The 1153433-nt window shown below is 46.1% G+C and overlaps 1 protein-coding gene across 3 annotated transcripts; it reads right to left on the bottom strand.

Moving 5' to 3' along the window:
- Window positions 1-498919: 498919 nt before the first annotated feature.
- On the bottom strand, window positions 498920-1116578 carry DPY19L4 (dpy-19 like 4). Of its 3 annotated transcripts, XR_015309917.1 has the most exons (21): window positions 1116298-1116576; window positions 1070247-1070357; window positions 1069439-1069563; window positions 957919-958009; window positions 948882-949003; window positions 932229-932374; window positions 927915-928038; window positions 904055-904189; window positions 897033-897164; window positions 896852-896950; window positions 876605-876678; window positions 829336-829494; window positions 808541-808660; window positions 763434-763554; window positions 742226-742282; window positions 738502-738584; window positions 685392-685524; window positions 539388-539546; window positions 501095-502216; window positions 500725-501041; window positions 498920-500268 (listed from the first exon to the last, which is right to left on the bottom strand). XR_015309917.1 is itself a non-coding variant. In XM_086966015.1 (19 exons), the coding sequence occupies exons 1-19, from the start codon at window positions 1116503-1116505 to the stop codon at window positions 502052-502054; spliced, it is 2364 nt and encodes a 787-aa protein (XP_086822141.1). In that variant the 5' UTR covers window positions 1116506-1116578; the 3' UTR covers window positions 498920-502051. The 3 variants fall into 3 exon arrangements, 1 of the variants encoding a protein (XP_086822141.1); XR_015309916.1 differs by having other exon boundaries at window positions 500725-502216; XM_086966015.1 differs by having other exon boundaries at window positions 498920-502216; window positions 1116298-1116578.
- Between the last annotated feature and the right edge of the window lie 36855 nt (window positions 1116579-1153433).

The raw sequence follows: 1153433 nt of genomic DNA, 5'->3' as shown, positions 1-1153433 counted from the left end.
TCTTGAAACACCAGAGTCGAAGCCCAAATACAGTTTAAGTGCTCAGGTTTATTTGGCGGAAAAAAAAGCCCTGCGCGTTTCGAGGTAAGCCTACCTCTTGCTCATGGGTGGAGTACAGGTAAACGCGCCAAACTTTTAAAAAGAAAGACACAGTGTTTACACAAACCACGTGGTCATAGACATTGAAGACATACTGGCAATGCTACAATGTTACAACTTCACCGCATTTTAAATACACACTTAATGATAAATGATAAGTGTTGCATCAAGCATTAATTGTGATCATTACTGTGTAACAAGAAATTATATAAAGAAAATTTATATAAAATGGCTTTCTTGAAAATGCAGTGTAACCAATCTGAAAGCGATCAGTTTTTAGATCAAAATTAGAAATATCATCACCTTGCGTTACAGTGTTGTTAACATAATACATGAAACCAACGTATGTTATGCGGTAATAGTCTTGGTAAATACCACAAACAAAAATGAAAAAGTCACACAATATTGAAACCATATTGCGTATATTCCAAGCAATAGGAGATAAAGCCCCAGTGGGCATACACCATCTGATGTGCTGTAGAATACGTGTTTGACTGTATCACCATTCAGCCCAAGTGGGCGCGAGTCCAACATCTGCAACAAGAGACAACAGTATATTTTTCAGCTTGTATGTCCTCAACATCAACATCTATTATACTGTGCATGTGCATGTAAAAGTAATTAAATTTTGTTAAAAGTTAGCAGTGAACACCAAGGAGGCGGTACCAGGATATAAAAACAATTTTTCAGTCAATGTGGGCACTACAAACGATTACAGTCATATCAAAAAAAGTTCAATCTCGAAGGTGGACTGCCAATTCTTCCCCGAGGTTATGACCAACAGGTTGAATCGTTTTATATATTTGATTATGTATCTAGACTCTAACTTTCTTAAATCCAGCCACCGATTGCCACTCTCTCCTTATTTTCCACACAGTCCAGTACCACAAAGTTTAACAAATTAGGGTTTTGATTGTGTTCTAAGGCAAAATGCCTGCCCACCGGGTACTGCTGGTTAAGATTTTTTATAGCCCTAAGGTGTTCTAGGACTCTGAGTTTGGCTTGTTTGGTAGTACAACCGATGTAGAATTTGTCACAGGGACATTGTAATGCATAAATGGCATATTCGGTAGTGCAGCTAAGATGTTTGGTGATTTTGTGTTCCTCCTGATCTGGTGACATTTTGATGGATTTACAATTTTTGCTAAATCTACATGCCTTACATCTTTTACAAGGAAAAAATCCTTGTATCGCATTGTGTTTCGGGCGATCTTTAATGAGTGTAGTGCTTAACATGTCTCTCAGTGATTTCGCTTTTTTATATGTAACTGACGGGGTATCCTGTATTATTTCCTGCAGATCTTTGTCTAATCTAAGGACATCCCAGAATTTTTTTAAACTACGTCTTACTTCCCAGGATTGACAGTCGTAGGTAGTTATGAAACAAATAGTTTCATCTTTCTGGCGCTGTTTAGGTATCAGGAGATCCCCCCTTTCCATCTGGGCTACCTTAACTTCCGCCTGTTTAATGGTTTTTTGGGAGTAACCCCTGTCAGAGAACCTCTTCCTCATTAATTCTTTTTCTTTCTCATAGCTATCAGTTGTGCTGCAATTCCGTTTGGCCCTGATGAGTTCTCCCAACGGTATACTCCGTATAAGTGTGGCTGGATGGCAGCTATCAGCATTGAGGAGACTATTTCCCGCAGTTTTCTTGCGAAATAGTGAGCTAGTGAGAGCCCCATTCTTAACTACCAGGCTCACATCTAAGAACTCAAGTTGTGTTTGGCTCATTTGACTAGTGTATATATATATATATATATAACCTCGCAACTTGCCTCGTCGCAGGGGTAGCACTCAGGAGCTGGTGCCATCGCCGGGATCAAGGCAGTATCCCGTTTCAATATCCACAGGCAAATTCGAAATTGATGGCACTCCACTCAGGGATTTTTAACAGAGTTTTATTTCACAACTGTGATCGCCTACGCGTTTCGAACGTAGCGTTCTTGATCACGGCAAATTTCCAGACAGTGAGTCCCTCTTCACTTTTTCATTATATACACATGTAACACACAATGCATTGTGGGCATTGTAGTTAAATTCATTTCATTTAACCAAAGTGCATTTTTTAAAACATTTTATGTGGTGTGCAGTGTTGTATATCGATTGTGTCGACATAATTGCATCATTTCAATTTAAGATCATTGAAGATCGGTGATTTTCGGACTAAGTGCCCTTTTGTTGCCATGCATCTAGTGTCTATGTCATAGTAATATGTGTCGGTGAGATCCATTACTTCCAGTTTTATTGTGGTAATGCAGTGGTGAGTGTACCCTATGCGCTTATTTGTTTGTGTGCAATGTTGTACTATGAACAATGGTTCAATGTTTGAGACATAACTATTGCAGTGTTACGCTAATGGGTGTGGCTCTATGGTTCCTGGGCTGAGTGCTCTTGCCACCGCAATCAGTTACCACAGATGGCTGGAAATGTGTTGCTGTGTGTACTTTGAGTCATATCCCTAGTGCAGGCAGAGATGTGTGTTTATTTACAGACAAATCAAAAATTACAGATAATTCAATCAGTTCAATTATAGATGCACATGTATATCAGCATCTGTATTGAGTCCCATCGGTTGTATCGTTTTAAATCTCATGATTAGTTTCGACTCAAGTCGTCTCAATTTCAATTTCCTATCCCCCCCACGCTCATGTGGCGGTATGGCGGCCAAACCTGAGTATGACATGTTCGTCCATGTGTATTCCGGGTGGCTTGACATGTGTTTTGCCATGGCATAAGAGAAGTCTTTCTTCTGTATGGCACGTGTGTGTTCAAGGATACGTTTTTTCAATGGGAACGTCGTGCTCCCAATATATCTTTTGCCACATTGGCATTGGAGTATATACACGACAAATGGAGTTTCACACGTTATTTGTTGCTTTATTTCAAATTTCTTCCCAGATGGATCAGACATGTTTTTTAGGTTCTTTCCGATTTTGCATGCCTTACATACTAAGCATTTGGTGAATCCTGTTTGTTTTGTTTCTAACCACGATGCGTTCTTTCTCAGTTCGAAGTGGCTATGTACCAGATGGTCTGACAAGTTGGGAGCTCTTTTATAAGTAATCGATGGTCTCTCTCCTATCTCATTTCCAATGTCAATATCTGTTTTTCAGGACATGCCAGTATTTCGTCATGATTTTTTGTATTTTATAACTTTCCTTCGTATATCTGATTATCATTCTGGGACGTTCCTCCATTATTGTTTCTTCCATCACACCTGTGCTAGGAGTCATTTGTTCATTTGTGTTCTTTCTCTTGCCAAGTAGAGACTTTTTGTTTGAGGTTAACATTTCATGTCTGTTTCTGTTTCTTGCTGCTTTCTCCCCTCTTATTATATCAGTCTTTTTGTATCCTCTCTGTTCGAAACGGGTTTTGGTATCTTCAAACTTCCGTTCCATTTCGCTTGCTTCAGAACAGTTCCTCTTCATCCTGAGTAGCTCTCCGTAGGGTATGCTTTTCTTCAGACTTTTTGGATGAACGCTTTGTCCGTGAAGCAGACTGTTAGTTGCTGTCTTTTTGCGATGAACCATTGTCTCTAGTTTGTTATTTTTCACGAATACTTTGGTATCCAGGAATTCAATTTCTCTTGGGCTGATGTTGTAAGTGAATTTCAGTCCCACTGTGTTGTTATTTAAAATTTCAAAAAAGGTTTTGAATTCTTGTTCTGTACCTTTCCAAAGTAAGAAGAGGTCGTCTATGAAGCAGAGCCATAACGCTATGTTAGCCATATGTTGGTCGTTTTCTTCTCCCCAGGCTACACACCTCTCCCACCACCCCATCATGAGATTAGCGTAGCTTGGGGAGAAGGAAACTCCCATGGCAGTTCCGCAGCGCTGTACATATATCTTCTTGTTGAAGATGAAGATGATGTTATACAGACAGAGTGTTATCATCTGTGTCAACATTTTAGAGTGTTCATATATTTTGTCCAACTCTCTATCCTGGCAACAAGATAGACATCTTCCAGGACTTAGTATTGGGGGAATTAGACAAAATGACAAACGTGAATCAAAATCACGGACAAAGCTTTAATCCAAAAAGTCTGAAGAAAAGCATACCCTACGGAGAGCTACTCAGGATGAAGAGGAACTGTTCTGAAGCGAGCGAAATGGAACAGAAGTTTGAAGATACCAAAACCCGTTTCGAACAGAGAGGATACAAAAAGACTGACATAATAAGAGGGGAGAAAGCAGCAAGAAACAGAAACAGACATGGAATGTTAACCTCAAACAAAAAGTCTCTACTTGGCGAGAGAAAGAACACAAATGAACAAATGACTCCTAGCACAGGTGTGATGGAAGAAACAATAATGGAGGAACATCCCAGAATGATAATCAGACATACGAAGGAAAGTTATAAAATACAAAAAATCATGACGAAATACTGGCATGTCCTGAAAAAAGATATTGACATTGGAAATGAGATACCATCGATTACTTATAAAAGAGCTCCCAACTTGTCAGACCATCTGGTACATAGCCACTTCGAACTGAGAAAGAACGCATCGTGGTTAGAAACAAAACAAACAGGATTCACCAAATGCCTAGTATGTAAGGCATGCAAAATCGGAAAGAACCTAAAAAACATGTCTGATCCATCTGGGAAGAAATTTGAAATAAAGCAACAAATAACGTGTGAAACTCCATTTGTTGTGTATATACTCCAATGCCAATGTGGCAAAAGATATATTGGGAGCACGACGTGCCCATTGAAAAAACGTATCCTTGAACACACACGTGCCATACAGAAGAAAGACTTCTCTTATGCTATGGCAAAATACATGTCAAGCCACCCAGGATACACATGGACGGACATGTCATACTCAGGTTTGGCCGCCATACCTCCACATGAGCGTGGGGGGGATAGGAAATTGAAATTGAGACGACTTGAGTCGAAACTAATCATGAGATTTAAAACGATACAGCCGATGGGACTCAATGCAGATGCTGAATTACATGTGCATCTACAATTGAACTGATTGAATTATCTGTAATTTTTTATTTGTCTGTAAATAAACACACATCTCTGCCTGCACTAGGGATATGACTCAAAGTACACACAGCAACACACTTCCAGCCATCTGTGGTAACTGATTGCGGTGGCAAGGGCACTCAGCCCAGGAACCATAGAGCCACACCCATTAGCGTAACACTGCAATAGTATGTCTCAAACATTGAACCATTGTTCATAGTACAACATTGCACACAAACAAATAAGCACATAGGGTACGCTCACCACCGCATTACCACAATAAAACTGGAAGTAATGGATCTCACCGACACATATTACTATGACATAGACACTACATGCATGGCAACAAAAGGGCACTTAGTCCGAAAATCACCAATCTTCAATGATCTTAAATTGAAATGATGCATTTATGTCGACACAATCGATATACAACACTGCACACCACATAAAATGTTTAAAAAAATGCACTTTGGTTAAATGAAATGAATTTAACTACAATGCCCACAATGCAATGTGTGTCACATGTGTATATAATGAAAAAGTGAAGAGGGACTCACTGTCTGGAAATTTGCCGTGATCAAGAACGCTACGTTCGAAATGCGTAGGCGATCACAGTTGTGAAATAAAACTGTGTTAAAAATCCCCGAGTGGAGTGCCATCAATTTCGAATTTGCGTGTGGATATGTATATATATATATATATATTAGATAAAAAAATGCTCCAGCCCGACCTGTTGTGTGTTGCCTCTACTTTAACATCCTCCACCCCATTGTGTCAGGGCTGATGTTTCTGTGGTCAGAATGTGTGAGTTCATGCACAGTAAAGACTGCATCGTCTTCTTTCGTTACTTTATTTTAATGTAATAATGGTCCTCTAATAACTTCACTTTTAAATGAAGTTCTATTTTGTTTTTTTAATTTTTAAGGATATTTGTGTAGTATGTGGAGTCAGCAGAATAGCAGCTGAACGCTTAATAGCGAACTAGGATGGAGGAGACAGTAAAAGGCAGATACACAGTTACCTCAGTTGGGTGGGATGTTGAAAGTTACCTCAGTTGGGTGGGATGTTGAAAAGTTCTAACAAGGTATTTTTGTTGTGTTTGTTCAATGGAATATCGTCATTGTGTATTAATCTATGTTCTAGAGGCTCAACACAACATTAAAAGTTTGCTCTTTTCTTTTGATACAAACTTTGTGCGTGTAAACATGTCATCTTTGTCATTCCCCATTTATACTGAGGGCTTTGCCTGCACCTGTCACGGTTAGTTACATCCTGATGCGGAATGGTAAATTTATTTATTTTCTTAGAATTTTTTAATCGACACCTTCTGATCACAAAGACCAGAAATGTGCGTTGTTAGACATCACTGCTAGTGCACGTCCAAACATAAAACATTAGAACTGTGAATAAAAAACGAACAGAATTCAAACGCTAAACCCATGTTGAAAGGAGGAGCTGAAAAGTGTAATTCCGTCGCATTTTATGTTTCCATATTTACCTTTGTAGCATGGGTCTAACTAAGCATGGCATTGCATGGTTATATTGTGCTGTAAACTAGCGTTCTGTCAGGACACAATAAATGACCCTGGCAGGAGTAAAAGGAGGGGCAGCAATCCGGGACACCACAGCCCTGTGATGCAAAAAATGTAAAGACTTAAGCGGAATCACCGAGGAGCTTGCCGGGGGCCTCCTTGTTGTCATCAGGAATGGTGGACTCAGGCAGCGGCTCGCTTAGCTCTCTGTCTGAAGTGGCCGCCGGGGCGTAATCTGCATGGGGGCCCCTCATCACAAAACTCAGGCAAGAGAGCTCCACTCTGAGTCCTGAAACTCCAAGATCTTTGCAACCTAGTGGATACACCTGCTGTCTGAGCACTGGGAATGTTTCTGGGCAGGATAGCCCTGCTGTCAGCAGCCTGCGTCTTTTAAATGTGCATTATCTGAGGGGTGCTCTGACGTCCGATACCGCTACTGTGTAGATTGTAATCTGAAGGATAGCAATGCTCTTTTAAACCGGAGCCTATAAAATCTGTGTAACCTCTGCTCTCCTGATGCCTGCTACTGTGAGGTCTGGTTAACTTGATGGACAGCTCTGCTGCCTTCGGCCAGACAGCTCTGCTGTATGACGCATCTGTGTTACCCGAGGGATGGCTCTGCTTTAGAGCCACAGATCGTGAGATCCGTGTACCAGAAAGATAGCTCCGCTCTATGAGACGAGAGAAAATGAGATCTGTGTAACATCAAGGACAGCTCTCCTGTCTGAGGCCTGAGCGTTTGAGAATTTGTAACTGTAGGAAAAGAGGGAAAGCCCAGCTGCCTATGGCCGGAGCCCGTGTAACAGTTGCTCTTGGACATGTGCTGATACATGCCTGGCTTTCATGCGAGGAGGCCATGTGCAGCTCCTTCTCAGGTCTCTGGAATACATAAAGAAATCGGGCTTTGGTAATGCAACCACGTGAGTTCTTCTAGTAAAGCATTGCTGTATTGTGTTGCAGGCCTCCTCTTCTCCCCTCCCCCAACCCCAGGACTCAGGCGCTGGAGCTCCGCTTTTCAAAATGGTAACCTCCAAGGCAGTGAGGGGTGGGCCTATGGGGAGGGCTCCTGGGAGAGAACAGTAACCCACCTCTACTCCCGGTTATGTGTAATGGGCAGCAGAAGAAAGGGGTGACACATTGGGGCGGAAATTGGGGATTATTGGAGGTAACATGACAGAGGTGGGGAGTAGGGGGGAGACATGTGCAATGAATGACGGAGAGGGGGAGATACAGTGGTGAGAGGATAGTGAGGTAAAGCAGTGGGGGGTAAATGAGGTGAGTGCGAGGAGATAAATGTGCGTAATGGGGAAATGGATGAATGGGTGAGTATTTGCATGGTAATGGAGTGGGCGGAGTTAGTATCGTCAGTGCCAGTCGCGCATTGCTCTTGGGGCTAAAAGGAATTTAATGCTCCCCCCCACCCCTCGCATAGCGTAACAAAGGCCCCGCAGTGCAGTGGGAGGGCCACGCTCTAGGGGGCCCCCTTCGCACAGCACCCTGGCCGGACAGCTCCTGGGTGAGTTTGAAAGGGGCCCCTCCATGAACTTTGCAGGGGGGCCCCCTCAAGCTTCGTTACGCCTGCGCGGCTGCCTCCTCGCTTCCCGCCTCTGGCTTCATCTCACTTCACAGAGACAGCAGCGGGGGCTTGCTTACTTGTCTAGCTATCATTGGATTCTAGGAGTTGGTGGGGGGAGAGAACTAGATGCAAGGGCAGGGGAGGCCTGGGGTGCATCAGCAGAGCGCGATTGTCTCACTACTTCAAGAGCAAGTGCCGCTTGCCAAGCAGGACTGATGTGCAGACGCATTACCGGAATATCAGGGGCTGTTTTAGGACAGAAAGGAGGTGCATCGGCAGAGCCGAGACGCATGAACCCCAGTACGGAACAGCAAAGGCTGCTCTCTCACAGGACCGAGGTGCGTGAGCGAGTATGGCATGGCACGTGCAGCTGCAGGGGTGCACTGAGGTGCATTGAAAGAGCTGTGTCGGTCATCTTCTACCACTGATTCGTAGTCTGAATATCGACGTGCACAAAATCATATACACAATGAGTTCCTGGTGTGTATATGCAGAGAAGATTTCTGGAGGCAAGTACTGGAATAACAAGCAAAACAGTAAGCAACTTGACATCCGGCCTGGGGAGGAGACCTGGGACGGTGAGGGCTGCTGGCGCATGCGATGTTCTGCAACTTTTGCGTGCCCAGGCGACAAAGAGAAAGTGCGGGGCCTGAAGTCCCGGGACCCGGGTGAAGAGCAGGACATAGCAGTGCGGGGCTCCCATGCCTATGGAGAGAGCCCCGCATTGTGCAGACAGAACTGTAGAAGAGCTGGAGTGCTCCGGCTGCAGCCAGCTACCGTTTAGGAGCACCCCCCCCCCCCCGGACCGGGTGAGTCGATGGCCCGTAAGTTCTTGTGTTTGAGTGTCCTCCATTTATTGCAGTATTATACCTCTATGTGTACCCTTTTTTAACCTGCACACGTCACTTTTTCCTCCTGTAATGCACTGTTTGCTACCTCGTGTATTTTGTTTGCTCACTTTTGCCTCATGTAACTTAGCGTTTGCTTTTGTAATTTGTTCACCTGTAATGTTCTCATGTATCAGTTCTGTTCCTATTGTAAAGTGCTCTGACACCTTCGGGTAAAGTCCGCGCTATAGAAAAACAAATAAATAAATAAAAACACTGTAGTGGCTAAACGCGAAAGTGAAACTGTATGCTGCATTTCAATGGGGGTGGGGCACGCTGCGGACATGCACAACGGAATTACCTGTATGCTGGCTTGCCTGCGAAAGCGGGACAGGCGATGTGCGCGTGGCTGTACGTGCGCATCCGCAGGCCCCAATCGCCGATCGTGCCCCGGTCTGTCTCCCTTGAGAGGCATGGCGCTGACAATAAGTCTCGCTGGCGACAGCGCTTTCGCGCTGCAACGCCAGGCGAGACCTAAAAATTACATTTTCAAAGTGCTTTCTGTTGTAGGCTGAGACTTTATGGCACTATAAATATACGTGACAATTCCCCACTGGTAACCAGGATTCAATTCTGTGACCCTTTAGTTACACACAATATACATATGCAATGTTTGCATTACCCACCTCAACCTTCATAACATAAAAGAGTGCCTTTTGCACCAGTTTAACTTGCGTTTATTTTTCTTTTAAGGTATCTGTGTTATATTTTATATGTAGTTACCTAAATTTCAAAAGATAGCGAAATAGTTGCTGAATATTTAGTTCTTCTAGTAATATATGTAACCCACTTCCCCTGCCCCCATTGCATTCAGGTTCACAGTTCTTATTCTGTTTCTAATGCACTTCAACTACTGGGAGGGACAGAGTGAGTTCTCACGGGTGACGGTTGACTTGAACCTCGGGCATTATCATCAGCTGAAGAGAGTGGTGTTTAAATTATGGACAAATACTGTCTGTTAAACTATTGTTCTCAGACATCAGACTTTGGCCCCAAATAACGGACAGTCCGTGTAAATTACGGAGAGGTGGTCATCCTAAAAATGGATATATAGCAAAGATGCATGTGAATTTTATATATGAAGTATGCAATATAAAAAATAATGCCTAGTAAAGTGCCTGATGTACTATTATTCCATTTACAAAAAAGGGGTGGCAAATTGGATAATGACTTTTTGCAAATTGAATAATATTTAGCAAACCAACCTATGTACTAATGAGTCGGTTCACAAAATACCAAATCACAGGAGGTCGGAAAACTATCTGGCTTATATCAGTGCTTTAAATGGGCTGATATTGTCAGGTACTGCGTACCTGTACTTCTTTATTTTGAGACAGAGAGTACTAGCAATTATCAGCAGAGTTGCAATACTTTTAATCAGAGAGTACTGGTGCTTCTTAGAAGCAAGTAGGTACTCTGGTATAGAGTACCTGCACTTCTATTTTTCCATTTCAAACAGTAGCATTATTAATCTTCATAGGCAGGTTGAAGTGTGTGACCCCCTTTGGTTGACTACAATCACGCGGGTGGTGACCTTCAAAGGACAGAAGACAGCCATCCTTGTGATTGTATTCCAAAACAGAAAATGCTTTAAAAAAAAAATCTGTGTTCCTTAAAATAATTAGTGCTGCTTTTAAAAAAAATGTATGGAGGAGTTTTCAGTTTTGGAAAACTTCAAGGGGAGCAATCAGTTATCCCTCAGGCACCCTCCTAAGGCTGCCAGTATGATCCAGAAAGGGAAAGGGGTGCTTAGGGGACTTCTTCTCCTTTGCGAATCAGTTACCACCCCAATTTGGAGATTAGTAATTCATGAATGGTTTGCAACCGCAAACCTTCTTTATTCATTCCCTATTGGCATATAGAAAAACCTACAATAGGGAAAGCTAGTCATTGCTCTGGTCTGATTGCCCCTCTTGCTTCCCTCCTGGTCACTGCGTCTGCGTCACCCTCATATGTCTGCAAGCCCCTCTTCAGGAAGTGGTGTCCAGCGACCACCACTGATTAGAGCTTCATTCAGGTGTTCTCACAATCCCAGCACCCTGCGTTGTGCACATCTCTGTGAGAAGTTGGCCTGATATATGATGCTCACTAGTTCTAGTGATCACCTTGTATCACTCGGAATCGGTAAAATTACCGATTCGGTAAAATTACCGAAAATGCATGTTTTTTATCCCCCTACATCTCCATGGCCATTTACCGGTTGGTAACGGCCGAATTCGGCCGTTACCGGACGGTAAATGGCCAAAATCTCCCACCTACATCTGGCCCCTGATGATGTCGTCGCGATCAGGTGAAGAGGTGACGCTTGACTCTGCAGCCACGTGAACCAGGAGGTGTCTTCGATGACCAGGATGGAGGCACGAGCTGTCCCACGCAGGCTCTCGCTGTCGGCGGTGTCTGTTCCGAGATCGGAGTCAGCAGGCCTTGGCAAAGGCAACCCACGCGGTGAGTGAAGATGGCGTCTGGTGCGGACCAGGAGGGTCCGGGGTACTTCTCTTTTGGAAGGAAGCAAGGGCCAGTCTGGAGCAACCAAACCAGCAGTGTAGATTTCAAAGTTCGTCGTCTAGGAGGCCACAAGCCAGCCGGCAAGTGACCAGACAACGCGTTGAGCAGCAACCAGGCAGAAGGGCCCCACGCAGATCTCGTGGAGGCTGGAGGGCTGATCTCGTGGAGGCTGGAGGGCTGATCTTCGGTGCAGGAGCTGTTCGGGCTGGGGCTTCTCAATCCCCAAAGCACTTTCTCGAGGGTGCCTCAGAGGTCGTGCTGGAAGCGTAGTCAGTTTCTTCAAGATGACCGGTCCCACGTGTCTCGTCGCACCCACGGATCTCAGCTGTGCTGAAGATGTGAGTTGAGGTCGGAGAGGTCTGGAAGTCCGGGTCTCGTCGGGCTCTGAAGTCTGGTTCCCCCAGGAAGGACGACAAAGTGAACCGCTAGGACGCTTGATGGTGCCTGCAGATGCAGGGTGGTCACTCCTTGGCCACAAGGGAGATTTCTTCAGTCTTCTGTGGAGTAGAACGTCGAAGTCCAGAGTTTCTTCTTTGTAGAGTCGTTCAGGATAATCTAATTTGGAATGGGACCAGCTCCTACCTTTATTCTGCTAAAGGGGGCTGTACTAGTGACTAGGTCCCTCCCATGGGTGGGACCAGGAAGGGGGGTGGTTACACCCCCTATCCTTTGTCCGGTTTCGCGCCAGAGCTGGGGCTGGAGTGCCCCAGCAACTGGTTTGAACCGGGGTATGCACAGGGACACCTTGTGTGCCCCAGGCAAGTCTCATTCCTTTCAGCCCTGCCTATCTGGATACACAAAGTCCTGTCTGGGGTGGTGCTGGCACCTCCTCAGGCAGGAAACCCTTTGTCCAGGCCTCCGTTGCTGGAAGGACTCCCAGCAGCAGGAGGTCAGACTTGTGTCTGTGGCAGCAGCATCCATTTTGTGATGCTGAGGCTCGGGTTAACTTTAACCGGGGTTCTAGTTACATACATGTGTTATCCCTCTAGAAGGGTGGAATGCTACCCCCGTTGCCAGAACTGGCGAGGGGGTAGTATTCCAAAGAGTATGACACCTTATACGATGTGTTTTGATAATGCTATGCCAAAGTAAGCAATAACCTCGAGGATTATAATGCACTTAAGAGTATATGGTATAGCGTTATCATGGAACAGCTTTAAGGACATGGTTCCGAAAGCTGCAGAAAGGCTCAGCTCATGCTAGAGCACCATCTCACATAATTCCAAGGACTCTGCCGTCAGGATTGATAAGGCCTACCATAGGAGTGACTCATAGGAGTATATGTGTCCATTTTAGTTTAGATATAGGTATACTATATCTAAAGCAAAGGGTGATTACACCACCTTGCCCCAGCTGAGTGATCAGCCAGTTGTGTCAAATAGTAAGGCCAGGCCAGGGGTGGCACAATACGTGCTGCAGCCCCTGGTAGGCCTTGGATGCACCTATGCCCTGGGTACCTAGGGTACACTGTACAGGGGCTTACAAGGTGATCCATGTTCCAATTGATATGTACCTAGCGTACATGGAGTCCATTTGAACGGAGAGAGCAGAGGGCCTGGGGTCCTGAATAGCAGGGCCCCAGGCCAACTAAGTCGAAAACCAGCTAAACACTAGGCAAAAAGTTGAGGGTAACCATAGTCAGATATCCACCTTCCTACACAACCCCCCCCCCCCCCAAACGAAAGGAGATAAGGCTATCCTTGACCAGGTAAGCCTATATTGCCTGAGTGGCCATATGAGGAGGTGCATGCACTGACATGGTTACCCCCTTTCTCATGGTCCACTAAGCAATCCCTCACCCTAAGGGTATCTGAGGGTCTCCACCATAAGGAATCTCTACCTGTGGTGTGTTTTGGCAAAGTAAAAGGCTGGTGTTGGGATGGAGTACTGAAGTGAGGCTCCACTAATGTTGGGCTGAACTTCCTCCAATCACTATCCACCATATATGCCTTTCTTTCCAGGACTGAGTTGCACTGTGCTCTCAGGGTCAACCTCTGGCTACCTAAAGCTGGAGGCTGGGTCCCTCTGTTTGGCTTACTGGAGGGACAGGTCAGGTTTGGGGCCCCTAGGTCGCAGGTTTGGCTGTGCTCAACAGTGTCCATCTGTGGGAGGTCCCTAACTAAGTTTAAGGGGGGATCCCTCAGGAGTTTCTTTTATTTTCACCTGGCTGGGACTACTAGCTTCAGTGCCCTTAATCTGCTGATTGGGGGGTTCTTTGGACAAGGGGCCCTTTGGGGTCCACTGGCCTCCCTGACCTCTACAGCCCTGGGCTGACTGAGGCAGGGTAGAGAGGGGCAGGTTACCTGCTCCGGACTGGGTCCCACCTTGGAAGGGTCCACTGACATCAGAGGCTCTGCCAGGCTAGGCCTGACTACCTCTGGGGCAGTTTCTTCACAAGGGGTAAGATCAGTTCCCTGAGGAGGCTGATCCTTTCCTAAAGTCTGGTGGGAGGGAGATTTCTCTTCCTCCTCAATGCTCTCTGTTTGTGTGGAGTGATCCATAGTTTCAGGCTTCACAACACATGAATCTGTTTGAGTTTGGGCTGTGGCCATCACAGCCCCACCAACCTTTTCAGGAAGGGACTCAGTTTGAGTATGGGCTGTTACCATCACAGCCCTGCCAACCTGTTCAGGGAGGGAATCTGTTTGAGATTGGGCTGAGACTGGCACAGCCCTCCTGACCTGTTCAGGGAGGACATCTTGGACTGGGGCTGTGGCCATCACAGCCCCACTAACCTTTCCATGGAGATTTACCATTTTAGAATGGGTTTCTTGCTCTACCTCAGCCCAGACTGAGATCTCTAAATCATTCCCCAGTAGACAATCTACAAGCAAGTTTGATGGCACTGCCACTCTCTTGGGACCAGTGACACCTCCCCAGCTGAGATTTACCACTGCCATGGGATGATCTTTCTGCACTCCATCAATGTTGGTCACCTGGTATGTGGCTCCAGGTAAAAGTTGCCTTGAGGGGACTAGACTCTCAGTCACCATAGTGATGCTAGCCCCTGTGTCTCTATAGGCCTCAGCTTTCAGACCATTGATGAGGGGCTCCTGTCTGTACTTGTCCAAAGTGTTGGGACAAGCAGTGAAGTTGGCAAACCCCATGCCATTTTCACAGACAAGAGTAGCTGTGGTAGGGGACCTGGTTAGGCCAGAGTCCACCTGAATTCCCCAAGTATACCCAACCAAATTCTTGGGGGCACTCCCACCACCAGTACAGGGGCTCACAAGGTGATCCATGTTCCAATTGATATGTACCTAGAGTACATGGAGTCCATTTATATTAACAGAGAGAGCAGAGGGCCTGGGGTCCTGAATAGCAGGGCCCCAGGTCAACTAAGTCGAAAACCAGCTAAACACTAGGCAAAAAGTTGGGGGTAACCATAGTCAGATATCCACCTTCCTACAATCTCTGCCATTTTTTGCTACAAAAGAGAAATATCTTTGAGACTGCTGACAAAACTCCTATATTTGAAGGACAAAAGATGAATCGAGGAACAGAGCATGGTACCTCCACAGACCAAGAGAAAAGAATAAAGGAGAAAGAGATAAAAGAAAAACAAAGGAATGAAAAAACTACATGTGATCCTTAATCCAAGTGCGTTCAGGCTGTCAAATTTCCTCAGTGAGCCACTAGGTTTTCCTGATGGTGTATACTGGACGCTGGCTGTTTCTAGAACCAGGATGATGGTGTGTTTTGTCAGGTACAAATGCGATCTAGTGTTTACTCACATGGAGAAGGATGGCTGCAGTCTCCTTCATTTCCTTCTTTTCAAGCATCTGAATATGTTCTGTTTGCTGTTCTGGGTCGTCTCAGCTTCTCTTATGAGGTAAAAGCGCTCATCACTTCCCTATTCTAGGGATGAGTCAGAGGAGGTTTCCTGACTTTGTGTCAATCTGTCCAACAGTGCAAGTACGTTTCGTCTGGACCTTTTGGGTCACCTGTTTTCATTTTACAAAGATCCTTCTTTGCAGACGCCTACAAAGCAGTTGTCTTCACCATTGACGACAGGCACAGACTAAATGTCACGCTCAAAGAGGTCCAAAAATGGCCCTCATTGAACCACCTTAAACTTAATCAAGAGAAAACAGAAGTTCTACTCATCTCCAACAGAGACGAAACCCCCAAATCAAAGAATGGCTTTACAAAATAAAACCCTTCCTTCCCCCGAAAGACCTTCAACAGGCCACCCAGGCACAGGTGCTCTCCAGAATTGATTATGGAATCGCAGCCTTGACCAGGACAGCTAAATCTCACCTATGTCCCATGAAAACCACCCTCAATGCCGCAGCAAGAATGGTCACAGGAACCAAGAAATTCGATCACATCTCTCCTGCACTCAAGGAGCTGAAATGGCTCCCAATTGAACAACGAGCCAGCTTCCGAACAGCATGCCTTACGCACAAAGCCCGTCACACAGGCAAACCAGAATACCTGGCCGCCAAACTTAAAATGGCCGGCCAGTCCAGGAATCTCAGAAGTTCCAACATGCTCCTTCTTATTCCATTGAAATCTCGGAAACACAAAACCGCAACTAAATCCTTTGCGGGAAATGCACCTAAGATCTGGAACTCCATCCCCCCACCCCCCACATCAGAACGACCACCTCTTTCCCGAAATCCAAGACCCTACTCAAAGCCCTCTTCCTAGAGCGCTCTTGAACTTAACGAGAAGAACACAAGATCCCCCGGAAAGAGTTCGACACCGCACCACAACCTCGATGTGGTCGAAAAACAGTTGTCTCAGAACTATAATTGCCAGGATCTCCTGCCACACCTCATCCTGTTTGATAGACACCCATCTCGCTATCAGCAAACTAACTCCTCTGTATCAAACCACTCAGCCGCGACCCTCCTGTCTGACCACAAGGACTGTATGGTAATTATGTATATAATGCTCTTAAGTTTATAGGCTGTGGATTCTGCCTCTGCCGGAAAGGCGCATAATTGTACTTACTGTGAAGCGCTCTGATACCCTCGGGTCCAGCTAGCGCTATACAAAAGTTATAAATAAATAAATAAAATGTTCAACATCTTTGTGCCATAGTTGGTCAGACACTAATGTTTGGATACTGTAGTCCACAGAGGTAGCTGATAATGTCGTTCTTGTTCAATGTCAATGCCTGCCTGTTTTTGGGTTTTCTTCCTCCCATCATTCGGTGGACTTGCTCTAGCTTCCCTGTTCACCCATTTGCCATATTTATAGCATGTGTAATGGCTTTGGCATCTGTCCTTACCCTGGTCAGTATTTTATCAAGTGTGTATGTGTCCTTCAAATTCTTCTAGCGAAACAATGTTGACTACTATCCCTTGATGATTCTTGGACATGTTGCTTCTTCATTGTTGGATTTATCAAATTCGCAATATGTTACCAGATTTTTGCAGTGTTTGGGCAAAATCATCTGATGATTCATCAGCCCCTTGGCATGTTATGTTAAATGTGCGGTGCTGATTGTTAAGGTTTCACTACAGTAACATTTCTCCTTGAGGCACTTGATCAATCCCCGCATGTCGCAATAGCTTCAGATGGGAACATGTCAATCTGGTTCTCAATTTCATCCCCCATCAAGTTGAGGAAAATCATTTTGGCCTCTATATCTGTGTGGTTCTTGCAAGTAGTTGGTAGTGTTCGAAATGCTGCAACCACTTTTCTCATCATGCCTCTGGGGGTTGTGAATCACTGAGATCAAATATCTACTGGCAGTTAAAAATGGAGCTGTACATGCCCTTCTGACATTGTCACCTGTTTGTGTTTTTTGTTTGTCTACCTCTTGTGCAATTGATTTTTTAAATTAATCTTTTGTCAGTTGGAGGAGGAGCTTCGTGCGCATCCAAGATGGCCGCATGAGCTTAGGGCTCTCGAGACCCCTGTAGCCCCCCGAATATATCCTGTTGTTTATCCTGGTCACTGTGAAGTGATTCTTGCTGCATAACCGAAGGAGTATCGGATACTGAAAACCGCATCCCGAAAGTGCCCCGGAACCCGGAGTTGGAGAGTTGGAAAGTTTGAGGCCTGTCTCTCTCGGATGTCCGGTACTTTGGTTGGCATGGTGCCCGAGGTGAAGTGCGAAAACAACGGCACTGGGTACCGGAAGTGTCCAGCCAGGCCCGCAACTTAATTTGGTTTCACTTTTGATTTCGCTCGGAGCGCTTTGCGACCCCGCTGGGGTGCACTCCAGATTATCGGAGACCCTAGGCGGTGACAGTGGGCCATATTGTGCGGACATTTCAACAAAGTGGAGACCTGTGGAATCGAAACCGAAGATTTTGGGTGTACGTCGCGTCAGTGAGGGCGCTGAGGCCTGGGTTCTTTGCCGATCAATGGGCACAACGGAACCGCAGATGGTTAGCAGACTATCCTACAGAGTCGAAAGCAAAGGATTTGATATTGGTCCAACTACAACGACTATTGAGCACTGCCGCCCGAATTGGAGGACGAACATAGGATTGTCCCAAAATGGCGACCAAGCCGGGGGGGGGGATAAACGGCAATCGAAGACCACTAGGGGGTCAAGGTATACCCAATCTAACATCATGGACCGATATGCGCAAACTAAGGGGTCGCCTAGTGGACTGGGAAGATCACAAGAAGGAGCAAAAGAAACCTATGCCCTGGAAGCTGAGCCGACGCTACAAGACGTGATGGCCGCCATTGATGGGGTCGAGTCCTCTCTCGTGCAGAAGATGGAGACCCTGGCCCATAAATTGGACACTGTGTCTGTTGAGGTTAACTTCATCCGAACAGACCTCACGAAGACGAGTGAGAAAGTGAAATCTCTGGACATTAAGACGGCTAGTCTTGCGTATGCTGTAACAGAATTTCAATCGGAAGTACGGACTCTGAGGGCCTCAAATGAACTGGTTATCCGTCGACTGGAGGATTTTGAAGGGCGGGCCTGAAGAAATAATGTACGTATCATTGGAGTGCCGGAAAAGGCGGAGGGGCAGCCTGCAGATCTCTTCGTCGAAGATATAATACTCAACCATCTTACACCCAAAGGCCTGAGCAATTTCTTGACTGTTGAGAGAGCACATAGAATTCCTGGAGTAAGACCACGTGTTGGTGCCACGTCCTGGCCTTTGATAGCGAGGATATTCAATTTTAGGGACAGAGATGCGATCCTCCAGGCCTCCAGAACTGGGGGCCCTTTGAAGTATGAAAACTCGTCCATCAGTTTTTTTCCAGACGCAGGCTGTCCAGAAGCAGAGAATGAGCTTTATGGAGGTTAAACAGAAGCTTCGTGATAAGGGACTTTAGTACGCCATGATGTACCCGGCCAAGCTGAGAACTGAACACGAAGAGAGGGTTTACTACTTTGATAAGCCGGAGATCGCTGTGGACTGGTTGGACACTATAACTGCTCAGCAAGAGCCCCAGAGACAGAGTGGAGATGAAGAAGGGGGTTAGCAAGAACAAGAATAAGTACTGTTATCATGGGATCTGGGGACATTTAGGGAACGGACTATTGCTGTAATGTTTCCGACAAAATGTTTAGCATAGTAAATATAGGGGGTCAATGGGCTATCGGTGGGTCTCCTTCCTCCTCAGACCTATATTTTTGTAGTTTAGTCTAGATGTTGGGGCGACAGGCACACTGCAAGTTGGGGAGGCTTGATAGTCGTACGCAGGGGTGCAGGGTGGGGGTAGTGTAACGGGAAGTTTGGGGGGGTGTTCATTTTTCATTTTGTTTTTGTGTTTTTTGTGTTTTTGCAAGGCATTGTATTTCAAGATTGCTCATTAATGGTGTGGGGATCAGGGGAGGGTTGGACCTTCTTTATGTTCCGTGATGGGGGTAGGGGGTTGCGGGTATTGAGTTGGAATGTGAATGGGTTTGGGGACAAAATCAAGCGCAGTGTGGTTTTGCAGTTTCTCAAAAGGCATTCCCCGGATGTGATCCTCCTTCAGGAAGCGCACTTGGTAGGGAATGCATGTAAGGCGATGCATAGAAAAGGCTATCGGCTGGTAGCGCATGCAGGATTTACTTTGGGGTCTCGGGGAGTTGGGATCCTCCTTAAAATTTCTCTCCCATTTGTAGCTGACTCTGTCGTTGCAGATGAGAGGGGTCGATATATAGCGATGTCAGGACGTTGGGAGGGATACACTCTCTCCTTGGTCTCGGTTTATGTCCCCCTGGTCTGCAGAATACTACTTATACTGAGTTGGAGAAGATTGTTCTGGGCCTTCCTAGCTGATTGTTGATTCTGGGTGGAGATTTCAATGCCGTGGTCTCCGACACCATGGATAGGTATCTGCCCCGTGACGAGGGACGGGCACAAAGATGGCTACCTGACTTTATGGAGGTTTTGGATCTAGTGGATGGCTGGAGATTGTTTCACCCTAGTCAGCGACAGTATACCTTCCACTCGGGTGCTCATGGTAGTCTTTCTCGAATTGATTATGGTCTAGTGTCGGATGCCCAGGCGTCGTATATTACCGAAGTAAAGCATCTGGCTAGAGGCATTTCTGATCACTCGCCGCTTTGGCTCAGATTTTAAATGACCTTGGGTTCAAGTGGTAGAGTCGCCCCCATCAATCCTTGGTACTTGCAAGGATTTGTTAAAAACGTTGGAGCAATATTTTCAAGAAAATGAGGGTTAGGTTTCCTCGTCGATCTCGTTGTGGGAGGCGTTTAAGACAGTGATTAGAGGTCAAACCTTGTCCCTGATCACAGGAGTAAAAAAGCAGAAAGAGGAAGAAGTGGTGAGAGTTGATTCGGAAATAGCAAACATCGAAATGGAAATAGAACAGGTGGTGTCCCGCGCTAGATTGCATGTTTTACAACTTAAGCAGCTCGAGTACAGTGCTAGAGCCCTGAGCCGGGAACAACAAGGGCATCTATATGACGCGGGGGACAAGGCCGGTAAACTGATTGCCTGGCTGGATGAGAAGGATAGAGCGGATCAGGTAGTTCCTGAGATTGAGACGGAGGAGGGGACTCATATAATTGACCCGCAAGGGATAGTTGTTAGTTTTGCGGATTATTTCCGTAAAGTTTACACTTCCGTCTCAGATAGGCCGGAGGAAGATTCGTGTCTATTGCTGAGGGATATTCAACTTCCATGTCTGACTGAGGAGGATCGCGACTTCATGGATAGCAAGCTCACCGCTGATGAGGTAGCCCTAGCGATACGCTCTTTGAATTCGGGGAAAGCGATGGGTCCCAATGGTCTCCCAATAGAGTTGTACAAGCTTAGACCAGACAAGATTGCCCCCTATTTGAGAGACATGTTTTTGGAAGCCCGGGAATGTGGGCTTCTGCCCCAATACCATAGACTGGCCTCGATAGTGGTGATACATAAGGAGGGGAAGCCGAGATCAATTGCGCTTCGTACAGGCCGATCTCATTGTTGAATTCGGAACCCAAAATATTGGCTAAAGTGTTGTCTAATAGATTAATCAAGGTCATTAGTGAGCTGGTACATCCCGACCAATCTGGATTTATTCCGCACAGAAATACGGCTTTGAACCTAAGGCGGTTACACGGGGTGTTGGCTAAATCGCATGCCTTGCGAGAGCCGGCCATAATAGCATCACCGGACGCAATGATGGCCTTTGACACGGTGGAGTAGCCATATCTATGGGCTGTTTTGGCTAAATTCGGTTTTGGTTCTGAGTTCATTAGCTGGGTGCGTCTATTGTATACCGAGCCTCTTGCGTAGGTTGTTGTGAACAATTGTGTCTCTGAGCCATTTTGTCTTGGGCGGGCACTAGGCAGGGTTGTCCGTTCTCCCCCCATTTGTTCTCGCTGGCTCTCGAGCCTCTGGCGGCTTGGATCCGCTGGGATCCCTAGCTTAAGGGTATTCGTTGGTCTCCACAGTTCGAAGACCGAATCTCTTTATATGCTGATGACATATTACTTTATTTGACCTCACCCAGGAAATCCCTTAACGTTCTCTGTGATGTTTTGGCTTCCTACGGTAGGAATTCGAGATTGATAATAAACTGGGCGAAATCTTATCTTTACGTATTATGTGGTGACGCCCCCATCCTGCCTCGGAATTGTCCTATTCAGATCGCTTAGGAAAGGTTAAAATATCTCGGGATTTATATTTCAATGGATCCCACAATTCGATATGACAAAAATCTTCTCCCTCCGCTAGCTCGGCTGAAAAGCGATGTGGCTGGCTGGAAGAAACATCCGCTCTCGCTGTTGGGACGGGCAGCTCTTTTTAAAATTATGTCCCTACCCTGTTTTCTTTATGCCCTCCAGAACACTTTAGATGTGGTACCAGCTAGCTATTTCAGAGAAGTGGAAGAAATGCAGCGTAGCCTACTTTGGGAAGGCAGACCACGTATAGCATTAGCTAAGTTGACGCTCCCATGTTATGACGGAGGAATTGCCCTCCCTGATATCAAGAGATACTGTTGGGCATCGCAGTTGGGAGCTATAAATAATGGTACCTACGGGTCCAATACGGATCCGGGATACGCAATGGATAAATGGCTTCTCTCTGGTGGTAATTATAATAGAGCATTGTATACCAATAAAGAAAAGTCTGATGGGACCTACCAGAGTGGCGGTACGTATATGGCATGATGTTACTAGCTCACTGGGATGGAAAAACCGCCTGACTTTGGCTACCTCATTATTTGGATCTGATAGGTTGGGCAGGCTATGGAACATGAAGGTTTTTGACAAATGAGACTTGATAGGGATTAATACTGTGGGCGATATTTGGGCAAAGGGGAGGGCTAAGTCATTTGCTGAATCACAAACTGAATACGAGCTAAGTGGGACTGAGTATTTTTGTTATGTGCAAGTGAGACATGCACTGATGTCGGTATTCCTTGAAGGGCAAGAGATACCAGAGGCATCCCCATTGGAAGATAGAATACTAGATGGGCATCTGCCTGATAGCACCATTTCTCTCATCAATAAAAAACGAATAAATCACAGAGCGGATCTTTTAGGAGATTTGAGGGACAAGTGGTATTGAAATTGATGACGAAGATTGTATTGAAGATGGTACTGAAATTGATGACGAAGATTAGCAATCTGCAGTTTCTTCCCCTAAAGAAGTTGCGATTCCGGCGAGACTGAGGCTTGTCCAGTTGAAAATACTACACAGAGTTTATGTCAATGGGTTTTAACGGAGGAAGGTCTGTGTAAGCGTGGATGTGGTCAATTGGGAACGTTTCTTCATATCCTGTGGGAATGTCGATATATGGTAGACTACTGGGGTACTGTCCATGATGTTATGCAGGAAGTAACGGGCGTGGCTCTCTTGCCGGAAGCAAGGAGATGTCTATTGAATATTTGGGAACCGACGGACCTGAACACTGCACAAACTCAGTGGGTTACTCTAGGGGCCATGATAGCTAAGCGAAATATAGCACAGCATTGGGGATCTAAAAGGCCGCCTACGATAGAGGGGTGGAAGGAAAGTATGGATTGGTATATGTTCCATGAAAAAACTGTTTATCGGGCAAGAAATCGTCCCCGGAAGTGGAATAATGTCTGGGGTCCATGGAATCAGTACAGAGGAAATATTTGTGTACCACCTGCAACTGTTGTCTTTGATGCCCCGCTTTCCCCATGACACCTACAAGTTAATATGTTTTATATCTGTGCTCCCTCCCCCACCTCTCGCCAATATTTATTGTATCACATTTTGAATATGTGAGCGACTCTCTTCTGTACTAAGCACCTATGTATTTATTGATGCCTTGTTTTAATAAAAAGAAATATAAAAAATAAAAAAAATCTTTTGTCAGTTGTGTTGATGTTTTAGATTGTGTTACATCACTGGGCGCTATGTGAGATTCAAGCCCTTCTATTTATTTTCCATGGCTCTACTTTGGCTGCCTCCATGGTTTTCTATAGGCCCATCCTGACCCCAAGATGTTGCCTTGTTCTTGTGAGATCTCTTGTGTGAGATCTCGCTTTCTTATTCTTGCTGTCTGGTTGCCTGGCCTTTCCAAATGGCCAATTTTGCTCTCTGGTACATGCGCCGTGCACAACTGTAGGGTCAACTCACTTTGTTTGTAGTGAGGAGGGTAGACCCATAAGTTGTAGCGTCGCTTGCTTCTCTCACGCTCAAGCTGCCTGGCCTTCTAGGGTGCTTTGTTTTACTGTTTTGCTGGAAGCGGGACCTATGGTTTCTGGGGGTTTTCACTCCAGGAGTGGGTAAAGTGGCTTTTGAGGTAAGATGCCTTGTTCTGTATCATTGAGCGTGCAAGAAGTTCAAATAAAATGGCTGTGGTGATTTCTGCAGTGCACTCGCTGCTGTGCTTGCTGGGAAGCACATGGATCATGCAACTGCTGGAGGGGTGGCTATGTACTGGGGTACATGCACGCTCTACTCCCACTTATCAGTGTTATGTATATCAATATTTTATCAATATTTTATTCTGATTGTAAATATTTGTATATTATTTTGATTGTACATATTTTAGGAGCATGTTGTATTGTTAGTAGAGGAATTTTTAAGTTCTTTTTAAAGAATCATTTGATTGTTTTTTGTTTAAATTATAAATGTTATGTATTTATTTGTTTGGTGTATATATTAAATAAAATATTTGTTAGTACTAATAATGAATTGTTATTTTCTAATGACTTTAATTTGCAACATTCAGTTATTTTAGTTAGATTTTTTAAGTATTGGTTTTTAATTAATCCATGAATAGTTTTGAAAAACAACAGTAAAAAAAGTTTTAAGTTTGAAATTAGTTTTTGAAGTCACATTTTGGAACAGTTTTACATTTTACTTTTACCATTTTAGAATATTTAAATTGCTACTCTTGTGGATTTATTTTAGAATATTAAAACTGCAATCAAGCTTTATATTTTATTGTTAATTATTTTGTTTTAATACATTTGTTTTTTTTGTAATTTGTTTTTTGCTTTAGTGTCTTAGATGTTCCTAATAGTAAGAGATAGGGTTAGTTTTTAGTGTAAACCTTAACTTAAACTTTCTTTAAAATCCTTCACTTTAGACAATGTGGTAAGTTTGAGGTGTCAATAGTAAATCTAACCCCCAAGTCCAACACCTTCCCCAATCAGTTAAGTTTGGAGTGGGAATAGTGAATTTAGCTCTCTTCCTCAGAGTCTAACACAGGGGTCTCCTACCTTTCCACTACTAAGAGCTACTTCTAATCACCACACTGAGATACTCTCCAATATAGCGATTTAATATTAGTATGCAAAGGGCAAATAACTTGAACACCACCTCTGGATTACCACAATTATGCTACAGTGTGCATACATCACTGGCGGTACAAGAACTGATTTCCAGAAGATTTACATGTGAGGTTCCCGAATGTCAATTTTGTTTCTTTGATGTTGTGTATGAATCCCCTCTAAGGCCCCAATTGCGAGTCTGGTGGTCCACAGACTGCAAGACTCGCGGGGTCGGTCTCTCGACCGCCCCATTACGATATGGGCGGTGGGACCACCAGAGCCCTGCCGCAGGTGCCAGGGAACTGACGTTCCTTGGTGGTATTGCAGTGGTCAGGAGACAGTAATATGCTTGGCAGGATCACCGCGGTCCCACCAAGCATATTACAAGTTTCCTCTCCACCACAGTTCTAATGGTGGTTCCACCGCCATGTATACCATTGAGGAGAGGAAACAGAGAGGGCCTTCAAGACCTCCTGGTGCCTCAAGCCCTGTGGATGCACACATCAGGGGCACAACATGTGACCCCCTTGATGCATTTACACCAGTTCCTGCACGGCATGGACTTTTTAGTCCATGCTGTGCAGGAACTGTTTTCGGCGATCCCATTGCGGTGCCCATTTTCAGGGCAACACTGTGGGAATGTCAAAAATAATTCCCACCAGAAAAAAGGAAACTAGTATTCTGGCATGATGTCCAAACACAGTTTTCGCCATGCGGAGCGGCACGCCAAAGTCGTAATCGGGCCCTAAGAGGTGAGTGTTCCACTGGAGCATATAGCATCATTGCCATGCAATATGTAAGGGGACACTGCTCTCCTTTTGCGAGCTAGAGCCCAAACCTCTTCCTGGATCTGGCTAATTACCCTGAAGGCCATTCGTTGATTTCAAAAAGCAGCAAATCAGAGCGCTCTTTTTTTTTAACATATACATTGCATCCTTAACTAGGACTATTAGCAAAGATATCAATAAACAGCAATCTACCCCCACCTCACATACTCACACATGGTATACCTGTCAGTTAATCATGGCACACACATTATTGCATGAATAGATTGCTTTAAAAAGCTAAACACCCTTAATGAAAGGAAGGAAATACATACAGGTAGTAAGAAAAGAACAAAAGGCAGGAAGTCATAAAAGAAAGAAAAGAAGAAAAATGTGTAAGGAAGATAAGACAAAAAGAAAGAAAATGTAAGAGGAAGAAAGGGAGAGAGATAAAGAGGGAGAAAAACAAGGGAGGCAAATAGAGAAACTGAGAGAAAGAAAAAAAAGAGTGGGGAAGAGAATGACACAGTAAGAGTTGAGAACAATGACAAAGAGAAATAAAAAAATACAAAAAAGTGGATAAAGAGAGCCAAAGAAAGAAAAGAGGAAGAAAGGAGAGACAAAAAAGAATAGAAAAAGGAGAAAATTACAGAGATAGGTAGAGCAAGAAGGAAAGTCAGGAGAGAACAAAAGGAGAAAAAGAAATAGGCAGATAAAAATTGAAGAAGGGAAATATAGAGAAAGCAGCAAAAAACGAGAAAGAAAAAAGGGAGAAAAAGAAAGAGGAAGACAAAAGAAAAACAGGAACAGAAAAGCAGACAATACAATAAAGAAAATAATAAAAGACATAAGGAAAGAGCAAGCTAGAAAGTAAACGTGGGAAAAAAAGAGGTCAATAATGAGAACACAAAAATAGGAGAGAAACTAAAGAGAAAGGGAGAACAAGTAGAGAAGAGTGAAAAGAAAAACAAATAGAGAAAAAGATTAGAAGAAAAAAAAGAGGGTAAGATAAAAGATAGAAACTGAACAAGATAACAAAAGGAAATTGAAAGAAAGATAATAGGAAAGAAACAAGGAGAAAGAAACAAGAAAGAGGGGAGAACAATGAAATGGAGAAAATAAAGAATGAAAGGATGGAGAGGAAAAAAGAAAAAGAACAAATTTAAAAAAGAAAGACAAGAGGAACTGGAGAAAGAAATGAGGGAAAATGAGACAGATAAAGAACAAAAGAGAAAGAAATAATTTGAAGTACATTTTCCTACAGTGTCAGCTTTTCAGGACTTCCAAAACTACTGGACCCACAGTGTTTAAAGTGTTGCTTAAATAGGTGGGCAGCTGTATTTTTCAATCTGTCAGGGGTTTCATCATGTGTGAGCTGCTAATAGGCAGCCTTTGAGCTGCTAGTATCTCTTGATTGACTTGTTAGAGACTCCTGGTAGAATACTTTCCCAAATGTGATTACCTTTAGTGTGAGGATAGTAAATCTAGCTCCACCCCTTATCCCCTTGTCAAAGTCCAATACTTTCCCTGATGTGGTTAGCTTTACAGTGGTATTAGTAAATGTAACCCCCCAAAGTCCAAACTTGTCTCCAATGTTCTTAAGTTTGGAATGGAAATAGGAAATATAGGCTTCACCCCCCCCGCCCTAAAATCCAACACCTTCCCTAATGTGGTTACGTTTGGAGTGGGAATAGTATATGCAATACCCCCAAGTCTAACACTTGTGCATAGATGTGCGAGTGGGTGTATGGGTTCGAGGGTGCATCTGTGAAGGGCTGTATGGGTGGGTGAGTGTCTGTATAGGTGTGTTGGTGAGTGAATGGATGTCTCAGTGATACATGTGTGAGTAACTACATATGTGAAAGGCAGTATATTTGAGTGTTGCAGTATGTAAATGACTATATGTGAGAGTGAGTGATTGTGAGAGTGGCTATATGGTTGAGTGTGTGCTTGTATCAGTGATTGTATAAGAGAATAGGTATATGTTACTATCTGTTAGAAATGGGATTTCCGGTTGGCTGAGGCTTGCGCCAAAGCCAGGCAGAAACCACCACTCTAGTCAGGGCAAGGGAGTTACACGCCAAAGATAACCCCTGCTCACCCTCTAGGTAAAGTGACGCGAGCAGTAAGGCTTATCTCGGAGGCAATGTAGGTTAAGTGTTTGCGCGCGCACCCAGCAACAACACCCAAGGCCCACCACAAAGGAAACTCCACACAAGGTTATATGTAAAAATAGCCTTTGTATTGTAGCAAACACATTAGATAAAAACACACACTTTACAATGTGCCAACAGGCACGGGCAGAATTTACAGCGGATGTATGTACAGGACAGGGACACATGGACAACTGCCAGGAATAAGCACTTTTAGAACTAGAATACTTGTTAGAAATAGCACTTTGTAGGATTAATAATTCTTGTAGGAATAGCGCTTAGCACAAAGGACAATAATAACTATAGTACCAAATAAAAAATAAAGCACTCAACCAGTAACCACTGGTAAGAGGTAAGTACCACCTACGCAACCCTAACCACCTTAGGAAAATATCACGCAGGGAACCAGGACCTCACTAGCAACACCTGTACTGGGAGGAACAACCACCTAAGCATCATTGGGGCCTCGCTGGGGGAGCGGCCCGCTGCCTGCCGGGGCCGCTCTACCCTCCCAGCCCCCCACAAGCACGTCTACACCTCTGGAGGGGGGCGGGCACCGGCAATGTGCCCCGACGGCCCCCTCTCTCTCTCTAGCTGCGCACTCACCGGGACGCCGGTTGCGGCTGGAGGCCGTCTCGTGGCTTTCTGCACGGCAGGACTCGGGTCTTGGCTGCGGGGCTCTCTCTTCCAGACAGGAGCCTCGCTCCCCTGCAGCACTCCTCCGGTGGCCGCTCTGGTGCCTCGGGCGGGGCTCCTCTCCTCCGGGGCCTCGCTGGAGGCCACACCTCCGCTGGTGCACTCCGGGGCTCTCCCTCGCTCCTGGCAGCCCCGGGGGAACTACGTAGACTTCCTGCGGTCCCGGCCTGCCTGACTTCCTGTTGCGGGCCAGGCGGCGGCGGGGATAATCTCAGGCACTATCCGGGGTAGGCTCCCGGGAGATCGTAATAAAGAAAACCAATACACGGGCACAAAAGTCCCTGGCGGGGCGGGCACCTGCCAGGGGCAATAGAAGGCAGGAACACGGCAATATCTGGCGTGGGCAGCCGCCAAAATGAAAATTAAGCGCTCTGAGCGCTAGGGGCAAATCCTGCGCTCCCAGGCACTGTAAGGCCTCAGAAAGGTAAAAGTAAAGCGCTCTCATGCGCTAATGCCCCCAAAGTCCAGCAACAAGTCCTTCAGGAGGTGGGGGGGGGGGGCAAGGCTGGGCCCAAGGGCCAGCTCACAGGGTCCTCCTAGGCAGGGAGGCAATCCCCAGTGGCGGCCCTCCTGGCACCCAGCAGCAGCAGGCCCCCCTCCAAAATAAGATCAGCAAGGAACATTTTGCAAAGGGACATAGCCCCTTTTCATACAGGTAAATCCTTTGTCCTTAGGTGCAGGGTGGGGGAAAACCAGTCGCAGCTGGTTTTGGAGCACTGTGATGTGCTCAGCCACCCTTCCTATTCACTAGTCAGGCTAGGGTCATCAGTCGCACCACAGGGGGAGGAGCCAGCATTGTGTGGGGAAAGCCCAGCCCTATTCAGGTCCCAGATACACTCCTCCCCGGCCATTAACATGCAGATCTCCCACTCACCACTGGGGCAGACCCATCATGACTCATGGAGCCAGGCTCACCAGCCAGCTCCAGCCAATCACACGCCAGACATAAATTACACAGGTATGTCAACTTCTAGAAGTGGCATTTCCACACTAGACACATTTATGCCGCACTCATTATAGTTAACCAACGAAAAAGGAATGCCAGTACTGATATATGTGATTTAGCAAGACCAAATCCCCACCAGAAACCCGAGCAATAAATCAGGAATGGGAATTACTACTTAATAGTATTTTTATTCACATTATTTGCGACATTTAAACTCAACATTTAATTCATAGTACAAAAAAGGGTAAAATTTAGTGGACACAGGGGAAAATGAGATATTAACCAACCATTCACTCATTTAATCAAAATACAGGCATATCACAAACAACCATTTCATATATACATGTAGGAGGGAAACCAAGAAAAGTTAGAAAAACGATGCAATAGAGAAACAAATACCACGGTCTACAGGTTTTTTCAAAAGCATTTAAACAAAATGTTTTCTAAGTACATTCCTATATATCTACAAAGTCAGTAAAAAATGATTAGAATCACTATTCAGTGGTAATGTACAACATTCAGCACTGGGTTTGGCTAATTCAATCCCCAGATGCTATAGTAGACCAGTAGGATGGGGCCTACGCGTTTCGAATCCCGCTTGGATTGTAGGGGATTCTCTTCAGGGCCATTGGGTTCCTCTGTTTAGGAGACAGGCGTGTGTCCTAGTAACAATAATCCCTGTGTGTCTGAACGCTGGAGCATAGTCGGCTGCCCTTAACTTCTATATCAGATGAATAAAGAAGCTTCTCAAAAAATGGCCTTAGCTGGAGGATGCAGCCAGAAGAAATAGCGATCTCGAGACCTGAAAGAAGACCACGATTTATTCGATGTGGGAAGCCACGTGGTTGGGACCTGGAGTTTGCATTCCGATATTAAATCTCGTTCTTCGGAAGGTGCAACGTCAATCAATAACTATAGACGGGTGAAGTTGCTGGTTTGACGAATAAAAAGAAATGCGTCTAGTATTTCATTCCTGGAACTGTTCAATTTAAACGGACTTGGCTGGTTTATATTCGTAATTGTGGCTCCGTGTTAGAATTAAGGCAATTGTCAACGTCCTCTCAATGAGAGTCGGGGATAATAGAAGTTCGGAAAAGCCGGGCAGGAACCGACAGCGTGCGCCAGGGAGCAGTGCGGACGGTTGGAGCGTTATCAGGGATGAAAATGCAGCAACTCGAATGGATCACCTTACATACACCACCTCTATCTGCAAGAACAACGTCTAAAACCATACGGTTTTGCAACGTCATAAGCCTGTCCGCCTGAAGCTCTGCTGTCAGATTACCAAGGGCACTTGCAGTTATATTAGCAGTCGATTCCACCACTCGAGTCAACTGTCTCAGGTTCCTACTATTGATCATAGGTCCCCAAAACGGCAAGAAACCCTTTTAGAAGTCTCCTGCTTCTTGACCGGCAGTGTCTTCTTCGCTAGTAACACCTCTCACAACTCTAGTCTTGTAATAGTCTGACCCAACTGTGAAAGTCGGTGGCAACAGATTCGCAATATAACAGGTGCCCGAGAAGTCACGAGGCAACCATGTATATGCGCGGTCGTAACATACAAAGTATGTACCCTTGGCAGTCAAAAGAACAGGGGAAGAGGACGTTGGTAAAACATACGTTTCAGTACAGGCACTCCTCCCGAGCTGAGCTCGCGGGCTTCAGCCAAGACCTTTCAAGCAGAAATTACCGAGATGGGGTACGATCCAGATTGGAGATGAGCTTTTAAGCTGTCTATCACCCACTGACATGCTATACTCAGCCTCACTCAGATCTCTGTATGCTCGCACCTCTTCCTCTGGAATAAGCGATGCGTCAAAAATATCTCTATCTAAGTCAGCAATCGCTCTTGCCAAAGGCTTGTGGTACGGGCCAGGACCATGATCTGCAGTGCGTGGCTCTCGATGGGGGTAGGAATCTAGTGCGAAACATAGTTTGGAATGCTCGAGCTGACCCCTGGGAACTGCAAGGAAGAATCAAATACGGAATTCCCCTATCCATGGTATGTGGCATTAACCCACACACCCAACAGTTGGTAGTATTCATCACCAACTGATGTTGATGAAGAAGCTGCACAAAGGAGTTATTCATGAATTCCGCACGTCTAACCTGTTCGTGTTGGGGTAGAGGGTGAAAGGAATGTGGAGAAACAGTGGGAGTAGATTTTGGTTCAGAAGAAGAAGTAGGTAGGGCAGAAGGCAATAACGACTGTAATCCAAAATATACTCCACCCACCAATAACATGGAAACAGTCAAAAACAGCAGGAACACCTGAAACAGAAAGCATTTAGTTCATACAACCCTGTGTAGTGTTGATCTTTGAGCTAGAGTCTTCTCCACTTCCGACAACTTTGAGAATTCCATCCTCTAAAAACCGTCCGCAACGTTCTTGACGCACTTCGTTCTGAGTAGCTATTATCAATTCCCAGGAGTTCCTAGGAATCGACAAAACTACCGACCTAGTGTCAGGAACCTGCTAAACAGAAGGAAGTACCCGCACGGCCCTACGGTCAACCCGGATGTAAGGTTCTTTAATCAAACATTCAAGTGTAATACAAAATCTCCTAGCTGCGGAAAAACACACGTGGAAAAGAACTCAAAAATTAATAGACGCTACAATTGTTCATAATGTTCAAAATGACAATAAGGGGGAATATGAATTTCAAAAAGGGGAAAAAGGCAAAAAGTGTTTTATTAGTCTTTGTTGTGGGAACGAAGAAAATATCTGCTTCTTCCAGGACGAGTCTGCTCTTCGAATAATTGTTCGGGTTGCGGAACAGAGTCCTGTCGATCAGATGAAGGTTCAAGTCTCGAGTTCTCCAATGACAAAGGTTCAACAAGTGTGTCTGACTGCAATGAAGTATCTTCTACCAGCTGAGCATCATTGAACGGCACAAATTTTACTGGAGTTTCTGTTTCCGTTGCGGCGATGCCAGTCCTCACCCACGAATCCGCTGGTAAAGGTATAGACACCTTTTTAGTGTGGGTGGCATGCACCCAATTTTTCCGGCCTTCCAAACGAACTGCAGTTCTTGTGGCAAGGAGGACCTGAAACGGGCCCACGAATCTCGGCTCCAAATTGCGCTTCCTGCCAAAATTACGGGTAACCACCCAGTCACCCGGTTGGAGCCGATGTCCAGGACCCTCTGTCTGTGCCGGCAGTGCTTCAAAGACCTGTTGATGAATTAACCTCAGTTTAGCAGTCAGATCATGCAGATAATCAATTAACATTGGGTATTCAAGACTATCGAAGGCCTTAGGCCTAGGGACTCCCCAAACATTCGCAGGACGGCCGAACACAATCTCATATGGGCTAAGCCCTACTCGAGAGTGTACAGTCCCCCTAGTCGACAAGAGAGCCAGAGGCAAGGCATCAGGCCATGACAAACCAGTCGTAGCTTGGATTTTAGCAAGTTTCAGTTTCAGAGTGCCATTGTACCCTTCAACTAAACCTGCTGACTGGGGATGGTTGGCACTATGGAATTTTTGTCTAATTCCAAGGCCCTTACACACACTCTTCATCACACTCCCCACAAACTCACTTCCGTTATCTGACCATACAATCCGTGGCATTCCATACCGAGGAAAGTATTCCTTCAGTAGGACTTTCGCTGTGGACAGGGCAGTATTGTCTTTGAGAGGGTAGGCTTCGATCCATCTGGAGAACGCGCAAACCACAACTAAAACGTACTTCAAGTTATTACATCTCTCCATATGGTTGAAGTCTACTTGGATAACCTCAAAGGGACATGTAGGAGGAGCAAAATGGCCAGGTGGTGTGAGGGTGCCCTTGCCGGGATTGTACATCATGCATACCATACAGTTCTTAACCACTCTCTCAGCACACTTAGCGATACCAGCATTCTTCCATACAGGGGACAGTAACTTGCATATACCTTTCGCGCTAATATGTGACAAACCGTGTGCCATAGTCACAACGGCTAGCACATATGCATCCGGCAACATCCACTTCTGACTTTCCGACAAATCAATCCAACATCCGTGCGCATCTAACTTTCCTGTGCTTTCTTTCCACTTAGTTTTTTCAGTTGCGGTAGCCTCATTCTGAATCGCTTTCACGCTCTCAACAGTGTCCTCACACATACCAGTCTCTGCAGGCCACCTTACTGAACTCGTCACGTACATTCGGGTTGCAAGGTTTCTAGCTGTCTCTTTAGCAATCTCATCCGCAAACGCGTTACCACGACCAACATCATCCGTCACTTTTCGGTGCGCACTACATTTAATAATCGCCACCTGCTTAGGCAATGTAAGTGCGTCCAAAAGATCGTTCACGAGCTGTCCGTGTTGGATCTTCGTGCCATGCGATGTCATAAAGCCTCTTTCTCTCCACAATCGACCAAAGCTATGTGCAACGCCAAATGCGTACTGGCTATCAGTAAACACATTCACTCGCTTTCCCTTCGACAAAACACATGCTCTCGTCAACGCAATCAACTCTGCCGCCTGCGCAGAATTCTGATTCAATCTAGCAGTTTCCACAACCGTACTCAACGTCACCACAGCATACGCAGTCGTCACATCACCATTCGGCAACTTAAAACACGAACCATCAACATACAAGGTACCATCGGGATCTGCCAATGGAGTGTTTTTTAGGTCAAAACGACCCTTCGTTTCTTCCTCAGTTCGCAAATAACAATCATGTGGTGGTACATCATCTGATTCCATATTAGTCGGCAACAACGTCGCCGGGTTTAAGACATTACAGCGCTTTATTTGTATATGACTTGCCAAAAGCGTCAACTCGTAACCGGACAACCTTGCGCTCGTCAAGTGTTGGGTCTTTGTACGATTTAAGAGAGTGTCAACTGCATGCGGAACCATTACCGTAAGCATATTATCCATGACCAATCCTGCAGATTGTCGAATGGACACCGCAGCCGCCGCTGTCGCTCTTAGACAACTCGGCAACGCTCTGGCTACTGGGTCCAAGGTCGAGGAAAAATATGCACATGGACGCTGCTTACCACCAAATTGCTGCGTCAAAACACTCAACGCACAACCCTCTCTCTCGTGAACGTATAGTGTAAACGGCTTACTGTAGTCAGGAGTACCTAACACAGGAGCCGAACACAACGCATCACGCAATTCAGAAAAACTTTTCTGACACTCTTCAGTCCATGGCAAAGGAGTTGGAACATCCTTGCACGTGAGGGCTACCAATGGCTTCGCTAGCAATGAAAAGTTTGGAATCCATTGCCTGCAGTATGACGTGATACCTAGGAAGGCACGCACATCTCTCTGAGTTGTTGGCACAGTCATTCGAGCGATCGCTGCAATTCTCTCTGGGGTCAACCTTCTTCCCTCCTTTGACAATAAGTGACCTAGATAGGTTACTTCTTGACAACAATATTGCAGTTTAGAAGGTGACACCTTGTGACGTAAATCACAGAGATGCTGTAACAGCGATACCGTAGCGGTTTTGCAGATCTCTTTTGTGTCGGCAGCCACCAGCAAATCATCAACATATTGGATCAAGGCCGCACCAGCCGGTAACACAAACGCATCAAGTTGACTCTTTAGGGCTTGGCTGTATATCGATGGACTCTCACAGTAGCCCTGAGGAGCCTGTTTAAACCTAAAGCTGCGACCACCTAATGAGAAACCGAATAGATCTCTGCTTTCCTCAGCAATCGGAATGCTAAAGAAAGCATTCTTCAGATCGATCACTGAGAACCAAGAAGCAGAGGGTGGAATCAGAGTCAGTAAGGCCGTAATGTCAGGCACCACAGGAAATTGTGGAATCACAATTTTGTTCACCTCCCGTAAATCAATAACAAAACGGTAAACAGGAGGCTTGGATGGATCAGTACGTTTCAAGATAGGTAACACAGGACTATTACACACGTTTCCCCGAGTTTCCTCAATAACATCTTTCTTGATCAAATCATAGATGATCGCTAACAACGCTCGTTCACCATCAAGAGAGATACGATACTGGGGAATACGTGGCAACCGCACATTCGATTTCAATTGGACAACATATGGTGAGATGTCAAGCAGGCCCACGTCATTGGGAACTGTTGCCCACAAAGATGTAGGAAGAGAACTCAATTCCGGTGGGAGCTTATCAGTTGAAAAATACATAGGAGAGATCACTCTCTGACCCAAAGTAAGCTCCACTCCCGCAGGAGAACAATACAAGGTCGCATATAACCGTTTCAGCAAATCCAGACCCAAAAGATTCTCACCACAACCAGTAGTCAAAATCAAAGGAGCTTCCAGCTCACGAGGCCCAATTGTAAGGGGCAAAAGGCTAGAAACCGGATTGCTAACAGGGGCGCCAGAGAATCCAACGGAAACATTCGTTAAGCCAGACAAAGGTGCGCCAGGGAGTTTCGAATGCATGATGGAACTTTTCGCTGCACCAGTGTCCAACAGAAAAGGCTCAACTACGCCCGATGTGGCAACTGCGACGTAAGGCCCTCTCTGATCAACCGGAACTGATACTACTCCCTCTCTCTGTCTGTGGCTGTCCTAGTAATTACCGTCATCAATATCATGCTCGACGTAACAGTCATCCACATGATACTGTGCGGATATACCTGACGATGAACCACGCTGTTGAATCTGATGAGTTATTAGAACGCTCATTTTGATTCTGAGTAACACCACGACCTCTACCAAGCGAAGCCTGTTGAGGACCACTACGACCTCCTCTAGCCGAGCCACCACTATTTCGGTCGCGTAAAACCGGACAATCAAACTTTAAATGGCCCTCACCTCTCCAGTATGCGCATTGATTATATCCGAGCATAGATCTGGGCGTGGAAGAGTCATTACGCGCCTGCGACCTAAAAGATTGCGATTGCGATCTATTCTGTTGTTGAGAGGCATTTTGATTTGAGCGCGGAGGATACGCTTGCTGTAACAGAACTTTGGTTTTGAGATCCTTTGTTTTCTTATCCGCACGATCATTTTCCTCCTTCTCCCTGTTTTCATAATATTGAGCCGTGGCTAATATCTGAGCAGAGGTAGAAACAACCCACGAACTCTCAGAATTTTTCAATTTGTTGCTAAGGTCAGGCAACAAACTCGATACAAATTTATCTACGAACAACCGCTGACCTCCCTCAGTGCTCATATCCTGACCACTGTGATCGATGAATGCCTCCTCAAATCTCGTAAAGAAATCGGAGACACTCTCGTCCTTCTTTTGATTGCACGCAGACAGTTTATCCCAATTAACTCTCATTGCTGGCATAAGTGTCTTCATTAACGTAATAATTCTTTGAGGCAGAGCCGTAATTAACTGCTCAGGCTTAGCCCCACCAACCTGTAATGCGTCAGCCGCTACAAGTGCAGCCCAATCACCGCCTAACTCAGCTGCGTGATTCTCTTGACGTATTTTCGCCCAAACCGGTTGAGGTACTACGTTGCCGAACAACATGTCGATATCGGCAAGATTCATGATAGTAGCATCCACTAATTGGGACAACTCTTTGTAATAACCTGCAGGATTTTTGCGGGGGTCAGGCAAAGATTGTTTCACCTGCAAAACTTCCGATCGCTTCCATGGGAGGTGTATCCAAACTCTCTGGAAGTGTGGCAAAATGATGGGATTAGCTTGCGCATCACCTGGCATCCACACCGGGGGAACTTCACGCATGGGATACTGCCCAGGTGTTGCCATCCACTCCTCAGTTTCGTCCTTAAACAATGCTCGAGGTATTACAGTAGGACGAAAAGATAGAAGATGTTCCACAGCACGTCGAACATTACTACCCACAATCATACCACTCGAAAACTGATGCTGAAGTTCAGTCACTTCGGGCGGCACATTATCTACCTCATCATTATCCATCACTTCTCGTAAACATTTACACATTTCTTCAAACACAAATCTCTGTGTGGGCTCATTGAATTGAGAGAAGGTCTCAAAAATTATGCGCTGGGTGTTTTTAACGGGATACCTAATCCAATTACGCGCCATTTTAATTAACGTATCACTCTCCCTACCACCAGGAATCTGACTTCGTCGTTGAGGGACATCGGAAACATCGGACCCAAGGATCGGTCCAAAAGGAGAGTAGAAATTAGCAACAGCATTAGGTATGCGGCTACGGACAGACGGAGAAGAGGAGAGAAGTACAGGGGCAACAACATGGGGACTAAACACAGGAGCAGTAGGAGCAGTAGGAGTAGCCAAAAGAGCAGAAGTAGCGGGAACAGCAGACTGAGAAGGTATAGGCAGTGGAGCAGTTGGAACAGGAGCAGGTAAAGGAATAGGAACGACTTGAGGAACAAGAGGATTTGGAAGGACAGGACCAGCGACAGGCTGACCAGCAGCTGCCGGAACAACAGGTTGAGGAACAGGGGGAACCACAGGAGCGGTAGTATCCTGTGCATATGGAGGTGATGATTTCAGTAGGTAGGACAGCAACGGGTCCTCTACTGCTTCCGCTCCCTTCTTATCAGTATTCGACGGTAAAACGGGATAACACTTATCCACCGCCATACGTTGTAGTCTATCAAAAACTTCCTTTTCCTTCTCTTCTTTGTCTCGCTGAAACTGCTCTGCATTTCTCATCGTCGTAACGATACCTTCTCTCTTATTTCTTTTGAGCTGTTTGATTTCTTTCTGCTTGGCCTCCTTATGCCATAACCGAAAGGAATCAAACATGGCCGGCCTAGATTTCTTTTTGAACAATTTTGCTTCAAGATTATCCAAAATTGCTGTTTCGAAACTACCATGAGGTGGCCAACTAAGGACACCGTCATCTTTAGTGTAGCGGATCCAGCAATCATTATATGCGATAGGACCCACTCCATGGCGACTATATAGCTCATAGACCGGAGTTCCAACTGGAGGTATCGGACATGAGTCCTCCAATCGGGAATCCGCACCGCAACTTTTAAAGCAACTAAACAAAGTACTACGGCCAGGCATCGTGCACACTAACCGAGTTTCACAAACTTCAAGGGTTATCGATTTACGATATCCTTGCAAAAATGCAAGACCCTTGGTTTTTGGCAATTGCAATCGTCAAATAAAACCCAACAACTAAGAACCAAATACTAAGAACCACAAATGCAATGGAACCATGCAAACAACCAAGCACCAAAAACAACCAAGGACTCTGGGAGCGACCCACAAATACTTAACTGAAAGAGCAATGGCGTCACCAGGAAGGCCCGTCAATCGTCTCGCTGTACCAAAGACTACGCCAGGCTCCAAAACAGGTCGACAGTCAGGGCATCAGTCCGTCGCAGCCGTCAGGAGGCGGGGATCTTCGCGGGAAAAGTCTTCGGGCCACTTGTTTCGACAACAGGATCGATGAAGCGGGGTGCACCTTCCCTCGGAGATTTCACACGAAGTTCCTCACGATCGTCGGGCTTTGGACCGGTACCGCTGATGTCGCACTACGTTGGGCGCCAACTGAAGGACTGGGCTATTCTAAGGCCCAGCGGTGCCAGGGGACAACACCTGAAACCTTCGTGGGTTACCTGTTCCGGCGTACAAATGACAGAGACACGGGACACTTCCTTCGGCGTCAAAGATCAAGGTTTATTTACTGCAGGGAACACAGAAGTCACAAGAAGTACAACGCATGTAGGTTCTAGGAGACTGCTTCAAATTGCAACTGTGGATCGCTCCTTTTATACATATTTCTGTCATAGCACAAAATGGCGAACAAAAGGTTACAACTCAGTTCCCACAGTAAACTTCAAAAGGGTTGCTTTCATGTATTCAGGGTCCCGGAACATAATGACAGTAGCATCGCCGGTTCCCAACTGTAAAAGTACGTTATCCCACCATTAAGTACATTCCGTTCCAACTGTAAACGAGTTAAGGCAGAGAGTCAGAAACAGGTGCAAGGGAAGACAAAGATAGTTAACAGATTGAAAAGAGTGTAAGGGGGGGTGATATCGGAAACACGATTGCAGGATCAAAGGAGACATGCCTAATGAATGCACGGCTGAAACAATAGACCGGCACGGCAAGATGAGCCTCAAGCGGGGCCATCTGCCTTTGCAGTGTCATCCCCCTCGTCATAAAGACACCCTCAAAGGAACACGTGTCTTCCGCAAGAGCTTAGGAATCCCAGGGTCACGAAGCGGACAGTGTCCGTTCGCTGGCTACTTGAGGGCAAGAGACAAAATGGCTGCTGTATCTAAAATGGAACCCGTGGGTTCAGATGAAGAAACCCACGAATAAGACAAACGGTTCAGGTCAGCGTAGCGAAAACGCGTACACCCACTAAACTCGTCATTTGCGGTTCATAGATACCAAACTCGTCCATATTCGAACGAGTCAAAAAACACCACTTTCATTATCACAGAACCTCAAAGAGAACTGCAGAAAATAGCAAGAGATGTGCAGAAAGAGGCAGGAGAGGTGCACAAAGGTGGAAAGGGGTACATAAAGAGGCAAAAGGGGTGCAGAAAGAAGCAAGAGAAGAACAGAAAGAAGCAACAGAGGTGATTAAAGAGGTAAGAGTGGTGCGGAAAGAAGCAAGAGAAGTACAGAAAGAAGCAACAGAGTTGCCGAAAGAGGCAAAAGAGGTGCAGAAACAGGCAAGAAATGTACAGAAAGAGGGATCATGGGTGCAGAAAGAGGTAAGAGAGATACAGAAATTTGAAAGAGAGGTAAAGAAAGAAGCAAGAGCAGTAAAGAAAGAAGAAATAGAAGTGCAGAAAGAATTAAGAGAGGTGGAAAAAGAAGCAGGAGAGGTGCACAAAGACACAAAAGGGATACAGAAAGAGGCAAGAATGTTATGTTTTGTTATTTAATTTTATAAGGCACTCAGCTAACCAAGGGTTTCCCGGCGCCGCCTGAAGAGGTCGAAAGCAGGTAAGGATGGAAGCCTATTGATTAAAAAAACAGGTTTTCAACATCCTACGAAAGTGCACAAAATTAGACTCATTCCTTAAAGACAGAGCAAGAGAATTCCACAAAGTAGGCCCTAGGTAGGACAAGGAACGACCGCCTACTCTAGATAATCTATACCTTGGGACCACAAATCTTTTCTGGTTGGCTGAACGAAGAGAACAAGGAGGAACATACAGTTGAGCAATAGATCTCATATATTGGGGGGCCTTGCCATTTTAATCCTATACATATAGGTTAAAGTCTTAAATTGAATGCGATTCTCCACTTTCAACCAGTGGAGGTCGCGCAAGGAACTGGACACAGAAGAAAATTTGGGAATCTGGCAAAGCAAGCGGGCAGACGCATTTTGAACAATTTGTAAATTATGAATGACCTCCTTATTAGCTCCAAGAAAAATTATTTTGCCATAGTCCAGGCGAGAAGTGATCAAAGCCTGGACTACCGATCTTTTTGTAGATTCGGGCAGCATCCATAAAATCTTTTTGAGCCATCTAAGAATGGAGAAACATGTTGCAGCCACCATTATGGCTTGAGGCCTCATTGAAAGCTGATCGTCTATTACAAAACCCAAATTACAGGCTTGTTTAGTAGGCTGAGGGGTAACACCCAATTCAGGAGGCCAGTGTTGGGGGCTCCAAAGTTCTTTCTTTTTCCCTAGGATGAGCACCTCTGTCTTTTCTCCATTAAGCTTAAGCGAATTGACTTGCATCCATTGCATGATTTTACTCAATACTGCTTGAAGAGAAGAGAGCCCGAAGGCTCCTTTAGCAGAAAGGGAGAAGACTATTTGGGTTTCATCAGCATAGGAAAAAATTGAAAGCCCTGCCTCCTCCGCAATTTCAGCCAATGGTTTAACATCAGTGTTAAACAATAGAGGGATTAGAATCGCACCCAGATGCACTCCATAAGGGGAAGCATGAACTTTGGAAACTGCTTTAGAGGAAGAAACCTGAAATGTGCGGCCAGACAGAAAGTTTACTATCCATTCCAAAGCTACTCCCATCACACCAATGGATCTAAGTGTTTGCAAGAACATAGTGTGGGACACCAACTCAAATGCGGCGCTCAGGTATAACAATATGAGCGCCACAGTGTTCCCATTATCCAAACGGCTATGCAACATTTTACTCACTCCCAAAAGTATGGTTTCTGTCGAGTAACCTTCTTTAAACCCTGATTGAGATGAGTGTAAGAGCTTATGAGACTCCACATAGTGAGTTAGTTGCGAGTTCACATGTTTCTCCAATAACTTGGAGAAGACTGGGAGCAGGGAAATAGGTCAAAATTGGAGAGCTAGGCTCAGCATTAGGTTTCTTTAACAATGGAAGAACCATCGCATGCTTCCTTTCAGGAGGAATCAGGGCTTCACGTAGGGAGGCGGTAAGGAGCTGCTTAATCTGATCTAGAATAAAAGGGTCCATTTTTTGCAATATAGTAATGGGAAGCGGGTCCCGAGGAAAACCTGATTTAACGCTATTTAAGACATGATTCAAAGAAATTGTGTCAAACAATGTCCATTGTTCAAGTTGATTCATACTGTTCTCATCCTGAGCCACTAACTGAGTTCCAGGATTTAATAAACCAGTAGTGGCCATGCATTGTTGTGGAGTGGAAATTTTAGGGATAGTTAATCTGGAATAGATCTGCTCCACTTTATCAAGGAAAAATGTAGTAAGCTCCTCACATTATGATTCTGATAGAGTAGGTTGTGGAGCTTGACAGACCGTACCAGAAAGTTCCTTAACCAAATTAAACAGGATTTTAGGGCAATTTTGAGCGTTTGAAATAGTAGTACTTACATACTCAGCCCGAGCAATGCTACAGAGAGAATGATACTCTCTGATTGATTGTTTATATCTCACTTTAGATTCTGGGGCGTAATCTATCCTCCAGTGCCTCCATTGCTTTGCACTTGCTTCTCACTTTTTGTAAAGTAGGTGAGTACCAGGGGGCCGGGGGACGGTGATTGTTCACCTTCTGAGGGGACAGAGGGAGACAGATATCCACTGAATTAGATATCCAGTTCATAATAGTTCCTAAGTCGGTCATCGAGGTTTGACTAATAGAGGGCATGGTTTCCATTAATTGATGGTTAAAATGATCCATATCAAATTTGCTCCAATTTCTAGACTCAAATTTATCCCCCAAATTGGGAAAAGATTGATTGGTCTGCTCCACCGAGAGTCAAAAGGTGACTATAAAATGATCGAACCAGATGACAGGGAGGGGCGAAACACATTGCCAGCTAGGTAGATTGGAAAAAACTGGATCTAATAAATGACCTGCTGTATGAGTTGGTCCTGAGGTAATCAGCACACAATTCATAGCTGCTAAATCAGAAGTTAAAGATATGTTAGCGGGGCAGGACAGATCATCAAAATGAATGTTTAAGTCACCTAAAATAGTGAAATTAGCTGCACTAAGTAAATGGGGAGTGACCAGGTTAGAAAGAGTAGAGGCCCACAAACCAGCAAAGCCAGTTGGACGATAAAGTAATATTCCTGAGAAGGTAAACTGAGGGCTAAGGGCAAGTTTAAATAACATAGCCTGACTATCTTTCCAATCAAGGTTTTCAAATTTGCACTTATACACATTTTTTAAAATTATAGCCAACCCACCACCTATTTGCCTTCACGTTCTCTTCTAACTATAGAATAGCCATCTGGAAGTGCAGCTGCTACATCAGGGCCTGAACTTTCATGAAGCCATGTTTCAGTTAAGAAAATGGCGTCAGGATGTTCATTATTTAAGAGATCAAATATATCAGCTTTACGTTTTGGGAGTTAACAACAGTTCACACTGAAAAAAGTAAATTCTCCATCCTTAGGAAAAGTGTTTTTTAAAATACAATTAGTCTCACATCTGTTGATATGAGAAGGGCTGCTAGAGTCGAACTGACCTTTAGTGGTAGGAGGAAGCAATATGAAGCCACATTTCTTGCAGTTTCCAAGCACATTATCCATAAAAACAGGGTACAACAAAGTACAATCTGTATGAGAGTCAGCCCGCAAATCCCCCAGTTGTTTAGATGAATAAGTATAAGGGGCAGGTAGAATTTGAGCAGGACTTATGGCTCCTGGACCCGTACTGGCACGAACGGGTGCATATAGGCTTGCCTTTGGCGCGCCATCGGTGCGCCCGCTGCGCACGTTCGCCCCGAGTCCATTAAATAGATTAATGGGCATGCGGCGTGCAAGAGGCGTACAAAAAACTGGAGCGCTAACCGCTCACGACGCGAGTCTCCAACAGTGGCGTTAGAAGTGTAGGAGCACAGGGTTTAACACACTCCAACCAAGTGTCCAAAATTCTTAAAAGAAAACTCTCAAGTAGCCCCCAAATTCCCCAAGGGTGCAGAAAGAAGCAAGAGAAGTGCAGAAAGAAGCAACAGAGGTGCTTAAAGAGACAAAAGGGGTGCAGAAAGAGGCAAGAGAAGTGCAGGAAGCAGCAACAGAGAAGACGAAAGAGCCAAGAGTGGTGCAGAAAGAACTAACAGAGGTGCAAAAAGAGGCAAGAGGGGTGCAGACAGAAGCAGCAGAGGTGTCGAAAGGGGGAAGAGAGGTGTAGGAACAAGCAAGAAAGGTACAGAAAGAGGGAACAGGGTTGCAGAAAGCGGTACGAGGATACAGAAATTTGCAAGAGAAGTGCAGAAAGAAGCAAGAGAAGTGCATAAAGAGGCAAGAGAGGTGGAGAAATAGGGAAAAGGGGTGCAGAAAGAGGCATGAGCGATGCACAAATTTGCAAAAGAGGTGCAGAAAGAAGCAAGAGCAGTGCAGAAAGAACTAACAGGTGCAAAAAGAGACAAGAGGGGTACAGAAAGAGGTAAGAGAGATACACAAATTGGCAAGAGAGGTACAGAAAGAAGCAGGTGGGGTGCAGAAAGAAGGAAGAGACGTGTAGAAAGAAGCAACAGAGGTGCAAAAAGAGGCTTGATGGGTACACAAAGAGGCAAGAGAAGTGCAGAAAAAAACAACAGAGATACAGAAAGAGGCAAGAGAGGTGCAAACACATGCAGGAAAAGTGCAGAAAGAGGGAACAGGTACAAAAAGAGGCAAGAGAGGTGCAGAAAGAAGCAATTGAGGTGCAAAAAGAGGCAACAGAAGTACAGAAGCAAGCAAGAGAGGTACAGAAACAAGCACGAAAAGTGCAGAAAGAGGCAAGAGAGGTGCAGAAAGAGGCAAGAGAGATGCAGGAAATGGCAAGATAACTGTAGAAAGAGGCAAGAGGAGTGCAAAAAGAGAAGAAGGGTGCATAAAGAAGCAAGAGAGGTACAGAAGGAAGCAAGAGAAGTGCAGAAAGAAGCAAGAGAGGTGCAGAAAGAGGGAAGACGAGTGTAGAAAGAGACAATTGTGTGCAGAAAGAAGAGAGGTGCAGAAAGAGGCAAAAGAAGTGCAGAAAGAAGCAACAGAGGTACAGAAAGAGGCAAGAGAGGTGCAGAAAGAAGGAGGCGGGGTGCAAAAAGAAGAAAGATGGGTGCAGAAAGAAGGAAGAGAGGTACAGAAAGAAGCAAGAAAAGTGCAGAAAAAAGCAACAGGGGTGCAGAAAGAAGCAACAGATGTGCAGAAAGAAGGAACAGAGGTGCAGACTGTAGGTAAAAGAACTGCAGAAATAGGCAAGAGAGTTGCATAAACAGGCAAAAGGGGTGCAGAAAGAGGGAACAGGTGTGAAGACAAAGGCAAGAGAGGTTTAGAAAGACGGAAGAGGCATGCTGAAAGAGGGAAGAGGAATACATACATACAATTGGCAGAAATAAGCAAGAGCAGTGCAGAATGAACCAACAGAGGTGCAGAAAGAGGCAAGAGAGATACAGAAAGAGGCAAGAGAGGTGCAGAAAGAAGCAACAGAGGTACAGAAAGGGACAAGGGAGGTGCAGAAAAAGGAAGGAAAGGTGCAGAAACAGGGAACAGGGTGTAGAAAGAGGCAGGGGGGATACAGAAGTTTGCAAAAGAGACGCAGAAAGAAGCAAGAACAATGCAGAAAGAACCAACAGAGGCGCGGAAAGAGGCAAGATGGGTGCAGAAAGAGGTAGGAGAGGTGCACAAAGAGGCAGGAGGGATACAAAAAGAGGCAAGAGGAGTGTAGAAAGAAGGAAGAGAAGTGCAGAAAGAAGCAACAGAGGTGCTGAAAGAGACAAGAAGGGTGCAGAAAGAAGCAATAGAAGTGCAGAAAGAAGCATCAGAGTTGTAGAAAGAGGTAACATAGGTGCAGAAAGAGTCAAAAGAGATTCAGAAACAAGCAAGTGAGGTGCAGAAAGAGACAAGAGAGGTATAGAAAGAGGCAAGATAAGTGTAGATAGAGGCAAGAGAAGTACAGAAAGAGGCACTTGAGGCACAGAAATAGGCAAGAGAGGTACAGAAAGAGGCTCAAGAAGTGCAGAAAGAGGCAAGAGAGGTGCAGAAGCAAGAGTGAGGTGCAGAAAGAGGCAAGTGAGGTACAGAAAGAGGTAAGAGAGGTACAGAAAGAGGCAAGGGAAGTGCAGAAACACACAGGAGAAATGCACAGAGGCAAGAGAGGAGCAGAGAGAGGCAAGAGAAGTAGAAAGAAGCAAGAGAAGTGCAGAAAGAGGCAAGAGATCTGCAGAAAAAAGCAACAGAGGTGTGAGGTGCAGAAAGGGGCAAGAGAAGTGCTGAAAGAGGCAAGTGCAGTGCAGAAAGAAGATAGTGAGGTGCAGAAAGAAGAAGAAAGGTGCAGAAAGAAGCAAAACAAATGCAGAAATAGGCAAGAGAGGCACAGAAAGAAGAGAGATTTCTGCACCAATAGTATAAATTTAACACCCACATTTAGCAATAACTAACACATGACCATTCCAGCTTTGCAACGGGCCTTCCACCATGGCATGACACGCATGCATTTTTGGGAACATTTGAGCTGTTTGAGCTAGAAACAAGGCATTTTTTTGTTCAAACCTGCAGAATAGGCAGAAGATGATGGAATATTTGGAAAATGCAGAAAATGTTTAATTATGTGAAAATTGGTGCAGCCGAACAGTCACATAATTCCAGTGGCACTGCTCATACCTCCGACATGGTCCAGAAGGGCTCCTCAGTGGCTCTTTTTTTTGTGTCTCTTTGAGTTTATCGTTTAGCTTCTATGGAAAGGAGGAAGACTAAACCTGAGGTTACCACTCCACAACAAAGACTACAATACCACATAATTATTCTCCAAAACACATAATCCCACTCCACATAAATCCTATACACTAAATACCACATACTTTCTATTCACATAATTTCACTGCACAACATACCACATAATTCCACTACACACAACGTACATCCACTCTACAACAAAAATCATTAATAAAAATCTTTAAAATTTTTAATAGCAATAGCTCTAACTCTCGCAAATGCGAGACCTATTACGTTACAAATACTTCTTGAACTGGCAGTCCCGTTTCCAGAGTGGTGCAGAAAAGGGGCTGGGCCTCCGACCAGAGCTCTGGAATTCCGCTGTGCAGGAATTACAGGAGGTACCAGGAGGACTTCTTGGCACCCAAAGTCCCTCAGGTGTAAAGTGGACTTCATCCCCCTTACTGTGCTAGGAGGCTCGTTTTCAGAGTGGTAGAGAAAAGGGCGCATGGCCTCTGAAGACCTCTTAGCAATCCCACTGTGTGGGACTTAGTGGAGTTAATAGGAGAGGTAGTTGGCCCTCAAGGACAACCTTGGGGCCACCAACCCCTCCTAATACCTCAAGCAAAGTCCCACACAGCAGGATTGGTAAGTTGTGATAGCAGTCCATGCCCACTTTCCACACCATCCCGCTAACATGCAGCTCCCCTTGCCCAAAAGAAATTCTGCTTTGCTTCTTGGAAGCGAGAGCAGGTTTCCTCGCATATTAATGGCCTGCTAATCAGACCCACAGCCCAGCTGTTCTCTCTCTAAATTCATACCATGTACTTTAGGTACATACCTAATTGTATTGGGTCACCTTTGTGAGCCCCTGTATAGTGTACCATAGGTACCCAGGGCATAGGTGCATCCAAGGCCTACCAGGGGCTGCAGCATGTATTATGCCACCCCTGGCTGGCCATCCACATTGACACAACTGGCTGATCACTCAGCTGGGGCAAGGTTGTGTAAGCACCCCTTGCTTAGGTATAGTATCCCTATACCTACCATTACATATAGACACATATATACCTATAAGTCACTCCTTGCCTACAGGCCTTGACAATCCTGAAGGCAGAGTGCTTGGTTTTATGTGAGATGGTGCTCTAGCATGAGCTGGCCTGTCTGCAGCTTTCGGAACCATGTCCTTATAGCTGTTCTATGATATAGCCATACCATATACTCTTAAGTGCATTATAATCCTTGCGGTTAGTGCTAACTTTGGTTTGGCTTTATCGAAACATGTGGTGTAAGGTGTCATACGCTTTGGAATACTACTCCCTCTCCAGTTCTGGTGACGGGGGTAGCATTCCACCCTTCTAGAGGGAGAAGACATGTAGTTGTAGCTTTACCCTGTTAAAGTTAAACAGAGCCTCAGGATCACAAAATGGATGCTGCTGCCACAGACACAAGTCTGACCTCCTGCAGCTGGGAGCCCTTCCAGTGAGGGAGGCCTGGACAATAGATTTCCTGCCTTGGGAGGTGCTAGCAAGATAGTGTTAGGACACAACAATGATGAAGAAATGGAAGTATATTTAGGTTGAATAGCCAAAACTGAGTATTTATGAATAATGAATTTGACCTGTTCTCCCCTTTGGAGCCCCACGTTTTGTTCCTACTTTGTGAATCCTAATCTGATACAAATAGATGTACCCATATGAAATCTCTTTTAACTCTGTATAAATATCAAGTTTGTGTGTTTTTAATGTAATTTGGGAATGAACTATGTGATTTACAAATATTATTTTGGTTTTATTTCAGGGAACGTGCCTCTAACACAATTCTGCACTACTGTTCCATAGAATAATCGAGAGAATAATATTGAAATTAACGCATACTAGGGCTGGATTGTTGGTGATGCTTATGATCAAGAAGGCTTTCAATGTTTGGTAGCAGTAATTTGAGCAATAATTGTTTTCTTTCGAAATACCCTATGATTTGTAAACAAGATGCCCTTGGGCCGCATTAGATTATTGATCCTTGGATCGTTTCTTTGTTAAGCGCTTCCTGCCCACTTGGGGAACAATCGAGCTGAGTGAAAAAACTGTGAAAACAAAACTTTATTAACACCGCTACCTCAGAAACAAAATGTATATATATCAATTGCTGAAATCAACTTTCAATGTAATTTGATTTTTTTGTTTCTCTCATATCAGTTTATTTTGTTAAAAATTACATGCAGAACTAAATGTTAAAATCATATGCAGAAACTGAATTATACAGGCACTTCCCGACTACTTGGCGCGTTGGAAGCGCGCAAAGTAGTCTGTTGTTTATGTTTATGGATGCACGGTGATCACATGTTTTTGTTATTTAAACGAATCAAATGTTCACAACTTGACTCGTGACCAAGGGTGTTTCCCGAAACGCGTCGAGTATTTACTTTGTTGCCTTGAAGTCCGTCAAATAAAACTTATTTGATGCAGTTTGGAGTTCGTGTTCTCATACTTTCCTTGTGAATTAATGCAAGGTTTAGAGTGTGGATTTGATTTGATATACGGATTCGTCATCCAGCACGAACCGCTGTCGACTTGTGGAAGAGTCATGGCGTCGGTCGGCGTCTGCCGAGCTTCACGATTTATATATATATATATATGTCTCCCAACCAGTTCCATTCACCGCTATAGCAGTGCTCAATCCGGGCACATTACCCTGCAGCTGAACCACGCTGCTAATAAATTCCACACAATCCCTCTAGCCAGAGGGACAAACGGGTCACACTCCTGAGGTCGGTTTTGCACTTTTTTCTTTATTTTCTTACATTTCTTTATGCAGCTTCGGGCAAAGGATCTACGCGTTTCAGTATAACATATACATTACTCACGATCAACTTTGCGCTTGTTACCAACTTTGAAATATAGTCAGTTGCACATTACATCATTTCCTGTCAGGTGTTACAAGCGCCTCAGTGCATTTTGGGAGTTGTAGTTTTTTAATTTATTTATTATTTTATATATAAAAACTTTATTGTCCTGTTTGTTTTTAACTCCATTGTCATTATATTCATCCCACTTTAGTAGAATATCAATATTGCCATCCGTTCAGTGGGGCTTCGTCACATATTTTCCATATTGCGCAATACTCATCGCACTTATTGCGGGGTACACTGACTCTTATCTCTTTATAACCCTCTAGTGGGTAAATTACATCAATCATTTCACATGGTCAGTTAACAAAACTTATTAGGACATCTTTTTAACAGTCTTTTTACCGGTTCAATTCACCGCTATAGCAGCGCTGCATAAAGAAATGTAAGAAAATAAAGAAAAAAATAGCAAAACCGACCTCAGGAGCGCGACCCGTTTGCAGGGGCGGCTCTAGGCTCATGGTGGCCCTGGGCAAGGAGCGTAGGTAGGGGGCCCCGGAAGTGGGGGTCCGGGCGGGGTGGAGCGCGGAGGCCAGTGAAGTGGGGGGTTGTTCAAGGTGTTTGGAAGTGGAACATAGCTGGAGGCCGCCAAATCCCTGCCAGGGGTCGCCACGCAAATATGTATCCATCCTCAGAGGATTATTATTTTAAGGATATATATTGGTGTGGTGGCCCCTGGGGTTTGGTGGCCCTGTGCAGGTGCACAGCTTGCACATGCCTAAGGCCGCCCCTGCCGTTTGTCCCTCTGGCTAGAGGGATTGTGTGGAATTTAATAGCAGCGTGGTCCAGCTTCAGGGTAACGTGCCCGGATTGAGCGCTGCTATAGCGGTGAATGGAACCGATTGGGAGAGATTGAATAAACCGAAAAGCAGTGAACACTGGCATATCGAAACAAAGCCTCAACACGGAAGAATACACACCACTCTAGAGCAGGAGCTCGAGGTAAGCGTGTGTTTGGCAATTACAAAAGTTGAGTGAAGAGAAAGAGTCTGCACGAAAGCAGAAGCCAGTTTTCTGTTTAAAACAAACAATTGTAGCAATAAGTAACCGCAATGAAGTTTGAATGAAGAAACGGGCGGTAAATAAGCTATTGAAAAATTGTTTGGAGTTAGGCTGTGGTGGTCGGTATAGATTAAATGAAAATGTGTTGACTTCAGCAGCATAAAATTGATTACTTTAAAGGGGCAATAAGATGGAGAAGAGAGAAGCAAAACGTAATGAATTGCTACCGCAAATGTTTGAAAAAAGCCATGTGGAAAAAGAAGTGAGTGCCACCAATGTACCTGTTAAATCGGATGCTAAATCCAAATTGAGAACATGGGAAAGACTGAGCCGAAAGGAGATAAATAAATCGTGGGAGTTGATAACTCTCCAAAAATACCTGGAAGTACAGCGAGTCCCGAGAGGGCTCAGGATAATGCTAATGCAAAGTCAACAAGACACCTCCAATGAATTATTACAGGAGTGGGGTGAATTCATACTGAACTCGTCGTTGGGATTAATTGCGATCTTGGTGAAACATATTGAAATAGGGCTGGCAAAAATTAAGTAACAGTTACAGGAAACCGAAAAAGAGATTGCTACAACAAAATTAACAACAGAATTGGTAAAATTCAAGGAAGAGCTAGAAACCTCAGTGGAAAAACATGAAGATGTGGTAAGAGAACGTAAACATCAACAGTTCATCAGGGATGCGATGGATTATGCGGAAGGACGCATATTTACGTTCTCTAAAAAATATGACACACTGAAATATCAAACAGCAACAAAAAGCTCGCTGAGTATATGATGCAGTGCATCCTCTTTTGTATCGACTGAGTTAAGCGAAGAAGAACAAGGAACATTAACTGATATGAGTATGAGTAAACGTTCTTTTTTAGGCCACATGCATCTTCTCTTGCAACAGAGAGAATGGGAACAAAACAAAATGTTCCTCCTGCAACAGAGAGGAAGGGGGAGGGGACGCAAATGGGCCCCAAGAAACAGAAACGAAGGCGAAAAAGGCGCAAGCACCAGCGAGGAAAAAATAGGAACAGAAACCAGGAGCATGCGCCAGAGGAAGAACAAATAAAGGACGAACTTCAGGTAGTGAATCTATCCAAAAGAGTAATATCGGAAGCAGAAACAACACTTTTGAAGAAGGGAATTAATTTTTGTCCCACCAAAAGAATGGATTTGGCTCAAGTGCGGATAGACCTCTACCTATACATACGGAAAATCAAATTAGCTAAGTTCTTTGCAGATAAAAAAGATAGGCCAAAAAATACCAATTAAAATGAGGAAATGCCAACATTATTGGCAAAAGACACTGAAAGTCTCTTGACTCTGATAAATTTGAATGTAGAAGGAAGCCAAGAAATCCCCCTAGAAACAGCTTGTAGACAAGAGGGGGTGAGCCTAAGTGGCAAGAAGCCAAAATCAAAATTCTATCCACAATTAATGCCAGGGAATAAGATTGATCTATTTCAAGAAGCGGTAACCCAAGACCTGTATAAACTGAAAGATTCAAAATATAGAGACAATCTGACGAGAGCGGAAAGAGAAGCATTAATGGAGTTGACCTCGCATAACAAAATTGAAATCAAAATAGCCGATAAAGGCGGGAATATCGGGAAATTGGAAAAGACATCATACATCACTGAAGCTCACCGCCAGTTAAGGGATACAGCCTATTATGATAGGCAAAAGAAAAATCCAACAATGGAAATAAAGGAAATGTTGGATGAGAAACTTCTAGAATGGACAAACAATGGCTTGATTGATGAAGAGGAAAGGAAATATTTAACAGTAACACATCCAGTCACAGCAACTATATACTTCCTGCCAAAACTCCATAAAGATCAAAAATTACCCCAGGACGGCCAATTCTATCGGCAAAGGGTTCTCTTTTAGAATCAGTAGCAAATTACATTGACTACTTTCTAAACCCATTTGTAAAATGCTTAGACTCATACATACAGGACACAAGTACTTTATTAAGAAAGATAGAAAATACCCCTTGGCAGGAGTCATACCAATTAATAACTATGGATGTCATATCCCTTTACACCACCATAGGGAATGACATACTACTAAATGCATGCACGTTTTTCTTACAAGGGAGAAAAATACAATTTGGAAACCATAATCAAATGCTTCTCGACATGATTTCAATGTGTCCGACCAAAAACATTTTTGTGTTTGGAGACTAGGTGCACCGACAGAACAGTGGGACGGCTATGGGTTTTTCTTTTAGCCCAAGTTACGCCTGCTTAGCCATGGGATGGTGGGAGATGGAAGTGGCATGGAATAGCAAAAATGAACATGCTATGAATAAAGTTATCAGTTGGACAAGATTTATCGATGACTTATTCATCATTTGGGATGGGAGCAGAGATGAATTTGTGGAATACTTTGAAATAATGAACAATAGTGTTCCAAACTTGAAGTTCAATTATGAAATCAGTAAAGAACGGATAGTATTCCTTGATACTGAGATATATATAAAGCATAATCAAATTCATACAATGCTGCACCGGAAATGTACTGCCACAAATTCTACCTTAGAAGCGACAAGCTTTCATCAACAATCTTTAATCTCCAGCATCCCATATGGGGAATTCCTACGAATTAGGCGAATTTGCAGCAGTGAAGATGAATGGTTAAAACATAGTGCTGCAACTTCAGAGAGATTAAAAAGAAGGAAATACAATAAAGGTAAAATAAATAAATGTTGGACTCAAGCTAATGAAAAGACAAGAGATGATTGTCTAACAAAGAAAAACAAAGAATCAACAAAAGACTCAGAACCAGTTAGACTAATAATAGATTACTCCAATGAAAGTAAGGAAATCGTTAACATTTTGAAGCGAAATTGGAAAATGTTACAGTTGGATGAGCAACGAAGAAAATCATGGGACAACATCCAACAGTCCCGTATAGAAGGGCGAAAAATCTAAAAGATCAACTAATTCACAGCCACTTCAGAAAAACAAAAAAGGAGATGACGTGGTCAAAAACAACGGGATTCGTAAAATGTTATGCATGCAAGGCGTGTCAAATTGCAAAGCCAATGAAGGAGGTAGAATTTGCAAACAAAAAAATTTGGAATATCCGAGAACTAATCACTGCAAAACGCAATATGTGATATATGTGGTTGAATGCCCATGCCCGCTGAGATATGTGGGAAGTGCTGTATGTGCATTAAAGAAGAGGATAATGGAGCACATCCGAGCAACGATACATCTGGATAGGTCTAATGCTGTGGCGAAACACATGGAACAGTGCCACAAAAGTGACTGGGAACAGCTCAAATTCTTTGGAATCGAAACAGTGGCAAAAAACGAGAGAGGTGGAGACAGAGAAAAACTCTTGAGACAAAAAGAATCCCGCCACATTTTGAACTTACGAACATTAACCCCGTATGGGTTAAACCAATCGGAAGAATTGTATATTCATTTATAAAAAGGCTTCTCTGAATCTATTGTTAAAAAGACTGTTGAAAAGGTGTCCTAAAAAGTTTTGTTAACTGACCATGTGAAATGATTGATGTCATTTACCGACTAGAGGGTTATAAAGAGATAAGAGTCAGTGTACCCCGCAATAAGTGCGATGAGTATTGCACAATATGGAAAATATGTGACGAAGCCCCACTGGAGGATGGAAATATTGATATTCTACTAAAGCGGGATGAATATAATGACAATGGAGTTCAAAACAAACAGGACAATAAAGTTTTTATATATAAAATAATTTAAAAAACAACATCTCCCAAAATGCACTGAGGCGCTTGTAACACCTGACAGGAAATTATGTAATGTGTAACTGACTATATTTCAAAGTTGGTAACCAGCAAAAATTTGATCGTGAGCAAGGTATATGTTATAGTGAAACGCGTAGATCCTTTGCCCCAAGCTGCATAAAGAAATGTAAGAAAATAAAGAAAAACATTGCAAAACCGACCTCAGGAGTGCGACCCGTTTGTCCCTCTGGCTAGAGGGATTGTGTGGAATATATATATATATATATATATATATATATATATATATATATATATATATATATATATATATATATATATATATATATATATATATATATATATTACCTACTGGCGGTCGCCAGTAGGTAGTTATAGTTAGGATTGGCTACCATAGGAAATTCCGAACATTCTATTGGGAATAACTTTGGCGCCGATTGAGAGATCTGCCTGTAATTTTCCTTAAAATGGTCTCGCTGCGCTCTGCTCCTTCCCTGAAAAGTTTCGGGGGTATTCGTGAAGTGGGGGCTGAGAAAAAAGGGGGGTCCCAAAACGTGTTTTCTCCATGTTAATTTCCATATGACGGTCTGACAAGTCTACAGCCCAAACCGCTGAACAGAATTACGCCAAACTTGGCAAAATTGTAGGGACTGGTACGCAGATGTGCCTTTGCTATGTTTGGTGAAAATTGCTCCAGTGGTTTTTATGAAAATTAAGTTCAAAAACACATATATATCGATAGGCGCACTGCCGGCGCTCCCCGGTGCGCGTACCAGGGAGCGCACCCGGCGAGCTACGGGAGTGCGCGAGCGAAAGCTGATTGGCTGTCGGGTGTCTGTCAACATTCTAAACAGTCCGGAGAGTCCGCCATCTTGTATCTCAGTAGAATCGAGACACAAGAGGTGAAAAAAGAAAGGGGGATATAATTAAAAGGGGGCAGAGTAGACACCCCCTGACCCCCTAGGTTTTCTGAGGGGGGCCTAGAAGGACCATGAAGGGCTAAAAAACTTTTTTTTTTTAAATTTTCGCGGGTGAGCGCTGGCGGCGCTCTCTGGTACGCTCTCCGGTAGGCGGCCCCTGAGTGCACCACGGGGAAAAAGAGTATAAAAAAAATAGAGAAAAAAAAAATGTTGAGTGTTTAGAGGAAAGTGATACATTGCTGGAGTGTGACAAAAAAATTATGCAACTCCAGCAATGCTTCCTTTCAAATCAGGCCAGGCCTATGTGAAAGGGCCTGCATCAGTCTTACGCCTGCTGTGAAACAGGCGCAAGATTTGGACGCAACAGCGTCATAAAAGTGACGCAGTGATATCTCATGGATTTCACTGCGTCACCTCTACGACCCTTTCTTGCGTCAATACACCCCTTTTGTATACATTACACCTGACGTAGGCATAATATGGCGCAGAGGTTTACAAAGTGACGCATCTACCTAGATGCGTCACTTTGTAAATATGACTCAATAAGGTGCATTTTTAACAGCACTGGTGCGTCACAAAAAGTGACGTACCGGTGGCGTAAAAGTGACGCATGGCCTCATAAATGAGGCCTTCAGTCTTCTACTCATGCGTCATATTAAATATATGATGCATTATGTCACAAGTACTTACAGATACGTCAGTTATTCAGACGTATCTGTAAGCGCAAAAGTGATGCATTGCTGGAGAGTGTCACAAAAATGATGCAACTCCAGCAATGCATCCTTTCACATGGGGAAAGTCCCATGTGAAAGGGCCTGCATCAGTCTTACGCCTGCTGTGAGGCAGGCCCAAGATTTTGACACAATGGCGTCCTAAAAGTGACGCAGTGAAATCTCATAGATTTCACTGCGTCAACTCTATGACCCTTTCTTGCGTCAATACACCCCTTTTGCATACATTACACCTGACGTAGGTATAATGTGGCGCAGGGGTTTACAAAGTGACGCATCTACCTAGATGCGTCACTTTGTAAATATGACTCAATAAGGTGCATTTTTAACAGCACTGGTGCGTCACAAAAAGTGACATACCGGTGGCGTAAAAGTGACGCATGGCCTCATAAATGAGGCCTTCAGTCTTCTACTCATGCGTCATATTAAATATATGACGCATTATGTCGCAAGTACTTACAGATACGTCAATATTTCATACGTATCTGTAAGCGCAAAAATTATGCATTGCTGGAGTGTGTCACAAAATGATGCAACTCCAGCAATGCATCCTTTCACATGGGGCCAGGCCCATGTGAAAGGGCCTGCATCAGTCTTACGCCTGCTGTGAAACAGGCGCAAGATTTGGACGCAACAGCGTCATAAAAGAGACACAGTGATATCTCAAAGATTTCACTGCGTCACCTCTATGACCCTTTCTTGCGTCAATACATCCCTTTTGCATACATTACACCTGACTTAGGTATAATGTGGCGCAGGGGTTTACAAAGTGACGCATCTACCTAGATGCGTCACTTTGTAAATATGACTCAATAAGGTGCATTTTTACAGCACTGGTGCGTCACAAAAAGTGACGCACCGGTGCCGTAAAAGTGACGCATGGCCTCATAAATGAGGTCTTCAGTCTTCTACTCATGCGTCATATTAAATATATGACGTATTATGTCGCAAGTACTTACAGATACGTCAGTATTTCAGACGTATCTGTAAGCGCAAAAGTGATGCATTGCTAGAGTATGTTACAAAAATGATGCAACTCCAGCAATGCATCTTTTCTTACGCTTCCACACCCCCGTTCCTTTTCTACATTTTCTTTGAATATCCACATTCCCCATGTTCACTCTCCTTCTCCTTACTTTCCTTCCCCACACTCACCTTCTTTCAGTCCCCCTACTTCACTTCCTTTCTCCTCTCATACCTTTCTGTTCTTTCTTACTCATTTTCCTTTCCTTTATAAATGCACTCCACTTCACTTACTCTTTTTCATTTTTTTAAGAATATAGCTCTTTGATGAGAATCGGAGGTAGTTCTGAAAAAAACTTTTTTTTTTCTTCTGTTTTTTAGAACAGAAACAAAAGCAGGGAATGGAAACTGCTCAACAGGAGCAAAAAAATAAAATAAATATAGGGCTGGGAACGGCAGCGATGGTTCTCCAATGCTCGAACCATGAGCAGAACACTTTGCTCCCCATAGCAAAGTAGCTGGTCACAGTCTCTGCATTTAAGGACGCCTTTGTTAAATGCAGGCTGAATGTTTGGAACCAGCTCTTGTGATCTCCCCCTCACCGATGTTGTTCATCCTCCGGTTGATGTAGAGGCCCCATCACTGGGAACCTCTTGTGCCAGAGCCCTGACACTTTCCCGGGCAAAATTCTGGGGGTGCCTCATCTCCACATGACGGATCATTGTGGAGTTCCCAAAAGAATATTTTTTAGTGGGGTCCCCCCGTGACAGGACTGTGTGACAGATCCTGCACTCCACTTTTGGAGCATTTACCTTCTTCTGGTCATCAGGAATTGAAAAAAACTTCCAGATGAAATGTTCTTTCACCTTCGGCTGAGGAGGCTCTTCATCAAGGAATTCATTGGTGTCATCTTCACTGCTGGATGGTCTGGCAGCCATGATAATCCAAGATATCCAACAAAGAACCGAGAGCAAAAAGGCAGGTCTTGCAGTCACAAAAGTGAAAGAAGAAGTGAAGGAAATGGGTGGGGATTTCATTCTTTGTAAAAAAAACTGTTAGCAAGCAATGAAAAGTGTTATTTTAAGGTCACATGACTTGACGCGCTTACGCTGCGCGCACCGATGCGCTTCCGGGGGCGCTTACGCGGCGCGAACAGAGGCGCTTCCGGGGGCACTTACGCGGCGCGCCTAAGTGACGTTTCGATAGTTTCACGGAAATGCAAAATCATTTTCATTTCGTAATACTGCTTTTATATGTATGGTACTAAATGTCTTGCGTTATTATTTACTTTTCATTCATATTTTTTTACACGAACGCAGAAGTAGCGCTCTGGGTGCGCTCTCCGGAGAGCTTACCGGTGCGCGCACCCAGAGCGCCCCAGGAAAAAATTATAAAAAATAAATAAATTAAAAAATATTATTATAAATTTTTTTTTAATAATTAATACTTACACAAAACAGCAAATAAAAAAAATAAAAAAATCGTAGGTTACAAAATCGATATAGATAGGAATTGGCTTTTAAAAAACCTTTGAAATTCAGTGAAAAAACCAGAGGTTTCGCAATCGTTATAGTTAGGAATTAGCATTTAAAAAACCTATTTAATTCACTGAAAAAACCATAGGTTTCACACCAGTTATAGTTAGCTGGAAATTTTACTGACATAAAACCATTGAAATTCCCACGTTATAGTTAGTTGGACTCACTATAACTTGCGCGTGCAATGCACTGCTGATGACGTCACATACTACGTCACTCATGACATGGTCAGTGACATCACTCATGACATCACTGATGACACCATCCAGTGAATGTGTGTCTTTCTGAAAAATAAATATTAGTGTTTACATTTTTAAATATATGTATTAGTGTTTCACTTTGTGTATAAGTAGCTGCATGGGTTGGTGAGTAGCTACATGTGTATGTACATGGGTTATTAGATGTTTTTCTTAGTATCAGTATGAGTGTCTATATGGTTTGGTGGGGTATTACTTAGCACATAGATGCATGATTGACTGACTCTCTGTTTGTATGTGTTTTGAAGACAGCATATGTGCAGGACTGTATGGGTGAATGAGTGTGTATATGTGTATGTTAGTGAGTGAATGACTGTCTCACTAGTGTGTTTATCAGTAACTACATATGTTTTAATCTAGTATCTGTGAATATTTATGTATATAAGTGAGTATATGTGAGAGTAAGAGATTGTAAGTGTTCCTGTTTAAATAAGTATGTGTTTCTATAAGGGATTGTTTAAGAGAATAAATATGTTTAAATTTCAATAGAAGTAAGGTGGTAGTGTGTGTATAGCTCTATATGCAACTAAATGGATGTTCAATTGTTTATTTGCATGTGTGAGTATGTGTGTGAGTAACTTTTGGATGACTGTCGGTGTGTAACAGGATGTATAGGTGTATCACTACATATGATGAGTGAGTATATGTATGAGTGAGTATATTGAACTGTTTGTGAATGAGTAGATGTGTATATAGATGGTGGAATTACTGAATTGGTTGTTGTAACTGATATGGTTATCTCCATTTAAAAAAAAAATTTGTTTCTATTTTTGAATATGTGTTTCAAGGGTTACATTACAGTGAAAGGAGGTCTGTCACTCTGTCACAAGGATGGTGTCATCAGTGATGTCATGAGTGATGTCACTGACCATGTCATGAGTGATGTAATATGTGACGTCATCAGCAGTGCATTGCACGCGCAAGTTATAGTGAGTCCAACTAACTATAACGTGGGAATTACTATGGTTTTATGTCAGTAAAATTTCCAGCTAACTATAACTGGTGTGAAACCTATGGTTTTTTCAGTGAATTTAATATGTTTTTTAAATGCTAATTCCTAACTATAACTGGTGTGAAACCTATGGTTTTTTCAGTGAATTTCAAAGGTTTTTTAAATGCTAATTCCTAACTATAAGTCTCAGTTTATAAGTAAGACTGTTAGCGCTCTAGTTGTTCTTTGGAACACTCTGGGACATTCTGTCATTGGGCTATATTTGGCCTACATCTGGCTATATTTGGGCTACATTTGTTTTTTTTTGTCTCTGGTGGCCATCTTTGGGCTACATTGGGCTACATTGGGCTACATTGGGCTACATTTGGGCTCTAACATATATATAGCCCAATGTAGCCCAATATATATTTTTTCAAAGTTAATTTTCGTAAAAACCACTTGAGCATATATCTTGAGATATAGCAAAGGCACATCGGGCTACCAGTCCCTACAATTTTGCCAATTTTTTTTTTGTATATTGTTATTTTTTTAAAAATGTTTTTTGCCTTGGAGCGCTCCTGGTGCGCACCCCGGTGAGCGCCCCGGAAAGCGTAGTTTTATGAAGCGCCCCGGGGCGCGCACCGTGGAGCGTCCCGTAAGCGCCAATATCGCGAACGAAAACATGATCGTGACGTAACGCGTAGCCGCGTCCGCGTGATACGCACGGCTTAAGCGCACCCGGAAGCACTCGAGCGAATACGATCGCGCAACGTAGGCGTCCGACGTGCTTACGCGACGCGCCCCTGGGCGCACCCCGGGGCGCGTAGCGTAAGCGCGTCGGGTCATGTGACCTGAAAATAACACTTTTCATTGGTTCATAACAGTTTTGGTTTCCTAATGATGAAGCCCCTGGTCATGTGACCTGAAAATAACACTTTTCATTGGTTCAATACATTTTTTTTTCAAAAGGATGAAATACCCCACCTTTTTTCCTTATTCTGACTTTGTCCTTTGACTTAGGAAGACCTGTTTGTACCTCTCTGTACCTTTTTGATCTTTATAATGGCTTCAGTAGCAGCAGCAGCTGGTGCATCTGCACCACCACCACCACCACAACCACCAAGAGGACCACCACAAGATATCATTGGTGGTCAACAAGAGGAGGAAGAGGAGGAGGAGGAGGAGGAAGAGATGAGGAGAAGATGGCTAGAAGAACAAAATACCCCATACCAGCCAAGACCACACATTATATGGGAGTTTTTTTCGATCCCAGAGGGGAAGAACAAAGTAAATGCAGCCAAGGTGACTTGCCTAATCTGTGGCATGGAACTTTCTAGGGGGAACCCTAATAAAAAATATTCATTTGGAAACAACACGATGATTCGCCACATGCAGCGCAAGCATCCAATAAACTATTCTGCTGCAGAGATGAGGGAACTGGCCAGTAACCCTCCCCAATCCACAAGCACCACCTCAAAAAGAAAGCAACCCACTCTGTCGGCACCAGAGGAAAGTGAGACGATGCCTTGCATTCAGCCACGATTTGCAGATTTCCGAATTATCTGTAAATATTGTGGGAAGACCATCTCCTACGGAGAACAGAGCGTAAAGCTCATCGTCCTTGCTGGGGACAACCACAAATGCCCCAATAAACCCTAATTAGTTATTTTCTTTTTTTTTTTTGCTCCAGTTGAGCCATTTTCAATTCCCTGTTTTTTCGTTTCTCCCCATGAAAAATACAAAAAAAATATAAAACTGTTCAGAAAACCCCAAAAAAGTTTAAAATGTTCAAAAAACAATAAAAAAATATAAAACAACAAAAAGAAGAAAAAAACAGTTCTTTTTAGAACTACCTCCAATTTCTAAAAAAAGGCTACATTTTTTAAAAACTCTATTATTCATTTTTCCCCATGGGACGCTCCCCGGTCCGCTCCCCGGTGCGCGTACCGGGCGCTCCCCCCGCGCAAATCAAAAAAAAAATAATTTTTTTTGCCCCCTGGGCCCTTTTATGGCCCCCACATCAAACCTAGGGGTTCAGGGGGGTCTATCCCTGCCCCCTTATGGTCATTTCCCCCTTTGATATTTCCTCCTCTTATGTCTCGATTTTACCGAGACACAAGATGGCAGCCGCTCCGGACTGTTTCAAATGTTTACAGACACCCGAGAGCCAATCAGCTTTCTGTGCGCAAGTCGCGTGGCGCGCCCGGAGCGCTCCCCGGTGCGCATACCGGGGCGCTGCCATAGATATATATATTTTTTTTAACCTAAATAACTCAAAAACCACTGGAGCACATATCTTGAGACATAGCAAAGGCACATCGGGCTACCAGTCCCTACAATTTTGCCAAGTTTGGTGCAAATCCATTCAGCCTTTCGGGCTAAAAGTGAGTTCGACCGCCCTATGGTAATTAACATGGGGAAAACACGTTTTGGGACCCCCCTTTTATCTCAGCCCCCGCTTGACGAATCCCCCCCAAACTTTCAAGGAAGGAGCGGAGCGGGCCATTTTCTTGGAGAAAGTTGCGAAGATTCGTCCACCGGCGACCGCCAGTAGGATATATATATATATATATATATATATATATATATATATATATATAGATATATATATATATATATATATATATATATATATATATATATATATATATATATATATATATATATATATATACACAAAAGGCAGCGGAGTGCTATATATGGTCAAATACCACCATAAAAACAATGAGTTATAGAAGAGGATGCTAGGTTCTGGATGTTTAATGCATTGTCAGTCTTCAACTCTTTCCTAAATTGAAGCAGCATTGGTGTAGTCCCAATAGATACAGGGATGTTGTTCCAGATCCTGGGTGCATAGACGGAAAAGGCAAGCTATATCGCTTTCACACTTCTTGGTCTGCAGTCTTATGGTGTTTTGACTGTGGGTATGCAAGAATCACCAAAATGGTGAGCTTGTCTTCATGATAAGTGGGGGTTCTGGTCATGATGGATTTGTGAATAATGCATCTGGTTTTGAAAATGGTGAGGGCCCGCAAGGGGAGTCAATGGATTTCCATAAGGATGGGGTAATGTAATCATCGTTCTTCTGATGTTGGGTGAGATATGCTGCAGCGTGTAGGATGTACCTAAGGGGTGCCAAGGTAGAGACCAGGAGGCCATGGAATAGGGCATTACAACTATCCAGATGCAAGAGTATGAGGTCTTGAACAGCAGTTCTGAAGTTGTTTTCTGGAAGAGACGGTTTGAGTTTCTTTATAAGAAAGAGATGGTACCAAGCCATCTTTGTGTTTTGTGGCAATGTTTTTCTTGAGGGCAGGGTGGATGTTCATGGTGAATCCATGTGACTTGGCAATCTGGCAAAGTTGGAGTTCAAGCCGTCAGGGTTCACGTCATTCAGCCAGGTTTGTACTGTATTTTGTTTGTTGTTCTTGAAAAGTTACAGGAATTCGGTCTTGGTTAGATTGAGCTTCAGGGAGGCACTGGCAATCTACAGCTTGATGAAGTGCAAGCTATGGTTGAGGCGAAGGAGGTCTGGATGTCTGAAGCAGAAATAACTTTCCTGTAGAGTTGTGTACCATAGCATATTCATTGTTGAATCGTGATGCTGTTATCTGTGAGTAGATCACCAAGCAACCCCATGTAAAAGTTGAGGATGACAAGAGGAATATTGGGGGACTACTCAGATGATAGGGATTAGTTATTCCTTGGAGGTGTCTCTGTGAACAAACTAATATCTGCTAGAAAGGAAGGCGAACCAGTAAAAACATTGCAGGTGAATCCTATTTGAAACTCCTGGGTGTGTAAGAGGGTAGACTGGTCAACTGAGTTGAAAGTAGCAGAAAGATTCAGCAATATCAGGAGGCAGGGGTCATCTTCAAGAGGACATCAACTATGATGCGTAAGGTATTGGTCTCCATGCTGCATCTCCATGCTGCATCACGATCTAAAGCCAGACTGGTATGGGTGCAGGAGATAGTTAGCACTGATGTGATCTTGGATGTGAACATAGGCTGCTTTTTCAATGATCTTGCAGATGAATGGTGAGTAAGTGATGGGCCAGTAGTTGGCAAAGTCATCAGTGCCAAGTGTTGGTTTCTGTAGGAGTGGGAGGATCTGGCGTGTCTTGAGAGCTTCTAGGAATATGTCCTGAGTAAGGGAGGCATTGCCAGTGGTAAGTAGGGGTAAGAGAGCATCCCCAGGGACAGCTTTGATGAAAAATTATTGCAAGACATCATATTCATAAGTGACGTGTGCTTTTTGTGAATGGCAAATTTTTCCCTGCCCTTTTTTTGCACAGACGGTAAATAAAACCTTCCACCTCCTTGGCTCTGCAGTACAGCACTTTTTGTTTCAAACAAAATTTAAGCACACTCCAAATCTAGACAATATTACACAGTAATTTCTATAACCAATTCTAGAACACAATGTTTTTTCCCCACTATATTTCTATATATTTATTTGCTTATATAGCGCAGGACTCGACCCCCGGAGGGGTATCTCCGCGCTTGTGCTTCAGCTAGAGTACCCAAAACACGAATAGAGGTAGGCTGTACTGTTATTTTAAGATGTCGAAAACAGATGGGTTTTGAGAGATTTCCTGAAGGTCTGGAAATTTGTAATTTTTCTCGGAGTGATGGGGAGCGTATTCCAAAGTTTGGGGCCCTTGCAGGATAGTGCTCGGCCTCCTTGTCTAACCTTCCTAACATGAGGGACCTGAAGCAGCATTTGATTGCTAGAACGCGAAGGACGACCAGGACTATAAAGATTGAATTTTTCAGCCAGATATTTTGGGCCCGAGCCAAAAAGGCTCTTATGTATTGTACAGCAAATTTTGAATTTGATACGTTGCCAAACGGGCAACCAGTGGAGTTTGTCAAGAAGAGGGCGCAAGGGGGATCTGGCAGGAGCATTAAGGACCAGTCTTGCCGCGGTGTTCTGGGCCACTTGTAATCTGCTAAGCTGTTCCTCATTGGCAGATATAAAGAGGCCGTTACAGTAGTCCAGCCTACTAACCACAAGGGTCTGGACCAGAGTCTTTCTGTAACTATCGGGCAAGAACGGAAACACACGCCTCAAGAGTCCAATGACCCGGAGACAGGACCCGATTACCTGGTTTGCATGCCTTTTTAGCAACAGTGCCTGATCTAGTCGCACACCAAAGTTCTTTACTGCCTGTTTGGGGGATGGCACCAGCCCCAAATCCAGTGGCCACCATTCACAAAAGAGGGGCCTCCCCAAACAGCATGACCTCCGTTTTGCCCACGTTGCATTGAAGACAATTGGAGGCCATCCAATCAGACACCGCTCTCATACTATCGGCAAAAGATTTTTTAATTGCAGGTGTGAGGGTCTGAAAAGGGAACAAAAGCTGGGTGTCGTCGGCATACGACACCGGGGTGAACCGTACGCTCTCACAATGTCAGCTAAGGGGGCCACATACACATTAAAAAGTGTGGGGCTTAGACATGAGCCTTGTGGCACCCCCTTAGTGAGCTCCCTAGAGATGGAATGGTGGGAGCCCAATCTGACGCCTTGTGAGCGGCCCAAGAGAAAACTCTCAAGCCAGGACAGAGCCAGACCTCCTATCCCCACCTTTCGCAGACGACGGAGAAGAATATCATGTGACACCGTGTCAAAGGCAGCGGATAAATCTAACAGCACCAGAATCATAGACCCCCCTCCGTCCAAAGCCATTCTGATGTTATCGATCACGGAGAGGAGGGCAGATTCAGTGCTGTAATTCGGTCTAAACCCTGATTGAGTATAGTCTAGACCTTCCATTGCCTCGATGTAATTAGACAAGTGGGTGTTCACATGTTTCTCGGTCATCTTGCTTAAGTATGGCAGGAGAGAGATGGGGCGGAGGTTGGAAAGGTCTGTCCATGGCAGCGCTGCGTTTTTCAGGATAGGGTTCCCCACAGCTTTCTTTCACTCTTGGGGCACTCGTCCCTCCTTAAGGGAAAGATGTATTACTAGCTGAATCTCAGGCCAAAGTAAGGTGCATAGAGAGGCAACCATTTTTGCCGACAAGAAATCATCAGGGGACCCTGTTTTAATTTGACTGATTAGGGAGGTGATATCAGAGTAATTAACCTCTGGAAACATCATTAGTGAGTTACCATCTTGCGTAAATGGCATGAGGGGGGCGGTAGTGACGTTACTCATAGGTCCTGTGGCCTTCGTGATTTTTTCATAAATAAGTTCTATTTTGTTTTCGAAAAACAGAGAAATGTCATCACAGAGGGATTGAGAAAAATCATCAGGACTCTCACAGGCTACCGGTTTTACAAAGGTCTGTAAGATCTTGTACAGTTCTTTGGAGGGATTGCCTGCTTCAGCCAATTGCAGAGTAAGGCAGTTTCTCCTGGCTAGCCTGATATTTTTGTGATAACTAGACTGGGCAGCTATCACCAATCCCATACTTAATGCACCTTTTAAAGATGTCATTTACCTGGACCCTCAATACAAGCCAATCTAGACTGAAGCGATCACATACAATTCCACTTGTTTTGCATTCTTTAATACAAACTTGCCCTTATTTCTTTTCTGGGCATGTAAAACTAAACATGTTTTCCCTCTTTTTCACCATTTCATTATTTACTTAATATTTTCACAGCACTTTTAAACAAGCCACCTGGAGTTCCAGATTCACTTCCGCCCCCCGCCCCCACCCCCCCAAATTTCCCCAAACATGCTATTTCAGCATCCACCGTAGCACCTGCAACATTAATTTATTTATACTCACGTTAACCGCATGCGCACTAGCGGTTTTCCCGCTGAGTGCTGAGATTTCAAAAATCCCGCTTTACTTGACAAGGTCAACTCATCACACACACAGCGCAGGTAACGCCCATGATGAGTTGACCTTGTCACACGCATCGAAGGGGTTAAAGAGGTCAGTACTGGCTGATTCTTTTCAACTTCTTAACTGTACTGCTAATTGTGGCACAAAATGACCAGCCAAGTTAATGCAGGTGTATCCGCCAGTTTCTACAGCCTAAACATCCTAAAGAAAAATAATTAAATGACTCCTGATCAACAAACAAAACCATCACTCAGATCTCTTTGGTCCTTACCACCAGCAAACTGGACTAGGGTAATGCACTCTATGTCGGCATCACTGTCCAACTGACCAGATGACATCAGGGCATTTAAAAAGCTGAACCGAAACTGACACTCAGGTTCCGACACTGCACCAATGGTCTAACAATAGCCTCCGTGGTGTGGGGGGAGGGGGCGAGCTAAAGGGGACCCCCTCCAGCACTGTGCACAGGCAATGGGCCCCTGACCTGAAAGCTCCTCACTGGCACTTTGGTGTGGCGTGTCCCCTTTGTGACTTTTGCATGGGGGGCCCCCTCAAGGTTTGTTACTCCACTGCTCTGCACACACATCATCCCTCACCCCAAAGGTCCCCCACTAGTTCCCCGTCCACAAATGCGCATTCTTCTAGCTTTTCATACATACGTGCAAAGCCCTACACAGTCTAGTCTGATATCAATAGCCACATTAATTTCGACACATCAACCAGAAACCCACATCCGCAAAACGAAAGCTGTTGATCGTGCTTTCTCGTACCACGCTCACAAGCGGATGTATGACATTACAACGCATGCTTTTACCACGCATGCCTTTACTATGCGGTTTTTACAACGAAAACCTTTACAACGCATAGCGCTTTGGGGTGCTGGATAGTGAATAGTTTAATTTACTATTCCAACTCCAGTCCCCGTGGACACTAGGGAAGGTGTTGGATAGTAAATTAAACTTATTCCCTATCCTAGAGCGCCCCCCAGCACAATGCGTTGTAATGGTTTGCGTTGTAAAAGTTGTGTCGTAAAGGCACTGCGTGGTAAAAGTTGCGTTGTAAAGGATGTTTCCCCTCACAAGCCTGTAATTACCTCACCTTGCACACCAGAACCGCCTTCTGAGTCCCTGAATTCCACAAGAAACTAAATACATGGCTTGTTACATAGTCTACAGGCTCGGCCAGCACAGGCACCTCCTTATCTAGCACCTCGATACCCTCCTGGGTGAGAGGTGTGCTCTACAAGCAGTCATACCATTATGCTGACCTTACCTCTCAACGTGAAGTTCATGCTCAATTTTATCATTCTAGTTTTATTTTCCTGTTACATGTTAATATTGTTATATTTTGAGCATCGTTGCTTGATTCCTTGAATTACTGCCTTTCACTTGTACTTGTATTGCCAAATCACTATTTTTTGTTAAACAGGATATTTCCCAATATTTTGTTTCTTCACTCGGCCAGTCTAACACAGGAGATTGATGTGCCTTATTCAGCACTATTTTCTCTGACTTTAGTCTTATATGCACCTACAAGTAAGCACTATACACTAAATGGAATCACTTCTTGATAACTATTTTAAACCTCCTCTTTATCGATTCATTTAGCTAGTAACATTGATGAGCACTTGCCTGAATATTTAAACATTTAAACTATGTTCCTCTTTGATATATTTAGGTTATAGTAGCAACTGTTAGCTTAATCATTCATGTTTTCTTCCACCAGGCTACACATACATGTTCCTTTTCTTTGACTCATTTATTTCCGAAGTTTTATTTTATTTTATTTTTACTTGCCTATTTGCGAACTAGTGTTGATGTTTCCAGATCTCAAGCTACCTGTGGCCAATATTCTTCAAAAAGTTTCCTACACAATATCTTTTGAGCTTGCTCATGATCATGTCCATTCAACAAACATCTGCTTTGTTTTTTGAGAAAGTAAATATTTGTGTTATACTTAAAAGACAATCTACATGCATTTAATAGAAACGAATGAAGTTGTGCTACATATAACCTATTTACCACACATGAAGAGGGTCTAGTAGATGGTATATACTGAACATACAGTATGATACTCGTAACCTACAGCATATACTTAATCTTCAGTTTTACCTATGCTTTCTCACTCTTGTTGCACCCAGGTGTTTTAAAAAAATGTATATGTCTGAAGATAAAACAGATAACTGTTATGTGCCAAAAAGTAAACTGAGATTTTTGCTGTCGGGAGAAAGCCAAAATGTTGGGCGAAATGCTTGAATTAATATCATACACTGGCCATACTTAGGCGGAATTCTAGTCCATGTTTTTTAGGTCTCGCGCCTAGCGTTGCAGTGCGCAGCATTGCTCGCGCAGCGCGAGACTTTTTGTAGGGGTTTTTTAAAGCGAGCAGTATTATTTTCAGTGAAACTGTGCTTTTTAGTTGTCTGCATCATGGCTACAATTTTCTTACTTTTAAAGCGTGTCTTCCTCATTCAAAATGTGTGTACAGTTGGCAACGCACCCTTCTTTTATATTGTGAATGCACCATCTGATTTTTCTGAAATTCATGGCGGCTTAAATTGGTACAGCCCTTTTATATTCGTTCCCAATCTCCCCATTTGAAGCCCTCGGAGGACATATAGGTCACAGGACCGCTCAAAATGCTGATTGCAGCTCGTTCCAACATAATTTGCCCTTGAATGTTTCCACCCTGAGCGCTGTGGTGCAGGTGTTAACGACACTCAACATATTTCCATTTGCATCTCCCGTGGCCATTAGAAGAGTATGTGTGTTACATCACTGTAATATTTTCCTTTTATTCACCTTTGAGTGACGTCATGAATTTGTTAATTGTGTGGCTTGTCAGGGCCCTGATTGTGCGCACAGCTGCTCACCGCTACGCTTGTTGTGACTGCCCATGCCTTGGTGGTACCTGTAAAACATGCTCTTTTGTTCATCTGCACGCCCTAGAGAAATGTCAACACTAATTACCCGCAGATTAGAACAATGGAAAGAAATGCCTGTCTATTGTATCTTCGGCAATGTACAGAAACCTACATATCTAGCGAATAAAACCGTGTGCGTCATTGTTGAAAAAAAGCAAAAGGCGTTGAATGTAATTAACATCAGTGGCGGTGCGTCCATTGGGGGCGTTGGGGCGTTGCCCCCCCGCCCGCACCCGCAGCTCCCTCGGCGTAGCTCTGAACTGAAGTAAACTCTCAGTTTACTTAAGTTCATAACGCCGAGAGACATTGCCTGTCAGTCAGCATGATCCAGGACCGCCCACCCCCTTCAGAGTCTGAAGGGGGTGGGCGGACCTGTGTCATGTTGACTGACAGGCATAAGGCATTGTCTGGGGAAGGCAGCAGCACACAGGTGCGCATAAGTGGGGCCGGAGGCACGTTTTTCAGCCTTGCCCACGCATGCGCACTTGTGCCTGGTGCATGCCCATTAGAAGAGCGAAACCTCGCTCTCCTAATGGGCAGGCGGGCAGAAAGCAACTGTGCCCTGTGTCGCCCAGGATTGGCTGAGGACAGAGGTCAGGGTTTCCGGTTTCCGCTCTACTAGTAAAGGCGCCAAGGTCCCAGGATGCGGTGCTGACGGACGGCAGTCAGGTAAATCACCCTATCCTTTTTGTTAGAATATGGGATTAGTTTGGGGTAAAACGTTTTAGTATAATTGCAGCTGGGAGGAAAGACTGCCTGAGGAGGACTGTTTCCCTGTTTTCTAACTACATTTGCGCTATATACATACAACTACCGTACAAACAGGTACATCTACACACCCACGGATATAATATATGTACAGTTGTGCATACATAAATAAGCTAAGCATGTATATGTACATACACACTCATGCCTGTGAACAAACACACTCACACGCATTTATGCATGTACATATAAAATACTAAAGATTTGCGAATGGCCACCTTTGCATGTTATATGAAAGAATGTCACGTATTTTGCAGCGGTTTATCTTGTCATTTGTGGTTTTAACTCATGTGGAACATTTTTTGTTCGTTTTTTGTGGCAATGTATTTATCTTCTCTACTGTCCACGCTCTTCTTGAAAAATGTGATGGGTCCATTAAATGCCACTAAGGCTGGCCACAAATTCAAAGAGCTTTGAGTGATGAAAGCTGTTCCGCCCGCCCAACATCTTCAGAGTTAGACAAAGTACGGCGATTTCCACTCTCTATTTTAGACAGTAAAGGAGTATTCGCCTATCCGTTTTCATTTATCTCCACTGTCCCACTGAAAGCAGAGCCTGTCCTCTCTGGGTTTCATCAGTCTATCTCTCAGGGCATCTGTCCGTCTCAGTCTTTACCTCTTTGGCTGTCTCCTGGTCACGCTGACTGCAGAGCATGTCCTCTCAGGAAGGGTGTCTACCCCTCAGGATACCTGTCTCTTTACTTATATAGCTACCTCCCCTGTCCCACCACTGACTGCAAAGCCTGTCCTCTCAGGAAGGGTGTCTTCCTCTCAGGATACGTGTCGCTTTACCTACCTGTCTCCCTGCAGCCTGTGTCCCCCTCCCCCCCCCCCCCCCTTCCCCGCTTTAGTAGCTGTAGAGTCCGCTGGGTGTCCTTCCTGTCACATTGGTCCTGTTCTTTTCAGGTTCCTCTCACACAGCACTGGCTGCAGTTGTAGTGACGGGTTTGCCTATTAATGCTTTTGACACATCCCCCGAGTACTCAGTACACATTGGGTTACCACTTGTCTGCTGTCTGGGGTGCTCTGCTAGCCCTGAGCGAGGACACGCAGGCGCAGCTGACCTTTCCGTGACAGCCGCTGCTGTCACACTCTTGTGGAGTTTCGGAGGATATTCTCTGTGGGCGCTGAATGAGCTTGGACATGCTTAATCCTGTTCTCAGTGTCCGGTCATGGAGCCACGATTGCCTCTTTAGAACTACTTCACTTTTCTTCAGGGATTGAAAAACAGGCTGTTTGCCGAAGAATGCCGAAGTAAACACTTCTCATGAACTGGCTTGCTTAATGATGTCCCCAGGATGCAGAGCATTGTGCTGGGCTGCGGGGTCTCCGGGATGTAGAATATTGTGCGGGGCTGTGGCTCCGTGGTGTCCCCAGCATGGAGAGCATTATGCTAGGCTGGGACGATGTGGTGTCCCCAGGATGCAGAACATTCTGCTGGGTGTGGGGCTGGGGTGTCCCCAGGATGGAGAGAATTGTGCTGGGCTGTGACGTTATGTCCCAGGATGGAGATAATTTTACCGGGCTGTGATGCTGTGGTGTTACCAGGTCAGACAGAGAGCATTGCGCCACCGGGCTGTGGTGGTGTTGTGTCCCAGGATGGAGAGATTTGTACTGGGCTGTGGCGCTGTGGTGTTACCAGGATAGAGAGCGTTGTGCTGGGCTGTGGCGCTGTAGTGTCCCAGGACGGAGAACTTGTGTGTTAAGTAAGAAACGTTTAGTGCAGTGGTATGGACATTGTTCCTAAGCCGCATAAACCATCCATATGTTTTGGCTACAAAACCACAAAATGTCCCACAAACTGACCTGTGGCTATACAATGCTGTGGCAGTGGTTACTGCTACGTCAATTAGTGTCCCGGGTGAATATATGATGCTACTGTGAGAGGCTGTTCACTGAACAAAATGCAATTATAGTAGCGCTCAGCGCCATTGTTACACATGAAGCAGAACTCCTTAACATGTCCTACAGTACACCTGTCACTAGATGTACCTGTGCTGAGTGCTTCATGAGCGCCTTTCCTTCTGCAATTATCCTCTCATGGATGATGGATGTGATGTGAAAGCTGTCAGTGGTCATATCCCATTCCCACCCATCTCAAAAATAACGCAGACATTGTCATCTTCCTCCTCCCAGATGAAGTGATTACTTGAGACAAGTACCATCCACCCTGGCTTCTGTGATGATACTGTCACATGGAGGATAGCACAGACTCACTGATGGGAGCTGTGGCTTCTTTAAGAGAGAAGCACTCATCAGCAGATGGCCTACATAGAGCAGGGACAGAGGGACACTGCAGGATTAGAGTTGACAAAGGTCACTTGTGTGACATCCAAGCCTCCTATATGTGACTAAAGACTTTACAGTGTTATTAATGGTGGCTTTTGATAAATTAAAGGTGAAGCAGCACTGGTCAGGCTGGGGTATATTTTTAGCTCAATGACATCCCATAGGAAGTATTCAGGCCAAGGGTTGGCAACAACTGGCAGCAGGGATTTGTTTTAGGATTTCCCCCTCCCTACCCCCCACAAAGTGCATTGCCTGTGTTACTCTCACACATTAATTTTTAAGTGTCCTTATTTCACACCAACAGTATCGCAGGAGAGATCACTCATATACCTGCTTAAAGGAGAAGTTTGTTTATAAATCCATTTAATGTGGATAGCAAAAAGGCATTACTTTGAGAATGCCCACGTTTGCGCTTCGGTGGTCAGGGTACCATCTCTGTGCAGTGTTCACCATTGTCACACGGACTTTTTTCAGATATTACACAGCGCAGCGTTTTAATCAGCATCTGAATACTGATAGGCTGGGTTAGTTTAGCTCTCTGGGGATAGTCAGTGTGATTAAAAAAATGGCGAGAAGGATCCCGCAAACCCACCTTATGGCAGTCAGACTCACTCACTAGGCTCACTCGCCACCGAGCACTCACCTCAAACTTTTACGCCCCACTACTTTCAAATGTCACCAGCCGCCACTGATTAACATATTGGCAAATCTGTAATATACTGTATTACATTTCTAGGACAGCATGTGCCTGAGATGGCAGGGAGGTTTTGCAGAAGTACCATAATGTCATGCGGACATTGACTGATGTCGTACTATAATTTAATTAGGTTTTGTGGCACCACCTGCTTGGCAATTTATGCTGTCAAATCGCACCAGTCAACTGACAAGGTGTAACCACTTGGTACCATCCATTCATGACAGACAACAATGGCAGGTACCATCAGGCATCAATTCTGTAGAATATACTGTACTTACCACCTCAACACAAAGGCATTGGAATACCCAACAATAATATAAAAGAAGTATGTCCGTAAGAACCATTAAACAGCAGAAAACTAAAAGTCAATAAAAGGTAAAACCAAGTACTGAGACCTAAAACGTTTCCTTGATTAATGGAGTTCACAGGTCTCACATGATCTGAAACGGAAGGTAATACAGTGTCTGGTGAAGTTTTTAAGCAGGCCTATCCACCGACTGTCCGATGAATACAGAGAGGCCGATTGAGCAGGATCTGCCCTGAGGATCCATGGACTTGGGCCAACAAATTAAGATGACCAATGTACCATAGAGCTTGTTTTCAAAAGGATCAGCTTTAACCTAATGTGAAATTTAACTTGAAGCAATTACAGCAAGATGTGCATCTGAAGCAAAACACACGCCTCACTGACTATTTAAGAAGCATGCTGATGGAGCTTCTGAAGGGAAATGTTGAATTCACATAGTATAAATGCATTGAGGCAAAGATGTGCTAATAAAGCAAGATAATGGAGTGCAAAGAGTGGCAGTACCACATCTGAATTCTAAGAGTCTGCATTAGCACAATGTGACAGCTGTTATCTGAAATCCAGTATCCAGACACTGTTTATTATGTGGGTTTTATAAGGCATACAACTGACAATTACTTGGCTTCCTAGTGCTTTTACCTATAGTCATAAGAGTCTGCAGTTGTGAGACTGCCACAATAACTAGAAGCCGTTTGTGGAGTTGGGCTGTGTTGAATCTTGGGCTTCTTCTGTGGCTGTATTCCCAAGAGGGTCACTGCAACCTGCCACCCAAACACATTTGATGTTTTTAGGTTGAGCCTATAGCAGCGCGCATGCGCTGCTTGCTTGACATTTAGTAAGGGGCTTCAGAAATCACCCCAAGCTCACCACATGCTTGTGCATGTGTTTTTTTACCTTCCTAACAGGTTAATGGCCTTTGCGTGTGTCTTTCAAATAAAGACAGCACGCAATTGGGCAAAGGCGGGTGCATGTCCCTCCATTGCTCTGCCCACGACCTATTGGTGTCGGTTACCCGCACAGGTCACTTCTGGTTTCAATTATCGTGCCCAGACACAAGCGCGATAATTGAAACAGATCGCACGCTGTGGCGCCCGTGCACCACTCGAAGGCTTGTTTGGGCTTGTTTTCTGAAGGTTTCTCAGGTCTCCGCATCCCCTCCCACAAAACCTCTTCTCGACCTCCACCATCCCTCCCAAAGTGCCGCTTACTGCCGCCACCACCACCCTACCCAGGTCTCCGGTTGTCCATACCCATCACCCTTCCTAGTTCAGCGCTTGTTTTTATTCTGCCTAGCTGTGAACACTCACTGTCTCTTCTAGCGGCTGCACCTGTATTTTAAATTCAAGCATTGGGTCAGATTTTTTTCTGACAACCTGGTTTGTATTGTTGTGTTTGCTTGTCGCTTTTCCGACTGCCACTTTCCTCCTGTTCTATTTGCACAACTTTGACTTTTCTTCGGTGTATGGGTCTTCCCCTGGCAATGTCAGTCTGAAGGGAATCTCCCCCCATGCCCCACCACGCCTCAAACTAGCAGACTCCACACATTACAGGGTGGCCTGTTTCTCTGTGACAGATACGGCGGAACTTCAAACAGAGGTTAACTTAACATCCGACAACTCGCCCACATCTCGACTTCTGGGCACCGAGACCAGAGGAAGGAAAACCGCTGCAAAGAAGACTGGAGATGCGGAAGGCACAATTTCACATGATGCATTCATGCCTGACCCGGAAGTAAAAGTGAGATTCTGCCCATGATTGGGGGGGATGGAGGCGAGGAGAACTGAGTGGGTTTGATTTGGGGTCACTGACAGCATCTTGAACCCTAGCAACCGGACACTGCCAAACACACAATGTGGGCACTTTGAGTCTGATTAGAATCAGTGTTTCCAGTGACTGCATGCATGCGTGACCAGCTTCAAAATCATTGTTGTACTCTGCTATGCGACAGTTGTTAATGCCCCTAGGGTGAAAGGTGGGGATCAGGCGTTCTGCCATGAAGGGCAAGACTGGGCTGTATCATGCTAGTGGCTAAATCTTCAGGTCTTCCTGAAAATGGCTTGGAGCAATTAGGCGGCTAATCCAGTGACTATGTATACCACTCAAGCTCACCTTTAAAAAGGGATTCTGTGCCAGGATTTAGGTGTAACTAGAGTTGTGAGCATATCTTTTTTTTTTAACAATCTTCCGGCAAATAACTAATTTCGAAATCATTCAGTCCTATTTATGTTTCATTTACTTAATTAGTCTATCGTGGGGCTTTTTAATCCTTTTGTTTCAAATCTGTTTTTATTTTCAAAAAAAGAGGGAAATCGCATATCACAGGAGCAGAAATACACAGCGTTAAGCCTACAACCCTATCCAGGGCCGGCCGCGTGTTCGAGTATTACATGCAATTTGCTAGTACTCTGTAGAGAAGGCGAGGTGTTACACAGCGTTACGCCTACAACCCACAAGGGGCCAGCCGCGTTCTGTGGTGCATATGATGGCATAGTCTGATCCCTTATGGAAGGAGACCCCTAGTGTCCACCCTGTCAATGGACGGGCAACGCACCCGAAGCCAACAGATGTCCCAACAGGGCCCAGAACCCGCAGAGCAGCGGAGAAAATGAAGAAAAAACGATAGACAATAGAAGATGAACGAAGGAGAAGAGGAGAGACAGTGCAGGGAGAGTAAGAGCAGGAGTAGTGTGCGTTGGTGACGAGAGAGCAGGTCCTGAAGATCATTCCCATGTGGCCATGATAGGATCGCAGCGCAGGAAAGTGGCTAGGACATCAATCTGCTTGGGTCCGAAGGAATAACAGCGTCTGTAAACAGGTGTAGTGTTCTCAGTTTAGTGGGCATGTGCGTGCATGTTCTACCGTGCATAGGTATTTAATTAAAGGTTGTCAAACAGCCTTATAGCATGTATCGCGCGCCTGCAGTCGCGCTGTGAAAAGCTCCATAGTGGCAACATGCCATAAACGCACAAACCAGGCAGCGATTGGAGGTGCCTCGGGTTTTTTCCAATACAGGGCAATAAGCTGTCTGGACGCTCCCAACATTAGGTGCACCAGAATCCAATCGCTCCTGGTGAGTGACTTCAGGCCAGCAGGTTTGATGCCCAGCAAGACTGCACTAGGCAAAGGGAACCCCAGCACCCTGTTGATGTGGCTGAGGATCTCCTTCCAGAGTATAGTCAACAACGGGCAGGCCCACCAGATGTAAATGAGGTCTCCTGTCGCAGATCAGCATCTCCAGTACAAGGGGGAGGATGAAGGGAACATCCTGTGAAGGCGTCGGGCGTGTAATGCCACTGAGTCATGAGCTTATAAGCGTTTTCCCGTTGCGGAATGCTACAGTACACTATCTCGCCACAGCCTGTTCCACTCGGCAGGTGAAATATCCGCGTCTAACATTTCCTGCCAGCGGTGTTGGTAGGGATGTGCGGGTGGCAGCTGTGGATGTTGCAAAATCTGATAGATTCGAGCTATAAGCCCCTTTGACTCAATTGGGTGTCGAGCCAGGCACTCAAAGGGAGTGAATTCCCACGTAGCCGCCTGATGCATGTCCTCCGTAGACACCCAGTGCTTCAGCTGGGCATATTGTAGCCCTGCAGTCGTCGGGACTCGGAATTCTTCCCTGCACTGAGCGAAGTGCACCCCCCTCAAACAGACCCGTTATAACCCGGCAGTCCCCTTGCGACCATTTGGCAAAGGCCCATGTGCGATAAGCCTTGGGAAGGATGGATTCCCCTTTATCGGAGTGTGTGCTGAGGGGAAGGTCGTGAGGCCTCTGCATATGGCTACTTTATCCCAGATGTCCAGGACCGTTTTTGTGGGTACCGCAACATAGGCTTCTTGCCGCCCCATATAAAGTTTGTGAGGTCACGCTGTAGGCAGAATGGGGGTGGGGAGGCATTGAAAAAGATATAAAATTTTGGGAAGGATCAACATTTTGATAGCGTTGAGTCGGCCCAGCCACGACAACAGCAATGGCCGCCACTGCCTCAGATCGTCAAGCTCGGACCTGCGACAGTCTCGCCAGTTAGCTTGCGTCAACGTGTCAAGGGAGGGAGTCACTTGGAAGCCAAGGTAGCGAAGAGAGTGGGCGGTCCATTGGAATGGAACCAGGTTCTCCAAGATGGGGATGGTTAAGTTGAGAGCCCAAGACTTACTGTGGTTAATTTTGAGGCCAGAAGCGCGTTCAAAAAGGCACAGGGCAGCATGGAGGGCTGAAAGGGACTCCCGGGGGCGCGTTAAGGAGAGAATGAGGTCGTCCGCAAACAACGCCACCTTGTTCTCACCGTCAGGTCCCCCCAATTGGATACCATGTATATCGGGCGCCTGGCGAATTATCTCTGCCAGTGATTCCACCACAAGAACAAATAACAGAAGGGAAAGGGGGCACCCCTGTCTGGTACCCCTATAAATGGTGAACGGCTTCGTAAGCCGGCCGTTTACCCGGATCCGAGCCTGTGGAGCAAGATATGGCGCCATGATCCGGGTAATCATGTTCTGCCTCAGTCCAATTTTATTTAAAACCGCCCGAAGGAAGGTCCAATCCACGCGATCGAATGCCTTCTCGGCATCCAACAAAAGAAGGCAAGCCGGGATCTCCCAGTGGCGCACCTTACCCACTAAATGTGCTATTTTGCATACGTTATCAGCCCCCTGCCGATTGCGAATAAAGCCAACCTGGTCTGGATCCACCAGGTCCAGCATATAGGGGTCCAGGCGCTTCACCAGGAGTGCGGTATAGATTTTGAGGTTGGTATTTAGCAAAGCAATGGGTCGGTAGGACGCACACTTCAAAATTAATGCTATCTCCGCCATACCCATATCCCGAGACGGCCCCTCTGTGTCTGTAAAGGAGTTGTACAGCCTCAAGAGATGCGGCCAGAGCTGGGACTGGAACATGCGGTAGAAAGATAAGGGTAAATCATCCGGTCCCGGAGTCTTCCCAAGGGGGAGATCCCTCAAGGCTGCTAATACCTCTTCTTGGTTGATAGGTCCTTCCAGGGTCTCGGCATACTGCGGGTGTAGGGTGGCCCCCGCATAATTATTTAGAACATCCACCACCACCTCTGGAGCCGGCGGCTCCCTCTGATATAGCGCCGAGTAGTAAGCCTCGCGCTTATCCCCCTCCAAGGGGACCTTCGCCCCATCGGGGAGCTTGACTGTTGTTATATGAGCTTTGGCGCAAGCACCCGTAGTCTTCCCGCGAGCAACTTGCCTACCTTGTCCCCCCCCTCATAGTACTTCTGCTTTAGGGCCTGCAGCAATGTCTCTGCTTTGTTAGTGCGTAAAAGTCGTATCTGCCCTCTAAGGTTGGCAAGGTGCCTCCTAGATGCTAACGAGTTACCGCCCTGTTCCTTTCTCTCCTCCAATTTTATGTCCTTTGCCAGTCTATCCTCTAGGGCCCGAGCCTCATGCGCCCTGGCAATCGAAAGGGTGGTTATATGGCCTCTCATGGTCGCCTTAAAGGCATCCCACACCACAGGGAAGGGTGTCTCTGGGAGATCATTGGTAGCGAAGTAAGAGTCAATGGCAGTTCTGATGCTGTCTACATCATCTGGATCACGAAGGATACCCGGCGGCAGGTGCCACTTCGACTCGCGGGCAGAGGAAGCGGCCGGGTCCTGAAGGAGCAACTCAACATGCGCATGATCTGAGAGCGAAATATCAGATATGGAGGCTCCCAACATATCGCGCAGCAGGGCGTGGGAGAGAAAGAGGTAGTCAATCCGGGAGTACGAGCGATGGGTGTGGGAATAAAATGAGTAGTCTCTCAAGTCTGGGGAGTGAGAGCACCATGCATCAAACAGTCCCAGTTCCGTTATTTGAGTACGCAATGCGGAATACGGCTCCGACACCACTGAACACGGCATCTCTGCGGTCCACCGTCGGATCCCAAGCTAGGTTAAAATCCCCTCCTAGGATCAGAAAGGGGTCTCCCCGCGGAACATAATCCTTCAGGTGCGACTGAAGATACCGATCCTGCATCTGATTGGGTGCATACACATTACACAGATTGAAGGTACGCCGTCCAATCGCCACACTCACCCTAAGAAAGCGCCCATCCCCACTCCTCAAGGGCCCAGCCCCCCCCCGCCTGATGCCAGCCCTGCAGAGTATTGCTACACCTGCTGTCTTAGTGTCTGCTGCCGCCCAAAATTGGAGGGGACATCTGGCATGAGCCATGCGTCCAGTATCAGCCTGCAAAAGATGGGTTTCCTGCAAAAATATGATGTCTGGGCTCTGCTGCAGGAGATATCGCCATGTCTGGCGCCGCTTATTAGGGGAGTTTAAGCCCTTGACGTTTAGCGTTAATACCTTCAAGGGCCTGGGTATGTTAGCTGTCATATTATGGGCCAGTCAGTACCTATCCCTCCCACCCTTGCACAGCGCAGCCCCGCGGGGTATGCCCCCCTCCCCACTCCACCCCAAGTGTTGATGTCGCATCTCCCCAACCCAACGCACATGAAAGAAGGGAAGGAGAAAGAGAGCTGAAGCAATGGAAAGCAAAATGCGAAGACGCAGAGAGAAGAGAAGAGAGGTAGAAGCGAAAGAGGGAGGAAAGCCAGTTCAAGACAAGAAAAGAGAGAAAAGACCAAAAGTACAAAAAGCGGCCAAACCAGCCACAAAACATGGTGTAACCATAACGGCCAACAGGGCCTCACTTCTCTGGCCCATGTACAGGCCATCCTACACCCAAGGATTTGGATACTCTCAGGGATGTCACTCCCTTAGGTACAGTCCAGGGTGGGTCCGCAGTGGTCCTACAGTCCTATCGTCAGGGAACTCCCGCCACCCCCACCTTCCCATCCAGGAGCTGAGGTACCGGGTTTTTAGGAACCCGGTGGTGCCAGGGGATAACACCCGAAGACCTCTGAGTTCTCCCTGTTCCGGACCACAGAAACCAAGAGTCTTCTAGGTGAAGTCAGAGATCGAGTTTTATTGGCTGCAACCAAGTAACATGTGTCCTAGAATTACAACAGCACGGGTCGTAAGTTCTCAGGAGACTGTTTGTTTTTACAGAACCAGCCTTCTCCTTTTATACAGAAATAACAGCTGCAGGCAAGAATTCTTTAGTTTACAATACGGTCATAGACATATTTTCACAATAGAGCAAAAAGCACAGTCATGTCGGCCAACCCATATTTTAGATGTCCAGTTTGTGATAGATTACCCAGCCAGGCCCAGAACTCCCATCAGATATCGATGAAACCCCAATGAAACAGGGCACCTCCTCGTCGTAAAACTGGCCATAAACAAGGAACATGGACAGGTGTATGTGTGTAGAAAACATGGTCTGTATGTAGTGAATGGTTTATGGCATGTTATGCATTGATGCTATCTTATTCGGCCACTGGGCGAGGAGCTGCCCAAACAGGTTTGGCTGGAGGTAGTGGAGTCAGTTTGGCCAGGTCATGGGGAAGTCAGGTAAGGTGGACGTGTCCTTTCAGATTAAGCTCGGCCTCAATCAATTGACTATATGAGGGCAAGCCATAAGATGGATGCCGTTCACAAAATGGAGTCCGAGGGTTCGGAACGGAAACCATAATTTAAGGGTGTTAGCATCGCTCAATCATGACGCAAATGCATAGGGATAATGTCCTAATCATTACCGGTCTGCCGATACCAAATTCGTCATGGTACGATGATATTTTGTGACACGAGTGTTGGACCTCGGTACCGGTATTACAGCAGGGTCCAGAATTTCAGAACCACAGCCCCTCCTTTTGCCCTCATATTAGGCAATAACTCATGCTAATCTGAGTCCAAATCTGTATTAATGAATTCATGGAGATGCTGCTGTAGCATCATTCTGTTGCTCAATTCGTCCCTTGACACAGGCTTCCTTACACATGAAGTAGCACAGAGGCCACATATTGCAGGAGCGCACTGCACAAACAGGCAGAACATAAACAGAATGGCTAAGATCATCCCAATGAAGATCAGAGTTTTCCATCCCCAGGCAGAGATCAGTTCCCAGAGCCACCCTAGCAGGGACCAATCCCCTTTTTCCACGTGAAGGGAATCAGAGATTTTGTGCAGTTTGGAGATGGCCTGGTACACTGTCAGGCATTATCAGGGATGAAAATGCAGCAACTGGATTGGATCACCCTACATACACCACCACGGTCTGCAAGTATGACATCTAGGGCGACCCTGTTCTGAAGAGTCATAAGTCGGTCCGACTGAAGCTCAGCTGTCAAGTTGCTAAGGGCACCGGCCGTTTCGGTCACGGCGGATTCGACTATCCTCGTTAACTGGCGGATGTTCCTGCTGTTCACCATAGGCCCCCAAAACGGCAGAAAACCCTTTGCGAAGTCCCCAAACTCTTGACCCGCAGTGTCGTCTTGACTCACGATACCCCTAACTGTCCTTGTCCGATGGTAATCTGCCCCGGCCGTGTAGGTGGGTGGCAGCAGAAACGAGATAAAACATGTGCCCGAGAAGTCAGGGGGCAACCATGTGTATGCTTTGTCATGGCAGATGAAGTATGTACCCTTAGCCGCTAAAAATGGAGGGGAGGTTCGAGAGGCAAACACATATGTTTCCGTGCATACGCTCTTCCCCAACTGTGCTTTGGGATCCCTGCCAATACCTTGCAGACATAGGTGACCTCGGTGGGGTACTATCCAAACCGGGGAGGATTTCTTTGTTTTCTGGCTCTTACTAATGGAAATCCCATACTGAGTGATGTTCCATCTACTATACGGGGTAAACTCGTCTTTGGGAATCGTTCGGTACGTGTCGATATCCCTGCTCATATTCCTTATTCCTGCCACTAGTGCCTTGTTGCTGGAATTGCTCCCTGTGGGACGCGGGGGATACGGTTCTATGGCAAACAGGAACATCGTCTGGAAAGCCCACAGAGAACCATAGTAACTGAATGGCAGGACGAAGTAAGGGATGCCTGCCCTTATCTGTTGTGTGTGGCATAAGTCCACAGATCGATGTGTTCATTATAGACTGGTGCTGGTGTAGGAGCTGGATGAAGGAGTTATTTACGAATTCTAGTCTTCTGGCAGACTCGTGTTCAGGGAGAGGGTGGAAGGAGTGTGTAGGAACAGTAGGAGGAGGTGTGGGCTGAGTGTTATTTACAAAGGTAACTTGAAATGTGAATAAAGTATAGCCAATCAGGAACATTGTTATGCTACACAACATTAAAATACATATTATCAAGAATCTTTTTCTGACCATCACAGTGCGTATTTTCTTTTTAAAGTTCGTGGATCTAGCAGGTCTCTCTACCCTTGGAAACTCCATCCTCTAGTTGCTGCCCGCGGTGGGAGTTTGATTCTGCCAAGGAGTGCTTTCTGTTCAGTCCGGGGTAATTCCCTCAGACCAATCAGAACCGTTGACCTAAACGTCCCCAGCTGCACTCCCCAGACTATCAACCGCGACCCTAGCAGCAGAACCGGATGGCGGTTCGAAAATCAAAAATGAGCAAGTTCCCTGGGCGAGAGAGCTGTAAAATCAAAAATAGTTCTTGGAGGAAAGGAGAATCGCATTAATTTGCTTTTATTAGTCCCTTTTTCTCAACCTCAGATTATATCGTTGTTTCCCAGGTACGGTGTGGTCTTCAAACAATGTTTCAGGTTCTGTAGTGTCCAACTGCATTGACGGTGGCACAAATCCTTGCAAAATACGATCACTCTCCTTTTCGGTACCAGTTCCTTTCAATCGCGCATCGCTGAAGGGTGCAAAGCGCGGTACGGACTCGGTCTCAGAGTCAGCAATTCCCTCCTGGACCCACCGGTCATATGGAAGGGGCAGAGGGACCCGTTTACAATGGGTCCCGTGGATCCAGTTCTTCTTTCCTTCCACCCGAACGGCTGATCTTGTGGAAAGAAGGACGAGGTATGGCCCGGTCCACCTGGGCTGTTCGTTGTTCGTGCGCTGAAAATTCCGCACCAGCACCCAGGTGCCTGGTTTAATGGAGTGACCTGGATCATCAGAGGCTGGCGGAGAGTAACTGTGAACCTGTTGGTTTAAAACACGCAATTTAGTTGTCAATTCGTGAAAATAGTCAAGCAGTACAGGGTGCTCTATCTCGCTAAGTTTCCTAGGCCTTGGCACTCCCCATATATTAACTGGGCGGCCGAACACTATCTTGTGAGGGCTAAGTCCTAGTCTAGAATGGACAATCATTCTGGTAGACAGGAGTGCTAAGGGCAGGGAGTCAGGCCATTTAAGACCTGTGCTGGCTTGGATCTTGGCCAGTTTGAGTTTTAGGGTGCCGGTGTAGCACTCTACTAATCCTGCTGATTGGGGGTGATTTGCAGCGTGGAACTTCTGGTGTATGCCTAGACATTCGCACACTCTCTTCATCACTCGTCCCACAAATTCACTTCCGTTATCACTCCAGACCATTTTAGGCATACCGAACCTAGGGAAGAATTCCTTGACAAGGGCTTTGGCAGTTGACAAGGCAGTGTTGTCCTTAAGGGGATACGCTTCCACCAACCTGGAGAAGGCGCAAACAACAACAAGCACGTATTTCAAATTGTTGCACCTCTCCATGTGGATGAAATCGAGCTGCAAAACCTCGAACGGATACGTTTGGAGGTGCAAAATGACCAGCTGGAGTTGGGGTTCCTCTACCGGGATTGTACTTGAAACACACCATACAGTTCCTGACCAAATTCTCCGCGCATTTTGGGATACCACTATTCTGCCATACTGGGGCCAACAGTTTACAGATTCCTTTCACACTGATGTGCGCCATTCCATGGGCCATTGTCACCACTGCAAGCACATATGCATCAGGTAACAGCCATCGCTGATGCTCTGACAATTCGACCCAACAACCATTCGCATCCAATCTACCCTTGCTTTCTCTCCATTCATTCACCTCTTTTTCAGTGGCATCAGATTGTATGGACTTCACACTTTCAATAGTGTCCTCACACATACCCACATCAGCAATCCATCTAGCAGGACCTACAACATACATCCGACTCATTGTGTTCCTTGCAGTCTCTTACTCAACCTCGTCTGCAAATGCATTCCCACGACCAACATCATCTTGAATCTTTCTGTGTGCACTGCATTTCACAATTGCAACTTGTAGGGGCACGGTCAGTGCCTCGAGAAGGTCGTTCACTAGCTGACCATGTTGGATTCTTGCACCATGTGACGTCAGGAACCCACGTTCACGCCACAATCTTCCAAAACTATGGGCCACGCCGAAGGCGTATTGGCTATCAGTATACACATTCACTCGCTTTCCTTTTGCCAACACACACGCTCTTGTAAGTGCAACCAACTCAGCTGCTTGCGCGGAATTGTGGGGAATGCGCGCGCCCTCTACAATCGTGTGCAATGTTGTTACAGCATATGCTGCAGTCGTATCACCATTTGGCAACTTGAAGCATGAACCATCAACCCCTAAAGTGTCATTACATTCAGGAAGGGGAGTGTCCTGCAAGTCTACTCTCCCTTTTGTCTCTTCTTCTGTCCTAAAGCAGCAATCATGTTTTTCAACCTCATCTGTCTCTGCCGGAATGGGCAATAACGTAGCGGGTTGACTGTATCACACCTCTTTATGTGTATGTGACTCGCTAATAGTGTCAGCTCATAGCTGGACAGTCGAGCACTAGTTAAATGCTGTGTTTTCGTTCTGTTTAGTAAAATGTCTACTGCATGTGGGACCATAACGATCAGAGTATTATTCATGACTAACCCAGCAGACTGTCGAATACAGACAGCTGCTGCAGCAGTGGCCCTCAAGCAACTTGGTAATGCCTTAGCTACAGGATCTAGAGTCGCTGAGAAATACTTCTTGTTGACAAAATTGCAGCTTTGAAAGAGAGACTTTGTGTTTCATGTCACATAAATGACGCAATAACGACAATGTAGCTTGCTTGCAAATTTCTTCAGTGTCTGCAGCGATCAGCAGATCGTCTACATACTGAATCAGAGTCGCACCATCATGTAGAACAATCGTGTCAAGTTGTGTTTTCAGAGCCTGACTGAATATCGATGGACTTTCGCAGTAGCCCTGAGGAGCGCGTTTGAAGCGGAAGCTTCGCCCTCCTAAACTGAAGCCAAAAATATCTCTGCTCTCCTCAGCAATCGGGATGCTGAAGAAAGCGTTCTTCAGGTCAATCACCGAAAACCAAGTGGCTGAAGCTGGAACCATTGTCAATAAGGCAGTAATGTCGGGGACAACTGGAAATTGTGGTACAACAATCTTATTCACTTCTCTGAGATCAATCACAAATCTGTACACAGGGGGCTGTGAAGGATCAGTACGCTTTAAGACAGGCAAAATAGGACTGTTACATACGTTGCCTGTTGTCTCTTCAATGACATCTTTCTCGATCAGATCGTAAACGATCGCTAACAAAGCCTTTTCACATTCGCTAGAGATCTTGTATTGGGGAATACGTGGCAACCTAACATTGGCTTTTAATGTTATGACATACGGTGCTATCTCTAAACGACCTACATCATTAGAACCAGTAGCCCAAAGTATATCTGGAAGAGATGACAATTCAGTTGGAATATTTTCCTTTGACAAATACATTGGGGAAACCACTTTCTTACCAAGGGTAAGTTGTACTCCTGAAGGAGAACAGTACAAAGTCGCATATAATCTCTTTAACAAATCCAAACCTAACAAATTTTCGCCACAACCTGTTGTAAGGATGAGGGGTGCTTCTAATTCGCATGGGCCAACAGAAAGGGGCATGGGACTAGAGATCGGGTTTCTAACCGGGGCGCCAGAAAAACCTACTAAAACATTCATTTCGCCAGACAAAGGTGCGCCAGGAAGTTTTGAGTGCATAATAGAACTTTTTGTAGCACCAGTATCCAGCAGAAATGGCTCCGACACTCCTGATGTAATCACCTCGACATAAGGTCCATTCTGATCTACTGGAACTGAAACAACTCCCTCTCTTTGTCCATGGCTGTCCTAGCAATTATTACCCTCATTCTCGTTTTCGGCGTAATAGTCATCAGCATAGTACTGAGCTGACCTAGAAGACGCATTATTCTGTTGATCAAAGCTATTCATAGAATTCTGAGGCGGGAAAGAAGTGGTATTCTGGGGGAAATTTCCACGGCCCCTACCCCTAGGAGCCTATGGAACACCTCTACCCCTTGCACCGGAAACACCATTTAAACGTCGTGCCAGAGCTGGACAATTATTTTTGAAATGACCCTCTTCTTTGCAATAGGCACACTGATTCGGGCCATACGGCAAACGCTGATGGGAAAATTTGTTTCCTTGCGGGTTTCTCGAATACTGCTGTGGTTGTTGATAATTGGGCTGACTAGGAGTGCGAGGCGGATAGGCTTGCTGGAGAAGAACTTTAGTTTTTAAATCTTTAGTCTTTTTGTCTGCCTTATCTAGCTCGTCTTTGCGCCTATTTTCCTAGTACTGGGCTGTGGCTAAAATCTGCGCTGACGTGGAAACAGCCCAAGCACTCTCTGAATCTTTCAATTTATTGCACAGTTCAGGAAGCAAATTATGTACGAATTTGTCTACAAACAATCTTTGGCCACCCTCGGTAGCCATATCCTGACCACTATGATCGACAAAAGTCTCTTCAAACCTTGTGAAAAAGTCAGACACGTTCTCATCTTTCTTCTGCTTGCACGCAGACAACATGTCCCAATTTACACGCAATTCAGGCATTAAAGTCTTCATGTACGTGATAATTCTACCAGGAAGTTCAGCTATTAAAGGCTCAGGTTTAGAACCACCAACTTGTCTAGCATCTGCAGCAGTAATATTAGCCCATGTGTCACCTAGTTCTTGATCATGATCTGCATGACGAATTTTACTCCATAAAGGCTGTGGAACAACGTTCCCAAACAACATGTCTACATCTGCTAAATTCATTATACATGAGCTGGCAGTCTGTGATAACTCCTTATAATACCCTGCAGGATTTTTACGTGGATCAGGTAATGTCTGTTTGAGTGCTAAAACTTCGGATCTTTTCCAGGGGACATGTACCTATACACGCTGGAAATGCGGCAGAACGGGTGGATTTGCATTCGCATCACCTTCCCTCCAAACTGGAGGAACTTCTCTCATAGGGTACTGTCGCGCCTTTTTCCTACCTGACATGTCATCCTCATATAGTGATCTAGAGACGTTTCCTTTACTCCTATAGGACAACAACAAATCTATTGCTTTTTCAACATCGGCACCTACAATCATGCCTTCATAGAACTTAAAACGCATACGGAATAATTCCTTCATTTTGCGTTTTGGATCGTTTGTCTCCAAATCTTCACAAAGATATACACACATCTCTTCGAATACATATCTCTGAGTGGGTGCATCCCATTGTCGGAAGACTTCCATAACAGACTGAACGTCGTACCTAACAGTGTCAGTAACCCATTTGCGTGCTAACTCATTCAGCACTTCTCTTTCCTCATAATCAGGCAGTTGACTACGCAACTGTCTACGTCCTGTTTTAGGGGTCGTTTTAGGCGACCCAAAGAAAGGTGAGAACAGACCAGTGACAGTACTTGCCACTCTCTGTCGAACAGAAGGAGAAGCTTGCGGAGAGGCAGATGCGCCAGAAAAGACAGGCTGATGTAAAGAGGAAGTCGAGGCAATAGCAGAGGAAGTCGAAGCAGTAGCAGTAGTAGTATCAGGATAAACAGTTGGAGCAGTAGGCAAAGTTGTAGAAGAAGTAGATGGAGTATGTAGCAAAGGCGGCGGCCCTTGAGAAGGCTGCGCCGGAGAAGTAGGAACCAGCTGAAGAGGAGCTGGTGCTTGTGCAAGAGCTGCATTTCGTGCGCTGGGGCGCGGTATAACAAAACGCTTCGGGGGTGCAGTAACACTCGATGTATACGGGGGTGGTGAATTCAACAAATGGGACATTAGTGGATCTTTCTCGGATGTTCCCTTTGAATCTTGTCCTTCATGGGGCAACATCGGGTAGCATTTATCTACTGCTAACTTCTTGCTTCGGAGCATTTGTTCACTCTCTTGCTCTTCCTCATTATCTCTGTATGCAACGGCGGCTTGCACCATTGACATACCTCTTTTATTTTTCTTTGCTAATTTTATTTCTTTTTGTTTGGCTTCTTTGCGCCATAAGCGAAAAGAGTCAAACATCGCCGGCCGGGCTTTCTTCTTGAACAATTTGACCTCGAGGTTATCTAAAATTTCGGAGTCAAAGCTACCATATTGGGGCCATTTTAAAACACCATCTTTGCGGGTGTATTTTATCCATACTTCATTATATGTGATAGGACCTACTCCGTGCTTTATATATAACTCATATGTTGGAGTTCCAATCGGAGGAACCGGACACGAATCCTCTAATCGGGAGTCCTTACTACAACCAAGACAAAACAAGTTTCCAAGTCTGGCATCTTCGCTCACTAGTCTAGCTTCAAACTTCAAGGGATTATCTAATTATGATATTCTCGTGAATACACGAATCCCTCGGTTTTGGCGCTTGCAAGTTCCAAACAAGGTGTATCTCAAAGATACCAAAACTAAGAACCACACTAAGGACTGGGAGACGCTCCACTTATACTTAACTGAAGTATTGATGATCGATGACGTCACTAGAAGACTCGTCTATCGTTTCGCTCTACCAAGGATCACTGGGTCCAAAACAGGGTGATAGTCAGGGCAGCAGTCCTTCGTAGCCGTCGGGACGCGGGGAACCTCGCAGCAAAGACCTTCGGAACCACGTCGACATACAGGGGTCGCTGAAGTGGCTGGCCGTCCTCTGGAATTTTCACACGAAGCTCCTCACGAACATCTGGCTTGGACCGTCACCGCTTGATACCGCCCCGAGTTGGGCGCCAAACTGAGGTACCGGGTTTTTAGGAACCCGGTGGTGCCCGGGGATAACACCCGAAGACCTCTGAGTTCTCCCTGTTCCGGACCACAGAAACCAAGAGTCTTCTAGGTGAAGTCAGAGATCGAGTTTTATTGGCTGCAACCAAGTAACATGTGTCCTAGAATTACAACAGCACGGGTCGTAAGTTCTCAGGAGACTGTTCGTTTTTACAGAACCAGCCTTCTCCTTTTATACAGAAATAACAGCTGCAGGCAAGAATTCTTTAGTTTACAATACGGTCATAGACATATTTTCACAATAGAGCAAAAGGCACAGTCATGTCGGCCAACCCATATTTTAGATGTCCAGTTTGTGATAGATTACCCAGCCAGGCCCAGAACTCCCATCAGATATCGATGAAACCCCAATAAAACAGGGCACCTCCTCGTCGTAAAACTGGCCATAAACAAGGAACATGGACAGGTGTATGTGTGTAGAAAACATGGTCTGTATGTAGTGAATGGTTTATGGCATGTTATGCATTGATGCTATCTTATTCGGCCACTGGGCGAGGAGCTGCCCAAACAGGTTTGGCTGGAGGCAGTGGAGTCAGTTTGGCCAGGTCATGGGGAAGTCAGCTAAGGTGGACGTGTCCTTTCAGATTAAGCTCGGCCTCAATCAATTGACTATACGAGGGCAAGCCATAAGATGGATGCCGTTCACAAAATGGAGTCTAAGGGTTCGGAACTGAAACCATGATTTAAGGGTGTTAGCATCGCTCAATCACGACGCAAATGCATAGGGATAATGTCCTAATCATTACCGGTCTGCCGATACCAAATTCGTCATGGTACGATGATATTTTGTGACACGAGTGTTGGACCTCAGTACCGGTATTACAGCAGGGTCCAGAATTTCAGAACCACAGAGCTGGGGCATGCGGTAAGACATACTGCGGAATACTCCTCACCGGGGGTGGGAGGAACCCGCTGGGGAAGCAGGTGATCTGCTGTTCAGCTGGGGGTCATTACTCTGATCATGGCGTCGAAGGACACGAGACAGGTTCTTCCTCATCTCCTTCCAAGAATTTAATGTGGGCTATAATGTCCTGCTTGGCCTGAGAAGTTGACCGGTCATCCAGCGGGGGCGTGCGGTGATGGCGCTGGACAGTGGTTCAAGTCAGTTTGGCGGGCACCCGCTCCTGTCTTCGTGGGTGTGATGGGCTTGCCCGCGGCGATATCGGTACCTGAAGGAGCCGCGCCGCCTCTGTAAAGGTCCGGATCACTCTTCGCCTGCTCTCCCACTGAAAAATGAGGGCAAAAGGGTGGCCCCATTGGTACGAAATGCCCAAGGTTCTGAGTTTCTCTGTCACTGGTTTGAAGGCTCGTCGCCTCTTCAGAGTGTTGGATGCCAGGTCTTGGAATATCTGTTTTTTGTGCCCCTGGTATCGGAGATCTGGTTTGTCACGAGCCGCTCTCCAGACGGCTTCCTTCTCCGTAAAGAAATGGACCCGCACAGTATATCTGGAAGGAGGCCCGATTGCCCCGAAGGTCCAGAGACTCAGTGCGCCCGGTTCAAAGTCGGTGAAGAGGCATTCTCATCACCCCACACCTCATGAAGGAGCTGCGCCACATACGTGAGAATGTACTTCCCCTCTTCTCTGATGGGAATACCCCAGATGCGGAGATTGTTTCAGTGGCTTCTGTTCTCCAGGTCCTCCTGCTTAACTTGCAGCTCTATATTTTGCTCTTCCAGAACCGCCAGGCGCTGCCACAGCTGCTCCTGGTCCTCCGTGTGGGCATCCATCGTTTTTTCCAGCCCATCCACTCGGTCCCCCAAGTCCTGACTTCTCTCTGTAACTCCGTCACACAGGTGTGCACCTCGGATCTAAGGGAGCCGATCTCCATCTTGAGCTCCGTCATAAAAGAGGTCATAAATGCCCGAGTGACCTGCATCGAGTCTCCCACTGCCTGGGAAGAGCCCTCAGGGGCCATCGATGCCCTCACCTTACCCCACATCGCCACAACCGAGTTGTCCCTGGGGGTCGCGCCGGATCCACCCTACCCCCTCTGGAGCGCATCATCGCCAGCCCTGGAGCGGCCCGGAAGCGGGCAGAGAATGCCGACACAGCTCGCCCAGCACCCAGCAATTATAGGGGCTCCTCAACGTGCCGCCGTTTGTCAGGTATGCTCCAGAGTCTCAGTCCCAGAACAGTATGCAGGGAATGGTCCCCAGCTCCCTGACCGTCCGCTCACTGGCACTCAAGCTCCGGGGATCTCTCTTTGTCCCCCCCTCCCCTCCTGTGAGGCTTAAGCAGGTGTGACGCAGCCGCCAACAGTGGCTAATCTACCCCCCGGGGACGTCCACCACAAATGGTCCACAGGCCTCTGTAAAGGTCCGGATCACTCTTCGCCTGCTCGCCCACTGAAAAATGAGGGCAAAAGGGTGGCCCCATTGGTACGAAATGCCCAAGGTTCTGAGTTTGAGACTGCCAGGCAGGGCACAGACGGTACTCACAACTCCCCTCAACAAATAAACCTGGGGTTCAGGAGGCCAAACGGACTCAGATAGCTCAATCAATACAACAGGCCGTTCAGCCACACCTCCCCCATTTAGTCCCCACAGCACCCCATCAAGCACAATGCACCCCACTAAAGGAATTCCAGAGCGCAGTGCAATCACCCCCTGTCGCGCTCAGGAACGATAGTCACGCAAGCCAGGCACACAGAGCCAGGCCCCAGGGTGCAGGCAGAATGTCAATGTCTGAGGGCCACTTCAGGAGGAAACGCTCCAGAATGAGAGGAGAAGCACTCTCCCCACCACGCCCCCCGCCGGTGACAGTATCACCCATCACATGCGAGGTCCCAAGAGTCAAGCCCTCCTGACCCCCAAGGCCGGATCCGGGTATCAGAGGGGGTCAGCCAGCACCCTCAGGCCTCCCCCGGGGACAGTCATAAAATGGTGGCCAAGGGCTCCGCTGCGTAGCTCCCTTCCTGCTTTCTCGCCACAGTCTTGCCGTTTCTGCCCCTTACTTGGGGGGCCTACTAGGCCCCCCAAGCAGCACCACTCCGGAGGATGAGGACCCCAGTCCAGGTCAGGGGTGCAGGGGGGAAGGGGGGGGCAGGACACCCCGGAATCTGAGCCACCAGGCCCTCCAAGACCAGGAGGCAAAATGCTGGGGGAACGCGCCCACCACTGCCGCTCACCTGCAGAGTCCAGTCGCAGGGAGTAGAGGCCTCCGTGCAGCGAGGGATCCCAGCTCCGGGGCCCCCTCCAATCCTCCCTCAGGGTCAACGCAGCCCGGCCACTCCTCCAGCAGCGCCGGCGGCCTAGCCACGAAGCACCAGTGCCCCCACAGCCCACCACCGACTCACCGGATCCACCAGGTAATGACCCCGTCTCCGCTGGGCCGCTCCCCTCCAATCTCTCTCAGGCAGGTGGGAGGCCGTCAACACCGCCCAGCGCCTCCGCTCCCAAGGTCCGCTTTCCGCCTTTCTGAGGGCCCCGGGGCCTCCGCCTGCACCAGGAGAACCGCGGAGGCAGTCTACAGGCTTCCGTCCGCAGAGTCACCGCAGCCTGGCCTCCTCTCTAGTAGCGCCAGCGGCCCAGTCATGAGGCACTGGGGGCCCCCACGGCCAGCCACCGACTCACTAGGACCAGTTCGCCGCAGGTGCCGCCAAGGAGTGTCCCCGCCGTCGCTGGCCCGCTCCTCTCCGATCGCACCCAGGCAAGAGGGAAGAAAGTCGCCAGCACCGCTTGGGGCCTCCGCTCTCTAGGCCCGCCCTCCACTCCCCTGCAGGTCCCTGGGTCCCCGCCTGCACCGGAGGATCCATGGAGGGGGTCCCGTCACTCGCCGTCACCCAGAATCGCCCTGGGCTCTGCAGTCCGCTCTGCCAGCAAGGGACCGCACCACACCACCGGGTCCAGAATTCCCCCCGGGACCAGCAATCTGCAGGACGGGACCCCCTTCAGGATCCACAAGATGGCGGCTCCCGCCTCGGAGCCTCCGCTGTCCCCTCGCCGCCCGGCCTTGTAGTCACCGCAGGCAGCAGGAGCACCGCACGTCAGGTACACCCGGTCACTCTGGTCAGTGTCCACATCTAGGAATGCAGGTGAGGCCCCCAGCTCCGCATATAATTGCTTATGCGGGTGGCGGAGGTCGGGAGCTCCCCGGAGACACGTCTCACCACATCGTTGCTTAGACCACACCCCTTTTTAATCCTTTTAATAATTACACTGAATTTAACTACCCCCAGTGCAAAAGTTGTGTTGCTTTGGTGCTAAGGATTAAAATATAATATCTTCCACAAGCATACAAATTCTCAGTAAATCTGTATTTTATGGAACAGGCTTCTGTGGATTTGTCTATTGTGACAAGTATGGTTAGCTAAAAGAAAACAGATGCTGAATATACTCACATATCTGTACTCTATAAACCCACAATCAACACGCTTCCTTTTTAGAATAATTGTAAAACACACAATTGCCATCACATCCATCCATCCACTACAAAACACGCAAGTAAAAAAGATTTACATTTACAAAGCCAATAGCTCTAACTCTAAAACAAATGGGAGACCTATTGCATTGCAAATGCTTGTTTATTCACTGTTCACTAATCTGAGGGACCAACTTTATAAAATCTTGGTCCTGCCCACAAAGGGCCAGTTCAGCCCACACTGCCAGATTAGGTGCCCTCTTGACCAGAGCCGGTCGGGCGCTACAAAGGGAGGTCTCTTCTGTGGCGTGGGATGCGCTTGCTGAATTGCCATTACCATTACCACAAAGCCTTGAGAGGAGGAAGGAGTGGCTCTTGACCAGTGGCGGTCGGGAACTATAAAGGAAGGTCTTTTTTCCTGTGGCATGGGACGCACGCGGTATGTGCCCTGGCAAGAGCCCGGGCGAAGACAGGGCCAAGAACGGGCCCGTCTGCAACCATTTGGGCCCTGCTGAGACCCGCTATGGCCCCACTTCTTGATGACGTGTTTTTCACCTAATATGGTTACCTCACTTCGCCTGGGCAAAGGGTGAGTGAAATCTCGCTACAGTTGCTGGTGCTGTTAAATGCCCTTGTGGTGGTGCAAACATTATGACGCTGCCTACTTCTGCAGAAGAAATCAACGCAGTAGAGGTTGAGTTAGGGATTGTCCCGCAAGTCTCAGAATCCAATCCCTGTCATAGCTGAGGTTGTGCAAGTAGACGGGGTTGGATCTGGCGAGTAGGCGTATGCCGCTACCTGTATCATGGTCCAATATATGCCTTCTTCATCTGCCATGGAACCTATTACTGATGGCTACTTTTAGAACCTTAAATCTGTTGAAGGTAATGCCCACTCAGGTGGGGTCAGGATGACTTCATCAAGTAATCCAAGAAAGAAAGGGGCCTTTTCCCAAGACAGTTTGCCAGCGTTTTTCTTGTGGCCTTGCTCACTTTTAGTGAATTTTGAAATATCTTACTCAATAGACTTGTGACTTACTGTCATCGAAGCTGGAATGTCTGGTCGCTTCAACTTTTTCCTCTAGTGAATTTAGGCTTACCAAGATCGAAGACACCATCAGCAACTTAAAGGGCTAGCTTGATGTGCAGCTTAACAAGGGTCTGGATGGATGGGGTAAACAGGCTGCCAGCTCCCTTTTGAGCTCTTCTTCGTGGGAGATTGACCCCAAATCTTCGACTGCGCTGGTCGAGAGGAATGGTACCCTTTTCCGGCCTAGACATCTGATGGTGCAACGTTTCTGTACATCAGCAGTTTACAACCTACTTGTGGCACCAGATGGGGTCCTATTGTTGAGAGGGGTACATCCCTCCCTACAATGATATTAGCGGACATCTTACATCCACAAATTTGGGCAGATTGGTCTTCTCCTGGAGCACGTAATTTTACTACAACCCCCCTTCCAACTACTAGCTCTACCAAAGCTGATGTTACGCTGCACAATTTAGAGCTTCCCTCTGCTGCAATGCCTTATGTCATCATTCTGGCCAACGTCCCTGTACTGACATCTGATGCCAGCAAGGGTTTTGAACAGCTTAAAAACAAAGGGATTTATTTATGAAGGTCTTGCGCCGCAAGTGCGTCACTTTTAAAATGGGAAAAAGTGACGCACCAGTGGCGCAAGACCTTCATAAATGAGGCCCAAAGTGATGCTTTGGCTACATACTTGACTGGGCAATAGGCTACCCCTGTCCATGGAAACTATTATGTCCAGGAGAATTTCTTGGATTGGCTCTGGTTGGACGGTGAGTGTGTAGTAGTAAACTTTAATAACCCACGATTAGCCAGCTTTTTGTTATCCCAGTTGTCATTCAGAAAGGAGTCGACAACGGGCATTTTCATGCTCCCTTTAGGTTTCCTTTATAAACCCCCTCATTCTCATCCCACGGGGGCCTAATGTTTGTGTAGTCACCCCTGTGGGCCCTTTAGTCCCTGTCTTAGGTAATGTTTCCACCTTTAGCCGTTTTGCCCCGTTAGGCTCAGTATGTGATAACGAATGACTGCCTAATCCTGATGCTAGCAGTTTAGATAGGTAAACATCGTTTACCAAGAATGTGAAACCACGCATGCCATAACAAGGCGGTTGTTACCACAACCGCATTGTTACAATGCATGCCATTACAACGCAAGTCAGAACAACAACTTGCTGTAGGGGGCAGAAGGTGTTGGCCGTAAGCTCTGCAAAGCGCTTTCAGCTATCGGTAGTCCGGCAAAAGTTCTTCCGTAACGCTATTTTAAATCTTTCTCCCTTTGGTTATTCCGCTCTGGTTCACCAAAAATAAGTACTTTTCGCTGTCAGTTTCTTACATTATCGCTGCGGGAAGAGCTACCCCGCGTTGCCTGCTTCACCTGGCGGCGTCAACCCGCCATCTTGACTCCGCCCCTCCTGAGGCCCTGTTGTTTCAACACCAATCAAGATGCCCAGAAAGAGGAAGCTTCCTCTCTCCTAACGCCCTTTGGTTGCGGGCAGTGCGATCCCTCTACGGCCTGGAACCGCTGCATAACATGTAACCAAAAATGCCCAGAAGCTTGAGGCCGCACATCACTGCAGGTGAGTAACATCTCTATTTAAACCAAGCAGGCAGCTTAACATCCCTTTGAAGTCCATGGCCTGATGCGTTTCGATGCAGCTGTTTGCATCTCCTCAGAGGCTGTGTCAGCGGAGGTGATTAGTGGCTACCTCATCTCCCCTGCGTGTTTCCGTAATAGGGGGCTTTCAGTGCTCCTCCTTTGGTGGCAGTTCATTTTTAAATGCACGCTGGGATTTGAGGTCTCATTTTGCCAATTAACGCCCTCTAGTGGGTTACCTCCGCTGCAGCTAATTATGGACAATTTTTCTCGGCCCTCCATTGAGCCTTGGATGAGACTCTGCCGGCTTCATTAAAGGTTCCCTGCAGCTTCAGAAAGAGGAAGCTTCCTTTTTTAAAAAAAATATTTTTATTATTGCAGGAAGAGCAAAACAAGAAGGTTCACATATAATATATATCTCAAAAAAGAAATTACGGTACAAAATGGAAAAGCAATTTAACGACAAAGAACGTAAGAAACAGAGGTCTGACAAATACAGATCTTGACAAGAGTAATAAATAAAGATTTACAGGTACATGCATCATTGAAAGAAATAGCGATTCCTTATTAGCGATTTTTAAGGAATCGCTAATAAGGAATCGCAAAACGAAATGCATCAAAAAAATAGCGATTTATTAAGGAATCGGTAAAAATCTGCGAAAAAATAGCGATATTGCAATTTGCGATATCGCAAATTGCGATATCGCAATTAGCGAATTCGCAAATTGCGAGGTCGCGCATTGATGCATGTTGATCACATCACAACCAGGAAATGTGCTGTCCAAGCCTCATTTTCACTGCTGTCCAAGCCTCATTTTCACTGCTGAGGCACAGGGAGGAGGAGGGAGCTGGCTCTGGGAGCAGAGGAGATTGAGAGAGAGAGTGAGAAAGACTGTGTTACACCTTGTAAGAACTTCAAAATGGAAGCTGACAAAGAACCACAGGACAGCCAAAGTACAAGGAAGAGAAAAATGAAATTCTCTGAAAAAGAACTGGAGACTTTAATAGAGGGAGTAGTGGACAGCAATGACAAGCTGTTTGGTAAAGCCTCACTCAAGGTTCCAGAGCAGGAAAAGCGCAAAATATGGATCCGGATTCAGAACCAAGTCAATGCCATTGGGGTCACTCACCGTTCTACAGAAGAACTTAAAAAGAGATGGTATGATTTACGCAGTCGTGCCAAGGCGAGCATTGCAGACCGTTTGAAGGCGGCAGAGAAGACAGGAGGGGGCACACCGCCACACACAGGGAACACTCCCATGGAGGATTTGGTGGAGTCTACCATCCAGCCTGAAGCAGTTGTTGGACTCACGCGGCTGGACACCTCCGGTGCTGCACACACCTCAGCAGGTAAGAGATATGCATGTGTCAATAGCCCCAAGTACATAAGTCAGGATGTCTGGAGAGCACAGCATGAGCACACACTGTAAAGCCTGTTTGCTATTAGATTACTGAGGGAAGTGCATCATGGGAGTTGTAGTCTGGCTAAGTACTGACAATGACACACACACAGTAATGGCCAAAATTACAAGAAAAGCAGTAGCAGATGTTCAGAATATGTACAATTTAATTAAATTAGAACAGTGACATGCCCTCACAAGCATACATTCATGCCGTTTTGCACTGTTTTACCTCACAGATGCAGAAGTCAATGAGGGCCAGGACATTGATGCACAGGAAATGCAACACAGCAGCGCTTCAGAACAGGAGGACACACAAGCACTGCCAACTACGCATTCACGTGTGCCTCATTCCCGTAGGGCACCTGTCCCAACACTGCGTCCCATGGCATCCGATGATGAGGGCAATGCTGCACCTGCAGTCCGTGTACGGCAAACAGACATCGCAACACCCACACCAACACAGATCCGGAGAGGCACGTGTAGATCACAAAGGAGAAGACGCAGGGCACACAGACCACAGCAGGTGGAGGCGAGAAATCCTGTCTGGGGTGGCTTGGAGGGACAGATGCTCCGCTCACATCGCCTGCAGAGCAAGAACACTCGGTTAGTAAAGGAGGAAATTGCACAGATGTCAGGCAACATTGCTCTACTGGCCAGTAGTGTACAGGAACTCACAAAGGTCATGCAGGAGGGGGATGCAGCACGCAAAAGACAGCACCGCCAACTGATGCAGCAACTCAAACAACAAGGGAGGAGCAGCAATAGTATGGCCACAGCCACCACACAGCTGGCGCGTAGATCAGTGACTTGGCAGAGGGAAATGTGTCACTGTAGTAGAGATGTTGCCCAAGCACTGCATCAAGTGACCAATGCAGTAGACCTGATGAATGCATCTGGTAGGCAAGTGCACATGACTGCACAGGATGACAGCAGTGAGTGTGCCTCAAGCATGAGCAGTAGCACAGTGCCTATACCAATTGCTGTGAGACGCACTACTCGCAGCTCTACCCCATCCACTGCCAACGAAAGGCAAGAAGATGCTGCGCAAGACAGACGTCTGGGTGTACGGGGTAAAAAACGCTAGTCTCCAAACCTGACATTTATAGCGAAATGGTGAGGTAACCATTGACACGATGTGACCATATCACTGACTTTCAAGTACATTTCATTTAATTTTTCTCTTGCTTTTCCTATTCAAATGAGTATAGTGACATAAGTCACTTATGGCTGTTTGCCAATGTTCACCGGTCACAATATGTTAGACCTGACATCATTGGCTTGAGTCTCTCCTCCATTTTTTCTGTTTGCCTCTACTGTGTTACGATGTTTTGCTGGTATATGCTTTGGGCGCCGTGTCACTGCTGATCAGTGCCATAGCGCAAGTGCTCCCTCTGTTAAAATGATGTGTCTATTGTATCCATGTTTGGCTTATTTGGTTTACTGTCAGTCCCTAGTCTAGTGCACCAGGAGTGCCGGGGCTTGTAAATACAAATGCCGCTCGTGGGCTTGCAGCACGTGTTGTGCCACCCACAGGAGCGGCCTTGTAAAAGAATGTCTACGGGTCGGTCATTGCGAGACCCACGTGCAGTCTTGCACTGTCACGTCGGCTGCGCAGGTATACCTACCTGCCAGCCCCTCCAACCTTCCCTTAACTTCATGTTAGTCACCCCTATGGTAGGCCCATGGGCAGGGTGCATTGTAAGTGTAAGGTAGGACAAGCCTGACCAAGTTGGCATGTCCTGATAGTGAAGTGCCGCCATCTTAGTGCTTCACTATTGCGAGGTAGCCTGCTCTCCGTTGGATAGAATGGGCCGCCGGGATTATTAACGCTATAATCCTAGCTGGCTCGGGGAGCATGGTGCAATGTCGAGTTTGGTATCCCTGAACTCGGGGTTTAATTACGCATCCGTTGGTGTGGATGGTTTTTGGACTCTGGGTTCGAAAATAGCACTTTTAGAAAGTGTCTATTTTCTTGTCTAACCATATCTGGTCTCTGCTGGTCTTGCGTGTGTGTGACAGAAGCTGGGTGGCTCCAAGAGGTCTGGATGAGTCAGTGTGGGATGAGTGGGACATTAAGCTGAGAGTAGGGGGAGAGTAGTTGTTGATAGCCTGCCTTGCCTGATACAATGCTGGCTCCACCCCCTGCCGAGCGACGGATGACTCTGTACCTGCCATGGACGATCCTGGCCCCACCTCCTGCCAGGAGGGCGATAGCTCTGCTCCTGCCAGTGTCAATGCTGGCTCCACCTCCTGCGGGGCGTCTGAGGACCCGGCCCGGCTCAATGAATAGGCCAGGTGCTACTGCCTAGCTCCACCCACCACAGACCCAGGATGTTGGGAAATCCCCGGCATAGACAAAGGGATCAAAGACGAAAAGGGGTATAAGAGGAGGACCCCTGAACCAAGAATTTAGATCACTTCTGACAAGGAACCCTGTAACCAAGGACAAGAAGCCTGCTGATCTAAAGGACTGCGTACCCCTTCTGCCAGTGTGCTGTTGTTGGGGGAATCCTGCAGTGCTTCTTTATTTTTGCCAAGGAACCAGGAGAGAGGAACTTTGTGTGTACTCTCACGCTTGCTAAGAAAATCTCCAAGGACTGGAAGAGTGCCAGTCTCCTGCCGAAGTCACAGGGCCAAAAGACTTCACCCGCTAAAAAGTGCTATCCGCTGGAAGTTGAATCCAGCACCTCTGAAAAGAACAGCATCACGACGACCGGACGCTGGGCCCAACCGACGCCAGCAGCAACGCCAGTGAGTAGGAGTACGGCTCTAACTCCAGAGGACCTCGTGTCTGCCCCGCTGCTGATCGCATCAACCGTGTGCCCTTCGACGCCGTGAGCGCTGCTCACTCTGTGCAACTGCATCATCGACAACGCCTGCTGAGGCCTGATCGACACCGAAGACGCGACGCCGGATTGCCCGACGCCGCTGATCATCGTGTGCTTCATTTTCCTAAGGTACTGTGTTGTTGGGGGTCCGTGTGACTCCAGGCCCGACGCAGCGCTCCTCGCGGTCGACGCCGAACCTGTGGATTACCTTTGCCCCAGCGTTGTGTAGCTCCCGTGTGAGTTACCCTGTTGCTAAAGAACTGTGTTTCCAAGAAGAAGATTTGCTTGATACTAAAGACTTTTGTGCTAAAGAAGAAACTACCTTTGAACTATCCTTTTTCCTTCCTAAACGTATTTATTCCGATTGTGTACAGTTTTGCCGTTATTTTGGTCTTGTGCTAAGCCTTATATAAAAATACTTATTTTTATAATACTACGGTGTCGTGTCCATTTGTAGTGTATTCACTGTATTACTGTATGTGGTCATAATTGCTTAACACACAGCCTCTGAGATAAGCCTGTTCTGCTCTGCCAAGCTACCAAGGGGGTGAGCAGGGGTTATCGAAGGGTGTGATCCCCTTGCCCTGACTAGAAAAGGAGTGTCCCTATTTGTCAGAAGTGTATACCTCTGCCAACTAGAGACAGCCGGTTCTAACACAATACATTTACATAAAGTATACTTTGCATTTCAATGATTGTGTTTGTGTCTTCATTACTGACCTCAGAAGTAATTCTGTGTAATCTCCAATCTGCGCCTGCGGCCTTCTGCTGCGCCAGTGCCCTGTTGGGCAGGGTGGCATGGTACTTGTTGGTTTCCGTCCTCCGAGTCACTGTCAGACAGCTCCACTTCCAAACCTCCCTTTGTTGCTATGTTGTGCAGCATGGCACATGCTGCCACTATCTTGCAGCATTTGACGGGACTGTATTTCATTGCACCTCTGGTCTTATGGAGGCGTCTGAATCGGCTCTTGAGTAGGCCAAAAGTGCGCTCAATCAAGTTCCTGGTAGATATATGTGCTGCATTGTATCTCCTTTGTGCGGCTGTGGCTGGATTTAGGTATGGTGTCAGCAGGTAGTTTCGCAAGGCGTATGTGCTGTCACCTACATGAGGGAATAGAAAGGCTGTCAGTGGTTGTTTGAGTTTTACATGTGTACAAGGTATGGAAAGATGTGTTGCACATAATTACCTAGCAAATGTCCCTCTCCGAACTCTCCCCTTTCTAGACGGGTCTCAATGCCACTTTGCCTGAAGATATAAGAATCATGTGCACTGCCAGGGAATTGAGACACGATGTCCGTTATAATGTTCTTTGCATTGCACACCACCTGAATATTCAGGGAATGGTAACTTTTCCTATTGCGATACATATATTCTTGAGCTGCTGGGGGACATATCGCCACATGGGTGCAATCAATACAACCCAGTACTTGGGGGAATCCAGCAATTTGATAGAACTCCTGCTTGGTCCTAGCTATTTCATGGGCTGTGGTAGGAAAAGTTATGTGGTTGTGTATCCGTACCATCATAGCATCAAGAAAATCAGCCAATATTCGTGACATTGCACTTTGAGACACACCTCCTGCTACTGCTATGACTCCCTGAAAAGTGCCTGACGCCAGTAGATGTAGGCAACATAATACCTGCACATACGTTGGGATTGCATTGGTCCGATGGGTCCAGTTCATGGATCAGATCAAGTATCATTTGCCCATTCAGCCTATACTTGTCATATATTTCATCCTCCTCCTGACCAAGCAGAGTGACGCGTATTCTGAAGATGCGCTCATTGATTTGCCTCCCTCTCTGTTGAGCCGCTTGCAGCCTCATCCTCCTCGCCATCAGGTACAGGGCAGCCATTTTGGATACTGGGGCCTCATTGTGGGTGTGTTTATATATGTTTCTGTTGGTGTTCAGCTGTTTCTGATTTGCACTAATTTTTAACACCTGGTTGTGTCCCTTCTTAAATTGCGATAGCAAAATTGCGATTTTCATCAAAATCGCAATTTGCGATTTTTCATGCATTTGAATTGCGATTCCTTATTTGCGATTCTTTCATTGTGAATCGCAAACGGGGAATAGCAATGGTTTTCGCAGTATTAGCGATTCCTTAATTTTGCGAACATTTTGCGATTTTTGCAAAATTAAGGTTCATGCATTTCTACTCTTCCAATTGCGATCGCAATGGCCTTATTTTTGCGATTCGCTATTTTAGCGAATTCGCAAACGTTTGATGCATGTGGCTGATAGTCTTACAAGTAATATACATATATTTAAACTGGCCTCGTTCTCTTTTGATTCCGATAGATCATAGTTCAAAAAAGTTTAACCAAATTTTTTCTTTCTTTTGCAAAGCCTTAAGACCTCTATGTCATGCTAACGAAAGTTCCATTGTATTTATTTCGTTTATCAAAAGCCACCACTCGAAGACATCTGGAATATCTTTTGATATCCATAGTCTTGATATAACTAGCCTGGGACATGCATAAATGATGGTTATTTGTGAGGGCAATTAATTTCCTGGATGTCTAGTAAAACCAGTTGTGCTGTCAATGGTGGGGTGACGATTTGTTTGCTATTTAAAACATCGGTCAGCCCTTTCCAAAATGGTGAGAGCGCCGGGCACGAAAAGAGCATATGCTCTATACCTGCAGCTTCTAGATCACATTTCGGACACTTTGTTTTCTTATTTGTCTGATTACCCTGTGCCCAACTAGCTATTCTCTGTGGAGTGTAATACAGTTATGTGATGGTTCTGTACGACTGTAGCCTCAAGCTAGTAGACTGGACAATCAGGTTTATATGGCGTAGAGAATATGAGATCTGTGTTGGGTTGATATTCATACCCAGTCTGGAAGACCATTTAGCCGCTATTTTCGTGCAGTCTTCAGTTTTGCCTTGTATTAGGTATCCATACTCCAGACTTATTAATGATTTTACTTTGTTCGAGTATAAGCATATTAGTATGTCTGATTCTACTACTTCCATAATTTTGATCTTAAAGAGCAGATAATCCCTTATTTGAATGTATTTAAAGTACATACTATCCCTTAAATTAAATAGAGTTTTAAGTACGTCAAAATCCATAAAACCATTCTGACCGTATAAATCCCCCAGTGTGTTAATACCGTGTCTCTCCCAGAGAAGACCTGCTCCGTCAGAGAATATATCAGGTAGTCCTGGATTGCCCCATATTCTAAGCTCGGCATTATAGAAGGAGATTTTCCCAATGGTCAGAATTTGGTCCCAATTTTTTTTAATGTGCCTGGCTGACTTAAATTTCACTCGTTTAAAGTAGTTAGGGTCATGTAAACGGTGTAAAAATTGATTACAATCAGATCCCAACATGAGCTGGTGGTAGAATAACGAACTATCGTTTTTCATCAGACTTCGTATGCGGCGAAAGAAAGTGGTAAAAAATAGAACCTAAAGTCAGGAAATGCTAGTTCCCCCTTTTCTATTGGGAGTTCTAGTAGTTTCAATGCCCTACGCGCTTTTTTATAACCCCATAGGAAGCTGCTACAGATACCCTCTATTTTTTTTTTTTTTTTTAAAACCTTTATTTGTAAAATGCACAATACACAGCGTCTGCATACAACCCCTTGGGGCCGGCCGCTATGACATATGGGAAAAGGATAAAAAAAGAACCAATAGGACAGAACGCCGTTAAAGCAGTCTCTGAGCGAAGAGTATCGTGTGGAACATAGAACCATAGCAGGAGGATAGAAAAAGGTTTAATTTTATGATTTTGTCGAGTACAATTTATAAAACTACGAAGAGAGTCGAAGCTAATCAATGACCAGGATAGCTATCATCATTCAAGGAGCACCCGGAAGGAGGCGTGATAGAGGAAGGCATTTGTCAGAAAGCAATTGACCACCATCAAAGAACTAGGACCAACCGCTATGTCACATAATGATACGATACAATAAACTCCCTAATAACACTGAACCCCGACCCCAAAGGAAGCAAAGAGGTGTAGACGAAAAAGAAACAGAAGAAGAGAAGAAAAAGAAAGAGGGCCATAGAAACAAAGAGAAAACATAAAACACATCCCATCCCCCCACCCTGCATACCAGCGGAAGGCCACGGCCCACCCCCCCCAATAGGCATGCCTGTCGCCCCAAGAGAACCCCCAAGTGGGAAAGAGAGTAGAGAGAGTGAGAAAAGACCATCCCAATCTCCAACTCTCAGAAAAGGCGGGAGGAGGTAAGTTCAACATACTCCCGGTCACCACCGGCCCCGTAAGCATCTCCCACCCCAAGTACCATCAGCACGACAGAAGTAGCAAGCAGAACTGCAGGTGGGGAGAGTCATTTCCAAATGTGCGAGTAAATCAGACAAAAAGCAGTCCCATCCTAGTCCCCGCCCGTCAATGCGTCCATCACACTAAAGAAATCACCTAGCCCTGGCCCGATCTTGGGTGACCCCACGTATCCACCCCCCGTGAGAAGCCACAACCGTCGGAGAAAAGGAGAAAGCCCGCCCCAGTGAGAACAAAGAAGCAAAATGGCCGCACTCGATGATGCAGAAATGTCCAGGGACAAAATGGACGTCGCCAGTCCCAATCAGAGCCGACACATAAAAGGAGCTGCATTTTCAATATAATAACTCTTTGCATTGCAGAAGGTGTCGATGTCTCCATTGAATAGGCACAGTATAAAAGGATAGTCGGATGTTGTAGCAGCAGCCCCGTGGACTCCGTGGGCGAGGTTGAGTGTCGCACCGGGGAGAGAGACACTGTAGCAGCGCCAGGGCGGTTAGATCGCAGCTCACACTCTGTATCATCGCGAAGTTGCTGTTTAGTCACACACTCCCGCGGCAACAATGTATCACTGACAGGGATCAGCGGAGGCATATAGACATAGCAAGGAGAGAAAACAGGCAAAGTATAGCACGATCCAGTCACAAACCCATCCAGTTTCTCCCTCAACAGTCTCGAGTTTGCACGCCACTCATCCCGCAGTCGAGTAAGAGCACGAAGCACAGATGCGCGGGTAAATGTCTGTTGATCATTCATTACCCCCGCGGTATGAGGCGCAGTAGACAGGTCCGCTTCCCAATCGGGTACGAGCTGGGTACACCGGGCAGGAGCCGAGGCGCCGTCCGCCATAGTTGTTGGGGAGCCAGCCGTCTTGATCCTGCCTCCAGGGACAACACAGGATTACCGGCGAGGTCAGCGCTATGGTGCGGTAAGCAATCCCTTCGGAACAGGACAAGTCCGCAATCGTGGACGGCTTATATCTAGGCGTCCCTCTCCGCTCGGCACAGGCAGAGGCGAGGCAAGGAAGGAGCCCCGGTAGCCGGGGGCTCCTCCGACACTGGAGAGAGCAAAGCGCGGCTCACCTTCAGAGTCCCACAGATGAGGCGGTAAAATAGACTCCCAGCTGGCCAGCAGTGCCCTCCACACAAGCGCCCGGTGTAAACGACCACAGAGCCATCCGACCAACACAGGATGTCAGCGCCGTTCCAGATCGATCAGCCCCCGCAGCTGCAGCAGACACAGGCGGTGCGCTGTATCTCGGGTCCCGGGTCCAGGGCTAGGAGAGGAGTCGGCGTGTATCTCGACGAAACCTCAGGTTAGAAAACAGGTAGGGACATCGGAGGAACACCAGTAGAGTCAGGAAACGTTTCCAAACATCCCGCTGGTACGCAATAGCAGGATAATGGACAGGATGGCTGTGCGGGAGACAAAGGCTCCGGGAGCCGGGAGACTACACGTCCGTCTCTGCGGCCATCTTGGCTCCTCCACCCTCTAGTTTTTTAAAGAAGAATTTGTTGGGTTGCAGAGGGATGGATCTGAATAGATACAATACCTTCGGCAGAATCTTCATTTTCACTAAGTTTATACGACCCACTAAACTAATCGGAATCTTGTGCCATTTTTTAAGGGTCGTTTCTGTTTCCTTTAGAAAAAAATCGTAATTCAACGTAATGATTTTGTCAGTGCTTGACGCTAGTCTAATACCTAAGTATATCGCACTTTGACATATGCCAGGGATCGGTTCCAAAGGTTTATAGTTGGCAATAACCTGCGTCTTTCCTACATTAAGTTTATACCCTGAAACATTGCCAAAGGGTGCAGCCTCTTTTATTATTTCAGTTGTGGCTTTAACTAGATCTGTAGTAAATACGGAGATGTCATCTGCAAAAGCAGTTATTTTTAAGCTCTCTCCACCGTGCAGAAATGGAAGAAATGGAAGAATATTTACTTGAATAAAAAGTGTGTTAAAAATGGCTCCAAAGATAGAGCGAAAAGCAGAGGTGACAGAGGGCAACCTTGCCTTGTTCCCCTCCCTATAAAAAAGCTCACTGATTCTTTTCCCCCATAGCTGACTTTGGCCTGCGGGCTGTCATACAATGAGCACACCCACTGTAAGTATTTACCCTGAATACCTGCTTACTTTAGAACCTCCCACAAATACTCCCACTCCACTCGATCAAATGCTTTTTCTGCATCTAGCATGACCATTCCGAGTGAGGTGAGAGTAGTTGAGGCAACATCGAAGGCTGTAATCGCAGTGTTAACATGGGCCGTTGTGTCTCTCCCCATCACAAACCCATGTTGTTGAGTGTTAACCAAGGTCGGCATAATGGGGGCTAAGCGATTTGCTAGTATCTTAGAAAAGATTTTTACATCTGCATTAAGCAGGGAAATCGGCCGGTAGGAGCCACAATCTTCCGGAGGTTTTTTTTTTTTAAGAAAGAAAATTATTTTGGCTACTTTCCATGATGTAGGAGCTTTCCCCGAACTGTCTATAGAATCGAGGACAGATTCTAACAGAGGTAATAATTCTTGTGCACAAGTCTTGTATAATTCCATAGGCAAACAATCCTCTCCGGCGGCTTTCCCCGGTGGTAGGGCTAAAATGGCTGTATTTATTTCAGCTTGTGTTATTTTTAAGCTAAGTTGTTGTACCTTTTCTTTATCAATGTCTCTTTGTATGGGCATATATTTATCTAGATATTGTGTAATTACAGCTCTAGTGGGAGTATTGTCTGGAGTGTATAGATTTTGATAATAGTTAACAAACTGACCGAGAATCTGTTCTGGCTGATCGTATTTATGTGAGTCGGACCCTTTGATCGTTTTAATCCTGGTTCTCGCTGGTTCTCACCTTCTTGTCCGCAACCTTATATGCCAGTACTTTTCCAATTCTATCTCCTCCTTCGTATTGAGCTAATTTATACTTGTGTATTTTGGCACAGTATCTATCTCTTCTTTTTGAGAGAAGATTGCAGTTTTAAAAGTTCTAATCTTAGCTCCTCAATGTTTGCATTTAATTGTTTGGTTGCGTCTGCTAGTTTCTGCTCCATTTGTAGTATGTTAGAAGTGGTTCTCTTAGTAGTTCTACGATTTTTAGCATTGGTTCTAAAAATGTGTTGTTGAGCGAATCCCCTTATACTGCATTTACATGCGTCCCAAACTACATTAATAGTAGCTGAGTTAATGTTCAATCCAATAAATTCTTTAATGTGTTTTTTTAAAGAGGTCATGGAAACCCAGGTCAGTAAGTAAGTATCTTGGAAATGTGAATTGTCGTACATCCGGCCTCGAATCACCATTCTCGAACTCTAATAGTATCGGGTTGTGATCCTAAGTGATCCTCGGACACAATTCTATCTTACAGTTTCCCACTATTTGGTCAGTCGCCCAAACCATATCAATTCTTGAGCAGGATCTATGGGGCGCTGAGTAGTATGTATGCCCCGCAAGATTAGAATGTTTAGAGCGCCATACATCTTTTATATTAAGCAATCTACCCAATTCCAAAATTGCAGATCTAACCTTGTGCATCCTGCGAGGGGAACCCTGTCCTGTAGAGTCAATTTTATAATCTATTACGCAATTAAAGTCTCCCATCACCAACATTTCGCCCTCCCACTCTAATAACTCAATGCTTAGTTGCTCAAACAGCTTAGGGTCATCTATATTGGGGCCGTAAACCAGACATAGAACAAGTTTCTCTTTTTTTTTTTTTTTTTTTTTATTTTTTTATTATTGCAGGAAGAACATCATCATACAAAACAAAAAAATTATATACAATCTTTCATTTAACAGCTAAAGCAGGGGATAAACCAATATAGTTTCAAAAATGCTTTTCAGGAAACCATAGTTAGAACAATAGATTTAACACTGGCCTGTAAACATGATTATAGTTCAAAGCAAAAGAAGGTTCCCCAAATTTTTTCTTTCTTTTTCAAGGCATTCGGTCCTCTAAGTCTTGCTAAGGAAAGTTCCATAACATTAATTTCGTTTATCAAGCTCCACCATTCCATTACGCTTGGAGGATCTTTTAAGATCCAGGATCTGGCTATGACTAGCCTTGCACAAGCATATACAATTGTTAATAAATCCCTACATTGACTATGGTTGTCTTGAATATCAAGTAAGATCAGTTGTGGCGATATCGGCGGAGTATTAATTTTTTTCTTCAGCAGAGCATCAGTTATTCCCTTCCAAAATATAGATAGCTTCGGACATAACACCAGCATATGTTCGATGCCAGCTGCATCCATATCGCATTTCGGACATTTAGTACGATCGTTAGTCTGGTTACCACATGTCCAACTAGCTATTCTCTGTGGAGTATAATATAGCTGGGTTACTGTTCGATATTGCTGGAGCCTTAAATTTGAGGATTGAACAACCCGGTTTATTTGACATAATGAGGCTGAGATCTGTTTAGGGTTAATGTTGACTCCTAGTCTAGTCGACCATTTAGCCGCTAGATTCCCACAGTCATCCCGTTTGTTTGCAGTCAGATAACCATAGCTTAGGCTTATAAGTGATTTAACTTTATCTGAATAGAGACATATTAAAGTGTCCGAGTGTGATACTTCTACAATCCTCATCTTACGAAGTAAAAAGTCCCTGATTTGGATATATTTAAAATACATGTCCTCATTTAATTGAAATATAAGCCTAAGTATGCCAAAATCTAGTAAACCATTTGGGCCATAAAGGTCTCCCAGAGTAGTAATTCCATGCCTAGCCCATATCTTCCCTACACCGTCTGAAAAAATACCAGGTAGCCCAGGATTGCCCCACAGTCTAAGCTCGGCATTATAGTAAGAAATTCTTTCTAAAGTCATAATTTGGTCCCAGATTTTCTTGATATGTCTCGCTGTCTTGAATTTAACTCTTTTGAAGTAGTTAGGATCGTGTGCACGAAATAAGAATTGGTTGCAGTCAGGTCCCAGCATGTAATGGTGGTAGAATAGGGAACTATCGTTTTTCAACAAGCTTCGAATACGTAAAAAAAAAGTAGCAAAATAATATAATCTAAAATCAGGAAACATCAAGCCTCCCTTTTCAATAGGTAGCTTCAATAATTTGATAGATCTGCGTGCTTTTTTATAGCCCCACACAAAATTGCTACAGATGCCTTCTAGTTTCTTAAAGAAAAGTTTGTTAATTTGTAAAGGGATTGATCTAAATAAATACAAAAGTTTGGGCAAAATCTTCATTTTAATTAAGTTAATTCGCCCCACTAGGCTAAGCGGAATCGTGTGCCATTTTTTTAGAAGTGATGTGATTTCCTTTAGCATGGAGTCATAATTCATAGTTATCACCTTTTCTATATTGGCTGCCAACTTAATTCCAAGGTAAGTTGCGCTTTGGCATAAACCCAAGATTGGTTCCGAAGGTTTGTGATTAGCAATAACTTGTGTCTTGCTTACGTTAAGTTTATAGCCAGACACATCTCCGAAGTTTTCAGCCTCTTGTATTATTGCCGGAATTGCTGTAGCCAAATCAGTAGTGTATATTGCTATATCATCTGCATAGGCAGTTATCTTCAGATTTTTACCCCCGTGTTGTGCAGGTGTGATACTATCCTGAGCTGTTAATGCATTTAAAAAAGGCTCCAAAGATATCGCAAAAAGTAGAGGGGACAGAGGGCAACCTTGCCTTGTTCCCCTATCTATCAGAAACGTGGGTGACTCCGTTCTACCATAGCTGATCTTTGCCCGAGGTGCATCATAGAGTGAGCATATCCAATCAAAATAAGGGCCCACAATACCAATTTTCTTCAACACCTCCCACAAGTACTCCCACCCCACTCGGTCGAATGCCTTTTCCGCATCTAACATCACCATCCCGAGTGGGGTGAGAGTAGTTGAGGCAACATCAAAGGCAGTAATTGCCATATTTACATGGGCTGTGGTATCTCTCCCGGTCACAAAGCCGTGTTGCTGGGAGTTAACTAAGACTGGCATTATGGGGGCTAAACGTTTAGCCAAGATTTTGGCAAATATTTTTACGTCTGAATTGATCAAAGAAATCGGCCGATAAGAGCCGCATTCTTCCGGGGGTTTATTTTTCTTTAAAAAGAAAACTATTTTTGCAATTTTCCAAGACGTAGGAGCCATTCTAGTCTCAGTTATAGAGTCCATCACTGTTTCCAGAAGAGGGAGTAGTTCTTGTGCGCATACTTTGTATAGCTCTATAGGCAAGCTATCCTCACCTGCCGCTTTACCAGAGGGTAGGGCGAATGTTGCTTCATTTATTTCAGACATGGTTATTTTGGAGCTAAGCTGATGCACAGCTTGAGTGTCTATAGGCGTGGGCATATACTCGTCAAGGTACTGAAAAATTTTAGCAGTAGTGGGGACATTGTCAGGTGTGTATAGTTTGCGATAGTATTTAGTAAATTGGTCAAGGATCTGATCTGTTTGTTCATAATTGTATAGATCAGTGCCTTTAATTTGTTTAATCCTGGTTCTAGCTTTCTTATCCGCAACTTTGTATGCAAGAACTTTGCCAATTCTGTCCCCTCCCTCATATTGAGCCAATTTATATTTATGGATTTTAGCACTGTACCCTTCTCTTAATGACTTTTTGACGGTAGATTGTAATTTTAGCAGCTCCATCCTTAATAGTTCAATATTTGATGTTTTTTGAATGACAGCTTCTGCTAGCTGTTGCTCTACCCGCAAAATATTAGAAATAGTTATGTTAGTTTCTCTACGACTTTCAGCATTTTTCCTATAAATATACTGTTGGGCAAAGCCCCTAATGGTGCACTTACAAGCATCCCAGACTGTATTTATCTGAGCAGTGTTGATGTTTAATTCTATATATTCTTTAATATGTTCCTTTAAAAGTAAAACAAATTGTGAGTCACTAAACAAATACCTTGGAAATGTAAAGAGTCGTGCACCCGGGCTTTGGTCAGTAATTCTAAGTTCCATTAATATCGGGTTGTGATCCGAGGTCACCCTCGGGCATAGTTCTATAGTGCAATTTTCTATTATATGATCAGAAGCCCATACCATATCAATTCTAGAGCAAGATCGACGAGGCGCAGAATAATAAGTAAAACCAGCTAATTTTGGATGTTTTGAGCGCCATATATCTTTTAAGTTGTGGATTCTGCCCAACTCCGTGATAGCTGCCCTAACCTTACGCATCCTCTTAGCACTGCCTAAACCAGTAGTGTCTATTTTATAGTCCATTGCGCAATTGAAATCACCCATTACCAAAATTTCCCCCTCCCACTCCAATAGCTCGATGTTTAGCTGCTCATACAATTTCGGATCATCAATATTAGGCCCATAAATCAAACACAGAACAAATTTCTTAGTTTCCAATTGAACTTGCGCAATCGCCCATCTGCCCCGTACATCAGAAAGAGTTTTAATAATTTCCATCGGTAAACTTTTCTGTTTAAGCCGCCAGCTCCTCATATTCCGCATCGTCAGAACTAGCTTCTAGAAATGTCTCGTTATCAATAATATCATTTACACCAGCGCCATTGCATTGATCAGAACTTCTCTCATCAGCTGGGGTCAGACCTAAAACTGGTAAGGGTTGAGGAAACTTAAGAGGAGGTTTGGTAACAGCATCTACGTCATCTGTAGTAAGAGCATCCACCACGATGATCTCATTGTGCCCAGCCTTATTTGCGCTAACCACCTTATGTGCAGCACTCGCACCCACCATATCCAGTGCCCCTTTAGAATCTTTAGCTGAATTATCAGTGGATTTATCAGAGTTATTATCAGCTGTTGCTTCATTTTTGTCTTTTCCTTTGTCCTTATTTTTAGTAGTAGTTATAGCAGAGGTGTTAGCTTTAATAGGAGTTTTTAAAGAAAGTTGAATAGCTGGCTGCTTACCAGTGTGTTTATCCATGTTGAGGGGCACTCTTGCGACCACTGCTGGTGAAATTGGTTTAAATATCGGAGAGCTCCCCTCGTCCACTCCATCTTCCAAGGGAGTGCCCCTGGTTGCCTTGCTCTTAGTGTTTTTGGGGGGGGCCATCAAAACAGTATATCAGTATTTTCAACAACAACGTAGTTACTGACCCCAAGGCAAAAGAGCCTGGTACGTCTCCTGTTTTTATAGCCAAACAAAGCCCAAGAGCCTCAAAGCCGGTTCCTGGCAACAGTGTGGTCCCTTTCAGCAGCTAAGATTAAGCTCTTTAACAGTCCGAGAAAAAAATCAATATCCCCGTGAATCGCCGGGGGGACCAGTTGAGGCAATTACTCTGTCACCCTCTAAGCGTAGACCCCTCCAAAACAGGCATTACACTTTTTTTTTTTCCCTCCCGGCACAGCTTCTACAGCTTCCACAGCTGTCTGCCCGTCGGAGCTCAGAGCACACGCCGGCTCCTCCTCTTCCTCGAGCACACTGCTGTTGCCGCGGGTGCTGCTGCGGGTGCCGCTGGCCTCAAGCCCCTCCAAACGGGCTAGACTTCGCCTCCCGTATCCCTCGCAGGTGTGTTTCTGCTTGTAGCTTTCTTGACGCCTGAAACTTTTGTTGCCGATAACGCCGTGTAACTTTTCAGCCGATTGCGTTCTGTAGCGTTTGGCAAGCAGTTTCCCTGAACCTTCTGCTCCTTCGCCGATGGTCACAAAAAGAGTTTCTCAGTAACAGTAACAGTAACAAAGCATCGGGTTGTAGTTGCGATAATTACCGCAGCATTTTCTCAGCCGTCAGCCGACAGTAAAATCGAGGGTCAGGGGTTCCTGCAGGAGCGTCCTCTCCGTGGCGTCTCTACACCGCCATCAGACATAGAACAAGTTTCTCATGTTCCAATTGAACTTGGGCTATCGCCCACCTCCCCCGTTCATCTGATGATGTTTTTAGAATTTCAATCCCCAATCCTTTCTGTTTTAGTATGGCCACCCCCCGGATAGAGGCCCCCAAGGTTGAACAGACCACAAGCTCATACCCCATTTGTGAAAGCAACTTCCTATCTTGGTAGCTAATGTGAGTTTCTGAGAGAAGGGCAAATTGTGGTTTATACATGCCTATCTCCTCCTGTACCAATCTCCTCTTTTGCTTGCAATTGAGGTCAGCAACATTCCAAATTAACAATCTTGTCTTAAACATTGCTTACATCTCTGTTGTTTGACTTTCCTCTGCATATAGTCTCTAATAAAAACATTTCTTTACTTTATCCGCACCGTAGTTCTTCCTTGCAATACATTTTTCCCCCTTTTCCCCCCCCCCACCCACAGCCCCTGCCCTTCCCACCCCTCCCATGTCCCTTTGGGGGGAGCACCCCTCTATCCCCTGCTGCGGCTGGAGTGGCAGCCTAGTGAAGTGGCAGTCGTAGAGGCAGATTCTACCTGCTAGTCAGTAATATTATTCAATACATCCATAAGAAACAAGGAAAAAAAAGGAAGAAGAGTATGAGAGTTTTATATATATGAAACAGTAAGAAGCAAACAAAAATTGCATAGATTCAACCCATTTTTTTATCCCCCATTGTGCTTTTATATAGTTCAGCTAGTAAGAGTGAAAGGAGCTCCTTATGATCAGAAGTGCGATCACCCATCGTTAGTGTCAGTTTCATTTCTGTCTTTCAAATGTAAATTTTTCTAAAGCCAAAACCGCCTCATCTTGGTCAGTGAAAAAGAAAGACCGCCCATTTCTAATCACCTTGAGACGGGCAGGCTCTTGTAAATATACTGTGCAATCAATAGCTTTAAAGGATATCAGATTTTCGAAGCTCCGACCATCTATCCATTGTTCCCTTACTTAAATCTGACCGTACAAAAAAGGTTAGATTGTCAATAGTGACTGGGCTGTTGGGTTTAGCTTTAAGGGATACTGCTTGTCTTAGTAAAAAGTTGCCAAAATATATCAGAATTGGTCTGGGGAATCTGCTGTTTTTGTTCTTTTGGAAAAGAGGAAGTCTGTGTACTCGTTGTAATTAGGATTCCCAGTCCCAATCTGATAAGTAGCAAATGCTTTTTGGAATAAGTTCACTACGTATGACCTGGCATCCGCTCCCTCTGCCCCCTCGGGAATCCCAAACAGCCTGAGATAATGTCTACATGCCCTATTTTCCATATCCTCGACCTTTGCTTCAAGTTTAGATATTCGTGTAGCGTGTTGTTTAGTTAACTCATCTGAGCGAGTAGCTCCTTCTTCAACTACCACAACTCGCTGTTTAAGATCTTCCATCTCTTGAGTGACTCCTCCAAGCTTTTTGCACACTTCACTCATGAAAGCCTGGAGTTTTGTGTTGTCTTCTCTTAGCTGCAAGAAATGCTGCTGGCTTTCTTGTCTTTGAGCTGTAAGAGTCTGCATGATCATATCCATAGTTGCAGCGTTTGGATGGTCTTCAATTGTTGATGCCCTCAAGGTTGTTTTATCTTGTGTTAGACTAGCAGATTCGATGTTGTCCGACCTTGGTATCAACACATTAGCTAAAGAAGGTCTGTGGCTTGCTTTGGATGTTTCCTTATCAGATCTGACCATTTCCAATAAGTCATTCTCTGCGTCATTCTCTGTGCCAGTTCTCAGTACCGTAGGTTTAGAAACTGGATCCAGTGTGATTATCTGTGAGCTGTTTGATCTTTGATCACTAGTTAAATCAGCTGAAGGATTTATAACGGGGGTAGTCGAGTTTATGTCTGTTATTGTGCCCGTATCACTAGGTGCTACATTAGTTGGCGATGTGGTTACGTCTGTACTTATTGGTGTTGATAAGCCAGGGTTCTCCAATCGCGGTGTCATTTTCTTACCCCCTTATGAATGCAGATCTTCTTCGAGGCTAGCTCCAGAAAGCCTCATTGCCATGTTCTTTACCCCCCCTTAGCTTGTATCCATTTTCTGAGTGGGCTATCATCAACATTAATCTTGGTCTTTGGCGCCATTTTAGATGTGGAAGAGGAAGTGTCTTTAATCAATGATTTACTAAGAGCTTTTTTCAGCTTGCTCCTAGCTTTGATTTTAATTTTCCTTGAAACTGATGATTTGAGATTGTTAGATCTGTTATGCGTAATTTCTGCCTCACTATCATCCCCTTCAGACACCTCTTCATAGTCTAGGTTAGATCCATCATCGTTTGCTTCAACTTCATCTATCAGTATACTCTCTGCCGCGCTGGTTGTTTTGGGGTCTGCTATCCGCTGAGTTGTTAGTATTATATCAGCAGGGCCTAACATGTTACTAGAGTCTGGAGTATCTGAAGTTGTATCGTTTAAACTTTCTGATTGATTTACACTCCGTGCCGCTTTCTCACAGTCAGACATTATCTTGGCTCCATCCCTGTTTGTAGTATTAGTTGTTAATGTAAGATCACCCTCTAATTTCCCCTCGCCTTCTACCATATCGTCTAGTACTGTCTGCCCAGTATTGTCTATAGATGAGTTAGATATCAGATTTTGATCAATTGGAATGGTATTCGGATTTTCCTCTTCACAAGAAAATGTCTCTGTATTTCTACCAGCCCCCTTAGCAGACACACCCGGGCTGGTTGTTTGACTCAAGACCAAAGTTGTATTTCCTTTAGCCCCATTTGCGACTCCTACCGCCGCTTTCACTTTTGTGTTTTTAACATTTTCGCCCGATTTCAAATTGCCCTTGGAAGCTGTAACGTTAGCAGTACCTGACATATCCTGCCCGCCGACTTTGCCGGTCCGTGTAGATCGGGTATTCAGCTTAGGAGCCATACCGGTATCCCTCTTCCGTGTAACTCCCGGCATTCGGTTCTCAGCTGTTACTGTGTTCAGCTGCACCACAAGAGATCCTAGACCCGCCCAGCTGAACCAGCGAGTTTGTGGCAGGGAGGTGCGTCTTAGCTTCCACACTGGCAGTATCTTTCTGCCCAGACGGCCCAAGCGGCAAATAATCTGCAGCATTCAGTTTGACGGAGGTAAATTCCTGCGAATTAAAGTTTTAAATGCTTTAAAATTATTGCTTTATCCGACGTCTCAGTTGCTTAGTCGCTCAGTCGCTCGAAAATCAGCGCTGAGCTTCCAGCTCTATTATCGAGTTTCGTGGTAGTTGTTACAGCTGTAAGCGCCGTAAGCTCTGCAAAGCGCTTTCAGCTATCGGTAGTTCGGCAAAAGTTCTTCCGTAACGCTATTTTGCATCTTTCTCCCTTTGGTTATTCCGCTCTGGTTCACCAAAAATAAGTACTTTTCGCTGTCGGTTTCTTACATTATCGCTGCGGGAAGAGCTACCCCGTGTTGCCTGCTTCACCTGGCGGCGTCAACCCGCCATCTTGACTCCGCCCCCTCCTGAGGCCCTGTTGTTTCAACACCAATCAAGATGCCCAGAAAGAGGAAGCTTCCTCTCTCCTAATGCCCATTGGTTGCGGGTAGTGCGATCCCTCTGCGGCCTGGAACCGCCGCATAACATGTAACCAAAAATGCCCAGAAGCTTGTGGCTGCACAGCACTGCAGGTGAGTAACAACTCTATTTAAACCAAGCAGGCAGCTAAACATCCCTTTGAAGTCCATGGCTTGACACGTTTCGATTCAGCTGTTTGCATCTCCTCAGAGGCCGTGTCAGCGGAGGTGATTAGTGGCTACCTCATCTCCCCTGCGTGTTTCCGTAATAGCGGGCTTTCAGTGCTCCTCCTTTGGTGGCAGTTCATTTTTAAATGCACACTGGGATTTGAGGTCTCATTTTGCCAATTAACGCCCTCTAGTGGGTTACCTCCGCTGCAGCTAATTATGGACAATTTTTCTCGGCCCTCCATTGAGCCTTGGATGAGACTCGGCCGGCTTCAATAAAGGTTCCATGCAGCTTCAGAAAGAGGAAGCTTCCTCTCTCCTAATGCCCATTGGTTGCAGGCAGTGTGATTCCTCTGCGGCCTGGAACCGCCGCATAACATATAACCAAAAACGCCCAGAAGCTTGAGGCCGCACAGCACTGCAGGTGAGTAACAATTCTATTTAAACCAAAACAGAGGGCGCGTCATCGACTGGACTCCCCAAGCCCAGTCCAGATTAAATTGCCACTCAACCTCACGAAGAAAGGATGACAACACTGTGTCTTTGATTTAAAGTTTTAATTTAGATGTCGGCTGTTGTCGGACGTGTTTCGCCTGTACAGCAGGTTTGCTCACCAACAAATCAATAACATTTGCTCAACCATTTTTAAATATCCTGTTTCAAAACGTATCATGTGAAAACTACTGGTGAATAAAAAGTGAAGACAGACCTGTAGTTCTTTGAATGATAATGCGTACTTTGCAATTACATTGATCAAGATAGCAACAATCTTTAACAATATTTAGTTACGCAGCTCTGTAGTGATTGCTGGAGGTACATGGTGGGCTAGTAAGACCCCAGGGACCCTCAGGATTCAAAGGGAATTAATACCCCGACTCACAATGCGCTAGGGGGCACGTTTGGAGTGGTAAAGGGAGTGGACGGGGCCTGAGGTCACCCGTGCAAACACGCCCTGTGGCGCGTTTTAAGTTGGGGAATTAATTCCCTTTCAAATCCTGAGGGCCCATGGGGTCCAACTAGCCCACCAGGTGCTTCCAGTAAGCTGCGCTGCGTTGCAGAGAGGTGGGCCAGATCAGGCCATGCCCCTTTTCACACCTCTCTGCAACACAGCTCTGTGGCCCTTACTGGAGGTACCTGGTTGGCTAGCTGGCCCCAGGGTCCGTTAGGATTCAAGGGGAGTTAATCTCCCAATTTAAAATGGCCACAAGGCGTGTTTTCACACATGTCACCTCAGGCCCCCCCCCTCCCTTCACCACTGTGCAAACCCGCCCGCAGCGCGTTTTAAGAGGTAGTTTTAATCCCCCTGCCCTATTATGTACTAGGGCCTTACAGAAGAGGTCATGCTAATCACAGGGGTACACCAACGCATAGTGTTCCCTTGTCTATGTAGGTGTTTTCACTGTATTCTAAGTGTCTTTTAGCATAGCACTGGCTCTAGGCCTGGTTAGTCACAGTCCGTTACCACCAGTACCCGTCTGAAAAAGTTGTGGGCACAGGATGATTTTGCAACAAGGCCTCTTTCTGCTCCTCTGTTGGTTCTTTCTGCACATGTCTTGCTTCTTCCTGCACTTTTCTTTGTCTTTGTGGTCTTCTGTTGCTTCTTTTTGCATTTCTTTTGCTTCTTTCTGTGTGCTTTTTCTTCTTTCTTCACATGTCCTTCCTAGCATTTAAAAAACCTTTGAAATTTACTTAAAAACCCATAGTTTTCAGGCACGTTATAGTTAGAAATTATCAATTAAAAAACCTTTGAAATTCACTGAAAATAACATAGGTTTCAGGGGTGTTATAGTTAGCTGGACATTTCACTTGTACAAAACCATAGCAATTCCTCCGTAATAGTTAGTTCTGCTAACTATAAATTGTGTGCCTGCAATGCACTGCTGATGATGTCACATCTTACATCATTCATGACATGGTCAATGACATCACTGATGAATCTTAGTCAAGTTGGCCCAACTGTATCCTGGGCTACTATAGAATTGGAACCAGGTGCAAATCTACCCTGCAGTCGAGTCTACGCACCAGCATCTGAAGGAAAACTTGGATAAGTACTTGGCAAACGGGTTCCTCAGACCATCCAAGTCCCCGGTATCTTCGCCTTTGTTTTTTGTGCTGAAGAAAGAGGGTGATCTAAGACTCTGTATAGATTATCGAGCCATAAACAAGATAACCAAGAAAAATCGCTACCCGCTCCCCCTCATTTCTGTTCTGTTGGATCAGGTCAAGAGCGCACAAATCTACACAAAGTTAGACCTGAGGGGGGCATATCATTTGATTAGAATGAGGAGGGCGATGAATGGAAAACTGCCTTCAGGACAAGGTTTGGGCTATTGGAATACCAGGTTATGCCTTATGGCCTGTGTAATGCCCCCGCAGCCTTTCAGCACTTCATTAATGACATCCTGAGAGAATATATCGATCAATGTGCAATTGTCTACATAGACAATATCCTGATTAACTCTGAAGACACGCAAGAACACCAAGAGCAAGTGAGAGGGGTCTTGAAGAATCTCAGAGAGAACCGATTGATTGTAAAGTTGGAAAAATGCGCCTTCAACGTATCCAAAGTGGAATTTTGGGGGTTTGTCCTTTCTCCAACTGGTATGACTAAGAATGAACGCAAGATCCAAGCTGAGGTGGATTGGAAATTTCCCACCAGTGTGAAAGAAGTGCAGAGCTTCATTGGTTTTGCAAACTTTTACAGGAGGTTTATTGATGAATTCTCCTAAAAAATTCTGCCACGTACCAAGTTGCTACGTAAAGGTGTTCAATTTGAATGGACTGAGGAAGTGGAGAAGGCTTTTTTAAATGTTAAAGGAAAGCTTCACTTCGGCCCCGGTATTATTACACGCAGATCCATCTGTACCATTCTATGTGGAAACGGATGCATCTGATCAGGCCATTGGAAGTGTGTTATCCCAAAGACACAAACAAACTGGCCAATTACATCCAGTAGCTTACAGATCAAGAACTACACCATTACTGAAAAAGAATTGTTGGCAATTAAGGACGCCTTCAAGGAATGGCGCCTTTATCTAATGGGAGCTAGACATCAAGTAACGGTCTTTACTGATCATAGAAACTTGAAATTTCTGAAATCTGCCAAGACATTAACACCAAGACAGCTCAGATGGTCACTCTAATTTTCTGAGTATGATTTTGTGATCACTTACAGACCTGGGACCCAAAAGGGAAAAGCCAGTGCCTTGTCTAGAATTGATACTGATGATAAGAAACCTTAAGAACATGGTCAAACCATCATACCAAACTTGAAGATAATCTGTGCCCTAACTCCTGTTACCTTTGGGGAACAGATTGTTCGGGTTATGAGTGCTGAAGACATGCAAGAATGGGTCAATGAGGAAGAAGGAAGAGAAATCCAACATCAACTGCCTTATCACAAGGGAGCCTTGTACATACCAACCAAAGAACTACAGAACCAAGTGCTATATGAATGTCATGATAATCTTTTGGCCGGTCATAAAGGAGAGGATAAAACGAAAGAATTAGTGAAAAGACACTATTGGTGGCCGCATATGACTACCGATGTTGAAAAATATGTGAAGAGGGGAAATCTGCTTACAGGGAAAATCAGACCGACAGGCCCCGAAAGGGTTGTTACAACCCATTCCCACCCTTCCTGGTCCATGGCATACCATCACTATGGATTTAATTGTTGAGTTGCCTTCCAGTCAAGGTTATAATACAATTTGGGTAGTAGTAGATGCCTTTACCAAAATGGCACATTTCCTAGCCCTAAAAGGGATACCAACGTCAAAACAACTAGCGAGTCATTTCAGCACACATATAGTCAAGCTTCATGGAATTCCCAAAATTATCATTTCAGACTGGGATTCACAGTTTTTGTCCCATTTCTGGAAGGCCTTTTTGAAAGGGTTGGGAATAGAGGCTAGATACTCCACCAGTTTTCACCCAGAGACTGACGGGCAAACTGAGAGGGTTAACCAAGAACTAGAGCAGTATTTGAGATTGTTTCTGTTGAAGCACGGTGGAGAGTGTTCAGAGTATTTGTGGGCTGTAGAGTTCGCATACAAAAGTGCTAGGAATGTTTTAACTGGGCATTCCCCGTTTTATTTAAACTATGGTCAACACCCAAATTCTACAGTAAGAAACACTGAACTCTATGTTCCAGCAGTTAAGGACTTAGTTGCTCATCTGAAAAGGATTCAACAAGATGCCTCCCAGAATCTAGAACAAGCTAAAATGAAATATAAGGTTCAAGCTGATAAAAGAAGGAGAGAAGGCCTCAGTTTAAAAGAAGGAGAAGCGGTTTGGTTAAGTACAAACAATTTGAGGTTAAAAGGAAACAAAAAAATTCTCTCTAGATTTATAGGACCCTACCCAATTGAGAAACAGATAAATCCAGTAACCTATTGTCTAAAATTGCCTGTCAAAATGAAAATCCATCCAGTTTTTCACATCTCCTTATTAAAGAAGACATCACCGGAGTTGCGAAAAAACTCACCGCCAAAACCCATTCAGTTAGAGTCAGGAGTAGAATTTGAAGTAAAAGAGATTCTGGACTCGAATCGATTGAATGGGAAACTGAATTATTTGGTGGACTGGAGAGGCTATGGTCCAGAGGAACAGTCATGGGAGATTGCTTCAGATGTCCATGCTCCCCGATTGGTAAAGTCTTTTCACAGAAGGTTTCCAACAAAACCAAGAGAGGAAGAACCTCTTTTGTTGGGGATACTGTCAGATCTGTCAAGACACAGGCCAAGCAAATCCACTCAGTTTGTGCTTTAAGAAACAGAATTCGCTGGACAAGCAAAGAAAATGTAACTCAGAAACGCTGCTGGAGCTCAGCGGTACACAAGCGGAACCTTAAGATGGCCGCCGACTCAGAAGAAGAGTTGGCGGTCTAGTGGTTATCTTCCCGGCCAGGTGCGGAATGCTAGATGAAGGGCACGCGCTAATACTAGTGCACACTTCACCAGAGTATTCTGAGGGAGACAGTTGGCAGCCTTGGCGCTTCTGTCTCATTCCGATTATTATGGGCATTGCGTTGCGTTTTTTCTTAGTATTTTTAGGCCCATACCTAGGTCGGAACTCCTCCCATTACCAGTTTCCCTAACGTAACTTATTCAGCGAAAATCTTAGTTATAGGAAAGGATCTTGAGAGCCAACTTACCGTTTCCAGTCCTCGATAACAGCTGGAGACTCGAGTAAACGTTCAGCATTATGCAGCGCCTACAAAAAATAAGAAGAAAAAGACACAGTTAAGTGAATGCAATGCCTGATTAAATAAGAGAGCGTGGTACAACTGTATTATCCTAGAGAAATAGCAGTGAAGGAATTTAGAGATTAAGAAAGTACTTACCCTGGTAAAAGTCCACAGAAATTAAGGAAGTTCTGAAAGACAAAAAGAGTATAATCAATCTGAACTAAAAGAGACAATTACCAGCTGAAAGATAAATTACAAGACTACATACTACACTACTAGAACAGAGTGTTTACAATAGGAGGTAAGAGTAGAAAAAGAAAGGTTAATAATTAGAAAATAAAATACACAAATAAACAAGGGGTTAACTATCATATATGTTTGCCGATAAAACTCCAGAAGCCAGAAGGTAGATAAGCACAAGAAAATAAAAGAACGAAGAGTGGCACTAGAATCTGGATAGTTGGGTAAGAAACAGTTAGAACCAGATTTAGATATTAGGAGAAATAGGAAGGGTGCTAATCTTTCTCTTCTTAAATGCATTAGGACTTCTAAGATTCATCAGAACTACCGACGAGCCTGAAGAAGCCGAAAAGAATAGATCCAGAGCAGTCTCTTCTTTGTTTATTATTTTATCTATTCCCCCTTCACCTTTGGGGTCCTTGAGGGTCAAGTTTAAGAATAACTGACTCTGAGCATCCTAGAGGTGGGGTTGGGAAAAAGGCAGCAACCTGTTCCTGTGCAAGTCGTGGTAAAAGAACACCCATAGCCGTTGACACACATGCACACTTAGCCACCTCTCTCCACCACATGATGGCAAGTTTTTGCACTTAATGCTACGTTGCAATATCAAATTGTATTTAACGTATTTGGCCATTACTCTATGATTATTTGTTACATGAAATATACTGATTGTTTAACTTTCCAATATGTCTGCCATATTTTTGCAATCAGTCCCACTTTCATGTTCATGACAGACTGCCGATTTATGTTCCCGACACTGGTTGTTGTATTCACGTGATCAAGCTTCCGCGTGATCAAGCTGAAACGCGTTGTGAATAAACCTAGCGGTGAATTTCTACGAACACAGAGAACAGCATTTCTGAGAGTGTGCAATATTTTGCAGTGTCAAGAGATATATATACGCGTTAATCTGCAACGCCGCCCTCCTGTAAGAACACAGTGAAGACGGTGAGCATGGTTGGAACTAGGGCAGACACAGCCCACTCGGGTTTGCACTGGCACATGGACGTCTGCTCCGTGAGAACCCATTCTGGGTTTTCACTTCCACCACGCTACTATCACCTGGAGGGTCCTGTTCAATCGTAGCAGGACCACTGACTTTAAAACGAGGGCGAGAGACTCACCTGGGTTAGAACCTCAGCAGCACTGATGAAGTTTGAAATAAACGAAACACGTCTGCATATGCCGAAAACAAAGGGTTTTATGTGCCGATTTCCCCGGAGTCCCGCTGGTGTTTCTCTCCTTGATATTTCAGGGGGATTGGACTTGAAATATAGGGTACTGCCACGAATACCCTTTGAAACACCCACTCCACAAGGCGTCCCGTTTTAATTGGTGGCAATTCTTTTGGCTTCACTACAGACTTTGTGGTAAAAATGGGACACGCCGCTCGTTCACAACTCGTCTTGACACACCATGTGCACCGCGACACTACGTGAGAGAAACTTTGCTCACTGAAGCAGGATACTTGGGCGAAAGCTGTGAATGTTTGACGGCGGAGTGAGGGACACGTTAATCTGCAACACTGCACTCCTGTAAGAACACGGTGAGCATGGTTGGAACCAGGGCAGACACAGCCCACTGGGGTTTGCACTGGCACATGGACGTCTGCTCCGTGAGAATCCATTCTGGGTTTTCACTTCCACCACGCTACTATCACCTGGAGGGTCCTGTCCAATCGTAGCAGGACCAATGACTTTAAAATGAGGGCGAGAGACTCACCTGGGTTAGAACCTCAGCAACATTGATGAAGTTTGAAATAAACGAAACGCGTCTGCATATGCCGAAAACAAAGGGTTTTATGTGCTGATTTCCCTGGAGTCCCGCTGGTGTTTCTCTCCTTGATCTTTCAGGGGGATTGGACTTAATATATAAATATATATATATATATATTGACTGGAAAAACAAAGGTTAAAGGCACATTATAGTTAGGATGACGTTTTACCCACACAAAACCATAGAAATTCTGCAGTTTTAGTTATACTTATAATTATACTTCTGTAAAAAAAACTATAACTCGAGGGCTAAAGTTATTTAAACCATTAAACCGTTATTTAAAGGCACACATTATAGTTCCTAAAGCTAAGTATAACTAAAAGTATAACACCAGGCAGTAGGACATGGACAAAGCTGTGCCTGAATCCGGATCTGAGACTGGAGAGACGCCAGAGGATCGAGATTTAAAACAATTCCTAACAGCAATGCAACGAAGTCTGACCAAAATAGATGGTAATATAGACGCTCTATCTTTTCGTATGGACAGAATATCGGAACACTTAGACAAGCACAGTGAGAGGCTAGATTTCTGGGAAAAGCGAGTGTCGGACGCAGAGGTACCTTAAACACTAGCTGCCTGGCATACAACAAAAAGGATAAGCTGCTGCATGTGGTACAGGCCAAAGCCGAAGATTTAGAAGCGAGATCCCAACGTAGTCACCTATGGCTGGTGGGCATGGCGGAAAAGACCAACATTCCAAACATGGAACTCTTTGTGGAACAATTGCTGGTGACACTTCTGGGCAGAGATACATTCTCGAGCGCATTCAACATTAAACGCGCCCATCGCACTCATGCGCCCAGACCAGTAACGGGAGCCCCCCTGAGGCCTATTATTGCCAAGTTGTTCAACTATAGAGATCGGGACGCTACTCTGCACAAGGCCAGAAAACTACTTACACTGCAACATGAGGGCATTGAAATTTCTTTGTGCCCTGATTCACACAGCAGGTGCAGAAGGCAAGAAGCCTGTTTCTCCCAGTTAAGCGCAAGCTTAGTGACCTAAACCTAGAATACAATATGATGTATCCTGTGAAAATGCAAATACAGATGGATGGTAAGGCGTTTATTTTTTCCTACCCGAAGCAGGCGCTACAGTTTATAAATAGGCGTGAGAGCGACGCAGGGATCCCACAGTTCACCAGCTGCCTTGAGAGAGGAGGAACGAGATCTAGACGAAGAGTGATCTTGGATTGTTACTAATTGGCATTCATTGACTAGAACTCTCAACAGTACGATTCACTCTGGGGGTTGCTACCCGAATGTTTGTTGTGCAAGCAATTGCACCTGAAAATGCATTATGGATGTGAATATTAAGTTTAAAGAAGAGTTATGGTTTGATTACAACTCGCTTGTCAATCATTATCACTGTCTAAGCCCTGCTCACTGTTATGTGTACCCTTAGGGAGTCTTACTTTCCATAATTAGCCTAGCATTGATGGGCTGAGGAGGTCTACTGTGCCTAACCATAGAGTCTGATTAACAAACTGTGCTATGATTATTTTGTTAAGGGAGGGAGAGGGTATGCTTTGGGATCTACCCTTTTGTTGGGGGGTAGGCAACTTTTTGAGGATGCTTGGTTGGGGAAAGCATATCGTGAGTGGGGGTGTGGTTTGTTATTTATGTGCAGATACAATAAGAATAGTTTTGGGTCCACTGGGCTGGCTGGCAATACAAGGAGTGAGGAAGCTGAATGTATCATTGTGATGAATAGTTTCTAAATCGAATGATGTAACACCTCAACTGCTAAACAAAGTCAGATTTTTAACTCGGAATGTGCGAGGTTTGAATGATTTCAGGAAGTTACGCAAAGTGGTAGCATATTTTAAATGTCACCAAGTAGACGTTTCACTAATGCAAGAAACGCACTTAGCCCCTTACAGTAATATGCTCACACACAGACGATTGCTGGGCAGAGTTCATGAGGCAGGGTTCACCTCACACGCCAGGGGAGTCCTTACGTGGATGAACTCGACGTCTGGCATTGCTCTACAAGAGCTAGAGGTAGACCCTACTTGTAGATTTGTCATCTCCAGATGCTATAAAGAAGGATTGAATGTCAAGTTAGTCAATGTTTACGGCCTGAACTACGATGATCCACTCTTTTATCAAACAATGGTCTCACCTATCTTTAGAGGGCCAGACCTACCAGTGGTGTGGGGCTGTGACTTTAATTGTGTTCCTGCTCAGGATCGTTCTAGAGGTCTTCTTCGTAGGCCTTCAGCTGCTGCCAGGACAATAAGCAACATTATAGTTCAGCTGAGCTTGTAGACGTGGGACGGTGGCGCTCCCCTAATCACCGGGTTTCACTCATTAGTCCGCTACACATGATATTCATACTAGAATAGACCTTTGGCTTGTTTCTAAATCGCTTTGCTCCAATGATACAGCTTGCAATCCACTTGCCCGCACATATTCTGACCACTCACCTATACTTTTAGATATCAACCCTCCTCCCAAAGGTAATGCACCCTTTACTTGGAGGTTCCCTCCATACTCTGTGTTTGACCCGGTGTTTAAGGCGGACTTAGCTACTGCAACCAAAGAGTTTTTTTAGAATAACATAGGCTCTATCTTCAACTTTTCCACAGTCTGGGAAACGTATAGGCATTTATTCGAGGGGTTGCCATAGCTAAGCATGCTTGGGTTCTTCGCTCGCTTAGAACCAGACTTACTGCCTTGGAAAAGAAACTGGCTGCTTTAGAGCATGTCCATCAGCTAAGGGGAGAGCCGCAAACACTTGAGGATATTAAAACTACACTAGAAGAATACCTGGAAGTTGCAGACAGTGAGTGAAACATTTGGGCAAATATGCCATTGCTAGATCGTATGTCGAGGGAGAACGTCCTGGTGCAGTATTGGCCTTCATGCAGTGATGTAAAAGGGAGTCCAGCACAGTAGTCGAAATTTTTGAGGAAGATAGTTGTCAGATACAGGAGACGGCGTGCATTGTGGAGAGGTTTAGCAGGTATTATACCGAATTGAATAGCTCTAGGTTGGCTCTGAGTGAGGAGAGCATGAGGGATTACTTGAAGCATATACAAATGCCATGGCTTACTAATTCCCATAGAGAACACCTCATGTCGCTTTTGGACCCCAATGAGATTCGTCGTGCACTGCAGTCTATGCAAGATGGTAGTGCTCCGGGCTCTGATGGCCACACTGTAGATATTTATGAGACATTTATGGGCATATTAATACCACATTTAGTCACCCTCCATGTAGAGATGGAGGAGGCTCCTCCTAAAGGCCCTTATCACTTCTGAATGTTGACACTAAATTGTTCGCAAAAATTTTGGCTAATCGCCTTGCCACGCTTGTACCGTTCCTGGTTGGCCCGGAGCAGGCTGAATTTTTTCCGGGGCGATGATTAACCTACAATCTCAGAATGGTATGCGGAGCTATTCAGAACATTAACCATGAGATCAAATCCGCTGCAGTGTTTTTTGGACGCGGAAAAGGCGTTTGACTCTGTAGAGTGGGCGTTTATGAAAGCTGTGCTTAGACGGTTTGGGGGGGAAGATATTTTCCTGCGCCTAGTGGCAGTCTTGTATAATGCTACGGTAGCCAAGGTTCGAATTCGAAATGAGGTCCCCCCCTTCATTTCTATATCTAGGGGTACTAGACATGGATGCCCGCTATCACCCCTACTTATGCTCTTGTCACGGAGCCACTGGCCTGCGCCTTAAGGGAATATCATGTATATAGGGGGTTGCAATTTCCTGGATATCAGCTCATTATCTCCGCTTATGCGGATGATGTGCTCTTATATATCCGAGAACCTGGGAGGAATCTTACACTGGTGCTTAAGGAGGTCATGAACTTCAGGGACATATCAGGCCTGAAGGTCAACTGGACTAAGTCTATGATCTTCCCTCTTACCCCTGCTGTGACTCTGACTTCCAATTAAAATGGACTATGGACCCTATGCAGTATTTGGGTATACAGGTGCACACTGACTCTGGCATGATATTTTCTAAGAATTACAGGAGGGCAATTTATAAACTAGAGGAGGATGTGGCGCGACCGATTCTCCTGCCTCTCTACTTGGTGGGGAGCCTCTCTCTAATGAAAATGGTTCTCCATCCTAGATTCTTATTTCTGCCCCAGAATGTCCCGCTGCACCTTCCAGGTCGCACACTTGCAATCCTTCGCTCTTTACCGATAAGACTTGCTTGGGCAGGTAAACAACCATGGGTTATGTGAGACACCCTTACTCTGCCCTACTCGATGGGTGGTCTTAATGCCTCTGTCTTAGATCTGTACTAGAGGAGCACAATGCTTGCATGCTTGCTATTGGATTCACGAGCTGCAGAACTTGCCACACGTACATATTGAAAAAGTTGCCACCAATTCCTTCAGTCTCCCCCAGATGTTTATCCTCTCGCCCAGCAGAACGTAGGGTGTGCTGGACTCTATAAACACCACAGTCCATGCTTGGCATAACCTGTTAAACAGACAGGCGAGTGCCCTGTTGTACCCCCCGACACCGATTGGCTGGTGCCACTGGTTTATGGAGGGACGTGAAATAGAAGTGGCCTCTGCTCTGGAACAATTAGGCATCATGCAGATGGGAGATCTTTTTTAGGGTGGGGTTGCACGCAGTGGGAGGATGTGGTACCAGAGGGTGGGGCTCCCTCCCTATTCGTGCAGTATCAGTTCCACAGTTAGGCATGCACTGCGGGATCTCCTGGGGGCGGACATGCAGTAACCCATAGGGATCCCATCACTCACCTATATACTGCGCTCCACTACGCCTGCTAAGATGGTTACTGACGTTTATAACCTGACGCAAGAGGAAACTGATGCAGACCAAGTTCACAAAGGATTGGCAGAGTGATTAGGAAAGGATTATTGATGAGCGTACTGCTGCAAACTGACTAAGCATATCTCACTTAATGGCAAATACTGTCTGATCCACTTCAAATATCTCAATATCTCAATAGAGTTTACTATACTCCAGAGAGGCTGAGACGCTATAGTTCAAGTTCAAGTTCGGGCATTCATATAGCGCACTGCTCACCCAGAGGGTCTCAAGGCGCTAGGGGAAGGGGTTCAATATTTGTCGAATAGCCAGGTTTTAAGTTCTTTTCTGAAGGAGATGTGGTTTTGAGTGAGGCGGAGGTGAGTGGGGAGTGAGTGCCAGGTCTTGGCAGCAAGGAAGGAGAAGGATCTGCCACCCATGGTGGATTTTCGGATGCGCGGGACTGAGGCGAGGGCTTGATTGGACGATCTTTGATTTCTTGACTCTGCTGTGTGCCTTCGATGTGGGGAGGGAGAAGCAGGGTTTCTGCATATGGCTTGGCTCTGTGCTGGGATTGCTGCCTTTTGGGATACATTTTTCCATACGATAAATAAAGCAACAGGCCTCTCGCTGGCACCAGACCCATTACTCGCCCTCTTGAGATGTAGCAGGAACATAGAGAAAAAAGGCAGACGCCTGGTGGAAATGTGCCTACTTCTTGCTAAGCGTAGGATTGCCATGCGCTGGGCCTCTGGACCATTTCCCACTACAGATGAGTGAGAGAAAGATATGCTTTATTGGAATACGCAGTTGGACACCTACAGTGATCTCCTTCCCCCACAGGGTAGACCTAAAGTTTCAGGGGACTATACCAACAACATCTGCTGGGGAAGGAAACCGGTGAGACAGAAGGTAGCTAGGTAGGTTAAGAAATTTAAGATAGCTGGCCTTACGGTGATTGTACTGATAATCCCATGAAATATGGGCGTTGAATAAAAAAGCTCGTCATAATTGTAGATATCTGTAAAATGCATAATGTTTATCTAGTATTGTCATTATCCTCTAGTGTCTATTATCTGCTCTGTTTGACATGTGCAAATGTTCTCTATGAAATCGCCGTTGACTTGCTCTGCCGCTGACCAAAGTATCTTGTACTGTATTGGGTTACTGTTATGCCTATAACACCTTTAAATAAAATTTAAAAAATGTGAACTATAAGTATAACTATAACTACTAAATTTCAATGGTTTTGTGCAAGTAAAACTTTAACCTAACTATACCGTCCCTGTACACTTTGCCTTTGCCAGTGTGCAGCAGTTTAATTTCTGTTAAATGCGCACCAGGGCCAGACTGGAACCCCATTTTTTCCCACAGGAGTCCCCAGTCTTGCCTAAAGCATCTACTCAACTGGAGTACTTTTATCTGGTTAACTAGTAAGTGCTACCTTGCTGGGTAAATGCAATGCGCATATTCTACGCTACAGCTGGGTAAACATCCACAAGGTAATGTTTGCAGCAGTACCATAGCTGGGGGGCAGGGAGTCGTGTTTGTTGGCTACCACTGGCCCCCTGAGAACAAGTCGCCCGCCCCCAAAAACAAGTCGGTCGTCGCCACCCCAGCTCTTGCCTGCCCCCGGGCTGCTACATTAGGGGCCACCCTTGGTGGCAGTACCACTAGCTATGCCACTGGTCTCCAGTGACCTTGTTGCATGTAATTTCTGCAGTATGATTGTTCCTCAAGCATCTTCATCCTCAGTTCCGTGATAATGTGATTCCTGGTCAAGAGAAGATGTGAATCTCCACCAAATAGGGGTACTTCCTCTCAACCAAATAAAGTAAGTGCTTCTTTGTTTGGTGGAGATGTCCTTGTATTCCTGTGCACCAAAATTGTCTGGAAACGCACTTGGTGGCCTTTTGGTCAGCTATCCATCAACTTGGGAAAAGACAGGAAGACCTTTGCTTACTACTAAGGAAGAAGTGGAGGGTGCCAAGTGGCCCCCTCTCTGGGCTCCTCCTCCGTGGGCTGTTTTTCCCCAGGGCCCGGCCACAATTGAATGGGAGCGGGGGAGACGCATGGCCCACCTCCCTGTGCCCGTTTTGTGCCCGTTTTGGCCCTTGGGACCCTTTCCCCCGTGGCCCGTCCATTATTCAAAAGGGGAGGGAGGCCACATGGCCCCCGAGGCACAGCCGCAACTGAACTGGGGAAGGGGACCACATGGCACCCACCCTGGGCCATTTTTGGCCCTGGTGATCGCATTCCCCTAAGGTCTGGCCACAATTGAATAGGCAAGAGGACTCCTGCAAGCCCCCTCTCTCGAGCCGATTTTGGTCCCGGAGACCCCATCCCCTGGGACCCAGCCATAATTCAGTTGGGGAGAGGGCCAGGCGGCTCCCCTCCCCAGGCTGATTTCGGCCATGGGGACCCCATCCCTTGGTGCCCAGCCACATCTGCCTGGGTGCCCTGGAGCCCACCCAGGGCACCCAGTGTGCTATGGGATCATGGGGGAACATCAAGGCCCCCGCGGTCCCAGCCTGCTCCCCACCTCCTGCAGGAGCTAGCATTGCTCTTGTACACAGGGAGCTGCTGGAAATACAGCTCCCTACATCCTTTCATCTTTTTCCCTGTCTGTATGTCTGCGGGCAAGGATAGAGATGAAACCGCTGCTTCCAGCAAGCGACAGCATCTTGACGGCTCCCGCTTGACGGAAGAAAAGATAGTGTTCGCTTTTGCTTAGCGGGAGTTGTCAGCTCCTGCCAAGCAAAAGCAACTAGCTATCTCCTGAGGGTGAGCACCTCGTGAGATAGCAGGAGCCCGCCTGGGGGGGTTAGAGGTCTGTCCCCAAAGCCATATATGGCTGCAAGAGGGGGACCGCGCGGCCTCCCTCTTTTGTGTTCAGCACGGGCAGCCCTAGGGAGGTGGTGGTCCCTGGGGCTGTGTATGGCCCAGGAGGGTGACCGCACAGCAACCCCTTCAGTTTTTAGAATGATTTGGCCCCGGGGAAGTGGTGGTCTCAAGGGGGTCCGCGTGGCTACCTGCACTCATTTTTCTTAGCCCTGGTTAGGTGGAGGTCCCCTTGGCTTCAATCAGCCCCAAGAGGGGGGTCAATGTGGCCCCCCTATTTCACTTAAATAAAGCCCTGGGTGGTTCCCAGGGCTATTTTGAGCCAATGGAGGGGGGTCCGTGCGGCCTCCCTCCAAAATTATTATTTAGCTCCGGGGAGATGGTGGTCCCCCGGGCTCTTAAGATCTCTAGGAGGGGGGCCCCATGCGCCTCCTCCATTTAGTTTATATATAGTAGTTTGTCCCTGGGACCTGGCCAACCCAGGGCTTCATTAAAAACAAGCACGGGAGGGTCTCAGTTCTAAAGTGGACTTCTTCCCCCAAACAGTAGTCTGCCAGGAGTGGTGGAGAAAGGGTGTGTTGCCTATGACAATCTCTCAGCAAACCAGCTGTGTGGATCTTACTGGATGTAACAGGAGGGCCAGTTGGTCCCCAAGGACTCTCAAGAGCCAAAGGGACTTCCTCCCCAACTAGTAGCGCACCAGGGGCGCGTTTGCAGAGTGGTGCAGAAAGGGACATGGCCACTTAAAACCTCTCAGCAAGCCCCCTGTCTGTGACTTGCTTGAGGTAACAGTAGGGGTAGTTGGCCCCCAAGGACCCTCAATAGCCAAGGGGACTTCATCCTCTCTACTAACAGTGCGTCAGAAGGTGAGTTTGCAGAGTGGTGGAAAAAGGGAGCTTGGCATCCTACCAGGTCTCAGCAATCCTGCTGTGTGCAACTTACTGGAGGTAACAGGAGGGGTAGTTGGTTCCCAAGAATGTCCTGTGGGGCAAACTACCCCTCCTGTTATCTCCAGTAAATCCCACACAGCAGGACTGCTAAGAGGTCTTTGGAGGCCACGCCCTCTTTCTCACCACTCTGCTAAAGCGGCTCCTGGTGCACTACTGGTTGGGGGATGAAGTCCACTTTACTCCTGAGGGACCATGGGGGACCAAGAAGCCCTCCTGGTACCTTCTGTAAGTCCTACACAACTGGATTCCTGAGAACTGGTCGGAGGTCCAGCCACCTTTCTCCATCTCTATACAAACATGACTACTAGTTAAAAAAAAACACAGAAATTGACTAAAAAAACAAAGGTGTCAGGGAAGATATAGTTAAGAACTAGCATTTTAAAAACCTTAGAAAGTCACTGAAAAAAACAAAAGGTTACAGGGACGTTATAGTTAGATAATGGAATAATAAAAAAAGGTTACAGAGACGTTATAGTTAGGCTCAGGTTTCACTCTTATAAAACCAGAGAAATTCAGCATTTAGAGTTAGCCAAGCTAACTTAGGGCTAAATCGGTATTTGCCATTGATTCCTATGGGCCTTGAAGCCCATAGGAATCAATAGCAATTACCGATTCGGTAATTACCGAATCGGTAAAATTACCGAATTGCCAAGGGGGACAGGGTGTCACTTTGACACCCTGTTACACCCCTGTTTCTGGCTTGTGTGCCATGTGGCACACATACATGCCCTAAGGGCATGTATGTATGTCACATGGCACAGGTGTACATGCACAGATGTGCATGTACACAGGAATTCGTTATTTACCACCCAATGGTATTAGGTGGTAAATAACATATTCTAAAGGACCTGTAGCACAGTTTAAAGTGCTACCTACATAAGAAATTACAGATTCAGTACTTTTACCGATAGGTAATTTTACCGATTCGGTAAAATTACCGATTTGGTAAATTTACCGAATCTGTATGTTTTTGCTACCCCTACATACCAATGTCCAAATACCGGTCGGAAACGGCCAAAAATCGGTATTTTCGGTATTTGGACACCTACATCTGGCCCTATATCTTACGCCCCCGCAATGCACTGCATACAATCTCACAGATTATATCACTCATGACATGGTCAGTGACATAACTGATGACATCCCCATTGCCCCAGCAGCCAGAACAAGCTCCCCAGCCAACACACATTGTGTTTGCCGGCATTAGCTTGCTACTTATTATTTTGTTGGATGCCCCTATCCCACCCAGGGCACCTACCTCTGTTAAAAGAAGTTGGGGGCTGTGAGGGTAGTAGCTAAGTGCTGGTGGGAGCCAGCAACAAGTATGCTCCCATCCTGTGGGAGTAGATTTTAACTCTGCTCCCACAAAGGAAGCACACATTCCTCCCTGCCTGCTCTCATGGGCAGAGAAGAAAAGGAAATGTTTGCTCCTGCCACGTGAGCATTATTGCTCCTGCTGGAGGTGGGAGGCATAGTTAATATACTGGGGAACGGGCCTTGGGCCTATAGCGTCTCAGGGAGGGGGGCTATGTGGACTCGACCTTCCCAAACATTTTCTTTTTTAAATCTGGTGACCCTTCTGGCCCACCCGGGAGGGCTCAAATCTTCAGCCCTAGCAGCTCTGTGGTGGGGGCTCCACACACGCCTCCATCCCAAAACATATGAAAAATAAACTGGTGACCCCCCCAGGGACCTGGCACACCCTAGAGGGGCTTAAAAATTCAAACAGAAGTAGGCTGTGATCTGCGGATCTGATGCAGTTTTGAGATACAATTGAAAAAAATGTTTTTGGCCACAGGGGCTCCAACCAGACCTGAGTGGGCAGAGTATCCCTACCCTCTATTTGCTTTTTATTCTTTGGAAATGGAACTGAGTCCCCGAGTTTTTTAATTGCTGTTGCAATATTTTTGTTGATGGTGTGGCAGTTGATCAGATCTCATCTTTTAATCTGTGATCTCTGCCGACTCTCCATTGCCTGAAAAATACATACATTTTGAACTTTAGTTTCTAACTAATGAACAGATTAACACCAAATTGGAAAAAAATGCATACTTTGTGGGTAAAGATCTAGCTTTCTGTCAAATTTAGAGTAATTCATTTCGCCATTTTTTTCTTTATCGCTGTTCAATTTTCCTAAGAAAAATTGCATGGTGGGAATATGCTTTTGGAGCCCGTCCTTTATGGAGCACCCCGAAATATTTCAGGAAGGAGGTGAGGAGGATGAGAAATTTTGTAGGTTAAAGTTTCAGCCCCAAAGTTATAAGTTAATCAAACAATCAGTTTCATATGGAAACGTGGTCAAACATTAACTACGCAGTAGCAACCACCACTGGCTGATTGATAGATATATCTATATAAATATATATTTTCTTATTTTATTAGGGTTTATGAACAAGTTACTTACCTTAGGTAACGTCTTATCTGGTAGAGACTCTATCTAGCCATAAACTCCTTACCTTAGAATTATTCTCGGACAATCATTCTTCCCATCCATGCCAATATATGTTTTGCATGTCCACCCTCCTTTTCATGGCAGTGTCACTCTACCCAATGCAGGTATTACAACGCTTTTTAGCTTCATTATTTTTCCTTCATAGGTTTCCCAGGCGCCCCCTTGTTCGCCCTGGATCCCATTTCTGCTGCGCCCTGAAGAAGGTGTGACCCACATGCTGGGTCGGTCACCGAAACGCGCGTTGGCGCTGGGGTCCTCTGGTCTTCATATCTCCTCCAACACTACCTAGTCGGGCCTCTTCTGAGGTTCACATCAAATGTTGCGGAAAACTCTCTTTCACCCAATGGAAAAATATAGTCAAAGGGTGCAGGTTACTACACATGAATTATACAGCAAATTGTGGTTTATTGTATGTACTACATTGTTAAAGATCTACTGGGGGAGATTAATGGATTTTGATGCAGTGGACCACGTGGTGAATTTTGTGTATGCTTGAATGTATGAGTATGAATCTGGTTGAGAGTACGAGTTGGTTTTGGGTATGTGTGTTGCGCCTGGGTTTCTTGGATTGCACATTGTACATTGTAAAATATTTATTAAATGCATATTAATTATGCTTCTTGTACTTTGAGAGCTGTTATAATAAATTTAATATATTTGTTCTAATAATTATGGTCTGAGGTCATTAGTGCCCTTAGGATTTTTTGCCTTCTAGGCTTTAAGCACACTGTACTTCCATTCCGGGGTGATGTGACATGTCTGTTTTTGTGCCCTATCATTGACGTATAGATTGCTTCAATAAATACCTTTTCAGGCAGTGGGTTTTTCCTTATGGACACATTCTTCCCTACCTGCCTGCCGACTTGATCTGGATTTTTTTTGCGAGCAGTACCCTTGCACGCCGGTACGTGGCATCGTTCGGCTTCATGTGGCAGTGGTGGCCACGCCGGTAGTGACGTGCGCAATGCTTATATAGGCGCCACCCCAGTGCGCTGATGTCAGTGTTTTGCAACTTTCTGTGGAACCACAAAGAACACTGACCACTGTTGTGTGGAACTACGGCACTGAAAAGGGAGTAGTCCTGTACCTATAAATCAGTTTATAGAGTGGGGAGTATGGGTGGGTCAGTAAGGAATCTGTGTCTAGAATCTTTACCAGTTGAGGTGTTATCGAAGGTAAGTAACTCGTTCACCTGATAGAGACGTCTAGCCACAGATTCCATTTCCTTAGAATGGATACCCAGGCAATACCTTTCCAGGGGTGGGTCTGTGAACTAGGAAGTCCTGCAAGACCGAATGGGCAAAGTGTCTGTCCCAATGAACCTCACTGTCCAGGCCGTAGTGACTTCTGAATGTATGCAGTGAGGCCCATGCTGCTGCCTGACAGATGTACGGAGCCTGGAACTCCACATGCTAACGAAGTGGTTGCAACCTTTGCTCTGGTGGAATGAGCACGCAAAACCTCTGGGGGTTGCTTCTTGGCCAATGTGCAGCTGATCTTAATGCAGAGTACTGTCCATAGGGAGATGGTTTGTTTCTACATGACCTTCCCTTTTTTGTCTCTGACATATCCCACAAAGTGTTGATCATCCACATGGAACAATTTTGCGCAGTCAAGGTAAAACTACAATGCTCTTTTTAGGTACAGCTGGTGAAGTTTCTCCTCTTCCTTAGAGGGATGAGGCAGAGCGTAAAAGGTAGGCAAAATGATGGACTGGCCTACTTGGAACAGAGTAACTACCTTCAGAAAGAAGGATTCTCAGGTCTGAAGAACCAGTTTGTCTAGGAAGAAAGAGATTTATGGAAGCTGAGTTAACAATGCCTGCAGTTCACTGACCCTCGGGGCAGATAAATTGCCACCAGAAAAGCGTCTTGCTGGTGAGAAGCCTTAGCTGGCATCTATGAAGTGTGTCACAGATAGCACACATTACAAAGGTAAGAAACAAGTTAAGGTCCCATTGAGGCATAACGAAGAGAGATGGAGGAAATACGTTTTGCAAACCTTTAAGGAATCTATTTACAAAAGGGGACTTAAAGAGGGAAGTCTGATCTGGCAACTGCAGGAAGGCAAAGATGGCAGATAAATAACCCTTCAACGTGCCTAATGCAGAGCCCTGCTGGGCCAGGGTAAGGATAAACAAAATACCTTGGGAAAGGGGTGCAGATAAAGGGTCAACCTGTTTAGCTGTACACCATGCTACAAACTTGCTCTAACGGCTGGTGTTTACTGTCTTGGTGGAGGGACGCCCCAGCTGCTAAGATAATATTACAGATTTAGGGCAGAACCACTCAATCTCCACACATGAAAGCGGAGCTTGGACAGGTTTGGGTGGAGAGTCCTCCCCTGCTGCTGCAACAGAAAATCCTCCCAAAGGGGCAGCCTGATCTGAGGACCAATGGCCATGCTCCACAACTCGGGATACCAGACTCTCCGGGCCCAGTCTGGAGTCACTGGGCTGACTTGGGCCCAATTGTTCCTGATCTTCTTGAGAACTCTGGGCAGGGGTGGTATGGGCGGAAAGGCGTACAGGAAGCTGAAGCGCCTCTTGAGACAAAAAGCATCCCTGAGCAAGAGCCGCCTTGAAAACAACAGAGCGCAGAACTACCGACTGTTGACAATGCGACTTCTCAGCGGTTGCAAAAAGATCTAACCAAGGATCTCCCCACTGCTGAAAGAGACCTTGCACCACCTCTGGATGGAGATGGCATTTGTGATCCACTCGGCAACTTCACCTGAGTTTGTCTGCCCTGTTGTTCAGAGACCCTGCCAGGTGTTGAACCACCAGGAAAATGCCCTGACATTCCAGCCATGTCCAGAGGCATACAGCCGTTTGACAAAGAGTCCATGACCCCACCCCGCCCAATTTCTTGCAATACCACATGGTGGTGTTGTGACAGATAAACACCTGCCCTTCCCTTGAGAGAGGGTAGAAAGGCTTTCAATCCCAGCCGGATCACTGGGAGCTCCAACAGGTTGATGTGGAGTCCGGATTCCACCGAAGATCAGAGGCCTCTGATCTCCACCTCTCTTAGACGGCCACCCAAGCCTAGGAGTGATGCATCTGTCACTACTGTCAAATCTGTTTGGAAAAGGGACAGGGGCCTGCTGCTGATCCAATTGTGGTTCTTTAACCACCACTGAAGATCTTTTGCAGTGCTCTCCAAGATATAGACCATGTTGGAGAGATTTCACTGATGCTGCGCACACTGGAACTTCAGGTCCCCCTCCAGAGCCTGCATATACCTTGAACCACAGGTAACGTCAGTGGGCAGGGAGGACAGGAGCCTGCGTCCTGCAAGTCCAAAGCTACCATTTAGTTTCCTGGGTCCAGGGCAGACAGGACTTGAGCGAGTGTGAGCATTTTAAATTTCTCTTTTTTGGGCAATAAATACAGAGGGCGCAGGTCTAGGATAGGACGAAGGCCTCAGTCCTTCTTGGGCACCAGAGAGTAGCGGGATTAACAGCCACAACCTAATTATGATGCCGACACCCTTACTAGGGCTCCTTTGGCCAAGAGAGCTGGTGCAGCAATGAGGTGTGGTCCTCCAGCAGCCTTTCGAAGTGGGTTACATAGATAGGGGTCCCAGACTACGTATTCTCTTAGTATATACAAAAAATACCTAAGACTTCTGTTATGTTATGTTATGTTAGTTGGAGTTTTATTAAGCGCTCAGCTACTCGAACCGAGTGTCCCGGCGCTGTCGGACCCCACACAACACGACCATCGCAGTAGAGGAGGATTACTTACAGAACAGCCACGTCTTAAGCTCTTTTCTAAAAGACAGTAAGTTCTCGCTTCTTCTTAGTGACAGTGGCAATGCATTCCAGGCCCGGGGTGCAAGATATTTGAAAGAGCGACCCCCGATGCGAGCACGCCTAACTGCCGGGACAGTGGCCAGTGACAGGGAGGCAGAACGTAAGGCTCTTGACGGACAGTGAAATCCCATCCTCTTCCTTAAGTACCAGGCACCTGAACCGTGGAGTGCCTTGAATGCCATGGTCAGCGCCTTGAACTCGATACGTTTCCTTATCGGTAGCCAGTGGAGAGATTTCAACAGACCCGCAGCATGAGACCTCCGGCCAAGGCCAAAGATTGCTCGAGCAGCCGAGTTCTGCACCACCTGCAAACGCGATAGGAGGTACTCAGGGAGGCCGAGGTAGAGCACGTTGGCATAGTCCAGCCTGGATCCTACAAGGGCTTGCACGGTGCTTTTCCTGTGGGCAATGGATAGGAGAGGGAGAAATTTCCTGAGCATTTTTAATATCCTGAAGCATTGACCCACCAGGCCCAGAATCTGAGGTTTGAGGGTCAGACCGTTGTCCATCTTAACTCCGAGATTCTTAGCCGTCCCCGTGTCGGAAGCGGGAGGGTACGTAGCTCCGGCCACCAGGACTTCCAACAGGGGTCCGGTGGACACCCAAAGAAGAGGACCTCCGATTTGTCTGAGTTGCATTTCAGCTGGTTTTGTTGAAACCAGCCAAACACCGCGCCAGGCAACTCTTAATGAGATCTCTGTTGAAGTCCCTGTTCTTACTGCAGGTGAAGAGAAGCTGGGTGTCATCGGCGTAAGAGACAATCTGGGCACCATAAGACTCAGCCAGCGCCGCAAGAGGGGACATATAGATATTAAAGAGGGTGGGGCTTAAAATCGACCCCTGTGGAACTCCCACCTCCAATGGCGGCACTGCAGCCGAGTACGGAGGGGCCCAGACTGTCTGTTGTGGGTTAGAAAGAAAAGACTCAAACCATCTGAACACCGTTCCCCTCACACCAATCTCAAAGAGTCTTGCCAGGAGACGGTCATGAGGAACGGTGTCAAACGCCGCCGACAGATCTAACAGCACCAGCAGTGCTTTCCCTTCGTTATCCTGGACCTCCTTGATTGCTTCCGATACCTCCAGCAGTGCCGTCTCAGTGCTCATGTTTACCTGAAAACCGGACTGGGTGTAATGGAGGACGCCGTGAGACTCCACAAAGTCCGCCAGAACTGTCTGCACATGTTTCTCCGTCACCATAGCCAGAACCGGGAGCAGCGATATGGGTCGATAGTTAGCATGAATGCTAGGGTCTAATGACGGTTTCTTTAAAAGAGGGAGAACCAAGGCTTGCTTCCAAGCTGGTGGCACATACATATAACTAGTACCACGATTTTTGAGAGATGTTGTTTATTCACATCTTCATTATTATACAATATATGTATATTTATACTCAGCAAAGATAAACATTAGTGCCCAAGGTGGGACGAAGGAAAAGTGGAAAAAAGGGGGGAAGTGATTTGTGAGGGTCAAGATAGTGGTTAGACAGATGTAATAGTTACATGTGGTCACACTACAATTCAATTGGTTGACATCACATGGGCATAGTTATTATAGCCCCATACATTGTTTAACATCCATTTATTCCTATCCCATGAGGTCCTGTACAGTAATAATACTTTGTTGAGGATGGGTAGGCGTTGTGGGAGATAGTCGACGTTTTGACCCCTAAATGGTGTAGGTTCAGTCGCACCTTACAGTGGGGTCTTCTTCAGGACTAGGATGTGGTGGGGGGGGAAATGCGGGGGCACCCATAGACCACCCGCAGCGTAGGGCAGTGTTGATAGTGTGGGGTGGGCCCGCAGGCTCCTTTGAGAAAGAGAGCGTTGAGAGGGGTGTAGACTTCCATCTCTGTCGAAGGTATCAGCAGAAATATTTCTGCTGATACCTTCGACAGAGATGGAAGGCTACACCCACGATTTACGCACGGGCTTGGTCCTCACATGAATAAATCGAGTGATTTGGGGCCGTAAAGATTGATGCAGGCCACGTTTTCCGAAAATCGAGGGATATCACACCGCGCACAATAAAAGGTTATAGAACGCTCTCTCTCTCAAAGGAGCCTGCAGGCCCACCCCACACTATCAACACTGTCCTACGCTGCGGGTGGTCTATCGGTGCCGCCGCATTTCCCCCCACCACATCCTAGTCCTGAAGAAGACCCCACTGTAAGGTGCGACTGAACCTACACCATTTAGGGGTAGAAATGTCGACTATCTCCCACAACGCCTACCCATCCTCAACAAAATATTATTACTGTACAGGACCGTAGGGGATAGGAATAAATGGATGTTAAACAATGTATGGGGCCATAATAACTATGCCCAGGTGATGTCAACCAATTGAATTGTAGTGTGACCACATGTAACTATTACATCTGTCTAACCACTATCTTGACCCTCACAAATCACTTCCCCCCTTCTTTCCACTTTTCCTTTGTCCCACCTTGGGCATTAATGTTTATCTTTGCTGAGTATAAATATACATATATTGTATAATAATGAGGATGTGAATAAACAACATCTCTCAAAAATCGTGGTACTAGTTATATGTACAGAAGTCTTAGGTAATTTTTGTATATACTAAGAAAATACGTAGTTTTGGACCCCTATCTATGTAACACTATATACCCAGGTCCCAGTACCATTGGGTCAACCCTTTATCTGTAATGTAGCAAGTGGGTGGCATTTGTGGAGGGGTAGTTACGAAGGGGAGGGAGTAGCCCCCAGTGGTGCAGTGATGTCCTGCCTCCTACTGGATGCCCATGATGGTCTGAGGACAAACTTATGAGGCTTGGAGGCTACTGCTGCCGAGGGGGTGGTGCACTGGCCTGGCTTCTGGCTACCTGACGCACGAGGTCTGTGGGCACAGCATCCTCTGCCACACATGGGCTCAGAAGCTTGGGTGCTATGGTGATTGGGTGGGTAGAGACATTGCTGGAAGCCCCTTCTGTGGCCACCAAAGGAGTGAAAGGTGGACTGGGGTTAGTTAGGAGCCATGGGAAGGTCCAAGGACCTGGCCATAGCTCTGCTGTCCTTGAAGCGCTCTAGCATTGAGTCTGCCTTGTCTCCGAAAGGACGGAAGCCATCAATGGACATGTCCATGAGCAAGGCTTGGACATTCCCCAAAAATCCAGTGGTTCTCAACCAGACTTGGCGCCTAAGGGCCACAGACGATGAAACTGCTCTGCCTAGTAAGTTGGTCATATCCAGCCCACAGCGTATGTAGTACTTAGCTGCGTCCCTCCCGCCAGCAGTAGCTTAGGAAAGTATGCCTTGGGCCTCCTTCGAGACCATAGGCAATACCTGCCCAACCGAGTCACAGAGCGAATGGTAGTATTGGCCTAAAAGGCACACAGTGTCCACTGACTGCAGTGCCAGGCAGCAGGAGAAAACATTTTCTTTCCCACTGGATACCTGTCCAGTGGAGTGGTAGGGAAAGCATCAGGATTTACTCTGGAAGTGGAGGCTTGGTTGTGCAAGCTCTCCAGGGTGGTGTGCTGAGTGTGGAAGTTGGGGTCCGCTGTGGTGGGGCAGTGGGCAATCACCCTATTCCCAGGAGACCCTGTGCTGGACTTGAACCATGCCCTTAATAGGATGTCCGTAAGGGCTTTCTCAAAAGGGAGAAGCAGTTTGGAAGGGGTGAATCCCGGCTGAAGCACCTCCATCAGGACGTTTGTTTTTAACAGTCATGGAGGGCAGCTGAAGGTCCAGGATCTCGGCCGCCCTCCTCACCACCATAGCAAATTAGGCTTCCTCCTCTGTACCCAAGGTAGGAGGAGAGACCAAGCCAGTATCTGGGGAGGTGTCCAGTCCACTGGCATCCACAAAATCCTCACACTAGGTGTCCGTGGTGAAATCCAGGGGCTGGTATCGATCAGGATTCAGTGGCCCCTCCCAGTCATCCCCAAATCCGAGCCCATAAGAATTGGGCACAGGCTCTGGCCTGAATGGAATGCCTCCAGTCGGCTCCAGAGTCTGCGTCAGACGACCTCCATCTCATTCCGTGTCAGAGTCGGGGATAAGGATGGGGGCGGCACCGCTAGAGACCTCCGCAGTTGGGTCAGAGCCGGAGAAGGTTGAGGTGGCTCGACTGGTGTGGATTCGTCCATGGATCCAAAGAGCCTGACTACAACTGTGGGCGAACCCACCCGTAGAAGACCAGAAGGGGCCCTTCCGAGTCCGCAGTGCCCAAAGGTGTTCCAGCAGGGACAGCCCACCCAAAGTTGAGGTGCATGACCTCTTAACATTCACAGAGTTGGGCAGGGGTCGTTCCGGCTCCTGGAAACTCTTGGAGGAGTAGAGACAGCCCAAGTGCAGGGTCAACTGCGGAACCAGGCATTGAATGCTAAGCACCCCTGTCTCAACGGATGCGGCGAATATGAAGACCTCTGACTTTTTGTGCTTCTGGGACTTACCCAAACACCCAGATGACTTTGAATGTTACAACGAGCACTTGGAGTGGCACCTCAACAAATCCCAGGACCTTCCTCTCTACCAGTGTCAAGACCATTGCGGCGATACACTTTGAGAGGCAAGGGGCTTGAGGGATCATTCTCTCAAGGATTTGGCATTGGCACAAGAGGCAGACAAGGTGTTGGCCCATTACCAACATTTGCCAATGGCAGGTGCCACAGGGTTTAAAACCTGCCTTCCTCATGAACGTCCCTGCCACACCAGGAGACAATCATTCAAAAATCTTCAACAAAAGGGTAAAAAAAAATGTCAGTCAAAAAGTGACTTGGGGTACCTCTTCTCCAGATCTGCGCTGGCTAGCATGGAAAGAAAAGAACTGATGTCAGCGCGCTGTGGTAGCGCCTATATAGGCACCAAGTGCGTCACTTCCAGCGCTGACAACGCCACATGAAGCCGAACGACACCACCTACTGGCGCACAGGGGTATTGTTCACAAAAAATTCCAGATCCAGTCTGCCTCCTGAGTAATAATGGTAAGGTAAGGAAGGAATCTACAGCTAGAAGTCTCTAGCAAATATTTATGTGTTACTTATACCTGCGCATAAAAGTTGTTGCTGGCAAAGGAGATTCAACATGGCAGAGGATTAATGATTAATTGAGGTCATAATTTGTGACGGTATTTCGTCACTTCACATACCAATTAGAGGGGCCTTGGATGTTCAATTTCTATCCGAAATACCCTAGAACCGGTCCTGAATGGAATAACAATCGAAAAATCGCATTGCTGTTGTTCGGTTTTATACAACAAAATATCGAAATACATTTGATATCTCGTAAAACATAAACATTGACTCTATCCTCTCTAATAATAAAGTAAAAACGTCGATTGAACAGAATTACTTTCAATGACAGACCGCACACAGGCTGTTTCGCGGGTCAACTCAACTCAACTCTCTCATAAAATAGTGACACAGAAACTGCGTTTCTATTAAGGGAGACAGCCTCAGCTCGGGGGTCACAAAATGTCACCTTGGAGGCAAACTTGCTGCGTGTACGTGGGGGCTGCCGTGGTGAGGTAATGCAACGACTGGTTATTTCTAAAGGGTGTAAATGCCATATCTGGACAGGAAATATACAAATGCACAGAATACTGAAGAACGAGGTCGCCACTCACGCATCGATCACGCATTAAATCAAATGGAAAAAATCGATGCGTAAACGGTAAGTACAGGGCACGTCCACGACTCGTGTTGCTTTTAGAAATAATCCATCGAGTAGCCTACAAGAACAGCAATCGGACACACTATAATGAAACAGCGCATCAATATAGACAGGCTCTTATTGAAAGGGAAGCCACGGTAGGCCTAAATTGTCTCCACTGCCGTCACTTCTGCGTGTTCCCGAGTGTAATTTGGCCACTTTATGGAAAACAGACCAAAATAATGTTCCCATTGCTGCCTTTCCTGTTGAAATGGACATTATATTCTCTTAAAAAAACGATAAAACTTCTGAAATAAAAAACAACAACAGTACACGTGCTGTACATTCTAAACTGAGTGTGTAGTGGTCCCGAGAATCACATGCCGTACCTAGATCAGCCCGAGTAATACAAAACAAGCATTTACAATGCAATCGTCTCGCCATTATTAAAGGTAGAGCTATTGGCATTGCCCATGACATTTTTTTTCATTTAAAAAAAACATAAATAGATGGTATTGTCATTTACAATGGCAATAGGTGAGCATTAGAGAGTAGTAGAGAGTATTTGAGCCGTGCACACACACACAGAGCCACACACACACGCACAGAGCCCAACACACAAAGCCCCCCATACACACACACACAGAGCCCCCCCCACACACACAGAGCCCCTCCCACACACAGAGCCCCCCCACACACACAGAGCCCCCCACACACACAGAGCCTCCCCCACACACAGAGAGAGCCCCCCCACACACACAGAGCCCACACACACAAAGCCCCCCACACACACACATAGAGCCCCCACACACACACACACATAGTGCTCCCACACACACCCAGAGCCACACACACACACACCCAGAGCCACACACACACACACACACACACAGGAGAGCAAGCACAGCAAGGGGGCAGGGAAGCAAGCACAGAGAGGGGGCAGGGGAGCAAGCACAGCCAGGGGGCAGGGAAGCAAGGACAGCCAGGGGGCAGGGAAGCAAGCACAGCCAGGAGCCAGGGGGCAGGGAAGCAAGCACAGCCAGGAGCCAGGGGGCAGGGAAGCAAGCACAGCCAGGGGGCAGGGAAGCAAGCACAGCTCGGCTCCCCGTGAGAACCATGAAAGAGTACATATATCTGTACATTGGCCCAACGCAGCCAGCATGTACCGTGCCTTGTTTATTGGTCTATATCTGGCTTTAACTGCCTGCCGTGTGCATTGGCTTAAGGTGGGTTGCATCTGCCTTGCCCTGTGTATTGGCCCGGGGAGGGGCAGCGCTACCTGCTGTTTGTGTGGGCCCAGGCTGGGGCTCCAACTGCCTCGCTATGTGCATCGGCCTGGGTCAGGTTGCAGCTGCTTTAGCTTGTGTCTTCGTTAGCTCGGAAGCGGGCTTCGACTCCTGAGGAAGCCAGCCTCGTAGCAGCAGAAGCCACTGAGTACCATCCTGACAGTCCAAGGCAGCTACCGTCAGTGAATACACGAGCTTTGCATGACGTCCATGGTGTCCATTGCTGAGACAGCACATGCATACCACCGGCCACCATCTGCGGTCAGAAGCCTCTCCGAAAACACTGAGGTGAGTGCGAGGACTAAAGACTGTTTTTCTGTCCAATCAAGAGACGGGTAAGAACTAGAGTGGACAACGAACTCACTGCACATTTTATTTGTGGGAAACGTAATTTGCACCTGAGCCTTATTCGTGCTCTACCAAAGCTGGCTGGGGACAATCTTAGACAGGGTGACCCGGGTGACAGAAACATGAAGAGGAGGGACAGGTTTTAGCCCCCACAGTGAGTTGAGATCAGGGGCATCACTCTGTATTTGTCATTGATTTGTGTAGTGTTAAGTACACCTGTGTCCTTAAAAGTACTTTTTTCCAAAAACAAAAAAGGTAGGCTGGGATTTAAAGTTAATATTGGTCAACAGTCGAGTTGTGATCTTGTGTTCCCAAGCTACCTTCCTGGGTAGCCTGTAGGACCAGGAGGGGTGAGGGGGGGGGGGGGGGGGGCACGAGCACAGCGAGCAACAGGGGGCGGGGGGTCAGAAAAGCGAGCGCAACGAGGGTCAGGGGGGCGGGGGGCCACGAGCACAACGAGGGTCAGGGGGGCGGGGGGGCCACGAGCACAACGAGGAACTTCGGGGTGGGGGGGCACGAGCACAACGAGGAACAGCGGGGTGGGGGGGACACGAGCACAACGAGGAAGAGACACACAACAGAATGAAAGAGTAGAAGAGGTGAGGAGGAAGAGACACACATATAAAAAAAACAGGAAAGCGAGAGGCAGTCTGAAATCACAGCAGTGGAAGGGACAGAGATAGTCGAATGAGAAAAAGAGGAACAACAGAGACGATAATGTACTAAAACAGGGGAGAGGGTGACCAGACTGAAACCACTACAGACAAACAGCCACGGCAGACTGGACACACTGTACAAGAAGAGACACAGCAACAGACTGAAACCTGCAGAGAAAGAGACACAGAAATACTGAAAACGCAGTACAGGGAGAGACGCGCGGACAGACGAAAACCGTGACCATTCAGCAGACGAAGAGTCTGAAACAAAGCAGAACAAAAGAAAACCACATAGAGAAAACGCAGAAAGGCAAGAAACAAGAGAAATACCAAAACACCTCAGAGGAACAGGCACCAAAGCAGGTTGGAAGCACAACGGATGAAAAGACGGGCGAGTATAGAAAAGACACATATTGAAAACAGAAAAGGGAAAGGAGCCCCTGACGAGGCTGAACATGCAATACATTAAGAGATAGGGAGAAACAAAAAACCTCAAGAGTTACATACTGAAAGAAAGCAGGGTTGGAATTCACAAAAGAACAGGGTAAGGAATAACGAGGAGCCGGTGAAGACAGGCAAACGGGGACAACTGCTATCGAGGAAATACGCAACTAAGAGAGATGGCGAGCCTTCATATCTGAGTGATAACTTTTTAACATTTTCTTGCTGAAAAGGTCGACGGTACTCTACCAACATTCATTTGAGCGAATTCCATAATAAAAAAGTGCAAATTCAGGAAGTGTGTTCTGTTAAATATATTCAGTTCAATAGTGTGACGATTATTCAAGGAATTAAGTGCAGTGAGCTTTAGAATTGGGGCGAGTGGGGTACTACTCATCAAATCATGGAAGGAAAAATTGCACGGCCACCGACTTCCCAAAATAAATTAATGTGCTCCTACAGAGGGTTTGTTAACCTAACCACTGTGCAATGCATTTCTTTGCCTCGTATTTTGAGGCTATATTAAATTAAACAGCGACGCCTTCTCATCTGAATAACTGCAAATGTGATAGTTCTGTGGTTTTTGCTGCGCAGTAGAGAGGAGCTTTGACGTCATCACGGGACACGCTCTTCCTAGTGACTGGCCGGGACCGGTGTCGGGTCATTCAGTGCCCTTGGAGGGAGGGACTAAACACGGCTCTGGGCACTGGCCAGTCACGGGAGCCTCAAGCACCAGTGTCCAAGGTTAGCCACGCGCTACTGCCCTCTGGGCACCGGTCAGTCTGAGAGACGCAAGCACCAACGCTTCAGGTTTGGTGCTTGCTGCGGCTCCGACCTGTCAGCGCTGGTACAGTTCCCTGGTTTAGTTTTTAAAAAAATAGGCAGTCCAGTAGGCCTCAGTTTAGCACATGCCACTCTCTTTCAGGCGCTATATATTGCATCTTCACTTGCCAGTTATTGTCGTGTTTTCTATTTTTCTCCCTTAAGCTTCTCAGATGTTAGAAACATTTGCTTATTAACTTCTTCATCTCCTACGTACTATCTCATGCCTACTGACGGTGTACCTCCCGCTATCTATGTGGAATTTGTCTTGCACAATTTGTGTCTGACCCCTGTTCTTTTTAGTTTTAGTTTGTTTTATTTTTTCACTCGGACACTCAGGTGTTTGTTATGGCTATGCACGGATGTCCCCTGAAACGTTTTGGCTTTTGCGCGTCATTAATTCATCGCTGTCTTTGGATGGATTATGTCCCCTTCTCTCGTTGGCTGCAGGCTTTCTGCGTGTGTGTTGTGTTTACCGTACGCTCCCTCCGCGTGATTGGTTGCTGGCGGGTGCTTCGGCTCTCTTGGAAAAGTCCACCATACACAGGCATCTATGGGCCAAGAGGCAGTGCTAGTGCTTAGAAGCATACTATAGCGGGTGGCACTGAATGAAAGCACGAGGCTCAAATACAAAGAGGCTGAATCAGCAAGCCCACTCTTCCCCTTTGATTACAGTGTGGACTTCCAAGATTATCAATCGTTTAAAAAACAAGAAAAAGGGCACAAACAGGGAAAAAAATTGCCGACACAAAGCTCCGTGATTACACTGTGGACTTCCAAGATTATCAATCGTTTAAAAAACAAGAAAAAGGGCACAAACAGGGAAAAAAATGGCGGACGCAAAGCTCCGAAAATTTCGGAATCGGGGGGCGTGTTTTGGCATTCTGAGTGACGGGTGACGTCACAGTCGAAAGAACGCAAAAAAACACGCCCCCGAATCCGAAAGAGACGGGGCTTTAAAGGAGTGACGCCCGTCTCCTCCAATGGCTGACCTCGTTTAGGAAGCCAGCCAATGGAGGAGAGAGGCGGGTTCAAGCCCCCATACTCCAAAACATTAAATCTCCTCCCGGGGACTGCGCAAGCGCAGCCTTCGGTCCTCGACCTAAAAAGGGTTCAGTTACAACTCAGTAAAACATTGTCAGAAATGTTCTGAACTGCAACAACGTCATCGAATGGATGGTGGCCGGTCATCTAAACACAGTCACTATACTGGTGTCTCAGAGGTCAAGGCAGCTTCAATGTGATCGGGGTGTCGCCATTCCATTGTTGAGTTTATAGCTACATGATACATATATATTTATATTTTACGGTTGTGGTCCTACACATGTTGCCGCACACAGCTGGGTTTGTCAGTGTCCCTAAGGTTGAAATAATGTCCGTTACACCCATACGAACCACATCATCGTGATGATCATGACAGTCCCTAAATCACTCCAGAGAGCTTTGTCTTTGTGTGACTTATGCCTTGTGGTCCTAGCCGTAACTTACAAATTTCAGTTTTTTTCAGTTTCAATTTGTAACAATAACTGCACAGCTACTATGTTTTTGCAAGTGAATTTCTCTGTTTTTTTTAAAAACATATGTTGAAGTGTTATTTAAAAAAAAGGTTCACCATAACTTCACCTTAACCTTTGTTTTTGTTCAGTGAATGTTGAGTTTTTTTTCTCCTTTCATTTGCCACATGCAACAGTTCCCTATGTTCAAACACGAGCAGGTAGCCCCCCTGTCCAAGGCCTTTGGCCACGCCCAGTGGGGCCTGACCACTAGAACTGGTCTGTGGTCAGGTTCTGCACTTCTCCCTCAACAGAGAGTGAAACACCACTGCGCACAGCCTTTAACCACTCATGGCGGCAATACTTGGCCTTCAGCAAGACCCAGCAAAAACCTTTTACAGGATGCTAATCCCCTCTGCACAAGGACTTCGACCATGCACAACAGGGGACGGCTACCGACGGCTAGGCCTTGTGCCCTGCTTGCAGCATGAAGCTCACCCCTGTTGTGCAAGACAGGGGCTCACTAAAGGGCCCATCTCATTTTGGGCGGCCATTACCTGGGTTGGCGTTGGCGGCAGGGACTGGACTGTAATCAGGCCCTACTCCCAGTCACGTGTGGTCTATGCCCATGTGTGGCAGTCGGCCTTGTGAAGCAGAAGTGCACTAAATATTTTTTTCATTTTCTTGACAGGACTTGCAAATCTTATGCTAGATTCAAGAATTGTGCAATTTCTTTGGGTGCTGCCATAGGATTCCCAAATCCTGCATAAAAAATAATTGTTTAAATATTTATATTAATGCCGTGGGTGTTCTCTGGGGCCACCTCACATGGGCTGCCCCCTTATGCTCAATTTCTTTTTAATTGTATTAACAAAGGTCGGTGCATCGTGTTGGGTAATTGTAGCTGAAACAGAAGTTTTTCTGTGGTGGCCAATAAATAAGACTATAACACATTTGCTCAATTCATTACAGGAGGAAACTCTTCCTCACCCTTAATTGTTTTTAAGTGGATACATGACTTAGCAGTCCAGATACCTCTAAAATGTTACCTCTTCATGTCCAGACTGGAACAGTTTTTAAACACAATTTTTTCAAACATTACTGAACAGAATTATGCCAAAACATACAAAGGCACTTTCTTTTTTATAACATCTTTTTATTAAACCATCTCATGACATCATTAGATAGGTCGTGAATACACACACAGAGTGGGTTACGGTTGCAATAGCGTTATTACATGGCAGAGTCACGAGAGTACCATTACATTAAAACAATCAGACAGTCTCTTCCGATGTTTTATCTTGGGCATGAAGTGGGTTTACATTTTACCCTGGAAACTGGAAGGGTTTCATGCTTGAGACTCATATTCCCCTATATTTTCTCCCAAAAAGGCACTTTCTTGAGTTTACATGGCAAGTTTTTTTTTTAAACTATTTTTATTAACAATGCTTATGTTCTCAGTCGTCATACAGGTATGTTCAGAAAGCATGTAGGAGATCAACGTTACATGGTACAAACCCAGTCAGGCTTGACAGTGCAAGAGCTGGAATACACTTAGTCCCTTCCCCCCTCCCCACCCCGCATGGCTCAGTACCTTTACCACGGCCCCCATACCCTCTTCCACTTCTTTATGCATCCCCTTGACTTATATATCGTTTCCTCAGCCCTCTGACATCAGTCCAGATCACGCAGCCATTGGTCCCATTGCGGGGGCGCCTGTGCCCCCCAGCAGCTGGCGATGTTACGTTTCGCCACTCCAGCTGCCATGGCCAGCCAAATCTCATTATATCTGGACTAGTCCGAGGGCCCTTTAATTATGACCAGAAGCCATCTGGGCTCCACCGGGACTGGCGACCCCACCACTGTTGCCATTGTGCGTGCCACTTTAGTCCAGTAGGGTACTATGTGCCGGCATTCCCAGAGAATGTGGTAGTACGTCCCCTCTTCCTGACAACCCCTCACACACAGCGGAGACAGGCTCCTGCTCCATGAGAACAGGTGCTTACGCAGGTAATACACCCGGTGCAAAATCTTTAGTTGAACAAGGCGGAACCTGGTCCGAATTGCAACTTCACGTGGACTCTGGAGGCCCTCCTGCCAGTCCTCTAATTCTCCAATATCCCTCTCCCATTTGTTATGTTATGTTATGTTATGTTAAAATGGGACTTTTATAGCGCAACGGCTACTCCAAAGGAGTGTCCCGGCGCTTTCTCCCGCAGAGACACCAAAGGGTCAGGCATATTATTTATGAGCTTTCGGTAGATGGTAGACGTGGGCTTTTCGGGAATGGGATCGAGGAGGAGCCTGTCTTCCACGGGAGAGTATTCTGGGATCGAGGTGTCTGAGTGGATATGTGAGCACAGGGCATGTACGAGGTGCAGGTAGTGATAGTGTTGGGAGTCCTGTAGCTGGAATTCTCTTTGGAGGTAGTCAAAGGATCTAGGGGCGCTCCCTTTCCATACACCATCCAAGTACTCAATCCCAATTAACTTCCATCCCTTAAAGCCTGTTAGCCTCTTCACCTCCTCTAGCTGGTCTCCAGACCATAGAGGGGTCCTGCCTGTCAAGGTGCCTGTCCACCCCAGGAATTTATTGGCCTCCCGCCAGCCCTGGAGCACTACCCCAGTGTGCGAGGGCAGCTCCCCGCTCAACCGTTGCAAGTAGAGAAACGGCTCATAGTTACCACCCGGCATCACAAATCTGGCAATTCGGTATGCTGGCTCCGAGCTCGCCGCATAGACCCAATCATTGATCACTTGCAGTTGGGAGGCCCAGTAGTATAACTGGACGTCCGGAAGGACCAGACCTTCATCGTATACCCCCTTTGTGAGCTTACGCATCGCTATCCTCGGGTTCCCCGCCTCCCATATCAGCGTATGCACTGCTTGGGATATACGCCGGAACACACCGCTTGGAACCGGGTACTTTGTATTTTGTAGGATGTATAGAAGTTGCAGTAATGCTAACATCTTAAATAGCGCGTCCCGTCCCACCAGAGTGAGAGGCAAGGACCGCCAGTGGGTCACATCCGACACCAGCTGCGCCAGGTGGGGCTCCAGATTTTTGGTGAAGAATTCCGCCCTGTCCCTGGTGACATACACCCCCTGATATTTGAACCTGTCCAGCACCAATGAGGCCGAGCAGCTCCTCGGGATACTTGGAGGAGGACCCGAGAGGGGATAAATGAGGGTCTTCGCCCAGTTGATCTTGTGGCCCGAGTAATTGCCGAATAGTTAAAAAAGGTAGAGCGCCTGCGCTATTGAGTGGTAGGGTCTGGCCATGTATAGGACAATCTCGTCGGCGTATAACGAGATACGCTCCTCCCACTCATCATTAAGTGCCAGTCCCAAAAGGACCTGCCCCTCCGAATCCAATGCGCCATCGGCTCAAGGGCCAGGGCAAATAGGAGAGGGGATAGGGGGCACCCCTGCCTGGTGTCCCTGTGCAGGGAAATTACACGAGACATCGGCCCATTAACTCTCACCTTTGCTACCAGCTGTTCATACAACAGGCGCACTCAGCTGCAGAAAACAGGGCTGAAGCCCAGCCTCTAAAGGACCTGGAATAAGTACGGCCACTCAATGCTATCAAAGGCTATTGAGGCATCCAGCGCCATCAATGCCGTCCTCAGTCATGTATAGGACCCCATATAACCGCCTCAAATTGTGCCGGGTGCTCCTCCGGGGCATAAAACCCGACTGGTCAACGTGGATCAGGTCGGGAGAACCGCAAGCAACCTCGTCGCCAATGCTTTGGCCAGTACCTTGGCTTCCACGTTGAGCAAAGAGATAGGTCGATGAGACGAACACTGGTCAACCGGCCTCCCCGCCTTGTGGATGACCATGATAGTTGCTTCCCGCTGATCCGGCGGGAGTTTCCCCACTTCCCGAGCCTCAAGGAACATACACTGCAGTGGGTCGTTTACCACTCTTGTCTGCCTCTTGTATATTTCCACTGGGAGCCCATTGGGACCCTGCGCTTTCCCAGCCTGAAGGGAATTAAGGGCCTCGCCTAGTTCCTCCCCTGTGAGGTCATTCTCCAGGTGATCTGACTGTTCCTGAGACAGTGCGGGCAACGCAAAGTCCCGAAGGAACTCCTCGCAGTCCCGCTCCGTCCTGGGGCACACCAGCTTATAGACCATCTCGTAGTATGTCGCAAAAGCCTCAGCTATGCCAATGCCCGTAGACACCAGGGACCCCGATGCGTCCCTCACCCCCGCCACCCAGGATCTTTCCCTATCCCGATGCTCGAGCCAGGCTAGTAATTTCATGCTCTTGTCACCGGCGTCGTATATGCGGTGCTGTGTGGTCAGAGAGTAGGCACGGGCCTCGCCCTCCGTCAACGACCAAAGCTCCTTTTGCTTAAGGGCAAGCTGATGGCAAAGCGGAGGGAGATCCGCTGGTCTGCCGCTCCAGCGTCTCAACTTCTCTTTTCAACTGCTGACTCTGCAACGATTCTTCCTTTTTCTGAGCTCCAATTAACTCTTGGGCCTGGCCTCTCAGGACAGTTTTATAAGCTTCCCACAAGGTTAGGTGGGAATCCACCGAACCCCGATTCTCAATGAAGTAAAGCTGATAGCCATCCCATAGTTTATCGGCTATGGAGTCGTCTTTAGGGTGCCAAGGATCGATCCCGGGGAAGGCCACACTGACCGTTGTCACCCCCCTGAGGGCTACGCTCACAGGAGAATAATGAGATATTCCCCGGGCCATAATGCAAGGTCCCGCAAAGTCCCCCATTTGGTCCTCCTGAGTGAAGATGTTGTCCAATCTGGAGAAGGCCCCATGCCTAGTGGAGTAGAACGTGTACTGCCTCTGGGAGGGGAAGTGCGTGCGCCATATGTCGCTAAGACCCATTGCGTTAACAAAGCCCCGTAGGCCCAATTCCCCCCTATTTCCCCGCCCCTCCCCCGAACAATCTAATTCGGCATCCATAACCGGGTTGGTGTGTCCCCCCACTACCAGCATGCCCCGAGGAAGGTCCTTCAGGTGAGATCCCAGTTTTTTAAAAGTGGGGCCCTGTAGGCCAGGTAGGATGTAACACGAGGTAAGGACTATTGTCCGCCCCTCCCACTTGGTCACCACGGACACCAAGCAACCAGAGTCCTCCGTCCACGTATCTGTGATTACTGTAGGTAGGGTGTTTCGGACTAGAATCCCCACTCCCCTGGAGCCAGATGTGAGCCCAGAGTGGGCCACCATCTTATACCCAAACGATTCAATGCCCTACATCTGTTCCCGCAGAGATGTGTCTCCTGTAGGAGTACTACATCTGGGGAGTGGCGCTTTACGTGTTGTAGAACCAGTGTCCTTTTAACCTTGTTACTCAACCCATGTACGTTCCATGTCCATATCTTTATGCCTGCCAGTTCACCCATTGCTGTATGGGGGCCTGTGTGTCGTCAGATCGTTCCCCATCCATTTCGTGTTACCAGAGAAAGACAACCGTATATATATGAATCTGAGTCACCTTAAGCCAAACTTAAACTTCCCCTCAAACCAGCCCCCCTCCCCAACCCAAGCCCCCCTCCCTGCCTCCCTGCAAAGTGGGCCCCCAACCACCCACCCAATAAACACGCAGAGTGCCTGTCACCCCATAATCCCCATGTCAACCAAACGAGGGAACATAAGCCTGCAAGCCGCAGAAGAAGACATACCTCATGTCCGGATTGCACACCCCATGGTTGGAGCACCTTAGAGGACCCCTCACCGGCCAACCCCCAGACCCAACAAGTAATGCTAAAGACCTTATTTATGCACAACCAGTGTCTGTGAGGCCCCCATCTTGTCATTATTGGAGCAAACCCCAGTCTTGTGTTAACTGACCCGGTTCCGAGGGAAAGTTATGGCCCCAGGATGCATGCCGCCCCCCTCTCATAAAGGTATCACCACATGGGACCCCTGATGCTGTAGTCACTTAGCTGAAGTGTGCTCGTTCTCTCGGGTCTCTCATGGAGGCGTCTGTCTGTCCTGAACCTCTTGGCCGGTGCGGTTATGGGCTGGTCATCGTGGTCCATTGTGGCGGCCCACGGTCCGCCATCCCTCAATCCAGTCGCTCGCCTCGGCCGGCGAATCGAAGAAGTACACCTTCTCTCCGTCTAGAATCTTTAACCGCGCCGGGTACAGCATCATGTACTTGATACCTTGGTCTCGGATTGCTCTCATTACCCCTTCGAAGGATCTGCGCAGGCGTTGGACATGGATCGTGCAGTCCGGGAAGAAGCGAATTGTAACATTTTTCCATATGCAAATTTCCGGACACTCGCGATGCCTGCAGGATGGCATCCCGGTCCCTATAGTTCAGGATCCGGGCGATGATGGTGAGTGGAGGGGCCCCAAGCTTGGGCCTCCCCCCCAGCGCGCGATGAGCCTGTTCTACCGAGAAGAATTTGGATAGGCGCTTCGGCTTAAGATGCTAAAGGATCAAGTCCTCCACGAAGCAGTCAGTAGATGGGTCCTCCATTCTCTCCGGGACCCCCACGATTCGGATGTTGTTACGTCGTGCCCGACCTTCTTGATCCTCCAGGCCAGCCACAATATCCGTTTGGTTTTTGGTGAGTTTGGCGACCTGCTCCTCGAGCCATTTCGTTTTAGACTGCAGGCTCTCAATGCCGCTTTCCGCCTCCGCCACATTGTCAGACATTTTCCTAAAGTCGGTGCCGAGAAGGTTAACTCCTCGGTGACGGAGTCTAACTTGGGTTCCATTGTGATGCGCATCTCCCTGATGGCCATCATGATATCCTTGAGCGAGGGGTCAGGCCCGTCGTGTTCTGCCCGCTGTACTGGCTCCCACCTTGGTGGCCATCCTCTTTACCCATGGCTACAGTATATTTGTCGATGTGGTTGGCTTGGCTTTGCGCGGGCAGCTTGTTGCGCCCCATAGTGGTAACAGCGCCTCACTGGTCCCCTCAGCGCTCGACAAAGAGTCCTCACTCTCCCGGGCTTCCCTGACTCCCTTGCCGATCACAGTACTCTGAGACCCCCTGTTGCACGGCAGACGCCCGGTAGATGTCAGGCACTTCAATCAGGCAGGAGCCCCTCGTTTCGCGTCAGGCCTTAAGACCAGACAGTGGCCCAGCAACCCTCATCACTCCTCAGTCAGGCTCCACAAGTTCAATCACACGTGCAAGCGGCCAGAAGCGCGACCTAAGCACGACGATCCCTCCGCTGTGGCCCCACCACCGCTCCTCAGGCCACCCGCTGCCGAGCTGTCCTTCTCCGGTGTCGAGTAGGCTACCACTGACCGCACTGATGTGTATGGGTCAGGACCGCCCGCAAGACAGGCCGCGGCCCTCCCCCCACTCGCTGAACTCCACCCTGAACCACTCTCCGGGCTCACCTCAGAACAATATGGGGCCAGATATCAATCAATCATATCATTTGTAAAGCACACTACTCACCCGTGAGGGTCTCAAGGTGCTGGGGTGGGGAATACTGCTACTGCTCGAAAAGCCAGGTCTTGAGGAGTTTTCTGAAGGTCAGCAGGTCTTGGGTCTGCCGTAGGTGGATGGGGAGGGTGTTCCAGGTCTTTGCGGCGAGGTGGGAGAACGATCAGCCCCCTGAGGTCACTCTTCGGAAGCGGGTGGACTGCAGCGAGGGCGAGGTCGGCGGAGCGGAGCTGGCAGGTGGGGGTGTAGAAGCTGAGTCGTCTGTTGAGGTACGTTGGTCCGGTGTTGTGGAGTGCCTTGTGTGCGTGGGTGAAGAGCTTGAAGGTTATCCTCTTGTTGACCGGGAACCAGTGCAGGTCTCTCAGGTGGGGTGTGATGTGGCTGTGGCGAGGGATGTCGAGGATCAGGCGTGCAGAGGCGTTCTGGATGCGTTGAAGCCGTCTCATGAGTTTGGCCGAGGCTCCTGCGTAGAGGGCGTTTCCATAGACCAACCTACTGCTGACAAGGGCCTGGGTGACTGTTCTTCTCGTTTCAGTGGGGATCCACTTGTAGATCCTGCGGAGCATGCGGATGGTGTTGAAGCAGGAGGAGGAGACGGCGTTGACCCGTTTAGTCATGGAGAGGGTGGAGTCGAGGATGACCCCTAGGTTGCGTGCATGGTCGGTGGGTGTTGGAGCAGTTCCCAGTGCGGTTGGCCACTAGGAGTCGTCCTAGGCCGAAGGGTTGGATCCGAGGATGAGGAGCTCCGTCTTGTCCAAGTTCAGCTTCAGTCGGCTGTTCCTCATCCATTCAGCAATGGCCTTCATTCCTTCGTGAAGGTTGGTTTTGGCGGTGTGGGGGGTCCTTGGTGAGGGAGAGTATCAGCTGGGTGTCATCGGCATAGGAGAGGATGTTCAGGTTGTGCCGATGGGCGACGTGGGCGAGCGGTGCCATGTAGATGTTAAACAGAGTTGGGCTGAGGGATGAGCCCTGGGGTACGCCGCAGATGATCTCGGTGGCTTCGGAGTGGAAGGGGGGAAGGCGGACGCTCTGTGTTCTGCCAGAGAGGAAGGAGGTGGTCAAGTCCAGGGCCTTCTCTTGGATCCCAGCGTGTGGAGGCAATTACAATTTTCTCCCCAACCTCCGTTTTCTACTCACCATAGCTCGGGTTCATATATTACCCATGCACCCTGAAGACGAACTCAATCTCCTTAATCAAGGTAAATCTTCCTGCCTTTAAATTTATACGTAATATCAAGCCCCTAACGTGTGTGCAATAAGTGTACATATTTTCATCAGCAGCACGCATTAGATCGTTATAACAATATTGATGTAGTAACGGCTGAATCTAGTAATTTGAATATTCTTCTAATTAAGAGGTGCACGTGAGAAATGTTTAAACCCTTTTTTTCACAAGAACACATACAAATGGTGACTAAATAGTGCTTACGCAATGGATGCTTGTTTAGCTTTTAATGAAAGGTTGGCGATTTTAAACCTCACTGTTTGCCGAGAACTAAGAGATGGAAAACTAGCACAGTCATACGACCGTGTGTAGTTATAACAATTACGTAACATTAGTTGTTTACATAACGAGAGATATTCTTTCTAAAGCTCACTGAGTGCCCACACCCAAGAGGTGATACTAACTAGTATGTGTGCCAAAGTCGTGGTTTTACCTAAAAAGATAATTTCTAGTTACATACTGTTTCGCAATAAAGCTCTAATTGTTCCCAGCAAGGACCCGTTGTGCCCCCTAAGATTCCCCCTTCACTTTTGTCTAGAGTGCTTAGAATGCGATGCACGCTTATCCGTTTAATCCTCTGAAATCAGAGAATATTCACAGTGCTATATCGTACAACCCCTCACATTCATAGTGTGAATGTTTGACTTTTTGTTTCTTTATTTTAGGAATCAAAAGTATTAGTTCAATCAAGTGTTGAAAATTACACACTCTTTCGAAAACTAAACAAATGGTGTAAGTACTTACCTGTTGTCTTGTATGTCCTGATGAATGCTCTATAGACCCGGCTGGGCCAGAAAGAGCAGAAACATGTTGACCGTTTTTTAAGAGATATGAGGTGATCTAGTAACTTGATTGACCACAATATCCAATCCATTTTTAATAACATTACCTTTCCTTTTAATATTAAAGTTTCCTTTGGAGAGGCATTGTTTTTTACCTTTAAAAAGATTGTTTCTTGTCTCTTCTTCACCTTCCCTCTGGGGGTGTCCCATATTCTCTAGACACTGCTACCCAGACCAGAGGTTGCCTCAGGATGAGGCTGGCATATAGCACGTAATTGGACACCCGATGACTATGCCATAACGCTGATAGTGGGCGGACAACAGATATACACTGCATCTAACATCACAGCGTTTATGAGGGTGTTCCACTATAATCAATGGTTATGAAGCTACAAGTGTCCATTCTCCTCTCTGATTAAACTGACTATTATTATGGTGAACTGAATGGACCTCTACTCCTCCTCCCTACTGGTTGATTACCTTGTTGTTATTCTGGGACATTTCCATATAGTATGAAAAAAGGTTCCCTCTTCTCCGCAACCCCGGAGACAGAAGGGGTGGGCTGTCCTTCTTATCTTGTGTAAAACAAGTCTGGTATAGTAGGATCTATGCAAAATTCTGAGTTGTACAAGTCTAAGGCGCAAGGGCATTCCCACCTCCCTCAGGGATGCTAACGCTTCCTGCCATTCCGAGTCATCCATCTCCCCTATGTCCTGCGACCACTTACGTTTCAGAGGGCCGGTAGGATTGATTTGTTGCGGTTTTCGGTGAATACGGACAACGCATTGGTGGGGGCAGCACGACTGTTATCCGACTTTGGCACGGATTCAGGGCTGAGGGTTAATTGGTCTAAAACATGTTTATTCCCAGTGCAACCAGGGAGGGTGGCACCTAGGATGCCGAAGACAGTGCGGTGGAAGCCGTCTTGTTTAGCATACCTCTGGGTACATGTCTATCATGGAGCCAGTGATATGCTAGAAGGAAATATAGGGAGATGTATACGAGCTCTAAAGGGGAGCATGGCATTTTGGAGTACCCTTCCGCTATCAGTGATGGGGAGAATAGCCTTGCTGAAGATGGTGGCACTCCCTCGGCTGCTGTACTTTTTTAGAGCATTACCTATATGGGTGCCAAGCTCCGTGTTTACCAATTTGAAGTCCATGATTGTGGGGTTCATTTGGGGGTCGGGGAGGCGCAGAGTTGCTCTAAAAACATTGATGAAACCAAAGGCGGAGGGCGGATTGGCGGTTTCTGATCTGGAATTGTATTATATAGCGGCACAACTACAGGTTCGTACACAGGCGGTAGCCATGGAATTCCGTGGCCCTGAATCCGCAAGAGGTGGTGGAATCCCGAATCCTGTCTTTTATAGTGTTGCAACAGCGATTGGACCTTGGAGATCTCACCTTGAAAGAGAAGACTCTGAGGTTATGCTGGAATAGGAGTCAGAGGAGAGCGGGTGTGCAGCACCCTTATGCGCCTGAGATACAACTGGGTATGCTGACAGCATTACCCCATGGAGGAGACTGGACGTCGTTGTGGGAATGGGAGCAGGCAGGGATCCAAGTGCTGGGGCACTTTTACGAGGAGGGAGAGTTGTTGCCTTATCAGGTATTGCAGGAGAGGTATGATCTCCCTAGGGGAGGTTTTCTGATACATGCGGCCCTGGTGTGTGCAATTCAGAAGCATTGTAAGGGGGATTGATAGAGCCTAAAATAACGATGGCGTGTCAGTATGTGGTGATGGCAGCAGGTATGTTTAAAGCAGTTACATGCCTTAACTTGAGAATGTTGAAGAAGGGTTTAGCCCCGTTAGGTACGCTGCGCCTAAAATGAGAGGAGAGCACTGGGAAACCCATACCGGAGGCCACATGGGGGCACCTTCTGCATAGGGCGTGGAAGGGCACCAGAAACGCACGATTCCAACTGGTGCCTTTCTTTATATTACATAGAGCGTATTTGAAACCTGGTAAGATCATGAAACATTATAATGTTAGCAATGTGATGTGTCCTAGATTCACTAGAGTGGGAGCAGAATTCGAGCATATGTTGTGGGGATGCCCAAACTTGGGGAGCTATTGGGGAGAAGTGGGAGACCTATTACATTTAATTACAGAGCGCCAATTGGTCTTTGATATGGCTACATGCATACTACACTGGTTCCCTCATACCTACAAGACGAAGGTAACAAGTACGTTTGTAGATATGGGTCTGGTGCTGGTGAAAAGGGAAATAACGATGCGCTGGAAATCAAAAGGGGGTCCAAGCAGTAAGAGATGGAGGGCTGAGCTGCTTAAGTGGGCTAGTAGTGAGGGTGCAATTCGCTTCCAGCAGGCGCGACGTCAGAATAATGAAAAGGCGCTGGAAGCGGCAAGAGCATGGGAGGAGCTGTTTCAGACGCTGATAAACCAATCGACCGGGGAAGACAGGGATTAGAGTGCTGGGGCACACAGGGGTAACTGTAACCCCCCCGTAGGGGCATCCTGGCTTTCTGTCAACACAAGCCTTATCTATTGAATTGTAGGGATATATGGAACACACCGGTGGAAGAGAGGGGGGAGGAGGGACCGGGGAGGGAGTTCTCATTTGTTCATTTGGTTAGATATAGTATGTAAATAGTGTTGGTTGTCTGCCACCAATGCATGAGGATTGGTGGTATGGTGCAGTTTCTTATTGTATTGCAAGGGGAACATTGGACATGACCGTTAACCAGCAGAATAGGTGATATGTAATTGAGCCCACTGATACCTGAGTAATGTGGGGGAAGAATGTTTGTTAAATGTGATGATTAATATCTGATTGCGAAGTGAAAATCAATAAAATTTGTTTACAAAAAAAATCAGAAGGCTTAGTTAAGCTTATTTAAGTTTAAAAAAGAGGACTAAAGAATGAAATAAAAGGAAGACATTCTTTGCCACCGACTGGTACAGGGTGCCACCAATCTTGAGCATAAGGGGCGCCTTCACTGTATCTCATCAGGTAATTTGTGCTCCATGGAGTAGACAAATAGGTTTCAGTATGTTGCATAAAGTATCAATCAATTGAAGGTTACAAGTTTACTAACCAGTGTGCACTAAGGTCAGACTATGATGAACCTCATGAACTACCAGGATACCTCTTAGAATCTGAGCACAGCTAGGTAACACTACCAAAATGGAAAAGATACATAGCACCAGCACAAACCACCAACAAGTAGGGAGATTGGAACAAGGAGGACGTTTTGAAATAGGAAACACATGAGAGTGAGGAGGGAACAAAATAAACGTGCAGGATCGCAAGGACAGTGAATAATTTACAATAAGTAGCAGGAGCCACAAGAACACAGATGCAATGTTGTTAGGTATGATGGTCAAAGCTTCCAGTCTCTTTATACAGCTAGTGGGATACAAAACGTCTGTGTGACATACTTTTTTTTAAAGGGCCAGACGACCTTGAATTATTCCTAGCTATAACACACTATTCTTTCCCCAAACATCATCGATCTGTCTTCCAAAGCCGCCAGAGTATGTGTTCCAGTCTTATTCTGAGAGTTCTCTTCAATTAAGCATCTTGTTTTTTTCATAATAATCCATCCATTAGGAAAATCTAATTGCACATCCATTGCCCTCACCCTCTTTTGGATTGAATAAGGACACACAAACCTAGGGTACAATTAAGAATGGGATTCCGGTATTAATGAGAAATGGGCAAATAATGTCACTTGATCCCCTATTTGATAAGGAGGAGCTGGTCTACAATGCTAGTGGGTAAACCTGTTATACGAGGCTTTCACTAACAAAACATGTACTAGAGACTATGCTTACATCTTGGTTATTGTTTGTAGCAAGCTCTGGATAGTGGTAATCATAGGCTCAGAATAACTTGCTAGCAAAATACAGGGGTGATAACCAGAAGAACTTAAAGGGGAGAGTGTCCTGTAGATGAATAGCGAGAATTTTTATGAGAAATTCAACCAGATGTAGCAGTTTTTGGTGAAACATAAAGAAGCTGCATAAGTACTGTTCAATGACCTGATTGATTCTTTGCCTCTGCCTTTCAGCCTGAGGGTGATAACTAATGAAATAATAAAAAATAGTGGAGAAGTGTGACTCAAGTGGTTGGAGCGGCAGACCCTGATGCAGAGGTCTGGCCCGGACCAGGGTTCAATTCCCCGCCTCGGTGGGTCTTGGGCTCAAATTTCCCCAGACCTGACAATTCTCGCCTTGGTGCCTATTCCAATCATGGAGTCCCACTCTGTAACTCTGGGCAATAGCTTGCTTAATCTCCACAACGGCCCCTCACAGCGGGATGCCTGGCTTTCACCTTGGGGATGCCCAGTAATGGGTTATCTCGCAGGGGAATACCAGGACGGGTTCCCTAAGCAAGCGCTGGGACGCTTTCGGGCAGCCATGCGCTCTACAAATCAAATTTCATTTCATTCATTTCATTAATTTCATAATAGTCTAAAATTCCCAAGAAGTTTTTCAAAAACAGCAATAAATTGCTTGCCACTCTCTGTGATGATAGCTCCGAGCCAACCATGTAATCAGAAGACATTGTTGAAAAATATAGATGCCAACTGCTTCACTGTGGGAAATTTCTATGAATAAAATGTCCCAGCTTAGTACAATGTCCGTCTTAACTAACATCAATGTATGATTTTTTTGATGATTTAGTTCAGCTATAAAGTCTATTGAGAAGGCTTCCCAAGGCCGAGATGTATGAGAAGAGGCAACTATCCTGGCACAATATTTCTACTCCCCTTCTTTCCCCAGGGTGGCCAACTACAGGTGTATAATGACACAAACCAAGTACTTTCTGTGGCAAAGAAGAACATGCCACTAATAGCTTCCATTTTCAAAAGACGAGTAGTTGTTTGTATGGTCTTTCATCTGGTTCTTTCTGGATGCATTCACTTTGATTTATCTTTCCTTGAGCCACTTCAACCTTCTGTAAGATAGTAGACTCATTCATGTAGATAATTACAGCCAGAATGGTAGCAGTAGGGTCTGGATCCTCGTCATATTTTACTTGCAGTAAAAAAGCATGTGCCAAGACGCCTGCGGGCATTCGTGCGCTCTATAAATCCTATAATCAAATCAAATAATCAAATGATGATGTCTTGGTCTATAAGAGAGGATATAGTTGAAGTGAGTAAAAATAATGACCATCTCGCTGGTCTAGGGTTGACACATTTCATTGCCTTTAACAACCATACATTTTTATGGTCAGCCCAGACAGTTATTTGATGATGCGAGCTTTCACAGTAATAAGTCCTTTATGGCTAACAGCTAATGATCATAAATAGTGTAGTTCGCTTCATACTGGGTCATGGTTCCAAATATGCCATTAGAGGTACCTCGTGCATGACTGATCTTGTTGGGATACAATAGCTTTTACGGAAAAGTCAGTGGTATCAGTTTCTACAATAAAATGAGCAAATTGATAAGGATGACACACAATTAGGGCCAAAATGATTTTTTTTCATTCCAAAATTCTGTTTCCTGTCTCTTCGCCTACTGAAAAAGAATTCATTTTTTGGTTAATTCAGTGATGGGGGATACAATCCCTGAAAATCACTCAATGGATTGCCCTTGGAAAATAGTGAAACCTAGGAATTTTTAGATTTTCTTTAATGCAGAGGGTGAAGATCAATTGCAAACTACTTCATTTTTAAAAACAATCTGTACTAATACTTTCAGCAGAGATATAAAAGTCCAAGAAAGAGAATGATGAAACTTCAGAAATGTGTTTCTCAGGCTCTCCAAATCCATGCCTCTGTAAATGGGACAGAACTTACCTCATATGAATTAAGTGTTCATTGGTGATGGATGAAAATATTAACAAATCATCTCAGTATGAAATGATGCAACTATTCAAAATATCTCAGACATGTTTAAAAAGAAAATGTTGAAAAGCAGCTGGGGCATTGCATGAGCCAAAAATCAACACCAGGTACTGGTAGTGCCCGTGTTGGGTGCTGAAGGCCATCTTCTATTCATCGCCTTCCTTGACTCTGGCTAAATTACATGCTACTTTAAAGTCGAACTTAGAAAAAATATGAGCATCCTAGATTCTCTGCAGTCAATGCAAGGTTTAAAGCTACCATCAGATTTTGTGATGGAAAAGATAGCGATCCCTGCTGGAGAGCTGGAATATTGTATAAACTCCTTTGACAAATTCTTCTCGAAACAATCCTTCATCACTTGCTCTTCTTTGAAATCAAGAGTGTAAATTCTACATGTGCTACATCAACCCTATAAATTAGGTCAATTGCACAATTGTGGCTGTGTTGAGGAGGCAGTTGATCAGCTCTCTTCCTGATAATTCATTATTAAAGTACTGATAAGCTGCAGTATTGCGGAAGATTCAGCTATGATAGAGAAACAGGATAAATATATTTCTCGGGAGCATCTTGAGGCTTGCAGGGAAACAGTGTTGCTGAAAATATGGCGAAGCAATAATGTTTTGTTGAACCTAGTATATGTGTGGGTTATGCAGTCGTAGCCAAGTTATGCTTAACACCATAGAAAAATATGGTGAATCAAATAGGCCAAAACAACATTCTTCTACATGACCATATTCCATAGTGAATGTGCAGTGGTGAAGTTTCAAAGTAGGCTGCTGAGCCTGTAATTATTTTAGTTTATCCAATAGAAAGTCGTGTTCACAATGCGTGGTTGCACTTTAGCATAGCAATAACCATGGCATGCAAAGTATTTATGTTGGAATCCATCTGCTGTTATATAATGGGCCTGTCAAACTATCCAGATAGTCACAATACATGGTTGATGTGGCAGGCAATTTTGACTGAAGCCCAAACTTCCAACAGAGACTACCCTTGGAGCACCAAAAGGTTCACTAGTGCAGAACCCAGTGGAAATTAGAGAAAAAACACACTGTAAGAAAGGGAAGGCAAACTTCGTCATTGAGTGGCAGAGGGTGATGTCAGTTCTTAGTGAAGGAAGGCCTTCATTGTCTCGTCAGGTAAACATAGCACCATGGAGTGAATGAGTAGGTGTCAGTATGTTGAAGAGAAGGCCGATAATGTATCAGTCAGTTATAGCTTTCAAGTTCACTATCCAGTGTGCGCTAAGGTCAGATTTTGATGCTCTCCATGAAGTACCAGGACACATCCTGGAATTCGAAAGCCACTGGATACAACTGACAAGACGGACAACGAACATAGCACAAGCCAAAATAACCAACACGTAGATACATATGATCAAGGAGGAAGTTGAGAAATAGGAAAAACAAAACACTGAGGAAAGAACAAATCAATAAAGTTGCAGAATGCAAGTTCAATGAACGAAGTAGAGCAAGTAGCAGGAGCCACAGCAACCCAAACATAACGTGGCCAGGCACCATAGTCAAAGTGTCCAACGTCTACACACTGCTATTGCCTAGAGTAACCCAGAACTACTGTGTGACCTAAGTCTCTTAAATGGCTAGATGATCTTGAAATATTCACTGCTGTATTGCTGTAGTCTTTTTCCAAACAACATTGGCCTGCCCATCAAAGCAACTACCCTCTTTCCAACCATTCTGCTTGAATTATGTATTGGTAAATATCTTTTTTTTTGTTCTGAATTTTGTATTTACACCCCTCATGCTCAAATGCATGTATCTGCCTCTTACTCTTATTGTGTGTGAGTAATGTCTGTTTCCAAACTCGCTGATTCCCGACATTTAGGCGTGCGGGCATATATCTAGTAATGGTATCAAGTCTGAAGTGAATTGGCAATCCGATTCAATCCATCCAGTCTTCATTATGGAGCAGCGGGAAAACATGCCTGTCAAAATACACTAACCTGACTTCTGGATCCTAGGGGAGCAATGCGTCTTCCTATACTTCTCTGTATCTACAGCTAACGATACACAAAGGTAATATGTTGGTTAGATGTACAATGAGGAAAGGGAAATGGGATGCATTTGTCAGACTTTGGAACAGATTAATCCATGTAATCAGTACAAAAATATTGAAGTGTTGTGTTTTGAATTAACATATCACTGCATTCTGGGTGTTTACATTGTGTGTGTATTTTCCCATTTTGACTGTTTAATTAACAAACATGATTCAAATGATACGTAAAAACCAAGGACTGGAAAAGTGGTGTCATGGTGAAGTTGATCCATTTTGTTAGCTTAGTAACACACTGTTGGTACACATATTATTCTCACCCATAACTTTGAGCAAGTTGGGACTTAGAAAGTGCAAGGAGTACTCAGTTGTATTCTAAAAAGCAACACACATCCATCAGCTCATCTACATTTAAGTGGAAATTGAGTGATGTATAAATAAGTCACTCAAGAGCACTGCAAAGTGGCCTGTGTCCGCAGACCAGAGTGGTTCCGCTGTCTCACTCAACTGTAGCACAACCTACCTCTGGTAGTAACAGACTGTAAGTGGATGTGACACCATGGCCTGCTGATGCCCAGAGATTGGATGACAGTCTGTAAGAAAAATGTTATCATAGATAGTTTGTAAGAACTGAGGGGTAGTGTCGCATCTGCACTGTGTATCTTGCTAATAGACCCAACTCTCCAAAAGGGGGGTGGTTAAGTTATAGGGAATCCGCAACCCTAGATGTCTTTGACCCACAACTACATATTGCCTTTAGGAAAACTAGTGTAGTTATAGTGATTTCTAAAAATTACAATATAGTAAAATGTATTTTTATCAAATCAAAATGTTTTAAAATCAAAAGGAATCATTGTGAAGCTAAATGTTTAATGCAATCTATCTAGCCTGTATGTTGCAACCTGAGTGTGCTAATTACTACAGACACTAATTATGATTACTGACAGCCAAGTGTTTGAGGGGTTCAACTTGGCATAATATCGTTAAGGCATAATAGGATAGACCCTGGGACACGAGAGCCAAACAAACCTAGGTTCCACACCATAAACCAACTAGGCAATTCCTGTCCTGTGGACCCCCAATTTACCTGATTTCACTCTATAATCAGTAGTTATTACGTACATGACTTAAAATTTAAATCAGTACCCTCAATTCCATCAGTAGGGTGAAAGCAATAATTGGACAGTCTGCCACTATAAACATAAAAAAACAATTTTAGCCTTTTTTTTTAAATGTTCTTTAAGTTGACAAAGTAAGTTCACAGTCATCAGCCTCAACTGTGTTGCCCACTAAAGGGCACAATATATAACAACAAGATCCCAAACCTTCAATGTAAGCAGCGCTCCTGCCAACAAGGATGATCTTGAAGACCAACCTGGCCCATTAGGTTTGAGTGGTCAGCCCCCTAGACCTTTTCCCTCTTCAAAATGAAAGACTGAGTCTTCCAAACATTTAGCATAACTTGCAGGACCTGGTTGAGGACAGTTGAAAAGTTGTCTGAAACATACCATTTGGGTTGCAAACTGTGTACTGAAAAGAGCCAGTAACCCGGAAATGTAACACTGCCATAACGTTCACAATAGGTGTGATGGCAGTCTGAATTCTGATGTGCGGCAAAAGTGCAGATGGAAATTGTTGTGCCAAAATCTCTATGGTGTTATGTTTCAGAAAGTACTTCTTAATGATGTATTTTTCCACAATGTCTCGTGATCCAGATGTGGTTTCTACACATGGTCATTACGTTGACATATTTCTCTCCAGGTTGGCAGGGATGATTATTGGACATTTCCACGAAATAGGAGCACAATGTGTAAATGATACAGGTACACACATTTTATGGACACATTTCATTAGGATTAAATTCAGCCATGTGTGTGAATATAGACACATAACATTGGAGAATTGTGAATAATTTTCTGCGGTTCAGCATTGGTTAAAATGGTCCTTGACTGACTGAATGTCTCGTCCGCAGTGTGAGCACCCAGTGACGGAAAATCTGTCACTTTGGTGTACACATTTCACTTGCCTCCTTACCACTATTTAAATCAGACCTCCTGCACTGTTGCTGCTCAGTAACCTCTGCTGAGACCCACCATGGCTGAAGGTGCAGGTAGCAGGGCCCCCAACTTTACCCCAGAGGAATTGAAATTTCTAGGAGACGCTGGGAGCCCTCACCAACTGCAGTCAGCTATATGGTCTAGCAGAAAGTCGGGTAAATTACATAGATTGCAACATTCACAGCAGAGCGCCCTGGGCGACCGGCCGGCCAGCTTTCGCAAGTAAAAGGCAATGCCTGACCAAAGATCCATAAATACATTCGTTATGTAATACAGACCTGCCTGATAGACTACTCGGGCCCGTTTTAGAATGTGTTGGATAGTAGTACATCAGGAGTTGTGCCGTCCCCAATCATTATCAATTCAATAACAGCAACAACATTAAAAATCAGCCCAATTACTTTCTCTGCAAGCTATGTTGGAAAATATTTAGTCTGTCAGATATTGGTCAGGTCATGCAGGGCGTAACTTTGGCATGGGAAAGCTGCGTGGTCAGCCAGGGCAACTACAATTTGAGGGCCTAATTGAGGAACACGCATGGCTTCAGAAAGCATGTCAGGTTTTGCAGTGAATGTTGTAAGAGAATATATGGCATTACAACACATGCAATTACAACGCATGCTTTTACAACGCAGTCTTTACATCGCAACTACCATTACATTGCATGATTTTACAACACATGCCATTACAACGCATTTAAAAAAACTACCATTACAACGCTTACCATTACAACGCTTACCATTACAATGCATAATACTTTTAGGGCAACAGTAGGGTAAGTGTTGGATAGTGTAGGAGTAATAATTACTATACCCACTCCAGTGAGTGCCACAGTAGGGTAGGTTTTGGATAGTGTAGGGGTAAAAATTCCTAATTGTTGGATAGTGTAGGGGTATAAATTACTATTCCCACTCCAGTGAGTGCAACAGTAGGGAAAGTGTTGATAGTGTAGGGGTAAAATGTACTATTCCCATGTACCCCAAAACCCATACCCACCATAATACTAAAAAAATCTCCATTACTTACCTTATAATGTGTTGTAATGGCATGAGTAATAATGGTATGCGTTGTAATGGCATGCGTTGTAGTGACATGCATTGTAATGGATGTATGACCTTACAAAGCATACTTTTACAACGCATGCCTTTACAACGCATGTTTTACAACGCAACATCCATTACAACGCATTCTATTACAACTCATGCCATTACAAAGAATTTGTAATAACTACCTTTACAACGCATTCCATTACAACGCATCCTACCTTCACAACGCATACCATTACAACGCATACCATTACATTGCATGTATGGTAAGTATTGGATAGTGTAGGGGTAAAAATTACAATTCTAACTCCAGGGGGGTGCAACAGTAGGGTAAGTGTTGGATAGTGTAGGGGTAAAAATTACTATTCTAACTCCAGGGGGAGCAACAGTAGGGTAAGTGTTGGATAGTGTAGGGGTAAAAATTACTATTCTAACTCCAGGGGGTGCAACAGTAGGGTAAGTGTTGGATAGTGTAAGGGTACTATGCGTTGTAATGGTATGCGTTGTAATGACTGCGTTGTAATGACATGAGTTGTAATTTTATGAGTTGTAGTGTCATGCGTGGTAATGGTTACATTGTAATGGTAGGAATGTAAGGGATTTTGCGTTGTAATGACTGCGTTGTAATGGTAGTGCGTTGTAAAGGTTGCGTTGTAAAGGTTGTTTCCCATTGTAATGGAATGCGATGTAAAGGCTGTTGTGTTGTAAAGGTAGGTCGTTGTGCTGACTGCGTTGTAATGGTTGTTTCCCGTTGTAGAAATGACATTAATGATTTAGGACATGGTACTGTATAACTAAGGGCAGTGCTGGCTTGACTCCAAAAATAGAATGGTACCCTGGCTTCAGATCTAGATCTAACCCTACCACTAACGTTATTTCTGGTGACAAACTTAAAAAAAGTATTTAAAAAATAAATAAATCTGGAGTTTGCCTCTTTTTACTTCGAAAAAATGAACTTGGGATGAATTTGGAACAAAAGTCCTACAAGTTATCCTTGATTCCATCCTCCCTTCTTACAAGGTGTTAGTCTGGGGCCTAGTTTGGGACACTCTGTTCTTTCCTAAAATCTTGTAGTTAGCTGGTGCGGGGAGATCAGAACAGTTTGGCACCAGTAAATCCTTAAACCACGTCTAGTGAGAGTCTTTAGGTTTTATATGTGGTCTGATATTAAGGGATAAATATTTGCAACACTTTTGATGAAGGTTCTTGCATTAAGGAGAAAATACATTAGTTGTAAGGCGTAGGAGTGACTTGGGTGGTTACCTGGCTAAATGCTGTGGTCATGGGAGATGAAGGAGTAGCTGGGTGAAGAGTGCCACAGACCTGACTGTATTATTTGAGATATATCATTTGACTTCGTCATTGTAGAGTGATCTGGTTGTTGTTAATGATGGTGCTTGTGAGTTATCATCAGTAGGCAAGTTGACCATTGTTGACTACAAAGCAAACTTCTCCATGGGTGCCATAGTTGGCTTGTGTGGTCCTAAGTACAATGCATCATTTTTGGGGAGGAGTGAATTCCCATAGCAAGTGAGTGTGGTGCTGGGAATACGGTGGGCAGTTACTAAGGACTGTACTTGGGAGAAAATGAGAGCAAGTCACACAGCACTCCACCAACTGTTGAGTTAGTATATGCATTCTAGGAAATCCTAGATATGAATTTAGATTCTGTCAAAAACCAATGAGTATATCATACGTATGTCCACAAAAATAAGTATGCAGTGTCCATAGATTCTCCAAAAAGCACAAAGTTCATAGGTCTATATTGTCCATTAAGTTTTCCCACTACTCCAAGTTCAAAGATCCAAGCCAAATCGTATTCTTCCAACTCTTTTTATTGTAAATCCATATTCATATAACAACTTCACAGCTCACACCGCCGACACATGTTTCGTCTCACAGAGACTTTTTCAAGGCAAGGAATAAAAGTATGTAAGAAGAAATGCTGTCCCCGGTCGTAGTGATACAAAAATATGTACACCCTTGTGAGGTCCTCAATGGTGATATAGGCAATTGATAAGCGTTATTCCGTCCTCTCCTCACGAATAAAGATGTGAAGAGAATCTTCTAATATTGATTACAAGTCACGATTGGCAGGTCCATAAAGTCAAGGTTAGATACGATTTTGTCCTATAATAGGGACACCTATCCACAGCACATTGTAGGCAATAGTGCGCCCATTTTCATGTATAATACATTTTCTGCTGGGTACTACTTTTGTGAAAGATATTATTCTATGTGCGGACGTTTTCCCTTTTGTTAGGGGAACACTACTGCCATTCCTTTCTTGAGTATGACTGTACTTGGGACTTTACCTCATTGAACAATGGATAGAACACACATGACGTGCAGTCTAGAGGGAAGAAGGGAATGAAGTTGTTTTATTAGCTTTTGGTCAGATTGTTCGAGAGTGTAGAATCTGTTGTTGAATAGTGTCAGACTGGCATGGTTTGCTTGAATTATGATTGTACTTCTGGTTTAACTGTTAATGGTGAGTTAACCAGGACTCGAGTCGGGGTGCCACGCGGATGGACGGCGTCCCCCCACTTATTTTACAGGGTGGACGCCGTCCCCCCTGCCAAACAGCTGGACTTCACCTTTTTGGCCTCTCTGAGACGAGATCGGAGCCACCTTTCGTGACGCCACTTCCTGTCGTGACGTCACTTCCGGTGACAGCGTCCCCTCACTTCTTTTTTAGGTCGAGGTAATATCCGGTCTGCCGAAGGCAGACCGGAAGTCCGAGAATTAATGTTACCTAGTGGGACTATTAGTCCCGCCTCAGTTTTTACCTCTCTCCCATTGGCTGGCTTCCTAAACGGAGGCCAGCCATTGGAAGAGAGAGCTGTCCCTCCGAATAGGCTCCGTCTTTTTCGGATTCGGGGGCGTACATTTTGCTGTTCTTTAGCCAGTGACGTCGCCCGTCACTCAGGACAGCAAAACCACACCCCGATTCCGAAAAATTCAGAAGCCTGCAGCTGCCATTTTCTTTCGCCCCACAGTGAAGGTGAGTCTCGAGCCTCTGCCCCCGTTTATTTTTTCCAATGCTTTTTTGTTTGTGCCTGTGACTTGTTTAGAGAAGCCTTCTAGCTTTTCTCGTCGTACTTAACCCGGAAGGGAGTATGATCATACTAAGTGTGTTTTACTGATCAAACCGGAAGCAAAACTCAGCCGGTATTTCAAACGTGTTTACCAGCCCGGACGTACTTCGATCCAGCGACTGTGATGTACACCGGACACGGCTCCTAGACTCCGACTCTGACCGGGCAACAGGCAGGTATTTACTGATGTGCCTCTCTTATGGCCTCACTTGGATGTCATTCCCCGACTGGCGTGCTTTTTAGAGACAGCTTTGTGATGTCGGCACAGTCACGACTATTTGGGGAGGTTGTCTTAATACTTGCACGTGCGCTCTCTAATGTCATGAACTTGCTAAACTTTACGTGTTAGCCAAACCTTTTCGAACTCCAGGGCCGCGGTGCGATTGCTTACCGCAGCCGCGATCCGGAAGTACAGTGGGCCAGGCAGGAAGCGGACGGGAGGTCTCCCCGCGCTCCTGCCCGGCAAGGAGAAGAAGCCCGTCCCCAGCCGCCGCTGACCGGAGAAGCCCAGCAGCCCTGCCCGCGGCAGAGAGGAGCTGCCGCCTCTCCAAACAGCCGGTGAGTGCCGTTTTTCTTGCTTCTGCCCCCCTCCAAGGTGTGAACTTAGTTCTGTAATGTACCGCACAAGCACCATCCACACAGAACAACCTGCCCCGTGCCATCCACAAGCAGCACCCACAGAGCAGCCAGCACTTTATTCGTCACCCCCAACTCCCGGAGCTCCCAGCAGAGAGACCTGCACTAGAGTCACCGACAAATCGCCTCATCGGCGCAACATATTGCTTTGCCAATGCTGTTTTCCATGACACTATTTCTGTAGTTTAAAAAAAAAACATAGCTTATTGCTGTTGTGTAGTGCCTAATGCATTCTGCACTGCAGACCATATTGTTTCGGGGTTCGGACTTCCAAACTTTTGAGGTGCTCGTGCTGTGAAGACTCTTTGCAGAGCTGTTGTTATGAACCTAAGAGCAGACCACCCTTTATACTGTGAACAATTTATAATCTAACAAGCACTGGCGTTGCCAATAGGTCTCGCAGTAGGAAAGTTGGAGCCATTTGTTTTGTAAATGACAAAGCCCTTTATGTTTTTTAAATGAAAACAAAAATAAAAGGCATTGTTATTTGCAATTGTAATAGCTCCAACTTTCCTACTGCGAGACCTATTGGCAACGGAGAGAACAACACGAGTGGTGGGTGAAAACCACGAGGGAGACGCACGCACGGAGACAAAGTTAAATAATGCGTCACCAACACGACACACGAAAGAAAGAGAAAAGGAACGACGGAACAGTGGGATAGGAAACATTACCTATGAAAAAGGGAGACACAAAGGAAAATAATGGAATGTAAGGAAAAAGAAGCAAAAATATACGTGAGAAAAAAAGAATTGAAAGGAAAAAAATAAAGACAAGTACGGGAAGTGCAAGGGGGGGGTGGGTTGGGTTGACAAGGGAGAGAACAACACGAGTGGTGGGGGAAAACCACGAGGGAGACGCACGCACGGAGACAAACTGAAAAAGGTGCAGCTTCTTTTGTCCACAAAGCCATGGCAATGACTAATTCTGACAAACATACCCATGCATACAATACGAAGTGAGCACACTCCAGGTGCACCTTTAACCTCTCACTATTTACTTTAGTTTTAAATGAACTTAATAAAAATAAATGTTAGTTCAATAATGGTGTCGTAGCATTACAAAAACAAACTGCTTCGAAGCCATAGAAGTTAACTAGTAAAATCTGGCACTATTTTATCCACTTTTTTGTGAAATGTTATCTGGTTTTGGAGTTTGGCTATAGACAGCTTTCGTTTTCAGTTGCTATAGATGTGTGCATTGTGTACCCATTGTGTTGTTAGTAAACCTTGCTACATTTACTGCTTATAATATTTAATAATGGGATATCGGTACCTCCATGTACCTACTTAAAACAGACACATGTGAATTGCCAAAGCATGGTTTATACATACTTAAATGTGTGGATGTCAGTCCTCCTGCATTTTAAACCCACTCAAACAAATGTACATTAATGTGCTATTTCTTGCACCATAATGACATCTTTTCCAGTCAATGTTTGCTTCTACCAGCCTCTAAAGCTCACAGCATCCTGACCACTAGCAGCTTCGTGGTTAGTGGGGTAGCTGGGATTCTCATTGGTTTAAAGGGATTACAAGTCAAACTACAAATGGCGGCAAGGAAAAAAGTAACCAAAGCTGGCTCCTTACTTCCACGCAAGTTTTTGGGCTTCAAGCAGTCCCATCTCTTGTTTTCGCTAGTTTGCAATAAAATAATCTTTACAGTTTTTGTATGAATCGCAACATTCATGCAGCAGCACTTTGTTGTCGACCTTAGAGGTGTAAAAAGCTGTGGAAACAACCTTGAATGTGTACTTTGTTTTAGATGTGAATTCCGGCGTACAATGAGAGCTTGGCTAATAATCAAGGGCTGAGAATGTGCTCTCCTGACCCCACCACACCCAGGCCACCAACCCTGACATAACAGATTCTAAGTGTCCCCTCAATGGAAGTACATCAGCTGTAAACCTTACATGAGGTGCAATGGTTTAATATGCATTGGAATTCAAAGAGTAAAGCGACCCAGGAGCACAAACATAACGCACAATGTGCAGCAAAGAGCTCTATACATTGAAGGAGAGGGACATGCTGTGTGGATGGACCTGCCTCCCCTTTGCTATTCATACCGTATCTGCGTGGAATGATCCTGTAGGTCAGTTCTCACGTTAGCTGGGGAGTGCTTTTTCAAGTCTCCTGGTGCAAGGAGCGCGGCTCGGGTGCACGCAGCAGGCCTTTCTCCTGAGGGGGAAGAAGACGGCAGCTCGAGCCACGGAGAAAGTGGGCGGGGGTCATAAACATCAAGCATGGCATGCTGCTGCCTAAGAAAGTGTAATTTTCAATAAAGAAATGGTTTGGGGAGCCACAGTAGAAGAAAGGCACGCAGGCGTGATTCTTCCAAATGAAATGCTACGTGCCAGGGGAGTGGGGGGCGGAGATGAGACAGAGACAGTGCAGGCAGCAGGCCTTTCTCCTGAGGGGGAAGAAGGAGGCAGCTCGAGCCACGGAGAAAGTGGGCGGGTATCTGCGTGGAATGATCCTGTAGGTCAGTTCTCACGTCAGCTGGGGAGTGCTTTTTCAAGTCTCCTGGTGCAAGGAGCGCGGCTCGGGTGCAGGCAGCAGGCCTTTCTCCTGAGGGGGAAGAAGGAGGTAGCTCGAGCCACGGAGAAAGTGGGCGGGTATCTGCGTGGAATGATCCTGTAGGTCAGTTCTCACGTCAGCTGGGGAGTGCTTTTTCAAGTCTCCTGGTGCAAGGAGCGCGGCTCGGGTGCAGGCAGCAGGCCTTTCTCCTGAGGGGGAAGAAAGAGGCAGCTCGAGCCACGGAGAAAGTGGGCGGGGGTCATAAACATCAAGCATGGCATGCTGCTGCCTAAGAAAGTGTAATTTTCAATAAAGAAATGGTTTGGGGAGCCACAGTAGAAGAAAGGCACGCAGGCGTGATTCTTCCAAATGAAATGCTACGTGCCAGGGGAGTGGGGGGCGGAGATGAGACAGAGACAGTGCAGGCAGCAGGCCTTTCTCCTGAGGGGGAAGAAGGAGGCAGCTCGAGCCACGGAGAAAGTGGGCGGGTATCTGCGTGGAATGATCCTGTAGGTCAGTTCTCACGTCAGCTGGGGAGTGCTTTTTCAAGTCTCCTGGTGCAAGGAGCGCGGCTCGGGTGCAGGCAGCAGGCCTTTCTCCTGAGGGGGAAGAAGGAGGCAGCTCGAGCCACGGAGAAAGTGGGCGGGGGTCATGAACATCAAGCATGGCATGCTGCTGCCTAAGAAAGTTTAATTTTCAATAAAGAAATGGTTTGGGGAGCCACAGTAGAAGAAAGGCACGCAGGCGTGATTCTTCCAAATGAAATGCTACGTGCCAGGGGAGTGGGGGGCGGAGTGCCTAAGAAAGTTTAATTTTCAATAAAGAAATGGTTTGGGGAGCCACAGTAGAAGAAAGGCACGCAGGCGTGATTCTTCCAAATGAAATGCTACGTGCCAGGGGAGTGGGGGGCGGAGATGAGACAGAGACAAGAACAGGGGGAGAAGAAAAAGAATCATAAACAAGTTAGTGTGTGTGGGGGTAGGGCTGAAGCGAGAGACACTCGGAGAGAGAAAGACAGGCAAAGACAGAGACGGACCAAGAGTAAATAGAATCAAAGACAGCTAGAGATTAGATGTTGCAAAGAAAGAGAGAAATTAATGAAGTTTAGAACGCAAAAAAGCACCAAAGTAGTGAAAAACAACACATACCTGATAATGCCGGGAAACTGAAAGTACGGCCGGCCTGCGGCCGGCCATGAATAATTAGGGGAGGAGAAGCCCTTTGATGTGCTGTGCGGCCGGGAATGCGCGTGCATGTTTAATCACGTGGTTCACGTGAACTGCATGAAAACCGCGGGGCTGAAAGCCCTTGGTTTGACGATGATTTTCGCCACTTGAATTCTCGCTCCGCTCGATGCGCTTTCGCGCATCGATAGGTCGCGAGACCTAAAAATGCACACATTGGGTTTGTGAGAAGCGGGTGTTTGCCATCTTTTCAGTGTTTCCACCAGCTCAGAGCAGGCGATACCTGTTAATCTACTCTAAGTCTTCACCAAAGGTACTAACGAAAGCCAAAGCCTTTTATTTGTCTTTTTGTATTTTGCTGGGCATGCGAATCGGAATGGCTCGGTTAGGGTTTATGTGAAAAGTATGGGGGAATTTAGCAGTAGTTGATAACAAAACTAGTATGTAAGGCAGGGCCGGCATTTCCATAAAGCAAGGTAAGGAAGCAGCGCCAAATCACAAGATCAACACATTGCTTTTTTATTAAGTGACAATGATTGCTGCAACAACAAATTGCTATTTTGTGTGTAACAAAGACAATCCTACAACTGGTTCTGGCTTAGGGAGGTGGACAAGCTTTGGTAAACATGTATACATATTACATGAGGTGCAATATATTAACGTCCAGGAGTGATAAATGCACATGAAGTCAACTTCGCAGGGTTGTAAGTGCTTGATGATCATTTTGACAATGTGCTCTAGGACGTTGCAGATCTTTAGTTGGCAGGGCTAGAACAACAATCCAGAGCAGCCCTGAGAGACGTCATAGCAGCTTCGGATTGCACTTAGCGCACTAAAGCTTCCAATAGCAGGGAATGCTAGATACATTGGGTTTAAATGATGCATTTCACAGCAATTTTCCAAATATTTTCTTTACAAAGCTGGTTATAAATGGTTCTAATCAGTAGTCTCAAATGTGAACTAAAGAACATTAGTATACATTAGTTTAAGGTTTAGCAAAGGATGCGGGAGCAATTTTTCTCCATAACAGCAGATCATGTATGCACCTTTTAGAAGACTGATTTCTCAGTCCAAAACGCTGGAGGCACAGCAGGCAAATGTGTGTGCAAAAAGAGAAGAACTGCTAATCTGATGCAGTGTGCACTACCTACAAATGCCCGCTGAAAATCATGTCACATTTTAATACAGTACTAGGAAATAATGGCCAGCACTTTTCCTGAGCCATTACATATTCCATCACCATTTTTGTACCAGAAATTAAAATATCACAAGAATCAATCCCACTACATGCCATGTTGCTGCTATTGCTTATCGCGAGTTGAGTGCAAGCTGCACTCACTTCGGCACGTGAATAGGGAGGGGGCATATAGGGAAAATGTTTGCCAGCAACATTGGGCAAAGTTGGAAAATTCATTTCAACGGCACCAGCTTAAGTTATCCGGCATCATCCTAAGGGAAAACACTGTGCCCTGCCTGCTGCAAACCTGGATCTCCTGTTGTAAATATCTCATGGGCAGAACTTCCGGCACCAGGAAAGCTTTGCTTGCTGGCAACTGTGAGGGGGTGCAGGGGATCAGCATGGAGCCTGGAAACAATGGCACAGTAGAAAGCTTGGATGGTGGATCTCCTGATGTTTGACATGGGCTCAGCAGTGCACCTGCCGCTTAGTTGCTCTTTGCTGCATCAATGTGTTGGGCTCTGTGGGGGTTGGGCTCTGTGGGTGTTGGGCTCTGTGGGTGTTGGGCTCTGTGTGTGTGTGTGGCTCTGTGTGTGTGTGGCTGTGTGTGTGTGTGTGGCTGTGTGTGTGTGTGTGGGGGGGCTCTGTGTGTGTCTGTAGCTTTTTTTGTAGGTGGCTGTGTGTGTGGGTGGCTCTATGTGAATGACTGTGTGGGTGGCTCTGTCTGAATGACTGTGTGGGTGGCTCTGTCTGTGTGCGCGGGTGGCTCTGTCTGTGTGTGCGCGGGTGGCTCTGTCTATGTGTGTGTGCGTGTGCGCGGCTCTGTCTATGTGTGTGTGCTTGAGCATGGCTCTGTCTGTCTGTGTGTGCGTGTGCGCGGCTGTCTATGTGTGTGTGTGCATGTGCGCGGCTCTGTCTATGTGTGTGTGCTTGAGCATGGCTCTGTCTGTCTGTGTGTGCGCGTGCGCGGCTGTCTATGTGTGTGTGTGCGTGTGTGCGGCTCTGTGTGTGTGTGTGCGTGTGCGCGGCTCTGTCTGTGTGTGTGTGTGTGTGTGTTTGTGCGCTGCTTTGTCTATGTGTGTGTGTGTGCGCGCGGCTCTGTCTGTGTGTGTGTGCGCGCTGCTCTGTCTGTGTGTGTGTGTGTGTGTGCGCGGCTCTGTCTGTGTGTGTGTGGTTCTGTGTCCGCGAATACTCTCTACTACTCTCTAATGCTTACCTATTGCCATTGTAAATAACAATGCCATTTATTTATGTTTAAAAAAAATAAAAAATAAAATGTCATGAGCAATGCCAATAGCTCTACCTTTAATAATGCCGAGACCATTGCATTGTAAATGCTTGTTTAGGACTTGTGCCCTGGAGTTAACTGCATGATTTCTCAATAGCCAAATGGTACAGGCAACTCGTAAGCACCAGAAAAGAGACTTCAGACTGATTTCAGGAAAGGTTGCTGAAAGCAGAGTCCCAGGAATTGAGTTTCAAGCAGGGGTCGGTGATGGTAATGTATTCGTCCATCAGATGTAACTGTCTGCAATCAACGTCTCAGGCTAAAATACAATGATATCTGTTTATATATTTTTTATTCGTCCGTTTTGTTTATGTAGCTGACGGCGTAGTTTTACAGCTTGCCCGGCTGAATCTGATTGCCAGCATTGTTGTATGATCAGGTTAAGCAATAGAAGGGGTAAGACTCTGCATTGAAATGATTTGACTAATAAGATGTTGTTATTAGTTCACGATTTGTTGCATTTTTAGTGGATGCAGATTGCAGCATCTGATCACTGAATTAAAATAACATCTATAAAATGCTAACAAAACCTGGTAGCATTAATGCAACTTGTAGACAAACATCCATTAATAACAGAGACAGTAATGCATTCCAACGCCGCAGGCCTGATCAATGAAACTCCGCAGAAACGTCCTTACGTTATATAGCAGCACCATTAAAAGGGCAAATGTCCCCGGGACCTATTAGTATTTTCGTCTCGTTTAATAGTTCTTATGTGTTGCTAATTAATTTAAAGAGTTGGCTTGGTGCAATGTAATTAAGCGAGGTTTGTCTACGTGTTTGGATTTTTCAAGAGCACGCAGAATGTATAATGGCTGCTCGACAAGAAATAAATAATCCCACATGTTGATCTATACGTCTAACCGCAGATTCCGACGAATCGTCCAAGGCCGGAGTAGATCTAAAAACCTTTATTTCAATATCTCCCGCAAGCCGGAAGGTGGAGCTTTCTGACTGTGTGCCTCTGTCCCACTTCCAAAAGTGATGACACAATGCCCCACAGAGACGCCACTCCTGCTTACTGACGTCAGTTCCTCTTTTTCTGCGCCTTTCGACATTAATTCAGAGCTCCGCTCCCAACTTTGTTAGGTCTTTTTTTTGATCGATTTTGCAAACAAATAAAAAAAGAATTCTTGACATTGTGCAAGGATGTCTCCCATTAAACCTAAAGGGTTTTAGCTGTGCCACACCTGTTGGAAAAAGTTGTCAGTTACAGATCCAAGACCTAAAAAAAGAAGTGGGGGGATTAACCTAGTTAATCAGAATGCAAGTGGGATCACGGCGCGTGACATCACGGCATGTGACACCGCGGCGTGTGACATCACGGTACGTGGCAGTACGTCACAGCATGGGACATCACAGCGCATGACATCACAGGAAGTGGCATCATAAAAAGTGGCATCAGATCTTAAGCCCTCACATAAATGTTTAACATGTCTATCATGAGTACATGGGAGTACATTTCGAGTATTCATCAAAACCCTCTTGATTTAGGCAGAAGATTTACACTTTTGTCCGCTACACATAAAACAATGTTGCCTTTTGTCCGCGTAAACTTCCTCTAACCATAGTGCTTTAAAAGAATAAAAGAACAAATAGTGATATTTAAGTTGTTTCAACCCCTCCTCAGGGTTAGTAAGCACAATATAAATGCTATTTATTTTTTGTAAATACAGGGAAAGACCTACACATCTGACATTCTTGCAGCACATGCGTATCTTGTAAACAGGGACTGAACAAAGTAAAAATCTGCCTCTCCCAAGTATGTGTGAAGTGCTAACAAGGTGTGAGCCTTTGTTTCCCCACTGCTGCATTTGCTTCTAGGTGTTAAGCTCCTGACTGCTGCCAGCCAGGAGACTCAAACAAAAGGAGGCCTGATGACCCCTCAGATTCGGCCTTTGTTATGGGCCCGGCAGGAGTCTTAACTAAGAAAGCCCCACCTGCACATTGTTGCAGATCAAAGGCAGACAACAAGGTGCAGGCGCTGCTGAAAGTGTCCCAGTGTTTGCAAATTACACCGGGACGAATTTAGCATATTTCTCAGTGGGGCCCAACAACTCGCGTCTTGTCAGTAGGTAGTTATAGTTAGGATGTAGTGTCCAAGAGCATTTTTGCATTTGCCAATAACTTTGCAGTTGTTTGACAAATCCTCGTGAATCTTTCAAAACTAGTTTGACGCTCAATTCAGTTGCTGTCTTGAAAGTTTCAGGGTGATCCGTCAAGCGGGTAACGAGAAAAAGTGGGGTCCCAAAAATGCATTTTCCCCATGTTAATTTCAATAGGAACTTTTTTTTTTTTAGTTCAACCATCTTTATTAATGTACACACAAGTGACACAGCCTCACACCTACAACCCTTGGGGCCGGTGGCATGTTCTTTAGCTTTAGAAATTTGTCAGGCTAAATAAAAGATAGAGATATACATATTAACACAGCCATCATACCGGCAACCCGGAGGTCCGGTGGCAGAGTAAGAATGTCTTTACCATGTATATCACACTCATGCATGTAAATAACTGTCCGATCACATTGGTAGAACAATTTTATATTTTTGTGCCTTAACACTCATACCCTAGTATAAACTCCAACAAAACATTAACTGTGATGACTACTCCACAGCACTGTCCCTCCCATCCCACATCCGCAAATTTTAATATCTTGCTTACCTCGACAGCATTACATTAATTATGTCACTCAGGGTCTGACAGTGGTCGTTCTTGCAAATATGTGAGTAGATACTGCCAATAGTCTTGAGGTCTAGAGCTGACTGGTAGCTCTCCTTCATAGGTTGCTAGTGTGTCCCTGCAGTATGTTAAATCTTCCAACCATTGCCTCAGTGTAGGCCACCACCTGCTATTCCAATGCATAGATACCCTTCTCTTTGCCATCAGCAGTGCTACCACACAGAACTTTCGTTTACGTGCTCTTATTTGTGGCACAAGACCCAGCAAGCATATCTTTATGGTACAAGCAACAGATGCATCTAGCATGGTGCTCAGTGTTTCCGTGACCTCAGTCCAGTAATTCGCTATTTTCGGGCAGTGCCATGCAAGGTGAATGAAATCTGCTCCCTCCGCTTTTGCACCTTGAGTCTTGTGTTAGCCCATACTTATACAATCTTTGTGGTGTGTAGTACATTTGGTGTAAGTATTTATAATGGATGATTCAAAGGTTGCCATTTGGAGTTAACATCTGAGTCAACATACAAGCTACGGCCCAGTCGTCTGTAGTTATTAGTTCAGACGTGACATCGTTCCATTTCTGTCTCGCATTCTCTGTGGTTCCCGCTATATCATCCTGTAATCTGGCATATAGCCTTGCCACCATGTGTGCTGCTGTAGGTGCCGTAAGTATTTACTGTAGTGAGGTCATTTGTGGGGGTTCTGTTGGATATGTGTTGTAAAGGTCTTTTATCGCCCGCTGCAGTCTGTAATAAGTAAAGCTAAACAGTAGTGTGGGATTACTTATGTAGCTCAAGCTCCCCAACGATCTGAATTGGCCCCCTTCGTATAGGTCACCCATGGTATCTATTCCAACTTGTTGTAGTAAACCCATTCCCACTTCCTCCTGCGTCACCGAAATCTCTGGATGATGCAGCAGAGGCAGAGCTGGTGCGTATAACTGCAGTTTTCCTGCTTTCTTGCCCATCAAGTACCAGGCTGTGTTCGTTGCATCAATCGTGTTGATATCTCTGGAGTGCAGTGGGGGTCGTTTGTGTGGTAGGATTGCCAGTAGGGGGATGGGGTGAGCGTCACCTGATTCCACCGCCACATGGGACATAAACGGGATCTCGTGGTACCAGTAGTGCGCAAATTGTGCTTGTGCACATAAATAATAAAGATACAAGTCCGGTACCTTAAAACCCCCCCTGGAATATGGCAGTGTAAGTGTCCGTAACTCCAATCTCGCTTGCTTGCCTGCCCAGATTAATTTGAGCACTAAACTGTTTATGTTGCGAAATACTTCCGCTGGTGGTCTGATAGGAATATTGTTAAAAAGATAAAGTAATTTGGGTAAGAGTACCATTTTTACTATGGCAGTCCTGTCTGCCAGCGAGAGCGGCAACTTATTCCAGCGGTCTATTTTCTCCCCCAGTTCCATCACTACTCTTCCATAGTTTGTTTGTATTACCAATTCAGGATCCCGATGGTACCAGATGCCCAAGTAACGCGTAGGGTCCTCCCGCCATTCCAGTGGGTAGTCTATAGCAAAGTGAGTAGTGCTGTCCGTTAGTGCCATAATTTGTGATTTTGACCAATTTATTTGCAGACCCGAGTGTTGACCAAATTTAATATATTCCCGGAGTAAGGGATTAAGGTTTACTTCTGGGTTTTTTACATAGAGCACCATATCGTCTGCATACAGAGAGATATGCAGAGGTCGCGTGGGGAGCTGGATAGCAGAATAATGATGGTGTTGCCGAATTTTGCACGCTAACGGTTCTAGTATCAATGCAAATAGCATTGTCGACAATGGGCATCCTTGCCTAGTCCCTCTGTTTATTATAATTGGATCTGAGATGTAACCATTTACCTTTATGCGGGCTGTTAGGTCCGTGTAGAGCATTTGTATCCACTGCATAAATATGAGCGGAAACCCCATACACTGTAAGACAGCATGCAAGTAAGGCCATTCTATCATGTCGAAAGCTTTTGCGGCATCTAAAAGTACAGCTGCTGCTTTGGTCTCAGGTGTCAAGTAATGTGATAGTGCAAAAAGCGTGCGCGTGTTGTGCGTCGTGGATCGCTCCGGTATAAAGCCCGATTGATCCGGCCTGATCAGGAGTGGCATGAGGGGTTTGAGCCGTGCCGCCATAGCACTCGCTAGAATCTTGGTGTCAACATTCATGAGGGATAACAGCCTATAGGAATCACAGAGTTCAGGCTCTTTTCCCGGCTTCAACAATGCAATCAGCATCGCTTCTCGAAGTGAGCTTGGGAGGGACTGCTTTTCATGCGCTTCGCCGTACATCATGATTAAGTGAGGTGCCAATATATCTACAAACGCTTTATAAAATTCGCACGTGAAGCCATCCGGGCCTGGTGCTTTCCCGTTAGGGAGGGCTTTAATAGTGTCCGTAATTTCCTCAACTGTAATGGGGCGGGACAAATAATCTCTGTGTGCATCTGCTAACCATGCTAGTTCAATGTCTGCCGTGTACCTCAGAATCTCAGCCGTTGAAACATTTAGGTGGGACTCATATAGTTGGCCATATGTGAGTTGGAATTCGTTCAATATGCCTTCTATGTCATACCTCGCTATGCCGTCTGTGTCTTTGATCATAGTTATATGTTGTGGGGCATGTCCAGTGCAAATCTTTTGCACTAGGGCTCTCCCAGGCCCACCACCCTCTCCGTAAGCCCTCGCCAATCCCCGCCTTGAGACATGTTTAATTTCGTCAGTTGCGTAATTCTGATGTTCTGACAAGAGCGTTTTAATCTCTCCTAGTATAGTCGAATCCGTTGTTTGGGCATATCGCTGCTCTAGTACACCCAGTTTAGTTTCCCTGATTTTTAACTGTCGCCTGATGTCTTTCAGAATACCTGCATTGGTACTGATGCATGTGCCTCTAATCGTCGCCTTAAATGCATCCCACAATAGACCTTTGACGTCCGTGGTGGGTCCGTTTATTTCAAAATATTCCACTATTGCCTTGTGAATGGTGTCAGTGAATGTAGAGTCAAGGAGCGCTGCAGCGCTGAATCACCAGGCGAAGGGGGTCGGGGGGGGGGTTATAATGTGGAAACATTAAGGAGAGTAATACTGGGCTGTGATCCGACAAAGTGCGCGGCAAGTGTTTGATGGATGTAGTCCACAACGAGTTCTTACTAGTACCTAGCCAATAGTCTATTCTCGACCAGCTATTGTGTACTGTAGTCACAAGCGTATCTTCCAGGTGGCCTGGATGACGTTCCCTCCAAATATCCGTGAGTCTGAGATCAGTGATGACATTGTGTAATTCCCCAAGTGCCCGTCTGTGTGGTTCTGTTGTATTCAGGGAGCGATCTAGTCCGTCCTGCAATGTTACGTTAAAGTCACCCCCCCACATTAGGTTTCCTACTTGTAGATCAATGAGAGTGTGCCACAGAGTGGTGTAGAACCCCGGATCATCTGTGTTCGGGCCATACGTGTTTACGAGCGCTATTTTCTGGTTCCTAAGAAGTCCAACCACTATTACATACCTGCCCTCCTCACCTTTTAATACCTTTGAGACTTGAAAGTTGACCCCCCTGCGTATCAGGATACAGACCCCCTGTGCATATGAAGAGTAATTAGAGGTGTACACTGCTTCCGCCCATCGTTTGCCCAGTGTAGTCTGTGCTGTCGGTGCAAGATGCGTCTCCTGGAGGAAAGCTATATCAATTTGCAGCCTAGTGAAATATGCAAATATATGTCTGATTTTTTTGGGGTTATTCAGGCCTCTGACATTCCAGGTGATAAAGTTGAGAAGTTTAGACCTCATTCTATCCACAAGCTAATTGCATATATCTTAATCTGTAGAAGTCCCTTGTCTCATATGTACCCTGCAGCGTCAGGTCAGGCAATAACAAGAAATCACGTTTCGCGTTTACTCCATGTGAGCCGGAGTTTGCAATGCTTCTCAGGTGCAGTGATCTTAAACAACAGTTCCCAAATTCCCGTACCCCTCCCCCACCCATTTTAGCAACCCAACCCTGCCAAAGCCAAGTCCCTGATTCAACCAACCTTAGAAACAAACTTAGTGTGGGGAGCACCCTCGTAGGGGGTCCACTAGGTGCACACATCTCCATCCACATTTGTGGATGTGGACGGGCGCGTTACCAACATTAAACATTTCTTGTATCACAGTGTAGCCGAATAATGCATTCACAGTTATACCGATACCCTCTTTTCATCTACAGAACTCAATCTTTCACGAGTGCATTTAGCTGTATAGACAACAATACTATTCTGAGGAGGCAAGTCTGTAGCCCTACAGGCCACTTCACAGCAAGTCCCAGATAAAGCTTCTCTGCAGCCCCTCTATTCTGTGGCGTAGTTTCCATATTTGCCCCAGGTACAGCATATGATCGGCTTAAAGTAATCTTGCACTAACACATGCAGCCTGAGCTGCTTAGTCAATCAAAGTCTTAAATCAGCCATCAAACTATACATTACCACCGCGTTGCAGTGCCGGCAGCTACCAATCGTCCTCTGCCTGACGCTTCTTGTCTGCACGTCAGCATTGTAATCAATTGGAGTTGTATACATAGTAAAGGACTGAGGCATTTCCCTTACATAGTGAGGAGTGACACAGTTTTACCTTCTCACGGTCGTTCAATCTTCTTCACTCTGCTGCTCCTCTCGTCCCGATGGTTTCCTACGCTTTCCCAGCTTTTTGATAAATTCATGTGCCGCCTGTGGCGTGGGGAGCACCGTGGAGCGTCCCGCATGTGTGACCTTCAGTTTCGCCGGGTTAAGCATAGAGTATTCCACTCCCAGCTCTCGCAGTTTTTTCTTCGCTGAGAGATATTCCTTTCGAGCCATCTGGACAGCCATCGTGTGATCCGGGTAAAATGCCAGTTTATTTCCTTGATGTGTGATGTCTCCTTTTTCCCGAGCCCGCCTTAACACCACATCTCTGTCCCTATAGTTCAGCAGGTGGGCTATGATGATGCGTGGGGGAGCCCCAGGTTTCGGTTGTGGCGCAAGGGAGCGGTGCGCTCGTTCCACCAAGAATACTGACGAAAAGTCCTCCTCTCCGAATAATTCTTTGAGGAGCTTTTCCACATAGTGCTCCATTTTTCCCGTGTTTGTCGATTCCGGCAGGCCCGCTATGCGGACGTTGTTGCGCCTCGACCTCGCTTCCAAATCTTCCGTCTTGTTGCGCAATGCCTCCAACGTCTTCTCCATGGTGGCGCAATTTTTGGTGTTAGTACTGGAGGCATCCTCCACCGCCGATATCCTTGTTTCCGCTTCCACCAGCCTTTCACCGTGTTTGTCCATTTTTGCGGCCATATTGTCCATTCTCTGTGTTAGGGTGTCCAGCTTACCATTCATTTCCTGCAGGCTGCGTTGTATGGCCCGCAGCACTCCCTCCATTCCCGCGCTCGTGTCGTCATCATCCCCTCCTTCAGCTTCCGACACGTCGCCATTGCCTTTATTCTGTTTTCTCGCTTCAAATTGTAGTTTGGTTTGCTGTTTTTCCGGTTTCCCCATTGTAACCGGTGAATTTGATGTGCTAGTTCTGGAGCGCGGGACAGCGTGGAGAGCGTGTCCACGCCTGGATGTTGTACTCATTCGGTGCGGGGGGGAACGAGAAAAGAAGGAGGTACTGGGATCTTATCGTAATGCCGTTGTCTGCTATCCCAGTGGTGATCAGGAATAATGCCAACAGATGGGTCACATGTCACTGCCTTTTCGTCGGTGTAGGATCTTTATAGGCAGCGCGCATGCAAACTTATGGCAATGTCTCTGCGCAATCTGATTGTCATTTCTCCATGAGCGCCATTTGCAGGGAGTACAGTCGGCTGAAAAACGCTAGTCCGCCCTGTGCCAGTGTAGCAGTGCAAGGCTATGAGTGTCGTGGTTCAGAACGCCTTACATTCAAATGGATGTGGCATCGATGCTAATTGTTTTACATGATTCAGAAAGGGGGGTGGTGGTTTTACATGAAGCAGCCCAGCACGCACTTATGCCTGCAATCACGTTTATCCCCGCTGCAGATGTCTGCCAAAGCACAGGCCGGTGCAGTCCGGTGCAGCTGACGCTGGGGCACTGCTCCTTGTGCGGCGTGTCTCAGAGCCGCAGAGCGCTTTCACCACCCCTTATGAGCTCGCCACACTTACTGCACACAACGTAGTGGTTGATCCGAGAATCGGCGTGGGACTGCAGCTGAAGGCACCTCCACACATGTATGCGCACCGTCTTCGCCAGAGCCCGCAGTAGGATCATCCCATCACCGCATCTCGTCTTGCATATTATTGCGGTTCATCGCGGCCGCCATTTTGCCCGCTGCAAGCTCCTCTTGGAACGCACATCAGCAGCTCACCTACATGCCGGTGCCGGAGTCCTCCAAGCACCGTGTCCCACCGCACCCATGCCGTCCGACATGTATGGGCCACTCAGAGGTCCCGATTCGTTCGAAGCAGTCGTCCAGTGATGCCGCAGCCGAGCCCGGCGTCAGGCCGCGGGCGCCGCCATTTCGGGTCTACAGCCGCTGCTAGGATCCTTACAAGTCCATAGCTGTTATACCTTGTTATACTGATGCTGTCCTTTACTCCAAACTCCAGAATGCTAGTGGTCTAGAAAACTTATCTTAAACTATACTGGATTCACCAGCGCCCCCTACTTAGGACAGAGTATGATTTGCAGTGGTTGTTCTCTACAGTGGGCTTGGTTTACAGTTTTCCACTGATGAAATCAAGGTTAACCTTGCTAACATTCAGCGAGGCCCTGATTGCATTCCTTATGATACAAACTGTACTCAGCACCACCTGAGAGCCAACTGATTGCTGAGGCTACAGGTCTGCTCCCGAGAATAATTTTTTTCTAATGTAACATCTGACTCCAGAAGTTCTAGTCGTTCGGAGAAAGGTAAACCCTAATGCTTTCTCCACTGCTTCGTATGATAGAGAATCTAAGAAGATTTATGCTTTAGGCAAAACAGTTTTTGCTCCTGCCAGTTTGGTGCTATATTCATTTAATTCTGTTTGCCTCTTGGGCTCTTACATACATAGACTTTGAGGCATAGCAAGTGAGAGCTTGCTTGCTCTCCCTGATGACTTCAGGGGTTCATTTGTGCAAACTGTAAACATTGCCCATGTTGCAATCTAATACATCCTTAGGGCCACCCTGGATTGGATTGTGTTGGTTATGCCTTGAACACTAGCGCCATTGTAAGACAACATTCTGGGATGCATGCTACTGAGTTTTCCCGATACATCCAAGCGTCATTGATGGATATGCTTTTGAAGAAGCCAGGCTCTATGAAGCAAAGGAATTCTGCACTGGAGCAGTAACAGGACTAACAGGATGGCTAGGCTATGGCCCACTCCCATGGATTATTTATCCAGTTCGCCAGTTTCAGTAAAAGTGCTGGCAATTCCAAGGGGAGTCAAAGGGTCTTCCTTACCAACAAAGGTAGCCATAACAACTGTCAGGTGTGCCCGTTCGCCGACTGCAGTCAGCAGGCGGGGCAGCCATAAAAATGGCGGTCTGTGAATGGAGCGTGCTTCGCTTTCCATTACAGTGGCCGCCTAGCTTCCCAGCTCTCCAGTTTTCGCTCCTTACCTGTTTTTTTGCCTTGAAGCCGTCGGGCCTTGACACGTCTCTGACGCATTCCTATGATGACTGGAGGAGTCTTCCCTTGACGGTTCGTCAGTGCCTCGTCCAGGTTGCTCTCTTTCTCTGGTTTTCCCTCACCGGCAGACTCCTCTTCAGCTGTGCAGGTCCAGGGCAGTTGGTGTTCCTTCTGGCCCCTAACTAGCTACAAACAGAGAAATGAAAAGAGTACACTTAAAACAAAATCCTAAGCCTTAAAAAAAACACAGTAGGATCGTGATATTTATTGTTATGGCCATATTATTTATCTGATCATTTTGGGAATCAACGAAGAGTGGTTTTTGTTTCTTCTTTGGTTGTTTCTGAAGTTTCTTCGGAGCAGGAAAAGACAGAGAAAATAGGACTGGTTATTCTCAGAGTCTAGTGGGCTAGCATAGTTACTAATCTGACCCAGCACTTTTTTTGTGCAGCGTTTTTTTCCCTTCTTATTTTTATCCTGTCTAGGGAAACATTTTTAGATCTACTGGATATTACGGTGGCATTCATTAAGACACAAACGTCTTGGTTGTTTTTCTGCATATTTATTCCTTCAGATGCATTGGAAGAGGGATTTTAATCAGGGAGAGCATGCAATCAACCTCCTAAGGACAATGTGCCAGATGCCAATCTTGACAGACTCCGTCTCCCTTTCCTTGTTTTGTTTTCCTCCCTTCCCCACATTCACCGCATTGGCTTTGACCTTGTTGTGCTAGTCTGGTGGGTGAGGGAAGTTGGGATCCAGCATTGGTTCTTCCACCTCGCTTCTGCAGAAACACCCGGTGAGTCCCACAGAAAGCGAAGCCCATATTTATAAATCAGCCTGGGCGAGACGGAAGGCCGCCAGATTACTTTAGCTGATGTGGCCCATATGATAGGAAACCTGCAAAAGGAGACACAGGCCCTGACTTTGAGTGGATGCCTTCCCACATGCCACCCAAACAGCGCCCTCACCAGACACAGTATCAGGCGCCCATAGTAATTTCTTCTCACCTCAGCCGCTCTCCTCCAGTAATGTTTCACCTGTATATCATATAACAACCCCTTCTTCTATACCATTAGCTCCACCAGCATGGTTTCTGGGAGATTCTGCTGAGTTTGCTACCTTCATCAACTAATGCCAGTTGCATTTTATGTGCAAGACATCTTGTTTCCCCACAGAGCAATCCAAGGTAGCGTTTGGTTTATCTTATACAGGGGGAACAGCTACACGGTCTATCCCTTTAGTAGATCGTAATGACCCCTAGTTGTACGACTACGTCGCCTTCAAGGAGGAGTTACTCCGCCTGTTTGATAGACACTCATTCATGCAAACAGTAGACATAGAACTGCTAAACCTAAAACAGGGGTCAAAAGATATCATGACATACATCTCCAGTTTTAACCTATTAATAGCTGAGGCAGAATGACCTGAGGCCAAACGTAGTGCTCTATTTCACAGAGGGTTAAAAGATGAGTTAAAGGATGTCTTGGCCCAAGTAGTGGATCCCCCTGACTCTTGCACCACACAAATTGATCTTGTGGTCAAATTAGATCACAGACTACATGAGCGAAAAAGAGAAAAAGGACGTACTGAGATGAGGTTTCTTACGTTTAAAGAACGGAAGCCAGACATTGATGGTAAAACTTTTTCTTCACTTTTGGCGAGGGTAAAGTCCGGATCCCCAAACGATATCTGCCCCCCCCCCACATCTTCTCTGAAATCGGTCAGACTATCCCTCAGGGTATCCTACCCCTACTAAACAAATCATTGGCCCAGGGCAGGGTACCTACTGGTTTCAAACACGCCCTGCTAATCCCTCTGATAAAAAAAACAGGTCTGGACCCCCGGGACTCATCAAATTATCGTCCCATATCCCTTTTGCCGTTTTTATCCAAGATATTGGAGGCTCACGTCTCCAATTGTCTTTCCAACTTTGTGGAAACCACTGGGTTTCTGGAGCCCAATCAAGCTGGGTTCCGTCCAGGCCATTCGACCGAGACGGTAACCCTGGCAGTCCAGAACACACTTCGGTGTAACGCAGACAGGGACGTCCACCAGGCACTGGTACTCCTTGACCTGTCTGCTGCATACGACACGGTCGACCACACCATTTTGGTCGGCCGTGTTGGGCAGGCAGGCCTCAGAGGTGCTGCCCTGAGCTGGGTGGAATCATTTTTGTCTGACCGGACTCAAGCAGTGAGACTGGGCACCTTCACAGCCCCTAGAATTAAGAACGACTGCGGTGTCCCTCAGGGCTCTTCCCTGTCCCCCCTTTTATTTAATTTATATTTGCGTCCCCTCTTGTACTCCTTGAGGAAATTCAAAGTGTGGATCTTTAACTACGCAGATGATCTGCAATTGATTTTCCCCCTAGGCTCGCCTGACGCTGTTACTGAGTTTAGGGAGGTCATGGCTCACATCCAGAGGTGGATGGGCCTTAACCACCTAAAACTCAACCCAGGCAAGACTGAACTGATCTTGCCTGGGAAGAGTGAACTCAGCTCGGGACCTCAATTTTGGCCTCCGGAGATGGGAAATCCCCCTTCCAAATCCCGCACGGTCAAGAGCCTTGGAGTCACCTTTAGTGAAGACCTCTCTTTGAAAAGTCAGGTAGGGACAGTAGTCTCCGCATGCTTCTTTCAGCTGCGCAAGATTAGAAAGATTGCCCATCTCCTAACCCATTCTGCCCTGATACAGGTGACCATCGCCCTTGTGCTGTCTAGGCTGGACTACTCAAATAGTTTATATTTGGGTCTTCCAGCCGTGCAGCTCAAGAGGCTGCAGCTAGTTCAAAATCAGGCGGCCAGGCTGATCTGTGGGCTTCCTAAATGGCAGTCCATCAGGCCAGGCCTGGCAGATCTGCATTGGCTGCCGATAGCCCAGAGGGCGGCTTTTAAAACCGGCTGCATTATCTTCAGGGCACTACAAGGCAAGGGCCCCAAATTTATCATCAACTTGCTTGCCAGATATGTCCCCTCTCGCAACCTTCGTTCCAGTCACAAAAGCCTGCTCACGGTGCCTGTTGTTAGGAAACAACGTCAGGGCGGCAGCTCCTTTCACTTTCTTGCTGCCTCCCTCTGGAACTCCCTGCCAGCTTCTTTAAGGTCACACGAGGATATTCTGGCCTTTAGACAAGCCTTTAAGACCTGGCTCTTTAGGGAAGCCTATCCTTAGATGTTCCAAGCTGTCCTCCTGTTGTTGTGTTGTGTTTCTGAAAACTTCCTATAGCGCCATGAAGCCTACGGGCGTACGTGCGCTCTACAAGTCAAATTTAACATAACATAACATAACATTGACAAAAACATTGACGACCCTGAGCCTATGCAGATGGGTAGTATCAAAGGACCTTTGACTGAGGAAGAAAGACAAAGACGCAGAGCCAAAAGATTATGGGGGCGATTACGTGTCCGCCCCCCATCGTAGTGCAAAAGGGACCGCCCGCCATAGGTGCAGCGGTCCCCCAAAACAAATTAGGATGCGCCCGTCACACTGGCGGGCGCATCCTGTATGTTTACATTGTGGCGGGTGGCAGCACACGCCACAATGTAAAAATACATGTTTTACATTTGAATGTACAACGTGGCAGGCACCGTGCGGTGCCGCCCACCTTGTACATGCAAATGTAGGGGCGTACCATAGGTACCCCCCACGTGCAGCACCCCGCCCCCCACCCCTCTGGGGGCCGCAACGGGCCCCGGAGGCATTTTCCGCCTGTCTTTTTGCGGCGGAAACTCTGCTGCAAAAGACAGGCATTCAAATACCCACGGCGGTGCCTGCACGGCACCGCCTCCATTAACCCTCTGTACCTGGTCCCGCAAGGCGGGTGGAACAGGCCCGCCTTGCGGGACCATGGCGGATGGTCTTTTCGTCCGCTGCAGCACCTTTCCCCTTCCCACCGCCATCCTAATATGGCGGTGGGAATTTCAAGGGTGATGGCGGTGAATCCGCGACCGCCGGGCCTCACCGCTGGCCCGGCGGTCGCGGATTCACCGCCTTTGTAATCGGCCCCTATGTTTGTAATGTGGGACATTTTCTATGAGCCTGTCCTGTTAAACCAAGAAAACGCTGCAAGTCGGGAAACTGATGAACCGAAAACTGTGGAGACCGGTTTCTCGGGTAGGTCAGGGTTAATAGTCTCCCAACTACAGATTCAAAATTATGCATTTTTCGTTCTGCACCATTTCTTCTTAAAAGCACAACTGACCTGGGGAAAGTGCAAATAATGGTACATTCTGGGGCAACAGGGAATTTTATAGACTCTACATGGGTTGAACAAATGGCTATTCCAGTTAAAAACAAAAAGCTAACACAGATAGTAAAAACTATTGATCGGAGTATCATAAAATCAGGACTAGTAACTCATATTACTGCAGAATTAGGACTTTGTATCCATGAGTGCCATCATGAGACGTTTCAGTTTGACTTGATTTCTTCTCCTCAGTTCCAGGCGATTTTAGGACTTCCTTGGTTGAGAAATCAGAATCCAGATTGAAACTGGAAAGATCGGGATCTGTTTTTGTCTACTGAATTCTGTAAATCACACTGCATGAAAAGCTTTACATCTTCACAACACATAGCCATGACCACAGATTCCAACTTACCTGAATTGCCTGCCTGCTATCATCCTCTCAAAGAGGTGTTTGATAAAGATAAGGCATCTGTCTTACTGCCTCATCGTTGGTACGATTGTCGCATTGATCTGATTCCGAGAGCTAAAATTCCGTGCAGTCAAATTTATGCTTTGACTGAGAAGGAAACTATTTACTTAGAGAATACTTAGATGGTATGTTGAAAAAGTGGTTTATTCGGCCTTCTAGATCTTCTGCCTCTCCCCTTTTTTTATACCCAAACAAGAAGGCGGTCTTTGGTGTTTGCATAGACTATAGATCTCTAAACAATGTGACAATAAAGAACAGATATCCCTTACTTCTCATCTAGTTCTTACTCGACCAGGGAAAACACACTACTGTCTTTACAAAATTTGACTTAAGAGGGGCATACCACTTGGTGAGGGTACGAGAGGGAGATGAATGGAAAACAGCTTTCCGCACCAAATTTTGAATATTTTGGTCATGCCCTTTGGACTGTGTAATGCCCCTGCTGGTTTCCAATGTTTTATTGACAAAGCTTTAAGAGAGGTTTTGAATGTGAGCTCCATTACATATATTAACGCCAATCTGATTTATTCTGCTACCATCAAGTAACACATAGGACATGTGAAATCTGTGTTAGAATGACTCAGGCATATTAATGATCTATGTGTTAAACTGGACAAATGTGAATTTCATGTTACTGAAGTAACGTTTTTGGGATTAATGTTATCCCCAAAAAGGGTGACAATGGATCCCCAAAGGGTTGCAGCTATTACAAAATGGTCTTCTCCTGGTACTGTAAAGGTATAACAGAGTTTCTTAGGCTTTGCCAATTTTTACAGACTTTTTATCAACGGCTTTGCGTGTTTGCCGTCTCCCTTTACAAAACTCTTAAAAAAAGCAGTACCTTTCCTTTGGACGCCAACCACTGAAAAGGCTTTTTCTCTTTTGAAAACAGCTTTTGTTACTGCCCCGATCTTGAAACGCCCCGATTCCGCTCAAACTTTTACAGTAGAATCAGATACATCACTGCTATTGGAGGTATTTTATCTCAGAGAGACAGAAAACCGGACAACTACACCCTGTTGCCTTTTATTCACACACACTTACATCTATAGAACAGAACTATTCTGTAGGAGACAGGGAGTTATTGGCCATTAAACGAGGCTTTGAAGAATGGTGGCAGTCCCTGTTAGGAGCTTTGCATACTGTTATTGTCATCACTGATCACTGAAACCGACAGTTTTTGAAAGCATCCAGGGCTCTATCCATGCGTCAGTTGCGATGGACACATTACTTTAGCATCTTTGATTATATCATACAGTTCCAGGCAGGCAGGAAATATGGTAAAGCTGACACCCTGTCACGTTATGGCTATGATATACCAGACACTCAAAACATTCATGACCAACCCTTTATCTTAAGTTCAGAGCGTATTTTGGGGGTTATAAGTTCAGAGGAATTATTTTTAAAAGAGGTGCTTCATGCACAATACACAGAGGAAACAAAGGAGTATGAAACAAAACACAAATGAGTGAAAAGGTAAGATCTGTTATACATTCAAGAAGGCTTGGTGCTCCCTACCAATGCCTTACAGCAGCAGGCTCTTGATTGGTGTTATTCACAAGTGTTAGCAGGACATCCAGGTTATAAACAAAACATTGCCTTACTTAGAAGATTCCCACCCACTAAACAGGGACACACTGTAATCTTCGTGGTCGTCAACATGTTGCCCAAAATGTCAATTTCATACCTTTGAAAAGTCTACCTACTTCTAAAGGGTTAGCTTCCGTCTTTCTACAGTACATAGTGAAAATACATGGTCTACCATTGATTATTGTATGAGATTGAGGCCCTCAATTTGTGTTTAAGTTCTGGAGGGGATTGGGTACACTACTGCAAATAGATGCAAGACTCTCTTCCGCTCATCATCCCCATACAGACGGGCAGACTGGAAGGGTAAATCAGTGCATAGAGCAATAGTTATGGTGTCACCTGCTTCACACTTCTGAGGAATGGTATACCTTACTTTGAACTGCAGAATTTGCGTAGAACAATAGTGAATACTCTTCCATAGGACTCTCTCCTTTTTTCTGTAATTTTGGTTTCCACCCTCATTATGGGCTTTTGTCTCCTTCTGTTGCCACCTCCACTCCTGCAGCCTTAGAATTTGTGAAACACCTTCACGAAACACATAAAAAGACCCAAAGAAATTTAGAGGAGGCAAAGAGTAGGTACAAAGACAGTGCAGATCAACATCGAAGATCATCTCCTGATTATACCCCTGGAGGTAAAGTATGGTTGTCCACAAGAAACATTAATTTAAAAGTAACAAGAAAATTCAAACCTTGTTTTGTTGGTCCTTATGTCATTTCCAAAGTGGTGAACCCTGTAGCAATGAACCTAGACTAGAATCCATCCATTTTTTCATGTATCTCTTCTTAAGCCAGTGGTTGAGGGGACAGTGGTCCGTGTACTAACTCCCTCTGTATTGATTGAGGACGAGCCTGAGTACGAAGTGGAATATATTGTGGACTCTTGTCGACTGCGACATGAACTGCAATATTTGATACCATTTTTTTTTTGTAAAACAATTTTTATTGCAGATTCCAATAGTCACATAACAGTGTATATACAATTTTGGTAGCGCGGGACCCTAGCATTCACAGTGTTATTAAGTAGTTTGTACACAGCCTTATAACCCGCATCCCGGAGGCCGGGTGGCGTCGATCTCGAGTAGTTCGTTCTCTCCATTACTCAGTGTTGGCATTGCCAGTGGTCAACCGCCATCTGCTTTTAACTTTTTCGAACAAAACCCTCCCCTCCAGCATCCCAACAGTGTGCATTGCAATTCCTGATGTCGTCGGGGTGTTACACCTCCCCCCCCCCTCACTCCCTTCCCCCCTCCCCTTCGGTGTTCCGTGGTGTCCGGTGCCTGCGTCCGGTAGTAGTGTATTGAAGTGTGTGGGCAAGCTATGAAGTGTAGAGTAAATCATGGAGTGTGTGTGCCCGTGGTAGGTGCTGGGATCGGCACCGCCGCCCCCTGGACCCCGGGGTCTACTATGTCCTCTTCTTCCTCACTCTCCACTGCATTGTCCCTGAGTGCTTGGACCAAGATTTCCCATGCCAGCGCCGTTTCCTGAGCTTTCTCATCGGACCCCCGACGTGCCAGTTGGTATCTGATTGTGCTTTCCGCTGCCGCCCATTTCTGAAACTCGGTCAGCCACTTCCGGTATGTCGGCGCCGCCTTTGACTTCCATCTCCTGGTAAGTTCCCTCTTTGCGATAAGTAATCCCATGTCTATGAATTTGCTCGTCAGTTTAGTTGTGCGTGTGTGTGGAAACCAATGTAAGATCGTAGTCGCACTGTCATATTGTAGGTCCCTGTCTGTGACTTCGTTCAGAGTGTCGCCCACTTCCCTCCAGAAGTCCTGTAGGTGCGGACAGCCCCTCAGCATGTGCAGTAAGTCTGTGCCTAATAGCGCACATCTGGGGCACGCTGCATGCTCGGCACCAAAGTACCGTGAGATTTTCTGCGGGGTAAGGTAGGCCCTATGGAGTATGTAGAGGTGTATTAACTGGAAGCGGGCGTTTCTGGTGCCCTTCCTGGCCCTCTGAACCAGTTGAGCCCACGTCGTGTCCGGGATTTCCCTCTGCAGATCCGTCTCCCATTGGGTTTTTAGACGCGTCAGGGGCTGTAAATTAGCCTCGAGTAGTCTAGAGTGCAGACATGTGACTGCCTTGATCGTCCCCGCAGCCATCATCGTGTATTGGCATGCAGGCGATGTTGGAGGTTTAAGCAGCCCTTCCCCCCAGTGCGCCTGGATCACGCGCACCACGGCCGCATGCAAAAGATAATCACCCCTCGGAAGGTCGTACTGCTCCTGCAAGGCCTGGTAAGGCATGAGCACCCCATCAGAGTATAGGTCCCCCACCACTTGCAGGCCAGCCTCCTCCCAGCCCTGGAGGTTCGACCAGTCACCGCCGTGTGGAAACGCTGTCAACATACCTAGGGGAATCTCAGGCGCATACGGATGACCAGGGCCTGTTCGCCTCTGCATGCGATTCCAACAGAGCCTCAGCGTCCGCTCCTCCTGGGATAATCCTCGGAGTATGAGTTTCTGTTGCAAGGTAATATACGCCAGTACGTGGCGGGGGGTACCAGCATCCCTCTCCTGTTCCGGGCCCCGGTATACCCTTGCTACCTCCTGCGTGAAAAACTGTAGCTGGGCAGCTAAATAATAGAGTTCAAAATCCGGAGCCGCGAGGCCACCCTCGTTCTTCGGGCGGGTCAGGGTCGCCAAAGCTATCCTCCGCCGACCAGCACCCCACAGAAAGGACACCATCTGAGATTTCAGGCGGCGAAAGACGCTTCCCGGTATCCACACTGGGAGAGTCCTAAAGAAATATAACAACCGCGGTAGGGCTATCATTTTAAGCAGGGATACCCGACCTGTCACGGACAGCGGAAGAGTGGCCCAAAAGGTCATATTTCCTTGTAACGTACGGATACAGCGGCCGACGTTGCCTTCCAGCAGGTCAGCGGGTTCATGGTAGACGTGTACCCCTAAATAAGGGAGGCAGTCCGGCTCCCAACGGAGCTTGGGGTGGGCCCAGGGACATCGCTCTGCTTTCCGGAGTGGGAAGAGGCATGTCTTTGCCCAATTCACTTTCAGGCCCGAGACCTCCCCGAATCGCGCCAAAAGGCGCTCCGCCCCCTCCACTGCCTCCCCTGCATTGTCCAGGAACAGCAGGAGGTCGTCTGCGTACAATGATATGTAGTGGTGGGTCCTGCCAACCTCCAGCCCCTGGTAATAATCCCCTCTCCGGGCCAGCGCTGCCAACGGTTCCATCGCGAGGGCAAATAATAGGGGGGAGAGTGCACAACCCTGCCTAGTACCCTTATGCACTGCATAGGGATTCGATATCAGTGCTCCTATCCGCACCCTAGCTCCAACCGACGCATAGAGCACTTTCGTCCATCGCACATATCCCTCGCCTATACCAAAACTGTGCAGCACCTTATACAGGTAGCACCAATCCAGGCTGTCAAAGGCCTTTTCTATGTCGATCGCCATAACCATAGGGGCTCTGGCGAGCGGTGGGGGGTCCGCCACAAGCCTCAGCAACCTGCGGATATTGTGTGACGTGTTTCTGGTGGGTATAAAGCCCGACTGGTCCTTGTGGATCAGGTCCTGCATGTGGGTCACTAATCTGGCGGCTAGTATAGTACTCAGTATTTTATAGTCTGTCGTCAGCATCGACAAAGGTCGGTACGATGCCGGATCAGTGCCGTCCCTACGCGGTTTCAATAAGGCAACCATAATCGCCTCGCGCATCGAGCGGGGCAACTCCCCTTTCTCATTCGCCTCGTGGTATACGAGCTGAAGGCGCGGTGCTAGGATATCTATATATTTACTATAAAATTCCACTGGTAGGCCATCTACACCCGGTGTCTTGTTGCGCGCCATTCTTTTTATGGCCCCTCTAATCTCCGCCAGTTCAATCGGGCCCCCGAGGGCTTCTGCCTGTTCTTGCTCGAGGTGTGGCAGTTGGATCTCCGACAGCAAGGCGTCAGTCATCTCGGCTCGGTCCACTAGGTCTCTACCATACAGCCTTTCATAATATGTCGTGAAACAACGCAATATGTCCGGCTGGGAGTTGGATGAAGTTCCATCCGCATTCACCATGGATAGTATCGGAGCAGCGCCCCTGCTGGGGTTAGCCAGCCAGGCCAGGAGTGTCCCAGTTTTGTCCCCCTCAGCAAGCGCCTTCGTCAGGTACGTTTTGTAATCAAAACTACGGAGGCGCTCCACTTCCGTAGCCACTGCCTCTCGCGCTGCGCATACCCTGTCCTGCAAATCAGGGCGGTTGGGTCTCAGTTTCTCTACCGCTTGCAGGGTTCGCTCAGCCTTGTCCAGGTCATCCACTAGCGTCCGCCGCGCGCCCGCGAATTTTCCTATACAGTGCCCCCTCACCACTACCTTTAGTGCGTCCCATTCCACGGCCCTGGATGAGGCAGTTCCCTCGTTCTCCGCAAAGTATTGGGAGATCCTCTCCTCCAGCGCTCCGCTGAACGGTGGGTCATCTAGCGTGTCTGGACGAAGCCGCCATGTCGGGACCGGTGAGACCTCGTCCATCCAGGCCAGCGTGAGGAGCAGGGGGTTGTGGTCCGATATCGTTCGTGCTAGGTATTCCGTCCGGGCAACCGACAGTAATACCGAGGGGGAACACAGGAACGCGTCTATGCGGACATGAAGGTCGTGTATACCCGAGTAGAAGGAATAATCCCTCTCAGTCGGGTGCTGTGCGCGCCATGCGTCTGTCAGGTCCCACCGTCCCTGCCAAGTAAATCTGTGCTTCGCTAGTCTGTGTACAGGAGATGCCTGCAGTGGTGGATGCGATCTGTCTAAGGTGGTGTCCTCGATTGAGTTGAAGTCCCCCCCCATCAGTACCGGCCCAGTTAAATAGGATGCCAACAGCCTGGAGAGCCTGGTGAAGTATGAGGCCTGCTCTACGTTCGGTGCATAGGCACTACAAAGAACTATCTGGCGACCCCTGATTAACCCCTCTACCGCCACATATCTCCCATCTGGGTCTACAGTGTGCCTAGTGACCTGGAAGGGAACCCCCGCCCGGATCCAAATCAGTGTCCCTCTGGCAAACGCCGAGTATGTGGTGTGAAACAGGTGACCTCTCCATCTCCGCTGTAAAGCAGTCCCCTCTTTTTTGGTTAAATGGGTCTCCTGCAAAAAGGCGATGTGTACCCCTCTACGAACTAGGTGGGAATGTATCTTATGCCTCCTCGTCATTGAATTCAGTCCCCGCACATTCCAGGACACACATTTCAGCGAACCCATACTAGCCATCGCCCCAACGTAGCCGCTGCAGTCCAACAACAGTTCGCATCCGGACACCAAACACCATCCCGCCCCTACCCATCCCCAACTCCCCCCCCCCTTCCCCCCACCCAAAACCCCACCTCGAGTCTCCCCAACTACTCCAGGCCCTCCCACCCCCAGAATAGGACCCAACTGCAAGGTAGTCACTCCCATCCAAACCTGTGAGCAAACGTGCCCACGAAACTGTTTAGTCCGTAGTAAACACCACGGAGGCCTTATGGGCCCTGTGGTACGTGAACTGGCTACTGACCCTTACCAAACCCATCCCCAAACCCCCCTGCCCAATAGTACTCAATGTGACTCATAAAAGAAAAGTCTCACAGTGGTCTGTCCCAGTGTTCTTGGGGGCATCGCCTTCATAGTCATACCTCATCATCATCGTGGACAGCTATCAGGGTCCGATGATCTCTCCCGAAGTTTGTGGCGTGACCTTCGGGCCCTTGGCGCCCTCCAACCCCGACAATTCAGTGTCCGAGCCCGTAGCCAGGGCCTCCGAGGCCGAGTCCCTTGACGATAGGGCTGGTGCCGTTCCCGACACCTCTTTCACCGCCTGTAGCGCCGCCTTCCGTTCTTCTTCTGTTTACGAGGTCGTTGGTCTCCTGGGTCCCCTGCCACGGTTACGAAGCCGACGTGATCGCCTAATTGAGTGGCCCTGGCGCTCTTCCTCTGCTCGAAACCGGGCCCCATCCGTTCCCGCCTTGTAGGAGTCCCACCAAGTCCACGCCTCTGCTGAAGTTTCGAAAAACAACGCTTTCTCATCTACAATCACTCGGAGTTTGGCTGGGAATAGCAGCGAATACTTCAGCCCCTCTGTAGGTAGTTCCTTTTTGATAGAGAGGAAGGAGGCACGCTGTCTCTGGGTCTCAAATGTGTAGTCCGGGAATAATGTAACCCTACTGTTGTCCACCTGAAATGGGCCTGCATCCCTGGCACGCTGTAGGAGCCAGTCTCTGTCTTTATAGTGGAGGAGTTTGATGACCACTGGGCGGGGCGGCAGGCCCTCACGCGGGGGTCGGGAAGGCACGCGGTGCGCCCGCTCCAAGGTGAAGAAGGGAGATAGGCCCTCCGGGGCAACCACAGTTTGTAGCCAGTTGGTCAGGTAACCCACCATGTCCGTGCCCTCCTTTTTTTCCGGAAGGCCCACCAAACGCACATTATTCCGCCGATTGCGGTTTTCAGCGTCCTCCGCCCTCCTTTCCAGGGTCTGTATCCGCTCCATCGCGTCCGTGAGCCGTCCCTCCATTGACTTTTGGGCCGGTACGACATCTTTCAGGGCATCTTCTGCTTCCTTGACCCTGTCCGCCAGCTTCGCATGATCCGCTCGGAGAAGCCCCAGCCCCGTCGCCACCTGACCAATATCCTGGTGCAGAGCCTCCTTCGTGGCCGCAATGGCGTCCAGTATCCGGTCCTGCATCTGCTGTAGCTCCGTGGGAGGTCGTGCAGAGTCGTCCGGCGCTTCCGTGGATGGGCCCCCCTCTCCTTTGGGTCCTTTAGGCTTCCCCATCGTTTACCCTCTGAGCTGGTCCGGGCCTCCAAAGCCGGTCGGGTAGAGGCGGCGGCCCCGGGAACCGGCGGGGCGGAGGCCCCTCGGCGGTTTCGTCACCGGCTCGATGTCCAGGTGTGTGGTGATTCTTCAGGGGAGGTCTGCGGGGATCAGATCGGGCACCAGTCGTGGGAGTTTCAGCCCGGGATCAACAGCGCGCCTCCACTGCTTCGAGAGCCAGGGATCTGCTTCGGGGTCTGCGCGGCAAACTCCAGTCCTCTCCCCTCACTCAGCCCTTCACCAGGGCATCCGCACTGTGCAGCAGTAGCGATTCGGAGCCGCCGTCACCCGGAAGAGAGGGCCCCCCTAAAATATCGGGGGGGGGGCAGGCAGGTGCAGGCGGCCTGTCCCAGCCTACAGGGCTGGTGCGCCGGTACTCCCCGGCAGGTCCCGCCCGGAGCACGAGGCTGGGCCGCAGTGGTCTCAGGGGGGCTCCCCCGGGTTCTCCCAACACTCAAATCAAGGGTGCCAGTCACTCACGTGGCTCCAGGTCGGGGCTCAGGCGGCCTCCAGTGGTCTCCGCCGGGCTCCCCCAAGGGAGAGAGTGCAGTCTCCAGCGCCCAGGCAGGCACCGACTCAGCGTCGCTGGGGTCCTACGCGGTGATGCAGCGGCTCGACCCGAGCCCCTCTTGGGCTCTCCGCCAAAGTCAGCGCCTCGGTGTAGACGGGGCCAGGGACCTCAATCCGCAGAGCGGGCCTCCCGGGCTGGGCTCGGATGCATCGGTGGTCAGATCCCACCTCGAGTCTCCTACGTTTCCCCGTAGGACCAGACCCACCTCGGAGCAATCTATTTCTGGCAATCCGTCCGGGCCAGGGTTCAGGCAGCAACCCAGGGGTCACAGGCCGCAAAGCCGGGGTCTGGATTTTCCGCCTCGCAGAAGGGGCGGAGCCACGCCGGAGCCTCGTCTCGCGGCCGAGCCGCACACAGCCTTCAGGGTCCGCCGGTATACCGGGTAGCGTCAGTCTCCCCTCAGTGCGCGATGTCGCTCAGCCCTCCTTTCCCGGGCAGCAAGACCCCATAGGTGGACTCACGGCCGTCCTCTCGTCCTCGCAGGTCAGGCAGCCGCCATCTTGCGCTCCGAGGGTCCGGGAGCTCCTCGCTCTGCAGTGCCCTTCGTGGGTATTGCCACGGCTCGCCACACCAACCGGGACAGGCCTGGGTGTTGCTCTCGGGATCGACCCAGTTTCAGCGGGGATCCCGGGTCCGAAACAGGATAATTGGAACGGATCACGGGCAGTGGGTCGGGAGCCTCGTTAGGCTGCGACCGTCTGCATCGGCTGCTGGCCACGCCCCCCTGCAATATTTGATACCATGGTAAGGTTATGGGCCTGAGGAACAGTTTTGGGAACCTGTTAGCCATATTGGTGCCCCCAGGTTATTGTGGTTGTTCCACAGGCGTTATCCACATAAGCCCAAGCCTGTAGGAGGGGTTCTGGGGGAGTGTACTGTCAGGCGTGCCCCGTTTGTCAACTGCGATGTCGGGCGCGTCCCGTTCGCTGACTGCAGTTGGCAGGCGGGGTAGACCTGGACACACATAAAAGTGGCGGTCTGTGAATGGAGAGCACTTCGTGTTCGATTACAGTTGCTGCCTCGCCTCCCAGCTCTCCAGTTTTTGCTCCTTATCTGTTTTTTTGCCTTGAAGCCGTCGGGTCGTGACACGTCTCTGACGCATTCCTATGACCACAGGAGGAGTCTTCCGTTCCGTTTTCACCAGTTCGTCTTCCGGATTGCTGTCTCTCTCTGGCGTTCCCTCACTGGCAGACTCCTCTTCAGCTGTGCAGGTCCCGGGCTGTTGGTGTTCCTTCTGGCCCCTGACTAGCTATAAACAGAGAAAAGAGTACAATTTAAAAGAATCCTAAGCCTTCCAAAAATTAATACACAGTAGGATCTTGATATTTATTGTTATGGCCATATTACTTTTTATCTGATCATTTTGGGAATCCACAGAATGTTTTTGTGTCTTCTTTGTGTGTTTCTCCAGTTAATTCTGAGCTGGAAAAGACAGAGAAAATAGTATTAGTTATTCCCAGAGTCTAGTGGTTTATCCTAGTTACTAATCTGACCCAGCACCTTTTTGTGTAGCATTTTATTTCCTTCTTATTTTTAATCTAGGAAAATGTGCTTTTTGGTTTTTCCCTAGAATTACAGGATATACATATATATATGATTTTTGGGTCTAGTGGATATTACGGTGGCATTCATTAAGACACAAATGTCTCAGGTGGTTTTCTGCATATTTATTCCTTCGGTTGCATTGGAAGAGGGATGTTAATCAGGGAGAGCATGCAATCAATCTCCTAAGGAAAATTTGCCAGATGCCAATCGTGATCGCCTCCTTCTCCCTTTCCTTGGTTTGTTTTCCCCTGTTCCCCACATTCACCGCATTGGCTTTGACCTTGTTGGGCTAGTCTGGTGGGTGAGGGAAGTTGGGATCCAGCAATGGTTCTTCCACCTCGCTTCTGAGGAAACACCCGGTTAGTCCCACAACAACCTGTCCAGCATCCTTTCCATCCTTTTTGTGGCTCCAGAAGAAGAGGTGGTGGAAGAAGGTTGGGCCACCCGCAGTGTCACCAGCAGTCATCTGCTTTCTCGCCCACAGCAGCTGCCACCAACCTGCTTTAATTCCCACTTCATGGGTCATATGGGTCCAACAGGGGACAGAGTAAAATGTTGTCACCCCAGCTGTTGTGCAGTTACTTGTAACTAATGGGTCCTAAATTGTTCAATCTCATTATTCCCTTCCCTTTATGTTACACCCTGCACAGGTTCTACTTGTTTGGGGTTAGACATAGAGAGACAGAAACGTTCATATGCTGCTTGCCAAGGGTATAACTAATTGGTGCCCCAATGTGGCATAGGGTGTTACTCAGCTATTTCTTTATCACAGTTAGGATGGAGGTTTGAGGCAGAGATTGGATCTCAGACTTTTGAATGCCTTCCTCAGGAAGGACACATTGAAATTGCTGATATTAGGAGCAGGTTCTGGCAGCCTTGGATTGCAGAGACTGGTTTTCATCCATGACACCTGCTTTCATGTATCAATCCAAAGTCCAACAGGTGTTTCTCCAGTTTCTCGTGGGGGTCAGAACATTTGCAGTTCACTGTCCTTGGTCCTCTGATTTTTCACCAAAAATATGTCCATGGTCATGGATTATATTCGCAAGCCAGGAATACATATATTCCTATACCTTGATGACTACTGCTAAATGTGAACATGTCAAAGCCGGTCCTGGACCACTGGAAACCAACAATTTAATTGATGCAAACCATGGGGATTTCTAATCAACTCTTACAGAGGATTCCTTTTATAGAGTTGATCCTGGACACAGCAGCTTTGAAGGCTTTTCCATCTATGCTCTGAGCCCAGGATCATTCAAGCTATGTTGCCAATGGTTTGGGCTCATACCTTGGTTTTGGCAGAGATGGTATTAAGGATTCTTGGTCTGCCGACCCCATGCATACTGCTTGCGCCTGCTGGAATACGCAGGCCCTGTAGTGGAACCTTCACCTTCAATGGACCCAATACTGGGAAAACCATTTGGACAAATTCTGCATATCAGAAGTGAAAGCCTAAGTTTTTTTTCTGAATTCCCTTCATTGAAAATGTTATAATAGTCAGGTAAGAGAGCTTGTATCACATATGACTAGAATTATACAGTATAGTATACATTACATGCATCCAGGTGTTGTAAATCAACGGCGATTAGGTTAAGCATTAGCAGAAGACTTGCTTCTTTTTGACCATTATCGTAATGAATGTGCCGACTCCATTTTATATTTGCAGCGGCCATTTTTTATGCCATACATTGCCATGTGCTCGTCATGTGCTTAGTCCTACCTTCTTGTTCACTGCGCCTGAAGTTTGTCCGGCAACAGACTATTTTTAGTATTCTCCGCTTCCAGCATGTCCAGACATGCACAGTAGGATCAACGACCGTTACTAATTGGTTCCAGATAGGAATGTGTTTACCAGTTATTGGAGGCTGTTAACTCCGCCCACTCATCGATTGTGCCTTCCAATATGTCTTGTATGGTCATAAAACTGCTCTTGTCTTTTGAGCCCCCTCATTGTGTATAAAAGGGGCCATGTGCTTTAGTTCGGTGTGCTACTCGATACAATACCGAAGGGTGTTGTGTGGACTGTAGTACCACCTTTAAAGGTTTAATAAACTTTGCTTTTGTATTTTCCAGTTTCATTGCCAACTCCTTCCTAAGGTCTGAGGACTCCGTGCAGAGAAGGGCGAACCCTTGCACTAAGTAGGCCTAGCTGAAGTTTGCTTACAACAAATTGGTGCCCGACACGTGGGGCTCATCGGCGACTCGGATGCCCGAAGGAGTGGTCGTGACGAAGGATTGGAATCTCGCTGCGGATGCGTACGCATGCCAGAGGAGACCTGAGTCTTGGCATCCAAGGCGTTTTTTCCTTTCTTTCCGATCTGACCATCAAGGTGGTGCCGGTCCTCGACTGAGATCTCTTCTGTTGGCTTGCCGTGCAGTGGCCGTTTGGTCGAATTTAGAACTTGGCAGTTGGAGACTGGACACCCTGTGAGTGGTAAGAACCGTTGTACAGTACTTGGTGTGGGTTTTGGAAGCCTGTGTGTGGCAAGGCAGTTTTAGAATACGCTTGTTGTGGCAATTTTGGAATGACTAGTCACTGATGTGTATGTGAATGTGTAATATATGTGTTGCAACACATATAGGCAGGTAATGAGGAGACTTTTCTCCATAATGCGATTTTGATTTGAACAGCACAACGTATTACAGATACCTTAAGTGCTACTTTGATTATAATACTGCATATTCTGCACTATTTTTGGCATGCCTGTTTTTAGGGCACTTCGTAGGATGTGCTGCTTTTGTGGAAATGAGCGGTTAAAACTTGAGGAATCGCAGCCGGCTCCCCCAGAGGGGACGCCTCATAGAGAGATGTGTGTTAAATATGGTCTTTCTTCTATAATGTACAGCACGTTGTGGAGGAAATACATGCGAAAGGATCCTGAGTTATGTTGGCCGAAGTATGGGTCGTTTGATATGCGAAAATTTGAGTATGTGGAACAGTGTATGTTTAAGAGAAAATCTAGACAAGATATGTTTGAGAGTGTGCGAATGTGGGTGAAAGAAGTACATGAGCGTGAGAAACGTGAGCAAGCGCTGATTGAAAAGAGCAACAGAAGAATGTGTATGAAAAAGCGCAAGAACTGAGAAAAAAGGAGGCAAAAGAGTTGGAAGAGAGACAGTAAAAGGAGCGCAGATTACAGATATTTGGCCAATATGCTGTTCGACAACCTCTTTATCCTGTCCTTAAAAAAACGCAAGATGATTTTTCTTTGTTAGATCGTCCTCCGCCTCCGTATATCGTTCCGTCCACTCCATCTGGCGACGATGCGGATTCTGGTACAGATCGAACGAAACCAGAGACCCGCTCCATGATTCCGGTCGATCGTGCGGCTGAACTTAGGAATCTGGCTCGGCAGTCACTTAAGGATACTATTGCTGTTTCGGATATTTAAGAGACTTTTAAGGGATGGCAAGATAGAGAGCAGATGTATTTTACTGAACATTTTGCAGAAGAAGTTGTTGATATGTTTCGAAAAGTATCTGATGTTCTCGAACCTGATGATGTGGCAATCGATTGTAAGCAATTACGTAAAGGTTCTTTTCCTCTTTCCCAGGTGACTGATACGATCAGGCAGCTGGTTAAACTTCGAAATGAGGCGCTTCGGCTACGGGAGGAGAAACGGAAATCTAAAACAGATGAACGAGCGGGATTGGTCGACGGGAAACCATCATCTATTTTCGAAACAGATTGTAATTGTAATTGTAACGGTATTTGTAGAGCGCGATTGCTGCCCATGGGCGTCCAAGCGCTGAGATGACCAGAACGTGACGGAAGGGGTGCTAGGGTACATAGGATTTGACAAACAGCCATGTTTTTAGGTTTTTGCGGAATGAAAGAAGATCTGAGTTGGACCGGAGTGAGAGGGGAAGGTCATTCCAGAGCCTGGCGGTATTCAGCGAGAACAGTCTTCCCCCAGCTCTGGCTCGCTTTACTCTGGGAACAACGGCAAGGAAGGCCTCCTTTGATCGCAGGTTCCTATTGGGATGGTAGGGGCTGACAAGATTTCTGTTAATCGCTGGGCTTGTATTCCAAAAGGTGCGATGCGCCAGGCACAGTGCTTTGAAGGCTACTCTCTGCCTCACTGGCAGTCAGTGGAGACTTTTTAGAGCAGGTTTAGCAGACTGAGTGCGCGGGATTTCCAGCAGGGAACGTGCTGCACAGTTTTGAACAACCTGTAGCTTTCGGAGTGTGAACTCAGGTGCCCCCATGTATAGGGCATTGTTCGAGTCCAGGCGGGACTGGATAAGGCCTTGGACCGCAACCTTTTTAGCTTCTAGCGGAAGCAGCGGAAGAACCCTCCTCAAGGTTCTCAATAGGCCAAAGCATGTGGCAGACAGTTTTGTGGCCTGGGTGGAGAAGGAAAGTTTGTTATCCAACCACACTCCCAGGCTCTTCACGCTTTCCTTGGGGGTGGGGGGGGGACCCAGTGCATTGGGCCACAGGGAGGTGAACGGGACTGGGGAGGGTGGGCCTAAGAGCATGAGCTCCGTCTTATCTCTATTTAATTTAAGGGAGGAGTTGGTCATCCAACCCTTTATGTCCTCTAGGCAGTGTAACAGATCGGCTGAGGATTGCCTGCTGTTCTCGGTGGCCAGCGAGACCACAAGCTGGGTGTCGTCGGCGTATGACACGATTTTAATGCCATGCGGTTCGACGACACTTGCCAGCGGCCTCATGTAAACGTTGAACAGCACAGGGCTCAGGGAGGAGCCCTGTGGTACTCCGCAGCTCAGGGGTTTGCTGGTGGATACTGTTACACCGTCGAAGATCTGAAACGACCTCCCAGACAGAAAGGAATCAAACCACCTTAAAGCGTCACCTGAAACTCCGATGTTGTGGAGACGGTCCAGCAAGGTGGAATAGCTGACCGTATCGAAGGCGGCACTTAGATCAAGGAGGATCACTGCCACTGAGCCTCCTTGGTCCAGAATCCTTCTCGTTTCTTCGGTGACTGCTAATAAGGTGGTTTCTGTCCCGTGCTGTGGTCTGAAGCCTGTCTGGGATGTGTGTAGCAGAGAGTGGTCCTCCAGGAACTGCACCAGCTGTAGTGCAGACCGCGATAGTGCATGCAAAGCCTATGCGAGAGGCCGCGCCTTTATATGTTCCACCTAAAGGAGCGGGTGCCAGTGACGATAAATATTCTGTAGATGCAAAAGGGTATTTTATTTATAATTGGGAATATACTCCCTGGAATAGAGCAGATGTTATGGCACTTAAAGCTGCATTGCCTGATCCGCGGAAAAAAACTTGCCGCCTTTTATGAGGAAGTCGAGGGAGCCTTAAATTCTTGTACATGACGCTGGCTGACATAGATTTATTTTTCGGGCTCATATTGCCGCCCGATATGTGGAGATCCGTGCGTAAAATAGATGATAGTACAGCGTACGGGGCATTGTGGAGGAGATAGAGAGGGAAGATACGGACAGGGAACTAGCGAAAAAGCCATGTCAATTGATTTTAGATCTTCCCGGTGCAATATTAGCTAAATTAAAAACGATTATTCCCCCTAAAAAGATTGATTGGACTATTTTAGAATCTTGTAAACAAAATACAGATGAATCGGTTTCAGATTTCTTCACACGTTTTGAGGAAGCTTTTAATGATTTTAGTGGCCAGTCGCTAACGGACGATACGGGCCGTCAGTTGTTTGTAGATAAGTATGTTACGAATCTATTACCGGGAGTGGCTAACCGCTTGAAAGCTAGCAAAAGCTCTTGGCCCACCTCATCCATCCTGACAATGGCTCAATATTACGAGGGTCAGGAATTTGAAGCGAAGGGCAATGAGGATAAAAAATCTAAAGAATTAAAAACAAAGTTATGTTATCTCAGGTTTATGGTTCACCTCTTCGAGGTAACGATAGAGGCGGACGAGGATTTTCTAATTCCTCCTTTACTCGTTTCTCTTTGGCTATTGATCAATGCGCGTATTGTAGAAAATGTGGTCATTGGGCAGATGAGTGTCCATTGTTGCGCTCACAGCGCTATGTCGGTGGCTGAGGATCTATGAGGAACCGCTCGGGGAACTCAGGACCTAGAGGTGCCATGAATGATCGTGCTAGGTTTGATTCTAATGTGCGGGTACAAAATGGGTTCAATACTTTTGATAGGCGCAACCAATACCAGATGTCTGATTAAGCGCAGCATGAGTCGCATGATTCTGCTCATGCATAGGATTGCGTAGGATGGGGAAGGAATCAGTTGAAGTTCCAGTAGATCAGAGGGGTCCTTATGTTACAGCACATGTTTTGGGTTCTACTGATCAGTTTCTGGTTGATACAGGAGCTACTCGTAGCGCTTTGTTTAAACAATTGGTTCTGAGGGCTCCCCTGTCTGGCTTAACGATTACATCGATAGGGTTCGATGGTACACCTTCCCTTAGCCCATTGTCACAACCACTTGCATTTCATGTTGACAAGTTTGCTGCTCCATGCCCGTTTTTGCTTTACCCAAACACTCCAGATAATATTGTGGGTCTTGATATGCTCAAGTATTTCAGAGCCACAATATGATGTTCCCCTGAAGGAGTATGTGTGATTTTGAATGACAATTATCCAGTAACAGACAGAGTTTGTATTGTTCAAGAAGATATTGCAATAGCTTCCCTACCTAACACTCTCTGGGCTACTTCAGATACCGATGTGGGCCAGATGGTTATTCCACCAGTGCATATTAGTGTAAAGGAGGGAGCTGTGTTACCACGTTTGCCTCAATATCGAATTTCACAGGAGGGTGAGGAAGCAGTCATACGAATTGTGCAGGATCTTATTGAAGTTGGAGTTGTTGAGGAAGTTCCCTTTAACATTTGTAACAGTCCGATCCTTCCAATTTTGAAGAAAGACACTGATACTAGGATCTACAGATTTATTATTGATTTACGGGAGGTCAATAAGATAGTGGTACCGCAATATCCAGTGTTTTCTGATATTACGACACTTCTTACCCTAGTTCCACCTACTGCAACCACATTCTCTGTTATAGACTTGAAGAATGCTTTCTTTTCGATCCCTATTCATCCTGATAGTCTATATTTGTTCGGTTTCACTTTGAATAATCGATCGTATAGATTTTGCAGAGTTCCTCAAGGCTATACCGAGAGTCCTAGTATTTACAGCCAAGCATTGAATAGACAACTTGATTCCTTTGTTCTACCCGAGGATGTGGCGCTCATTCAGTATGTCGATGATATCTTGTTGGCAGCCGATACCCCTGAACAATGTGAAAAATGCACTTTGTCGTTGCTTTCTTTTCTTGCTTCACATCATCACAAAGTATCAAAAAAGAAATTGCAGTATTGTAGACCAAAGGTAACCTACTTAGGTCACCTTTTGTCTAAGGAGGGGCGTGCACTCACATCAGATCGCATTCAAGCAATTCTAGATATACCAGTACCTTCCACACAGAAAGAGGTTCAAGCATTTTTAGGTCTTACTTCTTTTTGTAGGCAATGGATATTAGGATTTTCATATATCGCTAAACCCTTGTTAGCACTTTTGACAAAAGATACTCCAGTACCCCTCCCTTGGACAGATGAATGTGAGAATGCTTTCCGACAGTTACGACAAGCCCTTTGTTCAGCACCAGTGTTAGGTACTCCAGATTACACAAAGCTCTTTACATTGTATGTACACGAGAGGGATGGATGTGCATTGTCAGTTTTAGTACAGACACAAGGCGATAAGCAACGCCCTTGTGCATATTTTTCAGCAGTACTTGATCCTGTTGCTTGAGCGTTGCCTGGATGTTTTCGCTCCGTTGCAGCAACAGCTGTGTCAATACGCCAGAGTGAAGGGATAGTCTTATCACATAAACTGTTGGTGTTGGTACCTCATGCTGTTGATGCTCTTTTGAATCAAACAAAGACGCAGCATTTAACTAGTGCTCGTCTGACAGGATATGAGCTGACGCTGTTGGCTCCTCATATTACATTGAAGAGATGTGCAAAGCTAAACCCAGCCACGTTGTTGCCATTTCCAACGACTCAGCCTGAGGCGCAGGAAACACACAATTGTATTTTTCTGACTGAGGAACAGACAAAGGGTCGTATTGATTTGCAAGATACGCCCCTTCCAGATGTGGATGGAGAACCGTGGGTTGATGGGTCTTGTCTAAAGTTACCAGATGGTACAACTTCAGCCGCATATGCAATTACTACGCTTCACACGATAGTAGAGACAGCTCGCATACCACAGAAGGCAGCTCAAGTAGTAGAACTAATAGCTTTGACACGAGCGTGTGAGCTTAGTACAGGATGGTGTGTGAATATTTATACAGATAGCCGCTATGCTTTTGGAGTGGCCCATGATTTTGGCCTGCTCTGGAAGGAAAGAGGCTTTCTGACATCGCACAGGATGCAGATCATGCACGGAGAACTGGTGCATAATCTTTTGACTACATTAACATATCCAAAGAAAATAGCTATAGTGAAATGTAGTGCGCACAAGAAAGTGACTGATAAGGTGGGACAAGAAAATGCTTTTGTAGATCGAGTGGCACGAGAGACTGCGATGCAGCCTGATACTACTTCTATGTATGTAGTGAAATCGCAAGCTGAGCTGTGGCACAATGCCAGGAAAGAAGTACTAGAGATACAGAGGACCGCTTCTGACAAAGAACGAGAGCAATGGTCCATAGATGGAGAGTTGGATGATGAAGGTTGTTGGCGAAACAAACAGATCGATAAATGGAAGTTGCCTATAGCTTTTGTACAACCTATGATTCAGTTGGCACATGGGCTAGCAATAGTGAAATTGCTTACACAAGTTTGGGAGCATCCAGAAATTGCTAGCACAGCTAAGAGAGTAGTACAGTCCTGTATGATTTGCTTATGATTTAATCCTGGAAAAGGGACACGAACTCCAGCAGGAGGATTTGCTACACTGACTGCACCCTTTGAGGTTTTACAGATGGATTATATCCAGCTTGAACGGTGTAATAATTTGAAGTATGTCTTAATGGTGGTATGTGCCTTCAGTAAATGGATTGAGGCGTACCCCACCAAAGACAATACTGCAATTACTACGGCAAAGGTGCTTTTGAAGGAATTCTTTCCATGCTATGGTGTTTGTAGATTTTTGTGGAGCGACAACGGACCTCATTTTGTAGGGGACGTTATAAAGTATGTCCTGAAGGGATTAGGGATTAAACAGAAGTTTCATGCAGTATTCCACCCAAAATCAGCAGGTTTGGTGGAAAGATACAATGCTACTCTGAAACTGAAATTAGCTAAAATACAGGCTTCTACTTCTCTGACTTGGCCAGATGCGTTGCCACTGGCATTGTTGTCAATCAGATCAGTGCCTCATTCTCGAACAGGTATCACACCTTATGAGATCCTGTTTGGCAGGCCGATAAATATCTGGGGAATTCCTAAACCGAGTTCTGTGTATGATGTACCTTGTGTCTTAATGAATGACTATTTGGCACAATTGACTGATAACTTGGTTTCTATTCATCAACAGGTTCGAGAAGCACTTCCTGACAGATCCACAGGAGAGGGCCATAACCTCCGACCTGGTGACTTCGTCCTTCTAAAATCTTTTGAGAGGTCGAGCAGTTTGGAGCCAAGGTGGCGTGGGCCAGAGCAAGTGCTACTTGCTACAAGAACAGCAGTTCGAGTCACGAATCGGAAGAATTGGGTCCACGGTACCCATTGTCGCAGAGTACTCCCGACTTTGGTGGACCCTGCTGTGTTGACCGACCACCGAGAAGTTCTGACTGCAGAGAGAGGTCGTGCTGTGACGCCTGACGGATCTGAGGAGTTCTTCACGGACCAAACAGTCTCTGGAGCAACAAGATATAATTTGAGACCGAGAGAGAAATCTGCAGCATTATGAAAGTTGTCTGAGTATTCCCTGGCTCAGTGAAACGGAGAGCCGATGTGGCAAGAGGGGGGATCAGCCCTGCATTAGAGTAGTGACACCCGTCTTTGCCCGTGGTGAAGAAATCAACGGCTACCCATGGGTAAGAGCTCTGACAACTACTTTAGTTTCAGGAAGATTTGTTTTGTGTTGTGATTAGAATGGAAAAGAAGAAGAAGATTTTTTGTGCTATAGGGTTTGTTGTTGCCTTGGTGATTGTGGCAACAATAACATGGTCTGTTGAGGAGAAAACTCCTGCTCGTGAGTTGTTTGCTGTTACTACACCTACACCAGAGGAGAATTATATCTTTACGCTCCCATATCAAGAATTGAAACATCGACAATCTTATCTTAATAATACCTTCATTCAAATGCTGCATCATACCCACATCACTACTAATGCGACAAACTGTTGGATTTGTGGGATGATGCCTGCACATCAAAAGAAAGGAGGTACACCGTTTATACCTCTCCCTTTTTCGCATAATGGCTCTTGTCGAGCCTGGTATACTTTGCTCTTTGGGACTAGGAAGCCTACAGTGGGCAGACTGCTTTTCCGGTTAAATAAAGAGTGCCATCAAGACAAAGATGGGTATTCCCAAGCGAATGGAACTAAATGGGAGTGGGAGGAATACCGACCGGACAATATTTCAACGCCATATATCTTCACCAACACCAGAGACTCATCTAATGCTGAACATTTTGTCATTTCTGTTACACAAATGCAAGCAGAACTATGTGTACAGAGCATTGGACATATCCCTGTAGGGGTCAGTGATTGTATCAATGTATTGAATATAGACGGTCTAAATAACAGTACCCTTTTAGCTTCACACAACACTTATTTTGTGTGTGGAAATCGTGGATATTATCGATTGCCAGCCGGTTGGACCGGTATTTATTACGTGTCTTTTTTGTTGCCCCCTGTGTGTCTAGCACCTCCATTGTATCAACGAAATCTTAAATTGTTCAACAATATTACTGTAAATAGATACAAAAGGACGTTGACTACTGATAATGTTGATCAGACTGACACTAGCCTACAACAATATAAAGTTTTTAATTTAGGATTGTTCTTTTTCGTAGGTGTTGCATTAAATAGCAGGAAAGTGCGACGATTGACTAGAGTAGTAGAAGCTGTTACCGATCAAACAGCTGCAGCCTTAGGAAATATTACCGAAGAATTGCAAATTGCTAGAATTGTAGCTTTGCAGAATAGGATGGTGTTAGATGTAATGATAGCAGATAGAGGTGGTGTATGTCGTGTTATAGGTAGTAGCTGTTGCATGTTTATACCTGAGCACACCCCATCAGTATATAAAGCGATTAATAAACTTCATAAAATCACTGCAGACCTTCACACAGAAAAAGGTACATGGACTTTTACAGGGTGGCTTTGGACTCTGATTTCTGCTTGGGACTGGAAAGTATTAACAGCCCTATGTGTAATAATTGCAATACTTTTCACCTGCTGTGTCTGTATTCAATGCAGCCCGATGATTTGTTCTATGTGTGTCAATGCTTGTATACCAACTAAAAGTAATATTGCAGAAGTCAAAGTGCAGAATGATCTGAAAAAGGAGATAGCTAGTATGATGGCCATTGATGTAGGAGATGAATATCTGGCTTTTCCCAGGAAGTCGAATGTCTTCAGCTAATGCTGAATGGGTCGTCTGTTGTAAATCAACAGCGATTAGGTTAAGCATTAGCAGAAGACAAGCTTCGTTTTGACCATTATCGTAACGAATGTGCCGACTCCATTTTATATTTGCAGCGGCCATTTTTTATGCCATACATTGCCATGTGCTCGTCATGTGCTTAGTCCTACCTTCTTGTTCACCTTGCCTGAAGTTTGCCCAGCAACAGACTATTTTTAGTATTCTCCGCTTCCAGCATGTCCAGACATGCGCAGTAGGATCAACGACCGTTACTAATTGGTTCCAGATAGGAATGTGTTTACCAGTTATTGGAGACTGTTAACTCCGCCCACTCATCGGTTGTGCCTTCCAATATGTCCTTGTATGGTCATAAACTTGCTCTTGTCTTTTGTACCGCCTTCTCTTGAGCCCCCTCATTGTGTATAAAAGGGGCCATGTGCTTTAGTTCGGTGTGCTACTCGATACAATACCGAAGGGTGTTGTGTGGACTGTAGTACCACCTTTAAAGGTTTAATAAACTTTGATTTTGTATTTTCCAGTTTCATTGCCAACTTCTTCCTAAGGTCTGAGGACTCGGTGCAGAGAAGGGTGAACCCTTGCACTAAGTAGGCCTAGCTGAGGTTTGCTTACAACACAGGCAATTATTACGTTCCAATTTCCTCACTTCCAGAGCTGCACCGGAGGGAACCAGGATTCCCTATTGATGTGAATAATCACCATCTAAGACCATACTTCAGTCATTGCCTTGTGAGTCCAACCTACGGAGAACCATCCTTAATGATCTTTCTTTCATTAATGCTGGCTGTCCCCATTATCGCCTTGTCCTGAGGAAGACCCACAATGCCTATTAATCAATCACGCACCACATTGGGTCAAAACGTCAACGTGCTCATGATAATCCTGACCCTACCCTCTCCGCCCCACGTGAACTCGAAATTTAAAACCCAAGAGGTGAGAAGCTCTATGTACCAAGGCAGGGATGTCCTTTGAATGACCAGTTTCAGCAATTCGTACAGCACTGTATATTTTTTCACCTGCGCCGTTGGAACAAATTGTATGTTCATGTACTTTACAGCCCTCTTATGTCATCTCGACACCATAAAATGTAAAAGAACATATGGATCTATCCTTAAATACAGACTTAATTTTGGTGTGTTTTTGTTTTTGATTCATGGTGTTTGCCTTTCTTCGATTTTCATTGATTATTACTGAAAAGTTGGGAGCATTGTCATTCATTGTTGTTTGTTTCTATTGGTTATTATTCAGTAAACCAAAATCAATTCTGTACCCAACAGAACCAACTTTTTTCCACATTCCAATTTTCTAATTGTCACATTCCCTAAGACCCTTTCCTCTTCGATGTCTTGCGAATTTTCTTGTGGGTGAGATACATATATACCCTCTATGTGAATTCTACTTTCCCCATTTCTAATCCAATTTTTCAGGGCAGCCTCTGGACGTGTACACATCTTTTTCAGCAAATATACATTTACTCATATCTTTTGCCCATCCCTGCTGTGTAGGTACAGCGCTAAACTCCCATCGTAGTGCTATGTTTCCATTGGCCAGGGTTAGCCCTAGTGTGAACCACGGTTGCTCAGCAGCTGTTAGCTGAGTGGCTTTCCATATATTAAGTAAACCTAATTGAGGCGTTAGGTGTATCTCTTTCTCACACATACTTTACATCTGGGACAGTTGATAGTTCCCCAGAAAGGCTTAATAGCTGGGCAGTCCCAGAGTTAATGGTAAAATGTGCCCTCTCCTGTGCAGAGTCTAAGACACTTCGAGTGCTCCCGCCTTCCGATTTTAGTCTGCGTTCCACCAGAAAGATAAGTTCTGTGTAGTATTTTAAGTTGAAACAATCGATATTTTAGTGGAATAGCCGTCTCCCGGGGGGATGTCAGTGCTTCCTGCCATTCTTCGTCATCTAGCTCTCCTATGTCTCTCTGCCAATGTTTTCTGCGTGGGAGCAGTGGGTCTAGCAAAATATTACTTAGCTTTTTGTACGTCATCAAAATAGCTTTTGGGTCATTGGAGCTAATAATAATCTATCTTCTAATGGAGATGCTTCTGGTACCATCTCGTTTGGCGGGATTATTGTTATTAGTGTATTTCGTATTTGCAGGTATCTGAATATTTCCTGATTAGCCATATAGTCAGATTGCAACTCAGTGAATGGGATTATATTTTCGTTTTGCCAGAGATTCCCTACGGATGAAATGCCCATGCTGTCCTACTTATAGAACCCTGGTGACTCCCTAGTTTGCCTAGATGCTCTGCTACCCACATGGGCATAGCTTGCATCACTTTCTTGTGCCAACCAAGTTTTTTGTTTGCTTGGCGCAAAATTGCAATCCTCAGAGCCGTTGGGCCCGTAAGCGTTTGATGTCTGGGGTCTGTATAAAGGGCTCCTCTATAACCTTCAGGACCCATAAATAGCCTATCCATCCGGTATGCCGGGTCGTTATGGGTGTGGTAGGCCCAATAATTAGCAACCATCAGTTGGGCTGCCCAGTAATATAATGTAATGTTGGGCAGTGCAATCCCCCGCCATACCAACTTTTCATTACTTCATTTGTTGCAATGTGCGGGGGTTTACCGTTCCACAGCAATGTTCTCACTTTGCTTTCGATATTAGTGTAGTACCTTTGAGGAACACTGAAGGGGTTATTTTGTATTATATATAAAAATAACGGCAGAGCCAGCATTTTAAACAGCACTGCACAACCGAGTAGGGACAAAGGAAACGACCTCCAGTGCAGCACATCTTTTTGCAAGCGGGACAGAAGACCCAGGAGGTTGTTTGTGAAGAAAATGGTGGGATTTGGTTTGATATAGATGCCCAGGTAACGGAAGCCTTACGTCTCAATATTAGGCTCACACTGGAGATGGTAGCTATTGTGGTGGACCATGCAACATGTATACTATGGATTTGGTCCAATTGATGCTGAAACCAGTGTATCTGCCAAAGTTAGTGAATATTTGGAGAATTCTATTAATTGACATAGCTGGGGACGCTAAATAAAGTAAAATGCCATCTGCGTATAGGGTTATTCTATCTTCGTAGTTACCCGACCATTGTAGTTCCCTGATTATCAAGTCCCCCCTCACCCAAGTTGTTAAGGGATCCAACATTAGAGCAAATATTAGAGGTGACAGAGGGCATCCGCGTTGCGTTCCTCTTTCTAGTAGAAACTTTCATGAAGTGTGTCTGTTCACTATCACTTGCGCCATCGGTTCTGCTTGTAGCACCTTGATCCATTTCAGAATCTTTCGGCTGAAGCCCATAAGTTCCAGAACAGAGAAGAGTTATGGCCATTCTATTGTATTGAATGCCATCTGCCTGAGAAAGTATAATCGCATTCTCTCTTAGTGTTTCAATCCTACCCAGTACCCCGTGGAGGCGGCAGATATTAAGTGCTGTGTTTCACCCGGGCATATTGCCCGACTGGTCTTGATGTACTATTTTGGTGATTTTGGGAATCGGGCATGCTTCCAGTGTTTTTGTCAAAATCTTAGATTCTGCATTAAGCAGTAAGATAGGGGGATAGTAGCCACAGCTCTCCGCTGGTTTACTTTGTTTATTACAAATACTATGGAATCCAGCTTTTGATCGTTTGGCAGGGCTCCCTTTCGGCTGCTCTCAAAATACATGTCCCATAGCGGTTTGTTTGAAAAATTCAATTGGGAGGCCTTTTGGGCCTATTGCCTTCCTCAACTGCGCACTATGAATTGCAGTGCGTAGTTCCTTTTTTGTGAGCTAGTCCTCTAGTGATTCCTGATCTTCAGGGGCTGAGGTCAATAGTGGGTTGTCCTTCAGTAGGTCTCGTGAGTCATCCATTGTGGTCTTAGTTGTGGGTGTATATAAATGCTCAAAATGGTCTGCAAAGGCCTCCGCTATTTCCTGGGGATCTAAGGGACTTATCGCCATTTATTTTCAGTTCAGGTACCCAGTGTTGGGCCTGTTCCCTTTTTCTAACCTGGCCAAGAGTTTACCCGCTGTGTTTCCCATTTCATATTTTTTTGTGTTGTGTTGCTCTGATTTTGATTCTGGTTGTCTCTGCAAGTAACGATTTGTACTAAAGTCACTTATTGTCCAGGGCTTGTCTAGATGATTCATCTGGTTTGTTAATAATCTGCATCTCCCTTTCCATAATCTCTTTTTCAAGGGTTTCTATTCTGGCTCTCTGCTCTCTCCTGTGCCCCACAGTGAGTGTGAGCACCTGGCCCTTTATTACTGTTTTAAAGGCTTCCCATACTGTTTTCACCAATTCAACTGAATCAACGTTATCTTTGAAGTAGGTGTCTCGATATTGTGTTATTTCCTTCCTAAAATTTGGGAGTTTAAGGTACCATGGGTTTAACGTGATGTTTGTTCGTGTATAGTGTGCGTCCAAGACAAATCTGGTCCATACCGGGGAGTGGTCGGATATACCTCACGCCAGACAGCGAGCTTCCCTGAAATTGCGATGTAGTCTATGTGGGACAGACTGTCATGTGCCCCATAGTGATTTGTATATTGCGTTGCTTGGGGGTTAAGATAGCACCAAACATCCATCTAAGAAAGTATGCCAAGAGTGTGCTCTCTCGTGCTTGTCCTCGAGTAGGGTGTTGGTCCATTCGGTTATGTAGTGTCAAATTCAGATCACCCCCAGCACCAGGGTTCCAATCGGTAGGTCTAGGATGATTTTACTTAGGTCCTTTATTGCTACTTTATGTAAGGCCGGAGGCATATATACAGACACTAGGTTGACACCTTTTCCCTCCCAGAGCGCCTCTACTACCGCAAAACTGCCCTATGGATCAACCCAGGTCTTTTGTACTATGAGAGGAAGGCCCCTGCGGACCATTATGCTCGTATCTCTGGTGCATGATGTAAATCCCACATGTGCGATCAACTTATATTGCCCTCTATCCAAAGCTTTGCAGGTATTGCCAACCAAATGTGTTTTTTGTAGAAATACTACGTCCGGGGCTTGACGTCTGTGGCGCGGTGAAGAAGCAGACCAGGACAAAGGGGTGGTGTCAGTTACTCGGGTTTATTTAACAGTGTTTTGCAAACAAAGAGTTCTGGGAGTTGTAGTCCTGTCCTTGATTCCTTTCTTGGTCGCGTCAGGAATCCTGGGTATAATCCAGTTCAGGAGTTGGCTTGGCTTCAGCAACTCAATGGTGGGCAGGAGCGTTATACAGAAAAAACAAGAAAAGAAAAGGGAACCGTCAGGAAGGTATTTTCCTTCTTTAATTGTCGCAGGGAGCCAGGGGTGTAGGGAGACTTTCACCCTATACCGTCACCAGTGCCTTTCGTGCAGGGGATGCCTTTGGTTATGGGAGCCCAGTTACGGCGTCAGGGATTTCCCTCCTTTACACCCCCTCCCTTCTGGTCTTTCCGTACGTGCCACCCAAGGCGGCCCGTACCTTGTAAAGCCACAATCCTCCAGGGCCCTGGCTGGAGTCTCCGCGTTGCCAGGTAGGGTCTGGCTGCCCTTCTGTTCTTCGCTCGGTTGTCTCGGGACTCGGGAATTCTCCTGCACGTCCGGTGTCTTCCTCCTGGTCCTGACGTTGTTCGGGCTCCTTCCAGGGTTTCACCACGAAGGTCTCGACGAGCTGCTCCTCCTGCCTCGTTTTCTCGCCGAATCCGAAGGGACGAACGCCTCCTCTGGCGTCTTCTGTCTTCAAGGATTCGAAGTCATGTGACACTGTCACGTGGTCTGAAAAGTCAAGGGATTTAAAGGGATAGTAGTCCCCGGCGGCGGGCTGCAAACACAGAAGGGAAGATGGAGGAAATACTGGGGAGATGTTCTATCGGGGCTTTGAAGGACTGCGCATCCTCACACACCCCAACCCCAGTCTGTTCACGTTCGGGGAACAAGGGAAGACGGGAAAGGAAATTAGCGTTCCCATTGTCCCTACCTTTCCGATGGACTACCTCAAGGAGAATGGTTGCAGAGAAAGGAACCATTGTAGTATTCTTGGATTGTTCCCCTTGTTGCGGCTCATCCAAAGTATCGGGCGTGGTCAGTATAAAGGAGAAAGTGGGTACCCTCCAATAGTATCTCAGTTTGTCTATCGCTCTCTTAATGGCCAGGCACTCCTTCTCAATTATGCTCCCTCCCTCTGCTGCCTAGGAAAAAGCTTACGGCTGATGAAAAGGATTGGATGTTCAGTGCCCTCAGGTGAGGTTTGTGACAACACCGCCCCTAAACCGTGTTCGGGAGCATCCGTATGCAACAGGAACGGCTTTGTGAAGTCGGGAGAGCGTAGGACAGGAGCAGAAGTTATCGCAGTTTTTAAGTTTGTAAAGGATTTTCTGGCTTGGGCACTGGGTTGTTGGAGATCCTTGGTTTTAACATTCTTCTGCAGCAAATCAGTAAGCGGTGCAGCCAGCTCCGAATAATGAGGTATGAATCTTCTATAGTAACCCAGGATCCCCAGGAACGCCCTGACTTCCTTTTTTGTTGCTGGGAACGGGGGTTCTACTATAGCCTTTACTATTTCGGACGGGGTTCGATGATCCCATTGCCCCGAAGGTACCCCAGGTATTTAACTTTTCTAAATCATGCCCTAGATTTCTTTGCGTTAATATGTAACCCTGCTTCTTTAAGGGATGGGAGGACCTGGGTGCAGTGCTGTAGATGGGTATCCCAGTCAGGGCTAAATATGAATTCATCATCAAGGTATGCTGAGGAATATTCCTGATGTTGTCGCAATACCTTGTTCATGAGGTGCTGGAATGTGGCAGGTGCCCCATGCAACCCAAAAGGCAAGACGGTTAATTCATACAACCCCGTGGGTGTAACAAAGGCGGTCTTCTCCTGGTCTTCTGGTTTGAGGGGCACCTGCCAATAGCCCTTTGTCAAATCCAGGGTAGTGATGTACTGTGCCTCCCCTAACTTTTCTACTAACTCATCAACCCTAGGGATCGGGTAAGAGTCGCACTTTGAGATGAAATTAATTGTGCGGAAGTCGATACAAAAGCGGACTGACCCTCCGGTTTTGGCACAAGAACGATAGGGGAGGACCAGTCACTTTTGGATGGCTTTATGACGCCGAGGTCTAACATACTTTTCACCTCTTGGTCTATTGCTTGCCTTCTTGCTGCTGGTATGCGGTAGGGTTTTTGTTTCACTACTTTCCCTACTTGTGTTTCGATGGCATTTTCTGCAAGGGTGGTTCTCCCCGGTATGTTTGAAAAGAGACCTGAGGGGACCAGAGTGTCTTGAAGTGTTCTCTTTTGGTCTTTAGTCAAGTCTGGTTTAACGTCTAGTTCTTCCAGGGTGGTTTTGTTTAGGGACAAGCCTTCCACGTTATTTTCATCTTGGGGAGGTGGACCTAACCACTTTTTGAGGAGATTTATGTGGTAGAGTTGGGTCTTTCTTGGGTTGATCTGTATTTTGTAGGAAGTTAGCCCGACCTTTTCTGTAACTCTGTATGGTCCCTGCCAACCTGCTTTTGTTTTACCTATGGCGGAAGGTAGAAGAACAAACGGCCAATCGCCTACACTGAGTTGACGCCACTTCTTCCCCTGATTATATGCCAATTGTTGCTTTACTTGTGCTTTCTCTAAATTGGAGTCAGCAAAGTCCTGTAACTTTTGTAATCTGGAGCGCAGACCCTGGGTATACTCAAGGAAGGATGTTGTTTCTTACTCTTTTTCCTGTTCCCACACTTCTTTAGTGATCTCTAAAAGACTCTGTGGTTCTCTTCCATACAGAAGCTGGAATGGGCAACTTCCCAGGCTGGTTTGGACCTGGCTTCGTACTACGTATAATGCTAGAGGCAACAACATGTCCCACTCTTTACCTTCCACAGTTAGAAGTTTTTTTAAGGTCAGTTTTAGAGTGGTGTTGTACCGCTCACAGAGACCATCCACCTGGGGATGGTAAACGGACGTTTTAATATGGGAGATGTCCAGTGATTTACATATTTGTCCCATTAATTTAGAAACAAAGGGAGTCCCCTGGTCAGTGAGTATCTCACGAGGAAACCCAACCCGAGAAAATATTTCCTGCAGCTTCTCAGATATGTTTCGGGTTGTGGGGGTCCGCAAAGGGAAGGCTTCTGGATACCTAGTGGCGTAATCAACCACAACCAAGGCATAGATGTGGCCCTTCTTGGTACGTGGAAAAGGTCCAATAAGGTCCATACCGACCCTCTCGAACGGGTTACCCACAACCGGGAGAGGCTGTAACGAAACCGTTGGAGGTTTGTAAGGCACACCTCGCACTCCTGACAGAACCGGGTGACCTGTGAAAAGATACCGGGGCAGTAGAAATGCTGTAGCAGCATCTGGATGGTCTTTTGGGCCCCCCTATGTCCGGCCAATAGATGCTAGTGGGCAAAGAAAAGAACCTGGTCTCGGAATGTTTGTGGTACTAGTAGTTGTGGGTCATCCCCATTGCTTCCCTATTCAATATAACAGGTTGTTTTTTATTTGGAAGGTAGGATAAATAAGGGAGGTTGACTGAGACATTTGTTGAGCTTGGTTCCAGGCTATCTGGAGAGTCGGGTCATTTTTCTGAGCATATCTAAAGCTATTGTCTAGTAGCCAGGGAGCTTGAGTTATGAGGGTGGATTGTGGGGATGGGGAGACTAGTCGCCTGGAGTTTGTCTTTTAGCATATACAAAAAAGAGGGATTGTCTTGTCCTGTGATCATCTGTTCGGGCAGAGCAGGAACAACCCCAAATCTGACCTCTATAGTCTGCCCACTGGGAAGAGTTACAAGAATCGGTCTAAGACGGTAGATCTTGATGTCACCATGCACACACCTTATAGGCATGGTCTCTTTGGTCCTGCATGGAAGCGGGGATACAATGGACTGAAGGACTACAGACTGTTTGCACCCCGAGTCAAGTAATGCCTTCACTCATACCTCCCTTATCTGTACACTTACATGGAAACTGGGACCTAGTTCCGCAAAGTACAGAATGGAGCGGGGAAAGCATATGATATCCATCGGTTCTTCTTGGGGTTTTTTCTTTGGGCAGTTCCGTGCAATATGTCCCCACTCTCCACATTCAAAACACTGTGGATTACGAAGCGGAGGTGGTTCTAGATGGAACTGTCTAGGTCTCGGTACTTCTACGGAAGGTTTTACAGGCTTCTTCTCTGTTTTTACTACCCCACCCTTCTGTTTTGATGTCTTGTCGGTGTCCCATGGTGAGGCCCTAGGTTGTGCCCTATAGAATGTAGTGCCCATTTCTACTGCTTGTTATGGACTCAGATGATGATGTTGCTTAAGCCATCTCTGGATAGGGTATGGAAGGGCCTCAAGGAATTGTTCTAAATAGATTATTGCCATGATTTCGTCTTTTGAGCTGGACTGTGGTTTTAGCCACTTGTCGGCTGCAACCTTTAACTTGAAGTATAGAGTCTTAGGGTTGTCCGAGGTGTTTCCACGCTCTTTTCTAAATTTCATCCTATATGCTTTCGCATCCATTCCCATGTGGTCCAAGATTAGTTCTTTCATTTCAGAGTAGTAAGTAAGTAAGTAACTTTATTGTACAGTTAATTAAAACTCACAATTTTTTTTAAATTCACAGTTTAAAAGGAAGTATATATATCAAAAGATAAAATTAATTAACAAACTTTAAAATACATGGGTCGGCGTTATCTCGCTTTGTGTGGTAGTGGATAAGGTTCATGTTTCCAATTTAATTTGTTGAAGTTATTGTGTGAGCTGGAGTCCCAATATATTGCTCAGGAGCACTGTCTGTCTGCTAGTATGCTTCCTCGTTTTGATAGTACTTTAGTCTTTCCGTCACTGTATCAAAGAATTTTGAGAGACAGCAGTTTAATTGGGTCTCCTGCGGGTTAAAACACAGTTTGACTGCCTGTCTACAAGTCTTGATGCCCTTCTGTTTCCATCTTGCTCGTAGTAAAGATCTCCTTTTATCCATTAAGCCTGGGCAAATACAAATTATGTGTATTAAATCTTCCGATCCTACTCTACAAAAACGACAAATCTGATCTTCTTGTTTCCTTTTCCATGGTGCCAGGTGAGGGAGGATTGGTAAAATGCCATGCCGCAGCTTTAAAAAAAATTCTCTTATCTTCTGTTTGAATCCCCTTTCCAAATAAGCTTGTGGCTTAAGTGTTTTGTAGTCATTTAACACTATCCATCCGTGTGCTCTCTTTGCTAGAGCTTCCTTTTCTTCTGTTAATGGTATTATTTTCGTTACTTTGGTTACAACCTTTTTAAAGCTCTTATGATCTGCTGGCGATTCTCAAAGATCAGTCAGTTCACGTCTATCTAATGATTCCGACAGATACTCTCTGGCTGGTGATCGCTCTTGTTGTTGCAGCTCGGTCCAAAGATGGGCATTTAAGGTCCCTTGTTCAGCATTTCGGATCTTATGCCAGCATTTTATATAGCTGCCCCTTCTTTCCACCGTCTGCTTCTGGAGGCCAAATTGGAGGCGTATTTGGGCAGGAGATACATAGCTGGGTGGCTGAAAGATTGATCTGTAGGTTCTACTAATCACTTTGTCTAGGATCAGCGCGTCTTTTCCATATGTTGATTCACTCCCATATGTCAGCATAGGTTGTAAACGTGCTCTTATTACCTGTAGGACCGGGTCCAGTGTACAACCTGGCAGGACTTTCTTCAGGGGCTTCATCGCACGATAGCTCATGGTGCCTTTTCGATGCAGCATCTCTAATTGAGGTTTAAACGAGCCTCTACTATCTAGTAGTACCCCAAGGTACTTATAGCTTGTTACCTGATCCAATTTCCGCCCTTCCAAATACCAAATGTTTTTCCTAGTCTTCCTGCAGTTCACGGTCATGGTTTTTGTTTTTGTTAAGTTGATGGTTAGTCCGTTGCACTGTGAAAATGTACTGGTAGTATTCAGAAGGTGTAGGAGGCCAATCGGAGTCCGACTTATTAGGACCAGGTCAGCAGCATATAGGAGATTGGACAGCATGATTTCTCCCAGTCGTGGGGCATGTGATTTAGTGCTGTCCAATTCCCCTGGTAAATCTGCTAGGAAAAGATTAAACATTGTGGGAGCTAGGACGCACCCTTGTTTCAAGCCATTAGAGGTGTTAATCCGCCTTGAGAGATGCGTACCGTCTCCCAGCTTAATCTTGACTTAGGTGTTGGTGTGGAGTGAGATCAGCTGCTTCAGAAGAGGTTTTGGTATCCCCCATTTTTCCAGCTTTTGCCATAATTTGGCCCGATCCACGTGATCAAACGCTGAGCTATATTCTATAAAACATAGAAATAGCGAGTTCTTTCCTGCTTTACCGCGTCTGCCAAACGAGTCAATGTTATGTTATGTTATGTTATTTGCATTTTAATGCGCGCAGCTGCTCCAGCGAAGGAGCGTCCTGGCGCAGGGAAAGGTAAACACAACACTTAGACCAGTAACAAAAAGCAGAACATTAAAAGCAAGGAACATTTAAAACAGGAAGGTTTTCAAAGCCCTACGAAAAGATAGTAAATCATTCGAGAGGCGGATTTCCAAGGGGAGCGCATTCCAGAGGGTTGCAGCTTTTACGCGGAAGGAGCGACCTCCCATCCGACTAAGTCTAAAACGGGGGACAACCACCAAGGACTGTCCAAGGGATCGTAGTGAGCGGGTGGGAACGTAGGGAGAGATCAGTGTATTGAGTATTCCGGGTGCCAACTCTCTCAGGATTTTAAAAACCAGGCAAAGAGCCTTGAATTGAATACGCTTGCTTATCGGGAGCCAGTGCAGGGACCGCAGAGTGTTAGAGGTGGGACAAGTTCGAGGCAGACCAACCACCGCCCTAGCCGCCTCGTTCTGGACTCGCTGTAAACGAAGGATCTCGGCTTGGTTCGCTCCTAAAAGGAGTGAGCTGGCGTAGTCCAGCCGCGAGATGATCATTGCTTGAATGACCAGCTGTCTGGTAGGAGCATCAAAGAATCGCAGCAGGGGTCTTAGCCCGCGTAATACTCCAAAACAGCAGGCCGCCACTCTCTTCGTGTGAGTCACAAAGCTTAGCGTGTGGTCAAGCCATACTCCCAGATTCCTGAGTTCCAGGACAGGGGCCGGCGCTGATCCCAGCTCCGAAGGCCACCATTCGTCCCCCCAGTGGTCCACTTCCTTTCCAACGATCATCACCTCAGTTTTTGACACGTTCAGCTGGAGACAGTTGTTATTCATCCAGCTGGCCACCTCTCTCAGTCCACTTCGGAACCTGAGGGCATCCTGCTTGGCATCCCCGCTGATCGTAACCGCCAACTGAGTGTCATCAGCATAGGAGACCATGGTTAGGCCCCATTGCCTGACGACCTCAGCCAGCGGCTGCACGTACAGATTAAAAAGCGTGGGACTCAGCGAGGAGCCCTGAGGGACCCCCAGGTCCAAAGGATGGTACTTGGACTGAAATGGCGGGGTGGCAACGCAGAAGGAGCGATCACTGAGGAAGGAGCGGAACCACTGCAGAGCTGAACCACAGATGCCAATGTCCTGCAGGCGGTGTAGCAAGATGCGATGGGAAACAGTGTCAAAGGCAGCGCTCAGGTCTAGTAAAATAAGCGCTGCCGTTTGACCTGCATCGAGCACACTCCGCAGATGCTCAACCATTGCCAGAAGGGCCGTCTCAGTGCTGTGGCCAGCACGAAACCCATTCTGCGTGGGATCCAGGACATTCACTAGGGTCATATGCTCCGTGAGGGCCCGATTTACATGGGCCTCCATAACCTTGGCCGGCCAAGGGAGCAAAGATATTGGGCGGTAGTTTTCTGGTCTCGACGGATCCAAAGATGGTTTTTTTAGGATCGGGGAAACCACCGCTTGCTTCCATTTGGCGGGGACCAGGCCAGAGGTCAGGGAGAGGTTAATCAGAGAGCACACGGCTGTGCGTCCCTGAAAAGCAACATCCCTGAAAAGAGCAGATCTTATCGGGTCTGCAGGCGATCCTGACTTGACTCGCAGGGCCCACTTAGCAAACTCCTCATTAGAGATGGTAGGAAGGGAGTGCAACGATGGACAGCTACCGGAGCCGCTCCAAGGAATCACTGGAGACAGTGTGCTCGGAAACGCCTGGTAGATTTTCCTGACTTTGTCCAGAAAGAAGGAGGCTAGGGCTTCACAGTGGGCGGTGGAACTGTCCGACTGTGGGGGAACTCTCTTAGCCATCAGGTCTTTTATGGTTTTGAAGATGGTTTTGGTCGGGTTGAGGCTATTTCGGAATTCGGCTGCGTAAAACGCCGCCCGGGCCCTACATATAGCTCGATGGTAAAGCTTAACTAGGGCCAGGTAGCTGGATTTCTTGTCGGCATCGTACGACTTACGCCATTCCCTTTCTGCCCGTCTGCAAGAGGACTTCATTGCACGCAGCGCACTGTCATACCAGGGGCTTGCCTGCCGGGAACTGGACTTGCTGGAGATGATAGGTACCAGGACGTCCAGCGCCCTGGTAATCCAGTTACAAAACCGGTCATAGCCCGAGGAGGCATTCAGCAGGGGACCTAGAGGCTCAGCACCCATAATGCGGTGAAGGTCCTCTAACCTGAGTTTGTTCCAGTGGCGTCGGGGTATCCGCAAAGGGGGAGGTATAGTGGGATTGGCAGGGAGGGGAAGCCAGGCAGATACCAGATGGTGGTCAGACCATATCACAGGATCAACCGTCACAATCCGGACATCCGAAAGGGTCGTAAAAAACGTGTCAAGAGTGTGGCCGGCCACGTGTGTAGGCTGAGAAACAAGCTGGGTCAACTGCAAGGCCTCTAAGTCGGCCAAAAAACCACTGATGGCCGGAGACTCTCGCCTATCAAAGTGGAGATTTAGGTCGCCCAAGATGGAAAAGTTTGCGCAACCACTAGCCAATAGGCTCACAGCCTCCGGAAAGGCACCTCTAAAAGCTACATCGCTGCCTGGGGGGCGATAAACAACCATCCCTGACAGCGAGAACTGAGGGCTGATAGAAACCTTAAACAGCGCACTCTCACATCCAGCAATCTGCAGGACCGTCCAGGTACATGTGAAGGCGGATTTGATAAAAAGGGCGATCCCTCCACCTCTAGAATGCCGGTTAGATCTGAAACATAGATAGCCCGGAGGACAGGCAAGATTGACTATAGCGTCATCAATGTCTTGTAACCAGGTTTCAGTTACAGCCAGCAGATCTGGTGTCTTATCCAGGATAAGATCAGCCACAGACAAGTGGTGTTTCACTAGAGATCTGGTGTTCAGATTTAAAAATCGTAGACCAGATCCCAGGCTGCCAGGCAGCGGAGGGAGACCGGGAGGAGCACGTGGGGCGGGGGGAGTGGCGAGCTCGCGAATGTCTACAGGCTGGTCCAATGACCATCTGTTACAAGCACACTGACACGGGCCACACAACGGATGGTAGGGTGTGGCAGAGCAGCGTGGGAGAGTTTCTCTGATGGCAAGAAGCGAGGCACCGGAATAAGCAATCATCCTGACAAGCCAACAGATAAGGGCACACGGATATGCACACAGTAGAGATATGAAATAAAATCCCCGGCGTACCGCGCGTACTTAGCGCAGACGGGCAGACTCTGGCTCGACTCCGGCGCGAGTCAGGCGCTACCGCTGCGCGTCACCGCTGCGCGAGCAGAGTGAGCTTTAAGTAGCAGCTCACCTGGGCTACAGAAAGCGCTAGAGCGCTCGAGCAAATGGCACAGAAGGCAGAGACCACCCCAAGATGGCGACCAAGCGCCACAAGGAGGCTACCAAAAACGGTGAAAATCCGCGAAAAAACGCGGTGGGGGCACAATTTAAAATGCAAGTATGTGGCCAAATAAAGTAAAGTAATAAAACGAGTCACATATGCAAAATTACTACACAAGTCAAAACGAGCGTTTTAAAACAAGTAAATAAGCGGAACACGCTTAAATGCTAGCCAGTACAGCGCGCATGCAGGCACCTTTCCCAAGAGTGAATAGAGGGAGAGCTCGCCTTAAGTAGCAGCTCACCTGGGCTACAGAAAGCGCTAGAGCGCTCGAGCAAATGGCACAGAAGGCAGAGACCACCCCAAGATGGCGACCAAGCGCCACGAGGAGGCTACCAAAAACGGTGAAAATCCGCGAAAAAACGCGGTGGGGGCACAATTTAAAATGCAAGTATGTGGCCAAATAAAGTAAAGTAATAAAACGAGTCACATATGCAAAATTACTACACAAGTCAAAACGAGCGTTTTAAAACAAGTAAATAAGCGGAACACGCTTAAATGCTAGCCAGTACAGCGCGCATGCAGGCACCTTTCCCAACGCCATGACATTGGTGGTGGTGCCCTGTCCTCTACAGAATCCTGTTTGATTTACCGGGATTATTTGTTTTGACGATGCCCAGGATGTTAATTCCTCCAGTACTAGACCAGCGTAGTACTTTGCCTCTATATCTCTTAGGGCAATCACCCGGTAGTTGGAGGGGTTGCTCCTGTCGCCCTGCTTATAAATTGGGCTTATGATCGATCCTTTCCAGGATGCCGGGCTGGTTTCTAGCTCTTGAATGCCCATGAAGACTGGTACCAATGTGTTACTCCAAAATTCAATGTCATGTTTAAACATTATTGGCGGTATCCCATTTGGACCTGGTGCTCCTTCCGACTTGCCCTTCTGTATTTGTGTTTTTATCCAAGCCGCTGTTATGTTAATATTATTTTCTTTGCTGTTTGATGTTGTGCTGGTATTTCTTGCTCCATCTTCGTTTTTTTTATTATGTTTTCCACTTCCCTTTTAATGTATTCTCTAGTCCCTTGTTCGATCTTTCCTATGTCGTTATCCTTCTGTTCCATCTCTGTTTTCTGTGATTTCACTTCAGTTGAGATACCCTCTTTGTTTTTATCATTAAAGTGATTGTGCAGATGATTTGCCCAAACTGCCTCTGATATATATGAGCTTATTCCATGGTGACCTGGCCGTTGAAGGCTGTGAATTGTCTGCCAAAACTTGGTGGTGTTTTTCATTTTCGAGTCGTGCATTATTTTTGCCCAGAGATCGTCGTTCGTCTGTCTTTTTTTTCCCAGATTACCTTTTTTAACCTGGCTTTTAAATCACGTAGATCTTCTTGCAGTGCTTTATTTTGTGGTTGTGCTCCCAGTTGTTTCAGAATTTGTTTTATTTTCTGTTTAAGCCTTTTTGTCTCCGGTGTACATGTCTTTTCTGATATGAGCCACTGAGATTTACCGTTAAGGGTCTTTGGTTTTGTGGCGTGTTTAATCTCAAGGGCCTTCATACACTCCTCCCAGGCTTCTATTGGGTTTGTGGCCAGCTTATCTTGATGAATTAGATCCTTCGCACTTGTGGATAGTTCCTCGATCTTGTCTGGTTTGTACCTTATTCATGTGAAATCTGAAGTATATTCAGTCCCAGTGCTTACACTTGTTTCCAAAAAACTCCCTCTAGTTATGCTTAAGACAATTTCAAGCGGCAGGTGGTCGCTTTGGTCATTGTCACCCAGTCTAAATGTTTTGATGATGTCAAACAAAGGGAGAGTTGCAAGTGTATAATATAGGTAGGAGGAGATTGTTGTGGAATGATAAGTTGATTCTGGTGGGGTATCCTCTATAAACCGACCATTCAGCACCCTTAGGTTTAGTTGCTCTAAGTCCTTTAGTAGTTGATTTGAGCAATTTGTTTGTTTGTTTGGAAGTGCTTGTGCTTGAGTTGGAATTCCCCAGGCTATATTAAGCTCCTGTGCTAGTTCATCATCCAGTGTGGTTCCAAAGAGAAAGAGATTGAAGTCTCCTGCCAGGATCAAGTTTTCAGCTTCTCTCTCTTCTATGATTCTTGCTGTTTCCTTGACCAACTCTTTTGCACCTTTCAGTCTATGCTTCAGGTGTATATATGAATTGATTATAACAAGTGGTTGATCCCTCTTTCTGATTTTGGTTGTTATAGCAATTGCCTGTATAGCTTTTGGAGCTATGGCTTTAATCTTAATCTCCTCCATTGCTCCTTTTGTAAGAATTGAGGCAAAAATCATCAGACCGCCTGAGCTGTGACCAACGGTTGAGGTCCTAGTAGCTGGGACTATTTGTGTCATGTATCCTTCTAGGGCTATCTCGCGATCTTACCAGGTTTCTTGTAATAATGTCAGGTCAAATGACCTTAAGTAATTTAATGTTTTCCGATCGTCCAGTTTGTTAGTCAGACCATTGGCGTTCCAGATACATATTCTAAGATTAGTCGGAGTGGTATGTGGTAAGGTCTGGGCAGGAATCCCTTGTCAATGCCCGCCCCTGTTTGTTATTGTTTGCTGTATATTGACCAAGTTGGGGATAGGTGATTTTGTTATTACCGTTTTAGTATTTAAGAGCCTCCCGTGTGGCCCTGGTGACTGGCTAAGAGCTCCTTTTAGGAATGATGTTACTGTGTGAAAATGTTCTTTTTTGCTCTCCTCTAAAAACGGTGTTGGGTAGGCTAGTCTCTTTCCTAGTTCCAGTTTTATTCCCCACTGAGAGAATTTGTTGATTTCTCCTAGGATTCGATCAACCAGCTCATTTGATATCCATGTTGTCTTTGTCGTTTCTGGTTTATGTGGGTCACATGTACGTTGGAATTGAATTTGAAGCAAGTCAGTTGAGTTGATGTCTTCCAGTCCCTTAATTGAGTGAACAAGTTATTTCGGAGTAGGGAGTGTTGCCGTTAGGGTTAGCCACTTGGTAAGCGGCTTGAGCTTCCTTAGTGAGGAGGGGGCTAAGAAAAAAGGCCACTTAGCTTCGGGCCACCCGGAGGCCCTTGCTGCCCTTTCAAAATTAAGAAGAAAGGCGTCAGGATCATCTCCTGTAACATACTTTTGGAAGGAGACATTAGGGCCGGTACCGGCACGTATCTGTAGTTGCGTGGTTAATTCTCAACGGTCATCTGCCACTTTCAGCATTTGGTCGGCATGGCTTGCTATACTGTCCTTCAGAATTTCCCGGTCTGCCTGGGCGGAGGACATTTGTTTTTCAACCACACATTCTTATTTCTCCTGCCCTCTTACCAATTGCTGGATCAGGTTTTCCATGGTGAGGCGAATTGATCCCACTTCTGACACCACGTGTGGCGAGGTGGAGAAGCAGACCAGGACAAAGGGGTAGTGTCAGTTACTCGGATTTATTTAACAGTCTATTGCACACAAAGAGTTCTGGGAGTTGTAGTCCTGTCCTTGATTCCTTTCTTGGTCGCGTCAGGAATCCTGGGTATAATCCAGTTCAGGAGTTGGCTTGGCTTCAGCAACTCAGTGGTGGACAGGAGCGTTATACAGAAAAAACAAGAAAAGAAAAGGGAACCGTCAGGAAGGTATTTTCCTTCTTTAATTGACGCAGAGAGCCTGGGGTGCAGGGAGGCTTTCACCCTATACCGTCACCAGTGCCTTTCGTGCAGGGGATGTCTTTGGTTAGGGGAGCCCAGTTACGGCGTCAGGGATTTCCCTCCTTTACACCCCCTCCCTTCTGGCCTTCCCGTACGCGCCCCCAGTTGAACCCAAGGCGGCCCCGTACCTTGTGAAGCCACGACCCTCCAGGGCCATGGCTGGAGTCTCCGCATTGCCAGGTAGGGTCTGGCTGCCCTTCTGTTCTTCACTCGGTAGTCTCGGGACTCGGGAATTCTCCTGCGCGTCCGGTGTCTTCCTCCTGGTCCTGTCGTTGTTCCGGCTTCATCCAGGATTTCACCACAAAGGTCTCGATGAGCTGCTCCTCCTGCCTCGTTTTCTCGCCGAATTCGAAGGGACGAATGCCTCCTCTGGCGTCTTCAGTCTTCAAGGATTCGAAGTCATGTGACACTGTTTGGCAGCCTCTTAGCCACCCCAAACTGATCTCTACTGATGAAGGATACTATCCTGAAACATGTGCCATGTCTCGTGTCTAGAGCTACCTTGTACCAAGCACCTGCTTGCACCAACCTTGGTGTAATACTTACGAACTTTGTCCTGAATCGTATGAACTGCATGTACCAGAATGCGAAAGGGTGACCCGGCTCAGAGGTCAGGAGTGTGCTCCCTCCCTGTTTCCTTCGAAGTCATGTGACACTGTCACGTGGTCTGAAAAGCCGAGGGATTTAAAGGGATAGTAGTCCCCGGCAGCGGGCTGCAAACACAGAAGGGAAGAGGGAGAGAAATAATGGGGAAGATGTTCTATCGGGGCTTCGAAGGACTGCGCATCCTCACAACGTCTGATGAACTGGAACACAATCCTTTGCTTGTATAGCCTCTGACCATTTTGTTTCCAGGTCACAATGTTTGGAGTCTTCGAGTTTGAAGTTTCTCTTTACGTCACTGGTGCTTCTCTGCTGAGAGGAGCTATTGGTTATCTGCATTTTATGGAACAGAAAGTGTGGATGCACAGGTATTGTTCCTAGTGTCACTGCCTTCCTGACTGTAACATAAGTAAACTTAAAACTAACCCCTCTTCCCTGAAGTAGCATGTACCCCCTCCCTGCCTGATGGAATACAAACTACCCGCCTCCCAACATTACAGAGTGCCTGTCTCCCTCCCCCAGGAAATTTAAGGGTTTGTGGTCACACCGTTCCCTTCCCCTTCCGAACCTCAGTCGTCAGGCATCTTAAATGACTTACTGCATATCAGCCCTTCCAGTTAGTATCCATACATTGGCAGTTTATGCACCTTAATACCTGCTGTAGTATCTGTCGGATTTAGAGTTTGTGGATATACTCTACCTCTCACACCCTTCGAGTAGTTCAGTTTTACTCCTTCAGACATTGTCTGACTGCTTGTGCAACCTCTGATTGGCCATGTCTAGCATCATAAATCTCAGTGTTCGTTTTGTGTTTTTTCCACGTCATCTCCCATTGAGCTCGCACCATTTGGGTTGTCGTGCACCTTTTTCTGATGGCTCCACTTCTTTGTCAGACGATGTCCATTCAATATGCGTTTTCCTACCTGTCTCTACCCTTCCAGCCATCCCCACGCCTCTTCAGGGTTCAAAAGAACCATGTTTTACCTTCTACTTCCACTCTGAATATCATGCTGTATTTAAGGCCTTTTCCTCTTAATGCTTTCTTTACCTCCAGGGAGCTTCGTCTTTGCTTTTGTATTTTAATTGTAAAGTCAGGATAGAATGTTATATTGCTATTTTCATATGTGACAGGTAGAGCATTGTGAGCCGTTTGCAAGATAACATCTATATCTCGGAAATTGGAGACGAGTATTGGTCTGGGAGGAGCCCCAAGTTTCGACCTTCCACCCGGAACTCCATAAAGCTCTTTCAATAGACAAATAGTTTGAGAGTCCCCTTGGTTGTAAATACTTTGTATTGAGTTCCTCCACAAATAGGTCTATCGCCGGTCCCGCCACACAGTCTGGCACTCCTAGGATTCATATATTATTCCTTCTCGCTCTGCCCTCATAGTCGTCTTGCTGGGCCTCCATGAGTTCACTTTTAGTTTGTAGGTCGCTAACGTGCTGCTTTAAGCTGGTTCGTCTGTGGAGAGGGATCAAGTTGCAGCTTCCACTTTCTTAACTCTAGCCTCCATATTGCGAAGGTCAGCCCTAACCAAAGAGACTTCAGTCGTGACTGAATCCAGTCATGCCTCCAACAAGGTGCGTACACTGTTTATTGCCGTCATTATATCTTGCAGGATGATGTTTGCTTGCTCTGTGGAAGTCTGTGTCAGGAACTGACTAGCATTCAGTACATTCTCTTGTGGTTCCGCCCCCTTTTGCCATGTGTATTTGTCCATTTTTGATTGCAGTGCTGCACATTCACTTTTCCCCCTGCAAGCGTCTCAATTAAAAACATTTCCTTGATGTCTGAGGGTTCCGCTGAGTAGTCCCTGCTGCCTGCTCTGGGGCTGTGTGCCCTGTCTGGCCTGTCAGGTTTCCCCAGCAGGGCTCCTATTTTTGTGCTTTGGCTTTCCTATTGTTCCTATTGTTCGGAATAGTACTTCCCTGATGATGCTGCTGTACAGCAAGCTTCACAGCTATAAGGGAATTGGACTCTCTTTTATTGAAATGACTTGCCCCTTTTGATGATTAATCTTTTACAACTTGCCACTGCAGTCAGCACGCCCCTCAGGCTTCCCACTTTCTGTGCTGTGGCTTGTCTGTCTGTGGGGGCGATTTGGTTTGCTCGTTGACAAGTATTATCTACCAGAGGCTCTGCCCTCACTTTATGCCTTTGATGCTGGTGCGGCAGGTGCTCATTTCATTTCCTTTTGTTTACTGGTCTAGGTGCTGTCTATGCTGTCTATGCTGCTTCCCCCCCACCTCTTACTCCTCTAGTGTCTCCTATGGCTCACTTTTCTTAGATCACCCGGCTTCTTTGGCAATATGGCTCTGTAGTGTCGCTCCCCTATGCAGAGCATAATAGCTGTAGCTGGCTGATCTGCTGCCAGGTTACCCGCTGTGTTGCTCAGGGCTAGACTTAGATAGCAGCCGCTTTGCTGGGCTGGCTCGGGCCGCTCTTCTCGGACTGCACCTCTCTGTTTCACCGAGGGAGTGCGAGGGCCACCGGTTTACTATCACGTTCCCTGCGCAGTGTTACATCTGGCTCATGAGGTCACCTGGCCTCTCTAAGGGTAAGACACAGATACGTTGCACTCTTGTACCAGACGCAGACGCCGTACCCGGCATCCTCAATGCCAGACCGCCCATTTCCATTCTCCCAGCCGGCAGTCGGCAATAGGTGCGCCACTGGTCCATGCAGGCCTCACTCCTCAATTTACATGACCCCGGCACTGCTGCATTACTCGCGGCCCGATATCTGCCCTTTCACTTTATGCTCACCTTTTGGGGAGAAGCCATTTTCTTCCCTCCGCTGATGGAGGCCTCTCATCCTACTAGGGCCGCTTGAAGAGTTGCAGTCCCATCAGAGGTATTGGGTAGAGGGTGGTGTGCTCAGCTAACAAGTTCTGAGCTGTTGGAGCCATTTGTTTGGATTATGTGACTGATATTATGGGATTACGGAAATGGGACTATAGGGCCCTGTTAGTGTGCAGCCATTTCCTTCGGCTGTTGGCCACGCCCCTCCAGCCGGAGATTTTATTGTTGAATCACAGATCCAACTTAACATAGAGGTGACAATTCTGTCTGCCCCATCAAGAGCTCATGTGTGTGACAGATTGCATCTTTGTTGGGCTGAGGAGATCATCTGGACTTCGTAGAGATCAGAGGCTTCTGGTCTCTTGTGGAGCAGCATCACCATATCAACCTTATGAAGCTGAATACCATATGCATGGTCTCAAGGCTTTTCTTTCTTTAAGACATGGTAGGTCAGTCCAGGTTATGATGAGCAACACAATAGCAATGTGGTACTGCAACAGACAAGATGGAGTGGTATCCTGCACCTTTCATCTAGATTCCCTGAGACAGTGGCAGTGGTTGAGGCTGCAAGGTATAACATGTCTAACATTGATTCACCGAGTAGGGTCCCTGAAATTCAGGGTGATCTAACTTAGCATCCATAATTTTACTGATCACAAGTGGTTACTTCTTTTGGAGGTGGCTCAGAGCATCTTTGAACAGTGGGGTGTGCCCCAGTAGATCTGCTTGATATTGTTCATCTACATGCAATATCTAGCCTTTTGTGCCCTTGACATCCCCTCTTAAGGCTTTCCAGGAGACACATTCTGCCTTTGGTGAGATACTGGCTGTTATGTGTTCCCTTTTGTGCCGCTGATCTCCCCTGGTCGTGAAAGTATTAAGGGTTGATCATCCCAGCTCATCATGAGAGATCCAGATTGGGCTTGGACACACAAACTTTGGGGCCAGGCAAGTGAGAGCTTGCTTAACCTCCCTGATGATTTCAGGGCTTCATTTGTGCAAACTGTAAATGACACCCATGTTGCAAACAGATACATCATTGGGGCCACCCTGGATTGCATTGTGTTGGCCATGCCTTGAGCATTAGCATAATTGTAAGACAACATTCCAGGATGCGTGCTACTGAGTTCTCCGGAAATCTCAAAGCATCATTGATGGATATGCTTTTGAGGAGGCCAGGCTCTATGGAGCAAAGGCAGATCCCAGTCAGCCACGGTCGCTCCACTCGCTCCCTGGACCCTTTGCGCCTGATTGTGCCCCCGATCTCGCCTGGAGACGGATATTGCCCTCAGCCCTGCTGCTTGCTTGCTGATTGTGCCCCCGAGATCACCTGTGGCCATATTGCTGTGCCTGGTATCGTATTTGCATAGATATTGCCATCGTATCTTGTTTTAATTTCTTTGTTCTGCCTTGCATTGTGCCTAGTTGTGCCCCCGATCCCACCACTACATTTAGCAGATTGTGGACCGTGCCATTTGGTCCTAGCACCCTGCCGCTGCTCCCCCGTGGCCCCACCCCCATTCCCTCAAGCTTTCCCTGGACACCGCCTCCCCGCTCCCGCCTCCCAGCTGCTCCTCCCTCGCTCCGCCCCTCCATTTTCCACTTATGACTGATACACCTACGCACAGCGTTCACGCGCTGCGGACGTGCCCCATGCGCGCCGAAGGTGTGCCAAAGGTAAGCCCGTCTACGCCCGTCCGCGCCTGGACTGCACCCAGCACCAGACTCCCTGGTCCCCGCAAAATCCACTCCACCCGCATAACGTACGACGCCGCCACCCTTTCAGCACTCAACCCCGCCCGTCTCCCAGACTGCTACCAAGCCGCCCCAGGACACACCCATTGACCCTTCACCTGCCACTCCTGCAAGTTCGACTGCATCAGGACCCACACCAAATCTACAAACTCCAAACAGAGCTCCGACACTAACCACCTGAAGTGCATCCTGCTCAACACCCGCTCGGTCCACAGACACGCCATTGAACTTTGGAACCTACTCGACACCACATCGCCGGACGTCGCCTTTCTTACAGAAACCTGGATGAACGCCTCATCAGCGCCCGACATCGCCATAGCCATCCCGGACGGCTAAAAGATCATCCTAAAGGACCGCATCAATCAAACAGGAGGAGGCATCGCCATCGTCCATAAGAACACCATCCGCATCACAACCAGCTCTGACGATAACCTCGCAGCCACCGAACACCTTCACTTCCAGATCCACACCGACCCCAAGACCACACTCAGAGGCACCCTCATCTACAGGCCAACAGGACCCCGCACACAATTCAGCGAAGACATCACTGACTTCATCAGCCCACACGCCCTCCCCTCCGAGGACTACATTCTACTGGGAGACCTCAACTTCCACCTGGAAAAGAACAACGACAGCAACACCACCACCCTTCTGGACAACCTCACCAATCTCGGACTCAAACAACTTGTTGACACCCCCACCCACTATGCCGGGCACATGCTTGACCCAATCTTCACCTCCAGCAAGCACATCTCCTTCAATCACACCACAGTTCTCCATTGGACGGACCACAGCTGCATTCACTTCAACTACAAAAAGACCACGACCCACAACCACCCACAACCAATTCCCCGTAGGAACTGGAACAAAATTACCACCGACCAGCTCTTCACATCGCTTCACCAAAACCCTCCTGCCAAATCATCGGACCCAAACCAAGCATCCGAACCTCACACAATGGATCAGCCACAGTGCTAATGAACTAGCACCCTTGAAAAACCATCAAAACAGGCAAGGCAGCAAAAAAGCCCCCTGGTTCAACGATGACCTTAAGAAATCCAAGAAGATCTGTCGCACCCTCGAGAAAGCCTGGCGAAAAAACCCAACCACTGACAACTTGGCAACCTTCAAGAACGCCACCCGCAAACACCACCAACTGATCCGATCCACCAAGAAATCAGCATTCAAGGATCGACTCGATAACAACGCCCACAACAGCAAGGAACTATTCAACATCGTCAAAGAGTTTATCAACCCCACCGCCGGCACCAACGACATCACTCCCTCCCAAGACCTCTGCGACTTTCTAGCCTCGTTCTTCCACAACAAAATTGCTGACATACATAACAGCTTTGGAGACCAGTCCACCCCACCCACCTCCGAACTAAAACCCCCCTCCAACAACCTTTGCGCCTGGAACCCAATCACCACTGAAGACACCATCCGCCTGATGAACTCCATCCACTCAGGATCGCCAACCGACCCTTGTCCCCACCACATTTTCAACAAAGCAGACTCCATTATCGCACCCCACCTCCGAGACGTCATCAACTGCTCCCTCAACACCGCTACCTTCCCGGAAAGCTGGAAACATGCCGAACTGAGCGCCCTCCTGAAGAAACCCACAGCAGACCCCACTGAACTTAAGAACTACCGCCCCATTTCGCTCCTCCCATTCCCTGCCAAAGTCATTGAGAAAGCAATCAACAGTCAACTCGCCGCCTTCCTTGATTCCAACAAATCCCTCGACCCTTCACAGCCCGGCTTCCGAGCCAAACACAGCACCGAGACCGCCCTCATAGCAGCAACAGACGACATCCGAACTCTACTGGACAACGGAGAAACAGCTGCCCTCATCCTACTTGACACAGTCTGTCATAGCACCCTTATACAACGCCTCAACATCGGAATACAAGGAAAAGCGCTGGACTGGATCATCTCGTTCCTCACCGGAAGAACACAGAAAGTCCGCCTCCCCCCTTTTACATCAGAAGCCACCAAAGTCATCTGCGGCGTACCACAAGGATCATCTCTCAGTCCAACCCTCTTCAACGTATACATGAGTCCCCTCGCATCCATCGCACGCCAACACAACCTCAACATCATCTCCTACGCAGACGACACCCAACTAATCCTCTCCCTCACCAAAGACCCAAACACCACCAAAACCAACCTACACGAAGGGATGAAAAAAGTAGCCGAGTGGATGAAGAACAGCCGTCTAAAACTGAACTCAGACAAAACGGAAGTCCTCATCTTAGTATCATCCCCCTCCGCCTGGGATGACTTATGGTGGCCTCCGGCCCTGGGAAACGCACACATACCAACGGACCACGCACGTAACCTGGGCTTCATCCTGGACTCCTCCCTCTCAATGACCAGACAAGTCAACGCCGTCTCATCATCATGCTTCAACATCCTTCGTATGCTCAAAAAAATCTTCCGTTGGATCCCCACAGAAACAAGAAAGACGGTCACCCATGCACTGGTCACAAGCCGACTGGACTACGGAAACACCCTTTACGCCGGATCCACAGCCAAACTACAGAAAAAACTCCAACGCATCCAGAACGCCTCAGCCAGACTCATCCTAGACATCCCCCGCAACGCTCACATTTCCGGTCACCTGAAAGACCTCCACTGGCTCCCCGTCAACACGAGAATAACATTCCGTCTCCTCACCCACGCACACAAAGCCCTCTATGACCTAGGACCCGAATTCCTCAACACGCGCCTGACCTTTTACACCCCCACCCGCCAACTACGCTCATCCAATCAAGCCCTCACCGCTATTCCACGCATCCAAAGATCCACCATGGGGGGAAGATCCTTCTTCTTCTTGGCGGCCAAGACCTGGAATTCTCTCCTCCCCCTCCCTCAAGCGCCTTGAGACCCTCTGGGTGAGTAGTGCGCTATACAAATTTTAAACTTGAAACTAATAGGATATCCCGGCTGCGACCACTCCCTGGGATTACTTTCAACAGCTTGCCAGCTCTACTAACAGTGTCAGAAATTAAAGGGGAGTCAAAGGGTCCTCCTTACCAACAGAGGCAGCATAGCAACCTGTCCAGCATCCTTCCCAGCCTTTTTGTGGCTCCAGGGAAAGAGGTGATGGCAGAGGGTAGAGGCAGAGGTAGCAGAATTCATCCTTTTTCTTGCGTGCAGCAGTTGCTGCAAAGCTACTTAATTCCCACTTCACTGGCAATATGGGACCGTCTGCCCAACTGTTGTGCAGTTACTTGGAACCAATGGGTCTTTAAAATTAAACTACACAAAAATGGGAGTCAAGAGGGAAAGACAGAAGAGACTAGGATGCCCTCCACTCAGTAAGCTTATCAACAAAAAATCCTAGCTCTTATGGCTTTAAAATTAAAGCCTGGACATGTTCCACTTGTTTGGGGTCAGACATAAAGAGAAAAAAAGTTAAGAGAATGCTCCAATCTGCTGGATCTGAGCATCCACTCCTAACTTAGGCTGCAGTTATGGGAGGATCTGCTTTCTAAGGGTAAAGTGCTGCACCCGAACCTTCACAGGCTATACTTCTATGTGTGACATTGGGCAGAACCAAGTGGTGGCACCATTTCATGCTACAGACATAGAACACATGGTTCTGTGAGCCTCAATTAAGGAAACCTATGAGGTTGATATATATATATGTGAAACAATCATAAATCAAATATATTGTTCTTTCAACAAGGTGCTCGTCAACAAATCAATAGAGTGCATATGCACAGTGCCGGTAGGTGCAATAGTGAAATCGTTAAAATATGATACACAAAACAGCTTTGGTGTCCCTATATTCAAATATTATAAATACTTATCTCCTCAGGACAATACTCCATCTGACAAAGCACCGCCCAACTGTATTAATCTGTACATGGATGTAGAGGTCTCAGCCCAGTTCAGCAATGTAGCGTCAATTTTAGATGATTCATACGAGTGAACTTGGTATGGTTTTTATATTGGTATAGTGCCTACGCTGAGGCACACATCTTCCCGCGGAGAGCAGGGTACGTTGCTGAACTGGGCTTAGACCTCTACAGGAACAAATAAATACAGTTGGGAGGTGCTTTAAGGAGACCCATTGTAATTAGCTTTTGATTCAAAACATCAACAGTGGAGTGGGGATTGTCTAAGATTAAGTTTGTTTCGGATATTTAGGTCTTCGTGGTGTAAGTCATCTCCTCAAACCCTCCACATTTAGGTGGTTACTGCTTTGGTATCAATTCAAAAGGTGAAAGATCTGCGGTTACAAGTATCCATCAGAAGATCTAGTTACCTACCTTCGGTATGCTCTTTCTGATGGGTTCTCCATCTAACTCATGTTTCCTCAACAACAGCCCTCCTCCCCGTTATAGGCAGTGAAGTTCAGGCAGAACAAAAGCCTCAAAATGAGAGATTGCACACTGTCAACATACCAACTTGTCAGTCACTCCATGGCTGAGGGTGTGGATATAATGGCTAATAAATTGACATACGTGAATCTATTTGCAGCTCCACATCTTCTCTACCAGTGGTAGAGCGGCGCCACAATGGAGTTCGATGGCACCACCTACCAATGCACAGGAACTGTTTTAGGAACCTTTTCCAGCTCCAGTGTGGCACCTGGGAGGAGTCAAAAGGTGAGGAATCTGCAGTTAGATAGAGTATTCACTAGAAAGAGCATTAGCAATGGTAAGTAGCTTGTTCTTTACTAAGGGTACTGCCAGAAATATCACAGATCTCAAATGTAGATCAATTTCTTCTGTCTAACACTGTTTGATGGCTGTTTATCAATGATACACTGGTAATTGTTTAGGGCAGATGCACAGCAATTATTTTTGTCAATCATGAGGATGCGTTTGGCTGAATTTTTTGGTGCTCCAAAAGGTGATGTCGAGGGTCCGACGGCGTCGGAAGATCATTAATTATATGTGAAGCTAGTGAACCACTAGTTTCATCCCTTTTGGGCACACAATTTTGTTGTCTTTCTGGTAGAAAAAGACTTCCACACTGGTTTTTCAATTAGTTCATAGTTCTTGTTTAATTCATTTAAAGTATTATAGTCCTTTTTGTTTTCGAATCATTATCATATGAGTTTTGAACATCTTATACTTTAGGCAATGTCATGTTTAAGCTCATGCGCAAACTCAGATTAAGACACTTCTTTGACAATGTACTTCCTGAACGACCGCAGAAAGAACAAGACCAACTCTTAGGCCTACGACCACCAAGCACCTTTCAAGCGCCTACAAGCCACAAAACACTTGATCTTTTTGAAAACGTTGTCAAACAAGACTTAACTAAGATTAAACATGTCAAAGCAAAAAAGAAAAATACAACTCAAAAGGATCTTGACACGTTACACAAACTAGCAGCTAACGAAAACATCATATTCACAAAGGCAGACAAAGGTGGAGCAATCGTAATCATGAACAATACTATGTATGAAACAAAAGTGATGGAACACATGGCAGACACCAACACATATAGTAAATTGGACAACAACCCAACAGCGGAATTCTCCAAAGTGTTACGCAGTATCATCGATAGGGCCCATCAACAGGGCACAATCACAGACAGAACAAAAAACTTTCTTATAAAATCGAACCCAAAGAGCCCCACCATGCGAATGGTACCCAAGATACACAAGAATATCATGGACCCACCAATGAGACCCATAGTATCCACACGAGGAAGCCTACATGAACCCATCGGACAGCTACTAGACAAATACCTTCAACCTACAGTGCAAGCCATGAAAACCTACGTTAAGGATACCACACAATTTCTGCTGAAATTACAACAAGTGTCATGGGACCCCCAAGAAAGAATCATACTTTGTACAGCTGACGTTCGCTCCTTGTATACAAGCATACCCCATACCATGGGGATAGAAGCCATGGAGGAAGCACTAATGAACACCACATTAGACCTAAACTTCCAGACCTTCCTAATGGAACTCATGCTCTTTACATTGTATCAAAGCTATATTAAATATAATGAGACATGGTACCAACAACTCACCGGAATGGCCATGGGCAATTCGGCGGCGCCCGTATATGCCAACATTTTCATGCAATGGTACGAAAACAGACATATCTTTGCCAAAAAAGAATGGACAGACAATTTAAAAATGATCATCAGATACATTGATGATCTATTCATCATCTGGACTAACTCCAAAGAGATGTTACAAGAGGAACTGATAAAATTTAATAAAATAGACGAACTCATACAACTAACATGGGAAATATCTGAAACCACTGTCAACTTTCTGGACGTCAAAGTCTCAGTAACATCGGAAGGATTTACCACAGACCTGTACGTTAAACCCACAGACAGAAACAACATGTTGCACCACTCTAGTTTCCATGAGCCCAACCTCATAAGGAATCTACCATTCTCACAGATGGCCAGAGTAAAAAGAATTACCTCAGATGTGAACACGTTGAACCAAAGAATAGATGAGACAGCAAAAAAATTCATCAACAGAGGGTACCCTCAATCCTTGATAGAGGAATCCAAAGGAAGTATTGATAAGCTAACAAGAACCAAACTTTTAACACCAAGCGTTAAGCCAGAACAAACACGTACAGTGGTGGTCTCGGAATTTTCAACATCTAGTAGAAAATACAAAAACATCATCTTGAAACATTGGCCACTGTTAAACATCGAACCTGACTTCAAACAAATTTTCAACCTTCCACCCATATTCGCATTTACAAGAGCAAACAATCTGGGAGAAATTCCCCAAAACAAACCTTCTAAAACCATTGAATACTCTGGAACCAAACCATGTCTAAACTGTGGCAACTGCAACAGCATAATCAGGGGAAACAAAATCAACCACCCAATGAAGGGACATACAATCAAACTAAAAGTTAATGCCACATGCGACACAAGTAACTTGATATATGCAATAAAATGTCCATGCGGAAAAATGTATGTGGGCAAAACGGAACGACGCATGAAAGTACGACTAACAGAACATAAATCCAATATCCGGTTGATAAACACAAAATCATCTTTATCAGCCCACTTTGGGGAAGAACAACACAACATTTCTCAAATCAAATTCATCATTTTAGAAACGGTACAGAAAATTGAGGGAAGAGACAATACAAAACACCTACTAAGAAAAGAAAACTTTTGGATACAAAAACTTTCTACGCAAAAGCAAACAGGCTTAAATGACAGGATCGAATTGTCATGTTATCTTTAAAAATTGCTCCAAAGACTACACCTTGTAACTACTGTGACCGCTCGCACAGATACATTATAACATCTAGAGGGTTGTTTATTATAACTAACACATGTTGACACGCACTCCATTCACAGATACATCATAGCACCTTAAGATTTCTGAGTAAACATATAGCTCAACGGCTTAGTGCTACAACCACTGGCACACGAACCATGTGTTCGTGTCTGCTACAGGGCAATGCCAGCCCCCACCGCATTTTCATAATAATTTTTATTTTTCGTGTAACACTTTCATTTACCCTCCCTCCTTTATTCATAATTCTCTTTTAGAACTCCACCCTATATGAGCATAACGCAATTATGCTCGAGTACACCCTGAACGATTAACGCGACCCTTAAGTCTTTTCTGTCACCATATCGCTAGTCTGTCGTTCAGTTTCATGGTCACATGACCGGAAAATCCCGGTTTGAATATTTTAAACGCGGCCAGACTCACTCTGAGCTGACGTTCGTAAGAAAGCCAACAGACCAGAGAACGCCACTAACATACTTCAAGGTTAGTATTATCATCTAACTGTTTCCAAACCCAGCGTGCTGACAGGTGATCACTCACCCACCAGCAAATCCAACCCTTATTTCTGCCGATCGTTTTCTCACTGACCCATAATTTTTTCACAGACTCGTTTTTGCATCTTCGAGAAAAGGCCTGTAAGTGACACGCCGTTTCCGCCACATTTACTTTCACACGTTAGCATTAATGCTTATAGGAACTTCACAGGGCTAGGGGCCAACCAGGTGTTATTACATTTTCATTCACACAACATTGTAAAGTGCATGCATAATTTCATGTATTTTGTGTTACTTGTATATAATGTACATATCCAATCAGTACCCTAATTGGTTTATTCATATACTCTTTACAGTGTCTGTTCCCTGACGAAGGGCATTCATCAGTGCCCGAAATGCATTGGATGTCTCCACATGACATTGCCTAAAGTATAAGATGTTAAAAACTCATATGATAATGATTCGAAAACAAAAAGGACTATAATACTTTAAATGAATTCAACAAGAACTATGAACTAATTGAAAAACCAGTGTGGAAGTCTTTTTCTACCAGAAAGACAACAAAATTGTGTGCCCAAAAGGGATGAAACTAGTGGTTCACTAGCTTCACATATAATTAATGTTTATCAATGATAGCCAGTTGTTTTCAGACATTTTAAACAGTATTTTGCTGTCATTACATCTAATAATGCGACTCTAAAACCAAAACTGTATGGAAGTCGCTTATGCAGAGGTGTGTGATGCGTTTCGCACGTTTTGATATAGCCTGTTATTTAGATAATACTGCACAAATAGACCCTAAATAAATGATGATCTCAGAGACAATTGTACCTGATCAATGTTTTGTGCTGTATATGTCCAAGTTTGTTCAAGCTGGCTCATATTCTCAATATAAATAAACAATCTCCCCTACAAACAAATACTATATAACTAGGGGATGTTTGTTTTCAGTATTCAAGCAAAGGGTGATCAGAAAGATCAACAGACTGTGTGGAGTTGGTTATTTTAAAGCAACACCATCCCCCTTAGGTCCAGAAGGGGCAGATCCATGCCAGATTTTCAGTAGCTCCACTCACTACTGCTCACTAGATCAGTTGTATCTAAATTTATCTTGCGAATACATGCTAAAAATCTGGCAATCGTCTGATCATCCTGGACTTAGATTGGGCACAATGGCTTGTAAGAACTCGATTTCCCGCAATTTCGTACACAAAAGGGAGTTCTCAATATTTAGATCACCCGGAGCACCAGTGTACCATGCTGTAATAATAGCTACCCGTGCTCTACGCCAGTTCAGGACCAATGTCTGAGAGGGTTGCTGCTGAATCTAAAAGGCTAAGAATCACTCAGAGTCACCAGCCTCAACTAGTTTAGGACTCCTCATGTCAGTTGCAGCAATGTCCTCTTTCATCAGAGGCAACAACTACAGTGCTGTGCATCACATAATAATCTACACACTTACCCTGTAAAACAATAAAACACTGTGAGATGGGCATACACTTTGGAAAGACACTGAACTAGACAGACAACTGATCTATGAAAGAATTTGGTACTTTTGATAAAGATGCTGTAACATTCTGGCACCTACTGATGAATCAGTTTGCTTCACTGTTTTGGATTTTCTGTCCCATCCTGGGTACTCGAAAAACTCCAACTCAAATCATTGTGCCTGATTCACAAAGAAATTGTAAGTGTCTGCACACGTTCCTGAACTTTAAAACACAGGGTTATAAATTTAGAGAAATTTTTAAATATCTTTTTTCTCTTTCATAGAAAGAGATGTTCCAGGAAAATTATTTTCTTAACCGGCGGTGAAATGGGGAATTTGGTGAGCATTCCAAAACTTGCAGCACCACCACACAAAACATGATCATTCAGGTTTACGTTTAGAAATGCAGCTAAATATGGGCAAACCATTGTAAGTGCCTGTGAATGTCAGTCAGGATGACTTTATGTCTCCTGTATGTTCACAACAAAACAACAGTGGTCCCATAGGTCACCATACAAACACAGATTTATCACTCCAACGGTACTGTAGTGTAGTTCCTATATCCCTGAAAGGCTCTGCAGATTGGAATAATATACACTATAGATTTGACATAGGACTGAGGTCAGTATGTCTCTATGGAGTACATCAATAAATTACTTGTATGTGCCAGCTAACTCAGAGGTCACTAGAAACTTTCTCAAATGAACAAGAAGGGATTAGTTTCTGACAACCGCATAAACATGACAACTTTGTTTCCCTTAGAGTCGGAACAATATCTTCAGAGTCGTGGAAACAATAGATTACAGTTTCACTCAGTCAATCGTGAATGCTTCGTTTCTACAGAGTTCATTGAAATAGAGACACGGGCGTTTCAATAAAAAGGGTTTATTGAACAGTCTTATTTCTCATGCAAGAGATATGGACTGCGTCAATCCTGAGACAGAATGCGAAGTATAATGCGTACAGCGTAAACATTAATAGAAAATAATACTGTAACAACATGGTCTGTTGCTATGACATCTATAAAAATACATACATAAATAACACAGGCTAAACTACTCAACAGGTGCTTCTAAAATAATCGTACCCCAATGTACCTAACCTAAGTCTAGAACGAGGGAAGAAGTATGTGCTGTTTTAGCTTTAGTTTAGTTGTGCCAAGAATTGCCAAAAGTTTCTCTAGGTTCTAATCAGCTCCATACCTTAGAATGAGACAGGTTGGTATCTCTTCCCTGGGACTCGATCTCTAATACCCCGCAAGGGGAGACAGAAACACTGGAGTTGGATTCTCGCGAGGAGGATGACAACGTCTGGTTAGTGCGTCAGTTGGAGAGTTGACTTCCTTCGGGACTTGCTGTGGCGAGCCGCTTCTTGCAAGTAAGTAACCGAACTGCACCATGCCTTGCCATAGCAAATGAAAGTATATTTATACCTTGAAGGTGTTTAGGAATGCCTGTATTGACGTACAAGTCGGACATATGAACGTCATGAATGAACCCCTAAGGAATAGATGTTCATGCATAATAAATAAGGCTCCCTGTTTTCCGTTTTTACAGATAAATACAGACAGAAAATATTCATTTTCTTGTCTGTATTTATTGTTAAATGTGGATAAAAACAGAAATTGGGTTGATTTTTGAGTAATTCTAAATACTGTCTGCAATGACTGTCAGGCCATTAGATGTGTGGATTGATAGATAAGAAGTTAAAAAAGAACGTGTTTTTAGTAAAAAGACTGTAACAGCCGTAGATATGCACAAGGTTGATACTGAAATGTGCATATTTACCTATAAGTGCACTGATTCATCTTCTGCGGGTGTTCACAGCACTGAAATCTGGCAGACATTTAAGCATGACTGCATATTTATCAGTTAAATAAAAGTGGAAATAAACTAACTTCAGCTTACCTTTTCCACCACAAAACCCAAAATAAATATGGATAAATACAGAAAAAATTAGCAAAAAATAAATATGGATAAATACAGACGGAAAATAGCAAAAAAATAAATACCATGAAACCGGGAGCCCTAATAATAAATGAGTTCTTGGAGAAATCAACATCCAGGCAAGGGAAAGTCCTAAAGGCTTAAGAGTCTGGTTTTCCAGGAATTCGTTGTGACGAAGAGGATCGGATGTAGTTGATCATGCCTGTATTTGGTTGGCATGAGCAATGCCTAAATAAGGGCTGGATTTCGATGCCTAAATAAGGCAATGCGAATTGTACCTATATAAGGGCATATATCGGGAAATCTATATACGGTATCTAAATCGACACACAACAGTACGAGATCTGTTATGGGTATCTTATGGGTATCAGAGTATGTCAATACATGAAACAAAGAGCACAAAACATGTTAACGTGATATGTAATCTCCCATTATCAGGAACTCATAGTAGAACAATCAGCATGTTCACAACATGTGTGAGAACAGCTCCACTGGGAAACAATGAAGGTGTTGTGGCTTTATAATTTCTGTACATCTGACAGTAGTTCCACAGTCATCCATGTCATTGCTGCTTATAAAAAAGAAGCATTAGCAAAACCAATGCTTTGCCTTTATGGCCTATTGGCTTTGCCAATAGTTTTTAGCCACGCTGCTGATCAGCATTCTCGATCTAAAGTAAAACCAAAAAACGTTTGTGCAGCCGACCGAATATTTTATAGGCACACACACCATGCATTTGCGTGCCTACAAAATGGCATAGCTGCCCTTTTTTTCGTTGGTATTGGTAAGTGATCAGAGTTGGATGGATAACTAAATAAACAAGCATTGGAAATGCAATAGGTCTCGCATTAGGAAAGTTTGAGCGATTGGTATTGTAAATGACACTTTTTTTTATTTTGTGCTGGTTTTAAAAATAGCAAAATTAATAGCTTTGTCAGTTACAATGTCAATAGTTTTAACTTTCGCAAATGTGACACCTATAGCATTTGTAATGCAATGTGTGTTGTATTTACATGACTTAGATGTATTGATATTAGAAATAACAATGTCTTTTAATTTTGTAAATAATTAATACTTAAATAAAAGTTATTGTAATTTATAATGGCAATAGTGTAAACGTTTGTAAATAACTTTTGTGAAGATTATGTCCAGTGTATTTTATTGTGACGAAAATCCAAGAACATTGCATTTGCACCTACACACACACAGAGCCACACATATAGATGTGGTGATGGTGGATCTGGGGGATGTGGTGGTGGTGGATGTGGTGGTGGTGGTGGATGTGGTGGTGATTGTGGATGTGGTCGTGATGGTGGTGGATGTGGAGATGGTGGTGGATGTGGTGGTGGTGGTGGATGTGGTGGTGGATGTGGTAGTGGATGTTGTGGTGGATGTGGAGGTGGTGGATGTGGAGGTGGATGTGGAAGTGGTGGATGTGCAAGTGGTGGATGTGGTGGTGGTGGATGTGCAAGTGGTGGATGTGGTGGTGGTGGATGTGGTGGATGTGGTGGTGGTGGTGGTGGATGTGGATGTGGTGGTGGATATGGTGGTGGTGGATGTGGTGGTGGTGGATGTGGTGGTGGTGGATGTGGTGGTGGTGGATGTGGTGGTGGTGGATGTGGATGTGGTGGTGGATATGGTGGTGGTGGATGTGCAAGTGGTGGATGTGGTGGTGGTGGATGTGGTGGATGTGGTGGTGGTGGTGGTGGATGTGGATGTGGTGGTGGATATGGTGGTGGTGGATGTGGTGGTGGTGGATGTGGTGGTGGTGGATGTGGTGGTGGTGGATGTGGTGGATGTGGTGGTGGTGGATGTGGTGGTGGTGGATGTGGTGGATGTGGTGGATGGGATGTGGTGGTGGTGGTGGTGGATGTGGTGGTGGATGTGGTGGATGTGGTGGTGGTGGATGTGGTGGTGGTGGATGTGGTGGTGGTGGATGTGGTGAATGTGGTGGTGGTGGATGTGGTGGTGGATGTGGTGGTGGGGAGAGAGTGGGCAGGGCTTCAAGTCCATACTCCAATACAGCACACCTTGCATAGCAGTGCATGGGCTGACCAGGCTCGACCTATTAAATGAAATTAGAAGAGAGAAGTACGTTGGGAGTAGATAAAGGAGTAAAGGGAAGAAAAGTCGGGAGAAAGAATGAGTTACGGAGAAGGAGGGCAACATAATGATTCAAAATTAAAAGTACGGAGGATATGGAATGTGGAGGTGACAGCTGGCAGGAACGAGAGGAAAGTGAGAGATGTCTCTTTCTTTATAAATAACTTTTCGAGCTGTGGATAGAAGCATCACAGAATTTGAGTGAACGCAAACGTTGTCCCATTTTTTCAGCTCTTAGAGCGTGCACTCTTTCTCGACATTAAAGCCTTGCGGACCCTAGTGAGAGTTACTTGTTTTGAGTTTCGTTCAAAGCCACTTTGCCGCTGTCTGCATTGGCTTCACAGTACATATAGCTCAACTTTAACAACTCTGGCTAGTCCCCCAAAAATATGGCTGGTGTGCTGAAGAGTGAAGAAGGTGACGTTGTTCGTGTGCCAGCAGTAGAGGTCCGCAGTTGTGCGTCTCCTCCCTCATCAGCTGGCTCCTGGAGGAGGGTTAGCGGCTCTCGTGATGTCCTCAGGGCAAAGGGAGGAGGGTGGGAAGAACCCGGGGGGAGGGAAGGAAGGGGGAGGAGAGGCGGGAGGTATTTTCAAGTTTAAACAAGGGGCGGAGCGAGGGGGAGGTGTGCTGGGAGAGAGAGTGGGGAGGGGGGCGGAGCGGGAAGAGCGTCGTGAGGGGAGAGAGAGTAGGTAGAGGGCTGAGTGTGAAGAGCTGCTCTCTGCAGGCTGGGGAACTAGGGGTTAATGTAGGAGGAGTCTGTCCTAAATATCTCCTGACTCTTAATTAACCTCAGGGAACTGCAACCATTGTGAACTCCTCTTGATAGCATTCCATTCTGTCGTTTCTTTTTCAAAACAAATGTTATTGCATTTCTAGCCATCTTACAGGCCGAGGGGCCACATACATATGTACCTATTCTTGCATACAGTGACATAACGTTGCATATTGGTGATGACAACAAAACGAGTACAACACGCTGAGCTATAACTAGTCTGCATCCCGCTGAACTGTCCCAGAAATGGCCGATGAACCTGAATGACATCCCACAACGTACATCACGCAACTGGACTATAGGACTGCACGGCCACTCTATGGGGTTAGCAATCGACAACTGAGGTCTGGGGTCAGGCCTCGGTAGTGAGCCCACCGCTGTCACATTCGGTCGTTTTTAGCTCATCTGTGAGATTACATAGGTAAACCGTCTTCTGTGAACCTGCATTGGTATCTCTGTCCCGTCCCTACAAGGGGCTGCTCAGCACAGCCTTCTGGCTGGTAGGCACTGCAAGAGGCAGAAGCTAGCCTGTACGGAAAGCACAGAGACACTGCGGCAGACAAGCTTAACAGTAGTATGAGCCATCTACATCATGATCGATTCTACAGCCTATTTCAAGCTCTGGGATGAAACGTAGCCCGAATCTTGCCTTGCACATACAACTGTTTCATACGCCGGCATGTGACTGCATGGCACAAGTGTGGCTGCACAGCTGCCGGATCAAATTCCATAAATGCGGTGGGTATATCGATGTAGGTCAGCATGGTCATGGCCAAATGGGTTTGAACGCTTTTGCAGTTAAATGCGTAAAAATATACACTTAGCGTGCCCTTTATTTTAACCAAATGTCGATTCACCGATAGCAGTAATCAAATGGCAAAGCCGTCTTTGTCATTTACAGTAACACTGCTGTGCCAAAAAAACATCCCGAGACCAGGAGTGTGCGACACAACTAACATCGCAAAGTTCAAGAACTGACCAATGTCCCTCGTGGTGCACGTTTTGTGATCTCCTACATGCACTCTGAAGAAATAAATCTAGGAAGATAGGAATCTCTTAAACTGTTTATTTTAAACCCCCAGCTGGAAGGTCGTCCACCAACCGACCCGTTAGCGTTCAAAACATAACCAGGCTCAGAGCACTAAGCACAGGCATGAAGCTGTGCAAACTCAAGCGATAGCAGTCTACCATTGAAAATTCGGAGAAAGGCACAGCTAAGCAAGCCTCAGAGAAGAACACGATGAAAAACTCCTACAACTGAAGAAATATTAATACCAGTCGACAATGAGCACACGTTTTCCCTTTTTTGCAAAACAAAAGCTAACGGCTTCCCCTAGGCGGTCAGACCCACCTTCTCCTCCACAGCGTGCGTAACGAGTGTTGCGTATTTGCGACTGATCCAGCGGAAGAAGGCCGGGACTCCCATGGCGGCGCTGGCGGGGAACGAGGAGACTCAAGCGGTGGCGGCAAGGCTAGAGTTCCACCTTAGCCGCGATGAGTTTTGAGAAGAAGGAGGAAGAAGGAAGCTGGATCCGGTTGGAGTAAAGCATACCGGAAGCAGGAGGAGGTGCTGCACAAGGGAATTACCCAGTTCCCGTGAAGTCATAGTGGGATTCTATTGCGACGTCACTTTTCTTTGTACCTTTGTTGCTACATTTGCTCTCACCTGAGGTTTGCTTGTTATTTTTTTGGGGTTTGCATATAGCGCGGACGTAGCATCAGAGCGCTTTAAAACAGTTGTAGGGTACAAGGGTTACAGCTAGTAGTCGGGGGGGGGCAAATTAGGGAACTTTGGGCGGAGAATCAGAGGGCGGATATAATTGGGACGGTGGGTAGTCAGAGGTATGACCAGTGTGTGTGTGCCGTCCGTGCCTATACACGATCGTGATTGTGCACTATCCCGCAAACTAGGCGTCAAGGGTCGCCATCTTGGGTGAGAAAAAGTGAGATAGAACAAGGTTGTGCTGGGAGAGAGAGAGTGGGGAGGAGAGTAGGAGGAGGAGGGGGGAGGAGAGCGGCCGTGCAACCAAGAAGTGAGGAGGCTGTGAGAGAGAGAGTGGGCAAGGCAGGCGGCTGGGGGCATGTGCACGCGCTTTTAAGCTCAATACGCATGCGCATTGAGCTTAAATTTCACGGGCACTGCAAGGAATCGCCACGATTCCTTGCAAGTTGGTTAAAGAGTGTTTAAGCCCCCATAGTCTCGCAAGCTCGATGCGCATGCGAATCGACAGGCGAGACCTAAAACAGGTGCAGGCTCATAATAATAATGATGAAATATAAAATCTGTGCTTACAGTGTGCGCTACAGTACAGTGTGCAGCAGAGAAGTGTGCCACACTGAGGAGAGCGCTCGCTGCTATTGCTCTACCAAGGCTTGTGTGCACTAACATTGACATTTGGGCAAAATACATGGCGTTGCTTTGGGCCGGATAATGGCAGTGCTTTGGGCCTAATATTTAAAGGCCATTGCAGTTGCCAGGTTTTTCCGTCGTATTGGGCTTCCTGAAAAAAAGTGAGGAATGCTGGCTCTGCTGGTATCATAGGAAGAGAGCAGACTCGGCAGGGTCTCCAAGGGAGTACAAGAAGGACCATTTACAGCTCCGGGTTGGGAAGGGAAGACTAAGCTTGCGGCGCCGGTAAAATATATGGAGCCCGCTTAATTACTTTTTGATTCCGATGGGCTGGTTTTTACTTATCGACCTGGACAAGATGAAAGGCTATACTGGCTCCTTCGGTATTGAATAATGTGGCGCGCAGATGCACTAGCATTCTAGCAGCATGTACAGTAACTCTAAAGTATCCTAGCATATAAGATACGGCTGGATGAAGTGTTCGCATCTAACATGGGGCAGCTTCAGATATCTGCACCAATAGCTATTTTATGGGGAAAGACGGGCATTTTACAGCATATACGAATAAATATTTACAAAATAAAAACAAACAACAAATAAAAGTGTTCAAACCCAAAATAATAGACAATAAAAATATGTGCATTTAAGAGCCCAGGAGTGAGTGACTGCCCAGGGCATTCTTCACACCGCTACCACACAAGAGGGTGGGTGCATTTAAAGGGGAGCTGCATGTTTTTGGGACAACTCAAGCACAACCGAGCTAAGGAAGCACAGAGCTATTTGTCGTGCAGCAGTCTCTGCATAACCTTGATCCAAAGCAAACGGTATTTAGTCACTGTTTTCTGCCGGCTTGCGGCACTGATGTGAGAGTAAATTCACACAATGTTTATACTTTAAAAACCTGTGAAGTACTTAGCTGCGGCTCCAGAAAGACGGACACAAAGCCACGGAGCTACTTTGAGGTGATTTGTTTTTTTGTGCATATAAAGCATACAATTTCAGGAGCACTGGGTGCAGCAATAAACACCAAGCAGCAAGTTTATATGTAATCTCTTAAAAGACGACCAGCTCACACTAAACCGCTCTAATAAAAAAAAGTGTGTGTTTTGGCCAAGAATGCAACTGATCGGCAGGGGCTGTAACTTTTTGCATTTCATGAACATCACCCGCTTAGCAAAATACAAAAAGAGCATAGCATAAAAATAAAATGTAATCCAAAATAATAATACCTAGCGGACCAAAACTAGGCAACATCTGGAAATATATATAAATGATAACCCGATATTCACACAGTTGGTAGGGGAAAAACGGCACATATAGCAATCTCAAATTTTAGCAGCTATAGGTAGACAATTTTGAACAAAAGCGCCTCCTGAGTTGGGCTTATCTCGAGGAAGCGCATTCCTCAAAGGCTCTGTTAAAACTAGCTGAAACGCGAGAACAAGCCCCCAGTAACAACAGGATGTTTATGGGCTGTTACCAGAGCTATTATACACATTAAACCAGGAAAAATTAGAAGTTGATCCCAAAGACTATTTAAACCTATGCACAAAACAAAAAAATATATAAAACACACACTGATTTGCAGCAAGTAAAAAAAACCTACAAAGTTACATGCAGATTTAATGGTTAAAAAGAAACAACGCGATTAAGAAGGCACATCCTTTTTAGCCCCGGTCACAAAGTAATGTTGGAGAATAAAACGTGAACTAGGTGTAAGTTCCCCTTAGCAGCAGACAATAACAACTACACGGGGAAATAGAGGATATATAAAATATGTGCATGGAGCGCACGTTCTACCTAGGTGCTCTAGGCACTTTAGTGCGTTGAGGAAAGATACAAGGTCCGTAAAAAAAGCTATGAAGGTTCTGGTGTTATTGTAAGGTGAATGAGAGTTATACTTCCCTTACTGCAGCGGTTCTAGGGGCCTGTGGAGAGTCTTAGTGACACCATTAAAGTATAGTGTACACGAGTCAGTCATTAAACCACAAAAAAGAAGAAACTTATCCCAAAGACTGTTCCAACTATAACTGCTGTTCTTATAGTAAAATACCGCACTGGCAGGGTTCAAGGTGCCCGGTGCCACTGCACCAACTGTAGGTGCGCCCTTGCTCTGCAGTCCTGGCAGCCGTCTCTTCGGTAGCGTAAAATAAATGGCGTCTATTTTAAGAGCACATGGGAATCTTCAGGTCACGCACTTTCAGTAAGAGCAGTCGGTTCTCGAGCTGCTCTGGGCCCGTGGCGGGGTGAGATGTGCCTGGGGCCTACTCGAGGACGGACCTTGCCCTGGCGCTGAAGGAATGCAGCCGGCCTTGAGAGGCACTTCGCAGTGAGATTTTTTCCCATTTCTCGCAGAGAACAGGCTGGGCTGGGCAAAGTCTGCAAATAAAGCGCCCTCTCGCATACCTGTGATTTTCGCCTTCTTTGTGTGAGTGGGCTGGGCGCCAAGAGGCACTCCCCGCTGTCCTCTTTACGCTTTTACTTCCCGAGGCAGGAGGCAGCTGCAGGGCTTTTTGTTCCCGCTGTTCAGGTCCACCTTCGGCGCGGCCATGAGTGATTTGCCGACCTCTAGAGAGGAGAGCAGCGCGCCCCCAGGAGGTGAGTGTGTGCACGTGCCCGTGTGCTAGTCTCAGTGAAAGGGTCCGTCAATGAATGCTGTGACGTCACTACCATTCTCAAAGCCCACACTCTGACAGTGTGGAGATCCGTCTGATGTCAGTGGGCATTGGCTGATCAGATGTATTGATTGGGTGAAGAGGACAGAATGCAATTATAAATTCAACAAGAGGAACAAGCCGTGAGCGTGCACTCTCCCGAACTTCCGGTGTCGGGATGTGCACGCTCACGGCTGTCGTGGGGCGGGACTTCCGTCTTATGCGCCCACGGAGTGGATGGCTGGTCCAGAGGAGCGGTGGCAGCAGAAGACAGGAGTGGCGGCTGAGGCGCTGATGTGGTAAGTGGTGCTTAGTAGTGGGGGGGTGTGTCTGTGTGTGTCTGTGTGTGCGCGCGTGTGTGCATGTGTGTGTGTGTATATGTATGTGTGCTTCCGTGAGTGTGAATGTGGAGCAAAAGATGTGCACGGCTGGGGGGCGGGGCATGCGCGGTCACGATGTGTAATCGGCGCTCGTGGCCAGATCTAGGTCGCTTGACAAGGATATTGGCAGCAATAGGTCTAGCGAGACCTAAAAATGGAACATGCGAATGCGGTAATTTGTTTTGTTTTTAAAGTAGGCAGGCGGTGTGGAAGCAATGGGGTAGAGGGGACGGGGGTTAGCAGTGACACAGAAGTGCGACTTACACAGAAACAACAGGTGAATGCGGGGGGCATGGAAGCAACACAGGGGAGGGAGATGGACACCGAAGCAACACAAGAAGGCAGAAGGACATAGAAGCAACAAGGGGATGATGGTACATTCCGAAGAAAAAAGGACACAAGATGCAGAAGTAACATGGGGAGGGCAGAGGGACATGGAAGCAACACTGGGGAGATGCAACAGGGAGAAGCACATGGGTAGGAAAAGCTGGATTTTTAGATCGAGGAGGTCGTCAACAACAATGACGGGGTTCTGGTCACCATCGAGCCGAGTGAATATTTCTACCTTCACACATTTAAGCTTTTCTGGACCTAGATAAAACTCAGTGGGATGAGGCTGTAGCTGAAGAGTGCTCCTTGTAGACTGTCTTCGAGAGGTCATGCTGAAAGGGATTTCCTGCTGTGGAGAAGAACAAAGGGGGAACTGTGACAACGTCAATCCTACTGGCTATGCACCTGATTGGCTTGCAGGCAGGTACCAGTCTCATGTAGGTTTTCAGAGCTGTTTTGCTGAAAAACTTTGTAAGTCACAGGTTTTGGATTTTGTTGGGAGGAGGCCACTTTAGCACCACACCAAGGGTCCAGTCCCTGGAAGGGCACTATCTGGGGGCTAGGACTCACGCCAGCATGAACCAGCAGCAGCATGCAGGTAAGTTGCAAGGTCTCTGGAGCTTTTTGTGTCCCTGTAGTTCACTGATAAAACCGAAAGTTACAGAGATGTTATAGTTAGGCTCAAGTTTCACTCATCAAAACCAGTGAAATTCAGCAGTTATAGTTAGCTGAGCTAACTATAACTCATGCCACGACAATGCACTGCTTATGACCTCACATATTACCTCACTCATGACATGGTCAGTGACATCACTGATGACATCCTAAATGACATCACTAATGCCATCATCCACATTATTAATGCACTGACTCACACCCCATAGAACCTTTCATACACCCACTCCCACACTACCATTCTCAAACCCATACCAGTACTTACACAGCCACTCATTGATTAATAGATCAACACACACATCCACTCACCCCTACAGCCACTCATTCACTAGAACAGACACTGACATATCCACTCATACACCCATACAGCCACACATACACTGAGTCAGTCACCAATAGAGCTACTCACACTCCTACTCACTCACCTATACAGTCAATCACACAGCCGCTTACTCACCCATACAGTTGCACACACACTCACCCACTTACTCATACAGATACTAACATGTACTCATTCACCTATACAGTCAGACACAAGAACACTCATCCAGACAGCCACCCTCACATTCACTCACTTACCCATACAGTCACTCATATACCCTATCACTCACCTATACTGCCTTTTATATACCCAATTCCTAACCCATATAACACTAACACATGCACTCATTCACTGACACAGCTGTACACACACTCACTCATACAGCCCCCCACACAAGCACTCACTAACCCATGCAGCCACTGACTAACCCACTCACTCATCACCCACCCACACAGACCCTCAGACACCCATAGAGTTACTCAGAAAACCAATCGCTCACCCATACAGAAGCTCATGTATCCACTCACACAGCCACTTAGACACCAACTGATAAACAGGTACAGACATTCACACAACCAGTCACTCATCCATACATTCACTGAGACACCTAATCACTCACTTATACAGTTAGTCATGCACCCACTGAATCATCCAATCAGGCACTCATACACCCAAGGATTCATCAATACAACTTGGTATATAATTTAACATTCAAACTTTTAAAAAACACTCAAGGGATGATGTCATGAGTGATGTCACTGACCATGTCATGAGTGATGTAATATGTGAGGTCATAAGCAGTGCATTGCCGATGCGAGTAATAGTTAGCTTAGCTAACTATAACTGCTAAATTTCACTGGTTTTGTATGAGTGAAACCTGAGCTCAACTATAACGTCTCTATAACCTTAGTTTTTTTTCAGTTAACTTGCAAGGTTTCTTTAATTATATTTCCTAACTATAACGTCCCTGTAACCTTTGTTTTTTCAGTGAATTTCTCAGGTTATTTAAATGCTAATTCCTAACTATAACATCCCTCTAATCTTTGGTTTCTTCAGTGAATTTTGACGGTATATTTTATTTTATTTCCTAACTGTAACCTGTAAAGTGTGAGTGTGTGAGTTGCTGTATAGGTTGGTGACTGTGTGTGTGAGTGGCTATATGGGCCTGTGAGTGAGTGTGTAATTTCTCGGTAATTAAGTAAGTGCATGAGTAGTGCCTAGGTGATTTTATGATTGCATAGGTAGTGCCTGCATGATTTTCCGAGTGCATTTTCCAAGGACACACTACGAATACCGGGTGTTTTTGACAAAGTGTTATATATATATATATATATATATATATATATATATATATATATATATATATATATATATATATATATATATATATATATATATATATATATATATATATATTCCAACAATTTTCTCCCCCTCGAGGAAAGAATGATGGAGTCGCAAATCAAACAAAGCCCAGCACCACGCTGCAAGTAGTTTTCTTCAAGTGATTTATTAATCCATGGGGTCAAAAGCAAATAAACCAACACGTTTCGACAGCGTCCGCTGTCTTGGTCACGGTCAGTTTGCGTGTGTGTGCTCACATATTTTGAAACATTTCCTGAAACCAAGGTTCACTCCCTCTATGGGTGTGTCCTAATTGGCATTATGGGATTTGTAGTGTTTTAAAGCATTTCAGCAATCCAAGGCATTTTTTAACATTTCAAATTGGGTAACCTTTTCAAAAATGATTATTAAACAAACAATTACCAAATTTGGGCCAATAAGGTTATTCAGGATTACTAAATGCATGTTTTGTTTCATCATTGATCCAAAGCAAAACAAAATACTGCCCTCACGGTGGGCTAATTACCGTGTTTGAGCATATTTCTTTGTGTGAGCACCAAGTCCAAAGGGTGAGGGCAGGTGAAGTGCGGGGATAATTAAAAAATAATAATGAAATTAATAATAAAATAAGTGTGCTAATTAAAATCTGGATAAGAGAGATGCCAAACAGTTACAGCATTGTTTTTCTGTACATTTCAGTCCCCTACAGGTGAATATAAAGATCTTCCGACTGGTTGAGGCCCAGTGGGGTCATTGTTCTGAAAGACAAAATGTGTCTGGATTCTTTGCGTCTTAAAGGTTTTTCAGTATGGCCTCCCCTGTCCGAGAGAGCCATCGTTTCCAGACCCCAGAAACGCAATTGCTTCCAGTCTCCGTTATGGTTGGCCTCCATGTGCTTGGCAACAGCATTACTCCTGTCCTTGTGGATTGTTGCCCGCACATGCTCCAAGATACGTTTTTTTAATTCACAGATAGTACTACCAATGTATCTCATGTTGCAAGGGCATTCAATCATGTATATTGTATACCTACTGTTGCAGGTTATGCATTCTTTGATTTTCCAAGTTTTTTTGTTTGGCATTATTAATTCAGTTGTAGGTTTTGCGATCTTGCATACCTTGCAATTATAGCACTTGATGAAGCCCCTGGTTTGCAACCATTTTTTCTTTTTGTTCGAATTTTGGAAATGGCTGTGGACCAGTTGGTCCTGTAGATTTTTTGCCCTCCTGTATGTGATCACTGGATGGTTGCCCATTTTGCTGCCAATTGTTTGATCAAGTTGTAAAATTTTCCAATTCTTTCTCAGTATTTGGCTTATTTGTTTGGCTTCCAAACTATAATCCAAGATTAGCCTGATTGGTTCTTCCTCCTTGATGGGTTTGTTTTGATTCTTTTTTAAACAATCTGTTCTCGTTGATTGGTTTGCTTTCTCCCAACATCTCTGTACAATCTTTTTGTTATATTTTCTCCTCTGGAAGCGGTTTATGCAGTTGGTGCTCTGATTTAACCATTCCGTGTTTTCGCTACAGATTCTTCTTAATCGGAGAAATTCCCCATAAGGGATACTTGAAATCAATGACTGCTGGTGGAAGCTGGTTGCTTCAAGTGTTGCGTTAGTTGCTGTACATTTGCGATGGAGTGTGGTTTGCAACTGATTGTTGTTTATATACACTTCCGTGTCAAGAAAAACAGCTCGGTTGTGGCTTATGGTGTAGGTGAATTTTATACATGACGTACTGTTGTTTAGAATGGTGAAATATTCCAAGAATTTTTCCTCTCCTCCATCCCATACTATAAACAAGTCGTCAATGAACCTTTTCCAAGTGATGATATGCTTGGTGAATGTTTCATGCTTTTCTTCCCATGCTGTTGTCTCTTCCCACCACCCCATGGCTGTACAGGCATAGGTTGGACTGAATGAAAAGCCCATTGCGGCTCCATTTTTTTGTCGATATAGTTGGTCCCCAAACATGAATATGTTGTTTGTCAGTACGCTTCTTATCATGGTAAGGAGCATCTCATTGTGCTTTTGGTAATGGATGTTCCGTTCCCTGAGAAAGTGGTCACATGCTTTTAGGCCCAATTCATTGTCAATATTCGTATACAGGGCAATCACATCCATAGTAATCATAATATAGTTGGGTTGCCAGGTTAGTTGTTCCAAAACACCAAGGAAGTCCGTTGTATCTTTTATATAGGATTGCAACAGTTTTACTTGGGGACTCAGGTAAAAATCAATGAAGTTTGACCACGGTTCGAGTAAGGGTCCATTGGCTGACACGATGGGTCTCCCTGGTGGTTTGGTGGCATCTTTATGTACTTTCGGCAGAAAATACAGAGTTGATGTTTTGGGAAAATCCACTGTCAAATATTTCCTTTCATCGGCATCTATTAAGCCCTCATTTTCCCATTGGATTAGGTTTTTGTCCAAATCTCTTTTTATTTGGTCCTGCGGATTTGTTTTAAGATTCTCATAGTATATGGGGTTGTTCAATTGTCCCATAGCTTCTGCCACGTATAGGTTTTTGTTCCATAATACTATGTTTCCCCCTTTGTCCGCTCTTTTTATTTCAAAGGACTGATCATTTTTTAAGGAGGTTAGGGCTTCCCTTTCCTGTTTGGATAGGTTGTCTTTTCCAATCACTTTGGTCAATTTGTACAAGTCATGGATAACCGCTTCCTGAAAAATATCTATCTTATTGCCAGGTATCAACTGAGGGTAAAATTTGGATTTGGCTTTTAAATTGCTTGTTCCGGCCCCTAGTTGGGTTATGGCAGTATCAATGCTGATTTCCTGACCCTCCTCTGCATTGAGGTTTAACACTGTCATGTATGCCTCCGATTGCTTTACTTGCAAAGTGGATGTTGGTTTTACTTGTATCTTCGGTATTTTTGGTTTGTTTTTTCGTTCCTCGAAGAATGTTGCCAATTTAATTTTTCGAATGTATAGGTACAGGTCAATTCGTGTTTGCGCCATATCCATCCGTTGAGTCGGACAGTAATTTATTCCTTTCTTTAGTAACGATTTCTCCGAGGCCGTAATTGGTCTTCCAGAGAGATTAATTATTTGTAAATCCTCATTTATTTCCCCTTCTTTTGTTTCATTAGTCTTGTTTCCGTGCCCAATTTTTCGGATGTATTTCCTCCTGCGGCTCCTTCTTGTTGTTGGTTTGTAGATTTGGGTCTGGGTTGCCATGCTCTTCCTCTTCCTCTTGCTCTGCCACGTGAATTTCTTGGCGCCCCATGGTTGTGTTCCCACTGCCTTTGTGTTAGAACTAGGCGCATGTCTCCTAAAAAAGCCCTTTGCTGTGGATCTAGGTTTGAATCATCATCGCTGAGTTCCAATGATGTCAAGGATGTCATGCTTGATGAAGAGCTTGCTACGTTGGCTTTTGGTGGCTTGAACGGGTCATATTTTCGAGCGAATGTAAAAATGCGTCCTTGCGCATAATCATTTGCATCTCTTTCAAATTTCGTTTGCTTTCTAACCCTCACCTCCTCTTCATGCTTTTCAATTTGTTTGGTTAAATGATCCTTGAATTTTGTCATTTCTGGGTTAAGCTTGAGACTTTCCAAATCCTTCTCCAATGTTCGTAATTGATCTTTCATTTTCTCAAGGGCGATTTCAATATGTTTTACCAATATTTTTATTAGTCCCAAAGAGGAGTTCAGAGTATGTTCGCCCCATTCCTGAAGTAGGTCGTTTGTTACATCCACTTGGCTGGGCATTAGAAGGATGCGTAGTCCCCGAGGGACCCTTTCCACTTCTAGATATTGTTGCAAGGAAATTAGTTCCCATGATTTGTTTATTTCCTTTTTGTTTAACTTTTCCCAAAGTCTGAGTTTCTCCTTCGTGTCATTTTTGGTTGTTGTTTGTTCCTTGTTACTTTCAGTGGGTTTGTTTGTATCTCTTTTCTCAAACATTGTAGCTATATGTTCTTTTCTCCTGGCATCTCGCTTATCCATGTTTCCTCTTTGGTTTTATACCCCTTCTTTTGGATTTATTATTTTGTAGCGATGTTTTTTTGCTGGACTTTGATTGTAAACTCTCTTTTATGTCAAAAATATCGGTAAAATCTATTTGCTAACTCCTTTGTTAGGATTGATATTGCAACGATAATTGTCCATTAATCGACATTTTAAAGAGACCGTTTGTACCACTTTAACCGGTTTCACAAAGTTGCGTGTAATCTGTTCTTAACTTTCAACAGTTATCCATTAACATTCAGCAGGCGTACTTCGTGATCTCTCACTCTTACCTTGGAGTCCTCCCTCCGTGGCAGGCGAGTGATCACTCCCTTCCGTCCGCTGGCTGTCTTGGGAACGCTCGTGTACCAACAAGGTCGTGTTACCGGCGAGCACCTCGGGAAATCCGTATCTCTACCATATGGCTCCCTCCTTTCCCTTGTTGGCGCTGCTAGATGTGGTCGCGTCACTCCCGCAGTTGAGCCCAACTGCTTAATTATTCCAACAATTTTCTCCCCCTCGAGGAAAGAATGATGGAGTCGCAAATCAAACAAAGCCCAGCACCACGCTGCAAGTAGTTTTCTTCAAGTGATTTATTAATCCATGGGGTCAAAAGCAAATAAACCAACGCGTTTCGACAGCGTCCGCTGTCTTGGTCACGGCCAGTTTGCGTGTGTGTGCTCACATATTTTGAAACATTTCCTGAAACCAAGGTTCACGCCCTCTATGGGTGTGTCCTAATTGGCATTATGGGATTTGTAGTGTTTTAAAGCATTTCAGCAATCCAAGGCATTTTTTAACATTTCAAATTGGGTAACTTTTTTTTATTATTAAACAAACAATTACCAAATTTGGGCCAATAAGGTTATTCAGGATTACTAAATGCATGTTTTGCTTTGGATCAATGATGAAACAAAACATGCATTTAGTAATCCTGAATAACCTTATTGGCCCAAATTTGGTAATTGTTTGTTTAATAATCATTTTTGAAAAGGTTACCCAATTTGAAATGTTACAAAATGCCTTGGATTGCTGAAATGCTTTAAAATACTACAAATCCCATAATGCCAATTAGGACACACCCATAGAGGGCGTGAACCTTGGTTTCAGGAAATGTTTCAAAATATGTGAGCACACACACACAAACTGACCGTGACCAAGACAGCGGATGCTGTCGAAACGCGTTGGTTTATTTGCTTTTGACCCCATGGATTAATAAATCACTTGAAGAAAACTACTTGCAGCGTGGTGCTGGGCTTTGTTTGATTTGCGACTCCATCATTCTTTCCTCGAGGGGGAGAAAATTGTTGGAATAATTAAGCAGTTGGGCTCAACTGCGGGAGTGACGTGACCACATCTAGCAGCGCCTACAAGGAAAAGGAGGGAGCCATATGGTAGAGATAGATATATATATATATATATATATATATATATATATATATATATATATATATATATATATTCCAACAACTTCTCCTTTTCACGAAAAGGAAAACATGAGTCACACACGAACTTGGATTTTCAACAGTTTAATGACGAGTTGCAAACAGCTTCTTGCGGCTTTATCCTGACTAGTTTCGTTCCTGGCTAGGAACTTTCTCAAAGATGCGCCGTTGCATGAGCCTCTGCCGATCTTGCCACAGTTCGTTTTCCGCTTTGCTTGTATGCCTCCAGTGGCGATGTTTTATGGAATCACTTCCTTTGTTGGGTAGCATTGTGGGAACCGTAGTCCATCTCGGCAGTGTCTTTTATTGCTTGATGTGTTGATGAAGATGCTGTTCTCTGTTACCGCAATTGTTCGTCATATCTGGCAAGTTGCCCATTTTCAGCCGACTTTTCCGGAAGAAATGGATCCACGACCGAGGTCCAGTCCTCGGGAGCACCTAGTCTCAATTCGTTTCCGATTCCAACAAAGAGGTTCTTGGTCGAGACTAGTGGCGCTCTTGTGGCGGTGTGTTCTCTTCGGCTGAACCACGCCGATATCCTATTCCAACAACTTCTCCTTTTCACGAAAAGGAAAACATGAGTCACACACGAGCTTGGATTTTCAACAGTTTAATGACGAGTTGCAAACAGCTTCTTGCGGCTTTATCCTGACTAGTTTCGTTCCTGGCTAGGAACTTTCTCAAAGGTGCGCCGTTGTATACACATATATACATACATAAATATATATTACATAACGCATCAGTGTGGCTATTTAGTAAGATACTGATTTAACTTTCTTCTTTGTATTCATTTGTTGAAATAACTACATCAAAAATGCATTTACCTTCCTCAAAGCAACACCGGAGGTCGCAATGACATCAGTAGTCACAAATACAAGTGGCAAAGTGTAAAACAGATATATCTACATATTTTACACAAAGTTTAAGTCTCGCTGTTAAGTAACATATTTGTGTAACTTTATTTTAACAACACATTTCTAAAAATCAACAATTTCAAAAAATTACTTTCAACATCTGAACTTACAAATAGAACATAACTAACAAACACCCATCAAACTACCCATTGTGACCTAAACTCATGGGGAATCAAAAACTGCTGCAAAACTAGTGCAATGCACAATCTGTGAAAAGACCCGCTCTAGAGGGACGAACAAAAAATATTTATGTGGGAAGACGTCCATGTTATATATTCTTAAAACCTATCATAGAAAACTTCTACAACCGGCGATCTAGCGGAAGGAAACTGGAGAACCTTTTACATCAGTGGTGCAGACTACTACAACAGATATGGCTACAGGATGGCCACGTATTACATGGACTGTAGAGTTGTTGTAAGTGCTGGTGAGAAGTGTGTTACAGCTATTTGCAATGATGCAAAAAGATATATATGCTCATTTTTTTCCGCTCTTATATTTTTTACACATTTCTCAGTACACATTTTCTGAATTCCTCCTGTCTCCATTGCCATTTTTGTTATGGTAAAGAAAAAACATTTTTTTTGTTGAAACTTTACAACATCACAAAAAAAAATCAAAAACGAAAGAGAAAAGGATGTCACCGGGAAATAAAAGAATATCATTGGATAATATTCTTTTCAATTATAAGAATAAGAAGAACACACCCATTTATCTATCTTGAACATTCTTTAAGAGGAGTTCCTAGTGAGGAGATTTGCACAATATGTCACAAGACATTGTCAAGGGGAAAATTTTTCTGGGACTACTTCCATGCTTTACCATCTGAAAACATACAGTAGCAATAATGTAAAAGCAATAAGAAGGCAATGCAAGGCTGAAGGATCCACAACTTCAATAGCAGCCACAACAACACCTGGGCAGAGTGTCCCTTCAGAGGTCCAATCTCAACTTCAAGATTTGGCTCCACAGTTTTTCCGGATGGCATCATACTGCATGGATTGTGTAGTTGTAGCGAGTGATGGAGAGCAGCCATAACAGCCCTTCGCAATGCTGCAAAGAATCATAAATGTTTATTGTTTTTAAATTTTTGGCCCTTTATAGTTTAGCAGTTAGTTAGCAGTTTAGTTTATTATCTTACAAAATAGGTATCTAATATCTATGTGGTGTTCATTTTATAATCTTCTAATTTATTGTAACACTACTTAAATATAACCTTCCATATGGACATGTCAAAGCATTCCTCTACAAATAAATACACAGCTAACACTTGCCAGGTATCATTATTTACTTTTTAAATACAAGTCAACAGTCTGTGTTTCTATCTTCTAGTGAGTGCATTAAGAAGATATATAAACATACTCTCGTTTTTGAGACCACACTGTGATACATTTTGTAATCTCTTTTTCAAAAATATCAACTGTAATATCTGTGTACTGTTCTGCAATTCCTCCTCTTAACAACCCTTAATTTTCCCTAAAATACTGCTCAGGACCAAAGAAACAAAACTGAATATCATCACAAATCTTTTCTACGTCTGCCACAGTACCATGCAAAGTGCTCTATTTATTTCTCCTAAACATAATGCAGGAGTTTTCTCATAGTACAGACTCCTAACTAAAGCTCTCATTGTTGAGTGGTGTACATATAACATACTGAAATGATGGAAGGTGCTTTGGCACACTTTGGGGCATATTCACAATGACGTGACGGAGGGCGGTGTTAGCCTTGTTGGCTTAACGCCACGCTCCGCCACTTCAGAAACGCAGGGCTACACCGTATTCACAAGAATACAGTGCAGCCCTGCATTTCACCCTGCACTGGTGCTAATTACAGCTGCCTAGCACCAACACAGGCACTCCTGCAACATTGTGAAAGGGTGCCTGTTTGCAGGGAAAGATTTTTTATGTGCAGATAGGTGTCCCTTCCTGCCCTTAAACAATCACCAATGGCGTTTTGTAACTTCTATGTGTGCTGCAAAATGCAGCACGCATAGAAACAGCAAAACGCCATTGATTGTTTATGTGCAGGAAGGGACACCTTCCTGCACATAAACAATCAAAAGTTTTTGCAGCACACATAGAAACAGCAAAAACAAGGAGAAATAGAGCATTTCTCCTCGTTTCTCCTCGTCAGGGTAAAACCAGGTTTTTTGCCTTAATTTTGGCGATGCCCCATATTTGCCCCACCCTTGTAAATATGGGGCAATGTCAAAATCAATGGGTGTTGCGGTGGAACGCCCACCACAACACCCATTGCCCTCCCCTTTCATGCTAAATATAGAGTGAAAAGGCGCCTTATTTACAAGGCAGCTCTAAGCTACGTTAAGCTGCCTTATAAATAGGGCAAGGCCCCTATTGCCACTAGAACATCCCTAAAAGTGATGTTCTAGTGGTGAAAGGGGCTTGTAAATATGCCCCTTTGTTTGCTAAACAAGCTAGTGAGTGTCCCTGCAAATTTGTATGCTTTCTAATCTTGCAATGATCCAATCCTTGTAAAGTAATTATTTTGTGTTTTAAACTTTGCCTTGGAAAGATATTTAGAAATGTCCTTAATTTATCAATGGATTACCTGTAAAATACTACAAACACGACTACAATTCCATTTCCATACAGGCGCCTGACTCTACCTTCCTTGTACCTTTTCTCCAATAATTTGTTCTACATTTGTAGGTACCCTCACCTCTTTCGCTATAGGAGTGCCATTCTTCATTTCCTAGCATTGTCCTCTGTAATCAATAGCATGAACTAATCTATTATCCTGAGATAGATTTCTTCATTAAAGAAAGACTCTGTACTATAAGTATGAATGGATTGTTCACTAAAAACTGTACAAAGGTTACTTTTATTCACTAATCTTTTTTTCTGGTTTTGTCTCCTCATGCACAACGCCATTTTGTCAAGTCTTTATTCCATTTATAATCAAAATGAAAAGCTTCCTCTTCAAAGGAAAGGCCTTATCAACTACTCTCTCAACTTGTTCTCTCAGTTTCAGTACCTCTCCTCCTCCTTCTATACTTTTTCATAGTTCTCAGTAGATTTATAACGACTCTACTACAAAACATCCTGGCTGGGAATTCATTAAACTGCTTCTGTCTCCTGGCTAAGGTGTGTCCATCTTTGTTTCATTCTTTCATGTTCTTGCTGCATAGGTTTTGTCCATTGTTATTCTTTCTCAAAGTTTGAATTTTATTTTCATTATTTTGTAATCTTTGGAAATGTCCACACATATTTTTTTAATGACTTTGTCCTCTTACCGGTAGCTCTTTTTTCTTTCACCGCTTTTTCTTCGTTTTGCCCCTTATGTCCTGATCTTTTGTATGCATTCCATCTGTAGTATTGCAGATATTGTTCTGTAAAACAAATGAGTATATCTGAATTTTTATTCTAGCCAATGTTCCAATTACTTTACTACTGGCTTACACATAATACAAAAACTGTTATACTGTTATGTTGCAGTTTTAAAATCTACAGGTGAACCAAGCTACATAATTACAAGTACTTACTTCAATGTACCAAACCCAAACCAAAACACAAAACTTTCTTTTTTACCTTTTATTTTTATAGCATCCTCTCCTGCAACACAGCTGTACCATATCTCAGTTCTCACTTATACACAGTAAAAGGCCACTTTATCCCTTTTGCAGTAAATTTTGAAATAAACATCAACCAAAGTGTAAAACTAAAACAGTGTCTCAATACTGTAAATCCGAAAACACAACATAAGAGCTATTTCTGTGCCTCTCTACCAATGTGTAACTGGTAGATTTAGTGGTTCAGTAGTTTTCTACTTAGATTTGTCAAATTAAAATTTAGAAAAACACTGCATATAGAAGTCTGCACATTAATCTGTATCACAGCATATAGCTCTCTAATTCTTCTGAGTACATGAAACAGTGTGACAGGTTATATAAATAATTCACCAGATGGTTCTAAAAGAGTACATATTCCTAACTAAAACTTGTAAATACATGTGTTTGTGGTTGAGAAGAACAATACTTCATGGATGATTGGATGAGTGCATAGGTGGTGCCTAGGTGGTTCCATTAGAATATAGGTAGTGCCTGTATGATTCCCTGAGTATGTAGGAACTACATCGTTGGTCCCATACCTGCATAGTTAGTGCCTGTGTATTCGCATGACTATATTGCTACTATCTGGGTGATCAGACAAATGCATGGGAGTTGCCTGCGTAGTTCAATGAGTCCATAATTAGTGCCCTTATTATTGGGAGAGTGCATGATTGAATAAGTCTAGATATCATACTTGCTGTTAGAAATGGAGTTTCTGGTTGGCTAGGGTATGCACCTAAGCCAGGCAATACCCACTACTCTAGTCAGGGTAAGAGAGTTACACACCAAAGATAACCCCTGCTCACCCCTGTGTTAGCTAGGCCGAGCAGTTAGGCTTATCCCAGAGGCAATGTGTAAAGCGTTTGTGCAACACACAGACACATCAGTGACACACTAGGCACACCACAAAAGAGACTTGACACAAGGTTATTTAAAAATATCCTTTGTATTATTTACAAAAATACATTGTAGTATGAAAAGCACATCAGACCACAATCACATAAATCACTGTGGAAACTAGACCATTGTCATAGTCATAACATAGATCATAAATCACTTTGCCACTGACAATTGTCATAAACATCACAGTGCACTAAAGTAATACTGGTAAGGCTGCCCATGTCATGAAAACATTATAAATGTAACACCTTACACCAGCACTGTGTACAATATGTAGGGGAATATACAAAATCCCATGAAACATCCCTGATAGATCTCCCATGCCAGCGCTGGGAATGTGGGGAACAACTAGTACCCCAACAACAGGGCCCCACCCCCCAGCATGCTCGTGTCAGTGACACAGCACTCTGTTTACTGGTCACTCAGTACTGGGGAGGCCCAGCCAAAACTGTAGGCTGCAGCAGCACCTGCGCGCCTACAGCTGATACTCCGGTAAACCTTCCCAGCAGGAGCCTTTGTCGGGGTCTCACCAGCGACGGCTCGTGGAGGGAGTTACGGTGGGGCAGGAGGTGGGGAGGGGGAGGGGCAGGGTGGAGGTTGCTAAAAACCGGCATATGGATAATTGCAGGTAAGTAAACAATTTAATTAATAAAACGAATTTCGTAGTGCGCCTTGCATCGCAAAATGCAATGCAGTGCGAGCTACGAAATTCGTTTTATTAATTACCCTGCCCCTCCCCCTCCCAACCCTCCTGCCCCACCGTAACTCCCTCCACGAGCCGTCGCTGCTTGGTGTGCTGCATACCCAGTTAACATCATCAAAGCCCAGGAACCGCAGGAGCGATTCCCCTTTCTTCGTTGACATGCCTGGTGCTCGGCCGTAGCCTCTCGCGCCACAATAAACTAACATAACCCAAGAAAGACCACAGGATTGGTGTTCCTTACTTTCTTTTGCCCTGCACTGTGTACGGCCGTCGCTGTGAGCACCGCCAAAGTACAAAGACCACAGGAGCGGATTCCTTTAGTTTTATGGATTGCTTGGTGCGCCTCTTTCACTGCACACACCACAACGCAAAGCACGTAAAAAGACCACAGGAGCAGTTATTTCTTAATTCCCCCTTCCCGATGTCTGGCATTCACCACACTCACCACAAAGACAGTTTAGGACCGCAGGAGCGGTTCCTTTTAGTTTCTGGCATTTTATTTTTTTGATAATCAACTTTATTGGATTTATAGCAACAGGAAAAATTCATTGGTTGCAGTTCAGTAATCATTGGGAAGACCATGTCAGGACAGATTGCTGACTGGGAGAGGGGCGGTCCATCAGGGTTTAGCACAGCAGTCCATACATTAATTACAGATATACCTGGAATAAAAGGAAGGCAGATCATCCTGGTGGCAGCATATTTAACCACTTGCCCCACACTTTGCTGAATAAGTCAGGACATCCCGGGCTTCGAACAGGGCCTCCTCCTGGATCCCACACCAGTCCACTCCCCTCCTCCATCTCTGCCCAGTAGGCACCTTGGCCTAGGACCAGTGCGCTGCTATGTCTCTCTTGGCCACCGCCACAGCTGTCCCCAAAAGGCGCTTGTTCACCCTAGATCCATCCAAGCCCTCAAACACCCCCAACAACATACGCATTGGATCATGGGGAACCTCCAATCCCAAGGCCTGCGTAAGCTCAAGCTCCACCCCCTTCCAAACCGGCGCCAGCGCCGGACAGCACATACCATGTGATAAAAATTGGCAGGGGCGAAGGTACATCGTGTGCTTGCTGGAGAGGGTTTCAACCGGGCCTGAAATAGACGTGCCGGGGTGAGGTATGCCGCATGGAGGTAATACAATTGGACCAGGCGCAGCTTGGAGGATATGGTCAGGGTTTTGGGCTCCATGAGGGCATCCCTCCATTCCGCCTCTTCTAGGGGGCCCAGCCAACCCTCCCATCGAGCCCTGAGCTGATCTAGGGAAGCAGGACCATTGTTTACCAGGGACCAGTATATGCGGGACACTCCCCCCCCCGCCCCCCCCCCCCACCCCCCCGTCCTAGGTTCCCTATCATCACCTGAGCCTCCAGCGGGCTGAACTCTGGAAGGGAGACAGGAGGTGAGACATGCGTATAGAGGGTGTGTCTAAGTTACAGGTATCTATAGAGTTGGGAGTGAGGAAGGGCGTGGCGTTGCTGCAGGTCTGCAAAGGAGCGGATGTGGTCCCCCACCCAAACATCTCCGAGCACTGAAACTCCAATGAGGTCCCATCGTAGGAACCCCTGCAGGGACGAGACCTCCTGCAAACAGGACCCATGCCAAAGTGGGGTCTCGAGTGAGTTTCCGGTCCCACCTCACGTGACGTAGGGCCGTGCGCCAGGCCAGAAACACTGTCCTGGTGACCGGGGGCATAGCCTGTGGCACTGGTCTACCGTATAAAAGCGCCTTGACCTCCGCGAAGTCCGACATTGTGAGTTCCACGCGATAGGCAGGGTCGGACCATCCGCCCGCATACCAGTCGTGGATGACGATGAGTTTCGTGGCCAGGTAGTAGAGGTGGAAATTGGATATGTTATGTTATGTTATGTTAAAAATGGGTTTTATATAGCGCTCAGCTACTCCGAGGAGTGTCCCGGTGCTTCAAAACCCAAATACGGAAGCAGGAGTCAGACAAAACAAGTGGCAAACCTATTGGACAAATAACCAGGACTTCAGATCCTTCCTGAAAGCTAACAGAGTACCATTCCTTCTCAAAAGAACTGGCAAGGCGTCCCACAGTTGGGGGGCCAAACATCGGAAAGAGCGACCTCCAATGCGTGACCGTTTAAAGACTGAGACCAACGCCAAATCCAGGGAGGCTGACCGCAACGATCTGGATGGTTGGTAAAAAGCCAGCCGTTTCCTAATGTATTTGGAACCGGACCCATGGAGCGCTTTAAATGCCAGCGTAAGCGCCTTAAAAACAATCTGTTTATGGATAGGGAGCCAGTGAAGGGTTTTCAGCAAATCAGTGGCACTGGCTCTCCGATGGAGACCAAGAATGGCTCGTGCAGCTGAATTTTGATCAATTTGGAACCGCTCAAGAAGATATTACGGCAGCCCGAGATAGAGCACATTAGCATAGTCTAAACGGGAGCCAATTAAAGCCTGCACAGTGGTTTTCCTATGATCAAGGGAGAGCAAAGGGAGAAACTTTCTGAGCATTTTAAGCAGGCCGAAACACTTCCCCACTAGGCCAAGGATCTGAGGCTTCATAGTGAGGCCGTGATCAATCTACACCCCAAGATTCTTAGCCTTGGAAGAGGCTGCTGACGGAGGGAACATGGCTGTGGGCCACCACGACTGCCACCTGGGGTCAGCAGAACAGCCGAAAAATAACACCTCCGATTTATCTGAGTTGCACTTGAGGCTATTGAGCTGGAACCAATCAAACACAGCCCCAAGACAGCGTCTGATACTCTCCCCATCAAAGTCAGAGCCCTTCTTGCAGGTGAAAAGGAGCTGGGTGTCGTCCGCATATGAAACGATCTGGGCACCAAACGACTCTGCCAGTGCCGCCAGAGGGGCCATATAGATGTTAAAAAGAGTTGGGCTCAAAATAGAGCCATGAGGAACTCCTGCCTCCAGAGGCGGCACCTCGGCAGAGAACGGGGGGGCCCAGACCGTTTGGCGGCGGCCTGCTAGAAAGGACTTAAACCAGCTGAACACCGTTCCCCAAAGCCCGATCTCCCAGAGTCCTAAAAGGAGACCGTCGTGGGCGACGGTGTCAAAGGCCGCCGATAGATCCAACATCACCAGCATCACCTTACCTCCCAGATCGAGAACCTCCTTAATAGCCTCGGTGACCTCCAACAGCGCGGTCTCCGTGCTCATATTGGCACGGAAGCCCGACTGCATGTCATGCAAGATGTTATGGCTTTCAAGGAAATTGGAGAGGGAGGAGTGTACATGCTTCTCCACCACCTTGGCGAATGCTGGGAGGAGAGAAATTGGCCTGTAAATAGCATGTATCAGAGGGTCCAGATTTGGCTTTTTCAGTAGCGGCAGAATGAGAGCCTGCTTCCAGGCCAAAGGGACCACTCCCATGCTGAGTGAAAGATTCAACACCGGGTTGACTAGGGGGTTAATTACTGAAGCCATTTTTTTAAAGAAATTTGGCTGGGCAAGGATCCAAAGGAGAACCAGATTTTATTGTAGTGAGAAGGTCTAGCGAGGTAGAGCTGGAAAGAAAAGGAAAGGTAGAAAGGGTTGGGCCCTCATGAATCAGGGAGAAAGGCAAAGAGGAGCTAATGCAAGGGGCTGGCCCTGAGCCAGATGCCCGAAAGGAGTCTTGAATGGATGTAATTTTGCTAGCAAAGAAATCAGCAAGTTGGGTGACCCAGGGTTCAGAATGAGAGTATGTAAACGAGCTCGCAGTCGGAGAGGTGAATTCTTTAACAATTGTGAATATTTCTTTACTGATATTCACAGCGGCCTCAATTCTTCTTGCAAAATAGGCTTTCTTTTCTAACAGAATGCAACCATGGTATAGTTTAATCGATTCCCTGTAAGCCACTTTGTATGAGTGATCATAGTGGCGATGCCAGGCCCTTTCGGCCTTTTTACACGTCTGCCGCATCTCAGACAGAGCGGCAGTAAACAATGGGGCAGAGGCACGACTGATGAATTTGCGGGAGAAAGTCACCGGGGCTAGTTCATCAAGTCTCTTCGCGAACCAGGTTTGTAGGAGGTCGGAATCCGCCTCTAAACTACCTGACAGCTGGCATGGGTGAGAGGATAATGCCTGGGCCATCATATCTGGGGACACACGATGATAGGCTCGAGAGGTCTGCAGAGGACGTCCCTGCGTCCTAGATGAAAATTTACCAAAGTGAGGGATCTGAAAATTTACCAAATAGTGATCTGACCACAGAACAGAAACCGGGGGAGAAATGCCATTTGAAATAGTGGAGAAAACTTGGTCAAGAGTGTGGCCTTTGTTGTGCGTGGGACCAGAGAGGTAGGGGGAAAGACCCAGAGGGGAAGTGGTGTCCAAGATCTTAATAGCATCAACATCATTTCTCATGTCCATGTGAATATTAAAATGTCCCAAAAGCAGGCAGTGATCTGTTTTCAGACAAAGTGCCGAAACAACGGCATGAAGCTCTTCGTAAAAAGAGCCCATAGGACCGAGGGGTCTGTAGATTAGTAGCCCTGTACAGGATTGCTGGGGGGACAGTGATAGGGAAAACCCAAGGGCCTCAAACCCATGAATGTCATCCGTAGGAATGATGGAACAAGGGAAACGCTTGTCCAGCGCAATTCCACCACCTCTTCCGTTATTCCTATCCTTCCTAAAGATGACATAGTTAGACGGAATAGCGGCAGCTATGTCGGGGCCGGTGCACTCTCCCAGCCACGTCTTGGTTAGAAAGAGACAGATGGGGTTAGCCTCAGATAGAAGGTTGTGAATGTCCAAGGCATGTTTACCTAAGGACCTAGTGTTCAAAAGTAAACAGGAACCATTTTCAGGCAGGTCGCAGGGAGTAGAAATTGGGGCGTTTACCGGAAGCCAACCGCAACCGGGGCAGCGCCTTTTATTACTAGGCCTGCAAGGAAACACTATACAGCAGTTGGCCGCATTGCCCTTAAAGGAGAGAAGCTCACTAGCTGTATAAGAAAGCATACTGTCAGGTGGCAAGAACAGTATATTACACACCCGCCCGCACTCGTCCGCCTCCGGGACGCTGACTGGCGCAGACGGGATTACCTTAGGCGCTCCTTTGGTGCGAAAGAGGCGCGTCCGCTCTATACGTCCGCTCCGTGGAGCAAAGGGCCTCTAAATTTATGGGTTTGCAGATGAGACACCGTACCACTGGACCGCTGACCAGCGTGCCTGGCTCCCCCTAAGATGGTCGCTAGTACTATCAGTTGCCTACAGGTCCCAGAATACCCTGCGGCACCTAATCGGCCGTGCGGGTAGGGGACAAACGCAGAAGACCAACGCGACCCTGTTGCCACCAAGCAGAGGGGTGAGAAAAGGCACAGGCAAAGGTAGGCAGAGAGCAAGATGTCACCCGGCATCTGCCTCAGATGACGAAAATTGAAAAGAGAGTGAAAGGGCACACAGTAAAAATTAAAACAGCACAAATTACAATTTTTAAAAAGCGCTAGTGATCAGCGCGAATCGCACAGCTAGAATTAGTTTTTATCAGCAAGTTATAACCCGCTCGTCCGTACCCTGCATCGGCTTCGGGTATAGCGGGAGGGTTCGAGTTTTGGTGGGGGCGCCTTTCAGCTCAAATTTATGGGTCTGCAGGCGAGACACCGCACCACTGGACCGCCGACCAGCGTGCCTAGCTCCCCCTAAGATGGCCGCTAGCACTAACAGCAGCCTACAGGTCCCAGAATACCCTGCGGCACCTAATCGGCCATGCGGGTAGGGGACAAACGCAGAAGACCAACGCGACCCTGTTGCTACCAGGCAGAGGGGTGAGAAAAGGCACAGGCAAAGGTAGGCAGAGAGCAAGATGTCACCCGCCATCCGCCTCAGGTGACGAAAATTGAAGAGAGTGAAAGGGTACAGTAAAAATTAAAACAGCACAAATGACAATTTTTAAAAAGCGCTAGCAATCAGCGCGAATTGCACAAGTTATAACCCGCTCATCCGTACCCTGCATCCGCTTCGGGTATAGCAGGAGGGTTAGAATTCTGATTGGTCACCCCCATACACCCATCAAAGGGGGGATACGACAGTGTGCCAGGGACAAGGGTGGTCTCCCGCCTCCCCAGAGAAAGTGAGTACGCCGTCAAGCTCGCGAAACCAACTACCCGGGAGATGGATAGTAATGTTCTGCAATATGTAAAGGAAACGGGGAGGATCATCATTTTGAAGAGTGCACTTCTGCCCAGGGGGTTTAGGGGGAGGGTCTACCACCTCTTGAGATCCGCCTTCATCCTGACGACCAAAGGTGTAACATTCAAGGCCCACTCAACCTCCGGTAGAAGAGCTACCCAGACGCCAAGTTATTTGACCGAATGTTCCCTAAGGAGGATATCCGACTGCCAGTCATAGCACTCTCTGGAGGGATGCAGTGGGACCAAAGTGGACTTCGCCGCATTAAGGCCAAGCCCAGAGACCCGCTCGAAATCGGATAGACCCTCCAGGCACCTGGGGCCAGAGCTATCCGGATCCGCCAAATATAGCAGAACATAGTCTTCATATAGGGCTATCTTATCCACCTGGCTCGAGTCCCAGGCCCAACCCCGGATAAGTGGATCCTGCCAGATGAGCGCCGCCAGGGGCTCCATCGCTAATGCAAACAAGAGTGGTGAGAGTGGACACCCCTGACGCGTGCCCCTCCGGATCGGGAAGGCCTCAGAGAGTACACAGGCTCTGCGATTAGTGTAGAGAACTTTGATCAGATGGCGGAACGAGGGACCGAAACCCATCCTGTCCAGCACATCCTGCAGATAATACCAATTCACCGTATAGAAGGCCTTCTCGAAGTCCATAAAAAGCAGTGCTAGGTACGGGGTTAGCTGACCCAGGTGGGCCATAGCCAGGTGGAGAAGACGGATGCAGTGGCGAGTGCCCCTAGCAGGCATGAACCCGCACTGGTAGGGGTGGACCAGCTGTCAAAGCTAACCACGTCGTCCCTTACCTTGTCTTGACTGAAGTTCTCTTGGAAGACGTGGATGATTTCGCAGGGACGCAAGGGACCAACTTCCCAAATCACTAACTAAAACTTACTGAATTAAATATTAACAGCAAGGTCTTAAACTAGAAATTAGGGAGGAGGGCCGGTACTGGGCGTTGAAGAGAAGACTCTGGTTCTTGCTGTCGACCTGCGAAGCAACAAGCACCAAGATTTTAGTATTCCGATTTAGGAGTCAGCTTTCCTAACCTCCCTAGCCCCCTTCGCCACAATCTCTATCTAATCAGAGCTCCTATAACCTAATTAAGCTGTTCAGAGATCCCCCTACCTGCAATCAGCAAGTTGTAGGCCTTCGCCCAGTATGTCTTTGTAGGGATGTGGGGTTGTGGTGATAAAGTTGTCAGATGTCCACTAGGATAGTTGGTTGTCCGGTGTGATGTCAGCTTGTTCGTCTGGAAATGTACATAAAAGAAAGGAAGGATTAATTACTATTTTAAGAAGCCCTTTGCATTCTTTCTGTCTCGTTCCTAAACTTACTTGGTATTAACCTTTGCTTCTTGGTCTCGGGGTTTCTGTTCCTTTTTGTTAATTGTGCTATAAAAGAAGCATTAAACAAAGACACACCAAATCCTAGGTATCTTTCTTAAATCCCACATTTCTTAAACAAAATCTAAAAGTTCCTTCTAAATCTCTTCACTATTTTACAAACATAAAGTTCTTTGTAATTCTCTTCACAATTTAACAATCATAATGAACTGGCAAATAGTCCTCAAAATACTGTTAGGCCTTGAATGTCCGAAGTCTCTTTCTTCGTGAAGGCTTTCACAAAGTAATTGTTCCAAAAATTAACCTTTCTTGCGAAGGGCGCCTTAAATGTAGCAAAAGTACTTAGCTTTCAGAGTTAGTTCTTAGGACTTCAATCTCCAGGAAATAAGAAGCACCGCCGTGGAGTCCTGCCAGGATAGAATTCTCCTTCAGGTGAGTTCCTCCTACTGACGCGACCTTCTCCGAGGGAAACCTGAAGGCAAAGCGCCTTCCAGAAGGCTGGGTGCGGTTTAAATACCTGACCGCACCCAGCCACTCCCAGTCACATTCTGTTAACGTGCGCGGGGACGCTGAATGCAGTCCCAGTTCTAGCGCGCACCAAAAGGCAGCGTGTAGGGATGCGGGGAGAGATCTGAAAGACCTTCGCGAGGGCGTTGTCTTTCACGGAGCCACAAGCGGAGCCTACAAAGCATATTAATTGAGCTCCAAAACTTCAACAAGCATACAAGGCAACAATCATACAAGGCAATACTACAGTGTACTAGCAAAAAGGGCACATGCAAAGTCAAGAGTAGCAAAACCTTAAGAAGGTGTCCAACATGTAATAAGGCAAATGTAAATGTAAGCACCCAATCACACTGACTAGAAGCGTGCGTGGAGCACGGGACAGGGGTGGGTTTTTATAAGGGGGATATCAGCACATGTCTTAGGATATGTGTGTTAGGGGTAAGTGGAATCATGACAGTACTCCCTCCTCAAGATCCCCCCCAGAACGGTTGAAATGGGCTTTGGTTTCTCAGGATGCCTTAGATGGAAGAGTCGGATCAATCTAGGGGAGTTTTTTAGATGGTCTAAAGGTTCCCAAGACCTTTCCTCTGGGCCATAACCTTTCCAATCTATGAGGTAAAACAGTTTTCCTCGAACTCTTTTGGAATCTAGGACAGTTCTAACCTCGAATTCCGGGTGATCATCAATCATGATGGGGGATGGGGATTTGGAGATGCGGGTCTGGGGATGAAATGGCTTAACCAGTGAGACATGGAAGACCGGGTGTATCAAGTACTTATGAGGGAGACTCAGCCTTACACAAACCGGGTTAATTATCTTCTCAATAGGAAAGGGACCAATAAATTTTGGATTGAATTTCCGATTTCCTCTAAGTTTCAGATTTTTTGTACTCAACCATACTTTTTCACCTACTTGGTATTGCGGTTGTTCAGATCGATGTCTGTCCTTGGTCTCTTTCTGAGATTCTTTCGCCTTTGCCAAGTTGAATTTGGCCTCTTCTTGGATAAAAAATACTTTGGATACATAGTCAGAAATTGCAGGTACTGAATCAGAGTTTAAAGAATTTTCAGGAATGCTTTTGGGATGGAATCCGAAATTGCAAAAGAACGGAGACATTTTGATAGATGAATGTTCAGAGTTATTATAAGCGAACTCTAGTGGGCTTAAAAGATCAGACCATTCATCAGGAACATTGGGTAACATACATCGGAGATATTGTTCGATTGTCTGATTAGTTCGCTCAGTTAAACCATCTGTTTGGGGATGGTAACTAGAAGACAAACGAACGTCCATTTGTAACAATGTACCCAACTTTTGCCAAACCTTAGAAACAAACTGGGAGCCTCTGTCCGAAATGACCACTGATGGGATTCCGTGTAATCTGATCACGTGTGACATAATTAGATGAGCCAGCTCTAAGGCAGTGGGAAGTTTCTTTAAAGGAACAAAATGGGCCATTCTTGTGAACTGATCCACTACAGTTAAAATTGTATTAAATCCCTTCTTGGTTTCAGGTAGTTCAACTATGAAGTCTAGCGATATTGTATGCCAGGGTTGAGGTGGGATAGGCAGAGGCATTAACAAACCACTAGGAGCTTGATGAGAAGCCTTATGTTGAATGCAAACACTGCAAGTTTCTACAAACAACTGAATGTCTTTAAACATCAAAGGCCACCAAAAGGTTCGTCTTATTAGCTCCATGGTCTTCAAAATGCTAGGATGGGCAGATAACATTGTATCGTGGTGAAGCTGAATTATGGATTTTTGAATCTTTTCAGTAGGAACGTAAACCAAACCATGTACCATCATCAAATCATCTTTCTCCAGGAGGTAAGGATGATCTCTTTTCAACATCTCAACATCCGTATCTTTCAAGGCCTCCTTAATATCATTAATAACGTTACTAGTGGTTAAACTTCCCTGAAAACAAGAAGTCGGGATTACAGGATGGATAATTTCAGGTTTTTCTGGGTCTTTATCACCTATCCTAGACAAAGCGTCCGCTTTCAAGTTCTCTTTCCCAGGGCGATACGTTATCACAAAGGTATAGTCATTGAAGAACATAGACCAACGTAACTGTCTAGCAGTCAGAGCTTTCACAGATCTTAGAGCCTGAAGATTACGGTGATCAGTATAAATTGTTACAGGATGACGGGCCCCTAACAGGTAGTGGCGCCATTCTTCAAAAACCGCCTTTATTGCTAATAATTCCTTATCGGCAATGGCATAGTTCTGTTCAGCTTCAGACATTTTCCTGGAAAAGTAAGCTATAGGGTGCATTTGGCCTGTATCGGAATTTCGTTGTGAAAGAATTCCTCCCAATGCATATTGAGATGCATCTGCTTCTACAATAAACGGTTGATTGGGGTCTGGATGACACAAGATTGGGGCCATGGTAAATCTCTTCTTTAAAATTTGGAAGGCTTCTTCAGCATCAGAGTTCCACAAGAATTTCACTCCTTTTCTCAATAACTTGGTTATGGGTGTAATTATTTGAGAAAAGTTCTGGATGAATCTACGGTAAAAGTTTGCAAAGCCTAGGAAGCTTTGGATCTGCTTCACAGAAGTTGGACTGGGCCAGGTTGTTACCACTTCAACCTTTTTAGGATCCATTTCAATACCTTCGGGACTAATTATATAACCCAGAAAGTCCACCTTGGAGGCATGAAACAGACTTTTTTCCAATTTTACATAAAGAGAATTGGAGAGTAGTTTTTGAAGAATGGCGCGGACCTGTTGTACATGTTCTTCCTCAGTGTCTGAGTAGATGAGAATGTCATCAATATACACTACGCAACAGATGTCAATAAATTCATGCAACACTTCGTTTATAAAAAACTGGAAGGCGGCAGGAGCGTTACACAGTCCAAAAGGCATGACTTGGTATTCAAAGAGACCGAACTTAGTGCGGAAAGCCGTTTTCCATTCGTCTCCTTTTCTTACCCTGACTAAATGGTAAGCTCCTCGCAAGTCCAGTTTTGTATAAATCTTAGCTTTCTTAATTTGATCCAAAAGTGTTGGAATCAAGGGTAAGGGGTACCTGTTCTTAATGGTGACGTTGTTTAATTGCCTATAATCTATGCACGTGCGCAATTCCCCTCCCTTCTTCGGAATGAAAAAAAGAGCTGAAGATACTGGAGATTTAGAGTGCCTAATGAAACCATTTGCAAGATACTCATCAAGGTATGCTCTCAGGTGAATGTTTTCTGCCTCCGTAAGAGCATAAATGCGACTGCAGGGTAAGGTTGCTCCAGGCATGAGATCTATTCTACAGTCGAAATCTCTATGTGGAGGTAGAGTATTGGCTTTTCTTTTGTCAAACACATCAGATAAGTCGCTATAAACCGATGGAACCCCTTCCAAAAGCAGGACATTGGGTGATTCAATTCCGAAATCAAAACCTTGAACTATGTCCTTGGACCTATTGATTAGGAAGCACTGCTCAGTACAAAAGGTTGACTTAAAGGTAATTAACCTGGTTACCCAATCTATGATTGGGTTATGTTTTATTAACCAAGGTATCCCTAAAATCATCTTGAATTGAGGGGCATCAATTATGTCAAATTGTATTCTTTCTCGGTGTATGGGAGAACAATCCATCTCTAAAAGTTCGGTTTGTCTGTTTACCAGCCCTGAAGTCAATTCCTTGCCATCAACTGCTCTGACAGTTTCTGGATGATCTTTAAACACAGACTGAAAGCCCAACTGTAAGAAAAATTTGGAATCAATAAAATTACCTGTAGCCCCAGAATCTATAATGGCTTCCACTTTTCTTGTGTGAGATTTAGGAAGCAAATCTCGGAGTTCTACTAAGATTGAAAAGTGTCTGAAACCTGCAGGGGGAAGAGTTGAGGCCAAACTAGAAAGACCACCCGATAAACTGACCTCTCCCTTTACCGAGTGTACTAGTTTTCCGACTTTTCCTGTGTGATGGCCACATCGGAAGTCTTGGTTTTAAACTTGTTAGGTCGAGTAGGGCATTCTTTTACGAAGTGTCCTGTCTTTCCGCAATATAAACACTGGCTTAAACGTCGCCTTTTATCTTTCTCCTCCTTAGTTAAAGGTCCACGGATCGAACCAATTTGCATGGGTTCGACGGAGTCAGATTTTGGACCTGATTCTCGATTCGGGGTTGACCTTTCCTTAAAGAAAACTACTTTATGCTCAGTTTTCCCTCTTTCTCCCTTTCGTTCGGAAATACGATGATTAAGTTTTACCACTAAGTCAATGAACTCGCTTATGTCTTCTGGGGGTTCAAGAATCTGAGTAATCATGTCCTTTAATTCCTCTCTTAGACCTCTGTAAAAGATAGAAACTCTTTTGTCGTATGGCCAGTCAGCCTCTAAAACCAGACGGTTAAAGGTGGATATGTAATGTATCAGATCCGAAGATCCCTGCTTTAAACTTAGAAGCTCATTGTCTGCAGACTGAACGAAAAGATGTTTTGCAAACATCTTCTTTAAAGCCCTCTCGAAATCCTTAAAATTATACAAAATTCGGTCGTCCTTTTCTACTAAAGGAACTGACCAAAGAGCAGCATCTCCACCCATATAGGATAACATAAAAGCTACTCTAGAAGAATCGTCCGGGAAGGCTGTTGTCTTGGCTATAAAATGTAGGTGACATTGCTGTAAAAATACAGAAAACTTATTACAATCCCCATAAAATCTTTCTGGTGGGGCTAAAGGAGTGGGGAACGGAGTTACCACTTGGATCTGAGTCTTGGTATCTGTACTGGATGAGGGACTCAGAAAAGTGGTTGGTTTTTGCTGAATAGAGTCTTGAAGAGAGGATAAATCTCTACGTAAGGCTGCATTATCCTGCCTAATTGCTTCTAAAACTGCAGCCAAATCCTGCATATTTACTTGATCCATTGCGTCCGGGCGAAATTATCTACGTGGGCTTTGCCTTCTGTCAAAGCTAACCACGTCGTCCCTTACCTTGTCTTGACTGAAGTTCTCTTGGAAGACGTGGATGATTTCGCAGGGACGCAAGGGACCAACTTCCCAAATCACTAACTAAAACTTACTGAATTAAATATTAACAGCAAGGTCTTAAACTAGAAATTAGGGAGGAGGGCCGGTACTGGGCGTTGAAGAGAAGACTCTGGTTCTTGCTGTCGACCTGCGAAGCAACAAGCACCAAGATTTTAGTATTCCGATTTAGGAGTCAGCTTTCCTAACCTCCCTAGCCCCCTTCGCCACAATCTCTATCTAATCAGAGCTCCTATAACCTAATTAAGCTGTTCAGAGATCCCCCTACCTGCAATCAGCAAGTTGTAGGCCTTCGCCCAGTATGTCTTTGTAGGGATGTGGGGTTGTGGTGATAAAGTTGTCAGATGTCCACTAGGATAGTTGGTTGTCCGGTGTGATGTCAGCTTGTTCGTCTGGAAATGTACATAAAAGAAAGGAAGGATTAATTACTATTTTAAGAAGCCCTTTGCATTCTTTCTGTCTCGTTCCTAAACTTACTTGGTATTAACCTTTGCTTCTTGGTCTCGGGGTTTCTGTTCCTTTTTGTTAATTGTGCTATAAAAGAAGCATTAAACAAAGACACACCAAATCCTAGGTATCTTTCTTAAATCCCACATTTCTTAAACAAAATCTAAAAGTTCCTTGTAAATCTCTTCACTATTTTACAAACATAAAGTTCTTTGTAATTCTCTTCACAATTTAACAATCATAATGAACTGGCAAATAGTCCTCAAAATACTGTTAGGCCTTGAATGTCCGAAGTCTCTTTCTTCGTGAAGGCTTTCACAAAGTAATTGTTCCAAAAATTAACCTTTCTTGCGAAGGGCGCCTTAAATGTAGCAAAAGTACTTAGCTTTCAGAGTTAGTTCTTAGGACTTCAATCTCCAGGAAATAAGAAGCACCGCCGTGGAGTCCTGCCAGGATAGAATTCTCCTTCAGGTGAGTTCCTCCTACTGACGCGACCTTCTCCGAGGGAAACCTGAAGGCAAAGCGCCTTCCAGAAGGCTGGGTGCGGTTTAAATACCTGACCGCACCCAGCCGCTCCCAGTCACGTTCTGTTAACGTGCGCGGGGACGCTGAATGCAGTCCCAGTTCTAGCGCGCACCAAAAGGCAGCGTGTAGGGATGCGGGGAGAGATCTGAAAGACCTTCGCGAGGGCGTTGTCTTTCACGGAGCCACAAGCGGAGCCTACAAAGCATATTAATTGAGCTCCAAAACTTCAACAAGCATACAAGGCAACAATCATACAAGGCAATACTACAGTGTACTAGCAAAAAGGGCACATGCAAAGTCAAGAGTAGCAAAACCTTAAGAAGGTGTCCAACATGTAATAAGGCAAATGTAAATGTAAGCACCCAATCACACTGACTAGAAGCGTGCGTGGAGCACGGGACAGGGGTGGGTTTTTATAAGGGGGATATCAGCACATGTCTTAGGATATGTGTGTTAGGGGTAAGTGGAATCATGACACCAGCTCTTGCAGGAGGGGTCAGAGTCTCTGAGCCAAGACAGTGGCGAAGAGCTTGATCTCCGTGTTGATCAGTGAGATCGGTCGGTAGTCCCCACGGCTCAAGGAGGGTGGCTGCGTTTTGGGAATAACCACTATCGTGGCCACATCCGACTCAGGTGAGAATGTTCCTGTCTCCCCCACATGACGGCAGAGTTCCAGCAAATGGGGGGCCAAGATATCCCGGAAGGCCGCATAGTACTCCTGAGGGTACCTATCGGGACCAGGCGTTTTACCGGGGTGTAAGAGCGAGATGGCATCCAGGATTTCCTCCAGGGTGAAGGGGCGGTCCAGAGCTTCCGCAGTCTCCTGAGAGAGACAAGGCAATCGGGTACCAGTCCCGTCCAGCAAATCAGCCAGAGGACTGCCCGGGGGGCGAGCAGTGTAGAGGTTCGCGTAGAAGGTAGCAAAGGTTTGCGCGATGGCCACAGACGTCACTTGGAGGGCCCGAGTGTTCTAACGGACCACTGGAATAATATGGTTGACTTTGGGATAGGACAGAAGGTTGTGGAGGAGCTTACCGTTCTTATTCCCCCACCCATAAACGCGAGCAACCGACGAGCGCCAGAGCATCTTAGCCGATTCCAGCGAGATCCGCCGGATCTCCTCGCGAACTGTTGCCAGTTGCCGGGAGGAATCCACTTGATTGCCAGGGAGTTGAGCAGCTTCTAGCTGCACTGCCCGGGATTCTAGCTGTGCAAGCTGGGTCGTCTGCTCCGATCGCATTGCGTGGACAAACCCTCAGGCCACTCCTCGGACAACGGCCTTGCCAGCCTCCCACAGCGTCCCCGGCGAGGGAACCGAGCCCGCATTAGTGGAAAAATAGTGAGGTAGCTCCTGACCAAGTGACTCCACTAATTCCGAGTCCTGCAAGAGCCAGGCGTTCAATCGCCAAATCTCTTGTGGACCCGTCGGTGGAAATCCTAGCCGGAGGGAGACAGGAGAGTGGTCCGAGATCCCCCTGGGCAGTATCGCGGCTCCTGAAACCAGCTGGCAGTCCGTGGCCGGCATCAGGAGAAGGTCAATTCAGGAGTGAGAATAGTGGGCTGCCGACGTGTGGGTGTACTGTTCCCCACGGGGGTTCCAAACCTGCCACACGTCGCAGAGACCCAGGACCGAGGACCAGCTTGATAGGATCCTAGCGGAGGTGTCACGGGCCTCGGACGGGGTCCCTGTCGTATCATGCAGGGGCTGCAGACGGTGTTGAAGTCTCCCCCAACCACCGTAAGTCCCTGCGGGAGGGAGATCACTTGTGTAAGATGGCGAAGTGTCGGAGGCAGGAGTGCCGGGGGAATGTAAAGGCTGAGGAGGCTCAAGGGGCATCCTTCTATGGTACCCGAGAATACCACATAGCGGCCCTGTACATCTGTCTCGGCTTTAGCCAGGGTAAAGGGAAGGCCTTTCCTAAGTAAAATAGCCACCCCCCGGGAGCCCCGTGTGAAGCCAGAGTGCCAGACCCTGTTGAATCCGTAACGAGCTAGGAAGTTGCGCTGTGTACCTAGGAGGTGCGTCTCTTGGAGGAAGAGAATGTCCGGTGTATGGCGGTGAGCAGCGAGGAGGACAGCCGTACGCTTGATGCAGTCTAAGAGGCCATTAACATTCCAGGAAAGGATGTGGATAGGTCTAGTGAGAGTGTGTGTCATCGGAGGAAATGGAATGTGGAGGGACGGATATCTACATGGGACCACGCCCAGCCGGAGGAGGGTACCCACCCCAATGCAGGCTCAGAAAAGAGGCCATGGAAATTGGTGATCTGCTCGTCAACTGTGAAAGCCAAGGGAGGAGGAAGCACGACTGCCAACGGCCGCCCCCGATGGCGGCCCGTAGGCGGCCAAAAATAACAAACTGGTGGAAGATTTGATCTGCGTGTCAGCTGGTGACCTATCTGCGAGACATAGCTACCAAGGAGAACTGCAACCAGCGGCCCATAGGCGGCTAAACAAAACAAACTGTTGAGGAACAACGGTCCCCCGTCCCTCCCAATTTCCCCCACCCTACACTGCTGAAGTGGAAGCATCTGTCGCCCCAAAACCCCAACTACCCCACCAAGAGGTGATTCGCTACTCTAACACGATTAGCAACAGTCAACCAGGAGCATGGCTGAGGTGGACCCCCTCTATGTATACGGATACATGCCCACAGTAGCAAAACATGGAGTGGATACCAAGAAGTCACAGAATGGTACAGATTCAGGATGGCAATGAGAAGGTAATCCCTGGCCGGGCCATGCAGAGGACCCAGGGAGGAGCCCCATTCGCGGGGCCGCGGACGGCCCGCTACATCAGGCCTCGAAGGGTGGAGTGGAGGTAGGCAACCCGCAAAACAGATCACACCCCCTGCTCCCCACCAGAGCCACGGATCAGGGGGTTCCAGACAGGTCCGAGTCCGACATGGCCCTCTATCGAGTGACGTCTAATCGTGGGACGCTACCCATGTCGATAAGTGAAGACACCACGGCATGGGAAGAGGCCCTTTGGCACAAGGTCTGAATCGGGGAGTGTCGGGACCGTGCCCCCGGCGACTGAGAGTTCCCCCACGGCGGTTGCCTCATCTTCTGGATCCAGTTCAGCGCCGCTGCGCCTTGGGTGTCTCCTGGCTGGGTTGGATCGCTGTTTTCCGGACAGGGGAGGGGGCCGTAAGAGGTAGGAGGGGCCGCTCCTCCGTAAGCCAGGTCCATGCCGTCTGTGGGGTGTCAAAGAAGAAGGTCTTGTCCTGGAAAAACACCTTAAGGCGAGCCAGGAAAAGGAGTTCATAGCGGAGGCCGATGGCCCTGAGTTTCTGTTTGACCTCGTCGTAAGACCGGCGTTGAGTTTGCACCTCTCTAGAGTAATCCGGGAAGACCTAATTTTGGAGTTTTGGAAGTGCAGTGGACCTAGCGCCCTGGTGGCCTCCAGGATCGCGTCCCTGTCTCTGAAGTTATAGATACGGAGGATAATGGGGCGAGCGGGAGCTCCAGGAGGGGGTTTGGGAGCAAGGGAACGGTGAGCTCGTTCCACTGCAAACCAGGGGTAAAGTTTCTCTTTGGGGATCCAAGACCGGACCCACGCCTCGATGAAGGTGTCAGTACGTCCCTTCTCCACTCCCTCCAGAAAACCCAGGAGGCGCAGGTTGTTTCTGCGGGCGATATTTTCTGCGTCCTCGGCCCTTCGATGCAGCTCCGCGGTCTGTGTCTGCAGGTGGGCCACTTCGGTTTGTGGAAAATTAATACGGTTTGGTAAACATTATCTGCGTCATCTTGCCCTTTTCCCCCGGATGCCACACTTTTTGTCGTACACACCCGCCATTTTAGGTGCCTTGGTCAGAACCACACTCTGCACGCCGCTGACCCCTAGCACGGCTCTTCTCCCTCACACGCACACCCCCCCGCATGCTGCCAGCCCCCGCTCTCACATGCCTTCGGTCATAAACCCCTCTTCCACGCAGCTCTGCCTCGGAGCCCCATCCTGTTCCCAGCGCAACACTTCCCTCCATCCCTTTCATGGTCCCGGATCCCTTGATAACACCCCTCTTTCCCTTTGTGCCTGTTTGTCTTCCTCGTTCCCAGGCCGCCACCTGGCCCTGCGGATACTGTTATTGCCCCCCCCCCTCCTGTACAGTAGGAAGCCTCCCCATCAAAGGATCCAAGAGCTGATCAAAGCCCCCACCCCATGAGATCCGATCAACCTCACACATTCCGTGAATCGGCGGAATGTCCAGCTGTGCGATAATCATCACCTGTTGTAACCGGGGTGGGGACTTCAACTGTAAATGTGTATGGGAACGGGCCTGAAGCGGGGATTATGAGGATGTCTTTCCGTACAACAAAGGGTTGACAGAGATGTGTTTTATGCAATAAAGTAATAAACCTGTGTATAAGAGGCCAGGCCTCGGAGATGCAGTTAGAGCACCTCGTGACGATACTTGCTGTCCGAACTGATGTGTTTCTCCTCCGGAGAGAATAAAACTTCTGTTTCCTGCCTTCCAAGTCTCCAGCGCCTGCCTCTTTGTTTGGTAAACTTAAGTGGGTATAGAGGCGGCTAACGCCGGGCAACTTCGGAAAAGGTCTTCTGCCAGTACCTTTTTCAACAATTGGCGCCCAATGTGGGGCCCATCAGCGACACGTGGATCCAGTGGGAGAGGTCCTGACGAGAGAGTGAACGACTGCAACGATCGGGAGAGCTCCTGCCCAATAGACCCTCGTCTGGCAGCCGATCATCCGAACTTCACTGGTTCCGAACAGACCTCTCTCGAGTGATCTACGGTCCTGACTGGGAACCATCAGGAGTGCCACGAGGAATACGGTGAAAAGAGGACGATCGGGCGCTGGAGTTGGAAGACAAGAAATTGACCATGCGGTCCGGGTAAGGTCGTGTAAACACGACAAATTGAGAAATGATTGTTTGATTGTTTGAAAAAAATACTAGTATTGCTCTTTGTTGATTTGATTCGGAGGCTCACTGTCTGCAAACGGAAAAACAACCGGCTCTCTCTTTGCAAGCAGTGAAGGATAGGTAACGCAACCGTCGTGCCTACCTTTCTCCCCCACTGATTGATTGTTTGAACCCGAACTACGGTTCGGGGATTGTTTTCGGGAGATTTCCCTCTCCCACACTGATTAATTGATTGAACCCGAACTACTGTTCGCGGATTGTTTTCTGGAGATTCTCTGTCTACAAACAGGAAAGAACAGATTCCCTCTTTGTAGGTAGTGAAAGGGTAGGTGACGCAGACCTTTGCGGGCCTACTTATTCTCCCCACTGATTGTTTTGATTGACAGAACGTTTTTGATATTGGTTCTCGAGATATTCACTGCCTGCAAACAACGTAGAATAGAAATATTCTGTCTAGTCTTTGCACGCAGTGATGAGATAGGTAGCGCTGACTTTTGACCCCATTGTGATCCGTCATGTCTATCTTCTCCTCACTGATTGGTAGCTGGTTCAACCCGGACCGTTTATTAAAGGTGGACCATCTAGCTCCGCTGGAAGGCACCCCTAATAAAGACATGTACACAAAATATGGATTAGTTACCATAGCTTATAGTAAGCTATGGCACAAGTATACCAAAGTAAATCAAGAGAAACAGTGGCCACTGATAGGATCCTTCGACCTTGATAAAATAGAAACGTTAGAAATAGCCCTTTGTAGTAGTAAGACAACGCCTATTATGCTCGACAGTCTCGGTATTTGGCGCAAAGAAGCAATGCTACGAAAAGAAAGAGACGAGGTCAGAGTAGGTAAAGAAACGCGACAGACAAGCATCTGAAAGGCCAAAGGAAGGGATAGCGGCGACACGGTTCCAAGGAGTAAACACAGGAAGGGAACGGTGTAAAGGGATGTACCGACAGGACAACCCCAAGACACGACGACCTGAACGTAATCCTCCGACATTACGCGCAGGGCGAACAGACTTAGGACAAAATCAATGTGCTTTTTGTAAATATTCCGGGCATTGGAAAGCCCAATGCCCGACTCTACTGAACACAGGTAAGAGCAGAGAGCCGACAGAGATAACAGGCCGGCAGAAAGGGAAAAAGCGTGAGACAAAGATGAATCAGACTGATACAGACAGGCCGGATAGAACCACCACGTTTGATTACGCCCGATGGCACAGATTTCGCCAGACCGATTTCAGTGACATGTTGGAGTTCTCATAGAGCGAACAGCGCTAGGACGGGAAACCCAGTCGAGCTCTAGGTTACCCGGTGACGAACCCCGTACTACTACTACTATTCCCGAACACAAAAGCCACCCTTTCGGATAACATACAGAAACAACACACAGAGTAGCTTCGGACAGATTAGTACACATTCCATTAATGAACTCAAACTTTGAGCGCAATGGGACTGATTACTCTCTGCTGCCCCCACTCTGTGGACAAAAGCAATTACAGGCCTGCATAGACAACCCCCCGTTCAGGAAAACTGTTCTTGTGGACACCCCACTCCCCCCATTCCCCAGACATAAATACCTACCCCCACTGCAGTGAGGTTCTCGTAGTAAAAAGATTCAAGGAAGCCAAGTCTCTGTCAATGTAAGTTAAGATTTAATTCCAGTAAAGTAAAACAAAATATACTAATAGGAGCAATACAGTACATATTACGCCCACTCCGGAAGTTCCCAAAATGCAACAGGTCACCGGTCACGCCCACCTGGAAGGTGAAACACCCAGCACGTGTGGGGTGGGGTCCTGCCGACAGCCAGCAATCACGGAGGTTGCCGGTGGGATGCCCAGAAAGGCACCATGGGCCCGGCATGTCCCTTCCTCTTCTCCCATATGGTCTAGCGGTTAGGATTCCTGGTTTTCACCGCCGCGGTCCGGGCCACGAGTAGGGAGGGGGCGGATGCAGATGACCCCCTCCCTCGTATCTTCTGGTCCGGCCATCACGAATACCTCCGCTGAAAATTGGTGCAGGGTGGGCTGGGGAAGGGAGGCGGCGCGAACAAGCCTCCCTCGCCTCCCCAGGTGGAGGTTTCCCAGCCCCGGCCCGGCGCAGAAATCCTCCAGCCGGGCGACCACCCTACTTGCGCAGCACAGAACATGGAATGGCTGGCCACCCTATTTGCGCAGCACAGAACATGGAATGGCCGGCCACCCTACTTGCGCAGCACCGGACACAGAATGGCCCGCAAACCGTACTTGCGCAGCACAAGACATACGATGGCCCTCAAGTGTGCTGGTGGAGGCATCACAGCTGCACCCTAGCGCCCCAAGCCGAATGTCTTGCTCCAACAACACAGTTCAGTTTTTTCTCGCCCTAAGAAGTCTATGTAACTAGGACGCTTGCCCCCCTGGGCACGAGTCCCCACCTCCGACAGCATCTCCACGACCTTGAAGATTCTACAAGAGTCCCAGGAGCCCTCGGCCCCTACAGGCTTCCGGTGGGGAACAACTGCTTTGATCACTAACAACGTAGCCACAAGATGGTGGTGCCCTCGTGTCAGCGCCAGCTTCAGTCTGAACCATCCAGAAAGATTGTGGGCTAACAAATTCGAGCAAGTTCCGGCTGAACCTCAACGTGACCCGGTAGGGGAAATTTTGCTTCCCTCCCCACCCGCTTTTCCTTTGATTGATGTTCCACATTGCCTGCCCCTTCTGTTAGCACAAGTCTTTTTGAACTACCGAAAGGAACTCTGGTCCAACCGCCGGTTGTTGGAGACATTTTTTCCCTGATGCTGCTTCCGGACTAACCCGGCCTCGCCCAAAATGGCGCCGGTGTCAACAGGAACTCACGAACACCTCGTGGTGTTTTTTTAGCTAATAAGACTCGATGTTCTGAAATATGTATATGATCCTTTGTACACTTGACGAAAAAGAGGGAGGGTTCACTTGGCGAACAGGTAAAGTGATCCCGTTAAAATGTTGGTTTCAATGTACGATTTATTATGATATTATTGTAACTGATACATAACGTCGCTTATAACACACGCCCACGGTATGCATCTAGGAAATTTGATTGCCACTAGTCTAACTATGCTTCCAATTATGAAACAAATGCCCCCTGATCCCTCAACTATTGATAGACGTTTTATTCTCCTGCAAAATGACAAAACAGACCCTTTTTAAATGTTTTATTAATGCTGCAAAATAACCCCATACTGTACGTGCTTCAACCAACGCCGTGTCCGGCCAAATTCGATTGCACTCTCATATTTTACATACTGATCAAATCGTGTTAATAAAGGTTTTTTCAAACTATGAACAGGTATCGCATACTTTTGTAAATGTGGGATCAGCGGGAAGGTTTTTCTGTGCGACCTGTTTTGTTCTCTTTTTAAGGTTATTAGAAGATGGTTGCTCAACCCCGGATTAATGATCGAATCTAAGACACGTTACGTTGCCTCCAAATGTGCGGCTGACTCAGGAACAAACGCATGAAGAAGGACATCGATTTCTGAGAACGGGTAAAGTGACATGGTGTAAATGATAAAATGTTATAAAGGCATGGTACTCAAGGGTACTAGGGAACAGGGTTGGCCGAAGAGCCCATATGCCTTAGGACATCACCGCATGAGGAATGATTTAAGGACCCCGCTAGCTGGATACATCTGCGAACTAGATACCTCGCACTAAGCGCCTCTGATTTTTTTAACGTCTCCCTACACACGACCTATAATGCCACACTCGGACCGTCTCCCTCATGAATAACCTATCGCTTGCCATCCTTACCACACTGCCCGCCCCCCTGGCCTCGGAAACCAAGACCTCAGAGATTATATCCCGAGAGGATAAGACGAGTAGGTGGTAAGTAAAGGACTTTCGTGCCCGTACATGTGATATGCTCGAATGTTGTTCCCCCTCCCTTCCCCTCTTTTCCTCCCTCTACAGGTTACATTGGAATCCCGACTGAGGTATAGTGAAGATCCGGAGCCACGCCATGTCTGTTGCATGAAGCAGACGAACACAGCAAGGTGGCACCTAAAGACACCCACACACTGCTCTTGTAACGAAAGAGCCAATCATTGTATGATATGATGAGACGCGATCACCCCTAACCTGTGTTGCGAGAATGAGCCCATGTCATGTATGACTGAAACTATGAGAAAAGGTTTTCTGTGCGACTGGAGCGTTGATTTAACTAGGCAAAGGACCGAGAGTGCGAGAAGCGCAACACTATGGCGTTTTTTTTTACTCAATGCATGTCCCTCTGTACCAGACCTAATGCTCATCCGTCCCAAACTGCATGCTTTCTATATTCTAACACAGATCTGTAATGTCTCATGTTGTGTAACGCGCTGAATGGCCTATCTTAGTACACGGCCACTCCCCATGTTACATGTGTACTATTTAGCCTATTGTTGCATATCTCTCCTTCTCTCTCTCTTTTCTCTCTCTCTCTCTCTCTCTCTCTCTCTCTCTTTTCTCTCTCTCTCTCTCTTCCACACTCCCACTCTTCCTAACGACTGGCACCTAATTGGCGAACCACCATCCCTGGTGCACCACCCAATTGGCTCCAAATACCGCAAGTATTTGCACAAATTTGCCTTAACCAAAATTACATTGATACCATGTTACTACCTCTCCTTTCTGCTAAATATTAATGTGATCTAGATTGGCCAAGAAGGAAAGGACAGGTAAGACGACTGAGGTTCCCTAATCTGACCCGTCATAAGGGAACTACATGTCAGTGGCTTCTATGATAAAAAATGCCTCAGGTAACGTGACCTTCCCCGTCCCGAATTGTCTCAATGCCCAAACAGTAAAGGTGATCGAAGCATCCCCGTCTTCCCAGGACGCCCCCAGTTTTGTATCAGCTGCCCCGAACGAGAATTTGAAAAATGTGGCTCACCCCTGGCTGTAAGAGATGGGTTGACTTACGGCTGACCCAGGCCAACCGTTGTTCCTAGAAATGATTTTTTGCTGAACGAGCTACAAAATTTAGAAGTTAAGAAATGTCCCTGAACGCTTACCAACTGAACTGTAGCCCTCTGCTAGATAACGCACTTGCGACTCAAAGCAAGACGATAGTCCCTCACCCCAGTTTGCTATGTTCCTAGTTGTTTTTCATAAAACCCCGGTCACCCCAAAGATGAGTCGAATAGTTATCGCAAGCCCCCCCCCCCCGTTTTTATGAAGTAGCTAGGTTGTCAGAGAATATGTAGAAATTAGAATAATATTTGCGAAGTTGAGATTAGATTGAAATGAAGAAATTGTTGCAGTAAAATCTGTTGAGAGTAAAATGTTTAGCTGAAAGATAGGATGCATCGATATAATGGAAAATTGTTTAGCCCATGTTAATTTCTCAGAAAGATATCCATCAGGCCATGGTGATAGCACGTTGTACTTTTTCGTAAAATACACAGCCCTGAAGAATGGTTATCAGACCTCGTACCACAACAATGAATGTAATACTGACAAATGCCAAAGAAATAGTTACGATGGAAAAGTTGTAGAGAAACCAGCAAACCTATCATCAATTATCTATACGTTGGTTGCAATCCTCAATGTAACGGATGTTTCCCCAGTTGCTTGGAGTTGGGAGAGAAATAGACTTGTGTGATTGCCTTCTACTACCAATTCTCTAAAGACTGTCTTTTCAAAACTCATTTAAGGGTACCCCTGTCGGAGGAGAGAGAGACCGGATGTGGGAGCATGCGGCCTGACTACAGATCGCGGAACACCTGCGACGTCGACCAAGGCGGGACTGCAACAGTAAGGAGTCGCAGGACAAGGCACTGTTTCCGACAAAATGAAAGGAAAAGGGCTGACCTGATGCCCCTGCTCGATGATCAACATGTGCCGAAAAGTCCCCGCCCTCTGAGCCCGGTCATGGGCCCACCTGTGGAAAATAGAAAAATTGATGTACATAAGCAGCGTTCATTTGCCCTCTCCCGTCCCCCTCCCTGTAGGCACCACGTATGCCCTGAAATATTGACCGTATCACTCCGCCAGTAAAAGCCCGTGCCCATATGTACATGACAGCCATTTTAGGCACCTTGGCCTCTTGCCCACTCATTAGAATCACTGGCTTCCCTCCTGCGCGCATTTGAGCACCCCCCTCCCACTCTCACATGCATAGACCATGAAACCCAGCACTCTGCGCGACCCTGCTATGAAAGGCAACCCTCCTGCTTGACCCAGGCACCCCCCCCATTTCCCTCTTGAAGAAGCATCCTTCGCCTCAGCTGACATAGCCCCCCAGCTGTATCTGACTGCCCCTGTTCTCTCATGTACGGGTCATAAGACCTCTCTCTCTCTGTGCGACTCTGACCCTGCGCGCACCCTGACCCCCTCCTTCTCCCTCACATGGACAAGTCATAAACCTTCCTCCTCTGCAAGACCCTGTCCTTGGGAGTCACGGCCGCGCCTGACCAACACCTCCTTTCCTTTCATGAATAACCCCTCTGTTAGCAAACCCTAGCTCCGCGATGGACTGTCCACACATGTCCGAGGCCATCGCCTAAGCCGGGAGACACTGTTTACTGCCCTTTATTGTATTTAGTCACTCCTCTTCAAAGGACCCACTATTGATCCTGGCCTCCCCACCCCCTGGGCTACGATCAGGCGCACACATCCTAATAATCAGCGGAACATTCAGCTGCGTCATTGCCCCCTCTCTTATCAGCAGGTCAAGGGTCCCTATTGTGAACACATGTGGGGTAGGATTGACACGAGGATTATGGGGTTGTCTTTTCTTTGTTTCACAATGCTGTGACTGTAATGCCAAGTGTTTTGTAAAGTATAAAAGACAGAGTCTCAGCTTACTTGTTAGAGCACCTCCCGATGGCACCTTGTTTCGTGTCTGACATGACAGGCTCTCCTCATGAGAATTAAACTCTGTTCTTGATTCCTGCTTCCAGCGCCCGTCTCTTTATTTTGGTAATTATTCAGAATGGGAACTAAGAGGCGTCTTGCGCCAGCAGCCTGGGCATCGATGGTAATATGGGCTCCTGTTCCACAATTGGCGTCCCAACGCGGGGTCCATCAGTGACATAAGGTCCAGTAAGAGAGATCCAGACGATGAGGTGAACATCTAAATGATCGGAGTATACCTGCCTTGAGAGGGCCCTCGTCCGGCTGCCGATTGAATGAACTTCACCTATTCTGAACGGACCTCTCTTGAGTGACCTACTGTCCTGACTGGAATCCCACAGGACTGCTGCGGTAAAATCATGGAGTAAGAGAACGATCGGGCGCTGGAAGGAGGAAGGCGAAGAACTGCCCACACGGTCCGGTCCGGGTAAGGTCGCATAAATGCGACAAATTGTGAAATGATTGTTTGTTGGATAATACTAGTATTACGCTTTGTTGAAACCTCTGGAGATTCACCGTCTGCAAACGGAGAAAACAACAGGCTCTCCCTTTGCAAGCAGTGAAGGATAGGTAACGCAGACTTTTGTCCCCATTGTAATCCGTCGTGCCTATCTTCCTCCCCCACTGTTTCCCGAACTGTCGTTCGTGGATTATTGTCTGGAGATTCTTTGTCTGCAAACAGGGAAGAACAAGGTCTCTCTTTGCAGGTAGAGAAAGAGTAGGTAACGATAACTTTTCGTGCCCACTTATTCTCCCCACTGATTGTTTGATTGACCGAACATTGATTGTTCGGTATTGGTTCGTTTGAGGTATTCACCGCCGCCAAACAACGGAGAATAGAAATATTCTGCCTAGTCTTTGCCCGCCGTGATAAGATAGGTAATGCAGACTTTTGTCCCCGTTGTAATCCGTCATGCCTATCTTCTCCCCACTGGTTGGTAGCCTGTTTAGCCCGGACCGCTTATTAGAGATGAACCATCCAGCTCCACTGGAGGGCACACCTAATAAGGACATGTTCATTAAGTGTGGACTAGTCGCTATAGCTTATAATAGGTTATGGCATAAAAATACAAGAAAAAGAGTCGAGCGAAATCAGTAGGCCACTGATGAGTCATCAACTTCGCTAAAAATAAAATAAGAAACGTTAGAAATAACCCGCAATAAGAAACATAAAAATGGCGAGGGAAGACAAGCTTGACACCAAGACAGCCACGAGGTAGCTAGGTTCCGTTGCCTATTCCTGCCCCAAACATGTCTGCCTCATTGCCCACCACGCCCAAATAACGGTCACATGAAATAGATACAAATCAATAGGTACCTACCCCCATTCCGGAAGCTCCCGAAGTGCAACAGGTCCGCGGTTACGCCCATCCGGAAGGCGAGGCCTCGATGCATGCAGGGCTCGGCTGGCCGCAGTCGAAAGGGGAGGCTGTAGGGCGGACGGCCCGAGGAATCATGGAGGTCTCCCCTTTCCCTCTTCTGCTGCCCTGCAGGCCACGGGGGGGGGCTGTCTTGCCTCGGCCACCGACCACCCCCCCCCCCACCCCATCTCTTGCCTGATCTGGCCATCGACGAGGACCGGAGCCAAGGCGAGGTCGGGCAACCCTGAGAGTTGCAGGTAGTCCCGCCACATGACCACGCCTGAAGATTACAGGTAGTCCCGCCACATGTCAAGGGGGGGATGTCTTGCCTCAGCCACCGACCCCCCCCCCCATCTTCAGTAGCCAGCACGGCCAATACCGAAGCGGTGGAGCCGAGGAACGGCGCAGGGTCGCTGGAAGGGGGAGGCGGCGCGAACGAGCCTCCCCCACCTCCCTCCAGGTGGAGGCTTCCAGCGACACCCCAACGCTCTTGCTTAAAGAGGGTCCACATCGAAAAGCGGTCTTTTGCCCGGGACGGGCACACGCCCCATGCCTTCTCTCCTCAACTTTGAAGATTCTATGAGAGCCGGGGGGCACCCCGATCCCTCCGCATGGGCGCCCCCATCCCCCTCACTGGGAACCGCGGCATCGGCGCACTCCTGCCAGCGCCAGCCTCAGTTTGGAAATGGCTAAAACACAGCCAAGGTACAGACTTGTTCAGTTCCGGTGGAACACCAGAGTGACCCGGTAGGAAAATTGTTGCCGCCCTCCCCACTCTTTGATTGATGGTCCATATTGTTAGACTGTTACCACATTGCGCAAAACTTTTTGAACTACCAACGGAAGGTTCTGGTCCAACCACGAGTCATTGGAGACATTCTGACTATGTTGGAACCTGCCTGACCTCGCCCAAAATGGCGCCGATACACGAAACAAAACTTTCAAACTCCCTGTTCACCCGGATTGCTCGAATTTTGATGCTCTGAGATACGTGTGCATTTTTGGACAATGAAAGTCGATAAAATGGATAATGATTATGTGCTTAGAGAAGAAAGCAATATAGATATTGATCATATGTTTGGACAATGAACTGACTTAGGGTGGGTACCAATTATGATATGGAAAATGAATTGGTGTAATTCAGATAATAAATGAGCATTTGGATAATGAATTAATGAATTAATTGAAAAACTGAATTCTTGACATGCATCATGCTTGCTTTGTAGGGAAGTTTGATACGATTTTATTGCACTGCTGCACTTTATGCAATGAACTGCCACCAACTTTGTTCTTCCTATGTACAGTTCCAATCTGCTCCGTGGCCGGTTCACTGGGTTGTAGGCCTGTATTTATACACCAGCACTTTTTATTAAAAGTATTTTGAAAAGGAACGCATAGTTGTAGCGGTTGCATTAATGATTTTTGAATGTATTCCTACTGTGAGCAACGAGAAAGTATGATGAAGGCTGAAGGTTAAAAAGGACCCGATATTTAGCAGCTACATTATGTGTCACAGGCAGCCGGAAAAGGGTTTTAGACGCTTTAAAACGACACCACAGAAATGCCACCTGACCGCCACCCTCGCACACAACCAAAAGGGGTCGCGACCAAGTAACTCATGTAGATACGCAGATCGTCAATGATTATCTATCTGACATTACTGGTCCCTCTGGGCGTATACGCCGAGATGGTAAAGAAATGCAGTACGTGGAGATAGGTCGAGTATGTGGTAGGTAAAATCATTTTCGGACTACTGCATGCTGATGTGCTTTGAATGCTGCCCCCCCCCACCCCTTCTTTCTCCTCCCTTCTGCAGGTCGCGTTGGAACATTGACTGAAGTATGGGAGAACGATGATCAAACCACCGACGAAAAAGGGAAGGAGGGAATAGGAGCATAGTCCTTATGACGATAAGTTTTTAAAAGACGTAGATTTAAACATGACTGTTCCTCCTTAGGACATAGCAACTGGGAGGATGGACTGACATAGAGACTTGACGGGTACTGTAGGACGAAAATTGACTCGAAATAATACGTTAGATAATGTAACTAGACGTTTGACTAGGTAGGGAAAGGACAAAGGAAAGTGTGTGGGTAAGGGTTACCACGGCACCACCCGTCTGGGAAGTTAGAAATGATGCTGATGTTCAAAATGTACTGCCCCCCTTCTCACACTCTTATAGATCTAGCCAAGCTGTCTGACTGTTCTCCCGATCAATACTTGCCGTTGCCTCAGCCTGGAGAACTTCCCACCAAAGGAAGGAACTGAAAAATGGTTTAAGATCCAACCATGGGTAAATAGCGCGACCAGGTTAATTTCAGATCGACTGACCGAGGTGTAAGTATTGGCAATTGAGAACGCTCGCAGAAATAACAAGCGAGAGGGAAAAGGAGGGAAAGGTAAAAAGAACTAAGCACGAAGATAAATAGGATAGTAAAGACATGAAGGATATAAAAAAAAAAAAAAGAAAAAATAGATTTTGTTGGCCAACTGTTGTTTTGTGTTTTGTCGTGAATGTCTTATATATATGTAATACATGTACTGTCTTCCTCTGTCTGAGTTCGTGTGTATGTGCTGTAGGGGTTTATGTTCTCCCTTTGTTTGCGTCTCTCCGTTACCTGACCCCCTGCTGTTCTGTGTTGTGAACGCACTAAATGACCTATTTTTGTACACATCTCTCTGTCTTTCTCTATCTCTATCCCACCTTTTTCCTCTCTATATCTCTCTCCCTTTCTCTCTCTCTCTCTCTCTCTCTCTCTCTCTCTCTCTCTCTCTACATGTCATACGTGTACCAAATGGCTCGTTTAGATTGCGGACGACTCTCACTCTCTGAGAGTCTCCCTATTTCCTCTTCCTTTTTATGGTAAAACCGTGCCTCACTGGCACCAGCCTGATTGGATACTTATTGAACGCGAAGGTGTTCAGCGAAATTGACCGAAACTAAAATGATTGTATCTCGCCATATTACTACCTCTCCTTTCTGCAAAAAATGAATGAACTCGAATTGGCTGAGAAGGAAAGGACAGGTAAGACGACTAAGGTCCCCCAATTTGGCCTTTTATAGGGGAACTGTATGTCAATGGCACCTTATTTTTCTGTTCATCAGAGACGAACACCAACGTCTAGATTGACCCCCAATGCCCAGATTGCCCCACCCCCTTTTGCACCCAAGCGCGAGCGCCCGAAGCATCCCCGCCCCATTTGATAGACCCCAGCTGCTGTCCCGGATATAAACATGATGACCATGAGTAACTGTCGTCCCTCGAGAAACCCCTGTTTCACCTGACTCTCGATGATAGCGCCCCCGCCCTGTTTGAAAAGGTTAGCCAGCCTTGAAGGGAAATGTTCCGAAATGTTGAATATGATGAAATGCACAGTTGATGGGAATCTTGTTTGTCCTCACTTGAGTTATAAATAGGACGATGAGTAAACTTGGCATGAACTCAGTAGGAATGCCGACATATGCACTGCTTGGTAATAGACCTCTGACTGTGACCGATGAGCGTATCTCCCAAATGCGTAGGATTAAGGGAGGAACTCACATGCATAAATGTCTTCGTCTGCCAGTTCTCTAAAAGCTTGTTTTGTACCTATTCAAAGATTCACGACCACCGAAGGAGAAGGGTCGGATGTGACGTACAGCCTGGCTGCAGATCTTGAGACACGTGTGACCTCGACCAAAGGTGGAGCTGCAGAGCAACAAGATGCGGGACGAGACAGCAATTTCAAACGTGGAAAATGAAACTTGACGGGCTGCCCTGAAGCCCTCCGTCTGCTAACCCACGTGTGCCTGGAGTCTCCGTCCCCCTTCTTTGGGCCCGATTGATGGGCCTGCCTGCTTGTTATCCTTTGCTCCCTTGGTCTCTTTTGTGTGTCCCAGGAACTCTGACCCAACTCCTCCTCTCTCCTATCGACTGTTTGAACAACACACACCCTCTTTTCCATGTGACTTCACGCCAAAAGGAAGAACGGCATTCAGGTGGGAATAGGGTGTTGCCACGGAAATATAGGTGCCGAGCATAAGGCGCCGCTAAACGGATTGTTTAGGGAACAGGACTGTGGTCTAACAGCAGAGGACTGACCGCACCCTGCAACGCGTAAGGATAGAACCGAGCTGGACCTATAGCTCCACCGCCGGTGCTCAACAGCGCCAACGAAAGGACACGGACTAGAGCCTGCCAGTGATGGCTCACTGCTAAAAGACACTGTGACGAAGAGACTTTGTATATTGAACTGATTCTGCCCTCAACTGCTTGGTCAAAATGTTCATTGGTCACATTTTTAAGTCAGAAACATTTATGCTATGTAGTGCTTTTGAAATGATAGAAACTCGACAAATGCAATTTCCTATGTGCTGCATTCTGCCCATCACATCAACTGTTCAAGATTTTTGTGCAATATGTTAGTATCAACCACATGTTTATATGTACGCCCCTTAACTAGGAGGGATAGGAAAATGAACTTTGTTGTTTATATATACCCCCATCAATTAGAAAAATGAACTCTGTTATGTAAAAAGGGGCGACTGTGGAAAATAGAAAAATTGATGTACATAAGCAGCGTTCATTTGCCCTCTCCCGTCCCCCTCCCTGTAGGCACCACGTATGCCCTGAAATATTGACCGTATCACTCCGCCAGTAAAAGCCCGTGCCCATATGTACATGACAGCCATTTTAGGCACCTTGGCCTCTTGCCCACTCATTAGAATCACTGGCTTCCCTCCTGCGCGCATTTGAGCACCCCCCTCCCACTCTCACATGCATAGACCATGAAACCCAGCACTCTGCGCGACCCTGCTATGAAAGGCAACCCTCCTGCTTGACCCAGGCACCCCCCCCATTTCCCTCTTGAAGAAGCATCCTTCGCCTCAGCTGACATAGCCCCCCAGCTGTATCTGTATCTGTTCTCTCATGTACGGGTCATAAGACCTCTCTCTCTCTGTGCGACTCTGACCCTGCGCGCACCCTGACCCCCTCCTTCTCCCTCACATGGACAAGTCATAAACCTTCCTCCTCTGCAAGACCCTGTCCTTGGGAGTCACGGCCGCGCCTGACCAACACCTCCTTTCCTTTCATGAATAACCCCTCTGTTAGCAAACCCTCCCTCCGCGATGGACTGTCCACACATGTCCGAGGCCATCGCCTAAGCCGGGAGACACTGTTTACTGCCCTTTATTGTATGGAGTCACTCCTCTTCAAAGGACCCACTATTGATCCTGGCCTCCCCACCCCCTGGGCTACGATCAGGCGCACACATCCTAATAATCAGCGGAACATTCAGCTGCGTCATTGCCCCCTCTCTTATCAGCAGGTCAAGGGTCCCTATTGTGAACACATGTGGGGTAGGATTGACACGAGGATTATGGGGTTGTCTTTTCTTTGTTTCACAATGCTGTGACTGTAATGCCAAGTGTTTTGTAAAGTATAAAAGACAGAGTCTCAGCTCACTTGTTAGAGCACCTCCCGATGGCACCTTGTTTCGTGTCTGACATGACAGGCTCTCCTCATGAGAATTAAACTCTGTTCTTGATTCCTGCTTCCAGCGCCCGTCTCTTTATTTTGGTAATTATTCAGAATGGGAACTAAGAGGCGTCTTGCGCCAGCAGCCTGGGCATCGATGGTAATATGGGCTCCTGTTCCACACACCTACCTGAAATTTTCCGTCCCCTTGGTCTGTTCCCGATCTGGCCCTGCTCCATCCCCTCTCCCCCGACCTACCACAAGGACTACCCACACACCCCTTCTTCCACCTGAACTCTTTGACAATCGACTCGAAAAAGAGCAAACTGCAGTCCGATTGACTAAGGTTTTGTTGCAAACTAAAATGAAAATTGGGTGCCCTGTCTAAGGTACCAATGAAAGAACAGTGAGGACTCAGGGCGAAAAAAAGAACCTTTTTGACCAGAAAAACGAGGAAAAGGTCATGCCCTGCAACGCAGGACCCGGAATAGAGCTGAACGCATAGCTCCACCGCCGGTGCTCAACAGTGCCAACAGAAGACGACAAAGAATGCTGAGGACTCACTGATAATGGTCCATGACAATAAAACACTGGAAAAAGCAACACCCCTCCTCTTCGAACGGTGACACCCCTGATTATCGTTTTTACTACGTCTCATTTCTCTCCCAGCTACCATTGTATTGATTATACTCCAACCAAGTACAAAATGACTTTACATATGTAATCGCCTATCAGTTCATATTCCGAATGACTATAAGCATCTATGAAATGTACCCAACGCTTTCACTACAAAATCATTCTTGTCCGATATTGCATTACTCTAACTTTCCTGCAACAAGCTCAACGATGGGCCCGCCTCCTAAGATGAAATATTTTAAATGTAATGTTTATGCTCAGCTTCTTTGCCTGAATTCCTACTTCTTTACTTATGACTGCCACAGTAGACATGGATGGGAAATAGGCCAGCAAGATGTCTTGTGAATGTTAAAGGGAGGACTGTGGAAAATTAATACGGTTTGGTAAACATTATCTGCGTCATCTTGCCCTTTTCCCCCGGATGCCACACTTTTTGTCGTACACACTCGCCATTTTAGGTGCCTTGGTCAGAACCACACACTGCACGCCGCTGACCCCTAGCACGGCTCTTCTCCCTCACAAGCACACCCCCCCGCATGCTGCCAGCCCCCGCTCTCACATGCCTTGGGTCATAAACCCCTCTTCCACGCAGCTCTGCCTCGGAGCCCCATCCTGTTCCCAGCGCAACACTTCCCTCCATCCCTTTCATGGTCCCGGATCCCTTGATAACACCCCTCTTTCCCTTTGTGCCCGTTTGTCTTCCTCGTTCCCAGGCCGCCACCTGGACCTGCGGATACTGTTATTGCCCCCCCCCCCCACCTGTACAGTAGGAAGCCTCCCCCATCAAAGGATCCAAGAGCTGATCAAAGCCCCCACCCCATGAGATCCGATCAACCTCACACATTCCGTGAATCGGCGGAATGTCCAGCTGTGCGATAATCATCACCTGTTGTGACCGGGGTGGGGACTTCAACTGTAAATGTGTGTGGGAACGGGCCTGAAGCGGGGATTCTGAGGATGTCTTTCCGTACAACAAAGGGTTGACAGAGATGTGTTTTATGCAATGAAGTAATAAACCTGTGTATAAGAGGCCAGGCCTCGGAGATGCAGTTAGAGCACCTCGTGACGATACTTGCTGTCCGAACTGATGTGTTTCTCCTCCGGAGAGAATAAAACTTCTGTTTCCTGCCTTCCAAGTCTCCAGCGCCTGCCTCTTTGTTTGGTAAACTTAAGTGGGTATAGAGGCGGCTAACGCCGGGCAACTTCGGAAAAGGTCTTCTGCCAGTACCTTTTTCAACAGGTTTGAGAGACCCCACGTCGTCCTCCACCGTAGAAAGACGAGACTCAGCCTCTGTAATGCCCCTGGCGTTACAAAGGTCTTGCCGAATCAGTGCCACATCAACCTTCACTTCCCTGATCTTGGTTTCCACCGAGGCCGGTGAGGCACTGATCGCCTGCAGGATAGTAGAGAGGTTGCCTCCGGCCGCCCCAGGCGCCGCTGTGGACCCGATCGCTGGATTGCGATCAGGCTTGGAGTATTGGTCCATTATTGTTTGGGTGGAGGAGGTGGCGGCCTGAGTAGCGCGGTTTCTGCCCATGGTCCCAAAGAGGCTTGTGAAGGTACTTGCCGGGGGAGAGGAGGGGACGCACCAGCGCCCTCTGTTGCAGCCCCCCACCACCCGGTATGTTGACAGATCCTCCTCCCACTCCCCTACGGTGAAGGGGGGCAGCCGCTCTCCAAGGCAACACCAATCCTCGTGGCAATGGCAGACCTCGGGTGGTCTCAGTGGGCTCACCGCCCCAGGGCCTCCCACAGGCCCCAAACGCAAGGTTCTGGGCCTCCAAGGGAGAGGAAGGGCGGACAGGCACACATGTGCGCCACCCGACACAGCAGTTGATCTGCCGCTCCCCCAGCCATAGTGCACCTCACGGCCCGCAGCTACTGGATGAAGAAAGGCCTCTCAGACCGCGAGTTCAAGGCGGACCAGGAAGCCTGCCGGGCCCCCAGAGTCGGGCACTCCGTCTCCCCGGCCCAAGGCAGGCAAGGAAGATGGCCCACGGCACTACAGGCCCTGCCGCCAGCAGACGACCGCCTCCACCGCAGTAAGAAGGAAAGTCTTGGGCCAGCCGCCCCCCCTCGTTGCGGGCCTCCCAGCACCCGTCTCCCCCGCACCCCCAAGGCAACGGGGGACGCGAAGAGTCACTGCAGGCCAAAGGGGGGAGAGGAGCGCTCCAGCGGGGCATATACTGAGTCCGATGGGGGGCCCACGCAGGTCCCAGAGCAAAGCTAGGCCTCAGGGGCGGCCCGACCAGCCCGCCAGCTCCGCAACACACAGTCCCGCCTTCGGCCGCAGCCTCTATCCCACCAGCCCGCGTCACCGCGGCCTGACACGGCCGCCAAAGGGTTTAGGGGAAAGGAGTCCCACTCAACAAAACCCCCGCCTCCTCACCTCCTCCAACTGCAGCACCGGACATTTCCGGTTCCCGGCTCTCTGCAGCCGCTCCGTCAGCGACGCCACCCGGGGCTCGGCGACCACTCCTGTGCCCCAAGGCGGCAAGGCTCAGGCCCGTCTGCCCGGGCCAGCCCAGGCACAGACGCGGCTCGGTGATCAGGAAATGCCACCCCTGGTGCCGCCCAGCCGCAATCTCCTCCGGATGTCTCCATCGCTGGGGGGGGCTGCGAGCGCCGCCACCGCACTCCAGAGCTGGCCCACACTCCTCCGCAGGCCCCCGGGTAGAAGAGCAGTCCGCACATCCCGTCCGCCGCCGAGACGGCTTCAGGGGGGGCAGAGCGGATGATATCAGTCTGGGCTCCCAGCCCCGAGATCAGGCATAGCAAGCCGCCATTTTGGGGGATGAAGGCCGCCCAGAGCAGAGGGCCGGCGAGGACGGCACAGGCATCAGGCAGGTCACCAGAAGGATTGAGGCGATGCAGGTAGGGTGCAGGATGCGTCCCCGAGACTCTCGGGCATCGATGGCTGGAGAAAGTGGGCCGTTGCGAGGCGGATGATGGAGGGGGTCCAGAGCACTCTTAGAGTGCGACCACCATCTTGACGCCTCAAGCCACCCCCCTCCCCCCCAGTTTCTGGCTCTTTTAAGTATTAGTCGCAATTATCCTACATCGTAACTTTATCGTGACATCCCACTAAAGAATAAGGATTACCTTCTGGGCATTGTAGGTTGGGTTTAGTGCACTGTCCTAATGAACTCATAAGACCCCGTCTCTGTCCCTGGACTGTACCCTCTTTCAACATGATTCTAAGAAGGTTCGTCAATTTCCTTGACTGGGGCGATAAAACATGGGCCCTGGTCCAGCAACAGGAGGGGTACGCTCCAGTTCCACGCCTTCCTGAACCCAGATGAATCCCTCTATTCGTACTCTCAGGACCATCTAAGCTAACTGTTGTGATTTATGTAGTTCTCATGCAAATGTTTTCTTGTTTTGTTGTAAAAATGTATAGTTTGGTTTCCTTCTTGTAATCATTTAATCCATTGGTCCTTTCTCTTTCGTCCCCTGTATTCTAATGCCTATGGAACACTCCAGGTCATTGTCCTAGCTGTATGATGTTTTGACAGTTGATATGTGTTTGCTGGAGGTTGTGTACGGAGGAGAATAAACTTTATGGGCAAAAACGTTTCTCCTCTAAGGAAGCAGCACATATTGCTTCATAACCTGGGTGTTCAAGGCAGAAGGGTTTATGGCAATTTTGTATCTTCTTCTTCCGATAGTGATGGTGATGATAATGGTCAGAGTGACATTTATCCTATGACATTTCTGAAGCTTGAGGGGCACTTTGGCAATAATTTTAACATGGTCCTGGAGATACATAAGTTCTTTGTAGAGTACAAGGGAAGAAAGTGAAAATCACTAGTTACACAGCGCGCTTGAGAGTATTTGCTGAGCTATGAGAGTCTCTGATCAGGGAACAGTTAGAGAGGTGCATGAACAATCCGCTTGTGCATGAGAAACTCCTTGCACACAATCCAGACTTGAAAGAAGCCATCGACCTAGCTGAAGGCATAGAGAACACTGCTGAATGTATTAGGGAAATGAGGAAAAGTAGCCTCTCTGGGACTATGAATGTGGTGAGAAAATCTTCTGGTACAGAAAAAAGATGCAAGGAAGCTGACTTAGCGAGAAAGGACCCAGCTAGTTAAGCTAAGTATAATGCAGAGTATAATGCAGAGTGGCAAGGAGAAAGATAGTTTATGTACTTCAGCTGTGGTAGCTAGAGTCACTTGGCTAACAGCCCATTTAGCCCTGCCAAGTCAATTGTTGTAGGAAATGCAAGAAAAGAGGTCACTACACACGTACATGCAGATTAGAAGTGGATCACAAACCCTTACATATGATTGAAGAGATGGATTCAAGTGCCAAAAAATGTGTGTTTCAGGTCATGGCTATGGGTTTGGATTCGTGTAATGATTATCCCACTTTGGAAATATATTTGGATGGTGTAGTGGAGATTGTGTATGCTGAGTTATGTTCACCTTTCACCATTATCAATTATGGAACGATTGTTGACAAGTTTAATGGAAAGGGCCTTCCTCTAGTAAATGCAGATATCAAACCGGGTGGGTACAATAAGGGTTTATTTCATTTATTTTATTTGAAGAGTTTTATATAGCGCTGGCTAGACCCAGAGGTATCAGAGCACTTTACATGAGGATAAGTGAGTTACAAGTTACAAATTAAATTAGCTACAGGGTTACACAGTACAACGACATATAAAAAACAATGTTACATGGTCGCAGGAAAGGAGACACAGCGGAGGAATGAGGAAAACAATGTCCAATGTCCGGCTAAGTATGTGACTGCCGAGGGGGTGAACCCAAGCTGATCTCCTCTATAGCTGTCTAAGCAGCTTCACCGGGCATCAGCCATATTTCTCGGTCCCCGCGGTCAGGGTAATAATCACGGTTCCTCTGAAGATTTCGAGTATAAACACGGGAGATTGGAGAAATGAGAACCGCAGTCCAATCCAACCCCAGGTAATCCCCAGGGACATCCAGGGCTGGCTTCTCCAGCGATCTCCACTTCCCCACTGTCGTACCTGGAGAGTTATTGTGTGGGTGTGAGAGGAGTAGCAGTGCACTGCAGGAAGATTGGCTACGAATCATCTGCAACTGCCACACTATGGCAGTAGGGTTAAGTCGGTGTGGACAATCTCCGCACAGCGCATCTGCCATTTTAAAGTTAGGTATTGTAGACCTCCCTTGGCGCCTTTAGGCCACCACCTAGTTCTTCCTCCAACGTAACACCCAGTGCCCCGCAGCTCCGGCACACAGTGAAGGGTGGGTAGAGTTACATTGTCTCCACCGGGGCCTCTGAGTCCTCTTAACTGGCGTGGGTGCTGTCCTTTACATCACCTCCCAGACCTTGGAGATTCTTCCAAGTAGGATACCAAAGCAGAGTCGAGTGTCAGTCCTTTTCCTCCACCACAGACAGAAGCAGCAACTGAAGGCCAGCCCACGCATCACAGAGAAAAGGCAGCACACCAGCCCTCAAACAGTCCTTCTGCTCTTCTTTTTGGCAGGATCCTCTTGTTCCTGGAAGTAATCCAAAGTCCTGGGGTTTTAGGTGTAATACTTATACCCCAAAATGGCATTGTTCTCTTTGTGTATGGTTCTCTGAACCCAGTTCAAACCAGTCCTGTCATCCCTGGTGCAGCATGACCACAGGGACGGAGAAAGCATTATGAAAAAGGAGACCCAGCCTACTCAGCTGCCTGCAAAACTCCTCCCACCACTCTAAATGCTTACCAGGTCTATTCAGATCTGTGATGAGTCACCCAGGCAAGGCAGATCACACCTGAACCCCCAACTGACTGTCTAGAGTTAATGCACATCTCAGCTCCTGTCACTCACACACCAGACGCTAAATACACAAAGAGCCAGAGGCATGCATAATGGTTAAGTAAGAAAATGCCCACTTTCTAAAAGTTAAAACACACAGGGGTGGCTGGGCCCAATGGGAAAGAGGGTAGGCAGGGCCTCACAATATGAAAAATAGAAAGTTTGCCTATGCCTCCAAACTACTTAAAGTACATACCAATTCATGTACGAGTAAACCACAGTTTGTTAGTTTACACCAAACATTTTATTTTTGTCAATTTGGTACTCTGTTTAAAAAAAGAGAATTCACAATAAACAGAACTAAGATCACTATCAACCTCATGTCTGAGCCATAAACATTCAAAAGAAATCAATACAAGTGTGCAGTGAACCGAACAAGTGGTGAAAAATTAGAAAAACAGTGACTTATTGACATGTATAAACATCACATTGAGTATATGGACCAAAAAACTTTTGACATTTGTGAAACAAGGGCTCCTCCTAACATCGGTTCACTGCACACTTGTATTGATTTCTTTTGAATGTTTATGGCTCAGACATGAGGTTGATAGTGATCTTAGTTCTGTTTATTGTGAATTCTCTTTTTTTAAACAGAGTACCAAATTGACAAAAATAAAATGTTTGGTGTAAACTAACAAACTGTGGTTTACTCGTACATGAATTGGTATGTACTTTAAGTAGTTTGGAGGCATAGGCAAACTTTCTATTTTTCACTTTCTAAAAGTGGCATTTTCAAACAAAGACTTTAAAAACCACCTTTACCAAAAGGTGTGTTAAAATAATTCTGAGTTCGGAGAGGCTGAACTCCATTTTTAGGTCGAGCCTGAGCCAGCGCGCATGCGCTGCTCTGCAAGACTTTTAGTATTGGAGTACACAAGGGAAACTCCGCCCACTCTCCGCCCATGTTTGTGATTGGCTTTTGTCTGTGTCCTTCCTAAATGTTGGCTTTTGATTTGTAAAGAGGCTTTTTAGTCCCTCCTTACTACTGCCTTGTCTTCATCTGTAACCTCCCAAGGCGACTGGCCTTTTTACTTTGGTTGATACACGGTAGAGTTATTAAATCTGTAAACACTCTCTTCATTATTATGTCTCTCTTACTGCAGGCACAAAAGGCTTTGCTTACATGCAATGCACCATGCCTGCTTTCTCTTTCAAGCAGCCAGGGCCACCAGCGGCCTCTTCTTTGAAATGCAATAGGTCTCACATTTAAATGCGACACCGATTGCATTGCAAATCATTTTTTCCTTTTCCTTCCTGCTTGACGAGATGAATGGTGGGCTGAATCGCAGGCCGAATCACACCTCAGTTGCTACAAAAATGTAGTAGATAAAGCTTTCTGGTGTTCCTGAAAGCTTTTGGCGTTGAGGTTGTTCTAGAAATTAAAGCTCTGGCAAACCTCTTCATGAGAGATTGTCCCGCCCTTTAAACGTTCGTTACAGTGGCCCCGCAGATGCTTCTTTTTCTTACTGCGCCCACTGTCGCTTACACCCCAGTATTCAGCCGCCTCCCCGCCGACATCCTTCTGGGTCACCTCGCGGCCCTTCTCTGCCCTGCCGCCCTGTCTGCACACTTCCACACGGCCCCTCGTCCTATTCGGGCCTCGGCATCCACCAAACTGCAAGATAGCACCTCTGCAATGCGCCCCGAAGTGACTGACATAAATGGCCTTAACCATCGCATTCATAAGCATCGCCTCAAAGAGGAGTTTTGCGGTTTAAGCAGACCGTCTCAGAGGTGTTGCTCTGGAGGAATGGGGAGTAAGTATCCCTGGTGTGGAGGCGAAGCCCAAGACTCACTCCTCTTTTTCTTCATGGCCCTCGGGCCTTTCACCAGCGCGCCTGTGGACTTCAAGTCTGTGCGTCACGCAACCCGCTCTCCTCGCGGTTGTTTAATTAGGTTTCTTCGCACTTGCACGTCACGATAATCACGAAAGAGACCTCGCTATGAGGTGAGGATGCCGACCTTCAACGTACTCCCAGTGAGAGCCCGGGCCCTAAGGGGAGGCTATGGCATTTACCCGTACTTTATTAATAATTTAGCAATCAGTTTGCTTTAACTTACTTTAAAGTGATTTCCTACAGTGTCTGTTTTTTTAGGTTTGAATTTCAGCGGGGAAAAATACAAGCTAACACAGACCGTTATACCAGTTTCATGTTTTTTTTTAAAATTTGCAGCGCGGTTTGCTTTCGCTTTAGCGGCCACGCTTGTTTATTTAATTTGCAGCGTGACTGCTTTCACGTTAGCGGCCGGGCTTTTTTATTAAATTAATGTGAATCGTGGTCCGCTTTCACTTTAGCGGCCGCGTTATCGAAACTGGTTTAATTTGCATACTTGCTGCCTGGCTAAGTGAAGAGAGGAGGAAGAAGGCGTGTTGTTTTAATTGAAATCACAGCAGGCTACGATGCTTTCCTTTCTCGCTTCCTGCTCAGGATAGTTGACATATTGGCTTTGCAGCAGCAGTCATATGAGACCTCTCTGGCAAAAGCAGCCCCTTCTCAGCGGTGCACAACGCCGTCTTCTGATTGGTGAAGAGCGATTTGGTGCCTACCAGGCAGCGTTTAATGTAGGGCACTTTAGCTGTTGGCGCTGATGCTCGGAAAGAGGACACCGGGAAGGTAACTTGCTCCAGGGTAGTAAAATCATTGTAAACCAGAACCCGGGCTTTGTATAGGCACAGCACTATCTCGTCCCCTTTCTAATCACTTTTATAGATATGATTTTGTAAACCTACACCACCAGAGCAGCTGCCAGCTGGGGTCTTAATTTTCATGCGTAGGCTCTGTTTCAGGGTCTATGCTCATGCAATCCTTGGCATCTGTGCCGATGTTTTCAAGAGCAGCACAGACGTATTATCACTTAACCAAGCAGCACTAGTTTTATTGCACTTTTTATTGATCCCTTATTAGACACCCCATATTTGTTGGCTAATGTGAACCTGTACCCTCACACAGATGTATGGAGTAGGCTAAACCCACTGAGCTGTCTTCGTAGAATTGGATCGGCAGCGTAACGCAAAATTAATCCCCCTACCCCCGCAGAATGTGATGAGGGGCCCGAGTCTCCAGTGTCTCACAGACGTTAATTGACATTGGGCTGAATAGGGGACCCTTGAAGAGTTGGGGGGCCTGTATTACACTCCTGAATTAGCTCATGTAACCAACACCTTACAAGGAAAGCTCTACAACTGTAGCTTAAACCTACTGAAGTGTTATTGTGGGTTCGGCAAATGTAACTTGCAAAGTATACTTCAGGGGCGTCCAACATAAGTCCAGTAGGACTGCACTATGGCTAGACTTGCTGAGGGAGTAGCTCTATAACTGACTAATATATATACATTTACAGGGCTGCTCGTGTGGGTGGCACACCCAGCGCTGCCAGCCCACTGTTAGTATTTAATTTACAGGCCCTGGCACACACCATGCACTTTACTATGGACTTACCAGTAAATCTTTAAAAGATATATTTCTCAAACAAAAGTTACAAGCCAAGTGAAACTTGCACAAAAACTCTGAAGAGACATTCTCCACTATTAACCCTCCTCAATTTTAAACATAGAATGTTTAAAGAAATACACCACCCTCACCATATACATGAAATTTTCAACAGCCTTAAAGAACATAGCTTACTGTGCAAATATATACGTGATTTCATAATAGATATACCCCTTTCAGGCCATCTTTCCAAAAATATATAGTTCTCTGCATCTTTAAGTAAACTCAAGAGTCTCATCGTACATATAACTATCTGCAACGACAAAAAACATATCTCACCATCTAGTATAGGCAAACAGGTCACATATTAGTACTTAATAATTCATTTACATATGAGGCACATTTTCTTATCCTTTATTTCTGACTACACTACTCCAGCTTAATAATGTGACTAAAACTGCCTCAACTTCACGAATACAAATAGTATAGATGGATGTATTCTGCACATAATGCTTTGACACTAAAACATTGTAATTTTCAAAGGCATTGCTAATGGTAATTTTCAACAGTAGTAAAATCTTAAACACATACCAGCTGTCAGGCAGATACAGTTCTTCTGATATATTTTTTCCACATCACTGTGATACTCTGATCAAACTCTCATATACATCTTCATTTCTGATGGACATTTGTTTTTTTTAATTTTTGAAAACCTTTATTGTGCAGATAGTAGCATACAAATACGGGCCTACAAACAATCAGGCCGGCCACGAAACAATATGAGAAGCACGTAAATCAATAAGGAGGTTTCACGGCAGTTACCCAGCATTGTGCAAGCAAGTAGTTCAATCTTAGAAAAGCTGAGTTCGACCATTGGAAGCAGGATCAAAGAAGGTTAATTTTATAATAGAAAGTATAGCAGGATCAGTTGCAGTTTTTAATCATCTAAGTTCCCATAGCGGGCCACAAATCAAGCATCAAAACATTAAGGCATCGATAAAGACGGTTATCAGCAACAGTTCACAGCGATCAGACTATAGACGCCATATTTCCAATCAGTGCCCACCGTGGCCCATCACGTGCCCATCTACCACCTAATTATTGTACTGATACATAACGGAGGAACCAAAACGGCAACAGTAGTTACAATCATCCTCTATACTGACCCAAGTAATAAGAAAAAAGGGGGGGGGATACTAAAAAGAAGAAAAGAATGAACGCCGCGCTGCTGCATGCGCCCCACAGCGATAAAGGCGCGCAGAGTGACTGAGGATCACGCTATCGGGGTGGGGCATGCAAGTCAGGATTTATGTGCAATCAATATCGTATAAATAAAAGTAGCTCATCCCCCATCCCCATCAGCAATCACACCATAGGCGACACGCGCAGACACGGCGTCCTAAGAAAGGGATACAAAAGAGCCATAGAAACTAAAAGGAAATTGGTCAGAAAAAAGACCCCAACCCACCCACCCCACCCTGCACCCCTGCAGAATGCTACGGCCTACCCCCCCAGCAGCGTGCCTGTCGCCCTAATAGGAAACCCGAAATATAGGAAAAGTTAGAGAGAGGGAAAGGAAACAAAAGAGACAAAAAGGAAAAAGAACCAATGGGAGAGGAGAGTCATCAATCGAGTCATTCGGCCCCTGCCCCCCGCCTTCACACACATTTATGCAACATCAAAACGAAATCGACATAGTCTCAGGTATTATAAACCTCCGAAGGAATCGTCCATGTTATCATGATTGAGGGCATTCCTCATCTCCATCCGTTAACGAGTAGTCCTCCGGGTCCAGAACTGGCTCACCCCTGTCCTTTCCTAGTCATCGCTACCTTGCGTGGTAGAGTAGTGGACAGCAAACATATCAAAGTGGAGAGGCCGTATGGTCGAAACAGGACGGACCAAGGGTGCAAACCCGAGGACTCCGGCAACCAGCGGCAAAGCAAAAACCTTTTGCGGCAGTCTAGACTTTCCAATAACGACAACTGGAACAGCAAACAGTGTGGGTGCAGTCTCACCGCCCAGGAAAGTAAAGTCTCCCCCACAAGGTAACAACAGGACCTCACCGAGGCAGTTCGAATCGGCAATCCACGTCGTTCCCCGATCATTCGAGCAGGAACGGGCCCCAGCGTGGTGCTCACGCCCGCGCCCGCCACAATCAAGGCGACCCTGGGAACCGGGGCCGCAGGCGTACAGTCTTGTCGTTGCACGGCGGCAGCACTCCTCGCAGCAACTGAGGGGGACGAAACAGCACACACTCAAAGTCGAGCCGCGTCCATGAGGGACGGCCCAACAGAAATGGCGGCAGTCCTTCTATCCTGCACAAGGGCGTCGAGGGCCATGGCCGCGCGTAAAGACTGTAGGGCATCAAGAACATTACCAAGCGTGGGCTCACACTCGCAGGACCAGGCCCCCGTGCACTTCAGCGACACAAATTCGCCGCCCCGGTTAAACCCGTGAACCAGGGCGCCGGCGGCCATCTTGCAGGTCCAGCCGCGTCTCCGTTCGCCTCAACTTCTGGAGCGGGCTCTCAAGCAAGGCCACCGCTGGAGTCCCCTTGAGCCCCAGGAATGGCAATCTGGGTGCAGAAAGGAGAGCCACCAAAAGGGGGGACCGCCAGCGCCACCGCCCCGCGGACGCCACACGCCGACTCCGGGCGCAGGGCTTCAAGATGGCCGGACAGGGCAACGAAGGGGGGGATGCCTCCTGCGCGGTCTTCCCCCGTCCACGGCGTGCCACGCCCTACCACGGGGCCCCCCAGCCGCTGGACCGGGCCCGATCAGTCGCCACCGGCATAACCGCACAACGGCCTCCCCCAGCCGACCTCTCCCCTCCACCAGGGGCCGCCTGCCGGCACCGTCTCTCCGGCCGACCTCTACAGGCAAGTCCCCGGTTTCTACGCCGCGGAGGCCCCGGACCAAGCAAGGGTACAACTTCGGATCCGCAGCTCGCAGGAGCCCCCGGGACAGATGGTGAGTACGAGCTTTCCTTCACCTTTCCATTTCTTCCCGAGTATGTCATCTCGGGCAGGATGCATATCAGGATATGTGTGTTGGGCAGGAAGGCTGGCGGAGCCGAGCTACAGTGCGGCCATCACGGTCGCGAGCTTGGCTCCTCCCCTTCTGATGTACATTTTTTATATAATTAAAAAGTTATATACATACCAGTGAATTGAGTTTGTAGATTATATTGTTGTATTAGCTCTTTCTGGATAATTTTCACACCGTTAACATTTGTAAAAACTAAGCATAAGAATGGTACACCACTCTCATTGAAAGCAACTATAACATGGCAGCCTCTTTAACTTTCCACTCTATGATCAGGAGAAAGGCAGCAAATGAAATCATGTCTTTCATTTTAGACTATTGCATCTCCATTTGTGAATGGTTAGCGTCTGTTAACCCTTCCCCTCTGTGTCTCCGCGTGCTCGAGATGTTTTTCGCAATGACCATGGAGTAATCGCGAATAAATTGGGAGTCAAAACCAATATTTAGCTTCAGTTTTTTTTAATTTGAGTACTGCACAACAGTTTATTACATAGACCTGAGTTGGAAATTAAAGTTGGTCATTACTTAAATTGTGTTATAACTCCTCAACTTAAAAAAAAAATGTTCTGCCATTTACCACCCTCTTCCCCCAATACACTCTTAGCTCAGTGTACCTAGCAACCCAGTGGCACCAGTAGGTCACATTTTCACAGCACATTCTAGAAGGAACATGCTACTTCTTAAATGAGATTCAGCAGGTATGGTTTACTTCACAGATTCAAAAGCATATCCATGTCTGTATTACATTTCTTTTTTAAACAACAACCAGTAATAGGACACCTTGTGTAGGAAAGTAGTATCTGCTACTTATGGTTACCCCCATTTTTGCTGATATCCCACTGTTTTTGGCTTAGTCTGACTGGGATCCTGCTATCCAGGACCCCAGTCTATCTGCTTTCTCCCTTAAATTGCAATGCATGTACACTACAGATTGGATTCTGGGGTACCCTTATCAGGCCCTAGTATATGGTACACCATGTACCCAGGGCATAAGTACCCCAGAGGCCTCCCTTCGGCTGCAGCATGTATTATGCCACCCGTGAGGGGCCATCCAAATTGACACGACAGGCCTGCTACTGCAGACTGTGTAAGATGGTGCTTGCACCGCTTACTGAGATATAGGTTCACCATATCTCTCTAAATCACTACACTTAGATACCTATCAGTCACCCCTATGGCAGGCTTTATCAATCCTGAAGGCAGGGTGCTGGGTTTTACGTGAGAGGATGTCCCTGCATGAGCAGAGCCCCTCTGCAGCCTTCGGGGACCATTCTCCGGGGTTGTCTGTGATGCAGCCAGACATATATGTTTAAGTGCATTTTAACCTTGCGGTAAATGCTAACTTTAAAACGGCCACTTAAAAACATTTTGTATTTGGTGTCAAACACCTTGGAATCATACCTCCACACCAGTAACTGGTATGGGACATATGATTCCACCCTCCTAGAGGGACATACGTTGGTCACCGGTATACCTGGTACCAGCTTTCTCGACCTGGGCAGCACAAAATGGATGCTGCCAGCCACAGACACTGGTCTGCCCTCCTGCTGCTGAGCCAAGCTCGCGCAGAAGAAGGCATGACAATAGGAATCCTGTCACAGGGAGGTGTAACCACCTCCCAGACAGGATTTATTGTATTGGGGCTGGGTGGGTGCACTCTCTGAGTGCCAGAAAGTCTGCACGGGGGCACATTTGGTGTCCCCGTACAATGTCCGGCTCAAACCAGACCTGGGAGCCATTGGCTCCTGCTCTGGTGCAAAACTGAACAAAGGACATAGGTGAGGCCACCCCTCTGTCCTGCCCGTCCCACAGGAGGGTCCACAGAATCTATCCTACCCCTTCCCATGGGTATAAAGTGAGTTACCTGATCACAGGACTTTAGGTTTTCCCTGGACAAGATTCTGCTAAGAAGAAACCAAGTACTTCGACTGCCTGCATGAAGTGGCACAACTGAAGAATCTCACTTGGAGTAAAGGAGTTACTCCCCTGCAAAAGCAGGCACCTAAAGCTAACTACCCGGTTTGCTTCTCCTGAGCTCCTGAGGACTCCGAAGATTTCAGCAACACAAGAAGTGGGTTCCCGAAGATCCCTGAGGTCGATCTGCCCTCTCAGCAATTCTGAGACCAGTATCCCTCGTGGGAGCTGTGCAACCTGAACCCCTGTGCACCGCGTGGTTTTGCAGTTGCATAGGCATAGTGATGATTCCTGAGTCTGTGCTTTGGACTCTATGTAGTCCTGACCCCGAGCAGTATTTGCACTGAAGATTTGCGGCCTCCACTCCACGAGTGTCCTGTGGGCTGGCCCTTTGCATATTTGCTTGAGGTCTCCTCTCGATCCCTGGGCCGTTGACCTGTGGGTCCTATCAAGGGTCACCTTGTGAATTCTTGGGCTTACCTGGTTGCTCCAGACGTGCCCTGACTCTCCATTGCTTGGACAGTTCCTGGACCTTGCTGGTCCTCACCGTAACCTGTTTCCTCTAACCGCATGGGTTGCAGTTGCCAAGGCTTGTTGGAGCTCCAGCCAGACATCGACCCCTCAGCTCTTGACATCCTTCATGGGACAGCTTACCTCTGGGATTCTGGTGTTCCTAGACGTCTCCTAGTCCCTCTGGCTGCAGAGTCAAGCAACCCTTCTTTGCACCTGAAGTCCCTGACATCAGTGGGCATTCGACGACCGAGCCCCTGTTCACCAGAAGTGACCCAGACTCTGTACCCTCTGCTTTCAGTTTCCTCTCACCTTAAATCCATGCTTGGATTCCACTGGACACTCTTTGCCTTCCTGGCAGCAGTACTTCTTTGCAGCTCTCCATTGAAAATGATGACGGTTTCTGACACCACTTGGCACCTATGCACCCGGCTCCTCTGGGATAGGTAACACAGGTACCTCGGTACTCACTGGTGGGTTGGCCTTAGAACCCCCTATGTTCCAAAGGGTTTGCTTGAAGTCCTCGTAGAAGTGTCATTAACTTGTGATTTTCCAACCGCGACTTTCCCATAGAGTTGTACAGAGCACGCGTCTGTGTTTCCTCACTGCACCCGTCCTCCGTGGGCTCCCTGTGCCACTCCGCTGGGTGGTTCCTTGGGGCCCCAGCGATTCTACATGCTCTAGGCACTGTGTCTAGTTAAGTCGTTGTTGTTATACCATTTTTTCAGTATATGGTTCGGTCTCCCCCTGGAGCCCGCTGTGTATTGTGCTATTTACGAATGTTCCATTGTTTCAGTATTGTGTGATTTGTGCCCTAGTCTCACATAGAGTCTAGTAGAGAGTGTTATATTAATAAATACATATTTTTATATAAACACTGTGTGGTTCTCCTTTCATTTAGTCATTTAGGAGGTGATATTCTGGTAAAACAAGCTGCTTTACATTCCTTCAAGATTAAGCCTGAAGGCTGCTCTCCATAGCTGCCACTAGGATAGCTTTCAATAAAGGTTATCTTTGACATCATACATCATAAGGGTCGTGTGGACTGGTACAAGGTGCCCACTTTAATTAGTGGACAGCATATAAAGACCACCTTCTCACACCTTGCGAAGGCATCCAACACACTACGTAATTTTATTGACTTTCGTGCTCACAGCATCCAATGATATATATATATATATATATATATAGATATAGATATATATATATATATATATATATATCTCTTTTTTCTTAAACACCTTCATTTTAATTGCTTTTTATATGGAAACTACCTCATTCAGCTCCAGCCTTCTCCTGACTGCTATCGCTTCTTCTCTTCAAAATGGTTAGAGTGTGGATTGTTGGCCAAAGCTATGTCTATTGGGGTAAAGAGGCTGCAAGAAAGAGAGGTATTGACAAGGACTTGAGTTTCCCAAATGTGGAGACTACTTGGTTTGGCCAGTGAGGGTTAAAGTTTCATCAGTTGCTGGCTTGGGTTAAAACCATTGTGGATTTCCGAGCTCCTCACCTCATGATTGTGCACTGTAGTGGCAATAACCCAGGCACATTGACTGGGGTAGGGCTGGAAATCCTAATGAAAGATACCTTTGCAGAACTGATGTCGCTTTTCCCTCACACTGTTTTGGTGTACTTTAAGATATATCAAAGACAGAAATTGAAGTGGTCAAATCAATTCTGTCCACAGATTGACAAAGCCTGGAAACATGTTAATAAAACTGTTTCTGTATTCCTCAGATATCATCACCTGGGCTGTATCTATAACAACAATATGCATTTTGACATGCATGGAATTTATAGAAATGATGGAGTGAACTTACAGACGAAGGCAACAGGGTGTTTCCATGAAACCTGAAAATCTGCCCTGGTTTTATGTGTAGCTGTCATATGCACACAATCAATTCAAAGACTCTTTTCAGAGCCAGCCTAGTATCCGAAATATTGTCAATTTTCCTAATAAAGATACTTTTTTCTTTCAGTTTTTGGGGATCTTCGCAAAGACGTCATGATTGTCACAAATATGTTGTGAAATTGCAAAACAAAAACAAACGTTCAACGGCCACCAGCACATCCAAAAATATTAACTAAAAAAATCCAATCTAACAAGTGCACCGTATCGAGGATATGAATATCGAATCCAATCTAAACATTAGCTACCCATATTACTATATACATACTTCTTTATAAACATGTTTAAACTCACATGTTTTTTCACTAAGTCTCTTTAAAACCAATCTTTAAGACAAATTTTCTGTTTTCGCGATTTTTCAGGGAGTTGCGACAATACCGTTGACCGCGACGATTGCACCTTTTCCATAAAGAGAAAAACACATATAGGTACACATATTACAGTATTTTCCACATTAGGGGTTTATTACTGCACACATCAAACTCCTGTTTTCTACTGCATTTTTAGAACAACCATCTCAAAACCTATTTTTCATTTTTGCAGTGAGGCCGAAGATTGGGATGATATCGGTCATCGCAAACCCTATGGATACAGCGCGTAAGCGGAATGCAAAAGCAGGAATTCAATAGCCACCACCACATTCTAAAATTATAACTATATAATTATTTCTAACCATCATACTAGATAAATCATTATCTAAATAACTCTATAAAAACATTTATCAGAATCTCAATATAACAAATGTGTATTAATGATTCACTAATATATTATATTTTTTTATATTTCCACCAATATTTGCGGTGTAGCCACTATACTCATGACGTCCCCACGACGTTACACGGGGACCGCACTGGTAGTCGCGTTGTCATGGCAAATATAGCATACGAAGAAAAAAAATCTATTTTGGACACACAACTTGTGTCACTAACACACCCATTTCTCAAATGTGGGGTCAGAGTATCTCCACCCTGAGCCCTTATGTTTGCTTTCACACAAATTTTCAGCCCTAGGAACCATTCCCTTACGATAAAATGGCAGCTGCAACTTTCTGATCAGGTTGCGTCCAGCCAATCACAGCATTCCCGATGACACATGCATCCACAATTAATCATGGAACCACTGTGAAATATCAGCGGCCAGAGATATCACTATAGTTTTTGGCTTAAATATCTCAAAAACTACAAAACGCATTTGAACCAAATGACAAAAAGCAGAATCTGTGTGACAACATCTACCTTTCTGCCAAATTTGGTGCAATTCCATCCAGTGGTTCGGGTTGTAGGTTCGACAACATGTTCCTATGAGAATTAACATTACAAACGCACCCTTATTTCGCACCTTTATTTCTCGGTCTCCACTGCACTGATCACCGCCAAACTTTCTGTGACACACAGAACCTACTTTGAAACTTTTGGGGGGAAATTTCATGAAGATTGCTCAAACTACGCCAAAGTTATAGGCAAGTCATAAAATGCTTTTCCTACGGAAATCATCTGTCAACCTCTTTGTGGTGCACTGAGGGTGCAACTCCTGACAGCTTCTTTGCCCTTGTAACTGCGCCCATAATTCAGGTGGGAGCAGAGACAAAAATATTCCCTCATTTGTACAGCGCTATGCCCCATGTGAATGAGAGAATGCCCTCTTGAGATAGTGCCGGCGCTACATATCAGCACTATCAGTATTAAAAAAAGAAGCTGCACAAGCGTCCGCTGCCTCTTCTGTAATACCACAGTGTCCTGGGGGCACTCAAAGTGGGCATCCCTACCCGTTCAACACCCAGGTAACTTTATGTAATACTGTCCTAGTATGAACATATCCACGTATATCAGAATTCTGAGGCAGAGTTATGACTGAGCTCAAATCAGACACTGGCAATTTAATTGAAAAAAAACTAATGAAGAGTTGTCTTTTGATTATACACGAAGTACGAAAAACAAATAAAATAAAAACATTTGTATCGTTAGGTCCTCTGGTGCGAAAAACAAAATAGCAAATATCTGGAAAAAAGATCAATCACCTACTAATGCTAGCAGGAGAACAGGCCTTCTTTGAGAAGGTGATCCATATAAACACACATTTACGGATGAAAAGGTGGCTTAAGATATAATGGACTGGGAGGAAATGCTACAGCTCATTACTACACGCCGGGCTCTTGTAGCCCTTAACGTCCTGACCTCGGACGATAAATAGTATGGAACCCATTGGTTGAATATACTGGATGGACTGAATGAGTAATTGTTGGCTCAAATCACAGGTTGATATGTTTGACAGTTGCTTTTCTTTTTCATGTTATGTGAAAACTAATAAAAAATAACTAGAACTTGCACCCCCTGCATGCACTGCTTATGACCTCGCATTTTAAGTCACTCATGACATGTTAAATGACATCATTGATTACATCACCTATTAGATTAAATCTAAATGACTAATAAGTACCATAAACTATAACTAGTATATTTCAGTATTTTTGATTAACATTAGTTCTTATCTAAGTTCCGTACAAAAATGTTTACACACTTCAAGAAGGAAACTGATAAGAACGTCTGACAATGGTCAATGACCATGAAGAAGCCATTGCTAGGGGAATTCGGAACAGAGGGCCATATGTATCATCAACCTGAATTGCGATTCTGAAATAGCGATTTTTTAGAAATCGCTATTTCAGAATCGCAAATTGGGATGTATGTACAAATTTGCATTCTTTTTGCGAATTCTTAGTATTCCTTAATTGCGATTAGCAAATTGCGAATCGTAATTAGGGAATACTTTCCTATTCATTTCTATGGGCCAGGAGGCCCATCGGAATGAATGGGAAGTTATTCTCAATTTGTGATTCGCAATTTGCGATTCCTTAAGGACAATTAGCATTTTATTTTGCTTCATACATTGCATTTAACCCCTCCCATGCTCATGACGAGCTGAGCTCGTCATGAGCCACGGCGCTCCGGTGCTCATGATGAGCTCAGCTCGTCATGGCCCGTGGAACTCTCAGGTGCGGGGAGAATTTTCCTGCTGTGCTGAGCGTTCCACGGGAGCTGGTGCGCCTGTGACGAGCTCAGCTCGTCATGAGCACAGGAGCGCCGGGCCTCATGACAAAGAGCATGTGGGCGCTGTGCGCGCTCACCTCCCCCCAGCACAGCGGGGAATAACCCCCGCAGAGAAGGGGTTAAGGAATTGCAAACTTTGCGATTCCTTAAATGCAATTGCAAAATAAGGAATCGCAAATTTTGCGATTCCTTGTTTTGCACCAGGTTTTCCTTTATACATACCATTTAGCAAACTTGCATTCGCAAACGCCGAAATTCAGCGATTTCGGCATTTGCAAATGCGAATTTGCTTGATACTTATGGCCCAGAATCACAGCAGGATCCAATACCACAGGATTGCATGGAATGACAATCTGATTAATCTTTCAGAGATCCTGCACTATTCTCCACTTTTTGTTTGCTTTCTGCAAAGCTATAATCGGAGAGTTACATGGACTACCATAAATTCCTTTAGAAAGCCCTGTTCTATCATGTTCTTGATGGCTGGTGTTATTCTTGCAATGGCTTCTGGGGTCAGCTTGTAAGGACATATTTGACGGACTACTGTATTATGCCATAGGGTTCTATTAATAGGCTTGGCACCCTTAATCAACCAAATCTCTGTTGTGAGGAAACCCCTCACATCTTCTCTATCAAATTGACAGATAAATCTTCTTAAATAAGGACCGGATACGACCTGACTACAGGTTCTTGGGCCTGTGATTTAATTTCTGCATCTGCTCCTTGGCTTTCTAATCCTAGTCCGTCTTGCATACAGTAAATGACACAACTGAGTTTGCAGAGGAGTTCCCTCCCTAGTCAGTTTGCACACAACAAACTGGTATTATTCTCTAATGTCTCCAATTTTTACTGGAACTGGGACAGTGCCCTGATTTGTACGCTGCTGATTTGTAATACCAACAACATGAAATTCCTTTCCCAAGGGGGTTAATTTCGGGACCTCAACTGTTCTCACAGTCAAGCGAGTGGCTCCTGTGTCTATCAGAAAGGACATCGGATGTCCTTAACCTTTCAGTCTACATATGGGCCACTCTGATCCACTTCCAGGACTGTGCTAAGTAAGCACTCCTCCTCCCTCCTCAGGCAGTGTCATTTTAACTGTTCAGAATCTGTGGAGTTCTCAAACATCATGGGAATCAGGGCAGTCTGGCATGTGACTGGGTTAGGGAGAACTTTGTTGCTCTGGTGACTTCTTCCTTGGACCTGTATAGGTCCAGGCAATTCCTGCAGCTTGCCTAATTTCAGGATTTGTGAGGCCTGCAAGGGGAGTCGAGTACTGGGAAAAGGTATCCCTGCACTGTGAGGTTAGTGGCTGGAGCATCGATCATTGCTTAAGCAGGATTGTAGCGACATCCCCGCTTCCAGTGCCCGATCTTGTTACAAATGTGACAAGAGGTAACCTTATTTAAGGCACTTGTACTATTTCCAGGTATACTTCCTCGACATATTCCTATTTCTGAGGTGTTCTCTCATATGCCATAGACACTTGCAGTATGTGTATTCCAGTACTGGGGTCATATTCAGGTCCTGGAATGGGCAATTTGGGTCATTTCTCCCCTCCATTCTGTGCCGACTGGGCAATCATGAACCTTTATTTCAGATCCTTATGTTTAGCTTCTACCATATCACTGCAATATTTTAAACTGAAGGATCTCGTCTATGGGTTTACTATGTCAGCAAAGGAGACCGCGTATGATCTGATTGCTAATTTTAGATTGTAGCCTTTGCACAAAGCAGGTGAGAAACCCACCATGTCATCTCCAAGCGGATTGTTTAGACTGCTATGTTCCCTGTACACCTGCATTAACCTCTCAAAGTGTGCATGAACAGATTCTTTGGGCTTTTGGGATGTTTCGAAGATCTTATGGCCATTTATTTCCTTTTGGGGGACCTCAGTCTTAGGTAGTTAATGACTGCATTGTATTTAGTTTTACCAAAGACAATAGTGCATTTGTAAATCCTACCCTAGGGGATTCTGTGTTGCCGTTCCACTGCTCTCTTGCATTCTCCCCACAGGTCCTTTGGGACTGTCACTTCAAACAACATGTCCAAATCCTCCAACAAAACCTTTGAAAAAGTAACTATCTGCTCTTAGCGTAGAACTTACCATGATTCTCCCTCACCCTGGGGAGAGAATTTTTGGAATGGAAGAAATTTGTCTGAAACCACGGAACATGAACAGGTGTTCCTTCCTGTAATTCCTTTTGAGGGTATTCCTGAACTAGCTTTCCTGCTACTTCTCCCTTGTCCTCCAAGGTGTGTTCCTTTTTCCGTTTCACCTTGACCCTTTCCTTCTTCGACCACAACTCTCTGAACTGAGTCTTGGTCCAGTCCCTGATGATCTCAATCAACTCCCTCACATGCGTTCTTAAATCTCACGGTTTCAACAGCTTCAATTCCTTGTCACCCATCATCATCCTGACATTCCTTCGCAACGTCTTTCTTTGTGTCAAATCAAATTCACATTCAACTTCCAGTCTCTCCATCTTTGCATTCCCTTCTCACACCATCCTTGTGGCTTCCTTGCTTATATAAATTAACTTGCTCTCATCAGTGTCCTAGGAAGTCTATTCCTATATTACTCTTAACAATTTCATCAAATTCGACTTTCAGTTAGGCGACATTTCGTCTTTGAGGAGTCGGTCCCTTACTTTGTGAGTTGTCTGGTAGAGGCCAAGTGGTCGTATGACCTCCTGCTACAGAAGATGTCAAAGTCTCTCTCTGGGCTGGGCCTAAAGCTATCACGCTGAACACCTCTGTGAGGTCCTGAGGGATGCTTAGAAGGGTCTGACTCTGGGACTTACTAATAGTGGTCGTAATAGGGGAAACATTCAGTGTCAGTGATGTGTGAAGTACCCATTGCCACAGCTGTCAAGGTCTGAGCAGGGGGTAAAATGGCGGCCTATGAGTAGCTTGGGGGCACGCTAACTTCCAGAGTGTTACAGTGTTTGTTTCAGTTTCAGATGTTTGTGCTGTAGCACTTGGTGCGGATGCTGCGTTATATTAAGGCATCCTCCTCCTCACTCTCTACTTCTGCCTCGTTCTTAGGTTTATTTTTCTCCCTAGTGTTTTTCTTTTTCCCCACCCTTTATCAGTGGGTAAGCCTCGACGGTCTCACTCACTTCCTCCCTCCATTTCTTTTGCTTGCTCATCACCCTGTGCCAGGGGCGTAACACAGGCCCCTGCAGCCCCCGCGGTGCGGGGGGCCCTAAGCTCCAGGGGACCCCCTCGACACTAAACTCTGGACATAGAGCTCCTGATAGCACGGAGGCCCCCTCAATGTTCGTTACGCCAGTGCCCTGTGCACTTATCCACGAATAAGCCTTATTACAGATTTTTAACGCAAACTTCTTTCTTTTCTTCTCATTCGCAACTTGTTCCCAAAGATCCAGGGTCTCAAACTGTATGGGTCTTGGCTGGGGTTGCAAGTCATACGTTCTCAGTCCTAAAGTTTGATTCTGGCGATGTGGAAAGTCCAGCTCAGTGCGAATCGTAATTCCCCATCTTTAGATGCATATTTGTGCTACTGGCTAGGCCACATGCACGTCTGTAACCCTTTCTTTGCCGCCATTCACCTAGCTGGAGTACTGTCTGGTGGGAATTTCTCTTCCTTATTTAAATCTTTCTCTCTTTTCAAAAAAGGATTTCCCATTCTGACAGTGTTTTCAGTCACTCTTCGTCCCAATCTCACACACTCTTAGTACAATTGTGTTCACCATTGCCTACAAATCCCAGCACATCTCAGTCAGAGGTCACTCTATCGCAGTGTGGTTTCCGCGTCCGCCAGCCAATCCCTGCGGGTCACCAATGACGTAAGCACTTGTATACTGCCAAGCTCTCCTGAACTCTTTTGCCCACAGTTAACACTCTGTCTGCGTTGCCTAATCAGAAAACTCCAAAGAAGACGAATTACTTCCGCACAACAGCAGAATTTCGAACTGCAAGAGTTACTGTCCCCAGCTTGCTCACAGCACACACCCTTGCTCCAAGGAATGAACAAACACTGAACTCGATTAGTGCATTTGCACACAGAAACCTTACATCCCTATTTGGCATAGCCGATACCGCCCTGCAATACACCCCACCTTAGCAGGAATTTTAATAATTCAATAAATCTAGCTGAGGTACCTCTCTTCAACTTTATGCCGTATACAAGCAATACATCAAAAATCTAAAATTATCATCAAAAACACCATAACTTCTATCCCCACAAGTCCAAGAACTAGTGCCATATAGTAATTAAATTCAAAGTCTGTCTACTGCATTTGGCCACAATTCACCTGCTATAAACCCCAACACGCTCTTCCTTAAGGCTCTCTTATCATTCACCAGTCACATGCGCATAGGTCCCTAATGATACTCATGCCGTCCTTCTCTTGGTTACCACTACTTCCTCTTCAGGAACCAGGATCAGGTTGGGGTAGGCTCAATTTGAATCTGGGGGCAAAACCACCTGAACCATGGTTCTATATCCAAATGGGTTCATTTACTGCTGACTGGATCAAACCAGAACCATCAGCTCTGCTACAAGATCTTTTAGCCTGCAAATCTGTCTCACATTAACCAGCCATAGTTTGCCAACGGCTCAGACTGGGAACGGTGTGGTCTCTATAGCCCCTAGACAGACTTTGGTCCTCCCAAATTGGAAAGGTCTGTAATCAAGGGGGCTCCAATATAGGCATAAGATAATAACATTCTCAATAAGACTGACAGACACAGGCCAGAGTTTTAAGGATTTATATAAAAACTATTAAGGCAAATTGCATGAAGTATATCATTGGTAAAATTAGCTGCAAAGCATACAGATCATAAGTGCAAAGAACGCAGTAAAGTTCAATAGTAAATCCAGCATACATTTGACATCTAAGATAGGGGAAAATGGGGTTCCATAAAGCAGAAGAAAACAGGTCCTTTTATAGGACTTTAGACAAAGGATGTTGCACATTACTACACAATTACATGGTTTTGAGGATATGCCCCAATGAGGAACAGGCAACAAGAAACATGTTTGCACTGCAGGAATGGCACGGTGCACACCTTTTTTATTTTTTGACTTATATCTGTTTCATTGTCTCATATCTTATATTTTATGCGTGCTATCCTGTAAGCGTGGACAACCCTGAGCCACGCCGGTTATGCAATACTACAGTGAATCGGAGCAACGTGTCGCCCGTGACGGATGCACAGCTAAATATACATTGCATTAACAAATGCCCATCTACTTTTCATTTTTTTCTTCAAATTCTTTTATTTTATCTTCGTAATCCACATTCCTTTGTTGGTCTTTATAATCCTCATTTAATCCAGAACGTCATCGTTTTTACACAAGTCATGAGAGTCTCTCCTGTGACTTGTGTAAAAATGATGACGTTCTGGATTAAATGTGGATTATAAAGACCAACAAAGGAATGTGGATTACGAAGATAAAATAAAAGAATTTGAAGAAAAAAATGAAAAGTAGATGGGCATTTGTTAATGCAATGTATATTTAGCTGTGCATCGGTCACGGGCGACACGTTGCTCCGATTCACTGTAACAAGAAACATGTTACCATAAAATACAGTTGAGGATTCTTTCATTGGATTGGATTTAGAGGTTCTCAAAGTCTATTCAGGTAATGTGAGTTGTAACACTGTATACAAAGCAGTCTGGGACAGCTTGGTTGTCCTTGGTCAGGTACATCTTAGTCCCAAAGGCTGGGAAAGCAGTCTTTCCATGTAAAGTTCACAATTCTTCTTTAAAGTAAAAGCAACAATATCAACAATGGTCATGTGGGGTATCACAATCTCATTTCAAAATGGAATACAGCACAATTTCCATTTATGTTAGCACATGCTTGATTTCAAACAAATTAGAAGCTCAAGAAAAGGTATAACAATGTTTACATCAGTGAATTGATAAGGGCTCACACCTCCCTCAACTAACGACCCAATTTCTCACAGTACTGAATTAATTTTCTGACACAAAGTTTGGAATTACAATATTACCCCTCACAGCACCACAGGAAATGCTCTGTTTAACTTACTGCAAGGAAGGTAGCCTTAAACAAGTCTGTGTCCAGAGAGGTTACAGAATTGTTTTAGTGTACATCGTCAAGATAATGCTGAAAATAACTTGCAACAGAGAGAGTTAGCAAAACAATTGACATATGATTCTAAATGTGATGGCAAAAAGAAAGTAAGACACTCAGTGATTAATGTTGGACACTGGCACAGTTCAATAGTGTAAGAAGGTTCAAAAGGGAAAATCTAAGTATTCAGAATCTTTAAAGATATTAAAACAAGTAGATCTAATGTTTTACTTAAATTACTTGTAGGGAAAGGCTAGTGAAAATCAGTTATTCCCAGCACAGATTGTTTCCAATGATAAACAGGAGGTCGGAGGTATGGATTCAGGTGGTCTGGATTTTGCATTTCTTACAATAATGATGCCTATTGCAATTGCCAGCCTATGAGTAATTTTCTACAACCAGTATGTAGTATTAACAATTCTGTGGGTATTCAGTTTCAGTTTCAGTTTCAGTAAGTCTTTATTTCGAAATAAAATTCATAAAAGACAATATACAATTCATGAAATATTAATAAGTCATCATGTCAGTAGAACATTAAAAAAATTATTAAACAATTGATAAAGACTTTACAATAAAATGCCTTTGGACATTATCTATTATAAATCAGCATCAATATATAAAACCATCATAAAATGTTCAAATTCCTGGTACGAATTATCCATGCCCAACCTAGGAACTTGGCCACACCGACCACAATAAACTCTGACAGGTTAGTACGAAAAATCCTCAGGGCTTCAAGGTACCCCTTGCTATCCAGTCTACAACATAAGGGTTTAATCCATTTTAGTCGTGGGGCACGATACGCTGAGCAGGCAAAAAAAAGGTGACCAATGCTCTCTAGATGACCCGGACACCAAGGACAGCAATTATTTGAATTCACATTCCACTTAGCAGTAAAGGAGTTGATAGGGAGCGTCCCGACACGGAATTGATCATATAATTTCCGGTCGAGGGTTTTACAAATCACATCCCAGTATGGCTCAAGGGAAGGTGTCAGTTTATAAGTCAGAAAAAGACCTGTTAAGTTAGTAACTTCCGATTGGATGACTGTAGTTAATTTAACATATGCCCAAAACTGGTCTTTAAAATCTTGTTTGGAGGGAAAGATGGAACCCCCCGGATTAATCCAGAGCTGATAGAGACCAATTTCTAGCAAAACCTTTTTCACTTCCCTAAGCCATGGGATTCTAGAAGCTCCCCACAAAGATTTAACCTTGTCTAATTCTTTGGCAAAAAGGCTGAGCTCCGGAGTCGTCCAGATCCGTCGCCATAATGCCACCAAGCGGAACCGGGCCTTCTCATTTAAGGGTTTACAACCTAAGTCTAGCAACAGCGGTTTTGTGGGGGTAGACTGAGGAAGGCCTACTAAATTTGGCAAAAACTTATTCTGTGCTTTGACCAGGAGGGATAAATCTTTAAAACCCCAAATATCCGCAACATACAAAGTGGCTGCGTTTATCTTAGCTTCATAGATTTTTAGTACAGGGGTGATTCGTTTAGTCAGGGATTTCTTTTGTTCCAGAAGCAAACAACCCGTGAGTCGTACGAATTTGAGGTATAATGCCTCAATCTGGGGTTTCCAATTTAGATGATAATCCAGAGTCACACCCAGATAAGTCATTGTCTTCACCTGTTCTATCGGAACACCATTCAAGCTAACAGAGCTAGTGATTGGATTTTTATTGCTGAAGACCATAAATTTGGTTTTATCAACATTAATCTGTAGGTCATTTACCCTGCAAAACTCTGCAAACCTATTCAGGGCTGTTTGTAACCCACTGCGAGTTTTAGAGAGAAGCAGGGTGTTGTCAGCAAAAATTAACATCGGGTATTTAGACCCGCCCAGAGATGGTGCATCTGTCTGGGATGTGGAAAAAAAATTGACTACCTGGTTGATGAACAGGAGAAAAAGAGTAGGGGCCAACACACATCCCTGGCGCACCTCACGTGTCACCGGGAAGCTGTCGGTCACCTGTCCTTGTTTACCCCACCTAACTCTGGCAAAGTTGTCCTCATGTAATCTCATAACTATGTCCAGAAGTTCTACGGGTAGGCCCATAAGTCTCAGTGAGTCCCACAATTTAGCTCTTGGAACCAAGTCGAAAGCCGACTTAAGGTCCACAAAAGCGGCATAAATTACCCCTCCACCCAACAGAACCGGTATTGCACCGTTACAACGCAACTTTTACAAAGCACTACCATTACATCGCAACTTTTACAACGCAGGTACCATTACAATGCATGCCATTACAACGCATGTCATTACATAGCAGATACTATTACAACGCATGCCATTACATCGTAAGTATAGGTAAGTATATCATTTTTATTTTATTCTTTTTTTCTTTATTTTATTTATTTAATTAATATTAAAAATAAATTAAAATATTTATTTATGTATTTTTATAAAATTAATTATATATATTAATTTAAGTAATTAAAAAAAAATAAGTATGAGTATAGAAGTATATGTTTTGGGGTACTGAGGTATATGTTTTGGGTTTTTGGGTATTTTAGGGCTCAGGGCTAGGTTTGGGTTATGGGGTACAGGGGTATTTTTAGGTTTTAGGGCTGGGTTTGGTTTTTGGGGTACAGGGGTATTTTTAGGTTTTAGGGCTGGGTTTGGTTTTTGGGGTACAGGGGTATTTTTAGGTTTTAGGGCTGGGTTTGGTTTTTGGGCTACAGGGGTATTTTTAGTTTTTTGGGCTGGGTTTGGTTTTTGGGGTACAGGGGTATTTTTAGGTTTTAGGGCTGGGTTTGGTTTTTGGGGTACAGGGGTATTTTTAGGTTTTAGGGCTGGGTTTGGTTTTTGGGGTACAGGGGTATTTTTAGGTTTTAGGGCTAGGTTTTGTTTTTGGGGTTCAGGGGTATTTTTAGGTTTTAGGGCTGGGTTTGGTTTTTGGGGTACAGGGGTATCTTTAGGTTTTAGGGCTGGGTTTGGTTTTTGGGGTACAGGGGTATTTTTAGGTTTTAGGGCTAAGTTTGGTTTTTGGGGTACAGGGGTATTTTTAGGTTTTAGGGCTGGGTTTGGTTTTTGGGGTACAGGGGTATTTTTAGGTTTTAGGGCTGGGTTTGGTTTTTGGGGTACAGGGGTATTACGACTTTCAAAAAATTAAATTAATTAAATTAATTAAATTAAATTAAATTAATTACAATATTTACAATTAAAATATTAATTAAATTACATTACTTACATAAAATTACATTAATTCCTTTTTTAATGTATTTTAATTATTAAAATTAAATAATATTATTTATAATTTATATATTAAAAAAATTACTTTTATTATATTTAATTAAATAATATTAGTTATTATTTTACAATAATTTAAATTATTTTTATTGTCATAATTTAAATTATATTATTTACTATTTATAAATTAATTAAATTACATTAATTAAATTAAATAAATTAAATTTATTACAATTTTTTTATTATTTAAATTACATTAATTAAATCAAATTAAATAAATTACTGTTTTAAAATTTTTTTAATTATATTTTTTATTTTATATTAATTAAATTAACTTAATTACATTTTTTTTAAACGATATACTTACCTTTACTTACGTTGTAATGCCATGCGTTGTAATAGTATCTGCTATGTAATGACATGCGTTGTAATGGCATGCATTGTAATGGTACCTGCGTTGTAAAAATTGCGTTGTAACGGTCCGCGTTGTAAAATAACGCGTTGTAACGTCATAGATCCAACAGAACCACCTTCCAATATAACATAGTAAGTCTAAAGACCTGGTCTATGGTGCTAGTGCCCAGTCTGAACCCAGCTTGCATGGGGGACAATATGTTTTCCAACTCGATCCACCCCTGTATTCTTGCCAGTACCATCCTAGCAACTATTTTTTGAAGTGAATCTATCAGACTTATAGGGCGGTAATTTCATGGGATTGAACGGTCCCCTTTTTTGAAAACAGGTAAGATCTCCGCCCCTTTCCAGGAGTCGGGGATCCTAGCCCCTGCTGCAATGGCGTTAGCCAACTTGGTTATGTACGGGACCCATACATCAAGATTCAATTTAAAAAGATCAGCTGGGATTGCATCCAGTCCAGGTGCTTTCCCTGACTGTACCGAACCAAGGGCATGCTCTGCCTCAGTACATGAAAAGGTAAGCATGGCCCCATCAAAGGGAGTCAGATCTGCTGTAAGCACCTGCTGTGTTTCATGTACTGCACTCCTGTCTTTAAATTGAGCAGAGTAGAAGACCACCCAATCTACTGCAGAAACATGGTTCACAGGTATTTGAGAATCCGGATTCCTGCCCCACTTTACAGTCTACCAAAACTTCGTTTGGTTGGATGATTGGCACGCCAAAAGGAGTTCTGCCCAATATTTATCATCCCACTCCCTCTTAGCTGCCCACAATACTTGTTTATATGACGTCCGGGCAATTTTAATGTCATTAATGTCCCTGGTTTTAAGTACAGAAAGTAATTTACTATGTGCTACCCTACAACTCTTATTATACCACCTTTTGCGAGCATTATCTTTCTTTGACCTTAGTGGCTTAGTGAGCAAAATTTTTTGTTCCCTAAAGCATTTCTCATGTAAATCGATTATTTGGGAGTTAACACCAGCGTGAGATGGAAGATCCGCCATGACGCCCATTGTTTGCTTTGCTACCTCCTCTATGTCTTTGATAAGCGGTGGGTCTGCAATGACCTTGGTCCATTTTACCCGTCTTCTGTCATTACACAGGATGACATCAGATGTTAGAACTGCTGTTGCAGAGGGTCCAACCCCCGCACCGGGTATTCTGAGTCCCAATGAGAGAGGGTTATGATCACTCTCTGGCCGAACCACAACCTCCATATCAACCACGAAAGACCAAAGATCTAGTTTGACTAGTACATAGTCTATCCGACTCATACTAACCCCATTATTAAAGGTAGGTTGACCAGACTTATCAGAGGGTGTGCGCCCATTCGCTGCCCTCAACCCCCACTCCAAACAAAATCCCGTCCAGAGAAGTGCCGCCTCGGTTCCCCTGACACCCTTGCTTATGGTCAATGGCGGGATGTTCCAAACAGTATCCTCATCGGCACCCACATTCTCCACTAAATTAAGGATAGGTTCGAATGAACAATTTAAATCCCCTGCCACTAGGATAAAATTGTCACTCCCTAATTCCCTCAAAAGCAAATCGAGGTCATTCAAGACTGGCTGTTTACGACCTCCTTGGCAGCCCCGGGCATATATATTTATTAACACGAGACTCCGATCATTTCCCCTATTGAGTTTGATACATGAGAGGTCCGGGTTGTTCACCGGAATTTCGGATGGTCGGTACCCCAGAGAGTGTCTAATCCACACCACCAATCCTCCAGAGGCTCTTCCCTTTAGGCCCTGGATAGCAGGTTTATAGTAATTTAAGTATCCTGCTCTAAATAACGGGGCTGATGCCCAGCTATCCTGCAGTACAACAATGTCAAAGGTGTCGATGAATTTGGCCCAATCTTCATTATCCAAACGACCCCTTAACCCTGCTATGTTCCAGGAGACCACTTTGAGCAACCCCACTTGGCTACAGGCAGGGTTAGTCTCTAGTAAGTTAACATCCGCCACCCTGGTCTCAGTAATCTTAAGGACAGGGCTCAAACTCAGGCTCTGACTGGGACCTTCAGGCAGACGTACAGTGTCTTCACAATGTTCAGGTGAAATAGAGACAGTACTCACAGAAAGGGGAATATGTTCAGGGTCATAAGCAGGTGCCTTTATCCTCTTAAGTCAGTTGACCTCATCTAAACATCCATACCGATTGAAGGTTGGTGCCCCTTCCCAACAACCATTGCGACCTTGCCATCCATCCATTCGCCCACACCGCACTGGGTTTCGAGCTAATGACCAATTCCCATCTTGATTTGAACTTGGCCGCGGGGGGTAGAAGAAGGTAAGTGGTCTAACAACAATTGTTGAATTTTCACCTCGTGCATCCCAAGAGCATAAATGTTGTGACGTGTGAGGATCTGCAAAGGAGACAACAATGCAGTCACCAGGTATGTATTTAGAAGTTGGGCCTATCCAAGGGACCCTTCGCACCATTAAGACATTACTTCTTAAATGATTAGGTAATTGTCTATTTGTATTAAGCCAGTTAATTACCTTATTTTTTAATGACCAGAAGCTCTCCTGGGATTGTGTCTCCAATACAGGCACTCCAGCCAAGATCACAACATAGGGCCTAGCATCTGGGTGTAGATCTATAAAACCCCCGCGAACGTTATGTACATTTCGGGATCCCTGTGGGTATGTACGATAAGTCACAGTGTTATTTGGTCTAGGGGCAGCAACCTGCTTGGTAGGTGGCATACATTGGGCGGGGCGGGGAGCGGGGGCAATAGTTTGGGGAATAGTGGCTAAGGCATTATAAGTCTTTGTGCGTGGTTTGGGTATTGGTTTGGGCGGGAACTAAACAGGCGGGGCTGCTACTGGTACCTGCGCAATATTCTCTACTCCCAGTAAAATTTTTGGTTCCATTTGCTTAAGGCTAAGGCTAGCTAGTGTGACAATAGTCTTGTCCATTTCTAGCAGATGATTTTCAATGCGTGAGAGTCTGAGTTCAAGGGGAGATAAGAGCTTTTTCAGGGTCTCCCATACTATTCTTCAAAAGTTTTCATCACTCCCCTCTAACTCGCACACGGGTCCACCATTAATCCCCGCGACGAGATGTGAGCGAGCCTCATTGGCTAGTATATCTAATTCAACTTTATCTGTACTTGTACAGGGCTCTACATCACTGAGACGTAGGTCAGCTTGGGGCACATCTTCATCCACCCTGCTTAATACAGGGGGTCTTCTATTGTTAAAGAATTGTGCCCTAGCGATATTGGCCTTCTTTTTAGCATAGGTTGATCTAGCAATGCGTTTTCTTTTTTGATTAACAACCATATGATGATTGGGACTCACAACCACATGATTCTCCTCAGAATTTATTTTGGGGATATTTAAATCTAGTACAGGGGGAAGAGACTTTGGCTCAGGCTTGGGAGAAGCAGGGCCAGAGGTATTAGCTTGCACAGATGGAAAAGTGACTGTAGGGTGATGAATGACCGCCTCTGTTGTTATTAACGGACGCTCAGGGGTTTTGGCGGAGGCAATTTTACCTAAGGATGACCTTTTTGACATGGGTAGGTCCTGGGATAGTCTTCTAGCCGCGTCTAACTCGATGGAAACTCTATGTTGCATTTTGGTAATTTCATTATCAATGGCCGTGTTGGTCTTTGTTATGAAGTCATCAAGTGTTCACCATTTTCCCTCCCTTAGCGGTCTTACTGCGACTTCCTCGTGAACACATGGTATGTCTCTAACCCGAATGCAAGCAGGATATAATGGGCAACGAGGAGAGTAAAAAGGGAAATGGCCCAGTCCAGTCCTTACCGTCCTCGAATGGCCTCAAACGGCCCGCTCTTTGCCCAGTCTTCGCCCCGAGCTGCGTCCCGCGCTGCGGGAGGCCAGCCCCAATATATGGGGGTGGTTACGGCCAGAGGGCGGAGCAACAGGGAGAGTGGACCGGAAAATGGGTGTCGGTCAGGCAGGGACTCCTGGGTAATGGAGTCCCTGCAACGCTCGCAGCCCCGTTACCTGCCTCTGCCCGGGACCAATAGTTCACAACACCCTCGATGGCAGCCTCTATCTCCACGAGGCGAAGCGGCACCCGCGAAGCGGCACCCGCGAAGCGGGTGCGGCGAGGTCCAAAGTGCAAAGCTGTGCGATGTGCAAAGAAAGCGAGCAAGTCCTCCTCCCCTCAGCAAACGCTCTCCGCAGGTAGGGTCCACAGAGGTGCGCCCGCCAAATAGCAGCAAGCAGGGGATTTAATGCTCCTTAGGTGGCCAGAGGGCGGAGCAACAGGGAGAGCAGACTGGAAGATGGGTGTCGGTGAGGCAGGGACTCCTGGGTAATGGAGTCCCTGCAACGCTCGCAGCCCCGTTACCTGCCTCTGCCCGGGACCAATAGTTCACAACACCCTAGATGGCAGCCTCTATCTCCACGAGGCGAGGTCCGATGTGCAAAGCTGTGCGATGTGCAAAGAAAGCGAGCAAGTCCTCCTCCCCTCAGCAAACGCTCTCCGCAGGTAGGGTCCACAGAGGTGCGCCCGCCAAATAGCAGCAAGCAGGGGATTTAATGCTCCTCAGGTGGCCAGAGGGCGGAGCAACAGGGAGAGCGGACCGGAAGATGGGTGTCGGTCAGGCAGGGACTCCTGGGTAATGGAGTCCCTGCAACGCTCGCAGCCCCGTTACCTGCCTCTGCCCGGGACCAATAGTTCACAACACCCTCGATGGCAGCCTCTATCTCCACGAGGCGAAGCGGCACCCGCGAAGCGGCACCCACGAAGCGGGTGCGGCGAGGTCTGGTGTGCAAAGCTGTGCGATGTGCAAAGAAAGCGAGCAAGTCCTCCTCCCCTCAGCAAACGCTCTCCGCAGGTAGGGTCCACAGAGGTGCGCCCGCCAAATAGCAGCAAGCAGGGGATTTAATGCTCCTCAGGTGGCCACAGGGCAGAGCAACAGGGAGAGCGAACCGGAAAATGGGTGTCGGTCAGGCAGGGACTCCTGGGTAATGGAGTCCCTGCAACGCTCGCAGCCCCGTTACCTGCCTCTGCCCGGGACCAATAGTTCACAACACCCTAGATGGCAGCCTCTATCTCCACGAGGCGAGGTCCGATGTGCAAAGCTGTGCGATGTGCAAAGAAAGCGAGCAAGTCCTCCTCCCCTCAGCAAACGCTCTCCGCAGGTAGGGTCCACAGAGGTGCGCCCGCCAAATAGCAGCAAGCAGGGGATTTAATGCTCCTCAGGTGGCCAGAGGGCGGAGCAACAGGGAGAGCGGACCGGAAGATGGGAGTCGGTCAGGCAGGGACTCCTGGGTAATGGAGTCCCTGCAACGCTCGCAGCCCCGTTACCTGCCTCTGCCCGGGACCAATAGTTCACAACACCCTCGATGGCAGCCTCTATCTCCACGAGGCGAGGTCTGATGTGCAAAGGTGTGCGATGTGCAAAGAAAGCGAGCAAGTCCTCCTCCCCTCAGCAAACGCTCTCCGCAGGTAGGGTCCACAGAGGTGCGCCCGCCAAATAGCAGCAAGCAGGTGATTTAATGCTCCTCAGGTGGCCAGAGGGCGGAGCAACAGGGAGAGCGGACCGGAAGATGGGTGTCGGTCAGGCAGGGACTCCTGGGTAATGGAGTCCCTGCAATGCTCGCAGCCCCGTTACCTGCCTCTGCCCGGGACCAATAGTTCACAACACCCTCGATGGCAGCCTCTATCTCCACGAGGTGAAGCGGCACCCGCAAAGCGGGTGCCGCGAGGTCCGATGTGCAAAGCTGTGTGATGTGCAAAGAAAGCGAGCAATTCCTCCTCCCCTCAGCAAACGCTCTCCGCAAGTAGGGTCCACAGAGGTGCGCCCGCCAAATAGCAGCAAGCAGGGGATTTAATGCTCCTCAGGTGGCCAGAGGGCGGAGCAACAGGGAGAGCGGACCGGAAGATGGGTGTCGGTCAGGCAGGGACTCCTGGGTAATGGAGTCCCTGCAACGCGCGCAGCCCCGTTACCTGCCTCTGCCCGGGACCAATAGTTCACAACACCCTCGATGGCAGCCTCTATCTCCACGAGGCGAAGCAGCACCCGCGAAGCGGCACCCGCGAAGCGGGTGCGGCGAGGTCCGATGTGCAAAGCTGTGCGATGTGCAAAGAAAGCGAGCAAGTCCTCCTCCCCTCAGCAAACGCCCTCCTCCCCTCAGCAAACGCTCTCCGCAGGTAGGGTCCACAGAGGTGCCGGTGGGTCTGTGGGTATTCATAAATTTGATTGTGATGGTTTTCTGTCAAATTTAATTGATTTTGAATTGGATTCTCTCATTTCTTTGTCTATTTCAATCTAGGGCCTGATTTAGATCTTGGCGGATGGGTTACTCCATCACAATGGCTGAAATATAAATCCCATAGGATATATAAGGATTTATATTTTGGCGGACCGGATATCCGTCACTGTTGTGTCGGAATAACCCATCCGCCAAGATCTACATTCAGGCCCTTACTTCTGAAGCAATTTCTGAAAGTAATTTAAATGTATCCGAAGTTCCTAGTTCTTCTTCTATTGTGGTGGGCAGGTCAGGCAATTCATATTCTAAATTATAGAATACTTATCTACCTGTTCTAAAATCTCAAGTTGTTGTTTGTTGCACAGTTCTACCAGGATACTTTCGAAATATGATTATATATATTTTTTTTCATTTAAGGGGGGAGGTGATATGGTATGTGCATATTTGTGTCGGTGATGTAATGTTTTTGTCATGTTCAGCTGAGTACCTACAGAATTTGGAATGCGAGCTGGCTGGGTGGATATGACTCAATCTCTTCATTTTGAGTTGGTTGATGAGATCGAGCAGTCTGGACAGACTGCTTTCTTCCTGTGGGGTCGTTTCTTTAGGAATATACTTTGGAGGGGGGGCGTGGCTTGCGCGCCGCTTCAGCATGGCGTGTTGCGCTTGAGCTCCGAGGCGAGAGTGTCCCGTCGGGCTAATTTCTCCGTTCCTTGACTGCCCCTGTGTGCGGAAAAGGCAGCCTTCACCAGCGGAACATGCAGAGAGCTGTTTGACGATGTTTTCCTGATGTTTTGGTCACCGGCTGAATGATTTCTGTTTCACGCTCCAGAGACGCTCGTTTTCCTCACGGACGGCCGCCATTTTCCCGCTCCTGACGCAGCTGGCATTTTCTCCTCAGAAGTGCCGTTTTGGATACAATCTTGCAGGTCGTGGTGGCTGTCCAGGACGTTTCTTCTATGATGCCTACAATTGGTAACATTTTTTCCTTTTTTCTGTTATTTTCTTGCTGCTTGGCTGGAAATTAAGTTGCCCACGCGCTGTTTTTCTCAGTGCAGTTATCTCATACAGGTGTAGATCTTTTTCCTACGAACTCATTGCTGTGCCCTCCTGCTCTAATTGTAGCTATATCATTAATTTGCTACTTGCCTGCCCTGCATATAAGTCCGCCGCTATTACTTAATTAGCGCCCATTGAGCTCAGGGTACTATATCTCTTTTTTTTTGGGATACAGACTGCGCAGTTTTTGCTCTCCTCTTCCCCTCAAGTGGTTGTATATTTTTTCTTGGAGGCTGCTCCTTCATGGCTGCAAATATGGGTCGTTCCTTGAGCAACAAGGACTCAAAAGATGTTGGCACGTCGCTGAAAAGACTTAAGTCAGTGTCTCCTACGCCTGAGTCTGCTCAGTCAGACACTACTTCCACGCTGGACACAATATTAACGCGCCTTAATGAAGTGCATGATATTGCGCAGTCAACAAAAACTAATACAGATTTACTGCAAGTGGAGGTGTCTGCTATCAGAAATGACTTTAAAGCCCTCTCTCTTCGTGTATCTGCTACGGAATCACAAATCAGTTGTGCAGAGGATGGTATGCAGAAACAATCCAGATCCCTCAACCACTTGGAGCGCTCAATGGCGGCATTGCGAAGAGATCTCACTGAGCAGGAGGACCATAATCGTAGATCTAACCTACGCATTTTTGGTCTGCCGGAAGATTCAGAGAAATCATCTTCATCTATGATAGAGTTCTTATCTCATTGGATTCCGGACACCTTACAAATCTCATTCCACAGAGAGTTTGAGATAGAAAGAGCACATTGTGTTCGGTCTAAATCGGCAACCCAGCCAAGAGCAATCATTTTTAAGCCATTGCGGCATCAGCATACGGTCATAAGGAGAAAGGGCTTCCTTAATCTTCGGAAACGTCTTTCTGAGATGGGCATTCCCTTTTCGTTTTCTGGACCATCGAAGTTCCGCATTACTTATAAAGGACGTTCTAGAATTTTCGATGAGCCGGCCGATTTAACTACATTCCTGGACAACCAGTTGGAGATAGAGATGGAGATTCAAAAAGCGACTTCGCAGACTCCTGGTGCCTCGGGCACTTGAAATGTCTCCTTCTTTTTTTCTGGATGTATTTTTCTGTATGCCTGGTTCTCTCCTCTCTCCTGTTGAGCTTATATGTCGGTCTTAACCTCCAAGGCTGTTAATGGAATTTTTCTGTTCTTCTTGGGTCCACACTGTTTTCTGTTCTATCCTTCTTCCTTGGATTTACACTTGTTCGATTTTTCTATGGTTCTCTAATATTACTCCTTTTTATCTCTCTATTGTTTTCTTGTTCTTCTATTTTACTCCGCTTCTTGCCATTTCTCCTTTCTATATTCTTACGTCTTTTAGAGTCATGCCTTTTATTTTTGCTCTTTAACTTGTCTTCAACTCTTTTTGTCTTTACTTTCTGTCAATGTTTATTTCAAGTCACTTTTCTCTTTTCTTGATGCTTATCTCTTAAATAGTTACCTTGCTTTTTCTGATATGTGTCATTTTCTATCTTTCTTTTTTCTTTCTATTTTGCTATTTTTCTTCCTTTCTTTTCTTACATATTTATATGTTCCTGCTTTTTCCACTTCAGCTACATATTATTATTATATACAGTTATAGTTTGTTCATTAACTACGTATTTATTTTTAGGGTGTACATATTGATCGTCATGCATTCATCTACTGTTCATGATTTACCTCATGCTTTTGTTTTTCTTATCAGTTTGTCTGATAGTGTTAATTACTATAGATATGTCTCTTGCTATTAGACTGATAACTAAATGTGATTGTACAAATTTCTTAGTTACATTATGACTATTTACATTATTAAGCTGCTTTGCGTTGCTACTTTTGATTGTTACCAGTTCCTATTTTACTGCTATCAGTTTGCTATATTTTTGGGGCTATTGTTATCAATTACTTTTCCTCCTGGTACGGGTCCCTTACTCGCCTTTCCACGTTCTCCCTAGTATGATGTTGGTCTTTTTTAGGCCTCCCCTCCTACTTCTTCTCTCCCTCCTTTCTTTTCTCTTTTCTTCTTTTCTTTCTTTCTCTCTATCTTGGATTCCCCACATGGATTCTCCCTCCGTGTTTCTTATGATTGATGGTTGGTTCCTTGTATTTGTGAGGTTGGTTCTTTTTCTGTCATCCATGTCGTCTTTTCTCTATTATATTGTATTTCCATGCCGGGTTTAAATGTATTATCCCTTAATGTTAAGGGTTTGAATCATCCGGTGAAGAGGTCGAAAGTCTAAGTTGACTGTAAATCTCTGTCTTCTGACCTGGTTCTTTTTCAAGAGACCAAGGTCACTAACAGAGAAGCGTTGTTTTTGAAGAAGGAATGGGTTTCGGATGTTTGCTGTTCTGATGCCTTTGGTAAACGAAATGGGGTTATTACATTAATTTCAAAGAATTCTGGTTTATCTATACTCTCTTCTGATCATGATTCTGAGGGTCGCTGGCTGTTATCTAAACTGTCGGATGGACAGCATGATCTGTATGTGATGAATATCTATGCTCCTAACGTTGACGATCCGACCTTTTGGAAATCGGTTACCAAAAAATTAAATGACACCCCGCACTCTGGCAATCTTATTGTGGGCGGAGATTTTAATTTACCGATGGACCCTCTTTTAGACAGGAACTCTGCATTTCAGTTTCGTCCTCCTAAATCTCACAAACAAATGCTTAACATGTGTTCCTTTACTCATCTTCAAGATATATGGCGTCTTCATAATCCCACTGGTAGTGATTTTTCTTTCTTCTCTTCGCCTCACTCTTCCTTCTCTCGTATTGACTATCTCTTGGTTCATTCTTCTCTTGTTTCGTCTTCTTCTTCTCCGCTTATACATCCTATTTTGATTTCTGATCACGCTGCGGTCACTTTTACGCTGTCATCCTTTGCCCCTAAATCGCGCGCTCGTTCATGGAGATTGAATACCGAAGTTTTGCATGATCCTTCTCAGGTTGATGAATTTTCTAAAGCTATAGATACTTTTTTCCATGAGAACGAAGGCTCTGTCTCTTCCCCAATCGTTCTATGGGACTCATTTAAATGCACTTTCCGTGGTCAAATCATTAAATGTATGTCCAAACGGAATTCTGATATTAAAAAGGAGCTTACAGATTTATCATCTGAAATTAAAACTCTGGAAGCCACCTTTAGGCAATCTAAGGATTCATCTTGTTTACAGCTAATAAAACAACTAAAATACAAATATAATACTATTGTTACTAAAAGAGCCCATATTGGTGTACAAGCACAAAAATCCAAGAAGTTGTTGTTAAAAAATCGAGCTGGGAAGATTTTGGCTGCTACATTACAATTTCAGGATTTCTCTTTTAAATCCTCGCAAATCTCTTCTATTACTGACCACACGGGTTCTAAAAAATTCCAAACAGGGGAAATGCTTAAAGTTTTTCGTGACTTTTATAATAAATTGTATACTCCTTCTAATCAATCCTCTTTTGACCAATGTCAGGATTTTTTTAAATCGGTTCCAATTCAGTCGGTCTCTGATGATGATCGTACTTTTTTAAATAAGCCTATTTCCCCCGAGGAAATCGTTTCTACAATTAAAGCTACTCGTTCTGGCAAGGCTCCAGGCCCTGATGGTTATCCAATTTTATTTTATAGAACTTTTCTCCCTACGCTTGTCCCCAAATTACAATCTGTCTTTGACTCTTTTGTTAAGGATGTGTCTGTTTCTGGTACGGCTGCTGACGCTACTATAGTAGTGATCCCGAAAGAAGGGAAAGACCATTCGGATCCCAAAAACTTCCGTCCTATTTCTCTCCTTAACATGGAAGCTAAGATTTTTGCTAAAATCCTGGCCAAAAGATTAGAATCCTTTATCCCTCATCTTGTTCATCCTTCTCAAACTGGTTTTGTGAAAGGTCGTCTTGCGCGAGACAATATACGCACTTTCTGTCATATGCTCGGTGCTGCAAAACGGTCTCAACTCCCTGCCGCGGCCTTGGCCCTTGATGCGGAAAAGGCCTTCGACAAGGTCTCTTGGCCATTTCTTTGTGCTGTTTTATGCGCGCACAACCTTGGCAACTCTTTCATTAATATGGTAATGTCCTTATATTCTCAACCTAAAGCTAACATTAGAGTTAATGGCGCTACGTCGTCGTTTTTTAATCTTCGTCAGGGCACTAGACAGGGGTGTCCTTTATCCCCACTTTTATTTTTATTATCTATTGATCCTCTTCTTCGATTGATTGAGTTGCACCCTGATATTAAAGATTTTTCTTTCGGGCCTCACTGTATTAAAACTGCTGCATACGCAGATGATGTTCTTATTTTTTCAGATGATATCGCCTTGGCAATCCCTGCTATTTCAAATACCATTTCCCTCTTCTCATCGGTTTCAGGTTATACCCTAAATAAAGATAAGACGGAAATGTTCCCTTTGAATGCCTATTGTTTCCCTTCTCATATGGGCTCAGCAGGCTTTAAGTGGCAGTCTACACACCTGAAATACTTAGGGATTTATTTCTGTTCTACTGTTTATGCCACCACTGCCTATAATGAATCCCAGACGTCGTCGTCTTTTGGATACATGGTCTCCGAAACATATTTCATGGTGGGGTCGCCTCCAGACTCTCAAAATGATGATCACGCCGATTATTAATTTTGTTTCATCCATGCTTCCGGTTAAATGATCAGATTCCTTTTTTCACGAAATCGATGTTCTGACACCTAAATTTTTGTGGAATGACAAACGTGCTCGACTTGCATACTAATTTTTGCATCGTCCTTGTGATATGGGAGGTTGCAAATTCCCTGATTGGGAAAAATACCAAACTGCCTTTTTGGCCTCTCAAGGTGCTTTATGGTTCTCTCCTCCATCTCTTCATGTTCCCTCTTGGTTGCTCATAGAACAAGAATTAGCATCCCCTTTGCCTACTGCCTCTTTTTGCACTGCATCTACTTTGCATATCCTGTTCTCCCGTTCTATCATTCTTGATACAATTGCTGCGGTCAGGAAAATAGACAAGAAGGTGGCAATCCCTTTACATAAAACTAGGTGGTCATCTATCTGGCGGAATTCCAAAATTAAACTCAACATTACTCCCAACCTCATGTCCTATTGGGCAGATAAAGGGGTCTCTCTTGTTAAACATCTATATGGTGCTTCTGATGAGCCATTACCTTTTTCCACCTTGGCTCAAAAGCATTCTTTAACAAATCTTGATTTTTATACTTTTCTTAAAATTAAAGTGGCCCTTGCTAAAGTTCGTCTTCATCCTACCTCTTCTACCATCTCACTTTTTCATATCTGGATTAAATCTGGTCACGTCGCCTCCAAAATTTATACATTTTTGTCATCTGCTTCACTACCCGCACAGACGGTTGCTCAACAAAAATGGTTACACCATTTTGATCATGCCATTACGGATCATATTTCCTCGGATACTTGGCAATTAATTGGTAAACTCTCTCTTCGTAATAAAATCGCACCATCTTTAATGCAGTCTAAGTTTTTCTCTATCAATCTCCTCCATTGGACACCTGTGCGTCTTCATTCGCTAAATCTTAAAGATGACAACTTATGCTGGAGTTGTGGTTTGTTGGCAGGCGATTTTCATCATATGTTTTTTGGTTGCTCCTTGCTTCAACCTTTTTGGAACCTCATCCATAAACATCTCTCTCTTATCTTTGGTATTGAGTTCCAACTTTCTTTCCCTTTAATTTTATTGGGCCCACTGGCTGCCCCTACTCCTCTCCCATTAGATCCATTGGAATTACAGTTGATGGATCTTCTCCTGACTGTTGCGGTGAAAATCATTCTTATGGAGTGGAAATCCTTCTCTTCGGTTTCCTATCATACATGGTGGGCTTGGGTCTCCTTTTTACGCAGTGCTCACACCTCGGTTGATCAAGCTCACCTCTCTCCATCTATTTCTAGTGGGTTTTGGAAAGCTTTGGATAATTATATGGAGTTGTCCTTAAAAGGGTTGGTTCCTCAGTTTCCTTTTGATCTGCCTGTCTAATTGTTGTCTTATAATTTTCTAGGTTGGGTTAGTCCTGTGGGAATCCTTCCTCTTTTTCTTCTTTTTTCTTCTTCTCTTTTCTCTTTCCTGTCCTCTATTCCCTTTCATCTTTTCTATTGCTCTCTCTCTTCTATCCTCTTTTCTTTTATTCTATTTCCTCCCCTGTCCCCATCTCCAAACTTGATAGTGATACGTTTGTTTATTGCTTTGATAGTAGCTTTTACCTAATCGGATTCTATACTCTATAACAGGCTACTTTTACTTTTAGATGCATTTACTTTGCTTACTTCTCAATTTTAGCCCCTCATTGTATATTTCTCTTGATTCAATTGTATCACTTGTATTGTATTTTGTTCCTTCTATTCTTTATCACTTCTTTATCAATAAAAATTTTCTTGAAATCAAAAAAGGAATATACTTTTGAGGAGATTTATCAAGATTTTGCGCCGTGTTTGTGTCACAAAAGAGACGCAAAACGGTGCAAAATCTTTTTTTCCTAATTTACTTTCCAGCGCTAAACTCGTTCAGCGCGCTGAAATAACGTAAAAGTAATGCGAAGCAGCACATATCTCTGCTTCGCATTACTTTGCGCCATGGGGGTGTACCAAGGATGGTGCATGAGCGTTCCCATGCAACCACCCAAGGTTTCTCACACTAAACCCAATTTATTAAATACAGAAGATTGAGTTTAGCGTGAGAAAATTGCGCCTTTTTAAACTAGGTCTCACGCATACAAAGTGGGAAAAGCTTTCCCTTGTGTCTTGGCATAGTATTTTGTACAGGAAGGGTACCCTTTCTGTACAAAACCTATGCTAGACTCACACAAACAACCTAGCGCTATGGCGCTAAGTTAGTGCATGGTGCACAGCAGCTGTAATCAGCCCAAGGGAAAGGGACAAATAAGGCGCTCTCCTGCTCCTTCCCTGTTGCGAATGCGCAGACTCGCCGGAGCAGCGCTGCGTGGACATTTGGTAAAAATCCCCCCAAGTTTCTTCTACACATTTGTGTGCAGTTACAGCTTTAAATCCTTATGCAACATACCCCCACACCAAAACGTGAGTATGACAAGTAATTTTCCGTTGAGTGAGATAACACGCAGCCCCAAGAATACCTGGTTCATGAATTTTCCACCATTATAGGGAACATAACGGGCCCCAAACGGTATCCGTTTACGATCTGCCTAAAACGAGTGAGTGGTAACAGGATGCGGGGGGGGGGGGGGGGGGTGGTCTTTGTTGTGGCCTATGGTGCAGGTGGTGGGGAAGGCAGATTTAGAGGTCGCAGGGGTCGGTAGGAGCCAGGCCTACCAGCTGCCCACAGCCTCTACAGCACTGCACCTGGGTCCAGGTCTGGTATCTCTGAGCCAGTAATTACCAGGTATGGAGTTTGCAGACCCAACAATCACCCACTACCCTCACCCCTCCCTCCAAGAACACCACTCTGGGCCACCTCGTAATCAGGGCCTTATTGTTCTACTCTGGTGTTAAATGAAAACCTACAGCTGTGAGCTCACATGGCATGACTTTGCTAACATTTACATTAAACAATGAGGAACTCTTAAGTTGAAACAACATGGTGATGTGACCTGCTGTATTACACTTTTACCCATGTTGCAGGGGAGGGTGAAGGGTATATTTAATGTGTTTAAAGGACACTGAACAAAAAAACAGAACCTTGATTGCCTTCGCATGTCTATTGAGTGTTCTCAGCCCGTCTACACTTCACCAGAGGCCACACAAGTTACATTTCAGGTTTGCCATCCTTTTCAAAATTAAAACACTATTTTACAACAGCGTGATCAACAAGCCTGCAATATCATCCAGACAGGGAGCGCGGGAGCTGTCCTTTCATGAACCTCTGATAATGGCCTCAGCAATCGGGATCCGAAAGCTATAACAGCAGGGCTCAATGTGCCTCGGAGGAGCGGGCTGGTTGCCAAATATTGATCTAGAACACTGCAATAACAACCACCTAATTCACAGAACGCGGGGCGCGCGACAGCATTCCAGGCCACTTGTCGAGCTCGTCGGTTTCTCTTGACTGGAGCTCGCGCATGCGACCGTCTCATCGGAAGGCGTCATGAGTCAGAAGCGGTGCTCGGTTGGCGGCAACCTGCGATTACAAATCTGAATGCGTACAGTGGGATGAAAAAGCGCACATTAGTAACACATTTTTGCTGACACGCCGCCCACACACAGCTGGCCAAATAATAAACTGATCATTTCGATAGCCACCCTCTCTCCACACGGACTACGCATTTATTTTAGTTTCTCTCTCTAATTTTAGATCTCATATTGAAAGGCAGCTGCTATGACCGGGTCCGCTGAACAATCTTTATACATGTTCTCTCCTTCTCTGCCCACTTCCGGTTTCAGCTGCTAGAGGCGTGCGTGGGTGTCAAACGTGACATTGAACGGTCCATCGTCCTACAGGCACTTTTTGAGGCAAATTTGCGATTTAACCAACTCGTTTCTGAAGTTATTTTATTCCTTTCTTTATCAAGACCAGAGCATTAGGCGGCATGAACAGTGCTTAATTTGTAAAAAATGAAGTGCAGGTGCTGATAATTTTGCCAAGGAGGCCACAGCTCACTTCTTCCTCCGGTGAGCCCCACTTTCAACGCTCTCACTGCCTCAGTCTCTATCTTCTAACCTTGATCTTTTGCCTGTCCCCTACATCTTTGCTCTAAGAGTCTATCCTCTCACCTCTCTAATTGTTTTCTATCATCTTTCTCATACCTGGTGTGTTACCTTATCCCCTGCATTTCTGATTTGCCCTCTATTAATTCTACCCCTGACCTCTTCACTTCTATCCATGCTCTGCTTTCTCTCCCCTCCATCTTGGCTCTTTACGATCACTCTTCTAGCAGTGATTAGCTGTGTCTCCATTTTATCATTTGTCTGCTTTTTTTCCTCTGTCGTGTCCTCTACATCCTTTCATTCTATCTTCTCTCTTCCTAATGCTCTCTTCTTCACATCATGGCTGCTTTCTCTTTGTATCTGATTTGCTCTCATTTTCTTCCTCTTAGCTCCGTCTTATCTCTCTACTCTCCTGTTGTTTCTTTCTCCTCTTTACTCCTGCTCTCTCTGTCATCTATAACACTGCTGCTGCCTGTGACCCTTGTCGTCAGCCTGTACATGTCCCTGCTATTTTGAACTCTGCGTTTTCGTGTTGTCTTTCCTAAAGAAGAGGAAGATGACATGTGTTTTACTTTCTTACCTACACCGAGTGCAAAAATAAAATGAACACCAAATGAAAATGCTTTTTTTGCATATATTAATCAGTGCAGTATATCTGGGTTATTTGAAGAACAGACGACTGCTCGAGCATAGCAGGTGATGTCACTACTAGTGCTGCCTGTAATTAATAGGTCCAGGGATGGTGACGGTATTGGCATCCACTGTTCAGCTTGCTGTGACCCTACCTGCTACAGCACAGGCATTGTCCCCAGCCGTAATGCTGTCAATGCCGGTAAGTATGGCTGTGGTGCCTATTGGGCTCACGCACGCTCAGCAATTACCATGCTGGGGTGCAGCGCACAGATTCCACAGGTGACGCCATGGCGCACAAAAGTTGTGTTAGGCCACAGCCACATCTAGCACGTTGAGGATAGCATCCAGCAGGGCTGCAGGATATGCTACTCTGGCTACACAGCAAGTGGAAAGTCCACACTTACTTTAGTTTATTCTTCCTCAAGAGCCCTCACTCCCAAGTTCCAAATGCGCTCTCGCAGCTTCCTTGCCTCAACTCCGTCTTAAGCCAGCCCCCAGCTACAATTATCCAATGGGAGGCTTAGGCTCAGTCAGTGGCAGGGTGCAGCAGACTCGGGAATAGAATGCAAGACATAATTTGTCGATAACTTATTGGATTTGTGATCGGCGAGATGACATCATCACTAACGTGCCTGCCTAGACAGGCGTATGCTGGCCTGTCTATGAAAATTTACCAGCCAGTCAATATGCAATGTATGTTATTCTTTTTATTTTGAATTTGAACAATGAATATTGAGACCACCACCTGCAGGGTCAGACATTGTAGCCCTGGCCCTATGAAAGAAGTGCAGGTGCTGAGCACCTGCTCAAATTAAGCACTGGGCATGATCATTCATTGCGTCTTGTGTGTGCCTGTTGAGCCGAAGCCTGCAGGGAGACTCAAGAGTGGTGAAAAACCCCTCCAGATTGCCGAGATCCAAATCAGGCTTTTTACCAGATATGTATGTGTTCTCGCTAGTGGCAGCAGTAGGTGAAAGACGTCAAAGATGGGGCGGCTCTAAAGAGTCTGACCTTGTCTTCATGACCTCTTATGGATTCCTGGGGCCAAAAGTAATTTGGGGGACCTAGGCTATTCGGAACAACTTCAAAGTAATGGTCCATTTTCTGCTCTTTCATGCCCTCTTTGGCCAGGTCACTACAGTGCACAGGCACACTGATCCAAATTCGAAATAAGTTTATATTTAATATTGAAGGATGGTGACGTGTGTTTTCAATACGGCAGCAACTCACTAATATTATTGAAAATACTCTTTGTGACCACCCCGCCCATTTTTCATAAGTGAGATTCTGTTTTGATCAAAAAGAATCTTTGTTCATGAAAGTTGCAGTGTTGAAAAACAAACATTTCTCTGCAAAAAGTAATAGACTCCCACGCACCCCCCACATTAAAATTAAATTAAAGGGAAACGTTATATATTACAATATGTTTAAGACAAGGTCACTAGACCACGACTCTGCAGAATAGAGCTTTCTTTATTAACGGGGGCCCTCAGAAAGAACGAGGCTCTGCCCCAGGACCCACTTTGCCCATGACTTGAAACGTGCTTGCCTTCGGACTAGGCTTTGGCAGAATCTCGAATACACCAGAGTAATTTTGGTGATTCCACGTTATTCTTTGAGGCAGGATTACCAATAATGAAGTGATTACTCTTCCTCACATAATTAAGAGTAATTTGTGGGAAAACCATACAGTGGAACATATTTAGTGAGCGCGAGTGGCTGCTCGCTTTTGTTATTTGTGTTCTGTTGCTCGTTTCATCGTTTCAAAAACTTTCATTCGATTGACATTTAGTGAATCATAAAAAGTACATCATACAATTTGAATAAAATTTGCATAAAAACATGTTATTGCAGTGCAAAATGTCGTTTAAAAAACTTTATATAAAACCAGTTTACAAATTAATGCTAATAAACATGGGATCAGAGAGACGATAGCCCAATTTTACTACGTGCCTTCAAACATGATTTTAGGAAAAGAGCTACGTTTTTAGCTACATTCTGTTCTGTTGCATTTGCGCTATTTCTTAACGCAAAATGCATCCTTGTGTCCATTTTGGCTGTGAGGCGGCATTTTGCACTAAGACAATAGCGTGAAATACCAGGAGTAAGTTGGGGGCAATCCTACACCAAGGGCACATTTAGTGAGCACAAGCGTTTGCTCGCTATTTGTGTTCTGTTGCATTTAGCACAATTTGTTGGTGCAAAATGCCTTATCACGTCATTAAAGGCGAGGGGGCATTTTTGAGATAAGAAATAGCGCTAAACACAGAATTACTCTTCTCATGTAATTCCGCATAATCTTGTGGAATTCAAGGGTAATTCTGCATGATTACAATATCGGAATTATGCAAGATATGTCCACGCATACTTCAGACTCGATATCCCATCAAGGGAAAAGCGCGGTGAAAAGTTAAACCAGTATCAGCTAAGTAATGAAGACATAAAAAATATCAGCTATGCTTTATCTGTTCTCTTCAAAACACTATTTATGCATTTATATATATATTTTGCCGAAACGCGTCGGCCTGGTTTTGTCAGCATGGAGCACTTTGGGTTTTGAAATGGAAAAATAAAATACATGTGGAACCATACCCGATTTTTTCTGTCGTCTCCTATTTTCAAGCCAATATACATATATATTACCTACTGGCAGTCAGCAGTAGGCAGTTATAGTTAGGACCATGTTTCCATAGGATAAGCATTTTTTGACTTGCCTATATCTTTTGGCGCAATTTGGCGAATCTTTACAAAATTTTCCAAAAATGTGCCCCGGTGATTCTTGTTGTGCATCAAAAGTTTCAGTGCAATCCGTCAAGCAAGCCAAGAAAAAGAGGGGGTAGATAAAAAAGTGCGTTTCCCAAGTTAAATCCCATCGTCTATTTAGACACACCTGCAGCCCGAACTGCTGAAAGTAATCATACCAAATTTTACACAAAGCTAGCATTTGGTCAACAGATTGTTCTTTCTGTTATTTGGTGTAAATCCGTTCAGTAGTTTTATAGATATTAAAGGAAATCCACATTTGTATATCTGTGGTTGCAAAGCCTTCGCAAATAATGATGAGTTTGTGCAGAGATCTGTAGAGCTCTGATTGGCTGCTAACACTTCAACCAGGTAGTGTTGGCAGCCATCTTGGGACTTGGCTTCAGCTGAGTCCCAAAATTAAATACGGAAAAAAAACAGAAAAGGGGCAGAGTAGGAATACCCTAACTCCCTAGCCTTGGTCTTGAGGTCCCAGAGGGACCCTGGCATTACAAAAAAAATGTTTGTCGCAAAATTGAGAACATTTGCAGCAAAAATTGAAAAAGAAAAACAAGAGCGGCCTCCTGCGCTTGTTTTAATTCAAGCCCCCGGGCTACATGAACATATAGGAGTGGGGACTGCGCATCCAGCAAGCAGGAGCTGTCAAAGTGCTCCCGCATGCTGAAAAAAGAGTTTTTATCTCTTTCCCTGCCCTCAGACATGTGGGCAGGAAAAGAGACGAAACGACTGCTCTCGCACTTAGGGATCTGCATTTCCAGCAGCTCTCTGTGTGCAAGAGCAATGCCGGCTCCCACAGGAGGCAGGAAGCTGATGGAACTGCAGGGGCCTTAATGCTCCCCGTGGTCCCATAGCACACTGGGTGCCCTGGGAGGGCTCCAGGACACCCAGGGATATATGGCCAGACCTCGGTGCCAAAATCGGCCCAGGGAGGAGGGCCGTGCTGCTTTCCTCCCCCATTACATTTTGGCCAGACCCCAGGGGATGGAGTCCCCAGGGCCGAAATCTGCCTGGGAAGGGGGCCTCGTGGCACGCTCCCCATTAACGCAATTTTGGCCCTAATACACATTTCACCAAAATTAACCAAAATTAACCCCTCAACAGGAGGCACTTACAAATAGAATAGCAGATGACCCAGTTGAAGCTCCACTTCTGTAAAAGACAAATGATCCTAACTCCTGGGCTTGATGAAGGCAAAGCAAGTGTGTTTTCTCTGCAGTTCCTTATTGAAAAACAATCTAAAATCCTTTGTGGAGGTGAATGCATATTTGATCTATTGGAGCACAATCTGTATGTGACTGTGATGAATGGGTTCTTTCTTGTCCTATCCTGTTGAGAGTAGAGTCCATGATTCTCCCTTTAAATTACTATGAGTATGCACATGTACAAATCACTTGGAAGCTTCAACTGTTTGGCCCCGCCCACCCTAGGAGTATGCAAAGGTCTTCCTGTCTTTTACCAGGATGACTGACAGCTTAACTAGCACCCCCCCTCTCCAAGCTCGTTTCCCGTTGATTTTGGTGAGGAGTTCTTGATGCAGAGGAATATGAGGTTAGCTCCACCAAACAAGGAACCAGTTACTTCACATAGTTAAGAGGAAAGACCCTTGTTCGGTGGAGATTTGGCTCTTTGTAGTCTTGCTGTCTTCTCAGGTTATCACATGTTGCTGGATAAAGATGCACCAGGAACAATCACAATCCCAAAACACACATGTTCGATATTGGGTTTCTGGTTGGCTAGGGTATACACCTAAGCCAGACAGAACCCACCACTCTAGTCAGGGTAAGGGAGTTACACACTCAAGGTAACCCTGCTCACCCCCCTTGTAGCTTGGCAGAGCAGTCAGGCTTATCCCACAGGCAATGTGTAAAGCTTTTGCGCAACATACACACACCAGTGACACACTAGACACACCACGAAAAGAGACTCCATGCAAGGTTATACAAAAATCTCCTTTGTATTATACATAAACACTTTAGATTACAATCACACAAATCACCTTGCCAACCGGACAATTGTCATGACGTCACATAGATCATAAAATCACTTTGCCAACTAGGCAATTGTCATAACATCATAAGTTAGTAGAATCAAGTAAATAATTATAGATTGCTCAGGACATCAAAATACATAATCACTGTGCATAATATGCAGGTCCTGGAGGGATAGTTATTATCCTGTCAGTACAGGGCCTACAACGAGACCTGTCAAAACATCAGATCATGGAATGCAGCAGTTTGTTCATACCAAGAAAAGAAAACACCCAATGCAACAAACACCCATAAAGGCATAAGGTGCAGCTTCCCTGGACCCCTATTATACTTTATATGGTAATACCCATCCACAACGTGGGGCACAGAAGCATCTGTGCCCCTAATACAGGGAATACAGGATTTTCGAGAATTCCTTCAGATTCAGAAATCAGGGGCCAGCATCGAGGTCTCAACCTGTTCTTATGCCAAGATACAGTGCTGCTACTATCACAGCAGCCAGGCGCCCCCAAGGGTATGCATCAACACGAAGGGGGGGGCACAATGCCGAATCAATGCGGTGTGACCTAGCTGAGTCCCCAATGGTGGGACCAACAAGAAACAAAATGCCTCCATGTTATGTGGTGCAGCAACTGCTTGCAATCGTGCCGGCTGGTGCTTTATGCAGAATGGGCTGGAAGTATGGGGCACAGGCAGGAAGGCCTCACCGGGTCCTTCCCCTGCGTTCAAAGCATCCCCACAGCTGCCCCCATCTTTGCCATTCAGCTGTACGCCAAGCCCACACTTCAGCTCTCGGACCCCCCGGGTGGGCGAATCCTCCTACCCTCAGCGTAGCCCTCAGTCATCTTCCTCCCCACAGTGCAGCCTCGTCAATCCTGGCAACGCGTCCACTGGGCTCTGACGGCAGACTGCTCACGCCAGGTCGGGCTTCCTGCTGCCAGAGTGCAGTGCGATAGGCTGGCCCCGCGATCCGACTTCCCACAGTGCAGGGACAGTGACTCTGAGGCCCGACACCCGTGCCAAGAGCAGAGGCAGCGTTACTCACAGGCTGAAGGCGGGGACACAGCCATTTTTTATCTGAGGTTCCTGGTGGCTCCCAGAACGGAGTGCTGCTCCTGCCGGGAATGGCTTAGCAGGATAATTAGACAGCCAGACTGGTGGCGAAGTCTCCTCTGAGGTATCACAGTGCACTGAGGTATAATGCGCTCAGCATACACCTCATTCACCTCAGCCTCAGCGCCGCAAGAAGTAGGCGCTCACTGTATCCGGTTAGTTTGCCCAAAAAGGAAAAATGCCCACCAGGGCAGGCTTCCAAGCCCTGGGAGATCATTGGGACACACGGGCAGGAAGCAGGCAACAGGCTAGCATACAGGGTCTATACAAGCAAAAAAGCAGTCCGTCCAGCAGGTTAGGACAGCAAAGCAGAGCTTAAGTGGCAGTTTTTCCTGGCAGCATAAAATCCTTTAGTCTTTAGTGTCAGCAGCAGCTGATTACAAGTCCATGCAGTGTCTCAAAATATGGGGTCATAGCCCCTGTACTTATGCACCAAAAGTCTTTGTTCTGGGGCACTTCAAACACTTTTTAAAATTGCTCAACACCCCTATGCAATCCCACGCCCTGGCTCCAGACACACTACAGGGGGACGGAAACAGCATTGTGAAAGTCAGGCACAGTCCTATTCAGGTGCAAGTGCAACTCCTCCCACCACTCTAAATGCAGACAAGGCCTATTCAGGTGCGAGGGAAAATACTCCCACCACTCTTAATGCAGCAAAGGTCTATTCAGTCCAGGACTGAGTCACCCAGGAAAGGCAGGACACACCTCAACCTCCCTTGTGACTGTCTAGAGTGAATGCACATCCCCCAGACTCCTGACCGTCTAAACCATATGTTGAATTCACAACCAGGCAGGGCACAAAGAGTCATAAGTAGCAAAAAGAAGCACAAAGTTCCCCAGTAGGACTAGAAAGAAGGAGTGTGTGTGTGTAAGGTGTAGATAGAGAAGATCAAAAGGGAAAGAAGAAAGGGAAATTTCCCTCTTGGGAACTAGAACCCTCACACACCCAGCAAGCTAGGTGTCATGCTTCATCATATGGGTCCTGCTCCTCGTCAGACTGGCACTGCAATGTCTGAGGGGCACCCGCGAAGGGGCTCTTTAGCGGAGATCTTTTGTTCCAGCCATATGGTGCATGCGTATGAGATGGCAGAAAAATGTGTAGTCGTGGAAAAGTGGTGGTGATTAAGAAAGGTAAGTTGGCCCACAAGGATTTTTAATAGCGTGGCTGACTCCCTTGGTTAAAATAGTGGGAGGGGAGATAGACGCTACGAATGTTAGTGGCGAAGATATCTGCAACACTCTGTTTAGGTCGACATGTTTCTTGCTAATCTAGCAATTCCTCAGGACCTTGGTGTCAAGTACTACACAGTGAATTAAAAACTTATACAACCTTTATTTTATTGGTCTGTGATGGGCAGGCCAACTGGTCCTGCCTCAAGTGGTCTTGTGAGAAAAATTAGACAATTGATAATACAACCAGGGAAAAACAGTATGAAAAGCACAACAAACAAGTAAAAAGTACCAGATTAAATTTATTTTTAAATGTACATATTCATGTTAAAAACACTCAGTGCAAAATCATGTGGACCAAATAATTATAAAAACAATCAATCATATATAAATAATGTATTTGTAACACATTTACACAAAAAATATATAGTAAAACAGTGGCGAGCAATATGAGACATCGACGCGCGTTTCGGCGTTATCAACAGAACGCCTTCATCAGGAGCCACAATCAATCTGTAAGACATATATAAAATAAATTAAAAACATGAAGGAGTCGTATGAAACTCCCATTATTCAATTAACAATACATATACATGTTGCTGTGCTTACATAACAAGAACTCCCTACAAATGCAGCTAAACAATATAGCTACATAAGATACAAACTAATCATTATATATATTAGCAGTGGTTTTGGAATTAAATAAGAGAAGTCCTGGTAAGGTATTGCAAAAATAAGATTCAAATAGTATATCTATACCCATCAGAACATGGACCAGTGATTAGATGTTACCTGGCAACAAGGAAAGAATAGTGCATGAGTATAGAAGCTAAAATCATTTATTATTGCCTTACCCAGAAAAAACACGAGATGAGTGTTCTCTGTTTATTCCTTGTATGTATTTCAACACCTATCGTCTGAGAGGAATTACACCTCACCTGACTGAAAGTATAATCAGGAAAAAATATAACAGTTATAAATATATGACACTTTTCTAAACTTCCGATTCTTAGAATGTGAAGTAGTGTGGCTCACTGGTTAGAGGCGGCAGACCCGAGAGCAGAGGACGGCCCGGGACCAGGGTTCGATTCCCGACGCGGCAGGTTTCTGGACCAGGGTCAGCGGACTCGATAATTCTCTCGCCTCGGTGCCCACTCTGATCAGCGATCACACTCGGCAACTCTGGGCACTAGCTTGCCTCATCTTCACTAACGGCCCCACCAGACCGCCGGGGATGCCTGGTCTCACCCTGGAGATACCCATTAAGGGACCATCTCTCAGGGAAGCCAGGAAGGGTTTCGCAGCGGTCGAAGCGCGGAGGTACCCCTTCGGGAGTGATTCCAGCGCTATATAAGCACACAATTAATTAATTAATTAGACCTTCTTGGACCTATAGATGAACTTCGTATATATTGAAATTCATTGTAATTGTGAAGATCCTATCATTGAAAGTAGGTATCATATGCATATCGGGGAATAAAGGTGTCACTTCTGTTTATTGTTTGCCTTGCCCAGAACGAATACAAGGTGACTGTTCACTGCACTACACTTCCCACAATTCATACAGCGGTGGAGTAACTTGTGAGTATTATCTTTAATCTGAATATGCCAATGTGCGTTAACTCAGCAGTAATACTCTAATATATTAAACTGGGGACGTCACTCTAATTCGACATGATATATATGGTTACTTAATGTTAAAAATACAATATTGTAATATATGTTGCAGGATCTTACCAGATATGTTAACCGTCGAAGGATTACGTCAGGGTACACGAAGAGATGAGCCGTTGGTCATTAGTGCTATAAATCAAGATGAGACCAACCTCTAATTATCAAGAAGATTGATTTGATTCGCTAATGCGATTTGGAATGTAAAGGTAACTTACCATTAAAAAGTTAAGGTGACTAATAACATAATCAGGACGAAGCCGCATTCAGGATATCTGCTGGCATTCCGCAATATTCACCACGATACTAAAGGTGGGAATGCAAAAACCACCGGTTACAAACATGTCCATACTTGAGAAAATAGCGGGTGCGCTTTCAATAGTGAACACAGCCTAATACTTAGCACACAAAAAGCCAGCTTCCCAATGCGCACACAGATAACCAGCTTACCGTTTCTGTTGAAAAATGAACGGTATCGCCAACACGCGGGAGCCACACATAGGATTTCTACTGGTGTACCGTAAATGTCCTTTCGGTGCTAGAGGTAGGAAACACGGTAGACCGCCAATTACAAATCGATCTATGAGAGAAGGAACTCCCAATGCACAGTATCAAAGAGCAAAGCAGCTTGCTTACCAAAAGGGGGATAAAGGGCAACCCTAAGTGTGTCCCTAAGGTGCCCCGCAGTCTGCTCCTGTGGGACCTGCACAGAGGAGTCAGGGACCCAAACGGCGTGCGGTCTCTGCCTGCAAACCTACCCCCACGTGTAATCCGTGCGGGATCTGGAGTGACTGGCACAGGCACAGGGTCAAGACTGATTTGCATATGACCATGTCTGAACTGGGGTGGCTTGGTGAGCAAAATAATGATGGATTAAACCCATATCTGTGACTGGGGGTGAATGTTTTGCCATTGTGCAACATTCCGTCCATCATCTTGTGTGTTTAGCTGTTCACCCTATGTGGGAAGGGTATGCCCAGACGTGAGTCCCGTGCTCACTATGCCACTGGAGTCAAGCTCTCCTGGCTAGAGACAGCTGATAGCCAAAAACCGGTCCTAGGGCTGGACTGTTCCCATGAGGCACAGGGTCAAGACTGATTTGTATATGGCCATGTCTGAACTGGGGTGGCTTGGTGAGCAAAATAACGATGGATGAAACCCAGATCTGTGACTGGGGTGAATGTTTTGCCATTGTGCAACATTCCGTCCATCATCTTGTGTATTTTGCTGTTCACCCTATGTGGGAAGGGTATGCCCAGATGTGGGTCCGGTGCTCACTAAGCCACTGGAGTCAAGCTATCCTGGCTGAAGACGGATGATAGCCAGAGACCGGTCCTAGAATGCTTGATTCCTGTCCAGGGAAGACATGGCTTGGCAGTTCGGGCTGGACTGTTCCCATGAGGCACAGGGTCAAGACTGATTTACATATGGCCATGTCTAAACTGGGGTGGCTTGGTGAGCAAAATAGCGATGGAGTAAACCCAGATGTGTGACTGGGGGTGAATGTTTTGCCATTGTGCAACATTCCGTCCATCATCTTGTGTATTTTGCTGTTCACCCTATGTGGGAAGGGTATGCCCAGACGTGGGTCCCATGCTCACTAAGCCACTGGAGTCAAGCTTTCCTGGCTGAAGACGGCTGATAGCCAGAAACCGGTCCTAGGATGCTTGATTCCTGTCCAGGGAAGACATGGTTTGGCAGTTCGGGCTGGACTGTTCCCATGAGGCACAGGATCAAGACTGATTTGCATATGGCCATGTCTGAACTGGGGTGGCTTGGTGAGCAAAATAACGATGGATTAAACCCAGATCTGTGACTGGGGGTGAATGTTTTGCCATTGTACAACATTCCGTCCATCATCTTGTGTATTTTAAAAACTAGACATGCCAAGGTTTCTGAGGACTCTGCTTCTGAATGGAAAATGGGCTCTGATGATGCTAGACAGTGCGGCAGAAAGTAACAATAGCTCACCAGAACCTGAATGATTTTCTGGTGACAGCAGTATTGAATGAACAGATCACGGTGGAAACACCTGATACCAGAGTTAGTGTCCCGCATAATCTATATGAAATTACACTACAAATAGAGGGGGACATCTCAAGAAATGTTAAAGGTCTCTTTTGGGAGAACTTAACATATTGATATGGCAAACTGTAAAACATAATATGTGTGTAAAGATGAAAAATTAGTAGATCTACGGGCGTTTTATCAAATGTTGGTAAAACTTAGAGGTGAACAAACTTCAGAAACTCAAGAGTCTGCGAGTGTGGTGGGTGTAGCATCAAGGACGGGGAACATGAATGTTGGATTTATAGACATGGGAGGGGACCAATTGCTAAGCGCTAAGAAATAGTACTTAACAACCATGTATACAGTAATACCGAAACCATGACTCTATCTTTGAAGTGGAATGGGGGAAAAGGAAAGGGAAGGGGGAATTTGGGAGTTGGGATTGGCAAGATTTATGTAGACAATATAACATATACTACTGAAATGGACAGGCGAGGGGCAATACAGACTCTCCCTTGTTTGTTTTCCTTACTATATAAGATGGATTATTAAGAATAATGTAAAGTGATATGATCTACTCCTTTACTATGACTGGGAGGAAGGAATGGGGGAACAATGTTGTTATTCCAATATCTGTCTGCAAGTGATGTCTATGTGATGTATAAATGCCAATAAAGTTAAATAAAAGAAAACTAATGCCATAAGTCAAGGGTAAGTGATGGTATCGGATTTCATCCTTGGCAGGCAATTACATGCACACATAACAATCTCTCACTTCCATAGTGTCAACATACTCATACAGCAACTAAGCATAAGCATTCAGTGTGTATATTCACCTTTGGATAGGTCTACATAAAGAAAGCGGCTAGTTTATTCTAATAAGCCTTTCTCTGATCAGAGTGTACCCTCTTTTGAATCTGCAGTGGTATGTCCCTTGTATCTCCACCCCATGTTCACTGCCTTTGGATGAACCCAAAACGGATTCTACATTGACTACAGCTATTACTATAACTACCCCAACAATGAGTGTACCTATAATACATTTGTGCCTACGACTAGAATTTCAAGACTCCATCTTCAATTAGCTCGGATCACAGTTCGAAAGAGGTTTAACACACGTTTCTTTTCTACGCGTCTCTTCATGTGTGGCAGTCTTTCGAGCAACTTTGAAATCCCAGAAAATGTTGAAGAGTCTTTTTGAAATATCTCTGCTTTACAATATGTACACAGCTTGGAAGAATTTCCCAGGCCTCTTTCTTCTTCTAGATGAAATCTCAAATGTTTTCCTTCTTACTCTCAGGCCTAGGTTATCTTCTTCAGAGCAATTATTTACAGTTAAAAGTTCAGTTCACATCCTTTATCAGATTAGTGTCAACTTCCTCAATGACACGTTGCAACAGTTCAGCTTTCAATGCTGCAATCTCTTGAGGAGACTGTGGTGCTCTAAAACGTTGAAATTCAATGTCCTCCAGAATCAATGTAGGTAAATCACTCTACCTCGGTGGAAAAGGAACAGTCAACAACAGAAGTGTATTTGCTTCAACTCCATGAACTCTCAACAAGATCTCGACAACCAGTACCGAAATCTCTGACCTCGCTCTCCCCGGCATTTGTAACCAAGTAAATCTTCACAGGAGAGGAATATGTCTGACATGGCATTTGAGCTACCCTGGAACTTCTCGCACCTTCTGTGTTAGTCTCTGTTTCACTTAGATCAGACTCCGAGAATTAATTTATTGGTGAAAGCTCTCTTTCCGACGCAAGTCACTGATTTCTCCTCCTCTATTTCATAGGCCACGTTTCACCTGCAACATCTTTTTTTCTTAACTGCACACAACCATTTGTCACGTGGGAGGAACATGGCGGCAGCAGGCTAGCTGCCGTGGTACTCCGCACTGAGCTCAAGCAGAGCGCTACGCCTTTCAGCAACCACGAGAGTGAGAATGGAGTTTCTGTAACCCCGCTGTAACTCCGCTGCTCCGTCTACTCCGCTTGGCTCCGTTTATTGTTTTGGGAGCCTTTTGGTAAAATCACTCAAATTTTGTTTATATCTGAGGTAATATGCATTTTTATGGTCAATTGTGTCCCCTAACGTAGACCCCAACGGCTCCATGTACGTGCTTCAAGTACATGTATGTTCCCTCCACAACCAGCTATGAAGACGCAAATACATTTGCGTCCAACGTTAACATGTCCTCTTTCAGATCCACCATGGATGGGTCGAATATTCAGTTCCTAAGTATGCCTTGCCACCGTCTTTACATGGTGCACTTTCACGTTTCCCTGGCTCTGGCGAGTTAGGCCCTGATTTCTGCCATCGAGCTTTTTCTGCCTTCTGTCTCTGGAAGCTGCAGCCTGGACCTGCATCCGTATCCCTGACCTTTGTCTTACTCTTACTCCCTGCGCGGCTAGCGGTGCCCGGCTCGGCCTGCTTGCCTGCCAAAACAGTATTCAGCCTTCAAGTTATCTGCTCCGCTCCTCGAAAATACATTCCTGTCTAGTAGTTTAGGTAAACATCCTTCCCAGCTGCAGAGCAAAGGGCCCGGCCTTTCTGTCTCCCTGCAAGTAATTCATAGCTCCCGTTACCATGGTAGGCCCATGGCCCCCTTGTTTTACACGTAGACACATATGCACGCACTAGCAGTCCATATAGAATAGCCTCTGCCCGAGAGACCTTTCCTTCTAGATAATATAGTTCCTCAAACACAAGATACCAGATATGATTTGGGATTAGGTTGTTCTGACACGCCAGACTTCTGTCTCCCCGTATAGCGCAAATGTCAAGTCCCCTTTCACCCTCCAGTTACACGTCAATCACACGTCATGCTGCTGCGCGCGCATCTCTGCCACATATTTCTGCTGACTCTGCAGGATTCTTCTATGGATCCACCCACCTGTGACACGTTTCATGTGACGTTGTCTAGCACACACCTCCGTGTACGCCCTCGTGCACACCTTCTGTTACGTATGTGTGTTCTTATCTCGTTTCTTTTAGCTGTTACGCCTTCTGGACCCATCACCACTGTAATGCATTGACTATATATATGATGTACTGTTAATAAAGCATTGTGATTCCCTTCCTGAACCCTCGTGGTGATGGAACATGATACCTGGTTCGAACCAATTCCTTTTTAAGGAATAAAACCCTTATAAACTCAGATGCCACGGACTCTGCCTCTCATTTTCTTGACTGAGTTATTCTTATTGAACTTTACCGCATAAATTAAGTATAGGTAATTTAAATTTACCACATATCGGTCGGACCGGACCGCGGTCTTTTCTCTCTGTTTATGTGTCTGGAGAGGGGCGTGCTCCAGCTTGCTCCGGAGGCTCTCCCGGTAACCCAGCTGCTTCATCCGACATCGCTGCTGCCTTTGCCGGTGTTGAGGCCGTGGCATCAGGCCGCCCTGGAGCTCCACCGAGGGAGACGCTTGCGGTGTCTCCATAAAGATTTTCGACCTAGCGTGCTCACGAGGCAGAAGGGATCACCGGCTGAGACTGAGGAGGACATTACAGCGGCAGCCTCTACAGCAGCTACAACAGACACAGCACCCTCTGCGGCATCTTCGTTTTCATCAAAGGAGGTGAAAGGGAAGCTAGGAGCGGGGGTCCAGCTAACAGTAAGCTTTTCCAATCTCCTGTAGCAGGGCTGCTTGACTTGGGATTGAGTTCTGGCACGGAGCAGGGGGGGGGGGTACAGCATATCAACCACCCCACCAGTAATCTCCCTCCATAACTCCAGCCGTTATCCAACTGAAAGCCCCCCTAACCTACAGCCGCTGATAGCTAGCAGGGGTCGTAGAGGCAATAGAGGCAGTAGAGGTAAAAGAGGTAATAGAGGCAGCCAAGTCCAAAGCAAGGGGGGTAAATTCAGTGAGAGGAAGGAGGATAGGACTGGGCCTCCCGCATGGGTGTACAGACTCTACCAAGGCTGGAATCTGGGATAACAACCCGGGGCAACGGGGAAGGGGACTATGAGCTGACTAAAATTACCAAAACCCCCTCTAAAATATCTTCTAAGTCATCCTCTAAAACCTCTTCATATCTTTCAACTGAGGTGAAAGCTAAGCGCGCAAAAAAGTCTAAAAAATTAGCCAAGTCAGTCCTTGATTCCAGCTCAGGTTAACGCCGTCTCTGCGCTCCTATTTCAAGGCTATTCCTCAGGTATTGGACTTGGCTCAGAACTATCCTCCTCAGTGCCTATCCCTCCAGGTCTATCCACGAGTACGTCTCAGTTAGACTGTTTGGTTGATTCTATATCTGTTAACATGGAGAAGGCTTGCAATTAGCTTCAACCTGGGGTGGGGGGTACACCCACTGGCCCTTCGCTAATTGATAATTCTACCTTGAATATCATTCCACCTACCAAACCTTCAGTAGAATCAAATATCAGTGTAAGTGGTTCCCCGGGGGGCATCCCCCTTGGAGCTCAGTATTGCACCAGGGGATGAGATAGCAAATTCTGGTACTCCAAGCAGTTCAGTTGAAATAGATGAGCATAGCAACAGCAATGAGTTATGCCATGAAGAAGTCACAGACCGTGAGCCAGATCTGGGTTTCCAAAGCCTAGAGGGACACCCAAATCTAAATATCCCGCAACTGACTGTTTCTAACTCTTCTCCCACCTGCGATACTCTCCCACCCCTTCTACCACCTCAGCTAGCAGGCCTCCAGATCTCTCAGTCTCTTCATCATTGCTTATGTTCTCCAACCTGTCAGCTGACATCAAACGGGGGTTCGAAGAGTCAACGGTAATCCAGAGAGAAATCAGAGCCTATTGTGAATCTTTAGATAGCAAGATAGACGGTCTTTTCTCTAGAACTGGAGCGTTGGAAGAGACAGTTGCGGGAATGTCTCTGGAACTGGATAGTGCTAAAGAGGAAACTGTCAAATTAAAAAAGGAGGACACAGCTCTGGTGGACAGGATGGAGATTTTGGAGAACAATGCGAGGCTTAGCAATATTCGCATTTTGAACGTACCAGAAGGCAGTGAAGGATCAGACATCAAGGCCTACATTATCCAGCTCCTAAAGAAGTCTCTCAATTTCGATCACTCTGAAGAGGAGCTAGCCACCGACATCCAGCGGATACATAGGGACCCCTTCAGGCGGAGCCCTCAGAGGACTAAGCCACAAAAGATCCTAGTGAACTTTCACATCTATTCGCTAAATGATCACATCTTGAACCTAGCTCTTAAGCATAAATCCCTGACAGGTGTAGGTTTCACTTTTCAAATAAGATCGGATCTATCAAGGGCTACCTTAGATAGGCAATGGGAGCAGGGCAGGAGGATGGAGGCTTTTAGGAAGCTAGGTGCAACAGTGAAGCCGAGTTTTCCTGCAGCCTTGAAGATTATGCTCAACAATAAAATGCACAACATTCGCTCAGTTCAGGCTGCTGATGAGCTTCTGATGACCCTTGGTGGGGCCAAGGGTGCCGAGGGGAGCTCCGGCTGAGACTATAATTGTTTAAGGTTATGAGGTTAGGGTTTCACAACTTCTGACGTTCCCCGACTCTCCCGACTCTCCCAGCTGCTCCGTCTCCTTCCCCCTTTCTGTCCTTTTCCTTTCCTCTTTCACATGGTGATATGGTTAAATGAAACAAATGTGTACATATTAAAAAAAAACAAAAAAAACGATGAAAACAAGGAGATGAATAACACAACAAATAATTAAGAGGGAAGGAGCCTTTTCGAAAAAAAAAACAGAAATAAAAAAATTAAAAAAATCACAAAGGGGAGGGTGAATATGCAGGGTATTAAAAATAATAGAGGTGGAAATCACAAAAAGTAGATACCTTGTACCTTGAGGGATTTGGTTATTTCTCTTTTCTTTTTCAATCATGTGGGGTTATATTAGGTTAATTATATTGGAACTATTATCTAGTCTCAACTTTTCAGTTGTAGCGCTCTGTAGGGGCTCAGAATGGGTCAGGCGTACCACAAACCGGACATGCTCCGGTTAGACACAACAAGGGTTCCTCAAGGGTGGGGGGCGGGGCTCACCTGGGTGTGGGGGGGTGGGCAAAAAAGCATAAAATATTCCTCATTTCCGTTTTGGTTGTTGACAATTTTATTTTTATATCTAAAGTATGGACAAGGAGTGCATTTTTTGATAGGGGTTAAGTGCTGCATGCCTTCTGTATCCAGCCGTACCAGTCCGACTAGTCATGAGTAACCTGAGGATTCTCTCCTGGAATATTAATGGCCTGCACACCAAACCTAGAGCAAATAGGATTCTACAATACTTACGGGATTCTGATGCGCAGGTCATTATACTTCAGGAGACACATATAGTTGAGGCTGAACTGCTTGATCTGGTAAAAAAAAACAGATGGATAGATCTGTCTGTTTCTACCTCCCAAACAATTAATACCAGGGGAGTGACTATCCTTTTTTTTAAAAAGTACTTACCACAAGACTAATTATGCAGAAGGTAGACTCCGCAGGAAGGTGGGCAATCGCCACAGTGGTTGTAGGTGGCTCACGTTTGACTATAGCTGGATACTATGGGACTAATCGAGATGATCCCTCAGCCTTAGAATCACTATTTTCCGAACTTTTGAACTTCCCAGAACCAGTCATAATAGCAGGGGATTTTAACATCGTCCTTGACCCCTCGCTAGATAAGACTCCGTCCAGTCAACAACAAACATTGTCTAAATCCAGAGCTTTCCTACTCAAATGTATGTTTCAATACGGCTGTTTGGATATCTGGAAAGTAAGGGCGGGTCAGAAAACTGGCTTTTTTTCCGGAATTTTAAGTACCACCATCGATCCAGGATTGATTTTTGATTTTTTTCTAATAAGTAGAGCTTTGCTTGATTCGGTAAAAAATTTCGAATTTGGGGAAGGGGCAGGCAAACTGCTGGCCTGGAAATCTAGAACGGATCGGACACGCAATAACATCGATTCTGTAATAACTAGTGCTGGGACCGTATCTTCGGATCTAGAAATAAGATTGGCCTTTAAAGATTTTTTCCAGAACATTTATTAGGAGGACAAGAACATCTCTCCCGAGAACATAAAAGAGTGGCTAAATGGTGTCTCATTACCATCGTTATCTCCGGATCAAAGTGTATCTCTAGACAAAGTGATTACGGAAGAAAAGGTAATGATGGCGATACAAAGTAGCAGGGGGGGTAAGACAGCGGGGCCTGACGACTTGCCGGCCGAGATATATAAGCACCTTGCGGGGAAATTGCGCCCTTCCTCGCTGGGTTATTCAATCAAATTCTGCAGGAAGGAGTACTACCTCCAATTTCCTGGAATAACGCATCCATCACTCTTATTCTAAAATCAGGTAAGGTTGCCACCGACTGTGGTTCATACCGCCCTATTTCAATTCTTAACGCAGATTATAAAATCTTTGCGTCACTCCTGGCTAAGAGGCTGGGCCAGGTTGCTCCTGCAGTCCTGCATTTCAATCAGAAGGGCTTTGTTAAGGGTCGCCAGCTCTTTGAGCTGACGTATGACCTTATAGGAGCAATAGACATGGCGACAAGTTCCTCTATACCTTTGGCTATCCTCACGCTGGAGGCCACCAAGGCCTTCGACAGGGTCAATTGGTTGTACCAGTCGGGGGCCTTGGAAAAATTCGGCGTGGGTGGGGCTTTCCGCAGAGCGGTGGAGTTCCTATATCATAACCCATCCGCATCTGTCCTGGTTAACGGAGGTCTGTCCGAACCATTCACTATTACAATGGGAACACGGCAGGGTTGCCCTTTATCCGCTCTGCTTTTTGATCCTTATATAGAGCCGTTTGCTCAAAAAATTAGTGAGGACAACAACATCAAGCCTTTTAAATACAGAAATTGGGAAAGAAGGGTGTCCCTGTATGCAGACGACATCTTGATCATGACATCAGAGATTAGCACCGCGTTCCAGGCAGCAATAAACCTAGCCCTGGAATTTGGGAAAATCTCAGGGTATGAGGTAAATGCCTCCAAAACCGAAATTATGGCATGGAATAGTGATGTAACAGGTTTTAACGAGCAACTAAGTAAGAACTTGAGATATCTTGGATTAAGAATTGTTAAAGATATCAATCTGATTGCCTCCACCAATTTTGCCATAGTTGCTAAAGACTGCTGGAAGTTAATGGGGTCTTGGGGCCATCTCTCTCTGACGGTTCTGGGTCGTACAAACTTAGTAAAAATGTCCTTTCTACCTAAGTTAACTTTTATTTTTAATACCATACCACTTTATTTTGACACATCTCTGATTGCGAAGTTGCAGAGTGACATCTCTTCATTTATTTGGAAAAACAAAAGTGTAAGAATAGCATGGAAGAAAATAAGGCGTCGTAGGGAGAAAGGCGGTTTGGCTGGTCCGGACCTTCAAATATATTCGTGGGCCTTTCAGATGACACACGCACGTATGTTGCTAAAAATCCCATCAGATCAAGGCATAGGGACGACGTTTTCAGCTCTACTACATGGCGAAGGAGTTGGGCAGTCGGGTTTTCTTTTTAAATTTGGTGACCCTAGATTCTTTAAAAAGGTTACATTGAAGGTGCTGCAGGGCCTAGCAAGAACTTGGTCCAATTTCAGAGCTGCAACCAAACTATGATACTACTCGAACAGATCTCCTATATGGGATCTCCTAGCTGCCCCGGGTTGGGTGAAAGATACTCTGGTAATTCCACTCAAAGACGCCGGAATTTCAACATGGGGGGACCTGTTTGTGGAAGGGGCTATGCTTTCTTGGGAACATCTAGCGAGCAAGGTGGGCCCTAACTTTTCTAGATTGAAATATCTGCAAATATCAAGTTGGGCTCAAGCACAGCCAGCTAGAACCCCACGTTGCTATAACATGCCTCTAGGGGGAGGCATTCAATTGGAATCCTCTTTGCTTGATAAACCACCTGTACCTGAAGAAGTTTCCCTATGGTCCAACCTAATCTTGGAAGAGATTGATGGGGAATTCCATCTCCCAGACCTACTGTGGGATTCCTTGATGCCTACCCTGAACTTGAACGATTTATGGCAAATGTCCTGTAATGTCTTGTGGGATCTAATCAAACCAGCCTGGCTCCATAGAAACCACCTTTTCACCATCCATAGGGCCTACTACTCTCCTCAGAGGTTGTCTAAATTTTCAACAGGGGTCCCGGTGGCATGCGCCAGGTGTGGTCTAGTGGCAGCTTCTGACGTACACACGATTTACGATTGCCCTCACTTGTCATCTTTTTGGGATTCAATTAGCACTATACTTACATCTTCTATTGGCTTCACAGTGGTTATAGACCTTCGGCTAGTAATCTTCGGTGTAGTTGATCAGAAGCGAAGTCCAGCCAATAATCTCTTGTTTTACTCTAACTTGGTAGCCCGTAGAGAAATCTGCAAGCGATGGAAAGAGGCTTCTCCTCCTTCTCTACATGACTGGCGTACCTCAATGCTACAAATATCAAAATTAGATCTCGCCAGGACTGGGAATCCAGATAAAAGAGCTTTTTGGCATATATATATATATATTTTTTTTTCCCCAGGTCCGATGATTACGAGGCCATGATCTTTTCTCCCTGCTAAACCACTTCGCCTTTTTGGCGCACCGGTGGATATAAGAAATGGTGGATATTAGCTTATGGTTAGTATCTGTCTAATTAACCACAAAGTGCTAAGATCGGTATGGTGATGGACATAGCTGTAGGGTCATGGCAGTTCCATCCTCCGTTTGTACCCTTACCAGTCTTTGACTGAGACAGCATGCCAGCACCGTGTTATGCTTTTCTTCCTTGTTCAGAGGTTTGGCAGATCTCAACCATGGTGGAGATGAGGATACAAAAAAAAAAAAACAGCCATTTGTCACACCAGTTTCTCCTACTGAGTCAGACTCTCTGTCACCCTCAGATTGACTTGGTGTGTGTCCAGCCACTTCAGGAACCTCTGCGGCTTGGCTTACCCTTCCCGGTGACCCCTAGGTCACCACTGGAAATACTTCTGGGAGAGGAGCTGTATCATCAGAGGGACCTGAGACTTGTTGAGTGTGGGAAGCATTAATCCAGTTCGGCACACCTCCACACTTCACAGCAGTCGTAGTTACCTGTATCACTTGGTATGGCCTATGCCAACGAGAGTAAAGACAGTTTTTCTTCACATACTTCTTGACAAGAACCCAGTCTCCCGGGTTCAGGTTGTGGCAAAGATCCTATGAGGTCTGTGCAGTCGCAGCTTCAACCTGATGAGACACAGAACGAACCATGTCAGCCATTCCTTTACAGTAGTCAAGGATGAAATCATCTTTGATGCTCACTAGAGCAGTGAAGGGTACAGTAGGTAAGTGCATTGCTCTTCCCATGAGTATCTCACATGGTGACAACCCAGTTCTCTTGTCAGGAATGCTGTGCAAACTCATCAGCACTGGAGGCAATGCATCCGGCCATTTCAAAGACTTTGAAGTGCACACTTTAGCCAACCTTGCTTTTAATGTCCCGTTGACTTGCTCCACCATTCCCAATGTCTCTGGCCTGTAACTACAATGCAGTCTTTAATCCACACTCAAGGCAGTGCTAGGCATGAGCGGATTTTGCGGATTGGCAATCCGCGAATTTGCGGATTTGCAAACTCGCAATCCGCAAAATCCGCGAATTCCCGCGAATTTGCGGATTTTTTTTTTTTTTTGTGTTCGCCCGTGTTTCTGCCAGTTCGCGAGGGTTTTTACAATTTCGCAATTTGCGAACTTACCTGTCGGGTCGCAAGTTTTGCGAACTTGTTGTTTCTACGTGTCCAACCTGTTTGGGACACTCTTCTTCATCACTGCCACTCTCTGTCACCACTGCCACTCTCTGACTACTCATGCCACCCTCTGGCCCACCCATGCCACCCTCTGTTTCATCACCACACCCTCTGGTTGTCCAGTGTACATTATTTTCGGCAAAGCAAAGCACACCTTCCCTGCCTCAAGTGACCTGAATTAATTTGGGGCTGATTAATGTGTCACAGAATATTTTTTTAGCTGGCACCTGCTTCCTTAGTGCGCCCTGATTAGTGATCTTTTGCACTTGCTAAGTGCTTTCATTGTTGCAAAATTAGTTACAACACCTGCCCTGCCCCAACTGACAATAATGAATTAGGGGCTGATTAATGGATTTTAACTTCCAGCCTGGCTCCTGCTTGTCTCCCTTAGCTGTAATTCAGGACCTTTGTGGCATATGTGTAACTATTCTGAGGTTCAGAGCAGGGTCACATAATAGTTGCAACTGGCAACTGAACTCTGGAGGGGCCCCTCAGGAAGCACTACAGGAAATGGCTACTAATGATGTGCCTGAACTTTTGAACCTGGTAAGTAGTTACTTTCAGTTTTGCTTAGATCGTATTTCTGCAATTTCGCACTTATTCGCGGGGCGCGAACTCACGCGAACAGTGCGAGCAGTGCGAGCAAAATCCGCTGCTCGCGGATTTTGCAGGAAATTCGCAAATCTCGCGGATTGCGGATTTCCCGAAAATCCGCAAAATCCGCGAGCGGAACGGATTTTCCGCCCATGCCTAGGCAGTGCACAGCAATTTCAAGATCTCGTTATGGAATGTGTACCTCTATCCGATTCCAATGTGGTTGGAAATCCGAATCTAGGACTGAGTTCCCTCAAAATAAACTTCGCTATTGTGAGACTATCACATCTCCTAGTTGGGTAAGCGTCAACCCATTGAGAAAAGATGCACACAACAACCAGAATTTACCTCAATCCATTACACAGAGGCATCTCAACAAAGTCTCAGTGTTTCCTCAGAGAGAGTACAGATTTTGTGTTGGAGATTAGCAAACTGTCTTATGCATGCTCATGAGATAGAGGAACTTGCCTTGTGCTGGAGAGCAGTGTTCTGAGAACCGACTTGGTGAATTTCGGACCTCTATACAGCTCATGTCTGTCAGCATTCCTGAAAAGAGTTTGTTTGGGAAGGAGTAGTTATCGGGCTTCGTGGAGGAAAAATTCTGTGAAGAGAAGTGTTTCGCCATTATGCAAGTAAGCATATTTATCTAAGACATTATCAAGGAAGCGCTCCAGTCTCCGGGCGCTTGATAACGATATTCGAGAAGAAAGATTGTCAAATATATCTTAAGACAACATCATCAGCTAAAAGGAAATTCCTTAAAAGAAAGTCTAAGAACTTATTCACCTTCTTACTTTAATTCTCTTATTTATATACATATGTATAAAGAATGACAAATGTATTCAAGCAGCAATTAACAAACAATTCATAGGCTGACATGTAAAAGTATAGACTGTGAAATTACCATACAGAACAGTTTTAAGTAAAACTACAGTTGTCAAAATCCAAATACAAGAATACAAAAAAATAAGAAAGAATTGAACTAAAGGATAACCACATAATAAGAAAAGATATAAATATTCTAACAAGAGGGAGGCTAGTCCTCATAAGTAGTACAGGTAATGGAGGAACACATATTGTGAATAGAAGTTGGAGGATAGGGAGAAGGTTCAGAATAGATAACTGCTTATGCTTACTTTCAGGTGCCAATAAGAAGAACCAAAGTTAGGAGCACCAAACAATTGAGACAGTCCCTCTTTCTCTTCCGCTTTCCCCTGAGCTGGAGTTTGTGGCAGATATATATTGTTTGTCGCGGGCAGCAGTTTAGGAGATTTGGGGGGTTGTCATCTGCTCCCGGGGAGATTGAAAACTTGAGGTATCTGACAGATTGAAGTGCCAAAACCCTTTTTTGAGGCTATAGATCTCCACCTCAGCAGTATGGCAAAGGGAATAGATTTGAAGACTTTAGCAACCATATTGGATGGTATGCAAAAACAGTTGAATAGTGCAGTTGAAGAAAATAAGTCTTTGAGGGAGCAGGTCAGGAGGTCTAGTCAAGAATCAATTCAGATCAAACAAATAATGAACCTATTGGTGGCAGGAATAGCTTCAGGTTCAGGAATTAAGGAAGCTCAAAGCATGTCAAGTAATGCGTCCACCTCAAAAATATCTACCCATGTTATTCATGCCATCTCCCCAATAATCCCTTTGTCCACCCCAGAAAGATTCAATGGAGATCCACAAAAGGCAAAAGTATTTTTAACTCAATGCTCTTTGTACTTTCTGTGTAGACCAGTAATTTTTTCTGAGGATCAATTGAAAGTGTTTTTCGCATTGTCTTATCTGAATGGTGATGTTGCTACATGGTCCATGTCATTAGTTACCAGAAACGACCCAGTATTGTATAATTTCAACAATTTTAAAATAGAACTTTTGCGAATTGTTGATTGACATTCAGCCTCTCAGGCCACAGATAATGAATCATTAGAACTAAAACAAGGCAACAGAGATTTGGTGGGTTATTTAGCACAATTTAACAAATTAATTGTGGAAACTAATTGACCAATACTTAGCCAATGGGTTTATCCGACAATCCCAGTCTCCAGTTTTATCACCTTTATTTTTCATACCTGAGAAGGACGGCAAGCTCTGAACCTGTATAGATTATCGAGACTTAAATCAAGTGACCATAAAAAAATCGATACCTCTTGCCAGTAATTTCAGTTTTATTAGGACAAGCAAATAATGCTAACATTTACACAAAATTGGATCTTCAAGAAGCAGGTGATGAATGGAAAACAGCCTTCCGGACCAGGTACGGTCTTTTTGAATGCTAAGTGATGCTGTATGGGCTTTGCAATGCCCCAGCAGCTTTCAGCATTTCGTGAATGATGTGCTAAGAGAATTTGTAGATTGATTCGCTGTTGTCTACATCGATATCTTGATCTTCTCCAACATTACCGAAGAACATGTTCGACATGTAAAATCCATCTTAACCAAAATACTAGAGAATCATCTCCATGAAAAATAGGAGAAGTGCGCTTTTCATGTTGAAAAGGTGGCATTCTTAGGTTTTGTGCTGTCTCCTGATGGTGTGAGTATGGATCCAGCAAAAGTGAGAGCTGTTCAGGATTGGACAGCCCCTAAAAGTGTCAAGGAAGTTCAAAGCTTCATAGGATTTTCCAATTTCTATAGAAGGTTCATTTCAGATTTTTCTCATAAGGTTATTCCCATCACTTGTTTACTGAAGAAGGGAGTCAAGTTTGATTGGACCTCAGAAGCTGAAGAGGCATTTCAATATCTAAAAGATTCATTAACCCAGGCTCCCACCTTGTTGCATCCACAAACAGATTAACCTTTTTTTGTTGAAGCAGATGCTTCATACGTAGCCATAGGAGGAATACTTTCTTAGCGTCATAAAGATACAGTCCAATTGCATCCAGTTGCATATGTCCCCAGAAAGATGATGCATCCAGAAATCAACTATTCCATCGCAGATAAAGAATTGTTGGCGGTCAAAAATGCCTTTCATGAGTGGAGACATTATTTGCTGGGAGCTCAGTATAAGGTCACCGTGTATACAGATCATCGGAATTTGCAATTCTCAAGTCAGCTTGTACTGTAACTGCAAAACAATTGCCTTGGTCCTTATTTTTTGTAAATTTTGATTTTGTGATCACATTCAGGCCAGGAGTGAATAATACAAAATTAGATGCTCCTTCTAGGATAAATACCAATGTCTCAGATGCAAACACAGACAAGTAGGTTATAATTCCTGAAGGAAAATTTGTTTCGCCCACTCTATGCCCAGACTTTAAAACTGAAATACAGAGAGCGTTGCCTGAAGAAAAGATATTACTCTGGTCAAAACAAGATCCAGAAAGAGAAATAAAAGATGGTCTACCATATCAGAAAGAGATTGCTTTTACCCACCAAAGAGCTTCAAGAAAAGGCATTAAAAGCTTGTCATGATGACTTACTGGCTGGACATAAAGGAATACAGAAAACCATCGAACTGGTGAAAAGGAATTTTTTGTGGCCTTAAATGAAGTTGGAGATAAGACAATAGGTTTCCACTTGCGTGAGATGCTTTGAGGGAAAACCTAATCAACAGACTCTTCAGAGTCTACTTATGCCCACTCCTCCTCACCCCTGGCATACAGTTTCCACAGATCTAATTGTAGATCTACCTCCTAGTCAATTTTCTAACACTATATTGGTAATGGTTGACACATTTTCTAAGATGGCACATTTTGTTCCCTTAAAAAACATTCCATGAGCCTCACAGTTAGCTCAACTGTTTACCCAACACATAGTGAGATTACATGGGGTCCCTAAAGTCTTAGTTTCAGATCGAGGATTTTCACTAAGATATTAGGAATTGACACCCGGTATTCCACTAATTACCATCCCCAAACCGATAACCAAACTGAAAGAGTCATTCAGGACTTAGAACAATACCTGCGACTATGTCTGTTGGATCAGAATAAGGTGTGGCCGGAGTTAGTGTGGGCGGCTGACCTTGCCTATAATAACGCTGAACACTCCTCCACTGGCCTCACTCCATTTTAACTTAATTATGGTACACACCCTAGTTTGATTTTTGAAAAGGATGAAGAATCAGTCCCGGCTGTTAAATATATTTTAAATTAAGTACAGGAGACTCTACAGGAGCAGAGCAAAATCTTATTATGGCCAAGAATTCCTATAAGACTCAAGCAGATAAGAAAAGAAGAGCCCACTATTTAGACCCGGAGATAAGGTTTGGATATTACAAAAAAATTAAGAATAATAGAAAATCGAAAGTTTCAGCCAAGGTTTGTAGGTCCTTTTAAGGTAGATTGGATGATAAACCCAGTGACAGTTAGATTACAGTTACCTTCGCATCTCAAGGTGCACCCTGTTTTCATGTTTTATTAATTAAAATAAGTCCACCTAATCTGCGATCAAATTATCCACCAAAGCCAGTACTAGTAGAGTCAGATGAAGAGATTGAAGTTAATAACATTTTAAATTCCACTCTGAGAAGAGGTAAATTATATTGCATAGTCGACTGGAAAGGTTTTGGTCCTGAGGAAAGATCTTGGGAGCCAAACTCCAATGTACACGCTCCAAGACTCACACAAGCCTTTCATAAAGCTAATCCAAACAAACCAAAAGTGAAGGGACATTTTTGGGAAGAGGGTACTGTCAGTAACCCTCTTTCATCCCCCAGCTTATCTACTAAAGAAATCTCATGAAGATCCTTAATGCTTTTGTTGAGAAATACTCGCAATGGAAAAGTTAAGTCCCTGTTGGAAATACTCTTTAAGATCAATGCTACAGAAGTGGATGTTACCATGCCGTGAAAATATGGAGAAGACTGTCATTTTACTCAAGTTAAGTTCTCTGACTAGTTGTTCTGCCACTAGACCGGAAAATAGTGCCAAGGTGCTGGGGCGAATATCGTGCAGCGCTCTTCAACTGTAGATTTTCCTGTGAGAAGTGTCTCTCTTTCGCGCCTTCTCTGTTTTTTCTCAGAGATTTTGTGTTGGTGATTAGCAAACTATCTTACGCATTCTCATGAGAGAGGAACTTGCCTTGTGCTGGAGAGCAGTCGTCTAAGAAGTGAATTGTTAAATTTCGGACCTCTATACAGCTCATGTCTGTCAGCATTCCTGAAAAAAAGGCTGTTTGAGAAGGAACAGTTTTTTGGCCTTCAGAGAGGAAAACTTCTGTGAAGAGTAGTTTTTCGGCCTTCGGAGAGGAAAACTTCTGTGAAGAGAAGTTTTCACCATTTTCAAAGTAAGCATTTTTATCTAAGAGATTATTAAGGAAGCGCTCCAGTCTCCGGGCGCATGAGAACGATATTCGAGAACGAAGATTGTCAAATATATCTTAAGACAACATCATCAGTTCAAAGGAAATTCCTTAAAAGAAATTCTACGAAGTTATTCACCTACATACTTCAATTATTTTATTTATATACATATGTATAAAGAATGGCTCAATTATTCCAGCAGCAATTAACAAACAATTCATATGCTAATATGTAAAAGTATAGACTCTGAAATTACCATACAGAACAGTTTTAAATAAAACTTTCAGTTGTCAAAATCAGAATACAAGAATATGAAAAAGTAAGAAAGAATTGAACTAAAGGATAACCACACAATAAGAAAATATATAAATATTTTAACAAGAGGGAGGCTTGTCCTCAGTGTAGAACAGGTAATGGAGGAACACATATTGTAAATAGAATTTGGAGAAGAGAGAGGGTTCAGAATAGATAACTATTGATGTTTACTATGAGGTGCCAATAAGAACCAAAGGAGCACAAGACGACTGAAGCAGTCTCTCTTTCGCTTCCACTTTCCCTTTCCTGGGAGCTGGAGTTTGTGTCAGATATATATATATTGTTTGTTGTGGGCAGCAGTTTAGGGGATTTGGGGGGTTGTCATCTGCTCCCGGGGAGATCTAAAACTTAAGGTATCTGACAGGGTATTGGGCGGAATCATTTTCATGATTGCCTCCACTGTTTCTGGTGACACCGTCCTCTTGCGTTTCTAAATAAGGGCACCCAAATACTGTACTTCTTTGAGATACTACTGAAGCTTACTCTAAGACACCTTATGCCCTTTGTCAGGCAGATGATTCAGTAAGGCGATAGTATCGTCTCTGCAAGCCTCTTGGGTTACAGAAGCAATAAGGTCATCGATGTACTGAACCAGCACTGAATTCTGAGGCAGAATCAAGTTCTCAAGGTTCTTTTTCAGGATTTGATTGAATGTGGATACACCTTAAGTATATACCTTTGTGGGATATGACACCACTTTAAGGCACAATTCTCTAGATGTAAAGCAAATAAAAATTGGCTCTCTTTGTGCAATCGAATGGAGAAAAATGCCTGGCAGAGATCAATCACTGTAAACCATTCAGCTTCACAGGGAACCTGGAATAGGATTACAGATAGATTCAGTACCACAGGACACTATGGAATTACAATGTTATTGACCTTCCTGAGGCTCTGAACAATACAATATTTCCCACTCAGTTTCTGCAATCCCATAATAAGTTAATTGCATGGACTTCCCATTATTTCCTTCAGAATGCCCTGTGTAATCATGGAGTCAATTATAGGTGTGATGCCTGCTACTGTCTCTGGTGTTACGTTATACTGAGGTTAATTCTGCATTTGGTTTACCCTGTATGCCAACTGGCTCGACTCTTCGAATCAGTCAGATTTCTTCCTCTGTGAAATGCCATACCACTGGAGAGACAATGTCTCTCAGATCAGGCGGCATGTCCTCCACTGTCAGTAAAGGAAACAAGGTAGCAAAGATGTTCTGATTTGACAGCTTAAAGGCAACAACATCATTGTTTGTCTGCAACTCTACTCCCTTTGAGGTGCAAAAGATAATACAGTTCAATTTGCACAACAAGTCATGCCCTAGTAAACGTACAGGACTCAAATCACATCCACAAACTGATGGTGACCCTGAAAGGTTCTGATTTTCACTCGCACCACTTCTGTCAAAGGGTTTGTCATTCTTCTATTAGAGACTGGGTAGCACCAGTGTCAATCAAGAATGTAATGAGATGAACATCCACATCTGTTTCTACATATGGCCGACTCTGGTCTTCTTCCCCCCTCAGGCACCATCATAAGGACAGGTCCGGGTCAAATACATCTAGTGTTTCCTTCAAAGGCATCTGATGATATGTTTGATTACCCTGTGAGATTCTTGAAGGTTGGGCACTTGTACAAACTGGTTCTGGTTCCCTCCCACATTAAATGATCTTGGTCTAGTCACTGTCGGTAACTGGTTTCCTCCAAATGCCACTTGCAAAAGTTCTTCTTCCTGCACATGATTCGCAGGATTACGGCAACACGCAAGCTTCCAATGCCCGATCTTGTGACAAAAATGACAAGCAGTAGTCTTTTTCAGGGTTGGGCATCAATTCAGGTCTTAGGATCTCTGGGGACCCTTCCCTGTCCAATTGACCCTGGGACTGGCGTTACTTGGACATTTCCTGAAACATTCCCTTGCCCACGAGTTACAGTTCCCACTGTCGCCTGCACCTGTTCTCCCTTGTGGGCATTTCGCATTTGGGCCATCATCAATTTTCCTTAATCTGTCTATGTTTGGAATCCACCTCATCACTGCAATACATGGCACACCGTAAGATCTTGGCTAAGGACTTATTTTGCTAACCGATTAGGTGCTTTTGGATCATGAGACTGATCTCCAGCCGCAACCCAGTCACAACTTTGGACACAAATTGTCCCATGTCTTTGGGGTCGAGTGTATCTAACCCACTGTACTGCTTAAAAGCCTGTGACAGCCTTTCATAATAAGAATGTACCAACTCCTTAGGTTCCTGAGTCGTTCAGTCTATCTTAATCCAGTCGATGTCCTGTGGGGCTATTTTGGGCTGCAACCACCTAATCACCTGATTGTCCTTCGGCATTGGTCGTGAAGAAGTACAATGAGGCACCGGGTCCCTCTTTGGTTCTGCACGAGGCCATTCGATAGCTATTTTACAAGCAGACCATAGATCACTAGGAACTACAATTTAGAACAAGGTGCTTAAGTCAATCCACAATACCTTTGAGATCCTAAAGCGATTGACTTGCTTATACCACTCATCAGGTTACTCTCTCAACCTAGGGAAATCATTTGTGATCAGAGCAAGGTCACCCCAACTCCAAAGAGCATGCATGTATCCTCTGCTAGACACTTCCTATAAAGAATATGCCTCTACTACCTGCGTTCCCCCTCCTGGAGGCGGTGTTTCTCCCGTCATCTTTCTCATGCTTTTCTTCTTTGACCATCTCTCCTCCCAATTATCCAGCACACTCCAAGCCCTTATTCCTATTACTAATTCACGAATGTGCGTCTTCAACTCAGTCACCCTTTTTTCCTCTAGCTCTTGATCATTGTAAGTAAGCCTATGATTTCCCTGTAGCGTCTTCATCAGGGACAGGTCTACTCGATACCTCTGAGCCATCTCCGACAACTTCTCATGTGCCTTTCTTGCCCTTTGGGTAACATCCTTAGCTAGAAACAGCAGCACGTCTGGCTCATGGGTCTCTATTCTGACTAGAGTTGGGTTCCTACTGATGATTTAATTTACTTCAACCCTCAGCATCAACACATCCACAAACATTGGCTTCCCCACAGCTTTAAGAGTACCCTGACTTAACCAACTACTCTGACTCTATTTGCAGTTATTATGACACCTCAGCCATGATTTGAAGTCTGCAAAGTCTAGAATGTGCTGATTGTCAGGAGCTCTTTGGCTTGTGCTTGCCTCTTGAGACATGCCACTTGGTCCTTGTGAGAAGTTGGCCTGGTATATGATGTTCACTATTCTAGTGAGCACCTTGCACCAGTCCAAACAACCCTTATGGTGATGGTTGTAAAGTCAACCTTGTAGACCAGCTATCCTAGTGGTAGCATGGACAAAGCAGTCTTAGGCTAAATTCAAGAGGGCATGTGAAGCCAGCTGTTTTACCATATGTAACCCCTTTAATACCAAATGAAAGGACACCACACAGGATATATATAAAATATATATGTATTTATTTCTAAACAATCCCTCTGAACTCTTTATGAGGTCAGAGGCACAAGCACATAACAAGATACTTAATTATAATACAATAAGTTGCACAAAATACAGTAGGGCCCTAGGGGCACGCTAAACCATATACTAAAATAGTGGTATAAGAACAACTGCACGGAAAACGGATAGGCCTAGGGCCTAGGGAATCGCTGGGGCTACGCTGTACTACCAAGGGATAGGAAGCAGGAGGCCCACGGGATGCGTGTGTAGTGTCTAAACACACACGCGGGTTACCATAGAGTTAGAATGGGAACGAAAGAGTTACAAACTAGTTCTTTTAGGACACTTCTGACTGGACTTGATGAAAGTTACTTGAAACCTAGACACTAGAATAGTCAATACCCACAGGAGCACCGGAGTACTCGCGTTACCTCACACACAGGAAGCGGGTGCATAGGTGTCAAAGTGTGTCGCTGAATCCTATGGAGCCGTGAAGAAAGATGCTGCAGGTGACCAGGAGAGAAGTGTCCGGTTGGATCCAAGGGAGGATCAAGGATGAAGAGTACCTGAAAGCAGAGGGGACAGAGTCTGGGTCACTAGCCAGTGACCAGGAAGGAACCAGGCGATGTCATGAAGCAATCAGGTGATGTTGTGAAGCTTGTCTCTGCAGCCGCGTGGACCAGGAGGCATCAACGATGACCAGGAGTCAGGCACGGGCTGTCCCATGAAGGCTCTCGCTGTCGGCGGTGTAGGCTGCCGGATTGGAGTCAACAAGCCTCGGCAAAGGCAACCCACGCAGGAATCAAAGTTGGCTTCTTAATCAGACCAGCAAGGTCTGATGGGCTGCTTCTTTTCAGGGAAGCAAGGGCCAGTCTGGAGCAACCAGTCCAGCGGTGTAGAATCAAAGTTTTGTTGTAAAAGATGGCCACTAGCCAACGGGCAAGTGACCGGACAGATGCATTGAGCAGGAAAATGCAGAAGGGACCCACGCAGAACTGCTGGAGTGTGCAGGGCTGATCTTCGGTCCAGATGCTGCTCGGGGCTGGAGCTTCTCAATCCCCAATGCACAGCTTCGAGGATGCCTCAGAAGCTGCATGGAAAGCAATTCGCTGACTTTCCAAGATGGCCGGTCCCACGTCTTGCGTCACCTCCACGGGTCTCAGCTTTGCTGGGGCTGTGGATGGGGCTGAAGGAAGTCTGGAAGTCTGGGTCTTGTCAGGCTCTGTGCTCGGGCGCCGGCGGGAGTGTCGACAAAGCAAGCCGTTGATCACTGGATGGTGCCTGCTTGTGCAGGGTGGTCACTCCTTGACCACAAGGGAGATTCTTCAGTCTTCTATCTTCAGGTAGAATGTCGAAGGTCCAGAGTTTCGTTTCAAGTTTCAGCCAGGATAAATCTAAAGTCTTGGGACTCAGCTCCTACCTACATACCAAATCTAGGGGCTGGATTACCTGCTAGGTTCCTCCTATGGTTGGGACCAGGGAAGGGGGTGGTTACACCCCTCTCCCTTTGTCCAGTTTCGTGCCAGTGCTGGGGCTGGAGTGCCCCAGCACCGGTTTGAATTGTACTATGCATGGGACACCTTGTGTGCCCCAGGCAGTGTCTCATTTCTTTCAGCCCTCCCTGCCCCAATACACTATAGCCTGCCTGGGGTGGTGCTAGCACCTCCCAAGACATGAAACCTATTGTCCAAGCCTCCCTCGCTGGAAGGACTCCCAGCAGCAGGAGGTCAGGATTGTGTCTGTGGCAGCAGCATCCATTTTTTGATGCTGAGGATCTGGTTAACTTTAACCGGGATTAGTAGGAACAACATGTCTTCTCCCTCTAGAAGGGTGGAATGCTACCCCCTTCGCCAGAACTGGCGAGGGGGTAGTATTCCAAAACATATGACACCTTACTCGACATGTTTTGATAAAGCCAAACCAGAGTTAGCATTTAAGCGCGAGGTTCATAATGCACTTAAGAGTATATGGCATGGCAATATCCTAGAACAGCTATAAGGACATGGTTCCGAAAGCTGCAGACAGGCTCAGCTCATGCTAGAGCACCATCTCACATAAAACCAAGCACTCTGCCTCGAGGATTGTTAAGGCCTGCCATAGGAGTGACTTATAGGTATATATGTGTCTAGATATAAGGTTAGATATAGGAATACTATATCTAAGCAAGGGGTGATCACACGACCTTGCCCCAGCTGAGTGATCAGCCAGTTGTGTCAATGTGAGAGGCCAGCCAGGGGTGGCATAATACATACTGCAGCCCCTGGTAGGCCTTGGATGCACCTATGCCCTGGGTACCTATAGTACACTGTACAGGGGCTCATAAGGTGACCCAATACCCAATTGGAGATGTACCTAAAGTACATGGAGTCAATTTTACAGAGAGAGCAGATAGCCTGGGGCCCTGATTAGCAGGATCCCAGGCCAACTAAGTCGAAAACCAGTTAAACACTAGGCAAAAATTCCGGGGTAACCATAGTCAGGTATCCACCTTCCTACAGTCCTATTACTGGAGTTTCCCACATTCACAGATCTGAACTAGTGCTTACTATGGGTATAGACCGTAAAGTACTGGAGCCACTCCGTACTCCGAAAGGTCAGCAGTAGTCACTAAAGGGGTACTAGACTCTATAGGCACTAAAGGATGACAGTTCACATTCCCACCTCCTGTTCTTCCCAACCCAGTCCTTTTGACATGTATGGGTTTTCGATTGTCCACTGTTTCCCACTGATGTTGGGTCATAAACGGGCATGACAGGACCAATGGTAACCAGTACTGTCAGAGCTTCCGGAAACCATTGAGCAGCATCAACACCCTCCTATCCTGTACCTTCTGAAGTGGAAACTCCTGCCCACTGTTCCCTTTAAGGTTCGCGTGCGTACCTCTCTTCCAGCGAGTGCACGCGCACACACACTGGACATTCCGAGAGAGTTTGCGCCGCTGCTTTAAAAAAGCGAGCGGCACGAAAAACTTCCTAGATGCGACGTTTGGACTCCGGAGTGCAGGTAAGGCTGGCTGTTTGGCTTGGGGTGTGAGGTTTGGGGCTGTTAGGGAAGCGCGGTGCGGGGCATACTGTGAGCTTCAGTTTAAGTGTTCAAGTTAATCACAGCCCCTCACGAGCTGTGATTAGCATGAATACTTAGACAAAGGCACACAATGTGACCCACACCGCTCTTTACTTACAAGGGTACTGCAAGTTTAAAAACACAGCGTGTACTTAAAGTACATGCTGAGTTTTTAAACTTGCGGTACCCTTTGTTAGTAAAGCGCGGTGTGGGGCACATTGCGTGCCTTTGTCTAAGTATTCATATTAATCACAGCTCATGAGGCGCTGTGATTAACATGAATACTTAAACTAAAGACCACAATATGCCCTGCACCGCGCTTTTCTAACAAACAAGTACAGCAAGTTTAAAAACACAGTGTGTACTTTCAGAATAAATTGAAAGTACACGCTGTGTTTTCAAACTTTCTTTTTTTTTTTCTTCTTTTTTGGTAATCCTCATAAACCATAAACGGAACTCTTGATGGGATACTGGCACCTCAATGCGCTTTGGTCATTCTATTCCGGCCCTAGTTGTTTTTTATTGGCCAAAAGCAAAGTGGTAAGCCTGCGCCCTCAAGTGGCCTCTGCCTTCCCTTCCATACTCCTTTTCATCGCTCAGTGTGCGCCCCAATATACTTAGGAGTCCAAGGAACTAACAGGGCTCCGGTTAAATCATTGGAATACCAATCATCGGGTTTGCCATGCCTCCAAGGCCGCCAGACCTTATCTCGACTCCCAGGGTCACACGCCATGTCTGACTTACTTGTCATCACAATCTGCTTTAAACAGTTTGGAAAGGTGGGGGGAATTGGATCCTTCCAGGCTCTACAGATCTCACGCCTTGCGAGTACCATAACATAGAAAACAAATTTTGTGGGGAGATCGTTTATCTGGTAACCTGGAAAAAGCCCTAATAGTTTAGTGGATACAGAAATAGTGATAGGTACCGAAAGAACATTTTCTAAGAAATCTCTTATCTTGCCCCAGTATTCTTCTAATTCAGGACATTCAGCAAACATATGGACATCGTCCGCATTTGGGTAACCACATCTCAGGCAGTTGTACGCTAAGTTGGAATATTTAGCCAGTTTTTTTTGGGTAATATAAGCCCTATACATTGTGTACAAGTGGTTTCTTTTTAAAGCTGCTGGCTTAATTACCGCTTTTAAAACGTTAAAAGAATCATACCAAAGGTCCATAAGGGCTCTACTATCAACAATAGTAACATTACTCCATAGTTTGCTTATCTCAGCTTCTGTCACTTCCTCATCCTCTAACATTGCTGCATACCAGAAAGATATTTGGGACTTCCACCAACCGACCCTCAGTACCGCATCAAATTTAGGGTTAGGAGGTTTGCTATCTAGGGGTCTTTTTGACCTGGTTGCCCACCACCCAGATAATTGATAAAATTTAAACCTGGTGAGGGTTCCCCCTGTAAGGTTTGAAAGCGTGTCCCAGTTCAGAAGACACCCATCCTCCTGCAAATCACCCCAACAGATCAACCCTGCCTGTTTCAACGGTAATGACAAGTGGTCATTTAGGCAGGCAGGAAGGCCTGGTGAGTCCCATATTGGGGCCTGCGATGTATAATATGGTATATTCAGCTTCTTCCTCACAAATACCCAATTTTTCAGGGCTGCCCTCAGAATCTTCAGTCTTACTTTTTTTAAAAATTTTGAATCCCCAAACTTGAAAAGAAAATGGCTAGACCCCTGAGGAATGTCTTGTAATAAGGCGGAAAATAACAAACCCATAGATGATTGGTCCATCTGGCCGGCCATTAATCTAAAAAGTTTAAAATGAAACGCCTGGCAATAAAGGAGTAAGTCAGGAAACGCCAATCCTCCCGTTTGTAAGCTTCTTCTTAATTTCTTCCAGGCTATTCGGGGGCTTTTAGAGTTCCAAATGAATGTTCCCAATTTTCCTTGAAGCTTTTTAATTAAAGGTAATGGAAAAGATAATGGGATTGAATTAAATAAGAATGTAATTTTAGGAAGGATAATTATTTTCAAAAGGTTTACCCTCCCATAAATGTTTAAGGGGAGAGAGGACCAACGTTGTAATATGACATTAGTATCTTTTATGACTCTTTCTAGGTTAATTTTCGGGATGTTTTCGATTTTCTTAACTAAATGAACACCTAAGTACCTAATTTTACTCTTGTTCCCTTCTGTTTCTACCTGCTGATTCCATTCCATAATTTCTGTTTTTTCTTTATTTATGGAATACGCGGAGATCTTGCCAAAGCCTTCTGCGAGATGTAAGAGTCTAGGTATGGCTTCTACTGGGTTTGAAGTATACATCAGCAGGTCATCTGCATACAATGCAAATTTCAATTCTAAGTCCGCGATCTTAAAGGGTTTAATTACAGGATCTAATCTTAACAAACAAACAAAAGGCTCGATATACAAATCAAAAAAAAGGGGCGACAGGGGGCATCCCTGACGAGTCCCTCGCTCAATAAATATCTGCTCCGTAAGGGCACCGTTAACCAGGATTTTTGCTGTTGGGGCAAAGTATAATGACTTAACAGCGGCAATAAAGTTCTCTGGAAGGCCGAATTTTGCCGCAGTCATCCATAGGTAATCCCAATTTACCTGGTTGAATGCCTTGGCCTGGACTGCTACAATAGTTAGGGGCAGATTTTTCTCTTGGGCTGTATGTATTGCTGCTACTGCTTGGAAAGTCAGCTCATTTAATTGCCTGCCTGGGATAAAACCCCTTTGGTCCATGTGTATTACCGATTTTACCACCTTAGCTAGTCTGGTTGCTAATATCCCAGCAAACACCTTGTAATCTACATTCAATAGGGATATAGATCTATAGGACTCAATCTTGCTTGGGTCTTTATTTGGCTTCAATAGCAGTGTAACTATGGCCTCGGCCCATGATCTTGGAGCCTGTCCCCCTTGTTGTAGGATCTCATTGAATAATGATGTCAGGACTACCACAATTTGTTCAAGCGCGATCTTATATAGTTCCACCGGCAGCCCATCCGGACCTGCTGCCTCGCCCTTAGCCATTTTTGACACCTGTGCTCTAACCTCTCCCTCCCTTATCTCAGAACCCAACATAACCCTTTCTGTATCTGATATCTCAGGGAGCGGTATATTGTGCAACCACGCCTCTGCCTGCTGACTAGTCTGTACTGTATTCGCTCCATATAGGGACTGCATGTACTTCTTGGCTTCTTCCCTAATAAGATCATCGTCGTTTGTTGTCTCACCTGAGCTTGTCAATACTATCTTGTCTATCTGGTTTCTCGTTCTGTCCGCTCGGGCTTTTCATGCAAGGAGACGCCCACACTTCTCCCCGTATGAAAAGTGTTGCAATTTGCTAACGTTCCATTTTTCCTTTAAGACTATATCTTGTTCTGCTTGGTATTCAGCACATAAAATGTCCAGCTCCTTCTGAAGAGATGGCCTATTGAGAGACTGCTCCGCTGAAGCTCTCTGCAGTTCGATTTCTTTCTCCTTTATTTTCTGTAACCGAGTTTCCCTTTTCTTCCTCCTTAATGTATTCCTCCTTATCATCCTAGAAGTCAAAATACCTCGAATACAGGCTTTATACGTTTCCAAAACTATTTGTTTGCTCTCCGACCCATTATTGAACCTAAAGAACTCCTCTGACTGTGTCATCAGGTCCTGACCGACCTCCTCATCTAGCAACAAAGTCCGGTCTAAAGTCCATCTCCTCTGCAGTATTTTCTGCCTCAGATCGACCACCATTTCAACGGCTGAGTGGTCCAACAATATGGCCGGGATATACGATATAGACTCCACCGCTGTAAGAAGCATTTTGTTTATCAGAAAAAAATCTATTCTTGAGTGATGGCCATATCTTCTGCTATAAAAGGAGTAGTCTCTTTTCCCTGGATTTTTATGTCTCCAAATATCTAATAAGTTAAAGTCCCGCATGATATTCTTCAACTCAGATCTTATTTTTTTCGGGGGTGTGAATTTTACTTTAGAGGTGCGATCCAGATCCTTATCGAAACTTAAGTTGAAGTGACCACCCAAAATTATGGGACCTTCTGTCTCTATCAGGTTATTCTTAAGCTTCAACAATGCCCCTGGTGCATCCAGATTAGGACCATAGTAAACTGCGCATGTAAGGGGAGTGCTCCCAATTATTATAGATGTTACCAGCCATCTCCCTGAATTATCTGTCTCATGGGACCGGAGTCTGATCCCCGAATTTATTCTAATGATTATAGCCACCCCTCTCGTACTGCCGCTTTGCTCTGAACATATCACCTCCTGAATCCACCTGTATCTTTTGAACACTTGCTTGCATTCTTCCTTCTCTCAATGAGTCTCCTCAAGTAGACAGACATGCGCTCCCGAATTATATATAAAATCCATTACCTTGCGCAATTTCCTCCCATCTCTTAGCCTGTTGACGTTCCAGCCCATCCCCTGTTTGCTCACCTCGATCGCCTCGCCTCGCACTGCCTTCTTTCTCCGCTAGGTCCTACTGCTCACCAGATGCAGGGACATCCTGAACGCCGGCTGCCGATCTTCAAACAAAATACCGGAAAAAATGCTTTAAAATCCGAAACGCTGTGAAGGGAGGGGATTCGCTAGCATCTCTCACCGTTTTCAGCGCCTCACTGCTGCCTTCCTTCGGAGAAAATCACCTCCCGGTCGGAGCTCCCACGGCAGACGTCAGCCTGCTGCCATGTTCCCCCCCCCCCAAAAAAAACCTGTTTTTAAACTTTCTGTACTCTTTTGAGTAAAGGGCTATGTCCAGTGCTCCAAGTGGGCGGGATCAGCAGGGCACAGGGTGCCCCTACTTCTTTTATTGAAAAGATTTTGTTCCCCTACTTTTTCTTTTCAAAACTGTGTCCCACGACAGCAGTAATAGACCAGGCCTTCAGATAAGGCTCTGGTTTCGTGGCAGTTCGAGGACGGGCGGGACTTGCAGAGAAGGAAAATCACTCTTGCCCAGAGAAGACACTGATAATATCCACTTCTGCCTTCACTGACAGCTGCCCTCCTTCCCCTCTCTCTTCCTCTTATCCCCTCTCTTTCTGTCTAGCAGTCCCTCTTCACTTACTGAAAACCGTGACTTGAAGTAACGGTTCACAACCTCTCTTTCCTTCTTTTATTTATTTTCCTCCCTGTGAAATGGATTCCAGAAAGAAAAAACAATACTTTTGATGGAAAAGCCCTCTTTTTCTCACATTTTACTATTCCAAAGTCCAGCCTCGGGACAGAGAGAAATAAAAGGTTTAGATTATGAAAATAAATACATAACTAAAGAAAACAAGACAGAGTGGTTGCAAAGTGGCCAGATTGATTTTATTCACACCCAAACACATCAACCGCACTTTTAAGAGTTTGCCAGTGAAGCGCTACTTTTGTTTTCTTGTCTTTCTTTGAAAAACATTGTTTTCCCCGGGTGGGAAAGTGCACCATTACTGGAGGCACTGCAATACCTAGTTGATGGGTGGATTGGAAAACAAAATGTGTACCATGGCTCTGTGTTTATAGAAGTGGTCCTTTAAAACCAGGCTGCTTATGTTTTGTAGGATATAAGCAATAGATATTGAAACAGGCCTTTTCTGGGCCCTGTAAGCATGTCCTTTTCTTTTCAGGTAAAATTACTCATTGATTTCTAAATAGTGAGTGAGAAATCGTTAAGGTAACCATGTTGTTTCTGCTTACATTTCACATGCTTTACTTAATCTTGCACTCCCTATGAGTGTTTGCTTTTTCCGGGATGTTTTTTTGATAGGCAGCATATTACTCTTGTCTAGTGCGTAATTTGAATTGAAGCCACATCCAGGTCTTTGTGATGGGGCACAATTAGCTTGTAGCTGAAGGCAGTGCGAGTTTCTCTCAGTGGTGAAGTATGGTATTCAGTGAGTTAGAGGATGTGGCACTATGGCCAGAGCTGCTGAATTTGTAACTGGGGAGTCAAGGTTCAGCCTTCATGACCAGTCCACCAGACCACTTTCCTGAAGGAGCATATTCGGATACTAGACCTTAGAAGGCCCTGCTAGACCTTAGAAGCCCTGGTTTCTTAGCACCAGCAAGTGGACCCTCGTGGTGGCAAGTGTGGGTTAACCTTGAAGGCTTGTCCACCACAATCAACACTGAAGTTCATCTCCTGTCTTGCGGGCAGGCCTACGAAGAAGCACACCCTAGAGCAACAGTGATCCAGTCACTGAGACTCTGTCATTGAGGTCACAGGAATCTTGAGCAGGCTAGGGCGGTGCGGATGGTGTGACTGCACCGGGCACCTATTTCAGGTGGGGGCAAGTATATTATCGTTTTTAAAAAACTTGCTGCCTCCTTCCTGGCCTCCAGCAATTTTCAGCAACAATAACAATTTCCTGATTACTCCAGTAATTAATGTTCTTCCTAGAAAGAGATTGGAGTTTTGACTATTGGAAGGGTTGACTTCTGTAAAGGTAGCGCAGAAGGTTAATGTGCCTGCTGCAAAGAACATGAAACATGCATAATTTTAACTAGGTAAGTGGGTTACTGCTTTTGTCAGAGAGATCCTTTTGTTACTTGCAGTTTATAAGTTAACATCCTAACATAGAACAGTGAGCTATTAAACTATACTGCCTACTAGTATGGTTGTCATGTGACTTCTGCACCTTGGAGTCCTTTGTCTTATGTAACATTTCCTATACAGAGATTTATACATGTATAAATGATTGACTTTGAATAGTGTGTGATGTAAAGTGCTCTGACACTGTATATCGGTATAAGTGGCGCTGTCAATCAAATAAATCCATCTGAGAAAGAGTGTGGTTATGGAGACTTGAGGGGAACTCTTAAAGCATGGTAGTGAGGAAGTCCGAGGTATATATAGATGGTCATTGGAGGCACCAACAAACATTGTTGCCCAGGCCGCCACCTGCTCTAAAGCTGGCTCTGCCCTCAAGGCCAGTCAGCCTCACCCATTGGTACCTCCATTGGCCTGGTCTCAGCAGTAGTAGCTGCAACTCCCAATGGATAGGCAATGCAGGATTTGCACGCACACCAAACTAAATTTGCAAACTTCACAGTCTCTCTGCTTCATGCACAAGCACTTTTAACATATGCTACCTACACTGCGGCCACTGGAATTATGCAGCAGTGTTGACTAAATTATGCAGCAAAAAAAGGTTGCAGCATAATGCAATATATTTTCTTATACTTTATTATTTTGACATTTTTACACGTCAAGTCTCTGAAAATATTCTGCCTCATTAGTACCAGTGTAACATACAAATGCAGCAGTGAGAAAGGTGATCAGTCAACCTTTGCAAAGGGCCGTCTACTTTGCAGCAACACAAGTCACGTTTTTAGTAACTTTTTATCTGTTTGAGCTACAAAAATGATTAGTTAAAACTGTAAGATTATGCAGTGGCCCTTTTACTTCTGTTGTTACATAGTAAGTCTTATTTAGTTTGTAAGCGCTATTTTCTTTAATGAGTTTCTCCTACTGCAGGCATGACATGCTTTCTTGCAACATTCAGAGCCATGTGTGCTTTCATTTTCCGAGCAGCCAGGACAATGGCAGCTGCTTCTTTAACATGAAAAAGGTCTCGGATTTACAAGAGTTTGAGCTATTGGCATTATAAATGACAATGCCTTTTATTTATGAGTTAATTAGAAAACAGGCAAATAAAAGGCATTGTCATTTACAATGCCAATAGCTTAAACTCTCACAAATGCGAGACCTTTTGCAATGTAAATGCTTGTTTAAGTAAACATTTAGTGACATTTGGCGCTGCACACACACGCGGTCTAGTTCCTGGTGCACGTAGCCATGGTTGCAGTGCACAGAGACCTTCCACTGCCGCACACAGAGGAAAAAAATTTGAGGGAACCTTGCTCCTGCCCCCCTTATTCCTGTTGATATCACTCCGGCAACCCCTGGATCAGAAGCTATTGGGGCTGATACGCTGCCTGCATTCTCAGTGTCGTCAACACTTCCTCCCTCTTCACTCATTTGTGGACTGTAAGGTGGTGGATGCTCGGCTCACAACCCATCCAACACGCTGTCTTCATTTTACTGCTGTCACTCCCATTTGTCCTTCTCTTCCTATCCTGTGGTCTTCCGTCACCTACTAGCAATGGGTACTACCTTTCTCCCTCAATAGTATCCACTCTCCACCTCTTAAGCCTATCATCCTACACTGCATTCTGATGGGCCCTCACACGTTTTCTTATTCTCCCTTGATATTTCAGTCTTTATTTAGCATGAGCTGCACGCATCCATGCATCTAACACTTCAAACTGTGTGGGTCTAGGCAAAGGTTGCATTGCAAACATTCTTCTTCTGAACTTATTCAACACATCCAATCTGAATGACCCAAAGCGTGGTGTTGACAATTCACCATCCTTTTAAGTGATTTTTTGCCAATTTTGGAGCCAAATTATAGAGTGGAGTCCAACTTTTGTTGCCATATAGTAAGCTGGAGTATCTTCAGGTGGCGTCTCTTTGCCCACTCGAGTAAGAACCCCTTCTTCACCGCTGAAGGGATCCAGTAACACCCTAAAGCATTTTATGATTTCAGAAAGTGCAGTTTTTGTTCAATTGATTACGATGAAACAATCCTTTTCAACCACAGACTTCAAGTTGACTACCAGCCAATCCCAGCGCGGTGTTACACCAACTGACCTATCGCAGCACAACACAATCCAACGTCACTCTTAGCCCTCGAAGCGGCTTACCCTCCGTCACAATTTCTCCAGATACATTCACTCACACAATCATCTTAAATCCGTAATTGTCTGCCATTCTAAAAGATTGATGGAGTTCAACCACTCAAGAACATTCATACACAGTAACCCTTGAACAGTGTGGGTCACCTGAATCAGTATAGTAACCACTGTACACAAGGTCCACTAGACGATTCCCAGGCCTTCCATTCAGACAAAGTTACCTGACTTAGGTAGAACTGCTGATGAAGTCTCCTGACAACGCCACAACACTCCAGTCAGACAATCACAATCTAGGTGTCTTCTACATCAATGAATACATTCCGGGATCTTAGGCCACTTAAGGACCTGCAACTCAAATCTCAAACCATGAACCATGTCCGGCCCGAACCATATTCACCCGACTCTCACACCAGCTCTGCAAGACATCACACAATAAAAACATCCCCACAATCTAAAATACTACATACACCCTGTTAATACTTACTCCCCCTTCCAATGCTGATTTCGCTGCACCATCAAATTTGGTCGGTCTCAGCCAAGTTCTGTCACCTTCTGCTCTCGATCAAGGGGCTTTATTTTGGGGCTTTGGGGTTCTAAGTTCCACTTCTTCTAGGCAACTTCTAGATTTTCCCCTCACTTCATGTACTAAGCCTCCTACACTGCTACCAACTGAACGTTCCGGGCCCATAAGTTCTAGACTATTCTAGAGTTTCACTCCGATGGTTCTTTTTAGCAGCATGAACGTGTAGAGGGGAGAAAAATCATTAGAGAAACAATCAATTAGCCAATAATTGTTTTGGATACATAATAATTCCCAGACAACTACTTAAAGTTAGTTGTTTTATTTGAATAAATGAACATAGAGACACCTCAACAGAAGAGTATAGAAGTACACAGGAATCAACATGAAGCAAAATCTGCGCATCCAGTTTAGACGATGCAGCAAAAAACAACAAAATTAGTTCAAGAAGCAAAACACAGAAAATCAGGAAGCAGGAGTCCAAATTTTCCTGCATCGAGGGTTGATTAGTGAAAAGCATAAATCTATCTAAGAAGTATCTCCACGATCAATGGGTCAAGTAGCCTAAAACTACAAAGACAGAGCTCGTTCTAAAATACCCTCTCTCTGAAGGCAAAAAAGGATTGGCCTGCTAGTCCTAACTCCAACAACCAGTTATTCATAGGTAAGATTCCCATGGCACCGTTCAGATCACGCCAACCATTCTGGATGCAGTCCTGAAGGTATTTTTCCACGATATCGACAGTGTACCTTCCTTGATACAATTTGTCCTTGGTTCCCATGCCTTCTCCTGTATGAAGCACAACAAACTTCCTTTATCGACTCAAGACACACTATTGCAACTTCTCTCCTTGCCTAGCATACTGAAACAAAGACATTCCTTTTCTTAAATAATGTATTCTCTACCTGTAATGGAAACGTGAGATAGAACAGACTCTGCAATGCACATAATATTTAACTATTAATTATTAAGGCAAGAGTTTCCAGTGATTTGCATTTCAGGCCTAGGACTTCAGCTAACATAAGAGGAACATCATATAAGCTTATCAAATTCACATAACATTTATGCAATTTCAACTAATACTTTTACCTACATGTAAAATGACATAATTGTACAAGTTACTTACCTTCGGTAACTATGTACTTGGAAGAGACATATGTTAGTTGTAGATTCCTTACCTTAGAATGTTCCCTAGGCGTCCGTCTGGATCCGGAGATTGTTTCTTCAGCAGTACCCCTGCACAACATTAGGTGGCATCAGTCAGTTTTGTGTCAGTCGTCAGCATCGTGGGTGGAGTGACATTGTGGAACTTACATAGACGCCGCCCATGCAGACTGACATCAGTTCTTAACACAAATTTCCCACGGCAGAAGTGCAGAGCCATGAAAGACACTGACCACGGGTGCATCAAAACTAGGGCCCTGTAGGAGAGTCCCTATCCCTAGAAATCAATTTGTAGAGCGGGAAGAATGGGTGGGGGGGTAAGGAATCTACAACTAACATATGTCTCTACAAGATAAATCGTTACCGAAGGTAAGTAACTTGTTCATCTGATAGAGACTGTTGGTTGTAGATTCCTTAGAATAGATACCCCAGAAATACCATCCCCGGAGGAGGGTCTGCAAACCCAAGATCAAACCAGAAAGTCCTGGAGAACCGAACAGGCAAAATGCCATCCCTGCGGACTTGGTTATCCAGCCAGTAGGCATCTGGTAAATGAGTGAAAGGATGCCCACATTGCTGCCTGACAGATGTCAAGGACTGGAACTTCACATGCTAATGCCATGGTTGCCGCCATTGCTCTTGTGGAATAAGCATTAAAACCTACAGTAGGGTCCTTGTTCGCCAAAACATACCATATTTTGATGCATAGGACAACCCATAGAGAGATGGTGTGTTTTTGAATGGCCCGACCTTTCTTGGTACCTACATAGCCAATGAAGAGTTGATCATCGAACCGAAAGTCTTTTGTGCAATCAAGAAAAGACAATGCATGTTTTGGGTCCAGACGGTGGATTCTCTGCTCCTTCTTTGAGGGATGCGGGGGTGGATAAAAGGTTGGCAGAGTGATAGATTGTCCCACGTGAAAAGGTGTGACAACCTTAGGATGGAATGAAGGCTTGGTCCAAAGCACCACTTTTTCTGGATAATTAGAGAGAAAAAGGGGCTTAGAAGAGAAAGCCTGCAGCTTCCTCACCCTGCGAGCAGAGGTGATGGCAACAAGAAAGGCAGTTTTGAGAGTCAACAACCTGAGGGGTCAATTATGAAGAGGCTCGAAGGGAGCAAACATAAGAAAGGTGAGAACCAGATTTAATTCCCATTGGGCATTACAAAAGGAGATGAAGGAAACAGATGAGTAAGGCCCTTAAAGATAGGAGACTTGAATAAAGAAGGCTGATCTAGCAGCCGAAGAAGAGCAGAGATGGTTGCAAGATATCCTTTAAGAGTGCCCGAGGCAGAACCCTTGCTGGGACAAAGAAAGTATATACAAGAGAACCCCTGAATGAGGAGCAGAAAGTGTATCGACAGCCTTTGCTGTGCACCACGCCACACATCTTTTCCATCTACAGGCGTATACCATTTTAGTGAAGGGACGCCTGGCTGCCAAGATAACATCACAGACTTCAGGTGGAAGGTCAAAATCTGTCAACTGTCGCTGCTCAATCTCCACAGAAGGAGGTGGAGACTGTAAAAGTTTGGGGGAAGAACCCTCCCCTGCTGCTGCGACAGAAGATATTTCAGAAGGGGCTGTCTGATCAGAGGATGGATGGCCATGCTCAGCAGGTCAGGGTACCAGACTCTTTTTGCCCAGTCTGGAGCTACAAGAATGAACTCAGTCACGCTTGATCTTCTTGAGCACTCTGGGCAGAAGTGGTACAGGCGTAGTGGCGTACAGGAGGCAGAAGCACTGCCTTGGAGACTCCAACAGGTAAAACTGCTGCCATTGCGTGTTCTCTTTGGAGGCGAACTGATCTAACCAAGGCTTTCCCCACCGCGGAAAGAGACCTTGCCTTACCTCCAGATGAAACGCTATTCGGGATCGACGAAGCATGAACAGCTGAGTTAAAGAATGATGATGGATTCAACCCAGATCTGTGATGGAGGGTGAGTGTCTGAAAAGTTTCAGCGCTCCATCTATCATCTTCTTCAGTTTGTGGTGAACACGTGCACCACTTTCCCCCTGAGAGAGGGAAGAAATGCTTTCAGTGCCAGTTTGATCAGCCAGAGCTCCAAAAGGTTGATATGGAGGCCGTACTCCACCGGAGACCAGAAGCCTCTGATCTCTACCTCCCCATGGTGGCTGCTCCATCCCAGAATTGACACCTCTGTCACCACCATTAGGTCTGGTTGGGGAAGGGAGAGGGATCTGCCTCTGACCCAATCTAGGTTTGTGAGCCACCACTGCAGTTGCTGTCCAGTTACCTTTCGAGATCTGGACATACTCGGAAAGATTCCCCATAAGCTTAACCCAATGGAACTTAAGGTCCCACTGCTGAGCCCGCACATGCTATTCAGCCCGATCCACCAGCAGGATGCATGAGGCCATGGCGCCCAGCAGCCTCCGAGTCATTCTCACCAAAATCCGGGATAGAGGCTGAAACATCAGTATCATAGCCCGAATATCCCGAACTCACTGCTCGGGAGGATAGGTCCGAAACTTCACTGTGTCCAGAACCACCCTGATGAAAGGCAGCGTCTGAGAGGGAGTCAGGTGTCACTTCAGAACGTTGCTACTGAACCCCTAAGAATGTAGGAGGTGTGCTGTAGTCTGGAGGTAGGAGACGACAGCCTGGGGTGAGCCTGCTTTCAACAGCCAGTCTTCGATATAGGGGAAGGCTGGAACCCCTGATCTACGCAGATGAGCTACGACCACCGCCAGCACCTTTGTGAACACCCAAGGGGCACTGGTAAGGCCCAAGGGGAGCACAGTGAACTGAAAGTGCTTGTGGCCCACCGTGAACCGAAGGTAAAGTCTGTGGACCGGCAGGACAGGGATATGAAAATAAGCGTCCTGCAAGTCCAACGCCACCAGCCAGTCTCCTGGGTTGAGTGCAGACAGAACTTGGACCAGGGTGAGCATTCTGAACTTCTCATACCGGAGGAAGAAGTTGAGGGTACCAGAAAGTAGCGGGAAGAGCAACCATGACCTACCTCTGGCACAAGGACTCTATAGCTCCTTTGGCCAAGAGAGCCTATACTTCTTGGCACAGAAGTGCCAAATGATACTCCGCCATGCAATTGTAAGAAAGTGGATTGGAGAAATGGGTAGTCTCGAAGGTGAGGGAGTACCCCTTTGGACTATTTACAGAACCCACCTGTCCAACGTGCTGGATTGCCAGTGGACGAGGTGATGGTGGATCCTGTTGATGGGCCTGCAATGTCCGACTAGGAATGCTTGGCGGCTGTGGTGGGGGGGGGGATGTGTGAACTGGCCCGTCCACTGGCTCCCTGACCAGCGATGACTCTGGGTCGCACATCTGCGGCCATTCAGAGGCTGGACAGTTTGCGTGACTCTATGGCTGGGCTCAACAGAACGTGATTGGGCGCCCCTTCCGTAGCCAAGAAAGGGATAAAAGGCAGACTGAGTAGGACTGGAGGTAGCCGTGAGGGCCAAGGATATGGCCTTAGCTCTAGACTCCTTGAAGGGCTCAGCGCTGAGTCTGCCTTGTCACCGAAAAGGTGAGTGCCATCAAAGTGCTTGTCCATCAAAGAAGACTGGACATCCCCTGAGAAACCAGGACTCCTCACCCAGGCGTAGCATCTAACAGCTACGGACATGACAATCGTTCTGCTCTGTGAGTCTGTGGTATCCAGTCCACATCGTATGGTGAATTTGGCTGCATCTCTCCCCTCTGTCACTGCTTGAGGGAGAACTGCCCAGGCCTCCTCCGGGCATTGAGGCAGCACATTCACAACCGTATCCCAGATAGTATGGGAGTAGCAGCCAAAGAGGCATGTGGTATTCACTGACCGCAATGCCAAGCTGTAGGAAGAGGACATTTTGTTCCCAAGCTGGTCCAGCTTCTTGGATTCCCTATCTGGGGTAGCAAAATGGAAATGCGCCTTTTGATGAAGAGGCTTGGTTTACCAAGGTTTGGCCAGGAACACTAGGTCTCCCTGAGCGGCGGTGGTGGGGGGCTTCATTGAATGGCAAAAGGTGTTCAGAAGAGAAAGCTGCAGGCTGAAGCACCTCTGTCAGGAGGTTAGTCCTGACTGCCACTATAGGGAGCTTGAGGACGAGGACCTCAGCTGCCTTCCTCCCCACCACAGCATAGGAAGCTCCCTCTCCTGTAGCTACGGTAGGGGGAGAAAGCAGGCCAGTGTCAGGGGAAGAATCCAGACCACTGGCATCACCCAGGTTTATTCTTCTGTCAGTTAAAGGTTCAAGCGCCCCCACCCAGCCCTCTTCCTTGCCTACTACCCCAAAAGGAACACCAGGAATAAACACAGGGATGAAAGTCAATTTCAGCATCGGAATTGACATCAGTCTGGCTCCATGTCCACTTCCGGTGAGGAAGGTGTCGGCACCGACTGGAAGCACAGTTGATGCTGGGAGAGTCATCATCAGGATTGATGTCCGAGAAGGTCGAGTAAGATCAACCGGCCTGGATCCATGGGGACCCTCCGGAGCCGGGACCGGAGCTGCCGGTGTCGAAGTCCCAGGGTCCCAAGTCATTCTCACCGAAATCCGGGATAGAGGCTGAAACTCTGTCGGGCTTAAAGGCATGCTAGCAGAGCCAGGCTGCCCAGATATGAGGTACAAGGCCTCATAGAACTTTTGCATTTGGGCCGGAGACACTCCGGCTCCCGGAAGGGAGGGAGGCGCGGAGCCATCTCAGAAGTAGGCTCCAGAGACAGAGCCTTCTAGCAACGACCCTCGGGATCCTGCATCGGCTGACCCACTGGGAGAAGTCAAAGAATGCATATGCTTCTTCTACTTTCTCTTGGGTTGCCCTTACTTACCTGAAGATCTCCCAGATGACTTCAAGTGCGAGGAGTGTGGGCTCCTTGACAGTTCAATACCTTCCCCTCGAACGACAACAGGAGTGATGCATAGCTGAGCTCCGGGCCTCCAGCAGCTTTCAGGGCCGCTCCTGCAAAGCCTTCGGGTTCATGGCCCAGCACTAGGAACACTACTTCGGGTCGTGGTCGCACCAAAGGCATCAGAAGTGTGGATCCGGCACGGACATCATCCAGTGGCAGGAACCGCAGGGCTTGAAGCCGGTCCTTCGCTAGGACATCCCCAACGCACCAGGAAAAAAGTTAGGCAAAAAGTGGCTAGGGGTAGCTCTCTCCAGATCTGCACTAGGCTGGCACTGAAAAAGAGAGAACTGACGTCAGCGTGCATGGCCGGCATCTATGTAGGTCCCGCGACATCATCCTGGCACCCATGACGCCGACGACAGACGCGGAGTCCCTCAACACCACCTAACAACAGGCAGGGGTACTGCTGAAGAAAAAAATCTCCAGATCCGGACTGACGCCTGGTGGAAATTCTAAGGCAAGGAATCTACAAATAACAGTCTCTATCAGATAATAAGTACATTCAGTATACGTCTAAGTGTCAGTTGCACAAAGAAGTGCTTAATGTTAACGTTTTCTGCTAGTCACCGCTATTTCCTACGTTAATTCTCCATGACATTTATCTATAAACTAAAGCAGTCTGTCTGGACTGCTCGAGCTCAGCAACTACCAAGTCCAAATGCAGAGATAGAGTCAAATCCACACAGCCAGCTCACATTCTAAATTTAATAGCTAGGCAGCTGAACGTGACAAAAACATACCATCACCAATACAAATATGCACTCACTGCAGGATACAAGATGAAATCGTAGATTCCAGCTCCTGTATCCCTGCACCAAACTACCTGGAACTTGTAATGAGGGCCTAAGAATGTAATTAATACCCCAGTTGACTGTGAATTTATTAAAGATGTAATATCTATCTATGGAAAACATTGACATATTACAACTTTTTGGGTGCTTACACCATTTTCAATTGAACATCCAATGCTCTTCCCTAAAGACGTCAAGGTTCCCACCCATACCCCCCAAAAATAGGGCATACTTAGGAATTTTCCTTTATTGTTCGTTCATATGCTTTGCATTTAATTATATGCTATGCTAGCATTGTATGGTGGTGTTACTATCCGGAATAAATGTAACATTATGTGGGAATACCTTTTAGGTAATTGTAGATATTCTTATCGATAACAGACAATAAGAATTTAACAATCTATACAACATCTGAAATGCCAGACCAGTCTATTGCCACGGGACACATAATTCAAGATTAAGGCCTTGCATTGTTGTGTGATCATTATTAATACTGAAAGGTTTTACTATCTGGCTTATCTCTTCACAGTATTATTGAGCGAGTCTATATAATATGAAAGAACGCGCACAAACTGGAGCGCGGAGCAGCATTCCAGAAAAGCCCCAAACGGACCTACCTGGATCAAAAACAAGGATTGTCCTCCGTTTCTCTAGGTTGTGTTTCATTTTATTTTCTCATTCAGACTTGAATAAGAATATTTACAGTCTCAATCAAGGATGTAATTTGCATTACAAGGGTCAACCTGACGACCCCGAACAACATATTTGTTTCAGGTGGTGCCTCTTCAGTATCATTCAGTCCGAAACTAAAGATGATCATTTCTTTTCAACGTTCCCATGAACATGTAAAAAATATTTCAGTCTGCAAAACCGGATTAAATTAGATGTTGGTTGTAGCCTGAATTTTAAATATTCATGGCAAATGTTCAAGCCAGAGACCTCATTCGGGTATGTATAGAATTCCCGATTTAGAATACGTTTGTAGCGGGCACAAATAACCATCAATTTCAAACCACAAAGGCTCACAACTCATTTTCAGTAATCTCTTTTGTTTTTGCATGCGACCGTCGTTTTCAGAGCCTGCTTCCCCAAATCTATGGAGGTAACTAACCTTGCACAAACGTATTAGATTAGCAGTCGCTACAGTGAACTGCGCTTAAAGAATTACAGGCCGTAGTTTGTGATAAAAATCTCCTTTAGGCGACCTTCGCATATCCAACAGGGAAAGTTGCAGCTGAATCAAATATTGTGCTGCAAAAAACGGATCCGATAATCTTTTATTCTTACTTAATGTGTTTTGTGCTTCCATTTCCCCTTCGCTTGCAAGCATATGTTCTGATGTGGGGTATCATAACATGTACAGTAATGTCCCTTTTGAGCACAAAGAGGCGGGAATAGGCAAAACTCCAACAGCCCAATTGGTACAGAGAGAATTCAGTTCAGAAGTTTCCTCTTCGACATTATGCGAGCTGTTACATGATTTACAGGTAGATTCATCAAGCTAAATTGCGCTCGCAAAGGGCCAGATTCTGAGAATCTGGCCCTTTGCGAGTGCAATTTTTGCATTTGGGATTCATCATCACAAATGCAAAAATCGCTATTTGCGATATCGCATATTTGCGAGGAATTGGATTTAAGGAATCTTTATTAGAGATTCCTTAAATGCAATTCATTAACCAATTTTAAATTGGGAATTCGCAATATTTGGTCGCTATTTACCAAAAAGTCTGACTTCGTGGTAAATTGACGAAAAAATAGAAAAAAGCACTTTAGTGCATTTTACTCTGTTGCATGTTACACACACACACATGTCCTTTGGACATGTGTGTGCGCAACACCTGTGTAAATTTGCATTTCAGGGGTGCTACAGGGTGTCCTTTGGACACCCCTGGCACCCTTGAAATCGCTATCTTATTTGCGATTAGCTAATTGCTATTCGCAAATAAGGAATAGTACCCATTCATTCCTATGGGCCTTTAGGCCCATAGGAATGAATGGGGAGTTATTCCTGATTTGCGATTAGCAATTTGCTAATCGCAAATAAGAAATGTGTAGGAATCGCAATTTATTTTGAGATTCCTACATGAATCCCGTTTTGCGAGTCTGTAATTGCGATTCCTTATGAATCGCTATTAAAGACTCGCAAAACGGGTCTTTGATGAATCTACCTGCAAGTTCTTCTTGCGACTGCTTGGATTTATGCTTGATGAGGACAAAATATACCTAAAAACTTGTGGAAAAAAATGTTAACAAATTGCACACAGATTTTTGCGCTCAGTGTTTTATTTTGTGAGCAAACCTATTTACTAATAGGTTGATTTCAAAATAAGGAATTGCAGTGGGTTGCAGAACTACCTGCCTATTTTTTTTATTTTTTATAACAAACTTTATTGAGTTTTCGGCCAGCAAAGCCTGCCAAGGTGAACACATGGCACACACATAGAAAATAACCGAATATGGTATAAGCCAGGCAGGGTAGAAACATCTTGTAAGTATATTGTAGCACACATGAAGAATGACCATCAGTACAGACACATAGGCAATTAAGCAAGTTGACCTAGCCACTTTTCCCACACTGCCCCATGTTTCTGTGGACATCCGCAGGCTACGAAAACCACACGCTCCTGCTGCGGAGGCAAGTCGACGCCCCATCTTCCCTTCGACAGGGTAGGAGGCCAAGGGGACTGCCATCGCACTGCGATATATTTTTTTGCTACTATGAGGGCCATGCCCAAGAACACCGTTTCGGCCCTTTGTACCCCCAGATCCCTCGAACACCCCAAGGAGAATCAGCAAGGGGGAAAGGGTAACTTCCAATCCCAGTACCTCCGAAAGTTCATAGGTCACCTTGGTCCAGTACTGAAGTATCACTGCACAAGACCATACCATGTGGTAGAAATCTGCTGGGCCGATTCCTCATCGAGGGCATGCAGGAGTGGGGCGCAAGCCCGCCCGGCATAAGCGAATTGAGGAGAGATACAAAAAGTAAAGAAGCCGTAATCTGGAGGCGATAGTAAATTCGCAAGGGGCCATCAGGGCATCTCACCAGTCTTCATCCTTTACAGATCCAATCCAGCTTTCCCAAAGGGCTCTGAGATGGTCAAGTGAACGAGGGGAATTGATAATAAGTGTGCAGTAGATCTGAGATATTCCGCCACGGCCTAGACTTTCCGTGAGTATTTTGGCCCCCAAAGGACTGAACTCTGGGAGTGTATCCGTAGGCAGGATTTGGGTCTGGAGAGTGTGTCTGAGTTCTAGATATTTGTAAAATTGGCTATGTGTAAGGTTGTAGGTCTGTCAAAGATCTTGGAAGGAGTGCATGTGCGTCCCCATCCAGACATCCCCAAGTCGGGTGGGTCATGAGGTCCCAGGAGTGGAAGCCGCAGAGTGAGGCTACTTCTTTCAACCAGGTGCCAGAGCGGTGTCTGTTGCGTGAGCCTGCCTTACCATCGTACATGCGAAAGACCAGTATGCCAAGCAAGGAACACCACCCAGGTCACCAGGGGCAGAGAGAGAGAGAGACTAGGGACTTATAGAGCATAGCCTGTAGTTGAGGGAAACCCATCAATCAGAGTTCCAAGTGGTAGGCGGGATCAGACCATCCCCCATTGAACAAATCATGGAGGGCGAGGAGGTGGGAAGACAAGAATAGAGGTGGAGATTTGTCATCCCCAGGCCACCATTATAGGGCCCTCACTGACAGTGCGTAAAGCCCGGGAGCCTCGCCACAGTAATGTCTTGATGGTGCCGTCTAGAGCAGAGAACCACATTCGAGGCAAGAGAAGCAGTAGGTTTTGAAAAACATAGAGAAAACACGGGAAGATCATCATCTCAAAGCTGTCAATACTCCCCAGGACATTGATGGGGAGGGCCTGCCACCTGAGAAGGTCTGACATTGCTTTTTGGACCAGGGGTTGGAGGTTGAGGGCCCAAGTGAGCTCCGGGTGTATAGCCACCCATATTCCCAAGTATTTAAAACTAAGCCGGTGGAGGGGAATGTTCATCTGCCAGTCGAAGCTGTCTCTGGATGGCGCCAGAGGGACCAGTTCTGACTTTGATCCGAAGTTCAGATGCTCTTTCAAAGTGTTCCAGCAACTGGAGACATCTGGGCCCACTTTCAGCTTGGCGCCCTAGATAGAGCAGTACATTCATTGTCTGCGTATAGTGCAACATGGTCCTCGTGCCCTTTGCTTCAGGGCCAGCCTGCGTATTGGGAGTCTGTACATATAAGTTGGGCCATGGGCTCTATCGCAATGGTGAAGAGGAGGGGAGACAGGGGGCAGCCTTGCAGAGTCCCTCGCTCTATGGCAAAGGCATCGGAGAGGACCCTGTTGAACCTGACCCGGGTGATTAGGTTTGAAAAGAGGACTGAGACCATGCTCCGGAACTTCTGCCCAAGGCCAGCACGAGTCATCACAAATGAGGTAGTCCCAGTCCACTGGATCGAAAGTCTTCTCAAAGTTAATAAGAAGCAAGACTAGATCTGATTACAGCAGGCCAGGGACTAGTGCAGCCGACTGATACAGTGTCTCGTGCTCCATGATGGCATAAAGCTGCATTGGTGTGGTTGTACCAACTCATGTAAGATGCGTTTGAGCCTGTTAGCTAATACAGAGGTGAAAATTTTAACTTCACAGTTAAGGAGCAATATTGGCCGGTAAGCTGCGCACGACGTGGACGGAGGTGGCTTCTTGGGTATTACCACTATGGTGGCCGAAGCCAGCCCCAACGGGACAAGCCCGGTATGGCAGACCTTGTATAACAACAGAATGTAGAGGATGAGGGTTTTCCAGAATGTAGTATAATACTCCATAGGAAAGCTGTCCGGGCCCGGGGTTTGACCTGGTGTCATACCAGATAATACCTCTACAATCTCCTCTGCCGCAAGGGGTTTGTGTAGGAGGCTGGTGTTGGATGTGAGCAGCCTGGGAAGGGGGATCAAATCAAGGAAGGATACACAAACCGCCGCATTCCTGTCCGTTGGTCGGATATACAGTGTGTGGTAATAATGGGCAAAGGCTTGGGCTATCTCAGAGAGGGTCTGCTGGGGATGGCCAGAACCATCCAAAATCTTGGGGACAATCCTGTTCGCTTGTTGACAGGAGACAAACCAATAGAGCAATTTTCCATTCTTGTTCCCCCAGCCGTAGATTCGAGCCGTCGTGGCCCACCAGAGGTGCTTGGCTGCCTCAAGAGAATGTAGCGAAAAGTCCTCGCGGACGAGACCTAACTGTCAAATGACATCTGCCAGAGGAGCAGACTCCAACTGCTGCTCCAGACTAAGTGGGCCTCCAATCGAGTGACAAAAGTGCAGCAGTCATGCTCCTGGGCTTTGACTTTCCTCCTGGTAGAGTCCCGCAGGGTTGCCTTACTTGCGTCCCACAGGGTTCCAGTGTGTGTAGCTGAGCCCTTATTCTTGCAGAAATAATTGTGGAGCTTGGACTTAAGGAAGTGGACACATTTCTTGTCCTGTAGGAACCAGACGTTCAAAAGCCATATGGGATGCTGCTCTGGAGGCGGGTGCCCAAGGTGGAGAAGCAAAGGGGAATGGTCTAAAATTCTGCAGTGCAAAATCAAGATCTGAGTCAATAACTGGCAATCAAGTGCGGGTAGTAATACCAGATCTATTCGAGAGTGGGTTTGGTGAGCCGCTGACGTATGTGTGAATTGATGCTGCCTGGGGTGCCAGGATCTCCACGTGTCACAGAGACCCAGGGCCTTGGTCAAGTCAGTGAGACGACAGGCGCTGACCTGTCTGGACACCGAGGGGGTTACGGTGCTATCCAAGTCAGGGTCAGGCACTGCTTTGAAATTGCCCCCTATTATTGTGAGCCCCTATGGAAGGTCTGAGGAAAGGCACAAGAGGTCCCCGAGACCAGAGGGCAAAGAAGCAGGGGCACATAAACGCATACCAGTGAGACTGTACATCCCTCCAATGTACCCTCCAAGTCAACAAAATGTCCATGTGGGTCACATGTGTAAGTACCAGGGAAAGGAGCGGTGCAGGGGAATAGCAACTCCCCTTGCCCCCGGGAGTACTCAGTGCGGAAGATTCCCTCATGACCCTTACGTGCTAGAAAGCGACAGCGCTTCCCCAGGAAATGCGTCTCTTGTAGCAACGGAACCTCAGGACGATGCCGCTGAGCAAAGCGAAAAACTACGGCTCGCTTCACCCAGTCTAATAAACTGTTGACATTCCATGTCAAAACCCGAAAGGTCATGTGTATGGGGGGTGGAAACTAGAGTGAAGTACAGACGAGGAGCCCACTGAAGGGGCACGCTGGGTCCAATGAGTCAAAGATGGGTGTACTAGTGGTGAATTGCAGGAGATTACCGCCCGGGACTGTGTGCTGGAGAAGTATGAGTACCGAAACCTAAGAAGGAAGAAAAAACGTTAACAAATATATCAACCAACATTGTGCCAATAAAACCCCACCACCCAACTCCCACCCCTCCCCACCCTAAAAGTATCCTTCACCTTATATAAAAAGCCTTTGGAAAAATAGAGAAACGTAACCTCAGGAGCATCGTAAGAGAGGTAAAAGACAAGAGGTAAAAAGTACAAACCCCGATGTTACAGGAGAAACTGTTAAATCAGAACAAGACATAGGCCACTCTCACATAGGCAGGTATGAGACCCCTGAGTATAATGCAAGACCAGGAGGCAACATAATAGGTAGGTGAAACAACATGGAGAAACAGCGAATAAAACAGCATCAAGTACCAGGAGCAGTGCAAGCAGTAGAGTCAGGCTTTATCCAGTTGTGGAGCTGTGCAGCAGCGAGATGAATGCGCAGCCAGTGGATGTTGACATTGATCAGATGGTGGAGCTGCGGGACAAGTCAGTCTCCAAGTGGAGAATGGCCGCATTAGGGAGTGCAGCGATTTGGCCAGCAGCCCCTTCACCACCATCTTCTACCTCAGAGACAGGGTTCGAAGCCTGTCTGGAGGGTGACTGCGACCGCTCTTGGGGAGAACCCGTGGGCGAGAGTGACCAACCAGCTCTACGGCCCCTTCCTGACCAGGTGCAGAGTCTAACAGCCTGATTCATCATAGACCCGTTTTGCGAGTCTATAATAGCGATTCATAAGGAATCGCTATTACAGACTCGCAAAACGGGATTCATGTAGGAATCGCAAAAAGATTTGCGATTCCTACACAATCCTTATTTGCGATTAGCAAATTGCTAATCGCAAATAAGGAATAACTCCCCATTCATTCCTATAGGCCAAAAGGCCCGTAGGAATGAATGGGGAGTTTTCCTTATTTGCGATTAGCAATTAGCTAATCGCAAATAAGATAGCGATTTGCAGCCTGATTCATCATAGTGCCGTTTTGCGAGTTTGAAATAGCGAATCATAAGGAATCACTATTCCAGACTCGCAAAACGGGATTCATGTAGGAATCGCAAAAACAAATGCGATTCCTACATATTCCTTATTTGCGATTAGCAAATTGCTAATCGCAAATAAGGAATACTCCCCATTCATTCCTATGGGCCAAAAGGCCCATAGGAATGAATCGGGAGTATTCCTTATTTGCGATTAGCAATTAGCTAATCGCAAATAAGATAGCGATTTAAAGGGTGCCAGGGGTGTCCAAAGGACACCCTGTAGCACCCCTTAAAAGTAAATACGAACAGGTGTTGCGCACACACATGTCCAAAGGACATATGTGTGTGCAACATGCAACTTAGAAAAATGCTTTTAAAAGCATTTTTCTAAGTTTTCGCTATTTACCACGAGGTTTGACCTCGCGGTAAATAGCGGGCCGAAATTGCGAATTCGCAATTTTAAAATGGATGATGAATTGCATTTAAGGAATCTCAAATAGAGATTCCTTAAATGTAATTCCTCGCAAAATAGCGAAATCGCTATTACTGATTTTTGCACTAGGAAAGATGAAACCCAAATGCAAAAATAGCACTCGTCAAAGTACCAGATTCTCAGAATCTGGCCCTTTGCAAGCCGATTTCGGCTTGATGAATCAGGCTGTTGAAGGGTGCCAGGGGTGTCCAAAGGACACCCTGTAGCACCCCTTAAATGCAAATTGAAACAGGTGTTGCGCACACACATGTCCAAAGGACATGTGTGTGTGCAACATGCAACTTAGAAAAATGCTTTTAAAAGCATTTTTCTGAGTTTTCGCTATTTACCACGAGGTTTGACCTCGCGGTAAATAGCGGGCCGAAATTGCGAATTCGCGATTTTAAAATGGATGATGAATTGCATTTAAGGAATCTCAAATAGAGATTCCTTAAATGTAATTCCTCGCAAAATAGCGAAATCGCTATTACCGATTTTTGCATTTGGGATGATGAATCCCAAATGCAAAAATAGCGCTCGCAAAGGACCAGATTCTCAGAATCTGGCCCTTTGCAAGCCGATTTCGGCTTGATGAATCAGGCTGTTGAAGGGTGCCAGGGGTGTCCAGAGGACACCCTGTAGCACCCCTTAAATGCAAATTGAAACAGGTGTTGCGCACACACATGTCCAAAGGACATGTGTGTGTGCAACATGCAACTTAGAAAAATGCTTTTAAAAGCATTTTTCTGAGTTTTCGCTATTTACCACGAGGTTTGACCTCGCGGTAAAAGCGGGCCGAAATTGCGAATTCGCAATTTTTAAATGGATGATGAATTGCATTTAAGGAATCTCAAATAGAGATTCCTTAAATGTAATTCCTCGCAAAATAGCGAAATCGCTATTACCGATTTTTGCATTTGGGATGATGAATCCCAAATGCAAAAATCGCACTCGCAAAGGGCCAGATTCTCAGAATCTGGCCCTTTGCAAGCGCATATCAGCTTGATGAATCAGGCTGCATGTGGCATTGGCAGTAGCTGCGACTGCAGGTCATCAGGTGCTCTCTGGCTCTGTGAGGGGCCGGAGGCGCGTCCTAGGAGTGGGCGATCCTCTGTAAACCAATACAAGGCTGAGTCCAGTGTATCAAAGAGGTGAGACTTATTAAAGTGGAGGACGCAGAGCTGTGCGGGGAATACTAAGCAGTACCCATTGCATGCAGTTTTTGTTTCACTTCCGTGCAGGAGTGCCTACGTTGCTGAAGTTCATAAGTGTAGTCCCAGAAAAGAAGGACTTTGGCTCCTCCTCACCGGAGGTCAGGATGTTGCTGGGACTCACTAATAATGGCATAATGGCATCTGTCCAGGTAATTAAGAATGTGAGCTATTATAGGCCGGGGGAAGCCCTTGGTGGCAGTCTGGGAGTCAGGACCCATGGTGCTCTTTCAAAGGCAAACCATGAGAATAGACAATTGGCTGGCATCTAGAACATGATCCAGAGCTCCACATCAATCAATCAATAAATCAGTGAATTTTAAAGTACACTACTCACCAAGAGGGTCTCAAGGCACTGGAGAGGGGGAGAGGGGGGGACGATAGTTCTGTTCATTCGAGGAGCCAGGTCTTGAGAGCCTTCCTGAAGGTGTTCAGGGATGGTGTAAGCCTGGGGTCAGTTGTGAGCTTGATCTAGGTCTTGGCCGCGATTTAGGAGAAAGCTGTTACCCCCTGCCATGGCTCTGCAGATGTGTGGGGTCTTGGCGAGGAAGAGGTTGGTGGAGCGGAGGTTTCTTTGGGTATGTGGAGGGTGATTCGGTCGTTGAGGTATTGGGTCCGGTGTTGTGTGGGCATTTGTAGGCTTGAATGAGTATCTTGAAGGTAACTCTCTTTTCGATGGGGAGCCAGTGGAGCTTCCATAGGTGTTGGCTGATGTGCTTGTGTCAGGGGATATCGAGGATGAGTCTGGCGGCGGTGTTCTGTATTGTTTGGAGCTTGCGGAGTAGAGACTTCTTCGTGCCATCGTAGAGGGCGTTTCCGTAGTCCAGCCTGCTGGTGATGAGTGCGTGGATGACTGTTTTCCTTGACTCGGGGGGAGGAGGATTCCATTAGAAAATCTTACTGAGGATGCTGAGGGTGTTGAAGCAGCTGGAGGCAACGGAGTTGACCTGTTGGTTCATGGAGAGGGAGGAGTTGAGAATGATGCTGAGGTCTCTGGCATGATCGATGGGGGTCGAGGGGCTGCCCAGGGCGGCGGGCCACCAGATGTTGTTCCATGTTTCTGGGCCGGTTTGGAGAATGAGGACTTCTTCCTTTTCCGAGTTGAGCTTTAGGCAGCTGGTGCTCATCCAGGCAGCGATGTACTGCATTCCTTCCTGGAAATTGAGTCTGGTAGTGGTGGTATCCTTGGTGAGAGAGAGGATGAGCTGGGTGTAATAATCCACCATCTGTTATTCGTGCTGTAGCGTTGCAAAAATCTTGGCGCAGCAGCGCAATGTCCATTCGATCTTCGCCGATTTTGGTCTCCACAGTCGCCTGCGAGGCCTGGAAGGCTTGCAGGATCACTGTGAGATCATTAGTGGAGGAGATGGACCTGTCGCCATCTGGGGGTTCTGTGGTGCTATCGAACGATCGAGTTGTGTACTGATCCATTTTCGCCTGTGTTGGCGCAGCGCAGGCAGTTCTATCCTTCCCCCATCGTGGCAGGGCAGCAGCAGCTGAGGCACGAAGCATAGTGGGAGATGTCCAGCCTCAGATGGGCAATCAACGGGGTGGGCTGCAAGGTGCAAATGGAAAGCTCAGAAGGGGCTCAAGGACCAGTTTCGGGAGAAACTCTGGGTACAGTATTAACTGTGGGAAATCGTTGCTCTACGTCCTGCATGGTGCCCCCCCTTCAATGCCGCCTGACTGCCTGATCAAGACAGTCACAGAGGGGTTCACATATCTTGGTATCTTCATCTCCACTGATCTGACAACCCGGTACGAGAGGAACCTCTTACCACCTCTGCAGAGGCTCAAAAGGGACACCGCCACTTGGAAGAAGCTCCCACTGTCCTTACTGGGACGGGCAGCTCTTTTCAAGATGATGACGCTGCCACGTTTCCTATATGCTCTCCAAAATTACCCGGATTTAGTCCCGTAAAAGTATTTTACAGACATCGAGGCCACCCAGAGGGACCTATTGTGGGCAGGAACACCACGCATCTCATTCCATAAACTTAAACTAGAGTGGTACAATGGGGGAATAGCACTGCCGGACATTCGGAAATACTACTGGGCAGTTCACCTCTCGGACATGAACCAGGGCACGTACTGTGGTGGGGATGATCCCGGCTACGGGATGGATAGGTGGCTCCTCTCGGGTGGGAACTTCGAGTGCGGCGCTCTACTAACCTAACAAATACCCCCTTACAGGGCCTACAAGACACTCGGTCCAACTCTGGCACATTGTGAGCCGCAACCTGGGATGGGCTGATAAACTTATGCTGGCTACCCCGTTCTGGGTTTCTGAAAGGCTGGGCACACTGGGTCGCACTAAAGTGTTTCGTAACTGGGACTTGATAGGGATTTCCCGTATAAAAGACCTATGGGGGCCCAATGGTATGGTGTTGTTTGGCTCCCTACAGCAGACATATAAATTAGCACAAACTGAATACTTTCAATAAGCACAGATCAGGCACTCAATCCAGGCCAACATTCCACCCGGAACACCCCTACCATAATCCTCCCCCCTAGAGGATAGACTGCTGGACGGTCATTTGCCGAAAAGGCCATCTCCCTCACATACAGAAAACGTATACACCAAACCCCTGACCCCTACTCGTACTTAGGAGAAAGTTGGAGACGGATGGTCTTGAGAACGATAACGAAGAATGGAGAGAGGTGCTTTCCTCCCCCAAAGAAGTGGCGGTATCAGCAAAACTGAGGCTGATACAGCTGAAAATAATACACCGAATTTACATTTCTGGTACCCAACTTGTATTGATGGGTATGAGTGAGGAAGGGCTCTGTAGGAGACAGTGTGGTGCAGTGGGGACATTGCTGCACATAATATGGGAGTGCCCCTGATACAAACCTACTGGAAACGGGTTCACAACTGTATGCGTACTGTCTGCGGGGTAGAATTGCGACTCAAAGTCAAAAGGTGCCTCTTAAACATTTGGGAGCCCACAGATTTGACAGCAAATGGCAGAACATGGGCGACTCTTGGTCAGCCTATTGCAAAACGTAACATAGCACGCCTATGGGGGGGGCAGTAACACCGCCAACGCTTAGTGCATGGAAGAAGGACATGGACTGGTGCATGTTGCAAGAGAAGACAGTCTATGTGGCCCGGGGTTGCCCTCGGAAATGGATAGTAATTTGGTCAAAGTGGAACGAGTACCGTGCAACCTGTGTGACCCTCCCTTGATCCCTTCCCTTGACGAACCAGTAACACCTTAATGTGATATGTATTGTTACCATCTTGTATTCTATGATATCAGAACTGGTGATATTTGTATAAGATCTTGTCTATGTAACATTGTAAAAGTTATGAATTCCTGCTTGTAATGACAATCGAGCTTACTTGTGCCAATAAACAGAGTTATTAAAAAAAATAAAAGAAGGGGCACAAGGGGTGGTGTCATCAGGAGAGGCACCTCTTGAACAGTAGAAGTGAGCAATCTCTGTGGGGTTCTTCTAGAGGGGCCAACCTTGTGGAGAATGGTAGTCCCAAAACAAACACAGACTGTAGAGTCCCAGAACCCCACACCCGAGGAGGTCCAGTCAAGGCCAGGCAGTGGCCCGCAATTCCTGTGAAAGGGGCTGGGTCAGCACAAAAGGGAGCAGATCAGACCAGGGTCCCCCAGTGGGCCCAGCCAGGCCGACGCAGTGCATGGTGCATGGTGCAGGGTGCAGGGTGCAGGGTGCAGGTCATGTAGCAGGGCCTCACGCAACACAGGGTGCAAGTCTCAACATTGCAAAAGGCTGCAGTTCCAACACACCGCAGGAAAGGAGCCCGGCGGTCCACCACGAGAAAGTGTCCAGGGAGGCTGCCGCGGTGGCATCTCCCTCCACTGCAGCGCTGCCCAATCAAGGCCGACACCCCGCCCGCAAACTTAAGGATGGCAGTAGGGCTCCTGGCAGGGTCAAGGATCTGCACAGCTACGTGGGTCTCAGCTCCGCACTAGTCTCCGGGTCCACATGGAGTGCTGCACAACGGTGGCCAGGCCAGCGCACAGGGTCTTAGGCACAGGGCCTCCAGCAGGTCTCTCGCACTCTTGGGAAGCGCCAGTTAAGAGGCAGTGCAGTAGGCCTCTCGCCACACAGACCTGTGTCAACCTCAGGGTGCAGTTGAGTCGGTGCCAGTGCGGGGTGTCTCGCCGGTAGTCGAGCCCCTCTGGCCCCGGGTGCATCCTCTGCATCTCTCCTGGCCATATCCCAATCTGGCACACCAGCCTTAGCAGCAGGGCCCTCACAGGTGGTGTTGAGGTGGCACAGGATTAGTGGAGTCCGCAGGCTGTGCATCCCACCCCTCACAGCAGTGCAGGCGTCTGTCTCCCCACCGGCCCCAGGATTCACACGGGGGCTGCGCAACAGTTACTCAGTAGGCGAGTCGACCCGAGGCACAAGGCAGCAAGTGGGCAAATCCCCCACACCCAGGGGAGACATCAAGAAGGTGGGAGCGAAGCAAGGCTCTCACCTCAAGGAGCTCAGCGGCGGTCTGGGATGTTTTTCGCTGGGCTCTAGTCCCCTTCTACCCTAGGTGTTCGTTCTGAGTCCCTCAGTTAACCATGCCGGCTACAGCAGCAGGAGCCTCCCCAGGTGGTTCTGAGTATAGCAAGGTCAGGGGAGCCCGCGTGCCGTGGTGTTTGATCCTCTTGGTAGTAAGAGCCCATCTTAGGTGGTTCGGCCCCACCAGCCGCCAGGATTCATTAGGGAGGCCGCGGTAAGGGCAAATGTGCTGCAGTTCAGAACACCCTAAGTGTCGGGATGCTGTGGATAGCAGCTACCGGTCCAGGTATGTGATGGACAAAGGGATTTGCAGCGAAGCAGTGCTGAAGAGCAACCATGTTGGCCCAACTTGGCCACGCCCTCTGCCTATTTAATAGGTATGAAGCAGTTTGCTACCCGCTTGTGATTGGCTACAATTACAAGGAAGGTAGCCAGCAAGAGCCTACAGACTACCTACAATCTCTGTGATTGCATTCTAAAAGAGAAGACTTTTTTTCATTCATATATATATATATATATATATATATATATATATATATATATACTCCACTAGTACCGGTACAGGATTTCGGCTGTCTCGGGCGGTCCTGTTGCAGCCACCGGTAGGCTTCCAAATTCACTCCACGACAACTTCAATTTACTGAAGAAAACAGGACACCCATAAGCTCCAGTTAAACAATTTATTCTGCAGGTGAAAAAATCTCCACGACGCTCTGTTCATCACCACCCCCTTTTCTGAATCGTTTTTGGCCACTATAGGTGTGGCAGGGTATACTCAGACATGAGTCCCTTGCTCACTGCACCATTAGGATATAGCCAGGTTCTGAGCTGGGATGGTGCAGTGAGCTAAAAAACGGTGATGGATCAAGCCCTGATCTCTTGACTGGGTAAGAGTATTCTGCATCATTCAGAAACTCTGACCATCACCACCCCCTTTTCCAAAATCGATGTTGTCCACACTATGTGTGGGAGGGTATACTCAGACGTGAGTCCCTTGCTCATTGCACCATCAGGATTCAAGCAAGCTGGGCCGACGACGGCTGAAATGCCAGAAACCGGTCCCCGGAAGCTTGTTTCCTTTCCAGTATAAGAATTGGCTTGGTAGTTTGGTTTGCCATGTTCCCATCATGCACTGGGACAGGAACAGACTAATTTGCATGTAGCCAGGTTCTGAGCTGGGATGGTGCAGTGAGCTAAAAAACGGTGATGGATCAAGCCCTGATCTCTTGACTGGGTAAGAGTATTCTGCATCATTCAGAAACTCTGACCATCACCACCCCCTTTTCCAAAATCGAGGGCCCTGCAACAACCACTCTGAGTCCGGTTGCAACCGTGGGCGATCGCAGCTCCACTGCAACAGCTTGGAGAACCAAGCTTGAGACGTCCACCACGGCGTCACCATGACCACTTCCGCCCGTTGTCTGATCACCTGTGTCATTACTCTGGGGATTAACAAGAACGGGGGAAAGGCATACTGAATCCCCTGCGACCAATCCTGGAGAAAGGCATCGGTTGCAGTCGCCATCGGATCCGGCCTCCAGCTGAAGAACCTGGGAATCTGATAGGTCAGCCTGGAGGTGAATAGGTCCGTCTGAAACGGACCCTAGATTGTCTGTAACCATTGAAAGACCTGGGGAAGCAGCTTCCAGTCGCTGTAATCCCTGAGGTGCCTGGAATTCCAGTCTGCTACCTGGTTGGATTGCCCCGGAATGTACTCCGCTATCACGGAGATCTGATTCTCGAGGCAATAATGCCAGAAGTCCTTGGCCATTTGAACAAGAAGGGACGACCTCGTGCCACCCAACTTGTTGATATATCTCACTGCGGACACATTGTCCAAACGCAGTAGGATACAACATGATGTCTGCTTCGGGGATAACGTGCGGATCGCAAACGATCCTGCTAGCAGTTCTAAGCAATTTATGTGTAGCTTGAGCTCTTGCGTTTACCATCTGCCTCCTGTGGAGACATCTCCGCAGCGCGCGCCCCAGCCCCATCTGCTGGCGTCTGACTCGATTACCGCCTCTGGCTGTGATCCGAAGATCGCCCTGCCATTCCAGGCCTCCACGTGTCCAAGCCACCACTGTAACTCGGTTCGGACCTCCTCCGACAGTGGAATGGAGTCCGTGTACGACAGACCTCTCTGAAGATGTTTGATCTTCAGGCGTTGAAGTGCCCTGTAATGAAGAGGGCCGGGAATATCGCTTGAATGGATGAGGCCAGTATTCCCACCACTCTGGCAATCGCTCTGAGTGTAACTGTCTGGTTGTCCAGTAATTTCCGAATTTCCTTCTTCAAGTCTCAACTTCGCCTGAGGAAGGCACAGTTGCGATGTCTGGGAGTCTATCATGAACCCTAAGAAGTCTATTACCTGTGTCGGTACCATCACCGACTTCTTCTGATTGATAACAAACCCCAAGCTCTGAAGCAGCGACGTTGTCATGTCTAAGTGCTGCTTGAGCGTGGACTGGCTCTGCGCCAGAATCAGTATGTCGTCCAAGTAAATTATCAGCCTGACCCCTCTCTCTCCGATGTAAGCTGCCACTGGTTTCATCACCTTGGTGAAGCATCAGGGAGCTGAGGAGAGCCCGAAAGGAAGAGCCGAATATTTGTAACACTGGCCGTTCCAGAGTAACTGCAGGAACCTGCGGTGTGGAGGGAAAATGGGTATGGACAGATAAGCGTCTTTGAGGTCCAACCGGACCATCCAATCCCTTTCCTGTAACAAATCCGCCAACAGATGAATACCTTCTATTTTGAAATGGTTGTAAGTAAGATATTGGTTGAAGTCTCTGAGGTTGAGCACTAACCTGTTGCCACCTCCTTTCTTCTGAACAATAAAGACGTTGCTGGAGAAACCGCGAGGTCCCTTTTGGCATTGCGTGATCGCGTGTTTCTGCAGCAAGTCTGCAATTTCCTCTTCTATGAAATTCTGATCTTGTTGGGAAAAATGGAGAGCAGGGGGGGGGGAAACACTTGTGTCGGATGAGTGTAAAATTCCAACTGAAAACATTGTACAGTCTGCAGAACCCAAGCATCCTGAGTCAGAGCTTGCCACTGCGGAACAGTGCCGTGTACGACCCCATAGAGGAAACTGAGAGATATCTGTTACACTCACCTGTTTTCTGCTAGGACTTGAAGTTAGCTCTGTTGTTTCCCGATTGGAAACGTCCCCTGTTGAAGCCTCTGCGCGACTGGTAGAAGGTACCACCGCGGGTGGAGTCCCAGTCTCCTCTACCGCGACCATAGTCTCCTCTCTGGGAGCCTTGTTGATAGCCCCGGCCTAACGAGCGGCCGCCGCCTCGCCCGGCCCTGTTGAAAACACCCTGTGTAAGGGCTCGTTTGATCCCGCTCTGAGCTTTGTCCAAAACCGTGAAAGTTCCAACATATTTGGACACATCTTTGACAAATCGGTCTCCGAACAAGTGACCATCCGCCAGGGGGCCTGGTTCTGCCTCGGCCAGTTCCGCTAGGTTGCTGTCCATTCTAAGGAGCAATGACTTGCGTCTCTCTGCAGAAATCGCACAGTTTGCGTTACCTATGAGGCAGATTGCTTGTTGAGTCCAGCCTGCTAAAATGTCCGGGTGGACTGCGTCGTACCTTCTTTGGCCGCCAGAGCCATTTCCAGTATCATTGCTAAGGGACCCACGACGTCCAGCATTTTATCATGGCACCCTCGCCAAGCTCGGTCGAGTCCACGCTTGGGGTCCTTCGAGAACTTTTTCAGGAAGGTCAGCATGCTGGCATCGATTTCTGGAGTTTCTGCCACATTGTCTGGCAGTTCCGGACGGGGACATTCAGATTTCAACCGATTGCGGACTTCTCTAGAGAAGCTCTTTCGTAAGTTATTATGCAGGTATTCAGACACCGCCGGAGGCGGGATCCAGTCTGAGGACCGGGGATGCATAATGTCTGACGGATCAAATGTGAAAGGTGTGTTGACCTTGTCCTCCGTAGCCTTAGGGGCCACTTTGGCCTTTTTCTGGGGAGGAGGTTCCTCCGAAGTGTCAGTGTCTGTGTCCGTGTTGGTGGTTGTAGTGTCAGTATCCACCTGAGCCGGGCGCTTCCCTTTCGCCTTTGCACCTGCATAAGCGTGCTCCGCTGTACCTGACGCTGGCAAAGATGCTAGAGTTTGTGAATGTGGCCACTGATCTTGGGACTTAGTAGTAGTGGCTGTGGAAGGGGCTTGATCCTTCTTCTGTTTCTTTGGTTTATAATACCCATGCCGCTTGGCAAACCCTTCTAACTGTTTTCTAATAGGTCGAAGGGCCACAGCTAGTGCCTGCTGCACCGTTTGAGGAACTTTGGTCTCCATGGCCTTGTTCACCGAAGCCTGGACTGAAGCATCTAAGGCTTCAACAATGTTGTCCTCCAAAACAGCCTCCTGCTGACTCTCACCAACTTCCTCCTCTCCACCATAGTAGTCCTCAGGGTCCTGAGCCCACTCTTCCATCTTGTAATGCTTGTAGTACTTAATACCAGGGACAGATCCTTGCTGTGCCCAACTCAGGAGGGATAATGAGGGGGGGTCAGCCCACTGCACACTGACACACTCGGAACGTTACCTAAACCCCCTCAGCAAAGCTGTACTCAATAGGGTCAGAGACCTGGCCAATTATTCCCAGGAGCGTGTGCTCACTCCAAAGGCCTTATATTTTACAACCTTATGCTAAATGCCAAAGGCGATCTCACAGGGAGCCTGCCGGTGTGTGGGACTCATGGAAAATGCGTCCCGTGTCTGCTTGGGGATCGCGCCGAGGCGTGCAGCCCAAACGCGACCAAATCCCACTAAAAAGAAGCCCAAATTGGTCAGCATTTGGGCGCGCACGTCGGCATTGAGCCACCCGGCCTGTACGCGAAGGGCGTATCAGGGAAGCCTCAACGCGCACGAAGCGCTACCGGGAACAGGCTCCTCTGAGGAACGCAACAGGCTCCCTGCAAGTCAGAGACCATGGAAATAAGCGCTCGAAGCGTGTGACCGGGAATAGGAGTCGGAAGCCGGCAAATACCTAGAGACGCCAGGCCCGAGTCCCTGAGCGCTTCGGAGCGCGAGCAGCCCAAATTGCACAACAAATAAGCGGAATAAGTGCTAGCATGTCAAATAAACATTCAATAATCCAATAATGTTATACAACCTGAATATATCAAAATGCCATATCAAAATCTGTCAATACCAATAGATATAACCCCATGCTAAAGCAGAGTGGGGGGACCAGTAAATAGGTGCACTTAACTCTTGCTGTGAGCAGCAAAGAAAGAGGATGATGGGAGCACGCAAGGGGTTCTTATGGACTATGGGGGCATGCCTATACTCATGTGTACTCATGGGAAATGTAGTTTGTTTCACTGTTATTTATGAAAATATTCATTTTCATTGGCTGCTGTGTTTATTGCAGTAAAGATTGAGAAGCATAGTCTGAAGCCTCCTGTCCTGTAATAGAATCAATATATTTATATATATATAAGGTTTTCTGTTTTGGAAAACATAATTGAAAGCGGGAAGTGGTCTCTCTATTCTACCTTAAGCTCCCCCCTCAATTCTCAAAGGGGAAGGGGAGACTCCTTCCAAATTGTGACTCAAGTTACCACCCCATGTTGAGAGTTAACAGATGAAAGTTTTCTGACTGAAAATTATTGTTGCGAATCATTGATCCATATTATGCTGACTTGTAATTTTGAAGGAATGTCCATTATACGCCTCTTCCCAGCTGCAATTAAAGAATGGAACGCACTCCCAGATGACATCAGGCACGAGTCTAACCACCTCGCTTTCAGGAAGCGTTTAAAGACACACTTGTTCCAATAGTGTCTTCCTTGTCCCTTGGTCTTACAGCGCTGGGATGCTCAAGAGTAGCCATGCGCTATAGAAGAGTGTATTCATTCATTCATTCATTCAATTCGGTATGAGTCGAAGAATCCATTTTACAAGTTGGAAAACTTTTCTGACTCTCAAAATAATTTCTGTAATTTACTGAATAGTTTGTGATCGCTAAATCACTTAATACATGTGATCCTTGGTGTCTTCCTATTTTTTAATGGGGGGAATAACTAATTGTCTCCTAGGTCTAAATTCTGCTGTAGTGGGACTATGGCCTAGATGCATCATTGTAACATTTTGCGATTTCTTAATTGCGAAAATTAAGGAATCGCAATTAAGAAATCGCAAAATGCTATGCATCAAAAAATCGCATTTAGCAATTCGGTATTTTTCCTTAATTGCGATTTACAATTTGCGAATCGCAATTAAGGAAAACCCTTCCCATTGATTCCTATGGGCCAAAGGGCCCATTGGAATGAATGGGAAGGCATTCACATTTTGCGAATTTCAAATTGCGATTGGCAAAATGTGAATGCAATTTCAAGGGTGCAGGGGGGGTTCAAAGAACCCCTCCCTGCACCCCTGAAATTGAACTGTAAGTGCAATTTACACACACACATGACCCAAGGACATGTGTGTGTGTAAATGAAAACTTTCAAATATGCAACTAGTGCATGTTTGAAAGTTTTCGGTAAATTAGCATGAAGTTCAACTTCATGCTAATTTAACCCTTCCAAATTGCGAATTCGCAAATCCAAAGTAATCATGCATTGCATTTAAGAAATCGCAAAATTGCGATTTCCTAAATGCAATCGCAATTTAAGAAATCGCAATAAAATTGTGATTTCTTAAATTGCGAAAATAGCAAAATGCTTCATGCATCTCAAAAACGGGATTTGCATTCGCAAACGGCCGAAATTTGCGATTCGCACCGTTTGGGAATGCAAAAACCCTTGATGCATCTAGCCGCTTATGACTTTCTTCACATCGTAACAGATATGTCAAGAACAGGAGGAACTGCAGCAGTCTGATAGGTCTACGGTAGTTTAAATTACAAATGCTGCAGTTGCAGCATGATAAATGCGCACACAAAGCACAATATCTGTTGAAGGAAAGGCCAGAAATGGATGTAAGGTATCCTATGCCATTTATCTTCCGTTTGTCAAGTCATGCTAATGATTGTTAATGACTATAGTTTACAGCTGTTGGAGGTTTTTTTTGTGGGATGCACCTATTCCCCTATTTTAGTGAAATTAGGTAATTATATAAAGGTTTTTTTTTAGCAGGCTGAGATGTAAGAGGCGTCTTATTTCCTGCATTTTATAATAGATGATCATCCTCCAAAGAACAAGTTACTTACCTTCGGTAACACTTTTTCTGCTGGATACAGTTTCTGCCTGTGGATTCCTCACCTTTTGAATAGACCCCATGTGGAGCATTCCACTGAAACTGTTGTCCATAGCTCTCCCACATCGACGATGTCATAATGCCACAGCTCTGCGTGTAACTCCGCATGACTTTACCAGAGCCATAAGAAGACCTCGTCTGCATGTTGACATCAGTTTCAACTCATTTTTTCCGTGACTTCAAGGCGAATGGGTAAATCAACAACATTTCCAATAAGCATACGTAGTATACGGTACATGTCCTATTAAGGAAATAACCACATGTAACTGAACGGCCAACTCAATAGCATCTTCATGAGTTATATAGAAAATCTCATATGAAACACATATATATATATATATACATATATATATATATATATATATATATATATATATATATATTACGCTCAAAATCCTCCCACCTTAGGAAAGGAGAACAGCACTCCGGTGGCGGCAGTCAGCAGCGGTTTATTTCATCAACAAACAAACGTTTTGGCGTTAGCCTTCATCAGTGTTTCTGACCAACAACACACAATTCCAGTTAAATAAAGTTTTGTTGCAAGGGTAGACATTGATAAGGGACCAGCCCAACAAACACCAAACACCAAAATGGGTGCCATCTTGGAACAGGTTCCTAAGTTGAGAACCAATGTGAAATACTACCGAAGATCGGTATTCTCACAAGAAAGATGGGCATTTAAACAATAAAATGTTACAAATACATATTATAAAGCCGTGGATCGGCATATATCCCTTAACAGACGCGTACCGTGCAAATGATATACACACGCATTCACATGCTTGGAACTATGCAGAGATATTCAGCACACATCATAAGACATGAATCGATTGCGATACATGATTGTATAAATATAATCAAGCAATTGCAGAGGATAAAACAAAATGACCACCTTGAAGCGAAAACAGCCAAACCCCTGCCACTGTGAAAGGAGAAAACTAGAATACTTAATCAAGAAAATAAGAGATTTCATAATGAGAATTTCATATACAATTTCTGAGGAATAATTCATAAACAATGCAACGGTTCAATCAGATAAATCGAAATAGAACTTAATCAAGACATCAGCATCATATCAACAAATCACAGCTTCGGAACATAGTCCTAAAATAAGACATTCAATTATGTTCATAGCCAATAGCAGTAGGAGCACAGCCAGATAAAATAAGCAGTCATCCTTATCTGGTGCAGTAGATGGAAATTGTTATTATTTACCAAGGTGGACTGCCATATCCTCCCCGCTATTCATACCTTTCGGGTGCTTAGTGGACAAGTCACTGATATACCTTGATTCAAGGCGTCATAGCCTTCTCAATCTGTCCCCACCCCGTGGATTGTACGGAACATGATCTAGCCCGAAGAAACATAATTTGTTTCTATCTTTGTTGTGGTGTTCGGCAAAGTGCCGGGCTACTGGGTAGGAGGGGTCTACTCTGTCTATTGCCCTAAGATGCTCGAGCACTCTTAGCTTGAGTTGGTTGATAGTACTACCAATGTAGCGTAAGCCACATGGGCACACTAGACAGTACACAGCATAGACAGTGCTGCACGTAATGAATTTAAGGATCTTGTTGGTTCTGCCTGCATCCGGGATATCATAGTGAAGCACCCTTCGGCTGTTAGCACACGCTTTGCACTTTCCACAGGGAAAGAACCCACTCATTTCCTTTAGGGTTTTGGGCTGAATGGTAGGAGCCTCCAAATGGCTGTGCACCAGCATATCTCCCAAAGATCTAGCCTTGCTAAAGGTCACTAGGGGATGTGGTGACAGATCTCTCAGCACCTCATCAGTAAGCAAGATGTGCCAATTCTTGCGCATCATTGCTTTGAGGTTGCCGGCCCCCATGGAGTAAGGTGTTATCATCCTAAACATGCCCTTCTCATTGGTGTTGGTCCCACCCGGTTTCTTTGTTCTGGGTTTGAGCAGGTCCTCCCTGGGGATCCTCTTAACTCTCCTCAGTGTGTTCTGCAGTAGTGGTTCATCATACCCTCTTAGGCGGAAGCGGGCCAGGCAATCTGAGGCAGCCGCCTCAAATCTGCGATCTTGAGTGCTATTCCTCTTAATTCTCAAGAGTTCCCCATAGGGGATACTCTTGATGAGTTTTGGTGGATGTCCGCTTTTGGCGAAAAGGATAGAATTCCCCGCTGTCTCCTTACGGTACAGCAAGGTGTGGACATGGCCATTCTCAACATACACCCGTAGGTCCAAGTAGTTGGCTGCCACCCCACTAATTGTCCCAGACAGGTGCACATTGTAGCTGTTATCATTAAGAGATTGGATGTACTTCTCGCCGTGTCCCTGGTCCCCTGCCACACGATGAACAAGTCATTGATGTAGCGGTACCAGTGTACCACCTTCCCACTCTCCTGGCCTTCCTTCCAGCTTCTGGGCACCTGCTCCTCCCACCAGCCAACAAACAAGTTCGCATAGCTGGGGGCAAAGCAGGTGCCCATCGCCGTCCCAGAGATTTGCCTATATAGCCTATCTTCAAACAGGAATATGTTATGGGTTAAGCAGAACTGCACAAATTCAAGGATCATGATATTGTGTTGTGCAAAACGGATTTGACGTTTGCCTAGGTAATGTTCAATGGCAGCTAGGCCGTGAGTGTGGTCAATGATGGTATAAAGACTGGTGATATCCATCACCAAGAATAGATAGTCAGTCTCCCAGTCCATAACAGCCACTTTGTTTAAAAAGTCTTTAGTATCTTGAATGTAAGATTCCAAGTTCAAGACAAGGGGAAAGATGTAATTGTCCACGAATCTGGACATGTTTTCTGTCAATCCATCGATGGAAGCCACAATGGGACGTCCTGGGGGAGAGAAATTGTTTTTGTGCAACTTGGGCAAATGATAGAACGTCGGCGTCATGGGGTTGTTGCTGCGCAGGAAGATATGTTCATCCTTCCCTAATATATATATATCTGTAAGCCGTGTGGTGGTCCGTTACTTCTGTGGTTTCAACTGGAAACAGAAATTGATCCATATCCATATCCAATGCGAAAGTTTCTGGTTGCTTTCGCCTTTACGGACCCCGCCTCGACCGCTGGAAGCCGCCTTCAACCCGAGAACCTCTGCTGCTCCGGAAGGAAACCTACGGCTGGCTGAACCCCTTGTGAGCTACGATAGAGTGAAAGCCGGTACCCGAGGACGCTGACGCTTGAGTCGGAGGACCCGCGAAGGCTCGACCTCGCCACCGGTGAGTAATCGGAGAAAAGCATACACAAGACGGGGCTACGGCTTAACGTAATACAGCGAGTTTTTCCATTTTGATACAAAACGCCGAGTTGCACATACACGTGCAGGCTATTATTACTGCAGTCAACAATAATTTAAGGACACTGGCACTATGTTGAGTAACGCAGTACGAGAGAGAGAGCAGGAAGCCGATGCGCTCTTCGACAATGTGGCTAAAAATAAAAGTAAAAATGCGCAGAAGAACACGCAGAAAGATAATACCGAAGACACGAATAAAGATGCCAATTTGTTGTTGAAAAATTTGGAGAAAAAAATGCGAGCAGAGCTAACTAAATGGTGGGAGAGTAAATCCCTGACCAAGTACGTGGAAGTCAACCGAGTCCCTCGGGGTCTGCGCATACTGTTAGCTCCCAGTTTCGAGCACCCTAATCCAGCAATGTTACTCGAGTGGGGGGAAAGTAACCTACAGCAATCAATGAATCTTATAAGGATTTCAATTAAGTATGCTGACATAGATCGGTTAGCCCTCGCTAAGGAAATTGAGGAAATGGAACATGATTTAAGTAAAATGGAAAACCAGGACTGGATTTCTAAGAAAATGAATGAAATTAAAGAACGCTTAAAAAAGTATGAAGAAAAAATAAAAAATAGAAAAGTACATAAATTTGCCAGAGACCTGGAGGATTATGAAAGAGGCCAGATCTACACTTTTGCAAAAAAGTATGAAAATATCCACAAAATGAAAGGAAAAGTGTCTACTAAACCAAATATCTTGGAAGCCAAACAGACTGCAGCAACTGGAGACTTATCAGAATTAGACACCATATCCCTCACAAGTGAATCTAGTTTAGGCTCAGTGGGTTCAAGCAGCATGGAACCCATAGATACCATTCCGGGCTTGGGCGAAGAGGTGTATTTTTTAGTGCAGGACCGTTTGAAAACCCTGAGACCGAGAAAGGAAAGGAAGCAAGCCGACGAAGGCGGAACACCATCAGAAAAACCGCCCGGAGAAAATGTAAAAGGCAAGCCAAAAAAGAGGCAAAACTACTGGCGGAAAAAGAAGTAATGAGTGACAACACCGTAGTTAACCTCAGCACTATAACCCTGACAAAAGCTGAGGAACAATTGCTTTCTCTGGGTTTAAATTTCTGTCCTAACACTAACTTTGACTATGCTTCCACGCGTGTAGATTTATTTCTTTTCATCAGGAAATTAAAGCTCAAAAAATTTCATGCCCTTAAAAATCTAGGAGAAAATAAGCAAAACAAGCAGGAAGCCTCTAACTCCTCTGGCTTGTTAGTCGGAGAAATACCAGCGTTATGGGCATTACATGGCTTGAACAATGAAGATGAGTTTAATTCCCAAGCACCAACACAAGCAAAAATAAGAGAACTGAATTTACTACAAAAGGGTGCAGGGGAAAGCCCTTTCAAACCTAAGTCCACCTTCATTCCACTGATGCCAAAGGACGCAATCGACGTCTTTCATGACCGCGTCGTGGAGGAAATAAAAGAATTAAACTGTTCCATCAATCGCAATAGAAATGTTACCCTCAATCAACGACAAGTTGCTCTAAATAAATTAACAGATAAGCTAGCCAAGGATGCTTCTGTCATTATCAAAAAATCTGATAAAGGGGGCAATGTGGTCCTGTGGCCTAAACAACAATATGATTTAGAAGCCAAGAGACAATTGAATAACAATGAGTGTTATGAATTAACAACGTGGAGTAAATACAATAAAGCGAAGGACAATTTAAAGAAAGAACTATCCAAATGGAAATCTGAGGGGCTGTTATCGAATGATGAGCATAAGTTTCTGTTCAACACCCACCCAAGGTTACCCTTCCTGTATTTACTACCAAAAATCCATAATAACACTACTCCGGTTCCTGGACGCCCTATAATCTCGGCAATAGGAAGTATGACGGAAAACGTGGGCTCATAGATTGACTTCTATTTACAGGACCTGGTAAGAACTATGCCATCTTATCTAAAGGACACTGGTGATTTTATACGGCACCTCAGTAACATAACTTGGTCAAAGGAATGGATTTTATTAACTCTAGATATAGAGTCCCTCTATACTAGTATACGTCACGAATGTGGTTTACGTGGTGTTGAACACTTCTTAAACACACGTCCTGCTGAATATGCTATGCACAACAAAATGTTAATTTCCCTTATCTCATGGTGCTTAAATAACAATTACTTTTCGTTTGAAAAGGAACTGTATAGACAGAAGCAAGGGGTGGCCATGGGGGCCTGCTTTTCTCCAAGCTACGCATGCTTGCATGTGGGGTTTTGGGAAAAGCAGGTCCTCATGAAGGAACACAAGACTATGTTTGAAAACAATGTTATTTCATGGCTTCGTTATATAGACGATGTTTTTGTTATTTGGAAGGGCAGTATGCAAAATGCACTGGAGTTTGTTGAACTTTTAAATACTAATGAGTTTAATCTACACTTCACTTCAAACATAAGTGACACTATGCTAGAGTTTTTGGATGTCCAAATACAGATAACAGATGAGACACTGACTACCACAGCATATAGAAAACCATCCGCTGGAAATGCAATATTACACGCATCCAGTGCTCATCCGCGCCACTTAATAGCCAGCATACCCTACGGTGAATTGCTGCGTTTAAAACGCATTTGCAGCACGCCGGAACAATTTAATATCTGCAGTCAGTTAAGTTTGGAACGCATGCGAGCGAGAGGGTATAGCGAGGACATTCTTGACAAAGCCATGAATAAAACTAATGAAAGACCAAGATCCACTCTGTTACCAAGCACCATTGAGTTAGATGCTGGCACAGCAGAGGAAAACAGTTCCCCAAGATTGATTACCACTTACAGTAAACAGGAACGCAAAATACGTAACATCATGAATAAGAATTGGCCCATAGTCCTTACAGACCCTATTCTGAAAAACACGTTATTAGAACATCCTAGCGTGACATTCAGAAAATCAAAAAACATGGGGAATCTTTTATCTAAAGAGATCTCCACTGGGTCTAAGAGTACAAAAACTTGGATGCCCTCCAGTAACGGATTTCGTAAATGTGCTACCTGTAGGGCATGTAACTTTGGAGCCAACACTGCCACCTATAACACCCCGTTTAAAACAAAAGCACAATCTATCAGGGGAAAATATGATTGCCGCACTGAGTACGCTATATACGTTCTCACGTGCACTTGCGGCTTACGTTATGTTGGCAGTACAAAAAATCCTGTATATATGCGCATCCTGCAACACATTCGGGCTATCATCCACAGTGACCCGGCTTATCCGGTAGCCAGACATTTTAAAGTAAGCCACAATAAAGACGTGAATTGTCTTACTTACTTTGTAATTGATCAGGCACCGGCACCCAAGCGAGGTGGGGATAGGGACAAGGCTCTAAGGCAGTTAGAGACAAGATACATTCTTAACCTAGATTCTAAGCATCCTAACGGCCTTAACGACAGGGAGGACATGCATACCTTCCTGTAATTTGAATTACTATATCCTGTCCAACACCCCATCCACTGATTCGGTCAGATATGTCACTTGGGTCCATTCTATCGCCAGTAATCCGTATGACTACAGCACATGATTTAATGACTATCTGACTAATGTCCCTGAGCGACCTTTACTGAACCTGTGATTTTATATCTCTCTCCAGTATCACTAGTTTTTAAACCTTTCACATTGCTTTGGTTGCACCTATTTCACTCAGCACTTTACAATTGGAATTTTGCTTTCAATACATCTGGTCATCCATTCCTTTTAGAAGGAACCAATGGCTTAAGGGTAGTGGCACTATCCTTCTTGTATTTGTTCAGCATTAGCACTTTATAAACAGTATGTTTTTATGTAGCAACGTGATATCAAAGTGTGATATTTCCATGAGACAGTATGAAAAATTAACTCACAAACCAGCTACATTACTAGTATAGCCATTTGTTTGGTGAATTGCCATTTGCACAATCATTTTAAACATAATATTTATTTATGTAAATCATCAATTAACCTTTTATGTATATAAGGTCTTTTTTACTATTTTAACATATTTATATGTTATTTATTGGTTGCAATGGTATTACATATTGAATTACTATGATATGGTAGTTGTATTGTGTGGTTTTTTAGTATTATGCTGTTAGTCTAAATTTGCACAAGTCAAAACGCATTTAAGCGGTCATATGTTCGTTGCAAATTGAACTAAATTGAAAATATTCTATTTTATGTGCTAGATAAAATATGCTGCTAAGAGTTCAAAGCCATGCTGGCAAAGTTACCAATTTTTCCGTGCACATGTAAAACACTTTAACACTTTAAAAAGTCAGTTTTCTATGTTTTGACCATTAGAACACGTGGTGTTATCATAGAAGTAAAAAAATGAGTGTGTGCTCTATTTAAAGTGACACTAACTGCATTTCCATTATGTGATCAAGGGCAGTCGCCTGCCCGAAACGCGTCATGCCTACCTGAACTGCTGACAAAATGGATAATAAAAGTTCGCTGTGACACTCTGTAAGCCGTGTGGTGGTCCGTTACTTCTGTGGTTTCAACTGGAAACAGAAATTGATCCATATATATATATATATATATATATATATATGTGTGTGTGTGTGTGGATATATATGTGTGTGTGTGTACATATATGTGTTTATATATATATATGTGTGTGTGTGTGTATAAATATGTGTATGTATATATATATATTCACTGAAAAAAACATAGGTTTCAGACATCTTATAGTAAGGAATTGGCATTTAAAAAAACCTTAGAAATTCACTGAAAAAAACATATGTTTTAGGGGTGTTATAATTAGCTGGACATTTCGCTCGTACAAAAACATTGAAATTCCTCTGTTATAGTTAGATGTACTCACTATAACTCACACGCCCGCAATCCACTGTTGATAATGTAACATATTAGATCATTCATGACATCACTGATGGCATCTCAAATGACATCACTGATGACATCATCCAGTGAATGTGGTTTGGTTCGATATTTAAATAAGTATTATATATATAGCAATCTGCATTGAAGACTGAGTGGATGTATAAGTGTCTGGATAGAGGATTTAGTAGCACTGTGATTGACTGTCTAAGTGACTAATTTAAAGTGTTCCACTAAATATATGGGCTAGTTATTAAACTGTGTGAATATCTGTATCACTCTATCTCTTGTTGCGTAAACTAGTACATAAGTTGGTTAGTAGGTATGTGAAAGTCTCTATTAGTTATTAATTAGTTAAGTGAGTATTTGTATGGGATAGTGAATGTGTGTGAGGTTGGGTGAGAGGCGTGAGACTGTCCAAAGATGTTCAAATAGTTGATTTAGTAGGTATATGAGGTTAAGACTCTATGTGGAAACAGTTGTTTGGGTGAGTGAATCTCTTTATGGGTGTGGTGAGGAGTAAATATATTTCTCAATGATACATGTCCAACAAACTAGAAATACAAAAGGCAGTGTATGTGACAGTTGTATATAAATAAGACTCAGTGGTTGCATGAGTGACTATTGAAAACTTTATACATACGGTAAGTATGAGTTACTATCTATATAAATAAATAAAGTAGTGTTTGTATAAGTGTGTAGCTTCGTAAATGTAAGTATAATCAATTGTTTGCATAAGTGAGTAGGTTGACTGCATAAGTGAATAGGATGTGTACTGGTATATAATGTCGAAGTAGGTGTATAAGTATATTTAATAGTATTCTATTGATCTTTGTTAGCATGTATAAGTGAATCTATAGGTAAGTGTTTACATGTGTGTGTAGATTTAGGAATCACTGAGTGGGTTTTTAGAAACTTGTATTGGTTTGTGAATGGTTTTAAATAGGGTACTCCATATTTTATGTGTGTTGAAAGGTTATACTAGTGTGTGATGAGATGTATCAGATTGTCATGTGGATGATGTCATCAGTGATGTAATTTGAGATGTCATCAGTGATGTCACTGACCATGTCATGAATGATGTAATATGTGACATCATCAGCAGTGGATTGCGGGCGCATGAGTTACAGTGAGTACAACTAATTATAACAGAGGAATTTCAATGGTTTTGTACGAGTGAAATGTCCAGCTAACTATAACACCCCTAAAACCTATGTTTTTTTTCAGTGACTTTCAAAGGTTTTTTAAATGCTAATTCCTAACTATAACATGTATGAAAACCTATGTTTTTTCAGTGAATTTCAAAGGTTTTGTAAATGACAATTTTTAAATGTATTAATTGTTATATTTTTTTTATACTGATTTACTACATTTTTTAAACTATTTAATTTTATATATATTTTTTTTAAATTACATTATAATTACATTATACATTACAAAATATACTTTCTCAGAATGAATTACTTTAGTTTAAATACTTTGCAAATAGGCAATAGACTTTTGGTTACAGTAGGGATTTTTAAGGAATATTATTGTATTTTAAAAGTTGACACTTAGAAACTTTTTCACATAGAATCACCAATGTTATCCTATGCGAGGAAATTCACTTAGCAGGTAAGTAGTGTTACTGTTACTTCTTCTTACTCAGTGGTGGATCCTGTGATCCAAGACTGGGACATCTCCTGTAAACAGTTGAAAGAATGCATTTAAGGCATACAGGCGATTTTTAAGGAATATTTGTAGTTTGTGAAAATAGACACTTAGAAACTTTTCTGGTGAAAACCAGACAATGGATTCCTATGGAAGGAAATACAAGTTACTGGTTAGTATGGTTAGAATTACTTTTCAGGGTCAGTGCTGGGCTAAAAGATGCAGCACTGGGTTCTCTCCAGATAGCAGGTGATTAAATCGGAATTCGTAGTTCGGCTGATTTTAGAGGAATATTTGTAAGTTTCAAAAATCAACACAAACTTTTTCAGCAAAAAGCAGGCAATGATATCCTATGGAAGGAAATTCAAGTTACTGGTAAGTACGGTTAGAATTTTTTTTCAGGATCAGCTCTGGGCTCAAAGATGCAGCACTGAGGTCTCTCCTAATAACAGGTGTGTAAATCGGAATTCGTAGTTCAGCTGATTTTAGAGGAATATTTTAAAGTTCCAAAACTCCACACTTAAAAGAATTTCCAAGTGAAACCAGTCAATGTTAGCCTATGGAAGGAAATTCAAGTTACTGGTAAGTACGGTTAGAATTACTTTTCAGGATCAGTACTGGGTTTAAAGATGCAGCACTGAGGTCTCTCCTGATAATAGGTGAGTAAATCGGAATTCGTAGTTCGGCTGATTTTGCTTCGGTCCAGTATATATAGAGCCACTTTCTTACACCATCCCCTCCCTTCACCACTGTGCAAACACGCCCTGTGGCGCGTTTTAATTTGGTAAGATTAAGTCCCCCTGAATCCTGAGGGTCCCTAGGGTCAAACTAGCCCACTAGGTACCTCCAATAAGCGCCGCAGAGAGGTGTAAAAAGGGGCGTGGCCTCTGAACACTTGTCTGCATCACAGCTCCCTTGCGCATACTGGAGATACCTGTTGGGCTATATGGCCCTCAGGGACCCTCAGTATTGTAAGGGAATTAATTCCCCAACTTAAAACGTGCCAAGGGGCGCATTTGCACAGTGGTGAAGGAAGGGGGCGTGGTCTTAGGTGATATGTCTGCAAACACGACCTGTGGCGCGTTTTAAGTTAGAGAATTAATTCCTCCTCAATCCTGTACGCCCCTGGGAGCCAACTAGCCCACCAGGTACCTCCAGTATGCGCCAGGGGGCTGCATTGCAGAGAGGTGTTCAGAGGCCACGCCCCTTTTAACAACACTCTGCAACATAGCTCTGTGACGCTTACTGGAGGTACCTGGTGGGCTAGTTGGCCCCCGGGGACCCCCAGGATTGACAAGGAATTAATTCCCCAAATTAAAACGCGCCACAAGGTGTGTTTGCACACATATGAACTCAGGCCCCGCCCCTTCCCTTCAACACTGTGCAAACGCACCCTGTGGCGCGATTTAAGTTGGGGGATTAATTCCCCTTGAATCCTGAGGGTCCCTGGGGGCCAACTAGCCCACCAGGTACCTCCAGTAAGTGCCACAGAGCTGTGTTACAGAGAGGTGTAAAAAGGGGCGTGGCCTCAGAACACCACTCTGCAACGCAGCCCCCTGGTGCATACTTGAGGTTCCTGGTGGGCTAGTAGGCCCCCAGGGACCCCCAGTATTCAAGAGGAATTGGTTTGCAGAGTGCTACAAGAAGGGGGCGTGGCCTCAGGCGTGATGCCGGTCTTTTTCTTTATTTGGTTGAAGAAGGGGGCTGTGTGGCCCCCTTTCTTTTCCTAATATTTTGGCTCTGGGGATCCCATCCACCAGGGCCTGCCCCCTCATTATTTATTCTAAATAAAAAATTCGGGAAGGGGGACGAGTGGCCCCCCTCCCAAGGCCATAATCGGCTCCGGGGAAACCCATCCCCCGGGGGATGCCCTTTTTTAAAAAGAAAGATTCCATATAGGAGGGGGGCTGCCTTGCCTCCCTCCTTAGGCCATTTATGGCCTCGGGGACCCCATCGCCCAGGGCCGGCCTTTTTTTATTTTTAATTAAAAACATTTTTTTTCATTTTTGGAAGGGGGCGCATAGCCCCCCTCCCAGGCCACTTGTAACCCCAGGGACCCCATCTCCCGGGACTATCCCTCTTCGTTGGTGACCGTGGGGGGTCCCCAATCCCCCCACGGTCCCAGCCGGTTCCCCGCGTCCTGAGGGAGCCGGCATTGCTTTTCCACATGGGGAGCAGCTAACATGCTGCTCCTCCTTTGGAAAAGCAATCTGCTTTGCTATTTGGAAGAGAGAACAGGTTTCCTGCTCTCTCTTCCAAATAGCAAAGCAGTTTGCAATGACAGGGTGGGAGCAGCGAGGCTCTTAACCCGGTCATTGCAAACGGCAGTGTCCTGGGGGTGGGCACCCCGGGGGCACTGCAGGAGCCGGCCCTGGGGGGTGGCGGTTCCCGGGGCCATCAAGGGCTCCAGCAGGGCATTTGAAAATCCCCGGGGGTGGTGGTCCCCGGGGCTTGGGGGTCCATAATGGACCCCCAAATTTATACATAGTGCCCCGGCCAGGTCTTTAAAAAATATCCCCGGGGTGGCGGTCTCCGGGGCTGCTGGGGGGCTGTGAGCCCACCACCCTCTTATGTTGAAAGCATGGGCGCAAAATCCGTTCCGCTCGTGGATTTTGCTGATTTTCGGCAAATTTGCGATCTGCGAATTCCCACGGATTTGCGAATTTACGGCAAATTCGCGGGAATTCGTGGATCGCGAATTTGCAGAACGGATCCAGGGGGCAAAAGTTCAAGCTCAGTGTTTGTACCTATTTTAGAATGGCGCCGGCAAGCTGCCAGCGCCATTCTAAAATAGTTACAAAGTTAGCATCAACATGAAGCACTAATAGATAAAATGAAGCAGGTGATCAAGTTTAACTGAATTTGAGCTCCAACTCGAGCACCTGCTTTATTTTATCTATTAGTGCTTCCTGATGAAGCTACCTTAGTAACTGTTTTAGAATGGCGCTGGCAGCTTGCCGGCGCCATTCTAAAATAAAAGGCAAGGAGTGGGGCAGAGGGCAGAAGGGCACAACAACGACTGTGGCAGAGGGCAGAAGGGCACAACAACGAGTGGGGCAGAGGGCAGAAGGGCACAACAACGAGTGGGGCAGACGGCAGAATGGAACAACAACGAGTGGGGTAGAGGGCAGAAGGGCACAACAACGAGTGGGGCAGAGGGTAGAATGGCACAAAAACGAGTGGGGCAGAGGGCAGAAGGGCACAAAAACGAGTGGGGCAGAGGACAGAAGGGCACAACAATGAGTGGGGATGGGGGCAGAATGGCACAAAAACGAGTGGGGCAGAGGGCAGAAGGGCACAACAACAAGTGGGGCAGAGGGCAGAATGGCACAAAAACGAGTGGGGCAGAGGGCAGAAGGGCACAAACACGAGTGGGGCAGAGGGCAGAATGGCACAACAACGAGTTGGGCAGAGGGGCACAAGAACAAGTGGGGCAGAGGGCAGAATGGCACAAAAACGAGTGGGGCAGAGGGCAGAAGGGCACAACAACTAGTGGGGCAGAGGGCAGAATGGCACAAAAACGAGTGGGGCAGAGGGCAGAAGGGCACAAACACGAGTGGGGCAGAGGGCAGAATGGCACAACAACGAGTGGGGCAGAGGGCAGAGGGGCACAACAACGAGTGGGGCAGAGGGCAGAATGGGACAAAAATGAGTGGGGCAGAGGGCAGAAGGGCACAAACACGAGTGGGGCAGAGGGCAGAATGGCACAAAAACGAGTGGGGCAAGGGGCATAAGGGCACAACAATGAGTGGGGCAGAGGGCAGAATGGCACAAAAACGAGTGGGGCAGAGGGCAGAAGGGCACAAACCTGAGTGGGACAGAGGGCAGAATGGCACAAAAACGAGTGGGGCAAGGGGCAGAATGGCACAACAATGAGTGGGGCAGAGGGCAGAATGGCACAAAAACGAGTGGGGCAGAGGGCAGAAGGGCACAAAAAAGAGTGGGCAGAGGGCAGAATGGCACAAAAACGAGTGGGGCAGAGGGCAGAAAGTGCACAACAACGAGTGGGGGAGAGGGCAGAATGGCACAAAAACGAGTTGGGCAGAGGGCAGAAGGGCACAACAACGAGTGGGGCAGAGTGCAGAATGGCACAAAAACGAGTGGGGCAGAGGGCAGAACGGCACAAAAACGAGTGGGGCAGAAGACCACAAAAACGAGTTGGGCAGAGGGCAGAAGAGCACAAAAACGAGTGGGGCAGAGGGCAAAAGGGCACAAACACGAGTGGGGCAGAGGGCAGAAAGGCACAAAAACGAGAGGTACAGAGGGTAGAAGGGCACAAAAAACGAGAGGGTGGCAGTGATGAACCAGAGGGCGCATCGCGGTCTTGCACAAAAAACACCCTGCGAACACGCAAAGCGCCCCGCGAACTCGCAAAAATAAAAAAATTCGCACAAATTTGCGAATTTCGCAGATCGCGAATTCGCAAATCTGCAAATTCGTGGATCGCGAATTCACAAATTTCGTTCATGCTTAAAAGCTCTGGGGGGCGGTCCCCGGGGGGCTAGGAGGCCCCCCCACCTAAACTATTTTATTGCCCCCGGGATTTGGCCCCCCTTGGCCTAATAACTAATATGGCGCTTCCTTTTTTTTCCATCGGCAAAATCCGCTCAGCCTGCGTGGATTTTGCCAATTAAAAAATAATAATAATTTGGGGCCCTGGGGGGTCCTTGTGGGACCCCCTGAGCAGGCCTAGGGGGTCAGGGTGTTTCTGCCCTGCCCCCTTTTTGCGTTTTTTATTTGGGTTTCTTGTGCCTCGGTTCTACCGAGGCACAAGATGGCTGCCAACACTTCCTGATTTGGAGTGTTGACAGCCAATTAGCATGCAGCTCATGATCGGGAGGGTGCGCGGATCCTGCACGGCCATAGATATATATGTACTTTTAATTGTGATTTTCTAAGGAACTACTGAACGGTTATATACCATTTAAGCAAAAGGCACGAGTCTGAACCAAGGACTACCTCTTTGCCAATTTTGGTGTAATTCCGTTCAGCAGTTCGGGCTGTAGCCGCGATGAACGGTTCCCATGGAAAATTGCATATAGAAAACACGTTTTGGGACCCCCCTTTTTTCTCGGCCCCGCTTCACGAATCACCCCGAGACTTTTAGGATAGGAGCGGACCAGAGCAGCCCATTATTTTTGAAAATTTCGCGAAGATTCATCAACTGGTGCTAAAGTTATTCCTAATAGAATGTTGCGGATTTCCTATGGAAAATAGGTCCTAACTATAACTACCTACTGGCAACCGCCAGTAGGTAATTATATATATACTAGCAGCCCGTCCCGACGTTGTCCAGGTATGAATTGCTGCCGGCCAGTAGTATATTGTTTTGTAGGATTTCGTTTTGATAGCATTTCTTATCTGTGACAGGCCTGTGAAACGCTCCGATTCACAGTGCACTGCTGATGCACTTAAGAGTGAGCGTTTAGTAGTGTGTGAACTCGAGTTTCCCTACTTTATTTTTCCTTGCAATATCATATAGCCCGAACTCGACAACATGGCATGAGCACAATTTACATTACAGAAGAACACATTCATTTGTGGTCGGCACGGGGAGACAAAGCGATTTGCCTGGAATCACAGGATGTTGAGCTGATGCCGAAATTCGAACGTAGCTCACCAGCTCTAAAGTTTGCAATTCTAAAACCTTTGGCGGGAGTTGTGTCTAAAAGTGTATGTCGGTGCTGGCCATCAATGAGAGAGACCTGTGCATTTTTCAAATGGGTGGTGAAAAAATATGAGTATGTTGCTGGAGATGTGGGCCGCCGTGCAACCAATGTACTTACCGGGGGAGGGTAAACACCCATTATTCCGCAACTTCCTTTCCGTATACCATCACTCCGCATACTTTCATTACGAAAGTACCATGACTCCGCAATGCCATTATAACACATGGCATTACATTTTATATGCTTTTACCATGCATACATTTACAACGAAATTCGTTGTAAATGCATGAATGGTAAAAGCATATATTTTTTTTAATGTTTGGATAAGGTAAGTATGGGGATAGGGGTATATGTTTTGGGGTACTGAGGTATATGTTTTTGGGTGTTTGGGTATTTTAAGGGTTCACATATAGTTTTGGGTTATGGGGTACAGGGGTTGTTTTAGGGTTTATGGATAGGTATGGGTTTTGGGGTACAGGGGTATTTTAAGGGTTCAGGGCTAGGTTTGGGTTTTGGGGTACAGGAATATTTTTAGGGTTCAGGGCTAGGTTTGGGTTTTGGGGTATAGGGGTATTTTTAGGGTTCAGGGCTAGGTTTGGGTTTTGGGGTACAGGGGTATTTTTAGGGATAGATTTGGGTTTGGGGTACAGGGTATATTTATAGGGTTAAGATGGGTTAGTGTTTAAGGGTGTTGGGGTAATTTAAGGAGTAAGGGTGGGTTATGATTATGGGGTGCAGGGGTATTTAAAGGGAGCAGGGTGGGATTAGCACATGATATGAGACATGGCATGAAGGGTGGAACGTACCACACGCCCCCAGCGTTTGTCATGCCCCCAGCACACGCCCACAGCACAACACAGACACGCCCACAAGGGACTCCTTTGCTGGCACGGTTCTTTTACCTTTTAAATGTATATGGTGGGCGTCTGCATAGCCTATGTCCTTCTGCTGCAACTGCCCTTTCCAACCATGTATTGGGTGTTGTGATTGGTGCTGTGGTTCCTGAGATTACCCGCCTCAAAGGTTTGGACTCTCTCTTTATTATATTAGTACATATATATATATATATATATATACAACAAAGAAGTTGTGGTATCATCATCCAAAAGAAAACAAGTTGAGGCCCATATGCATTTACGGTGAAGTTTTATTTTCGCTCACACCCAACGCGTTTCACAGCCGCTTGATCACGAGTGAGTTCAAGTGTTCAAACAATAAAGTTATATACACAATGAAAAAACATTCATCATGTGACAAAAGTAAACAGTGAAAACATACTCTTTCACATTTTATCATTCTATCATTGCAGATACATTGTTTTCTCTGTATCGTAATTTGTGTTCATTAATATAAACATATGCATTCCCCAAAGTTTTTCTGGCATCAAATATCATTAAATCATTGTCCGATTTATAACGGTAATTTCATCTGGAACTACAAGTCCCATAGTACCATGTCCGGTTCCGTCATTTGGATATCACATTTTGCAATCTTTAGATAATCCTTGACTATTTTAGAGTTTAACACAAACAATGTGATGGCTGTTTTATGGATTCCGTATATTTCTGCTTTATAGAACCAAATTAGCCGGTTCCGATTGTCCATTTGTTACGACCACCGCGGTCAATCCATTTGTCATAGCGCCCCAGTGGGCTTAAACTTATTTAGTGTCATTGCATCGTTTACACACTCTCCGTGCATCACAAATAATTCAGGAATTGAATCTTCATTACAATACTGATTTGTCCTTTCATCAGTTACACCATCCAGTGGTTAGTCAAGTTATTTCTTGATTATCGGTTATCAACTGTGCCATCCAAATGAAAATAAAACAACCAAATCTCGCCCCAGTGGGCATAAATCAATATCATCTCACTAGATTCCAATCAAAATTGACTTCCGTGACCATATCGATTCACCCTTACCGGGTAAACACCAGATATTTTTGCCTTTAACATTCAGGAATGCTCACATCTTCCATAATCTGTAATGAGAGAGCAACCCATTAAAATACATTCTTATATTGAATCACATAAAAATTGGATTTCCAATATATTCATCTTTGCAGCAATATAAAACAATCTCAACAGAACAACTCTAGCATATTTTCAACCAAGATGGACCGCTAGTGCCTCATCTCCATTATGCCCCGATGGATACAGTGTTTGAAATTTAATTATCATTCTCGATTCTAATTGCCTCAACTCCTTCAACCTATCACCCCCTCTCTCCCTTCGCGGTATACAGTCTAATACCACAAATGAGAAGAGGCTTGTATTCCGTTTGTGTTCTTTGAAGAAGTGACGTGCAATAGGATATTGTTTGTCTTGGTGATTGATTGCCCTTAGGTGCTCAAGGACTCTTTTCTTGGCTTTGGGAATCGTACTACCAATGTAGTACAGATTACATGGGCACCTAAGGGCATACACCGCATACTCGGTGTCACAGGATACATGTTTCTGGATTTTGAAAAGACCACATTTCGCTGATAGTTTGACAGATTTGCAACTGGAACTGTATTTGCAGGCTTTGCATTTCCCGCAAATATAAAACCCTTGCACTGGTCCACTAGTTGTTCTAACCTGTTTAGGTAACATTGCTGGACTGACCATATCTTTGATTGATTGTCCTTTTCTAAATGTTATCTGTGGAGAGTTACTTATCGCTTTCTCCAAGTCTGAATCAGTTCTTAGTATACTCCAATGTTTGTCTAGGCATTTTCTCATCTCATATGCTTTGTTACTATAGGTAGTTACAAATCTTACTTTTTCGGGTTGAGAGATACTCTCTTTGGTTTTCAATAAGCCATCCCTCACTCTTGCTTCTACTTTGCTACAGGCTGTTGCTATGCACTGATCACTGTATCCCCCTTTCCTTAAATCGTTTGACCATAGTGGCACATTCATTTTGGTATTCTTAAACCGTACTGCAATTTCTTTTTGCCTGTAATAGTACTCCATAAGGGATACTTTGGATTAGACTATTCGGGTGACAGCTCCGGGCATGCAACATGCTGTTCCCTGCTGTGCTTTTTCGGTGTAGGGCCGTTTCAATCTTGCCATTTTGGATTTCTAGCATAACGTCGAAGAATTCCATTTTTTTCGAGCTGATTTGATGAGTAAATCTTAAATTCAGCTCATTTTTGTTTAGGATTTCAACCAACTCATCTGCTTCCTCTCTCGTGCCCTCCCATATACAAAAAACATCATCAATAAACCTTTTCCAACTTTTGATGTTTTTTTTTACACAGTTCATGGATCCCAACCTCCTGCTCCTCCCACCAGCCAAGGTAGAGACAAGCTAAGCTGGGGGCCAAGCAGGTGCCCATCGCCGTCCCCATGATCTGTCGATATATCTGGTTGTCAAAGATAAAGTAATTCTTCGTCAGACATATGAGTATCATATCAATGAGAACTTCTGTGTGCATAAGGTAGGAGATTGATCTTTCACCAATAGTCTCATCCAGAGGGTCGGGGTTGGAAAATACCTCGAGGTATGTAGATTATTTTCTACAGCCCTATGTCAAAAAATTACCGTCTTACATTAAAGACACAGGGGATTTTTTACGTGTGATTGATAATGTGGAATGGAATGACAACTGCTTGATGCTTAGTCTAGATGTAACTAGTTTATATACTAGTATTCCTCATTAATTAGTATTAAAGGCATGCAGATAATACTTTGGTGAAAGATCAATCTCCTACCTGAAGCACACAGAAGTTCTCATTGATATGATACTCATATGTCTGACGAAGAATTACTTTATCTTTGACAACCAGATATATCGACAGATCATGGGGACGGCGATGGGCACCTGCTTCGCCCCCAGCTTTGCATGTCTCTACCTTGGCTGGTGGGAGGAGCAGGTGGTCGGGACCCATGAACTGTACAAAAAACACCTCAAAAGTTGAAAAAGGTTAATTGACGATGTTTTTTGTATATGGGAGGGCACGAGAGAGGAAGCAGATGAGTTCGTTGAAATCCTAAACAAAAATGAGCTGAATTTAAGATTTACTCATCAAATCAGCTTGAAAAAAATTGAATTCTTGGACGTTATGCTAGAAATCCAAAATGGCAAGAATGAAACGGCCCTACGCCGAAAAAGCACAGCAGGGAACAGCATGTTGCATGCCCGGAGCTGTCATCCGAATAGTCTAATCCAAATTATCCCTTACGGAGAACTGTTACGGGCAAAAAGAAATTGCAGTACGGTTGAAGGATACCAAAATGAATGTGCCACTATGGTCAAACGATTTAAGGAAAGGGGATACAGTGATCAGTGCATAGCAACAGCCTGTAGCAAAGTAGAAGCAAGAGAGAGGGATGACTTATTGAAAACCCAAGAGAGTATCTCTCAACCAGAAAAAGTAAGATTTGTAACTACCTATAGTAACAAAGCATATGAGATGAGAAAATGCCTAGACAAACATTGGAGTATACTAAGAACTGATTCAGACTTAGAGAAAGCGATAAGTAACTCTCCACAGATAACATTTAGAAAAGCACAATCAATCAAAGATATGGTCAGTCCAGAAATGTTACCTAAACAGGTTAGAACAACTAGTGGACCAGTGCAAGGGTTTTATATTTGCGGGAAATGCAAAGCCTGCAAATACAGTTCCAGTTGCAAATCTGTCAAACTATCAGCCAAATGTGGTCTTTTCAAAATCCAGAAACATGTATCCTGTGACACCGAGTATGCGGTGTATGCCCTTAGGTGCCCATGTAATCTGTACTATATTGGTAGTACGATTCACAAAGCCAAGAAAAGAGTCCTTGAGCACCTAAGGGCAATCAATCACCATGACAAACAATATCCTATTGCACGTCACTTCTTTAAAGAACACAAACAGAATACAAGCCTCCTCTCATTTGTGGTATTAGACTGTATACCGCGAAGGGAGAGAGGGGGCGATAGGTTGAAGGAGTTGAGGCAATTAGAATCGAGAATGATAATTAAATTTCAAACACTGTATCCATCGGGGCATAATGGAGATGAGGCACTAGCGGTCCATCTTGGTTGAAAATATGCTAGAGTTGTTCTGTTGAGATTGTTTTATATTGCTGCAAAGATTAATATATTGGAAATCCAATTTTTATGTGATTCAATATAAGAATGTATTTTAATGGGTTGCTCTCTCATTACAGATTATGGAAGATGTGAGCATTCCTGAATGTTAAAGGCAAAAATATCTGGTGTTTACCCGGTAAGGGTGAATCGGTATGGTCACGGAAGTTAATTTTGATTGGAATCTAGTGAGATGATATTGATATATGCCCACTGGGGCGAGATTTGGTTGTTTTATTTTCATTTGGATGGCACAGTTGATAAGCGATAATTAAGAAAGAACTTGACTAACCACTGGATGGTGTAACTGATGAAAGGACAAATCAGTATTGGAATGAAGATTAAATTCCTGAATTATTTGTGATGCACGGAGAGTGTGTAAACGATGCAATGACACTAAATAAGTTTAAGCCCACTGGGGCGCTATGACAAATGGATTGACCGCGGTGGTCGTAACCAATGGACAATCGGAACCGGCTAATTTGGTTCTATAAGGCAGAAATATACGGCATCCATAAAACGGCCATCACATTGTTTGTGTTAAACTTTAAAATAGTCAAGGATTAGCTAAAGATTGCAAAATGTGATATCCAAATGACGGAACCGGACATGGTACTATGAGACTTGTAGTTCCAAATGAAATTCCCGTTATAAATCGGTCAATGATTTAATGATCTTTGATGCCAGAAAAACTTCGGGGAATACATATGTTTATATTAATGAACACAAATTACGATACAGAGGAAACAATGTATCGCCAATGATAGAATGATAAAATGTGAGAGTATGTTTTCACTGTTTACTTTTGTCACATGATGAATGTTTTTTCATTTTGTATATAACTTTATTGTTTGAACACTTGAACTCACTCGTGATCAAGCGGCTGCAGCTGCAAAACGCGATGGGTGTGAGCGCAAATAAAACTTCACCGTAAATGCATATGGGCCTCAACTTTTATTGTCTTTTGGATGATAATACAACAACTTCTTTGTTGGATTTGTAGGTGTAGGGGTAAGGCGAAACCCCGTTGAGGCCCGCCAGTTGAAAAGTGGCGCGGGCTGAATTCGCCATTGGTGCGGTATATATAGATATATATAGATATATATATATATATATATATATATATATATATATATATATATATCCAAGAAAGCGTCGTCTCGAACCAATCCAAAAGACAACACACCTCGGCCACAAAATTTCCTACGCGTGATTTTATTCCAGCAAAGTCACCCTGGAATAAAATCATGCTTCAGAAATGTTGTGGCCAAGGTGTGTTGTCTTTTGGATTGGTTTGAGACGACATTTTTTTGGATAATTAAGGGTTTGCAACCCTGCCACAGTCCGCCATTGCAAGCGGCACAACTTCTGATGCAACTGAACTGTTGGAGGTTATATATAATGACATTCTGATGAAAGAATATAAATAAAATCTACTGATTAACAAATCCCCCGGAGTTGTCGAAATACTGTGTGATTTTGAAGCAGGAGTGGTATATATATATATATATATATATATATATATATATATATATATATATATATACACACACACACAAAACTTATTTTTGGTATAAGTAGACAGGCAAGGGGGAGGCAAGTGGGTCAGTGAGGATCCACAGGTAGGTACTGTATCACCTCAAAAATTCTACTCGCCCGCTCGCTATGGCAAGTGGATTTCTTTCAGGGCGAGGCAGTTGTCAAGCCTACTGGCCCAACTGGCGAGTGAACTCTACTGCCGAGCTAATTATAGCTAGTTTAATGTGCAGCAAGTGCAGTGCCGGTGCACTGCAGCCGGGTGAAACGCTATAAAAAGTTTAAAGGTTGTAAAAACAGATGTTGACTGGCTGATTGCAGTACAGGCTTGAACTGCTGAGCCTATGTTGCAATCAGCAACTCACACTTAAGCTCTTCTTCGTGGTTATGGTGTGTGCTTCTCACTGGATGATTACAACAAGCTAGGGCAGTAGCGGCCGGTGGTGGGAGTACTACCGGGTGGTGATGTGGGGCGGGGGAGGGGCAGGGTGGGGGGTAGTAAACTACGGAATACAGCCATAGACAGGTAAGTAAATATAAAAATAAATAAAATGAATTTCCTTGCGCGCACTGCATCGCCAAATGCGATGGAGTGCGTGCAACAAAATGTGTTTTATTTATTTTTATGTTTACCAGCGTGCATGGTTGACCAACAAAAGGCAGGAAGCTAACAGACCAAGCAGGAACAAGACATTCAGGACTGGGAAATAAGCTCAATTTTGAAAAAGTGGAATCATAGCCTGAATGTCATGAATCCTCTGAGGAGGTGGGAAGGCCGACTCACTGTAGTGTCCAGTACTAACCTTATGAATAGGTTGCGCTGAGAGGGCTCTAAGTGAGATTTGGGGACATTTATTGAAAATCCCAAGCTGAACAACAATTGAGTTGTCAACTGCAAATGGTGCAACATCATCTCTGGTGACTTCGCTTTGAGCAGCCAATCGTCTAGATATGGGAATCCTGGAATCCCCGACCTTCTGAGATATGCTGCCACCAGTGCCATCACCTTTGTGAGGACCAGAGGTAGCGTCCCTAACCCTGTTCCTGCTCTGAAACCAACTCTATTGCACCCTTCTGAAGCAGCGTTTGCACCTCCCGTTAGAGAAGCAGAAGATGTTCTCCCGAAAAAAATCCCTTGTCTGGGGGAAAAGGAAGGGATACTCCTGGAAGGGTGGTGCATACCCATTTTCTACAATGTCTAAGACCAGAGGTGTGTAGTGACAGACCTCCATAGAGGCAGAAAATAGGTCACCCGTCCTCCCACTGGGCAAGCAAGCTCTAAGATGGTGAAGATAGGGATGCTTTCCTGCAACAGTGGCTGGGGAGGGAAAAGAGGAGGAGGAGAAGGAGGAGGAGGAGGCTGGTGGATGGGAAGAACCACGCTGACTATCTCTGGCCCTTCCCCTGTAGCTCTTATAAAGAAGATTTGAGCCTACCTGCTGCTGCCAATTTCTTCCTTGAGGGGGTTCCTGCTAAAGCCCTGAAACCTGCAAAATTGTCTATAGTCCATAGGCTGTGACTGGAGCCCTAAGGATCTTGCAGTCGCCTTGATGTCTTTAAATCTCTGCAGTGCAGAATCAGTCTTGGCCCCAAACCAACGAGCCCCATCAAAGGACAAATCGAAAAGTGTAGCTTGAACATCTGGTGAGAAGCCTGATCCCCTCAATCAAGCAAGCCTTCTTGTAGCCACAGAAGAACCCATGGCTATACCCACCGAGTCCGCAGTACCCAACCTGATTGAATAACCTGGCGGGCCGCTGCCTAAGCGTCGTTAAAAAGCTCAGCGAAATCACCCTGGAGATCTCCAGGTAACTTTTGAACTACCTCACTTGTCATGTCGATTCATGCATGCACATATCACCACAGCAAGTAGCGTTCATGGATTTGAGGGTCATCCTTCCAGAGTAAAAGATTTTCTTTGACAACTGCTCCATCCTCAAACTCCCTGTCCACTGGAGAAGTAGGGAAAGATTCAGAATCAAATTGGAAGAACAGGAGGCCTGAACCACTAAACTCTCAAGTGTGGGGTTTGAAGATAGAAACACAGGATGCCCTGGAGCCAGCTTATATCTTCTGGCCATTGATCTTGCCACCACAGCAGAGGGCATTGCTTTTTGCCAGATCTCAAATATGGGCTCCGTCAAAGCTTCATTAAAGGGTAACAGTGGCTCTAATGACGAAGCAGTGGAACAAAGCTCTCCTGTTGGGTATGTTGGATTTCAATTCTGCGGAAGGGAGAGGCAATTCCAATATATGAGCAGTGTCCCTTATCACTGTATGATAGGAATTGACCTCAGGAGGTGCCAAAAATTTTTAGGAGATTATAACTCCTAGTCAGGTGAGGTATCCAGACCAATGGCCTCCTCTAAATCCCGAAAGTCCGGATCCAATCCTTTAATTTCTCCTTCTTCAATACCCTCATGCTCCTTTCTATATCTTTATTCCTCCAGCAACCTCTGAAAGCTTGCCTACGGAACCTGATTCTCGGTGTCTGTGGCACCAGAGGCGATACCTGTGGCTTCGGTACCTGTGCCCAAGGTTGATCAGAAGGGGGTAGAGCCTAAGAAGTTTGACGCCGGACGATGCAGCATCGGATCGGATCCAGACGGCGCCGGAGAGAGTTCTGGCAGCGTCAAAGAGCCACAACCTTCCTGTAGTGGCAACTGTGTCGCTGTCTTGGTGCAGGTGGAGGAGAAGCCACCGGAGTCATCGGCATAAAAGGCATAATGGGTGCCTGTTGAAAATGAGCCAGAGATCTATCAAGAGAATAGGATAGTGGACCCAAGAGTCACAGCCCTTGTTAAAATAGAAAATCATAGCATTCAGAAATTAGGAAGAATCGGATCCAGGAGCTAGGAACGTGGTATACTCCGGTTGGTTCGAGGGCACTGGCACTGAATGTTGTGGAGGGACCTCTAAATCTGGCTTCGGTAGAGGCCGTTCCGTCAGAGTCATCGGCCTCGGAGCCGGGGACAAAGCCGGAGATGGGGTCGGTGAAAACTTCTCTCTATCTTCCCGAGGCTTCAAATCCCTGGACGCAGACCGCGGGTAACCACCTTTAGAAAAATGACATCGAGACTCATGGCACCACTACATCTTATGTTTTCTTTTTGATGAGCTCAAAATGTGGGGAAATGGCTACTCCAAAAGAGGTTGAGATCTCTGATGGCCTCTCTTCTGCCTCTTAGCCTCCGCCATGAACAACTTCGCTTCCCTTTGCATCAAGGCCTTCAGATTCATCTGGTGACATGACGAGCAAGCTTTAAAGGTCCGACAACAAACATCAGAGGGTGTGGCCTAGCGGCTAGAGTGGGTGACCTCGAAGTTGGAGAACCGGGTTCGAGTCTCGGCAGGGACGCTTAACATCATGTGATTCTGTGCGAATCATTTAATCTACCCGTGGCAAACAAAAATGAATGTGTCCATCTGTAATGTAACTGATGCTCATGTAAAGCGCTCTGATGCCTTCAGGTCAAGTTCACGCTATACAAAACTCTAAAAAAAATAGAGTGAGGGAGATAGATAGAGTGAGGGCGATAGATAGATAGACAGATAGATAGATAGGGTGAGGGCGATCGATCAATAGATAGTCTTTTTGTGGGTCAATGATGAACATCTGACGGCCGCATTCCCTAAATGGTTTAAAGCCTGACTTCCTTGGCAGAGACATGCTCAGCAGCAACAAAGTTGCACCTACAGATTATAGAATAAATCTCACAGGAATGGAGAGCCTGGAAAAACCTTTATGCGTCGACGGCACAGAAAAAAGGGAACTGACATTAGCACGCCGATGAGGTCTTCTTATGGCTCCGATGAGGTCACATGGAGTCGCGTGCGGAGCCGTGGCATCATGACGTCCTCGTGGGAGAGTTATTGAGAAAAGTTTCCATGGAATGCTGCGCATGGAGTATATTCAAGAGATGAGGAATCCAGAGGCAGATGTATCCATCAGAAATTTATTTTTGGAAAATTTTCTTTATGCTTTTATAAACATGAGGTGGTTTTGCTGCCTAATTTATAGAACTCTGTCAACATATAATCACCCTAAAGTCATTGCTAAAGTAATTCATACATTTATTTTCCACCCAAGATTCTTCAACAACGAAATTGGCATCGCTATGTTTACGCATTTGTAGTAGCAATTATAAACTGCTCCAACTGTTTAAACACAAAGGTGAATGTTCACTAAGATATACCCTAGTGCTCATTCAGGCTTGTATAATGTGTGGTAATTTGCGGTTACATTTCGCGTCATGCTGCGCATTGTGGACGTGTGATGATAGCCTTTCAACAGCACATTGGTGGATTTAATGATTAAAGGACTGGTTTCAACCGTGACGTTTAGGACATACTCAAGCCGCCAGTGTGTGTGGCTTTGATGACAGGCTTCATCTTCTGAAACAAGCTACTGGGACGCTCTATAGGCTACATGTCCAAAACATATGAAGCAGCTTCATACCATGTGAACCTGTGTGGCGTCATTTTGGGAAGCCCACAGAGAGCATGTTATACATTGGAGAGTATTTTAGACATCAGAAAACCCCTTGCAAACAATGATGATTAGCTAAGTAAATTCTTCTGCCAATACAATTAATAATTACAACAGATTAAAGGCAGAATTGAAGTGGTCACAATTGCTTATTTACTGTACTGCTCAATTACTGAGACTGGTGACATATTATTCTGGTAATATTCGCTGCTAATGGAAAGTTCCTCACAATTTCTGTACCATGACAATATTCAGAAAAATCATCTGTACAAGCCTAGTTTTTAGGGCTTGCCTGAGACAGCACATGCAATGTCACTTGAGAGACATTTTGTTAATTCAAAGGGCATGGAACTCACCCACTGCTTACCATTCCTTGACTTCACTGTCACTCTTATTTGGTAACTCCTGATCGATCAGAGCTTGAGGGTTTCATATTCTCTTTTGTTTGTTTCTCGTTTCCGTGGAGCATGGATCAAGTACGGATTGCTTCTTTTTGATTAGTGTTCTTGATTGGGATTGAGGTACTTTGTTTTCTTCTTCCCTGTTGCTGCTCATTTCTAACCAGTATTCATTTTCCCTTTGCCTATATCTAATTATTTACACCAGCGGCTCGATGATCATGGCAAAGATCAATGGGGACTCTTTTCTCGTTTCTCTTATTACTTTCCAGTTCTGGATACTAATTTACAGGCTTTTACCTAGGCTGTGACCTTGCATTAAATGAGCAACATCCAGTTCAAGAATATTTAGCTTAGCCTGTGTCTCTTAAGTGCTGTAAGCATTAAGCCCCTGTCCACCATATTGAAAGCCTCCTGCACATTGAGGCAAGCCAGCACTTACACCTCCTGTCTTCCCTTTACATGCTCTAGTAGAAGGAATGCCTTTCTAATGTTCGTGGTGGTGTTTCGATTGCCTACAAACCATGTTTGGCCTTCATATATCCGTGTTTCAGCTGCTTCAGCCAATTGCTTAGCCAATGCGATCCCCAATATTATATTGTATATGATTATTATCAATAGTGGTATAGTAGACTTCCACTCAAGGTTTTCTTTACCGACCTTCAGGAGAACCATCACCATTTCTTCTCTCAGCGTTCCTGGGAGTTTCCCTGTCTCAATTGCCTTGTTGTACATTTATGGCAGTTTTGTCTGTCAGGCTGTCGTTTTTTGGTGTTTAGCCTATCCTCAACTATTTACCAATTGTAAATCTTCTATATCTTTGGGAACAATTAGTTGTCTTTTAGGTCTCTTTCAGCACATATAGTCTGGTCTCATCTCGTATTGAATCTATTGTCTTGTCTTTCTCTTCTTGCCAGTAGTGAAATTTGGCATAGAAATTAGTTTGGGAATTTTAACTTATGTCTTAAATTCAACAGTTTTATTGTTTCTGTTCATGTACCAAATGTGACAGGCTCTGAGGAAGATCTTGCTACTGATGCCAAGTTCCCAGCGTTGAGTTAGGTGAAATGGGTATATTAGGAATTAAGGGCCATATGTAGGTAACTTGAAAATACCGATTCCTAAATACCGAATTTTACCGATTCGGTATTTAGGAATCTGTGTTTCATATGTAGGGAATAATTTGGTAAAAAAATACCGAATCGGTAATATTCCTTATTACTGAATCGGTAATACCGATTCGGTAATAAGGAATCACCTACCCATTCATTCCAAAGGCTTGGAGGCCCATAGGAATGAATGCGAAGAAAATCGGTATTACCAATTCGGTAATCGTGGGAGGTATTTCAAGGGTGCAAGGGTGCCAAAGGACACCATCTGGCACCCCTGAAATGTGCATGTGTGCACATGTGGCGCACATACATGCCCTAAGGGGAATCAAAGTAACATCAATTTGGAAATAATTTAATGTGTAGAAGTGTGATACCTATGTCACAAACGTTTACCCCTAGATGCATCAAAGTTGTCATTTGCGATTCCTTATTTGCGAAAAATAAGGAATCGCAAATAAGGAATCGCAAATGGCAATGCATCAATAATTTCGCAATTTTATTGAGATTCGGTAAAAATCGCAATTTTTACCGAATCCAAATAAAATTGCGAGTTTCAAATAGCGAATTCCCAATTCCCATTCATTCCTATGGGCTGAAATGCCCATAGGAATGAATGGGAATTGCGAATTCGCAATTTGAAATCGGAATGCAACAAAGCCTTTCAAGGGTGGAGAGGGGGGTCCAAAGGACCCGCCCCTGCACCCATGAAATGCACTTTTACATGTGAGTTACATATACACACATGTCCTAAGGACATGTGTGTGTGTAACGTAGACGTTTAAAAAATGCATTTTTATGCGTTTTTACACATTTTTGCAAATTACCACGAAGTTCAACTTCGTGGTAATTTGCATTTGCAATTTGTAAAATCGCAAATGTTGTGAGGATGATGCATTGCATTTAAGGAATCGCAAATTTGCGATTCCTTAAAAGCAATCGCATTTTTGGAACTCGCAAAAAATAGCGAATTACCAAAAATGCTTGATGCATCCCAGAAACCAATTTAGGAAGTGCAAACGGCCGATTTTTGCGATTCGCACCGTTTGCACTTCCTAAAAAGGTTGATGCATCTAGCCATTAATGTTTTATTGAGCTCTAATGCAGAGCAAGTTTTGTTTAATTATGTTAAAATATCAAGTAAAGTTAAGAAGATAAATGATTTTTTTTTTTTTTAAATGTGTCAGAAGCAATGGTGGAATAATATAAACAACTAGCTAGAGCCACCCATTATGTCTCCAGGTAGCAATCTACAATGTTCATGTGTTATTAGCTTCAGACATAAAGAGGTCATTTCTGATGCTATACAGGAATAAGACAACCATGATGGTATAATGTTTCTTTGGATGCAGAACAACGTTTGAACATCTATTCTTGATCCTTCACGCATGCACATTTTTACTTATTGTTGTTTGGGTCATGGGCAAACAATTAAAATGTTCTCTGGTCTGGAGAAGGACATATCTGGAAACTGTGGTATGGTCTACTATATGTAAAATATTCACCCAGATTGGTACATGACTAGGCTGTAGCGAGCTATCAGGCGATAGACTGAAACTTAGTCCTACTTTCTCAATTTCCCTCCTCAAACCGACGCACAGATAGCTTTACATAGAATATTCTATTTGTATCGGGTCGCCAGAATGTGCTACTGGAAGTTAATGGACCATGGAATGTCGGAACAAAACTGCGTCTGTCTGGCTTTCCTCTTTCCTCCTTAGATTGCAGGTCATTTATCAGCTATTTGAACTTTCTGGTGAGTAATGCTATGATGTGTTGGTCAGAGGTATGAAAATGGGCAACTGAGGGCCATGAGAGGCAGGACTCTCAACCTGGTATATTCCTGGGCTTAGACTGTACCCTCCAGGGCTTACTTGTCATTTCAAGGCAAGGGTTGATGGTTACGGAGGGGATTAATGGGAATCCTGTGGCTGAGCAAGATGGCCTGTACAGACAGGGAAACCCAACTAAAGATGGCTGCTGCTGGGGGTTAGGTAAAGGTAGCAGAAAAGCCTCAATATAATATCCCTGCGACTTTTTAATTTGAGAATCGAAAACCTAGAGATACCTTGTGGAAATCTGGGAGTAAAGAACTCACTGAGCAAGTCCCTTTCTGCAATGAGTGCACCACTTCACAGCCCACAGGGCATTTCAAAGCTGGAGTTAGTGGCTTGGGGAGAATACATGGACACCTGCATGGACACCTGCCTATTTCTGCAGTGGCTGGCACAGTTAGTGAGTGGAAGGGGATATCCCATTAAAAATGGCTGCCATGAAGTGGTAAGTATTGGAGTTTGGGGGCGGAAGTATCCCCTGCCAGTAATGTCACTAGGTGTATGCTGGACGTTTGGAAATGACCTGTTGAGGGCCAGATGAAGGGAGTAGCTATGTAGGAAATCTGGTCTGTCAAAGAATCGCCTTAGGTGGTTGGATGATTTACGGACTCCTGTCACAGAATACGCCAGCTAGCAGATTTCTTTGACCCTACAGTGATAAAGTGTTATATAAGGAACAACTTAGTGTAGTTAAGTGCCTGGATTTCAGAGCCGTATAGTGGTTAGATCTTACATTGAGGGAGACTCAAGTGGAGCAATTAGGGATCATTATAGCCCCCCAATGAAGTGAGTTAGATCAGAAAAGGCACTAGTCACTAAAACATAAGGAAGAGTGAAGTATGAAATATAAACACTGGGACCAACCACCACGCGGTCCCTCGCTTCCAACCTTAAACGGGCTGCAATAAGGACCTTATCTCAAAAGAAAAAGTAACGCTACACACCAGAAGATACTGATAAATCAAGAGACTAATACTGGGCATACAGCTGGCATAGTGAAAGAAAAATATATCAAGCCACAAGAGAACTCTCGGCGCAACTCGCAATAGGAAAAAATTGTGTTGACTAAGCATAAAGCTTTGGCATACAAGTTACAACTTAACTCATGGATTAAGCACCAGTAAATTAATTGCCAAATTCACAAAAACAATCTTTTATTTCTTACAATATGTTAGAAGACACCTGAGAAATTAATCTCGCATGAAAAAATTTGCGCTAAACAATTTAATGACGGGCCTAGAAGGGTAAACCAGGAAGGGCAGAAAAAGCACCACTTATGATATAGCGAACATAATTGGATCCTTTAAATAAACGTTCATACTATCCGCACCATGCCCAACCTCACCTGGTGGGAGTCTTTCCTTTATGTAATCTCAGAGGGATAGATCTAGCCAGGCAAATTGTTAATGCTGAGTGGCAAGGGGTAGTCTAGACATCCAAAATGATTACACTGGGTTTTATTTTCTTGACTCTAACAGATGCCGCTGATGTATTACCTGTGAAAATATGGAGGATTTAACTGAGCATTTAGCAGGTTGCTGCAAATAAATGCACTTTTTAGGGTATTAGAGAACCAGTATTAATCCTTCATCATTCCTCACCTGTTAGGAAAATTGAAATATAGTAAATTGAAAAAAATTAAATTTGGGAAGCAAATTGGATGATGGTTTTTGAAATGATAAACAGGGGGAACGGAGGTTTGAACGTATGTGCCACGGACACATTGCTATTATGCACAGTACAGTGAATTTGTCCTCCTTAAAATGAGAGTTCTACACAAAAAGCTGTAAATTAACATGGTGCATGTGCGCTCGCACTTACACAAAACTTTTACCGCTTTTGCCCGCGTGCCCTCACCCATTGTAGCCTCTTAGCTGAACCGAGAGTACCACACATGCCAGATCTCTCAGCATGCAGGTCTATCAATTGCATTTATTCACAAGTGCCACACTGAAGCCCTCTGTTAGAAGAACGTGGCTCCGGCAGCTGCCACTGAGCCCAAAAGGGCTGGTTTGTGCAATCAACTCCTAAAACAGTCGCAGCAAGGTCTAAAATGATCCCAGCCGCCTCAATGGTATGTGGCCATCCAACGGCTGCTTGCAACATTTACTGCACAGCTAAATTGTGGTTTCTGAACTAGCAGGACCCTCAAAATTATTATTATTTAAAAAAAAAAACCTTTTTATTGTATAAACAGACTCCATACATTCGCACATTAGTCATCAGCAGTAGGATAGTGATACAGAAAAGACAATGCCACATATTTTTACACATCAACAATTCAGCTTGCATTGGAAGATCAAACCCCAAGTATACATCCCCGCGCTGGCAGTGAACCCACTGGACACCCCCACTGTGAAACTTCAGTCATTGGACATTCCGGCTGGCACAGTTACGGCACCACAACCACTTTCGCCCCACCCCCTCCACCTGGCCCACCCACCTCCCTTCCCTCTCATGGCATGTAACATCAAGCAGACGCTTTCCCGCCGCTAATCAGACTCAGACATGTCCTGGGTATCCCCAACTCCCCTCTATATTGCCTCCATGCCGCCCACACTTTCTCCCACTTTTTAGGGCATCCTCTACTTTTATAAATGACTCTTTCGGCCCTTTGGCACCAGTCTAGGTCCCTCTCCCAGTCCTCCCCTCTTGGCACCACCTCACTCCCCCATAATCTCGCTATGTTCCATTTTGCAACCATGCTAGCTAGTGCTAACCAGGTCTGGTCTCCTTTCGGCCATGTGATATCGCTCGTAACCCCTAAGATGTGCCATTGAGCATCCAGGGGGGACCTCCGACCCCACTACCTCCGCCATGATATCAGATAACCTAGACCAATAGGCCCTGATCCTGGTACAATCCCACAATATATGGAAAAACGTGCCCTCCTCCCCACAACCCTTCACGCAGAATTTCGAGGCCACATAGCCTATTCTATACTGTGTCGTGCGTGGGGTGTATGAGCGATGTACAATAGGGAGCTGGATGAGCCGAAACCTAGCTCGAATTGCCACCTCTTGCGGGCCTTGCAGTGCCTCCCTCCAGTCGTCGTCATCCAATAACCCTACGTCTGATTCCCATTTCTCCCTCAGGGGACCCAGAGGATCAGTCAGGTTGTTAATAAGTTTTTTGTACGTCAGGGAGATTGCCTTGTCTACCATTGAACTCAGACAAGACGGAAGTCCTCATTCTCGGCCCATCCATCTCTGCCTGGGACGACTCCTGGTGGCCCCCTACTCTGGGCCCCCCACCCAAGCCTACGGACCACGCACGCAACCTGGGCTTTATCCTTGACTCCTCCCTGACGATGGCCAAGCAAGTTAACGTTGTTACCTCCTCCTGCTTCAACACTCTCCGCATGATCTTCCGCTGGATCCCCACTGGAACCAGCAAAAAAGTCACCGAGGCCCTCGTTACCAGCCATCTGGAATACGAGAACACCCTCTACGCTTAGACCACCGCCAAACTACAGAAAAGACTCCAGCGCATCCAGAACGCCTCAGCACGACTCGTCTTGGACATCCCCCGACACAGCCACATCTCCGCCCACCTGAGGGACCTGCACTGGCTCCCCATCAGCAAAAGGATCACGTTCAGAATCCTCACCCACACACACATGGCTCTCCACGACTTGGGACCCGAATACCTCAACAACCGCCTCACGTTCTACACGCCAACCCGCCAGCTCGGCTCCGCCAGCCTCGCCCTCGCCACCGTCCCACGGATCCGCAGAACCACCAACATAGGAAGATCCTTCACCTACCTGGCGGCCAAGACCTGGAACACCCTCCCCACCCAGCTACGACTCACCCAGGACCATCTCTCCTTCAGAAAACAACTCAAGACCTGGCTTATCGAGCAGTAGCAGCCCCCCCTCGCCTCCCAGTGCCTTGAGACCCTAGCGGGTGAGTAGCGCGCTTTACTAATACTCTTGATTAACAGTCTGTCCTCCAGTGGGGCATATTCCGGGAGTTGTTACCCAGCCAACAGATGTTCATGAATGGCGTTTCTAAGCTGCTGATAGTGTAGGAACTCCCCGTTCCTCATTTGGAATCCCGCCTGTAGGGAGGAGAAGTCCACCACGTCTCCCCTTCTCCAGAGGTCCCCTAGTCTATCAATGCTTATAAGGCTCCATGCGTGGAGGTCTTTTAACTTTGCCACTGCCGGACGAAAGTTCCCGGCCCACAATGGGGTCTGAGCTGTGAGTTTCGCCCCCCCATCCCAACAACTTCGTCGCACGTTTCCAAACCCCTACCACTGCAGCCGTTTGAGACCGGAGAGACCTATTGCATCTGTTGTAAAGGGCCGCCAGATAGGTGCCAGCCCCGAAGACCATACATTCCACCCGGTACGCCGGCTCCTCCAAAGGAGCAAACACCCAGCCATTAACGTTGACCAGCTGGGTCGCCCAGTATTACACCCGGACATCTGGGACGATGAGCCCACCTTTGTACATTACCCTCTGTCATTTCTTAAGAGCGATCCTCGGGCAACCCCCACTCCATAACAAAGAGCGCTGCTCTGATTCAAGCGTATGAAAGAATTGCTCTGGTACCATGAGCGGTGCGCTCTGTAGCACATAGAGCAGACAGGGGAGGGCCATCATTTTAAATAGGACCGCTCGCCCCATTAGGGACAGAGGAAGAGTCCTCCAGTGCTCGACGTCGTCACGTAGGCGCTCCAGCTGAGCCGAGATATTCAAACGCATGTATTCTGACTCCGTCTTCGCTATCCAGATCCCCAGGTAGCGAAAGACCTCTTTCCACACCAATCCTCCGCACTCACGTGTGAGGCACGGCGTCGGGCCCGCTAACACATGACCCAGGGATTTATCCCAGTTGATGCGGTACCCTGAGAAGGTACCAAACCTATGGAGGATCTCCAGCATTCTCTGTATGGAAGCCGCTGGTCGTTGAATGTACAGGAGGACATCATCGGCGTTCAATGAAATGCGCTCCTCCCAATCTCCCCCCAGATCTATACCCCACACTCGGGGGTCCGCCCGCACCCACGTCGCTAATGGTTCCAGCGCTAAGGCGAACAGGGTCGGAGAGAGCGGGCAGCCCTGCCTCCTGCCTCGCCCTAGTTGAAACTCCCTAGACAATGCACCGTTAACCGTAACTCTCGCCAGTGGGTAGGAGTATAGCAGTTTCACTCGAAATTTGTCTCCAAACCCCATCTTGGCCAAGACTGCGTAAATGTAGTGCCATTCCATGCTGTCAAAAGCCATATGAGCATCCAGCGATAGCAGGGCCGCTGGTTTGCCCGGTCGGGCTGATGTCATCTGTATCACCCCATACAGACGCCTCAAATTAAGCTGCGTGCTTCTGTGTGGCATAAAACCCGACTGGTCTGGGTGTATCAGAGATTGTACCACCGCTCCCAGTCTGGTGGCTAAAATCTTCCCCAGAACTTTATTTTCGAAGTTTAGGAGTGATAATGGCCTGTAAAAACTGCACCTGTCCTGCGGCTTAGCGGATTTATGAATCACCACAATCGTAGCTGACATAAGATCTTTCGCGAGCCGCCCCACCTGTTGAGCCTCCTTGTACATTTGCAGCATATGGGGTGCACCGTGCGATTCTACTTGAGACACACCTAAACGCCTCCGCCGGGAAGCCGTTGGGTCCCGGAGCCTTCGCCGCCTGCAAGTCACCCATGGCGTGTTCTATCTCCGACACGGTAATGTCAGAGTCCAGAATGTCCCTATCTGCTGGCTTCAACGTGGACAGCTGTAGGGGGGCCAAGAAGTCCTCGTATTCTCTCTCACTCTGCCGAGTTTGGGACCGATAGACCGTTTCGTAATAACAAGCGAACTCTTCTGCTATGTCCACATTCGTCGTCCGCCCAGCCCCCGACTGTGTCCGAATCCCAGGCACCCAGTTACGATCCCCATCCCTCCTCTCCAGCCAGGCTATCATCTTGTTGGCCTTGTCCCCCAGATCATACACACGCCGCTGGGTAGCTAGTGCTCCCGATCTTGCCTGATCACAGAGCACATCACACATTTCTTTCTCCAGGAGTCGGAGTTAATGTCGCCTATACGGCTGTTGCTCTTGCGTTTCCTCTCTTTCTTTCTCTAATTCCTGAACCTCCATTTCAAGCCTATCTATCTGGGCACTTTTCTCCTTTCTCCGTTTACCCACCTCCGCTTGCACAAATCCCCTGACTACAGTCTTGTAGGCCTCCCACACAATGCTGTGCGACCAAACTGAGCCGATGTTATCCATAAAGTATTGGTCTACACGCTCCCTAAACTGTGTCTGAAACTCCTGGTCTTTAAACAGGAAAGTGTCCAGCCTAGGGGGTGCACTCCAGTCCCTCCCAGGGCCCCGCAGCTGCACCTCCACTGGAGAATGGTCTGAGATGCCCCTTGCCTTATGACACCCACTATGGAAGGAGTTCATGCCACCCACTTATGTGAGTAGGTAATCCAGTCTGGACCCCGACCCATGTGCAGCAGATGTATGTGTGTATGGCCGGGTGTGGGGGTTACGGGCCCCCCAGAGGTCAACCAAGCCCAGTGCTTGCACGAAATCCTGGAGGTGGCTCACGCTCCCTCTGGGGGATGGGCCGGGCGACCTATCAATGTCCCCTGCCATAACATTGTTCATGTCGCCCCCTAGGAGTAGGACCCCAGTCAGCATGTCTAGTAGCAGTTTCCCTATGTCAGGGAGGGTTGTGCCGTGCAACCTCGGAGGGACGTAAAGTGAGCAAATATTTAGGGTTAAACCCTCCCACTGTCCCGTGATAGTTGCGTACCTCCCCTGGGGATCCAACCACTGTTGCCCGATTACCAGCGGGAGGGAATTTTTAATCAGGATCCCGGCGCCCCTGGAGCCAGTGTGTAACCAAATCTATTGAGGGCCTTATAGTGATTCCCTACCAAATGCGTTTCTTGAAGCAAAACTATATCGGGCCGTGCCTATGCAAATATTTAAGGACCATGGCGCGTTTAATCTTGTCCCGCAAGCCGTTAACATTCCAGGATAGTATCGTGACAGTCTGTGCCTTCGCCATGTGTATCATAAATGTAGATCAGTACAAACTGTAAAGGGATATGCAGAACTCTGCTTCCTCCCACCACCCACCTGGCCACCAACCGTGCCTCTGGAGCCAATGAAACTTGGTAAAAAACCAACATTGAAATCATCAACAAACGTGCATCCTTCCCTCCCCAACACCCGGATCCCCCCCACCCTGCTACCCTGAGTCGCAGGCCAAACGGGCCCAGCATACCCTAACAAGCAGAGCGCCTGTCGTCTAATCAATGAAAAACTAAGGGGTAAAAGTGGCAACCAAAAGGCCAGCCCGAGGGTGCTGCCCGACCCCATTCCGCAAGCTCAAACCACCCCTCCATGTCCGAGTGTCTGGTGGAAAACCTAGCACCACATACATCTCCCACCCTCAATCATGTCTCCGCCCCCATACCCACAGTACTTTACACCATGTTCGCCAGGGGCAAGATGCCCCTTCCTCTCAGTTCTTGTTCGCGTCAGGCCACCAAATTCCCATCACAAAGCAGCAATCAGACCCACATGGGAGTCCGCCAGGAGGGCACGTTGCCTAATTATATTCTTGCACCAAGCCTCTCCCATCCAAATCAGCCCAAGTCTGGCGAGGCCTACAAGCTGCGTATCCCATCTCTGTCCGGCGTCAGAGGAGCGCCCTGCCTCCGAGAGTCCCCTCCCACGGAGACCAGCGAAGATGCTGGGGACTGGGCCTCTGCATTCCGCCATCCTCCCTCCTGGCGTGAGCCATGGGAGGGCCGCTGCATTTCTTCAATCCATGCCATGGCCTCCTCTGGGGATGTAAAGAAGAAGGATTTGCCCTGAACCAAGATCTTGAGGCGTGCCGGAAAGAACATCATGTACTTGAGGCCCAGCGCTCAAAGTTCCTTTTTGACTCCGTCAAACGAGCGGCGCTCCTGCTGGACCTTGTACGTGAAGTCAGGCAAGAACCATATCACCGCAATTTCTATCTAGAGGTCACCATGTTGACGTGCCGCCTGCAAAATGGCGTCCCGGGCTCGGAAATTGAGAATCCAGGTGACGAGGCAGGGGGACCGGAGCCAAATGTGCACGTTCTATGATAAAGAACTTGGAAAGTCTCTTGGGCTGAAGGTGTTTCAAAACGAGGTCCTCCAAGAAGAGATCCATGCTTGGCCCCTCCATTTTCTCCGGTACACCTATCACCCGTATGTTGTTTCTTCGGGCCCTTCCTTCCTGGTCCTCCAGCAGTGCTGTATTCAGTTTTTGCTGGTGGGTCAGATGCTGGACATGCTGCTGTAGCTGTTTGGTGGTGCGCCGAAGTTCTCCAATGTCTGTAGCATTCTGAGTGGCTTTCTCCAATGTTTTATTGAGGTCCGCTCGCTGTAAAGCCAACTCGATGGCCACCTTATCGATCTTTGTCTCCAGTGTCATGCCCAGTGACTGTATGTCTTGCATAAAGGCAGCCACCGACGGCTCAGACCCCTCTGCCACATTTCCTGCATGAGCATCGCCTCCTCCACCAGTCAGGTGTGTACTTGTCAATGGTGTTGGCCTGAGTGACAGTGGGGTTTTTGGGCTTGACAACAGTCTTGGATGGGAGTCCCGCGGCGCCAGTGGAGCCACCCCGTTTGCCAGAGCCCTCAGTCTCACGGCCATTAATCCGGCCACGCGCTCCGGGCGCCATCATTCCTAGCCTCCACCGCCGATCTGCAGCGTCACTGGAGCCTCCCTACAGGCCGTCTGCACACCGGTGGGCACAACCCAGACCCAGCAGCGCGCTCTGTCTCAGCCTTCTGTTGGTTGGGGTCAGCATCCGACCCTGTGCCCGAGTCCGCCAACCTGTGGCCCAGGATCCAAGCAGCTCCTCACAGGTGCCGCCAGCCGTCCTCCCTCTGCACCACACCCAGTCGAGTGTCCCTCAATGCCCAGCGATCCTCTGGGGCCTCAGCGGAGGGAGGGGGGGGGGAAGTGGGCCAACCCAGGAAGGGAGGGGGCCCGCTTTCCGTCTCTCGCGGGCTGCCGCCTGTGTCTTCTGTGTGTCCCCGACGCACCCTCACTGAAACCCGGCCTAGTCTGCACACGAGGCCGGGGCTGTACTTTCGCCACAGGCCAGAGTCAGGTCCTGGCTAGGCCACTGCAGTCGGTCCGCACCGCTACGCTTTACGCGGGCGGAGAGGGACTGGAGCAGTCTCTCCCAGCGCCGGAGCCCTCCCACTGCCAGGATACATGACAGAAGGGAGAGTGGTGGCAGGATGATGGCCGGATTTAGTTGTTTTTTTTGCCGACCCTCGGACGAGCCTTGAGACTACGCGGCCATCTTAGCCGCCGCGAGGCCATGCCCCCTCAAGACCCTCAAAATCAAGCTTGCACTCAAACGCCGCACGGAGCAGACACATTACCTTGCTAACCGGAGGCTGCTACACTAACCTTGCTTACCGGACACTCCTGGGGCCCTGACGCTGTTGGTCTCCCCTGCCGCCGCAAGCACCATCACGCGGCCGCAGTGGGGGGAGACTACAGCTTCCAGGCTCCTTTGCCCGCCCCGCCTACTTCCGCCGGTCAGCGCGCCCGGAGGCGCATAAAGGACAGGAGCTCCCACTGAGGAGCGGGGGACACAAACGCCGCACGGAGCGGACACATTATCTTGCTAACCAGAGGCTGCTACACTAACCTTGCTTACCGGACACTCCTGGGGCCCTGACGCTGTTGGTCTCCCCTGCCGCCGCAAGCACCATCACGCGGCCGCAGTGGGGGGAGACTACAGCTCCCAGGCTCCTTTGCCCGCCCCGCCTACTTCCGCCGGTCAGCGCACCCGGAGGCGCATAAAGGACAGGAGCTTCCTCCGCGTCGCGGACGCGCGCGGGCGGCGCCGGGCTAAGCCCGGGCAAAGGGCGGGCCCTCTGTGGCCCTATTGGACAGCAGTGGTCGGTCGGGCCACCCCCCTTGACCTTGGTTCACTTTATTTCGTGAGTACTGTTTTACATTTAATTAGTTTTTAACTTGTTTTTCGGCTCATACAAACCCCACCACCATTGGGATAATGCCTCCAAAGGAAATCAAAGGGAAGAGTGATACTGTTGCTTTCACAGGAGCTATGGACCAATTTATCAAAAGAATGAACTGCGCGGTGGATGAAAGTATAAATATCATGGAAAGGAGGGTTTCGCAGGAACTCGCCATTGCAAGAAGATCTTCTCTTGGGCCAATGGCACATGTTCAAACACCTACCTCTAAAGACAGAATTGAAACAGTAGGAGAGACTATTGGTTCCCAAAGTAATGAAATCCTTGTGGATATAAATACTAACAACGATATATTGAATGCCTCAGAGGGTAGTTCTCTAAATGTCTCAGAATCTATTTTACAATCACCTAATAACTTACCTAATGCTCGTGCCGCACCGGTACCCGTTGAGCAAGCTAAAGTATATAACACCAGGCAGCAGAAAGGGGTGAACGCAGGGGCTATTTCTAAGAACAAAAATGGGCCTACCATCAATATTGGTGGAAAGAGAAAGAAGGGTCCTAAGCAGCCTGTGTCACCTAATATTAGTTTGGAAGTGGCTGTTGGTAAAAACAAGGATATAGTAGGGATTGGCGCAGAAGGGGGGGGATTCTGCTTCTACTGTCATACTTGAAGCACTACGACACATACTCCGCCCATTAGAGGAGAGACTGAGTAAAATAGAGATATTTTTAAAACGTATAGAAAGGGACATAAAGGAGATAATAGACAAACCACAGAGTAAGTCCAGTAGTAATCCGCAATTAACATTGCCAACAGCTATGTCTGCAAAAACCCCAGATGTTATATTAGTGTCAAGTGAAAAAGCAGCCCCTAAACCAAATGTGGGGGACCCTATGACACCTAGAGATGTATCAAACGATAAACCACAAAAGCAAAGTATACCAAGCACAACAATAGGTAGTAAGGGGGTGGTAAATGGAAATAGACTAAGTAAAGATCAGGCAAAGGATGTACTCAATCTTCCCCCGGAGGTCTGTCCATTTGTGGCAATCCTGACTGGAGTTCCAGAGTTAGGCACACAGGAGTTGGAAAGCTCATCTTACCTCTGGAAAAGGGTGACTCAATGGCTAAATACTAATAGGCCGTTACCCCCCGGCCTGAGGGGCAACATTCTAAGCATCAGGCGAGTACCCTGGGTGGGCTACTTGACGAAAGACATAGAAGGGGATAGCATAGTTATTAATTTTGACAATCCAAGAATAGTTAACTACATCTGTAATTGGAAGTATCCAAACCCAGACCCAGCCACCACCATACAACCATTTAAACTAACACATTTTTACCCACCCGGTCACTTCCATTCTAGGACTGATGGGTGGACTATGGTAAGACATCGTGGTAGGAGGCATCAAGGAGGAGGTTGGTCAGGACAAATCCATCATCCCCATAATTTCTTCTCCTATAACCAATTTGATTGTCTTGAGTCAGTTGATTGACTACAGGTAAATCCATTGACCACCATATCTGAGGTATCTTCATCAAATTATGTAATCCCCAAACTTAATGTTGCATCTTTTAAGGAGAGTGGGGGGGTGAATATACCATTTAATTACCAGGAGATTGGCTGCGAAAAAGTTTGTAATAGTAATAACATGGTAGGGAATGGCCATGAAGTAACCACGAGGCCTTGTGACTCAAAGAAAGGAGATAGTGACAGTAGTGAGTTATTTGTGGATAAGTACGTGAACATCTGTACTATTGTTGATGAAAATCTACTTCCTACTGTTAAATTTAGTACCCATTGTTTAAAAGAGGGACCCCCATTGATAACACTAGTTTCGTGGAATATCGCTGGAGTTGGTACAAAAATGTGTGACCCTGACTGGAACAGTTACACTAACACATTTGATATCTGTGTGCTACAGGAAACCTGGGCCACGGATCAGGTCCATAGAATAGAATATAGAACCTACCAAGTGGCGGCCATTCCCTCAGTAAGAGGGCGAGCCTCAGGAGGGTTGGTAATATGGATCAGTACAACCATTGATGTGGGGATAAAAATGTTAAATACCGATTCTTTAGACATACTTGGACTGAAACTAACTACAAGAGATAAGAGGGTGATAAACCTTATAAATGTGTACAATAGACCATGTCCCGCCAATAGGGAATCACCATTTATTGAGAAATTGGAATTGTTTATGGACACCCTAGACCAAGATGGGAGTATCATTTTATGTGGTGATCTGAATTGCAATTTTGAGCCGATTGTGGGGATGGTTAAATTGTACGAGGATGAGGACGTTGTCAATGGGATACCAGTATTGAATAATGGAACTGTACCTGGGACCACATTAGCCCTCCAAATCACACGGCTGCTCACAGGCCATGGTTTAGGGGCTTGTAATGGGCGCATGCTATCAGACTCCCCGAAAGCATTTACCTTTAGTAGGGGGAATTGTACGAGCAAGATAGATTATGTTTCTGTTTCTTTTAATCTGTGGCCATATACAAATGATTTAAAGGTTAGAGAACGCTTTGAGAGCGATCACTTTCCGTTGGAAATGAGTTTTTTGTCTAGTATGCTGAATGAACCTGGTGTCACTGAGGGCATTCATAGCCCAGTGGCCCCATTAACCTGCGACAATGTCATATTAAGTAATAATCGAAGGGCCGTTAAATGGGCATACATTCTTGAAAGAAAAGATCTGTTGGCTAACATTTACTCCACATTTGTGAATACATTTGAATTTTATAATGTGTATGAATGCAAACCTGGTGAATTTATTGGACTACATAAATCCTTCTGTAAAAAACTGTTAGATCTTATTACTAAAAAACCTAGGAATGGTATCGGGTTGGTGAATGTAAAATCGGTAGGCAAACCCTGGTTCAACAGGGAATGCCGAGTCGCCAAAACCGACCTGATTAATGCTGTAAAAAGTAAAGGCTCTGCAGAAATTAAAGTAAAAAGGAAAATTTACAACAAAACAATAGCTGCTGCCAAATCATCCTGGGATGAGGATCTATGGTCCAGTATGTTATTAGCTGCAAAAACAAAAGACCACAGGCAGTTCTGGGAGCTAATAGCTAAACGGAATAAGCCAGATAAAGGTTCGAGGGAGGTTTTCCTAAACGAAGCTACATGGGTCGATCACTTTACATCATTATATGCAGCCCGAACTATAGAGGAAAAGCTCCCGGAAAACCCAAACCAAATACTAACACAGGTAGAGAATGATGAAAACCCATTGGTAATCTTTGACATACAAGAGACTGAAACAGCAATTGCTTCTGTGAAGCAAGGGAAGGCCCCTGGTCTGGATAAGATCCCTGGTGATCTTTATAAGCATAATATAGAGATCTGGGCACCTTACTTAAACCATTTGTTTAATGTCATCGCAGCTGGTGACCAAATCCCTGACACATGGGACGGGGCAGAAATTATCACCATTTTTAAAAAGGGGGATAGAGGTGACCCAGCGAACTATCGCCCCATTAGTCTTTTAGATATAACACAGAAAATGTATGCCAGGCACATTCTAAACCGCGTAAACACGTGGTTGGAGGAAAACTTGGTTTTATCTAAGTATCAGGCAGGATTTAGGGAAAAGACAGGGACCATCGATCAGGTATTAAGGCTATGCTGCCTGTATTGGAAATATGTCATCATCCGCAGAGGTAATCTATATGTTACCTTTGTAGATTTATGAGCAGCATTTGACCTTATTCCTCGTGACTTATTGTGGAAATCACTGAAAAAGCAGGGGTTCCCAGGTGAACTATTGAAACTAGTGATTGGGTTACACCAGAATAATTGCGCTAGGGTAAGATGGGGCCCAAATGGTGAACTTACAGATGCAATCCCTATCAAGAGAGGAGTGCGCCAAGGGTGCGTGCTGGCGCCTACACTTTTCTCCCTTTTTGTCAACGATATTGCAGTTTATATGGAGAATTGTGACAACGACTCACCTCGCCTGGGGGGGGAACGAGTTCCGTCCCTCCTCTTCGCGGATGACACGATTCTCATCTCACAAACCCCACGGGGCCTACAGATTCTATTAGATAGGTTCCAGCAGTATTGTATTACAAAAGGGTTAGAAATTAATGTAAAAAAGACTAAATATATGGCTCTTAATCCTCATAAAAGTTTCAAGAAAAACCTAACGCTGAATGGAGAAAAACTCGATTACGAACAAAGTTTTACTTATTTAGGGGTATTATTAGATTCATCTTTAAATTGGAGACCCCAATTAGAAAAATCAAAAATTGTGTTCAAACAAAATTGTCTTCCGATACTGAAAAGACATAACAAATGTGCAAACAAGGCAGTTACCCCAGCATTAGAGCTCTTTAAATGCAAGGTCCAGTCAGCAGTTTTGTATGGGGCAGAACTCTGGGGACCTGTGTGTAGAAAGACCTTTGAAATTTTGGAGATTAAAGTTCATAAGGGGATTATTAAAGATTCCTAATAATACTCCATTACTACCCCTACTCCTCGATATGAACATACGATGCACCGATCTACATGCAATATTAAGACCGCTATTGTTATGGGTCAGGTTGTGGACTACCCCTGAGTTAACTGAATATAAAAATGGACTGGTTGAAGTTTTGGAACTAGACACTAGCAGTAAGATTTCTTGGTTTAAACATGTTAAAATCTGGTTAACAAAACTGGGTTTATCCCATTTTTGGAGCCAGCCAGAATCTTTGACTGTGTCCTCAAAGAAAATAGTCAAACTTTCCTTTTGGGCCCTTGCGAGCCATGACGCAGTATACGTTGGAGTACATGGCCCCATAACTGAAAAATTTTTAATGGTAAAAAATGTAGCCCAGTTTGAAATGTTTCTTGATGAGATCCAGCCACCATTGGCGAAAACCCTGTATTTAAAGTATAGGTATGGCATACTAAGAACCCGGGAAACCGAGTCAAAATGGGGAAAATTAGTAACGATAAATGCACCTTATGCACAAATAATGTAAGAGAAGACATTTTTCACATTCTATTTTTCTGTTCAAGCTATGCAGAAACAAGAAGGAAATGGATAGTGCCACTGTGCTGTAATATTGGATCAACTTCGCATAAGGAAGCTGGTAGAATATTAATTACGGACACTAGTCAAGTAATTGTGTTTGGCATCAGTAGATTTCTCTTGGCTGTAAAATTCATTAGACAAAAATTGTCTCTGCCATTTTAAGCTTATGTAGCGTATGTAGTGAGAATTGCTAACTGGCTGTTATAACCCAATTTAATGCTTTTTTAACCTTGTAAATATTGTAACAATTTTTTTTAACCATATTTATTGATGTGTGTTTCAAGCCCCAACTCATGATTTAGCTGTGAAGGGTTATGGTAATTATTTGGTCATGCACCAGCACTTTCTTTGATTGTATAATTTTGTACATTTGTCGATAATAATGTGGTCATATATATTATGTATTTTGTATATCTTTTATGGTGCAATTGCAACGAAATAAAGATTATTGAATTGAAGCTTGCACTCTTAGGGTACCACTAATTCCATGCAGTTCACCTACATTTTCAATTCATAATCTTTTGGGTGCCATCAAGATGGCTTAAGGGACAACTCAGAAAAAATTTGATTTTCACCTCCTTTGACGAACTCCTACCCTGTTGGCTGTGACTGGCTCAACTAGCCTGTTTAGGAATTTGAGTATGCCACAGAGCGCTCTCAAATAGAAGGTAAGGCAGACAGCACTAAGAAAATCCAAAGGGAGAAACTTTTATCATGTTAAATGGACTAGTAGTTCTTGTTCTGCAAAGGAACTATGTAATTGCCCAAGTTCTTTAAAGATAAAATTGAGACCTTAAATAGTAATTTTAGGAAACAGCATAATCCTACATCAGCGGTTTCCTCCGACAAAATGGAGTTATCTCTGCAGGAATTCTTTTTAAAAGTATCCACTTCATTATCATAATCTGATACCACTGGCCCTAACGTCTTTTAAATCCGGGTCACCAATTGGCCCATGTCACCCGTGTCTTTTTCATATGGCCTCCTCTACATATTCTCCACTGGACCATACTATCCCACTATTACTCTCTCAGGGGGTAGTCCCCAGCTCATTCAAGCAAGCACAATTCATCCCCCTTAAAAAAAAACTTCTGCTGATCCTTCCGTACATGCTAATTATCACCCAATCTCTTTATTTGCACTCCTTGCCGCAATTTTGGAAAAAACGGTCAACAAGCAGATTTCGAAATGCTTGGAATCCAATCTGTTGCTGGATATCTCTCAGTCTGGATTTAGGCCGAAACACAGGGAAGAGTCAACTTTACTGCTGGCAGTTCATGATGTGAGAATTATGTTGGACCAGGTGGGCTCTGTTGCTCTGGCACTATTGGGTCTATCAGGCGGTGGTGATACTGTTTCTCATGAGAATCTACTAGCAGAATTTCAGGTAGTTGGCATTACCAGTTTGGCCCTTAAATGGACCGACTCATTTTGGTAGGACGCTCCTGTTTTGGCTCCCAACCACCCTTTCAATCATACTTTCAACCTATTACCCGTGGGTTGCAGCAGGGTCACCCAGGAACATAGGCTTTTCAATCCAAATGTGTCTCCCTTGGCAAAACCTCTTCGGTCTTGTGGTTTCAACATAGTTTTGAACGCAGACTATACCCAAATGATCACCTCTATTTCAAAGGAAGTTTCTGATACCAAACAAAACTTTGGTAATTGCATGACAGCAGTATTTATGTGGATGAATGAAAACCGTCTATATTTAAATTCAGATATAACAAATAGTGGCATTCAGCATGCTTTCCTAAGTTTAGAATAGTCTTTTGTGATCTTAAGAGTTGAGACCTATGACTACTCCAGGTGCCTGGGCTAGGAATCTTGGTTTCCTGATAAAGATGGATCTCTTCTCGACTCACTAAATCACTAGGTTACAAGTCACTTCCATATATCTTGCACTCATGAGGATATTAAAGAAAATATTTGAATACCCTGCCATTGGACTGTCGCAAGACGGAGGTACAAAAGCTACTTGTTTTGGACCTTAACTATGGCAACTTCCTGTAATTGGGTATTTCCAAAAATATAGAGCGTAAGGTACAGGTCATGCAAAACTCGACGGCCCGTTTGATTCTTAATCTCCCAGATCATTCACATCTCCAACCACCTTACTGGCTTGCACTACTTGTCCATACACAAGCTTGCCTGTTTTAAGATGCTCTGCCTAGCTTTTAATGTACTTGAGCAGCAAGGTCCTGTTTATGTATAATAAATAAAACCGCATTTTACCATCCTTCTAGGTCTTCGAATTTAGCTTTGGCTAACATCCACACATTCAGTTTGCAAGATCTGCGGCACAGCCCTTCTCCTGTCTGGCTGCGTTTCATTGGTCAGACTACCAGACTCTTTATGCCATCCCTCCGACTTCACCGCCTTCATAAAGAATCTGAAGACTTGCCTGTTTCACAAATAACGTGAACTCGTGCTTCTCTTGTTTAGCTTTGTTTCAGTGCTTGGAGGCTCCGTTATGGGTAACAGTTTGCGTTAAAAAAAGAAATCAGATCAAAATCAAACCGAATGGTTACGATTTCTGAGAAATGTCAATGTCCCAAATATAAAAGTGTTTGCTATGAAAGTGGATTGTTTTGTTAGCTGTCTGAATGTGCAGCAGCTGATCAATTGCTAACATTATGTATATCCACTTGAATTAAAATCTATATTCTTAAAATGCTATCTTCCATCTGACAGAAAATCATAAAATATCACTGACAACAAATGAACATATGCTAGAATAAAATAAGAAATGAACTTTTCTGACACTAGTGTTTAAGAAAATGGCAACAGAAAAACCATACATTGACATCCGACATCCTATTTAGTTTATAGAGCTACAGATTTAGAATTGCTGGGATCACACTCATGAAAGTATTTGGGAAGAATAACAATTTAAATAGGAAGCACCTCACACGCCCAACAAGGAGAGCAAAATAACGTTGCCCAGACGCTGCAGGGCTACATGATTATGTATCTAGATATTTTATTTTCTGTGCAGACTTTTGTAAACCAGAATGACTGTCTTGAATTTGACCAAAAGAAAGTGACTTTCTTTCAGTAACGCTGTTTCTGGTGGATGCTATATCTAACCACAGATTCCTCAGCATTAGAATATTCCAAGACGCTCAATTGGATCTGCAAAGCTTCTTGACAATGCTCTCAGCACAGCGGTAGGTGGTAGTATTTGACTCTGCGGTGACTTCATATCACCGTGGCAGGGACAGAACAGAGCTACATTTATGTGGCACCCTTGTTCACTGATGATTCATCTTTCTCCTTCAGCGCCTTCAGACACGGAGCGCGCCAAATAAACTGCGGGTGAGAAAATGCCCACATTTTAAGTGGAACCTTATTATGATGTACTAAAGTCCACTCCACAGAATGGGGCGGTGGGAGGGCAGTGGGGAATCTGCAACTGGATAGAGTACCCACCAGAATCAGCTTTACTGTAATATGCAGGTAGTTATACAGAATAGGTATCACAGCAGTAACTCTCCCAAAGGTGGAGGGTCAGAGGAATAGACTTGGATCACAAAGCCTTGCCAAAGTGAGAAGACAGTGGAGCACTCCTTTCAGACTGGATTGTCAAGGCAGTAGTGTTTTGTGAATGTTTGCACTGATGCCCTCGTCAAAGCTTGGCAAATGCCCAGAACTGGCACCCCCCCCCCCCCCCCCCCCCCCCAACCCTTTGACAGTGTGGTCATAACAGTTTTGGCACTGGTGGAGCCAGCAGTTCTTCAAGGTGTTGCTTCTTGGTCAGTGCATAACAGATTTTGATACAGAGGGCTATCCATCTTGGTATGGTACTTTTCTGCACCAAATCTCCTTCTTTGCTACAGAGAATCCCACAAAGAACTGAATATCCACACCATGATCTTGGTGTAGTAAATGTGAAAGTCAAATATCTCCTAGGCTTGAGCCGATGGAGCCTCTCCACGTTGATCAATTAATCAACATGGAAGGGCAATACTTTTGACCGGAAGGCAGCCTGAATCATTAGAACCAATTTGGCTGAGAAGAAAGTGTTGTAGGGGGTTGCACTGAAGGTATCTGTAGTTCACTAAGGAGAAACGCAGTGATGGAGATCAAAAAGACAATATTAATTGTCACAAAAAGTAGCAAGTAGGTGCGCTCACGTGGCTTGCACATAAGGAATGTCAGGGTTATATACAGATCCCACTGAGTCATGATAAATGGCTCTGGAGGAAACATATGCATCATGCCCTTCAGAAAATACACCACAACCTGTGTTTAAAGAGAGAGATGGTTGATCAGGGAAACATAGACAGACTGAAATGCTGATAAGTAACCCGTTACAATGACTAACAGATGAAGTAACAATCTTCATTAAAATAACAATGTGCGTGAAGAATTAATTAAACTAATGTAATTTAGCTGACATTATGTGTGCATTTTAGAAGTCACCCACCTACGTGAGAAAGGAGATAAGGATGCTGCACGTATATAATGAGATTAAATGTTTAGAAACTTTCAGTGAATAATCTTCATATACATACTAATGAGAATTATTAGAAATGATAATATTTTATGCTTTGAATTATTTTTATTCTTTGGAAGTTTGAAAATGTAGTAATCTGTCATAGTTACACGTGCTAACTTTGATGAAAATAGAATGCTTTAGGCGTGCAAATGAATTTAAAGAAATATATAAGGATCCCAAGATTCTAGAACGAAATGCATATGTCCATTATTTTATATTCTATATTTCAAGAACCGAATTAAATTTAGGCTTGCTTTAATTCAGTTCTCATGGAAAGGCTTCGTAGATTTACAATGTGGAATGAAACTATGTTTCATAGAAAGATTTCCCATGTGCATACTAGGACTACTTGCAACCTTTTTTTGTTACTTTGGTAACATCTGCTGTGGGAAACTGTCCTCGTAAACTCACCAAAGTGCTTCTGCAAAGGACCATTTTAAAAACATATTATACACTGAATGGTTCGATGGCTTAAGTAATGATTCAACTAGAGGAGGTAGTAGTGTCCAAAATGGAAAAGTCCGCAACTTTCATTAGAAAATATTTTTTATAGTACAAACAGGTAGATACGTGTTATAAATAGACACAGTTGAATTATACACTTATGTATAATGGGTGCTCCAGAAACTCAAGGCACCTACTACCTCAAGGTGCTATGTCGGTGCACAGAGATGTACAACCGGAAATGATGCTTTGAAGAAGTGAGGTTCTAATTACAGCACACCAAATAATTTAGATTCTTTCAGTCTTTGTTTGCGTATTGCACAAGTGAAAACTCTAACTGTTGTAACCAGTAGAGTTTACAGAAAGACACAACATTCGAACAGCATAAGGGTTACTTAGTAATCCAATATAGAGTCAAAAAGAGTCCTCTTCAGATATCGTTATTTATGTTTTCTCCTTTATTCAAATTTCATAAAAAGCAGGTTCTCCCAGCATAAACATCGCCAACACGTGTTTCGTCTCCCACAGAGACTTCATCAAGGCATAGAAAGTAGTAGGAAGATGTCTGATAAACCGCCCAAGAAGTGAGGACACAAAGTGGTGTATTGTTAGTGGGATACCCCAAAAATTGAAAATTGGGTAAAGCACAAAGCTACGTTCACTTCAACATGTAGGTCGGCATAGTTATTTTCAATGTACTCGAAAGTCCAAAGGGCAGCACAGCGATATTGGAAGTGTTGCAATCGCATTATGAACCACAAGTGGCTGATAGACTGGTTTAAGAAAGTACATGTCCTGCAAGACCAGGGACAAAATCTAGTCACCAGGATCCAGAGCAGAATGGATCTGAGCCAGAAGGAGCATTTTGAATTTGTCTTTTAATAGAAAGGCATTAAATGCCCAGCGGTTCAGTGCAGGCCTGAGGTCTCTCCCCTATTTTGTCATGTGGAAGTTCAGTGAACAGCACCACCTACCCCCTAAGAAACCAGCACCTGCTCGATGGCACCTTTGATTAGCAGACCATTAACTTCTTGGATCAAAATAGAGGCATTGTCTATCAAAAATACTCTTGGGTGAGGGGAAATAAGAGAAGAGGATAAAATAAAAGGTACAGTGTAGTTTGAACAATTTGACCCATCAGTCTGAAATGATGGATTTCCAGGTGGGGACGAAATAACGTATATTGCGCTCCCCCTTCTCCCCTGAAGCCATTCGTGGGCAAATACAAGTTGTTTAGAGACCGCTGCAGTAGGACAGGAAGAGTTGGAGCATTGCTGTCCTTGCTGTAGTGAAAGGCCTTGGTTTTCATTGCTCCCTCTGCCCTGAAAGAGATCATGTTTATGATGCAGTGACTGGAATGATTGATGCTGCTGGTAACTGAGGACTCTGAAATAACCCCTAAACAACTTATTCTGCTGATGGTATTGTGTTGCTGTGGCAATAATACAAAGGATTGATCTGTGGCATGACTACCTTTATCACTCAAATCCAGTGTCCGTCTTCTCACCAAACAGTCTATCTAGACCATTGAAAGGCATATCATCAGGGATGCTTGGGCATTCCCTTAAAACTCGTCTGATTGAATCCAGACGTGCATTCTAAGCACTACACTGTTGATAACATGGTCTATGCAGTCAGTGGTGTCCAGGCTTACCCATAGCATATATTTTACTGTGATCTGTCTGTCTTGGATCATTGGAGCCAGTGAGTTTGAGAAGCCCACCGGAACAGATGCCAAGTTCTCGCTGGCCAGATCCAATAAGACACTGGCATATCTGCAGAGAAGGCACACCACATAAAGCTAGGAAAGCTGAAGAAAACATCTACTTGGCAAGTGTATTAATATGTTTTGACTCCCTATCTGGAGGGTTTGAATAAAAAGTATTCGGATTAACTTCACTGTAGATGCTTGCACCACAAGGCTTTCAGGTGTTGGGTGTATCGTCAAAACGTCTGAGTGACCAGGGACTGGTCTGTGCTGTCTGGCGACAGGTCAGCTGACCAGAGGGAATGAGCATGGCATAGACCACGTGGCCATGAGAGTGTCCATAAAGGCCTTGTTAAATAGTATCAGTGACTCTGATGAAGTTGGACCTGACTGAAGAATTTCAGTCAATAAATTGGCTTTGGTTTCAAGCATCTGACATTTCTGCTTCCCTACTACACAAAACTAGGTGAGCGACCTGACACGCTTTCGCTTATTAGTATAAGAGGCACTAACTTCCATTGGTAGACCAGGAGGAGAGTTCAGCTCTGTCTCTGGAGGTATCTAGCCCACTAGCATTTTGCAAGTCTAAATACAGCCCTTCAACAGTGTGATGACTGGAGAGCAGGTTGTCCACCTTGTCTTCATCATCAATGTTGCGAAGGACATTAAATATACCCTGGACCACATCTGAGTCAAGGTTAAAAAGGTCCTCTATTCTCATGTACTACTGGATTCAAGGGAGAGGCCTAGGCTGAATGTCTGACTGTAAAAGCACAGGTTGTGCCATAATTATTTCACAGCACAAAATAAGACGACTCTGTGCCGATGTGAGTTTGGGATCAGAAACCAGTTCTGCAATTTGAACGGTCTGGCGCCAGCACAGAAGAAAAAGTTACTTATCTTCGGTAACGCTTTTTCTCTTGTAGATGCTATCTAAATACAGATTCCTCACCTTAGAATACTCCCAGGCGACATGACTGGATCTGGAAAAGTTTGAAGCAGTACCCCATTGTGCCAGGAGGTGGCACCTGCGGCAATTAGAGCTGGAAGTTGGGGTGTCGGAGGTGGAGGAGTGCTGCAGCACCCCCAAAATAAACATGCTGGAGAACAGAAGTTGAGCAATAAAGAAACCTTTACACTTTAACTTGTTACGTTAGCTGTGCTTAAAGACAGAGGTTTTTGGCAGGCTATGTTGTCTGAGAAATTTCTACTTAATTAACAGATTATTTACTTTTGTTTCTCCGACTGCAATGTCAGAAGATTTTGCAAAGTAAACTATGTGAAAATAATGTTCGGTACAGGGAGTGTAAAAGGAAAGGATGAAGAATGTAATTTACTGTAACACACAACAAAATGTAAATATTTGTAGGTGAACTTGTAGAAATATTTTCGAATAGATCAGCAGTTTACACATATCACCTGTCCGCTATATAGTTTTATCAATAGAACTCTATGCCTGCAAAGTTTAGCAGCCATTTCAGTGGAAATGTGTCCATAAATGAGAGCGCTACTGCACAGTGTTTTAGAAATATATTTGCGACTGTGTGCTCCAAAATGCACTACCAGCTACATATTACACCTTTACACTCTCTTTCTGAAAACCTTTGCTTCACTTTTTCTGTGTCACACTTGGATTTTCACTAACGCCACAGCTTCAGTACTGCAACATTGATGCCAGCACCACACCCTGAAAATTTTCCACACCACTGCCTGTGGCTCCGCATTGAAGTCAGCCGCGCCGGATGCAACAATCCTGTGCCTATATAGGCACCAATTATGCAGGCTGAAATCAGTTACTTTTGTGACTTTCCGTGCACACAGAGGCAGAACCTAAAAAAAATTGGTCTTGACCCGTCTGCAGATCTCTAAAGTAGTATCTTTTTAGGTGAAAGAGTCCAGTTCAGAGAACAGGGAAATTGGTGGATCTCTGGGGAATCTGTGGTTAGACAGAGTCTCTACCAGAAAAGGTGTTACCGAAAATAACTTTTTCTTCTGAGAGAGACTTCTAAGTGCAGATTTCTCACCTTAGAATAAATACCAGAGCAGTATCTCCAAGGAGGTAGATCTGTGGACTGGCTCAAACCAAAAGGTTCCGCAGGACCAAAAGAGTAAAATGGCAGTCGCACCAGGTCTGACTGTTCAGAGAGTAATTCTTTGTTACAGTATGAAGGGACGTCCACATCACAGCCTGGCAAATGTCCAGTACTGGCACTCTGTGTGCCAGTGCAGTAGTATTGGCATTGACTCTGGTGAAATGAGCCCAAAAGCCCTCAGGAGGCGGTTTCTTTGCTACGATTCAGAAAAGGGGGTGGTGATGGTCAGAGTATCTGAATTAAACAGAACACTCGCTCTCAGTCAACAGATAAGGGCTTGAACCATCACCGTTTTTTAGCTCACTGCACCATCCCAGCTCAGAACCTGGCTACATGCAAATTAGTCTGTCCCTGGCCCAGTGCATCATGGGAACAGGGCAGATCAAACTACCAAGCCAATTCTTATACTGGAAAGGAAACAAGCTTCCGGGGACCGGTTTCTGGCATTACAGCAGTCTTCGGACCGGCTTGCTTGAATCCTGATGGTGCAGTGAGCAAGGGACTCACATCTGTGTATACCCTTCCACGCTTATGGTGGACAAAACGATTCAGAAAAGGGGGTGGTGATGGACAGAGTATCTGAATTAAACAGAACACTCGTTCCCAGTCAACAGATCAGGGCTTGATCCATCACCGTTTTTTAGCTCACTGCACCATCCCAGCTCAGAACCTGGCTACATGCAAATTAGTCTGTCCCTGGCCCAGTGCATCATGGGAACAGGGCAGACCAAACTACCAAGCCAATTCTTATACTGGAAAGGAAACAAGCTTCCGGGGACCGGTTTCTAGCATTACAGCAGTCTTCGGCTCAGCTTGCTTCAATCCTGATGGTGCAGTGAGCAAGGGACTCACATCTGAGTATACCCTTCCACGCTTACGGTGGACAAAACAATTCAGAAAAGGGGGTGGTGATGGACAGAGTATCTGAATTAAACAGAACACTCATTCCCAGTCAAAAGATCAGGGCTTGATCCATCACCGTCGACGACGGCTGAAATGCCAGAAACCGGTCCCCGGAAGCTTGTCTCCTTTCCGGTGAAGAATTTGCTTGGTAGTTTGGTCTGCCCTGTTCCCATGAGGCACTGGGTCAGACTAATTTGCATATAGCCAGGTTCTGAACTGGGGTGATGCAGTGAGCTAAATAACGGTGATGGATTCAGCCCTGATCTCTTGACTGGGTAAGAGTGGTCTGCTTAATTCAGACACTCAGTTCATCACCACCCCTTTTTCTGAATTGTTTCTTTGCTACAGCATAGCAGATCTTAAAGTAGACCACGACCCAGCAGGAGATGGTCTGAATCGCCTTTCCTTTCTTCATTCCTACGTACCTGATGAAGAGCTGATAATCCGCTCAGTGGGGTCACGTACGATCATTATAGATGCTCAGAGCTCTACACTGGTCAAGGCATGGAAACATTTTTCCTCCCTCGAGGGGTGGGGCGGAGCAAAGAATTTGGTCTTGACCAGTGTGCAGACCCTAATGCAGTATCATTTTAGGTGAAAGAGTCCAGTTCACAGAAAGGAAAACTAGTGGCTTGCTGAGGAATCTGCGGTTACAGTCTGTACCAGAAAAGGCAGTAATGAAGATAACGTGTTCTTCTGAGAGAGACTTCTAACTGCAGATTTCCCACCTTCGAATAAATCCCAGAGCAGTACCTCCAGGATGTGGATCTGTGAACTGGCTAAAGACATAAAGTTCAGTCGGACCAAAAGGGCAAAATGCCTGTAGCACCAGACCTCACTGTTCAGACAAAAGTGCTTTGTTACCGTATGAAGGGAGACCCAGGTCGCAGCCTGGCAAATGTCCAGAACCGGCACTCCATGTGCCAATGCAGTAGTAGCAGCCTTGGTTCTGGTCAAATGAGCCCACAAGCCCCCCCTGTTTCTTTGCTAAAGCATAGCAGATCTTACTGCAGAGCAAAATCCAGCAGGAGATGGCCTATTTTTGTATTGCTATTCCTTTCTTCATTCGAACAAACTCAATAAAGAGCTGATCAACCGCTTGGTGGTGTCAAGTACAATCAATAGAGAAGCTCAGAACCCTCCTTGAGTCCAGGTGATGAAGAATTGTCTCCTCCCTAAAGGGTGAGGAAGAGCAAAGAGTGTCAGTAGGGTGTCAGTTTGACCAATGTGAAAGGGTATCACCACCTTTGGTAAGAAGGATGCATCTGCTCGCAGAACCAACTTGTCTAGGTAGAAGGGAGCATAAGGAGGGTTAATATAAAGGTCCTGGAACTCCCTCAACTTCTGGGCAGATGATATAGCATCCAAGAGAACTGTCTTACGTGTAAACTACCAGAGGGGTCAGCTATGCATGGCTTCAAATGGGGAACACATGAGGAAGGTCAAAACCAATTACAAATCCGACTGGGGAATGATGAAAGGTAAGGAGGGAAACAAATGTTGAACGCCTTTAAAGAAACTCATCACCACTGTTGACTTAAAATGAGGAAGTCTGGTTCAGAAATTGCAAAAAGGCTGTAATATTTGACAGGTAACCCTTAACCTTTTGGGCAAAGACAACACAAACAAAAAATGCTCTTGAGAATTTGGCATGGTGGATCGACATGTTTGGTCGAGCACAAGACCACTAACTTGTTCCAATGGCAGGCATATTTAGGTTGAAGTGCTCAACTACCATTGTTTAATCTCCAAGCATGGAGCTGGACTATGTGTAGTGTCGGGTGCAGAACCCTGCCCTGCTGTTGCAACAGGAGGTCCTCTCAAAGGGGCAGCCTAATCAGAGGGCAGATGCTCATGCTCAGGAGTTCTGGACACCAAACCCTCCTTGCCCAGTTTCAGAAGCACTGACATTGCGTGTTCTCGGTCGTGGAGAACAGATCAAACCAAGGGCCTCCCTGATTCAAGGAAGAGTCCTTGCACCACCTCCAGATGTCACCACCATTCATGCTCTGCTAGATGTCTATGGCTGAAGTTGTTCCCCATGGCATTCAAAGATCCTGCCAAGTGCTGTGCCACAAGAAAAATCCCCTGGCACACCAGCTACATCCGGAGGCGCAAGGCCTCTTGGCACAATGCTCACAACACCATCCCACCCTGCTTTTACAGTACCCCATGGTGGTGGTGTTGTCCATGAATACCTGAACCACCCTCCCTCGAGTTGAGGGCAGGAAGGCTATTTACACCAAGTGAATAGCTCGTACATCCAACAGGTGATGCAGAGTTGAGCCCCTGTCTTGTTTCTGGCATCAGTTGCCTCTCTATGACCCCTTCTTATTGTTTAAGGGACAGGTGGGCCTCTGTCAGCCGTACCAGGGACGGTGGCAAGGGCGGTGTGGTTTCCAGTAATGGGTAGGCATAATCCCGCCAAACAATCTGCAACACTCACTCGTCTTAGGTGATGGCTTGTTACCCTGGCAAGAAGTGGTGGATTCTGCCACTAACAGGATGGGTGTGTATTGCAAATGACTTGTCTAAGAGCCTTTGGGGGTGGGGGGATGAGGGAGCTGGTGGAAAAGTAGACTGGGTGAGTGCTCTGCCAGCTGTCTGTGTGACTTATTGAGTCATCAGCTGTGGCCGCAAAAGGAGCAAGATGAGGCTGGAAATGAGGTGTCTGATAGCAAAATTGCGGCCCCTTGCTAAAGCCACACAAGAGGCGCAGATAGTGGGAGAGAGACTGCAGAAAATCAGAGGGAGCGAGACGTAACTAGGTTGTCCTTTAAAGCACTTCAGCTACAAATTCATCTTGTCCCCTAAGAGGTGGGACCCGTTAAAGGGCATGTCCATTAAGTGTGGATTGGACCTGTCTGAAAAGCCAGTGGAGCATATCCAAGCATGTTGTCAGATGGCGACACTGGTCGCAATAGCTAAGCCCAATGAGACTGCAGTATCAAAGCCGCAGAAGACAGAAAACTTTGCCTCATAATGCCCATCCTGCATGGCCTGAGAAAGGATAGCACAAGCTTCCCAGATGCTGTAGGAAAGTCTTGGGCCACGGAGTCCCACAGTGTATGGGACAATCTGCTCAACAGGCAATATTCACAAAGCGCAGGGCAAGACTGATGGACGAGAAAACCCTATGCCCAAAAGTGGCAAGGCATTTTGAGTCCCTATCCCACGGGGCAAAAGGGAACGCATTAGGATTAACTTGGCTTGCCAAAGCCTGCACCACCAAACTCTCCGGAAAGGATGTTAGTTAAGAAGTCCAGATCCCCCTGTGCAGGGCAGTGACAACGGGCAATCTGGCGGTTGACCAGGGCACCTGAGCAAGGTTTAAGCCAGGTACCAACAAGGGTATATGTCAGAGCCTCTTTAAAAGGCAGAAGATGTTCTGCAAATGTTTGCCCTGCCTGTAAGACCTCAGTGAACAAGTCTGTTTGGACCTCTGGTGTGAAGTTCAAATAATGACCATGCAACTTCTCTGAAGATCTGGAGTAGTGAGATGGGGGAAGAGTCCTGCCCACTTTTTAATTCTCATACTGTGTTTTCGACTTTGTCTTACCATATAACTGAGTAAAAATGGGATTTCTGGTGGGGCCAACCTCATGACTGTGACTAAAAACAGCCCTGTGACTTGGAGTGGAATCTCTGTTTTGAATGTGCCATCTCTTTTGCATGGCACCTTAAAGCTTTCCCCCCTGCTCCCTGGTTGCCTTTGGGAGCACTTTGCAGGGCCTTGCATCATGAGTTGGAGCTGAAACACAACAGCCACATGGACTGACATCTATGTCCTGCTTTGGCGGCATGGTTCGGATACTAGTGTTCTCGGGAGAGATATCTTCCCTGTCACACTATCTGCGACAAATTTGGAGTTGTTAGAAAATCGACAACGTTGGGAGCAGAGTTTTTGTCCGAGTTGAAGAACGTGGAAAGAAAGGATACAATGTCAGACCAGAAGTGGACCCAGAGGAGGAACAAGGGGAGGCTCTGGCACCCTCAACTGCTGACCTGAGGGACCTGCTGTTGGCCATGCAATCTAGTCTGACTTCTATTGAATCCAAGATGGACTCCATGTCTGCGCCTCTAGATGGCGTATCGCATAGAGTGGACAATTATGAAGAGCACTGCCGGAGACGGAGAGGCGCATCTCTTATTTATTTATTTATTTATTTGTGGTTTTGTATAGCGCTAGAATCACTCCGCCAGGAGTATCTCTGCGCTTTTGACCGGTAACTTTCAGAATCACCACATCAGCAATATATTCTATTTTTACCTGGCGTCAAGCGGGGTCGACCAACACTGCCACTGTCAGTCTTACTCTGATCTAGAGGACACATCCACAACAACTACATCCTGCACACTAGAAATGGAGAGGGTCCTGCGGCCAATAATGAGGACCTGGAGTCCCGTTCTTGGAGGAACAACCTCCGCATTTTAGGGGTGTCGGTATCAACCGCGACTGGGAGAATGGAGGACTATGTAGAACGTCTTCTCATTGCTCTCTTTGGGAGAGAGGCCTTCTCACCAGTGTTGGTGGTAGAGAGGGCTCACCGATCACTGATGGCTCGCCCGGTGCCTAGGGCTACACCTCGCCCAATAATTGCCCGTCTGCTCAATTACCGAGACCGAGATGTGGCCCTTCGCTTGTCCAGGGAGAAAGGACAGCTCCGCCATGAGGGGATGGACATCTCGATATATCCGGATTCACCATGGCAGTCCAGGAACAGAAGGAAATTCCTACTGGTGAAAAATAAACTACAGCAACTGAACATACCATATGCGATGCTCTTTCCCGCAAAATTGAAGGTGACCTATCAACACAAGCAACATTTCTTTAACACTCCGCAGCTGGCGCAGGACTTTCTGAAGACCTTGCTGGGACCGGCGGCGTGGCGGGCCTCGCCGCCCCCTCGCCCTGTAGCTGGTGGTGGCACTTCGGATGTGGAATAACCGCAAGATGGCTGCATGTCGCTCACTGCTGCACACACACACACCATGTGATTCTGACTTGGACGATGTAGGTGAGAGGGGTTTATTTATGTCGGGGTGGGGTTGAGGCAGGAGAGGACCTCTTCCCCCCTCATCGAGGGGATAGGGCCAGTTGTGTATGTGCTGGCTTGTTGAACACTGTTGTGTTGGCCTCTGCAGTGACAACTGTTCTTAGTAATATCTAGGAGGTCCCTCCACCCCTCTGCTCCCCTGAGATGATATAGACAGATAGATTCGTCCCTGTTGATGCCTACAGGACAGATATGTGTGGCACTGTTCTCATTACACATTGAGATTCCTTGATGACCAGATACTTGACTCCCTGAGCACCCTCGCTTTCGCGAGGAAGACCCTTGGACGCCCTCAGGACTCCGCCTCATAGGAGATCCCTTTTGATAGGAGTGTGGATTTCTTTCCGCGAGTTGTGGTATTGGTTCAAATGTTTTCCCCTGTTGGGAGCCAATGCTGGTGGGGAGGGGGGAGGGGTGGGAGGGATGTGGGCCACGGCAGGTTTGGGCTGCTGATGTGGGAGGAGGGTGGGGTTGGGTTGTTTGGGAATGTGTGTATAGTGAGACCATGTAATATGTCACAGGCCACTGACTTTCTTGACAGATTTCCATCGCAATGCATTTATCGAGTTACCTTCACTTGCTTCTTGGGAATGAGTTATCCGAGGTGTCGTAATGGTTGAACGATAAGCTCCTCCAGTTTACCGTTTTCTTACCTGGAATGTACGTGGGATGGGAGAAGCCCGTATGCGTAGGCATATCATATCCTATTTAGATAGGCACAACATCCACTGTGCTGTGCTTCAAGAGACGCATTTTAATCCTACTGTTCCCCCCACGTTTGCTGCTCGATGGGCAAGTTATACGTGCTTTTCCTCTTACTCCTCGTATGTGCGCGGCACGTGTATACTGGTGAGGAAGTCCCTCCCATACACCCCGCTGGGGACCATTTCAGATAGGCAGGGCCCGTACTCTATCCTTTGGGGCAGGATAGCTAATCAGACTTTCATCCTTGTGTCCTGCTATGAGCCTAACACGGACGATCAAGATTTTTTCCATGTGCTGTGGGGCAAGATACTGGAGATTGGGCCAATGCACCTATTATGGGGGGGTGGCTTTAATGTGACAGCTGCTCCTGGTTTGGACCGCTCCCACTCGCAACCACACCACTACTCCCGCTCCCAGGCCACTCTCAAAGCGTTACTTGAAGACTATGAGCTAGTTGACATTTGGCGACACATGCACCCGACAAGGCGGGAGGGTCCCTGCTACACTACAGCTCGAGCATCCTGGTCGAGAATAGATGCATGGATTGTTAGTAAGGGCCTTGACCCGTGGGTGACCCACTCTTCCCACCTCCCTAGGACCTATTCGGACCACTCTCCAGTTTGGTCACAGTGACACTTCCACAGACTGACCCTCCTTTCCAGTTTTGGCGCTTTAATCCATTCTCCCTGTTGGACCCAGTATTCAAGCAAGAGCTAGGGCAGGAGATCACTGATTTCTTTTTGAAATTGAGGGGGGAGGATGGAAAAATGCATACTGATGTGCCTGCGATTGTGGAGACTTTTAGGGGGTTTTATAAGAGGTTGTATAAAACTCATAGAACACAGCCAGTGGATTTTACCCCCTTCTTCGAGGATACGGCGATAGCCTGGCTGGGAGATAGGCAAAGGGAATTCCTTCTGAGACATCATGAAGACGATGAACTCATTATGGCCATAATGCAGCTTCAGTCTGGGAAGGCCCCGGGCCCGGATGGCCTCCCGGCTGAATTCTATAAAACCTTTCATCACCTCCTCATCCCGGTGCTGAGACATGTGTTTGAAGAGGCTCGGGAGAGTGGCATACTCACCCCCCCTATGCGTGAGGCCCGCATTATTTCCATACCTAAGCCAGGTAAATCGCCTACATCCTGCGACTCGTATAGACATCTCTCATTAATAAACGTTGATGCGAAAATCCTGGCCAAGCTCATTGCCAATCGTGTTAGTCCCCTTATGACGGCACTGGTGCTTTCCGGACCAGTCTGGATTGGTGCCCTCTCGTGGCACGTCCCACAATTTGCGGACGCTCTTTGCACTTCTCCGCGACAGACCCGGACGTCAATGCTGCTGCGATATTTTTCGACGCCACTAAGGCGTTCGACTCCCTGGAGTGGGACTATCTCGCATTTGTCCTTCACCGCATGGGGTTCCCGACTCCCATTTCTGGAATGGATCAACTTGCTTTACTCGGGGGTGCGAGCCAGGGTGGTGGTGAACGATGTTCAGTCGGCGCCTTTTTCTATCACGTGGGGCAACCGACAAGGATGCCCCTTGTCGCCGCTGCTCTTCGACATAGCTATCGAGCCTTTGGCGGCGAAAATCCGCCATCACTATCCGGAATACGCACTGATTTACCCTGAGAGGCAACTTTTAGTTTCTTTGTACGCCGATGATTTAACACTGTACTTGCGAGATCCCGCGATCAGCCTTAACCCCATTCCTTGATTACTCATTCTATTTGGCCAGTTATCAGGAGTAAATGTAAATTGGGAGAAATCTCAAATTTTTCCTCTCACGGACTCCAAGGAGAAATTTCTCCCTGACTTTCCATTGAAATGGTGCGGGGACACAGTCACTTATCTCGGTATTAAGATCTCTAGGTGTCGGGAGGAGCTGATGCGCTCCAATTACGGCCGCACATTGGACATCATCACAGTTAAGATAGCGGGGTGGATTTCGATGCCTCTTTCCATGGCGGCTAGGGTGTCATTGATCAAGATGATACTCCTACCCAAACTCCTTTATTTATTTATTAATTTCCCCCCCACTCCTAGTCGATACTTTTTTAACTGCCTCAAGACGCAACTAATCAAACTAGCATGGGGAGGGAAACAACCCAGACTGGCTTGGGAAATCCTGACTAGGCCCTTTGAAGTTGGACGATTCGAGGTCCCGGATGTGGATTGTATTTCGTCTGCGCTCAGGCCCACTTTGCGGCATATTGGCTCCACCCTCCCCCGTACATGCCCCATTTGGCCATTGAAGACAGATACATGACACCCACACCCTGTACAGCATATCTTAGCACGCCTACAGTACCTAGGCACTTGGCAGTTACCACTGTTCAATGCACGACCAGCGCCTGGCGCGACCTTGCATGTAGAGTTAAATGCCCTCTTCTCTATTCGCCGCTGGCGCCTTTGCAGGGGAGGCAAGATATTCCAGTCACTGCGGAGGGAGGTTGCAAACGCATGCTGCGGAACAAGTCCTGTCTCACTTTGGGTCAGTTTAATCACAACGAACAGTTTAAAACTAGTGAGGAGTTTTTTGGGTCCTATACCCCTCCCCCTTTGGAGCGTTTTTATTACGTTAGGCTTAGGCAAGACGTGCGCTCTCTGACACAGGACTTCCCATTGGAATCTGCTCTCATGATCCCTCTACACAATCTTCTGCAACAAACTCCCCCAGAGCATGTGGTATCGTGGTTGTACCGCTCAACTCAGAGGGAATGGGTAAAGGGCCATGCTCCGGCTAAAGAGAATTGGGAAGAGGAGTTGGGTATCTCGATCATGGAGGAACAGTGGGCCTATTGCTCTCGCCAAACAGGGGTCATCTTCCCTAGCAGTCGATTATGTCTGATACATTACAGATACCTTCGACTATATTATACGCCTGCCCGGTTACACCAGCTTCATTTACGTGATACTGCCCGTTGTGATAGGTGCGGGCTGAGGTTGCTGATTTTGGGCATTAAGCCTGGGGCTGCCCGACTGTTAGGGAATATTGGAGGGAGGTGCTGCTGGCGTTGTCTGACATGCTTGATCTACAGGTGCCAGATGATCCCCCTATCATGCTTTTAGGCTATACGGAACAACTTCCAGCCAAGATACAACTGTTCGCTTCCCTACTCCTTCTGATGGCAAAGCGGCGCATAGCTTGTCGTTGGGGGCATGGCCGCGCCCCTAAATTTAAAGATTTGATTACTGATCTTACATACTGCCAGGAACAGCTGAATATATATGCTGAGCTTCTGCCGTCTTCTTCACGGCCTAAAGTTATCTAGGGTCCTTTTCGGGCACACTGAGAGGAGGGTGGAGGGGGATCCTGCAAGGGCGGGGGAGCCCTTTGAGGTGGAACCACATGCAATCTTGGAAGAGTAGGGGGGGGAAGAGGCACTACACCTTGAATTGTGACCTTCGTTGAGAGTGAACGGTTGAGATCTGACTGGTAACGGATGTAAGTGATTAGGGAATAGTTGTGGTGACTCGTAGTGTTGTAGGGGGAAGGGGGCTGGGGAGGTTCTGTTCTTCCTTTTGGAGACGTGAATTGACCACTGCTTGATATGATTGCTTCCTTGACGCGGCTGGCTCACTGGGTTGTAGGCGGATCGCTGTGTTAACATCCTCCAATCATCCTTTGCATTGCAGATTGAATAATGCTGTGCCAGCCCGATGGGATGTAGGCACCCGGCTGTGTTTTGCTACATGTGGTCAATAAAGGTTGACTTAAAAAAAAAAAACAATATTCCATATGATTCAAGAACATGGAATTAGATACAACTAGCACCAAAAGAAAAAAATTGGTGGGGACATACCTTTGCTTTCGGGTACCAAAATGGAGTGTATATTACATTAGTAACATGGCACATTATAACAGAGTTCAATAAGCAAATATGCCACTACACACATATATAATTGCCACTCCGTAATTATGGATTCAGCAGCAAATTAAAAGCGCATTTTTTCATGTACCTAGAACTGTGGCATCAACGGACGGATCTTCACTTTGGCTCTTGCTTAATGAAGATGGATAAGGTCTAGCATGCTTACACTATGCTCAGAACACACCTTAGCTGATTGTAGACAGCCTTTTTATGCCAAGAGCAAAACATGCTGGGAGCCAACCAAAGGCCATGCATGGTGGGAGGTTGTCCAGACCATGCATACAAACACCCCACTCAGGCAGACTTATTAACTTTGTCAAAGAGTCACAATCCCAAAATATAGACCTTCATACTTTATCAAGGGGTGAGTGTGTATAGATATTTTGATAATACTCTTTTAATGTACATTGACTGTTTTTATTTTGATGGGTTGTGTTTTTTTACGATGTGAATGATCATATTTTTGATCAAATAAAACAACAATAATAATAATATATATTCACAGAAAAAAAACTATAGGTTTCAGGGGCGTTATAGTTAGTTGGACATTTCACTCGTGCAAAATCATTGGAATTCCCCCGTTATAGTTAGTTCAGCTAACTAAAACTTGCGCGCCCGCAATGCACTGCTGGTGACATCACATATTACATCACTCATGACATGGTCAGTGACATCACTGATGACATCTCAAATGACATCACTGATGACATCATCCAGTGAATGTGTGTTTTTCTGAAAATTAAATATGTTTTATATATGTACATCTCAAGGTCGATGGAAGAATAAATGGGTATATAAGTGTCTAAATGGATGATTTTTTTTGTAAATTTGGTTGTATAACTGACTGATTAATTGTATCTTCGTGAATACATGGGTTAGTGAGTAATGTTTAAATATGTAAATATCTGTATCAGTCTCTCATTTTGTTTATAACTGGCTGCATGGGATGATGAGTAGCTACATGAGTGTCTATATGAGTTATTACTTGGTTTTTTAAGTATCAGTATGAGTGCCTGTATGGTTCGTTGGGGGTACTACTTAGTGCATAGATGCATGAATGAGTGACTCACTGTTTGTATGTGTGAAAGACAGCATGTATGCAGGACTGTATGGGAGGATGAGTGTGTATATGGGTGTGTTAGTGAGTGAATGACTGTCTCAATAGTGTCTTTATGAGTGACTACATATGTTTTAAACTAGTATATGTGAGTATTGGTGTATGTGAGAGTAAGAGATTGGAAGAGTTCCTGGATAAATAAGTATGTGTTTCTATAAATGATTGTTCAAGAGAGTAAGTATGTGTAAGTTTCTGTAGAAGTAAGTGTGGTGGTGTGTGTGTATAACTGTATATATAACTAAATGGATGTTTGATACTTTGTTTGCATGTGTGACTATGTGTGTAAGTAACTCTATGGATGAGTGTCAGTGTGTAACAGGATGTATAGATGTATGAGTACATATGATGAGTGAGCACATGTATGAGTGACTGTACAGAACTATTGGTGATTGAGTGAATGTGTGAGGATCTTGGAATTACTGAATAGGTGTGTTGTAACAGGTATTGGTATCTCCATTTTTCACAAGGATGATGCCATCAGTGATGTCATGAGTGATGTCACTGACCATGTCATGAGTGATGTAATATGTGATATCGACAGCAGTGCATAGTGGGTGCACGAGTTATAGTTAGCTGAACTAACTATAACAGGGGAATTTCAATGGTTTTGTACGAGTGAAATGTCCAGCTTACAAACGCCCCTGAAACCTATGGTTTTTTCAGTGAATTTCTAAGGTTTTTTGAATGCTAATTCCTATCTATAACGTGCCTAAAACCTATGGATTTTTTCAGTGATTTTCAAAGGTTTTTTTAAATGCCAATTTGTAACTATAACGTGCCTGAAACCTATGTTTTTTTCAGTTTATTTCAAGGGTTATTTAAATGCTAGTTTCTAACTATGCCTACAGAGGTAGGACATGTAAAGAAAGAAGAAAAAACACACAGAAATAAGAAAAAGAAATGCAGACAGAAGCAACAGAAGTCCTCATAGACGAAGAAAAGTGCATGAAGAAGGAAGACATGCAGAAAGAACAAACAGAGGAGCAGAAAGAGCAGGGCTCGAAAAATCCCCCAAAATTGTACTAGTCCTGCAGGACTAGTACCTTAAAAAAAGTCCTTGACCTAACTGCAACCTACTTGACCTCCGTCTCTGAAAGCGGAGCAAATGTGACAAGATAACAACATTTAAAGGCATCTTTATTGCTCATTAACTTTGTGAGCAATAAAAATGCTTACATTTGCTCCATTTTCACAGAGGACAAAAGTTGTTTTGTTTTCCTACTCGCCAGAAAGGGCAAGTAGGACCTAAAAACAGCTCGACCTTGTTAAATTTAGCTCGACTATGCGAGCGGTCGAGTGGAATTTTCGAGCCCTGAAGAGGTCTTGTTGCAAAATCATCCTGTACCCTCAACTTTTTCAGATGGGTACTTGTGGTAACTGACTCTGACTAACCAGTCCTAGAGCCAGTGCAATGTTAAAAGACACTTCGAATGCAGTTAAAACACGTACATACACTAGGGAACACTGTGCGTTGGGGTACCCCTATTATAAGCATGACCTCCTCTGTAAGCCCCTAGTATATAATAGGGCAGGGGGCTTAAAACTACTTCTTAAAACGCACCAAAGGCCGCGTTTGCACACTGGTGAAGGGAGGGGGGGCTAAGCAGACATGTGCCAACAAGCCCAGTGGCCATTTTAATTTGGTGGATAAAGTCTCCTTGAAACCGGAGTGTCCCTTGGGTACAATTATCCCACCAGGTATCTCCAGTTAGCGCCACAGAGCTGCGTTGCAGAGAGGTGTAAAAAGGGGGACAGCCTTTACCACCTCTCTACAACGCAGCGCAGTGGCGCTTACTGGAAGCACCTTGTGGGGCAGCTGGCCCCCTGGGGCCCTCTGGATTGAAGGGGAATTATTTCCCCAACTTAAAACATGCCACAGGGCGTGTTTGCACATGTCACCTCAGGTCCTGTCCCCTCCCTTCACCCCTGTGTAAACGCGCCCTGTGTCCGTTTTAAGTTGGGGGATTAAGTCCTCTTGAATCGGGAGGGTCCCTAGGGTCAAAGTAGCCTACTAGGTACCTCCAATGAGCGCCACAGAGCTGCGTTGTGGAGAGGTGTAAAAAGGGGCGTGGCCTCTGACCAACTCTCTGCAACGCAGCATCACAGGGCGCGTTTGCACAATGGTGAAGGAAGGGGGCGGGGCCTGAGGTGACATGTCAGCAAACACGCCCTGTGGCGCTTTTAAAGTTGAGGAATTAATTCCTATTCAATTCTGAGGGTCCCTGGGGGCCAACTAGCCCACCACATTCCTCCAGTATGCGCCAGAGAGCTGCGTTACAGAGAGGTGTTCAGTGGCCACACCCCTTTTTACAACACTCTGCACTGCAGCTGCGTGGCATTTACTGGAGGTACATGGTGGGCTAGTTGGCCCCCAGGGACCCTCAGGATTGAAGAGGAATTAATTCCTCAACTTAAAACGCGCCACAAGGCGTGTTTGCACACATATCACCTCAGGCCCCGCCACCTCCCTGCACCACTGTGCAAACGCAACCCGTGGCGCGTTTTAAGTTGGGGAATTAACTTCCCTTGAATCCTGAGGGTCCCTGCGGTGCAACTAGCCCACCAGCTACCTCCAGCTACCGCCAGAGAGCTGCGTTGCAGAGAGATGTAAAAAGGGGCGTGGCCTCAAAACACCTCTCTGCAACGCAGCCCCCTGGCGCATACTGGAGGTTCCTGGTGGGCTAGTTGGCCCCCAGGGACCCCCAGTATTCAAGGTGAATTTGTTCCCCATCTGCAAACGCGCCAGGGGGTGCGTTTGCGTAGTGCTGCAGCAAGAGGGCGGGCCTCCGCACGATGCCGGGTTTTTTTTCAAATATTTTTTTGAAGAAGGGGGTCTGTGTGGACCCCCCTTATTTTCCGATTTTTCTGGCCCTGGGGACCTCATCCCCCAGGGCCTGACCCCTTTTTTATTTTTAAATAATTTGTAAGGGGCCGCGTGGCCCCCTCCCAAGGCCTTAATCGGCTCCGGGGACCCCATCCCCCGGGGCCTGGCCTTTATTTTATTTTTTAAATCTATAGGAGGGGGGCTGCATTGAACCCCTCCTCAGGACGCTTACGGCCCCGGGGACCCCGTCCCCCCAGGGCCGGCCTTTAAAAAAAAATATGTTTTACATTTATTTAGGGGAGGGGGCCACGTGGTCCCCCTCCCGGGCCACTTATGGCCCCGGGGACCCAATCCCGGGGCCTGGCCTCTCGTTGGGGACCGTGAAGGGGGGTCCCCAATCCCCCCATGGTCACTGCTAAGATGCAGCTTCTCGTGAGGAAAAGCAATTTGGTTTGCATTTTGAAAGAGAGAGCAGGTTTCCCTGCTCTCCATTTCAAAACGCAAACCAAGTTTGCTATGGCAGGGCGGGAGTCGCGAGGCTCCCACCCTGCCATAGTAAACTACAGTGTCCTGGGGGTGGACAGTAGACAGGACATTCAGGAACCGCCCCTCGGTGGTCCCCAGGGCAATCACAGGCTCCAGGAGGGGGGACACAAGGCCCCCCTCCCAACAATTGCAAAGCCCCGGGGGTGGTGGTTCCCAGGGCTTGGAGGTCCATAACGGACCCCCTAATTTAAATATTTAGACACCCTGGGAGGTGGCGGTCCCCAGGGCGTGTGTGGGGGGCTCAACCCCCCCCCACACAGGTTTCTTTAAAAAAAAAAGCCCCGGGGTGCCGGTCCATGGGGGGCCGTGAGCCCCCCGCATATATTCTAATGAAGCCCCGGGGTGGTGGTCCCCGGGACTTGGGGGCCTTTGAGCCTCCCACCCACTTACATTGAAGCCCCGGGGTGGTGGTCCCCGGGGCTGGGGGGGCTGTGAGCCCCCCCGCACATAAATTTGTTACAGCCCCGGGGGTGGCGGGCCCCCCATTCACATAAAAACATTGCCCCGGGACTTGGCCCCCCGGGGAATAATTACATATTTTTTTTTATCTGCAGAATCCATGCACCCTGCGTGGATTTTGAGGATTTGTTTGAAAAGAAAATGTTTTTTGGGCCCTGGGGGTCCTTGTGGGACCCCATGACCCCATGAGCAGGCCTAGGGGGTCAGGGTGTTTCTACCCTGCCCCCTTTTTGCGTTTTTCGTGTTTTTTTCTAAGGTGTCTTGTGCCTCAGTTCGGCACAGGATGGCTGCCAACACTTCCTGATTTGGAGTGTTTACAGCCAATTAGCATACAGCTCGTGCTCGGCAGGGTGCGCTTAGGGTGCGTGGATCCTCCGCTCCCATAGATATATATGTGATTTTACTTTTGATTTTCTCAGGAGCTACTGAACGGATTTACACCATTTAACCAAAAGGCACCACTCTGAACAAAGGGCAACCCTTTTGCCAAGTTTGGTGTAATTCCGTTCATCAGTTCGGGCTGTAGCTGCGACTAAAGGTTCCTATGGAAAATTGCATGGGGAAAACACGTTTTGGGACCCCCCCTTTTTAGTCGACCCCTGCTTGACGAATCACCCCGAGACTTTCAGGATAGGAGCGGACCAGAGCGCACCACGAGTTTTGAAAATTTCGTGAAGATTTGTCAACTGGCGCCAAAGTTATTGGGAATAGAATGTTGAGGATTTCCTATGGAAAATAGGTCCTAACTATAACTACCTACTGGGGACTGCCAGTAGGTATTATATATATATATCAATCAGATCTATCATCTTTCTCCAAAAATCATGAATACTTTTAATCAAAGGTATAGTAATAAAAGTAATAGTAATAGGGGCATTTATATAGCGCTGGGTTATTACGCGCACCGGCGTGTCCCCGCGCTTCGACCGCTGCGAAACCCTTCCTAGCTTCCCTGAGAGATGGTCCCTTAATGGGTATCTCCAGGGTGAGACCAGGCATCCCCAGCGGTCTGATGGGGCCGTTAGTGAAGATGAGGCAAGCTAGTGCCCAGAGTTGCCGAGTGTGATCACTGATCAGAGTGGGCACCGAGGCGAGAGAATTATCGAGTCCGCTGACCCTGGTCCAGAAACCTGCCGCGTCGGGAATCGAACCCTGGTCCCGGGCCGTCCTCTGCTCTCGGGTCTGCCGCCTCTAACCAGTGAGCCACACTACTTCAATAATTCACACAAGATGTTTTCTAATATTCATTATTATATAAATATTTAATACAATTTTAATGTATTAAACTCGGTAACACAAGTCCTACCTGAACAAAGTCCCGCCCTGATGAAGACCTTCTCATAAATATACTACCCTGGTACCCCCAAATGAAGGTCGAAACGCATTGGCTTCTAGCATTAAGAGGCCCAGAGCAACTGAGAAAAAAATCACGCCCAGCAATTGGCATCTTGAGCTGGAATTAAAAAGCTTGAGACTAGAGTGTGAAAATAAGTCTCTGACCTCTTTAGGACCTACGGAATAGACTATATTGAGGACGAAAATAAATAAGGTACCAATACAAAAAGCAAATCAGTAGAACTAGAAAGTATGATGGGAAGCTTATCCCTTTAATATAATAAGCATCACCAGAATTATGTTTGTTGTTGTCTTTATGTGTGAAAAAATTATTTGTTGTTGGTGACAAAACATGTATGTGATGTGAATACTGTTTTTGTTTTGGGGAAAAAAACGTCTTTTTATATATATGTGTGAAAAACACAGAGGTGTATGATTTAATGGATTATCTGAGAGGAACCTTAACTTTAAACATTGAAAAAAAAAGAGTTCAAAATAATTGAAGCCAAGAGTCAATAAAAAAGGACTACTGTGGCATAAGTATTGTCTTCTCTATGGTTTCAGAGGTTTTTGCTTGTTTAGACAATCCTTCATATTCTTGTGCCACCACCATGCTCAAAAAAAGAAAGCCCTTGCATGGTATAGGGGACTCCTTCAAAGAAGCAGTGAACAATAAAGGAGCGGCTCCTGTCACTCATTTATTTCACACTTTTAAAAAAATATATATTTACTGTAGGTGTCTTAGTGCGCACCCGGGAAACCAATATATTATTTTTATGATGGGATGTGGGTATGCAGCCACCGCACAGAGCCTTTCCGGAACCCATTCCCCCCCCCCTTTATTTAAAAAAGAAGGAGAGGATGGTGCGCAGCCTCCTCTCCGTGCAACGTGTAGCCCCAGGGACCCCATCCCCAAGACCTTTTTCTTTTTAAATAAGGGGAGAGGGGCACATGGGTCCCATCCCCAAGCCAACAAGGGCCCCATCCCTGGGGTCTTTTATATTTAATAAGGGGAGTAGGGTGTGCTTTTATATTTTATAAGGGGAGTGGGGTGTGTGGCCCCCTCCATGGTCCTTTATGTCCCTGGGGACGTTATCCCCAGGGTCTGTAGTGTGTGCCCCAATGCCCACCCAGGAAACCTACAAACTACCATGTTGGGGGCTGCATGGGTAGGCCAAGGGACCCACGGCCCCCATCAGCTTCCCAGCCAGCATCATACTGATTGGTGGCGGGACCTGGCACCTTTCCTTTCCGACCATCCTGGCAAGAGCAGCATTTTTTAGGTTTCGCTGGGGAACGGAGCCTTTAGGCTCCGCCTCCAGAGAAATCTTATGTTTCTTAGTGTGTACTCTTAGTCCCTCCCTCTGTTTCATTGGCTAGCTCCATAAATGGAGGCTAGCCATTGGAACAGAGAGGCGTCAGTCATGGCCGGAGGAGACTCGGGGGCGTTCCCGAGAATCTTTGGCTTTTGGCTACGTCATGATACGTCAGCCAAAAGCCGGGAACGCCCCCGAATCTGGTCCGGCCGGGCCGTGCTTGCTGCTGTCCTGCCTTCTTCCGTGTCCCGAAAACGAGCCCGCTGCTCTCCGATTGGACGGGAGAGCCGAGCCCCCTCACCAAACGCCGCGACGGGATTGGCCCGTGCGGCGCAGCGTCACCACTGTTGCCGTGTGGTGATTGGCTAGGGCGAGGAGCGTCATCGCAGGCTTGTTTGTAAGCTTGTTTATTCTCAGCTGCCATGACGGTAAACGTATGCCTCTCATAATTATTTCTTGTGTTCATTACACTGCGCCCCGCGATGCACTCTGTGTCGTCGGTCCTTCAGTGCATGTTTTATTGTGCTGGTGCCTCTCCTGTTAAATTTCGGATTTTTTTCATCCAATCAAACTTACTCGGCACCCTCGTTTTTTACTTTTCAGCGTGGCAGACGAATGTTCACTTCTGAAGTGGGGGCGTATTGACGTGTTCCACACCGCTCCCCCATTTTTCAATCTGCTCATCAGTTACTACAAAATCTCGCTGAAGTATGTACAGCAACTCACAAGGTGTTTCTTTGAGTTTGTCTTTATTTTGAAAGTGTGACCAGTGCTGATACTGCGGCCTCACTTGTCTCTCCCCCGCACGTGTTGTGTGTCTCTGTGCAGGCGATGCTGTGTTTGGCTTTACTTGTCTGGCAACTCACACAGCGTTTCTTTGAGCTTGTCTTTATTTTGAAAGCGTGACTAGTGCGGATACTGTGGCCTCACTTGTCTCTCCCACCCGCTCGTGTTGTGTGTCTCTGTGCAGGCGGCGCAGCGTTTGGCTTTACTTGTCTGGTTGTTGTGACGGCGATCCCGCAGATCACGTGATGGAGGACAGCTTTAGTCGGCAGAACATAGCTGAGGTGGAGAAGGCATAGCGATGAGCGTGGGCCTTGTCACAAGCAATTAAAGGGCTGAATTAAGGTAAGTGGATAATTGAACAGCCTTCCTTCCAAATTACTGATTTAGGCCGCAAATAAAAAAGTTGTTAAGTGAAGTGATAACCACGGCCTTGTCTTTAGCTCTGTATTTTAATTGTGTGCCGGTTTCGACTGTTTGAGCCATTTCATACTTGTATTTCAAGACCTGCCGCCAGTGTTTCGAGGCACATGCCTTATTTTTTCCTTTTAAGTGAACGTTGTCCGGGGCCGCCGCCTCATCTTGCGACTGCTATTCTTCTTCCGGCGGCGAGCGTGATGGGTTTTGCGGTCACCCCTACTATTATTGCTTATAACTTGCCTTCAACGATGAGCCTATACGGACCTCTGTTTACCCTGCATTGCGCTTTTTCTCACCAAACATATTTTTGGTGCTGTTTCATAGCCGTTTTTAGTGAGCTTTGATTTGCTCCAGGCGGCCTGCTCGACACTTTAAAAAAAAAGAAGAAATATTGCGCTTTACAAGAAACACCATAATCCCTGCTCACTTGCGTTCTTGTGTGCTAGCATTGTCCCCAGTGTCTCGTCTACTACTTGCAGGGCAGGGGTCACTCCTAACGCGGGTGACCCTTGCCCACCTTTGGCGCGCGGGTGCTGACAGGGCAAGAGGCGCGCGAAGAGATTTGAGAAATTCATGAAGGAGTAACGTTCAGGGCGGCGTGGTGTGCTGCATCCGTAAACACCAGGCTCGAAGGGTTCCTTTCTGCCGCGCCGCGTTTTGCTGGTTAAATCTTCTCCCTTTGCCTCTTATCTTGCTTATGTCTCCGTTTTTCTGCTTCAGTGTGCGACTTTAATTTGTTTCTCTGGATTTCTTGCTGTGAGGTAATTTTAGGAAACCGCTCTATTGTAGTCGTTACTGGCGCATTCAAATAACTTTATTTACTTGTTTTAATGAGGCTTCACATTAGTATTTTAATTGGTTTTATTCAAGTCGTGTATTGATGAACATAGCAATGTTCTTTTAAGTCTTTAGATATCGGAGGCTGCGAAGGATCCCGATCCAAACTCTATTGACATTCGAAAATATACGCAGGGGCTGCTGCTCCGTTTGCACAGAGGAGCTTTGCCCCACTTAAATGCCCCGCAAACCCCAGAGATTAAAATAAATTGGTAATTCTTCACCATTTTATTTTCCATCATCCTGTCCTGAACTGAGTGGCAGCAGGGAGGAGTGGTAGGCAGAGGGCTGCTTGTGCACTGTTTACAGTGTGCATGTCTTCATGGCCTGCTGTCTTGCCACGGACAAGCAGACCTTTAAACCTCTCACCCAAAGCTGTCTTAAAACAAGCATTTACAATGCAACGGTTTCGCCTTTGGAAAAGTTAGAGCTATTGGCAATGTAAATGACAATGCCATTTATTTATCTGTTTTCAAAACCAACACATAAATACAAATTTTGTCATTTACAATGCCAATAGCTCAAACTTTTCCAAAGGCGAAACCGTTGCATTGTAAATGCTTGTTTATTGTTCCCACCAGATGGGAGCAAAGTATAGTTTCCTAACTGGGCGAGTGCGAGAAGAGTATATGCCCGCGCTCTGCCAGGCAGGGTACCACAGTGTCCCTGGGTGGGCTCCCTGAGACAAAGTATTGTATCCTGGCCTGAGCGTTGGTGGTCCCTGCACAGATTCAACTGTGGAAAGGGGGACACGGAGCTTTCATCCCCTTTTTATTATCATTATTTGTCCCCAGAGGATGGGCTCTCCGGGGCCCAGTAGAAGCTCTGACAAACTGGCCGCATGCTCCCCTCCCTTCATAATTACATTTGGGCTCAGGGGATGAGGTCCTACTTGACGGATGTACACCAAGTCACAAAACACAAGCTTTCTGGACCAAGATCTAATTTCCTGACACATTTGGTGTATTTGTGTTTAGCACTTTTTGCAATAGCGCTGCCTAAACATGTCTATAGAAAATGTGGTTTTGGAACACCCTTTTATCGCCCCCTTCCTTAATGGGCCACCCCAAAACTCTCCAGGAAGAAGCTGAGGTTGCAAATACTTGTTTTGGAAAGTTTTGTAAAGATTCGTCAACCTGAGCCAAAGGTAATAGCAAACCAAAAAACGTTCTTCCTATGGAAATGCACACCTAACTATAGTGAGCACCACTGGGTAATGTGTGTGTACACACACACATACATATACAGAGACACACACACACCTGCATCCATTATTTTATTTCTTTTACCCATTTGCCTCAGAAGCATCAAATTAGAAATTATGCAGTACATGGCAGTTTCAGCTTTTTTGTGCCTTTCAGAGGAAACTTACTTCAAGGGAAATGGAAGGTGAGCAGGTGGGAGCCGCAGCCGAGCACGGGAGATTTGTGGTTTAGTGCCTGCCAGCAGTATCACAGTTGCCGATGGCTGGGAGGCATGTGTGCTTTCCTGAGCTGCGTGGCAGAGCAGGACAAAAGATGGCGCGCGGCAGCACGTTTCTAGAAGGCTGTCATGGCAGTTTTTTGTTTTTAATGAGGGCGCTGGGACAGCACGGAACATTGCAGTAGGAAGGATATCAATGAGCGACAAGGACAAAAGGAGACAGGCAGCCCTGACTGCAGAGCACAGGATACAACAATGATGACACCGGCAAACGCAGAATGTAAGCAACTGATTTAATGAGGAGCATCAGCAGGAAGAAACAAGCCATGATTAAAGAAGAAAAAGAGGTTAATAAAAACACTCGCAGGGAATTCTTAACATGACAGCAATATTTTTGGCATTGGTAAGATGTGTCATTCTTCTTGCATTTACTAAAAAACACAGCTTTGAAGAAAACTGCGGCTAAAAAATACTGCTGTGGATAGTACTCGACCTAGCATCCACGTCTGCTCTTAATGGGTAACTTCAATATTTATTTTTTGTAGAACAACTGCCCCAACTCCTGCTATGGAGAAAAGCTGAACGTTGTTCTATTGAAATTGTTTATTCAGCACCCTGCTGGTCGCCCTGGTTGAAGATGCGACCTTCCTTTTGAAGGAACAGAGGTGCCAGAGTAAAGTATAGGCCCTCCGGGCCACACTAAAGGGGGTGAAATGTTGCCGGTGTAGGTTCACTTCCACAAAGAAGTGTGAGGCTTAAAACCACACGGTCCTAGTGAAAGGGGGTACCTAAGGGTGTTATCAAGGGATGACTATCACAGGAGTGATCACCTGACATCAGTAAGACACTTCCAGAATCTCAGAGGACAAGCCACACATGATGTCTAGTGAACTTAAAAATAGACTCGTCACAATAAATTGCTAAAGATGTGCTGTTTCTCTTGTTCTACTGGGTTAAAAAGCATATTTACATATCTTTAAAAAATAATGAAATATATACAACAGTGCCATTAGGCACACCACCAACCAATGCACAACGACTATTACTCTATTACCACAACACATAGCCTGGAACACTTTTTATCACCTGACAGAGTTGTGCCATCAGGGCAATTGTTAAAGAGGCACACGTCCAAACACCACAGGCACTCAAGGCTCTCAACCACAAACTCAAACGTAGGCAGAAATAAACAAAGGAAATATGGCAATTCGATTTTCGACAATTAAATGATGAGGCAGATATTATATTTTATAGGTGGGTGTCAAACGTGCTCCAGAGAGGGTACTACGGTAAAGATTTAGATAGGTCGAGTTGGGACCCAGTGCACTGATTTTAGGGGAGGGGACACTTATTTTCTCCAGCCAAAGGCGTGGAATAAAAGGCAATTAAAAAACAAATATGCAAGCAAATCAGCAGTACATGGAACACAGAGGAAACACTAAATGCATACTGTAGATTAACAAATGTAGCCCATAGAGCTACTGTACATTTCTAAGTTTAAGGCACATTGTTAGGGCGTGTTCGCCTTTTACATTCATGTCGTGCGCTTTACCCTTCCCCACATTGCAGGAAGTCAAGCCTGGCATGTGCTTCAAGGATGCAATGCTTATGAAAACACAAATTACCAACTGCACACTTCTCTAGATCCTCCAAATTAAGGAAACGCGTCGGCACATAAAGGAAATAGACATCAATTGCCCAATAGACCAAAGAATTGATTTATGGTCTATTTGAAAAATTCTGTTTACATTTGGTTGTTGTTTATTTAAACCTTTAGTCCAAAACGCGACTTTTGTCTTAAAGGGAGTGTGAGTAGTAAAACACGCTGTATAATATGAAGTATTTGTGTATGTATAAATGTTGTATAGTATATATGTTGTAGAAATGTATTGTATTTATGTGTAAATTGTCAAAATGTTCAGTGTCCTTTTCACACATGAAACAATGAAAAATTCAAAACAATAGAATAAAAGGGTACGAATGAAATATACCCAACTAACCTAGAAGTACCACTGGGTTTTTTCCTAAAATAGGAGGATCTAGAGAAGTGTGTAGTTGGTAATTTGTGTTTTCATAACTGTTACCCATGGTCCAACCAACTACATGTCCCAGGACCTGACTCCTTGTTTTTCTAAATCAAGGATGCAATGCAACATGTGCACCCTGGCCACTGCGTTTGTGCAACTGTCCGGACATTTCACTGCTCTCAGGGGCTAGTGAGATGAGAGAGGGCTCTTGGGTGCATTTTTAAAGCTATGTGTTGCTGTCGTGTAAAGGTTAATGTCATTCTTAACAATTCAGAAGCCCTTTTGACGTTGCTTCATATAGTATTGTGATAAGAACGAGCATCGCTTCTCATCGGTTTTGACCCCGAGCCATCCCATCACACACACAATCACATCTCCATCTTGGAGAAGAATTAAACCACCTCAATCTTGGAGTAGGACTAACCACCTCCATCTTGGAGTAGGATTAACCACCTCCATCTTGGAGTAGGATTAAACACCGTCCACCAACCACTTGTGCAAAGGCAAGTATGGAAGTTGGCCAGGCTTATACGACATTTGAGAAACAGTTTTGTTTGAGAAATCTCCATGAACCTAAACATTTTCGAAGGCAACATTTCATAATGCAACAGTTCAGCACAGCCTTTAAAGGTAGTTTTCATTTGAAGATGTGCCAGAATCCAGTGAGAAGGACAATTGCAAACATCCTGGGATGACAGCACACGCAGGAGGACCAGCCACCCTTCCGCAGACCTGGGAGCTGCAGTCCTTTCTCTTTTGGTCCTGCTAGTGAACACTGTTTTGCAGATTGAGAAGTGTCACCACATCTGGACTCTGACTGGGTTCAGTGGACGCGCTTTGGCCCGTAGGATGTGTAGCTTTCAGTGGACATAGTACATACAGCACAAGAGACATTCAGAATGTGTTTGAGGATTCAAGATGGAGGCGGATGACCACTGATGGTAGCCCCTCTTTCAGTGGGGACTGACTGACATTTGCAGGCTCTGCTCGAGGTTCAGTTGTGCTGTTCAGGTTCACGATCCGTGCAGAGGTCAGCCTGGTACGTGAGCGCATCTCTCGGTGCACTATCATCACAAATGCGAGCTGTGCAGGGTTTCATGGCCACTACAACAGGTCTGTTTCAGTGCAGTCACACACAGCATAGATTGGTTAACAAACTCCGGTCAACTCAAAGAGGAGAAATCTGCCGGCTTTAAAACTTCTAGGCGACCTTGCACAGTTCAGTGTGCTGCCACTTACTTTTCTTCAGTTCAGCAAACAGCATCAGTCAGAAGAGTGACCAATGTGTGCGTCACCCACACACTGAAGGATTTTTTTTTTTAAAGGAAAACGTACCATCTGATGATATGTCGCTGCCATTTTCAGGCGAGGGAGGCTTTATGGCTCAGTACTGAAATGATATCACAGAGTTGACTTTATACACAAGATAGGATCTGTTCCAGAAAACCCGCGTGAAGTAATTGACGTATGGAGAGTAGTTGAATTTTATCTCATGACAAAATCGTCCATATTTGGAGTAGGCATAACTGTCCCCGTCTGCTTCCACCACCTGTCAAGAGATGAAACAAGTCCAAAGTCACTGACAGCTTCGTATTACTAATGCAGAAAACAATTAACTTAACAATGAAAACAAAGAGCGTTACCTGCGTCTACAGTTCAATCGATACACAATCTGTCTCTGGCATAACTCTTGTAAGGGCATGGACATTAGAAAACTGAGATGGAAAATAATCATGTACTTCCCCCCGGGGGTCTGTAAAACAACACAAGTGAGTCTCCCAACACAAGAAGGTTTTAATTCGCCATGGGTAGAGGCAGCACTTCGTAAGCGTCTGTTCACTCCTGCCGGGACCTTTTCACCACTGTCGATTAGAGGAATACCAGCACGCAAGAGGGCGCCTTCTTTTCTTCTGCAGTTTCTAGGCACACAAATGTAGGTTCCTCTGACTAAAAAAATGAATGGATCAACAAATTTCAAATAGAAAAAAAGAAAAGAAACGAAATTCATGAACGTAATGAATAAAAGAAAGAGTGAATATCTTTATTTGAACTGAGTTGAATCCTCATTTTTTAGTCAGAGGAACCTACATTTGTGTGCCTATGGGGCTGCAACTAATGATTCATTAGGAGCACATCTCACTTTGTCAAATATGACGTCGTGGACGGAGGACGACACCCGTGGAGCACCTTTAAAACCATTTTAGTTTTTGGATTAATTTTCTGAAATATTTTATTAGAAACAAGGCTGTGCACCTGCAATTAAACAATTTTCAGAATTTGTCCTGATGCCATTACCTCCTCGTTAGCCTTCCTCGCCACATGACTTACATAGTGAGCTTCAGCTGCACACCAGAAACCTCCAAAGCAAAAAGGTTAGCCTCCCATGCCTCCCATCCCTTCCCAAGATGGCCGACCCATTACCACTTGACCTCTATAAGAGGTGGGCCGGCCCAACCCTTCAGCCTGTTTTTTTAGTTCTGCGCGTCATTACTCTCCGGATGCGTCTTCAGGTAAGTGGTTCCTGCTGTTGCGGGAGCATGGGTCCTTGGTCGGTGGTCCTGCTCTAGCGGACTCTGGGGCTTTTTGGACTTTCCCCCCTTCCTTCCCCCGGTCTCTTTGAGGCCGGTTAGGCTCTGCCTTAGCGGGCCAAGGGTCAATAGGGGGGCGGGGGGGGACGGTCTGGGGCTCTGCTGTTTCTGAGCCTTTCTGGCCCTCGCCTCGCGCTGCCTGTAACTGTTTGTTACTGCCGGCATCTGCAAGGGCCCCGTGTTTGTCCTCCTGGTCATGGGTTCTATTCCCGGGTCCCCTTCCTTCCAAGGGCGCTTTTTTGTGCACTGTATTCCCCGCTTGGTTTGGGTATGGCGGCATTTCTCCGTTTTTTTCCTGCAATTTGGGGGGGGGTTTGGGAGGCGGCCCGTTCCATGCTCTTTGTGGCCGCTCCGCCTGATTCCTGCTTTGCTGCGCTCCTCGGGCCCGGCCTCCGTGCGGCCTGTATCATTTCCCTCAGCGGGGTCATTGTGCCGCCTTTCGTCTCTGTGGTCGGCTCGTGCCCTATGGAGTCTGGGAGACCTACCCGGCAGGATATATTAGGACTGGTCTCCCTGCATGGATGTCTGTGCTTGTGTCACGGCTTAGCTGTGTGCTCCCGGTCGGCTGTCTGTGGTATATATTTCGCTGTCGGACTCACCTTTGCCGTCCGGGCGGGTGCGGTCCTTGGGCGGTCCCCTCTTCCGCGGCTGTGTACGGTCAGGTCGGGGTCCTTCTTCCCGCGTTTTCCGGCCTGGGCGGCTGTGGCATTCTGCTCCTCCCCCGGGGCTCCGATTGTGGGCGGGTCCGGTTCCCTGGCTTTGCTCTGTGGTGCGGCATGCCGGTCAGGATAGCTCAGTTGGGAGAGTGTTGGTCTGTTGTTCTTACGGTCCCTGGTTCGATCCCTGGTTTTGCATTCGCTTGTATTTTTTAATGTAAAAAAGATTGTATTCGCATATTTATTTATTTATTTTTATTGTGGATCTCTCGTGTTTCTTTCGGGATTTGCGCTGTTGTTCCATTTCCCGGTTTTACTACACTCGTTGCTGTGGCGGTGCCCCGCTCTTCTAGCCGCCGATTCGGTGGCTTGGCCTGTGTGTGGTGGGCCCTGCTGGTGCATGGATGGGGGTGGTATGTACGACGCTCTGGGGTCTCACGGGGGCCGTGGCTCTTTGGATGGTGTTTTGCCTTTGGTGGCGCCTGCTCTGATTGGCCTGAGTTCGAGTCCCGCTTCTGCTGTACCCGTGTCCCCGGTGTTTGTTTTTTGAATGGTGTTACACCTTTTGCAGTCACTGTGTGGCTGTTTTTCATTCCCGGTTCCTGCGCTCGTTTTCTGTGGCAGTGCCTCACTCTTGGATGGGGCTTTGGCTCTGTAAGTCGTGGACTAATGTGTCCACTCTGGGCGTTTGTGTTCGGCTTCATAGTCACAGGTTCAAATCCCGTCGGGTCCACTTATCCTTCCGAGGTCGACAAATTTGTATACCGTTGGGTGACAATATGCTATGGTTATTCAGTGCAAAGATACCCTCATGGGTGTACGTGTTCTTTACAACTACGCGTATTTTAAATTAAATTTACTACGTTCCCTGTCTCTATGATCTGTCCTGCCCTCGGTTGTCAGGGTCTGTTCCTGCCGTTTGGGGTCTTTGTACTCCTCTTCTCATCTGTTTTCAGTTGGTGGGCATGGCCGGGGCTGGTGCCTGGGTGGGTCTCCTTCTGGGTTTGCCTGGTGCGGTCGACATGGCGTATCCTGCCACTGCTGTGAGTGTTTCCCAAGGTGGGACATTTTCAAACAGTGGTTTTTATTCTCCTCCTGCACCTTTCCTCCCGTTACGCCCTCTTCCTAGTGTGTGGTTCACATGCTCTGCGGGTGCTCTTGGGGCGTGTTCGCTTCGGCTGCCTCCTGGGGGCTCTGGGGTTGCCAGTTTGCCAGTGGTTGATACGCGTGTTCGTTGTGCGTTCTGTGTGTCCTCAGGGATATATGATGTTACAACGCGGACTTTTACTCCGCATACCGTTACAACGCGGTTTTTACAACGCGGATACTGTAACAACGCATGTATTTACAACGCATTTTTTTACAACGCAGGTACCTTTACAACGCAGACCATTACAACGTAAGTATTGGTAAGTATATGTTAATATTAATAATATAATAGTAACTTAATTTTAAAAATATAATTTAATGTAATTTTAAATAATTTAATTTCCGTTAATTCATTTAAATTTAAATTAATATTACTTTATTTTTACCATGTACCCCTGTACCCCAGAAACTGAAAACTGACCCTAAACCCCAAAAATAAATTAAAGTAATTTTATGAAATATAATTTAAATTAATTATTGAAAATTAAAAAAAATATAACTTTATTTTTACCCTGTACCCCTGTACCCCAAAAACTCAAAACTGACCCTCAACCCCAAAAATAATGCAATGTAATTTAATTTAATTTATTTACTATTAAATAATTTAATTTAAAAATAAATTTAATTTATTTTTACCCTGTACCCCAAAAACTGAAAACTGACCCTGAACCCTAAAAATACCCCTTTACCCAAAAACTAAAAACTGACCCTGAACCCTAAAAATACCCCTTTACCCAAAAACTGAAAACTGACCCTGAACCCTAAAAATACCCCTTTACCCAAAAACTGAAAACTGACCCTGAACCCTAAAAATACCCCTTTACCCAAAAACTGAAAACTGACCCTGAACCCTAAAAATACCCCTTTACCCAAAAACTGAAAACTGACCCTGAACCCTAAAAATACCCCTTTACCCAAAAACTGAAAACTGACCCTGAACCCTAAAAATACCCCTTTACCCAAAAACTGAAAACTGACCCTGAACCCTAAAAATACCCCTTTACCCAAAAACTGAAAACTGACCCTGAACCCTAAAAATACCCCTTTACCCAAAAACTGAAAACTGACCCTGAACCCTAAAAATACCCCTTTACCCAAAAACTGAAAACTGACCCTGAACCCTAAAAATACCCCTTTACCCAAAAACTGAAAACTGACCCTGAACCCTAAAAATACCCCTCTACCCAAAAAACTGAAAACTGACCCTGAACCCTAAAAATACCCCTTTACCCAAAAACTGAAAACTGACCCTAAACCCTAAAAATACCCCTTTACCCAAAAACCCAAAACTGACCCTAACCCCTAAAAATACCCCTTTACCCCAAACATATAACATTTAAAAAATAACTATATACTTACCAATACTTAGTTGTAATGGTATGCGTTGTAAAGGTACCTGCGTTGTAAAAAAATGCGTTGTAAAAACATGAGTTGTAACAGTATCCGCGTTGTAATGGATGCGTTGTAACAGTAGTGCGTTGTAAAAAATGCGTTGTAACAGGTGCACACCGTCCTCAGTGTTCGCTTCGGCGGCGCCTATACTGTTCTTTGACCTGTTCGGAGTGGTTTGGCATGGCCCCTACGCTAGTGTGGCTCACTGTTTCATGTTGCGTTTCATGTTTGGCGTCTCCCATGGGGTTGCTCTCTCTGCTTTTTCGCGGGGTTCCTTGGTTTGGCTTGGGGCCATGGTGCTATGGCTCGGTGGTAAGTCTTATGCCTTTGGTGGTGCCCGCCATTGTCTGGCCGGGGTTCGGTTCCTGCCGTTGTTATAGTAGTTTCCATGTATGGTACATTTTTGGCTTGCTTGTTATTCGGCGCTTGTGGTGTTGGGTTGTGGGGCCTCTGCTTCATGGTTTGCTGTGTTGCCTTCCGGGCTTTGAGCCTGTGGTCCTTTTGTCGTGTGGACTCCTGTCCCCACTGTTCTTGTGTGGGGTCGGTCCCGGTTGGTTCCTTGTTGACCGTCCTCCGGGGTTTTCCGGGGGCTGTGGGCTACAGCTTGTTTGATGTGGGCTTCCTGCTGTTGGGGTCTGTCCGTCCGTCTCTGGGCTGCGTCAGTGTTTTCTTGCTGACTGTTTCTGCTTCTGGAGGGCTCTCCTTGTCTTGTCAGGGTTCGCTGCTTTGCCGCTCCCTTCTTTTCCTGCTCCCTGTCTCGGCGTGCAGCTCTTGCGCCTTTTTTTCCTGTCGGCTTCCTGCTGTCACCGTGCTTCTCCTGGGGGTCGGGTCTTTTGTTGCGATCCTTCTTTTCCGGGCTTATGTTGCCCTTGGGGCTATAGGCCTTTTTTTGGTGGCTCTGCTTCCTTTGGGTGGTGCCTGCCTGGTCGGACCAGGGTTTTGGCGCCTGCCTCTGGTGGGGCGTGCGTTGCTCCTTTTTATTGTGGGGTTGCTTTTGACGGTTTTGCTGGTCCCTTTCTCTCCGGGTCCTGTTCGTGGGTTTTCCGGTTGGGGTTGTCTGCCTTGGTGGAGCCTTCCTCTGGTCGTGGTTTGGGTCTTGTTGACTGGCGGTGTTTTCGCCCCTGTCTGTCTTTTGCGGGAGATCCACCCCTACCTGTTGGTCTCGATGCCTCTGGCCCTTCCTTGGTTCCCTTTTTTCCCCCGACTCTTCCCGCTCTGTCTCCTGGGAGGGCTGGGTTCCTCCTACCCGTGTGTCGGTGGTGCCTTCCTCTGGCCATGCTTGGGTTCCCGGTCTGTGCTGGGTCGGTGGTTTCCCCGTCGTTTTTTTTCCAGTCTGGCTTTTTTGCCGTTCCTTGGCTTCTCTGGGGTTTCCCCCTGCCTTGCTGGGGATTGTTGGTCGCTGTGGTGGTTTTGTCCCCTGCCTTGTGCAACGGGGTGTGTGCGGGGTTCGCCCCTTTTTGTCTTTTGGCGCATTGGTGCTGTCCTCGTCTGGGTCATTTTTGGCTCCGGCCTTTCTGGCCCTATGTGCTCTTGTTCTCATCGGCTATCCTTCGGTGGCTTATGGGTCGGGCCTCTTTGGGGCCTGGTTCGGGAGTCTCTTGGGTCCATCTGGTCCTGTCTGCTTCCTTTGGGTCTCCGGTTTTGGCTCTTCGTCCTTCTCATCCGGGCTCCCGGCTTTACTCTTCCTGGGGTCCCTTTGCCTGTTGGCTGTTTTTGTTTCTGGCGGTGCTATGGGATTTCCTGGCGGGGCCCTGCGCTTCTGGTGTGGGTGTGTCCTCGTTTTTTCCCCCTGGTTTTGGGGTCCCGGGTCCTGTTGGCTCCCTGGGTTTCTTGTCATGGCTCAGACTAGTCTTCGCCCTGCCCTCTCTTTCTTCACGCCTTTGGCGTGTTGCTGCCGCGCTCCTATGCCTGTCGGTTCTTCTTTGTCTCGCTGGGCTGGGCCTGGTTGTGGGCTGGCTGGCTGTTTGGCCGCCTGGGTGCTCTCTTCGACGTCTCGCTCCCTTCTTGGGTTTCTTCCCGGGCCGGTTTGCTTGGTCCCTGTGCGGGGTGTTTCTGTCCCTGGCCGGTTGGCTGCTTTCTGCCTCTTCTTCTCCCTTCTGGCCGTGGGCGGGCCTGTGTGTTTTCATTTTTTTTCACCTTTGCCCGGTTGGCTCTCCTCCGGGTGTCGTTTCCGGCTCCTTCCTGGGTTCGTTTTCCCTGGTGCCTTCCTGGGTTCTCTCCTTGGAGTCGCGGTCCCTTCCGGGGGGTCCTTTGTGTGATGGGGGTTTGTTCCCCTTCTGTGTCTTTTCGGCTCCCTTTTCCATTCTTCCGGCTCTTGCCTGTCTGTTGGATGGCTCTGGTGCCGCTTCCCCGTTTTTCTGGTTCGGCTCTCGCGGGTTGTGGTCGCCCTTGTGGTGTTGCTGGTTTGGGCGGACTGGTTGTCTCTTTCCACTTGCGTTTTTTTTGTCCCATGCCTTCCTATGCCTTCCTTCGGTTGGGGCGGTTTTCCTGGCGACTCTTGGTGTCTCTGGGGTCCGGTTTGTTTTTCGGCCTTCCCGGTGTCTTCGGTCCGGGGTTGGTTGTCCTGCTCGTTTTTGCCTCTCTTCTGGGTGGTCCTTCCACTCGCACTGGTCTGTTGGGTTTTGCCCTCTTTCGTGGGCTTCCCCTTCTGGTCTGTTGGTTTCTTGTGTGTTTCCATGAAGCCGCTTGGCTTTGGTATGTGCTCACTATGTAAGTCATGTGGCGAGGAAGACTAACGAGGAGGTAATGCCCCGGTTACTTACCGGTAATCTTCATTACTCCGAGTATAGTCTTCCTCGCCACATGAGTTCCCATCCCTCCCTCCCTGTCTGGCTATCGGCTTCATGTTTTTTGCTTGGTGGTTTCAGGCTGAAGGGTTGGGCCGGCCCGCCTCTTATAGAAGTCAGGTGGTAATGGGTCGGCCATCTTGGGAAGGGATGGGAGGCATGGGAGGCTACCTTTTTTGCTTTGGAGGGTTCTGGTGTGGAGCTGAAGCTCACTATGTAAGTCATGTGGTGAGGAAGACTATACTCGGAGTAATGAAGATTACTGGTAAGTAACCGGGGCATTTTCCGACACTGAAGCACAGTTCAGCAGCGCCTGAAAGTTGTCTGCAGACCAGCAACCTGCACGCGGCTTTCGGTTCCCCCCATTCCAGCCGGGCCCAAAACAAAGGCCTGAATTAAGTGATTATCAGCCTTTCTTTTATTTATCACCAGCCCGGGAGTCACATGCTGCCTAAAATTTAGATGCCAATACATTGAAAGGGAACACAGGCATACAGCACTTTAGAGAAACCATGACTTTGAGGCCTTTTGAGATACTCACATGAACTGTAATAAAGAAACAAATCATCTCTGTGTATGAGTAATTACACAAATAACAATATAAATGGCATCAATTAATTTATTTTTTATTTAATTCTTTTATAGCTCCACTCATCACAGTGTAGGGTGTGTCCGTGCTTTACATCACACAGAGATACAATAAATCTTACAAATATGAAAAAAGATTTACAGGATATGTTACATAGCACATGTATTATATGGTGTAGGAATCACATACTGCCCATATCATATACATTATAATCCCTTCAAAATAGCTGGGAACACAAAGATCTTGGTAGCAGGTGTTTTGACCCTGTAAGGTATTTTAAAATGCAGCCTGTGTAGATTAGCCTGCATGGAAGTTGGCGGGTCCTTTTTGAGCTCCCGAGAGCCTGCATCTTCTTCACCGCCATCCAGCGGTTGTGGGGCAGAATCGGGACGGACTCAATCATCAGAGTCACCGCCATTCCCCAATACGGTTTTCGAATAATTCAGAGTGGAGCACACCGAGAATTGTGTGCCAGAGTACGGCCTGCTTTTCCTTTAACATGCTGTGCCGGAAAGATGGCATCGCCAAGACTACCACGGCAGTCAACACGTGACAGCACAGTGCTAGGAGGGACTGCACAAATCTTTGGGGTATATTTACAAGAATTGCCGCTAAGCAGTTTTGAGGTTGCTTAGCGGCAATTTTTTTAATCGCTCACTATCACCGGATTCCATCGCCATGTTACCGACATATTTACAATACGTCCCTAACATGGCGTTAGGATCAGTTAGCGGTGGCGGAAATTGCTACTAACTGTAGCGTCACAGCGTTAAAAATCTTGACACTAGAGTGAAAATAGTGCCAGCTGGCCAATTAGCGGCAAAATAAAATTCACGTTAGTCAACCCAACGCCACTTTTCAGCTTCTAGAGGCAAACAGAGCCTACAAATACACCTCAAAGGAAATACACGAAAATAAAAACACCGGAATGTAGATTGGAGCAGCCAGGACCAAGTTCAGCACAGGTCGACAACCCCAGACAAACCCCCCAGCAGCCAAGATGACCAGCCAGACTCTCAGGGGAAGAGGAAATGCAGAATCAGGGCCTCATTAACCCGTTAATCACGCCGCAAATTCCGCCCCAGTGCGGACGTTCCATTGCGCGGGCGGAATCAGAACGTTCAGCGGACGTGCGCAGCACTAGTGAGGTAGTGCACGTGACGTCCGCTGAACGTTCGCAGCACTTAACGGGTTAATGAAGAAGTGGCACATAGCTGGGGAAAAAAAGCGATGCAGCACTTTTCATTGCGCCATCCTTGTGACGCCATGGCGGCCGATGCATGGAAGCGCGGACAGTCCCAGGGGCTTGGAGGCCTCTCTGGGCCTGCGTCTGAGACCCAGAGTGGGAGGCACTGGTGCTGTGGAGTTACTGTGGCCTGATGGTGGAAATGGGCCACATCGAGCCCGAGCCTGTGGTCTGCAGCTGTTGACACTGAGGTGTCGGCGATCGCCCTTACCTGGTGGCGAAGTCTGGCAGGTCACATGGAGACACATTGCTGACCTTTGTGGGAAGACCGCCTGGTACCTCTTGGAGCTGTGATGGGTAGAGGCGCTCCTGCGCCCCGATGTGGGGAAGTCTGCATTGCATAACACGCGTCACCAATACACAGGGGTGCACTGAGGAGATTGTCGATGATGGGCCACGCCTCCCTGCATCACAGGCCGGAGGAGGTAGAGCTGCCCAGACACTGTGGAGGCTGAGGCCCCTGAGCAGCACCAAAGGCCTTGTTGCATCACTTGGATCGAGAGGTTCCCCAGCGGTCTCTGAGGCGATTGCTGTACCCAGGCTTGTGAAATACAGCCTAGCTGAGGATCCCACTGGAAGAGTCACAGATTTGGAGAGAGCACGGTGGATTGAGCACTGGGTCGATTTCTAGGTGAGGAGAATATGGGACAGGGAGTGGAGGAGGCCCGGGGGTCGTGTCGGGCCCAGGCTTAGTGCCTGTGGGTGGTGCACATTGTACCATGAGCAATCTCTGCACTGCAGTAGACCCACATCGCCGAGGACACTGTACAAACTGGCTCAAGTTGCTGATATCGGCCATTGGTGGCAGCGGGTTCCAGGGGCACGGCGGTCGGTTCGGGTACAGGTCCTTAGGCGTGCAGCGTGATCTGCCATTAATCGCTGGGGAACACAGAATCTGGTTGCCACTGTTAGATCGAAGGAGACGACCAGGTGGTTCTGCCTTTACTCGCACCCTGTAAGTGCGCTTTTGGGTGTACTGGGGAACTATCCCTTAGTGGACTTGCTCCTTCCACCGTGGAGCGCCGTCTGGTAGCTGCTACTGCTGTCCCCATCATCTGCTGCTGGTTCCTCTGACCCGGAGGTCTTGAGTTCAAGGCCCTCCTCCACCCGCAGGCTCACATAGAAATAAGAAATCACCTGGATTGATTGATTTTGTGCAGGAAGATATCCCTTCCTGCCCAATATCAATCAACTCTGAAACGCAGGCACCCTTGTACCATGACGCAAGGGTGCCTGCATTGGCGCATGAGAGCCATTGTGGCCAATGTAGGGGAGAAAGACAGGAATGCGTCCTATCTTATTGACAGGGCGCATTCCTGCTCTTTTGTTTGGTTGCAGGGCAGTGCAGCAAGGTTCCTTGATGGGCTGTCCAGCACCAAAATCTCTTAAATGAGGCACCAAGTGTGTTTGCACCATTTTTAAGACCAGGTATTTTCAGACATTAATAAACTGCCTCTAATTGAACTTAACAGCTGTTTTTTTCTTTTGCGACGTACAAGGAAATCCTTGTAAATATCGCATTGTGTGTTTTTGCAGAAGTTTTTACGTGGGAACACCTACCTTGCATCTCATTTTCCGTAAATCACACTAACAGAGGTGCAGCTAGAAAAATGCAGCTAACTGGAGTTAGCGGTAACTTGTAAATATGGCGACAAAAAAAATCTGCCACAATGTAAAAAAATTGTCCCTACGGCGGTGTTAAGTTGTTGTCTCTTATCCAGCGTCCAGCGATAAACAGGCAATTTTAATGTGGTGCATTCCCTTGCCATACAAGTGGCACAATGATGACCACGAGCAGAGGCTGGGGCTCCTGAATCATCACAACACTGTGAAAATGATGCCACAAGTGCTAATGTTTTGCGCTTCATGTGTTTGTGGTATCGCATTAATGCAGTGATTAATCTACTTACCGGATGGTATTTCACCTCCTCTCTTCAGCACCCTCCCCCAGAGTTGTACTAATGCAATAATCACTACTCCATGAATGTGGCTTATAGTCCAACAATTTCATCCAGTGGACCTAGTGGTATTCTTTTACAAACCGTTGTGTGTTTTCAGCGTGCCTGTGTTTCTCCTGCCCAGGTCTGTTACTGTTTGCATGCCTAATACTGAATCTAAGGACTTCCTGCTGACCTGGCCTTATGTATTTTTGATTGAACCCTTACTCTAGATCCTCCTGCTGCTCACTCTTTGGTCACTGTTACACCACCTTCAATTATCTCCTCAAATCTCCGTGCTCCCCTGCAGAGAATTTTGATCCTATTCCTCCTCGACTTGGGGTCTCTCTCCTCCTTGCTTACTCTAGGTCATACAAGCTCCAATTTCACTTCTGCGGTCAATCCCGATGTGGGTCAATGCAATTTTGAAATTTAAAAGGGTCCTGGGCTCCCTCTGAAACCAGGCGAGCATTTTGCTTCTTGACGTGTTTGAGGCTAATGATGGTGGATTCAAAGGACCATAAGGAGAAGGAAGGAAAGTGGGGAAGGGAAACCTTAAGAGGATGAAATAAGAACCCCCACCACTTTTCCAGAAATTCCAGTAATGAAGGAACAGGATAACTCCTCTACACTAGATGCTACTGAACGAGGTACATGACATAGCTCAAACCACCAAAACCAATACGGATCTCTTACAAGTTGAGGTGTCTGGCATTCATAAAAATCCTGAAGACCTTAATTTGAGAGTGTCCACGCAGAGAGTAGAATTGGTATGGAAGAAGATCGTATATCTGCCCAACAAAGGAGCCTGGCCAGAACTGACACAATGATAACTTCCCTTAGATGCAATATTACCGATTTGGAGGATCGCAAAATATGTGGCAATATTTGACTTCTGGGACTTCAGGAAGATGTTGACCCTACTGCCCGACAGTGGTGGACTTTCTAGAAAAAGGGCTACCACCAACCCTGGGTCTTTTGTTTGGTAGGGACTTAGAGATTGAGTGTGCTTATCGGGTCCCCACCCACAGATCTAAGACTGCGTAATCCCCTCGAGTTCTGATATTCAAACCTCTACGTCAACCAACACACAGAGTTGATTTTAGCACACATGAGGAAAGTCAAGTTAGTCCAATGGAAGGATGCCAAGATCTAATCTATCAGGATTTTGCAAGAGATACGGTTATGAGGAGGACATTTTTTATGGCCCTCAGGAAGACTTTGGCAGAAAAAGCGATTTAACACTTAGAGTTGTCCTCAAGGGTCGTTCACACATCTTCTTTGAACTAGCATAATTTGTAACTTTTCTTGATAACACCTTTAAAACCCAGATGACGGACACCAGTGACAAGCCTAGATGACTTGTTATAAGAGGCGCTTGTGCTTTGTCATTTGCTACCATGAGATCCAAAAAAGCTCTGTCTGACTTGTTTCCATAACCATTGTCAAGTTCTTCAGAGCCTTGGCTCTACCGATTACTTTTCCTCCATTCTGGTTTGGTAACCCCTGTGAATAAGGCCAAATGTGTTAATAGAATCTTGTAATTTGTATGACTATTTACCCTTTACCATGTTTTCTTTTTTGTCCCTGCAGAGGTGGAGGATGGGGGTGGGAGTGCCACACTTTTCCCCCAAGTCTTCACTGTGTCTCTGTGACTATTTTCCTTTTGTTCCAATGGCTCCAGCTGAATGCTCAGCTACATTTCCAAAACCTGGGTCTTAGGCCCTCGTGTATATTTGGCTATTACATGTTGCCCTGTAAAGTTCTTGGAGACACTCGATAACGTATTGTTATTATGTGTGTCACTTGAATCCTGTATCTCCAGCCTCAAATCCTAATATTACTTGGGCATATTACATGCTGCTGACTAGACCCAAAGTAACCAAACTCTCTGTTGATATGTTTACGTCTGATTATTGTCTTGGTCCTCTTTGTTATTATAGAGCTTTGGAAATAGTACTCTTGTTTTTCAGGTAGATTGGATTACAAGTATTATTGCTCACTATATTTGCTCAGTTTTATCTTTCTTCAAAGCATTCTGATTCGCAGTTCTGACTGAATATCCGATTGTTCTGCCTGCTGTTATGGGTGGCTGGCCCCCGGGAGGGATGAGAACAGACATAGCTATAATGGTCTATGTGTAGATCTGCTTCGTCACTCAGATTGGCCACAGCATGATATGCAGTTTTCTATTGTATCTGTGATTAATGTTAACTATTGGGGTTACATAAAGGTAGCTATTTCTAGGTTTCATTTCCCTTGCCTCTCATACGTGTTTTTGGACGGTGGTGTCATGTTTGTACCAGGACTATCCAAAATAATGTTTAACCTTGTTTGCTTTTTGGGTCTTGAGGGGATGGGCTCTTGTTTCCCACTGTGTGTGTGCCCCACTGCCTAGTTCAGAACTTTTTTGCCTCTTTGGGGTGACCCCCCTTTACTCAGGGAGTGTTCTTGTTTTGTGGTTTAGTCTTCTCTTTCTCCTCTATTCCTTTGAGCTTTTATTCCTTCAGAGCCTTGTTTACCCTCATAAAACATTGTAAGCTATGGTTGTTTAATAGAGCACGTTTAAACAGAGTAATTTTACAAACGGGCTTAACCATCTGGTGAAGCGCAGGAAGGTTTTGGACTATTGTTACTTTTGGAAAAGGGAAGTTGTGTGTTTACAGGAGACAAGGATTGGACATAAAGAATTGCGGTGGCCGAGTGCAGAACTTTTCATGTTCCCCAGCTGTATTACAGAAGAATGGAGTGGTTACATTAAAATACAGGACTTCTGCTCTTTCTATCATTATGTCGTAGCAGGACAATTGTGTCAGGTGGTTAAATACCCAACTTCAAGCAGGTGACTTAGAAGTGTTTGCAATATGCACTGTCTGTAGATGGCCCTACCTCTTGGTCTAACCTAACTGCCAAGATGGCCCTGCACACCACAAATACCCACATCATTCTGGGAGGTTACTTCAACCTATCAATGGATACTATTTTAGATAGGCACTCAGACTTTAAATATAGAATCCCTAAGGCCCATAATGCACTGCACATGCCCTAGCCGACATTTGGATGTTGCATAACTCCAATGGTAATGTCTTCACCTTTTTTCTCCCCTTCATAACAGTTTCTCTAGGATTTATTGCATTTTAGTTCTTAATGCCCTGTTACAAACACCTTATCTGCTAACATTGAGCCCATTACCATTTATGATCATGCAGCGGTCTCTATCCCTCTTAGACTTCTGTCTGCCCTCCCAACCTAAGAACCGATCATGGAGATTGAATTCTGAAATTCTTCAGCACAAAGATGTCCGGGAACTAGGCCAAGAGCCGACATTGTTCCTTGAGGGCAACCCTCCTCTGTCTCTTTTCCAGTCATGCATTGGGATAACTTACAAAATTTTTCCAAGGGCAGGTGCTAAGTAAGATGTCTAAGACAAATAAAGAAATTAGATCCGCTTCACATAAGTTGGAGGCAGATATTAAATTCCAAGAAATTCTATTCAGAAGCTCGAGGATCTTTTTGCCCTGACTTGGCTAAAGAAGCTGAAATATGAATACAATAAAATTGTGAGTAAACGCGCACATCTGTGGGTTCAGGCACAGAAGGGGAAGAAACGGTTTTACCTGAATAAAACTGGGGAAAAAATTAGCTGCTAGAATAAAATTCAAGAAGAACTCCTCGCTGTTTTCCAATATTAGTGATCCTCTAGGATCTCTCTAAACAAAAAAACACTGACATTCTTAATGTTAACTTAAACACCCCTTCAGTAACCACCTGTAAAGAAGACTGCTTAACATTTCTTCTGATGCCAACCTCGCCAACTGCGAACACCTTCACTTCCAGATCCACATCGACCCCAAAACCACACTCAGAGGCACCCTCCTCTACAGACCACCAGGACCCCGCGCTAAATTCAGTGAGGACCTCACGGACTTCATCACTCCACACGCACTCCCCTCCAAAGACTACATCCTTCTGGGAGACCTCAACTTCCACCTTGAAAAGATCAACGACCGCAACACCGCCACCCTCTTAGACAACCTCGCCAACCTCGGACTTAAACAACTGGTCACTTCCCCCACCCACATCGCAGGTCACACTCTCGACCCCATCTTCACCTCCAGCAACCATGTCTCCTTCAGCCACACTTCAGATCTCCTCTGGACTGACCACAGCTGCGTTCACTTCACCTACAACAAGCCGAAACCCATCATCCACCTCCAACCAACTCTACAAAGAAACTGGAACAAAATCACCACAGACCAGATCTCCACATCACTCCTTCAAACCTCCCCAGCCCTCTCCTCTAACGCCAACGAAGCCGCCGCCAACCTCACCCTATGGTTATCCAACACCGCCGACACCTTAGCACCACTGAAAAAACGGCAAAGCAAACCAGGCAGCAAGAAGGCCTCATGGTTCAACGATGATCTTAAGAAATCCAAGAAACTCTGCCGCTCCCTTGAAAAAGCCTGGAAAAAAGACCCAACCACCAGCACCAAGGACGCCTTCAAAAGCGCCACCCGCACTCACCACCAACTGATCCGAAAAGCCAAGAAAACAGCATTCAAGGATCGACTTGACAACAACGCCCACAACAGCAAGGAACTTTTCAACATCGTCAAGGAATTTTCCAACCCCTCGGCCAACTCCAACGACATCACCCCCTCTCAAACCCTCTGTGACTCCCTAGCCTCTTTTTTCCACAACAAGATTGCAGACATCCACAACAGCTTTGACAACCAACCCGAAAACCAACCCACCCTACCAGCTGCTGACCATCTTCCCCCCGTCAACACCCTTAACGCCTGGAACCCAATCTCCACTGAGGACACCATCCGCCTGATGAATTCCATCCACTCTGGATCCCCCACAGACCCATGCCCTCACCACATCTTCAACAAAGCAGACTCCGTCATAGCACCTCACCTCCGAGACGTCATCAACTGCTCCTTCAACTCCGCTATCTTCCCAGAAGATTGGAAACACGCTGAACTCACCGCCCTTCTGAAAAAACCAACAGCAGACCCCACCGAACTCAAAAACTACCGCCCCATCTCGCTTCTTCCATTCCCGGCCAAAGTCATCGAGAAAGCTGTCAACAACCAGCTCGCCGCCTTCCTCGAAGCCAACAAATCACTCGACCCCTCACAATCTGGCTTCCGAGCCAAACACAGCACTGAGACCGCCCTCATCGCAGCAACAGACGACATTCGAACTCTCCTGGACAATGGAGACACAGTCGCCCTCATCCTCCTCGACCTCTCTGCAGCCTTCGACACAGTCTGCCACAGCACCCTTTTACAACGCCTCAGAAACATCGGAATCCAAGGAAAGGCACTGGAATGGATCACCTCGTTCCTCACCGGAAGAACCCAGAGAGTCCGCCTCCCACCATTCAAGTCCGAGGCCTCTGAAATCATCTGCGGCGTACCACAAGGATCCTCACTCAGTCCCACCCTTTTCAACGTATACATGAGCCCCCTCGCGGCCATCGCCCGCCAACACAACCTCAACATCATCTCTTACGCAGATGACACTCAACTGATCTTATCTCTCACCAAGGACCCCAGCACCGCTAAAACTAACCTACACGAAGGAATGAAAGAAGTCGCCGAATGGATGAAACAAAGCCGTCTGAAACTGAACTCAGACAAAACAGAAGTCCTCATCTTAGGCAAATCCCCCTCTGCATGGGACGACTCCTGGTGGCCGGAAGCTCTCGGAAATGCACCCATCCCGACAGACCACGCACGGAACCTTGGCGTCATCCTTGATTCTTCACTCTCAATGAACAGACAAGTCAGCGCCGTATCCTCTTCCTGCTTTAACATTCTTCGCATGCTCAGAAAAACATTTCGCTGGATCCCCTCCGAAACAAGGAAAACAGTCACCCACGCTCTAGTCACGAGCCGACTGGACTACGGAAACACCCTCTACGCAGGTACCACCGCCAAACTCCAGAAGAAACTACAACGAATCCAAAACGCCTCAGCCAGGCTCATATTAGACATCCCACGCAACGAACACATCTCTGGTCACCTTAAAGACCTCCACTGGCTACCCGTCAATAAGAGGATCACTTTCCGACTGCTTACCCACGCACACAAATCACTCTACGACATCGGACCAGATTGCCTCAACTCTCGACTGTCCTTCTACACCCCCTCCCGCCAACTTCGCTCTTCCAGCCAAGCCTTCGCCACTGTTCCTCGCATCAACAAGACCACCATGGGAGGCAGATCCTTCTCATACCTGGCTGCCAAAACATGGAACTCACTCCCCGCTTACCTTCGCCTCACCCAGAACCACCTAGCGTTCAGAAAGCAGCTTAAAACGTGGATTTTTGACAAATAATCCACCTCCCCTTCCTAAGCGCCTTGAAACCCTCTGGGTATGTAGTGCGCTATATAAATGTTTTGACTTGACTTGACTAATAAGCCCCTGGCCCTGATGGCCTCCCCATACATTTTTACAAGAGTTGTGGCTCCATTATCATGGACCCGCTAGAGACATTTTTGAATAACTTTGCAATCACCGTTTCAGTATCTGGCATTGTTGCAGAAATTACTATTGTTCTTATTCCAAAAGAAGGGAAAGACCCCTCAGACCGAAAAAACTTTAGGCAGATTTATTTAATAAACATGGAAGCCAAAACGTATGCTAAGATCTTAGCGTCCTGCCTTGTCCCTTTAATAACAAAGCGAATTCCCTCCTCCCAGACATGCTCCATCAAAGGAAGGTTAGCAAGTGAAAACATCTGCTCGTTCTGCATGTCTTGTGGAAAGCATCCCTTCTGCAAGCTCCATCTACTGTGGCCACAGCTCTGGATGCGGAGAAGACCTTTGATAAGGTTTCTTGGCCTTTCCTAGAGGCCATTCTGACTAAGTAATACCTTGGGGACATCTATAGTAAAATAATCATGGCCTTACATGCCAAACCTACAGCATGCGTAGAGTAAATTAAGATCTGTCCTCTTCCATCTAACCCCATCCAGGCACACAGTAAGGCTCCCATTATCACCATTACTCTTCCTATTAGCCAGTAACCCCCTGATTCAAATGTTAAGCATGTCTACTGACAATGATGGAATATAGTTTGTTGATATGGTCTTTAAAACAGCAGCTTATGATGAGGACATCTTAATTTTTGTCTAGGAAACCGATACGGCTGTTCCCGCTATAATAGATATAATCAATAGATATAATCAATAGATATAATCAATAGATATAATCAATAGATATAATCAATAGATATAATCAATAAATTCACCGGCTTTTCGAACTATTCTTTAAAACGGGATGAAAAGAAAGTTATGCCTCTTAATATTCACTGCACCTCTTCGTGTTTGGGTTCTTCTCAATTCAATTTGCAACCTAAGTCCATCAAATATCTTGGTATCTGGTTCTATAATTATTTAGCTGAATCCCTGTCGCTGAACGAAAACAAAACAATTTATAAAATTAAAGATCTCATCTTGGCTTGGTTCTCTAAATTCATCTCATTGTGGGGCAGACCGGAAACCTTAAAGATGATGGTGACACCCTTGATCAACTTCCTTTCTAGGATGCCCCCAATTTGTCACGTAGCTTCCATTTTCTCTACGATTGATCAACTTTGTTTGAAGTGCCTTTGGAGTGATAAAAGGGCCACACTGAGCTTTAGAAAACTCAGGGTCCCTATGCGTATAGGTGGCTGTAATCACCAAGATTAGTTCAATTATCAAACGGCTTGTTTAACAGCTCAACACACACGCTGGTTGGATTCAAACTCGATCCATTCCCCTTCCTGGCTTATGATTGAACAGCATATTACTTACCAATTCCCGCTGCTAGCGACTTTGACTACGTCCCATTAGGTCTTTGCCCTTTCTAGTGTCAGCCTCTAATGTTAATACATCCTTCTCTATTTCACTCTGTAATAAGAAGCTCTTGACATCCAACTCTTCAATTTTAGCTAAGAATGGACAAAAAAGGTTATCACCTTCATCTCAGACTTATATGAGAGGGAGGAACCTTTATCATTTGTGACTCTACAAGGGCGACATGCCCTACCCAATTTAGACTTTATTGAATTCCAAAAGCTAGAATTTCCAAACTAGGCCCACTCACTTTTTCTCTGTTCTCAGACACATCTGATCAGATTGAGACGTACCTTTCATAATATACAAATTGATAAGTGAGGAACCTCCCAACATGCCGGTAACCTTACTACTCAATGGTCTAACTAATTTCATGATAAAACAAACCTTGCCAGGAGAACAGTCTTGGGACAAAATGTGCTTCTCTCTGTCTCAAGGTCAACTTATCTCCTCACTAATGCACACAAATGTATTTCTTGCCCATTCCCTGTACTGAAACCCTAGTAAAAATTTAAAATTGAAACGGAAGCATTCTGCTTGTTGTTGGTGCTGTGGCACACAGCGGGTGGTGATATGGAGCATATGTATTTTACATGTCCTTTTCTTGTTGCCTATTGAAACGCAGTAGCAGCCCAACTAGGTAAAATATTTAGCACTACCATATCGCTGGATCATTTGACTATTACACTTGGTCCCTACACCATTGAGACCTGTCCCACGCTTACAGACAGCATCATCATTCTCCTGGAATTGTTGATTATTGTAGCCATTAAAGTTATTCAACTGGCTTGGAAGAACTTCCAACATGTTTCCTATCACACTTGGTGGGTATGGGTCACTTACCTTAGAAGCACACATTCTGCTCAGTCATATCAAATTAGGAACCCAGTTCCATTTATGTGCTTATGGGGAACCTTAGACATCTTTATAAATTACTTAGAATGATGGTCCTGTAACTTCCCTGTAAGCACGTCCATTGACGCAAGGCTTAGACGTGCATGTGTTTATGGCACTAATTACCAACTACAGAGCTCTCTTTTCTCAGATTTGTGCGTTTCGTTTACTCCCTTTTCTGACTTTCTTAATGCTATCAAGTGTTCTTCTTCTACTTCATACACTTACCCAGGTCTGTATGTTTCCATTTTCCTGCTCTTCATTTGTGAACGTGTAGACAGACACACTTCTCAAAAGACTCACCAATAGCAAATTATTAACTGCACTTTTTTCACCTATTATTCCAACTCTCCGAGTTTTTAGGTCAGCTTTTCTCATTTAAGGTTAGACCTATTCGTCTTAATGTTATTTCAGTGGTGATAATTGATGTTTATGCGAATGTGATTATATCGCTGTTTGTGTGTGTCTATCGGTAAATACCTTGTTACTTTTTAAAAATATCTATGGGGAGTTCTTATCTTGTATTCACGATAAAATTCAAGAACATTTTTAGAAGGAAATAAAATGCAGCCTCTTTGTGACCAATTAAGTAAACTAGAACAGATTACTGACGCATTTGACCTTGTTGCTAATTATTTTGAGCAGATTTATAAAAAATAAATGTTTAAGTTGATTGTGAGTCTCCGCTTTTCAAACTCCGCCCCTCGTCACTTCACCCTTGTTCCTCTGCCACACTTTGACCCTCAATTTATGGGTTCCCCGGGTGAATTTTTTCTAATTCCAACCCTGATGAAATTAGACATTGTCATTTACATTTTCACTGTGCAGGTACTACATTATAATCAAATTCATTTCAACAGACAGCACTGGGCTAATCATCCTCCAAACTGCCTGGGCTAAAGAAAGTGTGTAATTAACCAGCAAGTGTGGGATCCTGGAAGACCGTTAAGTCATGTATTCATCCGCCCACATTGTCAATCTTCCACCTCCCACTCGACTCCCGAATCTAGTCTACCTCAGACTTTAGCACCCTTCTTTTGACTACAGGGGAAAGTGTGTGTGTTTGTGTGACAACATGGCTACTGCTACAGACAGGTGCAAACCATCATTAGAACGTGCTGAGGACATAGATGACAGCAAGTGCTTTTGAGGGCTCATCTTCCTTTTCTCCATAACGACTCACATGCTTCTGAATAGCCAGTAACCAACCAACCACTACAGATATCAACATAGATGAGGGGTTGAAGCCCAGTCATCTGAACAGCTTTACACTGAAGGAAAGAGCACTGCTGAACAGGTGTAGCTGGGGGCACACACTGCAGAGGACTGATTTAAACACAACCGAGCCGAGGGTCGACGGTACATATTTGCACCTCCAAACTGCCTCTCTCCTTTTCAAATTGACATTTAATCCCTCTCTAATAAAAGGCTTGCGTGAAAGCGGTTTTTTTTCCAAACATGAAAGTAATCTGGCGGATGTGCACTACCTAATGTCCGGCAAGAGGCACACAGAAGACTCCCAGAGCAGGTAAAGATGGTCTTGAGGCAGGGAACAAAGAAAGGGAGAAGGCTGCAAACTAGTGCAGAAAATGTTGTATTACCGCTTGACCAAATGATGAGCATGTGAACTGGAACCTGTGTTAGGCTTGAGAGACGACCAAGAAAGGAAAGAAGAAATGTTCACCTGATGAAAGAATGAGCCTGGATTGCTTAAGGAATACTTCAAAAACACAAAGATCCATCGTGAATTCATAGGTTTCAAAAGCACCTTGCATTCTTTGGACCAGGAAAAAACACTAAAGAGGAGATGCATCTTCACACAATTATTTATTTAGGAACTTTGTACTTTATCAGCTTGTCTCTCTATGGCCAACACTCACATATTATAAAACAATATTTGTTGAACCCCTCTACAAACCTTCAGCAACTGAGTGAAAGACCCAGTAAATGGATAAGATCCTGCCAAGTTGACTGACATAACCATTTTCGGATTCAATTTTTACTTATTTCTATCACTGTCTCCATCCCAGCTGTCATTTACTGTTGCGGTTCACTCAGCACCTCTACTCTGCTGCGTTGAGGACCTAACAACTCTTCACGCCTCAACTACTACCTTGCTAGCAACATTCCCTTTCTCTAAACACCCTTCTCCTCCCAAATCCTTACATTCAGGATACTCGAATTACCCCAAATGTGAGGACATATAGATTTGGCCCCTTGAAAGGTTCTGATGGAAATCAAGGTACTGTGAGATACTTTCATAAAGTCAAACTTACCCAAGCTAAGTCCAAAACTATTAATAAATGCATTAACTTTGCTTGCAACTACCACCAGGAGCTTGTTCAAGTGGGCAGAGAATGTGCTCACTCTTCCTCTGCCCCTATGGTTCTTCATTAATTAGAGGCTGTCTCTAAAACAAATTAAATATTTTCTCTAAAAAGCTTGATCATTAGGAACAATATCCCGTCCAAAAGCATCTACAGATTGTTCAATCATGTCTATTCCCCCAGACAACTCATCCTTGACTGACCTTCCTTCTCTTGAATAAGTCTGATGGCCTGTACTATTTTAGCTGTAGAAATACTCACTGCAGATGAGGAATCTGCAAGCAGAGTATCCCCCAGAAAGAAGATGATTCCAAAGGTAAGTAACTTTATTACAATGGATACTTCTACCTGCAGATTACTAACCTTTTGAATATATTCTCCAAGTGCGCATCCAAGAGGTGGGATTAAAGGGTGGGTTGAAAAAAAAAAACATGGAGGACTGAGTGGAGAAAATGGCCTTTCCTTTACATCTCCATATTCAAACAGCAATGTTTTGCAAAGGTGTGTCATGAAGCCCCAGTTGATGCTTTGCAGGGGTCTGTTACAGAGACTGCTCTTGCCAGAGGTGAAGCAAAAGAATCTGACCTCATAGAATGAGCTCCGACATCCTATGGATGTTCCTTGTGAGCTAGGCAGAACACATCTTGATGACCAAGATGATCCACCCAAATAAAGTCCTTTTCTGGGCGGCTCTGCCATTCATCTTGCCAGTCCAACCTATAAAAAGCTGGTCCTCAAGCCGGAAGTCTTTGCCGGTACAAAAGCTGACCGACCTCTTAGGATTCAGGATGTCAAGCCTTTCCGTCTCTTCAGTGGGATGTAGAGGAAAAAATAAGGTAGACAAAGTGATGGACAGCCCTAAATGGAAGGGAATGACAACTTTGCGCAGGAAAGTAGCCCTGGTTTTAGGAAACAGCTGGTCAGGTAAGTAGGAACTGAAGCGAGACTTAATGCTCAGTTCTTGTAATTCACGGACATATCTCACTGAAGTAATGGCTACCAGAAAATGTGTACTAAGAGTAAGCAGTTGCAAGCAGCAACCATGCAAAGGTTCAAATGGAGACCGAAAACACATTAAAAATGAGAGAACAAGACTAAGATCCCATTGAGGCATTATGAAGTGAGTGGGGTGGCATGTTGTTGAGGCCTTTCAGAAACCTCATAACTATGGGTGACTTGAAGAGGGACGTTTGATCTGGAAGACAGAAAAAGCCTGACAGAGCAGATAGGTAGTCTTTCACTGTACCCACTGAACTACCCTGTTGACCTAACAGCAGGATGAAACACAAGCTGTCTGACTAGTCCGACTTAAGAGGGTCTACTAAATTGTCTGAAAAAAAGTTTAAAAATCTATTCCATCACCCAGAAGTGTTGGTTGAGAGTCTGGAGGCCCTTAGGATGATGTCCACCACTTCAGGAGTCCATGCTCAATCTCCGGGCATGAAAGTGAAGGATTTGGAGGTTGGGGTGCAGCAACTGCCTCTCCGATTGAGAGAGGAGATCTACTTTGTGAGGGATATGGAGTGGAAGCTCAAGGAAAGCTATCAGGTCTGCATACTACATCCTTCTCGACTAGTCTGGTGCAATTAAGATGACTTGGCCCAGTCTAGGCGAATTTTCATCAGTAGCCAAGGAATCATGGATGTGGGAGAAAATGTGTAGTGAAGTGGAAAGCTCCGCTTTAACCGAAACGTGTTCCCCAATGCGGTCTCCCACACACACCTGAAAGCACAGAGCTGACGGCAATCCATCAATTTGCATTGTTGTGAGTGATGAGTAGGTCCACCTGAGGCGTGCCCCAAAGGTCGAAGAGATATTGGACCACCTCTGGGTGAAGATTCCACTCAAGGTCAGCAAGGTGACACAGATTCAGGCTGTCTGTTCAGGTATTCAAAGCACCAGCTAGACCATGGATACTCACAAACTTTCTCTCGGGGGTCAAATATACAGTGTGGTTTGTGGCCAAGGGCCGCACCGGTGGAGGTGGGGTCAGTGGGGAGGGGGAAGGGGCTAGAGAAAACAAAAAACCGTGACCATGAAGTTGAACACAGGCCCCTGTAGCGGACACCTTCATCTACTGAGCCAACGGACCCGGCATACACACACATCTCTCTTTCTCTCTCCCCCTCTCCCTCTCCTTATCTCTCCCTCCCTCTATCTCTCGCTCCCTCCTTCCCTCTCTCTCTGTCTCACTCACTCTGTCTCACCTCTCTTTCTCTTTGTCTCCCTCCCTCTCTTTCCTTCCCTCCCTCCCTCCCTCAGTCTGTCTCCCTCCCTCCGTCTGTCTCCCTGCCTCCGTCTGTCTCCCTGCCTCCGTCTGTCTCCCTGCCTCCCTCTCGGTCTCCCTCCCTCCCTCTCGGTCTCCCTCCCTCTCTCTCTGTCTGACTTCCTCTGTCTGTCTGACTCCCTCTGTCTGTCTGACTCCCTCTGTCTGTCTGACTCCCTATGTCTGTCTGACTCCCTCTCTCTGTCTCCCTCTCTCCCTCTGCCCATCTCCCTCTCTCCCTCTGTCTGTCTGTCTCCCTCTGTCTGTCTGTCTCCTTTTGTCTGTCAACCTCTGTCTCCCTCCCTCTATCTGTCTCATTCCCTGTGTCTCCCTCCCTGTGTCTCCCTCCCTGTGTCTCCCTCCCTGTGTCTCCCTCCCTGTGTCTCCCTCCCTGTGTCTCCCTCCCTGTGTCTCCCTCCCTGTGTCTCCCTCCCTGTGTCTCCCTCCCTGTGTCTCCCTCCCTGTGTCTCCCTCCCTGTGTCTCCCTTCCTGTGTCTCCCTTCCTGTGTCTCCCTTCCTGTGTCTCCCTTCCTGTGTCTCCCTTCCTGTGTCTGTCTCCCTCCCTCCCTCCCTCTCCGTCTCTCTGTCTCTGCCTCTATCGGTCTCTGCCTGTCTCTTCCTCTATCGGTCTCTGTCTGTCCCTGCCTCTGTCGGTCTCCCTCTCTTTGTTTCCCTCCCTCTGCCTATCTCTCTCCCTTTGTCTGTCTCCCTCCCTCCCTCTGTCCATCTCCCTCTCTCCCTCTGCCCATCTCCCTCCCTCCCTCTGCCCATCTCCCTCTCTCCCTCTGTCTGTCTCCCTCTGTGTCTCCCTTCCTCTGTCTGTCTCCCTTCCTCTGTCTGTCTCCCTCCCTCTGTCTGTCTCCCTCCCTCTGTCTCCCTCCCTCTGTCTGTCTCCCTCCCTCTGTCTGTCTCCCTCTCTCCCTCTGCCCATATCCCTCTCTCCCTCTGCCCATCTCCCTCTCTCCCTTTGCCCATCTCCCTCTCTCCCTCTGTCTGTCAGTGTCCCCCTGTCAGTCTCCCCCTGTCAGTCTCCCTCTGTCTGTCTCCCTCCCTCTGTCTGTCTCCCTCCCTCCCTCTGTCTGTCTCCCTCCCTCTGTCCGTCTTCCTCCCTCTGTCCGTCTCCCTCCCTCTGTCCGTCTCCCTCCCTCTGTCCGTCTCCCTCCCTCTGTCCGTCTCCCTCCCTCCCTCGGTCTCTCTCCCTCCCTCGGTCTCTCTCTCTCTCTCTGTCTCTCTCTCAGTCTCTCACTCTGTCTCTCACTCTCTGTCTCTCACTCTCTGTCTCTCACTCTCTGTCTCCCTCTCTATATCTCCCTCTCTATATCTCCCTCTCTATATCTCCCTCCCTACCTCCCTCCCTCCCTCCCTCCCTCTATCTCCCTTCCTCTCTATCTGTCTGCTCTCTGTCTGCCTCGGTCTCCCTCCCCCTCCCTCCTGTCTCCCCCCTCCCTCCCTGTCTCCCTTCCCCTCCCTCCCTGTCTCCCTCTCTCTCCCTTCCTCTCCCTCTGTCACCCTCTGTCTCCCTTTCCCTCCCTCTGTCTCCCTCTCAGTCTCTCTGCCTCTATCTGTCTGTTCCTGTCCCTGCCACTATCTGTCTCTGTCTGTCCCTGTCTCCCTCTCCGTCTCTCTGTCTCTGCCTGTCTCGGTCTGTCTCTGCCTCTATCTGTCTCTGTCTGTCCCTGTCTCTACCTCTATCTCTCTTTGTCTCTATCTCTGTCTGTCTCTGCCTCTATCTGTCTCTGTCTGTCTATGTCTGTCTATGTCTCATTCTGTCCCTGTCTCTATCTCTGGCTCTCTCTCTCTGTCTCTCTATTTGTTGGTCTCTATCGCGGTCTGTCTCTACCTCTATTTGTCTCTATCTGTCTCTGAACCTATCTGTCTCTGATCCCTTTCTGTCTCTGACCCTATCTAGCTCTGTCTGCCACAGCCTCTATCTGTCTCTGTCTCTATATGTCTTTATCTGTCTCTATCTCTCTCTGTCTCACCTCAACCGGCTCTCACTCCCTGCTGCCCTTTGTCACCTCAACCGGCTCTCACTCCCTGCTGCCCTTTGTCACCTCACCCGGCTCTCACTCCCTGCTGCCCTCCATCACCTCACCTGGCTCTCACTCCCTGCTGCCCTCCCACCTCACCCGGGCTCTCACTCCCTGCTGCCCTCCCACCTCACCCGGGCTCTCATTCCCTGCTGCCCTCCCTCCTCACAGGGCTCTCACTCCCTGCTGCCCTCCCACCTCACCCGGGCTCTCACTCCCTGCTCTGCCCTCCCACCTCACTGGGCTCTCACTCCCTGCTGCCCTCCCACCTCACACGGGCTCTCACTCCCTGCTGCCCTCACCCGGGCTCTCACTCCCTGCTGCCCTCCCACCTCACCGGACTCTCACTCCCTGCTGGCCTCCCACCTCACCTGGGCTCTCACTCCTTGCTGCCCTCCTACCTCAACGGGCTCTCACTCCCTGCTCTGCCCTCCCACCTCACCGGGCTCTCACTCCCTCCTACCCTCCCACCTCACCCGGGCTCGCACTCCCTGCTGCCCTCCCACCTCCCTCACCTGGGCTCTCACTCCCTGCTGCCCTCCCACCTCACCGGGCTCTCACTCCTTGCTCTGCCCTCTCACCTCACCGGGCTCTCACTCCCTGCTCTGCCCTCCCACCTTACCCGGGCTCTCACTCCCTGCTCTGCCCTCCCACCTTACCCGGGCTCTCACTCCCTGCTCTGCCCTCCCACCTCACCCGGGCTCTCACTCCCTGCTGCCCTCCCACCTCACCGGGATCTCACTCCCTGCTGCCCTCCCCTCACCTGGGCTGTCACTCCCTGCTGCCCTCCCACCATATGGGGCTCTCACTCCCCGCTGCCCTCCCACCTCACCCAGGCTCTCACTCCCTGCTGCCCTCTCACCTCACCGGGCTCTCACTCCCTGCTGCCCTCCCACCTCCCTCACCTGGGCTCTCACTCCCTGCTGTTCTCCCACCTCACCGGGCTCTCACTCCTTGCTCTGCCCTCTCACCTCACCAGGCTCTCACTCCCTGCTATGCCCTCTCACCTCACCCGGGCTCTCACTCCGTGCTGCCTTCCCACCTCACCGGGCTCACACTCCCTGCTGCCCTCCCCCTCACCTGGGCTCTCACTCCCTGCTGCCCTCCCACCTCACCGGGCTCTCACTCCTTGCTCTGCCCTCTCACCTCACCGGGCTCTCACTCCCTGCTCTGCCCTCCCACCTCACCCGGGCTCTCACTCCCTGCTGCCCTCCCACCTCACCGGGCTCTCACTCCCTGCTGCCCTCCCACCTCACCCGGGCTCTCACTCCCTGCTGCCCTCCCACCTCACCGGGCTCACACTCCCTGCTGCCCTCCCCCTCACCTGGGCTCTCACTCCTTGCTCTGCCCTCCCACCTCACCGGGCTCTCACTCCTTGCTCTGCCCTCTCACCTCACCGGGCTCTCACTCCCTGCTCTGCCCTCCCACCTCACCCAGGCTCTCACTCCCTGCTGCCCTCCCACCTCACCGGACTCTCACTCCCTGCTGCCCTCCCCCTCACCCGGGCTGTCACTCCCTGCTGCCCTCCCACCTCACGGGGCTCTCACTCCCTGCTGCCCTCCCACCTCACCCGGGCTCTCACTCCCTGCTCTGCCCTCCCACCTCACTGGGCTCTCACTCCCTGCTGCCCTCCCACCTCACACGGGCTCTCACTCCCTGCTGCCCTCACCCGGGCTCTCACTCCCTGCTGCCCTCCCACCTCACCGGACTCTCACTCCCTGCTGGCCTCCCACCTCACCTGGGCTCTCACTCCTTGCTGCCCTCCTACCTCAACGGGCTCTCACTCCCTGCTCTGCCCTCCCACCTCACCGGGCTCTCACTCCCTCCTACCCTCCCACCTCACCCGGGCTCTCACTCCCTGCTGCCCTCCCACCTCCCTCACCTGGGCTCTCACTCCCTGCTGCCCTCCCACCTCACCGGGCTCTCACTCCTTGCTCTGCCCTCTCACCTCACCGGGCTCTCACTCCCTACTCTGCCCTCCCACCTTACCCGGGCTCTCACTCCCTGCTCTGCCCTCCCACCTCACCCGGGCTCTCACTCCCTGCTGCCCTCCCACCTCACCGGGATCTCACTCCCTGCTGCCCTCCCCTCACCTGGGCTGTCACTCCCTGCTGCCCTCCCACCATACGGGGCTCTCACTCCCCGCTGCCCTCCCACCTCACCCAGGCTCTCACTCCCTGCTGCCCTCCTACCTCACCGGGCTCTCACTCCCTGCTGCCCTCCCACCTCCCTCACCTGGGCTCTCACTCCCTGCTGTTCTCCCACCTCACCGGGCTCTCACTCCTTGCTCTGCCCTCTCACCTCACCAGGCTCTCACTCCCTGCTATGCCCTCTCACCTCACCCGGGCTCTCACTCCGTGCTGCCTTCCCACCTCACCGGGCTCACACTCCCTGCTGCCCTCCCACCTCACCGGGCTCTCACTCCTTGCTCTGCCCTCTCACCTCACCGGGCTCTCACTCCCTGCTCTGCCCTCCCACCTCACCCGGGCTCTCACTCCCTGCTGCCCTCCCACCTCACTGGGCTCTCTCTCTCTGCTGCCCTCCCCCTCTCCCGGGCTGTCACTCCCTGCTGCCCTCCCACCTCACGGGGCTCTCACTCCCTGCTGCCCTCCCACCTCACCCGGGCTCTCACTCCCTGCTGCCCTCCCACCTCACCGGGCTCACACTCCCTGCTGCCCTCCCCCTCACCTGGGCTCTCACTCCTTGCTCTGCCCTCCCACCTCACCGGGCTCTCACTCCTTGCTCTGCCCTCTCACCTCACCGGGCTCTCACTCCCTGCTCTGCCCTCCCACCTCACCCGGGCTCTCACTCCCTGCTGCCCTCCCACCTCACCGGACTCTCACTCCCTGCTGCCCTCCCCCTCACCCGGGCTGTCACTCCCTGCTGCCCTCCCACCTCACTGGGCTCTCACTCCCTGCTGCCCTCCCACCTCACCCGGGCTCTCACTCCCTGCTCTGCCCTCCCAACTCACCCGGGCTCTCACTCCCTGCTCTGCCCTCCCACCTCACCGGGCTCTCACTTCCTGCTCTGCCCTCCCACCTCACCGGGCTCTCACTTCCTGCTCTGCCCTCCCACCTCACCGGGCTCTCACTCCTTGCTGCCCTCCCACCTCACCAGGCTCTCACTCCTGCTGCCCTCACCCAGGCTCTCACTCCCTGCAGCCCTCCTTCCTCACCGGGTTCCCACTCCCTGCTGCCCTCCCACCTCACCTGGGCTCTCACTCCCTGCTGCCCTCCCACCTCACTGGGCTCTCACTCCCTGCTCTGCCCTCCCACCTCACCGGGCTCTCACTCCCTGCTCTGCCCTCCCACCTCATCGTGCTCTCAGTCCCTGCTGACCTCCACCCTTCCCCCCCCTGTGTGTCAGCCTGGGCTGACACAGCTTCCCAGGCACAAACACAGCCGCACCCCAGTACTTCACAGGTCTTTAAAAGACCATGTGTTTGTTAATGAGGCTTTGTTCACCTCTTAGCGCCCCTGCAGCTCCACTCTGACTGTGGCTGGAATCGCCCGGCCCCACAGAGAAGTCTCTCTGATTCCGCACAGCTGCAACCGGTGGAGTTTGCTGAAGCTTAAAAAACAGAACACAGGTGCGATGTCTATAAGGTCCGCGGGCCACCAAGGCGGGCTTGCCGGGCCGCTACCTGCCCACGAGCCGTACTTTGAGTACCGGTGAGCTAGACAGTTGGCAACCAACCAGATCTTGTGCATCTGTGCTCAGGACCACCGTTGTACAGTTTTTCTACAGAGAAGGTGCAACCCCTCTCCCTTCTACTTGTTGATGTACCACATCATGGTTATGTTGTCTGCCAAGATTTGGAGAGCTCGACTGCAAAAGAAAGGACTTCAGCACCAGCCAAATTGCATAGATCTCTAGTTGCTCCAGATGTGTACCACATCCTAGAGTGAAAGAACGAGTTACTTACCTTCAGTAACACCCTTTTTTATGGGTACTCTATATAACCGCAGATTCTCACAGATAGAATTTTCCTAAGGCAAACGACTGCATCCGGAACCTTTTCACAGCAATTTTGTGCCGCAAGAAGGTACCACACACCTCCTCTGTGACTCTGCATAGGCTTTGTTCCAACCCAGAAGTGACAGAGTGGAGCAACACATAAGCATCACTTCTGTCTGCTGACATCAGGTTCTTAAGTGTTGCTTTCTGCGCCTTCTAATGCGGAGCACAAAACAAATGTTGGTACCAGTGTGCAAATCTGTAACTTAAGACCTTTTTAGACAGACAACTTCAAAGAACGGGGTGGTAGAATGGCAGTTAGGAAATTAGTGGTTAGGTGAAGTACTTACCAGAACAACTGTTACTGAAGGTATGTAACTTGATCTTCTGATGGATACTTATAATCACAGATCACTCACCATTAGAATAGAACCATCACTAGATGCCATTCAAGGTTCCTTTCCCAGGCAGTGTTTCTTGTAGTTTTACTATGAAATTCTTACCTTGGCAGAATTCACAGGTAGATGGGTAAGACTAGTGGGCCTAGGCATTCCTGTCCATTGTACATTTCTGGACCTAATACCACACTTTAGTCTACCCAGTGCTCATTGGTATGATAAATGTAAATGCTTAAAGCTCTTTTACGATCCAACCAAAGGGACCTCTCCTCCTCTTTTGAGGGGTGAGGCAGGGCAAAGAATGCTAATAGAGTGATGGGTTGCCCAACATGGGAGAGAGTCATGACTATCAGCAAGAAGGTTGCCCGAATTTTCAACACCAGAAATAGGTGGTGTAATGAGACTTTACAAATAGAGCCTGGAGTTCACTTACGCAATAAGCTGAAGTGACTACAATTTGGAAGACAATCTTTAAGGTCAGAAGATCCAATGAGCAGCTGTGCATCGGCTCAAACAGAGTAAACATGAGAAACATCAAGACCAAGTCAAGGTTTCACTGTGGCATCACAAACAGTTTAAAAGGGAATGTGTGTAAAACCTTTAACAAACCGCATCACAACAGGTGATTTAAACAAGGACGATTGGTCCACCAAACCCAAAAGGCTAAATAATAACCTTTAGTAGTGTCCACTGAAAAGCCTTGCTGGTTAAAAGACAGAACAAGCAAAAATTACACAATTTGGCTTGTAAGTGGTTGATCTTGAGGACTCCACACCAGGCCGTACATTTTTCCCGGAGCCTGACATAAATGGAGTCCGTAGACAGATGCCTGGCAGCAAAGGTGACATCCACAACCTCAGGTGTTAGATCGAAAACAGTCAACTACTGCCGCTCAACCTCCACGAATGGAGGTGCATATTGCAGTGGTTTGTATGCAGAATCTTACCCTGCTGCTGCAACAGAAGATCCTCCTGGAGCAGTAACCAGACAGAGGGACAGACACTAATGCTCAGAGGTTCCAGGTACCACACTTTCCTAGCCCAATCCGGAGCCAGTAGGATGACTTGGGCCAGTTGCTTGTTATCTTCTTCAGAACTCGGGGAAGGAGAGGCAGAGGAGGGAAGGTCGGGAGATGCCCTCTGCCACCTTGGGATGCTGTCACAATTTATGATCTAACAGGCACCCCCTGCTGAGCTTGTCCCCCCTGGCATTCAAACATCCCGCCAGATGGTTCACAATCAGTGATGCGCCCTAGCACACCAGCCAACTCCAGAGGCACCGAGCTTTTTGGCACAGGACCAAGGTCCCTACTCCACACTGTGTGTTGCAGAACCACAAAGCGATGGGGTTGTCCGTGAGAACCTGTACCAGCATTCCCTTTATTAATGGCAGGAAGGCCATCAGCTCCAGACAAATGGCACCCATTTCCTACACATTGATATGGGGCTATGTTTCAGCCAGAGATCAGAGTCTTCAGATCTCTACCTCCACCAGATAACCTTCCCAACCCAGTATTGATGCATTTGCCACCACTTTAAGGTTTGTGTCGGGAAGGTATAGAGCTCTGCTACTGATCCAATTGTGGTCAAGCAGCCACCATTGCAGATGGTGTAGGGTCACCTCTGAAACCTGGATGGCAGGCTGCCTTGGTGCTGGTCCACTGGAAGTTCAGATTCCACTGCAGAGGCTGCATATGCCATCTGGCGTAGTCGACGAGCAGGAGGCTAATAGGCCAAGAAGCCTCAGAGCTGCTCCCATTGAGATTCAGGACCAAAGTTAAAATCGGGATCATAGCCTGAATGTTCCAGACTCATTGTGGCATACAGAGTCCCCTGTACTGTACTGTGTCCAAGACTGCTCTTAATAAAGGAAGCCTCTGCAAAGGAGTCAGGTGTGACTTTAGCTTGTTGATGGTGAACGACAACTATGTTAAGAGGCTTAGTCATTGTCTGGAGTTTGTCTACGACTGACTGTTGGGAGCTCCACTTCAACGGCTACTTATCAAGGTAAGACAAAACTGATATCTCTGATATTTAAAGATGGGCAGCAACCATTACCATCACCTATGTGAACAACAGAGGGACACTGGTGAGACTGAAAGGGAGCAAGTGTAACTGACAATGCTCCTGGCTTACCTTGAACCACCAGTAACATCTATGGGACTGCATGATGGGAATATGAATATGTGTGTCCAGTAGTTCCAAGGCCACTAACCCATCACACATATCCAGGGCAGACAGAAACTGGACCAGATTGAGCATTCTGAATTTGTCCTTCCATAGGAAGACATTCAAAGGGCGAAGATCGAAGATAAGTTAAAGCCCTCCATCCTTTTTTTGGCACAAGGAAATAGCATGAGTAACAACCAGTCCCTATTTCCATGCACAGAACCCTCCCAATGGGGCCTTTGGGGAGTAAAGCTTGTACTTTCTGCTTTAGAATTGAGAGATGCACATGCAAGATCCATTCTGGTATGGGAGGGAGGTGCGTTGGGGCAGAAAGAAACAATGGGGCATTAACCATGCTGAACAATCTGGAGGACCCATCAGGCGGATATGATGGAATGCAACCCTGGGAGAAATTACTGGATTCTGTCTCCCACAGGGGGGGTTGTGAACCATTAGTAGCAAGCTGAAGGGGCTAAAAGCTGTTGCCACAGGGAAAGGGGACGGGGAGGTCTGATGACAGGATGACCGGCACCTTGCCTGCCTAGTTCAAGTCCCTAGCCACAAAAGAACTGGGGTGACAGCATAGGGTCTGGGGACATTGGCAATTCCTGTACACCAACACCCTTGAGTAGTCTATCAATTTCCTAAACTGGTAAGGAAACTGTGTTGCAGGGATCCAAAGACCCAGAGAGGGTGCTGTGGCCCTACTCTCCTTAGAAAGTTCCAAGGCAGAATCCGCTTATTCACTGAATAGGCGTCAACCACAGACATGTATATTCATAATGGAGACCTGCACATCACCTGAGAAACCTGTGGATCATGGCATAGCTACAGCACGCCACACTGGTGTCAAGCGCTCGTCCCAGACAATCTGTCGTATTAAGGCCAGCACAAATCATTTATTTGGCGAGCCATCTTCTCCAGAGACTTAGTCTTGAGGAGGCAGTCAACCAAGTATGGAACACTGGGAAACCCAAACGTCTGAGATGGGCGACAATTACTTCCTTCCCCTTTGTTTTCACTCATAGAGGTTGTTTGCTCTGAAAGGAAAATCCTCTCCTGAAAGCCCAATGCTTTCAGAACTTAGGTTATCACTGCTGTTGTGTTTGTAAACCCAGCGGCTAAGTGGTGGCTGTGCTTTCCTTAAGCCCCGCCAGTGTCTGGATGTGGGTGGGAAAGTCAGAGTTCCTAAGCCTAGCACAGTGCTGAAGTACAACAGACATCCTTATAGACAGCGCTCTAAATCCTGCTGTGTTGAGGCCAGACTGAATAACTTCTTGGGCCGTCACTTGTCTGTCTTTCACCATCTCTGTGAAGTGTGACTGGAGATGGTCTGGTAGGTTTCGAAGGCGAAATTGTGTCATGTCCGACAGGATGTGGGAGTTTTCAGGCAGGAGGTAGCATTTAGAGACTTAAACACCATGCTCCCCCTAAAAAAGACTTTTAGGAATCCAGCTTGACCTTTTTAGATCTCAGATCTGAGGGGGTGGTAGGGAACACCCCATGAGACTGTTTTGATTAACAAGATGTCTGAATGACTGGACTCTCTGGTGAATGATGTGATCACAAAAAGGCTGGGTCACGGGGAGCCGGCCTATACCTCCTGGTAACCAAGCAACTATCTGTTAGCCTATTAGACTTCGCCGCTACAGAAGGGAGGGGAAGTGCTAGGACTTCTGCCACTTTATGCATGTAGCATGATAAGAGATGACCTGCGGGAGAATATAACTCCTATTCAGGGGAGATGTAAACACTACAAGCTTCATGAGAGTGGCCAAGTCCGGTCCATAGTAAAAGAGTTGCTATCTTTGTTTTCCGTATCTGGAATCTTCTAAAGGGTGGGAATCTCCTGCAAAATAAGAAACAACCTTCATCCATTAGATATTATGCTTCTCACTTGGATCGATGATCGTTGAGTGAAAATGTGTTCATAGCTGAGATGGGGAAGCACCGGAACTGAGTTGATGGTGCGTTAGGGGAGAGGTGTGGTGAAGCGGCCAAGGCAGCAGACTTCGGAGCACAGGGCTCACGGTTCGATCCCCAGCTCAGGCGGCAGATCAGCTCAGCACCATGCGACTCTCGGCAATAGCTCACTTAATTTCCACAACGGCCCCCAGCACCTTGAGACCCGTAAGGGTGAGTAGTTCGTGCTTTACAAATACTGGATTTATGATTTACAAATGGGAACTGATGTCAGTGCATCTACGAGGGGCTATTTATAGTTCCAGAGATGACAGAGTGGTAGTTTTCGGCACCAAGATGCAGACAGTGCCACCTACCGGTGCAGAGAGCTATTGAAAAGTTTCTGTATCAATATATTCAAACAATGAAGAATCTACAGGCAGATGTATGCACCAGAAACCCTGAAAATGAAAGGCAGTTACAACAATTACATGCTTTCTTACCAACTAATATTCAGAGGATTGCCTTCCTTTCTTTTCAGTTACCTTCTTATTGTTTTTTTCCAGTATAGTACAATCTTAAGACTTCTCCATCCAAGAAAAATCCACACGTGTCTAGAGCTATAGAGTTGGGAGGACGTTTTCTGTGCTTCCAGCCAATAATGTTTCATTTCATGATAAGATATATCGACCAGTAACTGCTACAGTCTGATAAATCCTACTGTGATTTTAGAATGACTAAAAAGGTTGTCTCTTACACCATGGAGGTAATTTTAACTCCCTCATGAAAGGAGGTGAAGACTTTCTGTTAAAAACAATATTTGATCATTTTCATGTACTAAATAGAATCTTGGAAGATTATGTCAATTGGATTTTGGCAAATTAATTCAGACGGGTAAAAGGCACATCTAATGTTGTAACACCTACTGCATGAAATGTATGAATCCAGTCCAAGTCAGTCTATTCAAACACATCAAGATACCATGATCAAGTCGATACCCAAGCAGCCACACATCCCCATTCTGGAAAACATGTTTAGCTAGCGTAACCACGTGTAATAATGATAATAATAATTCCAATAACACACAGGTACCACCGTTTGCTATAAATTGTTATCACAGAGCGTCTTCAGAGAATTTCAACATTGTCACCAACATTCTGCCTGTGGTTAGTCACTGGTATACTACATATCTGAAAATACAGAAACTCCAATCCGCCTGACAAAAATGTAGACATGAGATATTAAACAGGACTTTTTCCCCTGAGACACTAAGAAGATGGCGATATTATAAACAGGAACAGCAGCATTGTATTGGTAAAATGTTAGGGATGTCCTATGACATCATACGACCTTTGATCCTGATCACAGAACAAAGACCACTAATATTTTTATAACACTCTTTAGTAAACTATTGATTGTTGTTTTTGCTAATGCATCTTGTAAAACAAATCTATCACTAGCGAAGCAGTGTAATACTGCTACAAGTTTAAGAATGAGATCAAACTGAACACTGCAATTAAAGAAGTGTTGCAGCTAGGTAAAATGTTTGAACATCCAGCTATTAAAACAAGCAAATCTTAAGTGTAGGAGATAGTAACTGGATTTGTTAAACCGAACACATTCCACATTGGTTATGGCACGGCAACACTATGGAATATGCTTCCAATGCATATCAGGTCTGCAAGTTCACTAGCCTTATTCAGAAAGAGTATTAAAACCTGGTTATTCCAGAACTAGTGTCTTTGTCTTTTGGACTTCCTTTAGCTTTTAGTGCCAAGACAACTCCAGGTATTCGTGAACTCAATAAGTTACATTAACATAATATAACATAACATGGTACACAAACTGCAACATAAGATTAGCAATCCGGCGTAATACAGCTCCCTCTGATGGTGCAACACATGGCCCAAAATGAATACATATCTCACAGGGATCAGGTATGTTGATTTCTAGGGATCCCTCCTGACACTTTACAGGGAGCCTCTGATTTCTGTGTATTTCACCATTTTTGAAATTGTTGTTCTTAGCTACCAATACAAACCTTTAGCTGTAGGGCGTATTTGGAAGGGTATTACAGTATGAAAATGTTTTAAAGAATCCAAATATAACATATAATGAAAAGACGATGAGTCTACTTGAGGAAACAGTCAGATGATGCGCCACTTTGCAAACTGCCAGTCTGGTCACTTGCAGAGGCCTCTAGCAGCCTCCCTGGGCTCTCAGAATCATTGAGTAGAAGTTGGAAGCCTACAGTGAGGACATCAATGTCTGCACATGTTGGGGTAGTTGTTTTCATTGACCATGGACAACTCAGGGAAAAGCATACAAAGTTTTACAATGGCTCTAAATCCTTAAGAATGACATAGTGACTGCCCTTTAAGTGGTTGTTCATGCTTTGCACATTTTGCTTACAAGACAGACGTTTTCAGAAGTGCTAGCAGTTAATTCAGAGTTAGACAGGCAATTTGAAGCCAGGCCAGGAGCCGTGCTCAGTCTATCTTGTGGCACAGATTCACTTTAGATTACCGCATACAACACTTTTAGGAAACCATACACAGTCGGCTTTGACGCACTACGTACATGACCATTAGCGATATCCAATAAATCCTTAACCCGGCAGCCTCGCGCTGTGGCCATCTCGCTGCAGATAGAATCTTCAATAACCACATAATTGGCTTTATATGATGTCAGTATTTTGTATATATCCTCTGCAGACCTCATGCTGTAGATTTGATAAACCTGCAAATTGAAAATAACACCGCTATGAATTACCAACACCTCCTAGGACTATATCATTAAATGTGTTAAACAGATAAATCTTTCTCTAAAAGCTACCTTGCAACAATGCCATATTTTGTAGGGTAAAATGCACAAATACATTTATTCCTAGACATTTAGCAAATCCTTTTTCAAAGTATTGGGAAAATACTGTAAAAGATTTGTGTGCAGAGACAATTGTAGGTATGAAGTCTGCCTCCGTATCTGGTACTTCTTGACGACTATCTTTAAATCATAGTTCAAAATTATATACAGGTGAGTGAACATATGTACATAATTTTCCACACGTGATCAAACATTATATTCCAAGGTACTACAGAACACGCAGCTACAAATAATGTTGCAAAACATATGGACGTTTTAATTTTGTTGAAACCCCCCCCAAAAACGTGATGGGTGGAATGCTTGTATTAATCTTAGCTAGTGACCTAGCGGGCAAAAGACTATGACCTGGAGTACAAGTTGAGTAGTAACTAGTGCCTGAGATTAACTAAAGCACTTCACAGCTCACATTTTCTTTTTCTAAGTGAGACTCCATATGGGTGACAGGATCTGCCCAGATGTATGTCTTGTGCTCAATTTGCCACTGGACTGAAGATAGGCTTGGGATGCCTTGTGTTCTAAGCTGGAGGGTAATCTAGTTTGTTCCTATTGGAGCAGGGAGCAGGGTCCAGGCTTATCTGCATATAGGTGGTTACTACGTACAGTCGCACACTGGACATAAAAACAATGTACTACAGTGCAGCCCTCAGAAATCTCCAGCAGCTAGGATTAAGTAAACAATTCTATTGATACAAAGCAGACCTGTCTGATAGAAAAATACCTATTGCGATCGTACAAGAACTTACAGTAGGCTTAAAGCGTGCCCATTGTTTACCATTGGTTGCCATTATTGTCGCACTACGTTGCTTGCTTCCTATTTGATGGCTTCTTATTTAGTGCCCATCATGTGTTTGCCCTCGAGGGAGGACAGCCTCTTCACTTCTGCCCTTCCAACGCTCAACTTTAGGAAGGATAGGTTACTTACCCTGTAGGCGTGTGTTCGTGGAATATAGTGCTGTAGATTTACATGCTCTGCAAACTCTTGCCATCTAGTGTGGTGTCCGGAGTTGTGCAAATTGTTTTTCTTCGAAAAAGTATTTCCAGTCACAAGGTCTAGTTAGTGACTTCCCCTCCTGGTGGTAATGCACACCCCATCGTTAAGATTGTTTTCCCACAGGCGGGTGAGAAAGCAGTGTAAAGTTTGTGTTTTTAATGCAGTTACCATGCTAAAGGTATTAAAAAAAAAGGGGGGGGGGACCTAGTAAATGTAAGGAACTGCAATGGCCACAGGTGTCCGTGGATGAGTGTAGGAGTATGTGAATCTACAGCACTACATATCATGAACAGATGCAACAGGATAAGTAATATATTCAGTTAAATGGCACGTGTGGCTATGGATACACAAGCCCTGCAGACTGTAAAGCAGTCTCTCCTGATAAGCGATGTCTAACCTGTGGGTGTTGCAGTGGTTTGAAAGAGAGTACGTAGCACAGCCTGTCCTAAATTGGCATGTTGGTGTTCTAAAACATTCACATAATAATGGTTGGTGAGCGTGTGAGGTGTGGACCATGTTGCTGCTTACATATTTCAGCTTTGGGAATACATCCTCAAAAGGCTATGGTTGCTACCATTTTGCGAGTACAGTGTACTCTGGGAGGAACAGGTAAAGATCTTTTGGCCTTAGCATAGCAAGTCTGAATGCACTTAACTATCCATCTGGCTTTGCCTATTTTGAACTTAGGTTGCCTTTGTGTGGTGGTGAGAAGGTGACAAAAAGTTGCTTGGATCTTCTGAAAGTTTTAGTTCCATCAATGTAGAACAGAAGCGCTCTAATAAATGAGAAGCTCTTTCTGTAACAGAATCATGTTGATGGAAGGAAACTGGCAATTCAATGGACTAATTGATATGAAATTGTGAAACTACCTTAGGTAGGAATTTATGGTTGGTTCAAAGAACCACCTTGTCTTTGTGTATTTGGAAGAATGGTTCTTCTAAGTTTAATGCCTCGAGCTCACTAACACATCTGAGTGAAGTTATGGCGCTTACAAAATGCTACCTTCCCCAAAAAAAGCGGGCATGAGTGTAGAGGCTCAAAAGGAAGTCCCATGAGTCTGGTGAGTACTACATTAAGGTTTCATGGTTAAGGTGAATGGGAAATCCTGGGTGGAATAACACGTTTAAGTTCTCCTATGAAGGCTTTAATGACTGGAATTTTAAAGAGGGAAAGGTGTTGCCTATTTCAAAGATATGCAGCCATAGCAGTGACATGTAAGTGTATAGAAGTATATGCTAAACCCACCTTTTGGAAGTAAAGTAGGTTACAAATAATGTTTTGTACTGTAGCCATGAAAGGGTCGATTTGTTTTGTATGGCAGTAGCAAACAAAATGTTTTCATTTTGCTACATAGCAGGCCCTAGTGGTAGGTTTACGTGCTTCTATAAGAATGTCCATACATTCTGTTGGTAAGTTTAGGTAACCAAATTCTATGACCTCAGCAGCCAGATTGCTGGGTTTACAGATTTGGGATCGGAGTGTCTGATTTGTCTGTGATTTTGAGAAAGAAGTCCCAGCCTGTTGGGGAGCTTCTCATGTGGAACTACTGAAAGGTCTAGTAATGTTGTGAACCAAAGATGGCAAGCTCAAGTGGGAGCTACTAGGATCATTGCTAGAAACACCTGCATGAGTTTCCGAACCAGAAATGGAAGGAGAGAGAGAGGCGGAAAAGCATTAGCAAATATTTTAGATCAACTCATCCATATCACATTGCCCTTGGATAGTGGGTGTGGGAACATGGGGGCAAAGTTTGGGCATTTTGTGTTTTCTGCTGTGGTGAAAAGGTCTATTTGAGGAAAGCCCCACATTTGGAAGATCCCTACGTTTGAAGCTGAATTAGCAACCAATACTGGCCACTTCAGATAGAAACTTAGGGATCTTGTTTGACTCTGACCTTTCCTTCGCTACTCAAATGCGGCAGATCTCATTCTCCTGCTTCCTGAAGTTCAGGTCAGCTATGAAACTATTGCTCCTCCTGCCAGTAGAGAGCCGAAAGACCGTAGTCCATGCGCTTATGACATCGCGCTTGATTACGCTAACAGCTTATATATGGGTCTTCCGGCTTTCCTAACTCAGACTCCAAATGATACAGAATGCAGCAGCCAGGTTGATTTAATGGATACCCTTTTCGTCATCACATCTCCCCCATTTAAAGCAGCTTCAATGGCTTCCGGTTGCTAAGAGGGTTGAGTTCAAAGCCCCAACATTGGCATTCGGAGCCATTAGGGGCCATTAGGGGCAAAGGCTCACGATACCTGAGAAATAGGCTTAGTTGGTACCACCAGGAGTGAGCCTTGAGTTCTAATCATGTGCGACTCTTGAGCATACCTAGCTTTGCCAAGGTTCATCGGGGTGGCAGGTCATCTCAGTACGGACAGCCAGGCTTTGTCACACCTTGCTAAGCCAACATTGCAAGGCCAAGTCCGAACACTGTTTCAGAAAGATTTAAAAACCTGGCTCTTTAATCAAGTGTAAATATGAGTGGCCAGTCCTATTCTTCAGTCTTGCTTTTAAGCACTGGGGTGCCTTTGTTGAGGTAGCCATTTGCTGTAAAAATGTTTTTGATTGGGTAGGAGGACTTTGTGGGTGGAGTTCCCATTTGTGGACTTGTTGCTGTATCCTGCTGAGCAGATCTGCAAAGTTGTCGTCTGTTCCTGGAAGGTATTCTGCTAACTTATTAATGTGGTGATGTAGAGCTCAGTTCCAGACTGTCTGAGAAAGGTGTGGGAGTTTTGTAGACCGTCACCCCCTATTTGTGAAAATAATACATGGCTGTCATACCGTCTGTCTGGACTAGGAGAACCTTGTGAGTCAGGTGACGTAGGAATGCTTTCAATGCTGGGTGAACAGCTAGAAGCTCCAGGTAGTGGATGTACAGACAGGTGCTTGGTATCCCATAGTCCCTCCACTGTGAGGTCTTGTAGGTGAGCACATTATCCAATCGTTGATGCATCTGCTGTGAGAGTGATGTGTGCAACAGAATCGAGATAAGGCTGTCCTTTTAATATGCTGTTGGTGGTTCCACCACTGCGGAGAACAGTGAGTGTGGCAGTCTATTAACACTACCTCTGTCAACTGACCATGCGATTGGGTCTACTGACGAGCTAGACAATATTGTATTGGAGACTTACATGTAATCTGACATGGGGAAGGCAGGAAGCCATCATCCCTAGGAGTCACATGATCATATTTACTGTTAGTTGATGTTTGGTAGGAAACTGGGGCAGTATTGTGTGAAAGTTTTGATTTCTCACAGGATTGGGGAAGGCTAATCCTGTTTGGGTGTTCAGGATTGCTCCTAAGTAAGGTTGAACTTGTAATGGTTGTGGGTGAGATTTGGGGCTATTGATAGTAAACTCCAATTAGTGGAGGAGATCTATGGTGATCTGAATGTGCTGTTTGCACTGATGAAATGTGCTGGCTTTGATACACCAATTTTCCAGTTATGGGAATGCGCTGCAACCAATTGAAGGCAATTGGTGAACACTCGAGGTGCACTGGCTACTCCGAATGGCAATTCTTTGAACTGGTAATGTAGACCCGCTATGACAAATCTCAAGTATTTGTGATGAGCTGGGTGAATTGGCATGTGGCATCAGCATCCTTTAAGTCTAATGCTGCTGTAAAGTTACTTTTTGGAAAAGTGGAATGACATCCTGTAGGTTAACCACGTGGAAGTGCTCTGAAAGCATGCACTTGTTTAAGGGCCTGATATCGAAGATTGGCCTTAAAGCCAAATCCTTTTTGGGGATTAAGAAGTATAGAGAGTATAACCCTGATGTTGAAGATGGACGGACTCTATAGAACCTTTGAGTAGAAGAGCTTGAAGTTAATGTTTGTTGCTTGGGTGATATTTTGTGAACACGAGGAGGGATGTTGGGTGGTGGGTAATGAGTCCAGACATTAGCCATGTCGGATAATGACTAATATCAATTTGTCTGTGGCGATGGAATGCCAGGAGATTAAGGGCCAAGATTCTTAATGAAGAGGTGTTATGGACCTTAAGTCCACCCCCTCCTTGCTCCAGAGAACACCAAGGAATGCAACATACCAGCAAAGGAACGTGATAAGACAGACAGTTTACTGGTGGGGACACTGAATTACTGAGTTTCGACTTCAGATCCTAAGGCATTATCTAGTAAGGAGGGAGACATTACATGACCTGGCATATTATTCAGAACTTATGCAACCGTGCTGCTAGACAGCTGGGTATAGCTTAGGTAGGTTCTAAAAGTACAAGTTACTTACCTTAAGTAACGCTCTTGCTGGTAGGCACTCTATCTAGCCAAAGGTTTCTTCACCTTTTGAATATTCCTTAGACATCAGACTGGATCCAGAAACTTTTCTTTAGTACCTGTGCAAACAGAAAGGTGGTGCCTTGTGACTCTGCTCTGATGCTGTTCCGCTCTGGAAATGGCATTTGGGAGCTATATAGGAGTCATTCTTGTGCACTGTCAGTTTATTTCTTTTTTCGCCAATAGGCACAGATCTGGAGCTGCCTCTTCGTCTTTTTGAGACTTGTATCTCAAATTATTTTCCAGTGTGCAAGCTATGTCCCCCTCCAAAAACTAATTGCTATATTTTAATGCTTAGGAGATCTACTGGCTGCAACCCTGAAAATTTGGGGGTAACATAACACTTCCTTGTCATGGGCACAATTGAATTAGTATTACTCCTGCCTCAGTGCTAGCCCTTCACTGCTGGTAAATGATTCCGACCAACACCCCACAGGCCAGACTTGCCACCAACAGGCATGGTCAAAAGTCCCTTTGCGCCATTCTCAAAAAGCGTAAAGGCCGGCCATTTGGCCTGCTGTACTGCCAGCTGTGTTTTCACTTAACCCCTGCCCCCATTGTTGCCACTTATAGGTAGGATCAAAACTCACTAGGCTTCCCCTCATAGCCTGGCAATTTCCTCGTACCCTTCCTTTGTCAGCGCCGGCTGCTATTTTGCAAATGTGTAAGCTGAAGGTGCCATGCAATAATAAGAGTTTTCCTTAGCTCTAGTTCTATTTTGCGGGGTGCAGCCCACACAATTCAGGGATGATTCCCTTCTCTACAACAGCCCGAGGTTTAAGGTCTTAGGTGGTCTGCTAGTCAAGGAATATTCTCAGGTTTACTGGAGGTGAGATGAGCGGAGCAAACAGAGTTTGCATATGCTTCACTTGTCAGTCACAAGACCTTTCTACACTTGATGAGAGCCTTGGGAATAAGGGGGCAAAAGGAGGTGATTGTGTTTCTGCTGTCTGATCAACTTCAGAAACAGCTCAAAATAGCAGGTTTTTTTCTTACAAAGTGAGCAAAGAAATTAAATTGCAGAGCATGAATGGGGAAATAGCCAAACACTTACGAAGGACCTAAATACAATGTCCAATCTTAATGCAGCTACACAGGAGACATGATAATAAACCAGTTCAGGTTTCCACAAGCTAATGAACAATGCCATCCTAGTCCTCTTCAATACCCTACCCCCAAAGAAGCTGACCAACAGTTGTCCTCAATGAACATCAAACAGTGGTGGAGACCTTGAATGTAAGTCATCTTGGCAGCACTGCCATGATACAAACAAATAAAGGTGATAATGCCAGAGCCTTATATCAAGATATTCAAAGTGTGTGACTATGAGCGACAGTGCTCATTTACATGTCTTTTGGCTCCCAACATCATAGGTGTAATTTAACCAAACAGACATGTATGGAAATGCATGGTTATTTCAGGTTTGTATTGGTATTGACATGGAAGCCAATATACAGTACACAAACTGGGGTACATTTTAAAGCAGGGCTCTGAAAGAAAAGCATAGATGCTTAGATGTGTTAGTTACTGAGAATCTAACCATCTATAGAGGTTTGCTGTATTCCTTGCTCTGGCTACTTCCACTGTAATGCAGTTCACGTATTTCCTAATGCCCAAGAGTTTGCAGAGTTCTGTATCATTACAATTATTCATATTTCAGAACACACACATGTAAGCAGATAGCTGTGTGATAACATGAGGAAGAATTATTAGGCTTTGATTACAAGTAGAGCAAAATAGGGGTACCATTTATGGTACCTGGAACATACTGATTCCATGGGGTAGAGTACATTCTGGGTGCAGTAGATGCCACCTATTCACAGCTCAACAAGTCAGAATGAGACTCAGCATGTGGAACAAATGATCACTGCACAGATTACCACATGTTTGGAATTCCCAGGCCACTTACAATTTTATTGTCACCAGGTTTTTGCAACAGAAATCAGTTAGGTGAAATTCTTAGAGGTGTGGTCATTACATCACGATCTGTATGCTAGCTCCTATTTCCGTACAGACCTGGATTTACTCGATGAGCTGTAATTAAAGCCTTACTCTACAACTGGCATGCATGTGAGAATTATTTTAATCAGGGATAAATTAAAACCTTTTTGAGGAAAATCTGCCAGAATATTAGAGAGGCAAGTACAAAAAGGTATAGTTGCAAATATGGAATGTTTCTAAATCTTGAAACTGATGTAAACTTGACGACAGTACTTTTAATCACCACATAAAGCAGTGAAACACATTTTTAATAAATTTCTTTGTTCAGCAATAAATTATTATTAAATATTTTTCTTATTTATTGATTAGGTTAACACTACTAATGTTAAAGCGGAAGCACTACATCAAGAAAGCAGTCAACTCAATTTCTACAATGACACAAATACAAAAGTGTCAAACAAGAAAAACACAGAAACGCAATACTTTCCAGAAGTCTAAAAAAATTGCTACGGTGGCCTACTGCATATATTAAGTAGAGTTCGCCATAATAATTTCCAAATGTAAAATGTCATTGCAAACAGGTACATATTTATATAGGAGTTTTTTTTATTATACATCACCTTTTATTATTCTTGTTGGCCCAGTGCTTAGAATTTAATCCCGCAATGATCTTTTTTGCTTGTACACTGTATACCTTGCATTATATTTTTCAAGATAGATGCAAGGTCTTTTTTTCCCAAAGGACGTGTGCTGTGGCGTCATGTAAAAACTACCTCAGCAATAAAAGCTGCATATTCTGAGATTTTAGATTAAAGATACTGTGCTCGAGCCAATAACATTTGATTGATCCTCAGGCATAGGTATCCCTTCATCAATCCCACTAACCATAAGGAACCTAAGGTTGCTCTCCGAAGCTGGTCTCACCTCTGCCCCTCATGTCAATATAGTGTCAGAGGGTCTGATCACAGAGCTCTCCTTTCTGTATCAAACCCTACCGCTTCCACGCACTGACCACCAATTTGATATGAATGTGCATGAAAATATGGAGGTGGGGACGCACAATTATAACACCCCATTAAATACCTTTAATGACAATTAAATTCACGGTCTTGTGCACCATCCATAAGGCACACTGGAGCAAAAGGACTTGATTCCTACAGAAACTGTTCCTCGCCAGCCCCCCAAGTCCTTCACTCTATGTCTACCCGCGTGATCAAGCAAAGCTTGCTCAAGAGGATGAACCATGGAGGCATATCATCGAGAAAGCAAAGACCCAGATTCTGGAAGGCGCATAATCCACACCAAAGAGCTGAACCTAACTACAAGTAGTTTAGGAAACGTGAAAACTGAACTTTTCAGACTGGGATTTAACAGGCCTCAGCACAGAGGGGTTGCCCAGTGACACATACACATTTAAGGCAGTATACTCTCACCAAGCCCACCTGGCCTCCAACCTCCCCTTATCAAAGTAAACTGTTAACTTACACCTGTCAAGTGATCTGAAGTAACCGAACACTTCTAACACATAAATAAATGATCCAAAGGTCTATCTATGGATGCAGTTCTGTGAAAATTAAAATACATACATACGATCTAGATTGCTGATGTTTGCATCTGAGGGCACACTGCAGTGACGTTTGAATCTCATCTCATCAGCCTTCAGAGGTCAAGAGGGGAAGGACGAGTGACTTATCCATTATTGACACCTGGTGTTTAGCAACAGAGCTGCGAGGCGAGCTCTGGAGCTTGGATTATTATTAGTTAAAAACTCTAATTGGACCTGTTCTTGACGAATATTTGGGCAGCACGGCTGTCAAGAGAGGGCTATAAATAAATCATTCACTCCCTCAGAATCAGTAACTCTCTTAAAATACAGAATCGTCTTGCCAAAATAAACATCTACATAAAGGGAGCTGGATGCAACTGTACATTTTAATAGACAGTTTAATAACTATCATCGCAGTGTGCTAATTCAGATGACTGCAGGCGCGGGAGGTTCACTTTTAATTGTCTACATATTACTGGGGAGCTATTTTGAACACAGGTTTTTTTTTTCTCACTGCAGAACAAATGCTTGAATTTTCTAGTGCTACATTATACGTCCGAGCTGGATGTTAGTGCCTTATGTGTTACCTTCAAATTATATGTTGATTCTGCCTGAAGCGTAAGGAATCACTTGTGGACTGTTTTATCATCTTAATCCTTTAACTGCTGAGGCTTTTTCCCCTCAGTGCTGAGCCCTTTTTTGGCTATTTTGGGTACTTTGAGCTTAGAACCCCATAACTTTTTTTCCACATAATTTACCCAATGCCAAACTTGCGTTCTTTTTTCACCATCATGGGGATTCTAAGGGAACCCATGGTTTGTGAATTCCTGGGAGGGGACCGAGAAAATAGCCAAAATGTAAATAGCCAAAATGTAGCTAGGTGTGGGGGTTTGGGGAAAAATAGGAAAGACTTGCTCTGCAAAGAAGTGTCTGTTTTTTCCTAAAAATTGCATTGACAAAAGGTTTGCTGAGCTAAAAATCACAATCTTCCCAGCTTTAGGGAAGAAGCAAATCTGAACAAAAAATACTTTTTTTTTTTTTAACTACAGTTTTTGGCATTTTTCTAAGGGGTAGCCCATTTTTCCTAATTTTTGAGCTTTCAACCTACTTCTTGTTTATGGTGGAAACAGGTATGAAACCCGGAAAGCTATACATTTCACAAACGTAGACAAAATTATGAATTCAGCAAAAGGGCACTTGTGTAGATAGATCCCTCAAGGTCCCCCCCCCAAAAAAAAACTAACTGTTGAAATAAAAATATATATTGACAATGAATAGGATAAAAACTGCTATTTATGACATCGTTTTCATCTGTAAATTCTTGTCATGAGGGCAGATTTGCAAAATCAATATACCATTACGTCTGCTAGACTCTTCTGGTGGGATAATTATATGGGGTTTATAGATTGTATAAGAACCCGAGGTACCCACAGCCAACAACTGAGCTGCATCTTATAATCATTTTTCACTATGTACAGAGTATACAGCAATTCATATTGTAAAATATAAAGAGCGGAAAATGGGCATGAAGGCAACCTATATAATTCTGAAATGTACACCAGATATGGAGTTTAGGAGCAGTGGTTATTTGTACGAGTTTGAATTTGTGGGTAACCATACTAGCATGTGATTCAGAGAGCATTTTTCAAAATGTCTTCTTTCTTACACATTTAATTATATGTGTACGGCACAAATGCAGAGAAATCCAATTGGTAGTAACCAATGTTCTACTATTCTGTGTTCCAACATGTCTCACAATAAAAACAGAACTTCACCTGTGTGGGTAGGCCTTGTGCCAGGAAAATGAAAGGGACCAAAACGCAACATGAACACATCACATTTTTCCACTGAAAACTGATCCATTTTTATAAACTAGGTAGCTGTGAATTTTTGGCCCTAGCTAAACCAGCACCTAGGAAAACATATCACCATGCACATTTTTGAAAATAGGCACCTGAGTGAATCCAGGGTGGGTGATGTGCATGAGTCTCATCAGGATTTCTTACCCAGATGCCCTTGCAAACCTTAAACTTTGACTAGGACCACACATTTTTCTCTCGTTTGAGTAAGGAAAACTTGTGGAATCTGCATGAAGCCACTAAGTTCCTATCACCCAGCATTCCAACCCCCACCCCGCAAAGTCTCCCGATAAAATTATGAACAAAATGAAATGAAATTAGGATTTCTAAAGCACACTACAACCTGTAGGTGTCTAGGCGCTGACTTCCAGGGAGTGGACCAAGGTAAGGAAAACACCAGAACAGGGTGTATGGCACAAGGAAGTGATAGTACTGAGCTAGTTGTTAAACAGTCAGGTTTTAAGGGTCTTGCGAAAGGTAAGCAGATGGTTTGTGTTTTTAGTGCCAGAGGCATTGAATTCCAGAGTTTGGCAGTGGCCACTGCAAAGCTCTCACCTTCCCAGGTAGCTCTCCTGAATTTAGGTACAACAAAATTAGCCTGTGAGGAGGATCTTAAAGTCCTGGAAGGAATGTATTGTTGAAAGAGTTGTTTGATTGATTCAGGACCCACAAGACAAAGGGCCTTAAAGGCTATGCATAAAGATTTGAACATCACCCGCTTTCTAACCGGGAGCAAGTGAAGTGAGGGAAGAGCCTTGGAGACCGATTGATATTTCGGTATTCCTAAAATCAATCTGGCTGCTACGTTTTGGACCATTTGGAGCTTATCTAGAGCTTTCTTATGGGCAGTCAAAAAAAGCCCATTACAGTAGTCAATTTAGCATAAGACCAGAGAAGTGATCACTGCTTTACGTAGGTCTTGAGGGATGAAGGGAAAACACCTTCCTAAGTGATTTAAAAATAAAGAAATGGGGGAGGAGCCAAGCTCGCGACCGTGATGGCCGCACTGTAGCTCGGCTCCGTCAACCTTCCTGCCTGAAACGCATATCCTGTACCTTATCCTGCCCCGAGGAGACACAATCGGCTAAATATGGGAAGGTGAAACATTGCTAGCACTTACTGTCCGTCCCGGGGGCTCCTGGAGTTGTGCCCTTGCTTGTTCCGGAGCCTCCGCGGCGTGCAGGCCGGGGACCCGCCTGCGGCGGTTGGCCGGAGTGGTGTGTCGACGCCAGCCCCCGGTGGAGGAGAGGGGTCGGCGGAAGAAGCCGTTGTGCGGTTGTTCCGGTGGCGACTGACCGGGCCGGTCTGGAGGCCCGGGGGCTCGTGGCGGGGCGCGGCCCGCCTCGGACGGGGGTAGACCGCACAGGAGGCTTGCCCCCCCCTTTGTTGCCTTGTCCGGCCATCTTGAAGCCCTTCGCCCGGATTCGGCGGGCGGCGCCCGTGGGACGGTGTCGCCGGCGACCCCGGTTTTTTGGTGGCCCATCTTTCTGCATCAAGATTGCCATTACTGGGGTTCGAGGAGACTCCGGTGGGCCTTATCCGAAGGCCCGGTCCAGAAGTTAAGGAGCGGAGAGTCTCTGCTGCACTGACAAGATGGCCGCCGGCGCCCCGGGTTCCGGACCTGCTTGGGGCGGCGAACCTAGCTTGTCGAACCACACGATGGCTGAGGCTTGTGGGCGTGAGCCCACGATCGGTGATGTCTTGGCCGCCCTATGTTCTTTACGTGCGGCCATGGCCTTCGATGCGGTCACGCGAGATAGCGGTTCTGCCGCCGTGCCTGTTGGCCCGTCTCCCATGAATGCGGCTCGACTGATGGTGTGTGCTGCTTTGCCCCCCTCGGCTGCTGCGAAGAGTGATGCCGCCGTGCACCTACGAGACTGTATGTCAGCGGCCCCGAATCTTCAGGAAGCTCCGACTGTGGCGACCATGAGCAAGGGCCCCACGTTGGGATCCGTCCATGCCAGTCTGGCTGGGGAGCTCGGCGGATGTTTGCTTCGAACTGCTTTAGTGAGGTCCCGCGACTGTTTTGCAGGTATTACCTCGCTGTTTTGGACGGCGGGGCCACACTCAATCTGTTTGCTGCTCCTGATGTTGCTACTCGACAGACTGGTCTGCCGCAGCCACTGCATGCTTCGCTGTTTGAGACTGGGGTCCTTTGGACTGCACCCTTGGCCTGTCTTGTTTCGATCCTGTGTGCATTCCATGTCGAACTGCTTGCTTCCTACCACTTTATTGCGCACGAAAGCTATGATCAGGAAAGGACAGGGGTGAGACAGAATTGCCTCGGCGGACTACTGGTTAATGTGCGTAGATGAGGACTACCCGCAGCTGTGACAACATGGCCGACTCCTTTTCCTGTTCATTATATTTGAGGTTGTGTCTTTCTCGCATTGATGTGGGTTTCAGTTGTGTTAAGGCGGGGGGTAGGAGCTGAATGTTCGATTGCAGATCTCCTCTCCCACTGGATCCCTTTCCCCTTTTCCTTCTCTTTTTCTTTTGGTCTGTTGTGTTCTTTTTCTTACTTTCTGATTCTTCTATATTTCGGGTTCTATTTAGGGCGACAGGCACGCTGCTGGGGGAGTAGGCCGTAGCCTTCTGCAGGGGTGCAGGGTGGTGTGGGAGGGACGGGGTGTTTCTGTTGTTGTGTTTTTTCTTTAGTTCTATGGCTCTTTTGTATCCCTTTATCAGGACGCTGTGTCTGCGCGCGTCTCCCACGGAGTGTTAGCTGATAGTGAAGGGGTTGCTTTCCCGCTTCTATGATATTGACTGCACATATAGCGTGTCTTACATGCCTTGCCCCGATAGCGGGTCCTCCAGTTCTGCGTGTTTTATTCGCCGTGGGGTGAGTGCAGTGGCGCCGCGTTCTTTCTCTCCCTTTCTCTGACATTCTCTCTCTACCCCTCCCCTCTTTTTCTCTTTATTTAGGTTAGTATAGTGGATGGGTATTACGTTGCTGCTCTGATTCTTCTGATCCGTGCTAGCACGCATTCAGGCGGTGATGGATGTGTGGCGGGCTGTGGTGGGAACTGATCTGAAACGGGGTGACCATAAGTTGATTCCTGTCAATTGCTGCTATTACTTCCATTTATCTAGGCCCCTTTGTATTGATGCTTTACATATAACCCGCCATGGGAATTCAGATGTCGAAATGTTGCAACTGATCCTGCTATACTTCCTATTATATTATAAAATGAACCTTATTTAATCCTGCTTCTAGCGGTTACATTCGGCCTCTTAATGTTTGATTGCTTGCCTGTATAACACTGGGTGACTGCCGGGAAACTTCAATGTTGACTCATGTACGTTCATAATGCGTCGTGGCCGGCCTGATTGGCTGTAGGCCCGTATTTGTATGCTTCTATTCGCACAATAAAGGTTTCCAAAAAAAAATAATAATAAAGAAACATGATGAGGAGATGGCATTGGCATGTCCCACAAAGGAGAGTTTTTCATCAAATTAGATGTAAATGTAAATGTAAATGTATTGGCATTTATATAGCGCACTACTTACCCGTAGGGTCCCAAGGCGCTTCGACCGCTGCGAAACCCTTCCTGGCTTCCCTGAGAGATAGTCCCTTAATGGGTATCTCCAGGGTGAGACCAGGCATCCCCAGCGGTCTGGTGGGGCCGTTAGTGAAGATGAGGCAAGCTAATGCCCAGAGTTGCCGAGTGCGATCGCTGATCAGAGTGGGCACCGAGGCGAGAGAATTATCGAGTCCGCTGACCCTGGTCCAGAAACCTGCCGCGCCGGGAATCGAACCCTGGTCCCGGGCCGTCCTCTGCTCTCGGGTCTGCCGCCTCTAACCAGTGAGCCACACTACTTCACAACTACCAGACTACCAGATTTTTCACCTTGGGCACAGGAGTTGGGAGCACACCCATTTCCTGAGGCCACCAGTAAGAGTACAATATCATGGCTGATTGCCAAACACCAGCACTTCAGTTTTATCTGAATTTTGCTTCAGACAATTGTTGGACATCCAACTGCCAATCAGTGACATGCAGTTGTGGAAACATTCTGCCCTGCTGTCAGGGTTTTCTGTGAATGACACTACAATTTGGGTGTCGTCAGCATAGGACACAACTAAGAACCTATGGCCCTTGATCAGAAAGGCTAAAGGGGTAATATGCAGATTAAAAAGGGGGGGAGTCAACACCGACCCTTGTGGTACCTCACAGGGCAGAGTAAATGAAGTGGCACTGTGACCGGTACATTCCACGAACTCCGATCTGTCAGTGAGGAAGGATCTGAGGAGCTTGAGAGCGGTACCTCTAACTCCTAACTCGAACAGGCGTTTGATAAGAAGTTCATGACTGACCATATCTAACGCTGCCAAAAGGTCTAACAGAAATACCTTATCAAAGGTTGTTCTGATATATTCAGCAGCTGTGACAAGGCTGTCTCAGTGCTGTGTTGGCTTCTGAATAAAAACTGGGAGGAATCGAGTAGATTATGATCCTGGAAGAAAAGAGAAAGCTCGGTGCTTATGGATTTCTCTGTCAGCTTGGTCGGAAAGGGAAGTCTGGAGGATGGCCTGTAGTAGTTGGGGTTGTCTGCATCCGGATTTAGTTTTTTTAAAAGAGGAATTGATGCAATTTTCCAACTTTTAGAGAAGTAACCAAGGTGGAGCATTTGGTTAAAGATCACTAAGAGGAGTCCAGGGACTATAGTAGGGGCTAGTTGTAAAACTGTAGGGGGGCAAGGGTCCAGTGGCAACCTTGATTTGATCTGATTAAACAGGTTGGTTACTTGACCAATTGCAAGGGGGGAAAATTCCGAAAGAGTGGTATTCTTGGATAGAGAGGGCACGAAGAAATCGGTTTCCAAAGAGTTGGCTTCACTAATAGCACTTCCTACTTTGGGCCCGTTGGAGGTTGCTGACTGTGGGTTATTGTTCGAACAGGTTCCTACTGGGTTCTGGCTAGAAGTTAAAGTTTTAAAGATGACCTCTACCTTATTTTACATTTTCTTTAGCAAGTCTGTTGCAGAAGGAAGCATTTGCATTAGGATTCCTTGCTGGTGGGACTTGCTTAGCTTGAGCACTGTGGAAAATAACTCTTTGAGGGTGTTCAACACTGAGTTAATTTCGTTTATAAATAGTAGCATTTGGCCAGAAGTTTTTTTATAGCGTAATAGTTCTACCTTATAAGGATCCTTGTCCTGAGTACTGTAATTCAGTCTCCACTTTCTCTCTAGTCTTCTGCATGAGTGTTTGGCCAGTCTGAGCTCTTCATTGAACCATGGTTCAGATGGTACTGTTCGGTTATTATTTCCACGTTTGGTAGGAGCTATACTGCTAATGGACTCACTTATCCATTGATGATAATCATCAGTAGCTTGATCAAGATCAGGAGAAACTGGTTTATTAGATTCAGTTAGTGCGCTCTTGAGTTGGCCTTCCGAAATTAGGTGCCAAGGTCAGTAGCTGGAAGTAGGTGGAATCATAAGTTCCTCCAAACTGTGCCCCACTAAGTTCAGTTGGAACATTACTGCCTTATGGTCTGACCATGTTAGCGGTAGATCGGGGGAAACATGAATAATAGGTCAATTTGAGAAAATGCCATCAAGGGTATGGCCACCAGAGTGCGTGGGCTTGCAAACTAGTTGTGACAGAACTAACAGAGTCAAAGAGGCTGTAAGATCCTGAGTGTCTAAATCATCCTTATTTTCCAGATAAAAGTTAAAGTCGTCAAGGATGGTAAAATCAGAGGAGTTAGCCTTAATGTCCTATGGTGCTTATCTAGATTTAGAAAAGGGGGTGGTGATGCACTGGGACAGGAACAGACTAATTTGCATACAGCCAGGTTCTGAAACTGGGATGGTGCAGTGAGCTAAAAAACGGTGTTGGATCTAGCCCTGTTCTCTTGACTGGGTGAGAGTTTTCTGCTTCATTCAGAGACTCTGTTCCTCACCACCCCTTGTTGTAAATATTTTTGTCCACCCTAAGCGTGGAAGGGTATACTCAGACATGAGTCCCTTGCTCATTGCACCATCAGGATTCAAGCAAACCGGGCCGAAGACGGCTGTAATGCCAGAAACCGGTCCCCGGGAGCTTGTTTCCTTCCCAGTGTAAGAATTGGCTTTTGTAGTTTGGTTTGCCCTGTTCCCATCATGCACTGGGACAGGAACAGACTAATTTGCATACAGCCAGGTTCTGAAACTGGGATGGTGCAGTGAGCTAAAAAACGGTGTTGGATCTAGCCCTGATCTCTTGACTGGGTGAGAGTTTTCTGCTTCATTCAGAGACTCTGTCCCTCACCACCCCTTGTTGTAAATATTTTTGTCCACCCTAAGCGTGGAAGGGTATACTCAGACATGAGTCCCTTGCTCATTGCACCATCAGGATTCAAGCAAACCGGGCCGAAGACGGCTGTAATGCCAGAAACCGGTCCCCGGGAGCTTGTTTCCTTCCCAGTGTAAAAATTGGCTTTTGTAGTTTGGTTTGCCCTGTTCCCATCATGCACTGGGACAGGAACAGACTAATTTGCATACAGCCAGGTTCTGAAACTGGGATGGTGCAGTGAGCTAAAAAACGGTGTTGGATCTAGCCCTGATCTCTTGACTGGGTGAGAGTTTTCTGCTTCATTCAGAGACTCTGTCCCTCACCACCCCTTGTTTTAAATATCTAGATTTAGAAACATATTTCTGGGTCCGGGGGTCTGTAGATCAAGGCACCGTTAAAGGAATATTTATTAGAAAGACCAATTTTGAAAAACAGGGCTTCGCAGCAAGGATGGGGTAGGGGGTCAAACCTATCCATGAATTTGTCTTTAAAGACAATAGCCTGACCACCACCTCTGCTCCCTAAGTTATCTAGCCTGCTTGACGAGTAGCCAGGAGGGGTGGCAGAGACCAAGTCTGGCCCTGAGGAAGAGTGAGCCGATGTCTCGGTTACAAAAGCGATATTATTAGCACTGTCTAAAATATCAGCCATTTCAATAGCATGCTTTATAAGTGACCGAGCATTCAAGAGAGTGGATTTTATCGGTTCTGTCATGCATTTCAGAGTACTAGCCACAGAAAGGCTTGGCAAGTGGGTCTTAAAGCCCTTGAGTCTGGGAGAGCAGACCGGGCAAGTTTGACATCCTAGTGCATCTCCAGGGGTCAGCGTGGGGCCTGTGCAGCACCGGCTTTGGAGTGGAGAGTGAGTAGCTCTTGCCAACTATACCTCAAGCCAACACGGTGCAGGGGAACAAAACCGTCAGGGGGGCTGGCGCTGAGCGCGACCGATGTGCGGACGGGCTTGCCTTTGGTGTGTCCATGCTATGACGCCCATTAAGTAGAGTGGAAGGGTGAGCCGGTCTTAAGACTAGACCACTGACCCTTCCAAGATGGCGCCTGTGCGTGTGCGATCGTAAGTGAGGCACACCCAAGCACACCTAATGGCTACAAATCAGCCCGGCAGATTAGGTAAGGCAAGCTTTTATTTAAAATAATGTTTGTTTGCTCGTTTGTTAAGCATCAGTTAAAAATATGTCCCAGTTAAAATAAATAACTTATGCACCCTGCAACACGCAGAGTGCAAGTTACTTTCCTTCGGTAACAATGTATCTGTAGGAGACATATATTAGTTATAGATTCCTTACCTTAGAATTAAACCCAGGTGCCAGACTGGATCCGGAGAAATTTTTTCTCAGCAGTACCCCTGCGCCTCGGTAGGTGGTGTGGTCGCTAGGGTGACGTTGCAGTGTTTACTTAGACGCTGCTCTTGCGTGCTGACATCAGTTAAGACACAACTTTCCACGCCAGAAGCGCAGAGCCATGCAAGACACTGACCACTGGTGCACCAAACTAAGGCCCTGTAAGCGAGTCCCTATCCCTGGAAGCCAGTTCGCAGAACAGAAAGGATGGGTGGGGCTGTGAGGAATCTATAACTAATATATGTCCCTTACAGATACATTGTTACCGAAGGTAAGTAACTTGTTAATCTGAAAGAGACTATTAGTTATAGATTCCTTACCTTAGAATAGATTCCCCAGCAATACCACCCCGGAAGTGGGTCTGCGAAAAAAGTTCACACCAGGAAGTCCTGGAGAACGGAACAGCCGAAAAAAGACGTCTCTCAGGACTTGACTGCCCAGGCAGTAATGCTTTTTTTTTTTTTAAACATTCTTTATTGTCAGGAGTTCAAAAGAGATATTCATACTGTCATTCGTTAGTTGCAGTTACATAACAGCAGCATGTGCCCCCAAGAGGGTAACAACTTAACACATTTTACAGCAGCAACTATCAGTTTCGGTGACGGCCTAGTAGTCGAATAGTGAGTAAAACAAGCATATGCATATCACGGCCCAGTTTCGCCCCCTGTCCATAATGAATACCCCGATAATGTAATTCTGATACATTTGTCCGACATCAATTATATAAGGTCTTAGAGAAAGCAAAAAGGAAAAAAGAAAATAAACATTAAACCCAACAGTGGTCATCGCTGTGCAATTGAGTGTGTTCATTTACATACTATGTCCCACAGGCTCAGTCATGGCAGTAATGCTTTTTAAACGTGTGCAACGATGCCCACATGCTGCCTGGCAGATGTAAACCAGTGGAACTCCACGTCCCAAAGCAGTAGTGGCTGCCGTCGCCCTGGTAGAGTGGATGCGTAGTCCTACTGGAGGTTCCTTTTTAGCCAAAGAATAGCAGATCTTAATGCAAAGTACAACTCATCGAGAGATGGTACGTTTGTGCACTGCCCGACCTTTCTTGGCACCCACATAACCCACGAAGAGTTGATCTTTAGTGCGGTCAAGGTAGAAGAACAGCGCACGTTTTGGGTCCAAACGGTGGAGTCTCTCCTCCTCTTTGGAAGTGAAGTACTGCTTTGATAAGAACCAATCGGAATCGAGGTGAGAGACAAACAGAGCAAGTACAATACTTTTTAGGTGAGCTGGAGAGAGGAGTTCTTTTGAGCTTTCAAGGCAGAGAAAATGTAAGTGAGCAGTTTTGTGAATGAGAATATGTGTGGGATGAACATCAGAGAAAGGTCAAGAATGAGTTCCAGCAATTGTTCTGACAATGCCAAGGCCAGGTAAAGACAGATAGACAAACACACACACACACACCCCAAGCTTATCAATCAAATTTAGTGTAATTTAGTTTATGTAAATATAACAAATACTGTTTTTGGAACTGTTAAGCTGCATAACATTACCAGACATCCCGAGTTCAAGTTTGGGAAAAGTTTGGTGGAGAGTGTGAATGTCAAGTATCGATTAAGCTGTCAAGTAGATAGGTGTATCACCTGAATACTGATGGATGGAAGCCCATGACATAACCCTAGGGTACCCGTCAGGACATTGGTGCTCTATCAAAGATGTGTTCTGCAGTCTTTAGAATTTGATTTGCTTAGATAGTATGTAGGTAAATCAACTCTGAACATGATCACAGAGGCCCGTGCATTGTTCCAGAGTGTGGCTAACAATGATCAAACAGATGAGAATTGCAGTAATTTGTCCAACTTTTAACACATCAAGGAAGGTGTCTTAGAATGGAGCGTCGGTAAGTAGTATGCACCTAGTCTCTGATAATGACAGGGACAATGTATTGGTAATAGAGTTGGTGTGGCAATAGGGCTTTTATGAGTCTATCAGGATCTTATGTCGATGGAGGAAACAGAGTCTTATATTACATTAGGTTTTGGTGGTAGAGATGTATTTTGGTTTTTCGAGTCAATGTTCAACTCACCCAAGAATATGCTATTTGGTGACCGCATAAGAACAAGAGCTAGATAGGCTATGATTTGCTGAATCAATATAGCACGTTTTGTGGGTGGTAGATGGAAATGAGCAGTGTAGGACAGTGGCATTCAAATGTAAAATGGGTTGTGAAAAGGGGAACTGTTTGCAATTTAAAGTGTATTTGTAAATGACCGCCAGATCATGTTGTTCAGTTGCCTAATGATGTAAAGCCTTGTTTGTTATTTTGATGAACTCCGTATTTCACAGATAACCTTGTTGAATATGGATTTTTATTTTACTGCATTTTATTCAATAAAAACACCAAAAGAGAGCAACAGTCAAATTCCAGTTTATTATCAGAGCACAGCAAAACTGAAATGAGAAAAACACGGCTTACTGCCTCAATGACTGCATGTAACATTTACTTTATACAGGGAAACAACTCTCCTTATGTTCTGGAAGTGTTTTCAATGTGGTTTTACCTTAGAGAGTAAATCTAACCCATTGTACCATCGTTTTGTTTAAATAAATTGTATGGACACGCTACACACCTCCCTAGTCCTTACTCAAGCAGGGGAAAAATGAACTCCCTTGTCCGTGGAAAAGGCGGGATGACTGTGTAAAGCGTCCAAGTCCTGGCCAGCCCAGAGGGGATGGTTGCCAATGACCTTATCTTCATTGGCACCATCCCCTGTCATCGGACATTTAAGGCAGGTGGGCTTAGATGCCCACATATGAATATCGAAACTTCATCTTTCCCATTATGCTACTTTCCTTTTTTAGGTCTCGGCTAGAAAATTTAATGACTGAGTAGCGAGGTTAAGCCCCGCCCCTCTTCTCCATTGGCTGCCCTCCTAAACGGCGGCCAGCCATTGGAGAAGAGGTCCCAGTGACGTTCTCTTTTGAATCTAAGCCCCGTCCTTTTGCGATTGGGGGGGCATGTTTTTTTACTTTCTTTCTACCTAGTGACGTTCTCAGTCAAAAACACGCCCCCAATCGCAAAAGGCCGGGGCTTCGAGAGAAAGAAATATGTCCTCGTAGTGCAGGCATCCACCGCTCAGTGCCGTTCGGAGGGAATCAGAGGTAGGCGCTAAGACATGGCGTGCAGCGTTTCCCAACCTTTGTTGATGTTTTACGGCACTTGCTGAATGAGATAACGCATCGGCTGCAGACGTCCGAGATTAAACTACTACTTCTCTACAGAACGACCCATCCTACAACCTACGCTGAAATATACACCCTTTGGTGCCCTAAATGAGCCACTGATGTCACCAGGATGCCTTCAGGAGCTCCCAAGGCAGGGAGGATTACACAAGCTTATATTCCTGCTTTTTATGCCATTCTCCTTCGTTGGACCGGAAGTGCTGCTGCACAGTTGAAAACACAAGCGCGCTCCACCACTTCGCCCTTTCTTTCATTTTGCATAACAGACTTTCGTGAAAAATCTTCAACCAAATCACCCAGCAGTCCACGGTATCTCCTAGTTTCTTTGATAAGTGTCTTAGTAAATATTTATTCAGATCTGATAGCTTTTGGATCGCGTTATTACGACACTGTGCGCTCGCTGTCAGGCAGACCCAACCTCTCCGAGGACCACTTCCTGTGTGAGGGGAGGCCCGAGAGCCGCGCGCAGCAGAGGCCTGGCAGGTGTGGCACGCGCTTACCAGGCGCATGGTGAGGCGTCTTGGAGCTCAGCGCCAGGGGTGCGTCACAGACACGTTGCGCTTAAGTAAGAAAACAAGCACTGGCGCTTTAAACACAGACATCCTAATTCATTAAGCGCTTCTTTTTAAGTAACGTAACAAACCAAACTGATTCTTTACTACTCTTGCTGCGTCCCTAGTTAAAAACAACAAACGCTTTACCCCGCTGACATACGCGGGAAGAATTGAGGTACTGAGGTGCAGCAAGCTGCAGACTCCTATAGACGTCACCTCCCAGTTGAAAGACAGTGGCAGGATGAGGTGCAAGCTTCCGTGCCCGCTGAAGGGGTAGGGTAGAAGAAAGCACTGACGTCACTTCCCAGGTGAAGTTTGGCGGAACGATCTTAGCGTTTCAACTCCCAGGTCAGAGGCACAGGCAGGATGAGATGCAAGATTCGCCCCACTCCCCTCCACCCCCTCCCCCAGACAGGGTGCAGTGAAACCGCAGCTGACAGACATTTGCTAGCTTCATCTCATAAGTGAAGATGAGATGCAGGTGACCGATATTGGCAGAATGAGGTGCAAGCTTCATCTCACTGGTGAAAGGAAATGGCATGATGGGGTGTAACCGCCATCTCACAGGTGAAGACCGGGTACTGGGCGGAAATGTGTTTGAGAAAAGTACAAAAGAGGAAAACAGGAACACTGGAGTGTGTGGGCTCGGAGAGGAGTGAAAGCACGACCCGGGCGCCTCTCGCTGCCCAGGGAAGTTTATCCTGTTCAGTGGTCCTGCCTGTAGGCAACCCGCAGGGCACACCGGCAGAAAGTCTGAGTTAATTTTGTCTGCCGCTCCCCTCTCCTCCTCCCAGCTGCGTATTTTGTTGCAGCTTTTTCCTTTCCCTCATTCGCTGTGGGGACTCCCTGCCTGCTCCATGATTTGTAGGGGCCCCTCTCCCCCCACTACAGCCTGTTTTCTCAGACGTCCTCCCATTTGGCGTGCTTGTTTTCCCAAGCAGCCCCCTGGTGGTCCCAGCTATCGGGGGGGTTGTAAATCAGCCCCGGTGCATGTTGGTATGTGTGTTTTTTCCTCTGGAGGGGTGGGGGCAGCGTGATCTCTGTGGAGATAGGGGGCGCCTGTGCTCTGGTGAGTCTGCTCTCACTTTGGCCTTTCCTACCCCCGCCCCCTCCGCCGTCCTCGCCCTTCTGAGTGTCAGTCAGTCAGTCAAAATTATGTTTATTATGACCATAGTCTTTAAACAGTAGCAATAAGCAATATCACAAGTTTAAAATATTCCCATAAAACTCATAAAACAGTGTAAAATTAATCCAATGTCAAGTAAAAACTCTTACATGTCCTTTTTACATATATCAGTTTCTCTAAAATTTACATCTTGCCATAAAACTTATTCTAACATTTAAAACTCGTTTCTTTCCTTTGATTCTTATATCATTTCCTTCGTGTTAGGGTGCATGCAGTACTACAATTTTTCTTGGCTTCTTAATGCTTTTAACATCGCCTTTATGTATTTTCCCAGGGCAATTGCAATATCAATAGTTGAGATTTCAAATATTAAGTTTGTTGCCTGCGCCCTTGTCCTTACATCATATTTTATAAATACAGGACGTAGCCACATTTTCCGCTGTTCTAAGACCGACAGGCAATCAAGTAAGATATGTACCAGGTCTCCTTTGCGTCCTAAGCTACACCTGCAACACCCTGCCTGATCTAGCATTTTTGCTTTCCAATCTCTATTCATTAGCCATGGGTGGATCCCTATCCGCAGCCTTAGTATCTCCTGCCTGTAACCACTGTTGGGAAGTATGTCTAGGTAGGGGAACCAGTTATCATTTGACCAGGCATTCATCATGTGTGTTACTGATTTCTTCTTTGCTAGGTATCCCATATCAATGGTTCTGCTTACTTCGTTCCCTTTTAATTTCAACTCACTCTTAGTACATGTTACTTGGAGCGTTTCCTGGGACACCTCCACCTTTAACATTTTACATATTTGCATCAGTCTTTCTCTACATGCTTTTGCCCATTTTAGGTCACTCTTTTGTATTTCTCTCCTACACCATTGGGCAACTTTTTGCCCTTCTAGATCTTCAAATCGATTCCAAAGTCTTATTAGTGCCATTTGAATTTGTATATCCCAAGACTTTGTACCTATTTCAGTTCTAATGGCTTGGACCGTAGACGACGGTGGGAGAGAAAGAAGGCTTTTTAGACACTTCCCCTCCACCAAGTCCCAAGCTCCCTTACAGCTCAAATAAAGGATTTCTGCTCCATATAGGACTTGGGGGGGGGGGGGGGGGGATCATTGCCTCAAAAGCTCAACATGGGTCGATGTGACATTTCTCCGTAATCCCTGTTGAACATTTTTAGTCCACAAATTAAAGCGTATGCTTTGGCTTTTTGTGCATCCAAATGGGTACGCCAGTTCAATGACTTATCGAACCATTTACCCAGGTATCGATATTCATTTACCATCTCTAGTTTGAGATCCCCTAGGTACCAGTTGAACCTATTTATCTTTTTCCCAAAGCATAATATTTTTGTTTTGTCTAGGTTAACTGTTAGGAATTTTCTGGCACAGTATACATTAAAAGCGTTGAGCTTTCTTTGGAGGCCCCTCTCGGTCTGGTCCACTATTACCAGGTCGTCTGCATAGAGTAGACAGGGCACCTTGTTACCGTCCATTCTCGGGCTTGCACTACCCTCTACCTCTAGATAGGCCGGGAGGTCTGACAGAAAGATCGAGAATAGCTGTGGGGCCAGAACACACCCCTGTCTCAGGCCATTGTCAATGGATATTTTTTTCGTCAGAGATCCCTCGGTATCCTTAATGACTTGAGCCCAATTTCCTCTATGCAATTCCTTTATTATGGTTAAAACGTCTTTGGGTATGTTTACCTTCGTCAGAGATTCCCATAAACAGGCCCGATCTACTGAGTCGAATGCGGCTCGGAAGTCGACGAAGCAACAGCACAACTGTTGCAGCTTTTTCCTTTCCCTCATTCCCTGTGGGCACTCCCTGCCTGCTCCATGATTTGTAGGGGCCCCTCTCCCCCCACTACAGCCTGTTTTCTCAGACGTCCTCCCATTTGGCGTGCTTGTTTTCCCAAGCAGCCCCCTGGTGGTCCCAGCTCTCGGGGGGTTGGAAAGCAGCCCCTCGCGGGTCAGCCCCGGTGCATGTTGGTATGTGTGTTTTTTCCTCTGGAGGGGTGGGGGCAGCGTGATCTCTGTGGAGATAGGGGGCGCCTGTGCTCTGGTGAGTCTGCTCTCACTGTGGCCTTTCCTACCCCCGCCCCCTCCGCCGTCCTCGCCCTCCTGAGTGTCACTTTTGTTTGTGAAAGGCCCCCCAAGTGCGCGTCCATTCACACACCCCCTGGCCCTTGGTGTCTGGGCTGTGGAGAGAGTGCCGCCGCTGAGCTACAGGTCCGGGCAGGCTCGGGGCAGGGAGAAGCAGGGCACGAGGAGCGAGGGCAGAAATAGGGCAGGGCACGAGGAGCCAGGGCAGGAACAGGGCAGAGGTAAATGACAGGCGATGGGGAGGGCACACGGGTTGGAAAGTGATTAACGGTAGCGGACAGGTGTCAGAGAGGGGCAGAAAGAGAAAAGGGCAGAGGTGCAGGACAGGTAGTGAGCAGGAGGAGGGCAGAGTGGCAACAGGAGCAGGGTGGAGAGTTCTAAAGTAGGGGCGATGTCGTGTTAGCAGAGTTAAGACTTCCGTCCGGCACTCTACCACCGTCTCTACACTCTACCACCGCCCGCACTCTACAACCGTCTCTACTCTCGACCTCCGTCCTGCACTCTTCAACCGTCTCTACTCTCTACCATCGTTCTGCACTCTACCATCGTCCCTGCACTTGCACTTTACCATTGTCCCTACACTACCACCGTCCCTACACTCGACGAAGGTCCCTACACTCTGTTTCTATGCCTAAACTCGACCCTTTTTCATGCACTTTACCCCAGTTCTCTCACTCCAGTTTCCTCTACGCAACCCCCTGTTCTGCCAGAGCGCTTCCTGCCAGGGCACATCTCCGCGGCCGCTGCCTCACCCCCCTCCCAACCCCCCCGTATGTATATCTACCCCACGAGAGTCATTGCAAGTACCTCTGCATGCCTGTATAAAATGTGTCCATATGACGCCTACTTCAAATGGGACTGCGGTGCATGTGTAACACGGGCGCCTGCCCCGCGATGGTCAGGTCTGTGCACTTGCCGTCCGGGTAAAATGCATTTCTAACCTACCCTCGTGAATTACACACCTGTTCTGCTTGTTTGGCACGCACACACCGGCCGTGCTTGTGTGAAATGTACCTCAATCCTGTATGTGTGACGTGCCATTCTGTCCTGTCTGAAGTGCACCGCTTCCCTGCCTCTATAAAGTGCACCTCTGCCCTGTCATGTGCACCTCTGCCCAGCCTGTGATGTGCACCTCTGCCCTGCCTGTGATGTGCATCTCATCCCTGCATGTGTGAAGTTCACCTTTTCCCTGTTTGACGTGCATCTCTGCCTTGTCTGTGTAAAGTTTACCTCATTCCTGCATGTGTGAAGTGACCCTCTGCCCTGTCTATATGGAATGTATCTGTGTGAAGTGAACCTCTGTCCTGCCTGTGAAGAGCACCCCTGTCCTGTCTCCCTTTCTGTGTGAAATGCATCTCTGCCCTGTCTGTGAAGTGCATCTCTACCCTGCCTGATTGAAGTGCACCTCTGCACTGTCTGTATGAAATGTGCCTCAGTGCTGCCTGTGTGAAGTGCATCTATGTCCTGTCTGTTAAATGTACCTCTGCCCTGAATATGTGAAATGTTTTTTTTAAACATTTGTCTGTGAAATGTACCCCTGCCTTACCTGTCTGAAGTGCACCTCTGCCCTGACTGTGTGAAGTTCACTTCTGCCGTGCGTCCTTGCACTGCGAAGTTGGAGAGATCACCTTGGGATCTCCGTTCATTGCGATTTCTCTTGGTTTTGATTCAGGCGACCTCTGCTGTACATCGTCTTGAACGTATAGAGGTGTAAAACAACCACAAATAGCTGACAATTTTTAAATTTGCTTAGTGTGACATTGCTGTGCCTACAGAGAGCTGTGCGGCTCTGTGTGTGGCTGTGTGTGTGTGTGGTTCTGTGTGTGGCTGTGTGTGTGTGTGTGGGGCTCTGTGTGTTTGTGGCTCAGTGTGTGTGTGTGTGTGTGTGTGTGTGTGTAAATGCAATAGGTCTCGCATTTGCGAGAGGTTAAGCTATTGGCATTGTAAATAACAATGCCATTTATTTATCTGTTTTCAAAACCAACACATAAATAAAAAGTTTGTCAATTACAATGCCAATATCTCTAACTTTTGCAAAGGCGAGACCGTTGCATTGTAAATGCTTGTATTCCTAACGTTTGCAAAAACTGGGAGGAAAAGGCGAGAGTGTCCAGTGTGAATGAACAATGTGACATTTCCCAGTGACCAAGATCTATTAGCCACAGATCAAGGAGAATCTGAAAAATGAGCAAACAATGGCATGCACAATGGACACTCACATTTTGCTTTATATCTCCACAACTTTAAAGTGTGGTGCCATACAAATTTGGTGATGCCCCGAAACTGCTCCCAGGATGCTTGTGTTCCGGTCCAGGGAGGACCTGACCTTGCAGTTCTGTCTGGACTGTTCCCATGGGGCACAGGGTCAAGATTGATTTACATATGACTGAGTCCAAACTGGGGTGGCGTGGTGATCTAAAGAACAGTAGATTAAACCCAGATCTCTCTGACTGGGGTGAATGTTTGCATTGCCAGCATTCCGTCCATCATTTGTTCTTTTTGGTCGTCATTCGTTCTGTGGTTTCGGACTTACACAAGGAGAAAAATCTCCTGTGGCACATCCCATTTTAATTATGCAAGTTCACACGAGAGAACTGGACTTTATAATTCTATAACCTTTTGATCAATCTACACCAAATGTGGCACCCACTTCGATGTCCGACCAAACACCGCTCTTACTTCCTTCTCAGCCCCACAGTATTGGGTAGATTGGTGAATGGGCAGAATACTGAGAATGCAGAATGGGTTTTTTGCTATGAAGCGAAGTTTCTGGCTTAATACAGAGTTGTTACACGTCCTGACGATCAAGTAATGATGTGCACTTCTTTCGCAGCACATGACTGTAATGACCTTCTTTAATTGATCTGGATGCAGTTAGGGGACACGTTTCCAAACAAAGCTTCTGAATGTTGTTTTTTTCGGTTTAACAAATGAAGGTTAAGTTAAATGTATGTGTGCTATTTGCCACATGACGTTAGATTTAGCTACAATCAGTACTTGGTGAGGACTACAAGTAAGGCGGCTGTATTATTACACTGTGAAACAACAGAATCTTAAGAGAGTGTACTTTGTTTTTCACATCTCTATATATTGCAGGCAGGTAGTTCAAATCACAGTGCTTCGATTTTCTCCTCATTACTTTTTTTTAATTATTATTTTTTTTTACAATTTGTATGATTTTTTGTCCTCTGCAATGCCTTTATTTAATTCAGGCGTTTTGTGCAGCACGGTCATTTCACCTAGGTGGTTCATGTTCATTTGAGCAGGTGAAGCATAAATATATATTTCTCCATTTAATACGATTATGTGTTATGTAAAGTGTGTTCACTAGGTAATCAACCCCCTTGCCTGTCAACTGGCTTCAGGGTGTCGTGTCCGCTGAAATGTCAGAAGGAAAGCGGATAGTAAGTAACTTGGTCCCTTGCTTAGTAATCCTCCGCTCTGAAGATCGAAGGGGCAGATTTTGCAGTAAGGGTTGGAGCCCAAGTCTGGCATGTGACACGTGTCACTCTGTCATGTGGCATATGCCACGTCTGATGTGACATATGCCATAGATTTTCTACTTGGTCTTTCATTATTATCAGTTGAGCATTTCCAAAGGACTATGTTTCACTCTGCTAAAATAAATAAATTGTTTAAAAAAATAAAAATAATATTAAAAAATAATTTCCCGAGGTGGGGTTTGAACCCTTGTCAAAACTCACTCAAAGCCACTGTACATTCACAGTGAGCTACCTACTCTGCTGAAAGTTCCCCAGCCAAAGGTATCTATGTCATAGAATAAGGTTGTCAGTCCTTCCTCTATTTCTATTGTCTTTGGACTGTAGATACCAGAAATCTTCTCTCGATTTACATTCTTTAAATACAAATAGCCCTTCCTTTCATACAGTCTGCCACTAGCCCCATGCATTTCCAATTCTTACACAATCATCCCCAAATTCTCATTCCACTAAATAAGTGATTTCTTTCATAGCAAACCTGTCCCCCCTATCCACGTGCCACCCAGCATGCCATTATCAATGCCTGACATGCACTATGAGTAAGGAGGCCATAGTTCTCCCAGATACTGCTAGGGGGTCATTTACAAAGGCACAGCTTTCATTTGTGGAATTTAGAAATAAAATAAAAAAAAAAAAAAAGATTTTCCCCACCTGGGGTTTGAACCCTGGTCAAAACTCACTCAAAGCCCCTGCACATACACAGTGAGCCAACTACTCTCCTGAAAGTACCCCAGCCAAAGGCATCTATGTCATAGAATGAGGATATCAGTCCTTCCTCTATTTCAATTGTCTTTGGACTGTAGAATACCAGAAATCTTCTCTCGATTTACATTCTTTAAATACAAATAGCCCTTCCTTTCATACAGTCTGCCACTAGCCCCATGCATTTCCAATTCTTACACAATCATCCCCAAATTCTCATTCCACTAAATAAGTGATTTCTTTCATAGCAAACCTGTCCCCCCTATCCACGTGCCACACAGGATGCCATTATCATTGCCTGACATGCACTATGAGTAAGGAGGCCATAGTTCTCCCAGATACTGCTAGGGGGTTATTTACAAAGGCACAGCTTTCATTTGTGGAATTTAGAAATAAAATTAAAAAAAATTAAAAAAAACGATTTTCCCCACCTGGGGTTTGAACCCTGTTCAAAACTCACTCAAAGCCCCTGCACATACACAGTGAGCCACTTACTCTGCTGAAAGTGCTCCAGCCAAAGGTATCTATGTCATAGAATAAGGTTGTCAGTCCTTCCTCTATTTCAATTGTCTTTGGACTGTAGATACCAGAAATCTTCTCTCGATTTACATTCTTTAAATACAAATAGCCCTTCCTTTCATACAGTCTGCCACTAGCCCCATGCATTTCCAATTCTTACACAATCATCCCCAAATTCTCATTCTACTAAATAAGTGATTTCTTTCATAGCAAACCTGTCCCCCCTATCCACGTGCCACCCAGCATGCCATTATCAATGCCTGACATGCACTATGAGTAAGGAGGCCATAGTTCTCCTAGATACTGCTAGGGGGTCATTTACAAAGGCACTGCTTTCAATTGTGGAATTTAGAAATAAAATTAAAAAAAAAAAAAGATTTTCCCCACCTGGGGTTTGAACACTGGTCAAAACTCACTCAAAGCCCCTGCACATACACAGTGAGCCACGTACTCTGCTGAAAGTTTCCCAGCCAAAGGTATTTATGTCATAGAATAAGGTTGTCAGTGCTTCCTCTATTTCTATTGTCTTTGGACTGTAGATACCAGAAGTCTTCTCTCGATTTACATTCTTTAAATACAAATAGCCCTTCCTTTCATACAGTCTGCCACTAGCCCCATGCATTTCCAATTCTTACACAATCATCCCCAAATTCTCATTCCACTAAATAAGTGATTTCTTTCATAGCAAACCTGTCCCCCCTATCCACGTGCCACACAGGATGCCATTATCAATGCCTGACATTCACTATGAGTAAGGAGGCCATAGTTCTCCCAGATACTGCTAGGGGGTCATTTACAAAGGCACAGCTTTCATTTGTGGAATTCAGAAATAAAATAAAAAAAAATTTAAAAAAACGATTTTCCCCACCTGGGGTTTGAACCCTGTTCAAAACTCACTCTAAGCCCCTGCACATACACAGTGAGCCACTTACTCTGCTGAAAGTTCCCCAGCCAGAGGTATCTATGTCATAGAATAAGGTTGTCAGTCCTTCCTCTATTTCAATTGTCTTTGGACTGTAGATACCAGAATTCTTCTCTCGATTTACATTCTTTAAATACAAATAGCCCTTCCTTTCATACAGTCTGCCACTAGCCCCATGCATTTCCAATTCTTACACAATCATCCCCAAATTCTCATTCCACTAAATAAGTGATTTCTTTCATAGCAAACCTGTCCCCCCTATCCACATGCCACACAGCATGGCATCATCAATGCCTCACATGCACTATTACTAAGGAGGCCATAGTTCTCCCAGACACTGCTAGGGGGTGATTTACAAAGATATAAAAGGATGTCGTCAGCTTAGAGCGAAATGCGATCCTCAAACTCCGGGGTCCAGCTGATACCACTCATCGAGGGCTGCCAACGCAGCCAGGCAGCGAGCGGTTCCAAGGCCAGAGCAAAGAGGAGAGGGGACAACGGGCATCCCTGTCCCGTGCCTCTCCCCAGTACAAAGGGGCCAGAGACTTTGCCATTCACCACTACCTGGGCCAGCGGCTCCTTGTATAACAGTTTTACCCATCTGATAAATCCCAGGCCGAAACTAAACTTTGCCAGCGCGGCCCAAAGGTATGGCCACTCCACCGTATCGAAGGCCATCATTGCATCCAGGGATGCCAAGATGGCCGGCTCACGTATGGACGCCACTCTCGCGAGGACTCCATGGAGACGCCGCAGGTTCAGTGTGGTATTGCGATGTGGAATAAAGCCGGACTCATCAGGATGGACTAAATCACCAATGACTGTTATCAGGCCATTCGCCAGAACCTTAGCCAGAATCTTAGGCTCGGCGTTCAAAAGTGAAATGGGCCTATAGGATGTACAATGTTCTCGCGGCTTTCCCTCTTTGTGGATAACTGCAATGGTTGCGAGCCTTTGATCACGGGGGAGGAGGCCCGCATCATGCGATTCAAGAAACATAGCCCGGCGTTATGGCGCTATCTTGTCGGGTCTTAGTTTGTACAGTTCAATAGGGAGCCCGTTTGGTCCCATCACTGTGACTGAACGCACTGAACGGATCGCCAGCACAATCTCATCAGCAGTCAGTACAGCATCGATCAATTCCCTGTCTTCGTCAGCTAGGCGGGGTAAAGCTATGTCTCGCAACAACAAGTGCGAGTCAGTCAAAAGTAACTTTATTTCGATTGAATTTACAATCATAAAAAGTGCATTTAAAAACGAATATTTACAACAGTATAAAAAATTCCATTTGCTCATTAATTACTAAACAAAGCGGAGCGCTATTGCTTCAAAACAATAAGAAATCGTTCAAGTTCAACTAAACACTGACACTCTATGCACAAATATATTATCACAGTAGTCATTTGCGCGGAAATAAAGTCTTAAGGAGCAGTGGTTAGTAATTGGGAATGGATTATCAAGCAGGTTTTGAGGTAGCAGGCTACAGTTTTGGCAACATACGGGGTGTCTAAGTATTGAAGTGCCAAAAGAGCCGGTCTGCATCTTCTCAATCCTAAGTGCCGGAGAAGTGGGACCAGCCAACGTTTCCGCGGGGTCTCATAAAGACTGCAGAAGAAGGTTACATGCAGGGTTGACTGGCGAGTATGACCATCACATGGACAGTTAGCTATTTCACGTGACCAATCAGAGGGCACAGGCAGTGAGACAAGGCGATAAAATACATCAAACCGAAATCTGGTTAAAACATATCTCTCATAATTAGACAAAAAAAAAGACAGATAAGGTTGAATGCCATAGGAGGATTGAATCATCGTTAAATGAACATTTGACTTTTTACCAAGTTCTGAACACAAACGTAAATTGCTTAAATGGGCGACACATAGTTTTTTCAAAGTTTTTCTAGGTATAGCCAATAGAGATTCAGGGTCAGTGAAATATGCAGGGCAATTCAGATCATTCAAAAATTTAAAAACATATAACAGCCAGGGAATCTTTTTCAAATAGGTCAGTGTGAGACAGTCAGATATTAGTGACCTAGTAAGATGACATTGCTCCTGAGTCCATATACGATGCCATAGGAGAATCGGCTGGTACCTAATGATGTCAGTTAGATACAGTTTTTTTTTTTGAAAACAAAGAGGAGAGTAAGGAGTTGCGTCCGTAGTCGTCGGACGGGGAATACTCCTGATTCCCTGGTCAAGGTTCAGAAGAACAAAATGGAGGAGTACTACCCGATGAGGGTAACTGAAGGCTTTTGTCTAAACTCAGGAAACATTGTTCCTTTGTTAGGAAACCCCTCACTCACCACCTGGTGGTGACTTGCTTCATCATCGGGGCCCACCCAAGTGGCCTAGCGTCACTTGGGTGTGCTTCAACACCTGCGATTGCAGTGGAGCTGGTAGTGAAGTGTGGGGTGCAGACAAAAAAAGTGTAAGTGTTAAAATTGTCCTGGTTAATGCTTTTATATACTGTTTAATAAAAAAGTAACTGGACAAAATTAAAAATATAGGTGAGATAGTAGTAGGGAAGTTACGACCTACTTATCTCTGTTTTATGTGTTGGTCGACATGTTTCTACCATAAGGGGAAAATCCCCGGTATTCCTCAGGACCAAAACAAGGAAGTGGGTGGTATGTGCCCCCTTAAAGACACACCCAGCCCTAATTCCTTGGACGACCAGAAGAAAAATAAACTTCTGGGTAAGCACGCCTAAAATTAAGGGTGCTAAAAACCTGTGGAAAAGGAAAGAAAGTGAATAAAATAGTTACTATCCTGTAACGTAGTGCAGTGATAGAGTGCAGGATACGTGCAATTATTCTTGCTTTCCCCAGTGGTGGTTGACACAGTGCCTTCATCGATGCAGAGCGTGTCTACAGGTGGTGTGCAAACGTGCTCATAGCCTTAGAGTTCAAATATCTATGAAATAAGGTCTGATTTAAGCCTTAGTGCGTGCCTTATTGAATACATGCTGGTGTCGTAGTCTGGGGTGCACTAAGTTGGGGTGCTCATATTTTATACCGCCGTGGTTTTTCTGGTGCCAGCTGAGTGGTAATTATTAACTTTGTAGGACCTGTTCAGAGTTCGTGGTCAACAAAAAGAGACAAACTGGACTGACAAACACAAACAACATAGAGCTTTTCACGACATATGATATGGCAGAAAGATGGAATAGGGCTTACAATGCTGAGGCTCAAGTCGAGCTGCTTCAAGCAGGAGTAGGGCGCTATACCGGTAACAACATAATCTAAAGGGAAAAGGATATGTTGTGGGTCGAGGGATAACTTCCCTGATCAGCGCTGGGGGGTGGACTGCGTTGTTGGTCCTGCTTGGGGTGAGGAAGGGAAAAAGAACAACTTACAGTTGTGTTTGGCGAAATCAGGCGGATCACCTACTTCTCCGTGCTCGCTGCTTGGTAGCAACAAGTCAGTGAGGGCGTGGCGCATAAATGCGTGCGATCGCTTCCGGGAAGCCCGTGTCAGTACGGGAGCCTGGGAGGGTCAGCGGTAGGCATAGAAACCAACCGACGCTGCGCCTGCGCAGTATTATGGTAAACAGTGGCTGACAGCTGGGGGTGGGCGTGGTTGCCGCCCGGCGCCATAAGTGTACGGGAGCCTCGGGGGGTTAGCGGTAGGCATAGAAAACAACCCGCGCCTGCGCAGTGGTATTGTAAACACTGGCTGACAGATGGAGATGGGCGTGGTTTCCGCCCGGCGCCGTGTGTTCGCCTTGAAGGTTCTAATGGGAGCGATCATAACGTGGATGGGTGCTTAAAGCCTGTCAAAACGCGCTGGGGCTATTATCAGCGGGAGAGACAGGGAAGTCTCACTAGGGCTTAATGGGGAGTGCCAAGTGGATTGCTAGACGAAGGGATGTAGTGCCTTCAGTCTATGGGGCCAAACGTGTGGGCTTGGATATATGGGAAGAGCTCTATAACCTGTTACTTAGAGGACATAGGGAACTGGTTATAGTGTGACTTATACTACAGCTTTTAGAGGAATCATATATATGGGAGCCATGGTTTGTACAATCAGGTTACTGGGAAAGATAAGTCATCTCAATACAGAATTCCATGGGATATTGTCATTAAGCCCATGGATGTGAGTGGAAAGTCTATATATCCATCTCTGTTCTTTTTCAAACAAGCGGGCCTGGATGTTAGGGCCTGCTTGCAACTGTTCGATGACTGTCCACCTCATATCGTTGGTAGTGTGGCGGGCCATTAGAAAATGGTCTGTGAGTTTCGTCATGTTCTTCTTGCATCTTATTGTGCTCCTGTGTTCACAGATTCGTTGTTTGATTTTTCGTGTCGTCATACCGACGTAGGGTTTTCCACAGGTGCAGGTGATCAGATAAATCACATTGGAGCTATTGCAATTCGTATGGGATCTCTGCTCCCATGTCTTTCCTGGTTCCAAATTAATGGTCTTAGTATTTTCAGTAAGGTGACATACACTACAGTCCCCACATCGCGAATGTCCAGTGACTGGTGGTAGACCCCATATCTGCGTTAGTGTCGGTTCGCTGGTATTGTTATTGTTTTTGGGTCTGGTGTTCACCAAGGTATTTTTTAGACTGTTTGCTTTTCTGTATGAGAAGAGTGGTTTTTCCCAGTTGAATGATCCAGAATTGATTATTGACCAATGTTTTCTGATACTTTTACTCACTTCATTGGAAATCACATTGTAGGTCGTTACACACGTAAGAGGTATATTCTCAGTGTCTTTTACAATTTCTTCTAGAAGTGCTTGGCGTGGTTGGTTTCTTGCCCGTTGGCGGCATTTCTTAGTGATTTTGGTGGGGTATCCACGTTGAGACAGTTTGGTGGAAAGGTCATCTGCTTGTTCCCTGAAGTCCTGAAGGTTGGTACAGTTCCTTCGTAGTCTTAAATATTGGCCGTAGGGGAGGTTCTCCCGTAGGGGCCGAGGATGAAAACTTTCAAACCTAAGAAGGTTATTCTTAGCCGTGGGCTTGAAATGTGTCTTAGTGGTCAGGGTTTCCTGATGTTTCTGAATTTCAATGTCTAAGAAGATCATTTTTTCTTTATCTATGCTGTGGGTAAAGTGTAGATGTTGATCACGTGCATTAACCCAAGTGATAAAGGTTGTTAGTATCTCCTGGGGGCCCTTCCAGATTGCTAGCACGTCGTCAATGTAACGGCGCCAGAACACTAGGTTTCCAAGATAGGGGTTATTGGGCGAGAGTATGTGTTGTGTTTTTTACACTTTTTTTGTCTGCACCCCACACTTCACTACCAGCTCCACTGCAATCGCAGGTGTTGAAGCACACCCAAGTGACGCTAGGCCACTTGGGTGGGCCCCGATGATGAAGCAAGTCACCACCAGGTGGTGAGTGAGGGGTTTCCTAACAAAGGAACAATGTTTCCTGAGTTTAGACAAAAGCCTTCAGTTACCCTCATCGGGTAGTACTCCTCCATTTTGTTCTTCTGTCAGTTAGATACTCCCAGCCGAGCTCCATATGGGTGCCGTAAGTAGGAGCACTTCGGGGAAGGGCTAATATATATTTCAAAAAGTCATTTTCGATAATTTGAAGCTCATCTGCGGGCGTATAGCCCCATACACCAGCCCCGTACGTGGCCACGCTCATGCATTTAGCTTGGTAGATCTTCAAAATCACAGCAGGGGCGAGCTTGCCCAGTTTCCTTGAGAATGAAGTCAACGCCGATGTTGTGCGTTGAAACTGCAATTTCTTGCTGGAAATGGCAGGTTTCCAGGACAGATGCTTGTCAATGAGAATACCTAGATAAGGGTAGGTGTTAGCAGTTTCTAACCTGGTCTTCTCAATAAAAGGAGATTTGCATTTTTGGGCTTTCTTGCCAATATTCATAACAAAAGTCTTGGACTTATTAACTTTAAGTCCAAGAGAAAGCATGAATTGGCAGTATTTATCTAGTTGAATCTGTAGTTGGTTAGGTGTCCTTGCTAGGATGACAGAATCGTCTGCATATAATAATGCAGGGATTGGGCGGGTGTTTATGCAGGGGAGATCTTTACTATCAACTAGCATCGCTTGCTCCAGTCCATTAGTGTAGATGTTAAATAAGAATGGAGCAAGGACGCAACCCTGCCTAACGCCTTTTGCAATGTTAAAGGATTCAGAAAGCTCCCCTTTGATGCCGTATCTCACACAAGCTTTTGCATCCGAGTATAACTCTCGGAGGAAATTCAGCAGTGCAAGATCTATGCCCAGATTACTCAAGATCGCCCATAGCTTGGAATGAATTACGCAGTCGAATGCGGAACTCAAGTCCACATAGACTAGGTAAAGATTACCGCCTTTGGCCCAGGCGTATTTACCCATAAGCAGAGTCAGGTTTAAGGCCTGTTCTACAGTGCCCAGACCCTCCTGGAAACCAAACTGTAAGTCGGTTAAGATCTTATTCTCTGTGGCCCAGTCCCGTAGTCGTTCCAGAATTAATCTGCCGGCGACCTTGCCCAGAGAATCCAAGAGGGAGATGGGCCTGTAGCAGGCTGGGTTGTCCCGTTCTCCCTTTTTAAATATGGGTAGGAGCACAGAAGTGGACCAAGAATCAATAAGACCGATCTGAGTCACTGCGGACATGACCTGCGTAACAATTGGGGACCATAAGTCTATGTTGCTAACAAAGATGTCTAAGGGGACCCCATCAGGAACGGGCGCTTTACCGGTCTTTGAGGAGGTCAGCACCGCGGTCACCTCCACTAGATCGAAGTGGAGGTCAATAGGGTAGATATTGTTACTAGTGACAGCTGCCGCCTCTAGTCTAGCAGCCTCAGTTGTCAAGGTGGGGTCCCCGAAGATCTGCGAGTAGTGTGCTACCCGTTTATCAGCGGGTACTGCCACGTCAAGATGCCGTACAGCAGTTGCATCAGCTAGGAAAGGGGCCTTAACTGTTCTCCAAAACAGGGTACAGTACTTGCTTAGTGTGCTCTGGTGTAGTTGGGCCCAGAGATTATTTTTTATTTCCCGTTTACGGGATTTTTGTGCCATCTTATAGTTTTTTCTTAAAGACGCAATTAGGGGCTGGTCCCTGACTTGATTGTGTAGAGCGTTTTTTAGTGCACGCTGGGCTTTACGGCAATGGGAATCAAACCACCCACTGGAATCCTTATCGTTATTGTGAGTCTTATGTTGGCGAGTAAGCTCTTGTCTGATGGCTTCTAAGATGTTAACGAAGCTAGAGAGGATCAGCTGAGGGGATGATGACATCTCCAAACAGTGATAGATTAAGGGAAGGGTTCTTTGGATGATCTTGCTAGTAGCCTCTGAGGGATTGATCATCGACCATTTGAGAGTATAGCCATTAATTTTACTCATATACAGGGAATGCTGCGTTAAGAGGCTTGTTTTTGGACAGGCTGAGGATGGGGTATTTAATACTATAGTGGTGCTGTTTGAGTAGTGATCGCTTGAGGAATCGGTACCAGTTGTAAAGTGTTTCAATCGGTTGTTTAAAGATTGGGAACATAAGATAAAATCAATAATTGTGCTAAATCCTCTACCGTGAAAAGTCGTCTTGAACTCAACAGCAGGACTCACTAAAATGTTCGCGAATTCAAGTTCTAGAGCAAAAATACAGTTATTTAAAGCGTCACCAACACTACTGTGGGCGAAGTGGGCCAGGGGGGCGTCGTGCTCGTCTTGGAGCCCACAAATACCTTTGTTATAGTTGTTACACAAATAAACATTGAAATCCCCACCCCACACAACATGGCATTGTAGCTGTTGGTTCTTGGCTTTCTGATCTTGTAAATATAAAGTGATTTCCAACAAAGATTTTACACAGTCACCAGGCGTGGAATTATTGTACATATTGATGAAATAATAACAAGAACTATTGTCTGGAACTAATTTGAGAATTTGAAAGATTGGAAAGACTAACGGGACTTCCGTGGTCGTAAAAGGCATTAAGTTGGAAATGTAAATGGCTAAGCCACCCTTGGGTCTTCCATGAGTGGACAGTATGGCCGGAAGATGGAATGTTTTGAAGCCCTGGATGTGAATAGGATCAATTGCCCAGGTTCCTTGAAGGCAGATTAGCTTATATTTATTGGTCACTTCTAGCCAGGACTGGAGATGGATTTTGGATCTAAGGCCAGCTACGTTCCAGTATATGACTGGAAGATCCTGGGTTGATGAAAAAATAGGGTTTGAAAACTGAGGTTCAGCAGAGGAGTGTGGGGGTTGGGACAAGGACTGAGTGGTTGGGACGGAAAGGGAGAGGGTAGGTTTTGGATCACTGAGTTGAAGAATAATAGGTTGTTGGCTCAGAGGTGAGTCAACTGGGGTAGCTGACAAAGTGTGACACAAATCCTGGTGAGTAGAAGTTGACGGCTGTTGGGTCAAGGGTTGCTGGGGAGGACAAGACTCGGGCTGGGTACCAGACAGGGGTGGCAAAATAGAGCCGACCGTCCGAGTGCTCTTACAGGAGTGTTTGGGGTTGGGCGGAACATTGTTGGGGCCACTGTCTGAGATGGGTAGAGTTGGTGGTCAGTCCACCATATCCAAACAGTCATATCTATTGGATAATGGTGGGCCTCTCCAGTTGTTAAAGTTGTTAAAGTGGCCTGGTGGTGGATTGCTAAAACCGTACCCAGACCACTGGTCTCGATCTCTAATCCCACCCCAGTTCCCTACCCTCGTCCAGGACCACGGAGGACCAGCGTTACGTCGTGTAGTCGGGGGATAGAAGTACGACAGATTGTGAGTGGCTATCCCTTCAGTAGAGGTATGATCACCCCAGGAGCAGATATGCTCAACTGTATTGGGATCTGCAAAGTTTACTATAACGCAGTCGCCCTGGATGTTTTTCGGTTCGTTGCCTAGCCAAGGCACTCTGCGCACTGTAGTAACTCTGTTGTCCATAAAGATTGGAAGAGGTCTGTTGCTGGACAACCATTATATTACTTTGTTTTTTAAAGACCATACCGGTTCGTCTTGGTTTGGGGAGAGTTCCGGAACACCAGTCATTATTACTACATATGGAGAAGCCTCGGGTGGGAGATGAATAGGGGGAGTCCTTCTCTTACGGTTTTTCGGAATGGTATTGAATCCAGTAGAGTTTTTGGGATGGGTGGGGGCAGGAGTGGGGACTGCGGTGGTAGAAAGGGAAGAAAGAGGATTTAAATGGGTAGATGATGTTGGGTTGGGATTGGTTGCAGAATGTGACGGTAAGGGATTAGTGGATTTGGGAGGTGGTTGCGGCTTGTTTGTAGGTGTTAAAGAATGTTTTTGAGTAGGCTTCTCTGGGGCTTTTTGTTTGTTGGTGTTGGGATTCTGCGCAGAGGTTACAGGCTTTGATGTTTTTACGTTTAAAGTAGTGGGCCTACCTTGCGCCAAGTTGGAATCCTTCTTGTTTCCCTTACTTTGGTTTAGTCCTAGAGACAGTTGAGTTAGTTGGGACTGAACCAAGTGTAGAGCCTTTTCAATTGGTTCCAAGTGGGATTTAAATAAATCTCCAATTCTGGTAAGCAGTAAGCTATCGTTGCTACATGTGTTAGTTGTAAGGTTACCATTTTCCATGTCTCCTCCACTGTCATAGCTACTGAAGCTAGTACAGCTGATATTCGGGTTAACAGAGATAGGATCCACTGCTTGTGCACTTGACAGTGAAGGAGAATGGTGGGGGGTTGAAGGGTTAAAGATTTGCGGGGGAGGATCAGAGACAGAAGGAGTTGCAAGGATAGTTGTAGAAGAAGGAATGGTGGAGTGGTGGGACTTAGTAGTTGCCTTCTTCTTCAATTTTTTGGGAATTGCTCCTTCTCGTATACCCCTGGCTATTGGGGAGGAGGGGGGATTATCTGGTTGGGTAACAAAAATAACTGGAGATTTTTCAAGAGAGAAATGGGATTCGGAAAGATCTATGGATGCAGATAGGTCCACTGTGCGGGGGACGGTGTGCATTTCTGCATGTGCTGTCACTGGAGGGGGCAGATCAACAGGACGAAGTGGGGTTTTTGCAGTGGCCAGTAAGCCCATTGAAGAGCGTCTGTCAATCATCAGGTCCTGTGAGATCCTCCGGTCCAATAGAATGATACCCTGCTCAATGGCATTGTTAGCTTTCGTTAAAAATTGGTCTATTGGCCCAATGACCTCAGCTGCAGATTGAGCCTGCTTTTTAACAGTATTCCTGGTGGTTCTCGGACACATTGTACCATAAAGATCGTAACAGTAGTAAGGTACAATGAAACTTCTAAGGCCAAATAGCAAAAACTGGCGGGACCTAAATAGATGTTTTGTCAGTGGCAAAATATAAAAGCAAACTGAAAATAGGGTGGCCCAGTCCAGTCCTGCCCGGTCTTGAACGGGCTTAAACGGGCCCGCCCTTGGCCCGGGCTTCGCCCGCGCTTCGCCCCGCGTGCGTCCCACGGTGCGTTTGGGTCTGTTCAATTTATGGTGAGCTAGTTAGGGGGCGTGGCCGCCGGGGGAAGAGGCACCAGCTGTTAGGTGTAGAGGCTGCTGGTCCTCGCAGTCCCCCGGTGGAGCCAACAGGTAGCCTCAAGGTCTAGTGCACGCTGGGAGCGTGCAGGCTGTCTGCCGATTGCGGAGAAGCTCCCACCAGCGGCGCGACCTTTCCTGTGCAGATTAGGTGTTGCAAAGCGCCCTCCGAGTTCAGCGTTCAGGTATCCTCCTTGTTGGCAAGTAGAGTTTAAGCAAATGAGCGGCAAATGCGAGTCCTCTTCGGGTCTGTCCGATACGGGAGAATAAACCCCCTGAAAATATTCTGCGAAGCGTTCCACTATTTCCACTGGGTCAGTAACTCTCATACCACTCTGACTTTCAATCACCGGAACCACCCGACTCGCTCTCTCCTTCTTGTCCAGCCATGCAATCAATTTACCTGCCTTATCCCCAACATCATACAAACGCCCCTGCTGCTCTCTACTCATGGATCTGGCAGCGTCAGTGACCAGTGCTTTATAATCACTCTGTTTGAGACTAAGAGCATGAAATTTCTCCTGAGTAACATCATGTTCCAAATCTTCTTCCAACTCGTCTATTTCGGATTCAAGTCGGATTACTTCTTCATGTTTACTCCTCTTGGCACAGGAAATCAACGACAAAGCCTGCCCACGGATAACTGTTTTGAAAGCCTCCCAAAGTGAAACAGCAGAAGACACTGACCCCAAGTTTTCAAGTAAATAGTGCTCTATAGACTTAACCAATGCTGCACGGGTCCTAGGGTTGCGGAGGTACCATGGGTTTATGGGAGCTAACCTCCCTTCTGCTCCAACACCAGTATCCAACACCATGAGTAGCGGGTAGTGATCTGAAATGCCACGAGGCAGATGTCTAACCTCCTTAACCATCATGGCCTGCGCCGCTGGCATCAGTACATAATCAAGCCTAGAGAGGCTGCCATGTGCCCCGGAGTGGAAGGTGTATTGTGTCTGCCCAGGGTGTAGCAAGCGCCGACAATCTACTAATCCCAAAGTGTCCATAAGCCTACTCAGCCAAGCCTTTGATCCCGGCAGGTCCCTAGGTGGATAACGATCTTCCCTCCCACAAACAACCGAAATAAAGTCACCACCCACTATCAGGAATCCTTCCGGGAGATTCAGAAATACTTTACCGATATCTTCAAATGTGGACTATTGCAGACCAGGTGGGACATAAACAGACATTAGAAGTATGGTCTTTACCTCCCATCTGCCCACTATTACTGCATAACGTCCCCTGTCATCATAAATCACCTCGTCAATTTCCAAGGGGAGGGAGGCTCTGATCATTACCCCCACCCCGAGACCCGGAGATGAAGCCCGAATGAGCGACAAGACGATAACCTCGTCTGCTCATGGATGAGCAGGAATTTTCTATAAGGTGTGTCTCTTGTAGCAGGACCACATCTGGTGACATTCTCTTGAGTAGTTGGAGAACCACCCCTCTTTTAATTCTGTCCCCTAGACCATTGACATTCCATGACATTAGTCTCAACCCCCTATCCCCCATCCCAATAGTGCCCACCACCCCATCCCAGAGAAAGACGCATCACCAGCGGACAATAAGCAAACGATACGGCACCTTGTGTTAAACCAAATCAAACCCCAACACCCAACCCCCGCCCCCCAACCAGAAAACCAAGCATCTACCCCCCTCCCTGCATTCTGCGTCTGACCCATCAGCCACCCCAACTTGCAGTGTGCCTGTCGCCCCATTCACTAACTAGTCTACAAAAAGAAACCCCAGAGGAGGACGAGTCCCTGTCCCTCCCGCCACCTCGTAGAAGCAGCAAAACATATTTATACATACGATATGCGACCCCCAGCAGTACACTATGCAATAGTTCAGTGAACCTAGTCAATATTCCTTATTCTTGCGCCGATCCGCCGTCTTCCGTACCCCCAGAGCGGTCTGCCGGACCTCTTCTCACGGGCAGAGTGTCAAGCCAGTCACTATCCACATCTGGGCGGTCAAAGAAAAAGGCCTTGTCCTCATATTCGACCCGCAACCGTGCAGGGAAGAGCATAGCGTACTTCAAATCCATGTCTCGCATCCGCCTTTTTACTCCTTGAAAGGCCAATCGTTGTTTTTGGACAGATTGAGTGACGTCCGGGTAGAAGCTCACTGTAGTATTCTCAAACTTGACGGGTCCACCCACTCTCGAGGCCTGCAAAATAGCGTCTCTATCGCGGAAGTTGAAAATCATAGCGATAATAGGACTTGGTGGGGCACCCGGCTTCGGCCTCCCGCCCGGCACTCTGTGCGCCCATTCCACCACGAAGAATTTACTCAAGCCTTTGGGGGCAAGATGATTGAGGGCCAGATCTTCCACAAAAAGATCCGTTGCGGTTTCTTCTGATTTTTCAGGAATACCAATAATGCGTGTGTTATTCCAACTTGCACGCCTTTCGGAATCCTCCAATCGGCGGGCAAACTGTTCGTTGGCAGTTTGCAAATTACGGACCTCCGTTTGCAAGTCAGAAACGTCGGTAGTGAGACTGGCTGTGGCCAAATCTAGGGATTTTACCTTCTCGTTCGTTTTGTAGAGGTCCGCCCTGATTAAGGTGACATTCACAGCCACGGTATCCAACTTTAAAGCCAGAGCCTCGTATTGTTGTCCGATTGAAGTTTTCATGCCAGCAATGGCGCCCATGACGACTTGGAGGCTCAATTCCTCTGGGTCTTCAAAAGTCACATTCGCCCCTCTGGTAGTTTTAGGGATGGTACCGGGTGATCCCCTCGGCTGGGTGAATCGTTCGATACTATCCGCCTGCGTCACACTGCCCCTGCCGGTGATCTTGGTCTTCTGCCGGTCTCCGTCTTGCTTGCCCGCCATATTGGGTTCTGTGCCCCGGAGGGCCCTGTGCGACCTGGTGTCAATATCCGCACTTCGTAGCCCACTAGAATTCAAATGTTCAGGTTGAGAAAGGGTTTCTCCCGGTCCGCACCAAGTACTTGCGGTAGATACACTGCAGAGTGAAGCGCCCAGCGGAGGCCGATGATCAATCTGTCGATAACACCCTCGCTCACCAGTGAGGTCTCAAAAACGAAACCGAAAGTTGACCAGGGGCATCGATCCCACTGCAGCTAGCCGTTGTTCTTCAACTACTGCCTGGGTATTGGTGCCACTTGAGCTCCATGCCCTTCCACCCCTGTGGGCCAGAAAGTTGCGATCGGTGTAATTCATTTTCCCAATGTCCAAATCGATTTTGGAAAGCAGCTAGTGCCTCTGCCGGGTCTGCACTTCAATATTCCATCCGAATAATCCGGATTCGTTTCAGTATATATGTAGGAGGCAGCGAGGGTCTCGGGAGCTCTTAGCTCACGCGGCCATCTCGGATGCTCGCGAAGCTTTTCCCCATGTACCAATCTTAACTGAAGACATTAACCCTCCAACGCATTCAGGTGAAATTGTGTACGTGGCAGCCCAACAGCTGTGTTAATTAAACACAGCTCATCATTATATACCCCTCTTTGCTCCCTGACTCGCAGCACGGTACACTGTATGAATCTACTCTTAACAGTTGACGTCTCACAAAAAGATATATGCTTTAATAATTCCAAAAATCCGATAATGTAACCAGCAATCCTCCAAACTCCCAATCTGAGATAACATTCAAAACAATCCTGGGTGGTGCGCTGCCAACTGCTATACTTTAGAGTACAGTCCTCGTTTCTAGCGTCTCAGGGGCTCCCCATGCGCAGGCAACATACAATATAGTTGGGGCAAACTTCATATGTTAACTCAGCAATATTTCACAAATCAGCAATAAAATATACGTTTCAGTCGTACCGGTTCCCTCATGTATTTCAGTGTTCAACACAGTATTGAGAAAATACTGTGGATTAGTAACAGCGTGCATCCCAGGTGTCTACGCGTCTAGCAACAGCATTCCCCCACAAATACATCCCAATACCTCAATTTATAGTCCATACAAATGCAGGAGCTTGCAGCGTTTATGCAATCAAGTACGCCGTCTGCTGGTTGACATCCACTTTTCCTACTGAATCCTGCGAATTCTGTAGGCCATATATCTGTTCGTCATCACTAGACATGTCTCATTGGCTGGATTTAGATGCATTCTCTTCATCGGGGAACCCCTGATCTCTGCAACTGCCTGCATGGTGTCTTGCTGTCAGCTCAGGATCAGCTCCGAGCGTGGACCCACAAGTGGCAAAGGCGGTGTCATTATTCTCGTATAACGTTACTCTCTCCGCCAGTTGCGAAAAGGGCCTTTCATTTTCGGTAGCCTTGTTGTTGTGGCCATGTCCCGAGGCCCCACATTGGTGAAGGTTTCCAGCCAGTCCTCCGCCTGATGCTGATAAGGCTGGCCCGCTATTAGCACGTATTCTCAGAGATTACCCCCCACATCCCCTGATCCATGAGATAACCACTAGCGCTGGGGATACCCTGAATATACAATGGGATATAAATGCAGCATTTTGTGAATATTGCCAAGACTTGTAACAGTCCCCCCCCCCCCCCACCATTGGTGGAAGACCCCTTGATGCCATTTTGAACAGGCGCACAGTTCCCACAATTTGAAAAAACAGCGCAAGACGCTCTATCTGGCACTATCACAAGCTCTGAAATCAAGGCAGCCATCAGGAGCCTCCCTCAAAACAAGGACCCAGGTCTGGACGGCCTCCCGTCCGAATTCAATGCCACGTTTGCGGATACTCTTGTGCCACAACTAGAGAAACTGTGTAATGCTGCGCTGTTCTCGGGGTCATTGCCACCCACCATGAGACAGGCACTCTTAATGTCTCTCTCCAAACCAGCACGCCAGGCAATGTATCTTTCAGAGTTCCCCCCAACTATCTCTAATCACTACAGACTACAATCTATTCAGTAAAGTACTTGCTGGCTGCCTACTTCCATATTTACACAACCTAATCCAACCAGATCAATGTGGGTTTGTACCAGTGCAGTGCACTTCACTTAACATCAGCAGGTTTTACCATGTTATGACTGCAACCCCCAAGGAGACAGCCCACGCAGGTTGTATCACCTTGAATCTGAGACAGGCATGCAATATGCTCATATTGGACTACATATTCCCTGCACTTGAACTATTTGGCATCCCGCCGGGTTATTTAATGTGGGTCAGGGTCCTGTACAAGGACCCCAGGGCAAGGGCCCGTACAGGGCGACATATCTCGGAGGAGTACCCGGTTTGAAAAGGCACACGGCAGGGTTGCACACTGTCTCCTCTGTTGTTTGTGCTGGCCCTGGAGCCTTAGCCCTTAGGGTACGGTTATCGGCTGTACAACCGGCCATACGTATCGGCCAAACAACACACATTATCTCCGCATACACGGATGACATCATTCTGTATGCTTAAGACCTCACCTCTCTATCACTGGCCACAGGCATTTTTTATGCTTTTGCGTTGCTTTCGGGCATCAGAATTAATGTCAGTATGTATTATGCCTTTTTTCCCGGCAAGGGGATTGCCCAGAGACGGTTCAGTTTGGCCCTCATTCTTTAAAAGTCGCAGCACATACTTTAAAATATCTGGGTATACAGATTTATCGCTCAACACCAAACCTCATTGACGTTAACCTAGGTAAGGCTATGCGCTCGCTACACTCACATGTAACCTTCTGGTCCTCCCTACTGCTATCATAGATGTGCCGAGTGGCAATTTCGAAAATGCTAGCCCTCCCCTTGCTACTGTATTTCTTAACCAATTTGCCGGTTGTGATCCCGACCCTGCTGCTTAACTATGAACATCACTCTTTCTTTTTTGATTTGGGGAAGTGGCCACCGCAGAGTAGGACTGAATAAGCTGCAGCTGGACACTGATAAAGGGGACTAGGTTACAGTGGCTCTCAGATTGGCTGTCAGGGCGTAACTTACATTAAATTAAATTATTCACCTGCCGATGTGGATCGCGGACGGGTTCATACTCTGATCCTACCAGAGGCTAAGATTCCGACCGATGCTCGCTGCTTTTACGCACAGCTCTCATTTATTATAAATAATCCACACACTACACACGTGGCTGCCTCCCTTACTCTGACACCATACCACTACTTGGGATCCTGACCCCAAATGGCCTCCTCACTAAACTGAGACTGCTCCCCTGGGCTGAAGGCGGTTTAGCTAGAGTGGGAGACCTATTTCACAACAGCACATTTATGGAACACAACAATTTTGTCTGGAGCAAAGGAGTCACGGATGCATTAGATTTACTACATGCCACACTTCTGCAATATGTAAAGAAACATTCGTCCCCCCACAGGGAGAAACCTCCCCACCATGAAATGGTCTTCATAACCTACCTGATAGTGAATGGCCGACAACTCACCAACTGGCTTTACAGAGGCAAAACTAACCAAACTAGAATTTCACAGAATGTTTTAAGCAACAAATGCACCGAAGACTTGGGTACAGACATGATGTATGGGGACTGGAGCAGGTACTTGGCATACCCTTTGAGAATCCCACGGAATGCCAAATTCAACTTCATTCAATACATTTTTTTGCAGAGGGCATATCTCACCCTGCACCTTCTGCAGCATATCTTCCCAGCCACACAGCACTGCTGTCCTAGATGTAAAATATAAGATGCTAACCTGCTATGTATGTTATGTCAATGCACCGTGATTATGTCTTACTGGTTAGAATTGTTATCACTGATATCAGCTATGGTTGGTGTCCCCATTCCGCGTACTCCTGCAGTATTCCTTTTGGGATTGATGCGGCTCCATAAGGCGCAGAAAGAACAACTTCGGTTTATAGACTTGCCTCTACTCCTGACTAAGCAATCCATTACGATGAGGTGGAGGTCGGCTGGTCCCCCACAGCTTCATGGCTGCCATGGGGTAGTGGTGTAATGAAGCGGGTCAGAGAGTGCTGCTATCCGCCTGGAGGAAGACCTGGGTTTGTGAACAAAAAATATCTCTTTAGACTGTGTCAGTATCCTGGAGTCGTTGAAGGCTCTGGCCCGCTGCCATTGCATGTAGCTCGAAATTAGCACCTGTCTTATTATATACAGCATCGCCGTACAATCCCCTCCCCACTCGCCACCCCGCTCCCGCCTCCCAGCTGCTCCTCCCTCGCTACGCCCTCGCCACTATCTACTTATGACAGATGCATTTACGCGCAGCGGGCGCGCCCTAAGCGCGCCGAAGGCGCGCCAAAGGTAAGCCCGTCTACGTCCATCCGCGCCTTGACCGCGCCTAGTGGAAGACCCCCTGGCCCCCGCAAAAACCACTCCACCCGCCTAACGTACGATGTCGCAACCCTCTCTGCACTTAACACCAGCGGACTACCCGACTGCCACCGAGCCGCCCCAGGACGCACCCATGGACCCTTCACCTGCCAATCCTGCAAGTTCTGCTGCATCAGGACCCACACTGCAACCACTACCGCCAAACAGAGCCCAAACAACAACCACCTAAAGTGGATCCTGCTCAACACGCGCTCGGTCCCCAAACACGCCATTGAACTATGGAACCTACTCAACACCACATCACCGGACGTTGCCTTTCTTACAGAAACCTGGATGAACGCCTCATCAGCGCCCGACATCTCCGTAGCCATCCCGGACGGATACAAGATCATCCGAAAGGACCGCATCAACCAAACAGGAGGAGGTATCGCCATCCTTCACAAGAACTCCATCCGCATCACGACCAGCTCCGACGACACCCTCACAGCTGCCGAACACCTTCACTTCCAGATACACACCGACCCCAAGACCACACTTAGAGGCACCCTCATCTACAGACCACCAGGACCCCGCACACAATTCAGCGAAGACATCACCGACTTTATCAGCCCACACGCCCTCCCCTCCGAGGACTATATTCTCCTAGGGGACCTCAACTTCCACCTGTAGAAGAACAACGACAGCAACACCACCACCCTTCTGGACAACCTCGCTAATCTCGGACTCAAACAACTGGTAAACACCCCCACCACCACGCTGGACACACGCTGGACCCAATCGTCTCCTCCAGCAAGCACGTTTCCTTCAACCACGCCACAGGACTCCACTGGACAGACCACAGCTGCGTCCACTTCAACTTTAGAAAGACCACGACCCACCACCACCCACAACAAGTCCCCCGCAGAAACTGGAACATAATTACCACCGACCAACTCACCACATCGCTAAACCAAAACCCTCCCGCCAAATCATCGGACCCAAATCAAGCAGCCGTCAATCTCGCACAATGGATCACCCACTGCTCTGACGAATTAGCACCCCTGAAAAACCATCACAACAACAAAGGTAGCAAAAAAGCCTCCTTGTTCGATGACGACCTCAAGAACTCCAACAAGGACTGCCGCACCCTCGAGAAAACGTGGCGAAAAAACCCAACCACAGACAACATGACCGCCCTCAAGGACGCCACCCGCAAAGACCACCAGCTGATCCGATCCTCCAAGAAATCAGCATTCCAGGATCGAATCCACAACAACGCCCACAACAGCAAGGAACTCTTCAGCATCGTCAAATAGTTTACCAATCCCAGCGCCGTCTCCAGCGACATCACTCCCTCTCAAGACCTCTGCGACTCACAAGCATCATTCTTCCACAGCAAAATCGCTGACATACATAACATCTTCGGCGACCAGTCCACCCCCCTTACTACCGAACTGAAGCCCCCCACCACCACCCTTTGCACCTGGAACCCGATCAGCACCGAAGACACCATCCGCTTGATGAACTCCATACACTCCGGATCACCAACCGACCCATGCCCCCACCACATCTTCAACAAGGCTGACTCCATCAGAACACCCCATCTCGGGGATATCATCAACTGCTCCCTCAACACCGCCACCTTCCAGGAAAGCTGGAAACATGCCAAACTCAGTGCCCTACTAAAGAAACCTACAGCAGACCCCACTGAACTTAAGAACTACTGCACCATCTCGCTCCTCTCTTTCCCTGCCCAATTCATAGAGAAGACCGTCAACAGTCAGCTCGCCGCCTTCCTCGAGTCCAACGGCTCCCTCGACCCCTCTCAGTCTGGCTTCCGAGCCAAACACAGCACCGAGACCGCCCTCATCGCAGCCACAGACGACATCAGAACACTACTCGAGAACGGGGAAACAGCTGCCCTCATCCTCCTGGACCTCTCTGCAGCGTTTGACACGGTCTGTCATAGCACCCTAGTACAACGCCTCAGTAACGCCGCGATACAAGGAAAAGCATTGGATTGGATCATCTCTTTCCTCGCCGGAAGAACCCAAAGAGTCCGCCTCCCCCTTTCAGGTCAGAGGCCACCGAAGTCATCTGCGGCGTACCACAAGGATCATCGCTCAGCCCCACCCTCTCCAACGTCTACATGAGCCCCCTCACATCCATCGCACGCCAACACAACCTCAACATCATCTCCTACGCTGACGACACACAGCTGATCCTCTCCCTCACTAAAGACCCAAACGTCGCCAAAACCAACCTACACGAAGGGATTAAAGACGTAGCCGAATGGATGAAGAACAGCCGATTGAAACTGAATTCTGACAAGACGGAAGTCCTCATCCTAGGATCATCCCCCTCCGCATGGGACAACTCATGGTGGCCACCGACACTGGGCAGCGCACCCAAAGCAACGGACCATGCTCGCGACCTGGGATTCATTCTAGACTCCTCCCTCTCGATGACCAGACAAGTCAATGCCGTCTCATCATCATGCTTTAACATATTACGTATGCTCAAAAAGATCTTCCTTTTGATCCCCACTGAAACAAGAAAGACAGTCACCCAAGCACTTGTCACAAGCCGACTGGACTACGGAAACACCCTCTACGCCGGAACCACAGCCAAATTACAGTAAAGAATTCCAACGCATTCAGAACGCCTCCGCCCGACTCATCCTAAACATACCCCGCCACAAGCACATATCCGGTCACCTGAGAGACCTCCATTGGCTCCCCGTAAACAAGAGAATAACGTTCCGTCTCCTCAGCCACGCACACAAGGCTCTCTACGACCTAGGACCTAAATACCTCAACTCGCGCCTGACCTTCTACACCCCCCACCCACCAACTCCGATCTTCCAATCAAGCCCTCGCCGCGATTCCACGCTTCTGAAGAACTACCATGGGAGGAAGGATCTTTCTCCTACTTAGCGGCCAAAACCTGGAATTCTCTCCCCACCCACCTCCGCCTCACACAGAAACAACTCTCCTTCAGAAAACAACTCAAAACTTGGCTGTTTGATAAGTAGCGAACACCCCCTCCTCAAGCGCCTTGAGACCCTCTGGGTCAGGAGAGCGCTATACAAATTTTAACTTGACTTAACTTGACTTGGATCGGCCATCAATGTGTCTCAAACCCTGCAATGCCATGAAACACACAGCCTTATTGGATCTTAGATCCAGCAACAGAAATCCATGCAAAGTAACTCTGCATATAACTTCCCTTAATGGCGTAAGTTACAACCCTACCATGTCAAACCCAGGGGCGGCTGGTGTACACGGGCAAGATGGGCGTCGCCTTCCCACCCTGTGGGGGGCTGTGGGGGACTAACAAAATGCATGATGGAACACTGAGCAGTTAGCAATGCATTTTGCTGGCTGCTTGTGCTCGGTAAACAAACATGTTCAAATGTTGTTTTTTTAAGGGGGTGGTGGAGGATTGCCTTTGTTCTGCACATGCTTTTGGCTGGGCGAAGATTTCTTCGACCTGGAGCCATAAAGCAGGGCAGTGACGACACACTGGAGCGTGCAGCCTGTGTCTCACTGCCAGAATAGCATTTATATTTGGGCGTTATTCCTTTGGCCCAGGGAGGAGTTGGAGGCCCTCCATTAGTTTCAATGGCTGAGGGCGGGACAGTCCGGGCGGCTTTGATTTTGTGGGGGTGTGGCAGTGGCCATTGCCTCTTCCACCAGACCTAGCAACAGTTTGTTGTTTTGCATGTGATTGGTTTGCTGGGGTCTGGGGGAGGAGTCCAAAGACCACCAAATTCCAGTATTTCCCAGTTTTACTTTTGGCTTGCTTCGTCGTGGCTGGCTTGTGCGTGCTATCATTGCTATTGCCATGCTGTGTACTGCAGTCAGGGCACAAGTCCTAAAAAAAGAAGTGGGGGGACGCACCAAGTTAGGTGGTGTCACCGGAAGTGACGTCACAACAGGTAGTGACGCCACGAAATTTACTGTCTCCGTCTGAAATGCGTGAATACACACAAGATACATGTAGAAGTATAATACTGCAGTAAGTGGCAGTCACTCAAAACACAAGAACACACTATACACAAGACCCATTCCTCAGATTACACGGTTATTACAGACGGCACTACGGGCATCTGTCGGTGTCCCTGGAAGTGACATGCTCGGCGTGTTGACGGCGCAGCTCCTTGAAGCCTTGGCGCCTCGTCTGTGCTCTGAGAAATGCTGGCAAGGGGAGGGCGTGAGGTGGAAGGGGAGATTAGTCTGAGGCTTGGGTGCATTTAGAAGGCTCTCATTCGCGAGCAGGTGCAGACTCAGGCACCCGTTCCATCTTTTGGGCAGGGGGGACGGCGTCCACCCGGTAAAAACACAGTAAAATAAGTGGTGAGACGCCGTCCACCCGCGTGGTACCCTGACTCGAGCCCTGAATGCAGTCCTCCTGGTATTGAGTCGAGACGAGGAGCCTGACGAGGGGCCTTGAGAAGTAGACGTCGAGGTCAGGGCAGGTCACGGTAACTACAACACACGGGTAAGTGAAAGCGATCCCGCCACCACCCACAACAACCTCCTAATTATATTTATAGGGGCTGTTGTGTTTTTAATTTTGTCGCTGCAGCCTGCGTTAATTATGTACTTGTGTGTTACACTTAACTTTAGTAGTACTCTACTGACTGCGCGACACCTGGGGGATGGGCCACTGCCGGTAGGGGGTGACTTTGATTCGATCCATAGAGCCCGAGGCGGCGAGGCCTTGCCCTGGTGGCGTACGTTGTTTTTGGTTGGCTACTGGGCTTTTTGTTTCGTTTGTGGCACTGGGACTCCGGCAGCAGACAGTTTAAGCAGGGCTTTAAGTAGGATGAAAAAACTGGGGGGTCTCTCAAAGGGGCGTGGCCAGTGTACTTAGGGGCGTGGCTTTAAAACACTTACTCTAAAAATCTGTGCTTAGCATAATGTGATACCCGACTTGTATTTTGCGGTTCCTGTCATTGCATCCAGATATGTGATACAACAAGTAACATCATACCTACAATAAGTCAGGACTATTGGCTTTGTCAATGGTTATTAGTTGCATAGGATAAATAAGCTGTAACTATGGCTTGTTACATATAATATTGAAAAAGTTTCCAATTAAAGCATTGTTGACCCTACCACAATGTTGCTGCTCTTGCGTTTCAGAAAGAGAAGGGAAATCCAGAAAGAAAATGACTCTTTAACCGCATCACTGCTGCGGTTATTTTTGCGCTGTGCGGCTGTTTTCTAAAAACCGCGTTACATGACGAGCTCAGCTCGTCATCAGCATCGAAGTGGTTAAAGGATTTCCCTTCCCCCACAACGCTCACCTGACATGATGTCATGCCGTCACTTCTCCACTAGTGAGTAGTGAGAAGTGAGCAGTGTGGGAAGTGCACAACCACGAGCTTACTGTCTCCAAAAGGGTCTTTATCAGGCTGTTTTGCGCCCTGCACTTTTTTCCAGACTGCAGTGACAGCAAACTGCTGTCACTGCAGTCCGGAAAAAACGGACCGCCTGTACCAGGGCTCAAAACAGAGCCCGATAGAGACCCGTTTCGAGGTCCCATGAAAAAAGCTGCCGGTGCTCAGACCCCTTGAGACCCGGCCCACGTAAACTCCTGAGTTTAAGCCTCTGTGGGCCTTTGTGTGCAGTGCAGAGTGCACACCCCCACTTGGTAGGTGGGGGTGGTGGCACTTAGTTTACTAGTGTATGTTACAGACACGCAGGTTCATGTTTATTTTATTTAATTTTTATTTAATGCATTTTTATGCAGCGCAGACTTTACCCGAAGGTGTCAGAGCGCTGTACAATAGAAGAAGTCGTCGTTCGTGCAGACGCAAGGCTGGTCCCAGGCACTTGCGGAAACACGCAATCCCTGGCTCCCGGTGCTGTTTTCAGACTAATGCATGCCCGAAAGAGTATGTGCAATCAATGGCCATGACAGCAAGAATAGCGCCCTGAAGACCAGTATCTGGCATGTAAGGGCTGTGACACTGAACCGCTTAAATACGGGGGTGCTTCCAGGAGACTAAAGGACTAACCCTGGGTTGGTAGATGACTGACGTGCTCATCTGGGGCAGGCAATGTCAGTTACCTCTCAGACAAGTGCTTTTGAAAGGGGCACTTGTCTGAGAGGGTTGTTGTTCATGCCAGGCATGCCTGACCCCCGGCTCCCCTGAGCGCAGAACACACTTCACTTGGCTTCAATTGCTTTACTGACAGCAAACACCCGAAAATCCAGGGGAAAAGAAATTATACGTGAAGGACAAAGCCATTCTTTAAATCAATAAAATCGGAAATCAACGCAATAGGCGCTCCTGTATTTGACCGTACAGGCCCAGTTTTTGGACGTATGTCCCGGTGTTCTGACACCTTTCTCCCAGGGGTGTTACACAGGCCCATGCAGCCCCCGCAGTGCGGGGGGCCCTGGGCTTCAGGGGCCCGCGGGGCCCCCTCACTCAGCAAAGCTAGCAACCAAGCGTCTTCGTTGCGCGCATGCCATGGCCTCTTCTTTAATGAAATGGTGCTGTGCGCACGCACTGCCAGCCGGCCTCTTAATTATTGAAATAGTTGGTGCCCATGCGCACGCCCGGGCTCTGGCGTAACAGATGCCACTGCTAACCCAGGACTGGGGCCCACCTCGTGCCGCCCAGATCAGACAGGGGATGAATTTATTGAGGGGCCCCACGCCCCGACATCCAAGGAGTGTGGCTTAGGAGAGGGGGAGGGAGGCTGCCTAGGTTAAGGCAGGCCCAGCCAGGAGCAGCAGGAGCGGTGGCACGTGATCCAAAGGACGCAGTGGGAGTGAGGTATTAAGTTAAGTTTATTTTTAATTTTATTGTCATTACTGTGTCGCTCCCCCCTTGCGCCGCCCCACCCCCCAACCCCCCCACCCCCTCTTGCCAGCCGCGACGGGACCCCTGGAACGGAAGGACTCTGAGGCCCAGAGAACTGAAGGATGTAAGGAGAGAAAAAGAGAGACCCCATTTATTTATTATTAACTAAAAACAGGGAGGCAGAAAAAGAATGATGTCACCGGTCACCGCCATGGTCCAAGTCTAGTGCTACGGAGCTCAAGTCAAGTGTAGGTAGCTCTGCGCAGCCCGCATCCGATGCTGACTGCGCGGCTCACATCAGAGTCTGAAGGTGAAGCACCTGCTGTGGCTCTCAGGGCCGGGCCGATGCTGCACGCACAGTGGCGGCTCCGGCGCTGTGAGGCTCAGGTACGGCTCTGCGGCGGGATTCGGGCATGAGCTGTCTGTGTGATATACAGGCCCAGGGCTAGAAGAGGAAGAGAAGGCGCGCTAGGAATAGACACAAAAAATGCCCGGATTAAAAGTTTAAACACTTCAATTCAGCACAGCAACTTCCCCACCCATTCCTTCCTTCTCATTCTTGGGATTGTATTTAGATGTTGTTACAAGATATAAAAGTTGTGTTAAGTGTGCGTATAGTGGACTTCGACAAGTTTATCACACACATTCTATTTTTCTAACCAATTTTCCTAATGCAAACTTTTAAGAAAATTCTTGCAAAATGTGCGTGGTGAAAAGTAAAACAATTCAAGAGTTTGGGAACTCCACAAAACGTGTAGTCCGACTCCCGCTTCTGGAGGAAACCCCTTTTGCACAGGAATTGGGAATACAACGGGACACGGAATATGCCCTAAAGTCGACTCTCAAAATCCTGATAACTGAAAGTGCAACAACAATTACTGAATTAGTAAGACGCTGTAACGCCCTAGGAATACATGTGTACACAGCTGGTGCTACAGGGGATTTACATACCACCTGATAGTTAAGTGGCATAGCAGGGTGCCTTTGGCCCTATTGTGTGAATGCTAATGGGCCCCCAGACCACTGCAGATAGGTGGGAATATCCTTCATTATTCAGGATGCAGTGGGCGCCACCGGCCAATGGCCCTGGTGCCACCGCACCTGCTGCGCCATTGGCAGAATGCTAGCTCATGTGAGAGGCTTATGTCAATCCTGCTCAGACAACCAGCCTCTTTATTCGTGTGGGATAATTCATGTGACATTACATTGCTCACTAGTGCCTGTTTAATTGAAGTGTGTAGTGTAATATCACATGCAACAGTACAGTAAAGTATCACACCTTGGAGAGCAATAGGCCCTACTTATTATCCATGGGGGATATATTTACTCTTACTCTGCCAACTGCTGCCGCCTATACGTAACGAGTAGTTAACAGGTGCAATATACCACACCTAATCTCGCTGCTGAGTGAAGTAGAAACACCTTCATTACTTAGGCCCTCTCAACACACAAACATCACAAAGAACACAGGTGACAACACACGAGTGCTATTTCATTCAAAATAAGCATTTACATCTATGTATTGCCTTTGTTAATGTTTATTCTTTATTTTAGTGTCCCCTCCCACGAGTTCTGTCACCTGCTGCACTGGTGCAGCAGGAGCATTGACACCGATGCTCAGTGTGTGATAGTTCACCCTTATTTATTTATTTTCCAACAAAACAGGAGGTGGGTGTGGTAATTTCAGTTCTTACATTAGGGCACCCAGTGTCCTTGGGAGCCGCATCTCTGTTGTAAGAAGAAGGTACGCTGGGAAAACTGATTACAACTTTCTCCTAACAGAATAAACATTAGTGCTGCTGACCTCACGGGAAAGAAATATTCAGAAACATGCATTTTATAACTGAATGTTTTTTATGGGAAAAAGCCGATTTCAAGGCGGTGAAGACAGTGATCGTAAAACGTGCCGCAGACTCTGAATGGCAGCTTCTTCCACTGAACCCCCTGTGCCAATTAAGGAACCAGAGTCTCCGTAGGGAGTAGGGGGGCATTTAACAGGAATTGAGCCTGACAGCTGTGCACGAATCTAAAAACTGCCACTGATAAAACACAGCTCAACAATGGGCGTTTTCTCCTCCGCGAAGTGCAATCATTGGCACTGGCGGACTCGAAGGAGGTCCATCATAGATTCATGGATTCGGGATAAGTCGTGAGGGGGTGACACCACGAGTTACCCGCACTGGGTGACACCAACGCTAGTGACACCGCTGATAGGAGGGAAATAGTGAACTGTAGGGTACAGGAGGGCCACACAACCATAGGGTGCAAGAAGGGAGACAGGGCCGAGGGGAGCACAGATAGACAGACAGCCATAACAGGTCCCAGGACCGATGGGTGCAGGACAACAAGAGAACTGAAAGGTCCAGAGGCCCAAAGAAGCTCATGGTGCTGGGAGAGAGAGAGAACCGAAAGTCGCAAGGGCCCCGAGAACCAAAGAGTGCAGGGGCCAAGAGAACTGAAGGGCCCAGTGGTGAGTAGAACCGATGGGTGGAGGGGCCCAGAGAACCGAAGGGTGCACGGGTCGGGAAACTGAAGGGTAGAGGGGTTTAGAAAACTTCAAAGAGAGCAAATGGAACAAAAAGTTGTAGAGGGGGAAAGGTGAAAGCTGCATAGGCCCACTGTACTAAAGGGAGTGGGGCGACAGAGAAAGAGAGGGACTGAAGATCCGAAGGCTCAAGTAAGAGAACTGCAAGATGCAGAGGGAGGGGGTGAAAGAACCCAAGGGCAAGGGTGGAGGGGCCTAGCGTACCAGAGGATGCAAGGAAAGAGAAAGTGAGACGAATGGGCCGTGGGCACAGAGAAACAGAGAGTGCAGGAGGGAGACTGAAATGGAGGCCCCAGGGAGAGAGGCCCAAAGGGTCCCAAGAAGGAAGGCGAAGGGCCCAGGGCTAGGAGAACTGAACGGCCCAGAGACCCAGAGCATCCCATGGTGCAGGAAGAGGTACAAGGACGCTGAGAATAGAAGGTTACAGAGGCCAGGAGAATCCAAGGGTGTAGAGGGGCACAGAGAACTGAAGCATAAAGGGCGAAGAGAAGCGAATAGCGCAGAGAAAAGCACAGGGAGGAAACAGTACAAAAGAGGGCAGAGGGTAAGGACAAGGGAACAAAGGGTGTGCGGAACAAGAGTTCTGAATCATGAAAGGGCACAGAGACTGTTGGTTTGTTTCCAGTTCAAACATGTCTGACTGCCATCCACTTTTCCTCGTCATGACAGACTCACATGGATTCAGTTATCAGCCAGGGGGTAATGCCGAAAACACTCACGCACCTCTGGCGTGGACAGATGCAGATTGTTCAGCATAGGCTAGTGAACTCCGAGCACGAACGAGTGCGCTCTTAACAGCTGCTTGCACACAAGGATCTGAAATGAACCCATTTTTCTGACACTATACTGAGCGGAATGTGTGGAACACAAAATGAAGAAAGGCTGAGATAAATCACCTCCATGACATCTTCAGACCCTGAGAATAAATCCAGATTCGAGCTCAGCTGACCGGTTTTACTGCAGAACAGAGGCGAGCTGCAACTCCAAACACTTGTACACGTTTGCAACTTAAGTAATGTTCTCGCTGCCGGGCTTTGAATGTGCTGTGTAGAGGTTGAGTGCTGTTGGATGGGAACACTGAAAGAAATTGAAATGTACTACAACGAGTTAATCTGCAATTGTAAAGGTTGGTTGGGAGCTGGGTATTGGGAAATTGGCATTTTTTGATCAAATCACTGCAAGGTTTGTGGCAAATATTTATTGCTTTTGAGCATCAGTAAAAAGAGTTTACAACTGAGCTGTAAAGTGAGTGTGTGCTTTTAATTGTAAGTGTGTGTATATATATAGCCTTTACTACCCCTGACCAGGTATGGAAGGGACTGTTATGTTAAACAAAATATGCATTAATAGTACACTGTTAGCTCGGAATCTTGCGTACCCCAAACACATGATGCATATAACTTATAAGGGAACGATTTTCAGTATGTGTAGCTGACTTCCTTATGTATTTATATCTGTATTGCTGCACTAAGCACAATACATAGATAGTTCAGTGTGCAACTTACTGTATGTTAGGCTGCATGTCACACACATATTTTACAGCATTTTAGTTTTAGAAACACGGGCACCTATGCTCGGAGCAGTGGGCGGCATGACCTTGGGTATACTGAATAAGCAGCTACCTTTGTTGTTGAGGGATATCGCTTTAAAAATGTATTCAAGAAAAGCAGGGACTGTGGGGCGTGTTTAACGACGTCCACGTACAAGCCCCAAAATGACTAGTAAGCAAAGAGAGTACGAAGTTCCTCTGTGTGTGGTTGGTAGAGGACCAAGAGGGGGCAAAGCATAGTGAGTCCAACGGGACCACTCCGTGTTTGCAGGGACAAGGGAGGGGGGATTCCCTTATCATAACTAGGGCTCTCACACACCCAGCAAGCTAGGTGTCATGCTTCATCATATGAGCCTGCCCCTCGTCAGGTCGGCGCTGCAATACCTGACGGGCACCCAAACCGTTGGCTCCTTGTCGGGGATCTTTTGTTCCTGCCGGTGGGTGCAGTGGGTGTTAGTCCTAAAACAATTCAGCCCTACATTGTTTAATGTATATGTGGCCCCCCTTGCTGAGATTGTGCGGAAGTATGGGTTCACACCAGTTTCTTACGCTGATGACACCCAGCTCCTCTACCCTTTCAGCTCCCTTGATCCTATGGTCAAGGCAAATTTTGCTGAGGGTATGAGGGCAGTGTCACATTGGATGGCCGCAAATTGCCTCCAATGTAACGTTGCAAAAACTGAAGTTATGCTCTTCGGCAGAGCGAGTCTTCTCTGGTCTCCTGAATGGTGGCCGCTGGACTTGGGCCCAGTCCCCACACCTAAGCCTCATGTTAAAAATCTTGGGGTTAAGATTGACCAAAAACTGACGCTCAAGGAGCATACCAATCATATTGCAGGACTATGCTTTTATACCATTGGCCTCCTAAGACGAGTATTTCCTTATCTTCCTGATACTTACAGGAAGACACTCGTGCAGGCTCTGGTTACTAGCCGCCTAGACTACTGCAACGGCCTGATGACGCTAGCAAACGCTGACGCAGTAGGTCGCTTGCAGGTGGTCCAGAATACGGCGGCTAGGCTGGTTATGGGTGCGCCAGCTAGGACTCCTTCTAAGCCTTTGTTGATGGAGCTACACTGGCTCCCGATACGGCAGCGTATCAGTTTCAAAATATGCTGCACGGTCCACAAATGCTTATACGGGGATGGCCCTAAATATCTCTCCCAATCTGTTGAACCATACCAACCTAGCCGCTCACTTCGTTCAAGCAACCAAGCACTCCTGAAACCCCCTGCAACAAAAAGAGCGAGACAGGGAGACCGAGCATTTTCGTCGGTTGGGCCTGCCCTATGGAATAAACTTCCCACAGAAATGAGGCTGAACACCAATCATCTGGCCTTTAGAAAGGCCCTGAAAACACTCCTCTTTCAGGAAGCATTTCAGTCCCATTAATACACCTGAAGATTACGACAACGTCCTGGCTAGCAAAGCGCGGAGATACCCTCATGGGATTGATTCCTGCGCGATATAAGAAATTAAAATAAATGTAGAGAGTTGATGATGCATTCATTGTTCATAAACCACTTGGACACCTGCACCCCGCGAGTGCCACTTTTTGCACACTCTTATGCTCAGGCGGGTCTCAGCATAGGGGCACAATGCACAAAGGCGCAGCCAGAGCTGCGTGGGTGGGTTTTCTGTAGTCCTAAATTTACTGTTTAAGGCATACAAAGGCTCCTCCACAGAGAGGTAGCAGGTACCACCGGAGGGGCTGGAGTTATGCCGAGTGTGACATATAAACTTTGCCAGTGGCGTGTCCGACCATGAGTGTGCAGATAACAAAGTGTATTTGAAAAGCACACTTTCACCCAATTGTATCTTTGCACTGAATAAAAGATGTTTATCATTACCCAACTCAATGGAACTCATTTTATCAACCTCAGAAGGATAAAAGGCCCGCTGGAATTTGAACCTGTGAACACAAGAACACAGGCCCCTACAGTGGATGCATTAATCCACTAAGCCACTCGGCTTCAGTTAGTTAAGGGGGCACAGGCATGGACTAGGGTGTAAACAAGGAACCAACAGGGCCATGCACATTTGCGTAGTGGGTCGAAAAGGGGTGGGAAAGGACCAACGCACAATGCACAAAGCCTTACCACTGACACTGCGCATGTGTAGGGTCTGGGGCAGGCGGGCAACTAGAGACAAATTTTGGGGGGCTGATTCTTCCAGCCATATGCAGAATGGCTCCAAGAAGGAGTGAAAACACAACAAAAGCCTCATTAACAAGCAAATGGTCTTTTAAAGACCTGTGAAGTACTCGGGTGCGGCTGCAATTCAAGGGTTGCCAGCCGGCGAAGCTGTCTCAGCCGGGCTGACACACACACCGGGGGCAGGGGGTGACTGAAGCAAGGTGAGCCCAATTGGTGCTGCACGCCTGGTCTGGGGACTCACTCAGCCGGGAGCCTGCCAATCTACTCATTCTGGAGATTTTTTGGGCATAGTCCGGAATATTTCTGTGAAAACAAAAAAAACAAATACATCGGTTCAATCTCACCAGTGAAATGTAAACCTCCCAGACGTAATCTATACCTTGTTAATGGAGACCTTCGGGAATATATTGTGGGCGGACATTGTCCGTTCATTGCCGGGGGGGCTGTGTGGGCGTCCAAAGAGGTAGGGGGGAAGTGATTTGATGATGTTGATAATTTTGGAATTAAAAAATTCAGCAAGTTCGTTGCAGCGGGTGGCTGAGGGTTCAACCAGGGGGGGGGGGGGCTCCGGTATTTTGAGAAGTTTCCTGGCTATTTGAAGCGTTTCTCGAGAGGAGTTGGTGGATGTTTTTATTTTGTCCTCAAAGTAGTTGATTTGTGCGGTTTTGATTGCTTTTTTGTAGGTGAGAAGAGTAGTTTTGTATTCAGTTTTTCTAGTAAGGTCAAAGTTTTTTCTCCAGTCTCTTTCTGATTTCTTGCAAGCTTTTTTTAGAAGCCGTAATTCGTCAGTGAACCAGGGGGATGTGGCTTTACTCCGTGGATTGCAGGAGATTTTTTTGGGGAGAGTTTTGTCCAGAGTGTCGCCTATCCAAGCTGAGAATCCTGCATCAGCACTGATGGGGTTGGTGTCAAGAGTAGGCGGGGATCTCTCAAGATGTTGTTTCCAGATTTCGACATCTAGTTTTGACCATGATCGTGAGGGCTTGCTAGGAGGGGCCGTGGGGCGAGGAGCGCGAGTAATCTGCCAGTTTAAAGGAATTAGGAGATGGTCGGTCCAGGGGACTGGGATGGGGTCGAGGACAGTGAGATCGTTGATGTTGGAGAAAACCGGGTCCAACAGATGTCCTAGAGTGTGGGTGGGAAGATGGCCTAGTAATTTTAATTGAAGAATTTCGAGGTCTGCGATCAGGTCGGCGGTAGGTTTGGCTTTCTTTTTATCGAAATGGATATTCAGATCGCCCAGGATCAAACATGAAGAGTTGGTAGCGGCCAGAGTGTAAGCTTGCTCCGTAAGGGATTTGCAAAATTGACCGAGTGGTCCTGGGGGGCGGTAGATGAGAAAGCCTGACATAGTTTGGCAAGGGGAGATCTGGATGGAGAACATGACGTTTTCACAGTCAAGGAGGGGACTGCCTTGAAAACGGCATGAGAACTGGTCTTTATGAATTATGGCAATGCCTCCACCTTTTCCCTTAGGGCGGTCCAGACGATGAATGAGGAAGCCTGAGGGAAGGGAGTTGACAATGTCAGGGTCTGAGTCTGAGCCTAGCCAAGTCCATCCGATGCACACACCTCTTTTGAGGTTTACAAAAATGAACTCAGACCCCCTACTATTCCAGCAATATCTCCTAGGATTCCAAGTCTAAAACGCTTTTGTCCGATTCCATCACATATTTGTCCTTTCTTTATATAAAGCGCTTGCCTTGGTCACAACAGGGTCTGGTAGGCAGTAAATGAAACTACAAATAAAAATAGTAAGGAACGGTATCTGGCCTGGGCCCTTTCTCGTTCTGCATTAGCGACTCCGAGTGCGAGAGAACCTGTTTTTTGCTTTGCATCTGCTGCTTTCAGTTTGGTTTTCCTATTTGAATCAGATAATGTTTATTGAAAGCACTGACAACAATAAACAGGTACACTACGTGGTGTACTGGTGAACATGATAGAAAACGTGGCCATGTCATGCTGAAGTCAAATCAAAATATACTAGAGTTCTGGGTGGTAGCGCAAAGTGGTAGGTGGTGAGTCGGGCCGCCAGGGAGGGGCCCCTTCCATGTGCTTCGCAGGGGGGCCCCCTCAAGTTTCATTACGCCACTGCTTTCTCTATCCAAAGTAAGCATATGTTCCGGTTTTGCACTAGAAATGCTGCAAATAAACCAGACACTCTATTATGTCGTTAATCTTATAGCGCCTTCGAAAGGTAAGTATCTCTTTTCCCGAAACAAGCTCTCCATTCTGCCAACGTCATTCGAAAAGAAGGGTTTACCGTTTGCTGCCACATGTATTTAACATGTCACATGCCACACCACATGCCTGAGTTTTGTGGCATGTACTATTTTAAAAGCGGCCTGTAGTGACCTGCAAATTGGGTGTGACTAAAAAACAAACAGCACTAAACCATACCTGACATTCCGTAGTCACGGCCATGTTTCTATGTCCTAAATGGACCTTTACCACGGATCATAACATTTGCATTGAATGAATGTTATCTGTGAGTGCCTGTGTAATGAGTCTCACTAATAGTATATTCGCCAATTCGTCATATTTATGAACAAACATCTCTGCTTCTGTGTTATTGTAGAAATAGGCCTGATTATACAAGTTGCATACATAGTACTGGGTTAAGGATAAAATCACATGTGAAGCGGCCATGTTGCAGTAGCATGCAGTAGACTGCCATTACTAGTAAACTCCTGTGCGGTTTTATTGCATACACATACCCTCTGCTCTAAGCGAGGGGTGAAGACATGTGGGGGCCTGGTGTGCAGTTGATAGAAGTCTGGGAGAGAAAGGGAAGCTTCCTTCTAGCAGTAACAAGTTTAGTGAAGCTTGGCTGCTGCCGCCAAAGTGTCATGCATGAATCTCCATCTGGTTTACCAACGAAAAATCTCATATTTGGCTCTTCCCTACCCATTAACACTGGCGTGGGAATGAATGTGTGACTCCTGGGTGCCATCAGAAGCTCTGCCGCTGTACCAGCAGCCAGTGCTTAATTTGTAAAATATGAAGTGCAGGTGCTCCAATCTTTGTCGGAGTCCACACCTACTTTTTTTCTGGCTCCACCCACTTCCTCCACTGGCTCCACCCACTTCCTCTATTAGCTCCACCAACATCCTCAAATGGAACTGCAAAAAAGTCAAACTAATTTCAGCAAGGGAGCCTTCCTTCCTCATAGGAAGGTTTTGATAGGAGGTTCCCCTGCCCAGTGAACATTTTGAAAAAGATGAAATCAAAATTGCATTTAAAGCACAATTTTTGGAAACAAATTTGCTAAAATCACTAATGCATTGAAAAGGGACAATTCCAGTGCTCTATGTGAAATGTCTGATACTCCTATGTTTCTCTCGTCTTCATTGCTTGATTTTGCTCTCCAGAAAGTTTCATTCATAGTTGTTCAAATGCCACTCATAATTACACTAAATCGACTGAAATTATGAAAATGGCACTCATAGGAATCTGAAACATTGGCTGCTATGCAGCAGGGGTAATTGTTACTGGGCGAAGGGTGTGCACTGCAACGAGAGCAGGATTTCACTACCTGGCAAATGAAACACAGGCCTATAAGAGAGAGGGGTGGCCTTTTAATAAGTAGCATTGGCATACACAGAAGTATAATAAAGCTGTTAGAGCAGTATTTCCGCCCAATGATAATATGATGTTCTAAAATAAACAATTGGAGGAAGGAACAATAGGCAAACACCTGAATAGTGTAAACATTGGAATATTGTAGATCTATACAAGTTGTTACTAGTCATCAGCATTCAATTGTCCTAAAAGGAGCTCCCCGTATTCCAATACATGGAATTTCATTGTATTAAGTGCAAGCTGGGTCAGGATTGGAAGAAAAACTTTGAACCACATATACAGAAGATTTTAAATGCCACAGTGTTAAAAAAAGGCCTTAATGGAAATTTGAGGCAGCAGAACCGCTGGGCTTGTGGGAATTTGATATACGTTTTAGTAGATTTACCTAAAATTTACCTTATGCCCTCTTTCAACTTTCAGCTTCAAAGTGCCTGAGCCAGACACAAAGCAATACACACAGACAACATTCACACAGCCATCTGTACACACTGCTGTGTGTGCGGGAGAGAAACCTACCCATATTTGTACACGTGTTCCTCCTCTTTGCATCCCCGCCCCGGCGCACCTCTCGGCCCTTTCCCTCATGGAGACTGAGTCAATCATTTTGGCTTCGGCAGCATATAACTCAGGTATAGATTTGACAACAAGAGCGCAAGCTTCCCTAATGCAAAGAACAGTTACACAACAAGACTCAGAGAACGCAGTGACAGCAGTGCAAGATTCCCAAAATTCAATTACAACCAGCTGTGGCCTGCCCCAACTGCCATATGCTGCCATCACCTTATGTCCCTACCAATACACCACTCAAGCCCATACTCTCTGACATGGGCAGACACACTTTTAGCGAGGTGGATATACTTTGCCCTATTCTATACTTGATAAGACTAAGACGCACCCCAGAACTCCATAGCTATGCGACGGTCCTTTCTGAGCTAATTACCCTTGATAACAACAAAGGTGTTAAGTGGCTTAAAGATCTAAAGGAATTACTGACCAAGCTGGGCTTAGCCAAAGCTTGGGCCAAGCAGGTCACTCCGACTAAGAGAGAGTTAAAAAAGAATTACTGGAACTGGGTAAATCACCAGGTCTTACATAAACCAATGCTTGTCTGACTATTTGAAGAGTTCATCCAGCATAAATCAGTTTGATCCCTGGAACGTTATCTAGATTTTATCAGGAAACACAGAGACAGGGCACTATATATGCAGTTTACATTAGGGTCAGTAAGGCTAAATACCAAACTGGCAAAATGGGACCCAACAACATCCAACCTATATAACTGCCCCTGCTGTGATGCACAACAAGAAACTGTAGACCATGTAGTCTTTGCTTGCCCAGCCTACAAGCAAGCAAGGGCCAAATGGATCAAGCCTATATGTATTATATTTGGGCACTAGAAACCTCCTTGATGCTCTACGAATCATGAGAAGTGACTCAAGTAGGTCCTCGCTAGTATGTGGTGTTACAAAGTACCTGTGGTGTGCGTGGATTATCCGTATAAGGGCACAATTAAGGAGTAATGTGCAAATAAATACCATCTAATCTGTGGATCTGAGAGATAATTTACACATAGGAATTATTTGCAAAGTACTGAAGATTAACTGTTTTGTATGGAACATGTGTTTTAGCTAATCTGTAATTTTAAACCTAATGAGCAAATGCCAATTAAGATATTAAGCGTAAATTTAGAGTGGACGGTATAGCCAGGTTTTAAAAACTTGTTTTTACTATATGAAATATTCATTTTATATACTTTTATGTGACTGTGAAATGCTTTTATGATAATTGCTATTGAATAAAGCTTATGCAAAATGAATGGGGAGCATGGAAGAGTTCCTGACTAAGTGGCTCACCGGCTGGCTACTTCCATAGTTGTTGTCCTATTATTTTGTTGTAGAAAGGGCACACAGGGCCATGATGCAGAAGTCGCCCCGGGAAGCCAGACCAAGTCCTTTCATTGCAAAGATTTTGAATAAGCACAACAGCGGAGACATGATTTGAAATCAATCCAGACAAAGAACACCTGATGTTCAAAAACACTTGCATCCTCAAATGTCATGAGTACACAAGACTAGTCCAGCAGAAGCAACAGTAATTTATGGCAGACAAGGCCCAACTAGGTGAGCAGAAACTTCCCTATGCATTGCTGTATCTAGCCAAGCTGAGGGTGGTGTACCAATCCCGTATGCTATTCTTTGAGGCACCAGAAGTATACGTACACATGACAGGATTGCCCCGTACTTTGGAGTACAATGGCATTTTAAACAAGCATTTGCAATTCAATAGGTCTGGCATTTACGCAAGTTTAAGCAATTGACATTGCAAATAACTGGCTTTTATTTATGTTTTCTTTTTTAAAACATAAATAAAATGCATTGTCATTTACAATGCCACTAGCTTAAACTCGTGTAAATGTGAGACCTATTGCATTGCAAATGCTTTGACTGGTATGGCTCCCACGGTTCCCCGCTGTGTGCCAAGCATACGTTGTATAAATTGATGTGAATACTGTAAGTGCTGGACTGGCTCACTCTGGAAGAGAACTGGGCCTTGTCATGAGAAATGAGGCTTTAGACTGGAGGAGAGCGGTCCACGGGACACCCGAGGGGGTGCTGACCTCACTGATGAAGGCCGCCTACGTGTACGTGTGTCGGCTGAAGGTGTCAGCTCAACACAGCTGGACACTCTGAGGCAAAAAAAGCTGATAAGTCAACAAAAGAGTGATTTCGAAACAAAGGTAGCTCTGAAAATGCGTTTTCATTTTGGAGGTGGCCTGACAGGAGTCATTAATGAACTTGGTGCGTGCAGGAATCGCTTAGGAGCAACTGCTAGAAAGAGCAGGGGGATTTTCCGCTCTGCAATGAAAATGCAATTGCATCTGCCCAATGATCCTGTAGACAACTAGTAAGGGCCAGTCTCCAATGCCGTCCTCTCCAAGCTGCCTCGTCAAACCCGCAGCTCTCACCAAATTAATGCAGCACTTGGACCCAGTGTCTCGCCGCTATGCTTTTCCTTGGCTTGTCGTAGGTCTCTATTGCATAGCTCGTCTTCAGGGCCGGACGTCGAGCTGTAACTCATAATCGGGTATAGGCTTGGTAGGCTTCTTCCTCAGCTGCTCATCAAGGGCTATGCCACGTACCCTCTTCTACTACGTTTGCTTTCCCTGGTTCCGGAAAGGACTCCGCACTGTAGTCTCAGCGTTGAGCTCCACGATTGAAAACCAAGGGAAAGGGAAAGAGCAGTGCACGCTGGAGGCAAGCCGTGACCGTGCACATCGGCGTGGCCTGCAACTCGTGCCCAGTGGCGAGGCGTAGAACTCGGTGAAGAAGGAGAGATCGGTTGTCGCTGTCCAAGATGACCAGTGGGTCTTTTTGTGAGTACATGCTGGCCCAGCCGAGGACCCAGAGGAGCCACAGCACATGCATCATTCTACCAGTAACAGCGCTGCAGGGACGGAAGAAGACCAGCCATAGAGAAGGAGGAGGGAGGGAAAGAAAAAGCACGCAATGTTTGTTGGTGAGGGAGAGGGGGGGTGGGTGGGGGTTGAGGGTGTGTGTGAGTGTGTGTGTATGTGTGTGTGTGCGTGTGTGAGTATGGGCACGCACATTCTACCATCAATAAGGTTCATTTGGACTGGTGCTAGGTGCCCACTAGAATAGTGGACAGCATATGCCAGGCCAACGTCTCACAGCAGCTGCAGGAGTGCTGTGTGTTTTCTGATTGGAGCAGCTGTAGCAGCACTGTGCTCTAACAATGGCTGTGAGGGCACTGTCCTTTACGGGATGGGGCAGCTGTGAGGGTGCCATTCCTCCCATTCCGTGAAGGAACAGTAGATGCTGTAGCACCCAGGATAATGTGCTGCATGGCCAAATAATTATAAGGTCCCAAAGGCACGACATATTGGCTATGCCAATGCTTTTTCACGGAGTGTTGGCGTGACGGGCAACACACAAAGATAAGAACAGAAAGAAGCATTTGACAAAGCCAACACAAGTGGTTTGCCTGTTATACCTAAGGTAACAATACCATTATTTCATGCATTGCAAGTTATGAAGTAGAAGATGGCAGCCACTTCACATTTGATATAATTGTTTTCAACAGCAAAATGTAAAAAAATGAATATGCAGTGACCCTGATAGTGTGGAGCGCTTTTGTAGGCCTGAGCATGAAATTCTACTTCGCTCATTGATTTTGCGGAGTTTTTCCCACTCCACGCTCCACGTAGCACGCGGATTTCTGAAAAACTCCGCAGAGCAGAGTTTTTACTTACTTGCGCTCACCAACATTAAGTTTGCAAGCGGGGAGAATTTTACCCCAGACCACCTCCTGGCGATATCTTTCAATGCTGGCAGTGTGGATGGTCGCTACCGCTTGCGTTGAGAAACCTTCCATTCGCGCTGAGGAAGCTGCTGCTCTAGTAGAACATCAACTCGAGCAGCAGAAAGAAGCTGCACCCTCTTGCGCTGTGCGTGCACCTTTTGCACTGATTTTATAGCACGGGTCAAACTCCAAGTTCTAACAAGCATTGGAAATGCAATAGGTCTCGCAGCATTAGAGTTAGTGCTTTTAGAATTGTTTATGGGTTTTTTGTTGTAAATCTTTTGCATTTTTATTTTTTGTAGCCAATGCTAAAGAATTACAAATCAAAAAAGCCATAAACAATTGTAAAAGCTTTAACTAAAAATCCTCTGAGACCTATTGCACTGTGTGAGGGTGAGGTGTTGAGGGTGAGTGAGGGTGAGGGTGAGTGAGGTGTTGAGGGTGAGTGAGGGGTTGAGGGTGAGTGAGAGTGAGAGTGAGTGAGGGTGAGGGTGAGTGAGGGTGATTGTGAGTTAGGGTGAGGGGTTGAGGGTGGGTGAGGGTGAGGGTGAGGGGTTGAAGGTGAGTGAGGATGAGTGAGGGTGAGTGAGGGGTTGAGGGTGAGTGAGGGTGAGTGAGGGTGAGTGAGGGTGACTGAGTGTGAGTGAGTGTGAGTGAGTGTGAGTGAGGGTGAGTGAGGGTGAGTGAGGGTGAGTGAGAGTGAGTGAGGGTGAGGTGTTGAGGGTGAGGGGTTGAGGGTGAGGTGTTGAGCGTGAGGTGTTGAGGGTGAGGTGTTGAGGGTGAGGTGTTGAGGGTGAGTTGTTGAGGGTGAGGGGTTGAGGGTGATTGATTGTGAGTGAGTGAGGGTGAGGTGTTGAGGGTGAGTGAGTGAGGGTGAGGTGTTGAGAGTGAGTGAGGGTGAGGTGTTGAGGGTGAGGAGTTGAGGGTGAGGGGGTGAGGTGTTGAGGGTGAGGGGTTGAGGGTGAGGGCGAGTGAGGGTGAGGGGGTGAGGGGTTGAGGGGGTGAGGGTGAGGTGTTGAGGGTGAGTGAGTGAGGGTGAGGCTGAGGTGTAGAGTGTGAGTGAGAGTAAGAGTGAGGGTGATTGAGGGTTTCAGTGTTAGTGAGGGTGAGGTATTGAGGGTGAGTGAGGGGAAGGGTGATTGAGGGATTGAGAGTTAGTGAGGGTGAGGTGTTGAGTGTTAGTGATGGTGAGGTGTTGAGGGTGAGTGAGGGTGAGGGTGAGTGAGGGGGAGGGGGAGGCGTTGAGGATGAGTGAGGTGTTTAGGGTGAAGTGTTGAGGGTGTGGGTGAGGTATTGAGGGTGAGGGAGGGTGAGTGAGGGTGAATGGTTGAGGGTGAGTGATTGAGGGTGAGGGGTTGAGGCTGATGTTTTGTGGGTGAGTGAGGGTGAGATGTTGATGGTGAGTGAAGGTGAGGTGTTGGGTGAGGCGTTGAGGGTGAGTGAAGTTGAGGGTGGTTGAGTGAGGATGAGTGAGAGTGAGGGTGAGTGAGGAGTTGAGGGTGAGGTGTTGAGGGTGAGTGAGTGAGGGTGAGGTGTTGAGGGTGAGTGAGTGTGTGGTGTTGAGGGTGAGTGAGGATGAGTGAGAGTGAGGGTGAGGGGACAGCGGGTTATATATCCTCCTGGTGGTAAGACCAAGGCTGAAAACAGCGTCCAGTAGATTTGTAACTAGAAAGAGTTATTCAACTTGAATTGACAAAACTACACGTCCCAGAATGCAAAGCTGCCATGAAATCGATGTATCCGCTGGTCACAACAAGAGCATTGCAGACAGACTTCAAAAGGTGGACGGATCCGTGCGTAACCCATCACTTAGACAGCAAGCCCCAGCACTCCGCGGGCATCAACTTCCTCACTCACCCTAAATCCGCCATTTCCCGCTCCCACGGTTGGAATAGGCGCGTGCGCAGAGCGCGCCCTCACCGAAGGCCACGTAAATAGATGACGGGCTAGCGTACGAGCGCGCGCACCCTCTGCCCGTGGCATCCGTGGCGGCCATCTTGGAGGTAGACGATTCTTGCTTAGCTGTCCATCGATAAAGTTGACATTTGTCAAGAAAAAAAAAATCTGTGGGCGGAGAGGGAGGAAGCAGCAGTGGAGCCGTGTTTCCCATTGAACTGTTTTTAAGTTGAGAGTGCTAAGTCAGAGAACTGCATTAGAAAATGTCCAATTCTGACTCTAAAAATCTGGATTTTACTTTGATATACCGCTGTTTAGATTTGTTAAATCGATCTTTATTGCGAGGATGGCGCTATTTTTTGCGCATCAGTTTATAACTGAATTCTTTGTTTATTGTTCATTTCTCTGTTGGGTTAAAATGTGTGGTGACATCAGTCTGGCAGTGTTAAGTGCCCTCATCTGTTGGTAGATGTGTGATATAGAAAGCGCTGGGACCAGCTTTTAGTGTTTTGCTGCTGAGGGATTATTGCGCATCGCCGGATGTATCTTTATTGCTAACGTCCTGGGGAGTTCAGAACACATTGTTCGAAAAGTTGTTATTTTTCATTATTCAACATTGGAAATGTTGCTGTGGTAATTGAATGGAGACTCTTATTAACAAGGCTAGCGGAAGGCAGGCAGGGGAGGAGAGGAGGAGGGGGGAGGAGAGTAGGGGAGGCACGGCCTAGCGGCCGTGCAATCAAGTAGTGAGGGGGCGGAGCTGGGGGAGGCTGTGAGAGAGAGTAGGCAAGGCAGGCGGCTGGGGGCATGTGGCACGCGCATTTAAGCTCAATGCGCATGCGCATTGAGCTTAAATTTCTCGTGCACTGCAAGGAATCGCCACGATTCCTTGCAGTGTGGATAAAGAGCGGATAAGTGCCAATACTCTTGCCTTGCTCGATGCGCATGCGCATCGACAGGCGAGACCTAAAAATCAGTGCGAATGGTGCAACGTAACGCACTCTGCTGCTTGCCAAAGTCCGCGCAGCACAGCAGAGTTTTTCAGTCATGCGGAACTCCACGAACTCCGCCAAGGCCTACTCATTAGCAGTTGCTAACAGACAGCTGCAGCTGTCTGTAGCCAAACACTATCAATAGTGCACTGCTTGACCTGCTGCTTTTGCTCAGTTGGTGGCTCTGGGGACTCACACATTTAACTGCAGAGATCTGTGTTTGACTTCAGGGTCACAGGTTCAAAGGCTGGTAAGTTGACTCAGCCTTTCCTCTTTCTGTGGTTAATAAAAGGAGCACTATTGAGTTAGAGAACAATGAACATCTGTTTTTCAGTACCAATGTACTTTTCAGGGTGAAAATGTGCTTTACAATTCCTACTGCTCCAACTGGGGAAAGTAGGGAATGGGACCTGAGCTCACCATGTAAATCACCAGTCCCCCCAGCAATACTGTAATAAGAGAGGAGTATTTTGAAAGATACATGGTTATTATGAAAGATGTGCTGGAGACTCACCCACAGTAACCTGAGTCCTACTTCATGTTAGCATTATATTTCAATGTACAGATTGTGTCCACCTTAGAAGAGTGAGAGGCTGAGTAGCTCCTATGCGAATTCAAAAGTGCAATCTGCAGTTTATTTACATTATTCTGCAGTAAACTGAGCCTTTGAGTAACCGTAACTGGACTGGGATGTGTAACCTGGAGATCACAAGCAGACCTGTGCAGCTGGCTCAGTCACCTTTAACTATACTTTAGGGATTAGTGCCTGCAGCTTGTAGGTTGCAGTGTATTATGTAGTAGGCACAGTAACAAGTTCAACAACCTTAATGTAATGGGGACATGAACTCACAGGAAGAGTAAACTTGACTCTGTGCATCAAGCAAATCAAGCCCTTATGTGTCTGATTACGTGCCAGGCATGAATGTGGCATCCCCAGCAGGGGGACTGGCCTAGTTAGTGAGATTCAGGGGGGGCTCAAATTTCCCAATTAAAAAAGCAGTCAGCTGCAGGGTGGACAGGTAAGATGATCAAGGCCCAGATCAGTTGACTGGGGGTGAGTGCTTGCAATGTTCAACACTCGGTCCATCATCCCCTTTGGTTTTGCTTTGTTCACCCTAAGTTGGCAGGGTGTGCCCAGACTTGGGTCCCTTGCTCACTTTGCCACTGGATTCAAGCTAGGCTGGCTGATGATGGCTGATTATCCAGAAACCAGTTCCAGGATGTTTTTTTCCGGTACAGGGAAGACATGGCTTGGCAGTTTGGGCTGGACTGTTCCCATGAGGCACAGGGTCAGACTGATTTGCATATGGCCATGTCTGAACTGGGGTGGGAGAGTGGGCTAAAGAATGGTGATGGATTAAACCCAGATCAGCTGACTGGGGGTGAGTGTTTGATTTGCTCAAACGCTCCGTCCATCATCCCCTTTTGTATCGCAATTGTTAAAGTAGTCATTTAAATGCTAAACGTGTCCTAGATTCTTATTATAGAAGGCACAACATTATAGATTATTAAATCAAGCATAAGAGGTGGTTTTACAGCGCACAACTTGAAGTAGTTAGAATTGTGCCTATGTAGGATAATAAAGAAAAAGGAGGCTCCAAAATAAAAGATTTGTTTAGGATCACACAATTTGAAGAAGCAGGGAAGCAGGTATTGATTTAAGTTTATCTGGTTTCACATTTTGAAATTCAGTCTCCATTTGCATATCTCTGGCACTAATTCACATAAAAGGTTAATCTTTTGTCTTTTATTCTCGGGTCAAAACCAGAAAAACACATCGATAGCAGGCCCGACACAGGGCCCTGAGCCCAAATGCCAAGTAATGAATGCAATAATTTGGGAGGGTGTCACACCCCCAAACAACCCCCTTGAAGCTATGCCCTGATCTCCAGGCAGCAACTTCAGAACACTTTCTGGACCTGAGGACGAACTGAAGAGGACTGGACCTGCTGTCTTTGACCTGAGAGGAGCCATCAAGGACTGGACTGCTCTTCTTGTACTCAGGAGAAAGAAGTAGTGGGTGCATAATCCCACTCTATGATCATGGGATGGGGGAGTGCAACCTAGAATACACCCTCACACACTTTTAATCACTCATTCTTTTACGTCTAGTTACTGGTGAACGTGGGAGTGATGAGTAGGGGTGTGGAGTAAATCTGATGACGGAGCTTGTACGTGTGTCCACTAATTTTATCATATATATGGTTTTATTTGCTATTTATGGCATTGGGCATCGCTTTAAATGGGCAAGTACTCTGTCCGGTAATGAGTACCTGCACTTCTTCCATTTGAAAGGGTGAGTAAGTGCTCTTCTCCGCAGTGCTGCCAGTGCACTTCTCAGGAGCAAGCAGAATAACAGATACTGTAAATAGCGAGCACCTTCACTTCTATAGTGCCATTTAATGCACTGGCGTAGAAGCATATTCGAGTATATTGGTCAGAATTACTGAGAGATGAAAATGGCCCTTAAAATGACTGCACAAAATAGGTTTATCAAAGTATAAATAACACACGTCCTGATACAGAGCTCTCTGTGCATGTGGGGCCCCTACTCTATTGCTGGTGAGTCTCACAGACGTGGGAGGTAAGAAGTGTTCTTATGGGTCCTTCTGGTTCTGCTGTTAATTCCTTCTCTGCTGTTCAGTGAGTGGGTTTTAATAGAGCGGTCCCTTTAAAAGTGTACTTGAAAGCCCTATGCTGCTCTGGTGGCAGCTCTGAGCACTAAGAATTGGAATATGAGAAAGATGCAATAACATACAAAGTGGCTTGTTGGTCTAGGGGAATGATTCTTGCTTAGCGTGTGAGAGGTCCCGGGTTCAAAGCCTGGATGACCCCATTTTACTTCTTATTTATCTCATATTCAAATTTTTTAATTTTTATTTAATGCGTTTGAAATAAGGAAAAAGGTTTTTTTTTCATCTTTCTGAAGTGTTTTTCAGTGCCCCTATTTTAAACAAAAAAATATTAAAATCAAAAGATAGCTCGTCTGGGATTTGACCCAGGACCTCTCACACCCAAAGCAAGAATCATACTCCTAGACCAACATGCCACTGGGAAGTTCATTTACCAATAGGGTTTAGATGTCGGTACACGTAGAGCTCGTGCTCTATATTTTCGCACCAGTTATGCACATTGCACTGGAAGTGGCAAAAATTAGATCTTGTTGAGGGAAGATGGTTGAAGGCACAAACAGTGACTTCTTTTAGAAAATGTTCACGTCCTTTTATTTCAAACGATTTACAACAAGAAGACATTAATTTTTTTTAAAAAATGGATTACACTCATTTCCCTTGCACGAGGTTGTTTCAAATTTGTGAATAGAATATAGTAAGTTTGTTACATTTATAAGATGCAAAAAAGAAGTATCTGATAATGAGCAGAGATGTCAACGAGCGGAAGCCCGAGTGGGATCCGGCTGCACACCGACTGCACTTCCGATTATCACTCGTTGAAACCGGTGCACAGTGACAGACAGACAGGAGGTGGCGCTACGGAGACAACATTGAATATCGAAAAGGAGAGCAATTAGCGAATTCCAACCTTAACGAGCTTGCAAAGATTATTGCTACTAGGAGCGTTGGCCTTTAAGAACAAAAATAGAAATCATAGATGTAAAAAAAAGTAAAATAAACGACCCGCCTGAACAGGGACTTGAACCCTGGTCCCTCAGATTAAAAGCCTGATGCTCTACCGACTGAGCTATCCAGGTTCATTTGAAAATTGGCAGGCTTGTGTTTATATATGAAAAAAAAAATTTGTGTAACTGCTTGTGAGTGGAGTGTGTGCGACTGCTCGTGAGTCGAGTGTGCATGTGTGTGACTGCTATTGAGTGGAGTTTGTGCTTGCATGTGTGTGACTGCTTGTTGGAAACGGCCCTGTTTGCAGGGTTATCCCCAAATATTTAGATTTTTCCTCCTATTATTTCCTGACCTGTGTGCATTGGTTTTAGGACTATGGGCACTTAACCACTCCAAATCAGTGATAAAGTATGCTCTCTGTGTAAACTGTGTTATGGATTGGTTTTTTCATGATTGGCTATTTGATTCATGTGTCAGTCCCTAGTAAAGTGCACTGCGAGTGCCAGGGCATATAAATCAAATGCTGTTGGTGGGCTGCAGCACTGGATTGTGCCACCCACGCAAACAGCCTGTAAAGTGTAACTCTGGCCTGCCATTGCGTAGCCTGTCCACAGCCTAGGGCTGCCATGTCGAATTGGCAAGTGCACACACTTGCAAGTCCCTAAACCTTCCCTTTTCTACATGTAAGTCGCCTCGAGGTAGGTCCAATGTACCCCCATGGGCAGGGTGCACTGTATGTGAAAGGTAGGACAAGCGCTGGTGTGTGTGGCATGTCCTGATAGTGAATTTAATTTATTTTTATTTATTTTAAAAGTTTTATAGAGCGCGAACAAGATCCTTACGGATATCAGAGTTCTTTACATACAGAATGGGATAAAAAGGCAAGGAGTAATAATTAAACAAAACATTTTGTGCAAAGATGAGCAAATTGTTACAAAAAAAGAAACAAGGTAAGGTAGCAACGGTGCATAGGTTGTCAATATACATAGTCACAGGAGGAAGAGTACTGAGTTACGAGATTACATTAGTCAAAGTTTAGGTAACTTTAGCTAATAGGAGAGATTTTACTTCTTTTTTGAAGGATGCCAAGGATGAGATAAGTCTGATTTCTGGAGGGAGGGCATTCCAGATCCTGGGCGCCATCCCTGAGAAGGAGCATTTATAAGTTTTTTCTTGTGAAATCTCTGAGGTTTCAAAAGAAGATTGTCTGCACTTCTTGTCACTCTTGAGCCACCCGAGATTGTCAGTTTCTGAGCGAGATAGCTGGGGGAGTTGTGGTGTATAACCTTGTGGGTCATGCAGGCGATTTTCAGATGTATCCTAGCTTCGTAAGGCAGCCAGTTCAAAGCTTTTAGATCAGGAGAAATGTGTGAAAGTTTTTTTGAGCCCGTGATTAGTCTGTCTGCAGCATTAATAGAGGCTTTTATTGGTGCGGTTGTCGATATGGGGAGACCACAGAGGGCAACACTTCCATAATCCACTCGAGGGATGACTAGGGCTTGGAGTGCAGTTCTGAAGTCATTGAGAGGAAGGAAAGTTTTCAATTTCCGCAATGTGTTGATTTTGAAATTAGCTCCCTTCGTTGCATTGCTGATATGATGATGCATATTGAGATTGCAGTCAAGGGTTATGCCTAAAGATTTCGCTGAGTCCACAATAGTAGGTTGAACGTTGAGTGCAATGAGATGGTTAAGCCAGGACTGAGTGAGGGGGACTTTGGTGGGAGGCGCTATTAGGAGGAATTCCGTTTTTTGAAGGTTAAGTTTGAGGTGACTCTCTTCCAGCCAAGTCTGTATGTTCCTAAGCGTTGTGTTGAGTATTTTGATGTCATCAAGGGTGTGTATTTTAAGGTAGAGCTGGGTATTGTCTGCGTACATGTGAAATTGAACATTAGATGCTTGAAGTAGTGCGGTAAGTGGTTCCATGAGTATAATGAACAGAGTAGGGGAGAGGGAGGATCCTTGAGGGACACCCAGTGTTACAGGAACTGGTGTGGACATAGTATTGTTAATCTTGAATTTTGCTGGGGACGCACTGAGGTAGTGCTTGATCCTTGTGTGCGCCACCCCATTGCTACAGCCTGGTCCTGCTGGATGGGAGATCGGGAGCGGAATGGCAGTGACCTGAAGAGCGACCAGAAGGTGCGCTACTGAGCGGAGGTACCCGTATACGATCCTTGGTGCTCCCCTGCGGTGGTCGCTGAGTGCCTGGTCTGCTGGCTCTGCGTAAGGACAGGATGTCGAAATCCACTCAGCCTAATAGTATCACACAGTATACAACCCAGCGTCTGCCGTCGCAACGGATTACGGGGCAGAGAGGTCAAGAGGAGTGCGCGGATGTGCCGGCAGAGCCTTCCCGGGCGGAGTTGCTGAAGGCCATACAGGGCTCCCATTCTGTGCTGGAGCGGCAGATAGAGACTGTATCGCTTGATGTCAACCTTCTGCGAACGGATCTTCGCAAAGTGGCGGATAAGGTATCGGTGGCTTCCCTCCAGAAGACAGTCATGCAACTCACCTCTATGAAGCACGCATTGGAACGAAAAGCTGAGGACGCGGAGGGTAGGGCGCGCCGCAGCAACATTAGAGTCCTGGGTGTGCCGGAGCGATTGGAGGCGGGGAATGCCGAGCGCTTCCTGGAGGACTGGATTCAGACTCAACTGTGCCCGCATGGGCTATCAAATGTATTTGGCATCGAACGGGCCCATAGGGCCATGGTACCCCCCGCACCCGGGGGAGCCTCCGAGGGCATTGATTGCGAAGATCCTGAACTATATAGTCCGGGATTGCATTCTGAAGGCGGCGAGGTAGACGGAGTCTCTCACCATTGAGAACAGCCACATATGCATCTATCCTGATTACACCCAACAGGTGCAAGAGCAGCGGAAGTCCTACCTGGGAGTCAAGCAGAAGCTTCAGGAGATGAAGCTACAATATATGCTGTTATATCCGGCCAAGGTCAAGGTGATATCTCAGGGCCGGGCGCATTTCTTCGAATAGCCCGCTGAGGTGTGGGAGTGGCAGGAGATACAGGGGTGACGACATGCCCTCTGGAGAGTGAGGGGGGCCCCGTGAGACCTGGGGGAACCATCCCCAGAGACGACGATGCGGAAGGCGGAGCCGTTGGGACCTTCCTTGGCAAGGGATGGTCCAGAGTCCTCGGGCGCATCCGCCCCTGGGGACGTGTTGGTTCCAGATACCCTGCAGGACATTGTGCCAGGTACAGACTCTACGGCTCCGGTGATCCCAGAGACTGGAATGTCTGAACTGCTGCAGGGGACGGCTCTGTCGTAAGGTACTGTTGGAGTGAAGAGTGTTGTGCTCTGCTTTGGGGGCTTTAGTGCTGGGCCTTGAGTTTGTATGAGGTACCTGGGAGCCGTGCTGTTCGAGCTTGAATGACGGAGAGGAGCGTAGGACCTGTATCCCGTTGGAACGACCTTATGTGGCAGTGTCTGTCTTTATTTTGGCTGGGGAGGGCCCTGCTTTGGGACTGATGCCGGCGGCCAAGCCCAGGTTCATTCCTGTACGTCTGGGTCCCATGGGGAGCTAGAAGGGGGGTGGGTGGTGTTTGGTTGGGTGTGTGTGTGTGTGTGTATTGGATGGGACGAATAGGGTGGCTGTGTACATCCTGGCACCAGCAGGGGGAGGGCAGGATAGCGTGTTTTGTTGTTGCTGTCATCTTGCTCGTGGGTGGGGGTGGGGGTAGATGTTATGGGGGGGTTGTGGGGTTGGGAGGCTTGGGGGGTTGGTGGGGTTGGGAGGGGAAATTGTTGCTGGCATCGAGAGTACTGTGTTTCTGTTTTTTGAATGGCTGATCAGATGGGCTAGGTCCCCCGGCCTGGATGCTGGTTGGGCCCGTGGGTGGCGGAACACGCCGTTTGTAATATATGTCCAGGTTGGGCGTGATCTCCTGTCATGGGGTTTAAATTCTTAACTTGGAACGTGCGTGGATTGGGCACTTGCACTAAAAGATACAGGGTCCTTTCCTTTCATTCCTCCGACGCCATGGCGTCTCCATTGCGTGCCTCCAGGAGACCCACTTGAACGAAGAGGGTGCCCAGAAGCTGTCCTAAAAATGGCGGGCCAGATGTTTCATTCATCCTATTCTACCTATGCCAGGGGGTCCTAATCTGGGTGGCACCTGGGGTTCCCTGTGCCGTGATTGTGTAACAATAATAAATGCATGGGGCTAGTGGCAGACTGTATGAAAGGAAGGGCTATTTGTATTTAAAGAATGTAAATCGAGAGAAGATTTCTGGTATCTACAGTCCAAAGACAATAGAAATAGAGGAAGGGCTGACATCCTTATTCTATAACATAGATGCCTTTGGCTGGGGAACTTTCAGCAGAGTAGTTGGCTCACTGTGTATGTGCAGGGGCTTTGAGTGTGTTTTGACCAGGGTTCAAACCCCAGGTGGGGAAAATCTTTTTTTTTTTTTTTTTAATTTTATTTCTAAATTCCACAAATGAAAGCTGTGCCTTTGTAAATGACCCCCTAGCAGTATCTGGGAGAACTATGGCCTCCTTACTCATAGTGCATGTCAGGCATTGATAATGGCATGCTGGGTGGCACGTGGATAGGGGGGACAGGTTTGCTATGAAAGAAATCACTTATTTAGTGGAATGAGAATTTGGGGATGATTGTGTAAGAATTGGAAATGCATGGGGCTAGTGGCAGACTGTATGAAAGGAAGGGCTATTTGTATTTAAAGAATGTAAATCGAGAGAAGATTTCTGGTATCTACAGTCCAAAGACAATAGAAATAGAGGAAGGACTGACATCCTTATTCTATGACATAGATGCCTTTGGCTGGGGAACTGTCAGCAGAGTAGTTGGCTCACTGTGTATGTGCAGGGGCTTTGAGTGAGTTTTGACCAGGGTTCAAACCCCAGGTGGGGAAAATCATTTTTTTTTTTTTTTTAATTTTATTTCTAAATTCCACAAATGAAAGCTGTGCCTTTGTAAATGACCCCCTAGCAGTATCTGGGAGAACTATGGCCTCCTTACTCATAGTGCATGTCAGGCATTGATAATGGCATGCTGGGTGGCACGTGGATAGGGGGGACAGGTTTGCTATGAAAGAAATCACTTATTTAGTGGAATGAGAATTTGGGGATGATTGTGTAAGAATTGGAAATGCATGGGGCTAGTGGCAGACTGTATGAAAGGAAGGGCTATTTGTATTTAAAGAATGTAAATCGAGAGAAGATTTCTGGTATCTACAGTCCAAAGACAATAGAAATGGAGGAAGGACTGACATCCTTATTCTATGACATAAATGCCTTTGGCTGGGGAACTTTCAGCAGAGTAGGTGGCTTACTGTGTATGTGCAGGGGCTTTGAGTGAGTTTTGACCAGGGTTCAAACCCCAGGTGGGGGAAATCGTTTTTTTTTTAATTTTTATTTTTTTATTTCTAAATTCCACAAATGAAAGCTGTGCCTTTGTAAATGACCCCCTAGCAGTATCTGGGAGAACTATGGCCTCCTTACTCATAGTGCATGTCAGGCATTGATAATGGCATGCTGGGTGGCACGTGGATAGGGGGGACAGGTTTGCTATGAAAGAAATCACTTATTTAGTGGAATGAGAATTTGGGGATGATTGTGTAAGAATTGGAAATGCATGGGGCTAGTGGCAGACTGTATGAAAGGAAGGGCTATTTGTATTTAAAGAATGTACATCGAGCGAAGATTTCTGGTATCTACAGTCCAAAGACAATAGAAATAGAGGAAGGACTGACATCCTCATTCTATGACATAGATGCCTTTGGCTGGGGTACTTTCAGGAGAGTAGTTGGCTCACTGTGTATGTGCAGGGGCTTTGAGTGAGTTTTGACCAGGGTTCAAACCCCAGGTGGGGAAAATCATTTTTTTTTTTTTTTTTAATTTTATTTCTAAATTCCACAAATGAAAGCTGTGCCTTTGTAAATGACCCCCTAGCAGTATCTGGGAGAACTATGGCCTCCTTACTCATAGTGCATGTCAGGCATTGATAATGGCATGCTGGGTGGCACGTGGATAGGGGGGACAGGTTTGCTATGAAAGAAATCACTTATTTAGTGGAATGAGAATTTGGGGATGATTGTGTAAGAATTGGAAATGCATGGGGCTAGTGGCAGACTGTATGAAAGGAAGGGCTATTTGTATTTAAAGAATGTAAATCGAGAGAAGATTTCTGGTATCTACAGTCCAAAGACAATAGAAATAGAGGAAGGACTGACATCCTTATTCTATGACATAGATGCCTTTGGCTGGGGAACTTTCAGCAGAGTAGGTGGCTTACTGTGTATGTGCAGGGGCTTTGAGTGAGTTTTGACCAGGGTTCAAACCCCAGGTGGGGGAAATCGTTTTTTTTTTAATTTTTATTTTTTTATTTCTAAATTCCACAAATGAAAGCTGTGCCTTTGTAAATGACCCCCTAGCAGTATCTGGGAGAACTATGGCCTCCTTACTCATAGTGCATGTCAGGCATTGATAATGGCATGCTGGGTGGCACGTGGATAGGGGGGACAGGTTTGCTATGAAAGAAATCACTTATTTAGTGGAATGAGAATTTGGGGATGATTGTGTAAGAATTGGAAATGCATGGGGCTAGTGGCAGACTGTATGAAAGGAAGGGCTATTTGTATTTAAAGAATGTAAATCGAGCGAAGATTTCTGGTATCTACAGTCCAAAGACAATAGAAATAGAGGAAGGACTGACATCCTCATTCTATGACATAGATGCCTTTGGTTGGGGTACTTTCAGGAGAGTAGTTGGCTCACTGTGTATGTGCAGGGGCTTTGAGTGAGTTTTGACCAGGGTTCAAACCCCAGGTGGGGAAAATCTTTTTTTTTTTTTTTAATTTTATTTCTAAATTCCACAAATGAAAGCTGTGCCTTTGTAAATGACCCCCTAGCAGTATCTGGGAGAACTATGGCCTCCTTACTCATAGTGCATGTCAGGCATTGATAATGGCATGCTGGGTGGCACGTGGATAGGGGGGACAGGTTTGCTATGAAAGAAATCACTTATTTAGTGGAATGAGAATTTGGGGATGATTGTGTAAGAATTGGAAATGCATGGGGCTAGTGGCAGACTGTATGAAAGGAAGGACTATTTGTATTTAAAGAATGTAAATCGAGAGAAGATTTCTGGTATCTACAGTCCAAAGACAATAGAAATAGAGGAAGGGCTGACATCCTTATTCTATGACATAGGTGCCTTTGGCTGGGGAACTTTCAGCAGAGTAGTTGGCTCACTGTGTATGTGCAGGGGCTTTGAGTGACTTTTGACCAGGGTTCAAACCCCACCTCGGGAAATTATTTTTCAATATTATTTTTATTTTTTTAAACAATTTATTTATTTTAGCAGAGTGAAACATAGTCCTTTGGAAATGCTCAACTGATAATAATGAAAGACCAAGTAGAAAATGTATGGCATATGTCACATCAGATGTGGCATATGCCACATGACAGAGTGACACGTGTCACATGCCAGACTTAGGCTCCAACCCCTTCTCAGATTTTGGCAGCACCTGGCGGCGGGATCAGTGGAAGGCGTCTTTAGTGAGGGCAGAATGCTCGTTTTCCCCGTCTGAGATATAACGCAGGCCAGAGGGAATGACATGAGCACCTGCCATGCAGCAGGAGGTGTGCACTTCGGGTGGACATCAAAAACAGACACCACGGAGGCCCTCCTGGAATCCGCCCTTAGCACGCAGAGAAGGGATGATCAATGCATCTCAGCACTCGGCCTGCACCAGCAGGCCACACTCTTAGAAAGAAAGCGCCCCCTTCTCTCGATGTGGAAAGAACAAGTACCCCTACAGACAGTGAGCTGTAGTGGGCACACATGCGGGGACGTGGGGGGCGGACATTGGGGGTGGCACAGGATACCGTTTGGTGAGAGCACTGCAGGTTCTGTAGGCTTAACTGCCGGCTCTACTCTCATGGCCGGGACTGGGAGGCCTTTGCACACTGGGTGGAGTCCAATGAGGAGAAGTGTAACGAGACTGAGTATCATTTGTTTCCTCAAAGAAGTACTTGATGAGGTTCAGGCATCATATTACTAGGGTAAGGTGACCTCCCTTCCTCTACTCTTTCTCTGAACAAATGAGGTCAACAAGCGGGCACACTAGGGCATGGCATATCAACATCCTTATCATATAAAAACGCCCCCCGCTTACAGTCTGTGGCAGAACCACTGTGAAGGAAACATTCAAAACAACAAGCGGTGCGATTTAAATCTGTGGTACATTTCAGAGAGACGTGATTTAGCGTAGCTGAAAGCCCTGGCGTGAAATTACACTCCAATAGCGCCCTCTAGCGCCCAGTATATAGTTATGGAAAAAAACTTTTCTTCCATCCCTCCTGAAACCTTATTTTCACTCCACCACTAAAAATATCCAGCAGGGTCCTTGGGAGAAAGCAACCAGCTGTCATAACCACGCAGCAACATATGGCAGGAACACCACGAACGTCAGCTAGGTCATGATACAATAAATAAATACCACCATTACGTATAATGCTGTAGTTTAAGGAGATTACCGAGCTGTTCATGGAATGTGGTGATTACACCCCATGCTATAAATGCCTACGACCAAAGGCGGTGTGAAGGAACACACGCCTCGGCAGCATGCCCCAATTCTGGCACGTGCTCACTGAAAAACATGACTTCTAAAATCCAGTGGGGCAGTGCTCTGCCAGCTAGGGTGACCAACTGGCATGGGTGCAAATTCAGGACGGTGAGAGTACAAATTCGGACAAAGGGTCAAAATGCAGGACAAAAATTCAGGACAGAAGGTCAAATTCAGATCAAAAGGTACGTTTTACAGAAACATCAGGGTAGGTCGTGCAATAGTATACAAGTAAGAACATAGACAGCCAACGTATGTGCAAGTCAAAATGAGTTTATATTCGGTTGCAACAATTGTGAACTTCATGGTTTTCCGGTATGCGCACAGCGTTGAGCAACTATGAAGTCTTTTTGTGCTATTTCATATGATCATAATCTATTTATATGGTTACTGCACCAGCTTATCCAGTCTGATATTTTGTTTACAGTTCATGGTCTCGAGCAGGCATGTCTGGTGAGAGAAGTGGCATGGAAGATCTGCTCGGATGGACTTTGTTATTAGCATCTCATATCCAAGTGCCATTTTGAGATGGAATGCAGCACACATTGAATGTATTAGCTAATTGGGACCTGCAGTGGATTAGAGTGCAGTCCTCCGAGTGGCCAGCTATGTGTCAGATCACTTCACGTATTCCATGTCTGTCCAGCTGGTGATGGGGCTGGTACAGTACTGGGTGATGAATAAGACCCAAAGCCAGGGGCGGATTGGCAAGGCGGGCATTCGGGAATGGGCCGAAGGGCCGGTGCCTCAGTGCCCTCTGTGGGCCGTTTTTTTTCTCCCCTGTCCCAGTCCACAGAGAGTGGACTAGTAAAGGGGAGAAAAAAAAACGTCCCACAGAGTGCACGGAGACAGAGACTGAGAAAATGAAAGCAGCCTCGCTGTGCGGCCAGACAGCGATTGTCAGCTGTGGGCTCTCCTTCACCCCTGCCCTGCCAAGCAATCGAGCTGAGGCTGGGCTGGGCAGGGGTGATTGTTTGCAATATTCGGCCTCCCTGGGGGCCAGGTGTTTCTCAGGCCTTTGAGCCATTTGCACCTCGGCCCCCTGGGGCCCATGCAGCCCAGAAACGGTGTTAGTCTTAGCACCTCGCCCACAGCCCTTCACATTCAGGGCACAGTGGGCGAGGAAGAATGGGTCTTGCTGTGGGGGCCTGGTGATGTTTGGAATTTTTTTGTTTTATTTATTTATTTATGCGATTTTATATAGCGCGGACTTTACCCGAAGGTGTCAGAGCGCTTCACACTAGGAACAGCAATAATACATGAGGAGAAAATTATAAGTGGACAAATTACAAAAGCAAACGTTAAGTTACATGAATCAAAAGTGACAATAGTGAGCAACCAACATACAAGAGGAGCAAACGATACATTACAGGAGGAAAAAGTGACATGTGTGCAGGTTACAAAAGCGTACAAAATACAAGTAGAGGTATAATACTGCAATTAATGGCAGACACTCCAGCACAAGAACAAACGTTACGTAGGCAATGATGGCACTTGTGCAAGTATCTAAAGCAAACAAAAGTGAGAGGAGCAAACAGTGTGTTACAAGAGAAAAGTGACTTGTGCAAGTTACAAAAGGGTACCATACACAGGTACAAGGGTAATACTACAGTAAATGGTAAACACTCAAACTGCCAGAACACACTGGGAAGGCACTTCCCATGCACCATCTTCACCCCAGCCTCCCCCCTGGCTACCTGGCTACCTGGCTACCTTGGATGACCCAGAAAGCTGTGTTTTGTGCTCCCCTGCTTGGACATTTTCCCAAGCCTGGAGGGTTGATTAATTTACTAATTGCAGGGACCTTACCTCTGTTCATGTGCTCCTGAGCTGAAGGTCTGGGGAGGGCTGAGTAGGTTAGTAATAGCAGGGGCTTTGCTGCTTTTCAGGTGCTCCTGTGCTGGAGGGCTGGAATAATTTTGCGACAAAAAGGGGCCTTGCTATTTTTTTTAGTTGCTCAGCATGTAGGCCATTGTCACCTGGGCCCTGTGTCGTGTGCAAGAACAGTATCCTCCCACTTCCATTCCTTGTCTGTGCAAATGGTGTTTCATGAAAGGGCACGCCCCTTGAATGTGGGCCACGCCCCTTAAATATGGGCCACGCCTCTTGAATGTGGGCCACTTTTTTCGTCAGTGCCCGGGCCGAATTGTGATCCCAATCCGACCCTGCCCAAAGCAGACAGGTCTTCTGTCAGGGTAGGAGCATGAAGCAGGAAAAGGGAGTAATTAACCAGCCTGCATGAGCTATAATTGGCGGTACACTGCTGATTGTAATTGCATTATTGTGGGCCAAAATGGTTAGATAAGAGTTGACATTACAACATAACGACCTGGCTAGCCTAGATCAGCCATCTTTATTTTACCTGTATGTGGGAAATACCATACTAATTGTGCCATTTAACTTCTATGAGCAGTAAACCACAGAATCTCAGTAATGAACAGTAGTGAGCTGCAGACTAGAAACTGTATACTTTGTTGAGGCATAATTGTAAGTTAAAAGGAGAAACTGTCTTTTACATACAGAACATTTCCCATTGCATGGAAGCAAAATGACAACATGCAGTTTTACTGATAAAACTATATAGCGCATAAATGATGTGTGGGAATGTGGTTTCAGCAAATATGTATCATTTGAACATCACCAAGTAAAGTGCCTTGATCACATTAGAACTCTGTTTACAGCACACTTCTGAATTACAAACAAGTGGATCATTTGTGGTTTTCTAACTGCTGATGTGTTTTGAAACATTTCCACAGTTGATTTACAGGTATTTAAAAGTTGTTGTGTGTTACAAAAAAACTGACAGCTTACAGCCATTGTTTTCACACGCCCTTTACCACCACAAAAAGGCAGTAAACGAGTCCACATTACTATTCTGTCTTTGACTGCAAAGTAAGAGAATTTTGTAAACACCAATCCACATTTTAAAGGAATAAGCAGAAATTTGTCAGACGATCAAGCCTGACATATGCCCTCAATTCTTGAACACATAGGGCACGTTTCTGAGTTTGGCGGTGTGGGAGCAGGGCGGCACGCCACTGCTCCGCTCCCACACTGCCAAAGCTCACCACTGGCCAGATTACGAGTTCCCATCTGGCGGGCAGTCCTTTGGCGTTCCCATGGCAGTGCCTATTAAAAACGCACCTCAATGGGAACATCAAAGCAAGTTCCAGCACGGCACACTATGTGCCTCCTTGCATGCATCCTCATGGCCCTGAGGCACCAGCAGGCCCAGTAGGGCCCCCTCAGCACTAGCCTTTTCATGGCTCGCTCACCGCCATGAAAAAGCTTGCAGAGAAGAAACCTGTAATATGCATGGCAGTGCCACAGTTGCACAACCAGCATATTACTGCCTCACACCGCTACAACACCGACGGGGAATGGTGGTTCCCCGGCAGTTGCAGCGGCATTATGACTGCCAAACTCAAAATAGGGCAGTCAGACCACCGATGTGGCGTCAGCAGGAAATGAGGGAGAAATCCACACAAGGCTGCAGCACAAGGCACTTGCCTGGAAGGTTACAGTGTGGCACTAGAAGATTTTGGGATTAGTGAACACCGGTCGTGTTATGTTAGACATTTCTAATTGTGCTCTTCGTTCTCCATTAACTAGAAACGTTTGAAATAAAAACTGTACAGAAACAGGGATTACAATAAAATTAAATCTCTCTGATCATAGACAATGACTACCAGTCCATCCCACAATTAGCTCCTGAAGTGCTTTTGTCTTAGGGCCTGGGGCACTGCGTAGGCTACATGAATGATAACTATGCCCCTGGCTGGGCCGGCTTTACTGCTGGTTCCACCCGGTGTGACAACACACATATTATTCAGAGACAATAACCCATGAGTGGGTAAGTCAATGTAGAGGAAAGGATACTTAAGACAATGAGGGCTGACAGATGAAGGAGTTACCTGTCATTCCTATTGGTAGGCATTATACGCAGAAGGAGAAAAGAACGAGGCAGACACGCGACTGAGCAATCCACAAGAACATATCCAGTTCATAGACGGAGCCAATAACGTCGTATGCCCGTTCAAGAAGGGTTTTATAAAATTTTAAGACACTAATACAAGTGATCCAAAGACTTGAAAAACAGAGAAGAGGTTCGATATTTGCTGACCCCCACCACAAATGTAACAAGGACCAACCTCATCACAAACTTGTGAATCCGGGAAAGGGGAGTTCATAGAACCATCCACGCAAGTGCCTTTGCCCGTCTCCCTTGGGAGAGGGCGAATAATACATGTTAATCAGTGAAGCTGGTGACCCCAAATTACAGAAGTCCTGAAGAAGGTGCTACAGTATCGCTTTGTTGTTTGCACCGAAACGCGTCGACGCACTTTGTTCTAAATATTGAATCCAAACAGGGTCAAGTGAGCAACTGATAGACATGCACTAATGCTACTGTTGAAGTCACCCTTGCATTTATGAATGACCTTTGGATCAGATATCGGAAGTGGTAAAATCAGCAATAGGCCAAAACGAATAGAGGGGGTTGTTTTTGAGAAAAAGTCTGCTTTTTGCTTTGTATTTTTAACTGTAGTTTAATGAATTATATGCCTGTAGAGTTGTTGTGTTTATGATTCTCCTTTATTTAGGATTGTATTATTTTTTATATATTGGTTATATGTAATGAATTATTATGAATGTTTTTATCTTACTTTCAAAGATTGTTCTTTGAAATTTTAACTTGTCATTGTGTGTATAATTCTTTTTATATTCTCATTAAAATAAGACTGTGAACGTTCAATATTTTGGTGTGGAAATTGACACTTGGCTAATATAGAGTGAATTTATAATTTTCCCTGTGTTTCAAGTTTGCATGTATGAACTGTGCACGCAAGGATAGTATTAATCTTAGATGAATGTGTACCCAGGGATTTCCCTTTGACTGATTATACGCAGGGCCACTGAAATTATGCAGTAGGGTTGACTAAATTATACAGCAAGTAAAGGCAAATTATGCGGCACATATTTTGTAGTTTTACTTTATTAGTTTTTAATTTTAATACATGGTAAATTGGTAATACTGTTTGAGCAAAGATTTCCCCTCATCAGTACGAGCTTAACAACTAAATACATAAATAAGCAATAATAAGACGACCATTGAAGGGACTTCCACTACGTGTAAACACAATTTGCCACTAATATAGTAACTTTTGATCCATTCGAGCGAGATTTTTTTTTGTTTCTTAAAATTAACAGATTATGCAACAGATAATGGGCTATATGGTAAATATGTCAAATCAAGAATTATGAGAAAAAACAGCGGCAGCAGAAGTGCATGATTCCAGTTGCCCCAATTATATGTCGGGCTCCCGGTTTTATGGTATTTATATTTTTGACATTTTCGTCTGTATTTATCCATATTTATTTTTTGTTAATTGTATCTGTATTTATCCATATTTGTTTCGGGCTTGGTGTAAAAATTAAGCAGAAATGTGTATATTTCCACATTTATTTAACTGATAAATACGCACTCATGCTTGAACCCCTGCCAGGTTTCAATGCTGTGAACACCTGCAGAAGATAAATCAATGCACATTTATGAAAATATGCACGTCAGTATTAACCTTGTGCATATCTACTGGTGTTAAAGCCTCTTTATTATAACTCCTTTCTTTTTTAATGCCCTTACCCATCAATTCACACAGCTATTGGCCTGGCAGTCATGGCAGACAGTATTTAGAATTACTCAAAAAGCAACCCAATTTCCGTTTTTATCCACATCTAAAAATAAATGCAGACAAGAAAATGAATATTTTCTGTCTGTATTTATCTGTAAAAATCAGTAAAAACGGAAAACAGGGAGCCTTAATTATATGTTAAGAACGCTTGGTCTGGAGAAAAGCAAACTCCGGGTTTAAAACATAACATAGTTGTTGGGGGTTGTTCTTACAAATACATATTTATTATTGTCCAAATGAACCCTCTGAACTATCTACATACATATTTTTTTGGGAACTGCATGTTACACTTTGTGCTTTGCAAGAGGCACATTATCCCTCTGATCTACTTTAACACTGGGATCCGTCAGAGCTCAGATACCTCTCAAGGAGATAAATTAATCACCAGAGTTAAATTGACATGTTTATAGTAGCATAATAATTGCAGGTTGGCAAAGAACACAGAAGTCTTTGCCATTAGCCCTGTCCTCTATTTCAAAATGCACCCCAAAGCACGGCTCTTGTTTCAGTTGCACTTAAATTGAACTTAGTTTGTTATTTATTCATCCTTCTGAACTCCAGACAGAATTTTACTATTAAGTATGTTAGCAAGTACAATTTTAATACGCGTTTCCGAAGGCTTATGGATTCCACCACAGTTGTAGCGGTTTTTAAAAGCAGAATGCAGGCACCGACACATCACGTGCTGTAACTGCAGCATGGCCCACTGTCCTTCTGCATGAGAGAATCGGCAACAGGCAGAAGGACAGTGGGGTTGACAGTCTGCGGGGTCTGGGAGGGCCTGTTGAAGCCTCTTCACTTCAAAGAAATGTATTGTATTGTATTGTAATTGCATTTATATAGCGCTTACTACCCCTGACGAGGCGTCAAAGCGCTTTTTCGGCGGGTAGCACGCTACTCCGGGACCCACAGAGGATTAGTGTTGAATGAGTATAGTTAAACATGCAAGTACATTTTAAGTGGTGGATAGGTTAGTCAGTTATTTGGATTTGGAATGATAGCAGAAGGATAGAGGAGGACAAAGGTTTTTATTTATTTATCGCTCGCTTGTTGACGCATGCTATTCAGGGAGCCTATAAAGGATTAGTGGTGAATTAATATGGTGAAATATGAGGTAATTTCAGTGGTGGATATTAGTCTGTTACTTGGAGTGAGAAGGATAGTGGATGGATAAAAGGGGAAGAAAGATTTGCATTCATATAGCACTTGTTACCCCTGATGGGATGTTGAAGCGCTTTTCTGGCGAGTAGCACGCCACTCCCGAACCCATAAAGGATTAGTGTTGAAAATTAGTATAGCATAAATATGAAGTAATTTGAGTAGTAGATATGTTATTCAGTTATTTGGGCAGTGTATTAGTATAGTTGAATATGGAATATGGAATTTGAGAAGTGAACATGTTAGTCTGTTAAGTTTGATTGAAAAAAAAATAGTAGAGGGATAAAAGAGTGAAGGATTTTTCTTTTCTTTTTAAGTCTTAGCAGTAGGAAGTGGTTTTTGGATGAGTAAAAAAGAGTTTTGGAGGGAAGGAGTCAGAGGGGAGAGTTTAGAAATGGTTGTTTTAGGGGATCGGTGTAGTAGAAAGAGGTGTTAGATAATGCAAGGAGGGGTAGAGCAGGAGAGTGTCCAGAAAGGTTATTTTGACGATCATAGTAGTGGTATGGACCTCTAGACCTGCTATCTCACACTTCAGACTGCACACACATGTGGTCTGTCTTTCACCCTCTCTGCCTGGAAGCATTCCTGGTGGAACTGTAAAAAATTAATTCAGGCTCTTCGTCTGACCCCTGCCTCGCCAGATTTTTTAAGTTATTAGCCCCTGGCTCAATGCTATACTGAATTCTATTTGGAACTCTTCGTTAGAGACTAGGATCTATCCAATTGGTTGGAAAAATGCATTTATCCGGCCAATTCTTAAGAAAGAAGACGCTGACCCAGCTGGGCCAAACATTTTAGGCCAATTTCCCTCCTTCCTGTCCCAGCTAAAAACCTAGAAAAAGAAGTTCAGAAACAATTTTAGGACTTCCTGGAGTCGAACCATCATCTGCATGACTCCCAGTCAGGATTTAGATCTGGCTATAGCACGGAGACTGCTTTGCTTAAAGTCGCAGAGACTATCCGTGAAACGTTGGATTAAGGAAGCTGCGGGATGCCGGTGCTGCTGGACTTGTCCGCAGCTTTTGATAGGGTGTCACACAAGATTCTCCTAAAAAGACTTCAACATCGAGGAGTGACCGGAACTGTCCTGGCCAGGTTCCGCTCATTTCTTGAGGGGCGTACACAGCAGGTCACTCTCCATCCTTATGTCTTCACCTCCAGCCCCCTTGTGTGTTGGGTCCCTCAGGGCTCGGCTCTGAGTCCAACGCTTTTTAACGTGTATCTTTAATGTGTATCTTACCCCTCTTGCGGACATCGTCGAGCAATGTGGGGTGAAGGTCGTCTCGTATGCCGACACACGCAACTGGTGTTCTCTTTCAGAGATCACAGCGAGACAGCCTTTGCCAGTTTTAAGCAGTGTCTTCTCAATATCTCGTCATGGATGACGGATAGCTGCTTAAAATTGAACACCTCCTGGTGGCCGTCTGAGCTAAATCCACCTCATCTCCCAGTTGCTTCTGCCAAAAATCTAGGTTTCAAGTTTGATTCAGAAATTACAGGCAAAGCGCAAATTTCCCATGTTTCTGCAGAGTGTTTTGGGAAATTGAAGGCTCTGCAGAGATTCCTTCACTTTCTGCCAATGGTCTGCAGGAAGACTGTGGTGCATGCATTAGTCACCTCCCAGCTTGACTACGTGAATAGCCTCTACCTGGGTCTCCCTGAGTATTTACTCAGGAGGCTACAGATTATTCAAAACGTGATAGCAAGGCTTGTGAGGAACGTGCCATTGCGACACCACATTACCCCTCATCTGCGGAGTCTACACTGGTTGCCTGTAAAAAGAAGAATAGAATATAAAGCACTGACCCTGGCCCATAGAGCAATGAAAGATACTGATCCGCAAGTATTTGAGGCAGAGCCTTCAGAAATATAGCAGGAATAGAGTACTTAGATCGAATGACCAGAAACTACCGGTCATCTCTCGTTTTCTAAAGGCCAGGACTGGTGGCCGGGCCTTCTCGGTCAAAACTGCTACACTATGGAACTCTATGCCTGAGCATTTGAGGAAGACCGAGTCGGAATCTATGTTTAAGAAAGCTCTAAAAACCAGGCTCTTCGGCCTTCCCTAGAGTCCTTTTAGTCTTGGTCACTCCCTATAGGTTGAATGCACTGCCAGCGTCGGGACACTTACATTGGAGGTAGCTGTGCGCTCTACAAGCTGTAATAATAATAATAACAATAATAATAATAATAATAATACACCTGCATGACAACACATATATAATATAAGAAGAGTGCTACAAGGACTGAAGGCTTCAATCTAGTTCTAAAACACACTGCCCGTCTCAATTATAGGAAGAACAGAAATAGAAAAAATTGTACTAATACCGCATTCCCTGAATACCCTGCAAAAACACTGTGTCCAATCATGAGATCAACCTTTAAGGAGTTGGACATTGTCCTGGTCTCACTAGTCTGTGAAGGTTAGCAGGAGTAGGGTATAACTCGAAATATTGAAGAGGGACAAAGGAGGAGGAGGCCTGGGATTACCAGATCTGAATCTTTAATATGTGGCAGCACAGGTACAGCATGCTGTGGGAAGAGTGGAGGAAGTCAGCTGGGAAAGGAGACTTATCATGCGGTCAGTGGGAAGGGAAGCATTGATGGTATGCTGGATAAAAGGAAGGCATCTGCCTATACACATGAGTATGCTCTGCTGAATCAAGGTGGGGAAAGGCAGCTAAGCCACTAACTACAAGACACTTATCTATGCCAAACATAACTGTATTGTCTTTCTCTATCATATTCTTTGTACCTCTATGTGGATCTACCATTATTGCCTGTATATGTAACATTTAATGTCTGTATAGCGCTCTGATATCCGCTAGGATCTTGTTCGCGCTCTATAAAACTTTCAAAATAAATAAATAAATATAATGTGCCCCACGTGGCATTAGCATGGGAAATTAGCTGTCAAGATGGCCCTGCAACACCCCCCTCCTCTAGGTCAGTACAAATTTGATTTCTACAGCCTTTCAGGCGAATCAGCAGGGACATGGCCATGTCTCAATGGGGAGAGGGAAGGTTCTTGGAGCACTTGTATCCAAGAGAAACAAATAATACTTTTGAAGAAGAGACAAAGGAGATGTTTAGGATGGGAGTGTGAACTACATTCAGTTTACTGAATGAAGAAAAACAGCCCGGTAGCTATCCTGCTGCTCAGAGGCCTACTCAACTCCAGACGTAAGAGTGGAGTTGGGAAGGGAACAGAGATTGGTCTCACAGCAATATAGGGCACTGAAGACTGACTGGAAAACATTACCCACGAAGGTTTAACAATGATTGGAGTATGATCTGCCACAGCCTGAAGCAAATGATAAATGGGGGAAAGCATTTGTTCAGAAGCAAGGGGTGGCAAATAAATCCAGTTTTAAAATGACACGTTTCCACCTATTGCATCACATTTACCTGACCCTGCAAAGGCTAGGCAGTGTCAATTAGAGACTAGGACCACTAGAGAGAGCCTTACTGCCCTCCTATCCTGCTTTCCTCTTACACAAAAACTGATGGAGCGCTATTTCCTCAGCATTAAATCAGACTCTCCACTTGAACCCTGTTCACCCAAGGTCTTGCAACTGGGAGCGAATATCATTCTTTCCCATCTCACTGGAACTTTGAATAAAGCAATTACTTCTGGGTGTTATCCTCAACTCAGGAATAAGGCGGTTGTCAAGCCTCTCCTCAAAAAGGCCAATCTGGACCCCATCGATCTAAAAATCTATTAGCTTATTTTCCTGCTGTCTGTACCTATTAACATTCTGGAGAAAAACCTGAATGCACAGCTGATGACCTACTTGGAACCTAATCAACTGTTGGATGTCTCTCAGTTTGGATTTCGGAGTAACCATAGGAGCGAGACTGCATTAGTATCAGCAGTAAACAATATCTGTTCTGTGGTGGTGGATACAGTGCAATAGACATTCTTGATCCTTCAGGATTATCCGCAGCTCTTGACGGCATGTCCCTTACCCTGCTTGTTGACCGGCTGCAGGAACTGGGGGTCACAAACTTGGCGCTTAAGCTCTTGGCATCTTTTCCGAAAGATTGGTCTCAGACAGTTATGGTGGATCAGTTCTGTTTGGAGTCCATAACTTTTCCATGTGGGGTTCTTCAGGGTTCCTTCCTGAATCCTACACTTTTCAACTTGTATGTCTCCACGCTGGCAAAACTTACAAGTTCCTTTGGGCTCCAAGCTTTGTCCTATGCTGATGACACACAAATTATTCTGTCTATCACTAAGGACACAGAGTCAATTGTTACCAATTTCAAAAACTGTATACTGGCTATGGCCACAAACATGGATAAAAACGACCTAAGACTTAATGGAGACAAGATGGAGGTCTTAATTTTTGGTAGTCCACCATCCATATGGACCAATTTGTGGTGACCAGATAGGCTGGGGGCTTTACCCACTAACTTTCTCGGCTAAGAACCTTGGAGTATTGATCAACAAAAATTTACTGTTCGACCTGCAGGTCGACTGGATGGTTTCAAACTATTTTTGGATTATTAAGACTCTCTGGAAAGTGTTTCATTATATCCCCTCTCAGACGCATAAGCAAGTGTCCAGATTGGACTATTGCAATGCTCTGTACCTGGATATCAATAAGACTGTTCTCGCTAAACTGAAGCTGGTCCAGAATGTGGCAGCCAGACTGATTCCTGATGTTCTTAAATAACAATCAGTCTCAGCGAGGATTCAGACACTTCATTGGCTGCTTGTGTATAAATGAATCACTTTTAAGGCTTTTGTATCATTCACAAGGATCTCCATTACATCGGACTTGGAGGACTTAAAACATGGTACAAAGATATATTCCCCACAGACAGTTGCGATCCTCAGGAAGCAATCTTTTAACTGTTCCTAAGTATCGGAAATCGAGATGGGGAAGCACAGCTTTTTCGCTGGCGGCATCCCAGCTTTGAAATTCTCTTCCTTATTCCATCTGAAGTTTTCAAGCTCATGCTCCATTTCGTAAGGCCCTACAAACGTGGCGTTTTACTCTCTAATGGATGTGTTCAGGGCCTTATATTTTCTTCGGCCTCTCCTCCTTACTAACCGCTATCAATGCCTGGTCACCTTTTGGCAATTGCTTGCGCTCATTTCATCCAGATAGGTTCTATACTTGCCAAAGGTGGGGTGGGCTGGAGGCAACCTTTATACATATGACCTGGAGTTGCAGAATACTGATAGGATATTGGGGCGATGTAGTGGCAACCTTGAAAGCAATAAACACACTCAAAGACCTACTTCTAGGATTAATACCCAGACCCAGAAAAAATGGAAAATCTAACATCTGCTGCATTGGGACTACTGTTGATAAAGTGCAGTATAGTGATACGTCGTCTATCCTCCATGCCCTAAGATAGGTGTGAGAAAAAGATATGCTGGAATGGACCTGGGTGAGGAGTTGATCACATGGGCACTGAGAACTTATGAGGGGGCAGTTTCGGGAATTTCGGAAATTGCTGTTATTTTATCTGTAACTAACGGATTTTAAAGTTATGCAGGTTCTTACCTCATTATGTTTGCAGGGGTGAGTTGCTGACTGGGCTTGACTGTTTCCTCGGGGGCTCCCAGCGGTAACGGGCGCCATTTTGGCTTGGGCAGCATACTCCACCATAGCCCTGCCACTCCCCCGCAGCTCCGCCCCTATTTAGGAGCGCGTTTCCTGCTCTCTCTCGTGTTTGACCAGTGGCCCGGTGGCAGTGGGTCCTCCGGTCATACTTTGGAGAGTATCCTGATTCCTAGGCATCCCGCCCCGCTGACTACGAGCGCAGGCGTTTTATTTGTCATTTTCGGGAATTTCGGAAATTGCTGTTATTTTATCTGTAACTAACGGATTTTAAAGTTATGCAGGTTCTTACCTCATTATGTTTGCAGGGGTGAGTTGCTGACTGGGCTTGACTGTTTCCTCGGGGGCTCCCAGCGGTAACGGGCGCCATTTTGGCTTGGGCAGCATACTCCACCATAGCCCTGCCACTCCCCCGCAGCTCCGCCCCTATTTATACGGACACTATGAGGCAGCGCAGCGGACGAGCGCAGCGGGCGCGTCGTAGGCGCGCCGGAGTCGCGCCAGAGTTAAGCCCGTCCGCGGCCGGCTGGGGCCCGGGCTCGGTCGCCATGCCTGTCTCTTAACCACTTATCCATCGGCGCTTATACACTCCCTCTGGCATCCCCGTCCCCCTTCACTTTTAGTATTAGACTGTATTGCCTCTTTGGGTCTTAGCCGCCCTTGCCCTGCACCCCCGCTCCCTAGTGTCTCATCCCTATTGCCGTCCTCTAACCCTCCTCCCTTTACCAATTCGCCCCCCAGGCATGACGATGCCCTCCCCTGCGCCCTTGTCGGCCCTAAGCTTCCTATTTCTGCGATCCTCCTTAACACCAGGTCTGCGGATGGGCACCAGCTCGAGCTTTTCCATCTACTCGATTCACGCCAGCCTGACCTGTTATTCCTCACGGAAACATGGTTCAGGGACGACTCGCTTCCCAGCCTGCTGTCCATTTTGCCCCCTACTTACGCGGCCATTAGGAAGGACCGCCCAGGAGGGAAGACTGGGGGGGGTGTGGCATTGATCACCCGCGCAGACTTCCTCTTTCAAACCTTACCGTCCCCCGTGATCCCTGCAGTAGACTGCTTAGTAGTCCGTTCCAATTCCTTTAGAACCCCTATAACCTGTGTTCTGATATATCGCCCGCCCCAGTCTACCCCTGGTTTTCTACCCGCCCTAGAGGACCTTCTGGCCACCCTTGTGGTTAACAACTCTGCCATTCTTCTATTGGGAGACTTAAATTATTGGCCGAATGACCCAGCTGAAGATATGAGATCTAAGGAGTTCACGGCTCTGCTCACCAGCCTTAACTTCTCCTCTCAGCTGAGTTCGGCCACACACATCAAAGGTCATCAACTTGACCAAATTTGGTCCCTTAACATCCCTATGGGCCCTTCAACCATTTCCCCTTGTTCTTGGTCAGACCATTCCCTCATCTCTTTCACAGCCAGCCTCGGACGGCCACCTAAACCCCCTCTGCCCAAAAACATCTGGGCCAGAAAGTGGGATAAGGCGGCCCTCCCGGCGGTTTGCTCCTCCCTGGAGGCTACCAGCCCGGAGCTCAATGATTTATCCCCTTCCTCCCAGCTCTCAGCCATTAACAACTGGCTGTTAAAGGCGTGTAATTCCACCGTCCCCCTTAAGAGAGTGACTGTTAAACGCGCCCATGGGGCCAACCGATGGTTCACTCCCGCCCTCAGGGGGAAAAAACTGGCGACCCGTAGAGCGGAACGCGCTTGGCGGCGCACCTACTGCCCCCTCCTTAAGGCTAGTTACTGCCTGTCCCTAAAAGAGTACAAACACGACATTCTAAAAGCTAAAACGGAGTACTTCTCTGGCAGAATCTTGGCAGCAGAAAACCAACCGAAGGAGATATTCAATACTATTCATGAATTGGCGGCCTCTGACAGGGTGGTCTCTAAAATCCCCCCGTCCCAAACACTTTGTAACTCCCTTAATTCTTTTTTCTTTGAGAAGATTTCCCTCATTAGGGCCAACATTCCTCCCCCACCCATGGTACCCTCTGCTGCTCCCTCACCCCCCCCTCCCCCCTCCTTTACTCAGTTCCCTTCCCTCACCCGAGACTCTCTGCTCCCTCTTCTAGCGCGGATCAAATCAGGCTCCCCTCGGGACATTGGTCCTGCTTTTGCTCTTAAAGAGCTTTTTTCTAATTGCTACTCCCCACCACTTACCTTCATCAATCACTCCCTTAACTCTGGCACTGTCCCCCTTGCCCATAAATCAGCAGTCATCATTCCCATTTTGAAAAAGCCTGGCTCCGATCCCTCTGTGCCCGCCAATTACCGCCCGATCTCTCTCCTCCCTTACCTCGCTAAGGTCTCAGAGGCTCATATCACCAGGTCCCTGAGCTCCTTTGTGGAATCCACAGGCTGCTTGGCCGCTCGCCAAGCGGGCTTTCGCCCGCTGCACTCTACCGAGAAGGTAGTTGTGTCGGTGATGGACCAGTTAAGAGAGGGCATTGACATTGGCCGGCCACAGGCTCTAGTCCTGTTAGACCTGTCCGCCGCGTTCGACACGGTGGACCATGACATCTTGTTGACCCGTGTCGAAGCGGCAGGCATTGGGGGCTCGGCTTATGCCTGGCTCCGCTCTTTTCTAACGGACAGGGAACAGGCTGTCCATCTTGCTAACTTCTCTGCTCCTCCTAGGAGGGTGACTTGCGGAGTTCCCCAAGGCTCTTCCCTGTCCCCCTTGCTTTTTAATTTGTACATTTCACCCCTCATTTTTTCTTTACAGCAGATGGAGGTCTCGGTGTTTAATTACGCCGACGACCTCCAACTTGTTTTCAACCTTTCCTCTTCTCCTTCCTCAGCTTCTAATTTCCAGAAGGTTATGCTTTTTATCCAAGAGTGGATGAACTGCAACCACCTCAAACTGAACCCGGACAAGACCGAACTGGTCCTGACGGGGGGTGGTTGCAGTCCCTGGTCCCCTTCCTTCTGGCCCCCTGCCCTTGGCCCTCCCCCTACTCCTGTTCCCAAGGTTAAAACCTTGGGTATTTTCATCAATCCCATGCTTACCCTTCACACGCAGATCAATGCAGTTGTATCTGCCTGTTTCCTTTCCCTGCGGATCATCCGAAAGGTTGCCCGCTTCTTCTCAACTGCTGCACTCAAGCTCATCCTCATGGCCATGGTGCTTTCGCGCCTTGACTATGGGAACGTCATCTACAATGGGGCGCCGGCTTATCTGCTCCGCCGGCTCCAACAAATTCAGAATCAGGCGGCTCGCCTGATCTACGGACTCTCCAGGTTCAACCATACGACCCCTCTGTTGCAGTCTCTCCATTGGCTCCCAGTGAGGGAGAGGGCCCTTTTTAAGCTTGGATGTATCACCTACCAGGCTAGAGCAGGGACCGCTCCCGTTTTCCTGTGTGAAGCCATCTCCCCTTACCTTCCTTCCCGAGAACTCCGTTCCACTCATTTGGCCCTTTTGTCAGTCCCTCGTTTTAGGAAACAGAAGTCCGGTGGGGCCAGATTTGCAGTGCTGGCTCCTTCCTTCTGGAACTCACTCCCTTTTTCTCTTAGGTCGTCATCTTCCTACCTGGAATTTCGCAGACATCTGAAAACCCTCCTGTTCTCCAGACCTGTAGCCGTATAACCCTTTCCTCTGCACCCACTGGTCTTCTGCCTTTAGCGCCATGAAACCGATTTCGGTATAAGAGCGCTTTATAAATATTTTAAAAATTCAAAATTCAAAATTCAAATTCAAATTCAAATTCAGAGGAGGATCTGGAGACATGGGATGAAATTATCTTGGGGACCCCTCCTGGGCATTACCTTTCCTATGTCGGTGCGGGAAAGGCAACAGGCTGTCAAGGGCTGCCTCTCGGGGGTGGGGGGTGGAGTGGGGTGGGGTGGGGTGGGGTGGAATGGAGGGGGTTGGCTTTGAAGATGGGGGGTTTAAAGAATCATCTTATGTACCATGCATACCAACAGCAAGGTGAAGAAAATGATAATTAAATGCAGAATAATAACTGCAGATGTATCATAGACCCCGAAGGCTGGCACAGCTGCTGAATGCCGTAAATTAGGATAGCTGTAGCTATGTGATGCAGAGAACATTTGTGACACAAAAGGTGCATCGGACAAGAGAAAAACCTAATGTTTTGAATCATCATTGTGGCAATGCCAATGATGACTCACTGTACGATTTAACATTAGCTTTATTTGGAAAGCGATAATTAAAGTGTTTAGAAAATGTGTTTGTCTTGAGGTGGTTAATATACGACATTATAATTTCAGTGGAGCTATATTCTGCTTATGACGTCGAAAGTACATTAAAAAAAACTTGATGGTAAATTTCTTGTTCTTCTACCAAATTTATGTTCATTTACCCTCAACCTATTTTGTTCATTGTGTCAACCCAACATAAAACATACCAAATGGACAAGAAGTAATGTCTTATATATTTAGCTTCGCCCGAAGGCAATCCCTGATTAGAAGATACTTTGCAATTCCGTGACCTATCATCAGCACCGGCTCCTGTGTTTCCAAGGAAAGTGCCAATGCTTGTGGTGAGGCTTGCCAAACTGCCCTTCAGTCACACAGGCGCCGGATAAAGGGTCTAGCAGGCAATGTGGCTGCTTTCTTGGCTACTCAGTCCTCTTTGTATTGCTTCCTTTCATAGCTCGGTCCCTCTTTTCATTACTTTGTCCCTCTTTTAGTGGCTTTAGCACATTTTCTTTAAAGCAGTCTTTCTCTTTTGTGGTCCATTTCTTGGATTGCACAGTGGGGGCGGTGTTCCCAGTTTTCATATTCCAACCCCGGTCTTTGGGAAGTGTGAACAATACACTCGAGGTCTTCAGAGCTCCAGTCACCGGCTCTCTGCTCAGTAAGAGCTGTGTGCAGGAGCTCAGCCACCGAGGTGCTTGCACTGGGCTAAGATACATCTTCTGCTGTTTCGCATTGTTAGTAAAGGGTGCTACCTACAGAAACTGCCACACCACACAGCATGAACACCATTTGTATACAGCCCTGGCGAAATCTGTAGCATGCACCGGGGAAGGGAATGTTTCCAGCAACGTCAGCAAGGTCAAATGCTCCCAAGTTAAAAGGGAGATAAATGCAAATCCTCCGGCATCACCCTGTCTATAATCACTTCGCGGAGAGACTGGGGAAAATCGAACAATGGGCCGCCCTCAGCGACCTTCATTGGTGATGATAACTATCCGCCCAAAAAGCTGTTAGGTAACCGACACTGCTTTCTAGCTACAGTCATCTCCTCTTGCCATCAGCGTATGGCCGCAGCTCATGGAAATATCACGAATATCATCAAAGAAAAAACTGAAAACGCAGTGAGTTGATGCTGGCAACTCTGCACAAATAAGGCTGATGCCAGCCGAAACAATAACAGCCACTGACTGCCAAGGTTCTCGTACTGCTCTGATCAAGTCTGGGGATGCAGCAGGAGCGCATCAGACCGTCTGTCCTGCAGGACTCCAGCACCCGACAGACAAGCAGGCCAAGGACAGGAGGCTGCAAAGAATCTGGAAACAAGCTTGGAGTCGGTGTCTTCATTTCAGAAGGTCAGATTGACACCCTCAGTGGAGGAAAGCATTGAATGAAGTGCTTGTGCACCCTACACAAACCCTTTTAAGAAACAGTCCTGATGCCTAAGAATCTAGCCCCACACTACGTGCTATCTCAGACCCTTAGATCCAGTACGGCAGTACCCACAGGTTCACCTATGAGCACACTGGAGTCGGTGTCCTCATCTCAGACGGTCAGATTGCGTCCCCCTTGTCTTGCGGCACTGCACCAGCTCTCAGCGGAGGAGAGCACTGAATGAAGTGCACAAGACCTTTTAAGAAACAATCCTTTTCATCTTAAGGTTCACTTATAAGCACAAGAGAAACAAACATGGAGGAAAAACAAGCAGATCAGCACACCTCTGCATGACCAAAGCATAAAAGTAAGAACTCTGCCCAGCTTACTGCCTTCAAGTGCTTGAAAAATGCCACGGTTCAAGGCCTTTTCTGCCCCTGCACATATAGCACGAGACAACATCTCCATCACCAGAGAATCCTTCCCAGGTTTCTTCAACACCCATCATACACTGCATTAAGGCCTCACGGAAAGAGGCATTTTCACAGAATATCTGAATATTGTCGCCAAAATATCGTCCGACAAAAATACTGCCCTAAATAACTTTAAAAAAAATATCGCCAAATTGTAGTTAATAACAGAAAATCTACACCTAATGGGGGAAATATTTTCGTAAACAACACTTTGGACAAGATATTTTGTCAGACATTTTTGTAATTGTTATTCCGCCACACAATCATTATCACTTCGCCCAGCCAGAGAAAGGGCGTACACTCGGCTTCCATGAACAAGGTTCAACGAAGAGTCTGACAGTACCCAACTACAGGCACATAAAACCCCAAGCAAACAGGCGTGTGTCTGTGTGGGCTATTGCACCATGGAGGCACATTAAACCCCAAGCAAACAGGCGTGTGTCTGTGTGGGCTATTGCACCATGGAGGCACATTAAACCCCAAGCAAACAGGCGTGTGTCTGTGTGGGCTATTGCACCATGGAGGCACATTAAACCCCAAGCAAACAGGCATGTGTCTGTGAGGGCTATTGCACCATGGAGGCACACTAAACCCCAAGCACACAGGCGTGTGTCTGTGAGGGCTATTGCACCATGGAGGCACATTAAACCCCAAGCAAACAGGCATGTGTCTGTGAGGGCTATTGCACCATGGAGGCACACTAAACCCCAAGCACACAGGCGTGTGTGTGTGTGTGTGTGGGCTGTTGCTGCACGGAGACACACTAAACTTCAAGCAAACAGGCGTGTGTCTGTGTGGGCTGTTGCTGCACGAAGGCACACCAAACCCCAAGCAAACAGGGGTGTGTCTGTGTGGGCTGTTGCTGCACGAAGGCACACCAAACCCCAAGCAAACAGGGGTGTGTCTGTGTGGGCTGTTGCTGCACGGAGGCACTCTAAACCCCAAGCAAACAGGTGTGTGTGTGTCTGTTGCTGCACGGAGGCACACTAAACCCCAAACAAGCAGGTGTGTGTATGGGCTGTTGCTGCACTGAGGCACACTAAACCCCAAGCAAACAGGCGAGTGTCTGTGTGGGCTGTTGCTGCACGGAGGCACACTAAACCCCAAACAAGCAGGTGTGTGTGTGGGCTGTTGCAGCACGGGGGTACACTAAACCCCAAGCAAACAGGCGAGTGTCTGTGTGGGCTGTTGCTGCACGGAGGCACTCTAAACCCCAAGCAAACAGGTGTGTGTGTGTCTGTTGCTGCACGGAGGCACACTAAACTTCAAGCAAACAGAAGTGTGTCTGTGTGGGCTGTTGCAGCACGGAGGCACACTAAACCCCAAGCAAACAGGCGAGTGTCTGTGTGGGCTGTTGCTGCACGGAGGCACACTAAACCCCAAGCAAGCAGGTGTGTGGGTCTGTTGCAGCAAGGAGGCACACTAAACCCCAAGCAAGCAGGTGTGTGTGTGGGCTGTTGCTGCACGGAGGCACACAAAACCCCAAGCAAACAGGTCTGTGTGGGCTGTTGCTGCACGGATGTACACTAAACCCAAGCAAACAGGTGTGTGGACTGTTGCTGTACGTAGACACACTAAACCCCAACCAAAACAAATATCACCAAATTGGAGTTAATAACAGAAAATCAACACCTAATGAGGAAATGTTTTCGTAAACAACACGTTGGACAAGAAATTGTGTCAGACTTTCTTGTAATTGCTATTCCACCAAACAATCATTATCACTTCGAGCAGACCTAGACAGGGCGCACACTCGGCTTCCATGAACAAGGTTCAACGAAGAGTCTGACCGTACCCAACTACAGGCACACTAAACCCCAAGCAAACAGGCAAGTGTCTGTGTGGGCTGTTGCTACACGGAGGTACACTAAACCCCAAGCAAGCAGGTGTGTGTGTCTGTTGCTGCACGTAGACACACTAAACCCCAAGCAAGCGGGTGTGTGTGTGTGGGCTGCTGCTGCACGTAGGCACACAAAACCCCAAGCAAGCGGGTGTGTGTGTGTGGGCTGCTGCTGCACGTAGGCACACAAAACCCCAAGCAAGCGGGTGTGTGTGTGTGTGGGCTGCTGCTGCACGTAGGCACACAAAACCCCAAGCAAGCGGGTGTGTGTGTGTGGGCTGCTGCTGCACGTAGGCACACAAAACCCCAAGCAAACAGGCGAGTGTCTGTGCGGGCTGTTGCTACACGGAGGTACACTAAACCTCAAGCAAGCAGGTGTGTGTGTCTGTTGCTGCACGTAGACACACTAAACCCCAAGCAAGCGGGTGTGTGTGTGTAGGCTGCTGCTGCACGTAGGCACACAAAACCCCAAGCAAACAGCTGTGTAGGCTGTTGCTGCCCGTAGGCACACAAAACCCCAAGCAAATAGGTGGGTGTCTGTGTGGGCTGTTGCAGCACGGAGGCACACAAAACCCCAAGCAAATAGGTGGGTGTCTGTGTGGGCTGTTGCAGCACGGGGGTACACTAAACCCCAAGCAAATAGGTGGGTGTCTGTGTGGGCTGTTGCAGCACGGAGGCACTCTAAACCCCAAGCAAACAGGTGTGTGTGTGTCTGTTGCTGCACGGAGGCACACTAAACTTCAAGCAAACAGACGTGTGTCTGTGTGGGCTGTTGCAGCACGGGGGTACACTAAACCCCAAGCAAATAGGTGGGTGTCTGTGTGGGCTGTTGCAGCACGGAGGCACACTAAACCCCAAGCAAGCAGGTGTGTGGGTCTGTTGCAGCAAGGAGGCACACTAAACCCCAAGCAAGCAGGTGTGTGTGTGTCTGTTGCTGCACGGAGGCACACTAAACTTCAAGCAAACAGACGTGTGTCTGTGTGGGCTGTTGCAGCACGGGGGTACACTAAACCCCAAGCAAACAGGTGTGTGTGTGTCTGTTGCTGCACGGAGGCACACTAAACTTCAAGCAAACAGACGTGTGTCTGTGTGGGCTGTTGCAGCACGGAGGCACTCTAAACCCCAAGCAAACAGGTGTGTGTGTGTCTGTTGCTGCACGGAGGCACACTAAACTTCAAGCAAACAGACGTGTGTCTGTGTGGGCTGTTGCAGCACGGGGGTACACTAAACCCCAAGCAAATAGGTGGGTGTCTGTGTGGGCTGTTGCAGCACGGAGGCACACTAAACCCCAAGAAAAGAGGCGTGTGTATGTGAGGGCTGTTGCTGCACGAGTCTCTATCTGGTTTTGCTTTGCCTGTGACAGCACTTGTGCCTATGCATATCCTGTCTCAACGTGTTGCTGATGGTTGAATCCAGAGGATGCAGCCACTACACAAAGGCCACAACTACTGGGTTTGACAACTGGATTCTTTATTCTTCAGAGTGTGTTCCCTGCCATCCAGTTTTGCTGCTAAAACGTCAATTGATTTCCTCATTATAACTTTATTAATGCAATCTACCAACTGATGTTCTATATAAATCAGAGAGTCAGGCAATTGAAAAATGATGTGATCTTTTTACGGTACCGTTATCCAAATAAGCATACAATTATAAAAATTAAAAAAAAGATGCTTTTGGCTCAGGCTAGAAAACCGTGGCTGAACCATACGCTGCATATAAGACAGCTCAAAAAAATAGTGGCTTTTCGCTTGAGAATGCAAATGCAGATTAAACAACCACTCAATTAAAAATAATTAACTTGTGAGAAGATGGACAGGCTAATGGATTCTCACTACTAAAGCGTACTGTGCCACTGTATGTAATTAGGGGGAATCAATGCTCACTATCAATGCCAAGGTCATTCCAGAGAAAGCAAAAAACAGCTGCAGCAACAGAATCACAAGCAGGATAAAAAGATGATGAAATAGAGAAGGCTTTTTACAGGAAGGGTGACGCGGAGTCAGGTTGTTGGCATAGCTCTACATGCCGCATTCCGCGCCTTTGTATTGCTGCTTTGCAACAACATAGAACACAATTCAGCCAGCAGCCGAGAGACCAAACTGACTGGACAGGGAGACCTTTTACTCAAGTCCTACCTGATACACACCACATCATCCTGGGTGACCCGTACCTCCACTGAAACAATCAGAGACACAACCTACTCACATCTTCCTGGGTGACCTTTACCTCCACTGAAACAATCACAGACACAACCTACTCACATCTTCCTGGGTGACCTTTACCCCCGCTGAAACAATCATTGACACAACCTACTCGCATCATCCTGGGTGACCTTTACCCCCGCTGAAACAATCACTGACACAGCCTACTCACATCATCTTGGGTGACCTTTACCTCCACTGAAACAATCACTGACACAACCTACTCACATCATCCTGGGTGACCTTTACGTCCGCTGAAACAATCACTGACATAACCTACTCACAGCATCCTGGGTAACCTGTACCGCCACTGAAACAATCACTGACACAGCCTACTCACATCATCCTGGTGAACTTCATCTCCACTGAAACAATCACTGACACAACCTACTCACATCATCCTGGGTGACCTGTACCTCAATTGAAACAATCACTGACACAACCTACTCACACCATCATGGACGACCTTCACTTTCACTGAAACAATCACTGACACAACCTACTCACATCATCCTGGTGAACTTCATCTCCACTGAAACAATCACTGACACAACCTACTCACACCATCATGGACGACCTTCACTTTCACTGAAACAATCACTGACACAACCTACTCACATCATCCTGGTGAACTTCATCTCCACTGAAACAATCACTGACACAGCCTACTCACATCATCCTGGTGAACTTCATCTCCACTGAAACAATCACTGACACAACCTACTCACATCATCCTGGGTGACCTGTACCTCAATTGAAACAATCACTGACACAACCTACTCACACCATCATGGACGACCTTCACTTTCACTGAAACAATCACTGACACAACCTACTCACATCATCCTGGGTGACCTTTACGTCCGCTGAAACAATCACTGACATAACCTACTCACAGCATCCTGGGTAACCTGTACCGCCACTGAAACAATCACTGACACAGCCTACTCACATCATCCTGGTGAACTTCATCTCCACTGAAACAATCACTGACACAACCTACTCACATCATCCTGGGTGACCTGTACCTCAATTGAAACAATCACTGACACAACCTACTCACACCATCATGGACGACCTTCACTTTCACTGAAACAATCACTGACACAACCTACTCACAAAATCCTGAGTGACCTTTACCTAAATGAAACAATCACTGACACAACCTACTCACAGCATCCTGGGTAACCTGTACCGCCACTGAAACAATCACTGAAACAACCTACTCGCATTATCCTGGGTGACCTGTGCCTCCACTGAAAGAATCACTGACACAACCTACTCACATCATCCTGGGTGATCTTTACCTCCACTGACACAACCAGTGACACAACCTACTCACATCATCCTGGGTGACCTTTACCTTTACCTTTACCTCCACTGACACTATCATTAAAATAACCTGCTCAAATCATGGGTGACCTTTACCTCCACAGACACAATCACTAACAGAACCTACTCACATCATCCTGGGTGACCTTCACTGAAACAATCACTGACACAACCTACTCACATCATCCTGGGTGACCTTTACCTCCACTGACACAATTACTAACTTAACCAGCTCACATCATCCTGGGTGACCTTTACCTCCACTGACACAATCACTTACATAACCTGCTCACATCATCCTGGATGACCTTTACCTCCACGGACACAATGACTAACAGAACCTACTCACATCATCCTGGGTGACCTTTACCTCCACTGAAACAATCACAGACAGAACCTACTCACATCTTCCTGGGTGACCTTTACCTCCGCTGAAACAATCACTGACACAACCTACTCACATAATCCTGGGTGACCTTTACCCCCACTGAAACAATCACTGACCCAACCTACTCACATCATCCTGGGTGACCTTTACATCCGCTGAAACAATCACTGACACAGCCTACTCACATCATCCTGGGTGACCTTCACCTCCACTGAAACAATGCCTAACACAACCTACTCGCATCATCCTGGTGACCTTCACCTCCACTGAAACAATCACTGACACAACCTACTCACATCATCCAGTGTGACCTTCACCTCTACTGAAACAATCACTGACACAACCTACTCACATCATCCTGGGTGACCTGTACCTCAATTGAAACAATCACTGACACAACCTACTCACACCATCATGGACGACCTTCACTTTCACTGAAACAATCACTGACACAACCTACTCACAAAATCCTGAGTGACCTTTACCTAAATGAAACAATCACTGACACAACCTACTCACAGCATCCTGGGTAACCTGTACCGCCACTGAAACAATCACTGAAACAACCTACTCGCATTATCCTGGGTGACCTGTGCCTCCACTGAAAGAATCACTGACACAACCTACTCACATCATCCTGGGTGATCTTTACCTCCACTGACACAACCAGTGACACAACCTACTCACATCATCCTGGGTGACCTTTACCTTTACCTTTACCTCCACTGACACTATCATTAAAATAACCTGCTCAAATCATGGGTGACCTTTACCTCCACAGACACAATCACTAACAGAACCTACTCACATCATCCTGGGTGACCTTCACTGAAACAATCACTGACACAACCTACTCACATCATCCTGGGTGACCTTTACCTCCACTGACACAATTACTAACTTAACCAGCTCACATCATCCTGGGTGACCTTTACCTCCACTGACACAATCACTTACATAACCTGCTCACATCATCCTGGATGACCTTTACCTCCACGGACACAATGACTAACAGAACCTACTCACATCATCCTGGGTGACCTTTACCTCCACTGAAACAATCACAGACAGAACCTACTCACATCTTCCTGGGTGACCTTTACCTCCGCTGAAACAATCACTGACACAACCTACTCACATAATCCTGGGTGACCTTTACCCCCACTGAAACAATCACTGACCCAACCTACTCACATCATCCTGGGTGACCTTCACCTCCACTGAAACAATGCCTAACACAACCTACTCGCATCATCCTGGTGACCTTCACCTCCACTGAAACAATCACTGACACAGCTTACTCACATCATCCTGGGGGACCTTTACCTCCGCTGAAACAATCACTGACACAACCTACTCACATCATTCTGGGTGACCTTTACGTCCGCTGAAACAATCACTGACAGAACCTACTCACATCATCCTGGGTAACCTGTACCGCCACTGAAACAATCACTGACACAGCCTACTCACATCATCCTGGTGAACTTCACCTCCACTGAAACAATCACTGACACAACCTACTCACATCATCCAGTGTGACCTTCACCTCTACTGAAACAATCACTGACACAACCTACTGACATCATCCTGGGTGACCTGTACCTCAATTGAAACAATCACTGACACAACCTACTCACAAAATCCTGAGTGACCTTTACCTAAATGAAACAATCACTGACAGAACCTACTCACATCATCCTGGGTGACCTTTACCTCCACTGAAACAATCACTGACCCAACCTACTCACATCATCCTGGGTGACCTTCACCTCCACTGAAAAAATCACTGAAACAACCTACTCGCATTATCCTGGGTGACCTGTACCTCCACTGAAAGAATCACTGACACAACCTGCTCACATCATCCTGGGTGACCTTTACCTTTACCTCCACTGACACTATCACAAAAATAACCTGCTCAAATCATGGGTGACCTTTACCTCCACGGACACAATCACTGACACAACCCACTCACATCATCCTGGGTGACATTCACCTCCACTGAAACAATCACTGACATAACCTACTCACATCATACCAGGTGACCTTTACCTCCATTGACACAATTACTAACATAACCAGCTCACATCATCCTGGGTGACCTTTACCTCCACTGACACAATTACTAACATAACCTGCTCACATCATCCTGTGTGACCTTTACCTCCACGGACACAATGACCAACAGAACCTACTCACATCATCCTGGGTGACCTTTACCTCCACTGACACAATTACTAACATAACCAGCTCACATCATCCTGGGTGACCTTTACCTCCACTGACACAATTACTAACATAACCTGCTCACATCATCCTGTGTGACCTTTACCTCCACGGACACAATGACCAACAGAACCTACTCACATCATCCTGGGTGACCTTTACCTCCACTGACACAATAACTAACATACTACAAAACAACAAAAGAGTACCTTACTACAACTCAAATACTGAAAAAAATAGTGCTAATTAAAATGAGTCATGACTACTCCCCTGCAAAAAGATTTATTAAAAAATCTTTTTTTCAGGGGAGTAGTCATGACTCATTTTAATTAGCACTATTTTTTTTCAGTATTAGTCACATACTAACAAATAGGAACCCGATGAAGAGGACTGGCTACCTGCCCAGTGCGGGTGCCTGAGGGTTCCCCTTTTTTCCTCACTGCATGCTCACTGCAGTTTATACACACTTTCCCCTCCTCTTTCGTAATTAACACTCATGGGTGGTGGTGGTGGTCTATTAATAACTTAGATCTACCATTTTGCCTATTTGAGTTGTAGTAAGGTACTCTTTTGCTGTTTTGTAGTTGTATTCTTTGGGGTATGAGAGTAACCCTTTTTACTCTTTCTCTTTTGTTGTTTAAATATACAATAACTAACATAACCTGCTCACATCATCCTGGGTGACCTTTACCTCCAATGGAACAATCACTGACACAACCTACTCAAATCATCATGGGGGACCTTCACCTCCACTGAAACAATCACTGACAGCCTACTCACATCATCCTGGGTGACGTTCACCTCCAATGAAACAATCACTGACACAACCTACTCACATCATCCTGGGTGACATTTACCTCCAATAAAACAATCACTGACACAACCTACTCACATCATCCTGGGTGACCCGTACCTCCACTGAACCAAACAACGACACAACCTACTCACATCATCCTGGGTGACCTTTACCTCCACTGAAACAGTCACTGACACAACCTACTCACATCATCCTGGGTGACCTTCACCTCCACTGAAACAGTCACTGACACAACCTACTCACATCATCCTGGGTGACCTTTACCCCCGCTGAAACAATCACTGACACAACCTACTCACATGATCCTGGGTGACCTTTACCTCCAATGAAACAATCACTGACACAACCTACTCATATCATCCTGGGTGACCTGTACCTCCACTGAAACAATCACTGACACAACCTACTCACATGATCCTGGGTGACCTTTACCTCCAATGAAACAATCACTGACACAACCTACTCACATCATCCTGGTTGACCTTTACCTCCACTGACACAATCACTGACACAACCTACTCACATCATCCTGGGTGACCTGTACCTCCACTGAAACAATCACTGACACAGCCTACATACATCATCCTGGGGGACCTGTACCTCTACTGAAACGAACTCTGACAGCCTACTCACATCATCATGGGCAACCTTCACCTCCACTGACACAACCTACTCACATCATGGGCGACCTTCACTGAAACAATCACTCACACAACCTGCTCACATCATCATGGGCGAACTTCACTGAAACAATCACCGACATAACCTACTCACACCATCCTGGGTAATCTTCACCTCCACTGAAACAATCTACTCGCATCATCCTGGGTGACCTTCACCTTCACTGAAACAATGCCTGACACAACCTACTCACATCATCCTGGGCGACCTTCACCTCCACTGAAACAATGCCTGACACAACCTACTCACATCATCCTGGGTGACCTTCACCTTCACTGAAACAATCACTGACACAACCTACTCACATAATTCTGGGTGACCTTTAACCCCACTGAAACAATCACTGACCTTGCTTACTCACATTCTCTTGGGTGACCGTCACCTTCACTGAAACAATCACTGACCCAGCCTACTCATATCCTCCTGGGTGACCTTCACCTCCACTGAAACAATCACAGACACAACCTACTCACATCATCCTGGGTGATCTTCACCTCCACTGAAACAATCACTGACACAGCCTATTCACATCATCCTGGGTGACCTACCTCCACTGAAACAATCACTGACAGAACCTACTCACATCATCCTGGATGGCCTTTAACACCATTGAAACAATCACTGACCTTGCTTACTCACATTCTCTTGGGTGACCGTCACCTTCACTGAAACAATCACTGACATAATCCTGGGTGACCTTTACTTCCACTGAAACAGTCCCTAACATAACCTACTCACAATATCCTGGTAACTAACCTTTACCTCCACTGAAACAATCAATCAATGCCATAAACTTCTAACATCATCCTGGGTGACCTTCTCCTCTACTGAAACAATCACTAACATAACCTACTTTTCACACTACTTCTCTCTGAATACTTGCCGGCTAACAATCCTCACTGACTGAAAGACACAGCAATTCTCTCAACGCCATCCTTGCTGATCTCATTCTTTTACTCCTATGATTCCCTTAATTGTAACTGCCCATGAGCATCAGCAGCGATGCACCACCCTCATTCTTTTACCAAATAGTACTACCGACAGACACACAGACTCAACAGCATTATTCCTGTTATTCCCTCATATTGGGACGAATCTTGTTCCTCCTCTCACTCAGCCTTATAGAACAGTCCCATGTCATCCTTGTGTCAGCATTTGATTAACAGACCCCTGCCCACGTGACTCCTGGATTACCCGCACTATCCACTACGTTAAGACACTTGAAGATGTCCAGGGTGGCAGTTAACACCCTGGCAACAGCCCTTGATGCTGCCAAATCGGCAGCACTTTGCAGACTACCACAACTCTTTCTCATGCCACTGGCTTACCGAAAACATTACAACCATCAGATACACTTTCACTACACTTTCACAGTTTACTCTCTTTCCATCTCATTCACATACTTCTCTACATCTTCTCTCCCAACTCTTCTGCAAAATTACTTCCAATTTTAGGTCTGAAAACCTATCCTGGGTCCAGTCTGATCGACTCAGCCCTGGAGATGTATAGCCCTTAATGTTCCAGACACTAGTCTTGCCTAATCGACATTTCAATCATTTCACATACTCTGGATAATAGCAACATGCTTTAAATCACTGGTTGTCCTACTATTACCATTACTAAACCACTACTGACAAGTTATCCTTGCCTTCAAAACACCATACAGTGAATTAGATATGGTGGCATTGTCAAAATAAGAGATACTTGGAAAGGTGTAATTAATATATGATATGGAGCTGCCCCCTGCTTCTCTATCTGCTTTCTCTCCTTCTCTTTTCTATTAAGCTTGAAGCCACCTGGCAACTCATAGGTAACGAGAGACTACAGCAAGTCGAGCAGAAGTCAACTAATAGCTGGACATTTGTCAAATCCAGATGTATGAGTTTGATGATCACTGTTGGATATGCTCGCCACTATTATCTTGTAGCACTGAATGCAAGAAAGTCTTTTGCTGTTTTTCTTTCTATTTAATAAAAATTATTTATAATAATAAAACAAACATATATATGTGATATGAGTTCTATGTACAAGTCCTTTTGAATTCTATAGGTTTACAATAACTTAGCTCAGTACCAATTTGTTTGTCCACTTGTCTTACATAGCTGTCTATCACCTCTGTATGCCTTATTGGGTCTTGCAAAGGAGAAAATGTTCTTCAAATGATTGTTAATATTATCGACTGGTTGTATTTCTCATTTCCACAGGTCTAGGAAATAACTTGTGAAGAAAATAACTTGCCAACCCACTCCTTTGAGCCACTTCAGTACCTTATCTTTAATCATCTAGTTTTTAGCCTTTCCAACTATCTTCTCAATTTCAACTAGCATTTCGAACCCACGGAGACTTCTGATAATCATGGCTTGAACTTTATCAACTTTGCAGATCACAATCCCCTGCTGTAGATACTTGTTCTCCTAGACCTAGCATCAGAGTTTGAAGCAGCAGACAACACCTCTTTGCACCACTTTACCAACCTTGAAGTCACAAAGCCAGCCTTCCACTGGTTCTCACCATATCTAAAAGATTATTCTTGTTCTCTTGGTGCCCCTTGCTGTACCAATCTACCCCCCTAATTGTAGGTGCCTCTAAATAGCCAGATTTGAGTCATATAGGTTTCCATTTGTACACCACATGCCTATGTGATAACAGTACTTTCTTCTTTTCTTTCTACTGGTATGCCAATGACACCCAGATATTTATTCTCTCTTACCCTCCTAAACCCACCACTCCCTCGTGACTTGAACCTCTCATAAAAAAATGTTTTCACACTAGATGTAATTCAATTTGTGTACACTTCGGTGATACACACACCAATCGAAGGATTTTCATTTCAAGTACTCTTTCGGTGATACGCAGACCGCGTGTCAGCGATAATTTTCTGTTGAATATATGACATTCATGTTGTTTAATTGGCTATGCTATTATCATTTTACTAAACCTATTTACATTTATTATTATTTTTTTTTGCTTTCTTGTTAGCTATGTCAGGTATAACCCTCCTCCCCCTTCATTTCTTACTTCTCCAGGTGAGCCTCCCATGGCATGGGAAGTTTGGGAACCAGCTTTTCAAGCATACGTAGAAGTATTAGAAGGTAATGATTGCGAACCAGAGAGAAAACTCTCTCTGCTAAAACATTGCTTAGGGGGTATTGGATTAAAATAATTTTTTACATTACCTGCATTATCTAACCCTGGAAATATTAATGTTTACCAGTATGTTTCTTTACAATTGAATACACGTTTTGGGAAAAAGAAAAATGCAGTGATGGAGAGATTCATATTTTGTTCTCACAAACAATGAGGATGCAGATGAGTCTATTGAAGATTTTGTTTCTTCTCTCAGGTCCTTAGACGTTTCTTGCGATTTTGAAGCCATATATTACGAGCAAGCTCTCAGATACCATATTTTAATGATACTGAATAACAAAAATGTCCAAGAAAGGTTATGGACCACTTCTGATCTATCCCTTAACGCAGCAATTGATATTGCTAAATCCATTAAACACTCCGAAAAATTTGTTAAGGAAATCGGGGGGAATGATAAAGGAGATGTATTTAATGTTAGTAAGGACAATAAGGATTTTGACAAACACAAAAAACTTCCTTCTCGCAAAAAGGACTTTGCCGTGAAATCTGACAATAGAACAAAGTTTTTTAATTCTGAAAGAAATAGTTCCCAGCTGCTCTGTTACAGATGCGGGAGTAATAGACATTTAGCTAATTTCAAAATGTGCCCTGCTATTGAGAAAATCTATACCAAATGTAATAGAAAGGGGCATTTTGCTAAGTTTTGTAAGTCCCTTTCCAGGAGAGTCAACTATATACATTGTTTAGAAGATGGTGATGACTCGTATCATTTCCTACAAAATGATATAAATACTGTCATCAATGTTTGTGGAGATGATTGTTTCACCAAATTTCCTTATTGTTCCATATTTGTGGATAATGTAGAATTAAAATATCTAGTGGTATCGTGTGCATGGTACATCATTATATCTTCTGACATTTTTCATAACAATTGGCCAAATAGAACTCTTCCTACACCAGATGTGTCACCTAGTGGCTACACAGGACATAACATTGATTTAATAGGGTTTTTCTGGGCTGATTTAGTCTTTGCAGGACGTCATTCATTTTGTAAGATATATGTTGCAAAATCAGGACAATCCCTATAAGGATGGCCCCATCAAGAGAAATTAGGAATTAGACTTGATCATAATGCTAACCCCCCTGTTTATTCTATTTTTTGTCAAATATCTCTTGATTAATCAAATTCAAGTTATATCAAGGAATTAACCGAACAATTTCCAAACGTATTTAGTGGGAAACTTGGGAAATATCAAGGGTTTGAGCATGTTATAAAGTTAAATGAGAACGCAACACCAGTTCGTCATAAAGTCAGAAACATTCCTCTGTCATACAGAAACAAGTTAAAAGATATGCTTAAAGACTTATGTGGAAAAAAACATCATTGTGCCTATCGAATCATCTCCTTGTGTTTCTCAGATTGTCATTTCGATTACATCTTCAGGGGAATTGAGATTGTGTGTGGACTTGCACAGTTTAAATAACGCTATTTGGGTGGATGCGCATCCCCTTCCAAATTTGCATGAACTAGTATCAACCTTAGCGGGAGATCAAGTATTCTTGTGCATTGACCTGGCCAGTGCGTACCATCAAGTTGTGCTGGCTGAAGAATCTAAAAATGTAACAATTTTCATTACCCCTGAAGGTCTTTTTAGGTATTGCCCTATGCCTTTTGGCCTTGCTAGCGCAGCGTCTGTTTTCCAGAGATTAATGAAAGACAACATTCTTTTTTTTTTTTTTTTGGAAAACCTTTATTGATGAATCAAAGCACACAGCTATTCAGCCTTACATCCCTGAGGCTAGGCAGCATAATACAAACGGAGGATAGGTGTGCACAAAACAATTAAAGGAATAATCAGGTTTAATTTTATAATAGTAACGAGAACCGAAGAAACCATAAGGAAACCTAAGTGAAAAAAGAGAAGAAGGGGAGGGGAAAGAGGAAAAGGTGGCAAAGCAACCTTAAAAGCAGTAAAGCATAAATCCAGGGGGGCGAGCGGGACCTGACAGCATCCTGAACGTAAGCATATCAAACAAAGCATACAAATGTGAGGGGGAGGAAAGAACAGGATTACGTTAGAATGAAACATTGAGTGGAAGGAACCGCTAGGGTGAAAGACGAACCTCCAGCGGGCCCGCATCAGGGGGTACACAAATATCTCCCCTATAAGCATTCCATGCCCCCCAGACCAGCCCCCACATCTTGGGCTTACCCCTAGCTAAATAAACAGTTTTCTCACGGAGCATGCACCAGTCCATATTGGTTTTCCAGAGACTCACAGTGGGGGGGGTCGGGGCGCCCCATTTTTGAGCAATATCGCGCTTGGCCACCATGTTCCCTAGCGTGACCCAACGAGTTTGCGCATTATTGTAGTCGGTCGGACCCCACACATTCAACAAACAACGTCGCGCTTCCGCGGACAAATCAACGCCAGTCACATCACGCATAACCGCATGCACCCGCTCCCAATAAGAGGCAATGGCATGGCACTCCCAAATAGTATGCATAAAGGTGGCCAGTGCACCGCATCCTCGCCTACAAAGGCCATCCTGAGAGAGCCCCATGTGAATTAACCTGGGGCCAGTAACGTAAACCCTGTGGAGAATTTTAAGCTGAACTAAGCGCAGCCTGGCCGAAATCGCTACTTCCTTGGGGGAAGACACCGCACACTGCCAATCCTCATCATCCAACTCAATCCCATCACGCACCCACTGATCACGCACTTTCAACAACAGGTCCGACCGAACGTTTATTAGCTTCTTATAAGACAGGGAAATGGCGCTATCTGGCATGTGGCCGTCCAGCACTCTGTCCTCCAGCGGGGACGACTCGGGGACCTTCTCACCAACAGGAAGGGCGGACGTAAAGGCATGTCTCAACTGTGCATATCTAAAATATTCTGTGGCACCCAGTTGGAATTCAGTCTGTAAAGTCTCAAAAGATTTAATTTCTCCTCTGGCCATCACATCAGATACCTTGGAAATACCAATGAGGTCCCAACGGTCAAACCCCTTCGAGTGCCACAACCTACCCAACAGGTCGGAGTCACAGAGGGGAGTGGCCATAGTAAGCCTGCCCTTCCACCCCAGTGCCTTCGTAATGGCCCTCCATATATGAACAGCGGTCTTGGTGGGACCAGTCAATCTTCCGTCCAGAGATCTAGAGTACAACGCCCTTTCAGCTTTCAGCCGGACCGTAAAAGCCATGATTAAGAGCAGCCAATTGGGAGGCCCAGTAGTACCGGCGGACATCAGGCAAGGCAATACCGCCGTCGTACCACGGAATGGTCAGCTTAGCTACGGCAATACGCGGCCTACCTTCCCACAAAAGGGCCCGCTGTAGACCTTCAATTTCCCTGAAATACTTCGAAGGGACGGGGTCTTGCGTGTTTTGAAGCGCGTATAAGAATCTCGGCAGGGACATCATCTTAAATAAGGCCGCGCGGCCCAACAGGGACAGCGGCAATCTTTTCCAACCCTCTACGTCGCGCCTAAGGCGCGCAAGGGGGGGGAAGTAAGTTGTTGGTGTAGCGCACCTGGGCATCCTTTGAAATATAGATACCCAGGTACTTGAATCCCTGCTGTGAGACCTGTATCGCACAGCCCCTAGGAAGGCGTGGAGGGTCCCCGGTAAGAACATAAAGGTAAGATTTGGACCAGTTGATAACCAGGCCCGAGTACCCTCCAAAGGTGCACAGCAGGTCAAACATAACAATCAAGGACCGACAGGGGGAGGTAAGGTAGAGCAGAATGTCGTCCGCGTACAACGAGACTCGATCCTCAAAGCCAGGCGACCACTTGATTCCACAGATGTCAGGGTGAGTGCGGATCCAGGCAGCCAGCGGTTCAAGCGCCAAGGCAAAGAGGAGTGGTGATAGCGGACAACCCTGTCTAGTACCCCTGCGTAAGGCGAAAGAAGCAGACACCCGGCCATTGACCGTTACATTAGCCAACGGGGAGGCATAGAGAAGCCAAACCCAACTTATGAATTAGGGCCGAACCCAAACGTGGTCAGTACCGCCCAAAGATAATTCCACTCAAGGGAATCAAATGCCATCGTTGCGTCCAGTGAAGCCAGGACCGTCGGCTCACAAAGCTTGTTCACCCGCGCCATAACTGCGTGAAGTCTCCGAAGGTTAAGGGCGGTATTGCGGTGGGGTATAAAGCCCGACTGGTCTGGATGGACCAAGTCCGCGATCACACCCACGAGCCGATTAGCCAGCAACTTAGCCAAGATCTTGGGTTCGGCATTTAGCAAAGAAATCGGGCGATATGACCTACAAAGGTCTCAGGGCTTCCCCTCCTTATGAATGACCACAATGGTGGCCAGGCGCTGATCCAAAGGGAGTTCACCAACCTCCCGGGCCTCCAAGAACATACGCCGCAGGGGCACTGCAACCGTATCAGCTTTAATCTTGTAGAGTTCCACCGGAAGACCATTAGGGCCGGGAGCCTTGCCAGATCTCAGGGACCTTAGCGCAAGCGCCACTTCGTCTGCCGTAATTCCCCGGTCCATGTCGTCACGCTCAGTGTCGGACAGACAAGGAAGCTCAACCCCCTCCAGGAGGGAGGCAGAGTCTGATTCAGTCAAGGTGGAAACCGAGGTGTAAACCACCTCAAAATAGTCGGCAAAGGCCGAGGCGATAGCACTGGGGTCAGTAACCACCACCCCGTCCTCGCCCAGAATCTCAGGCACTACACGGGAAGCCAACTCCCTCCTATCCAACCAGGCAAGGAGCTTGCCCGCCTTGTCCCCCGCATCGTAGATCCTCCCTTGCTGTTCCCTGCCCATCGCCTTGGCTGCGTCAGTAGCAGTGGCTCGATATTCCGACTGCTTTAGGGAGAGAGCGTGCAGCAGTTCGGGCGTCGGGTCTAACGCCAACTGGGAATCCAGGTCCGCAATATCCGATTCCAACCGCACCATGTCTTCGTCCCTCCGTCTGCGCACCTCGGCTATCAGGGAGAAAGCTTCTCCTCTCAGGACAGTCTTAAAGGCCTCCCAGAGGGATAAGGCCGACGTCACCGTACCCGTATTCTCAGTGAAATACAGTTCGATGGCTTTAGCTAGGAGGTCTCGAGTCTTGGGGTTGCGGAAGTACCACGGGTTGACCGGCGCCACCCTGGTCGTCGCCGCAGTACCAAAGTCAAAGGACACCCAAACAGGGGAGTGGTCCGATATACCTCTGGCCATAAGGAGGGCTCCAGAGACAGTCGATGCCTGGACCGCCGGAATCAAGATGTAGTCAATTCTGGAAAGGCTACCGTGTGCGCCCGAGTGAAAGGTGTACTGCCGCAGGGCAGGGTGTAAAAGCCGCCAACAGTCAATAAGGCCCAATGTATTCATGAAATTCGGGAGCCATGATTGCGCACTGCGAAGATCTCTGGACGGAAAACGGTCAAGGGTCCCTGAAGCCACGGAATTAAAATCCCCACCAAGGACAAGCAAACCCTCCGGGAGTCCCAAAATGGCGCCTCCGAGATCCTGGAAGGTAGTCGTCTGCAATCCCGGGGGGACGTAAACCGAAACCAAAACCAGGGTGCGCCCCTCCCACCTACCCACCACAGCAACATATCGGCCCCTATCGTCAATAACAGTGGACTCCACCTCCAAGGGAAGGGACATGCGCACCATGATGCCAACCCCTCGGGACCCCGAGGAGAACCCGGAATGAGCCACCATTTTAAATCCCTTTCTGTTAAGTGCATGACAAGTATTTCCAATGAGATGCGTCTCCTGCAGGAGAATAACATCGGGTACACAACGCTTAAACATTTGCAACACAACCCCGCGTTTAATACGATCCCCCAGCCCATTCACGTTCCAACTCAACACATTTAAGGTCCTACCCCCATCATCAAAGACGCCCCGTCCCACCCACCACCCCCAGAAAATGGCCACTGCGACGCTGCAACCAGAACAATAATAGCCTTGCCATAGGAAGAGAAAAGAGGGAAAAGTAAAAGAGGAGCACACAAACCAACCACCCCCCACCCTGCACCCCTGCATTAGACTAAAAAGCCCCCCCAACTAGCAGTGTGCCTGTCGCGCCTAGTAAACTAACCTACGAAAAGCCCCCAGAGGAGAAAGGAGACATCCTATCACCCCCCGTTACCCTCCAAAGTTAAAGAACAACAGAAATGAAAGAAGAAAACAAAAGTCAGTAACTGCTCGCATCTGCAGGGTCCCCCACCGAAAGGGATCCGGAAAAAAGGGACGGTTCATTCCTGAGAGCCAGGACCACCTGACGCCCCTTCCGACTGGTCCTCAGAAGTAGTCCGATGTTGGGGCAGAGTGTCCAACCAGTCCCCAGCTGCCTCCGGAAAGTCAAAAAATACCGCTCGAGTACCATGTTCTATGCGAAGCTTCGCTGGGTAGAGCATGGAGTATTTCAGCCCCATCTCCCTCAGTCTCCGTTTAACACCCATGAAGCTCTGTTTGCGCTTCTGCACCGCTTGGGTGAAATCAGGAAAGAAGTTCACATCAGCGTTTTGATATTTCAACGGACTTCCTCTCCTTGATGCCTGCAGGATTGCATCACGGTCCCTGTAGTTAAAGAGTCTGGCAATGATGGGGCGCGGAGGCGCTCCCAATTTCGGCTGGCCTCCAGGCAGTCTATGCGCTCGCTCCACCGAGAAAAACTTGCTCAGGCCACCCGGTGCCAAGTGCTTCACCACCAGGTCCTCTACAAATAAATCGGCATCGTCCTCCTCCGCACCCTCCGGTACACCAATAATGCGGACGTTTTGGCGCCGTGCCCGTCCCTCAAAATCATCAAGCCGGCGGGCAAGCATCGAATTAGCGGCCTTCAAGTCCCGAACCTCCGACTGCACATCAGACATGTCCGTAGTCAAGCTCGACGTCTTGATGCCGAGCGACTTGACCCTGTCGTTAGTCTTCCCAAGGTCAGCTCTGATTAAGTTGAGTTCAATCGTGACGGTATCCACCTTGTGCGACAACACTTCGTGCTGCTTATGCATTTCGGCCTTAACGCCCGCAATGGCCCCCATCACGTCCCGGAGGGTGGGTTCAGTATCTTCCGGAGACACATCTCGGTGTGAGTCCTTGGTGCGGCCCGAAGCACCAGGCGAACCCTTAGAAAGGGAGAAGCGCTCAGAAATAGTAGGCTGCGAGAGGGAAGGTTTCCTGCTGACTCTCGGGGGCTTCCCCTTGTCCGGGTCTCCTCTGCCCGCCATGATGGGCGACGGGGATCGTGCGACCCGAGACGGGGTCAAGCCAACACTACCACCACCAGACGGTCGAAGTCAGCAATCGCCTCCACCGTCGCAGTAGAGCTCCAGGCCACCAGATAGGGCAGTTAGGTCACCGATACTGAGCAAGACAGCCCATACCCTCTCAAGCTGCCACCGTGTAGAAGCACCGCCGTCAGCCTCACAATGCCAGACCAGTATGGCGTCGTCGTCACCAAACTTCACGACGGTATAACTCGGCGTAGGAAGCCCGGATCTTCAATCGGAGAACGGGCCCCACATCCGCAACAGCTCCACAACTGATTCCCACCACCGTGGGACAGGATAGATAACAGGATCAATGTGGAGGATCGGAGGGTCTTCGGAGCTCCGAGCTCACGCGGCCATCTTGGTTGCCCGCGAAGCTCCTCCCCCGAAAGACGACATTCTTGTATACGGCAAAGACAATGAGGAACATGATTGTAATCTACGAAAAGTTATAGCTGCTTTGTCCGAGAAGGGTCTTACTCTCCGCCTGGATAAATGCAAAATCAAAGCGATGGAGGTGGAATACCTTGGACATACCATCAGTGAGAAAGGAATTAAACTGAAACACAAACATGTTGAAAGCATTGTCAATGCTCCTGTTCCAATTTCAAAAGAACAATTAATAGCATTCCTTGGCCTAATTGGATTTTATGCAAAATTCATTCCCAACTACTCTTCAAAAATTCAACCTTTTAGATGTCTTCTTAAGAAAAATGCTAAGTTTTGTTGGTCTAATGAGATGTCTCTTGCTTTCGAAAATTCGAAGAATTTCATTGTTAATGGTCCATGTCTTAAACCATTTGTGTCAGGGAAAAGTTGCATTGTTATCGTTGATGCTAACAATACAGGTCTGGGGGGGGGCGTTTTGTTACAGAGAGATAATGGTAAGGAGAGGATTGTTGCATATGCATCTAGAGTGTTGAAAGATTCAGAAAAGCATTACTCTGTGATAGAAAGAGAACTCCTAGAATGTGTATGGGGGGGCTGAACATTTTAATTCTTTTTATGGGGAACAAAATTCATCATCAAAACTGATCATAAACCCCCTCGTTTTCCTTATGGCTCCAGGAGGAGGATGCTCTATGTCAGCACTGGTAGCTAGGTTAGCTTCAAGATTGCAATCATTCCAATATAAGATAGAGTATGTACAAGGGAAATCTAAATTACATGCTACCTGCATGTCCAGATTTCCTATTGCTAGTGAACCTGATATTGATCAGGGACATTGTGAAGTCGCTTTCACCATGTACGACGGGAATTTTCTGTATGGTGAACAGACTAATCTGAGTGAGGATGTTTGGGGTTTAGAAATGGAAAAAGGTGTGGAATTTAAAAAGTTCAGGAATTACATTATCCAAGAATGCCCAGAGCAAGGGAAAATATCTGGAGATATAATGAGCTATTCTAAGATTCAAGACTATTAACTATTGAAGTGGTCTCGTTATGAGAGGTGACAAAGTTATACCCCCCTTTGCTTTAAGGAATAAAATTGTGAGTATTGCACACGAAGGACACTTAGGCATATCTACTACCAGGAGACGCCTCAGAGAGACTATTTGGTGGCCAGGGATTGATTTGTTTGTGGAACACTTTGTGCGTAAATGTGACAAGTGTTCTAACAGTGACAAATCAGCTGTTGTAATGAGACCTGAACCCCATCCCGTGGAGTTTCCTCCAGGTCTTCGGATGAAATTAGGATTAGACATTGTTGGCCCTTTTCATGTTCTACCCAGCAAGAAAGCTACGGTATTGTTTTAATAGATTACTATTCAAAATGGCTGGTAGTCAAGATGATCAACAAAGTTAACTCACAAAGGGTCATTTAATTTTTGGATGATTTTTTTGCAGGGAAGGAATTCTCCAAGAAATTGTCACAGACAATGGACCCCAGTTTGTCAGCAAAGAAATGGGGTTGTTTTTTGAGAAGTGTGGTATTATCCATAAGAGGATAGCTGTTTTCCATCTTGAGGCCAATTGCCAGTTGGAAAGCTTTATTGAGTCGTAAAGGAGGCTATTCAGTTATCTGTTAAGGGTGGTTTAAATTGGCGCAATGCCCTACAATTTATGCTATTAGCCTACAGGACTTCACCAAATTCCGTCACTTTAGTCAGTCCCTTCGACGCAAACCAAGGACCAAATTAGTCCCTTGGTGGTTAAAAAAAAAAGGATGGGCGGAAACCAAAACTTTTCTTGTATAGATTATGAGTTGGTTAGGAACAGAGTTGATGTTTATAAAAGGAAGATGAAAGAAGTCATGCAAAGAAAGTTAGGCAGTGTGAGTAAACAAAGTGTAGTTGTTGGTGATTTGATACGTATAGAAAAAGAAGGGAGTTAAAAAAAAGTTTTCCAGTTTGGTCAGCTCCCAAGAAAGTTACTGAAATATTTAGAAAGGCTTTCAGAGTTGAGGGTGGGAGTGTTTGGAACTTCAACAGAATATCTCTGTTTAAGGGTACTACTATTACACATGAAGACCCCAACAGCAATGAGTTTCTTGATGTTGGGCCCAGTGAAGAGCTGAGAAACCAAATTTCTCCTCTCACTAACCATAAGATCATTCCCACCAGGGTTGCACGTGATCACCGTCTTCCTACCATGTTGAAGGATTTTGTCATGAAGTAATGCGTTCTTTCTTGAATATTTTACATTATTATTGTTATTTTTTTCTCTGTTTTTTTTCTAGGGGGGAGGTTTGTTGTGTGCATGGAGCGGGACTGTCACAAGTGCAATCCTTTATCGTAGCTCGTGACTGTCTCGCTCTATGCCAAGTGGGCTGTGTTCTGTTCTTTATTCTGGGCATCTTTTGAATGTTTGAAGGTTTGGGAGTTATGCGGAACTGGGCTATTACGGCATTCTGATTCTTGCTCTTGATTTAACAACATGAAATAAACCTTCTCTGCAACCAAAGGGTTTCGTGTTATCTTCTTCATCTCTACAATTGAAAAAATAATGCTCTGAAATGCCCAACTATATTTTTCTGGCACAGGCAAACTAGGACTCTACTCTGTGTTGTATTTGTATTTGTATGGCTGCTGTTTTATAGCATTCACTGTGTGTATGTATTTCTAATTGCCACCGCACACAGCAAAATGAGGACTGTTGGTTTATGTTGACATTGTGTTTTCGAAGAACTCCGAAAGAAACCTTTTGATAATATCCAAGGCTCTTTCAGCTTGTGCACTAAGTTATTCATGTGCGAGACCCTCCATTGTTTACTAGATTTGTAACCAGATTTGTTCTGACACTTCCAATGACATAATTTGAGAAGGGGGTGTTCATAATTAGTATCCATTTAGTGGCTAGGAGTATAATACTAAAAGACAGAATAGAGAGCATCCCTCACGCTAGCAATGCAGACAACGAAAGTCACTCTTCCCCAGCCAAAAACAATCTGCTTCCCTTAAGAGACTATCTGAGCCCTCGGGGTACTGTCACTATTAACATTCCATGATTTGCTTCTAATATTACACTGTTTTCCAATGTTCAAGTGAGCCCTACACAGTTCTGTGAGGAATTGCAAAGTGTTTTCAAAGTGCATAAACCTAACCGGGCTGATTGAATTAATTGTTGTGTCAGATACCGCCAAATGAAGAAAGAGAGCAACTGGTTGAGAAGGGTGTTCACCAAGGCAGAACTCAGAAAACGATGGGGCACTGAATAGCAATGGGTGTCCAATTTAATGCGGTTGTGAATGTGTGCCTTATTAAAGATTTGACTATAATTTCATATTGTAAGCAAAGTAGAGGTTTGAGGGTGTGAATGAAAGATATTTGGGCATTGTCCATCTGGTATCGATGGCTCGGGAAGCTGTAGGTTCTGCTTTCGTGCAGGAATTATCACCAAATGAACAAGACCAATTGATGATTATTGATACTGAATGGCAAGCTAAAAAGCTGGTTGAACTAGTAGTGACTATAGTTACAGTAGTAGTCCCCTGTTGCATCAGAGGTATACAAGAAATAATCAGCACAATCTAAACTAATATATTTAAAATTGCAGAATATGCAACAGAATGTGAAGGGGAGATAGCAGGCCTTTCACTCAAGAGAGGGACAAGGATGGGACAGGCAGGATGGCGAGTGGGAAGGGAAAACTGAAGAGGCAGGGGAGATGCCTCAGTAGCAGGGGTGTCATGTTTTGCTTGTGGGCTACTGGGATATTAGAACAAATGGATTATCCTAATGTGCCTCATTCAACTGAATCATCAGTGTGAAATTATGTCCTGGCCCTTTTGTGTGAAACAATTTGCCAACCTATTGCTGATCACACTGAAATGTCTAAAGACTTGCCTGAATTGCTTGCACAGGTGCCATCCATGTTATGGCTCACAGGAGCCAATGATGTGGGTAATATCTTCGATTGAGCAAGAAAAAAATAACATCAAATCCTATGAAAAAGCTGCTTCATATTCCACAATATCCAGTAACATCTAAAGCCAAAGCAGGAATTTGACCAGTCATCACAGATCCTATCAAGCAAGTTGTTTAGGTGCTGGTTGTTAGCAAAAGTAATACTCTAATAGATTTGAAAACATATATAATTTGGTTATCCTTAGGTTCCCTGTGGTTCCCAATGCTGCGACCACCCTTTCCGGAATCTCTGCAAATGCCCAATACTTCACTGTGGTGCATTTGTGTTCTGCTATCATTTTCATACCCGTCCACGAATAGAGTTCGTTTCTCTACACCTTCTCAGGTGGAGACGTCCTCAGTCTTTTCCCAAGCTTTAAAGAAAGATCTGAACAGCTTATTTTTCCCACAGGAACTGTAGTTTAGTTCAATAAGTGTATGACCTTCAGCTTGCCACTGTAACTTAAGACTAATGCAAGAACAACCTCATATTGTTCCTTATTGAACGAGCTAAGAAAAGGCACAAGACTTAAAAAGGAGAAACTGCGATTTTGTCTTCCCCCTTGAACGTTATTAAGGTCTTCAGATCTCTGTGTGAAAACGTATTGATCAAACAAACTAACGCCATCTGTACTTTACAACTTCTGATAACTGTCTCCCAGGTACAAACTTTCTTGGGCAATGGATACTGTAGACAGATGATTGTTTGGAATGACACTATGGTAAAACCTTTGCAAAATATATTCAAGAGGACACCCATGAACCTTGGCCGTCGTCTAAAGAAATTCAATATGCATTTGTACAAAGAAAACAAGCTCCTGTGTCTGCTTTGGGGCTCCTGATTACAAGCCCTAGTCACCAGCCACCTCGACTATGGCAACTCTCTCAACGTCTGTATCTCCACCCAGCTTCTCAGAAGACTACAGACTATACAGAACGCCACAGCCAGACTCATCTTGAACCTTCCCAAACAATCGCACATCACCTCCCACCTCAGAGACCTTCACTGGCTCCCCATCCAGAAGAGATTTCAGTTCAAGGTCCTCACGCATGCTTACAAAGCCCTAAATGATTATCCTACATCAACCATTAACTGAATTTCCATCAACCATCAAGCCACTTTTGCTCCTCCTCACTCGCATTCGCCCTCACCCTCACCCTCACCCTCCGCATCCGTCACAGCTGGAATGGAGGTCACTCCTTCTACATCACCATCAAGATCTAGGACAACCTGCCTCTCCACCTCCGAATGCAAAAGACACACAATTGATGGACCGAATGCAGAACAAATCAAAACATTAACCCCCAGTCAAGAGATCTGGGTTAAATCCATCATTCTTTTGCTCACCATGGCACCCCAGTTTAGACCTGGCCATGTGCATATCATTCTTGACCCTGTGCCTGGCAGTTCGGGCTGGACTGGTCCATTAGGCGCAGGGTCAAGACTGATTAGCATATGGCTGGTCCAAACTGGAATGGCATGGTGAGCAAAAAGACGATGGATTGAGGTGCAGATCTCTGTAATGGGGTGAATGTATGACATTGTTCTGCATTCTGTCCATCAATTGTTCTTTTTGCATTGGTCACCCCAGAGTGGGACGGGTATGCCCAGACGTGGGTCCCGTACTCTCCATGCCACTGGAGTCAAGCAATCCTGGCTGATGAAGGCTGAAAGCCCAAAACCGGTCCTAGGATGCATGTTTCCAGTCCAGGGAGGACCTGGTCTGGCAGTTCGGGTTGGACTGTTCCCATTGGGCGCAGGGTCAAGACTGATTTGCATATGGCTGGGTCCACACTGAAATGGTATGGTGAGCAAAAAAACGATGTATTTAGGCCCAGATCTCTGTACTGGGGTGAATATATGACATTGTTCTGCATTCTGTCCATCAATTATTCTTTCTGCATTTCTCCAACTCCAAACAGCTCCCTCCCTCATGGACTGCAGACAGAGACTCAAGACCTCACATTTCAACAGAGACCCAGATACCCCAAAGAATTCCAGTGCTGCCCTTTACAAATACCGACGGATGATCCTGCTAAACCATTTACATTGTACTGTCATGAACGATGGATTTGCTCTTGAAGTGTTGGTGCAGGATCATGGCGATCAGAAATAGTCCATATTCCTCTTCTGTAGACCCTATCGCGGCAGGGCTCCCTCTGTGTCTCAGCTCTATAACTGCTGCTGGACACTTTCTCAAAAACACTGCATTGCATCCTACCTTGATTGTGGCTGTTGCTCATTCTGTTGTTTCTCTGCTCCTCACTACGGAGGACCAAAACCTTTCCACAGCCAGGTTGTCCCAATTCAAGATTCCTCTGTCTGCCTCCCATATCCCTGCAGTCTGCTGTCCCATTCTGGACCCTGCATTTTTGAAGCCCACCTGTGAAGTGGGAGAACCTCATGGCTATCTGGTGCTAACAGGGCATTTAATAAAGCCCTAAATTAATCTTAAAAGATGCACCTATACCAAATTGAGAACTAATTTATTTTGTAGATGGATCACATCTTTGAAATGATGAAGGCGAGCCTAATGCTGGACAGGTCTGTATACACTATTTATCAGGTTGTTGAGAGTCACTGCTCACAAAGTGTGAGATCTGATCAAGTTGCTGAACTTGTTGCTCTTACCTGATCTTGCATCATTGCCAAGAAAAAGACTATAATTGCATTCACAGACTTAAAGTACGTCTTCTGAGTCATGCATAACTTTGGCCTCCTCTGGATGCAAAGGGGTTTTCTAACTTTTGCCGGTACACTAATTAAAACTAGTTCATATGAACAGCACTTGCTGAATACTTTGCTTTTGCCTCTCCAAACTGCAATCATTAAGGGTGCGAACCACCAAAATTCTCATGAAGAAATTTCCCACAGGAATGCCACTGGTGATTATGCAGCTAAACTGGATCCTCCATCTCACACCAAAGCAGCTATGTATGTTGTACAGATTGATGAGTTCCATGTTCCTTCTTCAAAAGGATCTATCTTTTGGGGGCGTGGCCAACTGCCGAGCATGGCGGCAGCTTGAAGCGGGAGCTCCTCCAGGCATAACGGCCCGCTCTAAAAATCCGTACACTAATCCGACTTTTCGCCAGCTCGAAGGAGCGACATTGGCTCGGGAACCCGAGCGGCGCTGAATGATCCGACCCCGGTGGTGATCGGACGCCGGGAACTGCTCCGTTCGACAGCGACGTGCTGGGGCCTGTACCTGCCTGGCAGCCCCGACCTGGAGTAGCTGGCGGACCCGGGCGGAAATCCATCCTCCTCGCCCCGGACGCGGTGGCGCCGGACGGCCGCTGCTGAACTCTGCCACGAAGGGTGCTCATACGCACCACTTATCCGGCGTCTACCCCTGTTGGGCCGGGGGAGCTGTTGAGTCCAGGACTGGCTGCAAGCACCATCAAAAAGCAGCGCGAATACCGGCGAGGGCAAGGGTCTCCCTGGGTCCCAGACGGCGCCATTTTGGACGGAGCGGGCGACCAGACGCTCCGTTCATGCTGCAGGGTAAGACGATCTGCATCAAGGGCCCTGCCGTCTTCCCGCGCTGCTGCCGATCCGACTCTCACCCCGAATTGACGAAGGGACGGGTCTGAGCCCCAGTATCCTGACGAAGGGACAGCATCGTGTGGGAGCGTCCATAGTGGTGCCCGACTCATCGTGTGGCGTCCTGCTTGCTCAGACGGTCCCACCTTAGCGCTGCTGTGCTGATACACGGCGGAGATCTGACGCGATATGCGGGGTGCCCCCTGACAGGGGCTCACTGAAGACACACCGAAGCACCGCGGCGAGTAGCGCTACAGTGAGCGCGGAGGACGGGAGTGGCCACGCAGTAGGCCGCACAACAACGACTCGGAGGCAGGCGTCACGACCACCGGCTGAGGCGCGCCTGGGCCCTGTGAGGGGTTTACGGAACCCCCTTGGAAACGGTGAGACACCCAGTTGACTGCCTGGTGCCCGGGGGGGGCCACGCAGCTCGTAGACGCCAAGTGCTAGAACAGCCGCCGAGTGCAAATACTACCTTCACCAGCGCAACGCCATGGCAGGCAAGGGTACAAGGAGTGCGTCGACACAGGCGAAGCTCGACAAATTTGCGTATAGCCAACATGGACAATCCCAGAATGGCGGCCGCCACTCTGCAGGCGCAGCTCCAGAAACGGGCGGACCTCAAAAGGTGACCTTAGAAGACGTTATGAAAACCCTTACCGAGGTCCGGACGACGGTGGGCTCCATCTCTTCTGAAGTTACTCTGCTTCGGGCGGACTTCAAAAAAATGTCGGAAAGAGTGTCTCAAGTAGAGGTAGTTACGAAATCGCTCATTGAGGACACCTCGGACCTGCAAGTAGCAATGGAACGCATGGAAAGAGTCACTAAGCAGTTGCAGGAAAAGCTCGACGATCAGGAAGGACGCTCCCGGAGAAATAACGTCCGCATCCTAGGCCTGCCGGAATCGGAAGGTAAAGCTGCAATGGACTTATACGTCGAGGACCTCATTAAAACTCAGCTGAAACCTAAAGGCCTATCACACTTCTTCTCTGTTGAAAGGGCGCACCGAGTTCCTGGTGGGGCGGCCAAGCCAGGCGCCGCTCCACGGCCTGTACTGACTAGACTATTCAATTTTAGAGACAGGGACGCCATACTACAAGCGGCGAGGGTCTCCCCACCTGTAAAAATCCAGAACTCAACCTTGGCCTTCTTTCCAGACTACACAGCGGAGGTGGCTAGGCGCAGGAAATCATTCGCGGACGTGAATCATTCGTGCGAGACAAAGGCCTGCCATACTCGATGCTTTTCCCCGCCAAATTGCGCATTGTGGCCGAAGGAAAAACGTGGTTCTTTGACACGCCGGAGGTGGCAAGGGAATGGCTTGACGGATGGAGGCAGGTGGGCCAACCCCAGCGCCCACACAGGGACCGACAGAACCAGCGCGGCGGAGGACCGGCGGATCGACCGTCCAGCAGCCCCACGAATGAGGAGGGCGCCACGGGATTGGAATCGGCTCTTGAAAGGGACCCACTTGACTCTGGACAACCTGTCAGGGGCTGATTTGAGTAGGCTGCGTGAGGGACAACACGTATGCAGCCCTTGGGAACTTGACGCTGATGGAGCTGAGTAGGGCGGGCATTGGCCGGTGCCTGTAGGGGTCTCACCAACCCCACGAGCAAGTAAGATGGACGGGGATGGGATTAAGCACTCTGCCAAGTTGGGGATGCGGGCGGGAATTCGTCCGTGGTGCAGGGGAGCAGGGAGGGGGTGGGGGGGGGGGGGGGAAAGTTATAATGTTATGGTTATTGTTCTCAGTCATCACCACTTCCGTATGGACCACGGTCCTACCACAGGCCGTACACTCCAGGTACCCTAGCACAAGTCATTGCATATGTGTTACACTCCACTTCCACACATCAGTAACACTGGTCATAAACCCAGATGGCCCAACAGGATCGAGATACACCCGCTGAGGGCGGCCCTCCGATGACAGTGGTGCCCCCCTTAAAACTGCTCACATGGAACGTTAAGAGGCCTAGGGGACAAAATTAAAAGGGGATTGGTCCTCCAAACCATTAAACGCCACGGGCCTGACTTAGTGATGCTGCAAGAAACGCACCTGGCTGGGTCTACATGCAAAGCACTCGACAGACGTGGGTACGCCATGGCGGTGCACGCGGAATTCACTACAGGGTCCAGGGGCACTGGAATACTCCTTAAAAAGAACTCATCTTTTATGGTTGAAAGCCGCAGGACGGACGATCAGGGTCGTTTTGCGGCACTGTATGGCCAATGGGAGGGGAGACCCCTCAACGTGGTGTCCGTGTACATCCCCCCGGCGCTGCACTCTACGGCACTGCCGGCGCTTGGACAATTTCTCATTGACCTCCCAGAGGGTGACATGATCATTGGGGGGGACTTTAATGCTATAACAGACCCCTTGCTAGACACCTTTCCCGTACGGGAACGCCAGAGAGGGACTGCCACGCTTCCTGGTTTTCTGACCGCGCTAGGCCTCACTGATGTTTGGCGTCAATTGAACCCCACAGCGACTCAATACACGCACTACTCCTCTACGCACAACAGTCTCTCACGTATTGATTACCTTTTCTTTCTGGGGGTGGGACTGGGGTCGGTAGACAAACTAGAGATCCTACCTAGAGGCATATCTGATCACTCCCCAGTGTCCCTCCACATTACTGCTAAAGAGAGGAAGCGCGCCAGACTCTATCCGATATACCCCAACTATTTAACAATCCCTGGTATTAGGAAAAAACTCAAATTGGCCACATCGCACTATTTTACAGAAAATACAGGAACAGTTTCCTCGCCCTCGATACTCTGGGAGGCGTACAAAACAGTCCTGCGCGGCGCAGCCATAGCGGCAATCACGGGACACAAACGAGACTCCAGAAGTGAACTCGCTCAATTAGAGTTGGCACTCCACACCGCGAACACCGCCCACATGTCGGACCCCACCCCTGACACCGCACACACGCTGCACCTCAGACAACAACAACACCTGGCTCATCTCACAACGATTACTAAGGGGCACTTGGCGAGCACCGCACACAGGATATATGACGTGGGCGATAAGGCCGCGAGGATGCTGGCATGGTTGGACAAGCGGGGTGGTAGCAACAGAGCTATACAGAGAATCTACACACAAGAGGGCCAGCTGCAGACACACCCTGAACAAATAGTAGGCACCCTAGCGCGCCACTATCAGGAGATATACACACCGGTTCGGACCGTCACGGAGCGGGAGGCGATAGCTTCACTCGACCACATTACTGTCCCCGCGCTTTCGCAAGAAGCGCAACAGGAACTAGACACTGATTTGACAGAAAACGAAATCCAATTGGCGATACAATCGTTGCAATCTGGCAAGGCGCTAGGTCCTAACGGGATACCCGTAGAATGGTACAAAGCATCAGCTCCCCTGTTGAGCAGACCCCTGCTGAATATGTATGTTGAGAGTGTGGATAGGGCAGAACTCCCTCTGGACCAGCGCACGGCCACAATAGTGGCCATTCCTAAGCCAGCCAAACCGCCGACTGTATGCGCCTCATACCGACCCATCTCCTTGCTCAACGTGGAAGCAAAGGTCCTGGCGAAACTCCTGGCTAGTCGCCTGACCAAACACCTACACACCCTAATACACCCCGACCAATCAGGTTTCATGCCGCACAGAAGCACGGCACTGAATCTGCGGAGGGTCCATGGGGTACTGGCACGAGCGCATCTCCTTTCGGAACAGGCTGTCATCTTATCCCTAGACGCCAAAATGGCCTTCGATCTGGTGGAATGGGAGTATCTATTTGCGGTCCTTGCTCGTATGGGCTTCGGCCCGAAATATCTTGCATGGGTACGGTTATTGTACAAGTCATCGATGGCACAGGTGGTAGCGAATGGTCATATTTCACCGACGTTCCCATTAGGACGCGGGACTAGGCAAGGGTGCCCGCTATCGCCCCTACTCTTCGCGCTGGTGCTGGAGCCACTGGCTATCCTGCTCAGAGCAACACCACTGTTTCGGGGCATCACCTGGGAGGAAGGATGGGAGGATAAAGTCTCCCTGTATGCAGATGATATGCTGATCTACATGACTAATCCCAATGAGGGTATTCCCGCCCTATTGACTCTGTGCGACGAGCACGGGAAAGCGTCTGGTTACACCCTGAATTGGTCCAAATCTATAATATTCGTACTTAAAGGCCCGGAGCCGTTGTTGCGGGATGACTGCCCCCTGCAGTTCGCGACCGGCTCATTTAAATACCTTGGTATTTTCATCACCACTAACGCGGCAGACTTTTATGCCACAAACTTGGTACCACCTCTAGCACGTCTGCGTGCGGACGTTAACTACTGGGCTACCCTGCCACTAACCCTCCTTGGGCGAGCAGCGTTATATAAGATGATGGCTCTCCCCAGATTTCTCTATGTGTTGGAAAATACCCCTTATATGGTGGCTCCACGCTACTTCCAACAAGTCGCTGCACTGGTGTCTGCTCTGCTGTGGAGCAACGGCCCAGCCCGTATAGCACATGGCAAATTAGTAAAAAGCTGGTATGAAGGAGGGATTGCGCTACCCAATCTTCAATTGTATTATTGGGCGTCCCAACTTAAAATAATTAATCATTGGATCCACGTCCCGCGCGAAGACCCCGCTTACAAGGCGGATTGGTCGCAGTTGGGGACGGACGGCATGCTCTCAGTGTTATACAATTTTTCACAGGTTCGGAAATTGCTTGGCCCGACGTTACATACGGCGACCTTATGGCATACAGCACAATCTCGACTGGGTTGGAAGGGGAAAATCACCAGGATGACGCCGTTATGGGACACGAAAACACTAGGAAACTTACGGTCCAGTAAGGGTTTCGCACAATGGGACCACATAGGGATTTCCGTGGTGGGGGACCTTTGGGACAAGGGCTCGATGGTTGCATTCTCACAGCTCCAGCAGCAATATGGTCTGGGCCCCACTGAAACATACCGGTATGTGTAAATCCGACACGCACTGCTACACGCAATTCCACCTGACACTACCCTCCCGGAATCGTCACCACTAGAGGACAGGTTACTGACGGACTTTATGGAACAAAAGGCAACCTCTCTCACATACAAAAAACTGGTTAACAACCTGACAGACCCCACGCAGAAACTTAGGGAGAGATGGGTTGGGGAATTAGGCGACATGGATGACACAGAATGGAACGAGGCGCTTGCGTCACCAAAAGAAGTGGGCATTTCAGCAAGGTTCAGGTTAGTGCAGCTCAAGATTCTACACCGCACATATTACACCAGAACACTTCTACACAGGATACAGAGGGCGCAACACCCCTTCTGTCTAAGAGGATGCGGGGAGGAGGGAACTCTACTCCACACACTATGGGATTGCCCATTGATCCAAGACGTCTGGAGACAAATTATGCCTCCAAAGCCCTTGAGGTGTCAATCCTGCCTGAACCCCGTAAGTGCCTATTGAACATTTGGGACCCTAATGACCTGAACAGATATGGACAATTGTGGGTCACGTTGGCTGTGACAGTGGCCAAGAGGGACATTGCACAAAAATGGGGTGCTCCAGAATTACCTACGGTGTCTGGATGGATTAGGAATATGGACCTCCTAATGGTGAAGGAAAGGGCAGTATACGTGCTGCGGGCCTGTCCCCGTAAATGGAATAAGGTATGGATGCCATGGAACAAATACAGGGGAAAACCGTGTGAACCCTTGCCAGAGGACGAGGACTTGGAGTCAGAGGAGGAAGAAGATTAGGGAGGGCGGACTTACATAAAGAACTCTGGTTTGTGATGAGGTGGAGCAAGGAAACTATATTACCTTTGACAACGTACTGATCATGTGCAATGGATGACAACTGCCTGTGAACGGGTACAGCACTTTATTGAAGTGATGACATTAGTTGGGTTTTATAGATGTAATTTTTTCTCTGTTAGTTGAAATTGCTGGGAACTGATCACTGTATCATAAGTGGGCGGATTGCAAACTGAAACAGGGTATGGTATGTTAATGAGTTGGAGTCTGTGCGAAATGGTTGCTATTACTTCTTCCATATCCATACTGTGAAGATAACTACAGAGTGCCAGAATGTACTATGTTTTATCCGTCTCTTTAACAATAGCATGTGATAATGTGAAACTGATGATCGAAAGTGTCAATGTGGATAACTTTTCTGCCTTCTTGACAATAAAGTTTTTCAAAAAAAAAAAAAGGATCTATCTTTGTTACAGGAACAAGACCCCAGAATCAAAAAGCAATGCTAGAGAAAGTAGAACTGTGATCAGGACCCAGAAGAAGTGCAGAGAGGCTAAAATGTCTGCTCCCCAAGCTCACATGGTTATATAATGGAGATGTCATGTCAGAAGGGATGGTGTGAACCGTGCTGCATAAAATCACTGGTATGTGCCCTTCTTTCTTTCTTTCTTTCTTTCTATTGTTGAGAAATATCATGTTTGTACCGTCTGCCAGTCACATGATATCCTTACCACCACTGTCCAAGTTGAACGGCTATCTTCCGGATACTCAATCCCCCTGTGGGTCTGGCATGATCTCTGCAGCTGCCTGTAGTCACTGGCTCCTGGAAGGATATCTCATGCCTGCACCATTGTGCGTAGTCCGAATGTTTATTGCACTGGGTCTGTTCTTGAATGCAGCTGCCGGTCTGTAAACTAAAACCACTTCTACTTGATGTTCCTACAGAAATATCACCCAACAATAAACCTTATTCCTGCTGGATTTGGTCTCACTTACCCATCAAAGTGTTTAGGGGTTAAGCCTTCAGAAAGGTAAGCAAAATAATTTTTTAATGCCTATACAATTAAACTTACCTTCAAACAAAAAAAACTTTGTACCAACGAAGCAAAGATAGGATTTATCATCTTTAACCTGTGTGGAAATGCTCTTTCTCGGGGAACACCAATTGGTACCAATGGTTGACCAGATGTTAGATAATTACACATTTGTTTTTACAAAATCTTTACGCTATGTTTGATTGGCTAGATCAAATGTATACAACTGAGCAAGCCTAGCTTGATATCCAACAAAGCTGGTCAGATATGTTAAACTAATTTCAGCATATCGTCTTCTGAAATTAATTGCCTAGAAAATTAGGAGAGGCTTTAAGTGATTAATTCAAGGATGAGCTAGCCAGAATAACTTGGCTGAAGCCATTAGAAAGTGAATTTCCTTTGCCTGAACGAAAGTCAGAATGACTCATGAATGTACTGCCTGACACTACTTCATCTTGATCCATGATGTTTAAGCCATCAGTGCCAGAGTCAGAAAACTCAGAAGAACCAAGGCAGTTCGGTACAGTTAAAAGACCTATCTGCAGGAGAAAAAAGGAGGAGCTGGTTTCTTGATTCATGTATGCATAGTTGACAGTAGAGACATATGATTCTTACTTACATTATGTGTTCCAAAAGAGATCAGGTAAACAATCCCTCCCACTGTTGAATAGGGAGGAGGAGAGAGTGGGTGCTTCAGTTTCAACTCAACGTGTTGAAAATACAGAGGTCTCATCTATGTCAAGAGTGAAGACAATTTTGCTAGTTGCCGCCCAAATTTTGGGCTTGTCTACATTATCTTTTGAAATACAAGTGATGACTTATTCTGGGGTAATTGGCCTATTAATGGATTAGGGATGGGCAGAGGCTAACAAGATTCTAAAAGCCTCTAAACCACAAACAAAAGGTGTCCTTTATGTTGATGGTTCTATTCTTAAATTCCATCCCATCATGTACTGAAAAGAACCCTTGCAACTATTGATTCATTGGCATAAATCATTAGTCTCCTCAGATTTCATAGGCTTTCCCACCATCCTGATATTGTTGGGATTCAGTGGTTGTCTCGCTATAACCCATACAATAATTTGTCCGTTAAGTCAATATTTAATGCCTCAGAGGTCAGCACAAATATTTGTCTTTACTCAATATTAGAAACCAGACTTCTAGATTAACTCAGAGTCATCCTAAAATCCTAGCTGTCGCATCACCTTTACCTAGTCACTAGTCCAATTTTTGAAATGTTTTTTAAAAACCACAAGTTTGCAGTCATCCTCCACATAGGGTGTTTCACTGCGCTAGTGATTAGCTTATAAAGCAATGATACCCCTTTGGTAGAAGGTACACCCTATTCAAGACTGAAATATCTTCCTTAACAGATTATCTTAAAGGTAACCTTGTGGAATGGCCTTTCACTAAATCAAAGAAAGAGGCACTTGAGTTATGATCTTGTAATGAATATAATGGTTTAAACAAAGCTACTGTTAAAGGTAGATATCCTTTGAGGAGAATGAGGTGGGGGAGTCTGTGCTGGTCCATGGGATGAATGTGGACTATTGAGATATGCCCCCTCATTCCTGTATTTCCCTATGTTGATCCCACTAGTTTCGGAGTGTGAGCTTACTTGGGGCAATATTTTTCTTTAGTGATACAGCGGTTTCAAACCATGAGCTGAATTTTCAAAGTTAACACCCCTTGTTTCACTCCTCTGCACTATCTGTAACTACTCCTCTCTTGTTGAGTGTAATTATGGCAAAGGCAGACGCTAGACAGGCTAAGCTGCAGTAAGTCAGACACAGGGAAAATTATGACGGACAGAGGGAGAGCAAGGCCCCTCGGAGCCTGCACACCGGCAAGCGTGAATGGGAGACTCTGCTATGCGATCACTCCAACTAAGCACAAAACAAAGGTTAGCATCTATACATAACAAAATTGACGCTTTGAACAACAGAATTGATGCCATGTCATCCACCATATATAAACAAGAAGGGAGGCTGAACACAGAGGAACAGAGAATATTGGACACTGAGGACAACCTCAGGACCCACTAGACAAAATGGCTGAATATTAACAAAGTGCTGTCTATTATTAACCCCTTGACTGCTGGCCCGTTTCCGCCCCTGTGCTGTAAACAAATGAACAGGGGCGGGCCATGACGAACCCCAGCCGTCATCAGCACACGAGCACCGTAGTGCATGACGGCTGGGGTTCGTCATCAGCATGCAAGGGGTTAAAGGGAAAAACAAAGACTTGGAAGCCCGACCAAGGCAGAACAATCTTAGAATATTGGGCGTCCCTGAATCGTCATCAGTGAGTGGGACATTATAGGACTTCAAAGAACACATGCTAACCTCGACATTTGGAGCAGACAACGTTTAGAAACTGCTGGTGGTTGAAACAGTACATCATTCGTTAGCTTCTAGGCTGCTATAAGTAGGACCACCAAGGCCCATTATAGCACGAATGCTCAACTTCCGCAACCATGACCTAGTGCTCAAACTAGCATGTGAAACGAAGGACCTCAACTACAAGGAACACAGCACTGTTCTCTGTTGGAAATGGCTATCTTTTCCATGGTATACGCCACATGATTTTTGTCTTGATAGTTTGTTAGCTGTAGAATTCTGTGTACTTTACCCCTTCTAACCAGTGTCAAAGTGCTTGTGCTCCACATTTCAACTTGATAAAATTGGTATGCCCCTAATTGGTATGTTTAACTCACCTAAGATCTCTAGTATATGGTACCCAAAGTGTGCCTAGGGTCTTAAGTTAAATACCACCAGTAAGCTGAAGCACTCATTGTGCCACCTACAGCAGTGATAGGTCAAACATAGTTGTACACCTGCCCTGTGCAGCACAGCTGTGCAGGTTTCAAATTCTACTTGTCAAAATAACTCCTTTTTGACAGGCCAAAATATTCCTTTTAAATATTTAGAAGTCATCCTAAGTAGGCCTTCTTGCCCATAAGACAGGGTGCATGGTATTTAAAGGTAGGACATGTAAAAGTTTAATGTTCAGCATGTCCTTACAGTGAAAAGACCCAAATGGCTATTTTTACTGTGGCAAGGCTGGCTGTTCCATAGGGAAGAAATGGGATACAATGTTAAATGTAATATTACTATCACTGCTTAGGAAACAGCTGCAGAGTTCATTCTTGAACATTTAAAGACATTTATTATGAACCCCATTCATTGGCAAAGTTCAATTTGTAATAAAGATTTTCGAACAGGTTATTTTAGAAAGTGGTCTGTTACCTGCCTAAAACCTCTAGAAGTCACTTAGGAGATGAACAGCTCCTTCAATGAGATACAAACTTTCTCCCAGAGCTGAGATAAATCTATTGGGTGTGGGTTCTGTTTCTCTGGTTGACCGACCATCTGGGCTGTGCCCCGAACCTACCTTCAAAGAGACCTACCCTGTCACAGGCACATGAAGAGGACATATGGGCCTGCTCCCTTTTTTCATTCCCCCCTAACCAGTCAGGCACCATACCCAGTAGGAAAGGAGCTGCCTCTAGAACCAGTTTTCAGTAATCACAAAGGAGAGGTTCCTCATTTCTCTAGTCACAACTCTATGATGGGCACAGGCGCTCTGCTCAGGGGAACGAAGGTTCTGCTATGTTGGATTTTGGCAGGGAGGGAATTGTTTGCACTAGGGCACACAGGAACTGCTCCAACAGTGGGTAGGACTACCCCAGGGAAATATTAACCTATTGGTTAGGAAATGGCTAGGAGTTGCCCCCTAACACAGGCTGATGTACGGCATAAATGTGGCATGCTCAGTGCCTTCCTCAAGTCACTTCTGGGCCTGAGGAAGAACAGAAGAGACTGAACCAGCTACATGTGACCTGAGAAGAGCACCTTAAGACTGGGCCTGTTCTGTCTTATTGGGAGGACAAAAGAGTAGACACCAAGAGCCATAAGGCTGACATCTTGTTTGAGCAACAGTAACAAAACATTCCCAGCTGACCATTTCCAACTGGACCATATTTGAACCTCTGCTGTCGTGAGCCTTGACCCGCTAGTACTGTTTCCAAGGACCTGGACCCTTGCCTTTAGTGTATTTGCCTAAAGTTTTCCTAAATCTAGGACTTAATGTTTTGCTCTGAGAACCACAGAGGGATGGGGACCAACAAACTAAGCAGATCCAACAAGGGTACACTGCAGCTGGGATTGAGTTCACCGCAGCTCTCGCTATGTTCTTCTCTGCAGCAGAAAACCCTTAACAGCTGGGCTGCCGTCGGCTGCCATCCGACCACATCATACCTTTTCGACTACAGCCTGCAGCTTTACCCTGCTGAGGAAATCTGAGCTCCAGAAATTATCTCAGTACGACGCACAAAGTTTCACTGGAGCGCGGAGGTCTGTTTGGATGCAAAAACTCAACATTTCCTACAGGAAACTTTCCTGCCTTTGTTGACAGCTTCTCGGAGACCTTGGACTTTGGCTCCTCATTGTAGATGAGTCTAGCTTTGCACATAGCCTGCAGCCTTTCCCTGCTCAAGACGTTTTGCTCCCAAAATGTTTCCAAGTGCAAAGAAAACTTTGTGACCAGAACAAACTTGATTCCTGAATCCGACCCTCGCTTCTTCTCAACCTGCTTTAAAACTGTTCCATTCAAGTGCAACCATATGATTGCAGTTGGCGCCTAATGTTTTTTGGTGGTATTTTTAAATTCAAATTTTAACAATTCATGACTCTGGTCCTACTTATTAGAGTTTTGTCATTTTTGTGTTATTGTATTTATTAAAATGTACCCTATTTCCCAAATTGTTTCTTGAGTGGTGTTTATAACTGTTTGAGTATTGCATAAATACATTATACATTGCCTCCAAAGTAAACCTGTGTATTCTGTGCAACATTTCCAGGAGGGTGAGCTCAGGTTCATTTAGGGACTTTAAGAGTTCACCCTCAAAAGGAACGTGGATATTATTTGGGGTGGGCATTCACCCTCTCAAGTACAGTCCAATTTCTTACATCCTCAATGCAGATTTCACAAAGGCAGTCCAGGAGGTGAAGCAGGCCTCAAGGAGTGAAGAAAAAACTGCAACAATTGAACATTCCGTATGGCACGTTCTATCCTGCGCTTCTCATAAGTACCTACCTGGACACACAATCTATTTTCACAAATGCTCAGCATGCTTTGGCTTTGCTTAAGGAGTTCAAAACACCCAAGGAGGCTATGTAACATACTGAAATTGAAGATGCTTCTTCTCCACGTAGCAGTGACTCAGACTAAACCAGCTAGTTACCGATTTCATGATGCTCCTCAGGACATCCCCAACTTGCAAGTCCACTAGAAGCATGGTAACATTTGCCATGATGAGCCACATGCAAGCTTGGATCTTTAAGTAACCACTTGTCACTGACTGATGGCTATGTTATGGAGTGCAGTTTTACTAAAAATTACTATAGGTAGTTATGACCTGGTGGATATTTGGAGAGTAAGATACCTTACGGAACGTTCTTATTCTGTGTACAATATGTGGTTCTGTCTGGATTTTTGGCTGGTTAGGAGGGATGTGTTTTCATTGACAGTCTGCCAGAATCCCTCCCAAGGCACACTGGCTACAGAGGGCTGAGTAAGATCTCTGCTCCTGACTTGGAGGAGGCTTTGGCCTCTGCTGGGGCTCGGAGGCACAGTCCCATCCCCCTTACGACAGAGGGCTTTCTCAATTGGATTTCTCAAGCCTTGGATATTGTCGCCCCTTTTAAAGAACGCACCCAGAAGAGAGTTATACCCACATCACCTTGGTTTTCGAATGAACTTAGATCACTTAGAAAGGAATGTCGCAGGCAGAAACGCAGAAGGCGGCTTGATGCTTGTATTAGGGAGAAAACCAAACAAAGTTCTGCTTCAGAAATATAAGCGAGCCATCTTTCAAACCGAAGCGGACTTCCTCACTAATACGATTCTTGCTGAAGACAATTCCTCCAGCATGCTCTTCAAGGTGATTAAGAAGATCTCTGAACCTTTTGGGATGCGGGCGTTGCCCCCTCTCAAGATTGCTCTGATAGAATAGCTATCTACTTCAAGGACAAGGTCCTTAAAATCTTTAGGGAGCTCAACTATTTGCAAACTGCAGAACCAGAGGGCGTGGAGGTCATGCAGGACCAAGGGAGGGGAGTCCCCTTCTACCCTGGCAGCATTTCCCCAGATTACTGTGAACCAAACCTTGGGTTTTCTTATGGGCCTCAAGGCCGGTTCTCTGTTTGACCCTTGCACGCCCCTCACTCTCAAGATGGTTTCCAACTCGATTGCTGACTTTCTTTGCAAAGTGTTTAACATCATCCTCTGATCCGGCTGCTATCCGGACGCTTGGAAAGAGGCAATTGTTACACCTCTGCTTAAGAAACCCAATGCTAACCCCTCTGAACTGAAAAATCTTCACCCTATCCCCCTTCTTCTGGCCCCAGCTAAAATCCTAAAGAAGTTCATCAACATTAAGTTGATGAATTACTTGGACTCTAATGAGCTCTTGGATCAGTCATAAAACAGTTTCCGCGCCAACTATAGCACTGAATCCGCCCTTATTGCGGCCCGTGATTACATCCGCATGCAGGTTGACCAGGGTGGGTCGGTAGTGCTGATTATGCTCGACCTGTCGGCGGCCTTTGATACTATCTTTCCCACCAGAATGGTTCAACGTCAGAGAGATGGGAATCTCGGGTAAGGCCCTGCAGGTACTCCACTCCTTTCTGACAGAGAGAACTAATGTTGTTAGTTGTGGGGCTTTTAGATCCAAGGCTTTTAGCCTACCCTGTGGAGTTCCCCAGGGCTCATCCCTGAGCCCCACTCTCTTTAATGTGTATGTGGCCTGCTGGCCAAGCTGGTCAGATCCTTTGGGTTTCAGGTGATCTCCTAAGCTGACGACACGCAGATCATTGTCTCCATCTCTCATGATCTGCAGTCGGTCGCCGGGAAATTTAACCAGTGCATGGTCAGTATTATCAGATGGATGCAAAATAACTCCCTTAGGATCAAGGAGGAAAAAACTGAGGTCCTAGTTTTTGGTACTCAGACCTCAATCTGGTCAAATGCCTAGTGCCCTGGAGCTTGTGGCCCCTTCCTGTTCCCGCCAAGACAGTCAAAAACGTGGGGGTTATTTTTGACACAGACCTAAATATTGAGGCTCAGGTCAATTGCACGGTCAGTACTACTTGCTCTTACATTCTGAAGAGTCTCAGAAAGGTGCTCCTGTATATCCCATCAGCACTCCACCAGCCCACAGTCATAGCCCTGGTTACCTCCTAGCTGTACTACTGTAATGCCTTGTATTTGAATACTAAAACCACAGTAGATGGACAGAATGCAGAACAATGTCAATCATTCACCCCAGTACAGAGATCTGGGCCTAAATCCATCGTTTTTTTGCACTCCACACCACCCCAGTTCAGACATGGCCAAATCAGTCTGACCCTGTACCTCATGGGAACAGTCCAGCATAAACTGCAAAGCCATGCCTTCCCTGGACCGGAAACAAGCTTCCGAGGACCGGTTTCTGGCATTCCAGTCGTGTTCAGCCCGGCTTGCTTGAATCCAGTGGTGTGGAGTGCATGGGACTCACGTCTGAGCACACCCATCCCACTCGGGGTGACAAATGCAAAAACCACAGTAGATGGACAGAATGCAGAACAATGTCATACATGCACCCCAGTACAGAGATCTGGGCCTAAATCCATCGTTTTTTTGCACTCCACACCACCCCAGTTCAGACATGGCCATATGCAAATCAGTCTGACCCTGTGCCTCATGGGAACAGTCCAGCCCAAACTGTCAAGCCATGCCTTCCCTGGACCGGAAACAAGCTTCCGAGGACCGGTTTCTGGCATTCCAGCCGTCTTCAGCCCGGCTTGCTTGAATCCAGTGGTGTGGAGTGCATGGGACTCACGTCTGAGCATACCCATCCCACTTGGGGTGACAAATGCGTCCATTACCACCCCTTTTTGTATTGCTTTTGGCCGCCATAAGTGTGGCAGGGTATGCTCAGACGTGAGTCCCTTGCTCACTTTGCCACTGGTGGACCCGTGATATGTGATATGTTTCTTATTTACAAAAATAAACATTCACAAATGTGCGTGCCTATGTCTACAAAATGCTAAGGGAAAATGTTATTGAAAACTACAATTTTGTATTGCCATAAAAAATACAAACCCACAAAACATGTTTTATAATATAACATTCCTTAATGCAGCCACAAGAATCATAAGCACTCATAAGGAAGGAGAATGGATTTGAATAGGAAACACTCACATTCTCGTTTCTTTTCATAAGGTCTTCATCATTATACACCGGCAGGCTGGTTACCAAATATCCAGTGCACATCTTAATAGCACTCATCAGAAAAGGACTTCCAGCAAACACTGCAGCGACGGGAGCCTGGGTTCTGAAAACCAAAATATGACTTGTGTTCAAGAGTAGTAGTGTAGTCAGAAAACCAGCATGTATGAAGTTATGACTGAAGGTATATTAATTGTAGTAGTTATTAATGTGTGAACGGAAAAGGACAAAGGTAAAAAAGATCAAATTATTTTTTTGCAGTGACAAGACAATAAAAGCAGGAAGAAGATCATAGCATAGATCTTTCTCAAGCCCCAGATCCTTCAGACCACCCACTGTCGCGAAGGTCCTATATTATTGCACGTCCAAACATTTGCCTGACATAGCAGAAGAGAAGGTGACAAAATTATTTCTTCCAAGAAATCTGCCTGATTGTCAGGGTAATTGTAAAAAGTGACCAGCATACTGAAAGTTGCCATTGAGACTTTCAGAAGCCTCTCAATAGCAGCTTTTAGCAGACTGCCACTGTATAAAACAAAATTGTTTCGTTCAAAGAAGGCAGGGCCGTAACACAAGCCCTGGCAGACCCTGTGGCACAAGGGCTCCACCCCTTCAGGGGCCACCCTCAAGTTTTCAAGGGGCCCCATTCAGTCCAAAGTCAATGAATATCTATGAGATTCGGGAGACTCAGGGGGCCCCGTCATACATTCTGCAGTGGTCCCCATCATTTTGCTGCCAAGCCACTGAAAGAAGGTAATGCTTTTGTATCTCATCCTCAACTCTTAACATACAAAAGAATTACATTATTCAATTAGAATTAAAATGGCATTTTAAAAATGTCCTAACACGCCCTTTGCTTTAGAATATTTTCTTTTTGAGTTCCTAGGTACAACTAGGGTGTCTGTTCGCACACACACTAAGATAAAAGGGTGGTAAGACAAGGCATTTGTGCCTACAGCAGCCATTATTCTAGGGCGGCCTTCTCACCAAGCTACTGCAGCCAGTTCATATAATATTTATACACTGGCAAAATACCACACAGAACAATTTGTGAACTACTGTGAAATTATAGTGTGCAACCAACCTGGCTGTCTAATGGCAGTGCCTGCATCCTTATCGACTACTGGGACTCCACCCATTGATAAAGTCGGCAGAGCTACTGCCAGCACCACATACAACTTCCACCATCTACTCTCTAGTTCTGTACTGATGTCCCAAAAAGGCTCCCCTCTCAAAGGAGTGAAGAATGGATGCCAACCATAATACTGTACAAGGGGAACTCAGACAGTGGGATTTTTACAACTCTGGCTCCAGAATGGCAGCAACTACTCAAGCAGTGCTCTCTTTGGGAAACAACCGTTCCAACGGATGCTTTTACCCCACATGCCATTACAAAGAAAATGGCTTGCTGTAGGGGGTATAAGTTGTTGGATTTAACTCCAACACCTTCCCTACTGTTGCACAGACTGGAGTTGGAATAGTAAATTATACTATTCCTAACTCCAGCGCATACCCGACAGCAAGTCGGGGTAAAAAATTGTGTTGTAACGGCATGCGGGTTAAAAGCATGCGTTGTAACGTCATACAAACACTCTCTTTGGCTATGATAGAATCACTTATTGGACAACTTACCCATTATTTACACATGTATCACACTCTGCTTTAAGTGCTCCATGTTCTCCTGATTAAGGTAAACTCCCTCACCAACTAAACGCCTTGCTATGAACATTTTTATGCTGTCTGTATCCCCCTCGTTGGTATGTAAAGTGCTCCCCTGCCCCTCAAGGTCAGGCCCATGTCTTATGTATTCTGTACTCTTAATCAATAAATAAATACTTATTTGTGTAAAATTATATGCTATCTAAAAATGATTTCCCAGTACTCTGGGGCACAAAAGAAAGCTGCCCTGAACAAGAGCCCTACTGAGTCTTTATTTTGAAACCAGTTGGTTAATAACTCGATTCCGGGTCCAGAGGGGCAGAGCAAGCACAAGCAGTGTATGACCGCCGAGGAGCAGGTCTACCCCCTCCCCCTGGCTACCTGATGATGTTTTAGAGTTTAAACAAAAGAGGTACTACCAGACCTCCACACCGGCCAGGCACAATACCTAGACCAACCTTGTTAAAAACAGGTACACATTCCTTAGGTCCTGAAGAAAGCCCACCTGACCCCGCCTGGGCAACCAAAGGGCTGAAACATGTCGACCTTTTTACTGGACACATAATAGTGCGGAAGATTCCTAATCACTCTTCCTACGCACGCTATCATTTTAATAAGCCTCACACCAAGACCCAATAAATTTCACTTTTCTATGGTAATTAGGGATTTTTTAACATTTTTCTTTAATTTCACTTATCACAATTGTCTCTAATCACTACTGTATTAACCAGTGGTTCACCTCCTGGCGGAGGAAGCACAACAACTAACCCTATGATGATGCTATTACGTAATAAGTGAGGCGGAGAAACAAGATATACAGCCAACCGATACTAAGTACGTGAATGAGGGTTTTTCTCGGTATAGGAACGAAAATTAAGAATAACCCTGGCTACTCAGAACATGTGATCCCTTTTCCCCCATCATTGATTTTTTAATAACTTTGCTACTCAGCCATGACATTGTGCCTTAATGTACGACAGACGCAATTTGCTATTCAGAATTGTGGAATAGTAAATCTTTATGTACAATGTGACACTAAACACATCAGACAATTTCATACAACATGTTGCAATGGTATGGGCAGTGACAGCCTTATGTGGATAAATCTATTGTACAATCACACAAAAGTGCCACCTTGGAGCCAGGTTTCAAAGGTTTGGCAGTCTGGTTAGCTGGTTGACGCCTGCCATGGGTGTGCTGCCTAGGTACATACTGAATTTGCAGAAAGAAATGGCCTATTAAAATGAGGTATTAATAGAAAAACTGCAGACAGCAAATGTGGGTACTGGAAGAGTGAGGAGGCACTGTACCCCTGAGCAAGAACTGTGATGCTAAGGGAGATGGGTGTGGCAGCCACTGCTGACAGAAGAGGAGGCAGAGAAAGGAATCTGTTGAAACCCAATTGGCATTGAACATATGCTGTTTACAATATTGTTTGTGTGCTTTCAGTTTCAGTGGTCATAGAGGACTTGCCAGGACGTGTTATTACTAATATTTGGTTCATGTTCAACCTGTGAATAATCCATGATTTGTTTTATATGTGCTATCCCTTCAGTAGCCCTAGTTGCATTCTACTTCTCTGCTGGATCTTGGTGGTGGGGGTCTGTTCGTCGTTCTCTGTCGTTCTTCCAGTCTCAAGTTCAATGATCAGACTTTGCCCTGGCACACACGGCAAAAGTTTGGTAAAAAAATCTCTGGGACATACCAGAGTGCATCACTACTTTTATGAAGGCACAGTTGTAGAAATCAAGTCGTTTATTAGAGAATATTGAGTAGTATAGGTTTGATTTAGTTAGCATAATTAGGCTGCATTGTCAAGAGTGCAAGAGTGCTCGTCACATTGCACAAAAGTACATGTGTTTTTGTTGTGCACAAGCTGTACACGTTCATGTGTTTTATTTGTTGTCATTAAATGATCGAAATTCAGCTGCAAGTCATGGTCTCTTTCCGTGTGTGTAAATGGACCTTATTTGTAGCTTTCTGGGGAAGGAATATAATTGTGTTGGAACACTGTAAGGCTATGAGCTAAATCTCCATCGCTGTGATTGTGCAGAAACACTTCTTTGTTCTTGTGTTTTTGCATTAATAAAATATATACATTTCTTCTATGCAACAAATCAATTTTTAACAGTGAATGAAAAGAATCTGCACGTATCTGTTGTTTTGTATTTATTAATAGGATTGGTGCTGGACAAGAATTTTTTTTAGTGCTGGCTATTTACTGATATGAATTTGTGTGTTTTCTTTATAGTAAGTAAGTAATCAAACTTTATTCGGTTGCAAAACATAGCAAACCATAAAAGTATACATTTATATAATTACATCCAACATATATGATAAATGTTACATAGATTAAAAATCACAGAATAGGTACCAGCGGCCAAAATGTATTAACAAGCATTTGCAATGCAATAGGTCTCGCATTAGGAAAGTTTGAGCTATTGGTCTTGTAAATGACAATTTTTTTAATTTATGTGTTGGTTTTGAAAATAGTTCAATTAATCGCTTTGTCATTTACGATGCCAATAGTTATAACTTTCGCAAATGTGACACCTATAGCATTTGTAATGCAACATGTTTTGTATTTACGTGATTTAGCTGTATTGATATTATAAATTACAATGGCTTTTAATTTTTTTAAATAATTAATACTTAAATAAAAGTGATTTTAACTTATAATGGCAATAGCTTAAACTTTTGTACAAAACGTTTGTGAAGATTATGTTCAGTGTATTTTATTGTGACGAAAATCCAAGAACAGAAGTGAAATATTAACATCTTTTTGTAACATTTGTAATAAAGTTTGAAACATTGAGAGAACATATTTGAACCAGTTGTTGTTGAATGGTTCCGCAGATTGATGCTGGGGTGGTGCTGGGGTGGTGCTGAGTGGTGCTGCTGTGGTGGTGCTGAGTGGTGCTGTGGTGATGCTGAGTGGTGCTGTGGTGGCGCTGAGTTATACTGGGATGGTGCTGAGTGATGCTGGGGTGGTGCTGAGTGATGCTGAGTGATGCTGGGGTGGTGGTGAGTGATGCTGTGGTGGTGCTGAGTGATGCTGTGGTGGTGCTGAGTGATGCTGTGGTGGTGCTGAGTGATGCTGTGGTGGTGTTGAGTGATAATGTGGTGGTGCTGAGTGATGCTGTGGTGGTGCTGAGTGATGCTGTGGTGGCGCTGAGTGGTGCTGGTGTGGCGATGAGTGATGTTTGGGTGTTATTTATTTATTTTGGTGTTGCGCTGAGTGATGCTGGTGTTGGGCGGATTGCTGCTGTGCTGTTTCTGAGTGGTGCTGTGGTGGTGTACAGTGATGCTGGTGTGTCCCTTATTGATGCTGGTGTGGTGCTGAGTGGTGCTGTGGTGGTGCTGAGTGGTGTTGTGGTGTTGCTGAGTGGTGCTGTTGTTGTGTTGGCTTATGCTGGGCTGGTGCTGAGTAATGTAGTCATTTTGTTGAGTGTTGCTGTGTTGGTGCATAGTTTTGTTTTTGTGGTGCTGAGTGGTGCTGTGTATTTGCTTTGGTGGTGCTGACTGATGTTTTGGTGGTGCTGAGTGGTGCTGTGGTGTTGCGGAGTGGTGCTGTGGTGGTGCTGAGTAGTGCTGTGGTGGTGCTGAGTAGTGCTGTGGTGGTGGTCGAGACCTAAAAATACGTGGTGCTTTATAGACTCTTAACATAACTCCATTGCACTCCACTGACAGACAAGAGACACAACATACATCGCCATCATGTTGGAATGGAAAAAAGATAGGAGCAAACCTGGGGTCGGTTCTGTGGTGGTGACCGGGGCGCCCGAGAGACTGAGGGAAGAACAAAAAAACGAAAAAAGAGAAACCATGCAAAGAAAACCCAACCTAGGTGGAAAATAATCTCCAAACAAAAGGGCTGTCAAATCAGAAACACAGTTAAGAACAGGCTGAAAATCACCTGAGAAGCCCTGACCTCAGAGACATACTGATTTTGCCTGCCTGCCATGTAAAACTGTTTGCAGATGTGCTTATTGCAGTTGGTGACTACAAATGGTTTGTTTGTTTTGGGTTTTTTCCTTTTTTTTCTAAAACAAAATGTAAGCCCAGGCACGTTCACCTCCTGAAGTCATGTGGTGCCTTTAAACTGCCGAATGAAGGCATAACCCACTGGAGTTTTAGTAAAGTCTGACAAACTCAAATGTCTTATAAAACGAAAGGTATAGTCTATTTTTTGTAAAGGTAGACTCTAACTGCACATTCAAAAACACATCTTTAATTAGGTCTTATTGTAAACGGCATCAATACAATTTTCAATTCGAGATGAAAAGGCAGCCAGCAATTCCTGTAGCTGAAAAATAGTCCCGTGAACGAGTACAGATTTAAACCTGCGGGAAAAATACCCGATGTATTCAAAGCCATATCACGGTTCGAGGTCTGAAAATGGCCATTCAGTCTTCCGCACCTAACTTGGCCGTAGGACAGGCAGTAACACTTCAGTTCTGCAATGAGCCCGACCTCCAAGGACAATGTGGCAAAAACAACAATGAAACGCATGTAATGACTACACGGCATAACATTTGATGATACCATTTCGGTTTTTCAGCAATCAGGAAGTGCATGTAATATTTTTTTAAAAGAACAACCCTTACTGAAAACAACAAACACTCAAACGTTCGTGGTAGATGTGGGCGAGTCAACAAACAGGGAGAGCCACATGGCTCTATGAACCCAGGCATGAAAAGAGCGAGCCCCGAAAAATTGTTGCCATGTAAATAATACAACCATCATGTTCAAATATGAAAATTTTTCTTCAAAATAAAAATGTGTGTGTTCAACGTGTGGAAAGCGTTTCATCTTAGTACATACATCTGGTGGGAGAAGAGATCAAATATATTGGGGCAGAGACTGGGGAAAGCACCAGACACGTGAAATGTAATTATCGGCCGATTGCCGGGGGGGATTCAGAGTGATCGTGACGCTGTAACTGATGCCTACCTCTAGGGGATTCAGAGTGATCGTGAAGCTGTAACTGATGAAGAGGATCGTTGCACCTCATGTTTGTCCATTAAGCTTGCCCACGTCGCTCACTACATAAAAGTCATCCCAAACGTTTATGCCACACCACTTTCAAATTTCACCAGCCGCCACTAATCTTGGTGAGAGGGAGCACTGGAGAAACACAAGCTGTGAATAAATCACTTTATCAGCATTGAACGGAGAATGTTCTGCACTGTTGCTCCTTTCAGAAGGACTCTGAAGCAGGCGCAATTCCTGGCTGTTGGGAATATACAACAGTACTGCATTTTATGGCGATTGTGTTTAAATCTGGAGTTTCATCAGACTTGTCATTCTGCAAGCAGATCCAAACATACGGCCTTTTTCCAAGCAAAAGTAATGCAAATTATCGGAAAAAAGCTTCGTTTCCGGGTTTCCTACATCAGTAACCTTGACCCAAGCCCCCTCCGCCCCCACTCCCACACTCGCCATCAGCACTCTTGATGCTGTTTGTCCCACAGCTTCTGCACCCCAGGGTGGCCGTGTTAAAGAACTGCGAGGCGTCGCAGGTGTCCGGCCGGGTGAGGGGGATTCTGGTCTGGGCGAAGCCGAGAGAGGGGAGCAGGAGGAAGAGGCAGGCCACGGTGCCCCTGGACCGATGCATGGCGTCTGTCGGTCTGTCTGCCTGGTCTCTAGGAGCAGGGGGAGTATGTTTTACCTGTGCAGGGGGCGCTCTCGTGTGAACCACCTGTGCGCCTCCCTCTCGTGTGTGTACCTGTGACCATGGTTACCAACTTCCAAATCTCAGGTTACAGCAAAGCACCTTCGCTCGAAGGCAGCACAGCCCCACCCACCGACACCTCCCACAAGCAGAGCCCAGAGCAGCGCGCGCAGCGGCCCAGATCTGAATGGTGTGCAGTGATCAGTGTCACCGAGGCACAAGGAAGCCGGGTCCAGGACAAGCTACTTTACCCCACCCCAATTCACAGCGACCACGACAAAACGGAGGAAGAAGGCGGCTGAACCCTGAGACAAGAAAAACTTTTGAAACAATTGAGACAATGCGGTGCGTTTATGACACACGATGCTATTTTGCTTTCTTAAGTCATCTTCTTGTCTTGCTCTCACTTCAATAAAGACAAGTTTCGTATGGGCCAGGTGCGAGGAAGCGCAGAGCTGCTTTGGCTGGAGCGTCTGGTCACTGCGCATGCGCGTTTGAGCCAGTTCCTTTGGGCGGGACTTCCGTCTTCGGAAGTCCCTCGCACGCGCCCACGGAGTGCCTGAGAGCGGGGCTCCCATGCCCGAGGGAGAGCCCCGGCTACAGAAGTCCCGAATGGCAGTAAGTGGGGCTTAGTTCTAGGGGGGAGGGGGGTGCGCTTGTGTGTGTGTGTATCTGTGCGATGGCGGCGGCGGCGGGGGGGGGGGGGTCTTTGTATGTGTGCGTGCGTGTGTGTAGGTGCGCTGGTGTGTGTGGGGGGAGGTCTCTGTGTGTGCGTGTAGGTGCGCTAGTGTGTGTGTAGGTGCGGCGGCGATGGGGGTGGGTGTGTGTGTGTGCCTGTGTATGCGTGTGGCTGTGTATGTGCGCATGCGTGAGTGTGGCTGCGCGTGCACGCAGTCAAATCCAGCACAAGAGAAGCGCGTGGCACCCTCTTGTCCCTCATTTCCCCGAGACGGATCACTAAAGTTGTCGAGACTGGACGCATCCTTCGGATGCTAACTCCAGCTCGACCTAAAAATCAGGCAAGTAAAAGAATGAATAGAAAAGAATCGAGACATCTGCAGAGACTTATTTAAATGTTCTTTCTATGTCGGATAAGGAATTATAGGTACCTGACTATATACAAAGTAATCAATTCATATTCAAGGAATTGGAGTACTAGAAGGGCGGGGCGACATTGTCGCAAACCAGAACTTTTTAAGATTGGTAATAAATATCGTTTTCTTGGTTCAATGTAGAATTTACAAAAGAGGGTCAAATGTAATGTGGATTGAAGAGAGATGCCATTACAGGGACAGTATGGGATTAACTGGGACCAGTCGTTAATGTTAGGAAAAGTTGTTAGCCTGAAGATTGCATTAGTTTTGAAACAGGTTAGCAAAAACCTGTCATAACTGCTTAGGTTCCAGGTTAAATATGGTTGGATCGACATAGAAGTTTGGGTCATTAAGGCGTGTTGTGTCGAGGGTTTAGAGGCTTCTTCGGCCAAGCGGAGCTCTGCAAAAAAAGATAAACATTTACCCTTTAGCACTTTTCTGGTAATAAGACCCATCTCTATAGGATTGAGATAGAAGTTAGAAGTATTCAAGACCCATCTCATAAAGGAACCTTTTTACATAATAAAGCCAGTCAATCTTTGTGGCATTTTCTAATGCAAGGCAGTCCCTAATAATGCTTTGGGAGAAAACAAGCTTATCCGTTGTCCAAATATGATGCCACAGGAGTATAGGCTCTATCCTAATGATGTCAGAGAGATAGGGGAGCCCCAACTCTATATGGCAGCTAAAGGTGGATATGCCCGCAGGAACTGCAAGCAAGAATCTCAGAAAGCTGTTCTCCACTTTCTGCAGACAATCAGCCTTAACATGGCCCCAGACCCCAGCCCCATAAATAGCAATACTGATGCATTTAGCTTGATATATTTGGATCAGTTCCTCAGGGGCTCTAGTGCCCAGTCTCTGGGTAAATTTTACCAAGGCCATAGTCGATTTTACAAACTGCAGTTTTCTTGCTTCAATGGCTTTTTTCCAGGTACCTTTATCATCTATAAGTACCCCCAGATAGGGGTAGGTGGCGGTGTAGGCTACACTGGATTTGGTAATATAAATCATTTTCCCCTTCCTATGATTTTGGCCACAGCTCATAACAAATGTTTTTTTGACGTTGATCTTTAGATCAAGGTCTAGCATGAAGAGGTTATAGCGGGAGAGGGAACGCTGGAGCTCCACGGAGGTGCAGGCAATAATCACCGCATCATCCGCATAAAGAAGGGCGGGGACCAGACGATGTTGGATTCTGGGTAGGTCCTTGGCTCCCTCCAGCATGGCCAATTCTAGACCATTGGTATATACAATAAATAAGAAGGGTGCCAGGACACAGCCCTGTCTGACTCCCCGCTCCACTCTAAACAGAGCTGTGAGCTCCCCACCCGTACCAAACCTCACTCTAGCTGTAGCATTGGAATATGTTTCCCTAAGAAAGGTGATTAAAGGTTCTTCTTCCCCCATTTCTTTAAGAATAGTCCATAACTTCTAATGGCCCACGCAGTCGAACGCAGCAGTAAGATCTACGTATGCCAGTTGAAGTGTCCCTCTTTTTACGTCCACATATTTACCCTTTATAAGGGACAGGTTTAATACCTGCTCGACAGTGCCCAATCCCTCCCTAAAGCCATACTGGATGTCAGAAATAATGTTATTTTCTTTGGACCACAGCTGTAGACTATCTAAAATAATTCGACCCACTGTCTTCCCAAACGAATCCAGCAAGGAAATAGGGCGATAACAAGTTGGATTTAAGCGATCGCCCTTTTTGAATACTGGGATGAGAATAGCTTTAGACCAGGAGTCTAGCAGACCAATTTTACATGCTGCATTTAGAACCCGCAATAGGATTAGAGCCCAGAGATCTATGTTAGATTTATAAAAGTCCACAGGTACACCATCTGGGCCCGGGGCTTTTCCACTTTTGCTCGCTATCAGTGCAGTCACAACTTCATCTAATGTGAAGTCTAGGGCGATTGGAAATGCTGAGGGAGCAGAGCTCTCCGGGTTCATCCCTCATGTGGGCTCGTCTTCGGTGTTATTCCCTGCTAGCCCAAAGATTTTTGAGAAATAAATAGTCCAGGATGATTCGTCTATTGTAATCTCAATTCCATCTGTGTCTCTAGGGCCTGACAAAAAAGGGGAATTTATCACATGCCAGAATGCGGCACTGTCCTTTAGATGGCAGCTTTTGTGTAGGTCTGCCCATAATTCCTCTTTTATTTCAGTTTTTCTAGCCCTTATAGCTTTGTTGTATGTTTTTCTAAGCAAGATAATCTTGCTTCTGTCCCGCACTGCCACATTTAAGGCTTTTTTCAAATTCGAGTAGGCTTTTGTGCAGGTTGAATTAAACCATCCTGCAGTTTTGTTTTTTATGCCCTGAAGGGTGCAAGTTAGGGCCTTTTGAATAGTATTAGATATTTGCAAAAAGTTGTCTATGGTCTCCTTAGGTGTCGTAAGATCGTACAGGCATAGGTTAATCTTTTCCATGGACTCTTTAACAACTTTTTTATTGATCTTTGATGAATCAACTTTTGGCCATTTCAAGGTATAACCATTTTACCTACCCAAGTTTATATCTACCTCCCGATGGAGATTACTATGTTTATTCCTTTCTCCATATGTGTCAAAGGAAAGGGTGATTGAGGTTGGGAAATGATCACTAAAAGGTGAATTATGAGTATGGAAATGTTTTATATGTGTAACGGCCGAGCTTGTTAGGAAGATAACGTCTATACAAGAAGATGCGCCGTTTCCATGATAGGTTGGTTTCAGGGGGACAGAGGGAGTTACTAACTCATTGGTGAGAGTTAGTTGAAGAGTCAGGATTGTATCAATTAAACATAGGCCACTTTGAGAGTGGGTAAAATGAGTTAAATTAAATCTTTATCATCAGTTATTCTGCAAATGTTATTAAAATTATATGGACAAAGGGTCAAGTTAAAATCACCACCCCAAACTATTATAGGGTTTCTACCTTGATTTTTGTTATTAAAATCCAAAAGAAAACTACAAATTTCTTTTAGAATATCAATTAACTGCAATTGGGCTACATTATTATAAAAGTTTATTAATAGAAGGAGATCTGTTTTATTGATTTCCATAAGGATAATATGGTAGTTCGATTCGTTTTTTAAAGCCTTAGTTTCCTGTACTTTAATTAGATTAGTAGCGTAGACAACTAATCCTCCTTTAGCTCGTCCCGAAGGAGATGGTAGGGCAGGAGAAAAGAAGGTTTTATAACCATTCAAGTGGGTCGGTGTAACGGCCCAGGTTTCTTGCACGCAAATAAGTTCATATTCACGGACAAAATTTAGCCACTCACCCAAATGGACCTTCGAAAGTAGGCCTGCAATATTCCCAAAAATGTTGTTAAATGAGACCCCTCTTATAACAGATGCTTTCATCGAAGGTGAAGTTGAAAAATCAAGGGCCTCAATTCCCGGTTCTTGGTCAGGGTAGGGGCCCCTTTTTCGGTTGGGCCTAATTTTAATCACTTGAGGCTGGGGTGGGGGCTCAACAGAAGTTACTGATGGTGCAACGTTCAATTTCGGTTTACCAGAAGTAATATGAACTAAAGCTGAGACTGTGAGTGGTTTTAGCCTAGCTACTGCCAAGGGTGAGTTTTGAGAGAGGATAGGTAAGTTTACGCCACTATTTTCTGAATTACCTAATAAAAGAAGCCCTTCAGTTATAATAGGAAAATCATCAGTGGGAATCCTTATAGTTTCGTTATTTGATGCTATTATAGACCCCTGGGGAGATGTTGGTGGTCAATCTATTTCCTCAAGCGTAGACAGCTGTTCAAACCTATTAGGAGTTAAAATAGAGCAGTTCCTTTCTCTAATAGAATTATACAGAGGTTTGTAGAAAAACCCCAAGGGGACTGCCATGATGCTTGAGTTGGAATAAGGGTATTGCTCGTTGTTATTTAAAAGAGTGCGGACCGTTCGTGGGGACCTAAAATTAATAACCACGCAGTCCCCCTGTATGTTTTTCTTTGAGGAACCAAGCCATCCTACCCTACATACCATCAGAATCTCGTTTACTCTACCTAGGTTAAACTTCCTATTTTTTGACAGCCAGTTCACGACCTTATTCCTAAGCATTGGCCATGATTCAGCTTGGTGTTGTTTCAGGGCCGGGACACCGGTAAGAGTTAGTACATAAGGACAAGACGCTGGAGGGAGGTCCAAAACAAGCAAGTTTGGAGAAATTACTTGGTTATTTTGATTTTCACTAATCCGTTGGTACTGAGGGTTATCACTTTCCCTCCCAGGGAGAGTCAAAAGATTATTTGAAGCCCGGGCTTGTGGTTTTGGTATTTCTGGGGGTGGCAACTGCCGTGGACATCTGTTTTTCCGTGATTCTTCTACTCCTTCACAAGCCTGGGATGGTATTGGTATGGAGAGATTTGGAATCTTTAGCTCTATTTTTAATTGGTCCAATTTTTGCTCCAGAGCTTTAAATCTTTCGTCGATGAGCCTACTCATTAAAGTCTTCATCTCCTTCATATGTGCCTCAAGGACGACTTTTATGCTCTCTTCAGTTAGTGGGTGGACAGTACAATCAATAATCTGGCTAGGTGGAATAGGTTTAAGAGGTTCACTCATCTCTGTTTGTAATTCCACGGATTTCGTTCGTACTGAGGTTGAACCCTGCTGCCCCTTGTTCTTAAGATTAATTTTCAAGCCTTTTTTGTTTTTGTTTGGTTTCAGGTTTGAGGACCTAGCCCTATAGGTGAGTCGAGTTCTCTTAGTAGGCCAGTGTTGGTAGAAAGGTCGTGGGACGGGCTAGAAACAGTGGGTCTGGGGGATTTTTCTACCCTAGACTGTGGGAGCATGATCGCATCAAGAGAAAGCCTACATTCCGTTAGTCGAATCTATTGTGTAAGAAGAGATTCTGCCCTTACAAAGTAGGCATCGAAAGTGCACACAGTGCTCTTGTGTTTCTCCATAGTACTTTCTCAGAGACCCAATGCTTTGCTCTAGTTTTGCCCTCCTACAGGGCGTTAGAATGTCAAGTTAGCATATGTCTAACAAAACGATCCTTTTATCTGTTTTAGCCTCGTTACTACAAAGATTGAGAACCAAGGGGGGTGGCCTGGCCCTGGCCTTGACAGGCCCCGACGGGCACAGACAGGCCCACATAGCTGGGGCCGCGAGCCGCTAAGTAGCGCTGTGAGGCGGGACTTCAGGTTCCCCAGATGGGCGCGGTGTCAGGGCGCCTGGTAGGTGTAGTTCTTTGCCCCAACAGAGGTCTCCCCAAGCAAGCAAACATTCTGCGGCTACAAGTGGCACCCGCCGAGCAGGGGCCGCGAGCCGCTTTGTAGCGCTGTGAGGCATGGGCGGGACTTCAGGTTCCCCAGATGGGCGCGGTGTCAGGGCGCCTGGTAGGTGTAGTTCTTTGCCCCAACAGAGGTCTCCCCAGGCAAGCAAACAGTACGCGGCTACAAACGGCTCCCGCAAAGCGGGGGCCGCGAGCCACGATCCCCTAAGTAGCGCTGTGAGGCGGTGGGCAGGACTTCAGGTTCCCCAGATGGTGGCGGCATCAGAGCGCCTGGCAGGTGTAGTTCTTTGCCCCAACAGAGGTCTGCCCAAGCAAGCAAACAGTCTGCGGCGGCGATAAGTAGCGCTGTGAGGCGGTGGGCGGGACTTCAGGTTCCCCAGATGGGCGCGGTGTCAGGGCGCCTGGTAGGTGTAGTTCTTTGCCCCAACAGCGGTCTCCCCAAGCAAGCAAACAGTCCGCAGCTACAAGCGGCTCCCGCGGAGCGGGGCCGCGAGCCGCTAAGTAGCTCTGTGAGGTGGTGGCCGGGACTTCAGGTTCCCCAGATGGGCGTGGTGTCAGGGCACCTGGTAGGTGTAGTTCTTTGCCCCAACAGAGGTCTCCCCAAGCAAGCAAACAGTCCGCGGCTACAAGCGTTATACCAAGATGTGTTTTCTGTGAAATTGACCGATTTCTTTTTAGCCTTTAAGATTTTACTGAATTCCATGTTAGACCTTATTCTGCTGGTTGCATTGACAGGGCTAGATGTTGTGATCCTTTCTGTTATTAAGTATGTTTACTATTAATGTATTATTTATCAGATGTGCTTGCTTAACCCTATCGCTGCCAGGCCACCCCCCTTGTCACACCCTTTTTTTTTGTTATTTGGGGTAGTTAACACTTAGGCCTTTTCTTCCAGTGACGGGGCAGGAAGATAGTGGATATTGGTTTTTTTTTAGGGAGGGGGGGGGCATTGGCATGCTCATTCTGGGCAGTCTCCTCCCCTACATTTTTATTAAAATGTAACCCCTGGTTCCTGGTTTTTTTGGAGGGTGGGGGCATTGGCATGCCCATTTTAGGCATCCCCCACCTCTACTCATCTTCAAATAAAAATAATCCTTGGTGCCTAGTGTGCTTTCTGTCCACCCCAGAGAAGGTTAGATCAGGGGCAGAAAGACTAAAAGTGCCCAAAATTGTTGGGGGGAGCAAATTCCCTTGCCCAATTGGCCGCTCCCCCCTCCCTGGTGTCTAGTAGTGGATCCTTGCTTGGGGATCACCTTCCTGCGGCGATCCCCAAGCAGGGATCCACTAGGAAAGGTACCATAGGGAGATTCTCCCCTTTCCAACGATACATCTCTCGTGTGTTTTGGTGCTCGGGATGAGATAGCCCCACGAGCACCAAAGTAGTGAAACTGAAAAGAGCCGATGAGCTCCTTTCAGTTTTACTTTCAATGACATGAAAGGTTGGGGGAAGCTCTTCCCCACATCCCAATACTAAAAAAATGGTGGTGTGCCAAGGACGTAACTGTTACATCGCGGCACACCAGCGCCACAGCCACGGACGTTTTAGTTACATCCTCAGCATGGAACCGATTAAGTACCTAAAAGCACATTGCTTTTTTTATGATTTTAGTATTATTCCGAATTCCTACTGCTCTAATGACTTTTGTTTTCTGTCAGTCTATTTGAATAAATTTACAAATCCTGAGAATCAGGAACAGCCTTATTGTGCAGGTTTTCTTATGAGCTTGACTGAGCATTAGGGTTGAGGATTCTCCCTTTGCTGCCCATCGACCCTTCTTAATTAATTAGGGATGGAACCTGCCTTGAGTAATATAAAATAAGTTCCACCACACATCTTGTTTGACTTAGTGCAATGTTGTAAATACATTACTCTGTGCCCATGGACAAAGGTTTTTGTGCCAGTAGCCACAGAGGAATGATGTAAGAACAGTCACCTACAAAAGGTATGGAACTGCTAAAAGTGATGGAGAGTTTGTAATAAATAAAATACTGTGGTCACAGAGCATCTGAGTTACTTAACATACATACATCACCAAGTTCATCTCTCTTCTCTCACTAAGTGGCCATAAAAGCCAACACGAAACAAGAATGCATCATGCATATTTTCTGTTCAGCATACCATAATGCCAGTTATAAAGCATTGCCCATTACTGACCACCTGTATACAGAGCGCAAGCTCACTCCTCCTTTTTAGGTTGCAGTGTACCAGACAGCACAGCTGTCTGGTTTGCTAAAGACATCTTGGGGACATTCAGGAAGTTGATCTAGGAATGCATTCTGCCCATTGCTTACCATTGGCTTTGTGATTTGCAGCTCACAGTTTATAACTTTCTATTTGCTGGCTTTATTTGGTTTAGCTGTCCAGCTCGAGTTCCTCCCTCCCATTGTCCAAACTTTGTTTACTGTATTTGTCCACGAATTCGCTTTCTGTAAACAGGTCTTTAAATCTTGTTCTTATCTTGTCATAATTGCTGTGCATTCAAAGACCGAGGTAAAATGTTAGGCTGTGTGTTCCAGGGAACATGATGTTTATTTTTCTTTATCTGACTTGAAAGTGAGAGGAATTATGTCACAATAATGCTTGCTAGTTGTAATACTATTAAGAAAGATACATTGACCATTGACTCGATTTTGTATAACTGACCCCATCTTGTGTAGCTGACTCCATTTTCTGTGCTCACAGTTATGGGGTGGGGAGGGGAGATTTTCATTCTTCACTTGTTCTCACTCCTCACCGAGCAGAGTCAACTGTAACATGTTGTGTGGGATGCGTGCTTGGTACCTTTCAGGGCAGAAATTGTTGTTGCCAGAGAAATGAATGGAATGTACAACTCTGTCTGGAGTCAAAATACAGGGGCCTGGCCAGCTTTGGGCTTGACCTTGACACAGACCAGTACAGTCAGCTCGGTTTTTTGCAACAGAAGAAAGGGGCCGAGGTTTCTAGAACCTTCTCATCAGGTTGAGTAAAGGTACTAAAGATGGGAAATCTTGGCACCCAGACAGGAGCTCGCTTGCAGAGCAGACGTGTTGCCACAGGGAACTTAGGTCCCGATCGAGACTTCTGCCTGAGCTGAGTAGGGCTCCTCCAGTCAAGTTGGCAGAATGATGAACACTTGCTCGGTGATGTATTCTTCTTACCTACTTTATGTACACAGTCTCTAAGTTTCTTTACTGCATGCATATATGCCATAAGTTAATCTGGTTTTGTGCCTAAGTTACTTGATATTTAGAAGTCTGCATTAACCAATCTATTTTGCCTTCCTTCTCAAAGTATTGGATTAATAAATGTTTGTGTGCCACTTTTAATGCACCAGAACTTGTTTTCTTGCCTCGCCTTAAGAGAGTGCTGGGTCTTTTGTTTTTTTGCCTCATCTTTTGGGAGTGCTGATTTACGTGCGTTATTTAAAAGGTGCAGCAGTTCATTTGCCTCCTCTCTGGAGTGCTGGGTGTAGGTGTGTCCTATTGTTTCAAATCAGAAGCAATACATTTTGGTGTTATTTACAGGATTAGAAAATTAAAAGGGGAAAGAAAAATGTTTTCTAGAAAAACGAAGGCAGATTCCCAGATACCAATTGAAATACCTGGGTGGGAAGTAGCCCCCTATGGTATGCATGCCCACGAGAGGGCTAAATACGCTGGGCTGAGTGAAAATTGTAATTTGTGTTTAGCTGACGCTGAGCAAGCACAAGTCGATGCATGTTTGCAAAAAGTGCCTGTTGAGAAAGGGAAAGAGCTTAGCACGTTAGGGCAAAGAGGCTGGATCCTCTTATGTGCTTATCGCAAAATGCATGAAAAATGTGCTGAGCTGCTGCAGGAACATGAAAAAAATGAAAAAGTATTTGTTGACGCCAAGAACACCTCTACAATGTTAACTTGTCAGAATAAGCTATTACGAGATAATTTGCAAACTTACCAGACTGTAGCGGAGAAGGCTGCAGTACGTATCGCACAATACAAGCATAGGAAATGGAGGGAAAGGGAATTGTTAACAACAGAAAAGTGCATTTAGCTATCACAAAGGTACGAACTCACTTGGACCCAGAAATGCGGGAAGGAAATATTTGGGATTCTTCAGAATTTTTAGACTCTGGGGGAGGTGTGATGAAGCTAGCAGCCAGGGTGAGTCGGAAGAAAGAAAGGTGGTTCAGGCACAGCCCATATACAGACAGAAGATACAGGGTGGTCCAAATTATACATAGGGGGTTGCCATGGATTCTATGGAGGTGTTTACTCAGCAGGAAATTAATGACATTTCAGACAGATTCCGACAAAGACCCGGAGAAGCTTTGCTTACATGGATGGAGGCTGTTTAATATGGGAGCCTCGGGGCGATGCAGTGAAATTTTGCACGCTCAGTACTAATCCTACTGTGCAGGAACAGTTTAGGAATTACAGAGACAATCAAAGCAGGATGTTACAATCAGCAGTGGTTGGATGTAGCCATAAATACCCAACAGAGTTGGACTTGCCAGTGAATGATAAACCGTGGCATACATTAAGAGTTGCTATACAGAGGCTTAAGGAGGGCTGTTGACTGTCAGTGCAAAATAAAATTATCCGTTTGGCTTCCCAGCTTAGAAACAGGTGATGATGACTTTGCTAATTAATCAGATGGGTAATAATTTGGCCCATTGATTGAGGCAGTACAAGATTTGGGAGAGTTGGGGGTCTGAATAAAGACTGAAAGAGCCTCCAGGTCTGGGACCCATACAGACAATAACAGGCTGTGTAGAAGAGATATGTTTTTGGCTTTGTTGAAGAATGGAGTGAAGAAAGAGCAACTAGATAGACGAGATAGAAACTAAAGGTCTTTTGGAGATTTATTGGAAAAGAGGGTTGGATAAAAAAGAAGGAAGCAGGGGAGTGAATAAACAGAATAAAATGCAAAGAAAGCCAGAATTTGATGAGGAGGAAAAGGAGGGAGAGAGAACTGCCCATTTGAAGATGAAGGAAGGGAGAGACTCAAAGTGAATAGCTCATTGTTGTCCCCCAAGAGTATTACAGGTTGTACCCGGATTTGGCATGGGCAAGGGTTAACAGATTGAAAACAGATTAGGGAATGGGTCAAGCTCTGGGTCAGAGATAGGCTTGAAAAGACAATTGACAAGGCCCTGGCTGAGGGGCAAGGCACAGGCCTACGCGCTGGCCACAGAACACCAGATTTATGATGTAGGGGACAAGGCACTCAAGCTACTGGCGTGGCTGGAACGCCGTGATAGAGATCGCTTGTGGGTGTCTGAAGTGAGAGACGCATCTGGGTCATTCCGCTCAAAAAGTATGGACATAGCAGAGGCCTTCGCGGCACACTTCGAGCGGGTATACTCTTCAGTATGCACTAGGTTGGAAAATGATTGTGCGGAATTTTTACGGGACTTCGCACTACCCACGTTGTCCACAGACAGAGGCGTGTGAACGGCTCGAAGCAGATCTCACGGCGTAAGAGCTCGGCAATGCTCTGAGCTCCCTGCAGCCATGGAAAGCATCCGGGCCTAAAGGGCTTCCAATAGAGATCTATAAAAGACAGGCAGCGATCGTAATTTTCTCAACCCCATTGTCAAAGAGATGCCGACATACCTCAAGGACACGAAAGATATGTTACGACTGCTTCCAAACATAAACTTTGACACCTCTATGGATCTACTCGTGTCTTTCGATGTAGAGTCCTTATATACATCCATTCCTCAAACAGAGACCCTGGAAGTGGTGGGTAACATACTCCAAGAAAGGGATTTGCAATCGATCACTCCAGTTGCCTTCATCATGGACCTAGCCGAGCTGGCGATGAAAGAAAATTATTTTAAATTCGAGGATACCATCTATCTCCAGACCTCTGGAACCAGCATGGGCAGCGTTTTCGCGCCCAGTCTGGCGAATCTATACGTCCATGTACTAGAACAAACCAAGATATTGAATCAAGACAATCCTTACTATGTATCGCTTCGTGCTTGGAAGCGGTACATAGACGATATCTTTGTCGTATGGAGAGGTTCTGAGGCCAGCCTATTGGAATTCCACAGTTGGCTAAATAATTGCAATGAATTCCTGAAATTTACAGTAGAATTCAGCAGAAAAGAACTGCCCTTCTTGGACCTCCTTGTAGTGGCGACAGATGATGGATTAACAACTGAGCTGTATAGGAAGCCCATGGCACGAAATGCGCTCCTCAATTTCGAAAGCTGTCATCCCAGAGCCCTCAGGGAAAACCTGCCCTTCGGGCAGTTCCTGAGGCTCAAAAGGAACTGCTCTACTAAAGAAGCTTTTGAGAAACACTCAGAGACACTTTCTGAATATCTGCGAGAAAAAAAGTATCCTGCAAAGATCATCCGCCAATCCAAGAAAAGGGCGTCAAACAACAACAGGGACGCCCTGCTGGATATGGCTATCCCAAAAGAAAAAACTAAAAGGATGACATTTGTGAATACTTTTCATACAAAATCGAACGAGGTTCGAAAAATCATAACCAAACATTGGTCCATTCTGAACACTAGTGGAGACTCCTTACCTCCTCCCCTATTTGCTTTTAAGAGAGGACCCAACATAAAAGACCACCTGGTCCACACTAGACCAAAAAACAAATCATCCAGACAAGTCGGCACCCTGTGGGATCTGCCTCCGGTACAGGGACACCATCCTTGCGGTAATTGTTCGGCATGTCCCCAAACAACTAAGTCCACCAGTGTTGACATCGGAACTATGCGCCCATGGCAACAGCGCAAATTCACCAATTGCAACAGTGAGAACACCATCTATATGATCACTTGCCCGTGCCCTAAGAGGTACGTGGGCATGACAACCCGAAAAACGAAAATAAGAATTGGTGAACACAAGAGTACTGTCCGATGCCGCAAACAAGCGACACGCTTAACAGCTCACTTCTTGGAAAAGGGACACGGTCCTAGTGACTTTACATGGACCATATTGGAACAGCCTACCATACCAGACCACTGTCCTGATATAGGCAAGTTTCTGTTTAGAATCGAACAGAAATGGGTCAACAAACTGAACAGTGACAAGGAGGGTCTGAACAAACCGATACCATGGATGTCATTATGATTGGGTCTGATCCTATCCGTAAACAAATTGGTGGAATTAGATCTTGAATTGAAAGAGGGATCCTTTCTTTTACAACAAAGCAAAAACCTAGAACTACTGCTTTTTTGAAGGAAAACTACGATTCCCAGCACACACCAAAGCAAAAAATCTAGAACTACCGACTTTCTTCTGCTTCTTTGTATGGAAACTACGTTTCCCAGCACACACCATACCTGCTCGTCAAGCATCATTGATATACCCGCCCTTTTCTCTCGTTCGGTGCCTCCCCAGAATAGCCCAGAGGGACGTTGGGAGACACCGACGGAGAGGTGACTGCGTGAGGGGTCTTTACTGGCAGCGATGCCGGCCACATAAACGATAATATCTCGCTACGATCTCGTGGCTTTCTAACCCTAAACGCCCGAGCGTATCACTAGAAATCGCCCCCACCGAATCTTGTGTATATATGGGGTAGCGGTTACATAATTATATACTCGTAACGAGAGATTTTCACCCACTTAGTCCCTTTCCTGTACTACGCATAGACTTACCTGTTTAAATTTGAATACAAGAACTAGAATTTCTTGCCTTGTTTTACTGAATCGGTTGAGTGTTTCTATAATTGTATTTTGCTAACAGAGCGGTGCTCCTTATTTACCTGAGCTGCAGCCAGGTGAGGTGAGGCGCCTTCCCCACAAACATTGGGTGAGTGTTATCATGTCGAATAAAATGTATATACGTGACCACAGGAATAGCGCAACTTTGTGAGTGCATTCTTTGATATATGTTGTGTTTTTCTCTTTTCTTTTTCCTCATCCATACAACTTTCCTAGATTGTGGTGGAGAATCAACACCTGACATTCAGGTGAAATGTTTCCCTTTTATTCTTTTAGTTCTTTATCACTTAATCATGCAAGCAGTAGCAACATCTAGGTCCTGATGAATGCATAGGAAACCTTCCGTTTATATGCAGAAACATGTCGACCACTTGCCAGTAGATATTTCGTCAAATCTACTTTTCACTTGTTTTTAGTCTTGGGGGTCTGAGAGAAACTAATAAAGCACTTATTCTACTCAGTTCCACCTAATTTTACTCACTTCCACTCTTTTTCACTGCACTGCTTTCTTTCAGTTGTAACTATCATTTCAACACCATATCGATACCACCCAGCAAAACAAACGACATCGGTCTCCTCACTCACACAGTCTTCACACTTCACATAGTGTGATTGATCACGTGTACTAACTCCTGGGTAAGGAGGACCCAAATGATGTGATAGTGGTGGTACAGAACGGCAACTGATGGGAAAAATTCCTACCCTGGTTGCATGTTGAGCATATGAGTAGTTGAATGGTTTTCACACATGAACAATACACAATCTAACCTGTAAGTCTGTGGTCAGTCTAGAGTAAAAATACTCAGTTGTGACTCCTGGATACCTTTTGTTGTAGCAAGTTAGATAGTAGGGGCATGTGTCCAGTTCAGAGTCGTAAAACTAGCCCTTAGACCCTCATTTATACAGTGTGTTTAGCGATCGTAATAGCCCCCCTTCTTAAGATGTTCACTGAGGCACGCGAGTGCGGGAGGCTCCCCCCTGATCAGAGAGAAGCTATGATTGTGATGATTCACAAAGCAGGAAAGCCGCCAGACCAGTGTAACTAGTACCGCCCGATATCGCTAATCAATGTGGAAGCCAAGGTCATCGCCAAAGTCTTGGCAGATAGGCTGGTATCCATCATAACGGAGCTGGTGCACGTTGTCCAGTCCGGGTTTATGCTCCGTAGAAGCACCCACCATAATCTACAGCGACTATACAGGGTGCTGTACATGACTGAGGATGTTGGATGCTATCAAAGGACAATGGCCTTTGATAGTTTTGAATGGCCCTATTTGTTAATGGTACTCCAGAGGCAGGGTTCTGGTCCGATGTTCTGTAGCTGGGTACAACTCTTGTACGAACTACCCACGGCCCAGGTGCGGGTTAACAGGGCAATATCCGGAGCTTACCCCTTGTGGAGAGGTACCAGGCAGGGTTGTCCCATGTCTACCCTCCTTTTTGCTCTCACGTTGGAACCACTGGCCCAGGAGGGACCCCATGATTTGGGGTATTACGGCGCCCGGGGGGTGGGAAGAGCATATCTCCCTCTACCCTGACGATATCACTCTATATCTGGCAAGACCATATCACTCGATAGCCCGAGTGCTGCATATTTTCAGACTGTTTGGTAGCTACTCCGGCTATACTATTAACTGGTCGAAGTCCGTGATTATCCCACTGTCGGGCCCCCCCCTCGGACTCCATCCCAGTGCTCAGCCCCGATGGTCATTGAGGGTTTTAAATTGTAGGAGAGTAGGGTCTGCAATCCTATGATCACCCAGATTTTTTGCTTTTGTTTCACTGGTTTACGACTTTCTCTGGCTGTGGGCCTGCCAATCAGACCCACAGCCTGGCTGTTCTCTCTCTAAATTACCACATGTACCCTAGGTGCATTTACCAATTGGTACTGGGCCACCTTATCAGACCCTGTAACTCAGGGCATAGGTGTACCCAGGGCTGCCAGGGGCTGCAGCATGTATTAGGCCACCCCTGGCTGGCCTCCTAAATTTGACACAACTGGCTGCATGACAGCTGGGGCAAAGTCGTGTAATCACCCTTTGCTGTAGATATAGTATACCTATATCTAACCCTAAAATGGACACACAGATTCCTATCAGTCACTCCTATGGCAGGCCTTAACAATCCTGAAGGCAGAGTGCTTAGAATCGTGTGAGATGGTGCTCTGGCATGAGCTGAGCCTGTCTGCAGCTTGCGGAATCAAGTCCTAATAGCTGTTCCATGATATCGCATACCATATACTCTTAAGTGCATTATAATCCTCGCGGTTAAATGCTATCTTTGGTATTGCTTTATCAAAACATGTCGAGTAAGGTGTCATACGAATTGGAATACTAACCCCTCGCCAATTCTGGCGACGGGGTTAGCATTCCACCCTTCTAGAGGGACACGACATGTATGTAACTGTGAACCCCGGTTAAAGTTAAGCGAAGCCTCAGCTCCACAAAATGGATGCTGCCACCACAGACACGAGTCTGACCCCCTGCAGCTGGGAGTCCTTCCAGCGAGGGGAGCCTGGACAAAGGGTTTCCTGTCAGGGGCGGTGCTAGCACCGTCCCAGACATGGTTTTGTGTATCCTGGGTAGGCAGGGCTTTTCAGAAAGGTGACTGCTGAATGAACCCCGGTGCTCACTACGCATAGGCCGGTCAGAACCAGTTCCAGGGGCACACCAGCCCCTGGCCTGGGGAAAGTCCGGCATGGCAGAGGGGTGTAACCACCCCCCTCCTAGTCCCACCCATAGGCAGGACCTAGTCACCGGGTCAGCCCCCTTTTTTAGTATAAAGATAGGAGCGGGCCCCCTGTTCAAATTAGATCATCTTTGGAATCAAGACACGACTTTCTTCGAAAGGACTTCAAGATTTCTTCTTCAAGATTCTCCCTTGTGGCTAAGGAGTAGTCACCCTGCATCAAGCGGGCACCATCCTAAGAACACTGCGGTCTGCTGCAAGTCCTTCTTCACGAATCCGACGACCCAGCTCGACGAGACCCGGCTTCCCTGGCACCTCTGACCTCTACTCACCTCTACAGCAAAGCTGAGAACTGTGAGTGCGACGAGACCTCGAGGGACCGACGATCGTCAAGACTGCACGACTTCTTTGCAACAAGCCCACCGTGTGCTCCACTGGTGAGTGCTTTGGGGTCCGAGAAGCCCCAACCCTGAGCAGCTCCAGCACCGAAGATCAGCCCTCCAGCATCTCCACGATCTGCGTGGGGCCCTTCTGCTTTTGCGTGCTCACCGCGCTGTGTGGCTACTAGCCGGCTGGCTTGTGGCCTTCTTCACGACGCCCGACGACATCACTGCTGCTGGTCTGGTTGCTCCAGACTGGCCCTTGCTTCCTTCTTCAAGAGAGGCACCCCGGACCCTCCTGGTCCACTCCAGACGCCATTTTAGGTCCACCGCGTGGGCTTGAATTTGCCAAGGCTTTGTTGCCCAATCCTGGGTCCAGCGACGCCGACAGCTTCTATCTTCGTGGGACAGCTCGATCCTCCTTCCTGGTCGCCGACAACGCCTCCTGGTCCGTGAGATCTTCGAGCACAGCGTCACCCACTCACCTAGTCGAGGTGGCTACCATCCGGTGCCCTCCTGGTGCCCACTGACTACTGGCTAGTAGTCTCGAACTTGGTCCCCTCTGCTTTCAGGTGTCATCTTCCTTCGATCCAGGCTTGGATCCATCGAACTTTCTTCACTGGTCGCCTGCCAGCAACTTCTTTCTTCCAGGCTCCTGGTCCGGCAACGAGGATTCCTGACGTCTTTTGAGTCCTATGCAGCTGCAGCCCCTGGGCTAGGTAACTTCGGCATTTCGGTGCCCCAGCATAGCCTCACTATCAATGGGTCAGGATCCACTTTCGTTTTCTCCCTACCAGGTCGGGTTCGCCCGAGAACACTAACTTTGCAATTTCTAGCTACCTTAGACTTTGTCCCGCATCTCGCGTGAGAGTGCACACACTGCACCCGAGTCCCCTGGGTCTCCTAGAAGTAATCTAACGATTCTATAGTCAAGTCCTAGCGATTCCAAAGCCTATTAGTACTGTACTTACCTGCTAGTAATTTCGCATTCCACTTTCAGAGTATATGGTTTTCCGTGCCCCTCGGGCATTTGTATATACTGTGCTAACTTAAGTATTTTTGTAAGAGTTTTGGTTTGTGCTTAGTACCCTGTCCTCATAAAGAGTACAGGGCTGTTGTGATTCTTAATAAATAACTGTTTATTTTCATAACACTTGTGTGGTGTCCTTTCACTTGGTATTCAAGGGGTATATGTGTGGTAAACAGCTGGCTTAACACGCCCTCTCGAGTCTTTAGCCTTAGACTGCTCGTATCCACGCTACTAGGATAGCTGGTCTATAAGGTTGACTTACAACCAATCATCAATAAGGGTTGCTGGACTGATACATAGTGTTCACTAGAATAGTGACCACTGCATATCAGGCCACCTTCTCACATTGGTGGCAGCAGTGGGATTTGAGCTTGCTGTTGTTTTACCACACGTATCCTAAGAATATCTTGTTGAAAGATCACATAAGTACTGTTAGTACATATAACTAAGCTTAGAATACTCTGAGTTCTACTGAACCAGCTGTTACAGCTCCTCAAGGCTTAGCACACCTTGGCTGCAACTCTTAGCAAGGGATCAGTAGGTAAACACATAGTGTAGGTAGGTGCATCACTTACACCACACTAGAAACAGTATGTCGGACAAAGGAGGAAACTCTGAGTCTCCCCTTGTGTCAGTTGACCCTCCACAGGTCATCCCTTCAAGATATACTGTGCTTAGCTTCCGTGAGTTACGACAAGTATGTAACACAAGGAAGATTAAGCAAGGGGCTAACCCCACCACCTCCTTTCTGATTGGTCTCCTAGAGACTTATGATGCCAGAAAGGCTGAGAGACTTCTTAGCCCTTCTAATCCAGATGGAGGCATGCCTCCCCTTGAGGGAACCAGAGGAGACCCTGACCTAATCCACCTCTCACCTGAGAACGAGGATGTAGAGGAGGATGAGGATGAGGATGAGGATCCCTCTGGGAATGAGGCAGACAAGGGACAGGTAGAAGTCAGCAGACTAACCAGGTCCAACTTAAGCAAACATGACAGTGGTACTGGGGGACCCCTGGGGCCACTATCAGGTCAGCTTAACATTGGGAATGGACGAGCCAGATCTCTGTCAAGAGGCTCTGGCAGATCCCTTCAAACCAATGGCTCTCACAACTCTTCTCAAAGAGGGATGACTTCCCCTCAGAGGAGAGTGTATGAAGCTAAAGAAAGGGCAGCCAATCTGAGGATTGAAAGGGAAGAACTTGCCCTGGCCAAATAGAGGCTTGCCTTTGCTAGAGAGCAACAGTTAAGTGGGGTAGTCCCCACTGGTGGCAGCATTGTACCTAGCAATAGGGAAAGGAGTTTTGATACAAAACACCTGGGTAAGATAGTGCCCCCCTTTAAACAAGGGGATGACATCCACAAATGGATTACTGCTTTGGAGAGGGCCTGCACTGTGCAAGGTGTTCCCCAGAGTCAGTGGGCAGCTATCCTGTGGCTCTCCTTTGAAGGTAAAGGAAGAGACAAGCTCCTCACTACTAGAGTGGAGGATACTAACAATTACCAAATCTTGAAAAACACACTGATTGATGGGTTTGGCCTAACCACTGAGCAGTACAGGTTGCTGTTCAGGGATACCCAGAAAACTCAGTCTCAAGATTGGTCTGACTTTGTAGATTGTGCCACTAAGGCTTTGGAGGGCTGGTTGCTGGGCAGTAAGGTTACTGATTATACAGGATTGTACAATTTGATCATGAGAGAACAAATTTTAAACAATTGTCAGAACCAGTTGTTGCATCAGCATCTTGTTGACTCAGATCTGACCTCTCCCCAAGAATTGGGAAAGAAGGCAGACAGATGGGTTAGAACAAGAGTTAAACAGAACCAGGGCCAGAATCAAGGTAGTCAGAAGAAAGCAGACCAGAAGGGTAAAGATTCTAAGGGGGAACAAAATGACCAGAAGTCTTCGACAGGTCCCCAACAACCCAAAGAGGGTGGGGGTCAGGCTCCCCAAAAGAAGAAAGAAGGCCAATCTAAAAGGTGGTGCCAATACTGCAAAAGTAAAACTCACTGGTTTAGTGAGTGCACCAAGAAAGGAGGAGGGCAGACTCCTGCCACTGCAGCCCCTAAGGCACCTGTGCCCCCTAGTACAGTCAGCAGTGGTAGTGCACCTCCCAAGGGTTTAGTAGGGTTAACCCTGGGTTCTGACGGGAGTGACAACTTAGTTGGCACACTCACTCAGGCTGTCCTTGTTTGTACAGGGGATGTGGATATGTCCCCTGACATAAGTCCCAATACTTTGGGCAAATACAGACAGACACCTTTCATTAATGGAAAAATGGCTCAGGCCTATAGGGACACTTGTGCCAGTGTCACAATGGTGACACCTAACTTTGTGGACCCTGGACAGATCATGCCAGGTACAGAATTCCTGGTGACCAATGCAAGCAATGTCACTACCAATCACAGTATGGCAATTGTAGCTTTCTCCTGGGGAGGGGTAACTGGCCAAAAGAAGGTTGTAGTTAGTTCAGACCTCCCAGTGGATTGTTTGTTGGGCAATGATTTGGAGTCATCACAATGGTCAGAAGTGGAGCAGAGGACTCACATGGAAATGTTAGGCTTGCCAGCACATGTGTTTGCTGTGACCAGGTCACAGGTCAGGAAATGCCCCACTGAACAGGTGCTGGATCCTGGAACAATGGACCAGACACCTCCCAAGAAGAAGAGCAGTAGGGTTAAGGCTGTGCCTTCCCCCTTGCCCCAGGTTGAGGATCAAGTCTCAGAGGAGGCTGACCTACAGGAATTGAGGGAAACTGAGCCCAGAGAGTTTGAACTTGATCAAGTTGAATTCTTGGGTTCAGGGGGACCCTCAAGGGAAGACCTGGGGAAGGACCAGTTAGACTGCCCTTCTCTTGAACCCCTCAGACAGCAGGCTGCTGCGGAGGCTGCTGGGAACGCCACAGGTACCCACAAGGTATACTGGGAAGATGGACTCCTGTACACTGAGTCAAGAGACCCCAAGCCTGGCATGACCAGGAGGCTGGTTGTACCCTTGTCTCAGAGAGGTTTCCTACTTACCTTGGCCCATGAGATTCCCTTAGCAAGTCACTTAGGCCAGACAAAGACTTGGGACAGGCTTGTCTCACACTTTCACTGGCCTCACATGAATGAGGATACCAAGGAGTTTTGTCGCTCCTGTGTCACTTGCCAAGCCAGTGGTAAGTCAGGTGGCACAACAAAGGCCCCCCTTATACCAATGCCTGTGGTGGGGGTGCCCTTTGAAAGAGTGGGGATTGACATTGTTGGTCCAATGGAACCCAGACAGCATCAGGGCACAAGTTTATACTGGTAGTAGTGGATCATGCCACCAGGTATCCTGAAGCTATTCCACTTAGGACCACCACAGCACCTGTGGTGGCAAGGGCCCTAGTTGGAGTATTCTCCAGAGTGGGCTTCCCTAAGGAGGTTGTCTCTGACAGAGGTGCAAACTTCATGTCAAGCTACTTAACTGCTATGTGGAAGGAATGTGGTGTCAATTACAAATTCACTACACCCTATCATCCACAATGCAATGGGCTTGTTGAAAGGTTCAACAGGACCCTAAAAGGGATGATTCGTGGACTACCTGAAAAGCTCAGGCGTAGATGGGATGTCCTGATACCCTGCCTTCTGTTTGCTTACAGAGAGGTCCCACAAAAGGGGGTTGGCTACAGCCCTTTTGAACTTTTGTATGGGCATCCTGTGAGAGGCCCCCTGTGTTTGGTGAAGGAAGGATGGGAGAGACCTCTCAAAAAGCCTGCCACCAGCATAGTGGACTATGTACTTGGTCTCCGCTCCAGGATGGCTGAGTATATGGAGAAGGCATCTGAAAACCTTAAGGCCAGTCAAGAACTTCAAAAAGCTTGGCATGACCAAAAGGCTGTCCTGACTGTTTACCAGCCTGGACAGAAGGTGTGGGTGTTGGAGCCAGTGGCCCCAGCAGCACTCAAAGACAAATGGTCTGGGCCCCACACAATTCTTGAGCAAAAGGGAGAGGTCACCTACCTGGTGGACCTTGGAACTCCCAGGAGCCCCCACAGGGTGCTCCATGTCAACAGGCTCAAAGCATATGTCGACAGGAAGGACATGAGCTTGCTCATGGCCATAGATGAGGGACAGGAGGAAGAGAGTGACCCTCTCCCAGACCTGCTCACTCAGAATCCTGATGATGGGTCAGTAGATGGTGTTGTCTTTTGTGGCAGCCTCACTGAGCATCAACAGAAAGACTGTAAACAGGTTCTTCAGTCTTTCAGACATATGTTTTCTCTGACACCCAGTCAGACCAACTGGTGTACCCATGAGGTTGACACTGGTGACAGTCTGCCAGTTAAGAGTAAAATCTACAGGCAGCCTGATCATGTTAGAGACTGCATAAAAACTGAAGTGCAGAAAATGTTGGAGTTGGGAGTCATTGAACCCTCAGATAGCCCTTGGGCTAGTCCAGTAGTTCTAGTGCCAAAGCCTCACACCCAGGATGGTAAGAGAGAGATGAGGTTTTGCGTAGACTACAGGGGTCTCAATGCAGTCACTAAGACTGATGCCCACCCAATACCAAGGGCAGATGAGCTGATAGATAGATTGGCTTCTGCCAACTACTTAAGCACATTTGACTTAACAGCTGGGTATTGGCAAATCAGGTTAGCTGAGGATGCCAAGCCCAAGACAGCATTTTCAACCCCTGGTGGGCATTATCAATTTGTGGTAATGCCCTTTGGTCTGAAAAATGCACCTGCCACCTTCCAAAGGTTGGTGAATCAAGTCCTTACTGGGCTGGATGACTTCTGTGCAGCATATCTAGATGATATTGCTGTCTTTAGCTCCACCTGGGAGGATCACCTGGTCCACCTGAGGAAAGTGTTAGAGGCTCTGCAAGCAGCAGGCCTCACTATCAAGGCCACCAAGTGCCAGATAGGGCAGACACAGGTTGTATACCTGGGCCACCTTGTAGGTGGAGGCCAGGTTCAGCCACTGGAGAGCAAAATACAGTCAATCAGGGACTGGGCTCCTCCAACCACCCAGACTCAGGTTCGAGCTTTCTTGGGCCTGACTGGATACTACAGAAAGTTTGTCAGGAACTATGGTTCAATTGTGACACCATTAAATGAACTGACAAGTAAGAAAATGCCAAAAAAGGTTCAGTGGACAGCAGGCTGTCAAAAAGCATTCGATGACCTAAAGCAGGCCATGTGCACAGCACCTATCCTTAAGAGTCCAGACTACTCCAAACCATTCATTGTCCAAACAGATGCTTCTGAGTTGGGTGTGGGAGCTGTTCTTTCTCAACTGAATTTTGATGGTCAAGACCAGCCCATTGCTTTTATAAGCAGAAGGCTGACCCCCAGAGAGAAGAATTGGTCAGCTATTGAGAGGGAGGCCTTTGCTGTGGTTTGGGCCCTGAAGAAGCTGAGGCCATACTTGTTTGGCACTCACTTCAAGATTCAGACCGACCATAAGCCCCTCTTGTGGCTAAATCAGATGAAGGATGAAAACCCCAAACTGCTTAGGTGGTCCATTTCCCTACAGGGGATGGACTTTACAGTGGAACATAGACCTGGTACTGATCATGGCAATGCCGATGGGCTCTCCAGATATTTCCACTTAGAACAAGAAGACTCACCTGGTCAAGGTTAGCTTATTGTCCCAAAGTTTGGGGGGGGGGTCATGTAGGAGAGTAGGGTCTGCAATCCTATGATCACCCAGATTTTTTGCTTTTGTTTCACTGGTTTACGACTTTCTCTGGCTGTGGGCCTGCCAATCAGACCCACAGCCTGGCTGTTCTCTCTCTAAATTACCACATGTACCCTAGGTGCATTTACCAATTGGTACTGGGCCACCTTATCAGACCCTGTAACTCAGGGCATAGGTGTACCCAGGGCTGCCAGGGGCTGCAGCATGTATTAGGCCACCCCTGGCTGGCCTCCTAAATTTGACACAACTGGCTGCATGACAGCTGGGGCAAAGTCGTGTAATCACCCTTTGCTGTAGATATAGTATACCTATATCTAACCCTAAAATGGACACACAGATTCCTATCAGTCACTCCTATGGCAGGCCTTAACAATCCTGAAGGCAGAGTGCTTAGAATCGTGTGAGATGGTGCTCTGGCATGAGCTGAGCCTGTCTGCAGCTTGCGGAATCAAGTCCTAATAGCTGTTCCATGATATCGCATACCATATACTCTTAAGTGCATTATAATCCTCGCGGTTAAATGCTATCTTTGGTATTGCTTTATCAAAACATGTCGAGTAAGGTGTCATACGAATTGGAATACTAACCCCTCGCCAATTCTGGCGACGGGGTTAGCATTCCACCCTTCTAGAGGGACACGACATGTATGTAACTGTGAACCCCGGTTAAAGTTAAGCGAAGCCTCAGCTCCACAAAATGGATGCTGCCACCACAGACACGAGTCTGACCCCCTGCAGCTGGGAGTCCTTCCAGCGAGGGGAGCCTGGACAAAGGGTTTCCTGTCAGGGGCGGTGCTAGCACCGTCCCAGACATGGTTTTGTGTATCCTGGGTAGGCAGGGCTTTTCAGAAAGGTGACTGCTGAGTGGCACCCCGGTGCTCACTACGCATAGGCCGGTCAGAACCAGTTCCAGGGGCACACCAGCCCCTGGCCTGGGGAAAGTCCGGCATGGCAGAGGGGTGTAACCACCCCCCTCCTAGTCCCACCCATAGGCAGGACCTAGTCACCGGGTCAGCCCCCTTTTTTAGTATAAAGATAGGAGCGGGCCCCCTGTTCAAATTAGATCATCTTTGGAATCAAGACACGACTTTCTTCGAAAGGACTTCAAGATTTCTTCTTCAAGATTCTCCCTTGTGGCTAAGGAGTAGTCACCCTGCATCAAGCGGGCACCATCCTAAGAACACTGCGGTCTGCTGCAAGTCCTTCTTCACGAATCCGATGACCCAGCTCGACGAGACCCGGCTTCCCTGGCACCTCTGACCTCTACTCACCTCTACAGCAAAGCTGAGAACTGTGAGTGCGACGAGACCTCGAGGGACCGACGATCGTCAAGACTGCACGACTTCTTTGCAACAAGCCCACCGTGTGCTCCACTGGTGAGTGCTTTGGGGTCCGAGAAGCCCCAACCCTGAGCAGCTCCAGCACCGAAGATCAGCCCTCCAGCATCTCCACGATCTGCGTGGGGCCCTTCTGCTTTTGCGTGCTCACCGCGCTGTGTGGCTACTAGCCGGCTGGCTTGTGGCCTTCTTCACGACGCCCGACGACATCACTGCTGCTGGTCTGGTTGCTCCAGACTGGCCCTTGCTTCCTTCTTCAAGAGAGGCACCCCGGACCCTCCTGGTCCACTCCAGACGCCATTTTAGGTTCACCGCGTGGGCTTGAATTTGCCAAGGCTTTGTTGCCCAATCCTGGGTCCAGCGACGCCGACAGCTTCTATCTTCGTGGGACAGCTCGATCCTCCTTCCTGGTCGCCGACAACGCCTCCTGGTCCGTGAGATCTTCGAGCACAGCGTCACCCACTCACCTAGTCGAGGTGGCTACCATCCGGTGCCCTCCTGGTGCCCACTGACTACTGGCTAGTAGTCTCGAACTTGGTCCCCTCTGCTTTCAGGTGTCATCTTCCTTCGATCCAGGCTTGGATCCATCGAACTTTCTTCACTGGTCGCCTGCCAGCAACTTCTTTCTTCCAGGCTCCTGGTCCGGCAACGAGGATTCCCGACGTCTTTTGAGTCCTATGCAGCTGCAGCCCCTGGGCTAGGTAACTTCGGCATTTCGGTGCCCCAGCATAGCCTCACTATCCAAGGGTCAGGATCCACTTTCGTTTTCTCCCTACCAGGTCGGGTTCGCCCGAGAACACTAACTTTGCAATTTCTAGCTACCTTAGACTTTGTCCCGCATCTCGCGTGAGAGTGCACACACTGCACCCGAGTCCCCTGGGTCTCCTAGAAGTAATCTAACGATTCTATAGTCAAGTCCTAGCGATTCCAAAGTCTATTAGTACTGTACTTACCTGCTAGTAATTTCGCATTCCACTTTCAGAGTATATGGTTTTCCGTGCCCCTCGGGCATTTGTATATACTGTGCTAACTTAAGTATTTTTGTAAGAGTTTTGGTTTGTGCTTAGTACCCTGTCCTCATAAAGAGTACAGGGCTGTTGTGATTCTTAATAAATAACTGTTTATTTTCATAACACTTGTGTGGTGTCCTTTCACTTGGTATTCAAGGGGTATATGTGTGGTAAACAGCTGGCTTAACACGCCCTCTCGAGTCTTTAGCCTTAGACTGCTCGTATCCACGCTACTAGGATAGCTGGTCTATAAGGTTGACTTACAACCAATCATCAATAAGGGTTGCTGGACTGATACATAGTGTTCACTAGAATAGTGACCACTGCATATCAGGCCACCTTCTCACATAAATACTTAGGCGTTTACATCAAGCGAGACAAGAAGGTGTTTCTTGATAGAAAGCTCAAGCCCCAACTGAGTCACCTGTGTGCGGTCGTGAGTCACTGGCGTACCCTTCCGCTTTGCCTCATGGGCAGGGCGGCATTATTTAAAATGCTTATACTACAGAGACTCATCAACATTTTACAGAATACACCATACCCTGTCCCCCCAGGCGCTTTCAAATGAATAGCACAGGCGGTGCAAACCTTGTTGTGGGAGGGAGGGTCCCCGAGAATTGCGCTGCACAAGCTTCAAAGGGGAGTGCACAATGAAGGTCTGGCGCTCCCGGATGTCACGTTATATTATTGGGCCTCACAGCTCCTGGTGATAAATGACTGGTTATATACAGACAGTAGTGAACTTGCCTGCAGGGTGGATAGGATGGTTATGCCTAGGGGTAGTTGCAAACCTCTCCTTTATGCCCTGAGGTCGCAGGCGGGGTGACACACAATTTGGGAAAGGCCAAAGTCAACAGAATAACACGCAAAATATTTAATGCAGAGGTGCTTTGAGAAGTTTTACTAGTTCCACAACCAGCCGACACGTGTTTCGTCGCGTAGGAACAGTGTCTTCGCGACTCTTCAGGGCTGCGTTATAGGTAAACTTGCCAATAGGTCGCTCTACCGGTGATATTTCCGACCCGGCAGGGCCCGTGACCATGTGGAATAGTGTCTTCAATGTGCGTTAATCCAGTAAAGAGAAATGCTCCTTCCAAGCATTTAGTCAGCTCCAATGTAAAATTACGTCTAGGCGTCTGTTCATGCAAGGTAAGCTCTGGTCAGGTAAGTATAGTCCTATACTTGGAACACGGCGACCCGGGAGCACTCGACGAGGGATTCCTGACAAACATATACCGGGACCACTTGCTGCTTACTAGCGCTAGTGGAAGCCCTTTTTGAACCCTCTCCCGGGATTCAAGCTCACCCTTACCTGACCGGAGCTTACCTTGCGTGAACAGACACCTAGACGTAATTTTACATTGGAGCCGACTAGATTCTTGGAAGGAGCATTTCTCTTTAGTGGATTAACGCACATTGAAGACACTATTCCACATGATCACGGGCCCTGCCGGGTCAGAAATATCACCGGTAGAGCGACCTGTTGGCAAGTTTACCTATAACGCAGCCCTGAGGAGTCGCGAAGACACTGTTCCTACGCGACGAAACACGTGTCGGCTGGTTGTGGAACTAGTAAACCTTCTCAAAGCACCTCTGCATTAAAGATTTTGCGTGTTAATCTGTTGACTTTGGCCTTTCCCAAATTGTGTGTCATAACTGTACACAACTGTGAAAGATTTCTGTTTTTGTGTGCATAGGCATCACTGTAGTATTTGATTTGTATGTTAGCCCTGATAACATACTGTTGAGTGGTTAGGGGGTCTTCTCCGCTCGCCTGTTTACACCTTACTTACTCAGTTTACTTGATTACTGTAGCGTCCACATCTGGTAGAGCGTCCTGAAAAGGAATATGTTACTTACCAGTATGCATCTGTTCTTGGCCTGTAGAGCTGCTGACATTCATATCTGTGCATAGATCGCCGCCTAGTGTTGGGTCCGGATGATTGCACATTGTTGTCCTGGAAGAGTCTTCGAAGTATCACGAGTTAGGTGGCTCCTCCCCTGGACTACAGTGCACAGGGGCATCCTCTCCATCTTCAGATTGTTTTTCGCCATTGTGGCAGAGATGGAGTGTGATACAGTAAGTGATGACCATGCCTGAGAATGATTCTGAGTGCTACAGCTGCGACAGGCACCGGGGAGGAGAGCGGGCGATATGAATGTCAGCAGCCCTACATGCCAAGAACAGATGCATACTGGTAAGTAGCATATTCCGTTCGAGGCATGTGGGCTGCTGAATTCATATCTGTGCATAGAATAAATAGCAGTTACCTCCTTAGCGGTGGTTGCCGGTGCCAGCTGCAGCAGTCTGAAAAAGGGTTTTGAGAACAGCCTGTCCTACAGCAGCTTGCTGTTTGGAGTGCACATCTACGCAGTAGTGTTTGGTAAATGTATGTATGGTGGTCCATGTGGCTGCTCTACATATATCCTCTAGGGGAATGTTACCTAGGAAAGCCATGGATGCCCCTAACTTGTGTGTGGAATGCGCTCTTGGGGGAACTGTTAATGTGCATTTAGCTTTTTGATAACAGATTTGTGTGCACTTAACAATCCATCTGGCTATACCCGATTTGGAAATGGGGTTGCCTTTGTGTTGTGGAGAGAAGGCAACAAACAGTTGTTTAGTCTTTCTAAAATCTTTTGTCCTGTCGATGTAATATAGGAGAGCTCTTTTAACATCTAAGGTGTGCAGTGCTCGGTCTGCCACAGAATCTGGATTGGGAAAGAAGACTGGCAGTTCTATGGTTTGATTAATGTGGAACTGGGACACCACCTTAGGCATGAATTTAGGGTTGGTACGTAGCACCACCCTATTAGCATGAATCTGTATGAAAGGCTCTTGAATAGTTAGGGCTTGAAGCTCACTAACTCTTCTTAGCGATGTGATGGCTACCAGAAAAGCCACTTTTCATGTAAGAAACTGTATCTCACAAGAGTGAAGAGGTTCAAAGGGTGGTCCCATTAGTCTGGTGAGAACTATGTTTAGATTCCAGACAGGTGAAGGAGGGTGCCTGGGAGGGATCACTCTTTTGAGTCCTTCCATAAAAGCTTTAATGGCAGGCACCCTGAAAAGGGAAAGATGCTGCCTGTTTTTAAGATATGCTGCCATGGCGGCTAGATGTATCCTGATGGAACTATATGCCAGATTGCATCTGTATAGATGCAACAAATAACATATGATGTTTTGCATGGACGCATCCAGCGGATTAATGTCATTATTGGAACAGTAAATGACAAATCGCTTCTATTTGGCCGCATAGCATGCCCTAGTTGTAGGTCGCCTCGTTTCTTTGATGATGTTCATACAGTCAGGGGGGCAGGTTGAGATAGCCAAACTCTATGACCTCAGGAGCCATATTACAAGGCTCAACTGTTGTGGATCTGGGTGCTGAATGTCTCCATGGCTCTGAGTGAGGAGACTGGGCGTGAGGCGCAGCCGTTGGTGAGGCACCACCGAAAGTTCCAGGAAAGTGGTCTAGCAGGCCTGCCTTGCCCACGTTGGAGCAACCAGGATGAGCGTCATGGAGTGCTGCCGCAGTTTGCGTGCCACTAGCGGTATGAGCGGTGCTGGAGGAAAAGCGTACGCAAATCTGCCTGACCAGTTCATCCATATCGCATTGCCCTGAGACTGCGGTGAGGGAACCTGGCGGCGAAGGTTTGGCATTTTGCGTTTTCCTGTGTGGCGAATAGGTCGATCTCTGGATGACCCCACTGCTGGAAATATGGTTGGAGCACCGAGGGGTGTATCTCCCACTCGTGCATCTGATGGCTGTGCAAGCTGAGCAGGTCAGCCATCTGGTTGTTCTTGCCTGGGAGGTGTTCCGCCATGAGGAACAGGTTTCTTTGAATGGCCCACTTCCACATGCTTTGGGCAAGATGTGACAATTGTGGAGTGTGTCCCTTCCTGCTTCTGGATGTAATACATGGCAGTCATGTTGTCCGTCCGAATCAGCACGACTTTGTTGCACAAATACAATTTGAACGCCTTCATCGCCATGAAGATTGCCATCAGTTCCAGAAGGTTGATGTGCATCTTCTGCTGCTGCGTCGTCCATAGTCCCTGCACTGTATAATGGAGGACATGCGCTCCCCAGCCCTGGAGAGATGCGTCCGTTGTCAGCACTATTTGTGGTACAGGCTCTTGGAACGGTCGTCCCCCGCAAAGGTTTTGTGTGTTCCACCAATGCAGAGAGTTGTATGCACGACCAGTCACCAACACTAGGTCTTTTAGATGTCCATGAGCCTGGTTCCACTGTCATGCTAAGCACTCTTGGAGAGGACGCATGTGCAGCCTCGCGTGTGGGACTATGAAGATGCAGGAGGCCATCATACCTATCAGCTGCATGAATACCTGCGCTGGGAGCGAGTGTTGGGGCCTGAATTTCTGAATTAGCAATTGCATGCTGTTGACTCTGGCAGAGTTCGGCTGCCCTGTTGCTGTCATAGTGTTTATTGTCGCACCTAGGTACTGTTGTACATGTGCGGGCTGAAGGTGAGATTTTGGGTAATTCAGTGAAAATCCTAGACTGTGTAGGAGGTGAATTGTAAGGGACATGTGGCTGGCACATTGCTGGGCTGACTTTGCTTGGACAAGCCAGTCGTCCAGGTAAGGATAGACATGGATGTGTTGTCTCCGAAGGTGCGCAGCCACCGTCGCTAAGCACTTGGTGAACACCCTGGGGGCAGTAGTGACCCAGAAAGGCAGGACCTTGAACTGGTAATGCTGGTTGTTGACGGTGAACCTGAGATACTTCCTGTGACCTGGGTGAATGGGAATGTGGAAATATGCATCCTTTAGGTCTAGGGTTGCCAGGAAATCCCCCTGACTGAGCAATGGTAGAACTTGCTGTAAAGTTAGCATGTGAAAGTGTTCTGACAAGATGTACTGGTTCAGGGGTCTGAGGTCTAGAATGGGCCTCAGAAAACTGTCCTTTTTTGGGATTAAGTAGTACAGTAAGTACACCCCCGTACCTTGCTGTTCTAAAGGCACAAGTTCTATGGCCCCTTTTTGCAGCATGCAGATTACTTCTTGCTGCAATAAGTGCATGTGCTCTGCGGACATATGACGGTGCCTTGGGGGTATGTTGGGAGGAGTGGAGGTTAGTTCCAGACAATAGCCGTATTGGATAAGTTGTCTCACCCACCTGTCTGTGGTAATGCCTTCCCAGACTGGCAGGAACTGCTGGAGTCTTCCCCCGACCGGTGTTATATGGTCTGGGGGGCAGTGACAAGGCGTCACTGTTTATTGGTGGCGGAGGATCTGGCATTATTATTTCCACGTCTTCTGCCTTTGGTGCTGTTCCCACGATATCCACCCCTGTTGTTCTTGTTATAGGTGGTCTGCGTGCTCCCCTTGTTGTATTGGGCCTGCTGCGATGCTTGACCTCTAGAGGCTCCCCTGTTACCAGAGCGACGAAAGAAACCGCCCCTGAACTGTTGTGACTGCAGAGCCCCCATGGATTTTGCTGTCTCAGTGTCTTTCTTAATCTTTTCAAGGGTTGTGTCTACATCAGGACCAAAAAGAAAGTCAGGGTTAAGTGGCTGATTGAGCAAGGTTGTTTGGATCTCTGGTTTAAAACCAGAGATGCGGAGCCAGCACTACACTAGTGTTGATGGCCCTAGCTGCTGTGTCTGCTGCATCGAGTGCACACTTGATGGATACATTTGAAATCAACTTTCCTTCCTGTATCAGCATTTCTGCTCCCTCCTTATAAACATCAGGCAGGTGTTGCATTAGCTGCTCTAACGTGTCGTAGTGAGCCCTATCATATCTGGCTAATAGGGCCTGTGTATTTGCGATCCTCCAAATATTAGCTGCTTGAGCCGCTACACGTTTGCCAGAAGCTTCCAAGATTTTGGATTCTTTGTCCGGAGGAGGAGCATCACCACTTGTTTGAGAGTTTGCTCTCTTGCGAGCATTAGCCACCACTAGCGAGTCCAACGGGAGCTGGCCCTTGATATACGTAGGGTCTACAGGCGCAGGGCGGTATTTCCTCTCAATCCTTTGGTTTACAACCCTTGCCCTTGTGGTCGTCTTGAAGATGTCAGTAGCATGTTTAAGGACACCCTTTAGCATAGGCAATGTCTTTACTGATCTTTCTGAGGTGGAGAAAGTATCGAACAGAAAGTCTTCCTCCATTGGGTCAGCGTGCATTTCCACGTCATGGTTATTGGCCGCCCTTTCAATCAATGCGTTAAACGCTACCATGTCTTCAGTAGGCGAGGTCTTGACATTATAGGACTGAGTATCAGGCGTGGTGTGTGGCTCATCAGGGTCAACATGGTCAGTTCAGGGTTGAGGTTCCTCTTGATCTGTGTTAGCAGGATAAGTAAATTCATCCTCATTGTACCCCTCCCCCACATCCTCATTGGTGCGTGTGGGAGAATAGGCATAGTGTTGTGCATATGACTCCACAGGTTCAAAGAGAACAGGTGAGGTGGCAGAATCCCTTTTCCTTTTGAGAGGGATTTTGTATGACTCCAAAGGATGTTCTGGAGCGATTTTCCGTTTGTGAATGGTGAGCCTGCCAGAATCCGAGTCAATGAACAGCTTCGAATGATTGTCATACGAGGGTGCCTGGAACACCACCTCCTCCTGAATGGACTGAGACCTGGAAAGTACTGACACCTTCTTGGACGTCTCGGTGCTCTTTTGTGGCTCGAACGCCTTGGGTCGAGCGGTCGGGGGCAGTCCGTATTTAATTGGTGGAGGAAGCACTGGAGACAAACCGACCTTCTTTGAGATTGGCGTTGTCTTCGATCTGACCGACTTCGTTGGATCACCAGCTTGCTTGCGGCCTTGCGTCGACTCGAGCTCATGGTGCGCAGCAGGTCCGGCCTTTGGCTTCGACGCGATATGCTCTTTCGGGTCGGGTTTGGTCTTCGACTCGAAGGCCTTGCTTAATATTGGCTTGGAGGCTGTAAGCTTCGGTTCAACAGTCATTTTTAGCCTGGAGTCCCTTGCCAGTGTCGCCATGTTTGGACGTCGACGTCGACAGCGTCAAAGCGACGTGCTTGACCGTAGAGACTGGCTTTTGGCGCCCCGCTCTTCGGGCCGACGCCCCCTTGTGGCCTTGAAGTGTTGATGACACTTTTAGACTTGATCGGAGCCGACGAATCCGAGGCCGTCGATCCGAGGACTGTCTTCAATAGTTTTGGTTTCGTGTTTGCATCTGTAGGTTTCGGTTTCGATTTTGTTGGATTGACCGATGGCTCCTTAGAAGTATTCTTAGCCGGGCCTTGACACGGGGCTATAGAATGTGGATTAAGATCTTGGCTAAGGCCTTCCGGCGATGCCTCGACCTGAGCCGTAGACAGTACAGTGTCAGTATTAGGCCCGCGACTGCGGGTGGGCCTTGCTCATCGCTTGAGTCGTCATCGACGGCTCCGATGGCCTCTGCGTCGTCTCCTACCTCGACGACGTCTTCTTCATGGACGTAGTCTTCATCGTCATCCACACCGAAGTTAGAGTCTTGCTCGACGCAGGGTCCGACTGCTGGTCAGGATCCTCTTCATCGACGCCTTCATCGTCATTGGCCTCGAAGATGTTCTCCGGGTCAGGCGCCGTTTTCTGCGCCGACTGTCGTGCGGCGTGTCGAAGTCGAAGCGTCTTCTTTGACCGGAACTTGGAACAGGCCATACAGCTGGCCTAGTCGTGGTCTGGGGACAAACATTTATTGCACACTGGGTGCACATCAATGTGAGGGTATTTGGAGTTGCAGACGGGGCATCTCTTGAACGGGCTCTGTTCCATTGTCGTCGTAGTCGGGGCCTTTGGTGCCGAAAAGGCAAACGGCCTTCGACGTCCTGTTCAAAGAACTGGATGAGGTACAGGCACCGAACGAGAGACAATACCGACGCACCGAAGGCCTTTTGGCCTTGCGAAAAGTGCTTTATACTGATTCCGAACTTGAGTCAAGAAAGTACATCCGAACCCAATGGCGGAAAAAAACAATCTGAAGATGGAGAGGATGCCCATGCACACAGTAGTCCATTGGACCATTTCCTGTCCCACTTCTTTGCGCATCCCCTCGCATCAAACACTTCTTTCTCAGCTATCATGCACCTATCTAGCTCCCTCTGCCAAACCGCCACTGCAGGCGGCCGTACTCCACCCCATCCCCTAGCAATTTCCCTCTTAAATAATGTGAAAACTAATGTTACAAACTGCTGTTCGGTCTCTGTATGATCAGTTGCCTCCCATAGATTAAGCAGGCCCAATCGTGGCTTCAGCAAACCCAGATTCTGATGTGGCTGGAAATGCTCAGTGGGCGCATCGGAAGTGCGGACATTTCGGAGAGAAAGTTACTAGGCGGCCGCGATGTGGTCAGGCAGAAACCAAGACAGCGCTCTAGAAGACGTCAATGACGTCAGGGAGTCCAATTCAATCAGAGACGTCCAAGGGAGACCCTGGGAAAGAAAAAGGCGGAACACAGGACGATCAGCCTGGAAGACGCGGAGGAGGGTGAGGAGGACGCCGAGGAGAGCAAGGAAGACGTAGAGAAGAGAGAAGAAGGAGCGGAGGTAAGGAAAGAGGCAAAGGCGAGAGGAGCAGAAGAGGAGACGAACAAAGAGGAAGAAGAGCAGCAGCATTTTGATGACCGCTCTGGGAGCAAAGCGACCGAGTCCAGCACTCCCACGGTGGAAGGAGAGGCTGTGACTCCTACCGCCACGGCCCAAGAGGGTCGTGGGTCCAGGCAAGTGACCAGGGCCGGGTTTTTTTCTTTAAGGGGTTGGTGGGCGGGGATTAAGGGTCACATCCCCTGAAACCACCAAAGCAAACCCCCTTTCACCTAGCCACCACACATTAGGAGCACAAAGGTGACGGGAGCACTATTCCCTATTTTATTTTAATGTCTGTCAGCAAGGCGGATTCGATATTCTTTGTTTGTTTTCCTGCTACTTCCTGCTGGATACCGCTCCTCTCTGATACCCCGAAGAAAACCCAGAAGAAACTCAACAAAAAGCAGATAAACCAGACGCAAAGGACCAATAGCAGTGACTGTGGACTGTTTCTTTTTATTTAATTATCACCTGCCCCAACGCCCAGCCAGACTTTTTGTTCCCCTATCCACCCTTGATCTTCGAATAACAGACAGACTCCAAACCCAATCTACAGACATCTCCTTGGTGGTTACAATAAAATACTCCCGCCTTCACCTATCCCCTTTAGAGGTTTTTTTTTTTTAGTTTCCTTGGAGTGTTAAGACTACGAAGCGGGTGGCCCCAATCCCTAGTGATAACAGCTACTCTTGATGAAAAGTGGAAGCAATGCGACCATGGACGATCTGGAAATGGTATGTGCATTGGGCTCCGTGGAAGATACTGTCAAAGGTTCAATTTCTGAGCAAGAACGGATGGAAGCTGTGTCTGACGACTATGAAATCAAGTCAGTAGCACACTTTCTGGATGAGGGTTGGACCAAAAATATGGTTGTGACCTCAGTGTTAATTCCTTACAAGAGGGTTGGCGAGGAGCTATCTATGGTTGGTGGAATTCTGCATTCATTGATGGTTCTAGAATGCATGCTCAAGAAAATCTTGGATTTGGCCGACAAAGGGCATCTAGGGATTAGAGCCATGAGGTGCAGGGTTAGGGAGGATTTCTGGTTGCCCAGCTTAGAGAGAACCTTCCTACTAGACGTCTTATTTATTTTTATTTTAGCGATTTGTAAAGCGCCTGGTGACCCGTCGTAGTGGTTTTCAACACAGTATCTCACCCCATCCTCATCAGATATCTATATGAGATCAGAATTCAAGGACGTGCCCTCAGCTGGATCTGTTTTTTCTTGATGGAAAGCACACAATCATCAGCCTAGTATCCAATACCTCAGTAGGACGTAACCTCATCTGTGGAGTGCTGAAAGGTTATTCCTCATCCTCACCCTCTTAAAAGCATCCATGACTCCACTGGCAACATCATCCATGGCCATGACATCAATTCAATCTCATATGCAGACGACATGCAGCTCATATTGTCCCTTTTTAGACAAAACCCCCAGCATGAGGAATAAAATAACCACCTGCATAACCAAGGTCGCCACCTGGATGAAATCTGTCTGAAGTTCAACACAAACAAGACAGTACTGGTGATCTTCAGGAAAAAGCATCTCATCCAGGGACTCCACTTGGTGACTGGCCAACCTCGGACCAACACCCACCCTGAGCTCCCATGACAGGAATTCCAGGATTATCACTGACAACAAATGAACATGTCTGCACACGTCAACGCTGTCACAGTATCCTGCTTCCTCACGCAGAGGGTGCTGAAGATCATCTTCAAACGACTCCCAAGAAAAACCAGAAGACCCATCGCCCACGTGCCCTCATCACCAAAAGAATGGACTAGAGAAACTCCCGATATGCCGTAATCACTGAGCAACTCACCAGAAGATTGCAAAGCATCCAAAAATGCACATTCTCAACCTTTATCGCAGTACACACCTCACGCCACACCTCCGGGAACTCTCTGGCTCCTAATACACCAACATGTTCAATTCAAACTCCTCACCCACGCATTCAAAGCGTTGCACAAGACAGGCCCAGCCTACCTGAACAATTACATGTCCTTCCACCAGCCAGTCAGATGCCTCCACTCAGTCATCTGCTACTCGCACACAATCCCACGCTTTCAAAGAAATATAGCTGGAGGTTGAGCTTTCTCATACACCACTCCTAAATCTCCCATTTGACATCAGAGCCTCCTCCTTACTTCTTGAGGCCTGCAAGAATCTGAGGAACTGGCACTTTGACTAACCCCTCCCCGCCCTATGAGGAGAGGCACTCAAACTTGACATAACATAGCCAACCATAAAATAATAACAATTACATTTATAAAATGACAGAAAATTATAAGATAAACAATTTTTATTACACTTGATTTTTATCATTCGCCAGGGATTGCTACTTTACAATCAAGGGGCCACGCCTTCATTTATATTTTTTTTTACTAACATTGTTACATCACTGGTGTTAACCCTCAAATTTCTACACTCAATGCATTTAGAAAATCCTTTTTTACAAAATCTATTGTTTATCAGGAGTGACCATAATTCATTATTAAACTAATAAAGTTAAAAATTGCAATGATTTTAAGAGAGGCAAGTGGCTTGCAGCCAACGGCTGACTTGTTCCAGCAGTGAAACTGCACAGTAATAATGCTCAATGTAATCTGAGTCTAAACTCGAGGAGAGGTAAACATGCCTCGTGGACATATTCCAGGATCCTTTGCAATGTGTCTGAAGTGAAGAAGTTTGCACGAAGAATAGCAAGCAGCAGCAATTAGATGATTCATGCAGTCAGTGATGTTCAAGGAGCCTACAGGAGATGCATCTGGGGTGCAGAGGAATAGTGCTAGTGTTTCGTGCTGCACAAGTCAGGCCCATTACAGCTAAGCAGGAACTAAAGGGTTTGCAGCTTCCATACAAGAGCCATATGACCACAGACTTTGTGGGGGGAGAGATGATGGTCCAAAACGATTAGGGTGAAGACCATAGGCCCCAAAGTAGTGAAGTGGGTTCGGCATTACTCTCGGTCCACATCTCTTTGTTATGTTATGATATGTTAACAAGGATTTCTATAGTGCACGTACACCGAGAGGTTTCATGGCGCTTAATTTGGGCAGTGTCAAGGCAGAGACGGATTTACGCATGAGCCTGCTCAAACAGCTATGTCTTGAACATTTTTCTGAACCCCAAGAACCAAATTACTGGTGGTAGGGAGTTCCATAGTTTAGGGGCCAGATAGGAGGACCTACACCCTCCCTGGAGTTTAAGCTTGAAGGCAGGGGTAGTTAGCAGCTGGAGGTGGGCTCGGCGCAGGTTGCGGGGGGTATATGCCTCGATATCATGCAGCTGATGAAGTTAGGGCTCCGGCAGTGAAGGGCCTTAAAGATTAGGTACCCTGTTTTTAAGGCTGCGCGTTGGGCGATAGGGAGCCAATGAAGTTTTAATAATAAGGGTCTGGCAGATTGCCATCTTGGTTGTTTATGGATTAGTCTCGCAGCTTGGTTCTGTACCAGCTGGAGACGTTTAAGTAGAAACAGTGGCAGGCAGAGGTAGATATAGTTAGAGAAGTCAAGATGAGAGAGTACCAGGCCAATCACTACCTGTGTGAGAGCTGAGTTAGCGAGCAGGTGGCTGATCTTCCTGATTTCGCGCAACAGGTAAAAGCAGGTCGAGACCACTGCCCAGACTTGGGCTCTGAGGGAGAGATCAGCATTTATGGTGACCCCTAGACTTTTCACGAGGGAGGACGGCAGGGGGAGGTCCAAGTTCAGTCGGCCAGAAGTGTGGGCCCCAGAAGATCTGACCTTTCTCGGGCAGGACTAGTTCAGTCTTGCCCAGGTTATATTTGAGATGGCTGAGGTCCATCCAAAGCTAGATATCGAGCATGGTGGTTTGAAATTCCTGGATTGAGTCAGGGGAGTTGTCGATCATAAAAACAAGCTGAAGGTCATCAGCGTAATTAAATGTACTTACCTTCCTGTTCCTTAGAGAGTGAATCAAGCGCAGGAGGTAGAGATTGAACAGAAGAGGAGACAGCGACAATCCCTGTGGGAACCCGCACGTAGTAGCGATCTTGGGGGCAGTAAAAGGGGCAAGGCGTACCGCTTGGGTGCGGTCCTCGAGGAAGGACTTGAGCCAGTTAAAGGCTGATACGTGTATGCCGGCCTGCCTGACACGGTGCATCAGGATTTTTTGGTCGACCGTGTCAAAAGCAGCCAACAGATCCAGGAGCACCAAGACCTGAGGGATGCCCTTGTCTGCATTCGCTCGTAGGGTGTCCAATACCGTGAGAATTACTGACTCAGTGGAGTGATCGGGCGGAAGCCTGCTTGGTAAGGACCTAGGTGTTCAGAATGTTCAATGAAATTAAATAGACACCTAGCGACATGAGCCTCCAAGATTTTGGCCAAGAAGGGAAGCAGGGAGATGGGGCGATAGTTAGATAGGTTCAGGGGTTGGCCCCTGGTTTCTTTAGGAGAGGGACCACTATCACATTCTTGAATGCGTTGGGAACCCTGCCCTGCGAAAGAGACTCATTTAGAAAGGGCAGCATGGTATGTGGCAGGGCAGAGAAGGTGTCCTTTAGAATGTAAGGGGGGCAACAGTCTCCGGGGGAGCCAGATTTGACTTGGGACAGCAAATCTAGGAAGTCCTGTGGGCGTATAGCAGGGAAGTGGTCTAAGGTGGCTGTATTGGTTATTGTCGTGTCGGGGAAGCTCTGTATGTCCGGGAGTGGGGATGCTAGCTTTAATGTTCGAGATTTTGCCACGAAATAGGATTTTAGGGAGCAGCATAAATCTTGGGTAGGCGTCTGTTTAGGGAGGATTCTCTCAGCATTACATAGGTTTTTGACTATCATAAAAATTTCCTTCGACCTGTTATGGGAGCTCAGGATTCTGGCAGAGAAGTAGGTGGCCTTGGCAGCCTTTATGGCGTTTTTATACTCTTTGCGAGCCTTTGAGTACTAGAGTTTTTCTTCGAGGGAGTATCTCGGTCTCTATCTCCTTTCTTTTTGGCAGAGTGCTAGGTTTTGCTTTTTTAGCTCAACAGAGAACCATTTCTGGGCGTCAGCTCGGCGGGCACAGTTGAGTTTCGTAAGTGGGGCATGTGTGTTATGCTAGATGCCAGGCAGAAATGTTCTCTTCCGTGGAGTTAATTTCGGGGTCTGACCATATGCATGGTAAGATCATGGGCACCGATTGGTGGACCAAATTTGGTCCAGAGTGTGCCCCTTGATATGGTGGCAGAGGATACGTGCTGAGTAAAGTTAAGGTTGGAAAGTAAATCAGATCATTCTGTGGCATGCAGCCCACCAAGGGCGTCCGTAGACCAGTATTCATATCGCCTATAAGTGGTATGTTAGCGTAGTTCATGGCCAGATTAGCCATTTGTTCACTTAGAGAGAGAGGGAATAAGGGCATGTGCTGTGGGGGCCTGTACTGGATTCCATTTCAATGGCAATACTCTCCACCGCCGGGAAACTAAGGGGGGGTGATAGTAGTGAAATTGTGGTCTTTATGGATGATCGCAGCAACTCCGCAACCCATCTTACCTGGAAGCCGATTTGCATGCAGTATGTAATAGTCCTGAGGTAGCACTGCTAGTATGTCCGGGGTTGAATCGTGGCTTAGCCAGGTTTCCGTTACCAGAAAAACGTCTGATTTTTCTGACATAAGTAACAACAAAAATGTCCAGCTGGTGTTTAATCATGGAGTGGTTATTAAGATAGAAAATACGTTGGACAGTGTTTTTTACTTTGGTAGGGCCGGGAGCCTGAAAGCAGTAAGGGGTGGGAGATGGTAGGTCTACAAGGGATCTCCTTGATTGAGAGATGCCATTGAATCTGATGCGCTTGTGGGTAGAGGGATCAAGGGGGAAGGCCGGCTAGGCCATTGTTCTAAGTTCCTCAGAGGAGTATTAAAAAAATTGGCCATGGTGCATGGACCCTGGGCCAGTCAGGGGGCGGACGGGCGCAGACGGGCTTGCCATTGGCACGCCGCCGGCGGTCCCACGCTGCAGCGCGCATTTATACCCAGGCCCGCCTCTGACTCCTCCCCCTCGCGGCGAGATAGGCTAATGCCGAGGGGTTGTGCTGAGCAGAGCTTAAGGGGTCCGCCCCCTAATGCGGGTGGGCCGAGACTGGTTTAAATTTAAAAAAACACAAGTCCTAACAGTTAAAATAACAATTTTAAAAACAGAGTGCAGGCAGCAGCGGTCCGCGCTGCAATCACAGAACTCAAATTGCCCGCTCTCGCGCTGCGGCGAGCATTTGTACCCGGGCCCGCCTCCGACTACTTCCCCTCCCGACGAGATAGGCTAATGCCGAGGGGTTGTGCTGAGCAAAGCTTAAGGGGTCCGCCCGCTAATGCAAGGAGGCCAAGACTGGTTTCAATTAAAAAAACACAAGTCCTAAAAGTTAAAATGATAATTTTAAAAGCAGTTCGCCGGTAGCAGCGGTCCGCACGGCAATCACACAACGCAAATTTGAACAGAACTAGGGTGTGGCAGACTTCAGTTGTCTGCTGTAGGATCAGATGGCCATGGGAAGTGCAGCAGTAATAGGCTGATAAGGACCTGTGTGGAGTTTTATAAGTAGATAAGGTAGAAGTCATCCTTACTTTATTGGGGCCTACTTAGCCTATTTGCTTTCCCTCTCCACACAGCTAAGTCACAACATAAAAGCTGTGAACAGGCGACACACCCAACACTGGTTATCTGTGATGCCTTATTGTGTTTATTACTACAAGAAGTATCACAAGTGGCTGTTAATAAGGATACTTTCTACCGAGGCATGTAGGCCCCACGGTTTTCAAGCAACTGCTGACCAGCTTGAGAGCCAAGAACTATGTAAGGTCAAACCTATGGCAGCAAGAGTTATATAAAAACAAGTTATTATGTTAAAAAACACAAGTATACCCACAAGGTGTGCCACAACAATTCTAAGCCCGACTATACTAACTTATGAGGGAACATGGATTGTCCTTAAAATGTTTTCTTCGAAATTGGCAGTCCACCTACTTTTTTAGTTTTGACTTCAACTGTTTGTCTGCAATAGCTTCAGTCAGAAGACTAAAACAAACTAGCTGCCCCAACCTGTACTTCACAAGGGAAATCTTAACCTGAAGGCTTTGCCAGTCACTTTCTGAGTCTCCCTATGTCTGTGCCACATTTATATTTTTGCAGAGCTGCTGCATTTTTATATGCATAGTGTGCTGTGCTGGTGTCATGCAGCACTGCAAGTTTGGGGATAAAAAATATGGTTGAGGCATAGAAGGTACAGAACGAGGTATGTTGCACAGACACATCACAATAGTCTGTGCACATCTGTGCATAGTATGTTTGTATGCATTAACACATTCAAGCGAAATCTGTTGGCTTTGATGGGACTGGTTTTCAATCATTTTATTTTATTTCTTTTGAAGAGGTTGGGCACATGAGGTCTGTGGCATCACCCATACAGCTTGAACCTTCAGGGACTCCAGGGACGGAGGTTCATGAGGGGTGGATGTATAGTATACTTCTGTTTGGAGCTGCTGGATCTGTTGTATACAAAACAGGCTATGCTGGGTCTTACAAAGAATCACTGCAGTGTAGTAAGGGCTTTTTTGTGGGTAACATCAAAGTGTGTGATGTCTTAGATTCACAAGAGAACATTTTACTCAAAAGCATATGCTTCCCATTATAGTAAAGCAATATATTAGGAAGATTCTTCAAATGCTAGAAGAAGCGACCATATGGCTGCTCAGAAAATGAATATATTGCAAGTTTTGCTTTATATTCACATTTCCCACTGCTGTGTCACGGCACGCCAAGTGTGGTCTCTCTCCGTCACGTATGGTGGCCTGGGGTTTTCTTATGCTAAGGGTACTAATCATTCTCTCATTCCACACTTCGTGCAACAATAGGAGAACTTTTTTTCTTTTACACACCCTGTCACCAGAATGGTAATTCACCCACTCTGGGAGTTCTAATGAGGAAGGTATGACTGTGGCTCAGGACAAGCTCTCTTGTACCAAGGTAAGTCTCACATGACACTCGAACCACTGAAGGCCTACGTATTTCTAGAATCCTCTCCCTTGTTGGTCTATTTCACCAAGATCCTAGAACGAGGTGAAAATCTAAGCACCGTATCTTTTGTCATACAATTTGAGATGATTCCAGACTACTCGAATAAGACAAGTAAGATTTGAGGATGGAAAATTCCACAAATTCTAAATCTCAAATGACTGCACAAAAGGTTATCTGAATCAGGCTCAATGGACCTTCAATCAAAAAACTGCATTAATCTGAATCAGTTGTTCACGTGCATGACTCCAGGTGGAAGAATAAGACTACAAAATGATGCTCAACTCTGGGCCCAATTCACAAATGTTTTTGTACATTAATCACTTAGCTGTGCAAAAAGGAAAATTGTACTTACCCTGCAAGCATCTTTTTCTGGCATATAGTGCTGAAGATTCACATTCTATGCATACTTCCACCATCTAGTGTTGGGCTCGGATGTGTACCACTTGTTTTTCTTCAAAGGGAGTCTTTTCGGGTCACAAGGTCTAGTAACTCCACCTATTAGTGGTATTGCCCATGGGCATCGCTCCATGGTGAGATTATTTTTCTCTGCCATCCGGTTCAGACGTCTCGTCCACAGCTCCAGTTCAACGCCTCATGGTGCTCTCACCGGGCCAACTGGATCTCTCCTCTTGTCAGTATTTACAATTAAGTGTTTCTCGTAGGTTTTTCAACGTCACATACCTTTGACTCCGTGCTGGACCCAACACAATCGACTCCCAACCAATCGGGTCGAGAATGTTCCTTTGATGGAAAGGTCTCCATTCCGATTCTGACCTAGTTGTCGGGCCAAATATCTGAGATCCATCCTCCACAAAGTCTGCAACCTCAGTTTGTCACCTGACCAATGTGAGGATTCCTGTTCGGCCTGCCTTGCATTCCAAAATAAGAACTTTATAATGTCTTTCTTTTGTAGTCCGATGTGAGGGACTACCATTCCCAGAAGTCCACATGTTTGTTACAGACTTCAGTGGGGCCCTTGTTTCATGGTAGTTCTGTTCTTGCCTTTTGGGGTTTATGTTGATAACCCAATTTTTCCGATATGATGTTAAACAGGTCTCCCTCAGGTCCTCAAACACTCTGCCTCTTTACTGCTCCCAGCAGGGTCACGGAACAACAGCACAGTGTCTGTGTTCCCCTGTCAAATCCGGGTTGCTCCTGGCAAAAACCACAAGCTGGGTTGGTTTTCCGAGGCGGTCCAAGGTAACAACAGTCCTTCAGCAAACAACAACTTCGCCAGAAATCCCTCTGACTCTTGAGAGTGGGTCCTTTCGCATGTTACTGGCTTGCATGCAAAGACATAAAAGAAACGGCAACTCCTTTACAAGATACCGAAAGGATACAGCGGAGATTCAATGGAAGATCGTGTTTAATGTAAGTATTTTCGGCATGATGCATTTCGACTCTCCGTCTTCTTCAGATGCCATAAACAGTCGGATTTGGGTTTCGCCCTCTCTTTAACTTCATTGGCTCCTCCCACTTGACAGAGTACAGCTGGCCTCAATTTGACACCTATAATGTCTTTCTTTTGTAGTCCGTGTGAGGGACTACCATTTCCAGAAGTCCACATGTTTGTTACCGACTTCAGTATAATCACATGCCACAAACATATACTTACATTCATAACTATCACATTCTTATTGATTTAGCAATGCAAATTGCACTTAACATGGCAGATAATGCACTGGCTTGAAGGATTTACTAGGGTAAGAGATTTTAGTAATTGCAATAAACATTTTAAATCTAATCAATTTGTAGGAGGAAACAGACTTACAAATATCTTTGAGGACCATACCCAGTGCTTCTGTCAGAATTACTAGAGGGTACAGGCAAACATTATGCAATTCATCTGGTGTGACCACTCTTGAAGATTACTCTAAACTACCACACGCAGAGAGAGCAAATATTTTGGTGGAAGATGAAGGAGTGGTGACTGTTTGGTGAGCAGCAAGGCATGTGAAATCAAACCTTCGAATATCCAATGGTTGAGATGACCTAAGTCACACAGAAGCAAAAAATCAGTGAGTGTCTTCAGCAGTTGGCTGTTAAGTGGAGCCCACAACCTCAATATATTATAATGCCAGCAAGAGCTAGAGACATTTGGAGGGCCAGCACAAAACAAAAGCTGAAACTAAAAAACGGAGGCAAATGCCTGCATGTTATTTATCTCGTACTAGTTTGTAAAAGACTCGGAAATCCGTTGATCAAATAAGTAGCTAGTTCAGTTTCTGGAAAAAATGTCACTTTCTTCACATGCACAAGTGACCATCTTTGCAAGTAAAGGTCTAGAGAACACTTATTCGAAGAGATTAATAACAGGTGCTGAAGCAACAGGTTATCTCAGCTAAGAGTATATGAAGCATATAATTTTTGCCAGTGGTAGACAGTAATTGGTCCCAGTGCTTATCTTACAGGACAAATGCACTTTAGTTCCTCCTGCGCGCAGCACAACACAGTCCAAATGAAAAATATTTGACAAGGGGACTGCATGCGTTCATGCACACCATGAGGCTCACTGGTGATGTCACGAAGGTGACCTCCAGGTGCTGCCACGGACCGGCCAAGACAACAAACAACATCACTGTGCCTCAGCCTTGCCTCCTCTTGCAGCTGACAAGGCTCTGCGGGAGGAAAGGGCCACAGGATTCAGGCACTAACACCGCCTCGCCACCCCAGGGTTGGTAGAGCAGTGAGTCTAGCTAGCAAACCAAAACCCCCCTGCATTTCTCACAGACCCGTCCTAGTGCTGGATGCATGGTGCCTAAACGGCCTCCTTGTATGCTATTGTGCACTGGCCCAGTGGCCTAAGTCTGCACTGGCAGCACACACTCTCAGGCTCAGCTTCAGACCACCATGGGGGTAAAGTCACACACTACCAGTGACAACAATTGCCAGTGACCATCCCAGACCTCATAGCAAATGAACACAGCTTGCAAAACTCACTTTAAAAGTGACGCAGCATCTGGCAGGTACTTTGAGCCATGTGTAAAGAACACTTTTGTACACTTACTAAGATTCTAAAGGAAATAAATACACTCATAATTGTCAAAGGGCAGAAAAAACATGACATTGCCATGCAGTCGGCACTTACTGTATCCAGTTCATAAGTTCAATAGTATCAGGTTTATAGAAGTCCTCTTCTTGTGGAAATTCCAGTTGCACTTTAGGAGTAAACTAAACAGGGAATAAAGATTTTTAATGCAGACTTAACAGGTATAATCCATAGCTCAAAACACACAAATTTACGGAAAACACAAGTAGTCAGGATGCAGGCAAAAAAAAGGTATGATCATACATCAATATATCAACTGTACCAAACAACCTTTCATTGGAGAAGATATTGTACACACTACTGCAACTACTCAGATACAGCAGTTTGCTGAGAAATCATCAAAAACAGACTAATGGTAACAAGTAGATGGAATGATTATACAGAAATGGGAACAGGGGACACCACACAAGGTTAGCAAAGAACATTGAATTTGTTTTTTTTATTTGTAGAAAAGCAATCGTTTAAAACGAAAACCATATTTTCAAAGTGTTTTACTTCTAGGAACAAATTGTAAATTAAGCAGGAAAAATACCTAAAGGTCATTGCACAGCTTTTACAGAAATCTACACAACACTATGCAACTGGACCAAGGCTAAATGGTAGAGACAAGGTTCATAAATTACTTCAAAAGTGAAGGAGGGCAGGTGTATTAACCATCACATTCTAAATGTGCCAGGGGAGTGGTACTCCGAACACAAAGAGGGGTAGAATTCTGAGTAGGAAGCATGTGTTGGGCCAAAACTGCAGCTATATTATTTCCTCCTGTACTCGGAAAAAAGAGATTATAGGCATCTTTATTTAAGTCATCCCACAATATGTTCATGATATATAAAACGCTTTTTTATAAACATAAAAACCAAACAAAGAAATAAAAGTGACATTTTTACATTTTCAATGCAAATCCGCACTTTATAACCCATCTCAGTTTTTCTGAATATTTTCAAGAGAGCCACTAACAGTTTTGGAATAATTAGTCCCCGGCATGAGATCATCATAATATAATCACATCACAAAGCATCAAATTAAAAAAGCAACCACTTCAATCTCTATGCAAATGTAATAGTTAAAGTGCTATTTGTACATCAAGGAATAGCCTAAACATTTTTTTAACCATTTTTAAAAGTTTAAAGAGCAATAACTTAACTTTTTATTAAAAGATGATTGGAACAGAGCCAAAGTATCTTTCATTATACATTTTTTCATTACTAAAACGAGTATGTAAAAATGTAACCCAATATTGCACCAGCTCTGAGCACTTTCATAAGATAAAGTCCAAGGTCTGTATAGCATTGTTACATAAAGGGATGGGGCACCGTGTAGCAGAAATGCATATTCAATCCACTGAGGCTCAATCGATCACCTCTCTGTACAAGGACTAGGTTGTTTACCCTGTAAGCATCTGTTTGTGGTATGCAGGGCTATAGCTTCACATGCTGTGCATACTCCTGCCATCTAAGGGTTAAGAACGGATGTGTGCAACTTGTTTTTCTTGGAAGAAGTGTTCCGCAGGTGCATCGGCATCAATGTTAGATTGTTCTCCCGCATGGCGGATGAGGATGGGAATGAGCTTTAGAAATAAGATGACCAGGCTGGGGTCAGTGGGTAGGCACATGTGGACCACTACATTCCACAAACTTATGCTATCAGGGTAAGTAACAGTCTGTTCACGGTATGGGTCGCTGTAGATACACATTATGTGCATAGACTGTAAAGCAGTTCTCGCGTAAGCTGTGGCTAGCCGGAGGATGTTGCAGAGGACTAGGGTAGGTAGTACAGCCTTTCCAACATATTCTTGTTAACATGCTAGGACATCAACACCTTAGTGTTTGGTAGATGTGTGTTGAGTGGACCAAGTAGCTGCTTTACATACATCAGCTATGGGGATGTTATGAAGGAAAGCCTTGGAAGCCCGTTTTTGCAGGTAGTGTGGCATGGGTGGGACAGACCGTTGTCTTTTAGCTTAGGCATAGCAAGTTTGAATGCACTTGTCTAGCCATCTGGCTATGCCCGCTTTGGAGAGAGGATGGCCCTTGTGTGGTCTGGTTTAAGCGACAAAGTTAATGTGTGTTGCAAAGGGACTTTATTCTAGGTGAGCCATTTGACATCTTGTGTGTGGAAGGCTCTCTCTGCTACACAGTCTGGATGTGGGGAAAACTCAGGGAGCTCAACTGTCTGTTTAATGTGGAAGGGGGATACCACCTTAGGCAGAAACTTTAGGGTAGTGCTGAGGATGACTCTTTTGTTTTGTACTTGGAAGAAATACTCCTCTAGGGTAAGAGATTGATACTCACTCATTCTCTTGCAAGAAACTGTAGCTGGCATGAGTGAAGGGGTTCGGCACATGAATCGAGTTAGGACCACACTGAGGTTCCAGATAGGGGTCATGGGTACTCTGTCTGGAATAAGTTGTTTAAGTCCTTCAATGCAGACTTTAATGACTGGGATTTTGAATAAAGAGAAATGTTTACTATTTTGTAGGAAGCTGCAGTTGCAGGAGGATAGAGGAGTAGGCAAGGCCGGACATATGTAGATGAAGTAGGTCACATACTATGCCCAGGACCTCTGGTTTCATTAGGTCAATGTGTTTAGGAAGACAGTAATGGAAAAAATGTATCCATTTGGTTACATAGCAGGCCTGTGTAGTGTGTCTGAGGACTATTTAAGGATGGACATGGATTCTGGGGGCAGTTTTAGGTAGCCAAACTCTAAGACCTCAGAAGCCAAAGTGCAAGATTGCAATGTCCGGGGTTGGGGTGCCTGACGATGCCCTGGTTCGGAGTTAGAACGTCTGGGCTACTCCAAAAGATCTGGCAGAATGCACACCATATTATGCTCTTTAGCATAGTTAAACTTAGGTAGGGTTATTAGTATGATGTATATTCATATTATCACTGCAACGTCCAATGGTTGAACTATTTATAATTTTCACCATTCTTGTAATGCTGTTAACAATGGAATCCAATTGCTTATTTAATTAGCCCAGGTAGTAGCCAACAGAGACATGGCCAAGAACTGGGGTGCGCCAAAGGTACCCTCAATACAAGAATGGCAGAGGTGGATAGACCTCTACATGGTAAGCAAAAAGGTGACATATGATGGTAGAGGCTGTCCCAGCAAGCTTTACAAGGTATGGGGATGGTGGAGGACTTAGTATGGAATGGGGACCCTGGAGGGAGACTTTAGGGTGACACCAGGTCAGACTCCTGAACAGAGGCAAAGGCTATGGGACTGGTCACAATTGTCTATCATGCATTGCTGCTTTATATGATGTTCTGTTGTGTCCTAAGAAGTAGGTTAAACACCATATTGCAGCATTGTACAATATTGTCAGCGTTATATTGACACTAAGGTATGTAGTACATGACTGTATTGCCATCACACGTTTATTTATCTATATGAAACCTGAAAAAAGATAAATATATTGAAGAAAAAAAAATCTAATTGCTTCAATAAATATTTGAAATGCCAATGTGAGTATTTCTTGTGTCTCCCTTTGGGCACGCCTAAAGTAATAACAAACGCTTAGATCTGTTTCCACGAATTCCTTGGGAGGGTTATCATGTTCTGAGGCTGCAGATACCATCAAGTACCCTGTCAGGTTTAGGGGTCCAGGTGGTGCACTGTGTGTTAGCCAGGAATTGGGCTAACATTAACTGATAGTATTAGTGGACTCAGTCCCTGATACTCTGACGTCTAAACGCACACTGTTACTTGTTTAGTAAGAACCATACAACAGAAAAATGAGATAAATATGACTACTTACCTCTCTATATAACATAGTGCCTATAAGCGAGGGCACTATGAAGCTCAGAAGGACAGCCTGTCAAAGCAAGAAAAATACAAGATTATGTTAAAAATATTTCCACAAGAACTTAATCGTCACATCATCTTTATCAAAACATTAACTGCAAGCAAAAGTACACCAATATTTTAGAAAGATGGAATCATCAACATTAAATTCCAATTGGTATGATCATCTAGGCATCTTCAATATTAGTTTACGAACTACTGACCAAGGTAATGGTTAAAGAAGGAAGAGTTACTTATCTGTAATTCTAGTTCTCTTCCATGGGAATCCTCATCAAAGTTATGAACACTGAGTTACCCCATCCATGCCTGGGATCCTGAGCACTCTATCTTTTCAGGGCAAAAGTGTGTTTAAATAAATAAACAATGTCTTTTTCCAGTCTATAGGCAGGCTAAACTGGCCAACTTCATTTATTTTTCATTTAAAAAAAGAAGCTAATTAACTCAAGCAGTAACTACAGTAATCTCTTAGCTACTGATGCTTTTCAACCTACACTGCTGAGCCACTTTTATGTTCGGGGTACTGCACGCTTAAGCCTTCACAACATTCTTACCAGAAAATGTATCAAAGCCAAATTTGTGCAACTTTTTCCCCACATCCTGGGGATTCTAAAAGTACCCATGGTTAATGCAAAAAAGTTGCTGTGCAAGCAAGTGTATTTTGTTTTCTAAAAATTGCATCAAAAAAGGTTTAGAGTGCTAAGATTACTAAACTGCCAGCTTTCAGGAACAAGCAGAGCAGAAAGACACCTTTTATTTCCATCACAGTTTTTGCATTTTTCTAAGTGGTGTCCATTTTTTCTATTTTTTGTGGTTTCAACCAAATTGCAGTTTGTGGTGGAAACTGGTGTGAATCAGGAAAGCTATATATTTTTCAAAACTTGCCTGAATTAAAAATTTGGACATGGGTGATATTTGAAGCCACCACATCATTTCCCCAAAGAAACTAGTCGCTGAAATAAGAAATAATCGAAAAAAGCATCAAGCAGATCCTTATATATATATATATATATATACGCCACAACTTTCCATACATCCCAGGAAAATACTCGGACACCCAGGTTACTTGCAGTGAAAGTTTATTCGGCAAGTGAAAAAAACGACGCGTTTCACCTTTACGGCTTGCTCACGCTCGTTACTATCGTACACTCCACCATTTTTAAAAGCATGTCAATTACATTGTGTGAACATACCCCGTGTAAAACATAAGCACCATTGGCAGCCATTTGGAATGTCCGTCTTCCCATTTTATATCATGGAGAAAAAGTATACACCTAGGTTTTAGGTAATTATAAACACATTTCCATCGTAAGATTGTGTTACATCGGTAAATTAAACGTTACTTTGTTTTATCATTGCACAGTATACCTTATTTCATTTAGTACATTCAGGTAACGTAAAATATCGTTATGAAACCGGAAATGGCATAAATACACAGTTAAATAATTTGCACTGCTAGTATGAATGATTTGATTGTTAAATCCATATATTATTATAGTTCAAATTCAAATAACTTTATTGATACAATTACTGCCCGCAGTAAAGCAAATAGGTCTATACACAGATTGCTTATTTCATAGTGCAGCCTTCTAAACGCGTCGTTTTTTTCACTTGCCGAATAAACTTTCACTGCAAGTAACCTGGGTGTCTGAGTATTTTCCTGGGATTTATGGAAAGTTGTAGCGAATTTATGGAGGAGATCCGGTCTCCTAACTCGGACCACCATTGACAGCTCGAAAGCTCTACAACCAGAACTAGTGAATCGAGAAAGTTTTTGTTTTTTACATTTTAATTATTCTAAATGTACTTGAAGAGCTAGGTTTTAATTTGATTGTCACATTTGTTGATCAATTGCAAGCCTGTTTTGTAAATACCAGTCTGTTTGCGTTGTTATGCATCTGTATAAGAGTTAGTCTGTCTATCATGTTTATCAGTAATGCAGAGAGGGCGTGCACACTTTTTTGAATTGTCCCACTTTTATTTTTACTATAAATTGTCCCTGTGTTTTTGAGTGCGTTATGTGAACAAGCTCCCAAGTGGAGTGAATAAATACGTCATCCTGCAACTCACTTGAGGAGTGATTCTTTTCTTTTTCTATATATATATATATATATATATATATATATATATATATATATATATATATATATATATATATATATATATATATATATATATATATATTCCAATCCTGGATTCTTGTGGGATCAGGTTTATCAAGAAAAAGGGTTTTATTCCATACACTATATAATTTTTGGCTGTCCCAAAACATGAAATACCCAGACCCACCAACTGAGCTGCAGAAAACAATGATATTTCCTTGTGTACATACCATGCACCAATGTATAAAGAAAAATATCATGAATGGAACATGGGTATGAAGGGGACTTGGGTATTTCTGAAATGTGGCCCATGCCCAAATGCATGCACAAAGTAAAATATAATGAATGGAAAACGGGTACGAAGGAAACCTAGTCATAGTCATGTTTTACTGATCCTGAATACTGATTCTAGGAATAGTGGTTATTTGCACAACTTTGATTTTGGGGCTAGCCATGCTATTTTGTTTATAAGGGCAAATTGATGTAAATGATCTTTCTTTCACACTGGCTTACACCTGGGAGCCAATAATGGAAAGAAGAACAAGTTACTTACCTTCGGTAACAATGTATCTGTAAGAGACGTATGTTAGTTGTAGATTCCTTACCTTAGAATTTCCCCCAGGTGTCAGTCTGGATCCGCAGATTTTTCTTTAGCAGTACCCCCATGCATCGGTTGGTGGTGTCGGTAGACTCTGTGTCCGTTGTCGGGGTCACCGCGCTGACGTCACGTTGCCTACTTATATGCCACCCCTGCGCGCGGAGGTCAGTTCTGAAAAGACTTTCCACACCAGGAGCACAGAGCCGTGCAAGACGCGGACCATTGGTGTGCCACAACTAGGGCCCTGTTTTGGAGTCCCTATCCATAAATCAGTTTGCAGAGCGGGAGGATGGTTGGGCGGTAAGGAATCTACAACTAAAATAAGTCTCTTACAGATACATTGTTACCGAAGGTAATTAACTTGTTCAACTGAAAGACACAGTTAGTTGAAGATTCGTTGCCTTAGAATAGATACCCCAGCAATACCATCCCTGGAGGAGGGTGTGCGAACCAAGTTCAGACGAGAAAGTCCTGGAGGACCGAATGAGCTAAACAGCCGTCCCTTTGGACTTGGCTGTCCAGGCAGTAATGTCTGGTAAACATGTGCAGAGATGCTCACGTTGCCGCATGGCAGATATCAAGAAGTGGGACTCCAAATGCCAAGCTGTGGTTGCTGCCGTAGTCCTATTGGAATGAGCACGCAATCCCACTGTAGGATCCTTCTTAGCTAAAGCATAGCAGATCTTTATACAAAGGACAACCCGTTGAGAAATGGTATGTTTTTGAACAGCCCAGCCTTTCTTGGCGTCATGCCTCGAGCCTCCTACTACACTGTCCCTTTAATTTCGCGCTATTTAGGACACCATGACCCATTGAGAGACGCTTCACGTTCTAGCGTCTAGCTCTGTTCGCTTCCGTGTCCGTCTTGTTGCTGTTTGCCTGACTTCCGCTTCCTTGGTTCACTTCCTGTTTTGGTGTATCGTAGTGGAGCGTCACCGGCCCCCGTGTTCCCTTAGCGGGCTCCGGTTTTCTCGCTCCGCCGGCAGCGTCCAGCTGTCTACAGGCGTTCTCTTTTGGCACCTAATTTAGATTGCTGCTTGTGACCATTTCGTTCCCTGCCCTTGAGTCCCGCCCGGCGGCCGGGTTTTACTCCGCCATCCGGCTGGGCTCAGCCTTGATATTTCCTGCTAGTGATTGCTCCGCCTGACAGCCGGGACTGTTCTCCGCTGTCCGGCCGGGCTTATCACTGTCACTTTCTCGCTTGGCTTGCTCCACCCGGCAGCCGGGCTTGTTCTCCGTTGCCCGGTCGGGTTTTCCTAATTTTAACCCAATTAGTTAGCTAGTTAGTTCTGCTCCTCCCCTTATCCGCCTTTTCAATTTGGGTTAACCCTTTACTCCTTTTTATTTCCACATTCCCTTGCTGGATTCTTGTTCAGAGATTCAGCTTCCCGTATTTGGAATCCTTGCGTGGACCAGAGTGGGTGCAGCTTCATCTTCTCTACGTAGAATCACGGTAACAGCGCTTTTGCGCTGCATATATATAAATATTGTTTAAAAGGTCCTGTTGTAAATGTAAATGTAAATGTACATGTATTTATATAGCGCAAATCGCCCACATCGCAGGCATCTATGCGCTTGCTTAGGGAACCCGTCCTGGTGTTCCCCTGTGAGATACCCCGGCAGGGTATCCACAAGGTGAAAGCCAGGCATCCCGCCGCGAGGGGCCGTTGTGGAGATTAAGCAAGCTATTGCCCAGAGTCGCAGAGTGTGAACCCGTGAGTCGAGTAGGCACCGGAGCGAGAATTATCGAGTCCGTGGAATTATTGAGCCCAACCCCCGTCGGGGCGGGGAATTGAACCCTGGTCCAGGGCCGATCTCAGCTTCCGGGTCTGCCGCCTCTAACCCCTGAGCCACACTTCTCCACCACGTCTGACTACATGTTTTGGTGTTATAGAGGTTCATACAAACGACAGAGGAGTGGGCAATAGATACATTACATGCCATCATACTAGTGGATGTTTCTTCCAGCCTTCTACAGCAGTCAAAGTGAGAAGTGTAACAAGTTTGATTATATTGCATGTACTTGTATTGAAGTAGTAGTCACTCACTGATATGTTATGTTATCTGTGCCACAGCTCCGGATGAGTTTCCTTAAATAAGAGTCCCCATACCACTTCTGCGACAAGTCAGAAAATCCTTTGCCTACCTGTTGTACACTTTTGGTATGTAATGTTTAAATCCATAAGGGTGTCCTAGTGAATATAACTTTAGTGTTTTCTTTAGATAGGTTACTTACCTACCTTTCATTGCAGCCTACCTGTCGTCCAGTTCCTTATTGAAGTTGCCACACATCCATTCTGAAGACCACCATCAAGCATCTTTTTTCCCCAACCTTTCCTTGTTTTGTCTCCCTGTTTTCCCCTGGCATGTCTCTCGTACTATAGTGTTTGATAGAGTCGGAAGGCCGTAGGGGAAGGCTGTGGAATATTCTTCGGATTCCTGACGCTCCTGTGGAACTTACCTGCAATCCTTACACTTGGCACCTACATATCCAATAGAGAGCTGATTATCCACCCAGAAATCTTTGGTGCGGTCAAGGTAGAATGACAGCGCACGTTTCGGGTCCAGACGGTGGAGTCTCTCCTCCTCCTTGGAAGGGTGTGGAGGTGGGAAAAAGGTGGGCATAGTGATAGATTGTCCTACATGAAATGGTGTAACCAGTTTAGGAAGAAACAAAGGCCTCATTCTAAGCACCACTTTGTCCGAATGTACAGAGAAGAAAGGGGGCTTGGAAGAAAGCTTGAAGCTCACTCACCCTGCAAGCAGAGGTGATGGCCACAATCACGGCAGAGTGAGGAGCCTGAGAGGACAGTTATGAAGAGGCTCGAAGGGACCCCACATACGGTATGTGAGAACAAGATTCAAATCCCACTGTGGCATTATTAAAGGAGATGGAGGAAATAGATGAGTAATGCCCTTAAAGAACCTTTTAACAATAGGAGACTTGAACAAGAATGGCTGATCTGGTAGCCGAAGAAAAGCAGAGATAGCAGCAAGATCACCTTTGAGAGAGCCCAGAGCTGGGCCAAAGAAAGATATACAAAGTATCTCTGAAAATGATTTGCACCATGCCACAAACTTGTTCCATCTACAGGCGTATACCGATTAAGGGGAGGGATGGCTGGTTGCTAAGATGACATTACAGACTTCGGGCGGAAGGTCGAAAGCTGTAAACTGTTGTGCCACTTAATCTCCACGCAAGGAGGTAGAGTCTGGACAGGTTCGGGTGGAGAACCGTCCCATGCTGCGGAGAAAGAAGATCCTCCCGAAGGGGCAGTCTGATTGGAGGATCGATGGTCAGGCTCAGAAGCTCAGAGTACCAGACTCTTTGTGCCCAGTCCGGAGCCACAAGAATAACTTCAGCCCGGTCGCGCTTGATCTTCTTGAGCACTCAGGGCAGAAGTGGTACAGGAAGCCGTAGTTCCACTTGCGACGAAAAGCCTCGCAAAGCAAGTTTCGCTTTGGAAACACCAACGTGCAAAACTGCTGACAGAGCGCGTTCTCTTCGGTGGCAAATTGATCTAACCAAGGCTCTCCCCACTGCTGAAAGAGACCTTGCACCACCTCCGAGTGAAGACGCCATTTGTGATCGACCGAGCACCAATGGCTAAGTTCGTTCACCCTAGTATTCAAAGAACCAGCCAGGTATTGAACCAACAGGGCCATGCCCTGATCTTCCAGCCATGTCCAGAGGCAAAAAGCCTGCTGACAAAGGGTCCACGACCCTTCCCCGTCCCGTTTGTTGCAGTATCACAAGGCAGTGGTGTTGTCAGTGAATACCTTAACCACTTTCCCCTTGAGAGAGGGAAGGAATGCTTTCAGTGCCAGTCGGATCGGCCGGAGCTCCAGGTTGATATGGATCCCGGCCTCCGCCGGAGACCAGACGCTCTGATCTCAGTCTCTCCCAGATGGCTGCCCCATCCCAGGAGAGACGCATCTGTCGCCACCATTAGATCTGGTTGGGGAAGGGAGAGGGATCTGCCTCTAACCCAATCTTGGTTCATTAGCCACCACTGCAGTTGTTGTGCAGTTCACTCTGAGATCTGAATATAGTTGGAAAGATTCCCCTGATGCTGCGTCCACTAGACCTACACGTCCCACTGCAGAGCCTGCATATGCCATACGGCATGATCCACTAGCAGGATGCAGGAGGCCATGAGGCCCAGAAGCCTCAGTCATTTTCACCGAAATCCGGGGATAGAGGATGAAACATTAGTATCATAGCCCGAATATCCCAGACTCTCTGCTTGGGAGGATGGGCCCGAAAATGCACTGTGTACAGAACAGCTCAGATGAAAGGGAGTGACTGAGAGGGAGTCAAGTGTGACTTTGGCCCATTTATAGTGAACCCCCAGCAAGTACAGGAGGTCCGCCGTAGTCTGGAGGTGGGAGGAGAGCCTTTACCAGTCAGTCGTTGAGATAGGGGAAGACTGGAACCCCTGATCTGCGCAGAGGAGCTGCAACGACCGCTATCACCTTTGTGAACACCGAGGGCACTGGTAAGGCCAAAGGGGAGGACAGTGAACTGAAAGTGCTTGTGGCCCACCATGAACCGTAGATGGCATCTGTGGTATGGCAAGAAGGGAATATGAAACTAAGCGTCCTGCAAGTCCATCACCATCATCCAGTCTCCGGAGGTCAAGGCCAGACAGGACCAGAGTCAACCTGAACACTACTTTCGGAGGAAGCGGTTGAGGGCCCTGAGGTCTAGAATAGAACTCAGGCCTTTGTCCTTCTTGGGCACCAGAAAGTAGCGGAAATAGCAGCCACGACCTACTTCTGGCGCAGATACCCTCTCTATAGCTCCATTGGGCCAGAGAGCTGAGACTTCCTGGTGGACAAGGCCAAATGATCCTCCGTTATGAGTTTGTAAGACGGTGGCATGGAGGGAGGAGCTATCTTGAAGGGGAGGAATAGCCCCTACGGACGATTTGCAAAACCCACCTTTCCGACGTGATGAATTGCCAGAGGGGGAGGTGATGGTGAATCGTGCCTCCAACTGGCCGTTGCCGGGCCTGAAACATCAGACTAGGAAGGTTGGGAGGCTGCGGAGGGGAGGAACGGTGGACTGGCCCGCCTGCTGGGTCCCAGACCTGCGAGGTTGCTGGGTCCCGCGACCACCCAGAGGCTGGGCAGCTTGCGTGAAACGGTGGCTAGACTGGGCAAGACGTGGTTGGACGCCCCCTTCCCTAGCTTCGGCCGTAGCTCTAGAATCTTTAAGCCCTCCAGCGCCTGCTTGTTGTCAAAAGGCATGTACATCAAAGTTGATTAGACATTCCCCGAAAAGCCAGATGTCCTCAACCAAGCGTGGTGCCTTAGGGCTACCAACATGGCAATCGTTCTGCCTAGTGAGTTGGTGGTGTCCAGTCCACATCTAATGGCGAATTTGGCTACGTCCCTCCCATCCGCAACTGCCTGGGAGAGAACGGCCAGGGCCTCCTCCAGGAATTGAGGCAGCACCTGCTTGACCGTATCCCAGTTGGTATGGGAGTAGCGGCCCAAGAGGCACCCGGTATTCACCGACCACAGTGTCAAACTGGAGGAAGTAAACATACGCTTCCCAGGGTGGTCCAGCTTCTTGGATTCCCTATCTGGAGGGGCAGAAGGGAATGCACCTTTAGAAGAAAAGGCTTGAACCACCTATCTCTCACGGGTAGGGTGTTGGATCACCGGGGGCAGGGTGTTGGCAGCGGGCAATTGCTCTCTCCATAGGAGTCCCTGTGCTGGGCTTGGTCCAAGTGCCCATGAGGACTTTTAGTCTTTGTTATTTATGTATGTATTTTATGGCTCAGAAACCATACCATGCTTTTACAGTATTATTTTATAATACTCTTCTTGCTGTACGCATTACACTTTACAGCCAGTATTACAATTGTAGCAGTTCATTTCTTCTGCATGAGAAAGAAGACTGTTCAATAAATACTTTTATTGAAAACCCCGTCTCTTTATTTCTCTGTACCTCTGATGAAACGAAGCATGCACACTTGACTGAGTAAAATATCTATCTATTTTTTCCACGACTCTGAAGATCAGTTTTATTCTTGGGGAAACAAAGTTGTCGTGTTTATGAGGTTGTCAGAAACGAATCCCTTCTTGTTTATTCGAGAAAGTTTCTAGTGACCTCTAAGCTAGCTGGCACTCACAATTAAGTCTAATATATTTGATGGAGAACTAGTAGACATATAAGTTCTACGTCACATCTATAGGATATATTATTCCAATGCGCAGAGCCTATTGGGAATATAGGAACTACACTACATGGCGCCCAACGTTTGATAAGGCACTAATTTAACGATAGATACTAGAGTAACTCAGTCGTGCTTTTCACAGACCCCTTTTTCCCATAAAATACTCAACTAGACGTCTAGAGTGGGTTAAAGGATCAAATATCCGCTATTACTGAGTAGGACGAAAATCCTATGTATTTTAGTTTCTGGTTTGATTCAACGTTGAAGGATACAGTGTTCCAAAATATTGTACACCTTATCTTTTTTTTATTGAATTGTAGCAGCTTTATTCGATTTAGGTTGCAAATCATAAAAGCATAATAGTCATAAAAAACACATTACAATAACACAAAATATCTACAAGTTAAAATATGAGCCCAACCTTTGGATGCAATTTCCTTTTTGATTACGTTCATTTTACAGGATTAGCATTAGAGACAATACCATTACAACTAGTTGTCCTTTAATTAAGGCAATTAATAACAGGCAAAAGGAATCTATTAAAAAACTTTCCATATGTAAGTCAAAGATAGCTATTATACAGTGTTTCAAATCGGTTGGAAGTGGAGATATTACAACCACTCAATGCGCAGACACTTCTGCCCATCGGATGGTTACACTTTGCTTTTGGTCTTAATGGGCAGAGGTATGATGTACTGGGGTAAAAGTCATGTAGATCCCAGGTGGATATAGGGCCAGCTCCTTTTTGGGGCTGCCAGGTTTGGAGATATGGGACAACGTGTTTGTTCCTGAATTTTTACTAATACCAGGTCGCCAACAAGATCTTTTGGAAGGGATCCTAGCCAGCCCACCCTTCTAACACTCATTATTCTTCCATCCAAGTTAGGGGACAGGGGTCTATTTTTTGTTAGCCAGAATGTAACCTTATTTTTTAGGTCCTGATGCCTTTCGACTTTTCCGTTTGTGAGTGCTGGCACTCCCGAGAGAACGCACACAAACGGAGCGGCCTCCGGTGGTAGGTGTATGTGATTAAATATTCTTGCCGTGTTGCCACGGTTAGCAACTGTCCCCTTATGGAATGTAGGTTCTTTGCTCAACCCTACTCTGGCGGCAGTGCACTGTGCTAATGTAGAGTTAGTGGATACTCAAGGAATGTTTGGAGCTGACGTGGGTGAGGCTACTGGTTGGATTTGAACATTATTACTTTGTGCAGTTGATTTAAGAACTTCTATGGCAGCGAGAGACTGAGGTTGGTTAGATCTTGCAATGTTTTTTATGAGTAACAAATTGGCCTTGATCGTTTCCTCTATTCCCGTAAGCCTATCCCCTAGACTGTTCATTCTTTCTATCACCGGGGATATTATAGATTTGACTAGATGTTCGATCTGGGCCAATAGGGTTGCCTGGGTAGAAGGTGCAGAAGAGTTTGATTTCCCGGCAACCTCTGGGGCTGGGGGGGGGAGGTGATGATGGCCAATGGGGGGCGTGAGCACAGTTCCAGTTGTTTTGCCTGACTTCCCTGGTGTTTAACCCCATTTCGCTTTCTTTTAACGGAGGGAACCTGAGGGAGCACTACATTTTGGGTGATAACTTTTGCAGATGGTAAGTGGGGGGTACCTAACAGACTATCATTTAGGTGGAGTGGTGTACTAGTCTTGGGACTTGTGCTTACTGTCGGACAGTTATGGGCGCCAGTTTGCTTAATTCTCGGTTCCAGTGGAGCATACTTAGTTTCACATAAACTGTTTAATTCCTCCAGCAGAGATAGGTTTTGTACTATGTCGGCTGCCTGTGAGGGAGATCGCTTGTTGGGTGTACTATCTGTGGATGGGGATCGATCTGGTCTCTCTGTTTCACGGGGAATGGGCAATGTTGTCCTATTTAAGTAGTGGTCGAGTGTCCCGTTGGACATATCCCTCAGGGGGATGGCAATTTTGGTAACTCCCTTGCGAATCATAGTGTGACTTGTTTAAAAGTAGTGAGCGCCAAAACAGCAGCAAGATCTAGTTATTTCGAGGTTTACAAGATAATATCCATTGGGGAGGTCCGTGAGTGAGCGTAAATATAATGTCCAGGTCTCTTTACCTCCACTTGTTGAGATGCCAAGGGGGGTGGCCCGTCCCGTCCTCCTCGGGCCTAAGAGGGCCCGCCCTTTGCCCGGGCTTAGCCCGCGCGCGACGCGGGAGGGTCAGCCTCCTTATATGCGCCTCCAGGCGCCAAGGTGTCCGGTAGTAGGAGGTGTCCCCAGGCAGCAAGGGATGCTGGGCGTTGTGGTTCAGCCCTCTCCCCACTCGGCGGTCGAGTTTGTAGTGGCGGCAGCGGGGGAGAGCAGCAAGTTCAGCGGGACCCCAACGGTGTCAGCGGGTCCCGTAGCAGTGGCAGGTACGATGGATTATGCCCCCAGTAGGTGTTCTGAGCCCCCCAACCAAGCGTGGTGCCTCAGGGCTAGCAACATGGCAATCGTTCTGCCTAGTGAGTTGGTGGTGTCCAGTCCACATCTAATGGCGAATTTGGCTACGTCCCTCCCATCCGCAACTGCCTGGGAGAGAACGGCCAGGGCCTCCTCCAGGAATTGAGGCAGCACCTGCTTGACCGTATCCCAGTTGGTATGGGAGTAGTGGCCCAAGAGGCACCCGGTATTCACCGATGGCAGTGTCAAACTGGAGGAAGTAAACATAATCTTCCCAGGGTGGTCCAGCTTCTTGGATTCCCTATCTGGAGGGGCAGAAGGGAATGCACCTTTAGAAGAAGAGGCTTGTACCACTAAGCTCTCACGGGTAGGGTGTTGGGTCACCGGGGGCAGGGTGTTGGCAGCGGGCAATTGCTCTCTCCATAGGAGTCCCTGTGCTGGGCTTGGACCAAGTGCCCATGAGGACTTTTAGTCTTTGTTATTTATGTATGTATTTTATGGCTCAGAAACCATACCATGCTTTTACAGTATTATTTTATAATACTCTTCTTGCTGTACGCATTACACTTTACAGCCAGTATTACAATTGTAGCAGTTCATTTCTTCTGCATGAGAAAGAAGACTGTTCAATAAATACTTTTATTGAAAACCCCCGTCTCTTTATTTCTCTGTACCTCTGATGAAACGAAGCATGCACACTTGACTGAGTGAAATATCTATCTATTTTTTCCACGACTCTGAAGATCAGTTTTATTCTTGGGGAAACAAAGTTGTCATGTTTATGCGGTTGTCAGAAACTAATCCCTTCTAGTTTATTCGAGAAAGTTTCTAGTGACCTCTGACCTTGCTGGCACTCACAATTAAGTCTAATATATTCAATAGAGACCTATAACTTAAGTCCTACGGCACATCTATAGGATATATTATTCCAATGCGCAGAGTCTATTGGGAATTTAGGAACTACACTACAGTAATGGGGTAGCTGTTGTATTTGGCTGGACTTGACCTCCAGCCACGAAAACCTACCCAACCTAGCCATTTAAGTCCAGGGTGGTGTGTTGTGTGTGAATCCAACAACATTTTCTTATTTCTAATACCCTGCAAACCTCAAACTTTACCTAAAATCACAGATTTTCCTCACATTTAGGTGAAGAAAACTTGTGGAATTTGCGGGGAATCAACAAAATTCCTATGACCCACCATTCCTACACTTTTCCGGATAAAAACGGTACACCATATGAGACTTAGCCTAGTACCTGGAACACAAACTCGCCAAAGTGGAGACACAACAATCAAAAATGTCTCCACCATTCAGAAAAGGCACCTCCTGGAGCACCACTAATTGGGGGATTCAGTCCCCTTGGCTCTTGAGGATCCTTGGGGGCCAACTAGCCCTCCTATTACCTCCGGTAAGACCCACACAGCTAGATTGCTTAGAGGTCATCAGAGGCCATGCCCCCTTTCTCCTCCACTCAGTAATGCGACTCCTGGCGCACTGCTGGTTGGGGGAAGAAGTCACTTTAGTACAAATGGCCCCCAGGAGGCAGGGGGACCTCATGCTCCACCACTCAGTAAATGAGACTCCTGGCGCACTGCTGGTTGGGGGAAGAAGTCAACTTTAGTACTAAGGCCCGAGGAGGCAGGGGGACCTTATCGCCCACCAGCAGTATGCAGACATGTCTTTGCAGAGTGGTGGAGAAAGGGGGCGTGACCTGACAACCTCAGCAATTCCACTGTATTGGAGAGTGCGTGTCTTTGTGAATGGTTGGATGGGTGAGTAAGTGAGTGGTTATATGGATGTGTGAATGAGTATGCAAGTGGTCGTGTGGGTGAGTCACTGGTTGCGTATGAGGCTGTATGGGTGAGTGAGTGGCTGTATAAATGAGTGAGTGGGTGTGGGTATATGTGACGTTGTCGGGGGGTATGAGTGGTTGTGTCAGTGGTTCTGTGGATGATGTCATGAGTGATGTCATAGACCATGTCATGAGTGATGTAATATGTGAGGTCAGTAGTTCATTGCATGGGGGCGTAAGTTATAGTTTGCTCGGGTAACTATAACTGCTGAACTTCACTGGTTTTGTGCAAGTGAAATCTGAGCCTAATTATAATGTCCTTGTATCCTGTGTTTTTTGTGTCAATTTCTTCAGTTTTTCAATGCTGTTTCCGAATTATAACATCCCTGTTTTTTTGTGAATTTCGAAAGGTTGTTACATTTTATTTCCTAAGGTCAGTGAGTGGGTGTTTGAGTGGATGTGTGGGTCTGTGAGTGGACGTGTGAGTCACTGTATGGGTCTGTAAGTGGGTGTTTCTGCAGCTCTATGGGTCAGTGAATGGGTGTTTGAGTGGCTGTATGGGTGTGTGAGTAGTTTTCTGGGTTTGTTGGTGGCTGTGTGGCTCTGTAAGTGGATGTATGGTCTGTGAGAAGGTGTATGTGTCTGTGAGTGAGATGTGAGTGGTTATGCAGATGTGTGAGTAGATGTGTGAAAGGGCTGTATGGGTCTGTAAGTGAGTGTCAGTAGCTGTATTGGTCGGTGACTAGGCGTGTGAGTGGCTTTATGGGTCTGTGGGTGTGTGAATGGCTGTATGGGTATGTGTGACTAGTTTTCGGAGTTTGTGAGTGGGTGTATGGGTCTGCGAGTCGGTGTATTGGGTCTGCGAGTAGTTGTTATGGGTCTGCGAGTGGGTGTATGGGTCTGCGAGTGGGTGTATGGGTCTGCGAGTGGGTTTATGGGTCTGCGAGTGGGTTTATGGGTATGCGAGTGGGTGTATGGGTCTGCGAGTGGGTGTATGGGTCTGCGAGTGGGTGTATGGGTCTGCGAGTGGGTGTATGGGTCTGCGAGTGGGTGTATGGGTCTGCGAGTGGGTGTATGGGTCTGCGAGTGGGTGTATGGGTCTGCGAGTGGGTGTATGGGTCTGCGAGTGGGTGTATGGGTCTGCGAGTGGGTGTATTGGGTCTGCGAGTGGGTGTATTGGGTCTGCAAGTGGGTGTATTGGGTCTGCGAGTGGGTGTATTGGGTCTGCGAGTGGGTGTATTGGGTCTGCGAGTGGGTGTATTGGGTCTGCGAGTGGGTATATTGGGTCTGCGAGTGGGTATATTCGGTCTGCGAGTGGGTGTATGGGTCTGCGAGTGGGTGTATTGGGTCTGCGAGTGGGTGTATTGGGTCTGCGAGTGGGTGTATTGGGTCTGCGAGTGGGGTGTATTGGGTAGGCGAGTGGGGTGTATTGGGTCTGCGAGTGGGGTGTATTGGGTCTGCGAGTGGGGCGTATTGGGTCTGCGAGTGGGGCGTATTGGGTCTGCGAGTGGGGCGTATAGGGTCTGCGAGTGGGGTGTATTGGGTCTGCGAGTGGGGTGTATTGGGTCTGCGAGTGGGGTGTATTGGGTCTGCGAGTGGGGTGTATTGGGTCGGCGAGTGGGGTGTATTGGGTCGGCGAGTGGGGTGTATTGGGTCGGTGAGTGGGGTGTATTGGGTCTGCGAGTGGGGTGTATTGGGTCTGCGAGTGGGGTGTATTGGGTCTGCGAGTGGGTGTATGGGTCTGTGAGTGTATTTGAGAGTGGCTGAATGTGTGAGTGTATTCGAGAGTGGCTGAATGTGTGAGTGGGTATCTGAGTGTCTATGTGAGTGTGTCAGTAGCTGTGTGAGTGACTGGACCAGCACAGCACCTCATCTGCTCCTTATCCAACAAGAGTCCACAGTTTTGCAGAAAAAGTCACCTAAATGGAGCACTTTCTACTGGTTAATTAGTGAATACTACCTCATTGGGTAGCAACTAGTGCATATTCTACACTACAGCTGCATAATGGACTACAAGGAAAAGTCTCCAGTGACCTTGTGTGCATGTAACTTCGGCAATGTGATTGTTCCTTGAGCATCTTGATCCACACATCTTTGACAACATGAATCCTTGTTGAGAGAAGAGGACAAGACTACAAAGAGGGTATTCTTCACCAATCAAGGGTACTATGGGACACAGGGAGCCGGCCCTGGAGGTGGTGGTCCTCAGGGTCACTAATGACTCCAGGAGGGGGCTGTGCAGCCCCCCTCCTTTCAAAGTGAAAGGCCTGTCGAGGGAGGTGGTAGTCCCAAGGCCCAAATACAGCCCAGGAGGGGGGCTGCACATCACCCTGTCCCTCATGTATTTTGTATTTCTGGCCCCAGGGAGGTGGTGGTCCCTGGGCCCTACTGGGCAAAGCAGACCCCCTCCAATTTACTATTAAAGCTCTGGGGAGTGGATGGTCCCCAGGCCTCCTAAGTGCCCTACAGGGGGAAGGAGTGGGGGTCCGCGTGGCACCTCTCCGAATAAAAAATTAAGGCCCAGGAGGAGGTGGTCCCTGGGGCTCTTTACTGCCTCAGGAGGAGGGTCCGCGCAGTCCCCTCCAATTTAAATATCAAGTCTCAGGGAGGTGGTGGTGGTCCCCATGGCTCTTAGGAGTCCCACATTTATAAAAAGCCAATGCCCCCAGAACCTGGCCCACCCGGGAGCTGAAATATGACAAGCAAGGGAGGCTGCGCTTGTTTTTTTTTAGGGATGTTGTTACCTTACCTCCACATCTCTCTTTGTACCTCCACCCAACCGCGTCCCCCCTGTCTCCTAAACCCTCGTCACCTGAAAGATGCTACCTTCTTTCAGGCCTGCTTTTCCACCGACCCTCACTCTCCATATCATCGGCCCTCATGACTTGAATTAATCTGGTCCTCTCAAGCCCTCAGTCTCTGCTTCCTCCATCCCATCCTTACATTCTCGCCTCTCGTTATGATAAGGGAGCTGCTGGTCCTCTCTGGCCCTCATCCTCTGCTCTGCACTTAGGGACGTTGGTCCTCTCAGGCCTTTAAGCGCCCCGCTCCACCCCCATGCCGCTCATCATATTCAGGGTCCTCGTTACATTACGGATGCTGGTCCTCCTGGGCTCGCACTCTTCACCCCTCTAGCCTCCCTCCCACCGCACATCCTCATTACATTAAGGATGCTGTCTGCCTCTATGAACCTCTTTCCCAAAAGCCACAGGATCCTACACTCTGCTAAATCACATTACGTGGCCCAAAAGAGGGAAATGCTAACAGCAGGTTTAATTTGATTAATTCCGCTGGAATGTAAGAAATGCCAGGCATGACTGTATTTCATGGCTTTTATGTTCTTGGAGCCCATTTCCCATAAAAATGAAAAAAATCTGAATTACATAACAAAGCATGCTTACCACCACAGCCTGATTTCACACACAGAGTCTGCCTCTCCTCCTCTCAAAGAAACACACCAACACACACACACACACTTGCCGTCCTGACTTAATCTCCATCAGGAAAGGACATCAAACACACCCGGCTCTACCACTCTCCACCACGCACCCTCACAAACATTCGGCCCGCTTCACAATCAAACTTTAGTTTTCCTTTTTCATCACTGGTCCTCCCTCTCACTACAAATAATTCTATGTTGTGTCAACTGTGGATCTCTGCCGTTGTGCCTACACAATCCAATACTTGCTCGCTCTCTCTCGCTTGCACACACACATACACACACACACACACACACACACACACACGCTCGCACACATACACACACACACACACCAGTCCTCCTCTTCGCATCACATGCCCACACCCACCCTCCATTTCCACCTCTTCCCATTACACACACCCCCTCCTTTTCTCTTCCCATCCCACATACACATGCACACTAAGAGTTATCGCCCTAACACCAGCACCTCCTTTCTCCTCTCACCCCCCCATCATACATACACACAGGAACATCATGGCTCTGCCCCATGACTACATTGTCCCATCATATACACCAGATACCATAACCCCAAAATCACAAACACGCACACTCATTACGTCCCCTGACACTTATTACATGACTGGCAATGCAATACAATAGGTCTCGCATTTCCGAGATTGACCTATTGACATTGTAAATGGCAATGCCTTTTGTTAATTTTTATTGATATGTTTTGAAAACCTGCAAGCGGTGCGTAAACACACACTTTGTACTTATAGTCCTAGCTTACGAGAAGTAAGGCTGGCAGTAAAAGAGGCACAGTTACTGCCAGCCGTGCTTCTATATACTCATCGCTTGCAGATTTCTAAACTCAAATAAAAGGCATTGTCGCTTACAATGTCAATAGCTCTAACTCTCTCAAATGCGAGACATATTGTATTGCAAATGCTTGTAGTAACCTCCTAGCATGATGTTCGTCAAACTCAGGCAGACATCTCTTCAGGGTCCGACATAATAATCCGTATCGGATGATCCTCTGGGGCTTGTGGTGTTAGTACCGGGGTCAGGAACCAGCATGAATTGAAGAGTAGAAGTCTGTAACGGAGTTGTTAAGCGTCCGTTAGTGAGACAGAATGGGACAGATGGCGGTGGGGAGGGACCCGCCAGCTACAACTTGATTGGAGGGCCCAAGCCATTCTGTGAGGCCTCAATGCATGTCGGAGTGAGTCAGATGCACAATGAATTATTTGCCACATGGCCTCATTGAAGGCATTGATCTGTTGCAGGGTTGACAGAGGGATCAGGTGAGGAAACGTGACCGGTGACCTTGACAGAGTACGACTCGCATCTTGATGCGCTCATGCTTCCTCCTTGGAGTCCGAGTGGAAGGAATGGTGTAGAGTCCCACTTTATTTTTTTATTTTTGAGTTTAGGCTTGGACTTAACAGAGGGATTCTAATTGGTTGCAGAAAAAATATGATCTACATTGTGCTGCTTGACTAGATCATTGTATATAATACATAATAAATATATGTGTTTTTTATGATATATGAAATGTGTACTTTAATGCATTTTTGTGAAGAATCGAATAAAGCATATTGAATTGAGAAAAATGGACAGATGGCTTCAAGCAGGAAGTGAAACATCGTAGGAATGGCCCTATGACCGGGATCAAGTCTGGCCCCTAAACATGGAGCCTGAGTGGGACTACAAAAATGCCTCAACTTTCTTGTGTACAGCATATACAGCTTCACCTCTCTGCCTCACATCGCCTTCAGGTGCATGTAGGCGCACTTATCACACGACTTCGAGTTGTGTCCCGAGCCCAGGCGCCAAAGACATACCTCATGCAGATCTGTGGTAGACATCTGATTCATGCATTCGTGGCATAGCTTGAATTCTGTTGTTTTCAAAGTGGACATCAACCCCAGTGAAAAGACTGGAAGCAGTTGAAAGACCTGACAAATTCGGAAGTGGAACTAATGTCAGTGTGCAGGGGTAGCAGTTACACGTGACTCCACTCTGTTACTTCCGGTGCTGCTGGAGTCAGAAGAGCTACACAATGCCACCTAGCGGAGCGAGAGTACTGGTATAAAAGATCTCCATATCCAGTCAAGTGCCTAGGGAATATTCTGTGGTGAAGAATCTGTAGTTAGGAGTATCCATCAAGCAAACACGTATTACACCGTGTGTAGATCAGACCCAAGTGGCAGTAAGAGAACCAGTTGATTTTGCAGTCTCCACTTACAAATACACTTGCTATGCACCCTCCAGGAACAATCAACGGAACTCCTCATCTGCCATTTTCTGCTAGCTGCAGCCCAAATGGAAAATTCCACCTCATTTACAGAGCTCTAACTTGAACTGAACTGTTGGTCTGCACACATGACAGAATATGGGAAAACTTAAGAGGGAGATTTGAAGAAATTACGTTTTCATAATAGCTGTAGTGGGGTAAAGCAAATAATAGGCTTGAGAAAATCATAAGTCTCCAGTTTAAAACAAGAATGTTGCTGTTTGAGCGCTACTGACAGGGGAGATGGTGGTGTCACAGTGCTACCTGCATTTCTCTGCTTTCTTTAGGTCTGCAGAGACCTGAAAGATAAGGGAAACTGGAAGAAAGATTGAAGACCAGCTATTCCGCTGCTAAGCGGAGGTCTCCAGAGATCGGGTAAGGTGGCTTAAGGACCATGGAAGCGAGCTTTTCCCATGGCAACGCAACAGTGGAGTAACAACTTCTGTTTTTAACTGCAGAGACATATTAGAGTGAATAACACAATTTCTATTTCAGTATTCATTCTAATGGTTACATTGGTAACCATTAGATGAATACTGAAATAGAAGCCAAAGATAAAATTATTCTAGTGTTAAAAATCTATCCTGGTGATAGTTGTATAATTCTGTACAATGGAAAGGAGATTTGTAATGTGATGATGATCACATTTTTACTAATGTGAATATTGTTTCACCTGTGTTTTATAAAGTATTTAAATGGACTGGCGGTTGCCTGCAGCCCCTTGTGGGACCTAGCGTGGCTGCCTCGTGGTGCCCGTTCCCATAGTGCATACATGGCTACTCCCACAAAAACAGTCCTGGAAATACGGGATAAGCTGGCGGTACCCCGGGGTCAGACCTCATTTCCTTCCCCTAACACACCTACAGTTCGCAATCCAATGTTCCCGCCTGCACTGCAGCCTCGAACATTTAGTCCATGATCGAACGGTGAATGCTGTATAATTCAATATCTGTTCCAAGGCGATAAATTCCTTACCTTTGACTAATGCAAAAAGGCATTCCAATTGCTGAGTGGGCTTGGATGCAATCTTACCAAATTCGTCACTGGCTACTCTCTCATGCATATACCCAAGGTGCAACTAGACAACTCACTGCCTTTGAATCCTTAGTTCGCACATTTGAGGGTTCAAAGGGCCTGATTTTTCACACTTACACCCTTTTACAGCACACGCAACAGCCCATACCCCACACATTAAAACGCAATGGAATTTGGACTTAGGCGTAGAAATCTCCCCAGAGAGATTATGGCGGGTATGGCACGACAACCCGAAAATATACCATAGCACTCCGCAGGGCGAAACAGCATATAAGCTCATGACGCGATGGTATTACACTCCAACCCGTATACAACAGATGCTACCAAACTTTCCCCTGACATGTTGGAGATGTCAGGGTGACAGAGGTAACTTTATTCATATCTTGTGGTCTTGCCCAAACCTCACAGTATTTTGGAAGGAGATTCTTAGCCACATCAAGGATACGGTGGGGTTCCCTATTCCTTCCTCTCCGATTGTTACGCTATTAGGCATTAGACCCTCGACATTGACTGCTATGACACACACATTACAAATATTAGGAGCTGCCCGGCAGTCCATAGCTCTATTCTGGAAGAAACCTCAACTCCCCCTGTAGCCACATGGTTTCTACGCCTCGGCATGTTTTAGCCCTCAAACTACTTACTGCCCGTATCAACCACACTGATGCTAAGTTCACCCGTACCTGGCAGCCACTAATCCACCTTTTTTCTATGATCGAACATTCTCGCCCGATTCCCCCTCGACTACGAGCTTTGCAACTATTTGATGATGCTCTTGAACCCTACTTTAGGGGTCTATGCCGGTATCCCCACCGACGCTGGTCTAATAGAAGAAGCCTTCCCTCCTTTTCCCTTAAGAGGCCTCAAATTCATTGCATATTTGTCATTCCTACCTGCAGTGTGGTTATAGAAGTGTAAGAGCGAGGTTGGAATGTTTTCTAATAAATAGGCATGTAAGGCTTGCCAGGGCTATTGTTCTAGGATGGCTTTCACTTAAGTAAAAGATGAGGTGGGTTGCTGCATTCTGCATTGTTCTAAGTCATATAAACACTTTTGTATTGGTCGTTGCAGCAGTCACCACTAGTACATATAAAGACTTGTACACTAGTTTGCTGCTAAGATTGAGATTGTGGTATTTTATTTTGCTAACAAAGTGCATCAGTTTAAAGTTGTAGGAAATATTTGAAAATAATCTGTCATTTGAGGATGAGCCTCTTGAGGATCTAGGTTTTCCATGCACAGATTAATGTTACATGTTACAAACATTTCACCTTGAATCACTCAATCAATAGGATGAATCCTATAATGTGAAATAACTCACCAGTACAAATGCGTCAATTGATTTTAATCGAATCCACTTGAAGAGCGTTGTCCACAGCTCTGGAGAACAGACCCCAAATGAAGCAAGAACGCACACATAGGGTGTCCACAGGAATTTCATGCTGGGAATAAATAACAGTTTAATTACAAAACGAAGAATGGTAAATTAGTCATATTTGTTCACAGTTAGTTGTAGTATTACTGCAGACAACTAATCACTATGATCGCTTGTCTACCCTGGTAACAAATAGACCACTATCTTGCAAGTTCCATACACAGTCTTTACAAAGTTCTATCAGTAAGCAAAGACATGGCAATCTCTCTGCAGTTAATCTGGAGATCAGAGTCTTCCCCAACAGGCATTGCTGTCCCAGTAAAAAGCAAAGTTTGGGATGAGGGCCAGGTTGCCTGAGTGTGAGGCAGTTAAGGTAACTCTGTAGGGAGGCACCATGATAGCATAAGCAACCACAGACAGGACAATGCCACCTATGAAATTAACAGATGGAAAGTGTTCAATGAAAGGCAATGGGATCTGGAAAATAGTAGAGTGCAGGGCAATTCAAGTGACAAAATAAATTGGTTTGTGGGTATCTCCACTGTGGAAACACCAACAAGAGAACGACATTCCAGGATTCTATTCAGGCAAAATGGTGTCACTAAAATTTATGCCATCCAAATAACGGACTTAAAACCAGCCCAAGATAACAATTTCATCTCAAACAGTAGTAAAGATACATTATATTATACTCCATTGAATCGCAAGGCTTGGGTGTAGTGTGAGGAGATGAAAATAATGCACCCACTGTCGTACACAAAAACTAAATAATAGTAATACTGCATGGTCAATTGTTGGATATACTGTTTAATTTTCCATTCATATCATTCTAAGAGGGTGAGATCAGATGTGGTACAACACTAATAAAAGAACAATTATTATGGTACATTTATCCCCAACAACACCTGTAGGTAATGATGAACATATACCATTCCTGAAAAAACTCATTCAGGTGAAGTCAAGGTTAATGGGTGGCAATAGTGGGTAAAAAAAAATAAAGAAATGGAAAATTAACAAGTGAAGGTACCACCCAAACTCCCACCATCTACAGGATGCATAAAAGGTGGAAATGGGATGCGAGTAAGACACTGGGTAAGCATGTTGATAAGTGAATAAGAGTTTATCTAATTGTCTGAGTAGCTAAAACGTGACTGATTTTCAACAGTAGTTGGTCAGTTTTTTCTTTTGTGTAAGTGTTTGTATTTAGTGAAAACCTCAAACACGGACAATACTACCTATAGGTTTGTTGTTATGGTAAGTGTTCTCCTGCGTTAGAACATACATGTATGCCAGCATTTGGGTATTGTATGGTGGTGTTACAAATTTTGCCTTTAAAAAAGTGTGTAATCACTGTTCGTTTAATTAGAAGTATTGTAAGTTGTGTAGTAGGCAACTGCATGTGTGAAAAGCTCTTTTGATGTTAATTAAGACTGTATGGATGAGTGAAAGTTTAAGTTAAGGCTATAACTTAACTTCTGAATTTTACAACTATTTTGATTTTGTGTTGAAGAGTACTGTAGAAATATACTTGGAACACTGTTTATTATCCCCATCAAGGGAGTAGGGTACAGCAGGGGTTTTTTTCTTCTACCCACACCATCCTTGCCTAAGGAAAGCAGAGGGGTACCTGTCAACACTTATATTGGCCAAAAGATGTGGGGGATTGTTGGGAGAAGTCACACGATCAGTATGATTGGCTACTGGGGCACGCAGAGTGTCATCATGTCACTTCATTATGGCCATTGGGACATTTATTTTTCACAGGCACACAAGGTCATAGGATGAGGCCAGGTGGGTCCTTGATGCACCCCCAATCATGCCCTAAGAAAGGGGAATGTGTTGTCTCCAACAAACATTCCCAAAAGACGGGGGCTTCTAAGGGTGAAAGAGGCTTGGGCACTAGACAGGTGTGTAAGCGTCCTGTTCGTCGTTGTAAACAGGGTATCAATGCAGCTGTCAAGCTGCCACATCAACATTTTCAATACTATGTAATAACACAGTATAACACTACACCTGGATGAAACTTGCGGAATTCCACTCTTCAGAGTAACCCAAAAACTCGTTGAGATTCTGCAGAATTCCCTCAAAGGGTGGAAAATGTTCTTCCTGCAGTTCACGCCATTTTCTTCATGCCAGTAGTGCATTGAGAGCAGAAAATCAGCGAGAATGGCACCACGCGGTGCGCAAGGGTGTGGCCATTTTGTTTTATGTACTTCTGCTTCTCCTCCTGCCCTGCTCATATCTTTTCTATTCATACCTGATATGTCTTATCAGACATATCAGGTAGGAATAGAACTCACCTGTTATTCAATCATTTTTTGTTACGGTCCGTCTTTCCTTGTGCGTATTTACATTTCTGTCTGTGTTTGTTTGACTTTTTTGTACTTTTTTTGTTTTAATTTCCTGACGTGTTCTGTCATTCTTCTGTTCCTTTTACATTTTTTCCCCAACCCACTCCGACTCTTTCCTCTATGGCAGAAGCAGGGAGCAGTGCCAGTGCCACCCACACCCCCGGTTAGTGAAGCAGGCTGACGGGGTGCATCTTCACACCATTTTCAGCAAGCCGGAGGTGGCAATGCTTATCCTTTGGGTGCTGTGTCACCTCCCCTGCATGTTGGCAGACGTTTCAGCAAAAGTTATGCCCTGCAGAAGTGTCAGCTGCTCTGGGGAAAGAGCGAAAATGAGGCACAGCAAGATGAAATAACACAAACATGGAAGCTGCTCCTGGGCCCACTCAAGGCATACTAAAGATGTTTAATGTTGACAGTTACTCAGGACCTACTAATAGTTTGATTTCACTCCGTTCAAGGACTACATGTTCCAGAGTGCAAGACGTGCTCAGCAGCGCAGCTCACTGAGGGAGGGGCTTGCCAGGTTAACTAATGGCCTGGTGTACGGGGTTCCTTGAGACTGTCATTTTAACAGAGACCTTTGAGAAAGAAGCTAGTGCTTCGAAACGAGTCAGGTCATAATAAAGAAACTAAGGAGCAGCTTTGCGTGTTTATCTCCTGATTGATTTTGATGCCGGATGGTGTATTTCTCTGGGAGTGAGCAGAGTGGTGTAGCTTGCGGGATGAACCAGCATTGCTATGAGACCCAGGGAGCTGCTGAACATGCAGCTCCCTGGATCTCAAAGCAATGTCTATTTCCCTACTAGCTTGACAGCAGGCAGGGAGACAGACCAGCTATGCTTTCAGCAAGCTTAAGCATTTTCTGCTCTTACTTGCTGAAAGCAGAACACTTTTTTGCTATGGCTTGGCGGGAACCATAGCAAACTGCAATGTCCCTGGAGTGAGCATCCCAGGACATTACTGGAGCCGGCCCTAGGATGTGGTGGTCCCCAAGGCCCCCTATATTATTTAAATTAGCCCCAGGGAGGTGGGGTCCCCAGGGCAATCTAGGGCTCCAGGAGGAGGCGGGGGGCTGCAATGCCCCCCTCCTTCCTTAACTAGGGGCCTGCCCTGGGGAGGTGTCGGTCCCCGGGGCCCAGAACGGCACAGGAGGGGTCCACAATGCCCCCTCCCATTTTTGAGTTTGGCCCGAGGAGGTGGCGGTCCCAGGGAAAACATTGACAACAATGTAATAGTACACTGCCCCTTTAAGGGCCTTCCGGCCTCCAGTGTCCTATCATGCCGTGTAGGTCTTTGATGAGCGAATCAGTAGTATAGTGGTATACATATATTATCTCTTCTGTCGGGGAGGAGGGAAGGTTGCTTATGATTTCAAAGGAGATTACCCAGAGAGAGAACACAGATTACAGGTAAGAAACCATTCCTTCTCTCACAGGTGATCTCCATCCATAAACAAAAGCAATGAATAGATTAGCAAGTTTATCCCTCAAAGATTTCCAGAAGGAAGAGATAAAAAAGGAGATAAGTTAAATTAGGCAAACAAATTCTTTAGAGGTGCTTGCCCCACTTCAGCATTGTCCTTAGCGTCCGAATCAAGACAATAGTGTCTCGTAAAAGTGTGAACTGATCTTCCAGTTGCAGCCTTGCAAATCTCAGCAATTAGGATGTTCCTTACCAGTAGCTAAGTTAACCTGGTTGAGTGGGTAGAATAGGGTTTTGCTTGATTTTGATAAAGGACTATGCAGGAGACAATCCATCTAGATAAGGATTGATTAGAAGTGGCATATCCTGTACGTAGAGACCCATACTTGACAAAGAGTTGTTTTGATTTTCTTAAAGATTTCGTCTCATCTAGACAGAACTTCAAAACGCTCCTACTATCAAAAGTGTGGAGAGATCTTCCTGCAGAAGAAGAGGGGTGCTGATACAATGCAGGTAAAGCAACAGTCTGAGCAATTTGGATTAGCAGAAGAAGGACTGTTCTAATCTTGAGATCCGTGAAAGCTACTCCACTGTTTTGGTCAGGGAAGTTGTATGATGTCTCGATGTTGAGCCATTTCTCGACGTTGCAGGGTGTCTCTACGTCAACGGTGTTCTCCTCTACATCGTAAGTGTTCTTGACGTCAAGCAAGTAGGGGCAGTACCTCTTCTCGATGTCAAAGTCCTTGACGTCGAACGGAAGCAATGTCTTCCTCCTGACGTTCTCTTTCTGGACCCCTCCCCGCTGCGTGAGTCCTCAGAACGTGACTTGGGGGCACTGGTAGAGGGTAAAGTCACGCCTTGCCCTTCAGAAGTCTCACTAATCAGAGAATCTTGTTGTCTGTGGTGCTCCACTTGGCCATGGAGGGGAATTTTCTCTCTCTCCCTCAAAGTGCGACTGGAGAGGGTCTTGCAGTGGAGACGTGTCATGAGAAACTGGCTAACATACAATACCGATACTGTGTGGGTCTAGTTAAGCCATTTTTCCGACACACTCCAGGCAGTTCACAAAGAGATGGAATTTTGTGCAAAATTAGATATATTCCTGTCAGAAAATTATATAACAATACTCTAGGAGAACTGGGCTCAATTATAAATACTCGAGTCCTTCAGAGATGGGAGGCCAGTAAGCTAGCACATTTTCAATATGGAGAGGGGGCCGGCAAGCTTCTGGCCTGGAAAGCCAAAACTGATCGAGTTAGAAATAACATAGCTCAAATCAGCGTAGATCAGGTGACTTACTCAGCAGATGCTGACATTAGAAGTGCCTTTTGTGATTTTTTTTAAGAACATCTATCACGAGGACAAACATGTTGAGGCTTGTCATGTTGATGACTGGTTAAATAGGGTGTCTCTCCCCTCTCTTTCACCTGAACAAAGAGCCACCTTAGATAGACCTATTACGCAGGAAGAGGTTAGCCGTGCCATCTTAGACAGCAAGAAGGGTAAGGCATCGGGTCCCGATGGCCTTCCTTCAGAGCTCTATTTGACCTTGTTGACAACAATAGTTCCTCCTTTAACTTCGCTGTTTAATCAGATCTTTCAGGCAGGGCTGTCTCTCCCTAATTCGTGGAATGATGCTTCTATTACTTTGATTTTGAAACCAGGTAAACCAGCCTCAAGTTGTGGGTCTTATAGACCTATTTCGATTTCAAACGCGGATTATACGTTTTTCACATCTGTTCTTGCCAATAGACTAGGGGTAGTGGCACCTTCTATATTACATCAGGACCAGCGGGGCTTTGTGAGGGGTCGCCAACTCTTTGAATTAACCTATGATCTTATTGGGGCCATAGATATGGCGACGGCGAACTCTCTTCCCCTTGCTGTCATCACTTTGGACGCCACCAAGGCCTTCGACAGGGTCAATTGGATGTTCCTGTCGGGGGTCTTGGGCAAATTCAACATTGGGGGGGGGGGCTTTCCGCAGAGCGGTGAGTCTACTCTATCAGAAGCCTATGGCCTCTTTACTGGTTAATGGTGAACTGTCAGCCCCATTTAACATTACTCGGGGTACGCGGCAGGGCTGCCCCCTCTCCCCTCTCCTATTTGACTTATATATAGAGCCCTTCGCCCAACGGTTAAGGGATGACTGTAACATCAAGTCTTTTTCATATATGGGTTGGGAGAGAAAAGTGGCCCTGTATGCCGATGACATTCTCATCTTCTCTTCAGACCTCCGTACCGCTCTTCCCTCTATAATTGCTCTGGCCTATGACTATGGTGAGGTATCCGGATACCAAATTAATGCATCCAAAACTGAGATGATGCAGTGGAACGACCCCGAGCCAGTGGCAGAGGCTCAGTTGAGTCTTTCTATGCGTTATCTTGGCCTCACTATTGTTAAGAACATAGACAAAATTGCAACGCTGAATTTTTCATTGATAGCAAGAAAATGTAGAAAACTTATGAGGTCTTGGTCTACACTCCGGCTTTCTATTCTGGGTAGGGTTAACCTTGTTAAAATGTCTATTTTGCCCAAAATTTCCTTTTTGTTTAATACTGTTCCGCTTTATTTTGAGCCTTCTATCATACCAAAATTGCAAAGTGATATTAGCTCTTTTATTTGGAATGATCGCATAGCTCGGATTTCATGGAAAAAATCAGGCGTAGGAGAGAAAAGGGGGGTCTTGCAGCTCCAGATCTACAACTATACGCGCGGGCTTTTCAATTCTCCCGCGCCAGGATGCAGCTTAAGATGCCCACGAATGTGGGAATAGGCACTATGTTCTCCGCACTACTTAGAGGAGAGGGAGTTGGCCAACAGGGTTTTTTGTTTAAATTTGGGGACCCTAAGTTTTTTAAAAAGGTGAAGCTGAAGGTATTATTGGGATTGACAAAAACGTGGGTTAAGCTAAGAGGCTCCATAAAACTGGGCTATTTTGCAGGCAGGTCTCCAATGTGGGATTCCCCGGGATGTCCAGGTTGGCTTCTCGATAGCTTGGTAACACCACTGACGGAGGCTGGTTTGGAGGTTTGGGGGGACCTGTTTATAAATGGTTCTCTCCTCCCTTGGGAAGCTTTACTAGCTAGAGTAGGGCCGGGTCTCTCCAGATTCAAGTATTTACAGATTGCGAGTTGGGCTCACTCACAGCGTTCAGCTAGGGGGAGATACCAACTGGGAGGAGTGTAGTGATGCTTATTCTATGTATAGTTGTAGATGGAGCTGTATTAGATCTGTATTAGATAGTGTTAGAATGTTTGCATGTCATATTGGAATGTGTGCATGTCATGTAGTGTGATGCTTAGAGTGTATGCCAGTCCTGAGTTCTTCTTCAAGCTGGCAGCACCTTATTTACTTACTGCTTACTTCTTTCTGAATAAACCCAATATTCATCTATGCCTGTGTGTTGGAGTCACTACAGATTTGGCGACGAGGGAACCCTTTCATTTTTTTTTGGAAATTCTCATTATTATTTTTTTTTTTCTCTTTGCTGATGTGGATTTAACCGAACAAAAGCTGATTTATTGGAAAAATTCACCTCTAACTACTGGTTTTCATCGGAACTATCTCTGAAACAATTGCGGTGAGAATCCTTTCTCGAATCTACTTATTTTTTACTGGTTTGCTATAATATTCCTACCGGCATCCTTTGAATCTTGCCGTTTGCCAACTGCTCCGATACCTTTGCTTCAGCTTTACCGATTTCTAAGGACGCGGCATCTTCTTCGGAACCTTTCTTTGTTGGTCCGCGTCACGGCGATCTCTCACTGCACTTCTGGTCCACGTCACGCCGATCTCCTGGTGCATTGTGGGTACGACCTGACGTAAGGTCACGTCGGCGGCCATTTTAGATTGGATTCTCATTTGGATTTCACCGTAATTGCATCGTGAATCGAATTGAAGATCTTGAACACTTGTTTTCATGGTATTTACTTGATATTTTACTACTTTATCACCTTTATTATTTACTGGTACTTACTTCCTCATTTACAGTTAATTTTTTTTCTTTTAAGTAAAAGGTGCTGCCTGCAATTTTATTTTTCTAATCCAAGAACTTCCATACACTGTAGTGTTTTCTACTTCATTACATAATTCAGTGTACTTCATTATGCCTGATACTAATGGCAGCACAGCAAGTGGTGAAAGGCCTGTTCATGGTTTGAACTTAAATGCACCCAGAGAATTTTTCATTATTCCTGGTGATCCTCCTGTTGCTTGGTTAGACTGGAAAGAATATTTCCTAAATTACGTAGCCAATCTTGAAGATGTTAGTGGCTCTTTCACGCCAGAAAGGAAGAAAATAATTGTATTATTAGGTCTTGGTCCTGAAGAATTAAGAATTTACAATCAACTGGATAAAACTGATAGATCTGCTGGTGATGTTGATGTTTTCAATTCAGCACTATTGGATATGGATGATTATTTTTCTCCTTGTGTCTGCATTGCTGTCACCAGACATTCCTTCTTCCAACGCAAGCAAGAGAAAAGTGAATCTGTGGAGGATTACGTTTCCGCATTAAGGAAATTAGCTGTTAAATGCAAATTCGCCCAACTTCATGATGATCTTATTCGTGATCAAATTGTCATGTACAGTAAAACTAAAACCATACAAAATAAGTTGTGGGTTGAAGGTGATGGAACTTTGAAAGAAATCATCGCTATGGTTAAAAAGGCGGAACTTTCTGAACGTTGTGCTAAAGCTTCTCTTTCTAATGACAAAAAAGAAACTGAAGTTGTCAACAAAATTTCTGAAGGGAAAACTTTTGTTAAAAATAACAAAGATTTCAGGTCTGGTAATTCAAAGAGGGAAACCTTTGATTCAAGGAAAGGTTCTGATCCTGTTTGTTATAGATGTGGGAGTCACTCTCATCTTGGTCATTACCCTAAATGTCCAGCTAAAAACACTAAATGCTTAGTTTGTGGTGTCATGGGGCATTTTGCAAAGGTTTGTAAAAAGAAAATGTATAAGAATTTCAAAGGCAAAATTGCATGTATTCAAGAAACTGAACATGATGTTACTTCATCATCTGACGAGGAAGTGTTACAAGTACAGAACATAGTTAAAAAAAAGTTGTTTTGAATATTTCTGATGTTGATTCAAGCAAACCTTTCTGTCAAGTTTCCTTAGGTGGAATTCCTACACAACTTGCTGCAGATTCAGGGTCACCCTATACTATTGTTAATAAGCGTGTATGGGAGGAGAAATTTGTTAACCAAATTGGAAGTTGGTTAGAACCTTCTGATATTTCACCTGTTAGCTACACGGACAACACAATTGAGATTTTAGGTTTCAGGGTTTTAATTTTTAGATTTAAAGGGAGACATGCTACCTGTAAACTTTAGGTCTCTAAGGATGGACCGTCTGTTCTTGGTTGGAGGGATCAGAGAAGTTTACATATAATTTTGGATCCTAACAGTAAAGAACAGGTTTTGGTCTCCTGTACTAGTGAAGACACCAAGAAATGGGTTACTGATGAATTTCCGCCTGTGTTTACAGGAACCATTGGTAAGCTGAAGGGTTTTACACACCAAATCAGGTTAAAGGATAATGCAGTTCCGAAAATTCATAAAGCTAGGAGTATTCCTATCATCATTAAAGATGAGGTCAAATTCGAATTGGATAAACTGTTAAATGCCAACATTATTGAAACAGTAGAAGCTGATGAATGGGTTTCTCCATTGGTCGTCGCACGCAAGGCCAATGGAAAGGCCCATTTGTGTGTGGATTTGAGATATTTGAACAGCCAGATTTTGGTTGATCAATATCCGCTTCCACGTATTGATGAAATGTTGTCTCTCACCAAAGACGCCAAGGTTTTCTCAACGTTAGACTTATCTGTAGCCTATCATCAGGTAGTCCTTGACCCTGAGAGTAGACATTTAACGTCATTTGCCACTCCGTTTGGTTGCTTTAGGTTTAAAAGAATGCCTTTTGGCTTAGCCTCTGCCGCAGCAGTATTTCAAAGGTTAATGACTAATCGTTTTGGACACATCAAAGGGGTGATTTTCTTCCAGGACGATATTTTGATCATGGGGAAGGATAAAGCTCACCATGACAGTCTCCTGAGGAAAGTGTTAAAAATTCTAACAGATAATGGTTTAGTTGGGGAACTTAGCAAATGTAAATTCTCTGAAAAGTCTATTACGTACCTCGGACATGAAATTTGTGATGGTGGTATTAAGCCCAAAGCGAAATTAGTTGAAGCTATTGTTAACTCACCAGAACCTAAGTCTAAGGATGAGCTAAGATCATTTTTAGGACTGGCTGATTTTTACTCAAAATTTATTAACCAGTTTTCACAGAAAACCTTTAATATGCGCGTGTTAATGAAGAACAAATCACCTTTTTTGTGGGATGATAAATGTAAGAATGCAGTTAATGAAATTAAGTCTGCAATAATCAATGCACCCATGTTGCAAGGATTTGATCCCTTTGCAAAGACTTTTCTAACCACTGATGCTAGCGGGATTGGTTTAGGTTATGTTCGGTCACAGGTTTCTGAGCAAGGCAATGAAGTTGTCATAGCATTTGCTTCTCGTTCTTTATCGCCTTGTGAAGAAAAATACTCTGTGATTGAGCGCGAAACCTTGGCTGTGGTGTGGTCAATGGAACATTTTCGCAAGTTTATTTGGGGTAAGCAATTCATTTTACGCTCTGATCACAAACCTTTAACTAAGCTTCTTACCACCGAAGGGTTGAGCAGGGCGTCAGCAAGGATTGCAAGGCTCTCAATGAGACTTCAGGATTATATGTATTCCATACAATATGTACCTGGAGCGAAGAATGTAGTTGCTGATTTTTTAAGTAGGCTACCTTTACCAATGAGAGAAATTGATCTAAATTCGTGGAATGATTGTTGTGTTTTTTCCAGTTCTCAATTCCATTCAAAAGTTGAATGGGAATCTGAATCTATTAAAGACTTAACTCTTGAAGCTGTTAAGACCAAAATTAACCAAGGTTGGTTTGTCCAGTCTAAAGCTGATGTCCATTATAGGCCATTCTGGGAAGTCAAAGATGAACTCAGTGTTGATGGTGATTTCTTGTGCCGTGGTGACAAACTTGTACCACCTTTAGGAGTACGTCAAAAGATTATATCTATAGGGCACGAGGGACACCCTGGTATATCCAGAACTAAAAAGAATGTAAAAGCTTTATACTGGTGGCCCGGGATTGACATGGAGATTGAGAGGTCAGTCCGTGATTGTGTTCAATGTGAATGTTCTGACAAAAGTCAGAAGACACTTAATCCTCCAATGTCATCTCTTAATTGTCCCAAATTACCATGGGAGGAATTAGCCTTAGATATTATGGGGCCAATCATGTGGCAAGATGATTCTGTCAAGTATATTCTGGTTCTAGTTGACTTATTCTCAAGGTGGATTGAATTGAAGGTTGTTGGTAAAGTAAACACTGACACTGTTATAGCATTTTTGGATGAGTGTTTTATCAGGGATGGTTTACCTGCCTCTATTTTAACTGACAACGGTGTTCAGTTCAAGTCTGATGCTATGAAAGTCTTTATGGATTCTACAGGCATTAAACAAAGATTTTCAGCTGTTTACCATCCTCAAGGTAATTCTGTTGTCGAGAGGGTTAACAGAGTCATTAAAGGGACCTTACAACTTGCCAACAAGAATAGAAAAGATTGGTACAATGAACTTGATAAAAGGTTGTGGTCGTATAGAATCACAGTTCATGAGACTTGTGGTGAAAGTCCTTTTGGTTTGATGAGAGGCAGATTTCCTTACTCCAAGTTGAATCCTGTGTGGATGGGCAGAAGTAAGGAATATATTTGGAATGCTGAGAAGGTTATTGATAACATTTGCAAATCTCAGGACAAGAGTAAATTGTATTATGATAGAAAACATGGGACTAAGGAAACTCATGTTGGTGTTGGTCAATTAGTTAGAGTCAAGTTATCCAGGAAGGTTGGTAAACTGCAGCCTCGTTTTTCGGATCCTAGAACCATAACTAAAGTTATGCGTAACACTGTTATGTTGGATGATGGATCCATTCATCATATGAGTAAGATTGCTTTGGCCAGGGGGTCTGATCTTCTTAAAATTAAGAAGCGGGATGTGGGCGATGTTGGTGAATTTTGGTGGTTGTCTCCAGTTGTGCTCTCAGACTCTAGTTTGGTTTCTCCTAACAATGATTTTCCCATGACAGTATGGTTCTTCAACCTTTGGTTCCATTGGTTGACTCTGAGGTACTTGTTGATTCTTCTGAGTCATTGCTTCCTTCTCCTCAATCTTCTTTTCCACCCATTCCTTCAAATCTTGGTACTGGCCATGCTCAGGTTTCCAGTAATGCTGATTCTTCTGTTGATAAGGAGTTGCAATCCCAAATTTCCACCAGAAGTGGAAGGAAAATTGTGGCTCCTAAATTCTTAAATGATTATGTTTGTAAATAATTATTTCTCTGTCTGATCTGTTTTTTTTATATTTAAGGAGGGGGATGTGTAGAGATGCTTATTTTATGTATAGTTGTAGATGGAGCTGTATTAGATCTGTATTAGATAGTGTTAGAATGTTTGCATGTCATATTGGAATGTGTGCATGTCATGTAGTGTGATGCTTAGAGTGTATGCCAGTCCTGAGTTCTTCAAGCTGGCAGCACCTTATTTACTTACTGCTTACTTCTTTCTGAATAAACCCAATATTCATCTATGCCTGTGTGTTGGAGTCACTACAAGGATATAGCAGCTTAGTGGCCCTGATGCTGGACAAACCTCCTGTGAGTAAGGAGATTTCAGTCTGGTATAACTTATTATTGGAAGAGGTTGACAGTGATTTCACTCTACCGGAGACACTGTGGAGCGCTTCCTTTATTGATCAGGACATTGATAACATCTGGCATGCCTCTTTTAAAATTTTGTGGGACATAGTGAAACCAACCTGGCTGCGTAGGAATCATCTTTTTACCCTACACAGGGCATACTATTCACCACAGCGGCTGTCGAAATTTTCAATAAACTCCCCTGTAGCCTGCCCTAAGTGTGGGCTTCTAGCAGCCTCTGACATACACATGTTTTTCGAATGCCCACTCTTGCTCTCCTACTGGGATTCAATTAGTAAACTATTGACTACATCTTTGGGGGTAGCAATCTCAATCAATGCAATGACCGCAATCTTTGGAATATTTTCGGCAGTTCGAGGCCCTAAGAACCTTCTTTTTTACTGCATGTTACTGGCCAGAAGGGAAATCTGCAGGAAATGGAAAGACTCAGCACCTCCTACGTTGTTAGACTGGCATATCTCAGTCCTGCAAACATCCAAAGTTGACCTCGCAAGATCTGGAAATCCCGAAAAATGTAAATTCTGGCTTCTCCTAAACTTGAATTAGTTGGCTTTTGACTGTGGGTTTTTTTTTTTTTTTAAATTTATTTATTTATTTATTGTTTCCCCACTGTCCTATGATTAAGCTGCTTGGTCTATCTCTATTTTTCTTTTTTCTTTTCGATATACCCAATGGTTTCCCCAAACGGCAGTGGGTATCGAATTGCAGCAACATCTCTCTGCTACCGTTATATTGTGGTGCTTTATGGAGAGATGTGAGAATACTGAGTGTCAACATTGAATTATCGGTGAAAGTACTACCAGTATATCTGTGACAGTATATTCCTCTCTCCCAGAGCCTGATGCGATATACCAAGGGCGAAAATGAGGACACAAAAAAAAAAAAAAATACTCTACGCCCTAAAGGATGTCAAGTGAATCAGCGTTAAAAAGCCGAACATGGAAATTATTGAGGGGAAAAAACCTTTAAAAAGTTAGAGCTCTGTTCCAGGAAACGGTAAGAAGGAGCCAGAAAAAAAGAACAGAGTAAACTGCCACCTACAGGACTTGATGAGATACTGGGGGTCAGAAGGCCCTTGAAGGTGCAGTAGCCTATGTACATCGTTTTTAATGTTGCATCCTAAACATTGCTATGCATTACTCTTTACCTTACTTTGAAACTAAGTAAAAAGCTTTTGTGAAGGATGTTTTTAAAAGATTACTTTTCATTTTTCTTAAGTGAATTTTAAGCGTATTACCCTTTTTCTTCCAAAGTAATTTAATCAAGATTGGCAATATAGCCTGTTTTTAAGGCTGTTGCATATGTTACCTGACCTTTCCGAAATAAGGCCAAGTAGATATGATTTTGAAAGTACCTCTCCACACGTGGACAGGACTATTCGGTAATTAGGATTATCAATGGAGATCCTCTTGAGAGAGAAGCTAAGTTCAATACAGATTGTCAAGGACTTAGGGCCTCATGAACAACTTTCCACTCGCAAAACGTGGTTGCAAATTGAGCATGACTTTTTGCAAATGGAAAGGAATTTTTGTGAACTGGCCTATGTACTAATAGGTGAGGTCACACAATTCCAATTCGTTGTGAGTCGCAATTCAATCTACCTCATTAATATGCATGAGGCATGCCACATATTTAAACTCACTACCATTGGCTAGAGACATGGGCATGGTGGCCAGCTGGGATAATCAGAGCACCAGGTCCATGATTGATTTTAAATAACGCACTCTATTTTTTTTTATGCAAACAGTTTTCTAACAGGAAAACAGGATGCATTTAAAAATGAAAACTGAAACAAAACTTTTTTTGTCCCATGGACTTCTTGCAGCGTATGGTTTCTCTGCAGCCACACTGGAGGTCAGCCAACTGACCCCTGAAGTTCACTTCTTTGTCTTGGGTACAAGAGGGAGCAGGTCCAGTCTTTCAGGGCTCCTCTCAGGTCACAGACAGCAAGTCTAGTCCTTTTCTGATCTTTCGCAGGTCCAGAAGGTGTTACAAGGTCAGTGCCCGAAGGTGCCACATTCATGCATGATGGGCAAAAAGGACTCCTGGGCACGCTTTAACCAAAGGTGTAAAAGTTCTCGCTGCCAACCCTACCCACTTTGGGCCTACTCAAGACAGCCACAGTCTTTTGTGACACTAAACTTAGGCTCCGGGGACTCAGGGTTGAGAGTGTACTATGATAATCCCATTGTCCTCCCATATCACACACTAAAATCCAGTTTGAGGCACCACTGTATGCTTAAAAAACCCAGAGACAGAAGTTTGGCAGGACAAAAACAGGGTCATACAGCAACCAGACAGTGGATATACAAGAACAGTCTTGGCATCCTGTTTTCTTCCTTTCAAGTGCACCCCAAGTTGTATATGTAAATCCAGAGACAGAAGTCTTTTAGGACAAAAGCAGGGTCCTACAGCAACCGACCAGGGGATCAACAAGACTTTTCTTGGCATCCTGTTCTCTTCATTTCAAGTGTGACCCCATGTGTTACATGTGGCACAACTAACAGGTCATGCAGGATCTGACACTGTTCTGACAAAACGAGGCCCACAGTCCCCACTCTGCAAATTCTAAGGAGTTTAAAAGAGTAATCTCAGCTGTTCAGGTCAGTTTATTGTTTTCTCCTGGGAGGCATTTCATTTTATCACACCTATTCAAGGCTAAATCACTGGCTAGGAGAACCTGGACAGCCAATGCAAATTAGCTTCCCAGACCTTCAGGCAGGAAAAAAAGGTAACTTTCCAAAAGTTACTATTCTTTAATATTTATAAAAAAATATGAGTTCTCCATTGAATTAGAAATTTAACTACTAGACATTTCTGCTTAATTTTTGTTCTAGCTGATCTCATTTCCAAGATGCAGTATTAGTATTTAATATCCGTTCCCAATGTTTCTAAAATGGGCCAGCAAGCATTCATATAGTGAAAATAGCTTTAGGATGCTTGGCACTGTAAGGACGTGTTAACATTACATTTCTACATGTCCTGCTTTTAAACCTTATATCCTGCCTTGTAGGCTTCGAAGACTACATCTATTTTGAAAGGTTGCATTTCAGATTTTACACTGCTACAGTCAGGCCACACTTTGTACTTCTAGATAAACTAAATACACCAGTTGGGTATATGCCAATTTGACCATGTTTAAAGGGAGTGCACATGCATTGTACTACAGTTTAGCAGGTATAAAGTGCAGAGTTCTAAAGCCAGAAAAAACATAGGGCTCAGCAAAAGGTGAACAATTGAAGGCAACCACTGAGAAAAGGCTGAGTTCCTGTACTTAGTTGATAAATATGAGTAAACTATTGCTCAGAAACCATGCTTTTGAGCGCAACTGCCAAGAGAGAGAGTAGTATTTTGCTGCACCAAAATAAGCAAAGCAGCAGCTGAGGACAGCAAATAAATTAGTCTTCAATTGCACTATTGGAAAATATTGAAGTAGAATTAAGATATTAATGTTAAATGCATTTTGGAACCAGGTGCATATTGTAAATCAGAGGCATCTTTGCTGTTCAGATGTTTAGGTATTCCTTGTAAAGAGAAACTGATAGTGAAATTGATTACAGAACATTACAGTGTTGTGGGAGCTATGGAGCAAGCAGGGGCTACTGGGTCTCAGCCGTGGGAGGCCTGGGTAATTTGCCTCTAATATCCTGGTGCTGCCCGGCCATGGTTCTGCAAATTGAACCAAGTACAACTTCAGCACTTGACTCTCTGTGGTAGAGATGGGAAGCAGGTCACAGGCTTTTCTGGAAAGTTAATTTGGGGTTACAAGCTCAGCACTGATCAGCATAATAACTAATTGTCCACCCCAGTTCTTGTCTTTATAAAACAGAAGCACGTTAATATAATCTAAAACATAGTACTACACTCGACAATACAGAGGTACTTTGAGTTTCTGGCGTAGGGCCCCTGTTATACGGGCACGGCACCTACAATACTCAACCCCACCTCCGTTCTCTCTCTCTCTCTATGATCATGAACATTTGGTATGGTTCTCAGTCACATGTTCAAAGCTCCCTGCACCCCCAGGTAGGGTTGTGTGCTCAGTCTTAGGCTCCTCACCACTTGCGAATCCTCATGGTAGAGTCGGCTAGGACTCGCCTCACGTCAGAACATGTCCTCCATCGGCTCGGGGAAATGAGCTGGCATTGGGACGCCAGCCTTTTACTCTGATCCCTGGGCAAATGCGGGGCCACACAGCAAAGTCAAGTAGCCACTGTAGGAGTGGAGACTGTATTTTAAGTTTTGTCCTCTTTTGGGTCCATAGTTAGCCGTCGGGAAGTCAGAACCTGTGATCTTAGCAAGATCATTCTTCTACTTGTGCAATTTTGTGATTGAGTGTCACAGCTTGGCAGACCTCCCGGGGACCAAGGTGGTCATACGGTGCATTTTGGGTCTTGGTGGCAACACCTGGGTCTCCGAGTGTCATATTTCACACCAGGCTAGGTATTCAAGTCAAAACATAACTAGCAAATCTTGCACATGGATAAATATTGAACCATCTATGGTGACAGAATAATTATTCTTTCCTCTCAAAGTTTTAAAAGACTTTCATTTCTATTAGCACCGCTGGGCAGGTTTGCCATAGAGTACCAAGGCAGAAAATATGAAATTTCTATATACAGGAGAAAGCTACAATCCAGTACAATTGCTGACTGCTGAATTAATCTTTCTACTGGAGTCACTGGAGCAACCTGGGAATTGTTTGTATTAACAAAGTATGGTGCAATGGCAACATGCTACCCTTCACTAGACTGCAAGACGAAGACAGCCTTGCAAAAGGTGAAATACGGAATTAACTTCATTTAAAAATTTTCGTTCACAGTGCTATAACTCAGTTTAATAATCCAGCACTTAAATCACCAGCATGTTTACATTTTTATTTAAAATTTTCTGGAACAGAATAGGACCTCCACCATTTACCATTTCTTACTTTAGAAACCCATTAGATGTCTTGAAAAAACCTTTGAAGACTGGGAACCAGACTTAACTGTGCCAATATCCTCCTTTCCCTGGTGGAATATAATAGCCTCATATTAAAAAAAAAATAAGTCCTGGACTACAGCCCCTGTTCATTTATCAAAAAATATTCTGGAGAGTTTTTGGACTCCTTTAATGCTTTATAATCTGAACTTAGAGGAGATGTTAACTGTTGGTGATGTGAAGGAGTACATGCAGGCTACTTGCAAATGTTCATTAACAACTATTTAATTCTTGAATGGTGAACAGGTAGGTTTACCAAGGTACAATTGATCACAAATGGAGATCTCCAGCTAACTTATTTTATGCTATTACTGAATGGGCTCATTCTACTGACATTCCATGTACGTTTTGCACTCTTGATTGCTAAAGATTTAGTGACTGAAAAAAGGATCATCTTTCGTTTCTAGACAACTTCAAAGAAACCTATATCAGATGAGTGGGTCGGTAACTTGACAGCACAAGTGAAACTATTTACACAGGGGGCGTGACCCGGAGCTGCCGGTAATGGCCGAACTAGAGTGCAGTTCCGGTCTTTCCTAACTGAAAGCCCGTAATCTGCACATCAATCTGGACCTGCATCAGGGCAGATAACCCAGAATTCAACCCCAGAACACCCGACTCACAAGAGTATTGGCCTGAAGTTGGAGGAAAACCGGCAGAGATGAGCAGAGGTGGCGCTCGATACGCAGCGTGTAGGACTCGGAGCACGCCGCCAGGCAGAACGGAAGGACGCCCTGTCGAGGAAGTGAAGTTGGCTGCAGGTGAGAGAGTAGATGCAGCAGCGCAGGGCCCGGCGGAGGTACGCAATCGCATAGAAAGACGGCCCAAATTCAGGCTGCGTGCCGGAGCCTGAGTAGACTCTCACTGGCCTAAGATAAATTAGGTGAAACTACAGAACCTACAGGTACACAGCAGAGACTAGTCGGTTGGTTGGTGGGAAAAATGGGGCAATACCAGCAGACAGGACAAGCCCTGTATTATACTATCAGATGCAGTGATAGCTGGAACTGGGGGATCACCACGCAAGAGCCCAACCTGGTGGATTATTTAGCCAAAGAGAGGCAGAGACACCCCCGAAAGGGAGTAGCGAGGATACCACTAACTGCTCTCAGTTAAAGGTTTGCTCAAAGGAGCTGCAGAGGCGGTCAGGAAAAGAGTCAAAGAACCAGAGGTAGCGGGCCAGACTAAGAAGGGCCTGGAGCCTAATAAAGGAGGCAAATTAGTGGACTTCCTCCTGGACTCCCAAACACAAGAAATGGTGAAACCAAAGGCTTCCTCCAACATACAAGCCAACAAGATGGACAACTACGCAGTAACAATGCCCCCTGCAGTGTCTCCAGGAGCACAGACGGAGGAGAGGGGGCGGAGTACCCTCGCTGATGGCCATAATGGCGGCCATAGCAAACCTCAGAGGTACTTTCGAACCTAAGATCGACACGGTTACAGTCGAAGTAAATTGCACTGAGGGCAGATTTTCGTAAAATAACTGAAAAACAGACATAGTACTACTTCAGGAGATGCATTGGAGGGGTAATCACTATGGAGCTCTAGATCATTGGGGATATAAACTTCAAGCACATGCAGGATATGCATCAGGTTCTCAGGGGGTCAGGATACTTATCACAACATCAGTCCCATTCATACCGGGTAGGTGTTGGTGCGATAGCATGGGCAGTTATGTTGCATTGACTGGCACTAGGGAGTGCAAAATAATAAATCTATGCTCCGTCTACGTACCACCAAGATTACACAAGGACACCCTCCCAGTATTAGGAGATATACTACTCGAAATGCCCTATTCTGGGAGGAAATATGAATTCAGTCATGGACCCGCAAATAGACTGATTATCAGGGGCAGCTGGGAGAGGGAGTAGAGAGCCCCTGGAGGGATTTGTAGCAGCAATGGGGATGATTGAACTGTGGAGGACACATAATCCGAGTCAACAATTTACATATACCTCAGCAGTGCATAACAGTCACTCCCCGATAGACTACCTGTTTACATTCAAAAAGCAGGTGGGCCAACTCAAAGGAGCATCCCAAAAGGCACGTGGTATTTTGGACCATTCCCCGGTGGAGATGCAGGTGTGGGGGTTCTTGAGAAGTAGCGTTTTGCCCCGAGACTGAACTCATGGCACTTTAAAAACAAACAACTCGTGCAGAAAATACAGGTATGCACAACACATTCTTTTCAAGAGAACGAGGGGTCAGTAGACGTGGCCTCCAACCTCTGGGAGGCATATAAAACTTTGATTCGGGGATATGGACAGGCCCAATTTGGCATTCAAAAGAAAGAACTAAAGAGTTTGAAGAGATCAAAAGCGAGATAAGCCAACTTTGAAAAGCAACTTGGGAGGGGCCCGACTTGGATACGACTACAAAACATAGGTTTAGGCTCAAACAGCATGAAATTAGAAACTTGAGTGAGCCCAGGGCGCCCACACACAACTTAGCATCCCAGAGGAAACTGTATGACATTGGAGATAAAGGGAATAAAATGATTGCCTGGCTAGAAGAAAAAACAGGGAGAGGGATTGGGTTCTTGAAATACATACCTCTGAGGGAGGAATTCATAGCACTGGGGAGGGTATAGCGGAGGCATTCGACAATACTACAAAACATTCTATACCCCCTCCTCGACACGCATGATTGATAATTGTGCAGAATTACTTAGAGAGATCAACTTCCCATCACTTTCCAAAGAAGACAGAGCTATGTTAGATCAAGATTTAACGATAAAAGAAATAGCACCCTTATCGATTTACAAACCGGGAAGGCAGCAGGTCCTAATGATTTGCCAGTGGAACTGCACAAAAGTGTAGCAAGTAAGATTGCACCCAACCTACTAAACATGTATCAGGAGTCCAGGGAAAAAGAGGAGTTACCATTAGATGTGCGAGCAGCTACAATAGTAGTGATACCAAAGAAAGGTAAAACCACTATGGAATGCGGGTGCCACAGACCAATTTCACTATTGAAGCGAAAGTACTAGCGAGGGCACTAGCGACCAGATTACAAACAGTGATTTCTGCGTTGGTCCACCCGGGCCAATTAGGGTTCATGCCTAGAAGCACAACACTCAATCTAAGGAGATTATATGGGGTGATACACTGGAACAAAATGAACAAAGGGAGCATGCGGTGCTCCTATCCCTAGACGCGCAAATGGCGTTTTATAGTATTGAATGGCAATACATGTTTGAAACGCTGCACAGACTGGGCTTTGGCCCCAAGTTCTGTGAGTGGGTAAAGCTTTTGTATCAAGACCCGCAAGCCAGAGTACATGTTAAAGGGGTAGTCTCACGTCCCTTCTAACTCGGGAAGGGCACACGGCAAGGCTGTCCGCTCTCACCACTGATCTTTGCACTGGCACAGGAACCTTTGGCAGCTTGGGTGCAAAATGATCCAAACCTATCAGGTATAAGGGGTGGAGGATACTGGGAGGATAGAATATCCCTGTTTGCGGACAATGTGCTCTTGTATTTGACTAATCCATACAGTTCTGTGCACACAGTGAAACATATATTTCAGCTGTTTGGCAGCTACTCTGGGTATACGATCAATTGGAATAAGTCCCTGATCTCTCCATTGAGGGGTGCCATCCCTCAGAGACTGATTGAGACAATATCACTAACTGTCAAACATACTTTCACATACCTAGGTATACAAATTTCAGCGAGAGAAGAAGACTTCCTGCAAGGTAACCTACACCCTCAGCTACAGCGATTGAAGAGTGACGTGGCATGCTAGAAGAAATTGCCAATATCAATGATGGGCAAGGCATTGATTTTTAAAATGATGTCACTACCCAGACTACTCTATATTCTACAAAATACCCCATATAAAATACCTAAGTCTATCTTCCAGGGTATAGATAACGAGCTATGTAGGCTTTTGTGGGAAAGAGGCTGCTCAAGAATTGCACTCTAAGTTACAAAGAGGTATATACGCGGGAGGGTTCGCAGGCCCGACATTAGAAAATATTAATGGGCCTCACAATTGACAGTGGTGAATGATTGGGCATTCACATATCGCAATGACCCTGCCTTTGGAGGAGACCATTGGGCTATGGGAAAGAGAGGCTATCTAGCAGCAATCAACAGCAGAGGAAGGGAAACACAGATTCCAACACACACAGACAGTGGTGAGGGCCTGACGGGTACTTCCAAACACCCAGGGTGGGAAGGGAAGTTGAAGTAGAGGGCTCTTCTATGGGGTAGCAATCTGCTACGTGAGGTTCGGGCTTTGCCAGGATTTAAAAAAGGGGAACTGTTGGGAATAGAAAGCCTGGGTGATATCTGGAGGGGACATGCACAGGTAAAGTTTGAAACTCTACAAAAAGAATATGAATTGGTGGGCTCGGAAAGATACAAATATCTCCAACTGGGACATGCCTTACGCCAACATATCAGAGAAGGGGAAACCCTGCCTGAATACTCTCCACTAGAGGACAGATTGTTGATAGACTCCATGAGGACCAAGGCAACCTTTTTAACATATAAGAAAATCATATACAACTCACCTAAGCTGATAGACCCCCTGAGGGGAATCTGGGAGATGGAACTAGGACTCCTAGAAGATGACGATTGGGAGGAAGCAGTACAGAGCCAGAGGGAGGTAGCTATTAGGCCTGATTTCTTCTCATCCAGCTGCACATCCAACATAGGCCATACACTTCTAGAATGACACTACACTGACTGGGTCATGGCAGATCTAGGTATTGTGCGAGAGGATGTGGGGAGGTCGGCTACTTTCTTCATATAATTTGGGAGTGTAGATACATCCATAATTATTGGAAGGTAGTGAAGTGACTCGAACCATGTTAGAGGTCACCAATCTGGAGAATCCAGTGGAGCCACGATAGCTACTGCTGTGTGTTACAGGCGAGACAAAATGTCCCGAACACACACTAATATGGCTCAAAATAGCAGCAGATGTGGAAAAAATAACATAACCAGAATGTGGGGGCAAACAGAACACCAGCCCTGAGAGAATGGGAGGAAGACTTGGATTGGTGATCCGTAGCCAAGAAAGCAACGTATCAAGCCAGAGGTTGCCCGTGAAAATGGGACAAAGTTTGGGGGCGATCGATTGCATAAACGGGACATTAAAACAAGATGTGCGGAACAGAGGGTGAAAGAGCAAAGGTAGATCACAAGTGGAATAGAATTAGGATCCCGTACTTCCAGTTGGCCGCAACAACAATAGGCTGAGATACGGTGGGGAACAGACTTACGATATAAGAAATGTATTGTACGGGAAAATGAATGTTTCATTTGCTGTGATACCCATGTAATGGTCTGATATACTGACCTATGACTAATAAAAAGACTTAATGAAAAAAAACGTTTTGCACAGTGACTCGTGTTGCTAAAGCCAATACAACTAAGAAAGGACCTCAGCATGCTATTCAATTACTTCAGACTCAACTCGTCAAAATAGAAATTCTCAAGTGTGAAAAATAAACAAAGTATCACCACAAACTGGCCTCTGCCTAAAAACGTCTAAATGTGTATGAAATTTGTAAGCAATGGCTGATTCCAACTTGTGTTTTGTGGCACAAGTAATTCAAGTGACCAAACATGCTTCCTGTACCACATGAACCCTACAACACATCCTCCCTCATCTTGGCTTCATTCACTGGGTTCAGGCCATCATCACCTTGGTCCAGTCATGCCTAGATTTCATCACAGACTGTACCTATGGAGCTCTAGCTATCAAATATCGTCATGCCTCCTTCAGCCACGGAGCTATCGACATATAGCACACTTCCCTCCAATTACAAAAAGGTGAAAAAACATGCATTGGTGGTACTTTCTTCTATACAGACAGCTAATTTAGACTCTTTCAATCTACAAGGATAAGGGTTATCCAGGGGTACTTAGAGTTAAGGAGGGAGGCTAAGAAGTGGTCGCTCCCAAACAGATGGATAATTTAGGCATAGGGATGGTGCTTTCATGCTTGCTACATTCCTCAAGATACATGATATGCACAGCTACAAGACCACATCACAATTGGAACACCCCTACCTACCTCTCACAGGACATACAGCGCTTTCCTCCTAGACCAGACAACAAACCCAAATGGTAGCAACTAAAACCTACCAGCACAGGTCATCCTATTAACCCTGCACTCTACCAAACCAGCACAACAAAAAGAATAGCCTCTTAACTGAAAATGGCAAGACTATGCAAAAAAGTCTTCTCCTCTCTTACTTCACTTTATGCTAAAGAACATCCATAAGTTCACCAAAATACAGCTGGGGCAATCCTTCGGACTTTATGCACAACATACAAACTCTTTCCAGATATGCTACTCTCTAACTCATACTACCAACAAAGAATGGCAAAAGGAGACGCATACTACTGACCACCCAAAGAGCTTCATCACCCCATGAGTCCCTCTCAACCCACATACTATGTTTGAGTCACAAATGCATGCAAAGTCCACTGAGACATACTTTCCATAGGTGAAGGAAGATAATGGAACACACATAGGTAAAGGAAGATAAAGAAACAAACACATAAATTCTACTCCTCAAATGCACATGGCTTCTCCAACTTATCCGGGATGCTTATGCAACCAAAAACAAAGCCTGTATACATGAGTCAGGAACAAGCCTTGCTGTCGCACACAAATTCACCCTCTAGCAATGAACAATCATTTCATTTTTATTTCTTCCTCAACGGACCAACACAATTGAATTTTGTTATGTGAGGTAGCAGCAAGAAAGAATGGTTTCAGGTTATTCTGAATGACGTTTGCTATTTAGGGATATCACTGTTCTTTCTTTTGTGTCCTCCAGTTTTGTGCACTTGGATTAAGGGTGTAAGGTTTAGAAGCAGGTTTTAGGTCTGATCTAAATATTTTATACATTGTAGAAAATCTTGGGGGACGTATATCCCTGGTCAAAATGATAGCCCTGCCGTGCCTTCTCTATCACTTCCGTGTGCTGCCTGTGTGGATACCTAGGTCGGTCTTCCAACAGCTGAGATCTTTATTGATCTCCTTCCTTTGGGGGACGGGCAGGCGCAGAATTGCTTTGACAACGCAGCTCTGGCCGAAGGATGAGGGAGGCATGGCGGTCCCTGACTTTGAGCTCTACTACCTGGCCGCGCAGCTGCAGACCTTCACGCAGGAGGTGGCAAGAGCGTACCGTGGACCGGAGGAGGAAAGAGGTGGGCACTCCATGTACTAGCCTTCATCACCTTACAGCAAAAACTGTTTCTTAGGGATCTGTCGCTGGAAGAGCAAACGTACAGGCTCTGCTGGAACAGAGCGCAGAAACGGGCCGAGGTGCGACGCATGTATGCGCCTGAGATACCCCTCGGAATGGTAACGGCGCTCCCGCATGGGGGCGATTGGTCGAGGCTACAGAGATGGGAGGAGGCTGGACTGCAGGTACTGGGAGACCTATATGAGGACGGGGAACTGATCCCCTATTAGACTTTGCAGGACCGCTTTGACCTTCCGAAAGGAGACTTTTTAATGCACGCAGCTATAACACGTGCGATGCAGGCACACTGGGAGGAGGGAACTCAAGAGCCCCCGACGTCCATGGCTTGTCAATACACCATGATGGCGGCCAGTACGTACAAGGCAGTAACGTGCCTCTACTCTCGAATGTCACGTGAAACGCTGCAACCCCCAACTACGCTGAAAGAGGCTTGGGAGTTGGAAATGGGGACTGAGATCCCCGATACCACATGGGCACAGATAGTGCGGCGGGCGAGGAAGAGCACAAGGAACGCCCGGTTTCAGCTGATCCACTTTTATGTACTGCATAGGGCCTATTTCACACCCAGGAGGATTGAAAAGTACTTCGGAGTGGCGGATGCGGCGTGCCCCAGGTGTAATACAGTGGGGGCAGACCTGGGTCATATGTTCTGGGACTGCGCACACTTGCGGGATTACTGGAGGGAGGTTATTGAGACCCTGAATACTGTTACTGACCGGGAACTACAAATCTCCAAGGCTGTGGGTTTATTACACTGGTTCCCGCATACACCCAAGAACAGAATTTCTAGCAAGTTTGTGGATATGGGTCTCATCTTAGCTAAGAGGGAATTAACGCGGAATTGGAAGTCGAAACGAGGCCCTACGCTGCGAAGGTGGACTAACGAAATGCTTAAATGGGCCGCGAGCGAGAGCACGCTTAGGTATCAATTGACCCGCCACAGATCAGATGATAAAGCGCTGGAAGCGTCCATGGAAAGGGAAATGCTAGTGCAGGCGCTCAGGGACAGCACGTTAGAAGAGGAAGTCAGCCTTTCTGAGTCGAGTGTAGTAGTACACAATCGCTAACCAGTTGCACATTCCCAACACAACACTATCACTCCTGGTTGCACACACACAAGAACTTTGAGGCAGAGCTTAGGCGCAGGGTCGAGCACTCGGGGTGGGGGGGTTAAGTTTCAGTTGGGGTTGGTGGGTAGTTGGACAGACGGAGAGGGATTGGGGGGGGGGGATGATTAGAAGGGAGCGGGGCGAAAATGTTAAAAGCAGGTTCGAATACTCCGAATGAAACAGCAATCATATGTGTACGTTGGTAAGCAGGTTGACCCGTTGACGGACGCCGCCCGACCCTCGGGATGTGGGCTAAATGGCTGTGTATATCATGTCTTACCATTGGAGAAAGTCGGGCGAGGCGACGCCCACGGGGTAGTAACATTGTACATATGTGAATTGCATCTTTTCCTGCAATAAAAACGGTTTAAAAAAAAATTGTAGAAAATCTTGGTAATGTTAAAATCATATTCAATCTTTTGCCAGTGTTTAACTCTTTCATGATTGGTGAAAAGACTGACCCATACGAATCTTAGCCAATATAAACTGTCACATTTACACACAGCACAGAATACATAAAATCCTTTGATACATCGGCCCCTTTTCTAACAAGGCAGTATTGATAGTAGTGTTGAACAAGAAGAGGGACTTGGGGCTAGTTTATCGAGGTCCAGCGTACAAGCCCCAAAGGCTATGTTACAAGGAAGGTACGAAGTTCCTCTGGTTGAATGGGATCAAGGAGTCATGAGCATGAACCGGTAGTGGGGTCACTGAGGAACCACTAATGTGTGCAAGAAGGAGAGGGAATTCTCCTTGTTGGAACTAGGGCTCTCACACACCCAGCAAGCTAGGTGTCATGCTTCATCATTTGAGCCTGCCCCTCGTCACGTCGGCGCTGCAATACCGGATGGGCACCCGGAACTGGTGCTCTTTATCAGGGATCTTTTGTTCCTGCCGGTGGGTGCAGTGGGGGTGAGAGGCCAAGTATGTGTAGTAGGGGGGAATGCGAGTTAAAATAGGTCAGTTAGTCCTCTCCAAACTTTATTACAAAGGTAAACTGCTTATCTAAAAACTCAGAGCCCTACTCAAGAAGCCATCGGCCGACCCGACCGACCTCAAGAACTACCGCCCCATCTCGCTGCTCCCGTTCCCTGCAAAAGTCATCGAGAAGACCGTCAACAAGCAGCTGGCCGCCTTCCTCGAGACGAACGAATCCCTCGACCCCTCGCAGTCTGGCTTCCGGGCCAACCACAGCACCGAGACCGCCCTGATCGCAGCCACCGATGACATCCGAGCGCTGCTCGACAACGGAGAAACAGCGGCCCTCATCCTCCTCGACCTCTCCGCGGCCTTCGACACTGTCTGCCACCGTACCCTAGTACAACGCCTCAGCAACGTCGGAGTCCAGGAGAAGGCACTGGAGTGGATCATCTCCTTCCTCGCCGGAAGGACACAGAGAGTCCGTCTCCCTCCGTTCAGATCTGAAGCCACCGAAGTCATCTGCGGCGTCCCTCAAGGCTCCTCGCTCAGTCCAACCCTCTTCAACGTCTACATGAGCCCCCTCGCAGACATCGCACGCCAGCACAACCTCAACATCATCTCCTACGCCGACGACACCCAGCTGATCCTCTCCCTCACCAACGACCCCGCCACCGCCAGAGCCAACCTTCACGAAGGGATGAAAGAGGTAGCCGAATGGATGAAGAACAGCCGCCTGAAACTGAACTCGGACAAGACGGAAGTCCTCATCCTGGGATCCTCACCCGCCGCTTGGGACGACTCCTGGTGGCCCCCCGCCCTAGGCAGCGCACCCAAACCAACAGACCACGCACACAACCTGGGCTTCATCCTGGACTCCTCCCTCTCCATGACCAGACAAGTCAACGCCGTCTCCTCGTCGTGCTTCAACATCCTGCGCATGCTACGTAAGATCTTCCGGTGGATCCCCACCGAGACCAGGAAGACGGTCACCCAGGCCCTCGTCACCAGCCATCTGGACTACGGCAACTCCCTCTATGCTGGAACCGCCACCAAACTCCAGAAGAGACTCCAGCGGATCCAGAACGCCTCAGCACGACTCATCCTGGACATCCCCCGTCGCAGCCACATCTCCGGACACCTGAGAGACCTGCACTGGCTCCCGGTCAACAAGAGAATCACCTTCCGTCTCCTCACCCACGCACACAAAGCCCTACACAACCAAGGCCCAGGATACCTCAACAGCCGCCTCAAATTCTACGCTCCCAAACGCCAGCTTCGATCGACCAGCCACGCCCTCGCCGCCGTCCCCCGCATCCGAAGAGCCACCACAGGGGGACGGTCCTTCTCCTACCTCGCCGCCAAAACATGGAACTCCCTCCCGACCCACCTTCGCCTGACCCAGGACCACCTCGCCTTCAGGAAGCAACCCAAGACCTGGCTGTTCGAGCGGTAGCGGACCCCCCTCCCCCAGCGCCTTGAGACCCTCTGGGTGAGTAGCGCGCTATATAAATGCGATGATTGATTGATTGATTGCGGTGAGGCGCCAAACCTGGTCATACGGTGTTTAGTGGTAAGGGCTCTACTCAGAAGTCAAGAATGATCGGGACACTTCTTCAGGATCAAAGTTATACTATCTACACTATAAGGTAAGTGTGAAACTACATACCCTGTCAGACACGAGTGCAATCTCAGCGGGTGCACCATAAAATTGGAAAAGAGCCCAGAGCTTCTGCAACTCACCTCCGAAATAAATAAACCGGCAGAACTCACCAGCGCGAAGTACGCGTTCATCTGTCTCACCTACCCTGCCGCCGACACCGGGATGGTAGAGGTTAAGTCAGTGGCAGGCATAGAAGTAGTAATGAGCCAGTGGTGTGGTCTGTCACGTGTGTGAGCAGACACCGTGAAAGCGAAAAAGGCCACTATCAAAGTGTTGGAACCTGATGCCACTGTGGCGGCCATTTTGTAGTGGGTTTGTTTGTGGTGTAAGGAACGGAGTCCAGTAAATAAAGAGTTTGATGAAGATAATGGGCGCCAGTAGGCTCTGTGAAATACCCATATCAGCAGTAGAAGGTAGGGGAGACAGATGAACTTGTACTTCGCGCTAGTGAGTTCTGCCGGTTTATTCATTTCAGAGGTGAGTTGCAGAAGCTCTGGGCTCTTTTCCACTTTTATGGTTCACGCGCTGAGATTGCACACGTGTCTTATTGGGCTAACGTTCCAGTCACGCCGTGCTGCTCCGAGGTTGGTGCACTCCACGACACTCTCTGACTTTGCTGGAGGTGCTTCGGCGGTGTACCCTGGGGTCGGCGCCTTGACTTTTCCAGTGACCTACTGCAGTGTACTGCTATTCCGGTTGTTGGGAGACTACCATTTGGATGACCTCATCTTGTTGCACATCAACTGCCGAATTTTTACCCAAGCTGCTACCTATGGCTTACATTTGGTGACAAATTTAATCGGAGTGTATATCTGCTCCCCTCTCCTTTCTCTCCCCAGATTAGGACCCAATCGGTGTCCTTTTACCTCTGGCTACTGTAGCAAGCATATTTTGCGGACAGTTTAGGTGAGTCCTGTTATGTCCTGATTACCATGTCTATTGTTTTAATAATATAGTGACTTTACCTTAAGAATGGGTGACACTATTAAAGTAGGTTGCATATTATGTAGGATACCTTGTGTAACACTTTTCACTCACTATGATGCTGTGTAATTGAGCACCTAACACAATGTTTTCCACGAATACTGATATGCCGGATAGTAACGGTCCTATGGCTAATGATGTATTTCATTAATGTGCGTTTTTAACAGCAATCCTTTACTTTTTGTTGCCCCACATACAGTTCTACTATGACAAGACAGGGTATGTAGTTTCACACTTACCTTATAGTGAGATAGCATAACTTTGATCCTGAAGAAGTGTCCTGATCATTCTGGACTTATGAGACACGAAACATGTTGATCATTTGAGAGTAGAGCCCTTACCACTAGGCACCTTACGACTAGGTTTGGACTCTCTCCACACATTTTTAATTAGGCAGTTTACCTTTATATTACTTTGGATAGGACTAACTGACCCATTTTAACTCACATTCCCCCCCCCTACTCACATACTTGGCCTCTCACCCCCACTGCACTCACCAGCAGGAACAAAAGATCCCTGATAAAGAGCCCCGGTTCCGGGTGCCTGTCAGGCATTGCAGCGCTGACCTGACGAGGGGCAGGCTCAAATGAAGAAGCATGACACCTAGCTTGCTGGGTGTGTAAGAGCCTTAGTTCCAACAAGGAGAATTCCCTCTCCTTCTTGCACACATTAGTGATTCCTCAGTGACCCCACTACCGGTTCATGCTCATGACTCCATGATCCTATTCAACCAGAGGAACTTCGTACCTTCCTTGTAACATAGTATTGATGGTAGGTCAATTGCCAAACACCCCAGATTGTAAACAATCAATGCCAGGTGAAATGACAGGTACCTGTAAAAAGAGTGCTGTAACCATGCACATGAAATAGTGGTGAAAACATGACACATGGCATTCCACATTCAACAACATTTGTAGCTGCAAGGTGTCCCCTTGTTATGAGTGATACCTTCAGCTAATCGTGGATTTTGACACAACTGCATTCTAAGACCCATAGTTGCAATCTAAATCACTAAATTTCAAGTAACAAAATGCAATTTGATGTCTGTTAATCAATCAATCAATCAGGAGTTTGTTAAAGCGCAACTACTCACCCGTAAGGGTCTCAAGGCGCTAGGGGGAGGGGGGGGGGGGGGGGGGGGTGCAGGTTCCATTCCATCAAGGAGGGGGTCTGTCGAAGAGCCAGGTTTTGAGGTTTCTTGTGAAGATGGGGAGCTATGTTGTCTGTCTGAGGTGGAGCGGAAGGGCGTTCCATGCTTTGGCCGCGAGGAAGGAGAAGGAGCGGCCTCCCGATCTGGTCTTTCTGGTGCGGGGGACCTCGGCGTAGGAGAGCTGGGCTGATCGTAGGGTCCTTTGGGGTGCGTGGAATTTGAGCCGGCTGTTCAGGTATGCTGGTCCAGTGCCGTGGAGGGCCTTGTGTGCGTGGGTGAGCATCTTAAAGGTGATTCTCGCCTCGACGGGGAGCCAGTGGAGTGTGCGCAGGTGCTGGGAGATGTGGCAGTGTTTTGGCAGGTTGAGGACCAGTCTAGTGGCGGCGTTCTGGATGTTCTGTAGCTTGCGGGTGAGGTTTTTGTTTATTCCGGCGTAGAGTGCGTTGCCGTAGTCGAGTCTGCTGGTGACCAGGGCGTGAGTGACTGTCTTTCGGTGTTCGAGGGGGATCCATTTGAAGGTCTTACGAAGGAGGCGGAGGGTGTGGAAGCAGGAAGATGAGACAGAGTTGATCTGGCGGTCCATTTTCAGGTCGGAGTCCAGGATGATTCCCAGGTTGTGTGCGTGGTCTGTGGGGGTTGGCGGGTTTCCGAGGGCGGTGGGCCACCAGGTGCCGCTCCAGGCATAGGGGTTTGGGCCCATGATGAGTACTTCTGTTTTGTTGGTGTTTAGTTGTAGGCAGCTCTTTTTCATCCATTTGGCGACGGCTTCCATGCCTTCTCGAAAGTTGCGTCTGGCGGTGTTGGGCTCATTGGATAGGGAGAGGATGAGGTGGGTCTCGTCTGCGTATGACACGATGTTGAGTCCGTAGGTTCTGACGATGGGGGCAAGTGGAGTCATGTAGACGTTGAAGAGCGTCGGGCTGAGGGAGGAGCCCTGGGGGACTCCGCAGGTGGTAGGTGTGAGGTCTGAGAGGAAAGGGGGGAGTCTGACCCGTTGCGTACTGCCGGAGAGGAAGGAGCAGATCCAGTCGAGGGCCTTGTCCTGGATTCCTGCGTCGTAGAGTGTGCATATTAGGGTGCGGTGGGAGACTGTGTCGAACGCCGCTGATAGGTCTAGGAGGATGAGGGCTACTGTTTCTCCTTTGTCCAGTAGGGTGCGGATGCCGTCTGTTGCGGCGAGGAGGGCGGTTTCCGTACTGTGGTTTTTTCTGAAGCCGGATTGGGAGGAGTCGAGGATGTTGTGTTCTTCAATGAATGTGACGAGTTGGCTGTTGATGGCTTTCTCGATGACTTTCGCTGGGAAAGGGAGCAGGGAGATGGGTCTGTAGTTTTTGAGGTCGGTGGGGTCCGCTGAGGGTTTCTTCAGGAGGGGGTTGACCTCGGCGTGTTTCCAGTCGTCGGGGAACGAGGCGGTCGCCAGGGAGGGTTAAAAGGTCAGGACTGACTTAAAGTGAGACATCTGTCATGAGAACACTTGGGAGCTATGAATGCTCACACAACAGTAGCACCACCTTAATTTAGTCAGGCAAAGAGTGCAGAAAAACAGTAGTGAGCATGCTTAAAGCATCAAGTTTCAGGTGCCTTTGAATGCACAGTGCTGGGACGGAAAAGTCCTCTGCATGTTAATGAACATGCACCCCTGCTCTGAGTGCCCATCTGTTCTGATGTCCGCGTCCTTAGTTTTGTTGTGTCATAGGCAAACACGGTTCATGCGTGTGCCATAACATAGGCCCGTCTCACTGACTGCAGTCTTGTTGGATCAGAAGGAGCGACCAAAGTGCTAACCTCATAATGATAGAAGGCTACTGCCTTCACCTGGAATTTTGTACCGCCTCACCAGGAGTTAAGTAGCAGGAGCACAGTGGTGGCAGTATGCTGTGTAGTGAGCAGTAGGAGTGAACTGGGTCTTTTTAACCTGTGTTACTGGAGTGGGGCTTACAGGCCCACTTTTCTAAAAGTTCTGTTGCTATGTGCTTAACTCACCCTTGGCCAACATCAGTTTGGTGTGAAGTACTGAGCTCCACAGAAGTTGTGTATCTGCTCAAGGTGTATGTGTGCCTGGGAAGGGTGTAATACAGGGATAATGCAGTACTGCATGCATGGTGAATGCATATACTCACTGAATGTGTTCCTATGAGTGGTACAATACATGAAGGCTGCAGAGTGTGCATATTATATGCATGTGCTGGATGTATATGTGCCTATAAGTGGTACAGTACATAAACAGTACAGAGCGTGTATGTTAAATTCATATGCGGGATGCATGTGTGCCTAGGAGTGGTACAATACATGCCACGACTGAGTGAGAACTGCGCAGTATGTGTATGATGTATACATTCACTGGGTGTTTGTGAGCCTGTATACATTTACTGGGTGTTTGTGAGCCTGTAAAGGTGCAATACATGGAGGGACCTGGGTTCCATTTTGGGAGATACAAGCCAGCATGGTGAAGTATGGAGAGGAGGTGAACTTGAGTGAGTTTTTTCAGAACTCCGCGAGCAGAGCGTAACGCGGAGTATGGAAAACTCTTTGAGTGCAGAGGAGTTCAGCGCCCAGGGTTACATAACAGGAAGGAAATGAGGCTGATAAGACAATCCTAAAAAGTAGCCTGGGGGGCCTGGGCTAATCTTTTGATGCGCATATCACTGTGGCTGACATACAGGTTTGAACTCTAGTCACTACCATTGCCTATGTTGTGGGACGTTCAGCTTTGGAGACACTCCTGATGTGACAGAATGATTTTCAAGAGGGAGCAGAGGAGTGGACACTTCAAAAGAGGCAGAACCCAACATAAAACGTCAAAGACTCAGACCCTAAATCACATTTGGTGTCTAGAAAGTGACTATAAGAAATGGATTTTGAGACTCCAAAAATTGTCATCTGCCAATCAGCCAGACAGACTGTGTAAGGAGGGGAGGTTCCTCAAGACTTCTGCTTGTGACCAGAACTGGGTGCCAACATCTGCTAGTCTTCTTTTTGGGTGAGGGGACATCACCCAGGGAATACAGGAAGACCTTCCCTGGAGCACCAGCGCCAGCCTACTTGCCAAGACCAGTGTGCCCTGTGAGGAAGAGGAAAGCAGTGGAGGGAGAGAGATTCAGTGAGGAGCAATGTTGAATGGACTCCCTGCGATAGGTGTGAGGGAATGGTTGCTGCACTAATCGGGTTGTTGCTCGTGTTCAGGACCAAGTCAGTGACCCAGTTTGCCAGGATAGGACCACCATGAATTTAGGAGTGAGTTGTGCTGTGCCAATCTGGCCAGAGCCTGTGCATAGTAGCGAGGTTGCAACCCTGTATGCCAGGAGGGACTGTCATTGGAAAGACTGCTGTGTGGTAAGGGTTCTAGACCTGTGTCACAATGAAGCCGGTGACCCTGTATGCCAGGAGTGGCCACCTTGGAGAATTTCACCACACTGATCGGGCCGGAGCCCACAGACAGTGAATTGCGGTGACCCCATATGTCAGAAGCGTCTCCAGGAGCCGCAAAGACTGCAACTTGTTCTACCCACCGACCGGAGAACAGAGGAAGCCATGTGGGAGCACCTGCGCACCATCACCCAGGCGAGGGAACCAACACAGAATCGTCATAACCACCACCATCGGGCAGTCGAACAGACACCTACCCTGCAGAAGGAGCCACAGAGGGCCTCTAGTCACATCAGGCACACGACTGCAAGTGAGAGACACTGAACCTGCTGAGTGCTGGGACGCATGTGGCCGACTCACCTAAACCTAGCTGCAGCCGCTGAGAGCACCTGTGGATGGGGCACACTCAAAACCTTTTGAGACTTTAACTACTAGGAGGGCGTACCCTGGATGTTACCAATAGTGAATGGGGAATAACCACGATCAATAACATTAGGAGTGAGTGGAACAGGGAACCGCCAAAGAAACACTAGAGCCCCAACTCAGGGGAGGACTGTGGATGTCGAATTTTTCACTTGTGTGGTCAGCGGTAGAAAAAAATACTTTTTTTTTTTAGAGTAAAGGGAGTATGTGGCTGGACAATGATTTATTGCTATTTTGTGTGTGAGCCTGTGTGCACTATCCTGCATTCACCTACGCCCAAGGGAGTCTTGGACTGCTCGGACCATGCTATCCTGCGAGTCAAGTACAGAAGGGGCACTTGGCCCAGTTGATTAGGATCCATAGTAGGTCGGCCCCAGGACATCAAGAATAAAATGCCTCAACTCTCACAGTTGGCCCCATAGTAACCCATTCGAGCCGGGGTTCTGAACAGGGCTATCAATTAATCTGGTATAATTAGAATTTTTAGAGATTTCATAAGTTACTATGCTGTTGGCAGGTATGACCACCACACAAAGACATGATGAAAGGGCCAGCATTCATCATGTCATTTTGAATACAGCACTCTAATTTTTTTAATCCATTAAAAGTCTTGTAAACCAGACAGAGTCCTGACAGAGGGGGAGTAGGGGGCAATAGGATGCGAGAGGGGGTAATGAGATGTCAGTGAGAGTGCAAAACACAGACTTTCTATGCCCAAAACGGTCTAACATAATCCAGTGTCCACACTATTAATGGGAAGATACTATACACCATGCATTACTTCTCCTTTAAATTAAGTAGTTGCTTTAGGGGCGTGGCCAAGCCGGCGACTAAGATGGCTGCACGGCTCTGAAGCTCTGTCTGGCCATCCAGCTGAATGGCGTGTTCCGGCGCTTCACTATCCTTCGATGCCATAACGAGATCGCCCAGTGCCCTGTAGTGCCCGAAAAGGTGGATTGTTGGCCTACATTGCGGGCCCACCTCCTCGGAACGTGCAGAGCCGTTTCCACCCTGACGAAGGACCGACGCTGAACCCGGTGAGAGTCGCCGCCGCCGCCGCCCCCCTGCATTGCGCGCCTACGGCCTCAGCACGTTACCGCTGCCTGCGCAGCAAATATTGAATCGAAGCCTGCAGGGGGAGGGGCACGCACCAATGCGGTCGCCGACTTTGATGTCTTATCGGCCAGCACGCAATCGATGGGAGACGCGCTGATCCTTTCCAAGCAGCGCACAGCATCTCCAGAGACAACTTACAGCTATCGTGGACTACTTCACCCTGACTCCATGCCTGGTTCTTCACCAATAAGTAGATGCCCCGGGACAGTGCTGCACTCTCCCGCACGGTGGTATCTCCATCTGGAGACAGATCAAGCACTGCTCACTGGGCATCACAGCACGCCCCCCCCCCCCAGTTTTGGCTCACGGTTAGACAATGAGCGGCAAGTTTGCATTAGTCGCCCATGCTATCCGAACAAAACACCGCCTCCCCATCTACAGATTGAGGCCAACATATCACCAAATGAGCCTTAATTCCTACAGTGGGCAGACAACATTCATTTCGCCTCTCAGTGTGTAAGCAGGAGAGGTACGCCTTCCCATTCTCACCCAGCACGGTACACCTACACAGTCTGACCCAGCGCCGTCTTGTGTGCAGCGGCCGTTAGAAACACTGCGGGCGTTGGTGCATTGTCCATCCACCCTGAAAATTTTCGCTGAGGTTTGGCTGATTGAATACAATTCGGGCTACGTGGCATGGGCCACAAAGACCCTAGGCAGAGAAAGCTTCCCTTCGAGAAGGTCACCGACACTAGCCTACCTCACAGTTCAAACATGGCGGAGGCGGCACAAGGCCTTGGACCAGGTGGCGGACCACTGGACCCGACTCAGTCCCTGCTTCAGGAGGTGCTGGCCAGTTTTAGAGCACTAGATAGTCGCTTCAATTCCCTTGATCAATCCCTTGCCAGCCGACGCGCTAACGTTCAAGTTCATGACAGGAGACTGGATGTGGCAGAGGCACGCATTTCCGACATCGAAGACGGGACTGCACCATCCGTCAAACGGCTAGATCGTATGGAGCGCATTCTGAAGGAGGTCGCTGTTAAAAATGAGGTCTTGGAAGCATGCAGTCACAGAAATAACGTACGTATTCTTGGAGCTCCCGAATCGACTTCTATCGGCCGCATGGATTCATTTGTTGAGACTCTGTTGCAGGACTTATTTGGACGAAAGGCCTTCACTCCGGGCTTTGTTATAAAGAGAGCGCACAGATGGCTGGACCCTCGTCCTAACCCCGGTCTCCCTCCCAGGCAGATTGTACTGTGTGTCATGAACTTCAGAGACAGACACTATTCTTCGGCTGGCAAGGGTAAAAGGAGATGTGGACTGGCAGGGCTCCAAACTGTCTTTTTATCCAGATTTCACCACGATGGTCCAAGAGGCAAGGCGAAAATTCAATGGCATCAAGGCCGCTCGGCGAAACTTGGGACTGTGCTATGGTATGCTGTTTACGGCTAGGTTGAAGGTGGATGTGGACGGCAGGGCCCGCATCTGCGGGAACCAGACGGGGCCGCAGGAATTCTGTCGCATCTACAAACAGAAGAATAACCCCGTGGTCAGAATGGGGTCCAGTTCTTCTCCTCTGCACAGTGGCTCAGATACAAGTGCAGAACTATTTTCCAGTGTGGGCTCGGGATGAACAAGACCCTCTGACTCTCAGGCATTATAGTCCAGTGTTTCGCTGGAACACGCTTGTAACTTTACATTGATATTGCAATAAGCTGGAGACATGCCGGGGCGTTGCTGCCGCCCATGGTGTATCCTTTGTGTGTGGTTTTGTTCACTTCGGGGTATTGTTTTTTATACGTCAATTCAACGTAAAACTCTTTGGTACTTAATGTTCACCCTTATTTAGGATGTGGCCCTATCCCGGATGGGGCATGGCTGGGTGGGGGGTAGTGGGTGGGTAATGTTTTTCATAAGCCAATTATCGGTCATACATCTGAATCATTCTAGATCGTACACTGCTGATCATGGTGGATTGTCCGTTCTATTAGAAGTGTTGCGTCGACCAGATGGCCAAGTTTGGTAATGTGGAGGATCCGTCGCCCCTCACCCTAATTTTTGGAATGTAAGAGGTTTGAATAATACCCAAAAGCGTGGGCAGGTCGTCCACTATTTATTGAGGCAGAAGGTGGACATCGCTTTTTTGCACGAGACACATCTCCCCAAGTCAGACATGGCACATTTCAGGGCTAGCTGGGGCCCACACAGATATTAAGCAAACTACAGCAATTACGCAAGGGGGACAGCCATTTTCATAAACAACAGGGTCCCAATCAGCCATAATTCCACCATCCAAGACTGAAAGGGAAGATATCTGGCAGTGTCGGGGTCTAACTTTAGTAGGAATGTCAAACTAGTATGCATATACGCCCTTAACACGGATGATCCAGATTTTTTCACACTGTATCGATGCCACTAGGTAAGCTGGATCCACAGACTTTGCTCATGGGCGGAGATTTCAACCTACTCCCCGGCCCTACTGTGGATAGTACTTCGGTAGCACACGATTCCGGTGCTATGTAGCCGGTACACCCATCTAGATGTTTGGCGGAAGCGCAATCCCACCACTACAGAATACACACACTATTCAGGCCAACACAACACATGGACAAGGATTTATTTTTGGCTTCTCCTGCCAGATGTTTTTGGCTGGTGCTCTTTGATCGAGACGCTCCCCAGGACCTATTCGGATCACTCCCCAGTTAAATTGCTTTTACTGATCCCTCGCCGGAGGGGTTCAAGCGACAATGGCGGTTCCCTAACCGTGCCCTGCAGGATGAAGTCTTCAGAGCTGAAATACATGAGGCAATTGAAGACTATTTTGCAATAAACACTGACTCGGTAGACTCATGGGCTGTATTATGGGAGGGATTTGAGACGGTTCTTAGAGGCACATGTATCGCCAAACACACCGGAGTGTTAAAAGACCTGTGCAATACACTGGCACAGCTTGAGCGAGACCTACAGGCATTAGACGGGACATCCACACATCAGGCAACATCCACATATGAGAATAGACGATTGGCTCTACTGGAGGAATATAGAGACACAGCAGATAGGGAAATACTATTCTTAGGGAAATATCAGACAGCTAGACGCTACGGAGAGGGTGAACGACCCGGGAGTGTCTTGGCCCAGTTACTGAGATCACCCTATCACAAAACCTACATTACCGAGCTGAAGATATCTGACACACAAACTCACATCTCCACTAAAGAAATTCAGAGTAGCTTCCTAGAATTTTTCTCCAAGTTATACTCATCTACCCTAGGTGATGATGACGAGGCGTAGCAGAGCTACCTGGATGAAACGGCACTAGTATATCTGGAAAAATACATGCAGGACTTCCTAGCTGAACCCATCTCAGTCGCGGACGTGATTCTCTCCATAGACACCATTTGGGGCTCCTCAGCGCCTGGGCTAGATGTATTCACGGGGGTGTTCTACAAAACGTTTGAAGACATATTGGCCCCTAAACTTATTGAAGTCAATTCTGAAGCGTTAGAAAAACAGGCCCTACCCCCCACCTTGCGTGAAGCAGTCATAATTCCTCTTCCCAAACCCGGCAAAGACCCATTACAATGTGGCTCCTATCGCCCACTGTCCCTCCTAAACTTGGATTATAAAATATTGGCAAAAGTCATCTCTAACAGATTGTCCCAACTAATGGAATACATAATCTCCCCGGCTCAATCCAGTTTTGTGCCCCACCGCTCCACCTCACTCAATCTTCGTACATTGTTCTCCATCATTCATAGGATTAACCCCTTGCATGCTCATGACGAGCTCAGCTCGTCATGAGCTACAGTGCTCCTGTGCTCTTGAAGAGCTGAGCTCGTCATGGCCTTTAGAACGCTCGCACGCTGGGCTAATTCCCCTGCTGTGTTGAGCGTTCTAAAGAAACAGGTGTGGCCATGACGAGCTCAGCTCGTCATGAGCACAGGAGCACTGTACTGCATGACGAGCTCGTCATGAGCATGGGGGCGCTGTGCGCACCCCCCGCCCCCCAGCACAGCAGGGGAATGTGCGCAGCAGGGAAGGGGTTAACCCAGACACACCCGCAGCTGCCATTCTATTAAGACACGGAAAAAGCCTTTGACTCGTTAGAGTGGCCCTTTTTGTCTCTCCATCATGTGCCGCATGGACATGCCCATGGGCTTCATCGCCATGACAACCCTATTGTACACTAAACCGACTGCCAGACTGTGATTAAATGGTACACTCTCCACCCCTTTTCAGCTTAATTGTGGTACTAGACAAGGCTGCCCTCTACTGTCTATATTGGCCATGGACCCCCTCATAAGGCACTTCCAAGAAGGACATTTACATAGAGGACTGCAATTTAACACTGGCCCTCTGCTGGTATCGCTATACGCGGATAACACCATACTTTATGTTAGACACCCCAAAGATAATTTACATGAATTGATTAGAGAAATTATTAGATTTGGCTGTTTTTATGGGTTGGGCATTAACTGGCACAAGTCAGTCATATTTCCATAGACGAACAGTACGAAGCCCTGGGACCTAGAGTTCCCTCTAGAATGGTGCACTGATTCAGTTTAATATTTAGGTATTCACATTCACCTGGACTCAGCCCAAATACTGAGCCCCAACTAAGTACGAGCAGTAGATAAGTTAACCACTCAAATAGAGAAGTGGCTGAAACTCCCCTTGTCATTGGCTGGCTGTGTTGCCATAATAAAGAGGATAGTCCTCCCCAAGTTTCTATATTTTTTCAATACCGTACCGATCCCGCTCCCAAATCACTTTTTTAGTACACTTAACTCTCTCCTGCGTCGCTTGGTATGGGGCGGTGGGCAAGCACGAGTTCGCTGGGAGGTCCTTACATTGCCATAGGTAAGAGGGGGTTATAATATTCCAGACTTCAAGCTTTATTATCTAGTGGCACAATGCAGCTATGCCCACGCCTAGTATCACCCTGATGCCCGGATACCCTATCTGAAACCGAAGGCTGACCTTGTGCTGCCGGAGCGCCTTTCGACACTCCTACCCATGGGATTCCCCAGAGACCCACTTGACATCCAAACCTTCTCAACAACATGCTGGGCATGGAATAAACTATGCCGGGTCACAGGTACAGAGAGACTATATTAGTCTGCCCTCCCAGACGTAAACCAGCGTTTAATCCCCATAACTGGTGAAAGACTGGTACAGCGTACCATGACGCAGTTTGCACTGGTAAGATTAGGTGACCTTTACCCAGACAGCCACATTTTTCCCCCCACAGAAGATACACGCTTTCATCCTAGCAGCATCATGGATAGATTCGTTTTGGGCCGCATCCACTCCGCACTACGAGCCACTTTCCCGACGTTCCCACTTGAGCCAGCCTCATTTCCTCCTCGAACGCTGGTAATAGACAACGAAGGCAGTTCGCACCTGTTCTCCAAACTTTACAAGGCATTTACCTTATTGAAACCAGTACAGGACGGTAAAATACGTAAAGCATGGGAGAAGGTCCTGGGAACTACAATTACTGATGAACAATGGGTGTAGTGCTGTTCGGTTACACATGACATCTCCCTGAACAGCAGACACAAACTGATACATTTAAAATTTTTGTGTTGTATTTATTTCACCCCAGTTCTTTCGCATAAAATAGATCCGGCCAGGCCACAAAACTAGTTACAAATGCTCCGCTCCGCACGCAGACTTCGCCCACCTTTCCTGGACATGTCCTAACCTGCAAAATTACCGGGAACAGGTTCAACTCATGCTGGGCCAAAGGTTGCATATTCCCCTAACCATGATGTCGCACTATTAGGATATACGCTTACCTTCCCCAAGAAAACCCGCAGTCTCGCATAGTGCAATATAAACAGTGAGCTCTATGACAGCATGATGCCCAGTACATCTCGCCCCAAAGATATCTGGGGACCATAAAAGTCATATGTGGAGGGTCTTCGACAGGACTCTGCAACCCAACTAGAGCATGGTATAACTCCTGAGGGGGTAGGGTGATCTAACATACACATCTGACAGGATTGTTGCTTCTATAAATCAAGTGAATCTCGCTGTGTTAAATGTCGATTTCTGTTATTCAGGCCCTCCAGGATTTCGCAATTTGCTGCGAAATCGGCACTTTTGTAAAAATGATGCAATTTTTTCAAAAGTGCCTGTGAAGTCAACAACTCCCCATTAAACTCTTCTCCCCTCAATCAGGTCATCTGCTGAAGGCATATAAAGCACAAGGAGGCCTGTTACCCAAGCAACTATTACCAGGCTGTGATGTGTTGTAGTGGCTGGGTTGTCACTTGTGGTACAGGAAGACAGCACTATTTAGCTCAACTTTCCAGCTTAAGGCTCCTCTTGTGTAGGAGGAGAGAGCCTTTTCTGATCAGCATAATGCAGAAGATAGTCAAAACCTAGTTGTCTGTAGTGTTCCTTCCACATGTCTGGGTAAATCTGACTTCTCGTCACTTCATCATAATCACTTTATCTACAATTCCTGGAAAAAAGCACTTTTTTCACAAAGCCATTTTCAAATTTAAGTTGAAACTACTTGTAAATGTGGCTTCTGTTACCAGTAAAAAAATCATGCTTTGTATTGGCAAAACGTGTATTTTGTTTGCAAAAGCATTATGATTTATTTATTACATCAGAATGGTGTGATGTTGGTGTATGTAAATCTGCTGACAGGGGCAGGAAGTTGGCATTGCCTTGCAATTATGGGGATCAATCTGGGGAACTGGGTTTGAGTCTCGGCAATGATGCTGAACATCTTGTGATTCTGGGCAAATCACTTAATCTCCCCGTGCCTAACCAAAACAAATGTGTCCTCATGTAATGCAACTGGTGCTGTGTAAAGCGCCTTGGGGTCAAGTTTGCGCTATATAAAACTCTGTAAAAAAAAAAAAAGAAGGGCAAAGAGCAACTCTGTGTGGTGCAGACCTGTGGGCTATCGCCAGCGCCTCTGACCTATCGCAGAGACCCCGATTAATCCCATTAAATATATTAGGAGTGCCACCGTACCTACTCATTTCACCGGTCCCAAAATGTGTCAAAAAGTGTGATAACTGCTACCAACCTATACTAAAGCAAATGGAGAATTAGATTTTCAAGGGAGAACAGTCTTCACCTGTGAGCTGCTTCCTCTGTTCCATAATCCAGGTTTCCTATTCAAAGTGGAATACTCTGGTAAAACAGTTTCCATAGACAATGCTGAAAATGAATGATTAGGAGTAAAATAAACTGCAGCAAAAATGCCGCAAAATTTCCATATTTGTGCCGCTAAATTTGCGAATCCGTGCCGCTATATCCTGGGGGTCTGGTTATTATAAATGAGGTGGAAGTTACATTAAGGGGACCCTTGCATGATGTATGGTGAATGTCGCAAATGCTCCTTGGTCACTGTGTGGCGCTAATAATGTACAAAAAAGGACGTTATTTTGGAATATTGAGACAATTAATGATCACAAAATGATGTACGAACATATATATGTGTTTCTTTTGTAATAGGAAAATGGAAAATAAAGTTTAAAAAAAAGTATGTGCTTTATAACAAACAATGTAAAAAAGCGCCATGTTTTGTAAATACTAGAAAAACATAGTTTTTGTCTATTTTGGGGGTTAGGCAGTTGGAAAGATACTGATAAGCACTGGTTTCAAAAGGTTTGGAAAACACTGAGAAATCACCACTGAAATCCACAAAAAATTAACACTAAAAATAGGACAGTCTACATATAGTTTGTGACTGGAATATCCCTAAGGACTCCATTTTAGAAGCCTCCTCCTTTCTGAAAAAAAAGTACAGCTCCACTCCTAAGACAACCAGCACTATGAACCAAGATTTTCAGCAAAAGTAGCATTTTAAGCCTCCCTTACTACATTGCTACACATGGATAGGCTGCTCGGGCCTAATCCAATGGGAGGATGTTGGACCAGTCTAGGTAAATTTCAATCCCCAGTGAAATAATGTACATATGTGTAACTAGGGTAGTGTGGGAATCAAGGAAGATCACAATCTCCCGTCAAAATGGTTAGTTTGGTAACAATTTAGACTTGTGACCATCTAAATGGCACAAACATAGAGCAGCAATTCAAGTCACAATATACCGGCTATCTGTAAAGGCACAGGGTAGAGTCTGAGGTCTGTTGTGTGGTTACAGACACCAGAGATGTACACCGATCTCAGAGTGTCAGGATGGACAAGAGGGATGCAAACCCAAGGGCATGCAGGGCTTGCAAAAGACTGCAAGTCTCTGGATATAGTTATCTTGACAGCCAACCGTAGCCAGAGCATAGAAAACAGGAGGGCCGAGCCGAAAAGAGTATGCTAACCAGAAAGAGTCACCACTTGCCTGAAGTGTACATTCAGCGGCCAATTTCTCAGGTAAGATTCTTCCATCTTAGGTAAGGTGAATGTTTACGAGCATCCACAATCAATACAGCTGCTTTGTCAGCAGCAAACCTTCAGTCATGTGGGGAGTGACAGAACACTCTTTAAGGTACTAAAGATAACTTTGGGTCTACTAGAGCCTGCGGAGCACTTCAATTCAGGGTAAGGACAGCTGCAAAGAAGGCCAGGAAAGCTTCTGCAGCACCTTCAAAGTAAGCCCTATCTAGGAGGCAGAGGACAGTATTCTCAGACTGCTTTCAAAAGATTGAATCCATACCAGTCCAAGTTCATACAAGATCTTGGCTAATTATGCAAACCCACTGCTTAGCACTTCTGAATGGTCAGCTAATGAGGCTTAATCAAAGCTTTCCTATTCACATGAACTTATGATTTGGCTCTCCTCCTAGAGTCCTAATAGTAGAAGAAAAATAATGAGAGAGAGTAGCACAGTGGATAGCACTCAGCCATCATCCTGCAAACTTCAGTCTTACTCTGAAGTAATTGTTCAACAGTTACAGCCAACACGAGTGGCAAGAATGTTCACAAAGGGGAACCTCTGTCCCAAATCTATGAACTTAGATTTCTTTGATCATTATCAGGACATACCAAGAGCGTCTCTGACAACCACAATAGCTACGGTTTGAAGGATAATAGGATTAGGGGTACACAAACATTGCACAAAAGGCACAAAGGTAAAACGTTGTGCATTAAATAACTGCTGTACTGGTTTTGGAAATTCATTCCTATGCAAGTACTCCCTCACTTAGCAGCCCTCACCAAAACTTTCAATGTATTAATGTAGATGTTGAGTTATGTAAGTGTTCTCGAACGCACTTTGACTACATTTACCAGACATAACCTATTTATTATGTAAAGCATTCAGCTGTCTTCCAAGCACTGTGCCCACAACTGCACTGAATAAATACTTCTATTAACATAAAATTACAATCTTAGTCTTTGAAACATGGTGGTAATTGGCGTAATTACACACTACAAGGAACTTGAACACTGACTTGTACTGTCCCATCACCACATTGGTACACATGGAATGGTTCATAATGTATGGTTGGAAATATATTTCACATTTGTCAGGGACAACAGCTCTGACCTACAATGTATGTTTTCACATTTGTATTTGTTTTCTTAATGCACCTGAAACAATGGATCTAAAAAACGTATAACCTTAATGAATAAATATAAATAAATACACGCACACAACAACTTACCAATCAAACATCACTGCAAAAGAACCAAACAGGATAGAATGAAATATATGATAGACAATTTCAGGCCTTTCTCCAATTCGTCCATCCAGGATGCAGTGTTTATCTTTAAACGGCATGCCACTGCAATAAGCAGAAAAGTAAATCATCAGATCATGCAAACAATCTTTAATCATACAACCAAATTGCCTGAATGAGAACAAACATTATGCTGTCATACCACAAATAATATTTACTAAATAAAGGCTAGCTACTAAGCGGACTGGGATTCAACAAACCCGCTGACAAAAGCTTTCGGCAAGCATCTGCAATGGACTAAATACCAGAAGCAAGGTATCTTAAGGCATCACAAGGAATTATGCCCAAATCTGTTTTTATGCCTTTACAACTCCAGCAATCTAGTTTTTCTGGGACTGAGACACAATCCATTTTTGTAATGCAATGTTTAATAAATCATAACAGGCTGAATTATTTTACTCACTAGTATGAGGATAGTAGAGATTTTCTTGATTGTCATGGGATACCCGCTAGAGACCACAATGCTAAGCTGGAATGCACCAATGTTGTATTGTTAACAATCTTAGCAAGGGTGATGGAATTCAGTCAGGAATAGAATGCTATGATTCAGGCTGTAAAGGGACAGTTGAAGGATGAGTTGGCTGTGGTGCACATAGAGGCTGAAGTTCTCCTGAATCTTAATAAAAAAATGACATACCTTCGGCAATGCTCTTTCTGATGGATACTCTAACTGCAGATTCCTCACTTTGTGAATACCCCCTAGGCGCCAGAATGGATCCGGAATATTTTCTCAGCAATTCCCTCACGCTTCAGTGGGTGGAGTCAAGCGACTCAATATCAGATCAATCCCAGCCCAGAAATGATGGAGGGGCTCCTACATAACTGCCACCACTGGGCACAGACATCAGTTTCTTTGTGATCTCTATACGCGCCATTGGACGCAAAGCCCTTAGAAATTAGATTCTGCCAGTGTGCAGATTTCTAGAGTGTAATGTTATTGATATAGACAGAAAGACCACTGGAATGGTCCTGCTTGAATTATTTAAAAACAAGATGGCCAATTCTTAGATGAGTGTCGACATGAGTTAATGAAAGATAACCTGTGTTAGTACAGTGAAAGAAAATGCTAAGAAGAGACAACAAGAGATGCTTCGAAACTGAAAGATTAGGTTTGATGCCTACCGATATCTGTGTTGGAGACTTTGAGAAAGTTAAGAATTTAAGAAAAGTAAGGACAATAGAAAAGGGAATCTGAACCGAGTGGTTAAGGTGCCATCCTTGGGTGACAGAAGAGTTGAAAAGACTGTGGCGAAGAATGTGCAAAATGCCTGTGAAGCTGGCTTTAACTGTACAGATGAAGTGAGTAAGAGTAGCAGAATCATAAACAGTAGATCCGATTAAAAGAGTCTGAAGAGCAATTTTTATAGGATGCATTTATCCCTCCTTCCTCATTCTACAGATTCTTTCCATTTATTTAGTAAGGTTTGTTAATTTGCTTTAGAACCTTTCCCTAACCACTTGTCTAAATTTTTAATTTGCATTGCATTGAATCGTTGCCACTTATTTCTGATAAGATTTATCAGTGTGTGAAGTTCAACACTTTATGAATGAGAAAAGAGCGTATCTGATACTCTTAGGTTTCTTACCAAGGAAAATTGAATTCTTGGTAACTGGAATAGAAAATTATGTTTCAAGCTGTATTATAATCTTTGACACTTGATATTATGCGATATTATACAATAAAGTTGGTTTCAAGAAATGAATCATGCATCTGATTATTGTTGGACACCCACAAGCACGGAGTCAATCATGGTCATCTTAGTGTCACTATTTTATCGTGATATAATACTTTACCATTCTATTAACGACATGGTTACCAGTGTTGACTTGTCACATAAGAGATGTGTTATTGTGATATCAATGGAATGTAATGTCACTTGATTAAGAAACTATGATATATATAAATAGGTTCACAAGAAGTGATATGTAAAAGTTTGGGTTAAGTCGGATTGCCTGAGAAAAAAGGAATACACCCAAATTGTGTACTTCATTTTCTACAATGTTCTCTTTATCATCGATTGCACTTTGGACACCGCCGATAGTCAGTCTTTTACATTCATTTTGCACTCGTACCAACGTCCGGTTCACATGGCACCTAATACCGCCGCGCCATGTTTACAAGGCATCGGCGGTATTGGTTCTGTTTTCGAAGTGTGTTTATGGCGGCATTTATTGGAGAGGACATCGTCACGCTTTGCAAGGTAAAATTCTTCACCTGTCACTGCACGTTTCACTACCAGTCTGTTTGGATTACGTATCACTTTTTTTTCTTCTTCGGATTTAATGCATATTTACTAACATTAAGCGTTTGAGATAAACCGGCTGCATATCGCACCAGCAAATAGGGCATGCCTCTGGACTCGGCTGGGATAATACACAAGCCTTAAAAGGTATATTGCTTTCCTGTTTTTCTCACTTGTTTCGGTTTCCACAAAACTGTTTTGAACAAACTTCTTGTTAACTCGTTGTGTAGGGGTTGAGTATCGTTCTCCAGGAATACGTCTATCATAAAGGAACTGTGAAGCAATTGCATTGAGCAATTCATGAACACTGCGTGATCATCTAGTAACTACCTTTGTTGAGATCCTGTCTCATCATATTTGTGCGTAAGACGGCATTTAGTGGTCATCACTTATTGTGCGGTTGATCACAAAGTATGTTGTACCATAAGTGTCACTTTAGTCCACGAGGATCTTATCTCAGACATCAGGCACACATCCTAGGCATGTAATAGGCACTTGGTGATTCATGCTGTATTTGTTTCTATTGGCTTCTCAGTTGTAATATTTCACTGACAAACCTCTCTCACTACAGGCTGGATTTGCGTGACATGCAGTCGAGTGAAGAGCCACCACATGTGGGTAATGAAGAAATATTTTAAAGTATGGAGAAACATTAACCACACCTGCGTGTTGAATGTGATTCGATGTCGTATTCTAATTTTCCCTCCATTCCGCTATGTACTATCCTAATCAGACCTTTATGCTCCATATTTACTTTGTAGTTACTCGTGATGAAGGGTTTTCCTGAAATGCATTGGGTCTTAGATCGGACTGTTTGAACAAGAAGATTGCTGTATTGTCGTACTGTCTGATTTCGATTCTACAAGTGTGGAGCAGCATTTGGTTTGAATCCCTTTTTCTTCAATAAAGTATTTGAAATTAAATTGATGCTTTTCAGTCTTTCAAAGAGTAGTTTAATTATTCTTGAATATTGTTCATATTGGAAGCCTGAGGCCTATAAAGTTGTGTACTTTGGGGCTGGTACACCATCGGGGATCAGCTATTCATCAAAATAGTATACAAGAGCTGGGCAGAGCTCGCACCATCGTGCACATGAAAATCCTGCTAAACGTTTAAAGTTGCTTGACTGTATGATCATTTAATGTGCACATTTAGAGTATATTCTAACACACTTGTCAATTAGATGGGAGTCCTTATTAGAAAATACATTACCTAAGGTAAGTAACTTGTTCTTCTTACAGAGAGTTTTAACTGCAGATTTCTCACCCTGCGAATAGATACCAAAGCATTACCTCCGAGGTGGTTGGTGTGTGGAATGTCTCAGACCAGGAAATCCTGCAGGACAGGTCGGGAGAAGTGCCCATCCCACTGGACCTGGCAATCCAAGCAGTACTGCTTTGTGAACATGTGTAAGGCCGCCCATGTATGAGTCTGGAAAATGCCCATGACTGGCACACAGCATGCCAGTGAGGTGGTAGGAGCCTTTGCTCAGGTAGAACTAGCGTGCAATCCTTCTGATGGCTGCTTCTTGGTGAACCCATAGCAGATTTTGATGTATGGTACAATACACATTGACATGGTCTTCTTAACCTCAGAAACGTTAATGAAAAGGTGGCTATCCTGACGGTAATCTCCGATTCGGTCCCCATAGGAGCCAAGTGCCCGTTCAGGGTCCAGGCAATGAAGTCATTCTTTCTCCTTGGAGGGGTGAGGTGGTACACAGACAGCTAGAAAGGAGATGGATTGCACAATGTAGGAAAAAGTGACTTCCTTGGGCATAAATGTTGTTTTTGTCCCGAGGGTTAATTTGGCCAGTAAGAAAGATGTATATGGGGGAACCACAGATAATGCCTGGAATTCACTCTCTCTCTCTGCCGATGTCAGGGCGATGAGGAATGCTGTCTTGATGGCAAGAAGACAAAGAGAGCAATTGTTACTCAGTTTGAAGGTAGTACACATCAAGTAGGTGAGTAGCAAACTAAGGTCCCACTGTGGCATGTGAAATGGAGTTGGCGGGATAATATGAACACAGCAATGCCTTGCTCGGCCAATGACAAACAGAATAGGAGAACATCAGATAACTGTGCTCTCAGGGTTTATAAACTTTGCATGTCTTGGGAAGAGCACCAGACAACTAAAGTCTGGCCGTGCCCTGCATAAAATCAATTTAGTGATAGATGCCTGGCTGCCAAGATTACACCAACCACTTAGAGAGGAAGACCGATGCCATCAACTATCGCTGCTTGATCTCCACGTATGGAGGTGTAGGTTGTGCAGGCTCAGGTGAAGGACCAACGCATGTTGCTGTGAAAGGAAGTTTCCTAAAGAGACAGGCATTTCGGTGGACAAATGCTCATGGGCAGAAGTTCCAGGTACCGCACTATTCTTGACCAGGCCAGAGCCATTAGGATGATTTAGGCCCAGTATTTCTATCTTTTTCAGCACTCTGGGCAGTAAAGGGAGGAGGAGAAAGGAATACAGGAGTACCGAGATCAACGCACAAAAGCTTGGATTTCGCATGTTCTCTGTGGTGGGGAGTAGATTGAGTCACGGATCTCCACATTGGAGGAAGACGCTCTGTGCCTTCTCTGAGGTTACCTGCTATTTGTGGTACGCCAGCTGAGTTCGTCCACCCCGACCTTAAAAGATCCTGCCTGATGTGGCACCATCAGGGAGAAGCCCTAATTATTCAGCCACTTACTGAGAATTAGAGTTTCCAGATACAGAGCCCACAACATCACACCCCTCCACCCTTGTCTGTTGCAATACCATATGGCGATTGTGTTGTCTGTTAGCATGTGTGCCTGTGCTCCTATGATGTTCGGGAGTGACGTTTTCAGTGCCAAGCATATTGGTCGCAACTCCAATAATTTGATGTGGATGTAAGCTTCTGCCAGAAACCAACGTCCTCTGTTCTCTACCTCTCCGAGGTGACCTACCAAAGTCACAAACAATGTATCTGCCACAACTGTTAATTCTGGGTAGGGTAGGAAAAGGGGTCTGCATGCGGTCAAATTTAGGTCAAGTAGGTACCACTGCAGATCTTCTTTGGCACCTGGATGGAATCGGACAGATTGTCTTGGTGTGGTGTGGCTCACTGGTTAGAGGCGGCAGACCCGGAAGCAGAGGACGGCCCGGGACCAGGGTTCAATTCCCGAAGCGGCAGGGTCGTGTACCAGGGTCAGCAGACTCGATAATTCTCACCTCGGTGTCTACTCTGACCAGGGATCACACTCGGCAACTCTGGGCATTAGCTTGCCTCATCTCCACAACGGCCCCCACATACGCCGGGGATGCCTGGTTTCACCTTGGAGATACCCAGTAGGGACCATCTCCCAGGGAAAGCCAGGGCGGGTTCCCCAGTGGTCTACAGCACGGAGATACCCCATGTGGGGTGATTCATGCGCTTTACAAGACATCATTACATTACATTGTCTTGGTGCTGAGCCCACCAAGACTTGAAAGTATGTCATGTTTCATGTGAAAAAGTTACTAGCCTTTGGTAACACCTCTTCTGGTGGAGACTGTAGAAAGCTGGCTTTTTATGTAGTGTTCTAAAATGAGGTACACTATGAGGAAAGTTCAGACAACCCTTATTGGCTTACAGGGCTTAAATTAATAATCCCAAATGCTCTCCTTTGTGGTAGTGTGGGAGAGAGGTGTAGGCTTGTCAGAGGGTAGTGTTAAGCATTTGTTGCTCACACAGGGTCAATAAATGAGACACATACTCAAGTTGAAACTTGATTCCAATTTAGATAAGGAATATGCTACTTACCAGTATGCATCTGTTCTTGGCATGTAGGGCTGCTGACATTCATATCTGTGCATAGATCGCCGCCTAGTGTTGGGTCCGGATGATTGCACATTGTTGTCCTGGAAGAGTCTTCGAAGTATCACGAGATAGGTGGCTCCTCCCCCGGACTACAGTGCGCATGGGCATCCTATCCATCCACAGATTGTTTTTCGCCATTGTGGCAGGGATGGAGTATGATACAGTAAGTGATGTCCATGCTAAGAATAATTCTGAGTGCTACAGCTGCGACAGGTACCGGGGAGGAGGGAGGACGATATGAATGTCAGCAGCCCTACATGCCAAGAACAGATGCATACTGGCAAGTAGCATATTCCGTTCGAGGCATGTGGGCTGCTGAATTCATATATGTGCATAGAATGTATAGCAGTGTCCCCCCTAGCGGTGGTTGCCTGTGCCAGCTGCAGCAGCCTGAAAAAGAGTCCTGAGTACAGCCTGTCCTACCGCAGCTTGCTGTTTGGAGTGTACATCTACGCGGTAGTGTTTGGTAAATGTATGTATGGTAGTCCATGTGGCTGCTCTACATATGTCTTCTAGAGGAATGTTTCCCAGGAAAGCCATGGATGCCCCTAACTTGCGTGTGGGATGCGCTCTTGGGGGAACTGTTAATGTGCGTTTAGCCTTTTGATAACAAATTTGTATGCACTTAACAATCCATCTGGCTATACCTGATTTGGAAATGGGGTTGCCTTTGTGCTGTGGTGAGAAGGCAACAAACAGTTGTTTAGTCTTCCTGAAAGGTTTTGTCCTGTCTATATAGTACAGGAGAGCTCTCTTAACGTCCAGGGTATGTAGAGCTCTTTCTGCCACTGAATCTGGATTTGGGAAGAACACTGGCAGTTCGATAGTCTGATTGATGTGAAATTGGGAGACCACTTTCGGTATAAATTTAGGGTTTGTACGCAGTACTACTCTATTTGCATGAATTTGTATGAATGGCTCATGAATAGTGAGGGCTTGTAGCTCACTAACCCTTCTCAGTGAAGTAATTGCTACTAGGAAAGCCACTTTCCACGTTAGGAACTGTATCTCACATGAGTGTAGAGGTTCAAAAGGTGGTCCCATCAGTCTGGTTAGAACCACGTTTAAGTTCCAGACAGGTGAAGGTGGGTGTCTTGGAGGAATCACGCGTTTGAGTCCCTCCATAAAAGCTTTAATAGCCGGAACTCTGAAGAGTGAAAGGTGTTACCTGTTCTGAAGATAAGCTGCCACCGCAGCTAAGTATATACGGATGGAGATATAGGCTAGATTGCATCTATGCAAATGTAACAGGTAACATATGATGTTTTGAGTAGATGCATCCAGCGGATTTATGTCATTATTGGTGCAATTTATGACAAACCGTTTCCATTTTGCCGCATAGCAAGCTCTGGTTGTAGGTCTCCTTGCCTCCTTGATAATGTTCATACAGTCAGGAGGCAAGTTAAGGTAACTAAACTCTATGACTTCAGAAGCCAGATCGCAAGGTTCAACTGTTGCGGATCTGGGTGCTGAATGTCTCCATGGCTCTGCGTTAAAAGACGCAGTGTTAATCGCAGCCTTTGATGAGGCACCACGGAAAGTTTTAGGAACGTGGTGTACCATGGTTGCCTCGCCCACGTTGGAGCAACTAGGATGAGTGTCACTGAGTGTTGCCGCAGTTTGCGTGCCACTAGTGGTATGAACGGGGCTGGGGGAAAAGCGTACGCAAACCTGCCTGACCAGTTCATCCATATCGCATTGCCCTGAGACTGGGGATGTGGAAACCTGGCAGTGAAGCTTTGGCATTTTGCGTTTTCCCTTGTGGCGAACAGGTCCATCTCTGGGTAACCCCACTGCTGGATGTACGGGTGCAGCACCGAGGGATGAATCTCCCACTCGTGCATCTGGTGGCTGTGTCTGCTGAGCAGATCCGCCATCTGGTTGTCTCTGCCCGGGAGGTGTTCTGCCATGAGGAAGATGTTCCTCTGAATGGCCTACTTCCACATGCTTTGCACTAGATGTGACAACTGTGGAGAGTGTGTGCCTCCCTGCTTCTGAATGTAGTACATGGCAGTCATGATGTCCGTCCGGATCAACACGACTTTGTTGCACAGGTGTACTTTGAAGACCTTCATCGCCATGAAGATCCCCATCAGTTCCAGCAGGTTGATATGCATCTTCCTCTGCTGTGTCGTCCATAGTCCCTGCACGGTGTAATGGAGGACATGCGCTCCCCAGCCCAGGCTCTTGGAACGGTCATCCCCTGCAAAAGTTTTGTGGGTTCCCCAATGCAGAGAGTGGTATGCACGACCGGTCACCAACACTAGGTCTTTCAACTGTCCCTGAGCCTGGTTCCACTGCCGTGCTAACCATTCCTGAAGCGGACGCATGTGTAGCCTCGCGTGAGGGACTATGAAGATGCAGGAGGCCATCATGCCTATCAACTGCATAAACACTTGTGCTGGGAGGGAGTGTTGGGGCCTGAACTTCTGAATCAGCACCTGAATACCACTGATTCTTGCTGAATTTGGCTGTGCTTTTGCTACCAGAGTGTCTATAGTCGCTCCTAGGTACTGTTGTACCTGAGCTGGCTGGAGATGAGACTTTGCGTAGTTTCGTGAGAATCAGAGGCTGTGTAGGAGGTGAATAGTGCGCGACATGTGGCTGGCACATTGCTGGGCCGACTTTGCCTGTACAAGCCAGTCGTCCAGATAGGGGTAGACGTGGACATGGTTTCTCCTTAGGTGCGCCGCCACTGTCGCCAAGCACTTGGTAAACACCCTGGGTGCTGTTGTCACCCCAAAGGGTAGGACCTTGAACTGATAGTGCTGGTTTTGAATGGTGAACCTGAGATACTTCCTGTGTGCTGGATGTATTGGTATGTGGAAGTACGCGTCCTTTAGGTCTAGCGTTGCGAGGAAATCTCCCTGACTGAGCAATGGTAGAACCTGCTGTAAAGTAAGCATGTGAAAGTGCTCTGACAATATGTATTGGTTTAGGGGCCTGAGGTCCAGAATTGGCCTGAGAGACCCGTCCTTTTTGGGGATTAAGAAGTACAGCGAGTATACCCCTGTACCTTGTTCCTGTATAGGGACGAGTTGGATCACTGAAATAATATCGAGCCCATTAATATCGACTTGCAAAAATATCGATGAGAAAATATCGAGGGACAAAATATCGAGTTTCTATCTTTATACAGGTAAGTACAAAAATATCGACTCTAAAATATCGACTGTAAATAATAGACTGTCAAAATATCGTTTTTTTTATATGTCTTTAAATTAAGTTAAAACTAATATAAAAATAAATATATTTAATATAAACTTAGTTAAAATGATTAAATAAATGTAATATTAATAAATAATTAATGTAAATTACAACAACAACAAAAAAGAAAATAAATATAAATATATACATACATATTATTAACTAAACATATATAATATTTTTACAGTAGCATAGCAAATTGGTTAAAATTTATTGTAACAACTATAGTGAATTCAACATTAGAAAAACGCTGGATAGTGTAGGGGTAAAAATTACTATTCCCACTCCAGTGGGTGCAACAGTAGGGAAAACGTTGGATAGCGTAGGGGTAAAAATTACTATTCCCACTCCAGTGGGTGCAACAGTATGGAAATCGCTGGATAGCGTAGGGGTAAAAATTACTATTCCCACTCCAGTGGGTGCAACAGTAGGGAAAGCGTTGGATAGCTTAGGGGTAAAAATTACTATTCCCACTCCAGTGGGTGCAACAGTAGGGAAAGCGTTGGATAGCTTAGGGGTAAAAACTACTATTCCCACTCCAGTGGGTGCTACAGTAGGGAAAACATTGGGTAGCGGAGGGGTTAAAATTACTATTCCCACTCCAGTGAGTGTAACAGTAGGGAAAGCGCTGGATAGCGTAGAGGTAAAAATTACTATTCCCACTCCAAAGAGTGCAACAGTAGAGAAAACATTGGATAGCGGAGGGGTAAAAATTACTATTCCCACTACAGTGGGTGCAACAGTAGGGAAAGCGTTGGATAGCGTAGGGGTAAAAATTACTATTCCCACTCCAGTGGATGCAACAGTAGGGAAAGCGTTGGATAGCGTAGGGGTAAAAATTACTATTCCCACTCCAGTGGGTGCAACAGTAGGGAAAGCGTTGGATAGCGTAGGGGTTAAAATTACTATTCCCACTCCAGTGGGTGCAACAGTAGGGAAAACATTGGATAGCGTAAGGGTTAAAATTACTATTCCCACTCCAGTGGGTGCAACAGTAGGGAAAGAATGGATAGCGTAGGGGTAAAAATTACTATTCCCACTCCAGTGGGTGCAACAGTAGGGAAAGCGTTGGATAGCATAGGGGTTAAAATTACTATTCCCACTCCAGTGGGTGCAACAGGAGGGAAAACATTGGATAGCGTAAGGGTTAAAATTACTATTCCCACTCCAGTGGGTGCAACAGTAGGGAAAGTGCTGGATAGCGTAGGGGTTAAAATGACTATATTAATTAACAATTTTAATTAATTTACATAATTAATTAATCATTATTAAATAACTTCCCACCCTATCCCCCTATAAACTCACAACCCACTACAGAAAATAATTTACTAAATATTAATTATTTATCAATTAAATATTTATAATTAATTACCAATTATATTTTAATTATTTACCAATTAATAATTATTTAACAATTATTATTAATTAACATAATTAATTGATTATTATTAAATTACTTCCCACCCTATCCCCCTATAAACCCACAACCCGCTACAGAAAATAATTTACTAAATATTAATTATTTTTCAATTAAATATTTATAATTTATTACCAATTATATTTTAAATATTTACCTATTAATAATGAATTAACAATTATTATTAATTTACATAATTAATTAATTATAATAAAATTACTTCCCACCCTATTCCCCACAACCCACAACCCGCTACAGAAAATAATTTACTAAAAATGAATGATTAATTATTTATTATTTTTTACCTATTATATTTTATTTATTTACCAATTAATAATTAATTAACAATTATTAATAATTTTCATAATTAATTTATTATTAAATTACTTCCCACCCTATTCCCCTATAAACCCACAACCCGCTACAGATTTATATTACACAATTATTAAAAATTATTAATAACTACCTTATTTTCGATTATTTTTTGTCTATATTCTATCTAGTCGATATTATGTCTAGTCTATATTTTTGATTCGATATTTTGGCTATTAATATCGATATTACTCGATATTTTTGTAGTCTATATTATGTCTGGTCGATATTTTGGCTAGTCTATATTTTTCACTCGATATTTTGTCCAAACGATATTTTGGAATCGATATTATGTCTGTTTACCGGACGAGTTCTATGGCCCCTTTTTGCAGCATGCTGATGACCTCTTGCTGCAATAAGTCTATGTGCTCTGCTGACATAGGACGGTGTCTTGGGGGTATGTTGGGTGGAGTGGAGGTGAGCTCTAGACAATAGCTGTACTGAATAAGTTGTCCACCCACCTGTCTGTGGTAGTTCTCTACGAGACTGGCAGGAACTGTTGTAATCGCCCCCCGAACGGTGTTATATGGTCCGGGGGCAGTGACAAGGCGTCACTGTTTAGTATTGGCGGAGGATCTGGTGTTGTTATTCCCCCGTCCTCTGCCTTTGCTGCTGTTGCCACAGTATCCACCTCTATTATTCTTATTGTAGGTGGTTTGCGTGCTCCCTTTATTGTACTGGACCTGTTGTGATGCCTGGCATCGTGTAGCTTCTCTGTTACCGGAGCGACGAAAGGAACCTCCTCTAAATTGTTGGGACTGGAGGGCACCCATGAATTTGGCCCGGTCTGTGTCTTTTTTAATCTTTTCTAAGATTGTGTCCACATCAGGACCAAAAAGAAAATCTGGGTTCACAGGCTGGTTCAGTAGCGTGGTCTGGATCTCAGGTTTGAATCCAGAGATGCGCAACCAAGCATGCCTTCTGAGCATGACGCTGGTGTTAATGGCCCTGGCTGCAGTGTCTGCTACGTCTAGTGCACACTTAATGGATGCGTTGGTAATGAGTTTACCCTCCTGTATTAGCATCTCTGCTCCCTCCTTGTAGGCCTCTGGAAAATGTTGTAGCAGTTGCTCCAGAGTGTCATAATGTGCCCTATCGTATCTGGCTAATAGGGCCTGTGTATTTGAAATCCTCCAGATATTAGCTGCTTGAGCAGCCACCCTTTTCCCAGAAGCTTCCAGTACTTTAGATTCTTTGTCTGGAGAAGGAGCATCACCCGTAGTCTGTGAATTGGCGCGCTTACGGGCATTGGAGACCACCAAGGAGTCTAACGGCAGCTGTCCCTTAATATATGTAGGGTCCACAGGCGCCGGTCTGTATTTCCTTTCAATCCTGGGGTTAATAACCCTTGCTCTAGTGGTTTCTTTGAAGATGTCACCAGCATGTTTAAGGACACCTGTTAACATTGGCAAAGTTTTTACCGATTTTTCTGAAGAGGAGAAAGTGTCAAACAGGAAATCCTCTTCAACAGGGTCAGCATGCATGTCCACATCATGATTTAGTGCTGCCCTTTCAAGCAAAGCATTGAATGCAGCTGTATCTTCAGTAGGTGAAGTTTTCACAGGATAAGAGGGAGTATCAGGGATAGTTTGTGAGTCTCCCTGGTCAGCAGGGTCCGTCCAGGTTTGAGCCTGGTCATCCTGATCAGTGTCCACAGGGTAATGATACTGTTCCTCATCATCATAACCAATATCTTCTGTAGTGGGTGTGGGTGAATGTACCGAAGTGTCCTGGCCATAGTAACGCACAGTCTCAAAAAGGATAGGTGAAGTTGTAGAATCCAACTTCTTTTTGAGTGGAATTTTGTAAGATTCCAAAGTATTTTCAGATCTGATTTTCTTCTGATAAATAGTGAGTTTACCAGATTCAATTTGGACTGGTCATCATATGAGGGCTCCTGGTACATAACGTCCTCTTCTGAAGGATGACTAAGTTTCCCCAATGATACTTGTTTAGGGGTTTCGACCCTAGGTTTCGGATCGAGCGCCTTGGGGCCGAGCAGTAGTAGGAAGTCCGAATTTTATCGGTGACTCCTTAGACAGGCCGACCTTCTTCAGCGCCGGCGTCTATGTAGGCCCGACTGACTGCCTTTTCGCCAGCCGTCTTCTGGGCGTACGCTGGCTTCGGTGCTTGTGGCGTCGGAGGCGTGCTCTTCTGTTTCAACTTGACATGGTTCTTCGAGGCGCTTTTGACTTTCGACTCGAGACCTTTGATAAGCTGGGGTCTGTCCACCTGATGCTTCGGATCGAGGCCCTTCCGAGACTCGAGTCCTTTGTTGATGTCGCTGTCCATTGACGTCGACGTCTCCGGTTCGACGTGCTTTGTTTTAATGGCGGACTTCAGTGGCCCGATCTTCGGTTCGACACTCTTTACTTTTGACCCCGCAGGGTCGTCGACACAAGATTTTTTCGACGACTCCGATGGGTTTGAAGGTTTCGACCCGAGGGCTGTTTTCAGCACTTTCTTGTGCTCGATAGCTTTCGGTTTCGTTTTCAGTATTGGAACCGATTGCTCATGTAATGTCTTCTTAGCCGGGCCTTGACGCGGGGCTATAGAATGTTCGTCACGATCTCGGCTAAGGCCTTCTGGCGATGCCTCGACCTGAGCCTTTGAAAGTCTCTGAGTGTCCGTGTCGGGCCCAGTACCCACAGGTGGGCCTGGTTCATCGCTTGAGTCGTCATCAACGGCTACGATGGGGGATACGTCGTCCCTTACCGCGACGAAGTTTTCATCTTCGACGTTGTCATAGTCTTCTTCATAATACTCATACTTCATACATACCTCCCTCAGAGAGTCTTTGCAATCAAATTGCAGATTATTTTGTCGACAAAATAGTCAATATTCAGAAAGATTTTCCCCCTTCGCCGACAACCCCCTTAGAGGCAACAGTCAATTACCCCCTTCTTTCTACTTTTAAATCTGTCTCCCTGAAACAGACTAACAAGGCAATCCGGGCCTGTAAATCAGGAGCGCCTACTGATTCCTGTCCCCCCATCATCCTTCATCACCTGATCGACACAGTCAATCCCTACATTAATGTCATCGTCAATGAATCCCTTGAATCCGGACTTGTACCCACTGAATGGAAGAAGGCTACAGTAAAACCCCTGTTGAAAAAACAGAATAAATCGCCAACAGATTTGACGAATATGCGCCCCATCTCCCTACTTCCAATTCTTGGCAAAATCACGGAGCATCTAGTGCATGAGGAGCTAAAAACTTATGTAGAAGCCCACAACATCTTACACCCTCAGCAATCAGGCTTCCGCTCCGGTCACTCCACTGAGACAGCGCTGATCGAACTAGCTGATTCCATCAAGTTCCTGCAGGATGAGGGCAAGCAGGCTGTCCTCATCCTGTTGGATCTCTCAGCAGCATTCGACACCATCTCGCATGTCATCCTAATTAATCGTATGCGAGAGATTGGCGTGACTGACACAGCCTTAGCCTGGATTTCATCGTTCCTATCAAACAGGTCTCAGACTGTGTCCCTTGGATCCCACCTATCCTGCGAAAAACTCATCACATCTGGAGTGCCCCAGGGGTCCATATTGAGTCCTTTGTTTTTCAACATTTACATGGCACCTCTTTTAGCTGTGATAGAATCACATGGGATTCTTGTCACGTCTTACGCTGACGACACTCAATTGGTCGTCACAATTGATAAGCAGCGGACCGACACTGATCTCCGGTTCAAAAACTGCCTTTCTGATGTCTTTAAGTGGTTAAACATTAACCATTTGAAATGCAACAGTGCTAAGACGGAAATCATCCCATTGGGTAAAAACCTTTCCTTCTGCCCGAAAGATTGGTGGCCCCTTGGATCTGAGGCCCCCCCAAGTGCAGTTCCATCAGCCAGAAACCTAGGCGTTCAATTTGACTCATCTCTTTCCTTTGATGACCACGTTAAGACTACTGCCGGTCGCTGCTTTGGATTAATAAAATCTCTAAAAAAAATTTTTGATTTCCTCCCAATTGCAGCCAGAAAGTCAGTTGCGGTAGCCCTCATACTCTCCCGACTTGACTACTGCAATGGTCTTATGGCCGGAGTGAAAAAATCTACCCTCAGAAAGCTGCAGAGCATCCAACACGCCGCAGCTCGACTGGTCTTACAACTCCCCAGAAGGTCATCAGCGTCTGCAGCACTAAATTCGCTGCACTGGATGCCATTGCATAAAAGAATTCTTTTTAAACTACTACTTACAGTTTTCAAAACAATGCAAAATACAGGGCCCCGCTACTTTGCAAAGCGTTTCATGCGCTACAACCCCCCACGCTGCTTGAGATCCTCTGGGACAAATCTGGTCCTAATCCCCAGATTTAAATATAAGACCAAGGGTGGGAAATCCTTCAATGTTCTGGCCGCTAAAGCCTGGAACAATTTGCCTGTCAGTCTCAGATCCATAGACAATGAAAACAACTTTAGAAAACTTCTTAAGACATGGGTCTATCAACAACTAGACTCCTCCGTCCTGGCAGCCATCTAATCTTTTCCTTTCCAAATCCATCTTTCTGTTATTCTCCGCAGCTTGCTCAGCGCCATGATGCTCCCCTGGGAGCGAACGTTAGCGCTATACAAATGCACATAAATATCAAATATCAAATACTCGAAGCCATACTCCGAACCGGGATCCGACTGCTGTTCTGGATCCTCTGCGTCGACGACCTCATCGTCGTCTTCATCGAATATATTCACGTGGCTCCTCTATTCCAAGGGAGATGCTGCGGGGTCAAGGAAGTGCTTGGCAGACATCCAGGGGTTTGGGGAGGCTGTTCCGCTTTGGGCGAGCCAGTGATTGTCTGGAGAGCAGTAATCCGGCAGGGTTTTGCGCCACTGTAGACGATGGTCCACAGTTCTTATGTCTTCGGCTCTTCTTTGTCAATCTTCTTCTTCAGGGAGATGAATCTGAGTTCCTGGTGTCAGGGGGCCTCAATTTAGGGGTGTTAAAGGGAGTGTAGGGTAGTAGTCAATAGGCTACTGACCCCCTTGGTTCACTACACCCCTTATATGACCACTTCCTGTGGGGAGTGGGCATAATCCTGTCCCAAAGTTCCTAATTACACAACAACCAAGATGGTGAAATCCTTCTTTTCGTGTCCTCCTCAAGCAGCCAACCTTAGGGGTCTGACTAGCCTTTCGGTGTAACACGCCTCCTGACTATGGGTGGATACTCCTCCTCTCTCCCCAGTGGTGACCCCCAGGGATCCTCGCTGAGTCCAACACTTTTTAACATTCATGTGGCGGACTTAGCGAGGATCATCAAAGCTCATCGCCTAGCAGTTACATCGTATGCAGACGATACGCAGCTTGTCCTGGTCATTAATAACAACGGACTGGAAGTAGCCAATAACTTCCAACAGAGAATGCTTGCCATTAGTAACTGGATGAGTAAAAATTGTTTAAAGCTCAATTCAGACAAAACTGAAGTCATGATCACCCCTGGTTGGTCCCCCACCTGGTGGCCTCAAGAACTGGGACCTTCTCCCGTCCCTGTCACCAAGGTCAGGAACCTAGGAGTGATCTTTGATAACAAACTTTCCTATACACACCAAGCAAATTCCATAGTATCAGCCTCTTTCTTCACGCTAAAGATGATTAAAAAACTACAACCGTATCTCCCTGTAAATACATGCTCTCTTGCTTAATGCACAAGAACAGGTGCGAAACAAACTCCAGTTGGTACAGAACGCAGCCGCCAGACTTGCCACCGGAACACCCAAGTTTAAACCTATTTCAAATGTCATCCGAAAACTTCACTGGTTACCGGTGAGGCAAAGAATTACATTTAAGGCTCTGTGTATAGCCTTCAAATCCATCCATGACAAAGGCCCAATTTTCTTAAAACTCGCTCTCTGTCCATATAGACCATGTCGCCCCCTGAGATCCGCAAAGGCAAATCTCCTGGAGATAGCTAAAACAAGAAAAGCTACATGGGGAGACAGATCCTTCTCAATTGCCACGGCCAAACTATGGAATGCCCTTCCTAATCAAATTAAGAGCACTCCCACATTAATTCTCTTCAGGCAACAGTTAAAACCCTTGTTATTTAATCAATAGTTTAAGCTAATTTATCTACAACCCTAGTTCTTCTGTTCGATCTTCTGTCTTGCGCCAAGACACCCCCGGGTAATCGCGCGCTCAACAAGTTGTATAAAATAAAATAAAAACAATAAACTATCTAATTTCCTGCCGGTCTTGTGCCAAATGGGCCTCAGGGCAGGGGGTGGTATTCTCCATGTCTGGAGGAAGCCAGGGTCACATATCAAAGTGGCAGAGGCTTCAAAGCCTCAGGCCTTGACAAGCTAATCTCACTAGACATTCTGCTGGAGGAGGACCTCTGAGAGTGTGGGTTCTCCCTGGCAGATGGTATGAAACGCATCTGTGGTGGCAAGCTGGCAGAGTCCGGTCAGCCATCACACTATGAGACCAGTAAAGCTTTAGAGGGCATCTGTAAGGTGCCCTATGGGTGCATCTCACAACAAATTCAGTATTTACATCAGTACAGATTTAATATGACATGGTGTATGATAACAAACACCAGTATTTTCATTGAAGCCATCATGTAACTAGGTAACTCGTGATGTCCAGTGCCCAGTACGTCTTAAGATGGCTTCCCTGTGCACTTGCAATATCTAGTATTAGAACTAGACATCCCAGGGGCATATCTGCTCATGCAGATGTGTCCTCCGATAAACAATAACCCACACTGCCTTAGGGCTCTAAGGTCTGCTGTAGGGGTGACTAACATACAGTACATGCAGTGCACTTTGCAATGGTATCTTTTCAGAATGGTTTTCACCATTTCGTGCAGCCAGCATGTAATTCGTGTGTGGGTCCCTTAGGGTGGCATAAGACATTCTTCAGCCCTTAGGGACCCTCTTTAGTACCCATGCCCTAGGTACAAGGGGTACTATTTACTAGGGACTTATAGGAGTGCTAAAGTCTTGCCAATTGCGTTACAATTGGACTTTTAACTTGTTTTAAGGGAAAGAGCACTGGCACTGAGTCCTGGTTAGCAGGCCTCGGTGCACTGTCAGAGTTGAAAACCAGTATCCAGTAGTACAAACTGGGGTAAAACATGTGGGGACAACTCCAACAAAATTCCACTTTCCTACACGGACTTTACCCCAATTCGGAACCTGCGTGTGCAACCTGGTGTGGTCCACAAGCCTGATACAGGTGGCAAAGAAGCCTCAGAGCAAACCTCTCTGGGACCTTAGCTGCAGATTGAAACATATGGGATAATAGACTGAATGTTCTGGACTCAAGGCAGAGACGGCTCAGAAGAGCACCGCTTCCAGGATGGCTCTAATGAATTTGGGCAGTTCTGAAAGAGTCAGGTGTGACTTTGGCACGTTGATAGAAAAACCCAACAATGTCAATAGGTTGACGGTCGTCTGGACATGGTTTACAACTGTATGAGGCAATTCCACTTTCTGAAGCCAGTCAGAGATATAAGAAGACAGGTATTCCCAAACTCTGGGTATGGGCTATGACCACAACTATCCCTCTTCGAAAATCCAAGATGTACTGATTGGTCTAACTGACATCACAGGCAGTCTGTGGGACTGCAGGACGGGGATGTTAAATTATGCGTCCTGCAAGTCCAGCATTACCATCCAGTCTCCTGAATATAGAGCAGGCAGAACTTGGCATCAATTTTTCAGATCTGGAGAACCCATTGTGATGCTCCTCCAGCAGAGGAGGTGGAATATGATGCGATTCTCTACTGATTAATCGTGAGCTGCCAAGGACAAGTTAAAACTGTTTTGCAGTGACAGCGGGGAAGGAGCTGGGTAGCTTGTTGCCCCTTGAGGCCTGGACCCTGTTGACGAGATCCCTAGTCTGGACCTCAAAAGGACTGGGAGGCTTGTTGTGTAGTAAAGTAAGGTCCAAAACCTCACACTGACTTATTCTCGCAAAGGAGGCAGACTCCTCAGAGGCGATTGAATTGGATTCCAGACCATTGGCATTCTGGAGGTAATCAAGTAGGTTGTCATGATCATTATACTGGTAGCCTTCTTCATAATCAGTATGAACGGTGTCATATTGTGGGGCTTTAGTGTCTCTTTGTCAGAATATTGGGTACTGCACAGTGGAACACGAGTCTCCGAATCTGATGGAACTATCAACGCTGTATCAAACACCACTGATACTTGCCCCAGTTGTGTCGGAAAGGACATCAAGGGCAGAGTCAAGCGTGTTGCCATAGGTGGAATCTTGCGTGATGTCAGAGCCAGGACCGATGGTGCCGGCCTCGGGGACGACCTCCATATGAGTTTGAGGGGCACAGTCATGCGCAGAGGAAAGATCCGCTAACAATAACTCAACTGGAGGCTCCTTCAAATCCATGGAGCAAAGAGGCACTCCACAGGAATCCTTTGCAGCACAAAAAATCTCCTCCATAGCTACCTAAAGTTGGTATAGTTGTTGAGGTGTTGCAGCCCCTTCGGGAAAGAGCTGAAAGAACAACTAGAGTCGGAATCTGCTGCACAACAGGGGGGTGGCTCCACAGCGAAGTGACGCCTGGAGCAAAGTGCGACTCAGTGGTGGGAGAGGCGGGATGAGGGGGACCTATGCTTGGATTTTAAAAAATATTTTTTTGTGCGATTTCCTGGACTTGGTCTTGGGACCAGGAGCGTGTCCGTGCTCTTGAATTTAACCGGATCACCGGGACTTTGACTGTGAGTGATTTTTGGAAGGACTGAGCTTGGCTTTGAGGTTGGTCTTTTTTTCCATCTTAGCACTGAACGGACACAAAGTTGAGTTGTGTTTCGAGCCGAGGCACCAGACAGATGTTGTGGGTGTCCGTGACATCTGCCGGTTACAGTTACAACACAGCTTAAGACCTTGTTTTGGGAGGTGACAGAATTCAAGAGCTCCGAAATTGGCAAGCACAGAAAAAAAGGAACGGACGTAAGCGCATGAAGGTGGTGCCTATATAGTAGCCCCGACGCCATATCGGCGGCAGGACAGACACTACGCAGAGCCACACAATCTCACTTGTCGACGAGTGAGGAAATGGCTACAAAGGTTTTCGGATCCAGTCTAGCACTTGGGGAAATTCGGAAATTCACATAGTGAGGAATCTGTGGTTAGAAATCTATCAGAAATATAGTTCTGTGCCACAGCAAGAACCCAAATGCTATTTACGTTCTTTTCCCAGCTTGGCTTTTTGCATGGGCCCAGGAGCATACACTTCAACATTGAAAGTCCCTTTGCTGATATTGTGATCTATTAATTTCCACTGGAACCTCTCATGCGTTTTTACAACATTTATTTGATGGACTCATGCTCATCAACATTCCCAGATTTCCATGTCAAAGTGGAACACCAAGATTTAAGCCTGCGTTTCTTAGAAGACAAACCTCTGTTGACTGTAGATATGAAAAAACAGAAATACATAAGATACTATTCCTTATTTCTCATGTCCGGATGCCCACTCCCTCCAGGCACCGTTGTCGCTAAATTCCGCAACACAAACTTACCTCATTTGGACAAAGCTTTTGTAGAAGGTACTCTATGCCCAATTGTATAGCACTGATATCGGTTCATCATACATCATGTCCTCAAACAAAAAAAAACTAGACACAAAATTTAAACATGAACACACTAACAAGAAAACACAACACTAATTTCAAGACTTACCATATTCTTCGAACAATAACCTGAGTAAGCGAAAGTAGACAAATTGTAAAAACCACGATGTAGAAGGGAAGCAGAGATGACTGTGTGAGTCGTAAAAGGGAGTCTTGCGAAGGGGGCTGAAGTGATGCTTGGCAAAGCAACCAATTCATAGAGAAGCTCCTAGTTAAAAAAACAAAACATTTTCAATAATGGTTTCTTTATTGTCACAGACTCCCAAACATTTGCAGACACGAGGGTGTTGTTGTTAGCTAGTATGAGTGCGATACATCTGTTTAAATAGAGCGACTCACATGCAAACTGACATCATTTCAAATACTCACTGAACACCATTTATACTGGGTGACAGTAACATCCTAAAAAGTGTTCATACTTTTTAACTGCCTGCAGTTTACACACTTATAAGGATAGACAGAGTATTCAGCAGAAAGAGCACTACCACAGTAACTTGCTATTTTAAATGAATAGATACCAAAGCAGAAGCTCCCAAAAGCCTAAGGGTTTGAGGAGTGGACTTTACACCAGGAAATCCTGCACGACCGAGAGTGCAAAACATCCCTCCCTGCAGACCTGAGAGTCAAGATAGTATGGTGGGTGAAGGTATAGACAGAAGCCCTCATAGCCGCCTGGCAGATGTCAGTACCGGAACACCCCTGGCAAAGGCCATATTGCATCATTGGCTCTGGTAAAGTGAACCCAAATGCCCTCAGGAGGTTCCTTCTTGGCCAAGGCATAGCACATTTAAATGCAGAGAACGAACCATCGGTATAAGGTCAGTACTCCGCAGTCTGATGGATATAAATGCTAAGGGCTCTCTCGGAAACCAACCAATGAAGTCCCTCCTCCGCCTTAAAGGCACATGGTAGCAAGAACAAAGTAGAGAATGTGATAGACTGTCCAATTTGGCATTTCGGGCGCCGCGGATGGACGAATAGGTCCCAGGAGGAACCAGACCGAACTACTCGGTCTCTTTCTCTGCCAGGCGACCCATGAGGCTTTTTACATTGAAATAACAGAAAAAGCTTGAGGGAATCCCCCTCTAACAGTTACAGCGCCTTAGCGTGCGCGACACATAGAGAAAATAACAACACTCACTTAATATAGTTTATTATAATTTGCACTTTTCACCCTCTTTGGTCCTGAGGAAAGCCAGCTTACAACAAAAGGCACTGGCTGAAACATGTAGACCACACTGGACGCTGGAGGTCATTGTAACTCTCCCTTAAAACGTCCTATTGCCTTTTTAACCTGCTAACAGAGGCCCAGTTTATTAAATATTGCTAAACCCTCGGGTGCTGGGACCTCCTGGATAGCATTTTAATTTCTCACCTTCACACCCCTTCACTGCACACTCAGCAAAATACCAGCTCCGCAGTCACCTGGCGTTGAAGCACACCCGGGGCACATTCGGTGCCACTGTGGTGGGCCCGATGATGAAGCATGCCACCGACTAGGTCGGTGGGTGAGGGCTTTCAAAGGAAAACAGTGTTTTTTCCACATATTGTTACTGCTGACGTACCTGAGTCTCCAAAATATTTCCCTTAAACTAGCTAGCCTTTATTGATTTAGATTTATATACAATTTGGAAAAGCAACACCACCACCAACAGAGGGGAAGCCACAGTTTGAAACAGGTCCAGTAAGAAGATGGTATATGGTGGTCTGACTTAAACCACCTGCAGTTCACGGACAGCACATGGAAAAGACCACAAAGAGCAAGACTCTTACGGGTCAGCAGCCTAAAGAACAGCAATGCATCGGCTGAAAAGGTGTGCACTTAAGGAAGGTAAGAACCATAATGTCCCAATGCAGCATAAAAAATAGGAGTAGGAGGACCTCTGTCAAAAAACACATCACATCTGGGGACTTAAACAGAGGGGGCTAATCAAACAAATGCAGAAAGGCTGAGAGGGCAATCTTAAACAGTAACCACGAGAAGGCCTTGCAGTTCAAATATAAGATATACAGAATTCAATAAAAAAGTTTAACCTGCAAAGGTTTGAAGAGGTGGTCCTCGAAGCAGGTCACACATTTTGCCCAGCACCCAGAATATATAGACTTCATGGATGGACAGCAAGCAGACAATATGACATCCACCTTTTCCTGAGACAGATCATACGCTCTCATTTGGTTCTGCTCAATCTCCACACACAGATGTACAAGTTCTAGAGGTTCAGTATAGAATTCTGCCCTGTTGTTGAGAGATTACATCTTCCCAAAGAGGTAGACACAGCAGGGGCACATGTTCAGACTCAGCAGGTTTGAGCACTAGATCCTCAGAGCCAGCCTACGATCAGTTGACATGTCTTTCCAAACCTCCTTCATAACTCAGTTAAGTAACCTTTTTCTGAACCCTGGGAAGCAACAGCAGGGGGATAAACGTGTCAAGGAGACTAGATTCCCATGGAGGGCAGGAATGAGTCCACCAAGGAGCCCTGAAACAAACACTAAAGCGTAAAAGGCTAGACAAAGAGTGTTCTCAGTGGTAGCAAAAAGATCTACCCAAGACATGACCCACTGGGTGAAAACACAGTGTGCTATCTCTGCAGATGCCAATCGTGGTTAGCTAAGTGGCATCTTCTGGCACCTCCCCCGTGGAAATCAGGGAACTTGAACCCACCAGATGGTTTCCTGAAGGTTCAGTGAGCTCCACAGCCTCAGTGCCTCCTGGCACAGTGGACAGGACCCCACAATACCCTGTTTGTTGCAGTAGCACGAAGGTAGATGTACTGTGCCAGAACGTGCACAAAACTGCCCTTGATGGTCAGCATGGAGATAGATAGGCCTTAATATCCAGAAGACTCATGTGATGCCTTGTGTCAAGAAAAGAATGGATGCCTCAGATCTTCACCTCATCCAGATGGCCTCCCCAGCCAAGAGCAGTGCATCCGTCACTACCATCAGCTCCAGGTGGGGTTGGGAGAACGGTCTGCTGCAAGTAAAGCTGGTTTCTTTCATCCATCCATCACAGCAGGTCCTGGGCCATCTTATGAAACACATGGATGTTGCCTGAGAAGGACACCCAGTGCTGAGCCTCTATGTACCCTTAGGCATGAAGCACAAAACAAATACAAGGTGAGGAGATTAATGAGCCTCAGAATCATCAGGCTGGACCACAGAATCTAGACTGAAACATAGGCATCACATGTTGAATGTCAGAATCACTGCAGGATTGGAAAACTTTGAACACCATTTTGTCCATAACAGACACTATAAACAGAATCCTCTGCCATGTCAGAAGATGGGATTTTGGCTCCGTAACAGAGAAAGCAAAGAATGGTATATAGCAAGATGGTAGTATGCCAGTGGTTCAGTCACAAGTCCATTTGCAACAGTCAGACGTCAATGAGGAGGAAGATATATACACATGACCTGGGTAGATGGGCTGTTACCACCACCATTACCTTGTGTTATCAAGTGGATCTGGGTGAGTTTGAAGGTCACGACAGTGAACTGGAAGTGTTTCTCCCACACAATGCGTAGGAGAAAGCACCCAAGTGACTGCAGGACAGGTACATGAAAGTATGCATTCTGCGCATCTAAGAACACCACCATCCAAACCCCAGAATCTAGAACCAAGTAGAACTAGATCAGAGTCAGCATCTTAACTTTGTACTTTTGAAGGAAGGTGTTCAAGAACCAAAGAACTAAAATCAGACTGGGTCTACAGTCTTTCTTTGGCCCCAAGTATTATCAAGAGTAGCGCCCTTTGCCCTTTACTTCTTGGTGACTATTACCCCTTTGGCCAGCAATGAGTGAACTGCTTTCTCAAGGATAGATTCAGAAAAGGGGGTGGTGATGAACAGAGTGTCTGAATTAAGCAGACCACTCTTACCCAGTCCAAAGATCAGGGCTTGATCCATCACCGTTATTTATCTCACTGCACCATCCCAGCTCAGAACCTGGCTATATGCAAATCAGTCTGTCCCTGGCCCAGTGCATCATGGGAACAGGGCAGACTTAACTACCAAGCCAATTCTTCACCAGAAAGGAGACAAGCTACCGGGGACTGGTTTCTGGCATTTCAGCCTTCTTCGGCCCGGCTTGCTTGAATCCTGATGGTGCAGTGAGAAAGGGACTCATGTCTGAGTATATCCTGCCACACCTATAGTGGCCAAAAACGATTCAGAAAAGGGGGTGTCTGAATTAAGCAGACCACTCTTACCCAGTCCAAAGATCAGGGCTTGATCCATCACCGTTATTTATCTCACTGCACCATCCCAGCTCAGAACCTGGCTATATGCAAATCAGTCTGTCCCTGGCCCAGTTCATCACCACCCCCTTTCCTTTCTCAAGGATAGAGGCATACTCTGCCGAAGTCCAAACCAAGATAGGAAAAAATCACGCACCAGCTGGACATACAAATTGTATTTTGCCCCCTACTGGACTCAGGTAATTCCCAAAATGGAAAGCAGAAGGACTTGATGGTGGCAGCAGATTAGGAAGATGACCCACCACCCTGTTGGTGGTCCCGTCCCCATCCACCACCACACCCTCCAGAACCTTTAACAGCAGTACGGGCCGAGATGGCTGCCTTTGGCGGTATACCAGACCCCAGGACCGTCCTATAGATTGTACTTGGCTGCATTCTTATCGTGGACCTTCTAGGCAAAGGTGTTTTGAAACTCCTCAGGGACAGTGGGTAAAATCGCCCTCTCAATATCCCAGAAAACATGACTGCATTTCCCCAACAGGCAGGCAGAATTCAGAGAAGGCAGTGCCTGACAGAAAGGAACACCTGCTGACCAAGCACATCAATACCCTTCATATCTGTCAGGTGGGGTAGTAGGGAAGGCATTCTAGTTCCCTTTTCTAGCAAAAGCTTGGACTACAAGACTAACCAGTGTTGGGTGCTGGATCAAAATGGCCAGATTACCCAGAACATGCCTATAGCACCTAGCGCTAAACATGATTTCGACCACGCTGCAGACAATGTTCCGGTTAGGGCCTCATTGAAATGTAGCAAAGACTCATAAGTTGAAGGTGTTGCAAGATTTGTCAGCAAACTCGCTCTAGGTTCCAAAGTTGGGAAATGTAGTTTCAACGTCTCTGCAGCCTTACACACTTTCCTCACTGGATGGCTCTAATGAGAAGTCCAATTCAGTCTGTGGTCTGTTAGTGAGAACACTAGCATTCCGAAGCTCTAAATACAGACCAGCAGGAGTATAGTGATGCACTTTATCACTATGAGGCTCTATTCCTTAGTAGGCCATTTTTGTTGTGCCTCACGCCACTGCCTGTTAGCGCTCTTGCTTTCCAGGCAGCGTTACGCCTCGGCCCCCTACGTAATGGCCCGGGAGCAGACGAGCAGCACCTTGTAGGCTCTCTACCGATTGAACTGTTCTTAAATACTTTTAAACCTACGCACTGCCAATAATTCTTTGTGATTACTATGTGAATCCGTTTGTGTTTTATTGCTATTTTTAAATACTGAATCTGATTTTGAGGCACCTTATTACTACGAGGCTCTGTTCCTTACAAGGCCATTTTAGTTGTGCCTCACGCTATTGCCTGTTAGCGCTCTAGACTTTCATGTGACGTTACGCCTCGGCCCCCTACTTAATGGCCCATGAGCAGACGTGCAGCAGGCGCGCCAAAGGCAAGCCCATCTGCGCCCGTCCGCGCCCTCCCAGGACCAAGGGCCACAACCCCTGGCCCAACTAGTGTTATGAGACTAGCTTATTGAGCCAGACAACTGACTGAGCTGCGTCAAGCATTTTCCTCCAATTTCAATATTTTAAATAAAGCCCTCTCTGATTGCCAGCATTGTTTGATCTCTCCCACTTGTTCCATTCAAAGTATTGATTTCAACGGTGGGGTTCAACACAAACTTAATGAAGTAGGACAATGTAATTATACAGGGCTACCGAATAGGACTACGCCTAAATGTACACTCATCTTACAAAGATTTTACATTCTACAACATTAATTACAGATCACTCCCTAAACACCAAGCAAACAATTTCGATCTCCTGATAAATAATAAACCAGATGCTGTCTTTTTAACAGAGGCCTGGCAACGGTGCTTCCATCCAACTACTCCATTATAAGAAAGGACAGGAAGATGAAGATGGGGGGTGGCATAGAGATTATTCATTAAAGTTCTCTAGTATGCAAAACAGATGATTTTATTGCCACGGATTGTGAAGCCTTACTATTTAAAATTGAGCTCACGCCTAATTTCACATTCTCTGGTATAATGATGTACCGCCCTCGGACCCTGCTGGGCCATAGACACTTTCCCTTCCTGATCAAGCAGCCCTTTATATTTTGAAGGCTGCCAATTTAATCATATTGGGTGATAGGACATTAGAAGCAATGAACGTTCTACTATGTAATTCAGGTACTACACATATAGCAGGTCATTTTCTAGATCTTATTATTTACAATTTGTCTGATCTTAGCCGAGTCCCTGCTCTTCCCTTATGCTGGTCGGATCATTTTGCTGTAGCTTTCTTGCTGAAAGTTGCGTCCTTTCCTTCAGCGACCTGCCTGGTGCCAGAACAAAAGATGAGAAGTTGGGCAATGCTCGAAGTCCCGGCTCTTAACAAACTTCTAGTTGACAGTAGAACAGCTGTTGAACAGATCTCAACTACTGACCTTGGTCCCATCCAAAATTGGATTTTACAAGCAGAAATACCGGCCTCCCTCTGTCCAACAAGCGCTTTAACAGACATCTGCCACCAGCTCCCTGCTTTACTGAGAGGCTCCAGAGTGAAAAGTCTAAATGTAAAACCCTAGAAAGATGTTAGAGGAAGCACTATCATGAAGATGCCAAGAGGCATATAAAAACAGCCCTAAGTGAATACCACATTCTCTGTAAAGTAGCCCAAGCTGAGTTTTTCTCACATAAATCTCTCGAGCACAAAATTGCTCCAAAACGCTTTTCAAGGTGGTGAAAGAACTATCGGGCTCGGAATACCAGACTACTCCCCTTGCTCTTACTGGCACTCAATGTGAAGAAATCGCCTTTTACTTTTTGGATATGGGGCCCCATTATAATGGCGGGCTATCACAAGCACATGTACCCCTGCTATATTAGCATGGTGGGGGGGGGGGGTACCACGGCGGACGGAAAGTCCGTCTGCCGCTTTTCCGTCAGTGACGATTGCCGACCGGGCGGAACTCAGCCATGATATGGTGGAGGCGCCTGGAAGGCACCGCCATCCATATTATGATGTCCTGTTTACAAGGCCTTTCCATGGCAGCAATGCCGCCATGGAAATGCCAGCAGAAATTGCTTTGGGGGCCTGTTGCGAGCCCCCGAGGAGGTGGGGGTTGAGGGGCTGCACTTGGGGGATATCTATGGTACCCCCCTACATTGCCACGCACTAGGTGGCAGGCACCGTGCAGTGCCTGCCACGTTGTGCATGGCAAAGTGCAATATGCCATTTTGGCATTGTGGCGGGTGATGCTTACAGCAGCACCCTCCGCAATGTTAGGTATAGAGGATGCGACCGCCAGGGTGGCGGTCCCATCCTAATCAGTCTGCGGGACCGCTGCACCGTTGGCGGTCCGCCCCAGCACAGCCATCCAAATGGGGCCCAAAGTTGGAAAAAACACTCTGCTCTGCTTAGTAAACACTCTCAAAATATTCCACCAGAGACCGAGACCACTTCTAATGCTACCCCGGATTTTGTGGTGACAGGACCCAACAATAATACTACTTCCTCCGGCAAATTTGAAACTTGGACTCTCTTGGAACCTAGCTCCTTTAGCCATTTTTTGGCAAACAATAAAGCTGGTTCCCCCCTTGACTTACTTCGTATTCATGTGATTAGCTAGACGCTTCCATACTTTTAACCCCTTCGATGCTCAATGTAAATGGGTATACCTCATGACGAGCTGAGCTGTCCCACTGTGAATCCCTTGCCTCCTATTTCTTGGGGAAAGTCCAAGCAATTTATCGGACATTCCCTAGCATAGGGATCGGTTGGGAAAGTTCCAGCGGGACACCTCATCAGACTACCCTGCTTTCCTTCCCCCCTCTTACCTCGGACGGGTTTGACAAACTTGCGTTGCAAGTTAAATCTGGATCCCCATCTGACCCAGTAAGACCTGCTCTCTTTCGAGATCAGACTTTCATGGGACGCTCAGCCGTGCGTTCCCTTGTCAACCTTTCCTTGGAATCGGGAGTAGTTCCAGCTAAGTGGAAGCAGGCTGTGGTGTCCCCAATCATCAAAAAGCCCTCCCTGGACCCGTCTAAGCCTGAAAGCTACCGTCCCATCTCGTTGCTACCCTGGCCGGCAAAGATCACAGAGGCCCATGTCAATCTGGCCCTGTCAGAACATCTTGCCCGGACCAACGCCCTCGACCCCACACAAAATGGCTTCCGTGCTGGTCACAGCACGGAGACCGCTTTACTTGTGATGGTGGAACATCTCCGTGCGAGGCTGGATGCTGGTCAAACGGCGGCGCTGATATTATTAGATCTTAGCGCCGCCTTTGACACGGTATCTCACAGCATCCTCCTGCATCGGCTCGAGGAGAATGGCATTGGTGGCCAGGCGTTGCAATGGTTCCGCTCCTTCCTCGTTGATCGTTCCTTCTGTGTTGCCATCCCTCCCTTCAAGTCCGACTTCCAACCTCTAGCCATGGGGGTTCCGCAGGGGTCCTCGCTGAGTCCCACGTTGTTCAATCTTTACGTGAGACCTCTGGCTGATGTCGCTAGGCAATGGGGCCTAACTTTGGTCTCATATGCCGACGACACACAGCTAGCGGTTACTCTCAGCGGGGACGCGGAGCAAGAGGCCCCCAGGTTTCAGTCTGTACTGAAGGCGGTGGCTAGCTGGTTGACAGGAAACTGTCTCCAGCTCAATGCCACTAAAACAGAGGTGATGGTTGTCGATAGTGGAGTGGAGCTGTGGGGTGACCAATGGTGGCCTTCTGAGCTGGGACCCACTCCGACCCCGGTGTCGGAGGTGAAAAATCTGGGGGTCTGGTTGGATGCGGGCCTCTCCTTTGTAGGGCACACAAAAAAAACAGCTGCCTGCTGTTTTGGTCTGTTAAGAGGTTTGAGACCTGTTCTTAAATTCTTTGATGCCCCGACCAGGCAGTTGGTGATCCAGGCAACTATCATCTCTCGCCTGGATTACGCTAGCTCTCTCCTGGCTGGGGCCAACCAGGCTGAGTTAACTCGCCTGCAGCGGGTCCAGAATGCTGCGGCCAGAGCTATTGTTGGCTTGCCCAGATTCTGTTCGGTGGCAAACGTCCTTCGCTCCCTACACTGTCTTCCAGTGAGAAAACGTATTCTCTTTAAGGTCCTTTGTCTTACCTTCAAGATCTTGAGAGGTATAGGCCCTGAAATCTTGTCTAGCTGTCTCTCCTTCTATGTTCCCACCCGTACCCTCCGTTCTCAGGGCTTGGCCCTCGCTGTAGTCCCCAGATTCAGACTCAGCCGTATGGGGGGTCGCTCTTTCAGCGTAAAAGCTGCATCAGCTTGGAACTCCCTCCCTGTTGAAATTCGTTTGCTGGAGGACCTCCTGACCTTCCGGAGGGCTATAAAAACATTCTTGTTTTAGCTGCTTCTCTTATACCTTCATTTCCCTGTTGTGTTATGTTTCTCCTTGTCTCTGCGCCGGGACGCTCCTTGGCTGGAGTATCTGTGCGCATAATAAATTAATATAACATAACATAACATGAGGTATACCCATTTACATTGAGTTCCAGCACAGGGGAAAAATCTGCCAAGCAGCCAAGGTGTTAATAATTATTGAACTTCTAAATACCTCCTTACAGGAGGGCCAAGCACTGCTGGAATGGAAACATGCAATGGTGCTCCCTCTTCTGAAGAAAGCCAATGCTGACCCAGCCAAGTCATCTAACTTTCATCCTATCGCGCTACTTCCGTATTTTCTAAAATTCTGGAAAAGCATGTAAATGGTCAGCTGACCTCCTTTGTTGAGTCGCAGAATTTTCTTCATACCTCTCAATCAGGGTTTAGAGCTGGTTTCTCTACTGAATCAACTCTACTTGGAGTCATTGAAATGTTAAGGCACCGGTTAGATGAGGGTGATATGTCAGCCCTTATCTTGCTGGATCTTAGCGCTGCATTTGTCACTGTGTCTTACTCTGTCCTGTTTAGAGACTTGCAGTCCTTGAACCTGGCGGGTCTAGCCTTGCAGGGGCTCTGCTCTTTTTTTAACTGGCTGAACTTTTCAGGTAATTTCTGCATCAGCCAATTCCAACTCTTATCCGTCCCCTTATGGAGTTTCTCATGGCTCTGTGCTGAGCCCACTGCTATTTAATGTGTATGTCCGTCCTTTGGCAGATGTTGTTGAAGAGGCTGGTCTGTCCCACTTTTCCTATGCTGATGACACTCACAGATCACCTTTTCCCTTTCTCCTTCTAAGGAGTCGGACCCCTCTGTTCTTCAGTCAGGTCTGAGTAAAGTTGCATCCTGGATGCGAAACAACTTGCTTACTTTAAATGGGGACAAGACTAAAGTCATGATCTTAGGGAGAAAACATGATCTTTGGGGACCTCAACACTGGCCCTCTGAAATGGGTGCCTTACCTTGCCGGTATATCATGTTTACAATTTGGGATTCATCATTGACAAACATCTTTCGATGAAACAACAAATCACCTAGTTGTCCTCCACCTATTTCACTGTTTTAAAATGGATGAAGAAAATTTTATGGAGGATTCCCCTCTCTGCTCAGAGAACTGTAGTCCATGCACTAGTTACCTCTAGGTTAGACTATGGCAATGTTCTTTATTTGCGCTCTAACAAAGCAACGATCCAGAGACTTCAAGTGGTGCAGAATGTGGCTGCAAAACCGCTGCTTCATGTGCCTAAGTCTTCCTCAGTCGCAGGCTTCCTTCGTTACCTTCCTTGGCTGATGGTGGAGTACTGAGTCAAATTTACTGGTGTGGCCCCCAAATATTTGCTTTACCTAGTTCCACACTACCAACCCTTGCGCCCTCTGAGCTCTGCCCAGCAGACGAGATTTACTACCCCGAAATTCAAACTCTCTCACATGCGTGGCCGATCCTTTTCTTATCCAGGACCAACCCTGTGGAATTCTATACCTAGCTCACTATTTGAGGAAACGGTGTATGGTGTATTTCGCAGAAGCTTGAAGACTTGTTTTTTTAATTCTGAGTTTTCTTCTTTTGTTCTTTATCTTTTCTTTACTACAGGGACGGCGCCAGGAAACCCCCTGGGGTGGCTGTGTGCCCTACAAATTCAATTTAATTATAATAAAGAGCGATTAAATAGTCCACGTCCTCCACTTCATCATGTGGTACATTCTTAAAGTCCTGTAAGGCATCTGAGTCCGAACTGTTACATACTACAATTAAGAAACTCAACAAAATGACATAGTTGACGATGAATACTAGACTGAGGACACAGAGCGAAATGCATAGGAGCAACTTGTTGTTGTCTTTAGAGAGTTAAATACACTATGCCTTTTTCGCATTAGTTAAAGTTCCGAGACTGGAATGGGCGCGGTGGCTCACGTTCGGTGCAGTGGGGCGGCCAGCTAGTAGGACCGTAACTGTTGGGAAATCCGAATCAAGGGGAGTGCTGGCACATCCATGGAAGTGCATGATCACACCATTTGAAAGGCGGTAGCTCAGTGGCATTCACCGCCATCGCGCAGCAGGACTAGCCACTGAGCCATTCCGGTCTCGGAACTTTAACTAATGCGAAAAAAGCATAGTGTATTTAACTCTCTGAAGACAACAATGAGTCATTTAACTGTCCTGAAGATGATGCCCTGTATGTAACGTTGGCATCGAAACGTCGTCGACACCTAAACGCCATATGCAATATGAATAAGCAATATTGTAATGTGCAATGGTGTAAAAATAATTATCTAAGTCTGTTAAACTGAACACAAGCGTACAGACGCATTTTGCCCTGCCTTTGGCCATTCTGCTTTCGTTGGTTTGTCTTGTGTTCCGTTGGTCACGGCTGTGCCCACTTGCCATCAATTGGTTTAAAAACAACTCCTTGAAACTAAACCTATATGAAAAATAAATTCTTGTCCGGCTGGACAAAAGTCATACTAACTATTCAGCGTATGATTACCATCTGTTTCTATTCTCCCTTCCAAAATAGGGACCACTGTTCTCTAGAGCAAAATTAAAAATGGCACATAAAGCGGTTTGACACTAGAGTCTCTGCATGGCCAGGACTGCAAATCATCAATGATTTTTCTATACATAATATATGTAAGCTTCCCTGGAATCACCAGGGAGCCACAAGCTGCAAGCAATAAGGGATAAACATTCAAATCAAGGGACAAGGGGAAGAGTATAGTAAGCAGACGGGAGGTAAGAGGTGGATGAAAGACCCTTGTCACAAGTGGGGTGGCTGGTAGTTCAGAATCTATTGAGTGAAGACGCACAATGGGGGTACCTAGGGAATTCAGCTGCAGTGTATGTTAAGTGTTTCAAATGTTATATGTTCAGTCCAGGTTAAGCATTCTAGCATTCAGTGAGATGGTGGTTCATACATTAAGCTTGGAGAGGGACAGGTCTCACAGTGAAGGGAACCAGAGTACAGTCCTTGACCGCCCTTTCCCCAGAGCAGCAGGAGAGTAGGAAGCCCAGCCTAGAACAATAAGCAGAACACATGGTGGACCAGGGACTGACATTAGATTAATATTAGATTAATGATATAACATTACTAAACATGACTAAAATACCATCAAAGAACGTCAACGAATGGTGGGGAGAGGGTCAAAAGGGTGTCACCGCACATTATCTGAGAAAGCTATGGCCTGACTTGATCGTCCTCAAGAAAACCAACTGGTGAGGAATAATGGCCTTGCTTTACATCCCTGGTTAATTCTGGCTTCTACCAAGGATCCTGGGGTGTTGACATCCTGGTCAAAAAATATCTTGCTTTTAAGTCAAGATAAATGTGGCTGACACCAAATGGTTCCTACTCAGGTGTGAACGGGAGATTTGGCAGACAAAGATGTTCAATCTTGGGTATGCGTGTACTCATAAAACTACAAAAGTCTACTTTACAATAGTGGGCAAAAGCCATAACCAGGGTGAAGAGGAAAGCCAGACTTCACAAGGAAAGGGCCTACAAGAGGAAATCCTTGATAGGGAGAGTAGCATGGAAGAGACCTCAACATCTCTAGGAAATGGACTACTTGAAATATATTATCACACAGAACAAAAATATGAGGTTCACAACTAGGAAGGGCGACTTCTGGCCAAGCTCAGAGGAAATCTGGGAAATCAGTCACATGGAAAAGTAGATCGCACAGGCCTTTGTAGACTACTACTGAGAATAACAATAAACCAGAGAGAAAAGAACCAAAGAAAAAAAAAGAGACTTTCCAGAAGATCCCACTAACAGGCATGCTGTTTGTAGTACCTTGATGAGGAGGTCTCCCTTACAGAGGGTAGTGGAGGATCGTATGGAATGCCATCTTGGTCCCTTCTACTCACCTGGTGGTCGCTCGTCTTCAGAGGTTTCCGTTTCTCCTTTGTCTTCCGTTTTTGGACGTTGGATGATATCAGGATCTTTACTCGAACCCGGCAGGGCTGAGCAACATGGCCGTTGCCCGATGGAGCTGCATCGCCAGCTAAAGGGGAGACTGGCCCCGGCATACCGCCACAGCCATCACCTACCCAGCCAGACAGCAGACATGTACCATCGTTCCTCCGCTGCTTGTCCCCCTCCCCACTGTACTCCGGTGAATCGCTGATAGTTCGGCTGACGAAAGAAGCCAGTCTCGACAGTCATTACCCCTCGGGAGCTCCCTCGTTGGCTGGTGAAGAGCGGGGACGAGGCTCACCCCTCCTGATCATCCCCGACCTTTCCGAGCGCGACCGCAGTTTCTTCCCTTACTGCCCGTCCTCCAGCTTCACCTCCAATCGGACATCAGGGACCCGTGAGTCCTCTCCAGGTATGGGGTGCGGTGGTAGTGAACCTACTCAGCGCTGCGGTGTGATGCTCCTGGACTTTTCTGTACCATCCTGAGCTTGGGAGGCGCGCCCCCCCTTCCCCCCCCCCCTCCCCCCTCCCCCCTCCGGACTTCACTGCTGCCTCCCTTTTCACCTAGACGGCTCCCTAACTTCCAAGCTGGCTTCCCCGGACCTTCATCTGCGGATCGTCTACACAGATGCCCCCATGGTCCAGAGCCTGGGCACGCATCTTACAGCCTTCAGGTAACCTTTGGTTTTGTGGCTGCATCCCCCCTCCGACTCTACTCTATGTAATCCTGCTCTCTGGGCTTTTTACTTCTGGAATTATCATTTCCGTGACTTTTGTGCATCCTGCCATTTTTGGAGATGGTCTCTGTCGATTCCCATGATCAGGACTCGCCATCTTGTCTGACCATTTTGTCTTCCCTCCTGTCTCCCCCTTATGACCCTCAAACGATTTTCTCTTTTTTGCTGGACTGCCTTTACTCCACCCCCCTCAGGTTTCCTTCTCTCCTCTCAGCTATTCTCAGACTCCTATTCTTGTCCCCCTTTTCCTTCTCTGCCTCTTATGATTTGCCATTTACTTTGTAATTTCTGTGCAACAAATGTTTAAATTATTATACCTTGTAACTCGCTATGTTGTTTCCTATGTAAAGCGCTCTAATACCTCCGGGTCTAGCCAGCGCTATATAAAACTCAAATAAATAAAAAAAATTAAAAAGAGGAATGGTGCTAGGACAAATATTTTCCCTCTGGAATTAATTAAGGACCTTGCATCATATATGGGCCAACACATTTTTGACATACATAGGGAGGCTAGAGCTCGGGTGGTGGCTGTCCCCTTATCTACAGCATGCTGTAAATGCAGTCCTGCATTAGGAGGGAAAGAGTGATGTGGACTGCTCCTCATACTGTTTCATTTTAATTTTCAATATTAAATGTTGAAACCAAGGTGTTGGCAATGTAATGGCGAACTGTCAATACCTTGATACATTTAGACCAATCAACCTTCATGCCCCAGCTATTTATGATGCTGAACACACACAGGTTTCATACCTGGATGCGTACAGCACAGAGATTAATTACCTAAATGTGATTTTTTTCTTTGGATGCCAAAAAGGCATTTGATTTGGTTGACTGGGATTTCTTGTTCCTGGTTTTCAAACACTTTCGAGCATGGGTGAAACTGCTCTAAACAGCTCCAATGGCTACGCTAATATTGGTATCAATTTACATGGATCAAGGGGCGTGGCTTGCACGCTGAGGGTGATGGCGGCGTGAGCCCAGAGCTCCGCGCCTATTCCCCACACTTATCCTGCTTGCTGCAGCGGGGAGCCCAGCGCTGTGCCTGGAAAGCATCGGGCTGAGCGCGGACATTGCTGGAGCGTTGGCGAAGCGGTCAGGGATCCGCTGAGAGGACCGACCTCCGCCGCACAGAAGTAACGCCAGTGCCGAGCCGGAGGGAAAACCAACATGGCGGCCGCAGCGACGGACTCGGAACGCCCGGCTGCTTGAACTGCAGACCGACGCCTGGGGACACGGTCGGAGCCCGCCGGGGATCGGAGCCGGTGAGGGGAAGCCCTTTCCCCCCCCCCCGGGGACCCTGAGAAGTTCCCTCCCGGAGGACCCGTGGAGCAGCGGAGCGGCCGCGAGCGAGCGGCCCGGGGAGGCTGCGGAGAGAGCGCTGTGCGCTGTGGACACCCTGAGGCCTGGCAGACGCGGCAGGGGCCCGGCGCACCGAGGAAATCCTGAACGCTTCCCCCCTCCCCCCCTGAACTACGCGGTAAGCCACAGGACTGGGAGACACGCAGGGGGGTTGAGAGAGGCACGGGCGGCGGAGAGAGCCCAACGCCCAGAAGCACCCTGCATTGATTGCGAAGGGGACAAGCACGCCGGGGGGGGATTGGTGCTGCCTGCTGGGGGGCCCCGGCTGGCTCCCGCCACGAGGACTAGTGAGCCTCGGCCCCGGATGGTGGCGGACGACTGCTGGGAGCAACCCTGACCTTAGCGGCGCTGAAGCATCGTAGCCCCACCACTCACTGCCTGGGGCACCACGAACATACCCCATCGTGCCTGTCCACTACCCGACGACACTGCCTGCCGAAGATGGATGCCTGCACGGGATGAGTGGCCCTGCTTTGCGAATATTCACGCCACGCGGGCGGCGCAGTGAGAAGGGCGGGTGCTGGACCGAGCACCGAGACCACGTGCAGGCCACTATGGGGAAGCTAAAAGGCAAGCAAGAGGAGGCGACGGCTTCGGGAGCGGCGGGAGGAGACGTGGGGGAGCCCTCGGACCTGACGAGGCTACAAGATCGAATCCTGGAGGCCATAACAGCAACGAGAGAAGCGCTGCATAACGACATTGCGCAGGTGGCGTCGGGGCTCGGCCTGCTCCGTGCCGACCACGACAAATTGAAAGACAGAGTAACAGAGACTGAGGGGGCCCTGAAAGTCCTGGCTCCAGCCCACAAAACACTTGAGGGAAAACTCACGGAGGCTCTTGACCGGATTCAGGTATTGGAGCGCCGAGCAGAGGACGCGGAAAACAGAAGCCGTCGCAGCAACGTGCGAATCGTAGGTGTGCCGGAGAGCGAAGGGGGGACGGACCTGCTGGCCTACTGCGACAACTGGCTAAGGACTGTGGTGGCGCCTGAGGGCCTGTCGCCCTTCTTTACCCTGGAGAGAGCTCATCGAGTCCCGTCCGGACCACCCAAACCAGGCCTGCCACCGAGACCTATCGTGGCCAAACTGCTGCACTACAGAGACAGGGACCTGTTACTACAAAGGGCCCGAGACGATGGCCCGTTCCAAATCGCGAACAGTAGGGTTACGCTGTTCCCGGATTTCACGTTCGAAACGCAGAAGCAGCGGGCATCCTTCCTATCGATCAAGAAAGAGCTACGCACTGAGGGCATCCAGTACTCTTTGCTGTTCCCTGCCAGACTTCGAATTGTGGTGGACGACAAAACAATGTTTTTCAACCTGGCCGCAGACGCTTGGGACTGGTGGGAATCCTACAAAGCGGGCACGGATGGCGCCAAGGTTCGAGAGGAGCAAGAAAGGGAACGGGAAAGAGCGCCGGCGGGACCGCGCCAATCGCAGCGACTGCGCAAGCGACGACGCGGAGCCGGGAAGCCGACCGCCTCGCAAACGGAGGCCGAGCGCAAAGCCGCGCTGCAAGCAGTGATCACCATTGGAAAAGGGGGAGGCCCTCAATCCACACGAGGCACGGACACTGAGACGATCATATCGGCCTCGGGCTCGGAGTCGGACCTGTCGGGGGTCCATGATGCCAAGGACCCGGTGGTGACACCGCAAACAGCAGAAGAAATCCTGAACATCTGACTTGGACCTGTTGGGTAAGGGGAATGGGCCTTGAGGGGGGTCCACCCGCCTAGCGGGAGAGTTGGCTCCGGGCATGGGCGCTGGGTGACTGGCCATGCGCAGTTCTCCGCAATGGGGGGATGGCAGCGGGCCTGGGACATGCAGCCCCCTCTTGGGCGAGGCCTCGCTCCGCACGCCCTTAAGGCGATTGCAGCTCCGGCTGCGAACTAAATACCTGGGGGATTTGAGTTAAGGGAGTTTGGATGGGGTCTGGTATCTTGATATTGGGGCCTGTTCTGGGGGGAGGTGGAACACCACAGTTGGGGTTTGGTGCTGGGGGGATTCTGCAGACGTTGATAATGACTTTCTTAGGGGTAGAACAGTTGGGAGGTTTTGGTTGGGGTCGGGGAGGGACCATCATCCGCGGGAATGTGCATAGGGAGGGGGAGAAAAACCGCGACCTATGGGACAATGGCTAACTCGAATGTTTTGAAATGCATGACCTGGAACGTGAGGGGCCTACACACGATGCAGCGCAGACATAAAGTGCATGCCTACCTACAGAGAAGAGGGATTCATATAGCGCTCTTACAGGAGACACACATCACGAGGCAGGAAGGGATGGCACTACAGAGGAGGTGGCGGGGGCAGGTTTTCCACACCTCTTACTCGGCCTACGCAAGGGGCGCTCTGATTTGGGTGAGGGCGGGGACGCCTTTTCAAATGACTAGACAGCTGATAGATCCGGAGGGGAGATTTGTAGTAGTGGAGGGCAGATTGCGGGGTAAAGCTATAGTTCTGTGCAGTGTATATGCCCCGAATATAGACCAATTGACCTTTTATGCGAGCTTGTCGGGGACACTGGCGCACTTCCTGGTGGGTCCGATACTCATGGGAGGGGACTTTAACTCGGTGGCGGATGTGCACCTGGATAGGTCCCACCCGCCCCTGAGGGATTCCCCGGTGAACCGCGTAGCTAAGGGTAGGCAGGAGTGGCAAGAGAGCTGGGGGTTAACTGATGCATGGAGGGCGCAGCACTCAACAGACCGGGACTACTCGTTTTACTCCGGGGTACACGAACTCCACGTTAGGCTGGATGCGATATTGTGCACACGAGACGTGCTGACGCAGGTAGCCTGGTCGGAATACCTGACGAGAACGGTCTCGGACCACAATCCGCTTTTAATCCACTTGGACTGGATGACGGAAAAGCCTAGGGTGCCAACCTGGAGGCTCCGGCCGGAGACTTTAGAGGACCCGATATTTGGGGCGGCCCTGGAGGAGGGGTTGACGCAATACTTTGCCGATAACGAGGGTTCCACGAGCTCTAGAGCGGTCGAATGGGATGCCTTCAAAGTGGTAGTGAGAGGGCAGTGCATCACACAGTTTGTAGGAACGAGGCGGGTGCTGCTGACTGACCTAGAGAGGGCAGACGCCAAACTGAGGGCAGCGGAGAGGGCCCGACCAGGCAGGCCGGAGCTGCAAGGCACGGTTAGCTCGGCCAGGGAAGCGGTGGCGGCCGAAGTGGAAAGGCTGCGGGCTTACGATCACCGGGCATACATGCTGCGATCTCATGTGGAAGGCGACCGGTCGAGCACTCTGTTGGCGTGGCTCTCTAACCCCACGAAGCGCTGCTCCCCTATCCTGCAAATTGCCGAGGAGGGGGGGAGGCTGTCCTACACCCAGTCGGCCATAGTGGACGGCTTTCAGAGATACTACGAGACACTTTACAGTAGCACCCCGGGCGACCGAGAAATCGAGGCGGAGGCTTTCCTGGATGACCTCACCCTACCGTGTCTGGAAGCCGAGCAGGCGACGGACTTAGGGAGGGACATCGAATTAGGAGAAATCCGAACAGCTATTAAGTCCATGGCCCGTAATAAGACGCCGGGTATAGATGGCCTGCCCATCGAATTTTACGGCAAGTATATAGACGCCTTAGCGCCGCGGCTTTTGGCTGTGTACAAAGAAGCAAGAGCCACGGGTCGCCTTCCCCCGTCGATGCGGGAAGCGATTGTCATCCCGCTACTGAAGCCTGGCAGGGAAGGTAGTAATCCGGCCTCCTATAGGCCGCTCTCGATGCTCACAGCCGACTATAAAATCTTGAGCTCTATACTAGCATCGAGACTCCTGCCGCACATGACCACTCTGGTCCACGAGGACCAGAACGGCTTTATCCCTACCCGGAACACGACATTAAACATTAGAAGGCTTATCCGACTCATGGAAGAACTGCGGGAGGGGAGTGGAACTCCACTTGCCCTCTCGGTCGATATAGAAAAAGCGTTCGACAGCCTAGAGTGGGACTATCTATATGCAGTCATGGCGCGCTTCGGGCTGGGCGCGGACTATATCCGGTGGACACGAGTGCTCTACGCGGCGGCGGCAGCGAGAGTGCGAGTTGGATCCCTGGTATCCCAACAGTACCCAGTGGAGAGGGGCACCCGGCAGGGTTGCTCCCTGTCCCCATTACTGTTCGCGTTAGCGATCGAACCGCTGGCTGTGGAAGCCCGCAGGGGGCGATACTTCGCAGGTGTGCAAACTGGTGATGGGCGACAGTTTATCTCGCTGTACGCCGATGATCTCCTGTTGTTCCTGGACAACGACGCAGCTGAGCTCGAGGGGGCGGAGGAGTTGCTGGGACGGTTTGGCGACCTCTCGGGCCTAAGGGTCAACTGGGCGAAGACGAGCCTCTTCCCACTGAGGGAGGACGCGACCCGCCCAGAACACAGACCGCTACTTCATTGGGAGCCGACTTGTCTTCATTATCTTGGAGTATACGTCTATCATACAGCGGCGAATCTGCTCGAGGGCAATGTGGAGAGATGCGTCAGGGGGCTGAAGGGCAGCATGGCGTTCTGGGCCACGCTTCCGCTGTCCATAGCTGGTAGGATAGCACTGCTAAAAATGGTGGCCCTCCCCCGGCTGCTGTATTACTTCCGAACGCTCCCGATCTGGATCCCCAGCTCCTTTTTCCGCCGACTTAGATCCCAGCTCACTTCCTTCCTGTGGGGGACGGGCAGGTGTAGAGTGTCGCTGGCGACACTCACCCGCCCGAAGGATGAGGGTGGCTTGGCGTTCCCGGACTATGAGCTCTATTATCTCGCTGCCCAGTTGCAGATCTTTACGCAAGAGGTGGCTCGGGTTTACCGAGGCCAGGAAGATAAACGACTGCGGGGTACGCCACGACACATACTAGCTTACATCGCGCTAGGACAGAAACTCGCCGCCCGGGACTTATCCCTTGAACAGGATACGTTTCGGCGTTGCTGGAACAGAGCACAGAAGAGAGCAGGGATTCAGCACCCCTACGCCCCGGAGATGCCACTGGGCATGTTGACTGCACTGCCCCATGGAGGCGATTGGTCCCGCCTGCTGCAGTGGGAGGAGGTAGGAATACAGGTGGTAGGGGACCTCTTCGAAAACGGGGAGCTCCTCCCGTACTCGGCCCTCCAGGACCGCTTTGATCTCCCACGCGGGGGCTATCTCCTTCACGCAGCTGTGACGAGAGCAATGCAGAAACACTGGGGATTGGGACTGGCGGAACCGGAGACGGCCATGGCGTGCCAGTACACCATGATGGCGGCGGGAACGGTGAAAGCGGTATCTTGCTTGTATAACAGAATGCTCCACGAGCACCTGCTGCCCCTCGATGACTTGAAACTCAAGTGGGAGACTGACCTGGGTAAGCCCATCCCGGACACGACGTGGGCACAGTTGGTGCGAAGGGCGCGCAATAGTACAAGGAACGCTCGTTTTCAAGTTATTCATTATTACATACTACACAGGGCGTACATGACCCCCGGGAGAATTCTGAGGTACTTTGGCGCGACTGACGCGAGATGCCCCCGCTGCGCGGCAGAGGGAGCCGAGTTGGTGCATATGCTCTGGTCATGCCCGGCCTTATCAGACTATTGGAGGGCCGTGGGCGAAACCATGAACGAGGTGACGGACCGGACTGTCGACTTTGATGCAGCGGCATGCATCCTGCATTGGTTCCCACATACCCCCAAAAACAAGCTCTCGAGCAAGTTCATAGACATGGGATTAATGATAGCCAAGCGGGAGATAACTAGAAACTGGAAGGCAAGGGCGAGCCCGACATATAGGAGGTGGTACAACGAATTCCTGAAATGGGCGGCCTGCGATAGCACGCATAGGTATCAGATGGCGCGTAGGACTGCAAATGAGAGAGCGCTTGAACAAGCAACGGCCTGGGAGGTAATGGTACAAGGCCTCAGGGATAGTGGAATAGTGGATGACGGGGAGGACCTAGACGTGGCCGGGGTCAGCACAGTACCATAATCTGGAGATAAGAGAACCGGTGGAGGAGAAAGCCTGAAGCCCGAGGTTAGAGATACACAGCGGAAAGCTCCCGCGGATGATGGGGTGGGAGGAAGGAATGGGGGGGGGGGGGGGGTATGCTCTGGGACTGGGGAAAGTTGGGGGGGGGAGTTCGGGGTTTTAGTAGGCGAGGACGGAAAAGTAGGCACACACACAAATCCGAGCCCATACTCCTGAGGAAGAACAACCAGGCATGTGGGTGCGAAATTACTGCCGCCGCCCGGCCCCCGGGATGTGGGCCTGCAGGCTGTGTACACGTGAAATTGATGAACCAGACTATGGCACTGTGAATAATGCTGAACATGTGCAATGATTGGCCTGTGTAAAGTGTGTCTACAATAAAAATTACTTTAAAAAAAAAAAAAATCAATTTACATGGATCACGTCTCCTTATATGCCATGGATTCTTTACCTGCAGCACCCGCCCTTCTGTTCCAAATATTGAGACTAGTCTAGCTACATAATTAATTGTTCGAAATATGTTGTGAACTAGATCAGATCACGATGTGTGGAATACTATATATGTCATTCATGATGTCACAGTATTCTCTGCATGATGTACCTTCCATGATTTGAATTGAAACAGTTGGAATGTACCCCTGCTCCAGGTTGGCTGGTCTGTGGCTCGTTCAGCTTCACAACTGGGGGAAGATGACTTCTCATATGGCTTTGATGGAAGAGGTCTGAAGGATACTGGAGGTGAATCTGAGGCATATGATCAATTGTTTGGTTATAATGATGTTATAAGCTGCTTTGCTGACTTCAAGAATGAGGTGGTGGAGCTCTCCTGATCTAGAAACAGATCTCCCTTGGGCATTGCTTTCCAGGTCAGCAAGTCGACATTGGGAGGTCACCCACTATTGCCACACATATTTTGAAAAAACTGCATTGTGAAGCTTAATTTTAGGCAGAAGGAGAAGTCATATTTTGCAACTACAGAAGGCTTTGCCTTCCTTTACCACGTCCCTGGAGGACGGTGTGCGCATTCCTATGCCTCTGAAAACAGTGGAAGAGTGTGAGATGATATATAAATAAATAGATTTGATCATGCAGAATAACCTTAAAAAAAACCATAGATCAATGCGTTTTAACATGCATGAAAACATAACAGCCAATACTTTTTATAGTAAACACTTGATTAGTCTTACATCATGAAAGTAGACCCTTAGCTTTTCACTGAATACCAACCAGGCTTGATTCTCATCTTTGTTAACAGTTTGTTAGTACAATTCGAGTCCACAATGATGGAACGACCACCAACATCCAAGCTCTTCAAGAACCTAAGTGTGAATTTGTGAGGAAGAAGACTGACAAGAAAGCAGCTTGTATGGTGCCCCTTTGAGGACCTCTACGTATACTTTCCAATTGATAGTGGTGAAGGAAAGTCAGCAGGAATCTGAGCGTGACAGTGGTGAGACTCATCTTGGCTTTCTGGGAGACTAGGGGCAGCAGCTGAAGGTGAGTTCTGAATGCCACTAACTGAGCAAATGGTGACGTCAAGGGAGCTGTAAAATTGACATAAGTGGAGGGAGTATCGCAACATAATGTGGCCATTTTGTGAAGCACCAGACCTGACGTGATGGAGCAAACATCAGGACGACATCACTCCATTTTAGGGGTGAAGAACGTCTCGAGTGCGGGTGGACCACAGGACGCTGACATGACCGAGAAAACATCAGGACATTACAGCCATTTTGGGAGTAAAAGAATGTCTTAAGAGCAGCAGGATCACAGGACATCTAGTTATCAAGCTTGTTTGGGATCTTTTGGGCCATTTTTGTTGATCAGAGGTGATCAGGCATAGTATGGAAGAAATGCTGTTGCCCAGCTATATTAAATATAAATCGATAGGAGTGTACTGAGGCAGGAAGAACAGTGGAGGCAGATCGTAGTACAAAGTTGGCATAAAGAACAGTGGGGACACCCAGGGAGCAATTTTCAACAAACTATAGCATATGTAGTGTGAGGAATTTTGAAACAATCAACATACTGGGAAAAAAACTGTAGGTGCAAGTCAAAATAACTATAGGTATTTTAATTGGGCAATGTTCTTAATAAGTGCAATATCAGTACCTGGATGGAGGAATTAGTTGGGTGTATGGTTCTAAGCACTAACAACTTGGCGGTGATTGTGTTGTGCGTGTGGAAGCACAAGTATCGTATAAATGTAATTTTTTAATTTCTGGTCAGAACTAAGATACATGTCAAGTGCTAATATGTCTGAGCTCCCTCATTTTATTTTTGACAAGAGTTTACCTATCTTGACCTGGAAGATGTGAAACCGATATTTGATTCATATTTGCTAACTACTGGGGTAGAAAAGTTTTTCTGCAGTACGCAAACAAGCCATCTCATTACACAGCTTGGGAATTAGGGTAGAAATGTGTATGAAAGGCTTGAAGAAATTGTCTTTGGGCAAAGTAAAGGTGAGCCAAACAACGTATATGAAATGTCATTCAACATGCTGGAAACTCATTCTGGCTCACAAATCAATGTGGATGCAGGGGAAACGGAAAACATTGGCAGTTGTGTGGCGCCCCTAAAACATTAGCACATACATGTGATTTTGATCATCTTACTGACTCACTAGTCAGAGACCACATAGTAAGGTAAAGTGAGAGAAACTGTTTGCAAAACATCATGATTTGAGAAAGGCATTAGCTATTGTGGAGAGTATGGAATCACAAGCATGTGGGTGCGTGAAATGAGTGATGAGAAAGGGAAGGATACTTGGGACTAGATGAAACAGTGAAGGAGGTAAGAATGTTATGCAAGAATACAGACAAAGATTGTGCCAAAAGTTTGGATACCAAATGTAGAGAAGGTAATAAGAAATTGAATACCATTTTTTTCTCAGAACAACAGTTCAGTATCTGCTAAGAATAGCGGGATGAAATGTTTTAGATGTGGTAGTGCAGGACATCTTTCCAACAGTCCTGAACGTTTTGCGAGATTTGCAATTTGCAAAAATTGTGGCAAGAAAGAGCATTATGCTCGTGTGTGTAGGGGGACTAAACAATAAGGTGTGAATTGTGTAGAAGTGGAAAATAAATTTGTTTTAAGCTTGAGAGATGATGGTTTAGTTGATGCTGATCCTATTGAAATGCCGGAATGTAAAATTGTGTTTGGTTGGAAAAGAAGATCTGTGCTTGCTTATTCTGGATCGTCAAACTATGATTGGTGATAAAAACTGCGAGTTGGTATTCAGAAATGAAAAGACAACGCTACAAACACCTAGCATAATTCTAGTGGGTAAGGTGGAAATCCGACCATGAAACAGTAGGAAAAGTATATTTAGCAAAAAGGGGCGGATAACCTTTTGGGTTGGAGATATCAAGTTGATATGGTGATAACACTGAATCTCAATACTAAACAGAAAGTACTGTTGATAAAAAATGAGGAGCTACCTGATTATATTTTTTCCAAATTTCCTTACAAATCTGGGAAGGATTTGGAATTATTTATGAACTTTGAGGATAGGATAGTGCTGAAGAATGGTGGCTGTGCCATGTGTGTAAAAAGTTAGGAAGGTTCCTTTCATGATGCCGGTTATGTTATGTTATGTTATTGTTATGTTACGTTATGTTATTTCCATTTTTATAGCGCGCAGCTGCCCCAGCAAAGTGGCGTCCCGGCGCTGTATCTGGAAAAGAAACATAACTCAGTCAGGGCGAGAAAAGAAACCAAACTGAGAAGCCCTAAGAACCAATGAGAAAGTTGAAAGTCTTAACGGCTCTCCTAAATGCCAGTAACTCATCCATGGCGCGAATATGGGCAGGAAGAGAGTTCCACAGCTTGGGTGCCAACACTAAAAGAACGACCCCCTGCTCTGCTTCTCTTGAAACGTGGAACAACAGCTAAATTTTGCCCAAATGACCTCAGCTGCCGAGGAGGAACATAAGGAGTAATAAGATGCTCCAGTATCTGAGGCGAAGATTGTTTCAGAATTTTAAAAGATAGACATAAAGTCTTGAATTCCATCCTCTGAATCAGGGGTAGCCAGTGAAGCTTACGGATAGTTTCTTTGGCCGAACAAAATCTAGGAAGGCCAACCAGAGCCCTGGCGGCCGCGTTCTGAACGCGCTGCAATCTAGCAATTTCCGCCAGGTTAACTCCAAGCAAGAGTGAGCTCGCATATTTGAGTCTAGATAATATGGCAGCCTGAATTATCAGCTGTCGGGTAGAGGCGTCAAAGAATTTCAGAATCGGCCTTAGACCGCGTAAGATCCCAAAGCAGGTGGCTGCTACTTTTTTTGTATGGATGGAGAAGCTAAGGGAGGGATCAAGCCACACCCCCAGATTTTTCACCTCAGCTGCCGGAGTGGGGATAGGCCACAATTCTGACGGCCACCATTTGTCGCCCCAAAGGTTGCTCTGCTTGCCCACAATCAAGACCTCGGTCTTTTTAGCGTTAAGCTGTAGGCAATTGGCCGTCATCCATCCAGCCACTGCACTGAGACCCTCACACCATCTGGTAGCCTCAGGTCTGAATCCCCACTAAGTGCGACCGCCAGCTGCGTGTCGTCAGCGTAAGAGACCATAGTCAGGTCCCAACGCTTGGCGACAGCAGCCAGCGGCTGCACATAAAGATTAAACAGCGTGGGGCTAAGTGCCGACCCCTGCGGGACTCCCTGCTGGATGGAATAGGGTTTCGAATCGAATGGTGGAGTAGTGACCCTAAAGGTGCGGTCGGTAAGAAACGACCGAAACCAATCAAGTGCCACACCATTGACACCTGCTTCTTCCAGACGCTGCAAAAGTATTGCGTGCGATACAGTGTCGAATGCGGCACTGAGGTCGAGTAATACCAGTGCCGCAGTTTGACCCGAGTCCAACACGGAATGCAGGTGTTCTGTCATGGAGAGAAGTGCGGTCTCAGTACTGTGACCAGCACGAAAACCATTCTGCGAAGGGTCCAGGATGTTAGCAGACTGAAGATGGTTAGACAGAGTGCCATTAAAATGGGCTTCTGCTACCTTCGCGATCCAAAGGAGAAGGGAGATGGGTCGGTAGTTCTCCAGCGAGAACTCAAAAAACTAAAGGAGAGAAGTGTGATTGAAGAGATAGAATGCTCCAAGTGGCTTGCCCCTAAAGTGTTGGCCACTGAGGATGGTGGTAAAGACATTAAGATGAGTGTTGATTTAAGGGGGTTAAATAAACCCATGTGGTCGACAGATAGCCATTACCGAACATTTCAGAAACGTTGGCCTTAATAAAAGACGCAAAGGTATTCAGCATCATGGACTAGTCCTCTGCTTACCACCAGGTTGTGCTCCATCCTGACTCTAGCCCTTTGACATCGTTTGTGAACCCTCTGGGTGCTTATAGGTTAATTTGCTTGCCTTTTGGTCTTGCCTCGGCAGTGTTAGGTTTCCATAGGGTCATGAAGCACGTTTTAGTAGGAGTGGTCAAAGTGTTTTTTTCAGGACGACATTCTAGTTTATGGAAGAGATTAACAGGAAACTGTTGGAGCAATTGCAGGAAGCATTTGGTTGGTTAGAATAAAACAAAAGTGTAAGTTTAGGGTAGCAGCAGTAACTTACCTGGGACACACCATTTCAGGTGAAAGCATAAGTCCTAAACTTGATTCAACAAACAGGATTTACAGAACCTGGAAGGAAGTTGACGGTATGGCACTCGAGCACCTGCTGACATCCTCTATGGGTCCTCTGCCGGCAGAGGTTAATAAAGCAGCAGACATGTACACCGACTGGGTTGATCGGGCTTGCATGGTACAAGCTCCGCCGAAAATGTGTCGCCCTACTCGCATAGCCCCATCAGCTCCCTGGTTTACGAACGAGCTGCGAGAATATAAGCTTGTTTGTAATATATTGGAGCGTGTATGGCACACAAAATATTATCAGGAGGACAAAATCAAGCTTAAATCTAGCCAAAGGATCTATAAAGATATAAGGAAGGCCAAAAGTACATATTATATCAATAGAATCGAGGGAGCTAGAAATTCATCCAGGGAACTTTTCGATACTATCGTCAGTCTGTCCACCCCCAAGCCAGTGACCATTCCACCTAGCCAAGAATTATGTGACACTCTCGCCAAGTTCTTCGCAAATAAGGTGGAACATATCTTTACTGCCCTGGAGCCTCAGGTGACACAGTCTCTTCTGGAGGGATCACACAAATCCCCTAACCAACCCTCGAGAAACTAAATTCTCAGGGTTTGCTCCGGTGAGCCCGGAAGAGATAAAAAAATTGCTACACGCAACTAAATCAGGGTCGCCCCAAGATCCCTGCCCGGCGTCGGTGGCAAAGCTGGCAGCCACTCCTATAGCGGACACCCTGGCGGATCTTTTTAATCTGATGTTTAACCTCGGGGACTTTCCATCTTGTTGGAAACAAGCATCTATTGTCCCGCTCCTAAAGAAACCCACGCTCGACATCTTAGACCCAAATAGCTATCGACCTATAGCCCGGTTACCGTTGCCAGCAAAGCTTGTCGAAAAAGTTATGAACCTGCAGCTATGTACATTCCTTAGTTCTTCCCAAGGTTTGGATAAAGCCCAACATGGATTCAGGGAAGGTCACAGCACCGAGACCGCCCTGATTAAATCCACTGAAGAGATCAGGAAAGCATTGGATGTGGGGGGACGAGCAGCTCTGGTCCTCCTTGACCTGTCTGCGGCCTTCGATACGGTCCACCATACGATTCTGGTGGATCGTTTAGAGGACTGCGGGGTTCAGGGGAGGGCCCTTAACATCTTCCTTGTGGAGAGGGTCCAGGTGGTGGCCCTGGGAGACTGAGTCTAGACCTTTCAAACTCCCAGGGGGGGTCCCGCAGGGGTCCTCCCTTAGCCCCACCTTATTTAACATTTATGTTTCATCTCTCGCCCCGGTGATACGATCTTTCGGATTTGAATTAACTTCCTATGCAGATGACTCACAGATCGTTGTATCACTGCTCCCGGGGAAAGAAGAAGGTGTAGCGGCCAGATTTCAGGACTGCATGACGGCAGTTAGTAGCTGGATGGCAGGTAACTGCCTCAGATTGAACTCCTCCAAAACTGAGGTTCTACTTTTTGGCTCGGACATCAGTTTCTGGAGTCCCAAGTGGTGGCCGGATGACATGGGAACCCCTCCCACTCCAGTAGCTAAGGTTAAAAATCTAGGTGTCCTCATCGATAATCAACTTTCGTTTAAACCACAAGCTAATGCTCTGATCTCCTCCACTCACTGGACCTTGAAAATCATTAGGAAGATTATCCCGTTCCTGCCAGACAGTAGTAGAAAAACGGTGGTGACGGCACTTGTGCTCTCCCGCCTAGACTACTGCAACAGTCTTCTCCTTGAGGCCCAACAAGGGCTGCTTAATAAACTTCAAGTGCTGCAAAACGCTGCCGTGCGTTTAATTAAGGGCCTGCCCAAGTTTGCGTCAGTCGCACAGGAACTCAGGAAACTGCACTGGCTCCCGGTGCGTAAACGCATAATGTTCAAATCACTGTGCATCGTTTATAAAGCAGTACACGGACTGGGTCCATCTTTTCTCCAGCAGCACCTTATACTGTATACGCCAGGCAGACAACTGAGATCAGCCAATAAAGGGCTAATTAAGACAAGCAGGATCAGGAAGGCACGATGGGGGGACAGAAGCTTCATTAAAGGGGGTGCCACCGCTTGGAATTCCCTGCACCTGGCCTTGAAACAAAGTGCGATCCTCTTAGCCTTCTGAAAAAATATCAAAACTTGGCTTTTTAGTCATTAGAAGGGGCTTGACATTTAGGGGATCTATCATTTCAGCGCCAGGACACTGCTCGGTAACAGCGTGCTTTATAAATGGTATAAATAAATAAATAAATATTGGAAGTATTCTTGTCCATTGCTTTTAGCTCATCGATTTAGCTTTTCTTCCTTACTAATTACAAACGTTTTATTGTTGAGGAGCTGCCTTTGAGGAGAATTTCTAAAACACTCTGTTTGCCCTATAAGAGAAATACATGTACAACATTGAACTAGTTTTTCTCTCTTGTCAATCGCAAACGTATTATTGTTGTGGAGCTGTCTTTGAGAAGAGTATCTAAAACACTCTGTTTGCCCTATAGGATATTTACAAGTACAATATTGAAATACCTTTCCAAGAGAATTTTGGCAGTACAGACTACAAATAGATATATACTGCCGAATAATAAGAACAGCTCGGACAGACGAGATACCTCCACAGAGAAGTTTTTGTTCAACAGGGTAGGTCATAGTCTTTACTCGCAACTATCGAGTTATTGGAACCTTTCGAGTCTCTTAGAGTGTCCTTTGATCTAAAAGACTTCTGACATTTGACCATTCACTAATGTTTTCTCATTAATCAATTTTAGATGCCCTATCGAGCATGACAAATCGTTACAGATATTTCCACGCACCCTGATAGTCACGGGAGAAGACATAAGGACACTATCCTATTTTTCACTTCGGTATGTTCTTCACTCAAGCGCTACTCTTTTCTGCAGAAAATTTTGTTGATTACCCCTCCATGTTACCTCTGTATGCTGGGGTTCCCATTTCTGTATAGATATATAGAATGCTCTTTGGCTCTCTGAGGTGGGTTACTGACACAAGAGGGATAGACCTTTATGGTGAACAATATGCAACAACCTAGAACATGCTGACCGCTTTTGAAAAATTCCAAAATGTTTTCTTATAATTTTTTCAAAATCTTCTACTCTAACTATTGTTGGCAATTTGTATATAATCCTGGCACTAGTCTTTAATCCTGTAGTGTACTGTTTTTTTAAGCCTGGCTTTGTCTATAGAAGCATAATTTCTTTTGTTTTTAATGTAAATTTTAACTGTATGTCTTTGTATATTGTCATTTTTTTGTAAACAGCCCTGAAGAAGTCCCAAGAGGACGAAACGCGTCGGCTGTAGCTCCTGTGTGTGATTTGTTACTTACAACTGAACTCAATTAAAGAACTCTTAAAGAACAAAAATAACAACTAATGTGATTATTGCTGTTAATCTCATCAAAGTTATCAGTTCATGCAAACTCTGAAGTGGTGCACCTTGACCTTGTTTAAAGTAATTTTCAGTTCATGTTTTGAACCAACATTGTAACGGTGGGTGTTATTGAAGTGTGCACACATATTGTCCCATGTATTATAGTGTGGGTCTAAACTAATTTTGGGAGAATATTTGACCAGGTGCTGTTCTGGTGGGAATCCTCCACCGTTGTTCTTTTTCCAAAATAAATAAATATTGTTGAGGCCCCCACGCCAGAAAATAAAGATCAAGTGCGCTCTTTTCTGGGTCTAGCAGAATTTTGTTCAAAATGTATTTAACATTTTGCTAGTTTGTCTCAGCCATTGAGAGTGCTACTAAAAAGGGTTCTCAATTAAGTTGGATTGAAGAGTGTGATCGAACTTTCAGGGGCATCAATGACAGCATTGGGAAGTTACCAACTTTAGAGCATTTTGATGCTTGTAAAAAGACAATTTTATCAACTGATGCCAGCATCAAAGGCTTGGGTGCAGTGAATAATGTGATGTTCTATTCCTAGTATTCTACACATATAAGTGGTTAGTCATCAAATGTGTGGCTTTTGTTAATACCAGTACAGTAATCGAATTCCAGAAAGAAGAGTTCTTTAGGGAAGGTGTGCCCAAGTGTCTTGTCAACGATAATGGAGTGTAATTTGTCTCTCAAGAAATGAGATTTTCTCAATGAACTGTCAATAGTCCATTTTAAGACAGCTCTTCATTCGCCTCAAACTAATGGTGTAGCTGAAAGTATTAATCAGATGGTAAAGAACTGTGTTCATCGTTCACTTAAAAATAACTCACTAAAAGAAGTGTTGAGAGAAATGTGGTGGGCACACCTTGTCACACCTAATATTGTGACAACTACATCTCCATTTACCTCACTTAGAGGTAGGAAATCTCACAGTGAACTAATGAAAAATGAAGAACATTATTCTGTAAAAGATCTTGTGTTGCGTAGATTAGCCCATCAAGACAAATATAAAACTTGTTTTGATGTAAAGAATGGTGTACAAGAAGGAAGGTGGGAAGTGACCAGGTATGTTAAAAAAAAATTTTTTTTAAAAGGGACGTTCCAAATTCATGGGTCCTTTTGTAATAGTTGGTATCAAACATTTTCTTTTGCAATTTCGGATGCAGGAGATGTCTAGGTTAGTAACAGTGGATAATGGTCCAGCTGTCAGGAGTGGTGTGCAGGCATGGCATCACACCATTGTGGACTCGAATTATACTAATAAACTGTAAACAAAGAGGATGAGAATAAACCTTGTTGGCATAAAGGCTATGTAATGGATGAGTGTTCAGTCAAAATCTAACGGTTTAGTTTCGTGACATAAGACTATACAAGTGTTGACTATACAAAGTGTTGACGGCTATATTCAAATGTATTTATTTATTTTTAGCACATTATAATTAAAAAAAATTCAATTGTGTAGTTATATTGTATGGGAAAATTGAAAAGACGGGAAGATGTGTTGTGGCCTAGTTCAGATCACTATTTGTGGAATACTATATATGTCATTCATGATGTCATGGTATTCTCAGCATGATGTACATTTCATGGTTTGAATTGAAGCAGTTGGATCGGAGATTTGATTGCTGTCTGTCTCCATCACTGGAGTTGTATATTTGATAGAACATAACAATAGAACAAGCAGGCAGAAATATCTTTTTGACAGTAATCTGACTGTGGTGCGGACACAATTCCAGCAGAAGTTAAAGCACTGGTGTAAACTACAGCTCTCCTTTTAGAAAAGGAAGCTATTTTTAAACTTATTCCCTTGCCCAAGTTTATATATGTTCTGCAAAACAACATTTACATTGTTCATGAAACAGTTTTTAAAAAGTTGGAGGTGGAAATGATGGCCCCCGAAATGGGACAGCGGGTTGCCATTTATTGTGCTGGCTCCCAGCTATAAACTTATTCTAAAATTGCAGCATATGACCTCTCAGCATTCGCTAATATTTTTAATACCCCCAAATCCATGATGGAGGTCCGGACCACTCCCCAACGGAGGAGCTCTCGGTCCAGCTACTGATTATAGCTACAAAGGCAGAAAAAGGCTTACTCATAGCATGCCTAGGGGAGAAAGGCATAGCTGCATTACCTGCTATAAATGAGGTGGTAATGGACTAGATAGGGGGCATGAAAGAGCTGGGATCAGGGTACAAAATAGCATAAGAAACAACTTTGTGACTTAGGACTGCCCTAAAGAACAAGTTTACTTACCTTCCAACACTCTTTGGCTCTTTCAGGGTCATGTTACTGAAGCTTCTCCTCCTCTCTCCTGGGGTGTTGTTGAGCAAAGAAGGTTGGTCGGGTAATCAACTGCCGGACATGAAAGGCTGACACCAATTTCAGCAGAAAGTAGCCTGAGAGTGGTACAGGGAGGTTGCACCGATAGCGCCTGCAGCTCAATCAAACAGCACGCAAACGTGATCATGATGAGAAAGGCAGTCTTGATTGTCCAATTGGTAGTGAAGAGCTATCCATCGGCTCTAATGGTGTGCACCTGAGGAATGTGAGAAATGAACTGAGCTACTGCTATTTTCGGAGAAAACATGTGAGTCAGACCTTTGCAAAAACACATCACAACAGGGGATTTGAAAATGGAAGGCTGATGTGTCAAACAAAGCTGAAATGGCCAACATATAACCCTTAACTGTGTCCAGTACAGGACCTTGCAGGACCGAGGGTCCAACAACAAAAGGAACAGCAATACATCAGAGAGTATAGCCTAAGGAGGATAAAGATAGTGTATTCCACACCAGACCACAAACTTCTCCCAGCATCTAGCATATCCGGAGTTAGGACATTAGGCTGCAAGTGTGAAATTCACTACCTCAGGCAGCAAGTTAAAGAAACGCAGCTGTTGCTGCTCAGTCACTAAGCAGGAGGTGTAGACTGCAGAAAACCAACATAGTTCTCCCTCCTGCTGGTGAGATAGGCAGTCCTCCTGAAGAGGTAACAAGATCAGAGGGCAAATGTTCAGGCTAAAGAAATCTGGGTGTCACACCCTACAAGCCCAATTCTGGCTATCAAGTTGATTTGGGTCCGGTCATACATGATTTTCTTCAGAATTTGAGGCAAAAGAGAGGCAATGACAGAAATGCGTAAAAGAACTCTGGAGGAGCAGAGGTAAGGCCGAAGGACAGCACAACTTTTTAGAAGTATTCCAACCCTACCTCAAACCAAAGGTAGCAACTGTGGGACTGCAGGACTGGTATACAAAAATCGCATCCTGCAAGTCCAAGGACACAATCCAGTCTCCAGGGTCCAAGAGGTCCAGTATAGGCTAGAGGTCTCGATCCTTCCTAAGCACAATCGAGTAGCTTGTGTAGCACCACTTGCCCCTCTCAGAGTCTGGCAATTGTTCGATGGCAGACAAGGCAATCAGGAGAATGACCTCCCACATTTTGGTTGTAGCATGGTCTGCCAAACTTTGCTCTAGTGTTTGGGAATTTGAGGCAGCATAGAAATGAAAGGTGGGATGAAGGCACCTTTGAGCGAACTATTAAAAAAAACCTACTGGTCCGATGTCCTGAATTACTATTCAAGGAGGACATTTCTGAACCCGACGCTCTACCAGCTGACAGTGGGTCTGCAAGGTAAAATGAAAATGACTTGAGTGCCACAGCAGCAGAGGAAAGTGAACTAGATGAATGTTGCCCTTCCTATAATGAAGTGGTTCCACCACCTCCATGTAATTTGCCTAAAAAAGGCAGGACCGGTTGCTGGCAAATTGATGTTGCTGATAAGCTAGGCCTCTGGAGTTACCCCTAAAGGTTCTGTACTGCTGATAGAATTTATTTATTTATCAAGTTTTATATAGCGCGAACATGATCCCGGGGGATATCGGAGCGCTTTACAATTGGAGGGAGAGGAAGGTAAAAGTTGCAGGACGTGCCAAACAGAGCACATATCAAAATAGAACTCACAGAACTAGAACGGATACAAATGAAGGGGTCGACAATTGGCGATATAATGACATTAATCCCAAGGATCGTGCTGCTGCAAGACTACCTATAAATCGCTTAAGCTCAGAGTTACCCTTTTCGCAAAGAAGTCTAGTCTGTCAAAGGGCATGCCTACAAGGGATGCTTGGATGTCCCTAGAAAATCCAGTTACCCACATCCAAGTGTGCCATTTAAGCACAACACTGCTGCTGATAACGTTGGCTATGCAACCAGTGGTGTCCAGGCCATGGTGCACTACATAATTTGCTGCATCATGAATAGTTTGTGCAAGAGATGCTCTGACGTGAGGCGTTGATGCCGAACGCGTGAGCGCCGAGCTCCGAGCTGCCACCTACAAAATCCTTCATTTTTATCCTCCATCGACGGGAATTTGTCCTTCTGAGTAAGCTCAGCTGCCAAGGCCACTGTAGAGCACACTCAGTGGCGTTCTCACGGCGGAACTGCCACAATATACGGCGCTACGAGGAGACGAAGTCCCGGCAGATCCAGGCCCAGAAGCAGCGGTCTTGCCTGAATGTCCGGCCGGCGTGCGTAACCTGACGTGCGGCCGGTGGAGAGACGAGGTCCCGAGGGTCGGAGGACTTCTGTCCCGGGCGCGAAATCAGTGGGCGGCCCGGCGCAATACCACTACGACGGGAGCGGACAACGGATAGAGCGGAGTGGAGACCTGCGTAGGTTGGTGCACGGCTGTGTGGGTCGGCAGTGAGGTCCGGCTGAAGGACACGTGGGCGGCGAGCAGGGCCTTGTGTTGCGGCCTGGCGCGGTGATTGTTTGGGCGCCTCGAGCCTGGGGGTTCGGAGGTGCTCCCCCACCCCAACACACAGCGCCACAAGCCGACGTGTAGCGCCACGGAGCCCACAGCTTTGGTACGCTCGGAGTCCCGGGCGACGGTGCGGCTAAGGTGGGTCCTGGCTTGTGAATCCGCCGACTGGTCTTGCCCCAGTGGTGGCTCAGATCCCCCCCTTTCCCCTATGCACGGACAACACGTTTTAAGCCGCTTCTGCTACTCCCTCATCTCTGGAAGGAACAGTGGGGTGCTGTGCTACGTTGGGTGTGCTGTGCAAACTGCCTCTACTGCCTAGCGTCTTGTGGTGAGGGGCGCAGCTACAAAGTCGGACGCTAAGCGTCGTGGATAGGCACACTTGGACATACGTGGTGCCCACGCGGAGGCGACGGAGCAGGGGTCCCACACACACACAGTTGACACTGGAGTCGGGCACGGAAGCCGGCTGTGGAAAGGGGTCGGGCTGCCCTTGCGGGTTCTGTATCGTGGGCCCATGCACCGCGCCCTACGGTGCGGAGTAAGCGTAGAAAGCGACGAGGCGCAGGCACAGTGGTGAAGGCAGAAAGGAAAGTGTGCGGATAGACAGCGAAGCGCAGTGTACCTGTTAACTATTCTTGGCTGCACGCAATGTACGTATATAAGCTTCGGGAAGTGCGGCCTCAGCTGACTCAGACAATAAACTATGGGCAAAATCGACAGAACGCAATCCAAACTGGCCTTTGACCAACGTAAGTCGAAAGCCACCGAATAGCAACAGCCGGATCCCCCAGCTAGGAGTGCGGGCCCCGAAAACACGCTGTATGCCGACATTAAGGACATGCTTGTATATGGAACGGGGGCTGCAGGAAAGTATGGCGTCCATAGGTACGAAGATAGACTCGCTCACCTACCGCATGGATCGCATGGCGGAAAGAGTTGACAAACATGCGGAGAGACTCGATATGTCGGAGAGACGCATCACAGAGGTGGAGGAGGCACAAACTGAATGGGACAAGGATCGTAAGCAGTTCTCCAGACTCCTATAAGTCATTCAGGAGAAGTCGGAGGCCCGCTCGAGACGCTCGAACATTCGCATTACAGGAATTTCGGAGACGACGCAAACCGGGAGGATGGAACTGTTTGTTGAGAAGCTGCTCATTACGCTACTGGGGGACGATGTCTTCTCGCCGATGTTTGTAGTCGAAAGGGCCCACCGTACGTTGGCTCAGCGACCACCCACTGGGGCTGCTCCTAGGCCGATCATAGCAAAACTGCTGAATTACTGAGACCGCGACGCGGCGCTGAGGGTAGCCAGGGAGAAAGGGAAGCTGCAGTACGAAGGCATGAATATCTCCTTGTACCCTGACTTCACGGCGAAAGTCCAAGAGGAGCGGAGGCGCTTTGCCCCCTACAAAAGACAAATGCGTGAGTTGGGTCTCGACTACGCATTGCTGTACCCTACGAAGTTGCGAATAAACAGGAGGGGGCACTCACATTTTTGCACCGACCCTAAGGATCTTCATAAATCGCTGAAGGAGTGGGCAAAGGAGCAGAGGGCCAGCCCTAACAGAGCATCCGACGATCCAGCGGACAGCAGCAGGCTTGATGAACAGGAATGACGACCCGGCCAACAACTGTGTGGCGCACTTTGGTAACTACAGGAAGCATTCTGGTGCGGGGGCACTGTGACACTGCACGGCTGTGACTCCACGCGACTTGCACTTCCGGGTGCGAGGCGGCAAAGGCATTCATAACATTCCTGAAGGCTGGAAGCTGGGTGAGATCGTTCTCTTTTCTTTGCTGTCACTATCTCCCTTTCCTTGAACTCTGAATGCAAAGCTGAGATGCGAGACTATGTTAGGGAATTTCTGGGGGCAGCAATGTGTGTGTTACTGTAGTGAGCTGTTCTCTCTTCCAGTTGATGGACATGACAAGTGAGGGTGGCGCCTGGGGCAGTGACTGTACGTTACTCAAATGAGGTCCTCTTTTGTGTTTCCCCTAGCGACCTCTGCCCCAGTGCGCATAGCTCAAGTTGACCCCAGGTGGTCTATGTCTTGGAAACCCCAGGATGGTTCTATGTTTTTGAGTTCTGAGGGTGGGATTGGACCCTGTCAGGCCAGGTTGGGGGAGGTCTGCAGTGGGTGGGGGGGGAGGCACAGGTTTCGGGAGGTTACGGTTGCAAATGGGGGGTTCTAGTGGGTACGCCATGCAGGTTGTTGACTGAAAGCTATATTGAAGGAACTGTTGCTCTTATTGTACATTACGGGACAATGTTTGACAGCAAAGGGGACATGTTGTTTGCTGATACACTGTTTTTTCTTCAGAAATGGCAGACGTAGGTAGAATGACTATGGATGCTGGGCCCGATTCACTGCAGGCAATAACGTGAAGGGGTTGAATGATCACCGCAAGCTTAGGAAGGTGTTAAACTACCTACATAGACACCATGTTGATCTTGCACTCATACAGGAAACACATCTCCCTCCTCAGAGTAAGATGCTTGATACTTCAGGCGTTAGGGGTAACTGTCTTGCAGCGGGATTCACCGCACACTCTAGGGGAGTACTCATATGGGTAAATCCGCGCTCGCAATTGCGGCTGTCCCTAATAGTCGCGGACCCTGAGGGACGTTTTTTTAATTGCACGGTGCTTAGGTAAGGGTCTGGACCTGGTAGTGGTTAATGTTTATGGGCCCAACTACGACCACCCCGAGTTCTACGCAGGTTTAGCAACGCGTTGCAGTCCCTACGAGACCTCCAGGATGTTATGGGGGGGGGGAGCTTTAACTTTGTCTACGACCCTGATAAGGATAGATCGCGGGGGCCGACTCGTCGCCCGGCAGCAGTGGCCCTCCTTATGCAGGCGGAAATGCTGAAACTAGACTTGGTTGATGTTTGGCGCAATAGGCACCCCGCACGGGGAGGGTTCACACACTACTTGGCATACCATGATATACATACGCGCATAGATCACTTCCTTGCCTCACAAACGATAATTGCAGGTGTAAGTAGATGCGAGGTGCTGCCCCGTACAATTTCGGACCATTCTCCCCTACTATTGACATTGGCGGTCCCGACGAAAAGAATTCCCCCGTTCACTTGGAGATTCCCTCCCTACTCACTTCTTGATGAGGAGTTCAGGGGTGGCCTTGCGGAGGACATTGACGCTTTCTTTGATACGAACCTAGGCACTGTGGAAAGCTTCCTGACTCTGTGGGATGCGTTTAAGGCGTATATCAGAGGGATGGCCATGGCCAAACACTCCGGTGTACTCAAAGCCATTAGACAACGGTTGCGGACACTTGAAACCCAATTGAGAGATCTAGAAGAGAAGCATAGCAGATGCCATGCTTCGGAAACTGCGGAACATCTTAAAGCACTGCTCACGGAATTTCACGAGGAGGCCGATAGAGAGGTTCAGCATATGGGCAAGTACGCCACGGCTAGGGTGTACGGGGAGGGGGACAGACCCGGCTCAGTCCTAGCTCGAATTATGCGACAGGAAAGGAAGCCATTGATAATAGACAAACTGATTTCACCCACTGGGGATTCCCTCACGGACTTAACAGAGATTATTATAACACTTAAAAATTATTATTCGGATATCTATCAGTCCAAATCCTCTCACATGGAAGAGGAGATAGAGGATTATCTTAGTTACATTAGGATGCCATTCCTCCCGGACTCGATGAGAGTTCCTGGCAGCTCCGGTCCAGGAGGATGAGATAAGGGAAGCTCTAGGGGGGATGAAAGCGGGTAGTGCCCCCGGAATTTATGGTCTTACCGTGGGCTTCTACAAGACTTTTCTCGACAAACTCATGCCCCATCTGATCACCCTTTTCGATGAGATCTGCGCAGACGGGTCGGTGTCTCCCACCATGAGCGAGGCCCTGCTGATAACGATATTGAAGCCCGGCAAGCCCCCTGCAGTTTGTGGCTCGTATCGGCCACTGTCACTACTGAATGTGGATACCAAACTGTATGCCAAAGTGCTCGCCACTCGTTTGGCGCTTCTTGTCCCTGATCTCGTGGCGCCAGAGCAGGCAGGTTTTGTCCCAGAAAGGAATCTGACCTATAACATCAGGACAGTGCTGGGCGCAATGCAGCATGTTCGGCAAGAGAACAAGGCTATAGCCATATTTCTCGATATGGAAAAAGCATTTGATTCAGTAGAATGGCCCTTCATGTTAAAAGTGCTGCGAAAACTAGGGCTGGGTGAACCCTTCCTACAAATGCTGGGGGCACTGTACTATATATTGCGAATAGGAAACTCTGTCACTGACCCTTTCGAAATTCGCAGGGGGACGAGACAGGGATGCCCTCTTTCTCCCTTATTGTATGCTTTAGTGGCTGAACCCCTAGCCTGCGCTATCAGGGAGTACCATGCCGCAGAGGGCATCAATTTTCCGACATATAAGATTGGCATATCCACATACGCGGATGACACTCTGCTATACGTCCGCGAACCGGAGACGAATCTCCAATCAGTGCTCAGAGAGGTTGTGCGGTTTGGGGCGCTATCAGGTCTTAAAGTCAATTGGAACAAATCTGTAGCGTTCCCGTTAACCCCAGTCACCACACCTTTTGTGATGGACTTCCCCCTCCAGTGGTCCTCTGACCCGGTCCGGTACTTGGGGATACGGTTGCATATGGATCCTGAAACCTTGATTCGGGAAAACTATGGAACCACTTTTTCCAGACTGCTGGATGATATAGAGAAACGGTGCAAACTCCCCCTGTCCCTGATGGGCAGGATCTCTATTATGAAAATGGTGGTCCTGCCTAGGTTTCTGTTCTTGTTCACCAACATCCCAGTCGTCCTCTCTAAGGCCTTTTTCAAACAGTTGACTCAGGCGCTCACTCGATTAGCGTGGGGGGGGGAACACCCCAGAATACAGTGGCAGACCTTGACATTACCTTATGAAATGGGAGGTCTGGGCGCCCCTGACATGGAGAGGTATTACAGAGTAGCGCAGGCGGCTCACCTTCACTCCTGGATACACGGATCACCGCAGATCCCGCACGTCATTCTTGAGCGCCTCTTCGCTGACCCGCTGCCACTGCCGGCCACAGTATTCCTGCCGGTAGACCGAAGTATTGGCAGACTGGACTCCATTAAAACCACGAACCATGCATGGCATGAGTTGGCACGAGCGCAGGGCTGCGACCTTCTGTACTCCCCGCTCCTGAGGGTTGAGTGGGCGGTGTGGATCCCCTTGCTGAGGGAGAAGGGAGTTACAAGAACATTGCAGAGGTTGGGAGTGTCCAAACTTGAGGACCTCTTCGTGGATGGAGTGCTGAAGACATGGGAGCAATTGTCCCCACCGCAGGCAGACGTCTCGCTCCTTTCACGATTTCAATATCACAGGGTACGGGGGGCAATGCGGGAACTCCTGGGACCGGACCTGCAGGAACCAACTGAGGTACCGGAACTTACTTACGTGATTAAAACAGTCTCTTCTCGTAACCTGGTGACTAACCTAAACAAATTGGGATCCCGCCACAAACAGCCCCAACCATCCAAAGCTAGAACAGAGTGGCAGCGCGATCTTCAACTGCAGATAGAGGATGACATGTGGAGGTACTGTTGCCTCAGCACAAAGGTGCTATCATTGAATGGGCAACATCGGCTGGTTCATTTCAAATTCCTACAGCGCGTCTACTATACCCCGGAGAGGCTGCACAGATACGGTTTGCGGCAATCCCCGGAATGTGAACGCTGCCACGCGGTGACAGCTGATTTCCTCCACATGGCCTGGGCCTGTCCGGGCGTCAGTAAATTCTGGGGGGGAAGTGTTCGCGGAACTGTGCTTAATTCTAGAGGCGGAGATTGCGGCTGATCCGGCACTGGCACTGTTGGGTTACTCGAAGCCTCTGCCGGTTGCATTGAGACGGCTGGTAGATATGGCCTTGTTAACAGCCAGAAGAGTTGTGGCCGCTTGTTGGATGAGAGGCCCATTACCAACAAAGAAAAGATGGGCAAAGGACATGCTGTACTGCTGCACACAGTTTGAGGTATATAGCGAATTGCTCCCTCCCATGAGCCGGCCCAAAAACTTCTGGACATTGTATAAGTCATACATCAGCGGTACTGGGGAGGAGGAGGACACAGAGCAGGGTGGGGATGTTGACGAGCGTAGCATACATAAGGAACCCGGGTAGGGGCCTTAATGGGGGTTCAAGGTTAGTGCATAACTGGGGTCCTCGGGTGGGGGGGGGGGGTGCGGTAGGGTCACGGCGTATAGAGGGACACTGGGGTGCAGTCCGCATGAAGGGGATATGTGTGGTGCGTTGCCCATGGGCCACACTGGAGGGCCCGGCCTGCCTTGTGAGGGCCGCAGGACGTTAGGCGGCTCTCAAGTTTCTCCTTTCTCATTCGAGTAACACAGTGTCCAATCGAGTACTAGCTGTGATGCAACCTGGGCAAGAGCACTGATGGCGATATGAGGGTGAGGGGGTAGTTGGGGTAGAAGTTGGTTAGCCCTTCTCTTTTCGTTTTTTTTTTGTTATGACGCTGGGTTGTGTCTTGCCTGCTTGCCCCTGGGTAGGTAATGTCACCGTCCTACACACAGCCAGAGAAGTGTCGACACGAGCCCTGTTAGGTATGCACGATGATACTATCTAGCCACTTCTAGATTTGTAATGCTCTATTCTCTCATTGTATGCCGCCGAGCCTCCGGGATGTCGGCTCTCAGGCTGTGTCAAATTAATACTGTGTACGCGATATGTTTTTCTTGACATTGGCTGCTACCCCCCTGGGGCTGCAGGCGACTAACTCTTTAATAGAATTTTGACTGTGAATAAAGGTTACAATTTAAAAAAAAAAGAGATGCTCTGACGTCTTCCAATGCAATGCTCCCCAAACCTGGGTGTATCTGCTTGGGAGGCTTGAGTAGGACAGCATTTGGATTCACATTACCCGTCCTTGCCTGTACCACAAGGTTTTCAGGCCTAGGGTGTTGTGTCAGAAAAAGAGGATCACCATTGACCAGTCTGTGTAGCCTGGCAGCAGGTTGACTGACCGAACATGGTTCTGACCCACAAGGGTGTCCGCGAGTGCCTCGTTAAATTAAAGACAATAGAGGCACTAGTTTTAACTGTAAGCAGTTGTAAATCTAGCAACTCTGCCAGTCTGCCAAGAAAGTGATTTCCCCTATTGGTGGACCAAGTCGTCAAGCTAAGTCCTAGGGCCGGGGTCTAACCCTTTGACATTATGAAGGCCTAGGTAAACTCTTTTATCAGTGTAATGTGGGCGGAGGAAGCAGATTGTCTGTCTACTCATCAGTATAAGTGTGGTGTTGTGTTGGGGTAACATGTCATAGGCCCTTAGACCAAATCAGAAAATATGAATCTGAACCAAAAGGGCCTCCAGCCTCTGTGGTTTGAAGGAGGCTGAGGAACTGGTTGAATAATCTTTGCCTGCACCTTCGCACTCTTACAGTGCTGTTATAATTATCAAGTGTATATTTCTTTTAAGTATCGCCTTTCTTAAATTATATATGTTGATTATGTAGGTACAAGTGGCAAATATAAAATGTACATCAATTCATGTCATTATTTATTGCAACGTGATAATCAAGTCTGCTTGAAAAATTCTGATATTTTATATGATTCAAATTCTCTGCTCCAGTCAAGTTTTTAGTAATGACCAAGGTTTCATAGAAGCGGACGTCTTCACCTTGTTTATTGTTTTTAGGCAATGAGCGCGGTTTCACAGAATGTAAATAAGTAAAAGGGTGCCAATGCCTTCATTGCTAATTATTTATTCTGAAAGGTTCAACAATGATCATTACATTATATGAAAGTAAGGACACAATATGACAAGATAGAGAGGAACTTCCCACCAGAGACTCGAGACAGAAGCCATACAGAATCATATCACCCTCCTTTATTGAAGACTACGAGTGGCACATAGCCTTTCCTCTGTGGGCCTATCGGCCTGCTTGCAAATGCATACGAAAATACCCGACGCTTCTATTGTTTGAGTTTCTTACCTTCAGTAACGGTGTATCTGGTAGAGACGTTTCTAGCCGCAGATTTGCTAAACACTGATCCTATCGTTTAGAAATGGTATGTAGGTGTGATCCATCTAAAAAAACTCAAACTTGGCCCCTTTTTTTGGCAATACGTTTTCTTTAAATAGCCGAAGGGATGAAGGTGGAGTTGGAGATATAAGTAAAGCTATGATATCACCAATATGTTACAATATTATTTGCTATTCACTTTCTTGGTAAACAATGCTGTCACCTTTTCCATAATAGTTACTATTCATATTGAATGCACTAGACTTTTATTTTGAAAACAAATCATTCCTGGTACCCTCGTGATCTTGAGTGTTTCTTCCCTTAATGAAAGATGGTTTGGGTATCAATAATTATCTCTGTAATATCTCACAGGATTTATCAGAGGATTGACCATTACCTGAAACCCATCTTACACAAGTAGTACTTAGTAGGTAGCTAGGCTATTGCAGTCCAACTGGCTTTTTTCTTGGATTGGTACACTGACAGATTCAGTAGTTCCCATATCATAGGCCGTGTTCTGGAAAGTCCAGAAAATCAATGTTGCCCTTCAACCTGGTTCATTCTTCTAGATCTTTGAGTAACTGTAAATGACTAACTCAAGGTAACCAATCATTAGTATTAGCGGAGACATCTATTGTAATATTGGATACTTCCTTCTGTACAGATAGGTGCTTCTTGTCTGTGAGTTTGACTGGAGGTTCATTTATGAAGGGTAAATCTCAGTTTTGATTTCAGTTTTTGGATCTCATGTTTGTATCCATTTTATAAAGGTGCAACCTAGTCGCATAGAAGTATATTTCATGCACTAGTTTCACAACATCTCATTGCTAGGGATTTCCCTAACACAAGGCGGGGGGGTAACTTTTATTGTAAATGCACATGCTGCATACCTTTCTGAAATATTTTACTCATGTTGGAATTTGATACTGTAAAGTCCAATAAGTGAAACTTCCATATATACAGAGCCACTGCAATACCATTGTTTTGATAAAGATTCCCTATTTTTCCAAACTGGTGTGGTGTCCATTTGTAGTATTTTCACTGTGTTACTGTATGTGTGCACAAATGCTTTACACAATGCCTCTGAGATAAGCCTGTCTGAATGTGCCATGCTACCAAGGTGGTGAGCAGGGGTTGTCTAAGGGCATTACTTCCTTACCCTGACTAGAAGCAAGGGTCCCTACTCAGACAAAGATGCAAACCATTGAAAACAGAGGCCTCCATCCTTCTTCACCACCAGGAAATAGCAGGAGTAACCACCATTACTGACTTCTGTTGCAGACACCCTCTCAATAGCCCCCTTAGTCAAAGAGGCTTGAACTCTCGGTCTACTGCAAGACGGACAGATGGTCCTCAGTCAGGCGTTCCGAGGGAAGTGGAAGGTCGGCCAGAAAGGGTAGGATGCACCCCTTCCAGACAAGTTGCAGGACCCACCTGTCCCAACATTATGGCCTGCCAACCTGGTACTAATCAATGGATCTTGCATTTAACCAGGAGGCCGTGCTCCACTAAGGGGAAAGCTAAAGGGGTTTTGCAGGAGGGGCTGCGAGGTGGAGAGGAAGTGTACTGCCTGCTGTGGCAATTCTTTCTTTGAAGCACACAAGAACAGTGTCTGCTTTAGCCCCAAAAAGCAGAGTCCCATCAAAAGGCATGTCCATAAAGGCCAACGGGACAGCGCGCAAAAACCTGTTGATCTGAGGATAGCAAATTTGTGACAATGGCTTGCCCAATGGACTGTATCAATACCACATTGGATAGTAAATTTCGCTGCAACACGCCCATCTTATATGGCCTGTGTCAGTACAGGACAATGGTCTTCAGGGACACCTGGAAGGACTTGAGCGACAGAATCCCAGAGAGAGTGAGGATAGCAGCCCAAAAACCAACTGGCACTGAACGACAGGACAGCCAAACTTATTTTAGAAAATATCCTCTTTCCCAAATTCTTCACTCTTTTACATTCCCTATCCGGTGGAGAATTTGGGAAGGCATTCATTTTTGTCCAACTGGTAAAGGCTTGCACCAACACAGTGGTCTTTAGGGGTAGGGAAATGGTGCTGCGTAATTTGGTAATTCACATGGAGCCCAGAGCAGGATTTGGCCAAGGCCCTTAAGAGGATGTTGGTAAGGGCCTCATTAAAAGGCAACAGGGACTCAGAATTGGTGTGCCCTGGCTGGAAGACTTCGGTTTTCACACTGATTTTAAACCTCCAAGGTGAGGAGTTGGAGGATGAGAATATCAGTTGCTCTCGACATGGCCATCTTGAAGAAGGCACTTTCCTACGTTGCAGGGCCTGGGTGAGACTAAGCCGGTCGCAAGCACACCAGCATCTTGGAGGTACTCATCTCTGTTTTCTTCATGGAAGGGTTGCACAAATCTAACCCGTGTCATACTCATGACCGGAATCTGTCCCAAACTAGGAATGTAGTGTAAGACATGCCTTGGGGAACAGAGAAGGTAAGCGGGCAAAGATTGCGGTACAATGGGCACTGACTGTCACATTTGGGGCGGCACAGACTCGGAGTGGGAGAGCATAATAGGATACACATTGCCTTACAGCATTGGTGGAGTTGGCCCTGGAGTCGACGTTCCAGGAACTGAAGTGGGCTTGGAGCTGGAGGTAGTAAAGGCGCTGGGTAGAGGTTTGGTGGCAGTAACAAAGGGTCCAACTGGCGCTGACGTTGAACCCATTGAACCCATTGTTAGTATCCCAGATGGAGGGCCTTTTGGCTCCATGGGGCCCGCAAGCGGTGCAGAGGGAGTCAAAAGGGATCCGAAGAGTTGCAACCGGACCTTGCTGAACTCTTGGACTTGCATTGTAGTCACAAACAGTCCCTTCAACTCTGGTTATCCCGGGACAACTTGCCAGAATGGCTTTGACATCAGAGTGAGATCAAGGCATAGTGACGCCCATACACATTCTCGGGAGTACAGAGTGGCGGGAAGGGGCTGAGGCCTGGTAGGATTTTTCATGTTTTTTCCTGGACATACCAATGGATCTGGAGCACAGTGACGATCGACCTCCGGACTGACTTCTGGACTGGTAATGGGATAAGGACTGACCTTTAAATTTGGACTGTTCCAGCCGTTGGGTTTTTTGATGATTGGCGAAATATAGCTTCACCAAGCGATCCCAAATGGTCTTCGGATTCATCAACGTGCAGCACCTGTAGGCCTTAGTGTCATGGCGTGACCCAAGGCAAACTTGATGAGGATCTGTCACAGACATTTGCTTGTGACAGTTCTTACAAGGTCTTATACTTGCTGTTTTGGGAAGTGACAATTCCCCTGCTCACTCAAATTTTGAAGTAAATATTGATAAAGACGAGAGAGATAGTTCCAGATCTGCATCTGATCGTGTAGAAAGAAATTCAATGACATTATCATGAAGAAGTAGAACCTCTAATTGCTCTGCATTTCATTTCTGGATCGGAATGCCGTCAGTGCAGAACTGCTTGGCATGCAGAGGTGCTGCTACAATGTTTCCAGATCCAATCTGACACCTGGGGAAGTATATAAAGGGTGAGGTATCTGTGATTAGAAGCCTCTATCAGAAAAACAAACAAATTGCCATAATAGTCTCTGGAACTTAAGAAAACTATTTTATGTGTAGATCTGATCTTTTTAAAAAGGCAGAATGCCACCGTTCACACTGAAGTTAGCGAATGGCTGAAGTTGGTGGACCCATTGGATGCTGGAGTGGGTGGCGGAAAAATGTCACCAGAACAACAGAGCAATTGATACAGAGGGCTGGCTGAAAGGCTGCGCATGCAAGCATAATATACATATAATTTAAGTTATCCAGACCAGAAATAATGCAGATTACGTATGTAACTGATATCCTGAAACATTTCTGTATTTATTCTTCACCTATTACATAGAAAGCATAGCTTGCTCTATAGGATTAAAAATAGAACCCTTCAAACATTACAGTGATGACAGCATTAGTAAACAAAACTTACTTTGTCATATTTAATCCAAATTTGACTTCAAGGAACTTCAAAATGTTCCCATTTTCTTTATGGGGAACAACTGCCTTAGGGAAAAAAATAAACGTTTTAAAACTCATATAAGACATTTGTTTTAGTCATCTCGCTGCTGCTTCACAATATACAGTTCTGTTTATAGGAGGGAAACCTTCCTTTGTTTCTCAGTTTCAATACTCGCAAGAGGGATGTGGCGAGTACAAGGATTCAAGGTTTGCTTCCTACTCCTATTGATCAGAATAATTCACATTTCTTTATTTAGGATTTGTTTTTTCCAAAAAAGTAAACAATTTCACATCCTAAAACACTCATGCTAGAAACAAATGTATAACATTTTCAAACCATAAAGCAATAACATGAATAAGGCATTTCAAATGAAACTTGCTGCATATACTCTTCTTAGATGACTGACTTTCATTGTATTCTAGATCCAAAAGCATTCATATAACGCAATAATGCATGGACGCATGTGCTTGATTTTGTGTAATACGACTTTAGAGACTTATGTGACAGTGTAAACTTTATGAGCTATAAAAAAAGAGGGTCAACATAATCAAACCAATCAAATCATGTCTGTGGAATGAGCGTCGTTATTATAGACAACACCTGAATTTCTTCACCATTATATGGAAACAGAATTAATTGGTGGTGGAAAGTGAGTGAGTGGCACTGGTCTTGCTGGACTTAAGCGCAGCCTTCGACACCATCTCTCACTCCAGACTACTTTGTAGGCTGGGGGAGAGTGGTGTCGAGGGCAAGGCGTTAGAATGGATCAAATCATATCTATCCTCCCGGACCTTCCAGATCACCTCCTCTGAGGCTTGTTCGGATGTTTTCTATTCCCCGCATGGGGTACCACAGGGATCTATTCTGAGTCCCCTTTTGTTTAATTTGTATCTTCGCCCACTAGCCACCCTTGCAGAGAACTTTGGTCTTATTTTGATGACTTATGCAGACGATTCCCAGATTTTATTTTCATTATCTAAATCTGATTCGTCTGATTCTTCTGCACTTAAAACAGGCCTCCATGAAATTTACTGTTGGATGTCGGACAACCAACTTAAATTAAATGGGGAAAAAACAGAGATCCTCCTCTTAGGGACCAGTAAAAATCTCTGGAGCGATTCCCATTGGCCAACCTCATTGGGCAAGCTCCCGACCCCTGCCACTCAAGTCAGAAATTTGGGAGTCATCATTGATGACAGCTTATCTATGGTGCAGCAAGCTAACAAAGTAGCTGGCATCTGTTTTACTATCCTCAGATGGCTACGTAAAATTGTCTGGATGTTACCATCGACCACCCAGAAGACCGTAGTCAATGCCTTAGTGACATCTCGGCTTGACTACGGTAACATCCTGTACCTGGGTGCAAATAAAGCAGTAGTAAGACGTCTACAGCTGGTGCAGAATGCTGCGGCCAGACTGCTTTGTAGAATTCCCAGATATGCCAGGATCACTAAACATCTCAGAGACCTGCACTGGCTCAGGGTCGAAAATCGGATCCGTTTTAAAACCCTGAGCTACTTGTTCCAAATCAAAGCTGGGACTGCCCCCAAATATCTTCAAGACCTTGCCAAGCCTTACCTTCCAAACCGCAATCTTCGCTCAATTTCATCTGCAAAGTTTGCGGTACCAAGGTATAAACGGGCTAGAGTGGGCGGAAGATCCTTTGCATTTTTGGGCCCAACTCTGTGGAATTCACTGCCTACCCAAATACGCAAAGAAGAAAACTACAGGAGTTTCAGAAATAGCGTGAAAACCTGGTTGTTTGATCAATAATCTTTGCCTTAGGATCTGCTCTCTCTCCAGGTGTGCCTTTTGTCTTTGCTGATTTTCGGCGCCGGGAAACCCTTTGTGGGTAGCTGTGCGCCTTATAAATGCTATAAAATAAATAAATAAAAATAAAATCACGTATTCCCTTAAAAGTGATGTTTTTCATGGCTGCATGCGTTGTCAGCATGAGTAGTCGGCATTTTTCACTTGCTGCAAATAAATCTATGGCTGGCTTTCCTCAATTCTATGGCAGGATCCGGAGGAGAGGGTTATGCTTTTCTTTCTTCGTTTATTTTTCCAGCAAACACATCAACATGGTAACAAAAACGTAATTTCCCATAACCCCCAGGGAAAAATGAAGTTGCAATAAAAAGGTCCATTAACCATTCAGTAGCAGCGAGTGTCTCTTAAAAGGTCCTTTCCCTCTTCTATTGACCTGTTTCTTCGCTGCTCACAGCTCATGTCGGATAAGTGTCGGGACTCCGAACCCCTTTGATGTTTTTGTGCGGTTTTGCTATATACGGTCTCTCACATAAATCGTAACCGGTCTGCTTTCATTGAAAGTTCCAACTTGTTAGACATCTCCCAGCATGGGTTTCGATCAGCTCACAGCACTGAGTCTGCTCTCACGGTCGTGATTAATAAAATCCGATCTGAGGTTGACAGGGGACACTCCTCGCTGCTAGTGTTATTAGATCTCACAGCAGCGTTTGACACCTTGTCCCCGTCAATACTGATCTCCAGGCTCAAGGATATCGGAGTAGGGGGTTTTGCCCTTAGTCTACTCTCCTCCTTCCTCCATCATAGGGAGCAGAGAGTTAAAATGGGCAACTTCTTCTCCGATTCTCAAGAAGTGCAATGTGGGGTTCCTCAGAGCTCTTCATTGAGTCCTTTATTATTTAACATCTATGTTACCCCACTTGCCAAGGTGATAAGATCCTTTGGTCTAGATGTGCTATCATATGCCGATGACACTCAGATCTTGGTATCTATCACTCAGCCGGCTAGTGAGATTGCCCCAAGTTTAGAGCCTGTATGGAAGCAGTCTCCCAATGGATGGTGCGTAATTTTTTAAAACTAAACGGCGAAAAGACCGAAATTATGGTCTTTGGAGGGAGCCAAGATCTTTGGTCAAAGGACTGGTGGCCACCGTCCCTGGGAGAATGCCCTCGCCCTACTCTTACTGCCAGGAACCTTGGTGTCCTAATTGACCCTGCCTTATCTTTTGACTCTCAGGTAAACAGGACGGTGTCAACCTGTTGCAGCATTAATAGAATCCTTAGGAAAATTGCCCCCTACCTGTCCCCGGTAGCTCGAAAACAAGCAACAGTTGCCTTATTATCGAGGCTAGACTATTGAAATGCCCTTTATGGTGGCATTAGCAAAGCCTCCATCTACCGTCTCCAAATGGTACAGAATGCAGAGGCCAGGATGGTCTTAATCCTCCCTAGGCGAGCTTCTGTAACAATGGCCAGAAGGGACCTCCACTGGCTTCCGATTCCTTCTAGGATTTCTTTTAAACTTCTCTGTCTGGCCCATGGTGCTATTCACGGCTCAGGATCAGAAGGTATTAGGTCTCTCCTGTGTGTGTACACCCCCAGTAGAACCCTCCGGTCATCATCGAAGAACATGCTTGTGGTTCCCAGGTTTGGGAAGGCAAGATGGGGAGGCAGAGCCTTTTCCATCTTGGCTCCTAAACTTTGGAACTCCCTCCCTTTGGAGCTCAGTAGTCAATCTTCCTTGGTGGTCTTCAGGAAACACCTGAAGACCTGGCTTTTCTCTCAGGCATATTAGGGGTTGTGCTCCTAGCGGTTTCTTGGTTCAGTTATCTGGTAGTTTGGACTTCTATGTTTGTTCTGCGCCTTAATGCCCCTTGGGGCTAAGTTTGCACGGTATAAAAATGCTATTGATTCATTCATTCTCAGGTATTTGGACTGAGGCGCTTAGGACGGTGGCTGGTGACATTCAAAAGTGGTGAGGCGTTAAACAATTGTCGTACTTCACTGCGGCGAGCGAGCAAGCCTGAACCACCTGGATTCTCTCCCCGACAACATTTTCAAGCAAATTTGAGAGTATGACACTATCCCGGAAGTACTGCAGGCTGTGCTCAAAATATATATGTATCACATATCATTGACGTTGTATTGAACACCCATCCCTCAGCAGGCCCCTGCGTAACACCCCTGCTGCCTCAATGCCCCGTTTAAGGTATTTCTATGCTCCTGAGAAGTGCTGGCCATCACCTGGCTTGTCAGCAAGGCCCTGTTTCAAGTTTGCCATGCAAACCCTTCAAGCCATTACTGCGCTACTCAACCTGTGCATCGATTTTGACAAAATGAAGCACACAGTAGCATATCATAACGTAAGGAAAAACCACACAGTATAATAAAAAGATTTGTAACATAAAGCAATGTCATTTACATAACATAGTGCATTCTAACAAATCATTGCATAGCATAAAGCAGCATAACACATATGTAAAGGGTAGCATAACACAAAATAATATAACGAAATGAATTGCAAAATAAAGAGATGTAATGTCCATAGCTTAACAAATAGCACCCCATCATAACGTGCCAGAACCAAAAGAAGTTTAACATCGATTAACATAATTCATAACAACGTAACATAACAGAAAGACATGCATCAGAAGGGAATACAAGCAACACAACGTAAAGTGGTCCAACATAACACAACCTAGGTGTATTTGTACTGTCACCAGCAGAGCTGTGGGTGGTGCAAGCTGCAGAGGTCTCCTGAATCTTATGTTTTTTTTTTTTTTTACAAATTAGGCACTGGTTGATGCCTTTATATACGGGACCAAGAAAACAATGCAAGTTATAATAAATTACAAGAGGCTGTTTTCTACTGCAGATTACATTTTTTAAAAACAGTGACAGAATACTACAGCAGCCATACCTTAAAGACGTGCTTCTCGAGAATCTGTGAGAAACCAAGGAAACAGATAATTTTTCAACACAGATAATGTCTGAACCCTTTATCACAGCTGTGTTCTTGCTCCAGCTCTCAATGAGAGGGCTTCGGTATGGAAGTCCTCGGGATAGCTCCTCTAATAACTGAAGTGCTCAAGGGTTGAATATGTTCTCAAAACGGGTGTCAAATGCCCAGATGTGCATCCACAAAGATATCCATTTGTGATCAAAAAGAAAAAAAGACAGTTGTGCTCTTACCCAGAAAAAAACAAATCCCTGTGTAAATGGAAATAGATATGTTTCCATATAAAGTGACTTTGGAAGTGGATGGTGATATTCCATAACGCATCCAAATCATCCCAAAAGCGAACTGCAATAGGACCCTGCTGGAAAGCACTTTTCTATCAGGGAAAGCCAACTTTCCAGCCTCAACTATTACAAGAGAAAGCCACAATATAATGTCATAAGGTGTAAACACCATTTTGTCAGCTCGAGCGAAACATCTCTCCAAGGTGCTGGAAAATTGTTGGAACTGTTCTAGCTAGAGTGTTTTTTACCCCGAGTGAGGATGTGCGTTGCTGAAGCCTTTGCTCGAGCCTCGAAGCAAGGCTAGAGACACTCAAGAGAGCTGTGGGTTGCGCAGATGCTCATCGTGCACGTGTGCACAGAAACCGGATTTTGAAAGCATGCATTATTACTTCCCTCTCAAAACACCTTCTCTTTTTTTTGATGAAGTGATTGTCGCGGTTACCATGGGTTGCCTGCGCCTCGGGTTATGCTGTGCCCCTACACAACCCAGCAAGTAAACAGCCCACAGAATATTGTTACCTTAACCCTCTTTCACACCAACTTGCCACCTTAAACATCGTGTGTGAAATGTTTGCCTAGGAGTTTTGACCATGCACCCAGGTCTTTTCAGTTATGGTGCAAAAAGCACTATAAACGCTACGCTTTCTCCCTGAAACACCCAGTGCACAAAGGACAGGTAATAAACCTCGAGCAGCAGACGCACCCCACCGCCTGCTCGCCATGAGGTAAGCCATCACAGGGCATTGTCCGGCAGGAAAACACAGGGCCATCTCCTACTGGACCCCGGGCCATGAAAGGAGCGCGCTTGTCCGGCTAGGCTATGCGGCCTCTTTTATGGAGTGCGAGTGGAGCTTGAATTGACCAACCTGGTCCTGTGTGCTGCTATGAAGCCATGCCATGAAGCTGCGGGTCCCAAAGGCAAATGTCCGTTGTACCTCGGCAGATGAATCTTTGCTTTGTCCGCTTCTTTTGCGGCCTATATTTTATTTTTATCGCCTGAGAGAGTGTGGTATCTTCCAGCCTCGTCGCCCTTCACCCACCAGCAGAGCGGCTCAAAACCATTTGTGGCCAGCAAAACGGGCGGGTTTGCGGAGGGGGGAGGGAGGGGTGGCGTATTATCTATAAAATTAAGAACCTACCTTACCTTCTTCCTGCGAGACCGCATCACGCGCCGCCTGAGCTCCTGCTTGCTCCGGAGTCCTACTGCGTTGTAGGCAGCCTCCCTCCTCCTGCTTCGCTAAGCCAAACACAACGCTGCAATGGCAGCGTTGTGATTGGCGAGGGCAGCGTCCCAGATGGGACATTTGCTCTATGTAGGCTGCATGTAGCTGCCTACATAGAGAAAATGGGGAGTGCGCATGACTGGGTTGTTCGGCCTTATGGTCGACCAAACAGTCAAGGCCCATAACATTGGGCAAGCCACTCCCCCCCCCCTGCCGTCGGGCAGGACCGCCCACCCCCAACCATGCACGGAAGGCACTTCTGTATTCTCGCAGTGCGAGAAACAGAAACAAATGGTAGTTTTTACTGTTTATGTTTCTGCTTTCTCGCACTGCGAAAAAGCAGTGGGGCGACGCCCCCACGCTCCAATAGGGGAGCCGCCACTGTTGAGAACAATAGGCTGCGGGAACGCTTCGCCGCTCCTTCGCGGCCGCTCATCAAATCAGTTTCCCTCATTCGTGAGTGCTTTGGGGCCTGGGCACATCGCGATCCACCTACTGCTAGGAGGGAGCACAACCCTTACGCACAACCCTCCCTTCAATTTCCCTGCATTGCTGAGTGCCTCCGTAGAATCGAGCTCGGTGATCCCCATCAGCCTAGAACACCCTGCAGGGTAGCAGTGTTTAAAGGAGTGGTGACTCCTATTTAAGGGCAGACACTGCCCAGGCTGCCAATTGTCAAGTAAAGTGCCAGTGGTTTACTGAGGGCGAGTTGTCTGCTGGAGCACACACCCCTCTATCTTCTCCTAGGCCTCACAAGGCCTGTAGCCAGCTAAATTACCCTTATTCATTATTTTTAGACCTTACAAGGCCTGTAGTCTGCTATACTAGGCCTTAAAAGGGCAGTGGCCTAATGCACGACCCCTCTCCATATTGTAGGCCTTTAGCCTGCTACACTATACCCCTGGGGCCTAACACCCACAGTGCATAATTCAGATGGTTTGCTCAGTGGCTGCACAGATGACAGCTGCATTTTCAAAAAGCATCATGAGTGAAGATTCCATTTAGAATGTGGAATCAATGTAGTCCTGAGAGCACTTGAAAGAATATGCAACAATCAGGTGGTATTGTCAGTAATGTTCAGTCCATCTGGATGCAGTGATTTTAAATGGTACATCCAGAAGTTTTGTCTGGAGTCCAGGAGTTCTTCCTTGAAGACATGTTCCACAAGGAAAATCTGCTAATCGGATAGTAAATGATCCACAAGGTTAAAATGATTGGCTACAGGCTGGCCAACTTTCTTATTAATTAATGCAGATTTGTGGTTCCTGAATCGTGTACGGAGGTCCATTCACTGTTTGGCCTACATATTGTGTTACAGCTCTGGCATTGGCACTGAACAACATAAATAATGCATGTTAAGCGACATGTAAGATGCTGGCTTATTCCATAGGTCCTTCTCATAACTGAACTTGTTACTGATGATGTTTGCAAAAGGTATTCACATGTGATGCACCTTTTAGAGTCACAGCAATGAACCCCTGCATTTGTTACCACTTGCTTGAGTTCAGCTCTCACAATAAGAGATCGTAAATTGGGAGCTCTCTGGTACGCAATGACTAGCGGTTTTGGAAAAAACCTTTTGTCATTTTTTCCAAGGGGACAGCAAGGGAAATCTTTTTTGCATTATATTTCTGTAGTTTGGAGTTGATGGATGATAGTCAACCACAAATGGAGTTCCGTCACTTTTGTTTCTGCTGTTGGTATTTCAAATAAGTGCTTCCCTGGGGAACTGCAAAGACTTGTCAATTTGTTGTTGTATGATATGCAGAGGAAAGACTCACCTTTTAAATAATGTAGAAAGCTCCTGTAGATGGTCTTTACAGGTGTCATGGAGTGACGCATAAATTATGCAAAAAAGAAGCAGATAACTCTGGGTAGTTCTCAAGTTTAGGTGGAAAGCAAACTTTTGAGGTGAGCAGATCTATAGTGTTGCTGGTGTTGAGGGTGCTCTATACAGGATCTACTTTCCACCTAAACTTGACAACTACCCAGAATATATATATATATATATATATATATATATATATATATATATATATATATATATATATATATATATATATATATATATATATATATATATTCATTCTTACATGGCCGAGTATACTTACATCACCGGCCTCATGGAGGATTATGGAGACTATTATGCGGAGGACAAAGCAGTCTCATACTTCCCCGTCACAGAGGAGTCCTCTGATGCGGTGAATGGCTCATAATACAATAGGTCTCATATGCAATTGCCCCCCTGGATAAAAGATGAATTAACATGGCACAACGGGGCCTACAACGGCTCGCACCGAGGGAAGAACTTATTGGATCATCGGGCTGAAAATCTCCATGGTCTGCCTCTGCCGCCCCCTCCATGAAAAGGGCCACAATCCTCAGAGGTGGATCTAGATGCATTTGCTAGGTTAAAAAAGGCATTGTTAGGCACCAACCCCCCTACAATACCAGAGCTGACTGCCCGACTGGCTCTTCGAACTTGAGCTAGACCGTGCCCAAATCACATTTTGAAAAGTTTCAGCGCTCCGTCCATCATCTCCTTGTGTTCGCTTTGTTCTCCCCACGTTAGCAGGGTATGCCCAGACGTGGGTCTCTTGCTCACTTTGCTACTAGACTCATGCTAGCCGGTCTGATGAGGGGTGTTACCTGGAAACTGGTTCCACAATGCTTGTTTCCAGTCCAGTGAAGACCTCGCTTGGCTGTTCGGGCTGGACTGTTCCCGAGGCACAGGGTCAAGACTAATTTGCATATAGCTGGGTCTGAACTGGGGTGGCAAAGTGAGCTAACGAACAATGATGGGTTCAGCCCAGAGCTGTGACTAGGGTGAGTGTCTGAAAAGTTTCAGCGCTTCGTCCATCATCTCCTTGTGTTGCTCAAATCACTATGGCAGGACTCATTGTGCTTCAGGGGATTCAAATCCACAAGAGGACGGTCACGGCATAGAGGTTCCCACAATGGACCAGGAGGTGGAGGCGACATCTCTAATTCACATGGTGAGTCTCTCACTCATTCCCTGCCCTCATTAGGAGGGAGTCGGTTGGCGCATTTCAAAGACAACTGATGGGCTCTCACGTCCGACGCCTGGGTCCTCTAAAAAGTTAAAGGTTTCCACCTAGAATTCTACAAGTCACCTTTTCAGCCTTTACCCCCCCAGGCTCTCCATTTTTCTGGAAAAGAGGCCACACTTATTCAAGTGGAGGTTCAAGCACTGCTGGCCAAAGGGGTACTTCACTCATCCAACCCACACCCCTTTTGTTTTCTAAGCAACACGTTTCTGGTTCAAAAGAAGAAAGGGGTTCAGAGCCTGGCGATCAATCTCCAGTAATTTAATGGGTGGTTGATTTACCGCCATTTCAAGATGGAGGGCATCCACCTCTTTCACAACCTACTTTGTCCCAACGATTGGATGGTCTAGCTGGACCTCAAAGGCGCTCATGTTACAGTCCCGATCTTTCCGCCGTATCACCTATTTCTCCAGTTCCAGTGGCAGGGGCAAACTTTCAAATTCACCTCTCTACCTTTCGGACTCTCTTTGGCTCCCTGTTCTTTCTCCAAAATTCTCAAGCTGGTGATCGAACATTTGAGGGCGTCCAGAGTATGCATGATACTGTACCCGGGAGATATGCTTCTCATGGATCAATATCCGCATGCCTGGCAGTACATCTGGCGATGCCGGTAAATCTACTGCAGTCAATGGGGTTTGTTATCAACCGAGATAAGTCAAGTCTTTCCCCTTCTCGCTCGATCACATTCATGGGGTTCATGATCAATTTGGTAGAGACAACACTGGGCCTTTACTCCAGGAAGTTGACCAAAATACAACATAAGGTGAGTAGAATGCTGGCAAAATCACACACCTCTCTCCGTCAGATCGCCAGGATGGTAGGCCTATTGTCATCTTCCTTTTAAGCCCTTTTCCCAGGCCTGCTACACTTTTGGGCCCTCCAACAATTGAAAGCATCTCACCTTCCCCGCTGTCTCACCTACTCCCAGTACGTTCACATGTCAGACAAAGCCAAAGAGGAGCTCAAGTTGTGGCTCTCCCACATGGAGGTGTGGAACGGTTACACCATTATCGTCTCACAACCGGATCTAGCGATGGAGTCCAATGCCAGCAGCTCAGGTTGGGGGCTCATTGTGAGGAGGTAAACACCAGCAGAGGATGGACCGTGCAGAGCAGTCCCTACATGTCACCTGCTTGGAGATGATGGCGGGTTCCTTCACAGTCAAATGTTGAACCAGAGACAAAGTGCAATCTTGTGTCTCTATTTCAATCACCCGGGGGGTACGCGGTCCCGAGCACTCTCGGATCTGGCCAAGAACATTTGGGAATACTGCATGGAATCCCAGGTTTCCGTGATGGCGGAACATCTCTAGGGGTCAGCCAACCAAGTTATGGATTGGCAATCTTGACATCAGAGATTCAAGCCTTTGGGTGCTACTTTTATTGATGTTTCAAGCTCTTTCACAATCAACCTATTTGCGTCCAGACTCGACCCTCAGCTTCTTCGGTACTTCAGTTGGAGACCAGAATCGGGAGCAGTAGCAACAGAAGCCTTCCTCCAGGATTGGACAACTGAACAGGGTTATGCCTTTCCTCCCTTTGCCATGATCATGCCGTTGACAGCGCTTGTACGTAGGAAGGGGTGGATCTGGTAGTGATGATCCCGGTGTGGAAGTCGCAATTATGGTTTTCCAGTTCTGATGGAGTTCTCCTATCCGTCTACCCCATGATCCAGATCTTCTGGGTGATCCCTCAGAGTCTTGATTATCTGGTGACGAACAGCAGCCTCGAGCTTATCATGTGGAGGATTACAGGTCTTGATGGCAAGTCCCTGGCCTTTTGAGAGATGCAGCGGATATCCTCTCCAGAACATGGGTGGACAGTACAGTCAGGCGGTATTGATCGCCCAGGGTATTGATGAATGGGTTGGTGTCTGCAACTGAGTTTGTATCCCGTGTGGGTAGACCAGGCATCTCCAACCAGTAGCTCGGGAGCTACTGGTAGCTCACCAGCACCCTCAAAGTAGCTCTCAAGGTGAAGCCAAACCAATCTGATCTCAGGGATTCTGTGTATATTAAAGAAGGCAGCACTGCTCGTTTCATTACCTGTAAGAGTAACAGCCAGCCAAACCAATTGCAGGACCTCTTGATAACACTCAAACACACACTCTGTGGGCCTATCAATCAATCAATCAATCAATCAGGGATTTATAGAGTGCACTACTCACCGATGAGGGTCTCAAAGTGCTGGAGGGGAGGGCATTTGGGCAGCTCCGATCATTCGGAAAGCCAGGTCTTGAGGCTCTTCCTGAATGCTTTCAGTGTGGGGCTTCGTCTGATGCTGAGGGGGAGTTTGTTCCAGGTCTTGACCACAATGTAGGAGAAGGATTTGTATTCCTATTCTGGCTCTTTGGATGTGGGTGATTTCGGCTAAAGCCTGGTCAGAAGAGTGGAGGTGTCTCTTTGAAGCAGATTCTTTTGTTGAGGTATTGGGGTCTGGTGTGGTGGAGGGCTTTGTAGGTGTGTGTGAGCAGCTTGAAGGTCACACTTTTTTTTAAGGGGAGCCAGTGGAGGTCTTGTTGGTTCTGGGTGATGTAGTCTTGGCATGGGATGCTGAGGACGAGTCTGGCTGCAGCGTTCTGGATGGTCTGAAGTTTGTGGAGCAGTGATTTGTTGATTCCCGCACAGAGGGCATTCCGGTAGTCCAGCCTGCTGGTGATGAGTTCAAGGGTGACGGTCTTCCTGGATTCGGGCGGATCCATTTAAAGGTCTTGCGAAGTATGCCGACGGAGTTGAAGCATGTGGAGGCTACGGTGTTGGCCTATGGGTCTGTCACATGAACAATCTTTATCCACTTTAAATCTACCTAAGAAGGAGATTGGCCATGTTATATGCCCTGCTCTATCAGTCACACCGTGTGTGACATCAAAGAATAGTGGCAGTAGTAACCAGGGCTGACTCACCAAAGTGTGTGATTGCAAGAACTAGAGTGAAAATGTGTTGGTTGGGATCATGATCAACCAAAGAGCTGAGGGAAGAGAGTATGCATACAGTGCAGAGAAAATTAGAAGCATCACATTAATTTTTGTGTGGGTGAGTGACATTGTGTCCTTCCATAATAAATAGTGTTTGTTCATTAAAGCTACTCCTAGGGTCAAGGGCTGCCAAATATGTATGCTGGTCCCCATCATAAGAGTATTATCTCTGACGCAATTGTGCCAGAGCATGGTATAATTGTGCCATTGCCATAATATTTTCATCCTTGACTATTTTGGGCATACAAGTCTAGTAATTACATACTTGCTGCCATCACTGACATATTAAGAGCATGACTGGCCTGCTTTTAGCCATTCCTGACAGAGTGGCAACAGCTTCTCCCATAATAATGTCCATAACTGATATATGTTGGGCATCCAGCTGTGGCACAGTGGTAGCCCCGGTTTAATGGGGGGCATTATTAGCATAACAGATGCATTAATAGTGTTATGGTGAGCAAGCATGGCCTATGATTCCAATTCCTGGGTATTTGAAGCGGAATTTGTCCATCAGAGGCATTTTTACATGGCGGTACTCAATGAAAACGAAAAGCTGATATTTAGGGACTGTGTATTTTCTAACAATGAAAACTGATTTGTTTTTTAGAGAAAAAAATGATGCTTTTTATGAAAAGGTTTTTCTTTTGGAAAATTGAGTTTGATTGCTCAAATTGGAATGTGGTTTTGATAGAAAAAATTTGTATTTTTAAACACTAATATGCTAATGAAGACAAAATATTACAATTCTAAAACACATTTAAAGTTGTTAGCTGAATGATAATTCAATTTGAGTTGGGGAGACTTACTGCTGTGGTAGTACCATTTGTGGCACACAGCATGTGGTGATTTGAATTTTACTCGATTGCAAGCATTTAATATTGGAAAACGCTTTCCTAGCATTCTGCTGATAACTTCATCTGGAATGTGTGGATGGGGACTACTGATAAATCGTTCTTAGGGTGGTCGTAGTGTAATGTTAATACATATCATTAGCATATTATAGTGATAAAATAGGCTAGTAGCTCAGCAGGACTTTCCTTGAGAAGAATGAGCTCTCACTACAGAAAAGGTTGGAGACCCCTGGGGTAAACCATGTCCACATCCAGAATTTCCTAGCCTCCTTGGCTTCAGATGGTATGGCTTATAGATCGGTCAATACCTTTAGATTGCGATTTCTTCGGGGGCGCCGGGATTAAATATCTGCCATTCGGGGAGCATCCCCTGTTTAAGATATTGCTGCAGGCATTATATGGTCTCTTCCACCAGAAACAAGGTATTTGGTCCTTTGGGATGTGAATAAGGTCTTAAACCTTTCCTCGTGGCCAAACAACAGGTACCTCTCCCGCAAACAGTTGTCGACCATGTTTGCCACTCTTTTGTGCTTGATTTAGTGCAGGAGGGTATCGGATGTTAAAGCCCTGGGCATCACAGAAAGGTCCTTTACACTGGACAGTGTCCTATTTCATGTTGCTCAACGGACTAAATGTCATTCCTGCTTGATTTCATATCCTGCCTTTCCAGCCTCACCCAAGTTGTGCATTGTCCAATGCATCAAAGCCTATGAGACCATGACTGAGGAACTTCATATCCCACAGGAAACAATTCAAGGCGGTCTCATCACGACCGTCGCAATATGGGTGAAATGGATAATGCAAGAAATGGGTATTGATACTAACGTTTTCGGGGCGCACTCTACCCAAGGAGCGATGGCTTCATAAGCCTTTGCTCTTGGAGCTCGCCTGGAGAGGGGTTTAGGATACTCGGTCTTATAACATGACAGGGCTTTTCATGACATATGGTTTACTGACCATGCTAACAGTATTTTTTGGTATTTGTTTTTTAATTGTGGCATGAAAACTGCACTTTAGGACACAATAGTTTGAATAAATATTCTAAACTTTTTTAATGTCACTTGTTTATTTTATTGTGGACGAGTGAGAGCGAAAGGGAGTGGCCTGTTACCACGATCTCTGAGAAGGTTAAGAGTGTTGTGTTCTGCGGTTCCAATTCACTTGCTTCTCTGGTAAGGTTAGGAGGGCTAGTGAGGCACTATGGCTAGTCCGACTAGGGCTCATAGGTGCTGAAGTGGTATGGTGACTCAGTGCCTACATTCCAATGTTCTATGGTCCCAAGCATAGTTCTGTTCTTGAGCAGAATTCCTGCAACATGGCGCCCAACGTTGATATTGTGAGATACCTGCTGCACTAAACAGGGTTATTGCATGTATTTAGCGGTGGATGATGTAGATCATAAAACATGGATACCGTATATCAGGAAATGGTGTTCAGATTGGACTGTGTCAAGGTTTTGTGAAAATCTCAAAACTTTAGAGGGTGTTAGGAAAAATTATTTTAAAATCTTGTATGCCAGGACTCGAATGGAAGCTAGGAAGAGTTCTGATCTGAAAAAGGTGACTTACATGAGCTATGTACTTTTGTTAACACATTATGGCTTCCAGCCATATCTTGTGATATTGATTAATGTACAACACAGATTTGTTCTGAAAAGATTTTGTTTTTAAACACCATACATGTTTTGTAGCTTTTCTGGAAAAAGACAACACTAGCATTAATTTACCTGTGAGTCGCTGTGGCGATTTTTCTAAGCAAGTATCTTACACCTTTTATTTTCCTGAGGTTTTCATACCACCCGTAGGAAACTTTACATCATTCCGCACTTGAACCAGAATAATATTACACAATGTAAACCTGCTTTTATATACTTGTAGCAACTACATAATGCTTTTATCTGCACTCCAAAATTACTTTTATTAGTCAAAACAGAAGAATTAGAAGATTTTTAAATGAAGCATTATTTTAATGTATCGTTTCATTTTAAATAAAAAAAAATACTAGAAGGCTGTAAATCTGTAAATTATTTATTGTATGTTGAGATGGAATTATGATATGTTTATCATCTTATTTTATTGTATGTATTTCCTATCTTCTTTTATGGTTCATATTTGAATCAAGTACATTTTGACTGACTGACTATTGCTAACCAAAAGCCATGTTCTAATAATTTATGATATTAAATTAAACACCTTTGCAATTATTCTTTTGTTCCTAATGGCATTAATTATCAATAAATAAAATACTATTTTTACTAACTAAAAAAACTGAAATGATAATGTTAATAATGTAAATTAAAGTGAAATTATTAAGGTGTGCTTATTCCAATTATAATATTACCCTTAACCAATGATACGTCTTTAATTGGTTAAATTAATTCTAAAATATTCTTAGACTTTTTGTTATCACTGCACAAAATGTGATGCTAATCAAAACCTCACTACTACCGAATATTTAATAATAAACTGTATTTCATTCTGGAAACACACCCTAGACATGTCCCACTAATGGTAACTTTTATTTACTGTAACAATTGTTAACTGAATGTATGTTAAATACAGTACCCTTGCTATAACTCTACCAATAACCTTAAAAAGCACCAGCAGTATTTATTGTATTATTAAGTTAAAGCAGACGAGGTCATGTTTTTTTAGAGGTAATAATTGGAAAAGGCAACAGTGTTTCAAGGATAATGGTGCATCAATAATGCCCAAACTTGCTAAAAAAAAATTCATCTTTTATTATTGAAGGGACATATTCTAACATTGGCATGTTATGACATTCATCGGCGCACATGTTGCATTAAATTTCTAAAAATCAATGCATTAATTGTGATGGTGCGGAGGTGCAATTTAGTAATATTAGAGAGCTAATGGTATGTTCATGTTTAGAATACAGTGGTGCGAAAAGATACCATTAGGAATAGATGAAATTTGAATATCTATTTGAAAATCTAAATTAGAGAAAAAAACACTATGCATCGTGAAATGATTCTAAAATAACAGTGATCATTTAGATTATTGTTGGTTGGTTGAAAGCTTTATTTCGATATGCAATTATATCTTAAAAGCATTACATACATGTAAAAACTGCAGATCGAGAATACAAATGTCTCAAAATTAAGAACAAGTAAAAATGCCATTTATGCATGCAATAAATTAACTAAAACTGGATTAAATTGAGATCGACAGTCTGTTTCTGCGAATCAACCATGACCATTTAAAAATTTTTGAGACACCACAAACTATGGGAGGGGAAGTGTCAGTTAACAAAATACGTAGCGCCACCAAGTGTTGGCGTGTCCCCAAGCGTCTAAATAGGGGTTTAAGCCAGCACCTCCTTGGACGAATGTAGTCTGGGCACTCGAAGAGGATATGCGCCACCGTCTCAGGCCTTGTAGGGCAGAAATATTTACAACAAGGGGTGGTGAGGGACAGAGTCTCTGAATTAAGCAGAAAGCTCTCACCCAGTCAAGAGATCAGGGCTAGATCCAACACCGTTATTTAGCTCACTGCACCATCCCAGTTTCAGAACCTGGCTGTATGCAAATTAGTCTGTTCCTGTCCCAGTGCATGATGGGAACAGGGCAAACCAAACTACAAAAGCCAATTCTTACACTGGGAAGGAAACAAGCTCCCGGGGACCGGTTTCTGGCATTACAGCCGTCTTCGGCCCGGTTTGCTTGAATCCTGATGGTGCAATGAGCAAGGGTCTCACATCTGAGAACACCCTTCCACGCTTAGGGTGGACAAAAATATTTACAACAAGGGGTGGTGAGGGACAGAGTCTCTGAATTAAGCAGAAAGCTCTCACCCAGTCAAGAGATCAGGGCTAGATCCAACACCGTTATTTAGCTCACTGCACCATCCCAGTTTCAGAACCTGGCTGTATGCAAATTAGTCTGTTCCTGTCCCAGTGCATGATGGGAACAGGGCAAACCAAACTACAAAAGCCAATTCTTACACTGGGAAGGAAACAAGCTCCCGGGGACCGGTTTCTAGCATTACAGCCGTCTTCGGCCCGGTTTGCTTGAATCCTGATGGTGCAATGAGCAAGGGTCTCACATCTGAGAATACCCTTCCACGCTTAGGGTGGACAAAAATATTTACAACAAGGGGTGGTGAGGGACAGAGTCTCTGAATTAAGCAGAAAGCTCTCACCCAGTCAAGAGATCAGGGCTAGATCCAACACCGTTATTTAGCTCACTGCACCATCCCAGTTTCAGAACCTGGCTGTATGCAAATTAGTCTGTTCCTGTCCCAGTGCATGATGGGAACAGGGCAAACCAAACTACAAAAGCCAATTCTTACACTGGGAAGGAAACAAGCTCCCGGGGACCGGTTTCTGGCATTACAGCCGTCTTCGGCCCGGTTTGCTTGAATCCTTGCTTGTAGGACAGAAGGCACAAAAGGGCGATAACTGCACTGGCGATTTCCATCGGGATAGAAAGTCCCCAATCGGAAGAGTGCCTACTCTAAACTTAAAGTATAGAGCCCTATCAACTGGCATGGTGATCAAATCCAGATAGGGTTCGTAGGCTACCACGTTCTTAATTCTTAGAAATGCTGCGGTCGAATTGCAGTGGCGTGGATTACCGATAAGTTGGGAGGACACCCAGTCCCAGTACAGTTTTTTCAGGATAGCCTTGGGTGGAGCAGATTTTGTAACCCAAGAGTCTCCCAAACCCAGCTCCCCCAAGAGGTTTTTAATATCCCTCAACCACTTGATCTTGTGCCAGCCCCCCATTTCCATCACCTCGGACAGCCCATCAGCATATGATTTTAACTCTGGAACCCTCCACAAACGAGCCCATAAAAGCAGCGGCCGAAGAGGAGCCTGGTCCTTGATCGACTTGCAGCCCACATCCAAGCATACCGGGACTGTGGGGGTACTCAAGGGGAGAGCAAGTAGGTCTTTCAAAAATTTGCTCTCCGACTTGGATAGGGACTCCAAGTTACAATGGCCCCATAACTCCGCCCCGTAAAGTGCGGAAGTGACTCCTCTTGCTTTATAAATGTCAATTCCGGGTGCCACAAACTGCTTGGATGAGTAAAGTAAAGTGCGGAAGTGACTCCTCTTGCTTTATAAATGTCAATTGCGGGTGCCACAAACTGCTTAGATGAGGCGCGATACTCCCTTAACAACGCACCCCCTACCCTTTTATGGCTGAGGACCATCTTGTTGATATGTGACGTCCAGCTCATACTATCAGACAGGCGTATTCCCAGATAGTCAAACTCAGAAACTTTCTCAAGAGGGACAGAGTTCAAGACTGGAGGGCGTCCTGGTTTCCGTGGTGGATGCATAATCAGGTATTTTGTTTTGTCCACATTGATCACCAATCCCCTTGCCAAACAGAAATCCTGGAATCAGGTCAAAAGCTTCTGAAGACCCTGGGGAGTCTTGGCGATGAGGAGGGTGTCGTCTGCAAACAACAGTGTAGGGATCCGTACGCCCCCCCAGGGAGGGTGCGTCCGCTGGTTCTTGAAGCAGGTGTTCTACCACACCATTTATGTACAAGGAAAATAGGGTGGGAGCCAGGACACAACCCTGTCGGACACCCGTACAAACCGGGATCCTGTCAGTCGTTTCCCCATTCTGGCCCCACCGCACCTGGGCATAGTTGTCAGTATGAAGTTTTATCAGGAGCGACAGAATGTAGGGGGGCAGCCCAAGACCCTGCTAGACCCTCTAGAGTTCCTCCCTGGGAACCAGGTCAAAGGCAGTCTTTAGGTCAATGAAGGCCAAATAAAGACTGCCCTTTCCCAGTTCCACCACCTTCCAGTGCAGAAGCATTAATCTAAAAACTTGTTCAATAGTACCCGTTCCTGAACGGAATCCTGCCTGGAAATCAGATAGGATATGGTTTTCATCCACCCAGTGGAGGATCCTCCCTAAAATCGCCTTCCCCGCCACTTTTTGTGTCGAGTCAATCAAGCTTATCGGCCTGTAATTCCCTGGATTGTCCCAACATCCCTTTTTAAATATGGGGACGACCTCCGCCCCCCTCCAAGATTCTGGGACAGGTCCACCCTCCATATTGGCATTCAGAAGGGTGGAGATCAAAATGCCCCATTCAGTCGGATAGGCTCGGAGTAAGTCCCCTGGAAGCCCGTCAGGGCAGGCTGCTTTCAGGGGTACCACGGTCTTGATTACATTTACTACCTCCCGGACGGTGAAAGAATCAAGGACACTATCCCTTGCCAAGATAGGGGGTGAAACTGGCTCATTAAGGGGCCCTTCTACCAGGGAATATAAGGCCCCAAAATGATTGAACCAGGTCAGGGACGGGATGGTACAAGTCCTCAGTGTGTCATCGGGTCGGTTCCTTGATCCCACCAGGTTCCAGAAACCCCTGGCATCCTTCCCTTGGCTGGCGGCTAGAAGGTCCGCCCAGAACCTTTCCTCCCATTCCTTTTTTGCTGTTTGTAGACTCTGGGAGTAGAGCTTCCTGGCCTCCCTAGTCCTAGTTTGGGATTTTGACTTAACTGCCTCCACCAACATTTTCTTGCTTACCCTGCAATTATGGGTATACCAAGCCTGTCTTCTCAATGGCCTTGTCTTAGCCCCCTTTTGCCTAGTTGGTGCAGTAAACAGATTGCTTATGGCCGCGATCAAGTCGCAGAACTTCCCGGACACCTCCACTGGGCCTCCCTCGGAAGTAGCCAAATTGCGTTGGGCTGAAGCCAGGAGTAGCGTTATTGCCTTAGATTATTTAAAATGAGGATAAATAAAATGAAAAGTATAATTGTTTAGCTTTGATGCAATATCTCAGAAAGTTACAAGTCAGTATTTTTTTTTAAACAGGAAAACAGAACTTCTATAAATTGGAGTCTTACAAGTGTTCTTTATACACCTGCCACTGTGAAGAGGCAAAAGGTAACTGGGAGTTATTCCATATTTAGGAACTCAAGAATTCTCGTTCACAACAAAGATTTGTGGACACCAAATGTAACAGAGAAGACCAGAGTATGTAAGAAAAGGCAACTGTCCAGCATCTCAGACATGAAAGACAGAAGTAACAGCTCTTATCAATAGTTAAATGCCATGAATTTTTGTAAGTACTTTTAAAAGAAAAGGACATGCCTCTTACCTTTATGAACACATATAAGGTCACCGCTATCGTACACACCAGGTAAAAATACAATATTTTCATAATCTTTCCTAGGAAAGAGCCCGCTCTTACATTTATCTATAAAGAGGAAAAACACAAATTGAGTGCAACCATTGTGACACAACAAGTCAAGACAAAAAGAATGAAGTTCATTAATTACCTGTAGGCATTTAGCAAGCATCGAACCTGCTACGAGACTCAGCAATGGAGAAACTAATAACGATGAATTCTCAAATTGTAGGAGATATCCCAAAAAAAGAGAGAATAAATAGATTTTGTGTACTTCATGAACCTGTGAGAAAATAAGCAATGAATTAGGATTAAATGTGCTCAGCATACATACAGTGTCAAACTGTGTACCAGATCATCAAAAGTCATATTACTGTGTGTGATATAAAGAATAGGTTAGTCAACATTCTGCAATTTCACAACCCACCAACCCAGCCCATTGTTGTACATATTTGACTATATAATACAAAACAGTTTTTGTAATAATTTCTTAAAGAATTGCGTAAAGCAACGGTTAAGGTGCTCTATAGTCACTAAAGATAACTTCTATCTAGTGAATAGTTTGTAAAATGACACAGTTCAAGCCAAATAACACATTCAAAGTCCATTAAATGATTATTGAGCAAATTCACAAACTTGTTGGAGTAATTTTTTTCCAGTGTTGGCTCGGGCGCCGGATCCAATTCATCCAGAAGTAAGTAAGGTATCAGTCTCTGTGGGTCAACAAGGACTAAACTCAACTGCCTCTGTGAACCCACTGAAAAGCCATAAATCCTGTAGCCCATCACAAACAATTTTTGATTCCTTTTTTCTGCTACCAAAGAGGATATTTTCAAAAGCACTGCCTTTTTCACAAACAACTGAACTTTTAAGCAAATATTTCTCTTACAAAGTTTAATACCTTATTTTTAGAACGCACGTTAATTCTACGTTTAGGTGTTATTTTTGTATGAAAGGCATTTTTTTTCAAATCACAAGATTTACAAAATTCTCCCTATCACTTCTGATAGATGTAATGTCAATTGTAATAGTTACCTTTTAACTAAGGTGTGCTATCTAAGGACAGATTGTTTTTATTGTCTAATTACTGCCTTCCAAAAAAATTACACTCTGGGACAAAAGTACTTCCAGGAATTCCAAAGCAATCGGAGCCCTACCAGCAAACACTTAACCAAATTAGTAATTGGTAACTCCAAACAGTAGTAACTATAGTTGAAATAGAAGGAATATGTTGTAGGAGCTGTGAGGAGATTTAAGCAGGCCTGTATGTTCATTTATAATGTGATCAACTGTATCTTTAGCAGTCATTGCCTACACTTGCTGCTACTCCTACACAGGAAGAAGCATACAAAAAAGTGCTATGCAACTGTGGAATCCTGGGTTAAACCTTTCCACGCAAGATTGATCAGTGTACTGAATGTTCACGTTCTTTGATGCACCAGTGTCTGCTGACCCAGGAGTGCACACCTGGAGGGAGTATTTACAGCTAGCTCCTTAGCTCTCTACGCAACTTCTAATTGTAACCTATGCCATAAGTATGTGTGCCAAAGGAGGCAAGGCCAAGTTAACATGGCTGCAAGTTCCCACACCTGCCACAAAGATCAATCATTATCCAGGGTTAACGGGAGCAGGAAAGAGAACAAAAGCATCACCCGATACGGAAAGTGACAAGAAAGTCAACAATAGAGCTTCACTGGTCAACTGTGCGGATGAAGTGGAAGACACAGAAGAGCGCCCACAGGTACTTATAACTCTAATGCACATGCCACAAAAAGGTAGCAAACAGGGGCAGGAAAAGGGGAGTTAGCCAAATAGCTGGATGCTCAGAAAAAGCAGTATCACTGGAGCCTACAGGAGAACATAAAGAAAATGGGTCAGACCAAAGTGCTACCAAGGAGCAAGGAACAGTACACAAATGTCACACTACATTGATGGCAACAGCAGAGACCACAGCAGCACCAGCTAGTAAAACTGATACTGTGTCAACAGATTAAAGTCTCCTTACGGCTAATCAACAAAAAGAGCAATAGAAGTGGAGTTGGCACTCCAGACATAGGAAGAGTTACTGAAACTGGTCAGATTTTACAGGGAGAAGCGTCTTGAAGGAGAAAATGACAGGTGGCAATGGCAAAGTGAGACAAGCATTTGCAATGACTTTAACTTGTGGGAGAATGCTTCTCTGGATATCCATCTGAGAGAACTGACGTATACTTGTGCTAATCTGAGCCTTCAACAGCTAATCAAACTCCCGACCCATCGAGGAGGCCACACACTTTACCTGCTCTTTGCCAATGACATGGACACGGAAGTACTGAGCATTTTACCTAAAAACTGGACAAATCATCATTTAGTTCTCTTCCAAATCACACTCCCAGAACAGATGAAACAAGCTAAGATACCTGTGGCTTATCGGGTCGGGAGGGAATGGGCGAAGCTGGGTAGGTTAGATGCCATATTAACCCCACCTATAGATAACCTCTTCTGTGCCCCCGCCTCGATTGAGGCGAACTATAACACCTATCAGGACTATATCGTGGATGCTCTGGATCAATTAATCCTGATAACAAAAATCAGAATAGGAAACAAAATCTCAGCACCATGGTATAATGACGAATTGAGACACCTACGCCTGTTGTGTGAGAAGGCGGAGAGGAAATAGAGGAAGGGATATTCAGAGGGGGACAGGCTAGAGCTGAGGGCAGCACAGATTGTGTACAAGCAGCGGATTCTAGACTGAAAGGCCCACTTCTATACCAATTCTATCTTACATGCCTCTAATGGAACTAAAGAACTTTTCAAGATGGAGCTGATAGATCTGACTAACATGTCTGAGCAATAAAGTGGTGGCCTCCCAGGAATTATGCGATATCGCCTCGCATTTCCTGGATAAAGTGGGGAAGATTGTCAGCTCATTCGGGGTGCATAATACCGACATCCAGACCCCTGTTTCACAGGAGATGGAGGGGGCCCCGGGTCAGTCACACACCCTTGATAGTTTTCAGGGTCTCTCTGACCATGCTTTTAACGCAGTGGCGCAAAGCATATCCTCAGGGTCCCCTTCTGACCCTTTGCCACTGAAAATATGGAAAACCTATGGCCATACGACTTTCCCTTGGCTTAGACAGCTATGCAACCAGTCTCTGGAAGAAGGCACCGTCCCGGGGGAATGGAAGCAGGCGGTGGTGACACCACTGATTAAAAAATCCTCCTTGGACCCCACAAACCCGGTCAATTTTCATCCAATCTCTCTGCTCCCATTTCCTATTAAAATCTTGGAAAAGGCTGTAAGCAGATCCTTGTCCGACTTCCTGGAGGTGTTTGTTATATACAAGGGAACCCCATACAGTAGAACCTGGGGTAGAATGATAATTTTACAGAACAGTGGTTCGAAGTAGGCCTTATGCGGTCCTTAAAGGAAAAGGAGGGTTTTTAGCGAGTATTTAATAAGTCGCTAGGGAGCAGTGGTAGTAGGAAAAATTTAGAGTTTTTTATTTTTACTCTTTTCTCGTAACAATATACATAAATATATATATACACTGTATTGCAGGTGCTCAAGTGAATAGTACGGTGCAGGACGTGACATAAGTGATCAAAGTGAACGGACTGTCACACAACAACAAGGATAAAAACACACAACAATTATATACAATGGTACAAGTGAAATTCCTTGGGTAGGTCGACGGCGTTTCGATCTATATTGTTTTAGATCTTCATCAGGACAGTTGAGCCTCCTGAAACTTGCCAGTGGAGAGGGCAAGTATGGTCATTCGTGCAATACAGCTGGTCGGATGTCGCTGCTTTTCAAGGAATATAAAGTTTATCAGATACCAGGCTTTCAATGGGTAATTCAAGTGGCCATTGTTCACTTCTATGTAGGTAAGGGTCCTATTTGAGAGAAAATAAATCAGGTTAAAACTTAATCAGTGTGGGTGTCAAAGGCGCATTCGTCGCTATGGTGGAGAAGGCGCCTGAAAGCAAGCAGTGTGGGTTCCAAAAGCGCTTTCGTCGCTATGGTTGAAGAGGGCGCCTGAAATTAATTGTAATCGGTCGATGCGGCAGGAAGGGGGTCCGAGTGCCTCTTTTCCAGCAGCTCACCGTGAACCACAAATAAGAAAAAAGGCGGGGTGGACGTCACACTAATAATGGGCTCAAAGTAACTAAGTATATTTGAGAAAAAATGATTATTAAATATAAATAATAAATTATATGTATTCACAACTCTTCCACTTGCATATTTAGTTTAACCATGTTCTGACCTGCGTCCTGTGGAGGATCACAGATCCTTGCTCTTCCTCCTCCCCCGGTCCATGGCCGGGCTGCGAACCTGAAGGTGATGAAGGTGGATCTTAGGCAGCTGCCGGAGCACGGACTGCAACTTGAGGAGAAGTAGTGCCATGTGTGCTGCAGAGGCAGGGGGACAGTTTAACAAAGGCTGAGAGCAGCCTGAATATGAAAAATAAAAACGCTAATACCTAGAAGCGGACACCACGCCCAGTAAAAAAAAAATTTTAAAAAATAATCAAGTCACACGCAGGGCATGATGAGGAAGGCAGGGGAATGCAACATGGAAGAAGACTCCGCAGACGTCTTTAATTAACAGCGTCCGCTTCACAAACCATGAAGCGCAACATCTGTGCAGTGGGGGGAGAGGGCAAGGAACGGAGCATGGTTAAAAGTTATAGAGCGACATCCATAAAGTGGGCGCTGCACTGAGTTATTAAAAAAAGTTTTGGCAAGCACGGCATAACTGCCCAGCCACCAAAGTTACTGCTAAAAAAGTTAACAAATTGAAGGGGAAAAAAAAGTTACATCGGACCACGAGCCATAAATATGAAGAACAAGCACTGCTTTGCAGTGGTCAGACACGACGGGAGCCTCTCGGAGAAGGGGGGCTTGAGTGACGGACGCATGACGAGCAACAGACGACGAGTCCGGACGGGTCTAAGGGAGAAAGGGCCATCACCAACCCCACTTCCAAAACAAAACAGACAATAGATCTCAGAAGGGAGCAGCACATGCACTGCTTCGCTAGGCGAGACCTAAAAAACGACTTCAGGCATGGTCTACTGCATAATTACTATCCTACATGACCCAATGACAGGCAGGTCAGTGGCACACATGAACTTACTGTAATGGAGGCATCCTCCCACTGGCCATCCACTGCCTTAGGCATGGTGACTGAGGCAACAGGCGTCTGCTTGGAGGAGAGAGAGAGAGAAGCAGGCGCCAGGCAAGGTGAGCATACGGACTGAGACTGAATACATCAAACAAATAAAGGGGACATTCCTGCTGCTGTACTTTTCACTTCATAGCCCAGATTGTATTCATATAATAAAATCAATGTGAGCTGATATGACAACAGAGTTCAACATATTTGTATGGCAATGTGCATCCCACTATATAACAGCAAGCCACCAAACCCCTTTATATCACCATTATATTGTATATGGACCTAGTCAACTGTTGCTCAGTACACACAATAGTGTACAACCCTAAAATTGCACTGTACTTTGTGACAGTAAGGGAGCAGAGAGACCGTGATATTCAGCTAATAAAATATGTTACTTAAAGTTGTTACTTCTCTCAATGCTTTTAATAGGAGCAGAGAAAACAAGTTAATTGAATGCCAGGAAGCCATATCTGCATGATCTGCATCCATCCATGAGTGAGTGCCCTTCTTGGCTAAGTGTATGCTCAGCATACAACCGTAACAGTGAGAAATAGGGCACTGCAATCTGGAAAATAGCAGACTCCTATAACAGTCATTAAAAGCATGATGGTGGCTGAGAACTGAGGGAACAGGCCTTATCCTTCACAGTACGAATACACCAACAGAAAGATGCTGTGCGATCTAAAGCAGGCTCAAAAACGTGATCTCTTAGTGGCATAGTCACAATGTCTGAATCAGCCAATCTGCTTTACACTTAAGCGGTGACTGAGAAGTCTTCGAAAATGACCAGGGAGCATGCTGCATCAATACCAGATTCCACACTTGAGACCATCTGAGCAAATTAACTAGACTATGGTTGGTCATGGCCACAGTGAAAGATACCACGACAAAACAGATCCTTTCAATCAGTGTTTAGTACAACATTAATAGACTGGAAGCAGGACCATTGGTTTGTGCAGCAGATTTATAGCTTGAAGATTGTAGTCATGGAGATCATTTATGCTTCATATACATTCCAGAGAAAAAGGAAGATGATGACATGGCTGCATGAATGCTCCTGTGTACTATAATGATCCAGAATGTCCTATTATCACCAGAGTGTGCTGCCACGACTAAGTCACTCCAATTCGAGTCATCCCACTTTTGACAAGCTAATGTTAGTGATTTTTTTATACTGGGTGCTAGCAATCCAAACCTCAGGAATAGTTTTTTGTTTTTAATGCATTAATGAGGAGTTTTCTGGTTTAGCTATAAACCTTGTTTCTTCATAGGAGGTTTAGTTAATATCATTTTTAAGGTGGCAGCTAGCTTATTATGTATATTGACTATAGGAATATCACGGTGAAGAAGGTGGCTAAAAGATGCTAGTGCTGCTGAAAATGCATTGTATGTCTGAGTCAAGGTCTCTAGATTTTCCATGATTGATGGCCATTTGATGAACCTTCGGTCGGTACTTCAACTCCAAGTACCGACCGAAGGTTCATCAAATGGCCATCAATCATGGGAAATCTAGATAGTTGGAATTATGAGGGGAAGACATTTTCTTTAATCAAAACACCTAAAAGGTGAAGTGGTTAATGATCACCATCTTCTCTGTTGTCCATAGTGAAGTCTACCAGTTTGTCCCGCATCGATAACATAATCAAAAACCTACATACTCCATGACCTGCATAGCCCTCCTGGGTGAGAAATAAATACCATGCCAGCGCCCCAGTTACACAGTGACCAATCAGACGTAATCAGTTAAGTGTAATGTTAAATGTTAAAATGCCTGAATCTATGCTTGTTTTGCAAGACTTGAGCTTTACAGTGAAACTTTGATTGGAAAATAACATCTTTTCATCAATAAAGATTTAAAACTATCTTTTAATTATCATCTGATCTGTCTCTAACATTCCAGCCGTTACCTCAAAACGGTTGTGTAGTGCAATATAAGGCATGTAAGAACTTAAGATTCCACTAAAAAAGACAATCATATGTTCAAGAAAGTTTTGTGTAGTTACCTTGTCATTTTGTGTCAATGATAGGCCATCAAGTAAGAATAGTGCAACAGCCTGCACAAAAAGCACGTAGTGACTGTATTCCCACATCATCATGAAGCTGTATGTTGAAGCACTCACAAGGAGGTAGCAAAGCCTCTAAGGTAAAGTAAAGGATTAAATACATATTAGCACAACATCACAAACAAAGAGAACAAGAGCTAAAGTTATTTTGTCTCAGTCAGCATCCATGAATTCCCATGACCTGGAATATGCCATTTAGATTTTCCTGAGCTACAGGGAAGAGAAACTAATGTAACAAGAAGGTTTTGTTGCCTACTTGGAAGCGATCATACTACTGAAGTAAGACTTCCTGAATGATGCCATTATTCTCTCTTTGAGTAAGCCTAGACCATGTAGCCTATAACCAGGAATCACTCTCTCCAGTCATCACTCAAGTCTGATTTCCTTCTGCTTACTCCACTGAAACTGCAGAGGATATTAAGCTGGATATAGATTTTTCTAACAGCTTGCTTGCAAACAGTACGGTGGAATTTTATTCTTCCAACCCTGGAATCCCATAAATATGCCACTCGATCTAAGGTCTGGTAACTTACCCTCTATTTCTTAAAGCAGGGTTAGAATATATACATTATGCAAAGGATTTTAACCTTTTAAATTACATATATCTAACTACCCAGGGGCAGTTGCCGAGATATATATATATCTATATCTATATCTATATATATATAAATATATATATATATATATCCTATTGCCTTTACCTCTTTCTTTAATGACTTTTTTCAGTTTAATCACATAAATAACCTTGATTTTCACATGATATGGGACACCTTTAAGGCTTCCGCCCGTGATTACCTAATCAGGTTTGTCTCCAGAGAGAAAAAACTCTCTCTACATAAAATTAAAGAGACACTTAATCAAATCAAACAATTGAAGCACTCTTATTACACTTCCAAATCTAAAGACTATTTACAAGAACTCATAAATGCTAATCTTCAGTATAATACATTTTCCAGTCATACTGCAACCTCTTTTTGCCTCAAATCCAGTGCCAAATATACGGTGGTCTAAAAAAACGCAAACTACTAGCAACTTATCTTAAAATACGAAAAGAATAAGAATAAAATTAAATCTATTCTAGAGGCCCACTCCAATCTATTACACAAAGATACAAAATATCCGAAGAATTTGCACAATTTTATAAAAATGTATACACTCCTGAACAAAATCCAACTGATTCTGAAATTAACTTATTTCTGACACATGCAAATCTTTCAACAGACAACTAAGCTTCTCTGTTTTAGAAAATGACATTACCTTAACCTCAAACAGCTTTATCTTCCCTCAAATCTGACAAAGCACCAGGCCTTTATGGATTCATTGTCGAATTTTTCACATGTCTCCAAATTTCTCATCCCTAAACTTTCTTTTCTTATAACCACTTTTCTCTGAAAAGACAAATCCTCTGGCTCTTTCTTAGATGCTTTCATTGGTCTCATTCCAATAGGAGGGCAAAGGCTTACATCAATGCAATAATTATACACCTATTTCCCTTGTCAACATTGACTAAAACATATGCTTCACAGCTATATCTCTTCGTTTAGATTCCCTTTTGCCAAAACTATTCAGTCAAAACAAGCTGGTTTTGTCAAGGGACGTTCTGTATCTGATAATACTCACTACTTTTTTTTTACATTTTCTCCAAATCACACCTCTCAAAACATCCTTTAGCAGCGATTACATTAGATGCTGAGAAGGGCTTTGATTGCGTAATTTGGTCCTTTATAACTCATACCTTAAAATGGTTCAGTTTTGTATCAAAACTAATACCCCTTCTTTACACCTCTCCTCATGCAGCCATTTTCACAAATGGACATACTTCTTCCTACTTTACATTAGGTAGAGGTGTAAGTCAAGGATGCCCTCTTTCACCTATCCTCTTTAATTAGATACAATCTAGATCTACGTGATTTGACATGGAAAGACCAACGCATTACAACTGCAGCCTATGCAGATGACATTCTTTTATTTATAACCCAACCTCACCTTTCCCTTCCAGCTTTTCTCCAGGAGGCCTCATCTTATTCTCTCATCTCCGATTACAAATTAAATTATGACAAATGCAAAATCTTATCTTAACAAATATACCTACAAACAAGATTTCTCTACTACGAACTTCTCCTAGAACACAACCAAACTCAAATACGGATATGGTTTTCCCACTCACTCAAAACTTCTATCGCTTTTAGTGTAGAACATTGCAAACACAAATTAAGTGCCCTGGTCACTCACTCACATCTTTCCTGGTGGAGTCGCCTTGACACCATTAAAATGATGGTTCCCATTGTCCTCTACACTATTTCTAATATTCCCCTTTCTATTCCCTTAGAATTCTTTAAGCAAATTAACTTCATACTCACAAATCTTGCATCTCTCTCCTAAAACTAAAGCGCTCTAAATCAGATGGTGACCTTAATTTACCAGTCTTTAAAAAATACCACTCTGCTTTCATCGTGAAACAATCTGTTCACTTGATTTCACCCTCAGTTAACAATCTCCATTATGTTTACAACTGGAAAAGTCTTTCCTCTCTCCTTTTTCTCTCCATGAATATTTGGCTTTTTCCAGGAAACTCAATCTCCTCACTCATTTTCAAATATCAATGCATCTTCTAAAACCCCTACTGCCTTCTGATCTTATTGATAATTTCTACTTCTCCTCAGTTCTACCATTTGGCACAATACATCAGTTTTACATAATAAAGCCTTTTATTGGAAAGCCTGAGGAAAGTTTGGATTAATCTGGATTGATCAACTCTATCAATGATTCTTTTCTGACTTTCTCTCAAGCCCAATCTCTTTATAATCTTCCGCCCTCTTGTCAACATAAATTGCTTCTCTTGCAATCCAATAGATTGCCTGCCCTTAATAAATGCAAATCCTGCCCGTTACAAACCCATATGCCACATTCTACCTTAGCCACTCTTACACACTAATCCTAAAGTTTCTACCATTCTACATCAATCCTCTGCTCATAGGCTTAAGTCAGACACAGAATTTACATGGGGAAGTGATGCGGGAACTACTTGGCCTATTTCTGTTTGGAGTCGAATTTAGACAAAATTATGGTCCACATCCTGCGCTACAAGCACAACACAGATATTATTTTACATCTATAACAGACTCTTCCCAACCACTCTTTACCATATATACCCGAAACTTCATGATAACTGTCGGTCGTGTCACAACAGGCAGATTTACATAAATTGCTCTTCACTTGCTTCCTTGTACATACTTTCTGGACACAGATTTGGAATGAAATTAACACTGTATTTCATACTGCAATACCCTTCTCTAATATTACCATCTTCCTAGCAAAAAGAACAATTGATGGACGGAATGCTGAATGAATCAAACATTATCCAATCACGAGATGTGGGTTAAATACATTGTTCTTTCGCTCACTATGCCACCCCAGTTTGGACCCACCCATATGCAAATCAGTCTTGACCCTGCTCCTCATGGGAACACTCCAGCCCCAACTGTCAAGCCGGGAGCTCGTTGGACCGGAAACAAGCATCATGGGACCAGTTTCGGGGTTAATCACCCCTCATCACCTAGGCTAGCTTGAATCCAGTGGCACAGTGAGTAAGGGACCCATGTGATCCCCGAAACCGGTCCCAGGATGCTTGTAACCGGTCCAGGGAGGACTTGGCCTGACATTGCGGGCTGGACTGTTCCCATGGGGAGCGGGGTCAAGACCCATTTGCATATGTCTGGATCTAAACTGAAATGGCATGGTGTGCAAAAAACGATGGATTTAGGCCGATATAGCTGTACTGGGGGGTGAATGTCTGACATTGTTCAGCATTCCGTCCATCAATTGTTCTTTTTACATTAGATGGAGAAGAGGAAATTAACTAGTCGATGCAAGAAAACACCTTAATACCTCAAAAAATTCAAATATCCACAAATAGAGCCATACATTTTGTGAAGACTCTGGGTGCTGAAGAACAGTCAAGTGGAAGAGCCCACAACTGGAAATGCTGGCTGGCTGCAGAAAACCTCAGAAACTGCTGGTGGAGAGGAAATACTGTGACTTGCAAATGCACATCCAACATGTCCAAGGATGCCAGTATCTGCCCCCTTTGTCAACCCAGGATAGATACACTGAAATGTGACCATCTTGAATGCGCGAGGAACCAGGAAACAATTCAATACGTTTAAGTTCAGCATTGGATGATAGGCTTTGACACCTTTTGCTCCAGTAATAGTATGGAATAAACTCAGTGCCCCTGCTCCAACTGAGAAACAGGAAGAATCGCTTTCTTGCTGAGAAGTTGCTGATTGCCGTTCAAAAGAGCCTGATGGCATACTAGCTCACTTGGTTGGGGAGTGCTTTTGGAAAGACTATTGTAAGGTTTATGAAAATTCCAAACGAGATACCCATCGAAGACTACCTCAATCACCAAGGCATTCGAGATGTCCTGCCTCCATTCGGTCTGAAATTCCACACCATTCCCCACCACCACTAGAGGAGACCCATGACAGCCATACCTTGAGAGGCTGAGGGTTGGGAGCAGTGGGGGAGGGCTTGAACTGGGATTTGTTGAGATTTCATGTCGCCTGCTGTGCCCTCTACCTCAAAAGGGCTGGGAAGTACATCTCAGATGTCCGGGTGGGAATGCCTTTTTATAGGTAAAACGTCTGCCCCTGGGAATGGGACGAGCTTAAGCCAGCAATTATTTACTCTCCACAGACTTCTTAATCCTCTCTTCTAACTGCTGCCCGAAGAGCTTGGAACCATCAAAAGGCAGCATCTTTTTGTATGAGGAGGAGACCTGGGGTTGGGCTATTCAAAAGTCAAACGGACTCTGAAGCCTGAGAGCCTTTGGACATTTTTTACATGGTAGACTGTTAACTCCAATTTTGTTATAAAGTTGTGATGGGGTTGCTACATGAATCAGTCATTAGGTCCGTTCTGGGTAACAAACTTAGTGACAGGATTAACATTTGGATAAGGGAATTGGGATTACACAAAAACACGTTTCTGCCTTCAGAATTAAAAAAGGCTACTCCAAGGAACATGGCAGGAGGCCAGCCATGGAGGCTTGCTGATTATGAGACCCTTTGAGTCACTGCCCTGCAGAGCCACCTTCATGGTCCGGACTCATGCTGATAAGGTATGAATACCAGTAAGGAACTGCTGAGCTAGTGGGGAACTGGGAGATTGTCCGCCCACAGAATCTAAAGCAAGAAGCACTTCAGACAGTGCAGCAGCCCTGGTGACTTCTTCGGATTTGCTTGATGAGATGGTGCTGACAGGGCTCCTAATATGACAATACTGGAGCACCTTAAGTAGATCAGAGTCCACATGAGCAAGGAGGTTCTCTGAGGTTACACTGGGGCTGCTCTCTACTAGGAGAAGCAGAGGCCTGGTGCCCCGTATTCACCCCTGAACGGGGTCCAGTGTCTTTTCCCCATGCGGCAGGTGGAGGAGGAGGCTGTTATGGTTGAAAACTGGATTGAGAACCTAAAGGGTAAAAAGAGGGAGGAGCTGGGTAAGCGCACAGAAAATATTCTGGAGCTCAAATTGACTAAGTCAGAAACTGTGCCATCTCCCCTAGCACATGAAAATGGCCATTAGTGCGGTGGGCCAGAACATATTCCACTGGCCAGTACTCTCTGGGGTACATGCAGTAGAATTCCGAGGGGGCAAGTCGGTGCATAGCATCAGCTGCAGTCCAGTATGGATAATTAAGGGCTACTGAACATGGCCTTGGACGAGTAAGCTGGTGACCCCAGCGCGCTTTGGAGTAAAATGTATGAAGCCCTCTAATACAGTAACCTGACAGAAAATGCGCCTTGGCAAATGGGAAAGAAGCTCACAAAAGTCAATATCCATTGGCAAAAAAGGTCTGTTAATCTTATTTTGCTATCTCAAATAAACTAACAGTGACAAGAAGGGCAATTGCCATGTCATGAATTTAATTCTTACAGCTGATCATAATGAAAGTGTCAAATTACAATCTAAGCTATTGTAAAGCAAAGCCGGACAATGTTCTTATTTCGATGCTTCAACCTGCCACCAGTATTTGGGCCACAACTGCATGTCTGTTCATTTCTACCTGCTTGTTCACCATTCAGCAGCCATCTTCTGAGTGTGAGAGTCATGTTCTCCAGATATATAGGAAGGCTCTAGAATTAATACAAAAGGTTTTGTTCTACCTTCTCTTGACCAGTCCATTACTTCATTTTAATCTCAGCTCAGAAAACTCAGTTTTGAGCAAATTACTCGAGCTACAGATATGATGATTTTTAAATCCCTTAGCGAGTGAAAAAAGTAGATCATGAGGAAACGTCAACCTCTACATGCTGCTTTTAAAGATTTTTGTTTTCCTTTGATAATGTAGCGGCCCTAGATTGTGGTTAAAACTAAAGAACAGGGATGGGGCGTGGCCTGACGGCGGCACATGGGTTGGCGTCAGACTGGATTACCTATTCACACAAGTGGGTGGCATGAACTCCTTCCATAGTGGGTGTCATAAGGCAAGGGGCATCTCGGACCATTCTCCGGTGGAGGTGCAGCTGCAGGGCCCTGGGAGGGACTGGAGTGCTCCCCCTAGGCTGGACACCTTTCTGTTTAAAGACCAGGAGTTTCAGACGCAGTTTAGGGAGCGTGTAGACCAATACTTTATAGACAACGTCGGCTCAGTTCGATCGCTGTCGGGCGATCAACGGGCTCCAGGCAGAAACCAGCTCCTCAGAAGTGTAGACAGTGACCCCCTCTGTTCCCACGACACCACACACCCTGTGGTATGTAAACCCACACAGGGCAAGCGGGGACGCCAGAAAAGAGAGAGACCTAAAAACCCTTAGGTCTCCTAGTTTTGAAGACAGGGTATACAACAGTAGTATCCGTATAGGCAGTCGCAGTCTGCAGGGGAGAGAAAAGAAACAAACATACAACAGATTATTTAGATTTCTACCAAGAGGGGACAATGAAGAGCTAACCTAGGTTTGTCTGTACTGAGTGTGTTGCAAGGCTCTTACCTGCCCAACGTTTGTTTTGCACCCAAAAGGTATCCACAAAGTAAAGATAATAATACGAACCAAAAATGGAGGGTAGATACTTAGGTCTCTCTTGTCAAAAGAAAGATTCCACGAAAGAAAAAGAAAGTACCAAACACAGTCTCGAGCACTTCCTGATTTGACAAGTTCAAAAGATAAATGTATAGCCGGTTAGTGATTCTTCTCACCGCTCCAGCAAGGCAAACAAAACAAAGTTCACTCCAGAAGATCCGTTCCCAAGCGATTCTCACCAAAGACCAGCAGCCGGATAATTACCCTCGAGATCCTTTGAGAAAAATAATGGAAAAGAAAACTCCATCGACCATTGAAGTGTCAGGATACCGACACGCCGAGAAATCACTGCAGTTCACCACAGTATCCGGAAAAAAGGGAGCAGGGATACAGCGAGGATACACAGGGCAAGGTAATGTCCAGGAACGCCACACCTGAGGTCCGCTAGCAAAGGGAAAGGAAGGGCGGTTCCGATTTCGGTGTTTAATGCGGCGAGGGGTTCTTGCACAAAGCCGCTCGGTGAGAGGAAGTCAGAAAAGGGCTCAAGAGCCAGCGCGGCCGCGCGAGGCTCTGGAGCTGCGATGAGGGAAAACACGAACCAGTTCACAGGAGTAAGGAATGTATCGGAGATACTAGGGCCAGGACCCAGGCAGGAATCCACATTAGAAAACCAAGCACCGCTGATAGGAGGAAGGAGGCATAAGAACCACCATTCGGCATCTGATTGGTGCGCGAGGCGCATGGTCTTCTGCAAAACGCCTCAAGGCATTCTGGGACTTGTAGTCCTTGTTAGGCAAAATTCCCCGTACAACACACTCAGAACATGCCCTAAGAGCTCCGAGTCCTAACAATCGCAAAGCATAGTGTGGGAGGCCTACAAGACTGTAGTCAGGGGATTTGTGCAAGTGGAGGTGGGTAAACGGAGGAAGGAGAAAAGTGCCCAGATAGATAGGCTGGAATTGGAGTTTCAGGACTTAGAGAAAGAAAGAGAGAAAACGCAAGAGCAACAGCAGGATAGACGACAAACTCTGCCTCCTGGAAAAAGAAATGTGTGATGTGCAATGTGATCAGGCAAGATCACGAGCTCTGGCTACCCAGAGGCGTGTGTATGATCTGGGGGACAAGGCCAACAAGATGATAGCCTGGCTGGAGAGGAGGGATAGGGATCGTAATTGGGTCCCGGGGATTCGGACACAGACGGGGGCGGTGCGGACCACGAGTGTGGACATAGCGGAAGAGTTCGCTTGTTATTATGAATCAGTCTATCGGTCCTAAACTCAGCGGAGTAAAAGAGAATGTGAGGACTTCTTGGCCCCCCTGCAGCTACCACGTTGGAGCCAGCAGATAGGGACATTTTGGACTCCAACATTCGTGTCAGAGATAGAACATGCCATGGGTGACTTGCAGGCGGGGAAGGAGCCGGGACCCAACGGCTTCTCGGCGGAAGCGTTTAGGTGCGTCTCCGGTTGCATCGCACCCCATATGCTGGAAATGTACAAGGAGGCTCAACAGGTGGGGTGGCTAGATCAGCCACGATTGTGGTGATTCATAAATCCGGTAAGCCGCCAGACAGGTGCAGTTCTTACAGGCCAATATCACTCCTAAACTTCGAAACTAAAGTTCTGGGCAAGATTTTAGCCACCAGACTGGGAGCGGTAGTACAATCTCTGATACACCCGGACCAGTCGGGTTTTATGCCACACAGAAGCACGCGTCTTAATTTGAGGCGTCTGTATGGGGTGATACGACCGGACACACCAGCGGCCCTGCTCTCGCTAGACGCTTAAATGGCTTTCAACAGCATGGAATGGCACTACATCTATGCAGTCTTGGCAAAGATGGGGTTTGGAGACAAATTTCGAGCATGGGTGAAACTGCTATACTCCGACCCACTGGCGAGAGTTAGTGTTAACGGTGCATTGTCTAGGGAGTTTCAACTAGGACGAGGCAGGGCTGCCCCCTCTCTCCGACCCTGTTCACCTTAGCGCTGGAACCATTAGCGACGTGGGTGCGGGAGGACCCCCGAGTGTGGGGTATAGACTTGGGGGAGGCTGGGAGGAGCGCATTTCATTATATGCCGATGATGTCCTTCTGTACGTTCAAAGACCAGAGGCTTCCATACACAGACTGTAGGAGATGCTCCATAGGTTTGGTACCTTTTCAGGATACCGCATCAACTGGGATAAATCTCTAGGTCATGTGTTGGCGGGCCGGCGCCGTGCCTCACCCATGAGGGCGGAGGATTGGTGTGGAAAGAGGTCTTTCGCTACCTGGGGATCTGGATAGCGAAGACTGATTCGGAGTACATGCGTTTGAATGTCTCGACTCAACTGGAGCGCCTACGCGGCGACGTCGAGCACCGGAGGACTCTTCCTCTGTCCCTAATGGGGCGAGTGGTCCTATTTAAAATGATGGCCCTCACCCATGTGCTCTATGTGCTACAGAGCGCACCGTTCATGGTACCGGAGCAATTCTTTCGTACGATAGAGTCGGAGCAGCGCTCTTTGCTATGGAGTGGGGGCTGCCCGAGGATCGCTCTTAAGAAACTACAGAGGGGAATGTACGAAGGAGGGCTCGCAGTCCCAGATGTCCGGCTGTATTACTGGGCGACCCAGCTGGTCAATGTTAACGGCTGGGTATTTGCTCCTTTGGAGGAGCCAGCGTACCAAGTGGACCGCATGGTCTTCGGGGCTGGCACCTATCTTGCAGACCTCTACAACAGAGGCAGATGCAATAGGTCTCTTCCGCCTCAGACGGCTGCAGTGGTGGGGTTTGGAAATGTGCAACGAAGTTGTTGGGGTGGGGGGCGAAACTCACAGCTCAGACCCCATTGTGGGCCGGGAACTTTCTTCCGGCGGTGGCAAAGTTAAAAGACCTCCATGCATGGAGTCTTATAGGCATTGATAAGACTAGGGGACCTCTGGAGAAGGGGGACGTGGTGGACTTTGCCTCCCTACAGGCGGAATTCCAAATGAGGAGAGGGGAGTTCCTACACTATCAGCAGCTTCGGCACGTCATTCATGAACATCTGCCGGCCGGGGAACAAATCCCGGAATATGCCCCACTGGAGGACAGACTGTTAATGGACCCAATGGTAGGCAAGGCAATCTCCCTGACGTACAAAAACGTATTAACAACCTGACTGATCCCCTGGGGCCCATGAGGGAGAAATGGGAATCGGACGTAGGGTTATTGGACGACGACGACTGGAGGGAGGCACTGCAAGGTCCGCGAGAGGTGGCAATACGAGCTAGGTTTCCGCTCATCCAGCTCCGTATTCTACATCGCTCATACACCCCACGCACGACGCAGTATAGAATAGGCTATGTGGACTCGAAATTCTGCCTGAGGGGTTGTGGGGAGGAGGGCACGTTTTTCCATATATTGTGGGATTGCACCAAGATCAGGGCCTATTGGTCTAGATTATCGGATATCATGGAGGAGGTAGTGGGGTCGGAGGTCCACTTGGAAGCTCAATGGCACATCTTAGGGGTTACGAACGATATCACATGACCAAAAGGAGACAGGATCTGGTTAGCACTAGCTAGTATGGTTGCAAAACGGATCAGAGCGAGATTATGGGGGTGTGAGTTGGTGCCAACAGTGGAGGTCTGGGAGAGGGACCTGGATTGGTGCCAAAGGGCCGAAAGAGTCATTTATAAAAGTAGAGGGTGCCCTAAAAAGTGGGAGAAAGTGTGGGCGGCATGGAGGCAATATAGAGGGGAGTTGGTAGACACCCAGGACATGTCAGAGTCTGATTAGCGGCGGGAAAACATCTGCTTGCTGTCCCATTCCCTGAGAAGGACGGGAGGTGGGTGGGCCGTGTGGAAGGGGTGGGGGCGGGAGTGGTGGCGGTGGCGGTGCCGTAACTGTGCCAGCCGGAATGGCCGACGATTAAAGTATTACAGTGATGGTGAACAGCGGGTTCACTGCCAGCGCTGGGATGTTTGCTTGGGGTTTGATCTTTCTATGCAAGCTGAATTGTGGATGTGTAAAAATATGTGGCATTGTTTTTTCTGTACCGTTATCCTACTGCTACTGACTAATGTGCGAATGTATGGAGCCTGTTTAATACAATAAAAATATTTTAAAAGAAATAAAGAAGGAAAGAAATAAAGAACAGAACATTCCATCTAGTTCTTAGAAAATCATTAACAGAATTACATACGGACACGTGGATTTAGATATAACTAAGCTCACAGAATGGTCATGCATGTACAAAATGGTTTAAAGCAGGACTGTATCCATACTTCCTGCTAATTGTGTTACATACAGTCAATTTATCAAACTATTTTACACAGGCGAGTTCCTTTTCTCCAATTATTTAGAAATCATTTTATACATGTAATATTTTTCAAATATGCTACCCTTAAACTAGCCGCAATACTAATTTGATGCTTAAATATCAAACTCCACCAATGTTAAAAATTTCATTTCATTACTTTTAATGTCCTGTTAACTGAGTTTTAACGATAATAAACAACACCAAAGTAAATAGAGGAGTGATATTTATTGAATTACTTTCATGTGTTAATTTGATAAAGCAGTGGTGGTCAATGCAAAGACAGAGGAAGCCATTTATCACTGAAGAGGCACTGAAGTTCATATTGTCAGGAGAAATAATATTGGAGATGTGTGGGAAGCTCCCAGTATGAAGAGTAACATATAGTTCTTTTGGGAAAACGGGGCAGATGGATAACTTCAAGGCTTTGACCAAGGCATAAACATACAGTCCAATTGAGTGCTTCAGTCACCTTCAGTTTCCAAGAGCTCTGGATCCTGCTAAATTCTTGGTCTCAAACCCAATCAACAGTAGTCTCAGATGAGGGCCTTTTATAGTGCAGTCTCTGCCTAGGCCTGCTGAAGAAGCAGTGGACGATGTAGCGGACGTTCTCTTGTTTTTGTATCATCAAAAGAAACCAGAGTCTAACTAAACAAGTATCGGAGGAATAGAAGGCTTACAGAAAGACAGACTACAAATGAGCAGGGTCCAACATTGCAATTAGGCAAGCTGGGCTCAGTTCTCCTCCAGAAAAGATTTGATGGCTATTAATAGCCTGTCCATGATGCTTAAGGAGAGAAATAGATCTTCCTTTGAAAGTACTATGGCAGCAAATGCAGAGGAGGAACAAATTAGCGGAAACTGCAGGTACTTAGTAGGATATGGAACCTAAACAGACATACTGTAATCTTATCCCAATCTGTGATGAAGGCAAAACATTAATTGTGATGCCAATGAGAAGAACTAGAATCTCATTCCAGAAGCTTTTTGTCACTTAGTCAAACAGGACAAAAGGAGACTTGGACTACCCTGTACAGCAAATAAGGAGTACTAAAAAGTAAAGGAAGAATCTGAGTGTCATAACAGTACCTGTTGTTGAAAAAGCTCCCTTGATTATTATTGTGGACGGTTATAAAATCACAGGTCATCTCTCTATTCTATGTGCTGGAAAACTGTAAAACAGATTGGTTGGAACTGCTATATTTTTTGGCCTCTTATTGCATTTATCATGAAAGAGCTAGGTCTCAATCTGAGCTAAAGAAACAGTTGGTACACAACTCTGTGTTACCTTGGGTCCTTTTGTGTATTCTGAGAATCACATTTAGTAGGATTACTAATGACATGTGGATTCAAACACTGCAGAGAACCACAATACTCGCCAAGAAATGGATACAGTGGATACAAAAGGGAAATTCTATGGCTGAAGCACAACCAACCCCAGAGCATCTGGCAATTTAATGGAATCATCACACCCATATTCGCACCATAGAAGCAGATCAAGGTTGTATTGGCAAAGTGCTAGCTGTGGGCTGTAGTATTTGCCTATTTCGAGGAATGCCTCTGCCTTCCCCTCGTCCACGGGCCACAATGACCTAACAGGCTAGGCCAGTTATAAGGGTCCCGCATGAGCAGGTGGACTTTAGGCACCTTGAGTGCTTTGCCTCGGGCGAGGCAAAAGGGCACAGGCGCTGTGGCCATGACTGGATTATTTTTAACTCTGTCCCCATGGTGCGGGCCGCGATTAGCAGCAGTGTTCTTGGCCCTTTCCCTGCTAGGCTCTCACATTCGGCCTAACGGGTGGGGGTTAAGGGAAGGAGTAGGCGAAGGGGGTTATGCAGAAGCCTTGTTTCTAGGCCAGGCTAGGTCAGGTTTTGGCCATTGGGTCATCTTAAACCTCGGACCATCAGCAGTGTTTTTCTATTCATCCCCTCCCAGCACACTCTCACTGGAAGGTTGGGTGTTCCTGTGCCCAACTGGCCAGTAGGCCTTCTTTCCCATCAGCTACTGTGTGGCCAGCTAGGCCGAGTGGCAGTGTCCTTCCCCTGAACCCTTCCCTGCACAGCTGTATGTCATATTCAGTCAATGGTGGCGGTGGGTGCATTGCACAGCAATCTTGCCGGAAGGCCAGGTCAGCTGTTGTGGCCATTTTCACCTTGGCCTGGCCAGTCCACATATAATTAAATTAAATATGACCTTGTTAGGTCTCGCCTAGACAGCCACATGTGCTGTCTCTCCAAAAACGTTTGTTTTCATTAAGTCGGCTTAGAGACCACCCATTGCATACTATTGGTTGGCTCCACTGTCACTCTCATTTGCTTGTTTATTACTGGTCAGCTGCCAGAGGCTTCCTTCCTCTTTGTCTGTGTCCCTCACCTGGAGCATGGATGCTTTATTTGTATCCAACTTCTGCTCATTTTATTAGGCACTACTTTTTGTTTGCATTTAAGCACTCTACCAGAGTGCATCTTTGTAGTGCATCCTTGTGTGCTTCTCTTGCCTACTTTGTCTGTGTTGTTGCTTGCCCCATTTGCCCTCAGTTCTTCCCTATGTTGTTGCTTGCCCGCACACGCCCTCCCTCCCACGTGGTGTTGTTAGCCCATATCGGTCCTAATAGTGTTGTAGCTAGCCCCAACCCGCCCTGCCTCATCCATGTTGTTGCTTTCCCCACCTGCCCTCCTTTGGCTGTGTTGTTGCTTGTTCCACCCACTCTCGCTCGCCTGTGTTGTTGCCTGAATCATCTGTGTTGTTGCTTATCCCCACAGCGCATGTAGTTGCTTTCCTCGCCACTTGCCAAAATACGAAAATTGCTATGACAGGGACAACACTGGCCATGTCATTCCATTCCACCAAATAACATTCACGGCCCATGTTGCCTCCCTCCACCCTTCGTGTTGCCTTCCAGACATCAATAAATAATTGTGTTCATATTTTTCAGTGACGGAATTCCAAGCTTGTAACAGGGATCCTACTGGGCGATTTTGTGGTTTTCCTTTTCCTCAGCAGAAATGGACATTCAAACTTCTTGCCTGATGTCCATATGCAAGACCAAATTGCTCACTCGCTACCTGCAGGGGTGGGAAAACAGCAGGTGCATAGGATGTTTTCTAAAGGCTCTGACCACTCCTCCTTTATCAGCCAGTCAGTGAGGTAGTAGAATTCCTTCCAGCCTTCTAATTTCCACACCCACATTAACCAGGTGAGAGATATAAAATTGTCTGGTCAGCAACCTACATCAGACCATTTCAAGCTGGACTCTACAGTGCCCACCACCAGTAGGTTCTTATCTAGAGGTCGCAGCAGGACTATAAAGTAAAGCGCTACCTAGTCCACAAGCAACCAAGAGACCTGCTTCAACAGGCTGATGCTTCAGTTCTCTTCTTCACTGCTTTAAGTCCTAGCCAGGAGTAAGGTTTCCAGGCGTAGGCTTTCAGTGACCTTATCTAACTCCTGAGGCCTAGGTAGAAGACAAGCCTCAACCCTCCCATCCATAACTACAGGGTTCTCACCAAGCCTCTTCTTTTCTGTAACTATCCCAAGCCTGAGGCTTCACGGGGTCCGACCACCGACTCCAGAGGACCATCTGATCCTCTCTGAACCTGAACTCACCCGACCCCCCCTCCTCCCACACACAACCAGGACTCACAGACATAGGCTGCCACCAACTCAGACGGAGTAAATCCGTGTTCAATGGCCCATCTAGTGCTCAGCTTTTACAGTTCAACCACATCCAGAAAAGCCTGCACTAATCTGACATTTTCAACAGATTGGAAAAAGAGAGCTCTGTTATCATGGGAAATAAATGTGGATGGCCATTTGTTTGATCATAGAAACCTTTCTGAAATCATCTTTCTCCTATCTAAGCATGAGTAACCTCCTAAATAACGTGTAGAGTCTCACTTCCAAAGGAAAACAGAAAGGTGGTTGTTGTGTCCCTGTGACCTTCATGTCAAAGACCACTACTGGTTATGTAATACTGCAAATTTCGAAACCAATAGAAACTCATTACTAAAGGAATACAGGAAGCAGGTATGTACTAAATCCAGGTAAAAATCACCTTAAGATCTAACGTTTACTGGCCAGTGTCCAGTATCATATGGTCCGTCATAGACAACGTTTATGAACGCCTGTTAGCACTTTCAGTAGAAAAAAAAGATTGTTCAAATGGGTGCAAACTACTATCCAACAAAATAGTCTTGTCTTAATTATGTACACTGGGAATTCAACAGACTGTCTTCTAACATTCCAGGCATTGTACAAACGAATAAGCACTTGGCTGAGCAAAAATTCCCCAGGTCACATGCAGGGTTGATGCTAGGCAAGTGTTACAGCCTTTACTTGTTGATGCAACATGTGCATCTATTACGTCCATCTTGCTCTTTGGACTGCTATTCTTGTATGCTGTCTTTCTTCGTGAGTTGTACAAAAGGAACAATGTGTGGCATGACTGCTGAACAGCTCAGATCATAGGAGAAACAACAAGTTGGTGGGCTAATGATGCTGCTTCACAAAAGATTTTGATTCATTAAAGAACTCTGCCAATGTTAGGTGCATTATTTTGATCAAAGTCCTGCATAATAATTCCTTTGACATTCTTAGTTTTGACCCAAAAACACCAGACCCAATTCCTAAAATATGCAGATAGTTTTTGAAAATGTCACACAATCCTAACAGCCAAGTTGTGTCTCCTCATTTTTGCTCCAACCACATCACTGTACACAAATATCCAGACAAGTGGAATAGATACTCTGCAGGTAAAGAAAATGGCGTAAGACCTTATAAAACTCCTTGCCACAGACTGCCCGCAGTTTGCATGCTGTGTACTCTGCTGCAATGAAATTTGAAGACTGGGCAAACAAAGGCTAAGAAAAATCATGGAGTAGAAATGTCACTTTTCAAAGCATTGCGTGCCATAGAAAATGCTTAGGATGAGCACAAGAACAAGCCTATCACCTTGGTTAAACATAGATTTCATACTGGGTTGCATAATGTAGTAATGGAGATAGTTACTCAAAGTCTGGCGAAACCATTTCAAGACCCACTTAACTCCGCTGGCAGATAAGAGCACGAATGCACCCAAATAATTTAAGTCAGAGTCTTCTAAAGAATGCGTTTGAGAAACTCTGCTTCTTGCTAAAAAACTTACATACATAGCTTTGTAACTTTGTAGACCATGCAGGAAGAAATTCAAGATTTTGCTGGCAAATGGACACATTTTAAAAAGGTCATTTCCAGGACACAACTTATCAGAGTAAAGCAGACCCAATACTGCAAGTAGAACAATTTGACGAAGAATCTGATGCTGGACCTACAAAGTGCAATACTTGTGTTGACTGTGCTGTTGGTTGTTACTCTATCCTGAAAAAAGGACCTCCTTTTAGGCAGTGCTTGCCAGCATTCGTATTTGGCATACAAATAGGTTTGACCTTTTCCTGAACACAAGTAGCCTGTGGGAGAAGTTCTTATAAACCAGAGTTTGAAAGCCCACCTAGGAATTGGCCAGGAAATCCTCGAATTCTTTATGTTTTATACTTGTGTCGGTTGAACGAAATGTGCTTTCACAGTCTAAAAACAATTGCATTGTAAACATGGTTACAATAAAAGTGTATTGCTGCAGGATTATTCCACAGTCCAGATTTAAAGGAAGGAGCAGATGTGAGCAAAACTGTTTTTTGACATATAGATATCAACTACTGGCCATGGGCAAGTTTTCCACTACATTGTACAGAGAATGCTTTTCTGATTTCTTTCAATCACAGACTGCTTTTTCCTCCATTGCGAATTCAAAGAATAATCACAAGAAAAATTGATAAGAGACGCAACAAGGATTTCACAGCTGCTCTTCTTATCAAATATCACACTGCCCTTTGGAAAAAAAACCCTGAGAAGAGTTGGATGAAACACTACAGATTTTCCGGTAAAAAACCCACATATGTGGCAATAATCTGATTTTATCTATATTGCAGTGTTACACTCTCTAGAGCCCTCTCTCTAATAAATATTTGAAAGAGAACTATTTACAAGAATGTCAGAGCAGGTAATGTATATTTTCTCTAGTCCTGAACAGATAGCCTAGGGAGGACTTTTGACAAAACTTGCATACTTTTAGGCAAAGGATAACAAGCATTTGCAATGCAATGGTCTCGGCATCATTAAAGGTAGAGCTATTGGCATTGCTCATGACATTTCTTTTTTTTCTTTAAATCATAAATAAATGGCACTGTCATTTACATTGCCAATACACAGCACTCTGCACTCAACAGCACTCACTACTCTGCACTCACTACTCTGCACTCACTACTCTGCATTCTGCACACTCACTCTGCACTCACTACTTTGCATTCTGCACACTCACTCTGCACTCACTACTCTGCATTCTGCACACTCACTCTGCACACTCACTCTGCACTCACTACCCTGCACTCACTACTCTGCACTCACTACTCTGCACTCACTACTCTGCACTCACTACTCTGCACTCACTACTCTGCACTCACTACTCACTAAACACTACTCTGCACTCACTACTCTGCACTCACTACTCTGCACTCACTACTCACTAAACACTACTCTGCACTCACTACTCTGCACTCACTACTCTGCACTCACTACTCTGCACTCTGCACTCACTACTCTGCACTCACTACTCTGCACTCTGCACTCACTACTCTGCACTCTGCACTCACTACTCTGCACTCTGCACTCTGCACTCACTACTCTGCACTCTGCACTCTGCACTCACTACTCTGCACTCTGCACTCTGCACTCACTACTCTGCACTCTGCACTCTGCACTCACTACTCTGCACTCTGCACTCTGCACTCACTACTCTGCACTCTGCACTCTGCACTCACTACTCTGCACTCTGCACTCTGCACTCACTACTCTGCACTCTGCACTCACTACTCACTACACACTACTCTGCACTCACTACTCTGCACTCTGCACTCACTACTCTGCACTCTGCACTCACTACTCTGCACTCTGCACTCACTACTCTGCACTCTGCACTCACTACTCTGCACTCTGCACTCACTACTCTGCACTCTGCACTCACTACTCTGCACTCTGCACTCACTACTCTGCACTCTGCACTCACTACTCTGCACTCTGCACTCTGCACTCACTACTCTGCACTCTGCACTCTGCACTCACTACTCTGCACTCTGCACTCACTACTCTGCACTCTGCACTCACTACTCTGCACTCTGCACTCACTACTCTGCACTCTGCACTCTGCACTCACTACTCTGCACTCTGCACTCTGCACTCACTACTCTGCACTCTGCACTCTGCACTCACTACTCTGCACTCTGCACTCTGCACTCACTACTCTGCACTCTGCACTCTGCACTCACTACTCTGCACTCTGCACTCACTACTCTGCACTCTGCACTCACTACTCTGCACTCTGCACTCTGCACTCACTACTCTGCACTCTGCACTCACTACTCTGCACTCTGCACTCACTACTCTGCACTCTGCACTCTGCACTCACTACTCTGCACTCTGCACTCTGCACTCACTACTCTGCACTCTGCACTCTGCACTCACTACTCTGCACTCTGCACTCTGCACTCACTACTCTGCACTCTGCACTCACTACTCACTACACACTACTCTGCACTCACTACTCTGCACTCTGCACTCACTACTCTGCACTCTGCACTCACTACTCTGCACTCTGCACTCACTACTCTGCACTCTGCACTCACTACTCTGCACTCTGCACTCACTACTCTGCACTCTGCACTCACTACTCTGCACTCTGCACTCACTACTCTGCACTCTGCACTCTGCACTCACTACTCTGCACTCTGCACTCTGCACTCACTACTCTGCACTCTGCACTCTGCACTCACTACTCTGCACTCTGCACTCACTACTCTGCACTCACTACTCTGCACTCACTACTCTGCACTCACTACTCTGCACTCACTACTCTGCACTCACTACTCTGCACTCACTACTCTGCACTCACTACTCTGCACTCACTACTCTGCACTCACTACTCTGCACTCACTACTCTGCACTCTGCACTCACTACTCTGCACTCTGCACTCACTACTCTGCACTCTGCACTCACTACTCTGCACTCTGCACTCACTACTCTGCACTCTGCACTCACTACTCTGCACTCTGCACTCACTACTCTGCACTCTGCACTCACTACTCTGCACTCTGCACTCACTACTCTGCACTCTGCACTCATTACTCTGCACTCACTACTCTGCACTCACTACTCTGCACTCACTACTCTGCACTCACTACTCTGCACTCACTACTCTGCACTCACTACTCTGCACTCACTACTCTGCACTCACTACTCTGCACTCACTACTCTGCACTCACTACTCTGCACTCACTACTCTGCACTCACTACTCTGCACTCACTATCTGCACTCACTACTCTGCACTCTCTGCACTCACTACTCACTACTCTCTGCACTCACTACTCACTACTCTGCACTCACTACTCACTACTCTGCACTCACTACTCTGCACTCACTACTCACTACTCTGCACTCACTACTCACTACTCTGCACTCACTACTCTGCACTCACTACTCTGCACTCACTACTCTGCACTCACTACTCTGCACTCACTACTCACTACTCTGCACTCACTACTCACTACTCTGCACTCACTACTCACTACTCTGCACTCACTACTCACTACTCTGCACTCATTACTCTGCACTCACTACTCTGCACTCACTAAACACTACTCTGCACTCACTAAACACTACTCTGCACTCATTACTCACTACTCTGCACTCACTACTCTGCACTCACTACTCTGCACTCACTACTCTGCACTCACTACTCTGCACTCACTACTCTGCACTCACTACTCTGCACTCACTACTCTGCACTCACTACTCTGCACTCACTACTCTGCACTCACTACTCTGCACTCACTACTCACTACTCTGCACTCACTTCTCTGAACTCACTACTCACTACTCTGCACTCACTACTCACTACTCTGCACTCACTACTCACTACTCTGCACTCACTACTCACTACTCAGCACTCACTACTCTGCATTCTCCCTTCCGTAGTGTAAATGCCCTTCACGGCCGGATGCAGTATGTAGGTACTCTGATATATTTCTTGGCACCTACGATGTAAGACCGTGTGTTGGATCTAGGAGGACATATATAGCAGTTTTGTTTCACTCATTGCACTAGCACTGTGCTTTTATCCTCTCTTCTCCGTTTGATTAAACACATAAGCCAGCATGTAAACATTTGTATTAATGCTTCGCACGGACTGCATCCACAGGTAAACACTTGCTTTTCATTTTTTGGCTTTCATGCACATGTTATTTTTCAGGGTTTTTTCGGTACGTTATTATTTCACACATCTGATTTAAGCTTTTCGATTTTTAGTGCCCATCACAGCTTTAGCATTCATGTTTAACTTCTTTTTATTCGTTCTGTCCACATTATTTTTACTTCCTTGAAGCATGGCACTGTATGAGCAAGTGTGTGCATGGGCGCTGGTTTGTGTCTGTGTGAATGCACGACAGCAGCTGCCCACAGCGAGCGCGTGCGCGTTTCAAATCGCCCTCCAAGGCAATGCGCGCGGCCAGGAGTGTCTCCTGGGAAGCACACTCGCTAACAATAAGTTCTCGGCGACAACGCGCTTCCGCGCGTTTAGCCGAGACCTAAAAAATGATAATGGACTGAGTTCGCTTTCAGTTTTTTTTTTCTATTTCCTTTGGTGTACAAAAGAAACAATACTTGATTATTATCTGAAATTACATGTGTTTTTCTCTCCCCTAGACCTCTGCCATGTCAATCAGGACACGAGAAAGATCCACAGAAAGTTTAAATCCACCCTAACCATCATAGATAGTCCTGTGAAATATAATAGAGAAAAGCTTCATACTTCAGGGAAAAATCAGGCTTTGTAGTGGCCTAAATAATATGCATTTCGAGGTTTAAAAATATTATTTTCAACAGGTGACATGAAGACATTAATTCTTTTCTTCCTGTATTGTTACAGCACCCTGGTGAAGCAAGACAAGGGAATTTTTCACAGAAATGCCAAAGCCTGTGTTGACAGGACATTCAAGCTCTACAAAAAGACCCTAGCAAAGACCAAAGTTACATACATTCAGGTAAAAGATCACAAATTGTGATTGTTCTAGATTTATTGCTTTTGGATTTTTGCATTGTCTTTTGCAGGCCCTAACTGAATATTGCTGATTATCCATGCACTTACAGGTCTTATTCTCTAGGATATCCCCATTGTAAAGCAGATATATATGGATAAGCAAATTATCTACGGTAAAGCTTTATCTGGTAGAGACATGGTCTAACCACAGATTCCTTACTTATTGAATTCTCCCCAGGCGCCAGACTGGATCCAGAAAACTTTCTCAGCAATACCTCTACGCACCGGTGGAGGGTGCCATGCGACTCCACACTGACGTCGTCTCCAGATATGACGTCAACAGAGTCCCTATAAGCCACCACCAATGTGCTGACGTCAGTTTCTTCTGTGAACACTTCCTCTCCAGAACGCGGAGCCCCCAGAGAAACTGGCCATCGAAACAGTATGCCAAAAAAGATATTTTCTAAAGAAATTGGAAGGCATCTCATTTGGTTATTATTATTATTATTATTATTATCATTATATTGTTTAAAAATCCAATAAGCAACCTGATTGTGTAAGCAGAAGATTGGAAAACAATCAACACCAGTAAAAACCAGGGCCGAAGCACACACAACGAAGAACCGCTGGAAGCAGATCACTAGAGAACTATCAGCACTGGTGAAAACCAGGGCAGCAGATTACACAGCGAATAACGTGTAAGGTCCATGGAATGGAGAACCTCATACTTGAGAAAGTCCGCAGAGTGGGAAGAAAGGAATGTGCTGTAAGGAATCTGAGTGAGGCTAGACCATGTCTCAACCAGCTATAGTGTTTAAGGTAAGTAACTTAACCATCTGATAGAGACATCTAGCCGCAGATTCCTTACCTTGTGACTCAAATACGAAAGCCATAACACACCCGAAGGTGGGTCTGTGAACTAAGTCAATTAAAGTTCTCAGAGACAACCAGCCGGTGAAAAGTGATGACAGGCCTAGCATAGGGTCCATAGTATGTTGTGGACACTGTGGTTAGACCACAGGGAAAGAAAATAATCCCCTGGCAGTAAGAACAAAGAACTCCATGGAGAAAGGATAAGTTTACCCGAATACAACTGTCAGCCACTCAGAAGAGAAGGCAAGTCAGTAACAGATGAAGGAAACTTAGGTATAGGATTCTCAGGGTAAAAAAGGAATGGTATTGTAATAGCGGTCTGTCAAAGGAAGACCGAAAAAACAGATATACACTAGAAAGCTGATCTGGAAAGGAGTTCAGCAAACACAAAATAAATCAGAAAGAACAGAATGTTTGGCACAGAAGATGACCATCCTAGCAAGGGGATAAAGTGTTCCACCCAGATGTGGATAAACATTCCACTTCATAAAACACACTTTCAAGTAAGAAATGAAGCACTTGAAAGGCAAACAAAAAGTGACAGAACAGGAGACAAGATGTCTTGAGGAACCCAAAGGGGAGCTAGAAATGTCCTCAGAAAATATATAGACAATTAGAGCGAACCAAAAGGCTCGCCTAACATGAAAACCCTTGAAGAGAGAGACATAAGACGAGCGTCAACAGTAGTGCAATCCAGAAGGGCACATCGACCTTACATCCCCAACTGTATAGGAACAGAAGGTGGCGATAACGGTGTACCAAATTGTGCATATCCACACAAATACCAAAGAAGAGAGGGAGAGAGGGGGAGAGGGAGAGATGGGGAGAGGGAGAGATGGGGAGAGGGAGAGAGGGGGAGAGAGAGCGAGAGCGAGATCTCGATCTTGTGATTCTGGTCAAATCATGTAATCTCCCAGTGTCTAAAACAGTGTGCAAGGCAAACTGGTCGTCATATAAAGCACTCTAATGCCCTTGGGTCAAGTTTGTGCTATAGAAAACTGCACAAAAATAGAAGGTATGCGTACAAAGCTGTGCCGGCACACAGCCATAGGTTTTTTTTTTGTTTTTTTAAAATCTATTTTACATAACATTCCAATCCCCAGCACTGTGTGGTACCATATTCTTATGGTTTGGGAATTAAAGAGAAATGGGTGCAGACTGCTAGGAATATTGAGGTATGCAGTGTATAAAATACATGCTTTGCCAAGGCAAACAACTTAGCAAAGAAGGGACTGGGAAGTAAGAAAAACATACTTTTCTGAAATCAGAACACGAGTAGTCTCTTCTTTATTGCATCGCATATTTTCATCAATTCACTCCTGTTTAACAAGGAAATTTCTCGGTAGGTAACTGACGTCAAAAAATTTCTTGGGCAACATACAAAATGACTAAGAAAGAGAACTGAAATTTGAATATTAATTTACTGCTCATATTAGTCATCAATCCAGTCTAAATGCATTATTAAATCATAAAAGAACATTAGATAATAGGCACTTCCTACCTCTGTTGCTGGGTTTATGTTGTTTTTCAAATATCCAGTAAGAGCTGCAACTTGAAATGCAAAATATGGCAGAGCCCAATTTTCCCTCAAAGGAATTGAGTCATGCATTCGTGTGGTATCTGCACTAGAAAAAGACCGAACAGAATCAGCATCTCCATTCAGCATTGCAATTCAGATTTGCATGATGGCTAATTGAGGTGTTAATTTCAAAGACGAGTGCTGGCACAATGTACAATACAATGTGTAACGAGCTCATTTAGGAGCGGAATACGTTTTTATGTACATTTATTAAATATATTACTTATGTAAAATGCATACATTATAACTGAAACACTATCAAGCACACATTTATCAGTAATACATAACAATAACAAACAGTTACAATGCAACAGGTCTCACATTAGTTAGAGTTAAGAGTTATTGGTATTGTAAATATAATACGGCTATATTGGTTTGTTTTCAGTTTAGAGTATGTATGTAAAGATATATAGGTGCAGGTTTTGTAGTACACTAAGTATGTGTATTTTGAACTGTAAAGAAAGTGGTAGTGGTGGTAGCAAGAGGAGTAGGTAGCAGTAGTGTGCAGTGTTTGCGTATTTGGGATGAACAGTTATTGTAATGATAAAAGCATCTGTATCATTACTAAGATTGTAATAATTTGGATGTTAGTTGCTGTAGAGAAGCAGCTGTAGTATTATATAGAGGTGTAGGAATTTGTAATTTGTTTTAAAGTACTGTAAAGTGTATTCTATGCCTATTGAGTGTGTTATAGTTATGTGGTGTGTGTATAGTAATAGACGCAATACAAATGTTTCATTTTTAATGCTTATCACACATGTGCAGTATGCAGGTAAAAATACATTTTTATTACAAAAGTTAGTGAATTATCTTTAGATTTAGGTTTTATTGCATTTGTGACAGGTGTAATTATTGGCACTAATGTGCTTGGTATGTACTGACTATTTGCGCTGGTTTTCCATCCCCCCCCCCTCTTACCCCCCCACTTTATTGCCAGGCTTCACCCAAAAGCCAAGTGTAAAGGAGTTGCCATGGCAATCCAAGGAATAGTTATGCATGGGCATTAGTACATTAATAGGTAGTGCTTCTTAATAAACGCCATTGCATATTTGGAACATTACAACTGGTGGTATCTGTTTTGCAGTGAGCTGCCCCAAATTCCTGCCAGTAAATATTATATTTTAATGCATGCTTGTAATAGGTTTCCACAATGCAATAGCGCGTAGCCACAGGTGAGTACTAATCAAGTCTGCTTCCAGTCTGCCGTTCCCTTGTTTGCAATTCTTAAAATAAAGGTTTCACAGACATGAAAAAAGTCGCAGCATGTGGTCTACAAACCAGACCACTTTGCTTTTAGGGGTTAATTTACGAGGAACAACAGATGGTGTTATAGATAACATTCAGAGACTTGCAGGTCAGACAGTAAAAGTGCTGGAGGGCTTGTGTATGCCCCATGGGAAGTATCTAGTTAGGCAAACATTTAACAGATGGTAACTTTTATATTACAAACGTCTTGAGGATGCCTTAAAGGTGGATTACAACTTTTGTATAAATTATAAATTGCATACGGCTTCATAAACACACCCTATGTGGCCATAGCTGTGTTCTTTGTTAGCGCTACCGTGTTAGAATCCACCATGTACGCGCGGTGCCCCACTCCCCACCAAGGTATTTCCAGCATTTAGCATCATGCGAACAGCACTTTATTTAGCGGCTCTACCGGGATGGACACATACATGCAGCCTAGATATGAAACACCAAAAAAATACACACTTCCCTATATTCCATCAATTAATGTGTAAGCTGCATGCCGTACATTATAGTAATTATGAACTATTCCCTGCGTCCATAGGCTGATAAACAAACAAACCCTGCTTGTAGGACATCGCAAGGTGTTTAAAAAATAACAGGCAGACATGTAGCTAAAGTTGCCTTGGTGCCATGCAAATGTAACTACGTATATATAGTTGTATATCTGAAGAGGCTTTAAAATAGCTTGGTATGTTTTTAACCAGTTGGTTATTTCGCGTTGAGAGTAATTTTAAAATTGTATTTAATAGGGAAGCTCATAAACGGAGCGGTCATGCACGGATTTTAGCTTCTCACTATTAGGTGTGTAGTGTAGTTCCTATATTCCCAATAGGCTCTGCGCATTGGAATAATATACAATATAGATTTGACGTAGGACTTAGGTCAACTAGGTCTCTATCGAATATATTAGTCTTAATTGTGAGTGCCAGCTAGCTCAGAGGTCACTAGAAACGTTCTTGAATAAACAAGAAGGGATTAGTTTCTGACAACCGCATAAACATGACAACTTTGTTTCCCAAGAATAAGAAATAAATCTCTAGAGTCGCGGAAACAATAGATAGTTATTTCACTCAGTCAATCGTGCATGCTTCGTTTCACCAGAGGTGCAGAGAAATAGAGAGACAGGCGTTTTTCAATAAAAGTATTTATTGAACAGTCTTCTTTCTCATGCAGAAGAAATGAACTGCTACAATCGTAATACTGGTTGCGAAGTACAATGCGTATAGTACGAAGAGTATTATGAAATAATACTGTAAAAGCATGGTATGGTTTCTAAGCCATAAAATACATACATGAATAAATAAAGACTAAAAGTACTCAACTGGTGCTTCTAAAATACACCTACCCAGGTGCACTTCAGTATTCTTTGCCAGGAATCTATCCAAGAATTCTTGCCTGGGCAAGTGTGGGCATACTTATACCTTGAAGGTGCCGAGTTTGACGTAAGGTTGGACATAATAACGTCATCAAAGACTCAGTTCTTTGTTCTTGGATAAATCAATATTCAAGCAAGGGGAGGACCCTGACTGCTGAAGGCGGGTTTTTCCAAGAAATCGTTGTGGATTTTCGGAACTAGTTAAAGTAGGCATGCCGTATTTGAACTGCCTGAGCTATGTCTTAATATGGTTATGATTTCTATGCCTAATAACGGTTATGGTGATTTATACCTATATAAGGGCATGAATCGGGAAAATTACACTAGGGTCCTAAAATGCTCTACAACAGGTGGACCACATATCACTGCACATGTTGTGCACTATCACAACTTTTGAATTCATTCCAATGTTTCCATAAAAGCCTTGTGGGGGGACCCTTGCTCTGTTCATAGTAGGCACTGCATGCTCAGTATTTCATGACTGTGCGTGCTGTTCTTTGTCCCACTTGTACTTTATTACCAGGCTTTGGCAAGATGCCATGTATGAGAATATTTCCCATAACGACTCCTGGGTTAGCCTCGCTGTGGTATTATTTGCATTGGTGTGCTTCGTATATACCGACTGTCCTCACTGTTTTTCATCTCCCTCTTTACTTTATTTCCGGGCTGCACCTAGACGCCAAGTGTGAAGAAATTGCCATGGCAACCCAAGGAATAGGTGTGCGCGGGCATTAGCACATTAAAACGTAGTGCTGTGTTAATATGGAAGCGATGTGAAACTAGATGAAGCCACACACAGTAGAACCCCAACCATGACCATAACATGAATCGACTTGCTACAATGCCTGGTGTTGCTCAAACGAAAGCGCTGTAAAGATTTAGAACCTCAAAACCCAAACCGAAGCGCCAAGGCCCAGTAAGTGAAAGTGGCATAAGATATAACAGCTGCCTACTAAAAAGCTATTGGGCGAGATGCGGTAGAAATGCAAACGCCACAAAAACCAAAGAAGGCACACATCAAAGAATCAAATTCGAAGATTTGTGAAACTGAAAGCAACATGTGAATCCCAAAGCAGATATCCAACCAGTGTTGCGCGCGCACCACAGAGGAGTGGGGAGGCTATGGAGCACGGCAGCACAGCGAACGCACGCTAATGTCTCAGATGCCGCTGCTGCGCGTAACAGACACCATTGGGAAATGGGCGAGTACATTTCTAGAGAAGCTGGGATATGCACACAGCTTTCCCAATGGTGTGCTGTCTACAAAGACGCACACAAAAGCCAATAGCAGCTGACGAAAACAAAAGCACGAGTGTGTGGTCAGCTTTCTGCAGCCCCTATATGAAGTATGGCGCTGCGCGAGCAGTGCTGGCACTGCAACACTAGGCGCGAGCCCTAAAAAGGGTACTATATCTTTTAACAGTACCAGCCTCTGTTAAGTGAGTTGTCTTAGAGCTTTGTTCATGCTAATTTGGCAATATAATAATATAATAATAGAAAAACAATATCTAGTATCACTGAAATTAATAAGACTTCAGATACTGATAAGTAAAAAGAAGTATTTTGGCTGTAAAATAGATTAATAGAAGATATCACAATTAGTTTCTTACCTGTTGATACCAAACCATGCTGCAGCGAGAAGTCCTGCATACCAGGACCCACTCAAAATCCAGCTTGTGACAAACAAAGAAGCTACGTAAATTCCTTGCAGGATCAGTACTATGCCAATGTAGAAATACACTGGATCAGAAGGATTCTAGATCAGGAGACAAGGCAATGAAATGGTATTAATGGGTTTCTGAAAACAAATGTCAAAAACAATATAAGCTACTAAAGAAGAATTTTGGTTTGCCTACTATTCATCAGGACACAAGAGATTAGAACACAAGCAAACCTCATGGTCCTATATTTGACCACAATAACATCACGGTTATGCAGGGTGTAATTCCTGGAACTGCAGCAAAACAATGATTAAAAATAATCTATTAAAAAAAACTATTTGATGCTGCTGGTTTTCTACAGCTTTTTTCTTACTGGCTAATGTAAATGCTGTGCTACAGACAAATAACAGTGAGATATGATTTTTCCATATTTTTAAATGAATGCATCATCAGTGTTTATAGCACTGAAAACTGCATCACTCCAACCCTTCTCAATCTTTAATTTGCTGTTAGACTCAAGACCAACTCATCAGGTTCTCTTCCCCCTCCCCAATTGTCTTGCCTTTACAGCAACCTAACTCACAGACTTATCATCCACTGTAGCCAAATCCTCCCGGCTGTAACATGCAGAAAAACCGGACATCAGGCAGAGGGTTAGCTTTTGTTCACAAAGACCATGTCATCTTTAGTGAAATCAAAGGGCGAGAGTTTGGAAGTGATGGATCAAAGCTGCATGTAAGCGGCACCCATGCATGCTTACCACTCCTTCCGCCGCCCCAGACATGGAGCTCTTCAAATAAATTGCTGATGACAGTTTGCTTATTTCCAACTTGAAAATTAATTAAGATATTAAAGAGTCACTCCAGACAACTGGGAGGACAGTGATGAATCCATAGTTAGACAAAGTATCCACCGGAAAGAGCATAATTTAAGATAAGTATGTTGTTAGCTAGACAGTACCACTAATGAACCTAGAGGCCCAAGCTGCAGCCTTGCAGGTGTCTAAAAACCAGTACTCCTCGAGCCAATGCTGTGATAGTAGCCTTGGCTATGGTCAAATAAGACTGTAGGACTTCAAGGGGTTCTTTCATGGCTAGTGCATAGCATATTTTGACGACAGTGTGCAGATTTCCAACTTGGGACCTTAATAAGATATTAAAGAATCACTCCATAAAAACTGGGAGGAGGGAGGACAGTGATGAATCTACAGTTAGACAAAGTATCCACCAGAAAGAGCTTTACCAAAATTAAGTACCTTGTTCTTCAGATGGATACCACCACCTGAAGGTTCCTCAACAGTAGAACAGATTGTATAGCCGTACCTCCAAAAGGTGGGTGGTCTGGGGAGTGGACTCAAACTAGAAAGTCCAGTAGGACTGCACGGACAAAGTGGCCTTCTCCCAGGATCAGAAAATTTACCGGATAAGTGTCTAATCCCAGTATTTCTCATACCTATGCGGTCATAGATTCTGTGGCTCTGGTCAGTTACACCTGCAGGCCTCCAAGGGGTTGCTTCATGGTCTGTGCATAGCCTATTGGAATGTAGAACACTATCAACCAAGAAGGGGTCCTCTTCTGCACCGCCTTGCCTTTCTATGCTCTAGAAAACTGTTCTACGGGCTGATGGTCCATATGACGGGTTGAATAAATGGTTCCTCTCCTCTTTCAAGGGGTAAGGTGAAGCAGGGTAATGGATTAATTAATTGATAGACATAAAAAGGAGTCACAATTTTCTCATAACAAACACTGGCAGAGCCAACTCACTGATACGAGATCTACTGGCTTAGTCATTGTTTTTTTAGCCATGCTGTACAGCAGCGTTGAAAGTGTTTTTTTTTTTTTTTAAGTGCTAAGGTGCAATCAGTACTGGCCACGTCATAGCGCTTCATTTATTTTTACTTTCAGACGTGCTGATGTACAACATGACTAAACAAAATTGACAAAGCAAGTGAATCTTGAGAAGGCAAGGCCTATTGGCTTTGCCAACGCTTGCATAAGTTGTCAGGCTAATGCTAGTGGGGTCCTTAAAAGTCCGGTTTAAAAACCTGGCTCAAAAACACCCTTCACAAATTAGGTTTGTGTCAGGTCAGCTTTGTTTTTTCATGGGTCTGCCATGTTGCGCCTTACTGGATCATTTACATCCATACGGTTATTGCGGTTTGCTTTGATTTCAGGTCAGTTTTGCAGCACCTAATTTGTGTTCCATCACTGAGGTATTGCAGCTCAACAAGTGCACCTACGGAACTTGTCTACAGTATCCTTACATAATCTTTACTGCACAGCTGAGTAGCTCCCGCACCAGACGGCCACCACAGCGTTTTATAAACTACGCTTGGTTAGGAAAATCCTTCCCTTTCTTCCCAAAAATGTAGGCAAGACACTGGTCAGCGCCCTTGTCCTGTCTGCATTAGACTACTGCAACGGCCTATTTGCCAATGCCCAAGTCAGGGTAATCAAGAAAATGCAGAGAGTCCAAAATGCAGCAGCCAGACTGCTCTCAGATATTCCCAAATTCATGCCAATAACAGACGCTGAGAAGTTTTCACTGGATCCCTATCAGGAACAGAATAAAATTCAAGACACTGTGCATTGTCTATAAATCGTTACATCACCAAGCACCTCAGTTCCTGATAAACCATCTTGTCCCATTATACTCCTTCTCGGACACTTCGTTCAGCCAAACTGAACGATTTGGTTATACCACAAACTAAGTTGGTTAACTGGGGAGACAGACGTTTCCTAGTTGCCGCCCCAAAACTGTGGAACACACTCCCGCAATCCATAAGATCCAGCCCAAATCTTATGTCCTTCAGAAAGAAACTAAAGACATGGCTATTCAACCTCTAACCTCGTAAGACCGCACAGGAGAGCATACAAAGTACAGCGCCGAGACGCCTGCGGGCAATTGTTCGCGCTTAACAAATGTTAAAAATAAATAAATAAATAGCAGCCATTGTTTTGGGGCCTACATGATTGGTCTAGAATGAATTCGAGAATCCTTTTCATTTCAGATGATTCCGCTCTCAACCTGTCCTAATCTATTGACATATATGGGAACAAATGGGGTCTGTGGTGTCTTGGGTGTAGTGCATTCTCCTGGTACCATGGTGATGGAAGATGCACTACAGCTAGACTCTAGAATGGTGGGACTGTAGTCAGTTATTGAGTACAGCTGGACAGGATAAGGTGTACCTGCTTGTCTTCCAATAAAGATACTTGGAAATACTTTCATTTCGGATCAATCCTTCTTTACATTTTGGATTGGATTGGATTGCGGCAAGCAGGAAGATTGAAGAACCTACGCAAGGATTTATTTTTTTATTCGCGTTTTACATTATTGGTCTAACTATTTTGATATTAACACCTTCCTGGTTTTGAAAAGAAGGTATTATTTAATATTACTTGAAGAACCTCTCTGTACGACACAGATTTCGTGAGTAAAGAGGAATACTTTTCATTTCATTCGTTCCTTATTAACTTTTATGAGAAGCATTGAAAGGACGTGAAGTGCGCGAATTTGACAAATTTACTCAGAGGAATAATTACAAGACTGTTACAGTGATTCGCATGTGGTTTTTTTTTTTTTAAAAAAGAAGCTTTGCATTACTAAGCATGAAGAATCTATCTGGAAACTGTCGTACATTGTGAGTAAAAAAAAAAAAGGGGAGACTATTTTTTTTTAATATTAACTTTTTGGAAAATATCTGGAATAACTAGCGTGTGGAATTGACATTTTATTTAATTTTAACATCACGAATGAGACTGTGTGCAGCATACCGAGTTGTGGTTGGAATTTTAATGCAGTGAAGAAACTTTAAACTAAAGTCAAGTAAAATCGTTCTATGCAATTGAGCTTGGAGCATAGAGTACGAGGATATTGATTGAAGTATTCTGAAACTGTACGAGTGGCATGAGATTCATTTTGTTCAACGTTGGAATTTAATCGGAAGCCTATGATCTAGATATAGCTAAATCTCGTTACTGTTCAATCCATAACAACGCTTGATCTACAGCAACGGTACCTCAATTACTGTTGTGCTTCCTTCAAACGTGGTGAGTGTTCTGGAGCGGGAGCCATGTCCGCGCAGAGATGCAGCGCGTTCTCCCTGTGATGAATTTGAATAGAGATGAAATAAGCAATTTAAGTAATGGAACTGTGCATACAGCACAAAGGAAAATATATTTGCCGGTTTGAGAACTTTACGATTTGGATAAAGATTTGACTCACTTTGCTTGAATCTCATGTGTACTTAATCAGCAGTACCTGCACTGTATTCGGTTATCCTTCTCCGCATTATTTGAACGCGGTGAGCGTTCCTTCATGGGGATTCACACCCGCACTGTGAATGCTGCATAATCTCACTTGCATGATGTCCATCTCAGAATGCTGTGAGACGACGAGGCACATTCACGGAGCAGCTTACATCACGCAAACGTGTGACATCACGTGACGGGGTCACGCAACGTGCCTCCATTTTGTTTTTGTGTCAGTTTCATCGCGCTCGATACTTCAAGATATCAGCTGTTTTCGTCAACTTCATTACAGAAATTCTAGATTTCCATTTTTGGCCACATTGGAAGGTACTTGTTACTTATTTGAAAATAAAAGGAAAGAACATTGGATGGAACATTTTTATTCCTTCCTTAATATGCGGTGATGTGCACACCAAGCAGTATCGGCACGTCTCTTTGAGTTCATGGTGTGATTTCAGTGACGTGCACACTTTATACACCTGCAGTGACGTGCACACTTTGGATAATTGCACATCGATGGTAACAATTGTAGATTAATGGAAGTAGAATTTAAGTTGTTAAAATTACATATTCTACATGATGTAGCTCATAGTGGAAGTGTGGAAGATTAGTAACACTTTGCTTAGAATATAAAACATTAGTTAAAAGCCTATTTCACTTCCTTAAAAGTGTATGAACACTCCACATACATTCTGTATTTAAATAAGCTTGAGGCGCATATTTGTTTAAGTAATTGTTATAGTATCACAACTATCTTACTTGGCATTATTACATGAGGAAAACTCTGACCATTCAGACGTCCATCGAACCGTGTTGCTGCTGTTTTTCCACAAACGTTTACATCATGATTGTGCTGGTAGTCACCTAGTATTACGTGATCTACGTCCCGCTATTTTATAATTTACGTGTCTCATCGAACCTGATGCAGCAAGATTATGACCGGATTGGTAGTCAGATTTTAAATGGCATTTGTCAAATTCGTATTAATCTTTCATGACAACAACTGTGTCTACTTTTATGTTAGTTTGTTATCTTAACTATTGAACTGTTGACAACAGTGATATGCACACTTTAAAAATTAACAGGTCCTTATTATTTTAGATGAGCTTAATACGGTGATGCGGATGACTTAATTCATTTTAATGCATTTTAACACAGTGTTGTGTATACTTTAAAAATTGCTGGTTGTTATTATATTTTAGAATAGTTTAACCAGGAAAGCTGGATACAATTTATCAATTGTAACGCATTTTAGCACAGTGATGGGCACACCTTAAAACTGGAAGTTGTTATTATTTTAGATAAGTTTAACACGGTGATGCGGATGAAATTTATTCATTTCAATGAACTTTAAAACAGTGATGTGCACACTTCAGGATTACAGGTTGTTATTATTTTAAATAAGTTTAACACGGTGACGCGTATGAAGCGTATTCATTTTAAATGAATTTTAACACAGTGATGTGCATACCTTAAAAATTGCTGGTTGTTATTATATTTTATAATAGTTTAACAAGGCAAGCTGGATAAAGATTATCGATTTTAACGCAATTTAGCACAGTGATGAGCACACCTTAAAACTGGAAGTTGTTATTATATTTTAGATAGTTTAACACGATGATGCGGATGGAATTCATCAATTTTTACGCATTTTAAAACAGTGGTGTGCATACTTTAGAAATTGCAAGTGAATATTGATTGTTCATTATATTTGTATGATTTACTAGATATTACATCTAGGAATCACATGGTACTGTGCTTAATTACTCTTTGAGTAACTCATTTAAAATTATTATATTTTAAATGGTTAAGACTGTGATGTAGATGAAACTTTTACATTTTAATGCATTTTTACATGGGATGGGCACACTTTAAAAATTGCAGATCGTGGTTTTATTTTAAATAGTTTAACACGGCGACGCAGATAAAGTTCATCCATTTCATTGCATTTTAACACGATGTGCACACCTTAAAATTGCAGGTCGTTGTTATATTTTAAATAGTTTAACATGCGGATAAAATTCATCCATTTTTAATGCATTTTAACACGGTGATGTGCACACTTTAAAAGCTGAAGGTTGTTATTATTTTAGATAAATTTGACACGATGATGCGGATGAAGTTCATTCATTTCAATGCATGTAACACGGTGATGGGCACGATTTAAAAAAATTGAAACTCGTTATATTTTAAAATAGTTTAAAAAGGTGAGGTGGATGGAATTTATCCATTCTAACGCATACAGTGATGTGAACACTTTAAAATTGCAAGTTGTTATTTTATTTTAAATAGTTTAACACGGTGATGCGGATGGAATTCATCCATTTTAATGCATTTTAGCACAGTGATGCGCACATTTTAAAAGTTGCAGGGGAATATTGATGGTACTTACATCATCCTTTCTGCATATCATCTTTACTGCACACTTAGGAAATTATTATTTATATTTGGTGAATTTTAACGCAGTGATGTTCATACCTCAACTGTAGTTCTTCAAGCTTGGTGGATTTTTTTTTACAGTGAATAAGTGATATAGAGTAACACTGTGATATTATCAGATAATTCTTGCTGGTGTCCTCTAAAAATATGTCTGATAAAATTCATATCTGTTATAGATGTGGGCACAGTGAGCATTATGCGAATTATAGAAAATGTCCATTCTTAAAATGTAAATGCAGTTACTGCAGTAAAGTTGGCCATTTCACCAAGGCTTGTAAGGTTAAGCCTAAAAATGGGGTAGAGTCTGTTAAACGTATTGAAGGATCTAATGATGCTAGCGTTGACAGCTCTGATTCTTCCAGTGATGATTATTTTAACACGGATAATTTGGTGTCGAATGTAAATCCTAGATCAAAGTTGGGGCCCATTTGTAACATTGTTATAGGGGGAGTTCAGCTTAACTTTATACTCGATTCAGGCTCACCCTACACAGTTATAAAAAATGAGGTTTGGAATGAGCTATTTGTTGATACTTTAAGAAAAGAGTTGCTGCCTCCTGATATTCAACTTGTTAGCTTTACTGGAGAAAGGATTCCAATGGTTGGGTTCATAGAGGTAATTTTTTAATTTGAAGGAAGGAAGTGTATCGGGAAACTCTATGTTGCCTTGGTTGGCCACTCAATCTTGGGTTGGGTTGATCAAGGCAATTTAGGTATTGTTATAGATGGGAAATAAGTCTAAATTATGACTTTGGACATGTATTAGAGTTTGGACGTTGTCATCATACATAAGAGTAATGAGAATAGTCATTTGCTACATCTAATAAGGAATAGGATATGGGTCGATTTAAATGCAATGTCTTAGATATTGCTTCCAAACATGCCACCCGTTAGCCCATTATTCTGTGTTGGTGTGTATGTTAATGATTTTGAAAACAACCAGTCTACTAAGATGCTCATTTTCAATGTGGTGACTGAATGATAATTAAACTAGGCATGAATCTAGATGGGTAAAGATACATTGTTTGCTTCCAGGCAATTGTTGGAATAGTGTTCTATCTATTAGTTAAGTGACAATGAAATTGGTTCTATAGCTGAATTGTAAGTTGCACAATTTTCTGCCTCTGCACCACCTACACAGTTGTCTGCCTCATCCTCAAGTCTTAATCCAAACACCACAAGCACAGATTAACTGATAAAATTTCTTGCTCGTCTCAGGAGCTATGTGATGTAAAATTGAATATGTATCCATTAATTATTTTTGCTGTTGTTCCTAAACCTTTTTTTTTGTCGATGATTTGAGGGGGAAGATGTGGGTTTACCATTGTGTCTTTCATTAATTGAATTGTTTTGAATTGCTAATGTACCTAAAGTGTATTGCTTCATTAAATGAATTGTTTTGAAAATGCTAATGTAAGTAAAGTGTATTGCTTTAATTTTGTCATTAAAGTAAAGAGGGAAGATGCAGTGTCTTGGGAGTAGTGCATTCTCCTGGTACCATGGTTATGGAAGATGCACTACAGCTAGACTCTAGAATGGTGGGACTGTAGTCAGTTATTGAGTACAGCTGGACAGGATAAGGTGTACCTGCTTGTCTTCCAATAAAGATACTTGGAAATACTTTCATTTCGGATCAATCCTTCTTTACAGGGTCTTCATGAAGTAGATATTGCCCCGCAGTCATTCTCGCCCCACCCCCAACAAAATAACACACTACATGGAAGCTTCATCTTAGAAACTACCTTCAGCTCTCTGAAGAAACACGGTCAAAGAACGAAACGAAAAACGGGAGATTGACCACCAAGTGATACAAAACATGCGAACATTCCCGTACACAGATAAATGAATAATCAGCGCATGCACCTCCAGGTAGAGAGCTGGTTTTTGCAAAAGAGTGCAAACAACAAAATATTAATAACCATTTAAGCTTTGAGGTCATACAAATGACAACATTTTGCTTCTGTGATGTAAAATCAAAACTATATTATCTACAAAGTCTAGCTTTCCATTCTGCATTTCATCCTTCGTGCTTTTTTATGAAAAAAGGAAAAGCAAATACTTACAAGTGTATAGGTAGAAAATTAGGGGCCTTAGGAGAGGCAGACGATGAAGGGTCAAGTTAGAGGGTTCAAGTCCTAGTGTTCACTTTATTTAGTAAACTTGGAAATGGTTGATACCTTGTCAGTACTAATTCTTCACTATGATTCGCCATCGCACTTCTTTATTTTCATCGTAAGCTCATCATCTGCATTTGGATGTTCTCTGCACTTTACCTTTTCCCCTTAATCCTCTTTTTGCAAGAAGCCTAGCCTCAGAAAGGGTATGTGCTTTCTTGTCAGAAAATGGTGGCTTACCAACAGCAAACAGGGTCTCGTGGATCACAATTGATTACAATTGGTTAGCTTTACTTGTCACTCTCATTTACCTGCTTCTTATTGGTGCGACATTTTTAGGTCGAGCAGCGTAGTCTGCTCGAGACCTTATGTTGCCCGTATCTGGGAATGTGGACAGCAATGTGCCACGCGCTTTTCCTTTCAGTTTTCACCGCGGGAGCACGCCTCTCAGACGCGCTTGCGCAGACACGCACACACAGCCCCTGCTTTCGCTTGGCTTGCATGCAAACACGGCGCACACACACAGCCAGCCCCCACCCCCTGCACACACACAGGCGCGCATGCACATACACACGCTGCAGCCCCCCCTGCACACACACACACAGACACGCACACACAGACACGCACGCATACACACGCATACACCCGCCGCAGCCCCAAACCCCCCCTTGCACACACACACACCCCCGCCCCCCCTTACAACTAAGCCATACTCACCGCATCGCCACCACTCCTGACTTCGGCAGCCACCGCGGGGCTCTCCCTTAGGCATGGGAGCCCCGCCCGCGTCACCAATGCTGCTCTCTGACACTCCGTGGATGCGGGCGGGGCTTCACGCAAAAGGCGGAAGTCCCGCCCCACGACCAGCTTCACGCTGCCGAACTTCCGGTTGCTAGGTTTTGTAGCGCGCCTATCCTGTCCATGTTTCGGTGCCTAGCCACAAAAGCGTAGGTAGTTTTATAGTTACTTCTTGTTTATTTAGTTATTTATTTAATGCGTTTTTATATAGCGCGGACTTTACCCGAAGGCATCAAAATGCTTCACAATAGGAACAGAACTGATACTTGTTTTAATACTTGCTACTACTTTTCCTTGGTGAACACGTCGCCAGAAGCGCATGCCTTTGAAAAGAATCCCCCACTTCCCAGTCCCTCCACTGTGCTCTGACAGTGATCGTAAGATAGCTCAGTGGGCGGTCCGCCTGCCAGGGTAATCCAAGTCAGAGATTGTTGGATTTCCATCTGGCTCTGCTCAGCAGCTCAGACTTCCAGTCTTCACAGGTACCTGAAATGGTAATGCATTATTAGCAAGCACTTGAGCCCACTTTAGTTTGTTGCGATTTAGCCGTGCATGAATAGTGATGGCGAGCGGAATGTGCGTGTTGGTGCTCCCTCCCTCCCCCCCTCTCTCTCTCTCTCTCTCTCTCCCTCCCCCCCTCCCTCTCTCTCTCTCCTCCCCTCTCTCTCTCTCTCTCTCTCTCTCTCTCTCTCCTCCCCTCCCTCTCTCTCTCTCTCTCTCTCTCTCTCCCCTACCCCCCAGCACGGAATACAGTACCACTGTGATCACAAAATTCTTAAGCACCCTGCAACACTGGGGATTTACAGGAATCCAAACACCAGCGTAAAGTACTCGAACAACGATGACGTCTGTCTTATAAATGTCACAAAAAGATGTTAATATTTCACTTCTGTTCTTGGATTTGCGTGAAAATACACCACATATTGCATTACAAAAGCTATAGGTGTCACATTTGTGAAAGTTAAAACTATTGGCATTGTAAATGACAAAGCTATTAATTTCGCTATTTTTAAAACCAACACATAAATAAAAAATATGTCATTTACAATACCAATAGCTCAAACTTTCCTAATGCGAGACCTATTGCATTGCAAATGCTTGTTTTCAATCTTGTCCCTTCTAAGGAGCATTGCCACTTAACTACTGCTTTGATTGGCTGGCATGGCTGCTTCCATTGCTTGCTTTTCAAGCTCTACATGCTCTTTTTTGTGTGAAGCACTCCATGAGAGTGTGTGGGTTTTTGATCTATGTCCCTCATGTACATCTTCCCGTCTTGCTGTCTGTTGCACGTGTGCTTCTCTCTATTGCCTCCCATCCACTCAAGCGCCCCCATGTTGCTTTCCTGTCTCTTTTGCCCTCCCTCTGTTTCTTTGATGTCAGTCAACCCCACCATCCCAGAGCTGCTTTCTCATTAGTTCCCGCACCAGTGTTACTTCTGCATTCCCCTGGTGAATATATGATTATACAACGCTTACCTGTACCACGCATGGCTTTAAAACGCAAATTTTACTTTGCATGTGTCTTTTCCACGCAGCAATTGATAACGCAGGATTCTACTCCGCAAATTTTACGTTAACTAACCTCTTACGTCCCTTCTAAATTTACATAATGATGCTGATAGGCTACAAAAACATTTTCAAAACTAAAATATTGTTGTTTATATCAAACCAATACTACATATTACCTTGAATTTTAAATTTGTTTTAATTTACAATGCGCTTAATTTATTTTTTAAGTTTTAACTTTTGATCCTTATCTCACCTCTCCACGCCTTTCACCAGCAGCCCTTCACGGAAACGAGCGTCAAAAGTAACACGTCTTTAAAAATAGAGATATGACTTCTATAATGACGTACACGCCACGTCGCTGGGTCGGCTCTTTCCTTGATCGCCAGAGACACTTATTATCGTTTTTTTTCTAAGTTTTCTTCTTTTTTTTTACACATTCCGCTTGTTCATTTTGAGGGGGAGACCCCCCCCCAGCCCCCTCAAGCCTCCTTTTTTTATTTTTCCTTTTTCTAAATGATGAACACGCAGGACGAAGGAAGACTGGAAGGATTGATCGTTGCGTGGTAAAGACGGTCGTGGAATGCACCCGCGTTGAAAAGACGTTTGCGTGGTAAGTTACCCATAGTAAACGTAATGCGTGGTAATGACTTTGTAGTAAATGATGTTTCCCTCCCCTGGGTTGCTTTGCACATTCATTACTTCTGTGGCCGCCATTCTTACACAGACTATTATGGAAGGCGTAGTGTGCTAAGACCACTTTCTTTATCAGTTGCTCTTTGCCTCTCACCGGAATGGTGCGCACAGCCATGTTGATGCGCTTTTTGTGGTGGACAAACTTCTTCTGAAGTAAAGAAGCAGCATGTCCAGTTCGTGGTCTCAGGCACAACTTTTACACCTGAAACCTGGATCTTCAGGCGCAAGAAGTCAAATAATGTACAAGGAAGAAGCAGGGGCATTACTCCAGATGTGAGAAGATGCATATGCCACTGCTTCCTTTCTCTCACAGCCTCACGAGTCCTAAGTCTGCTTTGAGATCAGTTGAAGTAGATTTCTTGGAGGCCACACCTGCCTGTCTTTGCTGAACACTCTCTCCCTGAATGCTGCAAAACGTGTGCAGGTAGCATTGGATCTTGCACGCCCATCAACAGCAGTGCTGGTTCTTTTTTAAAAAAAACACCTAAATAAAAGAACTCGTTAACAACCTAAAAATATATATATTTTACACCACATCATCTTAGGAAAAATTATTTGCAAATAAGTACCCTCATCAAATATTGTGTGTCATCTCAACATACCCTATGGCCGGGTAGAGGCCCCTGTGCTCCATAGCACACACAGATGTGAATGTTTGGAATTAACTCAGAGCCCTCCCTAGCATTCCCTATGCTTGCTGGATCCTCCTTAACCCCTTGGCTGCTAGCCACATTCCCCCGCTGTGCTGGGGGTAGGGGTGGGGGGGGGGGCGCGCGCAGCGCCCAGGTGATCATGACGAGCTCAGCTCGTCATGAGCCACGGTGGTCGTGTGCTCATGACTAGCTCAGCTCGTCATGACCACACCAGTTTCTTTAGAACGTTCGCACAGCAGGGGAATTTGCCCAGCGTCCGAGCGTTCTAAAGGTCATGACGAGCTCAGCTCGTCATGAGCACACGGGAACCGTGGCTCATGACGAGCTCAGCTCGTCATGAGCATGGGAGAGGTTAATAAACATAATACCCTAAATACCAAAGTGGTACCAAACCTTAGTAGGCCTTCCAGTTTTCAGCATTTTCTACTTGCTTAAATCCAAAGTGTTTGGGGGGGGGGGGGGGGGGGAGTAGGTCTATTAATAACGTAGGGGTCTCACAGTCTAATGGTACTTCAGTTTGATATTTTTTTCTGTATAGTAGGAGACGTGTTCCTACTTGATTTGGTCAGACTGATGTCCCCCTGCTTAGCATGTACTCAATATAGGGCCTAATCCCTGGCCCCACAGTACAATTAATTGTGTGACAGGAGATGGCTTGCATTTGTGTACCAGTGCCATTGTGATTGGTTGGCAGTTTCAACACTTCTAGATGCCTCAGCAGTTTATACCTAAACTAACTCATCATCTATGTTTTTTTGACTATACGGCTAAAACCCTGCCAGTCCGGTTCCTATGTACTCACTAACATGTCATTGAACTGCAGAAGAGATACTGGTTCACACATGGTCTCCACTGGCACAAAATGCTTGTGTCCATCAGGGGCACTCAGTACATTGTTGGTGGTTATTATAGGGGAGATTTGTTGTAGTTTTTGTGTTTTCTCTCCTTCCCATATGTAAAATAACAGAAATCCATAAATTACTAACTCCATGACAAGCCATGAAGGGTGTGGAAAGTCAACCATGTTAGTAATAACCTCTAGGCAGTGCAGGATAGTTAGCTGGTTGATTCGCATTTGTGCTCCAGGCGGTAGCTTCCAAGTCATCGGTAATTCTTCCTTCAAAAGCTTTGCATCGGGTAGGATGGAGTCACAATTCATTTTAGGAGACAGAAGCTGGAGGTACTGCTCCACCAGCAACACCTTTAAAATATGCTGCATCACATACAAAGAAGAAAGAATCCACATTCCATCAGTCATCAACGCAATATCCTACATCACAAAATGGTAGCTGGGTCTCTTACCCCAAACAAAAAGAACAATGAAACAAAATGTCTCACATCTAATAGAAGAGTAAGAAATTCACAAATGTATATTTTCCTAGCAGTATTTATTATAGTACATATCATGGGTTGCATAAATGAGTGGACCTGTGAGCTTGGGCTGAGGTTGATTTGGAAGAACCATCACATTTTGTAATGCCTTAGAAGATCAACTAGTAGCCATCCATATACATCACTGCTTGTCATTATCAATGTGTTCCATGGAAGGGTCGGCTTAGTAGTAATATAGCTGGGCAAATAAAAGAGTCATGATCATTTTTAGTTTATTATTTTATTTTTTTATTAGCTCTCACCTACCAGACAGCCCAACCTGTCTGTTAATGAAAAGACCAAAGGTCAATTTAAAGAGCCCGACCATTGCTTACTACTGGTTGGCTCTATTGTTACTCTCATTTGCTTGCTTTTTATTCATCAGCTTGTGTGGACTTTACATCCTAGTCTTGTGCGTGTCCCACCCAGGGGCGTAGATGCACTACTTGTCTCCTTCCAATGCTCACTTTTGAAGAACTATTTTTTCTTTCTTTTTAAGCCCTCACCAAAAATGCATGTGTTTTCCAGCTGTCTCCCTCGTGTACTGCTCTTCCATCCTCTGCAGTGTTGATCTCTCTCTCTCACCCGTGTGATTTGCCCCCTCCTGTTTTGCTTTCTCGCCCATGTGCTTACCCCCAACAATCTATGTTCCGCTCTCTAGCATGTGTGTTTCTCTTTCCCCTGAAATCTATGTTCCTCTCTCTCACCCTTGTTGCTTCCCTCTGTACTCCATAGTGCTTCCCACACCTCTGTACACTGCAATTCTTCGGCACCTCACCACCCCCATCCTAAGGGTTGCTTCTCCATCTGTATTGCTTCCTTCCTCACCAGCGCCCAATGTTTGCTTTCTACAACCCACTCCTTCATGTTCCCCCACCCGCCTAAAAAAAAACCTGCATTTGCGCTACTTGCTTTAGATTTTTTTTAGTTAATCTAACTTGGATCATTAAATAATTAAAAAAAAAATTAAAAAGCCGACCCATTTTGTAGGGGCACGCACATGCATTCTGCATGCACCTACAAAATGAGGCAGGCAGATGGGACATAGCGCTTCTTTTTCCTTTACTCATCAGCCATTCTGCACAGCATCTGGGAGGGAAACATCCTTTAAAATAAGCCAGAATCACGCTCTGCCTTTCCAGCACGGGTAATAGAACAAATGTGTCATTACCACGCATTACTTTAGCATGCAAGTCGTTACAACGACTTGCTTTAGGAGTGTGCATTGGTGAAGTGGTGTTGGATTTAATGTCCAACCCCTTCCCTACTGTTGCGCAGACTGGAGTTGGAATAGTAAATGATAATAATCGAAAGTCCAGCACCCCCTTAAGGCAAGTCGTGTAACTAATTACGTGCCTAAGGAATGCGTAGTAAAGACGTGTTCATCCTGATGCCCGGCGTTTAAAAGGCATGAATGCAAAAAGCATGCGTGGTTCTGTCATACAGCCCATCTGGGATGATGCACAGCATCGATAACAACTATTTGCAAAACTAATAGGCCTGAAAGGTGACATCTGTTGCCTTTGCCAATGCTTGTTATGCCCACCCTTTTTTGTCATATATTTCAAATTTCTGTTATTTTATGATTTCACTGCTCTGCAGAGAATGTTCTTCAATGCTACTGGGATGTGGCCAAATATAGGACATGACAGTCTATTTGAATCACATCACCGCAGCAAAAATATCCCCATGGTTTCCATCTACACTCTACTTGGTTAATTTCCAGGATTTGCAATCTTTTTATGATTAAGCATCATCTGGCTTGTAAGTTATTGTGGTTTCTGAAAGGTGCCCTGTCGAGGTGTACGTCTTATTTACACAACACGTCTTTGAAACTCAAATATTTATTTTAGCTCCTCAGTTTAAAACCTTATCGGAAACATTTCCGGGGTCAGAATTTAGATAGCTGTTTTCCATAATCTGACTTTTCACTTGGTGGCATGGACTCGTTTACAAATTATGACCTTCAAGTCTATGAATAGCTGTTCTTCTACACATGTTCTAATTTTGATTTCATATCTTGTACGTCATCTTTTTTATTTAATCCGACTGTCAACAAATCCACTTCCTGTCCGCTGGAGTGCATTCAACGTGGCTTCAAGTGACAGAAGTTTTTTTTCTCACAAAATCTTGCTTTATTTAGTGATGAGTGTTGTTGTCATTTGCCAGTCCCAAAATATCTGCTCCATGAAACATAACTAACAACTCAAGTTTGATTATAATGTTTGGTAATGCCACTCGGCTACTTCTCCGTGTAACCCGAGACGGTTAGATACGTTCCAAAGTTTGTGTAAAAATAAAACTACCTGGCCTGGTAATACATCTGTTCAATAATACTACTGATTGCATATCTTTGTAACTCAGCAACTGAACTGTGTTCTAAACTTGCACACATGACAAGAGGGTACACCAGTGAGTCTAATTTCAAACTAATAGACAATTGCATTGCCTGTTTGAAATGGTTCTGTTTGTGCACAATTCAGGTGGAAAAAAACATTTGCAGTACACTTCAGGCGTTCAGTTCGGTGCCATAATGAGAAATGCTGTCCTTGAAATTTAAAAGATTTTTACACAATCCTTTCTCAAGCAAATTCACACTGAGATAACGATAAGCTTCATTGCAGACACGGTTATGAAAAGGAATCCAGTGACGAAACCCGCTTTAGGCGGTTTCACAGACAGATGATCGAGTTATAAACCTATTCAGCAGTTTAAACAGCAGCAATATCTATTTTGACTTTCAAGAAAGGTATGATACTATTGGTATACGTACATGATTGTCAGACATCCAGTATAATGCACTTGTAATTAGCTCTGGGTACAAGGTCATTTGCTGCACTGCATTTATAGACTTCATTGATACAGTATTGTTGTTGTACGAGAGTTCAAACACCCCTAAAATGGAAAAGATGCATGCTTAAATGTTATTACTTTTGATAACTTTCATAGACTTAGCTGTACTGTTAATTTATACTGCAAGGGCCCTGCAAATAGAAATGGTTTACAACCCTCTTTTAAACATTCTGCTTTACTCTTCATGTAGTCTACAACAAGACAATGTGTTTGTGTTTATAAATATTACTTTAGAGACGTAAACAAATAGAATTAGACTTGCAAGTGTAATATAATATTGATTTAAAAAGTTACTTACCTTTGGTAACAGTATTTCTGATGACTACTATAGCTTTCACAGGCCCCTGACCTTATGATTATCCTCCATGATCCAGACTGGATCTGGAACGTTTCCTCCTCACCTCTCTCCCATCCCACATCAATAGCTCTCACACAGGTTCAGCCATGGTTTTGTCCACATGGGTGCGACTTCCGGATATATATAGTTGTTGCTAACTGGAGCACTGCATAAGTTCCAAGAATTTTTCAGCACACTATCGAAGTTGTGCAGAGAGGACAAAAGACATCATTATTGACAGGAACACTCAGATAACACATTTGCATACCATGGGATCTTATTAGTAAAAATACCCAACTCATCAAGACAGGCGGTAATGGTAAGGAGTCTGCCAGAATATACAGAACCCACCAGGAATAGTATTACCGGAGGGAAGTAACCGTCATTTGATGGATACATTTTCCAGCAGATTCCTTGCCTTATAAATGAGTCTCAAAGCAATACCATCCGGGAGGTGGGACTGAATGCAGCAGATGAACCAAGTAAATAATGTAATGCAGCACTAACAAAGTATCTGTCCTTTGCCTGAGCTGCAAGGCAGTAATGCATCCTTAAAAATATGCAAAGGGGATCAAGTTGCTACCCGGCTTATACCAGACACCGGGATGCCCCAGGTGAGAGTGCTGGAAGCAGCCACGTCTCTTGCGGAGATGGCACAAATGGGAGCAGGAGGGTAATTTTGGCCAATGTGTAACATTTGTTTATGCAAAGCATAAGCCAACATGACATTTGTGGGGTTTTCCATGCTCTGTCAGGTTAGTTGTCTGACTAAATCATCCTAAACTTGACACATCTATTAATTCTGAGGTTTTGCTTATAGATACCTGACCAGTAAAAACTCAGTATCAAGAAAAGTAGAAAGTGCATTATGGAAGCTTACCTGATCTAAAACGCAACTACATCAGAGGACACAGAAGAAGTCAGGTGCTCAATCTAGGATTTCCAATTAGAACAGAATATGGGGTGTATGTAGAAGATGATTCATTTAATTCTAAAAAATAAACTTTCAATGAACAAAAAGCAGACATAAAACAAATAACCTATTAAACATCAATAGTTGTGTGGGCCCTGCAAGTCTCTAAATGTCCTGCTTCCTTAAATTCCAAATATATGCATTCGAACTGTAAAAGGTATGGGGGAGCCCTGACAATCTAGGCACTCTGTAAGTGTTAAATATCATATATAAGTGGTCCTTCGTGCGACACCTTCCTTAGCAAAGGTTTAGAAAATGTACATAAAAACTGGGCCTGGGAGAAGTCAGACGTATAAGAAATCCACTTTAGAAATAAAAACTCATTTTCATGCACACATTCTACAAAATGGAACGATAAATAAACCAGCAGACTTTTACATTTCTTTACAGAAAAATAGCAGTCAATGAAATAAACATTCAAGTGTGATGTAAGCTCCTCAATTCCTCTCAGCACACAGTCCCATGCTATTACCAGCAATGGCAACTTATGACGAATTTTATAACCCTCCAGATTAAGCTTCTTGTAAAACTCGCATCCCTGCCTCACCTAAAATGAGACGGTGCAGGAACATTGATGGGGTAAAGAATTCAGCTCTCAGCGCCTCAATCTTGGTAATGTTGAGGAAATTACAACATATTTAAGACTGATAAGCCTACTCATATGGGCCATCAAGCTGGTTACAAAGCAACTCTAACTCAAATCACCAGTTCTCATCAACACAACTGGAGTTTTCCATCTTTTGTAATCATCCTACAGCCGACATCTAGCACAGTGCCTACAATTCAAAGTAGAAACCATTCTTCAAGAGTATACCTTGTTCGCAAAGCAATCATTCGCTAATGTACAGAACTACACCTTCCACAGCCCAGATCTCTGTAAGAAAGTGATTAATAACCAATTGCCCTCATTCTTTCTCCAAAGCAAGCATTACTTTAATCTTCTGCAGAGTCACAAAAGTTAGTGTTCTTCATGGAACCGGTTAGGCCTGCAGGAACTAACAAGAGATACTGCTCCAAAAAGAAGGGACGACTAGTTGGCATATTGGAGGCAACCTTGACTGCATGAGTAAGATGTGATCCATGTTTCAAGTTTCCCGTCTCAACTGGTGGGTAAAACAAATGCCTGGAGGTTGGTGAACAGCTTCACATCCGATATACTGACAAGAATCATCCTGATGGCTGGTGTATTGGTATCATAATACTTCTGGGCCTTTATTACAAAAAGGGCCCATTTTTCCAGTTTGCGCCACGCAGCATCTTAAAACAGGTGTGGCAGGTGCAAATGGGGAAAGTGTGCCTATTGCAAAGAATGCGCTGCTGTGAACTCATGCTGCCAAGGGGCAGTGCATGCGAGTGAAATACCAAGCAGCTTTTTAAAAGCTGCTCTGTGTTTCACAGTGCAGACGGTAACCCTCCTGCACTTTCAAGGGGGATTAAATGAATTCCTAGCACCCGCCTGCAAGAAGATGTCAGAGGGGTCCACTCTTTGGCTAGAAAGGCCCGGTTTCTAGTATTGCCCTAAAAACTGGATTTTTCTGCAAGGGTTAAAGGAGGATTTCTTTGTTTAGAGTAAGGCCTAATTTGTTGAAGACCTGCAAGCTGTCTCTGGTTAAAGCTTTCAAGTCCCACTGGGAATTTCCTTTCACTGCTCAATCATCTAGATATCAGAAAAAGTGATGGCCCTGCTTTTTCAGATGTGCCCTACTGGAGCCATGCACTTTGTGAATATCCTTGGGGCTGACCAGAGTTCAAATAATAGGACTGATAGTGGCATCCGGCCACTGTGAATCTCAGCTATCTGTGTTGACTGATTGTTATGTGACGATGATTGGTATATGAAAATATGCATACTGTAGGTCCAGTGATGTCATGTAATTCCCTTGCTGAAGCAGTTAGAATGTTTGTTTCTTGAGAAATTTTGAGATTCTGCAAAACCAGAATTGGCCTCCAATCTCCCGATCTCTCCTTTATAAGTAAAAAGTAAGAATAAAAGCCTAGATTTTGCTGAGATTTTGGAACTCCTTGTACTGCTCCTTTTTGTAACATAACACACATCTCAGCTTGTAATAGACAAAGATTTGGATGGGCCACACTGGTAAGCATTGTAAATGGTGGTTTCTGAAAGAATTCCAGCGTGTAGCCAAATCGTATGCGGTCTACTACCCAGTCATTGGAATTATAGTGGGTGCTGTCAGTAACAAGATGAGATTTCCCCTCCTATAGGCATTTTCTTCAGGGATACCAGTTTATAGTAGGATGTTGGTGAATGTGGTTTATATTGCAGTATATGACCCTGGTGATATCCCTGTTGAGCCGGTTGGTACGCTCCTCTCAAAGAACATTTACCCCTTTCAGAGACTTGCCAAAAGGCTTGAGGACTTTTTTTGTTGTAGGGCGCCTAGTGATCTTGCCATGTCCATGCCTGCCTTAATATACAGGAGTGCATCATCTATATGTTTCATTGCAGTGTTGATGATTGCCTAAGAGGTTTACTTCTCCTTCCCAGAGAATAGCCTTCGCTTCGGCCTTCTTATCATCAAGCAAGTAACTGAAATACGGCCCAATGTCTGACCAAATCCGGTGGTCAGATTGTACAAGAATGGAAAGTGCATTGGCCACCCTAATCTATGTTGCAGCTGTTGCAGACAAAGGTTAGTTGATATTGTTGAGCGTCAACAGTCAAGTGGCACAGCGCACGGAGGTGTTTGATTTCTTGATCGCCGTTGGGCTGTCTACATTATTACTGAGCCTGCATGGGGGTGACCAACAAGACAAGCTGGAGTATATTTGAGCGCTTTGTATTTTGTGGCCAGGGTAGGTAATACAGCAGTTCATGTGGCTTGGTTTTTCATGACTTTCATTCCTTCTTACCAAAAGGTGGTCAATTATAGGGATCATCTTTATTGATTTTCTTGTAGGTTCCTTAATGTCATTTTTCTTTGTTTGCACTGGCAATGCACACCTATTGGATACTCTTTCAATGAGATTGTTAAAACTCCCAATGTTGTCCAGAACTGAATTTGCAGTAGGAGATGTGACATCGCCTGAAATGGGTACTTTACAAGCATCCCATTCTGGGCCAGTAAACTGAGGAGTGACTGGTAGTATTTGACCTCTGTCTTGGTCACCAATCGAGTATGGGTCATCTGTGGATGTTGTGTTCCAGTGATCTGGAAAGGGTAACACTGTACCAAAGGAGTTGAAAGCCCTTGTATTATAAGAATGTGCACGAAGAGCATGCGGTGGTGTGATGCCTTCATTGAGGAGACAGAGGTTTTAGAGGTTAATTTGCAGGTTTATATGTTGATTCTGGAAAGATTTTATACTAGTCTTTGAGCATAAGTAGGAGACCTCTGACTAATGCAATAGGAACCTGGATCATCGCTTCCTGTGATTTCTGCATAGTCGGATCACAAGGATCATATCAATAATGCAAAATATCACCATTTATATCTACCTGGAAAGGCTGGCAATAACTTCAGGCCTTAGGATGTTGTGATTGACTAGGGTCAGAGACAGAGAGGAAGAGACAGGGACAGGGGCAGAGAGACAGAGACAGAGACAGACAGAGACAGAGAGACGGAGAGGGAGACCAAGGGAAGTAGACAGAGACAGACACAGACGGGGGACAAACACAGATAGAGGCAGAGACAGGGACAGACCTATAGAGGCAGAGACTGAGACAGACAGAGGCAGAGAGGCAGAGAGACAAAGACGGAGAGGGAGAGGGAAGGAGACAGAGAGAGAGAGGGAGACAGCGGGAGACAGAGGGTGACAGAGGGAGGGAGCGGGAGGAGACAGAGAGAGGGAGGCAGAGGGAGGGAGGCAGAGGGAGGGAGGCAGAGTGAGGGAGGCAGAGGGAGGGAGGCAAAGGGGAGACAGAGGGAAGGCGAGGGAGACAGAGGGTCTCTCTGTCTCCCTCTCTCTCGGTCGGTACAAGGCCGCAGAGGGGGAAGCCAGCACGTATTGCAATTTCCCCCAGCAAGAATCCCTCCCTTACACCCAAATGAAGTTGAGTTACCTACTGGTTTCTACCCTAAAAGGGGTTTACTGGAGCCCTTTGCAGGAGCAGATGTCTGCCGTGTAGACACCACTAACCCAAGAAAAGCCAAGCCTTGATCCACACGCAGTCCACTTCAATAGGGCTTACTCTTGATAAATTGTCCATAGTTTTAGCTTACAATTACACAGGAGTAAATACATTTACACCTACTATGTGTGTGTGTTTTTGTTGGTACCGAGCAGGTGTAAGTCAAGCCATTTTTGGTCATTGACATATTTATTTATTTTATTTAAAGAGTTTTATATAGCGCAAACAAGATCTTCACAGATATCAGAGCGCTTTACATAGACGGGTACATGAGGGAGCAAAGTCAAACAGGCAAATCAAGCTTTACATAGAAGGGTGCAAGGGGGAGCATATTCAAACGAGTAACTCAATAAATCACAGTATAATAGTACTACTAAGTGACAAAACCACTCATGTGGATGATAAAACAACTCATACAAATAAGTCAAGGGTCAAACATGTAATACAGAACGGTGCAAGGTGTTAATAGGATTCGAAATAGTAGCTCAAGTGTATTTAGCCATGAGGATAGCTTTTACTTCTTTTTTAAAGAGTGTAGTGGAGGAGATAAGCCTGGTTTCGGGAGGGAGTGAGTTCCAGATCCTAGGCGCCATTCCTGAGAAGGAGCGCTTGTATGTTTTTTCCTTCCGGAATCTTCGAGGTTTCAGCAGGAGATTGTTTGTGCCTCTCGTGTTTCTAATTCCCCCAGAGATTGTCAACTTCTGAGCGAGGTAGCCGGGTGAGTTTAGGTGTACCGCCTTGTGTGTCATGCAGGCGATTTTCAGCTGTATTCTGCCTTCAAAAGGCAGCCAATTCAGGGATTTCAGGTCAGGGGTAATGTGGGAGTACTTTTTTGACCCAGTGATGAGTCTCGCTGCAGCATTTAGAGAAGCTTTTAGTGGTGCGGTTGTAGTTAGGGGGAGTCCGCAGAGGGCGGTGCTGCCGTATTCAATTCGTGGGATGACTAGTGCTTGTACTGCAGTTTGGAAGTCTTTGGCTGGGAGGTAGGGTTTGAGTTTCCTCAGAGTATTGATTTGGAAGTTCGCTCCCTTTGTTGCCTTGCTGATATGTTGCTGCATGCTGAGATTAGTGTCGAGTGTTATGCCTAAAGATTTTGCTGAGTCCACGATGGTGGGTTGGACATTGAGTGCGGTTAGGAGTTTAAGCCAATGTTGAGTGGTTGATATCTTAGCTGGAGGTGAGATCAGAAGGAACTCTGTTTTCAGGGCATTGAGTTTGAGGTGATTATCGGCAAGCCAGGATTGGGTGCAACTGATCGTTGAGTTCAGGAGCAGGATGTCATTGGGTGATTGTAACTTGAGGTAAAGTTGGGTGTCATCAGCGTACATGTGAAAGCGTACATTGGATGCTTGTAGCAAGGTGGTGAGAGGTTCCATGACTAGGTTGAACAAAGTTGGGGATAGAGAAGATCCTTGGGGGACGCCTAGCGTTACAGGTATTGGCGAGGACATCAGGTTGTTGCTCTTGAATTTTTGCGACCTGTTGTGAAGAAAGGAAGTGAACCACTTGAGGACAGTTCCAGATAGGCCCATTCTTGTGTTTAGTAGTTCTAGTAGATTCTCATGTTTGACGGTGTCGAATGCTGAGGAGAGATCAAGAAGGATGAGGAGGCAGGTGTCGTTTTGGTCTAGCATTTGAAGTGCGTCGTCAATTATGTGAGTCATAGCAGTTTCTGTGCTGTGTCCTGCTCGGAAGCCTGACTGGTGAGGGTTGAGGAGATCGAATTGCTCAATGTGTTTAGACAATTGTAGTTGTGCGCATTTTTCCAGCAGTTTGGCGAGAGTGGGGATATTGGTGATGGGACGGTAATTGTTGAGATCCGAGGGGTCGGCTGTAGGTTTCTTTAGTAGAGGTGTGACCTGGCCAACTTTGAGGGAGTCAGGTATGCTGCCTTGTTGGAGAGAGCTGTTGATAATTTTAGTCCAGAGAGGGAGAAGAAAAGGGGTAAAGTCTTTTACTGCGGAGGCAGGGAGGGGGTCCGTGAGGTGATTGGATGGTTTCAGGGTGCTGAGCAGTTTGCCAATTTCTTCTTCCGAGTATATGCTGAAGGTTGACCATGTAGCATTGTTTTTTGGTTCAGTGGGTGCTAGGCATTGGGGTTTGGAGTAGAGGCTTGCGTCAATGAGGAGATCGCTTTTTATTTTGTCGGTTTTTTGGATAAAGAAAGCAGCGAAGTCTTCACAGGAGGGTGCCTCACGCCCAGTGTTTAGTGGTTGCGGTTGCTCCTTTGATTGTGACTTGATTAGCTCGAACAGTTTTCTCGGGCGGTTTTTTGCTTGGTCGAGTTGAAGGCTGAAGAAGCCCGATTTTGAGCGTTTTATTTTCCTGAAGTAGGCGTTTCTCTTTTTCTTCAGATCTTTTAGGTGCATTGCGGAGGGGGCTGATCTCCAGGTCCGTTCTGCCATTCGCATGTCTCGTCTATCTTCGTTGAGACTCCCGTCGTACCATGGTTTGGAGATTTTGGACATAAATTTATGGATGAAAATTACTTGGTTCATTGTGCTCCTAGACCGCTTACTAAATCTGACGTACTACTGTAAATTGGCATGATGCATTTTAGAGGAAATTATACTTAATTTATTAGTTTAGCGTCAGGACCGGCATTTTGCACCATATTCTAATGCTTCAGCGTGGCACTACATAATTAAACTATGAATGCATCCACACACATGTTTAACTTTTAGTCATGCATACTGTACATCCAGCATCTCTGCAAGAGGCTTCCCTGGCTTCGCTGAGCACCAAGGTCAAGACCAAGGTCAAGGCTTTGTTCTGCAAGTTCGAGACGCCGAAGGAATTTCCACAAAAGGAATTCCAGAGCCTCGATTAACACTGAAAGCCTTTACTGTGCTTCTTTTGTAGCGGATATGCAGGCGGCATCCCCCTCCTCTAGCCTGGAGATGAGAGCTGTCAGCACTGCACGGATGAGGTTAACTAAAAGTCTATGCATTTTTTGGTGTGGCTTGACAATACAGCTGTAAGCTGGCCTATTGTTACTAGTGTGTTAAAATATACATATGTTGCATCACAAATGTACACTGAACTATTACACATTAACTTCTTTCTCTCGTGTATACATTGTATTTTTTGGTGAGTTTTTTTCACTGCAGCAATTTTTTTTAAAAGATATTAGCCACGACTCAAAATACAAGCTAAACCTACTGGCTTCACCAGTGCTTAGTGGGACTGTTTCCATTACTAGGCATTAACTGCTAGCTTCTCTTCTGGTAGTAGATTTAGTGTTTCCAAGTATTTTAACGGGACAAATATATGTTTTGTCTTCTAAAATATACTGTAGTAGCAGAGTAAGAAAAAAGAACAGCAGAACTGAAAAGGGTTATGAACTGTGTGAAATGGGTCATTTTGACAGAAGTGGTTTTGAGGGGTTCGGCTAAAAGTTATTTTAAAAAGGAGTCATTCCGAGTATGCCGTGCTAGATCAAGTAGTGCTGAAGCATCAAAATGGGTCACTGAGTGCGGGTTGTTTCGAGTCTGCGTCACATTGAGAGCAAACATAGTTAAGGAGCGTTTAATGAAAAAGCATTTCTTCAACCGTACCTCGCTCAAACGAAGGCGCTCTCAGCATTTCTTTGAAGAAGGAGTAATACATGGCACCTTCACCCTGAAACGTGAGCTCCCTTTCAAGAGTCTGAAAAGGAAAATGAGTCTGTGAGAATAATTTAATACATCCAATACTGAATCTAGAACAATAAAACTTAGAGGTTCATGATAACGCTGGTGCAAGACCAGATGCAAAAGATGGTCAGTATAAACAACACCAGCAAATAAAGTGGGGAGTTAAGTGCCTGTTACAGGTACACTACCTCCTCATTTGTAACGGTGTTACACTTGCTGTTACTACCAGCTAGAAGCTGGCAGTAAGTGCAAGTGTGATAAACCTTTGCACTCATTTCAGCATTAGCACCAGGGTGTAAATGACTTGTCAACACAATCATAAATACCCTGCTAATTTCCATAGTTTGGAATTGATGCATTAAGTAGCATATATGCACGTTCAGAAGGTTCCCGAACTAGTCACTCTATAGGGTGGAGTACAGCTCTTGCCTATGGCTATTAAAACACTTTGCATGTCAAGTATAATTTTGTCTGGAAGCACTGGTAGATTAGTCAAATGAACTGATAAAAAATATAACTAGGCGGGTACACAACGCGGCACAGTGCACATGTCTAATGCACCCCGCCCAGGCAGCTGTGCGGCATTACTCAGGTGCCATTCCCCGCAGACAGGGGACTTACAGTAGGATCCCGAGCAGGCCATGCACAAGATCCTATCGAGCCAGGGTTCAGACCACTAACTTACTACAAAAAAACATAATGCACTTTTAAGATCTTTTTATTCCTGCCTTTGGAAAGTGCACTCCTGTGATGTGGATGCCACAGCAACCTCAGGAAACCAGATCTCTAGTCATTTAATACTTACAAAGTGAGTGATGCACACGTGATCTGGAAGTGGAGATCTAGAGTACAGTTCTCTTTAAGAGGAGGGTACATCTGCTCTGTGCACTACAACTTCAACACGAAAACCAGTAAAGCAGTTTGGTGCCCACACAAAAGAATGATAGATTATAAAAAAAACCAGATTAAGTACAAATGAAGTGAAAAGTAAAGAAGATATTTCACTTTTGGGGGCATACCCCATTGCTGCAAACTTAAAGCAAATGAGGAGTTACTGAGACCCTGACAATACTAAGATTGCCTAAATAGTAACTGTGTTTATATTATAATTCCATACATAACATGGTGACTGAATAGAAGGCTACTGGTGATGGAAACATTGCTTAAAGGAAAACCTTGATTCACCGCTCTCAGCTTTGGCAGTCGGTAAGAGAATTAACCTTTAAACACAACATGTTCGATACTGAAATATTCCATATACTTAGACAAAAAAAATTCTCTTCTGCTGCAAGCAGGCTACAATCTACATCGGCTACATACATGAGAATTTTATTCTAAAAAGAAACAATTCACAGAAATAAGTTATCTGAAAGACTGTCTACTAAAAATGTGAAAAAAAATGTTAACCCCTTCGGGGCTGATGACGAGCTGGGCTCGTCATGTAGTAGGGAGCTCGTCATGAGCCCCACCCTCGGGGGAAGCGCCAGCGCTCTCCCAGAGTCTGCCTTATTTCGTTCGTTTCTGCGGGGATGGCAGGGGAAGACCTTCCCCTGCCTCCCCCCGCCCTCCCCGCCCGCGTCATCAATGACGTCAGCGCGCGAGGCGCGCTGACGTCACTGGGGGTTCCTTTTGTTTACCGACGCGCAGGGAAGCCATTTGCTTCCTGCACGTCTTCGGTAAAAGAGGTTCGTTTCGTGGCTGGGGCGGGGGGGATTGATTTCAAACTTGCATCGAGGGAAAGGAAAGGCTTTCCCTTTCCCTAGATGCAACTTTAGAGCATTCCTGCTGCACGATCATGCGATCGTGCAGCAGGAATGCTAGGGATTTATTTGTTTTTTGCCAATTTCGTTGTTCGTGGAGCGGCCCCTTGGGGAAGGGTCGCTCTGCTTTTTATGTAAAGAGTAGAAAAGTGTTTTTGGGCATATTATGTGTGTTACTGGCCCATTTTATTAACAAAAAATGCTGATGGGGGTCATTTTCAAATCCTCATTACAGTGCTCAATTTTATTCAAGGATGCAAGTACCTCTGTCCTTCTTTACTTTCAGTTTTTGTGTACCCGAAGTGGCTAATTATACACACCTGTCCTGCCTAGGCAAAGCTCACAAGTGTTTTTGGGCTGATGAATGTTTTTTTGTGTTTGTGCTGCAATTTGAGCACATGCTTTGTCTGCAGTGAACATGTGTGTGTTACTATGCCATCGCAGCGATGTGCGCAGGGGTCCCTTGAGTGAGCTGTCCATCATAGTGGGAAGCTCACAAATGTTTTTTGGCTGATGTTTGTTTTCTTGAATTTGTGCGGCAACTCGAGCGCCATCTTTGACTCCAGTGACCATGTGTGCGTTATTATGCAATTGCACAGATGTGCGCAGGGGTCCCTTGTGTGAGCTGACCATCATAGTGGGAAGCTCCCAAATTTTTTTGGGCTGATGATTTTGTTCCTGAGTTTGTGCTGCTACTCGAGCGCCATCTTTGTCTCCAGTGACCATGTGTGCGTAACTATGCACCGGTTCTGCGAAGGAGGCACAACAGGTCCAAGGCAGGCTCTGGCCAGAAATCCTGACCAACCCCTTGCCACTTCAATAACCTTGAGGAGAAAACTTTCTAAAACTAGCGTGGTCTTGAGAAGGGAATCCCCCCTCTCACACATAGATACACTTTAGGGCGTGTAGACACATAGTCTGTACCACACACCCACTAGTTTTAATTGCATACACTATTTTAATCTTGTCCTGAAGAAAGCCAGCATACTCATAAGGCACTGGCTGAAACATGTTGACTCACTAAAGGACGTGGGAGGTCGTAACTCGCCTCTAACGTCCCTCTGCCTTATTTTTAACCGCTGACGGAGGCCCAGGTATTAAAGTTTCTTTACCCTCTGGGTACTGGGACCACCGCCAAGCCGTTTTAAATTCACTATCTATTCACCCTTCACCGCACACACAGTGACATACCTGCTCCGCTGTAACCAGGCGTCGTAGCACACCCGGGACACGCTAGGTGTCACTGGGTGGGCCCGATGATGAAGCATGCCACCAACTAGGTTGGTGGGTGAGGGTTTTATAAGGACACCCATCAGGTGCCACAACCCCTTGACAAAACAAGATTGAGTCACTAAGATTGCAAAACTATTCTTGTCAAACCCCCCATAAACATAGCTAGTCCCTTTTTGATTAAACTAACTATGCAATCGCACAGATGTGCGCAGGGGTCCCTTGAGTGAGCTGTCCATCATAGTGGGAAGCTCACAAATGTTTTTGGGCTGATGATTTTGTTCCTGAATTTGTGCTGCTACTCGAGCGCCATCTTTGTCTCCAGTGACCATGTGTGCGTAACTATGCAATCGCACAGATGTGCGCAGGGGTCCCTTGTGTGAGCTGACCATCATAGTGGAAAGGTCGCAAATGTTTTTGGGCGGAAGAATGTTTTCCTGAATTTGTGCTGCAACTCGAGTGCTTGCTTTGTCTCCAGTGACCGTGTGTGTTACTATGCCATCGCACCGATGGGTGCACAGGTCCCTTGAGTGAGCTGTCCATCGTAGGGGGTAAATTTAGGAAAGATGTTGCACTCCGCTAGTTGGTGGGCGGGGCCAAACGGGGGTCTTCTGTGCGAGTTCACATGCCTCTTATGGTCACAGATTGATGAGAGCAGCAGATGGGGAGAAAGAAGCTCCTGGTGATAGGAACTGTTTTTGGATTTCACTTGTGAAAGTCAAGGATGCAAGTGCCTCTGTCCAGCATCACAGTTAACCACATTAATTCTGCTGCCCCCATCCCCATGAGAATCCCTGAGGACGTCAGTGCGCACAGCACGCATCAACATCTTCAGGGATTCCCAGGCGGTCGGGAAGCCATTTGCTTCCTGCGCCTGGAGGTGTTAAGTTGTTTTTGAGAGTGTTGGGGGGGGTGTGGGGCCGCAAAGAGGCATCAGGGGAGAGGCAAGTGATTTTCCTCTCTTCTGATGTTTTTTTCCGGGGCATTTCTGCCTCACGGTTGCGCACAGTATTGCGATTGTGCGGTGGAAATGCTCCCACTAGCACCAGGGATTTTATTTTAGATTGTAGGAAGTGACCCCTTTTGCAAGGGTCGCATCCTGGTGGGTTGGACTTTTAACGTAGATTTTCTGGCCCCTCGGTGGGCAAATAAACCTGTACTTTTGTCCGTTTTGCCCTTTTTGATGGCCCATCTGTGTGGATCTGATTTTGTGGGTACATTTGTGTGTTGTTTGTTCATTTGTTATGTTGTTTGTGTAATGTAGTATTAATTTTTTTACTTCGTCTTTGTTTTTGATCCAGGCTTTTGCTGTTTGTATTGGTGTAGGTTGTGGTTCAGTTACTGCTGGTTTTGCAGCTTGTGTAGTTGCATGTGCTTGGTAAGTAAATGTTTTTTGTACTACTTTCCTTAGATGAATGTGTTTTTAAGAAAAGTCTAGTCATTGCTGTTTGTGTGGCTTTGTGGTTCTTGTTTGTTTAGTTTTTTTTTGTATTGCTGCTTGATGTGTACTTTGTCTAATCTATACTTTTTTTCTTTCTAGTGGGATTTCCTTTCTTTTTGCTGTGTTTCAGCAGAGTAGGTGCTGGTGAGTGTTCTTATATTTGGTTAGATTTGAATTGTCTTTAAAGTGTATTGATCTTTGTGTGAAGACTCTACCTTGTTTACTTCTTACTTTGCACAGTGTAGCTTGTTGTTCACTTGTGTGTGTAGCTTGCTTTGTAAGGATAATGGCTGCTCGCAGGATGACTGCTCAGCACGTTGTTAGTTTGCTTTTTGAGTCTTCCTCTGAGCATGGTCCAGACACTGACTCCGATTCGGAGCATGAGGAAGCTGCAGAAGATTCAGGCAGTGAGTTTTCTCTTCGCATGGTATCTTCATCATCGGATGATGATTCTTCTAGTGCTGATGAAGTGCCTGTGGTAGAGAGGGACATTGATGTGCCGGTAGAGAGGCAAAAGCCATCAGAGCGGCAGCCTAGGTCCTCAAGGTTTCCCTTTTTTTCTCGTCGGGAAGAGGCAAGTGTGGTAAAGGGTGTGCCCAAAAGGCTTCACATTGCTGTGGTTCGCCAAGGGTTATCTGGTGCTGCTAGTGTTCCTGTTGTAGAGCAGCATGAGGTATCTGGTGCTGCTAGTCTTTCTGTTGTTGTTGAGCAGCAAGTGGCATCTGGGGAGGCGAGTTCTTCTGTTGATGTTGAGATGCATGAGGCAGCTGGGGATGCAAGTGTTCCCGTTGATGTAGTGCAGCAAGAGGCATCTGGGCTGCAGGCTAGGGTGGCTACTTCTTCCGATGTTAGTGATGAAGTCTGGGTTGCCCCTGGCATGGTACAGCCGGAATTGCCAGACTTCACTGGTGTTCCAGGGTGTAGTGTGAATACTGACAATTTTCTGCCAATTCAATTTTTTCAGTTCTTTTTTGACGATGAGTTTTTGCAAGAGATTGTGGAGCAAACTAATTTGTAAACAAAGCAAGAAGGGTGTTCCTACAGTGGCCGTATCCTTCAATAATGTGTGTACATCTCTAAGTAATCAAAAGGGCAGTGACAGAAGGAGATAAAGTGCAAACAAAGTTCATTCAGAAAAATATTTATTTGTTCTTTTTTTATTTTTTTATAGATATAAATTCATATAAATATTGTTGTTGATCAAAAAATCTTTTTTAATTAATAAGTAATGCATAGATTAATTGAAACAATTCATAAAGAGCACAAGACAGTCATAAAAACAGCAACAAATTAGCAGGACCCCTGAAAGGCAATCATACACAGCAGCTCGCTCACGTGCTAACAATCATTCTACATTCACACCACATACAAAGATGGAGAAGGAACTGGATTCCAAATAGCAAGATGACTACGCTATTGTGATCCAAGGGCACTAGAGTGTAATTGTTGGCCCTTGTGGCGGGTCTACGCGCGTTTCGGTGGACAAGCCACCTTCATCAGGACCTTGTTCATCAAATTGTGCAGGTATCAGGGAGTCAAACAAAAGAAGGATTGGCGAGGTAAAAGGTCAGCTATCATAAGAACGAATTCTCTTTAAGAATTAGGAGGTAAAGTCACATGGGTTGCACCGTATCCATAATGCCAAGTCAGATGTGATAGGTGACCCTCAGAGCTTCATCTTAATATCTTGAATACCAAATTCTGTGTGGGAAGCGGGACGGGCGAGTTGTTTCCGTTTTGGTGGGAGTTCTGAGAAGATACTTTTATTTCATAAAATCAAGAAGAGGATTTCAGGGTATGGCAGTCCTCGTAGAGGGTTAACTCCTGTATTATTTCAGTCTATTTACCAATGGTGGTAATATTTCAAATGAGTAGACATTCTGTAAAGTAATTGGCACTGTTTAGCCACCGCGGCCCTTAGTATCCGGCGTGTAGTATCCAAATCTCTCCGCGTTCCCGAGACCCTCCGTAACTAATTTGTATGCAGAGCAGTATTTGAGGGACCACAGTGCCAGCCTTAAGCCCCATTCTAGAGCTACCCATTGGTCTCCCACATATGTTGAAGAGATGAAGAAGTTTTTGGGATTAATTTTTTTGACGGGCTTGCTAAGGAAGCCATCAATGTCTTCTTATTGGTCCACTAGTCCCTTGATGGCAACATCTATATTTCCAGCAGTTATGACTCGTGATCGGTATATGCTTCTTCTTCGCATGTTGCATTTTGTTGATAATGATTTAGCGTTGCCACGCGATCACCCTGATTGTGACCGTCTTTTTAAGATTCGGCCTGTCCTTGATCACTTTGTTGATCGTTTTTCTGAGATCTTTGCTCCTGGAAAAGAAATAGCTGTGGATGAGTCTTTGGTATTGTTCAAGGGCCGCTTGGTTTTTAGGCAGTATATTCCTAGTAAGAGGGCACGCTATGGAATCAAACTGTATATGCTTTGTGACAGTGAGACTGGATATGTTTATAATTTCAGGGTGTACACCGGTAAGGATTCCAGCATTAACACTTCTGCTTGTCCGTCCACTTTTGGAGTGACTGAGAAAATTGTGTGGGAACTAGGTAGACGATTGTTTAACAAAGGCCACCATTTATATGTAGATAACTTCTACACTAGTGTGCGTTTGTTCAAGGAATTGGCCAAAGTCGGGACTGTTGCTTGTGGCACGATGCGCAGTAACCGGAAAGGTTTCCCAATTGAACTTGTTTGCAAAAGGCTTGTGCGGGGACAGTCTACTGCATTGCGATGTGGGAATCTTCTAGCTGTGAAGTTTTCAGACAGGAGAGATGTGTATATGCTGACTACAATCCATGATGAAAGCACTGAAGCTCTGCCTGTTCGGGGTGAGCGTGCTGAAGTGCGTAAACCTGTGTGCATTTTACAGTACAATAAGTACATGGGTGGTGTTGACAGAGTAGATCAGAGGTTGGAACCTTATGCTGCTCTTCGAAAGTCTTACATTTGGTACAAGAAGTTGGCTATTCATCTTTTCCACTTGGCATCCTTTAATGCTTTCGTTGTGTTTCAGAAATCTTGTCCTGAGGTAAAGATGCCTTTTGTTAAGTTTCAGGAGACTATAATAGGCAGCCTTGTACTAGTGGAACAGGCAAGTGTCCCAAGATTTGGAGTGGTGGAGGAAGTGGCTAGACTGAAAGATCGCCACTTTCCAGAATACATTCCTCCCACAACTGCAAAAGACAATCCCACTAAAAGATGTAGAGTCTGTTGGCGAAGAGAAGTGTGGAGGGAGTCTCGTTTGTACTGCCCTGACTGTCCTTCAAAACCTGGATTGTGTGTGCCAGCTTGTTTTAAATCGTACCACACACAAAAGATGTTTTGGGAGTTTCATTGAGCTTGTAAGTGTACTGTCTGGTCTGTATTCTGTAATATTTTTTAGTCTGCTTCAAGGTGTGCATTAGTGCACAGCATTTAGTTTTTGAATTTGTGTTAGCAGATTTGTAGGTTTCATCATTTGATTTCTGGTATATCTTTAAAAAAAGTCTAAATTTCAATGGTGGTGTGTGCAGCATTGTGCTTGGATTGTCGGTGTGCGTGGACTGGCGTTTGGCTGGTGGTGTGCGTAGTCTGGTGCTTGGCTGGCATAGTGCATGGATTGGAGTTGTGCTTGGGGGGTGAGTGGATTCTTGCTTGGCTGGCAGAGGGCATGGTTAGGTGCTTGGCTGGTGGTGTGAGTGGATGGCGTTTGGCTGGTGGTGTGCGTGTTCTGGTGCTTGGCTGGCATAGTGCATGGATTGGAGTTGTGCTTGGGGGGTGCGTGGATTTTTGCTTGGCTGGCGGAGTGCATGGTTAGGTGCTTGTCTGGCGGTGTGAGTGGATGGCGCTTGGCTGGTGGTGTGCGTGAACTGGTGCTTGGCTGGCATAGTGCATGGATTGGAGTTGTGCTTTGGGGGTGCGTGGATTTTTGCTTGGCTGGCGGAGTGCATGGTTAGGTGCTTGTCTGGCGGTGTGAGTGGATGGCGCTTGGCTGGTGGTGTGCGTGTTCTGGTGCTTGGCTGGCATAGTGCATGGATTGGAGTTGTGCTTGGGGGGTGCGTGGATTTTTGCTTGGCTGGCGGAGTGCATGGTTAGGTGCTTGTCTGGCGGTGTGAGTGGATGGTGTTTTGCTGGTTGTGTGCAAGGGTAGGTGCTTGGCTGGCGGTGTGTGTGGACAGGTGCTTGGTTGGTGGTGTTGGTGGACTTGCGCTTGGCTGGCGGTGTGTGAGTATTTACTTTCTGATGGTCACTACACACAGTGCTAGCTGAGTGCCACTCCACCCAGTCCATCAATTTGTGTATTTGCTGTGTCTGGAATGTGGGCGTGTGAATGTGATGGGCCCTTGAATGGCGCTGTCTGTTGGTGTGAGTGTTTTGATGTGAAGGGCCTGCGGCTGGCGGTGTGAATGTTTTGTTTGTGTCAGATGTATGAAAGGTGTGTGAATGGCCTGTAAAGAGGTTGGTGCCTTGTCGTGGCTTTACAGCTCACGAGCTGTGAGTCAATGGTTCAGTTTCTCGTTCTCTCAATTGTTAGCAGTGCATTTCATTATTTGTGAATTTGCTTGCTAATAGAACTGTATATGTTGAACCTTCACTCACCCTCGTGCTAAATCCAGCCAGTGTGTGTGTTTGAGGACTTGTTTGCTGTGTTTTTTTAAAAAAATATTTTTCAGGTAGGGTGCTCTGTGTTTATTTGGGTAAATCTTGTGATGTGTTCCTTTTGTGCCTGGTGGTGTTATTGTTTTTCTTTGTTTCAGGTATGAATGGAGTGTGAATGGCCTGTAAAGCGGTTGGTGCCTTGACGCTGGCTTTACAGCTCACGAGCTGCAAGTCATTGGTTCAGTTTCTTTGTCCATGTAATTGACAGTGCATTTCATTTTTGGGAAATCTCTTGTTAATGTTCTTTTATATACTGAACCATCACTTGCCCTCGTGCCAAATCCAACCAGTATGTGTGTATGTGTCTGGAATTGATGGGCTACTAGGAAAACCTACCAAAACCATACATTTTTGAATTGTAGACACCTAGGTGCTTTCAAGGAGCTATAGCTTGTGTGGATCCTCCAACGTTCCTTTACCCAGAATCCCCTGTAAACCTCAATATTAGTTAAAAATATTCATTTTTTTCATCAATGTTTGTGTTGGAAAGCGTGGCATCACTGGGCTCTCCCAAATTTCCTCCCTCCCAGCGTTCCCCCATGTCTCCCGGAAAAAATGGTACCTCACTTGCGTGGGTAGGCATAGTGGCTGCAACAGGAAACGGTTCAAATCGTACGATGGTGAATTTACAATAACCAATAGCAACATTACCTTTTTGGGGGGGGGGAGGGGGGGGGGGGGGGGGGACTGAGTTTTTGGACCGGGGCTCGGCGGCATCTTTGGAAAGTACCAAACCCAAACAGTTCTGAAAACTAGACACCCGGGGGAGTCCAGGGAGGTATGGCATGCGTGGGTCCCCCAATGTTTTCCTACCCAGAAATCCCTGCAAACCATAAATTTTGGTAAAAAAAACAGTTTTCCAAACATTTTTGCGTGGGATCTCCGTGTCGACACAAATGTCCTACCACCCAGCGTTCCCCTTGTTCTCCCGAGTAAAATGATACCTCACTTGTGTGGGTGGGCCCAAGGCCTGTGTCTAAGGCAGTGTGGCTTAATTTGTAAAACATAAATAATACTTTTTCAAAAGTCATTTTCGGACTGTTCTGCTTTGGGGCACCCACACAAGTGAGGTATCCTTTTACTCGGGAGAACAAGGGGAACGCTGGGTGGTAGGACATTTGTGTCGACAAGGGGGTAGGCAGAGGAGTCACCCCATCTTGAATTCCCCTGGGTGTCTACTTTTCAAAAATGTATAGGTTTGCTAGGTTTCCCTAGGTGCTGGCAGAGCCAGGGCGCAAAACTAAAGGTAGTCTTTTTGTCCAAGAAGCTCAAAATTTCACTGGAAAATTGAGGTGCGACCATGTTGCGTTTTGCGCTGTTTCCGGTCGCAGCCACTATGCCTACCCACGCAAGTGAGGTACCATTTTTCGCGGGAGACATGGGGGAACGCGGGGTGGGTGGAAATTTGTTGATCCACGCAGATTCCAGAACTTTCCACCACTGAAATGTCAGGAAAATGTGTCTTTTTTTCAAAATCTTAGCTTTGCAAGGGATTCTGGGTAACAAAACCTGGGGGTAGGCAGAGGAGTCACCCCATCCTGAATTCCCCTGGGTGTCTAGTTTTCAAAAATGTATAGGTTTGCTAGGTTTCCTTAGGTGCTGGCAGAGCCAGGGCGCAAAAACTAAAGGTAGTCTTTTTGTCCAAGAAGCTCAAAATTTCACTGGAAAATTGAGGTGCGACCATGTTGCGTTTTGCGCTGTTTCCGGTCGCAGCCACTATGCCTACCCACGCAAGTGAGGTACCATTTTTCCCGGGAGACATGGGGGAACGCGGGGTGGGTGGAAATTTGTTGATCCACGCAGATTCCAGAACTTTCCACCACTGAAATGTCATGAAAATTTGGTTTTTTTGTCAAAAACCTTAGCTTTGCAAGGGATTCTGGGTAACAAAACCTGGTGGTAGGCAGAGGAGTCACCCCATCCTGAATTCCCCTGGGTGTCTATTTTTCAAAAATGTATAGGTTTGCTAGGTTTCCCTAGGTGCTGGCAGAGCCAGGGCGCAAAAACTAAAGGTAGTCTTTTTGTCCAAAAAGCTCAAAATTTCACTGGAAAATTGAGGTGCGACCATGTTGCGTTTTGCTCTGTTTCCTGTCGCAGCCACTATGCCTACCCACGCAAGTGAGGTACCATTTTTCCCGGGAGACATGGGGGAACGCTGGGTGGGTGGAAATTTGTTGATCCACGCAGATTCCAGAACTTTCCACCACTGAAATGTCAGGAAAATGTGTTTTTTTTTTCAAAATCTTAGCTTTGCAAGGGATTCTGGGTAACAAAACCTGGGGGTAGGCAGAGGAGTCACCCCATCCTGAATTCCCCTGGGTGTCTAGTTTTCAACAATGTATAGGTTTGCTAGGTTTCCTTAGGCGCTGGCAGAGCCAGGGCGCAAAAACTAAAGGTAGTCTTTTTGTCCAAGAAGCTCAAAATTTCACTGGAAAATTGAGGTGCGACCATGTTGCGTTTTGCGCTGTTTCCGGTCGCAGCCACTATGCCTACCCACGCAAGTGAGGTACCATTTTTCCCGGGAGACATGGGGGAACGCGGGGTGGGTGGAAATTTGTTGATCCACGCAGATTCCAGAACTTTCCACCACTGAAATGTCATGAAAATTTGTTTTTTTTGTCAAAATCTTAGCTTTGCAAGGGATTCTGGGTAACAAAACCTGGTGGTAGGCAGAGGAGTCACCCCATCCTGAATTCCCCTGGGTGTCTATTTTTCAAAAATGTATAGGTTTGCTAGGTTTCCCTAGGTGCTGGCAGAGCCAGGGCGCAAAAACTAAAGGTAGTCTTTTTGTCCAAAAAGCTCAAAATTTCACTGGAAAATTGAGGTGCGACCATGTTGCGTTTTGCTCCGTTTCCTGTCGCAGCCACTATGCCTACCCACGCAACTGAGGTACCATTTTTCCCGGGAGACATGGGGGAACGCTGGGTGGGTGGAAATTTGTTGATCCACGCAGATTCCAGAACTTTCCACCACAGAAATGTCAGAAAAATGTGTTTTTTTTTGTCAAAATCTTAGCTTTGCAAGGGATTCTGGGTAACAAAACCTGGGGGTAGGCAGAGGAGTCACCCCATCCTGAATTCCCCTGGGTGTCTAGTTTTCAAAAATGTATAGGTTTGCTAGGTTTCCTTAGGTGCTGGCAGAGCCAGGGCGCAAAAACTAAAGGTAGTCTTTTTGTCCAAGAAGCTCAAAATTTCACTGGAAAATTGAGGTGCGACCATGTTGCGTTTTGCGCTGTTTCCGGTCGCAGCCACTATGCCTACCCACGCAAGTGAGGTACCATTTTTCCCGGGAGACATGGGGGAACGCTGGGTGGGTGGAAATTTGTTGATCCACGCAGATTCCAGAATTTTCCACCACAGAAATGTCAGGAAAATGTGTTTTTTTTGTCAAAATCTTAGCTTTGCAAGGGATTCTGGGTAACAAAACCTGGGGGCAGGCAGAGGAGTCACCCCATCCTGAATTCCCCTGGGTGTCTACTTTTGAAAAATGTATAGGTTTGCTAGGTTTCCCTAGGTGCTGGCAGAGCCAGGGCGCAAAAACTAAAGCTAGTCTTTTTGTCCAAGAAGCTCAAAATTTCACTGGAAAATTGAGGTGCGACCATGTTGCGTTTTGCGCTGTTTCCTGTCGCAGCCACTATGCCTACCCACGCAAGTGAGGTACCATTTTTTCCGGGAGACATGGGGGAACGCTGGGTGGGTGGAAATTTGTTGATCCACGCAGATTCCAGAACTTTCCTCCACAGAAATGTCAGGAAAATGTGTTTTTTTTGCCAAATTCTTAGGTTTGCAAGGGATTCTGGGTAATAAAACCTGCGGGTAGGCAGTCGAGTCACCCCATCCTGAATTCCCCCGGGTGTCTACTTTTTAAAAATGTATAGGTTTGCAAGGTTTCCCTAGGTGCCGGCAGAGCTAGGGTGCCAAAACTACAGGTAGGCACTTTGCCAAAAAAGGGTCAATTTGTAACTGCAAAATTTAGGTGTGAGCACATTGCATTTTGCGCCGTTTCCTGTCGCAGGCACAAGGCCAACCCACACAAGTGAGGTACCGTTTTTATCGGGAGAATTGGGGTAATTTAAATTTGTAAATTAACTGTTATTATCCATTGAGCTTTCATGCATTTCTCCCTTTTAATGAAACACATTGTGTTTAAAAAAACATATTTTTGAAAAATGACCAATAATTCTCATGCTAGTATGAGTATTCCCAATTTTGAAAATTAGCAATTATATACTGTTTCTGAACTCTATAATTTGTACCCAATTCAGAAATACATAGGTGACTTTCATGCAGATTTTTCCATGTATACATTTTCCAAAACAAAGTGCTCTATACCCGGTAAATGAAAAAATACCATTGCAAGTTGCTGCTCAGTTTTTGGATCTGGGTTCGTCGGGTTCTTGGTGACACTACAAGTCCTATATATCCCCACAACCAGGAAGGTCTAACGGACGTAACGGTATATTGCTTTCCAAGAGCTCTCAAAATTAGAAAAAGTTATAGGTGAAAACGTTGAGACAACAGGCTGTTTTTTTTAACAAATTTTCAATTTTTTCGAAATATAACTGTTAGTTTCTATAAAGAAACCTTCATGGATTTAGACAAATGACCCCTTTCAGAATTTTGTGTACTTTTCGAAAATGTACAGCATTCCAGGATCCATTATTGCTTTCAAACTCTTTTCTACCATTAACTGGAAGGAGGTAGAAAGCTCTAAAAATAGCAAAAATAGGCTATGTCACAGAAAAATGCCAATACTGTGTGAAAAATGTCGGTTCTCTGACAAAAGACTGTCATTCCCTAAAAGCTATGAAAATGGAGATTTCAGCCCCACAAACCCTTTTTTGATAACTTTTTTAGGGAAAAACCCAGAGGCTTTCATTTGCAGCCCGTTTTTCCAATTTTTTTAAAAAAAACAAAAAAATCACTATATTTTGGTTACTTTCTGGGACCCCTCCAAGAAAATCCAGAAACCCTGGGCACCTTTGGATTCCACATGATGTTGGAAGAAAAGGACGCAAATTTGGCATGGATACCTTATGTGGTCAAAAAGTTACAGGGGCCTAAGCGCGCACTACCCCAAATTGCCAAAAAAGGGCTCAGCACAGGAGGGGAAAAGGCCTAGCAGCGAAGGGGTTAAGTACGGACGCTGTAGCTGGACCTTCTACTTATGACTAAGTAGTAATCGCCCTTGACTCCTCTCTTTGATATCATAAAAAAAATGTTAAGCAATGAGGACATGGTCTGATTTTAAAGCAGATACCTTGTGGAGAATTCCCTGGATATATATATACACACAAAAAAACAACAGAACTTGGAATCAAACTGTAAACAGTTAATATTAGCATTACTAGATTTAGAAGCAGGATAAGAAATTACTTGAATCAACACTGACGGCTACGAATAACATTATGTGGTTAAAAAACAAATTCAGTTCTCAAGCAGAAATAGAAAAGCCTTGAGATTATCTGGATTTTGAAATAATTACAAGGCCTCAGGGATAGGTGTAGCAGACCTAACCCAGAGCGCGAGGCAACATCTCAAGAGCAAGGCATTACACAAACAGGTCACAGGCCCTCCTTTCACGATCTTGTGTAGATACTGGCAAACTGAATGCCCTGCATACTAGTTACGTGCCTGCCCTGCTGGATGCCCTGTTCGAGGACATCTACTGCTGGGGTAGGCTGCATCAGCAGGGGCGGCTCTAGGGTCATGGTGGCCCAGGGCAGGGAGCGTAGGTAGGGGGCCCCGGAAGAGGGGGGTCCTGGTGGGGCAGAGCGCGGAGGCCAGTAAAGAGGGGGGGTGTCAGAGTGTTTAGAAGTGGAACTGAGCCGGAGGCCACCAAATCCCTGCCAGGGGCCACCACACAAATATGTATCTATCCTCAGAGGATAAATATATTAAGGATATATATTGGTGTGGTGGCCCCTGGGGTTTGGTGGCCCTGTGCAGGTGCACAGCTTGCACATGCCTAAGGCCGGCCCTGGCATCAGTCCTGGATCCGCTGAAACAATAGTATCAAGATGAATGTCCTCCCTCACACGCTATATGTAACATAGAACCCTCCAGGCAGACTTGTTTACTACACGTTATATGGAAGGGTAAATCTCCTAGAATTTCGATGGTAACCTTCTTCAGGAGTCAGATAAAACAGCTGCTCAGCGTCCCAGATAGATATATATATATATATATATATATATATACAGCCCAGATTCGCCCTGCATTTGTGTGGGTGAGACCAGCCTAGATGAAACCTTAGCAAACAATAGAAGCAGCCTCTCCAAATCACACTACAGCATCTGCTATGGCTCCCCCCACACATAACACCTGCTGGTGGATCAGTCAATGATACCCTAGTCGCACGCAGGGCATCAACATTACCCTTTTGAATCTCCTTGTTTAATGAGGCATGCATGTACCACGATTCCATTTCCCCCCCTACCCATAACACACACATGCACTCCTGCATACCATTCTTAAATTTCTCGATTGCTAGAAGAGCCTGATCCGGAGTGGGAGAATTACATTTTACCTTCCCGCCAATCTCCCTTACAAACAATCCAAACTTTCCAGCTTTTTCTGAATGAAGAGGGGTATGGTCCACAAACATTAAAATATCTTTTTGAAAATGGAACCCCAAAAACTAGAGGATTGTGAGGCCTCATATCATATTCATGGAAGGGAAAAGATTAAATTATTGCAGCCCCTCCACTGGGCAGAATCTAGACTAGAACATAGCTAACTCCAGTAGAAACAAGTTTTGATCGAGCCTCCATTCTGAAAGGCACATCCCAGCTATTGCCGGCCTTAGACACAACCCCTAAACCAATTTGACATGGATAGTTAGAAATATAAAGGGAGTAGCTAGCGAGGACCCTAGATGACAAGTGGAAGGCCATTTGGTTGACGGCAGTGTCAGCTTATATATGCACTAAATACAAACAAAGTATTTAGAAGGTACTGACAAGTGTATTTGCCTTCAATCAGACTCAATGGAGGAGGGCCATAATGGTTCATAGTTGGTGGTCTTGTCCTCAGAGCCAGCTCTACTGGAAGTCCTTGCTAAGTCTCATAAAAGAAATAATGCGTATGGCTATACCGCTTCATCCAGTTGTAATACTACTGGCCATCCAGGGGAAGTTAAGACGTATAATATGCATTCACACAGAGGGAGGACTAAACTCACATTTTATGCTGGTGAGTAAAATAAATATATCCCACTGTTGGGAGCAAAACACTTCACCCCCACTATATTTATTGTGTACCAAGATTTGGAACATCTACACAATGGAAAAAGCGACTGATTTTCTTAAAGATTAAATGCTCATATTTTAAGTGTTGTGGAAGCCTTGCAACTTACATTAAGAATCAGTTAGGGGTTGGAGAATGGCAAGACATGTTGTCGAACTGGCGACGAAAGTCTGGCTCCAGAGAATGTCTGGATCTTTCGAAGAGGACACCATAGATTCTGAAATGATTTAGGGGGTTCGATGAGGAAGGAGACAGCCACGAGCCATGACCCTCCACAGTCACTGATGGTTTAGAATAGTTGCTGAATGAAATGATAAAATTATATTATTGCCACTTCCCTTAATAGTAAGCAGACTGCTGTGCCCTCCCCCTAGTCTCAATTTCCTTTCAAGGTTCCTTTTCTTCTTGTATGACTCCCCCTCAAGGACTACAGGATTCAAGGCCCAATGTTTAAGCTGCGCATAGTGTAAATGTTCCCGCTCAGACAGTGAAATTCTGTTTTACATAGCAGAAATGTTATAGGTGTAGAGGAGTCAACACCATCAGAATTCATCATGTAACACCCTCCACTCTCTCTCCATCTCTGCAATGCTTGACATTCTGCAGCTGTGGTGAAATAATTATTATAGTGGATAGGATGATATGTGCTACACCAGGCCACAAGTCTCTACAAAAGTGTCCCAGTTCTGCAGCGACGTACCCACCAGGGTACTGAAGTAGGCATTTAGCCTCCTGAGATCTTTGTCTAAACAAACCAGAACCCATAAGGTTCTACAGACTATGGTGTGACCCATGTGTCTCCAGTTTTCCACCATAGAACTTTCTACGGCTATTGTCAGTAGGGATGCTGCATAATACAAGGCGATGTTGGGCAATGCCTGTGCACCCACTTCTCTGCTTTGCATTAAGAGCTTCTGTGACCCTCTTGACATCCTGGCCTTCAATGCAAACCACACTAATTGCTATTGAATCCACTGTACATTTTCCCTATCGACCCAGGCTGAAGGTGCTTGTTACAAATTGGATTGTAGGTTCGCTAAGGTTTGAGCCCTAGCCAAGCTGCAACCACAAATCTAGTCAAGGTAAAACGCAGGAAAACTCTAAATTAACCTGTTCTCACCCTCTGGTAGATAGACACAGAGCAGTCAAGCTTAGCTTCGAAGCACTGTGTTAAGTATTTGTGCAACACTTCAAACAGTACATCAGTGAAAACACCACACAAAAGTTCACACCGACCGCGATGGAGAACATGCTGGATACAGGGACCCAGTAAGGCCCACTGAACAAAAGTACCTAGATACTGGCTGTATTAATGTCACAGATGCAAGCCGAAGCAATATGTGCTGTTCAACTGAATCTATTTCAAGAAAACCCGTTTCAACACGTAAAGTGGGTTTGGTGTTTTTACTTCACCCTTTCTTTATATATTCATTTATACTACATATATGAAAAATTACATCAAACTCATGTCATAGAAAAGAGACATACATTTGACCATTCAATAAGTCATCAATAATGAATACAATAACCAATGGACAATTATACAACAAAGACACTTTGGCAACATAAATGACCAGTCCTAAATTTGGAAAAGAAAAAATAGCAGTACAGACTTATTTGTATTTGACATTGCTGAAACTTGCTATGAACAGCTAGGCGACATTTATATTACAACAGATGGAATGTCTAGTTTGCACACTGTATTTATTTAGTGAAGTGATGTCGGTTGCGGCTAGCTGTGTGTGGTCTGTACCGCTATTTTTTCCTTTCCAAATTTAGGACTGGTCATTGCCAAAGTGTCTTTGTTGTATAATTGTCCATTGGTTATTGTATTGTATTTATTATAGATGTCTTGTTGAATGGTCACATGTATGTCACTTTTCAATGACATGAGTATGATGTAATTTTCCATGTATGTTTGGTGTATAAATGAATATATAAAGAAAGGGTGAAGTAAAAATACCAAACCCACTTTACGTGTTGAAAGGGGTTTTCTTGAAATAGATACAGTTGAACAGCACGCCCAAACAATCTTCTGTTAATAGTTTGATTGGTGGCCTAGTTTTAGCGGTTATATAGGCCTAACCCCCCATTGCTATTAAACTTTCTAAAAGTGGCATTTTCAGTATTGCAATTTAAAAACTGACCTCAGCATAAGTTGTGATTTCAAATTTTGATTCCAGAGACATCAAACTTGAAAAGTCCATCTCTTCACATTTGAGAATTACACTTAAAAAATGCAATAAGGTAATAAGTTATCCAAATGTTATCCTATGGGAGAGATAGGCCTTGCAGTAGTGAAAAACAAATTTGAGAGTCTTTCACTATCAGGACATGTAAAACTTAAAATTACATGTCCTGCCATTTAAAACATTGCACCCTGCACTGTGGGTCATCCAGGACCTACTTTAAAGATGGCTTATATGTACCAAAAGGGAAGGTTTGGGCCTGGCAAGAGGTTTATCTTCCCAGGTCGAAATGGCAGTGTAAACAACACACGCAGGCTCCAAAATGCTAAGCCTGAGCCATGGTTAGAGGGCTACTTAAAGGGGTGGCACAATAAGTGCTGCAGGCCCACTATTAGCATTTATTTTACAGGCCCTGGCACCTGTAGTGCATTTTACTAGGGACTCATAAATAAATTAAATATGCCACTTGGGGATGAGCCAATATTACCATGTTTAGGGGGGAAAGCGAAAGCACAAGCACTTTAGCACGGGTTTGCAGTGGTAAAGTACACAGGCTCCTAAAGTCAGCAAAAACAAGATCCGAAAAGTGGAGGAAGTAGGCAAAAAGTTGGGGGGGGGGAAAGACCACTCTAAGGATGTCCGGTCTAATAGTACTGGAAAAGGTATTACAAGTGCGAGAGTGTTCAATTAAACATTAATCTTTCCCACCCACAATATGATCATGTTTCCCCAGGACTCTAGGACCTGTTGGATCGCAGACTACAGTGGGGGGAAGTTTGCTGGAAGTAGCTTTCCCGGACGTCTGGTGACCTGCATTCCCATGTAGCCAATGGATCTCTTGGCCCAACGAGAGGGGAAATCGCTGTGTTAAGAGGCCTATTCAGCGTCCAATAAAGTGAAGTTCAAGGCTTTAGATTTTTCATTATTGATTTTGTAGCCAGAAACTGATTTGTAAGAGGGAAAAAGGGCTGTCACTGTTGGAAGAGAGGGACTCCGGGCCCCAAGGGCCTGCAGCAGTCGTACGTGCAGAGAAACGTTTTATATCTCTGGGAGCCAAATTTGATTCTCACTATTTCTTCCAAATGCCAAATCCAGCAAATAAAAGGGAGAACAGGGAAAGCCCTTTCTGGTGCCCGTTTAAAGCCTAAATGTTTGTGAAACCCAGTCACTGAGTTTTACAGTGGATATGGGACTAGCATAGAGAAAATTATATTTGGAAAATGGGGCTGATTGCCACTTGCTGAAAAAGATGGCGCAAAAAGGACCAATCCACTTAGTCAAAAGCCTTTTGGGTGTCTAATCACAAAATATTCTTAAGTGAATCTTCCCGATCAGGTGGATGTAGCTTAATAATGTTCATGCGTCCGGTGGCTCTACACAAGCCCACTCTGGTGCGGATGGACCAGGGTGGCCAGAATCTCATTTAAGCAGGTTGCCAGGATCTTAGCATTCAATTTTACACCAATGTTCAGCGACAATATGGAATGACAGTAGGCAAACCTCCGCACATTCTTAACCTTAGGAAGGACCAATATAATGTCTTCTCTCATTGAGAAAGCTGTGTAGTCCAACTACATGAACATGATTTGTAAAATTGAGTGGTGAACCTGACAGGGACAGGGGCTTTATTAAGCTTCAGTGTCTTTATTGCTGCCACCACCTCCCTGATCTGTATGGGGGGGTCCAAGGCCTCCCTTTGAGCAGCAGTAACCAGGGGAAGCTGAACTTCATTGAGGTAAACTAATTGCGGAGATTCTAGACATGTAGCCCTGGGGTATAAATCGGAGTAGAAGAGACAAAACTCTACCAGTTTCTCTGTATCTTTAAACTGCCTGTCACCCACAGGAGTGTGTGTGTGTATGTCCTTAACATTTCCATTTTCTGTTTCCCAAGCAACAGCGTGCCCAGTTGTGTGCCTAACTTATTCAAAATTAACATAGGTTATTTTTAGCAAGCGCAGGAGGACAAGTTCAGCTTTATTAGTATAATGGATACGCGACTGCCCTCTAAAATCAACACGTTTACAAATGTTCTGTTGTGTGGGGTTCCCAGCCCTCTCCCATTGTAATTCCTGAATCTCCTCTTCAAGTTTCTTGCCCTCCAGCTTGCAGAGATGCGGACGGTTGGCAGCAGCTGCTATAGCATGACCTTGAATCACCACTTAAAAGGTGTCTCAAACGCCCTTCATATGTTGGACAATTTCATCCCATATCACTGAGTTTCTGACCAACAAGCATTGCAGATGCCAGTTCCGATGGGGCTCTCTAACTGCCTACTCCAGGTGTATAGCCATTGGGGCATGATCAGACACTGATACTGCACTGTCATGTTCACCGCGTGGACCCTGAAAAAGTGGTTTACTTACCAATACATAATGAATTTGAGAGTGCATCCGATGAACCTGCGAGTGATATGTATGGTCCATGTCGGTCGGATGTAGTGCTCACCACATGTTCCAGTTTTCCTGCCTCTTTGGCCCTTTGGGGGTCCCATGCCTCATTAAAGTCTCCAAAGAGGATAACCCACCCCCCTCGCCAGTCCTGACAAGACTGAAAGAAATAGCAAAAGATATATATTCTGGTGGATAATGGGTCATAGACTGTAGCTAGATTGACCATGTGACCCTGCAGTGTCCCGATCGGGAATAGGTATTGGTCCCCAATGTTTGCCTTGACCTCTGAAATGATGGGGAAGGTTGAGTCAGAGAAGAATTGCTACACCTCTCTGTTTGGTTGGGGTGGAGGCAAAAAATGTCAGGGGGTATGCTCTATGCCCGAACTTCCCCCAATATATTTTCAGAAAGTGAGTCTCCTGGAAAAAATATTATCGTACTGCTGGTCTCAGCGAGCTTTTCCAATACCCCTCCATTATTTGGGGCATTGGGGCCCTTAACGGTCAAGGTGGTAATACCTGTCATTTACATTAAAGTAGGGAAATTCAAAAGCAAAATGATAGGCATATTGACCATACATACAAAAACAAAAAAGAGGGAGCGAGTCTCTATCCCCTGAACTGAACCAACCAAAAAGTAATTAAACCAAAGTAAGCAGGATGACCTGTGAATGTGACTCAGGCATAATGTTGCGCCCACAACCTCTTATGGAGGCCGCGCGGCGGTGAAGGGAGCGACCTTTGACCCTGTCCTCAGGTAGGTCGCCGCCACACGGTCCTCCGGTGACGCTGCCCCCGCTGTCGCCTCTGCCCCTGCCGCGTGAGTCCCCCTGCTGCCCGCTGTGTTTTGACCTGTGCCACTGTATTTTGTCTCCCTGCTGCCCGCTGTGTTTTGACTTGTGCAACTGTATTTTATCCCCCTGCTACCCACTGTGTTTTGACTTGTGTGACTGTATTTCGTTGCTGCTTTGTGATTCCCTGATTGTGCCTACACCCAACTTTTTGCCTTCTGTACCCCCTTGTGCCCAGTTTCGCCCCCGTGCCCAGTCCCCCGCTCCCCCAGTCCCCCCTGTGCCTTCTCCCCGCAGCTGCGTCCCTGCAGCCTGCACCCCGCCATTCCCATTTGCCGCCCCACTCCCACCTCCCAGCTGCCCCTTCCTCCCTCCCTCCCTCAGCCCCACTTATGGAGGCCGCGCGGCGGTGAAGGGAGAGACCTTTGACCCTGTCCTCAGGTAGGTCGCCCCCCAGCCGCCACACGGTACTCCGGTGACGGTGCCCCCGCTGTCGCCTCTGCCCATGCCGTGGGAGTCCCCCTGCTGCCCGCTGTGTTTTGACCTGTGCCACTGTATTTTGTCCCCCTGCTGCCCGCTGTGTTTTGACTTGTGCAACTGTATTTTCTCCCCCTGCTACCCGCTGTGTTTTGACTTGTGCCACTGTATTTTGTTGCTGCTTTGTGATTACCTGATTGTGCCTACACCTTTCTTTTTGCCTTCTGTATCCCCTTGTGCCCCCTTTCGCCCCCCCGTGCCCAATCCCCCGCTCCTCCGGTCCCCCATGTGCCTTCTACCCGCCGCTGCGTCCCTGCGGCCCGCCCCCGCCATTCGCCTCCCCACTTCCGCCTCCCAGCTGCCCCTCCCTCCCTCAGTCACTCATATGGAGGCCGCGCAGCGGGCGCGCCGCACCAAAGGCAAGCCTGTCTGTGCCCTTCCGCGCCTAGCACCAGAACCCCTGGCCCCCCCCGGAGCCAGGGAACTCGACTCCTCCACCCTCAACATCGGACGCCTACCCGCCTGCAACAGAGCAACCCCGAAGCGAACCCAGGGACCCTTCACCTGTCAAACCTGCAAATTTACCTGCCCCCGAACCTACAGACCTCCCCCCGGACCTAACAGCGACAACAACCACCTCAAGTGCATCCTCCTCAACACCCGCTCCGTCCACAAGCACGCCGTCGAACTCTGGGACCTCCTCGACACAACAGCTCCAGACGTCGCCTTCCTCACGGAAACCTGGATGAACGCCTCCTCGGCCCCAGACATCGCCATAGCCATTCCGGACGGCTACAAGATCACCCGGAAGGACCGTGTCAACCAAACCGGAGGAATCGCCATCATCTACAGGAACACCGTCAACATCACGACCAACGACGAAGACACGCTCTCTGCCGCCGTACACCTACACTTCCAGATTCACACAGACCCCAAGACCACCCTTAGAGGAACACTCATCTACAGACCCCCGGGCCCGCGCACACAATTCAGCGAAACCATTGCCGACTTCATCAGCCCACACGCCCTAGCCTCACCAGAATACATCCTCCTAGGGGACCTGAACTTCCACCTGGAGAAAAACAACGAAAACAATACAATCACCCTGCTCGACAACCTCGGTCTCAAGCAACTGGTGAACACCCCCACCCACCTAGCTGGCCACACGCTCGACCCCATCTTCACTGCCAGCAACCACGTCTCCTTCAACCACTCCACCGGGCTACATTGGACCGACCACAGATGCATCCACTTCACCTTCAAAAAGATGACATCTCACCGCCGCACGCAACAAATTCCCCGCAGATGCTGGAGCAAAATCACCACAGACCAGCTCCTCTCATCACTGAGCCAGAACCCACCAGCCGACAAAGCGGACACCAACAACGCAGCCCGCAACCTCACACAATGGCTCACCAATTGCGCCGACGACCTTGCTTCACTGAAGAAACCCCCAGGCGAGTCCCGCAGCAGGAAATCACCGACGCCCTCAAACACTCAAAGAAATCCGTCCGAACCCTCGAAAAAACCTGGCGCCACGATCAGACCACCGAAAACATGACTGCCCTCAAGAACGCCACCCGCAAACACCACCAGCTGATCCGCACCACCAAAAGGGCATCCGTTCAAAGAGCGACTAGACAGCAACACACACAACAGCAAGGAACTCTTCAGCATTGTCAAAGAGCTCTCCAAACCCAGGGCCAGCAACAACGACATCACACCATCACAAGACCTCTGCAACTCCCTCGCCACGTTTTTCCACCGCAAAATCACAGACATACACGACAGCTTCGGAGCCCAGACTCCGACTCCAGCCACCGAACCACCGACCCCCACCACCATCCTCAGCGCCTGGACCCCAATCAGCACTGAAGACACCACCCACATCATGAACACCATCCATTCGGGCTCCCCCTCTGACCCTTGCCCCACCACATCTTCAACAAAGCAGACATCATCATCGCCCCCCACCTCTGGAACATCATAAACAACTCATTCACATCCGCCACCTTCCCAGAGAGCTGGAAGCACGCAGAGATCAACGCCCTTCTGAAGAAACCCACAGCGGACCCCGAAGACCTCAAGAACTTTCGCACCATCTCTCTTCTTCCCTTCACGGCCAAAGTCATTGAGAAGACAGTCAATAAACAGCTGACTGCTTTCCTCGAGGTAAACAACTCGCTCGAACCGTCCCAGACTGGATTTCGAGCCAACCTCAGCACCGAGACCGCCCTCATCGCAGCCACCGACGACATCAGGACCCTGATGCACAACGGAGAAACAACCGCTCTCCTCCTCCTAGACCTCTCGGCCACCTTCGACACCGTATGCCACCGCACCCTGATATCCCGCCTCCTCAACACTGGGATCCAAGGAAAGGCCCTGGACTGGGTCACCTCGTTCCTCTCCGGCAGAACCCAGAGAGTCTGCCTACCTCCGTTCCGCTCAGTGGCCACCAAGATCATCTGCAGCGTACCCCAAGGCTCCTCGCTCAGTACGACCCTCTTCAATATCTACATGAGCCCCCTTGACGCCATTGTGCGCAAACACAACATCAACATCATCTCCTACGCCGACGACACCTAACTGATACTCTCCCTCACCAAAGACCCAGCCACCGCCAAATCCAACCTCCAGGAAGGAATGAAAGAAGTCGCAGAATGGATGAAACTCAGTCGCCTGAAATTGAACTCAGACAAGACGGAGGTCCTCATCCTCAGACAATCCCCCTCCACCTGGGACGACTCCTGGTGGCCCACAGCACTGGGCTCCGCTCCAAAACCCACGGACCACGCACGTAACCTGGGATTCATCCTGGACTCCTCCCTCACAATGACCAAGCAAGTCAACTCCGTCTCGTCATCTTGCTTCAACACCCTGCGCATGCTCCATAAGATCTTTCGGTGGATTCCCACAGAAACCAGAAAAATCGTCACCCAGGCCCTCGTCACCAGCCGACTGGACTACGGAAAACGCCCTATACGCAGGAACCACAGCCAAACTTCAGAAACAACTCCAACGCATACAGAATGCCTCCGCACGACTCATCCTCGACATCCCCCGCCACAGCCACATAACTGCCCACCTGAGAGACCTGCACTGGCTCCCCGTCAACAAGAGGATCACATTCAGGCTCCTCACCTACGCACACAAAGCACTCCACGACAATGGCCCCGAATACCTCAACGACCGCCTTTCGTTCTACACCCCCACCCGCCAGCTACGCTCTGCCAGCCTTGCCCTCGCCACCGTCCCACGGATCTGCAGAGCCACCACCGGAGGAAGATCATTCTCCTACCTGGCAGCCAAAACATGGAACTCCCTCCCCACACACCTATGGCTGACAGAGGACCATCTTACCTTCAGGAAACACCTCAAGACCTGGCTTTTCGAGCAGTAGCGACCCCCCCCTCCCACCGCCCCCCACCCTCCAGCGCCTTTAGACCCTCACGGGTGAGTAGCGCGCTCTATAAATGTGATGATTGATTGATTGATTGATTGATTGAAGGTATACCCTCCCCTACCTCCAGCTCATTTTGGGACAATGTACTTCTCATTCTTAGGCTGTCAGTCAGGTCCAGAGTACGTTTGCTGTGTCCCCCCAGCCCCCCTAGCCCAACCCAGAACACCAAATGTACTTATTATGCTTATTGCCTTTAATGAAGTCAATGCTCCCCAGTGTTGACCCTTGTCAAAAGGACCAATCAGCTACATGTATCAAGGCTGGGGATCCCAGTCTGGAGATAAGGGTCCAGATGGCGGAAGAGGAGCATAGCATAAAAAAAATAACCTCCAAACCAAACAAGACATCTTTCTACCAAGCAGCCGTCCAGACATGGATATTCCAGGCTTGTTTCTGTTACCCTAAATCCTGCCAATCAGTGGTGTAGTCCTTTGGGAAGCTTCAGGAAACTCAATAACGTCTCTTCAAAGTGGGGTCATAATCACTTTTCTGCTGTGAATATTTGGATGGTTCATCTAGTCGGGGATAGACCGCAGGCGGAAAACCTGCAGCTGTTCTGTAGCTTAAAAACATTTGCCGCATATTTCAAATGTAAGACCAAAAGGGTACATCCAACAGCAAGTAAAGTTGCCCACTCTCAACTTGTCACTGGCCACTCTGAACTCCGCTCATCGCTGGAGTCACTTGAGGATCGTTGTGGTATATGGAGCATGTGTGATCTTGAAAGGATATATGGGCACATGCAACAACATAGACAATAGCGATTCTTTATTTGCGATTATTAAGGTATCGCAATTAAAGAATCGCTATTGCCTATGCATGTAGGAATCGCACAGAAATGTGCAATTCCTAGAAATTCCTTCATTTCGACTCTCATATTGCGAGTCGCAATTAAGGAATTGATTCCCATTCATTCCTATGGGCCCAGAGGCCCATAGGAATTCTAGGGAACTGCATGCGCAATTTGCGAGTACCCAAAAGGTACTCACAAATTGCGAATGCAATTTTAAGGGTGCAAGGGTGCCGAAAGGATACCCTGTTGCAACCCTGAAATTGTTACGTGAACACATGTTGTGCACACACATGCCCCAAGGGAATGTGTGTGTGTAACCGGAATTTAGAAAAATTCACTTTAGTGTAGTTTTAATGTTTTTGCAAAAATACCCTCAAGTTTCATTTGACGGTAATTTGTGTCCCCTAAGAGCGAAATCGCTATTTTTAATGGCATCATGCATTGCATTTGAGGCATTGCAATTTAAGTAATCGTAAATTCTCCGATTACTTCATTTGCAATTTTTGCATTTGGGATGCTGCATCCCAAATGCAAAAATACTGGTCGCAAAAGGGCAGATTCTGAGATCTGCACGTTTGCGACCAGTTTTTCCTTTTCCCATAGTGTGTCACCTGTTTTTTTTTCCCAGACCCTCTTCTTTTTCTGAAAAGCAGAGAAATTTGACCATTGATGTCTCCCGGTCTCTGTTGTTGGCTAGATCTCCTGGGATGGACCCTATGGATCCTCTTTAGGTGCACATCTCCATGTCCTTCTCCCAGCAGTTCCAGAAACATGGCAATCACAAATGTATCCAAATTGGAATCTAGGACCTCTTCACTAAGGCCGCAAATCCTTAACTTTTCTCTCCAGGAACGATTTTCCAGGTGTTCCAGTTTATCCAACGCAGACCTCAGTTGTTAATCCACAGACCACAGTTGTTAAACCACCATAGAAGTGAGGAAAGAAGTGGCTACTTGCTGCTCCCCCAAAGTGCCTAGTCTAGCCTAGCCTCGACATCCAAAATGAGCTGACCAACTAAATCTTTATCCATAAGCAAGGCATGTATCTCATGTTATTAACACTACCGGAGTGAGAAATGTTTCTCACTTCTTGGAGGGCTGAGAGGAATTTGCGAGGGAAGTGCACCCTCCCGTGTCTTAACTACACAACATTTAAGTGGGACATTTTGCGGCCCCAACCTGTAGCACAGCTTTTTTTGAATGCACATTTGCACCCATTTGTAATCCATTTCATCACTTATATCTTCATTTTCCTCATTTTTGTCCAGTTTTTCATGCTATATTCACATTCATCCCAACTTGCCATCCATATGCTCGGAAAAGCTATTTTCAAGGTTTCTAATGTTCCTGCTGGGCCATCCGAACATCTCCCAAGAACACGAGCAGTGCCAAATCCATAAAAAAGCAGTTTATTGTATCCCAATGCATTTCAGACCTCCACGGGTCTTTCGTCAGGAGAAAACTGAAAACAAACGATTGAACATACATTACTTGATCGCACACTGATAGTAAACGCCATCTTTTACATTTCAAAATTCTGTTTGTAATTGTCCCTGTTCACCCAGGCCCGCATTTTATTTAACACCAACTCGTATTTGCTAACCACTTCTCACTCATTGTAAGATCAACATCCTCCACCCTCTTACTCCCGATGACTGTTAAATAGCTCTTAATGTGCACATGGCCTTTCGCTGATTGTCATCACAAAACTCACTCCATCATGCATTTCTTACCCGCTTGAAGCCGAACGGCTTCCTCACTCGATTTTCAAACAGGAAAAGAATCCCCTTCCCTTTCCGGCTGCCTGATTTAAAGCTAAGCCCTCGCCCCTTCTTCCATCAACCTCCATATTAAATGCAATGTGTTCACCGGTTAACCCATTGATGACCTCCCTGTTACACGATAGAGAACTCAACCTCCCATAATGCAACCTGTCTCTTTTGCGTGCATTTAAAAGTTAATCCATTCTGGACGGTGAAACAGTCACTTAAACTATGCTACAGGTTGGGGCCGCAAAAGGTCCCACTTGAATGTTGGTCAGTAAATGTAGTGCTTTATGGGCTGAGCACTTTGCCTGTAATAGCACACAATATGCAAATTGACATGATTTGAGCAAAACATGATTACGTTTATAAGCAGCTGGAGTGCTACCCTACATATTCGATGTTTAACACTACTACACACATAGTACCCCCCTGATTGTTGATCCTGGAAAACCCGGATGACCGCAATCACTAAATTTGAGTCAATACTGGTGGAATGTCTCTACGTGAAGATGGGATAGTTCATTACCCGTGGGTGACGATGGAGGCAACTCCTTTTGTTTTATATTCCTTCACACTGAGCAGCACTGCGTGACACCATCTCGGCGGCTGCAGAGCACTCTGGAGGTGCGGGGTCGGCCGTGCCTAGAGACCTGCACACCGGACTGGTGGGGGGGCGGCGGCCTCTCCACCTGACCTCTACACACGTTTGGCTCCCGACGGATAACGAGGTCTGAGGGAGGGTCCGGCAGACAACTTACATCTGCAACGAGACTGCTGTACCCAGAGGCGAGACTGGCGAGACTCCGCGGCCCCCGCAGGTCACACAGCACCATAACGGCCCCACTCCGGAGGGCTTGGTTCCGGATGGGCGACAGAGGTCTACGGGGTGAGGCATAGAGGCATCGGACGACAGCTGCACACAGGTGGCTTCATCACAACAGAGTGACCGGCTGCCCTCCCCCGCTGAGTTGGCTGACCCCGGGACCGCGATGGAAAGCACAGAGAGCGACGGGGAGGGCATAAAAGGCGCTACCTGATCCCTACGAGGCTGCTGATCACCGGGGCACCCCTAAGAGACACCAACAAACGACAGCACTAAGAGACAACGTAGGGGTGCGGAGAGCCAGAGACACGAGATCAACAGGTGGAGGTGAGGGGCCTTGGGAGAGCGAGAGATCTAGAGCATCTTCAGTCTGGCGACAGCCGCCCAGCCGGTGTAGAGCAGGAGAGAGACCCATCCAGAGAAGAGAGGACGTACAGGAGGGTGAGATGGGGAAAAGAGATCCGGTACTCAAGCCAGCGAGGCAGGAGACTATGGATAATTATGCCACGGCACGCCCACAGAAAGAGGTCCCCTCCGTGACAACTGAAACACGCTCGGACACCACAATGCTGCTGGAGGCGATACAAGCGTCCAGAACGGACATACAAGACTCGAGGGCAGCCCTGGAGGTCAAAATAGGCAAAGTGGGCTCGGAGGTTCTGCTCCTGCACCAGGATTTCCGGAACCTAACGGAGGGGGTGACCACCCGTAGACAAGGATAGGAGAAGCGGAAGACTCCCTCAGCACACTGCGGAAGAACATGGCGGAGCTTCAGGCATCACACCGGCAATTGCTCTGGAAAGTGGATGACGCGGAAAACAGAGCGCGACGCAATAACCCCCGCTTTGTGGGATTTAGAGAAGGTATCGAGGGGGCGGACATGCCGACTTTTCTGCACTCCTGGTTGAGGAAGACGTTCCCACAGGCGCAATTCTCGAACTGTTTCATCATTGAGCGAGCACACAGGGCGCTGTAGGCGAAACCGCCAGAGGGAGCGAGGCCGAGACCGGTCATCGCGCGCTTCTTGAACTTCGCAGACAGAGACCCAATTCTCAGGGAGGCCAGACAGCTGGGAGAGATACGGCTAGAAAACACAAACATAATGATCTTCCCAGATTACAGCCAGGAGGTCCAGAAACAACGACGCTCCTTCGATATGGTTAAAGCAGAGCTGAGAGACCTACACATGAAGTATATGCTGCTATTCCCAGCAAAATTGAAGGTAATGTTCGAGGGCAAGTCACATTTCTTCAACCGACCGGAAGAGGCCTGGCATAGTCTTGAGGAACGTCCTATACTTCGGGGGGCAGCTGATGAAGGCCGCCAGATAAGGAACGAGATAGCGGCCGCGAATCATAGGAGGAGCCCCCCCCCCCCCCCAAGACCCAAAGAATCAAAATGCCAAGAACAAAGACATACGCAGACCACACCATACCCAGGAACCGACATTCTGGGACGAAGAAGACGGAACTCGACATCCTCAGCGGGGAAAGCAGCAGCGGAGTCTGGATCTAGATTCAGCTGCCTGGCCAATCACAGGACTTCGGAGGAGAACGACGACTCGGAGTGCCGGACGTCAGGAGTGGAGGAAGCACAAGGACACTCATTACATCCCCTAGAGACTGCTATCCGGGAGCTCGAGAAAGAAACGCCCGGCCAGATGGAAGATCTGGGCAATGGGACACAGGACTCGCAATCCTGATAGGGGTCAGGACTGGCACCAGAGCAAGCAGCTCATCATTGAAGGGACACGCAAGCTACATACCCCCTTCTTAGTGTGTAATTTATTTCTATGCTATGTTCGTTCACAAGTTGGGCTGATTGGGCAAGGGTGGGAAGCTCAACTGTTACGCAAATTCCACCTCTAGCTTGAGTGGGGGGGACACAGGGGAGGGAGACAGGCCTACTCCGCCAACAGTCTTGGTTCTGCAGAAGTTGAGACTGAAGGGGAGGGGAGTGGGGGGTCGCTGGGGCAGTTATGGACGTTTCCAGTTAACTGGGGGGGGTGGGACAGGAGCCAAGTTGGGGGATGGACAGGGAAGAGGGGGGGGGGAGGGAGTTGGGAATGGGAGGGTGGGGGCAATCATGTTATGGTGGCCGCACACTTCTGTACTCCAGACGACACCATCACACACAGGTGACCGACTACACTATGAGACACACACTCCAGAATGGCGGGTGAGCAGGTAGGACAGTGCAGAGACCGGCGGGGATTCAGTGTCCTGACGTGGAACTGTAATGGGCTTGGCAGCAAGATTAAGAGGGGATTGGTGAATTCATACATTAAAAGGCTGCACCCCGACATAACACTGTTGCAGGAAACCCATCTTAAAGGGACTAACTGTGCCTTTTTGGCCAGGGGTCAGTAAAAGATCTTGGCACACGCAGGATGTTATGTTATGTTATGTTATAGCGCTCTTGTATAGCGCACGGCTACTCAAAAAGAGTGTCCCGGCGCTTTCCACCTGCAGCTCAGAATAAAAATAACACAACACAGTAGAAAAATAAGAAAAAGAAAAAGAACTGAAACAATAAGAACAGCCTAAAGATTAAAAAGCCAAGTCTTCAGGCTTTTCCTGAACTGGAACAAATTGGCAGTGCTGCGCAGCGAAAGAGGAAGCGAGTTCCACAGCTGTGGAGCTTTGCAGCTGAAAGAGCGTCCTCCCATACGGGCCTTCCTCACCCGAGGGACCACCGCTTTGTAAAGGGATTCCGAGCGCAAGGAGCGGACTGGTCGATAGAAGGCCAGTCTCCGCCGCAGGTATCCGGCCCCTGATCCAAACAGGGCTTTATGCATCAGAGTCAGGGACTTAAACTGGATCCGCTTCCGGATAGGCAGCCAGTGTAATGCCTGTAGCAGCCCGGAAGCTCGGGCTCGTCTACGCAAGCCAAAGATAGCCCGGGCGGCAGAGTTCTGTACCACCTGTAGGCGCTGAACTAGGTAATCAGGGAGGCCAAGGAAGAGGGCATTAGCATAGTCTAGCCTAGAGCCGACGAGAGCCTGCACAGTAATACGCCTGTGCTCCTCAGACAGCAGGGGCAGGAATTTACGGAGCATTTTCAAAATTCCATAACAGGTGCCCGCCAGACCCAGAATATGTGTTCGCAGCGACAGCTGGTTGTCCAGCTTGACACCCAGATTTTTAGCCACCAACGAAGACTGTGCAGGAGGGCTCATGTCGGACGGCCACCAATGCTGCCACTCCGGATCGACAACGCAACCAAAAAACAGAACCTCGGACTTGCTAGAATTAGCCCTTAGACTGTTCCGTTGGAACCAGTCAAAGACCAATGTAAGACAGTCCCGAATTCTTCCTCCATCGAACTCCTGGTCTTTCCCGCAAGTGAAGAGGAGTTGCGTGTCGTCGGCGTAGGAGACGATCTGGGCCCCATATGCTTCCACCAAGGCCGCCAAAGGGGACATAAAGATGTTAAATAACGTGGGGCTCAACACAGAACCCTGTGGAACCCCAACTCCCAATGGCGGCATCTCGGCAGAGCTCTGGGAAACCCAGACCGTCTGGCGGCGGCCTTCAAGCAAGGATGTAAACCACCTGAGCGCCGTCCCCCTAAGGCCGATGTCATAAAGCCTCGCTAAGAGCGCCTTATGGGGGACGGTGTCGAAGGCCGCCGATAGATCTAACATGACCAGCATGGCCCTCCCGCCGACATCCAGAGTCTCCCTGATGATCTCAGTGACCTCTAACAATGCCGTTTCCGTACTAAAGTTAGGACGGAAACCGGATTGGGATGGGTGGAGCAGATTGTTAGCTTCCAAAAAGCGCGACAGGACACCGTGGACGTGTTTTTCCGTGATCTTCGTGAGGGCCGGAAGAAGTGAAATTGGCCTATAATTGGCCAGAGCCTCGGCGTCAAGACCCGGTTTCTTTAGGAGGGGGATCACCATCGCTCTTTTCCAAGAGCTAGGGACCCTCCCCTCCCTCAAAGAGGCGTTGAGGATGGGATTAACCAGCGGGTTCACCACCTCCGCCATCCCAGCCAAAAATTTGGCGGGACAGGGGTCGAGTGGCGAGCCAGATTTCAGATTGGCCAGCAGCTGCCTGGACACATCGCTGGAAACAGCAGGAAAATCAGACAGCACCGCCGCCGGTATGTGCGGAAGTCCGCACCCAGCCCCGGTGACGCCGCTTCCATCCTCCGGTCCTTCCACAAAGGAGGCCTGAATCGCCTTGATCTTATTAGTAAAGAAGCCGGCAAGATCCCCTGCCCACGTGTCCGAAGAAACCAAAGGGGGCGATTGGGAACTAGGGGTCGTGAACTCCTTCACAATGGTGAAGATCTCCTTGCAGGAGTTCGCGGATGCCTCGATCCTCCTAGCCAAATAGTCCCTCTTAGCTCCCAGAATGTCCTGATGGTAAGCCTTCACCGCCGCCTTATAGGCGAGTTTAGCCTCCCCATCATAAAGACGGCGCCAGGCCCTCTCGGCCACCTTACATTGGCTGCGAGCCGCACGAAGAGCCTCGGTAAACCACGGTGCAGATTGCCGTGCCACCGTGGATCGGGGGGCTGCCTTGGGGGCCAGATCGTCCAGCCTGTCAATGAGCCACAGCTGCAGAGCCTCAGTGTCGCTATCCAGATCGCCCGAAAGATGGCATGGGTGGTCCAGAAGCGCCTGTTCCAGCATGTCAGGTGTCACTTTGTGCAGCGCTCTCGAGGCCGGTCTAGACAAGACCGAGGCACTGTTATCTGGCCGCGCACTCTCCAGTACCGAAAATCTGATCAGCCTGTGATCGGACCAGAGCACCGGCAGGGTGTCAACCTCCACAAGAGGGACAGACGAAAACACCTGATCCAGGGTATGCCCCTTCTCATGAGTTGGCCCCGACACGAACGGTATAAGACCCAGTGGAGATGTAATATCCAACAGTTTAACCGCATCCGGGTCGTCCGCTACGTCAAGGTGGAAGTTGAAATCCCCGGCCATGACGCAGTGCTGTGAGGTCAGCACCAACTCAGAGACAGCTGTCTGCAGATCTTCCAGGAAGGAACCCAAAGGGCCCGGTGGCCTATAAACCAACAACCCCTTCAGAGCCTGGCCCGGGGACAGTCTGAGCGTGAAGGCGAGTGACTCAGCGCTCCCGATGGAATTGAGGGGAAGAACTGAGCAGGAAACGCTCTTTTTCACCACTACCGCCACTCCCCCTCCTCTACCCTTCGCTCTATCCTGCCGGAAGATATTATACGCCGGAGGAATGGCTGAGAAGACATCCGGGTTGGAAGCCTCTCCCAACCAGGTTTCGGTGAGTAGTAGGCAAAGGGGATTTTCTCTAACAAGAAGATCGTAAATATGTAGGGCATGGCAACCTACCGACCTCGTATTCAACAGCAAACAAAGATGCTGTGCGCCAGCCGTTGCAGGACGAGGAACATTGGCATGGGTCCAGGAAGGCGTCCAGCCACAACCCGGACAACAGCGTTTACCCTTAAATCGCCCCGGGAAAACGGAACGGCAGGAGCTAGAGTTGCCCCGCATATCCCGCAACGTCGCAGAGGAGTAACAAATCATCTCAGCCAGAGTGGCACCGGACCGGCGTCCCCCGCCGCCCCGTCGCCTCCGGGACGCTGACGGGCGCAGACGGGCAGGACTCCGGCACGACTCAGGCTAAGCGAAGGCGTCCTCCTGCGCGTCACGCTGCGCGTGAGGGAGCGACTTTAAATAGGCGCTCCAATCAGCCCTGAGCGTGCGAGTCCGCTCCAAGATGGCGGCCGCCGCTGGCTGAGGTGTCCCAAACAAAGATGGCGCCCAAAATGACCCCCAGGACCCGGACCCACCGAAATGGTGGTGCTTTTCAGGCAGAGAATGCCGTTTTTTAAATGCAGGTAAGGGGCGAGAGGGGCGCAGGCTTCAAACAAGCAGGCTAAAAGCAGGGGTAAAATAGAACAGAAAAACGAACCCAAATACAAAACCAGGAAGCATTAAAATACTCTGCGCTAGTAACAGCGCGAGTGCAGCGATGTGGTAGATGGTCTGACCAGCACCGCGCTAAGGCCCGCCTTAAATAGGCGCTCCAATCAGCCCTGAGCGTGTGATGCACCACTCGAGAGGGGTGGCAATTATTATTAAAAAGACTACGCCGTTCAGTAAAGCCCAAACATGGACAGACCCGCAGGGGACATACGTAGGAGTTAAGGGGGCTTGGAACAGACGCACAACCACGATACTGTCAGTGTATGCCCCTCCAAAACTACAGGCCAACACGCTCAAGAAAGTGGCAGAAATACTCCTAGGCACAGCTGACACCACACAGTTTCTTTGGAGAGACTTTAATGATGTGATGGATATAGGGCTGGACGGACGGGAATGGCGTCCAGAGACCGGACCCGGGCCCCCCTGTCCCTAATGATGGACAATTTAAGACTCACGGATGTTTGGAGATGGCTGCACCCCGATCAGAGGACCTTCTCCTTTTTCTCGGGGGCACATAAAGTATACTCGACATTGGACTATATGTTTATGTCTCGCCAAAACTTGACAGTAGATGACACGGCGGAATATCAGGCGAGGGGGATTTCCGATCACTCCCCGTTGTTAGCAACGGTGGGATTGGGGCGAAATAAGAAGGGAGGCTCCTTGAGACTGACGTGAAGGTATATATTGGCGAAAATGAAGGGACGGTCCCCTCCGGGGTGACATTCTCGGAGGCATTAAAGACTGTGATGCGAGACAGGGTACAAAGCAGGCTGGAGGAGGAAAGGAGGAAGCTCCACGCTGAAATGACAGAGTTGGAGGTGGCTATTCTAGACCTAGAAGAACAATTGTTACTTACCTGTAAACAGGTGGTTCTCCAGTATTGGTGTCTTTCATAGATTCACATGCTTGAATATTCCCCGTCGTCGAAGTGGGAGTCCCACGGTAAATAAAATAGCAATAATGCTAATATATATATACATATAGTATCATAATAAATAGTAAAAACAGATAAAATATATACTGAAAAAAACCTTCACAAAGGTTGCTACATAGGAATGCATTAGAGAGAAAAAACTCATTTGCAACATATCAGTGTCATTATGTTAGTCCAAACTGCAGCCAATCAGGCTCCAGCACCCTCTAGAACCTTCTCCTCAGAAGCTCAAGCCCTCAGATTTTCGTAGCACTAGTAATAATAGCGCATGAGGAGAAGAAGAGAGCCTCTGAGGGGAGGATGGGTGGGTCGCATGTGAATCTATGAAAGACACCAATACTGGAGAACCACCTGTTTACAGGTAAGTAACAATTGCTCTTCTCCAGTATTAGGGGTGTCTTTCATAGATTCACATGCTTGAATAGAATAGATAGCAGTAACCTCCTAGAGCTGAGATTGCAACATTTCCAAACAATTGAAGAACAACATATAGCTTAAAAGTAAGGCGATCTCAAGAATGGAGGAGGGAACAGAGGCTCACCTTATTTGAAAAGATGACGAAGCACTGCTTGCCCCACTGCGGTATCCGCCTTGTTGACAGCTTCCAAACAATAATGTCTGGTAAAGGTGTGCCTGCTGGACCATGTCGCTGCTCGACAAATCTGGTGTAGAGGCACTCCGGCAAACAACGCGGTGGACGATGCCATCGCCCTTGTAGAATGTGCCTTCACTGGAGTAGGTAAAGGCCTGCCAGCCTGCTGATGGGAAAATGATATGGCTGAAGAGAGCCATCGTGCTACTGTTTGTTTAGTCACTGCATGCCCTTTTCGCAGTAGTCCATATGCTATAAATAGCTGATCGGATTTACGGAAAGGGACTGTTCTTGAAATGTAGAATTTTAGACAACGTTTGATGTCTAAAGAATGTAGTCGCTGTTCTGCAGGAGATTTAGGATTCGGGAAAAAAGTCTTTAAGAAGACAGGCTCGTTCAAATGGAAGTCAGTAGGTACTTTTGGTAGAAAAGAAGGATTGGTACGAAGTGACACTCCATCGGGCTTGAACTGTAAATACGGAGGTTTGATGGTAAAAGCGTGCAAGTCACTTACACAACGAGACGATGTCAAAGCCAAAAGCAAAGCAACTTTCCAGGTAAGAAACTTGAGGTGTGATCGATGAATTGGCTCAAATGGAGGTTTCATAAGTTGTGATAATACCACGTTGAGGTGCCATGCTGGAGGAGGGCGCCTTAACGGAGGGAACTTCCTGAAAAGTCCTTTAAAGAACTGTCGGATGATTCTGGATGAACAGAGAGACGTAGAGCCATCATGGCGGTAGCGCGAAATGGCCGCCAAAAAGACTCTCAATGTGGCATGTGAAAGACCAGACTGAGCAAGACTTAGAAAGAACGGTAAAAGTTGGTCTGGAGTGGAATTGATTGGGTGTACGTTGGATGCTGTGCACCAATGACAGAAACGTTTCCACTTTAACCTATATATTTTGATGGTTGATGGAGCTCTAGCAGACGCTAGGATGTCTCTACATTCTTGGGGCATACTTAAAGAGGCAAATTCAACTTATTCAGGTTCCATGCCGACAATTGAAGCGTCGACGGGTCTGGATGGCAAATTTGACCGCCGTCCATCGTCAGGAGGTCCGGACGTGGATGTAGACGAATGGGCTTGCACTGTGACATTAGAAGGAGTTCCGAAAACCAAGCCTGCCTGGGCCAACGTGGGGCGATTAGAATCAAACGGCAGGGTTGCCTGGCATCTTCCACAACGTTCTTGGCACCAAAGGGATCGGTGGAAACGCATAAGCAAACAGGCCGCTCCAATCCATGAGTAGGGCATTGCCGCTGGATTCTGGATGAGGATGCCAACTGGCGAAAGTCTGGCACTTCCGATTCACTGGAGTTGCAAAGAGGTCTATCTTGGGATGACCCCATTGATGGAACACTAGGTCCAGAGTCGGCTGGTGTAACTCCCATTTGTGAGTGGATGACGCAGACCTGCTCAGGGAATCTGCCAGTATGTTCGATGCTCCCGGCAGATGGACTGCTGTCAAAGAAATGTGGTGACGAAGTGCCCATTCCCAAATTCTTTGAGCAAGACGAGACAGAGGCTGAGATTTCGTGCCGCCCTGTTTGTTCATGTAGTGCATGCTGGTGGTGTTGTCTGTTTGAACCAGCACCGATTCTCCGTGCACCACAGGTAAGAAAGCCTTGAGCGCTAGGAAGATTGCCAATAACTCTAGCCTGTTGATATGCCAGGCTCTCTGAATCGCCGTCCATTTTCCCTTGATGGAAAGGTCCAGGAGATGGGCTCCCCATCCGTCCATGGACGCATCCGTTGTCAACGTCCGATCTGGAGGCTGGGCAAGGAAGGAGACCCCTTCGATCAGATTGGATTGTTTCTCCCACCAGAGCAGACTGCTCTTCATGCAGGGTGTGACTGTCACCTGATCGTTGAACGACCCTGACACCTGTCGCCATTGTAGGTCCAATTCCTCCTGTATAGGACGGGTACGTAACCTGCAATTCGGGATCAGTGCGATACAAGATGATGCCATCCCCAGAAATGATTTTAACATTCGCACTGAAACTGACTTTTTTGATCTGATGGTGGAGACCAGATGAACTATCTTCTGTCTCCGTTCGGCGGAGATGAACGCTTTTGACACGTCCGTGTCTATGACCGCTCCGAGGAATGTCCTGTTTCGCAGAGGTGTGAAGTGTGACTTCTCCACATTGATGGTCAACCCTAGGGACTTGAACAGGGTTTGGCACAAACGTGTGTTGTGATCCAACTGGATTGAGGATTGGGATTTTAGAAGACAATCGTCCAGGTAAGGAAATATCTGGACTCCCTGAAGACGCAGATAAGCCATGACCGGGGCCAGAACCTTCGTGAACACACGAGGAGCTGATCTGAGGCCAAAAGGTAGGACTTTGAACTGATAGTGATTGTGTCCCACTTTGAATCTCAAGTACTGCCGATGTTGAGGGATAATTGGTACATGAAAATAGGCATCTTGCAGGTCTATTGTCGTAAAAAAATCGCCGCTGCAGAGAAGTCGCAAGACTTCCGACAACGTCAACATGCGGAATGATTGTTGTTTTAGGAATAGATTGAGTGACCTCAAATCCATAATGGGACGCCACTCCCCCGTCTTCTTTAGAATGAGGAAAAACCTCGAATAGAAACCTTTCCCTCGCTGAGATACAGGAACCACTTCGACTGCACCCTTTGTTAATAAAAGTAGAACTTGATGTTGTAGTTCTTCTAGATGGGGAGGTGGCGGACCCGAAGGCGGAGAATGAGGAGGAAACTCTGAACTCCAAGGCGTGACCCTTGCGCACAATGTCCAAAACCCATTGGTCTGAAGTTATTTGAGACCACTGAGAGTAAAACTGCGAGATTCGACCTCCAACATCCTGTTGAACTGGCAAGTCATTGCCGTTTGTTGGCATTGTTGGAACCTCTATAATTGGACTTTCCTCTATAGGACCTGGAGTGTTGTTGACGAGAAGACTGCTGATTTGAGTACCGTTGGTTTCCCTGATTGTACTGGCGGTACTGTGACTGTGCTCCTCGTGAAAAATTGGACGAGGTGCCCCGTCCCCGCGCTCCACGAAAGGGCTGTTTCTTGAATTGTAAGGATCCAAGCGACTTTGCCGTGTCGGTATCCTTCTTTATGGTCTCCAAAGAGGTATCGATTTGAGAACCAAACAAAGATTCGCCATCATACGGCATGTCAATTATTTTTGACTGGACCTCTTGCCTGAATGACGTAGATTTTAACCATCCTTGGCGTCGGAGCGCCGCAGCACTGGCAAGGATACGGAATGCAGTATTTGCCACGTCCACAGCACAGTCAATTATTTCCTCTGAAGCTCTTTGCCCATCCTTAAGGACCTGGAGCGCTTCCGCTTTGGATGTCTCCGGAAGCTGTGCAAGCAAGACGGAAATGTCTGACCACATTTGTCGGTCAAAACGACCCAAAATAGCGAGAGCATTTGCGGCACGGGCTGAAGTTGATGCCATGGACGAAAATTTCTTTCCAATTGCATCCAAACGTCGACCCTCTCTATCGGGAGGGGAAGCGACAGGCGCTGCAGGGTTGCGCGCACGACGTTGTGCTGCCTGAGTCACCACGGAGTCTGGCTTCGGATGAGAGAGCAGACATGCAGGCGAGCCCGTTGGGGCCTTATACTTTTTCTCCAATCTAGGTATTTGGGCAGGCAAGGAGTTAGGAGCCTGCATAATTTTTTGCCCTTCTTTCCAAATAAATTCTATAATTGGTATGGTATGAACTTGCTTATAAGGCTGATTCCTAAAATCATAAAGGAAACAGTCTTCATCTCGCTGGACCCTTGTCAACTTAAAGCGGTCCGCCGCCTTGTCCATTAGTTTATGAAAACTAGCGATGTCCACCGGAGGTGAATCACTTGAAGCGCCCTGTTGTGGCGAGGGCGTCTGAATCCGATAGTCATCGAATTCCGCCATATAAGGATCCTGTTCATCATCCGTATCCTGATTAACCTCTCCTTCCTCTCTCTCTGGCTCTGAGTCATCGTCTATATGTGATTGTGGATTAGAGGAGAGAGGTGCACGCAAATGTTCCGAAGGAGCAGACTGCCTAGGAGGTGTTTGCTGAGGCTGAAATGAAAATGCTACGTCAGAGGATCCATATACCGGAGTACCCTGGGGGGTAGGCGGAAATCTTCTATTGTAATCGTCCAACATATGTTGGAGGTTGAAAAATAGCGTCATTGGAATAGACGTCATGGGAACCTGCACGCATTGGTCTTCGTGCTGGTCCACCAGCTCATCTTCATCTTCTTCAGAAGTAGTGTCTTGGCATTTAATTATTAAATCCGATGGACTCTGGGCGTCACCATAAACAGTTTCATCCGGAACTGATTCCGTCTCATGGTCTGACACGAACAACTGAGATGGTGGCTGTAGAGCAGGTGATTGTAGGTGGAAAGTGGAATCTTCCACAATGCTGACTGAAGACTGCATTGTCGAAACTGAAGTGTCCAAGGGCACTAAAGGCATGTTGGCGAAGGATAGAGAACTTGAAGTTGTTGTTAAAGCAGATCCCTGCGTAGACGATGAAGACTTGGAAACAGTCGCCGTAGACGGCGATGTTGTAGGTGTCTCCGTAGACCTAGAAGGCTTCGACACTATCGTCGATGATGTGCTCGTCGACGAGCTGGTCGACGTGGTTCTCGACGTCGACTGTGTATTCGACGTCGACTGGGTCGTCGACGGCATCTTCGACGTCGACGGTGCCTTCGTCGACGGTGCCTTCGTTGACGGAATCTTCGTCGTCGACGGAATCTTCGTCGTCGACGGAATCTTCGTCGTCGACGGAATCCTCGTCGTCGACGGGAGCTTAGCCGTCGACGAGATCTTCGACGGAATCGACGACGATGGCTTCTTCGTCGACGTTCCCTATTATATCGTCGACGGGACTGAAGAGAGAGAGGCTTTAGTAGACGTGAAAGCCGTCAACGAGAATCTCGCCGACGACGACAACGCCGACGTCGTCGTGACCGTAGTCGTAGACGAAGCCACAGTAGCCAATCTCGTCGTCGGAATGGTCGTCGACGAGCCCGTCGACGACCGCGCTGTCATAAGTGTAACCACACTTATAGAGGCTGGAAAAGACGCCTGAGAGCCAGGTCTCGTGGGCGTAGTCACAGCAGGCACAGTAGCAGTAGGTGGCACTGTAGCCACAGTCAAAGCCAGCTTTCTTTTCTTCAGAAAAGGAGATGGTAACTCCTGAACATTGCCACGCTTTGAAGCCACAGAAGAAGGAGCTGACTGAAGGCTTTCTGCGTCAGAAATAACTGTGTCTTTATCTTGAAGGCGCTTAAGCCATAAAAGAAGACGACCCTCCCTGTCCTTGAGGGTTTTAGGATTGAAAGTTCTACAGAACCTACAGTCAACCACCTTGTGTTCAGGATACAGGCAGTAAATACACTTATCGTGAGGGTCCTTCTCAAATAAACGCAATTTCCCACAGGAAGAACAAGGTCTAAACAAAGACTTCTTACTTGACATCTTGTGAAAACTGAGAGAAGAGTAGATATGAAGAAAAAACTGAGCAGAGCTCAGGGAGACTCCCTTCACACGACGTGCGGTAGAAAATCTGAGGGCTTGAGCTTCTGAGGAGAAGGTTCTAGAGGGTGCTTGAGCCTGATTGGCTGCAGTTTGGACTAACATAATGACACTGATATGTTGCAAATGAGTTTTTTCTCTCTAATGCATTCCTATGTAGCAACCTTTGTGAAGGTTTTTTTCAGTATATATTTTATCTGTTTTTACTATTTATTATGATACTATATGTATATATATATTAGCATTATTGCTATTTTATTTACTGTGGGACTCCCACTTCGACGACGGGGAATATTCAAGCATGTGAATCTATGAAAGACACCCCTAATACTGGAGAAAGGGACTACCAGGCTTCAAAAGATGATGAGACACTCAGGAGACTGACAGACCAGCAGAAGCAATATAGAGAACTAGTGACGGGGAGGCCAGAACCCAGGCCCTAGCCACCCTGAACCGCCTCTATGATGTAGGGGATAAGTCAGGCAAACTGTTGGCGTGGCTCAGTAAAAAGGAGCGCGCAGCCAGATGGGTAGAGCAACTCAGGGATTCGGAGGGATTGCTTGTTAGGTCTGATGCTCAGATCGCGGAGGTATTTGCTGATCAGTACGAATGTTTCTACAGGGCTAGGGACCTGGGGACAAGCGAGGTGGCCTTACAATACTTAGAACAATTAGAACTACCTGCCCTGACCCCTGAGGCTCAGCAAACCCTAGAGTCTGACATCACTCTAGAGGACATATCGGGAGCCCTAGCCAGACTGCGACCGGGTAAAACCCCGGGCCCGAGCGGGTTCCCAGCGGAATTTTTTAAGCGCACGGCGGATCTCCTGACACGCCATCTGAAGGGACTTTTTCTTTTTGTCTAAGATATTTTTATTGAAAGCACAAGAAGGAAGAAGAAAGAGTAAGATAAGATAGAAACACAAGAAATGCTACAAGAGCCCTCGCAGGAGCTCTCTCTACACGGCAGAGGAGACTGAACATTGCTGAAGATTGGTCGATGCGGCCACCCTAGCCAGGATGGTTCTCAAAGTTCGCCAGCTAATAATGTTGCCCCAAAGGGGAGTCCATATAAAGGCATCGGCTCTCAGTGGTGCAAGGCATAAGCCACCCGAGTCGGGAGCTCAGTCGTTCAGTCTATGTTGCGCCTCTTCGTCTCTCCTCCGAAAGAAAAACAATGCAGCGAGGTGGAACACAAAAACCCATACCCCATAGAGAGGGAAGAAACAGAACACCCTCCCCCCAAAACTCCTTCAACCTTCTATCCTCCCTCCCCCCAGTGGTGGCAGCCAAGTAACAGGCACACATCAAAATATCCTCTCACACTTGGAACAAATGGAGTGCACGCAAAGTGGGCGGGCAAACCGCCGACGGCAGACCCTGAGAAAGGAAGCGGACCAAGGGGCCCCATCGGAAAACGAAATTTTTGAAATCTCCTCTGAAAACTTCTGCCATACGTTCCATACTCTGCAGTTTCCACAACCTCGCATACCAGAGGGAAAGTGCAGGGGCCTCCTTTTTCCAGGCCACCGCTAAGGTCAGCTTGGCCGCACCAATGCAGAGCCAAAGGATTTGTTTATCCGCCTTGGTCTGGTGCTCCAGGAGCTGATCACGGAGACCCAATAGAACAAACCCCATTGAGTCAGGAATCGGGTAACCCAGCACATCCTTGATTTGGGCCAGTATCTCCTCCCAGTAGGGGCGAATGACAGGGCAGTCCCACCAAATATGGCGGAAATCCCCCAAGAGGCCACATCCTCGCCAACATCTATCCGATGTGGAGGGAAAAATCTTTTTTTAACCAGGCTGGGTAGAGATACCAGTCCAACATCGTTTTCATGTGGGCCTCCCTAAGGTCAATGGAATGATTAAATCTGTGCAGATCACGCCAGAGGTGAGTCCACTCCTCGTCAGAGATATCCCGACCCAGGTGCTCTTCCCACAAACCCATATATCGAGGGCGAGGCAGAAGGCCATAAAGGAATGAGATCACCCCTCTCATGGAAGCTGCGCGGGTGATAAAGGATTCAAAATCTGTAGGAGGCCTTGTCGCTGCGTCCCGCACCTCAGGTGACAACGCCCAGTGTAACATTTGGGTATGCCGGTAACGCTCGGATGGTAACACTGCATAGTCAAGCATGCAGTTATGGAAGGTGAGTGGCTCATACCCGTGGAACAGGTGCGTGAGCGCGTGACACCCCCCCGCCCTCCACACATCAAAGGGGCCCTCCACAAGCGCCGGCGGAAAGGCCGGGTTAAAATGTATAGGGTCGAAGGGGGACGGGAAGGAAGTCCACCTCTCATCGCTGGAAACCGAGTCCCAGACCTTCAGGGTAGTGCTCCTAGGAGTGCCGATATAGGCATTCCGAGGACGATCCCCCTTCGCCTTCCAGACCAGGTCCCATATCGACCTCCCCGCCACACTCCTATCCATATGCAACCAGTGCTTTTCCGATTCCATCTGGGTCCACTCCACCAGCACTCGGAGTTGCGCTGCCTTATAATAGAGGTGCATATCCGGGAGGTCGACCCCACCCTTCTTCAAAGACCTTCGCAGCGTGAGGAAGGAAAGTCTAGCGCGACTCCCTTGCCAAATGTAGTGTAGGACCATGGTTTTAATGCGTCTAAAAAAGCCCCCATCCAATGTAATAGGGAGCGCTTGAAATAGATACAGGAGCTTGGGGAGCATCGTCATTTTAATGGCATGGATGCGGCCCAGCCAGGAAATGAACATGGGCTTCCACCAGTTAAGCTCAGTCTGTATCTGGGCCAACAAAGGCGGGAAGTTGGCCGCATACAGAGTGGTGACGGATGAGGTTCAGCCGTACCCCTGGGTAATGAATAGAGGAGCTGGCCCAAGACAGGGGTGTGAGCGGCCGGATGCGGTCCACCTCGGCAGATGATAGCGTGAGGTTGAGGATGAAGGACTTGCTAGGGTTGACCTTAAAACCTGCCACTGCTTCAAATTGAGAGAGTACCTCCTGTACCCGTGGAAGAGAGCTTCCCGGGTCCGCCAGTGACAGCAGAACATCATCAGCAAAGAAAGAAATTTTATGCTGCTCACCTGAAAAGGGGAGACCACTGATGCCCGGGTCTTCTCGTACCCTAAGAGCTAAGGGTTCAATGCTGAGCACAAAGAGAAGGGGAGATAAGGGACAGCCCTGCCGCGTACCCCGGGAGTGCGCAAAGAAAGGTGAAACATGACCGTTAACCATTACTCTTGATCGAGGAGAGCAGTAGTTGGCCCGCAGCATAGCTATGAATCTGGAGGAGAAACCATAGGCCCCCAGCGTACCAAAGAGAAAGTTCCAGTCTACCCGGTCGAACGCTTTTTCAGCGTCAAGGCCCACCAAGACCGCCGGGATCTTGAAGCGGTTGGTCTTCTCAATCAGGTGAATCAGCCTTCTGGTGTTGTCGTGGGTCTGACGACCCTTTATAAATCCCGACTGATCGGGATGAATGAGGGCAGGCATAAAGTCCTGGAGTCGTGCAGCCAAGATGGAGGAATATAACTTGGCATCCACATTCAGTAAAGCTATGGGCCGGTAGGACTCACACCTCAAGGGGTCCTTCCCGGCTTTGGGGATAATCGATATCATCGCCTCCGCCATGGAGCCCGAGGTCTGACCCGCCTCCCTCATGCCGTTAAAGAGTGTCACCAAAAAGTCGCATAGCTCAGAGGCAAAGGTCTGATAGAAGGGTGCCGTGAAGCCATCCGGGCCAGGCGCCTTAAGTGGCTTAAGGGACTTAAATGCGGCCAATACCTCCTCCCTAGTAAAGGGGGCCTCCAAAAGATCATTCCACTCCTTGGAAACCTGCGGAAGAGGATGAGCCCTCAGGTACTCCTCCTGATCCTCCGGTACCAAGCTATCCGCCGAGTACAGGGCGGCATAAAATTTGCCGAAGAGCTCCGCCTTGGCTGCGTCTTGATGCTCCAAGGCGCCCGAGGGTGCCCGGATGCCACCTATGTATTCTCTCTCGCGCTTATCGCAGAGCTGTCGAGCCAGATGTTTCCCTACTTTATTGCCTTGTGCGTAAGAAAGACGCCGTAAGCGCAGGAGGGTATACTCCGCCCGGTTATTATAGTGGGCCCTGAGTTTACCCCGCACTGCCGTCAGCGGACGGAGCGTCCTTCGAGAAGGATTCTGCTTTTGCGCAGTTTCAAGCATTGTCAGCTCCGCCTCCAGCGCCTCCCTTTCCTCACGCCTAAGTTGGTTCAAGGCGGAGTTCAAAGCAATGCACGTGCCCCGTGTCGTCGCCTTAAAGGCGTCCCATTGGGTGAAAACTGAAGTGTCCCCTTCCTTATTAAACTCAAAGAATTCCCCAATGGCCGCCCTTAGTTTAGTGCACGACTCCTGGTCTCGCGTAAGAGAGACAGGGAAGTACCATTTGCGGTGGGGGGACGTCCCCGGGGCCCAAGTCAGGCACACAGCCAGGAGGCTATGGTTCGATACAGAGAGCGGGAATATCCTACTTTCCCTCAGGTCCCCCTGTAACGACTGGCTCAGAAAGATGTGATCAAGACGCGAATACGTGTGGTGAACATGGGAGAAGAATGTGTAGTCTCTAGTGTGGGGGTTGAGGGCGCGCCAGCTGTCAATGAGGCCCAAGCTGTCCATAGCATCACGCGACTCGGAGGAAAAGAGGCCTGCCTCCGTCCGCTGCTGGGGCGAGCAATCAAGTTCTATGTCCCAAACCAAATTGAAATCCCCCATTACCACCAAAGCACCCTCCCCAAAGTCCCCAACCTCCCGCAAGAAAGCCTCAAGGAACCCATTTTGACCCGTGTTCGGCGCATAGAGAACCACCCACGTGCAGAGTTTACCAAGGAGCATCCCCTTCACCATCAGCCATCTACCCTCCTTGTCACTACGTACCCCCATGGGTTGGAATTGCAGTGTAGAGCGAAACAAGAGTGCCACCCCCGGTGCTTAGTGGTGGCCGAAGACCTGTAAATCAGTGGGTATTGCCTATTCTTGAGCCTGGTTTCGTCCCTACGTGCCAAATGTGTCTCTTGCAGTCCCACCACATCCAAATGATGGTCTAAAATGTATTTCCACACCTTCTGACACTTCTGGGGGGAATTAAGGCCTTTAACATTCTATGAAACTATTGAGACTGGCATCATTTAGACATTCCCCTCCCCCGCCCCACATAGTGCCCCCTGCAGTGCCCTAGACAGCCCGCAGAAATCCACAATCATACCAGATTCACCACTGCCACCACTGAGCCCATTCCAAATCAACACCCCCCCAACCCAAAGGAACCCCAAGACACTATACAAAGAGAACAGCCCCAGAACCTTAAAGAGAAAAAGTAGAGCAAAAGAAGAAGGAGCTGGACATGACCATAAGGGTCGGGGGTAGAAGACCCGGGTAATGCCCCCCTCGAGTTCAGGGTCGGGGTAACCCTCCAGTGGAGCAAGGTCCCTTAATGTACCTGAGGTGGTAGAGCCCCTCCTTCGGCTCCTCAGGCCGATGGTGGGGGAGCCTAGGCCGCCGAAAAGCTGTTTATCCGGTTCGAGTCAGTCACCAAAGCCACCGAGGCAAGGGCCTCTCCCCTCTCATTTTGGCTCGCCGATGGATTCGGGCCTTCCGCCATTCCAGTGCGGCCCACTCTTTGCCATGCCGGGGAGCGGGAGTGTCATCGTCTTCCTGGGGAAGCGCTAGCGCCAGCCGACGCAGCTTCTTCCTCCATGCCCAGAAGTTCCCTGGCAGCCGCCAGGGATCGTATCTGCACCAGTCTGTTCTGCCATCTAAAGATGAGCCGAAAGGGGTGGCCCCAGGAGTAAGACACCCCGTGCTCCCGCAGGAAAGCCGTGACCGGGCGGAAGTCCCGTCGCTTCTGTAACGTGGAGGCCGCCAAGTCCTGAAAAAGCTGGGGGCTGTGTCCCCGAAATTGTAGGTTGTTGGTATCCCTGGCCTTTCTCAGGATCCTCTCTTTCAATTGAAAGTCGTGGACACAGACTAAAATGTCCGGCGGCGGTGAACGAGTGCCACGTGGCAACCCAACTCTATGAACTCTGTCCATGCAGATCTCCGAGAGATCCTCCTCTGCTAGAATCTGCAGAAAAAGGGCCTCCACATACTCCCGTAAGTTTCCACCTTCTCCTTCCCAGGGCACCGCTCGGATACGAATGTTATTACGGCGGGATCGATTTTCCAAATCCTCGCAGTGGGCCTGAAGGTCCAAATTTTGCTCCTGGAGTCTGAGCATGTCCTGCTGTAACTGGTGGACGTCGCCAGCAAGGCCTAGATCGTGGTCCTCCAGGGTCGCCACCCGCTCACCGATGCCATCTACATCTCGGCGGACCTCCCGCAAATCGGAGGCCAGCTGCGACTTCAGCTCCGTGATGTCGTCCTTGATGGATGCAAAAAGTTCGATCAAGAAGGCCTTTGTAACAGGGCCGTCCCCGTCCTCCTTCGGGGGTGACTTACTGGAACCGGGGGGCGATGCAGACGGACCCTTCCCAGGACCGTCCCTCCCCGGCTTATTCATGCGGTTCCTTGTCGACATGATGGGGAGCCGCGGCTAGCCCCCGCGCGCTCCGCGATTGCTAGGATCGTCCCGGGATATCAGGCCACGCTCCCTAGCACCTCCCGGGACCCCCGCTCTGTTGACACCGGGAGGCCGGAGCTATCAGGGACAGCGGTCGCCGTGCACTCTCAATGTTCGTTGAATCGCCCCCGAGCTGTATAGGGTCGAGTCGGTTCATCACCTCTTCTCCTCTTGCCCCTCAGCACTGTCCAGCAGCCACCAGACAGGTCGGCGCCTCCCCGTCATCTCGTCCAGACAACGGTAGCCGAAATGATCCACAGGGGGGTAGATTAAGCTCGGGACGGTCCCAGTCAGTGCTTTCTGTACTGCGATTGTCCCCCTCCACAAGTCGCGGTGGCCCAGGGTCCCCAGGTAATGGCAATTGAAGATCTCCGGGTGATGCAGTGTAGGCCGCACCAACCTCGTGCGTCGCCGCCTCGTCACCTCAGCTAAGTCCGCCGTTCTTGGTCGTAACTCGACGGGGAAAGGCTCAAAAGCAATCAGGGCACCTCAGCAACCCCAAGAACCTCGAATCCGGAGCAAGGATCGCCCCAGGGCAGCTATACAAAGCGATGAAGGGCTCGAGGCGCCAGAGGAGCTCGCAGGCACGTCTTACTCCGTCGCCATCTTGGCCACGCCCTACCGGAAGGGACTTTTTGAGGGGGCTCTACAAGATGGGAGAATCCCCCCAGACTTGTGCTTGGCAACGATAATCCCAATACATAAAGATGGGAAATCGCAGGAAGACTGCACATCCTATCGCCCCATCTCCCTCTTGAATACAGAGGCGAAACTCTTGGCAACGATCCTGGCACTACGGCTACGTTCGGGGATATCAGATCTAGTACTACTAGATCAAACTGGTTTCCTTCCGGAGACAGCCACCAGGTTAAATCTCTGTCGCACCCACAACTGGTTACAGTAATAAGTACAAGGGAGGGAGGACCCACACTGGTTCTTATCCCTGGACTCCGAGAAGGCCTTTGATGTGGTTCATTGGCTGTTTCTTGAGGGTGTCGTGCATAAATTCGGGTTCGGCCCCAAATACCGACAATGGGTTCGGCAGCTATACACTGAACCTAGCGCCAGGGTATGAGTGAACGGGGTAATGTCACGAGAGTTCCAAGTCCAGAGAGGGACCCGGCAGGGTTGCCCGTTATCTCCCCTCCTCTTTGCGCTTACAATAGAAGTGCTCGCCACTAAGATTCGCCAGAATGTAGCCATTAGGAAATTCAGAAGGGGAGAGAGGGACTCCGCAGAAGAAAAAATATCGCAATACGGGGATGATATCCTCTTGTACATCACTTACCCAGAGACGACAATACTGGAAATGTTCCTGGAACTAGAACAGTATGGGAAGTACACGGGTAACTGGCACAAATCGATTCTCTACGACCCTAAGGGGCAGGGAAACTGGCGGGACCTCCCGGGACGACTGTTGACGACCGAAGAGGGTTTCAAATATCTTGGAGCGTATGTCACCTTGGACCGACAGCTGTCATATCAACAGAACTTGCAATGAATTCTAGTGAACTGCACAACGGATACGACCCGTTGGAGGCAGCTCCCACTCACACTCTTGGGTCGGGCAGCGATGTTCAAGATTATCACATTGCCCAAGTTTCTATACGCCCTACAGAACGAGTATTAGCCACTTCCCTCAAAAGTGTTTGCGACAATACATACTGAGTTGAGATCCTTCCTTTGGCTGGGTAAACAACTCAGAGTGTCGCTGAACACTCTCCAGAGACATCAGTACAGCGGAGGGATTTCACTCCCGAACCTGGAAGCATACTATTGGGCGGAACACTTAGCTCCGATCAATGATTGGGTACACTCGCAGGCAGATCATCCCACATACGCCTTTGAAAGACACAGGATGTCACATAGGCCGTTGATGTACTATCTATATGGGGGCGCCAGCGGGGGCAGATACTCCCGGCTACAGGAATTACTTTGCAACTCTGGAGTAAGGCGATGAAACGCACTGGATGGGGAATGAAACCCACAAGACAGACGCCGATATGGCATTGTACATGGCTAATAGAACTAATCAAATTAAAGGGCTTCCAGAGGTGGGACGATCTAGGTATCTCCACCTTGGGGGACATAGTGGCCAGGGGAGTACTAAAATCATTCACGGCTCTGAGCTCGGATTTTGGGCTGCACCGTACACAGTTCTTCAAATACGCGCAGCTGAGACATGCTTGGCGGGCCCAAGATATCCAGGCGGACGAACTCCCGGAGTACGCACCTCTAGAGGGACGCCTCCTACAGGAGCGCATCCAGGAAAAGGCGGTCTCACTTACACATAAGACTTTGACAAATAACATGTTGGGTGATCTGGCCAAGCTTAGACGGACGTGGGAGACTGAGGAGGGAGACATGGAGGATATCGACTGGGACATTGTGCTGATGCATCTCAGAGAGGTGTCAATTAAGTCCCGGCTGCGCCTCATCCAGTTTAATGTGCTCCACAGAACCTACTATGACAGGGTGCGGCTCGACAAAATGGGGAGGACGGAGAACACGACGTGCCTTAGATGCAGAGACATGGAAGGGGTCTTCTACCACATCATATGGACATGTAGCAAGATACAGGATTACTGGGGTAAAGTTTTTGAGGAGTTGAGTGAGGTGCTGGAGACTCATCTCCAACCGGAGCCCAGGTTGGCCCTCTTGGGTATGACCAACGATGTGGACCTAACGCGCCCTTACTGATTTTTCTGGTATTGGCGCTAGTGGTAGCCAAAAGAGACATAGCCAGGTATTGGGGCGCACCACAACCGCCAGGGTTGGATGAATGGAGGAGAGGTTTAGATCTATATATGGCTGCTGAGAGGGTCACTTACAAAGCAAGGGGATGCCCGAAGAAGTTCCGTAAGGTCTGGGGCAAAAATGGAGACACTACCATGGTTTGGATGGGGGGGGCTATGAGGGAGACTTGAAAAGTAGTCAATTAAACACCTGTATGATACACCCCAGGGACTCATGCGTCCCAAAATTATAGACAACCGCAACACGGCACTTTGGACATTGGGCAGGATCGTAGTGAAATATTTAACGGATGTACTGTGGGGAGGGTGGTGGGTGGGAGATATCGATGTGCGCACTGCTGATTGCATGATTGTACTGTTAAGTTATGATAAAATGCAAATAAAAAAGTTTTTTTTTTTTTAAAACTCCTGTCAGATCCCGGTTTCCCTTTATTCTTGGATCTGGCAGGGATATTAAAAAGATTAAGGAATAGGGTAATGTGGGATATTATGGTCCAAAGACCCTACTGCCAACATGTTTCAGTCCACAGGTGCCCCATGAAGGGTGCTGGACTTTCTTCAGGGCAAAAACTATGACCCTCTGGAAGGTTAGAGGTGTGGGAATTTCCCTACACTCGATGTAGTAAGGACATATAGCTGCTCCTTACCTGAATGCACATGATATGCCGTCACTCCATCTGTAGAATGACACAAAAAACAAAAATAACCACAATAGTATCATGAACTCATTGTCTGCAGGATTGTGCATCCTGCATTTGTGCCACAATTCCAGTGAATAACCATTCCGATGGTGACACAATCATGAACTATACTCCTGACTTAACTGCGTGTTTATGTTCAATACTTTGTCTCTGCTGAACACACGTCTGTGCTATACCCATGTGGTGGCGACAATTTGTCGCATCCTACCATCTTCCATTACACTAGTGTGTGTAAAATTAGGTGAAACTCTCGTGTCAATCGCTCACACGCTCTCCTGCCATTAAAATATCGCTGTAACAATCACTCAGTCCTTACACTCCAATGTTGCTTCTTACCCCAACTTAGGAGAGGCTCCACTACATGCTGGACCTCATTTGGAGGGGTAGCTCTGTAGTCAAACCCTAAAGTAGATAAAGTGCATGGGTTCCACTAGGCATGTTGTTTAAACACAGGTACCACGTCAAGTAAACGGCACTGCCATAAATGAAAAAACAGGGGGGAGTGGGGGTGGGGGGGGGGCAGGGGAGACAAACCGAGTAAAGGAAACACACGTGAGTTAAAGTCAGGACGTCCTGCTAACTTGGCGGTAACGTGCCGAATCATACCTGCATTAAGCTTCTTCAATAGGGGTTACTCACGCCATCAAGGGTCCTGCCCCGCTGACCGATCTATTCGTGTTGGGTCCCAGTTTTTGGTGAACCGCTACATTGGGCAGTCCTGATTTTAAAGTAAACCATTTCCCTGTGACAGCGTAGGTACGCCCTCTTACAGGACTGTGTGTTGACATCACAACGCTTGCCGGGAACTGTTGTGGTGGAGAGAACCAGAGTTGTGGGTCGCTCCCTAACCCAGGTAGTTATGGGAAATGTAGTTCTAGAACGTAATAGTGTGCGAGCCACTGTAAAACTTTATTCAATCTAAAGCCTGTCAATTCCCGGTCATTGATGGACCACATGGTGGCTATTGAAACACGAGCAAGACTATGCTGGTGATATACCCATTAACTTAATACCTTTCTAACTATCTGGTACACATCGTGTAATGACAGCCACGGTCCCAGATGGTTCGAAGAGTTCAAAAACTAGCCATCCTTAGGGGATCCTCACGTTACATGGTATGTTGGAAGGACTAGGATCTTGTTCATGTATACCATAACACTCTTACGCCCAAAGTACACAGTAGTAAAGTTTGTATAACAATGTATTATTGATCTCTTCATTATACCTTGGATTTTATTCTAACGGTGGAAGAAACTATGTTAATAATAGTCATATCTCATATTAAATTCTTTCTCTTTGAGCCTTGGTGCTTGGTATACAGATTAGGTGCTCAACCCTGATCGACGGGTTGGGATTTTATAACGCCTGCTGATTTTCAGACACACAGGGGTAGACTCTGCGGGTTAGGAAAGGTGCTCTTGGGGAATCAAATGCCACATGTAGCGCGTGTTTTGATTCGCGCTGGATTATCTATTCCTGTTAAGTTGATTCCATGGTATGGAGTCATTCAATCCTGTGACGTGGGTTTTCAGGCTGCATACTCACTTTTGTTCACATTCTAATAGGGTTCTTGTGATGTCACCCTCCCCCTTCACCTTCTCAATCACTGTCCACCAAAGATCCATGTCTGTATGTTTCTTTTCAACATAGTGGGCTGTCAATTTTGTTGCTGTGATTGTGCGTCTTATGGTACTTCTATGTTCGCTGATGCAAACCTTAACTTTCCTTCCTGTCATCCCCACTTACATGAGATTGCAAGGACACCTGATCAAGTAACTTACTTTTTCGCTGTTACAATTGGTGTGCGTTCGTTGTTCCCATGCGTGGTGCATGCCTAGATCTACTTCCTTAGTGTGTGTGTGGTTAAGGGACACACCATGCATGATCCACAGGGGTAGTGGCAACTAACTGGTTTTTGGTTCAAGAGTGTTGGCTGTTCATTTATTTTGGTTTTCTGGAAGTCCGTATGTATCAGTGAGTCTCTTATGCTTCTATTCCTTCTGAATAAAAACATTGGTTTTTCAAACTTGAGTTAATTGGAGGTCATAACTCCCCATTTTTGGTTTATAATTCTCTTGATGGCGTTAGAAGATGCATTATATGCTGTTACACAGATCAGTTGTTCTTTCTCTTCTTTAGGATTGGATTTTAATAGGGCCTCCCTCAGGGTGTTGCGAGAACGCTTTCTTGCTCGTTCAATAATCCTCCTGGGGTATGCTCTCTCCTCTAAATTTCTTAACAATATATCTGCTTCCACTCTGTAATTATTAAGATCTACGCAGTTTCTGCGTATATGCAAAAACTGCCCCACCGGGAGGTTCTCTCTGAGGGTTCGTGGGTGAGCACTCCCGAAGTACAGTAGGCTGTTTTTGTCAGTCGGCTTTGTGTAGAGTGAGCTATATAGAGCCCCCTCTCTAGCATGGATGTTTATATAAAGGAAGGAGACCTGTTTTTCATTGTAAGTCATAGTGAACCTCAAGTGTGGATTTAGTTGAATTATCCAAACAAAGAAATAGTTTAAGGTGGCAATGTCACCTTCCCATATGACCAGGATAACATCAATATAGCGCCACCACTTTCTGATGTTGTTAGAGTATGGATTAGGGGGCCAGATGTGTTGTTCCTGTACCTGGCCCACGTACAAGCATGCTATGCTCGGTGCAAACGTGCTGCCCATTGAAGTGCAGTGTACATGTAAGAACAGCTGGTCTTCAAACCTGAAGAAGTATTCTGTGAGGGCGAGTCACATCTATGTGATCACCCAGTTTAGAACCAGTCGGTATATTTCGAAAGAGGTTCCAGGAGGGAACCGATCCCGGACACAATGGGTCGCCCAGGTGGTGGTGATTTTCCCTATTGGATTTTCGGTATTGTGTAGAATACTGGTATCCGAGGGTATACTGGATTCATTAACTCATGTTCTTTCTTGGTTATCCATTCTTGGGTCAGTGCTTCTGTGGTTATGGTACTTATTGTCCTCTTAAGCCGTGTCATTGTGTCTCTCATGATAGGTTTGTAATACTTGGGTATCCCCCAGTAGACTCATACATGCTGTTCTGTAAGTGGTGGAGCTTTGTAATACCGTTGCTACCACTTTATCCGCTGGTTTTATGATGAGGTCACTTCTCAGGCTCAAAGATTTCAGGACCTCTCTTTCTCTTTTGTGAGGTTGTTAAACGTGTTGGTCTTCATGGGTAAGTCCTCTACCTCTTTGGATACACTCTCCTCAAAGGCTATCACCTCAGAGGGGATTATTGACGAGGGCGGGAAAAAGGTTGATTTTAAACGTAGAGTGGTGTGAGCTTGATCCTCTGTCTGTGATTCTTTAATCATAAAGAATGTTTTACTCGCATCTTTCAGAAGTATTCGCTCAATTCACAGCGTAACTGGAATTTATCCAAGTACACGGTTGGCACGAACCCAAGGCCTTTGTTCAGGACTGCGGTTTCTTCAGTGCTCAGGCTGTAGTCGGTTAGGTTCACCACTAGTCCCGCATTGTGCTCGTTCCTGCTGTTGGCCCCTTTGTCATGCTGCGGGTGCTCTCTGGTGCATTGCTGTCTTCCCATTGCACTTGTTTGTTGAAGTTGTTCTGTCTGCCTCGTCTGCCCCTTCTTCCGCACGGTTCTAAAACACGGTTCTGATTGTAATTGGGTTGGAAGAATGGGACTGTTTGGTAATGTGGAGGTCCATGGAAGGGTGGTGGTCCCTGGAACGGTACAGGACCAAATGGGCCAGGCCATGGGTACATCTGCGATGGTTGATAGCCTTGATTGTAGTTCCCCCGTCTAGGTCTTCTCAGTCTACCTCTCCAACTTTTGCTTGAACCATCACTTGACCAACCCTCATTTTCCGACTCCGAATTACTTGAATCACCTTGGTACGAAGAACCCGACTCAGAGTTCTCCTGGCATTTATAGTGTTCTCTTATGTACGGGTACACTTTCATGAGCACATTTTTTAAGGTCTTTTTGTAGTTTGTTGACCTTGCTTTGCATCAGAAAATCCTTGTGTTCCCCTATCTCTTTATTCACTTTCTCTAGTTTTTTCTTATAGAGTGTGATCTTTATTTCGGTCATCAGTGCGTCTTCGCTGGTTTTTATCTTGACCAAAATGGCTTCCCAGACGAGTTTTGCCGTGTTAATAATGAGGATCAACCAATCGAATGTACAGCGCCACTGGATTAGTGACCATTATTTTTTGAACTGTTGATCGTCCAAAAATATTCTTGGGGCGTTGGTAACTAGGAGGCCTCTCTGTGCTGTATTGCCCCGTAAATATTCTGTTAGAATTGCCCCATGAAGCAGGATCTTCATCTGAGTTTTTTTGAGTTCCTTAAGTTTGTCACAATTCTGTTCTTCACTTAGGCTCGGATTGATGTTAGTGTCTGGTAATAATGACAGGCCAGCCAAGATGGCTGATGCAATCTCATCTCAGTACCCTAAGCCTAGGGACTCGGACGCAGTGAGTTATCCTAGTGTATTCATATTTCTTTGAATAGGCCGTGTATATACAGTCCTGGAGTGCACCAGGATAGAGTGAAGAATAAGCGATACAAACGGTTAGACAACAGAGCGGCCCAGGAGTTTCTCCAATATATGGTTATATATAACAGGGGGTTTCAATTTATGAACCCCTCTGATTTTGGGACGCCCCTCAGCTGCACGCTGCTCCAAACTATTAGCACTACCGGAGTGAGAAAGGTTTCTCACTTCTTGGAGGGCTGTGAGGACCTTGCGAGGGGAGTGCACCCTCCCGTGTCTTAACACTACTACACACAAAGTACTCCCCCAATTGTTGATCCTGGAAACCTGGATGACCGCAATCACTAAATCTGAGTCAATACTGGTGGACATGCCTTGTGGAAGCACATGGGTATAGCACAGCCATGTGTGTTCAGCAGAGACACAGTTTTGAACAGAAACACACACTTAAGTCAGAAGTATAGTACATGATTGTGTCACCCTCAGAATGGTTATTCACTGGGATTGTGGCACAAATGCATGATGCACAATCCGGCAGACAATGAGTTCATGATACTGCGGTGGTTATTTTTGTTGTTTGTGTCATTCTACAGATGGAGTGACGACATATCATGCGCATTAATATAAGGAGCAGCTATCTGCCCTTACTACATCGAGTGTAGGGAAATTCCCACACCTCTAACTTTCCAGTGGGTCAAAGTTTAAGCCCTGAAGAAAGTCCAGCATCCTTCATGGGGTACCTGTGGACTGAAACATTTTGGCAGTAGGGTCTTAGGACCACAATATCCCACAAGACCCTATTGCTTAAAATTTTTAATATCCCTGCCAGATCCAAGAATAAAGGGAAACCGGCATCTGACAGAGGAGTTTTAATCTTTATCCCCCTCTGGCCCAAAATTTTTTCTAAGTGCTCCCTGAGATGTGGTTGAGCCCACCTGGACTTTTAGGCGTTAGGGTGTCTCAATGATGAAGCATGACCCACTAAGGTGTGTGAGGGAATATGAAACAAAAGGAGTTGCCTCCTTCCTCACCCACGGGTGATGAACTATCCTAGCTTCACGTAGGGGCATTCCACCAGTATTGACTCAAATTTAGTGATTGTGGTCATCCGGGTTTCCCGGATCAACTATCAGGGGAGTACTTTGTGTGTAGTACGGCTCTCATGTTAGCCATGCTTTTGTCAAAGTCAGGGTGCAACTCATCCCGCAAAATCTCCCTTGAATGTGCAAAGGCTCTCCAAGTCTTTCATAGTTAAGGTAATGGTCATAGCATGCGTTTCTTGAGTTACACTCGAGACCACATCTCTCTAGCTTCAAGACTAGGTCTATCAAGGTACACGAGGAGACTGACCCTTGTTGTTTTTTTCTTAAAGGACATGCAGAGGCTCGCCTGTGACTTGATTCTGCTCGAAGATCTAGGTGGGGCACCTCTACCACCATGAATTCATAGCAACGAATGCCCTACGGCCACAGTCAATGGCACAAGTAGCCACTTGTTTTCAGTCTGCACACAGAATCAACATTAATAGGTCCAGACAGGGACAATCTATATCACACTATATGTGCAATAATAAGGGACCTCTTGGTAATACAGTCAACGGGGAGAGGGTCTCACTAGACAGCTGCACCACTTAGGTCACTGAGGGGCTTTCCATCCCGCACAAAATCTTCACCCTGGGGCTCTCTGTGGCTATTTGTATTAGGAGTAGGGCGTTCTTCCTGAAGGATGATGGCAAATGAATTGCATGTGAGGCTTTGCATAGTGCGGTGGGAATCAAAGTATTCTGTGATAAGGATCCCATTCATCACACCAAGGCGAGGGGGCCACCTTTCCTGGCCAAGGACCCCCTTTTACAGGAGAAGATTCGGGCCAAGTTTGCCTATCTCCGCCTTATTTTCTACACCAGGTGCCAATTCTCGGGCCACAACACTATCTTAGCAAGTCGTGAAGTCACTGACCCAGCTGATTACGCCGAGCTGCTAAAGCTACGGGCCCCTGTGCTCATTTCGGGGTCCTCCCCCTCTGGGCCCCCAACATAGTTATTAAATTAAAATCATCTTCTACGAGACATCACCCTCTGGAGCCACCACAGGCCCAGCACCACACGTAGGTCTCCCGTGCCGAGTCCAGCTTCAGGAGTGGTCCTGTCCATAACCTTCATCAGACCAAGAGCACTCCATTTAACAGCAGCCCACCTCCCCGAGTGCGGGGCTCCAAGCAGTATTGGTGTGGGGTAAGTCACAGATATTTATCAGGCAAAACACTGATAAAGCCAAGTCGAACCGGGAGTCCAGACTACACTGCCATCTTGGCCACACCCCTCCACTCATCTGGTCTTGTACCTTTTGTCAAATTATTCGAAACTATATAAAAAAGGTGTGGTAAAGAGTTGTAAAAAAGTCTGTATTACTATCTACAAATATGGTCTAAACATGGCAGTATTTTAAGATGCACATGCATCCTAACACAGTACTTTGACTCCCAAACAACTGACCTTGTTTGATCAAATTACAAAATATATTCTTTGAAAGACATTTATGGACAATTCTAAATTTCGAATAAGAATAGCATCCTTAGAAAACTATAAGTAGGAAGGCAACCCTTTCCAGGATTACATAAATAAAATCATCTTACATGGAGGGCAACTAGCTCAAATAGAACCCTTCTGAAACCTCGAGACAAGAAGTGCAGGAAGAATGTATTTATGAACTACAGATTTTTAAAATTGTCTGTTCTAATTCAAGACTTAAAAAAATAGTCAAAATGCAGACAAGTCGGAAAGAGAAACCTGTTTTCACGGTGGCCAGAAGGTCCACTATGGTGCCAATGCCGCTTTATGCACTGCTGGATTAGATTATTCACAAAAGCATTAGGAATGAAAAAAAAACATAACCGTTAGAAAACAAAAGACTATCCTAGCAGAGAAAACAGAGCTACCGTGGTAGAAACCAATTAAAATGTAGTATGTGGGAAAAATCAGACAACTAAATTGTTAGCTGCCCTTTGTGTATAATGCCGCAAATGGCCTGATTCCTAAAAGAACAAACCAAAATATGTCTGAATAGGTATTAGTCAACAGGTCAACCATATCACGTTGACAAAAAAGTTCACTACAGGGACACCTGCAACAGTAAGTGCAGGGCAAACCTCCATATGAATCAACAACGCTGGGCACAGAAATATGGAAGTTAGTCATATAAAAGAAGGGAAGTCAGAAGGACTCAAAGTACAGTACTCATTAAAGCATGTAACAGCAATTACTCCCTCGTTTGTCTTTATCCGACATAGCCCTTTCTAGCTATGAAAAGTTTCCCACGCAACAGTAAAAACAGCTGCCAGTGAAATGAAAACAGGAACAAGTTTAAGGAAGTTCAGTTAAATATATTCTTGCATAAATTGTCCGACTAAAGTGAGCTGGGACTCTGTACATTGCATTTAACATCTTTGGTGAAGGTAATATCATACCTCAAGTGGCTTCTCTGAAGATCATGCTCTTAGAAACATAGCTTTAAAAGGTCACTGCTACAGAAGAGAGGTCTAACTGCACAACATTCCGAAAATAAATTAAACAATCTGGTAATAAGTACTGAAAACTGGTCTCAAGCCACTGGAGTTGCTGACTGCTTTGTGATGATCTGCTCAATTAATGAAAACGTGTGGAAAGAAAGGGGAAGGCACTCGAACACTGGGGAACAAGCAAGAAGAAAACAGTGAAAATGAGGGAAAAGCCAGGAGAAAGACTTAGAAAGTGGGGAAAAGGCAAGAGGAAAACAGGAGTAAGAGCGATGCAGCAGGACAGGAAGAGCTGGGCCTGGGACCTGGTCAATGGGGTCGCACTGCAGCCTCTACTAAGTAGATCCTGGGAGGAGGGAGAGGAGCCGGGAGGTGGGTGACAGGCAGGAGTGCTAATGAGGGAAAAACCAGGAGAAAGCAATGAAAATGTGGGGAAAGCAAGAAGAAGGCATTAAAAAAACAAGCATTTTCAATGCAATAAGTCTCGCATTAGTTAAATCCAGAGCTATTGGCTTTGCAAATGTAAAAGTACTACAGCAATTTTTTTTTTACTTCATTTTTAATTTATTGACTTTTGCAGTAATGGCGGCGTGACAGCATGCCGCCATTGTTACAAAAGTGAATACATAGAAAAAAAGTTGTTTGTTCGCCGTATTAGTTTTACATTTGCAAAGCTTATAGTTCTGCATTTAACTAATGCGATACATATTGCATTGCAAATGCTTGTTCTTGGAAAGATGACTGTACGCAGGACAGGAGCTTTGTGAGGTACCGATGAAAGAGGGGATACTGTTGTCAAGCATTTGCGGATTGAGCTTTGCATTGAGCAGAAGAGCCATTGTATTTATACTTCGAAGCTATCTCCCAGAGTAGAATAGTTTGTTGAAAAGATGCACTCAGCAGAAAACAAGCCCACGTGAACACAGTGCTCCTAATAGCTTTCATTCTGCAGCTGCCAAATATGTTTTAAACCCACACTATATCGACTCTGTCGTCAACTCTCTCCAATAAGTAACCGCCCTGCAGGACAACAGAATGAATTTCATTTATTTCGTTCATCACTGCAAGGACAAGGCTAGAAAAAATATGCAACATATTCGGGACTCTTTAAAACGTCATGCCCCTTTGGAATGACTGCTGCTGTAAACGAGTACTGGGGTCTGAATACTTACTGAAGACTTTTTATGCTGCTCTTCCATCAACGTTCTTACCCCAGTCCATTCATGAGGTTGTCAATAGTCCACAGTGTCACTTCTTTGAGTGCCCACATATAGCTTTTAAAAGCAGGAAAGCAACAGTTACCTTTTTCAGCGTGAGCACTAGGGTGTATACTATAGCAGGCACATGCATCAACCATATTTTCGAGTGCAAATGGAGCGACTCGCAAAAATCTGCCGTTTGCACCCGCAAAAATGGCCTTTGCGATGCACCAAGGTTCAAGGCACTCTCAATTTAAGAATTCGCAATTGTGATTCCTCAAATTACGATTGCATTGTAAAGAATCGCAATTTGCAATTCCTTAAACGCAAGCAAGAACCACTTTAGAATAGCATTTTCACTACTAGGGGGCGCAAATTACCATCAAGTTCAACTTGATGGTAATTTGCAAAAACTTTGAAAAATGCACAAAAGTGCATTTTTCAAAGTTGTAGGTTACACACACACATGCCCTTGGGGCATGTGTGCGCGCAACATGTGTGCACAGAGCAATTTCAGGAGTGCAACAGGGTGTCCTTTTGACACCCTTGCCCTCTTGCAATTGTATGCGCAATTTGAGACTACCTATTGGTACTCGCAAATTGCGCATGCAATCTCCCATTCATTCCTATAAGCCTGTCGGCCCATAGAAATGAACGGGAAGTTATTCCAGAATTGCAACTGGCAATTTTCGAGTCACAATTAAGGAATGTTTGGAAATCGCTAATTTAATAGCGATTCCTACATGCATAGGCTTTTGCAATTTTTTAATTGCAATTCTTTCATAATCTCAATTAGGAAATCGCAAAAACCTACATTGATGCATGTACCTGTATGTGCAGTGCATTAACATTTTGGTCAGTGCGAGTCAAACCTATGTTTAGGTGAAAAGCTGCTGGTTTTGCAGCAGCTGGTGGGGGGCAAATACACAGCCATGTGTCAGGGGAAAGGCAGTCAATTTTAAAGGCCTCGTCTACAGTAAGCTTGCTCCAGGCTGGAAACACCTACAGCGCCTATGACTTTGAGAAGCAGCCTCCAGGTGTTAAAAAGGCTAGAACTTGAGTAGTATTTTCTATATAAAAGGTTCAGAACACGAACAAACCTCATTGGACCCCAACAGACCTATTATAATATCTATAAACAAGACCCCCTGTGGGCATCAGGAACTACAAAAATCAGATGAAGCACGCTGAGGATTTACTAAGTGCTACAGCACAGGAGCTGTGCGAGGCATGGATCTTTTTGGCTTTAACCCCTTAAGTGCTGATGACGGAACCGCTCCATCATCAGCTACGGGTGAGCTGTGCTGATGACGGAGCGGTTCCGTCATGGCCCGCTCGGCTCGCCTGCGCGGCGCGAATTTCGCGCCTGCGCTGACGTTCTATTGAGCGGGGCGGGCCATCACGGAACCGTTCCGTCACAAGTACAGGTCAACCGACGCTGGTGACGGAGCGGTTCCGTCACCAGCATGCGGCCACCGCCCCGCCCCCTTAGCACTGCGGCGGAATAGCCGCCGCAGTGAAGGGGTTAAAGGATTCCATTTTTGACATGGGATAGAGACTTGTGACATATACTGTGAGGGCTTACATAAGGCAATACCCAGCACTTCACTAAGCGCTATAATATAAATTAAAAGATGATACTATCGTCTTCATTTTTTAAAATCCACTCTGACAAGAAAAAGGGGTGGGATCTTTTGATAAGTGAAAACAGGGCACCAAGGATGCTACAAGTAGTCCTAACCCCTGCGACTAGGGCCAAACTAATATCATCTCCTACGCTGATGACACTCAACTGATCCTCTCACTCAACAAAGACCCTAACACCGCCAAAACCAACCTACATGAAGGAATGAAAGTAGAGTGGATGAAGCACAGCCGTCTAAAACTGAATTCAGACAAAACAGAAGTCCTTATCTTAGGTACCTCCCCCTCCGCCTGGGACGACTCCTGGTGGCCAGCGGCCCTTGGAAAAGCACCCATCCCAACAGACCACGCACGGAACCTGGGAGTCATCCTGGACTCCTCACTCTCGATGACCAGACAAGTCAACGCCGTCTCATCATCTTGCTTCAACATTCTCCGCATGCTCAAAAAAACATTCCGCTGGATCCCTACCGAAACCAGAAAAACGGTCACCCACGCACTGGTTACAAGCCGCCTGGACTACGGAAACACACTATACGCCGGTACCACCGCAAAACTCCAGAAAAAACTACAACGCATCCAGAACGCATCTGCCAGACTCATACTAGACATCCCACGTAAAGACCACATTTCTGGCCACCTGAAAAACCTCCACTGGCTCCCTGTCAATAAGAGGATAACATTCCGCCTCCTCACCCACGCTCAAAAAGCACTTTACGAACTTGGACCCGAATGCCTTAACGCACGACTCTCCTTCTACACCCCCTCCCGCCAGCTACGCTCTTCCAACCAAGCCCTTGCTGCTGTTCCTCGCATCAACAAAACCACCATGGGAGGAAGATCCTTCTCCTACCTGGCAGCTAAAGCCTGGAATTCACTCCCCATTCACCTTCGCCTCACTCAAAACCACCTATCATTCAGAAAGCAACTTAAAACCTGGATATTCGACAAGTAATTCCCCACCATTCTTCAAGCGCCTTGAGACCCTCTGGGTATGTAGTGCGCTATATAAATTACTTGACTTGACTTGACTTGAGTAAATGTTAGAAAAAAAACAGAAGAGGACACAGACGCACGTGAAGATTTTTTAGAGTGGAGAACATATGGAGCAAATCGCATCAAGTTAGAACGGAATGTGGGAAATGGGGACAGAAGTCGAGTCTACATGTTTAAATACCTGGCATGCTGAAAAGACTTCCACGCTCAGGAAACATCACCAGATTTAATACTATACATGATCTTTTTCTACGGGAGCCATTTATAAGGGACTAAAACACGAGGAATACATTAAGTTTGCTGCAAAGTGCAGACTGTAAACAAAAACATAAATCAAACCTTAGGATCGGGTCCTAGAAAGCACAGCTTGCTGTGTGCAGTAAAGTGGGGAGAGAGTGTCTTTAGACGACAAAACTTATACAGATGCAGGATGAGGGGAGTGGAGGAAGCCCTGCTCAGTTTCTCACATATGAAGGAGCAGACGCTGCTGCCATTGTTAAACTGGAATGGCGTTGCACTGATTTTGAAAATAATTGTTTGGTGCACGGATCCACCCATTCCTAATTGCTCTTAGAGACGGCAGACACTAGTAACTTTTAAGTGAAAATCAGCCTAATGAGCGGCACACTGGCAGAGGAGATCACGTCAGTACAGTATGCAGATGCCTGATGCACGGCCGCCATTGTAAAAGTTCAAGTGTACACATGATGTTTTCTTAGCGGTCTTGCCAGCCTTACAAGCGCAATCTGTGGGGTTGGAGTGTGTGGATGTCGTGGGGGGTTGAGCGGTCATAACAATCGTGCAAGCTGCAAATGCTTACGAACAAAGGAGCAGGAGCCACGGGGAGAGGCAGCAGTAACTCACAGAGGAAAAACCATGGTGCCGCCATTGTGTAAAAGCAAAACAAATACCCATGAAAATAAAGGCATGGGGCAACGTTCCGTAAATAATAAAACAAACGCGCGGCCACCATTATTCTTGCCCAGGCGTACATGCGCGCCGCCTACATAAAAATAAAAAAATCGTGGCAGTGTCACCACTTAAATTCTGGTTTGGTGCAATCACTAATTGTTATTGACGGTAACAAGGAAACAGAATAATCTATTCTGATCTATGTTTTTTTGTTATTAGGTGTATATTAAATGACGGTCGTTTTGAGGGTGAACCGCTACCCCTAGAGTTTAAAAAATGTGCTGCTTTGTGTAATCTATTTAAGCAGGGCCAGTTTCACTAGAGAAGTTGTGAAGAACCAAACCGAGTAGTTTCTGGTAGGAGTTTTTACGAGTAGACATTCTGAGGGAGAACCGTTCTCGGAAAGCTGCTGCTGTTTTGGCAGCTTCCTTCCAAGATCCTGTACAGGTCTTGCTTTGGTACTACCAGTCGTATCCGATTTCCCAGCCTGCCATAGCGACTTCCCACTGGTCTCCTCTGAGTAGCTTTTTTGATGGAGTCCTGCCCTTGCCTTTTCCGTTGGCCTATGCATATGCTCCTTTACTGAGTCTGCACTATGCACACCGTTTCGGGTTCTTGCTTGGATTCAGTCTACCCAGGGCAGTGTTGTAATCAAAGTTTGCATTATTTCTCTGAATGTGGTTCTTGCTGTGTTCCCATGCCAGAGTACCTTGTTGGTCACTGCTTGCCCAGTCTCTCTATTTCTGCTCATGATAGTTGTGTTCTGGGACAATTAATGTACTTCGATTCCATGGTTTCAGTGTCTGTTTCGCTAGTCCTCGGTCCGTAGCCACAGTTTCATCTCTTAAGTTCGGTCGCTGACTCTGCCCACGCTTTTCCTTGCTCTTGACGTCATCGACTTCAGGTTTACTGCTGCTTCATTCTCTTACTTTGTCTGCTTTCGGTGAGAGGTAAGACTAGTTAGTTCCTAGACCCTGTTCATTGAACCATATTCCGACCTCTTTATTTTGCTTCTGTCCGACTGTCGAGTAAACTAGCAACAGCCGAAGGAAATGAGTGGTGCTCGCGAGTAGCCCACTTCCCTTTCCTGCTTTCATTTAGTTGCTTCCCTGTGAAATGGCTCCAAAAAAGAAGAAGCCCACGAGTGGTGCGCGCCCGTGCGCCGCAGCGAGACATGTGATTCCAATTATCGCGCCCCTGTCTGGGCACGATAATTGAAACCACATGGCAGCGGTGCTCGTAACAGACATCAATAGGTCATGGGCGGAGCAATGTGCCCGCCTTTGGCCAATTGCGTGCGGTCTTTAATAAAACGACGCAGGCAAAGGCCAAGAGTGTTGGCCAAAAGGAAAAGCACACATACAAGCGTGTGCAATTCCTAGGTCCGTTTTCACCCCCCCTCAAGAGGTCTCTTGCTGCGCGACAATGCTGCGCACTGCAAAGCAGGCGTGAGACCTAAAAACTCGGGGAAAACAGTGAAACGAGGGAAAAGCAAGGTGAATGCACTCAAAAACGGGGGAAAAGCAAGGAAAAGGCACTCTGAAAATGGGGAAGAAGCAAGGTAGGAACAAGAGCAATGCAGTAGCATGGGAGAGCTGGTCCCGGGACCCTGTGGTGTCAATAGAGCCACCACAGTGACAAACACTCCACTTGAGAAGCAGTAGTCACAAGTCCTCCCAAATTAGGTTACGTCCACCACAGGACGAAAATGGGGACCCAGCTGTACGAAAAACCGTTTAAGAAATTCACAAGGAAAGCCGTTCGTGCCCGGAACCTTCCCCGGATTCAACTCCACCAGGGCTGTACCCAGTTCATCATCAGACAGGGGTCTATCTAGCTGCTCCCGCATGTCATCTGAGATGGACTGGGGAGAACGGGGGGAGGGAGGGAACGTCAATAAACTTCTGAATAGTCTCCTCCGCAAGACATTCCCTGGGTGCATATAGGTTATCATAATACACCGCGAAACTCTCCGCAAGTGCTGGGGGCTCGAGAATGGGTGCCCCCTCCGAGTCGAGGACCCAGGGCAACGGCTGGGTGTGCAGGATACCCTGACATAGGCGATGGAGCATCTTGCTTGACTTGTCTCCCCATTGATATATCCAACTACGCGTCGCAAGCCAGGCCTGTCGTGCTTCGTCCATCAGAATCGCTGTGTATTGCCGCTGAGCCAGCGCTAGCAGCCTCCTAGCGGAGCCACCATCCGCCTCTCGACCCCTGCGTTCCAGTACCACCATATCGGCTTCCCGACGCACCAAGTCCTGATGCCGCTCCCTCTGCGCCGCCGCGCACCAGGAGATGTCAATGCCCTGCAGCGTGGGCTTCAATGCCTCCCAAAGAATCGTTGGAGAGTCTACCGACCCCACGTTGATCACTAGATAATGGTCTATTTCTTTGGTCAGGTGTTCCCTGTATTCCTCCCTCCGCAATTACCACCCTGACATTCGCCACCGCAACAGCTGCCTGCTCGGGCTTATCCGGAATGTAAGGGCTACGGGCGAGTGATCTGATAAGGTTCTGGGCAGAATAGTTGCCGCGGCTATCCTAGGAGTGAGCCCCCTGGGAACAAAAATAAAATCCAATCTAGAAAAGGAGTCGTGCACTGTAGAGAAGTACGTGTATTCCCGGCGAGGGCCATGCATATATCTCCAAGCGTCTACCCAATCAAGTCCTGTGGCTAGGAATGAAGTTTAGTAGATGATCCACCCGCCTCGCTTGCCTCCCCACTCCTCCATCTGTCTCGTCCTAACTCCATTACATCGTTCCAGTCCCCGACCACCACAAAGTATCCGGCATAGCACCCCAGAGCGTCAAGAGCCGTTCCACCAAGGACCACTGTAGCGGCGGTGGAGCATAGACACTGCCCAATGTCAAGAGGTCACCCCCCACCCTACCTTGTATGATAATGTACCTTCCCTGCGTATCTGACCAGAGATTCTCATGCACATATGAGACCCTACGATGAATCAGGATCGCAACCCCCCGTGAGCCCCACGTGAATCCGGAATGAAAGACCTGGTGATACCCAAACAGCTGCAGACAGAAGGCTTTTGTATCCAATAGGTGTGTCTCCTGAAGTAGAAGCACATCGGCCCCAGCCCTCTTGGCATATTGAAAGATGGCCCCTCGCTTCACCTTATCCAGCGCCCCACGCGCATTCCAACTGACTACACGCAAGCAGCCAGGGGCTATCTGTCCTCCCCCCTCCGTACTGGACATAGTAAGAAATCTCTGTCCTCCCTACGGGTGTCTCAACGTCCCAGTGCGCACACAACTTAGCAAATTATCAGCACAATCACGCAATCGAACAAACCCCCAATCCCCAACTCCCCCACCGCCCCCCCCACAACCCCACTCCATACCTCACAAACATGGAAGTACCTGTCGCAGTCAGATCGTAGCCAAGTCCCCAACCGGGGCACAATAACCACCCCCTCCAATGGATCCCTAAGAGAACACCCACAACTTGGGGCTCACCCCATCCCGCTCACCTCCAAGTGGCCAGGTTTCCAGCCTGAATAAGACAGGCCTAACTAGACATCCATCCACCTTATACAGAGTCCCCTATCCCGATGGGTCCACAGTTCCTTCCGCCTGCTCCTCCGGCGTCGGGCCCCTCTGACGGAGAACAGAGCCAGACCGAGATCTGCGCCTGGACCGTGACCTCCGGCCTCCCCCTCGCTGGCCTCTGAGGACCCCCCCCCGGGCCACCTCACTTGACGAGGAGTCAGAGTCCCTGCCCGGTGGAGTGTGGACTCGCGCCCTCACAGTTTCATCCGTCCATTTAAACACTTCCTCCGGCGAGTCAAAAAACAGTGTACGAGATCGATAAATGACCCTCAGCCGGGCCGGATACAGCAATGCATAGTGAAGTTTGAGGTCCCGGAGACGCGCCTTGGCCGCCAGGAAGGATCGTCGCTGCTGCTGTACCAGGCCCGTGTAATCCGGGAAGATAAGAATGGTGGCATTATCGTAGGTAAGAGAAGCCTTAGCCCTGGCCTGCTTCAGGATGAGGTCTCGGTCCATATAGTTCAAGAATTTGGCGATAATAGGCCGTGGGCGCGCCCCCGGAGGTTTCTTCATGAGAGATCTGTGGGCCCGTTCCACTACAAAGCAGCAAGAGAACGCATCTGGGGGGAGCCAACCTTCCAGCCACAGTCAGAAATTGCTCCACGTTGTCCCCCTCGCATCCTTCCGGGAATCCCACAAAGCGTAGGTTGTTTCGCTGAGCCCGCCCTTCGGCATCCTAGACACGCATGGCCAAGCCTTTCTGTACCTTCTCCATGGCTGCGACTTTCTTTTTGAGGGTCGTGATGTCGTCCTCCACCTCCGAGATGCGGGTCTCTGTCCCGGTGATGCGCTCTACCGCATTGCGCAGGTCCTGGAGCAATAACATGACATCGGATCCTACGGCCCGATCTTGGCGTCCATAAGCGACGCATCGTCAGGGACCTGGCTCTGTGACCCCGCAGCCCCAGCCGCAGCACTCGCCCCCGTGAACTTATCAATGGTGCCTGCCTAGTATGAACTCCACCTCCCTTGTCGGGCGTCTTTGTGGTGTGGAGAGTGTCTCCGCGCTCAGGAGCCAACGCCTCCGTGTGCCAATGTTGGAAGCTGCGCAAGGACCAGGCGGCGCCCTTCAGGTCAGTAGTCTCTGCCTCAGGTGGGCCGCACCCACAGCGGAGCCCCCCCGCCCCCCGAGCTACCACCGAATCACCTTGGTCGCAATATCGGTCTGGTCTACTCTACTCTACTCTACTCTACTCTACTCTACTCTACTCTACTCTACTCTACTCTACTCTACTCTACTCTACTCTACTCTACTCTACTCTACTCTACTCTACTCTACTCTACTCTACTCTACTCTACTCTACTCTACTCTACTCTACTCTACTCTACTCTACTCTACTCTACTCTACTCTACTCTACTCTACTCTACTCTACTCTACTCTACTCTACTCTACTCTACTCTACTCTACTCTACTCTACTCTACTCTACTCTACTCTACTCTACTCTACTCTACTCTACTCTACTCTACTCTACTCTACTCTACTCTACTCTACTCTACTCTACTCTACTCTACTCTACTCTACTCTACTCTACTCTACTCTACTCTACTCTACTCTACTCTACTCTACTCTACTCTACTCTACTCTACTCTACTCTACTCTACTCTACTCTACTCTACTCTACTCTACTCTACTCTACTCTACTCTACTCTACTCTACTCTACTCTACTCTACTCTACTCTACTCTACTCTACTCTACTCTACTCTACTCTACTCTACTCTACTCTACTCTACTCTACTCTACTCTACTCTACTCTACTCTACTCTACTCCGAACCGGCCACCGATGCTTGTGGGAGCCCTCAGCAAGGACCAATGCACGGTCCGTGGCCCCGGGTACGCCACAGAAAGGCCCGGCCGCGAACAGGAGCAGGGCACCACCTCTCCACGAGCTCCACCAGAGTCGCCGCCTCACAGGGGACGCCACCACCACCAGGCCACCCGGACATCCACCACAAGTCTATCAATGGGGCCAATCAGCTGTGGGCCCCTGGGCCCCTCTGAACCCAATCACCACCGTGGCCCGATCCGGCCGCCGAACTCTCTAGTATCAGGGGCTGATGTCATCCAGGAGAGGGACCAAGCTGGGTGTGGGGGGAAGGGGAGGGGGCACGCTGTGCCAGCACAACCCTGCCCGCCACGCCACTCCAGGGATCGATCCGCTCACAACTGCAACCCGGACCTCCACAAGATGGCTGCCACTGTTTTCAGGCCTCTCAACCTAGAGAGGTTGTCGCTGCAGCCCAATCGCCGCCAGTCCACCTGCCTGTACCCTCTGGCCACCGCATCACAGCTCCCTCCAGCGCCGCCGCTCCGACAAGAGGATAGGGCGCAAGTTTCGGCGCCGGGGCCTCCACCCCCCCCCACCGGCTATACTACGCCGGCTGCCAGGGGCACATTGCCAGCAAGAGAAATACGGGAGGCCCCGGCTCAGCCCAGCCGTCTTCCGCTAGGCCGCCGCATCACACCAGGCCTCCACCGATGCTCCCGCTGCTCATCAAGGGCACTAATCTCGCTCGGAGAACCACCCCAAGGATCAGTGGACTCTCCGGAGCAAGTTTCACGACTTAGCGATGTCTAGAGGCAGGATGTTGTAATGTAATGTAATGTAATGTAAAATGGCTTTTATATAGCGCATACTATCACTCCAGGGAGCATCTTGGCGATGTAGGTCACCCCAGAATAGAAAAGGGTGAGTAGGCTGGAACAACTCTAAGAGATCAAACATTACACCAAACCCTTACAGGCCGCGTCGGAGAGCGTAAAAACCCAGGTCTTTAGGGCTTTCCTAAACAGAGATTCTGTAGAAATTTGACGAAGTGCAGGAGGAAGTTTATTCCAGGCTCTAGAGCCTAAGACTACAATGGATTTTCCACCTTTGGTCGCTAGTCTGAATTTTGGGACCACTAGTAAGTTGAGGTGGGAGGATCTCAGGTTTCGGGATGGCAGATGTCGTTTAAAGTTGTTAAAGTTGTTGAGAGAGGATATTGGCTGGCTGGTCGGAGTGTTCTTAAAATGCGACCGCCATCGTCGCTGGCTAAGCCACGCCCCCCAACATTTTCAGATTTTCAGACAGAAATATTATAGACCTGAAGGAGAAAGACTGTGTTTGGAGCTCAACAATTGTGAGTTCCACCTCCTCCCTACAGCGCTACTCGATGAGGCGTTCCAATCGGAATTGGGGGAAATGCTTGAGGAGTTCCTTAGGCTCAACATAGGCTCGGTCCCTTTCCTGACCACAGTATGGGAAGCGTTGAAGGTTACTGCTAGAGGTTATTGCATAGCCAAAGCAGGGGGCATTCTCAGAGATATTCGCACAACCATAACCAGCCTCGATCGCCAGCTCAGGCAGCTGGAACCCAGAGTCCATGAGGCCCGTGATGGGCCCACCCTAACCAAAATCAGGGAGCTCCTCACGGAATACCAAAAAGAGGCAGAGGGAGAATGCAGTTTCCGCTGAAAGTATCATATATCGCGCAAATATGGGGGGGGGCGAGCGCCCTTGCAGAGTGCTAACAGAAACAATCAGGCCGCCAAAAACACTGAATCACGTACTAGTGATAAGTGATGGGGCACTTCGGACATTATGAAAGTGTTAACCACGCACTATCAGATACTGAACACGTAATGCGCAGTGCGCCAAGAGGAGACTCCTCTATACCTTAAGCAGATAGAATTGGCCTGGCTTAGCAAATGGCAGAGGGAATTCCTGGCGTCCGAGTTCCAACTAGACGAAATTCGGGAAGCCATAATGCAAACAGCGAATGGGAAGACACCAGGTCAGATGGCCTAGGCATCGAATTTTACAAAACCTACATAGACACACTAGCCCCCATCCCAAAGCACTGTACGAAGACGCCGTTGAAACTGGATCGCCCCCACCCACGATGCGTGAAGCCACCAAAGTGTTTGATTCCCTGGAATGGGGCTACTTGTTCGTAGTCTTGACCCACATGGGATTCCCGCCCGGGTTCCCCAATTGGATTAAACTGCTGTACCATCTCCCCATTGCCACATTACGCTATATACAGGGGCACGCGGCAGGTGTGTCCCCTTTCATCCCTGCTGTTTGCGATCGCGATGGAGCCATTGGCTGCCATCCTGCGACAGCATCACAAACAATATGCGCTAGACTATCCCACCAGACCCATCGCTGTACGCGGATGATATCACGTTGTATGTACGAGAGCCTAATAGTAGATTAAACGCTATGATCCGCAAGATAATAAAGTTTGGGGCGTACTCGGGCATCACAATAAATTGGGGAAAGTCCCAAGTCCTGCCGCTTACTAATAGCATTGTCCAGTTCCCAATGGAGTACCCGCTGCAGTGGTGCGACGAGGAGGTCCGATATCTCGGTGTCACCATTAATAAAGATAAAGATGCCAAAAGACGTTTGGGGGCCCTTTGTGAATTGGTTGCAAACTGCGGGTACTGGTATACCAGATAAAGTGGAGGCAGTGATGAGCAAGTTGTCTGCCTTTTGTACCCTGGCGATTATGGTTTGTGCCCTTACACTGACAATATTTGTTTTTGCTGATGTCTTATCTCAGATCAAAGTCTCTTTAATAAGAAATGTGAAAGCTACACTTGATGAGAGATGATTATGTTGCACTCACTACTGTACCAACTGTCTATACTGCGCCTATTTTTTTCATGTTTGTATCTTGCCTTGTGTGACTTTATAAACTGCCAATATAAAACAAGTTAATAAATAAATAAATAAATAACTAAATAAAGATAAAGATGAACTAATGAGGGCAAGCTATGGAGCAGTCCTCAACAAGGTGGAAAGCTTAATCACCAGATGGATAGCTCTTCCATTCTCCCTTGCGGGCCGTGTGGCCTTAATGAAAATGGTCATTTTGCCCAAATTCCTATACTAGTTTACAAACATCCCCTTTTCACCCAATCGCCATTTCTTCACCAGACTGAGGAGTCAACTTATCCGCTTGTACCAGGAAGGGGGATTCAAAGGCACAGAGGCATTCTTCGCCGACACACCTCCCACCACCATAGACCGCTTCCTATACGTACGCTTGCGACAGGACGTCATAGACGCTACAACTGCGTTCGCAGAGGAGCCCCCACACTGCTCCCGCTGCATTTGGACACTGCCAGCTGGGGCACCACACGCTGTATCATGCATATACAAAGCCACCATAGGGGCAGGACTGACAGGATCCACGAAAAGCGTGGCAGGGATGGGAAACGGAACTAGGTCATCCACTCACTGACAAAGCCTGGGCATACTGTTGTCAGCAGACTGAGTGCATTACAGCTACTAGTAGGTTTAGGATCATACACTTTAAATGTCTCCACCGCATGTATTACACTCTCGCGAAGCTGCACAAACTTCAACTGCAGGACAGCGATAAATGGGACCGCTGTGGGGGAGAAAGGGTGGGGTTCCTGCATTTTGCATGGGAGTGTAGAACTGTGGCACACTTCTGGACCGAGGTAGCGGCGACCCTGGGGGACATGACTGAGGGAAGGCTTGAACTTACACCCTAAATCTCCTGGGATACCTCCTGGGCAGAAAGGCAACACTAAGCGCTTCCTGGCATTGGGTCTCCTTCTGGCAAAGCGTAAAATAGCATGCAGATGGGGAAGGGGCAGGGCGCCCAAATTTAAAGACGGGTTAGCTGACCTCACTTGTTGCCAGGAGCAAAATATCACTTAAGCAGAACTGTTCTCAGTCCGATCGAGACCCCGAGACATCTGGGATGCCCTCACATCATACCTGCTGAGGGAAACAGGAGGTAAGACTGACGCAAACGTGGCATCCGTGCAACCTAATAGCCAAGCGGAGGCTGGAGAGTCTCAGGCTAGTGTGGAGGCTCCCTAGAACACACGTCGACTAAGTGTGCATGACTCATGTCAATACAATACTAAATGTACTGTATCCCATATTCGAAGATCAGCATCTCTGTTACTTACTGTGCACCATATCACTATGTTTTATTGTTTGCACTGTAGATGAAATGTCCACCAAGTATTGTTGTTTTGAAAGTACTGTAATGTTAACAGAAATGCCTACGTTTACTCGATCCCGACTTTTTCGGTGTCGAGTGAGTCTTCGACGTCGAATCATGTTTCTGTTTCGACATGGAATGTTTCGATGCCGAGCTTTCCTTTGCATGGATCTTCGGCGTCGAAGTCGATGTCGACCTCTTCTCGGATCCGACATGGTGGGAGACCGAGTGTTTCGGTTTCAGTTTCGGTTTCGTTGCCGGGCCCGAAGGCGGGGCGTCGGAAACTTTTCTCTGTGGTTTGACCGGGCTCGAAGGCGGGGTCGTTACCACACGGGGTCGGTTTTTTGGTAAGGGGACGTCGTCACTCACGGTTTGTTGCACGTCGAGTTCTTCGACATCCGACTCGTCCCCTTCCGACCCCGACTGATCCTCATGATCCTCTTCTTCCTCAAGTTGCTCGTCTCCGAACAGCTCCGGGATCGCCTCCGACTGCATTCTGGAAACCTCGTGTCTTCGAGCTCGACGATTTCTAATCGTCAACTTGGAGGAGAATGCTGCGCAGGCTTCGCAGTCCCTGGATTCGTGTTCAGGCGATAGGCAGAGGTTGCACTCCTCGTGTAGGTCCTTGTGTGGGAACTTAGCACCACACGTTGGACATTTCTTGAATGGAGTCCTTTCCATGGACTCCGGGCTGGACTGCGTCGAGAAAGGCCTCCTGTTCGTCGACGTAGATCAAAGTTTTTTCTTCGATGTTGAAGTCGAAACGCGCCGGAATGGAAATGAAAACGCGTTCGATAACAATACCGTCGAATTGGAAAGGGAATACGCGCCGATAAGTCACTTCTTTTCGAAGTCGATCTGGAGCGTCTCAATCCTCATCCGAACCCGATGGCGGAAAAAAACAATCTAAGGATGGAGCCGATGCCCATGCGCACTACCAACCAAAGGAGGAGTCACCAAGATACAAAAGACTCTCCAAGAGAAAAACAAAGTGCAATCATCCGAGCCCAACACCAGATGGCGATCTATTCATAATGTACCATCTGCAGCCCATATGCCTCGAACAGGGATTTCTATGGTTCTTCCTTTGGTGATCTTCAATATGAAATATTTCAACAGAATATATGGGTGCATTCCTGCAAAGAATGCAGTCAAAGAGTACAAAAAGAACTAATATTTGGTGAAAGGGTTAAGCCCTATGCCTTTGCGCTAAAGCCATAAGTGGTCTAGTTCAGTTCAAACTTAGCAGTTTCCACTACCGTACTGCCCAGCCTCAAGGGTTACATGGACGGCTCTAATCTTGAGAGTCGAATGGTATTGGAAGAACCCAGGACAGCCGTTTTTGTCTATCATAGAGCATGGATGTGGCGGAGTCACGTATGCCTGCCAGAGAATGCCAGAGACTGAAATACTTGCATGTCTGGGGGTGTTGGACCAAAAAAGGTGGGTGGACTAGAAAAACAACCTGGATATTGGAGGACTGGAAACATAGCTCAGAGAAGCCACAATAAGTAATGAGAACAGGATATGAAGAAAGGATGCCAACCATTCAGGAATGGGGTGGTGTGAATGTTTTCCAGGCCCAAGATGAATCACTGCCCCAATTAATTGCATTTTGCACGATGCACTAAGGAGGATTTGGAAAGATTCATTCAAAGACCCCGATTAAAAAGAAGATACGTTAGCAGACAGATCATGAGCACTTTTGAACTTACCACTTTGAAGCTGCCACATGTTAACTCAGAAGTAGTAGTCTTTAACGATAATGTGAACTGGAAACAAATATTTACTTTATTAAGTACTGAGGTAAGACCAAGAGTGCCTCTACCTGACATTTCAACAGTGCGCAGTAAACCCCCTTGCACGGCCTTTATATTAAACACAATCTTCAACACTGAGAAAACACATTTAACTCCAGAGTGAACAGTGACTAGTTTCATTTGGCTTGATATTAATTATAATTAGTCACTATTACTACTTCCAAACTAGATTAACACTATGCTACCCATAACACCTCTATAAGGAGTATTACAATGTTCATGGAGTGAACAAGCTAAGCAGTTCACAAAAACATCACAATGCAAACCACGGAAAGTCTTTGCACTAAAACTCCAGAACACATATCACATATCACATAAACTGCATGCAAACAAAGCTAAACCAAAACATCAAGCCAAAAGTAAGATTAACCAGTACTCACACAATGTGACAACAGTAAAATAAAGAAAGAAAGTACAACTTATCTAGAATAACAGAAAGTTAACAAATCAGCTTGCAAGCCAATACAAATAAAAGTCCTGAGACCTAACTACCATTAGTTCATAACCATTAAATAAAACCAAGTGAAGTGAAGCTGTGCAATCAAACTTTACAACACACACAGCCAGAAGGGAACAACCCTAAAATGACAGTCATGCCAACCACTAAACGTAGGTACTTCTGTGGGACATCAGGGTTGGTATATGCTAATAAGAGTCCTTTAAGTTAAGAGACACCATCCAGTCTCCAATCTTGAGTGCCAAAAGAACCTAACAAAGGACATCCTTTTGAACTTCTCCTTGTGCAGGAACAAGTTCCAGACCTGGAGGACCAAGATTGGACAGAGCAGAGACCATTTTCCTTTTTTGGAACAAGGAAGTGATAAAAGGAGCAACTTAGCCCAATCTCCTGCTTTGGCACCAACATCAGAGCTCCTTCTGAAACAAGGCTACCACCACTTACTAGAAAAGGTTCGAACGGGGAGTGGGGATCCATGGAGGAGACTGCTGGAAAGAGAGGGCATACTCCTTTTTCACAATCAGTAAGACTTACTGGTCCAAAGTAATGTCCCTTTAGACCTTTAGAAAAAGAGACATGTGGCCTCCCACAAGCCTCAAATGCACCAACAAGGGAGAGCTTGAGCTGCTCCCTGTGGAGGCTGGGGAGGAGGAGAAGGAGGAAACAGTGACTAAGGTTGAATGGGATCTACCTTTTCCACTGGCCCTGTACTGTCCCAAAATGGGGTTCTGAGTTGAGCAAGGCCACCTGATGTTGATGGAAGTCAAGGGCTCGGACAAATCCACAAAACTTCTGAAACCGCTGGAATACCTCCCTTTAGGGCTGAAGACCAATAGAGCGGCCTATGGCACAACTCATTTTAAAACATTTCAAGGTTGAGTTGTCCTTTAACTCGAAAAGCTTGGCACCTTCAAAGTAATAGTCCATATAAGTCAATTGTACATCAGGGGGAAAAACAGTGGTTCTCAGCCAGGCATATCTCCTTACAGCGATGAACTGTCCTTGTGACCAAATCATCCATTTCCTAGCCTGATTGTATTCCTTACCTGATGTTGCTTGACTGTTCCTGCCCAATTCTTAAAAATGTGCCAGACGTTCCTGGGGACGATTAGGAACCAGTATAGCTGCCATGTCCTAGAGTGCACATGCATGCACCCTAGCAGGCATGTGACCCTGAGCTACTGCATAGTCAGGCTTCCCCTCTGCTAATACCTTTTTGACTAAAGCCTCAATCCTTATTGATTCCCTATCAGCCGGTGCAGTAGGAAAGATTCCATGTGTGAACATAGCTGAAGAAAAAGCCGTAATCACGTGGGACTGGCCAATGCCTTCTTGTAATCGACCTTTTTACCATAGGAGTCGAGTAAGGTTTGGTCCAAGAAACCAAAATGGTGTATAGGAGAATCTCACTCAATGGCAGCATTGGCTCTGAAGTGTAGGCAGAAGACTGCAAGACTTTGGAAAATATGGTGGCTTTAGTTTCAACAGTAGGCAAAATCAACTCAGGAACCTCTGCCTACTTTTTGATGATGGAGTTTTATGGGGCGCTCAAGGAGAAAAGGGCTCAAATGGGTCCAGGAACACCAGTTATGGGTAGGTATCTATTCCACTAGCCTCAACAAGCCCTTGAAATTCCTGCAAGGGCTCTAAAAATCTTGACCTTTACAGACTATGTACCTAACAACTCAAAGATAACAGTGTCTCTCTTTGAAATTACTCTACTAAAATTGGTACTGTGCCTCCCTTCTAGACATTCATATCAGCACTACAGGCTGAGACTTTGAAGCAGCCAGCTTCAGCAACGGCATAGAAGGCAAGGGAGGGTGAGGGGTGAGGGGGTAGGGGGTAGTGGGATCAGCGGTGCTCATGTCTTGGCTGGCCCAGGGTCAGCTCCAGGAGTGAAATCTACTGGATCTTCGGCACCACTGGTATTGGCAAAAAGGGAGAGAATGGTGCCAAGGGATTGCAAACATTAATTATCTCAAACATGACGTTGAGATAAGGTACTGGATCAGCTCCATGCCCGGGAAGTCTGAGTGCAGCTGGCACAGAACAGGCCCTGTCCCAGGGTAACCCAGAGGCGGGGATACTGGCTCCATGGGCCCCAGTGGTGCTGGCTACTGTGGCAGGGGGCCCTCGACCAATTCAAGCTCTAAATGGGAGTTAGAGACTGGCCTTGGCGACTTAACTTGCTTTTGTTTGCTCCTGTGCCTCCTATTCTTCTTGTGCTTTAGGCAGAAGGCTCTCTACTTTGACAATGTCAGAGACCTCGAGCAGGGCTTGGCCTTGCACCTAATTCTACTGTTTTTGACCCTGGCCATAAAGCCTCCATCTCTTTAATGGCCTTTGGATGCATGTTTTGGTATGAATGGCAAGATTTGGAGTTGTGGTCATAGCCCAACCACCCCAGACAGATTTTGTGAGGGTTAGTAATCGATATGTTCCCATTGCTTTAGCTAAGAGGCTTAAACCCTTGGGAGGGGACAAGGTTGTGGTGCTTGTAAACCTTTTGGGAAGATTGAAGACAGAAACTCCGTAGAGGATGGAGCTCCTGAACTGCATGAAAGGCATGAAAAAATGGAATGAACGTCAGTACAACAGTGGGGATGCTTTATGGGTCAGTGACATCACAGGGACGTCATTTCCAACATTGAACAGAAGTGAGAGTGGACCCTCATTGGGGAAGAGCAATGGAGAAACAGATTTTGCTGGTAGACAGCAGCTCTAACAGCAGTTATCATCTGACAGTTGCAATCGACCTGTAAAGGTAGAGTGAAACATAATAACTTTCAAATTCTATATTCTTTTACACAGGCTGCGCTGGATACAATACCCTCCACTTAGAAGGTGCCTCAGACAAAGACACAGAGAGGATCATGCAGAATCAAAGCAAAATATTTGCAGACTATCTCTAAACCAGGTCTCCATGTCCACAAATTAAAGACTTGGTCTCCATATCCCTCTATGGGTAAGAAGGATCATGCAAAAGCAAAACTCCATCTAAGAAGGTTTCTGTAGGTCACAATGCCATATGGCCAGAAATGCTGAATGCATGCCCATCGAAACAGTCAGAATCAGTTTGATGCCTCCTAGCATCGGAAGGAAATCAGACACTGAATCACAATATCAGCACACACACAAAGTCTAAATTTCCCAAGACAAAATTTCAGTAGGCACCATGAACGGATCTTCAAAGCAGAACAAATAATGTATGCGCTTGATAAGCTCCCACACAAAGTCACAAACAGAGTGAACTGCAAAAGACAGCAACCAAGCATAAGGCAATACTACTGAACAGGGAGGATTGCTCCAGACAGAAAGTGTGCATGCTTAGGGTGTTGGAAAACATAGAGATGGGTCCAATGGAAATTTCCCTTGAAACCGGATTCTCTTTTTTGAGCACCTCAAAATCATAGGCTCGCCAAGGCTTAACAGATTTAAATCTCTGTTTGCACATCACGATCCGCCAAGATCATTAATTCCGATATAAATTACTCGGATAAACAAGGATATGGGCACTTGATTGTGAAATCACTCATTAAAAAACCTGTTTTGAGTCACCTGAAACAGATATGTAAGAACAATAGTTACTTACCTGTAATCTGTGGTTCTCCAGTATTGGTGTCTTTCATAGATTCACATGCCTGAATCATTCCCCGTCGTCGGAGTGGGAGTCCCACGGTACATAAAAAAGCAGTAAAATATACCATTTGTACATAGCAAATAACAGTAAACCCAACCAGGAAGTAAAGTAGCCCCAGCTACAGCAAATAAAACTTCCACATTAGTGACTATCCAAGTCATTATGTATGACCAAACTGCAGCCAATCAGGCCACAGCTCCCACCAGAATGCTCTCCCCAGAGACCCAGGCTCTCAGATTTTGTAGCACCGGAGTGTACCAGAGTAAAAGTATAGTTATAAAGAGCCTGAGTGAGACTCTGAGGGGAGGTGGGTGGGTGCATGTGAATCTATGAAAGACACCAATACTGGAGAACCACAGATTACAGGTAAGTAACTTTTGTTCTTCTCCAGTATTAGGGGTGTCTTTCATAGATTCACATGCCGGAATCAGAGTAGTTAGCAGTAATACAATACATAGCTCTTGGACGCCAAGGTACACAGTATCCATGCATGAACATAATGAAAAGCAATAACATAATCAGGCGTCAAAAGAGCAAGAGGAGGTGGGAGAGAATAGCAGAGGCTCACCTTATTGAAAAAGATTACGCAGGACTGCTCTTCCCACCGAGGCATCGGTATCGCTTGAAGAATCCAGACAGTAATGCCTTGTGAATGTGTGCCTGCTGGACCATGTTGCAGCTCTGCAGATTTGCAGGAGAGGCACCCCAGCAAACAAAGCAGTTGAAGAAGAGACTGCTCTCGTAGAATGAGCTCTGGGTAAGGTCTGTAAGGGTTTACCTGCTTGTTGATGGCAGAGCCCTATCGCTGAAGAGACCCACCTAGCGATTGTCTGTTTTGTCACTGCACAGCCTTGTCTCGGTCTGCCATGCGCAACAAATAGCTGATCCGTTTTCCTGATGGCAGCTGTCCTTGAAAGATAAAACTTAAGACATCTTCTGATATCTAACGAGTGTAAAGTCCGTTCAGCTGGTGTCTACGGATTTGGAAAGAACGTCTTAAGTATTACTGGCTCATTCAAATGAAAATCCGATGGTACTTTGGGCATGTACTTCGGGTTGGTGCGCAGTATCACAGAGTAATTTGTAAATTGTAAGAAAGGTGGTTTAGATGTGAACGCCTGCATGTCACTAACCCTTCTGGCTGATGTTAACGCCAGCAGTAATGCGACTTTCCAAGTGATGAACTTCAGATCAACTTTATGAATCGGCTCAAACGGATGGCGCATGAGTTGAGCTAGTACTATATTCAAATGCCAGGATGGAGGTGGCCGACGTACTGGTGGAAACATACGAAATAAACCCTTAAAGAATTGCTGGATTATTCTTGAGGAGTATAGCGAATTCGTACCATCTTGACGGTATCGGGATATAGCCGCTAGAAACACTTTAAGTGTGGAGTGTGCCAATCCAGATTTAGCCAAGTGTAAAAAGAAGGGTAAAATCCTTTCCGGTTCAGCATACATGGGATATAGATTCATAGTTTTGCACCAGGCACAAAAACGCTTCCATTTAAGCTTGTAAGTTCTGTTCGTGGAAGGCGCTCTAGCATTGGCCTGGACCTCTTGACAGTCTTGTGGAATGTTCAAGTGTGCAAACTCATGGTGTTGAGGAGCCAAGCCGATAATTTCAGAGAATGAGGGTCCGGATGATATACCCTGCCTTCTTGAAGTGTCAGAAGATCCGGAATTTGAGGCAGTTGAATTGGTTCGCATTCTGAGAGGAGAAGAAGCTGTGTGAACCAATATTGTCGGGGCCACCGTGGAGCGATTAAAATCATTCGACACGGTTGCCTTCTCATTTTCTTGATGACCTTGGGAATTAATGGAATTGGAGGGAAGGCGTAGGCAAATAGCCGTTCCCAGTTCATTGACAGAGCGTCCCCGCAAGATTCCTTGTGGGGAAACCAGCTCGCAAAATGAGTGCATTTCTTGTTGTGGTAGGTCGCGAAAAGATCCAGATCGGGGCGACCCCATCTCTGGAAGATTTGATCCAGTGCTGGTTGATGCAGTTTCCACTCGTGAGTGCTGCTCTTGGATCTGCTCAGGGAATCTGCTAGCACATTGGCTACTCCTGGAACATGCACTGCTGTCAAGTTGATGTTGTGATCCAGAGCCCAATTCCAGATCTCCGGAGCCTGCTGGGACAACCGGGCTGATTTTGTGCCCCCTGCTTGTTCAGGTAATGCATGCTCGTCGTGTTGTCTGTTCGGATCAACACGGACGAGTTTTCCAGTGTCGCCTGAAAAGATTTGAGGGCGAGGAAAATGGCTCTTAATTCCAACAAATTGATGTGCCATTTCTTTTGCTGTTTGTCCCATTTGCCACTGATCGTCATCCCTTGAAGGTGAGCGCCCCAACCTTCTAGCGAGGCATCCGTGGTTACGATGCATCTGGGGACTTCTGCGAGGAAAGCACAGCCCACCTGCAGGTTGCGTTCTTGACTCCACCACAGGATTGCATTCTTCATTCGAGGCGTTAAGACAATGACATCCTCGAAAGAACCTGACACCTGCACCAATTGGTGACTGAGTTCCTCTTGTAAGGGCCTCATCCTCAGACGACATTTCGGAGTGAGGAGGATGCACGATGAGGTCATCCCTAGGAAAGATTTGAATCTCCGAACTGAAACGCACTCTCTTCTGAGGAGTGCAATCGCCATCTCCTGAATCTTTTCTTGCCTTTCGTTTGAAATGAAGACGTGAGCGAGATTGGAATCCAGCGTTGCTCCTAGGAAAGACTTCCTTTGAGATGGTACCAGATCCGATTTCTTGAAGTTTATTGAGAAACCTAGACTTTGAAGCAGGCAGAGGCATTTCTGGACATGTTTGCTTGCTGTGGCGTAGGAATTGGCCTTGATAAGGCAGTCGTCCAGATATGGGTATATCTGAATACCCTGTAACCGTAAGTGGGCCACTACAGGTGCCAACATTTTTGTGAATACCCTCGGGGCTGAGCGTAGCCCAAAGGGAAGCACCTTGAACTGGAAATCCCTGCCAGCCACTCAACCGTAGGAACTTCCTGTGCCTGGGGAAGATGGGTACGTGGAAGTAAGCATCCTGAAGGTCGAGTGTTACCATGTGTAATGTAATGTATAGGCATTTATATAGCGCACTACTTACCCGGAGGGTCCCAAGGCGCTTCGACCGCTGCGAAACCCTTCCTGGCTTCCCTGAGAGATGGTCCCTTAATGGGTATCTCCAGGGTGAGACCAGGCATCCCCGGCGGTCTGGTGGGGCCGTTAGTGAAGATGAGGCAAGCTAATGCCCAGAGTTGCCGAGTGTGATCGCTGATCAGAGTGGGCACCGAGGCGAGAGAATTATCGAGTCCGCTGACCCTGGTCTAGAAACCTGCCGCGCCGGGAATCGAACCCTGGTCCCGGGCCGTCCTCTGCTCTCGGGTCTGCCGCCTCTAACCGGTGAGCCACACTACTTCACTCTTGTGGTCCCCTTCTGTCAGAAACTGGAGGATCTCTTGGAGTGACAACATTCTGAACGTTAATTTTTTGATATATTTGTTGAGGGCACGCAAATCGAGGATGGGGCGCCATTCCCCCGATTTCTTGCGTATCAAGAAAAAACGAGAGTAAAATCCTTTTCCTCTCTGATGTTGAGGTACTTTCTCGATTGCCCCTTTTCGAATCATTGCATTGATTTGGATGAACAGCTCCCTGAGATGTGCTGGGGGCGGTCCTTTTGGGGGTGAATTTGGAGGGGTTTTTATAAATTCCAATATGTGGCCCTTGGAAACCACATCCAGGACCCATCTGTCTGTGGTAATTTTTGACCATTCTGAGCAATGTAGGGATATTCTTCCTCCAATTTGTTTCTGGCTGGGGCAAAGTGGTGGCTGGATGCGTTCCTCACTTTTTGTTAGCGTTGTCTCTGCCCCGATATGTTGTTTTTCCTCGGGGCTGTGAATAATTATTTCGTCTTTGGCCGTAAGGTTGTTGTTTATATGGCTGATGGCTGGTAGCTCTGGTTGTTCTGGTTGTTTGTATATGACCGTTGCTGGTAATATCCTCTTCTATTTGAGAAGTTACCCCTCCCTTTAGCACCACGAAAGGAAGATTTAGGGTACTGCAGAGTACCTAATGACCGTGCAGTTTCTGTATCTTTCTTAATGGCTTGCAAAGCTTCGTCTACATGTGAGCCGAAGAGAAACTCGCCATCATAAGCCATATTTAGTACCTTGGCCTGCACTTCTTGCCTAAAGGATGTAGATTTCAACCATCCCTCTCTGCTAAGTACTGCAGCTCCTGCCAATTGCCTGAATCCTGTGGCAGCCACGTCCACTGCCGCATCAATGATCTCCGACGAAGCACACTCCCCTTCTTGCAGAATTTTTGTGGCCTCGGAGCGGTCCGGTTCAGGCAGCTTTTGAATGTACGGCGATATGTCGGACCACATTTGCCTATCATACCTGCTGAGAATCACCAGCGAATTAGCAGCTCTAACTGTGGTCGCTGCAATAGTCGATACCTTTTTGCCAATAGTATCGAGTCACCTCCCGTCCCTGTCCGTAGGAGTCGAGATCTGAGATGACGGGTTCCTTGCTCTCTTCTGAGCTGCTTGCGCAATGACTGAGTCCGTCTTTGCCTGACCGATCAGGCAAGCAGGTGAAGAGGCAGGCGCCCTATATTTCTTATCTACTCGCGGTAATACCGCAGGTGAAGAATTTGGCGTGGCCATGATCTTTAGACCTTCTTTCCAAATAAAGTCTATAATAGGAATAGACCAACTTTGCCTCGGAGACAGACTCTTAAAATCGTACAGGAAACAATCATCCTGTTTAGCCTCCATGGAAATGAGAAACCTCTTAGTAGCCTTGTCCATAATCCTATGGAAATTCGCAATATCCACCGGTGGTGACTCAGCTTTTGGTTGTTTATCAGGTGAAGGTGTGTCCGCTTGATAATCTTCATACTCCGACGAGTCCGATTTATCTAATTCACCTTCTTCATGAGTCTCCTCATCTGTATTTTCATCCTCCTGTTGGTGGAAGGAGACCGGCGTTGAAGGCCGGGCATGTTCTGCTCTTTCCGTCATCGTAGTCCCCGGAGTTTGGGTTACTCGAGGCTATGGAGAAGCGATTCGAGAGTCGCCTGACTCCGAAGGCGGGAAACGGCGATAATAATCGCTCAACATATACTGCAAATTTTGGATAAGTTCCATTGGCATTTGCATCCCTGGCGTTGGTGTGTTCTCTAACCTAGGCGCTTGTATCTGTTGTTCCTCATCCTCTTGATCCTTTACTTGTATAAGTAAGTCAGATGGGCTCTCAGCTGCTTGAAATAGCTCATCACCAGATCCCTCTTCTTCTGGAGACGGTAGCGGTATGGCAGTGCTCCTTGCTGACCATACCTGAAGATCTGTGCAAGACGACAGCTTTGGTGTTGAAGGATTCTCTTGTGCTAAGGTTAAATCCTTGTCTTGTGGTGTTTTCTTCGTCGTCGAGGATAATAGCTCCGTCGACGTCAGTGGCTGTTTGATTTTCGTCGACGTGGCGGATTTCGTCGTCGACTGGGTTACCTTCTTCGTCGACGAGGCCGTCGACGATGACTTCGTCGACGTATCCGTCGACGGGGTCTTCTTCATCGATGGGATCGTCAACGGCAGCTTCGTCGACGACGATGTCGACGTCGGCAAGGTCTTTGTCGACGGTAAGGCTGCCGTCGATGCCAGGGGTTGTGTCGACGCTGGTTTTATTTTCGTCGACGAGAGGTGTGACAATCTTCGTCGACGAGATGGGACGAATTTGGACATGAACATAAGTTGGAGAGGAGGCGGAGGACATCACCATAGACTGTTTTGGTGAGGAAAAAGTCATAGTAGAAGTCATCGCAGAGGCTGCCTGACTGGAAATCGGCAGAGCAGTTGGTGCCTTGGTCACAGGTCTCTGAGGAGACACTAAAGACGCAGTCTTTTTAGAGTCTGTAGGCTTCATAGATTTTTCAGAGGATTTCTTACTTTTAGAAGTAGAAGGCTCACCAGCATCTGAGGCGAGCTGGGCCTGCTTCGCCACTTTAGCCTTTGGAGTAGTCACCTTACTCTCAGCCATCCTCTTTCTAGATCCCATAGAAGACCCTGAGGCAAAACTTCCTACCTCAGATAGTGGCGCATCCTTATCTTTAATTCGCTGAAGCCACAGCAGCAGGCGACCCTCTCTGTCCCTGAGGGTCTTAGGAGGAAAAATGCGACAGATCTTGCACTCCTTAGCCTGATGATCAGGGTACAAGCAGTAGATGCAGCGAGTATGCGGATCCTCCTTAAACAGCCTTGCTTTTCCGCAAGAGTCACAGGCCCTGAACAGGGACTTTGATTTAGACATAGTAAAAGCAAATCTTCCACAAGTAGAGAAAAAACTGAGCAGAGATCAGAGAGACTCCCTATCACACGACGTGCGGTAAAAAATCTGAGAGCCTGGGTCTCTGGGGAGAGCATTCTGGTGGGAGCTGTGGCCTGATTGGCTGCAGTTTGGTCATACATAATGACTTGAATAGTCACTAATGTGGAAGTTTTATTTGCTGTAGCTGGGGCTACTTTACTTCCTGGTTGGGTTTACTGTTATTTGCTATGTACAAATGGTATATTTTACTGCTTTTTTATGTACCGTGGGACTCCCACTCCGACGACGGGGAATGATTCAGGCATGTGAATCTATGAAAGACACCCCTAATACTGGAGAACTAATCTATTTCAAATCTGTCTTACCTTGAAAATAAGGCAGGTGGTGTGGGGGGCGGGGGTTAGGGCAGGAGATGGCAGGGAATCAGAGAAAAAATAAGAGAAAAAAGAGAAGAAAGGAGAAAAGGGAGAGACGAGACTGATGTGTGAAGAGAGAGGAGGCAGAAAAGATAGAGAAGAGACCACGGCCAGACTGGGAACCGAAGCCGGCCTTGGCAAACAGCTAGGCCGCCCCCATGGCGATCTGTTTGCCAGGGCCAGTTTTGGCCGCTTTTGTTACAAGGGGCCAATATTGCAGCTATGCTGCAAAACTGCCCCCGGTAACAAAAACAGCCTCCCAGGTGTTCAAAACTGGCCCCCACACTGGCGGCCCATGGGGGAAAGGCCCAGTGCCCGCTACAGCCAGTCAGAACTTGGATGAGACTGAAGACAGCAAAGAGAAAGAAAACAGATAGTAAAGGCAGAGAAGATAAACCACAGAAGCAAGTGAAGAGGTAGAAGCAGGAAAAAAATGGAAAGAGTAGATTTATCAGAGACAGAAGGATAAAGAGAAAAATGCCTCAACCCAATTCAGTTCCTTCCAGAGACTAATACAATTTTTTTTCTTTAGCAAGCCCGAAGTTGGGCTTTCCTTGGTCTGAGTCAGCAAGGTCAACATTCTTTATCTTCGCAAATGGGTTAACAGATATGGCAATGACCAGTGTTATATCTCAGAAATGTTAAACAGTATCAATACCACCACCTGCTGAGGAGACTGGATAAAATTTGTAGCCAAACTTTCACACCAAGGCGAATCCACCCTTTGCTATTTCACTAGACATGATGTACATTAATACCACATTTTCCTCTCAGCCTTCTGAGGTCATGTTTGAAGTAATACCAGGGGCAGCACAGTCTCCCATCTTTTTCGAAAAAGATTTATCCAGTTACCATGGTTATCTGCACCTTTGGCTTTTGGTGAATTTTGTAAACTCGGTCAGAGATTTTTGACTCAAAAAAACAACAGATCCAACACTTCTCTGCAATCTCCAATTTAGGCAGCGGTGTCAGGATTCCCACAAAGTTTAGGCATATTTCTTGCAAAAATTTCCTGAGGTCTACAGCATGGTGAGAAGGTGTTCAGTGTTTAAAGAACATATGTAAGATCTCAAGCTGAACTTTGCTGCTGAAAATGGAACTCAAGGAAATAAAAGACAGATCAGTTTTGTTTACTACTTTAAAACTTGCAGGCATTTTGTCAGTCAGTAGTGCCAGAAGAGCATTTTTGATTCACAACCATTCAAGAGTCACAACATGATCCAATCAGACTGCAAAGGCTTTCTGGCATCCGTTGTGATTGAAGAAAATAGCTCCATCAGCAGAAGTCTGGCTTTCCTCCTACCTCAAGATTGGTTGACTGCCCACTGGTAATACTTGTGATAGGTCAAAGTCTAACAGATGCATCTGAAATTGAGGGAAGTTACCGTTTTGAAAAGGAACTTTAAAAGACAATTCCCCTCCCACCCTTAGACAACTACTGATAGACTTTGTATGAAATTTCCGTCTTTTGCATGATGTCCCCCCCAGATTTCTGATCTATCAGTTTTGCTCGCTTCAGCACTCTGTGCCCTTTACCTCATCTAATTGGTAATGAAGTGCCTGTGCTTCCCCTTTAAACACGGTTGAATTGGCCCAGTCCTAACTGGTAGATTTTACTTGACTACAAGTTCCTATAATATGGTGTACAAAGTGTACCCAGGGCCAGGAAATTAGGTGTCCCTAGTGGACTGCAGTATCTATTGTGTTATCCATTACAGTGGCAAAAACAACAAGCATTTGCAATGCAATAGGTCTCGCACTTAAGAGTTTGAGCTAATGGCATAATAAATTACAATAGCTTAAACGCTCGCAAATGCGAGACCTATTGCATTGCAAATATTTTATTGTAATAGTGCTTTGACTTTAATGTCAGTCATGCCCCTTTCGCATTTGCGAGAGTTTAAGCTTTAGTCATTTATAACCCCAATAGCTCAAACTCGTAAATGCGAGACCTATTTCATTGCAAAGAAGCGGGCACGATCCCGGGCTGCTTTGAAAGTGAAACCATGCATGGCGTACTGAATGTTGCAAATCGTGCCTGAAGTACCAGAAACTCATTAAAGAAAATAGTGCTTACAGACTAAAATAAACATACCATGTAACAGTAGAAGTAAAAGGGCCAGTCCTCATGGGAGGTTACAAATTAAGACAAGGCAGTACCAAGACGGGACTAACAGGCCTATTAATGAATCAGAAGCCAGCATTTACTAAGGACAAAGGCAAGTCAATAAAAAATATGATCGGAGAGTGGGCGGGGCTTCAAGCCAATACTCTAATACAGCATAGCTCGCCCTAAAAACGGGTGTAACCCATGTGCTGAGTGAGTACAGGAAAGCAAGAGAAATATTTAAAAGCATTATAAGCAAAACAATACTGTAAATATAAAAAGGTCTTTTTAAAAAGCCTAAAACATTTTGCAAGAGCCTGCCAAGATTATGAAACCTAGGCCAGTTACACTATCTTGTACCAAAACATTATACAATCATTAACCAAGGTAGCAGCATACACATGGATCAGATTTAACTCTGTCCCATTTACATTTCACCCAAGACATTTTTGTTACGGGATTCTATCAGTAGTACAAAATGAACATAAATGCATCTAGAAAGTAAACTTGCAGTGTGGCATCTCACGAGATCTTAGAAGTAGCGCAGCTTCAAGACAGCGTATTACTCGGACAGATTAGGGAAAATCCAAAATCGCCTAATTATATTGGGAGCCTATGCATCGGGTTCCGTCAAAAGTATATGGTGACGTTTTGAAACACCAACTAATAATAGAGTCAAAATGTAAGACAGTTAAAATCATCCATGCCAGCCAGGACACGCAACACTGGAGTGCTGTTTAATGACATCTTAAATGCTGGTTAACTCAAATGCTATCGGTACCACTAAGACATCCCTACAATAGTAACGCATTATCCCTTCATTGGAGATCTCTGAAAGCATGCTACATTGTCTTTTCACAGCCCGTTTTCAACGCATAAGCAGTGGCTGCTTAGGTGAAGAATCCGGAAAGGTGTTTTTTTCGGAAAGCAGGGCATTTTCTCCCTCCACCGAGGATATGAACAATCACGTTGAACATGAGCCACTCTCCAAGACTCATGCTTAGTCTGTAGCTCTTCACTGGTGTTACGCAGCTCTTCACAGAGACTGGCCCCGTTTTGAAACAATTTTTGTTTTTGAACAGGTATTGTAGCTTGGAAAGCAAGCTGACCAAACAAAAAGGCCATGCTCTACAATGTGGTGATGGCAAAGCATGACAACTGATATTTCTAAAACTGATTTGCCAACTTTAACATCCAAGATATGAAAAACCTCACAGCCTGCAACGTTCTGCAAGGGGAAAAAGGTCAAAGACGACTTGAAATTATAAGAAATCACAGCGCACTTTTCGATTGCAGCAGGTTTATTAACCTAAGTTATCTGAATTTTAACATTTGAACAAAGGTGAGCTACTCTCCTTTGTCAGCATTTCGTTTAATGACTTGAGTCTACTTTCATTCCTTAAAGGCTTTCATGAGCCAATCTAGGATTACATCTACCATCCAACAGCTTGTGTGATGCGGTGTGTGCAGTAACAGTAAAGCAACTTGTGTCCCATGAAGCAAAACCACAAAGAGCTGCTCCTCAGCTCCCTCAAGTGGCTTTAGCAGAGTGAGTGGCACGCCAATAATTAACAAGCGCTGAAAGACGAGCACAGCCCCTCGTGCATGTACAGCGTTTTCCTTGTGGGAGCGGCAGGCGCCGTTGCTCACTCCCGCAAGGTAAACACCACACATGCACAAGGGCTTATTTGGAGGAGTGTAGTACATGCACAAGTTTCCCAAAAAGTCATGAGCGATTCCAAGAGGCGAGACCTAAAAATGGCTTCATATCTACTTTCTGTAGCATAACAGCTACAGTGTCATCTGTTAAAATAACTCTTTTTGAAAGGCATGGACCTCCCTTTTAAAGATTAGTAAGTCACCTCCTTATGTAAGCCATGAAGACCACAAGGTATGATTTGTGGTATTTAAAAGTGGGACATGTACAAAATTAATATTACCATGTCACTACAGTGCAAGGTCCTAAAAGCTATTTTCACAGTGGCTGGCCTAGTTGTTCTATGCAGAAAACTAGAGTGAAGAATACATAAGAATACTGAATTTCTGGAATCGGACCAGCTAGCAAAAGAATTAAATCTCTATTTTTAAAAGTTATTAAACATCTAATTTAATGGAGACATCAGATTTTTAACACCTTCCGAGCGGCGCAGATTCTTCCCCGGTGCTGGACATTCCAGAACAGTGTGTGGTCGTGACGGAAGAACAAGTTACTTACCTTCGGTAACGATATATCTGTAAGAAACATTAGTTAGTGTTAGATTCCTTACCTTAGAATATCCCCAGGCGTCAGTCTGGATCCGGAAACTTTTGCGTAGCAGTACCCCTGCGCGTCGGTAGGCGTCGTCTGCAGGCGTCCCCTGCGGCTCCGCGTCCGTCGTCGGCGTCGTGCGCCGTGATGACGTCGCTGGAGTACATAGACGCCGCCTCCGCGCGCTGACGTCAGTTCTTTGCACACAGCTTTTCCGCGCCAGGAGACGCAGAGCCATGAGAGAACCAACACTGGTGCCATGTACAAACTAGGGCCCTGAAAGGGATGACCTTAACCCTAGGTATCAGTTCGCAGAACGGGGAGGATGGGTGGGTTCGGTAAGGAATCTAACACTAACTAATGTTTCTTACAGATATATCGTTACCGAAGGTAAGTAACTTGTTCATCTGAAAGAAACACGTTAGTGTTAGATTCCTTACCTTAGAATACATACCCCAGCAATACCAACCCCGGTGGTGGGTCTGCGAACCAATACAAAACTACACCAGAAAGTCCTGGAGGACAGAACGGCCAAAGAAGCCATCCCTCCGGACTTGACTGTCCAGGCAGTAGTGCCTCGCAAAGGTGTGCAGCGAGGCCCACGTAGCCGCTTGGCAAATGTCCTGCAAGGGGACTCCCCGGCCCAGGGCAGTAGTAGCCGCCGTGGCCCGAGTGGAATGGGCCCTCAGCCCAACAGGAGGCTCCTTCCGAGCCAAAGAGTAGCACGCTTTGATGCAGAGGACGACCCATCGAGAGATGGTTCGTTTACAAACCGCCCGTCCCTTCTTCGCACCCACGTAGCCAACAAACAGTTGGTCATCCACCCGGAACTGGCGTGTGCGATCCATGTAAAATGAAAGCGCACGTTTTGGGTCCAGACGATGGAGCCGCTCTTCATCCTTTGAAGGATGCGGAGGCGGGAAGAAGGAAGGGAGGGTGATGGACTGCCCGATGTGAAAGGCCGAAACAACCTTGGGCAGGAAAGAAGGCCTAGTCCTCAGAACCACCTTGTCAGGATGAATGGACAGGAAAGGAGGTTGGACAGAAAGAGCCTGGAGCTCACTCACCCTCCTGGCAGAGGTGATGGCAACCAGGAAAGCCGTCTTTAAAGTCAGGAGACGGAGAGGGCAAGAATGAAGGGGCTCAAAGGGAGCACACATCAGGAAAGTTAGAACCAGGTTCAAATCCCACTGAGGCATCACAAACGGAACAGGTGGAAACATGTGAGTGATGCCTTTCAAGAATCGAGTTACAATCGGGGATTTGAACAAAGAAGGCTGATCAGGAAGCCTCAAAAAGGCTGAAAGGGCAGAAAGGTAGCCCTTGATAGTGCCCAGAGCAGAGCCCTGCTGGGCAAGAGAAAGAAGAAACAGAAGAACCTCCGAAAGAGGGGCAGAAAGAGGATCCACAGCCTTTGCTGTGCACCATGCCACAAATCTGTTCCACCGACAGGCGTATACCGACTTAGTGGAGGGACGCCTGGCCGCCAGAATAACATCACAGACTTCAGGAGGCAAGTCAAATGGCCTCAACTGCCGCCGCTCAATCTCCAAGCATGGAGGTGGAGACTGGACAGGTTCGGGTGGAGGACCGTCCCCTGCTGCTGCGACAGAAGGTCCTCCTGAAGGGGCAGGCGGATCGGGGGACCGACTGACATGCTGAGTAGCTCGGGATACCAGTACCTTCGAGCCCAGTCCGGAGCCACAAGGATAACTTGGGCCCGGTCGCGCCTGATCTTCTTCAGCACTCTGGGCAGAAGTGGTATAGGCGGAAAGGCGTATAACAGACCGCAACTCCACTCGCGCCGAAAGGCGTCGCCGTGCGAGTGCCGTCTTGGAAACTCCAACGCGCAGAACTGATGACATTGCGCGTTCTCTTCTGTGGCGAATAGATCTAACCAAGGCTCTCCCCATTGCAGAAAGATGCCTTGCGCCACGTCCGAGTTCAGACGCCATTCGTGATCCATCGAGCACCGACGGCTGAGTTAGTCCGCCCTGGCGTTCAGAGAACCTGCCAGGTGTTGAACCGTCAGAGTCACGCCCTGACGTTCCAGCCATTGCCAGAGGCGCAGAGCCTCCTGGCAAAGGGTCCACGACCCCACTCCGCCCTGTTTGTTGCAGTACCACATGGCGGTGGTGTTGTCGGTGAACACCTGCACTACACTCCCGTTGACAAAGGGGAGGAATGCCTTCAGTGCCAGACGAATCGCCCGCAGCTCCAACAGATTGATATGGAGCCGGGACTCCGCCGGAGACCAGATGCCTCTGATCTCTGCCTCTCCCAAGTGGCCACCCCAGCCCTGGAGGGACGCGTCCGTCACGACAACGTGCTCCGGTTGGGGAAGGGAGAGGGACTTGCCCCTGACCCAATCGCGGTCCGTAAGCCACCACTGCAGTTGTCTCGCAGTGCCCTCCGAGATCAAGACGTGGTCGGACAAGTTGCCCTGATGCTGGGCCCACTGAAACTTCAGGTCCCACTGCAGAGCCCGCATCCGCCACCTGGCGTGATGCACCAGAAGGATGCAGGAAGCCATCAGTCCCAGCAGCCGCAGCGTCAACCTGACCGAGACTCGGGATAGCGGCTGAAAGATGGGAATCAAAGCCTGAATATCCCGAACCCGCCGTTCCGGAGGATAAACCCGAAACTGCGCCGAGTCCAGAACCGCTCCGATGAAAAGGAGCTTTTGAGAGGGACACAGGTGTGATTTCGGCACGTTGACGGAGAACCCCAGGTCGTGCAAGAGGTCTGCCGTCATCTGAAGGTGGTGGACGACTGTCTGGGGCGAGCCCGCCTTCAACAACCAGTCGTCTAGGTAGGGGAAGACTGAAACCCCTAACCTGCGCAGATGGGCTGCGACCACCGCCATCACCTTTGTGAACACCCGTGGGGCGCTGGTAAGGCCGAAGGGGAGCACGATAAACTGAAAGTGCTCCTGGCCTACCATGAACCGCAGGTAACGCCGGTGGGCCGGCAGGACGGGGATGTGAAAATAGGCGTCCTGCAAGTCCCAACGCTACCATCCAGTCTTGCGGGTCTAGAGCAGCCAAGACCTGAGCCAACGTCAACATCTTGAACTTCTCCTTCCGGAAGAAGCCGTTGACGTTCCTTAGATCCAAGATAGGACGTAGGCCCCCCTTGTCCTTCTTGGGCACCAGAAAGTAGTGGGAATAACAACCACGCCCTACTTCTGGCCCAGGAACGCGCTCGATGGCCCCCTTGGCCAAGAGGGCCGTAACTTCCTCCTGCAGAAGTGTCAAGTGGTCCCCCGACACACGGTGGTTCTGCGGTGGCATGGCTGGAGGAGAGGTCTCGAAGGGGAGGGAGTAGCCCCTTCGGACAATTTGCAGCACCCACCTGTCCGAAGTGATCGTGCGCCAGTGAGCGTGGTGATGGCGAACCCTGCCACCCACTGGCGTCACATGGGGCCGAAAGCACGGACTAGGAGGATTTTGGGGTAGATGCTGCGGGGGAAGGTGTGGTCTGACCCCGCCGTTGTCCCCGACCGCCACCACGGCGGTTTCCACGGCCGCCACCGCGTTGGAAGGATTGTTGCGGCGCGTGGCTGGCAGCACGTGTGGGGGCGCCCCTTCCTTGGCCACGAAAGGGACGAAACAAACCCGGTTGCTGACGCTGGGTCGAGAGACCCAAGGACTTGGCCGTGACCCTGGAGTCCTTGAAGCGTTCCAGCGCGTGGTCCGCTTTGTCACCGAACAGGTGACAGCCATCAAACGGCATGTCCATCAGGGTATTCTGGACATCAGCCGAAAAATTGGCGGATCTCAGCCAGGCGTGACGACGAATCGCCACCGTCGTAGACATAGCTCTGCCCAGCGAGTCGGTCGTATCAAGACCACACCGAATTGAATATTTCGCTGCATCTCGGCCCTCAGCCACAGCCTGACCGAGCTTTGCCCGCACCTCCATGGGGCATTCTGGCAGCAGCTCCGCGACCGTATCCCACACAGAGTGGGTGTAGCGGCCCAAGAGGCAGGCGGTGTTGCAAGACCGCAGGCCCAAACTAATGGACGAGAAGACCTTTTTGCCAAACTGGTCATACCTCTTGGATTCCCGGTCGGGCGGGGCCGACGGGAATGCGGACTGGGAGATCGAGGCCTGGATCACCAGACTCTCAGGAGTGGGGTGGGTAGACAGGTACTTGGGGTCGTCCGGACAAGGACGGTGGCGCCTGGCCACGTTCCGATCAACAGGCGCACCTGAAGCGGGCCTGGACCACGTGCCCAACAGAACGTCAGACAAGGCTTCATTAAACGGCAGCAGAGGCTCCAGTGGGCATGACTGCGGTTTGAAGACCTCGGTGAGGATGTTAGGCCTCACGGCCGCGACGGGGAGCTCAAGGTTTAAGGCCTTGGCAGCCCTCATCAGCACCACAGAATAGGCAGCTCCCTCCACCGATGCCACGGAAGGAGGAGAGATCAAACCAGGGTTAGGGGAGTCGTCCAAACCACTGGCATCCCCCAAGTCACCTGTCCAGTCCGGGTCATACTGGCACTCGCGAGCCAGAGGGTCCTCGGACCCCTCCCAACCTTCACCGTACTCCTCATCCTCTCCGTATTCGGAGTCAATGATGAAGACCGGCTCCTCGGGGTTCATGGGCCCCATCGGCGCCGGGACCGGCGTCGAGCGACGCCCGTCCGGCGCCGCGTCCGGCGTCGGAGAAGGTAAGGGGACGGCGCCGCCCGGAGCCGGCGCCGGAACCCCACCGCCGGCCGGAACCGGCAGCGGAGAACCGGCGCCGCGCGGGGGCGGCGTCGGGGGTAACCCCGATGGCAACGGCGCCGGGGAGGCCGGAAGACCAGCCGGCGCCGATCCCGAAGGCCCCTGCGGCGCCGGGGTCGGAGCCGTCGGCGGCGCCGGGGCCGGAGCACCCGACGGCGCCGAGGCAGGGACACCCGAACCGCCAGGGCCCCCAGACGGTAGCACTGGGCCCGAAGGCGCCGTAGGCCCCGTCGGAGAAGCGAGCGCCCTCATGGCCATGAGGAACGCCTCGATCTCCTCAGGCGTCGCACCATGCCCAGGGACCGGAGGGTATGAGGCAGGCCGCGCCGGCGACTCTCGCGGAGCCGCGGGGATGGGGTCACCCGAGCCCCCGGCCGCATCGCGGGGGAGTCGGGGGTACGATGACGACGCCCCGACTTCTTGTGCTTCTTACCTGACGAGGATGACGAGTGGTGTCGACTTCCGGAGCGCCCGGCGCGGCTCCGCGACCGCTCCCTCGAACGCTCTCTCGACCTCCGGCCGGACCGGGACCGCTCCCGGTCCCGACGTGGGGCCGACACCCGGAGCTCCAGCAGCTTGCGGGACCGCTCCCGCCTAGCCTTGTTGGCAAGGGCCCGGCAGTCGATGCAGGAGTCCACGTCGTGGTCAGGGCCCAGACACCGGAGGCAGAGGCGGTGATGGTCTGTGACCGACATCGTGCGCTCACAGCCATCGCAATTCTTAAATCCTGGCATCCTATCAGGCACAATAGAGAAAAAGACAATCGAAAAACTTGGTCAAAGACCGGAGTACTGCTCTTCAGATCTGCGTCCACTGGCGCGGAAAAAAGAAGAACTGACGTCAGCGCGCGGAGGCGGCGTCTATGTACTCCAGCGACGTCATCACGGCGCACGACGCCGACGACGGACGCGGAGCCGCAGGGGACGCCTGCAGACGACGCCTACCGACGCGCAGGGGTACTGCTACGCAAAAGTTTCTGGATCCAGACTGACGCCTGGGGATATTCTAAGGTAAGGAATCTAACACTAACGTGTTTCTTTCAGATCCATTCGTCATCAGCACAGCTCAACCGTGACTGATGACGGAATGGTTCCGTCACCAGCATCAAAGGGGTTAATAAAGATTAAGGAAAATATTTTTTTAAAGAAAGTTACCCTTTACCTGTCTGTACTGTCAGAAGGCTAGTTTGCATAAACTTCTGCCAGTTCTCATATGTGTGCTCAGCCTTGAATAGGCATGAAACAGGTGTGAAATGCCTCCCAGGAGCAAACAATAGGCTGGCCTAAATGGGCAGTCATGAATCATATGAGCTCCACAGAATATGCAGGGCAGGGTCTATGGGCCTCCTTTTTAACAGGACAGTGTCAAATCCTGCTTAACAGAGAAAACAGGATGCCAAAATAATTCTTGAGCATCTACTTACTGACTGCAGGAAAATCCTGCTTTGGTCTACCAGACATCGGTCTTGGGTTTATTGGGGGTACAATGACTGCCTCAAACTGGATTTTAGTGTTAGGTGTGGGAGGACATTATGATTACCATAGTACACTCTTCACACAAACACACAGGCCTCAGAATCTACGTTTATTATTGCTGAAGACTTTTTCCATCTTGGCAAGGCACCGACGCAGTATTTTGGGCCCTTCTGCAGTAATGCAAACAGGAACTACTGCAAATGTAGGTAGGCAACGGCCTGGAAACGTTTAACTCAATGACTAGATAGGAGCCAGGAGTTACCCCCACCTACTTGCTAGTGCCAAGCATAAATGTGGCATCCCCAGGTACATTCTTCAGAACAATTTCTGAACCTGCAAAAGATCAGAAGAGGACTGGACCTTCTGTCTGTGACCTGGGAGAAGCCCTGAAGGACTGGCCCTGCTCCCTCTTATATCCTGGACAAAGACGTGGACTCAAAATGTAATAAGGCTACTGTGTGGCTACAAGGAAACAACAAGCTGCAAAAGGCCTTTTCCTAGACGTAACCAGCTGATCAATGGCAACTGGTGCTGGACTGCAGCCTGTTGTTGGCCTCTGCCTGATACCCGGTGAGTATCTAGGTGCCTTTTCTGCGGTCCTGGGGGGCTTTAGAAGTGTACTCCTGTGGCTGGTTGGGACTTAAAAGACTAAGTTATAAGCTAAAAATCTTTGACCGGGGTGAACTGGGGTAGTGGATGTAACCCACACTCGACCACTATGTTTGGCTCATTGTGCTTTTTAGCACCATTCCGACTTAAAACTTTAAAAACTCACACCTCATTTTCCTCTTATTGGATTTTGATGTCATTTAGTTTATAACATTGTACTCTATTTTTCTCATTCATTTTGGATTTTTATTTTTTTTATTTGGACTTTATTACCATTTTGGTACAGCATAACTACTTTACACATTACCCAATGTTAAGCCTGTTCATTCAGTGCCATAGATACCAGGGGGTTGAGCTGAGGTTAATTTTTTGACTTTGATTGTGGACTCTGGCAAGAGTTGCGATTATTCCTTGAGGTGAGTAGTTACCAACCCCAAATAATAATCTAATTTCTTAAAAGACTTGACTTACGGTTCCTGCATATTCTTTGTTTAATTATCACTTCTCTCTTCCTTCCTACACTGGCTTGGAGACAGCTAGCTTTTACCCAGTGTCCTTCTTATCTTTTCTGCCAAGTGGAACTACAGTAGCAAAAGAGCAAATTGTACAAAATGTGATTCCACTAAGTTTGACCATTATAAATTGTGGTGCTGAGGTCACTGAACAAACCAATTTCTCAGCGGAAAAGAGCACAGATTTATAATCCTTTCAAGAAGTAAGCCAGAGCGTGTCTGCACGTGAAAGGTGCCGATAGGCTACTTTGGACAAACACTTGCCGATTTAATCAACCTCTCAGCAAGTTCAGTTAGCATCCCATATTTTAAGTATCTTTGATTCCACAAACAATCTGACAAGACTTCTATTCTTCCACCCGGTTTTGACAGATGTTTGCAACGATTAAGCTTGTAGGAAAGATACAAAGTGGCAGGATGTTTGTTGATGAAGGTGTTTATTGAAACACGTCTCGCATTAAGTCCAGTCGAACAAGTTATGCCCGCATCATTCTAAACTACTCCCAACTCCCACCTTCAAAAGATGCAGCTGCATGTGCACCGAACAGTAAACAACTGACACGAGATAGACACGAGTCATACCTCATGCTATCTCGTGTTATACACGTGATATACAACACACCTCCCTTCCTGTAACAATAAATAAATAAGATAAAATGATAAAATAAAAAATAAAAACACACATAATATAATAACATAACACATTTTGAATGTTCATATCTTGAACGTTCTAACATAGGACCATAAAGCATGTATAGTTCACAATAATGCTAATTCATGACAAAATCCTTGTACCTTCCAGGAAGGCGATGAATCCTAGAACAATTTTTTGAAGGTACAATGAGAGGAGTAGACGTAACATTCCCATGTGTGACATTCTCATGCAGGGGACTGCCAGTAGGAGATCCTTCATTGCCAGAACCCTTATTGCCAAATTCAAAATCAAAAAAAACATTGCTGTCATCACCTAACTTAACAGTATCCTTGCCTTTAAATATAGAAACCCTGTTTAAATTCCAAACACTCCCATCATCAATTCTAACAGCATGCTTGAAAACTTCAATGACTTCCTTAGGATGTGACCAGATCTGACCCCCTTTCAACACACCTTCCTTTCTCTTAATACGCACTAGGTCACCAACAGAAATCACATGTTTACTCACTGAACCTTGCTTTTCCTCCATCTTTTTCTTCATCTCATCCTTATATGCACTTACTTTATTGCGGACCAAATCATAGTCAACCTTTGAAAAACCACAATGGTCACTCAGATTTCTTTTTAACCACCACGGAGTCAATCGAGTACTGGGTTTCCGACCCCTTAGAAGTTCAAATGGACTGACCAATGTAACAGAATTTGGTGACGTTCTGTAAGACAACAACATGGACTGAAGAGCATTACGCCAGTTCAGGTTACCTTTAACAGAAAGTTGGATAGCCTCCTTGACAACTCTGTTGAATCTTTCAACTTGGCCATTGGCCTCAGGGTGGAACACAGCAATTTTATTATGTATTATCCCACATTTAGTAACAAAACATTCAAAATCCTTACTGGTAAATTGTGGTGGTCCATTGTCAGTCACTAACTTTTCTGGAATTCCTTCCCTGCAAAAAGTCTCATCCAAAAACTCTATCACATTTTTAGTTGTTATGTCTCTTACCATTTTGACTTCTGGCCATTTTGAGAAGTAGTCTATCAAAACAATGCCAAATCTTCCTTGCTCAGGTAAGACAGAAAACGGACCAATAAAATCAAGACCTAACTTCCGCCAAGGACCAAAAGGATACTCCACAGGACAAGGTTCAGAACGCAAAGGAACAGCAGACTTGTCACTATTGGCACACTCTGAGCATTTTTGGACATAGTGTTCCACACAACCATCTACACCTGGCCACCAAAAGAAATCTTTTATCCGTCTCCTAGTAAACGAAATTCCTAAATGTCCTTCATGAGCAATGCCAATAATAGTGTTCCTCAAGGAAAAAGGCGGAATAAATTTATCACCTCTCATGAGCAAACCATTTTCAATTGCTAATTCATCTTGAACCTTAGCATAACTCATCATTTCGCCTGAAAACTTCCTTTGTTCTGGCCACCCTTGCAAAATGTAGTTCTTAACTTCAGTCAATTCAATACTTTTCTCCATTTCTCTTGCCCAAGATCCCTTACTTAAATCAAATTTCTCCCCATACACCAACATAACGTCTTGAGAAGTAAAAGCCACCTCACACTCATCATCATCACAAGGAACATCATAAGAAGTGTGCAATCTGGACATGCAATCTGCATGAACGTTAGTTTTCCCTTTTACATAAACCATTTCAAAATGGAATGATTGTAATCTAGAAGCTAATCTGGCAAGACGAGCCGACAGGGTGCGACCTCCACCCGGTGCCATCATGTAAATAAGAGGCTTATGGTCAGTTTTAATTGTGAATTTTGTTCCCCATAAGAAAGTTTTAAAATGTTCAGCTGCCCAAACCGAAGCTAATAACTCTCTTTCAATAACTGAATAATGTTTCTCAGCATCCCTCAATGCCCTTGAAGCATATGCAATTATCCATTCCTTTCCACAATCATTTTGCATGAGAACAGCACCTAACCCCGTGCTACTTGCGTCAACCATGATGGTACACTTTTTCCCCACAACAAAAGGTTTCAAACAAGGTGCATTCACAACAAAAGCTTTGAGATTTTGAAATGCTTCCGTCATTACATCAGACCATAAAAACCTTGCATTTTTCTTTAAAAGTGGTCTAAAGGGATCTACTTTCGATGAAAAATTTGGAATAAATTTAGCATAAAACTCCATCAGTCCTAAAAAAGCTACTAATTGTTCTTTTGAAACGGGCACAGGAGCCTTAATAATGCTTTCAATGTGTTTCTGCTTTGGTCTAATCCCGGCACCACTAATGGAGTGCCCCAGGTATTCCACTTCTTTTTCTCTAATTTTACACTTATCAAGGCGAAGGGTAAGGCCCTTAATAGACAATGCAGATATCACTTTTCTTAAATTATCATGCTCCTCAACATTTTTTCCAAATACAAGTATATCATCTTGAAAGGCGATTGCCCCTGTCAACCCTTCAAGTGTCTCTTTCATTAGTCTTTGAAAGACAGATGCGGCACTGGCCAATCCAAAAGGCATACGTTTATACCTGAAAAGACCTTCAGGCGTAATAAAGGCTGTCAAATTTTTGGATTCATCATCTAAAACAACTTGATGATAAGCACTTGCCAAATCAATGCACGAGAAAACCTCAGCACCCCCTAATGTCGAGACCATCTCATGAAGATTTGGCAAGGGATGAGCATCAACCCAGATGGAATTATTTAGGCTGCGAAGATCTACACATAGCCTCAATTCGCTGTTGGATTTAACCGAAATCACAATCGTAGAAACCCAAGGCGACGACTCAATGGGCTCAATAATACCTTTGTCACACAAATCCTTGAGCAAAATTTTAAGTTTATCTCTGTATGTAAGGGGAACATTTCTGACTCTGTGCCGAACAGGAACAACACCATCATTAAGTTTAATAGTGTGTTTAAAACCCTGATACTGACCAAGTTTTCCACTAAAAACATTTGAGAATTCAGATTTCAATTTACTAAGCATGACATTCCCATCCGAATCATTGGTATTTGCAATAGAATACACTGGAGGATTGGGTCTAGGATCTATCTTAATACCCAATTGATCTTGGTGTGGCCATCCTAACAACGATTGCCCAGATTTTGCCACATAGATCTTTCCAAAATGTAGATTCACTAGCAAATGTGATTTTCCCCCCAAAAAAGCCTACCAATTCAATTTTATGTCCTGTGTAACCCCCTGGAGAAATGTCAGATTCAAGTAGATTTTTGTTTGTCCAAATTCTTTTCTACGACATCTAAACCTAGTAAGGTATACCATGCACAAGTGTCAACAAATACATTTATCGTCTTTCCATCTATAATCACATCACAAGATGGAAATTTACTTACACCCTCACTTCCACAAATATTGATGACAGTATTGATATCATTTTCATTTAGCGAATCATAATCATCAACATCTTGAACAATATTCACTTTCCTGGTGGTAGATTTGCAAAACTTAGTTAAATGCCCTTTCTTATTACATTTTAAACATATTTTATCAAGAGCAGAGCAAGATTTAGAATTTGCTAAGTGGTTTGAACTTCCACATCTGAAGCAAATCCATTGAGCGTTCTTCTCATTTTTAGTATATTTAAATTTCGAATCACTCTTATTGTTAGAATAATCGTTTTTCAAAATAAAAGGTTTCTTAAATTTTTCTCCTTCTTTAGAAACACTAAAAACATCTCCTTTTTCACTTCCTCTTATTTCCTTCACAAACTTCTCAGAATGTTCAATTGACCTTGCAATATCGATAGCTGCATTTAAAGACATATCTGATGTTGTCCAAAGTCTTTCCTGGACTTTTTTATTATTTGTTCTCATCAATATTTGATCTCTCAATACTTGTTCATAAGTTATGTGTTCAAAGTCACAAGTGACGGCAAGTGATCTGAGAGAAGATACAAAGTCATCAATTGGTTCGTCTGCAGATTGTTTACGGGAATAGAAAATAAATCTCTCCATAACAATGTTCTTTTTTTTCCAAATCTTATTTTTAATTGCTCCGCTGCACGTTCATAAACATCCTTCTCACCAGGATTGGTTAAGGCAGGAAGAGTGAGGAATTCTTTTAATCCAATTCCCCCAAGACAATGTTTTAGAAGTGAAAATGTCCTCTCAGGTTCACATTCTGTACCTTCCATAACTTCTACATAGGCCAAGAAAACTGGTTCCCATATTTCCCAGTCCATAGGTGGATCACCTTTGTTTGCCAAGAATGAAGGAGGAGGAACAATGCCACTCATTGTAAAATATTATAGTGTTAACTTAATAACTTGTTCAACCAATTAATGAATTCTTTTTTTTTTTTTTTAATTATATATATTTTTTAACTAAAGTAAAACAAAAATCCAGAATGGTACCTTAAGCCACTGCTCAATCGTATAACGAATCCTAATTCGAAGATTCCATAAGTGTAAAGTTGAAAAAAATCAAAGAAACGGTGAAAATCACTGAAACACTGAGTTCACCTATTCAAAATGGCCACCGTGGAAATGACGTTCTTTCGAAAGGCAGTAGAGCTTGTTTCGGAAACGTTTGACGTCACACGCAGGTTGTTTGTGCGTCTTAGAAGTACTTGCGCACAAAGGAAACCTCGCGCTGCAGACTCGCACTCGCGCTGGTGAAGACTCGCGCTGATGAAATTTTCGAGGTAAAACAATGATTTAAAAGAAATACCTCAAAAGATGAATGCGATTCTTCTTTAAAGTTGAATCTGCAGGTTTCGACAAGCTTTAAGAGTGTACTTCGAATTCCGGATTTTTTTTTTTTTAATTCTGATAAATTTAAAATTGATGAAAATCCTTGTTCATGAGTAGAATTAGAAATACAGAAGTTCTTTTCCCCTCGTCGCCAGTGTAGGAAAGATACAAAGTGGCAGGATGTTTGTTGATGAAGGTGTTTATTGAAACACGTCTCGCATTAAGTCCAGTCGAACAAGTTATGCCTGCATCATTCTAAACTACTCCCAACTCCCACCTTCAAAAGATGCAGCAGCATGTGCACCGAACAGTAAACAACTGACACGAGATAGACACGAGTCATACCTCGTGCTATCTCGTGTTATACACGTGATATACAACAAAGCTGTCAAAGCAGGGTGCATTTAAAAGCTAAGACACTCATAAACAGAGTGAGCTGCACAGTTTGCATTTTTTATTTCTGAAGTACAATTTGTTTTAACATTTGCTTTTATTTAAAAAAAAAGTTGTACTGCTATACTAACATTTGTATATATAAATATAAGATAACTACACAAGAACAACAACATAGCACAGTTACATCAAGGTTAACAATAATATAGTTGCTCGAAAGCTATATCCCCAGCGCCCCCCGCTTGCTCGAAAGCTATATCTCCAGCTGAGGCATGGCACTTTACCTATTAGGTCTTTCACATCTAAATGGTCAAAACCTAATAACGAAGCTTGCCCTGCATGTAACTATAAAAACGAGAATGAAACTCATGTATTGTTTTTCCGCCCTGCCTATTAGGCAATTAGAAAATGTTGGCTGATCCCTGTTTGTAAGAATTTGTGATTCTTGCATTTTACACAGGCCTGCAGGATATTGACCTATGATACCCATCCTCCCATTGTGTTTGCGGTCTCACGTTATCTCTTCAGCATGTGGCGTTGGTGACAAACTTTTTTAACTTAATTGTTGTACCTATTGCTTTTATCCTTTGTATTCTGATAACTCGTAGTTTAATTCGGTTTTAACATTTTATGACTATTTATTGTTTTATTGATCGTGCTGATGTATTTTACGTGCACTTTTATGGTCATCTGACCGAAATAAAGTTATCAATGAGTTTACTTTAGTTGAACATTATCTCGGAATGCCCAATCCCACTGCAAATCCCAACAGAGCCCACTGAAGCCACAACACAGCTTGATCAGCACAGTTTCATAGTAGGACTTAGATTCACGCCAGCATGATCCCCACACATCAGTTACATTCCTTCAAGGGGTTAACTCGCCATTTCAACGAAAGCTGCGTCATATAGTCATTCATCAAGGAGGTTTGTCATCCAAACCGACATATTAAGTAGATATACAATCCCACATATATGAAGGACCAATGGACTCTGCATCGACAGCAAGCATGAAATACTGTACATCAGCAGAGGTGCATATGTGTGTATCTTTAATCCAATTTAGCACACCAGGAGCATTCAATGGCTACTACACTACACAAATGCTTTTTGGGCAGCAGTAAGGCCAGGTCAAGAAATGTGATGCCAGACACAATAAAATCAATAGTCCATGCACGGGATATGCAATACCATAATATTACAAATATGGATCAAAAGCCTCTGGCACACCATGTTACATCTTGCTAGTTATTTTCTCATTTTAATGTCTACTTGCCTGCCTGGTGTTCATATGGTTTTCCCAGTGCAAATCTGCGTGTGATGACAGGCCTCCATCAATACACATGGTTTCATGTTTTATGTCAGTGGTGCTTGGCACAAGAAAGGTGTGGTTTATCTATATATATATAAACCTGTTCCTCCTTCGGCGGAACCAAGCCGATAATTTATTTTCACAGTTTACAGGTTGTGGTGCTCCCGGGTACTGGCACCCGGTAATGGACTCAAAAATGCTTTCAAAGGAGCTGATTTGGGGAAACCTGTTGTCGGACAATGGTCCAGGAAAAAATGAAAAACATTGTCGGCATTGAAACACCGTACCCACTGGAGGGTAGAAAAACATTTAAAGGAGTCGGGGAGCCGCTTACACCACATGTACCACAATGCTTAACAACAGGAAGTGACCTGCCGAAAGTGACCATTGGAGGCTTAAAAACAACGAAATCACTGGGTACTTGTGGTAACAAGCTGGCGTTCCCGGAAAAGCGGTGTTCTGCAATTGAAGAAGTTCTAGGAAGAACGAAACGCGTCTTGTACAATGCCGCGCTGAGGAAGCAATTGAAAAATAAAGGAAATTGACAAATCTGGTTGTCGTGTGCGGCTCCACCTTCCTCTGTGGGGAAAACTGTGAAAATAAATTATCGGCTTGGTTCCGCCGAAGGAGACTGCGCTGCCACCTAGAGCGCCATACACCCTCCAATTGAACCTCTTTTGTTGCTCCGATAAAACGGCTCAGGAGGTTGTGGTGCTCCCGGGTACTGGCACCCGGTAATGGACTCAAAAATGCTTTCAAAGGAGCTGATTTGGGGAAACCTGTTGTCGGACAATGGTCCAGGAAAAAATGAAAAACATTGTCGGCATTGAAACAACACCGTACCCACTGGAGGGTAGAAAAACATTTAAAGGAGTCGGGGAGCCGCTTACACCACATGTACCACAATGCTTAACAACAGGAAGTGACCTGCCAAAAGTGACCATTGGAGGCTTAAAAACAACGAAATCACTGGGTACTTGTGGTAACAAGCTGGCGTTCCCGGAAAAGCGGTGTTCTGCAATTGAAGAAGTTCTAGGAAGAAAGAAACGCGTCTTGTACAATGCCGCGCTGAGGAAGCAATTGAAAAATAAAGGAAATTGACAAATCTGGTTGTCGTGTGCGGCTCCACCTTCCTCTGTGGGGAAAACTGTGAAAATATAAATATATATATATATATATATATATATATATATATATATATATATATATATATATATATATACATACATATACACACACATACACACACTATACTGCATTGATGCGGTCAGGTGCTTCTTTAAAATTAGTCAGACCTAATTTTTCCTCTTTTTCTGCCTCTCTATGCTACTCTCTTCTTTCCCCTCTCCTACATAAATGTAATGGAGCAGGAAGATTATTTAGTGTTCACCTTCCCTAAAGCAAACTAATTGCAGCAGGTCAGTCTGTGGCCCGAGGGAGGCAACACCCAAAGCAACGTCTGAAGCAAATGGAATGGCCAATACTGCCAGCAACAATGAGCTAGGCTGCCTGCCCATCCCCTAAAATTGGTGATCTGAGCTGCCAAAAAAGCAGGAGTGTGATCTATCTTTGTTGCTCTATGCCATAATGATATGGCACACATGAAGAAAGAGCATGTTTTAATGACTAATAACTAGCACGTTGCCCTCAACTTTCCAAGATGATACCTCACATGTATAAAGTTGAACAATGGACAAGGGAGGAAAGGGAAAGGAGGAGGGGGAGAACAGAGAGCCCAGAACCTCCAGGAGTGACAGGCAGAGCAAAGAGAACACGATGTCCTACAAAGACAGCACAGACCAGTGAGCTCCGAATCAAACTGGAGGAAAAAGATAAGCACTGGCAAAGCCAGACGGCCTCATCTTTGGGATCTACTGGCTTTGCCACTGGTTTTTAGGTCTCGCCCTAGCGAAAGCGCGCTCTTGCCGCGAGAACTATAGCTGTCGACAACGAGTGGAGACAAGAGCTGGCCACACGCGCAGCATTGTCAAGGGCAGCGGCAGCGGCAGATTCAGACGCGCCTTCGGATTGGGTCGCGCGTGTGAGCTTGTAACGTAGACAGCTCACGACGCGCGGCTGGTAAGTTTCGGTTTCGCTACTCAAGTGCATGTTGAAAACAGTTGTTTTTTCAATATACACAGAAGACTTTACAACTCGCGCATTGCCACCGTGTGCCAGACTATGTCGGCTCTCATCACACACCGTCACCGTTTATTTTATTTAATGCGATTTTATATAGCGCGAACATTACCCGCAGGTGTCAGAGCACTTTACAAAAGAGCCAATTGCCTTACATAACGACTTTGAATTACATGAACCAGTGACACGGAGTCCGCCATACTGGGCACAGTGGGGCATGTCGGAAAACTTTGTGAGCCCCAGAAAAGGTTTGCTTTTCTTTGTTTAAAAAATAGTCCTTCAAGGAACGGGAACAGAGCTGATGTAGCTTCCGGCGCAATCTAGTGGTATTAATCATATTAGCTGCTTCGCAATTATTATATACAGCGTGTTTGCTTTAGAATATCTAAATAAATGTTGCAGCATGAGCAGCGGGCCTAGCAAATTACCCACTCTTGTGATGGGCATACGCAGGAAGAGCAGAACCATAGAGTCCTGGATAGAGACTACAGGGGTTGCAGGTCCTAGTTCGCACACAGAAGGGGTCATGTAAAGCGCTCCAATACCTTCCGGTTGAGTTTGCGCTTTATAAAACCGCCAAAAAAACAAAAACAAAATTCAATGCAACCGGTCTCGCATTTTTATGCCTGGTGGCCTCATTCTCACAATCCCATATGTACCCTTCCAGTTTTGTATCAATTGGTGTTTTTGACAGTACTTCCTCGGTTTGTTTTTTGCACCCTCCTTTCAGAAAGGTCCTTTGCCAAATGGTTTCACTTTTTTTGGTGCTAAACTCAGAGATTAAACTTCTTAAAATTATGTAGGGCCTGCATAAGGAGGACGTGTGCTTATTTCCCTGAGCTCCTGCTACATTTGCAAGCACGTTTTGACCTAGACCCTGGCGATCCTTTTTAGGATCAGGACATGTAGCTCCAAGGACCAAGGACCCTTTAGGTGAGCTTAGTGTCCTGGTCCGACCTGGACAGACGCATGTTTTCATATGTGCAACTATAAAATTACCCATGTAAATGGAAACACACACAGACTGGCTCTTGCTCGACTGTACTGTTGAGTATAACCGCTCTGCTCCCAGTCTGTCACGTACAGGGTCTGCAGTCTTGGTTCATACCTGGCAGGCTCTTTCCATTACTGCGGATTCATTTCTGCTGATCCATTTCTGCTGATCCAGGCTAGACAACCTATCCACTCCAATTATTATGTATCACCACCAGCGCAACATGTCTTAAGTGCGCCTGGAAGAACTATGAAGGCTACACACCAGCCTACCAATGAAGCTTTTCAGTGGTTTCCCGCCTGCTGGAGAACTCCAAAGAGTCCTCTTCCCCTCAAATGAGTGCTGGTGGGGACAGCCAGCCTCACCAGCACAAGTTAACTACTATGCTCTTGAATATAAACCTCACATCTTCCTTCCCCCCCCACAGCTGCCACACCTTAGCAGTGACCTAAGCATCTCCCCTGTGGTTGGCACAGTGATCCAAAGAGCCTTCTTCCCACTTGAATAACTGAGAAGGTCCATCCTTAAAAGAGCTCCACGATGCAGCAGGGGAGAGCATTTTCAATGTCAAATGTAATCATGCAAATGTCTTTGGCAACAGCCCCTAGGATTACCCTCTGACCAGAGAGCTTCTACCACAGGCACGCTTTGACTCCTGGTGCTGTATGCATCTATGTGCCTCCCTATGCCCTCCAGTGTCCACCCTTACACCCCTGTGTCCTCACCTCTATTTGCAAGAATCTGCATCTCCTGCTGCACCTCTTAGCCTCGCTTGTGTGCACTCCTCTCTGCCTCCCGCTCTGTGCACCTCTACGCCTTCCTATGCATTCCTCTGTGCACCTGTACGCTCCCTGTCTCTTTCGTGCTGTGTGCATCCATGTGCCTCCCCATCCCCGCTTGCACCTCTCAGCTTCTCTTGTGTGCATCCCTCTGCCTCCCTGTGCCCCGCGTTTATGCGTACCTCTGCGCTTCCATTGTTTCATGTGTGCACGTCCCTGCTTCCTTGTGTGTGCACACCTCTATCCCTTCTCTTTGTGCATGCTTCTGTCATAAGAACGGACGTGGTACAGGTAGGCTGTTTTTTGTTTATTTATTTGTTTTCACTTTTATATAGCGCAAACTTTACCCGCAGGTATCAGAGTGCTTTAAATCAGCATGCTTATAACAAGCAAGACTAGCACTCTATATTACTGCCAACTTAGCTTAGCATAAGCAACAGCTAACCACTCACATACAATGTTTATATACCAATTGCAAATTAAAAAAAATTAATGCAAAGCATTCTCATTTACAATGCCAGTAACTCAAACTTTAATGCTGCGAGTCCTATTGCATTGCAAATGCTTGTTAGAGATGCTGTACATTATCCCTGATGCTTTGCCACATACTAAAGCAGAACCCCATCCACCCCCTCCAAAAGAAGGCAATATGATGCTATGGCCCTATCTTGTTGTAGGCATGCATACCTACAAATTGACGGGGAGATTTTATTTTCTGTTTATTAACAGACCAGAGTTAGATCAGTACATTTAAAAAAAAAGTTTTAAAAAATCCAAGAAGAAACTAGCGTGAAAGCATTTTCTTTTTTTCTAAAAAGGGCTGGAGAAGGAGCACGGAGGTTAAATAACGAGGAAGTTACATAGATGGTCCGGAAGCAACACAGATGGCGTGGAGGGTAAAAAAACACTGAAGACAGAAGCAACACTGAGAGTATGGGGAGAGACACATGAGACAGGCGAGAGCAAGCAACATAGAAGCACATGACGGTGAGCTCAACACAGAGGGCGCTGTGGGCGAAGCATGTGGGCAAGCAAAACAGAGCACGAAGGAGTAGGGAAGAGAAATATAAGAGACATTTGAAAAACAAATGCGCACATTCATTGAGTGCTTAACCAAAAAGAAAACAATTGTTCCTGTAAAGTACGTAGTGGAAGGACACAAGTAAAACGCCATGCTCCGATGGAAGGGCAAACACATGAGGAAGAAAAGGCTACACTAGCGAACCAATAAAAAGCAAACAAATGAAAGTGACAACAAACCCAAACAAAGGTAAGCAATGGGCGGGGACAATAGGTCTTTTGGCAAACAGACCGCTTGTGCTGTCTGGTAGGAGAGACCTAAAAATAGCCAGTCACTAACAAACTAAAACTGGTGAGGTGAACAGGCCCTGGCCATGTAACTAGTTCCAAGAGTGAGCCTTGAATGTTTGACGGTGCTAGACCCTGAAAGTTAAAGTCCAAGGAGAAGCGCATGGCAATGGAGTGAAGTATCTGGCTTCTGTGAATCCAGGGACAGCAGCAATACTTATTACAAAGATCGCTTTGAGACACTAAGTTTCAGGGACCATGCAGAACACTTCTGATGGCAACTTATAGTGAGGAAAGGAAGTATTTGGGGCACAAAACTATGGAAAGAGACCTTTCACCAACTGAGCATCTTACCAAAACACATAGAAAGCTGTGCTGATTGCAAAATTTTTGATCAATCCCAAAATAAGACCACTATAGTATAAAATACACCAAGAGCGTAAAAATATTGAAATAATAAAATATGGATGTCTTACCTGCCTCGTGGAATGCAGGAATTTATGTGGATAGGATTGCACGAGGTAGAAGATATACAGAAAGCCACAGCTTACAGCAGCTACGCAGCCACAGAAAAGCTTCAAGAAACGTTGGCATGCTCCAGCTGAAAAAACATCAACACATTTTCATTAAGCTTTTGGATTCCAGTGAAAGTTTTTCTCATTGTGAAAATAATGTTTTGAATTCGAGAAAGCAGAGTAAATCATTAAAAGTAATGAGCTAAACAGAAGCCTTGTGTATTTGAAAGTGTGATGGAGATCTCGGAAAAGAAGGATGCCACCCGAAAAAAGAAACTGAATGGAAGGCGAATAATGGTCCAGTGGAAGGCCCATAAATGCACATTAATGATGTCATATATAAGGGAAGTTATGGAATAGAGGTTATGGAGAGCAAGAAAGCTACGGGAGGATGTACAGATGATACAGCAGGAGCAGGCAACATGCAAATGAATAATACATTGCTTGTTGATTGTTAGACGGTCAGCGAAAGGTAAGAGTAACAAGAGATAGCATGAGCAACCGAAAGGGACAACAGTGTAAACATGGAGATAGGGAGATCATTCGACCACAATGTCCTGAATATGTGTCAGAAGGGAGCTAAAGGTTTGCTGTGCATTGCATGCTATGGAAGACTAAAATGAAAGAATAAATAAAGAGGGAGGTTTTGCACCAATAGGAAAGAGACTAGGCAAAAAGACTGGAAAACACATCGTGCACAACAGGGACAGGAATGAAGAAGCCAACGATTTGTCTCACAAATTATGTATTAGGAATTCTCAGAGCTTACAGTTTGAAAATAATCCAAAGGGTATTGGCACTCTAGATATTTCATTTATAATCATGTCAGCTATGTCACTCTCCGCCACCTCCTTTAACTGCTGCTTCTCTGCCACTGTACCTGTGCATCAAAAAAAGATTATTTTAGTGCTTCTATAAAAAAATAAAGATGTCAGTATCAAAATCTTTGTCATAACCACATTACATTTTTAGTGTCCAATTGTACATTTTTTAATGACTTTATTTTTAATAATGAGGTATAAAATACTATTGCTTCATCAATTCCGTTCTTGTTTATCACACTGTAAGCCATAAACAGATACCACTGCTCAGTCTGCATACATCTTCTAAACTTCCTTCGTTTGATTTTAAAACAATTTAAGTTGATGATTCTGTTCTCGGTCATGGCACAGAAAAATCCAAATTCAAGTAAAAAGTTTAAACATAGTAGGACCAATAAGAAGAAATTCTCTGCATTCATAACTTTTGCAATGTAATAAACATTTTGACCGACTGGCTTTTTACTGATGCTGTGCAATAAAACAGGGGGGGGGGGGGGTGGAATGTATGTGATCAAGCGACTGTTTCTGGAAATGAAGCGGGCTCCATCTTTTTCTTTTTTGTTTACCAATCAAAATAAAATATTCATTTGGATAGGGGGAAAAAACTAGTTTAATTTTAGCTGCACAAAAGCACTTTCTACACAGTGGAGCGGCCTGGCAGCAAATTGCAGTTCCTGAGCCCACCCGAAAAATAAAAAAAATTAAAAAGAAGGTTACTGACTGCAAGGGGTTCATAGACCAACAGGGAAGCGGGTGGGACAAAGCAACTTGGAGTGTCTTAACATGGAAGTCACAAATAAAGGCGCTTAATGCTATGCCACTAGGAAGCAAATATATACAAACCAGCTGGAAGAGACGGGGAAAAGCAAATTAGAGCTTGGAAGAGGGGGAGTTGAGGTAACAACATCGAGCACAGGAGAGGGGTTGCTTGACAGAGGAAGCAGCATACAAGCGAGAGAGCTAAAACCATGTGCCCTCTCTCTCGTGGAGCGCTATGAAAAAAAATTGAAAAAAATACAGTTCCCATATTGAGAGCAGTGGAAGAGTACAGGTCATCCAATCTAAAGAATGGTAAAGAGGCTCCAGGGAAAGGGACAAACAGAAAAAAGGAAGACAAGCCATTAAATAAGAAACAAGCAAATGAGAGTGACACTAACAACCAGCGGTAAACATGGGTGGGCTCTAAGCACATTGTAGATTTAGATTTTTACTAAGGTCCACAAGAGGCTTTTGCCGACAGACCACTAAAAGCTGTCTGTCTGACTTGTACCCTCCTGCACATCACATTTAAGGAGTTACTTTTCCCTTTTTGTTTCAGCTCTCCATGAAGTTGCAAAGGCTGCATGTGTTTTCTTGCTCTCTTCTCAGTGTTCTGCTTAGTACTTCAAACAACAGTCCGACCCCCCTCCACCCCCACCCCCCCCCATGCTGTGTTGGGATGTTGCTGCTGGGGTATAGATGAAGAACCAACTTTAAGGGATTTTTTTTTTATTTATTTCCCGATTTCCACATGTTGCATGAAAGCACAGAAACAGGTTGCTTGCACTGAGGGAATGAACATCTGCTGAACTCACTCAGCTGCCACCTGAGGCAGAAAGTGTACAGGACACTTGTCCTATTCTCTAATACTCAGTCTGTAACCTGGCACGGATTACCAGAGAGAGAATTCCAATGCGAATGAGAACTTGAAAGCAACTGTTCAGTTTCACACCCTTACTTTTAATTTTTTGGGGGGCGGGGGGAGGTAGGGTTTTAGTCAGCATTTATGTTTCGACTAAAAAGGCTTCAGCTACTTAATATGATGAAGTCCCTCACAAAGTTACAAGGGAATTAGAATTATTTTCAAGAAATAAACTGAACATAATACAAAACACAGGCACAATGCTTTAAGGGTAGAGCAAGGTATTGTTTTTTAAATAATCAAAAGAACAGCATGTGGAATGAAGAGTGGTTCCCTTTGCACCAACTGGGACATGTGGAAATACTGAGGTTTTCAAGCCCATAAAATGAATGGAAAGCGGTTTACAAATCAACCGCAGAGAGAAATGCAAAAATAAATACAAGGACATAGTTGAAATTTCTATTCTGAAAAAAAGATTTAATTAGAGTCCCCCCCCCCCCCCCCCATTAGATGTGAAATTTAGTTTGGATCAACTTTGAAGGCAGGAATAAATACAGTGAAAAACTACTGTTTCTTTTAAATAAAATGTGGATTGAATCACAAGGCCAGGCTTACTCGCCACTCATCAGCTTTGTATGTTTAAAGCCTGTCTGCTATGTTCAAGGAGGTTCGCTACACAAGCATAAAGTGGAACAATATGCAGAAAACAGTACAACTTTTTGAAGACTTGGGCTGAGTGGGCCCAAAATATAGACAGACCAATCCCTGAATCATGCATATTCTGCTTTACTCTACTGAGCAACAATTCTGTCTGGGGAGGTCTGCATTGAGCTATATAGAGAAGTAACGAAAGTCGACAGGTTCTTGGTAGTCCTGATTACCAGCGGCGGCTCTTCCGCTATAGCAGAGCAGCGTCACCCCACCTGCCAGAAGCCAAAAAAATAAAAAATACAATGATAATAAACCATTGTTTATTATCGTTTTATTTCTGCTCTCAGAGCTGAGCGGGGCCAGTGGGGATGACTGGTGGAGGAGTTGTTGCGCTGCTATTCAGTGATCAGGAGGGCCTGGCCTCAAACCATCATGAGCCCTGAAGCTCTCTCCAACCCATGCGGTGTTGCAGGGTTGGAGAGAGCAGCATGAAAGGAGTGATGTGGTGATGCGGCAGGTAAGTGGGCGTTTTAATTTTTTTTATTTGGCTCATCACCTTCCGTCAGTGCCCTTCCCCCCCCTTGTATCTACACACCAGCCTCTACTGCCTGGTTACCACACAAAATATCAAATGTCGAGAGATCTAAGCATTAACATCGGAAGCTCTCTCCTGGATGGGCTGAGAGTTTTATTAAATGTTTTCTCAAACAACTGTATTTTCTATCCAAGAAGAGAAATGGCTGAGAACTTCTTTCATATCGGTGTATGTGTTAAACTATCCTGTCAATGAAAGTATCCTTATCAGCTGAAACAGAAACACTATTCAAAAGGACCTGTTCAGAGAAGTAGCACAAATTAATTAACTGGCGAGAAGCCCATGGTAGCAAAAACCAGACAGATAGTTGACCAGCTGCACCACCTTGTCTGCATTGTTATCCACATATTTTTGCCAGGCACCTGCTCTAATTGAGGATGGGCAGAATTTGTGTTCTATGGTTCCCAGAAAACTCTGAATATTGAGTTCAATGACTGACAGAAACCTTTCTACCTGCAAATTCAGCAAAGTACCTTAAAGTACCAGAGAACGAGGGGATCCATCTAAATGGAACAAGACTCAAACTTCTGAAAGGATAGAAGGGCTTTTCCATAGCAGATTCCAAGACATAGGAGACCATGACAGATGGGAATTATCATGACAAGTGGCCCAAAAACTGGTCACTTACAGGTTAATATTTCAGATCACTGCAAAGAGGTAAAAAAAAACTTGAGTGTTTAGACCAGAACAAGGTTGAGAGGAGAAAAGCATCCATAGCCCGAGCCTCACTGTCCGGTTACCTGCTGAAACGTTATGGGAGATGGCTACTGAGATGCGTGTCAGAGTGATCTATGTCAAAAATGTTCCAGGCAGGTTGAATGAAAAGGAAAATTATCTAGCCTCCAGTTTGAGTCTCCAAAGTAGCTTAAGTTTCATTCCACAATAACGTTGTAGAAGACCCAAGATACCCCACACAGATTGAAATGTAGTGCTCAAGACAGTAGTGCTACTAATCTTTCATAATGGCAAACTGCTCTGATTTCCATTGGTTCATAAACTGGATCACAGAAACTGAGCCATCTGAAACCTTAACACGGTCAGTCCTAAAGCAATATTGTGTATTCCAAGAATTTTCTACACAAACTCTTTGGAGCAAAGGAGCTAATGTGCCGCTCCAAGCATTTGTTGTGGAGGAATTTCTCTTCCAGAGACCACTTTCTCATCCCACGACTGAATCCAAGTACGATTCCCCTGTCAAAAGATCGCTCATTAAATTCCAAAATATAGTTGGAATAAATACCAAAGTTGGTCCTGCAATTCCACAGCCTGGTGAGTTAATGCCACAAGTGCATTTTCTCCTATGCTTGAAGGCATGGAGAGGGAGTAACTATCCTCACTGTTTCAGTAAAGACCACTTAACTACATGAGAAGAAGGTTTAGCTAAATACAGAACAAGATGTGTCAAAGAGATAAACTATGAAAGGCAAAATATGATATAGCCCGTCTGAAACACATCTTATACTGGACCAGACTCTGGCAAATGAGGAACTAGCCCTGTATAGAGACTATGTCAGGGAGGTCGTAGACAATCGCCTGGCTCTCATGATCCCCTGGGTATCCCACATCAAAACTTGGCTGTTCAAGCTTGGCCTTTCTGAATACGGTCAGAATCCTTCTTCCATGTCGAAGAACACCCAGAAAATAGTTAAATCGTGTTATTGGAACACTGTTCTCTACAATAAGATTTCCCTTGTTCCTGCGGTTAGTTTGTCTGATCTTTATTTATCCATCAAGTGTGATTCCCGCTATGAAGAATTTATGGATTATGTGAGTGTCCCTTCTGTAAGATCTTGGATTATTATGTTCAGACTTGGAATACTCCCACTGGGTGCCTTTACTGGCACATGGAATAAAAATACTGCCAAGCCCAACAATAATTTATGCCCTGTGGGATGTCCGATGACTGAAAATGATGAACATGTGTCAGTCTTTTTTACTGCTTATGCTAAGCAGCACAAACGTTGGATCATCCCTCTTTACTTAGAGAACCGAAATTCAGCTTTAAGGATCTGTAAATCAGATGCCAGGTCCAGGGTTGTATATTCAGTTCCCAACATTTAACTCTCAATATGGTACATTAGACAAAAGGTTGTTGGGGCAAGCTGTGACCTGTACAATACTAAAACGATATAGGTTAAACTTTTACAATCTTTTTGCACTGCACACTTTAATAAACTAGTAAAACCTAGTGATATGAAGGAAACCTAAATTCAGATTATAATTTTAGTTGACCGGTTTGCAACGAGGGACGGCTGAGAGCTTTTCTTAGGTTATTATTAGAGGCTGCCCATCTTTGACGCCAGAAGGACAAGTGGGCATCTCAGTGTGTTTCGTTTTATTGAGTGCAAACTTTGTGATCTTAGCTATGCTTTTATGGGGTTTTTATAATTGTATTGCTTTTCCACTTCACTCAGTAATGTTGGCAGCTTAACGTTTCTTTTATTCCTGAGAATTGTGTGTTCTCATAGTGTATTTACTTTATTATTTTTTCTATTTATTCGGTTCTTTGTATGTGCTGTGTAATTCGGTACTTTTATGGCTCATTGGAGCCGAAATAAAGATGATGATGATAGCCATTAAAGACATGCAAAAAGCATGGAAAGCACAAATGCAACATTAAAGATGCAAGGCTTAGTCAAGGGACATCGTCTCCATTCGTTCAGCTTTCCTGTGCCCAAAGCACTCTCTTCCCCACATGTTACTGGCACTGGAATGGCTCTGATGACACTTTGCACCCACAGCAACTTAGGTAGTCCTTTTACGCCTGACTTTGCAGGTGGGAGTCATCTGGAACCTTGATGATTGTCCTCAAGATTTAAAACGTGGCCTCCCTATAACCGCTGTGTTTAATTGCTATCAGTGTGGGACCTAGGGACAATGCTACTGTTCCATCTTTTCCCTAGCACCTGAGGGTGATCACGTTTGATTGTACTGGCCTGCTATTTTCCTTTCGTTTTATTGCTTTCATTTCCTACATCTTTGTTGTGGGGTAATGTTTAATTTTTTTAAGGTGACTACTGTGTACATCTGGCCCACAAATGCAGAACAATCGGTACTCTCCGACAGGCTGGTTGAAACCTAACATCATGGATCCATTGATGAAAGGTGCAGGCAGGTTATATAAGGGGGGGCCAATGCCTCTGGGATACTCCATGCAGTTTTACTAGAGGAATTAGCTATTCTTATGTATAGACTCATGCAATTTCCTTCTGGTGGGCAGACCTTTCGAAGACATTGTACAGTGACAACACAAGAGCTTATCTCAGGGACAATCTCCTCTACTGTCGGCATGAGGAAACTACAGGCAACACAGAGATAAAGGTGGCAGCTGCAATTAAAGAAAACCTGGCTAATGTGCAAAGAAGCGTTGAGAGTGTGGGGTCCAGGATGGGTACAGTGTCTAATAGATTAGGGCAATAGGGACACACAAGTATCTGACCTGCAGAAAGAAGTTAGGAACTTGCATAAATACCTAAATGTGCAGTCCACTCAGGTCACCAATTAAAAACCAAGCTGGAATGTTAGAAGAGCCAAGCCTGTGCTGCTAATCTTCAGATCCTGGGATGCATACCCTTTCAGAGGCTCAACTTATTGGCACCCCGCCCATGGATTAGGTGGAATCTACATGAAGGAGGGAATATCTTCACAGGGTAGAAGAGAGAAGCAGTTATCATGGCGGTAGTGAGGAAGAAACCTATGTTCCCTTTGGGGTATAGAATCCTCCCCCTTCTAGTTCCAAACAGGGAGCTCATGCGAGATCTGACACAATTCAACACCACCATAATAAAAAGTTTGTCACTTTAGGTTTTGAGGCAACAGTTTGGTACCAAGTGAACTCACTGTGGTATTCAACCAGAGGCTGCATGCTGTGCATATTGATGCTGCCCAGTCCTTATTGGACGTGTCAAAGCAGGTGTGGTCTTGATGCAAATATCAAGGCTTAAGGACATGGGGGCTATACTAGGCCTTTTTTTACCTGGTTTAGGGAATGGAGGGTCAGATAGATGGTAGGATTTGGGAAGGTGATGGGGGTAACTCTTTTTGAGGTAATGCATTGGATGCATGCGATAGCTCTCTGTGAGATATTTTGGAATTACAATGTATCTATTTTGTACCAGTTTCCCCAACGCAGAGCCTCCTTGTTGCATGAGGATTATCAGTGGCGTTCACTAGAGTTGTTGGGATGTTAACAAAAAATCTGCTTGATGTGGAGGATTCGGATGCCTTCCTTTCTAGCTGCTGTGGGTCTTTTTGGGATGTTTTCTTGAAAAGACTCAACTACATAAGTGAGGTATGAATGCTTTGTGATTGACTTTAATAAAACAGACTTTTCAGTACAACACTAAATAAATAAAGCAGAACTAGTGTGTCAATAACCAGTAATAAACAGCTACTACAACGCTGTAGATCAGACGTTAATTTACCACAATATACATGGCCAAAGCCAAGATCAGCTGCCCGAGAATTTATGGGGCACATGTCTGACATTTAATTGCAAAACACGTGGACTGAAACATGGAGGTTAAGGTTCGCCCCACAGAACTGCTGGGAAAGGAAATGTCTAGTGGTTTATATAAAACACAAATGCCAATGGGTAAAATTACTTTACATGCAATTTGCAGCTCACCAAGGCATTTCTTTCAATCATCAGAGCAAATGGTCCGTCAAAGCACACTGGGTCAGTGATGTAATCTAATCTAGATCAAAATGTATATATCTTTAGAGGAAATGTCTGGGTTTGCCCCAAAGAAAGAATTTGGGATATTCGTGACAAATAATACATCTGAAAGTGCAATGGAGTAACATTGGGTAAGACCGGATAGGGCTACAAGATAACTATATAGACAGGGGGAATCCCTCAAAGAAACTCGGTAACAAATAATATTTGGCCAAAAGCAGCAATGAAAACTTTAAAAGAGGGACTTGCAGATTTGATGCACACATAAGTGCAGGCAATCCAAAATATGCCCCAAAACAAGATCGCCAGAAGCACTGTGAAAAAGAGCACACTAACTAATAAGTAGCAGTCCTCTGTGAGATCTAGAAAGAGGGTGCAGAATATCAGAAATTCTTGAAGAGGGGAGTCAGCGACATTGGCAACACATACAAATTTAAATTAGCATTTGCCCTGAAGGCAATATCTCTTTAGCAAAAAGTTAGTACAGATACTAACACAAGTGAAATAATTCTTGAACACAATATTTATGGACTCCAGTGTAAAAGGTCCACTAGAACATAGATATCCTGTGACTTAAGTAATTAAATACAGGTTGCATTCCTCAATGCTGACAGCAAACTTATTACACTCTAGCACTACCTAGGATTGCTCAGGTGTGGTCACCGTGTAATACAGCCAGCAACATCTATGAAAGGTCAGAGTCCTTCTCAGGCTCGGCTCGTTTGATTGCTTCTGGGGCAAAGAACTATACTAACCCTGTCTGGGATCCCTTGTAGATTAAAACAGTGGCGTACAGTGTGTTCCTCTTTAGAAACCCTGCCATGATGACTGGGTTATAAGAATTTGACGATGCAGCTAACACACTAATCCTTACTATTAGGTAAATACATTTCTATTTAGGTGCTTTCTTTGTTACCATATAGAATCTCATATTTAAATCTGTTAATCCTAAAAACGTTATATAACTGCTGTTTGGCGCTGTCAAAAGTCCATACTTTGAAATAAAACGATCTTAACTACAGCATTACTTGAAAACAAATACTGCGGATGGAAAATTAACTTTATAACTGTCACACAAACTTGTCAGGGTATTGCTTGATATATTTAGTCACCATACAGCATATATTAAGGACTCAGTTTAAAGATTAGGAATGGTTTGAAAGAGTTTTGTAGAGTATTGTTCTTTCCTGATGCTTTTAAGTACACTGGGCTTCATCCACAATTTCAATCTCAAGACACATTCTGCATCAAATTAGCTTTCATTTACAGATTACTATATGAAGAAGGTTTATTCTTCCACTACGTTCGCTATTACTATTGGGCTTCCCACCTAATGCCAGTTACAACTGGAACATGAGTGATGGGCACTACTTTCACAGGCGTGTATATATATATGTGGTGAACTGGTCCTGGAGACATGCTACAGAAGTGGTGATCACAATCTGGAACGCAGCTATGACTGCAATCGGCTAAATGGGAGTGTAGCCCAAGAAGAACAGTCTGAAGGTGCTGCTTCAGCTAAAGGACTTTACAAGTTGGTACTTGATTGGGATCACTTATATAACAAGATGTTGTATGTATGGGCACTGGCAAATAGTTCAACCAGATGCAAGGTGAATCTAACATTCATGATACCTCCGGTTCTAGCCAGCGCTATATAAAACCTTTAAAATAAATAAAAATAAATAAATGACAAGAAGGCCTATAGCCATCTACAGGTCAGACATGCAATTGCATGGTAAAACACAAGCTGAAGAACAGCCCCCAGTTACTTTCCCTTAAAAACGTTACGGAAAATACAACTCAACTAATAACATGTCGCACACCTAAAACCACTGAGAGGGAAATAGAAAGACTTGGGAACTGTAGAAAATGCAAACTAGGAGGAAGCACTCACACATCCCCATGAGGGGTCCATAAGGGTTAAAGTCCACCCAATAATATGGACATTCGTTCACAGAAACATGACCCCATACCATAGTGTACAAACCATTCCACATTTGTCACAAATGTAACCAAGAAGGAACATTTACCGACGCTTTCTGAATGTGCATAGAGAGTCAGGTCTTTTGGACCAAGGTTAATTGCAAACTGTTGATGCTCTGTAATTTACTGATGAGCAGAGCTGGGAATTGTATCCAATATAAATCTGCCTAGACCTAGGGTTGCTTGGCACTGTATACAGTGGGCTGATTTAGCCAGGCACAACACTGTACACTGCTATGTTTTGGGGGTATATTGCACAGGAAAGAAGCGATGTATGTCCTCCAAGAGGATAGTTGATCAGGGTCGCAGCTTCCCCTACATGTTTACCTAGATATGGTAACCATGGCAGCATTAGTTTGGAGTGGACTGAATCAGGTGAGTAAAAGGACTTTTAGATCCTTTACGGGGTTTTTCACGTGTTGCAACTGCTTCTCTTGTGAGGGCCAGGTCATAGTCTTAAAGGGGGCGTTAGGTAGCCCAGCCAGAGCAACAGAAAATAAAGGTGTTGCCTCTTTATTTTATTTGCTAAAATAAGAAACATAAATAATTACGTTTTTGTGGCGTTTATTTTTGTGTGTTTATAAACCAACAATAAATGTCCAAAAAATAAAGTGAGGATGCTTGATGAAAAGTGTGCTTGCTAAATCTGTCAACATGCTCATCATTTGGCAGGTGTACACCAAATAGCACTTGTGATGTAGCATTCCCGTTCAGGGGTTAGAACTGACCTGGAAAAACCTCAAAGTAGTGAAATGCACTGTCCAGTCAGGAGCTATTATCTGAAATGACCAAGACGATGCTTGACTGGAACACCAAACAGTGAAATCCATAGCAGCAAATGACTGCACCTGGGGCTCTATTGAGACACAGTCTAGAAGTCCACACTGGAAAGCTTGAAGATGAAATAGCAGAGCCCAGTGAAAGACCATACAAAGTTGATTCGTCCTTCTGCCAACTGATGTATGAAATGCGAGTGGGAATCATGATTAAGCAGAGACCTGAATATCTGTTAAATTAAGCATGCGTCAATGTATGACTGGGAGGAGGAGGATTTGATATACATATTCCCCTTACCAATGAATGTTGTTACTGTGATGCAGTGCATTAAAGAGTGCAAATACAAGACTAAACAATCAGTCTTCCAAGCTACCATCCTACTACTGAAAGACATGACGTAATAATCGCTATCAAAAGGTGTTGGAAATAATTCAAGGAGGACTGGATCCATATGACTGTCTAAATACTTCCATTTAAAATAATGGCAAGTAAATGTATTCGATGCTCATGGGTACGTGGCTTTGATCTAGCTCTATAGGACCAGATTGGACATCACTGTTCTGCATTTAGTCATACACACTGATCAAGTTAGCATGCCCGGAGTGGTTCAGAATGCAGATGAGGGTGGGGTATCTAGCCCACAGTAACAATCACAAGCAATAACTGGATCCTACAAAAGCTTGAGCAATAAATGCTGTGGCTCACTACTTTCTCTGGAGTCCCCAGAAACTGTAAATCCTTTTCCTCCTTCCAGAAACTGTAAATCCTTTTCCTCCCTCCAGTAACTGCGAGAACCTTCAACACACATTGGGTCGACTGCAGCAAAATCACTCTGTTTTAGGTTCATAAATGCTGCCCTGTTAAGAGACTGGCTTAACACTAGGCTGCTGGATTATGTACCATGACACTATTAAACAGTGGTACTTTGATACACTATTTCTTATTGAACCCCACAAATGATAAGATTTGTTCCCTTTTTTTACACAAGCATCTCTTTTGAGCTCAAGAAATGAGGGGTACTGATACAGACAAGACCACCTCTGTAGAGTGCAGTATGCATACAGTGGAGTTCGATACAGGAGCAGTTGGGTGCAATGTAAGAGCAGAATGTTCCACCCATTAAACCTAACTGCAAATACATCCATTCTTCATCCTCAGCCCTCTCATGCACCCAACTGCATTTTCAATGCACCCCACTGCACTGCACACTGGCCAAAGTGCATTCTGGCAGTAATCCAACCACACTTAATAATCCTCTTAACACATGCCGCTATTCCGACACTACAACACACAAGTGTTCCTCCTTTCCTGATCTTTCCCTCAGCGAGCACACGCACATTCACATCTCTCGAGTGTGTCAGAGGGCGGGCCACAGAAACAGTAATTAAAAAAACAAAACTGTTCATTGCTATTGTAGATGATTACATTAATAAAGAGCATAAATATGATTCCACAAAGAAGCATTTTAGTTAAAAGAAACAAATATTTTAGGTATACAACGTTTTATTTAAAAAAAAATAAAAAATTTGACACGGTTCGCCCATTGAGATTTTGGAATCTTAAATTAGTTTACATTGAATACATCAAGCATTTATTTGGTGAAACCGTTACTGCATAACAGTGATCTGGAAACAGTCTCTGTATTTGTACTGTATTACGTTTTATCCAGAATCCAGTAGTTCCAAACTCTAAATCAGTGTCGGCTATAACTGTACTTTTAGGTTGAGGCTACTAGACAGCCCATTCGTTGTCTGTTGTGAGACATATTATGGGTTTACCAAGAAAATACAAAGGCTTGGGGCCTGCCCATTGCTTAACTTTGACCAGCTTTCCTCTAACTCTTATTTTCCCGCTTCTTATTCTTGTCTTAACATGTAATTCTTGTGTTGGTCACTCCCATGGAGTATAGCCTCTTTATCATTGCTTTGTATTGGCTCACTTCTATGGTTATACTGCTTGCTTTTCAAGCACCACTTTTTACTTTTGAGTTCAGCATTCCATGGGAGTGCATGTGCTTGACAGCTACTTCTCTCTCCCTGCACTCCCTGTTGCTGTCCGTCACTCATGTGCATCTCCCCACCCCTCCATGTTGCGCTCGCCCTCATATACTTCCCCTGTACTCAAATGTGTGCTCCTGTTAGACGTTGCTCTCGACCGTTGCTTCTTCTCCCCTCCTCTTCCCTCTTTGTTGCTACCCCTACCCGTACCTTCCTCTCTGGCCCATTGATTTTCCTCCCACCCTCACGGTTGCTTACCTCTGTGTTGCTTTCATCACCCTCAACGTTACTTCCCCTCAACTACATGGCCCTTTACCCCACCCCGGCCCTCCATGTTGCTTTTCCCGACCAGTCCCTCTGTGTTGCTACCCCCACTGATATGTCTAAAAAAAAAAAAAAAAAAAAAGCTTTTGGTTACTTTTCTGTTTTAATATATGTACTGATTCAAACTGGAAAGAAAAAATCCCATGGTTGTGTCATTTTATAAGCGTGTGCGTGCATTGTTGGGACACACAGACAATATGAAAGAACAGTTGCGTCATAGCACCATTTTCTTTTTACTTTTTCAGCCAGTGGTGGTGCTGTGCACCAAGGCCAAAAGACATTGGCAAGGTCAATAGGTTCTAAAGGCGAGATTATTGGCATTGTTAATGCTATTTTTTGTTGTTGTTGAGCACGTCTTCTTAGAAAGTGCATTACAATAACAACGGTTGTGCTCAAGCGTGGGTGCAATTCTCCGATCTGCTTTTATGCTGGAAAACCTCCGGCAACTATTAGCCTTGACATTAGCGAAACGAATTGAAAACTCTTGTTTCCATTCACAAGGCCATCAGCATCCTATTTCAAAATAACTTGACAGTAAGTACAAAACAGAGGCAGGCTAATTCTTTCTGAAAGCATTAACAAAGCAAGAAACGAAACCAAAACGTTTTATTTTATTTAGGGTAATTGAGAAATGCAACCTTCGCTTTTAAAAGCTGTAGCAGACTATACAGGACCAAGCATTTGCAATGCAATAGGTCTCGCATTTGCGAGAGTTTAAGGTATTGGTATTATAAATGACAATGCCTTTTATGTATCTGTTTTGGTAATTAACACATAAATAAAAGGCATTGTCATTCACAATGCCAATAGCTCAAACTTTTGTAAATGCCAGACCTACTGCCCCAGGTTTTTCATTACACTTACCTGGTGTCCACCGATCACACAAATGCAAATACAGTGCAAAGGTCACAGTACCATGAACCAGTGTACGCCTAATAATTTCTTTTGGAGGGGAGAAAAATTCCTTTAATTCAGTCTTAAAATCATGCGTATGAAAGAACAAAGTGAGGTGACGGGTAATTCTGCACAGGTGAAGGCAGGGGGGTGCTTCTGCCTGCAACGCACCTTGGTAATTACTATATTCCATTGCTTTCCGTCCTTACAAACACAAAAAATACCACTGGGTGAAAAAATGTTTTACAAAAATTAAATTCCGAATATAATTGAAGAAATGTAAAAAAAAGAATGATACCTTTCTAATGCAAAAAGCTGACTTCTGTACATGTGCTGCTTCAAGTGATGGACATATCTGTCTCGAATCCCTCCAGCACCAAGCCTCTCCACAGGAGTCACATCAGTACTTATCATAGCTCTTTATCAGCGACACTGAATTATTGATGAAGATCACGGGCTCTTTGAGGCACGGCAACGATTCCTTTGTGAACCATGAGCTGTAAGGTGTTGTCTGCCCCCTCCTACCAAGAGGCTGGATGAGGGTGCCGGAGTCACCCAGCACTCTTCTTCCCCCTACTCCCTTCCTATTCATGGGGCTAATTAGAATCTGGGGAATAATGAGGACCACTCCCTGCGCTCTTTCCGTGGGCTGCTAAGGCGCGGCGTTGTTATGTCGTGAGCCTCCGCAGTGTTTAACAACAAAGGGTATTTACAGTCTGGGTTTCTGCAAATATAATCTCTCCTCCAATCAGTGTGTGCCTTTGGCGGCGAGATGATTGTCTCCATGATGCCAGCTGAGATGCCACTAACAACCATTGACAAAGCCAATAGTCCTGATTTGTAGGTATGATGTTACTTGTTGTATCAGATATCTGGATGCAATGACAGAAACAGCAAAATACAATTTGGGCGGCGCACTATGCTAAGCACAGATTTTTAGCAGACGTGTTTGTAAGCCACGCCCTTAACTACACTGGCCACGCCCCTTTGAGAGACCCTACAATTTTTTCATCCCACTTAAAGCCCTGATACAAATACTATAATACAACACTGCGCTCTGCTTCCCTACGGTCCCTGTGGGACAGGAGACCAGGGCGAAAAAGAAGGGACAGAAGGAGGAAATAGTTCAGCAAAGGGGGGAGTTTAGAGAAAACACGTCAGAAAAGGGTAAATGAGGGAGAAAAGTGACAGAGTTGGGTCTCAAGGGGGACAGAAATGCTGAGAGTGACTGGGAGAGCATAGGAACTGGGGCCAGATAAGAACGTGCAGTGAGGTTCTGAGCCCCCCGGAGGATGGCAGGGGGAGACCAGTACCGTGACCATCACTCGGAGGAGATGTGTGCGTGGGTGCGGGACTGTGTGGGTGGGATAGAAGTGGAAACAGCACTCTGCTGGAGGGTCTTCAAAGTTTAGGAATGTGCATCTCCCTGCTGCTTCCTTTGCCCCAGCCACCTCGCCCCAGTACAGCTGCTGTCTCAGCCTTGCAGAGCCTCCTGTACGAAGGTGACCCTTAGTGGGGGTTGTTTTGTTGCTGAGGCTCCTGAGCAGTGATAGAGAGAAGCGCTTCGGGCCTGCATATTAAGGCAGGCGGTGGGTGGAGGGGGTGAAAGCGTGCCACGCACGTTGTCCTGAAAACCCAGCGAGCCGTGAGATAGGAGATGTGCACATGTACGGAGGGCACATCTCCTGTCCCCCTTCTGACGAAAAACCCACGACAATAGGTCTCGCCAAGGTGGGCAGCGCATGCGCTGCATCGCTAGGCGAGACCTAAATATGGAAACAGAAACCAGTGGTGAAAAACAAAATGAGACTACAGAGGATAGGACTCAGAGTCGCTTACAGTGGTTACATATGTCCAGAACATCAGTTGACATTTAAAACAAAGAGGCTGAGCCGGGCCAGGGAAGGGAAAGCTGGACTCAATTGGGGTCCGGGCTAAACGCCGCCCAGAGACGGGAAGACTAATCCCTAACCAACCAACACCCAGTCTTGCCCCCCCCCCCCCCAGGGGCGCAAGCCCGGGAAATGGGGGTGACTGCGATTCATCGCCCCAAGTGGAACTCTGCCTCCCCCAATCAGGGGAGCAGTCCGCAAGCCGCGGAAGAGATTAAGAAGGGGACAAGAAGCCCCCTCGAGCATTCAATCACCTCCGGTGGCAAGAAAATAGAATCCCACCCACCCACTCCAGAGAAAGATGGGCATCGCAGGGGGTTGAGGTGAGGCGGGTGACCACCTAGAAGGATAGGAAAGGAAGAGAAAATGATAGAAGTAGATGGAAGGCTCACACAGTGTCCTTGGGATGCCTCACGGCAGGGGCACTGAGGGAGTAAACAGTGGCCAGAAGCCACGGAGAAAGTAGATGGAAGGCTCCCGCAGGGCCTTTGGGATGCCTCGCGGCACGGGACCAAACGTGTGAGAGGTAGAACTCAGCCGCAGGCTGGATAGACTAGGTGATCACATGGGGTCCTTGGGATGCCACATGGCAGGGACCGGAGGAGCAGGGAGGGGTCTAGATGGCATTGAAGGCAAGCGGGACGGCACTTGCGGCCCGGGCAAGTCCGGGTTTACACTCACCAAGTCGGTAGCAAGTCGAATCCTAATCCCTTGGCAACGGTGGCCGTGGTATTGGGGCCCCCTCCAAAAGGTAATCTGTCTGAAAGCAGATAACAACCAAAAATGGCCTGAAAGAGCCTCGATGGCAAAGCATTAAATGAGGCAACAAAATGTTATGTATGACCCTGAGAAACAAATGTATAATGTTTAAGTGTTTAATAAACTGCGACCTTTTTTTGGCAACAAGCAAGTTGTCCATGATGTGTTTAAAGGGCAAAGGGGCCCAGTTGGAAAATGACTAAGTGAGGGGGAGGCAACGAGCCGCCTGGGAGGGGTTTAATTTATGCAACTTTGTTATTTGTATGCATTTCTTAAATCACTAATGCAGAGCCGGCATACCAAACCTGCAATTAGGCTGGCGGGCCCCAGGCCCGACAGAACACTATAAATTCAAAGTGTGGCAAATTTTAAAAATAACCAACAATTGTATAAATGCTGTAAATCATTGAATGAAGCGATAGTGAATATAATGGAGCGTCGACCAGGGGCGTAGCTAGAGCTTGTGGTGCCCGGGGCTATCCCTCAGATTGCCGCCCCTTGGGGGAGGAGGGGTGCTAGGGAAAAAGGAGGGTGAGCACTTGAAAGATGTCTGAGAGACACGTAGTATTGCTGCTAATAGTTACCTCGATCATGCAAGTTACATGCACATACATGACACGGTCAAAGGCTACGCAGTTGAATACACCGGTGACTGGCAGTACAAAAGAGAACACACATGATCTATCTGGAGACTCATACAAAACGCATGTGACATCCATCAGAGAGCTGTGTGAACAATTAACCCTCTGCACAATGCAAACATGCACATACATGACACTGTTCAGGGATCCATCATCTACAGCTGACATTAAATGACTATACATTATAGTCCCCCCCATTAAAGCACTGGGGACCTGCACAAACGTGATGTGCTCTGGGGACCCAAAACCAACTTAACAGTGTCAAAGCCTGTGATTCTTTACCTTTCAAAAACAGCAAATTAATTATTTACAGGGAATGACTCCCTGTGTGCCCTTAGAACTAAACACAGCACAAAGGGGTCAGTCAGCTCCACCTTGCCAACACAGACTGGATACACAGCCCACTCTGGTGGCTCAAAGGCAACAACCAGGGGTCGTGCCCTCGTCGCCTAAAGATTTAAACCAAGAAAGTGAAACTAATATGTCTGAATAACTTCTGGGAGGAATGTTCTTTCTTCCCCCCAATAATCTTAGAAATCGTTCCAAACGATTCAATTCAGAGCACAGACTTTATTTAATGGATCTTTAAAACCTTTGGGTTGTAAAAAGGCACTCTTGAAATATTTCAATGAGTTCACTTTGTGCAAAGAAAGTCTGACTCTATCTGAGGATGTTGATGATTCACCTTCTCCAAAAACACTGTTAAAGTGTGGCGGTTAAATGGAACATCCTTAACACAATTTGACCGAAAATGTGGCAAAAAGCCAAAAGTCCTACAGGTAGTTTTGAAAATCAGAATTTGCAATTTTACAGGGCCTATAACATTCAAACTATATACAACACCTTCATGACATCTACATTACACAACCTCGTATTCACTGGAGTTTGAGATATTGGCATTGTAAATGACAATGCCTTTTATTTATGTTTTGGGTTTTAAAACATAAATAAAAGGCATTGTCATTTACAATACTAATAGCTTAAACTTGCGTGAATGCAGGACCTATTGCATTGCAAATGCTTGTTTTATTTTGTGATAATGCTATATGTGCCCTAAGTGGCTATGGGAATGCCCAGAAGTGGGTCTCTTGCTCACTGTGCCACTGGATTCAAGCTACCTTGGCTGATGAGGGGGTAATACCCTGAAATCAGTCCCAGGATGCTTGTTTCTGGTCCAGGGAGGACCTGGCTTGTCAGTTCAGGCTGGACTGTTCCCATGAGGCACAGTGTCAAGACTGATTTGCATATGACTGAGTCCAAACTGGGATGACATGGCGCGCAAAATAACGATGGATTAAACCCATATTTGTGATTCGGGGTGAGTGTTTTGAAAAGTATAAACACTCCATCCATCACTTTATTTTGTGATGCTGGGAGGACAGTGGCAGCTTCATTTTCTGATCACAATGTGTGCGTTCTGCAAGCACCCCTTCTCATGAAGAAACAGTCCCACAGAAGAGCATCATTGCATACACATGAACTTTCGAAATAGCGCACTCGCTATAAAACTGCATCTACCGTGATGCTCCTGGGGTTCACCCGCTGGTGGGTGGAGTTGGAGTGCGACCCATGACTTCCAGTTAAATGGCTCCCTCGAGCTAAGAGCTGACGAGCTCGGATCCCGCACCCACGCGCCTTGAGAGGTATCAACCTGAGAACACTTGGCAGCCTGCACAGCAAACCCCTGACCGACCTACACTCTGCTGACGAGGAACAACAATTCCGAAACACCGGTGTCCAGAGTTGGTGCTGCAAACTTGCTTGAACACATGAACTTTCGAAATAGCGCACTCGCTATAAAACTGCATCTACCGTGATGCTCCTGGGGTTCACCCGCTGGTGGGTGGAGTTGGAGTGCGACCCATGACTTCCAATTGCATACATATTACATGTGGGACTCACATATCACTGTAAAACCCACTAAAAAGGAGATATGGAAACATGGACAACACATCTCCATTCTTAGTGTATTCGTGAAATAATTGTAACAATGAGAATGCTGCCATTTAAAAAAAAAAACATTAATTTGACAAATAATGAATCATTATTTCCGTGCGGCATAAGCACTTACATATGCAGGGTTTAGCTGCTGCTGTCAATCAAAGCCTTTCTGCATCCCGCCTTTGTTTCCAGTGAAATATAAAGTAAGACATTTAGTGACATTCTGGGTTCTTCAGGGCCGGAATCCATCAATCAGGAGGCAAGTGCTGGCCAGACTACTTTTATAGCGTCAGGAGCTGCTTTGCACTCCATATGCTTCAGAAAAGGGGGTGGTGATGAACAGAGTGTCCGAATTAAGCAGACCACTCTTACCCAGTCCAAAGATCAGGGCTTGATCCATCACCGTTATTTATCTCACTGCACCATCCCAGCTCAGAACCTGGCTATATGTAAATCAGTCTGTCCCTGGCCCAGTGCATCATGGGAACAGGGCAGACTAAACTACCAAGCCAATTCAGTGAGCTAAAAAACGGTGTTGGATCTAGCCCTGATCTCTTGACTGGGTGAGAGCTTTCTGCTTAATTCAGAGACTCTGTCCCTCACCACCCCTTGTTGTAAATATTTTTGTCCACCCTAAGTGTGGAAGGGTATTCTCAGATGTGAGACCCTTGCTCATTGCACCATCAGGATTCAAGCAAACCGGGCCGAAGACGGCTGTAATGCCAGAAACCGGTCCCCGGGAGCTTGTTTCCTTCCCAGTGTAAGAATTGGCTTTTGTAGTTTGGTTTGCCCTGTTCCCATCATGCACTGGAACAGGAACAGACTAATTTGCATACAGCCAGGTTCTGAAACTGGGATGGTGCAGTGAGCTAAAAAACGGTGTTGGATCTAGCCCTGATCTCTTGACTGGGTGAGAGCTTTCTGCTTAATTCAGAGACTCTGTCCCTCACCACCCCTTGTTGTAAATATTGCACTCCATATGCAGCATTCTTTAACACATTTGATTTAATCCGTTTGAGAAAGAAGGTTTTTAGAGATGCGTTCGAGAGGAGACAGAAGGGGTCCTGGTTCACCTCTGCAGGCAGAAGGATCCGGGAGTCTGCACCAATAACGAGTACAGTTTCATCTCTTAGACTTCCAAGGGCTTGTGGCAAACCTCGGGTCCTGGATGAAACTCCAGACCGCGTTGAGGCATCTATTCCAAGCCTAGTTGGAGAGAAATCAGAACTGGCCGAAGACAGAAGAGGGAGGCCTGGGCCAACAACGGTCGGAGCGACTACGAGGAGGACGTACAGTCACAGTGCGCCACTTTTGCTGTCTGTCTGGGCGGCGGCCGCGGCACTGGAGGCCCGTTGCGGCCGCGGCCGCCTTAATAATTTATTTGGGACACTGTATTCAAAAGAGTTCGTGTCCCAAATAAATTATTAAGGCGGACGCAACGGGCCTCCAGTGCCGCGGCCACCTCAAAAATGGTGCGCCCCCTCCCTAGCTACATCACTGGCGTCGACATAATAATTAAGACGGATTAAATCGGGCAACAATGACCTTTAAAGTTAACAGACAACAGATTTGAGGGACCATAGGGGCTTGTACAACGAAAAATTTGAATATCAATTTCAGTTAAAAGAATAACCCCTTAAATTTCGCAATTATCTGAGCACTCCTTAGAGTAGACCATGTACTCCGTACAGGTCCTTCGAGCTGGGCATTCAGGTACAGATAACGCCCTGCTCATTTACGCTCTTTTACTCCTTTCTCTCTACCCCAAAGCCAACCCCTGAGACAACCTGCATCGCTTCCCCAGCTAACCCACAGTCACAACTTCTACACATCACTACAGAACCCTTGCATAGTAATTAATGGTTGTATCAGGACTCCTCCCACGAACGAGTAATACAGTGAGCTCTACCGGCCCCCAGGGAGAGGGGGCCGGGGTTACTGCTGCATCGTATATGCATGTGACTCTGTAATGTTACTAGGCTGACCAACTGGCATGGGTGCAAATTCAGGACGGTAAGTGTAAAAATTCTGGACAAACAGTCAAAATTCTGGACAAAAACTCAGAACAGAAGATCAAAATTCAGGACAAAACTTTGGGACAAAAGGTACGTTTTACAGACACATCAGAGGAAGATGTACGATAGTATAAAAGTAATTAAATAGACAACCACTTAAGAACAAGTCAAAATAAGTTTATATTGGGTTGAGACAATCATGTACTTCACAGTTTTTCGGTACGCGCGCACTTGTGAGCTACTGTGCAGGTTTTTTTGTGGTATTTCATATGATAACTCTATTTGAATGGTTACTGCAATGGGTTGTCCAGTCTGATATTTTGTTTACAACTCATGGTCCGAGGCAGGCATGTTTGGTGAGAGAAGTGGTCAGGAAGATCTGCTCGGATAGACTTTGTTACTAGCACCTCATATCTGAGTTGTGAGATGTAAAGCTGCAAGCATAGGTGAACTAAAGGGAGGATTGCTGTGATGAACCCAATATAGGGAATGCAGTTATGAATGCAGTTATGGGTGTTTCAGCACGTGGAACTTAAAATATGGAATTTGACTTTGCTTATGGGGGCTTTGCAGAGAGTTGCACAAGCTGACGGAGTCACAAAGGCGCTTTTCCCCGCAGCTTTCTTAAAGAAGGCACTGTTGATACACTGTTACATAGACACCTTGCCTATTGCTAAAAACACAATATATATCTCAAGCCAGCTCATGGCACTTGAGGCTCTCCCTAAAACCTTACACCTAAAACAAAACATGCAAACATTTACAATTACTAGTGTAACATTCAAGTAGCAGTTGGGTGTCACTCACAATGTCATATACATGATGTATAGATCCCACACATAAGCACACAGCAAATACAGAATAGTAACACATAGGCAAGGGAGTAGCCAGGAAACATACATGCCTCTCACTTTAAACTAAAGCTCTTATGGCACCAAGAAAGCAAAGAAAGTCATTACAACCCTGCCCAGAAGAGCTCTCTTGTCCAAGGATCTTGCCATTCGTCCTTCCATCCAAACCCCGATATCCACTATTTCAAATCTACATTCTGTCATTTATTAATTCTTTCATCCATCATTCAGTCTTTCACCATTCATTCTGTCCTTCCATCGGTGTGCCCATCCATATCCAAACCTTTTCAACCATTTGCAAACTTATCCATCATCTATCCTTCCATCCATCATTTCACTCATCCATATCTCCATCCACCCTTTCACTCATACATCCACCCTTTCACCCAATCCATCTTTTCACTCATCCACCCACTCTTCCACCCATCCATCCATCCATTCATTCATTCATTCATTCATTCACTCATCCATCCATCCATCCATCCATATACCCTTTCACCCATCCAGCCGACCTTTCACTTACTCATCCATCCACCCAGTCCCTCCTCCGCCCACCCATTCAACTTTTCACTCATCCATCCATCCTTTCTTCCAGCTTTCCATCCTCCCTTTTACTCATGTATGCATTCTATCACTCATCCATCTTTACATTCTTCTTTTCACTCATCTAGGCACCCATTCACCCATCCATTCTGCCAATCATTCATCCATACTTGCACTCATCCATCCATTCTCCTTTTTTCTATCCATTCCCCTTGCACTTAGCCACCATCCTACCTCCACCCTTTGCCCATCCAACCACTCATCTATTTACTCCTCCACTCATGAATCCATCCACTTCACTCCTCCATCCACCCTTTCACTCATCCATCCACCCTTTTGTCCATCGACTTTCCCTTTCACTCACTCATCCACCCTTTTACTCATCCATCATTTCATTCATTCACGTTTTCACTTATCAATACATCAATCCATCTAGCATTTCACTGATCCGTCCACCTATTCACTCGCCCATCATCCACCCTTACACTCATCCATCCATCTATTCATCCTTTTACTGATTCATCCACCCGTTTACTCATCCATCAACCCTTCCACCCATACATCCGTCTATTTACTGTCATCCATCCTTCAACTCACACTTCTATCCTTCCTTTCTCTCATTATCCATGCATCCATTCACCCTTTCACTCATCCATTCATCCTTTCACTAATCCATCCAGCCATTTACCCATTCATTCTCTTTTTCACAAACCCACCTTTTCACATTAATTAGGAGCTGAGCTTTTGTCTACTGAGTTGCAGACAGAAGAGGCCCATAAAGAACTTCACCCTCACTGTAGTTCCTAAAGCAAGTGGTGGAGTGGGGTGGGTTCACTATGCCCCTGCACAAAGGCAATCTGAAAACTTGGAAGCCATACCTCATGAATGATGCACAGTGCCAGGACAGGAGGTGGCCGTGACATGGTGTTGTTTCCAGGGCTTTAAGTGGGATGAAAAAACTGGGGGTCTCTCCAAGGGGCGTGTCTGATGCAATTAAGGGTGTGGCTTAAAACAGCTAAGCTAAAAATATGTGCTGATCATAATGTGCCGCCCGGCTGGAATATTTCTGTTTCTATTATTGCATCCAGTAACATTAGACCTACAGCAAGCCAAGACTATTGGCTTTGTCAATGGATGTTAGTTGCATAAAATAAATAAAAAAGCAGCAACTATGGTTTCTTTGTATAGAATATTAAACATGCTTCAGCTCTGAAAGGATGAAACTGTGGGAGAACTATAACCTCTTCTTTTTAACTTCTTTTGCCAGATTCTTTTCATGAACTGGCACGTAGCAGCATGGGCGTTTTTGTACATTTGTTTTGTACATACTAACTCTAACAGAATGTCCTGCCCTAGACCGTGGCAGGAGGAAGCACCACATGCTGTAACAGCTGAAACTGGCCCACTGTCATTCTGTATGTGACAATCAGCCAACATACAGAATGACAATAGGCGAGTAGGGCTGCTCTTGTGCCTCGAGGATGGAGACATTGCTTAATCATGCTGTTGCTGGAAAATGTTTGTCCAGGCATTCTATAAAACTCTCTGTTGTTCTGGGACTACGTTTGTAGTACATAAAGCTGAAAACAACTATGTACAGTGCATATTGTTTAAGCGTTTCTACTTTCTTGGTGTTTAATAACAGATGTTTATTGTTGCCCAAGTAAATGGTATTTATTTTATCGACCAGAGAAGGATGAAAGAGGGAAAAGTCTTTCTGGGATTCAAATTGTAATCATAAGGTCAAACACATAAACATGAAGTGGCTCCTTTAGTCCCAGGAGCCACTAGAGACATCTAAGAGGTATTGAAGAGCAGATAGTAAGTAAGACCTACTGTTCACTGCTTGACTTGAGCAGTTTCTGCCACAAATTGTGAACTATAGCTGGAGAGACAGTCCTGGTGGTCTTTGGATTTCTGAAGTGGAAAGTCGTTTCCAAGTTCTGCACACTTAAGTCTGGCCTTTTTAGGAGGTGTATGATTGGGTCCATTTTTAAAAGACTCGAGAAAGGTCCCTTGTGCTTAAGATGTGTGTTGTCTCATACAAGACGAGGGAGTTTTCTCATGGGGTCTTGGCGACTGAGGAGCGAGGGATATCTTTGTAGTTCATTGCACTGGGGGGAGTTACAATGCTCACAAGGTACTTAAAGGTTAGTGATAAAAAGGTGTTGCATCCGGTGGATATGAAGGATTTTTTGTGCAGACGGGAGATTAATTTTCTTCTGAAGAAGGGTTAGAACACTCAACCACAGACTACTTTCAGTAGAGCCTTGATTCCATGGTTAGCTTAGCTGATAGTGTTAGGGTAAAAAATATGCTATAGCAAGTAATGAACTGGGTGCAGAGGTCTTCCTGAGGTGCAAAGTCCGTGCACTGTGTACTCATTTTGGGATTTCCTTACAAGTATTTAGTTATGCAGCACAATATCCTCGGTGCAACAACATTAACTGTTGCATGTTTAAAAACGTATAAGGCCCCAAAGACAAGACCTATTGGCTATGCCAATGCTTATTTATTTTTTTAAAGGACAAGCAGTGCTATCAGGCTCAGGGAGGGAGAGGGAAAGGGAGAGAGAGAGGGGGAGAGACAGAGAGGGGGAGAGACTGAGAGAGAGGGAGAGAGAGAGGTGTGTAGAGAGAGGGAGAGAGAGGGAGAGAGAGAGAGAGAGGTGTGTAGAGAGAGGGAGAGAGAGAGAGAGAGAGAGAGAGAGGTGTGTAGAGAGAGGGAGAGAGAGAGAGAGAGAGAGAGAGAGGTGTGTAGAGAGAGGGAGAGAGAGAGAGAGAGAGAGAGGTGTGTAGAGAGAGAGAGAGAGAGAGAGAGAGAGAGGTGTGTAGAGAGAGAGAGAGAGAGAGAGAGAGAGAGGTGTGTAGAGAGAGAGAGAGAGAGAGAGAGAGAGAGAGAGGTGTGTAGAGAGAGAGAGAGGTGTGTAGAGAGAGAGAGAGAGAGAGGTGTGTAGAGAGAGAGAGAGAGAGAGGTGTGTAGAGAGAGAGAGAGAGAGAGGTGTGTAGAGAGATAGAGAGGTGTGTAGAGAGATAGAGAGGTGTGTAGAGAGATAGAGAGGTGTGTAGAGAGATAGAGAGGTGTGTAGAGAGATAGAGAGGGGTGTAGAGAGAGAGGTGTAGAGAGAGAGGTGTATAGAGAGAGAGGTGTATAGAGAGAGAGGTGTATAGAGAGAGAGGTGTGTAGAGAGAGAGGTGTGTAGAGAGAGAGGTGTGTAGAGAGAGAGGTGTGTGGAGAGAGAGGTGTGTAGAGAGAGAGGTGTGTAGAGAGAGAGGTGTGTAGAGAGGTGTGTAGAGAGAGATGTGTAGAGAGAGAGGTGTAGAGAGAGAGGTGTGTAGAGAGAGAGGTGTGTAGAGAGAGAGGTGTGTAGAGAGAGAGGTGTGTAGAGAGAGAGGTGTGTAGAGAGAGAGGTGTGTAGAGAGAGAGGTGTGTAGAGAGAGAGGTGTGTAGAGAGAGAGGTGTGTAGAGAGAGAGGTGTGTAGAGAGAGGGGTGTGTAGAGAGAGGTGTGTAGAGAGAGAGGTGTGTAGAGAGAGAGGTGTGTAGAGAGAGGTGTGTAGAGAGAGAGGTGTGTAGAGAGAGGTGTGTAGAGAGAGGTGTGTAGAGAGAGGTGTGTAGAGAGAGGTGTGTAGAGAGAGGTGTGTAGAGAGAGGTGTGTTGAGAGAGAGGTGTGTAGAGAGAGAGGTGTGTAGAGAGAGAGGTGTGTAGAGAGAGAGGTGTGTAGAGAGAGAGGTGTGTAGAGAGAGAGGTGTGTAGAGAGAGAGGTGTGTAGAGAGAGAGGTGTGTAGAGAGAGAGGTGTGTAGAGAGAGAGGTGTGTAGAGAGAGAGGTGTGTAGAGAGAGAGGTGTGTAGAGAGATATGTGTGTAGAGAGATATGTGTGTAGAGAGATAGAGAGGTGTAGAGAGATAGAGAGGTGTAGAGAGATAGAGAGGTGTAGAGAGATAGAGAGGTGTAGAGAGATAGAGAGGTGTAGAGAGATAGAGAGGTGTAGAGAGATAGAGAGGTGTAGAGAGATAGAGAGGTGTGGAGAGAGATAGAGAGGTGTGGAGAGAGATAGAGAGGCGTGGAGAGACATAGAGAGGCGTGGAGGGACATCGAGAGGCGTGGAGAGAGATAGAGAGGCGTGGAGAGAGATAGAGAGGCGTGGAGAGAGATAGAGAGGCGTGGAGAGAGATAGGTGTGTAGAGAGAGAGGTGTGTAGAGAGAGCTGAACTTTATGTTTGCAGCCACAAAACTGATCACCCTAATAATCGCTCCTTAGTCCCCTTTCAAATTCACATCTGTGAGATCCAATACTACTGCTGGCCATGCGAGATCACAGAGGCCTTTTGGCACTATGGTGTACAAGAAGGCAGAGTCTACCATTAGTGAGACATTTCCCCTTTCACATTGAATATGGCTGTAGGTTGCTTCTCCCTACTGGGTGTATTCCCATCACCTTTGTGTGAAACGGTATGCTCTCCAGTGCAAACATATTCCACAATCAAAACATTGTGTTTCATATCACTTGTGTCTTGATTAACCAAAAATATGAGCCCTTTTCTTTCTGCTCTACAAACTGTAGCAAAGTGTCCCCTTCTTTGCACAAGCAACACGCTTTACAAATAGCATCATAAGTCTTTGAATCAGCGGTCTGCATTTGCTACCACACCCACGGCAGGGCTTGGAACTAGTGCCTAATTTGGTGGGTTCTTCCTGCAATGACTTGGCAGTGACAATTCTATTGTTGCCTGAAGAAAAAAAAAAAGAAAGCCCATTATGCAACAGGGATTTTTTTTTATATACATAGGGGCAGGGCTGCAAGAATGGGCTTGCTAATGCCCCTCAGTGCCCAAAAAGTCTTACTGCACCCCCTGAAAGCCATGGGGGCAGAAAGCCCATTAGGCACCAGGAATAGGTTTATGGGCATGCCAGGGAGAAGCCCCATAGGCAAGGGTCACTTCCTTTTTTTTTTGGTACACATTTCGGTGATATTTTTATTCTCATCTGCACCCGGGCGGGGGCAGAAATCCACTAGAAACCAGGGAGAGTTTGTGTGTGAGTAAACTGGAAGGTGGATGACGTTCTGCGTGTACTGATCTTTGGCTGGCATTTTGCTACTGGTGTGTGTGGACCTGCACTTGCCTAAGGGTGTGGGTGGACTCGAGCTTGAGGACAGTGTGTGTAAATTGGCGCTTGCCTGATGGTGTGCGGGAGTGGAGCTTGGCTGGCAGTGTATGAGGACTGGTGCTTGGTTGGCTTTGTGCATGGATGGTGCTTGGCTGCAGGACTGGACTGGCCGTAGCGGGCACTGGACGTTTCCACGATGTGCCGGTGGGGTGGGGGGCGGTTTTCTCGCCGAGGGGGGTGGTTTTGTCAGTGGGGGTTGGTTTTGCAGCAGTGCTGCAATATCAGGTCCCAGTAACACAAGCGGGAGCAGTGCTTTTTACTAGCACAGCCCCTACAGCCCCTACCTCCCAGGGCTGGTCGAGCAGCAATCTGCCAGGGCTGGTTGCTGTTCCCAGTCCGTCCCTGCTTGACTGATGGTGTGCAGGGATGGCACTTGGCTGGCGGAATGCACGTTTGTCACTTGGCTGCCTGTGTGCGTGGACATTGCTTGGCTGACTGTGTGCATAGATGGCACCTGTCTGGTGGTGTGCTGGATGGCGCTTGGCAAGCGGTGTGCGTGTATGGTGCTTGGCTGGTGGTGTGTGTGTGGATGGTGGTTTGTGTGTACCGACTCTTGGCTGGCAGTGTGGCTTGTATGGATCCCCCAGCGTTTTCTTACCCAGAATCCCCCCAAAAACTCAAATTTACTTACAAAGTCAAATTTTACTGACATTTCTGTGTGAGTAAGTTGAAGTAACACAGCACAGGCACAAATTTCCAACTACCCAGCATTCCCCTTGGTCTCCCAAGAAAAATGATACCTCACTTGTGTGGGTGCCCAAATTAGCGTCAACCTAACAACGTATAAACAAACTAACCTTTTGGACCCGCCTTGCCACGCCCCCCCCCCCCCCCTCCCTCCTCAATCTCTGAAAGTTTTTGGACCTTCCATTTCGTAGGCACTTGGCCCATCCACACATGTAAGGTATCATTTTTAATCGGGAGACTGAGGGGCACACCGAATGGTAGGAAATTTGTGCCGTGCGGTGATCCCACAACTTCCCCACACAGATCGAAGAAAATTTGACATTTTAGCTAAATGTAAGGTTTGCAGCAAATTCTTGGAAGGAAAATGTTGGGGATCAACGCAAGCCACACCTCCTAGGACTCCCACAGGTGCCTAGTTTTCAGAAATGTCTGAATTTTTTAGGTTCCCCTAGATGTCTGCGACCCGGGACCAAAAACAAAGGTGCCCACCTATCACAAAACGACCAGGTATTTCAAGGGGGTCAACTGGGTTTTAGGTACTGGGCTCAGCAGAAATCTAAGGAAACCTACCAAACCTAGACATTTCTGAAAACTAGACACCCAGGGGAGTCCAGGGAGGTGTGGCTTAAGTAGATGTCCCAGCATTTTCCTGCCCAGAATCCCCAGCAAACCTTACATTTAGCTAAAAAAGAAATCGCATTTTCCTCACTTTTCTCTGTGGGGCCACAAATTACACCCCATAAAAATGGTACCTCACTTGTGTGGGTAGGCATCGTGGTCGCAACGGAACTGGCCCAAACTGTACCGTAGAGACTTCAAAATGACCTGGGAGGGCACCTGGTTTTTCGGCGCCGGGCTCGGCGGTCAACTAGGGAAACCTACCAAACTCACACATTTCTGAAAACTAGTGCCCCAGGGGAGTCCAGGGAGGTATGGCTTGTGTGGATCCCCCAACGTTTTCCTTCCAAGAATTTACTGCAAACCTTAAATTTAGCTAAAAAGTCACATTATCCTCGATCTGTGTGGGATCACCGCACTGCACAAATTTCCTACCACTTAGCATTCCCCTCAGTCTCCCGATAAAAATGATTCTCAATTGATGTACATTTTCATATCAAATTCTCAGAAACATTTTTGATCATTTTTGACCTCTTTCACCAAGAAAAGAGCAAAAATCTCTAAATTGATAATACGAGCCACCTTGTGGTATCGACAGGAATTATCAGGTTTTCTGGAGGACAACATAAGAGGGGCAAAAGAAAAGAAAATGATCAAGGTTCTCGGGAGAGGGCACAATGGTGTTACAGACACATTTTCCTAGGTGCTTCTTGAATTTAAAGGGAAAGCTCCGTATCTAAATTGGATGTACAGTGCTCTTGCCTGGAGGGGTTCGGTGTCATCCATGAACATTTCAAAACCAAACCACCCTTTAATGTTTAAAAAACTAGAGGTTAAAGTGCCATGAGCATTACCTTCTAAACTTTGTGAGTCCATATACTCCCAAAACCTTTTTTTTTTTAAGAAGGGGAACCATTGATTTTATTATAGACCCCTACGCCTCCGAGATACAGCCAACCCTAGTTTTACAATAAACAATCCTTGATCATGTTGAACCACTTAATACAACCTTTTTGTTTATGCAGAGGAATTAACTCTTCCAGGGCCTCCTTCCCCGGGACCTGTGTGTTACTAGTCCATATCCTTATGCAAAACAGGAGAGCCCTCAGAATAGCAAGGTGGTTAATAGGTTTAAGACCAAGACCAATTCTAAGACCAATTCTAAGACCAATTCTAAGACCAATTCTAAGACCAATTCTAAGGAGGGAGGAGCTTTGCGCGGATCCAAGATGGACGCGTGAGCACAGGGCTCCCGAGACCCTTTCCGCCTCCCGCATTTATCCTGCCACATATCCTGACTCTGACGACGGATTCTACTAGCTGGCGCCCTGCTGACATGATATCTTCTTTTAAAAATCGATTTGGCCGCCGGGAACCGGACTCTCTGCATCTTGAAACTTAGAGGCCTACATCGACGATTATCCGCGGACGAGTCTTCGAAGTATCCAGGTGGCAATTGAACAACAACGGTCACTAAGATCCGACCGTCGCCCCTGTGGTACTTTCAGTTTCGTTTTTGGTCACCATCTGCTGAGACTTGCTGTCTGTTGACACTGCTGGCCCGTGCCTTGCTGCCGGCCCCAGGCCTATCTCCTGCCTCTCACCCTCATCCCTGATTTCACAAGTTGGTTCTCCAGAGATCCATTCTCACCAGATTTCAAACGGCCCGGCTGGGCTCGCTACCCAACATGGCGGGCAGGTCGGAGAGTGAGAAGCGGGCCACCAGGGGCACATTCCGAGGGGGTGTCGCCCAAACCAATACTAATCGATCGCTTCGCCCGCCCGAAGGGATCCCCTGGTGGAGTGGGTAAAGTCTTGGACGAGACTGGAGATGGCTCTCCTGCAACGGAAGACTTGACATTGCGGGATGTCATGGGCGCCATTGCCAGTGTGAAGACCTCGATGGGTCAGCAGTATGAGACCCTGGCTTCAAAGATAGACACTCTGGCGATTGAAGTCAACCTCATCAGGACGGATCTCGCAAAGACCAACGAGCGGGTCAAGTCGCTGGACATTAAGACTACAAGTCTCACTACCGATGTCTCCGACCTTCAGGCAGAAGTCTGTAATCTCCGGACATCAAATGACTTGTTTGCCCGTCGGCTGGATGACTTCGAGAGCCGGGCCAGGCGCAACAACGTTCGCATTATTGGTGTTCCGGAAAGCTCCTCGGAATTATCTACTGATCTTTTGGTGGAGGACCTTGTGCAGCATAATCTAGCGCCTAAGGGCCTCAGCAACTTTTTCACCGTGGAGCGTGCCCACAGAGTTCCAGGTGGTAGGCCTAAACTGGGCGCCGCACCAAGACCTATCATAGCCAGGATTTTTAATTTCCGGGACAGAGACGCTATCCTACAAGCATCACGCACCAACGGACCCACAAAATTTGACAATGCGTTGATCAGTTTTTATCCAGACTTTACGCAAGCGGTGCAAAAACAACGCATGGGCTTTACCGGGGTGAAACGGCGTCTTAGAGACATGGGACTAAAGTACGCCATGCTTTTCCCTGCTCGATTGAGGATCGAATACGAGGAGCGTGCACTCTTTTTTGACCGCCCGGAGGTTGTCAGTGACTGGCTTGATACTCTACCGACACACTGTAACCGACCGGAACAATCAAAAGGCGCTGAAGGTGGCCTGGAGGAACGAGTCCCTACCAGTGTGCCAACTATGCGGACTTATGGCGGGGGTTTGATTATTCCTATGTATATAAATCGTTGATTACCTGGGGGTGGGAGGGCTCGGGATTCTTCCTCCTCTAGGGGGTTCTTTCTCTCTTTTCGTAGATTAGTTTAATGGGGTGACACGCACACTGCAAGTTGGGGTGGCTCTCGGGTCTAACGCAGGGGTGTGTTCTAGGGACTTCATGGGGGTGGGGTGGGGCTCTTTGTTTTTTTGTTTACTCTGAGGCTCTATTTCGTTGCATACTTTGTCCATTGTGCCTGTTTCTTTGTGGGGGGAGCACTGTTCACGTTTCTGGAATGGGGGTAGGGGGCTGAGGGTGCTGAGTTGGAATGTTAATGGTCTGGGTGATAGGATCAAGCGGGGGATAGTTTTGCAATATCTGAAGCGTCTTTCACCGGATATAGTGTTGCTGCAGGAGACACATCTGATAGGGAATGCCTGCCATGCATTGAATAGAAGGGGATATTGTCTGGTGGCACATTCAGGATTTACTACTGGATTGAGGGGGGCGGGCGTCCTGGTCAGGAGTTCCCTCCCCCTGGAGATAGATGATACTGTGCTGGATGATAGAGGCCGATATGCGGCCATTACGGGGGAGGGGAAGACGGTCTCCATACTCTCTGTATATGTCCCGCTGGGTTTACAGTCCACCACGTTCTCTGATTTGGGTAGAGTGGTTTTGAGCTTCCCTGTGGGTATTTTGGTTGTTGGTGGGGACTTTAACTCGGTTGTTTGTGGCAGCGAGGATCGTAGCCCCCCCAGGACTCTTTTGAAGTCACAGTTATGGTTGGGCAACTTCCTTGATACGCTGGGTTTAGTGGATTGCTGGAGGCAACTGCACCCTGGACAGGCACAATATACCTTTTATTCGGGTGCGCATGGGAGTCTCTCGAGGCTTGATTATATTCTGGTGCCAGCGGTGCAGATGGTCTCTGCGAGGGAAATTCGACATCTAGCTAGAGGGATCTCGGATCATTCCCCTCTTTGGCTTACAATTGATGTGCAGCTGGGTACTGAGGGCCGGGTTGCTCCAATTAATCCCTGGCATCTACGTAATCCGAAAACCAGGGCAGAGGTGGTTAAATGTATGGATCATTACTTTGCCGAGAACGTGGGGTCTGTGTCCTCCTCCATCTCCTTGTGGGAGGCCTATAAGACAGTTATCCGGGGTCATACCCTGTCCCTGATTGCTAGCGTGAAGAAAAGCAAGAACGAGGAAGTGGTGTGTTTGGAGAATGAAATCACAGCTTTGGAAGAAGAGTTGGAATCTGGGGTTACATCTGAGGGGTTGCATGTTTTGGCCCTTAAACAGGCCGAATACAGAGCTCTGGTGACTGATGCGGCCAGGATGATGAGTTGTGAGCAGCAGGGGCGATTGTATGATTTTGGTGACAAGGCGGGGAAGTTGATTGCGTGGTTGGATAAGAGAGTAAGGCTGAATCGGGTGGTGCCTGTTGTGGAGAGAGAGGACGGTACGCGGGCTGTGGACCCGGTTGACATAGTCGCGGTCTTTGCTCAGCACTTTCAGGAGGTTTACGCGCCGGTCTCGGACAGGCCGGAGGAGGATTCACATTTGCTAGTTAGGGATATCGCGTTGCCTAGCCTTTCGGATTCAGACAGGGAGCTTATGGAGGTGGATTTTTCCACTGATGAAATAGCGCTCGCTATCCGCTCCCTTCGCTCGGGGAAGGCAACCGGCCCGAATGGTATCCCGATAGAGCTGTTCAAATTGTGTCCAGACAAGATGGCGCCGCACCTTCGCCAAATGTTTCTGGAATCGCGAGATCTTGGAACCCTTCCCCGGGATCAGAGACTGGCGTCCATTGTCATCATCCACAAAGACGGGAAGCCCCGTGACCAGTGTTCGTCATACAGGCCGATCTCGCTTTTGAACGTCGAGCCAAAAATGTTGGCAGATCGTTTGATTACAGTGATCAGTGATTTGATACACCCAGATCAGTCTGGGTTCATTGCTCATCACAATACTGCTCTCAATCTTCGCCGCCTTCATGGCGTACTGGCAAGGGCGGGGTCACTTCATGAGCCGGCCATCTTGGTTTCCTTGGATGCCTCGATGGCCTTTGACACAATAGAATGGCCGTATTTGTGGGCGGCCCTCGCAAAATTTGGTTTTGGCCCCAATTTTATCGGGTGGGTTAGACTTCTATATGAACAACCACTGGCCCAAGTGGTGGACAATGGTAGGGCCTCAGAGCCTTTCGTTCTTGGAAGAGGCACACGACAGGGCTGCCCGTTGTCACCGCTCCTCTTCGCGCTTGCTCTTGAACCCCTTGCCGCGTGGCTTCGGTGGGAGCCATCGCTTAAAGGCATTAGTTGGTCCTCTGATTTTGAGGGCCGTATATCGTTGTACGCTGATTGCATTTTGTTATACCTCACTTCCCCTCGTAAGTCATTAGGAGTGTTGTTTGACGTGTTAAGCTCCTTCGGGAGCAACTCTGGCTTGACTATCAATTGGGCCAAGTCCTGCATCTACCCGCTTACTGAAGAACTGCCCCTGTTGCCCGGCGTCTGTCCAATACCGGTATCGCGGGACGGATTTAAGTATTTGGGGATTTACATTTCTTTAGACTCAGCCGTACGGTATGACAGGAATTTGCTTCCACCACTCTGCCGGCTTCGATCGGACGTCACGGTGTGGTGTGGTTTGCCGCTGTCCCCGGTAGGGAGAGCGGCTGTTTAAGATGATGTCTCTCCCCCGATTCCTGTACGCCCTCCAAAATACCCTTGACTTGGTGCCTGCCGGTTATTTCCGTGAGATTGAGGGCCTCCAGAGGAAGCTGGTGTGGGGCGGGCGACCTCGCATTGCACTGGCGAAATTGACTCTGCCCTGGTACGATGGCGGCATAGCGCTGCCCGATATAAAACGGTACTACTGGGCATCTCAACTGAGTGCAGTCAACCATGCAATGTATGGTCGGGTCCCGAACCCGGCATTCGGTATGGATAAATGGCAGCTACCAGGATGCGATTACAATAGGGCGCTCTATTCTAGATCGGCTCGAAAAAATCTTACCGGACCCACCAGGGTCGCGGTACGAGTGTGGGGTAGTGCGTCTGCTGCCACGGGATGGACGGACAAGCTGACCAGAGCCACCCAGCTTTACACGGCGGAGAGATTGGGCAGTCTTTGGACGACGAAGGGATTAGACAAATGGGATCTTATAGGCAACAGCAGGGTGGGAGACCTCTGGGTCAAGGATAGGATCAAAACCTTCGCAGAACTCCAACTAGAATATACACTGTCCAATAGGGAGCACTTCCGTTATATGCAGATTCGTCACGCACTTGACTCGGTCTTCCCGGCCGGTACTGCTATCCCAGAGTCCTCTCCCCTGGAAGACAGAGTGCTTGACGGGTATGTCCCTGATAGTACCATTTCTCTCATCTATAAAAAGCTTATCAATGACCGCTCGGATCTTCTTGTACAGCTTCGTGGGGCCTGGACTGGTGAAGGGCTGGAGTTGGAGGATGAAGATTGGCAGGCCGTGATATCATCCCCTAGGGAAGTCGCGATTCCGGCGCGTCTCCGGCTGGTGCAATTGAAGATTTTACACTGCGTGTATGTCACGGGTCCGCGCCTGATGAGTATGGGTTACTCTGTGGATGGGTTGTGTAGACGCGGCTGCGGTATGCTTGCTACTTTTCTCCATATTTTGTGGGAATGTCCGGACGTTGTGGTGTACTGGAGACGTGTGCATGCTGTTATGGAAGAGGTTACGGGTGTTTCATTATTGCCTGAGGCCCCGGTTGAACGTTTGGGAGCCGAATGATTACAGCGTTGCACAGACTCAATGGGCCACCCTCGGCAACATGATAGCGAAAAGAGACATAGCCCAGCTGTGGGGGTCTCATAGGGCACCTCTGGTTTCAACATGGAAGGAAAACATGGACTGGTGCATGTTGAGAGAAAAAAAAAACTGTATACATCGCCCGCGGTAGGCCCAAAAAATGGGAGAGGTTATGGGGTCAATGGAATTCGTATCGGGGAGAGATCTGCACACCCCCTTTTGTAGAAACCACTGATATTCCTCTGTCCCCGTGACCGCGCATTCCACACATCCATATCCTATTGTATAGGGCTTGCTTGCCTACTCTCGACCCCCCTTTCCCCCCTGGAGACTCCTTATCCTTTCTCATATCAGTTTTTAACTGGGTTGCTCCCCCTGCTTTCTGAGACAGCCACTTATATTATAGATATCACCTCGGATTTTTGTTGGTATGTTTTTTTTTCTTTAAAAAATGTAAAACCTTTCATTTATCCTCTTACCATCACTGGATCATCGCATTGGCATATAATATCGCTGCCGGACCCACGGGTTGTCGGCTGATGAGCTGTGTACCCCATTTTTTTTTATTTCGATATTTACTGCTACTGACCGGCCCCAGTGGTTGTAGGTCTGTAATTGTATTACTTTTGTTGTAATAAAGGTTTAAAAAAAAAAAAATAAATAAATAAAAAAAAAAAAAAAGATCAATTCTAACCGGCAGGAGGGGAGTATTCACAGGTAGGTTCAGGGTCATCCTAATAAATTTCTTTTCAGCGTGGGTTAGATCTTCAAATTTTCCATCCCCCATAACTCTGCCCCATATAGGGCTGCTCCTAGACCCTTCGCCCTATGAAGTTCCAGAATGGCGAGTGTGGCCGATACAGGGACGCCCTAGCCCTCCGGACTATTGCACAATCAGCATGCTGGCGGGTCATAGTTCTCTTTTCAATTTGTGGTGTCCAGGCCAGCCTGTAGCTGATGCGTACTCCCAGATAATCAAATGCCTTAACCTGCTCCAAGGTTTCCGTGCCCAGCATTCATTTACCCTTGTGGGATTTATAGGAATTAAATGTCATATTTAGTCTTGGAGCAGTTTATTTCTAACCCCCTATCCTTACAAGTGTTGTCAAATTTGTTCAAAAGGTTCTGGGTCCCCTTAGGTGTTCTGGCAATGAGTAACGTGCCATCTGCAAAGAGCAGACAGGGTACTGCACTGCCTGCTAATTTTGGGGGGGGGGGGGGGGTCGCCACCACAATTATACAGCTCTCCTATTAACCCATAAATATAGAGGGTAAATAATTTGGGGCAAGGACACAGCCTTGGCGAACGCCAAGAATAGTTGTGTTAGCCCACTTATTCAGTTCTTTTGCTGAGAACTGACGGATACATTGGTGAGTGGCAAATATTAAAGGGAGGAGTTTAATACTAAATGATCTCAATAAAAAACCATATAAAGTAGTTTTGCAATATGAACCCTATGACAGAAAGGAGTAGGACGGGGTTTAGCACATATACCCCTTTTAAAGCCTGGTCACAGTAAATTCTTGGAGTCTCTAGATGGAGAGCTAATGTTTATGTCAACGTGTTCTTAACGCTGCCTACATTGTTTATTGGATCTCTATTGGGTCTTGTCAACTATAAAATATGTGACATGGTCAGTAGGCCTCTCGTTTTTACATTGCAAGCGGCTTCACAAAGCCTGTATTCATAACCTTTTTTTACTATGAAAAGTCTTATGTTTTCCAATAGGCCCATTGCTGTTTTTTACAATTAGAGCCTGCTGATGCACAAATTGTCACACGGTACATCACATTTAATATGAGCAGAATACATTTGCAGAGTTATTTACCCCCTGTGATCTATACTCTCTGTGCCAGTAACCAGGATGTTGCTTTCTTCTAGGTGAGAGAAGACTAATGCTTGATAACCTGTCCAAGAGCCTTCTTCCAGAAGGAATGGCTCCAATTTACAGATCAGCAACTGCTGGCACCAAGTGGCTTTAGTTTTATGCACTACGTATATTTTGAATTTCAGTTTTCTGTATTCAAAGGAATTGGATACTGCTGGCAAGATATGGCAACAAAAGCTTCAAGGTTCATTTCATCCAGCCACTGTCAGACCAGGTCCTGTTGGCTGGCACTGACAAGAAGGATTACATTGGTTTTGGCTGGGATAAGATTGAGGTGGGCATGGGACATATAGTAAGTCTTCAGCAAAGTGATATGGAGTCCTGAAGCAATGTTTAGTTACAGTTGGGTGGTGTCAGAATGTTGTTAGATACTGATGTCCATGTTTGCCAGTAGGAACCCTAGGGGTTCCATGTTGAGACTGAAGAATACTGATTAGAGGCTGGAGTCCTGAGGGCAGCAGCATTTTCAAGGTTGGGCTCAGATGTAAAAAACATATTTACAGGTCAAAAGCCAAGCGGAACAGAGAGACCCTTTAATAACCCTCATGAAGTCTTGTTCTAAGAACAGATGATGGAAAGATAGTTCCAGAACATGCAGACTGTGTTTTGCAAAAGGATACCTTCACAATGTGTTAGTTTGCTAGACAAAAGGCACAACTGTGGGTTATAGCTCACCTTTAACATATGGGTAGTCTGATCAAAACACAGAAATCTCTTTCTGTGGACAGAAAGGTTTTAACAACAGGATTACACTGGCTACTAGGGGCTCACTTTCCAACATGGAGAGTTTACCAAAGGTTGAAGTATGTACCGCACAGGCTCCCTAACAATGGAAAGAAAACCGTACAGATGCACCTAAGGCAGCAACTGCACAAAACTCCCAACTGCAGCCGGGGGGGAGATACAGTGGTACAGCTGTTTGTGCCAAAGACAACAGAAAGAGGAAACCCCTCAATAGGCCGTCAGGTGCAGATGCAACTGAAAAATGGGTTAGAGAACACATACAATGGCATTTTTAAAAGTGTTTCGACCAAGAATGAATAGGGGGCATGCAGAGATGGGGAGAAATATATACTGCAAATACCAGGCCAGGGAGAAGTAAAGTAAAATGACTCCACCAAACCAAAAGACAGAAGGAGAGGCAGGGGAGAACTATAAGTTCCCAGGTGACCACAAATGAAAAAATATAAACCCAATATCTCACCACGGCTGGGACTAGGGGTGATTGGGAGGTGGGCCCCAACAGCGCCATTGGTCCTGTCCAAACACAAGAATGATATCAGAGGAGAATGAAGCAAGCAAAACCAGGAAAAAGCAATCCTTTCTTGCAGGTCTATCTTGGAAACACAACAAGATGAGTAAACAAGCATTTGCAATGCAATAGGTCTCGCATTTACGTGAGTTTAAGCTATTGTCATTGTAAATGACAATGCCTTTTATTTATGTTTATAAAACGAAATCAAAAATAAAAGGCATTGTTATTTGCAATGTCAATAGCTCAAACCCGCGTGAAAGAGAGACCTATTGCATTGCCGGTGTAGGGAACATGTCTCTTACTCGTGCATCGAACAAACAGTAGCCAGGGATCCACTATAGAACATGGCACTGAGTTGCAACCGAATACAGATTTTCCTGGGTGCCAACTTCACTCACAAAGCAGGCAGCACTCCAGTTACACCTCAGAGTATGGTTCTGTACTCGTGTGCCAAGAGCCTGAGTTGACTTCTGGTAAAGATGCAGCTTTTCGAAGTACTGGTCTGCGCTCTATTGGGAAATTACAATAATTAAAACCATTTACATCAAATGCACACTCCATGCACTCCCGAATACAGACCATGCTTTGCCACTGAGAACTGGTACCTCTCGTAGGTCATGGAGCGGAAAAGAAACGATAAAAAATAACAAGCGGATTCGATTAGATGCCTGAAGAGATGGAAAAGAAAGATCAAGAGAGGGAAAGGTGACAAGCTAAATGGACCGGGAGACAAGCCCTGCAAATGAATGGGTCTTTTCCAAAATATTGGTTTTCATTTTTGTGCTTTACTTGAGAAAATGAACAAAAACTCATTCTATCGTGAAATTATTAAAGGGGAGACAGCAGCCAAGACTACGGGCATGGCTTGATGAAAAGGCATTGACTCGATGAGGGCATTGGCTCTGGCACCAGTATCAAACAGAAAGGAGATAAGTGGCTGCCTTAAAGATCTACACAGCAGGAATGCGCCTTTGAAAAAACACGGAGCACATTTCGCCACAGCTTCAAAGTGATAACTTTGCTAGCCCGGCCCAAGCTGTATGAATTATGCTGCTACGTCGAACGTACCAAAATGGTGAATAGCAGAGACCGCACTGCAAATGACTCTGATGATTTGTACTTCATTAAGCAGATATTCGCAATTAATTTTATGCATTGATCGTTATTCGTGCATTCTCGCTGACAATATCTGCACCGTACTTTCTTAATCGTGCAGAATAATTCTGACATGGAGATCGCTTTACGGGTTAAGTCATGCTTCAGAAACGTGGGCTGCCAAGTTGAGCTCTACGCATTACTAGGTCTCAAGACAGAGGATATCCTCGTGTCTCGATCTTGAAATGCAGCCAGCGTTTTCAACTCTGATATTATCCCCGCCCCCGAATACTCACTCGGTGGCCGGAAAGGCACGCCGTCAGCACCAGGAAGAGGACGGCAGTTTGTGACGCTTCCAGCCCATCCCCGCCTCCCGAGCCACCGCTTCTAATCCCGGCCCCAAAGATGTGTACGTGGAGCTGACGGGGGGGGAAAGGAAAGTGAAACTGCATGCTGACTTGCCTGGGAAGCGGGACAGGAGATGTGCACACTACGTGCGCATGGCTGTACGTGCACGGACACCTGCTCAAATCGCCAAAGCTCTGCTCGCGCCCATCTCCTGTCCCACCTCCCAGGCAAGTCGGCAATAATAAGATCTCACTGGCGACAGCACTTCGCGCTGCGTCGCCAGGTGCGAGACCTAAAAACTGAGAATGTCCAACATATCTCCAGGAGACAGAGATTTTTAGGCAAAACATAAAATTAAGTTGATTTAATTATACCTCCTTTTACATATTCAGTGATTGTCCTGAAAATATGATTTTTTTTCTAACGCTACATGCAAAACGGTAGTCCATGCTCTAATAACCTCTCATTTGGACTAAACAAATGGATTATACCTGGGCCTCTCCTTGGGATTGATCCGCAGACTACAGACAGTACAAAACGCTGCTGCCCGCCTAGTCTGTGGTGCTCCTCTCAGACAACATATCTCCCCCTTTCTGCGTCAACTCCATTGGCTTCCCATCGCTAAGCGAATAGAATTCAAGACCCTGACACTGGCATTTCGGGCTGGTAAAGGGCTAGGGCCTGTCTATCTCAGAAGGAGACTTCGCCCTTATGCTCAGACCAGAACTCTACGGGCCAACACCCAATGCCAACTGATTACACCCAGATTCAAAAAAGCCAGATCTAGTGGTAAATCATTTGAGGTGGGTGCTACTAAATGTTGGAACAAACTTCCCATGCACCTACGCCTCATTCAGTCGGAACCTTTGTTTCGTAAAGCCCTTAAAACCTGGTTATTTAGCCGTCAGGACTAGTCTAGCTTGGCCAGTTGCCCTCCTCAAATGTAAATTGTAAATTGATACTTGTATAGCGCACTACTCACCCGCAAGGGTCTCAAGGCGCTTGTACGAATACCGCTGTGGAACCCATTCTGGCTTTCCCTGTGAGGCGTCCACTCCTGGGAACCCCCAAGGTTGAGGTCAGGCATCCTTAGCGTTGTTGGGGCCGTTGTGGAGATTAAGCAAGCTATTGCCCAGAGTTGCAGAGTGGGACTCCATGAATTGGAATAGGCACTGAGGCGAGAATTATCAGGTCCGTGGAATTTTGAGCCCAAGACCCGCCGAGGCGGGGAATTGAACCCTGGTCCCGGGCTAGACCTCTGCATCAGGGTCTGCCGCTCTAATCATTGAGCCACACTTCTCCAATGTCCTCACAGTCTGTAATAGCGCCGGGACAACCCGTTGGGGTAGCTGTGCGCTTAACAAATGCCTGTTTATTATTATTATTATAGATAAGAAACTAAGTCAAACCGCAACTACAGAGAAAATCCCGACTCAATGGAGGACAATGAGTAGGAAAGATCCAATGAAGGAAATAGGTATAAAATGGTACAAACAGAAAACCTCACAAAGAAAGTGAACATTGGGAAAGTCTTGTATGCTTCCAAACGTGTGTCAAAACATATCAATGCAGACATCGTAATAGCATATTCCTTATTTACATAGATTCAAGATTTTTTATTTAATTTGATTTAGACCTCGACTGAGGTCAACAAATACATAATAAAATTGTTAAAAAACAGATATGATATTTCAGCATTAAAACAACTTTAAAAAGCTCTTTAAAAATGTTTGCTAATTATAACAGACAAGTTCATCAGGTGGCGATTTTACAAAACTTGATTAAACTTTGTGCAGAGAAGATATACCTACAACAAATAGGCTTTATATACCTGCACCGAGCCGCTACCAAGGTCGAATTTGGACAGACTAATAATACATGTAAGAAATATTGCACTCTTCCATTACATAAATCCATTACATTTAACAACTCACACTATAAGTAACCTAACATTAGGTTGGGTTAAAATAAGTTGGATTGCTACAGATCTATATGGTCCTGTGTGACTCCAACCTAAGAGAATCAAGAATCTGCCTGATCTATATGTTTGACATTGAACATAATTTTCTTAGGGCGTGACACTGGTACAATGGTTAAAAATACCCACACAGAAAAGTTCTTATATAAACACACAAATCATGCATTCCTTGTTCTACGTATATATAGAAAAAATAATGGATCCATACTTAAAAGCAACTTCTGTACAAACTGCCATCAATGCGACAGGATTTTCTGATCAACCATTCGCATTCCTGATTGCAAAATAAGAATGTATTTCTGTTTAATAGGTTGCGTATACATACATATAGATCAGAGTTCTTCAATATGGGGGCCGCGACGCCATCTCAGTGGGGGGCGTGCACTCAACCCTAAGATCTCACCTTTCATTGTTTCACAATTAATGGGACACAACATGCCCATATGTTGGTTGGTGATTTTTAAAGAAATCTAATTCCGAGTCACCGAGAGCTGAAACCGAGAGCTGAAAGGCTTTCAGCTGCAGGCAGTGAGTATCCTCTGCAATGAAACCGAAAGAGAACAAACAGAATGTCTGTTTGTTCGCTTTCACCAGCAGAGGAGACCCTGCCTCCCACTGCAGCGGAATCATTTCAGCTCATGTAATTAACCCTCCCAGGACGGTTAACTTTTCACCTAAAGAAGGCAAGTTTCTCTTTAAATTACACAAACCTGCCAAGGTTCCAGAGTGCTATATGTGACATTACCATAATTTTAGTGTAATTATGAGTCATGTTTCATGGACTATGAGTGACATTTTCTTGTAAGTAAAATCAAGCAATGAAGATGAGGGAAACATTTAAATAGTCATAAATTATACCAATTTGAGCCTCGAGAAACAGTGTCATTTTAGAGTAACTGTTTTAATGTGACACAGACTGTACGACCAGCACCCACTGACTGCGGGCAGTGGCCTGATTGTGTGTTGCCAATGAATTTAATGTAAACACACACTAGGCCGCAGGTGTCTTAGTGCACTGTACACTGTCTCACTACTTGCTTCACCTTTTGAAAAAGCCATCTATCTCTATGCCTTGTGGTGTCTGGCTTCACTATTTTCTATAAGGGTCACAGTGATATACTAGGGGCCCACATTGTCTGATGGAAGTGTTGAAGTTACTGCAAGAGTGAGGTGGCCGGCATCAGCCCCTCTCATAGCACAGCAACAGATCCAGGCTCTGAGTGACCTGATGGTGAGCGGAGCCATGATTGTTGCAGAGAGCTTCCCCTCCCAGTCAGTCGGCCAGTTCACTGGTAAAGGAGAGGAGACCTGCGGCTCTGAAGAAGCAAGGAGTTCCGACGAGAGGGGGCTCCTTTACCAAGAAACAAACAGACGAGAGCACAGACCATCAACCGCTCTCCTAAGGCTGCACTGAGAAGAGAGACACCAGAGGCAGCAGAACAGCTACACATGGGGGCTCAGCACCTCGACTCGGCGCACATCAATTTCCCTCTCCCATTGGCCACGAGGTGATAGAAATACAAATCTCTTTGACCTGACTCAAAACACGGACGGCGACGGACAGCAACTCCCCACTGGTCGCAAGCAGCGACTGTGCCTAGTGCTGTCATTGACTGTCTCCCTTAGCAATCTTAGACGGCCCTGATGGCACTGGTGGGGTTTGGTCCTGGTTGCAGCCGCCGCATAAAAGCTCTAACAAAGGAAAGCAATAATGGTGTGCCCCAGCCAACGTGGAGTCGGGTCCAACACAGCATGCGTGTATGCTGCACTGCCTGCCATATACTAATCCATGATTGCCAGCAGTCAACTTTAAACTGTGAGGTGGCCCACCAGCTTCTGCCACAGGAAGCAGGAGCCAGACCGTCCTAAACACAAATGTCAGTCAACTAACTCACACAGACACTCGGTAGCAATTCGCCTCTCACCCGTCCAGGCTCCTCTGATGTCAGTGATATTGCAGAGCTGTCTGGGGTCCTTGTAACTTGTGCAGCTGAGATGAGCTATAGCTGACCCAGAGAGCCCCCAAGCCTGCCATTGCAGCAAGTATGATGCTTTATTGTAAGAGCACTCCTTGCTTGCTATGGCCACCTCCTGATAGGTACCTACGTTTTCTCAAGACAAAGCCTTCAGTTGTATTGGTAACGCTCAACAATTTGAGCAGGTGCAACAAGTCTGGGAGTGAGTTGCTCAATTCCAAGTGTTTATGAAGAGGTTGGTAGATATTTGCCTGACTTTAGGGTAATTACTTAGGAGGTGAATGGGCGCCTCCAGATAACACTGTCTTATAATGACTCAATTGCATAAGTAAAACCCTAGTAAAAACAATTTGCGCACATTTTATCTGGGAAAATTTTAATTTGAATTACGTAATGCGCCTCTCTCATTTAACGAAACCCACTCACAAACTTGCAGTTTACTAAACACTCTTACTGTGTTTGACATGATTTGCCATATATGGCCTGGAATATGTGAATGGCGGTCGAATATGTAGTGCACCAGATTCCATAGATTTCTGTCAGGTGGTGGGTGGGACCGACATTTAAAAATATTCAGCGGGGGGGGCTCAACCTAAAAAAGTTTGAAGACCTCTGATAAAGATTATAGTATCTATAACTATCCAGCTCAGATCCGCCAGCCTCGCCACCGTCCCACGAATTCGCAGATCCACCGCCAGAGGAAGATCCTTCTCCTACCTGGCAGCCAAGACATGGAACTCCCTCCCCACCCACCTACGGCTGACCCACGATCATCTCTCCTTCAGGAAACAACTCAAGACCTGGCTGGTCGAGCAATAGCGACTACCCCTCCCCTCAGCGCCTTGAGACCCTAGCGGGTGAGTAGCGCGCTCTACAAATCTGCTGATTGATTGATTATATTTTCCAGATTATCTTGATCTCACACCTACACATTTCACATGGTGAAATGCCTCTTCACGCTCATCCATACTCTAGTACCGTTCCTCAGACATGCTACGCCTGTGGGAAGCTGCAATTTCTTGCTTCAGAAAAAAAGATCAGCAATAGTGTGTACCTTTAGTGTCCACTGTCCCGAGCACCTAAATTCACACAACTTTCTCACGCCCGCTGGGCTTGTGCTATCCCAGTTCTGAACTAAGTGAAGAGATTTCACGAAAAGGTACACACAACATCATTTTCATTGACGTAGTCAAACAAACTCACAACCAGGCTATTAAGCCAATAAATCCGGAACCAGAATTTGACTAAACGTATCCATGGGCATTGTAAAGTCTAGCAACTTCTACTGAAACTGGCACGTAACTATGAAATAACCACCAGAGCAAGCAATGTTTCTTCAAGAGAACGAAACATGGCAACTAATGCCTGGGTATGCAAGACCACCGAAAACTGCGGAACACCCTCAACCTTATCAGAGGTCTGAACCACATCATAAGCGGTTCAGGATTATTATTTTTTTAAATGAATAACTTAGTCTGGTCTTTAAACATAACTATACACCGAATCAGATGCTGATTTAAACTCAGCTGATCAGACCCTAGCCAGCTCCTTTCACCTGCACCTCCTTCTCTCTGTATCATCTTAAGCATTCTGAAATAACCAAAAGGCTATAAGAAGCACTATAAAAAAAACTCCTAAATAAATACCTCTATCCCGCAGCTATCCTTATTACTCCAAACAACTGACTAATATCCACCACTCAAATTACTTTCATATTTCATTATACTAATTCACCACTAATCCTTTATGGGTTTACGGAGTAGCGTGCTACTGAAACCCTCCCCCCCCCCCCACCACCACCACCACCACCCAACCCACCCCCACCCCTCAGAAAAAAAGTGCTTCAACACCCCATCAGGGGTAGTAAGCGCTTTATAAATGCAATTACAATACAATACCTAGCATTGTATATTAAGTAAAGTGGTTCGAGTACCGGATCTGTCAGCCAAAGGGGAGCTAGATGCCCGGCTTAGGAAGGGACAAATGGGACAGGAAGTCAGGGCAAGTAGCATCCAACTGGCAGAGTAGAAGGTGGACACAGGAAGCGCCTAGAAGAGAGTACAAGGAAAGCGCAACCGGCACGGCAGGTTGACTGGACAATTTCTGGTAGGTCTGGGGCTGTCACCTGTAGACCTAAAGAAGTCGGTAAGAAGTGTGTTTGGGGAATCCCACTTGCAAACCTGGCAGATGCACTCAGTTACAGAGTGAGGCTGTCGCTGATAGTGGGTTGGCTGGTGTAGGCAGTTGTCGTACAGTAGTGGTTGGAAGGGCTGGGGGCTGTACGAATACAGAGCAGGTCATTCATGGAGTTCAGACTCCTTACCTTCTACCTCTACTTCGTTGAGCTTCTCCTCTCCCTCCTTGGGTGGTTCTTCCTCATTGCCTACTTGGTCCTCTTCGTCCTTGGGATCCTCTTCCTCTTTGCGTTCCGCTTCCTCAGTGGGCTCCCCATCTGCAACGGGCTCCTCTTCCTTCTGCTCCCCTGTACCTGAGCTGCACCCGGGCACCATTGCCGCTGCTTGCTCTCCCATCTATTTCTGATACAACTCTACTTCAATCCCTATCCCAGCTGACTGGTCGCTTGGCGCGCATGCGCAGGTACTCTCCCCTCATCGTGCGAAGAAGCCAAGTCGGGAGACAGGAACAATTGAAATAAATAAGAGACTAAACCACGGCTCTCAGTAAAGGATTAGACGTTGCAGTGTTACCTGCAGCCGCGCCGCGCGGCCGTCATCTTGAGAGGGGATATTGTTTGCCAGAGTCTTGTGATTCCTGTAAGATAAACTTTGTGGTTCGCAGAAAAAGCGAGTTCATCCACTAATTATTCAATCATGCAATGAGCTAAATAATGGTTTATCTAAAACACCCGTGATTTTCTATTCTTCAACAAGCTTTCCCAAACGACAGCAAAATAAACGTTATCATGCTTTTTGCTCCATAGCTCCCAAAAAGGTTGTCGCCCTTCTGAAAGGAAAACAAAACATTACATACTTTGACTGGGTTCCCCAATGTTTTTTTTTATTGCATATATGCCAACATTTTTGAAGAGGAAAGTGGGAGATTTTAGGCACCAAGAACTGAGTTGACACAGCTCTGCTGTGCACGTGTGGATTTTAGCACAGCTTTTGGTAAGGTGCCTCATATTTGTTCATGGGAGAACTTAAGAAACTGGAGGGCTGCATAGTGGTCACAACAACACATTATTATCTATTACTGTGTAACATAGAGCCGGATTCACAGTGGCACTCCGCACTCATGGCTGGGGCCACGAAGTTGTGGGGAAGTCTAGTGCAGAATCTTCGTGATGAGAATTCTCATTGCAGAGATTCTGCCTGAGTACGGAGACTCCTCCACGACTGTGGATCCTCCACCACGAGTGCAGAGGCAGTTAGTGAATCAAAAATTTGCTAGCATTCGCTCCAAGAATTTTAAATTCTATTAAGGACACGGAGGCGAGGATTATGCTTCTCTTATCTTTACTGCAAAACACAGCAGCAAATGAAAATCCATATTTTCTTTACAAACAGTATAAACAACTACATTGCCCATAATGCCCACATATTAGCCACGCCTCCATAGTCCATAAGAACCCTCTGCGTGGTCCCATCATCCTATTTTTTTGCAGAGAACGCAAGTCCAAACTTAAACAAGAATAAATCCAACATCTCCTCCAACATGGAAGAATAATCAGTCTTCAAGCAGAAGTGCGAACCATCCAACGTCTTCTATTCAGACTTCTTGTCTGATCCTGAAATAAAGGAAATAAGACATCCGTAACCACTGTATAGCCAAACGTCATAACAGTGAACATGGGCGGGCAAGCTTTTAACTGTAAACAAAAACCCGGGTGGGATAATCCTCGCCTCCGTGTCCTTAATAGAATTCAAAATTCTTGGCGCGAATGCTAGCACATTTTTGATTCTATTACAGGACCGGAGGCTTCAGATTATGCTAGTTTAACGTTCATTAAAAACCACAGTAGTAATATCACCCACCGGCTTATAATAAAACGTTTTAAAAGTTGACTCAGAGGACCAATCTGCACAACGCATAATGTCCTGAATGTTAGAACCCCACATGTAAGACGTTGACGCCATAGCGCCTCTTATAGAATGAGCACCAAACATTTTGATGTTAATACCGGCCGGCTGCATTACAAAGCGAAGCCATCTGGCAATAGTGGCAGCTGTTACTGGTTTAAAAGGCTTCTGCAGTGCAATTAAGAATTGAGAACAACCTTGCGGTCGTAAGACCTTTGTACATTCCTTGTATGTCTTTAAACATTGTACCACACATAATTTTTCATTTTCTGGAAATGCTTTATAATCAATATAACGAGATAATGTTTTGGTACGTCCAGTAATATTGAAAGAAACCCCCTCAGGGGTAAATACTCTACCTGTAACTTCGAGTGCTCTCACATCTGACGACCTCCTGCACGACGACAGGCACAGCAACATAGCCAACTTGGCTGAGAGCTGCTTCCTGGATAGGAGAGTATTGACTGGCCAACGCTTGAACAGGGAAATAACTACAGAAACGTCCCACAGACCTGTATACTTAGGTCTGGGCGGGTTAGCAACCCTGATACCCTTAAGGAGTTTGCAAACGACCGGGTGCATGCCCACCGGTTTGCCATCCACTAGGGCATGCCCTGCCAAAATGGCAGACCGAAAGTTATTGACCGATCTGTAAGACAGACCATTCGCCGCTTTGTCTGACAAGAAATTCAACACGTGGGATAATTCTGCCCCCACGGAATCCAGATGTCGTTCCACGCACCAATCCACCCAGCTTTTCCAGGCCGAGGAGTAACGTTTCCTGGTGGAGGGTGCCCAGGCTTGTCTGATAAATTCAGAAGCCTTGTCCGAAACTCCTGGTAGGTGCCACTGTTCCCTGAAAGCCTCCATGACATCAGCGAGAGGCGCCCGTCCAGCACCATGGGGTGCCGCTCCTGAAGAGGGCCCAGGAACAACGAGTTCGATTCTCGGAGCAACCTGGGGAGGTTGCAGCTCCACTGCAACAACTTCGGAAACCATGGTTGAGACGTCCACCACGGTGTCACCAGGACAATCTCTGCCTGTTGTCTGATCACCTGCATCATCACTCTGGGGATCAGCAAGAATGTGAGAAACGCATATTGGATCGCGCCCGACCAATCCTGGAGAAAGGCATCGGTTGCTTGTGCCATTGGATCTGACCTCCAGCTGAAGATCTGGGGAATCTGGCACGTTAGTCTCGAGGCGAAGAGATCCGTCTGGAAGGGGCCCCAAACTGCTTGAAGCCACTGAAAGACTTTGGGAAGCAACTTCCAGTTGCTGTAGTCTCTAAGGTGTCTGGAGTTCCAATCCGCCACCTGGTTGGACTGACCCGGGATGTACTCCACCATCACCGAAATCTGATGAGTGAGGCAGTAATGCCAGAAGTCCTTGGTTATTTCTACCAGAAGAGACAACCTTGTGCCGCCCAACTGGTTGATATACCTCAGTGTGGACACATTGTCCAATGCGGAGGAGGATGCAACAAGAGGTCTGCCTCGGGGACAGTGTCCGAATCGCGAAGGACCCGGCGAGAAGTTCTAAGCAGTTTATATGCAAGGATAGCTCTTGCTGAGACCATCTGCCGCCTGTGGAGATGTCGCCGCAGCGTGCGCCCCAGCCCCAACGGCTGGCGTCTGGCTCGATAACCACGTCGGGTTGAGAGCCGAAGATTGCCCTGCCGTTCCAGGCGTCAACATGACCTAGCCACCACTGTAGTTCGGTCCTGACTTCCTGAGACAATGGGATGGCGTCCGAATAGGACAATCCCTTCTGAAGGTGTCTGATCTTTAGGCGTTGGAGGGCTCTGTAATGAGCCTGAATGGATGAGGCCAAAATCCCTACCACTCTGGCGATGGCCCGGATCGTGACCGTCTGTCTGCTCAACAGCATCAGGATCTCCTTCTTGAGGTCCTTCAATTTAGTTTTGGGAAGACATAACTGAGCCGACCGTGAACCGATCGTGAACCCAAGGAAATCTATCAACTGCGTCGGGATGACCACTGACTTCTTCAGGTTGATTACAAACCCTACGCTCAGAAGCAGCGTTGTCGTGAGACTGAGATGCTGCAAGAGAGTGGCCTGACTCTGTGCCATCATCAGGATGTCGTCTAAATAAATTATAAGACGTGTCCCTCGCTCCCGTAGATGAGCGATCACTGGTTTCATCACCTTGGTGAAGCACCAAGGAGCTGAGGAAAGCCCGAAAGGAAAAGCCAAATATTCGTATCATCGGCTGTTCCATCTAAACTGGAGGAACCTGCGATGTGGTGGGAAGATTGGGATGGAGAGGTAGGCGTCCTTGAGATCCAGCCTGACCAACCAATCCCCTTCCTGCAACAAATCTGCTAGAAGATGGATTCCTTCCATCTTGAAATGATTGTACGTTAGAAATTGATTGAAATCTTTGAGTTTCAGAACAAGCCTGTTCCTACCCCCTTTCTTCTGCACAATGAAGACGTTGCTGCAGAAGCCGTGAGACCCCTCGCTGCATGGCGCTATCGCGTGCTTCTGCAGCAATTCTGCAATCTCCTTGTCTATAAAACTGCGATCTTGTAGGAAAAAATGGAGATCTGCTGGGAGATTTGACTGAAAAGGCAGAGAGTAAAACTCTAACTGAAAACCCTGCACGGTTTGCAACACCCAGGCGTCCTGAGTTAGATCCTGCCACTGTCGCAGACAGTGTCGAGTACGACCCCCCAAAGGAAGAAGAGAAAGGTCCACAACACTCACCTGTGGATTGATGGGCCTTGAAATTCGCCCTATTGTTGCCGGACTGGAAACGCCCTCTGTTAAATCCCCTGCGGGATGGATAGAAGGTACCTCCGCGCGTGGAGCCCCACTCATTTCCACCGCGACTGAAGTCGCCTCTCTGGGGACCTTGATGAAATCCACGGCCTGATGAGCGGCCCCCGCCTCGTCCTGTCCGATATAAAACACCACGGTTGAAGACTCGTTTTATCCCGGTTTGCGCTTTATCCAGGGTAGTAAACGTACCGACGTACTTTGAAACGTCTTTGACAAAGCACTCCCTGAAGAGCTGTCCCGCCGCTAGTGGTCCGGGTTCGGCATCCACCAGCTTCGTAAGATTGCTTTCCATCCTAATCAGGAGTGACTTGCGTCTCTCCGACGATATCGCACAGTTGGCGTTGCCAATGAGACATATGGTCCGTTGGGTCCATCCCGCCAGGATATCCGGGTCTATTGGGTTAGAGCTCTCCTTGGCCGCCCAGGCCATCTCCAGTATCTTGGCCAAAGGGCCCACAACGTCTAGCATTTTATCCTGGCACCCACGCCAGACGCGGTCGATGCCACGTTTGGGATCTTTTGAGAATTTTTTCAGGAATGTCAGAAGGCTTGCATCGATTTCGGGCATCTCTGCCACTTTGTCCGGCAGCTCGGGGCGCGGACATTCGGACTACAGGCGATTGCGCACTTCCCTGGGAAAACCTTTCCTCAGGTTCTCATGGAGGTAGGCAGAATTCGCGGGCAGAGGTGTCCAATCCGATGACGTGGGTGCATAATCTTGGAAGGGTCGAAGGTGAACGGGGTATTCGGAGGTTCGGCCATTGACGGACGAGTAGTCTTCGCCTTCTTTGGCGTAGGAGGCTCTTCTGAGGTGTCGGTGTCGGTGTCAGTGTTGGTTGTGGTGGTATCTTTATCGGTGTGTGCCTTAAGCTTAGTGCTGGCCTTGGCCCCTGCGTAGCAATGATCATCCGCCCCACTGGCGGGCAACGCGGAAAGATCCTGTGCATGTGGCCACTGTTTGGGGTTGGATGTGCCCTGACCAGAAGTAGAAGCCTCCAACTTCCTCTTTTGTGGCTTTTTGTCATAACCGTGTCTCCTGGCGAAGCCCTCTAGCTGCTTCCTGATAGGGCGTAGGGCCGCCGCTAGGGCTTAGTGAACTGTTTGCGGGACCGTGGTCTCCATTGCCCTATTCACAGAGGACTGGACCGAGGCGTCCAATGCCTCCACAAGATTGTCCTCTAAAACAGACTCCTGCTGTCCGTCACACGCCTCCTCCTCATAATTATACTCCTCTGGGTAATGTACCTACTCATCCATAATCAAAGGGTGGAGTGAAGCAATTGCAAGTATTGATAAACTTCAAGTAAATTGCTGGCAGTCCTATTCACAGCCACCAGGAGGGGTGATGGGGGGGTTGGGGGGGGGTCAGCCCACTAGCACACAACGTTCTGCACCTATAAACCCCCTCAGCAAAGCTGTAGTCCAGAGGGCCAGAGACTCAGACCAACCAACATGTACCAAGAGCGTGTGCCCGCTCTCTTCTGGCCGGAATTTTACAACCTTAGACAGGCGATAACTGTCAGGATTCACGTTTGAATCCGAGGGAAATTCGTGCTGCAAACGCGCCGCCCAAGACGCAACTGAAATATAGCTCAAGTGCAGCCCAATTCAGCGCGATCGGGGATCGCGTTGCCGCCTACACCCACCCGGTGCTTGCGGCGTCACAGGGCGATGAGGGCAGCCCTTGCGCCTGCCCGAGAAGCGCGCGCCTAATGGGGGGGAGAAAACGGAACAAGGCTCCGTGAAGGGAAAAGTTATCGGTCTGCCCCGGCCAATGACCGTAACTCTAGCGCGCCCTGTATCGGCGCGAGTCTGCTGCACAATCGGAAAGAGAGTAAATCGAGGAATGCAGAATGATAGAAGCGGGCTGAGGTGACACGCTTACTACGAAGCGTCCGCCGGCAAATCCACCATTACCTCACAACAAAGCCAAAAAATACATTAGTAAGTGAAACAGATCATTCATTCATCGAAATGTCAAACAACATGCAATAAAGCAGAGGGAGGGAACAAAGTGCACTTATCTCTTGCTGTGAGCAGCAAAGAAAGAAGATGATGGGACCACGCAGAGGGTTCTTTTGGACTATGGAGGCGTGGCTAATATGTGGGCATTATGGGCAATGTAGTTGTTTATACTGTTTGTAAAGAAAATATGCATTTTCATTGGCTGCTGTGTTTTGCAGTAAAGATAAGAGAAGCATAATCTGAAGCCTCCGGTCCTGTATTAGAATTAGACCCATAGACTGTAATTAAAATAGGAGAGTGTCATAATTTTCCAAATATAAGGCTGGGCTAAGCAAAGACGTATTCTAGAACCTATAAAATGTATATATTTCCAGCTTGGGTGAAGCTGAGAGAGGGGACTAAAGGCCCTTTCGAGCCCCCTTAAGGATGTGGCCACGATCAACTGTGGTCTGAGGAACCGTCTCAGTCAGGCACTGGTAAAGAAGGAACAATAATGTGAAATGACGACTTTTCAAGTTGGAGTGGCACGTTTATTTTCACACACACATCAATAAGGCATATTGCTAAAGAACAATCTTTAAGAAAGCCTGGCTTCACTCTGCCAGAAAATATGCAAGATATCAATTGTTTCAGCAATGCTGCGAAGAGAACAGGAGTAGCTATCTAGTAAAATATAGATTCTGGTGCAAAATGGAGGCTTTAAGCAGGCATTAAATCCTGTTCAAGAAAATACTTTGACTACACACAACTTTCCTGAGGAATAACATCACTGCAGGTTTAAGTATTCTAGCAAGAATCAAATATCAGAGGCTAAGATTAAAAAAGCCCAATTGAATTTTCAGCAGGATTATACAGAGTACATTTCTATTAGGCCGAGTGCCTTTAAGCACCTATCTAGGCAGAAGAACCCTAGAGGATCTTATACTAAGATGATACCTTATAATGCAAGGAATTGGGTATGGATGAAAAAGCACCTGGCAAGTTAAGATTATTAAGAAGATTGAAATGCTATCTTATTCAGGAAGGCATCACCTGGTAGAATAGGTTCAGGCAGTCCCAAATCAGATAGTCGGTCGACCAGAGAACCGCCCAAAGAGTCAGCTTGGAGAGTTCTGCCTTCTAATTGTGATGGTGAATCTTTTATACCTAAAATCACAGAACTGACACTGTTCTGACGTACTTTCTGACGCAGGTGGCTTGACCGCATTGTCCTAGGACAGTGGGGGCGGTCAGGTGTCCTAACGGTTGGTTGGTCATGCTTGAACGCAGAACATAAACAAAGAACATCTTGTCCTGTGCATATTTCTAAAAATATATGTGAGAGCGGAACTTATGATAGGTACTGCTATTGCGAGAGGTTGCGGCTTTTACTTCGTGCAAGCAATGTTTCAAAATATTCTTTCAGTGGAAAGTCTCAAGATGTGTCAACCTGCACCAACTGGGTCTTGTGTACGTGTGTGAGGGTGTTGGTCTTGATGCTGTGGAAAATTACTGTACTTCGCGTCAGGCCAATTTACCACGTTGTTTTTCAGTGCAACAGAAATGCATGTTTTAACATTAGTGTGGGCCTAGTGCATTTTGTTAGCCTAAGGCATGTCTTTTTGGCCTTTGCCTTGGATCTATAACCCCAGGATTCAGGGAATTTGTGGGATTTAATTTGCTGATCATGCATAGCAGAATTGAGGGTTTTAAAGCATATTTTCGGGTTCTCTCTGGTAGGGCCATATGTGACATTTTCACTATCAAGGCAGATAAGAAGTGCTCTTTTTGGAGATCAGATGGTAGAGCGTGATTTTAACCCTTCATCATCGCCCCCGTCTTGTTCATTTATGAACACACTCCTAACTGAGTATTTCGGTGACCCTTCAGCCAGGGGGGGTATCCAGGGCATGTCGTTAACATAACACTTAAAGCTGCCTTGTAACGTCTGTTTTTTGCTCTAAGATGGTTGTTGCCAATAGTACTATGTATTGTCATACTGACTGAATTGAAGTGTTGTTCTCGCAAGACGATCAAAATGTGTTCTGTTTCTTTTTCCCCTTTTTCTATTTTTTTTCTCATTTACGTGCAATCTGTATACATGCTATCCTGCTATGCGATCATAATGGACAATTCCATGTACACTTTGTTCTGTTGTCGATGCCACTTGCTTTTCCTCTGTACATGGTGTGTATAAGCTTGATGACAATGTGGATTGCTTTACTTGCTTCAATAAAGTGTTTAAAAATAAATAAATAAATTTAAAAAAGCTGCCTTGGAACTGCTCTTTTTTCTTTGCTCTGGCTCCATCTGGCCTAGCAATTATGGGCCAGGTGTAGGTGGCCGATTCAGGCCATTTACCGACCGGTAACGGCCGATTTTGGCCGTTACCGATCGGTAAATGGGTGACAGGTATGTAGGGGGCATTTTTTTACCGAATCGGTGAAATTACCGATTCGGTAATTTTACTGAATCGGTAAAATAAAAATTTGGTAAATTTACCGAATCTGAGGCACCCAGATGTAGGTGGGACTCTTCTGAGTCCCAGAGGCCTTACCGAATCGGTATTTTACCATCAAATCCAATTTGATGGTAAAATACCGATTCCGGTGTGCATGCACATGTGTGCATGCACATATGTGCATGCACACCTATGCCATGTGACAGGCAGACCTGCCCTTAGGGCATGTATGCCTGCCACATGGCACCCGAGCCTGTTTTGGGGGTGCCAGAGGGTGTCAAAGTGACACCCTCTGCACCCTTGTGAAAATCGGTATTTACTGATTCGGTAAATACCGAATTGGTAATGCCCATTCATTCCTTTGGGCTTCAAAGCCCATAGGAATGAATGGGCATTACCGATTCGGTATTTACCGAATCGGTAAATACCGAATTTTTCCGATTCGTTATTCCAGCACATCTGGAATACCTACATATCCACCCCTCAGATTTACAGATTATTAATTACCGAATCGGTAAAATTCGGTAATTTTCGGTAATTAAGAATTGGTAAATCTATTCTACCTACATCTGGCCCTAGGTCTGCATATTCGGCACCTGATTCTTTAAGCAGACGCTCATATTGGGCTGCTGTAGGGCTTGTGCTCAGGGTGTCCCTACCTGGGGGGGGAGTGGGGGAACCATTGGTATGCCATAGTGGGTGCCAGGTGTGGCTATCTCGCTCATTTCTAATTTTACTCCAGTCCCATCCCCGGGAAGTCGATCCATGTCTTCATACTTGGCTATCTGGTAGATCCCTGTACTAGCATAATTCATCCCTACTGCCTTGGTACTTCATCTTTTAACGCAATGGCTCCCTATCTGAAAGGCGCAACACAGAATTATAAGAATGCCAACAATGGGTATTGTTAATTTCAAGATTGCTGTGAGCCATGAAGACATCCAGTCAAGATTGAACCAGTCTGTTGGAAAAATGTCCGCAGGGGTACCTCCTTCGTCGGTCATTTCTTTTCCCAAGTTAGTCAACTCCTCAATGGCCCTTGATATTGATCCGTTATCTTCATCGTTTCCCGGTATGAACGTGCAGCAGGATTTTCCTATTTGATGACACAAACCACCATCTTTGGCCATCAGCATGTCGAGGAAGTAGCGATGTTCCAGAACCATTAGTCTTAATGGGCACAGTTCTTCCCTTATTGCATTTAGGCCGTCTCTGGTGCTGTTGATGGCTTTCATGACCTCATAGCGTGTTACTTCCAACCAACGGGCATTAGCCTGAGTTTGAAACATTGGGAATGCCCCTCCGAAGAAAAGCTGGGCCTCGTTGAAGAGGCGGAATTCTTCTGGAACTTTAGCACGGGCCTCTGCTGCGAAATACTCCGCTGTTCGCCGGTGTCGGTGGAGGAATGTCATGTCACCTGTCATTGGATGTGACAGTATGTGGGAAGCATTCGATGCCGGCACAACCAGATGTACTTCATGTAGAGTCACCAAAGAACACAGTCCGAGCCACTGAGGAGGTAGTTGGAGATAGAGGTGTTCTCCGCAAGCCCAATAGTAGTCCATCAGGGTGGAGGTGCCGTACTGCATATCGAAGTTAAAAACCATGGAATCGGGGGGAGGAGCTACGACACTAACCAAGATGGCCGCATAGTCTCCTGGCTCCGCCGACCTCCGTCTTTCGGCCTATTATCCTGTCGACTATCCTGGTTACCCGCACCGGATCCGTGTGTGTGATTTGACCTGCTCTCCAGTGGTGCAATCCCGGAGTTTCTCCGCCGTTGTGGAGCGGAGATACATCGATGGTCGTCCGAGGCCTAACCCAGCGGGGAAGCCGGGGTCTTGAGTGCGGGCTCTGCCGGGTCCGGGTTGAACAACAACGGACTGCTGAACGTGGTCGGGTCCGCTCTCTGGAGCATTCGGACTTTTGATTGGTCTGCTACCACCAACTGCCTGGTGCTCTACAATAGGTGAGGCGACGAGTGACGCACGGCGATGTGTCGCGGGGGTCCCTGACCGGGGGTACGACATTCGCATCGTCGATCTCCCGGGTCGGTACCTCGCTGCGTATTATTGATTGTTACACATCAGTCCCTCATGGCTTACTCCTGCTCCGTCTAATTTTGCCCCGGAGAAGGCGCCACTCCGTGGGTACTACCATGTTGGAGGAAGAAAAGCAGCTAGCGGAGCAGGCTCGAACTGGCCAGTCACTGCGAACGGTGCTGGAGGCACTTATAGCACTCAAGGGAACCATTGCAGCCCAGACTTGCAGCTTGCTGTCTGAGACGGATGGACTCATAGACCTGAGAGCGGATCCTGACTCGACACCCGCGCCCCGGCAACCAGCTTGCATTTCAATTTATGCCTCGGAGACTTGTATTGACCCGGCGCTGGAAGCAGGGTTTGCTCCTACTATATTTGACCTATCCGACTGTACTGTGCTCGATTACCCAGTGGAGCCGTTGGAACCCCCGATTGTGTATCCTGTGGGACACTTGCAAGATATCTCCATTCTGGAACTTTCCATTCCTTATCCTTTGTTGTTTTGGATTTTGTCGACTCCCCTCCCCTGTCGGGCTTTCAAGATGGCGGATGGGGTAATGCTTGGCTTCGGAGGCGGGGAGGGGCATCTTTGTCACCGACTTTCCATATCGAGAACTGCCGCACCTTTCTTCTCTGTTTGCCCCTGTTCTTTGGACTCTTGCAGTGCTTCGTGGAAAAGACTTTCTTTAATTAATGATTTCTGTGCATTTGATAGGCGGGGCCAGGGTTGATACTGTTATCTGGGTCTCTCATTGTCGTATAGGTTTACCGGGATTGTTTATCTGATCTAACGGAGTCCAGGGCGAGGTTGGTCATGACGGAGGAAGGAGACCGGGAGTCCGTACAACATGCCCTCCTCCGATTTCCCTCACTGGGTGGGGTTCTTTGTCTTTTCTTTCTTTCTCATCTTCTATATTTCGGGTTCTCTTACTGGGCGACAGGCACGCTGCGAGGGGGGTGGCCATAGTCATCAGCAGGGGTGCAGAGTGGGGGGGTCAGGGGATGGGTGTTTGTTTTTATTTTTGTTCTATGGCCTCTTTCTTCCTTCTCTTCCCCTTGTTTTCCTCTCTTTCTTCTCCCGGGTTAGTATAGTGGGTTCAGTTTCACACATCCTGATCTCTATATTTATACCTTGATTGTTCGAGGTTTTGGCGTTCTGGGGCGGACATTACTGATGGAGTCGACGATCATAATGCACTAGTTTATCCTGATGACTTGCGTCTTACCTCCGTTGACTTAGCTGATAGCGAGTTTCTCTTGGATATGTTGTTTTTTATTTTGCTCGCCCCCACTTTGTGATCCGAGACGCTGTACCATACCTGACTCTCTCTACTTATTATTTTAAAATGAAAACCTCTTATCCTGTGTCTAACTTGAATTACCTTTGCAACCGATGCACATTGTGAATTAAGATCCTATGATTAGCGGCCAGCCCTGGGGGTTGTAGGCCCTTGTTTGTATTTGATTGCAAATGTTAAAAAAAGGTTTTAAAAAAAAAACAAAAAACCATGGAATCACAGTCTGTGTTACGCCCAACAGAGACAGAGCCATTACCAATGAAACAGAGAGAAGGGTTTTTTTTAGTTTAAATGCCTTTTTATGTTTGTACATTCTTTCCCCACCCCAGGTGTATCTGCTTCCTGCTTCATCCCAAATTTGTCCACAGTTATCCTCAACATCCCAGTCAATGTTTCCTTCCCATTCTGTTTCATCTACCCAAGGGGGACCAAGAGATGCTGCCTTGCAGTACACGTTGCTTGGTCCATGCCACTCATTGTTGTAATAAACTTGTGCCCGCAGCTGCAGGAGTGTTCTATTTTGGCATGCGCACTTACTGGGGGGATGATAGCCATGGGATTCGCTAAAGTCGCATGCTGCTAGGGGTGTGGATAGCACGACATATCCCATGTTCATTATTCTTGGTGCCAGGTGATCCATATTAGATGCACCCCTCTTATACATCCCCTGTATCATCTCCTCTATTTCTGACCTGTCGGAAGTAACCCTGTATATGACGTTGTTGTAATCCCATTCCGTTATATTTACAAATCCAATCCATATTCCAACCCCACTCAATTGGACCTGTCCCTCCATTCGGCAAAGATACAGGTGTAATAGGCACATGGCAATATGGGGAGGGACTTCTTTGGGAAATGTTAGTCTGTCTGCTCCCACTGCATGAGGGATGTAGGCACAGACATAGCAGGATCCATTCATAATTGTTTTCCCTACTGCTGTCATGTCCCTGTACCATGAGTTCTCTCCTAGGGAGGAGTGGACTGAGTGATCTCTTATTGATTGTTGTTGGTCCAGCATGGGCCCTAGGCCTTCTTGTAGCTCTACAAGATGTTGGAATGTTTTGAATGAGCGTCCTTTGGACTTGTGTTGGGTCTCTATGTGGGAACCGGGGACGAATGGGGATGGGATACGGGGTTTTGTCTTTGTTAAGTAGGGGGGAATAGCAAAAGCGAATCTTCGTGCTCTATAGTGGCGTGAGGGCCGCCTGCGGAATGTTAGTTGCTGCGTGGGATTAGCAGTCTCATTCCAGGTATTCTTTATGGACTCTGAGGTGAAGGGTGAGAGTTCGAGGTGCACACTAGCGTGCATGTTGGTAGCAGTGCTATTTCCTTGGAGTACAGGACCTAGTGTGCTGTGTGTTGAGTTCTGCTGTTTGAGTGTGACCGCTGGTACAGTGGATGGAATAGTGGACAGTGAGGCATCTTGGCTGCTTCTATCATTATAACTTTTCACAACAAGAAAATAGATACACCAATTAAGGGTGATTAGTGCCACTCCAACAATGATACAGAACATAAATGTGATAAGAGCACATAACTTTGCATCACGGCTGCTGCATTCCTGGAACAGCACGGGGGTGTCATCATCTTCTTCTTCCTCGACAGTGGATGGGAAACCGCTGTCCTCGTTCAGGCGGACCATGGGCATGTCGCTTTCCTCTCTCAGTCCATTGTTTGTTGCTGCGGAGGCGCAGGATCGAGGCGGACGTCCCGTCTGTGGATCCATGCCTTGCGCTCAGCTATCCGGACGGCAGTTGGAGATGAATCAGTCACTGCAAAGGGGCCGTCGAATTTGGGGTCTTTCCACTCCCTGACGTGCCTCCGGACGAAGATCAGAGTCCCAGGACGGATAGGTGGCAGCTCTGGATCGGTGGAGCTCTTCTCCTTCCTTTTGGACACCTGGGCAGAAATTAACTGCGTAGCGCGGGTTAGTGTGGAAACAAAATCGTAAAGCTCAGATTTAACTAACTCTGATGATGACTCACTGTCAGTTTTGGGCCTGGTGGAGGGGATAGTTACATTTATGGATCGCCCGGTGACAAGTTGATGGGGCGTGAGGTGGTGATCCGAGCTTGGGGAGTTTCTCAATGAGTAGAGGGCAAGTGGAAGGCAGTAGAGCCATTTCTTACCGATGGTGGCGCTGATTTTGCTTATTTTGTTTTTGAGCAGGCCGTTGAGGCGCTCACAAATGCCATTGCTTTGGGGGTGGTAGGCAGATGTTAGTTTGTGTCTGATGCCTAGCATTGTGGTCAGGGAGGAACAGATGGCGTTTAAAAAATGGCTCCCGTTGTCAGTTCTGATGGCCTGGGAAATTCCAAAGCGTGAGATGACATCACGCAGTAGGAATGTGGCTGCTGTTTTGGCATCGCAGTGGACGCATGGTCCAGCTTCGAACCATAGCGAAAATGGGCATACCACCGCAATGAGATATCGGTAATTTTGGCACCTATCGATCATGTCAACATAGTCAAGGTGGAGTTCTTTGAAGGGGCCAGAGGGTTTGGGGATGGTGGCAGCAACTGTTTTGAGCGTTGGATTTGGTGAGTACTGTTGGCAGATGAGACATTTATTGACAAAAAGTTGTATTAATTTGTGGGCATTGGGAATGAACCAATCTGTTTGCAGTGTTCTGTACATGTTATCTCGGGAGACATGTGCGGGAAGGTGGAGTTGGTCCAGTGCCACCTGCAGTAAGGCTTGTGGCATGACAGGCTTCCCAGACATGGTCTGCCTGTAAATAAAATCAGCAGGGTCCTGCTGTACTCCCCTCTTCTTCCATAGCTCTTTCTCTTGTTGTGCTGCACTTTCTTGTATTTCTCTGAGATGCAGTTGGGCAATGGAATCGTATTGTTGTGTGTTGTCGATCGGGCAGGAGGCATTTGGGTCAAGAGTGTCATTGCTGGTGTCTGTGTCATTGTTGTTGTCCGTGTGCTGTGCTGGAGCTATACTGTTTTCATGTGTTGTTTTCTGTTGTGCTGGTGCCACAGCTTGGGCAAGTAGTATTCGGGCGTTGTACGGATCAGGCTCAGTGGAAGGTAAGGGGGGCCTGGCTGCTGCTTTGGCTGCCCAGTCTGCCAGAGCGTTACCTCTGGAGACAAAGTCCTGTCCATTAGTGTGTGCTGCACATTTGACCACCGCTACCTCAGTTGGAAGCGTAAGGGCCTCAATCAAGTCTTCCAGCAATTGTTTGTGGCATACAGGTGTCCCATCTGATTTGAGAAAACCGCGCCTTTTCCAGCGCAGGATGCTCGAGTGTGTCGTTGTTGTGACGTATGCAGAGTCTGAGTACACTGTGATGCGGTCATCAGCCCTGTGGTGTAAAGCGGCAGTTAGTGCCACTAATTCTGCAGCCTGGGCTGAGTAGTGTGGAGGCAATGTAATTTGCTGTACAATGTCTAGGGAATCAGAAGAGTCCTGCTGTTAGGCCCTGACTACTGCAGCTCCTGTGTACCTAATCCCTGTCTCTTGATCAATGGTGGAGGACCCATCAACAAAGTATACAGTGCTGTCTGGCAGGGGGTCCTCTTTTGCTGCTCCTGATTTGTCAGGACAGTATGTGGCACAGTCATGGGTGTCGTCATCTGAGGCTGCAATGGGATGGGCAAAGAATGTGGCAGGGTTGACTGTGTGACATTTGACAACCTTCAAGGAGGGTAGTGACCGTATGACTTCGTAACCTGACCTGTGTAGTCAATGTTGTCTTGGCTTTCTGGATTATGGCAAAGACAGTATGCTCTGTGTACTTGGTCAGCGAGGATCCCATGACAATGGGGGTGCTTTTATCCACAGCAAAGGCTGCAGCAGCGAGAGCCTGTTCGCAGGGATAATGACCTCTCATAACTGAGTCTAGCAAGCCGCTAAAGTAGGCAATTGGCTTGTGGCCCATGGGGTATTTTTGAGTAAGGACCGCAGTCATGACCTGACCATTGAGGTGGGTGAAAAGATAGAATTCCTTTGTAGAACCAGGTGTCCCTAACACTGGTGCATTTGTTATCTCATCTTAAGCTGTTTGAAGGAAGCTGTCATTTCAGGTGTCCAGTCTAGTCTGTTGCATCTGTCTTTTGCTGTTTTGACTGCTTTCAGCAAGGGGGGCAGTTATTGTGGAGAAGTCAAAGACCCATTGGCGGACATAATTCACAAGTCCAAGGAATTTTTGCATCTCCTTCACAGTTTGGGGCTCTGAGGTGTTTCCTATGGCCTCAACTCAGTCTGGTGAAACTTTTCTCCCTGATGTTGATAGTACCTGGCCTAAGTAGTGTACCTCTGTTTGGCAGTACTGAAGTTTGTTTTTGTCCACTTTATAGCCTCTGTGAGCTAGGGTGGTGAGTAGAGAGATGGTGTCTGTTCTGCACTGCTGTTCTGTGGTGCTGCAGAGCAAAATGTCATCGACATATTGTAGCAAAGTGCTATCACATTGGAAATTTGATAAATCTTCTTTGACCACTCTGTTGAAGACGCTGGGGGACTCACAGTACCCTTGAGCCAATCTTCTGTACGTCATTTGCACCCCTTTGTAGCAGAAAGCCAATAGGTACTGACTGTCTGGGTGAAGAGGGACGCTGAAAAACGCATTTTTCAGGTCGATCACGGAAAAGTATTGTACATTCGGAGGAACATTGGTGATGATGACAGAAGGGTCTGGGACAATGGGAAACTCTGGTATCACTATGTTATTAATCGAACGCAGGTCATGAACCAAACGCCACTGGTTGGTCTGGCCCTTACGAACAGGAAACAGGCATGTGTTGCAAGGAGATACGCATTGGGTATATGACCCCCTGATCTAGCAGGGCTTGTATAGTAGGGGCAATGCCCTCCTCTGCTTCCTTAGATAGTGGGTACTGTTTCATTCTGGGTAGAATTGCACCTGGTTTCAATGTTATTTTAAATGGGGTGGCAGAACGAATGAGGCCTATGTCATTGGGACCAGTGGTCCACAGGTGAGGACTTGAGCAAAGTCTGCTTCACGCACTGAGTCATATTTTTGTGGGGCAGTGAGTGTTCTCTTTTCCACTCTCACCAAGAGAGGTACCTCATACTGATAGAGGATCTCTGTTATGGGATGGTCATCAGGATCACCAAAGAGCTGTTCATCTGAAATGTCTCTCACTTGGTGCCCGGGCTCGATGAAAATTACACAGGCCCAGGAGCACATATTGTCGTCTCCTGCTATGAATGCCCCATATGTAGGTGTAATGTGGAGAGCGTGTATGCCTTGGATCATCGTCTTGTCTGATATTTGGTAGTGCTGGGACTGTGGGCGAAAGAGAAATTCCTTCGGGAGCTGGACAGTGCGCTGGTGCAGCTCGGGTGTGTTGGCTACAACGATGTGTACCGCACTGGAGAATGCTTGCTCATCCACAGGGTGAGCCCCCATTTGATCTTTCAAGGAAGAGTCAACAGTGAGTGCCATCATTCTCGCTAGGGGTGTGCCTGGTATAGAACTACCATTGTTCCGTTCTCATGGAAGTTAATTGTCATGTTCAGTTTTGCCATGAGGTCTCTCCCTAAAAGGTTGACTGGAGAATGTGGTGAATAAAGCAGTGGTTGCTCCAGCACCCGGTCTCCTATTTGTAGGGGTACTGGCTTGGTGATAGGGACCCTTGCTATTGCCCCAGAGAATCCCTTTGTGTCCGCTACTTGATCCGAAAAAGGCAGATGTCCACCTGTAATGCAGGAGTACATCGCCTGTGTCAATGAGGAAGCTATATGTTTTGTTATTTATCGTGACCAGGACGGTGGGGTCATCTTCACTGCTCGTGATGCATGATAAAACTGGGCACACAAGAGTTGTCTGTGGGCTGTCCTAGCAAGTGTATCCTCCATCTTGGTATTGTTGGATGATGCCCTGTGTGAAAGGATTGTTGGGAGTAATCACCACTCCTCCTTGGGGTGTGGTGTTTTGGGCTTGGGACACCATTTGGTACGTGGATACCTGCTGTTGTGGCTGCATGGGAGCTTGCATTTGCAGGGCTGCATGCTTTGCTGTCGGGAAGGTTGGGCATAGGCATACAATATCTGGGGCTGTTGTGTATACATCTGTCGTTGTTGTTGGAGTTGTGGTGGTGCTTGCTGGATGGGGCCCATGGGTCGTTGGCCTTGCTCTCAAAGCCTAGTACAACATTCCCTTAGCATGTGGCCTTGTTTGTGACAATAAAAGCAGGTGCCTGTCCCCGCCTGCAGTGGGGCTCTTTGCTGTCCCATTCCATTTCCCTTTCCCTGCATCCATGTGCCTCTGTAGGTATTATTCCTGTCATTGTTGTAGTGCTGCTGGTCACTTCCGTAAGCAGGCATTGGTGCCACGTATTGTACAGGGGGCTGTTGTTGCACGTACTGTACTGTAGACTGTGGTTGGGCCTGTACATACTGTACTGTTTGTTGCGGTGGGGTCTGCATGCACTGAATGTCTGGCTGTATTTGCTGTTGTATCTGTGCCTGCACATATTGCATGGCAGGTTGCATGGCAGGCTGCTGCATTTGTGGAGCCTGTGCCTGGAAATATTGTATGGCAGGCTGCTGCACTTGTTGCAGAGCAGACTGGGTATTGGTGGCAAGCGCGTTTTGAGCGGCCTGTGGGAAGGTGGTGACTGCCGTCATTTGGCTGACAGGTGCAGCTACCATGAGATTGTCCACTGTATCCTTTTTCTTATTAAGCTTCTGCTGTACTAGTTTTGCAGCTGCATTTTCAATAGCTAGCTGCCTACTGTTTTCCTGTTCTATTTTCTTTTTGCAGAAATGTATGATGTGGTCTTGTATTTCAGGCCACGGTTTTGCTTCCATGGCTACTACCCCATCTAATTTTTCCTGCACGTCTTCTGGCAGTCCTCTCTTCACCATGTGGTAAAAGAGCCTGCTGTTCCCTCCAGTGGTATTCCAGGAGTCACCTAACTCCTGGTGCCATTTTTCTTTCATTCTAGAAATAAAGTTAATAGGGTCCTCATTTGTTTGCATGGTCAGAGACATGAGAGACCCAATATCTGGAACGTCAGGGTATTTTAATCGCAATTTAGTCCAGACTGCCGCCCTTATTTTATCGAATGGTTCTCCATCGTATGTGGCGTCGTTCATCGTTATTAACCCTCTACTGATACTTGTGAACAATTCTTCTGCTTCCCCTCCCATGAGGGAGATAAGCAAACTTTTCATATCCCCAACCCCTGGTTTGGTGCCTGTAGTATTTTTCTCTAGGGCCACTATCCATTTGCTGGCACCCTCCGTGAGGGGCGGGAGGTTCTTTTTAATGGCTTCCTTCTCTGCATAAGACCAGCAGTTATATATTGGGGGGTCCTTTGCTGTTTTGTATAATAGCGGCATCTGGTGGGTAATTCCTGCACCTTGGTGCTTCGGTCTTCTGGTGTCATATTGTATGGCGTATTTCTGCCAAATTTTGAGACTGGCTCGCATATAATCATAATCCCAATCCTCATCCCCTACACCCTCCAGGATACATTCTACTGCTGTGGCCATATGCTGAGGTTCGAAAGACCCTTCTCTTGGCCATGGGATCATCTGCGGGGCCAAAGACTCTGTCCATCCGGCCAGATCTTCTGTGAAGGGGTTGACAGCACAATCTGAATTCTCGCCTATTGTCACTATTTGGTTGGGAGTTAGGTCGTTGTCCCGCAGGGCACATGGCCTGCTGAGGAACATGCCATTGCCTGTTCTAGCTCGAGTGTTTCGCATGGAGGCGGTGCCAGTGACCTTGTAGTTGATGTGAGTGTCGGTGCCAGGGACATCGTATACGATGCCCTCTGGTTGTCCGTGTGTTCCAAACACTGTAAGTCTTTCTACCTCCGTTGTTCTTTTCTTCCTTTTCCCCCCATGTCCTTTGTGTTTTGGAATTCCTGATTATCGTAGAATGGGTTTGTTGATTGTTTTGTCAAGTTCGTAGCGCGTGACTGGCTGGAGGAATCTATCATGGCTGTGGCGGATGGTGGGGCAAACTGATCCGCTACAGGCGCAGGGTGCCGTGGTGGTATTTCAGGGGGTGTGGGGTGGACCTGTGTTGTCCCAGCAGTCGTATATGTGTGGTCTGGCGCAGCGGTCTGACGGCACGGGGAGGGGGACCTATGGTACTGTACTTCTGGCAGTCCTTCATAGTCTCCTATGTTCCGGGAGGGACCCGCACTTGGCAAAGGTGTGGATGGGAAGTGGGCTTTCTGCTGTTGACTATGGCCTAGTTCCCCAGTCCCTTCCACATTTTCAAAGGGGTCTGCCTGTCCAGTGAGTTGCCGTGAGGTGTTCTTTGTTTGTTGAGTATTTGGTGTGTTAGGGTGGGCAATCCTGAGGGTCTCAGATAATCTGTCACTGATTTGTTCTAACTTTAATGAGGCACGTCGGACTACCTGAGATATGTGGTCCTGCTCGTAGTTGCGTGGTATTTCTCTGTTGAACATGTCTGTTCGGGTATCCCCATTTGGACTGTACTGTAAGCTTTTATTGAGGTCTGCGGGCGCTCTCCATGAGTCATAGTGGACTAGATATGGTGCTGGTGGGTCTAGTACCTCCCTGTCCCTACTCTGTTGGTGAACAGAGGAGAATGTGATCAGTGGTTCGCCTGTGTTTGTGCCGCAAAATGGCATGTGGACTTGGGGGGTGGCCTCCTGCTCCTGGAGTTGTGGAGCATTGGCATCATGGAGGCTGTTGAGATCAGGGTAGTGCGGGAGTGCATGGCGAAGTGAGTCGGATGAGTGGTGAGGTGACGTGTGTGACTTATTTGATGGTGCTAGGGACACGTTGTCTGCATTTTCCTCGTCCTCCTCAACAGGTAGGACTGCAATGGAAGTGGGGTTCAGTTGTAGCGAAAACTGCTCATTTATTTGTCCTGGCAACCCTGGCACCGTGGCGTGCAGTGTTGGACTACCATTGGTGACAGGAGTTACAGGTAGGGGACTGACTGGGGCTGGCATTGTGTCGGGTATGGTGGCTGGCACTGTGACGGGTATGGTGGCTGGCACCGTGATGGGTATCAGTGGGCCACTGCTGGTGCTGGGTGGTGTCGATGGGGCAGTACCACCTTCACCAACAGGTTGAGGGTGTTCGGGTGTGGTAAAGAGGTCACTTGGGAGTTGATCGTATCCGACAGTTGGTAAGTTATTAGTTGTACACTGTAAGTCTAGTTCTTTATTTTCAGCGGATGCTATTGCAGTATACATGCCATTGGCCTGGTATGGTGGGGGCGCCGAAGGGGCAGTGGGCAGGGTGGCAGTGTGTTCTTGCGTGTCGTCTTTAAAGATACACCAGAGATCTAAGGTGGCTTTCCTTTTTTGCAATTTGGTACCAGAATATTTGGTGTTTAGGAAGGTGGTGGCGTGTTCGAGAATATTTACATCAAAACTTCCTTCGGACAGCCATGGAAAATTCATATTTCTAGTCAACTTGTGAAGCTCCCTACAATGTTTGAGTATGTGTTGTTCCTGTCCACTAAACATTTTTAGGACATGTTGGAGCGGTGTGGCCATAATGGGATATTTGTGAGGACAGGAATTAGACTTTGCAATGGGGGTCGGTGCATTCTGTGTAGTCCTAGAGATCAAGTATGAGTTCACCTACTACTGCCTCAAGGATGCGGTCATATATGGTGTTCTGTAATGCAATTTTTTGGGAGGGGGTACACCCGGGGAACAGAAGCTGTCCCCCAAAACAGGCGTCGGCTACTTTAGACTGGAGTGGGTGTCTGGGAAAAACACTTGATAGGATTGTCGGTCCTCCCCACCTCTCAAGGTCTAGGATAAAGTATATGTAAAAGCCAGTAGGTGTTTGGTATATAGTAGAACTCAGTATCCTGGGCATGGGGATAGTAACGTCTTGGTGATGCTGTATGTTCTGTGCAGAAGGGTGTGTGTCTCGCCTATGTATTCTCCCCCTAGATGCTGGGAAAGTTAGGGAATTGATCTTTTATGAGCTCATCTCCAATTTCACAGAAGACAATGTGCATAAGTATTAACCTTAAGTCCAATTCTTTGGGTCCCCGATATACACCTGAACCTGAGAAATCAGGAAATTCAAGATTATAACGGGCAAGGGCATGGATAATTTTACTCTGAATAGGGTTTTGGGGCAAGGAAGAAGTGTAGGTGGTGGGTATTTCTAAGCCTGAAAATACTAGGTGGACATGTATGTGGATCCACCTGGGAGTTTTAAGCGATGATACGCTTATTATTCTTTTGTCAAATAGCGCCCGAAGTGCTTGCATTACGTTTGGAATGAAATGAGTGGTGTCCTATGTGAGGGTGTACTATTTGTGTCTATTTTTGAAGGTGTTTGGTGTCGGCTCACTGGGGCACGAAAATGCAGGTGCGATAGATAGAGTAATTTGTGTAGTGTGGCTAACGTCAATGTTTAGTACTTGAAGGATTGTGAGAAGAACCGCGCTGGTGAGGGGTGTCACGTGGAAAAAACAAGAGGGGTGTCCGTCCGAAATGCCCACAACGTTATTATTGATTAGAAATATAGTGATATTATCGCGAGTATTATAGTTCATTCCCCTACATAAAGTGGGAACAGTGGGGTAGGTTGTGGGAACAGTGGGGTAGGTTGTCGATGTTAGGTAGGGATGCAGGGCCTGCATGGTCTTGCAAATAATCGGACAACAGTGCTCTTAACAGAGGTGCTGTATCGTCCTCAAATTGCGAGTAGGAAGAATTGGCGTCTGACACTGAGGGTGGAGGGGAGTCAGGATCTTCACCTTCCAGAGGTGGGATGGACGCCGCTTCAGATGGGGCAACTGACTGTATTGAATCCACTGAGGACTCTTCGTCAGTGATAAAGATGGGTGAGTTTGCGGGATGGTGAGGGTATCCTGGGTATTCATGGGGTAGGAAGGGGGGCAGATAGGGTGGAGGAATTAGAGGCTTCTTCTGCATATAGTAGGTCAGGGCGGGTAGTGTCTGGAGATGGCGGGTGAGAGATATATGTGGGAGGGCGTTATATATGTCATTCAAAGAAATCACAGAAATGTGAACTTGGGTGTTTTGAGTGAAGTTGATGCCTAAGAGTGCCCAGGTGGATGTCAGTAAGTCTTGACTTGGGCCGTCAAGGAGAGTTATTCGGTCAGAGGTGGTATTATGAACAGCCTCAGGAATCCCGTTAACAAACTGAATATTACAATGGATGATGCGTGGTGGGGCGTTGGACATCACTGGCATGAGGGGAGGCAGAGCATGACGGTGTGGGAGGGCAGAAAGAGAGAGACAAGGGGTAGGACAAGATATAGTTATCCCCTCCTCTTTTGACAATCAATTGCACGAGCAAATGATAGGCAAAAGAATGGACTGGAATTGGGAAAGTGCGAGGCAACTATTTGTCAGTTTGTAAATGGGAAGGCGATGCTACCTAGCAAGGGTGCAATAAAGGTAATGTCAGTGAGTAGGCACCCCAGACACCGGGGGGCTGGGAAGAAGGAGGTGGAACAAGGGGTGGACAATGGTGCAGATGCTATCAAAAAGCACAAGCAATGTTATCAAAAGCACAAGCAATGAGACTGATGAATGAGACATGAAGCACGACAGATGAACACAGGACAGGAAACAAAACAGCGAAAAATGCATTTTAAAACCAAATACAGATGGAGCAATAAATAGTGATCAGGTAAAAAGGGTGCATTTTTTTTTTAAGTGAGAGAAGGGAGGGACGTGATATGTGAAAAAGGAAACAGAAAGAATGTAGATGCTGTTTGTGAAGGAGTGGATGAGACAGGCCGGGTGTAGGACCCTGAAAAGGGAAGTAAGTCGTGAGGCAAGTGTGCCCATGCAGAGTGGAGAGGAGTTGGGGGGGCTAGGGAAGAGAGAGAGAGAGAGATGGAGGATGTAGAGAGGGATGAAGAAGTAGCGAAGGAGTGTTGATAGGGGATGGGGGTCAAGGGGTGGGGGGGTGCGTGAGGCAGGCACTCAAGAGCGTCAGTAGAAGAGGGAGGTGTGAAGTGCCGTGGAATGTAATGAACGACGGTGGCAGGGTGTGTTCCACAGAGAGGACAAACCACTTCCTCTTTTTGTGTGCGCAGAGGGCAAGCTGTCAAAGGCGATCGGCGCTGCCTTCTGACAAGGTGAAGCGTAAGAGAAACAATAATACCCACTCCTTGCACAAAAATACCCAATCCATGAAGAAATAAATCAGGAGGAAAAGGAAGGGGTGAAGTGAAGGGTGGAAAGGCAGTCCTCATAAATGAATTTGCAGGGGCTAGAGGCTCCGAGGAGCAAGATGCAGAGTAAAAAGAATATGAAACGAAAGTTAAAGGCACAATTTTAAATCATGAAAAAAAGCAGTAAATGAGATCCGTATATACCAAAGCATAATTGCATTCTTATATAATATAAAATGGAAGTGAAACCAGAATGCAAGACATAGAAATGCAGTGACTACTACCCGAAATAAGAGACACAACACTGGTGTGATTGCAAAATGAAACAATAGAGAACAAAATCAAACTGAAGACAGGCAAATCGTAGTATCTGTCCAGGAATTAAAACCTGGACCCCATGCAAAACCTGAAATGCCGAGGGAGTATGAATCTAGAATTTGTCGTGGAATAAAACCTCGACGCCATGCATGCTTAGGACCCAAAAACTAGATTCAGTCGGAAACTGAAAGTCCGACCCCATGCAGTGATCAGTAATGCTGAGGGAGCGAAAATATAGGACCGTAGGACCTTTCTGACGTGTGAACCATCCCCTCCGGACTTACAACCAAACCGGCAGGGGTTAAAAGAAAACAGAGAATACCACAAAATCTCTCAATCCTCTCCGGGCTTACAACCGGCAGGGGCAAAGCACAACAGGAGAAAGCCACAAAGTGACGGCATCTGAAACCACATCTGAAGCCACAGGAAGCAGTGAAGCATACGCGAGAAACGGGTACTTTAAATTGCAACTGGCAGCGGAGAAGAAAGTGACAAATTGTGACCACACAAAGAGATAGAGAGAGGGTGCTAATCCTGGCCAGACAGACTGCTGACAGTGGGGCAAGGGTCAACAGAGATGCCCCAGAGATCCTGCCTCCAAACAGACACCAAGGGCAATGCAAGGAAAAGAACAAAAATATCCCTGGCTTACCCCATGGTCAGCAGAGGAGACCAGACTCTGTGGCACACTCTGTAGCCGTGCTCTCGACCCACCACCAGCAAGAATCGTCTTCGCAGTATTTATCCATGGTCGCCAGCTGAGAGAGGGGACTAAAGGCTCTTTCGAGCCCCCTTAAGGGTGTGGCCACGCTCAACTGTGGTCTAAGGAAGCGTCTCAGTCAGGCACTGGTAAAGAAGGAACAATAATTTGAAATGACGACTTTTCAAGTTGAAGTGGCACGTTTATTTTCACACACACATCAATAAGGCATATTGCTAAAGAACAATCTTTAAGAAAGCCTGGCTTCACTCTGCCAGAAAATATGCAAGATATCAATTGTTTCAGCAATGCTGTGAAGAGAACAGGAGTAGCTATCTAGTAAAATATAGATTCTGGTGCAAAATGGAGGCTTTACGCAGGCATTAAATCCTGTTCAAGAAAATACTTTGACTACACACAACTTTCCTGAGGAATAACATCACTGCAGGTTTAAGTATTCTAGCAAGAATCAAATATCAGAGGCTAAGATTAAAAAAGCACAATTGAATTTTCAGCAGGATTATACAAAGTACATTTCTATTAGGCCTAGTGCCTTTAAGCACCTATCTAGGGAGAAGAACCCTAGAGGATCTTATACTAAGATGATACCTTATAATGCAAGGAATTGGGTGTGGATGAAAAAGCACCTGGCAAGTTAAGATTATTAAGAAGATTGAAATGCTATCTTATTCAGGAAGGCATCACCTGGTAGAATAGGTTCAGGCAGTCCCAAATCAGATAGTCGGTCGACCGGAGAACCACCCAAAGAGTCAGCTTGGAGAGTTCTGCCTTCTAATTGTGATGGTGAATCTTTTATACCTAAAATCACAGAACTGACACTGTTCTGACGTACTTTCTGACGCAGGTGTCTTGACCGCATTGTCCTAGGACAGTGGGGGCGGTCAGGTGTCCTAACGGTTGGTTGGTCATGCTTGACCGCAGAACATAAACAAAGAACATCTTGTCCTGTGCATATTTCTAAAAATATATGTGAGAGCGGAACTTACGATAGGTACTGCTATTGCGAATGGTTGCGGCTTTTACTTTGTGCAAGCAATGTTTCAAAATAATATTTCAATGGAAAGTCCCAAGATGTGTCAACCTGCACCAGCTGGGTCTTGTGTACATGTGTGAGGGCGTTGGTCTTGATGCTGTGGAAAATTACTGTACTTCGCGTCAGGCAAATTTACCACGTTGTTTTTCAGTGCAACAGAAATGCATGTTTTAACATTAGTGTGGGCCTAGTGCATTTTGTTAGCCTAAGGCATGTCTTTTTGGCCTTTGCCTTGGATCTATAACCCCAGGATTCAGGGGATTTGTGGGATTTAATTTCCCGATCATGCATAGCAGAATTGAGGGTTTTCAAGCATATTTTCAGGTTCTCTCTGGTTGGGCCATATGTGACATTTTCACTATCAAGGCAGATAAGAAGTGCGCTTTTTGGTGATCAGATGGTAGAGTGTGATTTTAACCCTTCATCAAATCCCAGGTAGTGGTGATAATACTCTCTGCCTAGAATATCCCTCTTCCTCAAACTGGGTGGTGATCATACAACACGTCCGCATTATGCCAGAACCAATGTTTCATTGGATTTGACTCCAAATGGTTCACTCAAAACAATATTTCATCCATTAGTTGGATCAAGACTAAATTATGGCCATTGACCAGTTAAAGATCCCAGAAACCAAGTTTATAAATGGAAAACCTCTGGAGTTGTTATAGAAATATGAATATCTGAGACACTGATAGATAAACTAAACGGCAATGCTATGAGGAAAAAGCATTGAAGGGTGGCGGGCGCACTGACCGCACTTTGAAATTGGTTTAATAAACGGTATGTTGCTGAGCCATCATTCTTTTGATTAAAGCTTGTGCCACAGACGGAATACCTACATTGGTTTTTTATTGCATCCCAGTATTGCTGGGGAGTGAAAATTGCCAATTTAATAATCTGGCAGCCCAATTCTGGGAGTTATTAACAGGTCTCTATATGAGCATTTTCTTGTTGAATGAATTTATTTACACAACAACTGTATGCATTACTGGTATACTGTCCTCACTTCTCGCTCCTGGCTACAACTCGAAGGTGACCTTCTAATGATAAAATTTAAACTCCAACCCTACTAGCTATGTCACAACATCCTAACATTTTCACAACGTTGCTACAATCCACGCAGTGCAAATCCATTTTTGTGATTTGGCTGAGCTACCTCTTAATAAAGCTACTTAACAATGCCATGGCATTTTTATGGGGCTTTAGTCACGAACAAGATCATCTAGTAATATGATTAATAGTTAATGAAATTGCCATACAGAATTTCCTGCCTGTTGGGTGGGGAAATAACTAACCTGGAATTTAAGCCATTGGTGAAACTTTGAACATGGTACTGATGACTTGCCTATAATGGTGTTCAAGCACTGCACCAGCTCTGGGGGACTGCTCTGAGGGCCTGTAGTGTGTAGTATTACCTCTCCGCTGCACCTTCAGACCCTTGGAGCATCAAGAGAAAACAAACAAGCAGTAAATGTCTGATGGGCCACTTGTTCACATTAGGCCCATCAAACAGTCTGTTTGTTACTTACAGCAATGATCCAAACGGGCTATTAAAGGGTAGAGCTTGAAAACATGACCTACAAATTAATGTGAAAACTATGCAATGAATGCCCTATTTGCCTCCATGCTTTCAAACAGTTCCCCTGGCTAGGTGGGTGGATATCAATGGTGGAAGGTGGGCTTGCTGTCTTCGATCGCATGCTTGGTGCAGTTTGGAACAGGGTATTTACACCTCACCACTTTCAAAGGTCCCACCACCACAGGAAGAGAAACACTCATCTATAATCAGAGCCAATTGGGTAGAGTTATTTTACATTGGTAAGCCACACACACAGCTAATGTAGTTAATAGAAAAACAGCAAAATTTGCTCCCATGAGATACAAATGCAATTAGTTACCTGTTTTGGCTGGTATAACCCCCAATGAGAGTAGAAGGCAATTGAAATGAAAATGGAGATGATGTTTTACAGAACTACATTCAAATGAATTTGTGATATGTGTATGTTCTAATATGCATCATATAATATTCTACTGTTTAAGGAATGTTACAGCTTGAATATTTATCTGAAGAAGTAAGAATAAAAAGGTTAATGAATCCTAAAAACACTTTTACATGTTAAAAACGTCTCTTAGATACCCATGCGTTTAAGAACATTGTGTTGCAGCGATTGATTGTCGAGTGATTTCAACACTGGTCTGATAAGGTAGATATATGAAAATGTCATTGAGTTTATTAACTTTGTTTAAATTGTTAAAGGTTCATAATTAGAATCGAAATAAACGGTTTTGTAACTTGAAATTAACTTGATGGCAATCTTTTGGTCAAATCAAAGATGATCAGAAAATGATCGGTGATCGATGAACTCAGCATCTTTGGACTTGGGGTGCATATCAGTTTTCGTGATCGTGTTGAGGCCTCTGTAAGCAACACAGACGCAGAGGCCCCTCAAACCATACTTTTGCAAGCGGCTCCATGGATTAATGCAAGAGCTCTGCTACTGTAGCTAAATTACGACCAGCTCCAGAATCTTAATAATTTCTGCCTCAATGTATTTCTAAACTCAATTTGCGATGAGGTATATATTTTACTTCAGAAGCAAACTGATTCCAGTATTGATGTTATGGCCACATCATGACATCAATTCAGATCAAAGACCTGCCCTTGAAGAGACTAACATTCTTCATGGCTTTGGGATGCCTTGCCTTGGTGGCCTACATGGGCTAGTCATATGGTTTGTGTTGCCAGGCTGCTTATGTTGACCGGGTGATGGCCTTAAAGTAAGCATCCATCAGTGTTGGCAGCAAGCTCATTGTGGAGCAGGTGTGTGAGGATCAATCCTCTGAGAGTGTCCCAGACAACTTATAGATGTTTGCCCCTGCCAGGTAAGCAGTAGTCCTCTCTTTCGGTCATCCTCCACGGCCATCCCTGTGGCAGTGAAGCATAGATTTAAGCTCTCCACCAATAACTTCCATTTGGGGTGTGCGTCACAGGGTGGGGGGCTGCAGCCATACATAATGATGTATGGCTGCAATGGTAGCTATGGTCGTTGTGCTGATATGTCCCACTTAGTGGGGTGGTGAGGGGGTGCGGGAAAAGCCATGATGGGGTGATCACTCTCAATAGGCAGAGGTGGTACTGTGAAGAGCTGTCTTTTAAGGGATGTCTTTTAAGGGGTCTACAGTGTTTTTTACCTTGGAGTTGTTTTGAAGGATTGTTTTACTTTTGATTTTGTTCGTCTTTGGCTTTGTCCGTCTTTTCTTTTCACTATGATGGTGCCCCTTACTTTGGTCAGCCTCTTGTACCAGCTGCTGTTCTGCCAGGGTGAATACACAGAACCTAGGCTCCCTCTTGTGGCAGACTCCAGCTACCGTGCTCTGAGTGGTCTGCGAGTGTCACGTTGCAGAGGTCACCCACCTCTGAGGAACTGCTCGGCTCTCTGGTAACAGATCAGCGTTGCAACTAGACCCAGACTTCGGGCGGTGGTGGGGGTGCAAACACTCCCGGCAATGGGTGCGGACAAACATTTCCAGAAGTGTGGTTTGAGCTATCCTTATTGCCAATATGAGAAAAAGAAATTGCCAAATATATTTGACAAACCTGCTAGTATAACAAACATGTTTTGTAGATTTTACACTAAGGCTACTCACAGCGATCTTTAAAAAGTAGATTGAGTGCACTGACAACTTCAAATTGTAATCCAAAGCACATAAGACATGGTTTCGCAAAGGTATTTCAAGACAGCACCCTGTTTGTTAATCACTATTCCCTTCTGTGCCAGGACAATTTGCTTGTGAAATACTTATCATTGCAAGTCCAGAAAAATACCCCATATCACAATAATAACGGAATGTAGCTAGTTGCCTTGATGTTGATTGTTGTGACTTGCAATGGTACTGTAATCCTTTCCCTTAGTTATGTGTTCCCTGCTGCTCAGCCAGTATGAATGTGGTGCAGTGGAATGCTGGAGTGCGTGGTGATGTAATGGAATGCTTCAGTGTCTGGTGTGGTTGAGAGAGATTCAGTTGGAGTGAGTGGGCTGAACAGCAAGGATGCTGCTACTGGTGGGGCTATATGCTACATACTTACTGGCTGTGTATCAACCTGTATTTAAGACTTAATAAACTTACTTTTGGAGCTTACTCAACTGGCTACTGGACTACTTGATTACAAGCACCCAACATCCTTCACAACATTGATCTTTCAATCAATTTGTCTAGAAACAATTGGTTATTGACCGAAAGTTAGAAGGAGCCCTTGTTTGAAGGTCTCTTTGTTGTCGAGAGTTATTTTGAGAAGAGACCTTTATCCAAGGAGTTGTTGCAACCTCTAGATGGATTAGCTAGAGAGCTACTAATAAGTGTGTTCTTGCATATGTGAGCATGAAATGAGTCTGCCAGTGATCATGCTGGTCTACAAGAGTTTGCAGCCTTGATAAAATCCTGTGTGGTGAGGAGGTTGAAGGTGAGTGGTTGTGTTCATGATTTGTTTTCTAGTGAATTGTGCAGCACTGCTGGGATCGTGATTGAGCAATGGAGAGGGAAGAAAGACGTCTAAAATTATTTGGAGCATTGTAAGTAATGCAGGTGTGCCAGACATACAGCAAAGGCCTTTGAGGCCTTTGACTGTGTTGTAAAGGCATTGGGATGCCCTAAGGTATTGTCTCTTCAGGTACCGTGGTTAGATGGCCCTTTTTCATGTGAACTCTTCTAGCCGGTCTGTTCTTGTGCTCTTGAGGCCCATCGTCAGCTATCCCTGTTCAGATCTCCTGTCTCATGTTCAGGTCCCTTGAGTACAGGCTGCTCTTGAGCCGTAGGTCATCTCTTCAGGACCTAGGGCAGGTTCCTCTGAAGGAAGACAGGCATCAGGTATCTTGGCTCCAGTCAGCTCTCCCTGCTACTTACTCCTGTGTTGTTCTTCAGAAGAAAAGAAAATGAAATGTCTTTACGTCTATATAAAGGTTGAGCAATGGCTATTCCTGTGGGGTATGCACTGTATAAACATTGTTAAGAATATATATTGAGTTTAATGATTATGCATTAATGATTATACATTTACACACAAATATGCATCAGTTTAGTGTCTATGCAATGACGCATTTAGCGGAGTCCACTAAACATGAACGGAATGAGAGCCCATATTAATTTAGGGAAATATAATGTTGCATGAAAATGCTCCACTAGAAAGGACACATATTCCTAGCTCCATGTAGTCCTGTCATTCACTTACTAAGATGTCAATGGGAATCAAAGGCACAATGGGTGCAGATAGGAACAATGCCCATTTATTGGCAATAAATACATGAAAGTAAAGAATTGAAAACAATGTGATCTTGAATAAAACTGAGAGTGTTATAAAACCACTACTTCTGGATAATGAGTTATGTCATAGCAGCCCATGAAGCAAATCCATGTGTGGTCTGGAAAAGTTCAGATACTCGTAAAGTGCTGTAATACACTTTATTTAAAGCACCATAGTTAATGGATGTGTTTCAGAACTTCAGAGATTTACTTTTTGGTTCTGGCTTCACATTGCAGCAACCGCCTGACCATATTCGCTGAAATGAAAGAGAGCTTGAAGAAGCACACCTTAGAGAGGGGTTTTGTTTCTGCCCACACATTGATTACCTTGAGAACAGTATTTGATTGGGCAGAAGATGTGTGCTGCCACCAAGAAACCGTGCTTGTCGTACTACTGATGGCTCCTGAGGGGAGTTCAGTAACCTAAAGAAATTTATGATGTGGCAGTGTACAATGGGAAGACTCATCTACCAGGCTGTGGTATTAACTAATAATATTGCCAAAGGGACACTGTGTGCATTCACTACAGAATGGACCATATTTTTATTGATAGTCTAATCTTGTTACTGAATAGAGCTTCTTAATAAGGATGTTCCCTCTTTCAAAATGGCAGTGGCAACCACAGTAATGCTGCAAAGGCAACAGTACAAGTTTTTTTCTTCCACAATTACATTTGTGCTGTGCAGAATAAGCCGTTTGTTCTGCCCTCCCATCCCAGCGACCCCAGTTGCTGCAGCCTTAACAGTGTCATGCAGACCCTTTCTCCCGCACCAACCCACTGTCTCAGTTTGCTCTCCCCAACTGCAGCAGCCCACACATGGCCAACTCCCCTCAGCCAAGGGAGCCAGATAAACAGAGTTGTTGGGATAGCCTGGACAACATGGCCCTGTTTTGACTTTGAAACTGGAAGACTCATGGAAGGGGGAAGACTGCAACAAGCCTAGCCCCTTTTGAACTGTAAGCAATTACATCCATTTTACAATTAGACAATGCTGGTGTTTCATTGCAATATATCTGCTCCTGTTCCTTCTGAAGACATGTGTGTGCTCTACTCTAACCTACCCCTCTGCACTCTGCCAATTCTTCTCACTGGTGCTGGCTTAAGGTCTTTTTAAGTGGTGGGGTGTGATACTTTCCCGAATTTCAGTGAGCAAAACAAGTAAAGATTTCTTGTAGGTGGTTTCGGGGAAAGTGGGCTCCTTTCCTGATAATTTTTAGAAAATTTTTGAGTCAAATTTGCTGAAACACCATAGACCCTGAAATGGCATTTATGAAACATTCCAGCTCTTTCATCGGTCTTGAGAGAAGCCTGGCCTTTTCTTGGAGTAGATCCCATTTTTTCACATAGCATAAGTCAGAAGTTACTTCCACTATGCCTTTGTCAGAATTTTTCGCAGGTGGGCCTCTCATGGCAAAATTAAGTACAATAAGCCAGTGGCAGAATTTAGCCATTGATCCAGGGATACTCCAACAAATACTCATGGGTATCAACATACATTTTCTCTGATATACAAGGGTCAGAGTATTGCCATCAGCACCCCCTATAAACGAGTGCAAGGTCTCTCTTAACAAGAATTACCTCAAATGTCAGATTCAGCATTTTGCTATGGATGATCCCAATATGCTAAGAATTATGTGCAGCATGTCAGGGCCCGCATACTGCCACGGATAACAGCTCCCATTCTTTTTTTTTTTTTTTTAATTTTTGAAAACCTTTATTGTGCACAGAAACAGAACAAATACGGGCCCACAACCATCCGGCTGGCCACGAACTCTCATGTAGCACTAGTGCATGCAATACGGCGACAAGGTAATACAGCATAACAATAGTTACTATGCGAAAAGCAGACTGGAAGGCGCCGCAATACCTTGACACAGGAGCAATGCAGGTTAATTTTAAATTTTTGTGCGACTATTAGGATCAGGTCGTGTTGTTCCGTACTCATAAAGATAGGAAAGAAAAACGAGGTCCATGTAGGTGGGACTTGACAAAAAATACCATTACCGATCAATTCGAATCGCAACAAGCAAGTCCCAACCAGAGGATGGCCACAAGATATTCATACCGCAAGAAAGTAGTCTCAACAACCCATCCACGTCTTCGCTGCCACCCATCCCCCAGTATGCCTAGTCACGGGTCAAATAAAGAAGAAAAATTATAAAAGAAGCAAAAAAGGCACCATAGAAATGAACACGAACTAAAATATAACCCCCCACCCTACACACATGCAGAGGCTATGGCCTACCCCCCCCCCCCCCTAGCAGAGTGTCTGTCGCCCCATAAACCCGAAATACAGCAAGAGAAGAAAGAAGGAAGGAGAAGAGAAAGAAAAAGTAAAAAAAGTATAATCCAGGGATATAGGGAGTAAGAACAGAATCTATCCTTGAACTCCCACAAAAGAAAGACCGGGAGGAGGGCCAATTACACATATGCGCGGACTCCGCCGGCCCAATAAACATTCTCCACCCCAATAGCAACATCGAGTAAAATCAGCAGCAATCTATCAATTAGGGAGAGTCAATGCACAGTCCGTGGTAAAACAGGCCAAATTCAAGGTCCACACACCCTCCACCCACCCGCCCGGCTGTTAAACAAAAGGAGATCTCCTAGCCCTAGCCCTATCTGGGGCTCGGCCTCTCACCCATTCTACTTGGTAGTCCAGTGCAGTCCAAGGGGACGAGGGAAAATGGCCGCCCGGAGGAGGGGGGAGGTGCATAAGCACAGAGAGAACGGCGTCTGGCCCCAAGAAATGAATCTCCCTCGGTCACAGGCTTCTCCGGCGTATCCAAGTCACAAAAGTCACAAAACAGGGCGATCAGAGTCCGTGAGAAGTAAGCTGATGAAGGAGCATGAGGGCGGGCAGCTGATATCCAAAGCCGTGGCGCCATGAAGCGATGTACACAGTCAGGCATGGAGCAAGGGGGAAACAGTGTAGCAACGACTGAACTGGTAGTTGGCAACAAGTCGCTACCAGCCACAGCGATGGTTACTGTAGCATCCACTGTATCACTCCGAGGCAACGGTGTGGCGGTAGACTGTAGCAGCTCCAAGCCGAAATGTTGTTGGGGACGATTCCCCTGCTCCTGGCTGAGTGCGTGGGCGCATGCATCGAGTCTCACCCCCAGTACGCTGTAACTGTGTAGCATCGCCGATCTCAGCTCGCCCAGGGTCGCCAACACGTCTTTAATAGTACAATCAGGCTGTAGTTTCCCCAATTCTGCACGTCCGGGGGAAGAGTGTGCTCCGGCCCCCTGCACGTAAGCGAGCCCGCTGCTTCGTGGAGAGGATGCGTAGTCGTCCTCACAGTGGCGAACCACAGGCATCGCCATCTTGTCCTCTATCCAACGAGGTACTGTGGGAGGGGAAGGGGGGTCGCAGGACGCGACCGGACAGCAGCTGGCGTTCCCCGGGCTAGCAATATTCCGCCCGATCTGCAGCGGAGCCTGAAAGCCGGCAGCTGTGTGGTGAGGCAAGCGGAACCAAGTGGGGCTCGCCGTTACCGGCCAGAGGGACAAGTAGAGATGAGGAACATGGCGGCCAAGAACAAAGGACTCGCAGATAAGGCACTTCTCCCCTTCACCTCCGTGCGACCCAGCGCATGCACGATAGTCCCTGGCGGCAGGCGGTGTTCATTCCATGCGCTAAGGAAGGAGACTCCGTTCGGTCGCACCACCTCCGCAGCGGATCGGCTGAGTCAAGGGACGCGAGGTCCGCAGTGCGCAGCGGAGCAGGCAGGGTCCCGGGCCAGGGCGAGCCGGTCAATAGCTTCCGACTCCGGGCGGGTGGAGAGGTCGGAGGAACACCAGTAGCATCAGCTCCGCTTCCCGCACGTTTCAAGTCGAAAAGAATTCAGGAGAATACACAGGATTGCGGTGCGGGATTCCGGGGCCGGCGGAGCCGAAAGGCTGTACGTCCGCTCAGGTCGCCATCTTGGCTCCTCCCCCACAGCTCCCATTCTTATGCATATAGTGCCTTCATCCATAAGGCAAGAATAATCTCCAATATGCCAGACCAGCAGCACACTTGTAAGCATAACACACATACACTCACACAAACATGCACTCATAAACATACACATTCTCTCACAAACACTCATTATCTTACACACTCATCTACACACATATTCACACTCATCTCACTACATCTCTTGCACTCTTTTGTACATTTGGGCTCTGTTATACTAACTCACACACACTGCCACTCACACTCCCATTAGTTCAATCTGCTTGTCTTGCATTAGAAAGGTTTGCACTGTTGCTGCTCCTGCTTTACCTGCCTTACAATTTAGTAAAGCTTAGTAAAAACATTTTCTCTATACACTATTCAAAAATCTTAACATATAGCCTTGTCAATGCTTGTTACAAGTATAATGTGCATACAAAACTGCACTTCCTTAAAATAGCTGTACAGGGCTTATATTTATGTTCTCATGTGAATCAGGCAGCAACACTATTGGAAAGGCCGGACTGGTTGAAAGTGACACACATTACAATGGGCAACTTTGTAAAAAGCTCAGAAAGTTTCAGTTTGTGATTTTCAGGCTATATTTTTGGAAACAATCAAAGATAAATCAGTGAAGAGGTGAACGGAACGGGTAAAGATTGCATTTCATTTGCAGTTGCTAGACTCCAAGTGATAACTGTCAAACATTCAAACTCTTCTAAAACATTGGAGCTTGCTAAAAAAGTGACTGCCTTCCACAGTGAAAGCCGAATGGACTGTAAGGCCAGTGTTACAGCATCACCTGCCACCCCAACCCTCCTTTGACCATGCTATGTAGCAGCATCAACTAAACGTTTGAATTGAAAAGATGAACAGCAAACCTCACCCCTGGCACCTGTGTTCCCTTGCAGAGCCCAGGCTTTGGTGTGCTTTCATGAGCCCCAGGCTCTCAGGTAAAATATTGTTGGGGCTTGAGCCCCAGTGTCCTACTGGAGCTGGTGCCCTCAGCCTCAGATAACTCTTCACTGTGGTACCTGCCTCCACAGAGCACTACCATCGTCAGCAACAAAAACACCAGGCCCCTTTGTAGGCCAAGGAGGGCCCAGGTCAAGCATTAAAAAGTACCTCTGGAGCCGGTGCTGCTTTGCCCACCCACAACGCACTGTATACCCGAAGACCCTATTCGATTCCCTAACCAGCCCCCAGCCTCTGTTGTATTGCTTCAACCTTAGCCTGTTGCACCTACTCCCCCTTCTGCAGCCTTTGCCTGCGTTCTCCTTATGTACCACATAACCACTCACTCCCTGCTCATCCCCACAGCCTCAGACCGATCCCCAATCCTGCACCATAACCCAAAGCCTCAGCCCTGATCTCCCTCCTCTGGCCATCCCACGTCCTCAGTCCACTCTCCCATCTTGCACCAGCAACGTAGCTCCATATGGAACTGACTAGGTATCTAGTTCTACAGAAAGAGCAG

The sequence above is a fragment of the Lissotriton vulgaris genome, chromosome 4_1 (genome assembly GCF_964263255.1).
Source record: "Lissotriton vulgaris chromosome 4_1, aLisVul1.2, whole genome shotgun sequence".
Classification (NCBI taxonomy): domain Eukaryota; kingdom Metazoa; phylum Chordata; class Amphibia; order Caudata; family Salamandridae; genus Lissotriton; species Lissotriton vulgaris.
This window is presented reverse-complemented; position numbering and strand designations above follow the sequence as displayed.

Excerpts from the sequence above, each read along its gene's own strand:
- DPY19L4 (XM_086966015.1), bottom strand. The coding sequence starts at position 1,116,505 with ATGGGAGAGCAAGCAGCGGCAATGGTGCCCGGGTGCAGCTCAGGTACA. Across the intron at positions 1,070,358-1,116,297 it reads CAACGAAGTAGAGGTAGAAG|GTACAGTGGCAGAGAAGCAG; the intron begins GTAAGGAGTCTG and ends TTTGATGCACAG. Across the intron at positions 958,010-1,069,438 it reads TCCTGCATTCCACGAGGCAG|ACTCTTGAAAGGGAGCTCAC; the intron begins GTAAGACATCCA and ends TTTCCTTTTCAG.